This window comes from Anthonomus grandis, chromosome 3, assembly GCF_022605725.1.
Source record: "Anthonomus grandis grandis chromosome 3, icAntGran1.3, whole genome shotgun sequence".
NCBI classification, from domain to species: domain Eukaryota; kingdom Metazoa; phylum Arthropoda; class Insecta; order Coleoptera; family Curculionidae; genus Anthonomus; species Anthonomus grandis.
In genome coordinates, this window is record NC_065548.1 from 22,007,073 (window position 1) to 23,160,505 (window position 1,153,433).

The 1,153,433-nt window shown below is 31.2% G+C and overlaps 13 protein-coding genes and 4 long non-coding RNA genes across 25 annotated transcripts; 9 read left to right on the plus strand and 8 right to left on the minus strand.

Moving 5' to 3' along the window:
• The first annotated feature begins 11,452 nt into the window (after window positions 1-11,452).
• LOC126734163 (uncharacterized) lies at window positions 11,453-12,802 on the plus strand. Its single transcript, XR_007659997.1, has 3 exons — window positions 11,453-11,590; window positions 11,724-12,087; window positions 12,211-12,802. It is a non-coding gene; the product is annotated as an uncharacterized LOC126734163 (long non-coding RNA).
• Window positions 12,803-19,358: 6,556 nt separating this feature from the next.
• Window positions 19,359-21,177, plus strand: LOC126734631 (uncharacterized). Its single transcript, XM_050438327.1, has 2 exons — window positions 19,359-20,474; window positions 21,085-21,177. Exons 1-2 carry the CDS (start codon window positions 19,359-19,361, stop codon window positions 21,175-21,177), a joined length of 1,209 nt encoding a protein of 402 aa, XP_050294284.1.
• Window positions 21,178-21,240: 63 nt separating this feature from the next.
• LOC126733789 (A disintegrin and metalloproteinase with thrombospondin motifs 7-like) lies at window positions 21,241-219,453 on the minus strand. Of its 5 annotated transcripts, none has more exons than XM_050437190.1 (18): window positions 219,106-219,453; window positions 188,621-188,830; window positions 109,339-109,667; window positions 95,375-95,598; window positions 95,051-95,318; window positions 83,251-83,465; window positions 83,033-83,182; window positions 68,862-69,008; window positions 33,352-33,450; window positions 32,994-33,132; window positions 32,766-32,940; window positions 32,566-32,706; window positions 32,380-32,507; window positions 32,074-32,324; window positions 31,905-32,022; window positions 25,126-25,261; window positions 24,840-25,045; window positions 21,241-21,806 (listed from the first exon to the last, which is right to left on the minus strand). In XM_050437190.1, the coding sequence occupies exons 2-18, from the start codon at window positions 188,718-188,720 to the stop codon at window positions 21,660-21,662; spliced, it is 2,973 nt and encodes a 990-aa protein (XP_050293147.1). In that variant the 5' UTR covers window positions 188,721-188,830; window positions 219,106-219,453; the 3' UTR covers window positions 21,241-21,659. The 5 variants fall into 5 exon arrangements, with proteins under 5 accessions (XP_050293147.1, XP_050293150.1, XP_050293149.1 ...); XM_050437193.1 differs by having other exon boundaries at window positions 188,621-188,855; XM_050437192.1 differs by having other exon boundaries at window positions 188,621-188,885.
• LOC126733791 (uncharacterized) lies at window positions 111,286-112,386 on the plus strand. The gene is made up of 2 exons (XM_050437195.1): window positions 111,286-111,695; window positions 111,757-112,386. The coding sequence occupies exons 1-2, from the start codon at window positions 111,431-111,433 to the stop codon at window positions 112,290-112,292; spliced, it is 801 nt and encodes a 266-aa protein (XP_050293152.1). The 5' UTR covers window positions 111,286-111,430; the 3' UTR covers window positions 112,293-112,386.
• Window positions 193,014-198,246, plus strand: LOC126734632 (uncharacterized). The gene is made up of 3 exons (XM_050438328.1): window positions 193,014-196,800; window positions 196,871-197,746; window positions 197,798-198,246. Exons 1-3 carry the CDS (start codon window positions 193,014-193,016, stop codon window positions 198,244-198,246), a joined length of 5,112 nt encoding a protein of 1,703 aa, XP_050294285.1.
• A 36,989-nt stretch (window positions 219,454-256,442) lies between the features above and the next one.
• LOC126734116 (A disintegrin and metalloproteinase with thrombospondin motifs 10-like) lies at window positions 256,443-300,684 on the plus strand. 2 transcript variants are annotated; one of them, XM_050437645.1, is made up of 21 exons: window positions 256,443-256,606; window positions 268,388-268,555; window positions 268,609-268,820; window positions 268,881-269,053; window positions 269,200-269,356; window positions 269,411-269,622; window positions 269,688-269,837; window positions 269,889-270,032; window positions 270,094-270,337; window positions 273,716-273,925; window positions 273,979-274,084; window positions 297,074-297,198; window positions 297,262-297,379; window positions 297,501-297,627; window positions 297,717-297,837; window positions 297,894-297,990; window positions 298,051-298,213; window positions 298,306-298,442; window positions 298,570-298,812; window positions 298,878-299,039; window positions 299,094-300,684. In XM_050437645.1, the coding sequence occupies exons 1-21, from the start codon at window positions 256,459-256,461 to the stop codon at window positions 300,536-300,538; spliced, it is 4,662 nt and encodes a 1,553-aa protein (XP_050293602.1). In that variant the 5' UTR covers window positions 256,443-256,458; the 3' UTR covers window positions 300,539-300,684. The 2 variants fall into 2 exon arrangements, with proteins under 2 accessions (XP_050293602.1, XP_050293603.1); XM_050437646.1 differs by lacking the exons at window positions 256,443-256,606; window positions 268,388-268,555 and having other exon boundaries at window positions 268,673-268,820; window positions 268,885-269,053.
• Window positions 300,685-304,831: 4,147 nt separating this feature from the next.
• LOC126734633 (C-type lectin domain-containing protein 180-like) lies at window positions 304,832-311,288 on the plus strand. Its single transcript, XM_050438329.1, has 11 exons — window positions 304,832-304,850; window positions 304,909-305,033; window positions 305,101-305,218; window positions 308,251-308,377; window positions 308,467-308,587; window positions 308,644-308,740; window positions 308,801-308,963; window positions 309,056-309,192; window positions 309,320-309,562; window positions 309,628-309,789; window positions 309,844-311,288. The coding sequence occupies exons 2-11, from the start codon at window positions 304,944-304,946 to the stop codon at window positions 311,286-311,288; spliced, it is 2,703 nt and encodes a 900-aa protein (XP_050294286.1). The 5' UTR covers window positions 304,832-304,850; window positions 304,909-304,943.
• Window positions 311,289-315,645: 4,357 nt separating this feature from the next.
• LOC126734139 (uncharacterized) lies at window positions 315,646-317,078 on the minus strand. Its single transcript, XR_007659991.1, has 2 exons — window positions 315,964-317,078; window positions 315,646-315,912 (listed from the first exon to the last, which is right to left on the minus strand). It is a non-coding gene; the product is annotated as an uncharacterized LOC126734139 (long non-coding RNA).
• A 78,649-nt stretch (window positions 317,079-395,727) lies between these two features.
• LOC126734617 (zwei Ig domain protein zig-8) lies at window positions 395,728-897,874 on the minus strand. Its single transcript, XM_050438315.1, has 7 exons — window positions 897,687-897,874; window positions 896,060-896,299; window positions 617,827-617,993; window positions 499,636-499,846; window positions 467,919-468,097; window positions 443,336-443,453; window positions 395,728-399,409 (listed from the first exon to the last, which is right to left on the minus strand). The coding sequence occupies exons 2-7, from the start codon at window positions 896,115-896,117 to the stop codon at window positions 399,300-399,302; spliced, it is 843 nt and encodes a 280-aa protein (XP_050294272.1). The 5' UTR covers window positions 896,118-896,299; window positions 897,687-897,874; the 3' UTR covers window positions 395,728-399,299.
• LOC126734621 (uncharacterized) lies at window positions 599,978-600,821 on the plus strand. The gene is made up of 2 exons (XR_007660130.1): window positions 599,978-600,260; window positions 600,321-600,821. It is a non-coding gene; the product is annotated as an uncharacterized LOC126734621 (long non-coding RNA).
• LOC126734618 (uncharacterized) lies at window positions 674,452-676,501 on the plus strand. Its single transcript, XM_050438316.1, has 2 exons — window positions 674,452-674,542; window positions 674,678-676,501. Coding segments are annotated over exons 1-2 (546 nt in total). The 5' UTR covers window positions 674,452-674,540; the 3' UTR covers window positions 675,222-676,501.
• A 44,251-nt stretch (window positions 897,875-942,125) lies between the features above and the next one.
• On the minus strand, window positions 942,126-956,194 carry LOC126734622 (uncharacterized). The gene is made up of 3 exons (XR_007660131.1): window positions 955,947-956,194; window positions 942,381-942,482; window positions 942,126-942,250 (listed from the first exon to the last, which is right to left on the minus strand). It is a non-coding gene; the product is annotated as an uncharacterized LOC126734622 (long non-coding RNA).
• An 8,251-nt stretch (window positions 956,195-964,445) lies between these two features.
• On the plus strand, window positions 964,446-966,416 carry LOC126734619 (uncharacterized). Its single transcript, XM_050438317.1, has 3 exons — window positions 964,446-964,627; window positions 964,676-964,785; window positions 964,845-966,416. The coding sequence occupies exons 1-3, from the start codon at window positions 964,500-964,502 to the stop codon at window positions 965,066-965,068; spliced, it is 462 nt and encodes a 153-aa protein (XP_050294274.1). The 5' UTR covers window positions 964,446-964,499; the 3' UTR covers window positions 965,069-966,416.
• Window positions 966,417-981,238: 14,822 nt separating this feature from the next.
• On the minus strand, window positions 981,239-989,064 carry LOC126734620 (piercer of microtubule wall 1 protein). Its single transcript, XM_050438318.1, has 2 exons — window positions 988,768-989,064; window positions 981,239-981,434 (listed from the first exon to the last, which is right to left on the minus strand). Exons 1-2 carry the CDS (start codon window positions 988,944-988,946, stop codon window positions 981,302-981,304), a joined length of 312 nt encoding a protein of 103 aa, XP_050294275.1. The 5' UTR covers window positions 988,947-989,064; the 3' UTR covers window positions 981,239-981,301.
• Window positions 989,065-993,698: 4,634 nt separating this feature from the next.
• Window positions 993,699-997,109, minus strand: LOC126734616 (uncharacterized). Its single transcript, XM_050438313.1, has 2 exons — window positions 995,644-997,109; window positions 993,699-993,832 (listed from the first exon to the last, which is right to left on the minus strand). The coding sequence occupies exon 1, from the start codon at window positions 996,840-996,842 to the stop codon at window positions 995,649-995,651; it is 1,194 nt and encodes a 397-aa protein (XP_050294270.1). The 5' UTR covers window positions 996,843-997,109; the 3' UTR covers window positions 993,699-993,832; window positions 995,644-995,648.
• A 27,876-nt stretch (window positions 997,110-1,024,985) lies between these two features.
• Window positions 1,024,986-1,056,017, minus strand: LOC126734614 (uncharacterized). 3 transcript variants are annotated; one of them, XM_050438311.1, is made up of 8 exons: window positions 1,055,865-1,056,017; window positions 1,055,552-1,055,807; window positions 1,045,297-1,045,432; window positions 1,035,142-1,035,268; window positions 1,034,889-1,035,084; window positions 1,034,691-1,034,834; window positions 1,025,350-1,025,514; window positions 1,024,986-1,025,294 (listed from the first exon to the last, which is right to left on the minus strand). In XM_050438311.1, exons 1-8 carry the CDS (start codon window positions 1,056,007-1,056,009, stop codon window positions 1,025,018-1,025,020), a joined length of 1,446 nt encoding a protein of 481 aa, XP_050294268.1. In that variant the 5' UTR covers window positions 1,056,010-1,056,017; the 3' UTR covers window positions 1,024,986-1,025,017. The 3 variants fall into 3 exon arrangements, with proteins under 3 accessions (XP_050294268.1, XP_050294267.1, XP_050294269.1); XM_050438310.1 differs by having other exon boundaries at window positions 1,055,552-1,055,816; XM_050438312.1 differs by lacking the exons at window positions 1,024,986-1,025,294; window positions 1,025,350-1,025,514 and adding an exon at window positions 1,031,885-1,032,003 and having other exon boundaries at window positions 1,055,552-1,055,816.
• Window positions 1,056,018-1,074,625: 18,608 nt separating this feature from the next.
• On the minus strand, window positions 1,074,626-1,096,688 carry LOC126733917 (uncharacterized). Of its 2 annotated transcripts, XM_050437384.1 has the most exons (6): window positions 1,095,355-1,096,688; window positions 1,095,242-1,095,298; window positions 1,094,690-1,094,804; window positions 1,094,414-1,094,640; window positions 1,075,105-1,075,218; window positions 1,074,626-1,074,797 (listed from the first exon to the last, which is right to left on the minus strand). In XM_050437384.1, exons 2-6 carry the CDS (start codon window positions 1,095,253-1,095,255, stop codon window positions 1,074,644-1,074,646), a joined length of 624 nt encoding a protein of 207 aa, XP_050293341.1. In that variant the 5' UTR covers window positions 1,095,256-1,095,298; window positions 1,095,355-1,096,688; the 3' UTR covers window positions 1,074,626-1,074,643. The 2 variants fall into 2 exon arrangements, with proteins under 2 accessions (XP_050293341.1, XP_050293340.1); XM_050437383.1 differs by having other exon boundaries at window positions 1,095,242-1,096,688.
• Window positions 1,096,689-1,153,433: the final 56,745 nt, after the last annotated feature.

The following is a 1,153,433-nucleotide window of genomic DNA, read 5'->3' on the forward strand; positions in this document are numbered from 1 at the left end:
TATTATTCACAACTGCTTTCCTAAAAATCTTTTATTATCATCTGTATCCTGACGATTCCCAAATCTAATTGCCATCTCCATCGATCGTATCAGGCCTTTAACAGTAATGACGAAAATGTAGAAAAAGTAAGAGTCTGGTTCAAGAAAAATATTAAATCCGAGAAATATAATTGCTTTGCTTATGGGCTCTCAAAGGCAATTAAATAAGAATATTGATTTAAACACTGAGTGTAAACATCGTAAACATGTTATCAAGAATGGCTTTTATTAAGATCTAATCATAATTCTCCCTTTCATACACTCCATTATGTATGTAATAAATTACTCTTTACTCACACCGTTTCCTCCGCTACGTAAATAACTAATTTAATAGTAGCATGTCATACTGCCTCTTAATTTAAGTGTTTATTTATTTACTTTTCTATAATATCTTTCTATATAGTTTTGTTTTTAACTCTTTACCAGCCATATGCCAACATGTCATTCACTCGTTCATGCACCGCTATTATCATTCTACTTGGTGTTATTTATGTACAGGGTAGTTCCCCATATATTGACCCCCCTCCTACAGGGGTAATGCGAAAAGTTAAAATAAAATTTAATACAAAACTTTTGGGGTTTTATTTTAAATTTTTGAATCCGATGTCAAAATTTTTTTTTTTCGTTTAGAAACGTCAAATTTTAACAGTTTTTTCTTATAGAACACCCTATATATGACTTCATAGTTAAAAAGAGCCGAATTTTCTGATTTCAAATATATATAGTTTAACTATGTTTTATTAAACCGTTTCGGAAATATCGGATTCAAAACTTCAAAAAAATAATATATTGAAGATCTTGGTAGGCGCTGCATTGTTATTGTTTGACATTTATTAAAAAACAAATCATTTAGATGACATTATCATTTCTTGTTTGTTAACCCATAAATGTTAAAAAGTGCCGTAAAGTGATTAAGAAAAATGTGACATCGTCTGTATATTTTATAAAAATAATAATAACGCAAATGCCGCCAGAGAGGAATATCGTCGAATCTTTCCTCTACGTGCCATTTCGGCAAAAAAATATAGAACCAGCTATAGAAGAAAGCGTCGGACAGTTCTTGTCGATCCAGAAGAAGAATTACATATTTTGTTATATTTCAAAGGTAGGTAAGTTTTTACTAATTTTTGAATACATTTAGATCTACGCTATCATGTTCGGGCCTTTGTCTCCCTTAAATTGCCCATCAAAAATGTTGAATTTCTTTTTAGGACACCCAAATCATTCCAAGATGCCAATTTACTTTGACCGATCGGCCAAAAAAATTTATTTAACTTTAAAAAGGTATAAATATTTTGCTTATCAAATATAACCTGTTCAAACTTTAAGTGTAGAGCAAAGAAATAAACGGGTGGAATTTGGTCAAGAGATGCTAGTGCTAAAAGAAGAAGATAATAACTTAAAAAAAAAATTGTGGAGCGACGAGTGCACCTTTACAACCGCGGGCATTTACAATCGAAAAGATGTTCGCTTTTGGTCAAGAACAAACCCCCGAATAACAAGGGAAATTAAGTTTCAAGGGCGGCAATCTCTACATGTATGGTGTCGAATTTTAAATGACCAGGTCAAAGGGCCTATTTTTTATAATGGCAACTTGACGGGAAAGAGATACCTAGAGATGCTTACTTATCAAATTAAAGCTAAACTTGAAGATCTACCCATAAGGCAATACGAGCAAATAGTTTGACATCAAGATGGTGCCCCACCGCATAATGTGTTACCTGTTTTGAGATTTTTAAATGAAAGATATAACCTATGGATTGGGCGAACTGGGCCAATTCATTGGCCACCAAACAGTCCAGACCTGACACCTCTTGATTAATTTCTGTGGGGTTACCTGCAAAATAAAGTTTACGAACAGAGAACTGAAAATGTCGAGGAGCTTCGCAGAAAAAATATTACCGCGATAGATCTTATCAATCAAAATCATAGACAATTTATAAGGAATACAATACACAAAATTGAGCAGGACTATATGAACTATATTGATAATGGTGGTGGTCATATAGAGCAGTTATAGTTATAATTACGTCTAAATTAAAGTTTAACAATTGTTAAAATAATGTATCCTTGTCAACAAAAAGATGCTAAATATCACCTTAGTAATAATAAATCTTCTGTTTTTATTGTTTGTACTCAATTCATTTATCTTAAAAAAAAACGCCAAGCAATAACAATGCAGTGCTTACCAAGATCTTCAATATATTATTTTTTTAAAGTTTGGAGCCCGATATTTCCGAAACGATTTAATAAAACATAGTTAAACTATATGTTCCAACTTGGAAAGACATTACAAGCCGACAACCTCGCTTTTTTACTTGTGACGACACCCAATCTGGGAGCGAGAGGGGTTGGTGGGAAGCGAGGTCCGAAGAAAGAAAGTGTGAGACAGAACGACTCAAGACACCGGCGCATACGCGTATATTTTAAATTTCTTTGTAATTTTACGTTAATTTTTATTACCCAATATTAAGTAATTAGTTATATCTAAGGCCGATGTTCTTTGTACAGTTTACTTACATCGAATATATTCATTTGTTTTGTCAAGCTAAGTGTTTGACTGGTCCTTCAAATTACCGCAAATCACAACAATATTTTGGTCCAATCGAGCGGATGTTGAACGAAGAAGCCTATGGAAAAATCCGAACTAGAGAACATTGCTGCAGATAGGACATAACCGTTGGGTAAGCCCGTTTCAATTTATTCGTTGAGGCTAGGGAAATTGAAATTAAATAAAGAAATAACGTTTACAGGGTCTAAATTTAGAGTTTAAGCATGTCCTTTGTTTGATGAGTATACATATCGATATTATGCATGTGTTTTACATTTACCGTTAATTTTTTAAATCGCATTTTCACGTAGGTATGCAAGTGTATACATTTTTAATCGAAACAAAAAAGGTGTTCTTGGTCGTTTTCTAATTATTATATCGAAAAATCAAAACCTATAGAATTTTACATCCATTTGTATATCGACATAACGTATGTATATCGACAATCGCGTATCGATATTTAATAAAACGTAGATAAATCGAAATCGTTTAATCGACATAAAATTTGCTGATGTTATCCCAGAGGTAGGTATTTAGTATCGACATTTATTTTATTATATCGACATTTTCTTATCGTACCGTACTTTGTTTAACTTTATTTAACTCGTATCGTAACTTGTTAAAAGGAAATTGCCAATTTATTTATTAAATTTTTAATAGTGAATAAAAATAGGTTATGGGAATTCCAATTAAACGCAAGTATATCTCTATTACAGCTGTATTCAACACGTATTTGCTTAATGCTTAAGACTGAAAAAAAAATAATAAACCCACATCAATATAATTTTTCTTTAATCTTTTTCTCGAAAGGGTCTCTTAGGGTGCTTAAGTTATGCCTTTTTATTACTTTTGAAAATAAGCTCTATGTTTAATTTATGTATCCGAGTTTCACTTTCGGAACCTGGTTTATTGGTCCTTTGACTAATATAAAATAATATTAATTTAAACATTATTTATTTCTATAAAACAAAATGCCACGAAAAAATAGACATCAATTGGATGTTAGTTCCGCGGATCAGAATGACGAAAAATCGGAAGACTTACACGCAAGATCGGTAATATCGGAGAGATTAGAAAGGTTTTCAAAATTTTTAGAAATTATATCGGGACAAGATGTAGAAGATATCGATAAGTTTCAAATCGAATCTCGTTTAAAAACCATTGAAGAAGACTTTTCAGATTTTGACAAAATTCAAACTCGTTTGGAATTTTTAATTCCCGAAGAAAAAACATTTAGGTTAGACACGGAAACGAAATTTTACTCTAAAATATCGAAAGCAAAACGTTTGATCGTAACTTGTCAAGAAACCGTAGCCACTCCCATATTGCAAGCGTATCCCTATCCACAGCAGCCTACTAATATAATCGCGACGTTGCCAGATTTGGGACTTCCTAAGTTTTATAGAAAATGTGAAAAGTGGTATAGTTTTTGGGATCAATTCAAAGCGACTGTTGACGACAGATCGGATATAAGCGAAATTAAAAAGTTGATGTATTTAAAATCGTGTTGTCAAGAAAGTGCTTTGAGTTTGATTGAAAACTTAGATTTAATCGCAAATAATTATACAATTGCTGTTGAATTATTAAGAAAACGGTATGAAAATCGAAGAGCCATAATAAACGTGCATATTAATACTCTTTTGTTCAATTTGCCTTCAATTAATAAAGAATCGTCTATTTGTTTGAGAAAATTACTTGATTTGGTTCATCAGCATTTAACTGCTTTAAAAAAGTTACAATTGCCAGTCGAATACTGGGATGCCTTGTTAATACCTATCATTTTACAAAGATTAGATGAAAGAACTAAACGGGAATGGGAAGGCAAACTTAACGATCAATATTTACCATCTTTAAACGAATTAATAGAATTTTTAACGAAAAAGTGTTTTACTTTAGAAGCGGTTCAGGCTAATAATCAAAACAATAAAACTTCAAATTATATAAATTAAAATCAACATTTAAAACCTTTACAATCGCAAACCTTTAAAAAAGTAATCGGACACATTCGTACAGAACCAAAATCGTACACTTATTTTAATCAAAACACTCAGTCTTCTTGTGTAATATGTAATGAACCACATTACATTTATCGTTGCCCACAATTTGCAAACTTAACTATATCAGAAAAATATAACGAAATAAATAAACACAAACTCTGTTCTAACTGTCTAAGACCCGACCATCATAAACAAAATTGTTTTTCTAGTGGATGCAAAAAATGTAATCGAAAGCATAATACAGCTTTACATATCGACAATAACGATTCTCTTAACAGGCAAAATCGAAATTCAAATCAACATAATTTTAATCGAAATGAAAATCAACGAAATAGATTTAACGTAAGTTCCGGCAACACCGACAATCGACGGCGCACTATTGAAACATCGCCTCGGCAGCAATCCCAGGAACCACGAAGTTTTGGAGAATCGAGTGGCCAGGCACAATTCCGAGTATCGAACGGCGGGCGGCAAGTAACGGGTGCGACAGCATTGTTGCCAAACTGTGAGAATAATGTAAGTGTTTTAAAGGGAAATGATTCGAATGAATTTGATAATCCCGGATCGAAAAGCTTTGTTTTAAATCGAAACGTATCGCATACTTTTACGTCAATTAATTCTAATCAAATTTTGTTATCAACGGCTACTGTTTTAATAGAAAACAAAGATAAAAATTGGGTGGAATGTACCGCTTTACTAGATTCGGGGAGTCAATCCCATTTAATTAGTCAATCTCTTTTTGATAAACTTGAATTAAAAAGTCACAGAATAAATATTCCTTTAAGCGGCATAAATCAAATTGAAACTATCATAAAAAATAAAACAACTGCAAAAATTAAATCGCAACATGAAAGTTTTGAAATAGAATTACATTTTTTAGTAATACCGGAGATAACAGAGAAACTTCCACTACAAAAATTTAATAAAACTGAATTATCGATACCTTATAACTTAAATTTGGCTGATAAACAATTTAATATCCCCAAATCAATAGATTTATTAATCGGAGCGGAATTATTTTTTGACCTACTCAAACAAAGAAAATTAAAGTTAGGAAAAGATTTACCAACATTACAAGAAACGGTATTTGGATGGATCGTTACTGGGAATCTTAATTTAAACGAAAATATGATTAACAATAAACAGATTTGCAATTTTAGTAAAATTACTAATAAACAACTTAACGACAATTTAATAAAATTCTGGCAAATAGAGGAAATTGATACAAAAATTCCGTTATCTAAAAATGATGAGTTTTGTGAGGAATATTTTAAATTGACAACCACGCGAAAAGAAAACGGAAAATTTGTAGTCAAATATCCCTTTAAACCTAATTGTACAGAGCAGTTAGGCGATTCTAAAACTTCAGCACTTAAACGATTCAAAAGTTTAGAAAATCGATTTTTAAAAAATGAAAATTTAAAAACTCAATATGTTGATTTTATAAAAGAATATGAATCGTTAGGGCATATGTCATTTGTTAATACTTTAGAAAACGATAAATCACTAAACATTACATCTTTTTTCTTACCTCATTCGGCGGTAATAAGAGAATCAGCGGTAACAACTAAGTGTAGGGTTGTGTTCGATGCGAGTGCGAAGACAAGCACACAAGTTTCTTTAAATGATTTATTATTAGCAGGCCCTACAATACAGCCCGAATTGTTATCAATTTTACTCCGCCTAAGGTTACGGCCATTTGTTTTAACAGCAGATGTTAAAAAGATGTATCGTTGTATAGAAATCGACCGTAATGAAAGACAATATCAAAAAATTCTTTGGCGAGAAAATCCGCAAGAGGAAATAAAAGTTTACGAACTTAATACCGTGACCTATGGTACCTCTAGCGCTCCATTCCAAGCAACTCGGTGCTTAAAAGAGTTAGCCATTTTAAATAAAGATACATACCCGCGAACTTCAGAGATAATAGAAAAATGTTTTTACATAGATGACTTACTCATTAGTGTAAATTCTAAAGAAGAAGCAAAGCAAATCTATCATGAAATTTCCAAAATTTTATCAAGCGCAAAATTTGAACTACATAAGTGGTCCTCAAATAATTCAGAAATATTAAATTACATTTTAAACAATACCGATATTAAAGATGAAAATTTGATATTATTTCAAAAAGAAAAAGAACTTAAAACTTTAGGTATCCGATGGGATACAAATAACGACAATCTAAAATATTTTATTGATATTAACATTAATGAAAACAAAGTCACAAAACGCGTGATACTTTCTGTTATATCGCAAATCTTTGATCCGCTGGGATTAATAGGTCCTGCAATAATCAGAGCCAAACTAATCATTCAGAAGCTCTGGCAACTTAATTTGGATTGGGACACGGAAGTTCCTCCAGACATAAAAAATCACTGGTTACAATTTTATTCTGAAATAAATTCCTTAAACGAAATAGTAATCGACCGTCATGTTTTATTGCCAGATGCTAAAGAAATTGAACTTATTGGCTTTAGTGACAGCTCTGAAAAGGCATACGATGCGTGTGTCTATATAAAATCTATGTCAAATAGAGAAACCATTGTTAAACTTTTAACCGCCAAGTCACGCGTAGCCCCGTTAAAAAGTCTGTCACTGCCTCGTTTAGAGTTATTAGCTGCAACTTTATTAGCCGAACTAATGCATAAAGTTAAAAACACCCTTGACATTCATATTTCTAAGTCTTTTTATTTTACAGACTCTACCATAGTCCTTTCGTGGATAAAAATAGAGCCCTGTAGACTCAAAACTTTCGTAGCAAACCGAATTACACGAATAACAGAACTTTCAAATATTGATGAATGGAAACATGTTAGGACAAATAATAACTCAGCAGATATTATATCCCGAGGTTTAAGTCCAAAGGAATTAATAAATAGCAAAATTTGGTTTAATGGTCCAAAATTTCTTTATGACAAAATTAACCCGGATGTTACAAATAACATAGAAATAATTCTTGAAAACTTACCTGAAATTAAACCAAATTCTTTATCATTAATTAATTGCCAAGAAAAAATTGAATCAAAAAATCATTTAAATATTTTTGAAAAATACTCTACATTATTCAAGCTGGTTAGAATTGTTGCTTACCTTTTAAGATTTAAAAATCGTTGCTTAAATAAAAAACGTATAACAGAATCATTAAGTTCCGAAGAACTTAAAAACGCTGAATTAAGGTTAATAATATTAGCTCAGTCTGAATCGTTTAAACAAGAAATTAGTGAACTAAATAAATTTAAATCAATTAAATTTAATCAAAGTAAGATTCTTAATCTAAACCCTTTTATCGATGATCAAAATGTCTTAAGAGTAGGAGGAAGACTATCAAAGTCAGAACTAACTTATAATCAGCAACACCCCATAATTGTGCCAAGCAAACATAAACTCACTTATTTAATAATTTTAAATTTCCATCTTAAATATTTACATGTTGGAGTTCAGAATTTATTATCTATTATAAGGTTGACGTATTGGCCTGTAAATGGTAAAAACGCCGTAAAGCATGTTTTAAAATCTTGTATTCGATGTTATAGAGTAAATCCGAAACCGTGCAAGTTTTTAATGGGTGACTTACCTAATAGCAGAGTAACGCCCAATCGACCATTTACTAATTGTGGCATCGATTATGCCGGGCCAATTTTAATTAGAGATGGAATTTTACGTCGGAGCAATAAGAAAGTTAAGACTTACATTTGCATATTTGTATGTTTCTCTACTCGCGCAACTCATATCGAGTTAGCAACTGACTTGACTTCTTCTAGCTTTTTGAACGTTTTGAAACGATTTTGTTCGCGAAGAGGTAAACCCCTAAATATATATTCGGATAACGGATTAAATTTCGTGGGAGCTAATAACCATTTTGTCGAATTGTATCGTCTTCTTAACGATGTTAAACATAAGGAAACTGTATCTAGATTCTTAAATGAAGATAAGATAAATTGGCATTTTTCTCCTGCGCGATCACCCCATATGGGAGGCCTCTGGGAAGCGGCAGTAAAGTCGACCAAATTTCACCTCAAGCGTGTCTTAAGCGAATCTTCTTTAAGTTTTGAGGAGATGTATACCTTGCTCGTACAGATTGAGGCATGCTTGAACTCGAGGCCGTTGACACCATTGTCAAATGATCCCCGAGATTTTATTTCCCTAACCCCCGCGCATTTCTTGATCGGGAGCTCCTTGGCGAGTCCTCCAGAAGAAGATGTCACGGACATGAAGACCACACGGTTAGATCGGTATCACCGACTGCAGCAGTTGAGGCAGCAGTTTTGGCAGCGTTGGTCCAAAGACTACCTCACCCAGATGCAGACACGCTCCAAGTGGCAGCACGACATTCATAATGACTTAAAAGTGGACTCTTTAGTTGTATTAATCGAAGACAATACACCCCCATTAAAGTGGCCTATGGCTAGAGTGGTTGAACTGTTCCGAGGGTCTAATAATGTGGTGCGTGTAGTATCTTTAAAACTTCCTAATGGCAATGTGATTAAGCGTGCTATTAACAAAGTGTGTTTATTGCCTATAGAAGTTTAATGTTCAGACTGTTCCCATTAGACTTCTATTTGTTGAAAAGAGACTTTTCAAGGCGGGCGGCATGTTCCAACTTGGAAAGACATTACAAGCCGACAACCTCGCTTTTTTACTTGTGACGACACCCAATCTGGGAGCGAGAGGGGTTGGTGGGAAGCGAGGTCCGAAGAAAGAAAGTGTGAGACAGAACGACTCAAGACACCGGCGCATACGCGTATATTTTAAATTTCTTTGTAATTTTACGTTAATTTTTATTACCCAATATTAAGTAATTAGTTATATCTAAGGCCGATGTTCTTTGTACAGTTTACTTACATCGAATATATTCATTTGTTTTGTCAAGCTAAGTGTTTGACTGGTCCTTCAAATTACCGCAAATCACAACACTATATATATTTGAAATCAGAAAATTCGGCTCTTTTTAACTATGAAGTTATATACAGGGTGTTCCATAAGAAAAAACTGATAAACTGTTTCTAAACGAAAAAAAAAATTTTTGGCATCGGATTCAAAAATTTAAAGTAAAACCCCAAAAGTTTTTTTTTTACTTTTCGCATTACCCCTGTAGGGGGGGAGTCAATATATGGGGAAAGACCCTGTATTTAAATCTGGTGCTTGGTCAAATAGTCACGCTAAATCAACAGACTGTCCGTCTACATTTCTAGTCTTTTATGATGGTGGCCATTTTCCAAGTCTTTCTATTTACTTAATGGCCGAGTTTTTTGACAAAGCAGAATTCTCAAAGGCTTTTGCAATATTTTTAAAGCATCAGCAAATACAATTTTGTTAGCAATACAACCTCTACTAAGTGTAAATTAAATAAATCGAAAATAGTCAACTAATTTATTTACACACTTCACCACTACGTTCCGGAAAATTTCGGCTCATCTTCGAGACGTCGTGCGTGTCATTTCGAAATGGCGGAGAATCAGCTCTTTTTTCGGTGCTTAAAATATCGTTACAGTACTATCTATTATTTTCAGTAAGGACCTTTAGATTTAACCGAAGAGAGTATATTTAAAAATGGTTTAAAAAATTATAAAATAAACTGATAACTATTACTATACAGATTGGCGAATGTATCACTACACATATAAAGTTTTTAACAGACGAGATGTTGAAATGCCGCCGCGCCGCCGCGACAGTACGCTGCATGGTGTTCGAGGTTCGAGCTCTATTATTTTAAATGTTATTTTAGTAAGCGTCTGATATCGGCGGGGACCTTAGAACATTGAAAGGCTAGAATTAGTAAACAACAACTTTGTTGGAGTCCAACATGTGCACAGGGGCAAGAGGGGTGTTTTGTTTACAAACATATTTGCCGATTCTCTGTTGTCAAGTCGACGCAAATTTCCAACGGAGGAAATTTTTAGCTATATTTTAACAACCATTATAACGTTAATTTAACTTATTTGTGTTGTATTTTATAGGAAAATTTAAAATAAAAAGTATAAATACTACAATTAACCTATTTTAAGAATAAATATAATATCCTTAAGCAAAAAAAAAACAAAATTAACATTGTTATCCCTAAAACTGCTTCTAAAAAATTTGAAGCGACAACATCGGAGCTTAAGCGTCTGAGCCATACGCGTAGTGTCATCTATCAAACGGCTTTTTGTTTATTTTTGGGATTCGTGTATTTTCTTTAATTTTCGGTTTCAAAAGGAAAAAGGCCACATTTTAGTGTTTTTTTAAATTGCTAGGATGGAAAAAAATTGTGTCGTTTGTGTCGCATCATGATAAAAAGGTGATTCAAGCCGATCATCATAATCATCATCATCATAAACGTAGAATAGGGGATCTTATAGATAAACCTAATAAAAACTTGAATGTAAAAGTGTGGGTAAAATACCAAAATATTTATATTTTTAAATCTAAATATTTTTTTGAACATATTCATCTATCAATAGGCTATAAAAATATAAAACTAGAATTTTGTCCCTGGTTTTATTACAGGATTTTATGTTTTTTTGTTGTTGTTTTGGCAGAAAGAAGGCATACCTAATAACCATGTACCTATCTATGTATAGTTATGTTTTTTTAATATAGACATTAGGTAGATAGATGAAATTACTAATTTTTTATTGCCGTTAAAGAATTTTGAAAATTATTTAGATATTGATATCTATGTATAAAGTTAATTTTGTCTTTCCCTAAAATTTGGTCGATATTTTTTTTTTGTTTTACCATATTGCAACTTACAATAATATATATAGAAATTGGCACCACATATTAATTCATTACTGTAATTTTTTTTTGCTTTTTGATTAAATATCAAATACTTATTATAGATTGCCTAATATATGCCCAAAGGGAACAATGGATTTCATTAATAGAAATCAACAAAATTAAACAGAACATATTTGTTTGTTCAGATCACATCCTTAGAAGTGATTTCTTATATAAGGAAGATAATATTATCAGTAGCCAGACTTAGACCAAACAGATTAAAAAAATCAGCTCTACCTCAAAGGTAATTTTTTTTTAAATATATTTTTCTAGTATAAAAAAATCGTCACAAAAAGGATTAGTGTTACTCATATAAGCTTTATTTATACCTAATACTTATTAAATTAGGTATGTATGTAAAACTATTTTTTTACTAGGATTTCTGATGCACTGGTTAAAAACACAGCAGCTGATAATTCAGTTAATTTACCAAGTGATTTACCCTTCAAACCTGCAGGAAAAGCTTTCCTGAAGAGTGCAAAAACTTTTTTAGCTTCCAAAATGGTATATAGTACAAACAGTGAAGCTGATATAGACAAGTATGGATAATTAAAATAGATTAATATTCTAGATACACCAAATTTTGTATAATTATAGATCTGATCATTCATCATCAACAATAACTGCATCTGAGATTAATAGTTCTACAGTAACCGTAGGGTCTAGGTCAACAATTACTATTTCTCATCCAAGCCGTTTTTGTTTAACTGCTACATATTCCCTGACTCTGCCAAGGAAAAGGTAAAAATACACTCAAAATAGACTACTAGTTTTATGCCATGTATCATCCTATTCTATATATCTTATTTAAAAGTGATATAGTATTTTATTGTGTTATATTTGTTTAATTAAATGCAATTCTAGGGTAAAATCAAAATGATATCCTGAGGACCTAAGCACTGATGATTCCACCGTTTCAAAAGCTAAATCACTTGTTACCAAATTATGGAAAAAAAATAAAGAGCAAAAAATTAAAATTCGAAGATTGCAATAAACAAATTTGCCCCAAAGAAATTGAATTAGATGTCTCAAGTCATTATTAAAATACTTAAGAAATAATAACATGATTTTTGAAAAAGCCCAACATACTACATATTTTATTTGACTTGTAAAAGTACTTGTTTGTATATTTTTACTAATAAACTATTTAATCTAATCTATTGTACATAGTCTTTATTCTTAGGTAAGTTTTGTTTTTTAGTATAAATTAATATGATATAATATTTGGTATTAGGTATTATATAGGTCACTGTTAAATGTCTCAAAACCATTGTACAGGCTAAATACTCATAATAAAAATCTTATAACCTATAAAAAACCTGCAACTCCTTCACAATTTAAACCTCCTTGTAGTTTTAACTCTTTCCGCTGAATCAATACTGTCCCTTTGAAAAAGTCAGCACCATAGAAGTATATATTATGTGATATAAAGTAAGTGATGTAAACCTGAGTTTTGTCCAATATAATAATAACAATAAAAGTTTGCAAAATGTTAATAATTTGTGTCTTAAAACATGATTTATTAAGAAATCTATAATTTTATATTAAAATATTTAATTTCCATAAAAATGCTTTGACAAAAATGGTGCCTTTTATTAGGACCTTCCTCTAACGAAGTCCGTTAAAAAAACACATAAATAGCTCATAAATGGTAATATTACTTATACTCAAACTCTATAATAATTAATACAAATTTATCAGGTAAATATTTGTTGACGACGTCACTGGTAGAGAGTGCTTGTATGAGTGGCATAAACAATGGGATCGAGCGGCGTTGCGATGCCATTACCGTTTTCTCGTTTCTTCGTACTTTATTTTCATTTATTTAAAGTTAATATTGACGTCGATATAGAGTATTTTATCAAATTTATTTTTAAAAAATGCTTGATATTTTATTAAAGGGGAGCAGTAGTATTGTTTTGAGCCTTCGGAAACAACTGAAAATTTTTATGATATTATAAAGTGATTTTTGCCATTTCTGTATAAGCATTTGGCATCATTGCATCAGAGATGTTGCAAGCAAACAAACCTGTCCATAGTTCCACGGCATGCTACTTCTAGCCTTTCAATGTTCTAAGGCGGGGACCGTATCTCTCGTGGTAAAATTTTTTTAAATATTATGCGGTATTGGTACAATATTTTTTTAATGCAGCAATTACATATGAAAAACCTGCCTAGATTCGTATTTACATTATTTTTATGCTGTGCATCGCATGGTGAAAATTAAAGTGTAGTTATTATCAAAATAAAATTTAAATTATAAAAAACAGTAAATAAAACTCTAAATAATAAACCTCACAAATAATTCTTTAAACACAAGGCAGAAAAAGACCTTTTTCTGCCTTGAACTAAACTAAAAGTTAGCTAATTGGAAATGCTGTTCCTTACTTTGCTGTTTGCTGTTACCTACTCTCAACTCCTTTAAATTTATTAGGCTACTATTATAATGTTTATAAATAGTCTCTTGAAGATAACCCCACAAATAAAAGTGGTTCGGTTGAAAATCGAGAGATCTTGGAGGCGATTTAATATTGCCAGTCGCACTAATAAGGCGGTTAGAAAAACTTGTTGCGTGGATCGTGTGCCGAAGGACCAATTTAAATGAAATTGGAATGTATGATTTATAACTTATTTAATTTTAGATTTTACATTCTACATCCTTTCTTATACCAACGAATGCTGTCGATCTCTCTTCTTTTCGTTACTCTCGCGTTAAGCTTCACGACTCGCTCCCATCTTGTCTCACCGTCGCGCGCACGTTTTTTATTAATTATTATTTTTAAAGTCTAAACAAAAGTATTTCTTAAAAATTTGCATTATGAGCAGGACAGCCATCTTGTTTAAAATAGACTGATCCCCGGTCTATATCAGAGAGGAGTTGAACGGCAGCAAGAACTTGGTTTTGAAGCAATCAAGGTATTTTTGACGTTCAAAGGACCATGAATAAAAAATGACCCAATAATATGGTAGCCCAAAATACCAACCCAAACATTCAACTTTTTAGGATCCTGAGTACGGAACTAAAAACTTCTGTGCTCGTTTTCCTGAGACCAGTAACGAACAGTAAAAGGACTGTGTTTACCACAGAATGGAAAAGGAAACTCATCTGAAAACAAAATATTTTGTAAGAAATTTTCATTTTCATTTGCCTTTTTCATCATGGTTTTTTTTCGCCACTGGTCTTCATGAAACATCCCCCAAATGTTGAAATATTTTAAACATTTGTATCCATGTTCTTTCATGTATAGTGATAAATATTAAAAAAAAAATAGAGCATTAAGATTTAAGCAGTGCAGTATGCAGTCACAGCAAAATGAGGTCTGCTGATTGTGCCGTACCGAAAATAGCAAATCAGACGATCGGAATCCTCCGCGCCACTATCAACCAGAAAAGAAACGGTGTTGCCATTTATAATACCTAGGTGTAGTATTCTATTCGCCAACCTGTATACACATAGATCGAAAAAAATATATTATTTATGACCAAAAATGGATTAGAAATTTAATCATTAATTGATTAGTTTTACTTAAGAAAAAAACTAAAATGCTTGTAAAAAAACTTTATTACTCTTAAGATTTTTTTTAAATATGGGGTTACTTTTAAATACAATTAAAATTGATAGTTTTCTTTCATAAAGGTATTGGAAAACTTCTTAATACCGTGTAATTCTGCCTTTAGCGTTTATGCAAGCATGGAGATGCTTGACCATACTTTTTATGAGATTAGAGATATGCTGTTGCGGAATATTGAGCCATTCTTCGCGATCAGCAAGAGCAAGCTCCCATATAGTCCTAAGTTGGGTTTTGGAAAGCGTGTCTATGATGTTCTATATGGAATTAATATCTGGCGATAGTATAGGAACTCCAAACGATTTATGACTCCCGATTCTAGATTTTTATATTTATCTCTAGTATGGTGAGGTCAGGCGTTATCAACCATAAAAACAACAGCCTCACGAACAGATCCTCGTAGTCTGACTTAAGGATCTAGAATCTCCCTCATTTATCTATTACCTGTCATGATGCCTTGCATATAAATTAATTCTCTATGACCTTCAGATATAATACCAGCAAGCTAATTGTTGATGTATACATTTCTTAGATCTGCCATAGTTATGTAATTAGTAATATGTATACGTATCTTTAATTTTCTATCATTAATGTCAACGTCAGTCTTATCATTCGTAGAAGTTTTTTGGGCTTAGAATTTTAGTTGTCTAGAGCTGGTCCACGAACTTAATAAATATACATGGACTGCCAATTCAATGAAAAGTAAATAACCACTACTAGGGGGTCGCCATTTTCCGTTATTGTGTCTTTTCGATGTTGGTCACTCTGACAAATTTCAGTTGTGCCAATTGTATGGAAACAAAACAATTAAAGTTTTTAAGAGGTTATGTTTACAAATACAAAATAGAAACTTTGTAATGTGATTTTTCTTGTACTTCTTTAAAAATTTCGTAAAAATTTATGAAAGAAAGTAATCCTTACTTAAAATGAGACAAAGTTTCAATTAACTTGAGATAGATGCATGCACTTTAAAATATTTCTTTTATTATTCTGATAATCTTGAATCTTATAAATCCGAATACCATGAAAATGATTATCTTTATTTAAATTTTTGCTTGTATTTACTTAACAAATTCAGTTAAAAACATTTTTATTTTCTATCTATTTTTACTACTACGACTTTTACTTTACTTCCATGTACAGTGCTTCCACATTAATCGATATAACCATCTATAAAAATTAAAATATAGATAATTTTATGAGGGTTTGTAATTAGCAAGGGTTTATATAGTAAAAATAATCAATTGGGTTTAGAGAAACAGTGAACCAAATATGTTTAAATAAGGATGGTGATACATTATCCACGTATTAAATAAGGAGGGATCTATATATCGCCTGTTGCAGACGATATATATAAGCGTCGTTTACAAATTGCCAACAACTAGGCAATCCGCTATACTTACACGTCAAACGTCAGTGCCGTCAAGTTTATGACCGTTATTTAGTATATTTTTTGTTGGCAAGACTAAAAATGTTCAAAGTGACAAACATCAAGACACAACCACTATAAAAATGGCGGCCACCAGGCAGTGGTAATTTTTGGGTATCGTGGCCATATGCATTAGCAGTCCAGGTATATTTATTAAGTTCGTGGGCTGGCTGTATACTAAGTGAAGGCTATTAGAGAAACGAAAAAAAAATTAGTTGTGCTCTCTACCATGTCTTTCGATACCTTTAACACACATGTATGTGGTTATTTAAGGAATTCTGCTTCCTTTATAAGTGGTATATTAGAAGAAATCTTCTAAAATCGAATAGTGTATTAGCAATAAATACCATTTGATCTACGTAACTCTACACTAATCAAATCTTATTAGCTTCCTCCATATTTATTCCGATAACTATCCTGCAATGGCTGCAACAAACAAATTCGTGTTTCATGAAAAATTATCAGAAAAAAATACAGAGTTGCAAAATTGTGTAGGTAAAGTCATTACGTAAGTAAGTGCTATCTAATTAAGCACATAAGTCTAAGCACCCACTGTAGTCGGCGAACTTGTGCTCAGGCTGTAGTCCGGGTAGTCTTAATGGTCTGCGAAACCTCAAATCTTTTGCCAGTATTCGCCTCCGCAGTGCTGCTTTGAATGGTTAAGTGAATATAATGGCTATGTCGCTGATTAGTCAAACATCTACCGCTTCTCGGTCTATCATGAAGAAAATTATTCTGGAGATAACGATTGGCAAGGCATATGTTTACGTAAACTAGTAAAATGTAATTGTTTTGACCCTAATACTCGAACCCAAAATGGAGGTTATAAAAAAAATTGATATTTTTGTCGGACAACAAATATGCGGTGAACACCACCGAAAAGATTACCATTAATAAACAAGCTCACAAAAATTGCAGATATTCAGTAATTCTTTTGTTTAAAAACAATGTGATGCAAAACTTTTGAATCCATGTGTATAATTATGAATTTGCACTACATCATCGGGGCCGATGCCAATGCACATCACAACATTGGTTGGAACAGCACCGACATAAATCCGAGAGGTGGGCATCTTTTTGAATACTTGAATTCTAACAACATAGACATTATCAACAAACGTAGCAAACCCACTTTTATCAATGCAGTCAGAAAAGAAGTCTTAGACATAACCCTTTCTGACTCATTCACATCACACACAATAACTAATTGGCATGTGTCAAACGAACCCTCCTTTTCAGACCATCAGTCTATTTTGTTTGATTTAAAGGCAAAAATATGTCACTCAGAAGAGACGAGAATACCAAAACTTACCAATTGGGACTCCTATGTAGAGGGTCTCTGTCTGAGTTTAGATGAAACTCCTACCGATTTAAACACAATTGAAGAACTAGAAGATTCATCTAACAATCTAATCAACGCAATCAGTAACTCCTTTGAGAACAGCTGTCCCGTAAAACAGAAGGCTATCCGAAGGGACGTGCCTTGGTGGAACGAAGAACTCGGACGTTTGAAACGAGAGGTCAGGAAACTGTTTAAAAAAGCAAAAATTACTGGAGACTGGGCGCACTACAAAACAGCCCTCACCGTGTACAACAAAGAACTTAGAAAATCAAAAAGGAAATCATGGAGGCAGTTCTGCGAGGGAATAGATGAAATAGCCCCAGCACAACGTCTGCAAAAAATCCTTTCAAAAAATCATTCAAACGGAATTGGTCTACTAAAAAAGCCAAGCGGTGAATACTGTAACGATCAAAAAGAAAGCCTAGAGGTACTTCTTCAGATTCACTTCCCGGGATTGCAGATTATTGAAGATAACCAGAACCAGTCAAATCTTCAAAACGAAGGGCTCCAAAACCCAAACGGGAGAAGTAAAAGGCTGGCAAGCAAAATCCTCACAACTAACAGAATCAAATGGGCAATCGAAAGCTTTAAGCCCTACAAATCTCCAGGCAAAGATGGAATTTTCCCAGCTCTGCTACAAAGAGGCTATGAGATACTAAAAGTACACCTACAAAAAATCTTTAAAGCCAGCCTCATTTTAGGACACGTACCACTAGCTTGGAGAGAGGCTAATGTAATATTCATACCAAAAACGGGGCGTCGTCCTGAAAACGAAGCAAAATCATATCGCCCGATTAGTCTAACCTCCTTTCTTCTAAAAACAATGGAGAAAGCAATCGACCAATACATAAGAAGCGTAACCCCTTCTAGAACACCGCTCCACCCTAGACAATTTGCCTACCAAGCACGCAAATCTACAATAAGTGCACTGCACTGCCTCGTAAGAGACATAGAAAAGTCAAACGACTGCAAAGAACTGCGCTCTTACTGCATTCATTAACATAGAGGGAGCATTCGACAATACCTCACACCTGTCCATAACAAAAGCCTTGCAAGACTGGGGGGTGGAGGCCCCCATCGTAAAGTGGACAGGATCAATGCTCAAGCACCGCTCCATCACAGCAGAAATAAATGGAGCGACAGCAACAGTAACCACAGTAAAATGATGTCCCCAAGGAGGGGTTCTGTCACCTCTACTGTGGACATTAGTAGTAAACAAAATTCTTAACATATTAAGTAGATCCGGATTCACAGTTCTAGGCTACGCAGATGACCTGGTAGTAATAGTTAGGGGCAAGCATGAGGGCGTAATATCGAATCGAATGCAAAGTGCCCTAAATACTATACAAAACTGGGGCGAAACTGAAGGATTATCTTTAAATCCTAGAAAAACAATTTTAGTGCCGTTTACCAGAAGAAGGAAGTTAGAATTCAGAGCACCTATATTAAACGGAACTCAGCTAACATTTTCTCACGAGGTGAAATACCTGGGGGTTACCTTGGACCACAAACTAACTTGGAACAATCATCTAGACAAGACCATTTCCAAAGCCATAGTGGCAATGTGGACATGCCGCAAACTCGTTGGCAAGACATGGGGGCTAAAACCGAAAATGGTATACTGGATCTACCAAACAGTCATTAAGCCCATCATCACATACGCTTCGCTGGTATGGTGGCCGAAGACCAAACAAACAACCGCACAGACCAAATTAAACAAAGTCCAAATGCTGATATGTCTAGGAATAACCGGGGCAATGTCTACTTGTCCTACCACAGCCTTAGAGACACTGCTAAACATGCCTCCACTTCACATAAGCGTGAAAAAAAGGCAATTAACAGTACTCACAGGCTTTTCCAAACCGGCAAATTTAAGCCTGGGGATTCAAGTGGTCACCTGCGCATCCTCGAACAAATTAAACTGGAAAATGCCAGCAAACCACGTGACCACATAACGGCCATGCTGGATCTAGAAATTCCATTCAAAGTGATCATAGATGATCGCCAATCATGGGAGAAAAAAGAAGTACCAAAAGCCGACAATGCATCGCTATGGTACACAGACGGTTCCAAACTAACAGAAGGAGCAGGACTGGGCGTGTCAGGCCCTAACATTAAGATCTCAAAGTCACTGGGCAAATACCCTAACATCTTTCAAGCTGAAGTGCTTGCCATAGACATATGTGCAGAAGAGTGCATCAACCAAGGCCTCCAAAGAAAACATATATTTATACTATCAGACAGCCAAGCTGCTCTAAAGGCCCTGAAAGCTTTTAAATGTGATTCAAAGCTAGTCTGGGAGTGCAAACAAACCCTAAAGCGCCTTACAACAAAGAATCAAGTAACACTAATGTGGCTCCCTGGCCACCGGGGTATAGAGGGGAATGAAGAAGCCGATCGCCTTGCAAAAAAAGGGGCTCAAACACCATACTATGGTCCAGAGCCATACTGTGGTTTAATGAAGACCCACATCACCGAAGACCTAAACAGGTGGGAAAAAGAACAATTGCTATCGCACTGGAGAAGAGCACCAGGACTAAGACAGGCAAAAAAGTTTATCACCACTTCTAGAAAAAGAGCTGAACAGCTCCGAGACATGAACAGATCAGACATCAGAACAGCAGTCGGACTTCTAACCGGTCATTGCCCAGTGAAATATCACCTAAAGGCAATAGGTATAACAGAGGACGACCAATGTAGATTCTGCAGCAATGCCACAGAAACAGCAGAACACCTGCTCTGTGAATGCCCGACCCAACTCTGCAAGAGGCTCAAGTACCTGGAAGGGGTACAACCAACACCTCAAGAAGTGGGACAACTACCTCCCAAAAATATAGCTTTGTACGGCAGAAGTCTAAGACTTTTTAAGACAAACTAAGACAAGTAGAGTTATAAGTTACTTATTATATTGGGTATTACGTCACTTATAGCAAAAATCAATTTAGAAATTTTTTATCTCACACGCTCAACAATTATTGAAAAGAAGAAGAAAATAGACTTATTCACGTATTTAAAAGAAATATGAACTTAAATCTGTAACAATACCGTTCGATATACCTAATTTAATTTAAGTTCAATAAGTTTTAAATACAATAATTTACTTGAGGTATAATAGTTTTTTTTTTTTTTTATACCTAAGAGCTGAGGTTCAATCTATTAATCTCTGAGCTCGTTTCTTCTTTTCAATATCCTACCTAACTTTGTTATGAATATTATAATTAAAAAACGATAAAAAACAACAAGACCTACTTTTTTTAAAAATACCTAATTTAAAAAAAAAAAAATCTAAATTGATTTTTGCTATAAGTGACGTAATACCCATTATAATAAGTAACTCATTATGAATTCGTCACAACAATACAGATTTTAAGTAGAGTTATGCACAAAATATCTCACAGGTAGCAGTGCTGAGCGGCGGATCAGCCGAAACGACTCCCTTCTCAATCTACAATCTACAATCTACGATCAATCAAGAAACATATGATTTGTAAGGTTAATTCCAAGAGAAAAGAATCAGAATTATTTCGGCGATAGTGTGAATAAAAATCTCAAAATGTAACTAAAGCTCATAAATTTTTATTACATTAATAAACTTAATTAAGCACGCCAAACAAATGTAAGCAAAAAAATATTTTACTAATATTAGATAACATGTTCAGTCTTCTAATTTATAAATAAAATCATAATTTTTTAAAAATTTTGTTTTAAAATTACTGTATTTAATATATTCCTGCAAAATTTAAAATTAGTGTATTAAATAAAATAAAAATATATTTTACATAAAAAAAAACAAAAAACTAAATAGTTACGGAGGACTAATATTAACCTAATAAGACAATTCTGTTACCATGTTAAACTAATAATTCAATAAATAAATAAATTATTATTTAGTAGAATACAGATATAAGTTATGCACAAAAGCCCTAAAAATTTTATATATACTAAATCTACTTTTTATTAAAAAAAACATACATTATCTTTCGTAAGCTTCACATGGTAACAAATGTTTACATGGTTCATATTCATGTGGTTTTGCACCTCTATCGCAATAGTGATCAGGCAAGGCAACTTCTTTGCCGTCTATACACATAAGGTTTCGTTTCCTCATTGGCCTTTTTCCCTAAAATCAAATAAGAAATATATAAAGAAATTGAATTAATGTTTTTTTTTATTATTTGGGTATTTTAAGCAAAAAGCTTTTTAATGTTATTTGAAGAAGGTATAAAGTCAATGGTGAGGCTTCAATGAAGTAAGTACCCTTAATAAAAATATCAAAGAGCCTAAACCAACTGTGGTTTTTACACTATGACAATATTAAAATAATCGATGCACGAAAATAGCCAAGTAATTTATTACTTACTGCTTCTATTAAGTACGATATACATACACTAGAAATACTTATTTACACCAGATTTATTTACTACTATTTATGTCCAATTTAAATATCGCGCCTTCCATAAAGCTTAAAAAAAGGGTTAACATTTTCTACCCTCTTAAAATGGGACGGGATAGCGCATGTCCGCAAAATATTTCGAAATATACAGCATGCTTCAAAACAGTGTGACATTTTTTTAATAAAGTACTATTCTTTTTATTTCGTTTTTGGGATCACTCTAAGCTACTTAGTCTATGCGCTAAATATGGCTACCTTTTCATGTGCAGTTTGACTGCAATATTTTTTTGTTTCAATATTGGGTAATATTTGGATCCTAGAAGAACGGAGTATTACTTTAACTTAAATGGGTTTTTTTCTGTCGTATACGGAGTGCTCGTAGTTATCATTTTTATTTCGCAAATTTCAAAGGTTTATTTCTCGCTTTTTTCAAATGCAACACCGTGTTTTTTTCTGATGCATTTAATGATATATGTTAACCAAGAAGTATGAACCAAGAAATATGTATTTGAAATAAACTAGATATTTTGATAATATTTTTTGTTGCCATGTAAAGTATTTCAGCAGTTTTTCTAAATAAATTTTTGAAATTTTTAATGACAATGCCTTTTTTGTAAAAAAAGTCTTGATTAAAAGATATTCTATACAAAAATTTCATATAAAAGGCATCTTAGCAAGGACGAACTGGTTGACATCATATTTGTTGTGGGTGAATGTGAAAAGAATTGCTTTCTAGTCTCTCGAATGTCTGGGGTGCGTTACCTTGATAGAAGATGTTCAGATGAAAAATCTTTTTGAAGATTATTAGCAAAATTCGTGGAGGCAGGGCATGTTTGTTATCCGAAGGTAGAAAGAATAAGGCCCATTACTAATCAGAAGCAAGATTTAGATGTGTTATTATCGGTAACAGAAAATCCTCAACTAAGTCAAGCAAATATCGGAAGGGCAGTTATAGTAAGTTAAAGATCAGTGCAACAAATTTTAAAAAAGGAACCATTTTCATCCATACCACATTGATGAACATCAAGCATTTTTTATAGGGATATACAAAGCCTACTTGAATTTTGTATTTGAAGCAGAATTAAATTACCCATTTATAGATGAGGTAACTTCATCTATTTTTGATCAGTAAATAGATATAATTTTATTATTATTCATCCGAAAACTCATGTGGCAAATCGATTAAAATCATAGGTCAGGTAGATCCCTATTTTTTTAATGGTCATCTTATAAAAAAATATACGTTCAATTTTTACAAAATAAACTGTCTAGATTACTTGCGAATATTTCACTAATTACTAGAAATCAAATATGGTTTCTATAGGACATCTTTCTTAAAATGTCACTGAACATTTGAATGTAAAGGAAAGTGGATTGGAAGGAATCGACCTATTAATTGGCCAGCCAGATCGCCTGATTTTACAAAATTAGATTTTTTCTTATGGGGTTTTATAAAAGAAGATTTTTATAGAAATTCACCTAAAACGGAAAGAGACACGGAGCAGAAAATCAGAGATATTTTTACCCAAGTAAATCCACAAATATTACATGAAGTAAAAAGAAGTTTTCAGTAACGTATTAATTTATGTTTTGAACAAAACTAAGATCGTATTTAACATTTGAAGGAATACTATTAGAATAATTAATATTTTATTATGCTGGTTTACTTATTATCATTGTGAATATTTTAAAAACGGCTAAAGATAGCCAATATGTTAAAGATAAAAAATAGCTAAACAATGTTCATGTTCTTCAAATACACCTTGTATCTAGTTGAAAACAGTGAGAAATGAAGCTTTGAAATTAACACAAAATGAAAATAAAATTTGATGATAACTACAAACACCCTGTATATCACAGAAAGATACCATTTCAGTCAAAGTATTCTCCATTCTTCTAGAATCCGAATTTAACCTAATATTTACATTAAATTAATATCAGTTCAAACTGCGCATAACAAAGTAGCCATATTTAGAGCTGTACTAAGTAGCCTAAGGTAAGCCTGAAAATAAAAAAAAGAATGGTAGTCCATTTCGAAAAAAATCCGCCTATATCGCTAGATTTTTTTATAGCACCCTATATATTTCAACATCTTTTCGACATGCGCTATTACGTCCCAAAAAATTTTTTCCCAACTGATTTTAAAAGGTTAGCAAATGTTAACCCCTTTTTTTAGGCTTTATGGATGACCGACGCAACTGTAAACTTACATTGAAAAGGCCCATTTACTAATAGTATGGGCTTTTCCTGAGATAGATTTATAGTTTTCTTGAACAGGTATTAAATATGTGAGCAAAAATTGTATAAAAGAAGTCCAACTTTATTTTTTCTGGTTCAACTGCTCTCTATTTATGATTTTTTTTTGTTCAAACTTTCTGCACTAATATTTTCACATATTTATATATCCCCAACCATGACAGATCATGATTCTTAGTATTTTATTTTATGGTAGTTGAATTAGCTATTGGCATTCTGAATTTCTTAGTTCTCACCTTAATTTAATTTGATAATACAAAAGAATTTTCAGATAAAATCTGTTTATTTATTCTTTTGTCCTTTTAAGCTTTTTTTGTTAGGATACATCCACGTTTTCGATATGTTTTAAAAATCGTGCATATATGAAACGCTCCCATTCTTAACTGTCTAGCAATATCTGACTATCAATCTTTCGTTTGGTATCTACAATACGTGATTTCACGTTTTCCGAAAAATTTTTACTACGGGGCATTTTCTTTCTAACTATAATTCATTATCACTTACTCCATCATAACAGGTTACTGGACAAGCTTGCCAAGGACCAACCCACCATTTGTAAGGACAAGGATCATCATTGCAATTTCTGACCTGCTTATCTGGTTTTGTAACATCATCGCACATTTCTTCTGCTACTATTGTGGGACTTTCTAATTCTGATGCCACTGGTGACACTGTACTTTCCTGACAAAGTGCCTTTTTATATTGAGTACCTAGAAAGTAAGCGGTTATTGCGAAATATAGTAATAAAAAGGTGTTAGAAGGCTTTTAGAATACCTATAATATTTCTTACCTCCACCACAAGTAGCTGAACATTGGGACCATTCATCCATTATCCACGTATATTTAACTTGCTTTGTGACTTCTGGTTTCCAGATGGAATATTTCCATACTACACCTGGGTTATAAGTTTTGCCAACAAAGTATATCTAGGGAAATAATAGTATATTTTAACTAAAAAGGTTTAAGCTTTAAGTAAGTATAAATAATTTTAAAAACAAATTGATTTGCTAGAATATAAAAACATTAAATTTTAATTAGAACGAGATTCATTTATAACATAATTAGGTTTATCCAAATAAGATAAAAGGTTTAATTCCATTAATTTCGTTTGTTATAAAATCTAATAAAACGCAAACATAAAGTTGATTTCATATTTGTTTTCATCAAACGATCTCTACTCTCTCTGTAAATTAAAAAAATGCCTAAAAGACGAGAGTAATAATCATTTATCAAAAGCAGAAGTGTAAAAATAGTAAAATTAGATTTTTTAAAAAGAATGAATGCGTTATTATTCTTTTTACCAATTTTTTTAAAGTTTGTTTGAAAATATACTGTTAAGGAAAAAAATTTATTTATTAAGAGATTTGAAAAATATGTTAATCGGATATCTCCAAATAACTAAAAAATAGAAAGAAAAAAGGGAAAAAAATAGAAAGTACAAATATTTCTCTAGGATATATTAAATAACCCGAATGAAGGTAATAAGCTGCCAGAGATCATCTCAAATATGAATTAATAATTCTCAGAAATATGAATTAACTTAGTTAAAATAAAACTCTAGAAACATTTTATGAGTAAATTCCAGAGAGGAATTTTTAATAAATACTCTAATCTCTTAATATTTTACCTTTCTTTATTTATGTAGCAGCTATCTCGAAATTTATTTGATAATTAGGTAACAGATTCCATTTAAGTTTTTTTAAGATATATAACAATCCTTAAAATCTAATTAAACGCATAATAAAATTCAATTTTAATCAAAATAAAAATGATAATAAAAGCAACAGATGATGAATATTAAAAGTTTTTATTTTATAGTACAGTCAATCTGTTAAAAAAAAACTATTTTGGCAAAAGAATACCCAGTAAGATTTTTTTGCGGAAATCGTTAAAACACCATTCAAAAAGCTTAACTTAAAAACTGTGAGCTCAAATCGTACTGACCTTTTGAGAAAATTTAAAAAAATTGTGTATTTCATTTATCTCGAGAATGGTAGATTTTTGGAAATCTACCATTCATTTTGGAAATCTACCAATCACAAACTGTTTGGAAAAAGGACAAACATTGTTGAGTACATCATTTTCTACAACTTTTCTCATTGAGTCGACTTGCTGCAATAAAAAGTAGATGACGACAAAGTTCTCAAATAACTCTTTTTTTGCTTTTTGAACTAGAATTTTTTTTTATAGCAACAGTATCAATGAGAAAGTCACTCGTTTCAAAAAAACCTATAAAATTGATATGTGTTTTGTTAATATCGCTTGTGTTTTGTGGGTAATTTAATTTACTTTAACTTCCATTATATATTTTGACAAAATATTATATACATTCGTTTTTTTGCTTCTTCCTGCGCCTTCCTCTTCTGTTCGTTGCCTGAATTTGCCTTTTTACATTTTACATTTTTTAATTTTTTTTTAAAATTAAGCTACATGATTTACATTTTTTCAAAAATTAAGTTTCACTAAAAAATAGACCATACAAAAATTTAAATTTTTGGTTTCTTGCATTTTTTTCATACGAATATTAGTTTTTGAGAAAATCGCCGGTGAATAAAAGGATAGCAATATCGTAAATTAAAAATCAAAGAAAAAAATTAGGAAGTAGGCTGTGTTTCGCAATTGTTGACATTTTTATTTTTGAGGTTTTAGTAGTAGGCTGTGAGTATTTGTTTTAGACATTTTTTAGCTTGCTTGACATTTGGTGTAAAATAAATTTACTGTCATTGTTGACATTGTTTAATTCCAGTAGTTTACTTCCCGTTTTAGATTTAAAGTGTAGTTTTTATTCCCATGTTTTATTTCTAAACGCTAACATTGCTAAAATGGAAAATGAACGTTATTCATTCGAACATCTTGCAGACATCCATTTTGTTTATGGTCTTGCTGATGGTAACGCGTATGAAGCTCAAAGATTGTATCAGTTAAGGTTTCCTAATCGCCGACTCCCGAATGTACGAACATTTCGGAGTTACATCAGCATCTTAGGGAATACGGTAGTTTTCGGACCCCCAGGAACAATGCAGGCAGACCGCAACAAGCACGAAACCCAGTGACAGAGGAGCAAATTTTGAATGCCATCGACGACGATCCTGGCCTAAGCACCCGACAAATAGCTCGGAATTTGGATGTTTCTCATGCAACTGTCTGGTGGATTTTGCACGAAAATAGCTTATATCCATACCATATTCAAAGAGTTCAAGCTTTGCTACCTCAAGATTTCCCAAGGCGCTTACAATTTGCAAGGTGGTTACTTCTGAGATGCGCGAGAGATAATAATTTTTTATCAAGTATCGAAGCTCATTTTTCGCGGGAAGGGGTGGTGAATTTTCACAATGTGCATGTTTGGGCAGCAGAGAATCCGCACGAAAATAGGCAATCTCACCACTAGGAGCACTTTAGCCTTAATGTATGGGCAGGTTTAGTGGGAGATGAGTTAATTGGTCCTTTCTTTTTTCCTAGAATTTTAGTTGGCGACACTTATTTAGACTTTCTACAGCACCATTAAAATGGTTTACTAGACAATGTACCTTTAAATGTGCGAGCGAACATGTGGTTTATGCATGACGGTGCCCCCCCTCATTTCCGTATAACAGTGCGTGACTATTTGAACTTTGTGTTTCCTGAGAGATGGATTGGTAGAGCAGGCCCAATACCATGGCCTCCACGCTCCCCGGACTGCAATCCTCAGGATTTTTTTTTTCTGGGGATATGTAAAAAGCCTCGTCTATAATTCTGGTCAAGTGCCTTTGCTCGAGGTCCTAAGGCAAAGAATTATTGATGCCTTTGAAACAATAAGAAATACTCCTGGAATTTTAGAGCGAGTAAGACAATCTATAAGAAGATGAATTGAGGGTTGTATTGCAGCGGGGGGTGCGCATTTCGAGCACCCTTTTATAAAAAAAAATATTTGTTTCTCAGAAGTTTATTGTTTATTGAAAAAATAATTATTTATTATGTTAATAAATGTTAAATAATTTTTTAACCAATTTTTGTATTTTTATAAACCGTCATTCTTTAATGTAAATAATTGTTTATCAATTTATTAAAAAAACCTCAATAACAAAGTTTCAACAATAGCAAAACCAGTCTACCTATTTATTGTTAAATGTCGTGCCGCTTAAAAAATGTCCTAAAACAAATAGTCACAGCCTACTACTTAATATTATCTGTTTAAATTTTAATTTTTACGTTATTGGTAGCCTTTTATTAATCGGTGATTTTCTCAAAAACTATTCGTATTATCAAAAAAATGCAAGCGACATAAAATTTAGATTTTTGTATGGCCCATATTCTGGTGTAGCTTAATTTTTCAAAAAATGTATGCGTACATAAAATTTTGGCCATCAAAAGTATGCACCCCCTCTGTTTACCCCTTAAAATTAGTTTTACGCCTCTTCTAAGATAAAAAGTAAATAGACTGCCTAAAATAACGGGGGTATTTCAAATTTCGTTAAATTTGATGCAAAACTGTAGACACAGTTTTAAAAAATCGATTTTTTTACACTTCTTGCGATGGCTGTAGCTTGAAGTGGGTGCATTTTAGGACCCATAGGAAAAAAAGTCTTATTTTGACCTCAGGAATACGCCCTTAAAATATATGTAGTGAATTTTGAAACACCCTGTATAATAAATATCCTTTCTCGGATATATATTCTGTGTGGTATATACCTTCCTTTGATTTCTTTGATGTTTACTTAAAAACTACTAATTGATCGATCGGTGGAATTTATTTTTTATTAGTGTATCTTAGGGGCCATACATAATATACGTATCGCAAATATTTCAAGCTCTTTTAACTCCCTCTTCAATCTGCTTCAACTCCTCTCCCCCCACTTCAGTTAATATAACGCCACAATAGGAAAATGTGAGCACATATACATTTTGATGTTTTTCGTATAATGTATTTCTTTAAATATATATTTTGTGATAAAATAGCAACAGTTTAATCAAGCTTTTGCCCATAGGCAGTGTAAAGACATTTCAACATCAATATTTGGCCGTTTATCAAATTTTCATCCTCCTCACCTTCTTTAGTCGACATATATAAGTCAATAGTTCTATGGCTGGACTTTGGTATGACACTCAAATTACAAGACGGTTTTACCACTAACCAAAATTTTTTATTGTTACTCTTGACACGTGTTTCGCTAATGATGTTAGCATCCTCGGGAGAAGATTAAAATTAAATTAAAACTATCTTCAAATGGCCTGATATACTAATGATGTAACTAATAGAGCAATAAGGCATGGCCGAACAAATCTTAAACACTTACTGAACTATATTAACTAAACTATATTGACTAATTGACTATAAGGGATTGGACCTTTATCCATGTTAAGAATGTTTTCTTGATTTTTGAATATTGCTAAGCTTTCGTATGCATCTAATTTTCTATTATTAATAACTTGTTTATATAATTTTATCCCTACAAAGTGACCAGTATTTAAAATATATTTAGCCTTAGAATTCAGTCAAAAGTTCAGTTCATACGGTTACATTCTAGGAAAGTAACAGCTCCTGTCACGTTACTCCAGTACAAGAGGTGAAGGAAGAAATAATTTCGACATTATATTTCATATTTAGCTGCGTGGTTTATAACAACAATCCGAACATATTGGCTTGTCTTTACATACTCCAGTTCGATCATTTTCAGAATTTTCGGGCTCAATGTATTTAGCTATAATCGGGTATCCATCAATATCAACTGGATTTCATATTTCTGCTAATGGAAGTTTTTTTCAAGGTCTAAATCTATCGATTTGAATCAAGATGACTTCCATAATATTTATAAGGTAAGACAAGCGAGTTCTTTGCTTAAAGGTACCATTCTTCTTTCGAATTTGTTGAAGACGCTTCTTCCAGCAGTTGCGTTTGTTTTCTTTCAGCGTTGGTACCTATACATATAACGTCGAGGTTATATAATAAATAATCATAAAAACCAATATTAATTACTTCTTGATGATGTCTATTCCCATTTTGTGCTTGGATTAGTTCATGTTTATGGGCCACGACCCAATCATGATCAGGTAAAGACACTTTGTATTCGACGTGCTTGACAATAGGAGATTGATAATTTGCTGCTGTTAAACCTATTGGGATGCGAGATTTGTCATATTGTATAAACAAGCAACTTTCGTTAAATCCAAAAAGTGACGCTATTTTATTCAGATGATTGATGGCTGCTTTACAAATAATGCCGTTTACATGTTTAAAGTGCGCATCCTTTTGAGATTTCATTAGCCTCACAGAGACAGCTTTGTAGATGCTTTTTTACTTTGAAGTAAAACTAATATAAATAAAATATAGAGCACTTTTACTTAATCAAAACCTTCGCCTCTTAATGCAGTAGGATGCTGGCGTTTTTGAGTATTTATATTTTTAGATAATGATTTTTGAAAGCAGCCCTCAAAAATCTGCTTCTAAATCAATCTACAATTATTGATTTAGAAGCTGTCGTTGAAGTTACTAATTGATTTTATTTTATTTGTGTTCATCATTTGAGTAATTCTCACCATTAAGTCATATGTGACCTTTTTTTGCAATTCTGCTTTTTTTCATGCGGATACGATAATAAATAAATTGATCAGAGCTTCTACAGATACAAGAATATTAAATATTAAAAATATTATATTGCACCTAGTCAAATGAAAACCAATGAAAAAATCAAAAAACTTACCTGTAATTTACATATTGTTATATTTTAATGATAGTGTAAAAGTCAAATTTAAAAGACATTATGATGCTTAATGTGAATATTAGATTGATTAAATAGCTTGTGGAATGAAAAATTTTTATCAAGTATATGGCCGAAGAAAGCTATAATACTTCGAAAATCAAAACGTTTCAGTTTGTTGTGCACTATTACACATAATCGTTGATAATTGATGCAAATATTGGCGACAGACAAGGCACATTACACTATCAACAGAGGTTAATGCGCATAAATTTGATAATCATAAAGGCGCGTTTATGTGAAAGACGTAATTACACAACTACGTTGTCACGTAACCCGGACGCCCCCTCACTCACCTGTGAGCACGTTACTTAATTTATAAATGATCCCTTATGTAAAATCATAAAATTTGTAATAATCCTATTTAAAATGATATTGTAAATATAACAATATCAGTACTAAATTATGTAGACATATTTTAACAAATAATAAGGTTCGTTTAATCGTCTTCATTAAATATTATATAGAATTTTTGTTCTAGGAACTGGTGATTCTTATCTTTTAAAAAATATCCTCTTTTATCAATTTAGCTTTTTTTCTAATGGTCAGAACTATACTCTTAAAAATCGGTTTTAATTTTAGAAATATATGCAGTTCTTGATAGTATAGTTTAATTTATTTAAGCTTAGCAGTTTTCTGTTTAATTAGTTTTGGAAAATAGCTGCGAATCACCAGAGTAAAGATATTGAAAACTACCACATTAAACAGTGTTATGCTGGTGTATTTTATATCATCATATCAACGAAAATATTATCAATTTGAAAAAAACTGGATCTAATTAAAAAAATCAAAACATAATAAACGTGACCTTGTTAAAATAAGAAAGTGTATTTACCGAAACTAATATTGGCTCATAAATAGGACCAGGAATCCTAATTTTTTCCAACAAATGGTCTCTCTCATACAAAGCCTGTGCACCCCCTACGTTATATTCTCCTGGTAAGGTTATATGTCTAAAATCAATTTTAGTAAGTTCTATATAGATATATTTGTATATTTTCTACCTCTTTCCATTTAAATAATATTTTTTCTCCAATGCATTCTCCAACCCAATATAATTCTCAGACTGATCATTTTCAGCTACAAAAATATTTCTTGCTCCACCAGGAATCACCACGATTTCTCTGTATCCTGGCAAACTACTTTGCTTCTTGTATTCACCCTGTATAATGTCGCATTTGGTGCCATCTCCTTGGCATATGCCACATTCATCTTCTTTTGCCGCAGAGTCGACTACCCAATCGCATCCAACTTTCTGTAAATTATTAAAAGAGGTTTTTCTTGTATTAAGTGTCAAATAAAATATTTACTTTACAAATTCCCGATATACAAACATCTCTTGAGACTACATTACAAGGCGTGCCATCGGCTGCATAATCTCCCCAAGGTACAATAAGAGTTTCATTTACGTCACTGCAGTATAACTGACACGGTTCCGCTAAGAAATATCATTTAAACATAAACGTATAATATTTGGATAAAAAAGTATTACTTACCTTGATCAAAATATGGTTGCCACTCATACTTTTTTCCCTCATACGTTTTGTTATTGTTTGATGAACATTGTAGAGCCCTATAAGTTGGCTCTCCTTCTGGACATGGATCAGTATTACATATTCTATAACGTTTTCTTTCACCTAAATAAATATATTATAAACTTATAAACTTAAGGTTAGTTAAGTAACTTTAACCTTACCAACACAAAACTTTCCTCCAGCGGTAGGCGTAGGATGATCACACTCTCTGCTCATTATTGAGACTCCAGATCCACATGTTCTAGAACATTCTGACCAGCTGCTCCACTCTCCCCAGCCGCCATCTATGGGTACCGGTGGATCCATAATTGGAACGCATTTTTGATCTTGGCACCACTACAAAAACATAGTTGCAATATTGAATGGTAATACTATTAAATCATGTTTACTTTATGTTTGCCACAATTTGTTCCAGGTGCTGCAGGCCTTAAGAGGGTGGTGCATGAATCGTTTACTGTACACCATAGTCTAAAGCAGATTTCGTCCAGGGGTGTGCAAACGGTGGCGTCGGGAGTACCAAACTGAAATCTATTAAATAAAAATATTAATAATTATTCTTTATGACTTTTGAAATTCAAAAAATATTTATATATTATATTATTTATAACACAACACTGGTATTTAATGTAATTAAAATGTTCTAGTCAAAATTTAGTGTCTTCGTATTAAATCCCTAAAGGGAACTACCTTATTTAGTTCCCTTTAAAAGGCAACTAAATAAGGGTAGATAGTGATTTAGTAACTAACCTGCATTGATATTCTGCATTATACATAGCTCCTGCTGGTAACTCAGGATATTCGTAGGATTCGGATGGTCTATCTTGCAAACATTTTCCCATTCCTTTACTAAAATATGCCATAAAAATAATTAATTATTAATCTTGTAGCAACTAAACTAACAAATAATATTAACAATTTAAGCTAAAATCTGAAATACATATTTAATAATGTGCTCATGTTTTAAATTATTTTTCAGAAATATTACAATTTGAGTTTTACTTATTATTACTAAATAGCAATATGTAAATATTTTCGTTGAAAAATTTTAAAATTATGCGCAAATGGGTCAATAGTTAAAAATTTATAGCGCATTAAATATGCCAATATGCCAGCTTTCTTCTGCCAATATCCGAAAATCCGAAAACCGAAAAGTTTTAGTGGTTTCGACATGTTACCTCAGCGAAAAAATAGAATTACCAGGTCACCAATTTAGTGCGACTTTTTACGAGCTTAGAATATTGAAAGACTAGAATTGGTAAGCAAGACCTTTGTTTGAGTTCAACATATACTCAGGTCCAAGGGGGTGTTTCGTTTACATATAGGTATATTCATCGATTCTCTGTTGTCAAGTTTACACACATTTAAAAAAAGGAAATTTTCAGTTTTGTAATAACACATATAATAATGTTAATTTCACTAATTGGTGTTATATTTTGGATTAAAAATAAAAAATGGAAATATATTTATCTTATTCTAAGCGCAAAAATAATATTTTTAAAGCAAAAAAATTATTATTATTTTAATTCTTAAAACTGCTTTTCAACAATTTGGAATGAAAACGCCGCAAGCAAAAGCTGTTTTGCTAACTGTCATCTTGTCAAATGGCTTTGTGTTTACATTTGGCATTTGTGAAGTTCTGGATTTTTTCTTTAGTTTTGGGTTAAAAAAGGAAAAAGGTCGTATTTGAGGGTTTGTCCGTGTGTGTGTGTGTGTGTGTGTGATTTGTGCCGTTTCTGCCGCACCATGGGAAAAAAAGGCGATTCAAGCCGATCTTTTTACAAGTAAATACCGATACTGTCATAACATCGTATCAAGAGAGAATCGCCATCATAAACGTAGAATAGGGGATCATAGAAATAAAAACTTATTAAGAAACCTATAATAATTATAGAATATTTAATTGCCATAAAAGATACCTTTAGAGACCATATTAGACCTTTACTCTAATAAAGGACATTAGAAAAACGCATAAAATTTAATAAGCAGTAGTATTGTTTATAATTTAAAGCATAATATATTATTAATAAATAATTATTATGTATATATTTTTTGACGACGTCACTAGTAAAAATTCCTTGTGGAATCGGCTGTGCGATATTTTTGCCTTTTTCTCTAATAAAAGTTATCTGCATACATTTAACTTTGAATATTAACTTTTTTATAGAGTTTTTATCTTCTCATATTTCATAAAAAAATCGTAGCTTCATATTTTATCAAAGAGGAAGAGTAGTATTGTTTTGTGCCTATCAAAATAAGTGAGAAATTTTTATGATGTTGGAAGCAAACAAACAGACCAAAGCTACCATACCACGATCATGCTTATTCGACTCTTACAATGATTGAAGGAGGTAGATTATCAAGTTAGTGTATTGATCAACTAACTTTTGCTTTTGGCAATTAAGCTCTATAAAGATCACGATAACCTGATATAACGAGTCCCATCGTGGCAGCCATCCGCTCAGCGACAAAAGATGCGAAGATCAACCAAAATCAGTTGTTAATCCACAAAAGACTCATCATGAAATTGGGTCTAACAAGCACCAATAAGACATTGAAATATAAGAAGTATGAACATTTAGTTGTGAAAAAATTTGTTGTAAAAACGTGTTGCAGCTCGCGTAATATAATAAAAACTTAAAAAGATGCTCGTGTAAACAATTTCTAAGAAATAGACGGAGCGTTAAACCTGGTGTATAATCTCTAAGCAGGTGGTGAATCTAAAATATAGGTGTTTAACATCAAAACAAAACAGTAATCAGAAGAGGGAAGTGGCTGTGTTGCTCGAATGATAATACAAATTAATCAAACTACATGTATTCAGAGCAATTTATTTTTAAAAGCTTAGCAGAGCGCTTTCGGCGTATGAGCCATCATCAGTGCTAACTAAAAATGAGTTGGGTGTTATAGGAGCAAAAAGCATTACAGTTGAAGGTGAACAAATGGAATGTACTCACTTGTCAGTTAAGCCCAGAAGTTTTCCATAGTGGGAACACATTTGATAGTATGAAAATTATACATTACATTTAGACAGACTTAAGACAATACAGAACACCAAACAGGACGAACAGTATTTAAAAAGGGCACGCACAATTAAGAGCACGTTAGTCTCCTTTGTGTTTTGTTTACATTTTATTGTGGTTCTTAAATGGCGGGAAATACTATGTCAAATTTGGTTAACCTTCAGTCAACTTCACTTTAAAATCAATATTATGCGAACCTATCAGAGTGGTAGTAGCGACAGGTCGGTCTAGACATCATTATCCTAAATGATGTGCGGTAGTGCGAGTTAGTTATAAATTAGTGGCACAAATTAGACTACAACAGTAATTTTTTGTTCGGATAAGGATATTGTTATCCTTTAACGATGTAAAAGCAAACTTTTAAATTAGAAAATTTTCCAATGCCTATAAAATTTTTAATTCTAGAGTCTCCTATGTAATGGAACGTAAGGTCTGTTAAGGTTTACTTGTATATTTAAACAAGAGGGATTTTTGATGAGTTCGTTGGTGATATAAATGCCCTCAAGAAAATCTAGTCAGTTTTAAGTCTAGAAGTTTTTAGAGGTAACTGTGGACTTAGAACTTAAGTTAATTAAATCTGAAATCTGCAAACACTATGCTGAACTTGACTTCATAAATTGTACACTAAAATTGGTGTGCAAAGGCTACAAGAGTAAAATCTTAAAACATTTGCTCAATAATATACAAGACTTGATCATCACTGAGAAGAAAATAAAATACAATAAATTAAGACGAAAACTGGATAATCTTATCAGTCTAAGAATTTTCTTTAATATAGGAAAAAACAAAATTCTCACAAATTCTCTGAATTGATTTTGATAGAGCCGAAATTTACCTTCTCAAACTAGACTTAAAATATTGTTTTAATAAAGAAATTTCCCAAAATGATTTTCTTCAATTTTCAGTTGAGCTTGATATAGTTATTAGGCATCTATTTAAAAACGTCTCTTCGCAACGACCTATTTAGTATATTGCATAAATTTAAATCTAATTTTAAAAAATCAAAATCCTATATAAACTCTACAGACAAAGTCCTAAAATCCATAAAAAACAAAATAAAAACTGTAATTTGATGATCTCAAAAGCAGATAAGGGAAATTGCCTAGTGATTATAGAAAAAGCATTTTATATATCCAAAGCTGAAACTTTTTTAACTGAAAACAACCTTAAACCACTAAAGTCCAGTCATTTTAACAACTTTGTCAGAAAGACCTCCATTCTTATAAAACAATTTGAACGTTTTTTAGAAAAACATAATGCTCCGTATACCCTCTTATCCAGCAACCCCACAACCCCACGTCTTTACGGCTTACCCAAGTTACATAAAATCGCCATTCCAATAAGACCAGTAGTTAGTTTCACCAACACTCCAATTTCGGTTCAATCCAATTTTATTCTTAAATTGTTAAATATTTACAGCTTTCTGCCCTAAATTTGGTGTTAAAAATTCTGCTGATCTTGTAAATAAACTAACAGACTCACAATTGCCTAATAATTATCTGTTGGTTTGTTTTGATGTAACTAACCTTTTACTACAGTGCCTAAATCTGAAAGTGTGAATATCAGTAAAAATATCTTGACGGACAAAATAAATAACAATAATCTTATTTTCTTAATAACCTTACTTAACCACTGCCTTTCTCAAGATTTTTTCCTTTTCAATAATATACGTTTTACCAACAGCCAGATGGCCTGGCTATGGGTAGTTGCTTATCTCCATTTTTGGCAGAGGTCTTTATGGATCACTTGGAATCAAATTTTATAATGACTGATAACAATAAAGAAATTTTCAATTGGTACAGATATGTTGACGATTGTTTCTTGAATTGTGACACAGTATAGAAGCTCAGTTACTCTGAAACAAGCTAAACCAAATACATACTAAGATTTCTTTCACACTGGAAATAGAAACAAGTAATAATTTGAATTTTTTAAACTTAATAATACATAAACAATCAAATAGTTTAAAATTTTTAATAAACCGAAAACCCACTCAAACAGACCACGCAATCTCAAATGTTTTCAACCAACACAAAATGGCTGCTTTCTGCAAAATGCTCCTTCTGATTTTCAAAACGAAATAAATATTCTTAAACAAATTGCTTATAATAATAACTATGACCCCAAACTAATTAATATTTTAATTGACATTAAAAAACAGATCTTTGAAATAGTATTTCCCGCCATCTAAGAACCACAATAAAATGTAAACAAAACACAAAGGAGACTAACGTGCTCTCATTTTTAGATACTGTTCGTCCTGTTTAGTGTTCTGTATAGTCTTAAGTGTGTCTAAATAATAATAATAATAATAATAATAATAATAATAATAATAACGTTTATTATTTACCATGGAAATTACATAGAATATAAACTTAGAGGTGTATTCAATAATTGAGGTAAATAAAAGCTAATGTACCAGACTCCTGCATTGAAAATGCAGGTTCTGTTCTATCTACATAGCTACAACATAAAAAACTTTTTAAACTAAACTACGAGTACTTTTTAAATAAAACTAACGAATTAAACTAACAACTAATAAATTAAACTAACTATTAGATATAATGTACATACATTACATCTAGGTAGTTGATGATTTGGTACAGATTACAACAATACAACAATTAAATACGGAAGAATATATCTAATACTAGCCATTCAATTACAATTTATAAACAAGAAAAATGAAAAATAAATCTTCTAGTTCTAATATGCATGTCACTGATTATCCAATAAGATTTGCCTTACTTTTGTTTTGAATCTATAAATGGAATTCGAAATATCAGTTATATCGGGTGGTAGCGCATTAATGATATGAGAAATATTATAAGAGAATGATTTTTTGAAAAATTGATTTTTGTGTTTAGGAATAGTTAAAGATTTACTTCTTAAATTTAAGTGATGAATGTCTGTCCGAAATGTAATTTTGTTGTATAGGTAGGGAGGACTGCGGTATTTAATAATTTTATAAAATAGCACACTGGAATGTAGCTTACGTCTATTAAACATATTAAGCCACTTAAGATCATTAAGCTTATGTGATACATGACCTCGCCTATTAATGCCATAAATAAAACGAATACAAGAGTTTTGCATTTTTTGAACTCTATAGGAGTCTTGACCATCTAGGCAAGGTCCATAAACCACATCACAATGATTAAAATTTGACAACACAAGAGAGTCGCATAGCTCACGTTTAATATTCAGATCTAAGTAATGTCGATGAGGGTACATGGTTTTTAGAGCACAATACGACTTTTTAAGATTATTTGATATGTGTCCACTAAACTTTAGCTGTGAATCGAGTGTTAAACCCAAGCTCTTAGTGCTCTCAACTACTTGAAGTTTTTGATGTCCAACAAACAAAGAAAATTCTTCATAAATAGTCCTTATTTGAACGTTACTTCCAAAGAGAATAACTACACATTTTTTAGGATTTAATTTTAACATATGCTTACTAGAGACTTTAACAACTGCGTCAAGATCAGCATTTATATGGTTCAAAGCAGTTAAATAATCAGAAGGTGTAAAGAAGTGATACAACTGCGTATCATCTGCATAGAAGTGATACTTACAGTATTCAAGATATTGAGGAAAGCATGTTGTATAAATACTAAATAGTAGTGGCCCCAATATACTACCTTGAGGCACCCCATTAAGAATTGAAAGACGACTTGAAAAGGTTGCATCAATTTTTACCATTTGAGACCTATTACTTAGAAATGACTTTATTAAAGCTATAGCATGATTTGAGAATCCTATGTAGTGCAGTAAGGCTACCAATATTTGATGATTTAAAAAATCGAAGGCTGTATAATTGAATGTAAAGTATAATTTTCATACTATCAAATCTAATCCCATTATGGAAAACTTCTGGGCTTAACTGACAAGTGAGTACATTCCATCCGTTCACCTTTAACTATAAGGTTTTTTACGCATATAACACCCAACCCATTTTCAGTTAGCACTGATGATGGCTCACACGCCGAAAGCGCTCTGCTAAGCTTTTAAAAATAAATTGCTCTAAATACAATGTAGTTTGATTAATTTGTAAAACAGCAATCCACTTTAACGGTTTTTAAAGTCAAATATCATAAAACTAATTCGTGCACAGATCATATTAAAACAGATGATTGCCTGAACCATAACATTAGAGATGTTTGTCAAAAAGGCTTATTGCAATATGGAAAAAAGAAGCGGCAACGAAGAATCATTTTTCATCATAATATTTAAGTTTAGAAAAGGTCTCTTACATATCAGCTAAAATATCCACCTATTTGACCGGCCAAAATAGCAAATTATTGGTATCATCCTTCGTACAGCCCTGAATTAGTACTAGATGATTTCTTCTAGTTCCCATTTATCATAAATGCAATGCTGACCGATGTGTTTTGGCCCATAATAAGCCATTGAGGCATTTAAATCGACAACTAAGTTCTTTCTAATATAGTAAAAAGTTTATTTGTTAATACAAATATAACTGTATTTAAATAGTCACGATTTATTTACAAGATGTGTTTTAAAGTACCATGTTACTATAAATTATTTACAATTTTCTGAGATACTTTGAATTTATAGTTTTAATTAATGATGAAATATAATTGAAATTTCTTTAATAAAACCACTGAACAATTTATACACTTTTTCGATTTATAATTCTGAATATTTCATACAGTCCATTAGAAACTCTATTAAAACTTTTGGCATGCAATATTTGTAACAGGTTTCTTTATATACATGTTTTTTTTTTAATGCAAAACATATATTAAATTCATACAGGCGAAGATAATTTTTATTAGTAGTTATAAATACATTAATTTCTTGACAATCACCAATAAAGGTCAAGTGGTGTAGATTTGCGGTATAATAATCGATGTTTTTACAAAAACCATAGTTTTAAGGTAAGTTTGTGTAATCAAGGGACTTAAAACAAAAGTAAATCATTATTTTCAAAATAGGATTACTTCATCATTTTGTTAATAAAACATTTCATTATAAAACCTTCTTAATGTAATTGAACAGATAATCGAAGAAGAAAACTTTGATACACTTTTAAAAAATTTCTGAAAGTTCTGTTTTTAAATTAAAAATATTAATTATTTTCTATTAATAAAAATGTAATATTAACATTAGAATTCTTAAAGAGTTGGAGAACACATAAAAAAATTAAAAAATAGTATACTTGCAAAAAATACCCGAGATATTGATCAAAATCTACATAAAGGATGTTTAAATGCAATGCAAGAATGCAAGATTTCAATGTTCAATGGAACATTGTTTTCTATAGTAAAGTATTAACATATTTATTGATTTTTGGAAAATATACATTTGAGAATTATGTACGAAACGAAATACCTTGTAAATGGAGTGACAACATTTTCAATAACTCTATTGTATACATGTGGTGGAATTTTATTCATACAGCGTCTAATTTCAGGTTTCCATGCTTCGATGGTTGCAGACTTATTGGCATAAGCCTGTGATTTCAGATAATCAACCTCATAGCCAGAAATCTAAAGGCGTTAATTCATAGGTCAATTATCTTTTTCGTTCTCGAAGAACAATGAACCAATTATTCCTCCAGACTATAATTAAAATCATAAAATGACACGTTGTGGATGCATTGCTTTGTGATAAATCATTCTTGGATTTTCTAAGCCGCAAATGCGACCATTTCTAAGATTTTTGTCTATTAAGTTTTGCCTATTAACAAAGCCATGGAGGTGAAACTGGGCCTCATCACTGAAAATCATTTTATTTGGAAAATGAGCAGGTTGCTTTTATATGTTCTCCAATGGTGAATTCTCTTCGCTGTTCATATTCTTCGGACAAAAGTTATTGAGTCTTAAATGAGAAGTCGCTGAAGAGTGGCTGTTAAAATGTCCAGTTCTTCTGCATGATGATAAATTGACATTTTATTCTAAACGACTTCTATGGGCTCATATAATATGTTTTACATCACTAACCGAACCAATACTTTCTTTTGATTGTTCTTTTTATCGTAGATGAATTATGAATAATCATTTGACCAAACATTAAATGCACTTAACGAATAGTGGTAATTAAACTTTTATCATTTTAATACTAACGTTTGACCATCAGAACGCGCTGTTCCACCATGTAATACTTCATGTTTACTAACTCCCATCTGTCACGTCACAATGATGTGACATTATGACTGTCAAACTTGGCGCACAATTCAAATCTTGTATTTTTATTGAAACACCGTTTATAAAATATACAACACGCAGTAAAAACTTGACGGTAGATTAGTAGAGTAATTTCAATAATTTTCATGCCATCCAAGAAAATGAAATCTTTTTTAAATATCATAAAAACTTTTTCAAAATTTAAAACAAAAATGCTAAAGATACTGTGTAAACACTAGTGATAAGAAATTTTTTTCATATTAGAATTTTCTATTTTAATTTCTGATGAAAAAATCCATTTAATCTTACATTAAAATTGCCATTTTATCCAAGTGGTACTTGAGCCCGAATATTTGATATTAATATTATTAACAACTAAAGAAACTTTTTAAAATTTAAAACCAACTGAATGATGCTTTAAAGCAAAATTGTGTACCAAGTTACACGTAAAACTATAACATCGTTACCAAGGGACCAAAGACTGTAAATAGTAACAAACGTACTATAAATAAGTAAAAGGTAATAATTACAAATAATTCATTATTTTTAATGTTTAGTTAACTTAACTTACATTTTATTACTTATATCTTATCACATATCACAAGCCATTTTAAAAGGAAAAAATATTTTTAAATTTAGAAAAAAAAACAAAATGGCAGATATAAGAAAAAAAAGAAGTTAAGGATGGAATCTCAGAAAACAAAACAAAAATCAATTTCAGATATACGTTGTCCTTAAAAAGTTTTCCTAATATTGTTTTTACAGATTTTAAAAATACGTTAAAATAAAAAATTCAGCCTTTTTTCAAAAATGCAACTTTTTGATTTTTGCCAAATATTCCAAAATTGGTGTATTTGGCATCGTGTATGTGTTAAGTAACACGTGTATGTGTTAAGTAACTCAAGTCTGATGATGACAAGAACACTTGCCGAAATGCATCACTCCTAAAATTAGAGGATTAGCATTTTATTTGTGGAGAAAAGACTTCCCCTACTATCGTTTCAATATTATATTGACTCCACTTCAGAATGGACTTTTTCCTTAATATAATTTTCTATCTCTTATAGTTTCCAAGATACCCATACATGTACACCCAATTTAGGCCACACTGTATATAGAAGAAATACAAACTTATTATCAGGTAGCGGTCTGTGACTAATAAAACTCATTTGTTCATTCTCATTATTTCATCCTATATTTAAGTGACTTCTTCAGGAGAAACTACAAGAGAGTAAAAAAGTGTGTTAATATATAAAAGAACTAAACACAACAAAATGATGAAATGGCGAAAAAAAAATTCTTTACATGCTAATTAAACTGCAAACAAAAGGACAATAGGTATAACTTACAACACAGTATCAGTTTAATATCTCACACATAAACAAACGTAAACAAAGAACATGTCTTTTTTATATTATAATTATTCTTATATGCATATAGACACTGAGCAATGCGATTCTAATAATTGCAATTTTAATTATAAATAATAAAATTTTTATTAATTAATTTAGTACAAAAGCCAGCCCAATTTAATAAAATTGTAATTGAGGATTTAAAACTTTTGCTTCTACAATCTTTAATTTAAAATACAAGTTTTAAAGTGATAAAAAAATATTTAATTTTTTATTATTTATTTAAGTAAATTATTATTTTTACAAAAGTTATTCAAAGTGTGCTCCACCAACATCAATACAAGCATCTAATCGACGTCACATTGATTGGCGGACACGTTCAAAAATTCCTGGTGTCCGCCGAATTATGTCACAAGACGTTATAATGCGATTACGCAATTCCTCCACATTATTAATTGGATTTCTATAAACCAGTGATTTAAGGTGGCCCCACAAAAAAAATCCAGCGGATTTAAGTCGGGAGACCGTGGGGCCAAGGGTGAATACTTCCCCGATCTATCCAACGATTTGGATACGTAATATCCAAATACTGCCGAGCCACTAGACTAAAATGGGCTGGAGCACCGTCATGTAAAAAAAACATTTGCTGTCTCAGCTGAATGGAAACATCTTCTAGCATCGCTGGTAATTCATTTCAAGAAATTCTTGGTACACTTGTCCAGTCAACCTTGCTGGTAAAAAAAAATGGACCGATGAGAAAGTTTTCAATAATGCCGACCCATACATTAAGTGAAAACTGGTGCTGATGACATGTGGGTCCTCATAATGCAATGCGTGGTTATTGTGGAAGTTCATAATTGCGTCCCTGGAGAAATTAGCCTTATCGGTAAAAAGTATTTTTCTTATAAACGGTGCATCTTGCCTTATGCGTTCTCGCATCCAACGACACAAAGCCGTTTTTTTCGGAAAATCGCCTGGCAAAAGTGCCTGCACCCACTGAATATGATACGGGTATAAAAGGTTTCTTTTAAGGATATTCCAAACTGTAAAGTTACTAATGTGTACCGTCTGAGCAATTTTCCTAGTGGTTGTGGTGAGATCTTCCTCGAATTCATTGAGCACCTGATCTTCAATTTGAGTTTTTTTAGCGATCAGTCAAGGTAGAAAACCGTGCATCTAACGGTTTTTGGGGCATTTAAAAATATTTTTAATACAAGAAAAATCAGTGGCGTACCATTTTTCTTTATAAAAGTATTCAGCGGAAAACCCACACACACGCCACTGGAGAACATAAAAATGTTAAAAGTAAGTTAGTAAATGGCTCTGGATACACAGACCCTGCATACCAATCTTTGGACAAATATCTACAGGGGTATTTATGTTATCGAAAAAAAATCATTTTTTTGTTAAAACTTTACCACCCTGTAGCTCAAAATCTAAAAGGTTTAGGACCTATGTTTATAAGAACTTTTTTGCGAATTTTTGTCCAAAGAACACGTTCCTGAGGTTTGTCGCAATATATAAAAAACACCCTGTATATATATAAAGCAAAAGCGAAATAAAAAGTAAAATAAATATACTCCAGCTTATTTAATATTCAGCTTTCTAAAAATTGTACCCAAAATATTTAAAATAAAAATAAAATACTGGCATTGAAATGCAATCCTGTATGAACCGTAAACTCTTCTATGCCGCCCCAATAATAAAGTCCTTTAATACAACCACGTTGAAAGCAGTGAAAACCCTCAAAGAGCTTTTGACAGAAAAAGTGTGTATGGAGTCTTTTAAGTTTTTTTTTAGATCGCTAATAAAGGTCTACGGGTAAAGATATTGATTTTTACGTTTCTTTTTAACTGTTATGCGATTTGCAGAAGCTTTTTTCATACAACTTCCTTATTTGAATTAAATAAATTTCTTAAAAAAAACTATTAAAGAGGTTTCCTTTACAGTACTTTATTTCATTATTTGTCATTGATACTTTAACTTACTGATTATAAGTAATTACTTGCCTTAACCACAACTTTCTACCTCTATCATATTATATACATTTAATATGAATATCAATTCAACTTTGAAAATCATGGGTTTTTTATTTCTAGTTTTGCTTTTAGAATATCAGTTCACAAGATCTGTCATAGGCTTCTTTACTTCATCACATTATTTGCACATAATAAAACGCTAAGATATGATTTTTCGTGAAATTTGAAAATTCGACTGTGCGTTGCCAATAAACGATTCTTTAATGGTATAATGTAAGTTACCGTTTTCTTTATAAACTATTATTTCATTTACATCATAAACATTTTTACAATAAAAATTAGAAATTAATATTGCTTTATGACCCCAAAATTTTCTGGGCAGTAAAATAAATTATTTTTTTAATTAATTAATTTTATTAATTAATTATTTTTTTTGTTTTTCTAAATTAAAAGTTATCTTTCGTATTTCACCAAATTAATACAGAATTATTAAGTATTAATTAATTTTTATCAAGAATCTACAAATAAAAAATAAAACTACTATTATAGAAAGTATCTAACAGTTAAAACCAAATCCCTACATATAGATGTGCCATATAGATCTGCCATATGCTATTCAGGAAATTCATGGAATTCTTTAAAACAGAACGCTGAAGCTGATTTTAGAAAAATTTCCTCTTGGTTTCAATCAAACAGGCTGTCTTTAAACGCCTCTAAAACAAAGTATTTGACATTTACATCTTACACTAATAACTTGCCTCTGATGGGTCCTCTTAATATAAACTCCCATTTTGAGATACCAGAAGCAAATTCCATAAAGTATTTAGGTATAACATTAGACCGGCACTTAAAATGGGATATACATGCAGGTGAACTTACAAACAAATTAAGAGGCTTGATATCTAAGTTTAAACGACTTAAGGATTTTATGGATATTAAACACTTAAAAACATTGTACTTTGCTCTGGTACAACCACATTTAAATTATGGACTCAGCGGATGGGGTGGATTAAGAAATTGCCATATGTCCTCCATTGAAGTTGTTCAAAAATGGATTTTAAAAATAATCATATGATAAAGACAAACTGTTTCCATCTGATCAGCTATACAATCTTGCTGGTATATTTGACTTAAAACAATTATATGTTCAAAAGTTACTTTTAAATCTTCATAAAAGGAAAATCATAGTTGAACATGTGAATCATTCATATGCTACTCGAGCTCAAAATCAAAGTGCTGTAGTTCCACGATGATGAAATGAAATGAAAAATGAAAAAACTATTGGTCAGCGATATTTTAGATTCTATATCTCTAAGATTTATAATTTGGTTCCGGGGCATATAAAAGATAAAATAAATCAAAAAAATTTTAAATTTTATGTGAAAGACTGGATACAGCGGACGGACAGAGAAACGTTTAATAATATATTAAATCATAATATGTAACATACTATGATATATAAATATGCTTTTCTTTTAAACATAATCTTTAGCAAATCCATGTAAAATTGAAAAGAAAGCAAATAAAATCACACAAACCTGGACATGACATACTACCTCGATATAGGCCTTAAAAATTACCGAATTGAACATACTCGATCTTGATCTATGTTTTGAACATTATATCGTAGTCATTAAATTTTAGATAAGATTAACTTTGTAAAACTTTTAAATTCATATTCACGTACAAGTAGTAATCTCGCTACTTCTGTGATCATTGTTTATTCACTATTCTCTTGATCGTTATTATAGACATTTTGTAATATTGTTAATTATTATTTTGAATAAACTATTATTATTATTATTATAGATAAGGAAATACTTTAAATATTATAAGTTTTTATAAAACGTAGAATTTTATAATGATTTCATATAGATTTGGATCCCTGTCATGAAACAATAAGGAGGATTAGACTTAAGTCGATTTGAATACTCCATTAGAACCTAATAATTGATTATTGGTTAGAAATGTTCACAATTTCAACAAGATATTTAACAAAATATACCTATATATTTTATAAATATACGAAATAATAAATAACTGATACCCAAAATAATTAATACTTCAGTCAAATGCATTCACTTAGCCATTAAGATTGGCTTATTAATTGCTTCTCACATTATAGTTTCAAGTAACAAATCACTATCCTAACAGTATTTTCATGAATTCTTTATTCCTATTTTTAATTCATTAATTATTAATTGTATTAGATGAGAATAGGAAGAATACTAAGAACTAGGTACTTCTTTTTTTGCCTTTAACTGGACATACTAATTAAAACTAGAAACTTAAACTAGAGATTAATATTATATATATATATAAATTTAATATATATATATATATATATACATATATATATATATATATATATATATAGATATAATATATATATATATATACATATATATATATTTATATATATATAATATTAATCTCTAGTTTAAGTTTCTAGTTTTAATTATATATATATATATATATATATATATATATATATATATAATTTTTTTTTTCGAGGTATACAGTAAAAGAGCCAACCATTCTTCTTATATTTTCAATATTTCTGAATAAAAGCCAGTTTAATATAATTATGAATGATTCCAGAAATGTATTAGGTTCTCTCTCTTAGATTCAATACTCTGGAAAAAAATCATACGATAAGGCGTACACAGCCACTAGACCAAGGGCTCAGGGATTCAAAAAAAAAAATTAAAAAAATCTATGTTGAGTACTTTTAAAATTATAGGCATTCATAGAAAATTATTAACATCCCCTGTTGATATTTTTAGTACTGTGGTTACAAGTTTTTGAATTTCTTTTAATGTAACCCTAAATAACCCTTTGCTAAATTACAAAACTAAATTCACACACAGCTGTTTACATTTTTAAGAAATTATCAGATTTTTGCTCAACTTGTAATAAAAATTGTATCTTTTGGCCATGATTACCCAACTTTAACTAACTATCCTGAAATACTTTACTGTTTGGCAATTGATTTCAAAACTTGGCGTATCTAATTTATATTTCAGAATAGGAAGATACTTGCTAGATTATTGATTCAATAGGGGTATGTTTTTTATTAGTACATAGTCAAATATACGCCGCTACTTTAAGCTAAGTTAATAATTGTCAAAATAAATAAATGAAAAAAAGTATTATATGCTGTAGCCTTCTGCTGAAACATTAATAGTAATCAAGAATTAAATTTAAGCCTTGTTGATGAAGAAACCGTTAACCATATAATTAAAACTATAAAATCAATTGCTATAGGAGCTGACGGACTTTGTATAAATGATATTAAGCTTTGCCTAGCTTTTTGTAAAAAACCACTTTCATTCAAAAATATTTTAAATACTTCTTATTCATTCTTACATTTCTTATTCTTCTTATACATTCTTACAAATGTATATCCCGATATCTGGAAAAAAGCACTTATAAGACCCATTTCGAAAATCTCTAATTCAAAAGAACTAAAAGACATAAGGCCTATAAGTATTTTATTAGTAGTTTCTAAAATTCTAGAAAAGCATATTTACCAACAACTTTCTAATTTTGTTAACTCATTTGGTATACTTTCAGATATGCAATCAGGATTTAGGAGGAATTAGGAATTATAGTTTAAGAATTAGGAATTATAGTACTGCTAGTCTGGGGGGAATGTTAGATAATATAAGACTTAATGAAGAACATAAACAAAGTACTTGCATGGTGGTGCTTGATTTTAGCAAAGCGTTTGATACATTAAATCACTCAATGCTCCTTGCAAAGTTAGGATATTTTGATTGTTCCGAATCCACAGTTTCTTTTTTTTTATTCCTATTTTAAAAATGTATCACATTCGGTGTTGTTAAAAACCAACAATGGAAGTTTGGAGCACTCAAAATATCTTGACTTGGAATTTGTTGTTCCTCAGGGCTCAAAATATTGGGACCTCTTTTATTTTCGATTTATGTTGCGGATATGCACTGTATTGAACATTGTAAATTACAACAATATGCTGATGATTCTCAGATATACGTGCTAATAAATTTCTTAAATTTTAATATTTGTGAGCAAAAAATTAAATCGAATGTACTAAACATAGGTAATTAATTATTCCAATGAGCATTAATTAAAAATTAACCCTGCAAAATCTAACATTATTTTAAATGGCTGTAATTCAGGAATTCGGAGACACTTATTTGAAAGTATAAATATTAAGGTTAATGGAGAAAAAAATTTAGTTGTAAATGAAGTGAAAATATTAGTATTGACTTTAGATTCTAACCTTTGTTTTGAGACACACATTAAGAACAAATTAAACATAGGCTATATGCGTCTCAAAAATCAGTACAGATTCAAAAATGTCTTAAAGAGTAAAAGCAACTATTATCTCTGCAATAGCCTTATTCTTTCCTTACTCGACTATGGTGATATCGTATATTCTAATTCTATACCATCTGAGCTTTCTAGATCTATACAAAAATTGCAAAATAGATGTGTAAGATTTTCTTATGGCGCTGCCTATCAGGAGCATATCATACCTTATTTAAACATAAATTCTATTTTAAATATGGAAAAGAGAAGAAAATTACACATATATGCCTTTATATATAAAATAATAAAATCGGGTCAACCCCCTTATTTAAATAAGTTGTTTACTACCTACTAAGTTTTAGGATAGCTCAACATAGACCCAGTAATTTCCACAAGTCATTTTCAGTTGTCGGAGATACAATGTGGAATAACTTGCCAATTAATATTAAAGATTTGTTCCTTATTAAATTTTACACCAAGAATAAGCAAATTCTTTTCGACTCGCAACGAGATGCCTGGTAGTATATTTAATATAAACTGCAAAATCAACTAAGACTAAAGATAAGCTGGCCTGTTCAATCTTTCTTTTGTAGTTCTCTTTTGTCTATTCTTGTTGCCTTCCGTTGCATGCCTGCCAAATTTCTATGCCATTTTTGTTTCAGCCCTTTTTAGTTTTAGTTTTGTTCTTTTTTAGCTTAATTGCGATTTTTTTGTTGTGTTTATTTATAATCTTTTCAGTTTCAGTATGATGGTTTGTAATGTCATTTTCTTGTTAAGGCCTGTTTCACGCAACTTGCGCTATCGGTTTTATATAATCGCGAAGCAGTTTCTTTTACCAAAAATGTCCATTTTTCTTCTCATGTAATTATATTTATACCTATTTTTTTTTTGGTAATAAACTTTTTTTGACTTTGACATGTCGCTAAGATCAATATCTTTTATAATGAATCCATCGAGATAAAAAATTGCCTCGTCACTAAAAATGTTTTTAGACGCAAAAGAAGCAGATTGCCTAAGAATCCAGTTGATTAATTCTTTGCTGTTCATGATCTACTTGCATGGAGAAATGTTCAATACCTGTTGAAATATTTAATTCTTGTGGATTTTGGCAAATTGACGATATCGATCTATCTGCTATTTTCGCGCGAACTACTCAGTCGTGTATTATTCTTTTAGCCGTTCTATCGAGAATAAGTCGTTTACTAAAGCCGTGTAAATTTCCATACATTTTAGAGTAATAACATTTTTTTACAAGCATTTTACTTGTTTTTTTAATTAAAACTACTCAATAAATAAGTTTCTAATCTATTTTTGCATATTAAGAAAATCTTTTGAAAATTTACTTTTATAAAAGGTAATAACACAAAATCTACAGCATCACAAATACATTTAATAAAATTATAAAGGTTACAATGAGTTTTACATGTAAACATTGTAAGCTTTGTTTATTTATATGTTAGGTGTTTTATGTATGTTATGGTCTGATGATGCTCTAGTCGAGCGAAACATGTAACCTTTGTAATTTTATTAAATGTATTTTTGATGCTGTAGATTTTGTGTTTTTACCTTTTATAAAAGTGTATAATCAGCATCTTTGGGATAATGGATGAATTTTTCAAGTTTTTTAAAATTTAGGTTGAAGCACAACTTTTTAATCTATGTGTGGAATGGAAAATTCTCAAAGGTATATCAGCATTTTCTTGCCAGGAGTGTTTGGTGAAGTATGAAAAAAAGCGGCCACGAAGGATTATTTCATTTTATAACAATCAAGCTTTTACACAGCTTATAAAGAAGACCTTGCTGATTCAAAAACACTCGCAAACAAGTATTGAAGTTCATGGAAAATATTTTGAAAAATAATAAAGTCATTGTCCATAAATTACTTTTATTATTTCATCCAAAGTATAAATAGTAACCCTATTCTTTTTTTCATTTCCGCTTGTTAAATTACGATAGCTTTTACTTGATAGACTATATCAAATATATCGAAAAGAAAGGATGTTTTAATTTTGGTCGACTTTTTATTGTTATTCAGAAACCAGCTTTAAGGCACGCCAAGAAAACTGGTCAGTGTTTAATAATTTTTGCATATTCCAGTATTCGCTTTTTGATATTCTTAGATTAAATTCCTGTAAATTTGGATTTAATTCCTTGATCATAATATCAATAAAATAATATAGTTTACTTAACTCATTTTGATATTTTCTCAATTTGTGATGATAATTTTTTTTTGCGACAGTAATTCATAATTTTAATAAAGTAAGAAAGTTAAATATCCAGTATTTTTATATATTGGCAAGGTTGTGTTAAAAATAATTCATATATAATTTTCAGTATATAAAAGCTAAGAAATAAGAAAAAAAACATTACTGAAAAATATTTTTGTTTTCTACACTAAGTTTTTATTCAAATAACTGGAAGTAGACATGATTTTCCGGATTTCAGATCCTTGCTCACATCGACAACTATTTTATTCTATGCGCGTCAACTATTTAAAATTCAAAATAATTTTAAAAACGATAAACATCACATACTGAGAAATCCACTGCGATACTTACCCTAAAGAATTTAAATTCCACGTATATATGCATGCAAAAATACAAAAAGAACGTACGTAAAACCGCTTATTACATTCCCCAGTCATATTTCAAAATACTCACTGCTCTTAACATTTCTCTTCGAAAACATTCCATTTATTACCCGTTTCTAACTAGCGACCTATTTAAGACCCCTTTTATACAAGACTTTCTCTTTATTAACCGAAAACGTTTTCGAGATTCAGAAGAGACGTCATGCAGCTTCTGTCAGGAGAAACATTCTTTATCGTTTTAACGGCAACCAGCCTAGAAAAGAGATTAGGCATCCCCTAGTGGCGTTTGATATTTCCCCCGTGGCATGTCATGATATATCATAAAGCTTATCTTTAATAAAGCAGAACAAGCTTAAGGTATATGAATAATATAAGAGGCATTATACTAAGTGCGGATTTAACAAAATCACTAAGTGAAATCTAAGGCAATGAATATTTTCTTCTGTGACGCCACTGGTTTTAATGTCAGTGTAACGTCGTTATAAATGCTGGGATAAATATTCATTCGCTATCGAGAGTAGCAATTTACACATTATCTACATTTTCGAGTACATATCTCAAATCCGAAATTACCATAAGTAAACTGTGCCTCCAGTTTCCCCGCCAGCCACAACAAACAAAAACAAAAACAAGTTGGATTTTGCGTAAATATGTCAAAGTTGACTTACCGACCAGTTTATGGCTCGTCGCCTGAACGTGTAAAGCTTATTTCTGTTTTCGAATTCGTATGAACGTAAATATACTACTACGTAATAATACTACTAATAATAATAATAATATTAATAATAATAATAATAATAATAATAATAATAATAATAATAATAATAATAATAACCCTTACGCTACCCGATGTCACAATTGTAACTTCCTTATTTACTAGTGTTATAAGGATCAAAAAATGTTTAATCTGGGTGGAGAACCGTGCGACATGTTGATTGTGAATAGTGCATTTTATAGGTGTGCACACGCAAATCGTTTATTTTGCCGGGAGTGCATTCTTCTCATAAACTGAAAAGTTTCAGATTATTTTCAACAATGGCTCGTGCAGGTAAGTTATTATTTATTTATAGAATTTAGAGGAAAAAAGGAGTGCTTAATATTAAATAGCTATAATAAACTAAATTTAAATTAAGTGTATTGTTTTTAGAGATTGAAAATATCTTTAAAATTGTTGATTCCAAGAATGGTTTTGTTATGTATATCACAATTATGAGCCATAGGAGTTAACGTGGTTTGGTTTTAATTAAGTTGGATACAATTAATTTTTTGTTACAGGAAGAAGTAAGGAAATTATTGATTTGGACCATCTAAGGGATGACGAGGAGGCATTGTTCCAACTTCTAGATGAAGTTGGGTCGGATTTAGAGTCCGAGGATGAAGAAGATGAGTTTGAAATTCACGAAAAGATCCCAATTGTAGCACCAAATGAAGCTGATAGCTCTTCAGATTCCGAAGATGATTTACCCCTCATACATTTCCAGACTCTCCAGTGGAAGCATGGCAACTTTAGAAGCAAGGATTTTCCTGTAAAAGAGGACTATACTCCATTCATCGTAAAAACTCCAAACGAATATTTTGCTAAATATTTGGATGATGATTTTTTTGAGTCAGCCGCAAATTTCACTTCCCAGTATTTCTTGCAACAAAATGCAAAAGAAAACAACATTACCTCTCAAGAAATAAAGAAATTTTTCGGAATGAAGGCTTTGATGGGATGTATTCATCTTCCAAGGATACATATGTATTGGAATGAAAAATATAAGTTCCCATTAATTGATGGGGTCATGACCCGACAAAGGTTTTACATGGTACGTGTAAATTTACATGTCGTTGACAATCTTAGCGTATCAAAAGAAGAACAAAAAAAGAATAGATTGTGGAAAATACAGCCGGTAATTGATTTGGTTCCCAATAGATGTAAACCATTGAAAGAAAAGAAAAGACAGCTTTTTTCTATTGGCGAACAAATGATTCCTTTTTTGTGAAGATGTCCAGTTCGACAATTTGTTAAAAATAAACCAAGACCAGTGGGACTAAAGAATTTCGTTCTTACGATGTCCGACGAACTGGTATTGGATTTTGAAATCTACCAGGGCAATACTACCCCACTAAAAGATAGGGATTTAGGCTTGAAACCCTCAATAATATTGCGTATTTTGACAGATACTTTTCAACTATTGCTTTAATGAATACATTGACGAGTTTGAATATAGATGCAACTGCTACAATTATGTCCAACAGAGTGAAAGGGTTTGATTTTAAAAAAGACAGTTTAATGAATAGGGGAGAGTCAGAAGAAGTTGTTAGAACCGATAATAAACTTTGCATTACAAAGTGGAAAGATAATAAATCTGTTTTAATGATATCCACAGGTTTTGAAAGATAGCCGGAAACTGAGGTGCAAAGATGGAATAAAACAGAAAAAAAACGTTCAGACATAGCATGCCCAGCTGTTATTAAATAATACAACGAAAACATGGGTGGTGTAGATGTTTGCGACCAATCGATGGAATACTATTGATCTTTCTTTCGATCACGGAAATGGACTTTTAAAGCCATCCTTCATTTGTTCGACTTAGCAATAGTAAACAACTGGATGGAGTATCGAAGGGATTGTTATAGTCAAAACCTTCGAAGCAAAGATATTATGGATCTTTTGGAATTTAGACTTAATCTTGGGAAATATCTAATTGCTGGCACTAAGAAGCGTGTATTGGAGGAAACAGAATGCCAAGAAAATATAGAGGAAGAGACTAGCGTTGAAGGAAATGAAATAAAAAAGAGAAGAATGCCTTCCAGTTTGCCATGTGCAGACAAACGCTTTGATGGTTTTGAACACTGGCCAAAGAATGAAGAAATGAAGAACCCAGTTAAATGCAGGTTAGAAGGATGCAAAAGTCGGTCCAGAATGCCTAAATATAAACGTTGCCTAAAATGTAATGATTTTCTTTGTTTAACCAAAGATAAAAACTGTTTTATTTCATTCCATACAAAGTAATAAATTTTGTTTCACAATTGTGCTTTTCTAATGTTGTCTCTCTAGACACACAATTGTGTACTCCCTTAACCCTTTCGAATATTTTTTATCTCGGTACTGTAAGGGATAATAATAATAATAATAATAATAATAATAATAATAATAATAATGTGTTTATTTTGTAAATCATATAAAACAATCCGATACATAAATATATATTATATTAATTTTGTCATTGATTTACAAAAGGGAGACAAAAAACAATTAAAACAAAGATCAAGTCTGGCTCCGAAAACAAAAAAAAAACGAATTCAAAAACAAATATACAATTGAAAAATATTATATACCAGCACTGTTACCCGCAGAAAACTAAGCAAAACGTACAAAAAGACATACATATATACATACATACATATTATAAACCTTGATCAAAGCATCACATAAGAAGTAACCAAACACCATGCTACTAAAGCAGTAATTTTACCTTTTTTTTTAAAAGAGCCCTCCGATAAAGCTTTTAGATCTATAGAAATGTCATTATAAAGCTGATAAAAGTTATAAGAGAAAGATTGCTGAAAAAAACTGGTCTTGTGAGGTGGTGGAGTAATTAACCCATTAAATCCTAAATTTAAGTTATGAACGTCTGTTCGGTATTTAATCATCTCTAGCAAGTAAGGAGGACACTTATTAAGAATAATTTTTTGAAATAATAATGATAATCATATAATTTAAATACAAAATACTTATTCTACTTTACGTACAAGCACAAGGAAGAAATAAACGATTAGTACCAAAGCTGCTCTATTTAGAAGCTTGTTGGTACTTTTTCTTTAGGGATATATATAGTTCAATTCGGGTTTAAAGGTCAATATCGGGTTTTTCTTGTAAAGTCCGAAAAAAAAAACTCCATCAATGGTATTTTAATACATCACTCATGATTTATTTGTATCTGTCCATATTCAATTATTATTATTGCCGGTTTTAAAAAAACATCAAAAATAAAGACAACCACATCTTGCACAACACATACAATAAGAAAAGACAACACTATTTAAATTCAAATACTTACAGTAGCACATAGGCATATACTCAACAAAAGAACATGGGAATTATCAAACGTTTAATAAAAGTTATCGCTCTGTTATTACAAAAATAATAAGAACAAGCTACAAGTTATTCACCAAGCGATAAAGTATAGCCGCATCTGTCTGTTCAATCCATTGCCTTACATAAACTTTAAACGTTGCTGTAGACATTTTTTCCTGTATGGGTCTTGGTATCATATTATAAAGTTTCGGTGCTAAATATTTGAAATGACGCTGACCAATACTTTTTTTGTTCCTACCAATACGCGCATTTTGATTAAGCCTATTTCTTGTGGGGTATGTTTCAAGAATAATTTTTTTCCTATATATATTCATACTTAAATTGAAACAGTAAAGTTTCCTCATGTCCATTATTTTTGTTTCCTTATAAAGTAAATTGGTTGGAAATAGTCGATTTTTTTCAAATATAATTTTTAGTATCGATTTTTGAATGATAGTTAATTGCTGTAAGTGGCAATCCCGGACACCACCCCATAAAATCAAAGAATGTAATTTGCGTCTCTTCGCCATATTTAACCAGTTACAGTCTTTTAGTTTATGAGAGACCGGCTCATACTTTCTAATTCCATAGATGTACCTTAAACAAGATTTTTGTACCCTTTGAATCTTTTGTACTTTAATAAAATCTAGACAAGGTAAGTAAACCACATCACAAAAGTTAAAATGGCTCAAAACTAAAGTGTCAGTCAGCTTAATTTTTAAAGATTGCGATAGTGAGTAAGTAACTTCAGCGGAGTATATACCTTTTGAAAACAGGTTTTAATATGGAATTTAAAGCGTAACTCGACATCCAGATACAACCCTAAACTTTTTGAAACTATCTCACAAGATAAAGAATCATAACCTATACTTATGGTTATAAAAGATTCAACACTCTCCTTGTTTCTACCAAAAATCGTACAATAATTTCCATATTTACTACATATAATAAAAATACTTTCGAGGTGTTCCCACTAAATCATTCTTCAATAGTTTACGTATGAAATTACGTAAAGCATCAGATTGTGTTATATCAATTCATTATTTATAAAATACTTAAATATTATATAATAATAAATATTAGCTCTTTAGAAGTGGTTCTTTCTTATCGCAAAAAAAACATTTTTCATTTTTTTTATTTTTCATATGTCAATAATTATCTTTTACCCCAGGATTATTAAGTTTACATTTACATTTATTGAATTATTTAGTTTACAATTCGGGTGAATTTCTTATCGTTTTCTAATTCGTTCACTGCGTCAATGGTCACATGCGTCTGGTATCGCGTATTTCGTTGCAGCAAAGCATATTAGTGCCATCTATTACCCAGGGGTGAAGACAATATTTCAGCAGTCGGATTTTAAAGCGACAGGTATCTATTTGATATTCAAAACGTGCCCGATGTTTTGAGGATGTGTAATACAATGGCGGCACGCAGAACTTTTTTTTTTAATTTTTGTTATGTTTTTTAGGGATGACACAGAACCAAGTTTTATCGATGAAAATCAGGTAAGTCTTTTTTATATTTTACTTCATATTAGGTAAGGATAGAGGTGCTTTTATTTGACAGTTTACAGCACTTATCTAGCTAGTGCTACGAGACAAACGTCGCTTCCCACGTTTAAGAAGTAGTTAAGTTTTTGGAAGTTCGTTTTAGCTATATTAATAGCGATTCAGGTGGCGAAATAAAATAACGAAACTGAAAATGAACCAAAGGATCCATTTCCCGGAAGTCATTCGGATACAGATAGATCCCGAAAATAAGCCAAGCCAATCTCCAACTCCTATAAGTTCTTTTGCCGAGTCAGATGATTCATTTGACAATTTACAAACTTCTAAAAGCTTCTAATTTTCAAGAGCCAAACAAAATTTTTAGTAAAGTTTGAGTTTTTTTTTTGGTTTATATATGATTACATTTTAAATTATATTTATTTAAGACGACTTTCAAAACGATGTTTGGATTGCAGTGGATGATAAATCTATTTAAATGGTAAGTCAGGACATTATTGATTTGATAGTTAGAGAGACAAGCAGATATGCTTTACAGAAAGTAAATACAGAAGGCATAAAAGGTTAATTACAGTTAAAATGTTTGTCAGATACCAATTTCCAGAAAATGTACAAATTTTTTGGTCTTTTAATTTGCATGGCGCTTATAAAGATTCTATTAAAAAAAGTCACTTAACGATAATACGAATTATTCACATGGGGTAAAATGTAGTTCTGAACCTTATGAATACATATCAAGATAGTGGGCGCAAAATTTTTTCAAAAAAGTTTTTATTGTGAAACTTTACACAAGTTATGTGATGCAACCAGGCCAAGAACCTCAGTTGACCCCATACATAATTATTATTATTATAAATATTCCTGAATTAACAAAATAAGCATTTTAATATTATTAGGCTCCATAAAAATTGCATTATATAAAATCACTCATCTATTAATTTTCGACGAATAAAGTTGTAGTTAATCGATGGTCAAATTTGTGTAGAATTTATTTTGAATTAAATTTATTCCTTTTTTAAAAAGTAAATGTTCAATAATAATTTCATCACTCACGTGCGAATCATAAAGATCTTTCTTTTACTGAGAAAATTTTTAAGAAATCTAGTTGTAGGAGTACATAAAGGCAGTGAAGTAAAAATTAAAAAATGGCAGATAAATGCTTATGAATAAAAATAAATGGAAGTACGATGTAGTGATGTATGATACAGGGAAAAAAATAGACGTAACTAGCCCTTGTTAAAACCTAACTGCATTTTTTATTACAATTATGTAAAAAAGGAAATAAGCAGACTTAAGAGATCAAATGTCTTATACAGACTTGCGACAAGGCTCAAAGTCATTTCAAGCAGAACAGGAGCCTGCAAGAAAACGTAGAAGAAACTGTATTAAATATTCTAGAAAACTAGAGTTACCTTAATAAGTCGAGAAAGTTACAAAAGTATCAACATTTTGTGTTGATTGTAAAACAAGTATCTTTCTTGTTTTAATAAAAACAGTAGCTGTTCTAAAAGTCAGAATTAAAATATGTATTTCGAAATATCTATAAATATATATATATATATATATATATATATATATATATAGTGCTCAGCCAGAGAATAATGAGTAGCTTTTTTCTTACTACCAAAATTTATATATAGTTTACTTTTCCGTCCTGACATACCTAGCGAATAATATCAACATGCATTTAAGATGCGGGTTTACATCAGAAAGGTTAAATTATGGCATAATAAATTAAGCCTAGAAGAATCTTTAATACATGCCACGCAACTAACTGCAGTTTAAAATCAATTCTAAGGTTACAAGAATAAGTATTCAATCAGTGTATAAGCAGTTTATTAAATGGAGATTAAAAAGAAGTTCAGCTACAAAAGCCTACATAAATTTAAAATCGTCTATTGAGATTTCTATACATAAAGGGGAAGTAATGCTAGTCCCTCAAGCTTATTATCATAAGCATTCTCAAAAAAATGTAAGTTAGAGGCAATAGTGGACATGATGCTTCATCTGAGTTTAAGTTTGTTACGCATGGATCTCAACGCTCTAGTCCCTTGTTTTTATTCATATATTATATTTCATAGATTAATGAGGTAACGCAAATGGTCTGGGCAAAATCTAGATAACTTACATAAAAAAGAATATACTTAGGATAAAATGCTGGTTTGCGAATAAGTTCCTAGACAAGTGAGACCTCGATAACAATAAGCTCTCAAAATACTTGTTAAAGCAAACAAACAAACACAAAAAACAATGTCACGGTCTCATAGGCAAATTTTTATTGGCTACACGTGTTTCGCCCTGTATAAGCAGGCATCATCAGGCCTAAAAACAATTAAAAGGGGGGTGTTTAATATACAATTATTTGCAAAACAAAATAAAATTACCTTAGGACCTACACATACACTGTAAAACTAACAATAATAGTAAACAAAATAGTGGGGTTAGAAACACCTTAAAGGGATAAAAGGGACAAAAACAAAAAATAAAAAGCTGTAATAGAAGCAAAAAAATAAAACAAAAAGTTAATGCTAAGGGAGGCCTCAACTAATGGACCAGACAGAGAGGCCTCGCTTAGCAACTAAGAGGTCTACGGTTCAAAACCCAACAAGACCACAAGCTTTTTATTTTTAGTTTTTTTTTGCTTTTATGTGTTTCCAACCTCACTATTTTGTTTATTATTGTTGTTAGTTTTACAGTGTATGTGTCCTAAGGTAATTTTAATTTGCAAATAATTGTATATTAAACACCCCCCTTTTAATTGTTTTTAGGCCTGATGATGCCCTGCCTATACAGGGCGAAACACGTGTAGTCAATAAAAATTTGCTTATGAGACCGTGACATTGTTTTTCGTTTACATTTTGTGTGGTCTCTTGGAGAAAATAGATGAGGATTTTATAAATTTGGAGTAAGTTATTTGCGCTCTAGTTTAGAAATTCTTCAATACTAAGCGATGATAGCGCAGATATACACCAACGAAGTTTTTGAACCCTACGTTATGGCTTTTGCTGAATATAATAGGCCAGAATTTATTCTACAAGACGATAACACAATAGTGTTGGTATTAAGTTATATTGTATAAGCCAGTAAAGCTGGATTTAAATAACATGCACATTTGGAATAATCTTGGGAAGTAATTGATGGAACGTTAGCCACCCAGAAACTATTGTATCGAAGAAGTTCTTGTGGAGAAAATTACAGTAAAGATTACAAATGTCTCTTTTTTTATTTAATTAATGTTTAATTCATTTAGCTATTCAATAATAATAATGTTATCATAACCACACTATGGTATTACCGTATTCGCTTAAAATTTCCTACTGGTGTAAAGTTTTCTACTGGTGGTTTCCTACTGGTACTAAAGTAAGGTTTATTCTGTTTAGTTAGCAGAGTTATTAGAGAAGTTAGAAAATAGACTTCTAGATTTCATTAGACTAATTTTATGGCTAGCAAATAAAAAAAATCTTTTTTAGTTTTTCATATTTTATTATTTTTTGATTTAATGAATTTCTTTGTTCATATTATCGACATTCAAAACTGTAATGGAATAACAAGAAAGATTTCCAGATCAGGGGTAGAGAATCGCATTTAAATACAATATTCACTGAACCGAGACAAACGTTTCCACAAGAAAAATAGCGGAAAACCGAAAACTCTATAAAGGAATTTAGATTTTGTAAAATCTAGATAATTTTATTGGAAATAATAAGAGCTAATATATTATTTGTTTACATTTAAATTTTTAATTTATATTAAAATCAACTTAACTTGTATTTATGATATAAATAAAAAATATATAATAAAAACTTACTCTACTAAATTAACTGTTTAAAGTAAGCGTAGACCGACAGCTATTATTCCATATAAGATAAAATTTGGCGACAATGTATTTTTATTTTCTTTAAATAACCGCGGCTCCATAGTTCATTTAGCTTAGCAAGCAATTTTCCGTTGAAATACGGTTGTCATAAACTGTCCAGTACTCGTAAAATTAAAACGTAAAATAGCGATGGCCTTCTAAAAGCGGGAAAGTAAAGAAACATATAGTTGTTTGTTTTACTAGGATTTATTTATTTGAAACCGTAACTTTCAGTATAATCTAGAAAATGAAGAACATATTATTGATAGATTTCAGTAGCATTAACAAAGAATTAAAACGATTATTATAATTTTAACTAAAGGTTATTTAGGAGTCAATAACCAAATTAAAAAAAAAGTTTAGCGTAAAAAAAGTAAGTTTCAACATAAAATGTTATATGTACCAGCTAATCAGCCAACCGTAGCCTGCAACTATGCTCACGCGTTGCAAATGTTTACTACCCTAGTTTTAAAAATTGCAACTATTATGCATTAAATTAGTATTTGGATTCCATTTCTTGTTTAACTTAGTTGAAGTTAATGCTTTTGTTAGTTATTTTTACAGTATTTTATATTACGCAATTAAAGTAAAATTTTCAAGTGAGAACTTCAAATTATTGAATTTTCCTACTTAGTTTAACTCGAAAAATTCATCCATTATCCCAAAGATGCTGGTCATACACTTTTATAAAAGGTGAAAACACAAAATCTACAGCATCACAATACATTTAATAAAATTACAAAGGTTACATGTTTTGCTCGAGTAGAGCATCATCAGACCTAAACAATAATTACAATAATGTAACCCGAAAAAAAGAAAATTTAACAAAAACTTACCATAACATACACAAAACACCTAACATATAAATAAACAAAGCTTACAATAAAGTGGCACTATCTATGTATAAAGAACTCAACTAAACAATCAAATCACCTTATACATTTCAGAAATCTAACCATCATTTGAGAGTCTAGAACTAAAAGGGTCTTTTAAAAGCTTTACTAATTTCCATTGTCTCCAACAAGTCTAGTTTTTTACTTCTATTGCACTGATGAAGTATTTTTATATTTTGGCTGACAGGAAAATTATGTTTAGAGTCGAGGAGGCGATTAGCAAAAACCGATCTGGTGACTGTGATATCGGTATTTTTAAATTTATTATATTGGGCCTTGCGTTCACTAATCCTAGTAGAAATCTTCCTACCAGACTGGCCGACGTACACTGCAGGGCACTCTTTACACCTAATCTCATAAACTCCCGGAGAAGATAGCGGGGGTAGTTTATCTTTAGTTTTAATAAGATTTCTTTTTAATGTATTATTGGTTTTAAAAGCTAGGGCTATGCCAAAGTAAACGACCTAAAAGTTTTGATATAGTTTGTTTGTTGTCTGATAAAATTAAATGATAATTTGTACTTGTTCACATACTAAAAATATATTTTATATATAGGTTTAAGAGGGAAATAGCTACTGACCGCTAATTGTTTAATGGTAAAGAATTATTTTTTTAAAGCTTCACGAGAAAGTGGGATATTAAAAAGTCTGTAAAATAAAGAATAGAAAGCAGCAAATTTATGTGACGACGATGATGTTGAATTATATTTTATAATGTTATCTATTGTTGCTTGTTTACGAAATATTTTAAGGGATATCTTATTTTCTTCCTTCTTAAGTAATAAATCTAAGAATGGTAAGGTGTTCTGTTCCCGTTCGAGTGTGAACTCAATTTGATAGTGAAGAGGGTTGACATAATTATGGAAATTTGTAAGCTCTACCTCACTTCCATTCCAAATCATACATATATCATCCATATACCGTTTATAAAAGATGATGTTATTTTTAAAATTACTGCTCATTATTTTTGTTTCTAAGTTACTAAGAAATACTTCACTAAGAAATGGCGATAAACAAAAGCCCATTGCAAGTCCCTCTTTTTGTTTGAAAAAACGGTTGTTAAATTGAAAAAAAATTTGATCTAACACAGTAGAAAGGCGCAAAAGTATATTTTCCACCAAGAGTGAATCAAGTTTCCCCCTGAGAAGATCTTTGACTAAGACAAGACAATCAGCGGGTGGAGTGCTTGGAAATAAGTTTTTTGGAACGTGAACATTCTGAATGCTTTTGGCAAAATTCACTGAATTTGTTACAAAATATGGAGCTTTGAAGTTTGAGACATTTCTAAGAACGTTATTAAGCCAAGATGATAACTGGTAACAAGGGGAGTCAACAAAGGAAACAACAGGTCTAATTGGCATGCTAGTTTTATGGACTTTTGGCAACCCATATAATTGAGGTGTTTTAGGGTTCATGGGATATAGTTTTTGTTTTGTGGAATTAAGATATTCTAAGGTTACCAAGATCATGTCTAAGACTTTTTTTAATTTATTAAAGAATGGACCTGTCGGATCTCTGTCGACCTTTTCAAAGTCATCTGTGTTTAGAAAATCTATTACTTTATTTATGTAATCGTCCCTTTTTAAGGCAAGTAAGCATGATCCCTTATCGGCTTTCGTGAAAACTTTTAAACTTTTTCTCTTTTGAAATACTTAGTTTGGTTAAGAAATACAAAGTATGTTTAAAATAAAGTAAGTTGCACACACTAAATTTGAAAACTTTTTTAAACTTAAGACATAAATAAATAAATAAATAATATCTTTATTAAGAATAATACCACTATTAAATTATTAAGTCTTAAAGGGCGAATTTTAGCTTGTTTAGTCACTTAACCGCTACTCTTAGATTAACCCTTAAATTATACACGCATTTATTAAATGTCTATAAGAAAAATTAATAAATACTAATACATTCTCCTATACATATAATTATACTACAATCCACTAAAAGTTGAACAATGAATTTTATAATGGGCAATGTAAAACTGTAATCTTAGTCCAACTGAAAAAAAAGTAACTATACTTTTGATGGATTTAGATGAAACAACAACACATTCTTTATATTTTCTCGGAAAATTGAGATATAATTAGAAATATGAAAATAATTATAAAAATTATTATATAATAACACAGCTATGAACGAAAAACTTCTCTGAAATAATGCAGTAGTATATTTTAGCATAATTAACTTGTTTCTAACTCTCAAAGAGCGCTGATGGGTCTCATCCCTAAATATTAATTTAGATCTTAAATATAAAGTCAAGTTTGTATCTAAAATTTTATAAATAAACATTAAAAGAAGATACTTAAACAAATTCTCGACATTCAGTCAATTCAACTGTTGTATCTTTGATGAAATGTGGTCAAATTTCTTGAGTCCAAAAATAAATCGATAGCAGTTATTTTGCATCCTTTGAAGCCTCATTTTTTCCTTTGAAGACATGGATAAAAGAGAGTTAAACCGTAAGTCAATTTTGATAAAACATATGTTTCACATAATTTTTTACGCACCCTTAAGTTCAAAATATGTTTGTGTATAATACTTTTAAACTTACATATGTCCCTCTACTTAGTGTTTAAATATGATCATGATCCTCAAACCTAAGCCTTGTGTCATATACAATTCCTAAATTTTTAGCTGTGTTCGAGTAGACAAGCTGCTGATTCTCCATCTCAAGATGAATGTATCTCCTGAGAAGCTCTGAGTTAAGACCTTTACAGTATTAAACCTCTTTTATCAGTATTTATGAGGTATTATTATTGTATTATTAAGTATATTATTGTATCAGTACCTGTTTTATCAGTATTTAACCTCAGTCCATGCTTTCTTCTATTATACTGACAAATGTTGAATAAGTCACTGTTTATTTCAGGTTCTGCATCATTATAATGTTTACGATTAAAGGTGTATAACACTTGTGTGTCATCGGCATAAGACTGCATTTGAGAGTATCTAGTTGTTTTATTCATATCAAAGGTGTATAATAGGAAAAACAGAGGTCCCAAAATGGACCCGTGTGGGACTCCAGATTTTACAGTGCCTATTGCCGATATTCCCACCTATGTACGTACAACCTGCTGCCTACCACATAAATACGATTTAAAAAAGCAAACCACTCCATCCGAAAATCCAAAATACTTTAATTTAGCGCACAAGATTATGAACAATATAATCGAACGCTTTTGAATAATCGAGTAAGACTAGTATAGTAACCAGCTTTTTATCCATGGCTGAAATTATTAAATCATCTGTATTCATTAAAGACATAGTTGTAAGACTGACGTAATAATTCTTTTTAAACATAGATGTCTCAAATAAACGATGATTTAACACAGAATCTGAAAAACTTTTGGAGACATATAAATATCTAATGTACCTCAAACTCCTAACACAATAGCATGTATTTAGCTGATAAATCTACAGACACAGGTCAAGACATAGTATTTTATTTTTCTAAAACTTATAGGAAAGATGAGCTCGAAAATATAAAATCAATAATGTATGTGCTAATTTGAACTCAAATATATTTATTGATGATGTATATATCAGCCTTAAAATAAAGTATTCATATAGCCCTGACGACATGCCATCCCTTATCTTATAGAGTTGCGCTTACGCTCTAAAGTAAACCATCTTTATTATCTCCTTGTCTTAATTTTTAGAAAAAAGCTTCTGAATACCTTTGCATAAAAATGAGGAGAGAAACGATGTTGCTAATTATAGAGGCATATGTATTTAGTCTGAAATTCCGAAGTTATGTTTCTTTTTTCACAAAAATTCTAGTGACATAATAAAAATATAATTCTATAATTTTAAATAACCAGTATGGGTTTGTTGCAGGTAAATCCACCTCACATATTATCATTATCTATTAATCACGTTTGGGAAAAAATGTCAATTGAAAACTGATTTCTTGAAGGCGTTTGACTAATTAAGTCACAAATACCTTACAACTAAGTTACCAGCAGCATATCTGGTTATAAACTTTGTAAAATGGATTAAGTTACCTCATATTAAGTCCTACTTAATTTGTACGGATTAATAACTTTATTTCTCAAACTGATTTATTGGTAAACACACTGGTTCCATTTCATTCAATCTGTTTATCAATGAAATATGTTGTTATAATACATTCACGACTCTAATTTCTTATATTTGTTGACAACCTAACCATAATGTAAGTCGCCATTTGATGCTTAATCTTTGCAGGAGGTTGTAGATGATATTTTCGTATGGTCAGTGAATAATGGTTTGGACCTTAACATTAAGAAATGTTTATGCATATTAATACGTTGCTCCTCAAATTTATCTAGGAATAACTATTGTATTAATAAGGTTGTTAGTGCCTCCTCTAGGTGACTTAAAAAACTATTATTGGGTAGTCAATTGTCATTGGCATAACATTATAATGAAATTGCTAATAATAGTATACGTATCGATGAATACACCTCAATGATGTGGTCTTTCTTCTGAGACCTCTACGACCATATAGGAACTACTGAAGTAGTGCAAAAAGCAGAGCTTTAGCCTTTAGCAGACGAGTTAACTACAATGTAGTTAAAGTGAGATTTAATGCTGTTAGCCTTAAAGAAAGATTTGTTATTGTTTTACAAAATTTTAATGGCAGCTTTTATTGATCTGCTCTATTATTGTTAATTCCACTTAATACCAATTGTATGTGTCGTAATGCGCCCATGTTTCGTATTACCCTTTCATAATTTTTTCCCCACTAACAAGAATGATAAAAATATATAATGAGTTTTATCTTAATCCTTTTGTAGGCAACTTAACGTCTTCAATCTAAATTAAAACGAAAAAAGAAAATGAGACATCTTAGTTTAATTGCTGTTACAAAATCTAAGTATTCTGTTTTTGCGATGGTGCCGTATGGAGTTTTTGGTATGGGTTGGTTTAGTTTAGCTTTATTTGTGCTACTGCTTTATCTTGTTTAAGATTGTTGAAATTTTTTAAATAGTTTTTATGTAAGCTGACATTGCCGCTAAAACAAAATTAATCAATAAATACATTTTACACGTTGATAAGTTGTATAGCACGTTGATAAGTGTTGATTTTAAACTTCAAAAATTAAAATTCAGTTTAATTTTTAATTTTTTAGTTTAAGTATAGAACTATTTTACTATATAATTTAACTTTTATACTTGTAATTATACATTCAAGTCACAAAACTGCTATTTTACTACCATAAATAACCAACTAAAATAAAAAGGGTCACTAGGCTAGGTCTTTTGACCTAGCCTAGGTCAAAAGATAAACTATTCTTATTAGTAAAATAAAGAGAAAATCATAAAATTTTATGGATTGTTTATACGCATTTCTCAGTAAAATATTCAGTAAGGAAAAGTGGCTCAGACCAGCATGATAATGGCAACCTCTTAATAAAGTTGTAGTATAAATCAAACACATAAAATACATATTTTGTAAATTCTCAACAACCTCCTAATTGGAGAAACCTACAGTGCTCACATGGTATAAGTATCAATAGTATAATGCCGAAAAAACATAGACTAAGCAAAACAAAAATAAAAAAATATTACCTCATTTACACGTTACATCATAGTACTAATACAGACAATTTTTAATGTTGTGAACTTTGACAATATGTTTCTTGGATATTACTTATGTAAAATGTGAAAAAAACTAATTTAAGAATATTCCAAAATCTCGTTGAATGTTACTAGGTTTCTTACTAGGATGCTTAGAAGCTGGAACCATAATATTTTTTCCATTTAAAGCAATAAAAAAATATGCATATTAAACTTAACTTAATCTTTGGTATTATCAAGAACTTTTTTAATTAAAAATTTTGTAAGAAAACCTCGAAACAAAATATTTTAAATTTCAAAACATTAAACATTAATTTTTTGAGAGCATTAAAGACACAAAAGTTAAAGAACCAATTAATTTTTTTAAAAATTTTTTTTTATAACTCTCCTTAATTAAAAGTATCTAATCGATTTCTCTCCGTATACGCGAACCTATCAATACTCAGCGAAATATCTCATCAAAACTCCTGCCAGAAGTTTAACAAATTAGTTCTTCGTTCCTTACAGTCTTTGGAAACTCATTTATTTATATAAATTAGGTAAACTTTAGGGCGAAGTCCTTCATAAAATTTCAATAATGAAATTCAAAGATTTAATTAAAAGTAATGTTTAAAACGCAAACTTGCCAAATTTATGTATGAGAGGGAACATAGTACATTAATTATCATTTGAAAACAATCGCCTTTTACTGTTGGGTTTGTCTTGAAAATTAAATGTGCCTTTGCTGTTAAGTAGTTAACCTAAAGAGTTAATTTATTCTTAACTTTTAAAAAATTATTTTTTTTTGTTTGAACAATTGTATATTTGGTAAGCTTTGGGCATATACAAATGGATATTTCTAACAAAACTTAATATAAGCAATCTAAAACCAAAGTCTCAATTCCTATTTAATAAAATGAGTGAACAATGAGTTTCTCTTCTCTATAGAAATAAATGAGCACCACGTCCATTTAAATTATGCCTTACTAGATTGCAAATTTTGTAAACTTACTCTAAGAAATTTGTAACTTCTCTTCGGCTGCAATTTGACCAAGTAACTTGTACAGCATCTGCGTCGAGAGCCGGCGTCATTATATGCACCTTGTTTCCTTCTTTCCTCTTGCAGCCAATTTTTTCAGTGTCATGTAACATACCAAAGCTGGAACGAAAGGTTTTTAATGAAGGGTCTTAATTTCTATGAATGACTTTAAATTTAATATTTACATATTATGTAAACCCCCATAAACTTACCAGCAACTTTAGTTTTATCAAAAAATACCCTATTGCAGATCTATTAAACAAATGATAAAAAATTTATTGAAATTCTTCTCGATCCCTACAAAATCAAGAAGTTTGTTTATAGAGCATTAAATGAATACCTGATATATTAATAAGCACATAATAATATTAAATTTAAATAAATAGCTTTTCTTTTAGTTATTTTTTGTTAGATAAATTGAAGGCACTTTTTTTCATGCCAATCCAAACGTATAATTCTTTCATTCTATTTGCTATATAAGATTTCAAGTCAAAATCTAATCTAAAACCGTAGACTAGATTTTACTAATACAGATTTACTTCAATTAAAAATAGCAATTTTATTATACTATATCGTTATGTATTATTTATATTGATATAAAATAAAGATATGGATTAAAATAAATATCTATGAATATTATCCTGTTTAATCTTTTCAGAAGAGATTTAGGTGTTATTATTAGTAATTCAAAACATCAAGCATTCGTAGATGATTTAAAATTATATAAATCCATTTAGTTATATCTCGGTTCTAAACTGCTTTAAATGATCTGGAACTAAATGTATATAAGTGTGTCGATTTTCTAAGGTTGTTTTGATAATATTGTAAAATCTGAATATGTAAATAATAATGTTAATAGAGTAAGAGATTTTGGGATTATAGAACTTATTGTATTATATTGCTGCATTATACAGGGTGAGTCGCCACAAAATATGACAGTATAATAAAATCGATAGTGCATGTTAACAAGGTTTGAGAACTAATCCGGGCTGAACTTCTTACTTTCTGCTAGACGTCCCACAATACTGTGCAATCAAGTAATTTTAAAAATTACATAAATTTATATCCACCATATCAAAAATTCTTTCAACCCCTATAAAATTTCATGTTTAAAATTTAATAAAATCACCCGTAAATAGATTCAATTAAATTTTCTTAATATAGTCCTAGAGTAGAAATAAGCCACAACCCGTAAAAAGATTTGTATTTTAGAACGCATCCTATTACTATCACTTTTCGTTAAATGAACTTTTGCATTATTAATAAAATAACTAATTCTGGTGCTTTAATCAATTTTTACAAAAAGCAGTGATATTTAGCGATTTTTGCTAAGAGCACCTTTTTTATGCAAAAGTCATAGAAGCATCATAGTCTGATACCTAAATGGGTACAAATTCAAGTCTTAGAGAAATAGTGGTAAGCTTACCAAATATTCTCCTGACTACTACGCCCCTAGTTCAAAAGAATAAACGTACTAACAATAATTTTGTTCCAAAATTGGTTGCGGTAGCTAAAGTGGTTCGGAAGCTATAAAACGAAAACTAGTTTTTACAGGTTACCTTCAAAGAGCTCTAGCTCCCCGAGAAAGAATTTCCGGACCCACGTTTATATGATTTTTTTTTTTAAGTTTTTTATCTACACCAGAAGTTTGTAATATGATAGCTTTACATAGCTACTCTAATTAACCATTAACTAAGTCATAGAGAAACATGATAAAAAAAGCGAAAGATTAAAATTAAATTAAATCTAACAGACAACAACACTTATAAAATAAAATATTATTAAGCAGGTAAATTATACTTTTAGCTAAACGTGACTGATATTCGTGAGTCACATATCTAAAACAACCAATTAAAAGAAATACAACACACATAGCAGGTAGTAACTAGTAGTAACAAACACGAAATTGAAAGTAACTAGGTTCACTAGATAGAATAAATGATTTAATTGACTTGAACTTCAATAGGCTCATAATCTTAAAATTATCATTTAGTGTGTTATAGGTAGACGGAGCGATGTATGAGAAACTATTCTTAAAAAATGCGTGATGAAAACGAGGCATACTAAATCTATGACTGTGTCTTAAGGCAACGTTGTGGGCATTCTAGCGATATTCAAGTTTATCATAGAGATATTGGGGTGATGTGGAAAGAAGTAGTCGGCATATAAAAATTGAATAGGCATAGATCTGTAATTTATCAACTTTAAGCCATTCTAGCTCAACCAATTTTTTAGAAACATGATCGTACTTTCTTATTCCGCAAACAAATGTACAAGTATTCTGAAATATATTTTTAGTAACTAAGTCTAAAGAGGCATAATATACTAAATAGCAGTAATCAATGATGGGAAGGACAAGACTTTCGCAGAGCTTTTTTCTTAACTTATATCGTCTACCATGTCCTGTGGTATCTTTTATTGACTCACCACTGTATAGCCTATTTTTCTGGCTTAATTATATTTTTAACCTTATAATTAAACCCTTTTATTTAAAAATCCCTATTCCAGATTGTATGTAAAAATAATGTATATTATACAAAAAAATTATGAAATTAATCAAAATTATTACACAAAAAAATTATTATGAAATCCTTATTTAAAAATTCAATTGATTTTTCTATTTTTCCCTAAAATCTTAATTTTATAGAATAATTTTCTTTGCTGTTTAAAATCTTTTTCCTAGGATCCCTCCGAAAGACTGTTTCCCTTCTTCAAAATTGTGAAAGATAACCTTATGGCTCTTCTGTCTTTAGTGTTAGATAAGAATTTTTTCAAACACAATAATTCAGTTTATACACGAAACATTGGGTTGGCTATAGGTTTTATGAGCAATGTGGAATAACAAATGTCAAGTACCTTTTCTAAAAACCTATAAGAGGTACGTAGACGATATTTATATAATATGGGCATAGAATGACAACAATTGTCTGATTTTTAAAAATATGTTAAGAATGTACTTCCTGCCATAGAGTCTACATTGGAAATATAGAATACTGGTAAGATATCTTTTTTTTTTGATAGATAAAATTAGATTTTAAATAAATCAGAGCAAATAAATTTGTCAAGGATTACAAGATCTCGAACAATATTATACACACCTATAATAGGTAAGATTGATTTAACAATTTTTTTAAATTTAAAATGATTATTTGCCAATATTAAAACTTACAAAACAAATGTTTGTATGATGTAAAAGAAAGTAGCAAATAGAAATACATCTCGATTATAAAAAACTTTCAACACTTTAAAGAAAAACATTAATAAAGTAATGGACAAAAATGATATTTTATCTATAATATAATATATAAATAATATATAAATAACTATATATATAATATATAGTTCGGGGATATATGCCCTTAATTGTAATGATTGCCCAGCAATTTATACAGATCAATCGAGTAGAAGTTTTTCTATGAAGGTAAAAAAAGCATATAAGCTTAGTGAAAACGTTTAGGGATTCGGAAGTTACTGAGACTTAGACTGAGACAGATGCTAACCATCTACTGTTATTGAAACTATTTTATTGTACCAGTGTAAAAAAGGTGTTAAACTGGATCTTTTGGAAATCAAAGCGGAGCGCTATTCCAAGCCTGGTTTAAACTTAATTAACAGTAATAAAGTGGCACTTTTCCATATAAAAATCAGCATGTTTTATTTCCTGCAGCATGCCGTATTACGTAAAGTATGTTAAGGCATTTGTCAATGAAGCAATGATTTGCGGAAGTTATTTATAGAATTAAAAAAAATCTTTTTACATAAATTATTAATACTTACTACTATACAATATATTGGGTGGAATGCATAAAAAGTAGTCTATGCTAATGCTTCAAGTATGTACTACATTTCTAATGTTTATACTACACTAATGAAGCATTTACTACAGTTTAAATGAAGTTGGTGTTTGACAAACTTCGGCCCCAGCAATCAAAGTGTTTTAGTAAAAAATTGCAGTTTTTATGGATGTGCATCGTCAAAAAGTATACAAACAAAGAAGAGAATATAATAATGACGATTTATATCGAAAATTATTTAGGTAATTACCATAAATTTTATAGATTTTTCTATCCCAATCATCTAATCACGCTTTGGTATTTTAGATTTAACAGAGAAAATGTAGAGTGGCTTGGACATTATTTTCTCCAAGATGATAATGAACCGGTGGAAACAAGGGGTGGAGCTCTGTCAACGACTCGGAAAATGGAGGTTTTTTTGAGAAGTTTAGGTGTTTCTAGTAAATTAACTTTGTAATTTAAAAAATGTAAATAACTTTTCTTACAGGAGATCCTGGATTTCAGCAAGGAGTTGGTGTTGATCTAGACGTCATCAAAGCACTGTTTCCAGAACCTTAGCCACGATATCTAAAGCAACTTGTTCAAAAAGAAACAATTGGATAAAGTTCCCCAACACTAACGAATTGCTTAGAGTTGCTATTAATGAGGGAGCACGTGGTGAGGGAATGCCCAGGGTTATAGAAGTGTTATTGACTGTACCCATGTAAAAATAATAAAACCATCTATTCACGGTGATGAATACGTGAACAGAAAAGGGGTATGCTCAATAAATGTTCAAGCTACTTGTAGTGCCCGAGAAATGTTTACAAGTGTGGATGCATCTTGGCCAGGCTCCGTACACGATAGTCGAATTTGGCAAAACTCCATGTATGGAATTATGTATAATAATGTGCACGAAGGAGCTTTATTAGGTGATGAAGGATATGGTGTTGCCCCGTGGTTATTGACACCATATAAAAATTCAACTACACCAATGCAAGAAAATTATAATTTAATCCATGCAAAGGAACGACGTGTCATAGAGCGCTGCTTTGGTCAGTTAAAACGGCGTTTTCAAATGCTCCAGTATACTTTTCGCCTAAAAACTGAAAACATTCTGGAACATATTGTGAGTGCATTTGTACTTCACAATGTAGCTAAATATCTACAAGATCCATACCATGATTTTGATCGAATTGAGATGGAAGTTCAGCATCCCAATGAACTAATGCCAGAGGGTAATCAAGCACAAATTCGAAATCAAGGTACACAGCGCAGAAATTAAGTTGCTGAGTTTTTATTTCGTAATGATAACTAACATACCTAATAATTTAAGTTATTATTATTAATATGATAATTATATACTAAATAGGTAACTTATGAAATGTTCAATAATAAACTAAGTATAAAAAAGTAACAACTAAATAAACTAATTATCAATTTTAAGTTTGTGACAAAATATCAAACTATAAAAGAAATAAATGCATACCTCACCTCATATTATATTTAAATTATGGGTTTATACGTAGACTTTATATTTCTGGTAATAATACAACATGTCCCCCCTAATTAAAAGGTCAACTAACTGCCTACCAGCTTTGGCAAAATTTACCAATGCAATCGCGGCCCGTTCCTGAGCTTCGGCTGAAGACTGTTGAGCTCGAGAAGGAGAAATTTGGGCTTCGGCTGCTTCAATTTGTTTTCGTAGATAGGTCTTTTGTAGTTGAATTAATGTCTCCTCCTTATCAGCTGCTTGAGAACCTTTAGGTGTCATGACTTTAACTTGTTTGGAGCCAGATTTAGAACTGAGGAAGTCATCTTCACTGTTTTGGAAGGAAACATCAATCTCATTGCTTACACCGGCCTGATATGCACCTGGTACTCTGTGTAGAACTGGGTTTTCTCCTACATTTCATAAGTCGTAGAATTTTTTTTGCCATTCCGTCAGTACAATTCTTTTATTTCCAGTTTTTTCAAGTCAACTATTTTCTTAACTTTTGTTTTCATGTTATTAAACTTTTTCAAAATTTGTTTTGTGTCTAGGTTTTTTCTCATTATTTTATTAATACCAGTTGTTAATTTTTTTAGTGTATCTTCTTTTTCGTTATTAATTTTTGGTGTCATCTTTTTTCAAGTAGAGTAACAAATAATACTTGTTCGTTTTTATCTTGTCCTAGCTCTTTTGTTGCATCGGAATCTGAAGAATCACTCATAGTTAAACCAGTATTATAATCACTAAACTTTTAAAAAGTTTGAATCCGAATCGAATCACACAAAAACACTTAATACTAATAGACGCACTGATAGAAAAACGAGTTTTGACAAGTGTCTTGTCAATTTTGAGAAATTTGACACGCGCTTACTGCCACACTAGTAGATACTTTTCTCTTAAGTAGTAGGTACTTCTGTTGGGCCGTACAGTGTAGTATTTACTTCATAGGCGAAGTAGATACTTTTATGTAAAAGTAAATGCTGCAAAGTAAATACTTTTTAGCGAAGCATTAGCATCTACTACTTTTTATGCATTCCACCCAGTATAGTAGTGTACTATTTATTGTATCTTAAATAACATGATCCTTCTAACCATTTTAACTAAAATATTGCGGCTCTCAAAGACTAAATGAAGTGTTGTTTATATCCTAAAACTACGTTTCATTGAGCACAAATGCCCTATAAGTAAGCTGTCTTGATACGACATAAAACCAATAACGTTTGAACTGAGATAATGGCTATCTTAAAAGCCTTATTTATGTGGCACTTTGATAAAGCTTTTACATATAAATGTTTATAAAATATTAGTAAGCATGTTCTTATTTCTTGTTTATATGATGTCAATTTTTGTTATAACTTTAATACCTTCTTACGATCGTAAAATCAACAAGTGTCATTACTTTATTACTTTTTAACGGCTTATTATCTTGTTTTAACGATTATATAAAGGTTTATTATGATTAAGTAGGTACTTACTACTTAGTTTAATCAAGCAGATCACTAATAGCTGATACGAAGTATCTCTCCATCATAAAATATTAAATTTATCACAAAAGACACGTAGCTTTGAAAGTCTATAACAAGCATTTATTTACGCTTAATCTTCAAGATATAAAATACATTTTATATGTTCCATTAAAATATATACTTTAGAATTGATCGTAAAATCCATAACATCCAAAGAACTACCATTTCGCTTTAAGCTTTTGCCATCGCTAATTAGCATATAGACGCGAACTGTAAATTATATTCACGTTTAAGTTAAATTTACTGGTGTCATATAATTTTGTATTATTCATATCTTATATCCAAGAAACAGTAAAACATAAAATATAATTAATTTATTAACACGGAAAAGTTGGGTTTATATAGTAATTATAATAATTATAAAATAAATCCAGAAATATTTTATTCTTTTGTTTTAAAACGTAAGTCCATTACATTTATTTTACAATATTTTATTGCTAGGTTGTTTTTTAAAACTATCTTTTTAGGCAGTTCATATCATATATAAAATAAGTGAAAAATAATGATAATAATGGCTACTATATGTACGTAGAAGAAACATTTTAAACGTTTAACTATCAGAAAAAAAGATGCTTAGGTAATATATATAAAGAAATATAATAATCGCACCAAAACATAAAATAAAATATGATAACAAACCGATTTAATTTATAGAAAAATTTTATAAAGAACAAAAGATAAAAGATAAAATCTATATCAGGGTATAAACAAAATTTATAAATTCCATATGCAATTAAACTTGAGCATGAGTTATGTGAACTTGCATAGACATGCAAGGGACGTTATGTTATCAATAACAAGGTATATTATACTATAAAAAAAAACTCACTTTCAGAAGTGTGTAGAGCAATAAAACCTCATTAGGTATGCAAAAGTGGTACCTGGTGATTCACCAATATTTTATGCCACTACCTTAGTTGGGTATTAGTTTCAATGTAAAATTCTTTCTTTTCGTTGATTGCAGGTAGTGCCACCCGGTTTTGGGTCAATTTATGAGTTTTGCCCATGGTTATCCACTGATAAACATTGAAAACGGTTCGCCAAAGGCGTGCAACTGGGACTTGTTTTTTACCTTATAATTAATGTACTTAAATGCTATTTTATTTTAGAAAGTTACTTTTGTTTAAATGGAATAATATATTTTTTTCACAAAATTATTGAACATAGTATGTAGAGTAAAACAGTTGAAAATGTCACTTTTGGATCTGGCACTTTTTGAACAGTGTATAACAATTTTAAATTATAATAGATTGTAGTCTTCTTCGTCATCTGACGAACTGTCATCACCTCTTGACATTATAATTAAAGGATCGACTGTCTGATCGATGAGGTTGGCAAGATCCCACATTTTGTCCTCTTGCTTAATTACATGCTGGACTGCTTTTCGCCAATTCTCTGATGTCGCTTCCGTAATGGCTTGATCAAACAGTAGCTTAACATCTTTCATTTTAAAAGTCGTGTTTTGTCTTGCTACAAATCCTTTTACCTGCGCCCATATCAGTTCTATAGGATTTAGTTCGCAATGATATGGCGGTAAGCGCAGTACAGTTATATTATATTTTTCGGCTATATCTTCCACGGCGTATTTCATGAAACGAAAACGTCTGAGTTCATGTCTTCATGGTAATCTCCTGTGCGAGTCGACTCAAAGGTTAGCAGACCTTCTTTTAAAAATCCCTCTTCGCTTCCAATATGTGTGATTATAAGTCTTTTTCCTTTTCCCGAAGGTACTTTACTACCCGTAGACAGGCCTTCTATGAAAGCTTGGCGAGCACTGGTTATATTTTTGTCTTGCCACATTTTTTGGACTATATAACCTTCGTTAATCCACGTCTTATCAAGATAAAAAACTTTCTTTTGCTCCCTGCGGTACTGCTTGATACTTCTCAAGTATTGTCGTCTCGAACAAACAATTTCGTCGCTCTCCAGTAAAAGTGCTTTGCGGTTATGCTTTTCCCAGGCAAAATCCATATTTTTTAAAGTTTTCCATAAAATTTTTTTTACTTATCAACGGAATACTGTCATCTCGGCCAAGCTCCATTAAAATTTTGTCTAGGGTGGGTATTTCCTTTTTAAAATAAAAAGAGTGAACTTTTCTTCGAATTATACATTTAGCATTTTCATCAAGGACTTTTGTAGGTCGTTCTGGCTTTTGCTTGGGAGATTCCACTTGACCTGCTACTTTTCTTTCCCGCAACAATTTGAAAATGGTGGACTTTCCAATTCCACTCATTCGAGAACATTTTTCAACAATTTCTTGCACAGTAAAACTAGGGTAATCGTGTTTTATGCAATCATGTACATTTAAAATAATAACTTTTTCACTCAGCGATAGTGGAGAATTTTTAGTACATCTTTTCGTTGGACTGAATACCTCCATTTTTTAAATATTGGGATAATAATATTGTGATTACACTACAGCGTAGCAGTGACTACTAACGTTTAAAATATGATTTAAAAGTATTTATAGTCTGTATATACTACCTGACCCCATTTTTGCATGTTACAAAGCGTTAAAAGATAGGTACCTATACAAAAGGATTAAAAGTATTTATTTAGTATTTCATCTCTTTCAAAATAAAGGCATTTAATCCGTGAAAATTAAATTCATAAATATTATAAGTACCTGCGCCTATGAACTACCACGAAATGTAGCCAAACAGAACGGAATTCCCCAGTTTATTGCTCTATACACTTCTGAAATAGAGTATAGATATATTATGCTAAAGCCTGATGTTCCATAAGGTAGAGTGCCTTGGTTCCTCTATTCTTCTCACAAACAAATTATTTCCAAGAATCCATGTTTCTGGCTATTGGAGTTTTTGCATGGAGCACTTTTAATTTCTATAAAAAAATTCTTCTATAAAAAAATTGTTCAGTACAATAATATGCTCATGAGACTCAAATTCACTAATCTATTTCAAAAGATTATTACATAAATGCTGTTCTTAAAATAAATTACGACCGTAATGAAATTGCTCTCCTATCTGATGCACATAACTTTAACGATATTTGGCTCAACAAGAAATTATGTCTCACAAGCTGCTAATTTCCAAATTTACTTAAATAATATAGAGCTCACAGTTAATGAATTTGCTTAAACTTGGGACTCATAATTGAATACTAACAAATCTATATTTAAGCAAAGATTTTCTTACTACTAACATAAAGTCATGTTATGTGAGGCCAAGAATGGATAGTTGCAGAGAGATTAGCAGAGAGATTTTACGTTAGCATGACAACTAGAACTTTTAAAATTGTAACCAAATAGCTACAGAGTCATACATATATAGATAAAATGTTTATATTAATCAATCTCGCTCTAGATTTGTCTATCGAATACTCAAGCATAGAATAGGCCGATATCTTTTTCGGAACTTGTTGAACATTTCTGCCTTTATTTTTTAGTGGTTTATTTTTTGAGCAAAATGTTCATAAATCTTCATCTTCCATTGCCTAAGGCTATAACCATCCTGCAGTTTCTACCCATGATTTTTTATTTTTTCTTTTACTATATTAATTATACGGTGCAATATTATTATTATTATTACTTATATTATACTCGAGTTTACCGATTTGTTTTAGGACGTAGCGGCTTTCACAGCAGGATACGTACGCTGATTCACGTTTCCAAAACTGAACTTACGTTGTACGCTGTGTCCAGGATTATACACTTTTGCATAGTCTAGGCAATATTTTCCGATAATTTTAGTTTAATTAAGTTCTTTTTTAGGTTTTTCGGGATGAGACCAACATCTATTCTCATCTTTCTCCTAATTTTTTGCCTTAAAATTGTGACTGTTAGGGATTGAAATATCGACGCGTATCGCCTCTTTTGTTACTTTATCAACAGTTGGTATGTCTGGTTCTGTTGTGTTCGACTGTATGATCTTTGATTAGTCCTTTGTCCGAGTAAATTTTTACTTTCTCAGTTTCAATGAATGGTGGTGGGTTTAACTTGTAGTATGGAATATCAGTATCATGATTTAAGTTGTATATCTTCACTAGCTCTTGATAAATAATTGCAGCCCCTTTGTTATCCCTCTCCAAGTATTTTGTGTTTGCTGATTGTATGCATCCAGATATAATATGTTCTATGGTTTCAGTTTGGTTATTGTACTTTCTACAATTGTCAATATATCTGTTCTTTCAATATATATCTTTGATGATTTCTGGTGTTGATAACATTGTTTTGGATACCCAGCATAAACCCTTCCGTTTCAGAAAAGACATTTTCAATTTTCATTCAGTGCACAAAACCTCATCATTCAGTACTATCCTGGTTTTAGTCATTTTGAAATCTACCATGCAGCTCTTTGGACAGCTATTGTTTTAAAGAGTGTATTACTGTTTCTTAAAAAATACTTTCTCAGAGATTGTATTTATTTGGCACATTGCTGAACAACGTCAAAGATTCCTCTGCCTCCATATTCACGTGCCAGTGTTATTCGTTCTTTGGAAGTCTTGGGATGGTGCATTCTGTGTGAAATTATTTTTGTTCTTATGATTCTGTTGATGTTTTCAAGCTCTGCTTATGTCCAATGAGCCACTGAGCAGGATAATGTAGGTATGGCATAGCTGTTTATTGGCTTAATGAGTCGCAATAAATTTAGACCTGTCTTAAGAAGTGGTACTAGTCTGTCTCGAAACTTCTTCGTAACATTTTCTTTGATAGCCTTGTGTTCAATATGATTTGTTTGAAGGTATCCGAGATATTTGTATGGGTCGACAGTCATGGCCGAGATAGTAGTATCATCTTCAAGTCCAATTTCACGATCCTTTGCGACTTTACCTTTTTTCACAGTAACTGTTTGGCATTTGCTAACGCACAATGTCATACTTGATAACTACCTTGCTCAAGTAAGATGTTATTAACTACAATCAAACCTACTTAAAATTTAATTTGTAGTTTTGTGAACCATTTCTTCATGAATTCTGAGAAGAATTCTATGACTTTAAGATCAATACCATATATCTGAAAGGTTTTCAAGAGCCAGCTATAAGGGATAGAATCAAAGGCTTTTTAATAGTCATCATATCCCATACGTACATTCCGATATTTGTTTTTTGTCTGCTCTAGTATGACTGAGTCAATTATTGCCTGTTCCTTGCATCCATTTTGTTCAAATTATTATTATTATTATTATTATTATTATTATTATTATTATTATGCCCTCGGCAATAAAGTAAGGTCTACTCACGATGAGGCAGACCAAAAAGATTGAGGCTCTTCTCTGAAGAACAAACACCTGTCTTAATATTCAACTATCCCAGCAAGCAAATGCCATATCTCAAATGCCTTTCGATAATTGCAAGATATACGCTCTAATAGTAATTTTTTAGTTGTGATCTTTGCAAAAATTGAATAGTAACCTGACGATAATCTCTCACACCAAATTAAGATGTAGCAATCACATTTTGACCGATAATCCAAATGCGGTCCTAAAAGTTAGTGCAGTTATTTATTCTTATTAAACTCTAAATTCTCTGAAACCGAACAACCTGCTGTCTCCTAGGGAGGAAAGATTTGAACCAATCAAGTCTTGCTCCTCTAAAGCTATACCCACAAAGCTTACACAGCAAAATCTCATGGTAAACGATGAAATAAATTGCCTCGCATACGTCGCAAGAAACTGCCGAAGCTCCTTTTCCTTGGTTCAGAATATGGTATTTTGTAATTTATGTAAAACATAAAATATTGCGTCGTAAGTATTCTGGAGGTTCTGGAATCCAAATTGTGGTTTAGAAAGCAATTCACGTTGTTCTAAGAATGTCAAATTGTTCTTATTAATCGATTTTTAAATCATTCTTCTTTGAAATAAGAAAAGGGACACTATGTTATTACACTAATGCACGAAGTAAACGGAAAGAGCTCCAGCTAATTAATATAAATAAAAATTTCATAAAATGCCCGGAAGTGTTTTAGTAATTTTTTTTTACTCTAAATTCCTGAAAAAGAAGAGTTTAATTGCTTCACTATTTTTAAAAATTGCAATGCCTAAAATAGATTAAAATTACTTAAAATAAAAAGACAATAATCAAATGTATGAAATAAATAAAAATAACTGAATATTTGCGTTGTGGGATATAAAAAGTAATTTAACAGTCTAAAAAAGAAAAAAATTATTTGAAAAAACAATCTCAGTGGAAGTTCGGTTGCGACTAAGGAGAATCTTGACTCTGAATAGAATCGATACTAAATGATTTATACTTGAAATATGCCAAGAATAAAAATTTACCTACTCTGAAAGGTAAATTAACTATAAAAAATTTAAGGGTTTATTATTATAAAAAATATTTGAGACAAATGAAGATTATTTTATTATAAAATGTACTTTCAAAAAGCAGAAAATAGCTTACTTAAAATAAAAAGAATCTAAGCAGTCACTAAATTTGCTAACCATTATTAAATTAACTAGAAAAGTTATTATTCCCAGAGGAAAATAACTTTTATCACCTGAACTGGGAAAAACAATAAATTGATTTGAGAGGTAAATATATCTTTGCTTACTTACTAGAAAGAATGATTTAAGCTTAAACCATAATTTTCTAATTTTTTTTAAAGGATCTAAATATTTATTTGAAATAATAAAAGTATATATTAACATACCTATAATTCTGTTATTAATAATAAAAAGCCTCTAACTCTAACTCTAAAGTTCGAAAAAAATGGTTGATATACAAAAATTATTTTAACGCCACTAACGGAAAAACAAGACTTTAAAATACAATTAATTTACTTTAAATTTAATAACTAAAAAACTTAATTTTTGTGGTTAACTAATTTAAAGAAATCATATTTCTTTTCGAGTTAAATAATTATTTCCATCAGGTAGAAAATCATGACTTAAACTACTTGCTTAATTTTTTACATTTGATTCCAGCTAGCTAAGGCTCTATTTATATATAATAAATCTACATAAAATGGAAACACCCAACTAAAACTGTAACCTGGCTTTTCGATGTGTTAATCTTTTCTCGGTTACTTTAGTATCTTAAAATATTATAATCACAATAAAAAAATATTTAAAACTACGTTTTTCAGTCCATTAATACACAGAATCATCACTTTTAAAAACTAACTAGGTACTGCTGAGCATAAGCGGATTAGGAAAAACGTTCTTGATATATTATGTCGGTAATATAGTATTGAACGGTGTTAACTAGAAAGGTAATAAATTATTTAGTGCGGTTCGTGCTCTGTAGTAGGTAGTCAGATAAAAAAGAGAGAAGCAGAGAAACACGAGCGATTCGTTAAGGATCTTCGGTATTTCGTTGCAAGTAAACATAACTCTTGCCTTAGAATATTAATAAATTATATTTAATTATATAGTGATAATTTATAAAACTTACTTGTGACCCATCTCGTGTGCTATAGTATGTGCAGAAGTTATTCCATTATCTTCGTTGACACTGCAGCTTCTAGATGCTTTGCACATCCCTCCTATGTGAGCTACTCCTAGGGTTCCACAAGGTGTATCTTGTCTTGCGCAGATGTCTTTTCTAAAATATTATAAATAAAAATAATTATAGTTCAGGCTCATATTTAGTATTGATTTTGCTTATCCTACCTGGTTAATAAAATGGCAACATCATGATGATGAGGATGTGAGTCGTCCTTAGGATTTTGTTCTCTTTGCCATTTACAAAAGTTTTTGAGTGTTACATCCGCATTTGTTGTCGAATTAAATTCTGGATTTTCTGAAGAGTCATCCAAAAGGATGATCTTAACCACAGCTATGTTAATGTAGTTGCCGATTGTTGGATCTTGATAAAATGAAGACACCTAAAGATTATGACCAGTATGTATACTAAGTTTTAAAAAAATCATCTGAAAATATTTACAAAATTTACATACAAATAGCATTTTAAATAAATATTTTCTATTTACGAAAATAAATGGAAAAACAATACATTTTAAGTAAGAAAGTAAGCTTCAGAGTTCTATGCTCCTGATGTCAAACTATTACCTATTGTGGAAAGACATTGACAAGCCGTACTAATTAAAAATTAGTACTTATTAGAAAATTAAATGTACAATACTAATATCAACTATTTAACTATGTTGTTAATCTCAACTATATTGAGAATTGTAAAGTAATCATTTTAGAAGAGTCTAAAATACAAATACGTAAAAAAATATCGGAGAACTAGTTCCAGAATTAACAATCTTATCGACTTTTTTGCTGCCGCAAACTTTAAGGAATACGGTTAAGGATATCTTTAATTTCGTTCTTACAAATTTAGAATGCCCTGCTGAAAAAAGCATAGTTCTTGAGGACATAAAGACAAATTGATGTTGTAATAAAAATGCTGAACATGTTTCTACCGAGTTTATCCATCAGTTTAACAGTTCTATCAAGAATGACGCCAAAGAAGACATCATAATGTCGTTGTTTTATTATAAAATTTACATATGTTTTCTTTGATCAAAGTAGATACATTAAAAGCATTAAAAATATTTAAAAATAAAGAGACAGAAGGATATAATAGCATAACTGGATTTTTGATATTTACTCCTTAAATTAACTTTTAATGTACATCCTAGAACTAAAGTAGTTTCTTTTACAGTATGTAACATAAATTTGATGTAATTTCTTTTCCTATTTTTTTTTTCCTATTCTGAAAGCAGAAACCAGAATTTAATTTATAAAAACTTTTAATTATGAACAAACTTTGCATGGAACTGTTTTAAGTTGTTAGTTGAACTAAATTTAAATGCATCTACTGCTGAACTTCTTGGATCTTTGGCACAAACCCTTGGTTTTAATATAAGGTGTATTTCTATTAATATCCACTAATGTACTTAGCACAATAGTTAGATCAAAAATACTTTATGCTGCTTCTTTATGACTCCCATACTATAATACTATAGTATCTATCTTACTAAACTAAGATTATTGCAACGTGAGTTCTTAAAAAATGAAGTACTCACAAAGGATTTTTTCTACTCCACTACTTCTGACCAACAAATACTTTTAAACCATATTCACTATTCTACTTTATGATGAAACTGTCTGTGCAGGTGTTTTTTTTTTCCTAAATTATATAAATTTAATAACCTGCCCCTTTTCCGCACTTTTAAGGATTAAATACTTATTTTGATTGGTATTCATACCACATTGGTTGTAATATTTGTCTTACATATTGTTCTATGTAACTCTTTTTATTTTTTGATTAATCTTTTAACATTATCATTGTTATTTCTTTATTATTGAGTAAGTAAGTGAGAAAGTTAGTGAGAAACCTCTCTGTTCCTTTCACTGGTAATAGGTTTCGTTTGATGGGTGGTGGTGGACCACAAGAGCTGGGACGTTGAGATGACAAACAAGATCAACAAGCCCAGATCTTTATATAGCGCCTATAGGGTCTTTATCATATAAAAGAGCTGTGATAGTTGAAGGTGGCTCAGGTGGCAGAGGATGGTGTCAACAGAGGTCTGTTAGATCTTAAAATACTTTTACCAGGATTGGCTGCTTCGGAAGTTGAGGAGTGGATAAAGGAGGAGTATATGTTCTAGATTTGCTGCTGGCGATTTTCCAGTGAAGTAGGAATGGCGATTTTCCAGTGAACTATGTCGCTGGCGCATTTTATATAGGATAAGATTGTGTCTAGAATTTCTATTTTTTTACAAATTTGTCATTAAATAATGTGATCTATCCAGTAATAATTTTAATTTTCGTTTTTTATTGTTCTAAATACAAGTTGAGGTCTATAATAAATTTCGAAGTGAGTTTTTTATTGTGGTTGGCATCTATATTATAGACTTGCGCAGCAGCTAATATCACGCGAGGTCTGTATTACATCATCGTATTTTTATTTAAGAAAAATACCGCATAAAAGTCTAAAATATTTAATTATCGGTTTTATTTTTAGCAAAACGGTAAAACACGGAATACACTTTTAAAGTTTGGCGTCGCTTTAAGTCTATTTTGGACCTTGCTGCTACAACTCCTTGAGCTTGTGAACCCTAAATAAAATAACGATTTGAGTAGAGTTCTGAATAGCTTTACTTGGTATATTATTGACTGCTTATCTAATTTTCTTTTTTACTGCGTCAATGTCATCTGGTTTATTTTGGTAAACTCTTTACATATCCGCAAATAAAATAATTCAGCGGTGTTAAATCAGGAGATCTAGGTGGTCATTCAATTAATTCGAACGACAAAAAATCTAAATATCGTTTGTATAGTTGTAAATATTGGCTATAAGTTTATTTTCGAAAAAGCATGGCTCTAACGTTCTTGTGCTAGGCCTACTTTATATGGGTAACACTTTTCATTTCTTATAAACCTGTGAATAGTAGATTATTGTACATCGTTATCTTAGCTTAATGTTGAGGTATGTGGATTTTCATGAATAGACAATTGACAGCTTGCGTTCAAAAGCTGCTAAGGCAATTTTTTGCCGATAAGATTTTTTTTCGATTTTCGGCTGTTTCACAAGTTCTAGCAATTATTTACTGTAGGGATGAGAGCAATAAATTTATGAGAGAAAAAGGATAATAAAAATGAACATACCATAGGCTTTTGGTTCCTTTCTTCTATATACTTGAGCTGCCCGTCACTCCCACTACCGGCCGGTATTTTCGATAATTGACAAGGTTTTACAGGATTAGTTTAACTAATTTGAGTACTAGTGAAGTATACACCAAAAGATGCGTCGAATACACGAAAATGATTCCCCTTTAAGCCCTTGTCCACTCTTCTCACGTCTTGTTCCTCGTTTCCTCGAGCAGACATATTTTTAGATATAGGGGTCATTCAAAATTTACTTAGAGAAGTGAGATTAATATGAGTATTTGAATAACTAGTGCAAGTCATGCTAGTGCCATTACTGAACATTTATGTTTAAAATGGACTAATTGTAGTTTAAAATTGCATATACATTCGGTCTTTTGCATCAAAGTTAGCTATATTCTCTTTTTGCAATCAAAAGTTATATGCAATAATGCAGTATATTATTTAGAAATACGGGAACATTATGGTGCATCTGACAAGACCGTAAGATCTGTAGCGATATACTCGGCGAGCTCACGAACGTCTCACGTTGACCACCAGTTATCATCTAAATACTACTGAGAATGGTGCTTGTTTGATGCCGGAATTGACGATAATTGGAAATAAATCGCGTCAGATAATGCTAAAGAAAGGAAAAGACGATGACAACTGAATTCTTAACTTAATAGAGCTCACAAAATTTTTACCAGATAAGAAGAAGCATTGGCTTGGGAGGCTTTTGAAAGAGCTGTTCGCTGAAACTTGGACATCACGATCAGATCTAAAATGGTATAAAGATTAACTTTTTTCTGATAATACAGATACTGACAGTGGAGACAAGGTGACAGGAGTTATGTGACCCAGTTCCAGTACAACCCGGATATTGACCTCAAGGTTCTGATGAAAGTGCTTATTTTATATTATTGTTATGCTTAGTTTATATTATTTTGTTATACTAATTAGCTTACGATTAATCGATATTAGATATAGAAAAACACTCCATTATTAATTCTCGTCTTGAACGTAGTTATTTTTTGGTTGTCATATTTAATAAAATTATTTTTTACCTACTTACATTTTCGTAAAATTGTGTAGGACCCTTTTTAATTTTAGTACTATTTAAGCATTTTATTTTAATATTCCGATTAGGATATGCCATATAACTGTTTAGATTAAAACGCTTCTTTTTATATATGAGTATCTTATGTTTCTCTTGTTTTTTGTTTGTTTGGTGTCTGTTTTGTGTTCAAGCATTTTCATAATAAAAATATGTTTTGCGTTCCAGTTTTATAATGAAAATATATTTTATAGCGTTTTAATTTTTGAAGCTTTGCTGTCAAATTTATCTATAGCCAGATAAATGTTTAATTGTTTCCAAAAACTACTGAAATATGACAAAAAATTTAAAATAGCATTAAACTTTTTCCCTAAAATAGTAAAATCAACTTTTTTTTGCTGTCTTTATGCATTGACAAATTATTCAAACCAGATGTATTCAGAGCAATTTTATTTTAAAAGCTTAGCAGAGCGCTTTCGCCGTATGAGCCATCATTAGTGCTAACTGAAATGAGTTGGGTGTTATATGCGTAAAAAACTAAAAAAAGTTAAAGGTGAACGAATGGAATGTACTCACTTGTCAGTTAAGCCCAGAAGTTTACCATAGTGGGAACACGTTTGATATTATTAAGATTATACATAACATTTAGACACACTTAAGACTATACAGAACACTAAACAGGACGACTGTAGGCTAAGCTAATTTGACATAGTATTTCCCGCCATCTAAGAAACCACAATAAAATGTAAACAAAACACAAAGGAGACCAACGTTCTCCCATTTTTTAAATACTGTTCTTCCTGTTTAGTGTTCTGTATAGTCTTAAGTGTGTCTAAATGTTATGTATAATTTTAATAATATCAAATGTGTTCCCACTATGGTAAACTTCTGGGCTTAACTGACAAGTGAGTACATTCCATTCGTTCACCTTTAACTATAGTTTTTTTCGCATATATCACCGAACTCATTTCGGTTAGCACTAATGATGGCTCATACGCCGAAAGCGCTCTGCTAAGCTTTTAAAATAAAATTGCTCTGAATACATCTGGTTTGATTAATTTGTATTGTCCTTCGAGCAACACAGCCATTTCCCTCTTCTTTCATGGATTTGTGAAAATTTTTTCTAATATAATATGTATAGCCGCTTTTGATCGCAAGCTCCTCAATTAGATCTTGATTTTTTATCTTTGCTCAAACAGAAGATCAACCACTTCTGGGTAAACCACTCACCGAACTCGTTTAATTTACGGAAATTATTTACTTTCTTTAAACAACAAAGAGTTGATCATGAAACAGGGTTTTCAAGATCTCGGAGTACCAATGGATTCTTTCTAATATCTCTTAATATTTTTGGGTACAAAATTAGTAAATTCATACCTTTTTTTTTAAATAAAAAGTATGGATTCTTTTAATTTTGATTTTAAAATTTGCTAAAAAAACAAATATAATTTTAATGTTTAATAACGTGTACTGCCTCCCCTAATCCTGATAACTGCATCACATCTTCTTGGCATCCTTAAGATAAGATTTCTGATTGTATCCTGATCTATCTGAACCCATATTTCAATCAGCCTTAATGACATTTAGGCTTCGGGATAAAGGCTGTAAAGCCCGAACACTTATTGTCCCATAAATGCTCGATGGAATTAAGGTCAGGACTTCTTGCTGGCCAATGTAAAGTTGCTATTTCTACTTCCTGGAGATAATTTCGTACCATTCTCGGCATGTGGGCGTTCATTCTCATGCATAAATAAAAAATCCTGCCCAACAAAGGGGGCGTATGGTACTACATGCGTTCTTTCTGCGAAAATATCTCTAAGGTATCGATCAGCTGTCAGATGACCTCTATCAATTATGACTAATACCATGTGGGTCTCCAAAGTAATGCCACCCCATACCATGACAGATCCTCCACCATAACGAACGGTTCCAACCATGTTACACTGGGCATATCGCTCGCCAGGGCTTCGATATACTCTTCTTCGGCGGTTATCACTAAAAAGACAAAATCTTGACTCATTACAAAAAAAGACATTGCTCCATTCACGCGCTCCCCAGTTTAAATGATCTCGGGCAAAGTGAAGATGCTGCCTTCGATGATCTGCGGTTACAAGGGGACCAGTTGCAGCACGATAGGGAGTAATTTTGCCTTCTGCCAACCTTCTTAGCACTGTATCTTGACTAATATGGAAATATACCTGCTGGAGTGAAATGTTTGTAACAAATCGAGTTCGTAACTCCTGCAATCGCAAAAATCAGTCTTGATTATCGGTTGTCAACCGATTATGTTTCTGTCCTGGTCCCTTCTTTGGTTGGTGTTAGTCTCCCGATATCGTGCCAGTGCTTTGGATACCGTAGATTATGCCACTCCGCGTCGAAGAGCTACTTGAACTTGCGACAACCCTTATTCCGCATTAATTTTTATTCTCATTAATGTTTTGGGCCATTATAGACTACAAGTATATGTAAAAAAGTTTAATGTTTTCAGTACTATGTACAACTGAAACTACACACATATAACTGGCAAAAATGCGCTTTACCGAAATTAGGTTTATTTACAATTTTTTTTTTATAACAATGCACTAATGCCAGTATTTATTTATTGCATACCTTAAAAATGTTTTAGAATTTATAAAACGATGTAAAGGCACATTTTAAAGGCATGTGTAGACTTAAAAAATTTTGTCTGGCCGATTTTTAAAATTATGCAGTAATTTTGCGGTGTATTGTAGTATTATAACTTAATAGAAAACTAAAGTCATCGGAATCTGCGGATTTACGGTTTAAATAATATTAATCCATAATAGAAATTATCTACAGCATATACAGGGTGTTTGGAAGGTGAGTAGCCAAACGAAAATGGTGAATACGTGAGGTTACTGGCTATTTAAAACGCATAGTATTTTTTTGTTTTTCCTCAAATTTAAGGAGTAATATATTTTTCCCTTTTTTTATTAGATTTTCCCCGTTTTTTTACTTTAGCCTTTAATTTTTCTCTAATTTTTGGCCAAAATGGCGCACAAGTAATTTTATTTTAAAGACTAATGTTGTCTCATACAGATTTAGGCAATAACTGAGAAAAATATTTAAAGAGAAACTAATAGTGGAGTAACAAACTTCCTCAAATCAATAGAAAAAAAATGTTATGTCAACTTTACAATGGAAAAAAAATAATAAAAAAAGTTGTGTGGTTTTAAAAAACTTCTCTAGTTAATAGTCTTTGGAATTGCATTGTCTAGGTGCTCCCGGATCGCCAATCTCCAGTGCGCTGGGCACCCATCGTGTTGGAACGTCATTTGTTCTTCATTAAGAAAATTTGGAACCCCGTTCAAGAGTTCGGGCAGATCATTTAATAAAAAAATTAGATAATTATCCCCATTCAAATTATCAAGTAAATAATGTGGACCAATAAGGGTATTACCAATTAGGCCTGCCCAAACGTTTACTAAGTATTTCCTTTAAAAGGACACGACTTTCTTCATTTTTGGGTTTTCTTCTTTTGGGCCCAATAATGCAAATTATGAAAGTTAGTAATTCCTCCTTCCTTCCTTCCTTGAAAACTTGGATTTATCTGTCCACAATATGTTTTTCAAGAAATCGCGGTTATCCACGTCCATATGTAGCAGGAGGCGGCAAAACTGAATGCGTCTTTGGTAGTCGTTTTCTTCAAGATCTTGCACGGGCGTGTAATAAAAGGGATGCTTTCCGTTGGCATGAAGAACAGGCCGGACCTTCCATAAACTTAGGTTAAGATTGGCAGCTACAGTCCGGATGCTCGTTGTGGGATCTTCGTCAAAAGCTTCCAGAATTCGTTCGTCATCAGCAACATTACGTTGCCTGCAAACTCCAGGTTCACGGCGATTTAGACTACCAGTTTCTCTTAAGCGTCTAAAGGTCGTTTTAAAAGTATAACGATTAGGTTGGCGTCTATTGGGAAAACGCTCTTGGTAAATTCTTTTTGCTTCTCGTCCATTTCTACCAGCTCTACCATATGCCATTAGGATATCGGCTTACTCTTCGTTTGTATAGGCACCAGCCATAGTAGGCAACAGTAACAATAAAACAAAGTTAACGAAAATGAACAAAACTTAACGAAAATGAACAACAAAAACAATATGCGTAGAGCGGAGTTAAAAATGCGTAAAGTAGCGGCGAAAGACAAGTCTCGAATAAATAATACTCGTATTATGGTTAGTGACAGGTAACAGTTTAAGATAGCGGGGCACAAAGGGAGTGTCGCCAAATGATAAAGGAGATTACAGGGTAACAGGTTTAGCTATGTTAGAAAGAGGCATAAGTTTATACCTGCTCAATTAGGTTGCTTTCAAGAAATTGGTTCACGCGTTCTTGAAGACAAACTTATTTGTTTTTTGTAAGTTACCTAATTATTTTTGTTACATGTGGCATATCGCTAGAAAGACTATTAACTAGAGAAGTTTTTTAACACATTTTAAAACCCCACAACTTTTTTTAATTATTATTTTTTCTATTGTAAAGTTGACGTAAATTTTTTTTCTATTGATTTGAGGAAGTTTGTTACTCCACTATTAGTTTCTCTTTAAACATTTTTCACAGTTATTACCTAAATCTTTCTTTTATGGTTCTTTTTTGTCTATTCTTGTTACCTTCCGTCGCATGCCAGCCAAATTGCTTTGCCATTTTTTGTTTCTACCCTTTTTAGTTTTAGTTTTGTTCTTTTTTAGGTTAATTAGGATTTTTTTTTTGTGTTTATTTATAATGTTTTCAAGGCCTGTTTCACGCAAATTGCGCTATCGATTTTATATAATCGCGAAGCAGTTCCTTTTACCAGAAATTGTCAATTTTATTTTCTCATGTAGCTATAATTATATTTATAACTATTTTTTTGGTAATAAACTTTTTTGACTTTGACTTTGACTTTGACTTTGACTAAATCTGAATGAGACAACATTAGTGTTTAAAATAAAATTAATTGTGCGCCATTTTGGCCAAAAATTAAAAAAGAATTGAAGGTTAAATTAAAAAAAACGGGGAGAATTTTATAAAAAAAGGAAAAAATATATTACTCCTTAAATTTGAGGGAAAACAAGAAAATACTATGCGTTTTAAATAGCAAGTAACCTCACCTATTCACCATTTCTGTTTAGCTACTCACCTTCCAAACACCCTGTATTATTGTTTAGTTCAAAAACAACCGCTTAAAATAAAAAAAAAACGAAGCGGCGTTGAAAAGTTGATTTAATATACCCTTTCTTATGAGGTATCACTCGACAAGGATTCGAGTGATACGATTCCATATAAGTTCTTAGGAGAACTGCTCAAGACGTTCAAATAGCAAGGTCAAAAATAGACTCCAAATGACCCCAAACTTCAAACCTGTGCACCGTGTTTCACCATTTTAAAATAAAACCATTAAAGAAATATGAATTTTATGAGACACTTTTGAGTAACCCACTATATATGTAAATTAACTCTTCCAGATATTCTTCTATTAGTCCCTTTAACATACGACAACGGCAGGAAATGTATTAGTGATTCTATTACCGTGAATTGGTAAAAAATATATTACGACTAAAAGTTTAAGCCTTGAAACCCCCAAAAAAATAAATCTTATGTACCAAGGGAATCTGTTTTCCATTAAAAAGCTAACATTTTATTCAACAACATTAACCGGAACAAAATAAAACTTCTATTCAAATTTACCCCTTAGTAATGGCTTTCGGAAAAAGGTTAGCACGTAGTAAAATAGATTTTCGATACTCCAAAGGGGCCCTAAAAGCTTAAGGGTGTATTGCACCTCTTTGACAACAGCCCAATGGCCTGGGTAAAATAAAAGCTCGAGTTAAAAACCTTAAAAGCTCAAAACTGAACAAAGTTAAATTCGTTTAACCGAAAAAGAGCCGTGTCGCTGTGCTATGAGCTTGTTTTGTAGAAACGAGTTCGATTCCGTTTATTTGTTTCGGAGTTTAACCAAAATTATATCCATGTTTCTAAATGTTCTACTCGTAATACAAAATAAAAACAAGTTTATTATAGTTTAAATAGGACATTAATTAGTAGTTGCAGAGATTCTTAATTTTTAGAATACTTTCATAAATATATTATAAAACAATAAAATTAAATCTTAAATAAAACCCTAAAAATCTTATCAAGTTTTATTAAAGTTAAGACGCAATATCCTACAGACTTAAAATATTAAATCATTAAGAATTCTCTATGGCAGGGAAAACCATTACCGGCCTTTGCCGCGCTTATTTTAGAGACATTATAAGTTATGGAAACAAAAGATACCAGCCTATTTTTTTTTGATAAATTATGAAAAATTAATTTATAATAGAGACGGTTGAAATAGGAGATTTAAAATTAGAAATAGATGAGTCTTTAGTTTTCAAACTTTGGTATTGAATTTTTTGTTATAATTGATGGAATTCTTTATTAAATTATAATTTATATATAGAAAATCATAAAAACATATTTTAATTATTGGGGCGAAAATGCAAAGCAAAATATTATGATATACGATTTTTCTTTAGGTAATAGAGGTTAAGTCTAACTAAGTACTGTTCTTTAACCTTAAACTGTAATCATTCATTCATTTACTTCGAGGCTTTTCATTTTCTGTTGGGCCTATAATTTTTCTTTTAACAGGGATTTCAAAGTGTCTTTGTTTATACGTTTTCTATTTTAGATCGTTCAGTTATTGATCTGGTAGTATAGCCCCTGCTTAAAAGTCAATATTTTTTTACTTCTAAAATATTCCTTAAATTTCGTCATTTAGGTCTTGTCTAGTATTTCTAAATTATGTCATGGATAGTTTTTATTAGCTTTTCTTTCTGATGCTTAGCTCACCTTTATCCTCTACCTTCCTCGTTTATCTTTTGAGTGGTGGAGAAAAGGAGATGAAATTAAATCTGATATTCTAGCTCCAAATTCTGAAGTATATGCAGAATTCTTAATTAAAATTTTTGAAAGATGTGTACTATCAAAAATAGAAGGATAAGTTCAAAAGATTGATCCATGATCAATTAAGTTCCAGGATATCTTCTTATTTTGTAGACTAGAGGCATCCAATTTTCTCTTTGATCTTAAATGCTCACTGCTACGACTTTTGTTTCTACATTTAATATAAGCGGTGTATTATATATTTGTTTAAAGCTGTGGTTTCACAAGTTGGATGCTTTCTTTTTTCATCTTTGTTATAATTTCTAATATTCACACTCTACTCTCCAGATTTTACAAATTTTAATAAAGTCTCTTACTTATTAACTTTCTTTTTAGATAAGACACACCTAAGCCTTTTTTTGATCATAGCCTAAATTTTATATAATTAATCGAAGCTATCTTGGGCCAATGTACAGCATGCTATAATATTGATTCGATGTATATGGAAATTTTGTTTATCGGCTTTTTTGTCTTCGTTTATTCATATTTTTCTTCTTCTGTAAACTTGAATATAATTATTACGAAATTAAGTAATTCCAGGCTAAAAATTTCAACCTTCAGTACAACTGTCTAGATATATTTAAGTCAAAAAGTATGCAATGTCAAAGTATTAAAACTAAAGTATTTACTCTTTCTCATTCCAACTTTATACTTAATTTATTTTTGAATATGGTTAAAGAATATAACAAAATAAAGTAATAAAAACTGATCTGATAGTAAAATATCACGAAAACTGAAGCTTATTTAGAGCAATAAATACTTATAAGTAGAGTTATAAAGCGCCAATGAACAATCGCAGCAGCAATCCATTATTTATAACTGCATTACAAAAACCTTCAAAGATATTTTGGAAAAATGAAAATGAATAACGATACTTATAATCATTTCACTTACCATGTTCATTAAAGTTAAAATATAGGTTTCAATATCTCCATCTTGATGAAACTCTACCATGCTACCATCAGCAACAATAGCGGTTTCTACAAAGTGTGGCTGACTTACAGATCGCTTGCTCCTTTGCGCTGAATTTACGTGTTTATACTTGAGCTTCTTCCACTGAGATTGATCAACATTATTTAATTTTACTTTATTCTGAATTTTGTTATGCTTGTGCTTGCGTTCTTGTACTCTCACTTTCCCCATCTGTTTTTGCCATTCGATTCTAAAAACAATATATATAAAATAATTGGGTTTTATAAGAACAAAAATTAAACTTACTGTGTCCATCTTTTTGGTTCTCTCGTTCCACAGTTTGACTGATTATGATTGTATTTCTTTCGTTTCTTTTTTCGTTTTTTCTTTAGAGTAATATTTTCTGGTAGGCTGTTTATTACTGCGGATCTTTTATATATCAGATGTTTATGTCCAGGAGTAATGATTTGATCAGGATGGTATGAAGGTTCGACAAAGAATTTTCCATAACTGGTTTGGATCGTGCCTGCCTAAATAAAGACAAAATACAATTAGTAATGTTTTTGTTCAAACTCAAATTTGCTATATGTTATGTAAGTAAACTATAGGCTGACATTGGCTTCATATGATCAAAATTAATGTTACTAAATTGCAAATTTATAAAAAAATATTCTACCCAAAATTATTAAAGTTTGGTGTAAATAACACTGTCCAAAACCTATCACTTAAATGACTGCACAAAACTTCAAATCTTCAAAATAATATTCTAATAATAACCTATCATCTCAGCTTAATTATTTTTGGCCGTTAATCTTTAGCATGTATATAAGTTTATTTTATAGAAAGAGTTCAAATAAACAAGTGCTTCTCTATGTTCCAGTAATAGAATTCTTTCAAAACCAATATTTTACCGTTGTCTGGCAGGATATTAATATATTTTTTCTGTTAGAAAATAAAAATCTGGATTTTAAAAGTAAATACACCTGGAGACCTTAACATATATTTTACAGCATAATTCTGCAATACTATAAGTTTATGATGACTCTTTTGACTTTTATTTCCTCATATGATAGATAGTCAAATAAGACAAATTCGAATTAACAAATGAATAGTAAGCTATTCTGCATTGAGATGTTATTATGTACATACTTAGCATTTCCAAATTAAATTTCATTTATGGTCAAAAGTTAAAAGTGCTTTATTAGTCCAAAAAATATACATATTTCATTGATAAGGGTATAAAACTAAGCTAAAAGTAAGAGACAAAGCTAAAAAATATAAATAAAACAGACTTAGCACTATATATATAATAGAAACACTATAAAAAATACAAAAAAATCTAACACATACTATCTATCACTATGTCATCCCGATAGAATTCCTCCATCTTAAACAAGGCTTATTATAAAGCCTTGTTTAAGATGGGTAAATGAATATGCAATTTACGTCCCCATGATTATACAATCAATGGTCTCTTAGCCAATGCTGTTCTTGGCTTGGGCAAAGGTAAATTGGAAGCATGTGGAGTCATATATTGTTGGTTAGTGCTTTTGATTCGAATACGGTTTTTAAATATAAGGGATGAGGTTTCCAAAATAAAGAGAGATGTCGATGATAAAATCCTCAGAGCCACAAAATAAAGCTTACAACATTCTCTCTGATTGATGGTAACCAGAAATCTAATTGCCTTTTTATGAAGATAAAACCAAATAGTTAGGAGACCGCGGTTAGTCCCACCCCAAAATAGAATGCCATATTTAAGATGCGACTCAAACAGGCTAATGGTGCAAGATCCTCACACAATTCATTCGTAATAGCTCTTATTGCAAAGCAATCTGATGATAAATTCTTATTTAAGTGCATTATTTGCTTTTCAAAGTGCAGCTCGCCACCAATTAGAATGGCAAGAAATCTTGCTACTTTTAGGTTTGGCAGGCGATCCTCCTCCAGGCGCAAACCACCTACATCACATCTAAGTCCAACAACATGGTTCTTACTCACATTCAAGGAAAGCCGATTGGAATTAAATCAATCTTAAACTACCCTAAGGTCTTGAGATATCTTGTGTTTTAAATCTGTTATACCCACTCCCTGCTACAGTAAGGAACTATCATCATCAAAGAGCGTAAAAATGCCAGATATGTTCAGGTAGACTAGATCGTTTATATAAAGGAGAAAGAAAACTGACCGAATCCTGTGGGACTCTACATTTGATTCTACATGATGGTTTAGTGAAGAAGACCTTAATCCAGAGTTTACAGCGAGCTGACAATGACCTTCAAACTAAGATAGAGCGACGCCTCGGAAACCCGTATCTCTCCAGCTTAGACAGCAGTATTTCCACAAAAAATGATCCACAAAACCGAATGCTTTGGATAGATCCAAAACGTCATCGCCAATGTGTTCCTTTTATTCAGGATAAAGTTAACCGTTTTTAAACAAGTGTCATGTTAGTGGCCAAATCACAATAGAATTTGTTAAGATTATCGGAATCCATATCAGTTGCTGCCCCTGGCTACAAACTTGTTACGAAATTGATTTATTATTCCCAACTTTCTTTTTGTTTATTTTTTACATTAAAAAAACCTTCTACTAGTATGCATTTTTGGCAGTAGCAAATAAATTGAGTGATTATCAGTAAATTACAAAAAAAATTAAAGAGTGAAGATTTTTAGCAGATTACGTCCGTATTGGCTAGGATTTATGATTTTTGCTTTTATGCCTAATTAGGCGCATAGAAAATGATTTATTTAATAAATCATACATACATGATATACCAACAGCTATTTTCAATATTCAGGGTGAGTTGCGAGAAATGCATCAAACTCCAGGTGAGTATTATGCACCTAAAAATTATTAAGAAAAAAATCATATGTTCGTATTCTCATTTATTTTTCGAATATTTAGCATAATTACAAATAAACAAAATTTCTGGTTTTAATTATAGAGCTGTTTTTGACAGATTTTTAAAAATATGGCCTCTAATCTCTAAACATTTTACATCGTCTGCAAAGGGCATTAGTTGCTTTACTAAGTGACTCATGTCTTTCTTTAACAAACACTGGCGCATTTGTAATATGTCAAATGAGTGTCTTCCAGGTGTCGACTTTATACATCTTATTTTTAAACCAGCCCCAAATAATAGTCTAGTGGTGTAAGGTCTGGAGATTGGAGAGACTTGAAAGACTAGAGTCTGGTACATTCTGATGTTTAGTGAAACTTCTTATAATAATGCTTTTAACTCATTTCGCAAAAAAAATAAAGAGTTCTCACCTGTGAGATGAGTTTCTAAAATACGTGGGCCAATTTAATACCTATAGTCCATACCACACCATAAATTTACCGAATGCTAAAAAGTAGTTTCAACTATTGCGTGTGGATTTTGGTCTGATCTTATATGAGAGTTCTGAGTATTATTGATGCTATCATAACATAATGTTACTTCATCAGTAAAAAGTATACTTGTTACAACAGGACAATTATAATTCATTCACCATTGCATACGCCTAACATAATCTAACATAAGCTTCCGATTGTAAGTACTGTACTAGCTGTACAGGGTAATTATATAGGCTTTGCTCATGAAGCGTGTTAAATATTCTTTTTTGTGCAATGACCAATTAAGCAGTAATTCTTAGTTAGCTGGTTGTTCTACTTTATGCAAGATATGTTCTACTTGTTCTAAAACTTGTCTAGTGGCTCGTTCAGATGTTATGTTAATACTGGGTAGAGATACGGTCTCGCAAAGTTTGTTAAAAACTGTAATAAATAGATTTTTGCCCGGATTTTTCCAGTGTGAAAATCGTCGATGGTATTCCTGAACATCAGCTATAGCATTCCCATTACAAAAGCCGTAAATAAAAACCATATTTGACTATTTTAAACCTTAATAGACGTGTTGCTTTTTGCTTGCGTGAGCTCATATTTTTTGTTACATAAGGCGTGTAAATAAACTTTAATAATCTATTAATTACTTATAGTAGCAAAGAAATACATACTTGTATCTTGCGATTATCAGATCTATTAGATTTTTTACTTTGATGACCTCAAATCATTATTTATTTTCGAAGGAACATTGCAGCCTAAGATACTCCTTTCCCTATCTAAAAATAAGTCTTTGTCACTGACTCTTGTTCTGAGAGACTGGATACTGAACACTATACATAACTCAAAGATTTGTCTTTGTCTAAATGGTTTATTATAGTAAAGATATTTTTAGTTTTCAAATAGAAGATATTATCATGGTAATTTTGATCTCATCCGCAGTTACTCTATATAACTGACTTGATGTAAAATTTAATCAATTTGATAAATTTTTTAGCTAAAAAATTCAGCTGCTAACTCCTCAACTTTTATTTTCCCTTGCTTTATATCATATAGTAGCGAATATTTTGGCTCCCCTATGATATGTACAAATTCGTCAAGCTCTTTCTTATTCAGTATATTGATCCGCTTATATCCGCAGATATACTTCACCTAAATTCGGCTTCTGCTTTTATTAGTCCCGGATAATCTTAATTAACATCCCACCCTTTTAAAAGTCGATCCATATTAAACATTTAACATTCATCATCAAACCTTCCAAATCGTATAGTAAAGTTGAACAAACATTTTAGAATTTTTGTTCTGAAAAATCTCTATGCGTGATTTAATCTTTGATATTTCTGTGGTTTCGGTGAATATTATTTGTAATCTATACGTGATCCTTAAATTAATTTTTTTCTTGTGATTTTAAGATTAAGATTGTAAGTCGTTTTTTAATTCGTAAGCTTTGAAAATATTGATCACTTTTGAGATTAGTGTTGGTAGATCCGCAACATTATCTATTTGTTTTATAATTTTTAGAATTTAATGAGTTTTTTTGTAGATAGTCGTAAATAGTGACAAATTACATCGAAGTAAAAAAAATATGTGAACATTAAAATTATTACCAAGAAAATCTAAGCTGTTCAGTAAATAAAGAATATTTTTACTAACAAAAACGAAATCCAAATGAAAAGGAAATGATCAGTTTAATTAATTGATATTCAATAAGGTAATATTCGGAGTGGAAAAGCTTTATCAAGAGCTAAAAGAAGAGAGAATTGACCACCCCAACTAGTCGGTTAAGAGTAGAATTGACGTAGAATTAACCCATAAAGTCATAAATAAAAAAGTTGCTGTGTCTCGAGAAACCGCTTTCCTATACGTTTCTATTTTTTTTACATAATTAAAAACACATTTTGCTTAAGTTTTTCTCAAATATTATAATTAATCATTTTTAATGGAGATTTCCCTATAATCAGCCCCCGAGCAAGTAAAACCGTAAATTTCTCATTGATTCGATCTGAAATTATCTGCAGGTTGAAAGACGAGCTAATAAGAATTGGCTTGAAGGCAGAGTATGAAATGAACCTGTAAACGGTTAAATACACGACTCAAATCATCCTTAATCGTGAGCGGCAATCTCCTCGATAATAAAGAAACAATTTATGCTGCTTGTTAGGTGGCAATTAGAATAATTGGAGCCTTTAATATTCTGTAATATGAAAAGCCGCTATAGGGAAAACTATAGTCTGTAAGCTAAAAGAAAATTGCATTGTTATTTTTTTTCTTATATGGGAGACATTGGTAGTCGTGCACTTTTCATTTAATCTATTCGTGTTTCATGATTTATGAAGTTGCGTAAATAAATGCCTCTGCCGCCAATAACGTCAGATATAAGTGCTCTTCGTTTTGAATATTAATGACTGCTACCTCGTATTGAAATGAGATACGATAAAGAGCGGGAATAAGAAAGGGACAGGTACAAAGAAATGACCCTCTTAAGGGAGTGCCATTGTCGGACGGGGAAAGCGTTTATTAGAAATGGTGGAAATATTTTCGTATTGGAAAGCATGCCTTGAGGGTTCCTGTATCTGAGAGTTTACCTTGAATACTTATAGAGTCCCTATTTTATCATGTTTATCAACTTAGAGGACAGGATCTTGTACGTTATTTATTTGAGACACAAAAATATATATAAATATATATAAATAGATAAATCCATTACAGTATACATTATTTAAATATCAACTTGCTATATTATATATGTAGTAAGAAAAAATAGAAATAAACATTTTTTTACTAAAGGTCACCAACAGTTAACTAATTTAGGCATTTTGAAAATAAAAAAAATCTATATTGTGTTCGGTAATCTAAGTGTTAGAAGAAGTGTTAGAAAGTGTTAGAAGACTTTAGCATTCTATAAATTGATGAAAATAGTGATTTATTGGCATGCTGAATTGGTATATAAAAAAGATAAGAATGCCTAAATTGCGTAGATGAAACGTTGAATAATATGTTGTACCAACTCAAGGGAATAAACCCTTTTATTTAATATTTATGTAAATATATATTTTCCACTAGTTTCCTCCTGTTTTCAAAAGTTAATAATTTAAAACGAATTTTTATCTTTTTTAGTTTTAGTATTTTTCTCATCTTTTATATGGTAAGTAGCTATTTTTAAACTTTTCTTATAGGATAAACTTTTGTGAAATTCAATTTACACTCTTTCAATTCTATCTTTATAAGGGGAGTAAACAGGACTAGCTTTATTATCTATAAGTAAATTCCAGCATTGGTAAATATTTTAGAACCAATAGTAATTAGCATGTCTATAAAACAGTCGTTTATAGTTAAATATTATACTGAGGTCTTTCACTTTCTGAACTCTTCTTAGAATTGAGAATATGATTAAGTAATTGTAAATAATTTTGTTTTTATTTTTTATGTAAGAGATTTATAGACAATAGCATTCTTATAAATTTGTTAGAAGTCTACGCCTTAAAGCTTATCAAGGTGTGTGAAATCTTCTTTTATTATTTATGGATCCAACCGATCTAAGAATTTTTAGATAATCTGCAAAGAAGTAAATTTGCAATAATGAAACAATTGAGAAATATTATTTATATATATAGTAATAAATAAAGCTCCAAGATAAGATCTTTTGAGTTTTCTAAAGGTTTTTAAAAATGTTTTAGAAACAAGAATATTAAATATCTCGATAGAGTAGTAGATAAGCATTTATGTAGGGATAAGCAAATAGTCCACATAATATCCCATATCAGCTATGGTACTTAAGCAGTTTGGAAGTAATTGGCAAAAATGGGTTAAAAATTATTTACGACCAAAGCTATTTTTTAACTGATATATTCTGCAAAGAATTATATATTTATTAAATCCTAATGCTTATAAATAAGTGAAAAATAGATTTACAGCTAATACTACATTAGCAAAATACTAGGTTTAAGAAAAACTGTATGGTAGTTCCCTTAACACAAAAAGAAAATAAGGCACATATTTTTTCAAAAAATTTCTTTGAGGATTTAGAAACAGGCTATTCTAGAGTTTTTGTGAATTGTTACGAGAGTAAAAACGTGTGCCTTGTGTAATTCTATTCTATGGTTATGAGCCTCCTGGCTTGTTCTATGGTGTCACGTTTCGCTGTGCTATATTTTATAAGAATTTCTACCGGTAAGTTAGTAAATTAAATTGTTTTAATAATACGTAGATTTTTCATTATATATGCATGATAATCTATGTATCTGATAGTTTCATTTTATGCAGCGTTTCATTTTATGTTGGGTTTGTTTGTTGTTTCATAACCTCAAAATAAGTTTTATTGTGCTACAGGTTATAAGGCCCGGGCCTTATTTTCTGCAAAGCATTGAAAAAAGGCTTGGGCTTTATTTTCTGCCGCCATGAATACACGTATTCATTAGATTTATTTATTCTTTTACAGAAGATGGGTAAAAAAGGCAGAGGGATAGGGGCAAAGTGGGATGAAGAGATGATGAGAGAGGCATTAAATTATATTACCGAGGGAAAATCTTAGCGCTGGGTGGAACAAAAATGCGGAATACCCAGAAGAACACTTAGAAACCACACTAAATCACAAAGCGTGAAGAGAAAACTAGAAAAAAAAACAATTTTAATCGATAATGAAGAGACTGATCTTGAGAATAAAATAATTCGGCTAGCCGATAAAGGTTTTCCGCTTATTCCAAAAGCATTAAGAAGGTCTGTGTTCAGGTGTGTTGAGAAAAAGAAAATTAAGCATTGCTTCAATCAGGAAAAACGTCTCTCTGGTAGGGAGTGAATAAGGACTTTTCTAAAAAATCATCCAAGAATATCAAAACGTCGATCTCAATTCATGACTCTAGTAAGAGCCCAAAAATTAAATCGTTTTATCGTAGAAGATCATTTCAAAAAACTAGGAGATTTGTTAGAGTGCACTCAGTTAAAAAATAAAGAACCAAAAATTTATAATATGGACGAGAAGGGTTGTCGCTTGACTCTTCACTACTTGCAGGCTTTAAGGCCCAGAAGACAATTTTTTTAATCTTCGCGCCCCGACTTATAAGTATGATTATTTTGTGTTCAAATATTATCATTATGTTGTTTATACTCTTTTCTATTTTTTATACTTATAAAAGTTTTGAAAAAGTAAATTTCTCTCGTAGATATTAATTAAAGTTTTTTAGGTGGGCCTTATTACCCCCGGGTATTTTATAAGCAGTTCTTTCTTTGCATTTCAGTAGCTGTATTCTTTATGCCAAATACCATTATCCTTTGAATCATTGCTCATGGTCAACGTAGAGGTATTGATGTGTATACGAAAAAGAGTTGAGTTTGAAAAAAAATGGGGCGCTCTATACAATTAAATATATAGGTCAGAGAACTTTTGAGTACCTATATATGAGAAAAATCATACTGATTTTGTACGTTTTTAAAGAAGAACAAATCATCTAATGGTTGCAAAATTCATGCATTAAGATGAATACAAAAGATTTTTGTATTCATCTTAAAACAGGAAGTAAATAAATATTATATCTATATGGTTTAATGAATGTTGACGATAATGATGAAGCATCGCTAAAATATTGTACAGTATTTACAAGATTAAATACTCCACTAATAAAAGTAGCTGTTACGGCGAAACTGCTTGCCGTAAAGAGTTCATGAAATTACATGGCTTTATCACAATAAAAATTGAATACCTTCTTAAATTGTTAAAGGAAAGTGGATGTGCACTTAGCGACTAGAGAGGAATTTAGAACATAAAATCTGAAATTACATCATAAAAAACTAATAATTATACATTCTGCTTCTTTTTGCATTACTTTCAAATAAATTACGTGTATCAAAACTGTTTGTATTTTGGTTTTGATTAGCCATTTCATATGCATAAACAGAAATTCACTAAATCTGGTTATTTATTTAAAATGTAAGGTTTGAACTATTTTCTTTTGAGATGCTACAGGTTAGTAAATGCAACTAGCAAATTTTTTTTTCGGTTTTAATACAAACCGATAGGAGTTTGAAGTACAAAATATCCGCCTCGTGTGTGACTGGAGTCATGAAAGACAATAAATGTATAAGATTTAAACAAATGATTTTTTTCTGGTGCTTTATTAGCTATAAATCCATTTTGATCTAAAGAAATGCATTTATATATACGTCGCATAAGATGAATCTAGTTGCCAATCCCGTATATATCAGTCGTGCTCATAAGTCGTTATTTTATCCCTTTTTATTTTCCAGATGAACAAGAGAGTTATATAAATAAAAACATACTTATACAGGGTGTCCGAAAAGTCAACGATAATACTGAAGGGGCTGATGGAGCAACTCATAAGCAACCAGAAAAACATAAAATGACCTTAGGAAAAAATCGATGGTTTTCGAGATATTGGCACTTTAGTGGAAGTCACCAAAATCCTACTCTTGGATCAGATTTTTGATTGTCACGCCTTAAAAATAGATATTTCTTAGAATCTCCTTTTAGCTATGCAACACTGAATAGCCATTTTACTGATCAAAGACAAACATTAAACTAAACGGCCAAAAAATTTAATAAGAAATCTATTCTAAAATAAAGTATTACTTATTTTTATTTTTTTAACTTTGAATTTGACCGCTCATACTGGACCAAAAAAATTGTACGGCAACCTGGCTAATACCTTAAAAACTTTGCTCATTTAATCTACTTTTTAAAATTACCTAAATGTTTTTTTAACAGTTTACTATTATTGTGTTATAGTAAAAAATAACCCTAATTTACCTTATGATATCATTGTAAAAAAATTAAACAATTTTTTAAGTTATGTTTAAAATGTTTTTATTTACCTTAAAAATTAAAAAAATCAAAAGCGAAGGTAATTCTTATCACCATAGCAATAAACAACAAACATTTTTGGAATTTAGTTTGTTTACAGTATTCCGTGAACTAACTACTTCTTTGCTTGTATCCTAACGTTTATGTTACCTTTTGCTTTAGATTTGTTTTTGAGTTCACTTTCCTATGGACTTCGTTCTTTGAGCTGTTTGTTTTATTGGTTAATCATTTATTATGCCCTTGCCGTATACCGCCCAAGAATATGCAAACATGCATCTCATTTATGGTGAATGTAGAGAAAATGCTCTAGCAGCATCTAATCTTTATCAAGAAAGATATCCGAATTTGGCCCGATATCCTAACTATCGTGTATTTATTAATGTTTACCGCTCATATTCCGAAGGCAGAATGCCTCATGCTCCTGTTCGAGAGGGAAGACCTCGTATTGATTATGTTGATCAAGTTTTAGAAGAAATTGAAAATGATCCGACTACTTCGGCACGAGCAATCGAAAGAAGAACAGGGATACCGAAATCGGTAGTAAACGACATCACTAGGCGATTTCAATATCACCCTTATTATGTTCAACGAGTGCAAAGCCTACTGCCTCGAGACTACGAACCACGCCTACAATTTTGCCGCAGAATGTTGCAAAAAAATCAAGAGGATCCGAATTTTTTAAATAATATACTGTAGTCCGATGAGAGTACATTCAAAAATGATGACTTTATGAACATGCACAATTTGCACACTTATGCGTTGGAAAATCCCCACTCTATTCGAGAAGAAAGGTCACAGTACCGATTTAAAATAAACTTGTGAACCGGTATCTTGAACGGACGTGTAATTGGCCCATTCGAATTACCCGAAAATTTGAACTGGCAAGCTTATTTAGATTTTTGTCCAAACAATCTACCAATTATTTTAGAAGATGTTCTTTTGGCCAGTCGCCGAATAATGTGGTTCCAAAATGATGGTTGCCCGGCACATTATGCCCATGAAGTTCGTCGGTATTTAAACCAAACATACCCCAACAGATGGATCGGACGACTTGGTCCAATTTTATGGCCTCCCAGGTCTCCAGACCTAAACCCCCTCGATTTTTTTACTAAGGTTGCATAAAAGAAAAGGTTTATGCAAGACCACTAAATAATATTGCTGAATTATGGCAGCGAATAAATGATGCAGCCCAAGATCTTAACGCTGCCAGGAATGCAAGATGGATCAATAGGTCATTTATTAAAAGATGCCATGCCTGCATTCGCGTTGGTGGTAGACAGTTCGAACTCATTATTTGATTTTAAAATTTTTTTTAAGTTAAATAAAAAATATTTTTTGAACACAACATAATTATAGATTTGTTTTATTTTTTCATAAGGTAGATTAGGTTTATCTTTCACTCTATCACAATAACAGTAGAGCTTTTTTTAAAACATATTGGGTAATTTTAAAATTAAATTAAATGAGCAAACTTTCTAAGGTATTATCTGGGTTGCCGTATAATTTTTCGGTCCAGTATGAGCGGTCAAATTCAAAGTTTAAAAAATAAAAATAGGTAATACTATATTTAAGAAAAGATCTCTTATTGAATTTTCTGGCCGTTTAGTTTAATGTTTGTCTTTGATCAGTAAAATGGCTATTCAGTATTGCATAGCTAAAAAGAGATTCTAAAAAATATCTATTTTTAAGGCGTGACAATCGAAAATCTGATCTGATTAAAGTAGGATTTTGGTGACTTCCATTAAAGTGCTAATATCTCGAAAACCATCGATATTTTACTAAGGTCATTTTATATTTTTCTGGGTGCTTATGAGTTGCTCCATCAGCCCCTTCAGTATTATCGTTGACTTTCCGGACACCCTGTATAGATTAGTAAATAATCTTGATTAAAAATATATTTTTATACGAGTATTACGAAATATATGCATGCATTTTGATGTAGATTTTGAGAAAAAAAAACATTTTCGGAATTAGTATATGTACATGAATTATCAGGTGGCGTATAAAATATTTCAAGAAAATTAAAAAATTTTGGGAGAAAGAAAGGTCCATATATTATTTAGACGAAACATAGTATGATACACACGACACTGCAAAAAAGGATTTGACTGATAGTTCTAACAAATGTGTCCTAAAAGATGTTTCACCAAACAGGGGATTTCGAATGATCATTATTTATTCTGGTTCAAAAGAAAGTTATGTGTAAGAAATTGTGTAGCAAAAAAATTGAAGAGTGCAATGTGGACTATCATAAAAACATGGATGCAGATATATTTGGAGCCTAGTTTGAAAAAACATTTCCAAACATTTTCAATTCCAAATTTAAAGGAAAACAGTGCGTTTGTTATGGATAATGCATCATACAATCATAGAAAAAGCAGTATGCAGTAGATACCATAGCTAAAAAGTATGACCATACTGTCCTCAGACTTCCTACGTAACTAAAAAGGAGAATTCGCAGGAAAAATAAGAGTCCAAAATTTGATAAAAAAGTAATAAATTTGATTAAGTAGGAAGTAATAAATTTAGGAGAGGAAGGGTGGAGAAAGTCTGAGAAAAACTTATAAGATATGAAGAGGAATATCGTAATCTACATCAGATTATTTTGAATGAAGGGGATCATTTCATTATAAATTTGGATAATGATGAATCTGATGCAGAAAGTGAAGATCTGTGGCTAAACTAGTTATTGTTCCATATGGTAAGAAAACCCTATTTTTATTAATTAAACTAGTTTAAAATTTTATTTTTTACAGCTTACTGCCCTGTTGTTCTTCAGCGACACAATAGAGTCCACCTCTTCTTCCATTCTCTAAGAAAAAAATTTTTTTTTGCTATGGTAAGAAAAACACTATTTTTATTAAGAAAACAAGTTTAAAATTTTGTTTTTTACAGTTTTTTTTGTCCATGATTTGCATTACAGAGATACTATAAAACCAGTTTAATTATTTTTATTACAATTACTGCCACACTTGTTCTGTCCCAGAGAGGCAAGACTAATTCTTTCGTAATGCACTGGAAGAAATAAGGATATTTTACCTCTGAGTTGTAATTATTTTAGAAAAATTATTGTAAATTTATTATTAATAATTAAATTGACAAATTATTATTAATTAAATTTAAAATTCCGGACCTGTGCAAATCTTTACGCTTGGGCGACTAATGGTTAAGGTCAGGCGTCTAACAAATTAGTATGTGGGCGTATGTAGTAAAATTTTACGAATTAATCGTATATATTTTAAAAAAAATCATTTATTTATTTAATGGAATGATTAAATACCGCTTAGAATATTACTTTATGACTCTTTCTACAAAAAAAAATTGCAATTTAAACATGCATGCCATGTGACAATACAAGCAACACCGGCACATGGAGTATTCGCGGCACATCAAAGATTCTAATAGAACTCACAACTTCGTTTTTTCTTTTATACTGTGGCCTATTTGACAGTTATGTCTAAAAATGCAAATTTAGGTATCTAGAACGAAAAATTATTAAATATAAATATAAACAAAAAAAATTGAAGCTACACTAAATTTATAGTCTTGGGTTCGATTTTATTTTAAAAAACGCGTGGAATATAAAACTCTTCCCTTGTAGAATCCTTATCTTTACCTAACTGCATAGACAATAAACCTTTTTATTTCTGTTTACGTTTAAATTGGTTAATCCATAAGCAATTAGAGAACATAAAAAATAGACTAGATCTAAAAACTCTTTTACCCTTAAATTTTTTGCTTCTAACTAACTAGGAAATGATTTTGCCAATCAACAAGCCAATTAAAAAAATTAGTATGTTGAATTTTTTTATTTTCTTGTTACATTTCGGCAATTTCAAAAATCTCACAATAGCGCATTTTCATGATACTTTTTAAAAAGCCAGTGAGTGAATATTCCAGCGCCATTACTCTACACAATACATACCGTGACATGATTAAAAAGGGCTTTGTTTAAATTAAAAAGTTGTTTTAATATTATTCGGGATTTCGTCAATAAAAAAAAACTGTCGTAAATTGTTAATTTAAATATTAGTACAATAAAAAATTTCTTTAAAAAATATTTCAATATATTTATCGTTTTTAATATTTAGTAGATGGGTAGTAATAAAAAAAATATTTAATTTATTCTTACCAATCCATTGCAAGTTGATAAAGCTACTCTACTATTTCCATCTCCATGTACGTATCCTTGATAATGACAATTAGCACTGATATGTTTCGGTCTTGTTCTAACATGTCGATCCTTTAGTCTTCGTTCTATAATAACTTGTGGTGCCAAAAAATCTTTACTTGGTGTTAAAACCAGATGATGATCTTGTGCATATATTGTTACGTTTATTCTGAGAGTATCGTTTTTTGTTATGTAGTGGTGAATGAGGCTGTCTGAGAGATGGTTTCCATTGTGGTCCACTTTTATTGGTATTGCTTCATGGGCTTCTGTAAGTTCATTGGTGTATAAACCTAAAATGTAAACAGAAAAATTAATTACTTAAAGAAATAATCAGTTGGTTAATTAGTTAATTTTAAACTTAGAATTTTTCTAGGGCAGCAAATAAAAGTAGAAATCAAAGGCTAGTAAAAAGTAGACTAATAGCGAACGCAACAAATTATAATAAGTTAAATTTAGATTTACTGTATTGTTTCTATTTTGTATATTATATATTTTTTTAAATTCATAAAAATTTTTGTTTCAGTTTATTTTTTGTACCCTTAGAAACTTAGGCAACCTTTCCGTAAGAACAAGGCAAGGAACGACAATGAAAAAAAGTTAAATAACTAAAAAAAAAATATTGGTAATATAGGTTCGGCAGCTACTACTTACAAGGAAAAATAAAAAGCAAAATAAAAATTATATACAAAAAATGCAAGAAAAAAAAGGATGATGTCAAGGGAAGTTACCACAAAGAAAGAGTTTATAAGAAAGCAAAAATTTTTTTTTGTAAAAAAGTCAATGATATTTCATAAAAGAATTATGAGAAATTAAAGATTTAGACGTATAATGAAAAAGATTAAAGTGTACTTATAATAAGTTCTAATATCTGCCCTAAAGGGTAGATTGATTTAAAGCTCGAATCTCATGCATATATTGGAGCATACTTTAAAAAGAACACTTTTGCAAAAAACAACAAACTAAAAATTTCTACATCCTTCCTATCTTTTCTAGTAGGATTTGTAAAAATTGTGACGTTAAATCTAAAAAGTGAATATTGACATTCAGATAGAAAACAAGAAAAGACTAGTAAGCCCTGCTACATCTTAAAAATTATTTTGGATTACCGTCTTAAAAATGCAAAAGTTAAAAAAAAATTAACTATGCATTACTAATTGCCCAGTAACTTTAACTCAACCTTCAAACTATATATCTTAAAGAAAATCTTAACAATATTCTTGCAAAATACGAAGTTTCATATTTTGCAAGAATTCGTCTTAGGTATTTTAAAATTTCTTTATGTTTGAAGATAAATTCATTGATGTTAAAAAGTCAAACGTATAATAAGGGTTTAGTATTGAACTTTGAATCCAGTAGTGAGAATATTGAGTCAGTGATTATTAAATAATGTAAGTACGTGATCATTTCAGTTCTAAAAATAACTAATTAATGAGTGAAATCTAGAAGATATGAATAATAGGAAGAAGATTCACATCAAAAGAATAAAATTTACTGATTCGTGTTTTGTTATTCGTTACAGATCTAATGCTTGTAATGCTTTATTTGGAATATTTTTTCATTGGTTTTAGGACTATATATTGAAAATCTATAGGAATCGAAGTTACATTGGATAAGTCAAATTAAAGAGCCCTTTAAAGCATGACGAAGAATCTTAGTATTCACGTTCGGCAAATTCTCTTTTTGGGTATCAAAACACTTATATGCATGAGTAAAATATGCAACATATACAGTTTAAAGCATAAATTTAAAGATAAAGACTTAAATTCAACAGAGAAATAAAATTAAATAAAGAATTACGATTCTACATGCAGTTTGGGTAAGACTCTAATTAAAGGAAGAGTAAGAAAAACCCTTTAGTCCTCTTTCTGTGACTTAGCTTGAACTTGTGACTTAGACAATGACATTGCCAAATATTTTAATGTCATAATTTTTTTAATATCATTAAAACCTTAATGCATCTTCGGAATTCTAATCGGAAATAAAATACAGCATCAGCGCCCATTTTATAACTAAATGAACAAAATAATTTTTAAAATTATATATCTCCAGTGATATGCCTGCATTTGATGGTAAAATTATTAGTAAGAAACGAAACGGAAAATTGCTTTTTCAAATTAAAAAAACTTTTTCAATTATCAACGAACTGGAATTAAGTTATTTGGATTCGCAGAGGTACGACCGTTTCCTTTTATTGACATTGGGGATGAAGACACTACATTGTAGTTCACTGGAAGGTCAATTAGAGGAAGCTTTAAAGGAAAATAAAGAGGTATTGAGTGCTGTAAGAATAGGAAGTGATGATAAAAATTCAGGTTTATGTGAGTATTTATTAAATATTCGAATATGATAGATTGTAATAAAAAAATATAATTTTTTTAGGCAATAGTATATCCACTGTAAGCTTAGTTCATCTTCAATATAAATATGAAGAATTACTTACCAGTCATCGAGGTTTACTACAAGTTCTAGAGCTAAGAAACAATGAAGTGAAGAAATACTTGAGTGAGAATCGGAAACTTCAAGAACAAATACAACGCTTAAGCTATGAACTAGGAGCCGCCCAAGACACCTTGAACTTTCTTAAAAGAAAAATAACTGATTTCAAAAGAAGAAAACATCAGAAGATTGTCAGATTAAAGGCGGAAAAGCATACACTATCTTTAGTGCATGAAAAGCTTGTAGCTATGCTTCACAGGCAATGCATGGAAAAAAATTCTTTTGTGGAATCTCTGCTTAAGACAACCACAAAAAGTGAAAAGGCTTTACTTCTGCAGGAAATAAAGAAGAATAATACCTTAACGTATGAAAATTTCCAGCTTCAACAAGAAATTCAATACCTAAGAAACATCCTTAATGTGTCAATATCTAGAAAGCCATCTAAAGATACAGTTAAAAGTTTGCCAATTTATCGGTGAAATAATCTATTTTAATTGGTTAAATCTAGCATTTAAGAAAAACATTATCAATAAAGCATTTGGGTAATATAATAAACAATGGTTGATCGCTTAATTACGTAATTTAGCTATATATTGTCAAAAGGCTAAGAACAATAGCCGCATAAGCTATAAATAAAAGACCGTCAGATCCCGTCGAGATTCCAAGTAATAACATGGTCCTGTCGATCGAGATGAAATAATGCGAAATTCATTCATCGGATAATCGTTATAAGCAGATTATTAAACGGCCGTGTAAACCGATAAAATGCCATAAATTATTTTAAATAACGTCATAAATTTGGACTGTATTATTCCCGTGGTATCGCATTTACATGACCGTATGACACGTTTCGTCTGGCCACGTGCTTGCTCGTGAAGACGTGAACTAAACTATTCGCTTCGAATCTGATATTCTAATATTCATTAAAAGTTACAACTTTGTTTCAATAATTGTTTTAAAAGTTCACGATATTTAAACGATTTTCTATTAGTATTTAACGTTTCAATTAAAATTTTTTGATATTCATTTCATTCTAAGTAAATGGTTATAAGACGTAAACATTCAAAATCACTATTGACATGATTATCTTTTCGTATTCTAGGAGTGCTTTTTTGAATTTTTTTTACTAGTCAAAAATCTATTAATCGTAAAACATCATTAAAATATTTCGCATTTTATATGTAATGTAAGAAATCGTTTATTTTTTCAGTTAATTTATATTATTGTAATGATATTGGAAAGGCCAAAAAACCAGCTGATTCTTCGTCATTCCGGAATGAAACGAGTGGCACACCGCACGACATGAGTCAATTGACATTTCAGTCGAAGTTTGATTCAAAATATCGGCGTGAGATTTAAATCGGATATAAATAGTACTAAATTAATACGGTGAAAATAAATATACCTAGTAGTCATAAGTGATCATGTAGAGGTGTGAAGTAGATCCTGTCTTTAATGTATACCTTAACAAATAGGAAAAACTCTACATTGGTGTCAGGTGTGGGGTGTAAATTGAATGTCAGTCAACTGGATATTGGTTAAAAATAAATAATAGTGAGTTGAAATAAATCAGACTAAAGTGTGTGAAAATACCAAAGCTGATGGATTTAAAAATTTTATGTGTTGAAAAGGGAGATGGAGGAAAGAGACTGTGCTACGACGGGAAATAAAACGGACTTGCCGAATCGGACAACTTTGTGTTTGCTGGTGAAAGCGATATCGGTCAAATAATTGATTGAAAAAAAAAATTCTGGAAAAATGTAGAAAACTAGAAAAGCAGATTCTTTTTTTAATGGAGGACAGAACTAGAAAGTTTAAAACAAAATTACAATTTTGGACGTCAACACTATCGATGAACTGCGCTGTAGACCTTCAGCACTGGATAATAAGAAGAAAATTTCTGGCAATACGAAATCTGTTGGGCTGATGCGTCTCAAACCGCCTCTATTTAATGGTATTATATTTTGAAATATTTCTCAGCGTTAGTTTGAGGCGGCTGCAAAAGCAAACAGTTGGTCATCCAGAAAGAAAGCGACTGCCCTTAAATGGGCCTTGAGAGGATAGCTGTCATCCTGCAAAGAATGTCCCCTAAAGAATAAAATGTGTACGATGACCTAGTAAGGTACTTGAAGATGCATCACCAGGCACACCTAGAACATGCCCACCACACGCAGTTGAAAAATCGGTGCCACAAATCAGAAGAGTCCTGCAAAGAGACTGTAAGAGTTTAAAGCTGACATTGCATGTTTGGTTCAACTGGCATATCCAGATTTCGCGGTAATAGTCATGAAATATTTAGCAGTTCTGGACGAACTTTGCGATAGTGAAATGAGGCAGTGTTTACTACTAGCACATTAATCTAAGCTAACGCGGGCCTCTTAAGTCGAAGCTGCCAAGAACATAAATAAAAGCCAGGTTCGTATACGGCAAGTGATCCCAAAAGAGAACGACTCTAAGAAATCGGCCAAGGGAATGATAAGGGAGCACACTGAAAGATGTTGCCGCCCCAACCGGAATTTGGAGTGTTATAAACGTGACGAAGCAGGCTACGTAAAAAGACATCTTTCAGAAGGCGCTAGTTCAACTTCCGTCAAACTAAAGAAGGTCGATGCGAAGAGATTATCGACGACCTGTCTTCAACAAGCAGTAGCAAAAAGATCCTGTTCGGAGGATTTCAAGCATTGTCAGCGGGCAGAGAAGAAATATGCTAAGTTGTTAAGGACTAGCATCACAACCTGATACTTGGTAAAATGGGGATCTTATAAAAGACCCAGAAAAGGATCCCGATATCCAGGTAGTTCTGACCTAGATAAAGAAAAGTAGAAATCCAACTTGGGAAAAAAGTTGCTAATGATTCTCACAATGTCAACGGAATGAATGGTTCAGTATGATGGCTAAGACGAAAATAGTTGTTCCCAAATGTGAGATTTCGAATTACTACATCCATGCTGGTGTCTTTGGAGGACATCTTGGAGTAACAAAGACTGTGAGAAAAGGAGAAAAGGACAGATTTTACTTGCTTAGTAGAAAGGCAGACGTAAGGGATTGGTGCAGGAAATACAATATATGTGCGGCAAGTAATAGGCTGTAAAAACGGAAAAGACTTTAATGCGTAAGTACAACGTAGAAAGCTCGTTTGAAGGAATTGCTGTTGATGTTACTCGTCCGTTTCCCAAATCACGAAATAAATACATCATAGTAGTAGTAAACTTTGCCAGCAAATGGGTTAAGGCATACCCTCAGGATGCCTCTACTATTATCAATGCCTTAATAAAAGAAAAGATCTGCCTATTTGGTGTACTTTTGGAGTTAAATTTAGACTAAAGACGAAATTTTGAAACCAGCTTTTCCAGACATTGTATGACGCTTGAAATCAAAAAAACAAGAACTACTGTATTACATCCTCAGTCAGATGGCTTGGTTGATGGAATGAATAGAACCATTACTCGGTATTTGACTAAAGTAGTCTCTAGTCACCAAAAGGATTGGGATAAGCTTATTCATTTTTTCGAGGTGGTTTTTCGATAGGACATCTATGAAAGCACAGGCGAGTCTCTAGCTCGAACAGTGATGGGAAGAGAACTTCGTTTCCCATACGGCCTGAAATTTGGCTGCCAGCTAGGTACCGATGTTGCCAGGGGGAAACCTGCAAGATAACCGATGAAGAGACTGGTAGAAAGATCTTTTACTTGATTACCAAAGAGGCGTCATACCAGAAGCCAACCTATGAGCTCGTTTGAAATGCTTTGTGTTTTCTAAAAAAGAAGTTGCTTGCCGATGTTTTGCGAAGCCTAGCATTTCCCAAACTCGCATGCTAGTCCTCATGCAATAGTCTGAACTGTCTAGTAGCCTGATAGTCTGGTCTTCAGATCTACAGGTACAGTGCAACGTTCTTTCGAGAAAACCGTTAATTGGTATTTCTACAAGAGGTCCAGTTGCAAGAGGGGGAACATTCTGTCTATATCAACAGCCACCATCTTGGGGATCATTTCCGGATGAAATGAGTTTAGGGAGGGGCTAGTGTAACGATATTGGAAACGCCGACAAACCAGCTGATTGATAGAGCTGAAACCAGCTACGTCATTCCGAAATAACACAAGTGGCACACCGCACGGCGTCTCTAAGGTAAGCGAATCTTCCGGAATCATGGTCAGCTGAGTATATAAGGAGCCGTATCACTGTTGGAAGTCTGTTGACAGCTCAGTTATTGATTCGAAACATCCCAGTAGTCGTAAAAAATCGCGTTTAGTAATGTATGTTTGTGTAGTGTCTGGTATGTAAAAAAAGTGAACTATTTTTGTGCAATTAAGTTTCTAATTCATAACTTGAAAAATTCATCCATTATCCCAAAGATGCTGGTCATACACTTTTATAAAAGGTAAAAAACACGAAATCTACAGCATCACAAATACATTTAATAAAATTACGAAGGTTACATGTTTCGCTCGACTAGAGCATCATCAGACCTAAACAATAATTAAAATTATGTAACCCGAAAAAAGGAGAATTCAACAAAAACTTACCATAACATACATAAAAAACCTGACATATAAGTAAACAAAGCTTACAATAAATTCTAATTCATACCTTAACCGATGAGAAAAGGTTAAACTGTAACCTTTTCCCGTTGTCAAAAACGAAATTTTCTAAAAAATTTTATTTGAGAAAGGAGGAGAACAAATGTTAAGTTCTTTAAGCCTCTGGTTAAAAATAAGCTGATTTATATTCCTATAATATTTTTCCTGCATTTTATTTTGTCAAATATATTTAAATAACAAATAATCTCTGAAAAAAAGATTTTTTCTAGACGCATTTGACTTTCTTCCGGCTTCGCCCTCAGGGCAGAAGTTGCTAAGAAGCTAAGCTGTTTAATAAAACGCATGCTAAAAAAGATTTATTCGCTTTAAAGAGTGTCCAGTATGAACAAATTGACAGTCCACGTCAAATCCATGGATTTGCCAATAAAGTAACATTATCATCATAGATTTAGAGTTGGAAAAAATATCCTGACATAATTCCTAAATAAAAAATCCCTCTGCCCTTCCGTCTTAAGTAATTATTTGAAAAACATACAAGGCTTTAAATCGGTACCCTTGGTAATATGTGGGGATAATAATTCTTATTTGTTTACTCTTCAAAGCATTGAGGCAACCTTTGTCCATCTATAGATTATGATATATAATTTTATAGAATCGTTTTAACCATGTACTTTTTCCAGGTGGTATCGATGGAGCAGTTGAAATTCCCAAGTTACATTTCTAACACCAACTGGAGGATTCATTGGGTCAGCCCATATTTGGAGCAAAACTACCTAAAATACACATAATTTTTACTACTCAAAACCAAGCTATCAAAATCAGGCTATAATCATTTCTTACTGGTTTCTCGTAACTGTTGATCGATACGTTGGAAAGTCTTAGAAATAGGCAGGTGTCTATTAAGGAATCTGTCAGCGTACAATCTTCATGCTTTTAAAGTATTCCATCTTGACAATCCTTACATTTTTTGTTACGGAATAATAACAAAGTAAGAATTTTCAGTCAGTTTTTGTGCAAAAAAAGTGATAGCTTATTAACCGAAATAATACGCGCTAATAAGTGGCGCTCTCTAGAAATTTGGCCCTACAAAATAACGGACTCTTTTTTATGCTAAAAAATCTCTCCCTGAAAGAAAATTCTGAAATGCTTTGCAAGCAATAAGAAAAAATAGAAATAAAAAGTGTTGACATATTGTCTTTCGCAAACTATTTAAATTTGGACTGAGATAGGCTTGGGTCAATTCACATATTTTGGTCTATAGTATATCCAGTTTCGAGACTTCCCAGCCTTTCGCGGACATCTTCTATAAAAAAGTATTTATAGGTGCTTGCGTATTAGTTTTAAGATAATAACATTGTTACATAACTTTAGTTCCATCGATACTTAAAAAGATGGTGGACAATCTTTTTGATAGAATCCTTCTTCACGATACCATTATAGGCTAAAACCCATCTTGTAATTTTTTTTCCTTACTTATCACTAGTTAATCAAGATATTTTCTCATGGTCGTCCGAATTTCCATTGAGCGCTGTTAAAATATCCTTGAAATAAGATCAAATACATCTAATAAAAGGTCTTGCAGCTACCAAAAGAGATTGAGAGCAACTTCTGACTTTGAGAAATTTTTAATTTCTAATTTTTTAATAACCATCTAGACACCAAAAATGTAAAAGATTTACCCTTTAACACTAGTTTTAAATAAACAGTATTTCAATATAGATCTTGGTTTTCCACTGTTAATCTTAGCAACTTAACCAAGGAAACGGAGAAAATAAAAAAGAGTTTTAATAGACTAGAAGAGTTTTTTATTCTTTGTTTTAATTAAAGAACACTGGCATTTTTAGCTCTTCTAATTAAAAAAAAAAATGTAGATTTAAATAGATTTTGGACCATTATACGATCTTTATCATAATTTTTAAACAGTAGCTAAAATTACAATTTTATATTTTTCTAGTACAATTACTAATAAAATGCACTTTTTTACAGTAACCTGGTGGGTGTTGTTAATTAATTATATGAACTGGTTCAAGTTACATTTAACAGACAAAAACCATCCAATAAAGATTAAACTATTTCTTATCCTCTTTTATCTTTTAACAACTATGCTAATTACTATATATTAACTTTAATTATTACTTCGGCAGTATTCAGACGTAAGCCTCATTCATCAAATCATAAAAAATAATAAAACAAGAAAGTAAATCTAAAGCACACAGGATACGAGCTCTTTTAAGGCAAATATTAACTTTCTTAATCTAATAGAATATTTATAAACCCGTAAAAAGCTATACTATATAATTTAGAAGGTTTAAACGTGTCACTCGAACGACTTGATTAAAGTTTGTGGTGGGAATAAAATTATTAAGGACTTAAGTAAAACTGACGATGCAATATTAATAAAGTTTGCAATGTATCCGGTTTAGTAAGTAATTTTTTTCCACATTTATTATCTTTGAGGTGGGTTCATTATCGTACTATATTGTACTGTCTTTTAATTTGGCTAGCCTTTCTGAGCCTTGCCTATTTTTTGATTGCTTAAGGTTTTTAGCTAGTTTAATTTTTTAATACTATCTATCCTTTTTTTAAATTAAAATAATTTGACTGCTAATAACTGCTGTGCTAATAAGTGCTGGTTCACTATCCAGAAGACATCTTAATTTAAAAAAAGTTATTGTGCCCACCTTAATATATAAGTTACCACAGCAAATTCTGGTCGAGTGTAATGGAATTCTAGATCCTCTTTTTAAAAGTTCATCAGTTTACTTTAATTTAAGTTCCTAAAATTTCTAAAAACACCGGTTCGGATTTGATTGAATGAACCCCTCCAAAATCGAAATATAAATTAACTTCCCCGGATTAGGAAAAACGAGACCTTGAGATATTCAAATACACTAATTTATTTTTATTAATTGTGGCTACGTGCCGTTTTATCACAAGTAGTTAAAAATTACCATTACAATTTAATAAAAATTCTATTACTATGTGAGGCCAACTTGACTAATCATCTATAAATCTGTGGTCACGTGTACCGACACTATATCCGCCTTGCATAATCCTATGATTTGCTGACTAAATATAAATTCGTTCCAACCAATTAAACCTCTACGACAAATACATGGAGTAATTACATTAAAAGCCCAATAAAAGGTGACACCCATCGGCTAGCCGCCATTAGATAAACTCATTGCGCCTATGATTATTATTCCCCACTCTGATTAGTGCTATGCTATCCTTGTCCAATGATTTATAATGTAAATATGATTTCATAGCGAAAAGTAGATTTATACGATATCAGAAAGAATGACAATTTATTTGTAATGCTTTTTATATCTGGTAAGGTGCAAATTATAGTTGACTTTATCAAAAATTACAATTTGGACTTATTTACGGTATAAGAATGGTTAAAAAAAACTGAATATGACAAAAGAATGCTATTACTTAAAGAAACTGTAGCTGTATCAAACAAGCCAACAATAATATGGGTACCAGACCATGAAGGCCATCAGAGAAATGAAAAAACGGATTGATTAGATAAATAAGGTATTATTTACATATATTTGTAAAACGTTAACCTTACTGCAGACCTTCTGAGTTAATACGAACATTTTTGAAAGAATACACAATAGAAATCTTACAAAATATTCTCTGGTGATTATATCAAAGAGACCTCTGACTGTTTACGGGACTGCAAAGCAGTATCATACTTCTGAAGTCTAACTGCAAAGATAGGATTAGACAAGCAGCTCTAAATATAGCTGAGAGCTTTAATAACCTCTTTCAGAGGATATAATGATATCTAATTTAATTCAATCATTTGGTATTCGATCACATAATAGAAATATTTTTAAGAGTGATGATGGTTTTACTAGGTTCTAATTAACAATAGTGATAACAAATTTGTTCATTGTGAAATAATTCAGTTTTGTTAATTATTTTAACCTTGTTAATTTAGCAATTATTTATGGTATGTAAGTATTATATGAATGAATTAAATTAACCTTTACATTTGATAAATAGAATACAGCCTTAAAACAATAAAATATTCAAAAAAGCATGTCAAATGTTAAAAAAAATAAATTAATTTAAAATAATGAGCTAGAGTAAGAAAAGAGAAATGTAATGTTAAATACGACAAAGGAAATATTATATGCTTAAATATAAATATTTAAGAAAGGTTCTATGTGAAGATCTATAGGAAGAAATGTAAAAATTAAACTTAAAATGTGCGAGATCCTTGAAACATCTAAATTAGCTAGATATATGAAAATATTTCTAAATTATACATATTACTAAAATAACTAAATAACTTTCAGTTTTGTTTTTAACAAAAAACATTTTCACCAGAGGTTGTCAAAAATAAAAAATAAAACCCTCTCCAAGAGGAATTGGTAAAAATGACAAGTAAACAAGTAATGAAAAAGAACTTTGAAATAAGATTTAAGAAATGAATACCAGATTAAAAATAATAAGCAAAATTAACAAGGCTAAAAAGGCTAATTTTAAAATATAGTTCGATTTTGATTATAAAGCTTCTGCAAAATATAGAAACGGAATACATATTTGCCACAGTTACTACTGAAAGTACAAGTAAAATTTAAAAAAGTTCTCATTTCATTTTTATGTTTCTTATCTTATATTATATTTCTAATCGCGAGGCATTACAGAGTGCGAAATAACTTTTCGGTAAGATCCAAATTTGTTTATAAGGGAATAAGTTTTGACGCAGAATACATAACAATATCTTTAACTCTCTAAATGAGATTGGAAGTTAAATAATCCTTTAATAAAAAGTATTTTTAATTTCCAATACCTTGCTGCGTAGTTCTTAAAAATCGATTTACGCTTTTAGAAAATATGGAGATTTGAAATACGAATAATACGCTTGACGGAAAATCCAAAAATTTAGGATTTTAGTAAGTGAAGAATTTAGGGAATGAAGAATTCTTAGATTTGTATTTCACATTTAGATAGGCCAGTTAGTTGTTTGATGATTAAAATGTTTGGAAATTGTTAAATTTGTCAATTAAAAATAGGTTTTTTGCAATTAATATGGAAATCGGATCTCGCAGCTATTTCATCAATGGAATGCTACTAATATTCTGAGTACATTTTTACGCAAACCAGTGACCAAATTTTGCAAAACAGGTTCTATTCGTAAAAAATTGACCTTGTATTAAATGCTAAGCTGAATGCTACGCTTAAACTTATGCAGATAGCACTATTGGGTCAAATATTTGACGCTAAGTACCAGACAATTGGCTGGTGCCACGGGCCTGACTTGTACTAGTGCCCAGTTAGAGCTAAATAAAGATGATGTTGATCGTCGCTTTTAATGATCGTTCTTGACAATCTTAAGAAATTAATATTAAACGAGAGATTAATGGCAATTTCTTTTCATTTAATGTGTACTTTCCGATGATTATAGTTTCTCCCTGAATGGTTTATTAAATCCTCAGAGTCTTATAAAAATACTTTATAAAAAAAGTCCCCTAGATTTTTTTATAAATGCACTTAAAAGGTAAAATTAATATTACTCTACCGGCATAGTACTTCATCTATTAAAAGTTCCTCAAGTACAATTATAGATTATAATGATAGTCTGCATGACTGTATGGAAGTTGGCGAACAGCACTTTGAGCATATTGTTATGTATTTTATCAAAGTACATTTTAGGTTTGATTGCTAACTAAAAAGTTATTAATATATATGAAACTATAAAATGGTTATTTTACTCGTCTTTATAATTTATTCTTTAGTACAAAATGGGCTACTTAGTCATTGTACATTTTTTTTCAGTTTTTTAAATATAAATAACTTTTTTATTAAGCAATTTTGAATTACGGACCTGATTTTTTTTTATTTAGAAAGAAATTTTGATTTACATTAAAATGATGAATTAACTTAGTTTTAGTAATATCTTATTTAAAAAGGAGCTATTTTCAGGAGTCCAAGTTTAAGTATAGTCCTGGTGTTTTTACACATATAAAAGATCGTATTGTAATTTAGAGAAGCGGAAGTTTCGATATTTTTGTTTTATTTTTCCCATATTATCGTGGTAGTTTTAGTTTAAACCATTAAAAGTATATAAATTAAAATAAAATTAACTTAAAATATTTTATTTTTTTTTTTTATGAGAAAAAAGAATATTTCGATAAAAATAATAAACAAATAGTTATTATTATACAAAAAGCTCGTTTCATATTAAGAAAAAAACCTCGATTATGGTCCTTTCTTATACGAAACATTATTGATAAATGTGCAATTATTATTTTTTAAAGAAAATGTCTTTTTTAATGTAATATGATAAATTCATTTTCTTATTTAAATAAATTCATTTTATATCGATATCTCAAAAAATGAAAAATTTATACTTGAATCACAAAATGAATTAATTAAAATTAAAATAAAAGTTTTCTTAGTTGAGATTCGTAAATATTCATTAAAAAAAAACCTTTAATTTCCCCGTGAACTTTAAAGACAAATCAAATAATATTATTTCTTATAATTACTTATTATTCAATGTATCTTATAAATCCAAAAACAAAATAATATTATTTTATATATAACCTTAATTTCCGTTAATGCCGTTTTTAAGGATTAGCTCCTTAAAAACGGCATTAAGACTCCATAGAAATACTCCATAGTAGACTCCATATGAAAGTTTTTAGTGCTTTTGGTCTGATAGTTGGTCAACTTTACGGCTTCAGTTGGCTTAAATGTAACCATAACAACAGACAAAAACAGCAATAAAAGTAGTGGGATAAAATCAAAAGCATAACCAACCAATCGGCGCAAAATGAAAAACAATAATTTCTAACGGCCAATAATAATTCGACAGCTGAGGTGCAGCAACGGTATGGAGAGGCAGGGTGGGTGCGGGTTTAATTAAATATTTATAACGAATAAATTACCGTACAGGTGTCATTGAAATATTATAAAAATCAATTATTGCGGGTTTTATTACCATGGAAAAGTGAATGGGAATTTTTTCTCCGGAAAAATTATGTGTTTTTGTTGGTGATATAGTATTATGCATAGTAGTTTAATAAATAATTGCTATAAAAAAGTGTCTACATGTCAGGGAAAAATTTAATTATTAAAATGTTTATTCATTATCTCAATAGTGGTCGACAATTATCCTAATTTAAAAGTCAGGTGATAAAATGATTCAGTTCTCCAAATAAATTAATAAAAAAAAATTAATTATGTCATCATGGCTGAGATCATGGTTTATATTGCGCATTTTATTAAAAACAAATAAAAAAACATTATTTTTAGGTATTTTTTTTTAATTTTTTCCAGTATTACTTAAATTAATAATTATCTTTTATTACATAATTTTTTGTTTCTTTCTTGTTTCTTTTTTCATTTTTCTTACAAGAAGCGTTTTTCTTTTAGATGTTCAAAGTTAAAAATAAACAAAGTATAGTCAAAGAAGGAATTATCGATAAAGAGACTAAATAAAGAAATGCCAATGTTAAAAGTTAATTTTAACAATTTATTTTATTTTATGATTTTATGGAATCGAAGTTTATGGTTGTCAAACGAATAATACCTTTTTTCTCAAGTAAATAATTTTTGCCTGAACTTTCTCCCAAATCCCAACATGTGTTTTTACCTACTTTTTAAGAAATGCCTTTGTTACCAGTTTAGCTTAAGTGCACTTAAAAATCCATTTTTCTCCTCAAGTTCACTTAAGTGTTGGCCCCATGACACACGTGCATCCCACATTTTTTACCCAACATTTCACCCCGAGTCCCACGAGAAAAAATCAGTATTCACTCCGTCGCCGCAAAAAGAAGTACCTACTCTCGCGCCCCCGAAACACAAAGTTTCTTTCACCAGTGAAGGAATTCACAAAGCTTAAAGTACCGAGAAAATAAGTTAGTCAAGAGCAAGTTGGCGCAAGCAATTCCTCTCTCTCTCACTCTCTTCCGTTTAAGTATTTGTCTAAAGTTCATATATGTATACCTAATTGTTACGATAAAGTAGTTTAAGTTATGTAAAAAGGTCTATAGTGAATAAGTGTGCGTAAAGGTGGAAAATTGAACTGAAAGTGAGTGCAACGTTGTGAGTGCAACAGTGGTTGTCAATAGCTGCACAAACCAAGGTGACGTTAGTGCTAATGCCGTTCCTGGTTCCTGCTAAGTTCCTGCTATTGGTCTTGTGATTCTGGAAGGCTGGTAACGTCAACTAATATTGTAAACCCTGTTAAATAACTAACTTCAACATTGTAAATCGTTCATTAGTCTATACCTGTAAATTATTACTAACCAAAAGGTACAATAAACCCTTATGTAATCGTAAATCACAACTGTGTAATTTATTGAACTGGACCTATGTCATCGAAGGGCTCGTCAATGCAGTAGCCGTTGCTCGAGCAGGTATAGGTAGGTTTTTAAGAAACCCTAATCTATATTCGATGGTCCTTCGAGCCGGATCTTCCCAAGTTGTGATTTTACGATTCATCTAAGCAAAAACAAAACATACTTCTTGTGTAAAAAGTATATAATTGGTTCCGACATATGTGTCGGTGGTCCTTCGAGTAAACAGTATTTTAGTTAATTACTTACTAACAAACCTTTTAGTTATTTGTCCCTTGTTATTTTGTTATTTTTACTTGTTATAATTGTTATTTGGAAATAAGTAGCAACTCACTTTTTACTTTTTCTTTTAAATTGTTTCTTGGTAATTAGTTTATTTTCTCTTAACAATTATTGTTTAAATTTAAAGAAAATCTATTCCCAAAAAATAAGCATCTGGTTGTCTCGTCATTTTTTGTGTTTATTCTGTAAGCCTAAAACAAAAAAATTAAATGGCTGAAGGAATAGAAATATCAGTAGAAGCGTTGGTTAAAAATCGCGGATATTTAAAGGCTAAAGTAACACGAATTGTTAATTGGTTTTTAGAAAATAATGATAGTATACATGACTTTTTAGAAATTCAGGTACGTGAAAGTATGTTAACCCACGCTTTTAAAGATTTTGAAGAGGTAGAAAAACAAATTGTAGTTTTAGATATAAGTAAAGTAGACAAGGATGATGTAGAAGACAAATACTTAACGTGTGTTGCTAAAATGCAACGTAAAATTTTAGAACTTTCCCCGCAAGCGCCAACTCAAGTAAGACATATAGTTCCCTAATACTCTCATTCCCCAAATGTTAGTTTGCCCCAAATTAGCATACCTCCATTTAACGGAGACATCACTAAATGGAATGCCTTTTTTCAACTTTTCTCTACCCTTATTCTAGATAATCAATCTCTCTCTGATATTCAAAGATTAATTTATTTAAAATCTTATTTAAGAGATGAACCCCTAAATTTGGTCGATAATTTACAATTGACCACTGACAACCTCCAAATTGCCCTAAATACCCTTAGACAAAGATATGATAATCAATTATCAATTATTTTTGCCCATATTAAAAATTTAGTTGACATTCCTATCCTAAATAAGGTATCCTCACACACACTTAGGGAATTTATAGTTTGCATAAAACAGAACTTTGATTCACTGAAAAATCAAAACATTCCAGTAGACCACTGGGATTTAATTTTAATTTATATTTTTTCTCAAAAATTAGACTTTGGCACAAGAAAGGCATATATATCCGAGAGAGGTTCTCAAATGCGCTCTTCCTCACATGTGGTCCCTAAGCTTGAAGAATTTCTAAGCTTTTTAGAAAAGCGTTGTTCGGTGTTAGAAGATCTCTCTGAAAGCCCTTCAACTAGAAATTATTCCCATGGACGTTCTTCTCAACACAACACTCCCTTTGTTAAAAAAATTTCACACTATGCTCATGGTGGGCAACGCCAAGGCAACCAAGTCATACCTCAAAACTCTCCTCAAAACTCTCGCTCACATTTTGTTGCAGGACAAAAGTGTCCTTTTTGTGAGCACCCTGATCACAAAATTTATACTTGTCTTAAATTTAAAGATCTTAGTTTAAAACAGAAACAGGATTTTGTTAATCATAATAATCTATGTTTTAATTGTCTCGGTTCAAGGCATCAAGTAAAAAACTGTACATCTCAGAGGTGCCAGATTTGTCATATGAAACACCATTCTCTTTTGCATCCAATGGATGATGCAGCACAGCCCTTGCAAAGCAGAAATTCACATTGGAGGCCAAATCCTCAAACCCAAAATGAACGATCTCAAAATTTTAACAGAAATTCGCTTCTCATAAATAGCTCCCATTCTCGGAATCAAGGTTCAAGCCAAAGCTCCTCTCAGACTCAAGAACCACAAATCCCAAGCACAAGCAATGAAATTAACTCGAATCGCCCTCACGCTAATAAACCTGTGACTTTGTCAGTTTTCGCCACTGAAGATAATGAAATTTTATTAGGTACTTCATTGATTCAAATACCCGACAAGAATGGTCATTTTATTATTGCAAAGGCAATATTAGATCCCGGGAGTACTATATCAATAGTAACCCAATCGCTGGTTCAAAGACTTGATCTCTCTCCTAAGACGCAGCCAATACAAATCTCTGGTATTGGCGGCAAAATTAAGCACTCTAATCACGCAATTTCCCTGAGAATTCATTCCTGTCACAATCACGATTACTTCCTGAATGTTAACTGCTGTGTATTAGACAAAATCACAGAAAAATCCCCTCACTTTAAAGTCAACAAATTTATGTTGAACCTTCCCAATAATACACCGCTTGCAGACCCCTACTTTGATACGCCTTCTACAATAGATTTATTGTTGGGAGCAGATGTATACTACCACATTCTTTCAGGCGAATACACCAAGGTTAACAACGACTCTTTAACGTTGGTAGGTACCTACTTTGGCCACATTCTTTCAGGATTAATCCCCTCCCAAGCTCTCGTTCACAAAACCCCTTTGGCAAATTCCAAGAATTGCTTTTTAGTGCAATCATTAAATTCAGATTGCTCACTGGACTCATTAATTGAGAAATTTTGGTTACTAGAAGATGTCTCGCCCACTCACGAAAAACCCCTATCCCCTGAAGATTCTATGGTTGAACAGAATTTTCAAAATACCACGGTATTTAAAGATGGTCATTTTCAAGTCGACTTACCCCTTAAAAGGCCCCAAGAGTCACATCCGCTAGGAGAGTCATATTCATTAGCCAAGAAAAGGTTTCACCACTTAGAAAAGCGTTTTCAAAAATCTCCTGACCTTTTTCTTGAATACAAAAAATTTATCGGTGAATATATCTCACTCAATCATGCACGAATTATTCCCCTTTCCCTTAAAACTGAAAATCACAAAAATCGATACTTTCTGCCTCACCACTGTGTAATTCGTGAGGACAGTACAAGCACTAAACTTCGTGTAGTGTTTGACGGATCTATGAAAACGTCTTCTGGGCTATCACTCAATGACGTAATGCATAAAGGATATACAGTTCAACCTGAACTGTTTGATATTTTACTTAGGTTTCGAAGTTTTAAATTCGCTCTCACTTCTGATATCGAAAAAATGTATAGACAGGTGCGCGTTAACCCAAATCAAACTTACCTGCAAAATATTTTATGGCGCGACCATCCCTCTCAGCCAATGCAATGCATTGAATTACTCACCGTCACTTATGGCACGAACTGTGCCCCCTATTTGGCTACACGCACCCTGAATGAACTTGCCATTATTCATAAAGACGATTATCCTCTTGCGTCTCAAGCTATTTTATCTCAATGTTACGTGGACGATGTTCTCTGTGGGCAAGATACCTATGAAAATTTGGTAGAATTACATAGGCAGCTATTGGAACTTTGCAAGATTGGAAATTTTCACTTACATAAATGGTGTTCAAATAGCAATTTATTTTTGTCTAAAACTTGTGATAATGGGTCCCAAGAAAGTTTCACCATAGAAACCGAGGGAATTTCAAATAAAGTCCTTGGTGTAGGCTGGAATCCCGACTCAGATGAGTTTTTTATCTCTTTACCTGATACTAGGTCCGAAAGCATAATTACTAAACGTATAGTTTTATCTAAAATTGCGCAAATGTACGACCCCTTAGGATTCATAGCTCCCATTGTTGTAAATGCTAAATTAATTATGCAAAACATTTGGAAAGAAAAAATTAATTGGGATGAACCCCTGAAAGAACCCATTTTAACCCAATGGACCACCTTTATTAAAGAGCTTCCCCAACTAATGTGTTTAAAAATTCCACGTTTTTTCCTAGCTAATAATAATCCCAGTTCACTTCAAATCCATGGATTTTCAGATGCCAGCAGGAAGGCATATGGTGCGTGTGTGTATATAAGAGCCCTTTATCCTAACAAAAATGTCTCTTGTCAACTTATTACTGCCAAAAGTAGAGTAGCCCCGATAAGAGAAATTACAATTCCCCGCATGGAACTCTGTGGAGCACTTTTACTTTCCAATTTAGTCACTCGTGTGTGTTCCATATTAAAAGAAAGATTTTCAGTTGACAACATTAATCTTTGGACTGACTCTGAGATTGTACTTGCTTGGTTAAATGCCCACCCTTCTCGTTTCAATGTGTTTGTAGCAAACCGCATTTCTCAAATTCAGGTTTTATCTCAAGACTGCAAATGGCGTCATATTCCAACTGCGGATAATCCAGCTGATCATCTTTCTCGCGGATTTACCGCAGACCAGATTCTCACCTCTACGCTTTGGTGGAACGACCCAAAGTTCTTACTGGACCCGAATTTAAATTTAAAAATGTATGAAAAGGGACCTTGCTCCACTGAAGAAGAAGCAAGAAAAGCAAAAACGGTCTTGCTTGTTAACTCCGAAGATTTCTGGATAACACTTTTTAATCGGTTTTCTAACTTCTCGCGATTGCAACGAACTATTGCATTTATACATAGATTTGTAAATAATTGTAAAGGTAATGGTAAAAAATTTTATGGTGCTTTAGCTGTAACTGAATTAAAGGCTGCAGAAATTTTTATAGTAAAGCAAGTTCAACACCAAACGTTTTCAAAGGAAATCAGTGAACTAAAGTCAGAAGAAAGAAAAATTTCAAACAAGCAAGTCCTTAGGTTAAACCCCTTTATCGATACCTCCAATCTCATAAGGGTTGGAGGCAGATTATCCCAAGCACCCATATCATTTGATCAAAAATTTCCAATTTTATTGCCCTCAAAAAACCATGTTGTTGGACTCTTGCTGAAAAAAGAACACATTAGGTTAGGACATGCTGGTCCTCAAACGATATTGTCAAATATTCGTCTTAAATACTGGCCGCTAAATGGATTAAGAGAAATAAAAAGGATCTCTATAAACTGTTTACAATGCTATAAATTTAAGCTTAAAACAGGAGAACAAATTATGGCAGATCTCCCTAAATCCAGAGTTGTCCCTTCTAGACCGTTTTTAACAACAGGTGTCGATTTTGGAGGACCATTTATTATTAAATCGTCATCTCTTCGACGCGCCAAAATTGAAAAGGCGTATATCGCTTTATTTGTATGCATGGTCACTAAAGCTGTTCATTTGGAGCTAGTATCAAGTCTCTCTTCACAAGCATTTTTAGCATGCTTTAAACGTTTTATTTCAAGACGTGGATGCCCGGCAACAATTTTTAGTGACAATGGTACAAATTTCTCTGGTGCCAGCAATCAAATTAAAGAAGTTTATGACACGCTTAAGTCACAACAGACACAAGAGCAATTGACTGCATTTTTCTCATGCCATGAAATACAGTGGCAATTTATACCTCCTTTCTCTCCTCACTGGGGTGGTCTTTGGGAGGCAGCTATAAAAAGTACTAAACATCACTTACGAAGATTAATTGGAAACCAGAATTTAACCTTTGAAGATTTTTCCACTATTTTAGCACAAATTGAGGCTATTTTAAACTCCAGGCCACTTCTTCCCCTATCAGCTGATCCACTGGACTTAACTTGTCTTACCCCTGGACATTTTTTAGTTGGAAGTCCTCTCGTTTCGTACCCTGAGCCCAATGTCTCGTCAATTCCTGAAAACCGCTTAGATCGTTGGCAAAGGTTAAGTCAGATTCAACAATTCTTTTGGACTAGATGGACCAAAGAGTATCTCAACAATCTTCAGAATAGGCCTAAATGGATGTCCCCAGTCCCCAATATTGAAACAAATGACCTTGTTCTTCTTAAAGATGAGAACACCAAACCTCTTGATTGGCCGTTGGCCAGAGTAGTAGACACTTTACCTAATAAAGATGGTAAAATACGCTTGGTAAAAATTAGGACTAAAAATGGAATATTTACTAGAAATATAACCAAATTATGCCCGTTGCCCAAATCTGATAGTAACTTAGTTTAACCATAGTATTTCTTGATAAGTTTTGTCTATAAGTTATAATGTATAATGTTTGTTGAAGGCAAAGCCTTCAAAAGGGGGGAGTATGTTAAAAGTTAATTTTAACAATTTATTTTATTTTATGATTTTATGGAATCGAAGTTTATGGTTGTCAAACGAATAATACCTTTTTTCTCAAGTAAATAATTTTTGCCTGAACTTTCTCCCAAATCCCAACATGTGTTTTTACCTACTTTTTAAGAAATGCCTTTGTTACCAGTTTAGCTTAAGTGCACTTAAAAATCCATTTTTCTCCTCAAGTTCACTTAAGTGTTGGCCCCATGACACACGTGCATCCCACATTTTTTACCCAACATTTCACCCCGAGTCCCACGAGAAAAAATCAGTATTCACTCCGTCGCCGCAAAAAGAAGTACCTACTCTCGCGCCCCCGAAACACAAAGTTTCTTTCACCAGTGAAGGAATTCACAAAGCTTAAAGTACCGAGAAAATAAGTTAGTCAAGAGCAAGTTGGCGCAAGCAATTCCTCTCTCTCTCACTCTCTTCCGTTTAAGTATTTGTCTAAAGTTCATATATGTATACCTAATTGTTACGATAAAGTAGTTTAAGTTATGTAAAAAGGTCTATAGTGAATAAGTGTGCGTAAAGGTGGAAAATTGAACTGAAAGTGAGTGCAACGTTGTGAGTGCAACAGTGGTTGTCAATAGCTGCACAAACCAAGGTGACGTTAGTGCTAATGCCGTTCCTGGTTCCTGCTAAGTTCCTGCTATTGGTCTTGTGATTCTGGAAGGCTGGTAACGTCAACTAATATTGTAAACCCTGTTAAATAACTAACTTCAACATTGTAAATCGTTCATTAGTCTATACCTGTAAATTATTACTAACCAAAAGGTACAATAAACCCTTATGTAATCGTAAATCACAACTGTGTAATTTATTGAACTGGACCTATGTCATCGAAGGGCTCGTCAATGCAGTAGCCGTTGCTCGAGCAGGTATAGGTAGGTTTTTAAGAAACCCTAATCTATATTCAGCCAATACATCTTAATTTAGAAAGTTGATAGGTTGCAATAAAACTGGATTTTGCTTCATCAGTGTACATATTATATTTTTCCTTTAATACCGGGGGCACTAGAGCTGAATTGTGAGAGTGTCAAAAAGTACCACGTTTACTTTTCTCCTTCTCCACTATCCGGAAAATTCCCAAAATATTTTATTTCTATATTACGTTTTTTATTGGTATTTTTGGTTTACGAGAATTAAACTAATACTTTTTATTTGGACTGTCTTAAAACTGCAATTTATATTTTCCTGTTACCATTATAAAAAGTAAATTATGAAATTTTACGTATTTTTGCCAAATCTATCTTTTATCAAAGAATAAAAAAAGTAATTGTTATCTAGAATAAAAATCAGGTAACACTTAGGCATAACTTAAATGGTTGTAATACCCCATAGCTGTCCTTTATTTTATTTAAAAAAATATTTATAATTTGTTTATAGATTTTTTTATAATTATCAAACTATGTATTATTATTATATATTTATATATTAATACAAAATAAAAAAGTTTATTTAAATAAAAATAGAGATAGGACCATATTAAAAAGTTACCATCAAACAGGTAAATGAAATAAACAGATAAGACACTGAAGCAACATAGACGCCGCTTGTTAGTGTTTTGGTAGTCTTATTCAGTTATAAGGATCTATTTAGAGTTTGAAAGTCAACTTGAGGTTCACGACACAATCAGAATTAAGTTACTAATCGATTTCTTTACACAAAACAGATTTTTTTCTTATTACTTAAATAAGCTATACCTAGCTACCATTTAAGTACCTACTCTTACTTTTTTTAAATGCCTTTGATGATCTATGTATGATCTTTAGAACAAAAAAATATGAATATCTTCTCTGCTTTTTTGGAATATATAGCCACATTTTTAGTTTATATAGGAATGTTTTTTCATAAACAACATATTTTAAGTCATTATACAGGGAATTAAAGAATCTTAGCGTGAAATAGTTTTTGGACTTGTGCCCTATTTCTTTTTTTATTAAGGGAACTACCATACAATTTACATCTATTTTTCGTTTATTTATAAAAATTAAAATTAAAAAAAGTATATATAGTTGCATTATATCAAATATTTTTGCTTCTCTCTATAATACTGTTCTGTTGAAAATAATGTTGGTTTATTTAAAATAATCTTTAGAATCAATTTTTGAATTACTTCTAGTTTTCATACGTAATTCTGCCGTACCATTCTTCAACCTACACTAATTAACGCACAATATAGGTCATTAAGTTATGCAAGAGTGAAAAAAGAAAAGCGTGATATCAAATATCTTATTTTGGATGTTATATGATCTATTTGCTTATCCCAGCATAAGTGCATATCGATTATTATACCCAGATATTTGATATTATCTGTTTATGCTATAACGTGTTTAGAAGTATTTAAATACTGAAACTCAGGTAAGCCATCGGAGTACGATGCAGAGGGAATGTATATTGTTTTGCTCTGATTCAATATTAATTTATTAATTTGAAACCAATTAAATGTATTATTGTGATCCGATTCAGCCAACTTCCTTACATAAGACCAAGTTTTTCCAGTGTAGAAAATCGCTGTATCATCGGCAAAGCTAACAACCTGCCCTCTCTAATCGCCCATAAGTAAATTATTAAGATAGATAGTAAATAACACGTTGAGCCCCGCGTGCCCACCGGTGGGCATTTGGATTTTACTTCCAGGGACCAAATTTTCATTCTGGATATTTTTTGTTAATAGTTATTTTTTTGCAGTTTATGTTGTTTGTGGATCAATACTCTGTCGACTTTTGGCTGTTTTTGTAATTTTTTTGCGGTGACTTACGGGTGGGCACGTGGTCCCAGAATGCTATTTTACATTTTGGGACCGAATGCCCACCCGAAGACACTAGCTTTAATGTGTTTTTTTGTTTCAGAGTTAAGCAAATATGGCTAAGAAATATCTATCGGATCAGGAGTTGGCAAAGGAGCTGAAGAATCTGTCCGACGACGAGTTAAGAAATATAATAGAAGACGAAATTACTGGATTTTTAGATGATTCGCCCGTAGATAAAGATTTTATTCCTGTTGAAAGTGATCTATCATCCGATAACGATTCATCTGGTAATAATTCAGATAATTCTGCCATATTATTATCCGAAGATAAAGATCTAGACGATAACGTACCTCTAGCGACTTTAACTACTAAGCAAAAATGGGATCACGTTTAAGGAGACCGACTGTCTTTCAGTGAAAGCCCTCACAATGTTGGTGTTGTTCCAGCTGTTTTAGTGTGCTGTTCCAGTGCAGACTTTGCAGGGAAATAACCAACTGAATTCTTTAACTATTTTATCGACGATGAGATGAATAATCTATTTGTGACTGAAACCAATAGGTTTGCTTCACAGCAAATTGCTGCGGCAATAGCAGATCCAAACCGGAAGGCCAAGGTGCCGAAATGGGTGGATACCAATCCCGTAGAAATGCAAAAAATTTTTTGCATTATATTATGGATGGGCCTTCTTCCAATGCCTCAGTTACGGGACTATTGGTCAACCAAATCGTTGTACCAAAATCGCATACCCACAATTATGAGTAGAAACAGATTTGAAGGTATTTGGGGCATGTTCCATGTAAGTGATAATGAGAAGGACAGACCCTCTGATGACCGACTTTACAAAATATCCGAATTTCTTGACATACTGCACAAGAAATTTAAGTCCTCCTACATGCCCGAAAAAGACATTTGTATCGACGAAAGTAACGTCCCGTTTCGAGGACGCATTTATTTCAGACAATATATACTCAATAAGCGACACCGCTACGGTATAAAGCTTTTCAAGTTGTGTGTATCTGGAGGATACACCTGGGATTTCAAAGTATATACCGGCAGAGAAAAATCAATTGAATTTGCAGTTTCTGAAAAGGTAGTCATGGACTTAATGGAAAGTCTTTTGGACAGTGGCCGCATACTTTACACTGACAACTGGTACACGAGCGTATATTAGCCAAAAGACTGATTGACCGAAAAACGCATTTAGTTGGTACAATTAGAGCAAACCGCAAAGCTAATCCTCAGGAAGTAATAAAGGAAAAGTTGAATGGAGGTGGAATTGTAGCTCGGCAAGATAATGACAAAACTGTAGTCCTGAAGTGGAAGGATAAGAGAGACGTCATCATGCTAAGCACCAAACACGATGATTCTACCGTTACTTTAGCAAAGAAAGGAAAGGAAGTTATTAAACCGAAAGTAATTGTTGACTATAATCAGTGCAAGGGCCTTTATCGACTTGTCGGATCAAATCTCAGCATACGCGCCTTTTCTAAGGCGAACTTCAAAATGGTACAAACGCCTAGTGTTTCATCTCATTACTGCTACAACAATAGTAAACGCGTTACATCTTTACAGTAAAATAAACAAGAAAAAAATCAGCATCACCACTTTCAAAGAAGAGGTAGTTTCAGGTCTCATTGAAAACGACGAAAAACTTAATACTGTTTCTCGTCCTTCCACGTCAAGAACGCAACGCTGCACGTTGAAGGAAGTGGAAGGCCAAAAACGAGTTACTCGAAAGAGATGCACTAAATGCTACAGCACTATGTCAATGGCTCACAATGCTGCGTACCTACGCCCGAAAAAATGCGAAAAAGGTCAATACAATTTATGTACCGTGTAATATTCCCCTTTGTATTACTTGCTTTGTATTTCTTACTAGTAAGTTTTATTATATTTAGGTTAGTCATTTTTATGGTATTTTAAGTTTTGGTTACATAAGAAAACGACTGTTTTTTATGACAATTTATTTTTAAGTTTTAAGAGTATTTTTTCTGTTGTAAGATAATATAACATGGTATATTAACTCAAATGTTGTTTTTTTCTACTCTTATAAACTAAATACCTAAACTATCCAATCTGCCCAACCCAATATATTTTTTGGCTCATCCTGGGGCCAGACCGTCGTTTGGTATAGGCAGAATCAATGTAGTCCATGCTCACGGGTGAGCACGCGGTCCCTGAATAAGCGATGCGATGTGCCCACCGGTGGGCATGTGGTCCCAGAAAGCAAGCTCGAAATGCCCACCGGTGAGCACGCAGAGCTCAATGTGATAAGAGTCGTTCCAAAATAGTACCCTAAGGTACTAGACACGCAATAGGTTTACCATCACTCGTGTTTACTTCGTCTAATTTGACGTATTGTAGTCTACCCGTTAAATAGCTGTGAAACAAATTAGACACGCTACCTCTAATACCAATTTTATAAATTTTTTTGTTATTAAGTTTTATGGCAGACTGTATTAAACGCCTTTGTTAAATCAACAAAGACGCAAAGAGATGGTGCTGTTTTATCAAATGCATCATATATTTAGGCTATAAGGGGTGCTATAGCATCTTTTGTGGACTTTCCCGCTCTAAAACCAAACTGGTTATTGCAAATATTATTTTGTTTTTCTAAATATTCAGTCATTCTATGCTTAATAAGTTTTCCAAAAATTTTCGATACATTTGAAATGAGGGAAATTGGCCTGTAATTACATAACTCACTCTTAGAATCGCCTTTATGTAATGGTTTAATTTTCCCAATCTTTAAAATATTAGGGAACTCACTAATTCTAAAGTTCATGTTTATTAAATAGCAAAGAACTTTTTTTATTTCAAGAGAAACTTTTAAGGGATTCAGATCGAATGCGGTCTGGTCCTGGCCTTTTTTAAATTTTTAATTGATCGATTATACTTTTAACTTTTTTTCATTTGTTACTTTTAAAAAGAATTGGGTTTTAGTTGACCATTCGGCATTTTCGTAAGAATCTTGGGGTTTATTTATTTGTTTGGCTAAATTTTTACCTGGTTTACTAAAATAATTGTACAAACTAGCTGCAATTTCTTGCTTATCTATGATAACTTTATTATTAGGCAATGTTATGCTGTTTATTGCCATTTTTGTCCATGGTTTATGACACAGTGCATTAACACATTTCCAAACAGGTTGAGATTTGTTTTAACATTTTGATATTTGATTTTGTGTAAATTCTTTTTTACCTTAATTTAAATTTTTTGTTATTTTATTTTTTTAGTTGATTGTATTATGATTTTTGCAGCATTTTTCTACACAAGCCAATTCGTAAATTCAGTCATTTGGTGCAGTGGTAGCTTTTACATAATTTTCATAATAAAAGTCATAAAAAGTTACAAATACAAATAAATATTTGCGAAAGTTCTTATACAAAGGATTGTTAATTAAATTCAGGTACAACTGAAATATTAAAATATATTTACAATACCTTAACGTTTCTTAACGTATATTTAATTTTAAAAAATCCATATATTTGCATCTTTTTTAGGTTAGGCAACTTGTTTAAAAATTGCAATACTTTCAAATATTTCTTACTGCGTATTGACATCATATAATTTTTTTTAAATGTTGATTAATAAAGAAGTTTTCCAAATAAAGCTATTTTCAAGTAAATTTCTCAAAACTTGACTTTTGACTAAGAGAACAAAAAGACTCTCATTTGACTATTAGTATGTTAAATTGTATGTTTTGAAAGAAAAATTTAATTTTTTGTTAATGTAAATATTAAAATTTATTTAATAAAATTACGGTATCAAATGTATGTGATAAATTTAAAAAGATACTCCACATTCTATTGTTTTTTTTTTAAATAGGTTAAGATTTCTAAGTAATGAAAAAAATTTTTTTTAATGCTTTGTATTTTCTAAGTTCTTTAGATAAAACCTAAATCTTTTAAAGTTTAAACCAGATTTTTTCATAAGAACCAGTTCAGCATTATCACTAAATAAAACCAAAAGGTTTTTAATCAAATATTAATAGAATTTACTAAAAATAATGTTTAAATCAAATGAATTACAATAAATTCTTAATAAAAACTTCTCATCGTAAATAACTTATGGATACCAACAAATACACAATAAATCTAATATTTTTTCTACAGGAAATAAAATGAAATAATATTTTTTTAAGCAACAATAATCTTTTAGCTATTGTTTAAAGATTTACGTTCCTTATACGGTAACATGTAGATCCGCCTATTAATTACGAGCCATTGTTAATTTATAATTAAACAATTTATCATGAAAGTGTATCATGAACATAATCACCAGCGCAGTGGGTGTCACCTTTATCGGTCTTAGAAATCTTTATCGTGATTGGCCTATCGCGAGATCGCGGAACCTACGTATTAGAAAACTGCAGATATTGCGTTCTAGATAAACTAGATGAAGAAAAATAAACGCGCCGTTAATATATTGAATTTTGCACGCGATTTTAGATCGCGATATTTACTGTTTTACATTGGATTATGGCTCTCGTTAATTTTATTGTTTTTGTAAAAAAGATCATACACGTCCATTTCTAGGTATATTTTCTTTTCTTTATATTTTTTTGGTTCTAAAGAAATGTCGACAAAAACGTCTTTTTTAAAAACTTCTTTTGAGGACCAAATATAATGGTTTTCTATCACTAAGGCGAATACGAAATAACACCAGATATATTCAGAGCAAATTGGTTATTAACATCTTAGCAGAGCACTTTCGGGATATGAGCCATCATTAGTGCTAACTAAAAGTGAGTTCAAATTGATTTTTTATTTTCCCTTTATACCGGGTGGTGCGTCGCCGAGCGGAACTTAGGAAAACCCATGTAAATTTTAAGGGGTCAATTATTGGCTTCCCTGTACATTTTATAGAAAAAATGTAAGATAACTTTTTAAAGAGACTAATCTGGCAAACCCTTGTGCAAAGTTTCAAAAAATTTTAATAAGCGAATCTTGAATTATTCAATTAAATGTAATTGCAAAATTTGCAAATTTTCGGTTCAGGTAAAACCAAACGGGCACCAGTAATGAACCAAAATGAATATTGTCACTGACGCGAGGAAAAGTGTCAATAAATCAGTGACAGTCGATATTTGAAAACAAGTATGAATTATTCAATCGACGAAAAAATAGCCATAATTAAGTGGCATTATGCGGGAAACAGTTTTAGAGCAGTATCTGAAATGTTTTCAGTTTATTTCCCCACGAAGCCCATTCCGTCCATTTCAACTATTAAACGTATTGTCAATAAGTTCCAGTCCAAAGGTACCGTAATAAATAATTGTAAATGTTTAACTCAGGATATCGAAAATACAGCCGAAGAAAGAGAGAACAGAGATCTTAATATTCTACTCAGTGTGGAGGAAAACAAGATGGTTAGTACGAGGGTTCTTGAGCAAGAGGTAAAGAAATACCATACAGCGGTATTGCGCACTTTAAAAAAACACAAATATTATTAGTATAAATTCGAAAAACATCAAGAGCTGCAGGAAGGAGATGAAGAGCGAAGAATGGCATTTTGTTTTGAAATGATCAAATAATAAGAGCAAATAATGATAAGAATTTGTTAAGAAATATTTGTTTTACCGATGAATGTACATTTAACCTCAACAAAGAACCAAATGTTCAGAATTGCCGGTATTGGAGCCAAGAAAATGAACATCGCTTTGTTCATACTCGGACACAATATCCCCAAAAAACAAATGTATTCGTAGGAATTATCGGACACCATATCATTGGACACTTTTTTATGGACTTTAACCTATTTGGACTTATTTCAAAATCAAATTGGACCCGCCATGGTTGTTGTTCAGGAACAAAACATTCATCAACAAAAGTTGTTCAGGAAGATCAAATGATCTGGTACCAAATGGATGGTTGCCCGGCCCATAATGCTCGTATGGATGAGAGTATCTTGGAAAATGCTTTTGACGGTAATATTATTGGTCCACGGTACCGGATACTTTGGCCAGTCAGGTCACCTAATCTTTAACCGAATGACTTATTAAAAGTCATTTATAAAAGTATACATTTTGAGAATCTAAACCAGTTACAAAACGCTATTTCGTTAGATTGTAATAAAATTTCCCAACATTAACTTATTAAATTAAATTATGATCGGTTAGGATATTATTTAGCTGTTAATGGGGGCTGTTTGAACATTTGATTAATTGATGTTTTTATGTACGACCACCCGGTCCCAGAAGTACCCAACCCAAAAAAGAAAACACGAAAATTTTGGAAAAAAATGTATTTATTTTTCAACATAATCTCCTTTCAGCTCTATACACTTTTCCCAGCGATGTTTTAAAAGTTCGATACCCTTTTTATGATAAGAACTAATGCGCCTCGAAATAGCCATTAACTGCAGACATCACTTCTTTATCGTTGGAAAATCTTTGACCACTGAGCCAGTTTTTTAAGTTTGGAAACTGAAAATAATCTAAGGGGGCTAAATCTGGCGAATAGGGTGCATGAGGTAGCAATTCAAACTTTAATTCGTTAATTTTGGCCATTGCAATAACGGATTTGTGAGCTGGTGCATTGTCTTGATGAAACAACACTTTCTTCTTAACCAAATGCGGCCGTTTTTGCTTGATTTCTTTGCTCAAACGTTGCAATTAGTTCGCATAATACACGACGTTGATAGTTTTACCTTTTTCAAGATAGTCAATGAAAATTATCCCTCGCGCATCCCAAAAAACCGACGGCATGACCTTGCCTGCAGATGAAACGGTTTTCGCCTTCTTTGGAGCCGGTTCTCCCTTTTGAGTCCATTGTTTTGATTGTTCTTTTGTTTCAGGTGTGAAGTGATGGACCCATGTTTTATCCATGGTTACGAAACGACGCAAAAATGCTGCTTTGTTGCGATTAAGTTTTGCTAAACACTCAATTGAAACATCTTCACGAGACTGTTTTTGCTCGAGAGTGAGCAAACGCGGCACCCATCTTGCACACAGTTTTCTCATGTCAAAATTTTTAGTTAATATGCGATGTACCGCACTTTTTAAAATGCCTACTATGTCCGCTAGCCGCTAGCTCGCGCACTTTCAGTCGACGATCATCCAGTACCACTTTATGATTTTTTTTTAAATTTCTGGAGTCGTCAGCTCATTTGGTCGACTACTGCGATGCTCGTCTTCGCAGCTCATACGGCCTCGTTTAAACTCTGCTACCCAATATTTTACTGTTGTTAACGAAGGAGCAGACTCGCCCAGAGTAGAATCCAGTTCATCTTTTATATTGGTTGGGCTGAGGCCTTTCAAATGAAAGTATTGTATCACATAACGATGACCAATTTCCTCCATTTTCACAAATTCACTAAAAACGTTTACTATTGATGGCTGCGAAACAAATACTAAACAATGTCTTTAAACTTGAAACATATGCTTTATAGATTGTATACTTTCTAATACACTGATATTTTTCAAACTACTACCGACATCTCTAGGTCAGGCCGGGTACTTCTGGGACCACCCTCGTAGTTCTCTATTATTTTAAAAAAAGTTATTGTATTTTATTTTATTTTATTTTATTTTTCCATACTTAGTAACATATTAAGAGATCTGTTCTCTCTTTTTTCCGATCTATTTTCGATCTTCTGAGTTAAACATTTACAATTATTTATTGCAATATCTTTGGACTCGAATTTACTAACAATGGGTTTAATGGTTGAAATAAACCAGATAGGCTTAATAGGAAAATAAATTGAAAATATTTCAGCTACTGCTATTGGTTTAATTAAATTCTAAGTATGATAAAATATTTTTTTTAATAATCGATAATAATAATTGTTATTGGTTTAACTTCATCGTTATATTAAATAAAAGTTTAGATAAAAAAGTAATGTTAAGGTGTCTTACTTTGAATGTTCGGTTGTGAGATTAATAAAACGAAAAAAAAAACATTTCTGTTCCGGCGATACGTCAGATTTGACAAAGCCTTATAACAATTGGTTTGCTGGTGGCTGGTGTCTGGTTTTACCTGAACCGAAAATTTGGTAATTTTGCAATTACATTTAATTGAATAATTCAAGATTCGCTTATTCAAATTATTTGAAACTTTGCACGAGGGTTTGCCAAATTGGTCTCTTCAAAAAGTTATCTTACATTTTTTCTGTAAAATGTACAGGGAAGCCAATAATTGACACCCTTAAAATTTACATGGGGTTTCCTATGTTCCGCTCGGCGACGCATCACCCGGTATAGGAAAAAGGATTATAAAATTAAAGGTAGAAAGGTGAAATGTACTTACTTATCAGTTATGAATATAGTGCGGAAAAGATTTTCATAAATTAAAATAACACTTAAAACTATAAATACCATACCACTAAATGTAGAAGCATGTACAATGTTTGAAAAAATGGGTAAGTGCTGTTCCATGTTTATGTTTAATTTAGATTAGAAAGCGGGAAACAACGTTAAAATAAGTTACAGTCATCCTACTGTCAACCTCACTCCTTTTTAACTTTACAGAATCAGCATCAAATCTGTCAAAGGGATAGTGGCAAAAATTAAATAATCTCATCAGACTTAAGACATTTCTTCAATATAAAAAAAAATATAATTCTCACAAATTCTCTGCATGTGTTTTCCATGACAGGGTTAAGAATTTGTCTAATGTCAATTTTGATAGAATTGAATTGGACTCTTTTAAGCTTGGCTTTAAACATTGTTTTAATAGAAACAAAGAAATTTCCAAGAGTGCTTTATTTCAATTTTCAGTTGAGCTTGGTATACGAGTAGTATTGAGCAGCAATTTAAAAACGTCTTTTCCTAATGAGATATTTATTATATTAAATAAATTTGAATCGGATTTAAAAAAGAAATCTAAATTTTATCTAAACCTGACACAAGGTCCTAAAATACATAAAAAATTAAATAAAAAATCGTTATATAAGAAGATAAGGACATTTGCTTAGTGAGTATGGAAAAAAACCCCTTAATATATCCACAGTTAAAACTGTTTTGACTGAAAATCATTTTAAACTCCAGTCCTTTTAACAGCTTTGCCAGCAAAACTTCTATTCTTATAAAACAGTTTGATCAATTTCTTGAAGTACACACAACACGCAAGTCTTTGCAGTTTACCCAAGTAACATAAAATCGACATTCCAATTAGATCAGTGGTTAGTTTTACCAACACTCCATTTTCCTTTTTATTCAACTTTATCCATAAATTGATAACTAATTTAATAGCTTTTTGCCACAAATTTGATACTAAAAATGTTACTGATCTTATAAGTAAACTAAAACATTTAATTTATAACAATCGACAAGTTAAACTTTCCATTAAAAAAGATGTTGTGTAATAGCCTTGTTTTATCGCATTTTAATTATTGGGAGTTTCTGTACAGGCCTTGTCTAACTGCGGAGGATAAATATAAAATTCAAAAAGTACAAAATGCATGCTGTTGGGTTTTGTATGAAATACGTAAATGTGACCATGTCTCTCATTTGATCTCTGAATGCAACTGGCTGAATATGGAAAACCGAAGAACACATCATCTTTTAAATTTTGTTCATAAATTGCTAACTAAGACGGAAGCATCTCAACTTCTTAAATCCAAATTTTTACTACGCACAGCAATTCACAATGTTAACGTTAGATCACGCCATGCTTTTGCTGTACCACAACATAAAACAGCCATGTTTCGGAGATCTTTTATTTTCAACGCCAGGAGCATATACAGTCTCATACATGACAATTTTAAAATTCTTAATATAAATAAATTTAAATTTCAATCTCAACAGTTTCTAATGAACAGAAGAGTGTGAACATGCAAGAAAGTGCTGGCACCTGCGGTGGGCGCGGGGTGCCTTCGATGCTTTTGCTGCGACTGGTGGAGGTCGATAGTCTGTTGCAAACATGGGTCAGTCATGAATCGACAGGGTATTACTTTTGTTTTGTTGAAAAATAGTTATACAACATATGTCAAGAATAGCGCGTCTTTAAGTATTCATATATTTTATCCTAGGTGAACCTTAAATGGGTTGAGTGAGAATAGCAGGTTGCTAGACTTCGCCCTTTAAGTTTACACAAAATTTTACCTTGTTTCCATTGTACTTAAGTATCTTATTTTTTCGTAACTTATAAAGGTTAGTAAAAGTCATTTTTATTTATTTATTATTTATTATTTGCAATAGCCTAATAATTAACTATTGTTTTTTTATGTAGCTAATCTTTTTAAAACAGTATCTATATCTGAAAGGGTTAATATTATTAAAAATATCTTAAAGGACAAATTAATAGCAATTATTTTTATTTCCTTAATAACATTACTTAATTAGTTATTATCACCATTGTCTTTTTTAAGACCTTTTCCTTTTTAATAGTAAGTTCTACCAACAGCCAGATAACTTGGCTGTGGGCAGCTGCTTATCTACACCCTTGGAGGATGTTTTCATGGATTATTTGGAGTCAACTTTAAAAAAAATTAAAATGGTATAGATACATTGACGATTGTCTCTGCTTACTAAATTGTGACATATTAGCAGCTAAGTTACTCTTAAAGAAATTAATCCAAAACTTTCTTTTACAATAGCAATAGAAACTAATTATTTAAGTTTTTTAGATTTATCTATACATAGACTACCAAATAATTAAGAATTTTCGATATATTGAAAACTCACTGAAACAGATCATATAATATTTTCAAAATTATTCCAACCACCCCACCCCCACTAACACAAAATGGCTAGTTTTAACTGTTACATTCACTGTCTTTTAAATATTCCTATATTTCCTCCTAATTTTCAAAATTAAATAAATATTATTAAACAATTTGCTTATAATAACATCAATGGCCCCATCCTAATTAATACTTTATTCAAATCAAACTACAACATTTTGCTAACGTTAAAGAAGACAATAAATTAACTTGTTATCATTTAATAATTCTCAACGAAATAAAAAAATTAACAATATCTTAATAAAACACCAGTCAAAATTATAAATTTCTTATAAAACTAAAAACAACTTCGATTTTGGTTAATACTAAGAACAATATTGATACATTATCAAAAAGTGGTATATGTATGTAGAGGCTACAGTGTGATTCGTCTGACTGTTTATACGTGGGACGTATTTGTAGACCCTTAAAAACACGCATAGCTAAGCACTTAATTAAACTTTCTTCTGCATTTGGTGAACATATTATTATGAAATCTAGTAACCATAGTTTTAGTTTAAAGTCTAAATCTAAAATCCTTTACTTCTAAAAAGTACAACGGACGGGAATTACTTGAAGATATTCATATCACCAATGAGCTCAACCATAATCCCTCATGTTTAAATATACAAGTAAACTTCAGTAGACTTTACGTTCCGTTACATAGCAGACTGCACAATTAACAATTAGCATCTTTTCTGCTGATGCTATTTAAAGTTTGCCTTTACACCGTTGAATAAATTGCAATATATTTTCAAGCTCTTTACCCAAACACAAGATTACTATTGAAGTCTAGTTTGTTTCACTATTTTTTTTTAACATCCCACTTTTGTAATCAATATTTCTAGATCGATTTGTCGCCATTATCCTTTGAATAGGTAGTTTTTGAATAACTCTAACCTATTTTAACGTTGTGTTTCCCGCCTACTGATAGAATTTAAACATAAACATGGAAGGGTACAAACGTCTTGCCTTTTTTCAAATATTGTAGATCTTTCTACATTTAGTGATGTGTTATTTGTAGTCTTAAATGTTGTTTTAATTTGTGATAATATTTTTTTACTATGTGGAACTCCTGTCAAGCATTCAGTAATTTTTAAGAAAACGATTTTAAACGTGGTATGTGTTAGTAATAACATACATTTAAAAATGATAGTTTTTTTAAAGTAAGTGTTGGAATTTTCTTGGTTATAATAAGAAACACTCAAGTTTATTTTAATTTTATTTATTTAATAGACGGGATCAACCCTATTACAAAAAAAAAAATATTACAAAGTTCAATAGTTAGACCTAACCATAACTTAAAATAGCTAAAATACAAATATGTTTTTACAGGCAAACCAACATAAAATCAACAGAAGAGTTTGCACAATCTCTCTAATTTGATTCCTAAAACTAGACAAGCCAATGCCCACAACTTCAATATCCTCATGGTTGATAATATTTAAGGTTCTTTCGATAGGGGACTGAGTGGCATAATTGGTACTGTGAAATGGCTTATTCTGAATCCTTTCAAGGGCCAGACAGCTGTTCATGTAATAGTGGGACCATATCATTGAGCCATACTCCAATAAAGAAACCACCAAATACATGTAAACTCTCTTACAGGTCTCGACTGATAGCTCTCTACAGTTACGCAGAACAAAACCCAGAACCCTGGAGGACCTAACCACTATATTATTTGTGTATATTAATATTTAAATGATCGTCAAAATAAATGCCAAGATCCTTGATTGTATCAGAATACTGAACAGGGCTTCCCTCTAAATTGTATGATGTTACAACTTTTTTACTTCATTTCTTTATGTTTAAGAATAAGATATTGTTCACACACCAATCATTTAGCCTATTCAGGTCATTCTGTAACAAAATTTGGTCTTTGGGAGTCTGGCTTACTCTATAAAATTTCAGGTCATCTGCAAACAATAAAAAGGCACTATTTTCAAAACATGTATCTATATCATTAATGAAAATGTTAAAGAGCAATGGTGAGCAGTGTCCACCCTGAGGTACACCAGAACATACATTGATATTGCTGGATCTAGCACTACTCAATCTAACCTGCTGAGTCCGGCCTGACAAGAAGCTTGTGAACCAGGCAACTATATGATTGGAGAAACCAAACACTCTAAATTTCTCCTGCAAGATTCTGTGATCGACTCTATCAAAAGCCTTGGAGAAGTCTGTATAAATTACATCCATCTGACATCCCCTCTCAATCCAACAGATCCTGCTGATAGATGAACAAGTTAGTGATCGTAGATCTGCCCGAACTAAACCCATGCTGCTGATTGAGCAACAGCTCCTTGCAATAGAAGTAAATTTGGTCGTAGATAAGACTGTCCAACAATTTTAGAATGGCCGACTGGATGCAAACACCCCTACAGTTGCCTATTTGGTCATTATCATGCTGATTTAAATATTGGTACCATAAAACTATGCTTTTATAATGACAAAAAGAGTGTTGAGCCAAGGGATTTCTGAAAAAGGAAGAATAGAGGGCGAGAAACAGTATACACACATTTTTGTAAAAAATAGTTTGGTATCCCATCAGGACCTGAACTAACTTTGGCCTTAAATTTTAAAATTTTATCAAAAATCAAACCAACAGACAGTTGGGGATTAGGAATTGTCATATTTTCTCCCACCTGTTGACCTATATAATAATTATTATTTTTATTTATATTAGTATTGTAGACAGTTAAAAAAAACTGAGCAAAACCCTCCGCTATCTGTTCGCAACCAGAATATTCATTATCACCATAATACATTGAATTTGAAATTTTATTTACCGCCTTCCTACTGTTGAGATAATACCAAAAGTTTAAAGATATTATTTAGTCCATCTGTGATCATTTCTTTTTTTGCAAAACTAGCCATAGGACTTTTGATGTTTGCGATGTTAAAGGCCAAAGATTCTCTATAGGGTTCAAATCGGGTGAATGGAAAGGCCAATCCAATATTATTTTTTTTTATAGCGACGAGATTTTTTCTAATATGTATGTAACTGATAGTTTCTCCTAACTTACATTTTTCGAAAATTATATAAATTGGTAGAACAATTTTGTTTACTTACCACTTAGAACATTGAAAGACTAGAATTAGTAAACAATAACTTTGTTTGAGTTCAACATGTGCACAGGGGAAGAGGGGTGTTTTGTTTACAAACATATTTATCGATTCTCTGTTGTCAAGTTTACACACATTTTCAAAAGAGGAAATTTTTAGCCACATATCAACACATATAATAATGTTAATTTAACTTACTGGTGTTGGATTAAAAATAAAAAGTAGAAACAGGCTTATCTTATTTTAAGTGCAAGAATAACATCTTCCAAGCAAAAAAAAAATAACATTCTGCTTGCAAGCTGATATCGTCAAACGGACTTGTTTTTACATTTGGGTTTTGTGAAGTTCTGTTTTTTTTTTAGTTTTTCATTGAAAAAGACGCATTTGAGTGTTTTTGTGAACTGCTATGATGGTAAACACTTTTGCCGTTTGTACCGCACCATGGAAAAAAGGCGATTCAAGCCGATCTGTTCACAAGTAAATACCGATACTGTACGCATAAACATTTTATAAACGATAATATTGTTTATAAGTTAAAGCATAATCTAATATTAATAAATATTTATCATGTAAATATTTTTTGACGACCTGGCTGGTAAGGATTTCTTGTGTAGGTGGAATCAACAATGCGATCGAGCGGCGTTGTGATGTTATTGCCTTTTTCTCAAATATACGTAATCTGCATTTATTTTATTTTGAATATTGCCTTCTTTATAGAGTATCTTATCATATGTTATTAAAGAAAATGTTTTAGATTTTATTAAAGAGAAACAGTAGAATTGTTTTGTACCTGTTAAAATAAGTCACAAATTTTTATGATATAAAGTATTTTTTTTTGCTATTTCTACATAAGCATTTGGCATCATTGCATCAGATTTGCAAGCAAACAAACTGCTCATTGTTCCACGGTAATGCTAGTTCTAGCCTTTCAATGTTCTAAGACTTACCATTATTTTAGATTTAGATAGTCATTCACGCTCACTATCGGTTGGATAGTAATCTCTGTCTGATATACTAATTTAAACTAAAAATCACTTGTTTAACCGCTTTATTATTGACTGAAAATATTCGATGTATTCTGCATAGAGAAAAAACTTTTGGTTCTTAGTAATTTACTTTGCAAATGGCTTGGGACCTTTAAAGTCTAATTAAATGTTAAAGAAATCTCGATTTTTAGTAAAATGTGGCTTATGTACCCTGTTGCCCCAAGCCCCCTATTTTATCTCTCTATCTTTATTTTTAAAATTCTTTTTTCTATTTAAAATAAAAAATCACATTCACCTCTCAACTTTCAGTTAGTACCGATAATGGCTCATACGCCAAAAGCGCTCAGCGCTCGTATATCTGGTTTTATTATTTCGTAATATTCTGCGACCAACATAGCCACCATTAAAACGGAAGTATAAAATACATTTCAGTCTCTTTATATATTTGTATTTATTTCATTAAACATATTTTCAATTAAATTCAATTTAAATTTATATAACGGTACAAAGCTACCACCTTTATACCGTTCCAACTACATTATGATTGTCTCTAACCTGATTTGTTTTTCAGACTTTTTACAATTTTGAATTTAAAATTAGTTATTTTCTAGGTATTTACTTAAGTATTTTTCCTTCAATTTTTAGGCGTGCATTTATTTACATCTATTTCTATATCGGTAATGTGGAGAGGGCGAAAGACTCCGTTTCAATTAGTCAAGAGCGGCGGCTTTTTGGCTAGGGAATCGGCCCCCCAATTACCGTGAATGTTTGCTGTGGTTTGGTCACTTGATTCAGCTAAGTCCTTGACAGCTAAATCCCATTTTAAAGGAAGTTTTCACAAAAGTGCGGTTGCATCGCTGCACTAGTTCTGCTATGAAGCATATTCTAGTCAGCGCAAAAACTGCCTGCCTGCAATATTCACCGTTTTATCAGTAGGGTTATGCCATATATTTCTGTTTTTAAGAATACTTGGCATAGTACTTCATGCTTGCATAAATTACAGCTTTAATTGGATGTTTTTGAGTGTACGCCGCAGCTCGAACTGTTTTAGGTTCAGAACCACCTAAGTAGATATTTTTAATACTAGGTACTTACATGGTTGGTTAAATGCAATAAATTTTTTGATTCCTATCAGTAGTAAGCCTTATAAAGCTATTCATATTGATTACTATAAATTCCTATAGAGCTAAAGCGAGTCATTATGGAACCGATTATCTCCCTGAAGCAAGCGTCCCAGGGATCAGATACATCATTCCATCTTCAAAGCTCCAGTCGAAGCAGTTCTCATGGTTTCCGTTATGTTTAGGCATATCATGCTTTAAGTATGGTCTTGTTTTCGGCAAATAGCGACTTGATCTATTTTCTGACCCCAGATAGAGCGCCGTACGTTAGCATAGCTCTTATGATAGCTGTGTCGATCTAAATATTTTCTGGCGGAAAGATCCCAAGTCTTACCAGTTTTGCTCCTATACTGTTTATATTAGATGTATACTTTCTGTATTCTCTTTATAATGTTAGAGTTTTAATTTCGTTTCTTAACAGCACGTGGCACATGACAAATTGGTAATCCAACAGCGGAGCAGCAACAGTGACATGAAGGTTCTTGATTTCCGCAGAAAAACTTGATTGCTATTAGATACCTAATAGATTCAGTGCAACTAGAGATGTAAGTATTAAATATAATTCAAGAGGGCAATTAAATGTTTTGTTTCTCTTTTTTGATACTGACCTAAAGACATCCAAAAATGTTTGAATTAGCAGTTTTTCTTAACTTATTTTAGTTAGTATTAAAACTTAAATTTCTAAAATAAGAATCTAGTAAGTATTAAAAATGTTTGTGCCGAGTAACTAAATAAAAAGAAAGATGACATATATTGTACTTGTTAATATTTTGTCAGTATTATGAAATTTAAAATCATATTCACCTTGACCTTAGCTAATTTCTGAATAATATCCAATTAAATGTGAATAAATGAAGCTATTTTTGCTTAGGAATACCCCTATTTATGTTAATCGTTGTAAATTGGGGACTAACTATAATTTTATAAATTTATTTTTCGAAAGTATTTTTTGAGTTTTATCCAGAACATAATAGATATAGACATTCATTCATTCAAAAAGTCTTGGTAAAATCCTTTTCTTATTTTTAATATAAAATTGTTGACAAATTCGTTGTTATTTTCCAAGAAAACGCCGCTTATCATATTACGCAATTAAATTATTTCTGCGAATACACAAACCATAAGTATATGATTACTTTATATAAAATTTTTCTTGATTTTTTGACAGAGCTAAAGGCATATTAAATTTTAATTTAAAAACTAATTACTCGTTGGTTTTTTACTCGGTGAACATGAAGTTATTAGCCACTTACATTTTTTTCTTATAAAAAATATAAGTTGTTTTGAAATTATTTAATTGATAGATTAGATAATTAAAACAAAAGTTATCTAAAAAAATATCTTTATTCGTTTTTTTGTAACAAGATATATAGATCTACCACATATCTAGATCTAATATCGAAGAAACAATATTTACTTAAAATATCGAGGCCAAGAAATCAATTAACTGTCTCTTTTATAAATATTTAGGAAATAATTTTTCTATTTAAATCAGAACTTTATACCTTTAGTATACTGAAATATCAATTATACTACTTCACTATTTATATTTCATTTATTAAGGTAAATAATTTAATGTCTAATATACCAAAAGAACCTAAGTTTAAAAGCTGAAAGTTTATTTCATTCCAATTTTTTGGCTTTCAAAATTTCCAAAAGAATCTTGAGAAATTTACTTTTGATAAAATACATCATGATTTTTAAACTCTTTTCAGGGTTGGTATTGCTAATATTATATAATGTACGGGTATTAATAAGAAAATGATAAATTCTTGTTAAGAACAACAATTAGATATTTCTATGTAGCAAATAAACTTGCGTGCATAGAAATCGGCCCACTGTAAACTTTTGACTTTAAATGTATATTTTTTTTTAATTATCCATCAGATCAAAAAAGGGTGAGTAGAAATTTATTAAGAACGCTTATCGTTTATATTCGTAGCAACCGGTAAACAAATGAACGGTGTTTATGTGGTGATTGTAACGAATATAACAAATTTGTCAAATAATAAAATCCTTGCGTTTGCAACTGAAATTTGCATATTATTCGTTTTTCATAACCTCAATAGTATTCAAGTGTGTTAATTTAATGCATACTACACTACAGATTAGAGATTAGATTAGTCTTAGATTAGTCTAGATTTAATCTAATCTACTACACCACAAAAAGCCGCCCAAGTTATTGCTTTAATCGAGAATGGACTTAGACAGCGAGCTGTTGCTAGACAATTGGATATGACTCGCGCAGCGGTTCGAAGAGTGTGCCAACGTTATGAGGAGACTGGATCCTTTCATAGGCGACTTGGAACAGGTAGGAAGCGATTTACAACCGCTCGTGCTGACCGCTTTATTGTGTCAACAATATTAAGAAATCGTCACCTTAATGCCGTTTAAGTGCAACGACAGCTCCGTGAGGTGCGAGGAGTGCCTATTAGCCAGTGGACAGTAAGACGAAGACTGCAGGAAAATAACCTGACCCCTAAAACACCTGCGATTGGTTTAAAACTTACTCCAGCTCATCGGCAAGCACGCCTGCATTTTGCAAGGGATCATCTGAATTGGACGTTGGAACAATGGGATCTGTTCTGTTCTCAGATGAGTCCAGAATATGCCTCCATGGTAGCGACCGAAGAAGGAAAGTGTACCGAAGACCAAGAGAGCGATTTGCAGACTGCTGCTTTGAAGAGTGAAGTGCTTATGGAGGTGGTTCCGGCATGATCTGGGGTGCAATTTCCATAGAAGCACGAACCGACCTTCAGTTCATTCGTAGGGGCGACCGTGTTCACGGAAGAAGAGGTTTAACGGCTGCTAGGTATATCGAGGAGATTTTAGCAATTCATGTGGTACCTTACGTCGACTACATTGGAGATGAATTTACCTTTATGCATGACAACGCAAGGTCGCACACCGCAAGAATCGTGCAAGATTACATTGCAGAAGTCGGTTTTCGGGTTATGGAGTGGCCAGCATACAGTCCTGACCTAAATCCGATCGAACATTTATGGGATGAGCTAAAACGAAGAATTCGAGCAAGACTTACCCCAAACTCGATCCCAGAGCTTATTGTTGCAGTAGAAGAAGAGTGGCTTTGAGAGCCATTTGAGAGAGAAACTTGATTAGATCTATGCCTAATCGTATGAGAGATGTTATTAGGGCAAGAGGAGGTCATACCCATTATTAAAAAATTTAGTGTTAAGTTTTAAATTGTCAATAACCCTATTTATGTTAATAATAAAAAACCCTAATTTCCTAATGCATTAATTTCACTATGTTAAAGATAGGATGTTCAAATAAGTTTTCATAAACTTATACTCATATTAAAGGATAATAAATTGTCTTTCAAACAGCATATTTCATTTTTTGTTCTGATGCATAATTTTTTTTAAAAATATATTTAAAGTCAAAAGTTTACAGTGGGCCGATTTCTATGCACGCAAGTGTATATTGGTATTTCTATTGTAAAATAGAAAGCTTTGCTATTACTTACATATTTTTGCTTATAAACATTTATTTTTCTTTCTTTTCTGTATACACAATAAACATTTTATTAAAGAAAAAAAGGGGAATGATTAAGTACCATTAGCCCTATCTTTACCTCTTCCTTAGAGCCCTTAAAACTAAAATAAAACAACTTTATTGGCATATCCTGCAAGGGCACCGGTAGCCCTGTTTCTTTCGCTACACGGATCTTCTTTTATTTGCGGTATTACAGAAATTACAAGGCGGTGCCAAGAAAATTTATTAAAAGGTTTATGACCGTCCTAAGGGTGAGGTCTTTATCTTAAATAAAACGCCACAAAAAGTTTTATTTTACCGGAATATTTTATTATTTTTAGTCTGCGCTTAAAATGGCTTTTATGTCTTTTTAATCTTAAAAATGCTAATTTAAAAAGATGTAATCCTATCAATGAATCCGATCGCTTTGTATGATACAAATCAAAAGATATATATCTTCCATTAGCTAAGCCCATAATTAAACCGACTATAAGCAATTTTCTTCCTTCTTCGCATCCCATAATTTATAAAATATACCCACACTATTAGCAGGGGCGTAACGATCTTATTGAATTAATATGAGAGACTGTCAGATTAAAATTTGAAAATTATACAATTAAATTTTATTCGTATAATTGTAATAACAATATGAAAACTAAAGTAATTTTATTGTAGAGGCAGGTTTAAAATAAATAAGGACTATAGAAAAGTTTTAAAAAAGTCTTAATTAAATTCTTAGTCGAAATTTCAGATCAATTTTTTAACTTTTTAAATCTTTTTTTTTAACCTTTTTTTTATAGATGTAAACTTTTTATGTAGATAAATAATTTTGTATTTAAATAATCTGCCGAAATTATATTTAATTAATGGGATGATTCTTCAAACGCCAATGGAATATTTCTATTCAATCACATGACGATAAATGAGTTTTTGTAAACTATAAAATTAAAAATATAAATAATTTTAATACGTATTTTTTAACATCTTTTATTCCGTGTTTTATTAATTTTCCTCTGCTTTTAATTTTTTACATTATTTATTTTTTCTTTTGTGTTTCTTTTTTACAAGATCTATGAACTCAATCAATTTAGTTTATAAAATTCTTGTAAACTTGTAAATCCTAAACTTATAATAACTAAATATTAAAAGTATATTTTTTTTTTAAATTAATTGTGTATATATTAAATAATAAAAATTGGCGTGAAAAACTATTTTATTTTTTCAAGCCATTTGTTAGACAAATTATCTAGAATATTTATTTCGCTATTTATACATTAAATTAACCGTCCAAATATTTTAAAAACCGATTTATAACACCCCTTTCTATTTCAATTTAATAAATATTTTGGTTTAATTTCTTTTTATTTATTTTTTTTAACTTTTAACGAGTTTCTGGCATGTTACCAATTTTGCATATTTGCAATGAGAGATAAATTATAACTAATATTTAATCCACTTTGATATTGCTGTAAAGATTCTTTACATGGAACATAAAATATTGAGTTGGATTAATATATTTTTTAAGTGAAGATATTAAAGAAAAGCTTCACCAATCTGATGATTAAGAGTTGAAATAGTACATAAAAAATATGTAAAAAATAGACAGTAGATGGAATATATGGATAGACAATAGATGGAAAACAGCAGTAGATGGAAGCTAAAAAACACAATGGTATTCATTTCAAATAATTATTCGCTTTACGAAGACATACATCAAATACGGGAATGCCACTCAAAGTATGGTATATATTTACGGAATATCCACAATATTTTATGTATAGATTGGTCAGCGACAAGTTCTGATTCACATTATATTAAAGATATTTTAGATACACTTGGAACATGTTTAATAGATCGTCAGCAACATGGCACCTGCAATATATCAAGAAAAATCTGTAGCATAATGGCATTGATTGAAGTTCAAATACAATTTTTTAATTTATTGCAATCAGTATTAGTTCAAACTAGATAAAATATATACTATAGTACCTAAGTAATTACTATTATCTCACAAAAAATCGTGCAGTTAAATAAAAAAAATAATATCATAAATCCAGGGTGCTTAACTATTTTTTTTAATTTTAGTTTTGTTTTGACCAATACTTTATCAGGCCTGATGATGCTCTAGCTAGAGTGAAACACGTGTAGCCTGCGATTATATGTTGTGAGAACGTGACTTTGTGTTTTCTTTGTTTTCGTCAATTTTGTGTGAATAATGGATGAGATTTTTGTACTGTTTTAAATAGTTATTATTTTCGTTAGAACTCCGAAATTAATAAACTTATCTAATTAAATCTTTTACATTGGGAGTTATTACACAATTGCATCAAGATTACTGATAATTTTTTAAAGGCATGTATTTTCTTAATTTATTTTCAAGAGTTTGCTTTCATGTTGTACTCATATTATATGATATGATGATAATAGTAAACTAAATAAATCGATTATTAAGGAAGTCCTTTCTGAAGTGGAGTCAATATAACATTAAAAACATAGTAGGGGAAGTCTTTTCTCCATAAATAAAATGCTAATCCTCTAATTTCAGTAGTGATGCATTTCGGCAAGTGTTCTTGCCATCATCGGACTCTCTAATATATTAGAAACAGTTCAAAAACATTTACGAACATTTTTTTCTATAAGATGACATAAAAAATACAGACTAAAATTGTAAAATTGTAAAAAACAGTTACTTAACGCACATACAAATTATAAACAATAACAAATAATACTTGCCCGACATCTACTAAACAGTTAAAATTAGAACAATATTAAACAATCTTGGATTAGCAGATTTCTATTCAGTATAGGAAGGGAGTGAGAGAGAACCATCGGACTGTAGTGTTCTAGGGTGTAAATAAATAAATAAGGGTGTGTTAAATTTGTTATTGAGTCAAATTAAATGTTAGTGTTACTGTTAAGATTTAAGAAATTGAAGAAAATGTTGCGCTCAAATGTAGTTTGCTGATTAACGCAAGTGTAAATCGGTGATTTGATGGCTTTATTTATTTCCAGGATTTTCAAAAGATCCAACTTGAAACCCTTTTGACAAACGTGGAGCACTTTGGTATCCGCTTCAGGCTCGAACATATACAGTTATACAAATCAAAATGGTCTAAGGAACACTTAGAAAAATAGTTTTTTTTGCCTTATAAATTTTTATATATATATATTTTCATACGGAATAGATACTAGCTTTAATATTAAGATACCAACGAAGTAAAATATATATTTGGGTACAAAAAATCATGCCAGAAAAGCGTTTTTGCTACTTGCACATTTTGTCGAAATAACGCAGATTATAATTTTTAAATTCTAACGCAATATCGCATTTTCTGTGGTTCCAACCGAACAATTGTGATTTAGTTTTTATTGAATAAAAATGGAAAGACGAATGCTAAGAGCAGTTGGAATGCTTGAGGCAGGAACAAGAAAAAGAGACGTTGCAAGAGCTTTGGATACATCTCCCAGTGTAATTAACCGTTTGTGGACAAGATATAGAGAGACAAATGATGTTAGCGAACGGCATCAAGGCCCGTCGCGAGTTACCACACCTGCCCAAGACCGTTTTATAATTTTGCAAGCTCAAAGAAATCCCACGGTAACAGCCTCTGTTTTGATTCAGCAGCTCTCACGAGTGCATAACGTCGAGGTTTCAAGTCAAACTATTAGAAACCGTTTGCATGAGAGAGGACTTCATGCCAAAAGACCCCTAAGGGTTCCTCGGTTAACTTTAGGAAATCGAGGTGCAAGATTAACGTGATGCCAAGAACATGTTAATTGGAATCAAGAAAGATGGGCCACAGTTCTTTTTACGGATGAGTCTCGACTTTCATTTTATCCTGATTCTGAGAATTTGTGTCTGGAGAGAGGAAGGAAATGAAAGTCGTTTGCGTCATGCCCGGGAAGTAGTAAGGCAACGTGGTGGATCACTAATGTTTTGGGGTGACATTAGACTTGACGGAAAAACCAACCTCATTTTTGTGGATAATATACTACTGCTTGTAATTGTTCCATGTTTACGCGAAATGGGCTCAAATTCGTTGTTGCAACAAGATAATGCCCCACCACTTCGAGCACGGCTTGTACGAATCGCTATTGAGGAAAATCAAATCCATCTTCTACCCTGGCCCTCTACCTCACTGGACCTTAATCCAATTGAGCATGTTTGGGATTGATTAAAAAGGCAACTTCTTCAACGATTTGACTTTTTTCAAAGCGCTCTGGGGCTTCGTCTTGCTGTGACACATGTTTGGGAGGAGTTGCCCCAAGAATTAATTAATAATTTAATTTAAGTATGCCTAGGCGATGCCAAAGTGTTATTAATAATAGAGGTGGATCATCTAGCTACTAGTTTAATTTGTATTTGGTACATTTTTATTTTTATAATTTTTTTTAATAAACGGTAATAAATGAAATTTCGTTCTTTATTTTTATTTGGGCCCTAAATTATGAGTAAATTATAATCAACAAAAAGAAGTTAATAATTATATTGTTATTTTATTTGAATAATGTAAAAAAATTGCAATAATTAACTTTTTTCCAATCTTCTCAAAAATATTAACATATTTGTATGTGTTCCCTAGAGTATTTTGATGTGTTTATATTCAGCCTTAATATTATGATTGGCGAAAGGAGAGGATGTATTGGTTATCAATGGGTTTATATTCTTTTTAATGAGTTTACTAAATTCTTTGATTCTCGTCTCGATTCTCCTTCCGCTTTGTTCGATGTAGCACATATTTCAGTCAGGATGAGAAAATTTTAGTCTATAAAATTAACAAAACAGTGAAATTAACAGAAGGATTGATAGAGCTTAGAAATGCCTGATATTCCAGTAAGTCCTCGGTAGAACTAGTGACAACTGTAATATATTGCCAAAAGTTTAGTCTTGTAATGGGTGCCAACTTGTCAGCTTTTCTGACAGAAGTGTGTTTTTCCTTGAAAGAGAAATCTCAAATTGCGAGGTTTATAAAAAATAGATAAGATGTTGGTATAGGTACGTCGTTGACATATTACAGTCTGGATTTTGATCTAGAGCTAAATTAAGTTAAACTGCTGAAAAACTTTGCAGAACTAAAAGAAAACTCTGCCACATTCACCAATTTAAAAAGTGTACTTGAGAAAAGCAAAGACAGCAATCTGCCTGGTTAAAAGAAAAGATTTTGTGAAACAATGCTAAATTGAAAAAAACTAATTCGGCAGGCATATCTAGATTTCCTGGGAAGAATCATGGAACGTTTGGTACTCCAAGCATTCCTGGATGGACTCCGCGATAGTGAAATGAGGCAGTACTTACTACTTGTACTTCTACTTAAGCTAGTAGATAGATTAATACGATTCCAAGAGAGGACGACCTCGAGGAATCGGTTAAGCGGATCATTAAGGAGGTTCATGGAGTATGTAGCCATCGGGACCGAAAGTTGCAGCGTTGTAAACGTGAGAAAGTAAGTCACATAAAAAGACACTCTACAGAAAACGCTAGATTTACTCTCGCCAAACTGAGGAACTCAATGCGAAGGGGCGATCGTCGAGCTATAGAGCTATATTCAGCAAGTCGTAACAGAAGCAATCCATGCCGGTGTGTCAGGAGGTCCACTTGGACTAACAAAAACTCTGGCAAAGTGAGAAAAATATTTTACTGGGTCAAAAACAAGGCAGACTAAGAGACTGGTACAGAACCAATCTTAAAATGAAGTGGCGTCACCTGCCAGTTCTCCATCAACTCTCAGTGTTATGGTTTTACAGGAAGCGTAAAAGTTTTTAAAAGATTGTACCTCACCGCTAGGTATCCTGATAAGTCGTGTGTGGTTTAAAAACTCCAACAACAGCATCTTGAAGTTTTTTCTCCATCTAAAAGGCTCAAAAATATGTGCCTACCTTTTTGGTTGGGGCACATATTCAGGCTGTAGCTTCAAAGAAAAGTGTATAGTTTAAGGATGCGCTGGAGTCGGGAGATAAGACACTACAGCGTTTCGGAAATTTTCTATTATACACGAGTTACACCTATGTAGGTGTAATTGTATGTGCGATATTGTTACGGTGTATGTGCGGCAAGTAATGGGCCGTAGAGACAGCAGAATACCTTGATGTGCCAGTACAACGTGGGAATTCCCTTTTAAAGGATTGCTATTGACGTTGCTGGTCCGTTTCCCGAATCAGAAGTAGGGAACAAATACATCGTGGTCGTGATGGACTACTTCAGCAAATGGGTTGAGGTGTACCCTCTATCAAACCAAAAAACCTCTACTTTCGCCTACGCCTTATTCCAAAATATCTATAAAATGCTTGGAGTCAAGAAAACAAGAACTACTGCATTATATCCGCAATGAGATGGCATGGTTGGCATGAACTGATGAATGGATGTCATTCATAATCAAGTGTATATTACATTCAAGATGCCAGCGATCGGATAAAGAACGCATATGACGTCAATGTTAAAGACCAGAGGTCATAAGAGACGGAAGGGTCTGTCACCGAAACTTCAAATATCCTGGAATATAAAGCTCGACTCGATAACTTTAACCGATTGGCTCCTTATTATGGAAATCACGAAGACGCTAATCTGCGGAAAATCAAACCAAAGTCAAATTTGACATTCGATAAATTCAAAGCCCATCTTGTGGCCAAAAAAGATACGGCGTGACCTATGTAGTGCAGTAAGACCTGATTACTGCTCTAGCAGAGTATGCTATAGTACATTCTATGGGTTAATCCTACAAATGTCTGGAGGAATAGCTGAGATTTTCTGCAGAAATTATTCAAGAGCTGCGTAACCCCAGAGGCGAACAAGCATTTAAGATAGCTAATGAAGAGAGTGGTCAGGTCTACAAGCGGGCAAGTTCTGGTGTGCTGTTATACTCCTCAACGTCATTCTCTAGAGAAAACCTTTGATTGTTATTTCTACAAGAGATCTAGTTGCAAGAGGAGAATCTTCTACCGATATCGACATCCACCATCTTTAAATTAATTGTGAAACGAGATGAGCTTAGAGAGGGAGCAGTATAACGATGTTGGCAATATCGTCTATATTAACTTTTTTCGCCCTTTTTTCATCATTACGGAATGACATAATAAGCGGGCACATCACAAGACATCTCTGAAGACGCATGAAAGGTTAGCGAATCTTCCGTCAAGTATATAAGGAGCCGCGTCAGCGCTGGGAAATCAGTTGACATTTCAGTGCGGTGCAGTTTATTAGGCAGGCATATTATATAAATATTACATATAGGACATAAATAGTAGTAAATACTACCGCCACGAGATTGCATGGAATATTAAGCATCTGATATTATTCCTAGCTTTTTAGCACATGTATGAAGCTTGTATGGTGATAATCGGAATTGTATGTCGGCCATCTTGCTTAGCAAAATTTACAGGAAGCTAAATGACAGTTGTTGACATTGACTGATAGAACATCATTTGTCATTGTCATACCATTTGAGTTTGTTTTTCATTTCAATGAGTGTAAGCGTGGGTTGAGTTTACTATTCGTTTTAAGGATGTTATTTTAAATTCATGACTTTCTAAAAAGTTCTCTTTCAATATTGGGAGTAATATTTTAATTGATTTGCGGTAAGCACTTCCAGGTTTATGGTAAGAAAACCTGATTTTATTTATTACTATTATGTTTTTGTATTGTCAATCTTTAGTCTTTAATAAATCAAATTCAGTTGATTTCAATGAAGAAGTTTCACTTTTCAAGTATTTCATTTTTAACTTGATTATTATAAATACATATTACAAAATATCTGTCCTCTCATTTTGTATTCAACAACTAAAAATTAATTTAAAATTCTCCTGACAATTTCCTTGATGTAAAAGTATGTATATTTTAAATGGTTCTGAGAAACTTACTATGTTAAAGGATTTTTTAAATTTCCTGTAGTTCCCATTACGCAATGTATGCAATATATGCAATGTAAATTTTATCAAGACTTTGAGCTATAGAATTTCTTCTGATCAGTTGTCTCTACAAATTTTAATAATGCTGATACTGCTGGCTTTACACTAGGATACATATTTATTTAAACATTTATTTTTTCTTTTTTTCACATGAATCATTTAGTAAATTGATTTATAAGGTTTGCACTGCCTATTTTTTATTTTATGCTCGTATCATACCACTTCCTGTGTTTACTGAGACGAGACATAGGTATAGAGACTAAGAGACCTGAGCACCCCGAATGGATCAGAATTAATGTTTTTCTTACAACTTGTGTTTTTTTAAGAGTTTCTTTTTATTTTATCTGAACATCTGTCCTTGAATTAAGGTTTTATTAATATTATAGTTCCGTATTTTAAGAGACCAATAAATATATACTATGTAAGTGATATATATTTTTATTCTAAAAAGTTATTTTCATTTTCAAAGAGTTTATTTATTTTGTAGATGGATATATTGTTTCTTTTGATAATACTCTGCTATAGAATTTTTAATTAATTTTAGAAATTAATATTTAAATTATAATTTAAATAATTTTAAAATCTGTTTAATTGAATATGTAATGTAATTTTTCTTTAGGAAACAGATACTAGTATATATTAAATAAGGATAATTCATCCTCTATTGAATCTATGTGTTAATAAAATAAGGATATTATTAACCTAATAAGAATGCCTTTAGAGGTATGTTGAGAAAATAGCACAAAAATTTTGACGACCTTTTCAAATCTGTTTAAAATTAGGGTATTTCAGTGCTAACAAAATACTTTTAAACATTTTTAGATTCATTCTAATTTATAAAATGTCTGTTATAATAAATTATTGTATATCATTTTAAGTAATTTTTTTTCAGGAAAATTAGATAATAAATGTATTAAAGGAAAACGTTGTTTTATTTGCATTTGTCCAATACTATTGTTAGTACATGTCGTAGATTATTGCAGTAAATTAACTCATTTATCAATATCTGATATTACTAATATCAGATATTGATAAATGATAATGAATACTCATCATTAATATCTGATACTAACATCTAATCAAAAAGGCTATTTCCGTTATGAGTAACCTTTTTGAGTAGGCGTATGCTTTAGATATTACGATTAAATGATAAGATTGTCAGATTAAATGAAATTTGATTTCCCGCCTTAATTTGGCCACGCCTTTCATCATTTTCATTGGTCCAATTAGGCACTCTCAAGTTAGTTACAATAGTTTCCGTTGCCAAGCGAGAGGACGCTAGCTGATTTGTCAGAACAATTTCTATCAGTTTGTATGCAACCACCACTTCTCTATATATTTGTGTTCTGTGCTTTTTAGCTTCTAGAATTTTACAGAAGTTTTCTTTTTACTTCTAACGAAATTCGATATTTTCATTTACGAATCGTTAATCAAAGTTTGCAAACAATTAAAAAAAAAAATTAAATATCCAGATGTTTAGTTCACTGTAACTGTTTTTTTCAGGTCTGCTGATTCGTGCGGTAAAGGAAAATTTAAAAATTTCAAAAAAACTAGTGAGTTATATTGTAATTATTGTAAAAAGTAAAAACGTTGAATCGAATATAGGCAATGGCGAGATTTGCGATCAGTTGCCCTTAACTTGATTCGTGAAAATGGCGAGTGCAAATGTAAACAGCAAAAGTGAGAAATGAATTTTATGAAGAAGAAACTGCTGCGTTTCTAGCTACAAATCTGTGGACAGCAAAATATACAATTTTCCAGGTTTTATTAACAGGTCAAATATGTTTAATACTTGGCTTCAGATTCTTAACCCTCAAAATTACGAAAATCTCAGTAATAATGAAAGCTATTTAAAATTATATGTGTGGGAAAATTCTTTTAGTTGTAATTTAGTCATGCCAAATTGAAGAATGGGTCTTAAACCAGATGGTATATAGTCAGTTAACCTACTAGTCTTAATACAAGGTAAGTTACAGTCTTCATAACAAGTTACAGTCTTTAAGTAGTTTTCGTTTTAGTAAAAAAATCTTTAAAAATATTACACTTAAGTTAGTAATGTGTCTTTTATAGTGTTGCGTGGCCAAATTAGAACTTGTATGGTATATTTGAAATTAAAAAAATAATACCATTCTTTTATTTGAGTTAAAGATGTATAGGACAGTTCATTTAAAAATTCTCTTTCATTTAAAAATCCTCGTACTTTTCAGTCCATAACTATTTATTTATTTATTTATTTATTTATTTACTTACATCACTCAACAGAGAAACTTCAATAATAGAGTGGAAACGATGTATATAAACATGAAATCATCTTATCAAAATACAAATAATATTACACATATGATAAATTATTAATAAATATATAAAAAATAAGAAGACAAGGTTATCTAAATGATGCGAATTCATTTACTTTTGGGAAGGCTACAGTTAAATATATCGCATTGATTCTGTATAGAGTTGTATGTATTGCAAGCTCTATGTATAGGCGAAAATTTTATCATGTTGGTTCGAGGTATTAAAAGGTAAAAAGTTTGAGAACTGCTAGCTGATAGCCGAGGAGTGTGTAAATTTAGAAGTTGCAAGATCTCTGGCGTATCAATTACGCCATTAATTAATTTATATAAGAACTGTAAATCTGCCGAATTCCTTCTTTCCTGTAAGGACTTTACCTGAAATCATTCAAGCAAACGGTCATGTGAAAAGCCGATGTCCGGGTACACTCTTTCGCATTTAAACCAAAGGAATTTAAGAAATTTTCGCTGTATATTTTCAAGCTCTTGAATATGGTGCTGATAGTATGGCGACCAGACTTGAGAAGAATATTCCAAAATTGAACGAATATAAGTAAAGTACAGGAGTTTAATGCTAGATATATTCTCAAAGAATGGAGAGTTCCTGATAACAAAGCCCAGCATTTTATAACTTTTTTTGAAGATATCTTCGATATGAAAACTACATAAATTGAGCTATCATCTTGGTAGTACGACATTATCAATTTTGTATTGGTAAGTAACACAGTTCTTTTTTAAAGAGTAGGAAACCACACAGCATTTAGACGCATTTAAAGGCAAGTTCTTATTCTTGCACCATTCACTGAGTTAATGGCTGCTTGGAGCTTAATGCAGTCCTCAATAGTATCAATTCTACAGTATGATTTCTTTGAGAGTTGAAAAGTAGAGGTCCCAATATGGAGCCTTGTAGTACGCCTGAAGGAGCGACTATTGAGCTGTGCCCAAAGCATTCAACATGTTGAGGACGTTTAGGGAGATAAGAGAAGTCAAACGAGATGAAAACCCAAATTGGTCAGAAAGATTTGATATAAGAATAGAATGGTCAAGACGGTCGAAAGCTTTCGAGAAATCTGTATAGACTACATCAACTTAAGAATTATAAAGAACATTATCAATCATATTATAAAGAACAAACCACATATAGTGCAGCAGCAGGCAACATAGTGACAACAGAAAACAATGTGCATAAAGCCAATGGATTTTTCAAATCAAAGATAATCCTGAATAAATTTGGTAACATCCTGTATCAACTTTAGTTTTAATATTTTTATTTATTGTATCTTTCATTGCTTAATTGTTATTAGTTATAATATTCCTTAAAGAACATTACTGGGGCATTGAATGAACGGTAGTTTGATTCTAGGCTTTCTAATAGTATAAGCTTCCGGAAAAAAACGACTTTATTCTTATTTAATTTTTAATTACGCCCTCTAGCGGTGAATTATGAAACTAAAAAATAATTCGTAAATAGTTCGTAGGTCAATGCCTTGAACCAAATTGATACAGAAGTTGAGATTCTTCTAGGCTTTCTAACGGTATTATCAAAAGTATAAGTTATTATTTAATTTGAAAATAATTTTCAAAATTGTTCACTTTTACATACAAAAAAATCCTATTCCTTATTTAAAACTAAAGCCACTCTTGAAATAATTATCTTGAAATAACTGTAATTATGTTCAAATCTAATGTAACAATATTGAGATAAGAACACCTTAATCTTATTTTCAAATATATGCTTGTATTAAAATTTAAAGTAAATCCTATTTTAAATCAAAATAAATTTGTAAAGGTTCAAGAACAAGCTATATTTAACATTTGGGAAAATATTGCAGTTAAATTAACTATAACTTCATGTTATTATTATAACATATAACGTTCTCACAAATATATTTTCAGTTCCTTCACACAAATATTTATTTTTCTTAATTCAAGAATTAAATGTTTTCAAGCGGTAATAATTTACCTTTCTTGAAATGCACAACAGATTAATTAAATTATATCTTTATTCTCTACAAGATGCCAAATTATTTCACCTGATATTTGCTATATGTACTTGGATCCAGATAAAGGTACCACAGAAATATCACGTGGTAACACTTGCTTCGAACTTCGACCAATAGCTTCTCAATTTCCTTTTCAAATTGTTTGTTTAATGATTTGCCTTAAACGTAGTTTGTGATTTTTGATTTCCATGAGTGTTATTTGATCCTTCAGGGTATGTGATAAAAATAAACCCAGCTTTGATTTCTCCGTTTACATTATTCTGGTTCTCTCTTCATATGTTCTCTGTTGATAAAATCAGTTTGTTGGAAAAATACCAGGTGTTCTGGAATTTTAAATATTTTTTGTTTTGGAATTTAAATTCTTTCTTAATTGGAAAGTTGTTAATTAGAAGAAATTGTTTATTTCATTTTTAAATTTTCTTTGTTAAATGTAAATGTCTCATGGGGGGGTGTCACTTTAAAATGTTTTAATGCAAATTCATTCTTAAAACCCTAGAATAGAATAAAATTTTTTTATTAAGAATTATTCAGTCCACATATATTATATAATATACCTACTGTATAAAAAAGAATAAATATTTTTTTAATGTTAATATGAGTTTTTGTTACCTAGACTTACATTGTTATATGCTTTTATTCCATAATGAAATAAGAAGCTTGACCTATACATGTTATTATATTAATGTACGGATGGAGACCAAATTATAGGGTAAAATTAAATTATAACTAACCAAATTACCTAAATTATAAACTATGGCTAACTTTATCATTTTTATTAATGACTTGTTGACAAAAAACTTGAGTAAATGCCATAAGATTTGGGTTTCTTTTTACCTAACCTAATTCATTAATCAATCTAATAACTATTGAAAATTAGCTAGCAGGCGGAAGTACCTTTCCTTTTTTTTTTAATTCTATCGCATTTTTCAACTTCGATGGTACACCAAATTTTATATTCTCATTAAGATATACAAGCGTAACTATTCTGTATAATAAAAACCCTAGCGTTTTGTTTGAAGATGCGTATTTCAAATTCAAAATTATAGTTCCATTCTATTTAAGAATAGCCCATTATTAATAAAGTATAAGCTATACTTATTTCAAGTTTAGTTACTTCTATCTAATAATACAATTAAAAAATTGTATCAAAAGATTAATATTTTTTAATAAAGCTTTTATCCTATTATAATAATATTTGCAAACGTGTTCTGCCGAGTATTGCTATACTAAGACAAATATTATTAATATTTAAATAAAATGTAATTTTTGCATTGGATTAACACCAATACGTTTTCTGCGGAATAAAATTAGTTGTCATTGCGGATATAGGAATCTAAGCTTATCTTTAGTCAAGATTATAAGTCTTACTTATAGTGGAGTTTTTTTTCCGTGTATAATAATAAAAAAAATCCATTGTTGCCAAATGTAGGAGTCCTTAGATACAGCCGCTTCCCTCGCTTATTGGCTAACTACCCTCTACATTGTGGAATTTGGACAAATTTTGATATTTTATTTAATGTTTGAACAAGCGTATTACTAGCTGTATAACTATTTACAAATTTCCCGCTAATTTTAAGCGCACAATAGTAAAAAAATATATAGGTATAGTAAAAAAATGTAAATTTGGCGCCATAATCAAACTTTAAATTTCCCGCTCTTATGATGGCACAAACCCCTTTTCACTTCCGGTTGGTATTATTCCTCGACGATCGCCCTAAGATCCTCAGTCGGTAGATCCTCAGTCGGTTCAGTGTACTATTGGCGTTTATGGAGTCTTCGTATCTAAGAATTAAGTATATGAATATAAACTTGAGATGCAAGTTTCGATTTCTGCAGTGTTACTACCGCTGTAATTTTTAAATAATTGCACTTCTCTTGTGGAATTTCTCACATCTAAGTGAAATAATTGACGTATTTTTATGTAGAAATTTAAAAAATCTCTTTTTTCTCATAATAGTAATGTGTAATAATGATGCATACTAATGTTAGGTAAGGAACTTTTTTGACTACTTTCATCACCTAATTTTCTTCCCAAAGCTCCTTGATTAATATTTATTGCTTTGCTAACTTACCTTAATTAGACACCTTAGGTATAGTAAGCCCTTTAATATGTATGAAAAATCGAACACAAAAAACGAGCATTTCTGGAAACCCCTCCTTTTTTAGCCTTATCGATGTGTTTAATAGTTCAATATTAATCCGGAGCCATATTTGTGAAAAAGAAAACGTTATTTTGTGTCAAGCCAATATTTTATCCTAAAGCCCATGGCGATGGCGCTTATGGGAAAAACTGCGCGCAGTTATATGTATTCATTTATTAAAATTTATAACATCGGCTCAAGGTCTTAAATTTTATTTTAACTGTATTTTATCTTTGACACCCAAACATATTTACCGTTTACACCTGTTAAACGTCTACACATACAGGTTGCATAAACCGGAAACACGGAGATATTGTATATACTTTTTAAATGCCTTTATAATCTTTTGCTTGAAACTTGAATGTTTTGCAACGTATAAGAGAGACCATATACAGCGTGTTTATTTGGCACTTGTGCATTATACGTTATTGTACCCGTTAGTTCTTCATGTAAAGCCAAAATAGTGGCATACAAATTTTGTATTTTTACACTAAAATAATTGTAAATTGATGACAAAAATTATATAAATTAAACTAAAAAATACATTTAACGCGTTTATTATGTTTGATTCCAAAAGTCTAATGAGGTGAGGTCCTATCTGTTTGAAACAAATTTTTTACCATGAGGGTGTCTCGAAGGTAATAACTACAGCCCGGAAGGGCGTGGAGAGGGAGGTCCTGTACTAAGACCAACTTTGTTCCTGATTTATATAATAAATAAATAATAATAATAATAATAAAAACGATTTTTATTACCCTTTTGTAACCTTTATAAGTTACAAAAAAATAAGATACTTAAGTACAATGGAAACAAAGAGAAAGTTTGTGTAAACTTAAAGGGCGAAGTCTAGCAAGCTGCTATTCTCACTCAACCCATTTAAGGTTTACTTAAGATAAAATATTTGAATACCTAAATACGGGCTATTCTTGATATATGTTGTATAACTATTTTTCAACAAAACAAAAATAATACCCTGTCGATTCATGACTGACCCATGTTGTTAGCAATAGAAAATCGATCCCCCTCAGTCGCAGCAAAAGCATCGAAGGCACCCCGCGCCCACCGCAGGTCATCCACCCAGCATTTCCTTGCATGTTCACACTTGTCTGTTCATTAGAAACTGTCGAGATTTAAATTTAAATTTATTTATATTAAGAATTTTTAAATTGTCTGGTATGGGATTGTATATGCTGATGACGTTGAAAATAAAAGATCTCCGAAACATCGCTGTTTTATGTTGTCGTACAGTAAAAGCATGGCATGATCTAACGTTAACATTGTGAATTGCTGTGCGTGGTAAAAATTTGGATTTAAGAAATTGAGATGCTTCCGTCTCAGTAAGCAATTTATGAACAAAATTTAAAAGATGGTGTGTTCTTCGGTTTTCCATATTCAGCTAGTTGCATTGAGAGATCAAATAAGAGACATGGGCACTTTTACGTATAAACAAGTCACTATAATTAAAATGCGATAAATCACACAACATTTTTTTTAATGGAATGTTTAACAGTTGTCGGTTGTTACAAATTAATTTAAGAGCATAAAATCCTTTTTTAATATTCTTCTGTACATGCTCATGAAATCTTAGATCCTCATCCACTATTAAGCCCAAATTTTTTGCACAAGATACACAGGATAAACTTGTGGCGCCAATGTGTAGATTTAATGACTTTTTTACCATGTCTTTTTTGGTTTTACTACCAAAACACAATAGCTTTGTCTTGTTGGGGCTTAAGTTAAGATTATGTTCGTAAGCTAATTGATTAACTATTTTAAGATCCGAGTTTATTTTTCCGGCAGCTTCCTGAGTATTTTGAGGTTTGAAAGAAAAGTAGATCTGAGTATACAATAACTTTGTTTTGTTGGGGTTTAAGCTGATAGCGTAAGCTAATTGATTAACTATATTAAGATCCGAGTTAATTTTTCCGGCAGCTTCCTGAGTATCTTAAGGTCTGAAAGAAAAGTAGATTTATCATCAACATAGGCATTTGTACTACAAAACAAAGGAGCAGCGATAACGTCTATTGTGTAAATAATAAATAAGAGCGGGGATAAAATAGCACCCTAAGATACACCAGATTTAATCGAAATATTATTTGATACCGAGTCACCCAAACCGATCTTTTGCGATCTGTCTCGAAGAAATGATCCAACCAGATTAAGTGCATCAGACTCAAAGCCATAGTATTTGAGTTTAGTCAATAAAACATATGGTCTAAAGTAGCAAAGGCCTTAGAGAAGTCCAACAAAACCAAAACACTAACAAGACCTTCATCGAAAATCTTAATGACATGATCAAGTACCGATGCTAAAGCGGAAGCCGTGCTTCTTTCTAAATCCGTACTGAAAATCAGGAATAATTTTATCTTTAAAATGAAAAAAAAAATGGTTATATAAAACTTTTTCCAATACTTAATATACGTAATATACTTATAATTCTTAAGTCGGAGAAGGTTTGAGGATCATTTATTTTAGGTAAAGGGATGCCAATTGCAGTTTTCCAGAGAGTCGGTATATCGCTTGTATCAATTATAGAGTTAATTATATGCATAATAATATCTTCTATAAAAAAGCTACACATTTTTAACTTTTTTAAATTGACTGAATCTACACCCACAGCATTTGATTTAAGGGTTAGCAAAACTGAATGTATTTCCTGAGAAGTTGTTAGTGAAAAGTTTAATCTAGATTTAAAATTTTAAACATGATTGTTGTAGTATTCTATCTTACCCCTACATTTTTCAGTTACTGTTTGTAAAAAAGAGGTGAAGTATTTTATTTAAATTTTCAGCGTTTGATAGATTTAGCGGAAGAGTACTGTTATTTAGTGAAGTAATAATTAAGTCTGGTAGGGTGTTCCAAAGCTTAAAAGGATTATTAAGTTTAGAAATATTTGATATGTGATTTCTTTTTCTTTTCTAATACAAGATAATGTATGATTTCATAAAGCCTTATAATAATTGTAATTAATTTCCGTTTTAGTCTTTTTATATTTTTGCCATGCCTTATCTCTTAATCTCTGCAATTCACGAATATCTCTGGTAAGCCAAGGAGCCCTAGGTTTTGTTTCTCTTACCTTCCAAATTGGAGCATGTTTATCAAAAAGTGAGATAATAAGATCATTAAAGATATTAATTTTTTTTTCTATGCTTCTTTCCCAAAAAATTCCGAGATATTGTAAATCATTTTTAAAAGCATTTGGATTAAAGTCTTCAAAAGTCCTATACTGAAAAAAAAGGAAAAGGCTTCATAAATTTAACAGATATTTTGACAAAAATAAGGTTATGATCGCTTATTCCATGGTGGGTCAATTAAGGTACTAGAGGTATTAGTGATTTGAGTAGGTTTATTAATAATTTGTTCGAGGCCATAGGTGTTAAGAGTATCCAGTACAGGGTTATGCAGATTTAAAAAGTTTACGTTTTAATCTCCTGTCCAAATCATAATATCAAAATAAAGAAAAAGCTCGTTTATTATATGTTCCAAGTCGACCAATATACTATTAATATGCGGAGCATGGAGGGCGATAGAAACCTCCTACAATAATTTTCTTGTTAGGTAAGGAAACTTTTAAGAAAATATGCTCAAGTTCGGCAGTAGTAGAGTAAAATTAATGACCTCGGTGTTCAATCCCTCTTTAACATATGCCCCAACGCCACCTCCACGTCCAGCTCTATCCTTATAAATTAAATTATATCCTGGAATACTAAGTGAATTGACATCACAGTTTGGGTTCAAGCAAGTTTCTGTTATAATTTATATATCATATTCATTTTCGGTTAGAAACGTAGAAAGCTTATTAAATCCTGTAAAAAGTGACCGGACATTTAAGTGTGCAATATTCAGTACTTGTTGTTTATTTTAAGGGTGGCATACTTTTATTATGTAGATTCAGTCTAAAATCATAAACTGTCAAAAAGAAAGTAAAAATAAAAATTGATATTTTATAGAAATCTATAAAATCCCAAGTGACACTACGGCAAAAACAAGAAGGAGCCACCCGATGCAGCTGAAGCCCCAAATACACGCAGTCAACCGTCTATTCCCAGGGTTTTTACAACAGCTAAGAACCGGCAAAAAATCGTATTAAATTATCCATACAAAAATAAAAAATAAATTCTATGTTTATACTAAAACGAAGAGACCCAAACCTTAAGGTGTGTTAGTACAGTACATCATACTCCCACAAACAGGGCAAGAGTTGGTTTAAACAATAAATAAAAAGTAAAATTATAAAGCCCATTTTCTTATAGCATATAAATATCCTTTTTCAATACCAACAGCAACTTATTTCTTTTTACGGATGATACTACTTTATATAAGAGTTATCATCCCTCTCAACATTAAAGGGAGTAGTATTTAATCATTCAAAAACAGTATGGCCGCATGCTTGGTTATGCAAAAACCTGTCTCAATATTCCTCAAAAATACATAAGATTAATTTTGCAAAGAGTAGAAATCAGGTGAATTTAGATTATTTGACCTCTTAAAAGCGTAGTTAAATATATAGAGCTTTACCTAGATCGTATCTTGGCAGGTTTCTATATAGGTAACAATGGATTTATATCCTGAAATCTTTGGAACAAATATGATCTATACTAATCTTGATTAGGGGTTGAGGGCATTCAACTCGTACCCAAAAAATCCTTGACTACAGGGGAAATATATACGGGCTATTTTTTTCTAGTGGATGAATATCTAGTTAATGACTCATAGTAATTTTATTTAAGAGGCCTTTGCAATCTATTACTGCTTTCATTTTTTTTCTCGAGTACTTTAATGTTATTTAGATTTTGTAGTTGTTATGTCTAATAAAATATTATAATAATAATTGGATTTATTAAAAATCAAGCTAAATTGAACTTAGTTTGGAAATCTTTTTTTAACGCATCTTACTTTGTGTCGTATCATTTTTATTTTCATAGTATATGTTTCCTGCATATTTCTAAAGATAAAGTTTTTTTTTTAATTTTATTTTCATTTTTACTTGTAGATGTATTTTGCACGCTTGCACTTAATCCCTGAAATGAAAGTAATGATAATTTACTAATGTAAAATTGAAAAATTAACAATTTGGCATAAATAAATTATAAAGACTAAAAACTAGTAAGAAATTAGCGATTATTTTACAGTTTTCTTCATAGCGCAAAGTAATTTGCTCGACAAAATTTAAAGAAATTAAATTACAGTATTAATAATATTTTTTACACATCATTATGTTAAAATATTTTGATTATCATTTTATTTGCATCTATTTAATAATACTGCGTAGTATTTGCGAATAATTCTAGGGAGAATTGAAAAATGAACTTTTTATTTAGCCAATATATCAGGGATTAAATTAAAAACTCATACGTACAAATGCAGTTATTTGCAATAAAACTTTTAAAAATGAATAAAAATAAAATAAAATTTTCGATTTAATTTCCGGAATTTTGTTTGCAACTGTGCAATGCATAAACTTTATTATAGAGAGGTTCAACTAATTAGACTTTTATTCTCAACTAATTACAGTATATTCATATGTATTCAATTAAAAAAATTATTATTGATAAAAGCAAAACAAAATAATATGACATTGAACAGGCGGTTTAGGTGTTACTTAAATATAGGAGACTAAAAAAATAATACAATATAGTCTGAAAAAATGGATCAAGTATTATTTTTTATAGATCTCTCTTTAATCTATTATTATTTTCATATGTAGTAAAATTAATTTCAATATATTGAATTAGTATTAACTGATTTTGATCGCAGTTAACACCTTGATAAGAGATGTGATATTTAGCCAAAAACATATCTCCCATTACTTGGCTTACATTATTTTGAAATGGTATTTTTTAAATGTAGTTAGTTATTAAAAGTCGACAAGCAAACATTTATTGTAAACGACATAAAAAGTCTTGCAAAAATCTAGATAGGCAATAAATAGTTAATGTAATTTCAATTGAAAAATATATTACAAGGTCCACTACTGCTATAAGTGACCAAATCATCCATTCCAAGATTACCCTCAGCATCAACGTTAGGCTCAAATCACATGTAAGTATCCGTGAAATAGATTAATGGGTTATTGGGAAAAGCAAGGACCGGTGAGTGTATAATTAAAAAAGAATCACCTCAAATCTACGAAAATCAATAATTTAATGGTTTTAAATTAGACTAGTCTTGAAACTTGCCTGGAGGCTCCATAAATCCTCTACTACCAGAAATAACGTAGCGAATACAGATACTTTGATGTCACGAATTATTTATTTTAGTATTCATCTCTCTGAACGAGCATAAACGAATTTTTAAACATTATGAATGCTACCTGGAGCTGAAAAGTAAAAAAAATGGAACAAATTTTCATTCTTAGATGTTTTAATTTCCTCCTAATCCTTTTCAGGAATGTCATCAAATTTAAATAATTCTTTTATAGTTCCCCTCTATCCTTTTCTGGGCTTGTTCGGCTTCGTGTAAACCTTGATTAATGAATATTTTTGTTTGATTCACCCAATGGCTTGAAGATCTTCCCCTAGGTCTTTTTTTTTCGACTGTCCCCTCGACGGTCAGTTTTCCATCGTACCTGTTCTTCTGGCAATGTGTCTCAAGTATTGCAAATATCTCTGTTGTAGGTATCGGATGCATATAATATAGAAAAGGTAGTGCTCTTACTTGCCTTAATTTTTGTGTGCTGTTGTTGTATTTGAATTTTTCCAAATTGTTGCCAGTTTCATCATAGCTACAAGTGCAATAGCAAGTCTTCTACGTACCTATTTGTCACTCTTCCTGCGTTTGTTATGATGGGGTCTCTCATCTTACGATATAAGAAACTTCGAAGCCCTCAATTTTGTTAGTGTAACAAATATTGTTCTGTGCTTTGTCAATTATACTCCTTTATTAAGGAGTTAAACAAAATCATACATCCGGTTTCTCATTATGTTTTTCATTTCTTCTTGATTTGAACCGATAATCAATGTGCCATCGGTATATCTCAGCTTACTGATTTTCTGACTGCCAACTATTTTTATATATTATTATGAAAATGTAAATACGTTAATTATTCTCATAGCAAAATCTTTTCTTGCAAGCAGCTCTAGAAATTGATATAGACTTGTTGCTATGTATTAGCTTAGTAAGTCGTACATGGTTTATCCAATTTCAAACCAAAAAGCAACCACAGTAGGTAAAGTGCTGTTTCAGAAGCGGATATACCGATTTGGTCTCCCTAGGGAGATACATTCAGACCAAGAAAGGAACTTTAAGTGACGAATGTTCCAACAAGTATGACAGGTGCTGGGAATCAATAAGACCCGCACAACCCTCCTACACGCCCAGTCTGATGGAATGGTTAAAAGATTTAATTGCACATTTAAAACATATTTGAGAATTGTGGTAAACTTTACGCAAACCAACTAGGATACCTGTATATTATAATCATTACTGTTGGCGTAACGAGTCTCCTGGAAAAAGCCTAGTAAAAGTTGTCTTTGGTGATGCAATTAGCTTACCTTTGGACAATATTACTAGAAAACTCTACAAAGCTGAGACCCTTAAAGAGTACGTCGACTATCTACAAGAGCGTTAGCAAATGAACCTAGAAAGTAACAGAATGAATTCACATTATGAATGTGAATTTAATGAAATGAGTGAGGATGAAGAGCAAGCGACTAAAGCTCCAGGAGGATTTAAAAGCTCCATTCCATGTGGTCACGAGAATCAATGACCTGTGAACAAATATGAAAATTGTAAAGATCATCCGGCTAGCGCATTACCATGATTCGGGGACAATCAAACTTGAGAGGGAGAAGTGTTATGAAAATGTAAATACGATAATTATTCGCATAGTTTTTGTACTCTTCTGCTTGTATTTTGTAGTTTAAGTTAATTAGTTAAGTTTAATTAGAGTTCTACTTACGTTTAATTTATTATTTTTACCTATAGCGTCTACTTTTCTGTAGTCTTAGTAGTAGTAGTATCTTGTTTGATGGCCTCATTTGGGTCTTAATTAAGGTTGCTTAGGTTATATTATTGTAACTTTTTGTAATTTAAATTATCTAGAATTTGTATGCTTGCTTATTTTGCATACTTTGACTGTCAGTATTCTGTTAAAATTATTGCTCTTCATTGGCAAAAACAATGTCGAGCATTCTGAACATTTATAAATTCTTTCATGGGTCTTTAAAAGGGACTGCGTTTTTTGACATTTCACTTAGTTTTGTTGTTTATCTTGGAACCAATTAAATGGCAGTCATCACTAATTAGAATTTTTGACGTTGTCAATAAAAAGTGTGGATCTTGAAGTAAGTGTGCTCCAGAAAGGAGTGTGTTCCTGAATTACGTTATGATATTTATCTTGAAATATTCTTATTTATAAATTCCGTAGATCCCTCAGGCACTTAAGTATTTATAGATAGTATATCAGTACCTACAAGATGACTTAAAATTAAATTATATTTGTACGGTGTACAGTAAAATACATTACCATTTTTCATTTGGTTTTGTACTCGCAATTTCTGACCTATTATTCAGCTTATATACAAATAAGATTTAAGCAACAAACAGCGTGAACTGTTGTCGTTCGCCCACTGGAGTTCGCGCTGCCCACCATTTTAAAACGAAGCGACGACTTTATAAAGACTTACAACCAGATAACACGAAGGAAGCCTAATGAAGACTTAAAATACCATATCAATTATTTTTTAGTTGTATTTTGGTGCCTCCCACACGTTATCATGATAATAAAATTTACATATATGTACGTACGGCGGTGGTGTCTGAGTGTTGTTATCCTTAAAGTTATTAGCACTTTTGGTACGCCCAGCATAGAATTAGGTTGCGATTACCGGTAGTTACTTTTTTTTTCATTAGACGGTCGGAGGCGGATTAAATGGCTTTTTGATATTGTATAAGTACGAGAAAAATATTGGTTACATGAAAGGTTTAGAAGCATTAACGTGGGTGAAAATAGGTATTCCCACATGGTTAGGTTTTCTTTAATAAATCTTTAGATATACAAAAGCATACCGAATATTTATCAATATAGTAGCAATATTTTTTCTTATAATCTCGTGAACAATACCTATTGTTGTTTGAAAATTCGACGAACTAAACTAGATTTCGTTCGATTTTTTGTTTATAGTATGTTAAGTATCACTAACGGTGTTTAACAATTTTAAGACTTTGACTTGAACCAATGCATTTTTCCCTTCTTTTAGTCTATCTAGAAATTAATTAAATTAAATCGTTTATCGTTAATTAATTTCAAAAAAATAAAAATATACTAATATATTTGTGCACTGTCAGTCAGCTTTTCTACGAACATATGACCGATGCGTAGAACAAAATAATAGTATAAGCGAATGTTGCGGCTACTCGGATTAAGTTTTAATTGACTCGTAAATAATAAAAACAGAAAAACTTTTTACATACATTCTAAACTTAACATAGAGGAAGTTTAAAGAGTAGTATTTTAAGTAAGTATTAAGTTTAAAGTAAGTATTTTTGATTTACATCCTAGATTTTTTGTGAAATGGTCTATATATAAAAAATGTGCAACATTTGACATTTGGCTGTTCGAAAAAATCTGAAAAAAGTCTTAAGCAATAAAATAAAACTTTCTTTAAACCTAACAGTAATTATGTTTTGTCTGCATTCAAATTTGTTTTTAAGTTTTATAATTAAATGTTGAATTTTCTATGAATATCCCAGGTTATAAATAGTGAAAAAGTTCTTAAAATTTAAGTATTAATTAAAAAATATTTTGAAAAACATCCACATTTTTGCAGTTTGCTTTTTTTTTGCATTAATAATTCCAGAAAAAAGCCACATTTCAACATAGATAAGTTCCACATAACACATAGTAAACTTATTTTTCAACTTTTTTTTCAGTAGTCTATAGTCAATAAAAATTTGCATAATATTTACAAAATATTTTTCAAAGTAGAATAAATATATAAAAAATGACAAGTAAAAATATTATTGATTATTAAAACCACTATTAAGTTATAATAATATCTGTTGCGAACTCGGCACCACCAGTAAATATATACCTTAAAACGTGTTCCTACTCAGGACAACCAGTGAATTATGTATCTTACAAGACTTTGATGGATTCTTGACCTTTAATCGGGTAAATCTAAAAAGCACAGCATTAAATGAGACATAAATGACATATAAGTGGTTAAACCCTAGAAAAAAGGAGGAAGGTTATGTGCGTGGCTAGCACATGTATGAAGCTTGTATGGTGAAAATCGGAATCCTATGTCGGCCATCTTGCTTGGCAAAATCGACAGGGTCATATAAAGTATAAAAAAGATTTATTTTGAGACCAAGACTTCGTGTTTTTATTTTGTCTCTACACAAAAATAAATTTCAAGTTTCTTTTAATATCTTTGTTCCCTGGAGCATTTTGATGTATGTATAAATACAGGATGTTAATTTGAAAAAATACCACCCTCTTTATTTCAGCCATTGTATGAAATTTAAAAATTTACAAAAACACATCAAATTTATTTATGAGGGGGACATTTTTTATGATAATTTTCAATCAAATTGCAGCAGCTCGCTGGCAGGAGGGCAGACATAACCTCTAAAATCCTAAATGGGGGTCGAGTGATACCTCATTTTAAAAATCTTTTAATTACCTTTCCAAAAGTACCACATAGTCGACCTTTTCATTGAGAAATTTGCGATAAGTCAAGCAAACTAGATAGATTTTCGCAACTAGTACTTGCGATTTTAATCCTGAGCAAAGAACAGAATTTAATTTTATTTACGGGGAAAATCAATGATGTGCAAGAAGAACGGCAGCATTGTTTAACGAAAACTTTTTCAACAGCTTTTTGATGACGATTTTGATAAATTTGAAGATTCAAAAATTTTAAGATTTGAGTTTTTTTTTGTGAAATAATGACTAATTTTATAAACGAAAACCAAAATATTTACTTTACTGATGAGTGTTAACTTTTTTTCATGGAAATATCAACAAAATTATCCTGGAGTAATGAAAATCTGCGAATTTTTAGAAAAGGTCACAGGCAATATCCACAAAAGATAAATGTTTGGGCTGGTATTCTTGGAAATTCTATTATAGAATTATTATTTATTGAAGAAAATGTAACTGATGAACTCTACTTTAGTCTGCTGTAAGACACAATAGATCCCTTAATAACATCTAGCTTAGAAAATTAAACTGATGCAGCAAGTGATATGATTTTGCAAGAAAATTTAATACACTTCCAACAAGACAAAGCTCTACTACACTATTTTCTTCCGGTTGATATGATAGATTTCTTGGCAGATGGATTGGTCGACGAGGTGCAATTGAATGACCACCACAATCACCCGATTTACCACCTTCAGATTTTTTTATGAGGGCATTTAAAATCAATTGTTTTTAAAACACGACCTAGTAATTAAGAAGATTTAAAAAGAAAAATCACAGCTCCGTGTACAGAAATCCAAAGTAGTTTTTCAAGGCAGAAGTTTTTCAAAATGTTAGAAAGGAGTTTGAGAGCAGACTTTACTACTGTTTGGAAAAGAATGGACAACATTTTATAAATTAAGTTACTTTTTAATATTTTTTATATTCTATTTTATTACAATAGTTATTACTTCAAAAATAAATATCTTTATGGTATCTTTAATTTGTTTTTTATAAAGTATTAAAAAAAAGATAAAGTATGTGGTATCTTTAAAAAGGTAATTAAAAGAGGTTTAAAATGAGATACCACTTTCTTTTCTATTTGAGATTTTAGATGTTATGTCCTTACCCGCCAGAGGACTGCTGCAATTTGATTGTAAACTAAGCTGAAAAAGTCCCGCTCAAAAATAAATTTGACGAGTTTTTGGAAATTTTTAAAATTTATACAAGGGCAGAAATATAGAGGGTGGTACCTTTTTAAATTGGCATCCTGCATAGAACTTAAAAGCAAAAAATAAAGGACAATTTGGACAACCTGGTCTTTTAAATGAATGATTAATATTGGAAAAGCGATACATACGTTTATTTTTAATAACGAAGTTCTTTTTATAAACCGAATATTTAAAACATTTGTAACATTTAGAAAATGATTTAGGTCCCCAATTTTAATATCTCGGGAATATTTAATCAATGTTTCACGAAGGCTCCCCATAATTTGTGATTAGTGAATATAAGATTTGTAAAATTACTGATAAATATTAGCAAAAGCAAAGATATTAATCAAGTATTAAATCACATAAAGTAAATATATTATATACTCCCGGATAATGGTTAAGATGAACTGAAATGAAAAATATCCAAATGATTTATTGTAAATATTAAATAAACATAGCTGAAGTATCTGAATCTCAAATACACGAATGACTGATTTTTTTTAAAGAAATCAAATCGACAATAATTTTTCGTATAATTAAATATTGGCACAGTATCACACATCTGCCATACACAAATACCCAGCTGCTACCCAAGTTGATGTAACGAATTATAAAAAGGTAATAACGCGAGCTACAGGCTGGGGAATTAAACATTACACATTGTCCAAAATAATAGCAATACGGCTTCCTCTCGTATCGAAGGGATTTGTTATTAATTACATTAAAAATAAATTAATTCATTGCAAAAAAAACAATGTTAAATGTGGTTTCAAATATTGAGACATCACTTTATCCTCAAAATTCTCACAAATGTTACACTACTTTGGTGTAAGAACCTTCTATCGAAAGCGTCCAAGTTCCAGAACAAATGAAAAAATAATTTAAAGTATTGGATACCATAAAACTGTTACCAGCATTTGGAAAAAAAACATGGGTACAAGTATTTCAAATATTTTAAAACTCAGGAGATATTTTCCGAAGACCAGTATCGAATAATGAAATTTTATGAAACCATGATGGAAAAAGCGGAAATGAAAAAGGAAAATTTAATTTTTTTATGAAATCTCTTTTCAGATAAATCTTCTTATCTGTAAGATGAGAGACTTCTTCGATTGTTTGATGTTGGTCTCGGGAAAATAAGCACAGAAGTTTTTAATTCCGTACTCAGTATCCTTAAACTTTAAATGTTTTGGCTAGTATCTTGGGCGACCATCTTATAGTGCCATTTTTTAATGACGACTACGCAGGTGAGTCAGAGTGCACAAAATGCATGCATATTTCGCCTTTAAGCAGCAGTTTATGCATAATAATCGATTCACCAACTTGTATAGTCTTATTAAATTATGTATTAAATAGCTTGTACGCACTTCCGCGTCATCCTTCACCCAGTCAACACGTGGTCGTTCATTTTCCTTTCCTGTACCCTTTCCTACCCCTTGCCGTTTTCTATAACATGCATTTAAGAATTAAATTTTGTGAAAGTTATCGATTCGGGAAACAGGGTACATACCCGACGGTTTTCCCGAATCTCCAAATCGTGCTGGCAGATTGCCTAGTAGCAGAGCCAATAACCTAGCAAGCAAGCAAATAGCTTGTAATATTCAGTTGAATCTGACATAATAACAAAAAAATTAAAAAAAGATAGAGAAATTTAATTTATCACCCACATCTTATTTTAAAGAATGTTTTCATTTTTAAAATTTCAAAAATTTTGCTAAATTGCTAGTACCTTAGAAAATACTAAACAAAATGTTGATAATAATAAAATATAAGACCCATCTTTTTATATAAAAAAACAAAAATGGTTTGTATCTCGTGTCACAAAAACAATTTTGTATCTTACTATGAGATTATCCAAAAATACCCTAAAAAGAATCGCCAATAAATTTTCTTGACATTGATAGGTAATAACTGACAAAAACGGTTCACGAGAAAATATAATAGGGGCGAGCAAGAAACAAAAAATAATGTTTTTGATAGACATTGCTTTATCCAATACTAATACGATAATCTGCAGAGCACAATATTATGACAAAAATAACGAGGTATGTGGATTTGTTAATAATAGTGGCCTAAGGATAGAGATCGTGTTCATTATCACTTTACCAAATTGAGTTGCACATGAAATATACGTATTTTTTATATTATTATTGTAAACTGTCACTCGTTTAATAAAAGATATTGTTGGAGTTTGCTTGTTCCAATATACCATAGTAGCCTCTTGATTTTTATCAGGGTTTTGACTGTATCACCATATTACGTATTACTATCACATTTGCTTAGTTCATCCTATAGCTTTTGGAATATAATAGATAGTGCCGGGTGTTATGAATACTTTATTTTTTAACACTTAATGGAGTTTGCAACAAAAACACTTGTTTACCGTAAGGTAGGTATACAAAAAATATAATTAAAAACTCGAGAGATGCAGTACACTTTTTGCCTATCGGGTGATGAAAAACAGAGAGACCGATACAGAGAGAGCGTACCGAGACAAAACTGGCAACCACAGAACATCCCCCATTAGAAATGAATGTGAGTGGAACGAATGTGTCGTATTGTTTTAGGTTTTTCCGCTCGATCGAAAGATGGCGAGCCACGTCATCGATTTGCCATACAGTACAGAAGCTGTTTTGTTTCATTGATTCTCCAATAAATAGAGGCACTGGTTATTTTATTACGGGTTTTCCCGATTTGCTTTCGGTTCTGGCTGCTGTTTTATTAATCCACTAAAAAAAATGTGAATAATGTTTTTTATTGGATTAATAAAACTTGCCAAGGTATTGTAGGTGTGGTAATTTAAAACTATTTTAATTTAATTTTATCTTTGGAAAAAACACCAATATTCTTTTTAGACATAAAATTAATTATGTTTAGTACTACAAAAGAATAATAGTTAGAAAATATACATCCAGGTACATTTATGTTGCATATTATACAGATTCTGAATGTTATAAGATTGGGACAGACAAAGTGTTCTTTGTTGTTATTTGTTCTTGTTATTTTACCAGTGCTTTTTAAGCAAGGATTTTTAATATTAATAATCCATTGCTGTCTATATTTGGCATTCCTTGGAAAATCGAAGTGGCTAGAATACAGGTCTATGCAGCCTGGGACATAGCATTTATGTTTTGCCTATATGTCACCCACAAACATATATTTTGTGAAATGATCTTAATACTAATTCAAAGTTAATTACCAAAGTAAAGTTTTAGATAACACAACACTTAACACACGAGAAAGTACATCACTGGAGTACCCGAAATTAGTAAATTTATAAATAGGTAGGGAATTCCTATTTTTTGAAGAGCCCTAATCTCGTTTGACAGGCACTGGACACTAAACATTAATGAGGGTAACGAGTTTATAGTGTTTAGTACTTTAGTCTCTCCATTAAATGTCCACAGCAAAAATATTGAAATCGAATGACATATATGACGTCGGGGCGATGGCGACGGCAATGGCAACTAAAACGGAAAGCCAACCGGGAAAAACCCAAGTTAAAAAATACAGAATGCGTCATTTATCGGAAAATAAATCACACACAATAGCTTCTGGAACATATCGCAACATTACGTTCCGCGCCATCTTTCGATCGAGCGTACAACCTCTAAACGACCCGAAATGCTCCTTTCATTTAACTTTCTTTTCTAAACGGAGATTTCTTGTGTTTCTGTTGACGCACATAACCTTCCTCCTTTTTCTGGGGATTCACCGCTTATATGTCATTTATCTCCGAGTTGACGCTGTGCTTTTAAGATTCATGCGATTAAAAGTCAAGAATCCATCAAAGTCTTTTAAGGTACATATTCACTGGTTGTCCTGAGAAGCAACATATTTTAAGATATATATTTACTGGTTGTGCTGAATTCGCAACAGATATGATTATAACCACTTAATATTGGTTTTGATAATTAATTATATATTTGCTGACTTAAGAGTTAATTACCATTTTTTTATACATTTTCTCTACTTTGAAAAATATTTTGTAAATAATATACAAATATTTATTGACTATAGACTAAAAAAAAATTACCATGTGTTATGTGTAGGTAAACTCCAAAAATATGTATGTTTTTCAAAAGTGCCCAAAAGGCAAAAATTGAAATAAAACTCAATGTCATCAACTCAATCAACTCAAAAACAATGTCCTATTATAAAGGTGCAACTTTCTCCATATTTTAAAAAACTGTTTTTGTAAAAAATAATTTCTGGGTTAAAATGATTATCAAATTATTGCTTAATCCTGAAAAATTATCTCTTGATTTTTTCTCAACTGGTTGAAAAAAATTACTCTAAAGCATGTTAACGCTGAGAATAGTTATGTAGTATATCATATTAAAATTCTCTTAAAGTTTGTGATACTTGTGTATTAAAGATAAAAGTAAACAAATTATAACGAATAGAAAACATATTAAAAACACCTTCTTGAACTTATAAAAAAACTCTTTTATACCCCAAGTTCAAGGGTGCTAAATAAATAGAAATTCTCGTGAAAAACTCCTTCATTATTATTTATGAAAGAGAAAGCTAACTAAATAGATTATCTTCACATCCACACAACAATAATCATAAAAACGTATTTTTCGTAAATAAAAGGCATCTAGGAAAAGTGTTTTAGAAAGTGGGTAAATTTGGAGCAATTCAAATGCGAACGAAATATTTTTTGGAGAAGACTCTTTTGCTAATTTACAAAACTCACTTGCCTTAGCTTATGTATTCCTAAGTCGATCATTAGTTTTAGTTTCTGTGCACCTTTGTCTTACGTATATCATGTCTTAGATTTAGACAGATACATAAGTCACATGCTGAATACTTGAAACCTTTGTTGAAATTCCGACAAAAATAATGTTTAAATATTGTAAGATATATACTTTTAAATTATTACTTTATCTATTCCTGAAATGGCGCTTGTTGATATTTAAGTCACATGCCATAAAAATTAGGGACAATTTAATAAAACTATAACTCTATAATAATAAATTCTTACATATTAAAAAAATACACTTTGCATTCATCTCGTGTGGACTTCCACTTCTGCCGTTTTCACGCACTGACGTTAATTTGCCCTATAGGCACATTTATTTGTAAGTTCTATAATTTTCCAAAAAAAGCACTTCGTGTAAAACAATATGATTCACCGTCAATATAAGAGATTATTCGCCATCAATACATGCCATCATTGCAGAAAATGTGGTAGCATATCCTCTTCAGAATTGTAGCAAAAAACTAGATTCGCCTTTATTTTAACATGCTAGTGATACCCACTTAAACACACGTGGTGGCGGAGTTCTCTGTGGAGTTTCTAAAAACACTGTGTCTGAAAAAATTAGTTTGTCTGATTTTTGCAACAGTATTGCGCCCTCTATCGATGATGTTGGCTGTAAATTTACTATTAGGTTACAGATATTTTACATGATTGTTTTGTACATCCCACCATCTATCACATCTGTAATTTTCGAGCAATTTCTGGATCAGTTTACACTTTTAATATCAAAGCTAAACCACAATGTAATAATAGTGGGCGATTTTAACGTGTCTGATTTCTCTATTAACTCACCTACAGGTAATCATGTTAGTCAAAAGTCTACTGCTGTGAATAATTTTGTTCACACTTTTAATCTTGTTCAGTGTAATCACATCCTAAACTATAATAACAGACTATTGGATTTTGTTTTATCTAACTTCACCTGTACTGTTTTGCGTAGTGACGTGCCTTTTGTCTTGGAGGATTTGCATCACCCTGCACTGGAGATTGATTTTACTGCCTCAGGCCAACGTGTCCATAATTTTCAGCTTAATAAAAACTTATCTCATTCTTTTAATTTTAGAAAGGCCAACTTCCATCTCCTTTATGACTCGATCCTTGAAGCTGACTGGTCTACTGTGTATTTATCCTCTAACGTTAATGATGCATGTGGAGCCCCATATGATATATTGAATGGCATATTTACCGCACACATTCCTCTTAAGCAGCAATGTAAAAGAAGATTTCCAAATTATTATTCTCGAGAATTGATTAAGAACATTTATAGGAAAGAAAAGGCTTTCAGGGACTTTAAAATGTACAATTCTCCATTCTTTCAAAATAAATTTCATTCTCTTAGACGCCTTATCAAACTACAAATACGCAATGAATATAAGTTGTATATATCAAACACCGAAAGGAATATTTCTTTGGACCCATCTAGCTTTTAGAATTTTATTGGTTCTAAGAAGGCTGGCACCAGGATTCCTGGTATGATGAGGCTACCCGAAGACGTGGCAATTAAAGACCCACAAGACATAGTTGATGCTTGTGCATTATTCTTTGGTGAGGCATTTATACAATCAAATTCATTAACCATTCGTCGACGTCTGATAATGTGCCCCACTTTGACATTTCCAACGTTGATGCTTCCCAGATTATTTTGGCTAGTAAAAAACTCAAAAATAAGTTAAAATCTGGTGTAGACGGTGTACCTAGCTTCTTGGTTAAAGATTGCATTGGTGTCCTGGCTGATCTGCTGACCTACATTTTCAACTTAATACTGTCAACAGAACAAATTCCTGAAATTTGGAAGACTGCTAAAATAATACCTATTTTAAAAGCTGGGGACTCTGATCAAATCGTGAACTATAGGCCAATCTCATTACTCTGTAACTTCTCAAAAATGTTCGACATTATCCTGAATCGGTCGCTATTTAGTCACGCAAAATAACTCATCTCTGTAGACCAGCATGGATTTTTTAGCGGGCGATCTTGTGTTACTAACTTATCCTGTCTGTCTAGCCACATCTGTGAATCACTTGATGTTAATACTCAAGTCGATGTTATTTATACCGACTTCCAAAAAGCCTTTGATTGGATAGATCACTATATTTTGCTGCATAAATTAACTCAGTATGGTTTTTCAGGGAGATTATTTAATTTATTTCATTCCTACTTGATTGGTAGATCTCAATATGTTGAACATGAGGGCTTTAAATCGAAACTTTTTAACGTAACGTCGGGTGTACCACAGGGCTCGAACCTGGGTCCGCTCCTGTTTAGTTTTTTTTATAAATAACTTGATTGAGTCACTCACTTGTCATAGGCTGGCTTTTGCCGATGATTTGAAGCTATATTTAAATGTATATGGTTTGGAGGATTGTGTTTTTCTTCAGAACTGTCTAAATACATTGGAGGTATGGTGCGCTGTTAACAGGTTAGGCTTGAATGCTGCTAAATGTAGTGTGGTCAGTTACTCTAGATCAAAAACACCCTTAAATTTTAATTACTTTATTAATGATACTATTTTGAGTAGATAAGAACAAATTACTGATCTTGGTATCACCTTTGACTCCGAATTTACATTCGTTCCACATTTCAACAACATAGTCAAGTCAGCCCTGAGAAGGCTTGGGTTCATAATTAGAAGTTCTCAGAGTTTTACTTTGGAATCTACATTAAGACTGCTTTTCTATTGCTTTGTGAGATCAAAACTGGAGTTTGGCTGCATTATATCGAACCCGCTCTATCAGAATCATGTTGGTCTCCTTGAATCTGTTCAGCGTAGATTTGCTAAGTTTTTGGCCTTTAGGCAGGATGACATATATCCGGTAAGAAGGTTTGATCATCGGCAACTATTGGAACGCTTCAATCTACATCCATTACATTTCAGAAGAATGATCTTCTCTGTAAAATTCCTGCATGGGTTACTGAATGGATTCATTGATAGTCCTGTACTTCTTTCTGGTGTAAGTTTCATGGTGCCAAGGCCTCATACTAACATCCTTTAAATCGCCACTATATACATTATGCGCTATATTTAATCGGATCTGTCATATGTGCGATATAAATTTCTCTCCGGTTCATGTGATTGTCGATATCTTGGTGGATCATTACTCTTGGGATTAAGACCCATATGTTTAAGTTATAGTTAGTAGGTATATTGCAGTTAATTTAATTTAATTTTGTTGAATATGTGATTATCTTGTTAAACTTTTATAATTGTGTTTTTATATCATATTAATAGTTATTTGTTCTAATTTTTTGGATGACTTTTGAGATTGTGACTTTACTTTCCTTTTTTTTCTTTTCTTTTCATTATTTTAGGTTTGTTTGTGTGTTTTTTTTTAACTATATTTTTTATTGTTTTGCAACTGTTTCCTGTTATTGGGCAAGTTGTCTGTTGGAAATAAAGGCTTAATATTATTATTATTATTATTATGGCAATATACATAATTTGATAGGCTGACCCGAAGACCCTTTACGTATGTATAAGTATATACATACTACAGCTACTAAAATAGACCAGTAATTTTATGTTATTGCTAAACTGCTATCAAATCTAAATATTTTTAAAACGTAAGTGCAGTTTTGGACTAATCAAGAAAAAATTATAATATACAATGAAATACTTTGTGTATTTTCCTATCTATTTAACATTAGGATTAAAATGTGTTTGGTATTATGATCGGGTGTAGTTTGGAAGTCTTTTTAATTTTTTTAGGTTTTAATTTCAAAGTTCTTATTTTATAAGAAATGTGGACGAGTGCCCATATTGTCATGGCGTTATTAATTCTTAATTTTTTGCCTTTATCGATTCGGATACTTACAACAGCCTTTAAAAAGTTAGGAATTAGCATACAAAATGGGATTTGGCATCAGCAAGTAATCTACTATCTAGAAAATATTTTTTAAATATAATAATGAATAACAATATTGCCGTTATGAAGAAACGAGTTTATATTATTGAAAGACATCTGCGATCTTTTTTAGTCAAACTTTTCTGATTGGGCCCACTATGTATGGAAAAGTAATTTTTAGCACAAAAGGGTCCGGAGGAAATTAGGTGGATTTTTATCAAATGCACTAGTTCATAATAACACGCATTTTTTCAAAGAAATTAAAATAATGTTTTGAAAAAAGTTTCTTTTATTATTTACTTTTTTTATTATTAGCATTTTCAATTGTAAGTACTAAAAATATCTCGCGATCAGCCACTTATTTTGAAAACTTCATTATTTTCCATTTACAGAATATTTTATTTTGATTTAAATATCAATTTACTACTCAAATTTTCAGTCATATTTTGTGAGAATAACAAAGGATGGTTTGCATGAATGATTTCATGATTTTTTCCATCTAATATTTACTTTATATTTTATTGAAAAATGTTATATTCTTCTAATTAATTAAAAAAGTAACTAGTAGGTTTAAAAATGTATTGGGTTATTCACTTAGACAGCTCCTATTGGTAGTAATAGACAAGGTGAAAAAAGCTTTAAATACAAAGGTTGTAGAACTTATCCCACCGCATAATTAAGAAATAAAAAAAACAATGTGTTTGGCTTAGCTGTTTTCAAAACATTTGCATTTTAAGGCCTTAATACTATATAATAAAATGTAGTCAGATTCTCAGAAAAAAGGATTATTGAGACGATTGTAAAAATGATCAATTTATTTAGTGAACTGAAACTCGCGGTAAAAAGTTTAAGTATAAAAATAGTTCAATTTTCCACCAATCTCACCGAGTAAAAAATAATGTTTTTTTTTTAGTACAAGCTTTTTTTTAAGTATTAATTTACGTTTTAAGACTACTATAATGTAATGTTGGTAATGTTATAAGGACGTCTTTCCATAAAATTCCATAATAACTTACCTCTAAACCTTGGTTTTTCTAAAATCTCAGCGCTACCCAAAGTGATGATCACTAACCACCACAGATGTCCAATAATGGGCCCCATCGTTAAGGGGCCCATGTTGCTTTGTTCACAATAAAATAACTGTTACTACTGATTTTAATTAACTTTGACGCAAAAATCACTACACTTAAACTACTTGTTCTTACTTAGAATTCTTTTTTTTTTAACTAAAATACGAGAAAGTTATTGGCTCTTTGTGGATAAATAAAAAAAAGGATGCATCTTCAAGTTAGTATAAAATATTATAATTACGTTACCAATTGCACTATGAACTTGTAATGGAATTATTTGCTTAAATAGAGCTGAAATCACATTCACGAGAAATTCATTGACAATATAATATAGTTACCTCTATATATCAAAATAATTACATTTAGAATCTTAAGCTTTCAAAATGCAGTAATAAAATTAAAGTGCACGATTAATAGAACCGAAACATCAGTTTCTGAAATGCGAGTCTGGAGCCTGTCTTTAAAATGGAGTTTTAGCATAATTTTAAATCGCGATTATAAAGTAAATAAATTATTGAATAATTGTAAAATGTATTTTTTTAAAATAAATGATAATGATATAAATGATAATTTGATGGCTCCTAGGTGTAATTTGTAATATTTTTTTTGTTAAAACAGGATGTCCAACAATCAATGTCCAACAAGGTAAGAATCCTTTTAAATTTGAAAATTGGTGATGGTTATTTAGAGTTAGTTATTTGGAATTAGGTATATTGATAAGTAAATAAGCCTCTTTAAAATAAACACAAAGAAACATATTATCTAGATCAGTCTATTTGCCAGTAATAATCTACCTCTAAAACACGCTTTAATTATTTCTACTAGTAAGGATAAAATAATTTAGTTTTCTCTAAACAAAATAATATAGACAAAAATTAGACACTAAGTCTCTGTTTCCGACGTATATAATTAAACTACACATGTTTCTCTCCCTAGGGGAGCATCATCAGGCCTTAGTCATACATTTACATAGTTTACAGTACAAGTATAGGTTAGGTTAATTATTCTTAGGCTAGACTTTGCCCATATACATTTTGACATATTAAAGACAGTTATTTATTTAAATGAAACAAAAAGTTAGCGGTAATGATTGTATAATAATGTGAACTGATGATGCTGCGTTAGAAATGAAACATATGTAGCTTCAATATATTTCTTTAAGACCAATGTTTAGTGTTTAATTTTAATTCTTATTATTGTAGAAATTGTAGATATCATTGATTTTTATGATTTTCTTTAAAAAAATTTGCGTTTAAAAAATATATACCGCGTAACTCTAAAAACTATTTAATACTTTTATATTTATATATACAGAGAAAACAAAATAAATTTAGTGCCTAGGTATATTACGAAATTATAAATTTTTTGACATATTCACTTGGTTTTTATCACTGTTACATATAAACAGAGTATATTCTAAAATATAAACAAGCAAATTTTTTGGAGTAAAATGGTATTAAGATACAGCAGACATTAGGACAAATTTCCCTTTGGAAGACAACTTTTATGTTTCTCAACTTAACATTTTTATGTAGACTGAGTGAACTTAATAATTCTTAATGATATTTTAAGAACATATAGAGAAATTCTCTAAGATAAATTTTATTTATAAAATATCTTGTATAAAATAAAAAACTTTTAGCAGATTTAGTTTTGCTACAATTAATAGCATTTTTTACCCCAAAATATAATTTCATGTAAGGCAGTTAAAAATAAAATATTTAAAAAAATCTGATAAAATTTATATTTTTATATATCGAGACAGATCAGAAATAGTGTTTTAAAAAAATCTTTAAATAATAATAGAAAAAACATCCAAATAGTAACTCCCTAAACTTATATATTTAGACTATATTAAAAATAAATAAATCTTCACTATATGTTCACAAAAAAATATAAAACCATACGATATAATTTCGTACGTTGTATTCGATAAAGTATTCTTTGCAAAAACAGCCCGAGTAAGACCATCAACTGTTTTCAATCTGATTTTATTTAGTTTTTAATGTTTTTAATGTTTTCTCGATGACTGGCGTCCTGAAAGTTGTTTGTTATTGATTAAAGTTAATACGCTCTTTGACGCCTGAAAAATTGCTTCGACTTTTACAAAGCGTCCGCCGTCTGACCGGCAAAATAAACTACATATTATAAAATAACTTAAATGCGCCGAACTACTTGGGAGGATTTTTATTTTATTTTATATATCTACTTACTAAAGAACATGCTTAAATATATCAGGCGTTAAGTATTACATAAATAAAAATTGAATATAATAAAGGATGCTTATTTGACAATAAAAGGTAAAATGAAATATCATGTTTTGCCAAAAACATAAACACCCATGGGTAACAAGAAAAACTCAGTGAGCATTATTAACAATATTCGAAGAGATATAAAGGTTGAATTTATTATAACAAAATTATTGATAAAAATTATGAGTTAAACTTAACATTTAGAAATAATTTATATCAAGAGTTTGTGCAGAAAAACCTCAGATCATGTTTATACACAAAAATTCTTTATATTGAAAATGTAGAGTCACAAAATGAAATAGATATTATTTTTTTTTTATTTTCATGAAGTCTTTTTCTCAATGTGACCTCTAAAAGTTCTATTCCCTAGGATTAAATGTATGTATAATGTTTCCATCATATCCATATTGAATTATATTGAATAAAATCAAATGCCCTTATTAAATCAACAATGCGTAGGCTGCTTTTAAATACATAGAGTTTTTAAGAGATCAAGAGCATATTATATTTAAAATTGTTTAAATCATGCCAAAAAGAAAATGTAAGTACGGTCATGTGTCCAAATCTTTGGCCCAGTGGTATCATCATTAACCATTTTCTGAATCTACAGAAACGCCCAACCATAAGAGAGGGTGTGGACAATCTCAAGTAAGTATCAACATTATCCATTATAATGTTCACTCAATTGGTAATAGTCTTGACCAACTTCAATTACTTGCTTATTACTAATTACTACTTCAAAAAAATGCTAGAACTTGATTAACTATGAGTTTGCATCTTGCTACTGTCGGCAAGAAAACCTGCATGATGCTTTCGCAATATATGTTTGTAATGTAGCATGTTGAAGAGTAAGGTCTGATCCTAGTAAGTATTCTGAGAATTTTGTATTTGAATGTGCGGTACTAATAAAGGTACTTATTCTGTCTGTGTACAGAACTCCTACCATAAATGTAAATGCTTTTTTTATTAAAATTAGAAATTATGTTAAGTACGTTAGCCTGAACCTCAAAATGTCTCATTGTTTTTCGTAAGTGATTTTAATATCGAAGAACAGCAAATTACAGGAAATAACTTACAGCAATTTATATGACTAGTCATAGCAAAGAATAAAGAAAAAGCTTACATTAAAATTTGTAATCAGAAAATAGAAATTCCTTAGATTGAATTAAAAATTTGTTGAAGTTGTATTTCTTTTAATATGTATTTCATGTCAACCAAATTATGTGTCCCAAAGTGTCTGGTTGTCTGGTCGACAGTTATTTTTGTAAACGCTTGGCAATACCGCATCCCTTCCATATCACGACGTCACCATGCGCGAGGAGAGCGCCGCGCGAGGTAGAAGTGGGAACGACGGACTCTCTCGTTTTGACTTTCTGACGACGCACGCAACATCCGTACGGGACTTTCAACGAGGCTTTTACCGCATTTATTTGTGGCTTGAACTGGAAGAAACACCGACCGCCGACCCAATCGACACAAGTTTGGATATTTTGCCTTTTTGACGACGGGAACAACAAGACCGTCTTCTCAGGGAACACCGATTGGTCTTGCTTATTTCACTACAGGTTAGTGCGTTCCTTTCTCACTTTCTTTCCTTTACTTTTACAGGCCTCTGTTTGATTTATTTGTTTATTTTTTTTTAATAAACTTAAACTGCTTTGTATTTGTGTTACTTTATGGTGGTTACTTTGATGGTACTTTACATTGATTTACAAACGATTTCGTGATATTTGATGCTACTTTGGTGACAAAATTAATACCTTTAACTGACATTTGTTTACGTTGCAATATATTACATATTTTGCTGGTATACTATACCTATTTACACTCATTTCTTTTGGTATTTCACACTCCCTTTGATGGTGATTTCTACTATTTACATTTTATTAAATTTTTACATTTAATATACCTACTTTATTAGATATTTTACACATTTTTGGTGTTACTTATGTAGGTTTGATAACTTTACATGCATTTTAATTAAGTGTTCTGAGAAACCTATTTAATTGCATTGTTTTATTACTTTGCCTCTATTTTGAACAATTTCTTTGAAACTACTTATATATTTGTATTATTAATTATTCGAGATGGCTGACGCAAGAAATAAAAGAAAGGCTACTAAAGCTGCTCTTACACGGTTTGAAAACTATTTTCAAGCTATTAAGTCAAACAGAAATCTTTCTCAAACTGATTTGGTGGAACTCAAAATGCGTGCGCAAAAGGCTTATCAATTGTTGGAAGATTTTAACGCTGCTCAGTTAAAGATTGCCGCTACGGAGACTGATATTGATTTTGATGAACATGACAGTGAGTCTAAACAATTTGAAAATAAATTCTACCGCATAACATCTGAAGCGAGCAAATTTTTAATTGACCAGATGCAGCCGCAGGTTTTAACTCCAAACGTGGAAACTAATTTAGCATCTAATTCTAATGATGATTTAGCCAACATTAGACTGCCTCCAATAAACCTTCCAACGTTTGACAGTTCATATGACCAATGGTTGTTTTTTAGAGACACTTTCAATTCTTTAATACATAGCAATTTCAAACTGACACCAGCCAAAAAATTTCATTACTTGCGCCTCTCTCTAAAGGGTGTGGCAGCTGAAACTATCTCATCACTTGAAATCTCTGACGCCAATTATGATGTAGCCTGGAACATCTTAAATGAGAGATTCGAAAACAAACAGATTTTAGTCAGCAACCATGTAACGGCTATTTTTAATTTGCCATCTTTATCACGTGAATCTGGACGTGGCCGTAGAGTCATACTTGACGGCTTACAGAAGCACATGGGCGCCTTGACGGTTTTAAAGATGCCAACAGAACATTGGGATGCCTTAGTCTGTCATATTGTGACAGGTAAATTTGACAATGTGACTAGAAGAGCTTGGGATTCCAAAACCTTTATTGAAGAACTCCCTACTTACAAGGAACTTATAGATTTTTTAAAAGACAGATGCCGAATTTTAGAGTCTTTCGAAAACAGCTCTTTAAGAAACGCTTCAAACAAAATCGAAAGGCCTCGCCAATCACACCCCAACTTTCACAAAAATACTTCTCAATCCTTTGTCGCCACTAACAGTAATAAAAAATGCACGTTTTGTCAAAAAGAACATCTCATCTACACATGTCCTCAGTTTTTACAAATTTCTGCTATTGAAAAATTAAATAATGCTAAACAAATGAAGTTATGTATTAACTGCTTTTCTATAGGCCACGCAACTAAAAACTGTAGGTCGTCTGGATGTAGAAAATGTGGAAAATTCCACCATACCCTTCTACATTTCAACGGAACCGATTCTGGGACTGTACAAACCAATAATAATAGCACATCTACCTCTTCTTATTCCAACAGCACTGAGACTGACTTGAAAGACGTAGCCACAACCTCTTTGTCTACACATGTGATGCACACTCCTCTTATATACTCACCTTGTAGTTTAGTGGTAAATGAAAAACTTAATTTAAACACTGTATTATTATCCACTGCTATCATCAAAGTTTTTGACACTACAGATAAGTCACACTTGTGTAGAGTACTCCTAGACAGTGGAAGCCAATCCAATTTCATTTCAGAAAGACTTTGCAACTTGTTACAACTTCCTATTGAAAATATTAAACATTCTATCACTGGTATCAGTCAGAAAATTGAAACCATAAATTCTAGAGTTTTTGCTAAAGTCCAATCCAATTTTTCTAACTTTGAGGCGAACATATCGTGTCTTGTACTTAAATCTATAACTGGAAATATTCCAGCTATATCCTTTGACTCCAGTTTATTGCATATTCCCAAAAATATTGCATTGGCTGACCCCGATTTCAGCTCTGCAAAACCTATTAACTTACTGCTCGGAGCAGACATTTTCTGGGAACTGATCCATATTGGTCAAATAAAATTGGGTCGAGGACTTCCAATTTTGCAAAAGACACATTTTGGATGGATTATTTCTGGTGCTTTACAAACTAATCTTAGTTCAAGCCTTTGCTCAAAGACACAGTGCTTTTTTACAACTTCAATTGACAATCAGCTAACTAAATTTTGGGAGGTAGAGGAATTTCCTAAAACTAAATACTTATCACCAGAGGAAACCTTTTGCGAGGAACATTTCTCTCAGCACACTTCTAGAGCCCCTGATGGTAAATTTGTAGTACATCTTCCACTTAAGGACTCCATTGATCGTCTTGGGGACTCGAAGTTGACAGCTACAAGTCGTTTTTTAAATCTTGAAGGGAAACTGAATAAAAGCCCTGATTTAAAACGTACTTATCAAGATTTTATAACAGAATATGAAAAACTCGGTCACATGACCCTATCTAAGATTCAAATTGATGATTCTGGATATTTTTTACCGCACCACTGTGTGCTTAAATTAAGCTCCACTACAACTAAACTACGGGTCGTTTTCGATGCTTCCTGTAAATCTGACTCAGGTTTTTCTTTAAACGATTTACTTATGGTCGGACCTAATGTCCAAAACAGTCTTTTTTCAATTCTCTTACGGTATCGTATACATCCAGTAGTTCTCAGTGGTGACATTGAAAAAATGTATCGACAGGTCTATGTAGCCCCTGAATATCGTAAACTTCAGAGAATTCTTTGGCGTGCTAATATTAATGAGCCGATTTTAACTTACGATTTGTCCACCGTTACATACGGTACAGCCTCTGCTGCATTTCTGGCTACTAGATCGTTGCAGGAAGTAGGTAAAATACATGCTAAAGACTGTCCAAAGATTTCTAACATAATACAGCGTGATTTTTACGTTGATGACCTTTTAACCGGCGCACAAACAGTCGATGAACTTAGACAAATTAAAGAAGACATCCATGATCTTCTTATGAAGTATGGATTTCCACTTAGAAAATGGGCTTCAAATGAGCCAACCTTAACTTCTGATTCCTCAATACATTCGATTTCTTTTGATACAGATATTCCTTCTAAAATCTTGGGCCTTTTATGGAATCACATTTCTGACACGCTAGAATATAAAATAGGTCCTATTGAATCTAGCACTCGCGTAACAAAACGTACAATTTTATCATCAATTTCCCAGATTTTTGACCCTCTTGGTCTACTTTCTCCTGTCACAATCTCTGCAAAAATCATCTTGCAACAGCTGTGGAAGCCTAAAATATCATGGGATGAATCGATTCCAATGGATCTTTTCACAATCTGGTCATCTTACAGGACACAACTTGTGGAATTGAATAATCTTAAAATACCAAGACTAACTCTTTGCGGTAATCCTATTGAGCTGCAATTACATGGCTTCTCTGATGCTGCGGAGCCAGGTTATGGTGCCTGCGTGTACCTTTGTTCAAAGGATTCGTTAGGCAATTTTTCGTCTAAACTACTCTGTACAAAAACTAGAGTCTCTCCACTTAAAGAATTGACTATTCCTAGGCTCGAGCTTTGTGCAGCATTACTCTTAGCAGAACTAGCTAAAACTGTGTTAGCTTCAATACCCTCTACTTTGGACTCTAAGCACTACTGGTGTGACTCTACAATAGTACTTGCCTGGATTAGATCATCTCCTCATCGTCTAAAGACATTTATTGCTAATCGAATAGCTCAAATTCAATCCATAACTAATATTGATGAATGGAGATATATTAGAACCGCAGACAATCCAGCTGATCTACTTACTAGAGGAATTCCACCTTTAAGCTTGTTAAATTCGACTTTATGGTTTCATGGACCTCCTTGGCTGACTGAAGATGAGTGGCCAACCGACATAGTAGATTTATCAAACATTGATACTCCTGAATTACGAAATGTCACTTCTTTTCATATGTCCATCGAAAAACATACCAATAATGACTTACTTACTTTAATTGACAAATTTTCTAATCTAACTAAACTGGTTCGTACTTTTGCCTTTGTGCTACGCTTTAAAAACATCCTTAAATTAAAATCTAAATCTGACTTTTTTAATAGAGAGCTTTCAACTCTGGAAATTTGAAAATTCTTTGAATACACTTGTCAGCTTGGTACAAGCTTCGACATTTTCTGAAGAATTTAAAGCACTGAAGAATAATAATAAGGTCTCTAATAAATCCAAACTCCTTACCTTGAATCCCTTCTTTGACCACACTCCTAATCTTATTCGAGTTGGGGGTCGTTTGCAACAATCTAATTATGAATATCAAAAGAAACACCCTATAGTTTTACCCCCTAAACATAGACTTTCACTTTTGATCGCACATTCTGAACATATTAAGCTACTTCATGCTGGTCCACAACTTACATTGGCATCACTTCGTGAAAGCTTCTGGCCAATCAATGGCAGGAACTTAATTAAAAAGGTTTACCATGACTGCTTAACTTGTTTTCGCTTTGTTGCAAAATCGACAAAGTACCTTATGGGTAATTTACCCAAGACACGAATTACACCCTCTAGACCCTTTTCTGTGTCCGGTGTTGACTACGCAGGGCCCTTCTCCCTTAGGGATCGCAAAGGACGTAATTTTAGAACTAACAAGGCATACATAGCATTGTTTGTGTGTTTTGCTACCAAGGCTATTCACCTAGAGCTAGTAAGTGATCTTACTAGCGAATGTTTCTTAGCCGCTTTGTACAGATTCATGTCACGAAGAGGCAAGTGCATACAAATTTATTCTGATCAAGGGACAACATTCGTGGGTGCATTAAATGAATTAAATTCGTTTCTCAAAGAACACTCTTCTACTATTTCGGATAAATTAGCAAATCAAGGTATACAATGGAATTTTATACCGCCTCGCGCTCCACACTTTGGTGGGCTTTGGGAGTCCAGCGTTAAATCGGTAAAGTATCATCTTAAGCGTGTAGTTGGTAGTTTATCATTAACTTTTGAAGATTTTTCTACAATAATTACTTAAATAGAAGCCTGTTTAAACTCCAGACCCTTATGTCCTCTTTCTGATAATCCGAATGATCCAAATCCTCTTACTCCTGCGCACTTTCTTATTGGTGAACCATTGAGGACGTGCCCACAAGTTGATCTACTGGGAGTAGCAGAGAACAGACTATCAAAATACCAACATAGGCAACAAATGGTGCAACATTTTTGGTCTCGTTGGGTCAACGAATGCATTGCAGAACTCCAGATACGTACGAAATGGAAGCAGAATTACCCGCAGCTCCTGAAACTAGGCGTTCTTGTGCTCATCATGGAGGATGGATTACCACCATTAAAATGGCGAACTGGCCGAGTGGTACAAATATTTCCTGGAGGAGATGGTATTGTCCGAACAGTATTAGTAAGGACTGCTGCTGGCGAGTATAAGCGTCCAGTTATGAAGATTGCTGTCCTGCCTATTTATGATTTTTAAAGCCTGGAGGCTTTCAAGGGGGGCGATATGTCTGGTCGACAGTTATTTTTGTAAACGCTTGGCAATACCGCATCCCTTCCATATCACGACGTCACCATGCGCGAGGAGAGCGCCGCGCGAGGTAGAAGTGGGAACGACGGACTCTCTCGTTTTGACTTTCTGACGACGCAAGCAATGGCGTCATACTATTTAATTTAATAATTTATACTGTACTTATTACTGTGTTTGGCAAATAAATGTTGTTTTATAATTAACGTGAAATGCAAATAATCTGAACGCCACACACTACACAAAGTTTAATTAATTTTGTTTAAAAAATATTATTAATTGGTGGATATATAAACAAGAGAGGGTAAGAAAATTGTATTTTTTAAAAATATCCCTACATGAGGAGGTTGGTTTTTTTATTTTCAATACATCGCAAAATCTTTTTTTTTGTATTAGAAAGACTCTATTAATATGTACTGATGAGCCTCAAAACATTAAACCATATTGCAAAGTAGACTGCACAACCCCGTAGTAAATAAGATAAGGTGGGGCAAGTGCGTTACCGGGACAAGTGCAGAAGTTGACTCTAAAAACCTATTACTTTTGAAAGATGTGCTGCCATCTATTATTTGATATCTTTAATACTTGTGACGTCAATCTTTAACAACAGCGAGCTGATTTATTCTGTTTCACTGATGTTATAGGTGTGCGAGTGTCACATGTGTTTTGCGACTTCTCGAGCAAGGTCACGGGCGAAAATTAATCCATTTATATTTACCGAATCCGTTAATATTATTATATTATTTCTGGTAAGTAAGTATGTTAGGTACAATAGTTTATATTCAACATAATATTTTTTTAAATAATTACTTTTTTAACAGTTTTTTTTTTGATATACCGCTCTTGCCCCAAGCATTTTTAAAATCGGGGTTAGTGCGGATAAAAATGTGGGGTAAGAGCGACACATAGTTACGCACTTGCCCCAAGTTTCACATACCTTTCTTTTTAATTTTAGTTTCACCGTGGTGAGAAATTACATTCGGAAAAGTAACAGAGGCAAAGGATATACGAAAGAGAGTTTAAAAATTGCATTGTCGGCAATAAAATCAGGCCAAATAACTTTATACCGAGCTACCAAAGTGTACAAAATTCCAAGAAGTACTCTTCATGATCATCTTAAAGGCAGAAGAGGACAAAAAAGTTCCAGCTATGGAAGAACTCAAGACATTCCTTAACATGAAGAAGAAAAACTTGCAAATGGTCTTCGCACCATGGAAAATGGGGTTTCGGCCTATCTAGGAAAGAAGTGTTGCAGCTTGTAGTAGATTTCGTCAAAGAAAATAACATTAAAACACAGTTTAAAGATGCTAAACCAGGAGAAGACTTTTTTTTAATTTCAAGCGTAGGCATAACCTCTCTATTAAAAAACCCCAGAGTGTTTAATTTGCCAGAAAAAAAAATCTTGACCCATTCCTAATCTATGACTATTTTGATTCACTTGAAAAAACAATAAATGAGCTTGGTTTGCAAGAGCGCCCATCACAGATTTGAAACTTGGATGAAAGCAGTTTTTGTACAGATCCTTCAAAAACAAAACTTGTCGGACAGAGGGGAGCTCTATCGACAAGAACCATTAGTGGGCCTGGAAAACAAAATACAACTGTTCTAATGTGCTGCAGCGCAAGTGGTGAAAAAGCGCCTTTACTTATTATCTTTAAATGTAAACATGTTTGAGAGCAATGTACTGCTCCACGGGGTACGGAGTTTTTAGATACTACTTACGCTGCTACTCCTAAAGGGTGGATGGAGATAACTGTATTTAAAAACTATTTGAAAAACAGTTTTCTAAAGGTTATTGGTCCAGAACGACCAGTATTAGTAATTTAGGACGGACACGCTAGTCATGTTGGACCAGATGTCATGAATATAGCTATTGAAAACCATATTACGATACTTAAACTTCCACCTCACACCAGTCACCTACTCCAGCCCTTAGATTTGTGTGTATTTAAATCACTTAAGACCCGTTGGGATACTAAACTTGTTCAATGGCAGAGAAAAAATGTGGGGGCTGCTGTAACGAAAAGTATGTTTTCGAAGATGATAGGGGAAATATGGGAGAAAGAAGAAACAGGCCTGAAATATTAGTGAGTGGTTTTACTAAAGCGGGAATAGTTCCGGTAAATAAGAATGTTATTCAACAAGATTCATTTGATCCAATAGTTTTCCAGCGTTGGCAAAAAACCCGTAACGTGGTTAGATTTGATGATCCTGACTTAACTATGCCTAGCACATCAGCAAAAAATCATGAAAATTCAATCACCGATGAAGAACAGCCAACTTTAACCTCGTCAAATATACCAACATCTCAAGAAACACACAAGATTCCGGATATTTCATTTGAAGAGTTGTTATTGAGGTCAACCAAACGTGAACATAACTTCGATTCGAAGAAAAGAAAACGTGTATGCTTAGGGGCAGAGGTAAAAACAAGAACCGATGTTGACAACATTTTAAGTTCAAAAACATCAAAAAAAAAAGCAAACCAGAAAATAAAACTAAAAAACATAAAAAAAAAATATAAAAGAAAAACTGAAAGTAGTTCTGAAGATGACAAAAGTTCTTGGCACAGTGATTCAAGCGAAAATAGAATTGTTGAATTTGATGAGCTAAGCAAAAGTGATTTGGATGAGTTTGATAAAAACGAATCTACTGACGAACTTACATGCAAAAATAGAATTGTTGAATTTGACGAGCTAAGCAATAGTGATTTGGATGAGTTTGATAAAAACGAACCTCCTGACGAACTTGCATATACCAAAATACAAATTGGGGATTTTGTGTTAGTAAATTTTCCTGGAAAAAAGAAAATTTTCAAATATGTTTGTTTGGTAAAACAACTGATTAACGATGACGAGGCAGAAGTAACAGGTTTAAAAAGATTTACAATTAAGTGTAATTTTATTTTGAAGCCGAACGATGTCTGCACCATACTACTGTTGGACATAGAAAAAAAACTACCTGTTCCAAAAATAACAATAACGGCCGATTACGAAAAGTATATTTTTGAGACAGCTCCTGAAGTATTTGAAGCATAGCATAAGTATTTTTTTTTTTTTGATTATTTGATTATTTTTGTTAAACAATAACACGATTCATTAATTTTACTCATGTTTTTTAGAATAAATAAATAATTTTTCACTAAAAATATTTGAAATTGTTTTGACCCTTCTAAAAAAATTTCGTAATATTTTCTAAAAAATATTTAGATAAAGTTAAGCGTATGGAAAAAAAATTACATATGTGTAGGATTTCTACACTAGCCCCGTATAAAACACTTAATATTACTAGCAAAATTAAAGGCACATTCTGCTCTTGCCCCAGATCAGTGGGGCAAGTGCGTAACATGTACTTGTAAAAAAATATGTACATACAAATTTGGTAGATATTGTATTTTTGTTATCTAAACAGTACCAATTGATTGATTAATAATTACAATTATACGACAAAAGTTACAAATCATCTTAATTTAAATGAGACAATTTTCGTAGTAAAATAAAACTTAACTATAAAATTTTTCGTTCGCAGTTGCCCCACCTTACCTTAATGTTTAGTATTTCCAAATTAATATTATGTCTTAACTGCCTAATTAGGAAAGACAATGCACTCATTTTCTCCTAAGCTTTATCAATATGACTCGCTTACGTTGATTTCTGATTTTACAGTATTCTGATAGTTTGGTAATATTACCACTTCTTATTAAAATATTAGTATCATCCGTATTGCATGGTAACCTTGTTTCAGCCAAATTTCGTTCTACGTTGGCCTCTTTTTAATATTTCCCCCAGCATATTTTAATCTACCAGATTAAACAGTCAGGCTAAACTATTGTTCAGATCTACAGAAGCAACCTCGTCACATAGAAAAATCTGCTGCTGAAAATATGGTCCCTTCAACAAACCCTTTCGTTCAAGTTAACACCAAAATTTAATATCCGAAACGGCTCTTAAGATTGCTAGGACAATTTGGCTTAAAGAAGTACCATTATAATAAGTTAAACACCTGCAATTCTAAACTTAGGTACTTAAATAGTTTTTTAAAAAATAACCATAATCTGAGACCATTGACTTTGTGTCCCTCCAATCTCTGAATTTTTATTATTAAAAAGTTTCTTTGAAAAAAATTGACTACTTTTTTGAATGTAATAGGATCAGCTTTTTTCTTCAATTTTGCATTGATAATTTTTTTTTGCAGTTGCAATTTTGTATCATGTAGAATTCTGTACTCATGTATCCGACCACACAAGCCAGAAGTTGTCGTAAACTATTTAGTTATGAAAGTAAGCAGCAATTTATCCGGCTTCTTTTAGAAAAAAGTTGACAGAGTGTTGAGAATGTTGATGGAGAAGAGGCTGGTATAAATTATTAGTGGAAAAGATTTATGAGTTTATTTATTTTTGTCTTTAATTCTTGTCTTTCAGTAAAACATATATCGCTAACAACTAAGCATAAATACTGCTACAATTCACTACAGCATTAGAGGTTAAACGGGAACTGGATGTTCTCTAGGTACTAAGCAGGGCTGATAAGAGGTACAAGAATGCATATAATAAATGTTAGTGTAGATATAACATTATTCTACTAGAGCCTAAAAAGTTATATTATGCCAACAAAATGCACTTAGCAAATTGTTAATGAGTTCAAGAGTATAAATTAGAACCAACAGGAAGACTTCGATATTCCAGGTGACCTTTATCTTGTCAGTAACAATATAAATGAGTTTATAATGAAGGAGGCTTCAAATCTGGTGAGTAAGTTGCCTAATAATAATTTGGCATATAATATAAGAAATAATAAAAGTTCTGTTTCTTACTTCAGTAAGGGCCTATGAGATCTTGGAAATAATTAAAAAAATTTAAAAAAAGTTCAGGATTTGGCGAGGTTCCTGTCAATAAAGTGCTGTACCAAACAAATAGCTAGTTTTCTCTGTTATATAATAAATAATTCTTTTAAAGTAGGTATTTCTCCAGGAAACCTCAAATTAGCTGTTCTCAAGCTCTGCTTATATAAAAAAGGATAATCAACTTTCCCTGAGTCTTATAGGCCCATTATCCTTCTCTCATCTTTTTTTAAAATATTTGAGAAGGCCATGTGTCTCAGTTGGATAAGGTTTTTTTACAACTTTTAATTAATTAGTGAGGCAACACGACTTTTTAATAGACAGGTCTATAAGCAGTGCAGTATTTAATTATGTAAATGAGATTGTAGATCATATTGAGAATAAAAATGTAGCCATGGGTGGCTTCTGAGTGTTCCACAGGGTAGCGTATTTCTATTAATTTGTTACATAAACGACTAAAATGTTATTGTGACTTACAGGAATAAATAACTTATAAACTTACTGATGATACTAATATTCTGAATAGAGAGGCAACTGTGGAAAAGACCCTGGATACTCATAGGAATTTTCTGATCTCTGCATAAAGTTTAATCTGAACGGTTTTTTACTTAACGCCAGCAAATCAAATTTTGTTTTATTTAGAACGAAACAATCTCTTCTACACTATCCTGATAGTGCTTCTTTGCGTTCAGATGCGGTACCTATTTCAACAGAAGCCAAGCTTCTGGTTTTTTATACAGATTTCATGGAAAAAAGAGATTGAGTATATCTCAGGTATCATCAGCTAACAACAGCTGCTGCTTTATGCTTAAAAAACCACGACTTAAAGACTCTATTAATGCAAATTTTAATTCAAGAAATTTGGAATTCTCTTCAGGTAGGGTTGTAAATGCATCAAGTGTCTTTATTATGCAAAAATAGATCTTAAGAATAATATCTGGTATGAGCTGGTTCGAATCATGTAGGGGCATTTTAAGAACACACAGTCTTTCTACAATGGCGGGTCTATATATATATGAGTGTGTAACATTCTTATAAAATAATAAGCACCTCTTCCAATAGTTTTCCAATCACACATATAATACTGTCTCAATATACCCCCTCAAAAGCTGACTATTATGATTGCCTTCTAATATCAATAAGACAAATTAAAATAGCTGTAGCTTTTAAAAAAAAGCATGAAAAAGTTCTTCATTAAATTGGAACCGTATACTGTTGCCAGCTCTATTTTTTGTTAATGTTTTTACTTTTAATTTTTGTTTCGATATATCTAGTGTTTTACATAATCTATCGATTCGTAGTATTAAGTGCCTGGTTTTAAATTTGTTTTTACGCTATACTCGTATCTACGTATTTTGATGCCCTTTTATTTGATACTGTGTATTTTTTGAAATATAGCTTTCCGACTTTGACATTGACATTCTAAATGTTCTTGTGGAGGCAAAATTGAAGTAATTAGTTTTTCAGGAATACATGTGGTATACATAATACATGTTCAGTTCAGAAGAAGAAGCTAAATTAGTAAACTATGTCTCATTTACAAGCTTTAAGATCAATGTATATATTTTAAGCTTTATTGCACTTTTTTCTATTTGTGTTTTACATAAACAGAACAACTTGCGATATGCGGTTTTCTAGGAAAAAAATATGATTATTTAAATAGTGTTCCAAAATTTTCATTGGAGAATGAAAAGTCCAATTATCTAAAAGTAACCGGCCAGGTAATTGTTGATTTAAGATAAAATAATTAAAGCAAGACTACGCAATACTCGAATACATTAACTATCAATTGAGGAGTGTTGGAGCAAAACCGAATAAATTCACTAAACATGATTTTGAGAAAAATCATGTTTCTATATACATTCTACTTAAATACAATTTTGAAAAATTATTATTTTTTGAAACATAACAAAGCCAAAAATGGATTTATTCGGTTTTGCTCAAAAGTATTGGATTTATTTGATTTTGTCCAAAAGTTTATTACCAAGCAGCAAAAAAAACATTGTTTTAAACAAGAGACCTTTATTTCTTAAAATATTTAATCCAATATATTAAGAAAAAATAAAAATAACAAAAAAAAATTCTTTAAACGACACAGTCATTAACTAAAACCTAAATATGGAGTGCGTATTCTTCCTCCAAGCAGTCGCAATCATTGCTAATATTATCCTCTTCCTGAGAAATTTTCTCATTATTTTCACCTTCGTCTATACACAGCAGTTTTTTGTACCATTCAAATTTTTCTTCACTTGCCCACTCTTTTCCAAATTGTTTTTCCATCAGTTGTTTTACACTCTGAATTTTTTTTTGAGGAATGGTATTGCGCAGCGAGACCTCTAACAACGAAAAGTGCTTTAAATTCTTTCCTCTTTTATAGAGATATTTTTTAACTTCTGATTGGGCTTCGAATCGGTAGTGTTGGAAGCATGCGATTGATATCTTGATTTCTCCAGTTTTTTTAATGTGATTTTTTTGTAAACGAATTCGTTTTAAATCCGATATTCCTGCAACTTTATTAAGATAATCTTGTAATTCCTTGATATTGAAAATTTTTCACTCAGATCCTAAGATCTTAACATTTCCAACTTCAGAATAGTATACAACATATTCTTCTTTAGAACCAATAGTTGGAGTTTTTCTAAATATTTTTTCCATGCGTCCAAACACTCTGTCCGCTGGTAAAAAACTATGTCCTCTTACAGGGTAGATAATGATAATTTCAATAATATTATCAGGAGAGTACTTTAAGAGCCAAAACATTAACATATGAATGATGTGGGAATTTTTGTTTTGGCCCCCACAACCGTCGCAGAACAATCTTATCTGAGTTATGCCAGTTAGGTCCAAAGCTGTTAGATAGTCCAACAACGCAGATCCGATTTCGCTAGCACCTCTCCCCTAGATTGATCTTCCGTCCATATAAAAAAAGTAGGATTTTTTGAGTTCATGAAAACACAGCAGAATGAATACATACTTATTTGGTGTGAATAAAATGCATCAGAAATAGGAGTGCGTGGTAGCGTCTGCACCTGTTGTAAATCAAAGCAAAATGTCAAAGAATTTTCTGGCTCTTCTTTACAATGGGTATAAAAAGCTTGGCTTCTTTTCTTATGAACTCTATATTCAGTCATATACTCTACTTTTTTCTGTGGGTCTTTCTCCGATTTAATGCGATATTTTAGACGCGTGTACTGAGAACAGGTATCTGAAGCTGGTGATGAAAATCCAATGTTAAATTTTGTAACAAAAATCTTTCTAAACATTGCGTAGCTAACTTTACACTGATTTTCAGCCTGTTCATTATATATTTGGCGTAATTTTTGAACACTGAGATTGGCCGGTTAATAAATCCTTCTAGATTTGCTTTGATTATAATGACTTTCAGTAGCTTTTAATTTTCCTATAAACTCTTGAACTTTATCCTGTTTTGACAAACTTTTTTTTGAAACATGATCCCCACCACGACGTTCTTTGGGAATATCTCCTGAATCAACAGTCTTACAAGTGGTAAACAATCTGTGATTTTTCACTGCTAGTGCAGCCATAAAGAAACTCCTACAAACATTAACTACTTCTGCTGATCGATTTTTCTTAATTTTTATAAAGAAATTCGCCGCTCTTGCTCTTTGTCGAGGATTTTCTTTTACAGATCTCTTCCTTACGGTACCGCAAACACTAATCATATCACCAAGTTTTATATCTTGTACGTTTTTATCTGGAACTTCATACAGCTTCCTTCTAGTCACTTTAATATCAGATATTTTTACTTTTTCGCACTGATAAGTTTTGTTATTATGTGAGCAGGGTCGCTTAAAACCATTTAAGTCTGGATCTGGAACAACAGAAAAAAATCTTAAGCACCTCGCCTCTTTAAAAAACTAAAAATGTATTTTCGTATAAAAAAATCCCTTAACCTTTGTGTAACCAACTGGGTACTCAGATACCAATCAGCCTAGAAAATATCTTTTGAAAAAAAAACAATAAAAAAATCATAAAAAATCTAGCGCGTCCCCACGATTATTTTATTTTTTTAAATTCAATTTTAAAACAGAAAGAAAACAATTTTATTTGCTTGGTTACACAAGGGTTAAAAATAACACGCCACACGTTCTTGAATTAAACAAATTACCCCCTTCTTTCATACCCTAAGTAACACCTTTAAAAAGTAAATCTTACCTTGCAGGTTTTCCTCTCTGTTTTTTCTCAACCTTTTTTCTTATTCGGCTACCTTCATTGGCATCACATACGGCTACTGTTTCACCTATTATATCTTCATCCATATTATTCTCCTTTCGGTATCGGCCAAATCAAAACAACACGAGCTTATATAACAGCAAAAACAATCGATTGTAAATAATATCCCGCGAAAATTACTCGAAACTGCGGCAAACGGCGCGCCGGGACAAGACTAATCAGATGAGCACTACTGACTACTGCTAAAACTATACTGTTTTATCCCGTTAACACACAAAATATGCCGCCAACAGCCGTAAAAGGTCATTACCTTTTTTTATTCAGTTTATTATTAAGTTATACAACCCTGGTACCATCTTACGTTAATTAAATTTTCTGGATTTATTCGGTTTTGAATCAAAAGTGGATTTATTCGGTTTTGCTCCAACACTCCTCAATTATCGTTTAACCTTTGTGGATTTAATTTTTAAGCTTTTCTTAATAGACGTCCAACAATTGTTCAAAGAGTGCTGGCGTTTCTGAGGACATCCAAAAATGGTTTGCTAATATCAAAAGCTACCATAAATCAGAAAATCTAATGATTAAAAATATGCCCAAATACTGACAGGGTTTGTGCTGGAAAGGGTATCAAAAATGAATATTCTGTTGAAAAGCGATCAAAAAAAGGAAATATTATCGTCATATATTCGTTTTCTGCGTCCGGATTGACATGTCCATAGTGGTACTTTTCCCTTATAAAAGAATTTCAACAAAAATTAATTTGACGGCTCTCCCTGACTGGGAAATAAGAAAGGTCGGATAACGGTTGTATGACTGCAGATTTATTTTATAATTACATCTTAGAATATTGAAAGGCTAGAATTAGCGTTGCTATGGAACTATGGGCAGTTTATTTGCTTGCAACATCTCTGATTCAATGATGCCAAATGCTTATGTAGAAATGGCAAAAATCGCATCGCTCGATCGCATTGTTGATTCCACCGACACAAGTAATCTTTACCAGTAATTTATATTTATTAAAGATGTCTTAATAAGTTTTTATTATTCTACGTCTATGACTACGGTTGTCCCTTGATATGATGTTACGATAATATCGGTATTTACTTGTGAATAGATCGGCTTAAATCGCCTATTTTCCATGGTGCAGCACAAACGGCACAAGTTTCTACTATCGTAAGTTTACAAAAACACTGAAACGACTCAACCTTCTCAGTCCTTTTTCAACCAGAAACTAAACAAAAAACACAGTACTTCACAAATGTAAACACAAAGTCGTTTGTCGAAATGACATTTTGCAAGATTACATCAGCTTTTGCCTGCGGTGCCATTTCAAATTTTTTAGAAGCGGTTTTAGTAATAGGTATGTGAATATTTTTTTTGCTTTGAAGATGCTATTTTTGCGTTTAGAATAACATATATTTATTTCTATTTTTTATTTTTAATCCAAAATCTAACATCAATAAGTTAAATTAACATTATTATATGTGTTGATACATAGCTGAGAATTTCTTCTTTTGAAAATGCGTGTAAACTTGACAACAGAGAATCGATGAATAAGTTTGTGAACAAAACAACCCCCTTGCCCCTATGCATATGTTGAACTCAAACAAAGTTTTTGTTTAGTAATTCTAGCCTTCAATGTTTTAAGGATTACGGGAGGGATTACGTAAAAAAGTGTATTTTTTGCCTTTTTATTTCAAAATTTATCGTTTTTCCAGTAATATTATATTTAGTGGCCATAAGTCATACTTAACATACGATCTTAGCTTAATAAGAAAATCTCATCCATTTTTCACAAAGAGACCGACGTATACAACAGACGAAAAACAATGAAAAACACAAAGTCACGGTCTCACAACATTTACTTAAAGCTACACGTGTTTCGCTCAATTCAGAGCATCATCAGGCCTAAAACAATAATAATTAGTCTTGAAAGAAAAAAAGAGGACATTAAAAAGACTAAAACCTTAAAAAGCCACTGACGTTGGCAAAACAGTAAATAAACATACATTTAAGGTTAGGATGACTATACAGTTATTTAGAACCAAAAAAATAAAAAATAAAAAATTGTAAAATATCACACCTATTGGGAATCGAACCCGCAACAACAAGCTTACAAGCCAGAGACTATAACCTATGGGCTACCGGAACACTGAGGAGAAGTTCAAAACATTTGTTGTTAAGCCAAGGCATTCTAACACAATATTAAATTTATTTCAGTTGGAAGAGATTATGTAAATATAAAATTGATTAAATAAGATTATTAAAAATAAGGTTGGGTTCAAAATTAAATACGTCGTTAACACAGACAAGAACAGGACTCTTCTTGGCTTTAGTAATTTCCATCCTCTCCAGAAGGTCAAGCTTTTTCCCTTTAGGGCATTCATGAAGTATTTCAGCTCCGACCTCTGGAGAAAAGTGATGTGTGGAAGCTAACAGGTGATTCGCAAACGCTGACTTTGTATCACGGACGTCTGTATTTTTAAATTTCTCAAACAACGCTACATGTTCTTTAACGCGTGTAGAAATTTTTCTCCCAGATTGGCCAATATATACAGCGTCACAATCCCCACATTTCAAAGAGTAAACCCCTGATTTCGAAAAGACATTTGCCTTGTCTATCACGCTCACTAATTGTTTTTTTAAATTATTCGCGGTTTTGAAAGCGATTTTGATATTAGAGGTCTTAAAAAATTTAGCTAAATTTAATGAAATTGAGCCGAAAAAGTATAAAGATCTAAAGGACTTTTTGTCGTCTTTCGCATGAAGAAGGTTGTAAGTCAACCTATATTTATTTAAGAACTTAAAGTATAATTTGTTAATTAAGTAAAGTGGAAATCCATTATTAAAAGCAATATGTTTTATAATATTAAGCTCTTTAGCAAACGCTTCCTTTGACAGGGCGATGTTAAAAAGTCTGTAAAAGAAAGAATTGAAGGAGGCAAATTTGTATGGATAGGGAGAAATAGACGCATATTGAATGACATTATCAGTAGTTGTGGGTTTACGATATATTTCAAATATTAGTTTATTATTGAGTCTTTCTATAAGGAGGTCTAGGAATGGCAGTTTACCATTTTGTTCTTCCTCAATGGTAACAGAAATCTTTGGGTGCAAAGAATTCACAAAACGAAGAAAATTTGTCAAATCTTCTTTCTGGCCATTCCAGACAATGAAAATATCGTCAACGTACCTCTTATATTCAATGAGAAACTCCCCAAACCTACCCTTAACAATCCTTTCTTCTAGGTTGCTCATAAAAATTTCACTTAACAGTGGGGAAAGGCATGAACCCATAGCCAATCCAGAGACTTGTTTGAAAATTTTATTATTGAATTGAAAGAAATTTTGATTCACAACAAGGCTGAGCAAGTCCAAGAGGTTATCAACTATAACTCGACTAAGGGAAGATTTTAATAATAGAGTTCTTACCAGATCTATACATTCTGTAGGGGGAATACTAGAAAAAAGATTTTTTACATCCAAAGAAATAAGTATAGATCCGTCAGGTATGTAAAGATTTTTCAGACTATTTGACAAATCCACTGAATTTTTAGTTGAATAAACACTCCTAAACTTAGTCACCTCCCTCAAAACTGTGTTTAACCAAGCTGATAAATGGTAGCAGGGGGAATTGATAAAAGAAACCACTGGTCTTATTGGAACATTGTTTTTGTGAATTTTTGGAAGACCATAGAGAATTGGAGTTCTGGGATTCATAGGATACAGCTTTTCTTTCTTAGTATTAGAGAACTCAAGAGTTAAACTGCACTTGTCCAGCATTTGCTTAACTTTAGTAAAATACGAGTTGGTGGGGTCTCTATTGACTGGAACAAAGTCCTCTGAATCCAAGAAATCCAACACTTTCTGAATGTAATCATTCCTCTTTAGAATAACCAAACAATTACCCTTGTCTGCTTTTGATAATATTAAATCGTTACTTTTGATTTTATTTTTTAAAGAAGTTAAATGTTTTTTGTTAAAATTAGTATCATTAAGATTATCTGAGCTAAAACTATAATTTAAGAAATTTATTATTTTAGCACGTAAAATGTTCTTATTTTTTATATCAGTCGTTTGCAAAACACTCTCCGCCTCCACAGCCAAAGTTTCCCGTGTATGTAGAAGCACTTGGTTCAAAAGGGAAAAAGCCAAGAAGAGTCCTGTTCTTGTCTGTGTTAACGACGTATTTAATTTTGAACCCAACCTTATTTTTAATAATCTTATTTAATCAATTTTATATTTACATAATCTCTTCCAACTGAAATAAGTTTAATATTGTGTTAGAATGCCTTGGCTTAACAACAAATGTTTTGAACTTCTCCTCAGTGTTCCGGTAGCCCATAGGTTATAGTCTCTGGCTTGTAAGCTTGTTGTTGCGGGTTCGATTCCCAATAGGTGTGATATTTTACAATTTTTTATTTTTTATTTTTTTGGTTCTAAATAACTGTATAGTCATCCTAACCTTAAATGTATGTTTATTTACTGTTTTGCCAACGTCAGTGGCTTTTTAAGGTTTTAGTCTTTTTAATGTCCTCTTTTTTTCTTTCAAGACTAATTATTATTGTTTTAGGCCTGATGATGCTCTGAATTGAGCGAAACACGTGTAGCTTTAAGTAAATGTTGTGAGACCGTGACTTTGTGTTTTTCATTGTTTTTCGTCTGTCGATCTTAGCTTGCTTTGTAACGATGTTGATAAACTTGAAGTGGTCGCGTTGTATCCAAATGCAACTACGACCATGTGATATTTCTATGTGTAGACCGATAAAACTTGTATGAAAAAAAGCTGTTCGAGAGTTCTTTTAGAACAATCCAAAAGAAGTTCTAAATAAATGTTTGCCTTTGCTCCGCTTTTGGAAGGTGGTTATGCATATTGTAAAACCAGAAACTTTGCCGAATGGATTTTGTACGAATTGGCTGTCCCTATTTAGCTGCAATTAACTTTAGAAAATGTTTGGGCAAAGAAAATAGACGACGCTTTTTATCAGAGCCAGGGGTGAGAATTACTTGGGACTGTCAAAAATTTGTATTGTTAATTTTTGTTATTTTTTTTGAACCAAGTACATCAGATGTTATTGATCAAAAGACTATTCCAACTTTCCTGGAAGAGAATTTAATTACCAAATTTAAAGCCATTAAGTTCTTCGAGCAGAAGACATTACTGAAGATTTTATGATTCTTTATAGAATGTGGAACTTTGTAAAAGAACCAGTTTTTCCGCCTAATGTAAAAGTGACATGGCTTTGTATAAGAACTTGAACGACGAAAATGAAATTTTTCAAGCGTAAAATTTCGTTTCGGGTATGATGTAATTTACATAAACAGAACGTTTGGAAGATGTTTTAAAATTAACTACAAATGGAGTTGAACAAATTGTAATTCTAGATGATATAGTTCTTAAAAAACCTTTTTCAATTACAATACTGAAAAAAATAACGTTATACTCTACTAGTAAAACTCGTAATATTAGTACTTATTTAGTACGAATTTTTTCTAAATATTTGGTGTGGTGATTACCCATGATTTTTTCTTATGGGACTTTATAAAATACTTATTATATGAAGGTGATATTAAAATATGAAATGAACATTTTGCCACTTAGTTCAAAAAAAATTGCTAGCAATTGTTTATCCCGAAAAAATAGTGCACCTAAGTTAATGGTGGTTATTTTCAGCAGCAGCACTTATTTGTGAAATTGGATTCTTAGATAAATCTACAAACTAAAAGAGTAACAATATATTTTTTCACAGTTAAAAATATCTACCTCTAAATGTTGATAAAAAAAGCTATTAAATCACCTTTTTCCTAAACAACATTTAAACTTGAAATTTATAGTTAATTTGTCATATTTTATGTATATCCACAGTACTCTAGGAATACCGTTTAATATTCTGCTAAAAAAGGAAAAATATATCTAATTTTTAGTTAATTCATTTAACCTTTTGATTGTGGGTTGAGTTGGATTGGGTTGGAGAATAGAAACTGCCCAGTAGCTAAAACGAATGTTTTTAGCTTTAGTTTTAATATTAAATACAAACAAAAAGTTCAAATTTTCAAAGTCATATTTACTAACGCATTTTTCGTAATGATAAGAGGTTGAAATACATTTTTTTCTATTTGCACTAAAAAATAGTTCCAAGCCAAAAATGATATGTGTAATTTTTCATGCAAAATAAAAGCTTTGAACGGGAGCATTTTAATCGTTTCGTTTATTTATTTATGCAGGAATAATAACACGTTACGGTTTGTTTCATTTTTATTTTTTTTAATTGGTTTTTTCAAACAAATTGGAGACAGTTTGTTTCAATTAAAAAATTATTTAAAAAAAATTAAATGCGTAGATAAAACTTCTATAAAAATTACGGCTAAATCATTTTAGAACATTTTTCTATGTTAAAATACATTTTTTTAAAAATATTTTATATTAAAGTAAACCTTACTTTATTATAAAATTTTAAAACTTTATTATTAATATAAAATAATAGAGTTTTTCCTATAGAGTTCTAAATTTTTTTAAATAGAAGCTATTGGGGCTACAAATATTCAACCTGACTTTATTTACTGAAACTCAATAAACCGCTATTGGTTTTATAAAATCATACGACTTATTGTTAATTTAAATTAAATATCGTGGGTAAATCAGAAAAGTTTTTAATAAAAGTAAATCGTGTGACGTTGGATGAGTTATATATAATTTTGATACAACCCATTAAGAGTTGTATCTTAATATTACATTGTAGAATTTATTATGTATGTGTTGAAAAACTAATGAAACCTTCATAATAATAGACTATTAATTACCGACCACCTCTAAGATCGTTTTTTAACCCTGAGGAAGACATTACAACTTTTAAAACTAAACATCAAACCGTTGGCTATTTAGCAATAACAGATTTGATTTATTGTTTCCAACCCGCTAACCTACCCACTCTCTGTCATTTGAGAAATGCTATTTTCAAGTACAAACCGATACCACTAATAATATTTGCAGATAAAATATTACTACCACCTGTAGGATTGGCCGAAGTCTTAAATTAGAATCATTGGTAGATGCAATATTTCGTTTAATACTGGTAACTATATCTGATAGTTATGTAGAATTAATGCCACTTTTTTGTTGGATTTACTCAAAAAAAGATGACTTAAAATTTTGCGGGTTTCGTATATTTCATTCTTAGTTTTTTTTGTTAGATTGACGTATGTCACCAGCATGTGTTGACAAGTAATTTACATTTTTTGCGTTTGTTTTTAACAGACAAAACAATTTTTTGATGGTTAAATGATTTTGATGCATATCAACGACATGCCTTATCAAAAAAGTAGATCAAATAATCAAATATAATATATTTTGCAGGAAAAAATTAAATTGAATACCTCAACGTATGTACTTTAAATGCGGACTATATAATTTGCTGATTCTATTTTAAACAATTTTAAGTAGTAAGAACTTATTAAGGTAGATCGGAAAGATATTAAGGTCGATACTCGTTCTGGATATGATACAACGCCAACGAACAATAAAAACATTTGAGGCAGTTGAAAAAATTATTATAGACTTTTGTCAAGTTACTATTAAGGAAGTTGGTGAAGTATATTATGACGGTACTTGGGTTAATTTGTGCATTACCAATATTTATAATATTTTGGAAATAGAGCTTATAACAGAGATGTATAATCTGGAATTGGAAAATGTATGTATATGATTATGACGTCGATATCATTCCAATCGAAGTAGCCCGAAGAGCTAATATTATAACAAAGCATCTTAAGCTTAATAAAATTTAATCGTTGTTTTTTTAAAATACCCTGGGTTATATTTTGTGGTAAATTTCCAACAGATTAGTCAACCAATAAGGAAAATAGGCTTAAACAAAATGATCTTCTCGTTTGGAGTTTTTTGACCAAAACAATAGCATAATAAAGCCTTCCTATTAACCGGAAGTGTTTGTTAAGGTAGTATTGTAGATCACTCTTTAATTTCACTCTAGATCAGATCTTTAGACTAGTTCTATAGACTAGACTCTAAATCAGCTATCAAAGAACATATAAGTAATTGTGGTGTTTTGTTTTTTTTTTTAAATATCTTTGATCATTGCAGGCTAAATATATGTAATATTATAATATTAAATTTAGAGTTTTAGTGATATTATAGCTTATGCTAAATATTAATAAATCAAATCAGGTTAATCACTTTTCAGTATTTAAATCTACTAATCGAAATTAAGTAAAAAAAAATATTAACGTATATTATCATATTTATTTTTATTAATCATATCTTGTTGTAAATAAGGTGAACCTCACAAATAAGAGATTAATACAGATTATATATTATTTCAACTTGCTACTTAATTTTTGTTATACTTATGTTTGTAAATAGCTTTCAAAAGATACTACAACTAATTTATGAGTATAGGTTTATTTAACTATTCTCTAAAATTTCAAGTCGCGCGCAAATCAAATATACTGCATTTATGAGAAAACGTGATTAACTTGATCAAAAGCATTTGCAAAATCTGTGTTATAGAGTGCACTCATTTTTTCCATTTCCTCTTAAATCTGCCGTTCTAATGAAAAACGAAGTAACTTCCTGAACGTTAGTTTTGAGAAAAACGCAAAAAAACTTTTTTTTGCTTGTATTTTTTTATAAATGTATATTTTTATTGTTTTTTGTTCATAGAATGATAAATAAAAATAAAACAAATTTTTTGATATAGGTTTCAGTGAATTTGCACCTTAAATAACTTTTTTATTCAACTTACTGCGTTTTTGTTTAGTATTTTTAAGAGTATGGCATTAGTTTTGCTTAATAAAAACGCAGTATGTCATATTTACTAGTGTAAAATGCAGTATGTGAGATCAAATTATAATTTTATTTTATAAAGACAACTTTGTTTTTTTACTAATATGCAAAAAAACGTTTTAACTATATATTTTATAAAAAATAGGACATAATAAAATTAAAATTAGTAACACTGTTAAACAGAAGTAAAGGTAACATAGAAAAATGTATGTCAATAAAATACTAAGTAATAATAATATTAAACGATTAATTTAGGGAATTATTGAACATTCAATTAAGAGTCGGCACTAATTGTGCCATTCTTATTTTGGCAATTATTTGACATAATTACATTATAATTTGACATATAATAAGAATGACACAATTAGTGCCTGCTCTTATTGAATGTTCAATAATACCCTTATATAACTATAATTAAAAATTAATCAATTTAGATGTTTAAATCTCTTGATAACGTATTTTCTGGGATTTCTTACCAAAATATTTGCCTGTCTGTGCTCATTAGGAGACACAGTTTTTTAATATAGCAGATTTTTTTCTGGGTTAATTCCTCTCGGTTGGTTTCTTGCACAGGGTAATGAAATGGGCTCTTTTTCGCTCTTAATGTTTAAAAATTCTAGAGTTTTTATGTTTTCATAGTCATAATTTTCCGTGTAAAATATTGCTTTACTGCCTTGTTTTACCATCAGTGTAATAAAATCACTGATATACGGCCTTGATTTAAGTTTTTTAATGCGAATTATAGATGTCAAATCTAGCCAGTCATAGGACTGATGAATATTCATATCTATAACTTGAGTTTTGCTAGAATTTGCTGCCCCAACAGCCTCCTTAAAATCTGGAAAGTTGTAAATATTTTTCTTATATTTCATTTGGAGTTCCACCTGGTGGTGAAAACTGTCTGCACTCATAAATGTGTGGCCTGGCTCAAAGTATTTAATAAAATTTTTTTGTGTGGAAATCATTCCTGAATTTATTATATACACAAGGTACGACAACATGGTCCAATTTTTGTTTTGGGCCGCACAGTTATCCAGCCACGAAGTGATTTTAACGCAGCATTTTATGGGCATCAGTAGAATGCTGCATTTTTGACTAGAAAAATCAGATGCTGCGTTTATTTTTAGAAAAGCGTTACGTTTTGCAGATACTGCATATTTATTAAGTGTTTTTTTTTTCGTTTGCAATTTTTTTTTTGAAAAATTGCTTTTTATAAATATGGAGAATGTTATTTTACACAACAATATGTAAAAATCTCAAAATCGAAAATTTTGAAGTTTTTCGATTTTCATTAGAATGACAGAAATAATATAAAGTCATATCGAAAAGTCCTTAAGCTTATTTAAAAACTGGGAAACCTAGATGTCCCGCAAAACTAGTAGAGGAACATTTTTCAATGACCTTTTAAATGGAATAAAAAGTAGCTAAATATACTTTATTTTTGCTATTAATTTTTGCATTTGCTTTTTATTCTTTTGAAGGAAAATTAGATTCTTCATTCCTTAAAAAAATTCATTATAAATTTAAATGTACTTGGAAGTTACAACGGTATATTTTACGCCTTTATAAATATAGAAAGTTAAATAACTAAATTATTTATTTTGATGTCAAAAAAATAGTCACGATGCAGAAAGTAATCGAGTTTCTCTGAGGCCTGGACTAAAGATAAACTTTATGAAACTGCTAAAAGAACAACAATAATTAGAAGAAAATAGGTCCTATAACTTTGAACTTTTCAAACTCGAACACTGTAAAATGAGCTGGTAGAAGCCAGAAATACATTAATTGTACTAAATCGTCTTCACAGATATACCTGGAAGTTAATTGAAAAACTCAATGAGACAAAGGTCTACATATTCAGCCAAGCCCTAGCATGCAGATGAGACCAATAACTGGACTGGAGAATAATGAACAAACGTATTATTTACTCACAAATATAAGTTCCTTTTAAGAGAAGCAAGACAAATTCTTGTAGGAGTCTAATTATGCATTTGTAAGTAATTGCTTTGATCTAGGAGCTCTGCGTAACAACGATAATACAAAAGCCTGTCAATAAAGTTCTTGTTATCTTAAAACACGTTATTTGATTCTTTACAATTTTCAATTTATATATTGTCAAACAAGAAATTAATATCTACATCTACGTTTAGTACTAAGAAATATGTTGCAATATGAGAATATTCTTGGAGAAAAACGATCACAGCAGGATATTTGAAGCCGTATTGAGCATCCGGCTTAATCCTATATATCCTAGAAATTTGAGAAGTTAGTGAGACGCATTCACTATAAATGTAATCAAATCAAAATCTATATAAATTAATTTATTTTTAAACTCTAAATATCTTATTATTGTGATGTTAATTAGTGTATCTTTTTTCCAATCACTAATGATTCTTTCTGTCCTTCATAATGTAGGATGTAATTAATTTTTATATTATTGCTTTCTAAGATAAAAGGATCAATATGTAAGAAAAAGAAATCTTTGGAATCTAAAAATGTACAATAATTATTATGGGTCTCTTAAATAAGTTTTTAAGAGTGAGGTGACGATATATTGCCAAAAGTAGAAAAATAATTCATGTTAAATAATGATTTGATATTTCCTTATATTTATATTTATCCAAAAATTGATTAAAATTAAATACCGGATCTCAATTAAGTCTTTAAAATATTAAATTTGATAATAATGTGACATTATATTACACATGTAGGCATATTTCTTCATCATTATAATTATATTAATTAATAATATAGATATATTACTATGTTTTCAATATAGAAGCTTAATTATGCACATTTTTCATGTAATATTAGTTATAAAAATAGTAAATTTATTAATTAAAAGAAGCAATTCTAATAATATCGTTTTTCTTTCATACCATTACAAGAATTTTAAAGGCTATAATAGTTTGTAAGCCTATAAGCTATTTTAAATTCAATAAGACAAAGTCTAAATTAGCAGCTGTTGCAATTATAACCTTTTAATTATTTCTCCACAGACACCAAACCGGAAACACTATGAAAACCCACTAACATAGTCAACCACAAACTATCAAGAACTTTTAATATAAAGTAGTACCAATCAAGAATGGTACCGACGCGTCGCGAAGACCGAAAGAGTCTGTTCTCGTCTTCTTCTTCCGATTCGATGGCGCCAATTAAAAAACAATCGCACCTGCATCGAACGGATTATCGATCGATTGTTTATTCGATTGTTGTTTAAAGATACCTGTAAGACTGGCTTTACGTTCATGAAAGAGATAGCGTGTACGATGTGGTTTGTGTGTGGTTGCTACGACTACTATTATACGGGAGAATCTTTGCACACCTACGTCCGGTGGTAGTTGGTACCCACTGACAACTGCGTTTCGGAAACAAACTGATTGCTGTTTAAATTGATGACGCTTTTATTATTTGTTTAAATGGAATATTTTCTCATAAATTTGAACATATTGCGTCTCTTTCAATTCATTTAAATTTTATATGTTTTGTAGATCTTATTTATTAGTTATATTTATTCTAGAGTAACAAATTTAATTCAATTTTAAAAATCATTTCATTATCAAAAAAATACAAAAAAATGCTTTGAGGGGTATCAAAATTTGGCATAATTACTGCTCTATTTAATAATAGGAAAAGGATAAATAATGAAATAACAAAGATACTTACCCTATACATAATGTGAAAAGAAGAACGCAACATTATTTTAAGTATGTAAAATTTTCTAATTTTTATTTTTTTTATAAATGTAACATTTATTCTAAATTAAGAAATACGTTCTCTTTTGTCAGTGCTTTGTCAGCTAGAATAAAAGAAAATATCAAATAGCCATAATAATAATAGGGATTTGTTTATGTTTGTGTTAACTGGCGACTGAAGAGAGGATGTAAGACAGATAGTAAAATATAATTTTGTGACGGCTCACGCCAAATTTAGTTCTTTTAATAAGTAAACGTTTTCTGTTTTCAATAATCTAATATTGTCTTTTATTTCTGTTAACTTGAGACTTACAAGTATTAAACTGTAAAATTTGGGTATTTTAAATTTAAACTTACCTGAGTATTGACAAGCAATTCATTCAGCGAGCTCCACCATGTATAGGGTAATGGGTAATGTTGTATAAGAGTACGCAGGCTTATTTTTAATACATATCGCCATATATTAAATTATCTATCCAGTCAGTCATGTTCCAAATATACAGTCATACCTGTTTTAAAATGGCCGAGAAGTATTTGCATGGGTTGGCGATCTAATTATTGGTGCATGATCATTATAGTATATTGTAAGGTACCTGCGAACATTACAGGTTAGTACACGTTATTGTATGTTTTTTTAGAATATTGTTGTTGTTTGTGTGGCTAAAATTTAGCAAGAAGTAGGTTAATAATGAAGATATTAAGCAAAATCTAAAATTATCAACATATGCACAAGAGTACGCACTGCAAAGTCTAAAAGGACGCACTGCGTACTCTTATAAGTAATAAAGCTTCAGTGAATATAGCATAGAAATCAACGTTTTTTTTTAGATTAACAAATTTGAAATATGAGCCGTTACAAAAGAAAAAGTGAGTGGAACCTAGTGTTCACCGAAGGCAATATGGAAGAGATTAGGCAAAAAATTGCAGATGGTTTTAGTAAAAGAAATATAGCCAGGGAATTGGGAATAAATGAAGCAACACTAAGAAAACGGTTAAAAGCAGGAACAATCCCCAGCTCCTTAGGACGATTCAAAACTGATATACCTTTAGATATGAAGGCTGATTGAGCCCAGCAAGTAAGGGACCTGGATTTTAGATTTTATGGGATTACCAAGAAAGATTTGAAAATAGCGGCTTATAAGTTTGCTGAAGCTAACAAACTTCATCACAGGTTCAGCAATATTTTAAAAAATGGCAGGTGAATCGTGGGTAAAAGGATTTTGTCAAAGACATGAAATAGTACTTCGGCAGCCAGAAAAATGTTCAGTGGGTCAAGTAATGGGTTTCAATAAAAGCCAGGTAGATCGGTTTTTTAAAAATCTTAAGACTCTTTATGAAAAAAGAAACTACCTACCAAATTCAATATACAACATGGACGAAACAGGGTTATCCACAGTACCTAATAAATTACCCAAGGTTTTATCCAGCAAAGGCAAAAAACTGGTCGGAAAAGTAGGTAGTGCAGATCGGGGATAGCTCGTTACAGAGGTATGTTGTTTTAGTGTTACAGGGACATATATTCCCCCGGTTATGATATTTCCCAGAAAAAGGATAAAATATGAGCTCTTTTTAAATTCACCTACTGGTACCTGCAAAATGATATCGGACTCTGGGTTTATAAACAAATCATTATTTTGTCAGTGGTTTCGGCATTTCAAGAGCTACAGCAAACCTAGTGTCGAAAATCAAGTACTGTTGATCTTCGACAACCATTCCTCTCACCGTGATCTAGATACAATACACTTCTGCGGGAATAACTATATTGATTTACTCTCCCTACCACCTCATGCAAGCCACAGGATGCAACCACTGGATATTGGTTTCTTTGGCTCATTAAAGTGTGCTTACAGTAGAGAGTGTGATAAGTGGACGGTAAGTAACCCTGGAAAGGTAATAACGCAGATTCAAGTTGCCGGACTATTTAACCAAGCTTACACTAGCGTCGCCAATATAGCGTCGCCAATATTGGAAAATCAGAAAACTCATTCAGAGCTTCCTATATATCATTATAATCCGGAACAATTTAGCCATGATGATTTTGCCCCTTCCTGTGTGACAGACGCACCTTTTAATACTCCAGACGCACCCAATTATACAGAGAATGGACAGCTCAATGATGAAGTTGTGGTGGAAATAGATGATCCCGAACCTTCCACGAGTATTCCGATACATGCAACACCTCCACCGTTGTATATTGCCAGCCTTGATATAATCTGTGAAGACGGGGTACGTATACCAAAGAATTCATCTACTTTTGAGGAAGATGTTTAAAATCGGTCGATCCCAGCATCAGAAATTTTACCGTTGCCGCAAATAAAAGAAAAACCAAATCCCTCTAGATCAAGATCACACAAATCCGAAATACTCTCTAGTACTCCATTCAAGGATGAACTTTAATAACTTGCCGGAATTATGAAAGGAAAAACAAATTAAAGCAGCAAAGAGAAAACAAGTTGTTACTGACTTAAAATCTCAGAAAACAAAAAAAGGTAAAAAAAAAATAATAAAGGTGTCAAAAAGGAAGAACCTTGCCCAGGATGTGGAAAATTGTACTCAGAATCTTTTAAAGATGATAACTGGATTGATTATGTGTTCTTGGTGTAACAGTTGGTAGCATAAATCTTGCACTATATATGTAATGGGAGACCTTGTTTGTTTTAATTATTCAGAGTGACGGCTTTAAGCAAATACTATGTTTTTCGTTTAGCTTTAAGGAATATTTTTTAATTTTGTATTACTTTCAATGAACTTACCTTTTCTATATGAAATTTTTTCATTTTATTACTAAACAATCAAATATAACATGACGTGCAACCATATTTTAGAGAAGGATATAGTGCGTCCTCTTATACATTGGTATGCATACTCTTATAATGTTTGTGCATAAGAGCACGCATCTGAAGACTTTTCAAAAAAATTGAATATTTCCTTTTTGTCTTACAATGTCTAGCATAACATGTTTAAAACATGTTTGACTGTGATTACTTTTTATTATAAAATTTTAAAAATTTACACTTCGCCTAAAACTGAGAAATTATTTTAGAGTTTTAACTAAGTACTTACTCTTATACAACATTACCCTACAGCAAGAGATTGAGAGTACCATGAAACAAAAATGTTTACGATTTACTGTACTGACCCATCTATAATAAAGATTAAGTTTACTCACCGGGGAACCTCGATCCCCTTGATTCAGTCATGCTAACCACCATCAATATAGTTACTTTATGTTTGCTAATAATTTACATATATATACATATCTTTTTTCTTCAACGACTAGCTAGTGTCTCCTTAAATATTTAAGGCTACCCCAGGCGCTCCACTACCGCTAAGCAGTAAGCATCTCAACACTCGGAAACTAAGATAACATATACCGAGATCTTAGAATCCAAATGTGTTAATCGAGAAGACTAGTAAGGGCCCTCTTTAACTCACAAGACCAACTCGAAGGAACTGCGCGCTCAGAGGGCATCCCTGTCGATTGCTACAGAATCGACCACAACCTGGTAATACCTCGCTAAACAGCAACGAACTCTGGTATACCATAAAACTCTAACCATGGCCTTATACAACAATATAAAATATTACTCACATGTCGACATGTTTAACCTGTGCACAAAACAATCACAACCATTCTAATATCCACCTAGTGGACAAACATCACCACACCTGGTAAACTATGATCACTCCTATATACATGGCTCTTTATAAGCCGAAGTGCTAGCACTTACTGCCTCTTTTACTTTTTTGGGTGTCTCTCAATCTCTGCTTATATTATTATTTATGTTTAAGGTATAGATTTTTAAGAATGTAAGATAACTCTCGGGCGGTTGAGACATTTTTAAACGAATACAGGGTGTTTATAAAATATACCTTTATTAAATATAATAAATTACCTAGGGATATTTTTTAAAACCAATTAGACAATATTAGGTATGGTACGTAAATGATGTTTAAAAATATTTGTAAACAAGTTTTAAAACTACTGGGTAAACTATTATACCAGGTCGGTTAACAAAGGTGTTAGATGTCGAAATCCATAAGTTAAAAGGAAAATTATGGTGCTTCTCCTACTCCTTCTCTACTTAATACAGTTTGATTTAAATTAATTATAGGTATGGCTGAGACGTGTGGCATATTGGTTTTCCCCCTCTTAGAGGCAAGCGCAAATGGAAAGTGGATAAAGCATTGTTGTGCTCTCTTTAATTTATGTTTTGTCTACGAATCTACGAGTATATTTCATTAATATGAAATTTGCTGGGCTGATATATTTTTCAATTAAGGAAAACCATATCTAAAAAGCTGTGGTTTAATATCGGGGAATGGTGTAAATATTACGGCAATTTGTGCTATCGGAGTTAAAAATTTTGAAACTGATACAAGAAAAATTCAGTTCAAAGCATTTCTCGACATTAAGCCAATGCGAATTTGTATAAAACTCTAATAATGACCAATTTTTTTTTTAACTTTGCAATTGCAATTAATTTACCTACAAAGGAGAAATGCCTATGAAGTTTAAAAATTTAAAGGATTTTAAGTATGTTGAAAAATATATAAAGGAATTCGGCTACATAAGGTTCAAAACTCATCTTCTTGTTAGTAAAATAGTTTAAAATTACCAAAAATTGATTTTTTTAAACCTCATATAACCTTTAGATATAAGATGAGAAGAAGGCATTTAATATATATCATCTTGTACGAATAATTCTATTTTATTTTTATTGAGCACCAAGCATGCAAGCAAGATGCTGGTCATACACTTTTATAAAAGGTAAAAACACAAAAGCTACACCATCACAAATAATTAATATTTGTGATGCTGAAAAATTAGACACATAGCTGTTGTGCCGAACGCTTATTATTGACATAAAAATGTCAACATCAGAAACCTTTTTAAACTCTTTGCAACTTATCACTTTCAGAACTTCTCTTTAATAGGATGATGCTAGATTACTTATAAAAGACCCATATAAAAACCGAAGAATCTATAAACCAAATTGCATTTGCGCTTGCAGATATTTCCTTAAAAAATGCTGTAAAAGTCAATAAAATTTTGTAAAATCTTTGGTAAATTAGGAGTTATGACGACCTTCAAAATACTAAAGTATATACACTGCCAGTGTTGTCAAACCTTCTATAAATTCTTTTTTCTTTTATTCACCAGAGTTCTGAAATCTTACCAAAAAAAACTTATTCCCTACCTTAAAAAACCCAATGTTTAATATTGTGTAAATGATTAACTTATATTGATATAAATGAGAACGCAATGATATCTCCAAAAATAAACTATGTAGACAATGACTATGTAGACAAATAATGTATGATTCGTAAATAATGTTTCAAGATAATTGTAGATGAGCATATCTCAAAACGATGTGGGAAACTATTATGCCGGTTCGGTCACTAAAGGTATTGGGTAATGAAATCCATGTATTAACTTGCAATAACCAGTATAAGTCTCTCTCCTTATTACAGTTTGATCTAAATTGACCGTAGGTAGAGACAACCGAGTCTTTTAAACATCCCTAAGATAAGCAAGAGATATGCCTATAATATAACATTATAGCAGATAAAAATTTATTGCTGGTATGGTGACCTAGTAGATATTCTGAATATGCCTAGCCTATGCCATATAGATATGAGATATGAGATATTCAACATCTTTGAATAGCTGCGATATAATGTCGGGGAATGGTGCCAATTTTACCGTTGTTTGTGTTTAATTTATATGCAAATACTAAATTTAAATAATTAGGCTCAAATTACTTTAATTTGGGATATTTTTAAAATATTGCAAGAGAAAAAAATAGTTTCATAAAGTACACATTTTATAAATAATTGCATTACTGTAAATTCACAATAAATAAATATAGTAATAGAAACTTGACTATTGGAAAACAGGAAAAACTACTCTTTTTCGAGAATAAAGTTTTATGAAAAATATTTTAGGGAAGATATGTGGTGAAGTAAATAAAATAACTAAACAGCAATGAATCACTGAATCACTAGAGCTATAACTCGAAGAATTCATCCATTATCCCAAAGGCGCTTTATGATTTCCTACTGCATGTCAACACACTTATGGTGTTAAAACGCGGTAGCAAAACCGAATATCATCTTCCATCCTTACTTGCTTTAAATTATACGTGAATTGTGTGCTATAGTCTAAAATGAATTTAAAAGTGTTCAAACGAGTAAAAGCTGTTAAAATCACACCTGTAAATAAAATCGCAAGTAATAAATTCGGTGAAATTAAAAATATAATTATATTGCGCTAGCTTACAAAATGGCAATTTTATTGTTTCAACAAAATTCATGTGTTGAGTGAATTGAAATGGTGATAATATTTTAGATATTTATAAAATCAAAGTTATAGTCAGAAATATTATGGGTTAGCGGTTAGAGCCCATGTCCGAAACCCGGTGAAAACGCTAAATATGCAGGGTGTTTAGTTCAAATTGTTAGAATATAAGATATTTTAGGGAGTGATTCTTTCTTAAAAAATTGTTTCACTATGAGCATTGGTAACCCATTTTTGATTATTTTATTGTATTACACTAACTATATTTTTTAAAGTATATGGGCACTTGGGATTTTCGAGGATACTCTTTTCATCTAAAATATTTTTAATATGGCTCCAGTACTATCGGAAGTGATGTCATTTTGAAAATATTTTATTTAAGAAGAGCGTCCTTAAAAACCACAAGTGCGCACATTATGAGAAAAATATAATACAGGCCTGTAACGAATATAGACCGCAAACACTTATTAAAACACCCTGTATACGTTATTTTCAAATTAGCCAAATTATACTTGAAAATAATTATAGTAGACTCAAACCTTTATGAAAATAATTATGTGAAGGACAAATTAATTTAAACGTTGCAAAAATATACAGGGTGTTCTGTTTAAAATTATTAAAATTTTGCTTTGTCTACTGATAATTTTATTATTGTTGAATAGTAATCGTTATAATATTAAAATATTTAATTTTCTTACACTATACTGAGCGACCCTGTATTGTTTTTTTCTTGGAAAATAATAACAAAAAACTGATAAAAGAATATTTTTATTATTATGAAAATACATTATAATATCCTTACAGCTAAACTAGTGTGCATGTACCAATATAGTTAAATTTACTTTTTAGCGTTTGGCACATTCTTTTTAATATTGTCTATTAAAGAGTGGTTCGTTTTCTTTACAATTCTTCCTGACTGAACTCGGTTTCTGCGACTTATTGCTGTCGGCTGTACTTTTATTTTCCTGCTTCTTCTAAAAACCGCTTTATTAAGTATTAAATCGATCGCTTGATTTGAGGTACCAATTCGTTTTAACTGATTAATAAGTGAATTGATTGCTTTTAAACCACCAGAACTAGGGTTCTGCTTAAACGCTTCTAGTAGTCCGTGCTTCTTTTTTTAAATTTGACAGCGCCGATTGATACTGGCTTGAAACTCTTGGATATTTATATCTGTTGATACATTTTCAGAAGCATCAGTTTCTCTGGTTCAGTAGTGTAATCTATATTCTTAATGTTAGAATTGATTAAATTCGACCCATCTTCGTTCGAGTTAGAGCTTACCATACATTCATCAAATGATTCCTCTACTACTCCTAGAGCTAGCTTAGCAAACATAATTCGATCCTTTGTATCTATTTTTGGAGAGTTCTGGAAGACAAAATTATGCTGATTTTCAACAGCATAAAGCTGTTTGCTGAATGATCCACCTTTTCCGGCTACACAATCACAAAATGCAGAATCGATGTTAATTGTATAAAACACTGTATCTTCTTCACTTGAGGAAACGTTGAGTTCATGCAAATTTACTCGAATCACTTTTAATGTTTCTCCTTTTTTTGCAAAATCGGAATATAAATTGAGTTTATTTCGTCTCATGTTAGCAAAATCCAATAACCGGCAATGATGGTACTTTTCAAAAATTGTTGATATAAAGTCTATAAGTGCACACACATTGAACATCCTGCATCTTTGCAAAATAACGTCTTTTAGTATCCTAATTGAAGCTTCGGTATAATTATTGGTATTGTGTCCACGGGTAATAATATTAATTCTATATCCTATACACCATTTTTTTCTTCTTTTCCAAATTTCATTTAAATGTAAACATAGTTTTTCATTTTCTTTTACAATGTTGGTTTCCAAATAATCATGAAATCGAGTTTCCGCTTCAGTAAGTGTATTTGCATACAGCAAATTACGAAATTATAACATGATGTTTTGTCTTTTTGATTTATCAACACCATGACGTCCATCGCAAAGCCAACGGCAAAAAGCTTGCGAAATATGAAAAGCACAAAGTAGTAATCGAGATTGTGGAAAAACAGATTGTAGAGAATTCCCTTTAGCTTGACTGTCATCGGTCATGATTATGAAAGTGCCTCCATAAAAACACGTTTCATATTTGGTGTTATAATCACTATTATCCTAGGATTTTCTTTAAATGTAACAACATAACCTTCTTCTTTTAATTTAATTTTTCTTTGAATTTGATTTTTTGATTTTTTTTCTTTTAATTTAATTTTTTTTCTCGAAGTCCCGTTCAGTGTTAGGCTCACAACGTAGATAACTAAATGTTTCCGCTACCTCAATAAGATGTGAGTGTTTAAAACACACATTTATTACAACATTGAGTCTCTTTTCAAATTTTCGTCATTTCTTTGCGTAAACCTATTTATTTTCTTTGCGCGAAAGTCAATCTTAGCAGTGCATAATTTGTTACGACTCCTGCATTTAGCTTTTTGGGCAGTTTTGAGAAATTGGTTAAATATTTTTTTATGACTAAATATCAAATAAACGCCAAATTACTTTTTGTGTACTATTGCGTAAAGTAATGTAGTATTCTGGATTTTTTGTGTGTTCTTCGGTAGTAGAGAAAAAAATTTGTATGTTACACATATGTAAAAGCTGCTTTTTTATCCATTTAAATTTCCCATTCATTTAAAAAAGATCATTTAATACACTTGTTATATAGGAGCGTCTGCGACTATATTATGCACGCCACCTCGGGTCCGAAAAATCGTGTTTTTTTGGAAATAAAAAATCATATCTTTGTCTGTATGGCTAGCGAAACGATGAAATTTGGCATAGGGTCTCTCAATACATTGGGAATGATGGATCCGTAAACGATTTTTTTTTCGGGTACCACCAAACGGAGCGGTACTGTCTCAAAGTCAAAAATTCGTAAAAAAATTGGTAAAAATCGAGTTGCTCACGAGATCTCAATTTTAAAGCGTTCAATCGAGTTGAAATTTTCAGGATATATGGGTTCTTGGGGCTTACGTGTCTGTATACTTTTTGGGCCCGATCGGTATACAGGGTGAGTTATCATAAGCGAACAAAAGTGACTAAAAAAAAAATTCAAACTTCTCCAGAGGCTAAAAAAAAATTTTTATAAAAAAAGTGTTTCGGCGAAAAGACTTCGTTTTATAAGAGATTTAACATACTTGGAGCTTTTTTTTGTAAAAAATTTATTTTACGAGTTCTGGCATTTTCAGTTTTTTGGGATTTCCCGCCAAACGATACTTATTTTGGGAAATTTTTTTTTTTCAAAAAATAACTTCATCCTTTACCTTTCATATGCCACATAACCGAAATTTTTGGGAACCATACAGGGCGCGCAATAATGAACTTTACCCATGAAGGTCCGACCTGAAAATCACATTTTATTTAATAACTTTTAAGTGGTGGCACCTGGACCATTTATATTCTCAGGGATTAAATACTTTAATAACCCCATTATGTGTGTAAAATTACAATCTTCCAACTTTAATAGGTTCTGAGCAATTCGAATTTTCGCGTTTAATTCATTTGCGGCGTCCCTGTACATGGTGAAAAGATCAAACAACATCTAAAGGATCCAAAATTTTGTTTTACAACACATACTAAAATTTCAGGGTTCCAGCGATAGTACAAGTACCCGAAAAATGCGATTTTATGAAAAAAGTCCATTTTTTTGCGTTTTTGCAGGTAATTGGAGGTGTCAACCTAAACTCTGATGAAATGGCTGGTGGGAACAATACTTTGACGCATGGTGGATACAAATTTTTTGCTCGTGACAGGTGGCCGGGACTTGGTTGGGTTTTTTGTAAAATTATGAATGAAAATGAACCGGAAACGATCAGGGAAAGGAAGCACCGAATCAGAAAATGAATGGGCTTTCCGAATCTGTGCATATCAATTGGGGAAATTGTGTATTGCGGCCAGGAAAATTCGGCAAACATTTTGACGTCTTCGAAAAATGTCGTTTTTTTGAAAAGTCAGTGGTTTTATACCGGGGTGAGACGAAATGAAATTTGCCCGATTTTTTTATTAAAATTATTCGAATATATACACGGGTCAGTCGTAATGATCTATTTAATTTAAAATAAAAATTTAGATATTTGGTGAGTTTTTACTATTTAGTTTATTATTAATAAATGTTAACAATTCTTAAACATTGCTTTTGGGTTATAAATAAAATTTTTTTGAAATTGTTGATTTTTAAGGTTAGTCGAGTATCATAACTTTTTTGGTATTGGTGCGATTTGGTTGAAATTTGGTACCTAGTACCTATTTCGGATAAGATTAAGAAATTTTTACAGATATTTGACATGACTATGTTTTAAGGTCACGTGACTACCTTAACTTTCTTCCTATTTGTCCGATTTGATTGAAATTTGGTATTTGGGGTTTATTTAGGATGCAATTATTAATTTTTCACAGATATTTGACATTTGACTTCCAGGTCACGTGACTATTGTAACTTTTTTGCTATTGGTCTGATTGGGTTCAAATTTGGTATTTGGGCTTTATTTAGAATGCAATTATTAATTTTTGACAGATATTTGACATTTGACTTCCGGGTCACGTGACTATTGTAACTTTTTTGCTATGAGTCCGATTGGGTTCAAATTTGATATTTATGCTTTATTTAGGATACAATTAATAAATTTTAACAGATAATTGACAAATTATATTTTAAAGTCACGTGACTTTCATAATTCTTTTGCTATTGATCCGATTGGGTTGAAATTTTGTATTTGGGCTTTATTTAGGATGCAAGTAATAAATTTTGACAGAAATTTGACAGATTGAATTTTAAAGTCACGTGACTTCCATAACTTTTTTGCTATTGATCCGATTGGGTTCAAATTTGGAATATGGGGTTTATTTAGGATGCAATTGTTGATTTTTTACAAAATTTTAAAATATTAAGTTTTAGGGTCACGTGACTATCAAAATTTCCTATTTGATTGAAATCTGCTATTAGATGGTATGTATATATTTATAGATAACATTTTGTATTACCCTATTCCTTTTATCTTAATTAGTTAAATTATTTCTTAAATTTGCCTTTTTAAAAAACATTAAAAAATCATCGGTTCGAATACATAGGCTTTAAAGGGAACTTATCTTCTTTCATAATATTGTAGCATTATTATAGATTTTGAAAAATTTTGTCATAAAGCTTTTTCATTACTTTTTGAATGGTCTTTAGCCAGAAAAAAGAAATTTTGAATTTGGAGCATGTTTTGAAAAATTTTCATTTTGGGCCGGATTTTGTTCGAAAATCGATAAATGCAAATAAATAGGTTTTCTGTTCATTTTAGAGTCAAATCGATAATAACCTTTTTAAAAGGTATCCTGGAGTAGTACAAGATAGAAAAATAAAAAATTGAAATTTTTCCATAGGGCTCTTGATATTTCGATATTTATGTTTAATAGTTTTTTACAATTTTCTCCGATTCTGTGATAGCTATAATCAATTCGTTTTAACATTCGGATACCTCGTAATATTCCCGAAAACTTTTGTTTAAGACAAAAAGTTGTCAGAATTATAGTTTATTTAGAAAAAAATAAAAACCATTTTTTCACAATTTTTCATGGCTATACCCCTCTCGATTTTGGAGCAAAAAAAAATTTTTTTTCTTGGGTTTTTTTTACTGGAAATTGCCAACTTAGGTCTTACATTATAATTTGTCGATTATAATTTTAAGAAAAAAAATGGTACCGTGGGAAAAAACGAGTTTTCTTTTATTTTTTTTCACATTTTTACTAATATCTCGACTTGTATAGCTTCGATTCAATTCGTTGATAGTTTCTATTATTCCTTATTCTCCTCCTGTTAATTCTTTTTATATTTTATTACAATTGCCTTTCGAAATAAAACTGAAAAATTTTAAAAATCGACGTAAATACATAGACTCTTATGGGACCTAATTTTACCTTTATATTGTGCCACTCGTATAAATCGTGGAAATTTTTGTTATTAGGCTTTTTTACTAGTTTTTGAATGGTCTTTAACCAAAAAAAAGAAATTTTGAATTCGGAGCATATTTTGAAAAAATTGTCATTTTGACCCCGGATTTTGTACGAAAATCGAAAAATGCAAAGAAATAGGTTTTCCGTTCATTTTAGAGTCAAATTGGTAATAATCTTTTTTAAAGATACTCTGAAGTAGTACAGGATAGAAAAATAAAAAATTAAAATTTTTCCATAGGGTTCTTGATAATTCGATATTTATGTTTAATAGTTTTTTCCAATTTTCTCCGATTGTATAATAGCTAGAACCCATTCGTTTTAACGCACGGATACCTCGTAATATTTCCGAAAACTTTTGTTTAAGACAAAAAGTTGTCAGAGTTATATTTTATTTATAAAAAAATAAAAACCATTTTTTCGAAATTTTTCATGGCTATACCCCTTTCGATTTTCGACCAAAAAAAAAAAAATTTTTTTCTTGAATTTTTTTTGTGAAAATTACAAGTTTAGGGCTAAAACTAAAATTTGTCATAAATTATTTTAAGAAAAAAAATTATACCGTGGGAAAAAACCAGTTTTCTTTTGTTTTTCCCACATTTTTACTTATATCTCGGCTTCTATAGCTTCGATTCAATTTATTTATGGTTTTTTTATTTCTTATTCTTCTCCTGTCAATTCTTTTGATATTTTATTACTATTACATTTTAAAATAAAAAGAAAAATTAAAACAAATCGACGTAAAATCCCGTTTGTTCTATTTCAATAAATAGACCCTTATGGGAACTTCTCTCTGAATTTGGTATTTATGGTTTATTTAGGATACAATAAATTATGACAGATAACTGTCATTTAAGTTTCAGCCTAGGTCACGTGACTACCGTTACTTTTTTGCTATTGGTCCGATTCTGTTCGAATTTGGTATTCAGGCTTTATTTAGGATACAATTAATATATTTTGACAGATATTTGAAATATAAAACAGTATATTGACACACAACGCGACTATATAAAAAATTATGGTTCTTTGAAGCATGATACCCCAACCACTGATCATCTCTTTTCTTGACATATGAGCGTTGGTACGCCTGATAATTTTTGTTTTTTTTTTAGAATTTCTTTATGGCTCTTCACAAACAAGACCTATAGGTTCCAAACTGGTCCCCACGGACCAAAAGTATAGGAGCGAAGCGACTATACTTGTCTTATACACAACTATTATAGTTAACAAAGCACTTAAAGGGAGCATTTTTTTGCGTATTTCTCCTTCAGTTCAATTTTTGATGACAACGACGTTAATTTTGCTTTTTTTATTTTATTTTAATTATATTTGCTTGTTACTTTATGAATTCGATTTGAAATCTAATAAAAACGTTAGTCTTGAAATAAACCACATTTTTTCTTTTTATACTAGAAAAAAAAATTAAAAGACAACACCTTTTAAAAGTAAATATCGTTAAAATAAAATTGAAATTTTACTTTTGGGATGTCATAGAGCGAAAATTATTATGAAAAAGCAGATAAAAATCATAGCTTTAAATAGTTCTTGTTTTAATTTCTAATCATATTTTAATCTAAAAAAATGAAAATAAGAAAAAAAAAATATACAGTTTTTTAGGCTTACCAAATATATAAAATAGCATATGTATATATTTAAAAAGGTTAAAGTCTCTTTGTTGCTAGGTCCCATTGATTATTTATGAATTTTTAAAATAATTTGCAAGTCACACATAAACCTCATGGTCACAATGAGTGGAACAAGGATAAGTATATGTTTAACGTATTAATGAATAACTGAAATTACGGCGTGCCTGGGCAGTTACTAATGCTGGTCTAATGCTATGCAAAGAAATTAAAACTCTTTAAGAAAAAAGTTTATACTTAAAATGGTTTTATCCCAATTTATTCATTTCAATAATATATTCTAAAAAAAAAAACGAAAAGTAAATTTTGTCATACCGCAATTTTTTTTCTGAAATTATTTATCGAAACGTAAAACGTAACCTATACATGCCAATTAAGAAAATATGAACAAGTCGTAAAACTTAGCTTTTTAAATTGCATACTAATCAAAACGCAAAAGCTATAAATTCATTAAAAATTATTTGTCGTTAAGGCTAATAAATCCTGAAAATTTTTTAATAAATAAAATCTATCATACGCAATTTTCTTGGCATTTTATAGGTACGGCATAAAGAGAAAATTATTTAGTCACGATATTTTAAGAAAAAAATAATTTTGCTAAATTTAGCTTTGGAAATTAATAACTCATTTATAATATTAAGAGATTACTAGTTTTTTCTACATTAAACGCTGATCCAATTAAATACAATCTTCATGCCATAAACTTCGTAATATATACCTTCACATACAAATTACCAAAGAAACGTTTCCTCTTGGGTGGTCTAATTTGTATATATATATATTATTTTGACATTAATAAGGATATTTTATATGCATCGTAAAATGTAATAAACTCGCTATACCTATGACAAATATAAATTTAAATGTCAAAATCATATAGATAGCTCTCATAATATAAGTTAAAAATATACAGGACCAGATATTAAAAAACTTGATTTTTGCCAATATTTTAATTATATGACAATATAAAAATTTATAATTTTATTATACAAATAGGAGACTTTTTTCATTAATTTCCCAGTATGTGTTAATAATATTACTGAACTTGTTTTAATGCCCGATGAATATTGATTAACTATTAAAAATTCAACTTTTCATATTATTTATTATAAAAATAACATTTTAGCCAGACAGCATTTTTGCTAAATTTAGATGTCAATAGAAAAATAAACATTTAAAATCACATAATGTCGCCATTCATAAAATGGTAAACCTACTTATTTTTTTTATTTATAGTTGATATGATCGAGGATAAATAATATTAAAGTCATATACATAATAAAACATGTAAAAAGATAATAAAAATATATGAACCTGTCTGAGATAATGTAACCTGATACGTGTTTATAAGCACCACAAAGTCACTTATCAATAAAAGTACAAGAGAGTTTTTGCATTGAACAAATAGCGTAAATATTACATCAATATCTTTGATTTCTAAGGTTTCTAAATGAAACTGCTGACTCATTTTTATAGGTTTATTTATTGCTATAATGGTATTAATGATACCTAATTTATAACTTTTTGTAAAAAGAATTATATTGAGGATTTGGCACAACCAGAATAGTCTCTGGTTCTAGGACTAAAACTGTATGTATTATATTTTCTTTATTTAATAATTTCTGGAATTTTAATTGCGTGATCTAGTACCATAAGCTCTCCATCAAACCCATTATATCAATTTCAAATTTTTTAATTTTTTTTGTTCCAAAACGAAAAATTAGACTCACTGTACTACTTAATATTTCATTTCTACTTACTAATAGCTGCCTATCAATATTTTCCAGAGCTGTTTCTATCAAAGAAACTCGAGATTTAGATAGTTTGGAGCTGACATAAATTTTTAGTTTTTGGAATGAAAATCGTAACTTATAATATTTCACACCATTTAAAAAATTTGGAATCTTCATAAACATATATTTTCTCTAATAAAAACAGGTTAAATTTAAAATACGCAGTACATTAAAATTAATAAAACAAATGGTTCAAAAACTCTTTATGGCAATAGAAAATATTTAATAATAAAATATTCTTAATATATGTCTTAAAATAATGCAGAGGTAATTAGTTAAACTGAAAAAAGAGAACATTAAAAAACGTGACACCTTATCAGAAGACTGTAAAGAGGCACCCATTCTGTTTTATGGCTAGTATTTAAGTTATTTGTACAACCTGTTGTAACGACTGAGTATTTATTTTTTATGGAAAATAGATATTTGAAAATGTACACTATAGCATCCCAAGATCCTCAAAAACTGCCTTATATTCCACCATATATGTAAGCCTAGCTAATATCGCTTCCCTCTAAAAAGCAAATACTTACTTAGACTCAGCTGCATTGTGAATATATTTCTAATGTAGAATTAGAAAACAGAAAAGTATGCAGCTTTTATAATTGAATAAGAGACTTTTATATAAGGACTTTAAGAACACTATGCTTTAGAAAGGCACCAAAGTGCTTAAGCCTTAAAGCCTAGACCAATTTGATGACTTCAATAGAGTTATTGGTCAAGATGGACCCTAAGAAACTTAACAGTACCAACAAAATCTACCTGCGTTACTTATCTGATTTATCTATATTTATGAATAGCCTATTACTACAAAACTTCCTCTCCGTTATCTTCCTTGCCTCCATAGAATCCACCAAAAAAAATCAATAGTACCAAATTGGTCATATAAAATAATATCGTCAGCAAATAGGGTAAATTAGCTTGTATCTTCACCAATAAGTATAAGATTATTATTAAGAATAGCATTGACAGAGGCCTACCTAATGTAGTAATACTCGTCGCTGACGCTATCCCGACTGACACCGGCTCTCCAGATAGAATTAAATGAGACAATACTCAAAAGATGGTCGAATCTGAAGTGTTAAAAGTTTATTTCAGCTGCTAACTGTTGCAAGTAAGAGCTGTTATACAGCCGTTTCATTTTAAAGATAGCCCTAACTTTTTAAGGAACTGCTTCAGCTCTTCCCGCTACATAATCATGCCAAGACACACTGCTTACAACTTCCATACCTAACAAGCAAACTGACGAAGCCAGCGGCAAAGTACGTCTGGATATAATAAGGCTTGAGGTAGCCTTCTTGTAAGTACAGCAGCCCGACTCTTAGCTACGTTTAACTCAATCGGATTGTACTCACATGTAATACTTTTACATCATTTTGAATAGTTGTTACCCGGCGATGCCTATGGCAGTGAGTGTTAGCTACTGTTAATTAGATGTCGACTTAAAGAAAGACATCAATGTACTGTTATCAGCAAAGCTGTAAATTGCACTAGAAATCTTGTCGAGAAAGTCATTGATAATCCAACAAGAAGAGGGTAGGCAATAAGATGCATCCCTAAGAGACACCAGCGTAAATTTGGAACCTCTGCGAGGTGTATCCATTAACGACTTCGGTCCAAACATGCGTAATATACGAGTCTGCTAATTATGTTGGTAAACTCCAAGTTATTCAAAATTTTCTAGTTGGTAAGTTTTTACTCTATCTTGGCGATTACTAAATCTAAAGCAATCGGTAATTGATTGGCACCGTCTTCATTCCTTTTTTGGGTATTGGTTAAATACACGTAAGATTCCAGTCAACAAGGAACAGACCTCTTCCACAAGAATGAGAAAACAGTTTGCACAACGGTGATGTCATCTCGAGTGCACATTTTTTAAATTCTATTGGCGGTATTCTATTAGGGCCGGTGGCTTCATTAGTGTCTATACTTTTAAGAACTTTTGAAGATCTCTGTGACAGAAGACTATTTCTGGCATCGAAGGAGCCTTTTTTTGCAAAGTTAAAATGTTGACATTTGGGCCGACGGTAAAGTTTAATGCGAACATCTGACCTAGAAAATCTGCTTTTGATATATACCAAGACAATCTTGATCCATTTGGGCAATTGAGATGTTTGTTTTACTCTCTCTCTTTTTTTGCAGATATCGATGAACAAAATTGATACGAGTTGAGGGCTTGGATTGAACGGATCGAATCATGGTTTGCTGTCTAAAGAGCTTTTCAATTTTGGTGGGTCTTAACTGTAATCTTTAATCTTCTAATAATTTTTTTACAAGGATTTTAAATGTTTCTTAATTTAAACTAATCATCTATTAAGCCTCTTATCTATTCTTTTTAATAAAAAAACTTTTTGGAAATTTTGGCCAAGATTCTCAAGCAACATAACGAAGGAGAAAGCATCTTGTAGCACGCAGAAGTCTTTTCTTAACTAAGTGTAGAAATCCTCAACATATTACGTAAATAACTAGCGGATTGCTCTGAAATATGTTAAAGCAATTACACGTTTGTCTCCTACTTATAATATTGCCTAATGGCTCTGATGACAGAACTATTTATAATTTGACGAGAAGATAAGCTATTTGAATCTTATTTCCAATAAAATGCTTTAATAATATATTCATAGTTTTGGTTTAAATATAGTCAAAATCTGAACATTAAAATAAAAAAAAATTAGGAAATCTTCTAGCAAGATCAAACAAAAGCTTAGATAGTTTTAACTACTCAAATAAAGCATTTATGAAATCGGTTGTAGTTATTTTATGCGAAGTATATAGAGCAAATGATGAATTCAAAGAGTATCAAGAACAAAAACCTGCTGTAGGTAAGAATCTTTTAAATAATGGTCATACCGTAGAGTTTAAATTCTAATATTAGTGAAGCAGATACATTTTTAGTTTTTTTTATTACTAAATGAACTTGAGTAATCCAAAGTCCAACGAGTAGGTTGGATTTTAGACTGAAAGCCCGTCTTCACTACTGAGCATCCTTTATAACCCTAACCACGCGATCCATCCTCGTTTATCAAAGAAAGCAGAACTTCCTTTATTGGGAGGATAGGTCGCGTGGCTTCGCAAGATATTTTTTTTATATCTGAATCCCTAGTTTCACTATGCAGCAAAGCCTACCTCTTCTATGAAACGAGAAGCTATCTCCTCGACCACACTGAAGCGAGGGCACAGAGAGCTGGAAGTCAAACTCAAGAGTTGCAGGCGCATGCTGAGCATACAGTGACCTATTAGGACGTTAGTTAGGTCCGCTATTGTTCGCCTGTACCGATAAAGTAGGCAAGGTGCATTTGTTTTCGTTCTTTAGGGTTGACAGTTTGTTAGCTTTTCTGATCTGCTGTTCCTGTTTTAGTTTGTTCATAGTTTTTTTCCATTGCCCAGTTATCTAGGATATCAGCAATGTGCTTTTTGCTCAGTCTAATGTAAGGTTCAGTTAAGTGGAAAAGTTAATCCGTGCCTCACGAACTCATCTATTGACTCATTTCTCTCTACTTCAGTGTATCCCAGAACAGAAGCCAAACTGACTTTATTTTACCCAACATCCTTGCATTCGGTTGGAACTGGTTCTGTGCCCTTAAATGGTATTAACTGTTCGAGTAAATTATGTATTCTTTTAATTTCCTTTCTTGTTCCAGTGAAAATGCCTCCTCTTGATCGGTATCCGTTTGGTATATTCTAGCTCCTGATAACCCCGTATAAGTCATTCTACAAAGTCAGCTAGCCATTCTAATTTATTTAACTTTGTATTTGGAGATAGAAAAATAGGCAGTTCGTTTTTTACCAATTTAACGATTATTTTATGCCCTGCTTCTCCTGGTCGATAATGTCATGCAACGCTATATTATTTAAAATACCAATCCCTCTTTAAAATCTACAGTGGGAGATATAGTAGTCCTAGGAGAACTTTAATAAAGTGGTTATATTGGTTATATTAGTAATAAAAGTGAATTATTGACAAAAAAATAAGAAAAGTATATTTTAGGAGAATATAATAAATAGGCAATATAGGGCATAAGTTGGTAATGGCGCATTTATTGCTAAAAATATGAAATCTCCTATTCACTGATATGTGATTTTTTATAGCCTAGAACTAGATAAAAGCCTATCAAAAAGCATATCGATAAAATTTAACCCAAATTTAGCAGTAAAGATTTTAAAGTACCTTTCCTTCAACTCTTAAATAATGGCAGATTAAAGGTCATACGAAGTCTATACAAAGTAGCTTACTTTACTAACCGCAATTAATAAAATAATCCGGATCATATTGTTAGGAAATTAATGGGCTATATATGTTGACTGATTGCTAAACGAAACCCCTGCAGGCATAGAGAAATTTTCGGCACCGACATGGCCTCATTGTTGCCTTCCAAAATTACCAATGAAGGACCATTTATGCGTAAAACTTTGGTTAATTTAACGAGTTTAATGACAGACTTCTCAATAGCCTATTGTTACAGTTTAACAATGTAAGACTATCCATGGCTGTTAAATGCTTACAGATGGAAAATTATGTGTTGTTTCCCTAAATTTAATTTGTAGCTTTACAAAAACATCTTTTATAGGGTGATTCATGTATTTTCACGTCGATGTAGTTTTTGATAAAGGAGTAGTCCAATTTTTTTGGGAATACGTATCTATGTGGCTATCTAAAAATAGTGTTTTTAAATATGAATTTAAACAAAATTATGTATATTATTAAACATAACTTTTTAGTTTTGTTTTAAAGTCAAATAAATGACTGGTTTTATAGTTCGGTTCGATTCTGTTACGCTATGTATATTATTGACTTATATTATCTTAATATCAATGTTAATAGGTTGCACCCACATTTATCACCTATGAAAAATTTAACAATAAACAAGAAAGTAGATACTTAATCTTCTCATATAAATTCAACAAAACTGGCGACAATTTACATAAGAATAAAATTTAATTATATTTTGGCTATTGGCATATCGCTGGATTGAGTCACTAATCTTTTAACAAGGTAAAATAATGGAGGTGTTGAATATTGACTGCTTATTTACAAGCTTTTTTATATTATGAATCATTTAACTTGAATTTGTTTAAAGTTGATAAAAAATTACTCATTTTTAATGTTTACTAATTTATTATGAAATCATTTAGTTATCTAATTTACAATTAATTATATTTACTGATTTTTTTAAGAAAATCTTTGACATAAGTATTTATTTGATTAATTAGCATATTGCTTCTTTGACCATGAAGAATTTTGCTTTTATCGCTACCGGTCAAAAAAAGGTGAACACATTGCAAACTTCCTATAACTTGGTTCGGGATAAATCGGCACTTATCCAGAAGCCTATCATTCCATATAACATTCCAATATCTTGGAAAAAGAAAAAGAGCAATAGATAAAGCAGACAATCAACTACAATCGATACACTGGCGATATAACGTTGCTCGTATTATATCAATGGCAAAAATAGTTAGTTGAACATTTATTTTAAATTGGATTTTACAATCGTTATTTTAAAAAATGTCTTATTGTGGTCATCGCAGCATTTATTTTGCAACAATGTATAACACATTATTGAACCAATTAGGATTACTTATTAAACTTCAAAACGTTTAAAGCATTAGTATCAATGCATTTTTTATGTGCCGTAATATAAATATTATTTTTTTATACTTTTAGATATAAGGCAAAAAACAAATATCATATCCTGCCTAAGCAATATGATCAGTACTTTCCCCATGGATGGCCCATGTAGATAAACACATTAAAAATTTTAAATATTTCAGAGATATTTGAGGACAGATTGAAATACAAAGAATGAGAAAGAAAGAATAAAGTGAAAGAAGATCATCATTAATTAGATCATGTTTAGCAGTGATTAAATAAAATTAAAGCAACTCTAAGTTCTGATATTTAATAAGGTATTAAATAAAATTATATTAATACTAACTAATGACGGTTTTTGTCGATCAAAAAGTATTGGAGTATTAATTTGCTTCATTATCTTATCTCTACAGCTATATTATCCTAAAGGCATGTAAATTGCCATAAGTGTCTTTGAGCTTTTATTAGCTATACCTCTACCTTAACCTTTTAAGGCTGATTTTTAAATTTTTGGCTTTTGTAAGTTACATACGTACATGATATACATTTTTTAAATTGTATTGTGTGCTTTGGCCTTACTAGGATCATCCTCAAAATATATTTTTTGCATTTGTATCATAGTTTCATACTTCAGTAAACTTCATCACTATAAATCCATTTCTCAAATTTGAGATATCTCTTTTACGTTTTTCATCTAAGGTTGGTAAATTAATATGTTTGGGGCAAAGTCATGTTTCAGGTTGTTACATAGTCAAAACTTTCTATTATTGAGGGTTTCAAAAGGATATTAAGTTTCTTTTACTTTTGTGAGTTTTACTACCATTTTAAGTTTCAGAAGAATAGGTTTTCTTATGCTGTCTCTAAATTAGTTTGTAGATCAAACACAAGCTTTGGAGGTCTATTTTATACCCAGAACATAATATTTGCATGTAGCAGAAGCCTTTAAAGTTTATTAACATAAAACATCCGTATATTTTTAAAAAAAACCAATTTGGATATATTATTTTCAGAAAGACACCTTATAAATAAATTGAGTGGTTTTCTAAAGAGTAAACTTAAGTTTTTAGTCAACTGCAAAAAAGAACAAATATTTTATTTATTAATATTGTGCCTTCAGAAATACAAATTTTTAAAACAGAGGTTTCAGAGACATATATCCAACAACAACTTAATCAAATCATTTATTGATTCAAGATATAAAAAAAACGTTCAAAGAAAAAAGGTTAACAAAAATGTGTTGATATAGTCCATATCGTGAAACTTAAAAGAAAAAATTGCAAAAATCATTATAAATGCCCTTATTTTAAATATGTATTTGCATTTTAAGGTGTTAAATTACCTACAATTAATTGAGCGTTGTTTAAAGATTTTTAAATTATTTTATTATATTTAAGGGTGCTTAACTGATGATCACCTTTAAAGGCTATATCATCACAATTTAAGCGTATTTTTGCCAGCTTTATTTTTAGGTTATAAGCTAAACAGCTTCTTGGTTCAAAAACTTACGTAAACCAATTCCGTAAGTTTTTCAATTTGACATTAAATCAGTTTCTTAGAATTGCCAAAAAGGTGATGGGTTAGAAGCCCAAGCTGCACAATCGGCCAAAAACAACTAATACTCTTTAAAACGATATATTTAAAGAACTAGACTTGGCACGAAAAGTTGCCTTAAATATGTTTTTGCACGATACAAATACTAAAGCTTTTATCATAAACACGCAAGGCAACATCAATTTAGTAACTTAAATCACTTGTAATAACCAAAATTTATGTGAAACTACTTTTAAATATTTTATACTAAAATTTCATTTGGCAATTAATAACTGAAATCTCATCTCACTACTATTCTATTCCAGGTTGTTGCATCACCTTCATGGAAATTTAATCGAGCAGTTTCATCTATTTGGAAATTATTTTGTGAACACCTCAGGCAATATAGAACGCTTGTGCATGTTAGTTTCTCTAAATTACCTCTTGTATCAAGAGAAGGAATTACACCCCAGTTTCAAATGAGCTTTGATAATATAGGATTCGATGCTTAACCGTTTGGCATTTTGTCGAAGCTTATGCGTCCTAGTACGTGTTACTGTATCCTGAATGCTTTACTGATTGATTTTACCGTGTATGGTAAAGGCGATTTGGCTGATTGAAAAAGTTTATAGCTTAAGGATTAATATTCTAAGCTGTTATTTTTCGATAAGAGCTTAAAGTACACTTTAGCTTAGCAAAATCAATTGATAAGATACGTTGTGTATGTTAGAGTTCACGCACTCGTAGTTTTTAGTTTTTTTTTTTAAGATGATTTTTTTTATATCAGGAAGGAACTAGTTATAATAATAATAAACTCACTATAAATATATACATATTTAATAAAAAGGCAATAGTGCAGTTGAACATAATTTATTCACCTGATTTATATACTTATCCTTAAGTAGACAAGGGAAGTAGACATACACTCCCTCATTTAAAAAAATATTAAAAAAGCTTGTATTTTGATAATACGAATTTTACAAATTAAAATATTTTTGAAATGAAAAAAGACAGAGAATAAAACTTTTGGAGACAATATTTTATATCGAGGAGTTTTTAATAAAAAATATGTTAGAAGAGTAAACCTAGAATTTTAGTTTAAAAAAAAATGCAACAAGTAGTCATGAGATCATTAATTTTACTTAACTCTCCTGCATATTCTGATTAGATATAAATAAGAAAAAAATGTTTTATTTATTCGCATAAAATTTCCAAAATCAAAAATTAATTTTATTTAAAATGGATCTTTGTTATCAATGTGATGAGATGGTATTTGTTTATATAGTGTTTAAGAAAACTAAAATATTTATAATCTTTCCTAAATATGTATGTTCAGTTAGTATATTTTAGTCATAGGCAGTGTACTGAAAAATCTATTTGCGGTAATTGTTTTTATTTAAAAAAAAAATGAAAATCTTGATCTTTTCTTAATTTATTAGACACAATAGAGTTTACATATTCTTACTACGCTGACTTGCGTCAAGTAATGCCTTAAAAGCCAGAAGGTTTTACGAAGAATGTTTTCCGAATGGCAGAGTTCTTGATAGTAACACATTTGAACGAGTCCATCGTCTTCTGAGGGAAATTATTTCCCAATCAAAAATTTTAAAAAATTTTTGATTGGGAAATAAGTGCTCTGCATAATTTTAGAAACGTTTATTAAAGCCAAACACAAATGCGAAAATTACGATAATCGCAATGAAGATGCAAAAAAAAATATATGAAATGCTATATCCGAGAATTAGCAATCGAGTTAGATTCAAAATCGGGTCTCATTAGCTTGGAACCCATTAACCATTTAATTGGAGCGTTCTTCTTATCGAGAAGGCTAACTGAAGAATTTTATTTCAAACTTAATAATATGTGCTAATATGTAGTCATGTATGATAAATGAGGAAAACATACCTTAGCTTAGAAGTTTAGGATTATTTAAAACCCCTGAGCAGAAAAAGGGAATTTGGCCCCCTTGACTACTTTGCCGTACTTTGGCCTCCTTGACTACCTGATCTAAACTTTTTTGATTTTTTCTTATTGAAATACTATTATACCAATTTGGGTCATCCTACAAAAAATTATTAAAAATATTTTATTCTTAAACTTAAACATTATTCCGATATATTTTTTATAGAGTAATTGTAAGGAGGTTTTTTACTAATCATCAAACTAAAATTTTATAAAAAGGAAGTAAAAATTATAAAACGTATTTTAAAAGGCATTTAAAAGAAATATATTTTTCGAAGTTCGCAGGAAGGCGTTGTGGAAAAAATATATTTCTCTTAAATGCCTTTTAAAATACGTTTTATAATTTTTACTTCCTTTTTATAAAATTTTAGTTTGATGATTAGTAAAAAACCTCCTTACAATTGAAGCGCTTGGGGGAACAAGGTACATAAGCCACATTTTTTACAAAAATGAGATCTGTTTATAGAATGCTTTTTTAAGAAAGTCACAACCCATAATAAAAATATCTCTAACATACGCTAAGAGGTGGCGCCACCAAACGTGTAGTTTCTTGTTGCCAAATTAAAATATCAGGCATTTTTTTAGTCAACAAAGTCATATGCCACCTCAAAAGCAACATGGCCGCACAGAAGCAGGTGTCTGTTAAACGTAATCTGTGTAAAAACGAAGTTTCTAGTGCTATAAGTTTCTAGTGTTATAGTGCGGAAAGTGGTTTCAATTCAGACGATAGTGTAAGGGACTGAAATTATAATCCCGATGATAGCAGCTCCGATTCTTTCACGGACGACGATTTATCGGTAAGTAAACAATATTGTGGCTTATGACCGTCTTGCTCTTTTTTGTTGTGGCATGTGCCTTTTTACTACGATACTGTAATAAATTTTATTAATTATTATTATATATAAATTTAAAAATTATATTTTTAGTTTTTCTGGATTTAGCCAATTCTAGTAATTTATTTTTGTCAGAAAATAGTAAAGTAACTAAGTAAAATAAAATTTTAGTAGAACACCTTAACCCTTATTTAGCTAGGCCTTTTTCTTAAAAAATGTATTACCTATTTTATGTAATTATTATTCAGTATTTGTGATGTTAAATTTTTTTCCCATTTTAATGTTTAAAAAGATACCTATATTAATTAACGGATGACAAAAAACTTTTCTAAAAAAAAATTTCTTTATAGTCCCATTCCCAAACTAATGAAGCGGATGTATCAAGAAGCGTCCTAGAAACACCCGATAAAGCTACTCCGTCACGATGGCGAAAACAAAATATTCAAAGAAGAAAAAAGGAAAAAGCCAAAACCAAGTGTAACCTGGGACACTGCTACGAGAGCAGTAGAGGAAAGAAAGTTGATGATAGAATGATTGGTCCTCCCTGTAAATGTCAGAAGAAGTACAAAGAAAAGATGGTTCGAAAGGAAAACCAAATTTTTAACGATTTTTGGAATTTTAGTTCTTATAAAGGAGAAAACAAACTTATTTATTTGGATGTATTAAAGCTCTGCTGAAAAAACGCTCATATAGAAAAAAAACAAAAAGGCAAGAATCCTCCAGAAAAATTAATTATCAATATTTTATAAAATTAAATGGCTTAGATCTACAACTCTGTAAGGAAGAGTTTTTATCAGTGCATGGATTACAAAACTCTTCTAAAAGGGTACGACTTATTTGCAAACAGATTGCAAAGGGAAGAAGTGTTCCCAAAAATGACGAACGTGGGAAGCACCACAACAGACCCAATAGGATTCCATATGAGCAAGTAAAATCTGCTCATGACCGCATCAAAGCTTTTCCAAAGTATGTTAGCCACTACGGCAGGAAAAAGAATCCCAACAGAGTATATTTAGATCACGACATTTCCATCTCATCTCTGTACAAAGATTTTTACATTGACTGATGTCAAGATAAAAACATTACACTAGTAAAAGAAGATATGTATCGAAGGATATTCTGTAATGAATACAATATAGACTTTAAACTGCCAAAAAGCGATACTTGTCACACATATGACTCTCTAAATATTTCGATTAAGACCGAAGAAACTAATAAAAACGATGAAGAAGTTAAAAAATTAAAAACTCAACTAGAACTTCATCATAGGCGAGCAGCCGCCATGCAGAACAGCTTGAAAGAGGAAGTGGAATCGGCCAAAATTAGTAAGCTCAAAATTGTGATTACTTTTGACTTACAACAAACACTTACCTACACCTACACTAAACCTAACTGTTGGTCCTTCCTTTTATCTGCGGAAGGCTTGGACCTACAATCTTGGTATCCATGACTGCGTAAGTGGAAAAGCAGCCATGTTCATGTGGCCGAAAACAACGGCAAAGCGAGGTAGCCGGAAACAACGGCAAAACGAGGTAGTGAAGAAATCGCTAGTATTCTGCTAACATATTTTTCTTCCAAAGACATTATAACTGGCCAAAAAGATCTTGTGATTTTTACAGATAGTTGCGGGGGCCAGAAAAAAAATTGGCAAATCATATCACTCTGGTCGCAGCTCGTAAGAGAAAATAGACTTAGAAGCATCGAGCATAGATTTCTTATTTCCAGCCACACTTATCTACCATGTGACTTTGCGCTCATAGAGAAGCATAAAAGATACTTGGGCCAAATTTATTCTCCAGAAAACTGGTTTAAAGCTGTGCAAAAAAGCAAACGCGTAAATCCATTCGAAGTAGTCGTTATGGAACAAAGTGATTTTTTTTCTTTTGGAAGCATCTCTATAGCAAAGAAAAACGTTACATAAATATAATATAAGAACCTTTACATTTTAATAGGGTACTATGTTTCCGCTTCGAGTCTCAAAATCCGAATGTAATGTTGGTGAAACATGAACTAAACGGTAATTTTAAACCAGTAAATATCGGAAAACGCGGAAATAGGCTTTGCCAACAGGCCTACGGAATTTTAAAAAACTTGGAAAAAAAATGATATAACTCATGCAATATATCCCTCCCGTGAACCAAACCTTCTTCCTGAATATTTTGAAAACGGCTTCTAATTCTGCTAATGTGGAACTGAACCGTCATTTTTTTCTGTTCGTGGAATGTGTTGATGGTGAACATAATAATCTAGATTTTGACGAAGAGTTTTAGAAATAAAGTTTTTATTTTATTTTTTAAATCAGAATCCAAGTTCTTGTTCACGTTTTTTTGTGTACTACTTGCATATCTTATTCAGATGTTATTTGTGGCTACTTAAAGGTCACAAGCCCCATTTTTTTTCCATTTTTGAAATATATTCTTTTTTAAAAACAAATTACCAATTATTTTCTTCGAAATTAATAAATAAACCCATCTTCCATAAAGATCACATAGAGCCGTTTGCTTGAAAACATCTCTGATTTCAGGATTTAACCAAAAGTTTCATTTTGACTTTTCTCAATAAAGGTAAAATGTGGCTTATGTACGATGTACGATGTATCGTACCTTGTTTCCTCGAGCGCTTCAATTGTAGTCTAACTTTCTATTCACTACTTCATATTTTACCACGAGTAGAGAAATGTATATATTCATTTTAATCTGTATTTATCTTTTTATAACATAAGTTTATTAGTGGTGTTTAATACTTTAAAGAAAAAAGCGTAGCAGCTTTAATGTGTGTTGCTTTACCATAGTTTCATTGACTTAGGCCGCTAGGATCAAAAATTTCGTGAGTTGATAACTTACCTAAGGAAATTAAGTTTACTATATATATATCTATGCTATATATGCCATATATCTATACCTTGTAGCAAGAATATACTTAGTAAATTGTTTGATTTTAAACTTTAGGTCTTTTAGCCTTAAAAGAGGTGCAATATACGTCAAAACGTCTGTTAATTTACAAACTTTGGTCTTATTCCTTGTTTTAACCCGCTACTTTATCAACTTGATGTATATCTCAGTACCAGCAATTTTACAAAGCTCGTTTTTACATGAATGATTTTAAATTGATTTTAATATCTATATTATAAAAAAAAATAAATATCTTTATTAAACTATTATTATCAGTAATTGTAATAAGATATTAAAAAAAAGTCTGCTTAAACTTTTCGTTTATTTCATTATTTTACAAATGCACTTGTCAAAAATGCTGTAAAAAATGTTTAAGGGCTTATGTCAATTTTTATAATAAAATAACATCGTACGTCACAATAGTATAACATCCTCATCTGCAACTACTATTGATTATTTGTGTACAAATTTAAATGATGTGTCATGTAGAGTACTCTCATCTGGTATTTCTGACTATGAAGCCATTCTCGCTAGGATTCCATGCAACACTGTATTTCCTTCATCTCATTATATAGGAAGAATTTTCAGCAGAGCAAATTTTAATGCTTTTTCTTTTACTACAGCTTTGGTTAATTGGAATGCAGTTCAAATGGCTCCTGACCCGTTTACTTTGTTATTTCATGTGCTATGTTACAAGATCAATCAGTGTTTTCCTAAAAAGAGGCTTAAAATGAAAAATAGAAAACCATGGGTCATAGCAGGCCTCAAAACTTCAGCTAAAAACCTCCGTTTTTTGGCTAAGTTGTGCAAGTTTATACAACTAATGCAAACATTATTCTTTATCATCAGAAATATCGTAGTCTATACAGAAAGACGATAAAAGCAGCAAAGGTTAAATATTATAGTGACCGCTTGAATAAGTCCTCAAATAGGCAGAGAGAATGTTGGTCAATTATAAATTACTTCAGGCATTCTCACAAGAAAGTTTCAGAACCAGAAGTAAGACTAAATAGTTTAAATGATTATTACTGTAATATTCTTTGAATTATATTCAACAAGTGTCAGTTCAAAATTCTTTTTTCTTTTATCCTGTTAGCCTTACTGACGTTAGAGATGCAATTAAAAGCTTAAAAAGCCATAAATCAGCTGGAGCTGATGGGATATCATCAAAACTACTACTCCTTCTGCCTGACTCAGCATTGAATGCCTTAGCTTCTGCCATAAAAAATTCCTTTCATAATGGCATCTTTCCAGCATGTTTGAAGGAGGCCGTGGTTATCCCTCTTTATACGGGTAGAGATTTGAGTGAGCCTTCTAATTTCCGTCCAATTTCTATATTATCTACCCTCTCCAAGATAGTTGAAAACCTGCAAAAATCAAAATTTTGTCTTTTTTGCAACATAATTGCATTTTATCTGCAAATCAGTTTGGATTTCAAACGGGAAAAGGGACTTATGACGCTGTTTTCGGCTTTTTGGAGAGTGTCTATGTGTCCTTAAATTTTAGAGAGTCCGCGGCGGCAGTGTTTTGCGATTTATCCAAGGCATTTGATTGTGTAGATCATGGAATACTGCTGTCTAAGCTCAATAATTATGGCTTTAGAGGTGTGGTATTGCAATGGCTAGAATCCTATCTGCCTAATCGTACCTAAAGAGTTACAGTATCTGGATGTTTATCTGATTCCAGATCCCTTAAAACTGGAGTACCTCAGGGTTCAGTGTTAGGACCACTATTATTTTTGCTCTATGTAAATGATTTGGATTCATTAAAACTGCAGGGCAAAGTGGTTCAGTTTGCTGATGATACCACTATTTTATGGAATCATAGAGATTCTGATAATGTTAGAGCCCAGGTTTTTAAGGATCTTAAGATTTTATCGGAGTGGTGTGCTGCAAACAGGCTTGTATTTAATGTGGGCAAAACTTATATTATGGGATTTAATTGTGACGTTCAGGGCCTTATGTTTAGTGAAAACTCCCCCTTGTAAAACAAAGAAAGCTGTAAGTTCCTTGGTATTACCATTGATGGTCGCCTTCGCTTCAAAGATCATATCCTAAATCTTGCATCAAAATTATCCTCTGGATGCTTTGCAGTAAGAATGGCGTACTTTTCTCTTATTGAGTCCCATCTTCGTTATGGCTTGCCTTTTTGGGGTTTAAGCAACAAGAGATTATTAAACATAATTTTTGTGATTCAAAAAAAGGCAGTTAGATACCTATGTTCCGCTGGGTTAAGAGATTCTTGTAAACCTCTCTTTATATCTCAAAAAATCCTAACTCTTATTTCTCTTTTTATCCTAGAAACAGCTACTCTTATTCATAAATGTCCTAAACCTCCCTCTAATACTGGTCATATGAGTCGCCAGGTTAACGATTTTCCCTTACCAATCCCTACATCCTCCCTCACCAAGAACTCACTTATATACCTTAGCAAAAAAATGTACAACCATGTTCCTCTATGTATCAGACAAATTTTAGAAGTTAAGAAATTCAAAAAGGAATTAAAATCACTTTTATTATTTAGTGCATATTATAGCCTTGACGATTTTTTTAATGATACCTTTTAACCTGTGCTCTAACATCATTTTAGCCTTTTAGTTTTGTTTCCTATTAAATAATTTAATTTACTTCCTCTAAATTCTGTTTTATTGACAGCTTTACTTATTTTTTAATGAAATTTATCAAAAAGATTTTTTTTTCTCAATCTGTTTTGTTATGATTAATTTTGGTAATGTGTGTAAATTTTATGGTAAAGTGTTTTAGATATTATGTTTGTTTGAAATTTGAAATTTAAAGTGAATTTGGATTTTTTTATTTTTTTAGGATGCTTGTACACAAGATTTTAATGTCTTACGTAAAATTGCACATTTTCTTTCTTTCTTTCTTTCTTTCTTTCTAATCTGTACAACTTTTTTATATGCCTAATAAATAAATTAAATATTATAAGTATTGATACGATTCAAAAAAGTGCATTTTAATTAAATATTCTTACTTGAATATTGAAAGTGCAAAATTTTTTTAATGAAAAATATAAAACAGAGTTTACTTTGTACATAAATATAATATTAAAATATTTATTATGAATTATATATTTCTCTTGTATGCATTTTTGCCAATAAATCAATAAAGTCGTAGCTTTTTAATATTTTTTTTAACAAAAATATTTTTTTTTATAAGTAAAGAAAAATACAATATATCTATTTATGTCATGCAAATAAAATACCAACATTATGATAAAAAAAAAATAACTTATATTAGTTTTCTCTGCATTTATTTATTTTATTTATGTTTTTGTTTGTTATAAAGTGGCTACTACAAAATATAGTGACAAATTTTAAGTAAAGATGTAACGTTTCTGCAACAAAAGTTTTCGGACGGTATGTGACCAACGCAATTCAATTAAGTTTATAGTTAAAAAATAATTAGGCACTATATGCCAACAATGCAGGTAGTATTAACAGTGGAGCATGAAGTATTCAAGGTATATAGATACAATAAAAATGACTAGCATACCATGGTACTTATTCAAAATGCAATCATCCGTGTAATTAAGGCACTGAATAGTTCGATAGTTAGTGTATTTTAATATCTACACCTAAAAGCACTTATTGCGTACTTAAGTCGTATTTACATCACAAGTCAAATCGCGGTGGTCAATTTATGATGAGATATGCGCTAAGATATCAACTTTGCTAAAGGAATAGTGCCTCGTAAAAGGTGTGGTTGGCTTACAGGACAAGTTATTAATTTTAGTTCTTTATTCATGCATAATGGGGGCTTTTTTTGTAGATTCTTGCGCTTTATCAATTAAAAGTTGCTTATTTAATAAAAGCCTTTTCATGCCTTAAATATTAAAACATCTGTAAAAGGTTTGAGTCACTAAGAATTCCTTATACGACTATATTTTTTAATAACATAAAAACAATGCCGCCATTTAAATCAGCATCGAGTAAAAACCTTTAGTCTCGTCATGGTATCTTAATAAATCAACGGTTCGGCAGAATATTGGAGACATCTTTTTCAACTGCTTCGCCTTAGTAAAGAAGTAGCACAAACAGGTCAGGCTTAAGTTCATAATTTTAATAACATTTTAAACATTACTTAATATTTTATAAAATTAACTTTAATAAATTGTTGTTAATATTTTTACTACCATAATCTTAGAAATGTGTACTTAAAATTATGTAACAATATAAATTGAAAAGACATGTTACCAATTAAAAAATCAGCTTGCTAGATATTCTGTTTACGGAATATCAAAAAATTATCTTCTTTATTCACTTAATTATCTGCTTCACTAACTCCATTTTTGATAAATTAACATCAGATCAGACTTTCTTGTACTAATAACTTTACTCTTTATTATGGGTATAATATAGTAAAATATACAGGGTCCTGCAACAGTGCGTCGGTCTTCCATAAAGCCTAAAAAAATAAGGTTAAAAATTTCTAACCTCTTAAAAAAATGTTGGGACCTGATAGCGCATATCTGGAAAATATTTTAAAGTATACAGGGTGCTTCAAAAAAGTAGGGCGATATAAGCAGCATTTTTTTTAAATGGAATGCCATTCTTTTTTTTTTTTTTTAAGACCGCCTTAGGCTACCTAGTCTACGCGCTAAATATGGCTACTTTGTCAAGCGCAGTTTGACTGCAATAATTTTTTTTATAAAAAAATCTAAAAATCATTACATCATTTAATTTCATCTTGATACTAGAAATGTTAATTCAATGTCAATATTGGACTTAATTGGGATTCTAGAAGAATGGAGAATTACTTTGACTTAAATTGTTTCCGTCTGTCATATACAGGGTGTTCGTAGTTAGCATTCATATTTTACGAATTCCAAAGCTCCATTTCTCGCTTTTTTAATGGAACACCCTGTATATTTCTTATCCATTTAATGAAAATTTTTTATTATGTAAACATATTAGCTATCTTTAGTCGTTTTTAAAATAATTACGATAATAATTAAACAAGCATATTAAAAAATATTTATCATTTTATTATTATTACATTAAGTATTCAATAAATCCTCCGTTTTGTTTAAAACATAAATTAATACGTTCCTGAAAACTTCTTTCTACTTCCTGTAGCATTTGTGGAGTTACATGAGCAAACGCATCACGTATTCTCTGCTTCATATCTACTGCTGTTGTAGGTGGATTTCTACTATAAACAATTTTTTTTACAAAACCCAATAAAAAAAAATCGAATTTTATTAGGTCAGGTGATCTGGCTGGCCAATTAATAGGTCCATTCCTTGCAATCCATTTTTCTTCAAAGGTTACATTTAAATATTCACTGATCTTTTACTTATTCCAACTGTTGCTCCGATATTTGACTTAGGTGAGGATCTTCGGTTACCGTTAATAACACACCTAACTCTTGCTCCTGATAAGTAACATAAGTAACAGTATTCTATCTTGGGCTAAGCTTGGGGTAACAAATACTCCCTGTCTCCACAAATTTTGCTAGTAACCTTCTAAAAGATTCTTCTTCTGGACATCTTCTATCAGGATAGCGCGCCCCATACATTCGAAAGGCTAAGAGGCAATTCTTTTCAGATTCCCCTAACACAAATATCATGTCAACAAGTTCGTCTTTGCTAAAATGCATTTTATAAGTATGCAATTTTTGTTCAGATTAGATTTCTGAAACAAAACTCCAAATTTCTTTTACAAACAAAGTTACGATAATTCAAATAACTGAATACTTAAGCTGATAATACACATACAAAAATTATATTCTCACCAAAATGTCAAAAATTTATTTACAGAAACACGTGAATTATTTTGCTTGGCAACAAAAATGATATTAAAATACCTATTTTGTTAAGAATGCAGATTTCCTGGTTCTTATTTAAACATTTTATTATCTACGGATAATTATCGTGAATGTTTTAAAAACTAAAGATAGCTAATATGTTTACATAATAAAAAATATTCATGTACCTATTAAATCTTCATTAAATGGATAAAAAATATACAGGGTGTTCCATTTAAAAAAAGCGAGAAATGGAGCTTTGAAATTCGTAAATATGATTGCTAACTACGAACACCCTGTATATGACAGAAGGAAACAATTTAAGTCAAAGTAATTCTCCATTCTTCTAGAATCCCAATTAAGTCCAATATTGACATTGAATTAACATTTCTAGTATCAAGATGAAATTAAATGATGAAATGATTTTTAGATTTTTTTTATAAAAAAAATTATTGCAGTCAAACTGCGCTTAACAAAGCAGCCATATTTAGCGCGTATACTAGGTAGCCAAAGGCGGTCTTAAAAATAAAATAAAAAGAATGGCATTCCATTTAAAAAAATGCTGCTTATATCGCCCTACTTTTTTGAAGCACCCTGAATCCTTCAAAATATTTTCCAGAAAGGCGCTATCAGGTCCCAAAAATTTTTTAAGAGGTTAGAAAATTTTAACCTAATTTTTTTAGGCTTTTTGGAAGACCGACGCACTGTTGCAGGACCCTGTATATTATGTATTAAAATACTATTTTGTCATAGGTTAAAGCCCTTAAAATTGAATTTGAAAATTACCTTTTAGTTTAGTTTAGTCAGGTTTATTAATAAAGAGTCCATTCGAGCTTCAATGGATACTTATTAGTATAAATTTTGTCCAACACTTTCGATATATCTCAAGCTTTAACCTTCTCGATGCTTAACGATGCTCTCTGTCAATTCGGTTTTCCATAATAAGTCGCTTGCACCTCATTATAACCTTCCAAGTATTGTGCTTTGATATATTTCTCAAAGGCAAAATATTTTAATTCTGATATTAGAATTATTTGATATAAAGTAATATTAAATAGGGAAGCTTCAATGAAATATAAGATTTAGTTAAAACGATATATACCACATCTTCACACATATCTTCATTATTCTCCGTCGGTAAAATCGAGTTTCATGGCTTGGAAGTAATTTTTGATTCCTGCTTATTCAAGATTTTTAATGCGATTTTTTATTAAACCTAAAATTGTTAAAAAAACAAATAACATGAATTTGTGTATCAAACATGGCATTAACAAAAAATTCAGAGATTGGAGGGACACAAAGTCATCGGTCTCAAATTATGTTAATTTTTTAAAAAACGATTACACGTGTTTCGCCCTAACGCAACGTCAGATCTAAAAGAAAATAGAAAGCAACCCTAGTACAAAAACAACAATGCATAGACATAAATTATAATGTGGAGATATGACTTATCGGTAAAGCTATTGGATTAACACCACAAACATTTAAGTTAAAAGAAATATAAAAAAATACGTAAAAAATAAAAATAAAAATAAAAAATAATACTGACGGTCACATTAAATCCGGTATCAAAACCAAATAAAATAAAAGTAAACAAGACAAGCAGAATGAGGTTAAGTTGAACACGAGAACGGAATGAACCCGATGGTCGCTGGTTCAATTTCAAACCAAGTCATATTTTTTATTTTATTTTTTGTTTTATTTCCGTTCTCTTGTTCAATTTAACGTCATTTTGCTTGTTTTGTTTACTGTTATTTTATTCAGTTTTGACACCGGATTTAATGTGAACGTCAGCATTATTTTTAATTTTTTAGTATTTATTTTTGTTTTAACTTAAATGTTAATCCAATAGCTTTACCGGTAAGTCATATCTCATCTGTTGATATGACAATTGATATATCTGTTGTTTTTATACTAGGGTTGCTTTCTATTTTCTTTTATATCTGACGATACCTTAGGGCGAAAGACGTGTAATCGTTTTTTAAAAAAAATAAACTTAATTTGAGACCGTTGACTTTGTGTCCCTCCAATCTCTAAATTTTTACTATTAATCTAAACTCTTTGAAAAAAATGGACTACTTTTTTGGAGTTAACAACATAACAGACTGAAGATGTTGCGCGCTTGCGCCATAAGGGCGCGCCACTAGCCATATTTTAATAGCGTATAGATAAAGATAAATGGACACACATATTTTTGATAAAACGAATATTTAATTGGAACTTTGGCCTTTTGGAAATAAAAATCAATTTTTAATAAGTTTGGTATAAGTCCGACTCTGTTTCAGTTCACCTCAAATAAAAACAAGCCGCCAAAAAGCAGGTCTACCAGATCGCGCGCAGGTAGATCGTTTTGACAGCCGTGATTTAATGGCTGTCCTGTCAACTGTCAACCTTTGTCATCGAACGAGATGTCTGAATAAGAGTTATTGGACTATCATGTTTAAATTATTTATTGCAAGAATACTGGTATATGAGTTGCTCGTATGTTATGTCGTAGTCGATGGCAAGATTCATGGTGAGTTATTCCATTTTTTTAAACTTTTAGAGTTTTTAAAATTTGAATTGTATTCTACGATAAATTAAATTGCTTCCTATTACTTTTATTTAGACCTAACAAGTATAATTACATGGCTTTTTTATATAAATAAGTATGTATAATTGGACTTCATATAAATTTATTTGTAATAGCCGTCTGGAATGATGATGCTAAAATGGCAGACAAAAATAAAATGCTTATGGAGTAACCCCAATCTTTTAAGTAGTTTGCAAGATATTGGATAAGAAAACATACATTATAGAGATATATCAGCAAAATATATAAATATATGTCTTGCAAAGGGGTTAAGTAATTATTTTGTAATTAATCTTTACAATTTTCATTAATACAATCACATTAATAATAATAATTGTACAAACTATGCACATTAATATTATTACTGTGATTAAATTAAATATATTCAAATATCCCTTAACAATGACTTTTATTTCTTGCTAAAGAAAATAATAAGTCTATACTAGAACCGACATTAAGGTTTAGTTATTTGTGACCGGGAGCACAAAGGAAAATCGTTAGAGACCAAATAATATCGCGTTGTTTCGTCGCAGTAACAAAGAAGAAAATCTTAATTTTTTCCTATATTTTTTTACAAAAGGTGTATTTCTTTTGTTTTTCTTTTGACGACTATTAAAATTCTTATTAAAGTAGGGAATTTCATGAACATGATTTCTAACTGAATTACTAAAATGTATTTTGCTCTTAGGACATTAAATTTAATGATAAAATTAATATTTGCTACAGGTCAAAGTTATTTTGTCAAAAGCTTTTGCCTATATGAGCATTTACTACTAAAATTTGACTTTAAAACGGCTGTAAAAGGAATTCAATATACACTGCACTTTCGGTATAGAGGGAAGCACAATCGTGCTTGATAATGAAGACTTACGACAAACAGCTTATGGGATTTTATTTCATAAATCAACAAATGAGAACCTGTTTTGTTATTTAATTAAATTACATGTATAAGAATATATAGGATTAAAATTCTGATGTCATGCTTTATGTTTTTTTCATTTTATACAATTTTGGATTCTTTGTTCAATGTCTTTAATTCTTTTTAAACTGGTAAATACGGTGTTAATTTTTATTTTGCTTAATTACATATATTTTAATATAATTGAGCGTAATATTTCATTATCAATAATAATGTACTACAATTTAAAACAAAATTAGAAAAATAACATGTATCTAATTATGGTGGTTTTATGCATTATATACTATGTGGACGCCCAACAAATAGTCTTGGGAATTAAATTCCTTTGAACCATATGTTATGTAAATATTTTGTGCGAATTGCATGATTGCCAGAGTAATTTATTCAATATTATAATATCAGCTCTGCATTTGGGATTGATCTAAAACACTTAATTTGATATCAAAATAAGAAAAACATATCGTTATAAAAATATTTGTCAGTGGTATATTTACCTTCGCTTTGTATAAAAATAAAAATATAATTTTTAGAGGCAATTTCTTTAATTCAAAAAAATTCTTTATTATGTTCAAAGATAAAGGAAAAGTAATACGAATATAAAGAAAATTGAAAGTCGCTCTCAAAATTTCTTTTCATTAATTATAATTGCGATGATACATTTCGCCTAATTGGGCATCATCAGATCCAAAACGATAATTATTATTAGTATATTTAAAAAAAAAACAACAACCTACATGGTGATGGCATGGTTGTTTTTAAAAATAAATATCGATTGTTAATTTGAATTTAATGACGCCTAATTATACGAAATAAGTCATCGGAATAAAAAATATTTATGTATTTCTTAGATTTGTCTTTAATAACCAAACTAGTTAATCATCATTCACCATTAAAATGTAAGTTTTAAGATGCTAACATTTCTGATTAAATCCAAGCATTTAAATTATTGTATTGGATATTTGGCTTTGTAATATAGATTTTTACATTTACATATTTTTATACCATTTAAAATAACTCTTATTAAACTAACATTAAACTATCATGATTATAATTTCCATCTAAAGGTAGGCGGAATTGACTGCAAAAACAAATTGCAAATAACCAAGAGCGACTTTATGCGAGTCCGGCCACTAATTACACATGTAGCACCTCGGCTATGGGCGAATATATGAATTAATTCGCCGTACTAAATCTACCGGTATCACAAAGAAACCAGTTGACACCGTATGACAGCTTTCGGGAGTGTTAATTCTTTATTGGTTCATTAGACAGTCCATTTATGAAATAACTATGGAATAAAAAAACATTATGAATAGGGTTAAAAGATGAAAAGTCATTAGTATTATTCAATATGGTAATTTAAAATCTGATGTGGTAGTAGTTAGGCTCCATCATAAGTAATACATTAATAAATAAATTTGGAACAAAAATGTCTACTAAATACTAAATGTGTCCTAAAAACGCGCGATTTTTGTCCATTTGTAAGATTTTTTAGGCATGGTAGGTTTTTTTTACAAAAAAATACATTCAGGATTTTAAAATACATGATTTTGTATTTAATATTTATTAAGTCTTATTTTATAATTGTAATGTCTTATTAAGTTGCTCAAATATCCTTTTTTTAGTTGCAATTTAAAATTTTTAAAATTTTCCAAATGTGGTAAATCATTGAAAGAACTATCTATATGAAACTTATACAGAATATTTCAAATTCGACCCTTAAAATGGGGATCTCGGAATATGAAGATGGTTAAATTAGGGCAAAGTTGAAAATTTTTGAGCTTAGCAATACGCCGTTTATAAAAATTTAAAATTTTGAGTGGTTCCGAAGATATTCGAAAAAATATGAAATTTAAAAAAATCGATTTTATTTTTTTCTGAGCTTGTTGCCTATGCAATTTTAAAATAATTTGCACTTTTGTTTTGCCACTTTTTTCCTGCTACATGATGGTGTTTTTAGATTTTTAATACGACGTTTCGTCTTTTGCCAACCATCATCAACTCGGTTTTCTCTTATGGGCGCCATATTGAATTTTTACATTTTTAAAATTTCTGTAAAATTACCTTTTTAACAATATATCACAAGTAATATTTATTTTTTATAAAAACTGATAATTTATAAAACTATAAATGTTTTGTTAGTTCTAGTACAAACTGACAGTCATTTCACTAAAAATTTAAGCAATTGTGGTTTTTTACGAATTAAAAGAAGTAAGATATGATTAAAATTTATTATGAAGGTAATATGGATCGATGAAAGTATATTTTTAAACTGTGGCATTTTTAACAAAAATAATAAATGTATTTGGAGCAAAAATCCCCGAAAATTTATTATTATTTCAACAATTTATCTTTTAATTTTAATGTTTTAAAATAAGTTTTTTTTCTCGGTTTTTGTCAGAAATTTTAAATTTTTAAAATAAATTTTAACATTTTCTGGATGTTCCGAGCATTCTTATATTATTCCAGGTATTTGGAATAAAATCTGGTTTTATTCCTGGACTTTAGGGTTATTTTCCACGTGTTTTAAGTATTTTAAATAACTTTTCTTTTAATTTTAACGTTTTAGGGTAAATTTTTAATTCCAGAATTTTTTGAAACTTTTAACATTTTTAAGATTTTTTGAGTATTTTTATGATATTTTAGGCATTTGGATAAAATCTTGTCTTATTCCAGGACTTGGTCAATTATCACGTCTTCCAAGAATTTCAAATAATTTTTATTTTAATTTTAATGTTTTAGGATAGGTTTTTGTTTTCAAAATTTTGGACATTTTTAAAAATTTTCAGATATTTTTGGTATTTTTATAATATTTAAGGCAATTAAAAAAAAATTTCCAGGAGTTCGAAATCACTTTCTACGTCCTCCAGGTATTTAAAATACCTTTTCTTTTAATTGTAATGTTTTCAAACACGTTTTGGTTTACAATTTTTCATTTTAGAATTTTTGAAATTTCCGAAATAACTTTGAATAGTTTCCAGACTTGAACTTTAAGTATTTTTTTATTATTCCAGGCATTTGTAATAAAATTTTGTTTTATACCAAGATTTTGCGGTGATTTTTTAATGTCTTGCAGGTATTTGTAATATATAATATTGAAATACAATATTTTTATTTAGTTTTATTAATAATTTTTTTTATATTTTCCAAGCATTTAGAGTAATTTTGTAAAACAAAATGGAAAACGACTTTAAATAAAAAGGGTATAACTCTGAAGTAATGTATCTGCACTACTACGATATTGCATTGGTAGTATTTCTGTCTAAGGTGTAATATTTATTCATAGTTTAAATATTGTATTGTTAGTTTATGCACGGCTTTTTGCGACAAATTTAGTTTTTTTTATTAATTTAATTTACTAAAAATATTACTTCTGATAAAAGAAAAAAGAAAATTTTGCAAAGATTTTAAAAATGCAAAAACCAAACAAAGGGCCTTATAAGAAAAATTAAGTTGATGATGGTTGATAAAAGACGAAACGTCGTATTAAAAATCTAATGGTTTCTAAAAACTTAATCCTTTTCAAGGTAGAGAAGCACATTTCTTCAAAATTCAAAAGTTACTGAAAAAATATTATGTCATCAAATTATATCCTTTCTAAATTTAAAAATTTCTTGATTAATTGAATAAGATAAAAATATGGGATTTGGCTGGGTGGTATTTTCATTTTTAAGATTATGGTGTATCGTTTTGAAATTATAGGATTCAAGATTGTCGGTTTAAGACTTGTAAGTCTCTACTATTGTATAGAATTACGACTTGCAAACTAATTAATATGAAAGCTTTGTATAAAAAGATGTAATATTTCTAAGCTGTGGCTATATTTATCAAATAAAACAAATATTTAAGAAAACTTTATGTTGAATTGAATTGTGGAAACAGTGGGCTGTCATGGCAGTTGTGCTATTATTAGAGAAACCGATAAGGTTCTCTGGTCTGAAGGACTTAAAGTCACTCGGTACACTGAAAGTGTTAGCCAAGTATTTGAGCCTGGCGCGCCTAAGTACTGGGCACTCCCCGACTACATGGTCAACGGTTTCATCCTCCTCACAGCACCAACGGCATTCCGGGTTGTCCGCAATACCGATAGTATGGAGATGGCTTCTTAAGTGCCAGTGACTGGTTAAAAGATTTAGCCGAATTTCGCGTCTTTTTAGGTGTAGTAGATTTTTGGTGAGACAAGCAGAGGGACCACCTATGTGCGCTTTGGCCTGTCTCATACCAGGGGACTCAGTCCATCTTCGGTGGGTCCACTTGTTCAGCAGACCCTTCGTTGATGCGACCGCAACGCATTTGGCGTTACCAACTATGGGTTCTGGCCCCATCGGGACATTCGCGGATTCCAGTCTGGCAAGAGAGTCCGCTTCCTTATTACCTGCATGGCCTGCGTGGCCAGGTATCCAGACAAGCTGGACCCTGCAGCCAACCTGTACCAGTTTTTTCTGTTATTATATCAGTTATGCTGAGACATGCAAGACGTTGGACTCTGTCCAGTTGAGCAAGAATTCTCGCTTTCTCCGTACATGGTCACCAAACGATAGCCCCGAAACTTAATGTTATTTAAGAGAAAGAATTTCACTACTAAGTGAATTTTTTTCTATAAATATATCTAACATGCATATAACTCTGCTACGATATTTACATTTAACGTGTCAAAAACCTTCACAAAAGTCTAGTGAGATTTCCGCATAAGGAAGTCCGTTTTTTTTGTAGGGCTGTAAACATTTACCTAAAAGCAAAAACACTTATGGCTTTATAAATTTATTTTTATATCCTAGCTAAGCTGATAAAAGTAAAAATTCACACCTTTCACCAGTTAACGAACCTCTAAAAGAACTTTCGTCACAAATAATTATGTTATTGCGCTCAAGTCAATAAGCGAGAAAACATCTTTTTAATAGTTACTTGTAAATAAAATTATAAGACAATAATATAAACTTATTTATATTAAAAATAATATAAAGAGTTTTTTTCATTTTAGCAGATAAATACAACAATTTTTTTTTCCTTTTTCTACTAATTTTAAATAATTGCTGAGAAATTCTCTGATTGCACTAAAAACACTTATCGACCATGATGCAGATTTAAATAAATTTTCTTTTAGTTACATTTTATATGCCTTTCAGACCTGAAGTAAAATTACTTTTCGTATTTATGACGCATTCATTATTATAAACTTTACCTTCCATCAAAACATTCTTTTGCTCCTTTTTAGCTTTTAAATTCAACAAAACTTTCTCCTAAAGCAAAAACAAGTGCGAAATTGTAGTTTACAAAATGCTTTAGTGCTACTCCATGTTATAAACCTAAATTTTTCCTCTTTTTCAAGTTTTTATAATGTATTATGCTCTACCAAGAAATGCTAAAGTCTCAAATAACCAATGTTTTAGTCAAACATGAATTCTATAGCTGCAATAAATATTTGAGTACAGAGTTGCAGTTCGTGTAAGGTTGACATGTAGCACTAGTATGCTAATGTTTTTTTTTAATAATTTTATTGTTTTATCTTTTCATCATGTATGCATATACATTTTTTTCTATTAGCATCTAATATATTTACTTTGAATTTATTATAATTTGCATACACAATGGCATAACCTTATTTTGTTTCATTTTATCAAATTTTCCTAAAATTTAATAAAATGAAAATATTAAGTTAAGTATTAGGCATTTATGCCTTATATCTATTAATTCATTAATTAATTTAAAATAAATAAATTTAATTATTTATTTAAATTATTGTCAATACAAATGTACATATACAGTGTGGTGACTTTAACTGGAATAAATTTAGTTAAAACTAATCAAAATTTATCTCGCAAAATTCCTGAGACCCGTCGATTTTTTTTATTTTTTTTTCACATTTCAAGATAGTTTTTGTATTTTTTCACCTACAGAGGGGGTCCAAATTACCTTTTTTTTTCAAATGGAAAGCCACTTTTTTTAAACTCTCATTGAAAAGAGCCCTTTTTCATGATTAAATTGCCCTATTTACTTTTGTGATTATCTAAAGGAGAAATACGAAAAAAAAAACCATTAAATTATTAAAAGTTGCGTTTAATGTATAAGATGCTCAAAATGAGCACCATTTAATTGTTGGCAAAGCCCAAGACGATAATAAAATTCGTTTCTGACATTTTCTAACACTTGAGTTCTTCTTTTGTTCTTTGAGTTCGTCTAGGTTTCCTGGTTTGCTTATATAAATTTGACTGTTCAAATGTCCCCACAGAAAAAAAATCAAGTGGGGTAAGATCGGGAGAACGTGCCGGCCACTCGATTGCACCCCTTCTACCAATCCATCTGTTTGGAAAATTGTCATCTAAATACTGGCGTACATTACGAGTATAATGTGGGGGAGCACCATCTTGTTGCATCCAGATTCTTTCATCGTACAAATCTGGAAATCGAACTGACTTGGATATAAGGCACGTAAGATTGGAACTAGTTCATGTTCAAGAAATTCTAGATATCTTTCCCCAGTTAAAGTATCATTAAAGAATATTGGCCCTATAACTTGCTTGCCAATTATGCCAGCCCAAACATTAGTTTTCTGGGGATATTGTGTATTAGTTTCTCTTACCCAGTGTGGGTTCTCGTCAGACCAGTAGCGACAGTTCTGCTTATTAACATGGCCATTTAGGGTGAATGTAGCCTCATCAGAAAAAAGGATCCACTCCGAAGATATGCGATTTTCGTCAATGGCGTTCATCATTAATTCACAGAACTGGACTCTGCAATCTGGATCGTCTTATAACTCTTGAACGGGTTGCATTTTATAAGGTCGTTTGTTTGCACTTTATTAATTAATTTTTAGCACCGATTTATGATGAATAGAGTTTTCGCGAGCTACTTTTCTGGCTGCAGCTACCGGATTTTCTTCCATGGCTAAAAATACATTTAATTGGGTGTTTTCATCGAAGACCTTTTGTCATGAAACATCCCTCACGTGCCCAACTTCTCGAAATCTGCTTTCGATTTTACTAACCGTACCTTGGTTAATAGGTGGCAAATCTGGATATTTCTGCATGAATAAGTGGATAACCTCTAGCTGAGTACGACTTCTGTCCCCATAACCAATCATCATTAAGATTTCAATCTTGTGGGATTCGGATAAATAAGGCATTTTTTCAATATAAGTTAACTTATTAAACAACTGGTTGAAATTCACTTTAACAGTGATACTACAACAATGTTAGGAAATGTCTCGATACTAATAAAATAAACAAACACGCCAAAAATTTACCAACACAAAATATTTCGAGACTTTTAATAATTAAATGGTTTTTATTTTTTTTTTTTCAAATTTCTCCTTAGATAGATAATCACAAAAGTAAAGAGGGCAATTTAATCAGGAAAAAGAGCTCTTTTCAATGAGAGTTTAAAAAAAGTGGCTTTCCATTTGAAAAAAAAAAGTTTGGGTTAATTTGGATCCCTTCTGTAGGTGAAAAAATACAAAAACTATCTTGAAATGTGAAAAAAAATAAACAAAAATCGACGGGTCTCAGGAATTTTGCGAGATAAAATTTGATTAGTTTTAACTGAATTTATTCCAGTTAAAGTCACCACACTGTATAATGCAATCAAATAAAGTTACATTAGTAAATACACCTAGGAATATAAAACTCTGTATCTGTCACTATAATTTAGTACTAAAACAGGTATAAAAGAAAATTACAAAAAAAAAACAATTATATTTATACAGGGTGTCCCAAAATTAGTGGACGAAACGCGAACCCTGTATTCTTTGGTCAAAAATAACCTCACTTTTTCCTATAAACATATATCGGCAAACGCCCCTCAAGGGAGCTACGTCCCTTTTAAAGGGGGCACCTGAAGATGGTTTTTTCCACTTATTTTCGAAACGGGTAAATATAAAAATTTTATATTTTGGTATTCTCCCAATTTTGATATGCTGAATTTAGTTGTCATTTCATAATTTTCATTATTTAGTCAGGTGCGTATCATTTAGGGGGTGAGCCTAAAAAAATACCTAAAAAAAAATTGTGTGCAAAGTTTTTGTTTTTTTTCTTAAAATTTTAAAAATTTGAAGCTTTTTACGTAAAAAAGTACCTCTTGGTCAATAACGCTAGGAATTACCATTTTCGAGAAAAACGCATTTAAAAATGACGCTGCATAGTATTATTTTCACTACCAATATTTATGAACACTTAGTAGCAGGCTTTGGAAAAAATTGACACACTGCATAATGACATTAACATTTGTTGTAATTGATTAGTTGTCATTTTGCATTCAAATTGTTAATATCTTTTTAACTATGGAAGACTTTTCGACTCGTGAAAAAGTAGATATTCATTTTATGTATGGGTTTTGCAATGGAAACGCACATGCCGCTGCACGAGAGTATCGGCGGAGGTTTCCTGCAAGAAGGCCTCCACATTGGAAAGTTTTTGTTAGAATTCATAGAAATTTACTTGAATATGGATCCTTCGAACGTGCTTGAGGGCAAGGAAGACCAATTGCAAATGATGGTTATGGTGAAGTACTGAATTTAATTGAAGAAAACCCTCAAATATCATTGAGGACCTTAGAAGAGATTACCAATATTCCAAACTCAATTGTAAGTAAAATTAAGTATGATAAATAAATAATTAAGTACCTAATTTGATATCCAAAAAATTAAATTCAAGTACTTATAACTGAAAATTGAGATGGTTATAAATAGTGTTGTTATTAATTATTATCGTCGGATCGCATTAAATTCATTTCAAAATACTCTAATTACTATTATTATTATTATTTACTTTATTTACTTGGATAAGTCTTATCACAAACATCAAACACCCCAAAACAAATCCTTTTGACGACTAACTGGAATGTTTAGTGGCTTACTAAGGTTTAGGCTTATTTCCTATGCAATTTAAAATATTTAAAAATAATTTCAGATTGGAAGAATGACTAAGATGTTAGGATACCATCCTTTCCATTATAAAAGGGTTCAGGAGTTAGAAGAAGAAGATTTTCCAGCTCGAGTAGACTTTTGTCATTGGATTTTAAATCACCCAAATCTTCCTCAAAAAATTTTGTGGTCAGCTGAGGCAACTTTTTCTAGGAGTAAGGGCTTTAACAGCCGTAATACTCATTTTTGGAGCATAATCCGAGAGTAGTTCGACCAACTAACTTTCAGCATAGATTTTCCTTTAACGTATGGGCGGGTTTGATAGGAGATAAATTGATAGGCCCAATTATTTTGCCACACAGGTTAACTGGTCGTCATTATTTAAATTTTCTTCAAAACAATCTCAGAGATTTACTGGACGATGTTCCCATAGAACTCGGCTGGAAATGATTTTTCAGCACGATGGGGCACCAGCTCACTACAGCGGACAGGTGAGAAACTGGCTGGACAATAATTTTACAGGCAGATGGATAGGCCGAGGTGGTCCAATAAACTGGCCTGCACGATCGCCCGACCTTAATCCTCTAGATTATTATCTTTGCGGTAATATGTGCAATATTATTTATGCCACCGAAATTGATACTCCAGAAGAGCTTCAGAGGCGAATTCTCGCAGCTGCAGGCCAAATAAGAGAAAACCGATTTGAAATTCTTAGATCGACCCAAAACATTCAAAAAAGATCCAGGTTATGCATTCAGGAAAACGGAAACTTGTTTGAAGATTTGCCTCAAATAAATTAGTATTTTTATCTGTTTGCAATTTACTTTTGAAGCGTGCTATTGAGTTTTAATAAAATTTTTTATTAATAATACTATGCAGCGTTATTTTTAAATGCGTTTTTCTCGAAAATGGTAATTCCTAGCGTTATTGACCAAGAGGTACTTTTTTACGTAAAAAGCTTCAAATTTTTAAAATTTAAAGAAAAAAAAACAAAAACTGTTCAAAATTTTTTTTTAGCTATTTTTTTAGGCTCACCCCCTAAATGATACGCACATGACTAAATAATGAAAATTATGAAATGACAACTAAATTCAGCATATAAAAATTGGCCAGGATTGGTCATTGATCATCTTCAGGTGCCCCCTTTAAAATTGGCTCCCTTGGGGGGCGTTTGCCGATATATGTTTATAGGAAAAAGTGAGGTTATTTTTGACCAAAGAATACAGGGTTCGCGTTTCGTCCACTAATTTTGGGACACCCTGTATACATAATATATGATTCGAGAGCTGCATTTACTTAGTGATACTAATATTCTACATTTTTGCATTAAAAACTGTTTAATCCTAATTAAGTACATTTTATAGTATTTAGTATTTGTAATTAAAGTTGGAAACATATTCCTTACTTTTGGCAATTCATAATCTTTGAATTGCAGAACTCTTTTGACTTTTATATATGTTGAAGTGGTTCATATAGATTTCTTTTTTATCTTGTATTGTGAGTATAATTAAAAACTATTATAAGCTGAAAATTTTTATAGCACAACATAACAGTAGCATGAAAATAAGTAGACGTACATCTAAAAATGAGTTGTCACAATATAAACGTTCAGTGAAAAAAATCTGTCCTTTCTTAATATGATCCTCAATATATAATTTCAATTCCAAACGAGAATATCATATTTAAATATTGATTCAACCAATGTTTTGTAGATCATAATAAGTTGTTTATTACTTAGAAATTTTCTCAGCTTATAAAATTTACGAATAAAGCATTGAGAGCCACAGCTTGATCATGTTACTTAATGTTCTTATCAATTTGTACTGATAAATATGTTATTTGATCTACCACCTTTATATTAAATAAGCTACCCTTACTAATTTTAATACTTAATTTAGTTAAATCTCACATCTTTGAATTATTACTGTAATTCATATTACTTTTTTAGGAAGATATACAAAATCTCTCACGAACTTCCATTTAGCAATCCCGCATAAGTTAACAGCAGAAGGTGAATTTTCGAGTTTCCACTTACCCCATTTTCATGATCATAAACTAGAACGTTATAAGGATCGAAAGAAACGTTGGATGGACGATCCAGAATTAGTGCATTATGGTACGTGTGGATAATTAACATAACTCTAGTTTTTATTTTTTTGAACCATGTAGGGCTTTCAATTGGGAATCAACAATACCACCTTGAACTTTGGCCAAATAGGGACTTTATTCACCCTAATATGGTAATAGAAAAGCGTGATCCCACGATTTCAGTTAACAACAGATACGTGAGAACTTTAAAGGGGAAAAAGTCCTGCCATTATACGGGAAGAATACGTGGGATTAAAAACTCAAAAGCAGCAATTTCGACGTGTGATGGATTGGTAATTTTTTTACCTTATTAAACATTATTTTAATAAAATTTAAAATGGTATATGTTTTAGGCAGGTTACATATTAATCGGAAACAATAAATACTTTATAGAACCTGTTGATAATCATACACCTAATGCTCGTGGACACCATCTTCATGTTGTACATACGAGAGCCACGAGGGACGATAAAGGTACTTGTGGTGTAAAAGATTCATGGGAGGATGCTATGAGAAGGCGAATAAGGTAATAAAGAAACAAACTTGAGATATACCAAGTTAAATATTTTAAGTTGCAATAAGAGCCACTTAATATTTATTAATATAATTTTTAAAGTTTTATTAATTATTAACAATGATTTAAAAAAAAATTATCTTCTTAATGTTTACTAGGGAAGAACTCTTAGATGGCAATGATGTATTTAAAACAAAACGTGATACTACAAATATGGATAAATTTATAGAAGTAGCAGTGGTTTGTGACAAGCACTTTTTAAAATTCCATCAAGGAAGAGATGTGGAACTTTACGTAATGACAATCATGAATATGGTAATTATTGACATTCATCCCATCAACTTCAATATTAATAAAGGAACTTTTAAGGTAGCTGATTTTTATCATGACGCATCTCTAGGTCATCAGATAGACGTTGTTGTTGTCAGAATAATATATCTTGAAAAGGAAGAAGAGGAGATTGATTTGGAAATATCACAAGATGCAGCAAAAACCCTTAGAAGCTTCTGTGATTGGGCAATCAAGCTGAACACCCCTTTGGACAGTCCTAATCATTTTGATATGGCACTATTACTAACCAGGTGAATAAAAATGAAAACATTTCAGTTATTAATGTTATTTAGTTATAACATTTTTATTAGAATAGATACGATCTCTGTGCAAATGCTGCAGAAGATTGCGGACTCACAGGCTTGGCTTATGTTGGAGGAGCATGTTCTAAGGATGAGCAATGTGGTATTAATGAAGATAATGGGCTGGGCTTAAGTGTTATTGTTGCACATGAAATGGGTCATTTGTAGGTATTTTTAAAATTAAATATAAATATTTTTTAATGGCTTGCTTTTAGAATGGGAGCAGAACATGATGAAGAAGATAGCCCTTGTGCCTCTCAGGATCAGGATGGTTCAAATTTTGTTATGTCACCATATGTTAATGCTTATACTATAAGATGGTCAACTTGCAGTAGAAGTATGGTTACGGCTCTAGTTGAGTAAGAAAATGAATAATATCTTAGGGAAAAATAAATAGATTTAATTGAATTATAATCTTAGGAGCAACCTAGCAGAGTGCCTTTATGATCAACCTGATACTACTTTATATCCTTATTCAGATAATTTACCAGGGGTAGTGTATGATGCTAATGAGCAGTGCAAATTTGAAATCCCAGCAGCAGTGGGAGTGTGTAATGGGCTTAAGGAAAAAATATGCGAAAATCTCATTTGTAAATTAAATAAAATAGAGTGTGTGGGAAAAGATCAAGTTCCTGCTGATGGAACCAAGTGTGCTGAGAATAAGGTAAAGAATATGAAACTAATAAAATGTACTAACTACTTCACTAATATCTACTTCATATTATATTGCAAGTTTGCGTTTTTATAGGTTTAAGTGGTTGCCTTCGTAGTTGTCTAGATCAGTTCTTAGTAGCTGTATTACTTAATTATTTCTGGTCTTAATTGGAATTAATGCTATTATCCTATACATTTTAAAATATTTAGGAGATATTTAAATCTTTAAATATAATTTTTGTCAAAGCCACGAGGATGTTTAATAATAAGAAATTGTAACCATATTGAGAACGTCGCGAATATTAGCTGTCCTTTACCATTCCGGAATTAATACGGTGATGTGAACACATCTCTCTAGAGATGCCTGGAAGCTTAGCGAATCTTCCAGAACAAGTCAAAAACCGCCGTTCAGGTCGGAATATTGGCGCGATATTTAAATAGACATTAATAGCTATAAATAAATACAGTGCACCGAAATATTTCTAGTAGTCTAAGTGATCCCGTTTTGTACTGTAGGTGTGTAAATCAATCAGTTGACTGCTTTTGTTCATCGAGTATTTTAATTTCCACCCATCGAATATGTAAAAACGCTACATTGGTGTCAGATCTGGGGTGTGTCTGAACTTCAACTTTACAATAGCAAAAAATAAATAAAAGTGATCATAAATTGAACTAAAATGTATGAAAGTGCCAAAGCTAGTGGATTTAAAAGCTGCTCATCTGAAAAGCGAGCTTAAGAAAAGGGAGTGCGATACAATAAGAAATAAAGCGAACTTGCAGGAGCATATTGTTAATGCATTATTTGAGGAAGGCGATGATCCGGACAACTTTGTTTTGGTTGGTGGAAGCGATATCGGTCAATTGTTGCAACGTTTGAAAAATAATTTTATGGAAAATTTTGCAAAGCAGAATTGGATGGTTTAAATAACGAATTATTAGAAAATTTCGTCAACCTGGAAGTGAAGTGTCAAGAAAATTCTGTCAACCTAAAAGCTTAATTGCTGGAAAATAGTGCGAATAGAAAAGATGCGAAAAAATTCTGCAAAACTGAAAGAAAATTGTACTACACTAAGAAAGAATTATGCCAAGTTGAAAGAAAATATTTTGGAAAATAATGCCAACTTAAAAAGTAAGCCTGGCAAACGGCTAAGAGAGAATTATGTCAGGTTGAAAGCAAACTAAAGAGGGTCAAAGCGAAGAGGTGATATTTGACCTGTATTTAGCGAGCCCTAGTAAATATAGTCTAAGTCTTCTCGCTGCAGCACCATAGCAATAATGTTTTCATTGATGCGTGTGTCCATGGAACCGTTCGTTCTGTGCTGGTGACAAACAAAAGACATTTCAAAGACCTGACATAGTTAAATCTTCAGCAATGGGCAACTAAGATGACGTCTACAAACAGCAAAAAGAGATCGATCAAATGCCGATAGTGAAACAAACGTCGCGTTCACCATAGGAACACCCATACTAAACATCCTTAGATAGTGACTGAGATTGAGGTTGAGGTGATTATCGGGACGGACATAATGGAAACAAGAGGCTTTAAGTTGAGCTTTAAGCAAGGAATTCTAAATATAGACATTAGACAATTTGATACCAGAACAATGCGAGGATATTTTAGAGGGCTGCGTTGATAGGAAGACAGTGAAATAGTAATGTTCGAACCTGCAATGTATAACGAGGGTGTTGGTCGAGGGATAGTCGAAAAGATCCTAATGGAATGGAATGGACACGTAATGGAAGGAATATTCCTGGGGGAGGGGGTAATGAATGTAAATCATTACCCTGTGTTATTAAGAAAATCAATGATTCTAATTACAGGGTATGAAATTAGGACACTACTTTATAGTTTCAGTATGATTTTAACAAATTGCGGATGTAGTAGATGTTATAGACCCATCTAGCAACGTATGGTTCTTCAGAGGTTGTACCTACTGGTAAAGAAGAAAGAGGGCTCGACAGATTCTGAGTAGATTACCGCCAGCTTAATAACATGACTAAAAAGGATAGCTATCCTCTTCCTCACATTAATGGCACTCTGGACACCCTGTCCGGATCGAAGGACTTTCCTACGCTAGACCTAAAAAGTGAATAGTGGCAAGTTGAGTTGGCTCCTAAAGATATGGGCATAAAAACTGTGCTGTCCAAAATAAAAAAAAAGACATTGACTATTTTAGTAAGACAGTTTCCAAGACAGAGCATAACTATTGCATCACTCGCCGAGAGATGGTACCTCTTATCAAAGCGATGGACCGCTTCTATAATTACCTCTATGGGAGGCAGTTTCTGCTGCGAACTAACCACGCACCTTTGAATTGTCTTCTTCCGCTTAAAAATCCTTAGGGTCAAGTGGAAAGATAAATAGAAAAACTACAGGAGTTTTGGACTGACTTTGGCACTGAAGACCGATCAAAAGCTCACGTTAATGTTAACGAGTAGAGGAGAACGATGCTCGGTTGTTAACAATTATCATCATCGATGATACTTGGAAAAATGGTGATCTTATAAGAGGTCAAGAGGTAGTTCGCGATATTCAAATAGTCCTAACCTGGAAAAAGAATGAAAAGAAGCCAACTTGGGAAAAAGGCGTTAAGTATTCTTTCCTTGTCGCCATATTGGGCACATTGAAACTGCATAATTGTAGAAGATGGACTCTTGCGGCGGAAAAAAGTTGGCCATGACTGCAAAGAGAAGGCAAATAATAAATGTAATTAGAGTAACTTTGATCTAAGTTAGCTTTAATCTATTTCATATTGCTTCATTTCAAAGAGTGAAGGACATATTTTGATTTGCCAGTTTTTGTATTGTATTGACTATTTCTTCTGCTGCATTTAATTCTTCTGTAAATTTATTTAGATATATATTTAGGTTATATTGAAAGTTTGTCAAATTCTTGGATTAATTGCAGCTCAAAAATTTGTCTAGGGAATATACAGTATGACTTCCTTTAATAGGGTCAAGTCTTTTATACAACAACGCTATGCAGAATTTTTTCACCATTTCTAATGTAAATTGGTATAAATAACATTCTGTTTAAGTGTTTTAATAAACTTTCTTTTATTTTGTATAGAATTTTATTACAGCTGCCTTTGTTATCCAATAAGGTGTATCTCATACACTGTATATTCTGCAGAGAGCTTAAGATGACTTATTAAACAACTACTAAAAGATAACTTAAAAGTCAAACCGTTATCACCTGAGCAAAAAGGCTTTTGCTTTTGTTAATTTGAACAGCCTCCTATAGTTCTATTTATATATTTCTACTTTAAAAAAAAAAACTTATGAGACACAATTTGTAATGGTGCAGGTAATTTTATTTTAATAAATTCCAATGTATGAAAAATGTTTAAAAGAAAAAGTGAAATGAACATTTGCAATGTCTTTGTAGTGGTGCTTTAAGAAAAAGTGTATAGAAATGGGTGCAAGACCAGAAGCGATACATGGGGGCTGGGGTGATTATGGTCCATGGTCAGCATGTACCAGAACCTGTGGTGGAGGTATTTCGTTTGCAGAGAGAGAATGCAATAATCCATCGCCCGCAAACAGAGGACGATACTGCAGTGGAGAGAGAAAAAAGCTTAAGATATGTAACTTACAAGTAGGCTATACAATTCTAATGAGTTATCAAATACTCAACCTTATCACTTTTAGCCCTGTCCAGAAAACGATGCAACTTTCAGGCAACAGCAATGTACAGAGCAAAATACTAAACCATGGAACGGACAATATCATAAGTGGAAGGCCAGCCTTAAAGAAAGTAAGCTATTAAGATTAAAACAAATCGTTAAACATGTTTTAGTTGCGCAAAGTTTGAAAATAAATTTCTGCCCGGCAAGCAATTTTTTCTGGCCAAGATGATATTATTGCGAAAATGAGAGGCTCATATTTAAAATAAAGTTTTAATTGCGGCAATCAAAAATTCAGAAACTGGAAAATTTTTATTTCAGTCACGTCTGTTGGCCGGTCGTTTTCTTGGAAAATTGCGCGGCCAAATCTGGATGGAACTTTGCACAACTCTCCGCCCGCAAATTGGTTAATTTCTTTGGAAAACTTTCACATAACAGAGGCGGAACATTTTTTATATCCTAGATTTTAGCAACATTTTTGACCGAAATAAAAGAATACTCTAAGGGCGAGTTTGAGTAACATACGTATACATAAGTATTCAATCATAAAGCAGAAAATCCTAGCTAGTTAAGAGCTCTCATTCTTAAAGAATTTTTTAAATCATGTGCCATTAGCATGTAACTTAGTTGATAAATTAAAGCTAACGAGTAGAAACCCTACAAAAATTCCAGAAAGTTAACCAGTAATAGGGTAGATTTGTTGTGAGTGATGCTCCTTGTGTCCCTGCACTGGGAACCTAGATCTATTGTGGCTAACTCCTTAACTCCTAGATGTCTATACTTCCCCAATCAAGTCCGCCCTCTAATGCCGGATATCTGCATAGGATGTGCTCGGTAGTCTTGTCTTCCTCCATGCATAGTCCTCAATCGGCAATTTTCGCCAAACTAGTCCAATGTATACATTCTCATTAAGACTTTTTAGTACTTCCTGTATGGTATTTGTTACCTTCCTTGTTACGTCCGGTATGAAAGCCTTCGCATGGTTATGTCCTGGTAATCCTTCTCAGTAGCGCTTTGCTTTGTTGTGCCCCAGGTTTGTGATTGTGTGTTTTGCCACATTGTAGGTGATGTCTAATGCTGGTTCTCTGGACCTATCAGTTTGAATTCTGCTCCTTTTTTGGCTAGCTTGTCAGCCGCCTCATTTCCGGTAAGCCCAGCGTATCTCGGAATCCATGTTAAGGTAATTTTGCTTCCTTTCCCAAGCAGTATGAGCTCATTTTTGCAACTCCATATTGCTCTAGATGTGCAGGTAGGGGATTCTAGCGCTTCTAGAGCCGCCTGACTTCACCTTAGATTGTGTCTTTTGATGTCTGCTTTCTCTAGTTCCATCCGTTTCTGATACCAGTCCCGTAGTACAGTCAATATAGCATTTCAAGGTGAAAAAAATGGCCCCTGGTCTTATACTTTGACAGTCCATAAACTGGTACATTAGAAAAGCTTAATTTCACTGATTTGAAAATCGTCATAACATTAAAATTATTAGTATTATTAAAAAAATTAAAAAGGTGGAGGCATGAAAAAAAAGAAAATGTTTAATTTTTAAGGAAAGCAATTTTTTATAATTACTATTATGTTATTTAAATTATACCCTGAATATATGCCGAGATTCGAAGTTTATGTGTTGAAGATAAATTAGTTAAATTAATTGACTATAAATCATATGCTTTTTCAATAAGTGAAAACTATACTGAGTTTTGAAAAATAAATGCAAACATTGATTTGCTGGAAAAAAATTCACATTGATTGCATCGCGAATTTCCACGAATTTTAAATATGGTTATTACTAGAAGAGTGATTAATGACTTTATTTTAATCGTAATAAAACGTTTAATCCTCTAAACAATGATTATTGCTAGCGGTATGTATAATTTTAAAAAAATTAATAAAGTGCTCCAAATGTTATTAACGTTAGTATGACAATAACCAATATAATAAGTCATTGAAAAATACAAAAATTAACATAATAAATAAAAGAACAAAGGAGCACATTGCAAGAAAATTTGAAAGAAAATTATCAATTTTTTTGTTTCCCTTTCTCTTTTCCCTTCCTCCCTTGATCTTTTTGTTGGTGGCTGCTAAACGCAATTATAATCCATGGGAAAGTTAGATAACAATTGATACTTCATTTTCATGTTCTTTAGTTTAAAAACCAATGTGATAGTAAAAAATAATTTATTTCCTCCTGAAAAGGGAGAAAAAATGCAAAAACTCTATTTTGGTGTCTTCGGCGACCTCAAACTTTATTCCCGTAGGGAACGTGAAGCCAAAATTATAGAGAATTTAATTCTCTTTAAGTTTTCTGTGAAACTCACAGTTTATCCAGGAAATTAATTCAAAAAACTTTTTGGCATTTCTCAAAAATGGAAGGAGGGTAGACACATATTCGTGAAATTAAGTTTTCTAATGGAACACTAACAACTCCTATATAACACCATGCATCATTTTCTTCCAATTTAGGTTCTTTTTGATGCTAGACTATACTATATTTTAACATATCGAAATCTACTAGACTAAATTTTCTTCACGCAGTTTAGAGCAAGTAAGAGTTCAGTTTGCCCATTATCAAGAATTGACTTTTCTTATATCAAAAATTTATATAACTAGTTCAATTATATTGTAACTAACATTATATTCACCTAAATTACAATAATAGGAAAAAAGAATAAAAAATAATGCCACATTTTTTACTTCTAGAAACTTAAATAAATTTTATATGCAGGTTGAAACAAACATTTATTTAAGACGGGATTTTAAAATGTTCCTTGAGCTGGAACATTTTATTTAAGTTTAGACAGCCTGATTTACCGGATCGGTTAACTAAGGTATTCGGTGCGGAGATCAATGTATTCGCTTGCACTTCAAGTATAAGTCATAAGTTAAAGAGAAGAGGAACGCGTTTTTCCTACTCAATATTTACTATAGTTACAGTCCGACCTAATTTAAATGTAGAGATAACCCAGTCTACGCCTTTATTAATTTATCCTCCTATCGTCAAGCACGAGTGAAGAGTCATTGAAGTATTGTTGTTCTCTTTTTAACTTAAGGATTTTCTTATGAATTTATATTGCAGGTAAATAACTATGTATTTTCGCACCCGACCATAAAACTTATGTGCCGTATATTTTCTTTAATATATTTTTGTGATGTTGAGACTTTTGTTAATTTTGGTTGATTACTATATGACGGTATTTTAAAATTTAAACTTTCTCGACAAATTTCAATTTTCCCAAAAACACTTGACTTACCTATACATATCATAAAATCGACTAAACTATAGGGATATAACAATATAATTGTAAAAACAGTGACTATCAACGAACAAAAGCAATTACGAAAATGTTATATTTATTTTTTTTTATTTATATTTTTAGTACATGCGTGAAGATATCTCTCTTCGGGCTTACCTCTTTTTTAGCGAGATAGTTTAGACCTATCTATGTTGACCACATTCTGTAATTTCCTTTCCTCAGCTTATATAGGCGGGATCTTCTTTGGCTATTTACCCTCTATTCTGTACGTACTATCGTGCTGAAAAAAAAACTGGGACACAAAATCTCCTAAATCTCTTGGTCTGTTAGAATAATATATTTTGATGTTGTCAAAGTTAATTTTATTTTATGACAGCCGCGTCAATAAAATCGTTCTTTCAAAATGCCTGCAGTATCTCCTCAACAAAAAGCGATAATATACACTCGTCCAATGGATGGAGTTCCTATAAAAAGAATCGCAGAAGAGTTGGGCATTAGTAAAAATACCGTTTCCTTAGCTAAAGCAAAAATTTCAGAATATGAAGCTATTGTAAGAAATCCAGGTTCTGGTCGACCAACAATTTTAAACGACATTCAGGATAGAGATTTAGTTAGCTTTGTAAGAAATAATCCATTTGAAATAGCAATAAAGGCGAAAGAAGACACACATTTTCCTAGTTCTGCTAATACAGCTCGTAGCAGGATAAGAAATTCGGAAATTAAAAGTTGCTGTGCAACAAATAAAATATTTTTGACTGAAGCAAACAAACAGAGAAAATTAGAATTTGCCCATTAATATGCACACCAAAACAACATATGGGAAACGAAAGAGGAATTCAAGTTTTACCGTGGCCCTCGAAAAGCCCTGATATCAACCCTATTGAACACGTTTGGGGTAAAATGGCAAAATATATGTATAAAGATAACTTTAGGCTTAGAAATCAGAATGTTAAATGTAAATAGAAATACCGAAGAATATATTATACCAGAAACTTAATTTTAAGTATGCCACGACGCTTGCAAGCTGTAATTGATAACGACGGTGCGCCTACTAAGTATTAATAATTTTTTATTCCATATTATCAAAAAAGATATTAGTTAGTTTTAGTTTATTTATAAAATGTGTTTTAAATAAAAATAAATATCGAAAAATAAAATTGTTTTGTATCAATAATATTATTTAAATATGTAATTATTAAGACTCCATTTTTCCATTACTTCCAAAATTCATAAGGCGTAAATATGGCATAAATACCATACCCAAGGAATGCGATTTACTATAATAGACTAGGAGACAATTCCCTACCTAAATTTTAATGTCCCAGTTTTTTTTCGGCAAGATGCGATGGTACATTAACCAAGAACGGATTTTTTTTTCTTGTCAGGATATATTTTATGGTTTCTTATTTTTCTAAGATTTTACTTCACTTAATTAAAATGCTAGTTTATTATAAAAGATATAAGGAGCAGAAGGCACTTACCTTCAGAGAATATGTTTTGAATGTAGAGCCTATAAAATTTTATGAGATGAAGCTGACCTAGGTGTTTAAGTAGGATAGTAGCTTTAATTTGCATGCTTCTAGGGATTAGGGGACATTTAAAAACTGAAGTAATTGTATAAAGATTAAAATGATAATTGAAAATGCTTGAATAAGCGATACTAACCAAATAATTGTGATAAACAATGAATTAATTTAATTAATAAATGGTTCTGGTAATGCTACATGAGCAATGATCTATCTGAATGTGAATTACGTGGAGATGTCTTAAAGTTCGACCAGAATGTCCAGAACTGATTCTAGAAATTTGGACATATTCTATCTATACCTTTAGGCTGCGCTTGTTTTTGAATTTTCTTTTTTTCATATTTCTCCGATGTTATGTTTTTTGGCTGGCAAGAAACTCGGTCAAAGGTATCTAGGAAAACTTATAATTTATAGGTTATAGTTAAACTTCCCTTTATCATTTATATTAGTTTTATCTATTTTGTCAATGGTTGTAACATTTTTTTTTTTTTTTTTTTTAACTTTCTTGCACCTTTTCTAGTTAATAACTAGTTTGTAATATTAGAAATATTTTTTTATAATTTTATTCAACCTTCATAAAATTATTACAATTAAAGTCGAAATTATACCCATTTATAGTTACGTCATCCAGGTGAGAAAAAACCTATAACGTAGATTTTTTTGCCAATCAATATTAGGTTAGAAACTTTACCATCGCCTTCAGAAATTAATAGTCTGCTACGTTCAGAAATTAACAAATGATTTATTTTAGCAGCATATTATTATATTTTTATATTCGTGTATATACTTTCATTCCCAAAAAATTTTAAAAAATCTTGTAGTATTTATTGTATTATTAACAAACTTAACAATTAACAAATATTATTATAATTAATCATAAGTAATGGGACATAGGCAACAAGTCCGAAGCAGAATTGCACTTCAAATTAAGAATGTGATAGAGCGAGCCGCAGATGCAACAAAATTGAGCACAACAACGATCGCAAATATAAAGAAGAATGGGATAAAATCAGATCAGGATTACGCTGCTCATATATTTTCCAAGCAAAAGACCGCAAAAACCAAATCTACAACATATTTGAAAAGTAGAATTCGGCACGAGCAGTAGACGTAGCAAAACCGAGCTTACAAAAATTGTAAATAATGGTATAAAATTATTTTAACTCACTGGGAAAAAATTTAAATACTGACAATTTAATTTACTTGTTCATGAATAAAAAGCTGCATGAAGGAATATGTTAACACATTAAAATAAAAATACCATTCCAAAAAATAAAACATACAAACTCAAAAAAAACACTCCATATTGCATTACCAAGTTAATGAAATTTTAACGATATGATTGAATTCATAAAATAAAATTTGCTAGAACAAAAAAACCTTAATCAATCTCGTCAGTATTGTCAGAGTCAGAACTGAAACCAGAGATATTGTCTTCGTCATCGTCGTCTTCGTTAGTCGTAATCACAAGTGGCAGAATGTCATAGGCATCACACACTTGTATTGCCTCCCAAGCCTTTTCAATTATCTTTTCTGTATGAAAAACATATTTTTGCCAATGATCTATAGAAATTTCGTTTATCACCTATTCCCATGTAGTCAGAACTTCTGAAAGTGACCCCTTAAAATTAGAAATATATTGATCATATTTTCGTTTACATTCCGACCATACCATTTCAATTGCATTAAACTGGCAATGATATCGTGGCAGTCGCAAAATTGTGTGTCCTAAAGGTTTAACATATTTATCAAGGAAGTATTTTACTTTTTTTCACTAGGGCAGTTTCTGCGTGCAATACTCCATATTTTATATTTCATGCCTTTTTCTGGAAAGCCAATATTTTTTTTTTTTCTTCAACTATTCGGTCAGTCTCTGCTTTGTCCAAGATTTTCTCAGGATTTCTTCTAATAAACCAGAATGGTAACTTGCATTGTCCATGATTATAAATGACTTTGGGGGAAGATTTGGAACCAGCTGAGTTTTAAACCAGTTTTCGAAGTTTTTCCTGTTCATATTGTCATGATAATCTCCCGTGTTTAATCCACTCTTGAATAATTATTTTGCACCCTTGATGAAGCCATCTTTGGTTCCGGCGTGGACCACGATATGACAATGACCTTAAAAATAAAAGATAATTCAATTCTCTTCTTTTAGAAATCATTCTTCCAGAACATAAATTTAATATAAATAATAAGAAATGTTCCATGCACATACAAGTAGTGTTTGGAGTTTCCTCATATTGTCTTAGAGAGAAATTATATGAAACTATGAAACAGATGAAATTATGAAGTTAGAGGGCCCTTACAAGGGCAATAGTTTTTATTCAAAAAAAATCTAAAAAGATTACCAGATAATTTTTACCTTCGCTGTTTTTCCTTGAATCCGTGTGCTTAATGTCATCTTGCCAGCTACTACGAAATGATCCCTTGCTAAAATTTTACGTCTCGTCAATGAAAACTGGAGTAAAACCTTCCGGACCTACATTTCTATTTTTGATATACTCCCTTAAAAAATTTATTCTTTTATGAACAATATTTGGCAAGTCCATCAAATATTTTCTGTTATTTGATTTCTTCCACTTGAAGCCTATACTATTGATCCATCTTCTTAAGGAGTCAATGTAAAACTCAAAATATTCAATTTCTTCCCTGAACTTTTCTCTTATTTTTGCCAATATTACATATTCTTTTCTGGCGTACATATAATAAATTGTGTCCCGAATTCTATGTTTCAAATATGTTATAATTTTGGTTTTTGCTGTCTTTTGCTTATAAGATATACGGGCTACGTAATCCTGATCTGATTTTATCCCATTCTTCTTTATATTTGCGATCGTTGTTTTGCTCAATTTTGTTGCATCTGCGGCTCGCTCTATCACATTCTCAATTTGAAGTGCAACTCCGTTTCGAACTTGTTCCTTTTCCAGTTGAAAAAAAGCCAATATATTTAAAATCATCAGCTGCGATTGTTCATTATACCTATTATATCTTTTTTTAGGCATTATCTTATCTAACACTTTTCGAAATAACTTTTAAGTTGACAAACCAATATTTTTGATTGACAGTGACGGATATTTCACATAACCTAGTATATAAAAGATAAATAATTATCAGACACCAATTTTTTTCAAAAGTATGTTGTCGCCGCTGTTTGGAATACGCTAAACAAAGATAAATTCGTCATTTTTGACGTCATTACAAATTAGTATAATTTCGACTTTACTTATTATCGGCTAATAGGAAAATAATAGGCGAAGCAAAAGCATAAATTTGTATCAGAGAGATTCCCATTTGGATGAAGTAAAAATCACGTACACAGTAGACAGCCATGTCGACAATCACGTAGATATATAATGCAGGCTTTAGTTTATGGCTTTGATCACATAAATGATACCACTTATATTATATATACGTCATCTGTTGCAACTATGTAAGAACAGAAATAATAACCTAAAATAAATTACGGATCTGCTGGGTATGCCCACATAATAAAATTTATACATAAATTTGAGCATACAGGGTGGCTAAACGAAAACAAAATTGTCAATTTAGATTACCAGGGGAAAACAATTTCAAAGTATAATATCACCCCCATCTGTTATCTTACGTATACTTAGTGGAACTAACCTTAAAAAGTTTAAATGGAATAATGGGCCGTGTTATACCTTGTTTAAAAGGTCTATCGATTCTCTTTACGGATATACCTAGTTTAAAAGATTTTTCTTCAACTCTTCTCAAGCTATTGACTATTTTAACATTTAGTACAGTTTTTAGGAAAACCTGTATTAAATTTGGGTTTTTAAAAAAACTATATTAAGTATTAAATCTTTATTAAACTATTAATTTATAACAATCATACATAAACACTAGTCTAACAAATGCTTAAAATGGCGATGAAGGTATAAAATACCATTTTAAATGGTATTTTATACCTTCATGCAATAATACAGATTTTTGAGACCTTAAGCTTTTACAGATCTTAGAGGTCAGTTTAACTTAATCAGAATAAAATAGGATTATTGATTTTTAGTATACTATAATAAATAAAGTAATAGTCAAAATGGTTTATACCCTATAAGACAGAATAGGGATAGTGGAGCTATTTCTATTTCTTATAACAATCAATAACGACAATTTCGAACAGCGAAACTTTTTAATAAATGTAAAGAGAACAGAAGCGTGCAAAGAAAGTATGTTCTTAAACTAATTAAAAAATTCTGGCAAATAGGTGGTCAATAAAAAAAGATATGTTAAGAAACCGGTAAGGAACGAAACTGTAGAGGTTTCGGTTTTAAGACATGTTATTATGGATCCTACAGTTGGACACTATACTAAGCACTGGACAGTTAGCATCAATCCTAGGCCTCAATCGAGAAAGTATACAAGAAATTCTAAAAACTCATGAATTCCACCCCTATAAAATCAAGCTGGTACATAAAATAAATGATGACGTTGAGGATTGATGCTTGGAATTTTGTGAAATAACTAGAAAAGCATTAATTTATGTGTTTAACAATTGTTTCTCAAATGAATGTTTGTTTTTTTAAACCGTATAATTGATGTTATTGGTCGGACCACAATCCACACATTTATCATGAAGCACATACTCAACATTCCCAAAAATCAAACGTTTGGTTTGTCATTTATGGCGATCATAATATTGGACCATTTTTTATACCCGGTAATCTTGGTGGGGATATGTACCTTAGAATATTTCAAGAAGGTATCGATCCGGCAATAATGTACAATATTGAAAATTACAATAACAATCAATACCTTGAATGTGAGGTGATGTTTTAGCAGGATGGTGCATCCCCTCATTACGCAACAGCTGTCTGCATTTATTTAAATGGGAGCTATCCTGGTCGCGGGATTGGATGGAAATGCTCTGGTGAATAGCCCGTACGGTCGCATGATCTTTCACGTCTGGATTTTTTTTTTGTGGGTTTACCTCGCGTAAAAAATGCTGTCCAACCAGCTTTAAAGAAGAATTGCGTAAAAGGATTACATTTGAATGCCAACAGATAACTCCTAGCATGCTACGAAATGGGCGACGTCGATTTGAACAAAATCTATACTATTGCATGGAGGTTAACGGTGGTAATTTTCAGCATTTGTTGGACTACAGTTTATGTATGATTGTTATTATTATGAAAATGTAAATAACGTTAATTATTCTTCTAGTTTTTGTACTACTTTTATTAGTATTCTGTAGTTAAAGTTGATTCGTAGGGTTTCTTTAGGGTTCTACTTACGTTTGGTTTATTATTTTTATCTATAGTGTTTAGTTTTTAAGTAGTTCATCTTGTTCGAGAGCCTCATTTTGGCTCCAATTTAGGTTATTTAGGTTATATTATTGTAAGTCCCTGTAGTTCTAATTTTCTAGAATTTGTATACTTGCTTGTTTTGATTGTCAGTATTCTCCTAAAATTATTGGTCTCTTTCGGCAAAAACAATGAAGATAATTATTTAACTAAATTATTTCTAAATATTTTTAAACTAAATATTTCGAAACTGTTCCATCGGGTTTTAAAAAGGACGCGCTTCGTAACAATTTATTCGGTTTTTTAATTGTTTAGTCAGGTTTTACCTTGGAAACAATTAAACGACAGTCAAGGCGAGTTAGGTAAGTGTTTTTGACGTTGACAATAAAAGTGTGTTACCAAATTTTGTTATATTATTTATAAATTAATAATTTAACAAAGAATTGCGATTATTTTCCAAAAAACTATATTAAATGTTAAAAAAGTCAATAATTTGAAAACCACTGAAGTAAAATCCTTTAAATTAGGTATAGCCATCAAGAGAATCGAAAGACCTTTCAAACAAGGTTTAACTTGATCGATATTATTCTATTTACCATTTTTGAGGTTAGCTCCACCCTGGCTAAGGGATGTGGGTGGTATTATACTCTATTATATCTGCTATTATTCCTCCGGTAAACCAAACTGATGAGCGTTTTCCTTTTAAAATCTTTACGTCCGACATGGCCATCGTTTCGTATACCTTTAGCCACCCTGTATATTTTTTGATAAGAATAATATTAATAGCTCTCGAATGTCAAAGATAGTTTGTTAAAAATAAAGACGACTTATAATATAACATAAGATATAGATAAAAACTTATTGGACATACCGCTACAGTACATTAGTAAGGGCAGAGTTCGCGATTTTCTAGTGTAACAGAAAGCAGCGACAACATTTTTACTTATCTAATAATAATATCCCTTATCAGTGTTCCTTCGTTTTATTCCCGTGTTAAGTAATATAAAGCAAGTATTGCAAGTCAGCTTATCCTCACGGTTCTATTATTTTTCTAAGATCCCCATAAAATTGAGTTCGATTATATAAAAAAGGATATTTTTTTAATCATAAAATTTTTAATGTTTTAAATATTAAGTATGAGTAGACTAACTTTTACCGGCAATAATTTGAAAGTATCTCGGTAGTCAACGCATTAGGTTATAATGGAGCATTGCATCTCTACTTTGTTAAAATTTTTCTTAGTTTGAAAACATTTCTATATAAATGAAAACTACTTATCAAAATTCTAGTTTTGGTTATTAGGATAAGTGAAATACATATAAGAAAATTATATTTTTTAGCGACTTTTAAAAAAAAAATTGAAAAAAAAATACGTAACCAGCATATTTTGTAACTTAATTTTTCTAGGATTCTTTTCAACTAAATAAATCAAGACTTAAGAATTCTTTTTAATATTCTGCGCCACTGATAATTCCAGCCAAGCAAAGTTTTACTTGAAAATGGACCGGAAGGAAGTGTTTCAAAAGAGAAAACTTTTTGAATGTACCATACGACAATTCTCGCCCGTCAGATTCCAGATTTTTACTATTTTCTCTCACTCAGTGGCAGCATTTACTGCGTCTAGTTCTTAATTACATCCTGTTAATTCCACAAAAAAAAATATGAAAGAAGTCTTTAAAATTTGAATTTATGTTATGGTAATTTTACGCTAGCATTTATTCTTTTGTAATCTTAATTTAATAATCTCCATAAATGAAATATTAAGGCCGCGCTCTCGTAACGAAGCCATTACCTGGTTTATTTAAAATACATTTTATGGGCGGTCGCCCGATATTAACTTCAATTACCCCATTACAACCATTACATTTAAATTTGATTAATTAAAGATTAAATAAACTGGTTGTCTGGGTGTCTTTTTTGCTCGGCTACCGTTGCGTTCTGTTTACATTACCCGAAGATTTGCATTTAATCTGGAGGCATTCAGATATGCAGGTGAATGATGCAGACATTGTATAATATAAAATAGAGCTGAGAGTCCTATTAGTTTTTACACGAAAAGAAGTTAAAGTGAGTATAAACTAAATCATATGGTCGATATCGAATTGGTTTTCGGGGCTCCACAATACATTAAATATTAAATTTCATGTATTGTGGAGTACATCAAATATTTAATTCAATATATTACAGTATCTGTTTATTTTAGAACCTGTAATCATTTTGATGAATGAATTTTATATAGACGTCTTGACTGTATAATCAAAAAAACTGTATTTACCTTATTTTACCTGTCCCTTAAATTTGTAATATTTATATTTATGTAGTATTATTTCGATCTGGAAAAATATATAAAAGTTTTTACTTTTCGATCTTCTTTAGAGGCAAATGCCGTTGCACATACCTTTACGCCAATTTTATGCCTGCACATAAAATTGTGTTGGGTGGCTCAAATCAAACCATATTATTAAAACATACAGTAATAATAATAATAATAATTACTGGTCAGTACACAGCATCACAATATAAAATAGTGGAAAGAATAGATTTTTCGGTTTGCATTTTGAAGTTTATATTAATATGGGAAGCAAATTATAGGTCAGAGTCAATTAGGAGGCCCAAGTTTTTAGAAAAATTACTGGGTCAAATATCATCATTTATGTTTTTTTTTTTTCAATTTAAAACCATAGTATGCATCAGCATAAGATCAAATTTTATTTGAGTCGTGATTTATTTAAAGAGCAGCATTTATGTATCTTTAGAAAAATAATATTAATCTTTTTTTAGATCTATTGAACAATTATGGTATATAAAAGAGTGAATAATCTAAGTTGTGGAACACCCTGTTTAATGTAGATACGTAAACAGGGTGAGAAGAAAGGAACGCATTAAACCTCAGGTAAAATTGTACTCGTGAAAATTATTTTTAAAAAACCATATGGTCTTATCCAACTCTGATTTAGATTTTTTTTAATTATAGCGTAATAAAAATTTTTAAAATAGTTTACCGCTTTTTAGCACAAATAATGTATATATTTAAATTTAGAATATGCAAATATAGTTTTTATTTACGGCTTTTTTAACGGAAAAGCTACAGCTGTTATTTAAGAATACCGTAGACAATTTCCACACTAAAGAAATCCATAAGAAAACGTATTTATCAGAGTATTTAATAAACATTGCGATTCAAACTCTAAACCAATTACTCCACAAGGTTTAGAAGGAGTAGAAAATATTCTAAACTTGGTACTAGATGATGATGCAATGACCAGATTACGAATAATTGCTACTCACTTGTTTATTCTACAAAAAATAGTAATCTACGAGTGGTATAAAGAGTGGTAAAAGCGGTACTAGGAGTACGTTCCTCTACACATCAGAATGCAAATGTATCAGCACTATAAAGCTCCCGCACATTTCGCTTGTCAGGTCGAGCAATATTTGGACGAAAAGTTTCTAAGGCTATGGATTGGTCGCGGTAGTCCTATTAGTGAGCCTCCAAAATCTCCACACCTCATACCTTTGGGCTATTACAGAGTGAAAGTCGACACTTAGGAGGCATTTAATTCCAGCATTAGAAATGCGGCGGTTTTTGTCAGAGAAAGACGTGAATCACTTAGAAAAGCAACAAGGACCCTTCGCAAACAAAGTAGAATGTGTTTAAAGATTATTGGCGTTATTGTGGAATATTTGTTAAAATAGCATTATACTTGTAATCATGCTAATGTAGGAAATTTTGTTTGTTTGTAATTACGCTATATTTTGAAAAGAAATTGGAATCACATAAGAAAATATGGATTTTTTAAAATTATTTTCATGTGTACGAAACTCATCTGGAATTTGGTGCGTTCCTCCCGACTAACCCTGTAGGACTATATCCAGAATAGGAACACTTGTAATTTATAAATGTAAAAACTGTAATGAGCTGAGAAAAAATAGGAAGAAGCTTTTTTAGAACTATATTATCTTTACCAGTAAGGCTCGATTTGTTACAAAATGTAAAATATAGGCAAAAATATCTTGTGCGAATTTGCGTAAGCTGGATTTGACTTAAATTTAGAGATATGTTTCGGATTTTTTTTTCTAAGCGTACATGTATTAATGATGTTTCTAACATTTTTATACCTAAACCATTTTTAACCCTAATTGCTCTATAGATATCTCAATAAAACCTTGTCTCTAACTTGAATTAATAATTTGAAATTTGTCAAACCAGGCACTAGACACTATTTGCCAAATATCGTTGTCAAAGTGCAAGATACAGAAATTATCCTAAAAGAAAGTATTTAAATCTCTGAAAAGTACAAGATTAAAACGTACATATTTTTAAAAAAATTATAAATTGTGGTATATACTTTTCTTTAATGATCCTTTTAAATATTTCTAAATAAGTATATATCGAATAATTATAATAATAATAATTATATATCGAAAACTGGAAGAGATATAGGGACAGATAATCTATCAAACAATTTCATTATTTGATATTTAACAAACGTCGAATATAAAATTTAGATGTTTTAATACTAAAAGATCATGATCACTTCCCGAGAAAACTAAAATTGTCTGATTTTTTTTGTTATTTTAAAACTCTAAAAACCATAAAAAAACACTCATCTAAGTTTATTTTTTTCACCATCACAGCATCGAATGAATATAAATGTAAAAAAATTAGTTAATAGTTCCTACAAAATCAAACGTTGATTTTCAAATTTTAAATTTAAATTGTGAACAAAAAGTGGCAAATAAGGTAACTTTTTTTTATATTATTTATTTAACATTTTAGTTAATGTCAGAATTTTTTATACAAAGGCATTCAGTATGTTTCATGTTCATTTTTTTATTTTTATATGGCATTCTATTAAATATTAGATTTTTTAGCGACATCTCCGATATTTTAGTAGTGTTGCTTTTTATTTGTACAATGTACATATAGGGTGCATATACATTGTACAAGGGGTCCCGAAATTACATCGCAATATTTCACCAGCCGCATCTTTATCTAAAAATAAGAGAACTTCATAATATACAAGAATCTTAAAAGGTGAATCGTTTTCATGTTGCAGGGTGTTTTATAATTCCTTCCTTGAAGATGGTTTTTTGTTAACATTTTCAAAACACCTGGTCGTTATTTTTCGAAATTTTTATCGTACACCACTGTTATTATTACTATTTTATAATAATTTATGCTAGACAGGGTCGATTAAAATTAGTGGTCAGCAAAGATAAAATGTCATAACCTTTTTTCTGATTACTTTTTAATTATTTTATTATTTGGATACTAAAATTGAAAAGAACAAAAAATTTTATATAAAAAAGGTGCTCTTGTCTTATTTCGATAGAAGCCCTCGTTCTTTAAATAATCAGACATAAATATTTTGCAACCTACAATCATAAATTATTTTTGATCTCGTTTAATAAAAATAAAAGGTATGTTACAAATCATCAAGTATACACATGACACAAGACTATTACAAATACTTAATTTTTAAATCAAAAAGTGTTTTCTTTGTTTAAAATTTTATTTCAAAATCGTAAATAATGCTTAAATAATTCAGAAAAATTAAATTAATTAACTTATGGGCTCAGGAAAAAAACTGAAAATACCAAACAAAAGAAAACAAATTATAGCAAATGTTTGAAGTAGTTGCAATTTTGTTGGAAACATAATCTCGCCCTGCGCCTGATACAGCATATACGAATTCGTTTAAATGATCCTGCAAATAGTAATCTACTGAACTTAGATCGGGACATCGAGGAGACCAATTTATAAGAAAAGTTAGTTGTAGAGAAAAGTTGGTACGCCGTATCACTCTTCGTTTATTATGTATTTAAACATGCATATTATGCATAATAAACGAAACATTTCTAGAGTAAAGGTAGCTTTGTCAGTCCATAAAATAAAAGGGACTAAGTTTGGCTTGTTAATTATCCATTTACAAAATTGGACCTTCAGCTCAAAATCGTCTCTTGCCAACTCTTGAACTCTGGTAATGATGGGGATGTAAACCTTAGACTTTTACCATTCTTCCTATCTAAAAAAATATTTTATGAGTCACATAAAAAATTTTTGTATTTTTTATTTTTGTATTTTATATTATAATTGTATTTTATTCTATTTTATTTTATTTTTTCACACTTAGTAAAATATTAACAGTCATAAAATACAGTTTCAAAGTCACCCAACTACAAAATTCGCAACTTCCCTTGGAAGTTTTGGAAGCGTTTGGGACATGTTACAAACAAAAATAATGACCTTTTTCCCGTGGTGAATGAAGTTTATGAAATTCTAACCGATCACGACTCCAAATGGAAAGAGCTTTACCAAAAAGTGGATGACATTCACAATCTGCTCTCAAGCAACAAATCTGAGAGTGGGCAAGGGTCATTATTCTACTCCATTCGGGACATGAAACAGGACATATTTAATATTTCCTCGCCTTTAATGGGTAATCATGAGGAGCCTGTAAACATACTGATTCGGGATTCTTCAAAGGAGGAATTAATAAGGGAAATCGGGGACTTACGAAAAAGCGTAAATCAAATGGCCGGCAAATTGGAAAGAATTGAAAAAATGGACTGTAAAGAAAAATCTGTTATTAATTATACTGCACCTAAAATCAAAAAAACGATTTCGACCCAGACTGATAAAAGTCCTGAAATGTCTACATCATTAAAAACTCAGAAAACCTCTTCAAAACAAATACCCACTGATGAATAGCATTACACTGTTGTAGAAAACATACCTGCCTATTATACTATGAGGCAGCTTGCACACTACATTAAGATTAAACTTGGCACCAACGACTTTATTCGATGTTTTCTTATGCTTAAGGATGGATACAGTTTACCCTCTAGTTTTAAAGTCGGTGTGCAAAACAAGGATCTCCTGAAACGACTTAAAGAGACAGACATGTGGCCTGCTGGTACTGTAATAGATGGCCATAAAGCACATCCCTCCCAGCATAAAGCCTTACCGCCAACTCCAATGTCCATTGCTGCCCGAGTAGCCTCCGATAACATTTCAAAGCAAGAAAAGCTGCTTAAGATCAACTCAGATAGGGAAGCCATAGCTGCTGGTAAGTCCTTAAACGGTGAAGCCGTCAACATCAAGATTGTGGAGAAAGCCAATAACAATAGTGGTGGGCTCCATCTCGACCCAATGATCCCACCAATAGTACGGCTCTCCCATAAATCTGACATGGAAAATGACCGTTACTTGTTGACTAGACTGAGAGATCCTTTACTCCTTAAATCTCTTAGACTTTACCTGGCACATCTACTTGGCTACACCAACACCAGCATTAAACTAATGCTTATTGCTGAGGGACTGCCGACCGATCTGGTCTCGCTACGAAAGCTGTACATCCGGTTCCACGAGGCCTTTGGTATTGGATCCACGGAAGTTGAAGAGGACCTTTCTGCCTTTAGGACCTATTTTTCGTCGGAGAAGCTTTTGCGGCTCCAAAAAATTAGGGAAAGTCAAAATAATTATTTTTCTAGTGGTTCGCCATCTAGAAAAAAATTTTAGAATACCTGACGCGACCAGAGGATCAAGCACCCTCTTAGAAATTGGTTGATAGTAAGCTTAGTATTTTTCTTTTAAATATTCAGTTCTTACGACACAAAACTAACGATCTATTTTTATTGCTAGAAGAACTAAATTTCCCTGAAATAGTTGCTATTACTAAACATTGGTTAAATACTGATGAACCCATATATGTTGAAAATTACAACATCATAGCTAGATACAATAGAACAAACATAACGCATGGAGGCATATTGATAATGTCCACTAACAGCGACTTTTCAAGTAGTGACAAAGTTTGATAGCTTATTATCTGAAAAATTGTTTAAATTTTCCATTGTTTATAATAATTCACATGATCTCTACATTGTTTGACTATATAGAACACCCGCCTCTGATATACAAAGTTTTAGCCAGAAACTACTAAGCTTGCTAGAATCCATGCCCTTAAAAAACAAACTAATTTTATGTGGCGACCTTAATATTGACTATTCCAGTGTATGTGCTGCCCAAGAATCACTTCAGTCTATATTCGAGTCAATGGGCTTGATAATGCACATAGATTCACCCACCAGAATAACTAAAAATAGCTCCACCATCGATTACGTAGTATCAGCCTTTGCTCCAGAACTCTTAAATTGTACTGTTTTCAGTTCTGGCTTTTCAGATCATGAAGCTATATTAACCAGCTTCGTTTGTATGTTTTTTTTTTGAGACTAAGGTTTTTGATAATTTTATACATATAATTGTGTGTATGTTTGTATATAAAAATTATTTTATTTATGTATTTCGACCAAATTGTACAATTTGATAACTTGTACAGTATTTTTGTTTTGTTATGTACCTATTTACTTTGTGTGTATTTTGTCTGAGTATTTTTTTTATGTTTATTTGTTTATATTTGTATTTTTTTTCCTTTAGCTTTGTCGATAAAATGTAAATTTTCTAACAATAAAGCATTGATTGATTGATTGATTGAATTTTTAATTTTTATTATTACCTATGTCGACAGTTTTTTTTTAATAATTGCTATTGAGCGAAGGATATGTATGGCTCATGATGCTATTCTGATGCTTGTTCCAGGATTTTCTTCGAAATAGCTTAAGACGTTTTCCAAGTTATGATTTGTTTGTGGCCTGCCTTGTCCACGAGCACTTCGAAAACTTCTATTTTCACATAAGTTATTATGGATTTCAACAAAAACTTGATGATCTGGAATTCGTCTGAGGAGAAATCTTCGGAAATACTTACGGGCAGCAGCTAACGAGCTGCCATTACACAAACCATACACAAAATGCATATCGGCCAAATCTTGATTCGTAAATCTATCCATAGTTTTAAAGAAATAATTTACAGAGACAATTATTTAACTTTACCAACGTAAATGTAAAATGCCAATCAAAACGTCAAACAAAATTCAAGCAATAATCAAATTGTCATCAAGCACTACCAACTACCTACTATTTTTTATTTTATACATAGTAACCTTTTTAATACCAACTCATGATTTACTTAAAAATTAATAATTATTTTTCTTGAAACCGGAGGCTTCCAACGACATAAGACAACGACGGAGTACCTTTTTTATGTAAAAAATGTTGATTCTTTATAACTTTATTATCCAAATAATTAAAAAGTAACCAGAAAAAAAGTTATGAAATTTATATCTTTGCTGACCACTAATTTTAAACGACCCTGTATACTTTTTAGCATAAAATGTTATAAAATCAGTTAGTAATATTATCAGTAGTATACGATAAAAATTTCGAAAAATAAAGATCAGGCGTTTTGAAAATATTAAAACTAAACAACCTTTAATAGGAATTATAAAACGGCCTGTAACATGAAAATTATTCACTTTTCAAGATTCCTGTATATAAAGTTTTTGTCTTATTTTTAGACAAAGATGCGGCTGGCAAAATATTGTGATGTAATTTCGAGACACCCTGTATATATGTTATGAAGATAACAATAATAAATAAGTTCCGAAAAAAAAATTACTTATGGAATCGAGGTTGTATTTAAAAGTAAAAAGTACTGATCAATGATCGCTTAAAGCAAGTTTTTTTTTTAAAGCTTGGTATCATTGGAACTTATAACAATATTGCAAAAAAAAATCATAAACTGAATATAAATTGAAACAATGATATTTTATCAAAATATTTGGCAATATTATAAATGATCGGTAATATTAGCAAATAAAATATATTTAAATTATATCTTGTCCCTTAAATATTGTGGAATAATAAGGAATTCCTATGAAACACGATATAATTAAATTATATTAAATGACATACTTCGCTTTGAATGTATTACCCTTTGGGATTTTGCAGAGAATGGATAAGGCGCAGTGAGATATCTTATATTTGTTTATAGAATTTTAATAATATATAACTTATACTATATCCATAATAATTGGATAGTAGATGTTAAAAAAAATTACAAAACACTAGTCCACGAAAATCCTATAAATCTTGTTACTTATTATAGTTTTACTATTATTATTATTAATAAAAACGACGATCTACGATATACAGTCCTGATGATAACCTCATAGAGATCGAAACGTCTAACAAAATATATAAATCGATCGTCTGAAGTATTTTTTTTGACCCATACGAACTAAAGTCGCGGGAGCCAACTTACATGAATTATTATTTTCTGATTTTCTTACTGATGAATAGATTCTTAGAATAGTAATTACTTTTTACTTAGAATCTTATGTTTTAAATAAAGTAATTTTATATTATATTTAATTAAATACAAAAACAAAGATAACTGATAAAAGTTAAGAAAAAAGTTAATTTGAAATTCTAAATTTATATAGGTATCCAAACAAAGAAATCTGAAGGCTTAAATTGACTGAATAAAAAGGCTTATTATTATCAACAATATGAGAACCGCCTACTTAGGTGTCTTTACCAATTACCCTAAAATAGTGGACAGTTGTTCCACTATGCATTCACTCCATAAAGGGTGACTGAAAATAGTCCAGCAAGGTTTACGGCTTTAAACCCATTTACGCATGAATTAAATCACTATAAATTCAACCGTATCTTTTAAATGGGGCCTTATATTCTTTAAAATGGCGCTTTAAAAGCTGTTGAATTCGACCATGTAATTCATAGATCTCACCCAGGCTTTTGACAAATTGAGACTGACAAGCGCCATGAAATACGTACAAAAAAGAGAAGTTAATTAAAGATTGTGTCTATCATCAAAGCTACATACTTATAATCACACCTTTATACGTTAAGTAGAAAATAAAATGACAAAAGAGAATATTGTTTAGAAGCAAAATAAGACAAGGAGGTTAACCCTAAGTACAATATTATTTTAACATCATCCTGAACGAAATCATTACCAAAACAAAACAAAGCGGAATGAGATATTAAATGGGAAATACAAAAACAAAAATATTGTGCTACACTGATAATGCAATTTTTGTCTCCGAAGATAAAGAAAGAACTGTTATACACATTTTAAAAAATCATAAAATAAATTAAAAATGGAAACCTCTAACCCAAAAACAGAATCACACACTATACGGAGAGCCCCGAAAATGCAAACTCGCCGAATTTGCAACGCTAAATCAGAGTGGAAAAGAAGATCTTGAACTTGGAATCTTGGAGTAAGAAAGAAGTAAGAACTAAAACATAAAAAAAAGTTGTTTCCCTAATATTGGGGCACCTACAAGACATCATCTGAAGAATCAAACAAGCGCATAAAAAGCAAAGATCAAATCGATAAGATGTATATAAGGCCAATGATGACGCATACAGTAGAAACAAGAGTAGAAAACAACTAAACGCATGCTATGAGCAACAGAAATGCGAGTTCTAAGATTTGTAATGCAACATACACTACGATAGGAAAAAAAGCGAAGAAATTAGAAATATCTATAAGGTCCCGGATATTGTACGCTGGGCTTAAGTTAGGCTAGAGCAAGACGAAAAGGAGAGACCATGTAGAGAAAATGACCGATAACCGACTGACAAAAATCACAAAACACCGAAAATACAATAGCTCTAGACTCCCCGGAAGACCACCATAATGATACCAAAGCTCGACGTCAGCATTCGAGGACCAACCAGAGGAAGAATAAACACAGGACTAAGATCCAAAATACGAGGAAAAAGAAGAAAATGGCCTTTCATTTTTTGAATTTTTATAATCAAACCGTAAACCTTGTTAACTTATTTTTGATGGGCCCACCCTTTTTATGTTATATTGCATTAACAAAAATTCAAAAGTATTTAAAATTATATTATGAAATAATTATTAAATATTTTCTATACTTATTTTTAAGGATAAAGTTAGTTAGTTACTTAAATGCCTTTAATCGATAAGGTCTAGCCATTGCCGAACGGGAAGAACATAGTGAGGAGGAGCGCCGTCTTGCTGGAAATATATTTCGTATATAAATATATGCGAGTTTCCAGATAAATGGATAGGGCGAAGGGGGCCTATAGAATGGCCTGCTAGATCTCCTGATATAACGCCGTTAGACTTTTTTCTATGGGGTCATTTGAAATCTATTGTGTTATTCCCCTACCTGAAAGTTTGGATGAACTACGTCAACGCATCATCGACAGCTGCCATGATATCCCACAACATGTTTTTGAAAATGTCCGTCAGGAATTTGAATATCGCCTATATGATTGTTTAACCAAAAACGGGCAACATTTTGAACACTTATTGAAATAAAAACTGATATTTTCATGTTTTTGTTGTCTATCTGAACAAATTAAGATAAACAAAGATTTTTCTAGTTTTCTCGAAAACGAAACGACCGATTTAAAAAAATCATACGTCAAAATAAAAGACTTCGAAAGATCTTTACTCGAGCTAACTATTACAAACAAGCTATTAATAACAAGCTATTACTCGATACCCCTTGCCATTTAAAATTTTTAAGGAGATGACCCTGGGAGCAGAGGGTGAAAGGGGGTGAAGTCATTTTAGGTTATAAAGTTGTCCCCTTTGACAAACCTTTTGATGTGTTTCGGCGTTTTTTTTTAAACAGTGGTTTTCGATAAATCCGTAGTTGGAAGTTTTCAAATGAACACCCTGTATATTTATATTTAAACTAGTACTTATCAAAAAATTCATAGCTGTAAATAGCAGATGATTGTTGCTGAACATATTAACGCATCATACAAAATTACTAATAGGAGCCACCGTGAATTAAAATTGTACTAAAGCTATTAAACTAATATGTTTATAGGTCTGGACTAGTGGCAAATTAATAATCCAAGAGGCATTTGCATTCACTTCTACTTTAATGTTATATTGACAAGCTTTAGGTTAAGCTATGGCGAGAAATTTAATTGTTTATGTTTAACATTCCAGCTTATGTTAAATGTTAATTTGAAGTACATGTTTGGTAAACAAAACTGAATTTGACATTTCTCTATTATCCCTATTCAGTTAAAATGATTTTATTAAAATTTATGGTTCAGAGCTTATCTTTGAATGGTTCTAGTGCTTATTTATTCAACTGTAAGAATACTAAATTAGTAGTAGTCATATTTTTATTTTATTTTCATTTAATTTGTAGCGGAACCTTGTGCACTATATTGTCTGAATGAGGAAATGGCACTTAGTAAGCTTGAAAATGTCGTAAAAGATGGAACGCCATGTAAGCATGGTACAAGAAACATGTGCATTTCTGGAGCATGCAAAGTAATTTTAATTAAAGCCTCAAGCTGGATAATTATGAATAATTAATTAATTATAATATTCTAGGCTGTAGGTTGTGACGATAAGCTAGATTCAGAAGCCGTTGAAGATAGATGTGGTGTTTGCAATGGAGATGGAACGCAATGTAAAATTGTTGAAGAAACTTACAAGGAAATTGGACAAGGTTTTTACTATTTTTTTACATAAATTAGTACTTAAGTAGTAAAATGAATATGTATTTAAGAATGATGTAAAGCAATTATTTCCGATCCAAGTTTAGATAACATTTTTCTTTTTTATCTCAGGTTATACAAAAGTCGTAGTAATACCATCAGGTGCTAGAAAGGTTGTAATAGAAGAACTAAAGCCATCTGGAAACATTATAGCCATTTCTGACAGCAGCGAATCAAAATTTTATTTAAATGGTGATAAGTATGTCCTGTTTACCTAAATAGATTAAAACTTGGATATAGTAACCAGTGGCTTTCTTATACTAATTTTAATTATACAAAATATTTTAGTACAGAGCAACTTGACAACGAGTACAAGATTGGCAAACAAATTGGCATTTATACGCACATCGAGCCAAAAAAAGAAAAACTAATTATTAATGGACCTCTTAAAGAAGATTTGGTATTTTTTGTAAGTTCTCAGCCATATAGAATACACGTAATTTTCATTGATTCAATAAATTTAAGGTTGACTTTTTTGAGGAAGTGAATCCAGGATATTTGTATCACTGGGCAGAGCCAGCAATAGATTCAAACTACGAGCCCCATTATCATTGGGAAGCAGGTATATATAACAACATTTTCAATAAACCTATAAATCTTAACAATACTTGATTAACTCAAGGTGAGTTTGAAGAGTGCTCTGATGCTTGTGATGGAGGTACTCAAAAGGCTGTTTTATCATGCATGGAAGATACAGCAGGAAAAGTTAGTGCTAACTTTTGTGCGGGCATTGATAAACCTAAAGATATTATTAAGAACTGTAATGAGGAACCATGCAAAATATCGTAAGAAAAAATTAAATATTTAAACACTTTCTAGAATTACTTACATTTTAACATGTTGTAAAGCTTAAAATTCAATATTATTACTCTTACAGGTGGAAAATAGGTTCCTGGGGAAAATGTCGAGCTTGCAAAGGAAAAGGTGGCGTACGAGTAAGGGTAGTTGAATGTATTAAGCAAAATCGAAAACCTGGTTCTGATGGTATCCTTGTAGAGGATTGTAACTGCCACGGTATATTTACTAGAACAATTTCTTAATACCAAAATTTAAATCCTGCAATCATTCACCTATACCCATTCTGGAATTGTAATCCAAGAGAAAGTAAAGAGTTATGATCCAAAATAATTTACTTTTTAAGATACAAGACCTGGAGCAGTAGAACTATGTGAAGCTACTGATAAATGTGGGAAAAAACGAATGGCATCATATATACCGGGACAATTTCAAGAAAGTATCTATCAGCAAATGTTTCCACAAAAATTGGATAGAGTAGTAAGAAAGGATTCTGATGATGAAGAAGAGCCACAAGCAAACAAAGACAAAGAAGTACTAGCAGAAGTAGATAAAAACGCAACAAACTCATCTCTTAAAGAAAGAGTTGGTAATTGGTTTAAATTCTAAAAACTTAAATCGTCATATCATATACTGACCATAATATTATTTTAGGGCACTTAGTTCATGATTTTAAGCCAATAGAAGATCAAATATTAGTTAAATATACTCTAAGGCCTAACCCATTGCAGTATAACTTATCAGATAAGGCGTATGCGCAAATGGGTGATGTAATAGGTGATATTATTGATACCGAAAATAAAATAGTTTTCACAGGTAATTTAATTTTTTTTCCTACTTCCTGAATGTGCTTTATAAGATAGTTTTTAGGGAAAGCAGCAGCATTATTAGAGCACGGGTTAGAGCATGTTAGTAATACCACAGTAAAAGTAAAGTGTGAGGAAGTAGAAACATTAAATAAAAATGAGACTGAAAATGATCTTGAGGATAATACAGTAGAAGAAGAAACTAAAGAATTTGAAAATACAGAGGAGAGTGAAGCAGCATCACTAGAACCCGAGGCCGAAGTAACCACAGGAGAAATATCTGAAAAACCAGTAAATGAATCCGAAGTAGAAGTTGGTGAAAAGAAACAAGTAGAACAAGAAAGTAAAGAATTTGAAAACACAGAAGAGGATGAAGTAACATCATTAGAACCCGAGGCCGAGGAATCCACTGAAAAAAATGTTAATGAAGAGGTATCTGAGAAACTAGTAAATGAATCAAAAGTTGAAGTTGGTGAAACGGAACAAGTAGAACAAGAAAGTAAAGAATTTGAAAGTACAGAGGAGGGTGAAGCAGCGTCACCAGAACCCGAGGCCGAAGTAACCACAAAAGATAATATTAAAGGAGAAATATCTGGGGAACCAATAAATGAATCCGAAGTAGAAGTCGGTGAAGAAACTACTAATAATATTCAAGATACTTTGGAATCACTTGAACCCCCAGAAATAACGTCTGAAACAGAATCAGAAAATTATATTTCGAACACAGCTGAACCTCAAGAAGTAACTAATTTTTCTGAGTCCTTAGAAGCAAGAGAAACGTCGCTGGGTAGTGAGCACGAGAGTTCAGAAGATAATGAAGCTTCCGAAGTAAATAAAAGTGCCTCTGAACTCTTAGAAGAAAGTGGCGAATCATTAAAGAGCGTTGAAGAAACATCACAATTTGCAGTAGAGGAAACAGGTGAAGAAACTTCCTCCACGATAGAAGATAATTCTTCGGAAAATATTAGTGAAGAGCCTACTGATAGCGTAGCTCAAGAGAGCATATTGGATAATAATGAAGAAACATCAACATCTGTAGCCAATTTACCGGAAATTGTTGAAAATGGTGAAACATCTGAAGAGCCACAAGAAGATACAAGTTTAACAAGTAGTGAATCTGTTGATAATGAACCTGCAGCAGGTATTGCTTCTTCAGAGGATGCTAAAGAAACAGTAGAACCTTCAGAAGGGGATGAAGCTTCTAAGATAGAAGGTGAGGCTGCAGAAAGCAGTGAAGCAGCAGAGTCTAAGTCCCGCGAAGCTAATGAAGTCGAAGGTTCGGAAGAAAGTATAGCAGCCTCTGAAGGTACAGAAGAAATATCAAGGGCTGTAGATAAAAGTGATGATTCCAAAGATAAAGAAGAAAGTGAGTCAAAGGGAGCAGAAGAAAATGCAGCTTCAGAAGAAAGTGCCGCGGGGGAAGAAGTAATGACAACTAATGTGCAGGAAGGCGAGTCCAGAGAAACTGCCACTGAACTAGCAGAAACACCTGCTCCAGAATCTAGATAATATTGATTTTACTAAGAAATAAACCCAAACAGATTTTTTTGTATACTCTATTAATATTTTAGGATATTTTTAACATGTTTTATTAGTGTTAAGTTATATGTATCTGAAGACTTGAATAAAAAATAAATATATATTATATTCGTGAATTCTAGTAGTTTTATCTATGATAATATCGATACCTCAGTTCAAAATGCCAATCAAAACGTCAAATCAGTAAATGCCAATCAAAACGTCAAACAAAATTCAAGCAATAATCAAATTGTCATCAAGCACTACCAACTACCTACTATTTTTTATTTTATACATAGTAACCTTTTTAATACCAACTCATGATTTACTTAAAAATTAATAATTATTTTTCTTGAAACCGGAGGCTTCCAACGACATAAGACAAGAGTACCTTTTTTATGTAAAAATGTTGATTCTTTATAACTTTATTATCCAAATAATTAAAACGTAACCAGAAAAAAAGTTATGACATTTATATCTTTGCTGACCACTAATTTTAAACGACCCTGTATACTTTTTAGCATAAAATGTTATAAAATCAGTTAGTAATATTATCAGTAGTATACGATAAAAATTTCGAAAAATAAAGATCAGGCGTTTTGAAAATATTAAAACTAACAACCTTTAATAGGAATTATAAAACGGCCTGTAACATGAAAATTATTCACTTTTCAAGATTCCTGTATATAAAGTTTTTGTCTTATTTTTAGACAAAGATGCGGCTGGCAAAATATTGTGATGTAATTTCGAGACACCCTGTATATTTGTTATGAAGATAACAATAATAAATAAGTTCCGAAAAAAAAATTACTTATGGAATCCAGGTTGTATTTAAAAGTAAAAAGTACTGATCAATGATCGCTTAAAGCAAGTTTTTTTTTTAAAGCTTGGTATCATTGGAACTTATAACAATATTGCAAAAAAAAATCATAAACTGAATATAAATTGAAACAATGATATTTTATCAAAATCGTTGGCAATATTATAAATGATCGGTAATATTAGCAAATAAAATATATTTAAATTATATCTTGTCCCTTAAATATTGTGGAATAATAAGGAATTCCTATGAAACACGATATAATTAAATTATATTAAATGACATACTTCGCTTTGAATGTATTACCCTTTGGAATTTTGCAGAAAATGGATAAGGCGCAGTGAGATATCTAATATTTTTTTATAGAATTTTAATAATATATAACTTATACTATATCCATAATAATTGGATAGTAGATGTTAAAAAAAATTACAAAACACTAGTCCACGAAAATCCTATAAATCTTGTTACTTATTATAGTTTTACTATTATTATTATTAATAAAAACGACGATCTACGATATACAGTCCTGATGATAACCTCATAGAGATCGAAACGTCTAACAAAATATATAAATCGATCGTCTGAAGTATTTTTTTTGACCCATACGAACTAAGGTCGCGGGAGCCAATTTACATGAATTATTATTTTCTGATTTTCTTACTGATGAATAGATTCTTAGAATAGTAATTACTTTTTACTTAGAATCTTATGTTTTAAATTAAGTAATTTTATATCATATTTAATTAAATACAAAAACAAAGATAACTGATAAAAGTTAAGAAAAAAGTTAATTTGAAATTCTAAATTTATATAGGTATCCAAACAAAGAAATCTGAAGGCTTAAATTGACTGAATAAAAAGGCTTATTATTATCAACAATATGTGTGGACAGACTAAAATAGTGAACAGGCTAAAATAGTGGACAGTTGTTCCACTATGCATTCACTCCATAAAGGGTGACTGAAAATAGTCCAGCAAGGTTTACGGCTTTAAACCCATTTACGCATGAATTAAATCACTATAAATTCAACCGTATCTTTTAAATGGGGCCTTATATTCTTTAAAATGGCGCTTTAAAAGCTGTTGAATTCGACCATGTAATTCATAGATCTCACCCAGGCTTTTGACAAATTGAGACTGACAAGCGCCATGAAATACGTACAAAAAAGAAAAGTTAATTAAAGATTGTGTCTATCATCAAAGCTACATACTTATAATCACACCTTTATACGTTAAGTAGAAAATAAAATGACAAAAGAGAATATTGTTTAGAAGCAAAATAAGACAAGGAGGTTAACCCTAAGTACAATATTATTTTAACATCATCCTGAACGAAATCATTACCAAAACAAAACAAAGCGGAATGAGATATTAAATGGGAAATACAAAAACAAAAATATTGTGCTACACTGATAATGCAATTTTTGTCTCCGAAGATAAAGAAAGAACTGTTATACACATTTTAAAAAATCATAAAATAAATTAAAAATGGAAACCTCTAACCCAAAAACAGAATCACACACTATACGGAGAGCCCCGAAAATGCAAACTCGCCGAATTTGCAACGCTAAATCAGAGTGGAAAACAAGACCTTGAACTTGGAATCTTGGAGTAAGAAAGAAGTAAGAACTAAAACATAAAAAAAAGTTGTTTCCCTAATATTGGGGCACCTACAAGACATCATCTGAAGAATCAAACAAGCGCATAAAAAGCAAAGATCAAATCGATAAGATGTATATAAGGCCAATGATGATGCATACAGTAGAAACAAGAGTAGAAAACAACTAAACGCATGCTATGAGCAACAGAAATGCGAGTTCTAAGATTTGTAATGCAACATACACTACGATAGGAAAAAAAGCGAAGAAATTAGAAATATCTATAAGGTCCCGGATATTGTACGCTGGGCTTAAGTTAGGCTAGAGCAAGACGAAAAGGAGAGACCATGTAGAGAAAATGACCAATAACCGACTGACAAAAATCACAAAACACCGAAAATACAATAGCTCTAGACTCCCCGGAAGACCACCATAATGATACCAAAGCTCGACGTCAGCATTCGAGGACCAACCAGAGGAAGAATAAACACAGGACTAAGGTCCAAAATACGAGGAAAAAGAAGAAAATGGCCTTTCATTTTTTGAATTTTTATAATCAAACCGTAAACCTTGTTAACTTATTTTTGATGGGCCCACCCTATTTATGTTATATTGCATTAACAAAAATTCAAAAGTATTTAAAATTATATTATGAAATAAATATTAAATATTTTCTATACTTATTTTTAAGGATAAAGTTAGTTAGTTACCTAAATGCCTTTAATCGATAAGGTCTAGCCATTGCCGAACGGGAAGAACATAGTGAGGAGGAGCGCCGTCTTGCTGGAAATATATTTCGTATATAAATATATGCGAGTTTCCAGATAAATGGATAGGGCGAAGGGGGCCTATATAATGGCCTGCTAGATCTCCTGATATAACGCCGTTAGACTTTTTTCTATGGGGTCATTTGAAATCTATTGTGTTTACTCCCCAACCCTTCAGTTTGGATGAACTTCGTCAACGCATCATCGACAGCTGCCATGATATCCCACAACATGTTTTTGAAAATGTCCGTCAGGAATTTGAACATCGCCTATATGATTGTTTGGCCAAAAACGGGCAACATTTTGAACACTTATTGAAATAAAAACTGATATTTTCATGTTTTTGTTGTCTATCTGAACAAATTAAGATAAACAGAGGTTTTTCTAGTTTTCTCGAAAATGAAACGACCGATTTAAAAAAATCAAACGTCAAAATAAAAGACTTTGAAAGATCTTTACTCGAGCTATTACAAACAAGCTATTAATAACAAGCTATTACTCGATACCCTTTGCCATTTAAAATTTTAAAGGGGATGACCCTGGGGGCAGAGGGTGAAAGGCGATGAAGTCATTTTAAGTAAGAAAGTTGTCCCCCTTGATAAACCTTTTGATGTATTTCGGCGTTTTTTTTTTAAACAGTGGTTTTCGATAAATCCGTGGTTGGAAGTTTTCAAATGAACACCCTGTATATTTATATTTAAACTAGTACTTATCAAAAAATTCATAACTGTAAATAGCAGATGATTGTTGCTGAACATACTAACGCATCATACAAAATTACTAATAGGAGCCACCGTGAATTAAAATTGTACTAAAGCTATTAAACTAATATGTTTATAGGTCTGGACTAGTGGCAAATTAATAATCCAAGAGGCATTTGCATTCACTTCTACTTTACTGTTATATTGACAAGCTTTAGGTTAAGCTATGGCGAGAAATTTAATTGTTTATGTTTAACATTCCAGCTTATGTTAAATGTTAATTTGAAGTACATGTTTGGTAAACAAAACTGAATTTGACATTTTTCTATTATCCCTATTTAGTTAAAATAATTTTATTAAAATTTATGGTTCACAGCTTATCTTTGAATGGTTCTAGTGCTTATTTATTCAACTGTAAGAATACTAAATTAATAGTAGACATATTTTTATTTTATTTTCATTTAATTTGTAGCGGAACCTTGTGCACTATATTGTCTTAATGAGGAAATGGCACTTAGTAAGCTTGAAAATGTCGTAAAAGATGGAACGCCATGTAAGCATGGTACAAGAAACATGTGCATTTCTGGAGCATGCAAGGTAATTTCAATTAAAGCCTCAAGTCGGATAATTATGAATAATTATAATAATAATTATAATATTCTAGGCTGTAGGTTGTGACGATAAGCTAGATTCAGAAGCCGTTGAAGATAGATGTGGTGTTTGCAACGGAGATGGAACGCAATGTAAAATTGTTGAAGAAACTTACAAGGAAATTGGACAAGGTTTTTACTATTTTTTAACATAAATTAGTACTTAACCCATTTGACTCTGAAACTATATTTTTCCGAATTTGTATATTTTTTTCTTAAAAACGGTCAATAGAAGGTCCCATAAGTCGCGAAAAAATCATGATTTTTTTTTTCAATTTCCAGTTTTGGAAAAAACGGCGGTCCTTTTAAAAGGACGGTAGGATAAAGGGCTACTATTGGAAAAATAAGTAAAGACTTAAAAATATGTTTATATATCTTACAAAATGCTTAGCAAAATACTTAAAACATAAACTTAAAAACTAATTTGTATGATAGTCCACAAAACAGTTTTTTGGGTGAAGACTTCACATTTTTGGCACACAAAATTTGCTTTTTTGTGGCACACAGCACTTTTCCGCTGACTCTCGTGATATGTAACTAAATGATCTAGTCTATCGTAACGTGAGAATTGGAATGCAGTTTTTGGCAATTTCGAAGGTCCTCTCTTAGTTGTTTTCCTGTACGTTTCGAGCAGCTGTGTCCCTAGGTCCCTTCTAAACTGAAGTTGGTCAAGAGTACCACCATTATTCCTATGGAGTTGCCACGAGTTTTGTGAGGCCATGTCTACACAGTGGGAAAATAACGGAAAATACCACTTTTTACCTCGTACTGAAACTCTATATTGGCTTATGTTTTGGTCACTACGGTCTACACCTCCCATATTTTCATTGTATGCCTTGATCAATTAAGGCTGATCTATATAAACATGCTTATTTTCAGCCTGTGAAAATCGTTTGACCTTATTTATTGACAAAACTGAACATGCATTGGTGGCTAAAGTAACAACGCTGTTGTCATTCCATTTGCATAATGCGATTTCATTATCGGCAACACCCCATTCAAACGTACCTCGTGTCTTTTTCTTCAGAATTTCCGCATTGCTAAATGGAGATTGTGGGATCCGGTTTTCACGTATAGTACCAGTTGCCTTGATGTTCCTCAATTTAAGCTCCTTTAGAAGTGACAAAGATGTGAAAAAATTGTCAAAAAATATGTGAAAGGGCTAGTAAGACATTTTCTGTAAAACATCTGCATATTGGAGAACAATTGACGCTTCCAAACCCAGGTGTTTATATTTGTCCGGAATTGTTGTCGACGCACCTTAGTAGGGATCAAAATAAACAATGTATCCAAGGCGTAGGGTACCTACCCAAAATTTATACCCCCACCTTATAGGCTTGCCTCGAATAAATTGCTTACCGCTATGTCTCCCAAAATACGGTATCATGGCCTCATCAAGGCTGTGATTCTCTTCAACTGGGGCATAATCAAAATATTTTTCATTTAGGCTCTTGAAAAGAGGACGCAGTTTAGAGTACTAACTTGTCTTTTTTATCAAGGGAAGTATTATCACTGCAATGAAGATTACTCATTATGAATTGAAATCTATCTCTGGAAATAGCGGCTAATATAAGTTTATTCTGAGTATCGTTGCAATTTTGCCAATACATATATCGCCTTGGAACAGTTGTATATCCACTGACAAGTAACACCCCTATGAAGCAGTACATCTCGTCTGCAGTAACGTTACCGGGGCGGTTTTTTTGCTGTGCATAAATATTGGTAAAACTGACAATTTCTCCTACCAAGTTCTCATCAAAGAACAGCTTGAAAATATTTCCGGGGGAACGATTGCTTTGTGCAGTTTGAACTGATTGCCATTGCATAAACGTAGACTCTAAATCTTTATTGAGAGTATAGTCAAACATCTTTATGTGTTTGGGTCGCCTTTCAACAAAAGTGGACAGTGATAGATCGTCATCACTGTCCCAGTCGTCTTCACCTTCTACGTCAAATTCAATTTCCGCCGGGGCCCTTAGTTGCACTCCGGGTAAATTATTTGGTACTACATCGTCTTCAGCCCCAGAATCTTCATCGGTATCGCAGTTTTCGTTGGCATTTTCGGGTGGAAAAATTGTAATGCCTGTAGGAATGTCCGACGTAGAGTCATTCTCCAAATTCTCTAATATTTCTGCCATGGTTAGTGGTTTTTTCCAATACCTGTAAAAAACCACATAGTAGTATACAATCCTACCGTCCTTTTAAAAGGACTCGTTTAATTGAACGCTCCTGGATTGATCAAGAAGTGTGAAACATAACCACAAATATATAAAAAGGTCAGTATGTTATGTTATTTGTTAAAAACAATCAAAACAAGAACGAAAAAATAAACGAGTTTTAACATATCTTACCTTGAGTCACTCATTGCAAAATCACTAGAAACACAGCGTGTTTTATTCATCACTATCGATCCAAAAATTAACAAAATCCTAACGATCGCGATTGACCTTGTTTAAGATGTTAACTAAATAAACTCCTGAACAAAATTATCGCACCACTTGATTTTTAGAGATTTTTTTTTAATAAAGATAAAAAAATAAGCAAACTTATAAGCATTGTTAACTATACATTATTAATTAACAAAAACAATTATATTCTATTTAACAAAACGAGATTTAAGTAACTAAATTCAATACAAGGAAAAGCATCGATTTTCACTTCACAACTTCAATTTTGATACAAAAATAAAACAATAGACCCATAATGAATTCTTAATAACGTGTATTGCCACTTCTAGCTGCAATGACCGCTTGAAGTCTTCGCAGCATTCCTCGTATCAAATTATGAAAACTTTCCTGCGGATGTATTCTCACTCCTCACGAGCAGCATGTTCCATGATAAAGCATAAACATAGTTTTTGTCCAGTTCTGCTTTTTATACGAGAAAGATATTATAACTGTTTTAACTGATATTTATTTTTATTTAAATTTTCTTGACAAAATAATTAGTGGTGCGATAATTTTGTCCAGGAGTTTATAATGTGACACTGGCGACATCTTCAAACCCTCAGCTGAATCAGAAAAATACAGGTTTCTTTTTGAAATTCTTTTAAAAGGACGGTAGGCATAAATGGGTTAAGTAGTAAAATGAATTTGTATTTAATAATGATAAAAAGTAAATATTTCCAATGTAAGTTTAGATAACATTTTTCTTTTTTATCTCAGGTTATACAAAAGTCGTAGTAATACCATCAGGTGCTAGAAAGGTTGTAATAGAAGAACTAAAGCCATCTGGAAACATTATAGCCATTTCTGACAGCAGCGAATCAAAATTTTATTTAAATGGTGATAAGTATGTCCTGTTTACCTAAATAGATTAAAACTTGGATATAGTAACAAGTGGCTTTCTTATACTAATTTTAATTATACAAAATATTTTAGTACAGAACAACTTGACAACGAGTACAAGATTGGCAAACAAATTGGCATTTATACGCACATCGAGCCAAAAAAAGAAAAACTAATTATTAACGGACCTCTTAAAGAAGATTTGGTATTTTTTGTAAGGTCTCAGCCATATAGAATACACGTCATTTTCATTGATTCAATATATTTAAGGTTGACTTTTTTGAGGAAGTGAATCCAGGATATTTGTATCACTGGGCAGAGCCAGCAATAGATTCAAACTACGAGCCCCATTATCATTGGGAAGCAGGTAAATATAACAACATTTTCAATAAACCTATAAATCTTAACAATACTTGATTAACTCAAGGTGAGTTTGAAGAGTGCTCTGATGCTTGTGATGGAGGTACTCAAAAGGCTGTTTTATCATGCATGGAAGATACAGCAGGAAAAGTTAGTGCTAACTTTTGTGCGGGCATTGATAAACCTAAAGATATTATTAAGAACTGTAATGAGGAACCATGCAAAATATCGTAAGAACAAATTAAATATTTAAACACTTTCTGGAATTACTTACATTTTAACATGTTGTAAAGGTTGAAATTTAATATTTGTACTCGTACAGGTGGAAAATAGGTTCCTGGGGAAAATGTCGAGCTTGCAAAGGGAAAGGTGGCGTACGTGTAAGGGTAGTTGAATGTATTAAGCAAAATCGAAAACCTGGTTCTGATGGTATCCTTGTAGAGGATTGTAACTGCCACGGTATATTTACTAGAACAATTTATTAATACCAAAATTTAAATCCTGCAATCATTCACCTATACCCATTCTGGAATTGTAATCCAAGAGAAAGTAAAGAGTTATGATCCAAAATAATTTACTTTTTAAGATACAAGACCTGGAGCAGTAGAACTATGTGAAGCTACTGATAAATGTGGGAAAAAACGAATGGCATCATATATACCGGGACAATTTCAAGAAAGTATCTATCAGCAAATGTTTCCACAAAAATTGGATAGAGTAGTAAGAAAGGATTCTGATGATGAAGAAGAGCCACAAGCAAACAAAGACAAAGAAGTACTAGCAGAAGTAGATAAAAACGCAACAAACTCATCTCTTAAAGAAAGAGTTGGTAATTGGTTTAAATTCTAAAAACTTAAATCGTCATATCATATACTGACCATAATATTATTTTAGGGCACTTAGTTCATGATTTTAAGCCAATAGAAGATCAAATATTAGTTAAATATACTCTAAGGCCTAACCCATTGCAGTATAACTTATCAGATAAGGCGTATGCGCAAATGGGTGATGTAATAGGTGATATTATTGATACCGAAAATAAAATAGTTTTCACAGGTAATTTAATTTTTTTTCCTACTTCCTGAATGTGCTTTATAAGATAGTTTTTAGGGAAAGCAGCAGCATTATTAGAGCACGGGTTAGAGCATGTTAGTAATACCACAGTAAAAGTAAAGTGTGAGGAAGTAGAAACATTAAATAAAAATGAGACTGAAAATGATCTTGAGGATAATACAGTAGAAGAAGAAACTAAAGAATTTGAAAATACAGAGGAGAGTGAAGCAGCATCACTAGAACCCGAGGCCGAAGTAACCACAGGAGAAATATCTGAAAAACCAGTAAATGAATCCGAAGTAGAAGTTGGTGAAAAGAAACAAGTAGAAAAAGAAAGTAAAGAATTTGAAAACACAGAAGAGGGTGAAGTAACATCATTAGAACCCGAGGCCGAGAAATCCACTGAAAAAAATGTTAATGAAGAGGTATCTGAGAAACTAGTAAATGAATCAAAAGTTGAAGTTGGTGAAACGGAACAAGTAGAACAAGAAAGTAAAGAATTTGAAAGTACAGAGGAGGGTGAAGCAGCGTCACCAGAACCCGAGGCCAAAGTAACCACAAAAGAAAATATTAAAGGAGAAATATCTGGGGAACCAATAAATGAATCCGAAGTAGAAGTCGGTGAAGAAACTACTAATAATATTCAAGATACTTTGGAATCACTTGAACCCCCAGAAATAACGTCTGAAACAGAATCAGAAAATTATATTTCGAACACAGCTGAACCTCAAGAAGTAACTAATTTTTCTGAGTCCTTAGAAGCAAGAGAAACGTCGCTGGGTAGTGAGCACGAGAGTTCAGAAGATAATGAAGCTTCCGAAGTAAATAAAAGTGCCTCTGAACTCTTAGAAGAAAGTGGCGAATCATTAAAGAGCGTTGAAGAAACATCACAATTTGCAGTAGAGGAAACAGGTGAAGAAACTTCCTCCACGATAGAAGATAATTCTTCGGAAAATATTAGTGAAGAGCCTACTGATAGCGTAGCTCAAGAGAGCATATTGGATAATAATGAAGAAACATCAACATCTGTAGCCAATTTACCGGAAATTGTTGAAAATGGTGAAACATCTGAAGAGCCACAAGAAGATACAAGTTTAACAAGTAGTGAATCTGTTGATAATGAACCTGCAGCAGGTATTGCTTCTTCAGAGGATGCTAAAGAAACAGTAGAACCTTCAGGAGGGGATGAAGCTTCTAAGATAGAAGGTGAGGCTGCAGAAAGCAGTGAAGCAGCAGAGTCTAAGTCCCGCGAAGCTAATGAAGTCGAAGGTTCGGAAGAAAGTATAGCAGCCTCTGAAGGTACAGAAGAAATATCAAAGGCTGTAGATAAAAGTGATGATTCCAAAGATAAAGAAGAAAGCGAGTCAAAGGGAGCAGAAGAAAATGCAGCTTCAGAAGAAAGTGCTGCGGGGGAAGAAGTAATGACAACTAATGTGCAGGAAGGCGAGTCCAGAGAAACTGCTACTGAACTAGCAAAAACACCTGCTCCAGAATCTAGATAATATTGATTTTACTAAGAAATAAACCCAAACAGATTTTTTTGTATACTCTATTAATATTTTAGGATATATTTAACATGTTTTATTAGTGTTAAGTTATATGTATCTGAAGACTTGAATAAAAAATTAATATATATTATATTCGTGAATTCTAGTAGTTTTATCTATGATAATATCGATACCTCAGTTCAATAGTGTAATAAGTTAATAAAAGCAATATTTAAGAAAAATAACGAAAACAAATCCTTATACAATTTATTGTAAATATTTCTCTTAGCTTTTACGCTCGTGAGTGCACATAAAGGGATTTAGTAAAAAGGTGGGTAATGTAACTTATCAAATTAAAACCATTTAAATATTTTTTGTTTACTAAAAGATAAATTTTTAATAAAAGAAAAATTTGAAATTTTGTTTAGTTGTTACATTATTGAATTAATTTTTCTTTTCAGATTTGCGATATGTAACTAGCTCTTAAAAATTATAATTAATTAGTGGTGTATAATTTACTTTTCGTTTAAAATAAAACTTAAATTATATGAAAATAAATTCAATAACTTTTATTAAAAAATAAAAATTAAAACAACATAATTGTAACCAGTTTTAAATATTTAAATACATTTTTACCGAAAAATTATAATTATTTAAAACTAATCTGAATCTGACTCAGATAACTTATCCTCGACTTCGTCCGTTCTTGCTGGTAAATTTTCAAAGAATTCCCAGTAAACAGGTTTGATGGAACTATCTCGACATAGACTTAAAAGATCCTGTTTTTTCTTCTTATCAATTAAAGGAGATTTTTTAAATGCGGGTTGTAACTGAATTTTCTTCTCTTGATTTTCAGATCTTAGTTTTTTATTATTTTGTTTAATATTAATAGTTTTAAAGTCTTCCTGAGCATAGGATGTTTTATAAAAAATTTTATTTGGATGTACTTTCTTTACCTTAAATACCTTGATATCCTTCCAAATTACTTTTTCGCTGTTAGAGTTTTTTACAAAATTATTACCCATAGCCGTATTTAATGCTTTCAGGTCATAAACATCCTGATAACTGCTTTCATTGACCTTGTAGGGCACTCCAGTTTTTTTTTTTGCTGATCTTATAATAGTTACCCATTGTGCAGGAATGTATACTGGGCCACTTTTAAGAACTCGTTTTTTTTTTCTTTTTCGATTGTGGCATGCATGCTGTCACCCTCATTCTGGGTATGTCCCTTTTCTAAAAATGTATGTGTAATTGTTTAGATTTTATTTTCATGTATTAGACAGAAAAGGTACAAACAGCATAAAAACTTATTTTTGTTTTGCCCTGCACAGTTATCAGAGTAGAAAATAACATGTTCGCTTTTGCAGGCGTCACTTCTAAAAAAATTATAAATACAACTCCCAATTTCATTTGCTCCTCTCTTCGCGATTCGTTTATACTTATTTCAGTATGAAAGTACTTATTTCACCACAAGGTGTAGTAAGTACTACCTGAAGATCAAAACACAATACTTGGGTATTTTCATCAGCTGTTACAGCGTCTTTAGTTTTTTCCTCTCTGCGTAGTTCTTTCTCCCTTAAATGATTTTCGTAATTGTTTTTTAATTCAGTTTTTCGTTCTTCATTTCCATTTATATAGGTAGCACATAGACCACATTGATCTTTTTTTGGAACGTGGAAAGCAATATTTGTTTCTCTATTTAATATATTTGAATACATAGACAACTTTGCGGCATCTTTATTATTCGATTTGCAACGTTCCACATAAAGGCGATACATAGTAGCAATGTTTAAGCTACCATCCAGGTATTCTTTGTTGGTTCGTTCCCGGCAATAATGCGATGTTTTTTTAGGAAATTACTTAATGTGGTCTCGTATTCCTTGAATGATTTCTTCTTTAATCCTTCTTTGCTTCCCATGTTTTCCTCGTTGATCAAGTAACAGACAACTTTGCTCATCTTTTTTTTTTAGTTGTTGTAAAAATAGTCCGATTATTGATACCTAATGTACTTTTGAAGAATGTTTTACATACTTGATATACCTTATCCTCAGTCTGTAAGGTGCACTTAAGATTTTTGGATCTATTACTACCTTCCTTTTTGTTTCTATAAGTTGGAGTAATTTCAGAAATATGGGCATTGATAAAGCCTCTTTGTCTGTCTATTGACCCCAATTTCCAGTAAGCATTAAAAATGTTTCTGCGTTGATCTTCCGATATTTTAGTTGGGCATCTAATTCTGCACTTTTCATTGCACGACTCTCGCATTATTCTTTTTTCCATTTTCTTTTTTGACGCATTTATGTATTCTTCTCCTAAATTCCTTTTTATTTTTTTGATATTTTTTTCTCAACTGTTAGGGTCCCTTACTCTTTTTCTGGTTAACTTTTTTCTCTTTTTAAGGGTTGAAGACAAATTTTGGTTTTCATAGTTGCTGTTTTCGGTATCTTCAGAACTATGACGTGTTTAAAGGATATTATTATCTGCAGAATCAGATAACCCGGATGATGATGGTTGGTAATCTTTGTCTGCAATACTGTCGTCATTATCTTCATCAAAGCTGTCAGAATCCTAAAACACAATTCTTGATTAAAGAAAATATCACTTATTTAAAGTTATGAACTCACTTTATTTTTTTCTATATATTTATTTGACCAGTTCTCAGTCAATGTCTTTTTTAGTTGTCTATTAAGGCCAGATGTACTAGGTTTATTTTTTTTAAAAGTACTGTGCGCATTATCAAAATTTAGGCAGTTATCTACCGGCAACAATGATAGTTCCTAAATTAATTTAATATTATGCTTAATACTAAAAAAAGCAACAAGCTTATTAAATTTAAAAACTAACCGCAATATATTTACTTGCTCCTCGTAAATCATCTTCGGGTAATTAAAATTATTATCTTCATGGCCAAAAAAATGTTTCTCTAAGTGGCTTGGTAAACTCAAGTTATTCTCATTAATAATACTTTCGCATAGAGTATCATTATCAGTAGATCTAGATAGTCTCGGTAATAGTTCCTACAATATAATTTTTTTTACCTAAAACATTTTACTAAAACATTGTGAACAGAATTGAAAGGAAAATCAATACCTAAATCAAAATTGTGAGTTGTGCATACATTATAAAAGCCTATTAAAACTAAGCACAAAGTAAGGTTATCTCGAAATAAAGAAAAATAATAAAATTAATGTACTTACCGCTGAATTTTCCTCGGTCTTGGTATCGGTTTTCGCTAAACGTAACAACAACTCAACACAAGACTCAAAGGGCTTTTTATTTACTTTGTTTTGCGTAAATTCACTCATGTTTTTTAAGAGCACTGTAACAATTCGAAATGCACGTGTCACAATGAAATAGGGATTAACATAATTCAATCCTGTAACAAGTGAGTTGTTATACTATCGAACTATGACAACGACCGATTTCGAGTTGTTTCAGATTTATGGAGCGCCATCTATAAATTAAAGTATTAAATATGAGTTGTTTCACTTTTAAAATAGGTAAAATGTTATATTAGGAATATTATGATTGTAATAACTCAAATTTAAGTTTTTTTGACTTGTTACGTTATTAAACTGAGGTATCGATATCTATTTAATTTTAAATCAACATAATTGAGTGATTAACGTGAAGTAAGAAGGTTTAGTATATTACCGTGAAAATGACATTTTCAATTAAAAATCACTGCCCTTCTCTTTCACATACGGTAAAACTTTTGTTGTCCAAAATGGAGCAAAAAGCAGTGTTAATGTATGGCCGGCTATTAACAATTTTAATTAAAATACTCTGTGCAACGTAATTTCTCTAAAGTTATTACATATAATTTTGCAGTCAAACGAACCGTGGTCAATGTTATAACATTAAAAAAATGCGTTCTTTTTAATTAATAAAAAAGTGAATGAATATTCATTTAAAGCTTTTGGAGAAAAGATTAGGCACTCACTATATTAGATTTTATCGTTAACGCTTTTTGTATTTAATTAATAATTAACAGAATAGCATTTTTAAAAAGACTGGCTTATTTTTCAATGTGGTTTAAACCAAAGCGCGTTAAAATAAATAGAAAAAACAAATTCTTTTTAATATCTTATTATGACAGGCTGCAGATTCTACTCTCCTAGATTTTACTTTACTTGTTAGCCTAGCATCTAATGAATCTTATGAAAAGCCGTAAAAAAATTCATAAATTGATCTATGGTGTCCAAGCTTTCTATTATGTATTAACCCTTTCTTTACCGGTCATAAATGTCATTGCAGTGGCCTCATTCCCAGATTTTTAAAAATGCCTTGAGGCCCACTGACGTAACAAAGTTTTACGAAGGACTTCAAATTTCAAATAATTTACAAAAAATTACCAAAAAATTCTAAAAAATAATTAAGAAAATTTTTTAATCGTTTTTTTTAGAAATCCTTCATTGTGTGGTATTCAACAAAACAGGGAGCGACACACAATCCCACGTTGCACTCGTTGCACATATATCTGGAATCTCGTCGCTTCTTTTTCTCCCGAATTTTGGATTGTGCACAAACAATGCATCTTCGAACTTTGTTGTTTGGTATGATAGCAGGAAAATGACGCCCCGTAAGACGTTGACGACTTGGTGCAGCCCTTACTGACATAGTTTTTGGTGCAACATATCTGAAAAAAAAATAGTTGAAAATAATATGCTAAATTCTAGAATCATTATACCTCTCAAGAAGTTGCCGAGTAAGATTTAATTGAAAATCTGCTAGTGGTAACTTTCCTGGATTTTGAGTTAGAAATAGTGCATAGATGTTCAAAACACATAGATCCACAACGTGAAAAAAGAGTTTTTTGTACCATTTTAAAGTTTTTCTTACGCATTCTGTCGAACTTAGCATCATATCAGTCCTATCAACTGCTCCCATATTTTGGTTATACTACACCACACATGCTGGTTTTTTTACAAATTCACCCGTTTTTCTATCTTTTTTAGTCAACTGGGTCATTTCATCCCTGTGGAAAGTTGTCAACATGTTAACGTCTCTTCGATCCTTCCATCTGACAGCTAAAATATTTTCACTAGACATGGATTTTGTTTGACCCTTGTCCAATCTTCCTGATAGATCCGGCATTTGCTTTCTGGTACTCCTAACTGTACCACATATGTTTGTTTTTTTTTAAATAAATAGGTGGAAAGAGCTGGTGAGGTATACCAATTGTCAGTATAGAGGGAATGGCCTTTGTTCAAATAAGATTCCATTAATGTTGTTACAACCGACCCTGATATGCCAAGATCTTGACACAACTCAATTTCGGTTTTTGAGCCTATATATATGATAAAATTTAGGACGTAGACTGTCTCACAATCACACAGGAGGAACAGTTTTATGCCAAAATGATGTCGTTTTGTTCGTATGAACTGCTTGAATAACAGACGTCCTTTAAAAAGCATTAAACTCTCATCAATCACCAAGTTCTGGAATGGAACAAATTTCTGGGCAAACGTAGTTTTAATTTTGTCGAAAATCCCTCGAACTTTGTGGCATAAGTCACCTTTAATTTGTTCGCCATTGTCTGTAAAATAAAGCATGCGTAATATTATTTGAAAGCGGTTTCTGGACATCACTTTTCCAAATATCGGAGTGTATAGTAGTTCATCGGTGGACCAATTCTCTACTAATTTGTTTTTTCTATGGCGAGCAGCAAGAAAAAGTACAGCAATAAAAGTGAGGAAATCTTCTTTAGTAAGTGGTGTCCAAATTATTTTTTTATTTATTTCTTTTTGTTCTAAGGCATATTTATTTGTTTGAGTGATTATCATATCTATCACTTCATCATTCAAAAATAAAAGAAAATAATCTAATTATGTTAAAGTATTTGTCATATTTTCCACACAAGCACCAGAATTTGAAGCGTCAAAGTCATGGTTTAAAGGAATAAATTTGCGGTTAGACCATTTTATAGAAAAATCGTTATGTAAAGCGTTCTTTACCTCTCGCATTTCTCTATTTTCCTGTAAATTATTGCCCTGTTCCTCAATTATTTCATTGTCACTTTCACTAAGTCTTTCGGGGTATATCAATTCGTCAATTTCCTCATCACTACTTGCCTCCGTTGATACATAATTACTTCAACTATCAGCGTACGGATCCTCAACAGAAACAAAGAAAAATATTATTTATTTCATCCTCTGCAAGGCCGCAAAAATGATTATTTTCTTTTTCAACGTGTTTTCTTTTTCGCGATGTATTCGGCTCACTCGACGCCATTTTATATCTACTGACTACCGTACCTACTACGAGCAATACTGGAACAGACTAAAAATCAAATTACCTTACCAGATCGATGACAAACAATGCGATAAGACATTTTCGGGTATTTTCGTTAATTTTCGCTAAGGCCGAATATATGCGACGCTGGTTCTAGTGAGACGGGTGCATTCGACACAATCGTCATTCGACATAATGGACATTCGACACAATACCCGCGAAATATTTTAAACGTTCGAGTATGATCGGTTGGGTCTTTTAAACGTCAGCCAATTTTTATTCGAAATAGCTGTAGTGTTATCATCTAACACAAAATAGGGTTAGGTATAGGTATATTATTTTGTTTACATTCGAGTCGTGCTTACAATAATTAGTTTATATTTATCGATAGTTTGCCAAAAGTTATTCATTTGTAAGTTCTTTAGTATATTTGAAGCTTTTAAGATATAACTACAAAGGACCTGGGATGATACTTCCTGATACTGATTAAGAAACACTATAACTAACTTTGTCTAATTTACTACTTGGACTCCTATCCTGTGATTCTTCTTCTTAGAACATTAAATACCTGCATTATACTTATTGCGAAGTGAAGAGGAATTTGACGCCAAAAAAACGTACCATCACTTGGGAAAGTGCAAGTTTTTTTGTGTAAAATTGTGGCAAACAAAGTTCCATTTGACTTGCATAGGTGTGGTGATAGTGTTTATTAGGATAATATGCTGGAGAAACTGGATGATTTTGATGAAGTCATATGCCCCCGAGGATATTTGGATTATAAACTATAGTGTGTCAGCTTAAATATAACATACTGAATAACAAAAAGGACTGTAATAGACTATACAGTTTTTAATTTACTTATACACACACTTATTGCTATCAAGCAATTTGTGATTAACATTATTTCTGAATTGGTGTCGTAAAAAATTGCAATGAGTTTAGTTAATAATATTTATAAGTAGGAAAAGAAACAGGTTCTTAGAGAATATCATATATTATAGCCTTATTTAGATTGAGCCAAGTTTTCATTCATATTGTTGAGTTTTGTCAGGGCTGGAATGTATACAAATTACGGTAACAGTTTACTATCTTATCGACTACCCATTTTCAAGAGTAAAAAAAAAAAGACAGGTACATAGAATAGTGAATGTCGTATTCATCATTATTCCATTGTCGTGTAATTTTAATTTTTTCAATTTTATTTTTTTTAAATCGTTTAAAAAAAAGTGACTATATTAAATAATTACCCCTGGCGTAACAGTTTACTATCCTATCGAACGCCGTTTTTTTTTGTACGAATTTAAAAAATTAAACAGTTACAAAAGTTAATATATGTCGTATTTATTATAAATTCGTTATCGGAGACTCAATCATTTTTCAATCATTTCAAAAAAAGAAAATAAAAAATATTAAAATTTTACCCCTGTTCGTTTTTTTTTTGCACAATCAGTTTTTCTTATGAAAAATGATTATTAACCCAACAGGTCCTTTTTGCACCCAGCGCCTTTTTATATAAAAAAAAATCACTACCAACCCAGCTCAGCCCCAACCAACCCAACCCAGCCCAATACTACTCAACCCAACCATTAAATAGGAAACATATACTAAAAAGAATAATAAGACAGCTATTGAAATTAGTTTTGTTCTTTAATTATTTTTTCTAACGATTTATCGAATGGTATTATTCATTCACCTAAAAAAATAGTATATTACCTGTGAAATAATAGCGCTGGCAACCCCGATAATTCAGTGTCTCGAAAGGTTTTTTCGGTACGTATTCTGGTAAGTGATTTTCGATTTGTTGTCTCTCTCTCTCATCTCAACATAATCGAGTATTTCCGAGCGGTGTGTTATGTGTCGAGGTCACCCTATTCGGGCACTCGCGGAGTCGCTTCGGGGGAAGCTTCGGGAGTGTGTCGAATGTCCATTGTGTTATTTGCCTGTTTTCCGTTCTAGTGCCACTTGTATTTGAACGAAATAATACGACAATGGGTTTAGAAGCATCTCAAGGCTGACGTATGAATGTGGCGGTGGGTCTACAAATACTCTTAAATTAATTAGGTGTCGCATATATGAGGCAGTGGGAATTCCCAACATTTGGCCGGTGAACTTATATATACGGCGGTGGGAAGAAAAGCCCACCTAGGTCTTGTCGTATATATACGGCTCTGGTAAAGAAAGGGTTAATGCTAAAGTGATTTATTTGATGAAAACACACCCTAGTATAATCTCCGCTTGACATATTTTATTTCGGATACCTGTCAAAACTCCTGCTTCTTGCCTGACACAACTATGTGGCCACCTGCTATTTACATTGGTTGTTTGACAGGTAACAAAAATAAATTTAGTTTGGCGGTGTTTATATAACTTATTATATTAAAGTCACAATTTTTGATATTTTCAGGTTGTATGAAAAGGTCTACATTATAAACATAGGGATTAATAAATTAACATTAATAATTATTGAGTAAAAAACATTTGCTCTTGCGATTATTTGGCCAGTTTCAAACCTACTAATTAAATTTTGAAACAAGATTAACCTATAGATCAGTTGCGAGATCTATGAGTTTGTGGTAAAAATTTGATTTTACTCGAATAATAAAGAAACAAAAAAAATCGTTAGTATCAAGGTAAGTTTTAGAATAAACTAAATAGAAATTGCTACGTCTTCTTAGTTAGATAAATTAGATAGTGATGGAAGAGTGTTCTCGAGTATCTTAAGTCTTAAGGAAAACTCAACTAAAAACACTTCTACCCAAAATGCTGTTGATGCAGAGTATGGGATCTCAAGTTCTGTAATACGTTTTATAAAAAAATTATTAGTAAAAAACTTATTTAAAAATTACAAGACGCCCTAGAGATCAATTGCAAATGTGAAATATTCAGTTTTAGCCGCATCGGATTGCACCGAGATTTATAGAAATAAACCTCTAAATAGATACCTCTTCTTTTACTCTCAATTTTATATTCGTATTTACAGTTGTTACCATAAAAACAATAAAATTACCTACATACAGTGGCCACACTTTTCGACACGTAAGCAAGTTTATTTTATACAGAAAATATACGTATATCAGTTAAACAATCTTTATTTCTTGTAAGTTATAAGTGATAATACTTTTGAAGTAGATATTGTATACCAAAACAAATAGAAACTATGGTAGGACTAACGACTATACTAACTAGATAAATATACCAATTTCTTTCGCAAGATGTATCTTTGTAGATTTTGTCCCAAATAAGAAGCAAAAGATTACATTTTTGTTAAAGAACAATTTAAAATGGGCCACGTATGGAATCAATAATGTTAATCAAACTATCTGTCGTTGCGTCAAGCAAAATGTAGTTAAATGGAACACCCTATATATCATGACATTTTACAATTTCACGATATATTCTGAATAGCATACCATATGCGTAAAGTCGGAGGTTTGTTAAATTTGACGTAAAGGACTAATGAAACATACGACATTAAAAAATAAAAATCTATACAATACCTATTGCAATTGTTGATTCCAATAAGTATTGTATATATTTTGTTCAATTTGTTTTCCATTTACTTCAATGCATTGAAGTCGCTAAATAACTTCCAATTGTATGTTTTTAATCACTGCCGAATCGATTATTCTAATTTCGTGTCGAATTATTTGCTTTAAATGATCAAATGATCAACATTATTTGGTCTATTTACAAAAATGTTGGACTTCAAATAGCCCCATAAAAAAAAGTTTAATAGTGTTATATCCGGTGACCTTGGTGGTCACTCAATCGGTCCTTTGCGCCTAATCCATCTATTAGCAAAAGTTGCATTAAGAAATTATTACATATCTCGTTACTAGATATGTCATCATGTGTATCACAGAATAAAACAGCGCTAATAAAAGTAGGGTTCTCCGCTTTTTCCACAAATCATTTGTCGAAAAAACGGATTCAAGGTTTAAAGATTCGATTATTTACAAATCCCATACATTAATATAAAAGCGCTATGTGTGGTATTTTTGTGTTTAATTTAATAAGAATTTTCAGTTGTTCAATATGTATTTATAAGTCTATTTAACGTCTTAAAGGCCTATCAGACAAAATAATATTTCGAATGAAATTTGGATGGTCATTGTTAGCCTCACGAATCTGCTCACAAAACTGCACTCGGCGGTTAAAATCATCTTCTAACAATTTATGTATTAATTGTACTTTATAGGAATGATATTTATTTATACGAAGTATTTTTGCCATTGACCTTGCCGATAAATTCCAATTCCTGGAAATTGTACTAATCCCAACATGTGCTAAGCATCATGGTATACTATTTCTAATATAACATTCAGCATAATATTTCTAGATACTTTTAAAAGTTTTCCTGACTATGTTCCCTTATTATGATTCAATTTTGCTAACGGTGGATCTATTAATTGCAGGACGAGCTGCATTAAATAGATTACAGACATTTTTGTTGCTTATGCAGCCGGTCTCCAAAACAAACCATCATGAGTATTTCAATTCCTTCTTTCTTAATGCATTTTATTAAAAATTTTTTTCATAAATTGTAAATCTGGAATCTAAAATTGGAAACTGATAGAAAATAATAAGGTCGACTTACTTTCTAAGAAATCACATAAAAATTAATGTTGGCGCCATTGTCTTTACTTGAAACACCCTATAACAAAAATTTTTATTGCAAAAGACGCATTGAATCAAATGAACACCAAATTAAACATTAGTTGCAATAAATCTAGAACAAATTTGTATGTGTCATTAGTCTGTTACGTCATATTTCACAAACCACTGACCTTAGGCATATGGTTTGCTATACAAGAAATATTCAGAATATATCATAGAATTGTAAAGGATCATAAGTACACAGTATCCTATTTAAATAAATGAACGCTGATGCCATATTTTCTACTTTTAAAATGCTCAAGCGATCATACTTACTGATGTGTTCAAAAAATAAAAAAATAAAAAATACCTGAATTTTAAATGAATTTGTTTCTTTCATCGTGTAGTAAATAGTAAACTAATCGTACATTTAGTTTTCATATGAACGTAGTTTCTTAATTTTAAAAAAATGTTTGGCAGCCATTATATGTTTATTCTTTGCAGTTTTCTGTAGTGTTTGGCTTAAAATTATTATAAATAATTTTTTTGTGAAAAAAAAAATCTGTAATATTGATATCATGTCAGTTTTGGAGTAAATCTCTCTTAGAGTTTTATCTACTTAAATTATTATTTTAAATTCTTTGAGTGAATTCTATAATTAATATAGCCGAAGATTATCAAAAAAATGGTTGACGATAGAGCGAGGTACATACAAACCTCTATCAAAGATATTTACAATATTGCTAAAAAAGTTAGTAAGAACTGATGAAGAAATGAAAAAGAAAGAAAGCGGATTAATGCTAGGTATGCGCGTTTAAGGAGTGTAACCACCTCTTATTTAGATTTTCTTTTTTTATTAAAATTGACCAATCGCGACATCCAGTTTAATGGGCTTATTTAAAGTGCAGTTGTACGAACCTTTAACTGGCAAATTGGTTCTCACCCAAACAAAAAAGGTGTTAAGAAAGGTAACATATAGTAAAACACAGAATAAGCCTTAATTATTAACACTACTATATCATAAAAATATGCAATTACTGGTCAATGTTCATTGCGTAACCTTTCACTTAATAAATCATTGTTGTAAAAATTATAAGACAGTTTCTTCTTAAAAGTACAACCCCTGAAATCAAAAGTCTATGCACCAAAGTTACAAACATAAAAAGAAATCAATAACCCGCTAGTATGTGACTACCCTTTGGCGAAGGTCAGTAACCTACCGCACATTACATTGTACAATATGTACTAAATTAAATAAAAAATAAATATACCTTTCAGTGCGGTTGCTTACATACTGGGTGTTTCAGAACTATAGGATCAAACTTCTGGGGGTTGTTCAGTGCAACAGAAGAATCTATTTGAGTATAGGAACCCATGTCCGGAAATGCGTCACTACGCCACCACGGCCCTAAGACGCGTTAAAATTTATAAAAAACATTAATTACCTAAATAGAATCTGCTGCATTTATTTTTACCTTTTGTACATAATACCATAACAACAATTATTTAAAATATTTTAAAACGCTTATCAATCTCAATTCTCAATGTCATGTTTAAAAATTTAAAGCTTACAATTTTTAATCATTTATTGCTAATGGAAATCTTTACCAATCAAGAATTGGCGGATATGCATTTGGCATACGGAGCAACAAACTGCAATGCACGAGCAGCATCGCGGTTGTATCATGAACGTTATCCCGAACGACAGCATCCTGGATACAAAAAGTTTATTGCGGTTCATCGGCGGCTCGCTGAGACAGGCTCGTTTAAGACCAAGATGCATGATACTAGTGTTGCTCGAACCGTAAGAACGGTCGAATTTGATGAAGAGGTGCTTCAGCGAGTTGCCGATGAACCATCAAATAGCACACGTGACGTCGCTAAGAATATGAATACGAGTAACGCTTCTGTCTGGCGGGTACTACACGAGCAACAACTCCATCCTTACCAGTTCCAGAAAGTTTAAGGTATGGCTGCAGCCGATTATCATCCTAGAGTTCAATTTTGTTGATGGTTTCTGGATCACATCATTGCACAACCAAATTTTTTATGATATGTTTTGTGGACCGATGAAGCCTCTTTCACAAGAGACGGTATTTTTAATAGTAGGAATAGCCATGTTTGGGACGAATAAAATCCTTATACAATTTTTCCAAGAAAACATCAGAATCGTTGGTCTGTTAACGTATGGGCGGGCATTGTTGATGAATATTTATTTGGGCCATACATTCTACCGGAACGGTTAACAGAACCTATTTATCTGCGTTTCTTGGAAGAAGTTCTCCCAGAACTCCTTGAAAATGTTCCACTAAACGTTAGATAGCAAATGTGGTTTTAGCATGATGGAGCGCCAGCTCACTTTGCTGTACAAGTACGCGAGTATTTGGCTCAGCGGTTTGGGCACCGTTGGATTGCCAGAGGTGGAGCAGTTTCTTGACCTCTTAGGTCACCCGTTTTAACGTCGCTCGATTTTTTCTTGTGGGGACATGTAAAGTCTTTAGTCTACGAAACTCCAGTAGAATCAGAGCTAGACTTAATTGGACGAATAACAGCAGCATTTGAAATCATTCAAAACGAGGATCAAATTTTTAGTGTAGTCCGCCGAAATCATGTGCGGCGTTTAAATCGGTGTATTGAGGTTGGAGGAAGACATTTTGAACAATTGTTGTGATGGTATCATATACAAAAGGTAAAAATAAATGCATCAGATCCTATTTAGGTAAATAATATTTTTTCTAAATTTAAACGCGTCTTAGGGCCGTAGTGGCGTAGTGACACATTTCCTGACATGGGTTCCTATACTCAAATGGATTCTACTGTTGCACTGAACAACCCCTAGAAGTTTGATCCCATAGTTCTGAAATACCCTGTATAAAAATGTATGAATATCAGGATAGTGAGATTAAAAGGTATTGAATAAATTATTATTTAGGTAGATATATAAATTACAATAAAATGTAAATTATCAATAAAGAACTTTAGATACTAGACAATAATTAATAAATTAAGGAGATAAAATGATATAAATTAGCCAATGTGCTAATACCAAAAACAATTCAGAAATCAAGATTACAAAATGGGGAAGTCTTTATCTCCAAGAAAAATGCATGTAGGTCACTTAGGTAAATGTATGGCATTTCGGCTGTGTAAACAGCCATCATCAGATACAGAACATTACAAAAAACATATACGTTCACCAAACAAAACCAAAATTACCCGTTATCGGAAATCAAAACAACAATCTCAGAAATCATCACAAAATTAGAAATCATGACATTGCTTACATGTTCCTTTTATCTTCCATGACCTAGTCCCCCATTGTGCAGATCCAAGGACAGGAGCTGACTAAAGTCCAATCAATAAAGTCATAAAGAAGCAATAAATCCTGATAAAGCTTTAATTTACAATGGGAAATGGGAACAGCACCTGAGATAGCTCGGAATGGTCTTTGGATGGCCCTTAAAACTAAGATCTCACTTAAGACTTGGTTTAGGATCCGGCATAAGATTTAGTTCTGTGACTCAAGATGTTGACGGGTCTTTTATAAAGTGTATTTAATTAATCTTTCACATTACATGGTTAGTGTCCCATAAGGAAACTATGAGGTTGAATCCCAATCTCGAGCAATTGAACTTGTTAACCTGAAGAGCACAGCATTTGGAAAGAAAACCAGTTTCTGGGTACCTTTTCGATGGATAATCCCACGCAGGACCAGTTTTACAAGAACTGACAATACAATGTTGCCTTGCTTAGCTTTAAGTTGCAGCGAGTACAGAAATAAATTTAATCCTAAAAGGCAAAGTACTCAAATTAAAGGAAAAACAATGGCAACAACAGCCCGGTATCGAAAATGCCAATACGTAAAAGTTGATCCTTGAAAATGGCATACGTGACCAATGACAAAGACAGACAAATCGAGAAAAATTACGTTAGGCAAAGAAAGAGAGAAAAACAACTTGATTCCAGTAAATTGTTTAAAATACAACGCAAAAAATAGCTGGCGCCATCTAGGAGTTCTTGTTTTTACAATGCCATTAATTAGACACTAGATGTAGCGATCAGTAATATTCATACAATATTAAATTATTACATGATAAAACCAAAAAACCAAAAAAATTAAAACGCTACAAAAGACTTCGCTAAAGGCAATGAAATAAATGGAAGAGAAAAATCCTGCAAGTTCTCTTATTAAACTCATTGAATTATATGAGCACGAAGCAAAAGGATTAAAATTAAAATAATGTGTCACTTATTATCATGTGTCACTTATTAGTGACAGCAGAAATTAGAGTAAATAATTTTACTTGACTCAAGTGGCTTCATTCTTTGACCTTTTTCTTTTGGCAATGATTTATTACATACTTTTCCAATACTTCACTGAGATAATCAAAACTAATAATAGAACAAGTAACGCGCAGTGTAAATGAACTTTTGACAGACATACGTCTCTTAAGAGAATCTTGTAAAATAATTCTGACAACAGCTTAGCTTAGAGATTACGACTGAGCTTAGAAAAAGCCAAATGTGTATTAGGAAGATGAAATTATTTTATAATAAAAGATCCTTTTTATTAAAGAATGCTTCATAATTAAAGTATTAACGTAACTCTTCTATTAAACTACGATTTCAAATTTATCGACTCCGAATACGCTACAGATATAAATTAAAATGACGGTGCTAATTTCGAAGAGGCTCTTATCAAACTTGTTTAATCGCTTGATGATTATCAGCATTGAGCAGGGAATGGCAAATTTGATAAGTTTTGAAAAGTTATCGTAGTACACAGAAAGGGAGAAGATGCGTAGTATATTGTTATATCGTGTATCAAAAAGTCTATTATACATCAGATTTTTCCAAATATAAAATTTATATAAATAATATTATTCAATTAGTTTGGAAATTATCTTGTTATAAAGGTTAATCAATTTGAAAAAACTTTTAACGCATTCTAAGCGACAACACTATTTTGTTATTGTTTTGAATTTTCTTCTAAAGTCAGTAAAATTTCGGTTAATTTGTGCAAAATAATTAGTAAAATGTCTTAGCATTACCAACTAAAAACAGTACTAGACCCAAACAACATACCAAGCTTGCTGATCATACCTAATAAAATCGAAGTACGAAAACCATCAACCAAGAATTATATCAACATGTTAAGGCTGCAGATATTAAAGTTAGAATAAAAAATAGTCGTGATACATCAAACGGAGCTGTAATTATAAAATACCACTCAAAGCAAGACATTAAGAAACTGAATGAGAATGCCGACAACGAGTTGAGTAACATTGGTTACATAGTCGAATTAATAAAAATGAGTAGGCCTCAATTCAAAATTGTTGGTTTTAATGAAGATTTAAATCTGGAAGACATTGAAAATTCTTATGTCTGCGCTACCAAAATGATGTTTTCTATCCCTGGCTACAACGGTCTTTATAATCATGGGAATTTTATTCAAAATGATGTCCTTTTTACTAGATTTTCTGATAAGCTTAAAATAAATGATTTAAAATTACAAACATCGGGAATTTTTCTTACTAAACTGTCTTTTACCTTTAATAATGTTAGTTAAGTTAACATTATTAAAAGTAATTACAGAGTAAGAGGGTTCTTCATCCATTCAACACTTTCTAAATGATTTTGAGGACTACTTACAGAATATTCCTAAAAATTATATAGACATATTTTTGGGCGACATTAACATTGATAATCTAAAGAAAAATTATATAAATGGTAACACGTATGTGTCGCTTTTAAATTCATATGGTTTTAAATCTATGGTAAATGGTTTTACCCGTGTGAATTCACAATCATGCATAGATCACATGTTCATTAAAAACAACACTAAGAATAGGTACTATATTGAGCCATATATTATGGATGCTGATAAAACAGACCACTACCTCATAGTTCTTCATATAAACAAGAAACCTAATATAAATAACTTTAACCCTAAGACTTTCACAAGAACTATTAAAAACATTAAATTACATACTTTTGAAAATTTAATTAATCGAGTAGATTTTGGCGGAGTGTGTCCGATATCGCGGACGTAGAGATGGCGGCATGTAACTTTTCTGAGATTGTATCAAATATTATAAAAAATTCTAACGAACAGAAAGCAATTGCTTTTAAAAAAATTAAAAACTAAAGCTATGGATAACGAATGGTAAAATAAACTCGATAAAAATAAGGGACTCAATGAAAAAGAAACTACTTTTGAGATACGCACTATAAAATTTTATATAAAAATTATAGAAATACTCTGACTAGGTTGATTATGAAAACTAGCCCCGAATACCTTAAAAATAAAATAAATACTGACTCAACAGATTTTTAGAAAATTTATAAAACAATTGCGGAAGCTACGTTCAAAATAAATCTAAAACAAATCATGACATTCAGATTCAAAATGACAGACATGAGCCTTTTCAAATAAAAAAAAATTTCTAATTACTGTAATAAATATTTTAGTAAAAACGTGTAAAAAAGTATAAACTTCAACAGATAAATTTAAGCTCCAGTATAGTGCTTTGTCATCTATGTTTTTGACAGCGGTGAATGATAAAGAACTTATAAAACACATCAGCTCTCTTAAGAATAATTGTGCAGCAGGTCCTGATAAAATAAGTTCTGTAATAATAAGGAAATTTAATTTATATTTTCCTTTAAGCCATGTACCTTCATTTTTTAAAACAGGTATAGACACGCCAATCTTTAAATTTGGTGATCCACACCTTGTGAATAATCACTGCCCCATTTTCTTAAAAATTTCTCGAAAATCTTCGAAAAACGCTCAAAAATCAGACTTCACAATTTTTTATAAGTAAATAACATTCAAATGATTCATAAAGTATAAAGAGTATAAAGCGACTAGTTACTAAGATGAAATCCATATCGAGTAGAGTCATTTACATAGTATTGAAGATATCGAAAAGATATAGCATCCAAATAATTCAAGTATATGCCCCTACAAGCTCTGCACCCGATGATGAGATATACTACGATGACATTTCACACGCGCTGACAATAGAAACAGCACTCTACAAATACATTATTGGCGATTTCAATGCTAAACTAGGAGTACCAGCGTGAAACAGAAATCAATATGTGGGTAAATTCGGACTGAATTAAATAAATTCGGTTGTACCAACGAACGAGGAGAAAGACTGATCAATTATCTCCAAAAAGAAAGTATGTGCTGTATGAACTCCTTCTTCAAAAAATCAGAAAAGAGACGTTGGACATAGAGAAGCCCGAACTCAAATACAAAAATCGAGATTGACTACGTACTAACCAATAAAGAGCTAAAATAGAAATAAACGTGAAAAATGAACGAAATAAGCTAATCAAAATACAACCATTTCCCACATCAAAAACAATCCAGGAAAACCGCCAAAAATTCTAAGCTGAACTCATCAAGAAATTGTCTAATAAAGAAGCACTGAACAGCTTAAATATAAACGACCTAGAAAACAAAATAAATACTGACATTAGAACGACAGCTAAAAAGATATGTGCCACTACCAAGAAAAATAATTCAAAAATAAAAAGAAACTAGAGAACTCATGGCGAAGAGAAGAAACTTGGAGAAAGGGACTCACGAGTACAACGAAATTAACAGATTGATAAAAAAGAAAACAAGGGAAGATTTAAGGCAATACAACACAGAAATGATAACAACGACCATCGAAAACAACAAAAACATGAAAGTACCTAAAACACGTAACAATGATGAACGCCTCCAAATACATCAACTAAGGGACGCAAACGGAAACATCAAAGAGGACAGTAAAGATTTAATGGATATCATGGAAAATTTCTACAGCACACTGTACACAGGAGACAACCCAGAACAAGCAATCGGAGTTGATGTAACGATTCTCAATGTAGGCTCCGAAGATTTTCCTGACATCACCAGAGAAGAAGTAGAACTAGCATTGTCTCAAATGAAAAATGGTAAAGCACCAGGGGAAGATGAAATTACAGCTGAAATGATAAAACTTGGGGGAAGAACTACTGTAGAAGCAATGACAATTCTTCTTAATAAATATAAGACAGAAGACGTGATACCCCAAGCATGGCAAAAGGCCCAGGTGATTTTACAGTACAAAAAAGGAGATAGGTTGAGAATCGACAACTATCGACCTATTAGCTCACTCCCCCACCCGTACAAACTTCTGACAAAGATAGTAACAAATAGGCTTACAGCTAAACTAGATGCCTATCAGCCCTCGGAACAAGCTGGCTTCCGAAAAGGTCATAGCATAATAGAACACATACAATCCGTTCGCACTATAATAGAAAAATGCAACGAGTACAATGAACCACTACACCTCGCATTTGTTGACTATAACAAAAGCTTTTGACTCCGTAGATTTGTGGGCTATATTCAAGGCCATGAATAATGCAAGAATCGACTCTCGATATAAGCAGCTTCTCAAACACATATACGAAAATGCGACAATCACCGTTAAAATCTCGGAACAGATAGAAACAAACAAAATTCAAATAAAAAGAGGAGTAAGACAAGGGGACACCATCTCCCCAAAGCTGTTTAAACTGGCACTGGAAGACGTTTTTAAAACTTTAGACTGGAACGAGAGAGGCATCAAAATCGACGGCAAACATTTGAGCCATTTACGCTTTGCAGATGATATAGTACTCCTTAGCCAGAATATAATAGAATTACAGAAGATGTTGGCAGAACTTCAAAAAGAATCGAAAAGAATAGGTTTAACCATGAATTTAAATAAAACAAAAGTCATGTCACCTGACAATATTCAAGTACATATAGAAGACCGAATTATTGACAACGTCGAAGAATATGTAGTATATTTGGGACATTGCATCAAATTGTGCAAAGAAAATCAAACTGCCGAAATAAACAGACGTGTTCGTTTGACATGGGCAGCCACGGGTAAACTGTCACATGTCTTGAGAAATGAAACTGTTCCAATTAATTTGAAAAAAAAGGTCTTCAATGCCTGCTTACTGCCCGTGATGACTTATGGAATGGAAACCATGTCACTCACTGTTAAATCAGCTAACAAGCTTAGGACCACCCAAAGAGCTATAGAGCGGATGATGCTAGGAATAAGCCTGAGAAACCATATCAAAATGTCTAATACTCTCATTTGTGATAAAGAACTAAAGTTGAAGACGTCATAACACACATAGCCCACCTGAAATGGAGCTGGGTAGGACACGTCGGCCGATAGGACGACTTGAGACGGTCAAGACACATCGTTCAATGGAGACCTCGCATACATAAACGCAGCGTTGGCAGACCACAGTTACTCTGGCTCGATGATGTCAAAAACAAAGTGGGCAACAGATGGCAACAACTGGCACAGAACAAAGAAACATGGAAGAATATAGGGGAGACCTATGTCCAGGAGTGGACTTTGAAGGGTTGCTGAAAGAAGAAGAAATAACATTCTATCAGATAATCAATTGGGTTTTCGAGAGAGGTTGAGCATAACCGATGCACTTCTAGAGTTTACAAAAAAAGTGAAAAATTGTCTGGATACTGGAATCAACTGTTTAGCCGTTTTCCTAGACCTCGCCAAAGCGTTCGATACGGTGCCTCACTCAACACTTCTGAATGTTCTAAATTCCTATGCGGTATGTGAGTTTGCCTTAGGAGTGTTCTCTAGATACTTAAATGACGGGATACAGATGGTCAAGATTGATAAAAGTCAAAGTGATTTTGTTAAAGTTTAGATTGGTATTCCTAAAGGTACTGTAATCGGTCCTTTGCTCTTCATAGCCTATATAAACTCGGTAACTAAACTAAAAATAAAAAGCGCCAATATTATATCGTACACCGCTGATACGGTTATCCTGTTCAGGGGACCTTCGTGGCAGGATGTTAAGGCTTTGGCCGAGGAAGGTCTCAAAGGTTTTATACGTTGTTTACAAACATTCAAACTAACTTTTAATATAACTAATACAAGCTTTATCGCCTTCTCTAGGAGGGTATATTGGGGAGGTGGAGTTTACCTTAAACAACTTAGCATAGTTGAAAACTATATTATATCTTAAACAAGAACATGCTAAAGAGGTTTCAAATGTTAGAACTCTTTACATTTCTTCTGTGTGCCTACTTATTTATCCAAACCATCCTCTGCTGCAACAGCTAATCACTCTCATAGAACTAGAAATAATGCCATTAAACTTGTTATATTAAGTAGTAATTCTATTATTAATTTAATATTCTTTAATTACCTAGCCCCTAAGGTCTACAACTTGCTGCCTATTATTATTAGAAACATACAGAGGAAAAATATTTTTAAGCAACAGTGTTAACATTTTATATTTAAAAATTTAAATTCTCGTTCTTCTGTACTTGTACATTCATTTACACTAGTTTCTTCTTTGCATTTAAACACTTACTGATTTTATTTAAACTAGCTACTAATTTTATAATTTTTAAATCTATATAGTGAATATAACTGCACACACAGATTTTATATCTAGGTGTATTACTTATTAGTTTTTCATTCATAAAAAATAAATTACAAAAATGTCTCCATAATTTTCTACCCCAGGAACCGTGACGCCTTTGTGCCTCCTGCAACAGTGAAACCAACTCTCGATCAATATTTTTATGAAACAGTCTATTTATGATTATATTTAAGACAGAATTATTCTGTGCAGAAAAGTATAGTTAAAAAAAATCCTTCTAGTTAATTTGAACAAGTCTTAGAATAAAATAGTTTGCAATATTTATCTCGTAACCAAATAAAGCAATTAGTACCAAGTTTAACTTTATATAAATCTAATTAAATAAAGCTCTATAAAGGGTACAACATGGGTATAATAAAGTGGCAACTTGACTGACTATCTTGTTTAGGATAAAGACCCACCCTCGCTAATTTATTTAGACACCTTAGTTCTTTAGCAAATCTAAGACGCCACAAGGGTTTACGCAGACACTGACCCTTACCATTATTTGAAAGAGGGTTGTTGTCTATTAAGACTAATTTGGAAACTGACCATAAAATATAGGTAAATCGACAAGGAAAGTTTATCCTTTTGTAAGTAAATACCATGAAAAATACTTTTCATAAAATGGTCAATAATAGTCACTAAAATTTCATATAGTTGAAAATTGAACTTTTATTTGCAATACAAACACCACTTACAGTAGAAAATTTAATCTGAAAAGGACCGTGACAAATCATTTAGCTGGCAGGCGACGACAACGCAAACAGCCTCTTACCCTCGAGTCGACTGTTCCCTATTTTCGGTTTATTTTAATGTATTTTACGATAATTTTGGACTTAGCTGTAACACCCGAGACGACGCGGGGGCCCCCGGTGTTTAACTCAAGCAATTTCTTATTTAATTATTTTGTCGTTGAGGACCAGAGGTAAATTTAAATATTATTTATTAATGATCACATAAAATTTATTTATCCATAAATTATGTTTTGACTGTGGAATTTTGACTTATGTCGGAATGCCTGAAGTCTTTTATAACCTATTTAAAAGTGATATTAACCAAAGAACACAAAGTGTAAAGTGTAAATGGATGGTCCAGTATACCAACGCTTATAAAATATGGCGTATCTTAGGGAACAGTCCTTGGACCAATTTTTTTTCTATATACTGGAGTTGTTATCTGATGTTAGCAAAGTGTGTTTGGCAGATGATACCGCAATATTTATCAAGGAAAAGATCTAACTGCTGCAGCGGAGTATTTTATGATAAAGGTTAAAATTATTAATTTTGATTATCTAACATTAAATTTAAATAAATCAAGCTTATTTTGCTATTTTGTAAAGAACACCTTGTGCATTAAGTGTTTATGTACAATTTTTTTGTTATATTGCACGAAAACGAATGTAAAAACGAAGAACAAAAAAAAGGTGAAATATGTTGGCGTTTATTTAGATGAAAATTTTAAGTGGCACTACCATGTCTAGTAGGTTATAGTTCGTAAACTTATTTTAAAATTTTGTCAATTGAGACAGTTGATGCAAAAAAGACTCTCACAATGACCTTTCATGCATTGGTTGAATAAATTTTAAACTACTGCATAAAAGCATAGGGCGGAACAAGCAAAACTATCCAACAGCTTCTTGTGATACGTAGAAGTATATCTTAAAGATATCGTTTAGCAAATCACAGTTATATTTTTTGGATATTTAATTTACAGGGGGTAAAGTGTTCATCAAACAACAACTTGAACAACTTGATCAAATTTACTTAAAAGCTGCAGGATAGGCTTTTGTTAAGAATCCGCATTGCCTACATTTTATCACTGTCAAAATACTGAGTTAGACTAGAGAAGCTCTGAATAGAAATATTATTATAATATTAAATAACTCAATATTAATAACTCAGGAATTAAACATAAGATAAATTTAGATATAAAATAAAAGTTCACGAGCGTAGATTTGATACAAAATATGTGGTTCTGGCATAAATTTTTTGTAGTGAGGACAATTTTAGCAGAAGAATTTTTCTGGAGAATATTTCTTTGCAAATTTCATCAATCGTTAGCATATCTTTCTGGAAATAATATTCCTAAATAGATTTTCATCGAAGCCTTTTTACTGAAATATTCAATGTAAGAACGTATGTTGTTTCTCAAAAACTTTTTAGTTAGAGACAGTTTTATCAACAAAGATCCAAGAGCGTTCAAAGTTAAAGTTTTAAAATGCATATTTCATCAAGATCCTTATTCAATACCGAAAATGTTCGAGCATGACTTAAAATATTATCAATTTATCTTTTTATATTAATATAAAGAGACGGATTTAAGGACAAAAGCATGATTTAAAGTTAGTTATTTTTGCGCCTTACACTCTTCTTTGTCGACCGATATTTTACTTTACTAAGCTTTGATTAGGATACTGAAGATTTCAAGAGTTTTTACCATGAAGGTTACTGCTTATAAGAATAGTTAGTATATATATCAATTTTATTTTATTGTCGAGCCTTTATTGTGAAGTTTATTGCTTGATTTTTGTTTGCAAATTTTCTTTCGTTTTTTGCTTTCTTCTACATCAAAATCATGCCATATTATGCAGATGATCGAAGATCTGCATTTTAAAGAAAACAAAGAATCCGATTTCTTCTAAACTACTTAATCTGCAACAAATGGTTTATCCCAAAGCATTATCTTTTGTTGTGTAGGATTTGATATAAAGGCCAATTTTAAAAGTCAAGACTATTTTTTAATCATTAAAGGAACCTCTATTTTTAACATTGAATTCGAAAAGAGAGAAAAATTTTACGTCTATTTTGTGATATCTTGACAAGGTCAAATCAGAGTACGATTATTAAAAAGTGCGGTGCTGCAAGTGTTTTGATTAGTTCAGTTATTGGCAAAGTACCTGTATACCACCAGTATAACAATAGTATACCAACCGGTATACTGTATACCAATTTTGTACATGTTGATCTTGCTGTCTAATTTCAAACTTATTTAAAGTTCAACCTACTTTTTTATTGAAAATTATTCTTTTTTACTTTTGCATAGAAGAGAGCGAGAAATTTTACATCCGTAAGTACCTAATATTAACCTCGACATGATCAATATATATTAATTCTTTTTTTAAGTTTTGGCATTTATTTTAGGATTTGACTTTAATTTCACTGCAAGGTCAAATCACAAAAAAATGACTCCCGTGACTGTAAATAATATTTTGCAATAAATTGTAGTCTCTATCGGCCTTTCTATCTGCTAATTTTATAGTATTAATTAAAGATGAAAAAAATATCGATTTCTCTTTTAGTATTCTGTGGTAACATAATTACACCAGTTTGAGAATGGAGTGCGTTAACTAGCCACTCCTCTTTTTTTTTAGATTGTTATCCGTATAGTCTATGATTGGAACCTTCGATGTGCCACTCAAACAAAAAAAGTCTTTATTTTATTTTTGACACGTGTTTTGTTCATGATGTTAGCACCTTCAGAAGAAGAATAAAATTAAAATAAATATAATTACAAGTAGTCTTATTTAGTACTAAAGAAGTAATTAATAGAGCGAAAAATCGAAAAAAGCATGTCTACACAAAGTTTAAATAATAACTAAACTACACAATTGATTATAATTTTCTAGTTTCATTGATTTTTGAATATTGCTAAACTTTTTTAAGTAATGGATTAATAGTCAATCTGCTCAGGAATTAATTCGTTTTCATGGATTACTTTTTGACACCCCCAAAGTGGATTCTGATGTACTATACAGAAAACAGATGATTTCTCTGGTAGTTCCTATTTTTTTGGTGCCCTGTTATAGTTTTATTAAAGATTTCCGGGTCAGATTTATCAAATGTGATATCCAGTATAATCTTTTTTTTTCTTGGCGAAGAGAAAGCATTAGTATCTTTCTTTAAATTTTATTCTTATTATATCGTAATTCTTTGGAGATTTGTTCCTCCTAGTTTGGTCCTCTGAAATCAAGTTTAGATATTGAAAAGCTAGACTTTAGCGTATGAAAATAGTTATTAAATAAATCGCCCATTATACCTAAGGGTCTAACAGAATCGTTAGTAAGACTAACATGAGAACTTTTACTTCGTACGCTGTAAGTTTTCCAACATGCATGTAAATGCAAAATCTTGTACCTATTCGTACAGCAGACCGGGGCTATTAGTTAGCTTTATGAATAAAACAACAAAGAATGTAAATCACCCCATTATCGCCTTTTGTTCATGCATTATTAACAACCCTTAATTATTGTTTTCTCGTTCCTGACCCATAATGTATGAGACGGCCGGGTTAAGTACCGTCTCCGCAACGACACATGGCGGCTGTAATTGTGAAGCATGGCATGTTTTTTGGTCTGTTAAAGTATTTTAAATAAGTTTAGTTCTGCTATAATATTTTCTTTATAATTTTAATATTAAATTTATTTAAAAAAAAATAAAATAAATAATTCTTAACTGCCAATATTTTTGACTAATTATTTAAGGTTCATAGGTCTTTAATTATTTATAGTAAAGCAAAACACTGCTATCTAGAATTCATTGACAAATACTGAATTCATTAATGTAAATCCTCGTGTAGCGTAAAGCCTCGCATTAAATTAAATACCTCAAGCAACAAGGGACAGTTAAATCAACATTTAGGAAAGGTTAATTGACAAGATAGACGTTGCTCATTGCTGTACCAAAAACCAAGGTTAAATAACCATTACTCACACCACGTGATGATCAACGTAATTTCTCGGAGGTTTATACCACTTTAAATAAATAGCGCCTCTCGAAGCTTAATCAAGACCTCATAAAGCATAATTTCTACATAACACAATTTCCATAAGCTTTTAAAAGGTAGCTAAAGTATTATAGAAGACGTGACTGTAAACTGTCAAAGTCCTGTATTAGTCGAGAATGCAGTCTTATACTTATTTTCTCGATGCATTTTTACCTGCCAGTATTCACTTTTCAGATCCAGCGTTGAAAACCATTGTGAACCTAATATCATATAGTATCGTCAGTTCTTGGGAGTGGATGTCTTTTTTGATAATATTAATCAGTCGCCGATAGTCCACACAAAATCTGTTAGATCTGTTCTTTTTCACTATCTGTAACTGGAGAAGTCTAAGGACTTAGGAACTCCTTGTGGCCTCATTTCTTGGAACATTAAAAAAACTTTACATTGTTTATCTATCAGAATTCTTTGGGGTATTTGTTCAGTACGCAAACTCCAGTGATGATCATATCTTTTGCGGTTTACGGTACATTCCTTCTGTGTTGATAATGACATGTCTAAAAGCATTCCTTGACCATATAGTTTACAGTTTTCCATGGGCTTAAATAAAGCAGTCAGTAGTGAAATTTACCTAATAGGGAATAAAATGAAGAGTTCTGGTTTCTGACTTCAGTATCACAACAAAAATTTCAACCATAGGAATATAATTCATGTAGTTACCATATAAATAAGAATGGTTTAGTTGAAGTACTAGAGTGACTAAAATACTTGAATAATTTAAAAATAATTTTATTATAAACTGAGATTTACTGCAACATAGCTGTAACTTTGTGTCAATTTAACAACTCTACTATAACCGCTTTTTACCCAGAAAGGAATGCAACGAGTCGAAACTGAAACAATCTTAATACATAGATCATTTGACATCTATAACACCTCTACTCAATTATATTTCTGCATTATTTACCTTTGTATTATTTTAACATTAGAGCGTACAATGTGACCTGGAATTACCTATTTCGCAACATTTCACCGTCATAATAGCCACCTATTTCATCAAGCTTTAATTTCTCAAATAAACCAATAAAATTTGTCTGCCATATTCAATGCCGAAATGTAAGACTAATTAATTAATATTAAATTTTAGTTTCAGGTACAAATTAATGCTAATGTTAACGTTACACATATAGAAATACATGTAAAGTAAATTAGTTCTAAGGATGCGTAGATATAAAATTAAATTACCATTATTACATTTTATTTTAGTTACATATATACATTTATTTAATACAATGCTTTATTTTACCATCTATAAAGCTTTTATAAATTTTACGTATTTTAACCTAGAACGTAAGATTTACATGTTTATACCCACTAGAAAAATGTTTAATTATCATATACAAGTACCGAGTAAATTCACTGTACATCAAAGCTACAAAAAATTTGATTGTTTTATACCATACAAATAAAAAATTATTTTACCAATAATATTAAAATTTCTGATTTAAAATCAGTTAACAGATTTAATTGAATAGATTTATAGATATCCGTAGGTATTGTATATTTAAATTATTAATGAGCAGCAATTTTCGGAAACGTTACTGCATTTTTTAATAAACAAAATGAATTACTTCGGCATGATACCAAAGTATCTACCCATTAGCCTTGCGTTTCTTCTAAAATCGTTATTTATTCGAAAATATAGTATATTATTATTATATAGGGTAATCATATTATGCGATTTCGCAAGAAAATTTGAAATTAAAGTTTTAGGGTTTTGAACGAAGACCTAAATGGTGACCTTAGAATTAATAAACAAGGTTATTTCAAAGTCAACTTTAGTTTTGAAATCGCTATTTTTGACACCGCTAATCGAAGTACCCGAAAATTCAACATTTCAATATCCGTCAAGATAATGTAACATATTGTCCTTTAAGTTCATTTTAGGGTCATGCAATCTAAAAAGAAAAAGAAAATCAAACTAAAAAAAAATAATTTTACAACTTCAGGGTCACCATTTAATTCTTCTTCCAAAACCAAAAAACTTTTTTCTAAGACATTTGTGTGAAGTTAAAATTCCCTTTGAGTGGTTAATAATAATTAAGTAATCTCATTTCATTTAATAATAATGTTTTACTTACTGCCCTATCTATTTAATATTATATTAAGTATTTATCACTTTTATTTATAATTGCTTCCTACTGATTTCATAATTGACTTTTTCATAAAAGTTTAAAATTAAATTTAATGTAAAAATTCGAAAAAATGTTGCTTACATTTTTACAACTCCATAACTTATATTATATACAGACCTTTTTATTTATTTTATAATATCTTATGCCAATAGTTGAAAGACATTTACTATTGTACTAGAAATAATAAAAGTTTATATATAGGTACAGGGAAAAGCGCATATCCCTATATACTGTGATAAAGTTATAAAATCCACCATATTTCTTTATCACCTGTCACTAAAATTAATTATCGTTGATTACGTGTTGACCACTATGTTTTATTTTATGACTTTTATGCTATAAAACTGTTATATATTTGCATGTAAGCTTGCATGAAGTATGATTATTAATGGCCCTACGCTTGTAAATTTTAAACTTTTATTAATACTACGAAAGCCGAAATAGTTTTTTTTTATTTGACGGCTTACTGACTCTTTTCATATATCACACATATTCTTTTAAAAGTACAGGAGCAAGATCAGACATATACATAATACATATTCAAATATATTTATCACCTACCCAAAAGTGGACGCAGTTTGATAAACTTGACTGATTTATCCCGATTACTTTCTCGATAAATGAATTCCATTGAGACCAATAAGCTTTTAGTTCTGGAGATTTGTCAGAAATATCTTTCCATTCTGGTTTTGAAATTTCTCGAGATTTCAGTTCGTAAATAAGACCAAATACTGGGTCATCACACTGATCTTGGATTAAACTAGCTACATCCCACTCTTTAGAACTATGATGGCCAATGCGATTACAAGTAAATATCTCTAGATGCTGTTTTGATTTCTTTTTAAAATAATGTTGACATGTTTCAATACAGGTTCTTCTCGATAAAGCATCGGCATTTTGGTGATATTTGCCTTTCCTATGTTCTATTGTAAAGTCATACTCTTGTAATAGTTGAAGCCACCTTGCTATTTGTCCTTCGGGGTTTTTAAACTGAAACAGCCATTTCAACGAAGCATGGTCAGTTCTAAAGATAAATCGTTGACCATACAAATATTTATGGAAATGTTCAATAGCTTTTACTGCTGCCAATAGCTCTCGCCTGGTTACACAATAGTTTCTTTCTGATTTTGATAAAGTTTTACTGAAATAAGCTATCACTTGCTCGCCATCTTCATATTTTTGTGATAGAACGGCCCCAATTCCAACATTACTTGCATCGGTATCCAAAATAAAAGTTTGTCCAGGAATCGGATATGTTAAAATTGGAGATGAGCATAGTGCTCTTTTTAACTGTTGAAATGCTTCTTTACAGTTTGTTGACCAACTAAATATCATTTTGTCCTCCGTGAGCTTATGTAAAGGCTTTGCAAGATTAGCGAAATTTCTTACAAATCTTCTGTAATAGGTACAAAGGCCCAGAAAGCTTCTTAACTGGTGTTTGTCAGTGGGTCGTGGCCAATTTTCGATTGCTTCTACTTTATCTGGATTAGTCTTGACACCTTTTTCTGATATTACATGGCCAAGGTATCGAACTTCTTTTTGAAATAAGCAACATTTTTTAGGACTTAGCTTCAGGTTGGCCTCTCGGAGTTTAAGAAATACCTTTTGAATATTCTTCAAATGATCTTCAAATGTTTTTCCCACTATGATGACATCATCCAGATAAACTAAACATGATTCCCAAGTCATTCCACGTAAAACTATTTCCATAAGTCTCTCAAAGGTAGCTGGAGCATTGCAGAGTCCAAAGGGCATGACTGTAAACTGCCAAAGTCCTGTTCCAGTCGAGAATGCGGTCTTTTCCTTATCTTCTGTGTGCATCTTTACCTGCCAGTATCCACTCTTTAGATCGAGTGTTGAGAACCATTGTGAACCTGATAGCGTGTCCAGGGTGTCGTCAATTCTTGGTAGGGGATAACTATCTTTCTTGGTAATGTTATTCAGTCGCCGATAGTCCACACAAAATCTAGTGGATCGATCCTTTTTTTTTATCAGCACAACTGGAGATGTCCAAGAACTCTGAGAAGGTTCTATCACTCCTTGTATCCTCATTTCTTGAAGCATTGAGGAAACTTCTCCTTGTTTAGCTATCGGAATTCTTCGAGGTGCTTGTTTAATTGGAACATTGTCTCCACCAAATCAGTTCATCCCAGGTCATTATCGTGCAAGGAAAACACATCTTGATTTTCTTCAAGAAGACGTCGCAATTTACTACACTGGTCCATGATTAAATTGGTAGAAGATTCTTCAAATAGGTTTTGCAAACATACAGGAAAAGGTCTGTTTGAATAACGACTTCTATCAGCATTTTTCATTACTGCCACTTCTTCAGAGCATATGCCAATGTTCTCTCCTTGTTTCAGGTGTTGATCATATCGTTTTAAATTTACCATTCGAACCAAAACAGTAGATTTCTTCTGCGTAGATAACATCTTAGCTGGAAAAAATCCTTAACCATATAGTTTGCAGTTTTCCGTGGGCTCAATCAAAACAGTTTCTCCCTCTTTTCCTCCAGTTGTAGCATTAACCACCACCTCTGAATTTGCTGGTACGGTAATATCCTTGAATAACCTAACGACTCTGCTATTTACTTTATCTTCATATAGGTGGTGCATAAAAATCTCTTCATTTCTCGTCGTCAATATCCGGTTATGTACATCCATTTTAAACTGCTGAGCATTCATAACATCTAATCCTAATATGACATCATCCAAGATTTCTGCCACTGTTGGCTGTTAAAATGTTGTTAAGCCAATGGTGACTGTAGCTTCATGCAATCCAAGAATCGGCATCCGTTTTCCATTTGCAGACTCCAGAATAAAATTGGGTAGTGCTGAAAGCTTTCGATATGTTCGGCTTTACGATAGTATGACTTGATCCTCTATCCACTACCATCTCACATTCACGGCCGGATATTTTTCCCGGTACTACCAAGCTCTCTCCAGGATGTGGCAGCCGGTTTAGTCTTATACGTAAGGCTTGGTAGCACCCAGCCAGCTTGAAGTTGAAGTTTTCCTGGTTCCTTGGATCTCTTAAAGGCTTGGGACATTGACGTTTAAGGTGTCCCTCCTCATTGCAATTCCAGCATTGCAATGGTCTTTTAGGTTTCCTTGCTAATAATGATTCAATCTTCTTTAGGCGGTCTTTGAGATCACTTTCCGAAGTTCTGATTTATCTTATTCGTGTCTGCCTTCTAGTTGCTTGAAAAGCTGTCTCATACTCTAGTCCATGGGCCAAAGCTTCTGTACTTTTATGATGAGCCATCCTTAGAGCGTGGTTAGTATCTGCATCTTGAACTCCGTCAATAAAACAATTTATAGAAATTTGTTCTCGGAACTCTGTTTGGGCTGAAGGGTACGCCAGATTTACTTATCGAGCAACATCGGCCTCAAACTATTGGAGTCCTTCCTCGGGTTGTTGTCTTCTAGATTTCAATTGAGCCTGGTACACTTGTTGTAGATGGGCTTCACCGTATCTCATCTCTAAGGTACGTACCAGCACGTCGAAATTGAGCTGATCCTTAGATGGCACCATTCTTAATATTTCTGTAGCTTCTCCTCTAAGGCTTAGCTTAAGATTGATTGCCTTTTCTTCGTTATCCCAGCGATTTCCCCTAGCAGCGGCCTCAAATTGATTCAAATAGGTACTCCATGCTTCTTTGCCGTCGAGTTTTGGTGGCTTTACTTTCATCATTGTTTGCATTCCAGGATCGGGATAAAGAGGAGTCCGTTTTACTTTCATCTCTAGTTCTTGGATCTTTTTTTGTACTTCTCCCAATTCTTCTTCTACTGTTGCTTCAAAGTTAGTCATTAATTGTTTCTGATTCTTCTCCAGATCTTCTTTAAGTTGTAAAACTCGTTCCTCTTGTTTTCTGTCTCGTTCCTCCTGCTCCTTTTTAAGATCTTTTAAATTCAGTAAGTCATCTTTTATGGTTCGAATCAGGTCTTCATTTTCTTTCTTCAGTTCAGATTTTATTGTCTTAAGTAAATTTTTCTGTTTCTTGTCTCGCTCTTCTTGTTCTTCCCTCTGTTTACGATCTCGTTCTTCTTGTTCTTCCTTCTGTTTACGGTCTCGTTCTTCTTGTTCTACTTTTTGCTCGTCAAACTTTCTTAATAGCAGCTCCATCAATTTCTCGGTCTCCATCTTGGCCTGACTTCTTGTTAAAGGCATCCACTAAAACGAGCTTCCAAAAAACCTTTACTTCTGACACCAATTGTAACGAAATTCGGGAACACACTTTAATTGTCAACATCAAAAACACTAACCTAACTCGCCTTGACTGTCATTTAATTGTTTCCAAGGTAAAAACTGACTAAACAATTAAAAACTGAATGTGTTGTCACAAAGCGCGTCCTTTTTAAAACCCGATGAAACGGTTTCGAAATATTTAGAATAATCTTCATTGTTTTTGCTCAAAGAGACCAATAATTTTAGGAGAATACTGACAGTCAAAGCAAGCAAGTATACAAATTCTAGAAAATTAGAACTACAGGGATTTACAATAATATAACCTAAATAGCCTAAAATGGGGCTCTCGAACAAGATGAACTACTTAAAAACTAAAAACTATAGATAAAAATAATATACCAAACGTAAGTAGAACCCTAAAGAAACCCTACGAATCAACTTTAACTACCGAATATTAATAAAATTGTACAAAAACTAGGAGAATAATTAACGTATTTACATTTTCATAATAATATAAATCATTAAAAAATATATATCAAGAGAACCTTAATGTTGATAAAAATATTGACATCATATTTTATCTTTTATTTTCCTTAAATACAAAGTTTTAATCAATAATCAATAATCAATATCAAATCAATAGCGAGGATAATAATTGACAACCTAATTTAACTATTAACATTTACTAGAAACATAATCTTAAAAAATCTGGTTATGTCAAATTGTATAAATATTTATTAATTGTATTTTAAATAAACACCAAAATTTAATTAAGTCACATCAATAACAAAAAAGTCGATAAAACATAAGCTCACAAATCATCCCTATCCAACCATCCTCTGATCTTAAAAAACCAATAAAACTTTTCTTTATGTCGTAAGAATGGATCACTAGTATCAATAACCTTATCAAAAACATTTTATTTAAAATCACGTTTTACTGGTAAATAAAATAATTAGTGCTTACTGCTACTCTGTGCTAATATTAATCAGTTCTGAAACTACTATGCGAATAACTAGCCTCAAAACTATTAGACCTAGAATATGTACGCCATTTATAATTGCGTACATATTTCTAGGTCTCCTGATTTAACTCAACTTGATTTGTATCTCTAAGGAAGGACTACAAATATAGTCTTAGCAACAAGGACAACTTTCCGCGGAAGGACAAAAAGTTAAAAAATAATAACCTGCTTAAAAAGTTAAAGCAGGTTATTAGGAAAATAATTGCAAGGCCCCTATCATCTTTGTTTTTGAAATAATGGATTATTTTGATTTTGAGATATAAAATAATATACTTTTTAAAAGTGTAAGAAAAAAGTTTATTATGAAAAATTGAAAAAAAGAAAATGCTATTTTAAAATTTAAGATGATTATTATACCCTCTGGTGGTCTGTCTGGTGGATTTACTCAATATTTTTTTCGGTTTCCGAGATATGGCCGACGAACAGTCTTATGAATTCACCCGGTACATTTAGATATTATAGATTTATCTTGCTTTTTTGATACAAATAGCATTAGGCATTTCTAGTAAATGGTGCTTCAGAGACAGATGGACAAGAGATAAATTGTAATTGAGATCACAACGACCCTTAATTGAAGTTTCCGAAAAGAAATATTACATAAAACTTTCACGTTATTTCTTCGTAAATGAATCACAGTAACACCATTGCCTGGTGGAAGATATCCCGTCTGGAATCGCAGGTATCTTGTCAGAATTCTCTCTAGACGATTCTCTTCTAGACGATTTCGATCTTTTACATATCTTATTAATAGTCTTCTATATATTAATAAAGAAAATTGTTATAGTTATACGCAACGAATATATACAGATCGTGTTTTCGTTCGTTACTTATAGGAAACCGCATAGAGGCGAAATTTTGCAACGTCGCGCGTGTACGTGTGCCTGCGACAGAGCACCGCCCCGGCCGGCCCGAGGACGGGATTAGTAAACATCTGACTTTCGTGGGAGTTGTGTCGTTTGGCGACAAAATGTCCCAAAATATTACGCGAAAATCCAGGCATTTTTTAAATATTTATTCTAATGCGGGCTTTACAGACATGACAATGTGTAAAACCCACATAGAATTGTAATCTTAAAATGTTAAATATGCTGTGTTTTGCATAATGAAAATGAAAGCGTTATTCTAATACAACTCTGATAAAAATATAATAAAAAATCAGAAATAAAACTCTAATAAACAAACTTAACAACATATCATTTTTTAAATAAAAGGCTCAAATAAACCGCCTTCTTTCGCTAAACAAAAACTTAACCTATCGTAAAAGCTATTTCGCACCTCCAAAAGAGTTTCAGGTAAAATTGAATTGGCACCTTCGACAATTTTATTTCGCAATTCCTCTAAATTTGTTGGCTTACTAAATTCATGCTTGTAAATGGTCTGCTTAAGGTAACCCCACAGATAAAAGTCATTTGGAGACAAATCTAAAGATTTAGGAGGCCATTTAATATCGCCAGTCCCACTAATAAGACGGTTAGGAAAACTATTTGTTAAAAATTATTTTACTCAAGCCGCGTTATGAGCAGGACAGCCATCTTGCTGAACATAAACCGATCCCAGGTCTACATCAGGTAGGATTTGAATGGCAGGAAGAACTTGGTTTTGTAGCAACTTTTGGGCGTTTAAAGTGCCATCAATAAAAAATAGCCCTATAACGTTGTCGTTCAAAATACCTGCCCAAACATTCAATTTCTGAGGATACTGGGTACGAAACTGAAAACTTCTGTGCTCGTTTTCCTGAGACCAATAACGAACAATGGAAGGATTGTGTTTGCCATGTAATGGAAAAGAAGATTCATCAGAAAACAAAATATTTTTTAAAAAATATTCGTTTTCATTTGCCTTTTCCATCATGATTTCACAAAATTCCATTCTTCGCCACTGGTCTTCAGGAAATATTTCCTGAGTTTCTGAATACTTAAAACATTTGTACCCATATTTTTTCCATATACGAGCAACAGTTTTGTTGCTCATTCCCAGTTCCTCTCCAACACTTCTAGTGGAACGGGTCGAATCAAGTTCTAGGGTACTGCAAACCATTTCTTTCCGCCGTTCTATATTCTGGACCACTTCAACAGGTGGTTCTTGACGTTTTGTGTGGCATTTTTTACAATCTTGAAGACAAAAAGATGTCTCAAAATTTGTAACCATATTTAAATCCGTTTTTGTACAAGGAATCGGCCTATTCTCAAATGTCACTGAAAATAAATCTCTACATTGTACTGCCGAATTACCTCCATAAAAAAAAATTAATTAGTTGAACTCTTTCGGAAGGGGTATAAACAGCCATAGTGAAAAAAACACGAAAATAACGCTCAAAAATTATTAATGCAGTAACACAGCAAAGTGAGGTCTGCTGACTCCCGGTTCAAAAAATAAAAATGATAAATTCCGCCGCCTGCAAGCGGTGTTGCCATTATTTTGGGTAATACGTAGCTCACGATAACACGATCTGTATACAATTACCGCTCTTTTAAAATGAAACATAATTTAACAAACTTTTTTTAAATTATTTGAAGACTTGTATTTACCACTTTTTATTACCATTTATCTATTAAAAATCCTACCACTTGCCTTATACACGGTGTCTCACGACGAATAGACGCGATCGATATCTCGGAAAGTAATTTTTCAAAAAATTTAAAAATTTGGAAACATGTTACAGTTGCTGGGAGTCACACAACTAAAATATTTTGACAGTTGTGACGTTTTGTGAAGTAGGGTTCAATTTCGGTATTTTAAATGGAACACCCTGCATATTTTTACATTCTTGACTTTCACGTGAAAATCTAGACATATTTTGTGTATAATGTCCTTTACCTAAGTGTAACCGTTTTTAACATATTTTTAATTTCATGTGAAAAATTATGTTTTTAAGCCCTAACATAATTATCGATTACTCCCTTTTAGTAGCCTTTATTTATTGGTTAGTTTTGGTTTTATTAGTTAGTTTGGTAAAAGGAAGGACTACTTCAAAAGACTATTTTAACATTTGGCTAAAAAAAGATACAGGGGGTCAAAAGCTAGCATTAAAAATTAAAATAAAAAAAATCAATTAAAGTAATTTTTTTTAAAAATAGAAACTCTATTTTTTTTAAATTAAATAAATAATAAATAATATAATAAAAAATATAATTGTTTTGTCAAATACCACAAAACAATGATCGTATTGTCGTAATGATGTGATTTTAAGGTTTTTGTAGATCCAGGTTTGCTCCCATTCTCATGTATTCTAATATGTAATTTTTAGTCATTTTAACCTTTTGACCTTGTCGGAGTCCTTAATTTCCCTGACGATAGACATGTTATATGTCTGAAACATGTTGGATTAGTAATTTTTAAATAAATTTAGTTGAGGATGACCGAAGTATTTCTAGTTATCTATTGACCTATTAACTTCACTGCAAGAATGGACTACTTCTTCAACATTAGGATTAGTTTCCAACATAGCAATATTGTCCCTTTAAAGAAGTCATCACCCTATATTATCTGATGTGATATAAAACTGATATTTGTTTAATACATTAAAATTATGCAAATTGTTAAAAATTATATTTAAAGTATACTCTATTATTATTAAATATTTATCACGTAAATATTTTTTGACGACGTCACTGGTAGTAATTTCTTTTATTTGCAACATTAAAAATGGGATTGAGGGGTGTTCTCCATGTCATTACCATGTCATTACCTGTTCTTTTAAAATACATTATTTATATTCATTAAACTGAATTAATTTCAATGTTCTAAGGTTGCCTAGGTACTTAAAGTGCCTTTAAAAAAAACAGTATAAAAGTAAATCGTCTTTTTTAGATGCTACAAAAATTCAAAGATCTAATATTTAAAAAAATCTGATTCATTTTAGATCTTGTCAAATATATAAGCCTATTTCTTTCTATTTGTAATAACAATAATCCTACTTTAGCTCTAAACTGTTTCATCTTTTAGTATAGCTACGAGTCTTAAGTAATACAGTGTTGTGGAATAAATAAACAGCTTGCTGGAAATTAATATATCCCCTTTGAGATAAGATAAACAATTTATATACCCCGTCCGTTAGTTGCTTGTTCAGCGATGCAAAGTTCTATGTCCAGACTTTAGAAGCGTATCATGAATATTCTGATACATTTTCATCATTTTCTTGGAATATATTACGGCGAATTTATTGCTTTGAGCTAGAGTTTGATTAAGAAAATCTGTTTGGTTTATCTGATATTCACCAAATACCCTGAAGAGAGTATTAGAAAGCCGTAGTTACGTATCCAATATTCTAATAATTCTTCGGAAAGGTTACAAACTAAAAAGTCGTAATTTTATAGCATAGCAATTTATTTTGGGCTTTATGCTCTGATAAGCCGAACTCAAAAGTATATGTACATACATGGTAAGGAATCAAAGCACAGAAGTGACATATGAATTGTTTTTATATTGCTGCTATATAAAAACGAATTACTTTATATGTTATAAGTATTTTTAACCTCTGTAATAACATATTAGGAAGTAAAAAATTTCATCTTTTATTGATAATATATAGCAGATCTGAATTTCTATATTGATTTCTATGGTGTTTGTAGGAAATCAATAAATATTAATTAAGAAACGTATCATCCATTTTTCTCTAAGAGACCAAACGAAAACAAAAACAAAGGTAAGGACACAAAGTCACGGTCTCATCCAATCTATATAATTTCTTAAAAAAGCTTAAAAGCTACACGTGTTTCGCTTCTGTCGGAGCATCATCAGGCCTAGACTTACACAGATCACATTACAACTCTGTTGTAATAAAGTATAACAAATATTAATTTGATAGTGAAACGAATGTTTTAAATGGATATTAATAAATAAACAGAAACTTAATAAAATATTGTCTTACATATTCTGGGATTTAATATAGTACACTCCATGGAATCCAAATAATTTAATTTAATTTTCTCCTTTCTCCATGAGTCGACACGATCCAGACTTAATCCTTTTAAATATAAATTGTACAAGAACTTATTAAAATTTGTCCAATATAATTTTAAACTGTTTAACTTAATAAACTTAATAATGTTTAACCTAACAAAATAATTTTTAAACTCCGTTTCAAAATTGATATTGAGGACTTATATGATTAACAAAATTATTTTAGAAAAGCATAGAAATTTATTTTTAGTTATATGTCCGATATGGATCCATTTCCGAGTAATTGATATGACTTTCTTAAAAATTGCCTTTCCTGATCACCGTATGTATTATTGGATTTCTAAATGTAAGCGCTTTCAGTTCAAGGATGGAATTGTAATAAAAATTAATATGACGTAAAAAAGCCTATGAAATTCAGAAACCGCCAAATTTTCAATTCGATTTAAATAATTGTTAGGATGACCATTAATAAAATTACTTTTTCACTTTGCCACGAACAAATAAAAAAACTAATAGACCTTTCCTTACTTTCATATGTATAAATTATATAATATGACTGAAAATATATCTCTTATTGGCTAGTTTTTTAGTTTGGTAGTTCAATATAGAAGCTTATTTCAATAAGGCCTTAAATTTAAAAAAATAACTAAATCATATCTCTTTTTAGATTGATTTTTTGTGAATTATTGTGTTTAGAATATTAAAAGACTAGGAAAAAGAATTAGGAAATTATTAATATTATTTTATTGCAAAGATAATCAACCGGTTGATATTCATTTAATGGTAAGTAAATTATTATTATTGAGCCTGACTTCAAAGACAAGTCGCAAATCGTTAGGTTTACTTTATACATCCTGTTTTAAAATAGGTTTTTAATCAGAGCCCCATATCATCATTAGTATTTACTATAGTTTCACTAAAAATTAAAATAAGTTGACTCACTGATCTAGATCTGGGTCCCTAGTCATTTTTCTTAAAGCTGTTTCCCTGTATTTGCCCAGCCAGATTAGAGGCAAATTACTAAACTCACAAGTACTTTGGACAGTCGTCTTGCTTGCATAGGCTTTTTAGTTTCTTAGAAGTGCTCAGTAATATTATATTTAAAAAGTAGTCAGCAAAATGTAGAAGAGTCTATTATTCTTGCTAGATTTATTAATCTATATGATCTTTTATTCGGGAAAGGACACAATTCGCTAATCTCTTGCACTACAAGTGTTATGTATTTATAAATTATAAACGCTAATTTTTATTTTTAAACGGCATTGGACAACTTTCCTAGTACGAGTTATTATTTACAAGAATTGCTGAGGATAATTTCCTTTAATTAAACGTTCTCATAATCTAAAGAGTTCCAAGGTAGGTTCTAATTGCTATTTTTTTAAAGAAATGAACATTTTACATAACCTATTATTCATATTTTCATTTATTATAAATTTAATTTTTTATTTTGCTTTAAAATATAAAAAATGTTTATTATAAATTAATACAAGGCTTTATTTGTATTATAAACCAGCTGTCCAGAATTCTCCTGTGATCCTTTTGCGATCTCAATTTGATGCCGGCTTTATTTCAGAACGTAATTTATGCGTTGTAGCGGAAGTCCACTGATGTTAATAAATATTTGCTTGTCCTGCTTCGAGCAGATAGACGTTTTGTAGAATATTCAACGAGACAAGTGTTAAACCCTGACCCAAGACGAACAATTTGGGATGCAAAGGGTCGATTTATGCGAAACGTTGTAAATGACCAAACAGAGTAGCAAGCAAATAAATATATTTTAGTTCGGATTTATTTAAGGTTAAGGTAAACAGTGATGTTCTACAGGAGCAGGAATAATATTGCACGATTGGCAGATAAATAGATAGCTCATATTAAATAATATTTAATACAAGTTAGGCTTAAAGTTGTAGTTTGTCTATTTATTTATCAGCGTTTACACCTAGAGATAATAATTCAAAGCATGCCATGTACACTTTTTCGGTATGTTAACGTGCTTTTGTTATTTGTTTAATTATTAAGGTTTTGCGATATTTTAAAAAGAAGAATGCCTTTAATTCCTATCAAAAAAAACAGATCAATAAATAATATAACATCGACACGTCATTAGTTTAAAATAAAGCAGTGGTCACAAAATTAGTTAAAAAAATATATAAAGATCATAGTAAAATAATAAATCTTTTAGAGATCCAGAACTAATAGAAATTTTATTCTTAAAAAAAAGCAAGATGGAAATGTTTTATAGAAAACTCTCTTTCGCGATCAATTTGTATAATTTAGATGGACGTTCTAGTCCTTAGCAAATGGTGGAGTAACGAAATAAAATTAAAATTCTTGTAATTAAGTTGTGATTTACTGTCAATATTTATTTAATATATGAGTAGGGGACAAAGACCAAATAGGTACTAACTTAATTTAATTTTTAAACTAGCAATCGAAATAGCCCTCTCGATAAATATAAGTTAATCAACGTTCTTTCACACAATTAAGTTGGCCCTTATCGTATCTAGTTTTAGTTTATATAAAATAAAAATATGGAAGGATGCCAGCTTAATGTAAAAAATTACTTTAAAACAGTCATTCACACTTGCTTCTTCTCTGTTAGGGCCTCAAAAATTATCAAGGCCTACTTGCTAGGGAAGCACGCCACTGTCTTCCAAGCTAAAGTTTTCCCTGTATATATATATAACAATTTAAAACTAGTCCCCGTAATAGTCAACAATTCCAGATTTTTTGGTTAAATTTAAATACTGCTGGTGCAGGAAGACAGAAGAAACTGCAGACCACGCCATCGAAGAAGCTATATCGCTATTTTAATTAGCTGAGCAATACTTTTACAGATACCTTATTAGCTTCACCAAGGTTATTAGTGCAGTGGGGCATAACGGAGTTTCTCGTGAGGCCTATACGTACAACAGCCATATTTGAAAACTTGTCTTACTAAGTCAAGTTTTAAAATTAGTTGACAAGTTTAATGTAATGTAACATAAAAACCTATTAAAAGAAGTCGTCCAGTTTCTCAAACAGACTTAGATTTATTAATCTAAAGGGAACTACACAAAACTTTTGAGACCGAGACTTTGTGTAGTTCCTTTTAGATTATAAAAACCTATATTAATATAGTTTTTATATGATATTTAATTTACCAGCACAAATATGTAAGCTCTTATTAACCCAAACTATTAACAAATATTTCAACAAAAAATATATATATATATTTATATTTTGTCAATTAATTCATTTAATTCAAATATTACTGTGTTGCTATTCATAATTACCTTAACATGATATTAAGCCAACCAAACTATCCGGCAAAATTTCACTCGTATTCGGGTAATATTTAGAACTTGGCAAAATTAATAGCATAGATTATGTTTATTATTGCAACCATATTGCGCTCATTACATTGAATGTCATTTTATAGCGTAACAGCTTTTCAGACATGCGGTTTTCAGTAGTCGCATTTACTACTATTCCCACAAAATGGATTTCGGCCTGACTTAAGCATTTCCCAAACAGATGTGAATATTAATGTGCAAGATTATTTTTAATTATTGATTAAATAAAAGCAAACATTTTACATCTTTTATAAAATCTAATTTAAGATATTATTGTAGAATTTATATTATAATTAAAAAATATTTTAGACAATTTAGAAATTCTAAATCCTATATTTGGTGTCTCCAAAAAGTGTGGAAAAATACCTTTTACATGTAAATGCATGACCTGGTTAAAAAACGGTCGGATATGTTTATTCTCTTTAATTTTTTTGCATGTTTTTTTAGATTTCTGAAAAATATATAGAGTACGCCAAGAAGGCCGCGGCCAGCTTTATTATTTTAACACTTCATTTACTAATGCATTTTTGAATTCTATGATAAATTCTAAATATATTTAATAAATAAAATAAAAAATAAAATAAATTAGGCCTTTATTTTATACTCCGCGAATGCTGTTAACTTAACCGAGTACATATAAAATAACAATATTATTATAATTACTATCAAAAAAGCAAATAAAATATACAGAAAAATATTTAACTAACTAAATTTACCAAAAAAATAATCAAAAGTTCTTAAAAAAAAAATTCACCTAGCGCATGACCGACTTGACTAAAGAAACACAAATTATTTTTAAAAAATAAATGGTATTTTACAATAACAGCAATATAAATAAAACAAAACAAGAAGAACTATCAAAAAACCAATAAATTGATGAAATAAAATTAAAATTAAAATTGTTCCTAAGTTGAACACAGTCATTAAGTAAGTACTCTATTTTATTATTGACTTTTAACCAATATTCTTTTTAATCTGTTTTTAAGCTTTGGAAAGACTTGCTAATATAGCAACTAATTTTATATGTATTTATTAGCTTTGATGCACAGAAAGAAAATGATCTTTGAAAAATTGCATGGATGTGACGAGGTATATGAAATTTTAAAACCATGCGTGTTGTTCGGTTATATCTAGAGATTCCTGTTTTAAGTTTATTACATAAGTAGGCTGTATAATTGTTTTTTTAAAGTTTAAACAAGAAACAACAGTATTGAAGTTTTTCTCTATTTTGCACATTGAGTTTAATTCTTTTAGCTTGAAACTTACGTGATCCCGACTTCTTAACCCATAAACAAAGCGAATGCAAGAATTTTGTTTTTTTTTTGTACTTTGTACCTTCTGAAAACATCAAGATATGGTCCTTAAACAAAATTAGAATAATTACAATGCGATAAAACGAGAGCTTCACAAAGTTGCTTTTTAGGAGTAAAACTTAAGAGAGCCTTACTTTTATACAAGTTTCTCAGAGACAGATAGGCTCTTTCAACTATTTTAGATACCTGCATTTTAAATCATAAACTAACTTTTATGTTCTTTTAAATTCTATCTATCATCTTATCTATCATGAGATCACTCACAGTTCATACGATACCATGATGCCAAGGGGCTCATATAGATGACTTTCTAGGGTTTAATTTTAAACCAATTGTTTTTTGTTTGAATATTGTTTTGAATAATTATGCACTGTATCCAAGCACCGACTCAATATTTACAAACATGATCTTTATTTAACTGTATATAAATTAGTGTATCGTCACAGTATTAACCCGTAGGACAGTTTCAAATTTTATTTTTTAGGTCATTTATATAAAGTATAAAAAGTAATGGGCTTGGAATAAATCCTTGGGAACACCTCTTGTTAAATCGGCTGGTACAAGGGCGGGTACCTTGTTTTCAGTGATCTATTCGCCAGGTAATTACTGAAAAAACGCACAGCTTTCGGTAAGAAACCATAAGAAAAGAGCTTCACCAAGAGCAAATTATGGTGAAGAGTGTCAAAGCCTTACTGAAATCTAACAAAAGTAAATCTGTTATCCCGCCCTTATCGTAAGCTTCAGTAATATCGTCCAAGATTCCAAGAAGAGCTGAGGCAGTACTAAAACCACGACGAAATCCTGACTGCGATTCCGAGAGCAAATTATTTTATTAATGTATTCAGTCACCTGCTTTTATATAATCTTCTCAAAAATCTTGCACAATACAGACAGTAGGCTGATTGGTCGTAAATCAGAACAATCATTCGGGCCGCTTAGAGATCTTAGGCAGTGGCAACACTATTGCCTTTTTCCATACGGAAATTCATCTTTCTCGATGCAAGTATTAAAAATGTTAACACCGGTGTGACACTGAAACAGCACATCTTAACCAGTTCTAATGACAAACTATCAATGCCACTGGCATTCGATTTTATTTTCGAAATAGCTTCAGACACGCCACCAGTATCCACCAGTTCTAGATTGAACTTTTGACCCGTGACTTTGCCATCCAGATATTTCCAAATGTCTCCGCTGTAGCTGATGTAGACACCTGACATACCGATTCAACCATGACCGAATCAACATAGACATGTTACGAAAATTTTTATAAGCTTCCCAATTACCAGACAATTTGTTTTAAATATTTCGAAAGCAGTGAATCCCTGTATTTTTCTATTTCTTTTAAAGCGTTTTTAAACCAAGATGCTTTCGGATTTGTTACCCTAACTGTGGTGAAAGGTGCATGCCTATCAAAAAGTTGCGTAAGAGTATGCGTTAAAAACTGTACCTCATCATCTAGTTCCGTCAAACTACACTTCACCCCAATTTAGTGCGTTAAGATCGGAATCAAAAGCAACCCTATCTTAACCCCTAAAATTTCTAAATATGACAAGTTTTGGGAAATTTTTGAAGCATTAATAGCAAGAGTTATGCAGATTCAGCAAAACGCAGGATCCTCCGATGCCGCGGAAGGTATGGCACTATAAATCAGCAGAGTGGAACCATCTTCGGGAATTTTAACGCTCATTCCCTTGGAAAGAAGTCTGCTTCAGAACCAATAACATCTCAGAATGTGCAACCCAAATTACAGAGACGATCTTGGCAGGAATGGAAGCTCATATCCCTTTTTTTACTAAATGCGGATCAAACAACAAGCAATGGTTCAACCTGAATTGCAAAAAGGCAGTAAACACTTAAAACGCAGCATAGCGCAAATGGCGTCAACATGCTTCTATCGAAAATCGGAGGAACTTTTTAGCCTCCAGAAATAGCTGCAAGCGAATTATTGATAAATGCAAAGAGAGTCACAACAACAGGATCAAAAACAAACTGCTAAACTGCCCAAATGGAACAAGATCTTTCTGGTTGGTATCGAAAGCCGTTAGTCAAGGATTTGTTAAGTCGGCCTTGCCATCCCTAACAGCAGATGATGGTTCTATCGCGGTAACAGCAAGGGAAAAAGCCAACTTACTAGATAAACTTTTCGCGTCCAATTCTACTCTACACTCGCAAGGCAAAACACCGTCATATTTGCCAAGGGTGAATTCATCGATGGGAAAAATTTCGTTTCCCCAACGAATTATAAATAAAATTCTTAAAAGCGTAGACACCAACAAAGCTTCTGGACCCGATGGAATTCCAGCCCTAATACTAAAACGTTGTGCAGACGAATTGACTCCTCCCTTATGTAGACTGTTCACGGCATCGTATAAGCAGGGCCAATTTCCAACAAGCTGGAAAACTGCTCGACTGCAAGCTGTACCCAACAAGGGATTATGCAGAAAGCAGTCAACCAACAACTGTTAAGATATCTGGAATCATCTGGACTAATCAGCGATCATCAATACGGCTTCCAAAAGCTTAAATCCACTGGCGATCTTCTGGCTTACGTCACACACTTGTGGACGGAGGCCATGGAGATGCACGGCGAGTCCCGCTCAGTCGCTCTTGACATTTCCAAGGCATTTGACAGAGAGTGGCATGAGGGACTACTAACCAAGCTCTCCTCAATCGGCATACAAAACTCATTATTGAATTGGATCAAAAAAAAGTTTTCTTGAACAACGAACAATCCAAGTAGCCGTCGATGGATACCTTTCCGACAAATTTAACATTAACGCTGGAGTCCCTCAAGGATGCATTCTATCCCCCACCCTTTTCTTGATATATATCAACGATTTGCTAGGAACCACTATCAATCCAATCTACAGCTTTGCGGACGATAGCACACTTATTTCCACATTTAAGTCCGCCAAACCAACGACAACCGCAAGTTCTCAGAATCTTAGGCAGCAACAAGTAGCTTCAACTAACAACGATATTAGAGCAATCTTGGAGTGGGGCGGTAACAATCTGGTCAATTTTAACGCTAAAAAAACGCAGGCTGCAGTATTTACGATGAAGACTAACCTTGGTGGCCCGGAGCTGGTTATGGCAGGGAAAACATTGCCAATGAAATCATCTTTACATCTTCTAGGAGTCGAGGTCACCAACAGTGTGTCCTGGCATGACCACGTTGTCGAGGTCGCCAAGGCGGCTTCCAAAAAATCTTTTCTCGGAGTGCTTTTCAAAACGAAAAAACTGTATACACCAGAACAGCTGCTGACTATTTATAAGGCTCAAATACGCCCTTCTCTCGAGTATTGCTCGCATGTCTAGAGCTCTGCACCCAAGCATATTTTAAGCCTGCTGGATTCTACACAGAAGAGAGCTATTCGTCGTATCGACAAACCAGAACTGACAAGGAGTCTGGATAGTCTGAAGCACAGGAGAAAGGTGGCTGATCTCTGTTTATTCTACCGTTATTATCATGGTAAGTACTCCTCTGAGCTGGCAGGCATGATTCCACCCAGGGCTGTTCCGGCAAGAAGGACGCGTCTAGCAGTTGCGGCTCATCAACATCGAGTCCACCTGCCTACCCCAAGGACATCGCTGTATCGGGACTCATTCATCTGGAGAACATCTTCTTTGTGGAACGGGCTTCCACCTCATATATTTCCCAACGCATACAATCTACAGCGATTCAAGATAAATGCACACAAATATCTTCGCGCAAGCACCACTCCAAGAGTGACATAGGACTTTCCTCTTGTGCTTGTGTTTACCATAAAAAAAAAAGAGTGCAATAAATAAGTTGATGGTCGAAGTGCTCATGCATATCTTTATGTTCAACATTACCTATTAGTAAGTTTTCATTTGACAGAAATAACACAGACAGAATTGATTCGACATCGCGGCTTACAAGTATAGCACGTATATTTTGCTCTTACTAAAAATCTGCTCTGTTTTCAAGTTAAACGTTGGAAAAATATAATTTTTTTTTGCACCATTCGATATTGTGAAATGTGTAGAGTTAAAATGTGCAAAGAAATGTTGGTGTTTCTATTACATATTACTATAAAAAGAAAGACAACATCTGTAAGTAATTATTGTTTTCATTATCACCGTAAACAAGCAGCCATAGTTTTTTGATGGCGGGGATATGTGCAAACTGCAAACTATCTACAGCCGGCACTCGATCCACGGCACGCATTCAGTGTGATAGCTGCAAGGCGGATCTGCATGTCACATGTACAGGCCTCTCTGCGGATGACCACTCGCACCTTACGCACATTAAAATAAAAACACTGAAAATCCTTTGCAACGGCTGTAATGAAAACTTTGATCAACTGACCGCTATGAGGGAGTCTATCGTGGCATTCAAAGTGAAGCTTTTAGATAAAATCGATATACTGAACATTAAAATCAGCCATCTTGAGACTCAAACGAGGACTACAAGTGCTGTTTTGGAGCCAAAAACGTTGGAAGAAGTTACTGCCGAAGCGGTTGAAAGAATAAATAGATCTATAAACGTCTTGATTAAAGATTGGATTCCAGAATCTCTTGGTGATGTCACAACTCGTAAACAAAAGGATGCCATGGAGGTTATGAAAATATTAACTGTCATAGATAAGCACCTACCAGCTCCAATGTCCGTTTTGAGATTGGGCCAAGTACCAAAACCTGGAGGACGCCCTCGCTACATTAAAGTTACCTTTACTCATGCTAGCACGGTAAAGAAACTGCTACTTCACAAAAAGAAACCCCTGGATAATGATCTTACCCGCTCTATTAAAATATCAGATGACAAAACCAAAAATCAACTTAACTATTTAACCCAATTACGAGAAGAACTTAAAACGAAACGTAAAAATGCTAGTAGTGAAAATAACCTTACTATCAAGTACATAAAAGGGGTACCAGAAATTGTATCTGTTGACACAAAACACAATTAGATACATCTTTTCTTCAATGGAAAATCCTTTATACAAACCTAGGCAGTTTATTGGCTAAATACAGCGAGTTTGTCTACAAAATTCAACTAACAAACCCAAATTTAATTTTTATAACCGAAACATGGCTTTTAATTAAAATACCCGACTTGTTAGTTGACTTACCCGGGTATACTTTATTTAGAACAGATAGAACAAATTAACCTGGAGCGGAGTTTGCGCCTATGTAAGCAATCAAATTTTAATTTATTTTTCATCACAAAGGTTACATTTTCTTCTGAGAACATAGACACCCTAATATTAAAAATAGTAAGCAAAGATGTTTCTTTTACTTTTATGTGTATCTATCGCCCCCCCGCAAATGAAAGCTTTTCGAAAAGATGCAAGACTTGTCAAGGACATGTGAAAATTTAGTAATAGTCGGTGTAATAGTTTTCCTAGTTTAAATCGCCGCTTACGTTATTTCCTGAACCATACAATTCTGAAACCTAATTTAGTAACTTGATATTAAATAGTAATCTGTCCCAACTTATCACTGAACCAACCAGATACAGACAAAACCAGGAACCATCGACCCTCGACTTATTACTAACAAACAAAGAATCTCTTGTTTGCAATATTAAAATCTAGAACCCTATTGAAAAATCAGATCATAATATAATCAATGCAAAACTTCAATTTTCTACAAAATCTCACAATGGAATACAGAGCACTAGTCAAAATAAATACTTGGTGACAAATTTCAAACATGTCTGTAATGATCTAGGAAAGTTGGACTGGGACCAAATGTTTATATCCTGTGAATCCTCATCTGAAATGTGGTCAGTTTTTTATAATATTCTTTGCGACTCTATTACTTTAAATTCTCAAGAAAAACCAATGCGACAGAAAGCAAAGAAACCTTGGATAAATAAAAATCTCTTTAACATGATTAAACGGAAGAAACATTTTTGGACAAAATATAAGGGTTCAAGAAATGACATTGACCTGACGAATCATCGTAGTTTTTCGAAAATGCTTACAAACTTAATCAAAAATTCCCGCCAAAATTTTTAAATTAATTTAACAAACGACAAAATCCCTAAAAAACTATTTAAATACATTCGCTCCTAAATTAATTCAAGGGTTTCAATACCGTTACTAAAAAAGGGCAACAACAACATGTGTGAAATTGAAATGCAAGTCGCGGAAGGGTTGGCGAGTACTGTCGAACAGGCATTCATCAAAGAGCCTGAACAAGATGTATTACCTACCCCACACTGTCCTCGTATCTTAAACTCAATAACTACAATAAATATAAATGAGAAAAAATTAAACAAAAAATTCAAAAATTAAAAAACGATTCGTTTGCAGGTTTGGACAAATTAACGGCAACTATTCTAAAAAAATGCAGTGAAGTGATAGCTGTGCCTCCTGCAAAAGTAATGAAATACTAAATGATTTAAAACTCTGTATCCGAACAGTGGAAAGTCGCATCGGTCACGCCAATTTTTAAAAAAGGCGACAAGTTATCAGCAGGCAACTATAGGCCGATAAGCCTAGTATCGATTGTTTGCAAAATAATGCAGTCCATTGTTCGAGATGAAGTGCAAACATTCTTTACTGAAAATTATGTAATACCCAATATCCAACACGGATTTGTAAGGGGTCGCTCTACAATTACTAACCTGCTTCAATGCCTTAACCAGTGGATAATAGCCTTAGACAAAAACCAACCAATAGATGTCATCTATCTTGACTTTACTAATGCATTTGATAGAGTTCCCACGAAACGATAGTTACAGCTAGAACATCTTGGCATTAGAGGAGAATTATTAAGTTGGATTGAAGACTTTTTAAAAAACAGAAAATTCAGTGTGAGAGTGGGGGTACCATGTCAAAATTCTATCCAGTATCCAGCGAAGTCCCTCAGGGCTCCGTTCTCGGCCCTCTCCTGTTCCTGGCTTACACGTGTGATTTACCTTCAAAACTAAAATGTTGCGTATCAATGTTGGCTGACTACACAAAAATATATGCAGTTCCCCTAACTTCTCATCAACAATTTCAAACCGATCTGGACACGTAAGTGTTGGAAGTGGTGGTCTGGACGTCTGGAAGTGGTGGAGTGAATGGTTACTCCCTCTTAACGCGGACAAGTGTGAGCTGTTATATTTAGGAAAAAATAATCCTCAGCTACCCTACTAAATAAATAACATTGAACTTAAAAAAGTCGAATCCTATTGTGATCTCGGAATAATAGTAACTAAGGATCTCTCTTACTCCCTTGGGTACTCCCAAAAGAAGTCTTAAAATTTAAAGGGGAGAGGTTTAGACACATAGCTGGCCAATGTGTGGTACCTTCTGCCTATCCATCTATTTGGAAAAATAATAATAATAATAATAATAATAATAGTTTATTCAATATAATAATTAACAATATTACAAAATGTCTATAATAACGATCAAGAGAATAGTGAATAAACAATGATCACAGAAGTAGCGAGATTATTACTTGTACGTGAATATGAATTTAAAAGTTTTACAGAGTTAATCTTATCTAAAATTTAATGACTACGATATAATGTTCAAAACATAGATCAGGATCGAGTATGTCCAATTCGGTAATTTTTAAGGTCTATATCGAGGTAGTATGTCATGTCCAGGTTTGTGTGATTTTATTTGCTTTCTTTTCAATTTTACATGGATTTGCTAAAGATTATGTTTAAAAGAAAAGCATATTTATATATCATAGTATGTTACATATTATAATTTAATATATTATTAAACGTTTCTCTGTCCGTCCGCTGTATCCAGTCTTTCACATAAAATTTAAAATTTTTTTGATTTATTTTATCTTTTATATGCCCCGGAACCAAATTGTAAATCTTAGAGATATAGAATCTAAAATATCGCTGACCAATAGTTTTTTCATTTCGTGGAACTACAGCGCTTTGATTTTGAGCTCGAGTAGCATATGAATGATTCACATGTTCAACTGTGATTTTCCTTTTATGAAGATTTAAAAGTAACTTTTGAACATATAATTGTTTTAAGTTAAATATACCAGCAAGATTGTATAGCTGATCAGATGGAAACAGTTTGTCTTTATCATAGATTATTTTTAAAATCCATTTTTGAACAACTTCAATGGAGGACATATGGCAATTTCTTAATCCACCCCATCCGCTGAGTCCATAATTTAAATGTGATTGTACTAGAGCAAAGTACAATGTTTTTAAGTGTTTAATATCCATAAAATCCTTAAGTCGTTTAAACTTAGATATCAAGCCTCTTAATTTGTTTGTAAGTTCACCTGCATGTATATCCCATTTTAAGTGCCGGTCTAATGTTATACCCAAATACTTTATGGAATTTGCTTCTGGTATCTCAAAATGAGAGTTTATATTAAGAGGACCCATCAGAGGCAAGTTATTAGTGTAAGATGTAAATGTCAATTACTTTGTTTTAGAGGCGTTTAAAGACAGTCTGTTTGATTGAAACCAAGAGGAAATTTTTCTAAAATCAGCTTCAGCGTTCTGTTTTAAAGAATTCCATGAATTTCCTGAATAACATATGGCAGTGTCATCAGCGTAGCTTACTATTTCCCCCAAAATATCAATCTTAAGTAAGTCATTTACATATAATATAAATAATAATGGGCCAAGTACAGTGCCTTGGGGTACCCCACAGGTTATGTCTGCGAAGGAGCTTTGTACTTCATCGATCTTGACAAGTTGTTTTCTATTTTTTAAATAACTTTCAACTAGTTTATGAACTATTCCTCTAATGCCGTAACAATTTAGTTTATCTAACAAGATTTTGTGATTAACAGTACCGAAGGCTTTAGAGAGGTCAACAAAGATACAGAGTGATGGTTTAGATTTATCTAAGTTTTCATATAAATAATTTGTTAAATGTATAATTGCATCTTCTGTTGACATTTTTTCTCAAAAGCCAAACTGTTTGTTTAAAAGAATGGAGTTCTTTATTAGAAATGACACTAACCGATTTTTACAAATTTTTTCATAAATTTTAGCTATACTGGAAATTAGAGAGATTGATCTGTAGTTGTTAAGGTCTTCTTCCAGGCCAGTTTTGTGTAGAGGTGTGATCATACCAATTTTTAAAATTTCGGGAAAAATACCTGTATTGAAGGACATATTTATTAAATATGCTAGCACATGTGCTATTTCAATTTTTATTTCTTTTAGGGTTTCGGCCTTAATGCCATCAACACCTGGCGATTTGCCTTTTTTTAACCTGTCAATGATCTCTATGACCTCAGTGGGCGTCGTTTCCCTTAAAAACATCGATTGACTTGACATCGATGGTTTTCGTTAGACTTATAAACATAGGTATTCGTTATTTTTATAGTATTTGCAAGTGTTTGCCCTATTTCACTAAAATATTTATTAAACTGGTTTGCTATGTTTTGTTTGTCTTCCAGTATTTCACCATTTGTAAGCTTAATTTTACTAATATTTCCCTTGTTCTTTTTTTTTATTACTACATATGGCATTAACGCAATTCCAGAGGGCTTTAGTTTTATTTTTGTTGTCTCTAATTGTATTTTGTACAAAGTCCCTTTTTGCTCCCTTAATAAGTTTTTTTATCTCATTATTGAATGTTTTATATCTTTCCTTTAGTTCTTCATTATTTGGTTCTCTTTTACACTGTAGATATAAACTATTTTTTTCATTTATTTTTCTTAGTAAACCTTTCGTAATCCATTTACTTTTTCCGTTTTTCCTGTTACTTATTTTAATTAATTCTGTATGTTTTTCAATTTTCCCAACTAAAATATCCATAAACATCCTTGTTGCCACTTCCGTGTCTCTTGTACCATATATCAATTGCCAGTCTTCCATTTCTAAGTCATTTCTTAATGCCTCATAGTTAATATATTTCTTTGTTTTCACTAAATGACTATTATTATTTGCATCCTCATCCTTTAAGCTTAAATTCAAAATAATTGGAAAATGATCTGTAAGATCATATTTCAAAATAAAAGACGTAGGAATTTTTGAAATATCCTCATTACAAACTTTAACCAAAAAATGATCTAGACAGGTTTTTGACTCCGGTCTGGTAAATTTATTAATATACGAAACAAAATGATAGGAATTTATTATATTTTTATATTCCTATATCCATCTATTTGGAAAAGTAAAATTTAAATAATCATACAACTCTCGACTACGGCACGGAGGAGCTTTGTGTTATTGAAACCATACTTGTCTGTAATTTGGAGTGGCGAAACGTCTAATTTTAGAAACAATACGGTTTTGAAGCTTTTCTAAATACTTTACGGAAATCAGATTTCCCTCAATGAGGTACGGGCCAAATATTTGGATTCCAAATATCGCATCAACACATTAACTTTTTGGGGATACTAGGTACGTACTTCCCGCATTCAATGTAGATTTTCGTCAGTCTTGTAGCTGCAATTTTGGTGGCTTAAAATGCCATAAACGTAGCTTCGTCCGAAAACACAACGTTATTTAATAAGTTCTGATCTTGATCTGGTTTTGCCATGATTATTTTACATAGTTTTACATAGGTTTTCCCTCTTGTCCAAGTCATCTTCCAAAAGTTTTTGCATTAAGTGAATTTTATAAGGACGGAGTTTATTTTGTCTTAAATTTACTTCAACCGATTTAGATATCGTAATTTCTATAGCGGTTTTTCGCAAACTGTAAGGATTTTTAATGAAATATTGTAAAACTTTAAAACTAGTTTTATCATTTGTTGTCGATTTTGGCCGACCAGATCTAGTCCTTTTTTTAATCCTGCCAGTTTCATCAAACGTCTTTACTATTTTTTCAGCAGTTAATAAAGAAATTGGATTTCGACGTCAAATTTAATAATCAAAGCCAAAGTGTCCCACCTGTGACACCAAAAAGTACTGAGAGTTAAATAATTTAGATTTCAAAGCCTGGTAAAGTTTTTAAAACTTTAGATTTTTAATTGTTAATATTTCGGAAACAGTTCCAGATTCATATAGCTTGTTATACATAAAATGTTAAAAAAATGCATTAATAAATAGGATGTTCTATTTAAAATATTAAAATTGATAGCTGCCCAGTCTTCCTGACATATTCTGTTTATTTTTCATAAATCTGAAAATATTTAAAAAGTAAAAGAGAATAGACGTGTCTGAGCATTTTTTAACCAGGTTAATTATTTACCTGTAAAAGGTATTTTTCCGGACTTTTTAGATACACTGTATATATACCATTACAAGAAAATTGCTATCGATCTCCTGACGCATTATAGTTATTACTCGCATCAGGAGAGTCCTTTATACGGCCCTCTGCGGTCTCCAAATACTAATGCCTGATTACTAATTATCTCAGTTGCCGTCAGATTGAACCCTTTATTGTTAATGTTTAACAAGGCCGCTAGGGGTAAGCAATTTTTCATGTCAATGATGCATATAGTAGTGGATATTTGGAAAATATATGAAACTTAGGATTTTATAAATTAAGAGGAATAGATCAAATATAAAATGAAAATATCTCATAGAAAATTTTTAAATATTGTAGTATAAGTTTTGAGAGGAGAGACAAAAAAGTCCGATTTGCCGCCGGTCGTAAAAATTTTTCCGGATAGAAAAAAGAAAAGCAATGCCTTTTGCTTTTAAGAATGGAAAATTGCTCTTTGAATAAGAGAAATTCCCTTGTATTTTTAACGAATGACAGGCGAATTTCAAAGCGCCAGCAGGATTTTAAGAGCCCATTTCATACAGAAACCGAGACCTCCGTTATTTAATAAAGAATTTAATTACTTCAAGTCTTATATTTTGCTCTGATTGATAAAAAATTGGTTTAAAGAATATTAGTCTTTTACAATAGTTCTTGATACTTTCTTAGTGTGTTTTTAAAAATAATTTTTAAATTTAATTTTTAATTTTATTTCAAAAATTTATATAAATTACGTAAATAACCTAATAAATTTTAGTAATTGTTCTGTGTATGTTCATAACAATTTTTTTGAAGATACTAGTTTTGAAAATCGAGTATAAGAATAGGATAATATTTGATTTTATTTTATTAAATACGCATAAAGTGGAGAAGAGGCTACACAAGCATAAGCACTAGATGGATTGATGAATTAAGTTACGCAATCTCTACTTGGAGACAGTTTCACATCAATTGCTTATTACAATATTATTTACAACGGGTTCATCATTTGCAGGTGGGTGATTTTGCATTTAGAATGCAATTATGGATTGGATTAATCAAATTTGATTATTGTATAGGTATATTTTGTTTACTGATAAAGGATAGTTCACACATGTTATAAATAATCTTTACAATGAATACTGATGGTCTTATAAAAACCGTTTATATATTTTTTAACATAAATTTAGCATTAACGTGTGGTGTGGAAAGCCGATTGATTAGTTGAGGGGTTTGTATAATTGGCCACCTAGATGGCTAGACCTTAATCCTTCTTGATTTCTTGAAAATTATAAAGCCTAGCTTAAGTTTAACTGAACACAATTTAAGAACGATAACTTTCTTAAAAACTAAAATAAATGTTGTTTAGTTATAGACTTTGTTAATTTTTTTTTTAATATCGCTATAATGAAATCAGATACATCCTATTTTTTTAAAACAAGAGAATTATTTAAGTTATTAAAAAATATGTAATACAGGGCTGTACAAAAAAGTTGTGATAGTTAAAATAGTAAAAAACGTATATGTGGTGTCCCTGCAAGTAAGAATCATACCAAGACTAGATCGTCATGCCAAGAAACCCTCGAATACTAATTTTACTCTAATATTTACATAATCATAGATTATATTAAGAAAATAGGAAAACTCAATAAAAACTTTAACAAGCTGTATTCCAGAGACAAAGGCATTGCGGAAGTGACGTTTCCTGTCACGCGTAACTCTGTATATTAAATAGAGAGATAAACTTAATTAAATAAATATTTGCTTGAAAGAAAATAAGATATATGTAAATAACCAAGAAAGTCCATACTAGGCTGCCTGTTGTACTCATTTAATGTCCTGACTCTCCGAGTATCAGCAATGGATTCCCAGTATTATACGTTTGCTGACGACACTGTATTATGTCTACCCATAATAACTGTGAGGCACCATCAACTAAAGTAAATCGTGATTTTACTAAATATAGTCAATGGAGACTCCAGAATAACCTTAAAATCTATTTGGACAAACTAAGTATATTCTTTTTAAACAAAAAAATAAATGAAATTACTACAAGTCTAAATGGGATATATTTGGAGAAGATAAACAATATACAATAATTGAGACTTGAGAATCTTAATTGGAATAACCATATTGAACATAAGAAAAATAAAAAATTATCTGTCACTGAAACTGTTTAAAAATGTAAGCACTTCCTAAATAATGCGACTAGATATAAAAAATATATAATGTGTTTATCCTATTAATCTTGGGATATCTTATACCAGTGTAAATTAAATTTTCAAAAAATTAAAATATTACAAAATACAGTACTTATAATTTTATTTGATCTAGACTATCTTATACTTTCAAATTATATACGAATTGATAAAAATTAATTCTATTGAATAAATTCCTAAATTAAAACGGGCAAAACTAATGTTTAGAATAATGAATAAGCTACAAAAGCCAAACTATACTATAGCATATTCAAATGATATACATGCCTATAGTTTAGGAAATAATAACTTTCGATTAAACAGTGCTAGAACAAATGTTGTCCTAAGAAATCTTATTGATGAAAGGGCGCAAACTTGCAATGAACTGTCTATTCATTATAACTAACTTGCAACTAACTTCGGTTTTAGTTTAGTATTTTAATATATTGAAGCATTTTAACGTAAACATAAAAACTACTATACCGGGTGGTGCGTCGCCGAGCGAAACATAGGAAAACCCATGTAAATTTTAAGGGAATCAATTATTGGCTTCCCTGTAGATTTTATAAAAAAAATATAAAATAACTTTTTGAAGAGACTAATCTGACAAACCCTTGTGCAAAGTTTCAAAAAATTTTAACAGGCGAATCTTGAATTATTCAATTAAATCTAATTGCAAAATTAGCTAATTTTCGGTTCAGGTAAAACCAAACGGGCCCCAGTAAAATGAATATTGTCACTGACGTGAGGAAAAGTGTCAATAAATCAGTGACAGTCGCTATTTCAAAACAAGTATGAATTATTCAATCGACGAAAAAATAGCCATAATTAAGTGGCATTATACGGGAAACAGTTTTAGAGTAGTATCTGAAATGTTTTCAGTTTATTTTCCCAAGCCCATTCCATCCATTTAAAAAAAAAAACATTTCTTGTATTCGGCTGTACGTCAGATTTGACAAAGCCTTATAACAAATTGTTTGCTGGTGGCTGGTGTCTGGTTTTACCTAAACCGAAAATTTGGTAATTTTGCAATGACATTTAACTAAATAATTCAAGATTCGCTTATTAAAATTTTTTGAAATTTTGCACGAGGGTTTGCCAGATTGGTCTCTTCAAAAAGTTATTTTATATTTTTTCTATAAAATCTACAGGGAAGCCAATAATTGATTCCCTTAAAATTTACATGGGATGGATTACATGGATGTTCCGCTCGGTGACGCACCACCCGGTATACAAAGGGACGTACGTGTAAAAAAACTATGATTGTAATGTTGATATTAATTTTGTAAATTGATTGCTTTAATATATGAAATGTTGTTATAAAAGTTGTTGTATATATAAAAAAATGAGCTTCTAAAATACAAAAAAATACTTCGAAAAAGTCGTAAAAATTAACGCCGAAACGTTGTTTAATTTGAAAGCTTTACTTATAGTTCCTAAGACATTACTCCATCTAATAAATCTAAGTTGGAGGAGTTTTACTGAGTAAGTTCTAGAAAAATTCTTTATAATTTCAATATGTATTAACAGAATAAAACATAATTGGCAATTTTTGTAATTGCTATATAAGCTAATACTGTATAAAACATTAAACGCCCAGTAAACTGAGTTAATACATAAAAATAATAATGTATAAAATAATTAAACTTTATAAAACTACAAAGCTTAAATAATAGCATTTTTAATTTGATTAACTTAATTTGCTCTATATGGATGATTTTACATTTTGAAAATATATTTATGATTCGTATGATTTTGTACAGAGAAATTATTCATTTATTAATAATTCAGTTACGAATAAAAATTTTATTACTGGGAATGATGTTGATCTTGTTAATAACTTTATTAGAAGTTTTAGGCTCTTCATTTTTTTTAAAGCATTTCATAGTGTTAAAGATCTTATTATTTTGGTTATATAACTTATATGGAGCTTTTAACTAAACATTTATAATTTTTCTAATCAATACTTTACTGGAAATCCCTAATACATACCATGAGTAGAGAGAATATGTGTATATTATTTAATCTGGGTATAATATTTATGTTTTTATATATACAATACTTTAGGCTGCACTAATCTATGAAGTTTTAATGTTACCTATAATACCTCCTCTAAAATGCTTCTTAATCTGATATATAAAGATAGAGTCTAACATAAATCAGTGGAACCATTTTAATAAGGACTCTTAAATGTAAAATCATTAATGCAGTTTTCGATAGCATATTTTGCCTTGTTCCTAATATACGTAAGATCATTAACAGGAATCAGTAAGTACTTGCATTTTAAATAACTCTCAGTATTACCACATTGAGAGTCTAAATTTTTTATTATTTATATAATATGTAGAATCAAAAATTTATCTATCATATAGTTGCCATTTTACAATATTCGTAATAAGGTACTATAACAAATTTCTTTTACATTTTTTCTTTGCATTTATTTTACAAAATACAGTTATTTATTTAAAGTTAGATATACTCCTAACTGCGGAAATAGAAACACTGAAGAAAAAAAATAGAAAATAAGTTTATTTACAAACTGACCCCACTAGAAATGACTAGCAAATAAGTTTGTCATTCGGAAATTGAATTCAGTTTTTAAAGCCAACATTAATATTTGATTCAAAATAAATTGAATAAAAGTAAGCTTAATGGTACTATACCCATAATCTATCTACTATAATCATAAACTAAAATTATGTGTATTTGGTTATAGTTAATTATTTGGGATCGAATTTCTGTCGCACCATCTTAGAATTATGTTTCAAATATGTTTATCCTCTTTTTACTTTTATATCGTGATGCAATTCTAAAGTCATACTGTAAAACAAAAATCAAGGTATATGAAGCCAAAAAGGTGAGTCATTATAAAATATATATTAATAAATATATCGTCGGCCTCATATGAATTTTGCGAAAGTCCAAAAATGTAAATTTTACAGTAGGCCAAAAAATAGTTAGTGACTAACAGTAATGTAACTTCAAAGACTTTTTTTAAATTATGTTTTGTTTTATGAAAACTAATATCGGAAATGTCAGAAAAAGAATTTTCTTTTTTATTTAAACAAGTTAAAGGACTTAGGCAGGAATTATATAAAAACTCATCGCATTTTGGACGCATATTTCATAATAAAAATACAACTATTATAATTGTTAATTATTATTGTATTGTTTATTAATTGCTAAAAAAAAACATTAAAATTTAAAAACATCAAGTACTTACATTCTTAGAAAAACATTACATGTTATACGAACCCTTAGGATTCATGTTCAAGATTGTCATAGAAAGGATGGTAATCTGGTTCCATAGTATTTTTTAGCGATTGAAGGTGTTCAAACTTTTCCCTTTTAATTTTTAATTTTCCTTGATAGAGTATTGGTAGCTTTTCCATGGGTATACTCAAGCATTTTTTATTAAATCTGACTGAAAGGATTTGAAATTCACCAGAATGCCTAATCTTATATTCAATGGATCCGTTTGAATTATATTTTAGAGCTCTTATATCTTGTACAGTAGGGTCACCAGTTTTACGTCCAGGCCGAATTGAATTAAAAAAGTTAATAACAGAAAAATCTTTAAACTAATCATGATTCAAATATTGAACATAATAAGGTCTTGGGTTTTTTCTCGCAACTTTTATCAAATTTACGTAATCGGCAGGTACGTTTATTACCCTGCCTGTAATCTTTCTTTCAATTCTGGAATGCATAGAATCGCATTCCATTTGTGTATGACCCTTCTCTAAGTATTTTTAAATAATACATACTTTTTTTTCCATTGAAAAATAGGGCATTAGACAAAGTGGAATTGCGATTCTATGCACCACAACCGTCACTGTAAAGAATAATAGTTTTGGTATTTGGATCCATAGTGGTAAAACCATGGTATCAAAGAAGGTACAAATAATCGAAGCAAAACAGTTTGCCTTTAACTCCCCTTCCCCTTCGTGCCACAGAAAACAGTAACCATCCTTTGTATATAGATTAAAAATAGTAAAATTTTGCAGAATCAATTTAGTTTTGTAGGAAAGAGCAGAGACGTTTGACTGCAGACACAGTAAAACAGGTTGGAGATCCGTGGTAAACACTTTATGGGGTGACTGCTTGTCCTTTTCTTTTTCATTTCTTGCCTCCTCCTTTTTTTATATGTGCTTCATGAAGTAGATCGGCAACATTTTCTGTTCGGTGCCCTACACAAATATCACATTCGTCCTTTTTGGTACTGAAAAGAGATAAATTTAGTTCTTTAAAAATATATTTAAATAAGGTTAATCCAACTGATTCTATTTTTTTTTCTGTTAGCCAAACATTTTTATAAAAATCATAGAGTGCAGTTTTGTTTTTTCAGCGAGATTTTAGGTATAGCTTTTAAGACGATTTGCGGCAGTAATGAGATTCTAGCTTTGGTAAATTATTAAGAAAATCTTTAACTGATTTTTTTTTCTCAATATTTCTTATTTAGTCTTTTTGGTCGCAGTCTTTAGTTTCAGTTTCTACATTATTACATTTTTTATTTTTGGGTGAATTAAAGAATTATTTTATTTCACCAGTGAGTAATAGTTCTCATGGATACACCAAGTGTGTTGCAAAACATCATTTTGCATACTCTAACTCTCTCTTTTTTATATCAAGAAAGAAAGAATAAGAGCATTTTCTTCTACTTTCTCCTTTGGTTTTTCGGTTCCTTGCCTTTTTTATATTTGAAGAAACCGCTCTTCCATTGACAAAAAATTTTTTTCTCCTCCCATGTATACTTCCAGAATTTTTGAAATATTTCTTGTCTTTGTTCGTCATTTAAGAGATAGCATTTAAAAATAATTTTCTTTGACCCCTTTTTACATGAACATCTCATTATTAATTTTCTTTCAGTTCTCTGAACAGAAAATTTGTTATCCTTTCTGCCCATATACGAATCCCCTTCTTGTCTCTTCTTTTTGTTAATGTTGTACTCCCATGCTTGTCTGTCGCTCAAGCTGTTTTTCTTTCTCTTACGCTTTTTGTCTCCATTTTCTGGAATACTCTTCCTTTCACTTGAGTTTTCATCTGTATTTAATCTGGAATTATTTTCTTTTCATCATCGAATGTGTCAATATTGTCAAAATCACTTCAATTTCCCGTTTCATTTGCATAGATCTTTTAAGAAATATTTTCAAAACTTGGGGTGTTTGTGTTTTCTAGATATCTTTGGTCCGAACATTATTATTATTGGTCAGATTTGTGCCCGTATAACTAGCCTCTTCGAAAGTTATATCGGCGTTGTTTATGGTATTCAAGTCAATAAAGGCATCTAAAGCATCAGTATTATCCAGTGATATAATTTTCTTGACAAAATCCTCATTGCCAGTCAAGTTGGAATATTTTCTTGTAATTCTTTTGTACATACATTAAGCAAGTTTTGGGCCATTATACATTCTTCTTTTAAATGTGTTAATGCATCCGAATACTCAGGATTAGAAGAAATTGTCACTTAAAATGATAACTTTTGGTTAGGATTTTTGAAACTGTTGATTCACTTGAATTCATTGAACATCACTAATCGTTGGGCAATTTTTAGGTCGCATTGGGGAGCAACTCATTTCATCCATACTTTTAAGCCTCGCTTTATAAAGTATTTTATAGCTTCTTGAACTCTTATTCATTCTGAAAAAAATACTGGATTTAACACGTATTATAACTTTACATGGTTTATTTATACAATAAAATTCAGTACACATATAGAAAAATTAACTTAATTTTAAAAACCAAACACCAAAAAAATATATTATTTTCATTTAAAACAGATTTTATTAAATTAACAACTGTAATTTGCTTAGTTAAAGAATTTTATTTTTCACCTATTTTCTTATCATAAGAAATGTTTTGTTTTAAGAATAAGTTGAAATTCTTTCTTAATGTAAGTAAAATATTTTAGGCTATTAAAAAGGCCCTGCAAAAACCTAAAAAAATTATTTTAGTTCTAAAATAATTAAAAATATTTAGAATAAAAATCTGAACATAAAATATACTTTCCAGGACTTATAAACTATCATAAAGTTAAACTTTTTTTTGGCCTTCTTAAACACACCAATCCAAACCAAAAGTTCTTCTTAAACACACGCGATTCACTTATCTTTTTTAAATAAATTTAATGGGTCTTTTTTTAATTCTTATAAAAAAAAGCATTTTACAGACATAAAAAAATACCTATGAAAGTGGCGTAACTCCAATTCGAATTAAAAATGAAAAGTGCCTAAAACCTACACCTAAGTAAAAATCAGTATTTTATAAATTATAACATTTTCTATAAAATCATTTTATCAAAGGACACTTACCTGGACTTTTTTAGAGCAAATTATAACAATTCTTCTACTTAAACACCTTTTTTTAATGTTTAAAAGCAAAAACTGTAACACACAAGGGATACACCACGTTCAAAGCATAGAATATGCGGGACTTCACGTTGCGACAAGTAAAATCGGATTTAGGCAACCCTTAATTTCGTGGTTAGTAGCGCCATCTGGTGATTAATTGCTAAACTTTTTTTGCAGTTTTGTGAAGTTTGGACTGCGTAACAAGATGGCACTAAAACCCAATTTTTGTTAAAAAGTGGACGATATCGTGTTTTAACTCTAAAAACTAAAAAATAATCCATTTTAAATTTAAAATATAACTAAAAATTATTACTCAGAAAGATACTAATTAAAATACGCAGTTATCTAGATAGGCCTGTAACCCAAATTTTATTAGATCGTAATTTTTTTTTAAATAATTACAAAATATAAGTACAAACCCCCCAAAAATAGAGAATGTTTTAATCCCATTAATTTGTTTCCAGCTTTTCTCTAAATTTCAACTCAGCATTTTATGGTGAAAAGTTTTGCGTAATAAATTTTATTTGAGGCTTTTTACTCTTAATTTATTTAAAATTCCGCCCATTACTTCTCGCAAATGAAAATTTCTCCTGTTCGATTTAGTTAGATGGCATATTTATGCCATTGAGAAGGAAATTCATGGAGATGAGTAAAAGTGGGACGAAAATAAAGGCTTTTTCTTGCAGTAAAATATCTTTGTTATAATTTGTTAGAATACATTGTAGTTTAGTATTAACAAACTTCTTTAGTTTAATTTAAAAATGAAATACGAGTATGCACCTTTTTTATGTAACGATCTAATATTATACAGATAAATAAAAGCAAAATTTATTGTTGGAATAGGAAAAGTAAGATGAGATGTGACTCTTTTTTTTATTTAACAATTTTTTCGCTATAAACACCTTTGTGATCTATAATTAGGAAAATTTTAACGAAGCTATGAAAAAATGTCTGGACAGTTAACATTATTAAACCCTATTAAACAAAATAATTGATGACACACAAATGCGAAGAAAAACTAGAAAATGACTTTAAATTCATTTAAAAAAAAATTAAAAAAATTATTTTTATATATACTTTGCTTACCGGAAGCATGTTTACTGAGAATAACAAGAACTAGTATAGCTTTAATAGTTTTTTTTCTTTAATTTTTATTTGACGAGAACCAGAAGGTATTCAGAATAAAATTATTTTAGCATCGTTTTTTTTTGAGGTTATAAATAATAGTTTGAGAAATTTGATAAAAATAACTATTTTGTCTAAGTATTGAAATGATATATATTTTTAGTTTTGTAGTATTAGAAAAAAATATATTTTATATCGTAATCTATTAAAATACTAGTTCCGCTTATGTATATCCGAGAAATTATATTTGTACTTTGCCAGAAATATATTGCCTTAACATAATAGATTGGTGTTTAAACAAATAATATGATCAACTTGTGTTTAGTTTAGTTAGTATTAATATTGTATTCCATACATAGTTTAGCTTGCAAGATAGTAGCATGCTTTCACAGTGAGTAGGCCCTGCCAGTATATGAAGTCCCACCACAGAAGCCTGTATCATCACTGTTGTACATTCTGAAGCTGTTTGTACTAGATGATTCTCTTGTTTACTTATATACTTTCATATTATCTATGTTTTCTATCTCTATTCATTTCTCTAACATATAAAATAATTATTAAATTAGGATTGTTAAAATATTGATTGTATTTTTGTTTCCTCTAAATGATTTTTGAAACAATACCGATATATAAAAAATGCTCTTGGAATTTTTAATATATAGAGTATCTCAAAAATATATCGACAAACTTCAAGGGGTGGTAGGGGGTATCAAAATCATTATTTTTGTTCTGTAAATATGTCAAAAAAATTGTTTTTGGTACTATTATTTTACTTACAAGCCGAATCACTCTTGGCAATGCAGTTAAATGCAGTGCTTAGATGCGGTCATCTTATTCAACGCAAAGATTGCACCATTGGGTCATTAAGTCGCGAACTCTTTGAAATATTCTGGGAATAGCTTCATATAATTTAAAGGAAAAATGTGTAATTTTTTTTTGTTTTTTAATTATAAGTCATTGCTTATTTCTCAACTTAAGATAGATTTCATGGATCTCACGCGTTTCTTATTATCTTCTTTTTATAACTGCTATCTATGTATCTTGGGATATGTTTTTTTCCATGTAATTAGAGCTTAAGTTCATTAGCCCTAAGCTAGACTTCGCCTTTATACATTTTGGTATAATAAAGACATTATTTATTTATTTAAGAATCTCAAATTTAAATAACGTCCAGGGTATTCTATTTAAGTTGGGATTAGTTACATGTCACACTCATTTATTATTGATCGAATTTATTTTAGGTTCACCAACTTGCGGGGTGACCTAAGTCGTAGTAACTTAAAAGTAGCGACCACATCGTATGTTGCAGGACAATACAAGTACTTTAAAATAAAATTTTTAATTTGCGTGATAGTTTTTTACATTTATTTTTATTATTAAAATTCATAAATTTACAGCCCACATACGAATCGTATATGAGCCGAATATATTACGTCCGCAATGCTGATGGTGTGGAGATGGCGTCTTAAATGCCAGTGTCCGATTAAGAAACCCGTCACTAGCCGAATTTTGCGTACAGGCACCCAGACAAGCTGAACCCTGCAGCATACCCTTACCAGTTCCTCCAGGATCTTTAGGCACTCCAGTACCAGCTTCGAGCTCAGTTTTTCGGCCGTAATAGCCTTAATGACAGTCCTACTGTCCGAGCAGATTGACACGACTGCGTTGCGATGTCCGCAGTTTAGAATTTTCTCTCCGCATTTTAACACAGCAAATACTTCACAAAAACACAATCTCTCAACTTGAAAACGGCAAAGTTGCTTCGAAACAACCTATTGCACACTGATTCTACCTGGTCATACCAAGACATGTTAGTATGATTGGGGTGAACACCATAAAATTTGTTTTCAAACTGTTTAAGCAAAGGTATATTTGATTGTTGACACCTTGTCACCATTTAAGCGCATGGAAGCCGTATTTATTACTTTCCGTAAATGTCAGTAAGTGTCAAGTGCAGTTGCAAAGTTTAAAAATATGGCGCCTTTAACCCTCCGGCGGTGACGTAAGAAATTAATACATTACATGTGACGTCGGTCACCTAGACCGATATAGGGATATGCTCTTATCGGCCCCTTTAAATAGTGAATTATTATTTCTTAAATGTTTTAATAATAAAACAAAATGAAAAACCAAAATAAGTGTTTATTCCAAAACTCTAAACAAAAAAAGAACGTAACAAAATAATCTATTCTGGGCGTAAGTATATATCTCCATTAATTATTAATCTAATATTAATAATACATAATATTAACCTAATAATAATAATAATAATAATATACGTATTTCTTCTTTTAACCCCTATCTTCCAAGCATTGATGACAAATAATTTTGGCATGTTCTAAACATAGGAACTTTTTGCACACTTTGAAATAATATTTTTTTTTTCTATTTTTTTTATGTGCATATTTTACAACGTCCTGAACGTGTTGGTGAGGCATCTTTTATTTGGTTTTCATTTGGAGGCTTATGGATTTGCTGTATTCTTTCTCGGATTTGACACGGTATATGCTGATCATATTGTCTCTTTATCATTTGATTTTTTGTTAGCTCAAAGGAAAGTTGAGTGAGAAATGTTCTTCTAATAAACGTTTTATTCTGTTTCTGGTTGCATTTACAGATCACAAATGAATTAATTCCTGTTACATTAAGCAAAGCATAGAACACAACCATAGGCCATCTTCTGGTATTACGTGCTACATTATAATTGGAAGATAATTGGTCGACCATATCAACTCCTATTTTCGGTTTATTATAATCTATGATCATCATGGGTTTTTGAGTTGTTTCATGAATTTCATCATCATCAAGCATGGAAGATAACAATAAGACATTTTTCTTTGGTTTTGGCACATGGGACACTAAAGTACAATTTTTTCTAAATGCGAACATGCTTGATGGAATAGGACGATCTTGACCTAACTGAAATTGAATTGGTAGTTGTGTCTTGTTTTTACGGATTGTTCCCAAAAAAGTTAATTTGTGTTTTTCCAGTAATTTTTCACATAGTTCAACACTGGTGAACCAGTTATCAGTTGTAAAGTTCCTACGATTACCGCTAATGGGTTCAATGAGCCTATCTACTACATCTGCAATTGCGATGACAATTGAGTTGCTAACGGTATATGGAGAATCCTTGGGTTGTTTGCCGAGGTTAACTTCCATATTGGTAGTATAGAACATTTTAGCATCTGCTAATGAAAGGATCTTAACTCCAAACTTAGCAGGTTTAGAAGGAATATACTGCCTAAATAAACATTTCCCACGAAATCCTACCAACATTTCATCTATTGTTACATAATTAGAAACACTGAATTTTTTTTTACAATTTTCGTTTACTTGCTGAAGTACTACACGAATTGGAGCCAGTTTATCAACAGCTTTTCTAGCATCTCTTGTATCATGATTATCAAATCTAAGATATTTTAAAAGAAAAAGAAAACGTTGCTGTGACATCGTCAAGCAAAAAAGTTCTGGTGAATCCACATTTGTACTAAAAATTTCGTCACAATTTAGTCTATTCATCTTTTTAACTCCTGCTAGGTACAACAAGCCTATCAATGCTTCAATTTCTAAGGTGTTGGTGGGCCTTGTATATGTTTCCATAGAATAATTTCCCCGAGCAAAATTTTCAATGTGCTGATTCGTACATGTGACAATTGTTTCAATAACGGACTCATCAAAAAACTTCTTCTAGATTTCCAAAATATCAGTCAAATTTCGAGTAGGCTGTTTTGGTCCCGGTAGTTGAGTTATAATATTTTTTGATTTTGTCCTATAAGATCGAAGCGTCGTTGACGGACAGTGTTTGATCCACAGAGAATTGAATTTTTCTTTTCCGGTAAAAAATGGGCCTTGTTGGTAAATTTTAACTTCCTTGGACATTTTTTTCTCTCTTTCTATTTCGATGTTTTCTTCTTCAGGGAGTTCTCCTTCAGTGACTTCCATCTCATTTTCGGAAGTCATTTCTATGGTATCAAACTCTTGTTCGCTTTTCGAACCTTCATCTCTATGCTCAACCTGGTCCACTTCATCATCATCGCTGTTGTCATCATACTGTGTCACATTATCTTCTGGAAAAATTTTATCTACAAGTTGCTGTATCCATGCTTGATCTTTTTCGTAACTCATTTTTCTGTAAATTAGACATATACTGACAAAAATTCGTAAAAAAAATTTACACAAATTGTCATGGAATATATTTTAAAATACGTAGTTTATATAAAAATTTAATTATTAGTAGATATTATTTGAGTTAGTAATTATAAATAAAATAAGAGTAAAAGTAACTCGCAGAATAACTTCTCTAAATAAGACACTGACAAAAAATCTTTAAAAAATCATGTAAGTTATCATTAAATAAACATATTTAAAATAGTTTTTATCAAAATCTATTACTGTATTATCCCAGGTAGTAACTATAAATAAAATAGGAGTTAAATTAAGAAAATATCAAGTTTTAAAACAATACCTGGAAAATTATATATAATTATTCACTTAAAACAAAAGCAACACAAACGGACACCCGTACTACTATCAAGACACTTTTGTACTGAGCTAACGCATGGCTACAAGATGGATGTCTAAATATGATGCATGTACTTAGACGGACGAAGCGCTCCGCCTTGCTTTGGCGTAGTAATATTGGTTTATCTTTGTCATCGGTCTCTCAGACCGTACGTCACTGCTCGAGGGTTAACTGAAAAACAAAGACTTGAAATTTTGATGATGGTAGGATATAGCGACAAGACTCGAACACAAGCCGAAGTTTGCGATCTGTTTAACAATAAATACCTGGAGATGCCTATTACACGTTCGATAGTAAGCAAAATTGAAAAAAAGTTTGGAGATTTTAGTAATGTTAGAGATAAATACGACCTGAACCGGCCCCACGCTTCCAGAAAATAGACAATTAAATATTCTGCTCGATTTACAAGAAAATCCACATAAATAAACTCAACAAGTTGCTGCAGATTCATTTAATTCAGGAGCTTATTGAAAATGATCACATACGCAGAATAGAGTTTTGCGAAATAATAATAAATAAATGTAATGCAAACCCACAGTTTATAAGTAAGATTACCTTTTCGATAATTCCGGAGAATAGCGGCTTTTGCCAAAACTTACGAAAAATGGTCGGGTTTTTTGCAAAATGGGTAGATTTGAATAGTTCATAGGGGTGTTTCGCAATAACCAATACAGAGTATTTTATAAAAAATGGAGATAAATATCTGCAATCCAACGGACAGGCAACAAGTAAATAATTATGTATTCTACAAAAATACCAGCCTAGATATTTACATACATAATTGTTGTTGGTGTTTTTTCTAGGAGCCACAGAGTGCAGATTTTTATCATGCCAAATATGGCTGTTTCTGGTATTGAAGTAATCAGCGCACATAAAACATTTGTCATCTGAATAGAGTATTTTTCTAAAGTCAGGCTCGTTACGATTCAAAAACCATCGGAAAAAGGCAAAAGATGTGGATAATCTTTATGGTTTCAAACTTTGTACTCGTTGTAAATGAAAAGGGTATAAAAGTTGTTCCTGGCGGACTCGATGTACCGAATTCCTAAATGATGCTATCTAGTGTGAAATTGCACCACCACTTTTAGATTGGTTTTCTTTTATACGGTGTAAGACTTTTTCAACCTAAACTGTACGAGCTGTTCTTGGGGACCAGCTCCACCAGAATATCTTAGGGTTCCAGTCTCAGAAAAGTTATATGATGAGGTTACCGACGATTTGGATATCTCTCTGTGCACAAGCGCGCTGTTACTCTTTGATTGAACAGAGCTACACTATAAGCCAAATGCATATCGGCAAGTTCCTCAAATGAGAAATTATTTGCGATTTTAATGCAACTTAATGGAAATATCAACAAATCACAAAAAAATAGATTCTGACGTATAAATAGCGGTTCAGTTACTACTCAAAATAAAAGTACGAAAAACAGTTCTTTTGCTTTAGAGCTCAAATGGCTCATTTGCGGACATATGTTTACTGGACAAAATGTTTGGATAATTTGTTTTGATGTCCCCTACCACCCCTTAAAGTTTGTCGTTATAGTTTTGCGACACCCAGTATAATAAATTCGAATTTATTCTTCGCACTCTTAGAGTATGCGATCTTTTAGGCTTCTTTAGAGAAAATGTGATTTAATAACTTTTAAGGTACTTTAGATTTAAAATCAGTTTTTTAGAATTAAATATTTGAAAATCTAACCTAATTTTAATTTTTGTTTCTTAATATTGTTTATTAAATTTTAAAGATTTATCATAATATTTTTTGAAATACCCATTCTCTGAAGGTCAACGAAATTTTTATTCTCTACATAAATCAATAATAAAGTATGCTGAAATTCCGCTTGTTAATTTGCAAAATAACGAGAAAACTACTCCGTTAGCCATAAATCCGATGGTTTTTAATTTTAGAAAGCCTCTTACAGGTCAGCAGCGTCTGAACGGCACTAACGAGGAAATATTCTCATTACGATTCTGTTGTTCTCTTGTTTCTTCTTTCTCTCTAACTGGAAAATGAGGTCTTGGTAAGGGAAAGGTTTCCAGAGAATATTTAGCTTTGTTTGGTAATGCTTGGAATAACGTAGCATAAATAAGATGTATTGTTATTTGGTTTTAAATACTCATTTATTTGATTGGTTCCAATTTAATGATTTAAATACGTTCGGTGTTTTCAATCACAACAAATTTCATATATTCATAAACCTAGTATTTCTGCTTGTAGTATTACTCCTAAACAGAGTAAACTATTAGTTGCTAAACTATTATTTATTATTTATTATTATTTAGAGTAAACTATTATTAATGTAAGGTGATTTAAGTTCTATTAAATTGTATTCTGCAAATAGCAGCAGATAGCGAATTCGAAAACGAATAAGTTTGAACTGACGTGTAGCTTACTTTTGTAAAACAATCTTTAAAGAATTTAACTACTATTATTGAGTTGTTACTATTGTTATTTTCACTAAAAATAGTATAATATTATATAAATAATATATACATAGACTCCAGGCCGGCAAAGTTATTTGCTGTGAAAATTACTATACTTACAATAAATGCAAATCACTACATATATTTTAAGGGCGTATTTCTGAGGTCAAAATAAGACTTTTTTTTCCTATAAACATGGGTCCTAAAATGCAACCCCTTCAAGCTACAGCCATCGCAAGAAGTGTAAAAAAAATCGATTTTTTAAAACTGTGTCTACAGTTTTGCATCAAATTTAATGAAATTTGGAATACCCCCGTTATTTTAGGCGGTCTATTTACTCTTTATCTTAGAAAAGGCGTAAAATTAATTTTAAGGGGTAAACTGAGGGGGTGCATACTTTTAACGCCCAAAATGTTATGTGCATATACATTTTTTTTTAAATTAAGCTACACCAAAAAATAGACCATACAAAAATTTAAATTTTTGGTCTCTTCCATTTTTTTCATACGACTATTAGTTTTTGAGAAAATCGCCGGTGAATAAAAGGATAGCAATATCGTAAATTAAAAATCAAAGAAAAAATTTAGGAAGTAGGCTGTGTTTCGCAATTGTTGACATTTTTATTTTTGAAGTTTTAGTAGTAGGCTGTGAGTATTTGTTTTAGACATTTTTTAACTTGCTTGACATTTGGTGTAAAATAAATTTACTGTCATTGTTGACTTTGTTTAATTCCAGTAGTTTACTTCCCGTTTTAGATTTAAAGTGTAGTTTTTATTCCCATGTTTTATTTCTAAACGCTTACATTGCTAAAATGGAAAATGAACGTTATTCATTCGAACATCTTGCAGACATCCATTTTGTTTATGGTCCTGCTGATGGTAACGCGGTATGAAGCTCAAAGATTGTATCAATTAAGGTTTCCTAATCGCCGACTCCTGAATGTACGAACATTTTCAGAGTCACATCGGCATCTTAGGGAATACGGTAGTTTTCGAACCCCCAGGAACAATGCAGGCAGACCGCAACAAGCACAAAACCCAGTGACAGAGGAGCAAATTTTGAATGCCAATCAATGACGATCCTGGCCTAAGCATCCGACAAATAGCTCGGAATTTGGATGTTTCTCATGCAACTGTCTGGCGGGTTTTGCACGAAAATAGCTTCTATCTATACCATATTTAAAGAGTTCAAGCTTTGCTACCTCAAGATTTCCCAAGGCGCTTACAGTTTGCAAGGTGGTTACTTCAGAAATGCGCGAGAAATAATAATTTTTTATCAAGTAGTATTCTACTCACAGACGAAGCTCATTTTTCGCGGGAAGGGGTGTTGAATTTTCACAATGTACATATTTGGGCAGCAGAGAATCCGCACGAAATTAGGCAATCTCACCACCGGGAGCACTTTAGCCTTAATGTATGGGCAGGTTTAGTGGGAGATGAGTTAATTTGGTCCTTTCTTTTTTCCTAGAATTTTAGTTGGCGACACTTATTTAGACTTTCTACAGCACCATTTAAATGGTTTACTAGACAATGTACCTTTAAATGTGCGAGCGAACATGTGGTTTATGCATGACGGTGCCCCCCCTCATTTCCGCATAACAGTGCGTGACTATTTAAACTTTGTGTTTCCTGAGATATGGATTGGTAGAGCAGGCCCAATACCATGGCCTCCACGCTCCCCGGACTGCAATCCTCTGGATTTTTTTTTCTGGAGATATGTTAAAAGCCTCGTCTAATAATCCTGGTCAAGTGCCTTCGCTCGAGGTCCTAAGGCAAAGAATTATTGATGCCTTTGAAACCTTTGATGCCTATTTTTATAAACCGTCATTCTTTAATGTAAATAATTGTTCATCAATTTATTGAAACAACTTCAATAATAAAGTTTCAACAATAGCAAAACCAGTCTTGTTGTTAAATGTCGTGCCGCTTAAAAAATGTCCTAAAACAAATAGTCACAGCCTACTACTTAATATTATCTGTTTAAATTTTAATTATTACGTTATTGGTAGCCTTTTATTAATCGGTGATTTTCTCAAAAACTATTCGTATTATCAAAAAAATGCAAGAGACATAAAATTTAGATTTTTGTATGGCCCATATTCGGTGGCCCATATATGGTCCATATATGGTGTAGCTTAATTTTTATAAAAATATATGCGTACATAAAATTTTGGCCGTCAAAAGTGTGCACTCCCTCAGTTTACCCCTTAAAATTAGTTTTACGCCTTTTATAAGATAAAAAGTAAATAGACCGCCTAAAATAACGGGGGTATTCCAAATTTCGTTAAATTTGATGCAAAACTGTAGACACAGTTTTAAAAAATCGTTTTTTTACACTTCTTGCGATGGCTGTAGCTTGAAGGGGATGCATTTTAGGACCCATGTTTATAGGAAAAAAAGTCTTATTTTGACCTCAGGAATACGCCCTTAAAATATATGTAGTGAATTTTGAAACACCCTGTATACTGAATTAAAAAAAAATAAAGCGTTTCTCCTAATCCCTATATCTATCCATAGTTAATTGGCTGTTACATGCCAATGTTATTATAGCTATTATAATCTGGTATGATATTTAATTAACTGTTTCCGAATCAGTAATCATAAGTATTTTTAACCTACGCCAAATTTAATATGCGCCTAAAATCTACTAGCTATTAGTATTAATCATGACATTTTAGATTATTAGTTTCGATTTAAGCATATTTCTGTCCTATTAAATTGCATTCAACAAACAGCAGCAGATAGGAAATTCGCGAACGAACATGTTTTACGTGAGTCCAATGGGTAAATTACTTGTGTTAAGCAAATAAACACAAGGCTACAAGGCCTAAAAACTTGTAACGTGTGTAATATCAGAATTCTGCTATCTACTAACTAACAACCACTAACCGACAGAGAACAGTTAATACGGATATGCGGTTTTTGACGGGCTGGATATGTTAATTGGCCCGGTTTAAAATTTCTTGCTGTATTGCACGGCCAAAGCCGACTATCCAGTTGTGGTGAACCATAAATTCATCCAAACGTGACGTTTATCGAAAAACAGGTTTATTATGAAATGTATGCAAATATGTTATAATTAAAGTATCCTGCGTTTCACGTAATAGAGATTTTACTATTTTTCGATTAACTGAGCTATCAATATGGAAATAGTTAATTAAACCTATTAAATAAAATTAAAAAATAAAATAAAATGTAGAGAGCTATTTACGACAGGCTTACTCAATAATGAGTTAATATATAAATTGTTAATACATAAATTGTGTATAATAAAGTTTTGGCCCATATCAGGCCATTCATCCAGTTGGTATATGTACAGTGCTTTCATTTCAAAACGGTCCACCCTTAATTAAAAAAAAAAAAAAAAAAAAAACACGTCGTCAAATTAGATATACAGGGGAACGTTTAATTATGCATTTACTGAAGTACTGCAGGTCACGTCCTCACCTCCAGCTAACCTCACTTTAATATGTCAAATGGGAACCCCCATCGTGTGATACATCATAGTAAGCAGCGTAAAATTCAACGGTACCAAAAAAAATGAAATCGGTAAATGTGTAAGCAAATAGTTAGCGAAAATGTCTAGAAATAATGAATATTTTATTTACGCCAAACTTTGATATTTTAAATGAATACTTTTAGTGTGGTACCTACATCATTTTAAAATTCTTACATTTTTTATAATAGATCATCAAAAAAAAAAAAACAAGCAATTTAGAAGTTAAAATGTGTGGTAACAAATAGTACATTTAGTTCAAGCAAATTATTTATTTTTTTAAGTAAAGTATGTGTACCGTTATTTGCGAGAAAAAAAAATGCCTTTAAATTCTTTGCAAAAATCTTTGCAGTCCTATAACTTTGTATGTGTATTTATTTCACTTATATTTTTTGCGAAACCTACCTAATAGGGACAAAAAAACACTGCAATACCTTACATTTTTAAGGCGTTTAAAAAGCAGGCGATTTATTATTGTTAAAACTGTCAGTTTGACGCGTGCAATTTTTCAATTTTAGTTTAAACAGTGAGTTAATAAAATGGTGTATACGCTAGCCGAAAGAATAATATAAAAAATAATAATTTTAGAATTAAGAATAAAGAATAATTTTCCTTTATGGAGCTCAAGATCGGTGTGCTTGCAGAACCGCGAGAGCATTTAATGAAAGGTATCAAGATAAAAACGTGAGCCATAAATACGTATTAGAATTGATAAGAAAATTTAAAGAGACTGAATCGATTTGCAATAAGAAAAAATATGAAAATAGAGTTGTCGATGAAGCATGCCAAGTTGAAGTACTAGGACAATTTGCTATGGATCCAACTTTGTCTATACCAAAGGCCGCAAAACCAACAAATATTTCCACTGGTTCCGTACATAAAGTTTTACAAAAAAAATAAGTTCTTTCCTTATAAAATTCATATTCTTTATGAACTCGGAGAAGATGATTTTGATAGGAGAATTCAATTTTGTAAAGTGATGTGCCAGCCAGCGAATTGACGACGATCCCCATTTATTGAAGAACATTTGCTTCAGTGACGAATCGACCTTTTTTTTTAAATGGCCTGGTGAACAGACATAACTGTAGATACTGGGATAATGAAAATCCGCATGTTTTTAGGGAAGGCCATATCCAATATCCCCAAAAAATTAATGTTTGGGCAGGAATTTATAGGAATGAAATAGTCGGGCCTTTTTTTTTGGTAGAAAATATGACTGGCGAAATTTATTTAAACCTTTTTGAAAATGCAATATACCCTTCCATCATCCAATCTATGGAAAATCAAGTAGATCAAGATGGTGCTATATTATTGAATGAAAATAATATACATGTTAAAACTTGAAAAACTATTTTATATTTTTAAAAACAATATTTTTACTTTAAATTATATTTATTCAAAAATTAAACGGACAGAGTAACGTGCTTAAATTTATTATAATACTACTGTACTTTTTATTGGAAAACATTCTATTTATATTTAAAATTGATTGCTTAATTGGCATATCTCACGGTAAATTCCATATTTCGAAATATGCTGAGTAAGTTCCGGCGGTCGTTGCTATTGCGACACCGTGGGATCGTGACCTGTTACATAAGGTCAATATAATCGCATATAACAACTCCCTCTTTTACTAAAAAGTTAATACCGTGTATTAAGTTTTTCTTAAAATTAAATTATAAAATAAAGTCTAACTAACACTAGGTAAATACAAAATAAAAAATTAATAAAATAATAAGATTGATATTCTTAATATTAAAATGGAGTCTCTTCATTGTCTTCTTCGTCATCTTCGGGATGGATCGATGGTCTTCTTCTTGCTAAGATTCGACTTAGCTTCAGTCTGGTAGATACTTTGGGATGCGGCCTCGACGGTGATGGGAAATCGTCATCTGTTGGACCCATGGAAATGCTAGGTAACAGTCTCCTGCGTCGACGACACTTTATCAGGACATAAAGACCAATTAGGACTGAAATTAGAGTCATTAAAGAAATTATGAACCAAGATTGATGTTTCTCGATAAATGGTTTTCTCATCATTTTCTCTAATTCTTCTGAATACTGGTCCAGTTAATGCTGCGCTATGTTAAGGTCTTCTATGTCTAGGTTATTTAGCTTTATCGGTTTCAGATCTGGAATCTTTATTTTCTCGGGAATGTTTTGACAGCATTTGTAAGGAACCATGACTTGGTGATTTTTGTAGGTGACATTTTGATCTCTATCTATGATCCGTTTTGCTTGGATTCTTGTGACACCTACGAAACCATTGCAGTAAGGTTGGAGTTTTAGGAGCGAGTTAATTTGGATTATAATCGTCTTTACTTCTTTTCCTTCACACTTTATCGTTATTGGTAACGGATTGGAAACTGTGATTAGCCAGAGATTTAGATCAATTTCTTTGACGTTATATCCTTGTGCCAAAAGTAGAGAAACTTGACAGGTTTTTGGGAGGTGACTTGGTCCTTTGAGCAGCTGCGCTTCACAAATGGCTTCGCTATCTATTGGATAAGGCAGAACATCGGAACAGATTTTTTGATGGATGGCTAGTGGTTTGCAGTTTTTCATATTTGACAACGAGATGTAGAGCATCGAATCATCGTTCTGCGCGATATATTTTTGGTGTGTTGGTATTACGTGGTGAAATTCTGTTCGATTATCAAAAATGGGGGTGGTATAAAGATGATATAAAGTGTAAGTTTCTGGTTCAACCAGAGGTATCTTTAGGATAAAAACTATTCGTGTGTCAGTTTGATAGGCTTCAAGACCTATTATGTCGATATACTGAGCAACAGATGATGAGTAAGTAGGTAAAGGAAGGTTATTTTTTCTTAGTGTTTGTGAAATTTCTTGCAATGCATTTATTAAGTCTTTGGGTGTGATAATAGAACTGTGCAGCATTTTTAATCTCGCGAAAGCTATGGCATTTAAGAGGTCATTAAGTGAATTTTCTAAAAAGGAATAACTTTCCATTAGTGACTCACAAATATCTAAAACTTTAACCTGAGCTTCGTAAAATGAAAAAGTATTGCTAATATTAAATATTGACTTATGGATTTCCTCGAGATCTCTATTAAATGTTTGTTCGTCTATTTGCAAATTTTGTATTGTCGTATTAAAATATTTTATGACCGATGTAGTGACAGAGATTTGGTTTTTTAGTAAATTTTCTAGTTGATGTTCATCTTCAGTAACATTATTTATGCAATTATTAAAATATTCGCCATCGGAGGCATCCAGATTTCCCGTTATGGATTTCCAAACGGTGCCAATGCCGTTGGCAAGTCCTCGTTTTTCCCTAAAAGCGTATTTTTTTTGTACCCGCAAAGATTTCTCTCTGCTTAATATTTACTGAATCAGAAATTTGTCTAAGAAGACTAACGTGTGTTTGTATTTCCGCTCGAAATGCGATTAATCTGGGTTCTTGGACATAAATGAATGAATCTTGCAATTCATTCAAAATCTTATCGTTATTTACAATGGCTTGCTTAATTTCACTTAAGTCTTTGTACACTAGAAGTGTCCATTTTTCGTTAGATATTTTGATGGAACCTTCTTCGTGGAAAAATATCCCAAGCGTATTATTTACAGGCGTTATAGTAAATTGGGCCAAGATAATCGACAGGAAGGTGGACAGTCTGGAAAGAAGAAAGCCTTATTCAAAATAGGGTTTAAGTCTATCGAAGTTAACTTTAGAAATTTGTTTAGTACGGGGATTTAATAACATAGCGGAATTTTGGAAAACTTCGGTTATTTCAAACGGGCCATTAAATTTGTTTTCAGATTTACTTTTGATCTGAGATTCCCTAACATATACTCTTTCACCGACATTATACTCTTTGCTTGTTGTAGGGGCGGTTTGATAAAATCTAACTTTAGCTTTTTCTTTTTGATGATTAGTTTTGGCACGTGCGATTTTATAATAATATACCATTCGACTATTGAGATCTCTGACGTATTTTGAAATTAATTTTTCTTGGTTATATAGAGCTTCAGAGGGTCTACTTGAGGTATGACCAAAGATAAGTTCGTAAGGTGTAAAACCGTGCGTCTTATTTTTTGTGTTATTATAGCATATTACCGCGTAGGGTAGTACATTAAATGGATGTTCTGTAGGATTTTCAGCTGCATTTGCTCGAATCATTTCTGCTAATGTAGCATGAAATCGTTCCAAAGAACCATTAGATTGTGGATGGTTTACGCTGGAAAAAGTTAATTTTATATCGTACAGTTCACACAGGTCTTTTACCAAGTTGTTGTCAAATTCACGTCCATAGTCACAATGTATGCGAAGTGGAGTTCCGTAGTGTTGGAAAAATACAAGTAGGGTATTCACGATGGTGGAGGCCTTTTTGTCGCTTATAGGGTAAGCTTGCGTAAACTTAGTCAGTTCATCTCGAATCGTGAGTGCATGATGTCGCGTGGGGTATTCGAAAATATCGATGTTGATCCGCTCGAAAGGAGTTTTTGGGGTTTCTGTAATTACTAAGGGGCTACTAAGATTTTTCCTACAAATTTTGACTTTCTGACAGATTTCACAACATTTGATTAATTTTTCGACATCTTTAATTAGGTTGGGCCAGTTATACTTTTCTTTAATACGTCGTACCGTTTCGTTTATTCCTCGATGTAGATTGCTTTTCCCTACATGGTACTGGTCTAGAATTATTGGAATTTCATCTTCGGTTGGCGTTTTCACAATATTTTGGCAGATTTTAAGTTTTATTTCCTTGTCTGCAAAAATAAATGAAAACATCTCGAGAATTGGAAGATCGATGTTATTTTCTACACAATATTTTTTCGAGGTGTCGAATTCGTCCTGTCCTTTAAAGAGGCTATAGAAAAGGTGAGGTGCTACTCTTCCAGGATCGAACGGTAACAGTATGATTAGATAATTGCGATCTTTTACTGATTTACTGGGGACAATATTTATTTTGGTGTCGCTAAATTCGATGTCTTCTCCTAGCATGTCGTCTATGATTTGGTGGTGTATTTCTTCAAGTTTATTGTGCCTAAAGAATGTCACAATTTGTTTATGAGATTTATCCAAAAGTTGGGAGTTAGATATCTCAATTTTTGAATAGTCTATTAGTGATTTTATTCCATACATAGTTGCAAATTTATTGTATTCGGTTGTCAAGACGTCATCGTCTATATCTAAGTTTTCAGGAGTAGGTGGGCTTTCGGGTTCGTCTTCGATTTCTGTCCACTCATTTGAAGCATAAATCGGAATTTTAGATTGAAAGTTAGCGCATTGTTGAAAATGATTAATTTTTATTCTTGATAGCGCATCAGCGTTTTTGTTAATTTTCCCGGGTTTGTGTTCAATCTTATAATTGTACTCTTCCAGTTTGAGTCGCCATCTGGCTAATCTGCTACCGGGATCTTTTATGGAGAATAACCATGTTAGGGGCCGATGATCGGTAATTAATACAAACTTTCTTCCAAACAAGTAGGGACGAAAATGTTTGACGGCCCATACAATCGCGAGTAATTCTCTCTCGATTGTCGAGTATTTGGTCTCTGCAGCACATAGAGTTCTCGATGCGAAATCAATGGGTAGATCTTTACCAACCGGTCCTTGTGAGAGGACGGCGCCTATGGCAAACGCGCTTGCGTCTGTGGTCAATAGGAAGGGTTCCTCGAAGTTAGGGTAAATTAGAATAGGGTCGGATATGAGTGTTTGTTTAAGTTCTTCAAAAGCATTTTTACAATCGGAATCAAAAATAAAGGCAGTGTCTTTCTTTAAAAGCTTAGTGAGAGGCTTCGAGATTTTTGCGAAATTCGAGATAAATCGCCTGTAGTAACCTGCCAGGCCTAAAAAGGATTTTATATCCTTAGCACTTTTTGGCTCGGGGAAATTTTGGATGCACTCTACTTTGATGGGATTTAGTTTGACACCATCTTTGGTGACAAGATGACCAAGATAAGCAACCTCTTTTCTTAGGAATTCGCACTTATCTGGCTGAATTTTTAGATTCGCTTTCCTAAGGCGTTTGAAAACTTCTTTAAGACGCTCTAAATGCTCATGGATAGTGGGCGAATAGACGATAATATCGTCCATGTATACCAGGCACCTTTCGTTTTGAATGCCCAAGAGGATATTGTCCATGACACGCTGGAAGGTGGACGGAGCATTCTTTAGTCCAAACGGCATACGTACAAATTCGTAATGACCGTTCTCAAATGAAAACGCGGTTTTCGGGGTGTCTTCAGGATTGATCTCAATTTGATGAAACCCGGACGCGAGATCTAGCGTCGAAAAATATTGGCATTTGCCAAGCTGGTCCAACAAATCAGAGATATTTGGTAAAGGATACTTATCATCAATACTGAGCTCATTTAATTTTCGATAGTCTATGACTACGCGCCATTTTTGTTTTCCGGAGGCGTCTAGCTTTTTGGGTACAACCCACACAGGTGAAGACCAGGGTGATATTGACGGTTTGATGATCCCTTGGTCCAACATCTTGTTTACTTGAGTCTTTACTTCCTCCTTGTGAATTTGGGGATACCTATAGGCTTTGGTGAACACGGGCTTTGCGTTGTTGGTGTCAATATTGTGTTTAATCTTATTGGTAAAAGTTAGCTGATCTCCCTCTATATAGAATATGTCTCCGTATTCGAGGCAGATATTAGTGATTAACTATTTTTCTTCACTATTGAGGTGATCTGTCCTTAATTCATTTCTTATTATGATATTTCTGTCAATAGGGTGATTCATGGAGTCATCAAGGTTAAGATTAAAAATAGTTTCATTTGATGGGACATAAGGTTCAATAGACAGGTCAGAAAAATCGACAGATTTTGAAATAACGTTAGCATTAATTATTGTTGTATAAAATTCGCCGTTTTCATTTACATGTACGAGTGCGTTAGGTAACCTAACTTTTTCCTTTTCTTGTGAATTGAGAATGGCATTGATATTCGAAAGATTGCATTTTAATTTAAATATTTTTTCGGTACGCCCTTCTATCGAGATTTTATTAAAGGAATTATCGTAAATTTTTTCTACTTGATTTTCTGTTTCTTTCACTTTGTGTAAGGGAATAGTTTTAAAGTTTGTAACTAAAGTTTTTGATTTAAGATCTATGACTGATTCATAATGTTCTAAGAAATCGAGGCCTAAAATTCCGTCGAATTCTATGTCAAGATTGTAAACATATACTTTATGAGGGTTTCCGATAGCAAACGGTACAAGAGTGGATTCTTTTATAAGAAGTTTTTCATTTGTTATTCCTTGAATGGATACGTTTTCTGGAAATCGGGTAGGAAGATTTTTTACCGTATTTTCTTTAAATATAGAAATTCCTGCTCCTGTGTCGATTAGGAGTTTAAAGGTATTTGTTAAGTCGTTAATATAGTAGAGATTTTTGGGATTAACGGTTAATAATGGGCTTATAGAAATGTTTGCTCTGGAAAATTGAGGTTCGAATTGAAATCGTCGCTCTCTTCTAATACGAAGCTCTCTTCTAATACGAGTATGTGCTTCTACGAGGTTACGGGGATTTCCTGCTCTTATTATTTGTCCTAATCTAGGTTCAAGTCCCGTAAGGAGAGTATTTAATGCCATTGTTTCAACAAGGATATTTTGCGCGACTTTTTGATCATTAGTAAGATTAGCAGCTTTTTGAATACTTGATAACATTTTCGCATTAAGTACTTGAACACGATTATAAAAGGTTAAAGCGGATTCGCCGGGTGTTTGACGTAATCTTTGTAAATCCTGAATAAGGGATGTGAGATCTCTAGAATCTCCAAAGTGCAAATTTAGTAATTGCTTAATTTCATTATAAGTAGCTGGATTTCGGGAGTTTATTAGCTGTGCTGCTCTTCCCTTGAGTTTATTTTTGACATGTATAGTTAAAAGAAGTTTCTGATCATTATTGGCCATTTTAAATGCACAATCACACGCATTTAAAAAGGAACACAAAGAAATTTGGTCACCTTCAAATTCTGGGACAATAGAAAATATTTCTGAAAGTTTATATGGTTCTACTTCCTCTTCACGTGTTGCTTGAGAGCGAGTTTCAGGCATTTTTATTTATTTATGTTATTAAAGCTCTTATAATAAAATTGAAATTTAATTAAAATTAATTATTGTAAAATTCTCTAGTAATTCTTATAATTTATTTATTTGTTTATTTTTTTTTTTAAATTTGCTTATTGTAAAGGAAATTGATTTAGACTCAATTTTCTCTAAAGTTAATTAAAATTGAAAATTATTAATAATAAGGTTAAAATTAGCAAATTGTTAAATGACGTATGGTTTAAATCGTACAGTATTTCACCAAAATAATACAACAATAATAATAAAATAACGGGATGATTCGATTACTTACAGAATCAGCAACATTGATCGTCTTGTTCTCTAGATCGGGCTGTCAGGGGTTTCACTCGGTGTTCCTTCCACAGCTCTCTGAGTGAGGACGTCTTTTCTTTCTGGTTCGTTTTCTTTAAAGGATTGGAATCCACCGTCACTAGTTAGGCCTTTTCCTTGTTCTAATGACGTTGAAGAATGCTATGCGACTGCGCCAGTTGTTAAAACTTGAAAAACTATTTTATATTTTTAAAAACAATATTTTTACTTTAAATTATATTTATTCAAAAATTAAACGGACAGAGTAACGTGCTTAAATTTATTATAATACTACTGTACTTTTTATTGGAAAACATTCTATTTATATTTAAAATTGATTGCTTAATTGGCATATCTCACGGTAAATTCCATATTTCGAAATATGCTGAGTAAGTTCCGGCGGTCGTTGCTATTGCGACACCGTGGGATCGTGACCTGTTACATAAGGTCAATATAATCGCATATAACATACATTTTCAGCAGGATGGAGCTCCCGCACACTACACTTTGGTAGTTCGAGAGTGGCTGGATGAAAATTTTCGAGAAAAGTGGATTAGCAGACGTGGTGCAATCGAATGGCCTGCGCGGTCTCCGGACCTTACCCCACTATACTTTTTTCTTTGGGGCTACTTAAAAAGCAAAGTTTATAAAACCCCACCTGAGAGTATTGAGAATTTAAAAAATTGAATATTTCAAGAATGCAGAGAAATTAGCGGGCAGACCCTTGCCAATGTTCGTAAGGAGTTTGAAAATAGGCTTTTTTATTGTCTTGCTAATAACGGCGCGGATTTTGAACATTTAATAAAACAAATTTGTTAAACTAATTAATTTTGTTTTTCTACCCTACCGATTTAAACTTTAATTGCTAACTATTTGCCTACTTCTTCGCTAACTATTTGCCTACACATCTACCGATTTCATTTTTTTTTGTACCGTTGAATAGAAAATTTTATGCTCCTTACTATGATTTATCACACGATGGAAGTTCCCATTTGACATATTAAAGTAAGGTTAGCTGGAGGTGAGGAGGTGATTGACAGAACTTCAGTAAATGCATAATTAAACGTCCCCCTGTATATCTAAGTTGACGTGTTTTTTTTTTTTTTTTTTTTTTTTTTTTTTTAAGAATGTTATTAAGGGTGTATTTTTTTGAAATGAAAGCACTGTATATGATTTATCAGAGAACATATTATATACTTTAATATGGAAGATGAAGGCTATTTAAAAAAAATTTACGTGAATTCTAAAGTGCTAACTATACGTAGCCAATTAGCAAGGCTACTTGATATAAGTTTTTAGCTTTATTTATTATTAAATCTTTAGAAACTATAAACTTTAATTACTTTCAAACTACAAACGACCACATTAGAATATTTTATTTTTTTTAATATTTATTTATAAATATTAACTAATATCATAGTTTTTATAAAAGTCAAATGATAAGCTATAAAAAAAACAAAGACTTGTTAAATAACTAATATATTATGTATGTTATGAATTTTACAATAAATTGAACATATTATCTACGGTATAATATATACAAAACGTAATAACATCATTACATCTAAGAAGTTGCAAATTTTCACAATATTTACATAAGATTTTTCGTGTAATATGTAACAACTATAGAATATATTTATAGACGATCAGGTTAATATACATAGAAGTTTATATTTATTGATATGTACAATATTTGTAAATTACTTATCCTTAAGGTATATAATTTAATTTGTTAAACTCAATAACAATATGATTTGTTTAATTTTAAATTAAAAACGATATTAATAGCACAAAATATTTTAAATTTTAACCAAAACTCAAATTACTAAATATAAATAAAAGAGATTACAATTTCTAATACTAAAGAAAATAAAACTAAAGATTTTTATCTCGATGTTTTGAGTTTTATTTAAAAACTAGTGGGTATGAATGTACGTTAAAATAATATTTAATACAAAAAATTGTAAAAAGCTTGTACTATCTAGATTGTATAAGCCAGTTAAACACTTAAAAATGAATAAGAGTTCCGTTAAAATTAAATTATTTGTGCTAATTAAAAACAAAAATCGATTTTAATAGAGTCTGCATTCTATTGTTTGATAAGTTTATAAAATAATTAAAGAAATATTTTATTAAATAACAATTTTTACATCCATATAATTTTAGTATCTCAATTATTTAAGAATCCACTGAATACTAAAGTACTTAACAATTAAAATATTTTTTGCTCCTAAATTAATTAACACCAATGATGCTTTGCCTTGGTCCTCACACTTAATTCTTTTAGCTTTTAAAAGATTATTCAACAAAACTTTTGTATTTGTAATTATAACAATATATTTTAATAAACTTTATCAGTGAGTAATCAAAAACTTAAGTTGTAAGTATATTGTTCCTAAATCTTCATGTGATATTTTTTCATATTCTGATATTTTAATATACTGCACAAAAAAAAACTTTATATTTTTATTTTAGAATTTAACAAATAAAAGTTTCGCATCATTTTTGGTCAACATTAAATTGCCAGTAAACAATTACTTTCATATAACAATTTATATTGTTTTTTATACAATTAATTGCTATATTTTTAAACACATTATTAAAACATTTTATTATTGGTATTAATAGCATAGTAGATAAAAGTTTTACTTATGACTATAGGCTATAAAAAGAGTACCACGTTTTAAGGAATTGTGAATTTCCTATAACAATGGCAATGAGTTAAACATTTGAGGAATTATTATAAAGACAGTAGGTACACTGTTAAAAGAACCACATCCTTTTTTACTAGTTTTCCTTAAAAATTGGTTACTTTTTTACACCAGTTTAGTATGTACAAATAATTTTTACAACCCAAGAAAAATCACATATTTTAATATTATGATATTTTTTTAGTGTTAAAAACTAAAAACAGTTTTTTTAAGGTATTTTTATTTTGTTTCTAAGATCAAATTAAATATTCAAAAAATATTTATTACTATCCATAGGGGTAACAAGAGTTTTGAAGAACCTTCTGCCCAAATGCCAGCACTTTAAAAATTTACCTAATTAATTTCAAATAAACCTTTGTAATATGATAGTATCGTTGCGTAATACATACAGTGAGAGCCAAAAGTCCGGAATAAATTCATTTAAAATTCAGGGGTATGTTCAAAAAAAAAACGCTCGGACACGTCGATTTTTATTTTTAACTGCGAGCTGCTAGCTAGCTAGTGTCAACAGATACTGAGAAATTTACGGTTGAATTTCTGAACTGAATAGTTGCATGATACAATAATTCATGCAACTATGTAACATCCTTACTAAGGTAACCTTGTTTTTTGTGTTTTTTCATCCGTTGTTGCAATGATGTAGTCATCATTTTTTGAAGTGACAGGTATCAAGCAGTCTTATCCTTGTTTATTGTAAAATTTAATATTGCCTGAAAAGATGAATAAGTTAAGTGAAACTGAGAGAATAGAAATACTAATTATGATAGGATGTGGTGATCGCACCAGGTTTGTGAAATGTTTAATACCAAGTATCCTGATAAGACAATATCTCAATCTACCGTTAGCAAACTAGAAAGAAAATTTAGGGAATTAGGTCACGTCAGAGATCGACCCAGATCGGGTCGTCCCTTAATTTCCGAGGAAAAGAAGTTAAATGTTGTTTTGTCCAATGAAGAAAATCCTCATACACCGACTAGACAGGCAGCACTAGATAACGATGTTGGAAAAACATCTTTAAGAAGGATTTTGAAAAAGGCAAAATATCATCCCTATAAATTAAAATTAATCCACGAACTTAACGAAGATGATACAGATCGTCGATTAGAGTTTTGCGAAACTATAATGAATGTCTGCCATAACGACCGTCTTTTTACTCGTAGAATAATTTTTTCTGACGAGTCGACCTTCTGCCTCAATGGTACAGTGAACAGACAGAACTGCCGTTACTGATCTTCCTCCAATCCAAATTGGGTGATTGAAGCTCATACCCAATATCCTCAATCTGTGAACGTTTGGGCCGGCATTATCAATGACAGAGTCATAGGTCCAGTTTTCTTCGAAGGTACCTTAACAGGTCAACGTTATTTGGAATTCTTAAGGAACGAACTGATTCCCGCTTTATGTTTGATGTTTCCAAATGCAAATAATCCCAATATCCCAGAAGCTTCAATTTGGTTCCAGCAAGATGGCGCGCCGCCACACTTCAGCAGAGCCGTGCGCCAATATTTAAGTGAGGTATTTCCGGGTCGATGGATTGGGCGAAGGAGTCAATTGGAGTGGCCTGCTAGGTCCCCCGACTTGACTTCTTTGGACTTCTTTTTGTGGAGTTATTTAAAGCATATAGTGTATGTAAATAAACCCAACAATTTAGAAGAATTGAGAAATAATATAAGAAATGATATTCAACGAATACCTTAAGAAATGAAACGCAACGTTCTGAGAGAATTCGAATCAAGACTCGCTTACTGTCAAGAAGTTAATGGTGCTCAGTTTGAACATTTAATTTGGTCTAGATTAGAATAGTTTCTTTCTGTTCAACGTTTATACAATACTTTTGATTAAATACATTAATATTTTTTGTATGTTTTTTTAGAAATTGAACCGTAAATTTCTCAGTACCTGTTGACACTTACTAGCTAGTGTCAACAGATGGTTTTAAAAAAGCTTCGATTAAAAGTGCAAACCGCATTTGTCAATGTCTAACCGTTTGGATTTTATAACATGTCAAAAGTGCAAATCTGCCGATCTTCAACTGTCAATAACTCAAAAACAAATAAAGATAGGTATAGGATATTGTACATGAAATATGTCTAGAATTTTCTGTTTTTTAAGAATACAGAATAAAAAATAGGTATTTCCATTTCAAAAATTGAAGTTGATGGTCATAACTTATTTTTGGATCACCCTGTATATACAAAATTATAGTAAGAAAACTCGCAGTTAAAAATAAAAATCGACGTGTCCGGGCCTTTTTTTTTGAGCATACCCCTGAATTTTAAATGAATTTATTCCGGACTTTTGGCTCTCACTGTTAATTGCATAAAAGGAAAATTATAGCCATTTAAAGTTAATTTCATTTAATATTCGAGTAATTAAGGAGAAAGTTGCAAATTGTTTTATAATAGTTAAAAAATTATTGTCTCTAAAAATATGTAAACTGTTTTTTATTTTTTTAAAAAAATATGTTAAGAACGAAAACAATTGGCAGTTTAATCAATAAGTATAAACATAAGTCAAATCTAACTAGAATATACCAAAAAGAACAACGAACATTTCTTAAACAAATTTTAACATTTTCGAATATTATTTTCCATTTTTATTTAGAAGAAAACAACTAATATTTAAACTCTCCATAAGGTCAAACTTCTGTGTCAAAAAACTAAATTCTATACTTGCAATATCAACCAAGAAATTCTCTAATTATATAAAAAAGTAAAAAAATGTTTTTGTAAGTCCACCTTTTTACGGAGGAGATTCGATATCACCCATCAATGGTACTTAAATGCAATTTTGTTACGTTATTGGTCGTATCAGAAGAATTAGTACTAAGCTAAGCAGTAGCGTTGCGTGTGAAGTTCTGCTTAGTGTTCCGTGTCCGTGGTGCATTGCTGCTGGATATTCACCTAAAACAAAAAATACATAAATGTCGATAAATAAAATTTTTGTTTTACGTTTTAAATTATTTATTATTTCTTTCTATAAAAATTTTTATATAGTCTTTTTTTCGATTTCCTTTCTATATGTTTATAGTATAGAGATCGTGCCAAATATAGGCATGTTACTGAAATCTCAAAAAATGTGAATGGAGTACAAAAAACCGCTTAGAAATTACAAAAATTGTAATATTTTTCAATAAAATTCAGATTGTTTTTTTTTTAGGTTATTTGAAGCGGCAATTTAAATATTTAAAAACTTATTGCCAAGGTGCCTATAAAACAATATAAATTTTTACTTATGAAACATCAAATATCATGGTGCCTAGTGGTCAAAATGTCGACTTTTGGGATTTTTTGGAGGTTGTTTAGCTTCTTAAAAAATGATAATCCCTATAGCAAATAAATGCTTATTTTAAAGGAATAGTATTACCTTTATTATTATTTGTATTTTAGCCACAATCATCAAATTTTTTGATACTTAATTTAGTTAAGGACCTTTACCAAGACTTTAATGTCAGAGTTTTTATCTTTGTCAAGCATAATATAGGGTGGCCCATTTTTCCTAACCCATTTCTTCTTAATTTTCAGTATTTGATAGTTGGCTTAAAATATTAAAAAAAAAAATTTTACTTAATTTTTTTAAAAAAGTTTAAATTAATATTCAAATTTTGTCTGATTTAAAAGATAAATACCTAAAAAAATTAAGTTTATTAAATACCTTATTTTTAAAAAATACTTGTTTTAAAATAGTAATCCTAGCATTGTTATTATGTACAGAATATTCTAAATTTAGGCGTGCCATTAAAATCTCTCGTATAATTTGACGCGTATTAAATACCGTTCATTTTATTTTTAATTATTATTTTATTTTTTAAATATTCTTACATTTCTGGAGAAATCCAAATATTTTTTATAGCGTTATTTAAATCACATTATTCGGAATTATTAAGTGGAAATCTTTTCTAGAGGAGCGCGTGTAAAAAACAAAATAACTTCTCTCTTATGGAACAGTAAATATTTTGGATTCTAATTGTCAAAGTTGCATTTTTTTTGGATTCTTTAAAAACCCTTTCAAGCACTTATATTGGCAGAAAAAATATAAGAATCTTTATTGCAGAAGTGCTTGACAGAAACAAAATAATTTTTCATTTGTAAAACAATTTGGATTCTAATAATAAATTAATAAAAATGGTACTAATTATTTTTGGGATTCTTTGAAGGCTCTTTAAGCCTCTTAAAATGAAAATTAATAATTTCTATAGTTAACAAGGGGTAATTTAAAATTGATTATATGACGTTTAATATTCTTGCGACCATCATCAATTTTTGTTTAACTTAATTAAATTTAGGGCTCTTTCAAACAATCTAATATAAAAGTTTTTATATTTGTTGAGCCTAGGGGTGGTCCAATCTGTTTAAATAATTTCTTTTGAATTTTTCGTAATTGTCAGTTACCGCAGTACCAAGTTACCGTAGATATCATCCAACGAAAATACTACTTTAAAAATACTACTGAAATTTAATGCGACGGATTTTTAATAATTCTGTAAATTCAAACAAGAAAGGTCATGGCAGTTAAAGAACAAAATAATTTAATTTATTCATCATATTAGTGTCACTTCGCAAAAAATAGAAAATAAGTTATATGAAAACAATCTTTACGCCAGTCGTTCCATTAAAGAACTCTTCCAAGCAAAGCGTGCAAGGAGATTAGGATATGCCAAAAAACAATAGAATTGGCATAAGTATGAATGGGCAGACATTCTTTTTACTGATAAATTAAGGTTTGATTTACGTCCTGATTCAAGAAGGGTGAGGGTGTGGCGAACATATTGCAACGTGTTTTATTTGCAAACCCTTTAAGAAGTTGACAAGGTAAAACTTTGATAGTTTGGGCTTTAGTTTTGATAGATTTTTAGTCTAAACTGGTTCCGTTGAAAGATTTTTAAGAGCAAACGATTATCGGGATAAATTTCCAAAATCAAGTGTTTATGCATCCTCGACAGAAATAGATAAACATTTGGTATTTTCTACGTCCGCATATTGCAAGATCTGCTTCAATTTTTTTTGTTTAAGTCGAATTGACACAAGTTGGAAATACCAATTTTAAATAAATAAAGGGTAGAGTTGCTAAAATGTATGCAAGAGCAATGGCTATAAATTATACAAAACGAAATTGAAAATTTAATTAGAAGCTTGCCAAACTAATGTCCTGCAATTAGCAAAAAAGTTAAAAAATCATTCACAAGAAGATAAGATAAAATCTGACTCTTACTTATTTACCTTTCATTGTATCTTACATATCCCGTAGCTACTACTGATGGGTACTGAGGACCCATCCTATTTTTAAATAGAATAAATTTTTTAAGTTTGGCAATATTGGATACTCGTGGTCTCGGTACTCCTTCGCAATACCATACGCGTGATTTCGCCGGCATATATTCATACTTCAGTATTCGTTCGTGTCGGCGAGGTTCGAAGGCAGTGTTTACTGAGTCCTGAGGACCCACCAACCTTCACAGTAGTAAATACGCGACAAGTTAATAACTGCTTATTGGTTTGAATGTATCTATTTCGTGGTTATTTTTTGCAAGATATTTATCTATTTCACAAGAATAGGTACTAGTGTCCATAAGGTATAAGTTAATAGATATAAAATGTGTTTTTTTACTATCTTTCAGTAAATGCATTACAATGGCGTCCAGTTCTAGGGCATTGTCAGAAGATGCGTTAAGAAATATTTTAGAGTCTGAAGACTTTTGGGAAAGTATGGAAGACTCAAACCAAATGAGCTCGAGCAAGAAAAGTGTATCCGTTGGTGTTCCAAACAGAGAAGCTGTGTTAGAGGAACTAGAAAGATTGACTGAAGAGAGTGAGGAGAATGAAGAGGACAATGAAATACTAAGCGAACACAATTCCGAAACAGAGCAAGAAAACTCCGATTCGGAAGAAAAAGAGTTGCCCATCAAGAACAGTTGATATGGGAAAGACAATACCAAATGGTCAAAAACAGCAGGTATTAGAGGTAGGACCCCTGCTCATAATTTGGTTACTATCTTGCCTGGCCTTATTGGCCCTGCTCGTAATAATCCTCCACGTGAGCCTGTAGATGCTTGAAGTCTACTAATTTCTATTGAGATGATACAAAAGTTAGTTGTTGAGTGTTTGAGATGACACAAACTAAATTTTGGCCTTCGTTTACTAAAAATACCAACATATGTGAAATCAAGGCGTTTTTTGGGTTGTTTTATCTTCAGTTCATCTTTAAATCTAATCATGAAGACGTCCATTCTATATGTCTGGCCAATTTTCGTTTTTATTGAGCTGTCTCAAATTTGACAATGTAGAAACCCGAAAAGAAAGAGTAAAAACTGATAAGTTGGCCGCTGTGTCGGAATTATTTGATGAGTTTGTAGCTAGATCAAAGTCATGTTATTCACCGGGAATTTACCTAACTGTAGACGAAAAGCTTGTACCGTTTCAAGGAAGGTGTGGATTTCGGATGTATATTCCGAACAAACCTGCCAAATATGGAATTAAAGTGCAGCTGACGCTAAAACGCATTATCTCGTAGATGCAGAGATTTATGCCGGTTCCGAAATAAAAGTTGATGGTGCAAAAAAGCCTACATTATCAAATCCAACAAGAGTGGTTCTTAGGCTTGTAGAGTGTGTTAAAGGCACCAACAGGAACATCACCGGGGACAACTAGTATAGTTCAGTGGAACTCGTCGACGAACTCAAGAAAAACAGTTTGACGTACGTGGGAACCTTACGAAAAAATAAAAAATCTGTACCATCTGAATTTTTACCGAACCGAAAACGTGCAATTCATTCATCAACGTTTGGATTTACTTGTTTAACCATTATAGTGAGCTATGTGCCAAAAAAAAGTTAAATCGTTATATTACTTTCTAGCATGCATCATGACAATTCTGTCAACGAAACAACCAAAAAGCCGGATATAATTAATTTTTATAATGAAACGAAATCTGGAGTTGACGCATTAGATGCGAAACGTGCATTGTATTCAGTATCCAGAAGAACTAACCGTTGGCCAATGGCAATTTATTGCTATATTGAACATTGCAGGTGTAAATTCTCGATCATTGTACCAATTTGCATTAAAAGGTAAAGAAATCAAACGATACTCATTTATCAAAACTCTTGGGAAGCAATTAATAGATGAATATTTGCGACTCAGAATGGCCAACAAGAAGGTGCACTCAAATGTACGAATCCTCATTGCTGAACTTTTGGGGGTTGCGAATCCAGTTTCTGAGCAGCCTCAAGTACCTCCTGAAAAAAGTAAATCGGTTTATGTACTGTAATATACGCAAGTAATTTTAAATTTTTGAATAAAGGTTTTTTTTATTGATTTTGTGGCAATTTTATTATTATGAACCCATCAGTAGTACATATGTAATAAAAATGTATCAGTAGTAGTTCAGGGATAAATTTTTATTTTGACAAATAGGTCAAGGTTAAGCCTGAATCGTATTAATGCGGTTCTGGTTAGTTTGTTAATAGACGTTATAATTTTTATAATTTACGCAGCTGCATTTCATTATTTAATGCATATATTTTCATTATTGATTAGACTTCTTTATCATTTGGGTTAATAGGTAAAATGTGTTTATTTTATTTTAAACTCATGGTAGGTGATTAAGCCTGAATCCTAGTATTACGGTTCCGGTTACTCTATTAATTTACGTTATTAATTTAGTTAATTCACGCAGCTGCATCTTTAATATTAAACGCAATGGCCACATTTTAAAAGTGACGTTTTTTCTTATGGTAAATATCTTTTTCAGATAGTTTTTATTTGTCATATTTTATCACTAAATATTTAAATATTTAAGTATTTTAAACAAGGATTTTAATAAATCATTTGTCTGCTATTAATTTATTAAACTGAATCAACTATATTACAATATAAAATTTATGTAGCTTTTTTATTTTTAATAAAAGATAACATACGAGTTTAATTGCCCCATAGCCTGTTGACCTTTCTCTAAAGTGAATATATATAATTTTTTCATATATTTGATAAAAGAGATCATAGACACTACACTTTAAACCAGCTAAATCAAATAAGCAGGTTATTTGCCTTGGAAAATTATGTATTGTAATTTTCCGATTTTCATTGACTGGCATGTTTCTGTGAATTTGGAATAAAATTCCTAAAATTTCATATACTTTATTATTTAAATTGAAAATAAGGGAGCATTAATAAATGCACCTTTAAGATAAAACTGACAGTTAAATTTAATTAAAGACTGTTTTTTTTACGTTTTATACAAACGTTTAAAAAAATATTTTTAACTAACTTTTGCTGAAGTATTTTTTATCTAATATATACAGGATATTTCATAATTAGCGGGACAAAATTAAAGGGGTTTTAGAGAGCCTCAAACTAGACAAGTTTGTGCCATAAACCCCTATAATGATTAGATTTTGACCGTATAGAGTGAAAAAAATTTAAGAAAAAATCTTATTTTTCACGATAAATTTGACATCCCTGTAGATATTTTTCTGAAAATAAATAGGTAGTTTTTATGCATCTAGTACTATTTTCTAATATATAATTAATTTTTTTATTTTACCAGTGGCGTTCAAGCGGACTAGAACTTAATTAAGTAATACGCTACTGTTTTTTTCAAATAAAAAATATTTTTTAAATCTTTACTTAATTTAAAGTAAATTTCGTCTTCTGGCGTTTTCTTCTTCGACGTACAGTTATTGCATAAAAAAATAAAAACTATTCTTCGAAATCTATTTTTCCCTAAAATTTAAATTTTTTGTTTCATCGGTTTGATAATTTTTACGGTAGGCATTCAAAATTTGCAATAAAATTCTTTGATTCATTATTATTTAATTAATTTCTATAAATATCTACTGATCATAAAGAATTTGATATATACTACATATCAAATTCTTAAAAAATAAAACAATAATTTTTTTGATTTTGATATTTGATTACTTTTTACTCGAACACCCTCCAAAAAACAAAAAGAAAAAAGTGAATATAATAAATTTATTAATGTCAAACATAGCTAGAACTTATATAAATTTAGAACTCATATAAATACCTCGATTGTATTTTAAACCTCTGCATATGCAGCAATTACTCTGTAGCGCGTAACTCGGTTCAAACCAATTTATTTCCAACCCGTGTGAGTCATACCTACTATCCAACCACAAAAAAAAAATTATTCCAGACTTATTAAGTCCAGACAAGCAAATTTTGTTTTAAAAGATTCAGAGATTTGGTGGCCGCCAGCTTTTAGGCAGTGGAGAAGGTAGTGGGAGCAATTTTAATAAGAGCGCCACTTGATTTAAATATTTTACACCAAACCCTGATATATTATGATGGTAATATAAGCCCCCCTTAATCAAGAAAATGATGACCTATATTTATGCTTGTACCTAGATCCTAAAAGCTGAAAATAATTTGGGAAAAACTCAAATAACAATCCATGGGTCCCCCAGATTGATATAATCATCCAAGAATTTACATAGTCACTTCCATTTATATAGAAAAAATTAAATTCCACTCAGATATTTAAATTTAGATAATTATTCAAAATGTAATACTGTAGTAATTTTAAATAAATATAAAATTGATAAAAGAATTAAGAGTTACTTGAGGTATGCTTAAGGCGAGAAATTAGGAAAAAACAAATCCGCACTGAACTACTGTTCAAGGGGAAAATCCAAAACGTGATCACGTGTTGTTTACAAGAAGTATATGTTTGGAGCCTAATTCACAATACCTCACTGGCCCTAAAATACCTTTTACAATCTCTAGTCAAGTCACATTAATCTAAATAAAACTTTTAAATAGTAAGGTTCGAATTTAAAAACCTTAATTAATGGTGTGTTGGTGCAATAAAACCTATTAACCAACAACCAACACTATGACTAAATATGTTATTTGTAGCAAATAGCCGATGCCTTACAAGGTGATCCAGGCTCAATGTCAAAATCTATTATGTCGATGCTCGACTCAAATGAAAACCCTCAGGTTAATATTAATAGAGTTAGCAAGAACCTCTTAACGTTCTTCTTTTACATAAAAGAAAATAAACCCATAAAATTCAAATGAAGAAATCAACCCCCAACCCTAAATCAAACCGTTCAATAAGAGAATAATAAAATAAAATGTGCAAAAACTTGCGCGTCCTCTAATCTCTTGTGTATTTTGGCTAAGGTAGTTTAACTCGACAGCTCTGGAACCAGTCAGCTACAACCAGGGTAACGACCACATGGGCAAGTCGATTTCAGGCAAGTTCCAATCCAAAATCGCAGAGCCACAGCACAATGCTCAGTACAGGCTGTGTTGAGGCTCCCTTAAGCCGGTTGCCAACAGTGTTGGGATGACCAGAAGAAACCAGAGAATAGTAAGAGACCAGAGAATAGGGGAGAGAATGAGAAAAAGGAGAGGGGCCTCTAAAATAGAGGACAAAAAAAATCAGTAAAATAAACACACAATCAATTCTATGGCAATTAAGAACATGTTGCTACATACAAGGTGGTGAGCGAGGCCTAGAGTCTCGTTTTGTGGTTAGAAAATTTCAAAATCCCATAAATGGTGTGGGAGCAGCCGACCAAATCCAAAAATATCAGGTCAATCCGAAATCCTCTCGGCTACAACTTCCCACTAGACGTTCATCAAATTAAACCCCAAAACTTGGGAGGAATATTTTTCCATTCAACCGAATTACCGGCAAGATGAACTTAAATTTTCCTTAAAACTACAAAATGTCGACTGTTCTTTCTGATAAGGGGATGGCTACAGGCTGGACAAGGAACTGTCAACTGACCAGACAGTGACAGGTGTCACTGGCAGTGAACTTGTCACTCTCTCTCTTCGACACGAGCTGACCCTGCCTAATGGTGCAAACTACGCGGAATCTCACTCTATCAAAATAGAACTTCCGCAATACCACAGCAAAGTAATACTGCTCGGATACTAAATTATGGAAAACTAACAAAGTTTTCCCAACGGGGCTACGAAAATCCAAATATTCTCTTACGTCGCTCTGCCTGATTTATGCCGCTCCGTCATCCGCCAAATGGAAACCAAACTTTAATGGGAAACAGCAACGCTGCCAATAGTCATTACTGTCAATCACAGTCACTGTCAATCGGCTAATAGGGTTAGAAACCAGATAGGGGTGGTAAGATCAGTTCCTTTTTGGGATCAGGTGCACCTGCTCCAGTTCCGGCTGTGAACCTAGCTCCGTTAATTAGGTGCAGGTGCACTGGGCTGAACCAAGATTCGAACTATGCTTTTTATTTTTATGACCCTCTCCTATTAACTGTTCCCACCTTTTAGTGTTATAGTTAAAATTAATAAAAATAAAAGATTTTTAAATAATATTCATATGAGTTAGGTATTATTATTATTAACAAAAATTTTACATTCTAAATTTAATGTCTATGATTTACTTTAGTGGAAAGAGCAAAAATATAACTATCCCAATTTAAGCGTTCTGGTTAGGGATACATTTTGTCTAGCAACCTCGGTTCCCTGTGAACAACAATTTTCCAAAGCTGGACAAGTGCTGGATGAACGGCGAACACGTCTTAGCTATCAAAATGTATAAAAAATCTTATTTCTTCACACAAACGATTGTGTAACTAAATAATTTAATATTTTAGTTTTTTCTTTAAATATAGTATATTTTATTTTTGTTCTTGTTTTATTTTTAAATCAATTTTGAATTTAGTAATTAGTTTTGTTCGATTCAGCTATGTCTTTTCTTTATACCTAAATATATTATTTTATCCTAAACTTTGTCTATTTTGTTACTACAACTGTTCTAGAGTAGATATTATTCTATTTTTTGTAATTTAACTCCTTTCATTATTTACAAAAACTAAAGTATTTAAATTTAATTTTCACAAATTGTCAAGTCCAAACCGCCATCATTATAAAATTCTCTAACGTAATATGCTCGGTCCGAGTCCGACTAAATCCTAGCTTTAGCTCCTGTTGAGAGTTGGGCTCTGGCCTGTAGGTGCACGCCGGATTCGTTTCGAACCGGTTCAAGATCTGACGTTACACTAACAAATCCGTAGTGCACCTACACTTGGGTATTATAGGTTTTGGGATCAGGTGCACCGCTCCGAAATGGCGAACTAGGTCCAAAAGAGCAGGTGCAGGTCTTTTATACCATCACTAAAACCAGATGTCAAGGCGCATTTATTTACTAAAACTTAACTTGAAGAATTGAAGGGAAATATAGCAAGCAAAACTGGGGAGGCCAATTTCAAATCAATTAGGATACCTTGCCCAACATGATTCCGCTATAGAAGAAAGTATTTGTAAGTTTTCCTACACTAACGGATCACCATCTAAAAGGTCTTATTTACTCCACTCATAGCGCAATCTGTGGCACAACAGCACCCTCTAGAAGTTCCTCCATACCCCAGACATATACCGGCCTCATAGAAACTCTTGACAAATAAATCAAAGGTCAGAAAGTTCCCAACACCAGGTACATGAATAAGGACTAAGGAAACATAATACAACTAACTCCACCGAGGTGTGCTGACAGGATAGGATAGGTAAATACATTCCTAAAAATAATCAAACCCCAAAAGCCTAAAAAAAATAAATGGCATTACTATCAAACCCCAAGTTCCATTTATAAAACTGTAAATCACACAACCCTTTCAAGCCGATACCAAAACCCATAAACTTTTGCCCGAATTTATATGAAATCCCATGTTACATGCTTAGGGCAAAATCTGCATGTAACAACTCGTCCCAAAAGCTCTTCTTGAGTGGGAACAGAAGTCTCATATCCCAGCGTTTTAACATGACCCCCATAAAAAATCCAATGGGTTCAAGTCGGGCCACCGCGCTGGCCATTGCACAGGACCGCCTTGGCCAATCCACCTATTAGGAACGCTTGCAATGAAATATTGCTGCGCTTGCAAAGTAAAATGGTGGAGGGCCATCCTAAAAGCACATACGAGCTCTATAATTTAGTGACACATTCTCCGATAGGTCTGGAAGCACATGCTGTAGAAATTGAGCTTAAATATGCCCATTTAAGTGTGGTGGCAGTAAATAGGGCCCGATGACTTATTCGTTTATGATTCCAGTCCAAATATTTATTGAAAATAATAGCAGATAAATTTAATAAATACTTTATTAATAGCGTAGATCAAATTGTAGATATTTTACCCAAATTTTCAGTTTTAGAAAATACAGTTGATAATATATCAACGTATACTATATGGGATAAATTTGAAAATACCACTATGAGTGAAACTAGGTGTCTATTAAAAAATATGAAAAATGTTAAAGGAGGGGAAAGTGGTATCTCAAAAAAGGTTCTTGTAGATGTATTTAATATTGTAGGCAACCGTGTGTTAGACATAATTAATACATCGCTTCAAAATGGTGAATTCCCAGAAAATTGGAAGGTCTCTACTATCTTACCGGTTCCTAAGGTTTCAAACACAAAGCAGGCAAGTGAATTTAGGCCTATAAATACTGTACCAGTTTACGAAAAACTTCTAGAGCTAACTGTAAAAACCCAACTACAAACTTACTGCGATAATAATAAAATTTTAACAAAAAATCAGTCAGGGTTTCGACCTCAACATTCTTGCGAATCTGTGATAGTTAACATCTGTGATAATTTTAATAGAGAAATAGATAAGGGAAATTTTGTTTTAGCAATTTTCTTGGATTTTAGAAGAGCCTTTGAGACAGTAAATCGAAATATTTTACTTCTTAAAATGGAAAAAATGGGTATAAGAGGTACGGTTCTAAATTGGTTTAAGTCGTATTTACATAACAGAAAGCAAGTGGTCAAGTTTAAAAATAATTTGTCTCTTGCAAAAGAAATTGTTCATGGTGTTCCTCAAGGCACTGTGTTGGGCCCAATTTTGTTCCTTATGTATATAAATGATATTGTTAAGGTAATGAGTAGAAGTAATTCAGTATTATTTGCGGATGACACTATGCTGTATGTTGTGGGCAAAGATGTAAATAAAATGCAAGACGATCTAAATTTTGATTTAAATAATATATATAGATGGTTGTGTGATAATAACTTGAGCATTAATGCGGCTAAAACAAAATTTTGTTTATTTGGAAATAAAATTAGATTAAATGAAGTTAATTTAAATACAATAAAAATCAAAATTAATAATGAAACAATTTCCTACCAAAGAGAAATTAAATATCTGGGTGTTATTTTGGATCCACATTTGAATTTTTATTCGCATATAGACAGCATAACACGCAAAATGTCAAAAAAAATTAATTTTTTATCGAGAATTGGCAACCTAATTATATTATATACAATATATATTATATACAACCTAAACCTATCTATACAAACAAAATTATTAATCTATAATAGTATTATTGTGCCGCATTTAGATTTTTGTTCTGCACTCCTGTTTGGTGTTCCGGATTACAGGATCAATAGACTTCAAATCATACAAAACAGAGCCATGAGGGTCATACTAAAATGTAATAGATATACACCGGTGAATAATATGCTAAATGTCCTAAATATTTTGGCAGTAAAACAAAAAATATTGTTTAATACATGTATGTTTGTTTTTAAATTAAAAAATAAATTGCTACCAGAATATATTTGCGAAAAAATCACAATATTTAGTGATTTGCATAACTATGCTACCAGACAGCGAGGGGATTTTGTACTAATGGGGAGACATACTTCAGACAGAATGACAAATACCATTCTCCATAAAGGCCTCAAATATTTTAACGAATTGCCAATACATTTAAAGAACAGTGAAAGCCTAGTCACATTTAGAAAAACATTAAAAAGATATATATATTCCATCCCAAGAAATTAAATTATATTATATTGTATAGGTATAAGGTATAAATGTTTTATTTTGGTTGTATTGCTTTGTGTTTTATTATTTTATCTTTACTCTTTTAAAATAGTTTAAGGTTTTATATTTTTAAATTTTAAATTTTTTAGGCTCTAGATTAGGTTTTAAATTTTTTATATTTACATATTTTTATTTTTTTTTTATCTTAGTTAAGGTCTTAAATTTTATTGTTTCAAATTTATGATAGTTTTAAGTTTTATATATATATTTTTTAAATTATCTGTTGTCATTTGTTGGTATAATTTATACTTATACCTATAATACCTATTTGTTAGTTTACTATATGCCATTTAAATTTTCCTTTTTATTTTTAGTTATATTCTAAAAATTTTTTTTCTTTGTAATTTTTTGTAGCATGATGCTAAATAAAGAAACATTATTATTATTATTATTAAAAATTGATGTTGATGTCTACGAAGGGATTTATTTTCATTATAGGAAAGGATTATCTTCACTATTGAGCTATAGCGTCTAGTATTGTATGAATATAATGTATATAATGATTATAGGTATGACTATCAGTTCCTGCTGCCAACAAAACCGACGTAGCGGCATGTCGACATCTTGATGTGCGGCATCTTGACCCATCGCTTAAACTTTTTGTAGTCCATCTTTTGATCTCGGACAGGTCCGACAAACAGTACTTGGAGTCGCTTCCACATTATATGCAATAGCACGCACACTTGTGAAGATTGACCTTGACATATTTCACAACCGCTTCTTCAAACTCAACTGTACAACAGCAAACGTACGCCCTTGTTCGTATATATTCGAATATACCTCTTTTTTAAAACACCCATTTATTAATTATTTATCTAATTTTTGCTAAAGATATTAACACGCAGATACCAGACAAGTAGTTGTTTTACTAAGAATACTGATTTAGTATGAAACATTAACAATGGTAAAAATTCACTTTCTGGTACCAAATTTTATATTAAAATAAAATATATTTTATTCCTTAAAATAAATAGCGCAAATAATATCAAACAAATGAAACTAAAAATTTAAATTTTAGCTAGAAATAAATTTCGAACAATGGATTTTATTTTTTTATGGGAAAATGATACGTCGGAGAAAACAAAGCCAAAAGACAAAATTTCCTTTAAATTAAATGAGAATTTAAAAAATATTTTTTATTTGAAGAAAAAAAAATTTTTAAGAGTATACTAGGTCTTAGCGCGCATGAACGCCACTTGTAAATTAAAAAATTAAATTATAAATTTAAAAATAGTACTACATGCATAAAAACTACCTACTAATTTTGAGAAAAATATCTATCGAGAAATTTATAGTCAAATCTATCGTCAAAAATAAGATTTTTTCTAACTTACTTATTTTGGAGCCCTCTACAACCTTTTTTAGTTTGTCCCACTAATTATGAAACACCCTTAATGTAGTATTAGTATCAATAATAAAAAATAAAAAAAATATAACATTTATTTATCAATTTATTACTATAGGTAGTTTTATAAATGAAAGAGCAACTTATTCGACTATTCAATTTGTAAGCGAATTATGCGAAATCCAGTACGTAATTAATCTTTTTTGCTATTTTAAGTGTTCTTTCTTTTATGCCTATTTGAACTTTTCGCCACGTTTTTACATACACGCAAAAATTACAACACATTTTACATAATTAAATGGTCATATAGATTAAAATTGATAACTTCGCAAGGCTTTGCATGATGTAGGTAGTTTTTAGCTGAGTTTAGTCTTGTGCTATGACAAGACTCTTTTATTTATTAAATAAGTTATAATAAGGTCGTATCTAGGTTATTTTCATTGCCTATACTTGCACAGAATTAAATAATCGCTATTTTAAGTTCATAAGCTATCCATGATAACTATTTATGTATTGCCAGAGTAAAAACTTACTGTTTAAATGTGGATTAAAAGTCAGAAAAACTTAAATTTGACATAAAAAAAAAATTTTTTTGGTCTAAAGCCTTAAGTAAGCTTTTGCGAATTTTTATTCTCTGCTTTGCTTCCCGTTTTAAAAATACAATGTAAAGTCCAGTTCAGAGATATATTAGAATCTTTGATGTGTCGCAGATGCCGTTTAAATAGCAAAATTTTATATAGTTTATCTATGAAATCATTTTAAATATACGTAAAACCTCATGTTTTACACTATTTTTTATTTTCCTTTCGAAAATGTCAATTTTTAGAACGAAAATAATATCAAAAAATTGATCGCGGACTAAAACTCAAGCATCTTAAAAATTTTTTCAACTCTTCCAGTACTCACAGACTTCTCACCTCTTTTTAGCCAGTCTATTAAACAAAGATAAAACATCTGCATTCTGGCCTACTTTATGCTGTGCCAGTGATTGTGTATCGCTTTCTATTTCACTGATTTTGGGGATTACGGAGCCGTACGCAGATAAATTTTTGGACTGTTTTTGTATTACTTTCATCGTGTTTTTAAAGAGTGCTTAAAGGATGGGTCTATCGCCTTTAAAATAGTTGTTGGATGGGTCTATCAGCTTTAATAGTTGGGAAGGGGGTTATGTGAGCTTATTTTTATTTGATGGGTTTTGCCGGTTTTGCTTTTTACACGTTTATTTGGAGAATTTAGAATTTGGTCTGTATTCGTCTAAATTTTTTGCAGTTTTGACTGTGAGGAAGTGTGTTTTTTTATTTGTGTTTGTGGATTTATTTTAGTATTATACCTAAAGACATTAAAATGTTTCGACCCTGGGAAGATAGGCATGAAAAGTTGGCAAATGAAGAGAAAAGTGTTTGTGCAAGCTTATTGAGACCATGGAGGCACAAGAAAGACAATAACATTTGTGATGAAAACAATACTGGACAGTGACCTAGACTTAGCTAGCTAAGCTACAGGGGAAAATCAAGCAGTTTTAAAACGTAATTGTTTAAGTACAGACGCCAAACAAATTTAGTTAAATGTCTATAACAATCTAAGGAATGATCCTCAGTTCACAAATGATTGTAGTGCTTTGCAAAAGACAGCATTTTAACCAGGGGTTACAAAATAGCATATTGTACCCTATAGTACAACAAATTTTGTAAAAAAAAAGATTAAAGACAGAAAAAAAAGGAAAGATGCAGGACAATCAAAGGGACTTGACATGGATATTGCCAAATTGCTATGGGAAGTTGTGTATTCGAAATACAAAAACTATGAGGTTCCGACCATAGAGATGGAGAAAATTTAAAAATGTTGGGAGGAAGAAAGATTTATATATTATTTAGCTGAAACATGGTATGATACATTTATGATTGATGTATGATTTCCATTCTCTGGGAAAACATCCCTTTTTTGCCATAGTAAGAAAACCATATTTTTATTAATTAAACAAGTTTAAAGTTTTGTTTTTTTGAGCTTACTGCCCCTGTTGTCCTTCAGCGACACAATAAAGTCTGCCTCTTCCTTCATTCTCTAGGAAAAAAATCCTTTTTTGCTATGGTAAGAAAAATACTATTTTTATTAAGAAAACAAGTTTAAAATTTTGTTTTTTACAATTACTGCCACACTTGTCCTGTCCCAGAAAGGCAAGACTACTTCTTTTACAATTCACTAGAAGGAAAAAGGCTGTTTACATCTGAGTTGTAACTATTTAAAAAAAGTTAATTGTTATTTGTAAATTTCTTATTATTAATTAAATTAATAAATTATTTCTACTATTCGTGTACACTTTTTAAATCTGTTTTAGTATCCGTATGCTTCAGTGCGAGATGAAGTTCCATAGTGGCAACAGAGAAACTGTTTCCTTCCTTAATGGAAGAAACTGCTAAAAAAAAGACAAAAAAACAGAGTTTAAAAAAAATGTATTAACTCTTTGGGCCAGATTCAAATGAGTGGTTAAATTTATAAAAGTAATTAGTATCCTCGCTGTAGTTTTAGGATCCAGTAAACTTAAAATGTAGTGTTTTGTATAAGATTTTTAGTTTTTAGTATAAGCATTATTTTTTAACTAAATATGAGGCAAACAAATTAATAAATATTACATTTAGGATGCAAAGTGTGTTTTTTTTATAAGTAAAACTTGTGCCTTTTACACGCATAAGATATAGACAGCTAGATGATTTTTAATGTAAAAGTTTATTTAGAAAAATATACTTCCACTTTTCTAACTACATAATTACTTTTTATTAAAAGATGTTGGTACTAAATATAAAGATGGGGTTTTCATAAGTAAGTTTTTATAATAATATATCATAACATGTATAAATTAAAAAAAAAAACAATAATAAAGAACATTGAATGTGGCAGCCAAAATCCCCGTTAATAATAACCAGCAATCAAAAATAAATACCAAAAAAAAAAAAAAAACTAAACTCAAAACCCAAAAAAAGGAAATATATATAATTTAAAGACAAACTAAAATATTTTACCCTTTTGTATCAAAAAGTAAATCTTTAATGCCTTAATCCACAGAATAAATGGGCCTTAGTAATTTCACTTATTATAAACAGCCCACTGATGGCGCTAAAAACTAAACTTATTAAATTAAAATTTCTAGTTAAATTGATTTTACGTACTTAAATCTTATCTTTAAATTAAATATTATCTTGCTACTACCTTGAACCTACAACTACCCTGAATTTCTAGCTTTATAAAACTACCAACCCAAAAATCCGGAATAATAAAATTTTTAATCCAAATAAATTTTAAGACCGGACCTGTGAAACTTTTCATGCTTGATTAGCTGTGACTGAGGTCAGACATCTAACAAAATAGTACGTGGACGTCTGAAGTCAAATTCTATCAATCAAATGTATAAATTAAAAAAAGTATGTTTAAAACATTTATTTATTTTATAGAATGACTAAATATTGATTACAATATTACTTTATGACTCTTTCCACATAAAATTTTGCGATTTAAACATGGATGCCATGTGACAATACAAGCAACACCGGCACACGGACTATTCGCGGCACATCAAAGATTCTAATAGATCTCTGAACTGGACTATAATTTCACATTTACAAACTGAATGGAACAAAATTAGCCGCAAACTACTTTAGCTTCATTATCTTCAAGTTCTGGTTTTGATTTGCTTAATGCTATGGTTAAATCAGATATTTCTCTAAATAAATTTAAAAGCATATTGTCTAAACAATTTCTAAAAAAATATTCAAAAATTCGGCAGATGAATTCCGTATTTTTCTTAGAAATGATGTTAGCGCAGTATATGATCAAACAATGGAGCAAAAAAAATATTATCGCAATTAATTATTTATAGTTTACTATACAGATGAATCAACTTATATATGGAAGAATATACCGGCTTAGTAAAATCCTTTATTGGGTGCCAAGATATCCATACATTAAAATTCAATCGAAATTCATAGGTTCAATGTTAAATTGAAGAGAGAGTTGTGACATAGACCTGTATTGCAGGTTAATATATTAATAATCGGTCTGGCCAATATAACCAACTGGATTAAAGGAGTCATGAATATAGATATTGTCACAGAATGATTTCTTTATTAAATTAACAAAAGCAAATATGTACTAACACTAGTGCTAGAACTGCATATCAAGTTAATCAAGTTATTGATTTTTGTGGGGCTGGAATTCTAATGAAAAAATATTTGTATAAAATGGAAATACCTTTTAGATCTAATACTTTGTTTTAAAAATTCTATTGATGGTTTTCAATGCAGCAAAATAATAAAAACTGAATGAAAAAATGCTCCATTGATAGGGCAACTTTTTAAAGTAAAATCTTCTTTTAACAAAATGGAAACTTGCTTAGATCATGTCGTATATCGAAGAATAATTTTAACAAAACTATAATCTTGATATTTAAATTTAAGGATCTTAAAGCAAAGTGTTTAAAGAGTATCAGAAAAAAATAATGTTTTTTGCAAGTATACACATTTTTTGAAACATTCGAGATATTAATTTTTATTAAGTACTCAGTTTTTTAAAAAAATATAACCTACCTTAGTAAACCCTGTAAATGTTATTAAAAATTTTAAGTCTTTACGAAAAAGTATTCTAGGACTTATTAGTAAAACAATAAAGTAAAATTAGGTAAATTTTTTTTAAATTACAGGATTTTAAGCTTTACTAAAAGTATTTACTATTTTAAGTGGTTAACCAAATTCGCATCTTAAAATAGATCCAGCAATTATATACAAAATTTTAATTACACACTAGATGACGAATTAGTTTATTATTATTAATCTATTTACTAGAATAAGTATAAGATCTATAATTTTTTAATATATTTATAAATATAATTATAGTTTTTCTACATACAAAAAACTTCATTAGACAGAAGGCTTTCTTAAGTATCATGAATAATAAATAATTTGAAACAAAATAGAATCTGTTAAATGTAAAATAATTAATTTTAACCTATTATAACACTCTTATTTTTATATTTAATGCAATTTTTTTCTGTTTCAAAATTTGTTTATACTTTTTTCAAAGGCATTATTTTTAATAAGTCTTTACTACAAAAAGTGACGATTAAAAATCTTAGTCCCTCAACTATTTCTCGTATTATATGGCAACAATATTCACAACAAGCACTATTAAGGATGAGATGGAATGATCGTTCATCCGATTTCTAAGTTGTTGCAAAAATTGAAAATTTTAATACTAGCTTTAATGTTTTTCTGTTCTTCAATGTATCGCTGATCTCTGAATCTGTCAATTTATTTTTAATACTTTTTAAATTATCCCTTAATGAGTTTAAAAAACTCGATCTAAAGTATGAAGAAACCTGGAAAAAGAACGAGAAATTAAAAAAAAGGATTAAATGCATTGTGCCAATATTAAAAAAAAAATGCGTTTTTCTAGAAAAACAAAAAAAACTGTTTAAAGTAGTAATAAAAGCAAAAGCAAATAGAAAAATACTGCTTCCTGGAAAATAGAAAAACATGGAATAGCTGCACTTGATCATAATCAAAACTTCTATCATCTCACTTTAATTACCATTCATTATAAACTCATTATACCCTAAGCTAACTAAACACGGTTTTGTAATTTTCTTCGAAATATCTTAATCGTTTTACATGGAACGGAATTCCAGAATTCTAAGTACATTATCAGGTTGCACTTGCTCCTGCCAGAATTTTAATGTCTTTAGGACGATATCCAGATCCTCTGTCCTATTGCTGTTATACTGAAAACTTTTCGCATTTAGATTCACTAAAAGGAGCCAACGGAGACCTACGGAGAGCAAATTGCTGCTAAACTAATTCTAAGCTGAAAATCCCTGAATAACATTCCCTTTTATCCTGTTTTGGCTTATTTGTCTTAACCCTTTCTTATCGCGTTAACAAGCAATACCATAGGAGATATGTTTATACTAGTTTTTTGGAATGTTTTATTGAGGTACATGTGAAATCTATTTATCAAAAGTGTTAAACAAGAATTTTTGCCATAAAATTTGTATTTTTAAAATTGAAAATAACAAATATCACTCAAACTCATAAAATGTACAAATCCTTATATCTTTGAAAACTCAAGCAGAAATAAAGGCTTTCTGATGTATCGCGATATCAAATTCTCCATTTTGTTCTGGTCAAGATCCATCAAAAATTCTTTGTATTTTCTGGACCATATTTTAACAAAAAGGTTTGCGAAGCTATATTAAATTTGGGTCAAAAAAAGGAAAGAAAGACGTGCAAGCTCAATGTTGCATTAAATACACCCTTTGGCTGAAATTTCTATTTATCAAGAGGATATAGGGTACGTTGGGTTAAATTGCCCTAAAAATCTGAAACAAAATGAACAAAGGAACTTGTAGGCTTAAAAAATAATAGATTATAATATTATAATAAACTCTAAATAAAATTGAAGTTTGTTAAACTGCGTATTTTTAGATTTGATATTTTATTCATTCTTCTATAGTTTTAGGAATATTTTATGTTTTAGAATTATTTTTGTGCTAAGTTGGTTCTTCAACGTCAGTAACCACACATTTAAAAATTTGGATAAATGTTCTGGATAAAATACTTTAACATAGAAACAAATTTATCTAATACTTAATAATGATGTCACAGATTAGATCAAAGAGAATCGCAATGGCACTTATTTATTATCGAAGAAGTGGATATTTTACGAGTTTCTACAGTTAAAAAAAAATATTTTAAATTTTAAGATTAAAATATTATACACTGTTACTATCAATATTTGAGTCACAAATTTAAAGTCTTTTTAAATTGTAAAATTCAATTTTTTTTAATGTTTGTAAGAAACTTAGTTTAGGATAATTTTCGTTAATTTATTATTTATCTCAATAAATTTCACATTACATGACATTGCATAACACGATACTAAATAAGTATGCCCACAAATATTACACAATGCATAGTATAAAATATTCTGTATAAAATAATAATTGTAACGTTTTGTTAATAAAAAAGCTTTATATATTATTTTATCATAAAAATAGTATAACAGGCTTAGAACATTTAATAACATTAATTTTGTTTCAGAAGAAATGCCGACGTTCTTCTAGAGCTAGAAATAATATGTTATAGTTTCACAAGTGAATACTTAAATCACATGATTAAATAAAGAAGGAAAGAACAGACAGTCTTTTTATTTTTTGACTCTATTTCTATTACTTTTATTTAAACTATATGTTAGTTACATCATATTTCTACACATATCAATTTTTGAAGAGGAGCAAGCCGGAGTATGTATATCCCACTTAATATAGAAATAGCAGTTTATGTCACATGACAATAGAAAACATTGTGAATAAAATTTATTATATCAACAACAATAAATAAAAAAATTTAAAAAAATCGCGATAACTAAAAAAAAACAAGTCATAGATATACTAAAATCCACATACTGACGATAATCTATTAAAGTAATTGGTAGCAATTTCGTAGTACTAAGATAAAGAAAGAAAGAAAAATATTAATTGAATATATTATAGACATCCATGTGTGTATCCAGTGTTGTAACACCTGATTACAGCAAACCAAACATTATACCATATAACATATTCTAAAATTTATAACACTAACAATTACTATACACACATGAAAATACAACCTGTCAAGTATCAAAAAGACAACATACAATATAATATGGGATGAATTTTAAAAAAAAAGCAAATAAGTTAAAAATTATTCAGCAAGTTAGCTAATTTTAAACTACTGTATTTGAGTGTACATAAAAATAATTAAAATGGTTTTTAAAATTAGGATGGTAAAAAAGTTTTGGGGGTCTGTTCTATAATTTACTGTCTCGTTATTATTAAGGTATAGCAATTCACTGATATTTTATATAAAACACCTAACCTCCGATCACTTAACCTCAGAAAAATTAAGATTATAACCCAATAAAAAATGATGCAATTGCTAACCTTTTGATACTTTTCGTCTTTGTTGGTTATATTACCATCGTATTTGTGATGACTCATTTTGCTCTTGATGCACTGTCTAGTTTATCCAACATAACTCTTCAGAAGATACTCTAGAAGATAGATTTTTAGAAATCAGCTGATCCTTAAATTTCGTAAAAATAAAGCCTATTATTTTTGCGTTATTAGATTTAATTAGGTACCTTTATTACAATGTTATTTCTCAAAAGTCGTTAAAAAATTAATGTTATGTAACTTTGAAGAAATTATTCCAATGGTATTTATGAGTATTTAAAAATTATATTTTGTTAATCTACTTTCCAACTTTATAGTGAACTAAAGACGTGGATAATAATTATTAAAGCAAAGTAAAAAACTCTTAACATTTTCTTTAGGACAAACTAAAATGATATCATCTAGCTTTATAACATCCCACCTAAATAGCAGATATTTTAATACTTCATGAGCGTATTTATCACAATGTAGGCCAGAATTAAGCCAACGGGAGTTCCTATCACTGAGCTGCGCTTTATGATTTCCTACTGCATGTCAACACACTTATGGTCTTAAAACGCGGTAGCAAAACCGAATATCATCTTCCATCCTTACTTGCTTTAAACCATACGTGAATTGTGTGCTGTAGTCTAGGAGGAATTTAAAAGTGTTCAAACGAGTAAAAGCTGTTAAAATCATACCTGTAAATAAAATCGCAAGTAAAAAATTCGGTGAAATTAAAAATATAATTCTATTGCGCTAACTTACAAAATGGCAATTTTATTGTTTCAACAAAATTCATGTGTTAAGTGAATTGAAATGGTGATAATATTTTAGATATTTATAAAATCAAAGTTATAGTCAGAAATAATATGGGTTAGGGGTTGGAGCCCATTTCCGAAACCCGGTGAAAACGCTAAATATGCAGGGTGTTAGAATAAATTTGTTAGAATAGAAGATATTTTAGGGAGTGATTCTTTGTTAAAAAATTGTTTCATTATGAGCATTGGCAACCCATTTTTGATTATTTTATTGTATTACACTATATTTTTTAAAGTATATGGGCACTTGGGATTTTCGAGGATACTCTTTTCATCTAAAATATTTTTAATATGGCTCCAGTACTATCGGAAGTGACGTCATTTTGAAAATATTTTATTTAAGAAGAGCGTCCTTAAAAACCGCAAGTGCGCACATTATGAGAAAAATATAATACAGGCCTGTAACGAATATGGACCGCAAACACTCATATATTAAAACCCTGTATACGTTATTTTCAAATTAGCCAAATTATACTTGAAAATAATTATGATAGACTCAAACCTTTATGAAAATAATTAATAAAATTATTAAAATTTTGCTTTGTCTACTGATAATTTTATTATTGTTGAATAGTAATCGTTATAAAATTGAAATATTGAATTTTCTTACACTATACTGAGCGACCCTGTATTGTTTTTTTCTTGGAAAATAATAACAAAAAACTGATAAAAGAATATTTTGAAATATTCTATATAAATATAATATATATAAATATAATATATATGAAAATATATTATAATATCCTTACAGCTAAACTAGTCTACATGTACAAATGTAGTTAAATTTACTTTTTAGCGTTTGGCACATTTTTTTAAATATTGTCTATTAAAGAGTGGTTCCTTTTCTTTACACTTCTTCCTGACTGAACTCGGTTTCTTGTTTTGGCTCCTGCAGATGTTGATTTTCTGCGACTTATTGCTGTCGACTGTATTTTTATTTTCCCGCTTCTTCTAAAAACAGCTTTATTGAGTATTAAATCGATCGCTTAATTTGAGGTACTAATTCGTATTAACTGATTAGTAAGTGAATTGATTGCTTTTAAGCTACCAGAACTAGGTTCTACTCAAACGCTTCCGGTAGTCTGTTTGCTTCTTTTTTCAAATTTGACAGCGCCGATTGATACTGGGCTTGAAACTCTTGGATATTTATATCTGTTGATACATTTTCAGAAGCATCAGTTTCTCTGGTTTCAGTAGTGTAATCTGTATTCTTAATGTTAGAATTGATTAAAATCGACCCATCTTCGTTCGAGTTCGAGCTTACCATACATTCATAACATGATTCATTTACTACTCCTAAAGTTAGCTTAGCAAACATAATTCGATCCTTTGTATCTATTTTTGGAGAGTTCTGGAAGACAAAATTATGCTGATTTTTAACAGTATAAAGATGTTTGCAGAATAATCCACCTTTCCCGGCTACACAATCACAAAATGCAGAATCGATGTTAATTGTATAAAACACTGTATCGTCTTCACTTGAGGAAACGTTGAATTCATGCGAATTTACTCGAATCACTTTTAATGTTTTTCCTTTTTTTTCAAAATCGGAATATAAATTAAATTTATTTCGTCTCATGTTAGCAAAATCCAATAACCGGCGATGATGGTACTTTTCAAAAATTGTTGATATAAAGTCTATAAGTGCACACACATTGAACACCCTGCATCTTTGCAAAATAACGTCTTTTAGTACCCTAATTGAAGCTTCGGTATAATTATTGGTATTGTGTCCACGGGTAATAATATTAATTCTATATCCTATACATCATTCTTCTCTTCTTTTCCAAATTTCATTTAAATGTATACATAGTTTTTCATTTTCTTTTACAATGTTGGTTTCCAAAAAATCATGAAATCGAGTTTACGCTTCAGTAAGTGTATTTGCATACAGCAAATTACGAAATTGTAACATGATGTTTTGTCTTTTTGATTTATCAACACCATGACATCCATCGCAAAGCCAACGCCAAAAAGCTTGCGAAATATGAAAAGCACAAAGTAGTAATCGAGATTGTGGAAAAACAGCTTGTAGAGAATTCCTTTCAGCTTGACTGTCATCAATCATGATTACTCTTGGACTTAGTTTCTTTCCAGAGCCATCTTGTTCGAGTGCTTCTTTGATAGCCGCAAATGCTAAAGTATAAATAGCTTCCGACTGTTCAGTGTGTAAAACACAAGCCACAGGAATAGCACCCACTTTATGAGCTGTAAAACAAAATGTTACATTCCTATTCGTCTGGTCACATGAGCTGGTTGTATCAACAAACACAATTTCATCAGAAAGTGCCTCCATAAAAACACGTTTCATAATTGGTGTTATAATTACTATTATCTTAGGAATTTCCTTAAATGTAACAACATAACCTTCTTCTTCTAATTTAATTTTTCTTGGCATAATCACTTCATTTATATTGTGTTCTGCTCTGTCACCATATTTTGAGGTCCTCCATTTTTGGAATAAATAGTATACATAGGATTATCAATAGGATTTAAATGACCATTTGCTAAGTATGTAAAGCTTTCAGTTCCATCAGTTTCATCTCATGATATGTTTTGGCTGCGCTCGGTGTCATACCAGATTCAAAATAAGTCTCGAAGTCCCGTTCAGTGTTAGGCTCACAACGTAGATAACTAAATGTTTCAGCTACCTCAATAAGATGTGAGTGTTTAAAACACCCATTTATTACAACATTGAGTCCTCTTTTCAAATTTTCGTCATTTCTTTGCGTAAACTTGCGTTTATTTTCTTTGCGCGAAAGTCAATCTTAGCAGTGCATAATTTGTTACGATTCCTGCATTTAGCTTTTTGGGCAGTTTTGTTGTGCGAAGAATGCTGACAGACAAATGTTTTTCTAAAAGCTAATCTTTTAATATTAGGGTAAGTATATCTTACAATCCAATTTGTTCGAGTCAACAGCGAAAATTTCATCAACCGTTCAACTCTAAACTTGTTATAATCGTCTTGATAACTGTCTTTTATTTTGCAAACAATATCCAAATAAAAAGTGTCCTCATCTTGATAATCAAACTTTGAAATTATGTGGTCATCACAAACTTCTCTAAGAAAATCCTTTAAGTCTTCTATTGAAAAGGTCATTTTTATAATAGTTTTTCATAAGAAAGCGACAAAACAAATAATACCACAAATACTTTTAATTAAAATTTTTTAAGTTTAGGTTAAACAACAAAAACCTGCACAGAATAACACTTAGAAGAGATGGAGCACGCAGCCAAGTCAGTAGGTATTGTAGTGGGGAAAAAGGCGCGCGCGCGCCATTTGCGTGCTGCAATGCGGTATGAATTCAAAATATAGAAATAAGACTTGTTTAGAGTTTAGAGGGGTTTTGAGTGAAGGCGTGAGGAATACGCGACTTGTTGCCTCGTGTTAAATGCACTCCGCTCGAGATCCACTATGAGTCTCGCGCGGGTGGCCGCTTTTGTGCTACACTGTGGAGGTGGAATTAACAACAACCCTGAACATGAGATTAGGGTTTTTATTCACTTCTCTACAACTTTTCTGACTAAAACTAAATTAACAAAAACAGAGAAGATTTCTTGAGATAAAGCAAAACGTGACCGACTGACTTGCACTTTTTTTGACAATCTTGACCATTGACGTCTACGTGACATCGGCAAGGAGAAGAGACGGCTAGAACTCGGGTCGCAGGACAAGCACTTGCTTGCGTTGGCGACGACTTAGTAGGGTGGCGCTGCTAGGCAGTGGCGTCACACTTGTATCTAAAATCATCCCAGGTTACAACACGCGTAATAATTACGGAGGTGCTTTCCGCGCGCTACTTTTAAATCACTACGCAATACTTGTGCTGACGCGTGGTAGCATTTTTGCGATATTAAAAAAACAAATATTCATTTAATTCCTCCTACATGTTAACACGTCAGCGTGCTACAGAGTCGTATGCATTCATAAAGCGCCACTGAGCTATCAGGTTGAAGATAAAACTTGTCATTAAATTGGAAATAACTATTTTCGAATAAAGTTTCAATTATTTCACAGAATAACAAGCTAAGATAACAAGCCGTCTAAAGCATCTTAGGCTAGTGTATCAACAAGTTGGTTGTCCCATGAAGTATCGATAGGTTTTTTTATTTAATAAAGTTATGTTACTAAAATATAGTTAAAAAATAAGTAATAGATAAAACAATTAGACTACCTGTTTTTAAAGTGTTTTTTTATTTAATCATTTAATTTAGTTATCTGTTTATTTATTTGTTAAACTAAAAATTGTTATGCGTTAATTCGTTCCTGAGGATGTCCTAATAAAGGTCGACAGTCAGCATTTCTTGTGAAAGAAAAGCAGCTTTATTTGAGTTTCCAAACCAGCTACATTTATTCAATATTTGAGAACAAGGATATTCCCTAGGTTTTAACGTAGAATATTTTTTTAATGGTTTCTACATAAAACCATCGTTTTTATAAGACACAGTGATTAATTTTCATTTGGATATTAAAAATTGAGTAAGATTTTATTAAATATTAAAATACTTTTTTACTTAAATAAATAAAAATAGTAAAATAATTTTGACTTTTTTCTTAAAATTAAAAAAAAACCCTAAGTTTTTTAAATAAGTTAATGTTAGATCACTATCTTATTGTATTAATACCCATTTTAGAACTAACAATTTTCCAGGCGAGAGAATCAGACAAATAAATTAAAACCTATTACGGTATTATCCACACTCTCGTTTCCTAATCCGTTCGTACGTTACACCATCTTGGTCATTACAACGTTTCAGCTAAAAACAGTTTAGAACTCTCTAAGTGGCTTATGTATGTTTTGCTGCAAAAACTACACAATTTAGATTTTGGTAAATAGATCTCTAGCTTTCTTCTTAAATTTAAGTTATAAGGTCAGGTGATACTATATTTTATAAAATTAATTAAAAATTAAAAAGAAAAACTTCTCTTTATAAAATATATAGAAAAACTTTTTATAAGTTAAAATATGCGCCGCCTTTTTTTGGCTTAACAGATTATATAAGCTTTTAATTTTATTTTATGTGAAAATGTGGCCTGGTAATAAATTAAGGTTATCAGATTTTTATAAGAAATAAATTTAATTACTTGAGAAAAGTTTGGTTTTCTGTTTGCCATTTTTACATTTTTACATGACCATTAACTAAGCATCAATAAGTCATTTGTCTTAAAATAAAACTTAGAATCTAAAGGTCTTACAATTTTTAAGCTTAAACGTGCCCTCCAGCAACTTCTTTAGGGTAAACTATTGCTATATATGTTACAGAAGATTAACCTTTATTGGGGTTAACTAATTTTTATCACTATGCATAATATTTAAATGCACTCCTAACAAAACACTCTATAACAAAATATTTGTTAGTCTGTCTAAATTAGATAAAAAGTGTATGTGGATATCAGAGAAAATCCACTAACTTGTCTCTCTTGAGGCATCCCATTCGGCTGGCTTAACAGATCTTAACTGGCTTAATACAGTTATGTAGCTTGAGCTTTCCACTTTGATAGCAAAATGGATAGTTGTGCAAACTTTCATGAACTAAAGCTTGAGAGCTTTCGATTTAGTACACATAAAATAGATGCCAAACCACTATGTTAGGCCAATTTATTTTAGATGATAGGTATATTTGCTTATACTACAGGTAAATAATGGTAAACTTACTCACAAAATGTCACTAATATTAAAATGATATATAGAAAAAATTGTTTGGCGCAAAGTTCTAAATATGTTTTCTAGGATCTGATCAGGGTTTTTTTTAAGATATTTTATTATTATTGTGTAAGACCAATTTAGTTTACATGATGAATATATTTACGTATACTTTAGATAAGGAGGAGTAAAGTTAAGCATTCTCAATATTATACATTGTGCCCAAAAAGGATGGAAACATACCTTTTGCAGGTAAACAAATTACCTGGTTGAAAAATGCTTAGACACATTAAAAATAAAACTTTACCAGAGTTTAAAATCTAATTTGTTTAACTCTCGGTACTTTTTTGTGTTATAGGTGGCAGGTGAAACACGTTGAATTTAATTAATAAATTTCACCTCTTCGCGAAGTTCAATATTGTCCGAAATGGTTTACTAAATGAATAAGAAAAAATTACATTACTATTGTTAAGGGGTTATGGAGACCGTGTTAGACCATACGAAGAGGTCGCTAATTTATTTAAATGATTTATTTCTAAATCGAAATCCAGTTACTTTATTAACGGCTTAGAAAGTAGTAAAGAGGTTCGACGAAACTGGCCGCATTAAAGAAAATACTATGTCTAGTCGGCCAAAATCTTCAACGAATGATGAAAGAAGTTTGTAAGTTTAACAAAGTTTTACTGAAAATTCCCACAGTTTGTTGCGAAAAAGCGCTCCAGAAATTGATATGCCTAAATCATCGGTTGAAGTAATTTTAAAACAAAATAAATTCCGTCCGTTACTAGGTGCAAGAACTTTTAAAAGGTGATTTTAACAGGAAGGTCGAATTTTGTGAATTAATAATGACAAAACTAGACCAAGATCAGACCTTGTTAAATAATATTTTGTTTTCAGATAAAGCCTCGTGTTTGCTATATAGCAACTTAAACTGCCACAATTGCAGGTCTTGAAATAATGAAAATCCACATTGGATGCGGAAAGTGCATACCCAGTATCCACAAAAAGTTGATGTGTGGGCTGCAATATTTGGAATCCACATAATTGACCCATACTTTATTCAGACTGAGATTAAGACCTGATTTCCGTAAAGTATTTAGAAATGCTTCAAATCCAAACTACAGACAAGTGGTTTCAACACTTGTCTGTAGTTTGTAGACAAATTCTTCTCACTATAGTCGAGAGGTACGTAATTAATTAAATTTTACTTTTCCAAATAGATGGAGAATAGGGTTTGCCGAAAAAAAGCTTTTTTAAAAAATTTTGGAATTTCGTTTTGGAATAGTGCGCAAAAGTTGCCTTTTGTTATTTCAAGAAAAGTGTTTATGAACAGTTTTTCGATTGTAATGCGTCTTCTGCCCCCTACCAGAAACCAAAAATGTCAAAAATTATTATTATTATTATTATTATTATTATTATTATTATTATTATTATTATTATTATTATTATTATTATTATTATTTTTATTATTATTATTATTATTATTATTATTATTATTATTATTATTATTATTATTATTATTATTATTATTAGGTATTAAGTTACTGGGCTGAATACTGTCCTGTCTATTATTTTATGTGCATCTGACCCAGGAAGCCAGTTGCCAGGCGCGGATGAATTAGGCGACTCAGTCAGTTGTTTTGAATGTTTTGGGACGGCACGCCGGCGGCCTATATTTATATCGGTTGTCGCGTCTGTGATTTTGAATAAAAAGTTCAAAAATTCATCAAGTCATGGGTTTCTCAAAAACGTCTTACACAAGACGAGATACCGAGTGTCCTTTAGTTGGATCACAGGCAGATTTCAAAGACAATATTCTACCTACGCAAGAAGATGTTCTGAGGTGCTTTTTATGGATAGGGTATACTCTAAAACCGATTGTGGAAAAGAGCCAACAGTTTCAGAAATTTCAAGCATACTGGTTGACAAGATCCTAAGTTTATGGGAAAAGCGTCAATTCCTACAGTCACACGTAAACGTGTGTTGCAACTTATTAAAATGCAGCATTATAAATATTCAAAGATTTTGTGGTACCCCAAAGTTAAGAGAAATGAAAACTATGTTCTAAAAGTTGAAGTGTATAAATTATTAAAAATTGAAGTGTATTAACTCTTCGACATAAGTGCCTGCAAGTGCGAAAAATTTGAGGAGTGTTCTTGTAGCAAAGAAAAAAGGTAGATTCATATTATTTCATTTTACGAGATTACTTATCTAACAGCTAATAATTTTTACAGGTACCTCTAAAAGAACGCGCATTTCTCGCAGATTAGAGAGGTTTCAGACAAATATTCATAGGATGTGTCGACGCAAAGGAAACATAAAAAGTAGTGAATAAGTTTAGAAGAATTGAAAAGATGCAAGAAAGGGAAAACTCGCATAATAGTTTTTGCCCTGAAAAGCGATTGATCGCTTTTCAGACTTTATCGGATATATTAGCTAATATGTCAGTTTCTTCTGTCGGCAATATCGATACAGCTAGTCAAATACCTTCTACTTCTAAAGACGCTATAAATGAAACACTAACTCCTAAATATAATACGCTCAAACTACCTACGCTTGCTAAAGTGGGTGACAGATGGATTATCAGACAGATCTTCAGCAGCAGTAGCTACAGCTGTTTTACAAGATGTTGGATTAATAACAATAGAAAGTTCGGTGCAAATAATAGACAAAAATAAGTTAAGAAGAGCTAGAGAAAATATAAGAAATTCAATTGTCGATTCGATAAAGTATCAACCTATAAATGCAATTTATTTTGATGGTCGAAAAGACAAAACAATGACTACTGAAGAAAAAGATGGTAGACTTCATAGATTAACGTTAGTTGAAGAACATATTACTTTGCTACAAGAACCAGGTTCAGTGTTTCTAGATCATGCAATGCCTTCTTCTGGATCAGCGAAAGACTTACTTCGAAGTATAGTTGACTTTTTACAAGAAAATAACTTTGACCTGTTAGGATTACTAGCAGTGGGGTATGATGGCACCGTAGTTAACATAGGTTCGAAAAATGGGGTCATCACTCAACTTGAAATAAAGTTAGGACCTCCTTTATAACGATTTATCTGCCAGCTTCATGCCAGTGAACTACCGTTGAGACATTTTTTTTCAGCATATTGATGGCCAAACAACCGGTCCTAGTGCATTTTCAGGTCCTTTAGGCAAACTTATAGCTCACTGTGAAAATTTGCCAGTTATTCAATATGAAATTATCGACTGCAAATTACCCCAAATAGAATTTTGCGACATCAGTACCGATCAAAGATATCTGTACAAAATTTGCCTGGCAATATCCTCTGGTCAATGCTCGACAGACTTAGCGAATCAGAATCCAGAAAAGATCAGTCATTCCCGATGGCTTACTTTGGCAAATCGCTTATTGCGACTGTATACAGATCGTGTTTTCGTTCGTTACTTATAGGAAACCGCATAGAGGCGAAATTTTGCAACGTCGCGCGTGTACGAGTGCTTGCGACAGAGCACCGTCCCAGCCGGCCCGAGGACGGGATTAGTAAACATCTGACTTTCGTGGGAGCTGCGTCGTTTGGCGACAAAATGTCCCAAAATATCACTCGAAAATCGAGGCATTTTTAAAATATTTATTCTAATGCGGGTTTTACAGACATGACAATGTGTAAAACCTGCATAGAATTATAATGTTAAAATGTTTAATATGCTGTGTTTTGCATAATCAAAATTAAAGCGTTATTCTAATAAAAAATAAAATATCAACTCTGATAAAATATACTAAAAAATCAGAAATAAAACTCTAATAAACAAATTTAACAACATATAATTTTTTAAATAAAAGGCTCAAATAAACCGGTCTATTCTCAAATGTCACTAAAAACATTCTAAGAGTTTATGCTACGATATGGTTTTTAATTAAACAGAACCCATCTTGTGCAAATGGGCCAAAACATGTTTGGCAGTCCATTTAGCTGAGTCTATATTTAAGGAGCGATTTGCGAGCGATTAATGATTCTGTTATACAACGTTATGCATATTTCGCACACCCGGAAAACATATTATTATGTATGCTAAATGGCTCTCGTCCCCACATCACAGAACTTGCCATGCGACGTATTTTAAATGCTAAGAAAAGGGAAAATCCAGAAGTAATTCGTCCTTTTATAATACCAAAACTAAATTTTGATGCAGAAGACTATACTAATCTAATAGACTGGTACAACAATGACATCACTCCGCCCCCATTACTTCGTGATTTAAAACAAGATGTACTACAAAATATTATAAGAGGAACCCCGGATAAATTTATTGAAGTTTCATCTTACCCTTGTCACACCCAAGCGGTTGAATGATGTGTAAAATTGGTAACGGAAGCTTCGTTATATCATATCTCTATTATATTATATATACAGGGTGTCCAAGATAAGGATCCTAAGCATGGGGATCTCGGTACCTGTTGGAGATACAGCTTCGGTTAAATTAGGAAAAAGTTGTGCACTTTGAAGCGTATTTACATGCCGTTGAGAAAATTTCCATGGCCTGCTGAGATATTTGGAAAAAACGGAAATTTGCCAATATCGATTTTATTTTTTCCTGGCTTTATTTTAAAAGATATCAAAAAACTATTGACACTTTCTCATTAACACTTTTGATGTAGTACGTGATGGCGCTTTTAAATTTTATATCCGACATTTCGTTTTCGAGAAACCATCATCAACTTTATTTTTTTATATGGCCCGAAAAGAAAGTACACCCTGTATCTGATTCCATTTTTTTATTACAAATTCAATGATGTATCACATGTCACATTTTTTTTGTTAGTTGAAAGGAAAAATGCACATTTTCTATTTTTTTAACATATATTTTAAGTAAGCTTTGGAAACAAATGCTTTGATGTATGTAAATACCTGTTACCAAGTCTGTCACATTTTTCTTAAGATCTATTTAGAGAGTGATGAAGCTAAATGAAGCATTGATTTGCATTGTACATTGTACTACTTATAAATAAAAAAATGTAACCAGTAATAGACAAATGTTTTATGATTTTTCTAACGATATGCAACAAATAATGAATACATTTTAAAAATAATGAAAAAAGCAAATAAATTAATGCATTTTATAAATTTAATTTAAAACAGGTGTTCAAACAGGTTTCCGTTATTTTCTAGATATAAGTATGACCTTCTTACAGTAGCAGTTAAAATCACGCAATATCTCTGGCGTAATACTTTGAAAAGCGGCCGTCACACATTCTCGTAACTCCTGCTCAGTTCCAAAAGAATGTTGATAGACTCGGTTTTTAATAAATCCCCAAAGGAAGAAGTCCAAAGGGGTTAAGTCCGGGGATCGCGCTGGCCAAGACACTTCACTGGAGGTTCCAACCCACTTTTCAGGAAAACGCTGCGAAAGGTACTGTCGAACTTGTCCAGAATTATGTGCAGGAGCCCCGTCTTGTTGAAACCAACAGCTATTGACTTGTGCCAGAGGTAAATCATCTAAGCAGTCTTCTAAACTATTTTGCAATAAATTAATATATCGTTCTGCTGTTAGTGAATAATGGTAAATAAATGGACCTAGTATTTGGGTTCCTAAAATTACACACCACATATTAAACCCAAAACGTTGTTGATGTCTAAATATTTTCTTAACACGCGGATTTTGTTGGACCCAGTAATGACTATTGCGGCGGTTAAAGATACCATTATTAGTGACCATACTTTCGTCGGACCAAATTATTTTTGATGGAAAATTAAAATCCTCTTCACAGGCACGTGTATACCACTCACAAAAATGCCGACGTCGTTCGAAATCCCCAGGTTTAAGTCCTTGGCAAATTCTAAATTTGTAGGGGTGATATCTGGTTTTACGTAAAATAAACTGAGCTGTAGATTTGGCCACTCCTACATTTTTTTCAATTTGCCTGGTTGATATCTCGGGGTTTTCAATAACTGCTTGTAAAACATTATTTTGAGTTTCTTCAAGAGATTCCTTTTTTCGAGATAAAACAGGCTTTTTAAACGAACCATATTCCCTATTAAATTTCGAGCCAACTCTAAGAAAATGGATTTACATGGTTGCTTTCTATCTGAAAATTTATTAAGATACATGGCTGCTGTATTTGCAGTATTTTTGTAGCACAAAATGTAGCACGACAGCATGTCAAACTTCTCTTCATGACTATAATGACCAGCAGGCATATTTGAAGATAATAACACAATTTTAGCAATAATAACGACAACAGTAAATAATAATAACAATAATTACTCAACAAACAACACCTCGACAATCACGATAACAACAACGGCAATTAATATTTAATAAAAAATATGTGACAGGGTAAAAGGTATTTACGTCAAAGTGTCAAAGCATTTGTTTCCAAAGCCTACTTAATAATATGTTAAAAAAAAAATAAAAATTGTATTTTTCCTTTTAACTAACAAAAAAAATGTGACATGTGATACATCGTTGAATTTTTAATAAAAAACGAAATCAGATACAGGGTGTACTTTCTTTTCGCGCCATATAAAAAAATAAAGTTGATGGTGGTTTCTCGGAAACGAAACGTCGGATATAAAATTTAAAAGCGCCATCACGTACTACTTCAAAAGTGTCAATGAGAAAGTGTTAATAGTTTTTTGATATCTTTTAAAATAAAGCCAGGAAAAAATAAAATCGATATTGGCAAATTTCCGTTTTTTTCAAATATCTCAGTAGGCCATGAAAATTTTTAAAGTTTCTTAACGGCATGTAAATACGCCTCAAGGTGCACAACTTTTTCCTAATTTAACCGAAGCTGTATCTCCAACATGTACCGATATCCCCATGCTTAGGATTCTTATCTTGGACACCCTGTATATCGTTGGTCCTAAAAAGCGAGATGGATTTATAAAAGCAAGGTTAGATTCTCGAAAATTATTGCCACAATTTGAGAGCAAAAAGGACTTTTCACAATAACTATATCCGTTCAACATTTCATTACGTTTGTTTTTAGAATTTTTTATTTGCTTTTTTTATTGATAATTGTCTAGTCTATATTGGCTAGCTAATGTTTATAGTAGGAAATGTAATGTAAAACGTAAATAAAAGTAATTCCATCAAAAAATTATAGTATTTATTTTATATTTTTAACTTTGAGTTCCGGTAGGGGGCAGAAGACGTAATGCGATATAAAAACTATTAATAAATATTTTGTTCGGGGTAAGGAAAGAAAACTTTTGCATGCTATTCCCAATCGAAATTCCAAATTTTGATTTTCAAAATTTTTTTACATTTTTGGTTTCCGGTAGGGGGCAGAAGACGCATTACAATCGAAAAACTGTTCATAAACATTTTTCTTGGAATAACAAAAGGCAATTTTTGCCTACTATTCCAAAACAAAATTCAGAAATTAAAATTTTCGGCCCACCCTAATGGAGAAGCAGGGGGGTACCATAGAATGGCCAGCTAGGTCACCAGACCTCGTAAATAAAGTATTTGTCACTAAACCTGAAAATATAGAGACTTAAAACAACGAATAACAAATGAATCTGACACAAGAAATGATTCAAAACGTTGGGAAAAAATTTAATTTCAATATTGCGTATTGTCAGGTAGTGCAAAAATAATAGTACAAAGTAAATTATTTAGTTGATATTTTAAGTTTTGTTGATATTTTGAAAACAGTTCAAGAATGGTAGGGGGTTATACATAAAATATGTTAAGAATTCATCATTGATTCTACAAATACGTTAATAAATTGTATATTCTATTTAAACTAATGAAGTTGACACCTGCCCAATCTTCTTGACGTACCATGTATATTCTTCATAAATCTAAAAACATGCAAAAAAATTACGAGAATTGACGTGTCCGAGCGTTTTTCAATCAGGTAATTCGTTTACCTGTAAAAGGTATTTTCTTAGGCTTCTTGGACACACTGTATACAAATTTAATTGCAATATACACGTAATATTTTAAAGGCAAAAACAATCGATAAGATTTAAATGGTAGTCGTAGACTGCCTTTAGTTTATATTTTTTAACAGGAAAGTTAGTGTTTATTGTCCCTTCTTAAGATCAATTTATAATAAATTTGATAAGCCTAATGGACAACTACATATATTTAGGCTGTACGTGACGAATTCAAGTATTTTTTTAAGTTCAAAGAGATTTATTTTTGTTCTCGTACATAAATAGATATCATGGATTTAATTAATATATTCCAACTATTTATTTTTTAATAATCTACAGTATATGCAGTAAACCCATCAAGACGTAAGAATCCCCAATCCAATAAAATACTTATTGCTATAGAGAGTTAAGAGATTTTCTGAGTTTTGTGAATGAAGAGGTAGATACGGGATTTCTGGTGTAAGGTAATAAATTCTCTTAAGCTATAAATAACAAAGAAGCTATCAAGTAAGACGTACGTAAGTCGAAGTATTTGTTTCATTTCGGATAACACAATTGAATTTAATAAAAGCATTGGCAGCAAGTTCATTTCATATTTAATACAAATTTTATATAGACGATATATATAAAAATAAAACAGGTTTATATATATAAAACTATTTGAAATAAATTTACAAAAAAAATATGATATAAATTGTACTTAATAAGCCTTAACATCATATCTTATATAATTTAGTGAAGAAATAGTCCATACTTATAGTGGAGTCGTAAATTAAGGTAAAATGAAAATCCTGCAGTTTTCCTTTACCAATTAATTAAATATTCAGTTTTTAAAAATTCCCGACATGTTTCGGACACACTGGTGTCCATCATCAGGGGATAAAAGCAAATATTTCTGAACAAAAGACAGACACAGAAAAAAAAACGCAAAAAATTAATATAAGGTATACTTAGAAAGGTTTAAAATTGATATCAGATATACGCCGTAGGGTTTCATGCCATGTCAAAAAACCCTCTATTTATTATTATAATTTTTTTTTAAATTTTGATTGTTTACATTTTGTTTTTGACAACGACTCATTAGTATGCTAAAACACATACTATACTTAAACGTAGATGACATCTATGGGAGAAGTTCTAAAAGTACTATGGTACCTGATGGTGTGTTACTAATTTTTTTTTAGTGAAAGCAAGAGAAAAGCTGATCTTCTACCGCATTTTACATTGAACAGACCGGTAGAAGATTTTCTACACGTATCATTGAATATTGTAGATGTAGAGAGACTGAGAACAGCAAAAACTGAAATATTTGCCCAACAACCATTAAATCTAACTTTGCAAGACATGTTTATACTAACAACCACAGTTACCTTAACCCAGCTACTGACTTAAAGCTTTTACATTTCTGCCGGAAAAGCAATAAAATTAATCTATTGGAAATACTCAAAATAAATAAAGCTACACAAAATAACCACCATTACTATGTTAATGATCAAGTACATCGTTCTTGTACTCACTTTTTTAATTCACTGTTTTAACTCTTCATAATCTCTTAATAAATCGTTTTTGTTCCTTACACTTTTTTTATATAATACTTTCCTTCTTTACAACGTTTGACTCATACTACGTTTGAGCTTAGTATGTTTTTTAGCATACTATTTAGTCCTTGTCAATAACAGAATGTAAACAAATAAAATTAAAATTAATAAATTCAAAATAAAAACAATAATAATAAATAGAGGGTTTTTTTGACATGCAATCAAACCTTGGGGCGTATATCTGATACCAATTTTAAACCTTTGTAAGTGTACCTTATATTAATTTTTTAGGTTTTTTTTCCTGTGTCTGTTTGTCTTTTGTTTATAACTATTTCCTTTTAGTATTCCCTGATGATGGACACCAATGTGACCAAAACATGTCGAGAATTTAAAAAAACTGAATGTTTAATAAAGAAGTGGATGAAGACTGCAGGATTTTTATTTTACCTTATATAATTAAGCTCAAAAAAAGGCAGAAGTTTCATAATAAAGCAAACTATTCTAATTGGCAATTGTTTAAGTTTTTTTTTTGGTCGTCGAAAAAATTCTTTATGAACACCGGTAATTCTTGAACCACTAGTACTGTGGGACCTAGTTACCGGTTCCCACTAAAACTTCCCCGCTGGTTGGTGCCACTTGGTGGTTACCTGTACTGCAGTCTGCTGTATTGCAGTCCTAATGTGCCCCATAAATTTCTCCCACATGTTCCGTTCTGTTGCTTTTAGGATGTCGAGTATTTTGCCTAGTGGTGAAGTTCTTATCTTCTTTAGTGAGGGTTTCCAGAACGTCCAGGTTTGTCGCTCTAGTTCTGCTTCGCAGAACCATAAAATATACTGATTGGTTTCTTTCTCTTCTCCACACCCTCTATACAGCGGTGCATTTATTTTCCCGCGTCTGTGTAGGTGTTTGCGGCAGGAAGCATGGCCTGTGAGCAGCTCTGTTACCTTTCGCAGTTATTGCCTGGTGTGGCCCAGTATGTTCCCCCCTTCCTGAAGGGCGGGCTGCCCAAAAGTTGTTTGGAGAGTTCCAGCTTGGGCAGTTGTTCCCAAAAGTTTTGATGCTCCAGGTCTAACCAATGTCTGTTACCCCTTTTCCAGCTTTTATCGCGGACACAGCATGTTTGTTCTGGGCCTATGAGCTTATTGCTGGCTTCTTCATTACAAGTTGGGTTGCTCTTCTTACAGCACCATGACTGCCCATATTCTGTGCTAGGATTATCTCTGGCCTGTTTTAATCTTTGGTTAGGTTCGCGAGATCCTCCCAGCAGTATTACAGTCTTATATTGTATAGTCTTAGGCCTAGTCTCAAACTGTCTAAAGTGTTTGCTGGTCTCCTCTAATGATTGCGAAGGGTCGGCTTCTTAGCGCCTCTTCTCTCATCAGTTGAACACAGGTTTGGACTCCTATTATATTGGCCTGTAAGTCTGTTGCTTCCAGGCCCAGGTTTAGCGTAAGTTTTCTGCCCTGTTGTGCATCCTCTAGCACGGCCATTGCTACCCCGTGGCCGATCATGTGGCCGCAGTATACCATACTACTATAGTAGCCGCCTGGCCTATGCCGGGTAACTTCTGTTCCTAGTGGTTTCTTTCCTTCTTTGATTACAAAGAGTCTGTTTAACTGTAGGATCTTGGTTTAATCCGTTCTTAGGGCCATACGCCCAAAGTCCTGTATGTCCTTCAGCCCATATTATAGGATGTAGCGGGCTCAGCCCAATCAGGTTTTGTAGGGTACCAGTCAGTATCGTTGACATAGCTCCTGCTATACCTAGATACGCTAATCTTTGTGTCTTATTTAATGACTGAATACCAGTCCTCCTTTCTGCCACGTACCACCATATTGGTGCTGCGTATGTAATGACTGTATGTAAGGACTTAGGCGGCGTGAAGTGGTTCCATGGAACTCACGTTTCGCCGCCATGTCGATGTGCCCGGTTTCCAAAGGGGAAATGGAGAAGAAAAGTAAATGCATGATGGCGCCCTCACGACCAAAACTTTCCGGAGGTTGAGATTTGATGAAAAACGATTTGAGTTGCCAGCAGGAGGAAACGCTTGAACCTGCGGACTTCGACGTCATGTGGTTCAAAATAATAGCCAGTGGTGCCACGAAATTTATCTGCTGTATCTACAGACCACCAAGCGACACCCAATATAGACGGCTCTTTTTAAACCTGGTTGATTGCATTAACCATCTGCAAATTGACTACCCAAGCGCAGAAATCATCGTCATGGATGATTTTAACGTTCACAATATCAACTGGCTGCGCTTCTGCAACAAGAACGACGATGAAGGACGAGAAGCTGAGCTATTTGCCACCATATGCGGGCTTACGCAGCTTGTGGAGGAACCTACCAGAATCCCCGATCGAGACGGCGAGTTCGCGAGTCTCCTAGATCTGGTCTTGGCTTCAGACCCTGACTCGTACACAGTATCAGTACATGCCTCCCTAGGAACATTGGACCACAAATTGATAACAGTCTCTCGCCAGTTGGAGGTTAAAACGCAGGATCCTCCGATGCCGCGGAAGGTATGGCACTATAAATCAGCAGAGTGGAACCATCTTCGGGAAATTTTATCGCTCATTCCCTTGGAAAGAAGTCTGCTTTAGAACCAATAACATCTCAGAATGTGCAAACCAAATTACAGAGACGATCTTGGCAGGAATGGAAGTTATATCCCTTTTTCTACTAAATGCGGATCAAACAACAAGCAATGGTTCAACCTGAATTGCAAAAAGGCAGTAAACACTAAAAACGCAGCATATCGCAAATGGCGTCAACATCCTTCCATCGAAAATCGGAGGACATTTTTAGCCTCCAGAAATAGCTGCAAGCGAATTATTGATGAATGCAAAGAGACTCACAACAACAGGATCAAAAACAAACTGCTAAACTGCCCAAATGGAACAAGATCTTTCTGGTCGGTATCGAAAGCCATTAGTCAAGGATTTGCTAAGTCGGCCTTGCCACCCCTAACAGCAGATGATGGTTCTATCGCGGTAACAGCAATGGAAAAAGCCAACTTACAAACTCTTCGCGTCCAATTCTACTCTGCACTCGCAAGGCAAAACACCGCCATATTTGCCAAGGGTGAATTCATCGATGGGAGAAATTTCATTTCCCCAACGAATTATAAATAAAATTCTTAAAAGCGTAGACACCAACAAAGCTTCTGGACCCGATGGAATTCCAGCCCTAATACTAAAACGTTGTGCAGACGAATTGACTCCTCCCTTATGTAGACTGTTCACGGCATCGTATAAGCAGGGCCAATTTCCAACAAGCTGGAAAACTGCTCGAGTGCAAGCTGTACCCAAAAAGGGAAAGAAGACGATGCCCTCCAATTACCGCCCGATTACACTAGTTCCAGTAATATCGAAGATTATGGAGAAAGCAGTCAACCAACAACTGTTAAGATATCTGGAATCATCTGGACTAATCAGCGATCATCAATACGGCTTCCGAAAGCTTAGATCCACCGGCGATCTTCTGGCCTACGCCACACACTTGTGGATGGAGGCCATGGAGAAGCACGGCGAGTCCCGCTCAGTCGCTCTTGACATTTCCAAGGCATTTGACAGAGTGGGGCATGAGGGACTACTAACCAAGCTCTCCTCAATCGGCATACAAAACTCATTAATGAATTGGATCAAGAGTTTTCTTGAACAACGAACAATCCAAGTAGCCGTCGATGGATACCTCTCCGACAAATTTAACATTAACGCTGGAGTCCCTCAAGGATGCATTCTATCCCCCACCCTTTTCTTGGTATATATCAACGATTTGCTAGGAACTACTGTCAATCCAATCTACAGCTTTGCGGACGATAGCACACTTGTTTCCACATTTAAGTCCGCCAAATCAACGACAGCCGCAAGTTCTCAGAATCTTAGGCAGCAACAAGTAGCTTCAACCAACAACGATATTAGAGCAATCTTGGAGTGGGGCGATAACAATTTGGTCAATTTTAACGCAAAAAAAAAACGCAGGCTACAGTATTTATGATGAAGACTAACCTTGATGGCCCGGAGCTGGTTATGGCAGGGAAAACATTGCCAATGAAATCATCTTTACATCTTCTAGGAGTCGAGGTCACCAACAGTGTGTCCTGGCATGACCACGTTGCCGAGGTCACCAGGGCGGCTTCCAAAAAACTCGGAGTGCTTTTCAAAACAAAAAAAACTCTATACACCAGAACAGCTGCTGACTCTTTATACGGCTCAAATACGCCCTTCCCTCGAGTATTGCTCGCATGTCTGGAGCTCTGCACCCAAACATAGTTTAAACCTGCTGGATTCTATACAGAAGAGAGCTATTCGTCTTATCGACAAACCAGAACTGACAAAGAGTCTGGATAGTCTGGAGCACAGGAGAAAGGTGGCTGATCTCTGTTTATTTTACCGTTATTATCACGGTAAGTGCTCCTCTGAGCTGGCAGGCCTGATTCCACCCAGGGCTGTTCCGGCAAGAAGGACGCGTCTAGCAGTTGCGGCTCATGGAGTCCAACTGCCTACCCCAAGGACGTCGCTGTATCGGGACTCATTCATCTGGAGAACATCTTCTTTGTGGAACGGGCTTCCACCTCACATATTTTCCGACGCATACAACCTACAGCGATTCAAGATAAATGCCCACAAATATCTTCGCGCAAGCACCACTTCAAGAGTGACATAGGACTTTCCTCTTGTGCTTGTGTTTACCATAGAAAAAAAAAATAAAAATATAATGACGGGTCTCACCATCGTTGTGTAAACCCAAGTGAATAAATACTAAGTGTATCATTTTTGGTGATTGTCCCCATGATCTGCCGAACACTGCCTTGCATTACATAAGAGTTTTCGTGGTCTTGTTTGTATTGTTTACTACATGCTTCTTATAGCTGTGTTTTTTATCCAGGGTCACCCCTAAATATTTGACCTCTTTTTAAAGTCGCAGGTATTCACCAAAGAGCTCTAGGTCTCTAATAGGCTCTAGTTTTGTTTTTTTTGTGAAGGCAACTAGCGCAGTTTTTGCGGGGTTTACCCCTAGTTGTTCTTCTATGCACCAGTGCTCGACAACTTTCCGAGCTTCAAGTTTACTATGATAAAAAATTATTTCAGTGTTTACAGGCTAGTAAAAGAAAACAAAAATGTATATATATATAATGTGGGGTGTGATTCTAATTCTTAAAATTAATTACGTATTTTCTATTTATCATGTTATTATTCATGTATTTTCGTATTAAATTATATAAGGATGACACCCTTTAACTTTTAAAGTAACCTTTGTATTTTCTTTGTTACTTGTTGCAACGGTTTAACAAACGTCAAATTTAAATGAAAAAGTAGTTTATAAACTGTAATATAAGGCCGCTGTTTTCTATATACTTATTTTATTGGGTGTTGTGTCACTATTTCAGTAAAAATTAATTTAGAAACTACTTTCTCATATGCCCAGGTATTGAAAACAAAAAGAAAATAGACTTGTTTACCTTTATATTTAATTCAATTTAAGTCCAATAAATTATAAATACAATAATTTATTTAAGGTATAATATATTTTTTATATACTTAGAAGCTGAGGTTTTATCTATCGATCTCTGAGCTTGTTTCTTTTTTCAATATCCTACCTTACCTTTTTTTAAATTGAAATTAAAAATAAACGAAAAACTTATTTTTGAATTAAAAGACCCAATATTAATCAACGCTTCGGTAGTTAAATCTAATATCTACGCAAATAAAATAAAATAAAATTAAGTATATAAAACTAAATAAAATCTATATTGTTGTAGCGAATTAATAATTATTTACTTATTTTATTGGGTATATCACGTCATTATTTCAGTAAAAATCAGTTTTAAAATTACTCATGTTCTCATTGAACAGTAGAAGAAAATGCAATTTGCTAAATGAATTTTACTAGACCCTTTAATATAACAACAACTGCTAATAACGACTTTACTGGATTTAATCTTAAGAGACCGGGAATACCTTAAAAAAATTAAATATTCCCAGTTTTATAAACGTCATCATATAAGAAAAGCTAGATTCAGCCGAAAAAAGAAGTAAGGAAAGTTAAACTTAAGTTTTTACGAAAACCTTAATAAAAAGTTTCTTAATTCTTGCTATTTCTTCAATTAATTGGTTACATGTTAGTAAGTTTAAGAAATCATACCTATATCTTCATTAACAACTTGTTTTTATTAAAATAATATTTAAGAATTATACTAAACTAGACTCACTAAAAGAAATAACTAAAACTCATACAATTATGTAGTTTAAAAAGTTTTGTACTTTTATTTAATGCAAAGTAACCAAAATAGACCTAAACCGAGTTATCGCTTTCCAAGGGCTGTTACAATTCGTTTCCATTTAGATTTATCGCTGGTGGGGAAAAGCGTAATTGAAAGTCATTTGGGATATCCTTTTTGGCCGAGAATTAGGCCCTGTGCGTGTACCGTTCATTAGTGCCCTTTTAGAACTCTCTAAAACTTTGTTGGTAATTGTTACAAAACGGATGTGAAATCTAATATTTGTCAGTTTAAGTAAATTTATAAGCTCCTTGTAATATTTTTATACTTAAATTACGAGACAGTTTTACCACTAACTAAACCTCTTTATTTTTTACTCTTTACACGTGTTTCGCTAACTACGTTAGAATCTTCGGAAGAAGATTAAAACTAAACTGATAAAAACTAAACTGAATGCTAACATCATTAGCGAAACACGTGTCGAGAGTAAAAATAAAGAGTTTTGGTAAGTAGTAAAACTGTCTCGTAATTTGAGCGTCACATCAAAGGTTCCAACCATAGAACTATTTTTACACTTGTTTAGGTTAAAAAGATAATAACTTACCATTTAATATGTGCACCCTAACAGTTGCTGAGTTGGCATTGGACGGAGCGCAGGTGTAGAGTCCTGAGTCTGTTTGTACAGCTTTTTGTATTAAAAGTCGACTTGTTGTAGTAAAACCCTGCAACAGAGAAAATGAATTATAAGTTACACAACATTTTATCATTTGAAATCATAAATATATTTTTTTAATTATTCTTACGTATTTTAGTAATTTCATTCATGTCAGGATTAAAAAATAAAATATTTAGGAAATAATGTTTAAAATATTTAATCAAAAATAAAATGTCGAAAAATTAAAATCAAGATTTTATGTTTAACTAATTAAATTGTATCCGGATTGATTTTTAATGCAGTTATTCTATTTAATTTTGTTTGGTATACCGAAAATAATTTAATATTAAATATTTGTTTCTTTTATGAAGAATCAAAATCTTTAAATATTTGCAAACAAAATCTGTCTCAAATAACTATGATTTACCTTTTACTAAAAAAAAACTTTTTATCATAAAAATAACAAAATTTAATCGATCAACTAATTTTTTAAATTAATTGCCTAAAATAAACCTCTGTATTGAATATATATCTAAATATATATATGAAAAAAAGTCCAGGTAGACTATTTATAACTTAAGAACGGCTAAACCGATTTGGCTTAAAATTGGTGGAAAGGCTTAGAACCAGGAGACATAGGACACACATTTTTAACTCGCTCGACCGTGTGTTCGAGAAGTCACTATAAAACGCGTTATAATAAAAACGGATTTGACATCAAAATGCAAATAACATAGCTAAACGTAATTTTGTCTATGATTAGGTAGATTGGAACGAAAACGTGAATATAATTACCAGGCATTAGATTGAGTAGTTCAACCCAATGTATCACTGTTGAGTCCCTAACAATAGGAGGTTTATTTTTACATTCTTAAAGGTGGATAATGGTTATTTAGTTTTTGGTTATTTAGTTTTTAGCTTGAATACATTTATTTACTCATTTTTTTTTGCTCTTTTGATTTAAATTAATTCTTGATTCTTATCCTAATTTAGTGTTGATTTTTTATTATTTATTTTCTCAAGTTCACTACTTTTTTTTTTTTTTTTTTATTATATAGCAATTCTTTTATAGTTTAGTTGCATGAATCTAATACAATTCATGCATTCGTACATTTATATATTTAATTGATTTTCCTGTAACTGGGTATATGTAACCTGTTGGAAATAAAGCTTATTATTATTATAATGGAAATGGTGGTTTATATTTCTGGATGCCCCTGGAAACCGGTAAAACATTTGTCATGTCAATAATTTTGGCCACTGTTCGTGCGAGATCCAACATTGCGCTTGCAATTGCTTCTTTTGAAATAGCAGGCACATTGTTAAAAGGATGCCATAAGGCTCATACAGCATTAAAATTGCCCTTAAATCTTTAAAATATTGAAAAACCAACATGTAATATTTCAAAAAACTCCGCAATAGCAAAAATTTTATCAGCATCGAAAATCATTATCTGGGACAAATGCACAATGGTCCATAAGCATGAATTACGCAATGACATGAGATGTGTTAGAGGCCCAATGATTTTACTGTCTGGCGATTTCTGCACAGTGTTTTGGCAAACACTGCCAGTAATTCCCAGATCAACGGTTACAGACGAGATAAACGCGTACACTATGTGAAAAAGCTTCAGCTGACAACAAACATAAAAGTTGCATTGCTTAATAATACATCTGGGTAATAGTCGAGTACCGTCGAAGAATGGAGCGGAAAGATTACATTTTATCAGAATTTCTGTTACTTTATCTCATCGAAATATGGACTTATCAACAAAGTATTCCCATTAATAACTACAAGAATGGATGAGTGCGCAGGCAATTTTAGCGGTTAAAAATAAAAATGCAGATTACCTAAACTACATAATTCAGAACGATATCATTGGGATAATGCTTTCATTCAAATTATTGACTGTCTAACAAATGAGATAAAGTCCAAACCAACAATCCAAATGAATTTTTAAACTCCTTGGACGTGCCTGGCTTTCCACCAATGTTTTTCACATGGTCACTTATATGTGGCATGTTCATGGATCGAAAGACCATCTGCGTTGTTTGCACTTGCGCTTGTTAATAAACCAAAAACTGTCGCGTATCACAAGGTGCTTAATTTAAGAGTGCAACCTAAAGAATCATTGAAATACTTGTTAAATAAAAAAATTAACTTAATAAAATAAAAAATCTGCTTAATAATTATCTTTAAGGCGGAATGAAGTTTCTCGGGTCAGATAATATTTCGATAAATAAAAAGTATTTACTATACACATCGCATTAAGAAGAACAAAAATATAAATCCTGGAGAGTGCTTAAACAAAATGTCTCTAAAGTATATTACTAATAAATATTCTTTAAGACCAATAAAAAAAAGAATAAAATAAATAAATCTGATTAATCTAATAAATGAATCTGAGCAAAATTAACTTTTTAATTAATTTAAAAAATTTAGAGTTGGTATGTAGATAAATGTGAGAAATGTGCAGAAAACTAGAGTCAGAGAATGTATAATCATTAATTATTTTAAATGTTGATCAGTTCGGTCGTTTAATGTTTTAACTATCAAAATCTTTCAATGTTGTATTAATTACTTAATACTAATAAAATAACAAATTAAGCATAACTTAAATGGGTAGCATTCACTTATTTAAGAGATCTTTTTAATACTTTCTGTCATAATTATAGTACACTTGCATTACTTATAATATTGATAATGTTAGAAAACCGAGGCACAGGATAGCAAATTACTAGAGATCATCAGAGATTTAAGTTGATTTTTTAATAATTTATAGGGAGAAGTTAAGACTTTCGGGCAGAAAATGCTTATTGATGAACATTTACTGTTGTAAAATAGTTCTCAAGTTTAAAGTGACTTAGTGAATTTAATACTAATAACTTCGAGATCTGCACTTTCTTTTGCCGCTTAAGATTATACTCTGACATGTATGTATACTACCGATTCCTTTTTTTGTATTCTAATTTTTTATTTATTTAAACGTTTATTTTGATACTTACATCTGTGCAATAAAAATACTTTTTTTAGGATGTGTATTATTTATCGGTTTTCATAATAGATGCCCCGGTCACCTTCACCAAATTGTAATATTATGTAGTATTATAAGATTTGCTTATTTTTGTAATTTTTTGATTGGAGAATAGAATATTTTAGTTTTTTTTTCAATTTTTTTTCTTATCATGAAAATAACAAAAATTATTCATATTTTGAAAATATTTTTTATATTCCATTAGGTAGTTAAAAGGTCATACATTTTATTTGAAAGATATAAGGCCGTAGGGCAGTTTGTCTTATAGAGTCATAAATAATCTTAAACCATAATCTTTTAATACAACTACACTCTAAATACTGAGTAAGCAATTTTGTAAAAAAATATGCTCTCCTTCAGTTTCGGAAAACGAATGGTTAGGGATTTTCGGCTACAAGCTTGAATATTGTTCCTTGGGACTTCCAGGGTTCTGCAATGATAATTGTAAAATATTTTTTAAAGTATAGCAAGCGATCCAACTCAAATTGTCTTTTATTGATGTCTGAAAACTTATCTCTCAGGTTCATGCAGTATGAAATACATCCTTGCAGTAAGGAATGTACTTGCTCTAGAAAGTTAGAAATTATTTTGAAAACTTTTACGATTACTAAGTAATAAGAAACGAGTTTCTGTATCATTAAAAAGTGTTTTTTTATGTTAAGATTTAGGACTAGGGCCATATTGCTTGAGGGTTTTGAGGGTTTACTGCTAAATCTAGAAAGATATGGAAAATTCAATTGGTCTAGAAAACCAATTATTATTTTAATATAAACAGTGTTGCCCGAATTGGGTATACATGTATGTGTATCTTGGAAACTATAAGAAATATAAAATTGTTTAAATATTAAAAGTTGTACGGTATTTAATAACCCATCCAATGCCGCTTTACGAATGATTAAATCTGTTTTTGTTTTTTAAATATTTTTATAATCTGCAAAAACATTATTAGAACAACATTTTAAGATCAATTCATTCCTGCATTCTGTTTTTATTTTTGATGTTTCGGTTGTGAGATACTATCATCAACTTTTTTTTTTCTTATAAACAAAATAGCTGTTATTTCTTAACAGCTATTTTGTTTTTTTGCTTGAACAAAAAAAAAAAATTTTTAAAACCTTTAAAATGAAGATTAACACTTTATAAAAATATTTTATTTTATGTCAACAAATTATTAAATTAATTTTTTCATGACTATGAATGCGAAGGCCTCTGGCCGTACAGTTAATTATTATTAACTTCTTAACTATTATTCTATTGATCCTTACATAATTACTAACTTTATTTTACTATTACATAAGTAATTTCTTAATAATGGAAGAAACTACTTGTAACTATAGTATTAAGGTAAAATATTCAAAATGACGACCATTTTGATGCCTTTTAGCAGATTAATGCAATTTTAATTTTTTTTTAAACAGTTACCTTGCGAAGGTTAATTCTATTTACAGTATTTCAGACACAACGAACTCCGACTTTTAATTTTTTTAGAGTTGCAGAAGGTTCAAACTCGTTTACTTAGTTTTTAACATATCCTCAAAAAATTAAAATTGAGAGCTACAATATCTGGCGATCCAGCTGGCCAATTTACAGGTCCGCGGCTTGCGATAACTTTGGTGCTTAATACTTGTCTTAATAAATTTTTATTGTATTAGGTATTGTATGCAGGGCACCTGTCCTGTTGAAACCACACATCATTCCGTACTTTTTCATTGGGTACTATAGCTCTCACGACCGGGGATATTTAATCTTCCAAGAGATGTAAGTACCATTGACCGGTTAGTATATAGTTATAAATAAATGGTCCTATAAGGTGATTATCTCAAAACAAATTATACTAATTAACTTGTCCAAATACTCCGCAGTTGCTGAAAATATTTCGTCGATTCAAATATTTTTTCTGCTGAAATTGGGTGCTTCGTAACAATGCCTTACAAACCGTTTAAAAATTCTAATCGCCTTAAATAGTCTGTATGTCTTAAACCTCGAACAGTAGTAGGCTTATATGTACAATATAAATTTTTTTATTGAGGATTTTCTAAATGGTAGCTCTTGGTATACGTATATCAGTTGCAGTTTTCTTGGTCGACGATCGGATTTGCATTAAAATGTTCATTTATGTTATTATCATGGCCTTCATTCTCATTGTTCCTCTGATAACTATTTGGCATTGGTTCTTCAAAACTTTTATGGTTTTTAAGGTTCGTAACTAGCGAAGCATCCGTTCCTTGGCTGTTATTTGTTAGAATACAGTGCCACATATTTGGCGGTACAAGATTTATATTCCTGTAACATTCCAATATGTCAAATTGATCTTCACTGGTATATTGCATGGCCATTTTTGAAAATTAAAAGTTTACAAAAAACTACTGAATACCAAAGAACTAAATATTACCAAGATAAGAAATGAAATGCTTATACCAGTATTTTGCAGAACTGTCAGCCAAATAACGTTAAAGTATTAGGCAATTAAATTCCGTACAACTTTCCCAATTTAACCAATGTTCTAACTCTTATAGTTTCCAAGATATGCATACAGGTATACCCAATTTGGGCCACACTGTATAAAAATATATTAGTATCAATTACATAAAGCCCAAAAAATACGTAAGCATAACTGAAATAGACCTTATTCACCTTTAAAAATTTTCTTTTTTTTATCATGAAAATTGCAAAATCTATTAACTGTGTGTAAAATATAATATTTAAATTTATTGAAAATTGCATACGAAAGATGTAATAATGTTATTGCTCTTGGATAAATACGTTATTTATCTACTACCATGTTTAAAGTGCATATTTTTTTTTAAATCCCGTACTTCAATTCACTCAACATTTGGTGGGTATTTCGTTGGAGACCATTATAATCCATAACAATTTATTTGCCAAAATGAAAATAACATTTTAACATAAATCAATGTATAGAGACGTAAATTATAGGCAAAAAGGATCGAGTCATGATTTTTAAACCAGTAGTTTATAGCAGAAAACTATATATAAATAATAATAATTATAGTCGAGTGTAATACAACCTATTAAGCTATATTAAAAAAAGAAAAAAGCTAAACGTAAAACTAATTAAACCAATAATAAAACCTATAACAATAGAAACTAAACACTATAATATTTTCTTATTACTAAAATATTGGAGGGACGAAAAACTTAACTAAATAGAAAAATAAATTAATATAAGGAGGCTCTAGTTAGGCTAGATAATATATAGAAGTAGCGGTACAAGGCGGCCGCAGAAGGGCGGAATAACTATATTAGCAAACAGTAAGCCCTTGCTAAATTTAGCAAATCCTTATTTTGCAGCTTTTGAAGTTTCTTAAAATATAAATCATAAATCATAAATCGACTTTGAGTAAACGACATCATCAGGGTGAAATAAAGAAATAACGAGAAATACACAGTTTTGCACATATTCATAAATATTTAACTTCAAAAGAAAGATATCGATTGTTGAATATTATTAAAGTTAAGAAGTAAATAAAGTTGTCCGTCATTAATATATTGCATATTGCCTGAGAAATTAAGAATTTTTTTTCATATCCGCGACATATTGAAAAGAGAAATGTTGACGGTATTAGCCTTGAGATTTTATTGTCTTATGCTCAATAAAATTATGTTTTAATACCCATTTAGCAATATCGATTATTTAAATCAATTTTAAAGAGCTTAATGGAATTTAAAGAAAAGTCAATATACAAAGTAATCCAATGTTTTAAAGGCTTTACTATAGCTAAGCAGTCTAAGACTCGTCAGATTTAATTTTTTTTTTTAAATATTATCTATAATTTTAACAAGGCGGGTAGTTGTGTTTAAGCTTTTTCTAAAGCAAGACTGGCAATCTAAAATTAAAATACTATTTTCGTCAAGTTCAATTATTTGATTATTTAATATTGTTTTGACTACTTTTTAAATGACTAATAATATACTTATTGGTGAAAACATCTTGTCGAACTTGCATTGTCTTATTTGTTTAATGTAGCACGACGTTTCGGTTGGTAAGTATCTCCAACCGTTATCAAGTGTAAACTGAGTTTACTCAGTTTACACTTGATCAGAACCGTTATCAAGTGTAAACTGAGATTACTCCTTCTACCACCTTCAAAAACATACTTATTGGTCTCAACTCTTTTTTATCCTTCGGCTCATTATTATTAACTAAGATCTTTAAAAAAATATTATCTTCTCCGGTTGCACTTGTCTTAATTTTTATTACCAGGTCTATGACAGTTCATTTATCTATAAGATTAAATAAAAATTTATAAACATCTCTGGCCCTAGGTTTTCATAAATATTTAATTAAGATTATATAATCTACTATAATAGGTGTGCAAAAAATTAAGTGCAAAACCATTTAAAAAAACTGCACAACTTCCAACTGTTAAATTTTTCCACTATCTTTCTAAATACTAAAAAGTAATAATATTTAATTTGTTTAAAGTATTATTTTATTTAAACATAGAATAATATTTATACAAAATTGATTTTAATCAATATTAACATTAATATTAATTTACGCCTTAAAATTGTTATACAAAATCATAAAGATTTCCTTATGAATTTGCCTTATCTAATTTTAGCTCAAGTCTGTATGAAATACTCTGCCGTCCAAAAAAAAAGATAAACCTATTTATCAAGCTTAAAAGTTTTTTGTGTTAGGCCATTTCAATGCCGAAAAGGCAAAAAAAACGCTTGCTATCGAAGTTTTCTTTTATCGAAAAAGACCTGTTGGGTAGAGGCGTAACGATTAAGAATACGTAGGCGGTCTTGTGAAATATGGCTACTTTTAAAATAAAAGTAACGTAACTGTCTTATCGTCGTGAATAATAAAATTATATAGCTCAGCAAAAAAAAAAGATTTGAAAAAAGGATTTATTCGTATAATTTCTAGTTATTTCACATATTGTCTGTATATTTAATAAATGGGCCAAACTTCTATTCATAATCTATAGGCACCTTACTAGAGAAAAGTAGTTTTCTAAAAATACTTATTCGAAACAACTTACATAATTTTCCAGCTACCACTTTAGGAATTCAATTTAAAAAAATGGATTAAATATTAATACAAGCTGTCTCTCCAACTAGAGTGCAGCACAATGTACTTGTCTATGAGATAAACATCTTTTTGAATGAAGTAAGTACGAACTGTTCTAGTAGTACGAAAGTAGTAGCAGTAGTGTAGCAATTAACGTGAGCGCGAGTACTCTATAGCTATAGTCGGCTCGTTTCACCCTAACACATAACGGATTATCTCGGGGTAAAGGTGGGCCGATTAAACAATGAATTCCTTATCGCCGTATTATTCGCTATTTATATTGAGTACCGGTTTGGACGACTATTACCAGCGGTTTTAAATAATTTATATTAATATTATTATTTATATTGTTTATTAATATTATTTTTATTTATTTATTTATTATTATTGTAACCTAATATTTATTATAATTTAATAAGATAAAAAGAGGTAGAATTGGTTTAAAAAAGGTATATAAATGCTGGGAAATGTACAAAACCCAAGTATAGTACCGAAAAAATAGGTTAAGAGGATTATGTAACTGAAAGGTGATAATTTGCCTCACTGGGTAAATAAATACTTTGGTGGTCTATACTATATATTCTATTCTTTTTGGTATTTTGAAGTGGCTTTTAATTACATTTAATTACATTTTGGCTATTAATTACATTTAGTTTGTAATTTTTTAATTTTTGAATTATGGATTTGCAAGAAGACAAACAGATTGCTAAATATTGGTTTCTATCTTCGGGTGAAGGTCGTTTAGTTTGAAAAGTATAAAATTATTTTAAACAAGAAAAAAATAGCATGGAGCCATTGACATCTATTTTGGCAGTAAAGAAGCGGACAAGTCCTGCTATTACCGCCATACCACTGCCAATATAATCCAACTGAGTTGATTTGAGGTATAGCAAAAAATTATTATGATAATCACGCTTCCAAAACAACCGAGGAAGTCAATGTCCTTAATTTATGGAAAGAATCCTTACATCAAATAAAGGAATAAACGTCGAGAAAATCTACAAATCACAAAGAAGAAATTATGGCAGAAAACTATCAAACCGAGCAAGTGATACACGAGGTACGACCCGTAATTATACGCCCAGACGTTTATTCAAGTAGTTATGAATCTAATTATTCCGACACTGACATACCTTCAAAATCAGAATAACGTTTTTTTTTAAATATCTTTTTAGCATAGAGTCTTTTTAGCCTATTTAGGTGTTTTTTATTATTTTACTAGAAAAAAAAATTACATACACCCACAGAAATTAATACTAATACCTATCAAATAAAAAAAGAACTTATAAAAATATAAAAACAAAGATAAGGAGAGAAATTAGAAAAGAAATAAAAGAGAAATTAGTTTTGAACCCTCTGGTATGCAGATATTTTTTTATAAAATTGTCAACTCTACTGAATTTTTTGTGGAATAAGTCTTTGCCTCTTTTAATTCCCTTTTTTATCGCCTTTTCAACATCCCCCTTTCTAGAGAAGCTTTTCTTAATGAACTAAATATAATTAAACATATTGCTTTTAATAATGGTTCTCTACTTGATATAATTAATCGCCTTTATTCTAAATTCTTTAATAAATACAAACTTACTTACAACTTAATCCATCTTAATAATGAAAATAGTCACCTTTTTAGATCAATGTCCTTTTTTGGTAATATTTCTTTTTAGCTTGCAAAGTCTACAAATCTTACAATTGCTTTTAAAACTATAAACAGTTTAAAGAGTCAGCTAGTTAGTACAATAGATAAGGCAGATTTCTTTTCAAAATCAGGGGTATATTCATTAAGATGTAATGACTGTAGTGCCATTTACATAGGGCAATCGGGGAGAAAAATTTCCACCAGAATAAAGGAACATACAAGTTTGGTGGACAGGTATAGGGACACTGACATGATCGAAACTAAATCGGCTTTTCAAATCATTTATTGGCCTCCTCACATGGTTTTTCTTTAACTCAGGGAGCGGATATTTTGCATGAGTGCTCAAAAGGCAAAAAACTGGACTTGTTAGAAAAGATGGAAATAACTAAAGCTAAGAAGAGCCCTGTCCTCGTGTGTGTGAACGATATTTTCACGTTTGAACCTCACCTCATTATAACAACCTGTCTTAAAAAAAGTATTCTCTTTTCTTTTTCGATTTTAGATATTTTTAGTTTTTATTGTTAAGATGTTTACTTATATTCACACTTATTAGTATAGTTCGGAGTGTTCTCCATGTTTTATCATGTTACTTGGTGGCCTATGGGTTAGACGCACGCCTGTGAATCTAAAGGTTGCGGGATCGCACATTTTTTATTTTTACTTTTTTATTTTTTAAGCATACATTTTTATCTATGGTGGGAATTGTTAACTTAACCTAGCTTTTCTTTTATTGTTAGTTGTAATGTGATCTGTGTAGGTCTAGGTAATGAGTTTTATAAGCGTTCTTTTTGAAAAATATCTTAATGTATTTTTTAGGCCTGATGATGCTCCGACAGGAGTAGCAGGATACTGACAGGATCGAAACTAAATCGGCGTTTGCAAATCATTTATTGGCCTCCTCACATGGTTTTTCTTTAACTCAGGGAGCGGATATTTTGCATGAGTGCTCAAAAGGCAAAAAACTGAACTTGTTAGAAAAGATGGATATAACTAAAGCTAAGAAGAGCCCTGTCCTTGTGTGTGTGAACGATATTTTCACGTTTGAACCTCACCTCATTTATAACAACCTATCTTAAAAAAGTCTTTTCTTTTCTTTTTCGATTTTAGATATTTTTAGTTTTTATTGTTAAGATGTTTACTTATATTCACACTTAATAGTATAGTTCGGAGTGTTCCCCATGTTTTATCATGTTACTTGGTGGCCTATGGGTTAGACGCGCGCCTGTGAATCTAAGGGTTGCGGGATCGTTCCCCACTGGTGACATTTTAAATTTTTACTTTTTTATTTTTTTAAGCATACATTTTTATCTATGGTGGGAATTGTTAACTTAACCTAGCTTTTCTTTTGTTGTTAGTTATAATGTGATCTGTGTAGGTCTAGGTAATAAGTTTTATAAGCGTTCTTTTTGAAAAATATCTTAATGTATTTTTTAGGCCTGATGATGCTCCGACAGGAGCGAAACACGTGTAGCTTTTAGGCTTTTTTAAGAAATTTTATGGATTGGATGAGACCGTGACTTTGTGTCCTTACCTTTGTTGTTGTTTTCGTTTGGTCTCTTAGAGAAAACTGGATGATACGTTTCTATTATAAAAATATAAATTAAAAAATTGTTTGAGAGCCGCGGATTTCTTAACTGGCGAAACTTTTATTACTTATGTGTTAGGGTAAAGCGTGCCGACTATAAATACAGCTTACACGTGTGTAATTGAAAACGTTCATATACCGATTTTTGGCGTAGTTATTATATGATTTACTACAATGGTGGTATTGAAATTGTGGAACGTCAAGAAAGTGAAAAAGATCCTTCTTCCACTAAACTAATACTGGTAAGCAGAAATTTCGTTAAGCATCGTGTTTTCCATTACATATGCAAATATCGGAATTTTTTCTTATAATTTAGATTCATGTTTCTTCGCCAAAAAATCTGCCTATAACATAATTTTTTTTTATTGATGAGCAATTTTATTTGAGTCCATGATTTAAAGACCTTTTATCGTATTATTTTGAGTAAATATTTAAAAAGTGGACCAGTCGATCTGGCAGTCGATGGTACCTCGGACAAAAAAAATTATAAAAGAAAAAATAAAGGCAATAAAATATTTTATAATTTATATTTTGAGAACAAAACCTCCATAGCCATTAAGAATACAGTTAAAAGCGCCAACGCAGTCATCAAAATAATTTATTTTTTTATAGTGTTTTATAGCAATTTTTTCAATGTTTTTTTGATTTCTAAATTTTTCTGTACAGTAAACCGTATGGCATTTATTTATATAGGGTTTTCTAAAAAAACGGAAATGAATAGGGATATAGATTTTCGTTTTAAGCTACTCTTATACATACAGGATGTCCCACAATCAATGTCACAGGCTGTAACTTTTTTATTTTTAAATAATAAAAATAATAATAATCGTCTTAAAAAAAAACAGTTAGACAAATATTACAAATTTTCTAAAAGGGCGAAGTCTAGCCTAAGGCTACTCAAGCTTAACCCTAATAAATTATAAATAAATTTCGGTAATCATACACAACAATAATAAGAAAAATAATATAAAGATGAAATATTATAAAGAAATAATTGTTCCCCCAAAACCAGCACCAAAACAATACTGTACACAAGTAGTAGTAGTAGTTATAAGGGTGGGGGAGCTAGAGCTCGGCAAGTAGGCCCGAGCAGTCCCTTTTCGCCAACCCCAGAATCACTCACCTCTACACCTTCACTCCCAATGCGCGGTCTTCACTGAGTCGGCCCGTCCTTTTAATGAAGGCTTGCACGTTGTTCCAGTCCAGATCTTTAAGATCTTCCCGTTGGAGTATCGTTGCTCTGAAAATTTTCCTACTTAGGCGACTCCACCTATCACAGATACCTAGTATGTGGTATGAAGTTTCCTCCCCTGTACCGCAACTCGGACAGAGTGGGCTTTCTCTTATACCAAGAAGGCGTAGATGCCTGTTTAGACTGTTGTCCCCGGTCAGAATTCCCACCAAGTCTTTGATACTTTGTCGGGTCTTTGCTAAGACCGAAAGAAGATTCGGGGTCTACGAAGGGGTTAACGGAACCTTATCTTGCCAGGTCGTCGGCCCGCTCATTGCCCTCAACACCTTGGTGTCCTGGGACCCACTTCAGTCTCACTTCCTTGTGTGCTGCAAGCCTTTCCAATACGTCGCTGCATTCCTGGACTACCGCTGAGCTGGCCCTGGGTTTCTGAATCGCCTTGAGGGCAGCTTGACTATCGGAGTAGATGCAAATCCCCCCGTCACCTTCCAATGCCTCTCGTTTGTTCGCTACTTCGAGTATAGCAAACACCTCCGCTTGGAAAACTGTGGTGTGTTTCCCTAGCGGGAGGGATTCCCCTGTGTTCGTTTCCATCCTGTACACTCCGGCTCCGGCAGAATTGGTGCTTTTCATCCATGTTTCATCCATGTACCAGGCCTGGAAACCACTTGGCTCTTTAACTTGGTTAGCCGACCATTCTTCCTTGTCGGGATTTCGACTTGAAACTCCTTCTTTAACCTTAGTTTACCACTTTCTGTAGTGCATCTGGATGTCAGAATTGGAATGTTCTTACACATCCTGAGAGCAATCGTCATATGGCCTTGTCCTAAGTGAACATTGCGCCACCCTCCGCTATTGCTTATCCTCTTATACGCCGCCATGGCCTCCCTCTCAATCAAGACTGGGACGTCCGGTAGCCCAAGAAGAATATTTAGTGGTGCCGCAGATGTTGTTCTCATAGCTCCAGTAATTCTCAAGCAGACCAGTCTTTGCAGTCTGGTCAGCTTTTGGGCGTTGGTGACCTTCAATACGGCTGGCCACCATACATACTGTACACAAACAAATACCCTTGTATGCAATCGTATACAACCATCATGCTACCTCTCGAGCACATGATACTAGTGAGTTAAAAAAAAATAATTTTTTTATTGAAAATGAACTAAAACAAAAACTGTCACCCCAAAATTCATCCCCTAAAAACTATCCCAACTTTCTTTTTCCAAAGGCACCAATTATTTCTTCCAATATTTGGGATGCTTATATAATTATTAATTTAATTTCATAAGCAAAAAATCATGTGTTAGCATCAACATAAGGCATAGAATATCGTTTATTGATTTTCATTTTCGTTCACTTATGCCCTTGTTAAAAACCTCTGCAAATATTCAAGTTTATAGTATTTTATTTTAGTAATTTAAATAAGTTAAAAAGAACAAGAGTATTTGCCTATAAGGCTCTAAACTGACATTAGTTGAAAATCATCAGCGGCATAAAATATTTAGGCATTAGGTATTTTTAAATGCCATAAAAAAAGTTTATGGCCAAATAGATGCATTTTTCAAAATGGAAATATCCATTGGTACTGAATTTTTTTTGTATTCAGTTTTGTTGCCTTTTTGTATAGGTTTGCTATTATCTTATTGTTAGTTATGCTATTGTCTTGCATAATGCCGCAACTTTTTACTCCAATGAATATGTCGATATGTTCCTTATTTACGAGGAAAACAAATTGTCGTAAAGCAGAAATCGTTTATGGAAAACGTTTTCCTAATCATCCTACACTCTCATATAAGTCGTTTTCAAGAGTCGAGGAGACAATGCACACCGAATAATTTCGAAATCTTAAACATTCATATCATCAAATGGCAGCAAGGATTAAGGAAAATATTTTATCTGTGAGGGCTTATGTTACAGTAAATCCACATGTTTTCATTCACACTCTCGCAAGAGAATAAAATTCCATTCAGCAAATTTCCGGCAATATTAACATCGCCATTCTAAAATCCACCTAGTACAAGGATTCGCTCTACCGATTACCAACGAAGGTTAAAAGTTTATTAGATCCGTTCGGACTTTAATTCAAGACAATCCCAAAGTTTTGTCACAAATCTGTTGGACTAATGAAAGAAGATTCCGTAACTATTATGTAGTTAATAGATATTATACACATTTTTCAACTAAAAACCATCTCCGATGGATAATGGAAACTCGTTTTCAAACTATAATTGGCATAAACGTGTTGGCCGATGTATTTAATGAACATTTTATTGAACCATACTTTTATGAAGGTACGTTACACTTCAGTGCAGTTTTTAAATTTTCTTTAAAATTTACTGTGTGAACTATTAAAAGACATGCCTATATTATAGCGCAATTTTATAGATTTCCTCATAGATGGATTGGAAATCGGAGTCCTATTAGGTGGCTAGCTCGCTCTCCAGATTTAACTTCAATGAATTATTTTCTCTAGGGTTATTTAAAGGATATTGTTTATTACCGACCACCTAATAATCTTGAAGAGTATAAAAACCGAGTTCGTAAAAGCTGTTGAAAAATTACTGCTCTCATGATTACTGCAACTTGCACAAGACAAATCTTTCGGCGACATAAAGTTTGCGCGGAAGCTGATGAAGCTCAGTTTGAGCATTTAATTAAATAATAGATTTAAATTTTGTAATATAGATTAATATGCTGTTAAAATATTATATAATAAATAAATTAAATTTAAAAACCTGCTATTTTAATTTTTGCAATAGAAACATTTTAATTTTAAAATTTAGATATTTCTAACGTTAATGTTAAGGCATGATTTTTTTATGAAATTATATTAATAACTTTACAAGCATTCCAAAGAGAAGAGAAAATATTGGTAGTGCTATTTAAAAAAAAAGTAAGGGTGGTTTTTAGGGGATGAATTTTTAAGAGTAGTTTTTGTAAGTAATTTTAAGTAGTGGTCCTATAACTATTAAAAATACATTTTCATAAAAATGTATATATTTAAGAATAAAAAAGTTACAGCCTGTGACGTTGATTGTGAGATACCATGTATAACGACGATTAACTTTTTAAAATCCTAAATTGCAGATAGCTGGAAATAACCAAGCTTATTAAAATCTAAAAATTGTTAGCAAAAAATTATGCAAAAATTAAAAAGAATTAAATAAAATGTATGCATAACTTTGTTTTTTTTTGGTTAAGAAAAGTCTTTTTTAGTTTCTGCTGTTTAGCTATGAACCAAATCATTTAAATAATTTATTTTTCCTACGTGATTTTACTTATTACAGACCAAAATCACAATCTTAATGAATTTTATAATTTCATTTAAAACATTGCTAAGGGAACATTATATAATACTTGTTAAATAATCATTCGAATTACTAAAGTTATGAGGTACGAGCTTAGTCGGATTTAATATTATTTTCAGTAAAATATTTCTTAGAATATTCATACAATTTGATCATATCTTAAGAAAGGTGAGTAGTATGCAATGCACTCAATATTATAGAAAATTTCTTGCATAAACTTTTTAATTAGGAAAATTGGTTCATTACAAAAAAATTAAAACTCAATGACAAACCTATAATTAATTTTTATAAATTTTACAAATCTACAAAATTCTACTAAAATTCTACATTTGAATACAATTCTACAATTCTATTTAATCGTGGATGGAGCAATATCTCTTTTGAGGTCAAGTATACTAGGTATTTTCTTTCAAATGATCAAAAATGCTAGAGTACATACCGGAACCATAAAGAAGTTGTTAAAGATAGGACACCGATAGTTAGAAGAGCACCGTTTCCAAAGTACAAGTTGTTAAAATTAAAAAAAAAATAGATTTTTTCTTTTGCATTAAAAACGCCTATAGCGATTTGAATGAAACTTTTAGGTTTTAAATGATAGGTGGTGAGGCAATTTTTTGAGAAATTGCAGGGAATTTGACCTGTCCAGGGGTGTAGTAGCAGCACATGTATGTTAATTTTTCTATAAAAAAAAGTACGCCACTCTTTTTTTGACAAAATTTTGTTTCGAAATATTTTGTTCATTTTTAATGAAACAAATCCTTTGCATTTTTGCGCTTCGACGCACCGTTCTCGTGCAAAAAAATAAAATCTATACAAGGATCCTTCAAAACTTTTTCTTTGTTACAATGAAAATTTTAATACCAGTACAATAAAAAATAAATAATTTAACTAAACAACAAACAATTTAAATAAAAAAAAACTATTTAAGCAATAAACAATAAAAAACAATTTAAACAATAAACAATTGAAACCAAATGATTAGTGTCCTCCATGCATTTCCACACATATTCTGTACCTGTAGACCCAAGATGTACGCGAGCAAAGACCCCTTGATTGTCTCAAAAAAGCCGCAGCCATCACAACTCTAGCAACCAGGTCTTCTCTGTTGGTTACAGGTGTTGCGTAGATAAGCTATTCCATAGCGCCCAGACAAAAAAGTCTAGAAGTGTCAGATCAGGTGACCTTACTGGCTAAGGCACCGGATCACCTCTGCCAATCCACCTGTTGTTTGAGTTCTAATCTAAGAAAGCCCTTACAGTACGAGCAAAATACGCTCGACAGCCATCGTGCTGGTATACTGCTCCCTTATCTCTAATATTCTGTCTGAGAACATTATTTACAATTATTAGGTATGGTATCTCGATCTGCAAAACTTAACTTCGATCCGATCTCCTAAAAAAAGGGACTCTTATACCGTACAATTACGATAGTAGGTATGCACGGGTCCGTTACAGTAGCCCCCCCCAGTTGTTCAAGAGCATTATTTTTTTAGCACCCTATAGCTCTCACCTAGCACTACCTAGCACCCAACTTACAGAGCTAGCACCACACCCCCCAGCGAATTATAGAATATTTTTACTGGGGGGGGCTAATGTAACGCGAGCCCCCCCCGTTTGTGGTATTTCCCCAAAATTGTAGCATCCGATAGCCCTTACCTAGCACTACCTAGCACCCAACTTGCAGAGCTAGCACCGCACCCCCCCCGCGAATTATAGCATATTTTTACCGGGGGGGGCTAATGTAACGCGAGCCCTCCCCGTTTGTGGTATTTCCCCAAAATTGTAGCACCCGATAGCCCTTACCTAGCACTACCTAGCACCCAACTTGCAGAGCTAGCACCGCACCCCCCCGCGAATTATAGCATATTTTTACCGGGGAGAGCTAATGTAACGCGAGCCCCCCCGTTTCTATATTTCTCCAAAACTTTAACACGGTTTAACATACTACTAGCACTAACTAACACCCAACTTACAAAGCTAGCACCTCATCCCCTACCGAATTTTAGAGAACAAATTTACTGCATGGAGGGTGGGGAGTAGACAATGTAGGTAATGTAATGCTTCCGAAAAAAACAAGGGATGAATTTTCGTGCTAAAAATGAAAAAAGATAACACGTTAATGCGTAAAAATATTTTATTTTTCAGAGTGAAATATAAATATTCTTATTTCACATTTAACTAAAGACAAATTTTTAATATTACAAAAATGTGTTAAAATAACAAGTTGGTTTCAGTAGTAGTTATTTAATGCACATTATGTTTGATACAAAAATTATCACTTTTAATTTCGTTTATTTAAGTTACTTTACTAGTAAAGCTTCAAAAAAAGTAGCCTTCTAATTGGCTAAAAATAAAAGAATTGAAATATTCGAACAAATAACAAATGTAGGTACAAAAAAACTTAACATTCTTGGTAACTAAAATAAATGGTACAAATGGTGTAGTTATACAGGTTATTTGAGAAAATATCCTTATTTAACAAAAAAAAAAACAGAAATAAGAACCATATTTACATTTTTTGTATTGTATCAAATTTTAATGAAGAATGCATTAATTTGAATTTAATCTAGTTCACTGCAACTGAAGCTACGAAGTATAAATTAAAACTTGAATATTAATGACAGTGGTGGGCGATACATCAATTTTCTTTTTTTGTAGGTCATCATAAAGTTCAAAACGCTTGTTATGACGGACACAGTAAGCTCTAAAATGCCCTACGTTTGAACCAATATGTGATACTATTCCACGAAGTTGATAAGTTTTGTCAAAAATATATAATGTTTGATTAATACTATTTAATGAACATTCTGCTGTTTTATTCAAGACATCAAACGGTTCCAAAATTAGAAAGTGTGGATTTATGGATATTTTATTACGTATGGTATCAGTTTTGCACTGTATACAAGTTTTTTCTTTAGGAATAGTATTGGTAATTTCCTGCTCTAAATCATTAAAGTTTAAACTACAAGGTATATAAGATTTTTTCATTATTGACATAAAGCTACAATTTTTGCAGTTTTTTATATATTCTGCCGAAAACATACTTCCATTAAAAAAATAATCTAGGACCTCAGAGATTGTAGCCTCGCCATTTATTTTAGTCAGACCTTGAGCAAGCTCTGTTCTAGGCCATGTTAAAAAGCACTCTGCTCTTTTGTTATACGTACTTCTGCATGCACCTTTTTTGATGATGTGTAGGACAAATGTAACAAACTTATTACCTACGATGCTCCCTAAGGGGTCCATTACAGTAGCCCCCCTCCCCCAGTTGTTTACGAGCATTAATTTTTTTGCACCCTATAGCTCTCACCTAGCACTACCTAGCACCCAACTTACAGAGCTAGCACCACACCCCCCAGCGAGTTATAGAATATTTTTACCGGGAGGGGCTAATGTAACGCGAACCCCCCCCCGTTTGTGTTACTTTCCCAAAATTTTAACACCCGATAGCCCTTACGTAGCACTACCTAGCACCCAACTTAGAACGCTAGCACCACCTCCCCTAGCGAATTACAGAACATTTTTACCGGGGGGCTAATGTAACGCGAGCCCCTCCCCCCCCCCCCCCCCCCCCGTTTGTGTTATTTACACAAAATTTTAGCACCCGATAGCCCTCGGCTAGCACTACCTAGCACCTAACTTAGAAAGCTAGCACCACCTTCCCTAGGGAATTACAGAATATTTTTACCGGGGAGAGCTAATGTAACGCGAGCCCCCCGTTTCTATATTTCTCCAAAACTTTAACACGGTTTAACATACTACTAGCACTAACTAGCACCTAACTTACTTACTTTAAATCGGCCCTCCCTTTATATCAAATCTCATTTTGATAATCCTAATATTCTATAGAAGTTGACTAGTCTAATAGATGCGTTGACGCTCTGTATTGCTTTGCTTATTATTAAATACCTAATCTGTGATAATATATTATGCTTACAATACAAAAAAATACTGTATAAAATGGTTATGATACTCAACTGACTCAACTGACGTTATTAGAAAATTAAAATCCCCACAAAAAAGGTCTGATTAAAAATATATGTTATGATTAAAGTGTTTACTTGGTTAGTTTATAAACTAACCAATATTCTTAGCTATTTTAGTTTTAGTAGAAAATATAGAATTGATTAAATGCTGATGAATTTTTTTTAAATATTTTTAAACTAAAACAACCCCAATTTATTATTGTCCAACTCACCCTTCATACACTTTTAAACAATTTTTTTACAGGTGTTAAAAAAAAATAGTAATAATAATAGTGTTAATCAATGTAGTTTAATTAAATATTTAATATGATTATTATGGAATATGTACCTATTTAAATGTACTAGTAATATCAACTTTCCACTAAAATAGTGTTTTGCGCGAACCACGCACTTTTACGCAACCACTTGTGCGCCACTTGTTGTATTGCCTTAGGTGAGTTAAATAAAAAAACCTGGCCAATTTTACGTTATTTAATTAAAAAGAACCCAGCGCTCCGTTTAGCCTTAAAGTCTAATCTATACTGCCTATACAGGATGTCCCGAAATTAGACGTCAATCTTTTAACCACGTATTTTATGGCCCAAAATAAGGTTAAAATTTCATATACAGTGGGGTCCAAAACGTCTTAGCTTTTAAGATACAGGGTGTTAAAGATGAAGAGGTGATGGCGGTTTTTTGTAAATATTTTCGAAACACGTGAAAATTTTTAAATAAAATTTGGTACAGTTACAAAATTTGTTATGATCTATTTAACGAACTAAAACTTAGTATTGGATTGTCTTCAGGGGTGGGTAACACAGGGGGGGGGGGTGTGGGAAAATTTGCCCTAAATTTGTTGTTTTTCGATTTTTCGTAATTTGGACTAAAGAATTTAAAAATCTGAAGTTTTTTAAGTAAATAAGATACTCTCGTCGTACCTCACCAGAATGCATTATTTCCGAGAAAAAATATTTTGAAAATTTCATTACAAATTCATTTTTTTTATTTCAACGTTTACAATCGAGGTGCGGATAATTAGTTGGCCTTGGAAGCTAATGACGTATTTTCTTTGTTTATGTTGCTGGGTAAACAATAATTAAATGTCAATAATTCGACAACTTTTAATTTTGTAGGGTGTTGGTGAAAAATAAGGTAAATAAATCTCATGTGTTACCGACCCCTGAAGACAATCAAATTCTAAGTTTTAGTTCGTTAAATAGAGTATAAAAAGCTTAGTAACTTTACGAAATTTTATTTACAAATCTTCACATTCGACAATATTGTCAAAAAAACCGCCTTCACCTCTTCATCTTTAACACCCTGTATCTTAAAAACTAAGAGGTTGGACCCCATTGCATATGAAATTTTAACCTTATTTTGAGTCATAGAATACGTGGTTAAAATATTGACGGCTAATTTCGGGACACCCTGTATAAAACATTAAAACAAACACACAAAATGGTTCTACGTGACAAAATCGACCGCGATATCCTTTTGCCTACACAAAAGTTCTTAGATAATACATAACGATCATTCATAAAGAAAGAAAAATAAACTGAGTGTCTCGCCGCGGACCTTTCGATTGCTTATCCTAAATTTCTTCTGATCTCTTTAAATTACACCGATAAAATAATAATTGAGTTAATAATTCGAACAAATATTATAATATGTTTATAAAATAACCAAGTAAGCACAAGCACCATAACATGTACATACCTAAGTGTTTTTAACACTATATGTTTTTTTATTTGACTATTTTATTTTAGAATTTTTTAATTACCCCAACAAATCAATACCTACGTAAAAAAGAACAATACAAATTAATAAAAGGAATAGTAAACATGGCTCTAAATTTTCAGTGAAACGTTTTTTGGAGGAAATTAAATTTCCTACAAAAATTAGAACAGATATAAAATTTACCACAATGGTTTGGCAGTTTTCACAAAAAAATAAGATTAGGGACAAAAAAAATCGTAAATAATCATAACATAGTGATATTTTTTTCGTCATTCTTAATAACGAATAATATTCTCAAGGCTTTTCATTACAAAAAAAGATTCGATTTTCTTGGCCGTCTTACTGCCTTTGACTACTTCACATGTTTGTCCTAATAGCGGATACAAGCTAGTTTGGTATTAATACACTTACCTCTTAGATAAACAGAATCAAAAGAAAAATGACCAACTCAACCAATGACTCAACTAAACACAACAAAAATTACGTAGGTATGTAAGTACAACTTCACTTTTTCAGTTAATGCGTGTAAATGTAAATAAAGCAAGCCTAAAACAAATCAGAGAAGCACTGGGAATCCCAGCGTCTTGACTGATATTTAGGGAGACCGGTCACAGGGCTTCGGCGTGTTGCGGATTGCGTGTATTCCGCATATCGTATTTCTCTGTCCCTATAAAGTAAGTTGTCATACATATCGCTTTAACTGACTATTGGTTAGTTCAAATTGAGGATTGAGATTGAGAGATGATGAGAATCATAAGATTGAAAAATATAAATATAATAAAATTAAGCAATAATTTATAAGAATTAATAAAAATTAGAAAATTGGCGGCTTAAATACCAACGTATATACTTAATATTCAATAAATTATATTATTACTGTTAATTATATTTTTGATTCTGGATTGATTTTTTCCTTGATTTTTTCAGAGGAAACGATTTTAATTAAATTTTCTTTAAAGTGAAAATTCTGAACAATAATATAGATAGTTTTGTTTGCAAGGTTATATTTTTAACAGATATTCGTTTTTGGTAGACCTGCCTATATCTGCAAATTAAAAAGCTAATATATGTTTTTTTAATTTCCTAACGTCATTTTCTTAAGCATCAAATTATTATTAATTAGAATTTGGGCCATCCTGTACATAATTTGTAAAATAATATATTAACCAAGGTCATTGAGTAAGAAAAACAATATTGTCAAAAAAATATTTTGATTATAAATCCAATAATAAAGGCAAAATTTAAAAAACCTCTGTTGATTTAAATTCGACGCACGCCATTTCGAAACGCATTTCGAAAGACGCACAGCGTCGATCGATATAGCCAATTAACCCTACCCGAACCCCCTCCCCCCTCCCGCTAAAAATGTTCAAATATTTTGTAATTCACTAGGGGAGGAGGTGCTAGCTTTCTAAGTTGGATGCTAGGTAGTGCTAGCTGAGGGCTATCAGGTGCTAAAATTTTGGTGAAATACCACAAACGTGGGGGGCTTGCGTTACATTAGCCCCCCCCGGTAAAAATGTTCTGTAATTCGCTAGGGGAGGTGGTGCTAGCGTTCTAAGTTGGGTGCTAGGTAGTGCTAGGTAAGGGCTATTGGGTGCTAAAATTTTGGGGAAATAGCACAAACGGGGGGGGTTCGCGTTACATTAGCCCCCCCCGGTGAAAATATTCTATAATTCGCTGGGGGGTGTGGTGCTAGCTCTGTAAGTTGGGTGCTAGGTAGTGCTAGGTGAGAGCTATAGGGTGCTAAAAAATTAATGCTCTTAAACAACTGGGGGGGGGCTACTGTAACGGACCCGGTATGCACCGACATTAAACATAACAAAAACATGTACACACTTTATTATTATCATTATTATTATTATTTATTTTATGGAGATTACCATGAAACACTGCCTTTTTGAGAAATAATAAACATTTTTGAGAAATAATAAAAAATATTGAAATAAAGAATTCTGGTATAGATTTTACTTTTTTACACTAAAACGGAGTGTTGGACCGCAAAAATGCAAGGGCTGTATTTTATTAAAAATAAACAAAATATTTAGAATTTTTTTTTCAAAAAAAAACAGTGGCGTATCTGTTTTTTTTTATAAAAAACTTAACGTGCATGTGCTGCAAGTCAGATTCAGCTAAACAAGTCAAATTACCACCTTATTTAAAACCTGAAAAATTCATTTAATTGCTTTAAGCATTTTTAATACAGAGGGAATATTTTTTTTAATTTCAACTCCCTGTATTTTGGAAACGAGGCACTTCCGACCATCGATATTCTATTTCAAACTACTTTTTTATAGTTCTTGTATATACAGTAGCATTTCTGACTATTTGGAAGGAGACACTCTGTATATTTTAATTTCTCGTTTGTCTTGCAAACCAAGTCTTCCATTATATCGTAACAATAATAATATGTTTATTCGTTTAAGATTTGTAATTTTATTATACGTACTGTTTTTATATGATTTTGATTTAAAATTAATTCTATTTTGCCAAAAATTAAATTTAATTTCTTTATAATTTTTTTTTAATAAATATACAATTTTTTTAATTCAGTCTGCTTTTTTCTGGAGAATATTTTCTAGATTTACGTTAAAATCCCAAAGTAAAGCAGTTTATTATTAATTTAATAAAACTATTTCCTTAGTTAGAGAAAACCTAAATTATTATTTTCTCGTCTGAAAAACGAAACTGTGTTTATCGAGGCATAACTTTTTGTGTCCGGTCATTCGAGGGCTTTTAAGCAAAAAGTTTTTCCTCCGGCAGAGGATTCTTTTAACCCAAAAAAACCTGTTGGAGCGAAGCTGAATAGATATCCTTGGAAAATGTATTTCAGAAGACGACTTTGCCTTTTATGGCCCTGATATTGTAAAAATATGTGGGGACTGCCTACATAAAAAGTAAATTTAGTGTTATATAAAAAGATAAAAGGATAAATTTAAAAATTAATTTATGAGACACACCAAAAGAAAATTTATTAATACTTTTAAGATCTTACTTAATTTAAACACTTATATTAGTTATACGACTTGCGTTCTTACCTTTTCAGTGACCAAGCTAATTCCGCCCCGGGGTGAGTCAAAGTTAATAATTTCGGAGTTTTGAGACCATGAGATGGTAGGAGGTGGTTCTGGAGCATATTGAACTATACACGTTAGGTTAATTGTTGATCCCATGTTGATAAACAGTTCTGGACTGCCGAGAATTTCTGTTATTGGCTCTAAAACAAACAAAACAATATTTTAGGATAACTTAACTTTTTCCAGTTTGTACATCAATATAAAACATTTAATTATTAATAATAACAATTTTCTGCTCATGATTTAATATAGCAGTTTTAATTTTTGCTCTCTTATCTAATCGAATGTAACAAAACATTTCTTACAGCAGTGTTTGAAATTTTAAAAGAAATAATAGATTTTTCCGATTACCTCATCCACTGATAATGTTTTTTACCAACCCAAACTATTAAAGCGAATATTTTACTATATTGTATTTTTTTAAAATTTTACTTGCAACAAAGTTGATATTTATAAAGCCCACTCTTTCTCTAAGATGGCTCGCATAAAAATAATTTTTTATGAAGTAAGAAAAATAATAATTGTGAATAGTTATGAACGTGGAACTAAGCAAAGGAATATTGCGAGAAACTTATGACTTCACAGATATATTGTCTTCAGAGTTTATATCTCGTAAGTCTGTATTTTGACTTAGTGGCGAATTTGCTCTAAAAACTATTCTGAGAAGGCCAAAAAGGACGTCATTACGAATAGATAAATAGCTGCTACAACTTTCTAAAGAAAATTAATTTCTATTATCAACCTAAATTCTATCAAAATTAAATAAAGGGGGTAAGGTAAACATAAGTTGTACTTCTAAAATTAGAAGAATAATAAATAATTTAATGCCAACCTATGCGCCCGCTGCCCCGCTAAAAGACCTTTACTATCAAAGAAGAATGTTAAGGCTGGTCGTCAATTTGCACAATACAGGGTGGTTTATAAGTTGATACTTTTTTTAACTGTGTATAGAACTCGGTAAAATAAACATTTTTTTCAAATAACTTTATTCAAAAAACCAAAAAATAAAAAAATTGCATTGCCAAAATGTTATAAAATGAGTCAAATACGGTCCTCTCTAATTTAAATAAGTTGTTCCAAGTTGTCACCATTAACTTCAACACAACGATTTGCTCGACGTAACCACTGTTCCGTAACGGCACGCAATAGAGAAATCGGTTTTTGTCTTACTGTTGCCGCAGCATGCTCAATACGTGCTATTAGTTCTTTTTGTGTGTCGATAGGCGTCTTGAAAACTAAACTTTTCATATACCCCCACAAAAAAAAGTCACATGGATTTAGGTCTGGCGATCTTGGTGGCCATGCAACTGGTCCATTTCGGCCAATCCACCGATTTGGGTAATTTATATCCAAAAATTCGCTCACTGCCTCATATTCAGTGGCACGTCTTCTAACAGAACCGGCAGATTATTTTGCAAAAAGTCCAAATAAACATCGCCCGTCAAATGGTCTGGTAAGATAAATGGTCCAACAAGTATCCCATTCACAATTCCTGCCCACACATTAGCAGAAAAGCGGTGTTGAAAATTGGTTCTGCGAATTGCATGGGGATTATCAACAGATCAAACATGCGTATTTCGAAAATTGTTAATTCCGTTTCGGGTGAATGTTGCCTCGTCCATGGCTAAAATTTTGTTCGAAAAATGTTGATCATTTTTATGTTGTTGTAGGAACCATTCACAAACTGAACTCTGCGGGGGAAGTCTTCAGGCAGTAGCGCTTGGACACGTTGAACGTGAAAGGGATTAAGTTGATTCTCGCGCAATGTTGTCCATACTTTTGTTTGACTTAATCCGACCTGCCCTGCAACAACTCAAGTACTTGTTGTTGGATCTTCTTCGATGAGATTTAAAATTTGTTCTTCCCTATGAACATTTTCAGGTCTTCTTCCTCTTCCTGCATGCCCTCCACGATGGTCCCGTAAATCGCCAGTATCCCTAGCCCGTTGAATACGATTTATGAAACTTCTGGGTGTAGGATGATTCCGCAAAGGAAAGCGGTCTGCGTATAATACCGAAGCAGCAGCAGCACTTTGAAGACACTCTCCATAAATAAGCAACATATCCACAAGTTCATTGTTTTCATAACGATGTACCATTTTTAGGATTTGCAAATTTAAAATTAACAACAATAAACCAAAAGTGTCTAAGACTAACTGATCGATACAATGCGTGATCGATAATACAAAAATTCGAGCAAAAACTAAACATAAACAGACGATGAAAAACAAACCCATATTCACTTTTTTTATTCTGTATGTCCCTTGTTTTTGAGTCTATCGAAAAAAGTTATTTGAAAAAAACGTATCATTTACCGAGTTCTATACACAGCTAAAAAAAAGTATCAACTTAAAAATCATCCTGTATAATATTCAATGGACATCAGATGATTAGAGAAAAAATTAGGCGTTCAAGTCACAAAAAATTGAACGAAAAATATTTTTGTCCGAAAGTTAAACATAGAGGGAGAAATATTCTTGTGTGCGGATGTTTTTCGGCTTGTGTCCAATAGTGCGAATTATAGGGAAAATGTATCGTTTTATGTACAAAGATATTTTTCAAGCTAATTTAATGCCGTCTCTGGATTAAACAATGCTATTAAGAGCTATATTTCAACATGATAATGATTCTCAATACGTTAAAAATTGGTTATCTGATGAAAAAATCAATGTAATGTCTCGGCCAGCACTATCTCCAGATTTAATTCCAATAAAAAACTTGTGGCATTACATTAAAACCAAAATTAAATATCACATATACTCTAATACTGATGCACTGTTTGAAAAAGTAAAAGAAACTTGAAAAGAAGTAAATAATAAGCATACCATGCAGTTAATTAAGTCTATGCCAAAGCGATGTGCAGATGTTATTAAGGAGAAATCCTACTATACTAAATATTAAATATTTTCTTATTTTGATCCACTTCTATATTATAAAATCTAGTATACGTAAATTAATAGTATATTTTTGCATATTAAATTTATTTAAAAAAATTTGTATTTTATTTACTGGGTTCAAAAAAATTAATATTAAATAATTATAGTTACGCATAAAATATTGTATAAAAGCACGTATAAATCTTACAAATAAATCAAATGTTGATGGTTATTTAACGGAAAATTATGACCTTGCTATCTTTCTGGATAATACTGTATGTATCAAAAACTCTTAGTTGCAATCTGGTTTAAAAATTTTTAATATCATACAGTTTTAAAAGTCAAATTTTTTTGTAAAATATTTATTTATTTTAAGTGTTCTCTTTACCATAAAGTTTATTTAATAAAACCTAAAAAAATTAATAAGAGGTACACTGATATATTGAATATTTTCTACATGATACTTTAAGGTTTGATATATTCACTAACTTTGGCTGCATATACTAAACATAAATTTTAGACTATCGTTAAAGTACAGTTTTTATCTTAAGTGTTTCCTAGTTTCAGCTACTAATACCCTAAGGTATTAGTTTCAGTAGCGAAAATTTATGGTTTCAGAAAATTACCCGTGGAGCTTCGGGCCATATTGCTGTTTTCGCTTCGGAAAATAAAGAGAATTAAAGGGAAAACAAACGAAATCGGACAAACTCTTCCTATAATATTGTAAAAAAATTTTATACAATCGTATTAGTAGTTCAGTTGAAAGGCATACTAATTTTACAATAACATCCACAAACTTGGTTAGCTACAAAATCCGATAGAGGCTCATGACGGGAATTCATGTTTAAAACTGCAGGGTTGTGCCAACACTTTTTGCAGAGTTATGCCAAAATATTTTTTTCCAGTTTGTTATTAATATTTTGAAAACTATTAGTGGTGCGAGAAAGTTAAATATGCAGTTTGTCCATATTACAAATATTTATAATTTTTTGTTTATTATAATAATTATATAAATAAAAATTAAGTTTCAAAGAAAACAATTTCATAAACATCAGTACTTTGAAAGTACAATGAACTAATTTTTTTTATGAATTTTGCTTATAATTACTTTTTCTATTTAATTTTTATAGAAGAAAATAGTACAACTCTAAATATTTATTATATTAATCCAGATCTCGCTCGACATAAGAAAAATACACACAAAATATCCAGAATTACCCTATAAAAGGTTAATCCAAAGACAGAAATATTCCTACTTTCAAAAAAATAACGGAGTCTCTTTTATTATTAACCTTTCAAAAGATGCAACTGTAACGAGCAAAATTTCCTACATTCACGACTTATTCGAATAACAGAGTCACGCTGCCCTCTGTACCCCTTTATTGTACCATGTGCGTTTTTCTAAAAGAACCATTCCGTTTTGCCAGAAAATATATGATAGATAAAAACGATGCATAGGGGATTTTACAGAGTCCGTTATACGTACCCTCGCTTCTTTGTATTGCTTTATTTTAAGCATGGCTTCGAGGCACGTCATTATAATGTTGGCATTATCCGGGAGCGAAATATGTAAGATCTCGTATCGCATATGTGTCTTCCCAGTTTTGAAGTTTCTGTAAGTAATGCGGATTTATCTTTTCGTATTCTTAACTAGTTTTTATATTACGGAAATGATTGTTAAACGAAAAGAAGAATGTTAAAATATTTATAAAATTTTAAAATAAAATAATATTTATAAAGAACATACATATATTACAATTCACAAGTGATACAGAGATGTGCAGATACAACTAGGTTATAAATGATAGACGAAAAATAAGCTATCATATAGCGTTATGTTATGCATAATTTTTCTGTAATCTTACAGTAACGTCAATTTTAAAATAACCTTTTACCAAAAATATTTTTTCCTATAATAATGATAAAAATTTATATATCTAGAACCAAATTAAATTTTTGCAAAATATTTGCCGATAATAATTTCCGATGTTAAAAGAATTTATTTATTTCATTTAAAAAGACCTTGATATAATTTTAAGCAAAACGAAAAAGACTCGTCAACAATGTCTCGGTCTCAAAAATGTATTTAATAATTTAAAATATAGGTGACATGTTGCGCTTTTTGCGTATGTGCCTAATATAGGCAAGAGCTTTATGCCGCTGCGCTATCGAGACGTAATATTTAATTTAGGACTAAAAGAAAATGAGCATAAGACTAAGTAAGTGATTTTTGTTTTAAAATATAGGTGGTTTTATAAGAAAAACGAAGAAAAACCGCTGCTTAAGTAAAGAATTTAATTATTAACGTTAATTCAAAATATATGCATTAAAATATACATTTGAAATTAAGTATTATAATTATATAACGGGTGTCTTAGGAAAGTGGTTCACCCCTATAACTTTTTTAATTTTTAAGTAAAAAAAATGAAATTTGGTACGTGGATGTAGCACCGAAATTATAATTGGGTGACGTATTCAGTCGTTTTCTGTCACTTTCGGTTTAACCGGAAATTACCCTAACTTTCTTATTTTAAATAGAATCCCAAATTTTTTTGACATATTTTGATAAAAAATGAGATTCTTAGAAAAATGATACCCCATTTGTCAACTTTTGACACCTAACCTTTAAATTATTTAATTTTTTTATTTTAATCTAGAGTGCCATGCATAACTTAAAATTGTTAATTTTACATCAAGTAGTCCTAGAAAAATATAGTTGACTATCTTTTGTTTTTCACAGCTTTCCTAGATGTGTCTGAAGTTTGTAAAATCGTATTTTTGGCTATAACTCATTTTTTTTTCAGATAGAACCAGGGTGGCTTATTACCATAATTAAAAACTGTATTATTTTACAAACAATTTAATACCAGACAATCGATATTTGGTAATTTAAATAAGTCTGATTTTTCAAAAAAACAGTTTAGCGCCGCATATCTACCCAGTTTTTCCCAATTAAAGAACCCAAAGATTGCTGTGAATTAATTAAATATTTGTTTTCGTTTTAAATAGATTTTGTTGCCACTTTTTAGCATTTAGTAGCATTTGCGTAACATCTATTAAAAATCCAAGAATAAGGTTTATTGGACTTTCACCCTTACCATCTAATTATCAACGATAAATTGAAGAGCTTTTGAAATGTAATTTCCTATCAAAATAGGATAAAAAAGTTTGGGGGTCCCATTTAAAATAAGAAAGTTAGGATCATTTATGGTTAAAGGGGAAGTGACAGAAAACAACTGAATACGTCAGCCAATCCCAATTTGAATGCTACACCCACCTACAAAATTTAATTTTTAACTTAAAAATTAAAAAAGTTATAGGGGCAAACCATTTTCCTAAGACAACCGGTTTATTACACCGGAGGTCCTACTAAAAAATTAAAAAAAAATAAAAAAATTATATACATATTTATTTTAAAAGTAATAGTTTTAAATAAATAAAAAAATAAATTGAAGCATAACATCTGTATATGTTTAAACACTGTGTAACATCTTTGCTAATTAATCAAAACAAATAAAATTTGGTATATATATATATATATATATATATATATATATATATATATATATATATATATTACGTAGATTTTGTATATATAAATTAGGAATATCATATAAATGCTCTCTGCGACAGGGACACCATGGTTTCTTCCGTGGGCGTGCGAAGGAAATCATATGCTCTGCATACTTCTCGGGCAATGCAGCAGAACAACCTCCCCCACAGATAGTGCAAAATCTGATTGCATACTGCGAAAAGAAAAACGTGCAGTTCGACTCCGACCTCCCACAGTCGAAGATTGCAGATGATCTGGTGATTGTATTAAAAGGAAAAATTAGAAAGCCATCTCAACAGCACTAAAAGAAGAGGATAAAATGGTAATAATACAATTCACCAGAAAAAGGTATATGAGCAAAGTCAAACCGCCAATCTTGAGAAGTGAAACCATCTAGTTTAGAACCATCTAGCTTGCGAAAAATCTTGGGGTAACCTTAGATGGGACGCTTAATTGGAACTGGCATCTTGACAAAACAATCAAGAAAACAAAACTGTGCCTATGTGACTGTCGTAAGACATGCGACAAAACCTGGGGAATGAACCCAAAAGAGATGCAGTGTTTATATACACAGGTCATCACACCTACAACAAACTGCCAATACAACAACTGGCCAAAACAAAACTTAGCAGCCTTCAAAAGCGGGCCTGCTTGCTTATAACAGGAGCAATCAGAACCACCATGACAGCCGCCATATAAGTACTAATTGGACTGACCTCTCTCTGACCTCTCTGCACATATACCTGCAGGGGGAAGCCATAAGAACTACTTACAGGCTGTACCATGCTATAAATGTCATCTCGGCAAGCAAAGTCTGGATGCAATCAACTAAAATGGTTGAGAAGGCGTGCAGGCACCACACACAATAGTATGCCATCAGACCTAATCAAGAAAAATCTAAACACAAGCTCATACTCGGTCAACAAATCAGATCGAGTTGACTGAGATTAGAAACGGATGGAACTAGAGAAAGCCGAGATCCGAATATATTCAGACAGGTCCAAAGTCCATTTTGGAGTAAGAACTGGAATATACTGCACTAACCCAAGGACAGAAATATCTATCTACCTTGTGAAAGACTCATCCATTTTTCAAGCGGAAGTACATGCCATTGAAATCTCTGCAAGAATGCTTAACCAAATGCAAGTTGAAAACAGAATCATCAAAATCTACAGTAAGAGTCAGGCGGCTCTAAAAGCGCTAAGATCCCCTACCTGCACATATAAGCATTATGGAGCTGCAAAAATGAGCTTATACTGTTTGGGGAAGAAAACAAAATTACTCAAACAAGGATTTCGGGACATGCCGAACTTACAGCAAATGAGGCGGCTAACAAGCTAGTAAAAAAGGAGCAAGAATTCAACCTGATAGGTCTAGAACCAGCATTATGCATTGCCTACAATACGGCAAAATACACAATCACAAACCTGGTGCATAACAAAGCAAAGCGCTACTGGAAGGGATTAGCAGGACACAAATATGCGTTCATACGGGATGTAACAAGGAAGGTAATAGATACCATAAGGGAACTTAACAGGAAGTACCTAAAAGCCCTAACGGGATTGCATACCGGTCGCTGCAGACCGCATCACATGAATAGGATTGGTTTGGCGGAAATCGCCAAATGCCTACTATGCACAGAGGAAGACGAGACTACAGAAAATATCTTATATAGATGTCCGGCACTTGAGAGAATTAGGCTTTCTTCGGCAATACCTTATCTAAGACGGACGACATTAAGTTGATGCTTCTTCCAATCAAATTATCGAACTTCTAAGAGGGCGGACTTGAAACACCTAGAATGAGCAAAAGTTGTAAAGGGAGTCAAGGTGCCCCACTCACAACAAACGTATATTCATACCTATCATATAAATGCTTACATTGTAACGGATTTAGTTGTTTTCTATTATTTCCGGTCTAACGTAAACTTGCCTTAATTTTCTAATTTTTAATGTGATATTTGGTATACAATATTTCTTTATTTACTTCTGCAGAATAATATACTAAAACAAAGACACTTCATTTATATTTTTTTAACATATTTAACGTTCACAAATTAATTTTTACTTATTTTGAATTTTTGGTGAATTTAATTTTGGTTTTAATACTGTTTCCTTTATTCGGAGCCACCCGGTATAATAAAGTTATGTACGTTAATAAAAATAAAATATAAAATTACAAAGTGTAAAATTAGGATATTTTAGCAGAACTAACTAAATTAAACTAGAGCTGTACAAGAACAAAAGCAAAAAACAAAAGGAAGTTTTGTTTAACCTTAACAAAAAAAATAATGGTTGCATATTTAGTGTATCGTATAATTAACCTATTCGTATAATCAATAAAATGTTAATATTTTATTAAATTGTAATATTTTTTTCAGTTATAACAAGGTTTTGGCTAGGAACCCTATTCAAAAGACTTCAAATGAATTATTTATTTTATAGCCAAATGTGTAAGATATCAATAATCACGCAAAGCTATAAAATCCTTGTCAATTGCTTTTTTAGATTTATTGGTTTCTCGATTCCTTTATTCAATGTCTGAATTTTACTTAATTCTTCTACTTTATGTGCCCGTATTTTAACCACATTTTTTATTATCGCAACCCCTTTAATTTTGTTCTCGCAAATACGTTTCTTATTATAGGTAGATTAAAAACATCGCCAGAGGCTTTTAATTTCACCTAAAGAGTGCCGATGAATAGGTTTTGTAAGCTGATGTACTATTTATTGAGCATTTGAAGCTGTTAATTAGATTTATAAAGAGCATTTTACTTATTTAAAAAAAAAGAAAATAGAGACATGAGATAAACATGTTTCTAGAATTTCTATTTTATTATATCATCAAATCATAAATCATGTTATAAATTTCCATTGACCATCAGGTGGATATTTCTGTAAAGTATAATTATCGAAGTTTAGGTTCTATCTGTCAATAAGCTTGTTTATAAATATTGATTTTGTTGCCTGACCTTAGTACTTCTTCTAATTTCTAAAATAGATGATATGGTTAGGTAGAGAGTTTGCATTAAATTTTGGGTTGGGTTGGGTTGGGTTGGATTTTTTGGGCGAAATCGTTGAAGATGTTAACTAAGCCCTTTCTAGACTCAGTTAAATCAAAAACACAAGCGCGTTTGAACTAATAAACATTTATTAACTAATTATTCACTAATTTAAAGGCAATAAAACATATTGGATATGGAAAATCTGCGTAGTTATTAATTATTATAAATTAAAATGAGCGCTAAAAGTAAGGGAATAAAAATTTAAATTAATTTTCTTTTATATATAATATTATGTATTATAAGAAATTTAAGAGAAATAGTAGTAGAAAAAATATCAATTTTAATTTTATGCCCACTAAATAACATAAATGATTTTTTATAAATGATGCGTTTTTTTTTAAATACTGCAATACAGGTCCAAAAACTGTAGATTTTAAAAAGATTTAAAATTAATTATACTTTTAATTTTGTAATACAACCACAAAGGCACAGAAAGCCAAAAATTGCTTATCATGTTTAAATTTATTAATCGCTTAGTATTCATATACAGCTCCAATCTCTCAAGTCTTTCACGTGCATGTAACTTTTCGGTATTATTCACTATCTGCATTTCAATTTTCGTAATCGTCATTAGCGTTTCTTATAACAGGTGATTTGAAGCTGTCGATAAACGGTTTTTAATTTCACTGAACTAGCTGATTTGTAAGCTGCTTTACTTTTTATTAACTGCTTTAAGCGGCTTATTATTTTTAATTATAAGATTTTATTGATAATTAAAAACTTAAGAATAATAAAGATATAAATTTGATATTTGATATATTTCTACTAGTATATCGTGTATAAGAATATTTAAGAAACGGAATATAATGGGTTATACAAAATAGATTTGAGCCCAAGATGTAACAGCTTTCACCACCTCGGAGTTAGACTAACTTAGATCAGTCCGAAAATACTATGAAAACTAAGACCTGAATAAATTTTACTGAAAGTTTTTTTCAACTTTGTCAGGAAAGGATAGGATAGCTTTAAGATTGTTTTATGAACTTCAAAATAGTATCGAGAAAGTTATATTAACCGCATTAGTTGTTCAAGGCATTCATAGGATTCACTTATTTGCCTAAGGCTAGCTAATAGAATGGATAAAGTGAAAATAAACATATATGTCACAAGGTGTCACAATGTATGTGGCAATCTAGTGAGTTATAAATCCTTAAAGAACGCCTCTAGAGACATTTTCTTAAGTAAGTTTTAAAATACTTTGGAAATTCTTATGAAATTTTAGTATTATGATCGGTAAAAATAACTCCTTAAAAAAAACATCTCAACAATTACTCGGGACATTTGGATAGTTTTACTTTCCAGAGATAGAATACCTTTAACATATACTTATCATTGTTTAAGATCCCGCATGAGAAAAGTAAAAAAACATGAATATTTACATATGCATTTCCTTATGTTTTGAATGAAAGATATATGGAAGATAGTTAGACGCTCCACAATAGTTTAATATTGGTCCTTATTTTTTCATAGTGAAAATAATTTTTTTTATCAATTTTCCCTAATGTCAACTGGATTAAAATATATCAAAGTTTTTAGGTATATGCATAAGAAACAATTTAACCAGGTTTCTAATAACTCAGGAATAGGTCCTCTAATGATTTTATATTCAGCAATGACATTTAAAGTGCCTATTTAAATCATCCAGAGCCTAAAAGATGGTAGTTATTCAACGCGCGTGAACCACATGTTAGCAGGTTGCTAATGGCACGGATTTTTATCTGCGTTTAAATGTAAATTGTGAGAGTTGATATTGCCATATTTTGCAAATTCGGCTTTATCAGTAAAAGAAATTAATCGAATGTAGTTTGCATTATGTTCAAATCTATCCAAAACCTAATTTTATAACTAATTTCGTGAATTTTTAGAAAGAAGTGCATGCATTTTTTGTAAATTGTAAGAATACAAATGTTGTTCTTTAGGAATTTGGTGGACCAAATCAAACGGGAATATTAATTTTTGCACATTTTTAAAAGGATCTGCCTTAATAGTATTTAAAATATTATCTTCTTTATCTATACCAGGATTCATATGATTTTTAATTACTTATAGCTTTGAAAATTGTTTCTAAAAGATGGCACTTACTTCCTAATAAAAAAAATAATCTATCATTTTTACAAGCTTACTTCAGACAACTTTTATACTTTTTCCTCTTAGGTATTTTATACATTTAAATTATGGTAAATAAACTGAATAAAGATTATAATTAAATAAACATTAGCGAAAATAGGTCTGCAGGCTATGTCTACGAGATATCAGTAATAAATATTTGTGACTATATACATACATATACATATATTGTGACTGAATAACCTAATAAATTAAAACCTTTTCTCATGGATTTCAGCGTATATAGGTGGTCAAGTACAATGCAGTAATTGTACTAGTGCCTGATGTGTTAAAAATAAACTAAAACTGCATGTTTACATTTACCTCCTTTTTATTATATTGAAAATTCATAGCATAATACATAATACATATATATATACGTAATACAAATCTAATTAAATAAAAATTGATTTTTCTCGAAGACCACTATTTAAGAGTAAGTATTCTTTTAGAGTAATGCTCGTAATATTTAACACATGTTTTTTGCTATTTATATACAGGATCTTAAAAAAATTAAAAAAATTCCCTTATTTCTTAAGCAAAAGATAGTTAGGCTTTCCTCAAGTACTGAATATTGGTCCTTATTTATTCATAGTGAAAATTAATTATTTTTCATCAATTTTTGTCTAGTATCAACTGGATTCGCATATAATAAATATTTTAGGCATAGCCATAAAAACAAATCTAAGAAGTTTAGATCAGATAATTAAGGAGTCCAAAGAACAGGTAACTAATGTGTTTTAGTAATAATAATATTGATCGCTATGGTTTAAAAAAAATTTAAAGAATAATCTCTTATTAAAAATTAATATAATCTGTCATAATATAAATATAATATATAATAAATATAATATAATAATAAGTCATAAATAAATCCTAATAATATGTATTAGTTATAGACTGAGTACTTAACAACTTATTTGCGCTATTTTTTCTTTTGTTATAATCTTAGTAAGAATAAGTGTAATTGCATATTTTTTATTTCCAGTTTTAGTGCGTATCCTTTTACAAATATTAAATGCAAACCATTTTACTTAGTATTAACTAATTTAAAATCTTATACTAAAAATCGAAATAAAGAGACGTGGGTTTTTTATTTAGATTTATAGGGGTTTTTCTATGATGAGCTACATATGTATAGGAATCCTGCAAGTTCGCCCCATTATGGCAGAATGGGAAAATAACTCGCCCAAGCGTAAAATTATGCGGTATAAAAAAACAACCCTAAGCAGCCAGGAAATATGATATAATTCGACTTTATGATGTGAGCTATTTTTAAAGGCCAACTGGTTTGTGCTGAATTGGCGTCAAAATTTAAAAGCGTATTTTTCCTATTTCCTTTCAAAATCTTGATATTGAGTATTTTATTATTCATTTAAAAAAATAATTTTCTATAAAACGTTTTTACTTTAATGTTTAACTCTTAACGTTTTCTATTAAAACGGTATTTTTTAAAATCGGATGCAGCAAAAGTACAAACTTCCATGTTGTCACTTTCGAACAAAAAAACTTTTTTTAATGCTTTTTGCCCCAAGTCTTTCGCAATTATGTCTTCATGGAGCTTTATTATTAAATTTTCTGAAATTCTAATGTCAAAAGAACAGTTTTAATGAAAGGATCGGCCTCCGATCCTTTTTAGTTAAGAACGAACATTTTTCTATAACGCTTAGTCGCCGTTATTATGGTTAACGATTTTCAGAATGATAAAATAATGGAATGAGTTGCTGAGTTTGAATAATGCCTATTTTTGCATTATTATATAACATTACTATTATACTTATATTGTTGTACATATTACCTAAAATTTGAATTTTATGTCTATAATACCGCATATAATTTTTTCCGATTTTTTCAGACTAAGTTGAAGTGATTTTTCTTAACCTCACTTTCTATACAATTTTACTATGTTGTTTAATTTATATCGATAATAGCTGCTGGCCAAACTTTCATAAACTGTCGAAGTTGAGTGAATAAATACATTTTTAACTTTAAAAATTAAGTTAAAAATTAATTTTTAAATATTTTAAGATAGGAAAAAAATTATCAAAAAGAACTAGAGATACTATTTTTTTTAAATATATATATAAAATTAATATCGTTTAGGGTCAACAATTTTCAGAATTTAAGCAGCTCATTTTGCAATTAATTATTACGGAATTTTTTAATATCTCACAAATTAGTATTAGTGTTGTGAGAATGTTAAAGTTTTCTTGTTGAACTTCTGTAAACTGTGCCATCGTTTCCCGTTTTTTCATTGAAGATAAGTTTTTTTGTCAAGTTTACTTAAACATGAAAATGTTTGTTTATGATTTGCGATGAAATGATATTTATGATTAACATGTATAAATGTGTCTTAAAACAATGTTAAGGTTATCCTCCTGGGACCTATATAGCATCCATTTAAATGGACATGCCAGTTTTATGTGTCCGGTTTCGTTAGTTTATTATTTAAGCAGCTTAGACCTCGCATCCACTACGTTGGACACTTCGGTGCTGCCGCCCAGTCCGATTCGGTCGACTTTAATTATTGTGCACGTGTGCTGGGAATCAGTTGTTTGTTTTCTGTTGTGATGGCGGCTACACGTGGTTCTCGTTATGATGGTATGTAGCCTATTTTTTAACGTTTTGTAATGATTTTTGTGAAAGTTTTTATTTGCAAATGTTTAATAGACAAATTTAAATAACATTACAATAATAAAAAAATTAAATAAGTTTTGTATTACCCTAAGTTATTCGCGTCCATTTAAATGGACATTGGGTCTATCTCATGCACATTTTAAATTAACTCATAAAATTTATTTTAGGAATTTTTGGCAATCAAAGAGTGCTTCGGCCAGGGAAAGTTGACGAAAAATTGGAGCAAATACTAAAAATCATTGGAAATGATGACACTGACATTGAAATGTCTGATGATGATGAAAAAATTCAAACTATGGATAATTTAATGAGGAGAGAAGAAGAAATAATTAATGAAGAACTAGTAAGCAGCAGTGAGGAGAAAGAAGAAGAAGAAGAAGATAGAATTCCTTTTAGTGTCCTGAGAGAAAACTCAAAAATGGCCGAGCAATCTGTGCATCCTTTAAAGCGAAAGTCTTGGAGAAGAGATGATACTTTTGCACCTCCAAATTTTGAATGCCCCTCTAGTGAATGCAACGCAGAGCTCCTCTATGATTGGACTGGAAAATCGTATTTAGCCATGTACTTTGAAGATGAGTTATTCCAAAAAATGTGTGATTGCACAAATGCAAGTTACGTTGAACTTAAAGGAGTATCACTTAAATTGACTCTTAATGAGATTAAATATTTTTTTGGAATAGCTTGTTTGATGTCCTGTCTAAAGTATCCCAAAATCAGAATGTACTGGGCAAAAACCACTAAAATTTCAGCTATTGCAGATACAATGACTCGAGATACATTTTTTGCTGTAAGAAGTAACCTTAAAATCATCATTGATGGCAGTATCGCTGAAGAGGTACGCAGGTCTGACAAATATTGGAAAGTACGTCCTATTATAAAAGCAGTATGGCAGGGGTGTTTGTAGCTACCTAGAGAGAAAGTGGTTGCTGTAGATGAACGGATGATCCCATTTACAGAGACTTGTAAAATGAAGTAGTTTGTTAGAGGAGAGCCAAATCCAGAGGGCTTGAAAAAGTTTGTTGTTGCTGCTCCTGATGGTCTTGTCGTAGACTTTGAATTATATCAAGGAAAAGATACTTTTCCAGATGATTCTGTAAAACGACTTGGTGTTGGACCTTCTGCTGTTGTTCGCCTTGGAAGGACATTATTTCCTGGAAGTCATGTGTACTGCGATAGATATTTCACGACAATACCACTTCTCGAATATCTTCGTCAACAAGAGAAATATTGTACTGGAACCATTATGAAATCTCGTGTACCAGCGGCAGCAAATTTAACTTCTGAAAAAATGATGGCCAAGATAGGTAGAGGCAGCTCGGAACAAATTGTAAGACAAGATGGCGAAATAGTAGTTGTACAATGGTATGATCTGAAATCTGTACTTTTGGCATCTACTGCTCTAGGAATTCAGCGTAGCGATGAGTGTAAAAGGGGGTCTAAGAAAGACTCTAAATATATTCAGGTTAGAAGACCTTACGTTGTTGCTTAATACAACGATTATATGGGAGGAATAGACTTGATAGACCGAATAATTAGCTATTATAGAATTCGAGCCAGATCATAAAAATGGACTGTAAGGGTCATTTTCCATTTCTTTGATCTAGCAATGGCTAACTCATGGATTTTTTATTGAAGAGATAAAAAAATATTTAAAATCCTTCCATGCAAAGTACAACAATATTTAGATTTTAAAATCGAAATTGCCACTCAACTTTTGACAAATAAACCCAACCCACAAAGTGAATCCCAAGAAAACATGCGAGGTGTAGGTACTAGAAGAAATCCTGAGGGAAATATCTTTGTCGATTCACCGTCATCGTCAATTGGCACCGAAAAAACACGGAAACAACACTTTCCAGAAATTGCCGCAGACTTAAAAAATTCGGTTAGATGTAAAAATGACTCAAGTGCCAAAAAAACCAAGTTTTTTTGTAATACATGCAACACATTTTTGTGCATTACTGGCAACAGAAACTGTTTCATGGAGTTCCATAGCAAATAAATTTAAGTTTACATTTATTTTCTGCGTTTTCATAGATTAAGACTGAAATGTTATTGAAAGAAAAATTATGTATTAGGACTTTTTGTTTAGGTTAAGACCCAATATCCATTTTAATGGACGTCATGTATCTGTCAAAGTAAGAAAAAAAATATAAAAAGTTATTAGTAAACAATGTTTATTTATGAATTTTTTGTTATATTTAAAAGCCTCACAACCCTAATTTAACAAAAACATGTCCGGGTCCCAGGAGGTTAAAAAATGAAATAAAATAAAAAATTATAAAATGTGTATTCTTGGCTTGTAATATAAAGTAAATTATAAATTTGTGTGTTTTTAAAAAGGTTTAGTGATAACATAAATTTTTAATATTATTAAAGAAAAATTATAACCATATTATTATTATAAAAATCTAAATAAGTTAAGTTTATTTAGGGTTCTACATACGTTTAGTTTAATATTGTTACCTATTGTTGCTAGTTTAATGCAAAAAGAAAAATTTGTTGGATACATGTAGGTAAATGCAAGCGAGAATTAACACAAAAAGGCCTTAAGAAATCCTTAAAATCAAAAATATTTATGGTGATCATATTGTTGACCAAGTTTCCAATCTAGAATGTATCTGAATCTCGAAATGTATCGTTTATAGTAGGTCTCAATTACGATTTACTTGGAATTGTTATGTTAGAAGACTTTCGGCCCTAGGGAATTCAGATAAAGCCATTTCGCTTTCATAAAATTGATTTTAAGCAAAGAGATTATGCACATAACCATTTCAAATAACAAATAAATAAAAGTTCTATATTTAAACATTCACAGTGTAAATATAAAAATAGATAAACTTCAAATTATCCTGAAAAAAAATCCTTACTGCCCTATTACTACTGAACATTGGTTGAATAGTCAAGAGTTTGTTGTATCCCTAGTGGTGATGTGTGTATATTTACATAATAAGCCTTAATAATTGAAGATGTGGAGATAGTCAATGTTGAAATACAATCTATGGAAATACTACGGAATTTGCAGTATTTGTATCTTATAAATGGAGGTTAGGCTGTAACGTAAGTATTACTTTATGAAGAATATACCGTGCATCACCAACTGACATTGATCAACTTTCAAATAAATTAGATCTAGCTTTAAAGTTAATTTTTTTCTATTAGAGAAACTTTAATTTTGAGAGGAAACTTAAATATTAATACTTCCACAAGAATAACAAATAAGTCCTCTACATTGATTGAAATGTTTTTTACTAATCTTAATAAAACTCAAACCAGTCTGGTGGATACATGCATTTCTGATCATACATATTATCAAACTTTAATTTTTGCACTAGAAATAAACAAAAATAAACATAAGGAAAAACAACTTTGAGTATAGGGATTTCAGTGATGGATATATTTTAATATTATCTAATTTTTTAACTAATGAGCAATGGACAGAAGCATATACAGAAAAGAATTTCAGTTTTAATAAATTTTTTTATGACTCTATGTATTAATTTAACCTCTGTTTTCCTGTTAAGAAAAATATGTGAAGGTCTTCGGTAAATAATGATGTTAGGTTTTAAACACAATACATGAAAGACCTATATAATTAAAATCTCTAATTTTTAATGATAATTACCTAAAGGAACAAGAATATTATAAATTTATTTTAACACGTTGAAGGCCGTTAGGAAAAGTATGTGGATTAATGTTATTCCTGACCCAAGAACATAAAAAACCAATCGTTTTTGTAGAACTTTTTTGCTTTTTTTTGAGACGCAGATCGGCGTCGTCTATTTGATAGTTTTTTTTTATATAATTTAAACATAATTGAGATATACATAAGCTACACAGCCTGACAATACAGAGGCTGTACAGTGTGAAATAATTTTTTACAATAAACCTAAAAAGTATACATAGTTCTAATTAAAAAAATGAAACAAATGAACAAAAAATTAAACAAATGGTGTTTAAAAATCTTAATTTTTTATTAAGTACAAAGTTGTTACATTATTTATTCATTTTGCACATTGTGCCACTCGTCAAAACAGTCAGAGCACAAAGCTAGATCTTCTAGATACCCTTTGTATCTGTAGCCAGTGTCCTTACGAATGCCTTTTTTGGAACACATTTTTCATCTCAGAAAAACCGATTTTTTGTGGGACTTGAGTCCGAAAGTGTATATATCAAGATTTTTTCAGGCCAGATACATTGTCAGTTCATATGCTATAGTTTTTATGTCTTTTTATTAGATATTTAACGATTTAATAAGTTGATACTTACGATATTTACGATAGATGTAAGATGCGTTCCATAAGCAAATATCCAAAAGATGAAAAATGAGTTTTTTATATCAATGAATTGATCTTCGTGATGGTGACTAACTTGAAATCACTTGATCAAAATAGTCAACTCCATATGACTACATATGATTATTATTAATACTTACATCCTCGGGTTTAATTTTTTCTTTTCCGAACTTATTTTTCCCGGTTATAAGACTTTAACCCTTTTTTACTTGTTTTTTAACAAACTCGTTGGAGTTTCCTTTATCTGAGCTCAAAGCTATTATAGTAATTGTCCGTGAAAAATTCATGTCCCTTTAAGAGAGGTAAGGTCATTATTAGTTGTTGAAGAGGCATTATTTGTTGTTGCAATACCATACATCTCCATACTCAAAAGGGTCACCATCTAAGGCTGTTAGTTGAAAAAACTTGATAACGAAGATATAATAGACTTTCGCTAGTGAAAGTTTTTTACTCGGGACATAGTTTCTTTAACATTGCAAAATAATCATATCTATTGGAGATTGTACATTTGCTTAATGCTTTGTTTGAGGAGGAGAGCAGCATATACCCTAAGCAACTGTTCGAATCGCCTTTTCGATATAGCAGAGACAAATCCTATGAACATAAAGCATATCTTCATGCGAAAAGTAACGGCGCAGATTAGAAGCAGATACTTGCCCTTGAAGTAAGCATAGACCTAAAAATAGCTTCATCTCTTTAACAGTAACAGGCCTAAAAGTTACTTTTTTCGACCTTCTTATTTTGGGTTTGGAACTAGCAACTTATACCCCACCATATTCATTTGTATACTGAATAATAAAGTCCAGAATATTTGGCGTAAAAAACAGGTCAAACACTTCCATAGAATTTTTAGCAATTTGAATACTCCTGGAAAATTTTATTGTCACATTCACCAAATGTCAGTTATATTTAATTACTACCGCTGGGCTCTGTGTCCAGATTTGATACTCATAAATATGTCAAATCTTCTCTATGCGTTTTCTCTCTAATTTTCTGATTTATTCATATAAAGTTAATCATGAAAAATGCATATAATTTGATACAAATTGAAGTTCTACCTATTTTTTTTTAACCTAAACCACAATTATTTATTTATATTAACAAGAGGTGGTTTAACCCCGCATATATGACAATAGCAAAACATAGTTTAAATTTCATATACCAGCAGGCATTAACCAAAAATTTAAAAACCATAAATTCCTTTTTAAAAAATAGTGCTAATTATGATAGTGAACCGGCAAAAAGGTTTTTTTTTTAAATTTTTCTTCGAATTTTTATTACTGCCTGACTTATAACTAACTTAATTAAGTCTAAAATCTAGCTTTCTTTCTTTAGCGTAACTGCTCCTATAAGTAAACCAATCTTTGTAAAATAAGCAAAAAATCGTATTATGTAGAATAGAGAAAAACATATATTAGTAAGGGATTCACAATGCCTCCTTTCTAAGAAACGAGCTTACGGATGACTCAAAACTGGCGCAATTACATACGAATTTCTTAGCAAGACTTCGTCATAGCTATTTCTTAAGATCTTCTTTGGTTCTATAATCTTGGTATGACTCGCTTCTGGATTATAAAGTAGCTGAATGTAGCTACTAGCAGAACATACAGTAGTGCGGTTCAAATGCTATTTCTTTATTAGTAAATAAGTTGATAGCCATAGCTATAAGTCATTTCTATGTTCAAAATGCAATAATTTAGGAACAGCATATAGGATAGGTATATTAAATAATTTAGGGATTCGCTTTTAACAAAAAATGTTCTAAGATATTATTGTAATTACCAATTATTGTAAAAAAAACTCTTAACGTGTAACTTGGACTACCCTATTTACTGTGCATATTTTATTAATATACAGAGTATTCTGGAAAAGGTAAGAAATCTCTTGCATTGAGGTAGAAAATAAAAAAATATTACAGAACCTTCCTATAAAAAAAATTTCCTATAGGCCCTTCCTATGAAGATACGGCCCCTTAAAAATGCCTCTGGACATCGGTTTTTAATATATTTATTTATTTATTTAGCTTGAGCTAGATAGGTAATACATAATATAGATAATATATTACATATTTAAAAAAAAATAACTTAAAAATTTAAATCAATACAAAAAAAATGCAAATAAATTAAAAAAAAAAGTGTGTGCTTATACAAAATGGCATACATATATAAAAACACAAAAAGTCTTACATACAGAAAATTTATAAATAAAACATGAGTCTAAAATAAATTAGCAAAATAAAACGTATTGAAATTGTAAAACTAAAATAAAATAAATATACATACGAAACAACAAATACACAAACAAAGATAATACGAAGGATCAAACGGTAAAAGAAAGTATGTATAAATAAGACTTAAAAATAACTAAAAATTACTGTTTAAAAATGTATAAATAAAATGAAACAACAAAAAAATTTTTTTCTTAAATCACTTTTGAAGTACTTGGTATAATTTAATACATATTTTACGTCATCAATACTACTACTACCTCTTAAGACGAATTCCTTAAAAAACATTTACCTTGCTTATTTTACTTAGGGATGGACTAGGCTGCACATTATAATGCTTAAATTTTTAAAACCCTGTACGATAAAGACTCGGAAATAATAAATCTGAATATTAATAAATGAATAAATAATGATTCGTTTTGAAGAAAATGAAATTAAGGAATCACTGTTTTATTTTATTTAAAAATAAACATGATATGTTCTTTTTTTCTCAGCGATGTGACAGTTATTCAAACAACGAAGAAGTTCCATTTTATGGTGTTTAATCTAAAAAAGTACATGTTTTCTAAATGCACCATTCTTACAAACGTTTCTATCATACACAATAAACAATTGTCTATCTTTCAACACTTACCATCTTTCACGTTGTTAATACATTGATCCGTTATTTTGATAATAATTTATTGATTTTTAGATTTCTTGTGTATTTAATTTGAATTAAGTCGAAATATGCAATTTACGTGTATTGAGTATGCAGATATGTATCTTATGTATGGTCTTGCCTCTTGCAATGCATTGGAAGCAAAAGTTTGTATAAAGAAAGATATCCTAATTCAAACCAAAAAACCTTTCAACGAAATGAGCAACGTCTAAGGAAAACAGGTAGGCGACTCACATTTATTAAGATGATATTATGACTTTATTTATTGTAATTTTAGGAAATTTTGAGAAAAATAGTACTGATGCTGGTCAGAAAAGAACTGTACGTACGGTACAATTAGAGAAAAATATTTATTAGCTGATACTCCTTTAACGAGCACTCGAATAATACATAAAGTCTTTGAAAATCATATACAGAAAGTGCATAAACTAACTTCTGAAGATTTTCCTCGTAGAATACAGTTCGCGAACTGACTATTATATTAGCAGCGAACTAATCCAAACTTCATTGGCATTATTCTTTTTACTCATGAAGTAAAAAAAGTTTACCAAAAATGGTATTGTGAAATTACATACCGGAGCTGGAGTATACAGGATAGAAACGATTAAGGTTTAAGCTATCCATATTTATTAATTTGAGAGTTTATATTATACAGGGTGCTAATAACTTAAGCATTATAATGTACAACCTAGTCGGCCACTCGTAAAATAAACAAGGTAAATGTGTTGTCCGTTTTAAGAGATAAAATTTTTATTAAATTATATCAAGTGCTCCAAAAGTTATTTAAGAAAAATCTGATTTTCAGCGGCGTCTTTAAGGGGCCCTAACTTCGTAGGGAGGGTCTGTAGGTATTTTTTTAGTTATTACCATATTATTTTTTTATTTTCTAGCTGAATCCGAGAGATTCTCCATATTTTCCCGGACACCCTGTATATATAACAAATATTACTAATTAGCCCTTAACTTTTATTTTATGCAAACTTTACTTCAAAAGGGAATATGAAGTGATGCAGTAATCCAAAATTAATTTTTCAGCTGGAGAGTGGTTGGATGAAGCTCAGTAGGAAGCAAAACACAGACTCAGGATGCTAAATATTTTATTTAAAGGAACAATAAAACACAGTAAGAAAGAATAATATACGAAATAAAGGTATAAAGAAGCAATCCTATATTTTTTTGAATTTAGGTGAATTTAGAAACACTAAGCAGCTAAGGTGGGTCTTGTTTATCAAGACTGATTGGTCATGCTCTACCAAAGGTGATCCGAAGCCAATAGCCTTGGAAAAGGCAATAGGAGACTTTGATTTAACACTTGAATTTTTCGTCTTTGGACAAACTGTAGTATTGCTCAATTATTCTAGTAGCATGCATGACTGCTGGGCTCTCTCCAATAGTGTGGCCAGTAGTTTCTTCCTCATTCCAACACCAATAGCACTCTGACTGTTGACTGCAATACTGTGATGTCCAGGCATGCGAGGTGTTACTCTCCAGTTGTAGTCGAAATTCTGAATGAGGGAAGGGCTACAAAACCATATATATAAGATAGTTGTATAACAGTATATGAGAAGGCCTTTGACGATAAATAAAGTAGGTACGTCTAGAAAATCTTGGGAAAAAATATTAATAATTATAATAATAATAATAATAATAAAATTATTATTATTATTATTATTATTCTCTACTGGGACAGAACTATTTTGATCGATAGAACGCTGACTTCAAACAGACCAGATATAATCTTAATAAACAAAGCCCAAAAGAAAATCTTTCTAGTTGACATAGCAGTGCCAAATACCAATAATGTCCTAGAAACAACACACACTAAACTTGCTAAATACGCAAATCTGGCTTACGAGATAAAACAACAATAGAGGCAAGATAATGTATATATACTCCCTCTAGTTATTTCATCCTTTGGAATTGTCTCTTTAACACTGTCCAAAAACCTTAACGCATTGGGTCTTTCCTCCTGGACGAGTGTCACTATACAGAAATCTGTTATACCGAATACATGCAACATTTTTCGAAAGTTCCTAAATCTACCATAGCAAAATTCATTTTGCCTTCAGGCCGATGAAATTGACAACACCGCTATCAGCGAGCTAAAACAGAAAAATAATAATAATAGTATTAATAATAAAGGTCTTTATTTTTACCTCGGCGAAGGACAGCATAGCTGTTTACTTAACCGCGCGTTCAAAATATATAATGTACATATTTATAACAGTAAATACAATTATGAAGATTTTAATTTTCAGACATTAAATAAACAAATATATGTATGAAAGATAAATACAAAAAAAGTTACCTTTAACAATTATATAAACATGCATTTGTTATTAAAACTAGTTTAATAAAAGTTTGTACCTATATATCTTGAGGCGCGATATGAAAATGAGGATAAGGCAGCTTGATGTTTTGCTATATCAAAGTGCTGCCTACTTCGTGTAGAACGGTCATGCACGGAACTCTAATGGATTGACTTATACCTGATATAAGATGGTTCTTCATTCTGCATTACTTTAAACAAAAAACGGGAGAAATGTAATTTAATTCTGTCACACATATTTGACCATCCGAGGTCTGGTAGTCTGCAACTAACATGCTCCTCTCTTTCTATACCAAAAAAAACCTTATACATGAATTTTAAATCTTCTGTATCTTGTATTTAGATGCAACATCCAGAAATGGGCTATATACAAAATCACAATAGTTGTAGTTACTAAGAACCAAAGACTTTTTTGTTTTTTCTTATAGACCCCACGTGCAACCCGAAGACATTCCTGCTGACCCAAGGCGCGCAGCTAGGAGCCTTCTTAATCCCGATACTTGTATTCACTCTATGCAGAGCCCGCTTTGTACAGACCCACCTTGTTTAGCTTACTGATTAAGCTAATTTCTACTAAACACCCTAGAATTGGAGATAGTACACCTACGTCAGAAGAATATACTGTTGTAAGTTATTCAGAGTTGATGCAGAGGATGTCTGGGGTACAAATTACTTGAAGAATGGCGGCAAAGCTTATTTTTGTTGTGTTTATATTTCCCCAAGTAGGCTAATAATTGTAGGCTAGGTAAGCTTTATAGCATTTCAAATTTCATACTGAGACATAAAATTTTAATCTGCAATGATTTTAATTTCACTAATGTTAATTAAATACCGTGAGAAACTACAGCTAATTATACAGCTAAAAATCTCTAAATTTTTTTATGACACACTTAACTTTTTTCATCATTTTCAAGTGAATAGTTTTAAAAACCAGAATAACTGCACACTTGATTTATTTTTAACCAACGATACAGTTTTGCCAAGATATTAAGCACTGTCAGCTGCTCAAATTTATAGAATTTGATATTTGCCTTTTGCCTGTGGATAAACTCAATGAAAAGAATATGCAAAAATTTTAAAGAAGGACACTAAAATGGTCTAAATTTACATTTTAATAATTTTGATTGACAAGAAATTTTCAAAAACCATAACATACATTTCTGTATAAGTAAGATTCATAAGATTGAAAATCATGCAATAAATAATCTTGTATCTTTAAAATAAAACTTTTTTTTTACCTTTCCACCTTTATTATGATAATCGCGCTTTATTTATTTCACACGTAGTACTAATTTATTTCTATTTAACTATAATTTTAATAAAATTTCGCTATTTAAGAGGACTGATAAAGTGCTAACTTTCTCAGAACATTACTTAATTACTTAAGCATTAAGTGTTATTGAATGCTGGGCTTAATAATTGTAAGGAATAGTAAGCTATTAACCTCTACAAGCTTTCTAAAAGCATTATATTTTGCCTATATTTACAGCCCTTTGGGGTTTGCCTCCATCGGCATCGTCTAGGCTTCATTATGTGCGGTGTATGCTAAGAGCCTGTTCAGATGAGGCGATTTACGTGCGAATAGACTCGCGCGTTTTATTTTGGGCTGTGTCCAGATGAGGCGTTCTGCGCGCGAGCCCACTTGCGCGTAAATCGCACGTTTTTTACCAGATACCGCGTTTTAAGTGCGTTTCTACGCAGAGCAATTATTCAGAGACTAGTGGAGACCAGTTTTGAGCATGGAATTGAATACAGCGATTGTGTTACAGCGGTGGCTTGCATACCGTAAATGGAAACGTCGTAAGCAAAGAGCAAATCGACGGTTTCACGTACATCCAACTCTACATGACAGAATGACACATAGTTTCATCGTTTGATGATTTACTAGAAATTATTCAAGATGATCTGGCTCTATGTGAACATTATGTAGTACGGGATACTGTTTCCGCAGAAGAAAAGCTAGTAATAACTCTAAGGTAATATCTTTTATTATGTTAACTTAAACTTAGAATTAGTTTAACAAAAATAAAAAATAGTTTGAACAAAAATTAGGAACCATTTTAACAAGTTTTAACAAATATTGGCAGGTAGGTACTTAACATTAACATAAAGCTAATTAGGTATTGTACAGGTCCATTAATTCAGATTCTTGGGAATCTTGTGTAGATGCCGGTGATGGAGTTGTAGGGTTGTTGTAGGCAGGCGTTGTAGATGGAGCATTGTGCTGCACAGTGCAGTAACTTTTATTGTATATTGACAATTGTAAAAATGACGCAGTTGCTGGAGGCGGCGGAGGTGGTGCAGGTACATACGAAGATGTTGAAGGTTCTGTTGCATATCCTATTTCTGCATAATAACCTCTCTGATGTCCACGTGATGACATTTGTAATTCATAATGATGTGCTGGAGGCAGATAGGTAGAACGAGCAGGTGAAAGCCTATTACACAGGGCTTGTTGAGCATGAAGGACCTTCATTAACTCAATTTTGGTTTGAAGTCTATTTTCCTCAGGTACTTTAAGAAGTTCTTTGTGCAATGACAAACAAAATAGTTTGTCATCATCTGCTTCTGTTTGATTTGTTGGCTGTGGCATATTTCCAGATAGTAAATTATTTTTTAGAATGCTGAGAAATTCCTCGTCGGCCTAGCTGCTGGTGGTCTCATTACATCTTCTCCATCGCCAGAAAAGTCCTGTTCTTCAGCTGTATCAGGCGTGGTATGATGTTGCTGTTAGTAGTTTTATTTCGTGTCGATCGTTCAAGGAACATCAAACGTTCAAAAAAATATATTTGGGTTTGCTAGATACTACTGATCCAGAAGGTGTGTTTTTCCTCTTTTTCATCTCTCTTAAAAATCCATCACGCAACCCTTTCCACTTCTTTTATAATAGATTACCTGTAAACAATAAAATGATTAAAATATTCAAACAAAAAATATTTATTATAAGTTTGCAATAAATTAATAACGTTATTTTCTTTTCAGATATTTGGCTACCGGATGCTATTTTCCGGACCTGCAATATGCGTATAGGTAAGGAAAATCTACAGTTATCGAAATATCACAAAAAACCTGTTACGTCATTTGGCAAAAACTGCAAAATATAGTAATGAGAGAACCTACGAAGACTGAATGGGAGGAAATTTCAAAAATACACAAATTTTCCAAACTGTATTGGTGCCATTGATGGCAAGCATATCCGTATTATAAAACCTAGACCTTTAAATGTAGACATAGAGTTTGCCGAAAAGATCATTAAAGCTTGCTGTGTCCTTTATAATTATGTAAGGTTAAGAGATGGTTATAGATATGACCACACTTGTATGAAACTCTTTATGAATTCTTGTATAAAACATCTTTGATTAATTTAAATAATACGCCAGTGAGGCCTAATGCGAGATCGCTGAATACAAGAGACAGATTTGTTGAATATTTTTTTATTGAAGGGAAACTTCCTTGGCAAGATAAAATGATATAGCTTTTTATATTTTATATACTACTTAAATATGTAATAAACTATTCTTTATTTACCTAATTTTTTTCTTTTCTTCTGAGTCATCAGCTCCACAAAATATTTCAACTATTTCTTCCCAGTTTCTTCGTTTTACTACCCTATTTGAATATTCCTCTGATTCCATATCCCATACAGCTGGCCTTTTTTCAATTTCACCAATGAAAAGTTTGGTGTCAAAATTATCGCGATCCATTTCACAAATAGGTCAGCTCGCCACAAAGACGCGCGTAGAACTGGAGAACTGGACGCATCTTATGGGGCCCTGGTACCTCGACCTGCGCGCATCTCGCCCGTATACGCGCGAAGGGGAGTCCCGCTCATTGAAAGCGTTTTACGCGCGAGTTATTAAACGCGCGAGAGTATTTGGACGGAATAATAGCAGCTATAGTATCTCGAGAACGCACGTAAATCGCCTCATCTGAACAGGCTCTATCAGGTTGGAGATAACGCAAAATATTTTTGTAAAGTTTTAAGACTATAAAAATACTGCCATATTTAACTTACATGCTAATTTAGTGAAACTTACATTTAAAAAGCAATTATATTATATTCAAACACGATACTCTCATGCAGATATGTTTTTTTTCTATAAACTAATTAACTATCATATTGATTCGAGTTATATAATATCTCAAGTACCTTTCTGTATACCTCAGCGAAATTTTCGAAATTCTTATTTGCTTCCGATTTGTTTGTATAGAACAAATGTATCAAGAAGTTGGCCGTATGCTGTTTTTTAAATAATTTTACCTTTTTTACTGTAGATTTATTGTGTGTTATTTTTTACCTAAGTACACCTGAAACACTTTGTAATTTACAGATGTTCCTTTCCGTTTTGGCCTATTAAGTTCGTAACGTATTTGTTTTAATAAATAAATAAATAAATAAAATAAAAAAGAAAAAAAAATATCGCCGCTCGGGGATTTAAAGGAAAAAATAACTTAATTACCCATTTGACACTATTGTAGATAGTTATCCTCGTAGTAGTTTCATGCTTTATGCAAATCGGAGATCGAGAGCTGAAAAAGATCGTGAAACGAGTGGATGCCTAGAAAGTGGGTGAATAACATAACTTTTAGGGTATCCCGCTTATGAATCATTATGCTGCTAAACAATACTATATAAAATTAGGAAAATTACAAATTATAAATTATATTAAGATTATCTTTCACGAAACAAGAGCAAGAAAAGAAGTTTTTTGTTTTAGAACTTAAAGTGGGCATTTAACTTATAAACATTACAATATTTTATTGAGGATTTTATTTTTGATGGTTTTAGATTTTTACTCAGTTTTTAATGAAATCTCACTTAAGCAATAAAACACAAAAAATTTAAACTGCTTGTAAATTTTCAAAAGTAATATCTGTACCTTGAAGAGTTATTTTTAAAAGCTGCAAGGTAGTTTCCTGAGACTTCTTTTGTTTACTTTGCAATATATATTTTTTATTCGTAAATAATAGAATACATTATTATATTTGAAAAATAAAACATACCCAAAGCAAAAATTAGACTTAACTCTTTTACAACTATAACTCTTAAAACCAGTCCTAGTAAAACTCCAATTATGAAAAAATATTTCTAGCTAACTTAATCTTAGTATAGGTCAATCAAATATGTGTTTTAAAAGTTGCTTAGGGGACTATTGTTTGAATATAGATACAAAACAAGACTTTTTAATGAAATACTTGTACGCACGAGTTACTTCTCACAGTCGCAGCTCATGAGGTTGTTATGGAACAATAAAATGCCAAACAATGAAACGCACCTTATTGACTCTGCCTCCTTAATCCGTCAATCAAAGCTTTCTGATCGACATTTTTCCAGTTTATTATGTTTGGAAATGGTTCGTATCTATTAATTTCAGGAAGCGAAATTACTACGTCTGATGGAAAAATATTGTTTTTTTTTTTTAATTTCTTTAAGTCATCCCTTCGATAATGATCAAGTCAAAAACAAGAGGCTCAGAATAATTTTATGAAATGCATACATTTTTAAAAAAGTGGCGTTTCAAGGAAGTCTCAAGGAATGTTTTAGGATAAACTGATGTCAAAATTCTAGTAAAACTGTTTTAGGGATAAAACTGCAAATGTAATATTCCAAATTTGCTCCTTTCTTAAGTCACACAAGAATCCTGAATCTTGACAAGGTAAAGGGTTGGAAACTAATATAATTAATATATGAACCCATAATAAACTAAAATTTGCTTAAAATTTGTGTATCAGTAGCATTTATCTATTGTCTTGTAGCTCTATTTTGCTATTTATTCTTGTTTAGTTATTTTAAAAGTTTAAGTTTTTTATTAATTTAATTTTTTTTTCTAATATCAATTTCATCCCTTAAGTGGGATTGACTTTCGCTTCTAAAATATTGAAACGGTCGTAATAATATCTTATAAAGATTGTTTGTATTATGAGTAAGCCAGTCTCGGTCTAGTAGTGGTCTATTACATTAGCCAGAGCAATAGCATAACTGTGACAATACAAAATCTACAATTTTCTGGTAAAATGTTTTAAGTAAAAACAAAATTGGAGAATTGAAAACTCATAGGTTTTTGTAGAATTTTAATTATATAAATACATTTTAGTTGACTGTAACCAACTAGTTGATTTACCTTTGGAAGGAGAATTGTAACTTTAGATTAACAAATATCTGGAAAAGTTAAGGATGTTAGACAATAATTTATTTAGTGATTCGGATCATCCTTCAAATAGTTATAAACGAAACCTAAGGTAATGCTTCTCTAGTAGAAAAAAATATCTTAATAACAACTCTATTATATAAATATACTGAAAGATAGGATAAGATTGTCTGCAGATGAGCGGTAATAAACACGCAGATTTTCTAGAAAGGTGCACATCAGAAGAATATAATCTGAAGGTATAATCTTATATATTGCTCTTTAGACCTTAATACTTGGCTGAGAGTGAACTATTAACTATAATATAACCAGTGGGTTTAAATAAAAAGACAAGACGCAGCATAAAGATGTTGAGTTCTTTCCTTACGTTTATTTAAATATTACCTATTCACATCTAATACATTGTCACATTTTCTAAAAATATTAGAGAACTAGAAACTTAATAAGAAAACCCTAAATTCTATCATAACATCTTGTAAAGTTCTGAACTATAATGGAAAATGCCTTGGTAATTGTTTAAGTCAGATTTTAGTTTAACTACTTACTATACCGACTACGATAACTACTAGGCAATAAGTTGTTCCTCAAGTAAATTTTTTAACAATTAATGCACTGAGCTTTATTTCACAAATAGTAAGAACTTCAACCAGATCGAAGATTTCTATCGAGGTATGTGCCACAAATTTAAATTTATCCGTGCATATTGTTGCGTTAAAATAAGTAATTTTCCTTTACAATTTGGATGTTTTTGCACAAAGGTGCTACAAAGAAAGTAAATCCTTGGTAAAAACTAGAAATCACCTACAAGAAAAAACTTAACGAGATAATGTTATACAAATTTATTAGGATCTTAGTACAAAATCCATTAATCTGTTTCAGTATTTAATCAATCACTCAACGTCTGTAAAATTTTACAACCACTATAAATTTGAAGAATAATTTAAAGTTGTTTAGTTTTTCACTTTTTTTAAAACTTTCAAAACCCTGTTTAATGAAACGTTAATAAATATACAATTTCTTAAGGTGGTAATAGCCCAAGTATAAAACTACTTCAGAACTCACCGTTAATAAGTTTCTCTGGTGCAAATTGAATGATAAATTGAAAAGGAGTTCGGGAGGTAAGATGAAGGCTTATTTCGTTTCCTTAAATTAAACGGATAGTTATTTCGATTTTAAGTTTGGTAAAGAACGAGAAATTAATTTTCGTAAAGTTATACTAACATTTTTTTTTATAAACAAACATTTACCTATAAAGGAATCATTTTTAACTAATACTCTCAGAGGTTATGCTAAATAACAATCTTACCTGTTTATCCTTGAAACTATTTTCAACTAACTATCTCATATCTAAAAATCTAAAAATAAAAAACTAAGAAAAGTAGGAGTGTCATCAAAAATTTTTAGTTTTAAGAATTTAGCATAAAATACAAATTGACAAAATGAGTTTTTATTTGTTTATGCAAAGTGCATGTTTCCACGGAGAATTATTGACACAATCCTTAAAATGTTCCTAATTTTAAAAGCTGCTCATTTCGAAGTTCTACAGAAGCCGACTCGGTTTTCCGCGGGCAATTCTTCATTAAAACTTTTACTGAAGAAAACAAAATATAATTATGACTGGGCTTGCAAAAGACGTATAAAACACCAGATGCTGAAAAACTTTTCTTTGATTTATTATGTACGGTAACGTACAGTTAGGATAAAATAAATATTTTACCGTTTTTTAATAAGGCTTAAAGTTCTTTACTTTAACCATACATTATTTTTTAACTTTAAACTTACCAACAATTGTTAGAAATACAGGAATTCCTACGGGTGGAGTAGTACTAATTTGGCACTCGTAGATCCCAGAGTCCTTTTTCTGAGGATACCTTATTCGTAAGGTCCATTCTTCAGTGTGTGGAGTATGAATAGCTTCAAATCGCTGATCTGATGTATATGTGTACCTTCCAACTGTGAGGAGGTGTATGTCTCGATGTCTTACCCAAGAAACCTAAAAACAAAATACGAAACTGGTAGAATATATATTCACACATCTCGAAACTAAAATAAAATTTTGTAAAAGTGGAAAAAATGTAAAAAGCCAGAAAATATTTTTAATAAAAAAAAAAACAAAACAAAAGTAAAGATTCCAAGTCAGAATCTTACTTTTGGTGAGAATCTAGTGTAGTCTTTTGGAGAAAGAATGGATATGTTTCTGTTTAATAAAAAAACGTTATTTATCGATTTGCTTAATTTTTGCTTTTATTGGATATAGCTCAAAAAAACCACTTCAGACGATCAATTATATATTTTGTCGATATTTCAAGCTCTACGCATCATACTCCGAACTCTAAAATATACATAAAAAACGAATAAAATCATAGAATTAATAATCATTGAACCAGTTTTATACAAATAAAATTACATTGAATAAAGGGAATTATTTTGAAAAATTGCTTATAAAACTTAACTAAAATATAAAAACTACACTCAGCAATTTCTAAACATTCCAATATTAAAAAACAAAGGATCACAATAGATAACACCAGGAAGATTTTATTAAAATGATAAACTGCATATACAATGTATGGAAATATACAGTGTGGTGACTTTAACTGGAATAAATTCAGTTAAAACTAATCAAAATTTATCTCGGAAAAATTCCTGAGACCCGTCGATTTTTGTTCATTTTTTTTCACATTTCAAGATAGTTTTTGTATTTTTTCACCTACAGGGGGGGTCCAAATTAACCCCAACTTTTTTTTTTTCAAATGGAAAGCCACTTTTTTTAAACTCTCATTGAAAAGAGCCCTTTTTCTTAATTAAATTGCCCTATTTACTTTTGTGATTATCTAAAGGAGAAATACAAAAAAAAAATAAAAATCATTAAAGTATTAGAAGTCTCGAAATATTTTGTATTGGTAAATTTTTGGCGTGTTTGTTTATTTTATTGGTATCGAGACATTTCCTGACATTGTTGTAGTGTCACTGTTAAAGTGAATTTTAACCAGTTGTTAAATAAGCTTAGAACATTAAAAGGCTAGAATTAGTAAACAACAACTTTGTTTGAGTCCAACATGTGCACAGGGGCAAGAGGGGTGTTTTGTTTACAAACATATTTGCCGATTCTCTGTTGTCAAGTCGAAGCAAATTTCCAACGAAGGAAATTTTTAGCTATATTTTAACAACCATCATAACGTTAAATTAACTTATTTGTGTTGTATTTATAAGAAAATTTAAAATAAAAAGTATAAATACTACAATTAACCTATTTTAAGAATAAATATAATATCCTTAAGCAAAAAATAAACAAAATTATTAACATTCTTATCCCTAAAACTGCTTCTAAAAAATTTGAAGCGACAACACCGGAGCTTAAGCGCCTGAGCCATACGCGTAGTGTCAAACGGCTTTTTGTTTACTTTCGGGATTCGTGTATTTTCTTTCATTTTTGGTTTAAAAAGGAAAAAGGCCACATTTTATTGTTTTTTTTTAAATTGCTAGGATGGCAAAAACTTGTGTCGTTTGTGCCGTATCATGATAAAAAGGTGATTCAAGCCGATCTTTTTACAAGTAAGTACCGATACTTTCATAACATCACATCATGGGGTTACCATCATCATAAGCGTAGAATAGGGGATCTAATAGATATAAACCTAATAAAAACTTGAATGTGAAAGTGTGCGTAAAATGCCAAAATATTTATATTTTTAAATCTAAATATTTTTTTGGACATATTCATCTATAATTAGGCTATAAAAAATATAAAAGTAGAATTTTTTCCTTGGTTTTATTACAGGATTTTATGTTTTTTTAGTTGTTTTGGCAGAAAGAAGGCATAATACCTATCTAGCATAATGTACCTATCTATATATAGTTATGTTTTTTTAATATTTATGTATAGTTATGTTTTGTAGACATTAGGTAGATAGATGAAATTACTAAGAAGAGTAGAGTAGAAGTGATTTCTTATATAAGGAAGCTAATATTATCAGTAGCCAGACTTTATTAAAAAAAATCAGCTCTACCTCAAAGATAATTTTTTTTAAATATATTTTTCTAGAAGAAAAAAATCGTCACAAAAAGTATTAGTGTTACTCATATAAGCTTTATTTATAACTAATACTAATTAAATTAGGTAAGTGTGTAAAACTATTTTTTTACTAGGATTTCTGATACACTGGTTAAAAACACAGCAGCGGATAATTCAGTTAATTTACCAAGTGACTTATCCTTCAAAGCTGCAGGGGTAGCTTTCCTGAAGAGTGCAAAAACTTCTTTAGCTTCCAAAATGGTATATAGTACAAAGAGTGAAGCTAATATAGACAAGTATGGATAATTAAAATAGATTAATATTTTTGATACACCAAATTTTGTATAATTACAGATCTGATCATTCATCAGCAACAATAACTGCATCTGAGATTAATAGTTCTTCAGTAACCGTGGGGTCTAGTTCAACAATTACTATTTCTCATCCAAGCCGTTTTTGTTTAATACTATTGCTACACATTCCCTGACTCTGCCAAAGAAAAGGTAAAAATACACTCAAAATAGACTACTAGTATTTTGCCATGTATTATCCTATTCTATATATCTTATTTAAAAGTGATATAGTATTTTATTGTGTTATATTTGTTTAATTAAATGCAATTAATTAAATGTATGATATTACAAAGATTCTTTATAATAACATACATTTTATTTATCAATTGGATTATCATAATAAATTTTTTTAATTTTGGTAATACTATATTTTTATGTATATTATTTTAGGGTAAAATCAAAATGATATCCTGAGGACCTAAGCACTGATGATTCCACCGTTTCAAAAGCTAAATCACTTGTCACCAAATTATAGAAAAAAAAATTAAGAAAATTAAAATTCGACGATTGCAACAAACAAATTTGCGCCAAAGAAATTGAATTAGATCTCAAGTCATTATTAAAATACTTAAGAAATAATAACATGATTTTCGAAAAAGCCCAACATACTACATATTTTATTTGACTTGTAAAAGTACTTGTTTGTATATTACTACTAATAAACTATATTCTAATCTATTGTACATAGTCTTTATTCTTAGGTAAGCTTTGTTTTTTAGTATAAATTAATATGATATAATAATTGGTATTAGGTATTATATAGGTCACTATTAAATGTTTCAAAACCATTATACAGGCTAAATACTCATAATAAAAATCTTATAACCTACAAAAAACCTGCAACTCCTTCACAATTTGAACATCCTTGTAGTTTTAACTTTTTCCGCTGAAGCAATATTGTCCCTTTGAAAAAGTCAGCACCATAGAAGTATATATTATGTGATATAAGTGATGTAAAACTGAGTTTTGTCCAATATAACAGTAACAATAAAATTTTGCAAAATATTAAAAATTTGTGTCTTAAAACATGATTTATTAAGAAATCTATAATATTATATTAATAAAATACTTAATTTCCATAAAAATGCTTCGACAAAAATGCTGTCTTTTATTAGGACCTTCCTCTAATGAAGTCCGTTAAAAAAAAACATAAATAGCTCATAAATGGTAATATTACTTATACTCAAACTCTTTAATAAATAATAAAAATTTATCAGGTAAATATTTGTTGACGACGTCACTGGTAAAGAGTGCTTGTATCGGTGACATCAACAATGCGATCGAGCGGCGTTGCGATGCCATTACCGTTTTCTCGTTTCTTCGTACTTTATTTTCATTTATTTAACGTATATTGACTTCGATATAGGGTATCTTATCAAATTTATTTAAAAAAAAATGCTTGATATTTTATTAAAGGGGAGCAGTAGTATTGTTTTGTGCCTTCGGAAACAACTGGAAATTTTTATGATATTATAAAGTGATTTTTGCCATTTCTCTATAAGCATTTGGCATCATTGCATCAGAGATGTTGCAAGCAAACAAACCTGCCCATAGTTCCACGGCATGCTACTTCTAGCCTTTCAATGTTCTAAGTAAATAAGTTATATTGAAAAAATGCCTTATTTATCTGAATCCCACAAGATTGAAATCTTAATGATGATTGGTTATGGGGACAGAAGTCGTACTCAGCTAGAGGTTGTCCACTTATTCAGGCAGAAAAATCCAGATTTGCCACCTATTAACCAAGGTACGGTTAGTAAAATCGAAAGCAGATTTCGAGAAGTTGGGCACGTGAGGGATGTTTCAAGACAAAGGTCTTCTAAAATCGATGAAAACGCCCAATTAAATGTGTTGTTAGCGATGGACGAAAATCCGGTAACTGCAGCAAGAAGAGTAGCTCGCGAAAACTCTATTCATCATAAATCTGTGCTAAAAAATTTAAAAAATGCAAACAAACGACCTTATAAAATGCAACCCGTTCAAGAGTTATTGGAAGACGATCCAGATCGCAGAGTTCAGTTCTGTGAATTAATGATGAACGCCATTGACGAAAATCGCATATCTTCGGAGTGGATCCTTTTTTCTGATGAGGCTACATTCACCCTAAATGGCCATGTTAATAAGCAGAACTGTCGCTACTGGTCTGACGAGAACCCACACTGGGCAAGGGAAACTAATACACAATATCCCCAGAAAACTAATGTTTGGGCTGGCATAATTGGCAGGCAAGTTATAGGGCCCATATTCTTCAATGATACTTTAACTGGGGAAAGATATCTAAAATTTCTTGAACATGAACTAGTTCCAGTCTTACGTGCCTTATATCCGAGTCAGTTCGATCCAGATTTGTATGATGAAAGAATCTGGATGCAACAAGATGGTGCTCCCCATATTATGCCCATAATGTATGCCAATATTTAGATGACAATTTTCCAAACAGATGGATTGGTAGAAGGGGTGCAATCGAGTGGCCGGCACGTTCTCCCGATCTTACCCTACTTGATTTTTTTCTGTGAGGACATTTGAAAAGTCAAATTTATATGAGCAAACCAGGAAACCTAGACGAACTCAAAGAACGTATTAGGCAAGAAATCCGACAAATATCTCCAGTGCTAGTGCTAGAAAATGTCAGAAACGAATTTTATTCTCGTCTTGGGCTTTGCCAACAGGTAAATGGTGCTCATTTTGAGCATCTTATACATTAAACGGAAATTTTAATAATTTAATGGTGTTTTTTTTCGTATTTCTCCTTTAGATAATCACAAAAGTAAATAGGGCAATTTAATCAAGAAAAAGGGCTCTTTTCAATGAGAGTTTAAAAAACGTGGCTTTCTATTTGAAAAAAAAAAGTTGAGGTTAATTTGAACCTTCGCTGTAGGTGAAAAAATACAAAAACTATCTTGAAATGTGAAAAAAAAAACAAAAATCGACGGGTCTCAGGAATTTTGCGAGATAAATTTTGATTAGTTTAAACTGAATTTATTCCAGTTAAAGTCACCACACTGTATTGTACGTCGTCTTCGTTCTTATTAATAACTATAACATCATAATTAATTCTAGAAATTCATAGACCCTCCGCGCTCTAGAGTTTTTATTATTTTTTTTTTGTTATAACCATCTATGTTGGGAGATGAGTTTTGTCAAAAGCTGTAAGATAATCGTTTCAAGCAAGCTAGTCTTCTTATCAATTTTTATAATTTTTTTTTTCTAATTTTTTAATTGTCTTGTTCACATTTATGTTGCCAATTAGATTATGTAATTTTAATTATATAAAACTGGTGCAATTTTCAATTTAATGATTTTAATTGTTTTTTATGGATCTTTTAGAGTTCTGAGGATGATCCCATAGAGATCAAAACGTCTACAAGATATATAAGAAAAAGGAATTAAAAATGGATTTCTGTATTGTAAGAGATCTGACACAAATATTAACGCCGTGCACCAACATCTGCAAATAGACCTTACACTTTATCTATACCAGAGGCAAAAGTCAACTGTCAAATAACCAATAGGTTGTATATGAACCTATGAACTTTCTTTTATTTAAATCATATCCAACCTATGAACCTTGGTTGTTTAACCAAGTTTGTCCAATTTGGTTGGTTGGTTAAACGACCAACCAAATTGGACCAACCAACAAGGTTCATATGTTGTATCCTGGATATGACCTCTATACCCTATTTAGGTATTCGTCGTCTAAAGTAGTTTTTTTGACCTATATCCAACAAGTTTTGGTATTTAACATAAAACGATATGAAGAAAAAACATTAATTTTTAAGGGTACAAATTTATACTATTATTTAAATTCACAGTCTTAAGTAGAGTTAGTCAATACGACTGTTCCATGAGGTAAAGATAAACGATTATAAATTCTACCATTTATTCGATAAATGAAAACTATTAGAAACTGACCCTAATTTTCAAAAAAAAAAATCATCTTTTGAAGAACAGTTTTAAATAAATAGGATATCATCAAATAAAATTGTTGAATTTGTGACGATACTAATTTACATCAGATCCAATAGTATTCAATGCATTCCAAAAAATTCACTATTTAGAGTGGATTTTGGGCTGACCGCGTCACAGTTACATTTTTTTTTTGAGAACAGCCGGGGCCAGATGATTATCATCAACAACGAGCACTCTAGCTTAATAATCACTAACTTCTTTTGGATGTAGCTATGTGTCACACAGCTGGTCACATTGGGTATTTTGCGTCGCAGTGATTTCAGTAATGTCACGTGAAGGTGATGGATACTGGCCGCCAAGATTGTGCGATTTGACGCTAATAGGCATTTTCGTGGAAAAGTTCTTAAGTCGCAAGTTTAAGTAAATAAGCCACAAATTACAGAGAACCAACTTATCCATGCCATCGGTCAAATTCAACGTAACTAATGCTACAGAATTATGGAAAATTGGACATTTTAGGTGCGCACCACACAGTAAAGCCATGGCGGATATTTGCACGTTGTTATATTCTATACATAATTGATAGGCCTCTCGAGCGAATATACAACATTTTAAAGATAGCTCACATGCACTTTGTTTTATTTCAAATTAAGACTAGAAACCCTTAAATAAAATTACGAACCAAAATAATGAATAATAGTGCACCTTCTATTAAATCATTTTTTTAATCCCTATATATATATATATATATATATATATATATAACTAGTGAGGGGCAGATTTATTGTAGTTATGTAGATCCCATAAATGTTTTAAAGTTATAAGAAGGTGGTTTTTCGAGCGGCTTTTTATCCAGAACAAAAAAGTCCTTTAGGAACCTTTCCCTTATCTTTATGTAATTTATCGTTATTTCAAATCATTGCGCTTATTAGCACATTGTTTAATTTACGTCCTCGTCAGGTTTTTGAGAGTAAGATAACTTTTAACGTGCTTTCATTTAGGAAATTGTGTATAATATTAAAAATAAGTACTACTTGAAACAAAATTATATTTTCGATTCTTTGATTGATGAAAATAATATTTTTTATTGAAATTATACCTAATTTAGAAAAATTAAAACATTAAGACCAATCAGTGCTTAATCAGTGAAAGAATCTAATGCAACAGATCGTAGAAACTCTGAACAAAAAAAAATGCAACAAAATCAAGTTTTTATATATAAAATTAAAAAAAGAAATGTTTCCAGTTTAAGCAATGCTGTCGAATTTTCAACAATTTATGCTTTTATTGTTTTTACCTTACTTTAATTAACTTAAGCAACAACAATGCAAGATTCATATGTTGTATCCAGGATTTAACCTTTACACTCGATTTAGGTACAGCAGAACCCCCAGTTCCCAAGCTTTTTCGCTGCCAAGATATGCCGCTTCTAATAAAGACGGCGAGTCCAAAACGGTACCTAAAGTCAGTGGTGGTTTGACTTCCTATACAGACCATTACAGACGCGCTACACATTACAGAAGTCGTCATCGACCTTGCTGTCAGCATCGACAATCTGTAAGCAAACCAACCTAGTGCAGAAATTTTTATTTCGAGAGAATTTAATATTTACAATGTCAATTAGTCGAAGAAGCGCCAAGCAGAGGGCTTTGCGATAAGTCATGGCCTAACGTAGCTTATTCGGGAGCCAACTAGAATTCCTGATAGATAGACTTTGCTATCCTCCTGGATCTGCTTCTCGGGACAGATTCTGACTTGTACAAAACCGTACATGCACCACTAGGAACGTCACACCACAAATTCACAAATTCAAAATTGCAACATGTGAACTAGAAATGAAAACTCACTATTACACATTATAGGTTAGCGATCTGAAGACATTTTTCAGTTTTAGAGTCAATGATCCTTCTTAATTTTGGCAGGAGGTATTTAATTTAGGTATGGAGGCTTATATTATGAACAACTTAAATATCTCTTCAGACAGCAAACCGTGTTTTGATGGACGTTGCACCAGGGGAGTTATAAGCAAAAATGCTACTTATTGCACATGGTGACAAGACCCAAGTCCTGCCAATCGTGTCAACTTTGTTACCTTGAGAAATACGTGCAAGCAGACAATCTATACCTGCGAAGAAAAATATAATGAGAAAGTAAAGAGCAAACGTCTTATTTACCTAAATGGATCAGGATCGTACTGGTTTGAAGAAAAGCATTTAGAGAAGGTTTTTGTAGGTCAAACATGCCACCATTGACTAGGAAGATGGTTTAATTGCAATAACTACAATAAAAAAAGGACTTGCTGAGTCAGATATTCAAGTGCATCAAACTGTAACATAGACCTATGGAAAAACGTCACCAACTTTCTCGATGCCAGGGATAGTTTTCCGTCACAAAGATCTGCAAAAGTTATCAAAGGCTTCAATACTATCGAGACCACCGAAGTCCACCAACATCATTAGCGACCCTCAGTATAATTTTCAAAAACACAGGTCTACTGGTGATCTGTTGGCCTATGTCATAGTTGCACCAAGTCTATCGACAAATATGGCGAAGCCCGTGGAAAAGCTCGGGATATATTAAAGGCATTCGATAGGGTCTGGCATAAGATACTCTTAAACAAACTGTGGATTGCCACTAACTCTCTTTACTTGACTTAGAAGCTTCTTTAAAAACCGATCCATCCAAGTTGTCATTATTGAACACACCTCGCAGAGATTTTAAATTAACGATGTCCTTCAGGGATGTATCTTATCTCCCACTCTTTTTCTGTTTTATATTAATAACCTTCTCGACAAGACTTGTAGTTCAATTTACACACAGTTATTAAAATTTTGAAGTATGGTAAGTACAAACCTTTCTGTATTTAATGCATCTCTCAAAGACTACTGACAAAAAAGGCTGCTGTTATAGAAGTTAAGTGAACTGCTAGGCCGTCAGTTCGTTTATTATGTATCAAGGTTTGAAGATCATATAGCAAGGACAGCAAAATCGGCTTCCTAAAAACTTTGGTCTCTTTAAAACGAAAATGCTGTCTACGCCGCAACAGCTTTCAACGCTTTACAAGGCTCAGGTTCGTGCATCTCATGAGTGCTCCTACATATGAAGCAACACAATTTGAAGCTGCTTGATTCCATCCAGAAGAGAGCCATACCTCTTATAACAAATTCAGAGATAACTGGAAGGTTGGACAGCTTGACCCATAAAAAAGTAATCTCTGTTTTATTGATACTATCACGATATATGCTCTTCATAACTGGCTTATATTATTTTATCCTAGAGACTCAGAAATATCAAAATATCGAAGACGCCTAGAACGTTCCTATATTGGGACTCCTTTTAAAGGAGAAATGCACGTCTGTGGGATTAAATTCCAAAGCAGGTCTTTCTTAAACATTACAACTTGCAGAACTTGAAAAAATGTATCCATAGACACCGTAGCACTAGCGCTACTCGTAATACTTGAGTACTGTAGGGTTTGTCCTTTGGTGTCAGTATTCTCCTTAAAAAAAAGTTAACATCTATTTTTTTATTTGGATGTTTTATAGAAATTACTAAGAGAAAATTATTTTACATATCATAAAAGCTTTAAATAACTAAATTGAATGAAATTAATTGCATATTTTTCTGTATACTAACACGTTTTGTAATTAGAATTTAAAACAAATTAGAATATTAAATTAAAGAGATACAAAATATCATTAGGCCTTAATAACTAAAAAAGCATACTTTATATAAAACTTAAGAAAAACCTACAAAAAAATACACTACAAATTAGCATAATTTATTGTGACTTTACAGTTCAGGAAGTCATTTAAATTTGCGAAAACAGTTTTGTATAAGATAATCTTTTAAGACAGTTTTAAATGTAATTATAGGTAAAACCCTAATTTCCCTTCACAACTTATTAAAGAAAGTGGAGCAAGGTATAGCGTCGCATTCTAGGAAGTCTTAGATTCGAGGAATACAAGGTACGATAGTGCAATGTGACGTTTTTCACTGCACTGTAGTGATTAGAAATTTTTTTGTAAAAAGGAGTAAAAATCTGAAAAGTTATACTCATTGAATGAAGTTCTTAATAGTTTATTCTTTTTTGACATACATTCTACATACACACAACGCTATTCGTTCTTCAGTATTTTCTCGGAAGTGGTTCATAACGACGTCTTCCATCAATTCTTATCCCCTCAGCTATGTCGTTCTTTAGCTCATCCAGTACGCGGGGCGTTGTTTAGATATTTATTAGACTTTAAGTACGCCCATAAGAAATAATCTGGAGTTATTAAGTCGGGAGAACGTGCTGGCCAGGCAAAGTCTCCATTTCGGGAAATTAATATCCCAGGAAACCCCAGGAAATTATGGCAAACACAGATTGAGTTATTGGCCAATTCTCCATAGCTACTAAACTGCATACATCAATAAACACATAAAAGTCATAAGAAGAACTCCTCCGTTCATTCATGTGTCACGCAGTGGCGCGTTAAAATGTGTCACATGCCAGTGCCGTACCCTGTGCAATACATAACTTGCCTTAATAACGAATTAAGTTAATGTATCAATATTCAACAGGCTCATAAGATGAGTTCTAAGTTAAACTTGTCAAAATCCTGAACTTCTGAAAAAAATGTTAAGCATCATTTCTGAAATCCGCGCAATCGAAGACTTTAACTGCTTTCCACTAAAAGACAAGTACTTGGCCTCAGACAAGAAGTCCATACACAGCTATAGAGTACCCCAGAGAATGATCTCGCTACAGATTGCGCCAAATTTCGCAATAGTTCTATTCCGGATGCAGGCTCTTTACATATTATAATACCGACATGCTTGTTAAAAGTCAATTTTTGATAAGGGTTTATGCCTAAAAATGTAATAGTCTCTGGACTGGGATGGTGGTGTCTTATAGTGAAAATCATATTTTTGATTTTGTTTAGATTGGCGATTATCCGTCCACTGACCGTTTTCACGCTCTGTGTATTCCTCTAAGAGTTCCTTATTTTCTTGCAGGATAGTAGTTTCAACTATAAAACTGCTGTCTTCTGTATATAGGATAACAAGCGCAGAGGTTATACCACTAACTTATATTAGAAAACGAATGCACTCTATATATATTCCTAGGGCACTTCTTGATGTACAGACCTCTGCTCTAAAAATCGCCACTGAAAAAAAAACACCTGACTTCTATCTATCAAATAATCTTCAATAAAGCCTATACTAAACTAAAACTTTTATTTTTAAACTATAGTTAACAAGACTATCAATAACACATAATTTTTTTCGTTACTCACTAAATAAAAAATATGTTTATGGAATACGTTTACTAGAATAAAAAAACAGATTCTCCTAGAATTAAATTTTCTATTAATAAAAGGTTAGAGTTACAAATATAATATTTAATTGTCGTTTTACATTTCGTAGTTGGTTTATTTTAATGCAAATTAAATTTCAATATAAAAACATAATTAAGTTCTTAATATGCGGCTCTAAACCTGTCAATAACAAAAGCTTAATCCACTTTTATTCTAAATAGCCTTTTTAATAACTCAATCGTAGATATGTTAAAACAGAAACATAATTATTATAAATTCCGTAACGTGCTCAAAAGTGGCTTGTTTTTGAAAATTATTATCATCCAAATTATTAAATTCTACGTTCATTAAATGTTCTATTTAATTTTATATCGATTGCAAAATTATGGTTTAAAGCAATAACGAGAGTAAACTCAATAACACGAATGTATATAAACATTTTAATGTTTCTCAATAATATTATCGCTAGTACAATCTGTGTGGAGTTTAAAGCTCTAATAAAGTGTTGTGATTTAACGTAATTACTATGCGTTTCTATTTAACCATAACGTTTCCGCGTATTCCTTTTTATAAATTTATATAAGCCCACTTCTAAATAAAGCTTGCATTGCTTATAGACTTTTATTTATATTATCATTGCAATAATAAAAAAGAATTTCTATTTTTTTGTTTCCTTACATTCTTTAGTAAAAATTAGAAATCGCCTGAATAAGGTGGCATACTATATGATAATTTCTCTCCCGATATTGAATTTTTATAAACCAGAGCATGTATTTTTGCAGTTTTAGCCTTAGAACCTTGGTTTTCGTCTGTTCATAGGTTTTCTCTTGATATATCTCTTTGGTCAAACTCACATTAATAATCTTTTAGGAAAAGGCAACTTTTATCTTTTTTTTATTTAAAGTACAGCATGATTCTTACATTAAAAAGTTTGCTAAAAGGTTAAATAAGTAAAACTTTCCCTTGTAAAGATCCTTGAACTTTCGAAGGACATATTCAATAGAATAATTATTAAACCCTTTAAGTTTTTTTTTGAATTTTTGCAATAAAAAAATAAGTAATTTGAGCTCATATGGTTAAAACTTAGCCCATCAATCAGCCAATCTTCTCATAATTTTTATAAAAAATAAACAAATTCGTAAGTACATACATAAGAAGTATGTGACATGATATAAAAATTTAAATTAAACTTTTTCGCTAGATATTTCTTATAAGACTGTTTTTACCAATTGTTATTTTCCAGCGTAGTTATTCAATAGCAATACCAATATATTATTGCAGTACCTTGAGAAAATGGTAAAGTTAAAATTTTTACTGCTTTTCTGTTTTAACCATTTCTATTCTAAATTACTATCTATATAAATCTTATATTTTAAAGTCAGGTTCTTCTAGCAAAGTTTAACCAACTAGGATTTAAAAACAACATCTTTCTATCATTTCCTTAAATACTTAAAACTGCGATATGAAAATTAAACCTTGTAATTTTTTTTTTTTTTGTTTCATTATTTTATATTTATATTACTAGCACTGATCTTGTTAGTTTTTTTTTAAGTCGTGTATCTAATTATAATAAAAAAACATAATTTTATTACTTTTTTAACTCTTTATGAAACTTTTGAGATGGAGATCTAGAAATAAATATTGAACTTTTTCACTAATTTCTTTGTCATTATTTTATTTCTAAATTATTTCTTTTATCCTATGATATTTTCGCGTAGTTTACCTAATTATAATAAAGAAAAACATGAAAATGAAAACTGAATTTTTTTTGCTTTTTTTTTAATATTAGTCCGATTATAAATTACAATCTGTATCTTATACAGTTTTTTTTCTAGTATGATTTACCCAATTACAATGAAAAATTATGATTTTGTTATATTTTTTTTGTGATACTTTAGACTGAGTATAAACAGTTTGTTGAAAAAACAAATCATCAAAATAAATCAGTTTTTTATTAACTCTCTTTCAAAAATTAATTTAAATAAAAATACTTAAAGTTAATATAAAAATTATCAGTGATATTAAATCTACAGCAATGGGCGATAATTAAATTATTAAACTCAACATTCGGTTATGCCTGTTTTTTCTACTACCTTATAGTACCCAAGTCATCTCATGTCAATTTGTGTCTGTATTTGAAAATTCTGTTTTTCCTTCAATCTAAAAAAAGCGAGAATTAACCTTATGCTTAATACAAAAATCAAAACCAACCTTTTGTTGGTTTAGAGGAGGAAGCATGCGCGCGCATTGATTGCTGATTATCTTAAAGATAAATACCAGGCTATTTCTTATAATGGAATAGATTCTGCTTTTTCAAGAATCTTTTCTGGCAGGACCCAGGCTTCATCTTTGGACCATCCCTTTTGTTAAAAGAAGCACTATCATGCTGATAATACTGAAATAAATCTATCATTTGAACCAGGTGAAAATTCCCCAGCAGTGGCTACTATTAATTATGACGCTGCTAATAATTACACGTTTTCAAAAAATCATTACTTACAATTAAATTCTAAAAAATCAGCATTTATGGTGTCTGGAGGAAAGGTAGCCATTAAAGAATATTTTTATAAAATTATAAGGACGTAATTTTTATCCAATAAAATGTGTGGAGTACTACAGAAATTTAGATTTAAATCTAATCCATACTTGATAGTGAGCTGTGATTCGCACCACATGTAAATGCTTGTATTCAAAAAGGATTTTTTAATCTTAAAAATATTTATCCACATCGCGACTTTTAAATAGAAAAACAAAAATTCTGCTGTGTTATTCGCTGGTCCTATCACAGCTTATTCATTGCAATCCATGATTAGGGAATTCTGAGGGGAATACATTTAAAAACTCCAAAATGCATACCTATACAGTGCATTCATTTCAAAACGATCCACCCTTTTAACAACTTTCTTAAAAAAAAAAAAAAAAAAAAAAAAAAAAAACACGTCTAATTAGATATACAGGGGGACGTTTAATTATGCATTTACTTAAGTTCTGTCAATGTCCTCACCTCCAGCTAACCTCACTTTAATATGTCAAATGGGAACCCCCATCGTGTGATACATCATAGTAAGCAGCGTAAAATTCTCTATTCAACGGTACCAAAAAAATGAAATCGATAAATTTGTAAGCAAATAGTTAGCGAAAATCTCTAGAAATAATGAATATCTTATTTACGCCAAACTTTGGTATTTTAAATGAATACTTTTAGTGTGGTACCTACATCATTTTAAAATTCTTACATTTTTTATAATGGATCATCAAAAAAAAACAAGCTATTTAGAAGTTAAAATGTGTGGTAACAAACAGTACATTTAGTTCAACCAAATTATTTATTTTTTTAAGTAAAGAATGTGTACCGTTATTAGCGAGAAAAAATAGTGTCTTCAAATTTTTTGCAAAAATCTTGGCAGTCTTATAACTTTGTAGGTGTATTTATTTCACCTATATTTTTTGCGAAACCTACCTAATAGGTACAAAAAAACACTGCAATACCTTACATTTTTAAGGCGTTTAAAAAGCAGGTGATTTATTATTGTTCAAACTGTCAGTTTGACGCGTGCAATTTTTTAATTTTAGTTAAAACAGTGAGTTAATAAGATGGTGTATACGCTAGCCGAAAGAATAGAAATATTTTTCCTTTATGGAGCTCAAGATCGGTGTGCTCGCAGAACCGCGAGAGCATTTAATGAAAGGTATCAAGATAAAAACATGAGCCATAAATACGTATTAGAATTGATACGAAAATTTGAAGAGACGGGATCGATTTGCAATAAGAAAAAATATGAAAATAGAGTTGTAGATGAAGCATGCCAAGTTGAAGTACTAGGACAATTTGCTATCGATCCAACTTTGTCTATGCCACAGGCCGCAAAACTAACAAGAAGAATTCAATTTTGTGAAGTGATGTGCCAGCGAATTGACGACGATCCCCATTTATTGAAGAACATTTGCTTCAGTGACGAATTGTTGAATTTTTTTTAAATGGCCTGGTGAACAGACATAACTGTAGATACTGGGATAATGAAAATCCGCATGTTTTCGTGAAGGCCATACCCAATATCCTCAAAAAAGTAATGTTTGGGCAGGAATTTATGGGAATGAAATAGTCGGTCCATTTTTTTTGGAAGAAAATTTGACTGGCGAAATTTATTTAAACCTTTTAGAAAATGCCCTTCCATCATCCAATCTATGGAAAATCAAGTAGATCAACATGGTGCTATATTATTGAATGAAAATAATATATATTTTCAGCAGGATGGAGCTCCCGCGCACTACACTTTGGTAGTTCGAGAGTGGCTTGATGAAAATTTTCGACAAAAGTGGATTGGCAAACGTGGTGCAATCGAATGGCCTGCGCCGTCTCCGGACCTAACCCCACTAGACTTTTTTCTTTGGGGCTACTTAAAAAGCAAAGTTTATAAAACCCCATCTGAGAGTATTGAGAATTTAAAAAATGGAATATTTCAAGAATGCAGATAAATTAGCGGGCAGACCCTTGCCAATGTTCGTAAGGAGTTTGAAAATAGGCTTTTTTATTGTCTTGCTAATAACGGCACGCATTTTGAACATTTAATAAAATAAATTTGTTTTTCTACCCTACCGATTTACACTTTAATTGCTTTTTGGTCAATCAATTTTATTTTTTTTTTACAACCATTGATAGCATAATGAATGCCCTTTAAAATAATCTATCACACCATGGGGTAGCCATTTGACATACCAAAGTTTGGAGTAAATAAAATATTCATTATTTCTAGACATTTTCGCTAACTATTTGCTTACACATTTACCGATTTCATTTTTTTTGGTACCGTTGAATAGAGAATTTTACGCTTACTATGACGTATTACACGATGGGGGTTCCCATTTGACATATTAAAGTGAGGCTAGCTGGAGGTGAGGAGGTGATTGACAGAACTTCAATAAATGCATAATTAAACGTCCCCCTGTATATCTAATTTGACGCGTTTTTTTTTTTTTTTTTTTTTAAGAAAGTTCTTAAGGGTGGATTGTTTTGAAATGAAAGCACTGTATAGATTACTATTCACATTGATTTTCACGCAACTTTATTGTTTTTTAAAATCCTCGCCTTATTTATATAGTTAAATAAAATGTCAGACAGGCGTTTACAACATAAATCCCCGTGGTAAAGGAAGGACAACACCTTCCCTTTATTCCACCGAAACTTATAAAAGGTAATTATTTTATCAAATTTAAAAAAATATAAATAGTCGTCAAACAAATACCGAAAACATTTAATACTTTAAACGTTGTTATTATCATACTATGTTACAACATAGTATGATAATACCATATATTTATACAATATATTTATTTTGCTTTATAATGTGTATTGTTTTTTGGATTCTATTTGTTTCTTTTTTGATGTGTATACTAATTTATATCACTTCTATTTTAAAACATAGTGTCTTATAGATAATTATGTTCAATGACAGAATACGCACCTAGATATGTGAATCTTGGGGCAGTGAATCTCGCCTTAAATTATAAATTTTATAATTGTAAAAATTTTCTAATTAAAAAGATATTTATTATTATTATTAATATTTACCGTTATGCATTTTAGATGAGGGTTATAATTAAATTATTGGTTATGTGTTTTCATAAAACACAAAGATTTTATTTTAGTGCACTACTATTGGTCTATGATTTAAAACCCTTCGCATTATACTACACGTAGATAAAAATTACTGAATTGTAAAGTTGCGTAAAGAGAGACTTGTGCAGTCATCAAGATTCTCTGTGAGCCTTTTTTGCATCCCTCCTGTAGTCCCACTATTATTGAAATGAATTTAATCGATTTTTCGTTCCACGTATTTTTTATATCCTCGGCAAGCGGTTATTACTTTTCAATCTTCAATCTTTCAACTAGGGTGATAGTTTATTTGTGTTTATTGGCTTCCAAAATGACTGCTTTATTATGTTGTACTTCTCTGTTTTTATTTATCTGTCTCAGTATACTCAATAGTTTGCATCTTCTAGGATTGTCTGTGATTAATGGTACGGCAGTTTGTTTTTATTAAGACCTAATTTGTGGCAGATTTCACCATTATTTTATATGCCTCTCATCACACCTTTAAAGTAGGACTTTGTAGGACTAAGTTGATCTTGTGCCGCGCAAAAACAAATCCAATATGCAATGCTTTTTGTTTCCATCGTGATGGTGTATTCATGATCGCATCGGTATTCCTTATCCCTAAGTTTAAGAGGCGACAAATTTCTATCCAATTTAACGATTGCTATTGCGTGTAGCGTTGAATTTGCTTCTTTACTGAAGAACTAATTTCTGAGCAATTTAGCATGGCTTTTGTGCCGAAAGCGTATATTTGCTATTCCTCTCCTCCTACAGTCCTATGCAGGAAATCATGCATGCTTTGGGATGCGGCTTGCAAAGCATTTTGAAGCAGACTCTTAATATCCGTTTGAACTTATTTAGGTGAGTTTGAGTCAACGAGATAACACCAAAGCTATATGCTATAACGGAAACAGCATAGCTGTTAATGGCTCCCGAAAGTTTAGTTTTCAAGAGTGTCATAGTTCTCTGCTTACACTTTTTTAAGAGTTATTTTTTGTTATCATCTACTGCAATTCCTTAAACCTCGGCGAATCCTCCTAGATCTTTATAAGTCTCGTCTTTCTTAGGTCCTCTGACGTGATTTTCAGATTCGTACTATTTTCCTCTTTTCATGCTGTTCTTCTTGCATGTTAAGAGGCATGTTCGTTTTAGTCCATCCTATAATACCAAAAAAGTAAGTTAGTGAACTGACTACACATGTATTAATAGCTTTAAATAAGTTTCTGCTATCAAGACTTGTTTTAAGGAGTCGTCGCTTTCTTGTAGTGAACTAAGTAGTCATGCCACTTTTTACAGTTCTTTGGTCTATTCTGTGCACCTGATTTATTCCTAGATATTGATAGAATTCTTTTTCGTCCATAGTATTAATTATCTCACCATTTTTTATCTAAAAGTCGGCTGCTTGTAGCTTACCCTTAATATTATACACAGTTTGGTACTTATCCAGTCTAAAGGTCATTCCTATATCATCAAAGATTCTTTCGACTATCTTAAGCGTCTGCTCTAGTTGATTTTGTGTTGCCGCAATAATTTTTTAATCATCCATATAAAGTAGCTAGTTTACTCTTGTTACTTATCTATTACTCTTTTTTAGTTCCAATGCAGTTATCGTTAGGCACTTGGAGTTTTATTAATGTTCACTAAGATGCCATAGTGAATTCTAAAAAGGAAATTATGTTGTTAACTATTTTGTACAATTTAAGTACATTAATAAGACACTTATGCCGAACTGCATCAAAAGCTCCTCGGTAGTCAATGTATGCTGCGAAAACATTTTTCTTGTGGTTAAATGCCTGATTACAAACTGCAGAGTCGATTCTTTTTAGCTTGTTCTTTACACCCCATGGAACCTCTGGTACATCCTGTCTATTGAGCCGCTATGATGCTATTCTGGTCACAATATCTGTAAATACGTTCTGTAATGTAAGATGTAATTAGTTTATAGTGTGGATAAGTAATTGACCGATATTTAGCCAGATCTTGAGTGTTTTCGAAGTTCATGGATAAGAGGTAAGTGGTACTTTCTGTTAAAAAATTTTGCAAACACTGAGGAATCAAAAGCACGTCATTTAGAAGGCCGATCACTTATTAATGTGTTGACTACAACTTCTTAATCCAGTAATTTTGGACGGGTTAACTAAGTGTTGTTAATTGAGTACCCCAGAACTCCTAGATGTTTTCTTTAGTGGCGCAAATACTAATGGCAGTATTTGTTGGAGAAGTGTCGTTGAGCTTTCGATAAAATTGCTTTTCTGTGCATTAAAAAAATAAATTTTCTTGTTTTCTTTTATCACTGGATTTATACCTTCTTAAGCGGACCTGGAAAAAAAACTTTTGTTTATGGGTGTCTATAGACGTTATTCTGAAGTACAGTTTTTTGGGTCCTGCTGTGCATATTGTTGGGTCTGACGCATTATTTCCTTTACTCTTTCTTACTTTCCTGATTCTAATACCTCCGATATATTACTTTAGCCGGCCAATGTCTTGCCTATTATCACGATTATTATTTTTATGAAGATTTCATGCCAAACGGCAATCGCGCTCCCCCCTGAGGAGGAGGGGGAATCATTCCCTTATCCCAGATATCAGAAACATGAAGTTCTAATGGAGTCCTTTTTATGTTATCGGACTCTGTTCGTTACCCTTACTTACGCATAAGAAACTTAAACTAAAATTAGATATGTTTCTTAAACTAGTTGACGTTATATGCATTCGCAACTTTCTGACTATATCATCTATATTCGGATAATAGCGTCGAATTCTGCATTAGCTTATAGATGCTTTCCTTAAGATTAAGCAGTTTTGTGTTTTCGATTAGGACCTTTGTTATTACTCCTGTTGTAGACATAATAATTGGGATTATTGTGTCTACGCAACTTCTCTCATTTCCCATTGTCTGCGTATCTGGTGTTCTAGATCCCTATACTTAATATTATTTTCACTATATTTCGCTCTTACGTTGTAACTGTTAGGAATAGCTACATCAATAAGGATTGTCGAGGTCAGGCCTATTGTTACTTACTCGTTGATCTGTAAGTACAGTGTGATCTCAATAAAATTTGTGTTGCCTATTTTCAAGAACTGGTTGCTTTACTATTATTATTATATTTAATTTTTTTGACGTTTTGAAATAGTATTTAACGATATTTCTTATAATTAGTAGAATAAACTTTCTGACTCAAAAATTAAATGTCGTATAACAAAGTAAAAAGAAATGTTTGGTTTGCAAGAACGTAAAAGCTATTACTACTTTGTACAATATAAAAACCCATGAATAAAAGATTGGAAAAAGCGAAGAGAGTCAGGATGAAATTGGAGTGTAGTGCACTTAATGAATAGAAGCGACATGCCGTGTGGGAATTATTGTCAACAACAGCAAATGTGCAATTCGAAGAGACCTTGATTACAATTCTTTTTTAGGCGGACTGCGGCGTTTTTTTAATGAATTTGGATTGGAAATATGAGCTTTTTTATGTTGATTAGCTTAATACTGTTCGAAACGAATTTGATAATTTATTTAAATATCGATTGCTTTACCGCAGGCGTATAGGGTAGTAGTATACTTAATTAAGTGTATTAAATGTCATGAGTATCAGTAGCTGTTTCTATTAACACGAAGTACTATAAAATTCGAACCATTTGTCCTTCTCCAAGGTCTTATCATAATTTATATGTTATTACAAATATTCTGTCATTCATGTGCAGATAGATTTAGTTTGTAAAAGTAAGAACTTCTAATCAATAACAATGATGTCCAAATGATGGTATTGACATTTTAAGTATTTACATTACAAATAAAACATTAAAAATTAGGTTCTGAGCTTATTCACTGTGTTATTGTTTTCTTTTGGACACGTCCACTATTTTAGTTTTTACTTGGACCTTGCATTTACCATTCATAGATCTATGACTGTGTTTTAAAATACTTACAGCCAGTTTGTTGTTAAATATTTATTCTTTATTACTTTCAATGTAATAACTTTTCTCTCTCTATAAAGGAGTGAAACAGAAAAATTTGGCGCAAAGTCATTATACATTTTGTTAAAACGTACAGCAAGAATGGCATGTGATATATTCTGGTTTAATTGTTCTAATGATGCTCTGGGCGAAACATGTAACCTTTTTGTTTTACATATTATACGTGTAGCATTGTGGATTTTTATATTGTAATAAAAGTACAACAAAAATATTTAGTTAAAAAATCGCCTGTTTTTAAACGTTTATATTGTTTTCAGTCATATTTTATGTTACGTGTGTCACCTTCAAATATGTTGTTTTTTACCTGTGATACTGAAAAGAGAATAGAATGGTGGTCAAGTTTAACTTAATTTAAGTAAATCTTTTGCTAAACCTACATTTTTTTTTCCTTTTTATTAGCACAGCTGCGCAACTCGTTAACTTTTAAATGTGATAAAATATAATAAAGTTGTTGTACAGATATCATTCTTATACGCGAAAAATACAGATATAATAAAAATACATAAAAATGGTCTTAAGTCTAATCAAGTCTAACAAAGAATGTTTTGCAGGAAAAAATAATATAAACACATATTTGCTAGGCTGTTCAATATATGATGATAAAATCACTCTGCAAAAATATTTTATATAATAAAAATCAATCAGCAATGTAAGTAATAAATTAGTTAAAATAGAAGAGTCTAATGGGCCAGCATATCGGAAATTATTTTTTATAAACCTAATACATATTATTCAAAAATCTCATAGATTAAAAGTCACTAATTTACCACTAATTAGATTTAACGACTCATAATTTTATTTATTTTCGATTCATTAATTTTAAATCGGAAAATGAATAAATCCTTTGCGTGTTTCTGGATTTAGTTAAGTTATTTTCTCTACACACATTTTTTAGGTGGCTTAATAAAAAGTTACAATGAGCAAATTTAAAGCGACAATTGAATAAACAAATTTTATGCTATTGGTTATTTTAAACATATTCCTCTTTTTTATCCACATACTATAAATTTTCCAGATAAGTCAATAACCTTTAATTAATAAAGAAATATATTTTTCTTAAAAAAATTCTTTCTTTTAAAATTTTTTTTCTATATTTTGTTAAAGTCGAGTCTTAAATTTGAGGCACTTATACTTTAAATCAATAATTATAGTAGATTTTAAAATGGAATTGTTTTCTATATCATTAATTTTGTCTCAAATTGATATCATGGTATTAAAAGATAAGAATAACTATAATTACATTTGAATAATTTAGAAAACCAAATACAGCAATGAAATAAGCAACTAAAAATCTAAATATATTTTATGTCTAGGTTGATATAAACAAAGGCCTTTGGCAAATTGTAGAAAAATGAACAGCTACCTTATTAAAAAGCAGTAGGAATTTTAAAATTGTAACCGCAATTTTTAATATATATGCACATTTTGCCGGTTAATATTTACAGAATTTTTCATATCAAAATATACGAGGCTGACACGAAATGCCCCGCATTAATCTGCATAAAATTATTTTTAATTTTGGCATTGGGATTTTTCTGGCTGCCCGTTATTTAAATTTAGTTTTAAGCTATTTTAGTATTCTTTTCAAGGTATTGCATTTTTAATTTAATTTAATGTTTACGAATAACCATTTTGCCAATATAAAAATAGTTTTAATTTAATACAAGAAATATTAGAAGCATTAGATTTAAATATAAAAGATAAATCTTAATTTGAGATTGGTATTTATTATAAGATAAGATAAATATTTATTATAATATATATTAGATTTTGTTAGTAATTAAAAAAAATTATTTTAACCTAATGAGTCGATATTTGGTTCAACGCTTATATTTGTTAAATAAAAACCCAACGGTTGGTATTTATAACAACATTTATTAGCAGCAAAACGTATTACAGAGGCACCAGGCACCGGGTCAATACTGAGATAACTCAAAATAAAATAAAAACAGATTCTAAGAACTGTTAGTACGACAACAGCAGTCGTGACATGCTCGTTCAGGGTTAAATCTTTAATACCTTATAGTCCGGTCATATTGTCTAATAACTGATTTATAGTACGGTCGGACTATATACATTAACACTCCCACTTATTTAAGATTTAACAAAACAAGAATAATTCTTATACTAACTAATACAAAACGAAACATCAAAGATTCAGATAAATAACAACAGAATATGTCTTACCAAACTAATTGCATTGACAAACATATTAATAATATTAATAACTAAATTGATAAACATAACTTATTCAGTAAATTATTAAAAACCGTCTTGGAAAGAGCTTTTGTAAATAATTCAGCCAACTGATTACTAGAGTTCATATAATTGACAGAAATATTTGTCTTTTCACACTCTCGAATCTCGAATAAAATGAACTTTGATGTCTATATGTTTTGTTCTATTATGAAATTGCTGAGCTTGTGTAAGAGTTTTATGGCTGATTGGTTATCAACAAAAAGTTTTACTGTTGAAATTGTAATGCCAAGTTCTTTAAGAAAACTTTTCAGTCATAAAGCTTCTTTAACACCAAGAGCCAAAGCCAAATACTCTGCTTCAGTGGTTGACGGTGCAACTACATTTTGTTTTTGGCTCTTCCAAGTAATTGGATAATTTGCAAGTATAAAAACATAGCCACTAGTAGATTTACGTGTATCTAACACTTGATAGAATTTTCATAGAATATACTATAAACTACACCGAAATGATTTGGCTTAGCAAGTTTGGTTCTATCTCGTAACTGCCTTCCATCATGATTGCTATCTTCTGGATCATCAAATGAAACGTCCTCTGAAACACCAAATTCGGAGTGTTCACTATCCATGTCCACTGACTCATAGGAACTGGTTTGTGGTATATTGAACCTTTCATCTATGCAATTTTCTTGAATATCTGGATCGTCCACTTCTTGATCTACTTGTTCTTCAATGATATTAAAGTTTAATGAAAAGGTTTCAACTTTACTTTCTACCTCTTCCATTTCATTAAAATTTACATTACAACTTACTTCAATTCTTCTTTTCACTGAATCCCAGTCTGCAATTGGAAGAATATCCATCATAACCTACAAACACTAATTTTCTTGATTTTGGATCAAACTTCTTACGAAACTGAGATGGTATCAACATATAAGCAGCACTGCCAAAAAGTCTCAAGTGCTTTAAATCAGGTTTTCGACCAAACCATAGTTCATATGGGGTTAGATTCTTCGACGAATTTGATATTATTCTATTTAGAACATATACAGCAGTGTTTACTGCTTCGCTCCATAATTTCTGTGGAACCTTTTTATTAATAAGCATAGACCTTGCGTTTTCTACAATGGTCCTTAGCTGCCTCTCACTAGAACCATTTTGTTGAGGGGTTTATGGGGCTGAACATTCATGTGATATACCACTATTCTTAAGAAAATCTTGAAAATCTTTGTTGACATATTCACCCTATGATCACTCCTCATGATTTTGATTCTGTTTCCAGTCTGGTTTTCTAAAAGCACTTCAAAATTCCTAAACTTGCTTAGGACATCTGATTTTTGTTTTAAGAAGTAGACACTGCAATAGCCACCATAATCGTCCTTGAACAAGACGAAGTACCTTGTTCCACTTGAAGACAAAATGTTTGTTGGGCCACAAACATCTGTGTGAATCATTTCACCCGGTTTCTTTGATCTCTTCGATGTAACACTTCTGTGAGACTTTCTTATTTGTTTACCAAACTAGCATGCTTAGCAGAAAAATTGCTCATCAAATATCAAATCAAATGTCAAGTGATCAACCGTTCTCTTGATTGCTGTAGGGTTAATATGTCTAAGGCGATCATGCCATAATTTTAAAGATGATTTCTGAGCTAGGTTGTATTCTGGAACTAATTTTGGTCGGAACTGCATAATCCATAAATTTTCTCTACGGACACACACATGAAACACTTTAGATTCTAAAAATGACCACCATTAGATTCTAAAAATTCACATTTGTTTTTACCAGAGCGAAACGTAAAATTCTTATCCGTCATTACTCCCACTGAAAACAAGTTATGGCTTATTTCTGGGATATAAAGTACATTATTTATTGTGCGATCATACCAATGACCTTTAACACATGCCTAGATCTGGATGACACCCTTGCTTTCAGCAACAATCATCTTGTTGTTTGCTATTCTAACAAACATGGGTTCACTTAAATGTTCCAACTAGGAAAACCAATCTTTTTCTCCGGTCATATGTAAACTCGCACCAGTTTTCTTAACATTGGAGCTTGACAAGTACATATATGAAATGTCACATATATATGCAGAGCTGGATGTGGAGACACCACCAGATCCTGAGCCTCTACCTTTGTCATTTTTTGAATCAAAAATTCGCTTTCTGCATTTTCTTATCCAATGTCCCTTTTTATGACAATACTTACAGGTTGTGTTTTTTTTAAGCTCCTGTATATTTGGCTTAATCTTATTTTTGCTGGCTTCTAGCTTAACTTGTAGGGCTTCTACCTGACAAGCAAGACGGGATATTTCTGAGTCTTCATTAGAAATTCGAGTCTCTTCTTTTAGCAGTCGTGCAGCTAGGTTTTCAAATGTTTGTTGATCACTACTAACTGAGTCCCATGCAGTACGAAAAGTAAAAAATACCTTGGTGGTAAACTATTAATTATCTTGGAACATATAGCACTCGAACTAATATTTTCCTTGACATCTTTGAGTTGCCGTACAAGCAGCTCAATTGAAAAAATATGATCAGCAATTTTTGTATTATTGGACATTTTGTATTCATAAAACCTCTGCCATAACAGTTCTTTCGAAATTTCCGTTTTCTGCTCATGAATGGACATCAGCCTTTTCCACATTTCAGGAGCATTTTCACAATTTATCAAATGCTGGATCTGATCTTAAGTAATTATGGACAGTAAAATAACTTGGGCCTTGGAATTACCTGCATATCATGTTTTCCACTCTGGGCTGGTTGTATCAGAAGGTTCAGCACTTGAACCATCCACAATCTTAAGAATATTTTAAGCCTTTAACACAATCTGAATGCTGAACTTGCACAACTGGAACTTTGACCCATCAAACTTGGAAATATTGCCACAGTCTAGTTTTACGGCCATTTTGTTGCACTGTGTTCTTGTTGTTTATTTACACGACTCGAACGGTTTAAACAACAGAAACTCGGACAAGCCACGAACGCGACTTTTTAAAAACAAATACAGCAAAACCGAACCGATTAACAGGCTACCCTCGAAAAACTACTCAAAACTGTGTCTAGGCCCATAACCTAGTAAATAAAAGCTCAACGGTTGGTATTAATAACAACATTTATTAGCGGCAAAACATATTACAGAGGCACCGGGCACCGGGTCAATACTGAGATAACTAAAAATAAAATAAAAACAGTATCTAAGAACTGTAAGTACGACAACAGCAGTCGTGACACACTCGTTTAGGGTTAAATCTTTAATCCCTTATAGTCCGGTCATAATTATAATAACTGATAATGATATGTCTAATAACTGATTTATAGTACGGTCGGACTATATACATAAACGATGTCAGATGGCGCTGTATAGTTAATCGGTTTCAAATGTGGAATGGCTTAAACATGACATAAAGCAAATGCTCTTGGGAGCTTTCTCTGGTAAAATAAAATCTAAACTACTTATGGAGCAAAGAATTGGCAATTAATTCAAGTAGGGTGATATATAAAATATAATAATGCGTAATAATAACATAATACAAGAAATAGTAACATGTGACATAAGATATGCATGTGTATATAATATGTTAATTTTCAGTGGAATGTTCGGAGATTATATTTAAAAATTCTGTTTTTAGTTTTATTCCTTCTTTTTCCGTGACATACATACGTATGTTTTTTAATAGCCTAGCCTAGACCGATGCACGCATCTTGGGGTTATTTTTTGGAGTCTTTTTTTGCCCCGTCTGTCCTCTCTCCTTGCGCTCATCCGTTGTCGCACTGCCGCTGCCTGTCTTAAAATCTTAGGTTAATTAATTGTCTATCTTACTTTGTATTCCTATATAAAAACGGTATTTTTATTTTTGTAAAATTATTTTTGTAAATTGTAAAGTGCTTTTTCATCCCTTCTTTACTTGTGCTTACTAGGGAAAACGGTTTTATAATCGAGAGAATAGTCCTATTTGTCAATGAATTTTTTTTTCTTTATAATTTTTATTGACCTATAAAACTGTAAATTTTGACAAATAAACCATTTTGATTTGATTTGATTTGATTAACAATATTTGAGTATCAAAATGAAAAAAAAAAACACCTATTATAAAAGATATACGTCAAGAATAACAAGCTCCCTATCACGAATATCTTATCTGGCCCATTCGCGAGGAAAAGTGGTTCACATAACGTGGCTTTAAGTGCATTTCTTGCCAGGAGAAAGTGGCACTAAACGTATTAGAATTTGCATTTTATCGCGAAATAAGGCCGCAAGAAGTTTATATTCCTCGCCAAGTTTCTGGAATAATTTAAATAAAACATTTTAATCCCACTGCGGTTGATATGGTATTATCGTTCCATTCGGTTAAGAAAAATACGCTAAAATAAGTTGAACTTAATTATTATTAAAAAAAATATATATTATGAATTGAAAATTTATATAAATAATGCAGGTATTAAATAACGAATAAATGAATGGATCGTTGAAAAGCAGTAATGCCAAGAATAGGCTTATCTTACACTATATTCGTTGCACTTACACACAAAGCTTAGACAAATATAAAATTTATTTATAACCCGAAATTAGTAAAAACTATTAGATAAAGCTAAGACGACATAAAGCAAGTGTGTTGTTAGATATAGAAATAGGTTACACCGAAATTATTTTAGTGTCATTAGAAGAAAATAAAGAACATAAATAAAAGTTGAGGCACAAAAAAATTTAACTAAAGCCATAGATCGCAATGAAATGGTCAAAAAATTTGCTTTATCCAACCACGCTAGTTTTGGCCAGTTTTTTAGTACCACAGCCACTTTTCTAATCTCATTAAATTTTATGTAGCTCTTGTATCTAAATATTTTTAATAAATTTGATTTTATACTTTGCTTACTTCACATTCATTCCCTCGACTAAGTGTTAAACAAAATTAATTTGTCGTTGCAATAGTTCTTGACTGTCATATTTCATAAGAAAGAGCAGAAAAAAAGTACGCACATCTGCTATAAAACTTTCCGACTAATAGATGATAAGGATAATAAGGACAAATGGATGATCATTACTTGGACTTGATAGTCGAGCTCACTGCCAAGAAATGTTTAAAAGATTTAAAATATTAACTCTTCCATCTTTATTCATTATTGAATCTATTTGCTTGGTTTGCAAGCATATATCAGAAATTCCTAATAGACCATCTCGCAATTATCCACTTCGAAACACAGAGCATGATCTTTATGTGCCATTCCCAAGGTCAGAATTAATAAAAAGCTCTATTCTTTATGAAGCTAAAAAATGCATAATCATCTGCCTTTAGAAATTAAATCATTGACATCTTTTCCTTGATTTCGCAATGTTTTGAAATCATATTTACTGGAGAGATCTTTATATGCAGTAGATGATTTTTTTTAATATTAATTTTTGAGTATCATGCACGCACTGGCTAATTTTTTACGATGTAAACGAGCAATATTTTGTATTACTAAATTTCTATAAAATTTTTAAACATTGTATTAATATTTTTGACTGTTTTTGTTACTTTTTTTATTTTATTTTATTGTTACTATTTTTATTTACTTTCCTATTTTCCTGCTTTTTACATTTAGCATAAGAAATTTGACCAGGTACATTTATGTCTTTTGTACCCAGTTTTGTATATATTTATTTAGTACTTGTATTTTGGTTTCTATATTTGTATATTTTGCTTTTTATGTATAGCTTTGTCTACAATTTTTTTTATTTTTTTGACAGTAAAGCATATTTGATTGATTGATTGAAGCTCGCCTAGTGTCATTGAGATAAAAAAATTATAGTCCTCACAGCAATACATTTTACAAATTTTTAGAGGATTTAAATCTGTTAATTAAGAAATTCTTCAATATGTTCAATATCTGGGGGTTCTAGAAAAATTTATCATATTTAAAGTTACTATTCATACTTCTTTCCGAACATGAAATCAACAAAATAAAGTGCATGTTGCTTCTTCCTTTGGATTCGTCTCTTCCTGTGTTTCCTCAGGATAACGGTTATACCAGTGTACCCGGATAAACAATGGCGTAGAAGATCAAAACATAATATTCAGAATGGTATCTTCTACCATATTACCTGCATTTGAGATTTAAACAATTCAAGTACATTAAAACATTTATTATTACTCAGCACTAAGTCAAAAAAATAATACTGATGATATTGCTATCTAACATATCGACTGTTAAATGCGATGTTCTTCAGAAACCTTTCATTATTAAACTTTTTCTTTTCCTATTGCTTTTATTATTGTTAATTGTCTCACGCATGTTTAACTCTATTCCTGTCTACCCATATTTTTTTTGTTTTCTTATATGGCTCACTTTTGTATATCTATTTATTTTGCATGGTTTTCGCTCTTACCGACCTATTTGTTTCCCTTTTTATTCCTGTTGGTTACTTTTTTTAGTGCAAATTAGATTTTGTAATAATTAGAAAAAAGTACCAATTAAAATGGGTCAACTTCTAACCAAAACTATTTGATAACGTTTCGAATTATATGTATTTAATTTATTTTCAGGGTTCTAGAATATATTTAAAAAATAATACTATTTAGCTTTTTTTTAAGTTTTTTTTTAAATTTGTCAATTTTTTTTTAAACTAATATTAATTTTTTGTTTTGAATTTTAAGGTTTCAGTTTAATTAAAACAAATTGAAAATTATTTTTAAAATGAAGATTAAATGGGAATCTGCAAATTAACTTACAAATGAAAAAATCAAATTACGTTTAAGCGTCAGTGTAAAGTAGAACATTTGTATATCCTTTGATTATAAGCGTCTTTTATTTTTGAGAATATAAATATTAAATTACTGGTGTGCAAGCAACAACATTAAATAAATAATATTTAAACTACGGGTTTCAATTGCTATGGTGTGTTAAATAATTTAAACAAAACATAAGCTTTTTTTCTTTTTTAATATTATCTTTACTATAAATATTTTAAGATTGGTGTAGTTCTGAGTCAACATATCTCACCAGAGATGTTTTGTTGCTTAACCGTGATAATATTTCAGGTCTAACACTTTTTTGTGTGCCGTTATCCTAGTGTTTAATGTTAAGCTATACAGTATAGATACCTTGACGGCTAGAGCATGTGATTTTTTAAATAATACCACTTTGGGTGTTGACTCTTTTTGTCTACTGTCTAGTTGTTTTACTGTAGTTTTACATTTAAACGCTATTTTAAAAAGTTGTTTATTAAGAGTAGTTGGCTAATCTTTCAGACAAATTTTTAACCTATGAAATAAAAAAAATCTTTTTTCGTGCTCAGTGATAAAAGTTAATCTATTATGAGTTCTATTATTGGTTCTTGTTTTAACCCGTAGCTACTACTGATGGGTCCTGAGGACCCATCCTATTTTTAAATAGGGTATATTTTTTAAGTTTGGCAACATTGGATACTCGCTGTCTCGGTATTCCTCCGCAATACCATACGCGTGATTTCGCCCGCATAGATTCATACTTCAGCATTCGTTCGTATCGGCGAGGTTCGTAGGCAGTGTTTACTGGTCCTGAGGACCTATCAGTAGTAAATACGCGACAAGTTAATAACTGCTTATTGGTTTGAAAGTATCTATTTTATTGTTATTTTTTGCAAGGTATTTATCTATTTCACAAGAATAGGTACTAGTGGCCATAAGGTATAAGTTAATAGATATAAAATGTTTTTTTTTCACTATCTTTCAGTAAATGCAACGCAATGGCGTCCAGTTCTAGGGCATGGTCAGAAGATGCGAGACTTTTGGGAAAGTATGGAAGACTCAAACCAAATGGGCTCGAGCAAAAAAAGTGTATCCGTTGGTGTTCCAAACAGAGAAGCTGTGTTAGAGGAACTAAAAAGATTGGCTGAAGAGAGTGACGAGAATGAAGAGGACAATGAAATACTGAGCGACCACAATTTCGAAACAGAGCAAGAAAACTTCGATTCGGAAGAAGAATAGTTGCCCATCAGGAACAGTTGGTATGGGAAAGATAATACCAAATGGTCAAAAACAGCAGGTATTAGAGGTAGGATCCCTGCTCATAATTTGGTTACTATCTTGCCTGGCCTTATTGGCCCTCCCTCGTAATAATCCTCCACGTGAGCCTGTAGATGCTTGGAGCCTACTAATTTCTAATGAGATGATACAAAAGTTAGTTGATTTTACCAATTTGAAGATAACCTCCACCAGAGAAAACTATAAAAATTTTAAAAGGTTTTCTCAGTCACAAACTAAATTTGGCCTTCGTTTACTGAAAATACCAACATATGTGAAATCAAGGCGTTTTTTGGGTTGTTGTATCTTCAGTCCATCTTTAAATCTAATCATGAAGACGTCCGTTCTATGTGGGCAACAGATGGGACAGGAAAACCTATTTTTCGTGCTACTATGAGTCTGGCCAGATTTTCGTTTTTATTGAACTATCTCAGATTTAACAATGTAGAAACCCGATAAGAAAGAGTAAAAACTGTAACTGTTTAAAAATGCTTGTACCGTTTCGAGGAAGGTGTGGATTTCGGATGTATATTCCAAACAAACCTGCCAAATATGGAATTAAAGTGCAGGTTTTGGCGCTAAAACGCATTATCTCGTAGATTCAGAGATTTATGCCGGTTCCAAAATAAAAGTTGATGGTGCAAAAATGCCTACATTATCAAATCCAACAAGAGTGGTTCTTAGGCTTGTGGAGTGTATTAAAGGCACCAAGAGGAACATCACCGGGGACAACTGGTACAGTTCAGTGGAACTCGTCGACGAACTCAAAAAAAACAGTTTGATGTATGTGGGAACCTTACGAAAAAATAAAAAATCTGTACCACCTGAATTTTTACAGAACCGAAAACGTGTAATTTATTCATCCACGTTTGGATTTACTTCTTCAACCACTATAGTGAGCTATGTGCCAAAAAAAGTAAAAGCGTTATATTACTTTCTAGCATGCATCATGATAATTCTGGCAACGAAACAACCAAAAAGCCGGAGATAATTCATTTTTATATTGAAACAAAATCTGGAGTTGACGCATTAGATGCGAAATGTGCTTTGTATTCAGTATCCACAAGAACTAACCGTTGGCCAATGGCAATTTTTGCTATATTGAACATTGCAGGTGTAAATTCTCGAGTATTGTACCAATTTGCATCAAAAGGTAAAGAAATAAAACGATACTCATTTATCAAAACTCTTGGGAAGCGATTAATAGATGAATATTTGCGACTCAGAATGGCCAACAAGAAGGTGCACTCAAATGTACGAATCCTCATTGCTGAACTTTTGGGGGTTGCGAATCCAGTTTCTGAGCAGCCTCAAGTACCTCCTGAAAAAAGTAAAATTAAAAGGTGTGCCATATGCCCCACCAACAAGGATAGGAAAACTGCTATCCAGTGTGAAATATGTAAGTTGCCCATTTGCAATCAATGCTGCAAGAAATTATGCCTAAGTGTTGTGAAAAATAATTGTAGGCTTTTTTCGGTTTATGTATGTACTGTACTATACCCAAGTAATTTTAAATTTTTAAATAAAAGTTTTTTTTTATTGATTTTATGGCAATTTTATTATTCAGTAGTACAAATGTAATAAAAATGTGTCGGTAGTAGTTCAGAGTTAAAATTCTATTGATTACTTTGCAGCATAGCTATTTTTGAGAAATAAGGTTTTGATGTTATTTATATTTTTGTTTTGGAAAATTGGGTGTGATAATTAAAAAAAAAATAAAAAACCTGGTGTTTTACTTTTAATTTCTTACTTTTAAACATAAATTTCAACTTTTATTGTTAACTTTCATCCCTATGTTTTGAAAAAGTATTTAAAGAATTCAAATAGTTATTAACTATCGTATAGTTTAATTTCGTTTATTTTAATATTGTTTTTGACCACGCAAAAAACAAATTAATATAGGCTGAGATGTTAGCAATAAAGATAAAAAAATTTAAACTGCTTGGATTTTACTTGACCCCACATCCAACTTAAACCAAAAAACTCAAAATAATTAAACTAAGTCACTTAAATAATTTATTAAATAATATGCATATCAAAGAGTTTCAAACAGGGAAGAAGAAGAATGTATCAACATCACTTCTTCAAAATTAAACTATTACGAAGTTGTAGTTTTCTTGTGCTAAATTAAGAGATCATAGGAATAAAAACATAGATATGTACAGGAGGTAATACAATTAAAAAATAATAAAATTTATTATTTAATCAAACCGATAAATTAGAAAATTCAGTACTAGCTGTAAAAACTATAGAAGAAATATTTATACTTTAGAATGATTCAGTACCCTAACATATTCAAGCATCACTCTAGGGAGAATAAAGTTTTTCTTTAGGACATCTCTTTTGTATTCAATAATACGTTCCTCGAGATTACTACCAGTTTGTTCTACATAACTTTTGCCACAGGTATTACAAGAAATTATGTACATTATACCTGATTGCAAATGTATAAGAGTTTTACTTTTCTTTTTGCTCAACAAGCTGCCTTCTATAATGTTGGTGTTACTGATTGTGATTTTCATTTGGCCACAGTTAAGAGCATAAGCCAATAAATATCAGAACTAATAAATTTTTTATTCTGATAAATTTTTAATATACCGGATTTTAAACTATGCTTGGTTCGTGGTTTTGGTGACGTATGGTTGATAGATGTGCGGTTGGCTTACTACATAGTACCTTCCTTATAAGGAAAGGTGGGTAATTATTGTTAAATAAGATCAATATTTCTTCCATGAAATTGTTTACTTGAGAGAGATATTAAACGATTTGGTAAGTGTCCAATAATATTAATATTTTGTTGAAGTTAATAGTTTGAAAATTAGTTTATAAATCTATTGGAAAATGTAGGTTTATGATACCAATCTACGAAAAGTCATTTATGAGTTTATTATCCAAAAATTAGATAAATTCATTTATCGTTACTTAGTAGATTGTAATCTTGAGCAAAACAAAGTAACATTTTAATAAATCCCGTCATCATACCCCGTAGGTACAGAAGTTAGAACGTCGTCGACGTACCTTTGAAAAACACAGAAAAAGATAGTTTACTCAGACAAATATTTTTATTAATTTTTTTTTTCATTTTTATGCCTTGTGCATTTTTTGTGTACATTTAGCACATGTACATACCCACATGTTCCTATTGGAACTCATTCATAATAGAACAGGTTGCTAACATAGTATTTAAAAAATTATACTATTCGATAGTATGACATTGTATCTAATAAAAATAGTATAAAAAAGGAATAGTGCAAGAAAAATTAATACTAGGGATCTTAGGTAGTGTCACACGCTTCTCGTCCTGCAGCCAATGCAGGACATTTTTTAAAAGACAAAACATAGGAGGGCTTGGATAGGTATGTAAATAATGGGGAAAAAACAAATGAATCTCCAAGTAACTAAAATTATTAACTAGTGTAAATATTTTGTAATTCTGACAGTATGTAATTTTTATTTTTACAAATAGACATATATATATTTTACCTTACTCATTAATTTTTTATTTCAATACTTCTCATTATATTTAATTATATTTACATTTCGTTTTGATTTAGAATAAACACCCATTTACTTACATTATTTTTATTATATGTATAGAAATATCCTAATTTTAAAATATTAATAATATAAAAAAAAACTACCATTTATATCATAAAATTTCAAGATCTTATCTCGATATATTAAAATTCGAACTATTACATAACTGAATTAAGAAGCCATATTACTAACCAAACCTATTAAGGTTTTGCTGCCACAAAACCAACAGCTTATCTTCAAAGCCCCAAACCACTTAACGCAAATTTGCACCGGTGCCTTGTAAACTGCACGTAACGTAAATAATAAATATAGCTACTTCTATGCGAAACACACACTGAGATAGCTTATTTGGTATGCAGCTTATAAGCTATCAAATGGGAGATCTTTTGAACAAACTGCGCAGCATAAGAGCGTTTAGATACTATGGCGTATTTTGATAATGGCCAATAAGGTTAACGACCAAAATTATTATAGATTGTCTATCTGTCACTAAACTTGTTTTTACTTTTAGTTTTAATGAGCTTTAAGGTATTGGTTGAATAGAAGTCCATATTTTGTAGGAGAATGCGTATATAAAGATTACAAATAGGGGAAGTCTTTATCTCCAAGAAAAATGCATGTAGGACACTTAGGTAAATGTATTATGCATTTCGGCTGTGTAAACAGCCATCATCAGATACTAAAATAAAATAAAATATAGGTAATTCAGGACAATTTTAAAAAAGAGCTTATTCGCTATAACAATATAGATTTAGAACTTACCAGAACATTACAAAAAACATATACGTTCACCAAATAAACCAAAAAATTACCCGTTATCGGGAAAAAACAACAATAAATAAAAGAATTAAAATTAAAAACATAGTTCAATAAGGACATCTACGATTTAAAATAAAAAAATTATACTAAGGACGATACAGATTTCTACCTATTAAAAGAAGGTACTATAAAGAACTATTGTATATTAGCGTTGCGTTAAAGAAAATATTTTAAATTTTGACTAATACAAATATTATAAGATAAGATGAAAGAGTTAGAAACAATAAAGGTAAAAGTTATTTTAAGTTACTATTTTATGTTATTATTATACTAAGTGTCCTACATGCATTTTTCTTGAAGATAAAGACTTCCCCTATTTGTAATCTTTTTAAGGTATTTTTTAAACGCTCAAATAAAAGTAAAAATGAGTTACTAGCGCCATTCACATAAAAGCTACCTCATAAAAAAATCGTAAATTGTGCATAACTTTAATGGATAAGCTAGTAACTTTGTAGTGTTATTTTTGCCTAGCGGCAAAAAATTAAAAAAAAAACTCTTTTAAATACTTGGCTTTGCCAGGTTATATATTAGGCATATTAATTCGAGAGTTAATCCATTATCTCTTATAGAACGAAAACTACCTGCATTTTGTTACTGCAGCTGTAGATTGATATGAATTTTGTTTTTTATTTAGCCTCATGTTTGGAATTTCGTTTTTTATTTTTAATTCATCACTAGCGGATTTCTTGTTATGATTCCCTTCAACAGGTTTTGTCTTTTCCTTTAGGAATAGTATTAATAACAATTTTACTTTACAAATTTACTTTAACAAAAAGTTTTAATATTTGGTATAAAATAATATTTCCAATTTTTAAAGAATTTAAAACATATCAAAAAGATCTCTTATCTCTTGAAATCCTTATGTATATTTCACAGTAGATGGTAAATATTTTTCCATAAGCAAAAGTTTAAAATGGACCTCTTAAGACAGTTTTCATGAAAGACGAGAGTCCTCTAACGGCCTCCAGCTTCCGGCTCTCTTGAAAGCACTCCCGAGGGGAAACTGTTTACAACATACCTCGTTATGGTTCATTGTGCTGGTGGTTTCTCTAAGCAACTTCAGTTTTCGTAATAGCAGGCCGCGTTTAAAAGGTGCAAACTTGCAAATTCCAAAACGAGCAAAGATTTAATGAAATGTGTGTTTGGAATTTAATTTTTAACAATTATTTCGCCAAATGTTAAAGGCGTTATACGAAGTTCTTTATGTCTTATAAATATGGAAAAGTTAAACGACCTGCCACAAATTAAGAAATAAATATTTTGCTCTAAGTAAGTAAAATTTTTATTCTAACATGCGTAGCAGACTTTTTAAAACCAAAAGACATTGACTTATTTAATATATTTATGCCAGAAAAAACTGTGTCATTTATGTAGCCAACTACGCCAAATGATAAATTTGTACATTTTACTTTTTTAGTACTTCAGTTTAGCACTTATTACTAGTATAATATACTGATTAAATTTATATTACGTATGGCAATAACGTGCGGAAATATCCAAAATCTATAAACATGAATATTTAGAGTATACATACGAAATTTGTCTATTTACATGCTTGATATTGGTTGCCATGTCTAAATTTAATTACAATGTAGTTCTGTTTATACACGCATCAAAATGGTAAGATGACAAAGGAATTAAAAGACAATTGTTTTCAAAATATTAAAACTAAAAATATCTGAATTCATTTTGCAAATATTGCTAAACATTTAGTTAGTAAAAAATTGACTTTATTTAATTTTTAAGGATTTTGTATTTACATTTTAGTTTTTCAGTTAATAGTTTTAAAAGGCCATGTAAGCAAAGTTATTCTTTTAATTAGGAAATTTAATTTTCAATTATATTGTTCCTTTTAGAACCTTAAGTCGGTACGTTTACTAAACTAATGCTTTTGTTATAACAATATTTTATAGCTGTCTATCATAAAAATGCTTAAAAATCAAAATAAATAAAAAAATATTTAAATTTTTTAAATGAAATTTATTTTTGATGTTGAAGCAGAATTTCTTGAACGTTGACAAAATTGATAGCCTTAGTCAATTAAAAAAAAATTTTTGAAAGTTTGCTTAACTGGCTCTTCTAAGAAAAATTTTTTTGCGCAATTTGAAGTTTTACTAAAGGTAAAACTTTGTTATAACTGGAAAGAACTTATAATATGTCAGATTTTCATTAATTCCTTTTGACCAAAATAAGCTACTTGATTTTTTTCTTAAAAAATATTTTAAAAATCAGATTTTTAGAATTTAGTATTAAAAAAAAATTTGGATGTAATCAAAATTTAAACTTTTATCAAAAAATATTAGTTCAAGCATAAAAAAAAATTAATAATTTAATTTCACAGATTTCTAGCCCAAAGCAAACTACAAGGATTTTTTGTGCTATATTTAAATTTTTCCAAAAAAATCCTAATATTTAAAATTTGCGTAACTTTAGATTTTCAATGTTCGTATCTGGAATATAAAGTATTTCTTTAATTTTAGAGTTTAATTCCTGGAACATTAAAAGGCTAGAATTAGTATTGCTATGGAACTATGGATAGTTTGTTTGCTTGCAACATCTCTGATGCAATGATGCCAAATGCTTATGTAGAAATGGCAAAAAAAACACATTTTTTAATATCATAAAATTTTTTTATTTATTATGAAGGCGCAAATCAATACTTTTACTCTTTAATAAAATATGAAGCAATTTTTTTCATAAAATATGATAAGTTGCCTTATAAAAAGTCAACATTCAAAGTTAAATCAATGTAGGTCATGTATATTAGAGAAAAAGACAATAACATCGCAACATCGCACAGTGTTTTGTACAATGGACAAAATTCAATATTTACCGTACAAATTTTTTTAAAGTTTTATAGCGTTGCGTTTAGGGAAATATCTATAAAGGACGATAAAAGTTTTTTTTTTTTATTTATATATTCCACAAGAAAAAAATACGAAAAAAAGAAAAATATTTTTCTTAATATTAAGTCTTTTAGTTTTGAATTATTTTTTTAATTATTACTAATTGTTCTTTTAAGGTGATTTTTTTTAGTTATTAATGGAACCATAAACAATATTTTAAAATATAAATAAAAATTTGATTAGCGGCAGTATGGAAAAAAATGATAAAAACTGACAATTTTTTTAATTTTTTTTATCTAAGGATGTTTACAATTGAAAGGTATATATCGCATTTTGCGGAAATTTGCGTTTTTTTTTTGTATTTTTCCAAAAACTTTATTAATTGAAAAGTACCAAGACTACAATATTGGCTTAATTATTTTAAAAGGCAGTCGTAAGTATACACATTTAACAGTGACCTTAAAGATTTGGTCAAATATTATTATTATTGCATGTAATTAAATTTAATACAGGGTGAATTAAGAAATATACATATACAGGGCTATTCACGATATACGACGCGGAATATTAAGGCTAAACTACAGGGTAAAAGAAAATTAAGATATAAGAGGCGTTCCAGAAGTATCTTATGTTTTTTTTAATAATACACCCTGTATATAATTTGATTTTTACATTCTACTCAAAAATTAAAGAAATTTGAGGTATCATACGTCATATTTTGTTCAACTGTTTTTAAAACAAAAATAGTTGAAAATCGACTTTTTTTGACTTTAAGAGGCTGTAGTTTTGAATCTATTCAACTTAAAGAAAAACGGTTTTCAGTTTCCTATCTTATCTTTTCAAAACCTTTACGATAATGTACATTTAATTATTTTATTTGACAAAATAACTGTCAGAAATTTGACAGCTGAATTTAATAAAATACTCTTACAAAGTTAAAACAGCAAAGTGAAAATCGTTTTTTCCTAAATTAAATAGATTTAAAATTAGATAGCCTTTTAAAGTAAAAAAAGTCATCTTTAAATGGAACGCCTCTAATAATAATATTTTTAATTAATTAATTGTAAAATTAATAAGAAGTCACGAGAGTTTTTTGCTTTTCATTTCACATTTCGCAGATAAGAGTAGTTTTTGGAGTTAAACTCAAAAAAAAATCTCACATATTATCTTGTTGATAATAACGTATGCCCTTTTGCTTAAACGCATTCTATTACGTAGTGTTCTATTAAGTGGTATAGGCGTTTTTATAAACACCAGAAAATAGTAATATTGCTTACTTCTATTCATATAGCTTTGCTACCGCAAAAAATTGTACAAAATAAATATTTTTTAAAAACATGTTTTCTGAATATGAGAATCTAATTTTTGTTATTAAGTTTTTTCAAAAAGAGAAATAAATAAATCAAGTATTTGGTTAAACTTTAAAAAAAATCAATAGTGTGCTAGATTTTTTGAACATCCTTTATAAGAAATAATTTTTTTCGTTGGATTATTACAGATACCTAGATACTTACACTGATAGTATTAGATATAGTATTTTTACTATTATAAATATTTTCATTATTTGCAAATATAAAAAAGCATAATTAAGATATTTATACTTTGTTTTTCACCCTATATAATGTTTACATACACATATCATTTTAACTTTTGTGTGTTTGATTCATTTAAAAATATTTTACACCAGTTTCGCAATATACAGGGTGATTTTTAAGTTGATACTTTTTTTTTAACTGTGTATAGAACTCGGTAAAATAGTTTTTACCGATAATTTAGTTTTTGCTCGAATTTTTGTATAATCGAGCACGCATTGTACCATCTTAGACACTTTTGGTTTATTGTTGTTAATTTTAAATTTGCAAATCCTAAAAATGGCACATCGTTATGAAAACAATGAACTTGTGGATATGTTGCTTATTTATGGAGAGTGTCTTCAAAGTGCTGCTGCTGCTTCGGTATTATACGCAGACCGCTTTCCTTTGCAGAATCATCCTACACCCAGAAGTTTCATAAATCTTATTCAACGGGCTAGGAATACTGGCGATTTACGGGAACATCGTGGAGGGCATGCAGGAAGAGGAAGGAGACCTGAAAATGTTCATAGGGAAGAACAAATTTTAAGTCTCATCGAAGAAGATCCAACAACAAGTACTCGAGTTATTGCAGGGCAGGTCGGATCAAGTCAAACAAAAGTATGGACAGCATTGCGCGAGAATCAATTTAATCCCTTTCACGTTCAACGTGTCCAAGCGCTACTGCCTGAAGACTTCCCCCGCAGAGTTCAATTTTGTGAATGGTTCCTACAACAACATGAAAATGATCAACATTTTTCGAACAAAATTTTAGCCATGGACGAGGCAACATTCACCCGAAACGGAATTAACAATTTTCGAAATACGCATATTTGGTCTGTTGATAATCCCCATGCAATTCGCAGAACCAATTTTCAACACCGCTTTTCTGCTAATGTGTGGGCAGGAATTGTGAATAGGATACTTGTTGGACCATTTATCTTACCAGACCGTTTGACGGGCGATGTTTATTTGAACTTTTTGCAAAATAATCTGCCTGTTCTGTTAGAAAACGTGCCACTGAATATCAGGCAAGCTATGTGGCTCCTGCAGGATGGAGCACCTGCCTATTTTAGATGAGAAGTAAGCGAATTTTTGGATATAAGTTACCCAAATCGGTGGATTGGCCGAAATGGACCAGTTGCATGGCCACCAAGGTCGCCAGACCTAAATCCATGTGACTTTTTGTTGTGGGGGTATATGAAAAGTTTAGTTTTCAAGACGCCTATCGACACACAAGAAGAACTAGTATTGAGCAGGCTGCGGCAACAGTTAGACAAAAACCGATTTCTCTATTGCGTGCCGTTACGGAACAGTGGTTACGTCGAGCAAATCGTTGTGTTGAAGTTAATGGTGACAACTTTGAACCACTTATTTAAATTAGAGAAGACCGTATTGGACTCATTTTATAACATTTTGGCAATGCAATTTTTTTATTTTTCGGTTTTTTTGAATGAAGTTATTTGAAATTTTTTTTTATTTTACCGGGTTCTATATACAGTTAAAAAAAAGTATCAACTTAAAAATCACCCTGTATAATGTATACATATATATTTAATTATTAATTTTGTACTTTTGATACCACTATAAATATTTTTAATACCAGTTTCGCAATATATAAGATAATAATTATATTAAAATGAAATGTTTATACTTCGTATTTCACCCTGTATAATGTGTACATTTATCCATTCTCAAAATTTAAAGCTTTCTAGTTCTTGACAAAAGTGTATAAGATATGTTAAACGTCATTTTAAAATTAAAATAAATATAGTCTTAAAGCAATGAATTTGGTCCTCATTGCCCTATAAGACAAAACACAGTGCGTCGCTCGATCGCATTGTTGATTTTACCGATCCAAGTAATCTTTACCAGTGACGTCGTCAAAAAACATATACATGATAAATATTTATTTTGAATAGATTATGCTTTAAATTATAAACAATATTATCGTTTATGGACTCTTGCGTTTTTTTAACGTACTTCATTAGTCAAGGTACTTATTTAATAAAAAGCATTTTCATGGAAATTAAAAATTTTATAATTGTTATAGATTTCTTAATAAGTTTTTATTATTTTACGTTTATGATGACGATTATTCCTTGATATGACGTTATGACAATATTGGTATTCACTAACTTGTGAAAAGATCGGCTTAACTCGCCTTTTTCCCATGGTGTGGCACAAACGGTTTTTACTATCGCAACAGTTCACAAAAACACTGAAATGACTCAATCTTTTTTCTTTTTCAACCAAAAACTACACAAAAAACACAGATATTCACAAATGCCAAATGTAAACATAAAGCCGTTTGTCAAGATAAAATTTCGCAAGATGACTATAACGCATATTTTAAAACCAAACTCTAACAATAAGTTAAATTAACATTAATATATGTGTTGAGATAAAGCTGAAAACTTCCTCTTTTGAAAATGCGTGTAAGCTTCACAATAGACAATTGATGAATATGTTTGTAAAAAAACAGTCCCCTTGCCCCTGCGCACATGTTAAACCCAAATAAAATTGTTGTTTACTTATTGCAGCCTTTCAATGTTCTTAGGTTTAATTTTTCCAAAAGAAAATTTGTACAATATTACTTATTTATTATCGTGAAGGCTTCCAAAAAAACTAAAAATTAAATTTCATGTGTAACATAGACTGTTTTAATTATTAATTAAAATAAGGCATTCTAGGAAAATAATTTCAAATTATCATTACCAAAATAAAATACCCTAGCCCAGTTCAAAAAAAAATTCTTATTGCATTGGGTTTTCTTAGAAAAGAAAAACAGTAAATCATATAATTTGTTCGATTCGATTTTTCCAAAAAGACATCACCATATTATATTATAGAATTTCAGTAAGCGTTTTTTCTAAAAAAAAAATGCAAAAATTAAACTTTAAATTAAGAGTAGTGTAAGTCTACGGTTTTATTTTAATTATTAGATTTTTAGAAAAACTTGAAGTAAGGTAGTTTTCAATAATTCAGAAGTGACAAGACAAATAAATACGCCTAAAAATGGTCATTGACGTAACGTACCTACCTATAAATACTTCGTTAATTGTACTTTAAAAGCAAAAAAGTTATAAAGGGTTCCTTTCATCCTGAGCCTCTTAGTAAAACAAAATATACAGGTATAATTTTGTTAATGGATTGGATAAATATTTTTTAAATCAGGCTAATTTAAACCATAACAAAAGATGAATATATGTTAAATCTTTTTTAAATTAATTTGCAAAACTAAAATATCACCTTACTCCTAAATTAATGTAAAAAGTTTTGGGGTAATATATTGTAGCACTGCCTAACGAAGCCCGCATGGAATTAGCTAAACCGAGGTCAGCAGATTCAATTTCCCGGCAACAATGTAAACAGTAGAATGAAACTTTCGTAATACTGTTCTGGGTATATTTATTTAAGAGTTAGTTCTTCATATTTGTTTAAAGTGCAATGAACCAACTTATTTACATTATAAACTTCATAATAAACTTTTATTTAATAAATTAGTTAAAAACCTACTTATTATCAGTTGTACAGCAAACTTTTTATATGGCTAATTATCTTTCTTATGTTCAAGAAGATAAATTTTAATTTTATAATTATTACTTCTTAATTCCATTTACGTTAAGCATTGTACCAAATTAAATAAAACTTCGTTCATATTGTTCCTCTTAAGGTTATTTATTATATTCCGTAAGTCAGAAGTTCCAACTTTTCTTATGTTTTAACACTCTTATTTATCAAATTAGCTAGATAGAGTTCATTTTAGTAATATAATCATTACCTCTTAAACTATATTCACTTTAAGCATTGTGCCAAGCTATCTAAAATTGAGACCGCATTATTCATCTTTAGGCCATTGTATTCGGTAAATTATAAATTCAAATCTTTCCTTCATTTTAGCACCCTTGTTTGTCGAGTTTATGGTAAACAAAGGTGTAAAATGAACTTATTAAATTACAAAAGATTATGAATTTTTTTTCTGATAAATGTAACATTTATTTAACCTTCAAATAAATATATTTACTTTTACTTTTTTTTCATTATTAGCTTAAAGGAAAAAAATAAAAGGTTCCGAGTAATATTCCTAAATAACTTGCTTACACTTGCCACATAATGCAAAAAAAATATTTTTTTCATATTTAAAGTCATCAAAGAATTTGTGATCATCATCATCATTATAATCATCATCATCATTCAACCCTCTGTGTCTACATAGTTCATATTTCTGCATGTTGAACATAGGCCTCCCCAATCTTTTTCCATTCCAATTAATTTTGTAATGTTTGTATCCAGTTTTTGGGAACCCTCTTAATACCGTCCGACCAACGCTTAGACGGTCTTCCTCCTACTTCGCTTGTTAGGGCCTCTGAGCCATAAGTGGAATTATTTCTAGTTACCCTTCTTTTTAATTGACGGGCATGCCACTTTTAAAAGGGCCCTTAAGTCTTCCAAACGCCATCGATAAGGAACTGAACGTTTTCTTTAGTTTTCATATCTGGTTGTCGTTTCAGAGGCTTACCTCATGGGCAAGGTACACATATTTATCTACAATTTGAACTTCAGCTCCACCAATCTTCAAGCCACAGCTGCTGGGAACAACGTTTGACATGAATTTTGTCTTTGACATCTTGATTTAAGACCGATATTTTTACAAACTTCTTGCATGTCCTGCCACATCAGTTTCAGCATTTCTTCTAGATTATCCAAGAATAGCACTATATCATTTGCAAAACATTGCAAAAGTGTATAAAAAATATGTAAAGTGGTTTAGATTCTTTTCATTTATGTTTATACCTCTCTGACTCCAGTCCAATAGTTTGAATATACTCTCTATAACTAAAATAAGCAGGTTTAGTGACATCGTGCCGCCATTCTATTTCCTCTATGGTAATATTGGTTGACAATGCTCCTTCCATTCGATGGCTGTCTCCGTCTGATTTTTTCCGCCACTATTATTATATTGATATTCGTAAGTTTTGTTTGTAGTACCAACATACTTTTGATATTTTCTATGGCTTGTTAAATTTTTTCTACTTCAAACATCCTTGTATCTCTTCTTAAACAGAAAAATCTCTAAAGCAATAGGAAGAAGTACAAGAAATGAATACTTACAAATTATTTAACAGTTTATATCATGAATGTTTTCGTGGTCAGAAAAGCAAGATTGACTGTTTGACAACTTAATTTTGCACTACTTCTTTCTATACTTACCTTGGTGATGAGGACTCGCTAATGGCTGCGCTACAAGTAAGATAATAGTGTTATTCAGTATTTATCATTTTTATTTTTCATGCTACGAGCTTTCTATAATGTGACATTTAATAAACTTTTATACGTTTTCTTATAAAGAAGAATAACCGTTATAATTCAGTTTTTATTAACACCAATCTAACTCACCATTGTAAAAGCTCTCATACCTTAATATATTCTTTGGCTTTATTTAGTGAAATGCTGTTTTTGTTACCTTTATCGTTCATAAAATAAGGTTAGACATGCATAAATAAATTAATGTTAACTTTGACGTGACATTTCATAGCTATGTCATACAGGCGACATGAACACCATCTAGTAGCCTTCATTTATCGCCCACCTTTTACCTAAGGCAAACGCAATCTGAGATTGCGTTAATATTGTCGCCAAGTTTATTTTTATTTCTGTCCATGACTGTTTATGCTGCGTTTTTTAATTAGTTTTTTTTTTAAATTCATATTAACTGTCTATTACGGTCTATCAGAGTCAATCCTCACCATTGGGGTTTTCTCATTTGAAGTCAACAAATCTGTAAACCTTAATTGGATATTATCTGAGTTCTCATTATAACACAAATTGGTAATATATAAATGAATTCACGAAACTTTAAATGTTTCTTTTAAATTTTTCCTAAATTTCTGAAGTTCATAACCTTAATGTAGAAAAACCTGTGTTCTCTAGACTTAGAGACCTGTAGGAGGGTGGACATTCTATGTGGGTCTATTGGATCCAACCGTTCTGATGACTACTATCGGCTTAAAGCTTTTCCCTACCTTTTCGTTTCCTCTCTGAATCTTGTCACTCTATGCTTTTCAACAAAAAGATCCAGCCAAATATAAGTCCATGATGCCATGAGTCCATGAGTTCCAGGAATTCCAAAGATACTGAAGGATGCTTTTTTTTATTTTTTATATTTTTAAGTTTATGCCATGTTTAATTAAAATTTAATTCTCCTTAATTTTTTAATGTTCTCAATACTTTTAACTATTTAACCAAATTTACATGTAAATCTCACAAGTATTTTTTTCTCTTCAAAAAGAAATCTTACAAGCCATCAGTTTTTTTATAATTTATGATGGTAAATTAAAATATACCATCATACATTATCATCATAATAATTCTGACTTTAATCCTCTTTATAATCTTTCAGTTATACCGAGTTATAAATTGCTAGAAAGTAAACAGGTTTTATAGTTTCTCTCATAGTTTAAAAATAAAAATAGTCAACTGATTTATTTACACATTTACATTACTAAATACGATGACTTACGACTACTAAAGAGATTTATTTTTACTGTATTTATTTATTATTTATGTCTGATTTAAAATATCGCGCCAATATTCCGAACTACACTGCACTGATGACTGTCAGCTCGGCGACTACGTGGCACCTTATATACTCGGCAGAACGCTGTTTTCGAAGATTCTCGCTAACCTTCCATACATCTCTAGAAATGTCGTGCGGCGTACTCGCTTGTGTCATTCCGGAATGACGAAGAACAAATGGCACCAGCGGCTTTACAAATATCGATACACTGCCCTTTTCCTAAGCTTATATTCATTCGTCAGTCTAAGGTTATTGTCCTAAGCTTTGTGCTAAGCTTTTCAGATTCTCAGCAAACAACTCCTTCAATATACTTGTAAATCCTTAGCCACACAGTGTGTCAGAACATACTCAGTTTAAGCAGTAAACAGGCCTTGCTGCACTTCTCAGATCATGCCGTACCAACTCTTTCAGCCATTAGAATGATGAGCCATGAATGTTAAATCCGACTCTGCGTGCATTTACCGTAGCTCAGCGTCTTCGTGGTTTCTAAATAAAACTATATATGCGATCCCTTCTTCCAAATTTTCACAAATACATAATCTAATTCATATTACTAACTATAGATATTTTAACAAAAATTAACGTGCTTCTTATTTTTCATATTATCTCAATTAAACAATGAATCCATTAGAATGAAACGAAACATTTTACTAGACCACAAATTAGGCCTGTGTTCAAAATTTTTCATTTCCTACATTGATATAAAGACAAAAAAAAGTTTTTGTTTTCTTTGTAAGTAAATAAATATGTTATTCTACTATAAGGAGCAGAGGAGCGGAGGAGGCACAAGTAATTAGGAGGAAATTTAAAATTTAAATAAAATTGCAAAACAACTGAATTGACTTTCAGGGATTTTATATTATATGACAAATGGCAACTACGTAAACTGATAATCAAAAATAATTAACAAATGCACTTTAAATTACTTTATCAATAACTATTTAAAACTATTATAATTTCGTGTAATAAACTGTGTTAGTTCAATATTTAAATTTATTTGGTTATGACATCCCTCAATTTTTGTTTTTAAATTTTGCGGTAAAATCTTAAAAATTTTCGATTAAAATTTTAAGCAAAAATAATATATTTCCTTGCAAATGAGATTTGTTAAAAAAATATGATTAAATTTCATTATTTCTTTGAGAACAGGTGCTATAATGATGATCAAGCTTAATGAAAATATGTTTTATTTTTTTTATAGAAATAAAGATTTGTACTTACAAATAATCCTCTTAGGTTTAAAACATTAAATTCGGAATAAATATTAATTTTGTAGGATATTGGCTATTTTTATATAGAATTATTTTTATGGTTTTCTTTTGGCACACCCTTAAAATCTGCAATGCAGTTTCACGAAGACCACCCCTAATTGGTAAACAGTATCTTAAAATAGACTCTACAAGGGAATTATAAACTATTTTTATTGTTTTTCCATTTAGAATGTTTCGAAGCTGGTAAAATTTGTAATATATTTTTCGAAGTTTTTTCGCCGTTTCAATAGCGTGCTCATTTCAGGGAAGATGTTGATCAATATATAAGCCTAAATATTTAATTTTATTCGTTTTCTGTATACTTGGACAGGTACAAGTAGTATTTAATAAATTACAGGTTGTGAAATGATTTTTAATGTCAGCTGTTCGGGTTGATCGGCAGCCGTTAATGAAAATACTATAAATTTAGTTTTTACAACGTTTAGGCTTATTTTATTGCTACTTATCCATTTTTGTAAAACGCTAAGGCCTTGTTCAGCTTTCAAAAATTCATTTACCGAATTGTTGCCTGTAAATGTCACTGCAGTGTCATCGGCAAAGCAAATAATCGAATCATTCTTCAGCAGTTGTCCCAATTCATTAATATAAGCTAAAAATAAAATTGGTTCCAGGACTATGCCTTGAGGTACTCCAGTACCAATGACCGTCCCGCTACTTAATGTATCATTATATCAAACTTCTTGGATACGATTTACCAAATATAATTTAAAAAGATCTTACACACGGCCTTTCACCCCAATACGGTCCAGTTTTCTTAATAGCAAAGAGTGAGAGACCGTGTCGAATGCTTTAGCAAAATCCATATAGATTGTGATTATTTTTTTTTATTTTTATGCATTTTAGATAGTATATCCCGGTACCAACAAAACACAGCATCCTTAGTGCTTTTGTTTTGTCTGAATGCAAACTGAATGCAAAAAATGAGATTTTGTGATTCAAATAAATCCACGAGGCGGGCTTTAGCACATTTTTTCCCATAATTTAGAAGAGTTACTTAGAAGTGAGATTCGTCTATAGTTTGTCATTTGATATGGGTCGCCACTTTTGAAGACTGGAATAACTATAGCAGTTTTCCACTCTTCAGAAATTTTTGAAGTACTAAAAGTTAAATTAATACTTTGCAATTTCTTCAAAAATTGGCTTCCTCCCTTACTTTATCCAGGTTCGGACTACCTGAATATCAGGATACTCCTCTTGTTCTTTTATAAGATCCCTATTTTGTCAAATGTCAGCGACGATGGAAGTTCTTATCAACGTAGCATCTTTCCCCTGCGCCCGCTGATAATGCATGCAGTCCTCCGGATAGAATTTTCTTGCTACGGCTGGCTAAATATCGACCTGTATTACCTCTTACCTCTTGGCCTTCCTTAGTTTGGCAGAAGTAGAACTAGCGCTTTCTAGTCTTTTTATGTGACCTGCTGTGTAATGTTTCCAACTCTCCAACTTCCAGTCTCGATAGCTACGCCTTTGAATCGCCTTCCATATCTGCTTTACCGATTCCTTAAAGTTGTCCTCTTCTGGAATCTCTTGCCGGACACGAGTCTGGTCTTTTATTTGTGTTCTTAGCAGCTTCGAATTCAGGAGCCCGTGTTCTACTAGCATGTGCATCTACTAGCTTATCTAGATATGCGAGTAGTTCCGCCATCCCGAAATGATTGGACTGCAAAACGTTCCATGATACTTTCTGGGAAATCTGGATATGCAAGTCGACCTAAACATGCAATATCAGCTTTAAATTCTTGCAAGAACTCCCTTAATTTTTGGCATCAATTTTTCAGCTGCCGATTGTAAATATGTTTTAGGTGTGACCAGCCATAGGTCATCGTACACTTCTTGTTCTTCTAGGGGACATTTTTTGCAGGGTGCCAGCAGCGTCTCCTCTCAAGACAAACGTAAGAGCAGTGGCCTTCTTCCTACCAACTATTTGCTTTTGCTACCGCTTCAAAGTGATACTGATAAATATTCCAAAATGTAGTATCAACAAATTGAGGCGGTTTAAAGCGCATCAACCCAATACACTCTGTAATGGCACAAAATTCGCTCTTGTTTTCCACTGCTGAATGTTTTATTAAATTATTAAAACAATGCTAATATTTTATACTTATTTGTTAATTTTATTGTTTTATTCAGGTATTTTAAATTTTCTATAGGGCAGCTTATTGATTATTGACTATTGACGTCAAACGATGAAATTTGGTTTTGAACTTCCTGAATTTTGTTCACCTTCAATGAAAAAATCCGCTTCTCCAGTTAAGAATATTTTTCCAGAATTTCTTTTTTCAATTTCTTCATGTTTTCCAGATTTTTTTTTCTTTTTACCAGGCAGATTTCTTTCTTAACTCCTTCCCTAAGCTCAGTTTTCAAATTGGTGAGTTTTGTGTCGACGTTGCAGAATTTTTCAACAATTTGGCTACCAAGTTGGCAGAATTTTCCAGGAATTATTTTTTTAACCCTTCTTCACTTTAGTCCGATTCACTTATATTTATTTTTCACTAATTTCCAGTTGACTGACGTCCAATTCACATCCCACATCTGACACCAATGTAGCATTTTTCTTGTTCGTTAGGTGGGAATAAAATACTCGATTGCGAAAAATAGTCCACTGATTTATTTACATACTTACGCTACTAAACACGATCACTTACGGCTATTATAGAGATTTATTTTCACTGTATTTATTTACTACTGTTTATGTCCGATTTAAAATATCGCACCAATAGTCCTCGTTGAAAGAAGCTAAATTATTTTTTTATTTAATTTACAAAAACCTAAATTCTAATTTTTGTAAATTTTCAAATTAAATTAAATTTATCCTTGAACTTGAGACCTTTCAGATGAGATCTATCGTCAGCCGATGTGCATAAAGACATGACGTTGAATCAGCATACATGATATATGTTTTGTATAATTATTTTTTGAATTGAAAAATATGGCCTTTCAATAAAAAGTTTCTAAAGCATTAGTGATGTAAAATAAATCTGTCTATTTTGGAACTTTAAATGATTTTGATATTTAGGTAGGCATTCTCTTAAGTGGAGATGTATTTTTATAAATGTAATATTCTGCAGTTTAATTCGTTATAGTAATATTTCGCATTATGCCGAATAAATTGTTTCTGCAAATATTGATTTTTACGTACAGATTTTTCACCTAAAATGATATTTTTACATTTAATTGGATATTTCTATATAGACTAAAAAGCTATTAAACTGTAACCCATCTTACTTTTTCAGTTTATTACTTATTTTAAAAAGCATTATCTTAATTTAAATAAATATATGCTTGTTTCAATTTTTACCTAGAAATAACAATAAAATAAACACATGTTATAGTAATTGTATCATTTCTCTTAAGCATTGTGCTAAATTAGTTTTAACTTCAAGCGTATTATTCCCCTTTAGGCTATTGTATTCGGTCAGCCAAAGGTTCAAATTTTTCTTAATTTTAAATACCTTGTTTGTGGTACTGGTAATTGTGAACTTGTAATCAGAATAAGAATTTAACTACAAAATATACTAAATATTAAACTTGTTCTCATGAATTTTTGCAGACACTTTTTATATATTATAAATTTGAACCCGATTTGCCATTTTTAACGATAAAAGAGCATTTTTTTAAAGAAACCCTTTTAGGTATTATAAATGTCAAATCGGCTTTAGTACACTTACATTTAAACGAAAATTTATCTTTAGTAATCCACTTTAAAAATTGTTAATAAAGACCTCGTTCCTTTAAATTACCAGCCTGTATCAATCAAAATATAAATCGTGGGATCTCCGAGTGACAAGAGGTTGAAACAAATAGGCCTGAGACACGAGTCCTTTAATTATCCAATTAGTCCAAAAAAATAGATAGTCAGCTATTTAGAAGCTTTAGTCAAGTTACCTAAAATATATGAAATCTAAAATATATTTCAGCAGGAGTTATTTAAAAAAGTGTATTTAATTATAATACTGATAAATAAAACAACAAACAACTGTGTTATTTAAAATAGATCACCCGATATATTGTGTTTTTATATCTACATAAAAATTAATTTCGATTTTATGTAAAAAACGACGTTGGTAAACGAAGATTTAACTATGAAATTTTTTTTAAAAACAAGGCTTTATTAAAAAATAAAATTGAATTTCTCGCAAAAAACTCTTTAATATTTTGAGAATTATTAAATACGAGTTATTTAATAAGAGAGCCTCAAAAGTAATATTGACAAAAACTTTTGACAATGACTTTTTTATTATTCTATCCAATTTGGAATTTAATATAGTAATCATTTTGCATAAAGATGTCTATTCCTATAATTTAGAATTGATGATGTTTTTATTATTTAATTTTCAACGTATGAATAATTTTGTATATTTTTTTTAATACTATCAGATTTAGGGCCTATTAACGATGCTATTATTTAATACTGATTATATAAAATTATCAATAAATAACACGTAAAAGCATTTATAAGCTATCTAAAATACATAAAGAAAGGATGCTTTTGCGAATCTATCACCAGCTCCAGTAATTCACCAGCATCGGACCTTGCCAAATTTATATTGACATTATCCATCTATTACCAGGAAATAACTCTTGTATAAAACTCGAGTCATTTCTTTAAACTCCTGCAGGATGTTAACGTTAAAGAGAGAATGCGTTAATATTATCAGTAAAAGAATTAAACAGGATGCAACACTTGCAGAAACACACTAGAGGGAATGGTGAACTTTTTGGAGGTTTATTTTCGGAACTCCTACTTTTAATTCAAAGATTAAAGAATGTTTTATAATCAGAACAAAGACTTCTTGTGGAGTCGTTGTTAACTTTAGTGGTAACTAACATGCTCGAGGACCACGCTATAAGGACAGCTTAATTCAAATCATAGATGTGGCTTCAATATGTTGACGACAAATTTTATTATTTGAAACAAAAGCTAGAAAACTAGCAAACTTTCTAGAGCACATAAATAAAATTAGGCCAAGCATCAAGTTTACGATAGATTTGGAAATTGAGTTAGAACTACTCTTTTTAAATGTTTTTGTAAAAAATAACAATGCATTGCGAAAGACATCAGTCTTCCGCAAATACACACCGGACAATACCTACAATAAAACTCCAATCATCTTGATTCAACAAACGTAAGATTTAATAAAGCCCTGTATAGTAGGACAGCCACAATATGCAACAATAAAATGACTTTAACAGGAAAATAAAAAACATCACCAAAGACTTAAAGCAGAACGAGTATATAAATAAACTAATATAGACAACTATTAGAAAGGCAGAAGAGCTAACAAGGAAAAAGACACGGCAACTGAAGGATTCTATAGGACGTTTAACGATTCTTGTAAACTTCTTTAAATAATCAGACAATGTAACATCAAGACTATTTCATGCTATTGACAGCCTTCACTTTAAAGAAACACATATGAGGTTTAGTATCAAAAACCAAGCCGTAATACTTACTGGACAACGAGAACTACATATTATATCAAATCCCCTGTGAAACAGGACAAAAAAAACAGCTAAAGTAGATTAAAAGGGGTTTCCCAAAATCTGAAAATCTCTTTTATCAGAACACTGTAAGATCTATTGTTGAGTTAATTCAAAAACTAGATTTTACTACTTTAGTAATGTCCATCACTTTCAAAAAACAAATACTAATGTTTAGTATACAAAATATAATAAGATATTAAAGATATAAAGAATAAAATAAAAGATTTCTATTAAGAGAACTGACTCTTAGATTTTTAACAATGTAACTCAAAATAAAAAATTTAAAACAAAATTAAACGAAAACCGTATTGCTTTTTTTTTCTCATAAAGCTATAGTCCTTATTTATAAGGCATTCGCATGTAAAAAAATTATATTTCATTTCTACAGATAATAATATTTAAAACTTTTTTAAATTTTTTTAAACTTTTTATTAAAAAAGCTGTGGTTAAAAATATATATATTTAAACATTATCTAAAGTTCTTTTTCCCCTTGGACTTTTCTCTTATCTCAAATATAAAATTTAAGATAATCCTATTAGGTTTTTATTTGATTAATACTAACGCTTTAAAAACAAATTATGAAAATCAATTTAGAAGCTTTATGAGTTAAAATTAATCTTGGTTTAATCACTATATAGAAAAAATTCGAGTTTGACTGATTTTAAATTTATTAAAACTAATGGTATTATTCCTTAGTACTTAATAGAGCAGCGTACGTTTTATTTTCTAAAATTTGTTATAAATTTTGCCTGTAGGTTATTTTTTATATATAGAATAATATGCAGGGTATAAAAGTTTTATTTAATTTTTATGACATACAAATAAACTTTTTTGATGTCTATATACTTTTTTTATCAACCATTAGCCTAAGTATGGGAATAACAGCCTATTTAACATAGTAAAACTTGTTGTTTGAGAGAAATCGTTAACAAATGTCTAATTTATATATACTCTATCTAAGAAACTTTAAGTTTGTACAAAAATAAAGGAGTAAAGCGTAAAATAGTAGGTATTTTATTACTAATTAAGCTTTAATTTTGAGTAACGGAAACCTTTTTTAAAAAAGGCAAAGTAGTTGAAAGGGTCATTTAAAAATACTGTATCTACTTAAATACTTTAATGCTAATAGTAAGACATTAAATTAAGCCGCAAGCTCTTTCGAGTGTAATTGAAGTGACTAAAATATATCGTCTAAGAAATGTTCCTTTAAATATTTGACTATTATACTGGTAATATCTTTTCGCTCAATATTGTGCTTTTTTTATTTTAAACTATTATTTGGTATAAGGCATTCATAAATTTAAAAAGACCGAATTGAAAAATAATTGTAGATATACTCAATAATTTTCCGCTTGGAGATTATATCAGTATATCATAACAAGAACTAATAATAATTAAGCAAACATTAGATATAGAGTATTTAAAAACTATTATTTATCCACTGATTTATATGTTATGTCAAAAAATGTGACTAATAATGATTATGCTAGCTTATATAACGTAAAACTTGTTGTTTGAGAGAAATCGTTAATAAATGTTTAATTTATATATACTCTATCTAAGAAACTTTTACTTTGTAAAAAAATAAACGAGTAAAGCGTAAAATAGTAGGTAAATTTATTACTAATTAAGCTTTAATTTTGAGTAACGGAAACCTTTTTTAAAAAAGACAAAGTAGTTGAAAGGACCATTTGAAAAAATACTTTATCTACTTAACTACTTTAACGCTAATAGTAAGACATTAAATTAAGTCGCAAGCTCTTTCGAGTGTAATTAAATTGACTAAAATATATCGTCTTAGAAATGTGCCTTTAAATATTCGACTATTATACTGGTAATATCTTTACGCTCAATATTATGCTTTTTTTATATTAAACTATTATTTGGTATAAAGCATTCATAAATTTAAAAAGACCAAATTGAAAAATAATTGTATATATACCCAATAATTTTCCTCTTAGAGATTATATCAGTATATCATAACAAAAACTAATAACAATTAAGTAAACATTAGGTATAGAGTATTCAAAAACTATTATTTATCCATTAATTATATGTTATGTCAAAAAATTTGACTAATAATGATTATGCTAGCTTATATAGTACTAAGTCTTTCAATGTTGTCTTTAAATATTTTTTTTAATTGCTACTTCTAAACGTCTTAATTAATAAACAAATTTAGCTTATTCAGATTAAAATAGTCAACTAGTTTGTACTTCGTATGCTGATAGAATACATTACCAATATATTTAAATGCAATGTTTCAAATCATCATTTTATACGAATTACTAATATGTGTAAATTTCTAATTTCACAATTTAGTGTGCTAGAAAATGCAAATTATAGTTTATAGATATACAACTTTTTTCAAAAAGTACCGAAAATTGGTAAGTGAAACGCAGTATCTCTCTAAAAGTTGGCTTCTTGCAAAAAAGTTTCTAACGAACAATCCACTTATTAAAATGTTCTTAGATTAATTTTTTAAAAAAAAGTTCTTAGACTAATTTTAAGACAATTTGTTTGCCGAATATTGAATCCATGGTAAAGAATCAATCCAATGTCGTTAAAAAGGTGATAGGCGAGCTAATAAACTGATAACTAAATTTACATGGCAAGCAATAACAGATTAGTACAAAATTTATAATCAGTAAAAATTTTCAGTGGCGACTCTTTCGGAAGGCCCCTAAAATTTTTTTTAAATGTTTCTGTTACTTTAAATGCCTGGAAAATATCAATATTAAAAATGACTACAAATATCTGGAAGTTATAAAAAATATTATTTTATATTTTAGCCAATAAATGTAAACAAAGCTATCTATACGTGCGCATCTTAAAGCTTAGTAGGCGAGTTTAGTCATTTTTTTGACAGGTGAGTATCTTGTAAGTGGGTGTTAGGCAGGTACTGGTATATCAATTATTATGCTGAATACTATTTATTTTATTTAACCTTTCCGATTAAAAAGAGATATCAGAGATAACTGTGAACATCTTACAAGTAAATTGCAAATGAAAAGCTTTAAATCCTGCCATTTTTATAATGCTGTTCTTTTCAGAGCAATGCATTTGACCGACTGAATGTCTTGAGATCTCCTACTGGAAAAATAAATTTACCGGATGGTGCGTCGCCGAGCGGAACATAGGAAATCCCATGTAAATTTTAAGGGGGTCAATTATTGGCTTCCCTGTACATTTTGTAGAAAAAATGTATAACTTTTTGAAGAGACCAATCTGGCAAACCCTCATGCAAAGTTTCAAAAAATTTTAATAAGCGAATCTTGAATTATTCAATTAAATGTAAATGCAAAATTACCAAATTTTCGGTTCAGATAACACCAGACACCAGCCACCAGCAACGATTTGTTATAAGGTCTTGTCAAAAAAAAGTCTTGTCTTGAAAACAAGAAATGTTTTTTTTCAATCTCACGACCACACATTCAAAGTAAAACACGCTAACATTTCTTTTTTATCTAAACTTTTATTTAATATAACAATGGAGTTAAACCAATAACAATTATTATTATCAATTATTAAAAAAATAATTTTATCATATAGTTAATCCATAATAAGTTCATCCATTTGGTACCAGATCATTTGATCTTCCTGAACAACTTCTTCCAAGGCAGGTCCAATTTGATTTTGAAATAAGTCCAAATGGGTTTTAGCTGTTAGGTTATAGTTCATAAAAAAAGGGTCCAATGATATGGTGTCCAATAATTCCCATGAATACATTTGTTTTTTGGGGATATTGTGTCCGAGTATGAACAAAGCGATGTTCATTTTCTTGGCTCCAATACCGGCAATTCTGAATATTTGGTTTATTGTTGAGGGTAAATGTACATTCATCGGTAAAACAAATATTTCATAAAAAAATCCTATCATTATTTGCTCTTTCCATCATTTCAAAACAAAATGCCATTCTTCGCTCTTCATCTCCTTTCTGCAGCTTTTAATATTTTTCGAATTTATACAAATAATATTTGTGTTTTTTTAAAGTGCACAATATTGTTGTATGTTGTTTATTTACCTCTTGCCCATGAACCCTCGTACTAACCATCTTGTTTTCCTCCACACTCAGTAGAATATTAAGATCTCTGTTCTCTCTTTCTTCAGCTCTATTTTCGATATCCTGAGTTGAACATTTACAATTATTTATTACGGTACCTTTGGACTTAAACTTATTGACAATACGTTTAATAGTTAAAATAAACGGATTGGGCTTGATGGGGAAATAGACTGAAAATATTTCAGATACCGCTCTAAAACTGTTTCCCGCATAATTATGGCTATTTTTTCATCGATTTAATAATTCATACTTGTTTTCAAATATCGACTGTCACTGATTTATCGACACTTCCTAACGTCAGTGACAATATTCATTTTACTGGTGCCCGTTTGGTTTTACCTGAACCGAAAATTTGCTTTGCAATTACACTTAATTGAATAATTCAAGATTCGCTTATTAAATTTTTTTTTAACTTTGCAGAAGGCTTTGCCATTGCACCACCCGGTATAACAACCTTAGAAACAACAACATTGCTCGTTAGGTCAGATATTAAAATGTCACAAGATTCTGTTCTTGCACTAATACTATTCCTTACACCACGGTCTCTTGTCGCTGGGGTAGTGCAGAGTATATCTCCAATACGATCGAGGGCAAGTTCGTTTGAGGTGAATAAGCTTGCTGTGAATGAGGGTAAAAGGGAAAAAGTGGACTTTTCTCTTAAAAACTGTGGTAATATGAATGCTGATAGAAAATGTTTTAAGTTCTTAAGAGTCTACAGTGACCCAAATTTTAAATGGGAGGCTCACATAAATCAGCAGTGGGATTATGTGCTAAGTGGATATCAACCCCTTGATTTTAATATTTGTTGAAGACAGTTGCGTAGGTTTATACTTTGTATTACATTCGACAGTCGTTTGAATATATTCAGATAAGATTGGCAATTTCAAACGTACTTTAAATTTAAAAAAATTATATTTAAAATTAAAAAATATATGTATTTATCTTCGTATTTACATTTATGGATGTTTTGAGTTCCAGAGATGATATTTTCAGTTTCTATCTGTTTTCTTTAAAAACCATGTATTAAACTTTTTATAATTATTGTTTATACTGTCGTGTTAATTAATTTAGGCTTTTCCAGATCCTATACTTTAAGCAGGTATATTATTACTAAACTTTATTATTTTGATAAATGTTTTTACTTGTATAAAGAGAGAAGCTTGCTTGTATATTATTAGCAGTGCTTATTATTATATTTTTCTTCCAGCTGGCCTCGGCATCGCGGTGGGTATACACCTGCCTAGCAGCCGTGTGGATCTGGGTTCGAATCCCAGACTTGGCATGGGCGTTTGTAAGTATTTGTCTTTAGGTTTAAGTATATACGATATAAATTATGTTAACTGTAGGTGCTGGATATGCAAAGCGCAAAGCCAGGCACTTAAACACACACACACACTACTTAGGCTGAATTAAAAAAAAGTGTTTCAGTTTTTGCGACTTGGACGATATGTTACCAATAAATGTATTCAACATATTAGCTGCTGAAGAGGAAGAGCAGTTGGAAAACTTAAGACCAGCAAATTGGGAAAGTTAAAATCAATAAAGAAATGACACAATTTTTATTAAATGGTGTTTTGTCCCACATCGAACAACGAAATAATACTGTGGCAATTCTAATTCACATAAAAATTTTTAAAGTAGTAAGTTTATATGCCACAGGAACCTCACAGGGATTTTTAGGCCCAGGCCATCATAAATATATCAAGATGTAGATTTATTTTAGTTTTATTAATTTTTGTTTATAGTCTTTGGTGAAGTTTAGAAACCTGCGCCTAACCTAAAATCAGAAGTTTCGACGTATCGCTTTAAAGTGCGTTTTGGCGATATTTATCGAGAAAAGAGTTCAGGTTATGTAGAATCGAATCAATGGAATAGTGGAATTCCATATGACACACAGTCCCGCTGCAGTTTAGAGTAATGAAGTTTTGTTTATTTTACGGAATCGTACAAAATGTGTCTCTATATGGAAATAAAGTAACTACAGTCTATCACACCATCTAACTAACTTAGAACTAACTTATGATATCCTGGTTTAGGAACCATTTTGCCCTTAGGTCGAAGTGTTTACCTACAGAGAAGGTAAATAGGCTTGGTTTTTTTGGGAAGAATTATTAAGCGGCTTTTAAAAGTTTCATAAAACTAATATTACTATTACAATAAATCCTTTAGAATTTGTTGCATAGCTATAATACAAGACAATAAATCTTGCTTATATTTACTTAACGCGGGCATAAAAGATGTCAAAACGGTCCAGGCTATCTATCTTAATTAAGTTTTATGATTCTCTTTCTACTGACATAAAAAAATTAAAAAGAGATCACCTTAAAAACAAAACGAGGGCAATTTTAATTCAAGAATTTTGAAGAATTAGTACAATTTAAATTTAAGTGAAATTTTTAACTGTATCAGAGTACTTGTTTTAAAATTATTATCTTAAGGATTTATATTGCAGTATTATATATCTGTAGTATTCATGATTAAGGGATCTGTATTGCTTTTGTATTGACCAGCATAAATATTTATCTGTATACTGACATAAAAAAATTAAGTTTGTGTTAACTACTTCTTAAAGAAAAACACAAACAATATTCATAGATCTAATGTTTTTTTCCATTGGTTGTTTTTTTTAAATATATTTTATAGTAATTAAAATAAATATTTATATGCAATATGTATTCATAAATAATTAAATTCTTTTCAAATAAAGTGCTATATACTAGAAGTCCTAGATAAAATACTTTTTGTTATTCTCTTATATAATTTCTATAGACTTGTCAAAATTTAAAGCTTTCTAAAATTCTATTAAAAATATATGAATAGCATTTTTGTTCTCAATCACAAGGAAGGATTTGTAAGAGGAAAACACGAAAGTTGATCCTTTTTCAGCACAAGTTTATTCGAGGCTGGGATGCAATAGAGCTCTACTTTTCAATTTATCAAATGGGTTTTAAATCCCTAGGAGACCACAACAAACATAAATGTAATCCATAAAGAAGACAGATTTTGCAGCAGATAAGCAACAAGTATAAATTAGGTAACCGGAACTTAACACAATGATTTAAATTTGATTTATCAGCGATTTAAATAAATATCGTTTTTAAATAGTTTATATTAAAAATACTGACTTTTTGCTTAAGAATTATAATATGCCCTTATACTTACATATTTTAATAATTAATAGAATTAACCTAAATTCGTTAAACTAAAAAAATACTCAAAGGGATTCACTTTTCAAAAGAGAGCAATTAAAGAGGTATCCTTCAATTTATTATGTAAAGAGAAGGTCGATATTTCGGCAAAAGATCCAAGGATATAAGATACCGAAGGGTAAACCCTCGGGAAATGTAATTTGACACAGCTTCTTGTTTATCTTGCGTCTCGCACTTTAAATATAAATAAAGGCTTTGGAAAATTTGCCATTTTGACTGAGGCTTTAAAATAATGTGTAAATAACATGACAAATATTTTTTATAATATTTTTGACTGCCTCTTACGCACTTCAAGGAAACTTTAAAGAGGTTGCTAGTTAAAAAACTATTGCTCTTTCTTAATAGTTCCCGCTTATATAGAAAAATGGCAGTTTGATTTCTTAAATGAAACACCTTATATATTTTTAGATATTTTGATTTCCTGCTTTATTTTGACTCTTTTTTAATCATACTTCCCTATACCTACCTATATCTAGATCTTTTCTTTTGGAAAATCATTTTTTACCATCAATGAATCGGCGAAAATTTATAAGGTTCTAAATAATTTTTGTTAACTATGTCTCTAAATTAAAACCTGAATTAAATAAACAAAGCCAGGCACCAATAAAAAAGGTAATGTTATGCATGTACTATATAGTTCAGTTCAGAGATATATTAGAAACTTTGATGTGCCGCGTATAGACCGTGTGTCGGTGTTGCTTGTATTGTCACATGATATGCATGTTTAAATCGCAAAATTTTATGTGGAAAGAGTCATAAAGTAATATTCTAAGCGATATTTAATCATTCCATTAAATAAATAAATGTTTGGGAAATTTTAAAAAAATTTAAACATTTGATTCGAAAAAGGTACGTACTATTTTGTTAGACGTCTGACCTCAGTCACAGCCACTCAAGCGTGAAAAGTTGCACAGGTCAGACCTTAAAATTTATTTGTATTTAAAACTTGTTTGTTATTCGGAATTTTTAGGTTAAGTTTTATAGAGTTAGAAATTCAGGATAGTTGATAGCAAGATAATATTTAATTTTAATATAAGATTTAAGTACGTTTTAATTTTAATTTAATAAGTTTAGTTTTTAGCGCCATCAGTGGTTTATAACAAGTGATGAGAGAATAGGTGGTACGAATAACTTAGGCTCATTTATTCTGTGGATTAAGGCATTAAATATTTACTTTTTGATACAAAAGGGTAAAATGTTTTTGTTTGTCTTCAAATTTTATATATTTCCTTTTTTTGGGTATTGAGATTTATTTTTACTTGGTGGTACTTATTAATGGGGATTTTGGCTGCCATATTCTGCCATTATATATAAATTTTACTTGCCATAAATGCTTATACTAAAAATTAAAAATCTTATAGACACTAATATACACTAAATTTTAAGTATACTGGATCCTAAAACTACAGTGAGGATACTAAATACTTTTATAAATTTAACCACTCTTTTGTATCTGGCCCAAAGAGTTAATGCAATTTTCTAAATTCTGTTTTTTCGCCTTTGTTCTGTAGCAGTTTTTTCCATTAAGGAAGGAAACAGTTTCTCTGTTGCCGCTATGGATTCCAACTTCATCTTGCACATCAGCATAAGGATACTAAAGCATTACATTATATAAGTATCCTTTATTGTGTCACTGAAGGACAAACAGGGACAGTAAGTTGTAAAAAACAAAATTTTAAAAATTTAAATATTTTTAATTTTAAACATTTAAATAAAGTTGTTTGGCGTCTGTACTTAAACAATTTCGTTTTAAAACTGCTTGATTTTTCCCTGTAGCTTCTACTTCCTTGCTTCCTCAATACTAGAAAATGAAATATCAGAACTATGTTAGTCTAAATCACTATCTAGATCATTCTTATTGTTTTTATCATAAATGTTATTGTCTTTCTTGTGCACCCACGGTCTCCATAAGCCCGCACAAACACTTTCCTCTTCATTTGCCAAATATTCCTGCCTATTTTCCCAGGGTTAAAACATTTTAAGGTCTTTAGGTATAATACCAAAACAAATCCACAAACCCACACACAAAAAACTCAAACAAATAAAAAAAACACACTTCCTCACAGTAAAAACTGCAAAAAATTTAGACGAATAAAGGCCAAATTTTAAATTTTCCACTGTCATAAACCTGTAAAAAGCAAAACCGGCAACACCCATCAAATAATAATAATAACCTCCCTCCCAACTATTAAAGTCGATAGACCCATCCTTAAAGTTCTCTTTAAAAACACGAGGAAAGTAATACAAAAACAGCCCAAAAATTTATTTGGGTACGGCCCCGTAATTCTCAAAATCAGTGGAATAGAGAGAGATACACAATCACTTGCACAGCCTACAGTAGGGATCGCCAGAACGCAGGTATTTTATCTTTGTTTAATAGACTGGCTAATAAGAGGTGACACGTCTGTGAGTGCTGGAAGTGTTTAAAATATTTTGTAAGATGCTTGGATTTTAGTCCGTGGTAATTTTTTTGAAATTATTTTCTTTCTAAAAATGGACATTTTCAAAAGAAAAATACAAAATAGTATAAAATATGGGGTTTTACGTATATTTAAAATGATTTCATAGATAAACAATATAAAATTTTGCTATTTAAACATGTATACCATGCGACAATAAATACGACATAGGCAAAGTTTACTGAATAAAAATACAAGTTGCTTTACTCGGCTCCACGCGCCGAATTACCTATTCACCGCCCCTCACTTCATTTGCCGGGCGACGCTCCTACAACCGAATCTGTTGGGTTACACAGTGAGTAGAGTTTAAATCGTTTTGATGTGCGAGCGTTTTATTACTAGTTGTACCGGGTGGACTCAGTGGAATGGCAAATAATTATAATCTATTATATTAAAATGTCGACTTATTGTTCGGTAGACAGTTGTTTTACAAAGCGTGGAAGTGGTTTAATGTTTTTAAGATGTCCGAAAAATGATAATAGGTAAGTACATTGGAATTAGTTGTTTATTAAACTCATGATTGCATTCCTAGTTACTTTATGATCTGGTTCCTGTTTCTTTTTTTAAATTAATATAAAAAATGGATTATAGGTGCCAACTCTGGAAAGGTATTTTTGGATTTACTGGCGAACATAGATATGCCGATCTTACTCCGAAACAATGTTATGAAAGGGTTAATATCTGTAGTTTGCGTTTTGCGGAGAGCAGTTTTATGTCCCCTTCAAATCAACGTCTTAGACCCGACGCAATTCCTACATTGTTGACCAGAGCATCGACAAGTATGTTTTATGTTTTTTTCTAATTTGTGCACTTATAATGGCAATATGTATAATAGAAGGTACCTTTTAATATTTGCAATTTTTTGGTATATAGGGAAATCAGAATTATTTACAAATTTACGTACTATTTTTCCAGGCACAGATAGTTCTAACATCATGGCAAGTCACACATTAAGGAAGGAATTCAGTGACGTTTCCGTGAAAACTGACACTCCGATGCAGGTTAATGTTTCTGTCCAGACGGATGTATGTAATAATACAGGTAAGTGAAAGAATCGGCACTGTGAACTTTTTTATAATATGCAAAACAATTACACTTGCACTATACTCAAATGTTTTAGTTAAAGTACAATAAAAATTAAGAAAAATTAAGTAATTTAATAATGAATACGACGCTACCCCTATAATAGTTTTTTAGCTCCTGAGTAAAAAAATCTATATTTTTTGTTAGGTTTTATTATTTCAGTTTGGGTAAAGTTCAATAAATTCCAAAAAACATTACCTTAAACTTTTTTTAATTATTTTGATTTTGTTTTGAGTTAAATTTTGATGTTGTATTAAAACAGGTATCGTATATCTAAAATAAATTTTACTTTCAAGATAAGTTCTGTCAAACGTCAATGAAGATTTCGGCAATAACTCCAAGAAAAATTCAATTAAGAAAAGAAATTAAAACTCTGGAAAAGGAAGGCTCTCACGCAAAAAGATGCCTGGAAGTAGGAGTTACTTTGGATGATGTTCAAAAATTCCAAGATGACAACTACCCAGCAGATTCTTGTGCATTCCTTAAGAGTCAGCTATTTCTTCTGAACAAGTCTCCTCTAGGAAGCAGGTACACAAATGAATATAAACAATTTGCAATGAGTTTATACTTTGTTGGACCAAAACCCAATAAAAAAATGTCATCCGTTTGTCGTCAAAGTCCACTCTTCAACGTTTTACAAAAACAGGCAATTAAAAAAACAAATAAGAAATAAGGATAACCAATTATATGCCAGGTTATAGTATCTCTCTGTCTTGAGAGGGTGTGTTGTGACCAAAATAACGTACGCAGTTTCGTTTTCACATAAAATAAAATATGAAAGTTGGATTTTGGTCAACTTCTTATTTTATTATATTATTTTGCTATGTAAATGCGTTATCGAACTTTTGTACATTTAACTCTTATTTTATTTTTATTTTATTTCTTATTTTACTTTATTTGTCTGTATAAATCCAGCTTAAGAGACTGCATTGTTTACATTTTAAAATGGCAAAATATAATTTCCTCTCAATCTTTTGTCCTTCTTTTACAATATTGCACTTTTGCCAGAGCTATTTATCCGCTTTTTAAGTATTAAAAAATGTAATACCTTTTAAAGGTTATTTGAGTCGGAAACATAACTGAGCTTATAATGAAAAAAAACTAATCGAATATTAATAAAATTCATAGAAAAATCGACTTAATTTAAAACCAAAAATATTAATAAAAGCAGCAGTCCAAACAAAAATATCTTGGAGCATTAAAAAATTTAGTCACTTCGGCAACGTTGCGCTACAGTCTTACGCACGTTTTACTATGTTTCGAGTTCTGTCAAAAATTATGAATGAATGAATCTCGAGCGATGTTGCCAAGGAATTAAAACAAAAACGCTTTAAATTATTGAGTCTAAGGGTGTATTTTGTGTTTAGAGTATGTTTTATCAGTTTTTTGTTGTTTTCGTACTTTTTTTTGGAGAAAATTAATGCCAAAATAAACGATCATGGTGCATTCTTGTATAGTAAAGAGAGTAGAGCATTAAAATCCAAATTTCATCGGTAAGTTTATTTGTTTATGATTAAACAGCAAAAGACTTTTGTATTTTTACCACCAGCGTCGTCACATGAAAAATATTACGGTTAATTAATTATGTAATGCTCTCTGTTGTAATTATGTAATGCTGCTAATTAATTATGTAAAGCCTCTATTTAAAATTGCACAAGAGCGACGAAAACAACACGTATTGATATAGAAAATTATTTGTACACTACACAATCCTTTCTCCATCCTTTTCTCTCTTACTACTAATTTTAAAACAGTAAAATTCCACATTATTGGGCTGGTTATGAATGAAACATTACGTTTATTACTTGTAATGTCTTTGGTAATGCTATTATTAGTCTGAAAAAATAACAAAAACGTCAAAAAGTGTAGTAATCAATCATTTAGAATTCAAACATGTCATTACTTAATAGTTATGTCTATCTTTAGTTATTAAGTTTAGTAACAGTAATATATGCATTTTTTCACACAAACTTTTGACTTTATTTTAAAAATAAATCCTAATGAAACCAGTCGTACCAAAACAACCTTTAATAAGATACCTAAGTACCTAATTATTAACAAAACAAATTTAACCATTTAGTTCTTGAATTAGGTAAACTTTGATAATGTAAAATTTATTTAGTTTGGTGGTTATAAAAACAAATAATTTATAGTATTATCAATTTACATATTTTTCCCAAGTAGGTACATTACATAATAATTTTATTCCAGATAATAAAGTTATTATAAAATCGTGCTCCGTCTTCCCCTACAGTTCGAATTAGACGAAACTCGTAAAATAATAGGTATCTTTTACCAGAATTCCCCTTTACATTTTTTGCTAGTTCCCCGTCGGCGAGGAGCTCGGCGGCCTGCCTTTGACATCGAAAGATAAAAGTTTTTTCGCCGAGTGAAGCAACTTGTATTTTATTCAGTAAACTTTGACATAGGCGCACGGACTAGTTAGTGCGGCATCTGCGACACATCAAAGATTCTAATAGATCTCTGAACTGGACATAGAAGAGCAGAATTCGGTGACTTTTGACTTAATAATAATTTAGACCGCCTAAAAAAGAAAGAAAATTCATATTTTCTTATACAAAAACAATTTAGTTTCAATGTATTTTACCTTTTAAAAGATAAGTACAATTTTTTATTTATCATAAATTACTAAATTTTGCCAAATAATTATAATTTTGAAGAAGTATTTTAAGTAATTTTCTGGCAAATCTGCCATTCCAAGATTTTCGTACTTACTAGTTTTAACTACGGAACTAGTAAGTTGACGGAACGTCACCACACTATGGAGACAGTATAATAATAGAAGTATACGACATACTTAATGATAGATGGTAAAGGCATATAAGGCCATGTGTTTGGCCGGCGAGATCGCCAGATCTGACACCTCTTGATTTTTTTTTATGTGGTAAAATAAAGTGCTGTACGCAACATCAGTAAACAGTAAAGGAGAGTTACGTCACCGTGTTATTACTTGTTTTAAAGAGCTAGATAAAAGCAAAATTAGAACAATGTGGCAAGTAACGAACATATCCACCGTAAAGCAATTTTATAAATGTTTAGAATGGCAGTCATTTTGAAAAATTTCTGTAATAATACTTTTTTTGTCACTTTTACGTATAACTAATGCAATATTTTGTCATATTAATAAGCTTTTTTTATCCATTCTACATGTTCCTGCTAGTATTTGAGCACATTGTCCAGGGATAATAAATAGTCCCATGAAAACTTCATTTAAGTAGGTAATAATGTAAATAAGTAAAACTGTTACTGTCATAACTAAAGATATTAGATTCCTGTCATTTATTAAACCATTGTCAAATTATCACTAATCTAACTAAGTAATTTTCAAAGTAAAATTTTTAGAATTATCAATATTCATGAAAATATGTATTTATTTCCAAAACATGGCTACTTAGGTATAGAAATATATTATAATAAATGAAAGATATTTTAACTCTCTATTACGATAAAAAATAAAATATAGGAGCTTTCTTTTAAAAAAAAATATAGTTTTTGCCATTTAAGTAAATGAAGAATTTGAGTTTATTTTTTGACGACCGTTATCTATATTAATACTCATTTTTATAGATAATTTGTAATAGATCGATAAGATGTTTTAAATTTAAGGTTTCTAAAAACTTGAATCAAGAATTCGCTTGCCGTCTTATGCACGGCATTAGGAAAAATAATTTCAACTGATTATGTGTTAGCACGGCTACCAAATTTTTTAGAATTTTGCTACATTCCGTTTTCCATATACGTACCAGTGGTCGTCATTCACTCTATATTATCAATGTAGATATTTTGTTAATCTAGATTTACTTCGCTTTGTGAACAGAAAATTACATTATTTAGATAACGTACTTTTTGGATTTAATTAAAATAATACTAAAATACTCAAAACACTGTGTACGCTTAACTAATTATTATTACTTAAAGGTACACTTAATTTTTATCAGTTGTTATATTATCGCTAGCTCAATTTGAGAAAAATATATCTTTTAAAAAAATAAATGATTCTTTTTTGTAGGTACATTTTATATTTTACAAACTAATTCTATTAAGGTGTCCCTTAGTTGTCATGTGTCCCGTTCAAAGGCATATAATTATTTTCAGTTTGCTCCTTCTGAACGACCGAATGCCTTTGGCGGTGTTTTTGTAAGAAAATTTCATAAACATTTCTGTCCAGTGAATTTGATATTATCTCTTACTCCACGTTCATATTTCTCTGCGTGTGACACTCCTTAAAGACAGTTGGGGTGCCCTGTGGTGATGTTATTAGAATGTGTTGGTTATTATAGGTTTTTTTAATATTTTCTCTTGCACAAGTATTGCAAAGATTTTTATATAAGAGACCGATATAAAATTCCCTAATGGATTGACTAGCTCTAAGTTTGACTAATCTTAAAAAATACCAGCTCTCGCGCTTTTATTGGTGTTTAATCCGTCTGTGAACTAGATCAGATCCCCGCTAATCGCAGGGTCGAAAACGTTACACCATTTACTGTTTAGATATGCCACATATAAAGATTGATTCAAGGTCATTGCTAATTTGTATTCTTACAAGTCGTCTGGATTTTTTGATGCCCTCAAATTATCTTGACTTTTCTTATATCGCTTCTGCTGTAGTGCCAATCTGGTTTTTCCTTGAACAATCAAATCAAGTGGCAGCAGGTACAGTGAAGTCACCATGGATGCTGTGGGCATAGCTTTCATGGCCTCTTATACTTAGACAAATTAGTCTTCTTATTTTACCCAGTTTCTGATTAATAAAAATAGAATCTAACGAAGACTTCAATTTGTACTTTAATTGAAGTATAAACATAGCAAAAACATTCTATACATGCATAAATACTTAATAATTGAAGATGTCAAGGTATTAAAAATACGCATAATTATAATGAACGATAGAATACAATATTGATTTTTTTTTTTAATTAAAATAATTTTCAAATATAGTGACAAAACTGAATATTATTTGATTTAATGTCTTTTATTTTAAAACCTATTGCTGTCTCAACAATTGTTGAGGCTTACTAAAGACGCAAATTTATTGTAAAATGAATAAATGCTTTGCAAAGAACATATAGGTCAGTTCTTATTTTCTCGCTTCCTATTTTTTGCTAATTGTATTGCGTAGTATGCAAAATTTGTCTACTTTTAAAAAGTTTTCTAAAATGTATGGAAAATAATGGTTATCATTTTAAAAATTTTTAATAAATTTCACAACACCTAATGACTTAACACATCTTCTCTTCATAGAAGAGACAAAATAATTCGTCAACAATGGCACTATGGAAACTATGAGAACTACTTTCAAGCATTTACATAACATAACAGCTATGAAGCTATGACTTCCAGAACTGCACCCAGAAGCCTGTTCACGTATAATAATTGCACGATCTTTCTCGGATTCAGGCAGATATTTGCAGACTGGAAATTACAAGTGAACATGAGCAAAACCAATATATAAAAATATATGCACACAGAAAAATCCCGATGGATTTTTTCACATTTTGTTGTGTAAAAAAATGTTTAATTTTAATACACAATTGTTAGATAATATCTTACAGTCCTGTATAAAAATTCTCAGGCATTTTGTATATGTTTTAATGTGTATAATTCATACAATTATTGCATATTAAATTATTACACCATAAGTGGATATTAATTATTAAGACAACGTGTATACATATTCCACATTTTTTTTTTAAATCCAATGCAGTTTGGTAAAAAATCTAATAACCAAGTATATTTTTACTACAATTTTCAATTAATTTTTTATTCTGGCTTGTGTTGATTTTATTTACAATTGTGTAGAATAAAAAAGATTCTTGCTAATAGCCCTTCACAATTATTAAATTTTAAAACATGTATTGTGTAGTTATAATACACAATTAATGTGTATTTGTAATACTACTACTAAAGTTTTTTGTTTTGTTGTACAGGTTATGTGTACTTTTTTAAAAGGTATTTAAATAAAAAAATGTTTTTTTAAAACAATTGAATTTTTTTACCCTATCTACGCAACTAAAATTTTTATAAAACATAAATGTTAGAGTGCTTGGGAAAAACAGTCAATATGGAAAAAAGTCATAATTTGATTAAAATTAAATAAGTAAATTAAGTAACACGATGGGAAAAAGTGGGGCCTAACGTTTGATAAAAAGAAAATAAATCAAATTAGGAAAATACATATTTAATCTGTATTTTTCTAATATGACTACTTTTCTTACCAAACGTTGGGCCTCACTTATTTCCCATTTTTTACAAGACTTATTTTATTTTAATCAAATTATGACCTATCCTGTTTTTCCCAGGCGCCCTAGAATTTATTATTACACAGATTTATGACGAAATTCTCTAAAATGTATTTTAAATTTTTAAACAATTTGTTTATTTTTTTATACAAATACATTGATTATTTTAAAATTTTTATGAATATAAATACAAAATATTGTAATAAAAAACTCCAGTCCTTATGTTAATTTGATATACACACCTAAAATAAGTAACTTACACTATATTTAAGTTTATAGAACAATATATAGTATTATTATACACAATTTGTAATAAAATTTTATAGTTAAAGTGAAAGAAAATAAAATATATTGTAAAAACAACCGACACTAACGTGTGTATTTAAAATGCACAAATTGTGTTTTTTTCCTGTACATATCATGTTAAAAAAAAACATTAAGAGTTTGCTTATTTACTGAACAATTATATTAAATAAATATAAAATATTGTCGAATTTAAGTACACAAATAGTGTACTATATATACAATAAAATAAATCAAATTGATACACAATTTGTTGATTATAGAACCACAGTTGTTTAAACACAATAGCATAGAGAAATTCTACACAAATTGATTATGTACCATTTCCAGAATCAAATTGTATGTAAAATCTATACAATTGTTTAATTTTTATTCACCTATTTTTAAGAGTGTGTGTACGTCGGACGTTACCAGAAGAACTTGCTTATTTTAAGTCACTTCTATAATATAATGCTATAGTAGAAAGTATTATGTTATGTGGAATTGTCGCAACTTAACTAATGGAAAAGCAACAACTTTTTATAACTGGATTTCTGGTGAAGAACAATTATAATTTTGTGTCCAGTGCATAATAGAAGTAATAGAATTTATCAGATTGTAAATATTAAAAAGAAATTTGTGTTATGCATGAGAAAAACTCAGTAGACTTAAACCATTGTGTTATGATTTGCGGTAATTTGAGGGACCAGTCAAACACTTAGCTTGACAAAACAAATGAATATATTCGATGTAAGTAAACTGTACAAAGAACATCGGCCTTAGATATAACTAATTACTTAATATTGGGTAATAGAAATTAACGTAATGTTAAGATGTCCGTGACATCTTCTTCTGGAGGACTCGCCAAGGAGCTCCCGATCAAGAAATGCGCGGGGGTTAGGGAAATAAAATCTCGGGGATCATTTGACAATGGTGTCAACGGCCTCGAGTTCAAGCATGCCTCAATCTGTACGAGCAAGGTATACATCTCCTCAAAACTTAAAGAAGATTCGCTTAAGACATGCTTGAGGTGAAATTTAGTCGACTTTACTGCCGCTTCCCAGAGGCCTCCCATATGGGGTGATCGCGCAGGAGAAAAATGCCAATTTATCTTATCTTCATTTAAGAATCTAGATACAGTTTCCTTATGTTTAACATCGTTAAGAAGACGATATAATTCGACAAAATGGTTATTAGCTCCCACGAAATTTAATCCGTTATCCGAATATATATTTAGGGGTTTACCTCTTCGCGAACAAAATCGTTTCAAAACGTTCAAAAAGCTAGAAGAAGTCAAGTCAGTTGCTAACTCAATATGAGTAGCGCGAGTAGAGAAACATACAAATATGCAAATGTAAGTCTTAACTTTCTTATTGCTCCGACGTAAAATTCCATCTCTAATAAAAATTGGCCCGGCATAATCGATGCCACAATTAGTAAATGGTCGATTGGGCGTTACTCTGCTATTAGGTAAGTCACCCATTAAAAACTTGCACGGTTTCGGATTTACTCTATAACATCGAATACAAGATTTTAAAACATGCTTTACGGCGTTTTTACTATTTACAGGCCAATATGTCAACCTTATAATAGAAAATAAATTCTGAACTCCAACATGTAAATATTTAAGATGGAAATTTAAAATTATTAAATAAGTGAGTTTATGTTTGCTTGGCAAAATTATGGGGTGTTGCTGATTATACGTTAATTCTGACTTTGATAGTCTACCTCCTACTCTTAAGACATTTTGATCATCAATAAAAGGGTTTAAATTAAGAATCTTACTTTGATTAAATTTAATTGATTTAAATTTATTTAGTTCACTAATTTCTTGTTTAAACGATTCAGACTGAGCTAATATTATTAGCCTTAATTCAGCATTCTTAAGTTCTTCGGAACTTAATGATTCTGTTATAGGTTTCTTATTTAAGCAACGATTTTTGAATCTTAAAAGGTAAGCAATAATTCTAACCAGTTTGGATAATGTAGAGTATTTTTCAAAAATATTTAAATGATTTTTTGATTCAATTTTTTCTTGGCAATTAATTAATGATAAAGAATTTGGTTTAATTTCAGGTAAGTTTTCAAGATATATTTCTATGTTATTTGTAACATCCGGGTTAATTTTGTCATAAACAAATTTTGGACCATTAAACCAAATTTTGCTATTTATTAATTCCTTTGGACTTAAACCTCGGGATATAATATCTGCCGAGTTATTATTTGTCCTAACATGTTTCCATTCATCAATATTTGAAAGTTCTGTTATTCGTGTAATTCGGTTTGCTACGAAACGAAGTTGCGAATAAAACATGACGGTCGATTACTATTTCGTTTAAGGAATTTATTTCAGAATAAAATTGTAACCAGTGATTTTTTATGTCTGGAGGAACTTCCGTGTCCCAATCCAAATTAAGTTGCCAGAGCTTCTGAATGATTAGTTTGGCTCTGATTATTGCAGGACCTATTAATCCCAGCGGATCAAAGATCTGCGATATAACAGAAAGTATCACGCGTTTTGTGACTTTATTTTCATTAATGTTAATGTCAATAAAATATTTTAGATTGTCGTTATTTGTATCCCATCGGATACCTAGAGTTTTAAGTTCTTTTTCTTTTTGAAATAATATCAAATTTTCATCTTTAATATCGGTATTGTTTAAAATGTAATTTAATATTTCTGAATTATTTGAGGACCACTTATGTAGTTCAAATTTTGCGCTTGATAAAATTTTGGAAATTTCATGATAGATTTGCTTTGCTTCTTCTTTAGAATTTACACTAATGAGTAAGTCATCTATGTAAAAACATTTTTCTATTATCTCTGAAGTTCGCAAGTATGTATCTTTATTTAAAATGGCTAACTCTTTTAAGCACCGAGTTGCTTGGAATGGAGCGCTAGAGGTACCATAGGTCACGGTATTAAGTTCGTAAACTTTTATTTCCTCTTGCGGTTTTTCTCGCCAAAGAATTTTTTGATATTGTCTTTCATTACGGTCGATTTCTATGCAACGATACATCTTTTTAACATCTGCCGTTAAAACAAATAGCCGTAATCTTAGGCGGAGTAAAATTCATAACAATTCGGGCTGTATTGTAGGGCCTGCTAATAATAAATCATTTAAAGAAACTTGTGTGCTTGTCTTCGCACTCGCATCGAACACAACCCTACACTTAGTTGTTACCGCTGATTCTCTTATTACCGCCGAATGAGGTAAGAAAAAAGATGTAATGTTTAGTGATTTATCGTTTTCTAAAGTGTTGACAAATGACATATGACCTAACGATTCATATTCTTTCATAAAATCAACATATTGAGTTTTTAAATTTTCATTTTTTAAAAATCGATTTTCTAAACTTCTGAATCGTTTAAGTGCTGAAGTTTTAGAATCGCCTAACTGCTCTGTACAATTAGGTTTAAAGGGATATTTGACTACAAATTTTCCGTTTTCTTTTCGCGTGGTTGTCAATTTAAAATATTCCTCACAAAACTCATCATTTTTAGATAACGGAATTTTTGTATCAATTTCCTCTATTTGCCAGAATTTTATTAAATTGTCGTTAAGTTGTTTATTAGTAATTTTACTAAAGTTGCAAATTTGTTTATTGTTAATCGTATTTTCGGTTAAATTAAGATTCCCAGTAACGATCCACCCAAATACCGTTTCTTGTAATGTTGGTAAATCTTTTCCTAACTTTAATTTTCTTTGTTTAAGTAGGTCAAAAAATAATTCCGCTCCGATTAATAAATCTATTGATTTGGGGATATTAAATTGTTTATCAGCCAAATTTAAGTTATAAGGTATCGATAATTCAGTTTTATTAAATTTTTGTAGTGGAAGTTTCTCTGTTATCTCCGGTATTACTAAAAAATGTAATTCTATTTCAAAACTTTCATGTCGCGATTTAATTTTTGCAGTTGTTTTATTTTTTATGATAGTTTCAATTTGATTTATGCCGCTTAAAGGAATATTTATTCTGTCACTTTTTAATTTAAGTTTATCAAAAAGAGATTGACTAATTAAATGGGATTGACTCCCCGAATCTAGCAAAGCGGTACATTCCACCCAATTTTTATCTTTGTTTTCTATTAAAACAGTAGCCGTTGATAACAAAATTTGACTAGAATTAATTGACGTAAAAGTATGCGATACATTTCGATTTAAAACAAAGCTTTCCGATCCGGGATTATCAAATTCATTCGAATCATTTCCCTTTAAAACACTTACATTATTCTCACAGTTTGCCAACGATGCTGTGGCACCCGTTACTTGCCGCCCGCCGTTCGATACTCGGAATTGTGCCTGGCCACTCGATTCTCCAAAACTTCGTGGTTCCTGGGATTGCTGCCGAGGCGATGTTTCAATAGTGCGCCGTCGATTGTCGGTGTTGCCGGAATTTACGTTAAATCTATTTCGTTGATTTTCATTTCGATTAAAATTATGTTGATTTGAATTTTGATTTTGCCTGTTAAGAGAATCATTATTGTCGATATGTAAAGCTGTATTATGCTTTCGATTACATTTTTTGCATCCACTAGAAAAACAATTTTGTTTATGATGGTCGGGTCTTAGACAGTTAGAACAGAGTTTGTGTTTATTTATTTCGTTAAGTTTGCAAATTGTGGGCAACGATAAATGTAATGTGGTTCATTATATATTACACAAGAAGACTGAGTGTTTTGATTAAAATAAGTGTACGATTTTGGTTCTGTGTGAATGTGTCCGATTACTTTTTTAAAAGTTTGCGATTGTAAAGGTTTCAAATGTTGATTTTGATTTATATAATTTGAAGTTTTATTGTTTTGATTATTAGCCTGAACCGCTTCTAAAGTAAAACACTTTCTCGTTAAAAATTCTATTAATTCGTTTAAAGTTGGTAAATATTGATCGTTAAGTTTGCCTTCCCATTCCCGTTTAGTTCTTTCATCTAATCTTTGTAAAATGATAGGTATTAACAAGGCATCCCAGTATTCGACTGGCAATTGTAACTTTTTTAAAGCAGTTAAATGCTGATGAACCAAATCAAGTAATTCTACTCAAACAAACAGACGATTCTTTATTAATTGAAGGCAAATTGAACAAAAGAGTATTAATATGCACCTTTATTATGGCTCTTCGATTTTCATACCGTTTTCTTAATAATTCAACAGCAATTGTATAATTATTTGCGATTAAATCTAAGTTTTCAATCAAACTTAAAGCACTTTCTTGACAACACGATTTTAAATACATCAACTTTTTAATTTCGCTTATATCCGATCTGTCGTCAACAGTCGCTTTGAATTGATCCCAAAAACTATACCACTTTTCACATTTTCCATAAAACTTAGGAAGTCCCAAATCTGGCAACGTCGCGATTATATTAGTAGGCTGCTGTGGATAGGGATACGCTTGCAATATGGGAGTGGCTACGGTTTCTTGACAAGTTACGATCAAACGTTTTGCTTTCGATATTTTAGAGTAAAATTTCGTTTCCATGTCTAACCTAAATATTTTTTCTTCGGGAATTAAAAATTCCAAACGAGTTTGAATTTTGTCAAAATCTGAAAAGTCTTCTTCAATGCTTTTTAAACGAGATTCGATTTGAAACTTATCGATATCTTCTACATCTTGTCCCGATATAATTTCTAAAAATTTTGAAAACCTTTCTAATCTCTCCGATATTACCGATCTTGCGTGTAAGTCTTCCGATTTTTCATCATTCTGATCCGCGGAACTAACATCCAATTGATGTCTATTTTTTCGTGGCATTTTGTTTTATAGAAATAAATAATGTTAAAATTAATATTATTTTATATTAGTGCAAAGGACTAATAAAACAGGTTCCGAAAGTAAAACTCGAATACATAAATTAAACATAGAGCTTATTTTCAAAAGTAATAAAAAGGCATAACTTAAGTACCCTAAGAGACCCTTTCGAGAAAAAGATTAAAGAAAAATTATATTGATGTGGGTTTATATTTTTCAGTCTTAAGCATTAAGCAGATACGTGTTGAGTACAGCTGTAATAGAGATATACTTGCGTTTAATTGGAATTCCCATAACCTATTTTTATTCACTATTAAAAATTTAATAAATAAATTGGCAATTTTATCCTTTTAACAAGGTACGATATGAGTTTTTTTTTTAAGAAAATGTCGATATAATAAAATAAATGTCGATACTAAATACCTACCTCTGGGATGGCATCAGCAAATTTTATGTCGATTAAACGATTTCGATTTATCTACGTTTTATTAAATATCGATACGCGATTGTCGATATACATACGTTATGTCGATATACAAATGAATGTAAAATTCTATAGGTTTCGATTTTTCGATATAATAATTAGAAAACGACCAAGAACACCTTTTTTGTTTCGATTAAAAATGTATACACTTGCATACCTACGTGAAAATGCGATTTAAAAAATTAACGGTAAATGTAAAACACATGCATAATATCGATATGTATCCTCATCAAACAAAGGACATGCTCAGACTCTAAATTTAGACACTGTAAACGTTATTTTTTATTTAATTTCATTTTCCCTAGCCTCAACGAATAAATTGAAACGGACTTACCCAACGGTTATGTCCTATCTGCAGCAATGTTCTCTAGTTCGGATTTTTCCATAGGCTTCTTCGTTCGACATCCGCTCGATTGGACCAAAATATTGTTATGATTTGCTGTAATTTGAAGGACCAGTCAAACACTTAGCTTGACAAAACAAATGAATATATTCGATGTAAGTAAACTGTACAAAGAACATCCACAGATCCAGCAAGGTAACTTCCCCCGATTTATGCATAATAGATCCGTCCAGTGGTGATGTAGATATAGGGTGCTTGTGTTGGGGACTGTTGCCAATAATAGAACTCAGGCTGATACATTAGTTCGAGTTAAGGCCGATTTTATGTTTTTATGATTTTATTTTTTACAAGATAGTCAGTCGATGGGCAACTCTTGGTTATTTTGGTATTAATGATAATACCTAATAAATGCTTGATTTGGTTAGATATCAATGAGAATATCTTATCGCTTATAGTTTTTTGGGGTCAATGAGCAACCCTTTTGGCCGTTAATTATGGTATTAATGAAAATACCTTAATATTTTGGATGTAATATTAGTATAATAAGTATAATATTCTTGATGTCAATGAGAACAGCAACTTTTTTTAAGTGGTCTTAGAGTCGATGAGTAACTCTTAGTCATTATGTAGTGGTTTTAATGAAAATACCTATTTTATTTGGTTGGCATGATGTCAATGAGAATATTAATATGCCCATAAATGTTTTTAGGGTATCGATGAGAATACCATATTTTATGTAACTTATTTTAGTTTTATATATTTTATAAATAAAAATAAATAAAATAAATAATGGCTTTATTTGTACTTTTCAATAGTGTACATAGGCGAAGTCTAGCCAAAGGCTAATCTACTTAACCTATATAAAAAAAGTAAGCAAAATTATTTTAGATAGCACAACAGAAAGAAAAAAAATTAACATTTGTAATAGTAACACTAATATTAATATAAAAATAAACAGATATACACCCATTGGTCCATAAAAATCAAAAAATTATAAAATAAGAAATACCTACTGACAATTTAGCTATTCTGTTTTGTTAAAAAATGCAGCTTTAGTTTTTTCTTGAAACCCGCTACTGACATTTCTTTTATAGGATTCGGAACAAGGTCATTGTAAATTGCCACAGCATTATACAGAAAACTACGACGAAAGAAGGCTGTTCGATATCTAGGAATTGACAACTTATTTATAAATCTCAGATTTGCATCATGTAAATTTTTCCGAAAAGTATGTTTTTTGCGGAGGTAGAGAGGAGTAGACGACGCTAGCAGTCTATGCACAAAAACCGCCAATTCCAAAGAGAATAGATTTTCCACGCGCAGCCAACTAAGTTCACATAGCCTTGCAGAGACTCTATCATACTTTCTCAATCCATAAATAAATCTGCAGCATTGATTTTGCAGCTTTTGCAATCGGTATGCAGTGATTTTGTCTAAACATGGATAATAAATAATATTGCAGTAATTCATAATAGGTAATACTAAAGACTCACACAGTTTTTTCCTTACCTTAAAATTAATTATATTTCTGTTTGCATACAATGGCTTTAAAGAATAGTATGACTTTTTAATAACATTAGAAACATGTAACTTAAAGCGCAATTCATCATCCAGAAGCAATCCAAGATTTTTTGCACATTTAACCATACTTAGCTGATTACCTCCCACAAAAAGCTTTAAACCGTCCAATGCTATTCTTTTTTTGTTCTTAGAAGTAAAGCACATAACACAACACTTTGAAGGATTGAGTTTTAAATTATTTTGAGAGGAAAAGAAGGAAATTCTAGAAAGATCGTCGTTTATTTTATTTGATGCCTCCAATACAGATTCAGCTTTAAAAGAATGATAAATTTGCATATGATCCGCGAACCCCTGGATCTGGCAGTGTTTTACAACTTTAAACAAATCCGAAACATACATTAGAAATAAGAGAGGTCCCAAAACAGATCCCTGAGGTACTCCAGATGTTATATATTTGATATTTGAAAAAGTCTGATCTTCCAAGACCACCATTTGCCTTCTGTTGGATAAGTAGGATTTAAAAAACATTTGGGAAACATTATCAAAGCCATAATAAGCCAATTTTGCCAAAAGCAAATGATGATCCAAGGTGTCAAATGCCTTGGAAAAATCAAGCAATATAAGTGCTGTGGAGTCTCCTTTATCCATTGCAGAAATTATCTCTTGGGTAACGTTTAGTAAGACAGATGTCGTGCTATGTAGTTTTCTAAACTCAGATTGCTTATGCGGAATAATATTATTGGAGGTGAGAAAGTCATAAATTTGCTGCTGTATAAACTTTTCCAAAACTTTAGCGATGACCGGGATAATTGAAATAGGTCTAAGGTCGCTGAAATTAGTTGGATTATTAATTTTAGCCAAAGGTGTTAAGAGAGAAATTTTCCACATACCCGGAAAATACCCAGTTTCTAGGCAACAGTTTATAATATGCGTAATATGTAGAGATAGCTTTGGAATACAGTGTTGCAACATTAACGCTGATATTGAATCACAACCGTGTGCATTTGATTTTAGGCTTAAGACTATTTTAGAAATTTCCTCAACTTTGGGTAATCGAAACGAAAAATTTAGATCATGTTTGAACTGTTTGTTCTGAAAATTAGCAACTTCTTCGGGGCAACTACCTAACGGGCTATAAATTGAAGCAAAATGGTCATTAATTTTGTTTGGATCTCGGAGATTTAAAGGAATAGAACGATTAGAGACATTTTTTAGACTTAGATTATTAATAGCTCTCCATAACTGTTTACTATCTCTGATGTTCTGATAAAATTGCAGATAATTTCTTTTTTCTCGCCTAATCATTCTCACCACAAGATTACGCATCTGTCTATAATGTGTCCAATCAGTCAAATTTTTAGATTTTTTAAAACTTGACAATGCCTTATTTTTTTCTTTTATAAAAAGCTGCACATTTGCAGTTATTCACGGGGTATCAGGCTTAGAAATTTTTGACGTCGTAAAGGGTGCATGTCTATCAAATAATAAGCAAATATTACTAGTAAGATACTGAATTTTTTCGTCTAGATTACTGATATAGTACACATTATCCCACACAATTTTATTCAGGTCCTTATAAAAATCATTTCTATTAAAATGTTTAAAATTACGATAGAGTTTCGTTTTTATCTCCCTATTCCGTGCCGCAATCTCGATACTGCAGAATATAGCTTGATGGTCACTAATTAGATCAGCGTTAAGTACTGCTGTACTTGTAACATTTGAGGGTTTATTAAAATAGATAACATCAATGAGTGTTTGTGCCATAGCAGCAATACGAGTAGGCTCATTTATTAACTGAGTAAAATCATAAGCTGTAAGACAATCAAGTAAAATATTATTTGTAAAATGATTAACCTTAACATCACCCAGGATGATAATATTCTCATACTGTAGACATGCATGTGATAATATACCATCAAAACATTCAACACAACGCCCTAAATCTGACCTTGGTGGTCTATAGACTGTTCCAACAAGAAAAATTGTTTTGCCTATATTTACTTTAATAAATAAACACTCTAAATCATCAGAAAAGTCAATGTCAGCAAAAACCAAAGAGCTTTCAAAAATCTGTCGTACATAGACAGCCACGCCCCCACTCCTACCACGTCTATTCTTCACAAATAATTTGTAGTTCGGGATCAGAAAATTATCAGCCTCAGAATCGCTCAGCCAGCTTTTAATGAAATTTGGTAGACACATTTAGGGGATCATTTCGAACGATCTCCGGTGATTTTCAACATTCTCGGTGGCATAGGGAAAATTTTTTTATTTTATCCCCCCTCCTGCCCTTGGTAATTTTTCGAAAATTTTGAAACTTCGCATACGGAGCACCCCTATAATGGTTTAGATTCTATTAAAATTTCAGCCAAATCGAAGAATACGTTATTGAGAAAACCAAAAAAAACTATTCTATTATCCCCCCCATCCCCCTTTTTAATAATTTTTTCATACACTTCCCTTCCTACACACACTAATAAATACACATAATGTCAGTATTGGTTAACGTAATTAAATTTACAAAATGATCAAAACCTGTAAACAGTGATCGGACATTTAGATGCCCAAAATTAACATTTTTAACCGTATTAGCCTCCATATCAGTTTACCAAAAATACACAGCAGACCAACAAATTATAACAAAATAAGAGAAAAACAGATCAAATTAAAATAAAAAAAGGAAAAAAACTTCTAAATTAGGTTAAATGGGCACAAGTATGAAATCTAAGAAAAAATAAACAAAAAGAAGTTTATCATAGGTGCCTCTGACCCTATAAATAAAAAGACGTATAACATATAAACATATTTGCACATATAAGAAAAGTATATATATATATATATATATAAATATATATATATATATATATATATATATATATATATATATAATAAGTTTAAACCTAGGCAATAATACATATTGCAAATTAGTGGTAAAATAACAAGAGCAAAGGGAAAAAAAATATATAATATAAAAAGAATTCCACCACCCTAGAAATTCTTACTATAAATCTATGGTAATTGATATAACGACTTACTAAAGAGTACCTTAAATGGAATTTAAGCCATCTTCGTCCTGAACTCTGTGCACAATGCCCCGATGTTTAATATAGATTTATCCATGTATACACCACACATTTTGTTTTGAGAATTTATTCACGGCACTTTTAAGTAACATCTGTCTTATTTTGGCAAGATCCTCCTGTAACACGACACCCGTATTTTTGAGATGTTTTCGGTTCTTTAACAGTACAGATTTTTTGTTTACATCGAAAAATTCTACCATCACGATTGGTGGCTTATCATTGTGGCCCGGCATATTTTGTTTCATGCGAAAACACCTATTAATATCTGATTCACGAAGGTCACTGTTTTGTATTTTGCTTCGCAGAAAATTTAAAACCTTTTGCTTTAAGTTTAATTCCGTTTCGTCGGGGGGACTTTGAAATCCAAGGATGCGGACATTACGACGCCTCGAGTGCTGCTCCTGGGAATCTACCATGCGTAATAAAGTTTTATTAGCTATGCGTAGATCGTTAACTTCTTTTTTTGTCGATGAAAGTTCCTGTTTCCCTTTTGTTTAGTTTTTCCTTAAATTTTTCCTCTATCTTACCAAAAATGCCATCGACCAATTTCTGATAAAATTCGGCGCTCTGAGATTCCTCGGCAAACACCTTTCTAATGGATTCCAGGTCTCCACGACTTAATACCATGGTAGCTGAACTAGTGTTACTAGATAGAATTCGCAATAAAATATATTCTTACAAATCTTTTACTAGGAAAACTTATTAGAAATTTGAGGACAGAGGCACGCACCGTTTGTTTATTCAAGGAGCGCCATCTACTCTTACTACGCCAACTACTTTTAATGTGTAAGGTATTACATGGGACAATAAGAAATATTTTCTTTTTCTTCCAGATGATAAGACTTCATCTCCCCTTCCCTCCACTTCTAATGCCCCTAACGATATTGTGGCAATTTTGGGCCCTAAAGAGTGCGATGCAATTAAATTTGGTCCTAACATACATAATGATTTAGCAGTGCGTTGGGGCATGTTATTAGCCTCTGGTTTGTCCGATGGTGAGAGACAGAAATTATGTGAGCGTTATCCGCCTCCTGGAAATTTTTCCACCTTAGCAGCTCCTAAATTGAACCCAATTATTGGAAAGATTTTGTCATCATCAAATCAACAACGAGATAATCGTTTGGCGGCCGTTCAGGAGCAGATTGCAGCAAGTTTGGCTGTTGTTGGTCAAGTTTTTACTTCTGTTTTGTTCGAGGAGGGGGGTAGTAACACGCAACATGTTAAACTACTAATTGACGCCAGTAAGTTATTGTTTGATGTTTTTTACCAACAAACGGTGACTCGCAGAGGTTTAGTAGCAGTGAATTTAAACCAAGAGTTTAAAGATGTTAATAACGAAAACATACCCACTGACGAGTTTTTTGTTTGGGGTAGATTTGGAGGAGCGTCTTAGAGCTGCTAAAAATTTAGAGGCCTCGTTGAAAACCCTTAAATTAAAGCCGCCGGTAAAGCCTGTTTATAAAAGGTCTTTAAACTCCAAAGCCCCATCTCGACAACAACGGGGAACGATTCGTCGAGAGGGGAATCTACGGAACCAGTTCCGAGCTGTTCCCAGATTGTAAGTTTAGGAAAGACCTTACGACAAGAATGTGAAAATGAACCATCCACAACGCAGGAGGATTTACCGTCGCTGGCAGAACTTAATGATAAGGTTTGTGTTGCTGGCAGATTAAATTTGTTTTATCCAATATGGTACAAATTTTGTCGAGACAAATTAGTTTTAAGTTTGGTTAAACCTCTTAAGATCCCTTATATGAGTAAACCAAACCAAAAAAGGTTAAATTGGCCTCATGATCACTAAAAGAAAAATCATCAATTAGAATTTGTATTAATAAATTACTAGATAACAAAGTGATAAATAAGGTTATTAGTTGCAAAAATCAGTATATTTCAAGAACTTTTCTAAAGCCAAAAAGTGATGGTTCAAATCGACTAATATTAAATTTAAAAAATGTTAATAAGTATATTTCATGTAGACATTTTAAGATGGAGGATAATCGCACGGTTAAAAATATGATAAAGGCAAACTGTTTTATGTATAAGATTGATTTAAAAGATGCATATTTTTTAATTTCCGTTCATAAAAAACATAGAGCATTTTTTTTAATAATAATAATAATAATAATAATAAATGTCTTTTATTCAAAATTTACAGATGTAGTTGACAATAATAACATTCTATAATTAAGTACCCGAGAAGCAGGGCGCAGTCTAGCTAAGACAGCTACTCTACTGAACCCTACTCAACGGTCATAAACTTAAGCTACAATATAAAGATTAACTCTATTAAATTCATTAAATACCCAAATAAAGAACAATATATATATAATTTAAATAAATAATAAATAGCTAAATATAAAAGATTGACAAAAATAAAATAAATAATTAAAGGCCTAAATTACGGGTTGAAGGTTAAATGTAAAAGATATTTCTTAAGCTTTGATTTTAATTGATCTAAAGTTGACAATTCAGTTGGTAGGTTATTGTAGAGTTTAATGGCATTGTACGTAAAAGAACGTTGAAACATTGCAGTCGAATGATGAGGAAGTGTCATCCTCTCCGGAAATCGGATCACTCTTGTGTGAACCTTTAAACGAGGAACAAATTTATTCCGTAAAGTGGAGGGAAGGGAGGGGTTTAATAAAACTTTAAATAAATAAAAAATTACCTAAGTGTAACTCTCTGCGCCTGTCCATCCTCAACCAGTTAAGCTCTTTAAATGTGTGTGAAACGTGATCGTATTTTCGTAATCCAAATATTAGCCGTGAGCAAGCATTTTGAACTTTCTGAATACGATTTTTATCTGCAATGTCTAAGCAAGGACCATAAATAAAATCACAGTAGCTGAAGTTGGACAGGACCAAAAACTCACAACGCATTTTTCTCAAATGAAAACTAAGAACCTGACGACTATTATGTAAAATTTTCAATGATAAAAATGACTTCTGAATTAACAATTTAACATATTCACGAAACCTCAAGTCAGTATCCAGCACAATGCCTAAATTTTTTGCACGATCCATCTTGGGAAGAGGAACATTATTTAATAAGATATTTAAATTATTTTTAAGAAAATCTTTATTAGGTCCAAAAATCATAACATTTGATTTAAGAGGGTTAAGTTTTAGATTATGGCAAGAAGAAAGCTGGTTAAGTAAATTCAGGTCATGGTTTATTAAAGAAGATGCATGCAAATAATCCTGATGATTGAAGTGAAGATAAACCTGGGTATCATCGGCAAAAGCTCTCAGTTTACAGTACTTTAATGATGTAAGTATATCTGAGGTGTAGATTATGAATAATAATGGTCCTAGGATTGACCCTTGAGGTCCGCCTGATAAAATTCTAGCTTCTTCGGAAAATGAATTATTTGAAAATATTTTTTGAAATCTGTTATGAAGATATAATTTAATCAACATTACCGAACCATTGAGAAGTCCATAAAATTTCAGTTTCGCCAATAAAAGTTCGTGATTGATCGTGTCAAACGCTTTCGAAAAGTCTAACAGAATCAAAGCAGTAGACAACTTTTTATCTATTGACGTTATTATGTCGTCAGTAACTCCAATTAGGGCAACATCAGTACTCAAATCCTTTCTAAAGCCACACTGAGTCTCCGGGATAATTTTATTTACACCGCAGTACTCAATCAACTGATTATACAGAGAACCCTTTCAAAACCCTTTGACAACGCCGGTAATATACTAATTATTCTCAGATCACCATAGTTAGTTGGATTTTTTACTTTCGGAAGTGGCTTACCTATTGATAATTTCCACTGATCAGGAAAATAACTTTGTTCTATACAACAATTGATTATGTGTGTAATGTAAACATCTAAGAAGGGACTGCAATATTTAAGTAATTTGGCACTAATTCCATCTACCCCCGAAGCATTTGTTTTTATACCATTTAGTATTTTATTAATTTGAGAAACACTAGCTAAATTAAAATTAAACTGAATATTGTCGTTGAAAATATTTTGATTGTAAAAATTAATTTTAGAAGAACAGTCTGACGTATTCTGCAAAAATTCACTGAAAAGTGGATTTTTTGGATGACATACTTCTTTTTGGAAACACCTATTCGGAATGTTTAGAGAATCGTAACATGACATTAAAGCTACTTCTTTCATTAGGTTTTATACCTAACTACGAGAAAAGTGTTTTAACCCCTACACAAGTTATGCCATTTCTTGGATTTATTTACAACTCAGTAGACATGTCCATCAGTCCTCAATAATAAATCGTTAAAAGTTTTAGAGCTAACAAAGAAATTTTATTTAAGGGACAAATGCATTGTTGGAGACTTTGCTAAGATGCTAGGAAATCTAACTTCTGTCTGCCCTAGTGTGAAATACGGATGGTTGTACACAAAAAATTTTGAGCGTGAAAAATTTTTAGCCTTGCGGAATTCAAATGGAAACTATGATGCTATAATAGACATTTCACCAGGATTAACTTCTGATTTTCTTTGGTGGATTAAAACTTTATATCAGCCTAAAAATTTTATTCAAATTGATTCTTTTGCATTAGAATTTTTTTCAGATGCATCCAATACGGGCTGGGGTGTTAGCTGCTTGGGCAAAAAATCACGTAGGTTTTGGTCAGATGCTAAGGAGAAGAAAAAGGAAAATCATATTAACTATTTGGAGTTGCTAGCGGTATTTTTTGCATTAAAATATTTCGCTTATAATTTAGAAAACTGTAATATATTGTGTCGTGTTGATAATACTACAGCTTTGGCCTATGTAAATAAAACGGGGAGTGTTTAGTTTCCAAAGTTAAATGGTCTTGCACGTTTAATATGGCAGTGGTGTGAGGGGAGGAATTTGTTTATTTTTGCATCTTATATTAAGTCATCTGATAATAAGGAAGCAGATTACGAATCTCGTAGTTTGGGTATTGAAACCGAATGGTCTTTAAGTCAGTCGGCTTTTGAGCATATAAAATTATCTTTTGGTGAACCTGAGATTGACCTATTTGCATGTAGATTAAATGCTAAGTGCAAAAAATTGGTGTCTTGGTTGAGAGACCCAGAAAGTATGGCAATTGATGCATTTACTTTAAATTGAGCTCAGTTTTATTTTTATGCGTTTCACATTTTTCTTTAATTTTAAGAGTTTTAAGTAAAGTTATTTCTGATAAAGCTAGAGGTATTCTTGTGGTACCTCTCTGGCCATCTCAACCATGGTACCCAATTTTTCTTTCGACTTTAGAAAACAAGCCTTTAATTTTTCAATCGCATAAAAATTTATTGTCATTTAATAGTGTACCACATCCTCTTTGGAAAAAGACTACCCTGGCAGTAGGAATTGTATCCTCAAGGCTTTAACATTAGGACAGGTACCTGCTGAATCGTTGAAAATCTGTTTGGCCTCAGTTACCAGCAATACCATTAAGCAGTACAATAGCGGATTAAAATTATGGTGGACATTTTGTCTTCAGGAAAAAATTGATTTTTATGCGCCTTCGGTTCCTGAGGTTCTTAGATTTCTTACTTTAGAATTTAACAAAGGGCCATCTTTCAGCTCTCTAAATTCATATAGGGCTGCACTTTCACAAATTGTGGGTCCAAATCTTAGTGAAGATTAAAAGAATTTTTAAGGGTTTCGGTTGTTTAAGGCCTTCTCAGGCTAAGTATAATATTACTTGGGATCCAGGTGTAGTCCTTAATTTTATTAAAAATACTTATGCCAGTAACCTAACAATTGAACAGTTGACTTTTAAAACTGCCATATTACTTGCGTTAGCTACTGGTCAACGGGTTCAAACTTTGGCAAGCATAGAATTAGGCAATATCATCATACATTCTGATAAATTAGAGATTAATATTACGAAAAGAATTAAAATTTCTAGACTTAATTAAACTCAGCCTATTCTTATCATTCCATTTTTTACACATGATACTGTAGTCTGTCCAGCTAAAACGTTAATTTTATCTTTAGAGAAGACAAAAATTATTAGGGGGTTAATAAATAATTTATTTATAACTTATAAGAAACCATATCGAATAGCTTCATCACAAACTATTAACAGATGGCTAAAAACTGTTTTGACTAAAAGTGGGATAGATTCCAATTTTTTTAGTCCATAAAGCACTAGACATGCTTCTACATCTGCTGCTGCTAGAAACAGTCTTAGTTATGACAGTATTCGATTTGCGGCTGGATGGACTGAAAAATCCAAAACATTTGCAATGTTTTAGAATAAACCATTACCTACTGATAAAACTAAATTTTCCAAAGTAGTTTTTAGCTCCAGTTAAATATATTTTTGTTATTATTTAGGGTTTTTGTTATTAAAAATTATTAGAAACTTACGTAATATGTTATCCTAGTAATATGCTTGTTTTTTGTATTAATTATATAACCTTTTTGTTCTATTTGGATTAACCTTATTTGTTGTTGTTGAGTTAATATTATATATACTTATTTATGAAGGCGAGGCTGAAATATAATTAAATGATTAAACGAACTTACCTAAGTGATGTTTAATCCCAATTATATGAAGCCTCGCCGAATAAATAAGTTCCACCCTTAGCTTACCTACCCTTCCCGAAATTAGTTGCAACAGGACTTAAACAAGAATGAACTGATGCGGACGCTGAGGGTTGATCTAGGTGGTCGGATGGAAATTTTTTACTTTTGGACTGTGTGAGATAGACGCAAAGCGGAGCTACTACATCTACTTATTTATTCGGCGAGGCTTCATATAATTAGGATTAAATATTACTTAGGTCAGTTCGTTAAATCATTTAATTATAATTAAAATTTTTAATATTTCTAAAAACTTTATTTACAATGATTCTGAGATTTCTCGCCTAAAACTCTTATGATGTGATTCAGTTATTTTGCTTATAAATTTCACTACCATTTTTTTTAACAATATAACTGGAACGAGCGTACGCCTAATGTACAAGGAGGAACTCCTCGTAGAACACAACTACTAGTGCTAAATTACGTTGCACTCCCTTACTGCTCCATAAATTTTACTTTACGAGGCCTCTGCCGATTTATTTTAGCCTTTCACTTGGTGTACTTCTTAAATTAGTTTTATTTTTATTCGATTTTATAGTCGAAGAGAAAAAAAAACCTTTTTTTGATTACGATAAATCTGGTATAATAATTAATTATTGCATGCTTCAAACTAACAGTTTTGTAAAAATTTTTGAATAATTGGCAAATATAATTTCAGAAAATAATTTTCTTACTATATTTTTTGAACTTACTTTTCAATCGTTTAATTTTGCCAATTCAGTATATGATTAGTAGTACGACTACAGTCGGTGAGAAATGATATATCGTTTTCAATAAAGGAATTGCTAAGCTTAAATATTTTTCTCGATTAAATTTAGATTTAATTTTAGTTAACGAAATAACCAGTCAAAAGTATCTAATATTTTGCTATAGTTCTCATAATTTATATCTGATCTTATGATTTAGATCTCAGATTCTCGTAGCCCCATTAAGAAGAATAAACACATGTTTGATATCATTAAATAAATCTTAATATTTTAAGTAGGTCACATATGTTATAGCTAAGAAACCACCGCTTGTTTTACATGAACCGCTTAGTTTTACAGTTTTTATAAATGACTTTAATAAAAGTGCGAAAATCTCCATTTTCTGTGATGACACAAGAGCTCTTATTTCTGATCCGAATTCGGTAAACTTTTTATCGGCTTCAAAATCGTCTAGATTCCTAGGCATAATGATTGACAAACACTTGGACTGGTCGGAATATAAAAAACTAAATAAAAATGTATATCTTATAAATCAACTTAAAAATTCATTTGATATTAAAGAAGTAATGAATATGTACTATAGCTCTGTTTATAGTGTATTGGGTTACTACATAGTATTATGGGGTGGAATCATAGATATAGAGAAACTGTTTGTGATTTAAAAATGTTTAATTAGAAATTTATTTAATATACCATTCATTTAGTCTTGTCTTTGGGGGAGAAAATGATTTTGATTTTGCGATGTTTTTTATACGGTTGGAGAGTTTGAAAACTTCTTAAAATGTTATAAATGTTAGAGTGTATACTGCATACCAAATAGGTGTTAGGTTATGTAATTTTATCAGTGTTACAACTTTTTAATGTTTATTGTTATATATATATACAGGGTGCCTCCGATTAAGTCGGCACTATTGGTATCTTTGTTAATATTTAAGATACAGGGTCAGTTAAATTAGCAAACTAGTAGGATTTTTTCTGTTGATTAAAATGGTGAAAACAGAAAAAAAATTGAACATCGCGTTTTCGAGAAAATGTGAAAAATGTACTTTTGTTAAATGGAATCCCCTGTATATTTTTACATAAATCAAAAGATAATAATTTTCTTAATAAAAAAGTTTATTTACACTAATAGCCTAAACCTAAAAATAACAAAGTTATAGCGATATTAATAATTTTGTCAAATTTAGGCAAGTTGGCGTTGAACTTTTTGAGAGCAAAACAAATAAATCACTGTTTGAATAATAAAATGACAGTAGCCGTAGATTTTATTAAATAAAGAAATACTGACAGTTACATGTTAGCAAAGTTTGTGATTTTTGTAAAATCTAAATTAGTAAAATGCCTTTTACGCATATTTTACGAAAAATGTGATATGTTAGAATGTTACCTTGTATGTGGAAAAAATAGTGACAAAGCGCTGAAAGAGTACCGCCAGAGATTCCAGACTCGTAACTTGCCAAACCGTAGATACTTTTTAATTCTCTACAGATAATTTAGAAGTAACGAAAACGTGTTTAAAAGAACTAGAAGAAGGAACCAATTTATAGTAAGCGAGGATGTTGAAATTTCTATTTTGGCATATTTTGAAGCTCATATGGAAAACTCAACTAGAGATTTAGCAAGAGCTTACGGTGTGAGCTTAGTAACAATTTGGCGGGTCTTAAAGAAACAAATTTGTTTCATATAAGTATCGACCAGTACAAACATTGTTGCCTGGCGATAACGAAAGAAGACTTGCTTTTTGTAACTGGTTACGTAATGCATATGAAGCTAATGATAATATTTTAAACCGTATAATTTGGAGCGACGAAGCTAATTTTTCAAACAAAGGTATGTTAAACCGTAACAATGTACACTATTGGTTCCAAGAAAATATTTTCCTTACTGATCCCAGAAATCCTCAAAATCAATTTAGTATAAATATTTGGTGCGGCTTAATAGGAAGCCAAGTAATAGGACCTGTGATTTATGATGGCACTTTGACTGGAAGGAGATGTGTTGAGTTGATCTCATATTATCTGGAGCCCTGAAAGATTATTTGGATAATGTTAACTTGGAGAGACGGCAACAAATCTATTATCAACAGGATGGAGCACCTCCCCATCAACTAAATGATGTAAGAATATTACTTAATAGACTGTTTGACGATAAATGGATTGCGACACGTGGCCCGATTCATTGGCCCCCTAGGTCACCAGACCTAACCCCTCTAGATTTTTATTTTTGGGGTTACATAAAAAATGAAGTGTATAAAAAAAACAGAACCGTTGATGAACTTCAAACACATATTAGGCAAATAATTGGATCAATAGATAGAAGATCAATCTTAAAACCTTCAAGAAGTGTGCTCAGAAATATATTGAACAAGATGGCGATGTTTTTGCTAATTTATTGTAAATTAGTAGTTTTACTTGATGTTATTTATTTCAAAGCCAACTTGCCTTAATTTGACGAAATTATTAATATCGCTATAACTTTGTTATTTTTAGGTTTAGGCTATTAGTGTAAAGAAACTTTTTTATTAAGAAAATTATTATCTTTTGATTTATGTAAAAATATACAGGGGATTCCATTTATTAAAAGTACATTTTTCGCGTTTTCTCGAAAACGCGATGTTCAATTTTTTTTCTGTTTTCACCATTTTAATCAACAGAAAAAATCCTACTAGTTTGCTAATTTAACCGACCCTGTATCTTAAATATTAACAAAGATACCAATAGTGCCGACTTAATCGGAGGCACCCTGTATATATTATTTTATTTTTATTATATGTATGTTCAAATATTTTGACAAATTCTCGAATAAAAAATACCTATACATTTACCATATGTATTACTTTGGATAGCAATCGTGACGTGTCTATGCTATGTTTCTAGTATCTAAGACAATAAATGATTTTCAACTTTTGATTTTTACAGATTGAATTTTTTAAAATTTTATCGATCAAGTACATAATAATATGCCCCAAAGAAGAGTAGAATAATAAATTAACATTTTTCTACAGCGTTAAGTGATGACCGCTGTTTTTTTGACCTGCTATTTTCTCTCAGATCCACTATTTTAGTGAATACACCATTTCATAGTTCTTTAAAAGCCAGAGGTAGTTGATTAAGCAGAGTTGAAAAACTGTTAATTACTGTAGCTTTATATTGCTCGATATAAGACCGGCGTTTAATTTTAATTTTCACAAAATCGTTGAGATCATTCCATCGACGTTATACAGGGTGTCCGGAAAAAGGAGGCCAATCCGCCGACCACGTATAGGGTGGACCAAAATAGTGCGACTTTCGTTATGTCATTTTTTAATTGGGCGCTCATTATTCAATATACAGGGCGTCAAAATGAGAAATATAAAATCGTTTTTGTTAAGTAAGTCGAGTGTTTCATAAGATATTAAATTAAAATTTGGTGTGAGGATGTTTTTTGGCACGAGAAATTGAAATCCGTTCACGGATTTGCTATACCTTGCAGAGGGCGCCACTTGTGGTAGGTTGCATGTGTGAAAAATACCAAAACTTTTTTGTACCCCTGTATAATAAAGTTCTAGTAAAAAAATTTAATTATCCAATCTTTCCTTGTAAAAAAAATATTCTTGGTAAATGTCGGCCTGAGAATCCGTTTATGAGATATCTTAATTTTAAAATCTAAATACATTTTAACAAGTTAACAAAATAAATGTATATTATTTTTTTAAATTAATGCTAAATTACTTATTATAATAAAAATCTTACAATAATGATCCTAAATTATTTGTTTTACGTAACCTCCATTCATTTGTATACACATAAGAGCCCTCTTTATTAAAGAAAATCTAAGGCTTTGTATAATATATTTGGTTTCAACCTGAAATACAAGTTGCAATGATCCTCGTTTAAAATCGAAACTATATACACAAAGTCTTTCATACATCCCCGGACTGAAAAATCCAGTAGTGTAAGGTCGGGCGAACGAGGTGCTCGACCCCGGATCAATCCAGCGATTAGGAAATACTTGATGTAAATAGTTCCTAACATTTATAGCAAAATAAGCCGAAGCACAGTCGAGTTGAAATCAAAGATTTTGTCTTAAATTTAGAGCTAAATCATCAAGCAAATCGAACAGTATTTCTTGTAGAAACAACAGAAATCAATCACCAGTCAAATTACCTGGTAAAATGACAGGTCCTAAAAGAAAGTTATCCACAACAACTGCCCACACTTTACTTGATGGTGTGTCTCAACTATGGCCCTAGGATTCTCTTCAGCCTATATGTGTTCGATATGGATATTTATCATGCAGTTTCCAGTGAACGTGGCTTCGTCAGTAAACAGAATCGCCCTTATAAAATCCACATTTCAATTATTCGTTTCACATAACCATCTACAAAAAGCAAGTCTTGCCTCGGGATTATCGGGTAAAAGACCTTGTACTTTTTGAAGATAAAATGGGTAAAGTTGTTGACTCCGTAAAATATTGTATCTCGGTTTCCCCAATATTTCTCACCCGTTCAGCCTAAACCCTAGTACTAATGTTTGGTGATTCTTCGACAATTTTTAAAATGTCTTCGTCTTGCCCTGGTTGAACCGCACGAGATCGGCCGCAATTACCCTTCCGTCTTTAGCTGAAACTTTTCCCTTAGGCGGTTAATCAAATTTAAAAAATAGTTTCTTTTGGGATGAAATCGGTTTGGGAATGTCTGGGCATAGCGTCTAGCGGCTAAACATTGAAGTCACATTTTCCTCGTTGAGAATTGACAGGTATTTATTAGTTACAATAATATTTAAAACTTACCCAACATTATAACAGTATCCGCCAATTCGGAAAAGAGTACGTTTTTTGGTTTATGGGCCATTATGGTTTTAAAAGTTGTACGAAAACACACCAAATACAAATATGTAATTAAAAAATGTAGATTTATTTAAGGAGTAATTGAGAAGCTTGTTAAGAGCGTCAGAAGCGTTTAAATTTATCACTTTGACAGTACGTAAAAAGTTGGTGGTGCCCGAGGTTAGCCAATTTGTTTAGAAAGAACTATCTAGATTTTAAAATTAAGATATCTCATAAACGGATTCTCAGGCCGGCATTTACTAAAAATACTTTTTTTACAAGGAAATATTCAATAATTTGAAATATTTACCAAAACTTTATTATACAGTAGTACAAAAAAGTTTTGGTATTTTTAACCCATGCAATATACCGCAGGTGGCGCCCTCTACAAGGTATAGCGAATCCGTGAACGGATTTTAATTTTTCGTTCTAAAAAACCCTCTCACACCAAATTTTAATTTAATATCTTATGAAACACTCGACTTACTTCAAAAAAACGATTTTATATTTCTCATTTTGACGCCCTATATATTGAATACCGAGCGCCCATTTAAAAAATGGCATAACGAAAGTCGCATTATTTTGGTTCACCCTATATGTGGTCGGCGGATTGACCTCCTTTTTCCGGACACCCTGTATACGCAAACCATAATTTTTTTCATGGTAAAATTATTAACTCTCTCCGTTTTTTAAAAACGAAGTTTGCATTCTTTTATGTGAATATTTTTTTTTCATTAGCTCTTTATGTCTCAAATCTATGATTGTAGAACTTAACATATTATGCCTTTAAATCGCTTTGGTTGACTTCTTAATTTTTTTTTGTCAAAGGGACATGAATTCATAAATGTTTTAAATGTATAAATATATCAAAGATATTCTAAAACTGAACCGACATAAACCCTTAGAAACAAAAAATTTAAAATACTCTTTATTTTTTAGATTTGTCAGAAAAACTCGTGCATTTTATTTTAGTTTAGGGCTAAAAACTTAATACCTATAAAAACAATAATTAATTTTTTAGCCGGTAAAAAAACCATACAACAAAACCAACAACCATATCTACTATTTTTAACTGTAACTTTTCCAGGATTTATTATTATAATCACGCCTTATTAATTAGAATAAATTGTTTTACAAAAGTAGAGTACTTACAAAGTACATATATTACCAAAAATTCTATCCAGAATATTTTCAAAGATGAGTTATTTATTTTAACACCTTGTAGAAATTGTCAAAAAAAGTTAATATTGCAAAAATCACTTATATGAATTTTGCGTAATTAGAAAGTTACTTTATACTACTAAAAATTGTTCCATTGTTTTTTTTTAAATCTTTATTAAGCTAAATAGTTATCGTTTTTACATAAATTGTTCAAAATCGTTCCTATTTCCTTAACTAACACACAATTTTTCTTAGCGAATTCATGACTCTTCCAGTTTTAAAAATAAAATCTTGGTTTCTACAAATTAAATCACAAGAATTTTCAGTATCCTCTTGAAGCTTTTATAGAGTATTTGCTGCTTCATCATAATACACTAATTCTTTCAAATAGCCTCACAGAAAAAATCGCAACGCGTTAAGGCTAGGAAGCGCGGAAGCCAAGAAATAGAAACATTACACCAAATCCATCTATTTTTATTTATTATTAAGTATTTCTTCATCTTTAATTTATTTAGCGCTTCTCGTTTAAAATTTAGTGAAGCCCTATCACGTAGGAACCAAATATTCTGTCTCACAGTTAGAGGAACGCCTTTGTTCTTAATAAATGTGGCAAGTTTTTGTATAAAATTATGGTCAGCCGAGGTGGAAAAAGTAGGATCCAATATATAGATCCAATAATAATTCCACGCCAGCCCAAATATTTTATGAAAAACTATGTAGATATTTTTACAGGATACGGATTTTCTACTGCCCAAATATGATTTTCGCGAAAATTTTGTGTTTCATCTCATGTCAATATGGCCTAATCTGTATACAAAATTAATTTCGTAAAATCCTCATTTGTGTCGCATTGTTTTAAAAGCCGCTGGCATAATACAACTCTCCTAGGATGATCTTTGGGTTGCAACGTTTGTACCTGTTAATAATGATAATGGTAATACTGTTCATACCGTATTATCTTCCACATATAAAAACTTCAGATTAAACTGCAATGACTCTAGTTCTTATGGTTGGGTCATCTTCCATCATTTCTAAGTCTCAATTTGGAACATTTCAGTTAGAGAGCTCTTGTAGTGTGGCCTCCTTATTGTTCTTTTAAATATCCTATGGTATGAAGTCTAATAATTAAATTTACAAACGTATGTAGGGGCCAATGATTTTTTAAAGCAATTCTTTCCGCATAAAATCTGCACGTTACAGCTTTATTTTGTTAGCACCCTTCATAGTTAAGTATTATGTTCACAAGTTCCTTGTTTTCGTAAAAATTGTTCATTTTTTTGCATAAAATAATGAGACAAATGAAATATGCACTATTAAAAGACTGATACGACTGATCAACCGAAACATTCGTAATAAAAACTCTTTTTATTATTATTCTTATTTTTAAATTGTATATATTTTATTGTTTTTTATGATGCAACTTTTAAATAGGTGATTTTTTTATGTATTAACCCATTTTGACGAGTCCTATAAGACAATAAAATAAAAAAATCAATTTTTGGAAAATATGTTGCATATTTAATAAATCTCTAATTGTTATCTGACTGTTCTCATGCAATATAGTTTATAACAGCCAACCCCCTTATACTCCTGCTAAGAGTAAAAATAAAACATTGTCGAGTCTTTCAATTTCCCATTGGAGCGGGGCCAAAATTCAAACCGAGATGGAAAAGTCCTCTACAACAATAACGGATGAAATCTAAATAAATCTTTTTACATAATAATATGACCCACTCTATTTTATATTTGACATGTTGACGCATTGTGATTTTTATATTTGAGGGAAATTGGAGAAGTAAAACTAGGCCGAAATTGCACAAATTGTTTTGTTTATAGGTCATTTTATATTTTGTCAAGTAGATTTTATATAAAACTTTAGGAAATTTCATATAACAAATGAAAACATAGATATAAGTAAGCCATATAATACCGTAAAATATGGGACTTTATTCGAAAACTATTCAGGTATGGATACCAAGTTAAGACTGTAATAAATTTTGCAAAGAAAATGCAAGCAAAGTGCTTATTTTAAAGTAGCAGTTACAGATATAGCAGATTTATTTTTAGTGGTAAAGTTTTATGGACCGGAAAATCTTTTATTATCTTAAACAAGAGTCTAGTTTTTAAAATAAGCCTAGTTTTTAAAATAATAAGTGCCGATATACACGATCCCTTTTCAATAAGCATCGCTATACACACTGCGTTGCAAACGGATATGCACTAAGAAAAATTCCAAAATTTAATTGCTTTGAGATTTTCATCGAGAAATAATGTCTTTATTGCTAAGAATTATTTGTGGTCTTTAAGCACAAGATTTTTTGAGAAAGTCAGTATAACGTAAACATTGTCTAAGAAATCATTTGACGAATTCAAAGGGTAACTAAAATTGTTTCTGTCATCCTCCACTAAATTTATTTGAAAAATCATCTATCCTACATGTTTCGGACATATAAGATGTCCATCATCAGGGATCTATAAAGAACCGAGGAAACTTATAAGCCGAGGATGAAAAGTGTTGAAATAAAAGGTATTAAAATGAACTTACATACAATGAGGGTTTTCGTCACAACATATAACAAGCTATAGTGCTACTGGCAAGGTCAAAAGTTAAAATCTCAACAATAAATAAAACGGCATCTACAATAATGATAAAAAGGCTTAATTAATTCACAAATAAACAATTGGACGTTAAAGACAAAAAAAAACTTACATTAAGATGCATGAGAAGGGACTAAACAGGGTCTATACAAACATTAAAATCACATAATTACAAAACTAGGATAATTGTTATGTCAACAAGAACTAAGAACAAAAGAAATATATAACTTTTCAAAAGATAGGGCGCGCCTTATTTAAAATATGGTACCTGTAATTTGTAAAATTAGACTTTGTTAAGTTGGCTACAGATGGCGGTACTAGAAATGATAGATCTTTTGAAAAGTTATTTAAAAAGATAAAAAAATAAACTTAATATTTATTTTAATAATTTATTAGGCAGATTGTGGCTGTTTTTAAAGGGTATTAATTTTCTACCCAATTACTATTTACTTCAAATACTTAATTACCCTCAGTATAATTTATTTACACAGTATTAAGTTTTTACTTTAGGGAGCCATAATTTTAGGGAGGTAATATAAACCTCTGAGATAATGTAACTTTCTCAAAAAACAGAGTTTTATTTTATTTTAATAAATATTATCTATAAGGCACATGAAAATATAAGAGATGCAATAGAATCATACATTGCCTTCATTGCATTGATAAATAGATGGTCTATGGTCTAATAATAGATTTCGTCACTCACGATTACATTGTTACTTATTTGTGACATAATGCTGTATTATACAACATTGGTCTGTCATGGGCCTTCCATATAACTTTCTAGAGCACTATTTCGAAAATTCGACGCTCGCAGGTCTGTCTATGTTACATTAAAACTATATCGCGCGAGAGACTTAATGTCCCCTAATGAACATACTAAATAACATTACAGGTATAAATCTATGCTAGCTGGTACAATATACACTTTTTATATAAATAAAAAAATTACAAATTTTTATACACACTTAAAACATTAAAAGGTAATATTTATATTAGATAAGTATTATATAAATATTCTTGATGTTCACACATTTTTTAAAATTTCATCCAAATGCATTATTTAACAGTATATTTATTGTTTATGCAGGAAAAAAGGCTGCCCCATAACCGAAACCTATTATTTAGTTAAATAAATATCCATATAAATTTCAAAAAAATCACGTAAAAAAGATAATTGACAAAACAAGATCTTTGATTGCATGTGACTCATAACACTTGTATATATTTGATCTTTTGTTATATTATCAATCAATCAATCATATGCTTTATTGTCAAAAAATATTATATCTAATTTTGTTTCTTCGAAACATACTTTTTACCCTGTTACCGTTAATATACAATTTTATATTTTAACTATTTAACGTTATAATTTTTAGCTTTTTTAGGTTGTAATTTGTTTTTTTCTCATTTAGCCTTCTCTTGTCCACTGCTAACGATAGGACATAGGCCTCCTTTAGGTTATGCCTAATCTATTTATCCTACCTGTAGCCAATTTCTACCGGCTGTTTCCCTTATGTCATGTAACTGTCTCTTTTCTATCTCTTCTTTTTGATACCCTAGGTCGCCATCGTATGAGTCTCCCTACCCATAGTTTCTGAGGTTTTCTCATGGTGTGTCCGGTTCATCTTTATTTTTGTTTTGCAATTCTGTCCACGTGTCTATGACCTTTATGCTACATCTAATTTTAGTGTTTCTTATTCGATCCACAAAACTTATGCCAGGCATAAACCGTTCAATAGCTCGCTATGCTGTTTTGAGATGAGTTGCTTTTTTTGAGTAAGTGCCATGTTGTTTGTTCCATATGTCAGTATCGACAGAAAACAAGCTTCCCATTCTTTTAGAACTAATCGCTATTTCTTGATTTTTAAGCACGCGACTTCATATTTTGTTAGCCATCCATTCAACCTTAACTCACTTGCCTTGTTATCTTGTCAGTTTGGTTGGGATTTGCTAGCATGGTAAGCTGGCGGAGTTAAATTTTTGTTTGTATTTTTTTAATTATTACGATTTCCATTTATCTAAATATATAAAAATGATTCCATATTTTCCTTGGTTATTAAATAACTTGAAAATGACTTAACCGATTTTATTAATTCTTTTTTCTTAAGATGTATTTTAGTTTGTAGAAGGATATTATAGAATTAACCATCAGGAAAATTGCACCAGAAATTGGAAATTTGCAAAAAAATTAAAAATGCTTTGCGCGACATCTATCGCTTTCGATTAGAATAAGACAGTCTAAAGAAATCTATCGGTCAAAGTTATTTAAGAAATAAAAAATAGATGGCGCTTGGGTGGCAATAGGTGACATAAAATATTAAAAATAGATGGCGCTTTCAGCAATTTCTATTTAGCATGCATGCATTCTGAAACATAATAAGTCAGTTTTTCGCGTTTGACAGTTGCTTTTAATGCTTTGCGTCATTCGAAAGAAAAGTGTATTTGTTTAGCGAGTTATTTTCAAGTTTGTTTAGCGAGTTTTAGTGAGTTTTCTTTTTAGTTCAGCTTAGTGAAACTTTTTAGTTTGTTGAGTGCAACAGTGGTTGTTTAGCGTTTAAAGACAAAATTTTTAATATTTTATGTCACCTACTGCCACCCTGTTTATAATTTGCCAGGTATTAGACTTTTAATAGACTACGTGGTATGCATAAGTTATATGTAGAAATATGTTTTAGGGATTATTTATTTGACATATAAATCTCAAAAATGCCAATAACTCGACGAACCAACTTAAGTCGTAGAACGCGAAATGCTGCAAGCCAACAACATATACGGGCAAGTCAAACCAACAAGCAACGCGAGATGCGAAATGAAGTTGAAAGGAATAGATGGAATAGGAATAACCAAGAAAGTAGAAACGTTCCGTTCAGGTTTAATCCAAATCGAGCTGCATTTAGTTACGATGCAGCAATCGATTATAGTTCGCAGCAAATCGTTGCTATTGGACAAATGAACGTTGTGTGTCCACATTGCAAGTCAATGAACTTTAAAAATGAAGCATTTGGATTGTGTTGTGCAAGTGGTCAAGTCAAATTGACACCATTGGTACCGCGTCCAGTGGCCTGCTCCCGTGTTGGTAAACCTTCCACATTATTTATTTTCGCTCCAGGAAAAAAAACTAACAATGTTGTGTATCAAAAAGCGTTACAATAAATATTTACTAGCTTTTTGTAATATTGTTTTGATTTTTTTATTAAATTGTTAGGGATTAACTACGGCGGTACGAAGTTTGCCGGGTCAGCTAGTTTTAAATGAAATTTAATTGCCTGACATTATTTTTTGTTTTCCGGAATTGATATATAGTCTTGTAGTCTTTAAGGCTCGCGCAAGATCGATCAGCATTTGTTCGAGTTCAATTTTGCTTCTACTTGTTATTTATTACTTCATCTGTAAAGCGCAGATGGTTGAGGTATATTATTATATTGATAGGTACATTATGATATGTATATTATTATTATTATTATATTGAGGTATATATATATATTTGTTTTTTTTTCTTTCCAATCCAATGTCTTAAGTACGTTTTCTAATGCCAATATAAAAAGCTGTGGAAGAGATGGTATTACCTTGTCTCACATCTCTTTCTAGTGGTATGTTTCTTGTCCATGTTTCGTCTATTTTGACATGCATGGAGGCATTTTTATAAGTATGTTTTATTAAACTCTTCTTTTGCATTCTTTAGTCAATAACAACCTCAAATATTAACTAGAATTCTATGGAATAAAAACCTTTTTAGTCTACAACCGAAGATGTAATGGTATGTTGTATTCCTCCTATTTTTCGATCTGTAAGTTTATAGTACTAAAGCACTTTTTAAATTTTGCTTTTGTGACTAGATGGTAAAAGTCAAGTTTGTTAGTGAGTCTATTTGTGAAATTTTTTGTGAACCGCTTATATAGATGGGATAATAGACTAATTAGTCTAAAGTTATCTATGGCAAGAATACCACCTCTTTTAAATAATATTATTACTTCCTTATTTTTCATACTTTCTACTAATTTATGACTTGAACTGCTCAGTATAAAAATCTTCAATGAATTTTAAAATATCCGTGATGTTTATGATTGATTTTTTATCTATATCTTTTATTCGATGCATACGTTGTTGTGCCTTTGATCTTAGTACCTTCTTTTTAGTACTTTTGTGTTTTTATTATTTTCAAGTTTCGTCTTAAGTCTGGTTCTTTTGTTTTTATTTGGGTAGCAACTTTTTGCAGTGTAGTTTGTATAACATTTGTGATTAACATAACATAACTTTGGGATAGGTCGTTTATGCTTAGATTTTCAAGAGCATTGAATGATGTAATTTTGTGCTTTACTACTTATTGGTACATCTCTATTTTTGTTCTAATTGCATTCGTTGTTTTCAGTTTCTTTCTAAAGAAACTGAATTCTAATAAGTTTACGTCGTTCGACTTTCACATTCATTGATACAGTAGTACTTAACACGTTAACTGCCATGTGTACCATGGCAGTTAACGTGTTATAAGAACACAGTCAATTTTTTATCAGCGCCATGTGTACCACCAGTGGACACAGAACTTCTTACCTTCCAAGCCATGTGTATATGGGGCGGCCACATTAAGCGTTGATTGAAATGTATCTATGGATTGGTCTGGCGTAGGAAATAGTTTGTTTGAGAATGGCTCGGGAATATTTTTGTTTTTCGAATTAATATGATACAAAATATTGACGGTTTTAAATGATACGTTTATTTTTTCAACGGGCAGTAATTTAACATATAAAATTGTTATTTTTAATTATAAAATAAACAAACTAATTTTAAAAATAAAATACTTCAAAATGAAAAGATTATTTTATATTTTTAAAAACATGTTTTTGGAAAAAACAGTCCATACAAATAAAAATATTTTCGTCACAACCTAGACATACGTAGGAAACTCTTTTGGTAGTTTTTACCGCATAATTGCGCCCCTGTTTTTTTCGTAGCAATATCTGCACCTGCCTCTTTTTAGCTTTTTCTCGTTATCTGTCTTTTCGGAAACTTTGTGCTCTTTTGAGGGATTCATTGGGATTGACGGTACTGCCGTTTCCAAAAGTTGCATGGCAAGATTTTCTTTGTAAGTCGTTATTGAATTTTTTTTTTCATTAATTTTATTGTACAGAATAAAGGCATTTACGACTGAGGTACCTGTGATAAATTCAAGGGCCAATTTTCTGTACCATTTAATTGACTTTCTAAGAGAATTTGTATAAGGTGACGTTTGATCTGACATATCAACAAATGATTTGGCCTTATTATAGTCGATTATTGCAGGAGGTTTGAGCCTAGGACCCTCTCTATGGTGTACTTCCTTTAGTTCATCTGTATGTTTTGTGGATAAGAAGAGCACGTCCCTCTTGTCATGCCACTTCATAACAACTACTTTATTTTTATTTTGTTTTGCAACAATTTCCCCTTTTTTTAATTTTGCATCAACTACAGACTTTGGTAGGTTTCTTCTGTTTTTACGAATCGTTCCAAGTAGATGAGATGATCTATTTTGCAAGTTTGCCGCAAGAGGAATAGAGGTGTACCAATTGTCTGCAAAAAGGGTCCAGCCACTATCAAGCAATGGTTGCAACATTTCCATAACAATAGATTCCGCAACCGATTGTCCATTTATTTTTTCTTCACCACAATATACTTGAGACTGTAAGTAAATCCTCCATCTAGACATATTTTATAAACTTTAATGCCGAACTTTCCGCGATCAAAATATTTCCCAATTCCGCGGCAAATATTTTGATATTTCGTTTTTATATAATGGATGTTTGCACCAATAATCTTTTAGTGATGGTTTTTATCCAATTCCATCCAAATTAAAATAGCAATAAATGTTCGTATTTCGTTATAATTAGTATCCACCCGTGCATTTAGGCGAGAATATTGGCCAATATTTTCATTCGTTATGGCAAGAATAATTTGCTGTTCCGCGTATCTATTTGTTTCGACAACGATCTTATTAATAACATCGTAGGATACAAGTAATTCCAAAAAATTAAGTTCATCCTTACCGCGCATTAGGGTATGCAAGGCTAGTGAAATTCCAATATTCATTGGAAGAGAGAATGTGGAAAAATTTCCTGGGGCTGGTCTCCATTTCGGTCTCTCATCATTGCCTGAAGAATCTATGTCTATATCTAACTGAGCAGATGTTGAAGGCTCGGAAGTATCTAAAAAAATAGAGGGTAGTGTATAAGAAGATAATCATTACTAGGAAGAGAAAATATGAATTTTAGACGTTAAATTTGATATACATAAGTATTCCACTTAGTTTCGTACGCGAGTTAGTATATTGAAACTTTTTACAACACTGTTTTCTAATACCATTTTAGAAAATAAACTATGTGTAAAAAATGGAATTGACAAACCTCCTACGTACCTAACTGACGTACATACTTCATCTTTTTCTTTTTAGGCCGGTCTTCTTCAGAACTGCTTGAAGATATCTCGCCGGCCAAATATGTCGGATCCAAATCAGAATCTGAGATATTTAAAAACTCGTCACTCATATCGAGGTCTCTATAAATCTCTATTTCTTCTGCTGCTGCCTCCACTGCTTGTTACATTTCAGTATCAGAAATAATTATTTTCTTTGCCGCCATTGCTCCTCCAAATTATAGCCCACAAAACAACATGTTTTTACACCGATTTTTATAGAAAGAATGACTGAAGAAGGCAACAAGCATAAAATGCACGTGGTATTTGCGCTTCTAGTGAAAACCGTACAACTGCTGCCATCTCTCCAGGCGAACCAACATTGACCTTGTACGTGGCCAGATAAGGTACACATGGCACACGACATCAAAAAATAAAACCTGTAGAACCAGGTGCCATGTGTACCATATTTGGACACAGCTTTTTTAAACTAAAAAAAGCAAAAATTACATAAATCTTTACACATGCGTTCGTTTTGATGCACACAGACACTGATTTTAATAAAAAAGTTACGTGGCCCGTAGGACCCGGTAATTTTTTTTTCTAATTGGGACTGGCAGTTACCGTGTACAATTGTGGTCACTACGGGATATATTCTATTTAAGACTGAGACGTCTGCAAATATGCTTTTATCGTGTGATGAAAAAAATCACTTTAATTTTTTGGTTTGCCGGCCGGGCTCTGTGAGGTCCATTTAATTTTGAGTAGTTTCTTGAAATCTTTGTTCAATCAATAGAGTTGTTGATATAAAACTTCATCTATTATTCTTTTGTCATGATAACCTACTGCCAAGACTAAATATTCCAAAATTTATAAAACTGTATATTTTTGTGCCTACTATCGCATTGAAATCGCCCTTAATTAAGTATTTATGATACATTCTAAAAAGAATGGAACAAAATAACAACTAGTAAAAAATTTGGTAACAATTCAACAAATAAAAAATTTAAACAATAAAAAACAAATAGTACAACGGACCAAAAATACGGCATGAAGTTCGATTTAACCAACTTCTATCCGTGTTTTCCTTCACGTAGGTAAGTAAAACCTTCTGGGTGTCTTATTGGGTGATAGCAATCACGTGGTCCCAACGGATCCGTAATTACGTATCAATGTGGATTAAGGCTTAGGGTCGTATACCATAATGATACTTTTCCGGACATGGGTCCCTATACTCAAATGTTTTCTACTGTTGCACTGAATAACCCCTAGAAGTTTGATTCCATAGTACTAAAACACCCTGTAATTTAAATTTTAATGTTTTTTATGGATAGCAATTACGCGGTGTAAAATCCCTACTACATTATTCATGTAAAGAAATCGTTCAATAAAATCAATATTAACAATCTCTTTCGACGATCAATTCTTACTATAATTCACTCAAATCAAAATCGCTTAGTTCCTCCAAATCCTTCTCCTCCTGTTTCTTTTCGTTCCTATTTTTTGATAATTTTATTATGATTTATATAATATGGTTTAAAAGGATACAAAATTTGGGGACCGGGTGTTGGACGACCACTCTTTTATAATGATATTCTGTATTAAGGTAGAAGTCCATTCTGAAGTGGAGTCAATATAAAATTGAAAAGTTAGAAGTCTTTTCTCCACAAATAAAACGCTAATACTCTAATTTCAGGAGAGATTTCGGCAAGTGTTCCTGCCATCATTAGACTTGGGTTACTTAACACATACACAAATTCTAAACAATAACAAACAATACTTGAATAGTCTGCAATACTAATATCGAGAGGATGGTCTTAAGTGTGACATGGATTATCTTGTTTTGGAAATGAGACACAAAGCACACAATTTCATGTAGACAAGAAAACAAATCCAGCAAAGTGCTTGAAGTAGATCGGTTTTAACTAGGGACAGTAAATAATATCTATTATGTCAATCCTAACCTAAACTGGTTATTGATGATGCCTTGACTATAATTAATAAATAAAAACTAGTTTAATTTAATAATAATAAGTTAAAAATAAATATATAAAATATCTAAAAAGAATATTTTGGCGATTCTTTAACACATCACAAAAAACCTGTAAATAAATAATCCTAGTTCGTGAAGTTAGTGAATAGTTATTCCCAAATATTGAAAAACTATTTATAATATTGCGACAATATTGAAAAACTAAAAACGACAATAATTGAAATATAAATGCTGGATTAGGATCTAAATTTTTATTATTCGCTTAGTTGACACACCAAAATTGTTAAACAATTATGAAGAATAATAATGTTATTTTGTTGTCGGTGGTATATGGATATAATTTTTAACTAAAAGAATTTAAAGGAAACCAGTATAAACGTTTTAGAGGTACTTACTAGTAAAAATTCTAAACTATATAAACAAGCTCATGTTACTAGTATTGGCACATTTGTATAAAAATAAGAGGCCCAGATATAATATTTCGAACTTTCTATTCATTTTCCTGTTTTCAATTAATTTTATTTATCTCTTATACAGTAGCTATTAGACCAACTTATTGGCATAATTAAAATGGATATGATCTTGCTTAATATAAACTATCTTAAAATAAACAATATTTAAGTTATGGATTGGTCAGTGAGGAGCCACGAATTACATCCTATTGTACACCTGGAAAATATTTAGTTTAATTTTATTTTTTATTTATCCGAAATATACCTGAGAAGATATTTTTAAAAGCATGCCTCGATATTGTGTGACCAGCAAGAGAAGATCATACTAAAATTATCGATAAAAAACTGTAATGCTGTTGTATAAAAATGTATAACTCGTTTAAAATTTATGTTAAAAATCAGTATTTATTTTATTAATGGTTTATTTTTCATTTAGATCAGTGTAATTTATTTTTATATTTTATAAAAAAACCAGCTCTGTATATTTATAAAAATTCTAAACAAAGGCCCGTACATTTCCCTGTATCCTCATTTGTCCATACACATACCAACTCACACGACAAATTTTACAAACCTGCATTGGGACGACGACATTTTCTAAAATTTATAGCTGAAACAAGCGTCAGATAAATCAGCGTATCTGGTTTTGTTTTGGTTTGTTTTAATGTTGTTGAATAATTTATGCCGGTAAAATCCACTTTTTCGTTTACATTGGCAGTATCAAACGTTTTTTTTAAATTAAAATAGAAAAGTAGTTAATTAAGTATTAAAGCATAAACTACTCTTTGACTAAGAACTTAAAACTAATCTGACTTCATATCTAGACAAAATTTATTATTTTAATTTTGTTCCTCGCATAGCACCATATTTCGTTGGCGCTTCGAACTGGCGATAATCCGCCGGGATTTTCTAATAAAAGTGTCTTTTGCCGTTTAGGAAATCTGCTGCACCACTTTGATGACATCCAGCTTCTCGCTGTATCTATATATATTTTTTAAAGTCTTTGTATTCTATTTTCTATCTTGGGTGAATAAAGTTTATTCAGTAACCTTAAACTGATAAAAAAGAAGAATGTTAGAAATATTATAACCATTGTGCTTTTCTATATTTCATAAAATGATTTGATTAAATGATTTTAGTGATATATTGCTCTGCCAGGTCAGCATTAATTAATAATTATATTATTCATTACATCAATATTTATTTTTTTCAAAATACGGGGCGATGAAAATTTTCTTACAAATTGAAAATTTATTTATTGGTCTAATAACACTGGTTAAAATATATAAATAAAATTTGGTGGACTGCAAGAGGTAGTTATTATGAACTTTTTGACATAATTAAGAATTTTATTTTCAACATTAGCGCGTGTATAGGTAATGTTCTTTTTTTTACACATTTGAATCGAGAGGTCCAGTCACATTAGGATTCATATAATATATGAAAAAATTTTTTATTAGAGTTCAATTTATTTCTACGTTAAAAATTATTTAATAATGTAAGTATCATATATTTTCTATAATCTTATTAAAAAAAATTATAAAAAATATAAAACTCAAAGGTCATGATAGATTTAAGGGGCCGGCCCAGCTGCGATTAAATTTTAAAACTCGGATATTTTTTTAAAAAACTCAAAATTGAGGTTCCATATATATGTTAATTTTATGGTCTATATTATAGTGAATTTTACGCTTTTTTCCGGGCAGGTCCGGTGAATTTAAAAGAAATTATTCGTTTTCGTTTTGTGTCTATTTTGCAGAATAAAAGGGCTACTGCTACATAAATTCCACTCTGCATACATGAGAAAAAATAGATATACTAAAAGTGGTTGAAATAGTCAACTGAATAAAAAGCTAGTGAAAGTTATATTGCAAGGCTGATTAATACATTTTAATGCTTGAAGTTTACAGTTTAGGATAGCGAATGGTACAAAACAATAATTGCAACTGAAATATTTATTTTTAAACTAAAATATGAAAAAAAAGTAGATGATTTAATTTTGCAGAAAAAATCCAAATATGAAGTTGTTATTTCCAAAAGACAAAATTATAAGCCAAAAAACTTATATCATCTTTCAAGCTTTTTTTAATATAGTTTTTGCCAAATCCTAAGCCCTTTTAAGAGAACGCTTGTGAAACTGGAATTCTTTTTTAATTAATTGTTTGAGCACAATAAATAGGCAATAGAGCACAATATAATATATCTGAAAAGTGTAGACCAAAATTTTTAACCAAAACAAAGGTAGGGACACAAAGTCACGGTCTCATCCAATCTATTTAATTTCTTAAAAAAAGCTTAAAAGCTACACGTGTTTCGCTCCTGTCGGAGCATCATCAGGCCTAGACCTACACAGATCACATTACTATTTTTAAATTTGAAATTTTTAAGATACAGTGTGTTCAACTTAAAAAAATGTTTTTTGTTTAAATATCTAAAATTGGACCAATCGAAATTTAGACCTAATTAAATTATTAAGTTTAGTCACCATTCGTAGAAAAAAATATAGATCGTCGAGTTTTCTTAAATTTAGCCTAAATGAAATCACACTTATAATCCTAACCACTCTTAAACAGTCTTTAAAATTTTCTATTATTTGCTTAAGTAAAATTTTTTCAAGATTTTTTACAACTAAGTATTTTTGGTGCAAAATAATTTGTAAAGTGCCTATTTTAATTTATTTTGTGTTAATTTTAAATTTTAGGTATGTGGTATAGCATTATTTTGTTTATTCATTAGGTTTGGTATAGTGTTAAAATGTAAAATTTATGTAAGGATTTTTAAATATTTTTTTATAGATTTAAAAATCTTATCTTACGTATTCTAATTATTGCACTTTTATTCACAAAGTAACCTAAATTCATATACAGGGTGTTACAAAATTTGGTAACAATATTTTGAAAGCGTATTTTTGGAATTAAAATATGACTTTTTTCCTATAAATATGTGTCCTAAAATGAACCCCCTCAGAGCTACAGCCCATGCAAATTGTTCGAATAAATTTAATTATTTAGAATCGTAACTACAATTATGCATCGATTCTTTCAAAAATTTGCATGTCCCCGTTTTTTGGGTGATCTTTTTATTTTCTGTGCCAAAAATGGTGTAAATCCTATTTTAGGGGAGGATTCAGGGGAGCTTACCCTTCTGATGGCCTATATCTTATGTTTCCTATAATAAATTTAAAAATAAAAAAATTTCCTATATTACCAAAAGTTACAAACATTACTTACAAATCAATTTATTAACTAAGTATGCATAAGTGGCGCAGTCTAGCTGTATTAGCTACTCTACTGAACCACATACGCACACAGTAAATGAGTTAAAGACAACTATCGTGACAAAAATAAAAGAAGTATCTTAATTAAAATTACAGAGAAGAGTTCAATAAAAAAAAATAGAAAACAACATAAAGAATACAAAGAATGGAGATCCAATTAACAATTTGAATTTAAAAAGTCTAAGATTTGATATATTATAAATGTTAAAAAAAAATATAGATTAATGACTATCTAGGCGGGAATATACAACCACTATCTTGCAAGTCAAAAAGGTAGGTTTTTAACTTTAGTTTACACAACTGAACATGTTTTAAATTCATTGTCTTGAGAGGCACTGGAAGTGCGTTATAACATTTTACAACATTATAAGTAAAAGAGCGTTGAAAAATTGCACTTTGATGATGTGGCATAGACAATCTATCTGAAAATCGCACGTTGACATTGTAGACATTATGACGAAAAACAAATCGTTTTTTAAGGGAACTAGGTGAGTCAATATAATTAACTTTTTATAAAAAAAAAATGCAAAAATGTAAGACTCTCCTATAATCCATTTTAAGCCAGTTTAAAGCAGTATACAATGGAGAAATGTGATCAAATTTGCGCATGCCATATATCAGTCGAACACAAGAATTTTGCACTTTTTGTATCCTATATTTACTACTAACATCTAAACAAAATCCGTATATATGATCACAATAATTAAAATTAGACAGAACAAGTGACTCGCATAACATTTTTCTTAAATTAAAATTTAAAATATGTCTATTACTATAAAGTATTTTTAATGCCATATAAGACTTCTGAATAAGTTTCTTGACATGTTCTTTAAATCTAAGTTCACTATCCAATATCAATTCCAAATTCTTAGCAGAGTCTACAAAAGATAATTTATTATCATCTAAAAAAATATTTAGACCATTCTTTAAAGTAAATGATTTACTTTTATTGCCAAATATCATAAGATGTGATTTAACAGGATTTATTTTTAAATTATGTTGTTTATAAAGATCACTCAAGGTATGTAAGTCTTCATTGACAAATTTTTCAAAAACCGCAGAATCATTAGCTTTAAAAGAACAATAAATTTGGGTATCATCTGCAAATGCCTGTATTTTACAATATTTAGTTGCTTTAAGAATATCAGATGTGTAAACCAAAAATAATAGTGGTCCTAAAATTGACCCCTGTGGAACACCTGATAAAATTGTTACTTCTTCTGAATAAGTATTATCTGAAATAATTTTCTGAAACCTGTTATACAAATATGAATTTATAATTGAGGATGAATGGAAATCAAACCCATAAAACCGTAATTTAGATACAAGAAGCCGATGATTGATTGTATCAAACGCCTTAGAAAAATCTAGAAGTACAAGCAGGCTATTCTTTTGCTTGTCTGAGGCGCGGAATAAGTCATCAGTGACATTGGCCAAAGCCACTGAGGTACTAAACCCCTTTCTAAACCCACATAGACTGCTGGGAATAATATTATTTGAAATAAAATAATTGTACATTTGGTTATAAAGAAACCTTTCAAATATCTTTGATAGAGTTGGCAACAAACTTATAAGTCGAAGGTCGTTAAAGTCAGTGGGGTTAAGAACTTTGGGCAAAGGCTTGGCAATAGATACCTTCCATTGATTAGGAAAATAATTTATTTCCAAGCAGCAATTTATTATGTGTGTGATATATTTATCAATGAAAGGAGAACAATATTTTACCATTAAAGGAGAGATTTCATCTACACCACTTGCATTTGTTTTGATGTTATTTAAGATATTATTAATATCAGAAACTTTTGCCAATCTAAAAATAAAATTAAAGTTCTCATTAAATTTATTGCTTTCATAGAAATCACTCTTTTCGTCACAACATGATGCATTTTGAAGAAATGGGGCAAAAAAGTTTTTAATATCTTCTGGATTCAATGGTGGTTTAGGAATCACATTACACAGGCCCGATCTTACATTCAGATCACGAACAGCATTCCAAAGTTGACGGGGGTTATTTCTATTGCACAACAAATTCAGGTAATTTTTTTTCTCTCTTCTTACAGCTGATAAAGTTATATTCCTTAATCGTTTGTAATTTGTCAAATCATCCGGCAACTTCGATTTTTTTAATTTTAGAAGTGCATTTTTTCTTTAAGATATAATGATTTTTATATTTTCGCTTAACCATGGAGCTTTAGGATTAGTTATTCTTGCTTCGCGCAGTGGGGCATGGGTATCAAACAAATTAATCAATATACAATTAAAAATTTCAATTTTTCTATCTATATTATTTTCGTAAGGTATATTATCCCAAGGCTTAAGAAGCATGTTATTCTTAAAAGATATAAAATAAAATTCTTAATTCTAAGCTCCTATATTATATTCTTTTTGGAATTGTAGCAGGTTTGATTAAATTTATCTCGCAATAAATAACTTTGTGATTTGTAATCAAATCCGCATTGATAACACCATGTTTCCTTACCAAAGAAGTATTGGTTACAAAAATCAAGTCAATTAAGGAATTTTTTGCTTGAGAGATTCTGGTTGGTTCTTGTATAATTTGGGTCATATTATAATTTTCAAAAAGAGGCGTAAGTGGGTTACTCAAATTAAATAAATCAATATTAAAGTCCCCTAAACAAAAAATGTCTTCGACTGTTGGATAGATAAAATAATTAAGCGTTTTCCAAAAAATCGTTGATAAACCTGATTAATCTATTAAATTAGAAAAAACAAAGTGGGCTGTAACTGTTTTATTTTTTGTCAAATAAAGTTAATTTTATCCAAAAATGCAAAAAACGACAATTTTAGATTTTTTTCATGACTAATTAGATTATGTTCTACATTTTCAAATTTCTTATTGGAAACATAAGGTATGGATCATCATACTGGTAAGCCTCCTCCTGATTGGGTTTACACCGTTTTTGCGACGAAAAGTTTCAAGAAGACCCAAAATAATTAGGAATTGCAAATTTCCAAAAGATTTAACGTATAGCTGTAGTCAGTGTTTCAAATCATTGATTTTCTTCAAGCAATTTGCGTGAGCTGTAGCTCTGAAGAAGTGCTTTTTAGGACACATGTTTATAGAAAAAAAAGTCCTGTTTTTACTCCAACAATACGTTCTTAAAATATTTATACCGAATTTTGTATCACCCTGTATAATAATACAATAATAAACAGGGAAAATTTATATTACAAAATATTTGACTATAAATTTATGATATTACAAAACAGATTGAAAAAATATTTATTATATAAATGTATGACATTGTAAAACAGTGGATAAACCCAATGGCAGGTCCAGAATAATTCTTATATGCATGCATTTATATTATTCATCATTCTGGTAGTTTAGATATTACTTTTATGTTAGAATTTAGCCTTAAAGTGGTATAAGCTGATACTAAGTTGGTATACTGCCGAACTTCAAGTTTCAATCAAGAATAATTATACTCTATTTTTGAACTCTTAACGTACATACATCTGGCAACAATTAAAAAAATACTAACTACCTAAAGTGAAATTGATTTTATTGAGATTAATAGGAAGTTAGTATTCTTTTAATCGTTGCCAGATATGTGTATGTTAAAAGTTTGAAAATATTTTCATGTAAAATTAAATAACATGAACAATATCATAAAGATATACTTAATTTGAGAATTAATATATTTTAATCTCCAGAAACTTATTAACTGCAAAATGGGGTTATGCATTACGTCAGTAAGATATAATCTTATCTCTAAGAAAAAATGCATGTAGGTCATTTAATAAAATGTCTTATGCATTTTGGCTGTATAAACAGCCATCATTAGACACTAAAATAAAATACAGGTACTTTTACAAGATAATTTAAAAAAAAATAAAAAGGACTTTATTCGCCATAACAATACAGGTCTAGAACTTACCAGAACATCACAAAAAATATATACGTTTAATACATAAAACTCAAAAAACTACCCGTTATTGGGAATAAAGACAAAAATAAATAAAACAATTAAAATTAAAAACATTGTACAATAAGGACATCTAAGATTCAAAATATAAAATTTAAAAGAAGGTAGTATAAGGAACTGTTGTGTATTAACGTTACGTTAACGGAAAATTTAAAATTTGATTAATACAAATGTTAAAAGATAAAAGAGTTAAAAACAATAAAGGTAAAAGGTATTTTCTAGGGCTAATTGAATCAAAAAAACGTAAACTGTCGAACTTAGTTTGCTCATTAATGCATGTGCAGTCTGGGGAGTTTATGGCCCTATTCATTTTAAATGCCTCTAACAAATCCAATTGTAACCCTTTCTTACAAACATGCAGAACCTCAGTGCTAGGTCCCGGATCAAAATTATGGAGACTCTAATGTCTCTAGAATCTAAGTCTTAAATGTTCGTTGACTCTAACTTCAGTTTTCCTTTCGCTTTGGCCGACATAACAGATATCACATAAGGGGTGGGAATAAGTTAACTTGTAAACTCCAGATCGGTGCATTATCAGTATTTTATCTTTAGTGGTAATTAAATGTTTTGCCAAGTTGTTTTTTGTTTTAAAAGAAATATTAGGTTTAATGACAAATTCATAAGACTCAAAACACTGTGCAACACTAGAAGAGACGTTGCCAAAGTAAGTAATAGATCGGTAAGATCCCAGGGTCTTAGGTTCACCGACAACCATTGCTGTTCGGTGAACTGAACACTCATTTCCATGAATTCCTTCACTCCTCCCCTTTACTGCCTATCGAAAATACACAAAGCTAACTACCCTGTTCGTCAAGTAGTTGCCTACATGAATTCTTCTGCTTTTAAACTTTTTTCTTAGTTATCTTCCATTTTACCTTCTACGTTAAACTTCAACAATCCTTTTTCTTTAAAAAATTCTTTTCAATTAACTGAACATTTGCCTCCTATCTCAGATACCACCCCAATCCTGGCTTATCTCTTTTGATGTTACTAACTTGTTTCCGAGCATACCTCGGAGTTATCTTTCAACAATTGTATTAATCAAAATGTAATTAATCATAATTCCGTTAACGTAAACTTAATACACAATAGTTCTATATAGTACCTTCTTTTAATATGTAGAAATCTGTATCGTCCTAAGTTTAAATTTTATATTTTGAATCGTAGATGTTCTTATTGTATAATGTTTTTAATTTTAATTCTTTTATTTATTGTGGTTTTTATTCCCAATAACGGGTAGTTTTTTGAGTTTTATTTGTTAAACGTACATGTTTTTTGTGATGTTCTGGTGTGTTCCAGACCTGTATTGTTCTAACAAATAAGCTTCTTTTTGAAATTGTCTTGAATTACCGGTATTTTATTTTAGTATTTGATGATAGTATCTGTTTACATAGCCAAAATGCATAATACATTTAACTTAATGAACTACATGTATTTTTTCTTGGAGATAAAGACTTCCCCATTTTGTAATCTATATTATGTATATATTTTAAGTTACATAGATATAGTAATTTAAGTAATTTAGCTAAATTAGTAATGCATAAAAAATTAATTAATAGATGACTTAATAAAACTATTAACTCAAGTTAAAAATAAATATTTTACTTAACTGAGAATATAAAACGCTATAAAATTGGGAGCTGTAAGTAATTTATAGGGTAAGTCAATTACCGATCAACTTACTCTAATAATTTTATAATCTTGCTTTTGGAAAATTGGTTTACTTATAACTTAAGAACATATTATAATACGGTTAAGATTTATTATTAAAAATTTTGTCAAAAAAACGAATAAATCACCATTGAATGGGATATTATTGCTTTAGATTTAGCTACCAATTTTGAAGTTATTATTTAAAACTTCCACAACTAATTTTCGCCATTTTTAGCTACTGGACGTAATTTTCTACAGTCTTATTTTTTTTCATACTTTCAAAAATATTTTTAGCTAGCTGACCCGGCGAACTTCGTACCGCCGTAGTTAATATCTAACAATTTAATAAAAAAATCAAAATAATATTACAAAAAGCTAGTAAATATTTATTGTAACGCTTTTTGATACACAACACTGTTAGTTTTCTTTCCTGGAGCGAAAATAAATAATGTGGAAGGTTTTCCAACACGGGAGCAGGCCACATACAATTGACCATGTGAAAAACATGGATTTTCTAAATGCCACAAACATTTAATGACTGCCCTTGCGATTTATTTATCGTCATTGCAAATGCAAGTCGCTCAAGAAATTGCATCCGCTTAAAATCGATTGGCATGTCATGTCGTTTGGAATCAAGGGGATGCGTGGAATTAAAACGTCTTCGCCTTTGTACTTCTCTTTCAAAATTGTTGCTTCGATGACATTGTTCATCAGTTTCTTCACCGCAAGGCGAGTGCCATTGCAAAGACGTGATTGGTTTATGTTCCGCAACATAATAATAACCGATCCGACTATTAATTGCAGATTATGAGGTGGAAGTCCGGGTATTTCCAGCGAATTTAAAAATTCGGTTGGATAGTTAACGACATCATCTTGGTTGGTAACGGAATCAATGGATTTATAAGTCATAAGATCGCCTGCAATCTTATTTTGAATTTCAAAATTTATTTCGTTGACATCAACGTTTTTCGCAGCCAATATAACTCGTTCGCTTAACCAATCGTGGTTTTTATAATTTTGAACAATATTTGGGAACATCTCCTCGATAAGTTCGGTTTTTGATTCAACAAAGTTACAAAAATTGGGAGGGAAGTTAATGTATCCCGACGATGTGTCTACTGGAATTTTGCCATTACCAATATCAAGCAATTGTTTTGAAAAAGCTTCTCCAGATTGATCGTTCTGCAATTCGACTCGCATGTTTATATTTAATTTAAGTGTTTTGACATACATCCATAAATTTGACGACTTCAAACATGCATTAAGTTCGTCGGCTGGTGTTGATTGTGGCATTACCGGCAATGTTTGTCGAAAATCACCTGCTAATAGAATCATCGCACCACCAAACCGGTTCTGGTTGTATCGTAAATCTTGCATTGTGCGGTCCAATGCCTCCAGAGATTTTTTGTTTGCCATTGTGCACTCATCCCAAACGATTAATTTGCTTTGTTGTAAGACCTTGGCCATCGCACACTGTTCGACCGCCTTCTAACAACGTAGCTGCAATACCTGATGAAGCAAGTGCGAACTGTCAAACGCGAAAAACTGACTTATTATGTCTCGGAAAGCATAATGCATGCATGCTAAATAAAAATTGCTGCAAGCGCGATCTATTTTTAAAATTTTATGTCACCTACTGCCACCCAAGCGCCATCTATTTTTTATTTCTTAAATTACTTAGACCGATAGATTTCTTTAGACTGTCTTATTCTAATCAAAACCGATAGATGTCGCGCAAAGCATTTTTATTTTTTTTGCAAATTTCCAATTTCTGGTGCAATTTTCCTGATGGTTTATTCTATAATATCCTTCTACAAACTAAAATACATCTTAAGAAAAATGAATTAATAAAATCGGTAAAGTCATTTTCAAGTTATTTAATGACCAAGGAAAATATGGATTAATTTTTATATATTTAGATTTTATTTAATTATATTTAATATCTTCTACAAGTTGTATATTCCATATATATATATATATATATATAAATATTTATTTTATATATTTTAGACATGGACCAGATATTTTCCAGGAATTGAAAGTAATTTTGCACGTGTTCCAGACTTTCCTTTTTTAAAGCATCCACAGACTAAAAATAGGTTTCGTATTCCTCAAACATCTAAAGTAATTTTTTAGATCTTCCAGCTATTTATTAAATTTTCATTAGCCATATTTCAATTTATATAGACGTTTAAAAGTTAATTTTCTCCATGCTTATAGATTTTTTCTTGTATCCCGAAATTTTAATTAATAATTTATATTTTTAGGCCTCAGTAATTTGTTAGATTTGTCAGGTTATACAGATTACTATTCTTTTAGTTTTGATATTTAATTCCAAAACACTTATCTTATATCAGATGCTTATTTTATAGCTGTAAGTTTAAAAAAAAATATTTTTCTTTAAATTTGCTTGTTTTGCTTAAAAAAGTCAAAATTTATAGATAAATGAAAAATACATTTTCCCTTAATACATACCGTTCTATTTCCTAAATTCTTTACTCTACAATGTAAGAGTACTGTATTTCCCACTAGACCAGTTATATTGGACTCTATGGAAGTATCAAAATATGGTCCTGTGCCTGGGGTTGGTAATTCGTGTAAGAAATCACGAAACCTTTTAGCGCTTACACTTTCCTCTGCATCTGCAAAAAAAATTGGTATTGCATTATTTGTCTAATTTTTTTAAAATTATGATTTAATAACTTATTTGCATGAACTAATATAATAATACGCGTTAGAATAGGGTAATATATAAAATCTAACAAACATAATTGGACATAATATTTATTAAATTAAAGGTTTATGTATCAATTTAGTGGTGGTAAGTGCTTCTAAATTCTTTTCCAGAAAAACTCTTGTAATATTACCGTGACTGTTTCGCTAAGGAAATGCAAACCCTAAATGAACAAAATATCCGCTTTCACGTTTAATAAATAATTACATTCAACTCGACACGAATTGTAAATCGAAATTTTACATAGGATTTACAGGAGTGGATTAAGAATAAATTTGAATCTAAAATCGATGTAACCATTTTATCTACAAACAAATTTTTCGATGGAATTGAGTGATCCCTTTATAATAGAATAAATAAAGTTGAAATTCCGCTTGATGGTAATTAGAAAATGTTATTCCCTGGATATATAAATTATTGTATTTAAGAATTTTTGGACTTAGATTAAATTAAATAACGAAAAGCTCAGTAAGTTCATAATTTTTTAATAAATTATTGGCATAATTTCAATGGATAATTCTTCTAATAAATATATTTCTTTTTTAAATATAGCTCGTGCAAAAATTGGTTATATATTAAAAGCCATATATCCATAATATCGTGCAGCTAAAGAGCAATTTTATGTAAAATCATTTTCTTTTTTTTATTAAAGTACGGTCCTGACTCAGTACTTGCATGACTGGTTCCTTAGACATGCAATTGCTTTCCGCTCTATGATGCATCATCTATCCAATAGGACATTTAAATTTTCAATGTTTTTGCACTAGTTCCGCCATGCCTTGTCATTATTACTGCTGTTTTTTTTTGCGCTTCCAGAAAACCGGTAATTCCGATGCTAATATTAGACTCAGTTTAAATTAATGGATCTTTTTCCTTAAATAAGCAAGATTCGAGCTTTGCAATTTATTAGCTTTAACTGCTACCCCGTAATTTGTATTTAGAATTTCATTTAATTGGATAAGAGTTAACCTGGAAAATTAGTTTAACTAATTTAAAATGGAATCGGGGTTTCGTTTTACATTATTTTTACGACCACAAAGTTTTAATAGTAAAAAGTAAAGCAGGTTAAAATCTGTTTAGCTGTAACAATTTAGCTGTAAAAGAAAATTAATTAAACAGATTTATAGTTGAACATTATAGCAAGTAGGAAAAAATATTGTAGCTACGTACTACGTAAACTTCTATATTAAATTTAGAATTTTCTTAAAAAATTCTCGTAGCTTTATTTAAAAGCTAAACTGAAGAAGCTCTTTAAGTTTGCTAAATATTTGATATTTCCGACGCTAAAGTTTTAAGATGGAATGCTTCTGCTGAGAAATTGTATAATTTAATTTTATTTTTTAATAAAGCTGAGGACTTTTTCATTAACAATGAGAGCTTATAGGCCTACTTTGCTTCTTGTATCTTTAAAAAGGTAATTAAGTTATTTATTTTTTTTAATAAAGAATTGGGTTCCAATGCACTTGATGATTTATAATTTTAAGTAAAATAAATAGTGGTAATAAAAAGAGGTGTTTTTCTTTGTACAAAAACACGTAGAATTATATTTTACCTTTTACCCATAGGATATAATACTTAAAATTGCATTACTTAAACCTTGACTTATAGGATTTTGTCCAGGCTATAATTTTAAAATTTAAGAAATTAAATATTAAAGTTTTAAAATCTAAACAAAACATACCTTTATCAAAGTATGAGCATTATTAGTTAATTTCAAAAAAAACTTCACAAGTAACATTTTGTAATAAATCACTTTCATACATTTATAAAATTCTTGTTCTTACAGGTATTCCCGAGTCGTCCAAAGTATGGCCAGAGTGTACCATCAGTGTACATCTACTATCTTGGTCTTAGTTTATTTTGTTTTAAATAGATATTTCAAAGTTTTTCAGACTATAACAAGTTCTAAATCTAAAAATATATTATTCTTCGTTTAATAGTAATTGTCGGTTACCTATGAAGCGAAAAAGGCAGAGTAATTTAAACATTAAAAATATTATGCTTAACATTTTTTAGAATATTATACTTATTGTTGTAGAAATACTTTTATTTAAGTTTTTTTTTAATTATATTTATTTCATAACAATTTAAAATAATGTAATATAGAATAGACTCTACTTTACGGGCAGTCACAGAAAATATTACCAGTGCCTCTCGTACACAAAAAGTGGCAGTCGAGTCGAGTTTAGAAAACCTCTTTAAAAAGTCAGTTGATAAGACGTTTTGTAATTTTGTTGATAATTTAGACACAGATCGAACGAAGGCAGATCAGCTGCCTACCAGATTAACAAATTCAAAACAATTATTATCAGATTTTCAGTCAGTTTGTATTCAGCTTATGGCTTTAGATGATTCGCAGAATTTTGAGAATGAGTTAGATGATTTGAAGACAGATAATATAGTTCGGTTTCTAAAGCGAATATTTTAAATAAAGAGTTAAATGAAAATAATGAACAAGTAGTCAATAACTCTACGAATTTACCAGTGTCACAAGATGTAAAGCTTCCACCTATTGATTTGCCTAAATTCAATGGAAACTCAGAAAAGTGGTTGCAGTTTTACGATACTTTTACCAGTTTAATTGAAAATAATCCAAATTTGAGTAACATTAAAAAATGTTATTACTTGAAATCATGTTTAACAGACAATGCTGCGGCAATGATTTCTTCTCTGGAGGTTACAAATGATAACTACAATATTGCATGGGCAATTTTGACAGACAGATTTCAAAATAACAAAATGATTGTGCATTCGCATGTTCGTGCTTTGGTTGAGTTACCGGTTATGCAAAAAGAGTCATTTACTCAACTCAGAAAAATGATTGATGTGGTTAATAAAAATTTAAGGGTTCTAGAATCTTTCAGACAGTCAGTTAACGAGTGGTCAACTCTTTTAATATATTCATTAACATCTAAATTAGACCACAATACCAAGCGATAATAGGAGTCAGAAAATGTTTCCAAAAAAGCACTTCCAACATACACAGAATTTTTAAATTTCCTCACACAGCGTTCACTTATTTTAGAAACGATATACACAAACAGTGACAAACACACTAATTTCTCTCAGCAACAAAATTCTCACAAGCCAACTTACAAACCCAAAATACAAGCTTTTAGTACAAATAACCAGAACAGTCCACAATATAAATGCTTTTATTGCAAAGAATTACACTCAATTTTCTTTTGTAATATATTTTTACAACTACCAGTAAAATCAAGAGTTCTTGAATTACAAAAATTGAAGTTATGTTCTAATTGTTTTAAAGGAAAGCATGCCATTGACAAGTGTATATCTAGGGGTTGTAAGCTTTACAGCAAAAATCATAACACTCTCCTACATTATCCAAACACCTCAAAACTACAATCAGTTTCACAAGTAAACAGTAACAATACCAATGTTGCTCTAGAACATCAGGAAACATTTGAATTTCATCCAGACATACCAGGTCCATCAAATCAGTCTTTTCAATCAGCTACACCTGTTGTTCTTAGTTCAAATACGGCAAAACTTACTCAGCAAAACGAGGTTTTATTAGCCACAGCTCTTATAAATATTGCAGATAGTTCAGGTAATATGGTTGAGGCAAGGGCATTACTTGACTCAGGTTCACAATCTAATTTCATCAGTGCTGATCTTTGTAAAAAATTAAATCTCAGCAAAATTTGCATAAATATGCCAGTATCAGGTATTAATGACAAACGAACTTTGATAAACTATATAGTTACAATTTGCATCAGGTCACAAGTATATTCTTATGAATACAAAAGTTCGTTTTTAGTAATTGATAAAATTACAGAAAATTTGCCTGTAGTCAGGGTGAATGTAAGTGAATTTAATGTCGCAGAACATATCATATTAGCAGATAAAACATATGTTATTCCAGGAAAAATAGATATTTTACTCGGTGCTTCTATATTTTATGATTTGCTATGTATTGAACAAATTAAAATTAATAATTATTCACCAGTTTTACAGAAAATCAAGTTAGGGTGGGTAATTACAGGGAATGTACCTTTTATTAGAAAAAATGAAAAAACAATTTGTAACGTTGCTCTTAATAATATTAATGAAAAACTCAGGAAATTTTGGGAAATTGAAAGCATTGAGAGCATTAAAGGTTTTAACAGGGAAGAGGAAGAATTTGAAGATGAATATAAAAAATCTGTAATTAAAACTAAAGATAGACAATTCATTGTTCCGCTTTTAACGAAAACCCAATATTCAGAATTTGAGAGATTCTTTTAGACAGCTAAAAATCGGTTTTTGTGTCTTGAAAGAAAATTAAATAAAAATCCAGAGTATAAAAAGGTATACACACAGTTTATTGACGAATACTATAATCTTGGACATATGTCACTTCTCACAGCAGGCGGCTTTAAATATCCGTCATACTATTTACCACATCATGGTGTGTTAAAAATGGACAATACCACAACAAAATTAAGGGTCGTCTTCGACGGATCAGCAAAAACAACTATCAATTTATCATTAAATGAATGCTTGAAAGTTGGACCAACTATCCAGAGTGATATTTTTTCTATTTTATTACGTTTCAGATTATTTAATTTCGTTTTAGCAGCTGACATCGAAAAGATGTACAGACAGGTTTTGATAATGGATGATTATCAAAATTATCAAAGAATATTATGGCGCAAAAATATTTCTGAAGATATTTAAATTTCAAGCTTAAAACTGTCACATATGGAACTGCAAGTGCTCCATATTTAGCTATAAGAAGCCTGGTGGAAGTAGCAAATGAATGTGAAACTTTATTTCCAGAAGTAGCATCAGCTATTAAGAAGGGATGCTACGTTGATGATCTTTTATACGGCTGTGACAGTGTTGAACAGGCTATACAATTAAAACAAAATTTACAAGAAATTCTTGGAAAATCAAAGCTTATCCTAAGAAAGTGGATTTCCAATGAGTGTAACATATTTTCAGATACAGATAAGAATCAGACCAATGTAGAATATTTTATTTCTAGTAAAGAAGAAAATAAAACCCTTGGGGTTCATTGGCATTCTGGTCATGACATTTTATTTTTTAAAATTAACAGTTACAAGGATAATAACAAAATTTCAAAGAGGTTTGTCCTTTCAACTATCTCACAAATTTTCCATTCTTTAGATTTGATAGGACCTTGTGTTATTCAGGCAAAAATATTGCTCCAGAAATTGTGGAAATGAAATGTTGAATGGGATGAATCTCTTCCTGTGGAACTTCATACGAGTTTTATTTTATTCATAAACCAGTTAACAAACTTAAATAACATCAACATTCCACATCATGTTATACTATCTCAAAAAAGATAGTTAGTATTACATGGGTTCTGTGATGCCTCAGAGGCAGCTTACGGAGCTTACGTTTATGTTATCAGTCAACATCAAGACAAAAAACAGAGTAGGTTACTTACTGCAAAAAGCAAAGTAGCACCATTAAAAACACTAACTATTCTAAAATTAGAGTTATGTGCAGCAATAGTTTTAACAGACTTAGTAAACAAGATAATTTCTTGTTCAGATATTGATTTTGATAGGTATACCTTCTGGACAGACTCAACGATCGTTTTGCATTGGATAAACAGCAATTCTCATGTTTGGAAGCCTTTTGTTTCTAACAGACTCGCTCACATTCATGAGGGTTCTAAGATAAATGAATAGAGACATGTTCCATCCAAAGAAAACCCAGCAGACCTTATTTCTAGAGGAGCCAACCCTGAGGTCTTGACAACTTCTTCACTATGGTGAAATGGATCTTCCTGGTTATTGAAAGGTGAAGAATGCTGGCCTAAACAAAAAATCTTCTTATCAGAAGAGATTCCAGAGAAAAGACCTAAATATCAGTTGTCAGCTCATATCAAACAAATTGAATCTTTTGATCTTATGCAAAAATATTCGTCAATAGCAAAATTACAAAGAATAATTGCATTTTTGAGATTTAAACATAATTGTTTAAATAAATCCGAAAAGCAGTATGGCTCACTTTCTTTAAAGGAGCTGGAGCTTAGCATAAAATTAATTATTAAGGTTGTCCAACAGGAATGTTTTCAGGCAGATATTTTAGATATCTTAAAAAACAAAAATGTTAATAAAAATAGCAAACTATTGCCTCTTACCCCCATCTTAGAGGATGGTATTCTCAGAGTTGGTGCTCGTATCAACAACGCAAAATTTCTTAGTTTTTCTCAAATGCATCCTATAATTTTCCCTCAGTTCATCATATTACTACATGTTTAATTCGGGATGAACATTACAAAAACTTACATGCGGGACCACAATCATTATTAGCCACATTGCGAACAAAATACTGGATTTTGTCAGGTTTATCAACAGTCAAAAAGGTTTTAAGAAAATGTATTGTTTGTTTTACGAATAAACCTATTTTAATTAATCAGTTAATGGGTGATTTACCCGAGAATAGAATCACTCCTGCTAGAGCATTTTTACATACAGGCTTAGATTACTCTGGCCCTTTTCCAGTTAAAGCTAATAAGTTACGCAATTCAAAGGTTATCAACATATTTATATGTGTATATTCATTTGTTTTAGCACGAAAGCTACTCATTTAGAAATCGTGTCAGATTTAACTACTGAGTGTTTTTTGAATTGCTTAAAACGTTTTATAAGTCGTAGAGGTAAGCCTTTAACTCTTTCATCAGATAATGCAACAAGTTTTGTTGGTGCAAGTAATCAACTAAAGGTCATATATGATTTTGTAAAAACTTTACAGGCTGACATTAATAATTTCTTGATAGTCGAGTCCATCAAATGGAAATATATTCCTGCTCGATCTCCACATTATAATGGAATCTGGGAGGCAGCTGTGAAGTCGTTTAAATTTCATCTAAAAAGAATCATTGGTAATCATGTTTTCTCATTAGAGAATTTTGCTACTTTAACAGCACGGATTGAAGCATGTCTTAATTCCCGACCTTTGACTCCTTTATCTTCTAATCCAACAGACTATCAAGCACTAACCCCAGGACATTTTTTCATTTTTTCCCCATTGACAACCTTCCCCGTACCTGACTTATGTGAAGTTACTAGATTGAACAACTTTCAACACATAACGCAAGTACTTTAACATTTTTGGACAAGGTGATTCACAGAGTACTTAGCCCAGTTGCAGTCAAGAACAAAATGGAAAACAGCTCAGACACATGATATTTAAGAAAAACAGTTGATGTGCCTAAAAGAGGACAATTTACCTCCTCTCCAATGGAAACTAGGACGAATCAGTGAAGTGCATCCAGGCAAAGACAATAAGGTTCGCGTGGTGACGGTTAAGACATCTAATGGTGAAGTAAAACGTGCGTTATCACTAATTTGCATATTACCAATAGATGTATAATTGTAAGTTAGTATTATTCATAGTTTTTAAGCAATGTTAGTAGCAATGTTCAATGTACTGTAATGTGTATTTGTTGTAAATATGTGTACTATTAAAGTAATTGTTAAGTTGGTATTACATATCATTGAAACCGCTGTTAACTGTTTCAAGGCTGGCGGCATATTGTAAAAATACTTTTATTTAAGTTTTTTTAATTATATTTATTTCATAACAATTTAAAATAATGTAATATAGAATAGACTCTACTTTACAGCCAGTCACAGAAAATATTACACTCGCGTCTATAGACTATAATCTACTTTGGCTCTCTCGATCCTACAAGGTCAAGTATGTCAAGCGGCAGTAATATGTTGTAGGTTATGTAATTATTATTTTTGAGTTGTTTCTATTCGAGTTGTTTCTTGTATTATGGCTACTGAATTCTCATAAAATCGAGCATACATATACGATATGCACGTCAATATTTTCCAATTTTTCTAATTTAAGAAAGCACTTGAAAAAGTTTCATCCATGTAAGTTAGTATTCAAAGTTTAGTATTTTTCATTAAGTTTAGTATTAAATATAGGTACTTTTATTGTATAGCTAGGATAGAGTAGGGCCAATATCTAATGACTTGTATCTCATGTGGATTTTCTTTCGCCCAAATATTGTTATACGGTAAAAAGAATAAGAGTCAGTAGTTGATGGATATAAAACAATATGTGCAAAATCAACAAAATCCAAATTGACAAAATACAATATGTGAGAGAAAATCTGCAGGAACAAGTACCTGAATGTGTATTATCTGAAACTTAATAAATATTTTCTTAGAATCTTCCAAATTGTCCGTTAATTACAAAGTAATTGCAATTTATTGAGTAGAGATACCTGGATCTTCTTTTACCATGGCCTGCACATTTTCTTCTAGTTCTACTATTCTTACTATCATTGGCCTTCCTGGTCCTCCACTTCACTTCCATGCTCCTTTTTCATGAAGTCGTTGATGTATACTATGAAAAGTTTTTTTATTAGTTATATTCCGATTAGGACGTCGTTCACGGTATAACCCACCTAGTTTCTAATGAATTGCCATCAGCAAGTCCATAAATGTAATGCATGTCAGCAATCTCGGCGTTTGTATAGCCATTCAAGTATTAAACACGGAAAATACACATCTAGATTTTTCCACAATTTTGACACTGATTGATAAACTCAAGTTTATTCGGCTATGTTAATTAGAATGTTTTTAAAAGATACCTACAGAATTGTTAGGTTGTTGTTACTTAGTAGGTCTAGTGTAGTGCACTTAACTTTTATTGCGGCTACGTTAATAATTTTTAAACTACCAAAATTAGATGGTTAAAATTGTTTTTGCCTCGTATCTTCGACACAAAGCGCCCTATCAAAAATCATAAAAAGACAAAATATCCTTGGAGTAGTTTAAGGAATAATATTTAAAATTTTTACTTCTTTCTTTTCAATTAGAGTACCATCTTTTTTTTGAATGAGAGTACCATTGTAATCTAGACTTATTTATTTTTCTCTGGCTTCTTTGGTTTCTGGTCTAGTTTTAAGGTTGAAAGTTTGAGTTATGTCTATGTTTAGCTGCACATTATTATTTGTAACTAGTTTTGAAGGATTGTGAACTATCATTGGTCATTAAGGATAAAACATTATTTTGTTTTACAGAAGTATCAATCGCAGATAGTATTTTTTATTAAATTTACGGCATAATTTGGGTAGATATAATATAGATAATAAAACAGAGGGCCGAAGATCAAACACTGGAGTACTTTCCGTTTTAAATATGCAAAATTTAATGTTTTTATCTCATAGGTATTTTGTTTCATCTACTACATTATGTTTTTTAAAACCTAAACATGATTTAAGCTCCATGTGTGATATCTCACGATCTACAAATTTCCCAGGCTTTAGTTTTAGTAGGGTTATTTTTCTCCTAAGTTTTAGTATTTTTAGATTTAACGGGAAAACACCACTTTGCATAATTAAGCTTATTAAAAACTATTATTAAAATATTTAAATAAAAAATAAAACAAAGAAATAGTTCGACTTTCAGTTCTATTCCCTTTCCAAGAATCATAATAACTTAGGGTTATAGAACTAAGTTCTTTATAAACAAATCGTCGAATTTTCTGTACTCAAAATAGTCCTATATTTATATTGCTTAGTGAGAAGTACTGTGAATGTAAAAAAAAATTAAAAAGGTATTATACAATGCCCTTATTAAAACAGAACATAATAAAGGATTGTAAATCAATGACGTGCCTTTCTGCATATTGGTTTCATTTAGCATTCTTGTTCCAAGTTCATTTGTTCTGAGAACTTAGTAAGCAAAAATACGCTGAATTTTTGCCATATTAACTGCTTAAAATAAACGTAACTAAGTAACAAAGAACTGTACTTACACTAAGTGAACTATTAAATAAAATTGGAAAAAGTCCAACTAATATAATTAAGAATCTGTAACAGATTTGAGAATAAATTAGCAATGCCAAGCACGAAACAGCTCAAATGTCCTTTTAGATTTTAGATTCTTCAGTCTTTGTTTGTATGTCGCATTGTTAATGACAAAACGAGCTAATTGTCCTGTCTTTTCAGGAGAGTCCAATTAAATTAATTGCGCCATGAAGTTACTTCTAATGAATACTAAGAATATAATTTTGAGATTGCTTTTTATTGTTTACAAAAATGTATAAAGGACAATATAACTTAGGTTTTTAATTATTATGACAATAAACATACGTTCTTACATAAAAATTTTTTATTTTTATTTTTAATATTTTATGAGTTATACATATAGGTATATTAAACAATTACGAAAAAATAAAATTATAAACATAAAGTTTATTTTTACTTTTTGATTCATCTAAATAAAAATAAACCAGACATCGTCATGAGACAAAAGCATTTCTAAACTCATTAAAACCAGAAAAAGCATGCTATAAAAGATAATTCTTTTATTTCCTAGAAATATAGAATAGAGTGCTTTAATCCTTTTAGGCAGCTAATTAAAAAAGACTGGGCAACAATGTTAAAAGGACTTTTTAGCTAGGTTTTAATTTGAAATATTGGACATTAATAATAATAATGTAGTTGTGTACTTTTGTCATTTGAATGATATTTGTTTGATGGAATCTTTTATATAATTCTTAACAATAGATAATTGTTAAAAAAGATTTTATAACTAGTTTAGTAGATTTTATTGAAATGATTAAGTCTTATTTATTTTTTAAAACTTTAACACGTATTTAAAAAAAAAAGATGTGCGTCAATGACTTTTCAAATTATTTATATTTTTTATTATTGAGCAAGAGAAAAGTACAATTTTATAAAAGTAAAATGTAAAATGTAAGGAATATTTTTTTAAAAATTGTACAAAATTATCGAATGATTAGTTACTTACTAAAAAAATTAATGGACGAATTTATGAAATAGAGTTGCGATTAATTTTTTTATAAATTAAAATATATTAGATTAAAATATATAGGTTTCTAGTAAGACACCACTGGACTTATTAAACTTCTTTGCCGTTATTTTTTTAAATTATAATATATACAGATTACTAACTATGACGCAAATAGTAATAAATAAATATTTTTAGTAGTCTTAAGCGATCGCGTTTAGTGTGTACGTGTAAAATAAATTAGTTAACTATTTTTGTGCATCGAGTATTTTAATTCACACCAGAAATATTGGTGTCAGGTGTAGGGTGTAAATTGGTCGTCCATCAGCTAGACCTTAGTTAAAAATAAATATTATTGAATGGAAGTAAATCCGACTAAGGTGTGTGACTGTCAAAATTTTTTCAAAGTTAAAATTGGAGCTGGATGAAGGTGACTGATATACGATGGAAAATAATAAGCCGCTTCGCAACACATTACTTGAGGTGCGATAAGAAAGGTGGTTTAAAAAAATAAGTACAGACAAATTTTACAAAATTGAAGGAAAACTCTGCCATACCACCAATTTAAAAAGGGAGCTTGAAGAAGATGTAAGAGAGAATTCTGCTAGGTTGGAACTAAAAAAATATATATTTGAAAAACAGTTCGTCAATATCTGAATAGATACTCTTCAGGAGGTGCTTTTAGTTTTACTTCCGCCAAACTAGTAAAAGTTGATACGACGAATCAGTGAATACCGATCGACGATTTTAGCAAGTTGTAGCAAGAAGACCCTGTCCGGAGAACTATAAGCATTGTCAGCGGAAAGAAGAAAAAGCTAAATTATTAGGAACCACCATCATTGATGATACTTGGCAAAAATTGGAATATTATAAGAGACCAAGGAAAGAGCCCGACATCCTCATATTGGGTACAATGGGGCTCCCTTATGTTGGAATAGGGAATCTTGCAGCGAAAAATGGTGAACTACGACGGTAAAGAGGAAAGCAGAAGGCTTTAATGCTTTAAAGTGGGAATTCCCTTTGCAAGGATTACTATTAACGTTGCCAATGCGTTTCTCGAATCAGAACCAGGGAAGAAGTACAACGTGGTCGCGTTGGACTATTTTAGCAAATACGTTGATGCATAGCCTTTACTAACCTAGAAAGCTTCGAATGAATGACGAAAACGATAGCACGGTGAAACGAATGAATATAAACATCACAGGAGTTATAAACTACACTTTTAAAGTAAATCAGACTAAAAAAAAGCATACATTATGTCTATCAAATTATTATTTGCCGGTTGGATTTATAAATTTGATGAATAGTTGATTTTGGATTCTTAAAAATTAATTTTTAACCTTATTCTTAGCCTTATAATGCTGTTAGACTCTTACTAAATTTTAGAAGATTTTAGGGTACAAGCAGATACCTATTGAAAACAAGAACATTTTAATACAAAATAAAGTCATGTAGTTCTAGTTAACCGGTGTTCAATGCCTGTGAAGAATATATAATAGTTTTCGGTAACTTTTAAATTATGTTGATTGTAGTTTTCACTTCCTTTGGTCATTTTTTTATATATTTTTTTTATAATACAGTTCTTTTGTTATGATCTATTTTATAATCATCTAAACTTTCTACTATGAAACAAATCAACAATAAATCATTTATTTATATTTAAGCTCGCAGTTACTCAAAAGGCCATTTTAATAAAACTATTATGAAACAATGATTATTTGTTGATTTATTAAAATAAATAGTTATTGATTTATCTGTTTTATTGGACATTTCTAGGAAATTATATAAATATATTAAGCTTAGGATTTATTGTTTCAATTAATTTTAGTTCTCTACAACGAAATACACAAAGAGTTGATTATAATTGAAATGTAGGACAAGGATGGGTTCCTCTGCCGGCACGGAATGCAGCAAATACAAACTCATTTTACAGGTCAAACAAATCTGGCAAACATAATTTAGTTTCATTGTACACATAAACAAACCAAGTTTAATACTCTCAATTTATTATATAAATTTGTGCATATATTATTTTTTTTAGTGTTCATTGAGTTACTGGTTATATTTTAATAAAAGTTTAAATGAAATATCCAGTACTCGTAATATTAAACTAAAATATATCAGAAATATTGAACTGTTTCTAAATATTTATATAGCAGAAAATCTAAAAATACCTTAATACACGCAAAAATAATTCACCGTATTTTATAAATTATTGACGCAAACCTCAATCTGTAACTAAAATAAATGTGCAACTCTGACTTTTTGAGACAGCATTATTACTCTTTGCTTGTAGAAAAGCATATACGTTATCATTAGTTTTGAAAGTTTGAATGAATAAAAGGATTATCTGAACGTTTTATTTTTCTTTATTGACTAGAAATTGAATATAATATAATTTTTCAAATATAAAATATATACATTATATAATGACAAAACTCATCCCCATTATTTTTTTTTAATTGTAGTGCCTATGTCATCAATTGGTCAAAAGTAAATGTGTTTTAAATCTATTCAGTAAACACTAAGCCTTATTGTCGTGAAAATATTATTAAAGTGATATAATATACAAGGATTTTTCATATTTGTACCCATATAATCAGGAGGAAGGTAATAGGAAAAAAATTCAAAAACTCTCATTCCCTATAGGTATAAGTGCAAATAAAAAATAATCGTGTACATCTAAATAGGTACTTTAGGATTAGAATAAATTTGTTATAAAAATATAGCTAGAAGTCTGATAATAAAGCTCATAGAAGTTGAATTTTCATTATTTTTTTCATAGAAAGAAAGCATTTGTGTGAATCTAAAAATATGGCTGTTGTCCCAACCATTTTTTTTACATTTATTTTGGATGAGCATTATATAATTTGGTTTATTATCCGTAGGGAAAATAATTACATAGGAAAAGTGGAATTTTAATATGATTTAGGATATCAGGAAAAAACTCGATGAGTTGAAAACCTAAAATATATATTTTTACTAATAGTTTCTTATTTTCAGTCTCATGGATACTAGAAAATCATAATAAAATTATGTTTGTTGTTCGTAAAGCTAATAATTAAATAAAACAAAAATATATTTTTAATCATCTAGAATGTTAGGTAAAAATAACATAAAGAAACCCAGAAAGTAAATGTTTAATCCTTTTTTGATTTACAAAATCATAGTAAAATTATGTCATGTATTAAGTCAGTAAAAAAATGTTTCTTTTTTTTGCTTTTTATAAAATTTCCTTAAGTCTATTACTTTCAGAGATATTCAAAAAAATCGTAATAACATTAATATGGTTCATTCCGACAAATTTCTTAGTATTCTTAGAAAATAAAAAAAATCACAAAAAATAAAAAATTATGTCAATCTTAATAACAAATAAGGCGCCACCACATAACGAACAAAAAATTATTAAACTTCTCTTCTGGGCAACAAAACACTATACATTATTCTTAAGTTTCTATTTACAATCTGCGTCACCCTGCAATTAATTGGCTTGGCAATGTGAAACTTAATACGAACAAAATGAATTAAGACTAAGATCTTTTTTGTTGATAATAATGTGATCTCAATAACCGGTATTGCACAAATTAACAAACACATTTATAGGCACAATGATTGTGCTTATCAGCTTTACATTTCTTTAGTTTGTTTAAGTTTACTTTAATACCATTCTTAGACCAAAGTCTTTGAAAACCCTATCAAAGCCTTTTGTCAAGATAGGATCGTATGGTATTGCAACAAAAGTTTCTTTATTTTCATCCTTTTGAAATGTGTTAGAGTTTTTAAGATTAACTTTAAACCTTTGTCTTCTAATCAAGTTATCAATAATCTTATCGTCATAACCATTGACCCTAGCAATTATTTTAATTGTTGCTTTTTGTATATTAAATATGCTATTACTTAGAGAAAATGAGACCAAACGATGTACTAAGAAATACATTCTAGCCATTTTATGTTGAAAACAATGGTTAAAGTCACTAGGTATGTATTTAAAAGTATTTGTTTTTTTTTATAAATATCAAATTCTAACTTATTTTTTTTATTGACAAGAGTATGTAAGAATGGAAGTTGGTTATTTGTTTTGTGTTCGAAGGTAAATTGTAAAGATGGAAAACAGCTACTAAAATGTTCTAAAAAATTATCAATATATCATTTGCTTTTGTCGATCACGGCGTAGCCGATCGATAGTTCTAGCCTGGACACTTATCCCCGCTTCCATCGATACCTCACAACAGAAGCCGAAATCATGCGAGGCGACGACCGCATCGCGATGGCAAAAATTCCGCGCTGGGGCACGTATTTTGCGTTGATTCGAAATAATATTTTATTGCAGTTATTATTGTAGTTTATGGTAAGATTATGCATTTAAAATTTTAAACTACCAAACTATTTGATACTCGCTTTGATTTTTAAAAAGAATAAAAATTTGGTATTTAAATTAGGTGGGTAAATTAACAATTTTATTTTTAACTTACATTTTACAATCTTAATTTTATTTAGAATAATGCCTACCTCTTGCTGCATTCCTGTTTAAGCTCAGAAAAATATAAAATGGATTTAAAATTTTTTTTTGTGTTTTTTTGATTATCTTCGGAATCATTCAAATTTTCAATTTTTTAAATAAGCAACAAAAATTTGGCGTAAGTACCTACCTAATTTTGTTTTCGGCATTAACATTTTTACGAAAAAGTAATACAGCAATGCAAAAACTTTCCCATAGCAACCAAGATAACACGCAAAAGTGTCAAGAATAAGTTTTTGAAAATTTGTTTTTTTTTTTCAATAATCTTCAAAACCACATAAAATATAATATATATTTTTTTATATGGCATATTCTTTTACAAGTAAATAATGTGCAACTTTGGGGTAAATTATCCATTTTCGTATTTGGAGGGTAGACGAATTTGAAACACCGTTTATGTATATTTTTCCAATAAAATAAATAATAAAAAATATTTATTTATCATATACCTAAAAATACGTAATAATAAAAAAATATATTATCTTGTAAAATGTAAAATATTAGGTCCTGCGGTATCTCCACTTAGTCGTTCCACTGTACGGCGTGCGCCACCAAATCTCGGCTTCAATTTTGACGCCACAAAGCTAGTGTCACGGCTAGAACTCTCGATCGGCTACGATCACGGCCAACACATCATCAACATATATTAACCAAACTCGTGGAAAGTATTGGAATGTATTTTTTGAATTTAACCGTAGCCGATCGATAGTTCTAGCCGTGACACTGGTTTCGTGGCGTTAAAATTGAAGCCGAGATTTGGTGGCGCACGCCGTACAGTGGAACGACTAAGTGGAGATACCGCGGGACCTAATATTTTACATTTTACAAGATAATATATTTTTTTTTATTATTAAGTATTTTTAGGTATATGATAAATGTTTTAAATATTTATTATTATTTATTTTATTGGAAAAATATACATAAACGGTGTTTCAAATTCGTCTACCCTCAAAATATAAAAATGGATAATTTACCTCAAAGTTGCACATTATTTACTTATAAAAGAATATGCCATATAAAAAAATATATATATATATTATGTGATTTTGAAGATTATTGAAAAAAAAACAAATTTTTAAAAACTTATTCTTGACACTTTTGTGGGTTATCTTGGTTGCTATGGGTAAGTTTTTGCATTGCATTTTAATTTTTTCTGAGCTTAAAAAGTAGCACAGTAATGAGAAATTCGCACAGCTCTATCTCCCACTACCCCCTTAAGAATAACTGGAAAACTGGTCGCTTTCAGTAACATAAAAAATATTGATATGATCAGTAGATATTTTAAAATTAAAATAATTGATAAAATTTTTTTGAACTATATGCAAAATACTACCTGTTAGTTCTTAAAATGTATTTATACAATCTTTTTGTTCCTTATTTTCTTGATTTATCATTTGTAGCTCAAGTTCTAACTCTTGTAAGACCCGTGATTTTTTTTTTGTAGGGGTATGGGTTGTGAATGGCTGATTCTCAAATATTGTAGGGCAGGCATCTTCTGACAGCTTTATTTTTTTTCGAGAAACCTTTAAAATTGTTCCATCCTTCCTAGCCACTATATCCTCACGAATAAAGAAAAATTCAGAAAAATGTTTTATGCAGATCCTTGATGATTCTTTTATCACTACGTCGTCTTTTTCAATGCATTCTAACCATCTTTTCTTTTGATCCGGGTTATTGGGAAAACGAAAAATGGTAACTCTCTCGGTATCTTTATAATTGCTTTTGCATCCAGGAACGCAGCAAGAGGTAGGCATTATTCTAAATAAAATTAAGATTGTAAAATGTAAGTTAAAAATAAAATTGTTAATTTACCCACCTAATTTAAATACCGAATTTTTATTCCTTTTAAAACTCAAAGCGAGTATCAAAATTGTCTATGAGACGAGGAAAAAAAAGCCGTTTTATTTTTAGACCAGTTTTTTTTTAAGAAAAATTATGTTTATTTTTTGTTAAATATTCCTTTAAACGTAACTTATTACATTCTTCATATTAAGTTATTCTTATTGACAATAAATTTTTTATTTTAATTTCTTCAAGTTGTATTTCGTAAACTGAAAGATTTATTGAGTATAATTTTTCTGCCAATATAGTGAGAATTTGTTTTAATTGTGCATGCAGCATTGTCAATATGCAAAGGCAATATCTTGATTATGCAACACAATCACGAGCTCTTAATATATATGCAACTGGAAACCAAATTAGTAAACACGTCTTTTTCTTAGATTCTAAATGATCTTAAATAGTATTTTTACATACGATGAACACACATTTTTAACGATTGCAAAATAAGTAAAAGATTCCATTTTTAGCTTTTACCTTATTTTGTTTTTTCAGATACCCAGAATCATCCTAAAATGTCACTATTCTTACATTCTTTATTAAAAATGTTATCTTTATTCCATGAACATAATTTTATACGATGGTCTAACATTCGTACGACTGATATTAAGGATCAAGTCAGAAAAAGTATAAAAAGTTCACTATTTTATTTACCCTACTTTTAGCTCTACAATATTATTATTGTTACGTAATTATATTGCATTTAATTTTGTTGTAATCATCCAAGTTGATTGGACTGAGATGGATTGAGCTCACTAGTTATTATTCTATTTTACTTAGTTCTTTGTCCTATACTTTTAAAAACAAAGCCAACTTCTGCTATGTCATTCAGAAGTCATTTTTTAATTATTTTAATTGGCCAAAAGTAGAACTTGTTTGTCATCTTTTAAAAAATAGCTCAATATCAAAAGTCTTATTTAAAAAACAAATAAATGATTTTCTTTTCGCCTGGCTCATAATTTCGTTGGTACCGGGTATATAAATAAGTTACATTTATTTTTTATTAGCCATCCAATTTAGAATAATTAATCAAATAATTTATTTTTTGTTTTTACCAATATCAACGAAACTCCTGGATAACCTAACTGCAATACATCAAATTTTGGTCCAAAGCTCTCAAAAACCTAATACCTACCTTCGGTCATATATCAAACCTGACGCCGAGCCTCATTTTAAATATTTTCGCTGAACTTTCATGTTTGCTGAGTGCTTCTGTCAGAAAAGTGGCAAGTAAATATTTATATAAATCACTTTTGAGTACATAACATATTGAAGTAGAGCCGTCTGCGGGTCAAGAATGCCATATTTTTCACATAAAAGAGACTTTATAAATAACCAATAAAACTAGGCAAATATATTCAAGCCGTGACATAGGAAATCATACTTATTGAAAATCAATTTAGATAAAAGGAAAATTTGCAAAGTCAATTAAACTATATGCTTATTAACAACAAACTGCGGTTTAAGGTAAATAAGCAAAACTTTTAACTCAAATAGCCGCAAAAGTCAAACTACTTTAATTATAACTCAGCCAAAAAGCTTGAGTTCTGTTTGCGACTTTAGAGGCGCCACTCTGGAAGTGCCTTTCCTAATTTACACAGCAGTGCTTAAAACTAGAATTTAATAGAAGGATGCAGCTAATAAACTTTTGTGGTATTAAGAGGAGTGCAGGTCGAGCCTTCTAGATGAAGTAAATTGCTTTGATCTTCGCTTAAATAATATTTGAAAATAGTAGTGCAACTTTCTTCCTTTATTTAACTGTGTAAAATTGCAAACAAATATCCAAAAATGCTTACTTTGTGATTTTTAAATCCCCTACTTTAGGCATCCATTTACCCTAAGGTTTCTTATTATCAACTACTGCTTTCCTAATTACTCAACGTCAAGAACAGTAATTAGTTTACTCGATCTAATACAAAAAGGCGATTTGTTTTGATGTAGTCCGACGTTCTTGTTTTAAGGTTAAGTTAAAATTAACCTTTTTTATACAGCTTATTACTAAGGTCCTTCTTGCTCTAAATCTATGCCTTTTTTTTCTTAAATTTTGCCTATTTATATTTTTCTAACTTAACTCTTTCAAATTTTATTATTATTATTTTTATTTTTAATTCTCTTTTTCTCTTCTCATCATTTACCAGAACTTGTTTTTTTTTCAAACAAAAACTAGCATAAAAATAAAAATTTTAGTATAAAAAGTATTGTATATATTATCTTTAAATATTCTTAATAAAAGGTTCTAACTAAAAAGAAAATTGCAATGTAAATAATTCAGATTAAATCACAGAATTTCTTTTATGTCTGACAATTATTATCCCTTATTGTAAACAGTTTTGAAGATTTTATAAATTTTTCTAATTTCCTTTCTAATTATATATTCTAATTTTAATCTCAAATTGCACCTTAACTATGCTAGGTAGAGCAAAAAGTTGTACACCAAAGTTGGAACAAACAGGGATACGTCACAAAAGAAGTTTTCATAAAATATATGGTATAAAAATGCTAATAAAATAATTGTTCATGACAATATTTAATAATTGACTGCATACTAACAATGCTTAAGCTTTCTTTCTTGCAAATTTGATAAAAAATTCTATAAATCTGTTTATGCTTGCCTTTTTTAAAATTTAAGATTTCTTAAGAAAGAAAACGTTTAAAAAGTATAGAACAAATTTAACAAAAAATTAAGAATTTCACGGATAAATATAAAAACAACAAAAAATACAAGTTGTTTCATTTAAAATTTTTGGGATATTGCATACTAAATTTTGATACTTCAAAATTTTTGACAAATACTCAACATACAATAATGATAACATATATGATAACATATTACTGCTGGTTTTTATCAAGTATCCTAGACTGACTTTGGAAGAAGTTCTAGGTTATATAGGTATTTAGTTAAACATTTTAAACAAAAATCATAAATAACAAATTTATATTTGGCAACGTGGTATACAGATTTAAAAAATTTATACCAAAAAGATATTTTTATGCCTAATTCTTTACTAAATAATTTCATTAAAGAATATATACCGAAAAAACTTTGTTTTTGTTTCTATACTTTACAATTTGTCAATATTTTTTAATACTTCCCTAAAAGTTCCAAATAAAAAATATACTGAAAAAATTTACTAAAGTTTAAAGCCATAATTACATAATATCAAATAAATCCATGATAAATATAAATACATATTTAAGCCAAAATTACTTAAATATTAAGGAATATGTTTCATAAAACGTAAAATTCAATTATTGAAATAAATATTTTGGTTCATATTATTATTTTATTTTGATATTTCGAAATATTTTGAAGTGAATTTCAATAGTTTCATTGCCATTTTCAGAATCTATTGGTACTATAGTACCTTCTTGGCAAATATCCCAGAAAAGTTTACTTTTATTAGGGTAAAGGCAATATTTAAGTTACGGTAGGTATGTCTGAATAATGTTCATTTATGTTATGCAAAAAATTACAAAATATTCGTTAAATTGAAATAGGGGAGGTTTGTCAAACTTAAGCCTACATATTCTTCTTCGGGCAGCAGAGTCTACAGGGTTTTATGTCTTTGATTTTTAAGCTTCTTGGATGTTTAATTTGTAATGGCTTATAGGCAGACTCACTATCATCCTTACAACTTTTCGGTTGTGGTTTAAAAACTCCATCGAACATTTGTGCGTGTAGGTTTTTATAAACTTGTTAGCATACTTTTGCTGTGATATGTAAAATAACCAGCTGTGAGAAGTCTCCTCCTTGTTTTTGACCTTAGCGTTATAAAATGTTGGAGCAATGCGGATTTATGACTCTGTAGTAAGACTACATTCTGAGTAATTAATTTGTTACTTTAGCATTTTTTGTATAGCTTCTTTATACAGGGTGTATCGGTTCATGTGGGAAATCTCTCGGATCCAGGTAGAACATCGAAAAATAATACCGAACGTTCCTATAAAAAAAATTCCTACAGGCCTTCTTTACGAAGATACAGCCTCCTAAAGGACGCTGCTGGAAATTGGTTTTTCATAAATTACTTTTAAACTACTCAGTAGAATTTAATAAAAATTTTAGGTGATGAACACTATTAGGGACCTCTTAAAATGACATCCTTAAAATACTTTTACCTTGTTTACTAGGTTGTACACTTTAATGGTGTATTCCTCAAAACCTTGGTGTATTCCACCCCAGTCGATACTCGGGAAGAACTGCTACAAAGAATTACACTTTATTGTGATAATATAAAAAACAATCTTGGGTTATTGTGGCGAGTGCAGCAGTCCTCGATTCGTCGTGCCCGCGAATGTATTAAAAGTTCACGGAGCCCACGTCGAACCTACTTATGAAGTTTTTAATAATTAATTGTATATTGCTCGTATTGAAGAATTTTGTTTACATATTTGGTTTTTGGCTTTTTTTTGTAAATTGTTATTTCTAATTTAAAAACATACACTCATCATAGGTTTTTTTTATTATTTTGTAAAAGTATTTTTTAGGACACCACTGTATTTTTAGGAACATGTATTAATTTATATTAAATGACTTACATCGAAATTTCTCTATTCTTTAATTAACTAACTTAGTTATCTCATTTAAAAAAAATAAAAAAAAAAACATTGGCTTGTTTATAATTTTTTTTCTCCAAAACCGTTCATTTTATCAATAATAAACAAGAGTACCTTTTTTTTAGCTTAGGGTTCAAGGTATCCAAATTTATTTTTTTTAGACTTTAACATACAGGGTGTTAAACGCATTAAATATATACGCATTAAAGTGTACAACCCACTCCGCCCCTGGTAAAGTAACCAAGGTAAATGTATTTTAAGGATGTCGTTTTAAGAGGTCCCTAATAGTGTTCATCACCTAAAATTCTTATTAAATTCTACCAGGTAGTTTAAAAGTAATTTATGAAAAACTAATTTCCAGCAGCGTCCTTTAGGAGGCTGTATCTTCGTAAAGAATATTTAGTTTTTTTTTTTTTATAGGAAAGTTCGGTATTATTTTTCGATGTTCTACCTGAATCCGAGAGATTTCCCACATGAACCGGGAACCCTGTATATAGACACTATAGTATAACTTCTGTCTGGAATATTGTGGCATAATTAATAAACGCCTAATATTGTTTGGATCAGAATCTTTCTAAAGGCCGTTGAATTCTCTTATCTATGATATCCTATTTTAATTTATTGTTAGCTTTTTTCCTAAAGCATTATTATACTGTGTGAGAATGATTTATTTTCTTAAAAAAGTATAGTTTATACTGTATTTTCTTTTATGCAGAGGTTATAAAGTGCACACGAAGGACGGTATTGATTTTTAATGAAATTAATCGAAGCCATGAAGTAAATCACCGATATATGCTGGATTTAGTGGCAAAGTCCTTTGAAACTGGTTCGATAAGCAGAAGAAAAAAAACCGACAAGTGATGAATGAGGAAGCTCTAATTGAGGATTTGGAATTATTTGTTGCAGATGTCACTAGTTCCTTGTAAACAGTATTAGAAGAGACAGGAATATCATCACCTCGCCTCTTTTCATATTGATGCAGTAAAAGAGACGAAAAAAATTCATAAAAAATGAATAAGCTTTATCCATACAAAATGCAGATACCTCAAAAAGTCTATAACGGTGATTTTAATAAAAGAATAGACTTTTGTGAAATTATAGTTTGTCAACGCCACCTCTAATATTATGCCAAATATCTGTTTAAGTTTCCAACCATATGATTATTTGTTTAAGGAATAAATGTTTTTTTTTATTAATGTAGATATTAAGCAAAATTATTGATATTGGAGTGATAGAAATACGAATATTTGTTGAGAAGCACAGCCATAATATCCCCAAAAAGTTAACGCTTGGGCTAATATTTTTGGAAATGCTATTATTGATCCTTTATTTATTGAAAAAAACTTGATTTGCTGAGATAAACTATTGATCCTCTTTTCACACATAAGTTAAAAAATTAAGTTAATATAGAGAGTAATTCAATTTTACAAGAGGATTTGCTAACTTTCCGGTAGGACGGTGGTACATTATTACCACCAAATAAATGACCTCCAAGGTCATCAGGTTAAACAACCTTCTTTAGGCTTACTTTAACCAACCTTAGCCAACTTCTTTCTTTGGGGACATCCTAAATCCATTGTTTGTCAAAACAAATGTTAATTCAGGCAAGTTTAATTGATTCTGCAACTTTTAAATACAATTATCCCAAAACCTGTAGAAAAGAGTAAGAAAGTAAAATACCACTAAAGAAAGAATTAAATGCTTTTTAAAATGATGTGCTACTTGTCCCTTATTCCCATTTTGGATTCTACCGGTGACGTCCCCTCCTAGGGGATTGAAACAGGGAGACTAAAGATATTTATTTAAAGGACGCCACTTAAAATTAAAGTTAATATCTTTCTTTTTTTTAAAGAATTATATGGTTATTTTTTTCTAAAGAATTATATGATTAAATTAATGAAAGTTACCTATAGGCTTCTAAAAAAGAAATTATTTTTTTCACTTTATTTAACATAGTTTTAAAAAAAAATAATTTAATTAATAATTATTCAGATAAAAAGAATAGTTACTGCATATTTAAAAATATCAAAACAGATAGGGAACAACTATCTAAAAGGTAGGAAATATTGTAAGCGCAGGTTTTATGTAAAATATTTATAAAATAAATGGAAACATAAAAAACTATAGTAAAGAAAGCAACATAATATAATTTTTTTAATTTATGTTGATTGCTTTCATGTTATTATTTATCTTTATACTTATTTATTTTATATGATTTGAGTATTTCATCTTTTTATAACATAACAATCTTATAATATATTTTTCTTTACCATCATTTAATATCTAGGATCCTATGTTAAGAAACGTTTCTAAACAAAAATTTTAAAATGAATTTAGTATTTTAATTAGTGATTTTTTTCATAACTTATAATTTCATTACACATAGATATTCTATTTCAGTAAAGTAAATTAAAAAATATCAAAAATTACATATGTAATGATAAAAATCTTAGAACACATGCATTTAAAAATTTATGATATTTGTTTTATATGAAATTATGCCACAAAAAACAATTAAATTTTCCATTGTTTTATATAGCTAGCATGCTATTTACTTTTGTTATATGACTGCACACCATACTGTCCATAATAAAGAGATTTCGATTTAATTCAACAATATTAATGTTAAAAATGAATGTATTTTTATTATAACATATCTGATAAATTGCATAATGTAATTTGCATTTTAATAATAATGAAATTTGTATAAGGCTATTAAATAAGTTACGTAATATTGGTTTATATGAATATATATGATCAAATTTTGCCAATTGCAATTATTTTGTGCTAATAATTTAACGTTTTTATTAAGAAAAAAGATATTCAATCGTTTATAATCCGTATTTAAAATCGAAATATAACATGAATATTTCTCGTCGTTAAAATATAATAAAAAACTTTGTGAGCGAGCAATCCCAGTGACAAACTATGTTGCACTCAGGTACTGAATCATGCATAAGGCAGGAAAAACTTACGGAAAAATCCGAAAACTAAAGAGGCATCGCTGATCCTATATAAAATATTCACGAAAAGCTTAAAGCACGACTTAAATTGTCTGAAAAACTTTTTAAAGGAATTTATTGTGTCACTTTCAGCATAAAGTTATTTTGATATGGATCATTTTAGGCGATTTAAATACGTTTGTTTTAATCCTCTTATTGTAATTTAAAAATGTTGTATTATATAGATTTTTTGACTAAAATTTTAAAAGTTTTAATAACATAAAGTAAATAATAATGTTATATTGTATACATATTTTCAAAAGCATAAAGCTGCGATAAAATAAAGCTGTCTCTGTCAGAATATATATTTTAATTATTTCCCAATCAATTGAATGCAAAAACAGACTATTTATTTACTCATGTAGGATTTAGATATTAATTTTGTAAAATATCACAAAAAATATTTTCATATTTTAATAAAGCCTCCACGTAATTTTTCAGCTGTATATTACATATTTGAGTTTTTATAAAAATAAAATAATTAATTTTACACTATAATGACTTTTAATTATTGCTCTAATATAGAACTCATTAAAACTGTAATATCTGATATTTCAGTTTTAATGATTTCTCATTTAGTTAATGTAAATTCTATTATACATAAATAAAATTGTTAATTATGAAAAGGTATTTGACACTATTTAACATAAGAAATTATTACCATTTAGATCTAGATGGACATGACATTCTACAAATAACTGACTTTTAATGTAATCAGCCAGACGATATTATAATTTATGGATAGACAAAGAAGTTGCTAGTTTTACTAGCAACATATAAGGATGATTTACTTTTATTAGCCGTAATAGATCATACAAAGCAGATGTTTCCTATGGAATAGTTATAAGCAAAAATTAAAATTAAGAATAAAACTTTAATTTATATAATTAGGGAAAGTAGAATAAAAATTAAACTAATAGTATAGAAAGATACGATAATAGTTCAGAAAAATATACCAAAGAGACCAAGCCAAAATATAAAAAATATTTTGGTAAAAGAACGCCAATATAAAATTATGTTAAAAATATCAGCGATAAACAAAATGCCGATTCAGACGATTTAGCCATAATACATCATAAAACAAAGAAAGTTAGTACATTGGTAAGGTAATGATAAATTTAAAATATAAGATCTTACATGTATTTTTATAGGAAAAACTAGAAAGGATGTAAAATCCTGGACGGTGAAAAACAACCGGACCAAAACACCTTCATCATTAAGGGTCAGCACCATGAAGTTTTAGTTCTACTGCAGGAGGCAAAGTGAAAATCATGCAATTAGTCGCCAATATTGTTAAAGGATAAGTTATTTAATGAAGCTTATTTTTTCATAATTCAAGCAATTATCATGTATAGATTCTTTTATTTTAAAGAGACAACCTAATTTAAATAAGATAGTAAATTTCATAAATATTCTTAGTTATTAAAAGAACAGTAGTACGTGTTCTAGTATAGGAGTTTGTTAAAGATGAAAAAGGCTATATTATTAAAAGTGGGAACGCTTTTTGTTGCTATGAAAAAGGATGAACAGGAATGAGGAAGGAAGGGAAATGAGAAAGCAGGAAGTAATCAAGAACAGGTGCTGAAGAGATCAACTTTAAAGGGAAGCCGACCAGCCACAATCACTCAAAAGGTAGAGTGGCCTTGGTAGTATAGATAGAGCTAAAATAAAGGAGCGCCACCTGTCTTATCCCTGATGGAAATGAAGATCCCGGTGTACTTACCCAAAATAGGAATTCTCTAACTAAAGACAATGGCTGAAATGGATAAAAAGTAGTATATGCTAATGCTTCAAGTATGTACTACATTTCTAAAGTTTATACTACACTAATGAAGCATTTACTACTCTCTGTAGCATATACTACTATGTACGCGATACATAGAAGAAGGTGCTATGCTTTGGAAGTATCTACTAGTTATAGTAGTATTTACTACAGTTTAAATGAAGTTGGTGTTTGACAAACTTCGGCCTCAGCAATCAAAGTGTTTTAGTAAAAAATGGCAGTTTTTATGGATGTGCATCGTCAAAAAGTATACAAACAAAGAAGAGAATACAATAATGACGATTTATATCGAAAATTATTTAGGTAATTACCATAAATTTTATAGATTTTTCTATCCCAATCATCTAATCACGCTTTTGTATTTTAGATTTTAGACAGAGAAAATGTAGAGTGGCTTGGACATTATTTTCTCCAAGATGATAATGAACCGATGGAAACAAGGGGTGGAGCCCTGTCACCGACTCGGAAAATGGAGGTTTGTTTGAGAAGTTTAGGTGTTTCTAGTAAATTAACTTTGTAATTTGAAAAATGTACATAAATTTTCTTACAGGAGATCCTGGATTTCAGCAAAGAGTTGGTGTTGATCTAGACGTCAATCAAAGCACTGTCTCCAGAACCTTAGCCACGGTATCTAAAGCAATTTATTCAAAAAGAAACAATTGGATAAAGTTCCCCAACACTAACGAATTACTTAGAGTTGTTATTAATGAGGGAGCATGTGGTGAGGGAATGCTCAGGGTTATAGGTGTTATTGACTGTACTCATGTAAAAATAACAAAACCATCTATTCACGGTGATGAATATGTGAACAGAAAAGGAGTATGCTCAATAAATGTTCAAGCTACTTGTAATGCCCGAGAAATGTTTACAAGTGTGGATGCATCTTGGCCAGGCTCCGTACACGATAGTCGAATTTGGCGAAACTCCATAGTGCATGGAATTATGTATAATAATGTACACGAAGCAGCTTTATTAGGTGATGAAGGATATGGTGTTGCCCCGTGGTTATTGACACCATATAAAAATCCAACTACACCAATGCAAGAAAATTATAATTTAATCCATGCAAAGGAACGATGTGTCATAGAGCGCTGCTTTGGTCAGCTAAACGGCGTTTTCCAATGCTCCAGTATACTTTTCGCCTAAAAACTGAAAACATTCCGGAACATATTGAGAGTGCATTTGTACTTCACAATATAGCTAAATATCTACAAGATCCATACCATAATTTTGATCGAATTGAGATGGAAGTTCAGCATCCCAATGAACTAATGCCAGAGGGTAATCAAGCACAAATTCAAAATCAAGGTACACAGCGCAGAAATGAAGTTGCTGAGTTTTTATTTCGTAATGATAACTAACATACCTTATAATTTAAGTTATTATTATTATTATTATGATAATTATATACTAAATAGGTAACTTTTAAATGTAATGTAAATGTTTAATAATAAACTAAGTATAAAAAAGTAACAACTAAATAAACTAATTATTTCAATTTTTAATTTGTGACAAAATATCAAACTATAAAAGAAATAAATGGATACTACACCTCATATTATATTTAAATTATGGGTTCGTATGTAGATTTTATATTCCTGGTAATAATCCAACATGTCCCGCCTAATTAAATGGTCAACTAACTGCCCACCAGCTTTGGCAAAATTTACCATTGCAATCGCGGCCCGTTCCTGAGTTTCGGCTGAAGACTGTTGAGCTCGAGAAGCAGAGATTTGGGCTTCGGCTGCTTCAATTTGTTTTCGTAGACAGGTCTTTTGTAGTTGAATAAGTGTCTCCTCCTTATCAGCTGCTTTAAAACCTTCAGGTGTCATGACTTTAACTTATTTGAAGCCAAATTTAGAACTGAGGAAGTCATCTTCACTGTTTTGGAAGGAAACATCAATCTCATTGCTTATACCGGCCTGACATACACCTGGTACTCTGTGTAGAACTGGGTTTTCTCCTACATTCCATAAGTCGTAGAATTTTTTTTGCCATTCCGTCAGTACAATTCTTTTACTATTTTCTTAACTTTTGTTTTCATGTTTTTAAACTTTTTCAAAATTTGTTTTGGGTCTAGGTTTTTTGCCATTATTTTATTAAAACCAGTTGTTAATTTTTTTAGTGCATCTTCTTTTTCGTTTTTAATTTTTGGTGTCATCTTTCTGTCAAATAAAATTTGATAACTTTCAAGTAGAGTAATAAATAATACTTGTTCGTTTTTATCTTGTCCTAGCTCTTTTGTTGCATCGGAATCTGAAGAATCACTCATAGTTAAACCAGTATTATAATCACTAAACTTTTAAAAAGTTTGAATCCGAACCGAATTACACGAACACACTTAATACTAATAGACGCACTGATAGAAAAACGAGTTTCGACAAGTGTCTTGTCAATTTTGAGAACTTTGTCACGCGCTTACTGCGACACTAGTAGATGCTTTTCTCTTAAGTAGTAGGTATTTTCTGTTGGGCCGTACAGTGTAGTATTTACTTCATAGGCGAAGTAGATACTTTTATGTAAAAGCAAATGCTACAAAGTAAATACTTTTTAGCGAAGCATTTGCATCTACTACTTTTTATGCATTCCACCCAATGTCTAAAAACTAAAATAAAATCTCTTAAGAAAACTACTAGGCAGGAAAGACACAAAAAATATATATTATCAGCAACCTCTGTTGTATATCTTAATTACAATAAACTCTTTATATTCTTATAATCATACTCAATTTGCCTTAAGTTACCCTTTTACCTCTATCAAAAGTACCTAATTCTAGACACGTAAGTATAAATCCACCCCAAATAAATCTCTAACCTTTCTTTACCACCGGCAACCGAGAAAACAATCGAAAGGTACTTTCAATAACTTATGAAACATGAAGAAAGATGAAAAGATATTTTTGGTGTAAGGTTATATGGTATCAGTTTATTCAGTCTCATACTTTATTTGATTAAATAATGATAAAAATGGGGTATTTCGTAATTATAAAGCCATTTCACTTACAAATTAATAATCATAATCAATATTTAGTGCAAGATTACCTTCGAAATAGGCCTATTTTAGCTAGTTTACAGACAGTCAAGTGTGACCAATTATTAGTTTTATATTGGTGAAGTACAATTTTTAGTACTTTCTGCCATAAAATTTGTAGTGGTTCCATCAAGGGGGTTCTAAAGCCAACTATTAACATCACAACTTGTAGCTAACCTGACTTGATAGATGAAGCCGCTGATATTTTAGAGCCTCAATCCGGTCGCAGGAACAGGAAGAAACTTAGCAGATATTCAAAAAGTTGGAGCTATAAATCCTAAATAAAACTTCTCTATTATGTGCTTGTATGAATAGTCCTTAAGATAATAACTTAAGACAGAGCTTTGGTGACGGAAAGAATCTTGCAAAAGTTGAGATTTTGCAAAGACATGGAGTGTGAACCAGACTTCCCTGGTACTTGCTTTTCTATGCATCACAACATTAGGGTATGGGATAACTTTAATTCCAAATACGACCTAAAGTATAAAAAAAGGCCTTAAAAGAGACTCCAGTGAGTAGGGACTCCTCAGAATTAGCCAAAGGTATAAAGCTTTTATGTCTAACTTTTATTATTAAGCATATTTTCCACCATAAAAGATATGCAAAGTTTGTAAAATTAATTAAACCAAAGAAAAATAAATTAATAGTATGATAATCTTGGGGCTTACCAATGTAAATTGGCCTTTTTCCAGACACTGACACAAAACTTAAATGCTGAATAAGCAACACCTTTTTAAATCTGCACTATGGCAAGATGGCACTTAATAAAAACAGTGGATTAAGTGGCCAAGACTTAGATGAGTTTTGACTTAATTTTTGGAGTTCAAATCAGAATAAAAAACCAAAAAGTAGACCTTCTTTAAAGAAAGCATCTGTTGAACTTGTGAAATGGAAAGATTTTTCCACCAGTCATCAGCATAGTGGGGGAATTGGGTAATAAATAGTGGGTTATGATTATGCCACTTGACTTTTGACAACTATGAAATCAAAACATTACAAAAAATAATAAAAGAAATAATTATTTTGATTTCAAATTAAGGATTGTTATTAATTGTTTATTAAAGTCAAATACAAATCGTAAGGTCGTAAATGTCAATGGAAAAGTACTAAGTTGGCTTAAACAAATCTCTATAATTAGCAAGTTTAACATTTTAAACAAATTAAATAATGTTTTTCATAGTTTGAAAGCTTAGAGTGTGTGGGAAATTTACACAACTAATTTTATTTCCTTAAGGCAATTTTAAATTATATTATTTCTTTATATTATTTCACATCCAGAAACATCTTAATTATATTTAGACTAAATTTAAATTTAACAATTATCAAGGCAAAGTCAGAACCTACCTTCCTACCTAAGGCAATAAATAAAAAAACTTGTCTTAAATAATTATTGAAAGATTCTTTCGAGTTTAACATCTGGTGCATTTATTTCCGTAAAATATACAAAATTGGCTTAATGAATGCTTCCCAGGGATACCCTCTACGGTCTCCAGACTTAATTGTATTAGACTTTTCCTTTAGAAAAATTAAAAAGCAAAGCATATAAAACCCCATATAAGGATATTTATAATATAATTGCAAGATTAAATTGCTCGGAAATATAAGGGTATTAGCGGATATATCTTGCCAATATCCGTGAGAAATTTTATGGTAAGCTTATTCTTATCTTGCCAATACCGGCGCACTTTTTGAATAAGATCAATTGTTTGATCTAAATAAACAGTTTATTTTTTTACACATAGTTTTTCATATCCTAATGACTTATTATAGGTGCATTATCATATACTTATTAAATCCTTCTGTACATCTAACTTGTCTTCTTTTATAGAAAAGCACTGTATATTGCTAACAAATAAAATATGATATATTTTTAAATATTACATTTTTTTTCGAAATCTGAAGTAACTATAATAATTTGTCAAATGATTTCCCGTCCTATATAGAAGGTGGAGGCCGAATAAGTCAGAGAATGAGGTATCTAACAATAAAAGGGCTACAAATTTCAATTTATTTTATTTTCAAGTTATAAGATTTTCTTTTTTGAAAGTAAAAGACTTTCTATTTGACTTCTTTGTGATTTTATTTTTCCCAACAATATTTTTAGACTTAAATTTTAATTTACAGCATAAAAATGAGATCATATCTGCATCAAATATCTTATTTAAATTAGGCAAAGCCTAACTAGGATAATTGATTAAACTGCTAATTACATAAAAAAACTAGATGCAAATATTTTTATTTTCATAAACTGTTCGAGAGAATAAAATCCATATATTGTGTAATGTAAAATTAATGAACTTAAAATGTGATAAATTATAAATTCCCTTAGGAAATAAAATTTTTTGCCATTAAGAGAGTCTAAAGCTTTTTGAATATTGTGTCGTATACCAGTTTATTCACTGAACTAACTGTATTGGAAATTCCCTGGCATATTTTATACGCCTATGCTTTTATCTAATTTGAAGGAAGAGGATACAAGATAATTGCTTTTAGCAATATTAACATTGTTAAACTAAAAACGCACGGTTCATTTGAACATCATATAATATAAATGAATTTGCTCGCTTTGTTATTTGCTCCGAAAAATTTTAATTTATTAAAGAATTACCGACATATTAATGATGTCTAAAACCTCACTTTATTCTTCATCAAAGTACCAAAAATCTTTCTTTTTGTACCCTCGCCATAAAAACTTTTAAGGCCATTGTTTTTCAGTCCGAGTTGTCAATTTCATATTTTCTTAGATGAGCATTAAATCCTTAAAGTGTTTTTGTCGTTTGGTACCATTTTCTTACTTTCATTTTAATTGGCAGTAAAGATTTTTTTTTTATATTTTTGTGATCTATCCATTGTAGCTAGTGTTTCATAATTATTGCTTCAATACCGATAGAGTTTTTATATCTTCTGCAGGTTATTAAGGTCTTACATCTATATATTAACATAAATATTACAACAGTATTATAGACAAAGAGTTTTTTTAAACACTAAGATCGTAGTTGCCATAAACTCGCTTCAGTAATCCGTTGAAAGGCAGCACTGGCAAATCTGAGTCGATGTTACATTTTAATATTAATATATGTTTTTATAATCAATAATTTTTGTGAGAGGTGACAATTAGATCAGAGATGTAGTTCATGTTACGTAGGGTTTGGTTATTAACAGATATTATTGCCATGGTTTAATGTTTGAAACGTACTATTACATTATATGCATTTTAATATTACTTTTATAAACATGAAGAACAATCTAAAAATCATCTTTGGTATTTGGTAGAATCATATTAGCATCAGTATACCGAAGTTCGAGCACTATGGCAGACTAAACTTTAGTCCTGGTAAAGTAAAGGTAATTTCCTTTAACATTCGAAAACGATATCCATGAATGGTTAATAAATTATTGGTACTGCTATGTATCTCTGCTTGACCGTTAAGATTTTCTACCTACGAGAATCATAGAGCTTATATTGTCGTGCATAAGACAGTGCCATATTTAGCGCTACTAATGCTGTATACGGGCTTTCGACGTGAAGCCTAAATTTCAGAACATCTATGTATGAAACGCAGTTTCTTAAAGTCAAACAATGATGTTAATGACACAACTGAAACAAATGCTCGCACATGGCTAAAGAAATACGCACTAAGTTTTAAAAACCTTGTCAAAATAAGGTAAAGGTAAATAATTGCCATCCATTCAAAAAATTAACAACGGTCTCCAACACTTATAAAGGGTGTTTTTTTTAGAGGTTTGGATTTTAAGTTGTCAAAACTGTTTCTGGTGACTGTCAATTTGACAGTTGGTGGTGTATTCGTGGTCAGTACAGTTTGCCATTTCACAATGAATAAACTTACTCCAGAACAACGCTTTCAAATTGTGCAAATATATTTTGAAAATCATAGTTCAATTCGCGAAACTTACCGTGCGCTGCGTCCATTTTACGGTCGACATAATCGGCCATCCGAGCAAGTTATTCGAAAAACCATGGATTGTTTTCATACCACGCATACTCTAGTTGATGATACGCATCCACAAAGACGCCATACAGTGCGCACAGAAGAAGTTATTGCTGCTGTGGAGCATAGTGTTGAAGAGGACCCGAATGAGTCGATTCGCCATCGTGCACAACAATTGGGGCTGTGCCCATCCACTTTGTGGAAGATATTGCGGCAAGATCTTGGCTTGCGAGCTTACAAGATCCAACTTGTGCAAGAACTGAAACTGCGTGACCATTATGCGCGCCGTACGTTCGGTGAATGGGCGGAAAACAGTATTCAGTTTGACCCATTTTTTCAATCCAAAATTTTGTTCAGCGATGAGGCTCATTTTTGGTTGAACGGCTTCGTCAATAAGCAAAATTGCCGAATTTGGAGTGGAGAAAATCCAGAAGCTTTTGTTGAGACGCCCTAACATCCATTAAAAGTCACAGTTTGGTGCGCTTTATGGTCAGGAGGAATCATTGGCCCATATTTTTTCTTAAAGATGATAACGACCAGAATGTTACAGTCAATGGAGAACGTTATAGAGCCACGATTGCCGACTTTTTTGTTTCTCAGATGAACCGACTTGATGTGGCAGAGCTTTGGTTTTAACAAGATGGTGCAATATGCCACACAGCGCGTGACACTATCAATTTATTACGGGAAACATTCCATGATCGCATAATTTCACGCAATGGACCTGTGAACTGTCCTCCACGATCGTATGATCTCACACCCCTGGATTACTTTCTTTGGGGATATGTGAAGTTACATGTCTTCAAAGATAAACCACAGACGTTGGATCACTTGGAAGCAAACATTCGCCGCGTTATTGCCGAGATACGGCCCCAGATGCTTGAAAAAGTGGTCGAAAATTGGACTTCTCGATTACGCTACATTCGAACCAGCCGTGGCGCTCATATGCCCGAAATAATTTTTAAGCACTAATGGCATAACAATACCTTTTAAATAAAACCAATATCATGTCAATATTTTTTTTTATAGTTTTATTTCACTTCAAATTTGTATACCTCTCAAAAAAACACCCTTTATAAGAAATAACAAAGCTTCTGGGCAAGATGGTAATCCTAATGAACTTCTAAAAGTCTATCTGACTAATCAATATAGAGAGGTCCTATACTAACGAGCTTTATACATCTTAATGACTAATATCTCGTATACTAAAACTATCCTTGCTGATCTGCAAGATAATAGAGGAGGCATACATTTTAGCAATTTTGCTAAAAGTAAACAAAATACTATATTGATAAGATACTTGATTACTTAATTATCTAATGCCACTAGCAGAAGAGTAACTACCAGAAACAAAGTGCGTGTTCAATTCCACCCGCGGCACTGATGACAAGCTGTATAAAATAAATTCACAAGATATACAAAGATAAATTAAAATTTTGATCTCTTTAATTAAAAAAAAAAATATTTTTTTGTCATATACTAAAAAATACATGGTTATACTCACTTACTCTGTTACTTTAAAAATAAAATGACATTGCATGAAAAAAATTCCATATCTATTCATTCTTAATACCTTGTTATAAAATAGTTCTCATATATTTTCTCTACATGGACAAAAGAACATTGAATATTGTTTGGCCTATAAAATTGACAGAATACATGTCTTTTATGAAACAAATAAAATATGTTGAAAGTGACTTAAAATAACAAGATCCAATTTGAAGTAAAAAGTTATGTTAAATTTATCTTTAAGAATATTTTTTCTACTACCGTGCGTAAAGTCCTTACTTCCCAGGCCTACGCAATTCCCAGGGTTTAAAAGTTTCACTTTTTATGCACTAGTTCCTAAAAAAGTCTTTTGACGGACTATTGCGTAAAATAATTTGTTTTTTTTTATTTTTCTTATGTTTTCTTTAAAATAGAAAAAATTTGCATATTACAAGTGTACAAAATATCTTTTTTTATCTGTAGGAATTGTCCTTTTTCCCATTCATAAAAAAGGCTCATTTTACACACTTGTTACATAAATAACTATTATGTATTTAAATTATACAAAAAAGTTTACTTCTTTACAATAACTTAAGATTTAAGTGCTTATTTATATTAATAATATTTATTAGTCTTTTTTTATAAAGCTAGATAATTTTTTGCTACAGAGCCTTAATTATTTTATGCCCATGCGCAAGTATTTCTACTATTCAAGTTAGAGTAAAATACGTTAAAGTGAAAATGTGCCAAAAACGTGCTAAGAATACGGATAGAATTCCTTCTCTCACGTTCAATACCGAAATACTATAGGAACTGAACAAATGGATTAAAAGTAAACTAGAAATACCTTTTAAGAACTTGGATCTAATGCACAAAACAAGCAAGTTAAACTTATTTTAGTTTTAGGAAAGATCAACGAAAGTTTTGTTGTGTAAGGGAATGTCTTATATAGAATTTTATAAAATTTAGTCCGAACATAAGCGTTATAAATTATATAACAATACGAATATTATGGAGTACTTGCATAACACAAATGGACATCACCCCTATTATTTAATAAATACAATTAAAATAAAAAAATAATTTTCTATTTTATCTCTCTTTTCTTGCTTCCTAATAATATTTGTCATTAGTAGAAGTGGAAAAAACTATTTATAAATATTAAAATTGTATAACTGTTAAAATCCAAAATTAAGTGAAAATTTAGAAAAATTGAATTTATGAAAATTATGTGCTTATAACAAAAAGTGAAAAAAATAATTAAAAAAAATTTTAAAAATTAGTTTACCTAAAATGTTTAATTATTTTTTGTAAAAACTTGTTGACTTTTTGGCTATCATTAAAACCTTCTGTCACAACAAAAAATTCTTTTTATTATGGTTATTTTTTGTTAATTATAATCCCCTTATTGATCACCGACAAACGGAAATGTCAATTCCGGAATTTTTTGCATGGTCACGCAGTTAATTTAGTTAAATGCGATTATCGCTGTTGTTTACCCCTTTTCACATGAAATAAAAACGTTCGTGCATGAATACGTCGTTTGCCATTCCCAACTGAACATCTGTAGTATGGACAATGGAAATAAATTGACGTTCAGCACGTATGAGCCGATGTTTAATTAAAACCTTTTCCATTTTTAATTTTTCGGGTGTAAGCTTAGTTCAGTTCAACCCATACAATGCAAGTTATTAGTCAACATGCTAAAATAAAATATTTTAAATTCTAGCTTAAGCTTTCCTTAAGCAATCGCGCCACAAATCATTTTCTACATATGAAAGAAAGAAAACCGCGATTCTACGCTTTATACCTGCGAAAATTGGCTGAAATTGCCGGAGCTAAGGTCTACATTTGGAATAGGGATTCAATTTTGATTTCTATTACAGCTACGTGGTGGCACAATATTAGCTAAGAGGCAAAAGGAAAATTTGAATTTCTGAATATTCTATGTTAATATTATATTAATAATATTCAAGTTAATTTCAATTGTAATGTTTCAATAAAACTGTACTCTTTTAATTTGTTTTTGTTTCAAATATCGATAAAAAATATTATTTTCTCTACAGTAAAATACTTTTATTAAGTTTTCTTTTTATATTTTAAATTTTGCTTTCTTTATACTTTTAAAATTTTCGATTACAAAGGTTAAATAAAATAGTTTGACAAATCATATATTGCATATATTACATTAAGTTTATGTTAAGTTTTTTGTACATTGAGTTTTGGTTTTTGCAGGTGGTAGGCATTGGGCTCATTGAGCGTCGACCGTTGAGATACCACCATACTAGAATTGAGTAGCATGAAGTGGCTTGCCACATTTCGCTGCTGCGCTAATATAACAATTTTCAACAATAAGCAAAAATAAGAAAAAAGGATGACAGTGCTTTCGGGATCTATATATTCCAAAGTTGCGGAAAATATGCGGCCACGGGAATGTCCGGGCGTCCGATGATTCCGGTATTCTGGAGGCTCTTCATGTAGTACCCCTTAAAAGAAAACAGAGCTCCTAACGGATTTTAGCAATATACGAGGGCTACACACAATAATACATTCAATATATCAGCACCTGCAAGATCAAAAACCTACTGTTCTTGTTCTTTTAGAAACAAAAATCTGTTCTACAATTTAGTTTAGAGAAAAATTTAGACTATATGTTTACGTCCAGAATAACCTATCTTGCCACCGAGAAGAAAATTTGGATCCAAAAACCTTAGACATTATATGGCTCAAAATAACGTCAGAAATAAAATTTATATGCCGTCTCTACCGACCACTGAGCAATACAAATTATACTGACTTTTTTGCAACACCATCCACATACCTTTGATAGCCTTCAAGCACATTATTTAAAAGCTGAAATTATATTTTAAGGTGATTTCAATGTCCAAAATATGCCATGGCTTAATTACCACAAGAAAACCGAATTGAGGCAAAAGCCTTTGCCATAAGTTGTGGTCTTACTCAACTTATTACTGTTTCTTACTACAAATCCAGAACCGCATATTCTAAAAGTTCTATCTCCCTTGTTTTTATCAGACCACAAATTGATAAAAACTATCTGCGAAATGACCATGTCACTAAACGAATCAGTACCTCCCCGTAGAGTGTAATACCACAAATCTGCAACCTGGAGGGATCTAAAATAGATCTTCGTCAATTTCCCTTGGTACTCTGTCTGCTTTCAAACATCAGATCCCAACATATGTAGAGATGAGATTACAGATGTGATTTTGATGGGCATGGAAGCTTATATACCACATTCCAACAAAAGATTAAATACTAATATAAAACCTTGGTTTGACAGAAAGTGTAAAAAAACAGTTGAAAAAGAAAACACAGAACATATAGCCTATCGGAGCAAAACCAAACCGGAAAACTATGCCCAATTTATCGAAGTAAGAAACAACTGCAAATAAGTTATCGACTCGACCAAGGAATCGCACAATCAGAGGATTAAAAGCAAGTTAGTGTCCGAGCAACTCCAGATCCTTTTGGTCTCTTACCAAATCTGTTAACTCTAATTTTAGCAAATCATCAATACCTCCACTAATAGGTGAAAATAAACAATTCGCGACTACATCAAAAGAAAAAAAAACAATATGCTAGCCAGCTTGTTTCCTTCACATTCCAGCCTACAGGTTCCCGCCGGAAAAACACCCCCAGTAATGGAGCAGGTGAACTAAAAAATGGCGGAGTTGAGTTTTTGCCGCACAGATGTCCGAAGAACCTTGCAAAATCTTAAAAAACAAATAAGGTAACACGACCCGACGGGATATATACCCTGGTACTAAAACAGTACGCAAAGTAAACTTACTCCTATACTTTCTAAGCTATTTGGCAGCCAATCGTACTATTGTATCCTTTTTTATACCATCAAGACCCCTTTCATCAAGAGAGCTTCACAGCCAAAAAATTATACAATTATCTCAACTTAACAAAGATCTAGAAAGCGTAGAGAACTGGGAAGGTCGTAATCTCGCAACCTCGGCCCCAATATTATGATGACGGGATAAACACCTTTAAAAACCAGTCTGAGTCTTCTAGGAGTTACCGCAGAGACTAATCTGTCATGCCATACCCATGTATCAGATATTGCGAAGCGTCCTTTTTAGAAATTGGGCATTGTTTTTAGGACGAAGCACTTAAATTCATCTGAGCAGTTGCTTACTCTTTACAATGGAATATTACTCGCACCCTTAAAGTGCTGTTCACAAGAAAGTTAAAGTTTTAAAACTTCTATACAGAATATAAAAACGCACTGTACGACTTGTCAACAACCTTAAATATACCCATAAACTTTACAGTTTAGAACACCGAAGAACCGTTGGAGATTTATTTCCTTTTATAGATACTTCACTGGAAAGTTTTCCAAAAAAATAGCACAGATTATTCCACCACTTTTAAACTCCTATCCGACGATTGCAACAGACAGTGAGAAATCATGGATTTGTGGTCGACCTGAAGACTCCTAGAACAACTCTCTATTAGAATTCTTTTATCTGGAGGACAGCGACACTCTGGAACGGACTTCCCGCAGACGTGTTTCCCGAGAACTACAATCTACAACGATTTAAGACGAACATTCACCGCGCACTTGCCGCCGATATGTTTTCTTTGCAAGTGTGTCTATAAAAAAAATGTTTTTATAGATATTTTATATTATAATCGTGTTATTTTAAAACGATACATAAGTATTCTGATTATTATTAGTGTTAGTCAAAATAATTTGGCTGCTTATGTTTTTTTTTTGATAATTAGTTATTTATTTTCAATGCGGTTTTTATGTTGAAATCTAATCTTACCAAAACAACTATTATATAATAAGAAAACCCAGTGTTTTCGTTAGATTTTCCAAAGCACGTGCTGCAGCTGCACCGGTAAGTCGCAAAGAAAATGATTTGTGTAACTTTCTTGACGCCGAGGCTTTAGTAACAAAACATCATAAAATAATTTATAGCAAAACCGTGAGAAGATGCTCGTAATACAAAAGCTTGAAGAAAACTTTTATTAGTAACATATGTTGTGGTGGTATTTAGTGTAGCGTAAATTCCAAAACAATTTTAAAGTTCTCTATAAATTTAATTTGTGCTTATTTTCATATTTTAGTTATAAGCAATATTTTAATTTTTGTTATAAAATTATGTATTCTATTTGTGCTAAATATGTATTTATGTTAGAAGTGTATTTTTAAGATGGTATATGTAATTAATTTGGCAGTAAAGTTGTTTATCCAATTGTCCAAGCTATTTTATAAATGCCAAAATACCAGGTGTAAATGAATTGTAGGGTATAAATAATGATAGTCAAACATTTAAGTCAAAGAATGAACGGCAATATTTGATAAAAGAAACGCTATCGTTCTCTTTTTAATTTTTGGGTTAGATTTAGTATAGCAAGTTAGTGTATTAATGTGCGGACCTAAAGCCAAAGTAGATCTAATGCATATATATTAAAAATAATAAAAAAATTGGTCCTATTAAGCTACTTGCTTTAAGTTAAACTGCTTTTATAACAACTAATTTTTTTGTTTGTTTCGTGTAATGTAATTATAATTATAATGTAATAAAAATATGAAGGTGAACTTTTGATCTTATTAAGAAAATAGAATCCTTTCTCATTTTAAATCAGCTGCTTAACAAAGTTATTTTCCTAACTTGTCCAGCTGTATATAAACCGCTTTTGTTAGTTATATCAATTAGCACTTTTTAAAAGCATATAAATAGAAAAGAAAATCAGATTTTTTAAATCTTTGGTCCATGTGTTGCAGAAAAATTTTTATTTCGTCCGAGTAACTAAATTTGGCTTAATTTGGAGTAACTAGATTTGGCTATCATCTAACTTTCTAGGAAGTAATGTAAATGTATTAATGTTCACTGGGTCATTGATAATTTGTCAAATTATTTAATATTATCTGGCATATCAAACATCCTAGTTTTTAGATAATTAATTAATTATACTTCATATTGCATAAAAGTAGATCCTATTAACGTATAAAAAAATAAAATTCGAGTATAACTGGAAAAACTATTGTTAACTTTGGAACGAGGTTTCATTAACCCTTAGTCCAGAAAAGAAGTAGGAACTTGATAAAACTTTAAAACGGGGGTAAGCCAAAGTGAAATGACTTAATTCTCTAATTGTTGCTTTTCCATACTACATTATTGTATATCTGGTTGATGGCTGCATTAAATAATCTCTTGTTGATTGCTCTTAAGTCCTCTCAATAATCAGTAGTCTAATCCACCTAGCATATATTTTCCTTAAAATTAAGATTAATAGTATCATTTTTACTTTATAGTGAGGCTCATGATAAAATACTATGACTATGTCACATCTACCATTGCTGTATTTATACGTAGATCTATTAACACCGTTGTGACTCTTTACAACTACCTTAAATCTAATTTTCATTGTTCACTACATTATTCCCATAAAATTGTAAAATATAACTATTGGGGATAGCAATTTTATTCACCTAAAATGTTATACGTATTATTCTTATATAACTAAATAATTTATTTTATATCATTTTTGTAGTTATAGGTATTAATTGTCACTTGTTTTTTTTTAATAGGGTTCAAGAGTAACTTTAAATTAATCTTCGCCTTATGGGTACTTAATATTTTATGTATATTTACATTTGTTTCAAACAAAGGCTGTTTATTATTTTTATTATGGTCGTTAATGACTTAATCCTTGATCCATTACGTTTTACACTATATACGACTCATTTATCATCTATGGTATTCTGGATAATCTCAGAATATCTGTGGTATTCTGAGATCAGAATACCATGATTTTAATATAATATTATAATATTCTATGGTTTATCTATATTCTGACGATACAATTATCATCATCTTGTTTTAACCTGTTGAAATTAAACAGATCAATGATCTTAGTTCACGGGCCACAACCTCTAGAGACTCTCTAAATATTAGGGCCCTATTTTTGGATAGTATTATTGTCATGAAACAGCTTGTCACTGAGTGCATGTTAATCGAAGATTTTATGACCACATTAACAAATGACCTATAGCATGACTATAAGATGGAGCTATAGGTATTCATTTTGAAACATATTAGTACAATATAATATTTATTGTACAATTTTTCTAACAGAAATTAAATCGAAGTTAATAGATTTGTGAACTATTAGATTTTACTTATTTTAATTTCAGATATAGCTCTTGCATTCTGCCAACTACCTTAAGATATTTTTAATAATTCAAATTAATTAATTAAATAATCAAATTAATTTAATAAGTTGTTAAATATAATGAGAAAATTTAATCTAGGTGTGAATTACGAAATGTATATTATAAAATGGCATAAAGTTACAACATAGTCTTGATTATTAATTTAAATTTTTGTTTGTTTTTTTTTAATATTATGTTTAAATGTTTTTTTTAGATTTGTTTGAATTGTTTAGTTTAATACCATGCCGTTATCTATTTTATGATATTTAATAATGCTTAATTCTATATTTGATTACCTGCGTGCTAATGTTGTAATTGCATTTATGTTATTTTCTGTATTTAGCTGTATTATATCGGGTGACACAGGAAACAGGGAATACTTACCAGCTATTTTACTCTTCAAAATAAACAAATGAAATTTGGTATATTAATTGAATTGGTCTTATGACAGACCATCTTTTGACATATTTTGTGGTTTTTTGTCACTTTCGGTTTAACCTGACTTTTGTTCGAGCTAGAAGATACTAAAAGGCACAAAAGAATATATTGTATAATGATTTATTAACCGAATATTATAAGAACTGTTACAAAGAAATTAAGATGTTATTTCAACCTTATAAACTTACAGACTAAATACGAACGAAAAACCACATAATCCGAATAGTGTTATACAATTATAAAATAACTGCTTATGATGCGGTATCTCGATAAAAGTCCCCGAACCCATAAATTTGTTCTTAATGGTTATATTTGGAGATCCCGATGCCGCCATGAAGACTGTTTATTTAAGCTAGATAAAAATAATTATTATTGAATATTAGATTCGAACATCCCCTTGCAACTAAAATTATTTTTCAATTAGTCAAACAGATCCCCTCTATTACTTAGGTATTCTAACTTAACCCTATTCAGACGCTTAGTCAACATGTCAGCTATCATGTTTTCAGTTGGACAATACCTGAAACTAACAACGTTATTCTCATAAAATTTCTTGACAAAATAATACTTTGTATCAATGTGTTTCGTCCGATTGCTAAATTTGTGATTTGCTAAAAGTTTTAAACAGCTCTGATTATCTTCATACATAACAACTTTTGGCTCTAAATTCACAAATATCTTTATTACTCCTTTCAACCAAATTGCTTCCTGACATCCTTCAGCCAATGCTATTTACTCTGCTGCGGTTGATGAGAGACACGCAGTTCTGTTATCTGCATCCCCAATTAATAGGTGAACCACGTGGCATAAATATATACCCGCTATTTGATTTTCTATCTTTTTTGTCTTCTGCCCAGTCAGCGTCTGCATAGCCATATAATGTGCTATCTGTTCCCTGTTGTCCTAGAACAAGCTTTTTATATTTACTTGTCTTTAAATATCTTAATACTCTTTTTGCTTCATTCCAGTCTACCTCTTTTGGATTTTTATTTTGTTGGCTTAATATGGTGACACTGGCCAATATATCCGGTCTTGTATTTACTGCAATATATAATAAACCACCAATTAGTTGTTGGTATATTTCACTGTTCTTCATAGGCTTTTTTCTGCTAAGCTTATAATATCCAACATCCAACGGTATATAAGATTCTTTGGCATCGTAAACTTACCCAGCAATTTGTCTATATAACTGGCCTAATTTAAACTAAATATTCCTTGCTCGTTTCTTTCAATCTGCATGCCTAAATAATTTTTTATGCATGCTTAAATACATTTTTCTTCAAACGTATCAATTACTCGAGCATCTTTTTCCTTTTAAAATATCATCCACGTATATTATTACGTAAACCCTTTCATTATTTATTTCCTTGATGTATAAACATGAATCAATATTGCTCTTACAAAATTTTTCTTTTGTCTTTGTAGGTAGTCGATTTTGCAAATAGTTGGCTGTCACTGTTGCTTCCGCCCAATATTTCTTTAGTAAATCCGTATCGATTAGCATGCACCTAGCCATCTCGACTAGCAACCTATTTTTTCTCTCCCTCAACCCCATTTTGTTCTGGAGAGTACCCCGCTGTATATTGAATTTTTATACCTTTACCCTTTAAAAATTCTCTTTAATTATTATTAACGTACTCTCCACCCCTGTCTGACCTAATTACTTTCGGTACCCTGACTAACTGATTACTCAAATTCAAAAAATTCAAAAACTTTTTATTTATCCCAAAATAAATTACACTTCATTTTTAAATATGACAATAATCTCGGTTGATGATAAATAAAGGACTACCCTGCGATTAATAAACCGATTCACAAATCTGGAACTTATTTTCAGAAATGTGTAGAGCGCCCCAAAAACTAAAACCTATAAAAAACTAAAACCTAAAGAAAAAAAAAATCACTATTTATACTTAACAATAAAGTTAATAATTTTCAGTTTATGACAATAATTTTGGTATCCGGTCAAGCACAAGAACCCCCCGTAGGTCACTAGGAGAATAGCACTAATAATTCATTATTATTTATAAATTGAACTGACAGAGAACGCACAGATCTAGCCACAAATAGTCAGATAATTTCAACATTTTCTCACATTTTCATTAAATTGTACGTTGCTCTTGCAAAAGTTTATTTTTAATGTGTTTTGAAAATGTAGATATTGCTAAAGTTTTTTTTTCAATTGGAATATTGTTTCATATTTGAGGTGCAACAAAAGCAAAGGATTTTTGGAAATTTGCAGAACGGTGTTGCGGTACAAGAAAATTGCCAGTATAGCGAGTTTGCTGATAGTGATCTCTAGATATGAAATGTTGATATAAATATGGCGGTTGCTTGGATTTTAAAACTCTATAAATAAAATTGGTTAAATGTAGCGTACGTCGATTAGCCATAGATAATATTGAGTGTTTATTTAAGTGTGGAGTAATATGATCTCTATACAAAATATTATATGAAAATCGCAAACACGCATTTTGCAACTTCTGAATAAATTTAGAAATTCTGTTAGTCAAAGAGCTGTGATAAATAATGTCACCATAATCCAACAAAGATAAAACAAGAGAGTTACATAAATAGTATTTTGTTGTTGAGGGCAAAAATCTGTTTACTTAATATATTTTCTTCAATCTTAAATAGGCAATGCAAAGTTTCTTTTTTATATGCGTTTCGAAAGTTAATCTTGTGTCAAGGTAAACACCTAAATTCTTGACTTCTGTGACAACAGGCAACCTTTCATTATCTATCATAATATTTAAATGTTGATTAATATTTGCTATTCTGGCTTTGTTCTCTCCCAACAATATTACACATGATTTTGCAGCATTTAGCTTAAGATTATGATTATTTGCAAAACTTCGAATTTTTTTTAGGTCATCATTAAGATTTTTCTGAAAATGCTGCAATAGATCTTGATTAAATGAAATCTACAGTTGGGAATCATCAGCAAACTGTTGCATTTTGGAATTTATAACCTCTTTGTTCATATCTGCAACGTATAATGAAAACAATAATGGCCCTAATATCGATCCCTGTGGGACGCCCGTTGTCACCGGTATGTAATCAGATTTAATTTTGTTGGGCCCATTATAAAGAAGTGTACTCTGAACACGCCCGACTAGATAAGATTCAAAGAATTTTACAGCTTCCTGAGAACAACCAAAATGGTGAAGCTTAGCCAACAACATCCGGTGACACAGTGTGTCAAAGGCCTTAATGAAGTCTAATAGGCAGAGGCACGTGATTTCTTTTCGATCCTGATCAAGCCTTACATCATTCACCAAGTTAATTAGGCAGGTACTAGTGCTAAAATTTTTTCTAAATCCAGATTGGCTAGGCGGAATTATTTTTTTAGATTCGACAAATGAAACAATCTGTTGATAAATGTGCTTCTCCAAAATTTTTGATATAGCCGGCAAAATACTTATGGGTCGAAGATCTTTAAAGTCTCCTGGATTTGAAACTTTTGGTAATGGTAAAATAATAGACTTTTTCCATAAGTCCGGATAACTATTTTCTAGAATACAAGTATTAATAATATTTATTAAAGCATATTTACAATAAGGAAAGCATAATTTAATATCTCTTATTGATATCTCGTCTTCGCCTGTGGCATTAGTGCTAATAGAATTTAAAATTTGGATTAATGCTTCTTCGTCTATCAGACCAAACCTTAACTTCTCGGTAAATGATTGATGCCTATTTTGTTTATAAAAATTAACCTTTTCATCTGAGGTAGTATATGTACTTGAATTAGAATTTACAATATAATTATTTATTGCAGATGGATCTGGAAATAGCTGAAAAATGTCATAGGTATTTTTAGTTTTGGTCAGATTTAACTTTTCAGCAGATTTCCAAAAATCCCTTCCAGACTTTGTAGAAAGAGATTGAAAGTAAGCTATTTTCTCACGGGCTATGGCATGTTTAGTCGTATTTCGAAGTTCCCTATAGTATTGCAATTTGGCGTCGGTTCCATGCTGTAGATATTTCTTGTGGGCCTTATCTCTTAATTTCATTAGCAACTTAATGTTATTCGTAATCCATGGTGTATATGGCCTATCCTGGATTCTTTTTTGTTTCAAGGGAGCATGCTTGTTAAGTAAAAACATGATAAACGAATTAAAAATGTTTAATTTATTATTAATATTAGTTATATAATAAATAATATCCCAATTTAGTGCTCGAGCGTCCCTCTCAAAGTCACCCACTGTAATATCGTTATAATTTCTAAAAGAAACAAATTTTTGAAATGGCTTGTTTGAAATCAAATTAAAGCATGCAAAAGTTAAACAGTGATCAGATACACTTTCTGAAATAGGTACCACCTCACAACTTTCAGGGATGAATGTTTTACTTGTTATAATTAGATCTAATAAACTCGAGTTATCTCCAGTGTGACTAAACCGAGTACGGTTTTTAACATATTGCTCCAAATCATAATTTTGAAGCAATTTGATAAAATCATTTTTTGGTGTAGTTTGGTTTAGAAAATTAATGTTATAGTCTCCGACAAAAATTGGATAGTCACAAAAGGGTACGGTAAGACTTAAAATGTCCTCAAAGCTGTCTAAAAAGTTATGAATGTTTGCAGATGGTGGTTTGTATATTGTGGTGAAAATAACAGATTTTTTACCTATGTTAATTTTTATGCTTAAATATTTACAAGATTCTGAATTAACTTGAAATTGAAGTATTTCATATTTTAAATGACTTTTTAGGTAAACACCTACTTCTCCACCCCGGCCAACTCTATCCTTTCTAACAAATTTGTAGCCATTAAGTTTAAATGAAGTTTCGTCATGGGAAGGTGTCAGCCAAGTCTCAGTTATTCCTAATATCTCAAACTGATGTTGATGTACATAGTGTGAGAATTCATCGAATCCTGTATTAAGAGAGCGTACATTCAAATGCGAAATTTTAAATAGATTTTGACCAGAACTAGCGCGCGACCCCATGTCATCCATTATCATTTAAAATATAATTCTCCCAATAACCACCAGCCGAAGCCCCTATACTGGACCAAAATAGATGCCTTTTATTATTTAAACTTAACTTTAAAATACAAACTAAAAACCCACAATCAAAATTTAAAGGTGATTTTTTTATCACAATTGCCATTTTCCTTTCCATTAAATGTTTAACTGCATCCATGTCCCTGTGTCCAAACCGTCGATGCCATGTATGCTGATGCAATCACTGGAATGCTCAAAAATACTCAGTGCATGGTCCACAGTCGAAAGCTTGTATAAGTCGGGTGATGGCATCGCACTCGCGATCACTTTTCCGCATAAAGCGATTTTGCACTCATTTTTATTGAACTGCACATCATATCCCGCACTTGTTAGCTTTTTCACAGATAGTAAATTTGAATCTAATCGCGGCACATACAAAACATTATCGATTTTTAAATTTTCCACTCCCGCACCAGTCGCATACTTAATGAGTCCTGTTCCTATACCCTGAACCTCGAAGTGCTGCCCTTTCTCCGCTAACTTCACAAAGCCCTTTCTGCTACCGTCAAATTGGGTATAAAATCCTGTAGTTAACCATGTGGCTCGAAGCTCCCGAGTCCACATACCACGAAGCAGAATTCCTTTTTTCGTCATTTGAGCTATAATTAACCATAAAACATGCATCATCAGTATTAATTTCAGTGACCTTATTGGCCTTTTCCTCTTTAAACGCTTTGTACTTAAAACAATCTCGTTTAAAATGGCCTTTCCTGTTACAAAAATAACACTGCTTTACTTTTGTGTTTGCAGTACCATTATTTCTGTTACCCTTATATACTGATTTCATAACTGACTCATCCTGGTTTCCTCCTAAAGCTCCCTAACGCCTCTTATACTCATCGATTAATTTACTCTTTACGAATTCCAGTGTAAACTTATTCGTCGACTTACTTTCCAGCGGTGTAATTAAAAAAACTGTACGAGTCTGGAAGACTTCTTAGCAAAATTCCTGCTGCGAACCTGTCCTTAATTTGTTTCCCTAAGGCGGCCAATTTATTCAACAACTCTAGGAATAAACTGATATGTGCTTCCATATCACCATTCTCCTCCAGCGACAACCTACAAATTCGTTTTAATAGGAAAACCATGCTAGATAAACTTAATTTCTAGTGATATTCCTTTAGTGCTTCTCATGCATCACATGCATTTTCTTTATTTCTGATATGCACTAATTGACTAACGTCGAAAAGTAGGGCTATAGTTGACAAAGCCCTATTATTTTGTTTTTTCCAGGTAGTGTCTCGACTTTCTTCTGCTGGTAATACACTCGAAACTACTCCTTTAAAAGTCAGCATTGATAAGCAACATTTTTACTAAATGACTGATACTATTTTTACTAAACTCCATGACTGATAGTTCTGACCATTTAATTTTTCGACGTTATACTTTGCACTTTCCGCCATTATTCCAGCTTTCCACAAAACACGAATACTACTCGCGATTGTACACTTTTTATTATCTTTATACAGGTGCGCTAACGCGACGTACCTGGGCCCATAACCTGTTCGAGTTAGAAGATGATAAAAGGCACAAAAAAATATATTGTATAATGATTTATTAACCGAATATTATAAAAACTGTTACAAAGAAATTAAGATTTTATTTAAACCTTATAAACTTACAGACTAAATACGAACGAAAAACCACATAATCCATATAGTGTTATACAATTATAAAAGAAGTGCTTATGCTGCGGTATTTTAATTTTTTATTGAAATAGATGTATTTAATAGTCAACAAATATGACTCAATATATTTCTATTATTAGAGAGATTTATGATGTTTATATTTAGTTTAAGCCAATATCCACATCGTCATCTTTCTTTATGAAAACAGAAAGCAACTGTAATATAAATGCGTTTGTATAATAACTGACGTAGTGTTTTTACTAATACAAAGACCGATTCATTAGGTCCGTATTAGTCTGTATTAAAACGGATATATTTAAGATTTATTCCTTTTTCGACTTTTGCTTCATTCGCTACTTAAGTAATAAAAATAAAAGAATAGTTATTATAATTTGTGTTTTTGTTCTACCCATATTTTTAATAAGTTATGGGCCCAGAACGTTTGTTTGAATAAATTCGGTACGCGATAAGAAATTTTAAACTTTCAAAGTGTAAATAAACTTCAGTGTTGTTAGTGCGAAAAAAAAATAGTGACAATAAAAAGGTGCGACGTAATATTACTTCGTTTAATGGAACTAATTATTCAATATGGAAGTTCCGCATAAAAGCTCTTATTGCCGAAGAGGGTGCATCACAATTGTTACAAGAAAATCCACCTATTGACTTACCTGTCAACTGGCAATAATTGGAATTAATTGCTAAGGGTTGTATTATTGAATACCTAAGCGATGTAATGGTGGGCATGATTACCGAGGAGGACACTGCTCGTGCAATTTTACAAAAGCTGGACACCATTTATAAAAGAAAAAGTTTGGCCCAGCTTGCTGTTCAAAAGAAATTGCTAAGTTTTAAATTCAAGCAAGATACACCTTTAATCGAACATTTCATCAAGTTTGATGAAATGATTATTAAATTAACATCCGCAGGAGCTGTATTAAGTGAAATGAGTAGAGTAGCCCACTTACTCTTAACTCTGCCGCCTTCATATGATGGGATAGTGACTGCGATTGAAACTTCGTCGGAAGACACCATCAATTTAGGTTTTGTAAAAACACGTTTATTGGATCAGGAAACAAAATTGCAGCAGGAAAGTGGAGACACGACTAGCAAAGTTTTATATGTCCAGGTAACAGATCCAAAAATAGCAAGGCCGTTTAAGAAGCAAAAATTCCACTCTTTTAAAGGCAAAAATAAATTTGTCAATAAACGGAATTTTAAATCAAAATCAAAGTATAATAACAATAGTAACAGCAACCCGAAGAAGAGATATACTTTTACAAGGTGCGACTATTGTGGTAGGACAAATCACCTTAAATCAAACTGTTTCTACTACAAACGAGAACAGGAATCCAGGACATTACATAAGATTCAAACCAATCAGGATGAATCAAGTTTTGCATTTATGATGTCTAGTAGCAATTTGCCAAAACCTGCTAACCATCAAAGCAATAATACTATTAAGTTTCTTCTGGATTCTGGAGCCACCGATTACATTATAAATCGGTACCAATATTTTACCCATTCTACGGAATTAACAAAACCAGTGGACATATCAGTTGCGAAAAAAAATACTGCTGTAAAGGCTTATCGAAGAGGAGAAATCAATATTATTACCAACTTGGGTGTCCATGGAAAGTTGGAAAATGTGTTATTCACTCCCGAAGTTCCATACAACCTACTCTCGGTAAGACGCATGCAAGAGGCAGGTATGGATGTACTTTTTACATCAAATGGAGAAGTGACGATAAGCCATGAAAGTAAAACCATTATAACTGGTAAGGTGATTAATAATTTAATACCAATAATTTTTAAAATAAATAAAAGTCTGATTCAAAATATTGCAAATCAAATAAATGTGCATGAAACCAAAGCGCCATATGATAATTATATATTGTGGCATGAGCGCTTAGGTCATATAAGTAAGAATAAATTTTTAGAACTAAAAAGGCAGAAATATTATGAAAAATTAAATAATGTATATCCCAGTACTGGTTTATGTGAAGCTTGCATTTATGGAAAGCAAGCATGTTTGCCTTTTGCTAAAAGTAAAGATAAATCTCATATTCTAAGACCACTATATATTATTCACTCAGACATTTGTGGACCTATTTCTCCACCTACTATAGACAATAAAAATTATTTTATAACATTTATTGATGAATTTACTCCCTATACGGTAACATATTTATTAGTCTATAAATCAGAAACATATAATGTTTTTCGAGATTTTGTCCTAAAAAGTGAGGCCCATTTTTCTTTAAAAGTAGCATTTCTATATTGTGATAATGGACGTGAGTATCTCTCTAACGAAATGAAATTATTTTGTAAAGATAAAGGTATTTCTTTTCATTTAACCGTTCCATATACTCCTCAACAAAATTCTGTTGCGGAGAGAATGAACAGAACTCTTACAGAAAAAGCTAGAGCCATGATACATGGTGCAAATTTAAATACACGTTTTTGGGGTGAAGCTTTTTTAAGTGCCACATATATTTTAAATTTAACCCCGACAAATGCACTACTTAAAAAGGAAACACCTTACGAATTATTGCATAATAAAAAGCCCAAAGTAGATCACCTAAAAGTTTTTGGCTCTACTGCTTTTGTACATAATAAATCTCGAAAAACAAAATTCGAGCAAAAATCTGTCAAGGGCATATTTGTTGGCTATGAACCGAATGGTTATAAATTTTTTAATTCCCAAAATAATAAATTCGTTACAGCTCGGGACGTTATATTTGATGAAACCACTTTTAACACATCAAGACCTCAAATTGAACTTGATGAAAGGTTTCACACACAAAGCTCCGAAGGTATTAAAATATCTAAAACTGATAAAAACCCGGTACTGATTGTTTTCCCTTTACAATCGGAAATTAAAACAGTTAATAATAAAGCTGTTAATAAAACCAAGGATAAAAATCAGTTATGTAAACAAAATACCGTCCAAAAATCTGGGACACCCGTTACGGAACCCAGACGGAGCGAAAGACTCATAAATCTTTCTAAAATTTCATATAACGAAAATGAAATTGGTACTTTTATGAGTGTACAAACACCCCACTTAAAAGTCCCTTCTTGTTTTCAAGATATAAATAAACGAGCTGATAAAAATGAATGGGAAAAGGCTATTAATGAGGAAATTGAGTCTTTGCTAATTAATGACACCTGGTCTTTAGTACCTAAACCAATAAATAAAAATATTGTAGACTGTAAATGGGTGTTTACTGTTAAAAACAATATACAGGGTAGTTTACCCAAGTATAAAGCTCGATTAGTAGCCAGAGGTTTTAGCCAACAATATTTCCTAGATTATAATGAAATTTTTGCCCCAGTTGCCCGAATATCGACTTTCAGAATATTTGTAGCAATTGCCAATCAATTTAATTTGCACATTCATCAAATGGATGTTAAAACGACATATTTAAATGGTATATTAAAAGAGGAAATATATATGAAAATTCCCGAAGGTAATAATGCAAAAGACGGCTATGTATGTAAATTAAATAAATCATTATATGGGTTAAAGCAATCAGCAAGATGCTGGTATGAGCATTTTGATAAAATTTTAAAACAGCACAATTTTCAAAATTCAAGCATTGACCACTGTTTATATTTCTTAAATAAAGGCCATATCACCGAAAATGTTTACGTAGTTCTATATGTAGACGATTTAGCAATAGCTACTGGCAATATTAACACAATGTTGAGTTTTAAAACTTATTTAAAAAATAAATTTAAAATGGTTGATATGAATGGTTTAAATTATTTTTTAGGAATCAGAATTGAAAGAAATCAAAATCAAATTTCTTTAGATCAAAGTAATTATTTAAAAAATGTGCTTAATAATTTTAATATGAGTGATTGCAAACCCGTAAAAACACCTCTGCCGTCTAAATTAAATTATTTAGCATTAAATACCGCTGAACATTATGCCGATGCCCCATGCCGAAATTTAATAGGTTCTTTAATGTATGCTGCTCTTTGTACTCGACCAGATTTGTGTACAGCCGTTAATCTATTAAGTCGTTATCAAAACAAAAATAATAAAGAGTTATGGCAATGCCTAAAAAGGGTACTTATGATTTAAAACTAATTTATACCAGAAATAAATATACCGACATTTTAATTCGCTATGTAGATACTGATTGGGGTAGTAATGAAATAGATCGAAAAAGTACGACAGGATTTTTGTTTAAATTATTTGAAACTTCTGTAATTTCATGGAACACAAGAAAACAAAATTCTGTCGCTACATCTTCGATGGAGGCAGAATATATGGCAACTTTTGAAAGGGTTCGAGAAGCTCTCTGGATTAAGTCCTTTTTAACAAGTATTGAAATAAAGATTTTTAAGCCAATAATTTTATATGAAGAAAATAATGGTTGTATTTCGGTTGCTAATAATCCTGTTGATTTTAAACGATCTAAGCATATAGATATTAAATATCATTTTACTAGAGAGCAGGTACAAAATAAAACCATATTAATAAAATATGTTTCCACAGGTCAACAGTTGGCTGATATTTTTACGAAGCAACTTCCAGCTCCAAAGTTCCACGAAGTCCTATTCAATTTGGAGCTACAAAAACTATCGAATAAATAAGATAGTATAGTTTTAAGTGGAACTAAATGGTTTGATTTGGTTTTTCTTTTTGGGGTTTTTCCAAATCCTAACAACGAATGTTGGACCATATAAATTATTTTTCCCAGATATGACTATTCTTTGAACGTTATTACTTAATTAGGTTATAACTTATAAATTTTTATTTAAATATAATTGATTCATTTTTGAGAGGGTGTATTGAAATAGATGTATTTAATAGTCAACAAATATGACTCAATATATTTCTATTATTGGAGAGGTTTATGATGTTTATATTTAGTTTAAGTCAATATCCACATCGTCATATTTCTTTATGAAAACAGAAAGCAACTGTAATATAAATGCGTTTGTATAATAACTGACGTAGTGTTTTTACTAATACAAAGACCGATTTATTAGGTCCGTATTAGTCTGTATTAAAAGGGATATATTTAAGATTCATTCCTTTTTCGACTTTTGCTTCATTCGCTACTTAAGTAATAAAAATAAAAGAATAGTTATTATAATTTGTGTTTTTGTTCTACCCATATTCTTAATATTTTTAATCAAGTTATCACGAAAAAATTATTTCATTATATTCTATGACTTAAATCTCTTATACGCCTATTTAAAATGTTGAAACCAGTAATTTTGCTATTTACTTTTTTAAATATCACGTTATTGGAAACCACTAGTTTTAAAATGCAGATTTTTTGTCTGTATAATTTGATATAATTAGTTTTATTAAATCAGTTGTTAAATAAGCCCATAAGAATAAAAAAACTAACTTATGTAAATAAATGCTCTTAATTAATAAAAGGCTTTGATTTCTCGAATAGGAGGCTGCGTTTTGACGCATTTTTTAATTAATTTTTAAGTGAAATAATACATGACATCTTGTCAATAGCAATTTTAGTGTTTACTAATATTTAAAATGTTTACTTACTATATTTCTGGAAAATTGCATTTCAAAAATGGTTGATAATAATAAGGTGCTATTTAAAAAAATGAACTAAATGCCAAAAAAATTGGGTTTGGAAATCTTGAATCCACGTGTAAAAGATTCAAGTAATAAAATATAATAAATATTATTTTCCCGTGAGTACTTAATTAAAAATTGAAATTTTCAACGTAATTATAGCCCCTATTTGAAAACTAAAAAAAATATTTTTTCTATGAGTACAAAAAAAAGTAGCAAATGCGGTATTATTATTCTTAGAATATTTTTTTCTATCAAAATACGTTTATTTTCTATCAATATTCCAATTGTCCCATTTAAAATAAAAAGGTTAGTGTAACTTGCTCTTAAACCGGAAGTAACGAAAAAAAGTACTTCAAAAGATGCTCTTATATCAATGAACATTTCAAATTTCATTTCTCTTTCTTAAAAAGTAAAAAGGATATTAATTGTTTCCTTTATCCTGTGTCACCTAGTATATGTAAGAGTTACTTTGATTCTTCTATAGTAACACATATTTTCTTACTTTTATTATTAATAAAATTCATTTGAATAGATTTTTTAGAAGTTTTTTAAGCCTGGCCTGTTTTCACTATTTTTTATTTACAATACATAAAAAAAGCAATTTAGAGATTTATGTTGTTCAGTATAAATATTTGCAGAACATTTCTATTGCAAAACAAAAACAAATATTAGCTCAAATCCATAATTTAGCAGTGGATCTAACAGCGGGCACGCAGTTTAAAGCAAATTTAAACGGCTGGCAGTTAAAAAACTGCGACGAGAATGGAGTTTTATCGATAAACTACTCGGAATAATGCATCATTTTGAAACATTTAGCGATATATTTTTCGGAGACAGTATCTGGTGTAAAATCTGACAGTTAGGACCAGCTGAATAATTAAATGTGTTATAAGGCTCAGTAAAAACCGTAAATCTTTTTTAAAACTTTTTTCACAACAGAAAAGAATTTGTGTTTTTTAAATATTTTGCTGCTCTATCAAAACTGGCAGTATTTCAACAAGGTATATACGGTATACTTTTCTTAATACTTACACTAGTTAATTTTCTAATTTTCTGCTGTATTTCCTATTTGTAATCATTGTTAAGGAAATACTTATTTACAAAATAAATGCAACAACATTTAAGACAAATACCTAAGTATAACAAGAAGATTATAATTTAAAACTTCAATAAGAAAGTAAAGTGAAATTAGCTAGCTACAAGCTTAATTGGCGAAATTTTACCTTTGTTTAAATTCAACAGTCACTCAAAATTAGATTTTTGACTGTTTCTACATCCTGGAGTATCATAATTTAGAACCTTGCTGTAAATAAGGATCGAATATTTTAACGTGAAAAGAGTTAACTAAACACTAAACTTAAGAATCTCCTAGCTTACTCGCATATAAGACTTTTCGACAAAGTCCCACATAATTTTTTTTACTTAACCCTTCGCCGGTCGCGCAGCTGTACTTCATGCCGCAATTTAACTTTAATACATTTTTCTTTCGATATATTTGGCCTACGTCCCTGGCTGTCTAGGTATGCCACCATGTGTATTTTTAGAAGCGCCTGCCTCGCATGGATTTTATTAGTGTGATTCTTTTAGTGCTAGTGAGAGCGTCAAACTAATCGGAGCTGATTAGCGGTTGATTGAATTGAATTGAACTGATCAGTGGTATTTAGTGCCGCAACGCGACCGGTGCGGTCATGTAAGTAAAATTTAAAATAACATCTTTTGTATTTTTTATATATTATTCATATTGCCCAGAATACATATTTTATCACAATAAAATTGTAAATTGTGTAAAAAATCAGGCATAAAAAAAAATTTGTATATTATTTAGGGATAGAAGAGCCTCCACCAAACCACTTACTGAGAAAGAGTTACAGAGAATAGCCGAAAACTTATCTGATATTGAAGATGATATTGCCGACTTTGAGAGTGAAAGCGAAGGAGAGGAGGAAGTAATTGAAGAAGATTGCTATAACAGTGAATCGGAACAGTCCGCTAATGAATTTTCCGAAGAAACTGAAACCTTTGTCAGACCCAATAAGAGTGAACGTTTTTATATTGGGAAAAATGAAGAGACGATTTGGAAAAGCACCCCTGTAATTCACGGTAATAAAACCAAGGCTAAAAATATTATCAAAGTTTTACCTGGATCAAAAGGTGCGGCCAAAAGTGTGTCAAAACTATTAGATTCGTTTTTTCTGTTTTTGACTAGGGATATGGTAGATCATATCGTATTATGCACTAATATTTATATCAAAAATAAACGTGATAATTTTATACGAGACCGAGATAGTAACTTCTTCCGAAGAAATGTTGGCATTATTTGGAGCACTTTTCATAATTTTCATAAAAAAAGGAAACCACGTAAATGTTGATGCACTTTGGGCCAAAGATGGGACAGGAATGATTCTGTTAAGAGCATTATTCAGTTATAAAATATTTTTGTTTCTTCTTCGTGCCCTTCGTTTCGATGATATAACAACAAGAAAAGAACGCGAGAAATTTGATAAATTAGCAGCGATAAGAAAGATATTTGAGGATTTTGTCAAAAATTGCATGAAAAGTTATAGTTTGGGCGAGTTTATCACAATTGACGAAATGTTACATCCATTTCGAGGACGATGCGGATTTGATCAATATATGGCACTAAAACCTGCTCAATATGGCATCAAATTCTATGCTCTTTGTGACAGTAAAACGTACTGCACTTGAAAATTTGAAATATATTGCAGATAACAACGGGAGGGACCTTTCAAAACTTTAATCAAACCATTCGATATTGTACAAATACTAGTAGAGCCAATAAAAAACACTAAAAGAAATTTAACAACAGATAATTATTACACTAGCTATGAGTTGGCACAGTATCTTTTAAAAAATGGCATAACTTTAACTGGTACAGTAAAAAAAATTAAAGGGAATTACCGCCTGAATTCCTACCGAGCACGTCGCGTACAGTTGGAACGTCTATGTTTGGATTCCAATTTGATGTCACCTTAGTATCCCATATTGCTAAAAAAATAAAGCTGTAATTTTGCTGTCCACCATGCATGACAACGATGAAATTGACGAGGAAACACAAAAACTAGAAATAATATTACATTATAACAGAACAAAATGTGGCGTCGATACAGTCGACCAAAAATGCTCCTCGTATACAACACAAAGAATCACAAGAAGGTAGCCTTTAGCAATTTTCTTTAGAATTTTAAATATTGCAGGAATCAACTCCGAAATTATAATCAATAATAATAGACCAGTAGATACGCCGCCAAGACGAAGAAAGTATTTGACCTCTCTAAGTTTATCCCTTATGGAAAATTGTCTTAAGAAACGCGCGAAGATAGAAACACTTCTTAAGGATATTAGGGAGTTCTTATCTCGCTATAATACTCCTGTTGAAGTCTCTATGGCACTAAATAAAAATCGCGTTGGTCGTTGTCATATATGCAGCGCACACAAAAATAACGAAACAACAGTTACTTGTGGTCAATGCAAAAGATTTGTTTGTAAATCACACAGTGAAAAATCGGTGCAATGTAATAGTTGTCTTTTTCCACCAATGGAGGAAGATTAGTTTAAAACAAAATTTATAAGTGATAAGTACATTCCTTTTTTTTATAACGTTTAGTTGTACAAATGTAATTTTGATATTTTGTTAATGGGGAATCTCATAATTTTAGTTATATTTATTTTGAGTTATAAAATTTATTTTATAAATAAATCCTTTACTACGATTAGAGTTCTTTCATTTTGTATGAAATAATTTTATATTTTACTTGCGGCATAGCGTACCGCGGAGCGACCGCTCATGGCATTTTCAATGGCGCGCCCGCCGCAAGGTTAAACTAGCAATATGGTCCTTAAGCCTAAGTGTGGCATTAAGTACAATACCTAAACCTTTGTTTCCGTTGTATTTAGTTGATTGTAATTAAATTTTGTCTTATCCTGATTATAACCAGTCGTTTAGCAAGCATTACTTGGATCACATCTAGATATGACTTATTTTGAGAAAAGTATATTGCTTTATTCATATTATACAAAATATTGAACAAATAACAAGGGTCCCAGGATGGCACTATGATTTATGTTGATTGATATATATTAAAAATAGGGCATCTAGTAGAAAGTTTTAAGCACACAACATATTTAGAGAATCACTAAAACTTAGAAATAATAATAATAAATAAATAAATTTTATTCCGTAATTAACTTAAAGTGAATTTAATAATAGTGGTATAATTAACTTTATTTATTAATACAACAAAATAATAATTTTTATAACAAAATTCGTGTGCAAACGCATCAATATTAAAAAAAAACACCATTTTAATGTTATAAAATGATCGTATTATCATAGATCCACACAAATATGATGATACACCTATTTATCTTTCTTTTACAAAATACGTTTATTTTCGAGAATCTATTTTCATTTATTTTTAAGAATCGGTTTATATTGGTTCTGAGTATCTAATTTTATGTAGATTTTTATTTATGACAAGTAAGTTATATGCTTTGTGCATCAAATATTCTGTTTTCTACTTGTAATAAATAATTTAACCATCTACGGCTTTCCCATACAAAGAGGTCCAAAGAAATTTCGTTTACTTTTAATAAAAAACTGATTTCAATTTTTTTTTAATAAAAACTTTATTTCTCATTTACAAACGTGTTCGAACTATGTTTAATATCTCAAAGAAAAAAATAATCGCACTTTAACTCTTCTCTCATAGCTTGATAGATTTGCTGTTTAAAGAAATCATATTTTTATGTCTAGACTATTTAGGTGAGATGGTCTTAAATTTTTGTTAAGCTGATACCACTGGTAATGTTAATCCGCAAAATCATTTATCCATAGGTTATCTATTACGTCTCGGGCTCACCAAATAATCAGTTATCATGACTAACACTAAGAACGGCTTATTAAGTGAATACAGGACATTATCATCAGAGTACATAAAGTGAAAAAAATTAAATATTATTGCAATATACATTTGGCTACATATATACAAGCGATACCAGGGCATGCCTGATTGAAAATTATATGGGTCAAATAGATAAAGGAAAAGAATCACAAAATTCATCCATTTTCACAAAGATGCTGTTTATTATGTTAATATTTTAAATGTATTTGTTCTGAAACAGCATATTTACTAATAGTTCTTAATTCTTATGATAAATAATTCTTAGTTTTGCGCCTTATATTAATTTTATCAATAATTAAATCATAAGTTATCTATTACGTCAATCACAAAATATTTTGTCATAAAGGGGCTTCAAAAAAAATTGTCTTAAAACGTCACCAAAGTAATCAATAATTATGACCAACACTAAGAATGGCTTGTTAAGTGAATAGAGGACATTATCATCAGAATATGCAAAGTGAGAAAAATTAAATATTATTGAAACATACATTTGGCTACATCAAAAATAATACACTATATTTACAAATGATACCAGGGCATGCCTGATTGAAAATTATATAGGTCAAATGGATAAAGGAAAAGAATCAAAAAATTCATCCATTTTCACAAAGATGCTGTTCATTTGTCTTATAAAAATCAATAACACAAAATTCATTTTTCCTTCTTTTACGTGTTACATCATCATAGTTATTGTGGGAGTGATGATGCCCTAGTCGGGCGAAATATGTGAGCTTCGTCTTTTTATTAAATGTTTTATATGATGCTGTAGATTTTGTGTTTTGTGTTGTTGCTTTTTATAAAAACAGGAAAAGAATGCCTTAGTATTGATCTTAATCAGATGACAATGAGTAGCCGAGGGGATTGTACATATAGGTCTCCTGATGAATCGGTAGAGTTACCAGATGACAATAGACTGGGAAAGACCAATCAGGCGCTCTGGTTTGAATTTGTCAATATACATAAGATATATAAATTGTTGTGTATATGTTAAATGTATTTGTTCTGAAACAGCATATTTACTAATAGTTCTTAATTCTTATGATAAATAATTCTTAGTTTTGCGCCTTATATTAATTTTATCAATAATTAAATCATCACTTGGATAGATAATACAGTTCTTTTAAACGAATTCTTTCATTCAGAAATGAGGATAAACAATTTTAAGGTTTAAAGATAGAGACTAGTTAGGTTTTAGAGTGGGATCTTGTCTTTAATAGAAAAGTCATCTATGAATGTAAACGCGGTGAATAAACTAAAAAATGTAATATACCTACTTGTTATCATGTTTTATAAATAAAGTGAATGACGAGTATTTTTAAAGGGGAATTTTTTTTCATTTTAACTTTATATAATTTTTTAATTAATTTAATTAATGAATATCTTCTTTGATTAGTTTTTTCATAATTTTTTAAGATCATTTTTTGATTTCGGTCTATAATTAAGGAAACATTTTCTATGATATTTAATACTATATCTAAAACTTTATTTTCATGGTAAGTCTTCATAACATAATACCGTCCTTTTTAAACCTTTATTTTCAATTTATGCCTGTAAACTTCTTAGAAGCTGTACTAACCATAAGCTTTCTGGAAAATAAAATCTTTAAATTGCCTATTTCCAAAACTTCAACAAAAGATTTAGATTTTCATTATAATAGAACCAAACTCTTTGTATTTTAAGTTCTTTCAAACAAGACGTTTTACACTCAGGTCACAACCGTTACAAGTAGTAAGACCGAGCGATATTGAACATTTGGCCTTGCTATAATCGACCTACAAATCATTTTATATGTGTGGATTATGGCCAAAAGAAACCTCGGGTGCACGTTTTCTGGCCGCTATATCGTTTAAAATTATAGGTTTTTTGATAAAATTGCAAGTTTGAAAGATTTATGAAATAATTTTTGAATTTTAGCTATAATACCATAACCAGTATAATACTATTATTTTATTTACAGCAACAAAATAGAGTTTTAATTTTCTGCTACAATAGTAAACTTTGTATACGTTTTTTACAGTTAATAACCTATTAGCAAGTTTTAAATCCTCTGTTAATACTAAATCCAACTAAATCTTATGAAAAGTACAACAGTATAAAAAATTAAATCTTTTTATATTACTCTAAACTTATCTAAACTGAATTAGATCTATGTTAAATATATCTTGAATAATCCGTTGTAATTTGTATTTCCGAGTTACTCCAGATTATAAATGAGATTTTAACAGAACGGACCGACTTTCGTGCCTCGCGATTATGCAAAACTCTTGCTACTGACACTTAATTTATTTCAAATGAGAATTTAAGTTGGGCCCAATGCATTAAAGAAGCTTCCCATTTTTAATACTTGACCTTTAATAATTTGTTGTTTTTGTCATATTGAATTAATCTTAAATATTGGTACGTTTTGAACACAAATTAATATATATTTTGAAAAGTATTTCAAGCTTAAAAAAATCGTTTTATAAAAAATAGTTAAGCTTAAAAAAAATATATATATCATATACTATTAGGTGCGTTTTCTGTTGATACTCCTGTTTTACTTTAAAAAGAACAAATTATAAAAAAAAATAAATGTAGTTTTATCAAAAAACTAAAATAGAATTTGATTAAATTTATTTCTAAAAAGTTATCTCTAGGATGGGTCTCTAAAATAACAGTTAAAGGAAACCTAAAAAATCACCGCAATTTTAACTGTTAGTATTAAACAACCCTAAAAAATCAACAGGAACGAGAAAAAATTTTTAGCATTCTGACGGGTTGGACATAATAAAACTCTTTTAAAATTTATGTTTTACTTACGACATTTATGCAGTTGTGTACAAAACACATAATTTTATTAGGATTTTCTGTAATACCTCAGGCAAATAGAGATATACAATTGATGATTTAACTTTATTTCCACTTTCACCTTTTCTCAATATGTCTTTAAAATCTTTTAATTACTCTCTTATCCAACAAAATATTATATTTACCTAATTACGTGTAGAAAAAAGTTAAAGTGAGATGGAAATTTAATATGATAAGTGATTATTTTATTATATTTTTTTTCTTTTTTTTTAATACTGTTTAAATAATTTGGAAATTGTGTTTTCCTCTCGTAATAATTTACCCAGTTGCGTATAAAAAATACATTTATTTACTTGAAAGCTTGGGCGATTTATGAAAAAGCTTCTACTCCTCCACATCTAGCCAAACTTACCTCCTTGAGACTACATGGACTGTCAAGCATCTGATATCTCATATAAAATGCGGCCATTTTCCATAGTTCTTTAGCTTAACTTACTCTCTTTACTTTTACCAAAAAACAACGCAAATTTTGCGAAAAATTTTAACAAAATTAATCTGTTCTCATATTTTGCACAAAACCATTCAAGGTGCTTAGTTTAGTGTGTTGTGATAAAATTTCTAAAAAAGCAGTGAATTATATTATTGGAGAAGAACTAAGAAGAAAACAGTAAAAACTTTGAATCGAATATAGACATTTGGGACATCGCATTATTTCTATAAGTAATTATTGCAATAAGCTTTTTTTGTGAGAAAGGCAAAGTGCAGAGTTCAGATTCTTAAGCATTGAAATCATGAAAATCTTACAATAACTGCTTGGGTTAAACTAAGCTCTTTAATTAATAATTTATCTTTATCTTGGTAAAAAAATATTAACTAAGTAATGTGTCTCTTAGACTGACACCACTGTTTTGTGGCTAAATGATATTTTGTGTGTTATATTTAGAATCATCATAAAAAAAATTCTTTTTATTTCTTTAGATCCAAAATGTATTGGAAATAGGTCTTTTTTAGACGAAGATTATAAAAAACTGCTACATTTGATCACAGGGAGCAGCAGCTGACCATAAAATATGCTGATGGATTGAAAGGTAAAAATTGTACCCAGGCCTTTAGTAATACCGTACAATTCCTTAAATACTCATTGAATACCATAAATTTCTTGAATGATCTTAAAATGTAAAACTTCAAAATAAGCTCTCCATTTCTAGATATTGGAGTCAAAATTAAATCATACAGTAAAGCTTAATACACAGAATACACATAAAAATTCATCTTAGTCCGACACCAAACTTGAGAGAAGAGCAATTTCAGCGGCTTCAAAGTATAAGCAATTTTGGATTCTACACAAAACTTGGAATCAGAAATTTTCAAAGGCAAATAGAAAAATTATAACTCCTGTAAATTTTACTTTTAACATATTTACTTATTGCCTCTTTGATTACTAATTTGTAATTAGTTATTTAATTTATAATATTCACTAAGGAATACTAGTGAATTAAGTACTACTACTACTAGTGAATTGAGTAGGGAGTACTTCCTTGGTGATTTTATAAAAAAAATTATTTTTTTGTAAATTTACCGTAACCTTTTGCTAATGAAAATCTGCACCCTGCGAATTCCTAATTAAATTAAGTTGTGAGTTCATACATTATGGAATTTGGAATTTTTTTAAAATTGAATTCTTTTTTTTTTCCTTATTCTATTCTTATAATAAACTTACACATTTTGTGAATATTTCTTGTTTAATTTCTGAAACCAAGACCTAGATACATAGGTCAAGTAGGAAATGGATGGGTCTTTCAGACATTAGAGTACGCAAATAGAAAAAGTGATAAATTGAGGACTTTAATTAAAATGAAGATAAAAAAAAAGAAAGATTTTACAGTTTTTCAATCTTCCTACTATAATATCCGAAAGAACCACTTATTTACTACTAATTTTAAGCGCATAATAGTATAGCAAAATTTTAAATTACTTGCTATTATAACCTCACAAACATATTTTTACTTCCGGTTAGTACTCCTCGACAATCACAGGGCGCAACAGTAACTCAAAGTTCAGTGTTTTATTATAGGAGTTTCCTATCTAAGAAATATTAATTTATAATATTAAAACACATAAAATAAGGTTATATATTAAGAACTATTATATGAAAACATCTCAGCTTTTGTAGTCCTTAACCCTGTTTTAGATGATTATCATAATGATCTTATAATCTTTTAAATCAACCTCCCAGGCTCAATAATCCAAAATGGAATGTTAGTATTGCATAAAGGGAATAATAATATATAAAAAGAGGTTCTTCTATAGACATAATACCATCTAAAAAGAACAAACCCTTAATAGCCCAATGCAATGAATTTCACGGCTAATTGTTAATTTTAGGTGGTGACTATGTTAATGAATATAAACTAACAACCAGGAGTTCTGACGTCTGCCAACGGATCATCTTGCCTGATTTTTTTATCTCTACTTCAATTATCAGACTCAGTAATAACCTAATGGTTTTTACTTTTAAATAATGTTTAATAACTTTTCCATTTTTCCCATTTTTGTTCTTCTTAATATCTCCTAGTTTACAATTCGGTGAATCTATTATGGCGCCAAGATATTTAAAGAATGATACCTGTTCGTTGCCTCCCATTATTTAGAAGCGCTTCGGTTATACTAACCTTAAAGAAAGCGATTAAATTGGTCTAGGAAGTGTTAATGTGTTGTCTACATCGTTCATTGTGTTGTGTAATCTGGTCCATCATTTTTTGCAAGTCTGATTTCTTATCTGCTAGGATCATGATATCGTTTACGTATCTTATATTAGTGATACGGACTCCATTTGCTTTAACACCTCTTATATCTTCTACTAGAGCGCCTTTCTGACAATGGCTTTCGATTAATTGTTCAACTGGAGCAGAGATAAAATGCACCTCTACCGTACTCCTTTATTTATTAATACGACATCTAAAGTCCTCCTCTACAAACACACAAAGTCTACTTGTACCTCCGCAGTTTACCTCCAGTAGAGTTGAGCTATGATTATAATGTCTTTTTCGATCTCATCTTAAATGCGTTCGTATAGTCAATGCGACAAGCGTATACATTTAGTTCCCGCTGAAATCTGAATTAGGTGTTAAATATTTATTCTTGGCATTTCTTATGAGATTGTATATAGATTATCAGTACATGGATGATGTGGTAGTCATTACATGGAGAGGAATTCTGCTTTTTTGGAATGGCCATGAAGGTACACATGTGTGCCATTTGCAAAGAATGTTTTATTGTACTCTAGATGGTAGAGAAAAAAAAATTGAAAGAACTCGTCCATTATCTCAAAGAGACCTACGTAACTAGAGAAAAAATGAAAACTTTAAGTCTCTAAATGGTGTTGAATAATTCAATAATGTAAGCTCTAGGCCTTTGCGTTCTTGGCTTACAATAATCTTAAGCACCACTGCGTTTACTTTTTCTGATCCTGTGGCTTTTCAGTTTTTGTTAATTTTTATTGCATATATTGATTTCGCTCTTTGTAATAGTAGATCCGTTCTCTCTGTTATCATCCACTTTTATGAGAGACTCCAGCCGGTCATCATCAAATAGTTCTATATGTGTCTTTTTAATTTTTTAATCCAATTTACTATGTCATTATTTGCATGTCTGAGGATGCATCAGTTTCTTCTCTCCATTCATCTGAGATCTTTTACCTTCTTATGCACGTTAAAGAAATTACGATTTTGCTGTAGTAATTCAATTTCTCGACATTTTTCGGACCGATAAAATTCCATTGCTTTTCCACACTTAGTCCTCATGATCCTAATTATCTGCATATACTTCAGCGTTATTCCTGTGCGCTATTTCTTCTCCATCCATCATTTGCCATTACATCAAGTATTGTCTCTACTTTTTTATAGATTTAATCCAAGTTCTAATCAATACAGGTGCTGTGGGAGTGTATATTTTAGTTGGATATTTGTAAAAATATAAATTTATTACGTTAAAATGACCCAAATTATTAAAATGATATATAATATATAATATAATCTTTATATGATATTCATACGATATAAAATATTTAGGGGAGAATGTTTCACAATCAGACAAAGCATGTGATTTTGAAATTCCCGCCGCAAGTTTGACGTTTTTCGTTCGGATAGTGCGGTTATACACGCCGATGTCGTAAACAAAGTTTGAGCGCTGTTCTCTTGGTTTTGTGCATTTTTTAATAAAAAATCATTTTTCAAGGTAAGTTTTTTCTATCGTTGATATGATATTATATGCTCTAGTTTCTTCTGAAACTAGTATTACAAAAACAACTTTTACATCAGATTTTGGGCTATTTTTACGACATTTTATAAGCAAGTTTACTTTTATAGGTTATGTATGAAGGTCACAGTTAAATTAAATTTTGTATTATAGGTTGTGTTCCACCTCAGCATGTTTGTTCCACAATCAGACAGTGGCTGAAGAAAGCTGGACGCGAATGGTTTCGTTCCATGTCCAGACATGCAGAATTAAGTCTTCGCCAGCCGGAAGGATGTGGCCTCTCCAGAGCGACATCATTCACCAAACACAATGTATCTCTTAAATGTATCTCACAACCATACATTCAAAGTAAGACACGTTAACATTACTTTTTTATCTAAACTTTTATTTAATATAACGATGAAGTTATATTAAATACTTATATCTACTTTTTCGTCGATTGAATAATTTATACTTGTTTTCAAATATCGACTGTCACAGATTTATTGACACTTTTCCTTACGTCAGTGACAATATTCATTTTACTGGTGCGCGTTTTTTTTTTTATTTATGGTAAACACAAGCACAAGAGGAAAGTCCTATGTTACTCTTGGAGTGGTGCTTGCGCGAAGATATTTGTGGGCATTTATCTTGAATCGCTGTAGGTTGTATGCGTCGGGAAATATGTGAGGTGGAAGCCCGTTCCACAAAGAAGATGTTCTCCAGATGAATGAGTCCCGATACAGCGACGTCCTTGGGGTAGGCAGGTGGATTCGATGTTGATGAGCCGCAACTGCTAGACGCGTCCTTCTTGCCGGAACAGCCCTGGGTGGAATCAGGCCTGCCAGCTCAGAGGAGCACTTACTGTGATAATAATGGTAGAATAAACAGAGATCGGCCACCTTTCTACTGTGCTCCAGACTATCCAGACTCTTTGTCAGTTCTGGTTTGTCGATAAGACGAATAGCTCTCTTCTGTATAGAATCCAGCAGGTTTAAACTATGCTTGGGTGCAGAGCTCCAGACATGCGAGCAATACTCGAGGGAAGGGCGTATTTGAGCCTTATAAAGAGTCAGCAGCTGTTCTGGTGTATACAGTTTTTTCGTTTTGAAAAGCACTCCGAGTTTTTTGGAAGCCGCCCTGGCGACCTCGGCAACGTGGTCATGCCAGGACACACTGTTGGTGACCTCGACTCCTAGAAGATGTAAAGATGATTTCATTGGCAATGTTTTCCCTGCCATAACCAGCTCCGGGCCACCAAGATTAGTCCTCATCGTAAATACTGCGGCCTGCGTTTTTTTAGCGTTAAAATTGACCAAATTGTTATCGCCCCACTCCAAGATTGCTCTAATATCGTTGTTGGTTGAAGCTACTTGTTGCTGCCTAATATTCTGAGAACTTGCGGCTTTCATTGGTTTGGCGGACTTAAATGTGGAAATAAGTGTGCTATCATCCGCAAAGCTGTAGATTGGATTGACAGTGGTTCCTAGCAAATCGTTGATATATACCAAGAAAAGGGTGGGGGATAGAATGCATCCTTGAGGGACTCCAGCGTTAATGTTAAATTTGTCGGAGAGGTTTCCATCGACGGCTACTTGGATTGTTCGTTGTTCGAGAATACTGGTTCGTTGTTCGAGAAAGTTTGGTTTTATCTGAACCGAAAATTTACTAATTTTGCAATTACATTTAATTAAATAATTCAAGATTCGCTTATTAAAATTTTTTGAAACTTTGCACAAGGGTTTGCCAGATTGGTCTCTTCAAAAAGCTATCTTACATTTTGCTATAAAATGTATAGGGAAGCCAATAATTGACCCCCTTAAAATTTACATATGGTTTTCCTATGTTCCGCTCGGCGGAGGCACCAACCAGTAGAATAAACCTGTATTTTAAAATTTAACTCGTTTTTAACATACATTTATTGGAACTTTGTTGCTTAATTTTTTTCAAGAAACACGTTCTTTAATTTTATATCAAGACTAACAAAACCCTCTGTTTTATATATAATTTTCAGGATAGACGTAGGAAAGCCTACTTTTCATTGATCAAAGTTTAACTACTAAATATAATATACCTTTGAACAAAAAAGTTGGTAAAAATAATATCCAGTTTAATTCCAATAAATCGTTTCTCTTAATATAAAATGGGCTTTATAACAGATTTTTTCCCAAATATTTTTATTTATTTATTCATTTAATGGAAAATTTACACAAATTCTCAAAGTTCTCTTTTCCGTCATAAAAAATCAATATAAAATATAGTTTCATTTACCACTGAAGAGTAATACGAAGGACTTATTACCTACTAAAGACATAAAAAATATTAATATTATTACGAAAACATATTATGAAAATATATTTTATTCGTATTTTGTACTTAAAAATTATTTATTAGGGTCTATTTAGGGTTCTGCTTACATTTAGCTTATTTTACATGAATTTATTTTTTCGTTAATAAATTCTCCACTTGCAATAAAATAATGGTATAGGGGTTGTGTATAGGCCACTAACTTTTTCATGCATGGAGTTTTTAAATAATTTCGAGAATAGTCTGATAAATCTTATTCCAGTACATGATAATATTTATTGTGTTGGGGATTTTATTATAAATCTACTTAACTATGAAAATTCGGACGTAATTAAAATTAATAAATTATTTAATGCATTGGGTTTGACTCAGGTAATTGAGTGACCAACTCGCATAACATCCTCCTCTGCAACATTAATTGACTATGCCCTGACAACGAACAAAAATTCCGTAATAGCTAGTGGAACAACATCCTGTGATAGAAGTGATCTTGAACTTATTTATATGAAGACTGTGTTTTATTCAACCAAAAATACGCCTATTTTTAAGACAACACGCTGTTTTAAAAGTATTAATCTGCGACAGTTTGAGTCGGATCTTCTATCTATACCCTGGAACAATATATATCATTTAATAGATGTTGATTAAAAAATTTCTTTTATAACCGACAACTTAGTTGCCTTGCTTAATTTACATGCACCACCTATAAAATTCCGCATTACCAAGCCGTACGCTCCATGGTTTACTGACGCTGTAAGTGCTATGATGCAGGATAAAGACAGAATGCTAGCAAAATATTTAAAAAAATAAAAGTATTGATGACTGGAATAGTTATAAGCTCCTAAGAAATATGACCACTCTTGCAATACCTAGTAAAAAAAATCATATCTTAACTTACAAATAACTGCTAGAAAAGATGTTTGGTCTTTAATAAAATTACTTAACCTACAAAATAAACAAAATAGAAATAATATTCCTAAAATTCTTAAAAATGTTAAAAAAATTAATTAGTTTTTTATTAGCTCTGTTTCAAAACTTAATTTATATAAAAATGCTTGAAATTATTAAGTGTTAAAAATAACTTATTTCAAATGAGTTTTAGATTTTTGGTCGTGTCGGAGTATGCTATTGTAAAGGTTATTAATAACATTAAAACTATGCCGTGGGCATTGATGAAATTAATATACTTACTATCCAACTATGCCTGCCTTTTCTACTATATTGTCCATGTCTTTTAATAAATATTTTGTCGCATGTACATGCGCGTTGATTGCTAATTATCTTAGAGATAGGTGTCCAGCTGTTTCTTATAATGGGGTAGATTCTGGTTTTTTAGAAATTTCTTCTGGCGTGCCCCAGGGCTCCATCCTTGTGCCAATCCTTTTTTTAATTTATGTATCAAACATGGCAAAAATATTCATATCATCTAAGCAGCACTATTAGGCTGATGATACTTAAATATATCTCTCATTTGAACTAGATGAAAGTTCCCAAGCAGTGGCTGCCATTAATTATGACCTTGTTAATGTTTACGAGTTTTCTAAAAATCATTGCTTAAAATTAAATTCTATGAAATCAGCATAAATGCTGTTTGGGGCCAGGGTAGCCATAAGAATTTTTTACAGTATTATAGGGACTTAATTCCTATCAATAACAAGCCTATAAAACACGTCGAGCCCTGCAAGAGCTTGAGTTTGATTCTGGATAGTGACCTGCGATTCACGCAGCACGTAAATTTACGTATTCAAAAAGGATTTTTAAACCTTAAAAATATTTATCCACATCGTTACGTTTTAAATAGAACAACAAAAATTCCACTGTGTGATTCCCTGATCCTACCACAGCTTAATCATTATAATGTAGTATACATATGGTCCATGCTTGAGAACTTCTAAAGAAAAAAGAATTAAGAAACTCTCACATGCGTGCCTTAGATTAATATATGGTATAAGGAAGCGCAACCCCATAAAACACAAGCTTAAGGAAATCAGGTTGTTGACTATGCACAACAAAAGAATTTTTTACGCATCTTTAATGTTTTTTTAAATTGTTAATTTAAGATCTCCACCTTATTCATATAATAACATAAAATTTTGCCCAGATGTTAATACAATATTAATACTTGGTATAAAAGAAGGCTAACACCTCCGCTACACTCAACCGAAACTTATAAAAAATAAAAAGGGATGCGTTTCGTGACATTTCATTTGGTTTTAATTGTTTATTCAGGTTTTGCCTTTGAAACAATTAAATGACAGTCAACGCGAGTTAGGTTAAAGTTTTTGACGTTGCCAATAAAAATGTATTCCTGAATTTCGTTACAATATGAAATATTATAAAGTCAACGGGATAGTACTCACTATAATAATAGAGGACAACCATAAACGCAACTGGAAAGACTTTAGAAACTAATAGCAACAGATCTTGATATCCAATGGGGCTTGGATATCATTCTTCAAATCCAAGCCCTGCAATAACATGAATACATCTTTTCTCTTATCATATATTACTATATTGTGACTAGAGTGACTATGCCTTAAGAGAGCATAAGACGTAATAAAGCAAAATATGCGGTCATAATAATATTTTTGGATACCCTGAGCCAAATTCATTATTATAAAGATTATTTTAACTGCAAACACATTTTTAATTTTTGTAGATTAATAGTGTTAGTAAATAGAGGTATGGCGTTTTCATAATTAAAAGTTATGGTACAAATCCTTGTTACAGAAGCTGTCGATTGGAACAATCGGTATAAACACCATTATAAAAATAAATAATGGTTTAAGAAAAATAAAAGAACACGCTTTTATTACTAATCGAACTAAAAAGTAGAAAATAATTTTTAATAACAAAGAGTTTTTATTACAGTAGTACAATCAGTCATAATTAATTACCTCAAATTAAAATCATAATAAAATTTAAGTTATTAACAGAATAACTCAAATCAAAGTAAAAAGCATGGGGTACATTTTACTTAATGTTCATAACTTTCTCTCATAGATAATTGCCAATTGAATAATTGTCATATTTAAAATATCGAGCACCTTTACGCTTTTTACTTTGATTTGAATTATTTTGTTAATAACTTAAATATTATTATAATTTTTATTTGAGGTAATTAATTATGATTGAATGTACGACCTTCCACTACTGTAATAAAAACTCCTTATTATTAAAAATTATTTTCTACTTTTTAGTTCGATTAGCAATAAACGCGTTTTTTTTAGTTTTTTTAAACTATTATTTATTATATTGTTAGAAGCATCTCATATTACCTGGATACTTTCAGGGCCGGCGGCATGTCCAAACTTTTCATAATAATTTAATTTAAAAAATAAACTTCCTTAATTTGTTTTAAAAAATCCTCGGAGTTATTGAATATAAGAAAACTAAAATAATATAGAATATCACTAAAGGCTAAGTTGAAAAAAACCTCGTATAAATAACATAAAAACAAAATATACAAAATTAATTACTTTAAAATCCACAATAATCACAGTGGACAGTTTATATAAATAATATCACCCTCGTAATAAAGCCTATGTGCAAAGAAGCGGGAACTCCAAGCATTTCAATAAAGCAACGAGTCACTAGAGTGCTGTTTGTAGGATCGCGATAATTATAAAGCGGCTGACTGCCATAAGCCCTAAATAAAAGTTGCTGGCTTTTCCTGCATAGTTTTAAATTTATTGCGTCTCTCATAAGCATCGTTATTATGCAGCGAATTCATTTCCACTTATTTTAAGTGCACTGTTTGGGTTCTATTTTAAACTATACTGGCTAATTAAAATAATATTTGTACCACCATTGATAAAATTTGATATAATATTGATAAAATTGGTTACCCGATTTATAACCAACGACATTTTTTTTAACAATAAACATTCACAAATGAATTTAATAAACGTCACGTTTTTTACAATTTTCTTACACAGGGAAAATAGGAAATCGTAATCAACCGAGATCGAAAGTAAAAACTTCGTAATGTTCCTCGTAATTTACCAAGAAATACGTACTTTTCTTTAAAGGTAATGGCCAAAGAAAATGATTTACGGAACGATTCTTGACAACGAAAATTTAACGGCGAAATCCCAGGCGAAACATATTGTTAAGTAATTTATAGTGCAGCCGTGAGAAGACGTCAAACTGTACATATATATATATAAGTATATATTACGAGTGAGTAATTTTAAACTTTTAAGTTAAGCTAAAAAAGACATTTATGCTTGAACTAAATTAACAAAACTGGGTTTAAAAGAATTCCTTCCAACAAAATGTAAACGTATTTTTTTCTGTAAATATAGTACATAATAAACAGTACATAACATATAATATAGTACAGGGTGTCCCATTTTGGGTACTTTTGCGGGATATCTCCGTTATTTTTAACGTTAGCGTGATGCGGTTTTCGCGACAGTGTGCTACTTTTTCGTGAAAATAACGATGCCGTTAACAAAAATTCCAAAGCCCTCTTAGTTTTTAAGATATAGGTCATTTTTGAAAATTCGACATTTTGGGACCCCCCTTGTATTTCGGTTATTCTTTAACTTATCGAATATGTAAAAAAACAGTTTTATAGATTTTTTTCCGTGGATTGCAGTGGCGTAGATTATTTTTTTAAAATATTTACTGTTTTTAAGTTATAAGCCAAACCTATGTTTTTTTTAATGGAACACCCTGTATTGTAGTAAATTATGATTTAAGTAATTATGATTTAAGACATAGGGTTAAAATGAAACAACCTTCTTAGGGTTAAGTAGGATCTATAATAAAATATCAAAAAGCTACATCCAAGGATCGTGAACTTCCCGTTGACCTGGTTTATGATAATGCTTACTAGACATTATAATGTTTTGCTATATAGAATTAATTAATGTATTATTACAATATAGTAGTTTCCTATTTACACAATATTTGTTATACTGGGTGATACTTCCATACTACACCTCCCCGGGAAATTTAAGGAATTTACATATTTCTTTTAAATTGAAAATTCCGGATATATATACTATAAAAGTAACAACTCTTCTTAACACATTCCTAAAATTATATACATACATACATACATTCAATTAATATCCAGTAATTTTGAAAATTTCAACTTTTTACCTAAATAACCCCCCTTTTTTTTTTTTTTTTTTTTTTTTTTTTTTTACAAAACCTTTTTTTTTTTATAATACACCAAACTAGTAAATTAATTAATTATTACCTAACTATGCGCAGGGCCCTTTATGCACTAATTACTTACTTATGATAAAATTTAGTTCTATTTTTATGGATTAGAATCTCTTTATTTTCTTTTACAATTTTTACATTAGGAGATTCATCCTGAACGACTACATACGGCCCCAGGAAACAAGGACTGGCAATTTTATTACCATTATATTCATTTTTAACGAGAATTAAATCTCCTTTCTTATATTCAATGGGATTTATATTTTTATCATAAGATATTTTTCTTTTTTCTTTTGAAAGTAAAATATTATTTCTTGCGTCATCATAAGCTTTCTGTAACCTGTATTTCAATTCAATTGGATAACTATCAAAATTGTAAATAGGTTCCACGATATTTTTTAAATTACTTGGTATCTGACATTTTTTCCCAAAAACAAGCTCAAAAGGAGTATATTTAGTTTCAGTGTGAACTGCCGTATTATACGCAAAACACCAGTACGGAATCCATGAACTCCAAGCTGCGACATGGTTTTCTGACTGAATTCTTAAATATGCTCCTAAAGCTTTGTGTGAATTTTCCAATGACCCTATGCTTTTGTGATGGTATGCGGTGGAATGAACTTGTTCTATTTTTAAATTTTTGCAAACTTCACTCATTGTAGAAGAAATAAATTCAGATCCCCTATCAGATGCAATTTCCTGCGGAATTCCATATCTTAAGATAAAATTTTCCACAAATGCCTTTGCAACTGACACAGCATCTTTATTTTTTAATGGATATGCTTTCACGAATTTTGTTAATTCACACTGCAGGGTAAGAATATAGTAAAAATCATTGATATCTGTAGGTAGCGGTCCTACAATGTCTAGATAAATTTTTTGAAACGAAGAACTGTAATACTTTTTTATATTATTTGTCATTCTATTTATACCTGCGTGTCCACTGGTTGGAAGTAAATGAAAATCATTTAAAATAACTCTTTTTTCATCATTGTCCACTATTTTGATAATTCCTTTTAAAATATTTATTCGAGGCCCCTGATAACTAATATTATTTTTTATTTCTTTCCCTATACATTCAATTAATTCTGCAGAATTTTCGTTTTTTAAAATATACAATTCTTTTATGTCAGCTCTCTTACTAATATCGGTCAAGTCTCTCAGCATTCCGTCTCGCATCAATGTTGATCGAGAATTTTGACTTAAATATACAGTAAGATGTAGTGGTACATAATAAACATTTCCTGATTGTTCAGTTATAATTTTTGACAAAGATTTTATTTTTGATGAGTCTATCAAGACTAATTCAGTACAATTTTTTGGTTGTCTAAGGACTTCCACAATGTTTGGTTGATCAGGCCAAGCACTATGACTACCCTTATCCAACTTTCCATCTTCTTCTGCTATACGTTTACACTGATTTCTAGTCATAACAGCAATCATGTCATTGTTCATAGTTTTTAACTCATTCGATGTTAGAATAATTCGAGATAACGCATCCGCTGTGACATTTTCACTCCCTTTTACATACTCTACATAAAAATCGTATTCTTCAAGACCTAAGCGAAATTTTGTTAAACGACTAGATGGGTCTGTAAGGCTGAATAAGTACAACAAGGGTTTATGGTCTGTCACTAATTTAATTCGGCGTCCGTATAAGTATGGGCGAAAATGTTTTACAGCCCAATAAATAGCTAAAAGTTCTTTGTTAATAGTTGGATAATTTATTTCGGCCTTATTTAAACTCCTGCTTGAATATGCTACTGGTTTATTATTTTTGTTCGAAAGCACTGCTCCAATAGCAAATTGCGAAGCATCTGTTTGAAGTATAAATTCATTCGTGTCCGTAAAATCTGGATACTCCAACACTGGATATTGAACCATTGCTTTCTTTAAAATTTCAAACGCACTATTACACTCATCTGTCTATTCAAACCTCGCATACTTTCTACATAACTTATTTAGGAATTTTCCCATCTCTCGGTTGCACAATCACACCTGCTACAAACACTCCCTGACACAATTCACTAGGCGACACTACACATTCTTCAACCAACCCTGTCTCGATGTATTGAATACTTTCACATCTTGGAAGTAAGGTCATACTTTTATTGCTACTAGCATTTAGGTCTAATGCAATTTTATTTTCATCATTAAATAGTGATAATATATTTTCCTCATAATTTAAATTAGCTTTATACTTTTTTAAAAAATTTCTACCAATTATTCCATTGGTTTCACATTCCAATGATTCAAAAACATAAAATTACTCTCAAATATCCTAATGAAACTAAATTACCCCCTATGCCTTTAATTTCAAGACATTCTTTGTGCAACGGAATTCTAGAGTCTAAATATTTTCATTTAAGTGCACACAATGATGCTCCTGTATCTATTAAAAATCCTAATTTCTTACTATTTATATGAAAGAAAACTGAATTTGAGTAATTGGTTGAATAAGTAAAAATATTATTATCGTTAGGGACGAAAAAAATCATCCTGATTATTCATCATATCTGATGCTCCCTGACCTGTTTCAATCTCATTATCAACATCGACATAATTTATTTGTCTTCGCGAATTTCCACGAAACCCTCGAGCAAACGAACGTCCTCGGTAACCTCTCTGAAAACGCTGACCAGGTAGACTAGTATTACCTCGGCCACGATTATTATAATGAAAATTCGGATTAGCATTATTATTAAAATTTCTAGAATTACAATTGGTATGTGTGTGTCTATTAAAATTATTGCTTCAAAAAAATCTTCCTGTAGGTGGTAATCTATTACCGCCTCTGGCAAAACCTCTATTATGCCTTTGAGATAAATTGAAAATTTGTTGATTTTAATAAGAAATTTCTTCATCTTGTGCCGCTCTTATGGCATCTTTTAAAAACGTAAAATTTCTGGCTGATATGATTGTGCTAAGCTTTTGATTTCTAAGCACGTTTGTAAACTGTTTTACAGCTGTTTTTTTATTTAAAGGTCTCAAAACGTCAAAAGCATTAGAATCACCCTCTGCCTGACACAATATTTGTTATACTGGGTGATACTTCCATACTACAGTATATATATGCACTAATACATTTGTCTTCTATTTACCTTTTCAAAAATATATAATGGTATGCACTTTTTTCTAAGAAACACACAAATAAATGACTATTTTCTAAAATTAAGGACATAAATTTATTAGTAGGCCATGACTCTTGTTGATAACAAAACAAAAGTCAACTAAATGTCAAATATTTATATTTTGCGGTTTCTTAAGTCAAATATTTGTATTGTAAGAATTTGTTTTTTTCTTTATTTAATAAATTCTTTGAAAAATGGCAGCGTATGAAAATTTCGAGAAATATGATATGTTTATATTATGTTTTATACAAAGTAACAAAAATTCTATAGAAGCGGCGTTATATTTTCAAAGGTAAGTAAGCGATAATGGGTACTAAAATTTAAATTACGTATATAAGTTTGTGTTTGTTAGATATCCAGAGAGGTGACAACCCTTTATTGAGATATTTGCTCGCTTAAAAGCAAATTTAGTTGAACACGGAACCTTTGTTCGCCTGCGTCCGAAAACCTATAACAAGGAGAATAGCGAAAAAAAAGAAATAGATGTTTTGTGATATATTGAAGCAACACCTTTTTCCTCATGCTGAAAAATTGAGAAAGATATTGGTCTGTCAAAAACTAATGCTCAAAGGATCCTAAAAAAATACAAGTATCATCCGTATAAATTTAGTATTGTGCAACAGATGCATCCTGGCGATGCTGAGCGCCGAGCACTGTTTTGCCGATGGTATCTACAACAAATCGAAGCTAATGATTTGTTCGGCAGACTTGTTATTTGGTCAGATGAATGTTTTTTTTCAAGTGCGGGCATTTTTAATCGTCACAATACCAAGAATTGGAAACCAGAAAATCAGCATTTATTGTTCGAAAGGGCACAACAGGGACGTTTTGAAGCACGTAGATACCTAGAAATCCTTGAGGAAGTTATTCCTGAACTGCTAGAAAATATTTCGCTAGCACAATATAATGCAGTTTACTTACAACAAGATGGTGCTCCTAGTCATAATTCAAGGCTAGTAAAGGAAATTTCTTGAGAATAATTTTCCGCAAAGATGGATAGGTAACAACTGACCTGTAAGAAGGCCCCCACGATCTCCAGATCTTTCAATTTTGGATTTTTTTATGGGTGTATCTACAAAATGAAATGTATAAAACACGTTATGATGGAATTGCCGAACTTCGAGAGGCAATTAATTTAGCCTTTCAAAATCTGCGAAGGAGACCAATGTTTCTATTTAATGCCATTGAAAGAATCACAAAAATGTGCCAATTTTGCATTCGAGAGAATGGTCATGATTTTGAGCATTACCTTTAATTTTTTTTTCTTTTTGTTAAATACAGTTGAGTTTTTTGTTTTATATGTTTTGTTGCTTTATGCTACAAAACAAGCTTATGTTGTAAAAATTGGAGCTATACTGTTGTAGTGTATTTTTTTAATAATATACTTTTGTCGCAATAGGTATATTTTGATTACATTCAATGTATTTGCAATGAATCCAATACTTTCTTAGTGATTTGTGTAAGTTTTATTTTTTTATTGTTATTCATGGCCTACTAATAAATTTATGTCCTTAATTTTAGAAAATTGTCATTTATTTGTATGTTTCTTAAAAAAAACTGCATAATATTATATATTTTTGAAAAGGCAAATAGAAGACAAATTTATTAGTGCATATATATACAGGGTCTTTCATTAAAAAAAACATAAGTTTGGCTTATAACATAAAAACAATAAATATTTAAAAAAATTATCTACGCCACAGCATTCTACGGAAAAAAATCGATAAAACTGTTTTTTTACATATTCGATAAGTTAAAGAATAACCGAAATACAAGGAAGGTCCCAAAATTTCAAAATAGAGTTAGAGGTTAGAAGTTTTAGAATTTTCAAAAATGGCCTTTATCTTAAAAACTAAGAGGGCTTTGGAATTTTTATTAACGGCATCGTTATTTTCACGAAAAAGTAGTACACTGTCGCGAAAACCGCATCACGCTAACGTTAAATCACACCCTGTACATGAAAATTTCTTCGTTCATTTTTTTTTTCAAATAATTTAGTAAATTACCAGTTAAATATATAGAGTGGAATTCTATTGTAGAATCCAGTAGTTGAACTTCACTGACTTTGTATTTAATAGCAGACAACTGTTTTCTTGATAAGATTTTGTTGGAGTTTTACATAATTTAAAAATATATCATATTTCCAGGAGAGCATACCGAGCCTAAAGAGTTCCAGTAAGTGCGAAAAATGCTTCTTAATTACAAGTCGCTCGACTTTTCGAGAAAGGCAGAAAAACAGTTTTACTACAATGAATAATTTATATGCAAAGTATTAAGAAGTGCTCTAGAATATATAATAAAAAAGTGACGATAGTTTTTATTCCTGTACGCCTATTATTTAACAATAGTTTGACTATCTACTTAAGTAAAAAAATACATATTGTAATAAGGTACATGATAATTTTTTATATTTGCCGTATACCTGTACTTGTAGGAAGATTACCATAGGTGTTAAATAAAATGTAAATAAAAATTATGCTTTTTCCTATATGTTTATTTTTTTTTATAATTATTAAAAATATCTGTATCTTTTCTACTATCCGTGAGAAAACTCCCTTCTTAAAATATTTTTGTAAACCAATTTACAAAATTTTAAGCTAGTTAGATCTTAACATAAGATAATCCGAAAACATAAAAATCATATTTTTATAAGCAGTTTAGATTTTTATAATATTTTTTGATTTATCATTCGAAGAATAACTCCTCTCTAACCTCTCTCTTCTACTACAAAACAAGAGAAAACTTTATTGATATCTTATCAATTTTTACAAATGACTGAATGTAAATCTTGAAAATCTTTTGGCTATAGCAAACTTTTTACGATCAAAAGTGCATAAACTAGCATCTCAGTCATATGCTACCAGTGGCGGAAAACTTAAGAAGTTTACTTTGAAGTTACGAGCCTTTTCGAATCCGGCTGTATCAATCAAATCTGGTCGTTTTACTTGGATAGAATGAAAAATTCAACGTATAGCAAGAATTTTTATATGAGAACTTATACTATATTTTTATGGTGACAATTCTAGATAAAATTGATATGCTGATACTAAAATTTAGTATTCTGAATAGATATAAGAAATATTTTGTATTTTTTAGTCTTATAGTTCATAATATTTTATATAAAGTTTTACTACAACTACATAATTTCCTTTTATAACTTTAAAACCTAATAGAATAAACGTGGAGAGATAATTCTGCAGTTAATGGCTTTAGCTTATTATTATAGCTTTAATAAATCAGCCTTAATGATTGTAAAACTTTGTTTCGTCTATTGATAATAATAAAATAAGGTGGTATTGCTAATATGTAAGCTTGTAATATCTTTTAAAAGGATAATTTTAGCATTCGCAAGTTTTCTTTGTGTACGTGCCACTGATAAACTGTAAGTAAGTAAAAAGTAGGTAAACTCTAAGCAAGTAAAGCTAGTAAAAGAGATAATGAAAATCTATAAAAATTATAAAAAGTGCAGTAGATAGTCGTAGTACTAATAAATAAGAAATAGATATAATTTGAAAAAAAGTCAATAGCAATTAAAAAAAATTAAAAATTATAACATTAATAAATAAAATATCGATAATTCTATATAATGCTTACTCCAGGAAATGTGATTTTAAACCCAAATATTTACAAATTTACCGTCTTAATTGGTTTTGTGTAGTACTAAAGTTTTCAGCGCATTTTTTTATTAGAAGACTTTTAATCAATATTTATCAAGGTTGTTCCAAATTAAGCTTGTATCGTCTACAAAGACGATAGTCTCTTTCTTAATTTTGCAATTTCAATCTTAAAATTATCTCCCCTTTTTTGTTTATTATATTGGTATTATCTCTAATTATGTCTATAAACGTTTTTAAAGGACCAAACCGTTTATGTAAATATGGAAATTGCAGCATTTACATTATGTTTTTTTAATTAAAGTTGTTAATTTAAAATGGCCTTTATAACTTTTAACCTAACTTATACCACAAGAAGAAACATTATTTTTGATACTAGTGACTGAACAAACATTTACTTTTTGTTACCTAAAATAATCTAATATTAGTGTAGCTTTAAAATAATAGTTTTATATCTTAATAACTTCTTTTAGTATTAAATAAATTTATACCAACTATCAAAACCTATATTGTAGCTCTTGGAATTTTATATAAAATGAACGAACTTTATTTAAACTTTATTAAATCCTTAACTTTAATATGCATGATGCTTTATATTTCTGTGCGAGTTAATGTTTTCACTAGCCGTGTTAAAATTAAAAGGATTTAAAGTTGGTTTATTTTATAAAGTTGTGGTTGAAAAATTGCAAGTAAATATGAAACTGTTGTTATATTTTTTCTAAAATTGTAGGCTTATATTATAGAAGGATTTTCTAAAATAATCTTTGAACAATTTTTCACAGCAATATTTTATACAAATTTGACGAAATTTATTCATTTATTCAAAAATTACATTTGTTATTCGTAGAGATTTTCCAGGAGAAAGAGAGAAGACCAGGATTTACATTTTTGATTTTAGGGCAGGTCACTGCAGGAGAGATCTGTTTAAAAGCAAATGTTGAATTTGGTTGTATATTGTTATATAATAAAATTACCCCCTAATAACTACACAATCAAATACGAATCGCAATCTTTAAAATGAAATGTTTTTAAACTATTGACATAGTTTTTACTATGCTGGTTAAAATATTTGTAGCCAAGTTATTTAATAAGAACTAACTAGTTGCAAAATTAAACATTTCGCTATAATTTTTAATATTTAATTAGTAAGGAAATAATGCATAAATATATCAAATATTATGCGAATAATATGAAAATATAAAATTTTCAGGAAAAAACGTATTTCTTTTGGGTTATTTTCACAAAGTTTACTATCACGTGAAAGAAATATATTACTTTAATAGCGCGGAAGCTTCGTGTAAACCGCAGGGCTTTGGTCGCTGGTAGTTTCTAGTTTAGAGCTGAGCTGAAATATTGTGTTTTAGGTTGTAAAGAGAATATATTATAAAAGAAGTATTACTGCAGACGCAGTTTCGCAGTTATGATAAGGTTTTTCTTAATTAAGGTCTGCTATGATGTATAATTTAGCGTTTTAACCTAAGATAGTCGTCAATGGCTTTAATAATGTAAATTAATTCATAATATGCTATTTGCCTTGCCTACATAAGTGCCATCGAATAATCTTCCTAGAGAGGCTCTTGTAATATTATTGCCTTCTAATCGATAAGTTAGCTTAAATTGTCCAATCCTAATATAAGGGTAACAGGTGTTAGTAAAGCTTTAAGGGATGAAAAGCTTCTGTTGTTAAGTTGAAAACCGTTCAGACAATAATGATTATATTTTAAAGTGTTTATATTTTTTGTAATATTTTTTAATATCTTTAAGAAAACAAACACAACATTTCTACTAACAGAAATATTCTTTCATTTATATTTGCAGTATGTTTGCGAGAAAATGGTTTTAATGGATCATTTGCCGACTACTCATTTTCCTAAGTATTCATTTTATATACAGGGTGTCCCATTAATAATGGTCAATATTTTAACAGCAGATTCCTCTCATAAAAATAATGATGTTAGGTTAAATTTTCCTAGCCCAAAAATGAAATGCAACCAAGATACAGGGTGATAGACGTTAAGCATTTTTCTTTAATTTTGTCGATAACTTTATCATGTGTTTTATTATGTGTTTTTTGTTTTTAACTAAATTTGGTATATGGAGGTTTTTTTATGTCATATCTAATTTTATTAGTCTTTTTAATTATCTCATAAAGGGCGCCCCCAGTCATATTTTAGTGGTTTTTAGAACTTCAAAGCTTTTTTACGCCCTGTATAATTTTATTTTTTATTTTAAATATGCATTCTGCAAGCATTTTTGCGTACAAAAGGTATACCTTAAAAAATTTTCTAGGATTACTCTTTTTCTAGATATTTACATTTAAAGATTTTAAAGACATCCATGAAAACCCTATTTTAAACTATTTAAATTGCTACTATTAAACTTTAAATGATTGATAAATAAAAATATAAAACCTCAATAATTATTTAAAAATAAAAATTATAAATATTTGCCAGCAAATGTTCCACATGGCCTCCATTTGTCTCAAGACATCTTAAAATTCTTTTATTAAAAGCCTTTTATTTAAGACGCCATCTTGCATAAAAAGCATATCTCGGCGCAGATTTAAAGGCAACTCTTCTAACTAATCAATGAGTTTTGTTTCTAAAAAGTTTAAAAGATAGATTTAAAGGTAACTCGTACGGTCCTAAAAAAATGTCTATAACACCATACCAAATATTAACTTTAAATTCATGTTGAAAGTGTCTTTCAGTAATGAAGTTTGGATTTGCATCCTAAGAATGTTTGTTTCTAAAATTAAAAATTCCTCGTCGGGTAAAAGTCGCTTCATCCGGAGATATAATTTTATTAATAAATAGGGGATCTTGATTTTGTTGTTTCTGGATATAGCCTGGATTTTGTACTGGCGTAAAATGGTTTGGATAAAGACGCTCACTATGAAAAATTCTTAAAACTGAGGACTTGCTAATTCCAGTTCTTGCCGCCATACGCCTTACACTTATTTCTGGATCTTCAGCAACCTGGACTAACACTTCTTCTTCTTGGTCCACATTTCGTCTATTTGGACGCCCAACATCTCGCTTTGACCTGAATGAACCCGTTTCCCCAAGTCTCTGGTAAACGTTTTAAAAGAGTTTAAAATCTGGCTGCCTAGGAGGTCTAGGCATCTTAACCTAAAGTGATAAATAAAGACTACTGGAACCAACACTAACGCAACAATTAATAACAGAACTATTAATAACTAACAAAAATAACGCATTAAAAGGTAATAAAGTAACTAATCGTGTGAGCTATAACGCGCCACAGTAACTAAAAAAACAAAAATCGTGACAGTGACAGTGACTTTGTTTGTTTTCATTTTTTTGTTAGCCACGGACTACTTAATTTTTTTTCAACTTAAACTAGAAAAATATTAATTTTTTCTTGAGCGTATTGCAAGTTTTAAGTTCAAATATCTCGAGAACGGTAAATCCCAGCGATATTTTTAAGGTAGGTCTACCTTTTTTAAGGAAAAGCATTTGCAGAATAGATATTTATAATAGAAGATTACATTATACAAAGTGTAAAAAAGTTATGGAGTTTAAAAAAGACTAAAATAAGGTTGGTGGCGCCCTCTATGAGATGATTAAAAAAATGAAAGTTTTATAGTTGGCATATAAAAAAACCCCCACATACCAAATTTCATTAAAAATAAAGAACAAATTAATGCTAAGTTATGAGCAAAATTAAAAAAAAAACTTAATATTTATCACCCTGTATCTTGGTTGCATTTCAATATATAGTCAACTAATAGGACCATCGGTACCAATCTATAGTCCTGACAACTTTTCAAACAAATATTGAATTTTCCGGTGTAGAAATCATTAACGGTATGCTTCAACGACAGCTGTAGCATTCCCATTACAAAAGCCATAAACAAAGATCATATTTGTATACTTTAAATTTAAATAGATTTGTTGCATTTTATACGATTTATACGATCTTATTCATCCGAACTCAAAAATAAACGCATTAAATATAATGACAGTGACACTAATACATGACAAAAGATTAAAACGACCCAAACAGTTGGTACCTACAGTCTTGTAACATGAAGCAATAACTATTTAAAACATTTTAATTACGCTATAATTTAACAACCAATAAGAATCGAATAACAACATATTTTATTAGTGAGTGTCTTAAGTCAAAAACTATTGTTTTGAGAGAAGTTGATATAAAGAATTTATTTATCTATTCCATAAGAGTGTGTCCTTTTGCTAAAAAATTGTGATTTTTTATGTCAGTTTGTGATTTATTGTTTTTTGAATTTGCTTAGAAAAGAAAAAGCAGCACATTAACATCCGTGAGTTTTTGTTTTGTGAAGGGCAGTTGTCTGACTTGTTATAGTTATGTTATAGTTCCTTTATATATTCAGAAATATTGCAAATCTTACATTATTTTAAGACATAAAGCCATTAATTGCTTCCTCGACCAGAAACTAATTCATCCCATATCAAGTCGGCGTCTTACAAGGATGCGTCATGAATAACTAGATTGTAGGTCCAAAGCATTAAACTATAAAAGCTTTGGGAGTTCGTAAGCTCTTGGGTAGGCAAATATTTTTGTAAATCTTTTATAACTGTTTTTTCAACGTCATTTTCCCAAGACAGTTTTTTGTCTTTAACTTTCATTTTATATCTGTCTCCTATATCTTGCAAATGCTCTTCATATTCTTTCTGTATTGTAAATATTATTGCAGCAAATTACAAAATGTGATTTCTTACAATCTGACGGAAATCCAGAGAAATATTGTTACTAGATGCATGTTTTGCTCTTTTGTCTAAACAGATTGGAAAATTATCTCTTTATTTTGCAATAGCGGTATCCACATGTGTGATATATATATCTAAATATGATTATGAAATACTTGGTATAACCGAGAGCTGGCTTAATCCAAATGTAACTTACGAAAGTACTTCTATTAATGGATACCATCTAGTTAGACAACATCGCATTGGTAGTAGGCGAGGGGGTGGGATTGGAATTTATATAAAATCTAACATTCAGTTTTCCATCTTAAAAAGTGAGTGCCGGGCAATAATTGAACATATATGGGTAAAGGTGGAGATAATGTGTGAACCAATTATTATCGGAAATATTTACAGACCTCCTAGAACCAACTGTCAGGAATTTTTTAATTATTTTGAGGATGTTTTAGTTAATTTTTACACCGGTTGTAACTAGATTTTGTGTTTTGGTGATTTTAACATGAATGTGCTGGATAAATATACTTTTCAGGTTATTCAGTTAAATAATATTTTGGATACCTTTAGTCTCAGTCAGATAATTTAAGAACCAACAAGAGTATCTCATTTAACTTCTACGTTAATCGATTTGATCTGCTGCAATCCTAACATTGTAAAGGATGTTGGCACTCGAGATGTTAATGTTTCAGATTACTTACTTGTTTATGTCCATCTGAATCTAATGAATACTGAAACACCCAATATTTCATATTTGTTTTGATTCCTAGACCGTATTGATTATGCTCAGTTTCAGGCCGACATTGAAAGTGTATCTTGGAATTCCATTTATCTGATTAACAACATTGATTTAAAAGTAGATTTTTTAACGTCACTCATACACATGCACCGTTAAGAATAAAAAATAGTAAAAAATAGGTCGTATAATCCCTGGATAATAGATAACATCAGGTTGATGAAAAATTTTCGCAATCAAGCACTTAATTGCTTTAATTACACAAAGAATCCTATCCATTGAAATTACTACAAAAATCTAAGAAATCTTATAACAAGTGTTATATGAACTGAAAAAAAGGCATATCTTAATCACGAGTTTAAGAATTGTAGTTTGAAGGAGAAATGGACTAAGCTTAAAAAATTAAATGTTCTTAAAAATAAAAATAAAATAATTCTAGATCACCTAAAGAATGTTGACCAATTAAACAAATATTTTACTGAAATAGGACAAAATAATAAAACTGCTAAACCTGATTTGCTAAATTTTTGTAATAATAACTTATTACATAACATGACTTTTCAATTTACTCCTGTTGATAAAGAATTAATTTATAAAATTATTCTAAATATAAAATTTAAAGCTTTTAATGCAGATAAATTGAATATAACACTTCTCTCTCTTTGCTGTACTTTTATAATACCATATATAAGACATATCATAAATAGCTGTATTGAGAACTCATACTTTCTCAAAAGTTTTGGAAAAAGCTATGGAAACTCAGATTATGAACTGCGTTGAGAGACCTAAAAAGTTGTTCGACGGCACTGTGTGATATAGTGGATGATATTGTCACTTTTCAAGATTCTGGAAATGCCACTGTCTTGATACTATTAGATTATTCCAAAGCATCTGATATAATGGATCATAATATCTTGATTGCGATTTTAAAATAGATAGGCTTTAAGCAGACTTTGTCTTCTTTAATTAATTCATTTATGTCAGACAGAAAACTGCGAGTTTGCCTAGAGTAAAAAAAATCAGAAGTTTTGAGTGTAAAATAAAGAGTACCTTAGAGTAGTATACTTGGCCCACTTCTATATAGCATATATACCTTTAATATTGCAAAATCCTTAAAATCTTGTAAATATCATCTCTATGCAGACAATTACTTAAAACTTCGGAAGATCATTTACTAGAAATAAATCCTGACAAATCGACAGCCATTCTATTCTGCATGAAACTTAAAAAAACCACTTACAGAATAGTATAAAATTTAAACTAGGCAATAATATAATAGAATTTAAGGACTCAGTTAAAAATCTAGGCTTAATATTGGATTAAAAATTAAAATTTAAAGAACATATTACTTTTTGTTTAAAAAAAGCATATTCGATGTTGAAACTAATTTATTTACATAGATATTATTAATCGCAAAAAACTAAGGCTATGCTCTGTGAAACACTCGTTTTATCATTTTTCAACTTTGCTCTTCACGTATATGGGCCTTTTTTGGAAAGCCTGGATATAAAAAGGGTTCAAAAAGTGTAAAATTGCTGTCTGAGACTCATATTTGGCATAAGGCGTAGACAAAGTATATCTTACAAATTATCCAAAATTGGATGGCTTAATATGAGTGGACGGCGCAATTTATATTCAGCAGTATTTTTTTTATAAAATTATTAAATTTCAATGTCCTCCATATCTCCACCGCAAAATTAAATATCGAACCTATGTTCATAATATCAAGATCCGAAAATTAAACCTTTTAACTATACCACCTCATACAACTGAAACATTTAAGAAGTCATTTCAAATCACCTATCAAATTGCCTCTGTAATTAATAAATACAAAATAATGGACTTTTCATTATCGATACCAGTCTTCAAAAGAAAGTTTAAAGACAAATTGGTTCAAGAGCATTAATTTGCACATCATCTCACTATGCTACCTCATTTCTATCTGATCTTACTTATCTTCTGTTTTTTTTTTTATTAATCTCCCTTCTTCTTTCTTTCTCTTTCTCTTTCTCTACTCTTCAATTTCTCTTGTAATTTGTAAACTGAAAACTATATTGTTTTTTTTTCGTTGCTCACTGCTTTGCGGCCATGTATTTCTTTTATATAATTTTTCCTTTGCTCTAGCAGCTGCCTCTTTTTGGAGGTAAGTTGATATAGCTTTCTATTCCGAATAGTTTATAGTTTTATTATGTATTATTTTATTTATAGGCATATATATTTGGGAGTAAATAAACCATAATATTTATTATTATTATTATTATTAGGTATTTAAAAAATATATTTATTCGTATGTAGCATTTACCTTCTCAAAGGTTCTTTTCTCTAGGTATATGGATTTGGTCATCTCTTCTTGCTTCTGGTTGGTTCATTAATAATGGACAAAACCAATAAGTTCAGTAAAATACTTAGCAACACCTTAGACTAAGTATCAAAGACATAAAAGGAATGTGCTAAAAGCCAAAGTGGAAAGAAAAGAACTCAACTAACTCATAATTGTAAGATATACATACTGGGTGAATCGGAAGAAGTGCATCAATCTCCAAGTTAGTATTGTACATGTAAAAATAAATAATTTATGGACTGTTATCTTTTGCACCATTATCCTATTCTATCTGTTCAACAACTTCTTGTTCGATAAAAAAAAATCGGGTTGCGCTACACTATCATCACTATTAAAATCTTCAAAGCTTTAATCCTTAGTTTCACAGCTGTCTTCTGCAGATTTATGCTTATACTTCCTGAATTTTAATGAAACGTGGATAGTTATTGTTGAAAAACATTTTCTTTATAATATTCGTTGAGAATTAAAAAAACGGTTGTTTCACTGGTTTAAATTGTATTATTTGGAAATTGTTAAGCTGCTGTATTTGTTTTTGTTTCACTAAAAATTTTAAATTAACCAGTGGAAAAAACACGTTTTTCAAAGTGGTAATCTTGTAACATAGATTGTCACCCTTAGTATTTAGTTGCTCATTATAACAATTTTTTTTCAGCTTTTGAATTTCTTTTAAAATTTCAGAAAATACCAAAACCCAAGGAACTTTCAGTGGATGTTTTATCTAAAATAAAATCTTAGCCTTACAATGCCTTGAATAGAATGTAATAAAAAACACATAAAATTTAAATTGTTGACATATTTAATTAATATTTGACAATTTGGGACTTAACATAGTTTGCTTCTAGTAAGCTGATATAAGTTTTATAAAATTATTTTTACGTGAAGAATAGACACCTGGAGTTTGCTGTGTGCTTCCTGACTCGCCCTGTACACATAATAAATGATCACATAATTGAAAATAGTAAAATATCCTAAATTTGTTATAAGATTAAGCCAGTATGAAAACACCTAATAATAAGTTATGCTGATAATATATCTATTCTATGTCAAATTTTATTTCCTAATAAACTAAGTATAATAATAAAAAAAAACATTAGGCTTATTTTATTGCAAAGTCGTGCATACAAAAATACTCTTAAACAAATGTGTTTACATTTACCTTGAGCGCCATTTAACATAAATCAATCCTTCTACCCGGAATTGTCCAAACAGATCCTTGTCGACCTCTTATTCCCTTAAGTGTTCTCCTTCCTTAGGGATAAACATCCCTCCAAGCTGTTACGACTCGAGAGAAATAATAGGCTTAAGCTGTCTGCCTGCAGGTGCCAAGGCAAGCCAAATATTGGCATAGAGTTTGTTGTCGGTTTTAAATTTGATTGGTTTATTACTTGATCATACTTTACTTTAAATAATTCGATATTTTTAACAAGAAATATTAGTAGTTTTTAAAGTTGTTTTGTAAATGCTATATAGTACCGATTTTTTTTTATTACATTGTTTTTTGTATTTTATGTAACAGTTTTTTGCTGTTTTAACTACAATAAATTTAATATTAACATGCATATTTCACACGCATTTTTTTCATAGATAAATTACTTTATTTTAAAGTAAACTTTTTTTATTGAAAAGGATTTTTAATATTATAGAGTTGGGATGGTTCATAGTTTTGATCATTATTCTGCTAGAGGGTGTAAATTTACGACCAAAATGTTTTTACAATTTCAAGTTTATATGTCTATGTCCAATATTTTTATATTTAAGGGGCATGGATTTTCATGAATCTTGATGTGGTAGAATGAAAAAAATTAGTTTTATAAAAAAACATATTTTTTTTATTTAGCGTAAATTATTAATTTAAAAAAAAATTAATAAAAAAATTTGGTAAAATATTCCAGGACAGTCTAGGTCTATAAAAATTAACTGGAAAGAATATCAATAGGATTAGATTTACAATGCATAAGTCTAAAATTATAACAATGTGGTAAAATAAGCCATCATTGGTACATTTACTAAAATCCTAAATAAATAGTAAGCATAACATAAATACATACGATTTCAATTTTACTAATATAACTGGTGCTATAGTAAAGGAACTTTTTAGTTGAAAATAATGATTTTAATAATATGAGGTAAGAATATGAGGAAGTATTTATAGAAACAAGTTTATCAATAATTTATCTTATTTATCTTATATAGTTCTAAAATATTTGATTGAATATAGAAAAGAACAAACATTTTTTATTTTTTGTATTTTATTAGCTCACATTTACTTTTACTAGCTAACATCCAACAAATATAATTACTTTATGAAAATAATAACGAAACCTGTTAATGAACGTCAAATGGCTTCACTAAACTTGCCTACAGCCCCAAGAACGTATGTGTATATCACAAGCAAATAGAAGAGCTTTTCTCAGTAGTAAAATATTTAAATACCGTTAAAGTGCTTTTTGTTTAAAGGCTCCTTATTTTAGTAAATATACTAAGTAAAATACTCTTTTTAGTAGAATTTTATTGTTTGAACTAATGTAAATAGAATATATTTTTTTACTTCTGATCCAAAGCAAATAAAATACGAATATATAGACACCAGATTACAAACAAGCTTAATGTAAGAAAATATATACACAGGCTCTAAAACATAATCGATTTTAAAAATGCCCTTAAAACAACGGCAAACTTCATAAGCGTCACTTAAAATGAAACTATACTAGCACCGTAACTGGGTTTACGGTTATTTTTATTATTCCGCTCTAGGCTTTATTACTCTTAATACTTTCCTAAGCGAAAAATTATATTTTCCTTTTTCTTAGAACGATAGGATCAATTTTTATAGTACGTTTTTAAGAGCCAAGATTATGTTTAAATATTTATAATAATAAAGTTTTATAATGAAAAATAAATATATATATGTATATATATACTACATAATTTAATATTTTATGATTATAAAATTAAAGTAAGGTTAACTGAAGAACAAAGGCGACTTTTGCATTTCAAGCATAAGAAAAAAAACTTAACAGAGAGCCAAAAATAAGTTGAAAAACAGAATGCTTCACAAAATAACAAAAAATTAATTAAAAGATTTTTTAATCATCTGCTGAATGTATATAATTACCTAAATTAGAAAATATTTATTGTTATGTTTTTAACTAGAGGTTTATTATACAGGGTAGGTGCGAAAGGTTTGAAAATACCGAAACTGGAGATATTATAGACAGGAATATATAAATTGCCCCAAACATACCTTAGTGCAATAGTTGGTAATTTGCGAGATGCAGAGCGGCAAAGTTACAGTGCTTGAGTAATAGTTTACATTTCGGCCTAAGACTCAGTATAGCAAAATTTTCTGGTAGAAAACAAAGCTCTGTTCCTTTTAATGGCCAAACCTCTAGAGGGCTCAAATTACTGCACTATTTTGGTAAATAACTTGTCATAACTTTTTTGTGATTTTCTACTTATTCGAAGTGTCTAAAGTTAATAGTTTTTGATATATTTATTTTTATGATTAGATATTAACTGTTATGATTTCTGATAATAATAAAAGAGGATGGCAGCAAAACTAATACAATACTATCAAAATTGAGAAATTACTAACTAAAAGAAATGCTCAAAATGAGCACCACTTTGCCTATTACATTCTCGAGCTTGACGAACTAACCCTTGCTGCCTTCTCCAAAAAATTTGGATTTCTCATTGCCTGGCTATGGTGGAAAATTCTTTGTCAAAATTTAAATTTAGTTTCCGCTGGCGTATCGTTAGCGCGTCATTTTAAATTAGCCCATAAGAAAAAATGCATAAGATTTAAATTTAGTGATCTAGCCGACTACGATACAGGTTTTTATCGACCTACCCACTGGTCTGGATAGCTTCTGTTTAGATGCTCTTTAACTAATTAACTAAAATGGGGTGGAGCGTCATTATTCATAAACCACATAATCATGCGTGTTTGTAACGGAAGATCTTTCAGCATAATGGCCAATTGTTCTTCAAAAAGTTATCCTATAAAAGATCGTCCTTCCTGCCCATAATTCAACTTGGAATTATATATGCCGACGGGTTTATTTTATTGCATAAAGATTTTCGTCTGCATAAATGAAAAAATTATGCGAGTTAGTCCATTATTGGGGTTACACTTCCTTAGGAGCCATGTTCAAAATTCTGCTCTTGCAAAGTAATAATTCGTACTGAAGCCACGTAATTTTTGCAGGTGGTATAGATAGAGCAGTTGCTTTTAAATAATGGAATTTACTGATCATTTGAAAACTTTAAATTTTAGAGCTACATTCCTAATCCCAACTATAGGGTTTTTAACGACAGCATCTAAAACATTTTCTTCAACTTCATCTGTACGTACAGTTCCGTGAGCTCTACTATGTCGGCCCATATTTGGATCAAAAATATCTAAAATCCAAATCGTTTTAACTACTCACAACTTTACTTAAAATAACGTATTAATCGTTTCTTACCATTTTATTGATATGTTGGAAAGTCTTCGAATTACGCACCTGTCTATTAGAAGAGTCTATAAGTCTATTAGGGAATGTATCAGCGTACAATCTTCGTGGATTTAAAGCGTTACCTCTTGCCAATTCGTACAATTAATACATATCAGAAAATTTAACAATTCTATGCTCCATGATGTTATTATTAATACCTATATTATTATTATTGTTATGTTCAGGAAAAAGTCTATTCTGAAGCGAAGTCAACATAATATTGAAAAGTTAGAAGCGGGAGTTCTTTTCTCCGCAAATAAAATGCTAATCCTCTAATTTTTGATGGCAAGAACACTTGCCGAAATGCATCACTCCTAAAATTAGAGGATTAGCATTTTATTTGTGGAGAAAAGACTTTCAATACATAATATGTTTTTTAAACAAGTTGATGGTATCTGCGTTTCCGAAGAACTTTCTGACGATTCGAGATGTTAATAATAGCGTCACTTTTTCTATCAGCTTATATATGCTTTCCTTAAGATTGAGCAGTTTCATGTTTTCGATCAGGCTCTTTGGTATTACTCCTGTTGTTGACGCCATAATTAGAACTGTCTGACTGATTGTCTTCATTTCTGGTGTTCTAGATCCCTATACTTAACAATCTTTTCATTATGTTTCGCTCTTAGGTTGTTATTATTAGGAATAGCTACATCAATAGGGGTTGTCTTCCTAGAAATGTTATCAAATGATTTATTGTTATTCTTATTATTATTAATACTACTATTATTAATATTAATATTATTCTTAATAATGATAAACATAAGAAACCATAGTAATATTACTCAGATATTATCCAAAGCAAGTTGATAATTATGGTATAAAGGTGTTTAATTATCATGGTACACAAAATGAATTGAAAATTTTAAAACAAATAATAACAAGTATCTCTATTAACTCCAGATATAAACAAATGGTCCCTTTTGTTGCAGAAAAACGGGAAAATGAAATTTTTCGGTCAGTTGTTGGATACAGGATAGCACAAAATTTATGATAAGTTATTTATCTAAATACTGCTGCAGGTGGAGTAAAAAATAACGGATTTTTATTTCTCATACTAGAAAACCTTCCTATACCGAGTTTTTTTAACAAAATCTACAATTTTTCTCAAGCAATAAGGAAAAATATAAAATAAAATTGAAGCTGTGAAACCCAGTATCTTGCAAAGAATCGACTTTTGGACCAAAGTATGTTTTGGTCAATTCACATACAGGGTGTTCATTTGAAAACTTCCCACCACGGATTTATTTGTCAAGGGGGACAACTTTCTAACCTAAAATTACTTCACCTTCTTTCACCCTCTGCCCCCCAGGGTCATCCCCATAAAAATTTTAAATAGTAAGGGGTATCAAGTAATAGCTTGTTTAAAAGTTCTTTCGAAGTCTTTTATTTTGACGTTTGATTTTTTTAAATCAGTAGATTCGTTTTCGAGAAAATTAGAAAAATCTTTGTTTATTTTAATTTGTTCAGATAGAAAACAAAAATATGAAAATATCAGTTTTTAATTCAATAAGTGTTCAAAATATTGCCTGTTAGTGTTTGCCAAACAATTGTTATAATTCGTTTATAATTTAAAACGAAAACTACCAACATAAACAGCAATTCCGAAGATTAGACATGGAAGAAACTAAATAACAACCTTAATTTTTTTCCGCATTCTTTTCATCAACACATATATCCTGGACGAACTGTATTTATTGATATACCTGCTTAGTTATTTATAATTGCTAAGGAAAATAAAGAATTTATTTTGCCATCAGTTAAATTTGTGACAGTCTTGAAATAGTGAACATTTATTTGTTGAATTGAAGATCTTACTTCCAAAATGGTTTACATACTAGTCGAAAGAGTGGAACTAATTTATGGTGCCCAAAATCAATGTGCTCGGCAAACTGCCATCACGTTTAATGCCAGGCATCCGGAGAAGATAACTTCGCATAGGTATGTTTTGGACCTTCTTACTAAGTTTACTGAAACTGGATCTATTGCAAATAAAAAACGTGATCATCGGCGAATTTTGGCTGAAGCCGCTCAAGTTGAAGTTTTGTGTCATTTTAGAATAAATCCTAATTCTTCATTACGCAAAATTGTTGCTGTCACAGGTATTTCATTGGGCTCAGTTCACACAGTAATGAAACTTAATACATAAATTTCACCCATTCAAAATGAAAATATTGCAAGAGTTAACCGAAGACGATTTCGATAGGCGAGTTGAGTTTTGTGAAAAAATGACTGAAGCGATTAATGATAATACTATTCATGTAAAGCATATCTGCTTCAGCGAAGAATGCACATTTTATCTAAATGGATTTGTTAATAAGCATAACTGTAGATATTGGAGCCATGAAAATCCTCATGCATTTGTAGAAGGGCATACCCAGTACCCCCAAAAAATTAATGTATGGGTAGGCATCTTAGGAAATAAAGTGATTGGGCCATTATTTATTAACAAAAATTTAAATGGAGACATTTATTTGGATATGTTGGAAAAACCATCAATCCGGTTATCACTGAATTCATTGAAAACCAAATCGATGATGTTGGAAATCCTATTCTTGTTAAGGCTGAAATATATTTCCAGCAAGATGGCGCTCCTCCTCACTATGTTCTTCCCGTTCGGCAATGGCTATACGACGAGTTTCCAGATGAATGGATAGGGCGAAGGAGGCCTATAGAATGGCCTACTAGATCTCCTGATATAATGCCGTTAGACTTTTTTCTATGGGGTCATTTGAAATCTATTGTGTTTACTCCCCAACCTGAAAGTTTGAATGAACTTCGTCAACGCATCATCGACAGCTGCTATGATATCCCACTGCAAATAGTTTTATATAGCAGCTTTCATCTTATCTTTATGAATAATAGGAAATATAACTGGATGAACGTGTCCTAGGATTAACCATCTGATGGTGCCGCTATTGATAATAAATTTTATATACTACTAACCATAGAATGAGATGCGTTAAAATTTTTTAATAGATTAATCAATAGTTTCTGAGTTACAGTGGTTAAAGTTAAACTACTTTTATGTTAGTAAAATAGACGCAAAAAAAACCAAAAAGGTAATAGCTTTTATATTGTTAAATGTTGAAATGTGTACGGAATAACATTCATTGACTACCGTAAAAAACCGTTGTTGGAGCATTTGAAACCGAAAATCAATATGAAGAAGGAGAAACTGGTGTGTTACCAAGATAAAAAACCGTGTCACAGATTGACAAAAACGATAAAACTAAACGAATTATACTTCAAATTAATTTATAACCCACGCAGTGATTACTAACTTTTTGCAAACCTCAAGAAGATACTGCAGAGCAAGAGATTTTATTTTTGAGGAAAAATCGTTTTACAAAAGAGACATCGACAAATGAGAAAATCCTTGGAATGAATGCTCCTGGGTATATTTTACAGGAAAACTATATTACACTTTTTTAAAGGTGCGAGTAAGATAAACCACTGTACCATATCTTATTATTTTTTATTAAGTGATTTTATAAATAAAGGCAACTACTTACAAACAACAAACAAACAAGAAAGTAAAAGAAAGCATACAAAGGAGTATTAAAGATAAATACAAACCTTTTTGTAACTTTTGTAACTAATACAATAATTTTTATCGGTTGTTTATCGGTTATTATGGCCCATTAATAGTGTAATTTAGCCCAATTACGTTTCTATTAAATACTTTCAGAGAATACTCCTTGACTTGCTGTGAGTTGTGCGCAAAACAGCCATCCATTTGAAACCAAATCTCATTTTCAGGTGCAACTTCTTCTACTACTGGTTCAATTTAATTTTGTAAAAGTTCAAAAAATGCGTCAAATCCCAAATATTTTTCCAAAAAAAGGTCTACTAAATTTATGATATATTTATCTTTTGAAGGCACTGGGTCCTTATAAGAATATTTCTGGATTCGTTTTCTTTACTCAAGTAACAAACATTTTGAACATATGGCTTATTATTTAAGGAAAAGGTGCATTTGTTCTTAAAACAAAGATTTGGTAAAAAATCCGTGTGGGGATTCGCCTTTTTCATCACATCAAAACAGAAATCTGCTCTTCGGATTTTATCGCATTTTCTTAGTTCCTGGTGTTTTTAATATTTAAGACATGGTATTTGTATTTTTTTAGTGGGCGCGATACTATGATCATTTCCTAGTTCTTCAAGGGTTCTGCTGTTAATTCCTTTCTTTTTTTCGACATAAAGTAACATTTCAAAATCTAAATTATTTTCTCTGCTGTGCCATCATTAGTGTTTTGCTCTGTGCATTTGCATTTACTAATAACTGTACCCTTGGTCTCAAAGTTATTAACAATATTCTGCGCTGTTGTTTTACTTAGAAAATTCCACACAATAAACGTATTAGGGAAATTCAGAAAAACCATTTCGGATACTTTTCGAAAACTATTTCTTTCTTATGTAGTAACACTTAACTAAAGATATTTTCTCTTAATTAGTACAATAAATATTTATAATGACCGCTAAATAAATAAATGATAACACTTTACCATACCACTTTGATAATTTGGCTGGTGGGTTCCTATTTAGGTTTTTAGTTTTTTTTTCAAATAAATTGTAAATCGCTTATTAGAAAGTAATGAAATTTAGTATGTTGGCTTATCTTACTTGCACCTTAAAAAAAAAGTCTAATACAGTTTTTCTGTGAAATATACAGAGGAGCCAATATCTAAAAGTACCATAATTAACATGGGATTTCCTATGCACCGCTCGGTATAGGCATTAAAATTAACTACATAATAAAAAAACATTGTTTATAAGACTCAGCAGGCTATTAGCTTTTTTTCTTTTAAAAGTAATTCAATATTTCAGTAATTCTAATAGTAATTCAATCGATTTAATATTTGGCATAATACCTGTGTAATTTTAATTCTATATAATTTTTAAAATCTATATAATTTTAATTATGTTTTTCTAATTATTGTATCGTATATTTTTTATTTAGTATCAAGAAGATTTATTAAATATAAACTATTTTTATTGTTAAACATTCTTTCAAACTTTATCACTATTATTTTTTTTTAATACTTAGAATAAGTTATATATTGTTATTTAAATGTTTGTTACTAAAAATTATTAAACGTTTTTTTAAACAAACGACTTTAATTACACATAAACTGCAAAGCGACCACATAATAAGAAACAGAAAAAAAGCAATTTTAGACTTAGGACTTTAAATTTTAGAAAATCTTCTTAAAAGAAATCTGAACGGACAGAGAAAAACCTTTTCTTTGTTTTTAAAGTAATTGCCAACCATTTATTTTCGTAATTTGTTAGGAGATTTAAGTAAATAGAAAACTGGAACTTGTTTTTACAACACTTTTAAAAGATATAATCAGGCTTTAGTGCATCCAAAATAAACGAGCCAAAGATTCAGTGGTTCGGAAAATTTAGGTTTATAAGAGGGAAATAAAAGGTACATAAATTTACTAACGTTGGAAATAAATATGCCGTAAATCCTAAATAAGCAGAAAAGGTCCTTAAGTATAAGAAAAAGCTGGATCGGATCAGATAAGAAAATATGTTCAGAGATTTTGCCCAATCTATACATGAAAATCAATTGGCCATGAAAATATTTTATGTCACCCATAAATTTAGGGATGTCTGAGGTTGACGTGCAAATATATCGCTTTATTTTATGTGCATATAAAATTACTATTCTATTTGTCAATATCTTTTAAGTGGAATAGTTAAGAATATTGAAAACTTTAAACTTAAGATTTAAGGGTTATCGTAAGAGCTTTATACATATATTTTATTTAATAAGCTCATTAATTAATATTAACATATTTCTGGTCCAAGTTAATAAAGTCCCTACCACAAACACCTAAATTTCAAAAAAGCAGCAATTCTCGGAAAAAACTGGGCCAATATTTAAAAAAAAATATATTAAGAAAAAAGACCGTTATTTCATAAAAATATTTGTTTTTTAAATCCCTTAATATGAAAAACTCTAGTAGAAAGAGAAAGAAAGAAAGAAAATGTGCTATATCACGTAAGAATAATCTTGTGTACAAGCATCCTACAAGCTAAAAAAACCAAAACAAAAATACAATTTCAAAAATTGACAAAACAATGAACAAAATTAAACACAAGAAGACAAAACTTTTTGAACATACTTAAATTAAAGATAACTAAATAAAACAATCAATTACTAAATAAAGGTAAACTTGTTGACAAAACTAGAGAAGAAAAAAGGAAAGAAAAAAGAAAAAACTTTCCAACATGTCAAGGTTAAAACCTATCATTAAAAAAGTCATCCAGGTTATAATATGCCTTAGCCAATAAAAGCGTCTTTAATTCTCTTTTAAATTTCTTAACATCCGATATATGTCTAACACATAGAGGAAGATGATTGTAAATTTGTTTACTTATGTAAATTAAAAGAGTTTTTGGTAAGGGAAGACGTAGGAATAGGTAGGGGAACATCATTTACACGACGAGTCAAATGACTAGTGTCAGAGGGTAGTTTGGGAATTTTGTGAATAAGAGCAGCTGTTTTTAAGATAAAGAGTGAAAAAAGAGTTAGGATTTTTTCAGAAATGAAGAGGGGTTTGCAAGAATCTCTTAACTTAGCAGAACACAGGTATCTAACTGCTTTTTTTTGAATAACAAAGACAATGTTAAGTAGCTCCTTATTGGTTAAACCCCAAAAACGCAAGCCATTCCGAATATGAGATTCTATATATGAGAAAAGTACACTGAACGTGCAATCACCCCTCCCAGCTCTTGTTTTGCCATTCTTACTGCAAAACATCCGGAAGATAATTTCCCAGCTAAATGTAAAATATGATCTTCAAACCAAAGGCGACAATCAATGGTAATTCCTAGGAACTTGCAGCACTCTTTATTCTGCAAGAGGGAATTTTTGTCAAACATCAGACCCTGAACATCGCACTTAAACCCCATAATAGATGTCTTTCTTACATTAAACACGAGCCTGTTGGAAGCACACCACCCTGATAAAATCTGAAGGTCTTCAAGGATGCAAGTCTTAATATAATCAGATTTTTTATGGCTCCATAGTATGGTGGTATCATCAGCAAACTGAACCACCTTGCCCTGCAGTTTCAATGAACTCAAGTCATCCACATACAGTTAAAATAACAGTGGTCCCAACACTGATAGTTTAAGTGAGAGTGATAGTTTAACACTAGATTTATTATAAAGATTCTATTATAATCATGTTAATTATTAATTTTTTATAACTATATGTTTTTATCACATATAGGAGAATAAGAAAAAGAAATTATAAAAAATTTAAAATAATATTTGTGGATGGAGAAAATAAAAAATTTTTTTCATAGTTACCTGGTAATGGAATTACTGAACTAAATACAAAATTGCTAATAAAATATATTATTGATAGGTGTATGTCAATTAACTATAAGAATCACTGCAATATGTTAATATATGAACCTGATTTGGATAAAATATTTGTTTTAAATTTTAATTTGATTGTAGCTGTCCAAATTATTGTCTGTTTTGTTTACTGGTTATGTAGCTAATATATTGCCAATTTCTATGTTAGATATATATTATATAAACTAAATCTAGATCAATTTATTTCAAAAATTTATTTATATTAATTATGTGTTTAAAAACTTTTACCATCATAACCTAAATAATTATATGAAAATAATTAATCTAAACTCATATAAGAAAAAATAGTTATTGAATTAAAGGCAATCTTAATTATATAATTAAAGTAAATCTTCAACATTAGTCATAAAATTATAATATTACATCATAGAAGACAATGAAAAGAAAGAACTATATTGTTGTCTCAATTATGTTAATCGTTTAATAACTATTAAGACACCGATTCTCTCGTAATTAAGCAAATAAGAAATATCTAAGAAAAATTAAAAGAATTCTGAGTTATGGCTAATCAGAAGCATCTTATAGCAGTGATTTTTGATTTAGTTTTGCTTTTCTATCTCAAGATAATTATGTATTTATGATTATTTATTTAAAATTACAGACTTATTAGTAGACATTCAAAAGGAATTTGGTATTTATTTAATACTATATATATGTATATTTAATTTAAGCCCAACAGTCAACAGTGATATTTTACTCCATTTTTTTATATATTGTGTAACTTAATTTAAAATAAAAATTACTTTCACTTGATATCTTTTGTTTGATTTATACAGTTTTTTCTTTTCTCCTCTGATTTTTTACCAATTATATTCATTTGATATAAAAATATATATTCTATTTTAATGCTTTAAAGAAGATATCTGGCTTAGTAGGACTATTTAAATGCATTTGGACTTTTGTTTATTGATTGCTAATTCTGACAAATCAACTACGAATAGAAAATTTATTTTATAAATATTATAAATACTCCACTTATTTGACAAGTAGATTTTTATTTTACTTTACAAATATATATATTTTTTCCTTTTTTAAAGTGCAAAAATAGTAATATATTTGACTGTCTTTAGTGGTACCTACATTTGTCTTATATTTACCCATTTTCTGCTTTAAAATGCTTATCTGTTTTTAGGGTTTTCAGCAAAGCTTTATCCGTAAATATTGGCAAATCTCTTTCAGGAAATCTTCCCTAATGTTGTACTTTTAACTTATTAGTTCTCCAAGTTTATATCATTTTTGAATAATGAAATCTTTATTTTTGTTGTTCTATATATAAGGATCGTGTTATCGTGCGCTACGTATTACCCAAAATAATGACAACACCGCTTGGTTGCGGCTTGCAGGCGGCGTAATTTTTTTCGTTTTTATTTTTTGAACCGGGAGTCAGCAGACCTCACTTTACTGTGTTACTGCACGTTGCAATAATAAGTTTTGAGCGTTATTTTCGTATTTTTTTCATTATGGCTGTTTATACCCCTTCCAAAAGAGTTTAACCAATTAAATGGTTTTATGGAGGCAATTCGGCAGTACAATGTAGAGATTTGTTTTCAGTGACATTTGAGAATAGACCGATTCCATGTGCAAAAACGCTTTTAAATGTGGTTACAAATTTTGAGACATCTTTTTGTCTTCAAGATTATAAAAAATGCGACACAAAACGTCAAGAACCACTTGTTGAAGAAGTCCAGGACATAGAAAGTTCTTCTCCAACACTAGAAGTGTTGGAGAAGTACTTGGAATAAGCAATAAAACTGTTGCTCGTATCTGGAAAAAATATGGGTATAAATGTTTAAGTATTCAAAAACTCAGGAAATATTTCTTGAAGACCAGTGGCGAAGAATGGAATTTTGTGAAACCATGATGGAAAAGGCACATGAAAACGAATATTTTTAAAAAAATATTTTGTTTTCTGATGAATCTTCTTTTCCATTACATGGCAAACACAATCCTTCCATTGTTTGTTATTGGTCTCAGGAAAACGAGCACAGAAGTTTTCAGTTTCGTACCCAGTATCCTCAGAAATTGAATGTTTGGGCAGGTATTTTGGGCGACAATGTTATAGGGCCATTTTTTATTGATGGCACTTTAAACGCCCAAAAGTACCTTGAGTTACTGCAAAACCAAGTTCTTCCTGCCATTCAAATCCTACCTGATGTGGACCTGGGATCGGTTTATTTGCAGCAAGATAGCTGTCCTGCTCATAACGCGGCTAAGGTAAAAGAATTTTTAACAAATACTTTTCCTAACCGCCTTATTAGTGGGACTGGTGATATTAAATGGCCTCCTAGATCTCCAGATTTGTCTCTAAATGACTTTTATCTGTGGGGTTACCTTAAGCAGACCATTTACAAGCATGAATTTAGTAGGCCAACAAATTTAGAGGAGTTGCGAAATAAAATTATCGAAGGTGCCAATTCCATTTTACCTGAAACTCTTTTGGAGGTGCGAAATAGCTTTGACGATAGGTTAAGTTTTTGTTTAGCGAAAGAAGGCGGATTATTTCAGTCTTTTATTTAAAAAATGATATGTTGTTAGGTTTGTTTATTAAAGTTTTATTTCTAATTTTTTATTATATTTTTATTAGAGCTGATATTTGATTTCTTATTAGAATAACGCTTTAATTTTCATTATGCAAAACACAGCATATTAAACATTTTAAGATTACAATTCTATGCGGGTTTTACACATTGTCATGTCTGTAAAACCCGCATTAGAATAAATATTTTAAAAATGCCTGGATTTTTGCGTAATATTTTGGGATATTTTGTCGCCAAACGACGCAATTCCCACGAAAGTCAGATGTTTACTAATCCCGTCCTCGGGCCGGCCGGGGCGGTGCTCTGTCGCAGGCACTCGTACACGCGCGACGTTGCAAAATTTCGCCTCTATGCGGTTTCCTATAAGTAACGAACGAAAACACGATCTGTATATTTTTACGTGGATTTATTAGTTTTAGCTTCATCTTATCTAAGGTAAAGTTAAAATCTACACACTATATAAATTCTTTAGATGCTTTATTTTAAACTCATCTAAAGCTCTTATTTTATAAAATTGTGTAGTTCTTTATTGCATTTTGATTAGGACTTTTGCTCTTTATTTCTCTTATAATTTCGTATCTTTACTTCAACTTTTACTTGTATTACTCTTGGTAGGTTTTCTTCAGTAAATTATATGATAAAACCTTATATAGGGTATTTCCTATGTCATTAACCAAAAGTGGACGTGATAGATGAGATCATTTTTAATAAAAGAATTTATATAATGTGAGTAAGTATACTACTATTTTGGAATAAGTAGATAATGGAAAAATGATTATACATTTAAAAGGTAGTATTGCAGGGTAGTGATGCAATTTTTACATGTATTAGCTTTAAATACAGAATTCTTTTTAAAATTGCATATTTTTATAAGTTAGAAATTTAAAAAAAAATTCAAAAATATCAATATATATAACCCTTGATTTTCTAATATTTTTTCATTTAAAGGAAATGTTTTTTTTTAATAGAAAATATCAGCAAGTCATTTTCCATTTTACGCTTATCGAAAATTTTGGTCAAAATCAATTTTTATTAACCAAAATAAACCAACACAATATAAGGTATTCGTAAGGTATTTTATGTTCAAATAATTTAAATTAAAAACATTGTACTATTACAAATTCTATTTTACGCAATATAAATCATCATTAAGGTAGTTATAGTAAATTACAGCTAATCATCACTACGCAAGGTAAATCTCAATAATATAGTAATACTCATAGTATATTTAATTTTTTAGTCTAACGGATAATTAATAAAACGGATAAACGGGAAAAATTATTTGTCACCAATAAGTTAAAAAACAAATAAGTAATTTTAAAATATATTACTACACGGAATATTTAAAATCTTACACTAACTTGAAACCAGATCGCAAGATGTTTTAAGAGGTACTCTCGTCATATATATCTACGCGTAATAACTTATTTATGACCAATAAATTTTCGATACGCATGTATTGAAAAACCCCAGAATATGATCCCATATAGACTCCTAAAGTGAATTATAGCATATTATACGCACACCAACTGGTTTTTATCCAATAAGGGCTTAATATTTTTTATCACATAATATACATTATCCAACTTTATTAAAAAATCAATGCAATAAGCATCTTATGAAAAAGGTCCTATACTACCATCTATCTATAGTTTTCTAACGTTGCAAAATGCTTTTATTCTTGTTTAAATATATGTTAAGGTTAAGATATATTTGATTATGATGTTATTAAAAACAAATGGCGTTCTTTTGTCAAACAAATACGGATTCATCACCCGCATACATAGGATCTTGAATTTGCAATAAATCGGTGTTTAACAAATTTATAAATATTAAAAATTGCATAGGTCTGAGAACCGAACCTTGGGACACCCTCAAGTCAGTGTGAAAATTGTTTGAACAACATAAATCTTTATTTGTACGTATTATGTCCTATATACTAAAAAGAGATGAATCAATTTGGGACAATACTTCTAATTCCGTATGATTCCATTCTGCCCAACTAAGCATCACGACAAACTCAGTCGAATGCGTAGCTTAGATCGCAAAATATCCGCACAGGGCGCTTTTCTGCTTTAATAACCCTAAATATACACGACAAAATGATAGACGAGGTTGATCTATTTAACAGAAAACCGTGCCATTTTTCCAAAAAAAATTTGTTATTCATTCAATAAGCAAAATTGCATATTTTAGTATTTCAGAGAAACAAGAATGTAATTCTACTAATCTATAGTTTGAATAACTTATTAATGAGATAGTATATAAAGAGTCTTATGCAAGTTTTCGCATTATTTCTTAATTGTAATTTAATTTTCTATTTTATTTAGGATTTTACCCTCACTAAAAAGTACAATGCCCATATAATTTTTAATTTGTCTTAAAGCGCTTAGAATATTAGAATATTTTTATGTTCTGCAAAAAAAGAGTTGTTAAGATAATTAGCTACTTCTAAAGGATTTGTAATTAATAAACCATTAGTGCCTATATAAACTACAATAGACCACATTATCTTCCTCGGATTTTCTAAACAATGAAAATTATTTTATGCTGGTAAAACTATTTTTTACTATGATTTATTAACGTTTTAATGCCTCTCATTCTTATATATTTTATGGTGTATATATTTTAAACTTTTACTAGATTTCTAAATCTAATCAGTTTTATCTTAACGATTTTTTATTTTCATTTTAATGTAAATTTTTTTATACAAATTTTAAATTAGGAAATAATAAATGAGTCAAAGAAAGTAAATCCTTTATACATTTAAATTATTTTATTTATAGACCTCTAGTCATTTTTCATACAAAAGGATAGATATTTTAACTTTTTTATACTAGCAAAACGAAAATTGCCTTAAAGCTGGGCACTGTGACATTTTCGGTGCATTTAATAGAAATATTAGCTATAAAAAAACAAACAGTTGGAGAATAATAAAATGAAAAGATAAACAATATATTAAAAAAATAGAAAATTTATAGAACTAAGAAAATGCATCTTTTCGTCCTAAATCCTTTTACAGCCTTTCCATACTTTTTAGGTTATAAAGATTATGGATTCTTATCCAGCAGAATACGAAGTGGCCGGATCTTTACTTTTATCCCTAAGATATCAAAAAAACATACACAAAGTTATATTTTGCTGCTATCAAAATTTTTGTAATGTTTTAATTATTAAGTATGAAATATAAGAGTTAGGAGGATTAATATTATTTTTTGATCTAGTATTTTAAACTTCAGCAAAACTTCGTAAAATATTAACACATTTTTAAAATAACGAAGTTACTTTTTCAATTGAGTTTCTGTGTTTTTCATTCAAATTTTACTCGTTATTCTAATATTTTCACTGTGCTACTTTAAACCAAAAAAAAATACTTCCGTAAATGTTGAAAAAGAAACACCATTACGGCGACCCTACTCCAAGCCCGCATGAAAAGCAGTGACTTCTCTAATAAAGAAAATATAAAAGCTGCACTAAAAGTTTTTTTATCATCTGGGGCATCTGGCAATTCATTTCTATATCGTTTATTTTACATGGACCAATTTTAGCGAGGTTTAGAAATTTCATATTCAAATTGGTTTTTTTTCAGCTATTGTAGTAAATTATTATTAAACCTGCAATTCTTTAAGCATATTTTGTCAAGGAATTTTAAATATAAATTTAATTTTTTTTTAATTTGATATAATCAGTAAAAACAATATATAATTTTTGAGCTTTTTAAACAAGTCAAATATGTTTTTCAAACTATATTGGAAAATATAACTGCGCACGGATCGTTATGCTTTAAACATTTTCTTCGGGTGAAAGCGTATCAAAGCATAACAAAGCGCTTTTCGCATTATCAGTGCCAACCATATGTGAAAATATAGAAAAGTATAATATAAAAATATATTTTTTTTTTAAATATAAAATTTTAAATATACATCCGTGAGAAAGTTGATAAATTTAATAAAAATAAAAAGGACCTTTTCTGCAAAAAATGCCCGAACCCGTCGATTTAAATATTGGAGTTGAGGGTTTTTTCACGTGAAAATGAAATATACAGGATAGCTCAAAAAGAAAATTAGACGTCATCGATATGTCTTTTAAATGGAAACTATCATGTTTTATATGCAGAATCGGAAAGAACGCATTGTTTTACGAAGGATATGGTACAAATGAATAGTGATTACATAAGCAATTTTGAACGAAAAATTATGATAAAATATAATCTGAATTAAATGTTTGATTTGAGCACCTGGCAATAACCAAGAGAATTTAAAAAATCTTTTTGAACGTAAAACCAAATTTTGAACTCATGCAGTACCGCGAAATTCCAGATGTAATACAGATTATTACATACTCGACAAATATGAGTAGCAATAAGAGCAATCCATGCAGAATGGAGCTGAATTATTTATGCTTTAACGTTTTGCTAAATTTAATTTTTGCCTAAAGAGCAGTCAATGGTAAACATTTCATACTTTAAGCTAAATTATCGGCTGCGTTATTGCCAGTAGTGTTTGAGATTTAATAATCTGGTTTTAAATAGTATTTAGTTGATTATTTATATTAATTTTTAAAGATTTTTAGTTTAGCCTTATAGATTTGCCTAATATTTTATTTTAAGAAAACATAGTAAGTAGACAGTAACATAATAATAACATAATTAACAGGTAAAAAAAATAATATTTTACATAACAGAAAAGTTCACTACATATTTTTACATTTTTCTTCTAAATAATACCACATTTTCACAAAATATTCTTATTTTTTTTAGTTATAACACTAGTTTATCATATTAGTAGTAGTTACAGAAACATCAATGATTTGTCATAAAATCAGCAAACAAAAAGTTCCAAACAAACACGATCAAGTGCTCGTCGCCGTTGATAATAATAGTTCTGGATATTTAAAATCCTTTTTAGATAATTACTTAAATAAAGTATAAATGTACTAGTTTTTAATACACTTATTTTAACCACATTTATTGATTTACCTAGTAATTTGACTTATCCTTTTAAACATAATTAATACAGATGCAACTAATATAATTAAAGATTTTGTTTTGTTTCCTTTGCACTTTGTCTAAAATTAAATAGATATTAAGGTAAATTAAATTAAAGCATTACAGGCTATTCACATATTATGATGACAGAAATAAGACGTGTTTGTTAAATTTGGAATTTAAATAAAAAGAGATGATATGGATTAAATTTAATTAGTTATATGAAATTATATTAGGATTTTATTAAGCTTGGATGGACCAAAAGAAATATTATATTTTTTACAGAATAAATTTTATCATTTCATTAAAATAGTACATGATTGATTTTATATATATTTTAGTACATACAGTCCATTTTTGAAACTTTTTTCCAATATTTATTTTACCGTAATTCACATACCAACGTAAGCTTTTAAATTTTTAGCAGTAATTGTAAAAAAACATTTTTTTTATTGGATCTATTCAACGTTTTATACTTAGACGTCTTAATTTACTTCAAATTGAAAAATGCCAAATCTGTAAATGGCAAACCTCTATAGTCAAAACTATTCCATGAAATGCTTTTAATTATGTTATTGACAATAATACACTTACATTATTTAAATAAAAAAAAATCAAAGTTGTTATAGACGATCATAAATGATAATACATGCTTCTCAAGTAAAGACTGAAACCTAAAGATTTTTACTAAAAATATAAGAAAGAAAGAAAGAAAGAAAGAAAGAAAGAAAGAAAGAAAGAAAGAAAGAAAGAAAATGTGCTATATTACGTAAGAATAATCTTGTGTACAAGCATCCTACAAGCTAAAAAAATAAAACAAAAATACAATTTCAAAAATTGACGAAGCAATGAACAAAATTAAACACAAGAAGACAACACTTTTTAAACATACTTGAATTAAATATAACTAAATAAAATAATCAATTACCAAATAAAGGTAAACTTGTTGACAAAACTAGAGAAGAAAAAAGGAAAAAAAAACTTTCCAACATATCCAAGGTTAAAACCTATTATTAAAAAATTCATCCAAGTTATAATATGCCTTAGCCAATAAAAGCGACTTTAATTCTCTTTTAAATTTTTTAACATCCGATATATGTCTAACACATAGAGGAACATAATTGTACATTTTTTTACTTATGTAAATTAATGAGTTTTTGGTAAGGGAAGACGTAGGAATAGGTAGGGGAACATCATTTACACAACGAGTCAAATGGCCAGTATCAGAGGGTAGTTTGGAAATTTTGTGAATAAGAGCAGCTGTTTCTAAGATAAAGAGTGAAAAAAGATTTAGGATTTTTTTAGAAATGAAGAGGAGTTTGCAAGAATCTCTTAACTTAGCAGAACACAGGTATCTAACTGATTTTTTTGAATAACAAAGACAATGTTAAGTAGCCCCTTACTGGTTAAACCCCAAAAAGTCATATCGAATATGAGATTCAATAAGTGAAAAGTACACTGAACGTGCAACCATCCCTCCCAGCTCTTGTTTTGCCATTGTTACTGCAAAACATCCAGAAGATAATTTCGCGGATCGGAAATATTATTAAAATGAAATAAATATTAATGGTAAAAACAGGAACTGCAAACAAACAGTAACTTGAACTTAAACTCAACGCAGGAAACAAACATACAACAAAACACACAATTGCACGTCCTACGGTTAATGATCAATTATTTCAAGTTAAGGTCAATGGTAGCCAGATAATTTTAAATTTAGTCAAAACAGGAACTGGTTATAAAACAAAAACATTTAGTGATGCAGGAACTTAATTAGTTTTTTAGGAAACACTTGTACCGCGAAAATATAGCACGTTAATATAAACACGCAACACTAGATCAAAACAATTTAAATTAAATCAAAACGAATCAAAACAAAACAAAACTGAGCACTGGCGCATCCTACGAGTATAGACGTACTCTCTACGACTGCTAAACCGATACTGATAAGAGCATTAAAAATTTATTATTAACAGAATCCTTGACATAATCATTTATTGATCAATGATCCTTCATGTTTCATTAAAACATTTTGTCTTTTAGATTTTTTTTCAGGCACTTGACTTTTGGTGTATCTCCAAGCATCAGAAATATAAATTATGAAACATTTTTAACTTTTTGCACCAACATCATCATATAAAAAAGGTCACATTCTTTAGGAAAATGACAAGTCAAAAGTTTGCATTTGTGAAATTAATTTTTTTATGTAAACGGTATCAGTTTTCATTCTGTTTACCAAAAGGCACAATTACCTTTTGTACCTTAATTACAATTTTTACTTATGATAAAAATCAGCTTAAGTTAGTTTATTGCTCATGAAAGCTAGCCTTGCTATGAGAGATCCTTTTCAAATTAAAACATAGGCGCTAAACGACATTTTTTAATATTTTTTATATTTTAATGAAAGCAAATGTCATTTTACTTAGTTCTCACAGTAGGTATTGTTGCAATATAAGAAAAAAACTGATGAAAAGGAGTAATTCCAAAAACCGCTGTACTACTAATTCGATACCTCCTAAAAAAAAAGAGAATTCTTAACCACAAAAAAAAAGTTCCAATGCAACATTGAGGAATATCCTCGGGTTTCTCGGTCGGAAATAAGAGCCGAAATTGGAACGAACGGTTACGTTTGTGCCGGAGATTGTCCAGAGCTATCTGAATCACAAATAAAAATCAATTGGCTGTGAAAATATTTCATACGTGGCATAAATTGTACTATAGATGTTTAGGCTCGTAAAAGAAAAATATAATTATCTTTTATTATACTTTATATTTATTATTATAAGAATTTATAAAGTTATTTGCTATCTATAGGAAAAAAAATTAATAGATAGTTAATAGCTGTCTATAGAACTAATGTGTCTATTACTTTATTTGTAAATAATTAATTTTTATTTGCATAATATATACTTAATCACTTAATAGGATATTCGTTAATAGGATATTCTTAAATGCGGCATTTAATACAGGATTTTAGAATAGTATAGGAAATTTATTTAAGAAACTTTTTATTTTTTATAGGATGACTGCTGAAAAGGACTAACCTTCCTAAACCTAATTTTGTACAAAGTTTAATTCATAACCAGACAATAATAGCTTTTGAATCGCATTAAAAATATGAAATTATCCTTACTTTTTAAATAAATTAGCAATTCTATGAGTTGAAAAATTAAAATTTTTAGAAATTTAAAGAAAATTAAAAGTTTTTCATAACAGAAAAGCCATTGTCTGTGTATATTTAGTATATTAGATAAATACACAAGAACATTTTTAGACATAACTAAATATTAACTATGTCAAAGAAAACTATTAATTATCAAAAAAATGCTTCTGGAAACTCAAATATTTTATCAAATTATATAAAAGCCTACTGATTATAGCCTGTCAAAAATTATACCTCGGAGATAGCAAAATGATTATTTTTTTACCGTTGAGTATTAAATCAGGAAGGAGAGAGAGAAATCGTGTTTTTCTTTTCCTCGAATTTTTTGGGAAGCGGTTCATTAAGGAAGATGTTTACTCCACTCCAGTTAATTCTCAAGAGGAACTTACACGGCGAATACGAAATGCTCATCTTGGAATAACTCCACCGTATTTAAAAAACATTCGACGGTCTTTAATACGATGTTGTGAGTTATTTGTTTAAATTCAATGGTTTTAAAATCAAATGGTTTTTCAATGGTTGGATCGTTTTAAATAAAATATTAATTTTAAATAATAATTTATTTCTAAATAATATTTTATTATTTCAAATATTTAAAAGATATTTTGGTAAAACTTAGGTACATACATTCTGCATTATATTCATATAGGAAAAAATAAATATATTTACATATTTTTTTACTATTGACTTGATGCAGACTAATTTCACAAAAATTTTATTAGATTTCTGATATTGAATAATATTAGTTATTAAGTTTTTTAAGCTGTACAACTGGTTAAGCCGGTAATGCTTATTTACAAAGGTCATGGTCATTTTAAGTGGTAGCCGTGAAATATAAAAACTAAGATAAATTTAGTCAAAAGTTAAAATTAGTGCATTTTGGTGAGATCCCTGAAAAAAATATTGGAAAAAATTGGCTACTAATTTTTTTGAACAATTTTTGTTTTCTATACGGTAGTGGTAAAAAATTAAATATTAGATATTTTGGCTTTGGAACTTCCGAGTAGTTCTGGAGATATCCAAAAAAAAAAGAAAATTTTCTCCTGACTTTCTTACAAAAGATTTTTGAAAATAAATGTCACTTGTCCATAGCCAGTTTTTCTCCTCTTTAAGATGCCGACTAAATTTTAAGTCCAACGTTTCGGACTTACTTAAAAATCGGACTTTGTCTTCGGGCCCCCATTATCAACTTTAAAAAAAAAAAAAAATAGGGATTTGGTTTTTTAATATCAAACTTTTTTACATTGAACGTCTGTATATTAAAAGTGCTTTTAATTCCAAAATTAACGGTGTATCACAAGTTGTGGTTCAATCATCTTTAAGTTTTTTCAGTTTCCCGTGTCGACATGCCAGGATTTTTGGTAACAGCTAATAATACGTTCATCACTTTATCTTCGCTACTTGGTTTTGCCGGGAATACACATGATTTTAAACGCACCGTATTCTTTCAGATTGCATTCTAACTTACTGAAGGATCATCTGTTTGGTTGCCGCCTTTTAGGACATTTATCCAACTACACTGCTCCGCGTTTTAACAATTTTGATAACCTAAAATGTTTGATACCGAAAAACCAGGTCTGTATTTGGAAAAAAAGTTGGTGGATGATGGTGGGCCAAAGAAGAAACGTCGTATCTAAACTTTCATAGGGGCATCTTAAAAAGAGAAAAAAGTTGCTATAAACAAATGTCATTTATTTTCAAAAATTTTCTGTAATTAATTTAGCAGAAAATATTCTTTAGTTTTTTCGAATTTTTTTTCCGTATATCTCCGGAATTACTCAGATTTTTTTAGATTTCAAAGATGTATGTTATTGAGCACCTAAAGTCGCTAAATTCTTCCCCCTTAACCAACTTTCTACTTCTCATGGTTACGGAGATGATATTTAGATATTTAATATCTCATCTTAAATTGAAATAATTGTAAATGTGCTCCTATCTTAAATTTTTAAGAAACACAATCAGTAATAAAAAATAATAATATAAACAAATGGAATTACACTGCGATTTTAAAAACCGATTCACAAGATATGCATTATAAAGGGTCCAGAAAAAAATCCGACTTTTTTAACTTTTCTATTTTTCGACGTCTTTCACGAGGAAAATCTCAAAAATTATTTTTGTGCATAAAAAGGCGGACAAAAATTAAATTGGACATTATCGCCCTATAACAATCATAAACAACAATTTTTCCAACAGCTTTAAACGTACTCTTCATTCTATATTCTACCCTCGAATTTAGTTGACATTCGACAACATGAGTTTATAAAAGACTGATTAACTAGCACAAATCAAATCACTGAATTTATCTCTGATCTTTTTATTGAAATTCTGAAGTAGACGTGATATATGGTGATTTTTTAAACACTTTTATCCTCTTAGCACTAAGATTAAATAATTTTTTGATGGTCTGATTTAACGAAGCGTTCACAATATACAGAGTGATTTTTATAAGAAGGTCATGCTTTTGGGGGATGACTAACTTTAATAAAAACTAAGGAAAAAAAAATTTTAGATACAGAGCCTGCAGTGTAATGTTAAATTGTCGTGAATTTTCCAATTAACTTCACCCCTATCTTTAATTTCGGTATTTGGTCTCGCACGAACTCATCGGATTCGCCGAGTGTGCATATCCGCTAACTCAATGCCACGCAAATTGCAAAGAGGGACATGATAACAAAATAACTTATAGCTTTGATAGTTGCTAGGATATTTTTGACATACGAATTAAAAATTTGTTATAATGTCATCTTCCTGATTAATTTAAATAAGATAGTTGTTCTGCCGTTGCTTTATTTTGCGATTTACGTGGAATGAATTGGCAGATATGCATTTAACCCTTGGTGAATCCAGAGGAAATGCTGTATTGGCTCGCGCGATTTATGCTGAACGTTTTCCAAATCGAATGGTCCCAGAGAGAAGATTTTTTCTTAAGGTCGACAGGAGTCTACGTGAGAGAGGACAATTACAAGTGAGTACCTACTTTAAAAAAATAAAAACAAAAAATTAACATTATAATAACGTACTTTTTGTTTTAGGTGAACCCAGGCATAAGAGTTCGTGCAAGACCTATTCGTGATAATGTTGAGGAGGAAATACTTCACAATATTGAAAAGGATCCAAATACAAGTACCCGAAAAATTGCTGATCACCTGAGGATGAGCCAAACGTTGGTTTGGAAAGTTTTGCATGATAACCACCTTTATCCATTTAAAAAACAAAAGGTTCAGCATCTGTTACCCCAAGACTATTCTAATAGGTTCGCGTTTGCCACTTGGTATCTTCAACAGGGGACTGAACACCCAGACATTTGCCAAACTATTTTGTTTAGTGACGAATCAACGTTTTGCCGAGAGGGACATTTCAACCCAAGAAACAATCATGTCTGGGCTGATAAAAACCCTCATGCTAAATTTATCCGTGGCTACCAACAAAAATTCTCTGTGAATGTTTGGGCAGGCATTGTAGGGGAGAACTTCATTGGTCCGTACATTTTGCCAAGACGTCTCATTGCAGGGAATTATTTGATTTTTCTTCGAGATGACTGAACTTTTAGAAGATGTACCATTGGATGTTCGGAAAATAAAGTGGCTTCAACATGATGGTTGTCCGGCACACTATGGTCGCGTTGTCATTAAATATTTGAACCAAAGATATCCTAGACGTTGGATTGGGAGCGGAGGCCCAGTGGCTTGGCCAGCGCGCTCCCCCGATTTAAATCCCTGTGATTTTTATTTGTAGGGTTATTTGGACCAACTTATTTATTCTACACCTGTGCCAGATGAACATGATCTTTTGGCTCGCATTGCAGTAGCTGCAGGCGAAATTAAAGATAGGGGTGAAGTTATTCAGAAAATTCACGATAATTTAACATTACGCTGCAGGCTCTGTATCCAATAAAATGACGGCCACTTTGAGCACCTTTTAAATTAATTATTAATTATTATTATTTATTATTTAGTATTTTTTAACGTTATCCAATAATTTTAGTTTTTATTAAAGTTATTATTTTTATTATAAATTCTGATAAAATGGTGCCTTTTGGAAAAAAGATGCAGGATACCTTTTTTTCTGTTAAATAAACCAAGGATTCTTAAAATTTTTGATTATCAGTGGCGTACTATTTTTTGTTATTAAAAAATTACTCTAATGTCTATCTGATCTACGCCACTGGTTGAAACTAAAACATTTACTTTTTACATTTAAAGCATCTTTATTCGATAGTTTTATTGAAAAAGTTTGACACCGATATGTTAAACAGTCAAAAAACTAAAAATTAATTTCTTAACTTTTTTAAAAACTTTAACCCCCTGTATTTTGCTTCAGAGGCATTTCCGACCCATAGTGTCTTATATCAAATGTTATATTTGAACGTCCCCTATCATCCCCCAAAAGCATGACCTTCTTATAAAAATCACCCTGTATAGTGCAAGTACATAGTGCAAGTGCTATGGACACAGTTTGATGAGAATAGTTGGCGGTGTACCCCAGGCCTCCATTTTTTTATTTATCTCATTTTAAAATATTTATAAACAGTCCCTGACTGTAAAACAATTAATATTTGCTTTAGTAATAAAATATTGCTCGAAATTAATAATACAGCCGTAGTATATTTCCAAATATTCAAGCAGCGGTATAGCATAGAACACCGGGGCAATTCCTGACATTTTGGGTTTGTAATTTTTTCGTGATTAGGCTGTTATAGTTAAAAAACAACTACTATTGCCTTCCAATGGTCCAAGCCTATACTTGATACGAAAAATGTTTGTGTATCTTTTGAATAATATTTATCTAAGATTGAATATGAAATATCAGATCGTGTCTCGTATCACGAATTACCCCGATACCGGGTTAAATCGTAACAGAGGTTGAGGCATTCGTGACACTGTATTTAATCAATTGTTCTAAATCTAACATGCTTTAATGACTTTGGGAATTCAATTTAATTTTTACAACAGCTATGTACTGCAACCACATTTTTATTGAGCAATGTACACGAATCAAAAGGAAAAGAAAAAATGTACCAGTGCATTCATTGCGGAATTGCAGTAATTCTGCATTTTCGATCTTTTTTGAGATCTTTCAACCACCCGCGTTTGTAAACAATTAAGTGGATTAAAGAACCTGGAATAATTTGGCTGATAGAAATTTCATCGGCGATTAGCTTCGGTCCATGAGGTATTCGATACATTGGATCTATTTGACGACCTTAACCGAGGTTGTTCTTTATTCCGCGCTCTGCTAGTGATATAAGTGGACGAAAAACCAATTTTGCCAAAAATATCCGAATTTAGAGGAAAGATTTCTGCCGTTCTAAATCTTGATGTTATATTTAAATTTGTTCCAACCAAGGTCAACGTAGAGGTGGCAATCAATAAAATGTCATATATTAAACCAAATTTTTAATTTTGGATTTGTATTAGAATTGACGACAGTCTACTTGTCACGAAATACCTTGGGTATTTATGTTACGAACTGCCTCAGCATCATACATCATGTTTACATTTGCAAAACATACACATTATAACATTAGTGCATAAAATTTGTCTATTGAATATGTACGAAGCAACATAGAAATCAAGTAAAACGTACCAATTGGTGTTTACAACCAGCAAGTAAAAACAAAAAAACAGAGATTTTTGAATTATACTTTTAATACACGAAAATCTTTCCAACGCCATCAATAACGTACAGTGGCATATGCGCACGTCAAACTTCGTTCTAACCTAGGAGGCTACTGGAGTCACCTACCTACATTTAATAAGATTTTTAGTCACACATGGTTCCTGTAGCGCCTTTTTAATTTTTTTTTGCAGTTTCACGAATTGCCCTGATATCCCTATACATAAGAAAGATCTAAGCGAAATAAATTCTTTGTGCAAAAATAATAGTCTACCTCTGAACCCTGCCAGTAGTTTTATTTCAATCATATTTAATAACTTAAGAATCTACAAAGTGAATTCCTTGTTTTAAAGTGACACAGATCGGAATTTCCCAACAAAAACTATTGTATAGATTTTAATTTCCTTCTCTTTAAGTAGTTAATTCTTTTTAACTTTTTAAATCAGCTGACCTAAAATGTTTGTTTAAACTAGTAAATAATTTAATCAATTTGCCAGACTTTCTTTAGTTTCTAAACTTTCACGTTCGTCAAATTTCTGCAAGAAATGCGCACACCTTAGATATGTCAAGGATCAATATTTCAAAATTCTCTAAGTTGAAAGAGACAGTAATTTATATAATTCAGTACAGGATCGTGTTACTTGTTTAACTATAGCATTTCACGAATTAAAAATGCTAGTTTTGGAAAAGTTGTATAATTTAGTTGTTAGATATAGTTTCGCTAATCTTATACATCGCTATATTTTCCCACTTAATAGCAGGAGAAATCTGTGGTGTGCTAACCTTTAAAGCTTAGCCTTAGCAAATTAACAACTACGTTAATGATGGGCTAAATACCAAAGCATAGAATTATTTAACATTCATTATTGTTGTCAAGTTTCAACCAGTCAGAATTCAAAACGAATTATGAAGGGAAGTCGCTGAAGAAATCCTCTCCAGTAGCGCCAAGGGAAGGTCATCACGCCGACAAGAAATTAGAGTACGTTTGCTAAGACCTGAGAGTACGTTTTTTTTCTTTTGAAACCACTGACTTGGTAATAATATTATCATAAAAAAGATAACTTAAAGCTAATTTATGACTTAGCTAATTAATTAATAAAGTTGAACTTTAACAAAATTAAAAGATTTTTGTAAGTCAGATGTTTTATGCTCTGGTATTTTGAAATCTATGATAATGTGAGTACTCTTGCATATTAAAAAGCCGAATTTTGTAAATAACGCAACCTATATAATATTTTCGTCTGTTAGCCATGCACCTAAACAAATCGCATATTTATTTAGGTGTGGGATTATGTAGTTACCAAATGGTATATGATATGCAAAGTGCATACAGGTTTTTTCAATTTTTGTATAGACTTCGCAATTTTTACTGTAAGTTAAAGGTTCAGATTTGGATACTTTTGTAGGTTATCTCTGTTGCTAAAGGGGATAGTGCCTTGCGGTTTTATGAAACGAACTATGTCATTGTCATAATATACATGTCATAATTTTTAATTTATAGAGTGGTTTTGAAAGATTAGATTTTGGGACCCATCTTGTATCTTCGTTATTATTTAACGTATTGAAAAACTAATGGATAGTTTTACTGAGATTTTTCAGTAGAACACGAATATATCATTAGTTTTAATGTAATAATTTAGGATTCTTAGATAAAAAATAAACCTATGTTTTTTTCTGTATATTTTTAATTGTAAAAATTCGCTTTATTTGATCCTTTCTAAAAATATAAAATACTTAAGACTTATTTTCAAGAATAACTAAATAGGGAAAATTTTTGTAAAATTATTACCTATTATTTGAATTTTAATAGTAGGTTATGATCGATTACGAAAATTTTAAAAAATATGATATACTACTAGTACTTTACTACTTGAAGTTATTGCATGAATGAAGAATTAGCATTATTGATGCAATAATGAAACTAGAGCGTCTGAAGATTATAGTAAACCAATTGTAGTAATTATTGTAACTAGGGAGTCATTGAATACATAGAACTTCAACTATACACAAGATATTTCTTTCGAATGTTACAAAAATTAAATTTTTCATGGCGCCTTTTCCAAACCAATACTAAAAAATTATCAAAACGGGAGTCGTAGTTGAATAAATAATTTTTGGAAATAAGTGCACAGTTCTATTTATTTTCAAAAAGGAACAAAATAAGGGTATTTTTCTATTTAAAGATATATAGTGTTCCATTTTTTTTTTCAAAATCGTAAATCATTATCATAAAATAGCTAACATAATAGGCTTCTACGGAAAAACCTCTATCAAAACCATTTTTAGTTGTTTAATATGTTAAGTAATAACGAAAATACAAAATTTCCAAATCAGTGTGTAGATTAAAAACTATGACAGCTATCAACTTTTTGACAGTGACATCTTTCGTTTCATAAAACAGTAGCACAATAATACGAAAACCATATGGCCCTATGTTCTATAACAACCAAGATAACCTACAAAAATGTCCAAATTGGGACACCTCTTACATAGTGTCGCCACAATCGAATAAAAATAAAATTAAAATATTACATAAATATTGCTTGATTTTATATGGCACAGTATTTTTTAGGTGCTAAGCTTGTTAAACTCATATATGCTAGGCTATCGAATAGAAGAATAATATTTAAATAAATTCCCAAATTTCTAATTTCGGTAACCACCGGTACAGGCAATATTATTTATTTTTACACCAAAATTATTGGATATTTGCTCAATTTTATTTATGCTGCTACCAGCGAAAAGGACATAAGATTTTAAGGCATTTACTTTTAAATTATATTAAGATGCAAAATAAATAATTTTATGTTAATCTTATTTTAAAAAAAATTTTACGACTAGCCAAAACTCTTTATTTTATTCTCAACATGTGTTTCCCAAATAATATTAGCATCTTCGAAAAAAGAATAATTTTATATTACATTTGAGTTGATATAAACTCGTATTTACATGTTATTGTGTATTCCTATCATTCTAGCTGTGTTTAATACTTTTTTTGTTGTAACCAAAGGGACGTATTTGAATGAACATTCTAATAAAATTTCTTTTAGTAAGAATGTTCATTTTCGCTAAACAAGCTTTCTAGGATATCTTGGGCATTAATGAGTTACATTAATTAATTGAAAAAAAGAGGAATGTTATATAAGAACTGTTATTTTCTTAGGATATCTTGCAATGTATCTAAAATACTGAAGGAATTCATTGGCTTATTTTTATTTAAAAAAAATTGAAATACCAGGGAAATAATTAACTTTGTAAGGAAAGAAACCTACTACTCATAAACTCAATTATAAAAACAGCTGGTAGTCATTAATCAATCTTCTTTATTAAGAATTTAAAAAAAACTGACGTTTCCAAAACATTTTAATGATCTACTGAAAGTAACATCCTAATTTCCAGTAATATCAAAAATAATTGAAAGGCATATTTACAATCAAATAATTTCTTATACAAACGCGTATAATTACGGACCCTCAGTCGGGCTTTCGTAAAGATTTTAGCATAAAAACTTCTTTAATTTATATTAAAAACGTGATAAAACCCAATAAGAATAAAGGAAAAATCGTCTGTTCGACACACTAAATTATAAGATGCTTCTATTTTAAATTTGTTTACTTTAGACTATCAAATGATGCAACTAAATTTAGAAAGTCCTTTTTTATGAATAAGTCGCATCGTTATATTTAAAAAAAATAGTTTGACTTAACACAAATCGGAGTATTTGCCAAAAAAAGCAGGTGTATTTAAAACAAATTTTGTATCTCTGTAGCAGATATATGGTAGCTATTTCTGTTGTTACTTCGACAATATGTGACTCGCAATTTTTGTTCTATTCTAAAATGGCTGCTTATATATATGATATATATGCTTGCTATATGAGGTAAAAGAGACATTTTACGATGATTTGATAGACTTAGTAAGAAGTATTGGAAATTGAAAGGAAATATTTCTCCTAGGTGACCTTAATGCTAGAACCAGAAAGGAAGTAAATAGCAAAGTGGTTGGTCTATTTGGAGCAGAAAGAGTAAACAAAAACTGTGAAAGAATAATAAGATTTTGCGATATGCCAACGAGAAAGGTAAAATCAATAACGCGATACTGTATATGCAGGGAAAACTTTAAAATAAAGGTTGATAAAATTAGGGTCTTTCAAGGCGCAGAGCTTGCATCTGATTACCATTTATTTAAAGTGTCAATAATATTTAAATTTCAAGCAAGTCAAGGAGGATGAAGATTATAAGAAAAACGACGAGAAGAAATAAACATGAAAGTTCAAATTTACTGCACAATATCTCATCGATGAGTCTTCCCAATTTCTATATTTAATAAATATGAACTTGAAATTAAGCAGCGTTTGTTACCACTTGCCAATTAATATATTATAACGAAATCATTAAGTCTCTTGACAAAGCATCATTGGAGGCTACAGCAGAAGTGGAAAGCATCAAAAATAGAAATGAAATGGTGGAATAATGAAATAGAAGCCCTTGTAGGAAAGAAGAAAGATATGTACAAGAAACTGCTGGTAACCAACGACTATTACTGATATGCAATAGATTAACAACAGTACAACAGCCTAAACAACGAAGTAAAACAAGTGGTAAATATAGCAAAAAATAAGGTGTGGAATATACTTTTTGAATAACGCTAGAAAATAAAGAAGTTAGGAAAATAATTAAAGGTAATATAAATAATATAGGTAGAGACGTAAGTAGGTTAAATCTGATTTTCTTGAAATTGAAATGCGTTGAATGCTTTGAAAAAATACAAACAGAAAATCGAACAAAATTTAAAGAAGAAGGACGAGTAAAATAATAAAAATTAAACTTTAATGATATTGCAAGACATCTGATCAATGAGGTATAATCTGCAAAGCTTAGAAAATGAGTTTTTCAGTTTCTATATTTAATGAGACTAACCTTGATATTGTTACTACTCACCAATTAATACACATAACGAGATTAATTAAGCTCTTGACGAAGGAGCACTGGAGGGTACTGAAGAAGTGGAAGATAATAAAGAATAGAAATAAATTATGGAATAATGAGATAGAAGCGTTTACCAATAAAAGTAAACGTAAACGGAAAGAAGAATGATATGTAGCTTAACGGATTGCTAGCAACAATGGACATTAATAATAGGTAATTGATTAACAAGAGTACAACAGCTTAAACAACAAAGTAAAAAAGTGGTAAATATAGTCAAAAATAAGGTGTGGAATAAAGTCTGTCATAACGTAAAGCACTTTTTGAGTAACGGTAGAAGTAAAGAAGCATGAAAAACAATTTAAGGTAATAAAAAAGATGCTAAAAACGAGAAAAGTTTCAATCTGATTTTCTCATAAACTAGCATGAAATACTTGAAATACATACAATACATGAAAAAAATGCAGACAGAAGATCAACCAAAATTTCAAGATATTGGAAATTAAAAATATGATATATCCTGCTATGAAAAAACTGAAATAAGAACAGAAGAAATCAAAAAACCTAACTGTCTGAAGAATGGGAAGACTCCAGGACCGGGGAGAGTGCCTATAGAACTAAATAAAAATTACCACGAAAACATTTTTTAACTATTGGCTTATACCTTCAATTTATTTTTGAGGCGCAAAGAGCTATCCTCAGATTAAAAAACTTTATATATATATCAGCAATCTATACAAGAACAAAGACGATAAAATGAATTGTAGGATTGATTATTGAGATTAGGATTTGTTTAAAGGGGTTTTAGAAACTTCAAAAAATGTACACCTTTGGGTATTCCAATTGGAGATTATAAACTGTACAACTAGCATATTGCGGATGACCAAGTAAAACTTGTGGAAGGTCAGGAGAATATCTACTATATACGAGGGGGATTTCGGTGTGGAAATTTAGTGTACACGATTGTGGTAATAGAGGAAATATTGGAGGCATTGAGTGGCAATTAGAGGCAATTAGTGGTAATTAGTGGTAGTTTGTGGTAGTTTGGGGAAATATGAGGCAGTTCTAAGGAAATTAGTGGTTGTTTTAAGGCAATTTGTGGAATTTTAAAGGTAATAAATGTTGTATTTTTTTCAAAAAAGAATTTGGTTTGCTTACGATTTTTGCTTCAAATAACAACCAGAGATTTTGGTTAATAATAATATAAATATAATATAATTATTTTGAGGTAATGACCATAGTAGAAGTTTATTTATAAAGCAACAACTTTTTACGATTCTCTTACGTAATACTTATGGTAGTGGCAACATCGCATAGTCAAATGCTGAGTCAAATGCGTTAGCATCTTATTCTGTTATAGCAAGCGTTGCACATACGTTGTACACATGTGATTTTGCTTTTAGTTAAAAACAGTTATCGGCTTAATTTAAAAACATCAGTTAAAGCTCAGTAGGTAAGTGCACTTGGTATTAGTAGTTTAACGAGTAGTTTAATAAGTAGTAATATTTTAATACAGACTGAGTAAATATAATATATAATATAATATAATATATAATACTGCGTAAATTTTTGCAGACTAATTTAGAGGTTATGTCTATCATGTATATGATTATATAGACAGGGTTGCCAAGTCTGCTTTAATTTCGCTAGGTTAGTTAGAACTGCTGATTTTTTTTAGAATAAAATTAAAGTTATAATTAACTATATAATTTTATTTTAGAAACTTGTCATCGTCAAATTATTTTGTGTGTGGAAATCAAGTATCACATTATTAAGAAGGTGTTAAATACCTATAGGTAAGGCAATAATAATTAAATACCCGGTATTGCATTACGGTTGGGCTCTCTAGGACCCTAACCTAGCAGCAGGGCTTGATATAACCGGCAAGGCTTTTAATATAAGAAAAAAAATGAGATAAAGAAACAAGAAGGTAAAACGTAATTGATTATTATTAGGCTTTCGTGAAATATTAAACGATGTTATTATACCGTTCAATATAAAATAATGTAAATAGGTACCTTCTACTTACATTATGTTATATTAAAAATAAATTTTACAACTTTTACGGAAGAAAAGGTTGGCAAAGCAATCTTTTGGCATCCTGGCTCAAAAAGCAACCGAAATTTACTTTCTCCCGTATGCCAGTTGTGCCACTATAACTTATCATCTTTAAATTTTTTTTACAGACGTAAAAAAACTCACTTTATTCTGTATTATGTTATACAATATAGTAGATATCAATCTATGCCGTTTTAATATAAATGACCTATATAATTTTTCCGGTTTTAAAATCCATTCAAAATCAAAAGAATATTTTTTATTGTAATGTTTTAAGGGGTACGGCGTGATGAAATTTAAAAATGTGTGATGTTTTTCTAGATGGAAGTTCAAGACGAATCGACATATTTGGATGATTTAAATCCATCTAATGTGGATGGTGTCATAACAAATAATGAAAGAACAGATATCGAGGAAGACATTTATTCCCTGGTGGAAAACAGACTTAATACAAAAATTCCATTATATATTAAGAACTTACTAAAAATTAATGGTTATATATTAACTCCAAAATTCTTCTAAAAAGTTTAGGCGATAGTGATTTAGATACCATGGAACAATTTGCTAGGAATGATTTAAAAGATATTATTTCAAAACCTGAATATATAAGTTATTACGGGCCATATTATTGTAAGGCACCAACAAAATTTAAGATTACTATCGGAGATAGAAAACTTGTTCAAATTATATCTAATTTTTTAAGGGGTGAATCTTTGATAGAAAAAAATAAACAGTTTAAAGATCAGGCTACTATGACTGACCTAGGAGCTGCATATTTTAGTTCTTGTTTAAACCAATCAGGTTCTCGTGAGAATCTTGGCTCATCTTCTCATACAAATAAAAATGAACTTGAAGTGCTTCAACATGATTTTACTGAAGAAAATGCATCAATTTCTCGAATAATAAAGAAAAGTGAGAAAGTAATCCTTAACACTATGAATAAGTATTCGCAGAAGTTTGAATCTAACTTTAATAATATAAGTATTAAAACATCTTATAATCATAAAGGGGAATCTTCGGAAGAATTATTTTCTATAATTACGTGTTTCTGTGGGGAAAAAATAAAAATCTATAAAAATGCTAAAAAAGCATCTTTTAAAGCAAGATGAGTTTGTTCTAATTATTACTATCACTTGATAACTCAACTTGAAGATTCGACCAACTTGGATTCAGTAGCAGTCTCGGTAGAAGTTGACAAATATTATGCTGTTCTCTACGATGATGGCTGGTTCATTGGAAAAATTCTTAAAAAAATTAATGAGGAAATATATTCTATGTCATTTTTGAATCAATAGGCAGATGCATTCACCTGGCCAAAAAAAAGGGACCTAGCTAAAATTAAATTAGAATTCATTTTTTAAGGCCACCGGATGGACCATTTTCCCTTAAAAGGGTTGACCTCTTGAGTATAAATAAAAAATATAAGACGGTAAAAACATCCTTAGAGTAACAATTTGTTTATCTTGTTTTACTTTGTAAAAGTCAAAAATTTTATATTACCTTAATTTCCTCACTTGCCCATAACTTTTTTTTGCGTTACTTACGTAAGGAAAATAATTACGTAAGGAATTTTTTTGTTCGTTTTATTTTATAAGAGAGTCTAGAATCTTATCTTGTATTTTGATCTTGAATCGGTGAGAAAAAAAATCATAAAATATTAATATATTTACAAATAATCAAAGATCTCTCCAGGATTATAAAATACAAAATTTTCATATATGTATAATAATTACTAATTTTATTAACGATATAAGTAATTTTTATTTTATAATGCTCGTTAAATTATTTGTCACCAAAGTTAACCAAAGATTTGTTTAGTTTCTTTATTAGTTTAGTTTAGTTTTGTTATTACCAGAGTTGAGTTTAATTTTTTATATGGATGTCTATGTAATACATAAACTCCTATTTTTGTTAAATAAACATATTTTCTGTTGTTATATTATATTGTTATTACGTAAATCCCAACTTAAAACATACATTCATAATTAAATCAATAGTCATGTAAAATGGTATTAGAAGGAATTTTAAGGTATTTTGAGAGGCATTGAGAGGTATTTAGTGCTGGTTTCGAGAAATTTGGGAAATTTAAGGGAAATTCGAGGAATATTAGGAAATAAGTGGTAGTAAAGAGTAAATTTTTGGTATTTTTACTGTTTTTGTGGTAATAAATTGGTATTTTGTAGTAATTTTTGACGAAAGTGGTAGTTTAGTGTGCACAAATCTACTACCGAAATCCCCCTCGACTATATATTATGAAAAATAGACAAAAAAGAATACGCTAAGTAGGATTTATTAATTAACCCATTAACAATAGAGTATGTAGTTGTGAGAGGAGAAGGTAAACATTAAAAATTCATAAATCGGAAACACTAACCGGTATAAATATCTCGGAATTAGCAATCAGAATTGGATAAGATAACTCACCAATACGTCAACTACTGGCATAACCACATCACTCGTTGCTACATATCGTTCAGAGCCTTAAGTAATAAACAAAGAAGATGCCTCCAAAAGAAAAACAGCGGAAGTGAGCTGCTGGCGTAAATGTTTAAAAAAAGATTAAAATTTTAAGTTAAAATTAAATGAAAATTTTTCATTTAATTTAATAAAAGCCCTGTATTAAATTTTAACTTTAAGCTTTATGGGAACTCTAACGTAAACTCTATTTTTAATTGGTTAATTGATAAAATCTACTCGGTGTATTCTTTGTCTATTTTTCATAACATGTAGTAGTTACCATCCTGATCTTTTGCAAGTATCTATTATTTGGTTATCCCCACAAATGCACGCAGTACAGTTTATGATCGCCAACTGGAATACCCATAGGTTCACATTTTTTTCCGGGTTCTTAAAAGCCCTCCAAATAAATCTTAAAGAGTGTAGCTGAAAATAATGCAGCAGCCTTGTCAAAGTCTCTGGGTTACTCTTATCCCCTCTGTCATTTTTTATTCAATCTTTATTCAATTCGCCATATCTACGTAAAATTCCCTTACAGTGTTATTGTATACGGGTAATTTTTTTTATTTTCTTGTACTTGCTGCAAGTTTGCTAATGGGACACTTTCATACTTTATATACTTTATATTGTATTTCAAATGGTATTACTACGAACTACCAGGACAAAAGCCACTAATATTCAACATCTTCCCAAAAAACTTCAGTTTGGTTCTATAAAAGCTTTAAATTAAGTTGGTTACACTAAGATATCGGTAATCACTACAACTAATTCTATAGTCTTTGTTCTTGAATAGATTATTGATATATGTAGTTTTCTATTCTGAGGGTCGCACTACGCATCTTAAGAATAAATTGAAGGTGTAAGCCAATAGCTGAAATAGTTTCCACGGTAATTTTTATTCAGTTTTATAGGTACTCTCTCCGGTCTTGGAGCCTTTCCATTTTTCATACTGTTGGCATATTTTTTCATTTTTTCTAGCATTATTTCAGTTTCTTCGTAGCAGGAGATATCATATTATTTATTGCCACGATCTTGGAATTCTGGTCTGCATTTTTTCAAAGTATTCCACGCATTTTTACGAGAAAATCAGATTGAACCTACTGTCGTCTTTACCATCTATTCTATTACCTTTAATTGTCTTTAATGTCAAGCTTCTTTACTTTTAGCGTTACTCAAAGATTGCTTAACGTTATGATAGACTTTACACAATACCTTATCATTAATGTCCTCTGTTGGTAGCAATTCGTTGTACATATTTTTCTTCTTTCCCGTAATAGTAACTGCTGATTCATTATTTGACCGTTCATTTCTATTCTTAATGTCTTCCACTTCTCCAGTAGTGTCCGATACTCCTTTGTCAAAAGTTTTAATGATTTTGTTATATCTATTAATGGTGAGTAGTTACAAACGCCGTTTAATTTCAAGTTCAGATTCATTAAATATAATCATCATATCATCGATGAAATGTCTTGCAGTATAATTGAACTTTCATCTTTAGTTCTTCTTGTTATTCTTTTTACAATCATCATTATCGTTGACTTCCTTCAAATGTAAATAGTAGTGACGCTTTAAGTAAATGGTGGTCAGATACAAACTCTGCTCCTTGATAGACCTTAATTTTATCAACCTTTAATTTAAACTTTTCTCTGCATATAAGAGAAAGATAAAGTCAATAATCCATTATTGACTTTACCTTTTTCGTTGGTATATCGAAAAATTAATTAATCTTTCACAGTTTTCATTTACTCTTTCTGCTCCAAATCAATCAATCAATCAGTTATATGCTTTATTGTCAGAAAATTACAAAATTTTGTAGACAAAGCTAATAAAAAAACATATAAAAACAAAACAAAACACACAAAATAAAAATAAAAATAAATATACAAACAAAATAAATACAAGCAAAACTATTCCAAAATAATGTACCTGGTCAATATACATCATGATGTATAAAATGTCAATAAAATTAAACACAATAGTCAATAACAGTAAATTAATTAAATACAAAATGAAAGTGCAATTCATTTACTAAAGAAGAAAAAACTAATATATTCTCTATTTTAAGACATAAAAAGAGCCAGTGTGTGTGATACCCAAAAAGTTATCCTAGAAAAAATCCTCCACTGCGTACAAGGCTTTTTCCAGAAAGTATGCCTTTAAAGCATTATGAAATCGAGGAAAAGAAGTAATTGATTTAATTTCCAAAGGCAAATGATTATGCATCTTTTTGGCTCTGTATAGAATAGAGCTTTTTACTAACTCGGACCGAGGGGTTTGCAGATAAAGATCATGCACTGCGTTGCGAAGTGAATAATTGTGAGACGGCCTACTTGGCATTTCTGACTTATGTTTGCGTACTAAGCAAATAGATTCTAATATGAATAAAGAGGGAAGAGTAAGTATCTTATATTTTTTAAAGATTTCTTGACAGTGAGCTCTGCTATTAAGTCCAAGCAGATACCGAACTGCTCTGTTTTGGAGTTTAAAGATGCGCTCAAATTGAGTCACACCGCATGTGCCCCAGAATGGAAGGGCGTAACGTAGATGTGACTCAAAAAGGGCATAATAAACTGTTCTTGATGTTTGAAAACTTAATTCCCTGGAGACTGATCTTAAGGCAAAACATGCTGAACTTAATTTTTTATATAAGGCATCAATATGCAAGTCCCATTTTAGGGAGTAGGCAACATTAAGTCCCAAGAACTTCACAGATTCTGTATCGTCCAAACTGGTGTTGTTAAGTATAAAGGGTTGAATAGTAGTTTTATATGATAAAACTTTAGTTTTTGAGACATTTAGGCACAGAAGACTAGAATCGCACCACGATTTAATGGTAATTAAGTCATTATATAGAAATAGTAGCATGTAGTGCCCTAGCATCCGGATTGCTCGATGTAAAGCTAGTATCATCAGCAAAAAGACAGATTTTGCCACTGATGTTAAGATTGGCCATGTCATTTATAAAAATCAGAAACAAAATAGAGCCCAGGACTGAACCTTGAGGTATCCCACATTCTATTGGTTTGCAAGAAGACTTCGTCGTATCAACCTTTACAAGCTGATTTCTGTAACTGAGATACGATTTAAACTACTCAAGGGGCGTTCCTCTGAACCCATAGTGATTTTCAATTTGTCAATTAAGATGTTATAGTTTACACAATCAAAAGCCTTGGAGAAATCACAAAAAATTGTTGCTGTTGAATGATTATTATTTATACTGGTGTAAACGCTATTAAAGAGAAAAAACATAGCATCATTTGTGCACTTGTTACTCAAGAATCCTAATTGGTGAGGCGTAAGAATTTTATATTTAAACAGAAACGATAAGAGCCTTTTTTTAACCAATCGTTCAATGATCTTTGATAAAGTGGGAAGGAGTGCGATTGGGCGATAGTTTGAAGCTTGTTGTTTATCTCCTCCCTTATGCAAAGAAATAATTATTGCAGTCTTAAGGCAGGTAGGAAAGACATTTTGGAATGACTTGTTAATTAAGTTTGTTAGATGGATTAAGGTGCAATTTGGCAGATTGGAAAACATTTTGAGAGTGAGCCCATCTCGAGTACCAGATTATGATTTGTTTTTTATTTCATTAATTGTAGTTTGAAGCTCTGCTGATACAATGGGGTAAAAAAGAAGCTGTGTAAATTTTCATTTGGGAGATATGAACGAGGATCGTGAGAAGGTGTTATGGTAGCCATTAGATTTTTAGCTACATTAACAAAGTAGTGATTAAGGTCCTCAGGCAAAGTAGGGATAGTGCTAGATGAAGAAGTCTTATTTCTTAATTCATTTACAATAGACCATGCTTCTTTGGCAACATTACTTGATTCGATCATCCTTTTATTATAATAAATATCTTTTGCAGCTTTTATAGTCTTATGGTACATTTTTCTATAAAGCTTGACATAGTTATGAAAAAATACGCTGTCTGTAAATTTTTTCAGATGTAATAATGAGCGCATGTTTTTTGCAGAAACACGTAAGCCTTTAGTGGTCCATGGCTTATGATGTTTAATTTTGATAGGTCTAAGAGGAAACGACTTATCTGTAATACTTGATAAAGACTTTATAAAACTAGAAAATTCACTATCTATATTGTCAGAAAGAAAATCCCAATCAGCCGTTTGGCATAAGTTCTTGAATTGTAAGAAATTATTTTTGCCAAAAACACGGCCTAATTTACGTAACGTGTTTTTGCCTTTAGAATTTATGGAAAATTTAGTTAGTACAGCTTCATGATCAGAAAATCCGGAATTAAAAACCGTACAATCTACGAGTTCAGGAGTAAAAGATGACACGACATAGTCGATGGTACTAGAACTATTTCTAGTTATTCTGGTAGGAAAGTTAATATGCATTACTATACCCATTGAGACGAAAATAGAGTGAAGAGATTCTTGAGCAGCACACAAACTGGAATAATCAATATTAAGGTCGCCACACAAAATTAATTTACCTTTTAAGGGCAAGGATTCTAGCAATCTTAGTAGTTTTTGAAGGAAAGTCTGTAAGTCAGCGTCAGGTGTTCTATATACACAAATAATATAGAGGTCGTATATATTATGGTAAACTATGGAAAATCCAAATACTTTTTCTGATAAAAAGTTATCAAACTTAGTTACCGGTGAAAAATCGTTGTTTATAGACATAATCATTGTCGACATAAATCGACCAACCACTCGACTATTTACTCACCTTTTGGTTCTAGCATCAAGGTCACTTAGTGGAATTATTTCCTTCCTAGTTGCAATATTATTTACCAAGTCCGTCAAATCATCAAATGTATCCTTTACCTCATATATTTTATCTTCTAAAGGTACCTATAATGCTAATATGCATATTATATATTTACATAATAGATAAACTAAATAAATTATAAAAGCAATTATTGTGTAAGCGGTTATAGGTAGTACCTTTTCTTAAAAAATACTGAACATTCAATATCTCTAATATCAGCAGTAAGCATTCTATGGGCCTCAATGAACTTATAATAAGGACGTTTATTATAAAATGTTTTTGTAATTTATAGTATGATAGTAATTTACAAAAGATTTTGTAGGTCAGACCTAAGAAACAAGGAACGGTATACTTATGGATTTTAAATATATTTAAGACTTCATTTGCTGACCCTCTGAAATAGATACCATATTGTAAGATTGACTGTACTTATTTAAAAAAAATAGGCGAATACATTCCTCAGACAGTACATCCCTTTTAATTAGTTCGCACAAACTCGCTAATTTGCAATAAAGGTTTATAATATCATTTTCCCAGAGTTATATTGAGTATATTGTTAAAGTAACAACACAAGTCATATTGTTTTTTTTCTGAAATGTTTAAAGATATGACCTATTGATTAAAAAGAACTTCATAGGTTTAGTTGAAATATTTGATCGTCTATAATAAGTAAATTCAAATTAGTAACTTTTCTAAAATCTGAAAAACATAAATAAATGACTTTTTTTATTGGATTTTATAAAGTTTGTAATATAAATTAAAAAAGCTTTTATGCTAAAATCTTTACGAAAGCCCGATTGAGGGTCCGTAATTATAGGAGTGTGTAAAGGAAATTATTTACTTGTAAATGTGCCTTCTAATTGTTTTGATATTATTGAAAATAAGTTTGTTTCTTTTAGTAGATCATTAAAATGTTTTGGAAACCTAATTTTTTTATAATCATTAACGACTAACTTGTGTTAGTCATTAATTTACTTAATGTTTTTATAATTGGGTTTAATGAGTAATCAATCAAATTACATGCGATCTTGCGACTTTTTTTCCTTACAAGGTCAATTAATACACTAATATTTTAAAATTCTTCTTGAATTTAGTAGATTTTAAAAACAAGCCAGTGAATTCCTTTAGTATCTTAAATATATTGCAAGATATTCTAGGAAGCTTATTTAGCAAAAAAATACTATCTACTAAGATTCTTCTTAAAAGAAATCTTTTTAGAATGTCCATTCAAATAATTCCCTATTTTTACAAGAACGAAAGTTTATAAGAAAGCTAAAATATTAAGAATATACAATAAAATGTAAATATAAGTTTATATTAACCGAAATATAATAAAAAGAGGTAATATAAATTAAAGAGAGAATAACAAACTAATTAAATAAAAACTATAAACCATGCTTCTGAATACCAATGCTCACTGCAAAATCGCCGGAGAATTATTATTGACCAGCAAGCCGATTTATATGGGCATAAAACTTAATTCTTCTTTATTTTTGAAAATTCCCTAAATTTTACGATTTTGCGTAATCAGCCAAGCCCGCTTAAAAGACATCAACTTTATCATACTAGGTTCAATGTCGATGTTTAAGTCATGTTAGGGTTCAACTCCCCAGAAATTTTGGAACTTTAAAGATATTTAGCACAGATGAGTTGTGTCGTCAGCCTGCCACCATGTATCATCAGCAAAATTGGGTACTATAGATGTTCATTTATATAAAAGGAGAAGCATAAACCAAAACTTTATGAGTACTTGCGATCCTTGCGGTACACCCCAGTTAATATCCTAGAGATAACCAAAAACTGTAGCCAAATGTTAATCTAAATGAATTCTATTTTTTGTAAAAAACTGGATAAATTTGTTTGCTATAGTACAAGAAAAATATTATTTCTTATAATATTAACTTAAAAAGTCAATATAAAAGTTCCAGTACAATGTTTGAGTTATCCCATAGCCTAATTTATTAGATTTTCCTTCGTCATACTGCAACTCTCTGCTTTATATAGCGGAACCATTAGTGTGATAAACGATTAGAGAATAAAGAAAACCTTTTAAGTAAGAGCAGTATTTGTGTTCGGATTTTAGAAAAAAGTAATAATTTTTAGGAGAAAGCTCGCCGGTTTTAAAACTCATTTATTATCGATTATATAAAAAGATATTTTTCGGTGACCTACTTTGACCTTAAACGTAATTTTGTAATGATAATAAAGATTGATAAAACTATTTTCCATTCTGCTAGTACGTTGTTGAAATTGCAGGTTGAATTATTCAGTTAGATGTAAATTAGATAGGCGATAATTGTTATTCTGTTCCGGGAAGGCTGTTCATATTAGTTCGGTACATATGAATTTCCATTTTAAAGGACTTCCGTTTTAATAAAAAATACATTTTTTAGATAAAATAGTCTACATATCTTAGGTAATATCTATAAAATTCCTAATTAGTTGCCATTATTTATTAGGATATAGTATATGCGTCCTGGTCCAATATTTAATTTAATATTATCCGATAAAATGACTTCTAAGTAATCTAAAAAGTAAATTATAGATAAAAAAGTTCACTTTTTATTTTTATTTTTTTTATCTTACTCTGACATATTCAGAAAATATAATTTTCAGGAAATCCAGACACCAACTTAGAAATGAAATATTGATACATAAAAATAGTGGAAAAGTTAAGTTGTCCTTTATTTATTTCTATGTGAAATAAAATAAATAATAATTTATTTGCATAATTTATATTAAAATACTTGTAGACTATTACTAAAATAAATAAATAAATATAAAACTTACACAAACATACTTTGATTTCTATCAATTAAATATAAGACGACACGCCTTTCATAATAAACTGGGCTACTTCTTTAATCTTAAGATTAAAGAACTGAACAAATTTCGTAATTACATTAAATAAAAGTGTGTTTATAATATATAAAAACATTACGTTAAAATAAATTAACTAAGTTAATGGATAAGCAGCGCGCATTCTATGTAAAAATATATGTGTTCCACATATATTTCGCTTTAAATTCAGGTTGCATGACCTAAATTATTTTCCCCGTGAAAGTGTAATTAGGTCATATTATATAGAACACGGAAATAATGAATAAGGTTCTAGGATGTATGCAAGTATAATACTAATAATAATACATCTCTATAAGAATTTATTATTTTTAATAAAATACTTTGGTTTCATTAGTGAAAAAATTATATATAGCTTTGTGGACTGTTATCTAAATATTTGCATAATATAAATTTTACAAGAATCAAATTTTAAGTTGAAGTGCCTAATTCAATTTACCTATTATTAGAGAGGCCTAAAAACACATTTTTATAATTATCTTGGCTATTATTCTTTTAACTATTACAACTTCCATTTAGAGAGTATATGTTGGATTTATATCTCTGGGAAAAAAGTTTTCGTATGTTTTCGACTACGGTAAATTATCCAATCGTCAGACCTTCTAAGAGAGGCGTATATCTGTGCTAAAATGTATATTTTATATTTATTTTTTTCCGCTATCATATTAATATATCACCTTATATCTAAATGACATCTTCGCAGATTACACAACTTAAATTAAAACAACGGAGCAACTGGGAGTTATTGAGACAGTTAAAAATGTTAGAAATTATAGTTTTTTTTAACAAGGGTTAACTTAGATAACCTTTGAAACTTTTTTAGTATTTTTTATACAACCTAATTAATTAACATAATTATAACTGTCTATATTGGTTATTGGGTGTTTTTAATTATTAGGCTAAAATTTAACTAATACTACCATATTTTTAGTCATCAAGAATAAAAAACAAACGTATATTCCGCTACTTCACAAATAATTATTAGCTTGCCTGAGACGTCATTTAATATATAAATAATTACGATCTACAGTTTCTATGCCCCCCGATATATAGGAGAGAACTTAAATAATATTTATATTAAAACTTGAGAGAGACCCTGGAACAGTGTTCATCGCAATTAAAGTTATTTAAGGTGGAATATTCTATTTGTCTTTCACTTTCTGTACGAGCAACTCTTAATTAAACTGTCTATTTGCTAATTCACTAGTAAAAAATATTTATTTAATGATTCAATAGTCGCTGGTTTGATTCTAATTTTTTATCTAGGAAAAGTTAAGATATAGTGTATAAACATACCAAAATGGTATTAAAGTAAAGGCAAAAAAGCCATTTTATTTTTTACCATAAAAAATATTTGTTGTATTTATTATTTGTTGGACATTATTTATCACACTCATCATAATAATAATAATAAACGCCTTTTATTTAACAAACAAATAATTTGCAGTTGTAATTATCATACATACATTTCTATAGGGATATAAGAGAGGTAAAGTCTAGCCATGTGGCTACTCTTACCTAACCTACCTAATCCCTCTGAAGTGAAAATAAAACAATATCATGCAACTTATTAGCGAATAACTCTTTAAATGTACGCACGCATTAAAGTTACTTAAAGAATTATTATACACAACGACAAACTGTGCGATACAAAAGACCGTAATATAGCCTTATCCAGTAGCAGGTAGAGATTTTCTTTAAAAAGTAGATAGTTATATTTTGAAATAATTTCAAAGCCTTGTCCAGTTCAGCAGACAATGATACCTGTTTATAAATTCATCAAATATATTATAAAGTTGGTTTATTACACAAGTTAGATACAGTTTTCCTGGTTATTCTCCCATTTTTTTTATTTCTTATTTTTTTATTAAGTATTGTCTCAACATGATCATTTTATATGAAAAGGATCCTTTATACATAGATGTTTTATGTAACGGGATGGAGAATTTGTTTTTGTTTCTAATATTTTGTCCCTGCATGCTTGTCCATGGCAGAAATTTATTTTTAAGAGTATTCGAGGTGTTAGTGGTATTGAGAAGCTTATGCACAAAATTTGAAAGATGTGGTTTTCTACGGCTTTCCATATTTAGCCAGTTAGATTCTACAACTTTATGAGTAATATGGTCATGTTTCCTGATTCCATATATCAATCTTTGTATTTTTTGTTTATCGAGAGCTGTAAGACATGGAACGCATATAAAGTCACCATAGTTAAAATGTGAGAGTACTAATGTGTCGCATAAACTTTTTTTCAACGAGTAATTAAGAATGTGCCGATGATTATATATAATTTCAGCGCACAGAAGCTTTTTCTTGTTATATTCTGAACGTGTGGACTAAATCTTGAGATCTTCGTTGACAGTTGAGTCGAGATTTTTTGCGCTGGATACAAATTTTAATGTAGTATCATTTATTTTTAATTTTAAGTTGTTTTTAATAGAGTTTCTTTTGATTTTGCTGCCAATACATAATAGTTTAGTTTTGTCAGAATTTAAGTTTAGGTTATGTTCAGCAGATAATTCTTTAATTACCTGAAGATCAGCGTTTATTTTATCGGCCATTTCTTGCGATTTGTTATAATCAAAAGAGACATAGATTTATGTGTCATCCGCATATGCTTGTGTGTTGACAGGGTGGGAAGAATACTTATGATCCTCAACTCAGAAAAATGGACTTGTTTCTTCTATATGGCCATGTTAACAATGTGTAAAATTATATGATCTATTAAATAGCTTCATATTTTTAGCATTTTTGCATTTATTTAATCTGTACCAACAGCGTTAGTTTGAATTTTATGTAGAGCGGAGTGTATTTCATCTATTGTAGCCAATGAAAATTTGAAGTTTTTTTCTGGGTTGAATATATGGGTGTTATAATATAAAATTTGATTATTTGAGGGATTTGATATGGATTGCAAAAAGGATGTAAAATAACTATTAATTTCATTAGGATTTGAGAGGTTACTTGTTATAATGTGTTTTTTTTGTGAGCGAACATTTAAAGCTTGAAGAGTTTTCCAGAGTTTAGCTGTATTGTTTAATTGAGAAGTGTTTATAATATATCTCTTTTTTGCAGCTCTAGTGGCAGATAATGTCTGGTTACGAATATTTTTATAGAGTAAATGGTCAGCGTCCGACCTAGTTTTTCTATACTTTTGCCAACTTTCATCTCTCAATACTATTAGGTGACGAATTTCATCATTTAACCAAGGAGCTTTTGGTTTTGTTGCTCGGACCACTATTATGGGAGCATGTTTATTAAAAAGTTCTATAATGAAATGGTTGAATTTCTAGTTTACTTTCTAAGTTCCCTTCCCATAAAATTTGATGCCACGACATATTTAAAAGATCATTTTCAAAATTTAGTTAAAATTTCTAAATGATCTAAAAGAGAACATTCTAGGAGGTGCTTTTTTAATATTAAGATTAAGAGACATATTAACATATACTAAATTATGGTCAGAAATTGCATTTGAAGATATCGTTCCAGATTGTTTTACTATGTCAAAATTATTGATAAACATAGGATCAATAAGAGTGCTTGAGGTCTCCGTCACTCTAGTAGGCTCATTTATAAGCTGTTGCAGACCATAGGACTCAAAAGTCTCCAGTATAGGAATAGATAAATTAAAAAAGTTGATGTTAAAATCTCCCAGGTACAAAAGTATATCCGCTTGAAGAAATGTCTCAGATATTATGTTTTCAAAATCATTTATCATATTGTTTATATTTGTGTTAGGTGGTCGATAAAAAGCTCCAATTATTATATTTTTATTTGGAAATGTAATTTTTAAAAATATGTATTCTAGTTGATCAGAAGTTTGAAAATTAAAATCAATGCTGTCACCATATAACCCGAGCCTTTCAAAAGTTTTTTGTTTATAAACACTAGATTTCTTGACCACCTACGACAGAACCGAACCATAACTGGTCTGGGTTTCTGCGAACCAGGTGTTTTTTTACCCATACACTCGCAGTGAGATATGTCGTTTTTATTTAAGTCAATTTTTAGCCTTTCACTAAATATTTATACAGCCGATTCGAGATCTTTGTTACCTTCCTGCATCCCGTGAATTATAAGGCAGTCCGCATTGTATTTAGGCTGCATATTGTTTATTTTCTTGTCGTTCTGCGTTGACTTTTAGATTGTTAATGTCCAAAGTTAGACTTTGCAGAGATGCATTGATGCCCCTTTGGAATCTGTCAATCTGGTCCTTAAGTAGGCTGAAGCGTTCAACCTCCTGGCTTGGCGCCTTTGAAATTTCCGCGCTTTTAAATTGCGAGAATTGTTCTCGGAGCATGCTAAAACCAACATTAAATTCAGTTGACAATTGATCAACCCGGCTATTTAATTCTATTACACTTGTGGCTGATTTAGAGGCCATGGCTCAATTTCCTCTCTTAATCCGGTTAAAAAAACTTCTCCCTGGCTTGCGCACAAAAACTTACACTTTAAAACACTTAAAATATTATTAAAAAGCTTAAATTTCTTAGAGCTGTCTAGCACGCGTCTATTCACTACAAAGCGCCATCTGTTCTGTCATATTAAGTTATTCTTGTTAATATTAAGTAAATACTTTAAATTTTACAAGTCATAATTGGTAAACTAAAAACTTTACCCAGCAAAAATTTTGCAGTGAGTAAAGTGAGAAGTTGTTTCATGTGTATGCGAAACTTACTCAATATGCAAAAGCAATATCGAAATCAAAGTTTCAATCGATTTTCGAAAAAATTTAATTCCCATTTAGTGTTTATGATTATTTCGCTTAGTGTAGAGTTTTATTAGAGAATCACCTTAGAATAAGGATTTAAGGAAATTCCAGCAGGTTCCAGGAGACGGTTTCAGAAGCATATATTTTGAATTCTTACAAGCATTATTTTTAAAAGATGAATCGTAGCTTTAAGTGCTGTGAAAATAAAGATTTTTTAAATTACTGCTGCATACCCTGCGACTTTTCCTTTCACACTAGTTGTTTTGAACGACAAACTAAGGTTATAAGGTTATGAGACTATAAAATTCTATGTACTGAAAGGTGTCAGATAATTTGAAATGAAGAAGAAAATCAAACTAAGGCATAGAAACAGAAAATTAAAAGTTTGATGGAGGAACTTGGGAAATCGAAGAAGTAGTCTGGTTTTTGAAGATGAAGTAGCTGAGGCGCAAAAAGTCTTCAGCGTCACTTGATATTCCTAATAAAAAAAAATAGTTACGACATTGAGAATTTAAAAACTAAAAAAGATGATCTGGTTTTGTTTGGTAAAATCTCTGGAGCAGGGAAAAATTTAAAAAAAAAAAAAACATCGACGCTATAGAAAACGAGAATCTTGCATATAAATATTTGAAAAAATTTTTTACTACAATAAGATGTAGATAAACATTCTTCTATTATTAATAAAGAGATGGCGGGTTCTATAAGAGTTTTAGAAAAAGGAAACCTTAGGGAAATTGTGCTTTGAAAAACTCAGCAGGTGGCATGAACGGACACTAACCCAGGAATGTGGGTGCTGAGCTCAATAATTATACTGACTTGCGCCCAAAGCTTCTATTTGTAACTAAAAAATGCAATAGGTTGTTTCTTAAGAAGAAGAAAAAGATTTGGTGATCTTGTGGTTGCACAAACCATATTCTCCTACATCAATTATAATTAATTTTATCATTCCTTCTAAAAATACTATTTTCCTTGTTATAACAAGCCCTTGTTTAGGATTAAATTATAGTGTTATATATAATAGCAACCTGTCATTACATAAAGCTTTCCATAAAAACAACATCGAGTTATGTCGAATATTTGAATGCAATTATGTTAATCATTTTGCTGATTTGGCTTGTATATTATATGGTCACATAAAAAAATACTGTTAAGATCATTTACATAAGTCTAAGCATTCAAAGCTGAATAAATCACCTAATTTGGTGGGATCTAATTTGGTAAAACTTAAGAACTGCGTGTGAGGGTGTAACTGAATGATTAGTCTTTTTGGTAGATGAGACCACAAAGGTAGAGGCTACCTCTCATCGAACTGCAATATCAGTATCAAAGCATGGTTGTGCATTTTTATTAATTATTCAATCCATTGACAGGTTGGTTTATCTTTTGTCCCAGCTGCCTATTCACTCGCATGTTATCTTAGCTGGATATTTTTATTTTAATTATTTGGAAGTTTCCTTACCGCAAAGAATTTCTCTTGACTAAATCTTATGTCTTATTAACTTATGTGTGTGTTGATATACCCACTCATATTTTGTCCCCTTCATCGAGCACCATTGACTATTTTTGCAGTAATTTGGACAATGTTACCTGCTGAGTGCACTCAGTGGGTATATCGGATCATGAGGGAGTGTATGCCCAATTTCCGCGTGATTTTAAAAACTAATTTAATCGCCGCCTTAAGAGAGTATTTAGTAGAAACCATTTTAATTTATTTTCTTAATCCATTTTGATTGTTAACTGGAATGCAATAACTAAGCTGCTCTACAACCCTTTTTTTCCTTTTACTATACATTGCATGATAAAAAATAAATATGTGCTAGACCTAAGTCTAAAAGACGAAAACCATGGATCACCGCAGGACTTAAAACATCTGCCCAAAATTTGTAGGACTGTGCAAATCTATTGACAATCAATTTATAAGGTCTTATTTTCAAAGTTATCAGAAAATTTATAGACGTTTGATAAAAGTCAGAATGGAACGGTCTTGCAATGAGCGCTTAGACTCGGCTAGTAACAGACAGAAGGAACGTTGGTCAATCATTAACGAATGCACTTGGTATCTCATGGTTTTAACGATTATTTTTTGACGAATATTGTTGAGACGTTACTGAAGCTTCTAGTAACAATTTGTTGTACGAATAATCATAGGTCTTCGGGTACCGATGATATCTCGTCACGTCGGCTGTCATGTCTACCTACAAGCGCTTTGAATGTTTTGATTTAGGAAATCAATCGAAACAAAAAATAAAAAATTAAAAAGTGGAACGCAACAACATAGACTCATCGAGAATCGAATCCGGTACCACAAAGTTAGAAGTATGGGTGTAAAACCTATCGACTATACGGACCCAATGCTTAACAACTTAACAAGTTAACCAAAGTAAGCTGAAGAAAATGACTAAAAAAAAATGTTAAAAAAATACTTGACTACTTGGCTAAATTAAATTGTTAAAAATTAAATTAGGTTCAAAAGTAAATACGTCATTCACACACACGAGAACGAGACTCTTTTTAGGGCATTTATGAAGCATTTTAGTCTTGTGATATGGAAGGCCTTTTTATTTTTTAACGTTTAATGAGCAAAGCTTTCTGCATAGTAGGGATTATTCTTAATTTTTGGGCGTCTTAATTAATTGGAGTTTCAGGTTTAAGAACCCCGTTTTAGGCCTCGCTACTAAGTTTTCCTCTGGTTGTTTTGAAGTTAGGGTTGCCAGGTATGAGCTTGGAGGATTGTTTGCTCGTTCAGATTATTTCGCCTTAATAGACCCTCATATGGTTGGGGGGCCTGGGCTATGGTATGGGTTGCCATTTTGGGATTTGTGCTCCAAGGGATTCCATAACATCATTTTTACTATTCATAAAAAAGCATTAAGGGATCTGTGTAGTGTTGGTCTGAGAACCTCTGCTAAACCTTTTTTTACCAGTGTTTCAAACGAATTCAGATATATTTTTTTAAATATTTTTTCATAGACCATAATCTCCATAAATAATTTTGATGTTTGTAATTATTTATAGTATTTTACGCGTAAAAATGAATATGTAATTATCAAATTAAAAGTTAGAACTATCGAACTTTTAAGACTTCACTGATTTAAACATATACGCCAGATACAATACTTATGTTAGAAATGAAAATTAGTAACCTAGCATTATATTAACTAGAATATTTTAGTGCCACTTTATATTAGCTATAGCTATAATTAATTATTATTAGTTGTGTAAAAGTTATGCTTACGAACCTTATGATAATCCTTTGAATTTGTTAATCTACAGCATCAGTTTAAGCAAATAACTAAATAATTGCAATACTGATTGGGGAATAGGATCTCTAAAAGTATTGTTTAGTTAATTGTAATTTAAAGTGACTTGTAAACTATAAATTATGAGCAATTCATAGTTCCTTATCAAAAACCAGAAACACGGGAAATATCCACAAAGAGTTGCACTAGCTATCTACATACCTTCTTCTATATGATATGTTTTGAGTTTCCTAGTTGCTTGTTTCATATTAAAGCAGTGTTATTTACAGATAACACCACTATACTTTGAAGTATTTCAAATAAATAAATAAATTGGTTTTAGAATCAATACTTGGTTAAACCCTTGTGAATATTTTTTTATAGTTGCAACCTGTTTAATTTTTCATATTTCAAACGTATACGTAGCAAATGTATGTTGGAAGTATTAACTAACTTTAAAGATGTCCATAAAGTTACAAAAATTGTTAAATAAAATTCCAAGCCTTGGTGATATTGGAAAGTATGGAATCACAAATGGGAATGCCATATTTAAAACTACAACAAGATGTGATAACACGTTGGAATCTTACGTACAATATGCTAAGTCAGATAATTTTAATTAAAAACGCTCATCAAATCATGGCCATATTATCAGTAGAGGAACCACGGTAAAATACACTATTACCATCTGATTCTGATCTGTGAAAGTTTTATTTAATGAAGTGACCGTTGAAATTAGTGCCGAAAATTTAGTTCCGATGTCTAAAGTAATTTTGTTAGTGAATTCTATGAAAAGGCACATTCAAACATTTTTATATCTTTAACAGAACCTTCCTAAAATATATTCATATTAAAATATATTAAGTAGATTGTAACTAATGAGCTAACAATGCAAGTGACATTTAAAAATATATATTTTCATAAAATAAACATATGAAAATACATTTAAAAATCTCAAGTTGAAAATTACATCTCTCGAAGTCATTAATGCAAGTCAACATCACTCATTTCATCAACCTTCTGAACCTAAACTTTTAACCTACAAAACTAAAATATCACTTTGGATATCGTTTCAATGAATGAACTTATTACTAAACTTCTGGTTCCAAACCTTAATTAAGGAAATTAGGAAGTTATATTTACTATTTAAATTTTAATGAAACTAGACTTAAAAAATTTGGAAATAAAATAATGATATAGAAAAATAGTAGGAAAAGCTAATATTATGTATTTTAATACTGTTTAACTTTAACTGTTAATTTTAAAAATATAGACATACTTTTTATCGCTGCAACAATTATTTCCCGGTCTAAAGTTAAATTTTTATATTTATACATTGGCAATACTTGGTTGGCACCTGGATGCGCAGACGACTTAGCAGTCTTGCGATTGAAGCGCCACCAGTCGTCTCTCTCTCTCTCTCCAAGTATACTAAAAAAGTAATTCTCAAAATGTAGTTCTTCGCAAGTTCTTTTTCGCAAAAGTCTACATGGTTTTTAAGAAAATCTAATCTAAGTGTAATTCATAATTTAGCCAAAATGTAATTACTGTTAACCTAAGCCTATGAAAATGTTGATCTTAATGAGTTATATTATTTTAATAATTCATTAAGATTAATGACTTTATGTTTGATGAGCTGAATGAATAATAAAAGAGCTCATGGTTAACTGAAGTTAGATCGTATACTAAACGTAACAAAGTTCAAAAAAAGTCAATTGAGAATCTTTTTCTGCTAAAGTAAAAGGTTAAAACAAACTTTTATCCTAAACAAAATGAACTTAATTTAATATTTTCTCTTGAAAATAATGTGTTATACTATGCTGGTTCACAAATTTGACAGTCAAACTCCTCTTGTCTACCTAATTTTTAGAATGCAATTCCATTTATTTATTCAAATATATGTATAAGATATTTGAAATTTTATTTCTTTTTTAATTTCTATTTCTTAACGATTTTATTGTTAATATTTTTGTATATTTAAATTTACTATAAATGATTTCATCTTTAAATTAGACCTATCCTTTTTTAGTCTTTTTAATTCATGTGTTTAAGGGTCATTAAGTTTCTTGAAAAATTATTGTTTTTTTATTTATTTAATAATACAATATTACTAGCAATTTTAATTACTTATTAGTATATACTTATTTTTTCTTTGTAATTTCAGAATTTCTTGACGGTATCTTAACTACACTTCTTTTCAATGTTAGTTCATTCTTTTTGTTAATCCAGATAATTATCTACCAACCTACATTACACCTAACGTATATGAAATATATAACATTAAAAAAATTTTCTTTAATAAAATTGATATATGTTAAAGTATAATGAGTTGACTTAAAAAAATGTTATAAGTTAGCTAAAATATTTTTTTTCAATAATACACATCTTTAAATAATATCCAAATATATATTTAACAAAGAACAAAAAAAATTGTTTCGTATAGCATATAAATAGGAGAGTTTTTTAATGATGTGAAAATTATTGCAATAATTAATCCTATGACTAATGCTTTAATAATAATAACCAAAAAGATGCAGCACAAACAACAACAAAAAATTACATCTGTTTTCAAATTATAATCGATACGAAGACTGTAAATAGTTTTTCGCCCCAGTACTGGAGACAATCAATTGCCTTATCCTATGGGTGTAATCAATCATTAACAGTTATAATATAAAGCTTTAGAGACTTTTTTAATTGTTAGTGCAATTCTTTAAAATCACTTTTCTGAACTTTTAAAAAGAAAAGTTTAAAAATCTTATCTTAATTTTAAAAAGTTTTAAGAGTAATTGCTGCTTAGAAATTTAATTGTAAATTTTTCCTTAACACTAGTTCAATAATGGTTTAAAATAGCACAAGGGATTATTCAAGCCGGCTTAAGTTTTTCATAACTTAAACTTATTAAAAATTATTATTTGTAATGAAACTAGAAAAGTTTAAATGGACTAAAAAGTTTGTTGCTTATTTTATAATTTTATTTTTGTCGTGGAAAAATTAATGAAGAAAATTTTGATTTAATTTAAATGTTACGTAATTAAAATAGAAATAATTTTGATACAAAAATAAAAACTGAAATTAAAATAAAACCATTTTTTTTTATTAGAATAGTTATAAATATATATGTATATAATTATTTATTCATAAAAAGATTTAAGTATAAAATATATATGTCAGTAATACTTGTTTTTATAGATTTTAATCAACTGGAAAAAAAAATTACATTATTACATTGATTAAATTTTATTAATAAAACTAATAAATAATTTAATGTAAAATTTCAAATACTGACAAAAAATCTTCAATTTTTACCTAGATTATGATGGTTTTATATTACGTATACCAATTAAAAATTTGACGTTCGATGCTGAGTTATCTTTTATTTTGTAAAAATATGCTTCGCTGACGGACCTGTTATACATTCAATGGATAACAATAGATCGATTGTATGTAGGATAAAAATATTTTGGGAGGATATTAATTTTACTATTACCTAGAGTATATTATTTAAAAAAGGAAACAGAGCACTATCTAATGAAGCAGTAAAAAAACCGAAAAGTTTTTGTATTTTAAGTCTAATAATTAAGATATTACAACTAGGAATATTAGCTCTTACGCATTTTATAGCTATTAGATTAAATACCATTTTAGACATATAAGAACAATTAATTAGGTCTGGAAGCGATATCTATTAGAAAGGTATGTACAGCTTTTATCGAAATGCATAGTAGCGATAACTTTAATACTGTTAAAATCAACCGGTGCTCTTAGAACATTATTGAAGAAAATATTAAATCTTCTAACGACTTCTATCCTTAGCTTCTTATTCGCTATTATTTGTTCTGATTCTTATCATTTATTTCCCCTTTACATACTTTGAATTTCCTAAATGACAGTTTTTATGAATTACACTTACTCGCCCCTATATGCCTTAAATGATATATAACCTAACCTTTTTAAGCTACCACCTTTTTTATCTTTTTATACATTTCCTGATAAGGGTTACCTAATACGTTATAGTCTAGCTACAAAAGTTGAGTGTTAAGACGTCGCCCTTTGTAAGTTAAACACGTAGCGAATAATTGGATCAAGTAACAATTTTTTTATGCCTAAATTATTAAATAGTACAATAGTCGGCATTCAAAAGACTATAATGCTTATACAATGTGGTGACTTTAAATGGAATAAATTCAGTTAAAACTAATTAAATTTTATCTCGCAAAATTCCTGAGACCCGTCAATTTTTGTTTATTTTTTTTCACATTTCAAGATAGTTTTTGTATTTTTTTACCTACAGGGGGGGGTCCAAATTAACCCAAACTTTTTTTTTCAAATGAAAAGCCACTTTTTTTAAACCCTCATTGAAAAGAGCTCTTTTTCCTGATTAAATTGCCCTTAAATTTACTTTTGTGATTATCTAAAGGGGAAATACAAAAAAAAAATAAAAACCATTAAATTATTAAAAGTCTCGAAATATTTTGTGTTAGTAAATTTTTGGCGTGTTTGTTTATTTTATTGGTATTGAGACATTTCCTGACATTGTTGTAGTGTCACTGTTAAAGTGAATTTCAACCAGTTGTTAAATAAGTTAACTTATATTGAAAAAATGCCTTATTTATCCGAATCCCACAAGATTTAAATCTTAATGATGATTGGTTATGAGGACAGAAGTCGTACTCAGCTAGAGGTTGTCCACTTATTCAGATAAAAATATCCAGATTTGCCACCTATTAACCAAGGTACGGTTAGTAAAATCGAAAGCAGATTTCGAGAAGTTGGGCACGTGAGGGACGTTTCAAGACAAAGGTCTTCTAAAATCGATGAAAACACCCAATTAAATATATTGTTAGCGATGGAAGAAAATCCGGTAACTGCAGCCAGAAGAGTAGCTCGCGAAAACTCTATTCATCATAAATCTGTGCTAAAAATGTTAAAAAGTGCAAACAAACGACCTTATAAAATGCAACCCGTTCAAGGGTTCTTGGGAGACGATCCAGATCGCAGAGTTCAGTTCTGTAAATTAATGATGAACGCCATTGACGAAAATCGCATATCTTCGGAGTGGATCCTTTTTTCTGATGAGGCTACATTCATCGTAAATGGCCATGTTAATAAGCAGAACTGTCGCTACTGGTCTGACGAGAACCCACACTGGGTAAGAGAAACTAATACACAATATCCCCAGAAAACTAATGTTTGGGCTGGCATAATTGGCAAGCAAGTTATAGGGCCCATATTCTTCAATGATACTTTAACTGAAGAAAGATATCTAGAATTTCTTGAACATGAACTAGTTCCAGTCTTACGTGCCTTATATCCGAGTCAGTTTGATCCAGATTTGTATGATGAAAGAATCTAGATGCAACAAGATGGTGCTCCCCCACATTATGCCCGTAATGAACGCCAGTATTTAGATGACAATTTTCCAAACAGATGGATTGGTAGAAGGGGTGCAATCGACTGGCCGTTCTTCCGATTTCACCCCACTTGATTTTTTTCTGTGGGGACATTTGAAAAGTCAAATTTATATGAGCAAACCAGGAAACCTAGACGAACTCAAAGAACGTATTAGGCAAGAAATCCGACAAATATCTCCAGAAGTATTAGAAAATGTCAGAAACGAATTTTATTATCGTCTTGGGCTTTGCCAACAAGTAAATGGTGCTCATTTTGAGCATCTTATACATTAAACGCAACTTTTAATAATTTAATGATTTTTATTTTTATTTCGTATTTCTCCTTTAGAAAATCACAAAAGTAAATAGGGCAATTTAATCAAGAAAAAGGGCTCTTTTTAATGAGAGTTTAAAAAAAGTGGCTTTCCATTTGAAAAAAAAAGTTGGGGTTAATTTGGATCCCCCTTTAGGTGAAAAAATACAAAAAATATCTTGAAATGTGAAAAAAAATGAACAAAAATCGACAAGTCGCAGGAATTTTGCGAGATAAATTTTGATTAGTTTGAACTGAATTTATTCCAGTTAAAGTCACCAGACTGTATGTAAAAGTTCTAATTAATGCACATAGCTTGACTCTATTCTCTGCAGCCCACCTTTACCGGTTTCTCCAGGAAATTTATGCACTGCAGTACGAGCTTTAATATCACCTTTTCAGAAACAATAGCCTTAATGACAGCTCTGCTGTCCAAATATACAGGGTGTCCCAAAATTAGTGGACGAAACGCGAACCCTGTATTCTTTGGTCAAAAATAACCTCACTTTTTCTTATAAACATATATCGGCAAACGCCTTCCAAGGGAGCTACGCCCCCCAAGGGAGCTACGCTCCTTTTAAAGGGGGCACCTGAAGTTAGTTTTTTCCACTTATTTTCGAAACGGGTAAATATAAAAATTTTAAATTTTGGTATTCTCCAAAATTTCCAATTTTGATATGCTGAATTTAGTGGTCATTTCATAATTTTCATTATTTAGTCAGGTGCGTATCATTAAGGGGGTAAGCCTAAAAAAATACCTAAAAAAAGTTGCGTGCAAAGTTTTTGTTTTTTTTTTCTTTAAATTTTAAAAATTTGAAGCTTTTTACGTAAAAAAGTACCTGTTGGTCAATACCTCTACGAGTTACCATTTTCGAGAAAAATGAATTTAAAAATAACGCTGCATAGTATTATTTTCACTACCAATTTTTATGAAAACTTAGTAGCAGGCTTTGGAAAAAATTGACACACTGCATAATGACATTAACATTTGTTGTAATTGATTAGTTATCATTCTGCATTCAAATTGTTAATATCTTTTTAACTATGGAAGACTTTTCGACCCGTGAAAAAGTAGATATTCATTTTATGTATGGGTTTTGCAATGGAAACGCACATGCCGCTGCACGAGAGTATCGGCGGAGGTTTCCTGCAAGAAGGCTTCCACAATGGAAAGTTTTTGTTAGAATTCATAGAAATTTACTTGAATATGGATCCTTCGAACGTGCTCGAGGGCAAGGAAGACCAATTGCAAATTATGGTTATGGGGAAGTACTAAATTTAATTAAAGAAAACCCTCAAATATCATTGAGAACCTTACTTATAACTGAAAATTGACATTGGTATAAATAGTGTTGTTATTAATTATTTTCATCGGATTGCATTAAATTCTTTTCAAAATACTCTAATTACTATTATTATTATTATTTACTTTATTTACTTGGATAAGTCTTATCACAAACATCAAACACCCCAAAACAAATCCGTTTGACGACTAACTGGAATGTTTAGTGGCTTACTAAGGTTTAGGCTTATTTCCTATGCAATTTCAAATATTTAAAAATAATTTCAGATTGGAAAAATGACTAAGATGTTAGGATACCATCCTTTCCATTATAAAAGGGTTCAGGAGTGAGAAGAAGAAGATTTTCCAGCTCAAGTAGACTTTTGTCATTGGATTTTAAATCACCCAAATCTTCGTCAAAAAATTTTGTGGTCAGATGAGGCAACTTTTTCTAGGAGTAAGGGCTTTAACAGCCGTAATACTCATTTTTGGAGCATCGAGAATCCGAGAGTAGTTCGACGACTTAACTTTCAGCCTAGATTTTCCTTTAACGTATGGGCGGGTTTGATAGGAGATAAATTGATAGGCCCAATTATTTTGCCACACAGGTTAACTGGTCGTCATTATTTAAATTTTCTTCAAAACAATCTCAGAGATTTACTGGACGATGTTCCCATAGAAACTCGGCTGGAAATGATTTTTCAGCACGATGGGGCACCAGCTCACTACAGCCAACAGGTGAGAAACTGGCTGGACAATAATTTTACAGGCAGATGGATAGGCCGAGGTGGTCCAATAAACTGGCCTGCACGATCGCCCGACCTTAATCCTCTGGATTATTATCTTTGGGGTAATATGTGCAATATTATTTATGCCACAGAAATTGATACTCCAGAAGAGCTTCAGAGGCGAATTCTCGCAGCTGCAGGCCAAATAAGAGAAAACCGATTTGAAATACTTAGATCGACCCAAAACATTCAAAAAAGATCCAGGTTATGCATTCAGGAAAACGGAAACTTGTTTGAACATTTGCCTCAAATAAATTAGTATTTTTATCTGTTTGCAATTTTATTTGTTAATTTACTTTTGAAGCGTGCTATTGAGTTTTAATAAAAATTGTTAATAATAATACTATGCAGTGTTATTTTTAAATGCGTTTTTCTCGAAAATGGTGTTTCCTAGCGTTATTGACCAATAGGTACTTTCTTACGTAATGAAATTATGAAATGTGAAATAAATGAAAATTATGAAATGACAACAAAATTCAGCATATCAAAATTGGGAGAATACCAAAATTTAAAATTTTCATATTTACCCATTTCGAAAATAAATAGAAAAAACCATCTTCAAGGGTGCCCCCTTTAAAAGGGGCGTAGCTCCATTGGGGGGCGTTTGCCGATATATGTTTATAAGAAAAAGTGAGGTTATTTTTGACCAAAGAATACAGGGTTCGCGTTTCGTCCACTAATTTTGGGACACCCTATATATACTGCGGATTAATATGATATTATTTAAGGTATCCATAATTTCGGATTTTCTGTTCGCATTTCACTATAGTGAAGACAGTAGCATGCTCTTATAGCAAGTATACCCCGGGGATATATGGAACTTTACCATAAAAACCTATACCAGCTGTGTTGTTTATTGTGGAGCCATCTGTTAACATCTGTATAACGGTCACTGCGAGTCTACTATAGTTCAATTCAATTAAAATATATTTATTTTCTAACAAGAATTAAATCCTAATCACTAAGACAATATGTGAAAATATGAGTAATAACAATGCATATATAAACACAATAAATAAATAGGTTTATAATATTAAATAGATAGATATATAAAAGGTAAGATATATAAAGGTAAACCAAGAACATGCTCTGTATAAAAGCTTTTTCTTTGCTAAATTTGTGCTATATGTTTGTAAGTAAATAACGTTTTATCCTTTAGTATTAATGTAAGGCACGACAAAGTGTAGAGTTGCTAGCAATTCCAGGCAGTTAATATCACCATTAAATAAAAAAGCAACCAACACAGAAAACATATCGAATCTGCGGAGTAACAGGTGCTGATAGTTTCCTTGTTCGGAGTAAACTCCATCAGTTTTAAAAGCGATATGTTTCAGATATTAACGTTAACCAAATTCAAGTATAATAATGTAAACAATATAGTTTAAATACCAGAGTGAAACTAGGTAAGATAACCGCGATTTTATTAGGGAACTAAATAAAATGATTCTACTTGATATATTAGTGAAGTCTGATGAAGCCCTTATAATAAAATTAAGTAATTTTAAAGACGACTTTATAACATTGGCTATATGATTGCAAAAATTAAGGTGCTTGTCAAAAGTCACAGTTAGCAAGAATTGTACCATTTCATGTATAGTTGAAGCAAATTTAATTTTTTAGCAAAGAAATGGATATCTTTTTCCGCTTTTCAGAATTAAGAGTAAGCCTATTAATATTGTATCAGTTGTAGATTAAGATCTTGCATCAGTTTTGGAGAAGCAAGCAGTTTTCCTAATTAGTTACAATCCGAAATAGGTTTAGGTCGTCTACAAACAAAAGACTATTGCTTAAAATGTTAACAAATATATCATTAATACAAATGGATAACAAAAAAAAAAGATTGTTATCCTGAGGAGCATTACTATATGCTCTGTAGACATATGACCTAAAGCAATTACACTCTACAAACTTGTGTCTGTCTGCCAGATAGAAAGCAAAAAAATTGTACAAAATTAAAATAAAACCCAAGGCTGATAAATTTAAAAGCAAAAAGTCCATGGTTCATTTATCAAAGGCTTTGGCGAACTCTGTGTTTACTACATCTAGTTGGCATTTATTACTTATAGCGGCATATGCAGTCTAAAGAAATGATGTTACGTTAGTTACTGTTGATCAGGACGCTGGATTGGTAAAATTAAATCTCTTACCTGGTGAAAGAGGCTATTTTATAGGCCAATTTTAAAGACTTTAGAAAAGTTTGGTAGTATAGAAATTGCTCGATAGTCTTCCACCACATATTTTCTTTCTATTTAAAGATGGGACAAATTTTGGTAAATTTCCATTCTTTAGAAAAGGTACTTGTTCAAAGTTAAGCTTAGTACAGAGAGGTTTTGCAAATGCAGAGGCATACTATCAAAACTGCATGATTCAATTTTAAAATTATTATATTTTAGGAAAAGATATTATCATTAAATAAACTAAAGGAGGGTAGAGACTGATTAAAAATAATATAAAAATAATCGGGAAATTCATTGACTATGTCATAAGGATAATTTAAACTGGTATTGTTAAAACTCATTGACCCAGGGATTCTAGACGTTCTTCACCTTTCGTATAAAAATCTTTTCGTTGTTTTTAAATATAGTTCACAGTATTGACTATTTAATCTATATAAGCTTAATGGACGTTTGACTTAATGGTGAACCTCAATGTCTTAAAGAGATTGTAATCAATAATAGATTTTATTCTTCTCCATCTATTAAGTAGCATATATTCTTCCTTTAGGTCTTTTACAATTTGAGAGGTATAGCGTCTAGGATAATCACATTAAGGCGTTATGGGCCTTTTAAACAGAGTAACTGATTGTAAAAAACCAGTATTTAATATATTGTTATATTGGTGGAAGTCAAAAACTGACAAAAAAAATAGCGTTTATTTCCCATGAATACCATGTGCTGGTACCTAAAAATTAACGTTAATTTCATCAACGGTTAAGACCTCACCATTTTGTACACAACAGTTGAAATATAGTTAAGAAGAACTTGATACAAATTAGTAGGCGAGGTGGATGGTACATAACAAACAATAATACAAAAATAACCTTTGTGTCCATAAAAATTTTGCAGCAGGTTACATCCAATTTGGAAATTTCGGATTCAAGTTTTTTTAAGTCAATTCTGGTTAAAGGCAAATTATTTTTCCACCAAGTTAATGATCCACCTTCACGAGAAATAACAGGAAACGAGAAACAAGGGGAATTATAAAATATAAAACGCCCTGTTATCTTTATGAAAAACTGCGATTTATAAGGGATATCCATAGCTTAAATCTACGACAAAAAGATACTCTAACAGTATCCAAATTTAATACTTTAATAATTACATGTATGTCTATTCCGGTTTTTAATAAATATATAAACAAATCACTCCTCATAAGTATAACCTGCCTGCTCATGGGTTTTTCAAAACATTCCTACTTCTGTATTGATATGTTATTATATATATACAGGGTATTCATTTGAAAACTTCCCACCACGGATTTATCGAAAACCACTGTTTAAAAAAAACGCCGAAATACGTCAAAAGGTTTGTCAAGGGGGAAAACTTTATAACCTAAAATTACTTCACCTCCTTTCACCATCTGTCGCCCAGGGTCATTCCCTTAAAATTTAAAATGGCAAGGGATAATCGAGTAATAGCTCGTTTAAAAGGTCTTTCGAAGTCTTTTATTTTGACGTTTGATTTTTTTTAATCGGTCGATTCGTTTTCAAGAAAATTAGAAAAATCTTTGTTTATCTTAATTTGTTCAGATAGAAAACAAAAACATGAAAATATCAGTTTTATTTAAATAAGTGTTTAAAGTGTTGCCCGTTTTTGGCCAAACAATAATATAGGCGATGTTCAAATTCCTGACGGACATTTTCAAAAACATGTTGTGGGATATCATGGCAGCTGTCGATGATGCGTTGACAAAGTTCATCCAAACTTTCAGGTTGCGGAGTAAACACAATAGATTTCAAATTACCTCACAGAAAAAAGTCTAACGGCGTTATATCAGGAGATCAAGCAGGCCATTCTATAGGCCCCCTTCGCCCTATCTATTTATCTGGAAACTCGTCGTCTAGCCATTGCCGAACGGGAAGAACATAGTGAGGAGGAGCGCCGTCTTGCTGGAAATATATTTCTGGAAATATAAATCTTTTTACAGCTTTGCAAAATTTGTGAATTACAGGGTGATTTGTAAAAAACGTCAAATATTATTTTAATTATTATTTCCAAGACTATTGGTTTTAGAAACTTACTCTTAATTACAAAGTTTCATATTTTTTTGTGCTCTACAAAACTTCACATTTAATTTTTTCTAAGTTCTTTGGTATCTTTGTAACGACCATTAACTTCTTTTTTTTAAATACGGACCTGCATTTTTTATAACTTATTTTGAAAGCATTTCTTATTTTCTTTGAAATTATGTATCTTAATTATATGTTTCCTAACTTTTCAACGTATGAATAACCATTATCACGAATTTTTCCTTAGTACGGATCTGATTCTTTTAATTCCTAAAAACTTTTAAATGTTTATTTTTTCTTCATGGTTAAATTATTTATATTAAACTCGATGAACCCTTATCTAAATATGTTGAAAAATAAAAATAAATAACTGGACAGGTATATCATAATTTTTTAGAAAATTCCCTGCAAGATATTTTGGATATTATTCCTCTTGATGTAATAAGAAACTTTAAAAATATTTAACATAATGGTGCACCTGCACGGATCAGCGGTGTACGAGGCTTCTAAACAATTTTAAAGCACATCGTTGGATTGGTAATAACGGACCTATAAATCGGCCCGCAAGATCGCCTGATATGATCCCATAGATTTTCCTATGTAGTGTTTTATTAAGGACCAGGTTTATCAAACTACGTCTCAAAATGTAGAGGATCTAAGATTAAAAATAGGAGAAGCGTGCAATAAAATTTCTATACAAATGTTAAGGAACGTTCAAAAAAAAAATGTAACCAATGCGCGAAAATCCTCCTCACAAAATAATTGTGGTCATTTCGAATATTTAGTTTAAAATCAATTTGTTTCATATTTATGTACATGTTATTTAATAGCCTTTATTGATTTTAAATAAGTTCTGGACTTATTTTTGTTCATCATAAAATTATTACAAAGTAAGTCAGTACATTGTTTTAATATTTATTTTTTTAAATACATTCTTTTAATATTGACGTTTAACATTTATTAGTAATAATGTTATTCAGTAGATAATTATGAAATTAGTAAATTGATGACAGCTAAACAAATAGGACACTCTTTAAAGGTTATTTAAAAAACGATGTCTTTGTGGCTAAAATGGAATTATTATTAATATTGCCACCTCTGAATTATTCTAGCGTTTATAAATATTTTTAAATAACAACCAAAAAGATAAACTGTTTACTGTAATAATAGCAATTAAGTTAAAACTAAAAATATCAGGCCGGCATTAAAGAAATTCAGGTCCGTATCTAAAAAAAAGAAGTTGATATTCGTTGCCTAAATACCAGTCGTCATACAAAAAAAAATTAAAGGTGATGCTTTGTAGAGCACAAAAAATTATAAGACTTTGTAATTAAAAGTAAGTTTCTTAAATCAATAGTTTTGGAAATAAAACTTAAAATAAAATTTGGCGTTTTTTATAAATCACCCTGTAATTGACGAACTATTAAACATTTTGCAACACTGTAAAAGGATTTAGAATAAGCATCTAAATTGACAACTTTTTTCTGATTTAAACCGCCCTCGTATCTCCTATAGTTTCGAAAATAGCAATAGTCACGTATAGCAAATATGATAAATAAGTATAGTTATCCAGTGGAAGAAGCGGTTAAAAGCAAGTTTTATTAAGTAAGCAATATTTTTATTTAGGTTAGGGCTAAAACAGCATTTAGTACTCCTGTGTGAAAGTTATTGCACTGTTTCTCGCACAATGCCTAAATGTGGGTTCCAGGGTTATGATTATTAGCCTTTATTAGGGCACGCAAAGAAAACGCAGCTTTATATTGTTAAACCCAGCTTTAGTATTGAAAAATAAATCAATGTCATAATTGACAACTAATTTAATCTATAACCTCAATTCAAAAAAATAAATACAAAGACAGTAATGCTCTAATACTTAAGTTATAATTATGAAATTTAAAATTATGAGAAAGAAAATAAAATAAAATTTAGCACTTAATACTTATTCAATTGTACATCTGATAATACCTCGCATATACGTATATACTCAGTTCCCAATTTCAAATCAAATCGGTGATGGTGGTTATATAAACAATTTTACTAAATTGAATTTAAAATCTGTGATTATTTCTACATATTAATTCAAAAAAAAAAATCTATAAATTGCGACGAACCAATAAATCAATACTTGAAGAAACCAAGTCAAAAAAGAAAAGGGGCTACCTGAAATTCTGAGTCTCTCCGACTGGTAGCAGGGCCCACCTGATCTGAATGGGGCTCCTTTGTTGGCAGCTATACGTTTGGGTCAAAAGAGGCAGCAGCAGATCGACCAGTTAGGATGCTTCCAGAATGTCTAGCAGGTAGTGGAAGGCAATCGGTATTAGGTGTAGCCGATTGGGAGGAATGCAGGTTCCGGAGGTGATGATCCAAGCGACTTGATGTGGTAACACGTGGAGTAGCAAGTGAGGTGGAAGCAGTAACAATAAAAATGCAGCAAAAGCAGAAGCAGAGGATAAGCAGAAGGTACAGGAAGGCCGAAGATGGAATGTGGCCTTTTCTGGGGTTTATTTAACACAACAAAAACAAGGAGCCCTATAAACTCTTAGGCCTACTTAGAAAATCAGCAATTAAGCTATCCTAGCACATACTAGTAACTACAAAAAAATTAGGCTAAGATAGGGTCTACCTTTTCACATCCGCATTAAGCGAAACTATCTGTCATACTCTAGAACCAGATAAAGAATGAATCTATTAAAAATAGGATTGTCAGTTCCCTCCAAATTTTAAGGAATGCATTTATCTGTCAAGTACCTAGGTGTTGACATGCTGGGTTTAACTACTGGGTACTATCTGGTATCAACATTGGTTTAAGTAATTTGCAACTATTGAGCAATCTATAACTTGAGGCCATGGTTTAGCAACAATAATTTACAAAAAAAAAACTGACAGACCAGATTGACATTAACATTCTTATCACTTTTGATCCTTATGATTTAAACAAAATAAACAATTAGTTAATAAGTGCTCAGTATTCATTAAAATCTAAAATAGACCAAATTGACCTGCAAGGTAAAATCAATGCAAAATCAATGGCAGTTCCTAATTCTATTCAATCAACAAAACAATGAAACAATATCCCATATTATTATTTACTTTCCTCATCCAATAATGGTTTTCCTTGCTTTTCAGATCGGGTATGTTAGGAGGGACCATCTTAACGGTGTATCATATCTGTGTAGTATATATATTTATGTATGATTTTTAAATAAATTATTTTATGAAACTATGGTTGAGATTTAATTTATCTTGGTAAGAAAAAAATTAATAAATCAATTAATATATCTGTTGGAGATTAAACCTGTAACAAAGTAACTGAATGGCTGTTATTCTATTCAGCTTATTGTATAATCAAGAAAATGCTATGCTAAGTTTTATAAATATTATAATTAATTTATTTGGTGAAACAATAAATAAACAAATAATTAAAGTTCCTTTCCTTATGATAAACTGAGTAGTGGCTAGTGAATAGTTTGTGATCATAAACATTGTCCCGCAACCAGGTCTCAGAACAAGCAAAAATGTCAAACTCGCCTTTCGATAGCGATTTTATAAAAAAACATGGGTTTTTGTGTTAGAATTTCTGACATTCTAGTGTAGAAAACAAAGATTCCCGCTAGACAAGTTTTGTAGTTTAAATCATGTCGCTTACATATACAATACATTTTTATAACTATAGTAAAGAGATATATTTATTAACAGATATGTGAAATTTTAGTTTATAATTTGATAATTCCTTTATATTTTTATTAAATTGTTAATCAATATTGCAGTTTTTGAAAAACATTTAAACTATTACGGAAAACATAAAATACATTAAAATGTTATTTAGTATAGCTCTTGGGGGAGTATAAAAAGTTAGATGCAATAAAATATATATTTCGTTTATAATTATTCATTAAATTAATTATTTCACGACCAAATAATTAGTTAATATCTTACAATAAGGCTTTTAAATACTTGCTTTGATTTCTGATACATTCTTTTCAACAGTTAAAAATGCCTACGTTTTAACTCAAAAATGTGCCCCATAATGTCTTTTTTATTCCTACTCGTAGCCAGTCCTGAGAAAAGCGACTAAAAGTCTTATTAAAGAAACGTTTCAGCCGTCTGTCCGCAAAAATATTAATACCGGGCTGTCGGACCTCCATCATTAAAAAAAAACAGGACGCCAAATGCTACTCTACGGGCTTTGTGATTTATCAACTATTTTCTTTCTTTCATTATAACATATTAACGGGAACTTGGAAGTCACTTTTAAAGCCTATATTATTTTAGAAAATAAATTGTAAGGTTGTTACAATTATCACAAGTCACAACAAATGTGGTTTTCTCCTGCAGTGGGTATAGCCTTTTATATAAACTATATTTCTTATTTAGTGAATAAATCTAAAAATACTTTGCTTAGTATAACTTTAGCAACTCAGTCTCAGATTTATAGTTACCCCAATAAATGATACTGACACCACATTTCTTACAAAAAATTATTTGGTTTTTATGTGCAACTGAAAAAGCTTCAATTTTATTATTAGAAACAATATCTTTATTTATTGAATTTTAAAAGCCTTGTTTAATAAGTCAATATTAAAAATAAATAATTAGCTACTAATTCTTCAATTTGCCCCTCTAAACTTCAAAATATATTGCAAGTGCTTAAGTTTTTATAACATATTTAAGAACCCACTATATTTCATTTTGCAACCCACACTTCTAGCATAATTGATCTAATAACTATAAGCCAAAACATACAATGTAATAGGTCAGGCTCATTAGCTATATCTCAGACTATATCCGATCATAATTTGGTATACTCGATATTTAATATATCTAAGGATATATGGACCTAAAAAACAATTACGTACAGAGATTACAGGAATATTAATACAAACCAATTTATCAATAAAGGTAGAACGATTTCTTGCCAGCAATTTTATTTAACTAGTGGCGTTGAGCCAAAAATAAATATTTTATGTTAAAATCTCATTTCAATTTTAAATGAACATGCCCTTTTCAAAACTAAAAAAAAACTTAAAAACTTATCTATCGTAGATTACTGATAACATTAAACAATTAATTATTACAAGGGATAATGCTCATAAAAAATTAAATAAATAAAAAAGAACAAAAACCAATACACACATAAACAATGCCTACAATATTACAGAGGAAAGATTACATATTTTAAAGAATTGTGTCAGAAAAAGGGTAAAGATATTTGAACTACATAGAAACTTCAATTAACTTTTAAGTAGGCTCAATCCTCTATACCACAAAGAATAAGACTCACTATCACACAAACCAATTTAATTTTATACAAAAAAAAGTTAAATCATAATATCAATAAACTGAATTTTAAACTAATTAATTAAGGCAATTTAAATATAATTTCATGCTGTGGGGGAAGATAATTTATCAATAGGAGATATAAAGTTGTGCCTACCATTCTGTGAAAGCGTCGTTATTAATATACTTAATTCTTATATATTATCTTCTTACTATCCTACCTTATGAAAAAAGGCCAATATTTGTCTACTTGCAAATATTTCAAAACCAAGAGAGTTAAAAGATTTCAGACCCATTAGTATACTTCCTGCTTTATAAAAAAAAATTAAAAATTATATTTATTATTAAATGTAAGGCTTTATAGAAAGATACATTATGACACTACACTGCCTGTCGGGATTTAGGAAACACTATAGTATAGTAACAGCATTAGTTAAGAAATATAAAAAATAGTTAATAATAAAAAATTTAAAAATATAACATGTTTAACTCTTTTAAACTTAAGTAATTAAATACTATTAAGCTCAAATTACTTTTAACCAAGCTCCATTATGTTGGTTTTTTGATGAGACTGTCAGTCTTTTTAAAAAATTTGTCATTTTACGCAGAGCTGCATTTTAATGACCCATCAAATAGGTATTCAAAAATCAGATTATATAATTGAAAAAAAGGGGGTTACACAGAAGTGAGAACTTATTTTTGTCATGTATGTTGCAGATATGTGTAATTGCGTAAAATTTAAAGAAAATTAAATAATATGCAGATGGCTTTGCACTTAAAATCCCTATAAATAGCCATAATATAATAAAATCTAAAGAAATACTTATCTGAGGTATTAAACAAATGTTTGCGTTTGCAAAAAAATACAATTGACAACCTTCAAATCAAGAAAAAGAAAAGAAAATAATAACGAAAATTGAACAACAATTTAATATGTCGATTAATATCAACAAAATTTCAATAGTTTTAAAAGCAAAAAATTTGGGTATCTTTATAACGAACTCTATTATAAATATCATATAATAGAGTAATAAACTATCTTTGGCCGAGTTTAGGTTAAGAATATTTATAAAATCAGTTATCATTAAGGCATATGTTTTTTTATGAAAAACTTTAGTATTGTCATTATTTAATTGTCGGAATGTTGTTAATGGTAATTCATTGCCTTGGGTCACATAGAAATGTATACAAAAAACGCAAAACATCTGCCTGAGATTTTCATATAATATTCCTTCTAGAAATAGCAACACTTTATCCTAACTAATAAAGAATTTTAGATATGTTTCTTAGGGGAAAACAGCATATGTTTAATTTTTATATATAATGTTATAAACACAGTTCAACCTTCAGTTAAAAAAAAATTTAATACTGCCTAGAACTCAGACAAGATTTGGCCAATTAGCAAATGATTAATGTTTTATTGTCTCATTATATAAAACCACTACATATGAACAATATTTCAGCATTGTTGCTATAAAAATGTGGAATGGACTCCAACAGGGTATGAAAAATTTATCACTTTTTAAATTTAAAAGAGTTATTAAAGAATTATTATTTTAAGAGCAAGCCCAACCTTAAGCTTTGGTCGCATCTATATGTGCAATTAAAAGAAAATTATGTACTTTAAAAATAAATAAGTTAAGTTAATTATGTAAGTTAAAAACTGAGAAAAATAATGACTAAATAAAAAAAGGTATATATACGAGGTATATATAAATATACCTCGATTTTGATCTCGCAGAGTACCTGGGTGGTTGTTGTTCAATATGTTTCTCTACACACAACTTTACTTTTATAGTACTTAACATATGAACAGTTCTGCATGTTTCCAGGCTTACCTTTTTTTCTTAGTTTTTTCATTATTTGTTTTTTTCACAATAGGTCTTATATTTAAATGGATCTATTGCTATCGGTTATATAATCGTATATATAATATGTTAATATTACTAAGTTATTGTTTTTTACATATTATAGTATATATTATGGCAGGATAAATGTTTTGAATTTGAGTTTATTACATAGGCTCGGTTCGGTCTTCTGGAGAAGATGTTTTCTTAATTTCTTATTTACAATGCAGATCTGTAAACTCTATTTATAATTGTACATACTCTAAACCCATATAATTATATACTCCTATGTACTTTTTACAATATAATTATTTTATTTTACGTGACTAAAAAAGGCTATTTTAGTGGCTCTCTAGTTATTAACCAATCATTGTTTCTAAGAAAACTCTAGCAAATATTATAAGCAATTAAATAAATCACCCAACAAAGTGATGTTCTTATAATCCGTTATTAGTTTGATTGTAAATAATTATTATTTTAACTAACAGGCTGCATGTTTATATTTCACGTTAATTTGCCGTATAAAACCTTTATTTAAAATTTATTTGATTTATGGCGGATGTGTCGCAGCCAATAAAATCTCCAGAGTGTGTAATTTTCATTTGTTTTTATTTACTAATTACAAAACCGAATAAACATTTTATTAACTTATTTAATAATTATATAAAAATTGATTCAAATAAACATTCATAAATACATCGAATGATCTAACTATGAGTTAATTAATGATCTAATTTTTCTCATAACCTAAAAATCCAGCAATTTGTTCTTTATAGTGTATGCATCGAAATAAATATAAAATACACTAATTAGGAGCCAGAACTTATTAACCTATAATTTTTTTTATTAGTAGATACTGGTCTTATAAGAGTTTCCCGAACTAGATTTACCTTACTCATAATAGAAATTTCAAATTTTACTTATACACTGAGGGTCTGCATGCTTTATTTTCAAAATATTTCATTATTAAAATATTCAAGATTATATGTTTTAATTTGAATTTTATTTAAATAGTAACATACTATGCCGCAACAAAATAAGTAACCTGTTAAATAAGGTTTTGCATGCATGTAACATAAAATAATTATTTAGATTGAAAGTACCTATTTAACTACTGTTTTCACACCAATCATTATTTCAACAAATTTAAGTAAAAATAATGACAGTAATTGATAAAATTTTGCAGCAACGTGCTGTTGGCATAATCCGTTAACAATTTGACCTTTAATATTTATATTAATTAAAAGGTTGCATGATTAAATTTCACATTTATTTACTTCGCCATTTAAACATTATATTTATAATATGTTTGATTTATACCAGGTACGTGTCGCAACCAGTTATAAACGCTTGAATATTATTTTCATAATAAAACCCACAGAGCCTGTAATTTTCATTAGTTGTTAGGAGGTAATTATATTATCGAACAAACATTTAATAAAATTATTTAATGAAAACCTAATCATTTATATTTATGAGATCACAAAACTTTAACTTTAAAATCAATCTATTTATTGTTTATCGTTTAACATTCGGTTAATTTTTATACAGGTTGGAGAATCGATCATTACGCATAGAGAAGTGCTTAAAGGAGACATATGTCAACGCACACATATGCATTTCGTGTGCTCTTGCTTATTACTTGCCTGCTACGTCGCTGTTTTTGTTTTTCAATACCATGTTAGTAAGCGACTGGCTTTGAAAGGGGTACCTGTATTACTTGCAATAAAATTTCGCAAAATAAAACGCGAAAGTTTAGTCATTTTTAAAATATTTTTTTGATGCAGGCTTTTCATACATCAGCGTATAACCCACCTTGATTCGTAATTTAAAAATGTTTATTATATTGAACATTTAAGCATTACTATTTTAATAAAAATAAAATATAAACTCTAATAAAGTCAAAGAAAATACTATACAAAAACAAAGTTAAAACCATTAACAATAAACTTAAGAAAAATTAATTCGAAGAATAATAAGAACAATAATTGGAAATTGCCACATTCAATAATTTTCTCTCGTAAATCTTGAAAATTTATTGGCCTACTAAATTTGTATTTGTAAATGGTCTCCTTGAGATAACCCAAAACTAAAAGTCGTTTGAGAATAAATCTGGAAAACTAGGCGGCTACTTATTATCGCCAGTTCCACTAATGAGCTGATTAGGAAAACTATTTGTTAGAAGTTCCTTAAACAAACCACTTTACAAGCAAAACAAGCCTCTTATTGAAAACAGACGAATCTCAGATCTAAATCACGGAGAATTAAAATGGCAGGCAAATCTTAGTTTTGCAGCAACTCGAGGTATTTTTAGGCGGTTAAAATATTATAAATATAACATGGCCCTATAATGTAGTCCTTCAAAATACCAGCCCAAATATTAATTTTTTGAGTTTACTGAGCACAAAATTAAAAATTTGGTCATTCCACGATGCCAATATCGAACAATGAAGGGCTTATGTTTTCCGTCGATTTCACTAGTTTTTTTTTTACATATGGTTTCACAAATTTCCAGTCTTTTGGGAAATAACTCTAACTGGGAATTAACTAAGATTTTAGTGTGATATTTTGGCAATCTTAAAAACAAAAGAATATTTCAATATTTTTAACCACCTTTAAAATTGTTTTTCTGCAAGGAATCGGTCTATTCTTAAATTTAATTAATCATTGCTGTTAGTTATTACCATTATTTTAAAAGATGCGTAATATTTGATTCCCCAACCTGTATATATTAATCAGAAGTGCGACTCCTACAAATATTTTTTAAGGCTAACGTATAATAATAATTTAAATATATATAATTAAAAACTTATATAAATTAAACCACATATATATCTAAAAACATAATATATATAAAAACTTCTACATACTTTTTACAATTTACTTAATTACTTGATTTTACGTAGACACAAAATCGTATTTAACCTATTCACTTACAAATAAGGCGATCATTGTTGTAATAAAGTTGAGGCAAAAATAAATACATCAATAATTTAAATTTTGCAGCAATTTTATGATGGCATAGTCTATTATTAATATGGCAAAGTAATTATACATCAAAATTCGTTGCATTATAATATTTCACGTATATCTACTTTGTCATTTCCATCAATTATTAAAAATTTGTTTGATTTATAGCAGGTATGTTTAGCAACTAGTTATACACGCAATATTATTTCTATAATAACACTCCGGAGTGTGCAATTTCGATTTGTCTCTAATTACTAATTACAAAATATTATATATATAAAATATTTAATAAAAACCTAATTATGTATATTTATGAGATCACAAAATAATATATCTTTCAGATTTTTTTCTCTTGAACTTTAAAATCAATCTATTTTTTGTTTATCGTTGAACATTTGGTTAATTATTACACAGGTTAGAAAATCGATCATTGCGCATAGAGAAGTACTTAACGGAGACATATGTCAATGCACACACATGCATTTCGTGTGCTCTGTTACTTGCTTGCTACGTCACTGTTTTTGTTTTTCAGTACCATGTGAGTAAGCGACTGGCTTTGTTACGGGTACCTGTATTACTTGCAATAAAATTTCGCAAAATAAAACGCGAAAGTTTGGTCGTTTTTAAAATATTTTTCTGATGCAGGCTTTACATACATCAGCGTATAACCCACATAGATTTGTAATTTAAAAATGTTTATTACATTGAAAAATTAAGCGTTACTATTTTATTAAAAATAAAACATAAACTCTAATAAAAGAAAATACTAAGTTAAAGAAAAATACTAAGTCAAAGAAAATACTATACAAAAACAAAATTAAAACTATTAACAATAAACTTAAGAAAAATTAATTCGAAGAATAATAATTGAAAATTGGCACATTCAATAATTTTCTCTCGGAAATCTTGGAAATGTACTAAATTTGTATGTATAAATGGTCTCCTTAAGATAACCCAAAACTAAAAGTCATTTGAGAATAAATCTGGAAAACTAGGCGGCTACTTAATATCGCCAGTTCCACTAATGAGCTGGTTAGGAAAACTATTTGTTAGAAGTTCTTTAAATAAACCACTTTACAAGCAAAACAAGCGTCTTGTTGAAAATAGACGGATCTCAGATCTAAATCACGGAGAATTAAAATAGCAGGCAAAGCTTAGTTTTGCAGCAACTCGAGGTATTTTTGGGCGGTTAAAATATTTTTAATATAACATGGCCCTATAATGTAGTCCTTCAAAATACCAGCCCAAATATTAATTTTTTGAGTTTACTGAGCACAAAATTAAAAATTTGGTCATTCCACGATGCCAATATCGAACAATGGGGGGCTTATATTTTCCGTCGATTTCACATTTTTTTTACATATGGTTTCACAAATTTCCAGCCTTTTGGGAAATAACTCCTAAGATTTTAGTGTGATATTTTGGAAATCTTGAAAATAAAAGAATATCCCAATATTTTTAAGCACCTTTAAAATTGTTTTTCTGCAAGGAATCGGTCTATTTTAAAATTTAATTAATTATTGCTGTTAGTTATTACCATTATTTTAAACGATGCATAATATTTGATTTCCCAACCTGTATACATTAATCAGAAGTGCAACTCCTACAAATATTTTTTAAGGCTAACGTATAATAAGAATTTAAATATATATAATTAAAAACTTATATAAATTAAACTAAATATATATCTAAAAACAAAATATATGTAAAAACTTCTACATACTTTTTACAATCAACTTAATTACTTGATTTTACGTAGACACAAAATCGTATTTAACCTATTAAAGTTGTAATAAAATTGGGGCAAAAATAAATACATCAATCAATTAAATTATGCAGCAATTTTATGATGGCATAGTCTGTTATTAATATGGCAAAGTAATTATACATCAAAATCCGTTGCATTATAATATTTCACGTATATCTGTTTTGTCATTTCCATCATTTATCAAAAATTTGTTTGATTTATAGTAGGTATGTTTAGCAACTAGTTATACACGCAATATTATTTCTATAATAACACTCCGGAGTGTGCAGTTTCGATTTGTCTTTAATTACTAATTACAAAATATTTCATAAAATTATTTAATGATATCCTAACCGAATATATTTTTGTCAAATAATGGGATATTGTGAACACAAAATGAGAAAATTAAAATTTATTATTTCTATTCCCAAAATGTGCATACCTCTAATGTTTAAATTTAATTAATTATATAATTTTATATACATACAAAATCCTATTTAACCTCTTCTTTCACACATAAACATATCATTGTTTTAATAAAATTCGACCAAAAATAATGATACTGATCGATCAAATTACGCAGCAACATGACGTTATTTTAATTTTATATGTTATATTAATTTGACCTTTACACTAGTTACATTAATTATAAGGTTGCAAATTTATATTTCAAGTATATTTACTTTTATTATGCCATTTAAATTAAATATTGTTTAAAATTTGTGTGATCTGTAGCTGGTACATATGGTAGCTAGTTATAAACGTTCGAATAGTATTTCTTTAATAAAAACCTCAGAAAGTGTAACTTTCTTTGGTTTTTAGTAACTAAGTTTACAAAACCAAACAATAATTTTATAAAATTATTACGTAATAATATAATGGAATATATATATACAGGGTATTCAAAAAATAGACGGAGATATTTCAATGGGTGATTCCTTGTTAAAAAACATGAAAGAACGTTTCTATAAACATGGGTCCGGAAATGCACAGTTTTCAAGATACGGGGTGATACATTTTGTTTTAAATAATAATTTTTTTAATATTATTAATTATTTTTCTAGAACTGACACTTGTCAATGTCAAACCTTTATGCAGAAATGATATTTTGTTTTCCAAGACACCTATGCTTTTTTTACCAAAAATTAATAAACCAATTTTGTCCAGTGGCATGCAATAAAACGGTATTTATTTTTTTTGTCGGAAACGAAGTGAGATACGAAAAAAATACAAGAGGCAAAAAATTTGTATTTTTAAATGCTTAATCAAACAATAAATACTAAAGTTGAAAAAAAGCAGTGGCGTACATTTTTTTGCCAATAATATTTGCTAAGATGTCCCCCAGGACGCCTGTAATATATAAATAAGGATATTTGGTAATTAATGTATTGGTTAATGTGGAAATTAGTATTTTAGCTGTAATCAGTAATAATTAGTACTTCATTGGTTTCTAGGCGAGTTTTGCTAACGTAGATACTATTTAACTTGGGTAATTGTGTTAAAGAAATATGGTGTAATCGATATAATAATTGCTTTTAATAAATCAGTTCAGCTTTTCACAAAGACATGGTTGTTTTATTGGTCCTTTTAGGACGATCCTCTTGACATATTACATGGTGATCCTACCAGTGGCATAAGCATGCCAATATGTTGATTTACAGAAAATAGGAACCAATAAAAAGTTGTATATAATAGTTTTATCGGAAAAAAATTGTTACATACATAGTTCGTGAAAATGGGGAAAAATCCATCGAAAGAAGAAACTGTAATTGTACAAAGTGGCAATAGTGGTGGCACAACAGTGTGTGCCTGTATATTGTATTGTGTTGTTGGTCCCGATATGAAAAAAGATTAAAACGGCAAATACGTCAGGAGGTAATAAGGAGCAGAGAACAAGTAGTATAAGAAGTAAATGAAGAATGAAAATGTACACAGTTTCTGTTTCCTCTTATTTCATCTCCCGTGACCAGTGATGTGTGTGTTCTATGCAAGTCCCGAAGGAGTTTAGGTATATTTGGGAGGAGCTCAGAGTTTTCCACAAAAATTTAAGAAAGGATCCAGAAGATAGAAGGCAAAACATAGATAAGACTACACGTTATATAAGTAAGTTAGATAGAATTAAAAATGAATTAGAGGCATTAAAATTTAATAGTGGCTCTTTTGAGGAAAAAGTTATTCGCGAAACTAAAGAGTATGTAAAAAATATAGATCAGTATTTTAAGGAGATAGGTAGTGTTTTAGAAGATAGGCTACGTTCATCTCGAACTGAACAAACAGCATCTTGTAGTAAACAAAGTAATTCTGACCCAATTACAATAATAAATGTTGATTCTGATTGTTCGGAAGAGAAAAAAATTACGGAAAAATTTGATCTAAAAACAGCAGCAAACCTGCTGCCTGTTATGGATGGAGCTGAATCCACAACAAAACAGCTTATTGATACCATTGAATTATATCGCGATTTATTAGACTCCGACGGTAAAAAGTTGCTAATTAATTACGTGTTGAAGACCCGTCTTTCCCAAAATGCAAAACTTAAGTTAAAAAGTAGCTGTACGACATGTGGTACATGCTCTTATTAGGGATTTAAAAGACCACTTTCTTACAAAAAGGTCAGCATCAGCATTATCATCCCAACTGAATAATAGTAGGCAAGGTGGAAAATCTATTGAAGATTTTGGAAAAAACATAGAAGAACTGTTTTTAAATCTTACTATTACTCAAGCGGATGGTGATGAAGATAGTTTACCTATTTTGTCTAGAATAAATGAAAAGTTGGCAATAGCTGCTTTTGCTATGGATTGCAAAATCGTGATTTAAGAACGATTATAATAGCGCGCAACTATTCCAAGCTTGATGAGGCCATTAGAAGTGCTAAAGATGAGGAACTCACGTCCAAAACTGATTCTCATCAGGTCTTGCGTCTTCAAAGTCGAGGAAATTATTTTTAAAATAGTAGTCGAGGTAGAGGTTATTCCACTTCTCGCTCCAGCACTCAAAATTTTAGTCGACCAAACTTCCGATATAATAGCTCCCTTAGAGGACGCTATAATAATACTTTTAGAGGACAACATTCTACAAATAGGGCATATATAATGCAAGATTCGGAAGCACATCAAGAAACAGAAAATTTTTTAGATGTAAATACATCCCAAAATCGTTTTTTTCGTTCCTAAAAAACAGTTTATTTTAGGATCAAATGGCACAAACTTCGTTCAACTATTATACAGAGAAAAAACATTCTTATTTTTACTAGATACAGGTGCATCAATTAGCGTAATTTTTCATAATTTTATTCCAGTGACTCAAAGTGTTGACATAATAAAGAAAACAAAAATATATGGTATTTCAGGGTCAATAGTCGCACATGGCTCTGCAAATATAACCTAACATGTAAATAATAATGAGCTGTGTCATGAATTTTTAGTAGTTGACGAATTTCAAAAAGGTATTCATGGATTATTGGGGTCTGTTTTTTTTGAAAAATTTGCAGCAACTATAAATTATGAAAAGTTTTTATTTTCTCTGTAGATAGGTGACAACGAAGTTATTATACCTTGAATCCAAAAAATATAATTATACAAAAATTCCCGCCAGGTGCGAAATTATTAAATACTGCAATGTAGACTTAAATGAAGAGTGTGTCATATTACCGAGTGAACTCGAAAAAGGGATTTTTATTGCTGGAACTTTGGGGAGATTTAATGTAAATAACGAAATTCCCATAAAAATAGTAAACACCTGCGATGAAGGTGTTTACTATTTTAAGCGCATAATAGCAAAAAACGCTGAGACATTTTATGTAGATAATGATCCATTAACGACTTGTAATTTTTATGAACAAAACATTCGTTTAAAGAATGATGCAAAACCCGTATACGTAAGACCATATCGCTTACCGCATTCTCAGAAAAAAGAAATTCACGACCAAGTAGATAAAATGTTAAAAAATGGTATAATTGAAAAAGCTAAATCGCAATGGTCAGCACCGTTACTTATAGTTCCAAAGAAGGATGACAAAAATGGTCAAAAATCTTGGAGATGCGTAATAGATTATAGGTTTTGCAATAAAGAATTGGAGGATGAAAAATTTTCGTTACCATGCATAAGTGAAATTGTTGATTCTCTCTCAGGTGCAACGTACTTCTCTCATCTTGATCTATATCAAGGTTATTATCAAATTGAGTTAGAAAAATCTAGTAGACCATGCACTGCTTTCACAACTGACCAGGGTCAATTTCAATTGACAAGGCTTTCAATGGGTTTAAAAATTAGTCCTTGTGCATTTTCGAGAGCCATGACAATTGCGATGTCTGGGTTAAGTTGAGAAAGTTGTTTTGTATATATGGATGATCTAATTGTTTTTGGTAATAATTTAATAAATTACAATAAAAATTTGACAAGCGTTTTACAAAGGCTTAGAGACGTTAACCTGAAGAGATGTTAACCTAAAATTAAATCCTAAAAAATGCGATTTTCTTAAAAAGGAAATTCTTTATTTAGGCTACGTAATTTCTGCAGAAGGTGTTTTTCGAAGTTTGACGAAGAAAAAATTAAAGCCGTTATGGATTTTCCAGTACCCAAAAATGATAAAGAAGTTAAAAGATTCGTAGCATTTGCAAATTATTACCGAAAATTCATTAAAAATTTTAAATTTATTATATTTTTTTTTTATTAAATTTATAAAAAATTAATTTATTTATTAAATTTATTATAAAAATTTTATATTTTAATTTTTTTAAATCCGACAATATCTTTACTTTAAAAACGGATGCTTCGGGAGTCGCGATTGGAGTTGTTTTGTCAAATGGAAATGATAAACCAGTTGCTTACGCGAGTCGTACTCTTAGAAAAGCAGAGAAAAACTATTGCACTATAGAGAAGGAACTTCTAGCGGTAGTTTGGGCTGTAAAGCACTTTCGACCATATTTGTGGTGACGAAAGTTCATTCTCTATACAGATCATAGGCCATTATCTTATTTGTTTGGCATGACTAATCCATCTGGTCGATTAACTAAATTTAGATTAATTTTAGAGGAATACGATTTCATTATTAAATATATAAAAGGCAAAGAAAATGTTACGGCAGATGCTTTATCCAGAATTGAACTGACTAAAGACGAGTTAAAAAGTTTAGCTAGTACAGTAGATGAAACCGTATATGCAATTACTAAAGCTCAAATAAAAAATCAAAAAGTTTGTAATTCAAAAATTCAAGAATCAACATCTAATTCATTTCCTAACGAAAGGCTTGATCACCCTGGAGTAGTGGAAATAATTAAATGTCTCAACCAATTTTGCGAATTACGACCAATTTCTTAATCTACTTTTAAAAACTTAACTGATAGTAAAAAATACGATTACATAAAAAATAATATTATTTATGTAAATAAAGAAAATATTGTCTACGTCTGCATAAATCAGGACACTCGATCGGCGTTATCACTAGGTGAATCGTTGAGAGACCTGAAAACTATATGCGTGAAATATAATATTCCGGAATTAATATTAATAAAAAATGAAAAATGTGCACACTTCGTAAATTTAAAAACATTTTCTTAAGCATAATGCTTTATTAAGAGACAATAATTTAAAAATATTAGTTATTAAAAATGTTAAAAATATTTTAGAGCCAGAGACTAGACAAATTATCTTAAACGATTTTCATATTTTACCTACCGGAGGACATGCTGGTAGTAATCGTATGCTAAATAATATAAAAAGATATTATTGTTGGGTTGATCTTCAAAAAGATGTCAATAATTTTGTAAAAAAGTGTGATGATTGTCAACGATACAAATATTCTAACCAGAAAAAATAACCTATGGCAATAAAAACAACGGCGTCGTCAGCATTTCAAAAAGTTTTTATAGACCTCGTGGGACCACTCGAATTTGATTACGATGACAATAAATACATTTTAACATTACAATGCGAGTTAAGTAAGTTTGTGGAATGTTATGCATTATAAAATAAACAGGCGTTAACAGTGGCTAGATCATTTGTTAATAATTCCATCTTAAGATACGGCATTCCTGATGAAATAGTTTCTGATCAAGGTACGGAATTTCTGGCTGAAATTTTTAAAGAAACTTAATGCAAATTATTAAATATTAAAACCCTAAATTCTACTGCTTATCACAATAAAACCCTAGGTGCTCTAGAAAATTCACATAAGTCATTAGGTAGTTATTTGCGTATTCATGTTTCTAAAAATCCTTCCACATGGAGTACATGGATAAATTATTGGAGTTTTTCTTACAATAATACAGTGCATACTGAAACTAAGTAATATTCTAAGTTCTTGTGATCCAATATATAATATTAAAAACTATCCGATAGAATTAAAATATAGGTTGCAACATGCTTGGAATGACGCAAAAAATAATTTAAAGGTATCAAAACATGTTCGAAAAGAAAAATATGATGTTAAATGTATTAATATTGTATATAATGTAAGTACTAAAATTTTGTTAAGGAACAGTGCGAGAAATAAAATGGATGCTGTGTATAGTGGACCATATGAAGTGATAGAAGACAATTCCCCAAATATAGTAATACAAGTGGATAATAAGTTAGTGCAAGTGCATAAAAATAGAGTTAAGGCGTATAATTGTTAAGAAAAGAAAAAAAAAACATACTGTATATAATTTTTTTTCCTTCGCGCAGTAGGTGTAATATATAAATAAGGATATTTGGTAATTAATGTATTGGTTAATGTGGAAATTAGTATTTTAGCTGTAGTCAGTAATAATTAGTAGTTCATTGGTTTCTAGGCGAGTTTTGCTAACGTAGGTACTATTTAATTGTGTTATAGAAATATGGTGTAATCGATATAATAATTGCTTTTAATAAATCAGTTCAGCTTTTCATATTACACAAAGACATGGTTATTTTATTGGTCCTTTTAGGACGATCCCCTTGACATATTACACGTAACTGGACCTTATAATTTTAATCTAATTAGGGGTAAATTATCCTCTTAATACAAGTAACACTTACAACACCACAAAATTTATCACCTGAATCCAGAAATGCACAGTTATCATCTTGAAAACTGTGCATTTCTGGACCCATGTTTACAGAAACTTTTTCTCATATTTTTTTACAAGGAATCACCCATTGAAATATCTCCGTCTATTTTTCGAACACCCTGTATATAAGATGATGAGATATTGCATTATAGGTACTACTTAAAAAAATTCGCATATTTGTTTTTGTGGACCTTCCAGTTTTTTCCCATGAAACTAAAAGTCAGTCTATATTGTTTATAGTATTTTTATAACATTTAGTTGATTTTTATATACATTGATCAAGAGCACGAACTGTATACACATTTTATAAGAATCTTTGCTTTATCTGGCTGACCTATATTAAAAATTTTAAATTTTATTAATAGAATGTGGTTATAGGCTCCATTCTCATACATACATTCTGGTATAAATAGATAATAACAAATACTACATACTTGTTCCAATCTAATGATTTATTAAATTTTACATGCATACAAAACCCTCTTTAATCTTCTACTTGTTTTCAATTAAATTCGAGCAAAAAATACTAAAAACAACTGTTTGTAACAAAAGCAAATAAACATTTTATAAAATAGTTTTACAATAACCTTACCAAATATATTTATTAGATTATGGCATATTGTTTGATCTGGTCTAATGATTTGCTTTCGTTTTCATTAATATATGCTCTATAATTTTTTTTTATAATTTATTTTAGAAATGTGCTTATTTCATCATATTATTATTTTAGTTAATAAAGGAGTGGTATTTAGGCAAATAAATATTAAACATTTATGTTATATTTAATAATTATCCCGAATCCATTTGGGTAAACATGAAAATACTGATTAATCTCTCTCGAGTCTCCCTGTATGGCAAATAGGTGCAAATATCATAAAAAAAAAACATTTTTTTAATGTTTTATGCATTTATTAAAAAATAAAAAATGTTTATTTTTTGTATGAAATTATTTTTGTATTTTTAAATTCATTTCTATTCTACATTACTTAAAACTGATTTTTTTTTAAACATAACGAAATAAAAATTAATTTCTACTACAATCTCATTTTTTCATTATGGTCCGTAATATAATATGTAAAGTTAAAAAAAATGTGCCAGAATTATTTTTTTACCTCAGCGAAATTATCCATGTGATTGGTATAGGCTGGGATTTTATGTAAATCCTTATTTTCTTTTGACCAGAACATTAATAATGCATTTTTATGGTCAATAAAAAATAACTTTATCCGAAAATTAGACGATGAAATAAATACTATTTGCAGAACGCCAAAATGTTAATATAAAACATAAGCAAGAAAAAGTGGTTTTTAATATGATGATATAGCATATTGTAACTAGGAATTTTATTAGAAAGGATCTTAAAAAAGTAACTTTACCAAGACTTATCGAGTTTTTTTCCAGGCTTCCTGTTTAATTCTTATGTGTGTATTTTGGATAAATGGTTACCCCTAACACCACAGGTACTTTAAGCTTATAAGAACTAAAAAAAATTATACAATATATTTGTTGTATATTAACCAAAGGAAATTTTCGCCGTTCAAGCAAGATCCAATTTAACAAAAACTATCTAATAAATATTTCATTATACTTTTCATGCTTAAGATGTTTTGAATTTATTTCCTAGGTGCTTTGAATATCCAATTTCAAATGCATTTATAAGGCTTCTAAAAATAAAATCTAAATGTATTGAAGTTTCTTTTCTCGAGCTATGCATTTGTAGGAGGCTTTTTCAAAACAGTTTTACATGTAGATAAATTTCAAATATTATCAAAGCAAGCATAAAGCTTAAAAGGAAAACTGGAGGCAGGCAGATAGATATTCTGGAAGCTTATATGTTATTACGGAAGATTTACATTTTTTCCTATGAATTTAAAATATAAGTCTTTTTAGTATTTAAATGTGTATTTAGGATGAGTATCTGATGTATACTTAGGCCTAAGACTCAAGATAGTAGTTATTTTTTAAAAGTAATTTTAAGATCGTAATGTCTCTTAGTTTCCGGATGTTAATAATATTACTACCATGGACTATTAATTAGTCAAAAATACTACAGTATGTACAAGAACCATAAAAAAGTAGTTTGAGATAGGATATCGATGGTCGGAAGTACCTCTTTTCCAAGATACAGGGAATTAAAATTTAAAAAAAAATTGTTTTTTTCCCTCTATATTAAAAACGATTTAAATAATTTTTTTAGATTTTTGAATGTTGAGGCAACTTTTTGAGGAATTGCAAGTAACTTGGCTTGTCTAGGGATGGACTTGCAGCACATGCACGTTACACTTTTTATAAAAAAAAAACAGGTACGCCACTGTTTTTTTGAAAAAAAATAAAATAACAGTTCTTTATTTTATTATGTTTATTTTATTAGTTTTTTTTTTATTTCCTGAAAATTTTAGGAAGATTTTGATGGTAATCTCTATAAAAGAAATAATAATAATACCAAAGTATGTACATGTTTTTATTATGTTTAGTGTCGGTTCATACCTATTATCGTATTTTTATGGTATGGGAGTCTTTTTTTCGTGAGATCGAATAGGAAGTCAATTCCAGCACGATGGCTGTCCAGCGCATTTCGCTCGTACTGTAAGGGCTTTCTTAGATTAGAACTACAACAACAGGTGGATTGGTAGAGGTGGTTCCGTTCCTTGGCCAGCAAAATCATCTGATCTGATACGTCTAGACTTTTTTTTCTGGGGCGTCATGGAACAGCCTATCTACGCAACACCTCTAACTAACAGAGAAGATCTAGTTGCTAGAGTTGTGATGGCTGCGGACTTTTTGAGAAATGATCCAGGGATCTTTGCTCGCATACATCTTGGGTTAACAGGTGCAGAAAATGTGTGGAAATGCATGAAGGACACTTTGAGCACTTGGTTTGAATTGTTTATTGTTAAAATTCTTTATTGCTTAAATTGTTTATTTGAAATAGTTTTTTTTTATTTAAATTGTTAAATGTTTAGTTAAATTATAAATTTTTTTTTGTAATGATATTAAAATTTTATTTCATTTAAATCGCTATAAGCGTTTTTATGAAAACAAAAAAAATCAACTTTTAAAAAAAATTTTAACACCCAGTATTTTGAAAACGGCACTTTTCCGACCGATTGGTGCCTTATCTTAAAGGAGACACCCTGTATAATGTCTGCAAGCTTAAAAAGTCAGGCAATTTCTATAAGAAAAATCTTTTGCAACAAAGGAACATCCAGCTAAACGAAAAACTTATTCTGCATCAAAGTCTCAAGGGGACAAAAGTTTTCTTTAAATAAATAATGTATTTCAATGCAACTTGCATGACTCAAAGATACGGAATAGTTTTTGTGTCGTAAATGTGTCCGAAACTTTAGAGAAAAGGATATTTTTATGTGTTTTGATTTAAGTTTACTAAAGGAAATATTCTTTTGGGATAACAATGTGAGTGGAGTACTAAGTACAAAGTTTTATACAAAAATTTGTATAATTATCAATCAAGTATTATATTAACTTAAGTTTAATTTATTAAAAAATATCGTAAAAATATAATTTTTAGTTAAACAATTCAAATTTATAATTTTTAACCATTATTTAGAAACTTATTCGTGATATAATAAACCTAAATTTTACAGTATTTTTATTACCCTAATATTTTTTATTTTTGTTATAAATAGTGTCTTTAAAATGAAAATTTCACTCCGTGCCCCAGAGGCAAGAATCACATAAAAGTTACCTGCATTATATATTCACAAAAGGCCTTTGAAAACCCCTATTTTTGTTGAATAAAAATTTAAAATTTTGCCATACTTTTAGATTTATTTTATGTAAGAGGATATCAATAAAAATTTGAAGTTAATGAAGAATATTAAATATTTATTATGTTCCTATTCATAGGTATATCAAATGATTTTAAAAATTATATTTAAACTAGAGGTAAAGTGTAAACTTAAGTGTAACTCTTGTGTAGAATTATAATAAGGAACAAGAAACTAAAAAAATAAATAAAATCTTTGGATAAAGGACATAGCAAAATTTACAACAAAATACTAGATAATAAAATTTAAAATAAGCTGATAACGTAGAGAAGGGCGAAAATCTTATTGATTTATTTGACTACAAATTTATTGTAAAAAAAAATTAATTTTCACCTTTAATTAGAATTTCCAGTTATTCAATATTTTTGTAGTCAGAGCATACACTTTTTTACTTTTTTCTTGATGTATGTTGCAAATGGATTTTCGGAATATATGATATTTTAGTTTGTCTATACCGTGATGCCGCATGAAAAATTTTATTTCGAAAAAAATTAAATCTCTACCGGGAGTTTCTGGAATTGTAGCGTTGCTGTTAAAAAGAAATAAAGCTCTCGCAGTTTTTTAAAATTAGTTGCTTTTCTGTTTTTATTTTAAAACATTTGGGAGTGCAAGTAATTATGCCAAGTCTTATAAAAAAATTCAGAGTCGAACCCTTTGAAATATATTTTTTTAACCTAAAAGTATATCGTTCGGTTGTGGTTCGCGTAATATTAGGATGCATAAATATTTTAATTAAGAAAGAAGTCAATAGAGAAAAGAAAGAATACAATCCATTTTCTAACGTTTCTGAAATTGGTGTATTGGTGCTAGTTTGTTCGCAAGGGTAGTGTAGTTTTATAGTTTATCAAGTGTAAGTGTTTAACGTGGATTTCTTCTAAGGATAATATCGAATGTTGTAAGTTTTTTTTAATTCTTTTCTCGCACTAATTAATTAATTTCGCTATACCTTTTCGCTAGTATACTTATTTGAATATCTTATCACTAATGTTTTATCTTTTCGCTGATATTTAATCTCTAATTAAAAATCTTTTGCTGATTTTAAGCAATTTAAACCTAAAAATAATTCATTTTTTGGGCTGATCAGATTGTAGCTAATTATTTAAAAAGAAAGATGTCTTCAAAACATAAAGTTGCTCAAAAACGAAATGTTTCTGTTAAACGTATAACCGACATTTATATTTTTGCCGAAAAAACTGTAAATAATCGTCACGATATTCCATTATTTAAATCTATGTATGAAAGTTTAGATGACGTTTATACCGAGTTTAAAAAATTTCATAATGATGTGGTTGGTTTTTTAGAGAATGATGAAGAATTCGTTGTCGAAGATGTTATTGGACAGAAAGTAGATTTAAATTATTTTAAAGTCAAAACAATTAATTCACAAGTGTGTCCACCCGAAGAAAATAGTTTTTCGCTAAGCACTAATGTAGCTCCCATAGTACTAAATCACACTTATTTAAATGCTAAGTTGCCAAAATTAACCGTACCTAGTTTTGATGGTAATTTGAAGTCATGGCCTGTTTTTTTTGATATGCTTAATTCAATAGTTCACGATTCTGGCCAACATACAAAAATTTTAATATTTGATTTCTCTTCTAAAAGGTGAACCATTAAATCTAAATAAGTCCATACCCACTATTGAAGTAAACTATGAAATTGCGTTTCAAACATTGTTAGATCGCTACCAAAATAAAATAATTTTAGCAACCACATATTGGAACGATTTAAATACTGCTCCGTTTTTAAAATCAAATTTTCTTAAGGACCTACGCAATTTGTTAGACTGTTTTAATGAAAATACTGCAGCTCTGCATATTTTAGGCTTTCAAACTGACCAGTGGTGTTTTGTTTTATTCAATATATTGCTTCAAAGCCTCGATAATCAAACCAGAACTACTTTTGAAATGGAGTATAGTAAGGTAGAATTACCCACTTACAAAAATTTAGTTAAATTGCTGCATAATTATTGTAAAGCCTTAGAATCTGTTCAGATTATGCCTTCCCCTCGACACCAAAAAATACCTGCGTCATCCTTGAATAATTTCAAAAGTCAAAATAGTTCATTTTATAGTTCCAAAAATTATTCTCAAACTTTTGTCACAAATATTCCTAGTAACAATCTTAACCCTTTAGCATTAGCTAGTTCTTCAAATAATATAGGTTCAAGAGTTTCTTCATTCCCTGAAAAATTGCAAAAGTGTCGCCTTTGCAATCAGTCTACACATAATTTGTCGCAATGTTCTTTATTTCTTGCTAAATCTCCGCATGATCGTTTTGCTTATATTAAACAGAATAATGCCTGTATAAACTGCTTAAGGTTTACGCATATGTTAAAGAACTGTCCTTTGACATTTAACTGTCGCAACTGTCGATCCGTAGCCGATCAAGAGTTCTAGCCGTGACACTGGTTTCGTGGCGTCAAAATTGAAGCCGAGATTTGGTGGCGCACGCCGTACAGTGGAACGACTAAGTGGAGATACCGCGGGACCTAATAATTTTTACATTTTACAAGATAATAATTTTTTTTTATTATTACGTGTTTTTAGGTATATGATAAATGTTTTAAATATTTTTTATTATTTATTTTATGGGAAAAATATACATAAACGGTGTTTCAAATTCGTCTACCCTCAAAATACGAAAATGGATAATTTACCCCAAAGTTGCACATTATTTACTTGTAAAAGAATATGCCATATAAAAAAATATATATATTATATTTTATGTGGTTTTGAAGATTATTGAAAAAAAAAACAAATTTTCAAAAACTTATTCTTGACACTTTTGTGGGTTATCTTGGTTGCTATGGGAAAGTTTTTGCATTGCTGTATTACTTTTTCGTAAAAATGTTAATGCCGAAAACAAAATTAGGTAGGTACAAATTTTTGTTGCTGTTTTAAAAAATCGAAAATTTTAATGATTCCGAAGATAATCAAAAAAAACCAAAAAAAAATTTAAAATTCATTTTAATTTTTTCTGAGCTTAAACAGGAATGCAGTAAGAAATAGGCATTATTCTAAATAAAATTAAGATTGTAAAATGTAAGTTAAAAATAAAATTGTCAATTTACCCACCTAATTTAAATACCGAATTTTTATTCTTTTTAAAACTCAAAGCGAATATCAAAATAGTTTGGTAGTTTAAAATTTTAAATGCGTAATCTTACTATAAACTACAATATTAACTGCAGTAAAATATTATTTCGAATCAACGCAAAATATGTGCCCCAGCGCGGAATTTTTGCCATCGCGATGCGGTCGTCGCCTCGCATGATTTCGGCTTCTGTTGTGAGGTATCGATGGAAGCGGGGATAAGTGTCCAGGCTAGAACTATCGATCGGCTACGGTCGATCTCGCCATCATACCTTGGTTAATTTTTCGCCAAATTCCAGACATAATAATTCAGTGCAATCCAACGTTCCCAGACCTTCTACTTTAATAATTCATGAGCGCCCGATTGTTTACCATTGAGGTTTTTGTTTTACCAAAGATTTGCTCAGATATACCCCCTTTTAAGATTATGTCTCCACATTGGAAAAATATTTCAAATTTGAAGCTTGGTGATAGAGATTTTAATATTCCTGTTCCAGTCGATATGTTACTTGGAGCAGATCTGTTTTCGCAAGTATTGAAGTCAGGTCGAATTCCTGGAGCCAGTGGTAGCCCTACAGCCATTGAGACTGAATTTGGATGGGTACTTCTCAATCATTTCAAGTAGAATCTTATGTTTCTTTAGCGAAACCATCCCTTTATTAGACTCTTAATAAGTTCTGGGAATTGAAATCAGTCCCGGTAAAAATATATAGCTCTCCCGATGATAAGAGAGCTGAAAATATAAACCAAACGTATAAACGATATACCAAGACACTGTCTCTAGAGACAAGTCAGGTCGTTTTATTGTATCTCTTACTTTTCGCAACTCAGAGCCTGATCTAGGTGATACCTATTCTATGGCGAAACGATGCTTTCATTCTCTTGAAAATCGCCTTTTAAGAAACCCCGATTTGTATCGTCAATATTCGGATTTTATGAGACAATATTCATGGATTTTCTGATGCCTCTGAAGCGGGATATGCCGCTGCTGTGTATCTGCGCACCGAGTTATGTAATAATAAAATTGAAACATTTCTAATAACTGGAAAATCGCCAGTCGCACCTCTTAAATCACAAAGCCTACCTCGATTGGAGCTTTTAGCAGCTACTCTTCTATCAGATCTTCTCGCTTTCGTAATAAGAACTTACTTATCTTTAATTTCGATAAATGCTATTTTTGCATATACCGATTCTACCGTAGTCCTCGCCTGGGTTTCGAGTTCTCATCGTTGGAAGACTTTTGTCCCCAATAGCGTAGGCCATATTTAAGAAAATATCCCTAATGTTTCATGGTTTTACGTTTAATCAGATGACAATCCTGTAGATTGCTTAACGCCAAATAATATAGTTAATCATCCATTGTGGTTTAGTGGTCCCACATGGCTTAAACTACCCAAATCGGATTGAAAATAAATTCAAATTTTGCCAAGTCTCTTGATATTACCCAACAGAGCAAGGAAAAACTCCTTGTTCTCTCAGTTGTAATCCAAAATTTTAGACGTACTTCTAGAAAACAAATCAAATTTACTTTAAATTCAGCGTATAATAGGCTATTGCAACCGATTTATTTTCAATTCTCGCAATAAATCAATTCGAATTTGTGCCTCTAAACTATCATCTGACGAAATGCAAGACGCTTTGCTTACTTTAGTAAAAAGATGTCAGGAGTCTTCTTTCGATCAATTTATATCGAATATATACGACAATAAACTTTTACTAAAGCCATATCGCAAACTTGCCCCTTTTTTAGACCAAAAAGGTTTTATCTCAGGGTGGACGGACGTTTACATCATGCCAATATCCCGTTTGAGACAAAGTATCCTCTTCTACTTCCCCGTACTCATCGACTTACTGCCCTTTTTGATTGAAAATATTCATAAAGAACATTTTCACCCTGGATTTAATACTGTTTTGTATTTAATTCGTTAACAGTATTGGATACTTTCAGTTCGCAGGGCCATCCAATCTGTTTTATCAAAATGCATTTGCTGCTTTCGCCTTAAACCTAAATCGTATACCCCCTATATGGGAGATCTACCCTATTTTCGTATTTCACAATTAAAGTGTTTTTCGCATGTCACGTTAGACTATGCAGGTCCCATTAACATATCTTTAGGAAAATATCGTGGTTCCAAGTTGTCTAAGGCCTATATTTGCCCTTTTGTCTGCTGTGCTGTAAAAGCAGTACACATTGAGTTAGTATCCGACATGTCTTCTGAGGCTTTTATAGCGGCTTTTCGGCGTTTTGTCGCTAGACGTGGTCGTTGCTTCGATATCTACAGCGATTGCGGTACCAATTTTATTGGTGCTAATACTCAATTGCATGACTTTTCCAAATAAGCATCTGAGCAATTAAAAATCAATTGGCATTTCAATCCCCCCCGCTGCACCTCATTTTAATGGACTGAGTGAAGCTGCAGTAAAATCTGTAAAGTATCATTTATTCCGTGTTGTTGGAGATCAGGTCTTAACCTATGAGGAGTTAAATACTTTGCTTATACAAATCGAATCGCTCTTCTCGAAATTCTCGTCCGCTTTGTCCTCAAAGTTCAGACCCCAACGATCTGGTTTCATTGACCCTCGGTCATTTTCTGACCTTAGAACCCCTTACTACTTGTCCCAGCTTAGACATGTCTTCTCTTAAATTGAACCGTCTCTCTAGATGGCAGCTAATTCAGCGTATGAATACCGATTTCTGGATCCGGTGGAAGGACGAGTATTTGCATACATTACAACAGCGTTTTAAGTGGTTCCAAAAACCAAGTGAAATTAAAATAAATGCTTTGGATCTCATAAAAAATTAAACCAAGAATCCAATGAATTTGTTACTTGGTAGAATTGTAGAAGTACATCCCGGTAATGATGGCCATATACGAGTAGTTACGGTGCGAACACAGAACGGATTGTTCAAACGGCCCATCGTAAAGTTGTGTCCCTTGCCAATAGATTAGCTTTATACATTAATACATTTAAATACCGCTTTTGGTTTATAGTTTTAGGTTTAGAAATTAGTATCAAAGTGGTTAATTTGATGGATTTTTTTTCTCTCTCTATTTAATTTTTTTTTGTACTACTTAAGTAGAAAATGGTGAAATATTAAAGTGGTAAATAAATGATTAATTTTTGCAATTTTTGTTTTAACTATTGGGAATTTTTTATAATATAAAGAAAAATGTCCGTTTTGGTGGGCAGAAAATGTCGCTGCAACAATTATTTCCCGCGTCTAAAGTTAAACTTTTATATTTATACATTGGCAATACTTGGTTGGCACCTGGATGCGCAGACAACTTAGCAGTCTTGCGATTGAAGCGCCACCAGTCGTCTCTCTCTCTCTCTCTCCAAGCATATTAAGAAAGTAGTTCTCAAAAGGTAGTTTTTCGCAAGTTCCTTTTCGTAAAAGTCTACATTGTTTTTAAGAAAATCTAATCCAAGTGAAGGCTTTGAAACAAGCAGAATCCAGTCAAGTTCTCCAGAGGAAATCAGGGATCCCTGCGACACTCGCATCCAGAAGTTCCAAAGGTAAGGTGCCATTCATATTTTTTATTGCCAAAATATACCCTTTTCGCGTCGAATCTCAACAAAAAATTTGTCTTTTAATAGGAACAACCTTTTCGCGACAGCTATTAATATATTTTGTTGTTTATATTAAATTTTGCTTTATAATATTTTAAAGTTGGGGAAAGAACTTATTTTATAATTTAAATATCCACCAATTATATCTATTGCAGCGCCCTGAGGATGGCGTTATATAGTCCGAAACGTCAGAAAAATTAAAATCTAAAACCTGTGTTTTATTTGACCTTAAATACAGTTCACTTAGGAAGAAGTATTATAGATTTTTGAGTCACAAAAAACAACATTTTAATATAGGTGTTTTAAAAATTTTCATATTTCAAAAGTGCGATAATAATTAGTTATCTTATTGAAACGAATTTCTCCTTAAAAGAGCATTGGCATTTTATTTTTTGGAGAAAAGACTTCCTTCTAAAAAGATATCTTTCTTATTAGTTATTTAAAGCACAATAAGAAATGTTTTTTAATTCGTATGGTTTTTACGATTTAGAAAACGTAAACTAATCTTATAAAACTTATAAAAACTTGTAAAATTTAGTTGTATAAAACTACAACTTTCTCTTCAACCTTTGTATCTAGACTTTGAAAATACGACATAGGTCAAAATTAAAAGATTAATTATCTCTGAATTAAATAAAAAATTATTAGTTTTGTCGCTTTTAAAAAAAGGTAATTTAAGGGTTTTATCAAATATGCTGGAGATAGTCAATAGTCCTTTTTTTCCAATTCTCTGTTCTATATTTAAATAATTATACTTAAAGGAAACTATTAAACAAATACAATTAAGCACCATGCGCTATATTTACCACAATGTAAAATACACATAGATATAACTTTGTTCACCCGTAATAAAAATATCATTTTATGATTAAATTTTCCGTCACCTCTGAAATAGCATCGTAAATTTTTAATAAGGGGCTCTAGGAATTTAAAAACCTATTTCCTTACCCCGCTTTTCGTTCCTAAAAGACGAGACCTGCACGTAAAATAATGTTAGGTACACTTCTGTTAACACTTTTATAAATTCAACTATTTCCTATTTAAGCTACATTTATTTATTTTATTTTATTTTATTTTATTTAAAGTGCTCGATATTTCTCAAGGGTTCATAAATTCTTATAAATTCTTTGTAGAATCACAGAACTAGAAAATACTTCATAGACAGCCATAAAAGCGTAAAAACTCGCCCGCAGCCAAAGCCACATCTCTTAATTTAAGTTACTAAACCATTTTCTGATCAAATAAACAAACTTTGGGGAAATGTAAGGAAAAGTTTTAGACAACCCAATTTCCTGCCATTATTGGATCCAATAAATTTGATCGGGTCACCAATAGAAATAAGTTTTTGCAAACTTTCCTTAAAGTTATTTGGCTTGGCGGTAATTTTGTGGCAACATTAACAATTTTAATCGAACAATAAATGTTTGACATTTAAATATATAAATCGATTTTTTGAATTTGTTTATTAATAAAGAGTCAATTTAAAACGACTATTAAACTGGTAGAACGTTTTTATCAAAAAGTATAAACAATGATTTATTAGCCGCTTAGAGTTTGACAAATGTTAAAGTAGATTGTAAGCGAAGCGCTTTGCTTGACAATCATTTATCACGCCTTGGTGATTGTTTCATTGCTACTGTTTTAATTGATTTTGTTGCCCTTTTATTATTATTTTAATTTTTAAAAAGTCAGTTTATAAGCCAAAAATTTAATAAATATATTTCTAGGAATATACAAGGTAGATCTAAATAGTATGTTAATCACAAAAAAGTAGCAAACTAGAATAAAAAATATGATCTTTTAATAAGTCATTAATTTACCTACATTATTTACAATTTATAATCGTATTTGATAAATGTTAATCTAATTTGATGAACGCTCTTAAAAAGCCTCTATGGTTACAAAGTATGTAAAGACATCACACCTCACAAAATTGAAAAAGTCTCAAATAATGAATAGGATTCTTCTATAATCTATAATAACTCAATAAAACATATTAATAACTTTCAAAATGAAACATCTCCGATTTCTTGTTGGTCTATCTAATCTGATAAAACAAACCCCTGCTGACATCAAAATTTTTTCTACACATAATAAATCAAAGCTTTAAATCAAGTTGTTACTCAATTTATATTTTAAGACTCACGAGTTCCACCAGTAATGGCCAATCGATTAGCTCAATAACTTATATTATAATATTAATTTACAATTTTGTCATTTAAAACTTTTAGCAGAGAATCAATATAGATTTTACTAAGATCTAGTACTAAAGATTCCTTACCCAAATTTCCGTCATCAATCATCTTAACACCAGCAGAAAGAGCCTTGGTGTTTTCATTCATCTTGCCAAGGCACTTAACATTGTTTTATATAATAACATTTTTTTAAGAGTTAGAACATTATAAGGTAAGGAGAACCGTAACAACAACAATAAAATTTCTTACAACAAAAATGACAAGTTGTCAAAATAAATAACATTTTAAGCAAAGAAAAAGAATTTTTCCAATTTTTTTTTATAAGAAACAGCCTTTATCACGCAAGTCATCATTTAAGGCAGAGTCTAAGGAATAAAACTCCTTTAATATTTTTTAAAATCCAATCATTGTTCTGAAGTATTATCCGGATATTCCAATGCTGGATACATCATTAATATAATCTCCCGCTCACCGTAAATACTTGGAGTTACCGTTCAATAAACCTACTGCTGGTGCATGATACTTTACAGCTTGCCTGTGATGACATACCTTAGGATTTTTTCAGATTTCTTCATCAGAATCTGTGGTCTTTGCTGATTTCTTACTTATTAAATTATTGCACTTTATGAATTGGTATTACAAGCTTAAGCCGATAATGCGGAGGAACCTCAAGAGATGCTACATCCAATTTTAAAATGAAACAAAAAAATTTTTATCAAAATAAGAATAAATCGATAACACACTAGCAAAGATTACCATGTCCAAGTAAGCCAAGCCATTGACTGGCCTAATAGAAAATGCCGAGAGGAAGAAAAATGTGACTGCCTCTTGTAGTCCTTAAACAATAGTTTTTGTACAAAAAATATTTTCTGCATTACAGAATGTTTTTAACTGATGTTGCGTCATAATTATAATTTTTATCACATAGTAGAATTTTTTGTCATTTTTCTCTTGATCCCTCTATACAGAATTAATTATACATACTCATTTCTAAATTCTGGATTCTGTCAGTAACCTCCAAGATCAAGATTTTGACACCTCAAAAATCAAAAAATTTATAAAATTAAATAGGAATCTTAAGCAGAAAACTAAATAAGAGGGGTAAAATATTCAACGCTGAGTTATGTTGTGTGCCTATAATTGATTTTAAAATAAACAGCAGACCTGATTAAATTATCATAAAGATTTGTCCCTTTTAAAGACTGATAGAATAATTTAAAAATGCTTGAAACGTGTTGACTTATGAAAAGCAATCACAACTAGAGCAAGCAAGTACATATAATTTAAAAAATTGAAATAACCAATATTTAAATTCAAATAACCTAATTAATCTAAACTGGAGCCTAAAGGGAGACCTGAAACAAGTTGAACTTCTTCTTTCTTCCCGAAATTACATCGCAATATTTTACCAGCCGCATCTTTGTCTAAAAATAAAACAAAAAGTCCATATACAGTATGGTTCAAAAGTGCATCGTTTTTAAGTTACAAGGTGTTTTATGAATCATGTTAAAGATGGTTTTTTGTTAATATATCCGGAACGCCTAGTTGTAATCTTTTGAAATTTTCAACATTTACTATTGGTTTTATTAAAAACTCATATTGCAACTATTTTTGCCAAAATGTATACAGGGTCGTGTAAAATAAGTGGTCGGTAAAGTTTAAATTGTTAAAGCTTTCTTTCTACCAACTCCGTGATAATTTTGGTACTGGAACTGAAAAGAACAAACATTTTTACATAAAAAAGGTGCTCTTGTCTAATTTCGATAGGAGCTTCCGTTTTCGAAAAAATTAGATTTAAATGTTTTGCAAAGAGAAAGCGTAAGTTATTTTGGTAACAGTTAATAAAATTAAAAAGCATCTTAAAAATCCGTTGGGGATAAACATGACCTAAGACTATCACAAATACTTTATTTAAGATCAAAAATTGTTTTTCGAGTTCAATTGTTTTTTTTTTAATGTAATTGAATAGGTAAAAAAAAGGAACAATTAATTTATTACGTAAAAAAAACATAAAAACCCCAAACAAAAAAGCACAAATTACAACAAATGTTCAAAGTGGTTTCCATTTTGCTGAAGACACAATCTTGCCCTACGCGTTATTGCGCGAGTAGCCCTTAAAACAAAAAATGGATTTCTCTTTATTTCATTAACAGCCCAATTAATCCTTTGTATCAGTTGTTCACGGGTATTTATCTCCACGGCATATATCAACTTATTTAAATGTCCCCATAAATAATAATCTAACGAAGTTAGATATGGAGATCGAGGAGGCCAATTTATAGGACCACCTCGACCAATCCAACGTTCAGGAAAATGGTTATTCATCCACCAAAATGACAAAATGAAGCTTGGTGAAAAATCATGTTTTGGCGTAAGATAAGAGGAACTTCCAGAAGCTCCAAGATTATTTTCCAGCATATGAAGATAATTCTCCGAGTCCGTCTATAAAATGGAAGGAATTAAGTTTGGATTATTAATTACCCATTGACAAAATTGGATCCTCAATGGAAAATCATCTGGCTCTAAGTCTTGGACCCGCTGGTAATGAAACGGATGTAACCCTTGGGATCTTAGCATTCTTCCAATCTAATAAAAATTAAATTACTATCGTAACAATAAGTAATTTTTTTAATTACTTACTATAGAGCGAGGGATATGTGTGGCTCTTGACACATTTCTTATACTTGCCCCCGGATTTTCTTCAAAAACATTTAAAACATTTTCTAAATTATAATCTTCTTGTGGTCTGCCTTGTCCACGAGCTCTTTGAAAACTTCCGTTATTGCATAAATTTCGGTGAGTGTTTATAAAAACTTGACGATCTGGAACATGTCTTAGGGGAAATCTTCGGCGATACTCAAGGACAGCCGCTAAAGAACTGCCATTACACAAACCATAAACAAAATGCATGTCAGCTAACTCTTGATTTGTAAATCTATCCATAATTTTTGAAAAATGAATCACAAAAAAGAACTAATTTACTTTGCCAAAGCTAATTTAAAAAATGTGAAATGTCAACAAAACGTTTAACAAAATTTAACAAATAAACTAATTGTCAACAAACACAGCCAACTATTATTTTACAAGATGTTATTTGTAGTTACTTTTTAAAATACCAATTCATGATTTATTAATAATTGATTTTTTCGAAAACGGAAGCTCCTATCGAAATTAGACAAGAGCACTTTTTTTATGTAAAAATGTTTGTTCTTTTCAATTCTAATACCAAAATTATCACGGAGTTGCTAGAAAAAAAGTTTTAACAATTTAAACTTTACCGACCACTTATTTTACACGACCCTGTATACATTTTGGCAAAAGTGGTTGCAATATCAGTTTTTAATAAAACCAATAGTAAATGTTGAAAATTTTAAAATATTACAACTAGGCGTTCCAGATATATTAACAAAAAACCATCTTTAACGTGATTCATAAAACACCCTGTAACTTAAAAACGATGCACTTGTGAACCATACTGTATATGGACTTTTTGTCTTATTTTTAGACAAAGATGCGGCTGGTAAAATATTGCAATGTAATTTCGGGACACCCTGTATAATAACAGCAAAACAGTACAAAAACTGAGAATAAAAATAATGAAATAGATCTATTTAATACGTCTGGAGAAAGCTCTACTAAGACACTAAAGAGTGACTTACCCCAGGATTAAAAACCGTAGAGCTCACCTTTATTTAATCACGTAAATTTGTTATTGTGGAACAGTACTTTAGCTACTGTAGTTGCTCTTAGGTTAAAGATTCTCGTAAGAAAGAGTCCTGGTACGTCAATGGTAATTCATTTAAAGAATGCACCAAAAAGATACTGCATCATTTCACCCCTGGTTGAGGTTTTTGAGACATTGACTGAGCATTTCTTACAGTGTTGTGAAATACTTACTTACTGTCTATCTGGAAGCGTTTAGAATATATAGAAATTTAATCCTTTTTATAATGTTCAAAGGATTTCCATAATAATTTTAATAAATTGCCAATTGAATATACGCTTTGAAATAATTAAATATGTTTATTTACAGCTTGTGACTTACATATTTATTAATTATTTATGGTACTTAGTAAAATTTATTGTCTACTGCTAAGAAATTTTAATTAATTAAGATTTTTAATAAATATTAACTTCCTAACATATTTTTCTTAAAATATTTAAGTGACTTAGGTATAAAAAATAAGAATATAAAGCTTTTCTGTATGTTATTGATAGTCCATAATAATAAAAGACGGAATTCAAAATTACCTGGGGAAGTCTACTTAGATATTATATGTGATATTTTATGGTCTCAGCCAAAGATTTTTCACCACACTCTCTTTGGCATGCTAAAGTTTAATGGTTGGCAATTTTTCTTATGCTGTATAAAAGTTTACAGAGGATTGAAATAAGAACCCGCCATTCGTGACTTTAATATGGAAATGTTTTTTATCATTCTTTTGCAGTAAAAGGGGCCATTTTGATATTTTAAAAATTTGAAAAATTTCATGAAAATCCATGTTAAGCTCATGGTTAAATTAAATTGGAGTTCATAGCAGAGAGAGCAAGAGATAATCTTTGCATATATATAGATTTTCTAATGGTCTACTAAACTCTGTAAATAGCCAATCAAGTTACAAAAGCTACAAAGCCTAAACTAAATTTAATATGATTCAGCAGACTGTAGCATTTCCCGTATGCAGTTAAATAAACAGCTACACTAGTTTTCTTTTTCTCAGCACCAATGTCATCCCAGAAAATAACTCAGTGTTCAGATATGCAAGTCAGTAATATGGAGTCAGTAATATGCATCTTAAATTGTGATCGCTGTTTCGGCATTATTGTTATTAGACCCGCATATATACAAACATGCTACGGTAAAACAAGAAAAAATGTATATTTATATTATTCTGAAAGTTCATTTTTAGTATTACAATTCATCCCTGGAGAGAAGATTCCTTAGCCATACAATAGCTATGCAATTAGAGTCATTTAATACAAGAGAAAAAGCCACAGGTATAGCTAAGGTATCTGGTTTATTTTGTCGTAACCAAAAGTAAAACTCTCCAGCCTAACTCGAAAAGTTCATTCAAAACTTTCTTATACTCTAGTACTTGTAGTTATGTAGTACTTTTAGTCTTTACCTCGTTTATGTCATATATGTGTAAGATGTAGTTTTTTTTGCTTTAATAAAATATTAAACTAGACTAAACACTTCGTCCCATTCCTTTTAACGCCGCAATAACTATTAAGATTAAGAAAGAATTTATGGACAAGCCATACAAGAGTAATTCGATACTTGAGGTTCGATCTCATAAACATTTATTCTAAGAGCCCTGAGATCCAAACTTTGCTTAAAAGATCTGTTTAAAACTTATTCGACTTTTGAAGTAAAAGTAGCGTGCGTGAATATTATTTGTTTTAAGTGCTTGTGCCTTATTTTGGATTATTTTTATACTGGTGAGTTTTCTCACGGAGCATATCCAATTTCCATGATTTTTTATTTTTATTGTTGTTGCTATTTACATTTCAACATTTTATTTTAAATATATGTGTTTTACAAGATAATAATAATATTTGACATAAAATATTTAATACCTGTTTAATCTATATAAAATATTTACAGATAATTCATTTAATAAAAGCAGAGTGCTAGAGCTGCGTATCATCTTTTTCCTTTTACCTAAGATGGCCATATAACGTAGATTTATTTACCAACAAGTTGCTTATTGTGGAGTGTTTGAGCCACAGATTTGAATGTTGCAAACTACGTTTTCCTGTACTATTTATAGTATGAAACTCCAATATCCTATTTTACTATCTGTTAAGCAGTTAATAGCACATTTATATTGCGCTAGTGGGTGACAGACACAATGCGTAATAATATTCCAAATATAATGAATAGCTATTAAATAATAATTTAACTAGTTATAAATGTTTAAATCTTTTAATAATCAAAATATCTAAATACTAAATAAAATAACATAATTAGGAAATTGGTTGCTTAACACATTTATTTTTTTCAGGTACGTACGTTATGTCATCTTACACTTGACTACATGTATCAACATATTTATTAACATAATCAACAAGTAATTTAAGTATCGTGGTTTTTAAATATATAATGTAAGTAATTATCACTAAGACTAGTATTTGATTTATTTGATTAATATTGTTTTTATAATAAAAATTGATAAACGCCCCATATATTAAAATTAAAATATTTATTTACCGCCACCGGATTTGAAATTAACATTTTTGGCCTGACATATGTGACACATAAAACATATATAAGTTATATATGTTTTATGTGGTTGCTCTATTGATCTGCACGAGGTCTCCATCTTACTGTAATTTCTGTCATCATCTTAAAATCCTATCATCAATATTTTGGGCATCATACAGCCTATGTAGTCATCGACTAATCGCACTCACATGTTTCTATTTGGTTCGGTCTTGAGCAGTTTTAATCTAGTAACCTGCGTCTTTTTTTTTGATCTTGTTACATGAGGTCTTCCTCTTATGACTCCAATTGTCTAACTAATCTATAATTCATATAACATATGCTAGCCCTTATCACCACTTAAGTGCAAATATTTAATCCTGGAGGATAGTTGAGTGTTATGCCAAGGAATATACTCTTCTTCATCCAAAGCAATTGTGCACCATTCATATTGAAGCTGTGAGTATAATTAACACCTAGTAATAGATTTAATATGATATGATTTATTATGAGAGCTCTAATTTAATTTTTTAGAGACATGTAATACAAAAATAATCACGTTATATAAAAGTTTCTTGTATAAGAACTGGATATTATAACAAAAAAAAATCTATTTTTTTTCTACTCCTACTTTTCGGTAACGGCACATAAGGTACTTGAGGGGAATAAGGCCTAGCTAAGAAAAATTAAATGAATAAAGTGAAATACTGTAATGTTAGTATTTAGTTTAGTACACCAAAGTGCTTATAAAGTTATATTAATTTTAACAAACTTAAAAAAATAATCTCTAAAAAAACTAGAATACAAAAAATAAATATTAAGAAAAATAACGCAAATCGGCATTATTATCCGATGGAGGTTTATTAAAGCGTATACATAAAAATGGCACAACTCGTTAATTGGGCGAAGAACTGGAAAGGACACTGAAAATCATCCATGTCATTGACTGTTAAGACAACACATTCCTCATGGTACCATTTAAGACATTTGCTGCACTGTCTCATATCGGCCTGCCTGTCTTCCTCACATCCATAGTAATACCATTCAGTACTTAACTTTTCCCTGGAGCTTTCAATATCTTTATTCAATTTGGCACGACTTTTGTTCTCCTCGGTAAAAAGATCTCTAGTAACTGGAGTTCCTTTGTAGTTTAGAGCTTTTCTTCGATTTTTTTTAGTTTTTACTGGTGTGGGCAAAAGCTCATTAAAAGAAGTGACTTTTGTTCTTTGTCTCTTTAATTCAGCAAGAGGGATATGGTCATCAGTCGAATCCGAGTCAAAAGAGTAAACATTGGAATAGGAAAATTTTCCAGACTTGTTGGATGCCATTCCAGACAGACCAGGTTGAGGAGATTCAGGTGGACGCCTATTTTCTTTGTTGGTATCATCCGGTGCCGGTACGTCTGAGAGAATTGAAGGAGCAAATGCTGTTTCTGGAATTGCTTCGGGATTTAATGGAAACAGACCAGTAGCCTTAAAACCGTTTATAATGTTACTATGTATTATGCATTTAGACCAAACATTTGAAAGTATGATGTTAAAACGTGATTTGGTCAGCTTTTTGTAAGGATTCTGATCCAATAATAATATTAACTCATTATCCCAATGATGCTCAAATGAACGATATACAGATTTGTCGAGGGGTTGAAGCTCATGTGTTGTATTCGATGGCAAACAGAAGAGATTTATATCAAGTGAGTCTCCAATATCAACAATTGACAAATCAAGATGACAAGCTGCACCATCAAAAACTAAGAGGCACCTTCCTGGACTTTTGCATCGGGCTAAGTGCTGGTGGAATTCTTTAAAAAGTTCGTTAGTCATGTAGCCTTTACTTGATTTTTCCACTAGAGTTCCTGGTGGTAAATTATCATGTAATTCTGGCTTTAGCCTCTTTCCTTTAAAAATAATCATAGGAGGTATTGGTATTCCAAGGGCATTGACACATTCTGCAATTCTCACACTCCCTGCATGTTCTGACGATTGAAATTTGAACACGTTTTACCCCTTTCTTAGCTAAAACGGTTGGCTGGTGGTGAATAGTTAAACGGCATCCTTTTTCATCCATATTATAAAGTCTTTCAGGGTGATTAATTATATCAAGATCATCATACATTTTCCCTATTTTTGAAAAATGATCATCAACTATAAATTTATTTTAGTTTTTGAGCCCTAGCTGGATTCATAAACTGTGCTTTTCTTTTAGAAATTACAGGATTTCTCTTCATGAAAGCCTTTAGCCAGTCTTTACCAGCAAGTTTTGAAGTTATATTAAATTGATGAGCAATTTTATTATCTTCGCAGAATCTGAATACCAATCGACGAAGGATCCGTGGAGTCACAGGTAGACCTATTTCACTAAATTTTATTATTCTTTTAACGAGATCAGCTTCTTGTTCTTCTTTTAAAATAGATTTACGACCTAGTCTTTTTATTAGGATTCCATTCTGAACATGATTTCTAATGGTTCTTCTGGGAATATTAAACCTTGCCGCAGCCCCATATGTACCGCGTTGAACAGATCGAACTGCTGATATTAAATCCTCCTCGCACCAAGGTGCCCTTTTAGGAGGCATGATGTTAAAAATCACTGAAAATAAAACGAGAATAGTTAAGAAGTTTAATAATATGTTAATAAAAACATTAATTTTCATGAGGATAATAAGGCCTATAAAAATAAGCTTATTTTTATAGGCCTTATTACCCATCCATGACGAAATATTATGTAAATTTATTTAAATTATGTCGGCTAAATTTAATCTAATAAACTATTGAAATCACAAAATATAAAGTCTAACCAAAATATCTGCAGTTATAAATTAAAAATACAATTATAAATACTAAAAATACTTACGTTTTTGTTCGTTGTATTCTTATAATATCACACGCCGCGACCCGTCGACACAAGTTGTTGGAACTTACTGACGCCCGAAAACAAGGAACGCGGGTAGTCCATTCGAATGTCGTTTGTAAATGGACCAATAGGAGACGCGGACCCAATGCAATCGATTTGCGATTAATTTAAAGCGGTTTTTTTGAATATAGGCCTTATTACCCGACAGGCCTTATTACCTGCAGGTACCTTACATTAATTATATGGCAATTTTGGCATACATAGTGTATGTACAAAACTCATGTTATATAATATTCATATATGGATTGAGATGAAGTATGATCAGATTTTTACCTCTACGTAACAACTTGATTGATTCTATATGAAAAATCGTCGTATATTATTATTTTTAAATTTTATACCTAGGTTTTTTTCGCTAATGTAGGCAATCAGGCGTAACTCATACATGTTTATTTTAATTCAGGTATTTAATACTTTTTATAAGAAAGAGTTAAAGTTATTTATGAAGTTGACAAACATTGATAATATGACAGATCACTTTTAAGTAGATTTTATTAAAAAAAATCTACTTAAAAGTGATCTGTCATATTATCAAATTTTGTATGAAAAACTGAGTAGGTTACCCTAAGTTAAGCTGATGCTGAATATATACTTAACATTTCATATAACTAAAATTAAAAATGTCTCTTCTTAATTTATTTAAGATGGTAATGAGTATATATTATAAACCCATGCTAGCTAATGATTTAATTAATTAAGCACATTTACTTTATAACATAATTTATGAAGTGTATAGCTTACCTTTTTCCCGCATATTTTTCAGCGAAGGTTATTTTTCTAATTAAGACTTGGGATAAAATCAACATTTTCCTTAAGACGAGAAGCGAAAGAGAATGTATAGAGCAAACAGTGAGGCCAGGCGAGAAATTTTCTTAACGATGTTCAAACTAAAATTTTAACAAAAGAGTGAATATTATCATCTAAGAAAAATTATTAAATTAAATTATATATTGCAGTAATCAAACAACAAAAATAACTTAATGTACAGGGCCTCAAATCAGTTCGGCAGTATTATTATTAGGGTATATTTATTAATATTTAAGATACAGGTTCTGTTTAATTAGCAAGCTACTAGGATTTTTCCTGTTAATTAAAATCGAATAAAATTGAACATGATGAAAGACTAAGTAATAGACTGTTTAACGATAAATGGATTGCGAGATGTAGCCTAACTCGTTGGCCACCTAGGTTATCAGAAAAACTTTGAACACATTTAAGGCAACTAATAGATAAAATATTAATCTTAAAACCTACAAGACGCGTGCTAAAGTGGGCTCAGATATGCATTGAATCAGATGGCAATGTTTTTGCTCATTTATTGTAAACTAAGTAGGTTTACTTGATATTATTGTTATATTTCAAAGCCTTACCTAAATTTGGCAAAATTATTAGTATTGCTATAATTTTGTTATTTTTAGGTTAAGGCTATTAGTGTAAATACACTTTTTTATTAGAATGTTTTTTTTTGATTGATGTTTAAATAATCAGGAGATTCTTTTTGACAAAAAATTTTTTTTACTATTTTTTTTAAAAACCCAATATTCAAATTTTTTTCTGTTTCCTGATCCCTATATATAACTGCTTTAGGAATAATTAAAATTATCATTTTTCTAAAATTCTCTATATGTCTTAATATAAATACGATAAAATCTATCAAAAAATATTAATTTTCAAGTCTAATAAGAAACTATAATTTTTGATACATTTTTTCAAGTGATGCCATAATAGCTTATGTTTTGTTTTAACACCATACTTTTTTAATATGGAGGTATTAAAATTATATATTTTTTTTAATTGCAGTATATTTGGATATTTATTCTAAATATTGCTTACTTGGTTTATGTGAGAATGAATTTATTATTAATATACTTGTCAATTTTTTTATATTAAGGACGCAATATTTTTTACACTACAATTTTGCTGCGCATGTAAACAATACATGTGCTCTTTTTATTATGAAGTTGCGTCGTTTGGCCCCTGAAGTGTGCCAAAATTATAAAATGAAAATAGTTTTTTTTTAATTAGTATTTAAATACCTTTTTACCAAATTTGGGGTGGCCGATAACTACATAATTTGGTGTATTTTGACATAGGCGATCCTTTGAATTATTTTTCGCTTGTAAAAAAAACCGATACACGGTTTAGCCGCAAAAACTGCAAATATTAGGTTATTTATATACTTTGCTTCTGCTTATGCCGTTTTTTTTTTAAATGTGCTAATGTCTAAGCGCACTAAATAATTTTCAATAAAGTTAAAAGTAAGATTTTCCAAATGCTAACGTCATATTATTTACATGATATGGTTAAATACAAAAACGAAACCAACCTCAACAACCAATCAAATCAAATATCCTCAATCCATTTTTGTTTGAGGTTAGGTCATGGATTCGCGTCAACAAATTACATTGACAAAAAAAGTGTAATTACTGCTCAAAAGTAATTAAGTCAGTGAATTGTGACTTATGCAAATCCTTTTATTACTCAAGTTGTGAAACGAGATTGAAAATCCGAATAATTGAGGAAAACCTCTTTTTTCAGGTCGCCACAACAAGTCATTTGTTGTGGCGACCTGAAAAAAGAGGCCAAAAATAACAACAACAAAACAGTAGAAAAAACAGTGGTCAAAATGGGAACATATTCAAAATGCAGGAAAAAAGACTGAAAGAAATCATTGATCATTACCAAGTAAATCATTAAACACCTTAAAGCACCAAATGGATTCAAAATTGAATGAACTGAAAAAGTCTGTGCAGTTCATGTCGAAGTCATTTGGAAGTCAGAAGGAGAAATTTGAAAACCTTTTAAATAATGTCAAATAACTTAAAAAAGAAAATAAAGTACTAAGATTGCGTGTACAGATAGCAGATAAAAGATTGGATAGGATAGAAACAGACGAAATGCTTTTGAGTTAGGGTGTTATATGTTATAGCACTCGATAAGATATAGAAAATAGGCCACATTTTAAGTTGCGATACAGGCAAATCCTTAAATAAGGATGAGCAGTATGGAGATTTCGGATACGGTAGAAGATATGAGGTTGTATAATTAGAGGCAAGAAGGAGAATTCGCAATATAGTTTCCTTTTATAATAGAATATTATAAATTCCATTTATAAATTCCTAAATTTTGGGAAGAAATGATGACTACTCTTTCTCCCTTATACGATGACACCTTTAAATTTAAAAAACGACGTTCTGTCTGTATTTAGAGAGCCATTAACTTTGTTTATTCCTTGTCGGTGCTATATTGGCCATTTGTAGTTTTTGAATAGCCCTTTTAATTACTTTTTAATGAGATATCTTGTATTTGCAATAAGTATTTAGGATCACCTCTATAAAATTATAAACCTATCTCTCTTTTGCCTACGGAACTCTTACCAAAATTACATATTGGAAATGCGTATGTAATACACCGTTGAAAATGTAATTAAAAGGGTTATTTATAATTGCAAAACTCCAATATGGCGCCCATAAAAAAAACAAAATCGCCGTTATAATGGAAAATGTATACAAGGTGGCCCCTTTGGACAAGCTGAGATACACCCCTGCAATCCTAATTAGAAAGATACAGTCATCAAGAAACCATAATTTAAGAGTCTTTGATTTACCCAAAACTGATAAAGAAGGCAAATTGAGGTTCATGTACCACATACCCAAGATAGAAGTTGCTTTCGTTTCATTTAAAAGTCCCAACGCAGTAAGGTTATCCGTCTTGACAGCGAACTTGAAGCACCCATCTACACGAAATAAACGAATTGACCTCAAAAGAAAATCTTTGTTAATGGGTAGATTCATAAAATTAGATATTTATGTGAATTAAAAAAGAATTAAAATTGTGTTTCTTTGTGCTTCAAATTTACTAACTAGAACTATATAATCAACGGTATTGAATGCCTTAGGATCCAGAAACACATAAATGTTTTTCTCTTTTATCTTTTGTTAAGTAAATCGTATTGACTATTTTGACCAACCTGCCTTTTGGAGAATTGAGAGTTGAGATAAACTACTTTAAGCTAGCTCAAAAAATTTACCAACCAAGTTTCCATTTATCTCCAAAACGGAAAAAGAATTGTGTTTAAAACGCAAAACGAATCATATAGGTTGTCCTATACAGATCGTGTTTTCGTTCGTTACTTGTAGGAAACCGCATAGAGGCGAAATTTTGCAATGTCGCGCGTGTACAAGTGCCTGCGACAGAGCACCGCCCCGGCCGGCCCGAGGACGCGATTAGTAAACATCTGACTTCGTGGAAGCTGCGTCGTTTGGCGACAAAATGTCCCAAAATATCACGCGAGAATCCATGCATTTTTAAAATATTTATTCTAATGCGGGTTTTACAGACATGACAATGTGTAAAACCCGCATAGAATTGTAATCTTAAAATGTTTAATATGCTGTGTTTTGCATAATGAAAATTAAAGCTTTCTTCTGATAAAAAATAAAATATGAACTCTGATAAAAATATAATAAAAAATCAGAAATAAAACTCTAATAAACAAACTTAACAACATATCATTTTTTAAATAAAAGGCTAAAATAAACCGCCTTCTTTCGCTAAACAAAAACTTAACCTATCGTAAAAGCTATTTCGCACCTCCAAAAGAGTTTCAAGTAAAATGGAATTGGCACCTTTAACAATTTTATTTCGCAACACCTCTAAATTTATTGGCCTACTAAATTCATGCTTGTAAATGGTCTGCTTAAGGTAACCCCACAGATAAAAGTAATTTGGAGATTAATTTGGAGATCTAGGAGGCCATTTAATATCGCCAGTCCCACTAATAAGGCGGTTAGGAAAAGTATTTGTTTAAAATTCTTTTACCCTAGCCGCGTTATGAGCAGGGCAGCCATCTTGCTGAACATAAACCGATCCCAGGTCTACAACAGGTAGGATTTGAATGGCAGGAAGAACTTGGTTTTGCAGCAACTCAAGGTACTTTTGGGCGTTTAAAGTGCCATCAATAAAAAATGGCCCTATAACATTGTCGCCCAAAATACCTGACCAAACATTCAATTTCTGAGGATACTGGGTACGAAACTGAAAACTTCTGTGCTCGTTTTCCTGAGACCAATAACGAACAATGGAAGGATTGTGTTTGCCATGTAATGGAAAAGAAGATTCATCAGAAAACAAAATATTTTTTAAAAAATATTCTTCGCCACTGGTCTTCAGGAAATATTTCCTGAGTTTTTGAATACTTGAAACATTTGTACTCATATTTTTTCCAGATACGAGCAACAGTTTTATTGCTCATTCCCAGTTCCTCTCCAACACTTCTAGTGGACCGTGCCGAATCAAGTTCTAGGGTACTGCAAACCATTTCTTCCCGCTGTTCTATATCCTGGACCACTTCAGCAGGTGGTTCTTGACGTTTTGTGTGGTATTTTTTACAATCTTGTAGACAAAAAGACGTCTCAAAATTTGTAACCACATTTAAAACCGTTTTTGCACAAGGAATCGGTCTATTCTCAAATGTCACTGAAAACAAATCTCTACATTGTACTGCCGAATTGCCTCCATAAAACCATTTAATTAGTTGAACTCTTTTGGAAGGGGTATAAACAGCCATAGTGAAAAAAACACGAAAATAACGCTCAAAAATTATTAATGCAGTAATTACGTGTAGTAACACAGCAAAGTGAGGTCTGCTGACTCCCGGTTCAAAAAATAAAAACGAAAAATTCCGCCGCCTGCAAGCCGCAACCAAGCGGTGTTGCCATTATTTTGGGTAATACGTAGCTCACGAAAATACGATCTGTATAAGCTCTTAGTACTAAACTAAACCCTATAATAAAAATAATAAACCCTAAAAATTAAATTTAAATCAAATCGGAACAATAGCTAAAGTTAGTAGTTATCCTATTTTCTTAATACTCGTAATCTCCAAAACGTAAAAGAACGTAAATACTAAATTTAAATTACATTTCAATAATAGATAACAGTAATAAAGTTGCATACTCGCATTTCTTCTAAACACAATATATTAAAAAAATTGAAAAGTGATTTGGGATATGTCAAAAGAACTTTACAAAGTAAACTGAAATCAAATTGGAACAATAGCTTAAGTTAGTATTTATCGTATTTTTTTGATAATGGTTACCTCCAAAACGTAAAAAAGATCATTTTGGTAATCTTTTATAAACTAAATAGTTCATTTAATATACACTTCAATAATAGGTAACAGCAATAGAGATAATCGTATTTTTTTAAAAACACAATAGATCATATAGGTTGTCCTATATAAGCTCTTAGCACTAAACTTAAATTACATTTGAATAACAGGTACCCGTAATTGAGTTCGATATTTTTGTAAAACACAGTAATAGAATTAAAACATCATTTTGCATATATCAAATAAACTCTAAAAAAGAAAAAAAAGATAAAAAATGTATGTCCCATATTTAATGTCCAACCAACTTGGACACCTAAATCCATAATAAAAATAATAATATAATTTCAAAAAAAGCAGTAAATTAATTTCATTTACATGGGTTTTAATATGTATTACTAAGTTGGAGTTAAATGATGTTGTTTGTATAAAGAAAGATAATATGATTTTATGTGTGACGTAAGGTGTAAGCTGTAAGGTGAAAAATTGTAGTTCAGATGACTATTTTCATAAGATTATTGCAGTGGACTAACTAATACATATTATTACATATATAAGTGAAATAAATTTACTGGTTCTTTTGAAGTATATTATTATTTTTATTATGGGTTTAGGTGTCCAAGTTGGTTGGACATTAAATATGGGACATATATTTTTATTTTTTTTACTTATTGACTTAAACTTCAATACATATAATAATATTAATACATTGGATTTGTTTTTTTTTTAAACGTGGCCTGATCGGTTTCGATAGAGGTTAGGCGATGGGACCGCTTACTGTCTTAGGCCATAATTGACTAGCGCCGTCCTCAGTGCTTTATGTATTTTTGGTAATATTAAACAGTATTACCCCACAACTATGTAGCTTTATTATTAAAAGAACCCAACGGAACAGAAATCACATGTTTTGCTTTATTTATTGAATATTAAAAAAATCTGTTTTTTTTCTGGCAAATAAATATTTTTTATTTCTTAAATGACTAATTTTTGCCTTGATATCAGAAAACATAGGCAATTTTTTATCCACTGATCCAAAATGTGTTAAGTCGAATATTTTAATTAAAAGTATTTGATGCTAATAAGTAGATGTTTACTGAAAACTATATAGTAATTATATCTTCGAAGAAACTACTAAAATTATGAATAACTTTCGTTAAGGTACAACGATAAATTTTTTAAATTATTCAGTCAGTACAAACTAAAATGTTTTTTTTTTTTTGATAGGATAAATTTGGTATAATGTTAATAACCTGTAGTGAATAAAATAAGATAAAAATTAAGCGTTACAGTCTTAATTGCAATAAGTTTAAAAATACTATTCTATTTACTAAATATAAAGCTAATCATTTCCTAAATCTAGCTTATTACATTAGGTTTTTAAAATAACCCCTAATATTTTTTTATTAAAATATATGCCACCTACTCATCGTTTACTTTTCCCCAAAATTCGATTATCATCCCTCTTCATCCCCACTAATTTTATTTCGATGATCGATACAAATAAGATTGATTGATTGCCCGATAACGTGCTGAGCAAGCTCATATTTTTTGCCCCTTCCAACTTTCTATCTACCCTAATACTCCTTTTTAGTTATTTTTAAATCATATAAAATATTTTAAGAAATTACAGTAAGAAAAATTTATGGTAGTATGCCGTATGGTAATTCTAATATATTTATTTTAATACCTTTATCAGTTTTTTAAGAGACAAACTTTTTATTACGAGTACAAAGGCATAAAAATGCAAATCAAAACTCAAAGTTTCCAAGGAACGTTTAGAGCTTCTTGGCAGTCCAATTTAAAACTATTTTAATCAAGTTTTAATGCTGATAAAGTCAGGCTTACAAAACCCTTTCCGTAGGTAAATTTTACAGGCAATTTTTCATATTTTTGCAGCTTAAGTGGCTTATCGATTTATTGCCATTAAATAAAACGTTAAAAATTGAATTTTGTATTTTGAAAAATTGAAAATATTCCACATTAAACTATAATAATAAGACAACACATCTAGTTTGAGCAATAAATTAATTAGAGCACAGCTAGGAGCAGTTGGTGCCGTGAGAACAGCTGCTGTAATGACATTTTGCAACACGTTCCCCATTAAACACAGCGATGCATAAACTCCTAATAACGCTATAAACATTTTGGGTTAAGAAGATGATAGGTGTCTTAATTAGTATTGCTTTCTGAGATAATAATATTAGAGTTTCTTTATAGATATTATAGTGATCTAAATAAATTGCTACGGAGATTTTAGAAAATAACAAGGATGTATGAAATATTTTTCAACAATTTTTATTTTCAATATCGTTTTTGATAAAGGAATAGCTTCATCAGCTCTTGCTTGCTAGGTTCTTTGGGTATAAAGCCGCGTTGACACGGGTCAAGTGAACTGATCATGTCAAATGAATTCATATGAAATGATGATATAAAGAGGTTTACATTTTTCATTTGCTTTGAAGTTATTTCAGTTGAATAAAAATGGCGTCTAGAACAGAAATGAATCGCATTGTTTTGGAAACTGTGGTAGTTATAGCAAATGAATTAAAAAAATCAATCCAGAATTAAAAAAATCGACGAAAAAGAAGAGTTTGGTGTAGGGAATGGATTAAACGACGAGGTCTTCTAGGGCCATCCGTTAAATTTATTCAAGAATTAGTAGATGAAGAACCAAAGAATTATGAAAATTTGTTAAGAATGAATATACAGCAATTCAATTTTTTCTTGGAGAAGGTTAGATCAAATTTAACAAAAATGGATACTGTTATGCGTGAAGCAATTTCACCCAATTAAAATTAGAAACAACCCTGTGTTATTTAGCCACAGGAGACTCTTTTATAAGGTTAGAATTTTTTTACCGATTTCCCAAAAGTACAATTTCTCGGTTTATTTCTGAAACTCTAGAAGCAATTTATGAAGCTTTGGAAGAATTTATTAAGGTAAGTTAAAAATATAAAAAGATGTTATTTTCCATTTCATAACTTTATTGACACATTTTACAAATCAGTATATCGGAAAATAGAATTCACAGCTTATGACAAAATGTCACGAGAATGCTCAGGTTCTTCAATAAACGTTATATCACTATCCTCTTCTGAATATACCTCAACTTGTCTGGTTACTTGATGGTAGTAAATTTATATCTACTACTAAAAAATTTATTCATTTTAATAAACAACATTAGATATTAATCTTAATTATAAACTTACAACTCTCTTCCAATTGAGGAATTGAAAAAGTGTTGTGGAGACTCTTTTTGCATTTGATGTCTTCTATTCTTGACTTTGATAAAATGTTGTTAATCTGATTTTGAACATCAATAGCTCTTTCCAGGTCCATTGATCGTAGCTGCGAGGCTATGTATCTTCCATAAATTTCAAATTCATCCTCCTGTAATGCACTAGTTTTGCATATATTTTCTAATTTTTCTACAGCTGTAGTAGCAGGATAACTTTTCTGAATTATTTTTTTACGCTTAGGTGTTTGGGTAACCCTCGGGATAAGCTCAATTATTTCAGAATTGACTTGGGTTGTCCTAGCTGGTGAATGTTCCGACGTACTGAGTAAATCTTCTGAAACACCATCATTGGATGATACTTGGCTTGCCTTAAAAAACTAATTATATCTATTAATTATTTACAAAATTAATGATGGTCTTTTTGTAAACGTATTTGTAGCACATTTTGTAGATACTTTTAAAAAATATGTATTAATATTTCGTAATTAGATCTTTTTTTTTGTAGGTTCCCAATACCGAAGCGCACTGGAAGAATATACAAGAAGGATTCGCAACAAAATGGAACTTTCCGATGTGTATTGGAGCCCTAGATGGAAAACATATTTTATTAAGAAACCCAATTCATGCAGGATCAGAATTCTATAATTATAAAGGAACTTACAGCATTGTATTATTGGCATTGGTGGACGCAGATTATTGCTTTATATATGTTAATATAGGAGCTCAAGGAAGAGCTTCAGATGCAAGTATTTTTACTCAAAGTACATTACATCAAAAATTAGGAAATTCGCAGTTAAACATTCTGGTTCAGTGCCATGGCAGATGAATATAATTGTATGATAATCTGATTACATTTTTCAAGCTGATTCATTTAACTTTTACTTACCAAATTATCATGCGTTGCACGTAAAACAACTGTATTTCGTAGAAAACCATCAGCAATTTTGAACCATTTACAAGTAGGTGTATATAGGTCGTCAGTTGATGCTCCACTCTTCATAGACGAGTTAATTTTTCTTACTTCGGCAAAGTATGTTGTTCGAATTGTTTTAATTCGTATTTTTACCTCGGCTATGGTCATACTAATACCATTTTCACGCATTTCGGTGATAATATTTGTAATTGCAGCTGCCCGCTTATCTCTATTTTTATAATCTAAACATTTACAGCCCCACAAACATGGATATTTTTGGTAACATAACACAAATATTTTATGGATTTCTCTTCCGTCCAACGTGACGCGGACATTTTGTTTACTTCGTCGACATGAACGAAAAAGTTGAACTAGATTCAACTCGCGAGTTATTCATCTAAAATCAAGCATGCCAAATGAATTGTCGGTTTACATATTCAAATAACGTTCATTTCATATGAATTTATTTGACATGATCAGTTTACTTGACCCGTGTCAACGCGGCTTAAGTAAATGTAGTGCTATCTAACAGTCAAGCTTCACAACCTGAATATTAAAATAAATATAAATTAAATAAAAAATTATTGTAAAAATAATTTAAAGTTGGAATAAGAAACACGTACAAAAAATATACTAAAATAGAATGTGTGAAATCTAAAATTCTAAACTCGTAGAGCAATTTCCTTCGCCTATCCACTCAAGCAACCATTCTGCTACTATTGAACTTTGCTTATTCCACATTTATTATAGAATATATTGAGCAAGAACTCAATTATTGTTATCGATAAATCCCAAAAAAATTTCAAATTTCAACAAAATAGTAAGGAAACAGAATAATTTGATAAATATGTTCCTTTATCGATCAAATAGATGTAGATAAGCAAATTAAGTCGATACATATAAATACTAATACCCCATATTTTAGATGAAAAGTAGAAATGTAATATCCGAGTCCGTCACGAGTAAAAATTTCTTAAAGAAAAAAATATTTCTGTGGAGTACTCTAAAGCGCCTCCTTAATGGCAAGAATAAATAAATAAATGAATAAATACGTTTTATATTTTACTCGGTAAACTGCAGCGTAGCTTTGCTTAACCAAGGATGGAAAACAAAAATTAAATTTTAATTATCTAGTAGTGAAGAAATACATACTTAGCAGTCGAACTATAAGGGTAAAGCAAGGTGTCGGTCTTCCTTAAAATATATCCTTAGCACTATGGGAACCAAGTTAATAAAATTTTTGTTTTATGTTTTAATTATAAGGTGAATTTAAATACAAATCTTTTACTGAGGCCCTCGCCCGTCAAAATTTAAACTGTTAATTATAAAAATATAGATATACAATAACCTTAAAATTATTATTTTGATAGTAAACTGTTTATAAATTTTTGCTTAAATAAAATATAATCTAACTTATTGAATAACCTGAAATAACATATGAAAAAAAAACTGAAAAAGTGTTGTTCTATAGCGGAGTATATTTAGTACTTGGGCTTCTTTGTCACAACTTATGCGAGAAACATGCTAAATAAAGCTTAAACTCATCATGCATATTTAATTAAATTGGTTAAATATGGTTATATTGATTAGTTTAACTTGTAACTTACATAGTCTTTCATTCTAAAGAAAAATATGAAATGAATACAAAAGAACTTTGTATGTTTGTAGCCTAATTAGACCGGAGAATCAAACAGGAACAGTGACAATATTTACGCAAAAACAACGCGAAAGAACCAAAGACGCTTGAACTCTTATCGTAACCTTGCTAAGAAGTTCTTTCGGTCAATTGCACCCACCAGTATTATCCATTAAGAAAATCCATTTGAAACTCATATAATATGTAAGTTTATAATATCGGGCCTTAGTCGCAAAGGTTAAAGACTCGTGGTTAAAATATAATTTCGAAAGATTTCTAAAATACTAATGATCTAATTTTAAAGTTGTTAGAAGTTAAATAATGAAGAAGCTGGGTTAGTAGTTTGTGATATGGCAAAAGCTTTATTATACCCGTAATCGGCATTTGATTCTGGTCGTTTGTCATAAACCAAGCTTCCACCTGTCAAATAATGTAAACAGCATTGTTTGACAGGTGGAAACCTGGTTTATGACAGGTGACCAGAATCAAATACCGATGGCGGGTACAATAACTATAAGTTTTTACTGCAACTTTCAATTCACATAGAATACTGCGATGGATAGTCAGGCAAAGGTCTATAGCTTCACGGTATATATACAAAGTTGATTTAACTGCAGAGATATTATCTAATTTACAGGGCCAAGATATTGATCTTTAGCATCCTCTCTAATAAAGTTACACGGGATCTGTCAGAAGGTTTTATCCTAGGTCCGCTTCTCCTTCTTTTTGATACTAAATATCTAAAATCGATAAAAAATTAAGCTCGTAGCTTAGTTTTTAACGGCAGCACTTGATAGATACACAAGGTCTTAATTAGAGGGTCAATAAGGAATTACTTAAAAACTTAGTCTAATGCTAACTATCTATCATTTAATATTTCTAAGACTAACTAATAGTTGATATGAATAAATATTAAGTTCAAATTTTTATCATGAATCCCATGTGATATCGAAATAAATAAACTATTGTAAAAATCTATTAAGCACACTACTATTGCCAATAGACTTACGGAATATCTTGGTATTTAGAAATTAATTATGGTAAAATTTGAGTCCAAAATCGTTTTCTACATAAAAGATGCCTTGGTAAGCTTTTTACGTATTTTTCATAAATAAATAAACAGCGTATTTTTTAAAATTTATGGTTTTTTTTAAATAAAAATATTATTTGTAAAATTTACAAATATATACTCTTAACAGCTTATGAAAGTGCAATACTTGCAATTTTGAAAATACTTTGTTAAATAATAATAATAATAACATAATAATACGTTTATTTCCAAAATTACAAAATTTAAATACAAAATACTTGTTCTACTTTACGTAGTAAAGTACAAGGAAGAAATAATCGATTAGTACTGAAGCTGCTCTATTTAAAAGCTTGTTGGTGCTTTTTCTTTAGAGATATATATAGTCCAATTCAGGTTTAAAGGTCAATATTGGGTTTTTCTTGTCAAATCCAAGAAAATATTCCATCAATAGTATTTCAATACATTACTCGTAATTTATTTGCATCTGTCCATATTTAATTGTTCTTGGTGGTTTTAAAACAACACTAAAAATAGGGACAACCACATCTTGCACAACACATACAATAAGAAAAGACTACACTATTTAAATTCAAATACTCACACTAGCACATAGGAATCAACAAAAGAACACGGATATTATTAAACGTTTAATAAAAGTTATCGCTCTGTTATTACAAAAACAATAAGAATAAGCGACAAGTTATTCACCAAACGATGAAATATAGCCGCATCTGTCTGTTCACTCCAGTGCCTTAGATAAACTTTAAACTTTGCTGTAGACATTTTTTCCTGTATGAATCTTGGTATAATATTATAAAATTTCGGTGCTATATATTTGAAATGACGCTGATCAATACTTTTTTTTGTAAAACAAATATTTCTTAAAAAATTCCTATCATTATTTGCTCTTTCCATCATTTCAATACAAAATGCCATTCATCGCTCTTCATCTCCTTCCTGCAGCTCTTGATGTTTTTCGAATTTATACGAATATTATTTATGTTTTTTTAAAGTGCGCAATACCGTTGTATGATGTTTATTTACCTCTTGCCCAAGAACCCTCGTACTAACCATCTTTTTTTCCTCCACACTCAGTAGAATATTAAGATCTCTGTTCTCTCTTTCTTCAGCTCTATTTTCGATATTCTGAGTTGAACATTTACAAATATTTATTACGGTAAAGTCCAGTGCAACGATATATTAGAATGGTCACCCGTCAAAACACCAGCATTTTACTTCTTAAACAATGTAAATAGAAGGTGGATGACATTGTTTGGCAGGTGGAATGCTGGTGTTTTGACGGGTGACCATTCTAATATATCGTTGCACTGGACTTTACCTTTGGACTCGAACTTATTGATAATACGTTTAATAGTTGAAATGGACGGAATGGGATTGGTGGGGAAATAAACTGAAAACATTTCAAATACTGCTCTAAAACTGTTTCCCGCATAATGCCACTACAAATTTCAAATATCGACTGTCACTGATTTATTGACACTTTTCCTCACGTCAGTGACAATATTCATTTTACTGGTGCCCGTTTGGTTTTACCTGAACCGAAAATTTGCTAATTTTGCAATTACATTTAATTGAATAATTCAAGATTCGCTTATTAAAATTTTCTGAAACTTTGCACAAGGGTTTGCCAGATTGGTCTCTTCAAAAAGTTATTTTACGTCTTTTTTATAAAATGTACAGGGAAGCCAATAATTGACGCCCTTAAAATTTACTTGGGTTTTCCTATGTTCCGCTCGGCGACGCACCACCCAGTATATATTCATACTTACTAAATTGAAACAGTAAAATTTCTTCATGTCTATTATTTTTGTTTTGTTATAAAGTAAATTGGTTGGAAATAGTCGATTTTTTTCAAGTATATTTTTTAGTATCCATTTTGAATGATGGTTAATTGCTGTAAGTGGCAATCCCGGACACCACCTCGCCCGATCAATCAGAGAGTATTGTTTTAAATATTTAAAAGTTAAAACTAAACCTCTAATTTTATTGATCAACTGCTTTCATTGTAAATCCCATTTAAGATGTTGGTCTACAATAATACCCAAATATTTTATTGACGGTGATGCAGGAATTGACAACGATTTACTAATTTTTAAAGCACCTATTTGGGGAAGATTTCTGGTGTAAGAAGTAAAACTATTATATTTTGTCTTTTGCCCATTTAATGTAAGTTTGCTTTTCTTAAACCAATCTGCAATTAATTAAAATTAATTTTCAGCTGTTTGTTTTAGGGCTTGCCATGTCTCTCCTGTGTAGACAACAACTGTGTCGTCGAAACTTATAATTCTTTCCACAGCTCTTATAGAAAAAAGACTATTTATATATATAATAAATAAAAGTGGTCCCATTACAGTGCCTTGGGGTACTCCACATTTGATATCTGTCAATTTCATTTTGGTTTGTTATAAAATAAAATGATTTAAACCTATATAAAAGAAGTAATACTTCAGTAGAACATTAAGTAATATTATTTAAATTGAAGTAAACAATTAACCGCTAGTCTTTAAAGAAAAACCCGACAAAGAAAATAACGAGACACAAACAGCAAAAGTTATTATGTCTAATTATTTTACTCTGTTATAACTAGGTTTTCTTTTTAGACATAGACTTGTTATGTGCATATTGACTTAATATTTTCTGACGTTATGTTCACTTATGCTACAATATGTACCATTTTACTGTACTTATTTCAACTTAGTTCTCGTTTATATATTTTTATCTTTATATAATGTGGTAGAATTTGTATTTTTAGCATATGGTCATAGAAAGATCATATGTCGAAACTAAATGACAATACAAATTTTTTCTAACACTATAAGATTGAATACTTGGCACTAGAAGTATCAACTGTATCTTACAAATGTCTTTTTAAATAATAACCAATTTTAATAAAAAGAAATTTTTGGTAATTATAGTAATTAAAACCTTAACTATTTCTGATGAATTCTTACTTCAGATTTCCGGGCCTAAATGGTATCATAGTTAGGAGAACAACAATAAACATGATTGTATTGTTATTTACTTAAAAGTCTCTTACTATTGATTTGGTAAAAAATTCCAATAATAAAAAAATATAAAGACCTCCTTAGTGATATGGGTTCCTTTCATCAATATTTGATATTTTAAAACACAAAAAATGGTAAATCACTCTAAAAATTTAACGTATATATAAAAATTTATATATATACGTATATAATAGTGGTTCTTCAATAACTTTTAAAACAAACATTGATGTAAAAACCAAAGAGGATATCATATTCTCTAAAAAAAAATTAAATAAAAATCGGATCAACAAACGTTTAATAAAAATTATTCAAATAAATGGTTGAATGAATCGTGACAAAAAACTAATATCTGAACATTTCAATATGGCATGTCTTTTTAATAAATAGCACATAAATTGTGAAAAAGACCGTTATCCAGCCAGTTTACAAATGACGGTCAGAACTAAATATAGATGATAATCGGCCAATTTTAGTGTCAACTTCCGTAATTACGATATTTGAAAAAACGAGAGACTCGGTTGGTACATTTTTTGAGCTAGCTTAAAGTAGTCTATCTCAACTCTCAATTTTTTAAAAGGCAAGTTGGTCAAACTAGTAAATGTAATTTACTTAACAAAAGGGAAGGAGAAAAACATTTGTGTGTTTCTGGATCCTAAGGCATTCCATACCGTTGATTTTTATTTTAAAAGAGATCTTGGAAAATGCTAATGTGAGACAACTACCATTTGATCTGATAAAAAGTAATAATAGCTAGTCATTTAGAACACAATATATTCACACTCAGCGACATCATAATCGAGAAGTTAATATAGAGATGGGTATTCCTCAGGGAACTATCCTGAGGCGTAATGTGTTGAGTTTCTGCATTAGCGATACATTTGATATAAAATCGACTAAAAAAATCCTGTGATTTGTAGATGATTCAGTGCTAATGTATGAAACCACGCCTTGAAGATCTTTGAAAGAAAATATTAATACCGATTTAGCTAAGGTTTTTCGGTAGTCCAATAATTAAATTTTAACTAAATATAGAGAAGAAACTTTTTATATGCATTTTGGCTACAACACCGAGTCCTTCCAACTTTTAAAGAACTGTATTGTTATAGCTTGATGTAGTAAGAAAATACGTGGGTATTGTAGTGGATTCAAATCTTAAATAGAAAAACCATATATTGCATGTAATCAATAAACTAAAATCTCTCATTAGAAAATTTAAAGAACTGAAGGACTTTTTAAGAACTTTCTATATATTTTGTATAAAACCCCATTTAATGCATGGCATATTAGTATAGGAAGATACATTAAAGATACACATTAACAACCAGGAAATTTTACAAAAATGCCTACTTTAAATTATTCTTGCCAAAGACAAAAATTATCTTTTACTAAATTATATAAAGGCAGTGATCTTTTTGATCTAAGATAATTATTTTCAGTGAGCAATGTTGTAAAATAGCCTAAATAAAATGAAACTAATTCACCAGAGAAAAAACTGAAAGGTACTTTATCTAAAGTTTGCACTAGTTCAGCATAATTCTCCTGTCTAATTAGTTGCTGTAAAGAACTAATACAATAAAAAAAAACGTGTGGAATACCAACGTAATGCCTTACTTTTCTGTATAAATAAAAGTAGCAGCAATTTTATCTATTCTAACATAATCATAATTTTGATTGTTTTGCTCCTTTTTATCCCGTAAGTAAAATATGTTTCTCTATTTCAGATTTTGTACATTTTATATTATTACATTAGTTTAATACATTTAAATTTTCAGAGAAAGTACGAATAATTTATAGTTTTAGTTAGTAAATTAGAAGCACAAAGATCATCAGTAAACACGCACAAAGATCAATCACGAAACCGCTTTGGCACTAAAATACTATCTTAATTCTTTTTTAATTAACATGATTATCTAATTTTATGAATCTACCCATTAACAATTAACAGATTTTCTTTTATGGTCAATTCGTTTATTTCGTGAAGATAAGTGCTTTAAGTTCGCTGTCAAAATTTGAAATAATCTTCTATAATTACATGTTTTAAGCATATGTATAAACATTATACACGCATAATGCCCTCCAATGCCAACTTGTAAATTAAAAAATTCATTGGTAGAAAATTTTACATATAAAAATATTTTTTTACGACAAAACCTATGACGATTGTTTGGACCTAAAAAATGAATATTAATGAGCAAAATAACTCGACTTGTTTACCTATGTTAAGCCCTCCACTTTCTTTCGTTTTATAACTGCAGCTGTGAGAACTAATCTAACTATAAATTAAAAGTTTAGAATGTTCCGTTTCCATAAAATCAAATTAGCGAAAAGCCAACGCAACTTCACGAGGCTTTGAATTAAAACTTTTTCATAATAAGTAAAAACGGTTTTTGTGGTGAGGGATAATTAACCATAAACCATTTTTTTTAGAGAAGACTTTTTTTAAAGATAAAAAAAACAATGTCACTAATTGGCAAGCTAAATACTACTAATGGTGTTTGAACTTTAAGAGGGTTTGTCGGTCGGTTCAATTATAATATATACTTTTATAATAATTAATAATATAACAAAATTTTTTAGCAGGTCATCGCATTAGCGATATCAAAATTCAGGTGTAGCTAAACGGAATAATTAAATTACAAAATAATATAATTTCACCTGCTATATCCATAATAATTTGATTAGCGTGACCGCGTACAGTAAAGCCATAAATTTTGTTGAGCCTAGTATTAATCTATATTAATATGTAGGGGACAAATAATTTAATACAAAATAGTTTTCAGTCAAACCGAGGTCATAAATCAAGAGCGACCATCTAATCAATGCCACCGGGGCTATTACACCCCTGTTAAATGGTTAATATCGTAATTTATAGTTTGCAGGATAAGAAATCATAGTTTATGAAGGGGTCTTATATTTTTGCAGTTTAGTAATATGCTAACAATTTAATGAATTTCATCCTAATTAAGCCTAACAGAGTGACATTTTTATTCACAATAAAAATGAAAGACTCGCACGATAGGTTGCATAACTTAAATAGACACGTTTTTCCTTTAGACATAAGTCGCACAGTAATTATGCCTGTCTAACCTTATTTTATTTGGTATGACCTACAATTGTAATTTTATATATTTTTTAATTTTATTTTTGAATTTAGCCTAGTTTGGATTTAAATTTCAGCTAGTGTGACATAACCTTACTATTAAATATACAACCTTGGCAAGCGGTCTTGAGTACGAAAGCCAATGAATTAACTTGCAATAGCAAATATAAGTATTAACCCTCCGTTGGTAAGGTTGGTAATTGTCACAAGATTGGTAAGCTGGGGTATGGCATACCCCAATAAAAAAACAAATATGTTTCGAATATAAACTATACTTTTGAAATATTATTAATAAATAATGTTTTTGTCTTGGTCTGAAAGTAAATAAAAATAAAACACATGACAAATAACCAACCAAAAAAAATTAAACGTTTATTTTCAAAAGACCTACATTTTTACAAAAATTTCGAACAAGACGCAACCAGGTATTAAAAATATATTATTATTTTGAAAATATTTACTTAAAAATTAATTTTTGATTAAGTATAAACTACAAATAACTAAAGAAAAATATAAACTAATACATTGCTTTATGTTTTATGTACTATCTATAGAGCTACAGTTGTCGCATGTTTGCGCTGCATGACTCAGGCAAACAAATTTATTACAGGCCCTACAAGTGCAAAAAGATTTGTGATTTTTATTTCTTGGACATATATAACACCTTCTGAAAAATCTTTGCCTTTTTGTGTCTTCTCCAACTGTTGTTGGGACAATTTCCCCCTGTATATCGGAAATCTTACGTCGCACTCACAGACTTATTCGCGGATTTTGCAGTCTGTGATACTCATTTGGAACGGTTTTACTAAACTTAAAGATAAATCTTCTGGAAAAAAGCGCCGTTTTAGATTTCCATTCGTAATGCAATTAAAAATTAAAAAAAGCGTTTATAGCAGCTGAGCTTAGTAAGGAAAAGAATAGAGTTAGTGGCCGCCTGCGGCCATTCCTTGATACACTATAAGTGGCAGACAATTGATTCACCATATCTACTCCTCCTTTTGTCATGTTGTAAAACATTACTATTTCTGGTTTATTTTGGTCCCTAGAATCGGGATCAATTGTGTTGTCATGATGGAGAGTTGATAAAGGGAGAACATTACTATTTTTTTTTTGAATATAAGAAACCAATGTTACGTCTGATTGAAATGCAAATTTGGAACTCCTTTCTTCTCGCTTTGTTGTGAGTATATCGCCAGGAATTTCTCTTTTATTTTTTCTCAGCGTCCCTACTGAAGTAAGTTTATATTCTTTTAGTAACTTTATTACCAAGTCATAACTTGTAAACTAATTATCAAACGTTATGTTTCGCCTTGTTTCCCTAATTGGTTCTACCAATCGCAGAACTATGTCAGCCGGTTTGTTGCTTAGGGCGTACGGACCTTCGGGATGCTGGCCTACATATGCTTCTAAGTTTAGTACATAAATTGTTTTTAGTCTACAAGTGCAAATACCTTGAGGCCATATTTAGCTGGCTTGTTTGGTATGTACTGCCGAAATCTGTACCTACCGCGAAAAGACTCAAGTTTTTCGTCTATTGTTAAATATTCCGAAGCTGCTTGAGAGTTTTCCACAAACCGATCAAATTTTGCCCGAATTAGAGCTAGTTTATTCACTTTAAGTCTTTCCTGACGAGAATCTTTATTGTCGAACCTCAGGCAGCTTAGTAGGAACCTAAAACGCTTAAGGGGCATCGTTGCTCTAAACATGTCTATACCGGATCCATCGCTAGCCCAAAGCTCATCTAAGTTTAACCTACTAGCCCTAAAACGACCACACATATATAGTAGTCCAATAAGGGCTTTCATTTCTAAACCTGTTGTTTGTTGTATGATCGATTTGTCATTATAGTTTTCAGATTTCGTTTGAATTAACCGATTAGTACATTCAACTATAGAGTCAATAATAAGTTTGTCTATAAAAATATTCCAACAATCAAAAGGGGTTTTGGCCTCTTTAGCAACACCTTTTGGTCCCGGAAGATGGATAATAATATTTTCCTGACGTGTACGCACAGCCTTATTTCCTGGATTAGCTTACCCATTCAGTTTTTTTGTCAACTTCCCATAAATACCGTGACTTTACTTCAGGCAAAAACTCCTCGACAATGTTATCTTCTAATATTTCTTGCTCAGAATCAGACTCCTCAGAACGCTGGCTAACGTGGTTGTCAAACTCGCCCTCAGAGCCGGATTCAATGGGCTCCTCATTAAGTATTTCGGGTACCTCTGATTTCCCAAAGCCTCAACAACTTTTCTTGCTCTTTATCAAATGACCATCGAGCAGACATAATATCTACAAATAAAGTTCAAGGTAAACAAAAAATATCAATAGAGTAATAATAATAATTATTATTATTATAGGTTTGTAACATATTAATATTATACGTAATTATTATTATATTATATAATAATAATAATTGTAATAATATTAATTTATATATAATATGTCGTACTTACCTCTAAAAGAATCAAAGAATTAAAGAAAAAAAATTACGAGAATGGTAAGCTGAGGTATGATATACCCCACCTTACTAACGGAGGGTTAAGAGAAAAAAAAATGGTAGCATTTCTCCTACTTCATCCTCTAGTTGATACAGCTCGATCCAATTTGAAGATAGAGGTAGTCGAGAGGCAAGATGCGACTGGGGATTATAAAGGATGAATCGCGTATTTTATCGCATGCAACATTAATTTCGCAAATCAACTTTAGGATTTTGCCGGCAATCGGATAAATAATATGAAATATTTTAAAATTCAAAATCGTAATCTCGTGAATGCAAAATTTTGTTAAATGCTTTTTAGGAGCCAAGAGCGCAGATAAGGCGATTCATTTGCCTAATTTATATCAAAAGCCTGCAAATTTACAGGAGCCATGGAAAAAAAAATTAGGTTTATATCAACAGGAGAAAATCGACCCGAAGTTGCTTAAATGTTGCATGAATAATTTATTACTTTTTTAAGAATATTTAAACATTAATTTTTTTTTAAAGTTTTTACTTGTTTTTTATAGTTTATGGTAAATAAGAATTTATAAGTATTATAAATCTAAAACAAAAACGCCATTAAAGCAACGCAAGGCATCGCTGCAATAAACATAAACCATAATTGTTTCTAAAATACTATATGTCAAAAAGTGCATGGACGCTCCTTTCAATGGCTAATGTAAATGTAGCATCATTGCCTTTTTGTCTTTAATTAAAATCTTTGCCTATGATTTTCTATTTTATATTAAAACATGCAAAGCCAATTGTTATCTACGTTTATTAATAAAAAATAATTTTAAGAGAAAATAGTTAAAAAGAATATGGTTTTTAGTAGAGTACTTTCTACGTAAATTGTAATTTTTTTATAGGATATTTTAAAAAAGTGTGTAATGAAGGGATCAAAAAAGAACACTAATAAATTCGTTTTAAACCATAAAAATTGCAAGATTAAATTAAATATGGGATAAATTAGTATTATTTATCGTCCGCATAATGCAGGTGATATATAGCACCTGAAAGTAATATATTGCATTTGCAATACTGTTTACAGTATTTAAATAATCTCCTTTTTTATTGTTTGTTATACCTTTGTTATTCCTGACTGATATTACTCATTTTCCTTTTTGAAATTATTTATTTTTATTTACCCAAAAAAGGAAAATCTAGTAGCTTTAAATACTGTCTCCCTAATGGCTAAAAAATTGATGATTAGACCAAAGATTATTGACGAAAAACAAATAAAAACACAAAGCCACAGATTATTTTTAGAAGGTTTTTTTAAAAAATGTCTATCTATCAAAATACAGTATTATATAATATTGCAATTTCGTTAAAATTTTTATTAAGTTCTTCTTCAAAAAAATGCAGCGGCTAGGCTATTATTATTTGCAACCATTAAAAAATGTTTCTTTGCGACTTAATTTTCTGTAGGTTGATATTTTAACAAAAAATTTAAAAACCTATCTGAAAAACAAATAACTTTAAAAAAACTTATCCTTTTTGTGAATTTGAGAATAACAGGCTTTTTAAAATTTCTTAAGCCTTACAAAAGATATTGAGCTAAAACGTTCAAATTTTAGGATTAAACTGACACGACATATTTACCGGTAGTTAAAAAGGGATCTTGAAAAGAATTTCGTGATAAATAAGAAATATAAAGCTAAATCAAAACACAGCAATGGGGTTTTATTATTTTAGAATAATAAAGTTTTGGAATGCACTTCCTTTTAAAACAATACAATTATCTTTTATTATAAACTACAATAAAAGACCTTTACAAAGTTGCTCGTTTATCAAAAAATATAAGGAAAAGTGCTCGGCAAAAATATAAATTTCATATAAATACATGTGTATATAACATACAGTGTGGTGACTTTAACTGGAATAATTTCAGTTAAAACTAATCAAATTTTATCTCGCAAAATTCCTGAGACCCGTCGATTTTTGTTTATTTTTTTTCACATTTCAATAGTTTTGTATTTTTCAATAGTTTTTGTATTTTTTCACCTACAGGAGGTCTAAATTAGCCCAAACTTATTTTTTCAAATGGAAAGCCACTTTTTTTAAACTCTCATTGAAAAGAGCCCTTTTTCCTGATTAAATTGCTCTTTTTACTTTTGTGATTATCTAAAGGAGAAATACGAAAAAAAAAATAAAAACCAATAAATTATTAAAAGTCTCGAAATATTTTGTGTTGGTAAATTTTTGGCGAGTTTGTTTATTTTATTGATATCTAGACATTTTCTGACATTGTTGTAGTGTCACTGTTAAAGTGAATTTCAACCAGTTGTTAAATAAGTTAACTTGTATTGTAAAAATGCCTTATTTATCCGAATCCCACAAGATTGAAATCTTAATGATGATTGGTTATGGGGACAGAAGTCGTTCTCAGCTAGAGGTTGTCCACTTATTCAGGCAGAAATATCTAGATTTGCCACCTATTAACCAAAGTGCGGTTAGTAAAATCGAAAGCAGATTTCGAGAAGTTGGGCACGTGAGGGATGTTTCAAGACAAAGGTCTTCTAAAATCGATCACACCCAATTAAATATATTGTTAGCTATGGAAGAAAATCCGGTAACTGCAGCCAGAAGAGTAGCTCGCGAAAACTCTATTCATCATAAATCTGTGCTAAAAATTTTAAAAAGTGCAAACAAACCTTGACCTTATAAAATGCAACCCGTTCAAGAGTTATTAGAAGACGATCCAGATCGTCTGTTCAGAGTTCAGTTCTGTGAATTAATGATGAAAGCCATTGACGAAAATTGCATATCTTCGGAGTGGATCCTTTTTTTTGATGAGGCTACATTCACCATAAATGACCATGTTAATAAGCAGAACTGTCGCTACTGGTCTGACGAGAACCCACACTGAGTAAGGGAAACTAATACACAATATCCCCAGAAAACTAATGTTTGAGCTAGCATAATTGGCAGGCAAGTTATAGGGCCCATATTCTTCAATGATACTTTAACTGGGGAAACATATCTAGAATTTCTTGAACATTAACTAGTTCCAGTCTTACGTGCCTTATATCCGAGTCAGTTTGATTTAGATTTGTATGATGAAAGAATCTGGATGCAACAAGATGGTGCTCCCTCACATTATGCCTGTAATGTACGCCAGTATTTAGATGACAATTTTCCAAACAGATGGATTGATAGAAGGGGTGCAATCGAATGGCCGGCACGTTCTCCCGATCTCACCCCACTTGATTTATTTCTGTGGGGACATTTGAAAAGTCAACTTTATATGAGCAAACTAGGAAACCTAGACGAACTCAAAGAACGTATTAGGCAAGAAATACGACAAATATCTCCAGAAGTATTAGAAAATGTCAGAAACGAATTTTATTATCAGCTTGGGCTTTGCCAACAAGTAAATGGTGCTCATTTTGAGCATCTTATACATTAAACGCAGCTTTTAATAATTTAATGGTTTTTATTTTTTTTTCGTATTTCTCCTTTAGATAATCACAAAAGTAAATAGGGCAATTTAATTTAGAAAAAGGGCTCTTTTTAATGAGAGTTTAAAAAAAGTGGCTTTCCATTTGAAAAAAAAAAGTTGGGGGTTAATTTTGAAAAAATACAAAAACTATCTTGAAATGTGAAAAAAAATAAACAAAAATCGACGGGTCTCAGGAATTTTGCGAGATAAATTTTGATTATTTTTAACTGAATTTATTCCAGTTAAAGTCACCACACTGTATATTATCAATGTGTGTACATAATAAGGAACAAAACGGAATTTTCAGATTTCATATGTTTAGCTGTAATGAAAAACGAAATCAATGTAATATGTTAATTTTTGTATAGTTTACCAAAAAAAATTATAAATTTAATATATTATAAAAGAAATTACGGAGACGAAGTTTATAGTTCCTATAGTAGAAGAATCTTGATTTTAAAAACTTATCTAACAAATTTATTGATTTTTTTTTATTTTAAAGGCTTTTCGTACATAAAAGAGAAAAAATGTTAACAACAAAGTAAAGTTTATCCTAAAAATGTTTTTAATATTTAAGTGCGATGCATCGTTGAAGCGACAATATAAAGGAATATTTAAATTTGAAAAAAAAAGTTTATAATGATTGCTAAAAGACAAAACGTTGTATCATTTTAAATCCCTTTCACGCTAGTAGAAAGAAGTACCTAATATAAAGTATAGCCTTTTTGTCTACGATTGAAACTAATGTCAGTAAAGAAACAAAGAAAAAGAAACAAAATCAAATAATCAAATAAAGAAACAAAGTTTTTGAATTTTCTTATTTTTTCTTCGATAACGCTAATAATCATCGTACTTTTTTAACATTTTTAAATGGCATTTTCATATACACTAAATTTCGCAACTAGTGATATGATTTTTTTAAAAGAACAAAACATTCTTAAGAACAAAATATATGTCGCAATGAAGCAGTCGTAAACGTACACTTGCAGTTACTCGGTTAAATACTAGTGGTGAATTTTCTAACTCAAAATACAATAGCTATTTACAGTAGCTACACACAATAAAATCTAGTAACTACTTGGTAATTCCATGGTTTTATTGCTGATTTCGATAGTTAATATGTTTTGAAATGGTCATATCATGAGACCGACAGTTACGTATTTTCAGACAAATGTCAGGATAGATTTCGGATGATTCCAAGTTTATATTATTCAACTAAAAATATGTATTTGAATTTATGGTATACTTAGTAGATTCTAAAAAAATAATGTATCTTTAGATCAAATAACCTAATTTACTTAAAAATTACTCCTTCAAAAGTCAATAAGTCTATATGAAAATTATTTAATATATTTTCAATTAAACACAAGTTTAACTATAAATCATGGCCATTATTTAATCATTAGCGGCGTATCTATTACACCCATATTAAACTGTTAATATAACTAGTATGGCACTGCTTGGTGGATCGATTGAGCCAATTTTACAATACTTTTGATAATTTAAATTAGTGCAATTTAATTGAGTTTGCTAGTGGTCAATAAAACACATGCTCGTCATTTATTTAATTTATTTTTTTTAAATTATCGAATCGTTTTGTTCATGAAATTATAAAATTCATGAGAATTTCTTTTTACAAAAAAAAATGTTTATTTGAATTTAATAATAAATTCGAAAGTATTAAGGAACGATATTTTCTCATGCCTTTCCACCGCTCAAGGCAAAACACTTTATGCATGAAAAATGACACAGTTCAAGCATCTGCGTGACGTCTTGTCTTCATAAATTCTGGTTTTTGTTACATAAAATGGTTTCGGAAGCTCGCTTTTATTTTAAAAGGGAGCATCATGTGCAGAGTATAAATTTATGTATTAATTTTATATAAATTTATGTAAAGTAATAAGGTACTTATAGAAAGGGCAAATTTCATTAAAATTATACCCAATTTAAAGTTGTATATTTAATCAGGCATAGAATATGACTTCACTAAAAGCATAATCTACTGTTGCCATGTGTGATTCATTTAATCCGTTTACATAATGATATTTGGCTTTATGAATATTCTGTTCTGTATTTATTACTACGTTATACACAGCCATTAAGCAAATTTAGATGAGTTGCTGGACTGTACCTGTAATAACCGTCAAATTTATAGCTTTACAGCTTTATTAGAACCTGTTTTCGAGTAATATTTCACATGGCTTTTCCTTTTTTCTATATAATAAGTTTTATGGCTAGACGTTAAGTTTTATAGCAACAGCTTAAATTTTATATCTAAGGTTGCATTTATTTTAAGAAATAAAATTTTATTTTAGTTTCTTTCTATCCTTAGATGTGTATTTGTAGGGTAAGCTACAGCAGGCTTGAAGGTGGCTTTAATGTATACTTAAGAAAAGTGCAATTATTGGGATTTTTTTTAAAGTTTGGTAAAGCTTATTTTTTTATAAAAATATATTATCTAATTATACCACCAATACTAGTTGATAAAAAAATTACATACGATTTCCTTAATATAGTAGAAGATATAATTTGTATCTTTTTAAATTTTTTTTTCATTTATTGAAAATTAAAAGAAAAAGAATAATATCGGTTTGAAACTCTAATTGAAGTTTGGCATATACATTGACGAAGAATAGTACGAAAATATTTAATTTTTTTAGTAATTCTTACAATTATCTGATCTCTGGCCAAGAGCGTTAATGTATACAGGGTAGTTAAGTATTTCAGAACTATGGGATTAAACTGCTGGGGGTTGTTCAGTACAACAGAAGAATCTATTTGAGTATAGGAACCCATGTCCGGAAATGCAAAATTATTTTTACCTTTTGTACATGATACCATAACAACAATTGTTTAAAATTAACGCTTATCAATGTCAATTCTTAATGTCATGTTTAAAAGTTTTATAGCTTATAATTTTTAAACATTTATTGCTAATGGAAAACTTTGCCAATCAAGAATTGGCGGATATGCATTTGGCATACCGAGCAAGTAAACTGCAATGCACGAGCAGCATCGCGGTTGTATCATGAACGTTACGAACGACAGCATCCTGGATACAAAAAGTTTATTGCGGTTCATCAGCGGCTCGCTGAGACAGGCATGTTTAAAGTCAAGATGCATGATACTGGTGTTGCTCGAACCGTAAGAAGGGTCGAATTTGAAGAAGAGGTGCTTCAGCGAGTTGCCGATGAACCATCAAATAGCACACGTGACGTCGCTAAGAATATGAATACGAGTAACGCTTCTATCTTGCGGGTACTACACGAGCAACAACTCCATCCTTACCACTCCCAGAAAGTTCAAGGTATGACTGCAGCCGATTATCATCCTAGAGTTCAATTTTGTCGATGGCTTTTGGATCACATCATTGCACAACCAAATTTTTTACGATATGTTTTGTGGACCGATGAAGCCTCTTTCACAAGAGACGGTATTTTTAATAGTAGGAATAGCCATGTTTGGGACAAAGAAAATTCTTATGCAATTTTTCCACGAAAACATCAGAATCGTTGGTCTGTCAACGTATGGGCAGGCATTGTTGATGATTAATTGGGCCATACCTTCTACCGGAACGGTTAACAGGACCTATTTATCTGCGTTTCTTAGAGGAAGTTCTCCCAGAACTCATTGAAAATTTTTCACTAAACATTAGACAGCAAATAATAGGGTTTCAGCATAAGGGAGCGCCGGCTCACTTTGCTGTACAAGTACGCGAGTATTTGGCTCAGCCGTTTGGGCACCGTTGGATTGCCAGAGGTGGAGCAGTTTCTTGGCCTCCTAGGTCACCCGATTTAACGTCGCTCGATTTTTTCTTGTGGCGACATGTAAAGTCTTTAGTCTACGAAATTCCAGTAGAATTAGAGCTAGACTTAATTGGACGAATAACAGCAGAATCTGAAATCATTCAAAACGAGGATAAAATTTTTAGTGTAGTCCGCCGAAATTATGTGCGGCGTTTAAATCAGTGTATTGAGGTTGGAGGAAGACATTTTGAACAATTGTTGTGATGGTATCATATACAAAAGGTAAAAATAAATGCATCAGATCCTATTTAGTTAACTAATATTTTTTCTAAATTTAAACGCGTCTTAGGGCCGTAGTGGCGTAGTAAAACATTTCCGGACATGGGTTCCTAACTCAAATGGATTCTACTGTTGCACTAAACAACCCCTAGAAGTTTGATCCCATAGTTCTGAAACACCTTGTATTTTTTGTAAATGCAATTATTACGACGCTCAATTTAAACATAAAATGCTTACCATTTACCAAAAGTAAAGGTGTGATGTAAATCTACATTTGTAAACGTCTTGACATGAAAAGGGTAATATATTGTTAATAAAATCATATGGCATTAATTACAAGAAGAAAATATAGAACCTGCACTTAATAATGGAAAACCGCAAAAAACTTAAAATGTAAAATAGACCGCACAAATAGTTACCAAAATTCAGAACTCACTCAAAAAAACTGCCATTAATATTATTAACGAACTTAAGGAGAAGTGCACAACATAAGCCTTTCTGATATGTCTTTAGATGACATTTTTAGACCTCGCCTTTTAATAGAAATTCTTCATGTTCGTTAAAAAACTATTGTTAATAAAGCAGCCTAGTAGTCAGATTAAAGTTTGCTAGAGATCACAAAAACTGGACACAAAATCAGTGAGTACGTTCACTTTATCTTAGAGTGAGTTTACTGAATATGTAAGAAGGCCTTTTAGTCAAAGATTCAACCCAAAGTATTTGAACTAACTGTCATTTAACTGTGTGGGTGATTTAGGCGACTTAAGACTGGTTGATTTGTCAGTATTAAAGGGCATATGGATGCTCATAAACATGTTGATATATTGTAGACTAATTTGTTGATTAAGGAAGAGGATCTGCTTTTGTCATGGATGTTTTAAGAGGTTATTAATCCATAACAAACCTTCCGACTAGTAAAGAATTAACTTTTAAAGAAAAATATTTTAATAGTAATTGCACTGGCCTTCCCAATCAACCGATTTGAATCCTATCGAGCACTTTGGTAGCACTTGAAAATTGAAACACCAAAAAGAAAAATCAAAAACCCAGAAGATCTATGGCTAGTTTTGCAGGAAGAATTTAATAAAATCTTAATCAAATATTATGAGAACCTAAAAGACTCAATAGCAAGGCGATGTCAAGCACTTATTAATGCCAAGAGGTGGCCGAATTTTTTTTTACGAAATATTTTGGGCTGTATACCAGTTTATTTTTCAACTGTCTGCTAATATGCTTTCCGTCGCTTAATAAGAACATTAAATATTTCCATACTTTTGTCCACCACTGTAGTTTATTACTACAATAATAAATAATATAAAAAAAAAATGTATAAAATAATAGCTTGATATAAGGACTATAAGGGTGGAATGGGTGTGTCTTTAACACTTTTAATCCCTATGCAGTGAAATACTTTGGAGGCACCCACACTTTCTAGATCAAAACTCATTTATCTTGCTGTATATTTATATTTATATTAATTTGTTTCTGCTTTCTGTATATAATGAAATGCCATCATATACTTTTAAAAAATATTCGAAATGCCCAACGGATCAAATTATATTTACATTTGTAGCAATGAATTTTTGTGACAATTAATGTATCATTCAATGCCGCGTTTTTCTTAATTAGAAATGTTTAGCGCAAGCAAAATATGATTAGTCGAAAATTTCTCTTGTTTAACCTTAGAAGTGCCACAATATTTAACCGAATTCTGCTGGTTTCACATCAATTTGATCGATGTATCATTAAAAACGTATTGTGAAAATACCACTAGATATGCAAAATGCATTTGGTCCAGCAACAGAAAACAAATCGCATATGACTTGAGTTTATTTACAAGCATTTTTTATTTGTTAAATATTTTTTTCACGATGTTTAAATTACTATAAAATCTATAAAGAGTAAGCATATTGTTAGTGATAGTGACCGAGGTAACCGAAAGCGACTTTTAACAATAAAGAGAAAATAATAGGTTAGATATGAATTAAATATATTGGTATTTTTTTTACTTACTTTATAATTTTTTAAGATTTTCAATCATGATCTAGATTTAGAACAAACTTATACATCTTGTAACCATAAAAGTAAGTCAAATTTATAATGTCAGCATAGGTAGATTTAGTTGAACTCTAGGGAGTTTTTTTGTAATCCCAATAAAAATTTTCGAGATGGAGTTTTAGCCAGTTACATTACCTAAGATATAACTCAATGAAAAAAGCGTCATAGATCTCAAAAATGAAAAACTCCAATCGTTCCCAGTAAAATATATAAATAATCTTATATATACGTTAAACGAAAAGTGCTTGAATATGTAATAAAGATAAGGATTTCTTGGTAGTATTAAAATATGTATTTTTTTAATTTGGATTTTTACCTAATTTTTAAAGTTTACGTCAGGCAACAAAAAATGCAAGTTTCCAAAGAGGGTAAATGTAATTTGCAAAAAAGTCCAGAGTAGGAAAGCAGTTTTGAAAGGAAAAAAGAAGGGGATATACTGACTTGTAGGATTGTGGAAAATTTAGTGCTGTAAAATCTGGCTTTTATTATATAATAACAAAGACACTAAAGGTACTATGGAAGGAAGAAGTCTTGACAAATCTATTTCTTGTCAAAATACAACTTTTTTATAGTTTAGCAATTGTGTAAGAAAAATGCACCAAATAATCTGAAAATAAATTAATATATAGATAATATGTTTTAATATAAAATTCGGTAGTCTAACTACTAATATTTGTAGTTACTGCATTAGAACACAAACCAATATTGATGTCTCCAAATTCTACACAAAAACAAAAACTAAAGTAAAAATAAATCTCGTACAATTTCACAACTTAATGAAAATTGGAAATCCGAATTTTTTTTTGCATTGTACTCTCAAAAACTGTCAACTTTTTTTTTACACTACTAAAGTTAGAAACCACTATACTATACTTAGCTGGAGAATCAAGCAGATAAAAAGGCTTCTGAGATATGCTCTATTTCATTTTTTAAAATTCTACAGTGGTCCAATCTTTTGCAGAATGCTGTGGAGGCCAATAAAAACATAGCCATACGATAAATGCTTTGTCTTAGCCTCTTATGTTTTTATAGGAGCAGGTTAGGTATATGAAAATTATATTTACGATCAGAGGTCACAACTTCTCACGGATCGTATCTTTGAATGCATCGAGAAAAGTTACAGGTCTCATAGTATTATGTAAAATCCAACTCAATATTGGAAAATTTACACCGAAGTGGGTGGTATACGAAAACTAGAACCTATTGATAAAAAAAAATTTTTTATTCTAACTGAAAAAAGTGAAAAACGTTAGTTCTTGTTATTCTACTTAAGAAAATGAACTTTTACTAAAGGAGAAAAGTTGTAATCCCTTTCAAAACTACACGCAAGGTTCGGCGAAATAGGCAAAAATTAGATTTAGGTCAAAAATAAAAAAAAATATAAGTAGCCCATAAAAATAATTGGAATCATTAACTGGAGAAAACTAATCAATAACTATAGCTGAAATGATTAGTTCAAATTTTACAAGAGCATTTTAAAGATAATGCTAAAATTAGTTTAAATTTTTTCAATCTGCGCGTCTAGTATCTACCTATCCAAAATTTTCTTAATTTTTTGGTAAAAGTCCTAAAAACTCGAAGTATCAAACAATCGGTAAATAAAGACATTTTCGAAGCATGAGCAAAACTGTAAATTTTTATGTTTTCTGAACATTTGCAGTTTTAGATGAACTACATTTTACATGTTTGGTCCTCAGGTAATATTTAAGGTTACGATTTTAAACAAAAAGTTAAAATAATAATTATTCTAGATCTTATTTGAGTCTTGATTTATTTGATGTGCTTCAAGGAATACAGATACAGGTATTAAAAACCATATGTTTTAAATTTAATTAATGAAAATCAAATGAAAAATATCTCCAGATATCTGTTTCAGAAGGGAAGCGCTAGCGAACACTTCCTGATGGTCTAATCTATTGTAGGTCAATAAAAAAATATTGTATGAAAGTACATATAAATGCGAGTAAACAATATATTTCTCTAGGTAAAACATAAACTTATGCTTTGAATAGTATTGTAGTAGTTGCAAAAAGTGGACTAATATAGGTATAAGCCTTAGGTAATTTTTGCTATAAAGAACATTTTTTTTTGAGAAAATATACACCATAAAGATGAAAAAAGTATATTTTATAAGCAAAGAATAAAAATTACAAAAATAATTTTTATTTATAGGAAAAGTGGTCTATCACTTTTTTGTTTAATAATATCTAGCTTCAACCGCTCACGTACACAACTGGTAGGATTAAAAGGATTAGCACCATGTATAGCGATAATTGGAAATAGTTTGTTCTACCAGCAGTGTTACACATTTTCATATGTGTTTTGAATTAGAAACAAGCTGTTATGTATAAAAAAATATAGATAGAGGCCGTACCTAAAAAAAATGGTTTCATAAATTTATTTCTAAAGATGTGTTTGAAAATGACAGAGAATAGAAAAGTAAAGTAGTAATAGTAGCTAGCCTTAATAATAGTAAAATGTAGCGAACCAAAACTTAAGCCCTATTATTAAAGGTAAATTAAAGAAACTACATAAAATTTCCAATTGGAACATCTTGTAGTTCTAAAGATATGCCTTGAACTAAAGATATAGATTACAATATTAAATATTGAACTTAAAAAACACAAATAAATTTTAAATTTCTGACTTGTAGATTTTATATTGTTACAACTACATCCTTTACAAATTCTAAAACTCCTGCGCCTAAGCATTGATTACTTTTTAGCTGTCTAAAGTAATACTGATACTGACAAATTTATGGTTCTTCAAAGATTATTTTACGTAAGCCGTAAACTCATCAAAAGTCAGATCAAATAACTATAATTTATATATTGCAATACATTTTAATAGCAAGGTTGATTAGGAAGGTTTCCTGCATCAGCTAAATCAACACTTGCTAATGGAGACTAATTGTACGCAGGGCATTGAGGGCATATAGATTGATTGATTGCGATCTAACGTGCTTTGCCATCAAAGGTTCATATTTTCTCCACTTTTCATATTTTACCTTGTTATGAAGACCGCTTTTCTCTGCGAAGAAATATATTAGAAAAAATATTTGACGTCAGGCTTAAACCTTGCGATGACAAATTATAAATGGTTTTTTTTATTTTAGAATTAAAAAATATATACACACAAGTAGGAATTTTATCTTTTTGAATAGACTGACAGAAAAGTAATGTTGCAAGATTTAGTATTTTAAATTAAAGCCTGTTTTAATCACACAATTTATGTAAATGATAAGAGCTTGATTTTGCAGAAGCTAATAAATGTTGATTCTTGTTTACAACTTGTAGTCAATGATCTCTTAAAAACAATATATACATCATTTCAAGTAATAATTTGGTAATTTCAATTTATAACATATTAAAATAAATCGTGTACTCTCGGAGCTATTATATCTTATAATTTCTCTATGGTTTGCTATATATTTGAATTCTAACCTAGCACTAAACAACTTTCAATAGCTTTTTATACATAATTGCCATTTAAATTGTTTTATTTCTAAACACAATTCTGTAACATTAAATTGGCTTCACTCCATCGGGTTTATTTTGTCTTCAGTTTGAAAATTGATTAATATTATTCTAAATATTCCTAAAGCCTTTCACTAATATTACGGTGGGTGTTGTATTATAAAGTATAGTAAAGATCTTTAATATATTGAACTAGATAAAGAATAATTATTTTTCAGGATAACAGGAAAACGAAAAAAGCAAAGTTTTATGAAAAAAATGTAATAAAAGTTTCATTTTATTTTGATTAAATTTCATATACATAATGATCTTAGTAATATTAAAATTTATTTTAGAATATTTTCCAGTGGCACAAATACAAATTTCTCATTTAACTCCCCTTCAAAGCTTTAGAAAATGTGCCTTTTACAAATAAAAGTCAATTTTGGTATTCATCGATTAAAAAGAATTTTTTTCATGCATGTTTATTTTTTTTCAAAAAACCTATTTGTATTTAAAGCTTGCAATTTTCATTTAAAATGCCTAATATATTTCAGAAGAGGGAAGTGGCTGTGTTGCTCGAAGGACAATACAAATCAATTAAACCAGATGTATTCAGAGCATTTTTTATTTTAAAAGCTTAGCAGAGCGCTTTCGGCGTATGAGCCATCATCAGTGCTAATTGTCAGTTAAGGCCAGAAGTTTACCATAGTGGGAACACATTCGATATTATTAAAATTACACGTAACATTTAGATACACTTAAGACTATACAGAACACTAAACAAGACGAACAGTATTTAAAAAGGGGAGAACATTAATAATATATTTCAGGCATTGGGTTAATAATAAAGTACTAACAAAATAAACAGGCTGCTATGGTATTCCTAATGATCAGTTTAATTAAAGTTTGTGACTTGATATTTTAATGAATAGTTATTATGTTATTATTATTTTTATATTATATTTATAAAATATGCATAGTAGTTGGCTATTTGTTTATACGAAAATGCAATTAATTATATTTTTTAATTCCTTTCTTAAATAATATGTCAGTTTTATTTTTTTTAATAACAATTTAAATATAAAAGCAGATAGATTATGATTGCTCTACCACATAATTATATATAGTGGTTTAGTGATAATCAAATGTTATTTAGTTGGGTTTCATTAGATAAGATTCTAACAGGCCTTACTAATACTTTATATTGAGAATTAATTTTTTAAATTCATATTAATTAAAAAAATATATTTTTTGTATTTGTTTTAGTCTAAAAACTACTATAACTTCAAATATATGAAAACTTAAAAGTTATGTATAAAATTAACTCCTTTGCTTCTATAGTGTCAAAATGAACATGAAAAACACATTTCTATCTATTGTTTCCTTAAAGTATTTATATAGCCAATTAAATATTATACCTTTGGATGCGCAATTTACATTTAATGACAATCATAGTACAGATTATAGTTACAATGTAATAAATCATTTTGCAAATATAACAAGAATTCTTACACGCTATTGAATTATAAATAAAATTGTATATGATTAAGAGTGATTTGTCGTTTTTCCAGTCTTCTCTGTCACTTCTACAAAATACACTTCTGGTCTAAGCGACTTACTATCTGGTTTGATTTTACCTAATTATTTTCATTTTTTTTATTATATTATTCGTCATTGTTTACTAAATATATAAGCTTTTTCTCTTCTCTAAAATAAAAAAAAGTGTTTAAATAATCTTGTTGTCATACTTTAAAATGAAAATGAAATAAAACTTTCTTGTATTTTTAATTTTTTTATCTTTCTTTCTATGAACGAATCTTTGAATGAATAAACTATTTATGAATAATTAATGTCATTGAAATATTTTCAACGTCTAAAAAACTATTTTCCTCTATTATTTGTACAGGTGGCAAATCCATTGAGTTGCGCAAATATTATCGTCAAAAATTTTCGTCATTATGATTGTTTGTCTCGTTCTGTATCATTTATTTCTTACTTTGCTTTAAGTTTCTTTTTCTAAATTGATTAAGTCATAACCTACATATTAATAATTTTTATTTTATTTTATTCTCTTATAATAATTCACACACCATTTACTTTACATTCATTTTGCATATAAGAGTCCGCATGGGATAACACACGCATTTTTTTGTACATTATTGATAAACTAACCCGATCTATCTCACATTTTGTTACTTCCTTACGTTAATCCTTTAAAGCGAAGCTATTTAAACCGAAATTTGACCACAGAACCTGTGTGTGGTACCTAGCACCAAGCACCTAGTACCAAGCACTAAGTAATTTGTAAGCTGAATACGCATAAAATACGACGCATTACGTAAAGTCGAAATTATACCCATTTGTAGTTACGTCATCCAGGTGAGAAAAAACGTATGGCGTAGAAATTTTTGCCAATCAATATTAGGTTAGAAACTTTACCATCGCCTTCAGAAATTAATAGTCTGCTATGTATTTTTATACGTTCAAAAATTAACAAATGATTTATTTTAGCAGCATATTATTATATTCGTGTGTATACTTGCATTCCCAAAAAATTTTAAAAAATCTTGTAGTATTTATTGTATTATTAACAAGCTTTACAATTAACAAATATTATTATAATTAATCATAAATATTGGGATATAAACAACAAGTCCGAAACGGAATTGCACTTCAAATTAAGAATGTGATAGAGCGAGCCGCAGATGCAACAAAATTGAGCACAACAATGATCGCAAATATAAAGAAGAATGGGATAAAATAAGATCAGGATTACGCTGCTCATATATTTTCCAAGCAAAAGACCGCAAAAACCAAATCTACAACATATTTGAAAAGTAGAATTCGGCACGAGCAGTAGACGTAACAAAACCGAGTTTACAAAAATTGTGAATAATGGTATAAAATTATTTTAACTTACTGGGAAAAATTTAAATACTGACAATTTAATTTACTTCTTCATGAAAAAAAATGCTGCTTGAAGGAATATGTTAACACATTAAAATGAAAATACCATTCCAAAAAATAAAACATACAAACTCAAAAAAACACGCCATATTGCATTACCAAGTTAAAGAAATTGCAACGCTATGATTGAATACTTAAACGACGATCATGAAATAAAATTTGCTAGAACAAAAAAAGCTTAATCAATCTTGTCAGTGTTGTCAGAGTCAGAACTGAAATCAGAGATAATGTCTTCGTCATCGTCGTCTTCGTCAGTCGTAATCATAAGTGGCCGAATGTCATAGGCATCACACACTTGTATTGCCTCCCAAGCCTTTTCAATTAGCTTTTCTGTATAAAAAACATATTTTAGCCAATGATCTATAGAAATTTCGTTTATTACCCTTTCCCATGTAGTCAGAACTTCTGAAGGTGACCCCTAAAATTGGAAATATATTGATCATATTTTCGTTTACATTCCGACCATACCATTCCAATTGCATTAAACTGGCAATGATATGGTGGCGGTCGCAAAATTTTGTGTCCTAAAGGTTTAACATATTCATCAAGGAAGTACTTTTTTTCACTAGGGCAGTTTCTGCGTGCAATAATCCATATTTTATCTTTCATGGCTTTTTCTGGAACGCCAATATTCTTTTTCTTCAACCATTCGGTCAGTCTCTGCTTTGTCCAAGATTTTTTCGGGATTTCTTTTAATAAACCAGAATGGTAACTTGCATTATCCATAATTATAAATGACTTTGGGGGAAGATTTGGAACCAGCTGAGTTTTAAACCAGTTTTCGAAGTTTTTCCTGTCATGATAATCTCCCGTCTTTAATCCACTCTTGAATATTAAAGTTACACCCTTGATGAAGCCATCTTTGGTTCCGGCGTGGACCACGATATAACTATGACCTTAAAAATAAAAGATAATTCAATGCTCTTCTTTTAAAAATCATTCTTCCAGATCATAAATTTAATATAATTAATAAGTAATGTTCCATGCACATACGAGTAGTGTATGGAGTTAAATTCCCTCATATTGTCTTAGAGAGAAATTATATAAAACTATGAAATAGATGAAATTATGAAGTTAGAGGGCCCTTACAAGGGCAATAGTTTTTATTCAAAAAAAAAATCTAAAAAGATAACCAGATAATTTGTACCTTCACTGTTTTTCCTTGGATCCGTGTGCTTGGTGTCATCTTGCCAGCTACTACGAAATGATCCCTTGCTAAAAATCCACGTCTCGTCAATGAAAACTGGAGTAAAATCTTCCGGACCTACATTTCTATTTTTGATATACTCCCTTAAAAAATTGATTCTTTTATGACCAATATTTGGCAAGTCCATCAAATATTTTCTGTTATTTGATTTTTTCCACTTGAAGCCTATACTATTGATCCATCTTCTTAAGGAGTCAATAGAAAACTCAAAATATTCAAGTTCTTCCCTGAACTTTTCTCTTATCGTTGCCAATATTACATATTCTTTTCTGGCGTACATAGAATAAATTGTGTCCCGAATTCTATGTTTCAAATATGTTGTAATTTTGGTTTTTGCTGTCTTTTGCTTGGAAGATATACGGGCTGCGTAATCCTGATCTGATTTTATCCCATTCTTCTTTATATTTGTGATCGTTGTTGTGCTCAATTTTGTTGCATCTGCGGCTCGCTGTATCACATTCTCAATTTGAAGTGCAATTCCGTTTCGGACTTGTTCCTTTTCCAGTTGAAAAAAGCCAATATATTTAAAATCATCAGCTGCGATTGTTGATTATACCTATTATATATTTTTTTAGGCATATTATATATTTTTTTAGGCATTATCTAACACTTTTCGAAATAACTTTCAAGAACAAGTTGACAAACCAATATTTTTGATTTACAGTGACGGATATTTCACATAACCTAGTATATAAAAGATGAATAATTATCAGACACCAATTTTTTTCAAAAGTTTGTTGCCGCTGTTTGGAATATGCTAAACAAAGATAAACAAAAATGACGTCATTACAAATGGGTATAATTTCGACTTTATTCCATGATACAACAGGGCTAATTGGGATGTTTCTTTTGTTTCACATCCTGTGACGTATCACTACTACTACTAAGGGTAAGTTGAGTACTTTTCTTCTTTTACTTAATTTTACTTAAAAAAATCCATTGATTTGTGTGAAATTTATATTTTTCACGGAACAGCATCCCTATTTGCTACAGTTTGGCCTTGGTAACTTTTTTTGATTTTTTCTAATTTAGGTTAATTAATTAAATTATTACGCGGCCTCAAACATTGTTTACTATGGATTTTAAATACAGATAAATATTAAAGTATCCGGACAATTTTTAATCATCGAATCCTTGTTTAATTTAAAGGCAAAATGTTTATAGAACATAAATCCATAACGGCTTTGTTTTCAAGCTAGAGCATATCAGCACTAAAAGAAATGATGATGATGTTCTAAAGAATTTTAAGAGATTGGGCCATATTTTATTTTAATTACGCATGCCCTATGATAATTGCCTCATGATGTGCAGTTGCTTTTAAACTTTACACTAGCGTAGATATAGATAATGTTATCCAGAATTAAATAAAAAATTGCATCACATCGATTTATTTTGCTTATAATACTTTTAATATTTAAGCATTATACGTCCTTACTAAGTTTTGGTGATTACTAATTATCACAATAATCCAGCCCAGTAATTAAGAAATGACAGATAGCATTTCGTTTATGGAATAGCCCTGGATAACGCTCGACCAGTGTATAAAAGCTATCCAAAATAAAGGCGCTGTTCTTAATGCAATCAAAGAGGATGCTACAATAACTACACGAAAATGTGTGCAGGAACTAAACTTAACCTGGTGTTAAATGACTTGATTGACTTCCATTTTCTTCCCTTCAGACTTAGTGGCGGAGAGTATCGACGATTTTTAGAATTTAAGCTACCTGGATTAATGGAGGAAACTTCTCGCAGAAATGACGTCGCAGAATAAGTGTCATGTTTGACTTTATAAAATACGCCGGGTATTTTTAGGACAGTTCGTCACTCAATATATAAGAGACCAGACTGATGCCTGTATTAAAGCTGAGGGCGACCAATTTGAATATTTATAAACCACCTTTTTATTGTTGTTGTTCCTTTCTCAAAATACCGGTTATTATCATTTTCAGCCACATTTATATTGAGCCTCAGCAATTTGTAAAACTATTAAATAAATACGTTTTATTATGCTGGAGGTACTTACTAGCATTTCTTTAGTAATAGTGCTCGTGTTCGAAAATAAAGCTCATGTTTCTGAGGTTATTTTCATCATGTTTTGTGTTTCTTAGATATAGGAACTTCTATTTATATGAACATTTCGTCTTCAAGTTGACCAATTTTTAAGTGGGTATCATATTATTAAACTATTATTTTGTTTGAAGAATCATCCAATGGATCAAATAAGTTAATATTTGTATCCTTTATTTCACTAACAGACTCTGATTTTAACTTTCTACAACATTTAACCTACCTGTAAGAAAAGCAATTTAAAAAAAATATTTTTAAGCAAAAAACAATTTGAAACAAAAATTATGCAGGACGATAATTTAAAAGAACTAACAAAAATATGACTTATATCGCAACTAGTGATTTCCTCACCGTTACAATCAGATTATGTACTCGGTACGCCTACTGACAAATATTATAAGCGCCAAATCGAAAGATACACGTTGAAAATATCAAGCATAGCAACTCGTACTTCAGATTTCCGTAAGTATCAGCAGTTTAAATATTAATTTTGTACGCTTAGATTTAAAGTACGGTAACTAAAACCTGAACATATTTTTTTATTCGACTATTAAAAGATATTTGCATTCTGATAATAGCAAAGCATTATGGCTTTATTTTGTAATTAGCACGAGAGTGAACTAACATTCGCGCACTTGTTTGTCTATGAGTACTCGCAGCGCCATCTAATATCACTGGATCAAATAAAGTAAACTAATTGACAAAAAAGGTGTCTTTTTTAACTTTTATACTGTATACTTTAAAACATGAATTAAGGTCAATAAAACAATCACAGCTTATAATCAATGAAAAAATTAAAATTTTCTGATTTCTAGTATTAGGTTCTTTACGGTATATTGCAGTGAGCTGACGAGATTTATTTATTTTGATGGTGTTGTATGAGACAATTTTATACTTATAATCAGCCCTAAAGATAGCACTAAATTTCGAAATTTATTTATTTGTATTATATGTAGTCCAAAAAAGCTAGGAGTCCTTTTGTTAATTCTAATATTTGTGGACGAGAGATCAGAATATACCAATACATACGGAGCTGTAAGGTAAGCCATTCAAGCAAATATTAAGCAAAAAAATTTAATTATTCGTGGTATAAAAGTATGGTGGTATGGAATTAAAAATAGTAAATACACTAGTAAAGTCGTTCCGCTATATAGTATATTCCTTGCTTGTTATAAAATGTACTATATCCCAATAATTAATAAATCTAAAAAACTCCCTGCATAATAAATACGATCTCTCCCCTAAATGTCGTAATATGCCGGCTTTTTTGCCATAACCCGCCTAACAAACTAAAATCGCACAAAAAGTAATGTTCTACACCGTGTTGGTAATAAAACTTTCGACGCACAAATTGAGTGTCAGAAGAATTTCTTTGAAAAATGGCCGGAAAATCTCCACGAATGGCGGGAGGTGCTTTCTTGACGTATAGCCAAGGTTCTCCAAGAATATCAATATAAATGGGCCGCTGAAAGATGGAAAAACTTCTAGCTGGTAATTTGAAATATATCTTGAGTGGGGTTACGTAAGGAAAAAATCTAGTTTATAGAGTCGTTACTCGAAGCACTTATTCTAAAGATTTTTTAATAACCACTAGATAATTGATTATAGTCAAATATTTAAATTGTAGTAATACTTTTATTTACCTAACCTAACTTTCACCCTGTAATACATTTAAATATTTTATAATCAAACATTTTGTGATCTCATTTATTATAGAAATGTTTAGTGTTATATAATGACTATAATGATTTTGTCCAAATAATTAAGTGCTGTGGCTTATTAATTATTACATTGTTATATTTAACATTTAATTTCGTGGTTTTTAACATATATCAATATTTAATAATAACGATTTATCTTACTCTTGATATATTTCATTAGTTCACCATATAAACTATTTTGCCATAAAATCCAAATTTTCAATCAAATTCTATCTAGTTTATACAGCACTATTTATCGACCTTTCAGACATCCATCATGTGCTGTCTTTGGTAAAATATTTTCCCGATATGTCAATTCACTCCGACTGAATAATTTTTTCCTGGGGAACAGTTTAACTTCTAAATTATGATAGATTGATTTCCCACAATGGCGAGTTACATAAGAGTTCTAAAATAACATGGTGAAAATAAAAGTTTGAAAGAACAAATCGACCGTCTGGAAAGTTTCGAACGAAAAAATATATTGCCTCCTTTATTTTCCTCTCAGGGGAGCAGATTGTTTTATTTGATGTGTGCCAAATAACTTGTGAACTATATTATACTAGTAATTTCAATCAATTGGAAAATGAATTAAAGAAAAATATTTGTGTGCTTTTCAAGTAATAATATTGGCAGTCAGTGTCAGTGATAATATCTTTAGTAGTACAGGTAACGAGTTAATGCTTTTAATAAAGGTTTCATTTCCCTTAGACGGACGGGGAATTTGTTACTCCATAATGTAACATAGTCAACATTAAAAATTATAGAGATATTGTTATTTAAACATTATATATTTGGGAGAGAAATACTACATGGATTCTTTTAAAGACTCCGACTTTAAATAAACAAATATATAAATAAGGTATAATGCCAAACAAAGTTACAATATAAGGAAAAATTTAAGAACAAATTTTGCATGCATGTTACTTATATTTCTTTGGATTTACCCTATTAATTTAACATTAGTCATCAATAAAAAAAGGCTTAAGCTGTCTTTCACCACAAAAAACTCTAACTCAAGGAACGGAACTCCGTGTTTTAAATGAGATTGAGGATAACCCTACTCTTAGCATAAGATCAATTGCAACTCTGAAAGTATTCCGAAAAGTACAGTTCATGAAATTTTACAAGAGCAACTTCTATATCCCTTTCATTATTAAAAGGTTCAAGCTTTAATCCCTAAAGATCTCGACTTAATTTTTGTAGGACCATTAAAAACCTTCTTATTTGTAATAAAAATTTCACACGTTTTATACTCTTTACCGATGATGTGGGCCGGTATTGTCGGCGATCATTTAATAGGGCCAAATTTTTTTCCCGCAAAGGCTAAAATAATGGTGAGGTCCACTTAGACTTTTTTAAAAATGAGTTGCCCAATCTTCTAGATATTGTTCCTCTTTTAATATTGTTCCTCTGTAAATAACAGAGAAGAGCAGAGACAACGGATTATTAAAAATTGTAAAATAATTAAACAAAATGACGGCATATTCTCTAGGAATCGTTGGAACTTCTGAAGAAGAATTAATTTATGTATTGAAATGGAAGGGCAACATTTCGAATTTTTTTTTATGAAAGTATTACTTTAAAACTAAATTAAGTGTGTTATCGTAAATAGCTATTTTATTTAACAAATAACCCTTTAACAATGGATGTTTTCAAGACTGGCTATGTTAAATTTGGAAATACCAATTTTTAATTATAGGAGGTGCGGATAATATTTAAAGTCATTTTTCTCGGAAACCGTTTATTCTACGATGATGCACTTTTTTAAAAGATATTTTAATGCTCAATACTAATTTGACAAATAAATTTATAAAAAGATAACACATAAAAACAAAAAGGTTCTAAGTCATTTTACTAAGGTGAAGGACAGTTTAAGCTTTTTATTATTGACGACTAGCGTCAAATTAATACGGTGAATATAACGAAACACTTGTAACATGTATGCCAACTTGGCGAAAATCAGTACATTAGAAAAAAAGTTACTAAAAAAATGAGAAAAAAATTTTTTTTTTTAACACCATGTATTTTCCTTAATTTTGAGTTTTCGAAAAAATTGTATAGAAGTTTGTAACATTAATTTTTTATGTAGTACCGCCCACCCAAATCCTGAGGGTACCCTGTATAATGGGGCAAATGAAATAATAAATGTCTATTGGTTACCCTTTAAAAGATAACAAATTGGAAAAAGAGAGTTAGTAGTCATTATTGGCGAAAAACGCAGCAGTATTCAAGCATATTAGGATTAACTAACTTTACAGATCACATACTTATCGGCACTTGCCTTGTACATTAAAAAAATGTGGTTTGAGTTTAAATTTAAATTTATTGAGGTTATTCAAACGAAATTCATCTTGGAAAAGACTTGAATAACGTTATTGCATTATATGTAAAGGATCTAGTGTAAAATATTGTAAGAAAACGAGGCATAAATATCTTACGTCTTATGTTTATAGAATATATGGAATGACGTGTTTTAAAAATATTACCCAAGATTTTAAAATTGCGATACTGATTGGCTAAAACTTATAAGTGAAATTGTATAAATGATGTTTTCATCTGTTTTCCATACTAAGCTATTTCAAGTCAACAATTTTATGAGATATATGATCATGATTTTCTAAGTCAAAAATTAACCGAGCACATGCATTCTGCAGGACCAGTATCATATTTCTTATAAAGCACGCCAAGGCAAGAATAGTACACAAAATTACAATGGTTAAACACTGAAAGGACAAGCGAATTTTTTATTATTTTTTTTAAAAATTTAAAAAGTGCCTATTACAAAAGATTTTCAACCTAGAAAATGCCCTCCGTCTTAAATGCTCTACATGCTCGCTAAGTTGTTGTTATGAATCAAGACAAACATCTCGATTGCGCGTGAAATTAACAAATTGCAGCTTAGCATTGTGGATGTAGATGTTTATGTCTGATTTTACCAGCTCAATTTAATTTTTATTACCAAAGGCCATTATGTTCGATTTCTTTAAATTTAAATATAAATTATAGTCATGAGATAACTAGCATAATAATTTAACCTTAGTAAGAGTTAAAGACCTCAGCAAATGATACAGGTTCAAAAGATATATGTATACAGTTTAGTGTCAGGTTCATTAGTCATGATTTGGGAATGTTTAAAGGATGTTAGAATATCGGAATTGTAAATTCCAAAAATAATAGCCCCATTATTGATCCCAGTGGTACACTGGATAAAATATCGATTTTTTTTAGAAAATTTATATTTATTGTAAATCTTTTAATATCTTTCAGATAACAAGACCCAATTAAAAAAACTGACTTTTCCAAGAAACCAGAATATTTAACTAAGTTATGGATAGTAAGAGACGATAATTGATTGAAGATGCAAGTACGTACCTGTTACATTGCTCTGATCTGTGTTTTCAAAAATAACATTGGTTACTTTAGCAAGAGCTGTAGCAAAAATTGATAACGACAAAATAGTCAAATTGTGCCGATGAAGAGTTCTTATATCTTATATTGGTTTCTCATTAGCGGTTTTGGTTACTGTTTATATACAAATGTGTTTGTTTGTTCTAATGGAACAGTGAACCTTGTATCGTACTAAATATTTTTTCCTTTAATTACAATGGAATCGCGTTATATTTTAACTGCCGCTAAGTCTTGCTACTACTTTACTAACGTGAGTTCCGAACCACATGTGTTTTTATGTTATAAGATAAATACAAACAACCCTATTATAAAAACTACTTCGAGATGCCGTACCAAAAACAATACTAAACAACAAAGTTTATGACCACTTATTTCTTAACATTTTTAAGTTTATTTAAAATTATAAAAGAAAAATAAGATATAGGTTTTTTACTGGCTTTTAGAGTATAGGAGAGTTTATAGATCTTATAGAGTAGACAAAAAGAGTAATCTGAGAAAAGAGGTGAACAAAAGAGTAAGTATATTAGGGGTACCAAAACCACACACTACCACATCTTAGACTACGTGTTTGCAACTTTTAAAACTGCAACATCTAGAACTCGTATAATCTTTTTTCTATCTCTTTCTGGTCAGGAATTATGTCATCTTTTCCAAAGCAACTCTTTGCTTGAAGACTCCTAACCCTGTAAGAGCTCCTGTAATTAAGCTCTTTTTTCAAAAATTATTATATTATGAATGGAAGGCTTTATAGGCATAATAATTATACTTGTGAATAGCTGCATCTTTCTTATAGCTAAAACTGGTATTATCTTTTCTCTATATCTCTCTGGTCAAGAATTATGCAGTTTTTCCAAAGCAACTTTTTGCTTGAAGACTCATAACCCTGTAAGAGCTCCTGTAATTAAGCTCTTTTTTCAAAAATTATTTTATTATTAATGGAAGGCTTTATAGGCATAATAATTACACTTGTAAATAGCTGCATCTTTCTTATATCTAGAACTGGTCCTATCTTCTTTCTATATCTCTCCGATCAAGAGTTATGCCACATTTCCCTTTTTGTTTAAAGACTCGTTTCCCACATTTTTTTAGTTACAACTCTTATAATTCGGTTGTTTTTCAAAAAATAATTTCAAATTATTGGAATACTTAATTATTATGAAATTATGTTTCAAGCTAGCTACGTCCTTTTCCTATCGAGGGATGGTCTTATCTTATCTCTATCTTTCTCTTATCAAGAGTTAAACCAGATTTCCCCAAGCCACTTTTTGTTTCAAAACTCTTATCCCAGATTTTTTTAGTTACAAACTCTTATACATAGGCTGTTTTTTAAAAATTAATTACAAATTATTGGACTAATTAATTAGTATGAAATTATGTTTCTAGCTGGCTACATCTTTCTCCTATGTATAGTCATTAAGTCCTATGTGTCACCTATCTATAGTATTAATACCCTATAGTCATTAAGGGTATATACAGAAAGAACCAGAAAGAGACTCATTTTAGGATTAATGGGGTCAGAGAAGTAAATCCGACTTCAGAGTCGGCTACTAGACTCAACTGTCTTACTTTTTATCAATTAATTTACTAGTCAGTGGTTTTCAAAAGTGCTTAATAAGATTTTATCAAAGAGCTCAAAGCTAAGAATCCAAAAAATCTTGTAGGAACTTATATGCCATTCCATAAGCATATTTCAGCTTTTAACAGTTACCAATTAGATGTTTTGGAAGTCTTCAAAGTCGTAAACAAATATACAGTAGTAATAAATTTATTTTATTGAAAGAAAAAAGCGTTTATGGCCTCAATATTAAATATAGCACCACTTGAAAGTACAGTATGTAAAAATTTGATCTTTATGACTAAAAACCTGATGATATTAATAGGATGAAGTTGCCTGACCCAATACCCGACATAAACTGCATAGAAATAGAACTGATCGACTATTATACAAATAAGAGATTAGATAAATTTAGAAAAACTACAATGATATAAAAGTAGTGTAGTTTACAAAACATAATATAATGTGCAATAAAAAGAAATTGGCTTAATATAATTCAATTAAGATCTTTATACAAAAGTCATACATAATATGTAATTGTACAAAAATAAACAATATTCGAAAGCTTTTAAGTTTTCGAAAATCACTACATAAAAACTATGTCCCTCATCTTGATCACTGTAACGATGTATGTTTTTTCATATTTTTGCTCTTCTAATTCCAATAAAACTTACTGAAGGCTTCTAACTTCTAAAATTTTACTCATTATATAGTTTATCGTAATCAATCTACTGGTGTCATTAAAAAGTAATCAAAAACAATAATTCTATTGCCACTAAAGGTATTATTTAGCATTTATTTCAAATGTCTTTAAATGACAAGCTTTGTATTGTAAGTTGGGGAAAATTGTGCTTAAAAAGACAATACATTAAATTTTAGTTAACATAATTAACTGGCTTCGAGTAATTAAATTTACCCTTTAATATTCCAAACGTTTGGTCTCCTTATTATACGGAAGACTAGAGATCAAACATTTCTAACTTGACGTGTGTGCAAAAGTCAAGAAAAGTTTGTTTTCCATTACTCCACAATTCAACAATAAATTTCGGCAAGCATCATTTAATCCAATATCTTATTTTTAAATTTAATATCTACCAATAATGTAAATGCAAAATGTAAAATGTCCTAATTTGTTCTCGATTTATTGCAGAAACCCTGAAATTTCGCTCGTGACAAGATTTTTAAAATTATTTCTTAATTTTGCTATGAATGCACAATTCTTCTAAAATTCTTAAAAGGTATTTGCAGCACTATTATAATTAAAATGAACGGCATTCAAATAAAAGTAAAGAACGTTCTCTCATTAACGAACGTAATTAAAATCAGTATTTCAATAACGGATTAAGATACTTTCAATTGCTTTTTAAATTCCTAAATACTGTTTAAAAAAGAAACATTAACAAACAAGTTTTAAAAGTTTCATCTATTTTAATACAACCAAAAAGTATTTTAATAATAATAGTAAAATATATTCACTGAAAGCAAACAGTTTTAGTTACAGTTAAATCTATAGTTCTTATTTCTATTGTTCCTGAATCATCTATCACCTTTATTGTAAAATATAAATATAATATTATATATAAATATAATATTTATATTTTCAAATAAAATTGATAAATTGTTAAATTGTAACGATTTAACTTATGCTGCAAGTAATTTTTAAAAAGAAGTTGCTTTAGTTAATAGCCCTATTAAGAAGAAGAATATCTACTTAATATACCTATATAGGTATAAAAATTATTGTATGATAAATGTCTTAAAAATCATATTAAGCGTTGCGGTGATAAAAACTAAAAACATAAAGGTTTACATGATTTATCGATCACTGACTAAATATATTTACTGATTCTTAAAGAAAAAGATAAAATAGGGAGGAAGACCTATTGGGTACTTAAAACGGAACCAAAAAGTGTCACTTTTCGTGTCTTTCATAGACAGACGGAAGTAGCTGGCTTGAGATAGACCTAAGCATACTTATGTACCTGTGCTCTCTGCTTATCATAAACAACTAGCTACTGCACTTAAAGAGACTCAACATCCTGCTAGTAAAGGTTATTTAACCTGAAAACTGAAACTTAAGACGCCATCTTTTCACTCTAGGTATTGCTGTTATTCCAAGTTCTGTTAGCATTAAAAATAGGAAACAAATGCAGATGTACGTCCTTAGGGAGTACATCTGCATTTTTCCCAGCACTCACGCATGGGACATGGAAATATGTGATCAATTCATACAGAAAGCCTAGCGCTTGATCGCTATTCTAATGATTTTTTTGGCTAACAAGTATATTAGGAGATCTGTATGCGTAAGAGCTCTACTGACTGTCACTGTCCTTTTATTTGAATTTAAATAGTATAAAATCGCTAGTACTATAAAATCGCGAGTTTACCTAAATACATATCAGTAAACTATCTGCATACTCTTGCTTTTATATTGTCATGAAGAGTTTCTGAAAAATAAATAATTTTAGCAAAACTTCATTATTCTTATTTCATTCTATTTTATATATTTTTAAGGAACTTTGCTTAGAAAGTGAGTAAATGTATTGCTATAAATATGCTAATTCTCAAGTAGTGATATTGTCATTTTAAATTTTGACATTCTATGCTTATTTGCAATAAATATTTTGATTTAAATTTCAATATTTAGACAAACTTTACTACACTTTATACATTATTGATTATTCAATAATTATCAAGGTGTGCCTTTAAAAAACAAGTATTTATTTCAGCATTTTGATATTGCATTTAAAGCATGAATTTTTTTCGACCTTGTGTAATTTAAAATCCATTTCTCCAACCAAAACTAGTACAGAGAACTTAGAATTACAAAATTACAATCATGTCATTAATAGATATTATATAAAAAAAAATATTTCAGGTTAATAAAATTAGACAAAGATTTACGATTTTATAGACAATTACGAAACTTTACCCAGCACACAATAGGTAGGAGGTAAGTCTCATACTTTAGTCCTTTTGCACAAAGTAGTGGAAAGTATTTCCTTAATACTGCAAAGAAACCTAATCTAACATTCAAAAATAAACTCTCTATTGTATCATAGGATCTAAATAATGTTTCAAATATACACAATTTTTTTATGAAAACGAATAATAAATCTGACAGGTTCCAGAGAAATAGTCTACTTTTACAGAAACAATAGGTTTGATACTAAGAACATATTAACATTTCAACTTATTACTTAATAAAACATATCAGATATTATTTTTAAAATTATATCAAATGTTACTGGTTATTAAGCAGTATGAACCTTTGCCAAGCATTTTTAATGAATGCTTTAGTAAATGCAATTAATTACTGTATATTGAGCTTTAAATATCCTTCGACCTGGAAAACAGCAGAGATTTACCCAATAGGTACGATTGTCGAACCAAAAGACCTAAAAGACTTAAAGCCAACTAACATACTCCCAGTGTTGACAACAAAATTTGAAAAATATATTTATCAGCAGATTAAAGCAGTTGCGGATGATTGTACTAAAAGCTAAAGCTGTAAGTCTGGATTTAGTAAGAACTTTAGCACAGCTTCGGCTTTAATTAGTATTTTATAGGATATAGGAGAGAATCACGAATGTAAAAAAAGTACTTGTATAACGCTCCTGGATTTCAATAAAACATTCGACACTATGTACCATAAATCATTATTTGTTATTTAGAATTATAATTACTTTTCAGTGTAGTTTTATTCCGGTTAGTATAAAAACAAAAACATCGTCTTTATAATCCGAGTCTAAAATTCTTCTACTATATATATCCTCTATCATACAGGTTTTAATCAATTTGAAGACGACTCTGAATTTCCCATAACTATAAAGAAATTTCACGTTCTGGAATGTAAAGAAAAACATATTATTGACTAAAACAGAATATTTTTATATAAAAAAAAAACCTAAAATTAATTGCATAAAAATCAGAAATTTAAGTATTTTAGTAAAATTTAGCAAGTAAAGATCACATAAAAAAACTTTACAAACCAGTCGTTCAAAAATCTAGAAATTATTTGTGATACGGATTCATCTTTCCAACATAATGTAAACAACATACTTAGCATATCTCAGGCTCAAAAATATTTACATCTTGAAAAAAAACCTAGTGCAAAAACAAAAATACTTTTTATGTAATACCATGATTCTCTCCTTGTTTGATTATTCTGATGTTGCCTATGATAATTCAATAATATTTAAAATAAAGAAATCTATAGTATGAGATTATCTTATAATGTAATGTATAGGCAGCATATAACACATTACCTTAATAGACAAAAACACTTAATCTAATAAATACAGGAAAACAACATAATATGTAGTATTTTATATATCAAATAATAGGTGTCGGAAAACCTTTATATGTTCGAAAAAAATTTAAACCACATTCTAAAAAAAAACAAAAGACTACAGCGTAATCCAAATAGTTAATGCTTTTTTACACCTTATCATAGACGTGCAGCTAATAAGAAATATTTTACATATATTGCCATTACAATGTGCAATGATGTCTTACAAGAAATAAAAAAGCTAAAACTTATAACATGAAAAAAATCTATTAAAAAATGCAATTGGGCGGACAGCTTGAGCGGTAAAACATTTACAAGTTAAGTATTAATATGAAATACATAATAAAATTGTTTCCTTTATCGTGTCTGTCTATTCGGTATTTCTCTCATTGTCGCTTCCTAAGATAGTCGTCACTTGATACAGAGGTAGTGAGACTGTCAATTCTTGACGTAAGAAGGTTGCATTACCTCGATCTCAAGAAAGGAACTCAAAAAAATTGGGATGCGAAAGCTAGAAGGACATTCGAAAATAAAGTTCGGTGCTGTAAAAGAAATTGCTGGTGCAAGTTCTGAGAAGAGATAGAATCCCTCTCAGAAGATCGTTTATAAAGCCACTGGGCTCTGACAAGAAAACTGGGATAGGATGGTTGAAGAAAGGTAACTTGTGGATCTCAAACAGAAAAAAACATCGACCTTCTTAAAACTCACATTCCTGGAGAAGGAAATGTTGCCCCTTATGGCGAGGAACTAGGGCCAGAAGCGGACTGAAATCTCGCCAAAAAAATTATTACAAACGAAGCTATTGTTTAGGCAGTGGGTCCACTAACCAAAGTCCTTTAAACAATAATTATACAATAAACCTGACTTTATTTCTAACGAAAATAAAAATCCTTTTAGATAGGTATATGACAGAGCAGATTCTAGTAGAATCGCCACTACATAGAAATTAGTATACCTTCACGAAAGGGAAATTGACATCGAACTTTGTAGTGATTAAGGCTGAAAAAGATATAGAAAGGTGAAAATAGATACTGATAGAAACAAATACAGATACAGATCTGCCACGCGCATCTGAATAGAGGTACTCCATCTCACCTAGTCAGGTAGATCCAAACGGCACTGGAAAACTGGAAGATCAGTGCTGCACTGGAATATTGTCATGCCGAGACCAGAGTGAAGAGTGACTTCCCACAAGACAGTTGCATTTTCACACATTTTTAGTGTCTGGTGATAAACAGTCTCCTCAAGAAGGTAGAACTTAAAGAATCTGTGTACAGGCATATGCAGATCATCGCTGGTATTGATCATGGATAAATTCGTGAATACAGTCTGTTAGCGGATGCAAGCCGCGTGCAGAATGGTAAAAAGGCGGTCTCAGAAGACAGACCTGTCAGTTAATATAAGAGGTTGGATTTGGCAGGATTTGAACTTTCACTATGTATCAAACTCGCTTAATATTGGGACAGCAGATCAAATACTTGAGAGTTCAAGCAAAAAAAAATACAGAATCAAACTCACGTTTAAGCTCACATAGAGCAGGTGGTAAATAAGACAAAAGCCCTAATTAAGGCGAACTACGGCGAGCAATTCATACAAGATAGGGTCTAAGACCCCTTGTTCTCCAGCGGCTTTATACTGCAATCATACGATCGAGAATCTCATACGGATCTGTCGTATGGTTAAAAATCACCAACAGCCAAAAACTATCTAGACTGCAAAGACTGGTCTTTTTATGAATTACTGAAGCCATGAGATACCTTTGGACAACCTACGGCACCTCTAAGCAATATTTTTGCTCTTGCTCTTCAAGCTCTCAGTCTATATTGAAAGGAAGGTCATAGCATTGTATAAGAAGATGAAGGATAGCTAATATTAGCGCAAAGTTCACTAAAAGACAAGGCCATATGACGAGCGCTCCCAGGATGTTCTAACCACTTTTTATTAAATTTTTGATTTAATAAAAATGACTGGTGTTAAAAGTCTTTAATAATGAAGAATATTAATTGGTAATGGGTTGGCATGAATTATTCTAGACATGCCTACCTTTTAAATTGTGGGCGTCATCCAGTAAGATGTGTTTATTTAAAGTGCGGTTGTAACCTTTAACTGGCAAATTGGTTCTTCCATAAACAAAAAAGATGTTAAGGAATATAACACATAGTAAAACAAAAAAAATAAACTTTAAATATTAATACTATAATATAACCATATTCAAATACTGGTCAATATTAATTGTTTACTATTTCGCTTAAATAAATAATTGTAAAAATTATTAGACAGTTTCTTGTTCACAATGCAACCCCTGAACTCAAAACTTTATACATTAAATTTATATAAAACATAAAAAAAAATCAATAACCCGCTAGTATATAACTACTCTTTGGCCAAAGTCAGTAATCTACCGTACATTACACTGTACAATTGTATATACTAAATCAAATAAAATAAATATACCTTTCAGTGCGGTTGCCGATATATAATACTGCACGAAAATAGGAGAGTGGAATTAAAAGGGTATTGACTAAATTATTATTTAGGTAGTTATGCAAATTACATTACATTTTTAATTGCCAAGAAACAACTTTCGACACTAAACAATAATTAATAAATGAAGGAGCCATCAAATAGTAAAATTAAGACTAGTGACCTTAATTAAGACAATATGACCAGTCCCAAAATCGAAATAACAATAACAAATTAGAAATGGTGACATTTCTTACACGTTCCTCTTATCTTCTTGACCTGGTAACCCATTGTACCGATTCAAGGTAAGCAGCTGACTAAGGTCTAATAAATAACGTCATGAAGAAGCAAGGAATCCTGATAAAGCTTTAATTTGTGATGGGAAATGGGAAACATCACCTTAGATGGTTCGAGATGGTCCTTAAGGCCTAATACTTCGCTATGGATCTAACGTAAGACCTTACCTAAGATCTCACTTAAAATCTGTTTTAGGACGCGGCATAAAAACCATGAGAAAACGTTTAATAATACAAATAGGAATTAGTCTTACCACTTACCAAGATGTTGGAGGGTCTTTTATAAAGTGTAATAAATTAATCTTTCACATTACATGGATAGTGGTGAAAACAATAGCAATAACAGCCCGGTATCGAAAATGCCAATACGTTATTAAATTATTACATTATAAAAGCAACAACAAAAAAACAATAAAACGCTACAATGTGAAAGAACATACCAATTTTGAGATCCAGATGTACTATAGCGGGTAGAAAACTAAGGTTAGAGAAAGCTTTTTGGGTGGAAATACCGACAAGGACAGAATGGCCAACGAAGCAAATCAAGGAGCTAAATGAATTCCAGACTTGTTACACATATGGGTCAGAGCTGGAAGCACCAAGTCAGCCGAAGCCGGAGTGTACCGGCTGAAAACGAACACGTATGTAATGAAAAAAATTGCATCTACTCTGATAGGCAAACTGTCCTCAGGGCGATATAAAAACTTAGAACCAGCTCAGCACTAGGAGTGCAGTGATGCATTAAAAAGACTGGCAGTTCACAAGCTAGTGAGACTAAAGTGGGTTACAGGACACCAGAGCCGATGTTGAGGGCAATCAACGGGCTGACGAACTAGCACGACAAAGTTCTATTAGCCTAACTGGGCATAACTGCCTAAACAGGCATCTACACCTTCTTGATATAAGAGAAGGTTCGCTATGTCCGAATTGCGAAGTGGGAAGGGACTTCATACCACATATTAGGAATTTGCCATAGGTGTCGCCTGAGAAGAAAAATTTTAGGAGCAGCGACACTCGACGAAAGATCTTAAAGATCTGAACGTCACCCTTACTACTACTGCTAGTAGTCATCACTTTTCTTTCTCTCTGCGTCCGCTTTTTTTAAAATTTTAATATAGTGTTTTTTTTTTGTTAGTGGTGAATTTACAGTCACTTTGGTAGTGGAGAGATTGTATTAAATATTTGGATACAGATGAGTATTTATAGGTGTAACGTGAAATAGTCTTTTTACAGAGGCTTTTCATTTGGTCATCATTTTTGCGGTATAATCGAGACATAATCTTATTTTGCCAAACTAAAATATTGGTTTACTTAGATTCTTAAATATTTTTTGCCTTTTGGCAAAATAAAGAATATTTAAGTTTTAATTGAAATTAATTACAAATCTAAAAATGCCAACATATAGATTGTTTTATTTGAATTACTGTATCAAAAGAAAATATTGATTATTAGATTAAAAAGCTATATTGCCAAATGTTCAAACAAATCGAATATTCCGTTTTTCGGAGGATTCTAATATACTGCCGACCATGATACACCCTGTATAAATATTATTTTTGTATTTGAAGAATAGCTGCCCTAGAAGCTATTATTAAAACGTTACTGTCATTAAGAAGTCATTAAAGTTTAATTAATTATTGAAACAACTCTAGGTAAACATAGTCAAAGTGCAAAAACATTAAAATGTTATATGGATTAAACAATTTCTATATTTTATGTTGTATTCGTTATTCGACAAAGCCAATTGCTATCTGTTTTAAAATATATATATTATTTACTGTTTGTTTTATAATGGTTTAATGCTTTTAAAACAATACCTGTTTTAACCTTATATAATGAATAACATTTCATTGAAACATAAACATACGAAATATTATTGGCGTTAAAAAGTTATATTTTATAATTTTAGATTAAATTTTTTCTTATATAATATATTCCATGCATTTGTAGCAACATCTCGAACAATTTCATAAAACCAAAAATGGTAAAATTGAACTCGTTAAGAAAATGCTTTTCCAAACAACATTTAAAATGAATGGAAAATTAGTATTTGCTTTACCGTTAGACTTGAAGGCCAAAATTGAATAATGGAAGTGCAAACTGCAGTTATGGAAGACCCTTTAACATATAACTTCCGGTAAAAAATATTTGTTTTACATTAGAGTTAATAAAGAATCCTTAGGGCAGATTATTAGTTTTTATAGTTCGAATGATATTTTAAGAGAATTTTTTATCAGTGATAGGTTATTTGATCTGAAATTGATTGAACCTAAATTTGATGGACCTTCTGGTTTGAGTAAACGTAAAAAACCTATATTAGTCGATATATTACTATATATTCATGAAAATTCAGATACCTCAAATGTTCTGGTTCATTAGGCGAAGATAACGAAGTTCCACAATCTACTGTTCACAGGTTTATAAGAAATTAAAAAAATCAGCTATATAAAGTAGGCCTAATACAAGAACTTTTAGAAGATGATCCTGATAGGCAACTGCATTTCTCTATTATAAAAACATAATATTATTTCAGCAGAGATAAGTTAAGTAAAAGCAAAAATTTCTAACAGAATTCTTAAGTTAAAATATACATCGAAATACATCTATATATACTTACATATGTAAAAAATCTTCTACAGGGTTACTTAAAAGTCTCGCATAAAATCTATATTTATTTAGCGGTTTCATTTTTAGCAAATTAGACCTTTGGAGTCTATTTTAATCCTTGCTTTTTCAACCCCTTAAGCACGGTGAAATTGACTCCTGGACGGTGGTCAAAAGTCCTCTTTTCAACACCGCCGCATTTTTAATTTAAATTAGTTGTTTTTGAGAAAAACAGGTAAATATTAAAATTACTAAATAATGCATACTGTAGATAATTTCTATTATCCACTAGTATTATTGAGAGCGTAAATCCGTAAGTTCCTATGGCCTTGACATTAGTTTTTTCAGTTCATTTCTTTCATCTTTCAGTCTTTTTCAATAAATTAAGTGTTAAGTTAGTATCGGTCAAAAGTTTTGTGTTACTATAGTTTATAAAAAAATGGTTTTGGCGTAAAGACATGGGATTGAAATTTTAAAGATGCTTGAATATGGTAATAAAAAAAGAAATCAAGCAGAAGTTTGTGTGTGATTTAATGAATATAATTTCTGAAAATTATATTTCACAGCAAACTGTTGGTACGATATTCCAGAATTTTAAAGAAACAGGTTCAGTGAATGATTTATCTAAATTTGATGGATATTCTGATTTGAGTAAACGTAAAAATCTCGATACATTACTATATATTCATGAAAATTCAGATACCTCAACTGTTCTGTTTCATTAGGCGAAGATAATGATGTTCCACAACCTACTGTTCACAGGTTTATAAGAAATAAAAAAAATCAACTATATAAAGTAGGCCTAATACAAGAACTTTTAGAAGATGAGGCAACTGCATTTCTCTAAGGAAATGAGGAAAAAAATAATGCCTTTTCACACAATATTCTAATCAAGCAGCTATAATTCTTCGAAATGCGATCTATCCAAATATACCCCATGACCGAGTATAGTTTCAGCAAGATGGTGCTTTTCCATATTTTGGTGTTAATGTTCGCAGGTATTTTGATCTCATTTGCTTCATATCGTCAGACTAGTCGACGATTTGCTAGTGAATAGACCTCTAGTGATCCTGATTTAACACCGCTGATTTAATTTATTTAGGCATATATCAAAGAAAGTATTTGCGAAAATAAACCAGATAATATTAATGTATTAAAAAAATAAGAATAGTATTCACATATATACCAACTGATTCAGAACTCCATCGATGGCTTTTATAATTGCCTTACGACTTCCCAAGTTAAAGGAGGTGGTCATTTTCAATCCAGACATTATCGATAAAACACCAAAGTATACCTATTTTGCGGTTAACTTAAAATATGTTTTAATAAAAAAATAGGATCAAGGTTATCAGAAAAATAAAGTTAGGGGCTCAAACAAAATCAACATAAAATAAAAATTATCGACTGAATACTTTATTTAGCAATTTTATTTTTTACGAAATATACTGTCGAAATTATCTAAAGATACAAAGTGGCATTGAAGAAGATTTCATACTCTTCCATATGACGTATCACTTAAATCACTGTTCCATTTAAGTTTTTGGGGATCAATTTTACCCTGCTTAATTAGGTAAAGCAGCAAGGTCTAAAATATACTCAAAAGGTCACCAAACTTTAAAAGTATTTTAGCGTATTGCTAAAGATAAAATCGTTAAAAAATATGAATATTTTTCGGCTTTTTTAAGTAATCCCTTTTTTAAGTATTACAAAATATATTAGGATTTAAACAAAAAAAATACTTTTCCTATTGATTGATAATAATTATTATAACTATAACAATTTTATATTTAATAGCTATTAAACGAGTAAAATATATTAATATTCAAATTTAATTTAATATAATAAACAATAAATTAAACTGAATGGATCAAATTAGTCCAAATAGTCATACTTATATTTGTAAACAAAATTTCTAACAATGATTTATTTTAACATATTATTCGCTTAAAATCGGTGTTATGCAGCCTAATTTATTCATTTGGAAGTGCTATAAAATAACTGAATTATTTTATCACAGGATAAATAAATAATAATTTTTGAAAAAGCTGTGGTAAGGAGTTTTTCATTTTTTTAATTTTAAAGATGTTATTTTATTTAAATGCAATTGACTCTTTATTTTTCCACCCTACGCATAACACTTTGACATATTAACTCTAATTTTCTATCAATTCAAACGTAACGGAAGTCAAACTTATTTGTGTAATTAGCGTTTAAGGTTTAGACACTAGTTTTTAACATTAGGGAGTGGTTGATAGTTCAATACTCAATAAATTAGTTGTTGTTTTAGTTAACGCGTTAGCAACAGCAACAGTTACGAGTTTTAATAATTAAGTAAAATTTTAGTGAACAAAGTAGGATATAGGTGGTTTATGACGTGCTTTTTTTCATAAAAATAATTATGAGGTTTAATAGCTACTGCCCTTAAAATCATTATTTTCGTATATATTTACATAGTAATCATTCTCATTATTAAACAAAAAAGTTTTGCTAAAACTGAAATTTTAATTACTTACATGCTATAAAAAGTATATTTTATATAGTCTTTATAATCTGAACATGAAACAATTCAGAGCTGATTAATATTAGTTTTTTAACTCAATAAGAACGAACGTATATATATTACATAATAATAATAATATTATAATAATTAAATTTAATTGAGATATTTAAGTTAAGATATAATTTTGATGAAGATTATTTAATAATAATTAAGATTATTTATTATAAAGCTGATAATATAGAGATTTAATCAACTTATTTTTTTAGGCAGTCCTTAAGCGAAAACAATTAGAGATTTCCTGCCTTGATCATTTAAATTTGCAATAATTAATTTTTGACTTAAAATATTAATATTGCAAAGAAAAATTATATCGTCGCAATATGACTTAATCGTTCTTTTATGACATGAAATCCTTAAAATAAATAAATTTCTCGTCATATAATCTGCGTTATAGAATAACGGATTCTTCATTTTGACGAAAAAGCAAGAATCTACTTAAAACACTATATATTAAACGAAACGCAACCTTTAAATTAATAGGATTCCAAAATTAAACATTTGGTCGTTTAGAAAACCAATTTTTTTTTTTTTTTAAATTTAAATTGTGACTTATATTTTTTATTTAAGCACAAGGTGGACTTAGACAATTCAGTGAGAGATTTAAAGTGGACTGTGTTTGTCTGAATAAAAGTAAATGTGGAAAGGTCGAAAAACCAGCCTTTAAAGATCCTTACCTTAAGGTGTCTGTATCCGGCTTCAGCAGGCCTGCTCTAGACTTCTTGGGTCTTCTAATTCGGGTTTAATCACTAAGAGTGGTTGCGGGTTCGATAAGTAAATCACGATCTGTGATGCGGTAAGATTAAGACAACAGTTGCGGAAAAAATGTATAGATCACGACACTGGAATCAATGCGCGATGATCAAGTGCTAACAAGGAAGTCGTCTTCTCTCTGGTCTCCGTTCAGCACAAACCAAAGGAATTCAGAAATTTAAAGGCTATCGTACACGCGTAGATTTGTTGTTGTTAAGACTTAGAAAATATTAATTAACTTGGTAATAAAGGAGAAAATTAAATTAATTGAAATGGTAGTTTTAATTTGGAGAGCAAAACAAATAAATATTATAAAAAGAAAAAATCTAAGCTATTTGGACGTTCACAAACTAAATGTGGACGGACCATTTCCGCCCGACCAAAGCGCAAGTTTATTCTACCGGCAGAGGACAAAGTTTGACCGCGGGCCTTTTAAAAGTGCCAGTAGACGTTTTAACTTTAGCTACTCTTACAACTCCATCACTACCCGGGTAAGTCTCCAAAATTCGCCCTAGCGGCCATTGAAGTGGCGGGATTTGGTCTTGTTTTATGACAACAAGTGACCCAGGTTGTAAAGAAGGGGAAGACTGATGCCATTTTGTGCGCTGGTGAAGAGTATGAAGATACTCGTGAGACCATCTAGACCATATGGTTTGTTAAAAGCGGGTTAATAACTGCCAACGAGATAACCGATTAATAGGAATAGTTTCCAAACTTGGTTCAGGGGGCGCTGTTAGAGGTTCCAACAGCAGAAAATGACCGGGAGTAAGTTCTTCATAGGTCAGGATATGATCTCCGATGACTCAAACTAAATGAGTTTTAATTGATTTAATATTAGCCTCCCACAAACCTCCAAAATGAGGTGAAGAGGGTGGATTAAAATGTCAACTAATCTGGTAATTAGCGGCTGCATCACGAGCAAATGAATCGAAAATTTTACGAGCTTTTACAAAATTAGTGCCGCAATCACTATAAATATGTTCACATCGGCCTCGCTGACTAGTAAAGCGTTTAAACGCTGCGACAAAAGCTTCAGCAGTTAAGTCGGAGACTAGTTCTAAATGAACGGCATTAACAGACATACAAATGAATAAACACAAATAAGCTTTAAGTGTTTTAGATCCTCGAGTGCGTGACATCGTGATAGTGAACGGACCAGCATAATCAATCCCTACATGAAGAAAGGGTTTAAGTTGACTAATGCGGGGAAGCGGTAAATTACCTATTTGGGGTGAAGTAGCTGTTGGATTGGTTTTCCAACAAGTAATGCATTGCGACAATATTCTTCGGATCGTTCGTTTAGCAGATAAGATCCAAAACCTTTGAAGCACTAAAAAATTAACCGTTTGGACTCCAGCATGGAGATATTGAATATAAATAGATTTAATCAGTAAATCTGTTAAACGAGATTTAGAAGGCAGGAGGGCAGGAAATTTTCGGTCATACTCAATAGGTGCGTGACCTAGCCGACCGCCAACTCGAAGAATATTGTGGGTATCAAGAAAAGGTGATAGTTTCAAGAAGTTTTTAGATAATTTTTGACCTGTTTGAAGAGAATGAATCTCATTGGCAAAAGAAAGTCCCTGACTGCGTTTAACAAAACAAAGGCTAGAGCAGTATAGCTCATTAGAAGAAAGCATTTCCAGGCGCTTTTGTGATAAATTTTTGCAATTATAATAAAACCGACGAATATAGGCCAAAATGCGTACCGATTTAGAAAAAGATGAATTTCGATCAAGAAGACTGTCAAGAAAATTTGACTCCACAACCGTAGCCAAAGTTGTGACAGTGCGTTCCTCAAAAAAGGCATCAGCAGAAGGTAATGTTGTTTCAACATGATTGTGAAACGGAAATTCAGAATTTTGTAAAATAGGAGCAGTCCACCATAAAGAACAATTTACCAGTTCGGAAGGCAGCATAACGCGGGAGCCCACGTCAGCAGGATTGTCTGCAGACAGAACGTAAAACCATTAACAAACATCCGTGTTTTCTTGTATGAGAGCAACTCGGTTACTTACAAATGTTTGCCATTTGTGCGGAGAAGATTTAAGCCAACTTAGAGCTATAGTGGAATCATTATAGCAAAAAACTTGAGAAATGTCAAGTTTTTCAGAAAAGACTTTTAAAACAAAAGCGGAAAGCTGAGCGGTTAAAACTGCGGCACAAAGTTCAAGTCGCGGTAAGGAAATTTTCTTTAATGGAGCAATTTTGGACTTAGAACAGACAAAATAAGTAAAAATTTGAGAAGCAGGGGAAAAGCAACGAAAATACACAGCACTACAGAATCCTTTTTCACTCGCGTCGCCAAAACAATGAAGCTCACATCGAGAAGATTGCGATACAACCATAAACGACAAAGATTAAAATTATTTAAACTAGAAAGATCGGTAGCGAATTTATCCCAAAGCCGAAGAATGTCAGCAGGCGGTTCCTGATCTCAATCAAGTTTTAATGTCCAGATTCGTTGAATTATATGTTTAAGTAAAAACGTAACCGGGGACAAAAGACCTAAAGGATCAAAGATACGTGCCAAGTGAGATAAAAGATTTCGCTTGGTACAACTTCTGTCGACAATGTTAACTTTAAATTGAAAATTATCTGTTACAGCATTCCACTGCAATCCTAGGACCTTTAAAGATGCTTCATTTGCATTACAAGAATCAAAATTTACCGGATTTATGGCTACCTGATGAGGTAATAAATCATTAAGAAGTTCCGGGCAATTAGAAGACCATTTTTGAAGTTTAAACCCTCCCTTTAGCAACAAAGCTGTAAGTTCAGTTTTAAGGGACAGCGCAGATTCAAGCGATGACGTTCCCCCGACGTAATCATCTACGTACATGCTAGAGCGAATAGCTTCAGCTGCCAATGAATAGGTAGCTTCTTCATCATCGGCCAATTTTAATAAAGTTTTAATAGCAATATAGGGAGAACAAGTTAAACCATAAACCAGTCTTTTGATACGGAAGTCCTGGATAGGTTCATCTGGAGAGAATCGCCAAAGAATGCGTTGACAGTCCTGATGATCAGGAGCAACAACAACCTGCCGATACATTTGAGAAATATCAGCAGTAAGAACAAATTTGTGGTAACGAAAACGCAGCAAAATAGATATCAAATCGTTCTGCAGTTTTGGACCACATTATAAGGTCTCATTTAGAGAGGGTAGGTTGGGCAAATGAGCAGATCCATTAAAAACTACTCGTAATTTTGTAGTTAAGCTCTCAGGCCTAATTACACAATGATGTGGAAGATAAAAGCAATTAGATAACGAAGGAGATACCGACTCCATGTGGTCTAAGTCAAGAAATTCCTGAATAAACTGACGATATAATTCATAGGTTGGACGATGTTTTATGAGTTTGCGCTCTAAAGAATAAAACCTATGGAGAGCTAATGAACGTATATTACCAAATATAGGATTTTCCTCTTTAAAAGGCAATTTGACAATAAATCTACCAGAGTCAGATCGTTGGTATGAATCTAAAAATATCTTTTCACATTGAATCTTATCTGACGATAAATGATGTTGTTGAGGATTTTGCTCAAGGTCCCAAAATTGTTTAACTTGAGATTCCAATGAAATAGTATCATCAATTTGGCAAAATAACGTGGTCATTGATAAAGGTCCGGGGGTTGAAATAGGTCCCATTAAGATATAACCAAAAACAGTATTTACAGCATCAGGCTGACCTGATTCACCCCGAATGCGCCCATCTAGTAGCAGCTTAGAAAATATATCAGCTCCTAGAAGCATATCCACAACATCTGGGCAATGAAATCGTTTATCAGCCAATCGAATATTAGAAATATGTGACCAATTTTCAATATTAAGTCGATGCCTGGGTAATTCTTCACAAATTTTGGGAAGAACAAATGCATCAAGGTTAAAGGTAGGATTAGCTTTATGCAAAGGTCGAAGAGAAAGAGTAACCGCGTGGTAAATGCGAGATTTCATAGAGCCGAGTCCATGTAACTGCACTGAACTTTGCGTGGGACGGAGACCTAATCTTTTGACACATTTGTCAGTAATAAATGAGGTCATGCTTCCACTATCCAATAAACAACGTAGCGGCTGATAAATACCACGATTATCGAGAATTTCCACGCGGGCGGTAGACAAAAGTATGCTAGAATGAGATGAAGTAAAACCTGTATGCACAATAGGCAACGAAGGCTCACTTGAGGATTGAGCTTGCGAAATTAGAGGAATATTTTAAGAATTTGAAGTCGAAGTTGATGCGGGTAAGGACAAGCCTGAGGAATTTCATGAAAAATGTAATAGCGTATGATGACGTTGATTACATTTGTGACAATTTTTATCAGAGCGACAATCAGCAGAGCGGTGACTTGTACTTAAACAATTAACACAGCTTTTATGTGTTTTAATAAGCTGATAACGCTCATGAGGGGTTTTGGATAAAAAATCTGAACATTTAAAAATTTGATGATTGGATCTGTTGCATATTTTGCAATTGGATGTTGTTGAATGTTGGGGGTCAGTTTGGAGCATTAACGACACAGGGCGTGATGGAGTTTTAGAAGTATAGTCGGGTTTTTTATATTGCGGTTTAAAGGAATTTTTCTTTGCAGATAAACTTAAGTTGTCAAGAGCCATGCAGTTTTTTAAAAGAAAATCATATAATATTTTATTGTAGGCAGCAAAGTGGAATCATCATAGAATAATTCAAATCGAGTAATTACGGAAATATCTAAACGTTTTAAAATCATTTGTATTAAAACAAAATCCCAAGAATCGGTGGGAAGACCTAAATTCTTAAGTGCGGCAACGTTTTCTGAAAAAATATCCAATAAATTCCTAAGTTCGGTTGGATTGTCACTAATAACCTTAGGCGCGTTTTCTAGATTATTCCACAACGTAGAAGCCATTAATCTGACATTTTTATAGCGTTTTATTAAAGTTTTATAAGCGATTATATAATTTGAAGACATTACAGGCAAATGTTGTATTGAATTTAAAGCAGGACCTTTAAGTGAGGAAATCAAATATGTAAATTTCTCACAGTCAGACAAATTCGAATTTTGATGAATCAGTGCATCATACATGTCAATAAAGGGTGGAAAAGATATTATGTCTCCGTTGAAGGTAGGCAAATTAATTTTGGGTAATTTAGCTGAAGTTACATGATTGTTTGATAATGGTGATAAAGACGTGCTTGGGATACATTGAGAATATAGAGATTTAATTTCATAAAATGTAAAATCGAAGTCCTTACGTACAAGATCTTCCCTATTAAAAGCTTCATTATCAGCAGAAACCAAGCAAATAATTAAATTATGATTTTCGTAAAAAGTTGCGTAAATGGATTCAATAGTTTCAAACATGTATTTAAAAACTTTAATAAATTGTAAATCCCCTTTTTTAACATTATTCGCAACTGACTGCATTTCTTTTAATTTTTGGATTTCAGTTTGGCGTAAAGCCTGATGTTTTTTAAGTTTGTCAGCGATAATGTAAAAAAAACTTTTCAAGTGACCTCTATTGATCAAAACTAAAGTTTGAAAGCAATAAACTAAGTTTGTAAAATGAATCGTGGGCGATAATTGCTGCAAAATAATTAATATGCTTAAAATTAAATTAAGGAAAAAATCAAAAAATTAAATATACATCGAAAAATGTAAAAATTCGGATCGTACACGGTCTCCTTTATCCTCTGCCTAGCGAAATCTACTTTAACAATATGACAATAGCGGTTGAAATTCCACTTTTTTTCTCGGAAAGTGTCCAGTTTTTTATGCACTGACTTTTAACTAATTTCACTAGTTAACATGCCTTGCATATGGGAGATAAATTTTAAAATAATAATTAAATATAAATTTAAAAAAAAAAAATAATTTGAAGGTTTCAAATAATTCAGGCAATTAAGTTATATAGAATATTAAATGAGAGTATTTATAATGCAGAGCTAGCCTGCGTTTTTCTCCAAACAACAACTACTTTAATTAAAAAAAAAACAATATTATGTTTTTTTTTTTTAATCATCCGGCTCGAAGGACCAGTGTGGTCGTTTAGAAAACCAATTTTTTTTTTTTTTTTTTTTTTAAATTAAAATTGTGACTTATATTTTTTATTTAAGCACAAGGTGGACTTAGACAATTCAGTGAGAGATTTAAAGTGGACTGTATTTGTGTGAATAAAAGTAAATGTGGAAAGGTCGAAAAACCAGCCTTTAAAGATCCCTACCTTAAGGTGTCTGTATCCGGCTTCAGCAGGCCTGCTCTAGACTTCTTGGGTCTTCTAATTCGGGTTTAATCACTAAGAGTGGTTGCGGGTTCGATAAGTAAATCACGATCTGTGATGCGGTAAGATTAAGACAACAGTTGCGGAAAAAATGTATAGATCACGACACTGGAATCAATGCGCGATGATCAAGTGCTAACAAGGAAGTCGTCTTCTCTCTGGTCTCCGTTCAGCACAAACCAAAGAATTCAGAAATTTAAAGGCTATCGTACACGCGTAGATTTGTTGTTGTTAAGACTTAGAAAATATTAATTAACTTGGTAATAAAGGAGAAAATTAAATTAATTGAAGTCGTAGTTTTAATTTGGAGAGCAAAACAAATAAATATTATAAAAAGAAAAAATCTAAACTATTTGGACGTTCACAAACTAAATGTGGACGGATCAATGACCTGCTCTCAAAGTATTGAGAATTAAACAAAATCTCTTTTCAGATATATTATCGAAAGCATTATCGTTATTTGATTAAATTTATTATGTATATTCATTATGTAATACCGTTAATAAATTTGTTAGATACAATATAAGAACTTCTTTAGCGAATACTGCATTTGTGGTCATTTCCATAGCTCCAACTTCGGAAAGCCGGTGTTAATTGTTTTAGTTCTATTTGAAGATAAAGTATATCTCAAACTTTAACCAAAATGTAGTCAAAGTTTGCATTGGATTTGTAGTTAATGAAATTGGCAATAAGATTGAAATAAGTTTGGTCAAGAACTGGTAATCTTCTTTATATAAGATAGTTCGGTCATAGAAAATTATGTTTAAAGTATTTTAAACTTCAGAGCTTGTTACATGTGCTCATAATTAATAGACTAAATTGCATTTGACCACTGCTTTGATTAAAACAAGTTACTTCATCATTCAAGGAAGAAGACCGGCGCTAATAAATGTCGGTAATGACGAAACTTTGTGTTGCCTGAACTTCGTAGAATGTCTTTGTTAAACATCTATTTACTTTAAGACGAGTTATCGTCGGTGGGGTGTTAAACTTCATGGTAAAATATATTATGTCCTTATATTATAAGCCGAAAATAATAGTGACTAATAATTAAAATCAGGGTGTATTTTCCATAATATTGATTATATTATTGAAAAAGGCAATTAAAATGAAATATTCAAGGACATTAGGAAACATTTTCTTTGATTAATAATTATCATCTTAATTTTGTTTACGTTAAATATTTATTAAATTTACACAGGTCAATCATTATTAGTTAAAGAACACTCGAATACATACATTGCATAAATATTAAATACATTCATTACATTTTAAAACACTTATGTCTCAACCAAAACACATAGTAAAAGATTCCATCTTAATTTTAAAAGCTTGCCCTAAATAGAAATTTATAGAGTTCCTAAGCTTCCTAAGGTAAGATATCTTCCCGTTGCCGTTTTTCACACGCTTCGTTAGACGGTAGTAAGAGGGTACCAATTCTGTTCGATTACAGGTATTATAAGCGTGAACGTCATCAAGTAACACAGGTTCTCAGGGATGTAAACTGATGGAAGGCTGAGGCTCAATCCATATTGGTACGTAATTTGAAATCCGTTGGGACCACGTGATTGCTATCAGCCAATAAGAGGTCCAATAGATTTGACGTACCTACGTAAAAAAACACGGATAGAAGTTGGTTAATTCGAACTTAATTTCGTTTTCTGTGTCCGTTCAGTCCTTTGTGCTATTTGTTTTTTATTGTTATTTTTGAGTTTTTACCAAAACATTTTTTGTGTGGGATTCTTAATTTCTAGGTAAGTCCTTTGTTTTGAAACTAATTTGTTTTTATAAGTTATTATTTGTAACATTCTCTTTGTTGTGTCGGGTTCCACGTATTTTAAATGCGGCTATTGTGGCTTTTTAATTAATAGTCAGTGCCAAAATTATTTGGGTAATATTTAGTAAATTAACATTAATATTTCCCAGTATATATGGAGGAGGAAAACGACGGTTTTGTCTTCGAGCTTTGCGCCAATGACGACAATATTTTAACTTTAGATGGATATATGCTTATTGTTGATTGTTATTATTGTTATCTGTTTGTCAATTTTTAGTTAGTGTCATTCTAGTGTATGTTATAAATTGTATTAGTTACACTTTTACCAGTTTTTAGTTTATTTAAACTTTGTTTTGTTTATTTATTTTGTAGTATCAACAGACGATGACAAATATTTAACAAAACATAGGAAATTGGATGGCGAAATATTGATTTCATTCATTTATACCAGAACACCTTCATGGGATCCGACAACCCAATTACAATCATGGCATAAAAATGAGTTAAAGCAATTGTGGGAAGTCAAAAATCATTATAACACCAAAAACACTAAAGCGAGTAAAAATAGCGTCATTTTACGGATACGCATATTTCTAGTGGATGGACTAAAAGTCACGGATATGCTTGACAACTTCGCGTATCCGTGACTTTTGGTCGTTCCACTAGAAATATGTAAAAACTGTAGCTTGGAATAAATTTAGTAGTTCATATAATTTTTTTTTATCAACAGAATCCTCAGACTTATCGATTAGTATTTTTAGTTGCGCTCTTTTTTGTTAAAAACTAAGTTATACAATGAATCTTAAAACTAAGATATGAGTCGATCGAGAAATGTTTAAAATAATAACTCTAACTTTTTATTGGGTATTTTTAAAGAGCGTAACAAATTATACAAAGCTGCAAAATTTAAAGTATATGTGCAATAATTTTTATTTAATATAAATTGTAAGATCTGTCTTAGTCAAGAGGTTTTTTAACAAATATTTAAAATGTAGCCCATTTACTACTTAATATTACCCGAAATGTACTTAAAAATCGCTTTAAATACTTTTAACAATTTATGTAGAAAGTACTGCTTTTTTACTTTTTTATAAAAAAATTTTTTCGTAAGGAGTTTATTTTAGATTTTTTTTTCATTTAGAATTTATTATTTCGTAAATTTTAATTTTGAAAAAAATGGGACATCTCATATTCGTTTAAAAAGTAAAAGTAGAAAATCTTACCCTTGTTAAAAGACTTGTCTTGAGTGTAAAGTCTTTTAATTTTAATTGATCATTATAATTCAAATAATTAGATCTTAATAATGTTTTTAAATTTAACCGCAATGCCCTATTTAACTGCAAAGCACAAGATTGAAATTCCTCTGTAGATAGAGTATAAGTTTGTATTTTTTTTGTCGAGAAAACAGGAAAAATTCACAGAGTCAAAACAGAAATAAAAGAACAAATGCAGTAAATACGTTCTAGAGTTTTTGTTTAAAAACTCATTTATAATGGTAGACGTGTGACTTGATGCAAGATTTTTTTAAAGAGGATTTGATCACCTCTGAAAGATCGACCAAATGGTACGAACTGATTCGTGTGAAACGTTAGGCCACCTTAAGCTTTAATGGTGATTTCGAAGCAGCAATTCTATCATTTTTAGGATGAGTTCTTCCTCCTCCATTATTTTCTTTACACCATGCTTTTGAATTTTCTATAGAAGCCGACATTTCCAAGGACTCATCACCAGAAATTTCCGTGGAATCACAAGATTTAGTGCAACCTCTGTTGAACCAAAATGCCGTAGATTATAGTAAGGCATATGATTGAACATTGATTTAAGATTTAGAGTACATGTTGCAAAAACTTCTCAGAAAGCATACTTTTCATTACAACTTTTGATATTTTTCATTAGTGATGATTTATTACGGTAATAGAACAGGAACTTGAAAGAAAGTTATGATGAACCACTGATATCGCAAGGTAATGCAAGTAAAATTAAAAATCAGGTTTGAAAAAATGGCCACTTTAGAAGAACCACTGTTTCTCGTAAATCTGGTAATTAAAAAAAATCTACACATTTCTACTAGATAAATAGCGCACGAATTAAACATGAGTAATAAGCTACAGTAGTAAGCTTCTGAATATACACAAATTTCATCCCTCTAAGCTAACAATTCTCCAGGAGCACCATAAAGATGCAGATAGAAAAATCGAATTTTGTGAACAATTTATGGAACTACTATAGAATAATACGAAGTAAATCGACAAAATTGACGTTATTAGGCACAAAAAAATCCATATTGGAGAAGGAAAGGCTATACTTAACACCCAGAGAAATTAAATATTGTAGGCCAGCAAGTTATAGGCCCAATTTTCTTTAAAAGTGAGGCAGGATATTTAGAGTTTTTACAAGATAAAATAATTCCAAATCTAGCCACTCTAACAACATTTCTAACATGGTACAAATTTAAAAATTAAATAGAAACTGATATGCCAATTAGATACATCTGGTTTCGACAAGACGGTACAGCTCCTTATTTAGCACATCCTGTTCGAAACTATCTGGATACTTTATTTCCAGCTAGATGGATTAGTAGAAGAGGACCTTCTGAATGGCCACCTGTGGCGTTAACTTTACAGTGTTACTATTTTGCCAAGAGTTTGCAGACGGTAGCTAAGAATTATTGGAGGCTTGGGATTGTTCGAAGGTTCACTTATGACTGGCTATTAAAAAATCTAAATTTGATTATAGCTATTAAATAAGAGGGCGCCACTTAGTTTTTTTTTATAACTGAAAGCAAACTAAGAAAAAGACTTGGTATATGGGTTTCAATTAACAATTAAATGACCCTGGATAAAGTAGATTTAAAGATATGTATACACCTCATGTTCTAATCTGTTAAATGTTAATAATTTATTATGAATTAAAATATAAATAATGTTGATATGATTAAAGTAAGTTTGACAAAAGTAACATTTAAATTATAATTTCGCTACTAGGTAGATTTCAGCACTTGAAAAATAAATTGCAATTATTAAAGTTTTTTGTATATATTTGTAGTACGCAGGGGAAAGTTCATGAACCTTTTTACCTAAGGCATATTAGCCTTAACCAGTTATATCTACTTAACTACCAAAAAAGCTACTGAAAAATACTGAACAAAAAAGAACTAATATTATAGATAAGAAACTGACGTATTAAATTATGACATTGATTAAATATTTGTAACGTTAAATTGAAATAAAAGGTATATTAATAAAGATTTAGATAAGTGAGACAAATCTATGGTTAGCAATATTTAAATAAATTGAATATACTGTCCTGTATATTCCTCCAAGAAATGAACGGCTAGCCTTCAAAACCGAGGCTGTGAATGTATGCCATTTGTAGCTTAGCTATCCGGACTAGGAATCTCTAATACTAGCTCTAACTCTAGCTCCAGCTCCACCGCTTTCAGCAATTCCGGGGAAATCAAAAGCCTACAGATATCAGCGCTTGAAGAAGAATAAAGAGGAAAACGGAAAAGTAAAACCCTAAAACAACGGTCGCCATTGTATTCACTGTCCATAAAAAATGAATGGCGTTAAAAATGTGTCACACTCACCTTGCTAAGTTTCATTCTCTATCCATCAAAATCTTGGGCATCCTGCACCAGAATTATGAATTAAACGGTTCCCTAAAGGAACAAGATTAAGGACTATAAATTACAAACCATATTGGCCTCCTGGCTTCCTGCTTCAGAAACTTCGGAAATAAAAAACTGTCCTTTTACGTGTGCTCCTACCAACAACACGGGAACAAGTCGTTGAAAAATGGATGCAGTACCGACTAAATCAGTAACGACCCCACCTCTCGCCTGAGCTGTCAATATCAGCCAATCAGAGAAAACATTAATTAAGACCAATCAGAAAAGTGATGGACCGTCAACAGAAAGCACGGATAATTAAACCAGGAGAGTGATGCGTTACAGTAGTAATGTGTCATTGACAGTGTGAATTTAAAGAAATATGAATAAAAGAAGTTGACTGAAATTAATAATGTAATTATTGAAATTAATGAAATATCAATAGAGCGTTAGTGAACATAAGGAGTAGAAAAACAAAATGCTACACACCAAGATCTGCCGATCTAATTTCTTCAGAATTTATCCTCTAAAGATATTTGAAATCCAAAGATTTTGTGTTCAAGTAGGCCAACATTAAGGAGTTATAACAAATTTCAAGTACGTTTACGGCATTGCCAAATAGTAAATGGCCCATTTTAAACACTTATAAAAGGAAAAAAAATTAGTAAATTTTTATTTTTATAAGTGTTCTGCAGTTTGAAACTGAAATTTTGCAGTTCTGTATCAGCCGATATGTACTTTTGAAGTAAGCAATAAAATCTATTTTTCAAAAAATCATTGATAACATCATAATAGGTATGTTTTATCCATATAATTATTTTGAAACACATTGTATATTAATTTCTACGCAAATCGTTAAAAATGTTTAAAACGATTATTAATTTCCTTTAAGATAATAATTAATAGTGCCATTACATTTTATTTTAAGCATTTGTTAAAAAACTTTTTGAGTAAAACAAATTTTATAATTTATATAAAATAAAAAACTATTTTAATTATCTTGCAAATGGTTATTCACATAAATTTAAACTTTTGCAGCTATGTAGCAAAAAAAAGTATTTGAACTACTGAATTTATTCCAATTTACAGACCCACACTGTATATCAAGAATAATATAGACTCTAGGATTGAGCGCTGACTGATACTGATTTTGATGCAGTCTAATATCTGATATAGTCTACTTTTCATGTAGGACTTCTGCTTCAAGCTTAATGTATCAAAGTTGTAAGCTTCTAGCTTCTGAAGGAGAATTACATGGCTTATACTATCAAAGGCTTTGCTGAGGTCACAATAGTTCTAAAATGTCCAAAGATTTTAAAATACTAAATTCAGCACCCTAAGGATAGTACTTTTATTTTTACTAAAATCTAACGCACTGTTGCTGAACAAGCTGTTTTTCTCAAAGAAAAAAAATCAATAATCTGCCAGGCTAAGCACTTTTTATCTTTAAGGAAGGAAAGGCCACTCCTTCATTCTTTAAAATTTTTTCTTTAATTACAAAATGTCCAGGATGCCAATTTACAAATTGTAAAATATTTTGGGCGTTATAAAAATAAGTTTCTATTTAGTATATAAAGCAGCTTTAGGCTTAAATATAAAAATATCTACATAATATATAACTATGATAGTATACCTATAATTTACAAAATTGCTTTAATATACAGGGTATACCGATATTCAAATCAAAATTGGCATCTAGAGATCTCTTGATATGCGAATTTAATATAAGGCTCATAATTGTAAAAAACTGTATAAATCGCCCCCCTTATAAGTAAAATCCCTTCTAACCTTAAATTTGAATTTTGCATGGCAAAAGAACCTTTAGATTAGAATTTACGTTTCGGACGTTTGTACTTTTATATATTGAATTTTAATAAAACGCACTCAAATCAAAAACTTCAATAAAACACTTGAAGCTCCGTTATAAAACCTGCTTTATTGCTTCGGCATTTATTCAAAAATGTATAATATGTATATGTAAACAAAGAAATTTATAAAAATCTTACTAAATTAATCTACACTAAATAAATAAATAGAATTATTCTCATATATTTATAAAATAATAATTATATAGTATATTTTTGTAGTATTAATAATAAAAATTTATGTTAGACACAGTCTTTTTTTAGTGAAAATGATTGTTCCTAAGATTTTGGAAAATGTTATTAATAATTTTGTCCTATTTATTCAATATTGGTTATCTGAGACTTTTATGAAAAGTATTAGTTTATTTTCTTTACGGTTTCTCCTTCTCTTCTATTTAATCTTTCTACAAATTAAAATATATTGAAACTTTACCTAAAGGTCTTGTTTAGTTTAATCCGAAAAGGTACTGGAGTGTAAGATTCGTGTGTATATACATTTTAGAATTATAATACACTTAATGTATTATAATTATAACCTCTCCTATAATGTATTCCGAAAATATCTTTAAACACACAAATATCAATATTTCAATAAATGTATTGTTCTCTATCGTAGTTCTGGAATAAATGATGCTTCAATTTTAGAAATATTTATTCCCTAGTGTCCCGATAATCAATCAAACGACCAGCGAAATTATTGCAACCATAATTCCCAATATTTCTTGCTCAAAGCGGTAAAGGACCATCTCGTTTAAATACAATTTTCATATCGAATTTATTAGGATTAATTTTAACGATTTTAGTAATAAAATATTCGAGGGCGTTGTACAACTTTTGAAATATAATTATCCTTTTACATTTTGCTCAATAAACAGAGATCCTGTGATGCGATTAAATATTGATTGAATAGGATCTATTATACCCCAAGTGTTTTTATGGGTCTTCCAAGTGTCCGTAAATATTTTTAGTTGTGGAAATACATTTAAATAAACAATCAATGAAACTGGTTCCTGTATTTGTATTGCTAGTTATGTTCGACGTCGTGGACGTGAGAAATTCAGATCTTGGATGAAGCAAATATTCTGAAATGGAGAAACAAATTTTCTATCTAAGACTGTAGGAGACATGCAGCACAAATTAATCGAAGTAGGTAAGAACTATATATCTTTGAGATCCAAAGTTGAATTAATACAGAAGAGAGCCGTAAATTTAATGTAGAATTATGTTGCAATTCTGAGAAGAAATACTGAAGAACTTTTGTAAAAGAGTTAAGGTTCTTTTATTGCCACTAGCATTTAAGATAATATTGCATATTGCCATAGAATTTTCAGATATACTAAGGGTACAAATACGTCAACCTAACGTAAAAATATGTGAAACATAAAATCAAATTCTCAACTATAGCTAAAAGAAATAAACTATTAGTGTCGCCAATTAAAACCGAATTAGGGATTAAAGGCCGCATACTTAGAATTGAGTAGAACTTTAAAATATTTGTCAATGAGCTACTTTTACCCTACCATAAGTAACTTCACAAGAAAGCTAGATAATTTTGTCGAAAATCGAACTTCAAATTATGCTGGGTTAAAGAAACGAAAATTTGTATAAAGAAGGCGAGCACAGTAAAACGATTATTGTTATTAACGAGTAACTCTGACAACTCTGCTTGCATAAGTTATCAATTTTTTCTTACTTGTACTTAATTTTTTATGGAAACTTTCAATTTTTTCAATGGCCTAGTCTCAGCAATTTTTTGTTTACTACCAAAACACCAGAGACCTTACGATAAAACTAGTAGACTTGACTAGTGACGCTTTTCCGAACATAAGTTCCTGTACTCAAATGATTTCTACTCTTCTACGAAAATCCAATATAACAAGTCTTCTTTTATCGACGATAGAAAAAACTTCGGAAGAACTGTTATTCATGAGAAAAACGTATTCTCAACTAAACGATAAAAGCCAAGACATTTCTGATCATCTCATATTGTCTGAGGAATTTAATAAATTCTTTTGCACGATAAATAAAAAATGGGTTAGTAAAAGTACCTAAAAATAAAATAAACAACTTTATTTAAAGCTAAAATCATAATAAAAACTATTAGTTCTCTAAAAAATCCTTGAAAAGTGCATAAAACTGAGACTAAGAGACTTGTTAAAAAAGCAACAATTACTTTCCAAATTTCAATTTGTTTTCAGTAAATGGCGCAACGCGAGGTCACAAGCTTTTTAGTTGACAGTTTAAACAAAGGACTCTGGTCATCAAGTTTTTTTGGATCTGTCAAAGGATTTCGACACGGTGGAGCACCTTACTCTTTTAATAAAACTTGAAAATATTGGTAAAAGAGGTGTTTTACTAGATCTATTTGGGTTTTATTTAATCAAAAAAAAGCAAGTTGTAAAAATTGAAAAAAGGTCAATTTTTCCTCTGTATATTGAGTGTGGTGTTCCACAAGGTACGGCGCTGGGCCCCGTTCTGTTTTTATCTAAGGTCAGGTGGGGTAACAGTGTACGCGGGGTAAGTGTGTACACAAATTATAATATAATGACTTTCGCCAAAATACCTGCGACATCTATGAAAAAATCATATATTCAATATAATTTTATATTTTATATATATTCAATATAATATATTCAATCATATATCCCCACTAATCTAAAACATTAAATTGTCATAGATGTCATGTATTTTAACGTAGCGTGCTTTTTAAATTCGGAAGTCATTTTTTGCAACGATAAATAATTTCAGTGCTATAGATTAATCCACTATCATCCGACGATCACAATACCATTTTCTATAAGTATCAGTTTTGACAGAGATTAGAGGTATGTATTATTGTATATCTATTCATATTTTTAGTTTTTTTTACTACTAACCTAAATATTTTGTTTACTAAACAGTTGCCCCATGAAAAAAACGTATTGGAGCAATTGTGTAGTGATTAAGGCGGGCAAGTGTGTAGCATACTACACACTTACCCCTTTCCTACGATTAGCAAAATTCATTATTAATTACCTATATTTTTTCCTTATTTTTAGGCAAACATGGTTAGAAACTATAAACGAACTTGAAGTAGAAAAACTTCATACACTACAGATACATTAAAAAGGGCTTTAAATGAAATTGAGAGAGGTTTGATGACTCAATACGGCGCGGCGCGCACAAAAAATATAACATTCCACAAATGACCCTGAGCTATCATCGAAGAGGTTATCGAGGTGTAAAGAGCTTAACGATGGGAAGAAGTACAGCGATTTCCAGCGAACAAGAAGAAAAGCTTGCTCAATGTTTAATAACAATGGAAAAATGGGGATGGAGATGTATTTAATATTGTTGAAAAGTATGTCATTCTAAATAAACTTAAAACGCTATTTAAAGCAGGTCGGCCAGGTAAAGATTGGTTTATAAGTTTTTCGAAGCGCCACAATTTACCCATTAAAAAACCCCAATCAGTGGAGTTTGCTAGAAGGAAATGCTTAGATCCATTCGTAATTAATGGCTACTTTGATATTTTAAAAACACAGTTGGATTCCCTAAATTTGCACGACAAACCACGGCAAATATGGAATCTTGATGAAACCAATTTTTGTCTAGATCCAAGCAAGACAAAAATAGTAGGCAAAAGAGGAGCTCCATCTTCTAGAACACCTGCAGGCAGTGGACGGCAAAATATTACGGTCTTAATGGCTGTTAGTGCAGATGGGTTTAAGGCGCCACCGTTAATAGTTTTCAAGGCAAAAAATATGTGGCAGGAATGTTGATATATGACGGTCACGCGTCCCACGTGGATGAAAGATTACTTAGAGCAGCCAGGGAGAATGGGGTGATCATTCTTAAGTTACCACCCCATTCATCCCATATTCTACAACCGCTTGACCTCAGTGTTTTTAAGTCTTTAAAAGTTAGATGGGAGTATGAGTTGATCAACTGGCAGAAGCATAATGAGGGAAGACAAATTCCAAAGAAAAAATTTAGCTCTTTAGTTTGTAAAATATGGAAAGAAACAAACCACGAAATTATATCTAATGGTTTTAAGGAAGGAGGTATTTTTCCATTTAATGCATGTGTTGTTGACAAGGAAAAGTACGATCCAATATTTTACAAGAGATGGGAGCAACATCAAGGGGTACGAAGATTTCCTGATAAGTCGATGGATATATTGCAACCAGGACCCTCAAATCTAGGTCAAAAGGACAATAGTGCTATTGCCAATATTTTGAGACAACATTCCCTAAATATTAACAGAGAAGATACAAATCATCCTCATTTATCAAGCCCTAATTCAAAATCAGGTCCAAGTGGATACCAAGGGCTACCAGAACAGCGATACTCTTTTGAAGAATTACTATTGTCTATAGTTCAACAGACTAACGCACCCGAAAAAGTAAAGAAAAGAAAAGTGTGTTCTGGAGCCGAAGGTATTACTTCTGAGGAAGTTATGCGTCGCTTGATCGAAAAGGATTCGACTATTTTATAACAAAAATCAAAATGAAATAAAAATCGGCGTAAAAAATTTAAACCAAATTTCATGAATGAAGAAGAGGACATAAGTGATAAAGAAATTATATTCCAAGAGAGTGATGATGATATAATAGAGGAAGAGATAAGAAACGCGGAAGCACTTGATGCATGTATGGAGCAAATCAGTAAGCCTTCTATAGATATACAAGAAGATGACTGGGTGCTAGTCTGCCTTTTAGTGAAAAAATCAAAAAAATATTTTGTCGGACAAGTGATCTCTCATAATAAAGAGGATGAAGAATTGGAAATAAAATTTACCAAAAAAGTGCTAACTTTAGACCCCTTGGCTTCTTCAACATTCACATGGAAAGATCCCGAAGAATGTGCTGTAGTTAGCAGAAGCGACATTATAAGGTCTCTCCCAAATCCCGTTTTAACCGGTCGGCGAGGTTTAATAAAATTTTATTTAAATTTTTCTGCATATAATATTCAATAATTCATATTTATAAACTTGTTTAGGTGATTTACATTTAGTTATAATTAATGCATAGAATATTCTGTTTTTATTTTGTGTATATAAATAAAAAATATTCACCTACATGTCACTTTGTGGCAAGTCTTAGTATTTTAAAACAATCGCAATATAGGTAAGTTTTACACATTTGCCCCATATTCTTCTTAAAGTAGGCATATAGAGGATATCAGTCGTCTACACCCTTGCCCCAAAATAGAGAGGAAGTGTGTAGTATAGACTTTGTTTTAAAAAGAAATTATAGTTTATTCTAAAAATAAAAAGTAGGCGTTAAAATTGCGGTAATATATTAAGCAAAGACGAAAGATTTTTTAAATAAAACGAGAAATTTGTGTTTGATTGTGCTTTATTTTTTATTAATAAATAAACCTAAACTTTCGCAACTTTACTAAACATTTACCCCACTTCACCTTATGTGAATTCTCCAACAGAGCCTTTAACTAAAGGTAAGACTATACGTTTTACTGATGCTACTGTCCTTCTATTCAAGACCAGACATTAATCTAACAAGGACTATTAGGATGCTGCCTCACGGTCAGCGATACTAAATTTATAAATTAAGGTCAGTACTAAAATTGTAATAAGTAATGCAGATTTGTGGTCTCTAAAATCTTGCAAACGCCTTTCAGTTTTTTTAAAGTTTGTTGGTGTATTTTTAAAAGTAAATCTCATTTTGCAAAAAAGGCTAAAGTTTTTGCTAAGCAAAAATAGTTAGATTAAAAACCAAACATTTATATAGTAAACGTAGCATTTTGAAAACAGAAACAATATCAAGCATGAAGCGGTTTTTAAAGAAACATGTTATTAACCAAAAATAGATTTAATTTTAGCTAGAAAGAGATAACAATTTCTTTCACAAAGCAAAAAACTAAAAGAGTTGGTGAGTGCGAAGGATAAACCACAAAAAGAAAAACCAATTAATATCGGTAAAAATCAGTACAAAAACAACCTGGAGGAGATAACAGGAAGTGTTGAATCATAAACTAAGTACTTACCATAGTCTTCGAAAGATTTTGCTAGAGAAATGATTCGCACCTAAATTACAAGGAATCTTACCTAATTAAAAAATACATCATTGGATTCTATTGTTAAACGTCTGAGAAAAAAATTGTTTTAACATTGTTGATAAGGGAAATATAGTTGTTACTTTAGACAAAGCAGTATATTTTATTCGAGTTAATGATCTTGTTAAATAATTTGTAAAAAATATAATAAAAAAAATTGTAAAAAATCTTATCAAAAATAATCTCTAATATTAAGATATTATTAAATGATTGCAAACTTCAGAAAAATTCAAGGTACAACTTTCGTACCCAATAATTCCAAAATTATATTGTTCATCAAAAATCCATAAACCTGGAAATAAAATAAGACCTAATATTGTAAACTAATATTGTAATTTTTTCTTCACTGGAGGATCTTTAACATACAACATTTCAACATTATTAGTAACGCAATTTGAGACACTACAATTGCCTCATAAATGTTTTTCAGTCTAAAATAGCCAACAATTTAATTGAAAAGTCAATAATTTAATCCTAAGTGGAAATGAAATTTTTGTTTGTTTCGATGTATTTCCTTTACTATGCATACCTATACCAGAAACTTTGAAATATCTTAGTCAACTTTTGGAAAGTAATGATTTCGATATATATCCAACAAATAATTAAATTTAAAAAACTTTGTATGTCACAAAATATTTTTCAAGATAACAATCTATACTATGAATAACTGGAAGGTACAGCCATGGGTAATTGGCTCTCTCCCTTCCTAGCAGAGCTCTTCGTGAACCGTTTTGAGTTAAATGCAAAAAAGGTATTCCAATACTTTCCACGAGTTTGATAAGGGTATGTTGATGATATGTTTGCCGTATTGGACAAAAGCAAATGTAATATTGTTAATTTTGTAGAACTACTCAATAACTGTTTTCCATCTATTAAATTTAACTTGGAATGAGAAACAAATAATCAGTATCTATTCTTAGATACTCTTGTCATAAAAAATAAAAATCAGTTAGAATTTGATTTTTATAATAAATAAACAAATACTTTTAGATACGTAACTAGTATCTCTAACCCTTGTTTTCAACATAAAATGACTAGTATGCATTTCTTGGTACATTGTTTGGTCTCATTTCCTCTAAGTAAAAACAGATTTAATTTTAATAAATCTTAAAAACTCTACCATATTTCAAAAAAAATAAAATAAGCAAACTTTCGTTGCAATACTATATGATTCTAACTAACAAGCGGCTTTGATAGAGTTTTGACAACATAAATTTACTTAAACCGGTTAATACCAACAGAAAATTAGGTGCATACGAAAGTTTCGCAATATTTAAAAAACAAAAAAATATTCTTGATAGGGATAAAGGTCCAATCCCTTATAGTCAATTATATAGTTTACATATTTTTTTAATATATTTTTGTAATATTTTTGATAAGCGGTTCTGGAGCCTTTTTTGCAATTTTGTCTATACCTAAATAATTCTATAATAAAACTGCCTGGCTTCTCTATTTTATTTTTCTAATATATAAGATAGGGTATGGTATGCCTTTGTATAGTCGATGAAGACAGCTATGCTTTTTTACCATTATTTAGGTTTCTCATCATTTTAGATGTGAGCTGTAGGGCATCTGAGAGATTTCACATGATTACAAAAACTTATTCAGTCTATCTAAGGTACTTTTATAATATTTCCGAAAAGTGTTTTAATATTCTAATTTAAATAACAGTTTCCTTTATTGCAATTTTGTCTTTACCTGAATTATTCTGCAATAAAAGTGCCTGGTTCAGGAACCAGGTTAGCAGAAAAGGTTATTTTTTCTGTTTTATTTCCCAAGCTTCTTAAGATATAGTATAGTAAGTTTTCCCTGGCTTTAACAGTAAACGTCTATTTTAGACTTTTGCTGTTTTTTTTAAGTATTTCGTATAGTTTATGAGCTGTGCAATTTAGTCTTAGTAAGAATAATAATTTCAATATTATTTATAGTAATTATTCAGGTAATGTTTTTTATTAATTTTTATTTTAGTGTACGTATTTTCTCGTTTTATTAATTTTTTTAAATAAACTTAAAGTTACCTAAATATTAAAAAAAAAGAAAATGGTAATTAGAAAAGCATTTTATAACGAAACAAAAAGAAAACATTTACATATACAAGTTTAACCCAAAATTGTTTTTAACTTTACACCAAATTTTAGTTTAATATCTTATGAAACAGTCGACTTACTTCAAAAAAATGATTTTATATTTCTCATTTTGACGCCTTGTATATTGAATACCCAGCGCCCAATTAAAAAATGGCATAACGAAAGTCGCATTATTTTGGTCCACCCTATATGTGGCCGGCAGATTGGCCTCCTTTTTCCGGACACCCTGTATATAAGCAAATCATTCTTTTTAACGCTATCAGCACCAACTATCTTTTTAAAACATATCATAGATTCTTATATACTCTATCTAGAAAATTTAAATTAAATTAGTATTTTTCCAGATATTTTGCTTTATCTAGCCTAAAAGCATTGTCAGTAAATAAAGATTAATCAAATCATAAATAACACCCTTTTTAAAATATCAGGTCGTTAATCATTGTCATTGCTATTATAAAAAGTCGATTTTGGCATCGCTTTGGACTAATAAAGTTTGTACGTATAGGTAAAGGAAAATGAAGTATTAAAAAGAGTTAATGGCCTAGACGGAGAATAAATAACATAATAAACCAGGTAGTTTTAGTCCATAAATGGTTTTTATAATTAGTAAGTATATTTTTTTTATAGCAGAAGCTCTTGAATTTATTACTGGTAAGTGCTTAATTCTAAAATAAAAAAGTTTTATTATTAGATTTTACACCTTTAGTTTAAACGTTTTAAAAAATGCAATAAAATAATGTTAATATTGTCCTATTAGATGAAAAAAATAATAATAATTACCTTGCTTAACTTTTCTTAATTTAATAATAAATTTTTATGAAAAGTATGTTTTTATATATAATTAAATTTTTTTAATAATTTTTGTTTCTTTATTCCTTTAATGATTTTCTAGAAAGTTGTTAAGATTATCAAACTTTTATTTGATCTTAACATAATTTTATATTAATTATTATGCGAAATAAAAGTTTTAATATATTGTATAAACTAAAATATATTGCAGTCTATACTCCAATTTAAAAAATTTAATCAAAGATAACATTTAATGTTTTAAATCATATATATTATGTGAAGTTTATTTTAAATATTTTTTTGTTAATAAATTAGTGTCATATATAAATCAACTTAAGTTTACTATTTTTGCAAATATTTGAATGAGGTTGGATAGTCTCTTGATGAAAAACTTTTAAATCATTTAAAAAAGTACCTACATACTTAGTATAAGTTTTCAAAATTTTGAAGTTATACTACAAAAATGAAAATACCTTCTATATATATATATATATATATATATATATATATATATATATGTAGATCTTATTTAAATATAGGTTTGTATTCTAATGTAACATTAAAAATAAAAACTTACCTGCATATGTTGAAAATAGAACAACAGAAAAGAATATGAAGAAAAAGTGGTCCAACATATTTTGGAAGTTAAGTGAGTAGAGGACTAATAAGAAAAAAAGTTATTCACATTTTTTCACAACACTCACTAGGAATAGTAACTGTTTAATAAATTTAGTTAAAACAATAAGCATTTTCTTTCACTTAATTCACTGCAGTAAAGTTAGTTGGCAGGAGTAAAGGCTGAGAATGATGTGAAATGCTGAAAAAAAATTAATGTTTTATAAATATCATATGGCAATATTAAGTAATTAAGAGAGTTACTTAAAGTAAAATACGCTTCTTTTTATTCTTAACTTTTCTTCATAAAATATATTTTTTAAATTATTATCCATCATAAGGATATAATAATTTATAATTGCCCCTCGATCAATAAATCTAAAACGAAAATACCTGACCGGCGTAAAAATAATGTTACGGCTGTTCCGTAGCCGTTTCCATCGTAAGAACATTTTTTTCATGTTTGCGAAAATATGCGAATACAAATGCCTTTATTACGCAAATGAGCCAGTTTAAATCATTTAAATGAAATTTAGGTATAAAATATTTAAATTGGCTATTTGAATTTATTACGCGAAATTAGCTACGGATAAGTATAGGCGGGGAGAATATTTAAGGCAAAAAGGGTGTAAGACAATGAATTTATAAATATTTTATAGTGAAAATTTTTCTGATGAACCGAATATATATATTCATTGTTATATAATCAGGTTATTTTTAAGTGTAGTAGAAATAATATAAATTTAAGCTGAAGAAAATGAGGTGAAGATGAATTATGAAGAAAACGTATTAAATAAACTGTTTCTTTTGTAGCAGATTTCAACATATTAACATTACAGCTAAAAATAATATGTTTTCTCGAGTTTGTTTAAAAGGTTTATCAATATTTGATTTTATTCACTACAGAGTTTTTTAAATTTTCTGGGAAATAAAATTTATTTTATTGAGGTTAATAAAACAAGATAATAAATTAGTAGGTTAACGATATGCTTAAAAAACTTAAAAATTAAAGAACGAGTAAGATTAAATAATGCTAGCCTACAGAAGATATATATAATAAGGTATTTAATAGACGGTGTGTCCTAGTTTAAGAATGGATATATTGGATTGGTTTTTATGTGGATTTATTTTGCCTTTTGCCTAGTAACCCAGAATTGTTAATATATCATTACACACTAGAGATGTAAGGATAATGAAAGTTGTGAATCACCGTCTTTCATTAAATGCCCAACTATGACCCAATTGGAAACTCTTTTTAATTATCATTATTTTTTATGCATTACTCTATTGTCGTCACTTGTACCATAATTTGTTATCTAGAAAAAAAAATAATTAATTTAATTTTGATGTTAACTAATATTTATGAGCAATTATCTAATTATATCAATAAAGCAAGGGGTTATCTAAAATGCTCTTTTAAACTTTCTCTTTCTAAATCAGTCTATATTATATTTATTTCTACTTAAATTAATAATATTACGTCCTGAATCTTTAAGTAAACGAAAAGTTACGGAACTTTATTGATAGCTACTACAATTATTACGTTTAAAACTACGAACTAAAATATCTTAAGCAAATAAATTTCGTACTTTTTCTAAATTCCTCCTGATACCAAACTTCACGAGTTTATATCTTAAGTCAAACCTAAAACGCAGAAATCTCTTTTTTGTATTTTTTTTCTTACAAACTTTATCGCACAATGTACGCGAAAACTTAAAATTGAGGGCGTCTGTTAACAGAACGCTGAAAAGCGGTAACGGACGTTGCGTCGAGTGTAGCGTCGCGACGCACGGAGAACTGACGGCTCTCCGCAGGTTTGCAGGAGAGCGTCGATCTGAGCGCCATCCCATCCAAGGGATCAGGACAGATTCACGAAATCGCGTAGGGGTTTCCAAAGAATTATTAGGTTAGTACCGTTATGCTGTAGGTCATGTGGGGCTTGAGTGGGAATATTTCAAGAATTAATTAGAAATTTTAAGCCAACTAAAAAGAAACTATTATTAGTTATTATTAGAGTTGTCATTTAGACATGATGTCATATATTAAAAATGTTATGTGCCGTTCGGCTCTTAAATAAAATTCTGAATCATGTTCGCAAAGGATGTGAGACTACAGTTTAGCTCTGATATCCAAATACACAATGTTTTGCTTACTCTCTGCAGGATACTAGTGATTTTTTTTTACTTATTCTTATCAAACCTGTTAGAAAAATATTTAATAGATTTCATGTGTTGATAACATTTTATTTTATGGCCTTTTGATTATTCTGTATATTCATAGAGCTAAAAGATATCAGCTAAAAGTAAAAAGAGCTCTTAGAGTATATACACAATTACAAGGCACCTATTAAAAAATTCTGACCCATATCTTATGTGCAAACAAAACTGATTGCTCGACGGAGATTGCAAACCTTCTAAATTTGAGTTGATGCATCCACATTAAATTGTCAGACGTCAAAGTTTAATTTCTAGAACAAGCAAAACTGATGCTGATAGTCCTCATAAAAATCTAATTTGGAATACAAAAGAATCAATGATTAATAAAGGTACGATATATGGATAAAAATCACAAAAAATTTTTCAGTCCTTCAGTACAGCAAATTTTGCCATACGATTTGGCCATTATATTTGGGTAAGTAAAATAATAGAAAAATTGATAAAATCAAGCGGGTCCTTATTATGTCATATAGCCAGTTAGCCCTAAGGACACTTGCAAAACCTAATTTAACATTATTCTATGGGAATAGTTATTGGAATTAAAAAAAGATTTATGCTCGATAAAAATTAAATATTGGATTGTCAGTGAATGGTAAAAGCCATAAACTTGCCATCAATTTACGATTTTTTTCAAAACAATCTGTCAGGTTTGCTTGAAGAAGTGCCTTTAAACTTACTTCGAATTATCACAAATAATTCGGTTCGATGGTGTCGCATCACATTTCTTAGTTATAATAATTTTGAACTCCTTAGATAAGATAAATATAAAAGAATAAAAGATTTTTTATGAGAATTTGGATTTTGTTTTTTATGGTACCAGCATTTTCAAGAGGTATAGTTTTAAAAACGTAGGCAGGCATAGCGTAGGTAAGAAATTTAATTACTGTATAGTATGCAAATCATAGTGATGTCATCAATAATTATGTAGTTTTTTATTTAAATCTCAAAATAATTTTTTCAATAATTTCCAAGATTCTTGACGGACTATACTTGATAAACTTTTTATAATGACATACATGATAAAGACGCATGATTTTGCTGTAAATGAGAGTAAAAACTACTTTTAAATAAAGAAAAGTATTTACAGAGATCTTAAATTTTGTACATCTTTTACACAAACTATTTATGGAATAGTATTCTAATATTCTAACAATATTCGTATAAAGGTCGAAAAGTAAGTACATGATTGAATAAGTAAGGTTTTTTTAATCTGTTTCCAACAATCCCTTTCATAACTACAAATTTGGGTCATAACTTCATAGATAGAATTATGTTCTCATGTTGCCTCATTGATACAGAAGTAGTAAAATATATGATCAGTGAACTTCCAACCTATTTACTATATAACTAATAATAAAGTTAAACCATCCTATGTTTCACTAATAATCTTAAGATTAAAAAATAATTATCATAATTTTTATAAAGTAGATTTATTTTTAGACTATTTGCCTATTTAGAAAAATCCTAAAATAATTAACATTTGGTGCATTAAAAATCTACTTTACCTAAATATTGAGACGTACAAATTTATTTTCTACCTCAGACTCATACCTGTTAGGAACCTATTTATATAATCGAGTTAGGAATTTTCTTTAATTATTGATTAAATATTATGCCCTGTATAGAGGAGTCTGCAAATGCGGCTTGCAAACTTTTGGAACTAATAGTTAGAAATAGTAAAGTACTTTACTAATATAAATACTCTTAGTATGTTGTATAACTCGCTAGTTCTAACAAAACTAGACTATACCGCTATTATCTTGAGTTCAATATAAATCTATCACAGTTAAGTCTTACTTAAATACTTAAGCTTTTGGGAGGATAGAACATATCCTATATAAGCTATAACCATTCGTTATCTAATCATAGAAATTATTTTTGTAAAATTTGTATAAAAGCTTTTGCATCAACAGATCGATTGCACATATCTTTAAGGTCAAATAAATATTCGTATGCCTCAAATACATTTAAAACATTATGCCACATTTCTCTCCTTAGAGCATAGAGCTCCCTATATTTTATGTGCAAAAATCTTATATAATAAATATTTCTATCCCTTACTCTGCGTTTTTGCTTTTGTATTTTATTCTGCTACTTTATTTTTATTTTTATCCTAATTTTTACTATACATTTTTTATCTTAAATTAATTAATTAGCCTCAGTAAATTTATTTAATTGGTTTTCTTTATGATTTAGCGATAGTTATTGCAAGACACTTTTTTTTGTTGCAAAATTTAAAAAAATATTTTGAATTTCTTCTTATTATTACTACAATATGTTTTATATTTACTCAATGGGAGATCTTAATAGAATGGGTAGAAAGAACTATCGTTTTTTACATTTTAGTTCTTAATTACTTTTGTTCTTCGATTCTCAATCGAAGTCGTTCTATATTTTGCTATCTGGGGCTCAGGTTCTTTACAGGTAAGTATAGTTGGTGCATTTCGTGCTGCTTTTAGTTGGAATATAGCTTTCAGGTATTGTGAATGTTTTGCGTATTTTGTTAGTTTCTATATTCTTGCGTTTCGTATATTATCATCTAATAGTCATGTGATGTGTATTTTTTGTACATATTCTTTTGCTTGCTTAGTAATAATTTATCTGCTATGTTATATTTAACCATCCTGTGCATAATGATGTCTATCTTAATAAATTTAAATACTTTCATTTTTTTGTTTTTTTTTTCAGTTAGTATTTATAAAATAGTCCTATTTCAGGTACCAGTTTCTTCTTCTTGACAGGTCTTCTGATAAGATGCCAGGCAAGTTTCTGTGACGTGTGAGATATTGTTTTAGCGTCAGGTAGGTACCATTAGATGATATATGATGAACATTTCGGCTCTCCCTAATACAGCGTTACATATAGTTAATCTTGTATGGCTGTGATGAAACTCTCTGTCTCGACTCAGTTTTCATTTTGTCGCTCTGGAAATATCAGACCAAGGGCAATTTCAGCGGTGGGAGATTTTGTTGATGTCACTTATTGCTCCATGGAGGAAATAGTCTGTGTTGTCCATGAATTTTTGAAGCTTATAAATTCGATCTTCGTACCATGATACGAATTTAAGCTTTTCCTCCATTGTTCCGTTAGAAGAAAAGTCGTAAAATTGATGCTTGCAGTTCTTACTATATGAGTTGCATCTTGTATAGACTATAGACTTCTGGATTAGCCCATAAGTATTGTGTGGAACATTGATTTTTCATTTTTTTTTCTTTTGGGGTTAGTTCATTGTGCACGAAATACACCTCCGCCCTAAAGGCTTATTGTGCTCACCCCGATATACATCTATACTACCCAATCTAGCATCTCGCTGCCCTATACAAGCCAGTATAGGATATTTTGCTGCTGTGGTACCTAATGCTTCTGAGTCCAGTGTGTCTTTCCAAATTGCAAATTACAACTCCAACTATTTCTGGTTTCTTTTCGCACAATTGGCAATTAAGATCTCTATTATACGCTCTAATTCTGTTTAGGTTAACAGCTATTAATGACCACGCATCCCCTTCTGATTCTTATAGGTGTCCTGAGTTTGTTTCTCCCAAATATAAGGTGGTCTCTCTCCGCTTTTTTAAAGTTCTAAACGTCTTTTCTTTCTTCAGATGTCTCATTTCTGTCCAGTGAGCTTGATGTTTTCTTTCCACCCAGTCCCTGATATCACTGCGGAGTGTGCTTTTTAGCACTCCCAGTGCAGGTTCTGGTCTGATGTAAGGTGCCGTAGAGCCTTTTCTTGCAAGTTCATCGGCTTTTTCATTTCCTGGAATACCTGTATGTCTCGGAACCCATATAATCTGAGTTGAGTTACCTTCTCCTAAGGTTTTTAGTTCTAAGGGTTCGATAAGGCCCTTAAGGCGGCTCGGCTCTCTATTATTATTAGGGTCTGCTTATTAGTGCATGCAATGTTTTTCCTAGAATATTTTAGTATCGCAAATATTTCTATCTAAAAAACTGTGGCATGTCTTTCACCAGATAAGACGTGTCATGCTTAGGTTTTTCTCTAAAAATTCCGGCTTTCCTTTCTTTGTCGATCTTGGATTCATCTGTAACCAAATAAGATCTCCGTCTCGTCTACGGTTACTGTTGTTCCATTCTTTTGTTATTGGACATTTAGCTTTAAAGATGTGCGGAATAGATAGAGGTGCAATACTTTGGAATCATTTGATCGAAATCATTTCTGATTTGATTGCCTCACAAATTCTTGATATTCTTTGGTGTTCTGTCAAGTTAACTTGACTATTATTTCTCATTGGAATTACCAGGTGTAATGGTGGGAGGTTAAGAAGGGCTTCCATGGATGCGGTTGGGGTGCATTCATGGCTCCTATCATGCCTAGACATGCAAGCCTTTGTATGTTGGTTAACTTAAGCATTGCTCCTACTTGTGGGGTTTTTGGCCACTATGTTAGTGCAGCAAAAGTTATAGTGGGCACTACTACTCAGGTATAATTCCAGTGTTTCATTTTGGGCTGTAATACCCAAGTTTACCCAAGCATGTGTTTGGTATTCAATAAAATTGATTTTGATTGCTTGGTTACTTTGTCGAGATGTTGGTTCCAGCTTAATTTGGAATCAAAGATAACTCTCAGATATTTGATCTGCTTCAACATAGGAATTTCTTTATCATGCAAGAATAGTGGCCCAAGGTTCTTTATTTTTCGTCTTTTATTAAATGGTATAATTGCGGATTTAAGTTAACTAATCTTAAGAGCTTCCCTCTATCCAGTTTTTCACGATGTTCAGAGCAGTTTGCATTCTTTCTCTCACCGTCATATTCAATTTTCCTAGGACTAGATAGCCCAAGTCATCTGCATATCCTAAAGTTCTAAAGCTTTCTTCTTTTAGTTTTAATAGCAGCTCGTTCATCAACATGCATCACAGGATAGGCAAAAGAATACTTTTCTATGGACATACCTGAGTTTCAGAGGCTTCCAGAGTTTTATTCAGCAACTTGCATCTTACTGTCCTGTTTCTGAGCATGCAGTCTATCCACCTGCATTCTCTCGCATCAGGCATTGATTTTTATTAGATTTTTCTTTAAGCTTTTAGGTATTATTCCCATGGTACCAATAATAATCGGCATAACCTCAAAATTCTCTAGATTTTACAACTCTTTGATTTCGCGATACAGTGGTAAGTATTTATTTATTTTTTATGAGTTTTTATATCTAAATTATTACTAGGTACGGCTTTATTTATTAAGTAAGCTGATTTGCCTTTCTTGTGAACTATTATAATACCTGCTGTATTATGCTGTATAGTTCTATTTTCTAGCAATGTTTTATCCAATATAAAAGGATTTTGTAGTATGGAGTCTCGTTTTCTTGTAAAACAAATTGTATTTTACGAAGAAAAAATCATAATATTGCAGGTCTGTAGAGCAATGACCGCCTGTTTACATAAGAGCTAAGTTGGATTTTAACCTATCTACTTTAGAGGAATATTCAAATTTATTAATTTTTACTAAAAATCTAAAAACTATCTATTTGATGACTCCTTCGTTATTTAACTCCATATCCTTTTAACTCAATAAAAAAATAAAATAAATTATAATATAATAAATCAATTTTATTCATATAATCATTTACCCTCCGTATGCATATTCAAAACATTTACAAGCACAAAAATGTAATAATAATAATAATTGATAATCATTTATTCTAAAGATGCTTTAATCTGAACAATAGACAGATAAATATGTCAAGTTAGAAAGCTTTAAAGCCAAATATCTCGCTAAACTAATGTTTTTCACACGAATTTCACACGGGTATTTGTATGTACTATAAAACAGTTTTACTACTAATTAAAACTCTGTCGATATTCCGCGATTTTCTGTGGTAGTTAAATTTCAGAAGGATTGTTCTTAATTTTTTTAGACATTACTCCTTTAACCAAGATAACTAATAGTACTATGGTGACTTTTGTTAAGTGCCACATGTTTCATAGTTCTAATGCCAAGTTTTCGTGCTTCTTTATTTTTTCGGACTATGTTTTGGCGCGAGTTAAGCTATACCCTTAATCACATGTAGACTTCTTAGTGTTGGTTGATGTCAGAGTATTCATATACCAATTCTGGCGGCATGTTTCTAAAGTTATTGTACTGTTTCTCAGCGTTCTACTATATTTTTTATCAAATGTTGACAAGCAAATAAGGAATTACGACCGACGAAAGCCAACAATTTACTTGTGTGCTAGAATGCAGCCAAACATAAAGCATATTGTTAGCATTACTGCTTTTTAAAATTGTAGCACACAACAGATTTTACCTGCTGGATCCCCAAGTTATGTGAATTTATTTTGGATATTTGGTTGTCTATAAATAAGTTGGTGTTTCTTACAATAGTAGTGATACTTTCCTCTTTTAGCTTATACTCGTATATTCTTTTAGCTTGTGACACAGGAATTAATATTTGTTTATTTACGCATTTTACGATCCCAATAATTTTGTATGTTTCCTATTTGCGTAACTCTTTTTGTTAATATGTATAATAGGGCATTCTTCTTTTAAGCACTTTATGGTTCGAACAGATGTAGTATAAAATGGCTGCCACGATGGTACGTCTGTTGCTTTAAACTTTTGAGTATCTGCATTCCGTTGCCAAAATTTGTGAACAATTTCGGTAGTACAAGATCTGTAGCGTCGTCAATGATATCATAAGGCTAACCAAACTATAATTTTGTAATTTATATGCGTTAAATTTTAATAAGTCAACGTTAAATATTAAAACGTTAAAATAACTTTTTAAATTAACTTCATTTAAACGTTTCAATAGTTTTTCCGATTAACAAGGTCCCTGACAACATCTTTTAGTCAGTCTCAAATTTAAATTAAAACTCGAGTCAGCACTAACATTTATTCGGAAATCCCATTAGAAGCTGAGCATTTTATCAGAAGGAATGTTTTTTTTTATTGAATATTAAAGATAAAAGGCATTTGTTTTTTATGCTACTTGTGAAGGTGTTTATATAAATATTTTTCAATTATTACTTTTTTTTATTTTTGTAAAATGTAGATGTCAAAAAAAGTTAAAAAGCACCCACGAATAAACTAGTCAGAGTAAAGTCAAATTTTTTGCGCTTTTCCAGACTTGTTTGTGCAGGGTATATAAAAGATAAAATCTCTAAAGAAACGTTACTTTTTTCCCGCCAGTGTCAATAAAACTGGAAAATCGAAAAGTAGGATTTTAGGGTCACATTAGAGACTTGTTTTTCTTTGATGTGAGTAAAGCTTTTTACCCAATACACAAGTCAACACAGTGAAAACTATTAATAATAACTGAACTAGTAGAGAGATCCTTATATTATAATAAACAAAGGTTATTTTTAGATTATATGTGTATACCTCTTTATTTTTTTACTTTCAATAAAAATAACTTAGCTTAACTCTGGAGAGAATATAATGAAAACTTCTTATAAATCTACTAATATATGTTGAGACTGAGATGAAATTTAAATACAATTTTTATATGTCTATTTAAAATGGTTTAGTAATAATTCTTGTAACATGGTTCGAAAAGAGCAGAAACAGAAAACTTCTTAAGAAAAATTAAATAATTGTTTAGGTAATTTTTTAACTATTAAATTTTTATAAATATAGGTTTTCAATACTTTAATATCATCACTGTATTATTTGTAAGAATTTTTTTTCTTAGATTAAAAATAAATATTTTAATTTTTTTCTAAATTAAAACTTTCATTTCACGTAAAATTTTACGTAACTTAACGAGGGTCGAAGACGAAGGTTACCTCCATCCAAAAGAAAAACCTCATGACGCGAATCAGGACATGAGAAAAGTGTGACCGAAAAGCTGATGTCTGTTCAAATTAGGGAATTGCCAGTTTTCTCATTGCTTTTTATTTGCTGTTTTCAGCAATAGAGCCTCGCATCGAATCAAACGCTTTAAATGTAATCAAACTTTCTCGATTTATATTTAAGACTAACTAGAGTAGCTTCGCTTTAAACTTGCAATGAACAAGTATATAAAAGATGCTGAAATTTGAACTAATATGAATTCATGATATATTTTGTAAATAAAATACATTTATTTAATTGGGCTAGATATATTGTGAAACTAATTCTTGATAAAAGAAAATACCATTTTTAGATACAACGTGTGAAAAAATTGTTAACCCATAAAAAATTACAAAAGGTAAAGATTTCTAATCGTAAAGTGCGTAATTACGTAGCCCAAATAAATTAGATATACCTTAAATAAAAATATATATTTTGTAATTCAAATATAAATGATGTTTTTCATGTAAACTGAACTAAGCAAAAAGTAACATAGAAGTTCTAGAAAATCAAGACAGTAGTATAGAGATAAGTAATGATATAGAAAAGAAGGTTCAAGCATCAATTTATCTTTAATGCCTGAGACTACCACCTTAGTCATAGGCATCATAAAGAATGGTAATAAAAAAAAATTAAGTTTTTCCTGATTTACTGATTAAGTGTCATAAGAAAAATCTAATTTTTAGAAGCTCCGCAGAGTAGTCTAAAAATAGAACAGTTATATATATATGATCAGCTTTAATTTTTATATCACCTGTTCAATCACGACATTAAAATTTGATTGCCACGTTCGTACCTCTTTAGAAAAATATTAAACTTGGAATCCAAAACTTATGTTATTTATAATAATAAAATTTGAACATCTATATTCTTTCACCTAAAATCGACCAAATCTTTAAGAAAATATATCGTTACGACTAAGGCAATCTATTTCCTAAGTCGCACCTTTTAAATTTCTGATTAAATGATAGTTTGAGCTTATTTAATAAATATTTATTAAATAGTTTACATAAAAAAAAGTTTTCAAAGCATATTTTTTCGAGGTATTTAGTTCAATTTTTAGAAAAATATATATTTTTTCTTTTATTAACTTCAGCACATTTATCATGCAGCCATCATTTGGATTTTAAGCATTTTTGCATCATGTTTTTCTCTCGATTATTTCTTTAAATGAGACAAAACCAACCGTTTTTCTTTTTTTTAATTTACAGTGCCAATTCCTTTTTATGAATCATCGCGTTTCTTTAATTTGCCCCATTTTGCATGTTTTCTTTATTTTCTCTTAGCGTCCTTTCGCCTGAAGACTGGCTTCATTAAAATTGCCTTTTAGAGATTTAAAAAAAAAGTCTGTCAAAGGTTGAAGTCGGTGTATTGTACGTGTAGATAAAGATATCTCTAGATAAGTTCTGACCTGATCGATCTGTAATCATTGTCTCCTTTTATTATTATTTCGCACTGACCGCATTGATATAATGAAGGCTAAAAAATAAGAATAAATGCAATTTAATTAACGGTAGGTAAAAATTAGAAAAAAATTCTTAAATCACACCCGTACCACATAATAAGAATCTCATATGGGTTCGACTTAATACACAGAACAATGAAATTTAAAAATATTCTAACATTGAATAAAATTAATATTATTTCTGTTACGGCCAAACGGCTATGTATATTCTACGAAACTTATATTCAGAGAGTTTTTTAATATTGCGACAAAATTCAGGGGCGTGTTCCTGGGACAAAATCAAGCAAAAAATTTCCTATGAACACCCTAAATGTCTTTAATTTTATACTAAAAGCTAAAAGACAAAAAAATCTTTTTTTGTTAATTCTGATACTCCTTGTAGATATTTTTTATGTTTGCTTATATTTAAGTTAACGTTTTACCGAAAAAACTTATTGAATATTTTAACTTTCCTATAACTCATTTATAACTCATTTACCAGTCCTTCAATTTATTTGCTAGTATCTGGTAATTAAATTTACCTAATTATACTTAATAATAATTATACGTAATTTTTATCTGTTTTAGCGCATCCGATATTTTTATCAAGTGGAATAGTAACGTCAAATAAGAATGCTTCTTTGATGTTTGTGTCTATGGTTACAATGTCTGGATAATTATTTTTCATTTCTCTATTTGTTATTACATCTGTCTCCTACTAAAAACAAAAAGCTAAGAGTAGAGATATAAAAGTAATACTTGATTAGCATACTTGGACCAAGGCATTCGGGCTATAAACCACAATAATGGTTTTTATTTTTTTATGTTTTTATTTTATCAAAAACCGTGCATCGGATGAAAAATTACCTAGAAACTAGACATGCTTTTAAAAAAATTAAGAATTAATTTTTTTTATTAAAAGAAACAATAGTGGCCTCAAACAAGGGACAAGTAAAGATTTTAAACTATGAAGTACCTAATCACGTAGCATATATAAATGGGGTGCACCTTCAATAGAAGTACAATATATTATATGATTTAAATAAAAATAATATTTTTTTTTATAATTGGGTAAACTGAGCAAAAAATTTAACACAATTTTTAGAAGATACATATTTCTAATCATTTCCTCTGTTTTTGAAAAAAATATTTAGTTCTAATAAATACTAATGGCGACTATAAAAATTTAAATTTTGTATAAGAAAAATGCTATTAATGCTTAGAAATTGCATGCCAATATTAAAAAAATATCTACAGGGGTATCAAATTTATCGAAAAAAAGTTTTTTCATTTAACTTTACCACCCTATAGCGTAAAATCTAAAACGTTAAGGATGTTCATAGAAACTTTTTTGCTTAATTTCGTCTAGGGAACACCTCCGTCAATTTCGTCGCATTATTAAAAAAACACCTTGTATATCTGGCTATCGACGTACGTGCTGTTGTCACCGTAGTTAGTTTAACCTTCATGTGATGAGCACTGGTACACTTGATATTTCCAGAATATCGAGCCAGAAGTATGAAAGTAAAATAGTGGTTGTGATTGCGATCACCGTTTCTTGCTTTTTATTGAGTTTTCATTATAGACTGTATGTCAAATTCAGACAATCTTATCAAAATTATTTATTAAGCAGCATATCCTAATTTATTGCATTAAAAAGGCCAAAGTATACGTTTAAAAAAATAGTGACTAAAAACAATTTATTTGTTATTATTATAAAATTAATCAAATACAAATTAATATAATTTTTTTGTTTTTGTTATTGATATTTAGTTTTTGTTTATATCCTAAAGGATTTTACTTTAACTAAATGTAATTTAACTTAGGTTAATTTTTTTATAGGGACTTTTATTTTTATTGACATTTTCGATCGGTGCATTCGAATTTAAAAACCCGATGAAAATGTATTACGCGCTCTTTACTTCATACGTTATTTCGGAAAACCTATAGAGTAAATCAGGTTTTTTATATTTTTCGGTTGAAAATCCATTTACAAGAAATAACTATCTAGAGCCCAATTCTGTCATTACATATCGACAATTTTCTTTTATAATAAATAAGTTTTTGAATAAAGTAGTAGTTTTTAAAATATAAGTAATTTTATTAACAAAGTAAAATGTTTTAACTATATCATTTCACAAATGTTCTTGACTTATATTTATATGCTGGGTATAATCTATAAAACATACATTTATAAAATCAGTAAAATAAATTGTCTATAATATATTATATATATTTATAACTAATTCTTGGTAGCAAAATACAATTTTTAGATATAGCGTTTAAAAAAAACTCTTAACACACTAATTTAGACATAATATGTTACATAGCAAGAGACCAAAAGTAAAGATTTCAAATAATGAATTGTATAATCACGTAGCACATATAAATTATAATTACCTTCAACAGCAATATATATATTTTCTGATTTAAAAATAAATAATATTTTTTATGTAAATAGGAAAGTAGCCAAAAAATAAAAGTTCTAGAAGATCTAGATAGTAGTATAAAAATGAAATGATAATATAGAATAAAAAATAGAAAAGTTTGATGCCTGAGTCTCATAAAAAATCTGAGGCGTCATAAAAAATGGTAATAGCATGTTTTTTCTTCGTAACTAGCTAAATGGTACAAGAAAAATTAAATTTTTAGAAGATTCAGAAAGTAGTCTATAAATTACACAGTGGTATAAAAAAATGGATATGTTCAGTTCTAATTTTTATTATGATACTTCAGTCTTAGGGATCATAAGAATTGCAATAAAATGTTTTTTTTTTCGTAAGTACATAAATTATACAAGAAAAATGAGATAGAAGTATGGAAGTGCGATTTTGATTGCAGTCGCCGTTTCTTGATTTTTAAAGAGTTTTTATTATAAAATGTTTGTCAGATCAAATTAAATTATTAACCACCACTGAGCTTGGAAACGACAATTCGATTATTTTTTAGCAAAAAAGAGCAGGCTCCAACTTAAATTTAGCAATTTATTTCAGTTCTCTAGCATTTATAGTTACTTCACAATTAATTTTCAAAGTTATATATACGCTTCTTCGAATAAATACGCCATGTTTAATTTTTTCCTTGTACCAGCGCGGCCGGGATGATACGTCACAGGCGCCCAAGTGGACGCAACGACCGACGCTAGCATGTCGACCGCGCACGCTGCTTTGTCAAAATAACGCCTGGGCACCACAGAACACAAATTATAGAGAAGTGGTGGTTGCATACAAACTGAAATAAATTCTTTTGACAAATCAGCTAGCGGCCTCTCGCTTGGCAGCGGAAACTGTTGTAACTAACTTGACAGTTTGACGTGTCTAATTGGACCAATCGAAATGGTAGAAAGGCGTGGCCAAATTAAGGCGGGAAATCACATTTTATTTAATCCGACAATCTTAACATTTAATCGTAATATCTAAAGCAAACGCCTAATCAAAAAGGTTACTCATAGAGAAAAGAGCCTTTTTGTTTAGGTGTCAGCATCAGATATTGATCTGAACAAAAATTAAACTTTTCAGCTTTATTTTACATATCTTAATAGATTAATTTACTGCAATAGTCTACGAAAGTGTACTAACAATAGTATACGACATATCACCAATTGGACAAATGGAAATAAAACAATGTTTTTTTTGCTTTAATACATTTATTATTTAATTTTCCTGGAAAAAAAAATTACTTAAAATAATATACATAATATTCAATAATTCATTATAACAGACATTATATAAATTAGAATTAGTCTAAAAATCTTTAAAATTATTGTGTTAGCACTGAACTACCCTAATTTTATACAGATTAGAAAAGGATGTCAACATTTTTGTGCTATTTTCTCATAATGCATCTAAAGGCATTCCCATTAGGTTAATAATATCCTCATTTTAGTAACACATAGAGTCAATAGAGGATGAATTATTCTTATTTAATATGTACTTGTATCTGTTTCCTAAAGAAAAATTAAACAGATTTTAAAATTATTTAAATTATAATCTAAATATTAATTTTTAAAATTAATTAAAAATTCTATAACAGAGTATTATCGAAAGAAACAATATATCCATTGACAAAACAAAATAAACTCTTTCAAAATGAAAACAACTTTTTAGTATAAACATATATCACTTACATAGAATATAGTTGTTGGTCTCTTATAATACTAACAACATATCTTGGAACTATAAAATTACTAAAAACTTAATTCAAGGATAGATGATTACATAAAATAAAAAGAAACTCTTAAAAAAACACAAGATGTAAGAAAAACATTAAGTCTGATCCATTCCGGGGGCTCAGGTCTCTTAGCAGCTATACCTATGTCTTGTCTCAGTGAACACAGGAAGTGGTATGATACGAGCAAGAAATAAAATAAAAAAATAGACAGTGCAAACCTTAGAAAATCAATTTATTGTAGTGTAAAGCCAGGGGTATCAGCATTATTAAAATTTGTGAACTGATCAGAAGAAATTCTATAGCTCAAAGTCTTAATAATATTTACATTGCATATCCCTCTCCATGTTTTTCTTGTAATATGAACTGAAGGAAATTAAAAAAATCTTTTATTACTGTTTCTCAGAAACATTTAAAATATACATACTCTGACATCAAGGTCAGGAAAATTTCTATCAATTTTTAATTGTTGAATAGAAAATGAGAGGCCAGACATTTTGTAATATGTATTTATAATAATCAAGTTAAAAATTAAATACTTGAAAAGTGAAACTTCTTCATTGAAATCAACTGAATTTGATTTTATTAAAGACTAAAGATTGACAATACAAAAACATAATAGTAATAAATAAAATCAGATTTTCTTACCAGAAACCTGGAATTGCTTGCCGCAATTTAATTAAAACACTACTTCCAATATTGAAAAACAACTTTTTAGAAAAAAAGTCATAAATTTAAAACAACATTCTTAAAACAAATAGCAAACTCAACGGAATCTTGGGAGGTATAAAAACCCCAGACTAGCAGCCTTATAACTTTGCAAATACTTACCCTAACAACTTGAAATAAACGTCCTTGTTCTTATAAACTTATGTTGTATTTATTTTTGGGAAAATATATATATATTTTTTTAAATTTTCTAAGCCCATTCTATCGTAGTGTCCCCCAAACAGTTAAGGGATCCTCCTGTAATTAATAATTGTTAAAAAAGGTAGAAATTTAAAAAAGGCCAAAAAAATTATTTATAGCTATTATTAAATAAATAAAAAAAATAATTTATTATAAATTTTTCTATTTTATTATTCTTATTTCCATTCTTGTTTTTAACGTAAAGCGTTTCACTTTAAATAAATTTAATTAAAACTAATTTACTAACTATTTTTAGAGCGACCTAAATTGAACGTTAATTCCGATCGAAAACCAGATTCGCAAGTGTCTTTATTGACTTTTTCGATCGGTGCATTCAAATTTGGTAATTCGCTCTTTTCTTCATATTCTATTTCGGAAAACACGGATAAGAGTAAGTCGGGTTTTTATATTTTCTGGCTAGAAACCTATTCACACGAAACAACCATCTAGGGCTAAATTTTCCTATTACAAAATTTTATAATAAATAAGTCTTAGAAACAAATGGTATTTTTATTATCAATAAAGCAAAATGTTTAAATCTTATCACAAATGCTGACTTACATTTCCAAAAAAAATTTAACAAAAAAATTTTAAAGATGGTTAGTGCCGGTATTTTGACAAATATATTTATAAGTAAGTTAAGCATGTCGTCTTACTAATTCTGGGAAGAAAAATACCATTTTTAGATAGAGCGCTTAAAAAAAAAATAACTTACTACGAAAATAAGATACAACAAAATTAGATACATAAAGTAAAGGTATTTAATGGTGAAGTGTATAATTACGTAGCACAAATAAGTTACGTTAACGTTCTACATAGATATATATTGTATAATTTAGATATATTAAAAAATAAACAGCAGATATTAAAATTAGTATAAAAATGAAATAGTGATATAGAAACATAGTGTGAAAGTGTTCCAGGCATCAATTTACTTTTGATATCCGAATCATATCTTAAAAAATGGTAATAAAAGTATGTTTTTCCTTCGAAGCGAGCTAAAAGACAAAACTGAGACAAACTAAGAGACAAACTTTGATTTTCAAAAAAGAAAATTTTTTGAAGATCAAGTAATAAAACAGTGATATGGAAACATGTGGATAGGATGAATTCTAATTTTTAGTTCGCCATTTCAGTCTTGAGAATCACATAAATTGTAATTGTAATAAAACGTTTTTTTTCGTAAGTAGCTAAGTTACACAAGAAAAATAGAATTTCAAGAATACCGAGATAAAATTATAGAAATGAAAAACCGATTGCCGTGTATCCTTTTTGTTGAATTTCCGTTATAAAATATTTGTCAGATACAGATCATCTGACCGAAACGATTTTTTAACCACCGATTCTATCGTAGTTTTTTTCATTCAATTAAAATATTCATCTATAACTTATAAGCATTAAAAAGAGCAAAGTATAAATTTAAAAAGGTAAGACTAGGAAAAATAAATTTAATGTTATTATAAAATAAATATTGGAAAGGGTCACTTCAACCAAATTTAAATAAATCTAGTTTAACTCTTTTCAAAGCGACTCAAGTTTTTTATTGGCTTTTTCGATCGGTACATAAGAATTTAAAAACCCGATGAAAACGTGGTAATTCCCTCGTTGCTTCATGTGTTCTTCCGGGAAACCGATAAAAGTAAGCCTGGTGTTTTAATTTGTTTCCGGTTAGAAACCACTCACACGAAACAGCCATCTAGGGCCCAATTTTGTTATTATATTAAGATAATTTTCTTTTGTGACAAATAATTTTTAGAATAAAATAATGACTTATTATCAATGGAATAAAATGTTACATAAATAATAGTAAGAATAGTAAGAAATTAAAAAAAAAACAATTAAGTCAAAAATGATGTTCTGTAGGGATCATTTTATCTATTTGTTTCAGAAGCGTAAACATTGAATAAAGTCCACGTATTACGAAAAATGAAAAAACTTTTTTAAAAACATATTTGGTCTTAGAAAAGAAAATATATTATAACATATAAGAATCTAATTGGCGGAATTTCTTTCTTCAATTCTCATTCTGAGATAATGATATCTCTTTTAACACTTTACATGACACTTTATTTACCACATCATATAGTTAAATTTAAAAATCACTTATCTTGTATTATTGCTAGGATATAATTTAATTGGCTGAACTTCTATCATATTATATTAGCTAATTCCGAGCACTAAATTGCCTTGTGATTGAAAGACGCATAAGTAAAGTATTTTGATGATTTTGGCACTTCTAATTATGTCAAAAACATTTATTTAAATCAAATACCCTATTTATTATTTCATTTTTAGATTCTACGTGAAAATCTAAGCACATTTTAAGAGTGAAATTCTCGAAAGTAAAATGGTTTTCAAGATTTCATCTAAAAGAAATATATGCCTTAGTAGAATAAACTTATAAAAATAGGAACATTCTATTACGGAAAAATAATTTTTGCAATATTTTTAATTCCATTGTCTTCGTCAAACATTAGTTAATTAATGCTATTAACATAAAATTTAAAATATCTGAAAAACTGTGTGACGTAGGTATAGAATATATGCTTAATGAAATATGCTTGAATTTTTTATGGAGAATGGTATATTACATAAAGCTTAATAAAGTTGACATCTAGTTCCAGTAAAAGCAAAAATGCCAAAACTATCAAAATATATAATGTGTCTCCCAATAACCTCGTCATATTGCAAAATTTTCAATAATTTCCTATAATCCTTGCAGTTTCCTATATAAATTGAGATAGTTACATAAGGGAGAAAATATAAATATCCCAAATCAAATTATTCTTTTCACACTTGATGGTATTTGAAAAAAAAAGGACCAAGAAAAATTTTGCCCTGTCGGTTGGGATCGATCTAAAAGGGTAATTTCGCCCTCCCTTTGCATGTCGGCCGTTTGAGTGCATGATTAGTTTCGTTCGAACCGAGGACGATTGATGGCAGACCTAGACATTTTAATAACACTTCTAATTCATCCGTTTAATTTCCTACAAAAGCTGGGATTTCGAATGCCTGCCCGCCGAACTGGGTTCGATTTATTTGTTTTCTAAATTGCGTGATTGTTGCGCAATTAAATTGCAGTAATACTAGCGAAATGAGGTGTGCTAATTTGATTAATTTTCAGCTTAAATAGTTTAAGTCACTTTAAAACATTATTAAATACTATGTATGTAAAAAGAATTTTGGGTTCCTAAGTCGAAAAGATAAAATCTAGGTATATCCAAATTTTTTATAATGTTACCATTTTTGATATTTTCAACCTGATAAAAAAAGATCGTATGAATATATTGTAAAAGAAAATGACGATAATGCTTTTGTATTATTGGGTTTTAAAATAGAAAAGTGTAGGTTACTCTGATCGATTTCCGGAAAAAAAGAAAAAATTATCGCGTTTTCATTAAGCTTTTACATTCGAATCAGCCAATCGAGCGAGAATTAAAAACACGATTGTGTGTTGGCAATCGGATCTAACGTTTAAACCTGATCTCCTTAAAGATAATTAAACTAGGTTTAATTAAATGAAACTGATATTGTTTACGCTGGAAACAGAGATTAGAAATTAGAGTTCACTAAAAAATGTTTAAATAATAGTAGTATTTTAATTTTTAACCTTGCAACTAAATATATATACTGTTGTTTAATAACAGTTATTTTGCTCAGGCATTAATGTAAATTCATCTAAGATTTAAATTTATAATTTTTAGTAAGAGTAATTTAAAGTAGACCATGATGTCACATTAGAGTGTTGTTTTTAGAGATCATTAGAACGTTTAAATTATTTGTGAACTATTGAAATGATTCTAATAAAATATTAGCAAATTCTGAAGATAGTATTGAAAATAATGAATCTATTAGGAGCGCTTAAAGAATTCGTCTTTAGTCGTTAAAATATTTTATTTTCGTAGGATAACCCGAAATATTTCTTGTAAAAGTAGCAACTATGTATATATGGTTTACCACAATGACAGTCCTAAATATTTAATAAATATGTTTGTATTTAGCTTCTGAATAGTATCTATTCCTTAACCCTAAAACGCACGCGCTTGAATAAAATATACCCATGCCTTTTTCTTTGGTCCGTATCTTTGTGAAACGCGCGAATATCCGCCCCCCACATGTAGTACCTTCCTAAAATAGATTATTCGTCAGTTTCGTTTCGGTGACCATCGCTGCCGGACGCTTAAAATTTTTTTGTCTGCTATTGTTTTTGGCTGGGTAAAATTTACCCATAGCGCGAGCGGTTACGCTCCAGTTTTTAAGTGTTATTTTTTTATTATTTAGGTGATGTCTGCATTAACATATTTTTTGCAGGCATAATATTATTCTAACAAATGGATAAAAAAACTGAAGATCAGTTGCTAAAATGGTAGGACGAGTTAGAAAGTGACCAAGGCGAAGATATTCTAGGAGGTCAGGAAACAGATGAAGAAGATGATCTACACATTAGTGATCACGACTCGGCTTCAGAGGAGGATCCTTTAGAAGAAAATGAAGCAATAATGAACATACCTGATGATATTCCCCTTTCCAATTTTGTGCGGAACTATGTCGGACGTGACGGAACTAAATGGAATAAAGATCGACCAAGTGAAAATGTGCGAACGCCTAAACACAATAAGGTAACTGATCGACATAAACCAGGAGTACGTCCTGAAGCGAAGCATGCAAAGACGCCTCTAGAATCTCTTAGTCTTTTTTTATCTAATGATTTACTTCAAAAAATTGTATATTACTCCAACATTTACATTGATAAAATTAAACGCCAGTACTCACGTGAACGAGATGCTTTGCATACAAATTTACATGAAATAAAAGCCGTTATCGGGCTTTTGTACCTGGCTGGTGTTGCTAAGTCGTCACATGTCAACATATACGATTTATGGGCAACTGATGGTATGGGTTTGGATATATTTCCTGCTGTGATGTCGATATCTCGATTTAAATTTTTGATGAGATGTCTGCGTTTCGACAATATTTTGGATCGCCAAGAGCAAAAATTAGACAAGAACAAAAAGACAAATTAGCTCCAGTTCGTGATGTGTTTGAAGATTTTGTCCAAAAATGTCAAAACATGTACACCGTATCAGAGAATGTGACAACAGACAAAATGTTAGAAGCCTTCCGTGGGCGATGTATGTTTCGGCAATATATCTAAAATAAACCGGCCCGTTACGGAATAAAAATTTTTGCCATGGTTGATTCAAAAAACTTTTATACATCTAATTTGGAAATATATGCAGGTAAACAGCCTCCGGGACCATACTATCTTGATAATTCGGCATTTGAAGTAGTGAAGAGGTTGGTTTTTCCCATTTCAGGTACAGGACGTAACGTGACCATGGATAATTGGTTTACTAGCGTTCCTTTATTTGAAGATTTAATGAAAACCCATAACCTTATCATGGTAAGTACAATAAGGAAAAATAAAAGAGAAATACCAGTTGAATTTTGCTCTAAAAAGAAGAAGTCCGAAATTTCTTGTAATACGTTTGGTTTCAAAAAATTATATAACTTTGGTTTCGCATACATCACCAAAAGGAAAATTGGTTTTACTACTCTCGACAATGCACCATGATGATGCTATAGATCTGGAAACTAAGGAAAAATTAAAACCTGAAATTATTACTTACTACAACAAGACAAAAGGCGCTGTTGATGTTGTAGATGAACTGAAAGGATCCTACAATGTTTCCCGAAAAACCAATCGTTGGCCACTTGTGATTTTTTTTTCAGTGCTAAATATAGCCGCAATAGATGCGCAAGTAATTTATGCAGAAAATGTGGGCAATACTGTGTAAGAAGAAAGTTTCTGAAGGAGTTGGGGCTTTCTTTTTGTCAAGAACACATGAAAAACAGAGCAGCAATCACTACGTTGCCAAGAGACTTACTCCAAAAAATAAGGAAATATGCTGGAATTGAAACCATCGATAACGTTCAAATAGCAACTGGTATCAGAGGAAGATGTGCCTTCTGTACCAACAAAAAAGACAGAAAAACTACAATTTGTTGCTACAGTTGCAAAATTTATATTTGTCGAGAGCATCAATACTGTTTTTGTGAAAATTGTGCAAAAAAATGTTTCTTAGATTATAAGTTGAAATTTTAACGTATTTATAATTTAACTTTACGCTAGTATTAAAGTTTTTTGTGTATTTAGTTAGTTCTATTTACTTGTATTACCTGAAGGTTTAATAAATATTTGAAAAACCTCTTTGTTTCAATTTGGGTAAATTTTACCCATCGCGAGCGTTTACGTCTGAAAACTAGCGCGACCTCTGTAGGGTTAAAAAGCATATGAGGGTAAAAACGTGATTTGGTCTTTCTTTGGTTAAAGCATCTATTAGTAAATTATCACTACTTTTAAAATTATTTCACGGAATAAAAATATTATTTTTAAAGTGGTTTCAGTAAAAGAAAATGTTTTTTTAATGAATAATTATATTTAAAAACAATTTTTAAATCTTAGAAACATTCTGGATTAGAAGCAATTTGGTCAATATTGAAGCATTGCAACATATTATAAGTTTATAATATAAAATTATAATTTTATAATATAAAATTATAATTTTATAATATAAAATTATAATTTCTTTACATTAATATAGATGAGTTTTTACATATTCAGTCAACAATATATTGAGCTGTCAGGGTAGTCATTGTTAAAATTTATAATTTTAAGCCACCATAATTTTTTTAAAAACGTTAAAGTTTTCTGTTAACTTTCCAATACTAGTAATGTAGCTCTTTTGTATTATGTCCTCTTCTGGTTCATATATTGGGTAATTACAATAATTATATATTCAAAAATATTAATCATAAGGTCTCTAATACTGTCACGAATTATTTACTGATTATGTATTTGACATTTTTGCCCTTAATGAAAGATGGCTTTCTTATAGTCAAGATCATCAGAGAAAAATTTATTATTTTCCTAATATAAATGGAAAGCTAAACGTTTTTAACTTAAATATCAAATATTTAATTGACAAAGTTGCACCTACAAAACTTAAGAAAAATATTAGTAAGCCATGTACTCCATGGATAACCGACAACATTAAGCTACTCATAAAACTTTGTGAAAAAAAGTGATAAAGGACATAAAAAATATTTGAAAATTAAAAGTGGTAATTGTCTCCAGTACTATCGTAACTTAAAAAATGTAACTAAACACGCTATCATACGCTAGAAAAATGCCTATTTTTGCAAGTTATCTATAATATCTGGAAAGGTCTTTTGAGATACTGTCAAAAACCTAAATATTATTCAAATAAAAAATTAATAAATCATACCTGCAGCATTATCTGAAGCAAATGTATTTAATTACTTCTTTGAAATTTGTAATAAATTGAATGATATATTTCTTGCACGTAAAAAATGTCCTCGTATCAAAATAACAAAGCTCTCAATTTCCCGAATTTACTAAATTTAAATCTTAGGGATGAGATTACTCTAAAGATATTAGTCTTAATTGGTACTAGTTCAGTAGGTCATGATGGATTATCAATAAGGGATGTAATAACTTATTTTCTAATCTGTAGAAAACCTCTTCTCAATATTATTAGTTCCTGTATCTTAGAAAATTATTTTTCGGACTTGTGGAAAAGGGCTATCATTAAACCATTTGCAAAGGCCTCGAACCCCCCAAGAACCAAAAGATCTAAACTCTATTAATACTTTACCTGTCTAAGGTTCTAGAGAGACACATGTATAATCAAATGATTTAATTATCAAATTCTTATATTATATATAAAACAATTATACCTGAATGCGATTTCGGGCTTAGGAAATCATTTAATACAACCACTTGTCTTGTAAATCTTATAAATGATATCAAGCACTATGAAGAACAAAAATAATAACAAATATTAACTAAATAATAACTAAATTAAATTTCTTTGATTTTTCTAATAATTCAGTTGCCTTTTTAAATCCTATTTGACCAGCAAGTTTCAATGCATGGAGATGGATCCCTTATACTCAAAATCTAAATTTGTTTCTGCTACTACTGAGGTAACTCAGGAATTTTTATTAGGACCCTTATTACTCTTATTATATATAGCTGATATAAGAAATACTATATTTCATACAAAACTACAACAATACGCAGGTGATTCTCAGATTTATGCATCTTTCTCATTAAACTCCTTACTATACTCACAAACACAATTTAATTTTAAATTAAATAATTTACATATACATGCAAAGGCTCATAATTTGAAGCTAAACCCTTCAAAGTCATGTCTCTTATTTTCAGGATCCAGTAGAAATAACATAGGACATAATTCTCAAAATCTTGTGGTTACAATAGATAATACAATAGTATCTGTATCTGTAAAGAATTTGCGTATTATTTTTGATAATACTCCATCTTTTTCAGCCAACATAAACAAAAAAATTGCAATTACTTTCATGCGCTTAAAACATTTAAATTATCTAAAGCGTCCAAGTATTTTTCGTGTAATTCTTCAATATTATCATTGTTTGGTTATGGTGATGTAATCTACTATAAGGTACTACAATTACATCTGCAGTTTCATCTCCCATTCAAAAAGTGCAAAATTCCTTTATGTATTTTTTTTAGTATTTGGTAAGTCATATTACCCCATTAACCATAACAACTATTTTATTTCTTTAATATCAAATAGACACAAATATCATATGTACTCTTTCATATACATCGTCGGAAATTTACTATATCTAAGAAAACTTTTCAGTGTTTATAAACACGACCATAATACCAGACGGTTTAATATGTTTACGATTCCTCAACATACAACAGCAGCTGTTCAAAGATCAGATAGTTACGATGCAGTTCATTTGTGGAACAATTTGCTTCATATTTGTTAAAGGTTATTCTATTTTGAAGTATAAGAAATAAGGTGTTTATGCAGCCACAGTGTGGTGCCTAATAAATATATATTTATCAGGTTGCATGTGAAATGGGTTCTTTCCAGTCTTATTTCATTCAGGTTGTGTTATATTCGTCTAGCTGTACTGGGTCCAGTCTACACTTACATTTTGGTTTTGCATTTAAGAAGATATACCTGTATCATATTATATATACAGGGTATTTTATAACTATGGGATCAAACTTCTAGAGGTTGTTCAGTGCAACAGAAGAATCCATTTGAGTATAGGAACCCATGTCCGGAAATGCGTCACTACGCCACTACGGCCCTAAGACGCGTTAAAATTTATAAAAAAATATTAATTACCTAAATACGATCTGCTGCATTTATTTTTACCTTTTGTATATGATACCATAACAACAATTGTTTAAAATCAACGCTTATCAATGTCATATTTAAAAATTTTATACCTTACAATATTTAAACATTTATTGCTTATGGAAAACTTCACCAATCAAGAATTATACATTTGACATACGGAGCAACAAACTGTAATGCACGAGCAGCATCACGGTTGTATCATGAACGTTATCCCGAACGACAGCATTCTGGATACAAAAACTTTATTGCGGTTCATCGGCGGCTCGCTGAGACAGGCATGTTTAAGACCAAGACGCATGATACTGGTGTTGCTCGAACCGTAAGAACGGTCGAATTTGAAGAAGAGGTGCTTCAGCGGGTTGCCGATGAACCATTAAATAGCACACATGACGTCGCTAAGAATATGAATACGAGTAACGCTTCTGTCTGGCGGGTACTACACGAGCAACAAATCCATCCTTACTACTTCCAGAAAGTTCAAGGTATGACTGCAGCCGATTATTAACCTATAGTTTAATTTTGTCGATGGCTTCTGGATTACATCATTGTACAACCAAATTTTTTACGATATGTTTTGTGGACCGATGAAGCCTCTTTCACAAGAGACGGTGTTTTTAATAGTAGGAATAGTCATGTTTGGGACGAAGAAAATCCTTATGCAATTTTTCCAAGAAAACATCAGAATCGTTGGTCTGTCAACGTATGGGCAGGCATTGTTGATGATTATTTAATTGGGCCATACCTTCTACTGGAACGGTTAACAAGACCTATTTATCTGCGTTTCTTAAAGGAAGTTCTCCCAGAGCTCCTTGAAAATTTTCCATTAAACGTTAGACAGCAAATGTGGTTTCAGCATGATGGAGCGCCGGCTCACTTTGCTGTACAAATACGCGAGTATTTGGCTCAGCGGTTTAGGCACCGTTGGATTGCCAGAGGTGGAGCAGTTTCTTGGCCTCCTAAGTCACCCGATTTAACGTTGCTCGATTTTTTCTTGTGTGGACATGTAAGTGTGTCTTTAGTCTACGAAACTCCAGTAGAATCAGAGCTAGACTTAATTGGACGAATAACAGCAGCATTTGAAATAATTTAAAACGACGATCAAATTTTTAGTGTAGTCCGCCGAAATCATGTGCGGCGTTTAAATCGGTGTATTGAGGTTGGAGGAAGACATTTTGAATAATTGTTGTGATGGTATCATATACAAAAGGTAAAAATAAATGCATCAGATCCTATTTCGGTAATTACTATTTTTTCTAAATTTAAACGCGTCTTAGGGCCGTAGTGGCGTAGTGACACATTTCCGGACATGGGTTCCTTTACTCAAATGGATTCTACTGTTGCACTGAACAACCCCTTGAAGTTTGATCCCATAGTTCTGAAACACCCTGTATTTATATACATATATTGGATGAGTTTCGTCTTCTGTGCTTCCTTAATTCAGTTATCGCCTACCCGAGATTTTTATAATCGAGATACAGCTAATTCCACTTACATCAGACGTACATTTATTTTGTAATTTTTGATGAGATGTTAAATACTAATTTAATACTTTTAATCCTTTTGTATAGGTACCTCTTAACGCTTTGTAGCATGCAAAAATGGGGACAGGTAATATATACAGTATATAAATACTTTAAAATCATATTTTAAACGTTAGTATTTAGAGAGATGTTCTTGAATGACTAAAAATTGGAAAGTCCATCATTTTCAAAGTGTTGCAGGAAAGAAAAGTAGCAGGTCAAGTGGAATCTCTCAAGCAAAAGCCAAATACTTTTATTCACGATTCCGTTGTAAGGCTACCTGTATACCTAAAAATATTTTTATAACATAGATCTAAAAAAAATCTATAAATTTTTTGAGACACTTTTATATCTATGTATATATTATACTATGTACAAGGTGTCCCAAATTCATTGACCAAAATGAGGCAGACATTTTGTTATGCATGATGTTGCGCAACTTTTTACAAATTAAACCAACTCAATCAACCCTGTATCTCTAAAAGCTACCCAGTTCCCGATGTTGACCCAAGAATTTGGGATACCTTGTACATACGTATTATAATACATTTTTACTCTTTTTTTTAAATAAAATAGCATTTACTTAAATCATAAGGTCACATACAATAATATTAAGTCTCATAAAAAAAATAAGTCACTACTTGCACTCGACGAAAAGAAAGAATTTTGCATTGAAACTAAGACCTAACTACGGTAGTGGCATAAAATATTGGTGGGTCACCGGGTACCACTTTTGCATACATATTGGGGTTTTATTGCTCTATACATTTTTGAAATAGGGTATAGTTGACATTATAAAAATCAAATCATTATTAAGATATGGTATAATATGAGGCGCAGTACATAAATATATATACCCGATGACAAAGAAACACTTAATAACTTTTTTATTTTTTAACGTAAAGAAATGAAATTTGGTATATGAATAGAATATTCATAAGAGCATCTTTTGACATGTTATTCTATTGTTTACCATCACTTCCGGCTGAATAGGAAGAGACACTAACTTTTTTATTTTAAATGGGACACTTGGTATATTATGACGTATTTCGATAGAAAATAATATTCTGAAAATAATGATACTCTATTTACTACTTTTTGTTTTATATTCATAGAAAAAATATTTTTTTAAATTTCAAAATAGGGTGGTATGAATGCGTTTTAATTTTTAATTAAGTAATCACGGAAAAATAGTTTTCATTGCATTTTAAGACTTCGTTTACACGCATTTTAAAATACCCAAACTCTTAATTTTGGCATTTACTTTATTTTTTTAAATAGCACATTATTGGGAACATCCACTTTTAAAAGGCGGTTTCTTTTTCCCAATAATAGGATATGATTATTTTTAAATCATTAATTAATAATCCCATAAGAAAAAAAAACTAATATATATAAATATATGACGAAAACATGAAAATATATAAAGCATATTTGTAAGAAGTATGGCAGAAATATCCCTTCACAAATTTTCATTTTATATATACAGTGACCGCCTAAAGTTCCGCATAAATTCGATAAAAATTAGAGATTTTTATTTTAAATTGCGCATTATTTCACATACATTTTTGTATACAAAGTGGAACAAAAAAAACGTATAACACACCTTATCTCAAAACTCAACTGTTTCAGAAATATTTACATGTAAATAACAAGAAAACAAATAAGTACGTCTATTTACAAATTAAGGTAAAATCGAGGATAAAAATAATGTTATAAACACTGCCAATTGTTTCTATTTCCTTGGTTGCACTTGTAAAGAATCTCCATTTTCAAATGTCACTATCAGTTCGAAAATTAATAGTTTTTATAAGAATAAATTATGGCTAATTTAACGGAAACCCAACGAATTGAAATTTTGATGATGCTAGGGTACGGGGACCGAGTGCGCACGCAAAAAGTAATAAGTGAACTGTTTAATGCCAAATACTCAAACCATCCTATTTCTCAGCCAACCGTTAGTAGAATAGAGCACAAATCCACAACTTCAGGTCATTTTAGGGATTTGCCAAGATCAGGTCGTCCAAAAACTTCTGAAGAAACAAAACTAAACGTTCTGCTCTCCGTCGAAGAAAATCCAAACAATGCAACTTAACAAATTTCAGTTGATAATAATATAGCCGGAACATCAGTAAGACGCATCTTAAAAGCAAATGAAAACCACCCTTATAAAATACACGAATTAAATGAGGACAATCCTGATCGAAGAAACCAATTTTGCGAGCAAATGATGAACATTTGGAAAATTAACCGTCAGTTTGTGTAACGAGTTTTGTTTTTGGATAAAGCAACTTTTTGTTTAAACGGTGTCGTAAATCAAAAATCAAAAAGGCTAAATTGTCGGTACTGGTCAGTGTCAAATTCACACTGGGCAACTGAGGGTCATACACAGTACCGTAAATCTATTAATGTTTGGGCTGGTATCGTGGAAAATAAGTAATAGGGGCAATCTTTTTCGAAGAAAACTTAACAGAACAACGCTATTTGAATTTTCTTCAAGAAGATCTTATCCTTGCTTTGGCTGCTCTATATCCAGACGAACAAGACCCTGCTGTCCCGACAGATGATATGTGGTTTCAGCAAGACGGCGCATCGCCACATTTCTTTCGAGATGTCCGTAATTACTTGGATACAGTGTTCCCAGGAAGATGAATAGGACGAAGAGGGCCAATAGAGTGGACGGCCAGGCCACCAGACCTAAATCCCTGCGACTATTTTGTATGGGGGTACCTGAAAAGTAAAGTTTATATTACAATGCCAAACAACGTAGAAGATTTAAAAATAGAATTAGATATGAAATTAGACGTATATCACCCAAAATAATTGATAGTGTTTTACATGAGTTTGTAAACCGTCTTGCCTTCTCTGCCAAGAAGTAAATGGGAATTAGTTTGAACACTTGATACATTAATAAGAGTTTTCACAGTTTATAACATTTTATCCTTCATTTTATCTTAATTTGTAAATAGACGTACTTACTTGCTTTCTTGTTAATTAAATGTAAATATTTTTAAAACAGTTGAGTTTTGAGATAAGGTATATTATACGAAACTTGCTTGGACTTTCGCCTATATTTCATAAATGCAATAAAAAATATAGCATTCCATTTAAAAAAATGACCGATGACGTCATATCTTTTTTTTTTTATTTTACCCTGTATACAAAAATGTATGTGAAATAATGAACAACATAAAATAAAAATCGACGAGTCCGAGCGTTTTCTCAAAAAATCATGTCTCTAATTTTTATCGAATTTATGCGGAACTTTAGGCGGTCACTGTATAATAAAGGGACTGATTGACTATCGGAATAATAATCGTTGTTCCAGCAAGTTTGAAATATTTTTCTCTTTTTTTATTTTCCTATTTCTAAAAAATATAAATAAATTCCAATAAAATAAATTTTTGGCGGCCAGTTTACCACAAAATACTTACATTGGTTTTTTGGCAAGCAATTTTTTTGCTATTTTAATAAAATGAAACTTTGGTAATATTGTAGGGTGCATATCTCTTTAAGTAATTATAACTAATGAAAGAAGCAAATCGGGCTATTGGTATGCTTCAAAGTGGTCGCATTCCACAAAAAGTAGCCAATTTGTTTAAAGTATTGCCAAGTATCATAAATAGGTTAAATAATTGACTTAATGAAATTGATTCTGTACTAGGGAGACCCGGAATTGGTCGCCCCAGGAAAATCACAGCCGCACATGTCAGATTTGTTACACTAAGGACCGGTAGTATAAAACTATTTTGACACGTAAGTTAAAGTTAACTTGTGAGAAAATCTGGTATTTCACATATATTCTGTCAATGATTTTGAATCTAACAGAACACTGAAAAACCTTCTATCTCGTCCTTGACATAAAGATGGCGGTAAAAAAATAAAAATATCTCCTCGAAACTATTGGGCTGTCAAGCATCTGACATGTCATATAAAATGTCGACATTTTTCATAGTACTTTAGCTCGTAGAGGCTTTCTTTCTAGAAGTATATTTACGGCCATGCCAAGCCAAAATAAAAACACAAAAAATTCATATTCTGACAGTAGCACAAGGCCCGCATAACGGCCTTAAATATAAAAAAGAAGAAAAGGGACGTTTATAAAACTGACATTTTATTGCTAAGAGTAACTTAATGGTTAAAGTCAAAGTTTTGAAAAATATTTGACTTGTAACACCAACCCTAAGTGCGCGAAAAGAGACATTTTTTACGTGTAGACAACATTCGCGGCTCCTTTTTAATGCTACAGGAACAAGTATGTCAATTAAAACAATAAAGCGGCCATTAAATCGTCTATTAAAGCGGGTTCCACTAATGCAAAACCACACGCGGCAAAGGCTACAGTTCACAAGAGATCCCGTATATTGGGTCAATGAATGGTGGTAGGTGCTTTTCATAGATGAATCCAGATATGCCAGATTTTCGGACAGTCATAGAGTTAGAGTATGGGCTCTAACTACAACACTTACAAACCGACGACTTGATTAACGTGTCTACCCTTTCCGAGGAGGTTCAATAATGGTGTGGTGTGGCATATGTTTTAACGGTCATACTGACCTTTACATTTACAATGAAAACATGAACGCAGAATAATACAAGCGGCATGTCATTAGTAATATTGTACTACAATTTCTTGCTGCTATCGGTTCAGACTTGTTTTTTAAATGTAAATGCCAGACCTGACAGAAGAGCTGAGCTGGAGTTGTTCTTGATGCACAAGGAGGCTATACTACATTTTAAAGCTATATTTAAGATTTGTTGTTTATAAGTATTTTCTTATTTTTAATTATTTTTTTTTTAGTTATAAGAAATTAAGTTTATGTTTACATGAAAAATATATATTTTCTTTTATAGCAATTAAAAAAAAAATTAATTCCGATAAATATTATGTCCTTAAATACTGTGGAGCAGTTTACAATATTTAAATTGTTCTTATTTTACAGTAGTGCAATGAAATTCGCATATATTTTTTTTTCAAATTCATGCAGTCTTTGATTTTTGTTAGCAGTCGATGATAAAAGCTAAAAAGTAAAAATGTTTTTTCCTCGCCTGTCTATTTTTTAATGAACTAAAAGGAAATTTTCGCAATTTTATGGCGGATTTAATTTTTTTGCTATTATGCTTTCGTTAAAATAATAATGTTCGGCTAAAACAATTTGCCCATTAGAGCCCTAAATAAATAAATTTTTGTTTGTTTTTCTCTTTACAGAATAAAAATAATAACACATGTTTTGTATTTTAATGCAAAAAATGCCCATTTTCTCTTAACACCAAAAAACCAATCATTGGAAAATGGTTCTTCTATTCAATTACGGAAAAATTAAACCAACAAACCTAAGCGAACAATCTCTACGTAAAAAAGCCCTCTACATCAAAATTCGAGTCCAACCGATAAACGCTGCTCAATTTTTATTTCGCTATTTTCATGCTTTTGTAAGTGTTATTTTTTTATTTTTCTGATGCCATCCTATCGAGTGCTAATAAATTTCCGATCGTAAAATGAAAAGTTCACAGAAAAGCTTACTTTTACGAAACAATTATTGTCAATTCCGTTACCCCTTTGAACGAGTAATTACGAAAAATTGAAAATCCTAATGGAAATTTACACCATTTTATTTCCTTCTTTAAACTTTGTTAAAAAAGCCTAAATAAATAGTCAGTCTTTGTCAAATTAAATTTTAATAATTAAATATTACAAAATTTAATACTTGGTCAATATATTATTTAAAATTTAATAAAGTCTGCCCTTAAGTTCTATTTTAAGCCTAACACTATTTGTACTTACTCACCATTCTACTCTAATTTATTATAAAGACTTAATAATTACTAAATTATTTTTTTATATTTCAGTGGGCTTGCGACTCTTTTTTATATACTATAATAATACTAGCCTCTATTATAATATACAGGGTAAATTATAAATGACGAAACATACAGCTAACATAATAACTAATGATTATTTGCTATATGAATAAAACTATATACTATGTTATATGTTATAATAAATATATGTGTAAATTATAAATTATATAAGCTAATTAAAAATGGAAATATAATTAAATAGGAAAGAACAAAATTATAATTTATTGCAAATACTAAGTACAGGTTTAAAATAATTCTATAAAAAAACTTAATTCTACGTTTAAACAGAGGTGGCGACAGACAACATTATAATGTGTGTATATATATACAAGTCCTGGTCATAAGTGCCTTAATTAATTTTAATTTTTTGTTATAGGTACCCTGCACATTTCTTAAATAAAATTTGATTAGATATCAAAACCCTATATTGTAAACTACTTTTAGTCATATCCGATCTATTTATCTCACGCATCTCATTACTTCTAAAATCTCTATCCAGCTCTCTCATTCCATTTATAAATCTTACGCAAGAATTCTGGATGTATTGAATACGCTTTGAATCGATTGGCAGAAGGCAAGAACCATATTTCACATCATAATAAGTAAAGTGGAACAATATAAGACTATTTTATAGGACTGTTCTAAGATTTTTCCTAAGTAGATGTATTTGACTGTAGAGTAATTTTAAGTTTATAAAGGCCTTTTTAATTCAATTATCAATATGTCATGAAATCTTATCTATCTATATCAATTTTTCAAGGTTTTCATCTCTCTTGACTAAGTCCTGCCAAAGAGAAAAGCCTGACATGTATAGTTCAGTTCAAATTCTAAATTCTTTACTTTCATAAACGTGTAAAAAAACAAAACCAGCAAAACACATCAGCAACAGCACAAAAACAGCCCAAAAATGTATTTGGGTACGGCCCCGTAATCCTCAAATTCTGTGGAATAGAAAGAGATACACAATCGCCTGCACAGCCTAAAGTAGGAATCGCCAGAACGCTGGTGTTTTATCTTTGTTTAATAGACTGGCTAAAAAGAGGTGAGAAGTCTGTGACTGCTGGAAAATATTTTGTAAGATGCTTGGATTTTAGCCTGCGGTCAATTTTTTGATATTATTTTCTTGTGATATTATTTTCTTTCTAAAAATTGACATTTTTGAAAGAAAAATAAAAAATAGTATAAAACATGTGGTTTTACGTATATTTAAAATGATTTTATAGATAAACAATATAAAATTTTGCCATTTAAACATGTATATCATGCGACAATAAATACGACATAGGCACACGGACTAGTTAGTGCGGCATCTGCGACATACCGAAGATTCTAATAGATCTCTGAACTAGACTTTAGATGATGAAACGATAAAATGTAGTGCTCTCTAATTAAGCTCTATCTAAACAGCTTGGAATCTATTGGATGGTAACTTAAGATTTCGTGAACATATTGACAATTGCATTAATAAGGCATTTGTAAACCTAAAATTACTTTAGAGTCATAGATACCTACTTAATAAAAACCTTAGGACAGTTCTAAGTGATATTGAAAGAACTCGTCCATTATCTCAAAGGGACCTGCGTAAGTAGAGAAAAAAATTAAAAACCCCAAGTCTTAGTCTCAAAATATTTTTTATGTCCTCTAGTTTACATGTTTCGTTTAAAATTATAAATTATCAGACCTTATAAACTAGTGATATAATGTATATATAATATATATGTCGCTATTGATGATTTAATTTATCAAAGGCCTTCAAAATTGTAAATTAATTACGGTCAGCCATTTGTTAGATATTAAGATAATCATACATTACCTTTAGCCAGGCAGTGGATCAGCTGTAGTTTCTTCTGAATCCAGACTCAAATAGAGGCAAAATATCAAATCTATCTATTATAAATCTATGTATTTTAAATCTATTTATTATAAATCTACTATTTTATTTTCCAAAACTTTATCTATTACTTTGAAAAATTATAGGAAGAATTCAGATAGACCTTTGTTCGGATATTTGGATAATCGGACATTAAGATGATTCTAGGGGTTTTCAATACGGGTATCGTCTTAACAATTTGTTTGCACCTCAGTATCTGGAGGAATTTAGTAAACATTTTGGCAATGTGGGTTGTCGCATTGTCAATAAGTTCTGAGCTCTCATTGTTATCACTTTTTTATTGTTGGAAAAGTAAGAATTAGTACCATAACGATACGCTTTTTTTATAATATAATAAAAGCCATCCAGAAAAACCTTAAATAAGTGGGATATATTAAATATTTATGAATTAATATATTAAGCCCTCGGGAGAAAAAAGGGTGCATAAAATGGAAATTCTTAAGCCCTTATGTAAAATCACCTACAGGAATTTCTTTATGTTTTGCCTATAAATTTAAAATATCTAGAAAGAAAAACATTAACAATTTTAAAACAATATTCTTATGACTCTATTTTATTGTTGATTATTAATTAATAAATCGACATATTAAAAGCCCAAATAAAGTTTTGTTTAGTCTTTAAACTAACTAGTTATTACTAATTTTAAATTGAAAATAATAGCATCAACAAAATTATTTATGAATCAGACATTATATAATATTAAAAATAGTTTACTTTTTAAAAACTACAACTTGTTTAATTTTCCAAAGATTCTTGTGTTTGTGATTGTCCGTATTTCTAATCCTAAATAATATTTTCATAAGTATAATAATAATACATTTTCATATACATTGAAATATGTATTTAATATTTAAATTTAGCGTAACATTATCATCCGTATTTATGTTATTAAACTACATTATCTCTTTTGTAACTTCTTTAAGATATTTAATTTTTTTTAATAATTTTGATCAGTGGGATTCTCTCTTCAATATATAATTATTAGAGGCCCGAATAGCCAGTCTTAGATCATACTTTTAGTCATTATGGTAGGTAGACCACGCAACACCTCTGCAATTGAATAAACAGGAAGTAGGAAAGTACCTCGTAGTACAAATCAAGAGGAGATGCGCCTTTGGAAAGAAAAGCCTCCGCATCTAGGGCATTCCAACGAGATAAGGTCGTAAAAATAAGGCTATTCAAGATCAAGTCATGTCACCAAAAAATTACTTGTGCTATCATCAGTGCAGTGAAAATGTCGCTATGGATACCAAACGTAGAATACCAGACAATACTTAACTAGAGCCTGCAAGGCATTCGCTATGATGAGAGCACAAAGAGAGGCACGACTGGGTGGTGAAGTGATATTGCATTAAGTGGTGGCAAAATGCCTGGGTTGGAATGGAACTGGGAAGAACCGAGTATAATGTTTACCACCTTAATCAAAAAGGAGCTGGCGATGTGGCAGGAAATGTCGAGTTGCTAAACGGGATCATAATTAGCTACAAAATGCTGGAAAGCAATTTTTGCGCGTCTCGCGTAGAAGCGCGCAGAACATTCAGATTTTGAAGAATGCTCTCGATAGTAAGTATAAAGCACGCCTCCAAAAGAAATGCCCAGTAGATTTGGAAATCTAATGTCTCAGCTAAAAAATAAGGCAATTTCTACTAGCTTGCTAGCTGTCCTGTTGACATTGAATTCATTTGGTGTTCTGAAATGCAAAGTCAATGGGCTGCACGAGCTCGACCGCGAAAAGCGAAAAAAGCTAAACATTCATCAAAGCTTTCACCCATGTGAGAGTCCAACGCTTGTAGGTCCTGCTTCATTTTGGAGGTAGAAGATTGGTGAACATCTACATAATAGAGTTGTCTGTGTATATTTCTATGAATTCTTGAATTTTTATTCTTTATTTATTGCCGTTATTGAAGGTAGAAAGTGGTAATAAATTAAATGCCTTGATGCACATACATTGGGGACATTTTGAAAAAAAGTGGAGGAATAAGTGGGTATGCTAAGATGGTATCTGCTTCTGGTGACAACTAACATACCCTTAAAATAAAAATCAAGATTTTGCTAAAAAGTTATTGGGAAATTCTTTACACACATTGCAAGAAACCCAGTCCGAAAACTAAGTTTAAAACCTAGCTTAAAAAAGTGACGGTTCTCTACAATGATGCACTTGAAGGATGTAGCAACTAATGTAGTTTTGTGCTTTAAAGATTTAAATTCACAATTATGATCTACCCCAAAATGTGATGCTTTAATTAATAATTGATTGTACGTACACTGGCATAATAAAATTGTTTTAATGAATGTATCGATACGTCTCTCAGTTTTCAACTTAATGCACAATTACTATTTAGTTTAAATATCAGATTCTGGACGTATAAATTTTAACTAAGTATATTATCAAGGCAAACTCCCAGAAAATTTTCGTCCTCTTCTACTGGTACTGATTTGCCATTCAGTTAGACATAGAGAAAATCGCTTATTTGCCTTTGTTTATTAAAGTGCAAAAGTTTTGTCTTATCTAAATTTATCCTTAAACAGCTCCCTTTGCACCATTCCTGCATCTGTTTAGCCACTAAGGTCAAGAAAAGATCCATGGCGCACTCTTTGCTTTATTTCTGTGGCTTGTGAAATGTGGTTCTTACCATTGTCGGTTATGCAAACACATTAAACTTTAACCTTATTTTTCTCTGATTCTATAATATTAAAGCCTCTAAAGTAGTTGTTGATGCTCAATAGTGTCAGAGGCCTTCGCGAGATCAAAAAATAACCCAGCAATCTTCTCGTTAGTATCAACATTTTCAACAGCATATGATATTACTTTAAATTGCTAACCACACAATAGATGTTTTGGTATAAAGTCATTTTGTTATTCTGAAAAGATATGATACTTTTTAATAAAATTTATAAAACGATTGTATATTGTTCTTTCAAAGACCTGCGGCATTAAAGATAATAATGATACAGGGTGGTAATTCCCATATTAAGCCTGGCCCCCTTCTTACATACTGGAATCACTTTGGAAGTTTTAAGTAACTAGGAAAAAATTCCTATAGTAAAATATTGTTATATAACCTTTGTTAACAGCTGACATATTCATTCTGCAAAATATTTAAAAATAATGATTGGTACTTCATCAAGCCTGTCAGGATGGTGTAGTCAACACACTGATATACAGAAATTGTATTTTACTGGAAAAAAATTCTGTCAAGCCTTTCAAACCCAACATAAAACGATAGGCTACATAATACCAGCTTGCAGCACTTACGCTCATTTATTGTATATAAATCTGGTACGCAGATGTATCATAATGCTGGTATGGGCATTCTGTATTTCCATCTATATTCTATGGTTTGCATATGTTTCTGATAAACAGTTCGTCCTTCCATGTATCCTACAGGAAACAGATTCTGTGGCGGTGATTGATAGATGATGTTATGACAGATGATGATTGGAATTGTGTCTTCCACACTTCTGGGCTCCTGCGAGCCAACAAGTCCAATATTCTTCTGCTGGACTCCAGCACCAAGAACATATTTCTTATCAAGTTTTCCGCACCAGCAGATGTCAATATTGGTATTAAAAAGGCTAAAAAGTGTTACAAATATCCAGAGTTTTATTCTGAATTTCAGCGACTATACCCGGGACCCTTAGTGAAGATCGTCAATCCTAATAATTAAATCTCTCGGAGAATGAAAGACAACTTTGTGAAAAACTTAACATCGTTCCCATTTGTAGATTCCAGTCGGTCGTGCTAGGTTACAAAATGCAAAACATATCATGCAATTTTTATTTAAATGTATTATTTGTAAATAATAGTGAAACCAGAAAAACAGAATCCAATAATGTTATCGGATTCTCAGTCTTTTCTATGTAGAAAAGACTTTACCAGAGCTTCATCCCTTATATCTGAGACTTGTGAATGATTCTCCTTTCTCCAGGCAATTGCACTTCCCCAATTGCCGTTTAGCATGAAATCTATAATATTAATAATAAAACTGGAACTACAAGGCCTACAACTCCGGAGGAACAATTCTCGATGGAAAGTTTGGGTTCACTTGTTAGAGCAAATCCCGTTTAAGTCCCAGAAAGGTCGAGGGTAGGCGTATGTAATAAAATAGAAAATAAGAGTCACTCTATCGGTCTAAACTGCGGAAGCTCTGGAACCTAAATCATTCAGACCTGTAATTTTAATTCCTGTGACTGGCAGACCAAGTATACTCTATACAAACAAGGAAAGCACTTTGACAAGTGGAGCCAAGCAAACTAAAAGCACAGTAGCACAGGCAGTCCACTGCCCACGAAGAGCCAGAACACATTACACAATAAATAGAACACATAAATAGTAGCGGATACACTCAGAAAGATAGATGGCAAGCTCCAGGGAATACCGTTCAAAACAAGATTAATCCTTGCTTAATTTCCTTTTTCGAAAGGTTATTCTAAGTAAGGTAAAGAAATATCTGCAAAATGGTCAAAACGAATACGCTACAAATATTTGCCACGCGGTTTAATGTGCGGCACATGCAGTGTGCTGTAATTTTTTTAAAGTAGACGTACGGAAAAACAAAACAAATTAAAACGGAGAAATCAATACACCTTTCTGGGAAAGATGGTAGCAATAAAAAATTGACAAAATTCAAAAAGGAAATTTTACATGCATACATTATTGTACCAACAAAATAGTTAAAAAAGCAGCTAGGAACTAAGCAAAAGGAGCAAAGACCAAATAATTCAGCGTTTAAACAGAATGTAGCGGAGCATATAGAAAAACAAAAATAAAAAGTTAATTCACCAGGATATAGACTTCCGAAGGGGCATCTTCCAGAGCGACAGTCCTGTTTGGCTCTGCTTAAATCCACTAAATAGAATGCTTAATAGTGAAAGAAATGGATATGCATCAGACCGACAGAGAAACCTTTTTCATTTATTCTATATGGATGAACTCAAGTGCTACGCCAAAAATTATGAACAGCTTGAGAGTACTCGTGAGATTGTCCGAGTTTTTAGCAGTGCCATCAAGATGGAAATGAGTCTAAATAAGTGGGCTGCCATATACGTAAAAAAGGCAAAGATATAGAACATAAAATTATTATCCTGATGGATAATTTAAGATCGATCCCATATCTCGAACCAGAAGTCAGTTACAAATATCTAGGACTTAAACATGGTCTAAACATAGAACAAAAATGTAGTCAATAAGAAACAAACCAAATATTCTTAAAAAGGCTTAATACTGTGTTAAAAACCTACCTGAATGCTAAAAACAATAATAGCAAGAACTTGACGTTCCCCGCCACCTGGTTGTTTTGGAAACCCATTTGTCGACGCTGAATTTGCGGAAAAATACTACCTGAATAGAAAATATTAGTGAGAAATGGAAGAAAATTGACAGCAAAAAATAATGCATGACAGATTTTTTCACAGTATCCACCAAGAAGATGCAAATTTTGAATCATGTACTATTTATCTAATCTAAGATTACTTACTTCCAGAGACTAAGAACGTACTTCATGCAATACAAGACCAAGTAGTTCTAATGAGATATTATCAAAGATACATTCTGAAGACCAAAGCAGAAAACAGCAGATGCACACTTTGGAAAACTAAACAGGAATCAATCCAGCATATAATATTAGCATATAACCAACTCGCACCCCATGCCTATCTTAGTCGGTATAACGATCTAGGCAAACCCCGAGACATTAAAAATTTACTGGGATGCAGCGATACAAACTGGAGAAATATTGTACACAATAAGGCAGATTTAATAATCCTAGACAAAAGGAACCGAAAGATCACAATAATTGAATTTACAGTACCCCTTGATAAAAACGAATGGTAGGCGAATAAAACATAGGCTGACGAACGAAATCTGAAAATTACAACTAGTTGAAATAAAACCCATTGTAATTTCCTGTAATGGTGTTCTTCATGCTAAACTTAAAGATTAGTTGAAAAAACTGAACATATATACGTCAGTACTTACCACAAAGTGGTGATCTTGGATACTACCGCTATAGTCCGATGAACACTTTTAACCTAAAAGCACAAAACATTTTGAGCCTTTAAACTATCAATTTTTGTCTAAATGTTAAATAAAGCACAAGCGTGAAAATACAATAAGTAAAAATAATAATATCTTCTAGTATGGCTAGTATTAAAAATTATTTATTTATGATTTAATATCTTATGATTTTTAAAAAATAAATACAAACAGATAAAGCGTAGGCCTAAGAAAATAAATTAATTAATATTATTGCTACTTAAATTACATTCAATATATTAAATTTTCCTCGAACAAATGTTTGTTTTGAAAGTTTAGAGTATTTTATAATAAAACTCATTTACATAAAATTAACAATTTTATCATAGCTTTTTTGAAAAATATTTATCAACACAAATAATGGTTATAAGTTACTCATTTAAGCAATTTTTAAAGATTACATTTTTTATAACGGACGAGGATCAGGGTGTAATATTTCTACATATATCGATGGTAATTTGAAATAGAAACTGTTCATCTAACAGTCTCCTTCATCCTACAAACTTAACAATATTTAACTATTTTAATTCGTAATGGAGTTTAAAGGCTACTGTAATAAACTTATTAGAAATCACTTTAAATAAACTTTTTTATTAAAATGAAAGTGCCAATCTAAGCTGAAATATTTTTATGTAATTTTTATTTAATTATGAAATATCCTGTATAATATTAAAAGAAAGCCCTACTCATAAAATCTTCTGTTTCTCTTAAAATTCTAAATGATAGCAAGAAACACGAAAGTCAGACTTAGTAAATAGCTTGGAAAGCGTCTAAGTGGCAAGCATGGAGCCATGATTGATTACTTCATCTGTATTACTCTGCCCCTGGAGTCCGCAATGCGAACATCATTTCCTCAATCTTTTGTTTGCTTGCGTATGGAAAGTCTCCTAAATATAAACTAATGGAAAAACCTGAAATTATGCGATTGGGTTTTTATATTAGTATAAGTAAATTTAAAGGCAAATTTATTGAAACATGTTTATTTGCTGTCAAATAAATTGCAACTGCTTTTATTTGATTTCCTTTTTATTTACTTCATATAATTATTTCGTCTTACTTATGCCTTCATTTTGTTCAACAATTATTAATATATATATATAACATTATTTTATAATAAATTTAAACTTTTATAATGGAATATAAAAAATTAATTATAACCTCTTATAAAGCTTGTGAAATAAAGCAGTATACAACGGAACCTCTAACCATATTTACCATTAATTTAACATAGATTAACGCGTGTTATGCTACTTGTTTTCGACGATACAAATCGTGTATGTTTTACCGCCGGTATAGCATTAATTAAGTGGTTGTAAACGACGTACTGCTAAAGAGATAAAACCTATATTTATGGCAATGTCTAAAACTAAATATAATTAATTAACTAAACTAAAGGTAATTTATTTTTTTTTGATCTGAGAGCGGCATAGTCCGGGCGTTTAGGAATGTGTGTGCCGTATACTTAAAAATTCGATGGCTAAGGCACAATAGGTACAGGGTGTTTCAGAACTATGGGATCAAACTTTTGGGGGTTGTTTAGTGCAACAGAAGAATCCATTTGAGTATAGGAACCCATGTCCGGAAATGCGTCACTACGCCACTACGGCACTAAGACGCGTTAAAATTTATAAAAAACATTACGGAGCAACAAACTGCAATGCATGAGCAGCATCGCGGTTGTATCATAAACGTTATCCCGAACGACAGCATCCTGGATACAATCAGGTTATTGCGGTTCATCGGCGGCTCGCTGAGACAGGCATGTTTAAGACCAAGATGCATGATACTGGTGTTACTTGAACCGTAAGAACGGTCGAATTTGAAGAAGAGGTGCTTCACCGAGTTGCCGATGAACCATCAAATAGCACACGCGACGTCGCTAAAAATATGAATACGAGTAACGCTTCTGTCTGGCGGGTACTACACGAACAACAACTCCATCCTTACCAATTCCAGAAAGTTCAAGGTATGACTGCAGCCGATTATCATCCTAGAGTTCAATTTTGTCGATGGCTTCTGGATCACATCATTGCACAACCAATTTTTTTACGATATGTTTTGTAGACCGATGAAGCCTCTTTCACAAGAGACGGTATTTTTAATAGTAGGAATAAAAAGCTATATTTGGAGCGAAGAAAATCCTTATGCAATTTTTTCAAGAAAACATCAGAATCGTTGGTCTGTCAACGTATGGGCAGGCATTGTTGATGATTATTTAATTGGGCTTCCAAAAGTTCTTCCAGAACTCCTTGAAAATGTTCCACTAAACGTTAAACAGCAAATGTGGTTTCAGCATGATGGAGCGCTGGCTCACTTTGCTGTACAAGTACGCGAGTATTTGGCTCAGCGGTTTGGGCACGGCTGGATTTCCAGAGGTGGAGCAGTTTCTTGGCCTCCTAGGTCATCCGATTTAACGTCGCTCGATTTTTTCTTGTGGGGACATGTAAAGTCTTTAGTCTACAAAACTCCAGTAGAATCAGAGCTAGACTTAATTGGACGAATAACAGCAGCATTTGAAATCATTCAAAACGAGGATCAAATTTTTAGTGTAGTCCGCCAAAATCATGTGCGGCATTTAAATCGGTGCATTGAGGTTGGAGGAAGACATTTTGAACAATTGTTGTGATGGTATCATATACAAAAGGTAAAAATAAATGCATCAGATCCTATTTAGGTAATTAATATTTCTTCTAAATTTAAACGCGTCTTAGGGCCTTAGTGGCGTAGTAACACATTTCCGGAAATGGGTTCCTATACTCAAATGGATTCTACTGTTGCACTGAACAACCCCTAGAAGTTTGATCCCATAGTTCTGAAACACCCTGTATAATTATTAAATTATATTATATTATAGTGTAAATTTAACACAAGTTTTAAAGACGAAAAACTTGGTAATGACACGACTAAGGGCATATTAAGTATTATTTTATTTTAAATACAATTAATTTGTATTGCAGCGATATGTTTTTTTAATAATTTTCTTTTAAATTGCCTTTTTTATTATATAGAATATTTTTGTGCAATACGTCCTATTGCGTGTTATTACATTCTAAATAGATATAATAATATCATTAAAAATAATCATCCAGTATTCTCAAAGAGACTTAGATATATGACCAAAGGAAGATAAATTATACCTAAAGGTAAAGTTCATTTTATCGATAATAAACAAGAGTACCTTTTTTTTAGCCTAGGGTTCAAGGTATCCAAATTTATTCTTTTTAGACTTTAACATACAGGGTATTAAAAATATACGCATTAAAGTGTACTACCTAGTCCGCCCCTGGTAAAGTAAACAAGGTAAATATATTTTAAGGATGTCATTTTAAGAGGTCCCTAATAGTGTTCATCACCTAAAATTTTTATTAAATTCTACCGGGTAGATTAAAAGTAATTTATTAAAAACCAATTTCCAGCAGCGTCCTTTAGGTGGCTGTATCTTCGTAAAGAAGGCCTGTAGGAATTTTTTAGGAATAGGAACGTTCGGTATTATTTTTCGATGTTCTACCTAGATCCGAGAGATTTCCCACATGAACCGGGAGACCCTGTATATACGTTAAAAATATTAATTTTTCTTTTAATTAACACTTAAAACCAAAAAAAATATGACTTAACTTTGACAGTATTTTCTGATACAACACATCAGCAAGTAAATATGTTTAAATACTATACGACTTGTTGCACTAAAATAATTTTTTTATCTTTTGACCTATTGCGCTTTGCTTTTACTCTCGCTGAAGTTACGACATTGATACTTTGAAATACAAGAATAACAAGGGACACAGTTTAGACTGATCAAATCTGTGAGCCAAAAAGATAAAAAGGCATTTTTCGTGGCACTAGTTAAAAAAAAAGGAGAGTGTTATGTGACAATAATTCAGTCAACATAAAAATCCACTTAAATTTTTACCGGACTAATATTTAGACTTTTAGTTATTAAATACGTCTATACATACTCGAGTTTTTTTGCAATAGTTCAAATTGTTACAAAAAAAGTTCACATAATATAATAAGAGCAAGTAAACCTCCTGGTTCTGACAAACTACATGTCTCATTTTTAAAAATGTCCAAGCTTTAGTCAATCTCTTGTTATCGTATTTAATAAATGTATTTTCACAAAAACATATCCAAAACTGTGAAAAATTGCTCAAATTGTTGCAGTACATAAATCTGGAAAAAAATTAACATTCACAAATATTACTGCTTAGTCACTTTGCTTACTACCCAGACAGCACAAACATATTACATGAACATGCCCAGAATATCTAACTAGCATATTCATATACATATGTATACCGTCATAGAGGCTGGAAAAACTAGAACCACTATATTTTTATCAAGAGGTGCCATTTCTAAGTGCCTTCAAGCTTTTATCATAAATTGAATTAAGGATCTTTTTGCGTAATATTCATCTACACAAGATGAGTTGTCCCATTTACTACTCAATAAGAAGATCAAAGATCTTTATTTGAAGATTTGACAAAGGAGATTATGATAAATATATGGTAGGTCCATAATTTCATCAATCTCTTTAAAAGTTATTCCAAGCTACGTTTTTCAACTCAAATACTGTCTGAATTAAAAGTTGTCAAATTGACATCGTTGATGTATTGGCTAGCATAAGCTATTGACATGCTTCTTTCTTATTTTTCTAAATTTAAATTTATAAAGGCTGAATTTCTTATTCTTTTCTTAAAGATAAATTTACTCAAACTACTAAATTTACTAAATCAGGAATCTTTTGCAATAAAAATTGAAAATACCATACAGAGCACAAAAAAAATTAAATGTTACATATTTTCAACTACTGTGAAACAAATTTCATGTTTTATTATTTCTTTCCAAAAAGTGTCACTATTTTAAAGAAAATAACAAAACAAATTTTTTATATATAACTTTTAAATAAAAAATGATCTTAAAAACCTATAAAAAACTATCTAAAACAAAAATCTTTAAAAAATGTAAAAACAGGATTAATTAAACTCATAAAATATTAAAGTGTAAAAAACTAAAAATAAAAAATGTTCAGTCACATTTCTTGTTATTCTATGTGTTTTGTTTTTCTTAGAGCTGGCTTTTAAGAGGATCTTTATTTCTAAAAAAGGAAAAAATATCAATATTAATAATTAATTAAATCAGAATATACAGTTTACAAAAAATAGTGAAAACAGTGAATTAGATAAATCCTTGCATAGGAAATCATAGTATAATAATATCGTACTTACATTCTTTTATTAAAGAGCTCTGATGATTAAAAAAAAATAGCAACCACCAATCTCAAATAATTTTCGTTTCCCACCCTAGATTGAAGATTTGCTTGCAGACATCTAAAAAAATGATTACTTATAGTTAAAAAATAAATGTCGAATTGATTCCAATCACAAGTACAAATAGCTTGTAATTGTATTACTTATACATATTAATAATAATACACTGTTAATAATATAAAGTGTGTAGGTCTAAGGCGTCAGGTCTGCAGTCCGGTAGGTGCAAGACATGTGTATCTTTATTACTTATACAATCATGTTTAAGACTGACACTTGGTGCACTTCTTTTTATTTATACAATCTGCTAAATCCTTCATAAATTCATTGACTTTCGCTTGGTAGCTAAACATGGTAAAGAACCACCAGAATACTTTTTATATTTTTGTAATTGTTGTCCCTAAGACACTTAATAAAATAGAGTAAACCTAATAAGAAAATTAAAAATGTATTCATACAAATAAAATTGTTTAAGACTTCTATGCGCAAATGGCAGTAAACTTGGGTATTTTTAACATGTAATGACCCCTAAAAAAATTTATCACTAAGTAATAGAGTATCATATTCTAATAGCAACAGTTGATCTTGGTATGTTTTATATTTTTTAAATAAAGGACTTTTTCATTATAATAAACAACAAAATGCTTAAAAAATGAGGTTAGATATTTATACTACCTACCAACTTGTTTTTAGATTATGAAGAACTAAAGCACCTTTAATAGATGTTATTCATATCTCACCCACAAACTCCTAAATTAGCAAGAATTTTTATTGCTTCAATATTAAACTAAAGAAAACTTTTAAAAATGAAAAATGATTTATTTACACAACAAAAACATTTATAAGAATGAGGTAAATAGGGAATTCAGATGGATATGTATACACGATGTATCGATGCTATTTGGAATTTCGATGTAGGTATTGGTTTTCTTTTCTGTCTAATTTCTAATAATATAATGTGTAATCCTAATATGAGAATAAATAATGAACGAAGTGTTAGATAATACAAATTTAAGTATCGGATATGAATTCTATTGGTTTACAATATTCAGTGTATCGTGATAATACTATATCGATACGTACTACGAATTTATGTGGATTCCTAAGATCAAATAACAATGGCAGTAAAAAATAAAGCACGTTCTTAACAACACAAAGACCAAAATTAAAAAAAGTGAGGGTCAGTTAACAAACAATAGTACGGAATCGCTGCAGCAGGATTTTGTAAGATTTGTTTACACGACTTAAAACTTTATAAAATATAATAATATGGTTATTTGTTTTTTTTTAAGAAATAAACGAGTTTGAATTGAAAATACTCGTTTATTTCTTAATAGGTAAGTAATAGGTAGTGTAATGGAGCAGAAGAGAGCAGATATAGATATAATAATACTCTAAGCAATAATAATTTTTAAAATAGTATATTAACTGAAAAAACGAAGTACATATCAAATATAGGTACTACTCTCCTTATTAAAAAATACTTTACACTTCAAACTACAAACTTTCTTTTAATGCCGCTAGAATATGTGATAAATATAAGCCAGGAATATTGCTTTTACATATACGATATTTAGGCATATTCGTGGGATATTCCAGATATATTGCAATATATTTCGTCAAATAAGATATAGGTGGCATATTCCACGGATATTGGGTGCCGTCTGGGTAAATTTGAAAAATTTGGTGTTGATGGAGCACTTCTCGGACTTTTGAAAAGTTATCTTAAAGACAGAACTCAATTTGTGGTAATTAATGGCGCAAGATCCAAAAATCAAATTAATTAGGAGTACCTCAAAATTCACACCTGGGTCCCTTACTCTTTAATATTTTTCTTAATGACGTGAGTTAGTGCTTTTCATATACTGTATATGCAGATGATTTATCTAAGAGCTATGAAAAACTTAAGGACTCTTTTTTATCAAGTATATATATAACACGCATAGAGTCTATACAAATAAAATTTATAAATTTTATTAATTACCGTTTTAATAAGCGAAACATTTTTTATAGATTCATTGATAATTTAAAGTCATTTGAAAATATACTTTGATTTAATGTTTATCTATAAAATTGTAAATATAGTTACTTGATAATCTTAATCTCTGTCTACATCATATTTACTTAAACGCCAACCCTTACACCTTACATACAAGGATAACTTTTAGTATTCGAAGATCACAATCAAACTATTCTCTATAGAATAGAGAATTTAACAAAATTAATCAGTTACAATTCGAATTTTTTTATTTAAATTTCACACACGTCTTACCTAAACTAATACTTGTTAGTTTAGGTAAGTCGCTTGGTAATACTGTAGGTATGTCTTATTAGAAATACTTCCTAGACTACTGATTTTTCTTTGTATACTTTGTGCCATTCAGTGATTGGACAGCTACGCCTGTCTGTTCAGTGGAAGTTGAGTGACATGAAAGACCACTAGGATAGCCAGCCAGGCTACCTGATTTTAGCTCAAATGATTTTTTGTAAGGTCATCTAAAATCTCTTGTTTATAAACTTTCATACAATAAGGTTTACTTTATGTTTTTAGGTCTGATTATTCCTATAAGTCTAATTCCTATTATTTCTGATAAGTCTTAAGGCGAAACATGTAACCGTTTCTATCATTTGATCATGGATTATGAGAGAATATTTATATTGGCGTCTTAAAGAGGCTGCAAAATAACCAGTAATTGAGGAAGCTGGCTACTATCCTATTAAAATATAACATTATCCAGGTCTTGAATGTATCTTATAGTAAAAGAGTTTAGAATTATGTTAATGTCCATCGAATCTTTGACCACTGGTCTGGAAAAGTGTTACTACTTCCGGTAATTCCATCAGATGTTATTACTTTCTTGCTATAGTTGTTTTTTAATAAATTTCTAAAAACCACTTTTTATCTCTTTGATATCTGCCTTTTCTTAGACATGATATGATATGCCACTAAGAAAAATTAAATTAATTAATCTAAAAACACGATTTGCTTATCCTCTTCTATCCTTGATCGTAATTAATTATATTACTATAACAACTTATAAATAAGCATGTGAGTTTGCGTTTAAGAGAATATATTTCAAGTAACAAGTTAATTTAAAACTATTTATTTATAAAAAAATAGTTAAAAGTGAAGAAGAATAATATTTGTATCTTTATTTCTTATCATTGTTTCTTTAAAAAATGAAGCTTAGACTATAGATATAATTACAAGTGAATATCAACTCATTTATGTTACTTAAACCTACCTAATATTCAGATAATTTTGCACCCTTATTTAAAAATAATATAAAACACATTAAGCTGAAGCATAACTTAAATGGGTCATATTACGTTTTCCTTTTGTAAATATTACTCATGGATTTACAGTAGGTAAAAATTTAAAAGAAGCAAAACAATAGATATCCTTTGTTTACAAAATACCAGTTTCTAAACCAAACTAAATAAAACATTTTCACATTTCTCTTATTTTTAACAGCTATTTGTTGCACCAAGAAATATCTTGCACACGACTCTCGTCAGCAAAGTAAACAGCTTTATCCAAATAAAACACGATATAACCATTCTTTCCAGAAAAATAGAATAATTGTAATTCAGGAAAGAGACATTCAACTCTTTATTTGTACAAGTCTCGGTCGACAAGTTTATTTAGCTGCTAGGTTGCAGCAAGCATGGATAAAAACGGTTCATAGCAAATCCAACATTAAAAATAAAAAGAAATGGTTATTTTTGAATTAAAAATAAAGTTTATTTATTAATTAGGTTTATCTATTATAATGTCATTGTGTCACAAATAAAATTATCAAAAAAATATCAACAATTTAATTCCAACTAATCTTAATCCAAAAAAAAAATTAAAAAAATCTCATCTCTTTTTATTTTATTGTTCCCTTTTAAACCCAAATGTCCAATTGGACCATAATCCTCTCATAAAACTTAAGGACAATATAAAATTGTAACTGGGGGTGTAAAATAGTTCATTGCCTGTTCAAGGAACGGTTTGTCGAAAATTTACCGTCTGCAATTTATTAAAGAGGATTGCAGATGAGAAGCTCGCTACCCCGGCGCCTTTACCTGGATGCGGTTTTCTGAGCTAATTCTTTATCCTGCAAATCTGGCAATGGTCCAACATTTCATAGGAGAACAGGAGCGTAGACATAATTTAGTTTAATGTAATTAAGTAGCTTCTATTTTGATGTAGTCTAAGAAAGCTATCTGAGCATTTTAATCAGTAAATAGTCTTCATTGAATTTATTTAAAAGGTAAAAAATGTAAACGTGAGGGTGGAGAAAATGTGATTTAGTAGAAAAGGAAAAGCTATTGCATATAAATATTTTGTCGATTACAAAATGAAAGAAATTATATTAAAATAATAGGCAAATGAAAAAAAAATTAAATATCAATTCGTTAAAGTTTATTAATATTTTAAGTAGTAGTGGCGAAAAGTGAGGATAATCAATTTTTGGTATAAGCTTAAGAAATTTACTCAATAAAAAATGATAATGGTTTTATTCAGTTTATTTAAGTTTTATTTTAATAAGTAAGGGAAAATTGAGTTTGTTATTTAAAATTAGATTAATAGATACATTAGATAGTCCAATAAAAAATATTAAAATTCGTAAAATTTGGTACTTGTAAAGTATGCAGTATATAAAAATTCTCAAATGGTTAATTTCACTTTTCGATTTTTATACAGGTTAGAATATAGAAAATATATTTTTGTTGATGGCAATTAAACTATTTGTGTTATCTAGTAAGATTTCCTAAACATTTGTAAATATAAGAAAATATCTTAGTCTATCGATCTTATGCACTTAAATTCTAATTTTTGCATTACTCAAATAAATATAATATCTAAAATGATATTGCTTTTAACTAGGAAAATTGAAGGCACTAATAGTAGTCATTTTTTTAATCTAACGCGATAAATTTCTCATGAAATTGACAGTTCTGTTCTAAATTACTACTAAAGAAGTACTTTGGTGCTAGAGGATACTAGGACTAATGCAGCTATAAAGTTTTTGTAAAAAGTAAGAAATTTTATTTAAAGCATTGTGTATGTATAATAGACCAGGCCAAGTCCAAGAATAAGTGGCAGAATTCAATAACGCAACACCAATATAAAGAGAAATGAATGTAGTGAGAGAAACGGATAAGAGAGCGATAACACAGAAGCAGTAAACAATTTGACGATGTAAAATGTAATGAAGAATGTTGAAGAAGGCTAGAAAAATGGAGGTTCGTAAGGACGACTTCCGTGTCATCATTCACCTAGTCAATACGTAGTAGTTCTTTGCCCTTTTGTATCCTTGGTTTACTGTTCTAGACCGTTTCCTACCCCTTATGGTTGGTATCTGAACCTGTTCACGCCGGTAGCCAAGCCGGATAATGCCGGATGCATCGTGAAAGAGAAGTCAACATTTAAGCATTAAATTGTGTGAAATTAATAACTCTAAAGGGGTTTAACGTTCTTAAGCGGCCGTCGCACAGATGCCGGTTTATTGTAATTGAGAAGAAGAAGAAGAAGAAGAAGTCATTAAGATAACTACAATTAAATACAAATGAAATTAGAATAAACAAATGAAAGGGAAAAAACTAATGAAGAGAAAAACACGAAAAGAAAACAAAAAATGTCAAAGAAAAGAACGTGATAAAAATAGTTATCGCCAACTGTATTTAAACTTTCACGAAAGAATTGACTAGAATTAAAATTTAGGAGAAAGACCTTATTAACAAATACATCAGGTAATAAAACTGAAATGAAAAAAAAAGATGCAACCAACATGGAAGATGGAAGAACTGAATAAAAAGTCCTAATAAATATAATTATTAATACATTAACTGTATTTACTGAAAACAGACTAGCATAGTATCAGCTGACTTTAGAGCAAACATAAACAAGTTCAAAAACAGATTAGTTATTTGCACTGCTACAGGTGCTAAAAAAGGTAGGGAATTAAACAATCCCAAACACAACCTATACATAGATTTTCAACAAGCATACGATGGAATAAAGAGAAACTAAATGTGAAATGCGAAGTTTTTGATAGCGTGAATTCGGATGACGCAAGTGTGGATGACCATATAGTATAATAATAATTATTATTATTAACAATAAATTATTACAAATAAAGAAGTTTAAGCAAGCCTCCTATCTTAATTTTGAATTTGGTATTAGATCAAATAGAAACAGAACAAAAACAAAAGTAAATTAGTTTGTTGATTGAACTATTCTCTTCATCTTAGCTCTGAAAAGAAGAGCACGTAAAGTTTTTTAAGTTCGGCAGGAACTTTGTTAAAATATTTAAAAATAGAAGTGAGGAAATCATATTTTTGTGTCTTAAGTCTAAGTTATGTGTGTCATATCTAAATCGGACTTTTTGATACAAATATAAAGGAAGTTTCTTGAAAAATTATGACACAGAACCAAATTATGAAGTAACCTTCTTTCAAACATATTAACTCAGCCTATTTCTCTCCGTTTTGCATTTACTCCTTTGTCATATTTTCTTATTTCGTTAACTAAACGAACATAACAATCTTATATTAATTGTATCCGCCTTTTTTCCATCTTTATCAACCATGGCCCGTGAGCAACAAAACTGAGCAACAAAAATCAAAATGCGAGACGACCAACGAGTCGCAGAGGATCCTTTTTATACAATGATTTATGTGTTTAGAGAATCTAAGATCGGATCAATTAATAAACCCAAATTATTGTAGGTATCATGGTATAATAAAATTTCGTTATTTATCTGGAAGTTGAGGAGATGTGATAATCTCTTCCTAACAGTTCTCGTTGAAAACTGTAAGGCTTGACATTTTTTTGAATTCCAAACAATGGTTTAAAGAGGTGTAAGTTAGTAATTGGATATCAATATTTATTTTGCTATTTGCTTCAGCTACGTTTTTAAATGTAAATGAAATATAAATTTGTGTATCGTCTTCATACTGATGTACTGTGACAAACTTGAGCTTTAAAGTTAGTTGGGATGTGTACAGGCAAAAGTCAAAGTCCAAGTCAAAAAAGTTTATTTCCAAAAAAATAGTTATAAATATAATTAGCTACATGAAAAAAAAAATTGACAATTTTTGGTAAAAAGAACTGCTTCGCGATTATATAATACCGATAGCGTAATTTGCGTGAAACAGGCCTTGAAAACATTATAAATAAACACAAAAAAAATCCTAATTAACCTAAAAAAAAAACAAAACTAAAACTAAAAAGGGCAGAAACAAAAAATGGCAAAGCAATTTGGCTGGCATGCGACGGAAGGTAACAAGAATAGACAAAAGAGAACCACAAAAGAAAGATTGAATAGGCCAGCTTATCTTTGGTCTTAGTTGATTATGCAGTTTATACTACTAGGTATCTACTACTAGTCATACTACTAGGCATCTCGTTGGGAGTCGAGAAGAATATGTTTAATCTTGGTGTAAAATTTATTAAGTGACAAATCTTTAATATTATTTGGCAAGTTATTCCACATTGTAACTCCGACAACCGAAAATGACTTGTGGAAGTTACTTGTTCTATGTTGAGGTATCCTAAAATTCAATCATACATTACGAGTATTGTGTAAATGCGAGAGAGTAGTAAATAACTTATTTAAATAAGGGGGGTTGACCCGACTTTTCTATTTTATATACAGGGTGTCCGGAAAGTCAACAATAATACTGAAGAGGCTGATGGAGCAACTCATAAGCACCCAGAAAAACATAAAATGACCTTAGTAAAAAATCGACGGTTTTCGAGATATTGGCACTTTAGTGGAAGTCGCCAAAATCCTACTCTTGGATCAGATTTTCGATTGTCACGCCTTAAAAATAGATATTTTTTAGAATCTCTTTTTAGCTATGCAACACTGAATAGCCATTTTACTGATTAAAGAGAAACATTAAACTAAACGGCCAAAAAATTTAATAAGAAATCTATTCTAAAATAAAGTATTACTTATCTTTATTTTTTAAACTTTGAATTTGATCGCTCATACTAGACCAAAAAATTGTACGGCAACCCGGCTAATACCTTAAAAAGTTTGCTCAGTTATTTTAATTTTAAAATTACCCAATATGTTTTAAAAAAAGCTTTACTGTTTTTGTGATAGAGTGAAAAATAAACCTAATCTACCTCATGAAAAAAATAAAACAAATTTATAATTATGTTATGTTCAAAATTTTTTTTTATTTAACTTAAAAAAAAAATTAAAAATCAAATAATATGTTCGAACTGTCTACCACCAACGCGAATGCAGGCATGGTATCTTTTAATAAATGACCTATTGATCCATCTTGCATTCCTGGCAGCGTTAAGATCTTGGGCTGCATCATTTATTCGCTGCCGTAATTCAGCAATATTATTTATTGGTCTTGCATAAACCTTTTTTTTTTATGCAACCCCAGTAAAAAAAATCGAGGGGGTTTAGGTCTGGACACCTGGGAGGCAATAAAATTGGACCAAGTCGGCCGATCCATCTGTTGGGGTATGTTTGGTTTAAATACCGACGAACTTCATGGGCATAATGTGCCGGGCAACCATAATTTTGGAACCACATTATTCGGTGACTGGTCAAAGGAACATCTTCTAAAAGAATTGGTAGATTGTTTCGACAAAAATCTAAATAAGCCTGCTAGTTCAAATTTTCTGGTAATTCGAATGGGCCAATTACACGTCCGTTCAAGATACCGGTCCACAAGTTTACTTTAAATTGGTACTGTGACCTTTCTTCTCGAATAGAGTGGGAATTTTCCAACGCATAAGTGTGATAATTGTGCATGTTCATAAAGCCATCCTTTTTATATGTACTCTCATCCGACCACAGTATATTATTTAAAAAATTCGGATTCTCTTGATTTTTTTGCACCATTCTGCGGCAAAATAGTAGGCGTGGTTTGTAGTCTCGAGGCAGTAGGCTTTGCACTTGTTGAACATGATAAGAGTGATATTGAAATCGCCTAGTGATGTCGTTTACTACCGATTTCGGTATCTCTGTTCTTCTTTCGATTGCTCGTGCCGAAGTAGTCGGATCATTTTCAATTTCTTCTAAAACTTGATCAACATAATCAATACGAGGTCTTCCCTCTTGAACAGGAGCATGAGGCATTTTGCCTTCGGAATATGAGCGGTGAACATTAATAAATACACGATAGTCAGGATATCGGGCTAGATTCGGATATCTTTCTTGATAAAGATTAGATGCTGCTAGAGCATTTCCTTTGCATTCACCATAAATGAGATGCATGTTTGCATATTCTTGGGCGGTATACGGCAAGGGCATAATAAATGATTAACCAATAAAACAAACAGCTCAAAGAACACAGTCCACAGGAAAATGAACTCAAAAATAAATCCAAAGCAAAAGGTAACAAAAACGTTAGGATACAAGCAAAAAAGTAGTTAGTCCACGGAATACTGTAAACAAACTAAATTCCAAAAATGTTTGTTGTTTATTACTATGGTGATAAGAATTTCCTTCGCTCTTGATTTTTTTAATTTTTAAGTTAAATAAAAACATTTTAAACATAACTTAAAAATTTGTTTAATTTTTTTACAATGATATCATAAGGTGAATTAGGGTTATTTTTTAATATAACACAATAATAGTAAACTGTAAAAAATATTTAGGTAATTTTAAAAAGTAGATTAAATGAGCAAGGTTTTTAAGGTATTAGCCAGGTTGCCGTACATTTTTTTTTGGTCTAGTATGAGCGGTCAAATTCAAAGTTTAAAAAATAAAAATAAGTAATACTTTATTTTAGAATAGATTTCTTATTAAATTTTTTGGCCGTTTAGTTTAATGTTTGTCTTTGATCAGTAAAATGGCTATTCAGTGTTGCCTAGCTAAAAAGAGATTCTAAAAAATACCTATTTTTAGGGCGTGACAATCGAAAATCTGATCCAAGAGTAGGATTTTGGTGACTTCCACCAAAGTGCCAATATCTCGAAAACCATCGATTTTTTACTAAGGTCATTTTATGTTTTTCTGGGTGCTTATGAGTTGCTCCATCAGCCCCTTCAGTATTATCGTTGACTTTCCGGACACCCTGTATAAAGGCATATATGTGTAATTTTCTTCTCCTTTCCATATTTAAAATAAAATTTATGTTTAAATAAGGTGTGATATGCTGCCGATAGGCAGCGCTATAAGAAAAGCTATTTTGCAGTGTTTGTATAGATCTAGATAGCTCAGATGTTATAGAATTAGAATATACGATATCACCATAGTCCAAAAGTCGAGTAAGGAGAGAATAAGGCCATTGCAGAGATAATATTTGGTTTTACTCTTTAAGACATTTTTAAATCTGTACTAAGACGCATATAGCCTATATTTAATTTGTTCTTAATGTGTGTCTCAAAACAAAAGTTAGAATCTAAAGTCAATCCTAATATTTTCATTTCATTGACAACTGGAATTTTTTTTCCATTAATCTCAATATTTATAATTTCATATAAGTGTCTCAGAATTCCTGACTTACAGCCATATAAAATGATGTTAGATTTAGCAGGGTTAGTTTTTAAGTTATGCTCATTGGAATAATTAACTATGTTTAGTATATCCGATTTAATTTTTTGCTCAGAAATATTAAAATTTAAAAAATTTAATGGCATGTATACCTGAGAATCATCAGCATATTATTGTAATTTACAATGTTCAATACAGTTATGCATATCCGCAACATAAATCGAAAATAAAAGACGGCCCAATATGGAGCCCTGAGGAACACCAACTTCCAAGGCAAGATACCTTGGGTGCTTCAAAACTTCCATTGTTGGTTTTTAACAACACCGAATGTGATCTATTTTTAAGATAGGAATCAAAAAAAGAAACTATAGATTCGGAACAACCAAAATATCCCAACTATGCAAGGAGCATTGAGTGATTTATAGTATCAAATGCTTTGTTAAAATCAAGCACCGCCATGCAAGTACTTTGTTTATGTTCTTCGTTAAGTCTTATATTATCTAACATTCCCACCAGACTAGTAGTTGTACTATAATTCGTCCTAAATCCCGATTGCGTATCTGGAAGTATACCAAATGAGCTAACAAAATTATAAAGTTGTTGGTGAATATGCTTTTTTAGAATTTTAGAAACTACTGATAAAATATTTATAGGCCTTATGTCTTTAAGTTCTTTTAGATTAGAGATTTTTGAAATTTGAAATGGGTCTTATAAGTGCTTTTTTCCAGATATCAGGATATACATTTGTAAGAATGCCAGTATTTAAAATGTTTAGAAGTGGTTTTTTACAAAAAGGTAGGCAAAGCTTGATATCATTTATACAAAGTCCGTCAGCTCCTATAGCATTTGATTTTATGGTCTTAATTTTACTGTTAACCCTTTCTTCATCAAGAAGACTTAAATTTAATTCTTGAATACTATTATTCCATTTATTTTCATTGTAAAAATTTAATTTGGTTTGTGATATATTATTGTTAATTTGGTTAACGCATTGAGAAAAATAATTATTTAGGGCTTCTAGATTACTAAAATTACAAGGCAAATCGGTATTCTTTGATTTAGTTAGATGTAGCTTATTAGCATTTATCCAAAAATCACGATTTTTTTTGTAGAAAGTGTGTTCAAATATGATATTTTTTCCCGCTGAATAGCATGTTTTGTATAGTTTCACAATTGCTTATAATAGTTTAAATTTAACTCAGTTTTATTTTTTTTATATTTTCGCAGTGCTTTACCTCGGAGCTTCATAAGCAATTTAATATTGTCCAGGGAATAAATGGTTTATTTTTAATAGTTTTAGTCTTAATTGGCGCATGTTTGTCAACTAAACAAAGTATATTGTTGTTAAAAGCCACAAGTTTATCGTTAACGGAATTTAGGTAATAGATACTGTCCTAATTAAGTCTTAAAGCATCATGTTCAAATAAATCCGTATTAATAACTCTATAATTCCCACATTTCATTTTAAAATGTCTCTCTTTACTTTTAGGAAACTCAAGACAACAGGATACTAAGTTGTGATCACTAATGGTTTGTGGCAAAGACAACGAACCAACACCATTTATTGGGAAATGTTTACTTATAATAATGACATCAAGTAGGGTACTTGTATTGTTAGATATATTCCATCTTGTAGGCTCAATTATTACTTGATTTAAATCAAATGTATTTAAGAGCGCTAAAAATCTGTCAGAAAGTCTACACTTCTTTAGTAAATTAATATTAATATCCCCCATAAAAACCACATGATCAAATAAAGGAACAATATTTGTAAATAGATCCTCAAGGGAATCAAAAAAACTGTTAATATCTGATGAAGGTGGTCGATATATCAGGGTAAACAAAATATGTTTGCTAGAAATCTGAGTTTTTATGCTTAAGAATTCGAAGTTCTGTGGCGGGTTGTGAATATGATAAGCTTCAAAATTATTATATTTTTTAACATAAAAACTGACCTCACCGCCACGCCCTAATCGATCTTTCCTGACAAAATTATAACCCTCAATTTGATGTGCCAAGTTATCAGTATGAGCCGTCAACCAGGTCTCAGTCAATCCCAAAATGTCAAAATTATTATCAGTTATATAATTTACAAATTCACCGAATCCAGTATTAAGGGACCGAATATTGAGATGACCACATAAAAACTTATTATTGGATTGTAATAATTGATGCATATTAAGACCAAACTGGCCATTTCCGCCATTATCATCCATTACAAAAAACAAAATTGTTCCTATTACCCTCCGTCAGCACCCCACGCCAATGCCATGCCCCCGAAAAATAACTAGCTAACCTAGCCGTATCCATAAAAGATAAAACTAAGAATAACATAAAAAAAAGTTGCAACCACACATAAAACTATGCTAGGCATATGTATATAAAAAAATAAACAAAAATGAAATTAAATCCCTAATAGATTCGGGTATTCCGAATATGAATTTAGTTTGTATATAACCCACTAAAAATGTTAAGCTTCAACCTTATAAACTAGTAACTGTATTATATTTTCTTTTCAACAACAGCCTTCTTACTATGCTACTTACTATGCTATTAAAAAGGATCTGAAAGAAAATACAAAGCAAAAGCCCAGTACTCAGGAGTTGCCCAGTGAAAATGAAGCCCTGGTAACTCTTAACAAAAAGTTTCAGGATTTTGAGCAATTTAAGTCAACTAAAAACTGACGTTATTAACCTCAAAGCTGTGATGGGAAAACCTACAAGTACACCTAACCTCAACCAGAACAGCTTGCTTATTCACGGTATCGAGGAAAAGCCAAACATGGATTTACAGTCATATATAATTAAATTGTTTAGTAAGATAGGCATCAGTATGGCTAAAAATAATTCAAAAAAGTAGTCCATTTTTCTCAAAGAGACCTCTTGATAATAAAAATTCAGAGAATAGAGGGACACAAAGTCAATGGTCTCAAAAGATGTTTATTTTAAAAAATGATTACACGTGTTTCGCCCTAAGGCATCGTCAGATCTAAAAGAAAACAGAAAGCAACCCTAGTACAAAAACAACAATGCATAGACACAAATTACAATATGGAGATTTGACTTACTGGTAAAGCTATAGGATTAACACCACAAACATTCAAGTTAAAACAAAAATAAATACATACAAAATAAAAATAATGTTGACGTTCACATTAATTTCGGTGTCAAAACTAATTAAATAAAAGTAAACAAAACAAGCAGAGTGAGGTTAAGTTGAACGGGAGAACGGAAAAAAAGCAAAAAATAAAATAAAAAATAAAAAGTGAAATATGACTTGGTCGAGAAATGAACCAGCGACCATCGGGTTCGTAGGCAAGCGCTTAACTTACGTGCTATCCAGGTCATTATTTTTTATTTTATTTTTTGCTTTTTTTCCGTTCTCCCGTTCAACTTAACCTCACTCTGCTTGTTTTGTTTACTTTTATTTAATTAGTTTTGACACCGAAATAAATGTGAACGTCAACATTATTTTTATTTTGTATGTATTTATTTTTGTTTTAACTTGAATGTTTGTGGTGTTAATCCTATAGCTTTACCAGTAAGTCAAATCTCTATATTGTAATTTGTGTCTATGCATTGTTGTTTTTGTACTAGGGTTGCTTTCTGTTTTCTTTTAGATCTGACGATGCCTTAGGGCGAAACACGTGTAATCATTTTTTAAAATAAACATCTTTTTAGACCATTGACTTTGTGTCCCTCTATTCTCTGAATTTTTATTATCAAGAGGTCTCTTTGAGAAAAATGGACTACTTTTTTGAATTATTTTTAGCCATACTGATGCCTATCTTACTAAACAATTTAATTATATATGACTGTAAATCCATGTTTGGCTTTTCCTCGATACCGTGAATAAGCAAGCTGTTCTGGTTGAGGTTAGGTGTACTTGTAGGTTTTCCCATCACAGCTTTGAGGTTAATAACGTCAGTTTTTAGTTGACTTAAATTGCTCAAAATCCTGAAACTTTTTGTTAAGAGTTACCAGGGCTTCATTTTCACTGGGCAACTCCTGAGTACTGGGCTTTTGCTTTGTATTTTCTTTCAGATCCTTTTTGAATCCCTTGAGCTCAGCGGTGAACTTGGCAGCCATTTCCATTTTCCTCGATTCGATCATTAAGTCTTTTAACGTCGGCCACTGGTTCAGAAATGTTCAGAAATGTTCAAGGTTCTTTGCAGAAAAATTGAAATTAAACGGAACCCGACGGTAATACGCGCTACCTTGTCTGCAGCGCCATCTCACCATGAGGAAAGAAAAGGGGAAAAGAATAGGGGACCCAGAATAGATCTCTAAGGCACACCGTGTTCAATATTTAAGTATTCGGACTGAGTACCATTTACCTTCACCGACTGCCATCTATCAGCCAGGTAATTGCCAATAAGCCGACAGGCACTGTTACTGAAATCAACACATGACAAAATAGTTAGCAGCAACTCGTGCTTCATTCTGTGAAAGGCCTTCGAGTAGTCCAGGAAGATCAAAGCAGTAATTTTTCCGCGGTCGGATGCTTCAATTTCATAGATTACCTTCAACAGGGAAGTCTCGCAACTGTGATCTTTTCTAAACCCAGACTGAAAAGCAAGGAGTAGACTGTTTTCCTGTACATGCAGGTTTATTTTTTTCTTCCAAAAACGTTCGACAGGTCGGTAGGATGCTGACAAGCCGTAGATCACTCAAGTTTTTCGGACAAGCGACCTTAGGCAGAGAATACAGGAATAATCGTTCCAGAACTCATCAAATGTGAGTCTTTCAATGCTGTAATTAGCAATACATGTTACATATGGCAAAATAATTGGCCAACGTTTTAATAACATCGACCAGACTATACCATCTGTTTCCACAGTTTCACTCGAATTTCATTGACAGAAGTGCCGCGCGTATGGCATCAATATTTGCTAGCTGAAACTCCAAATCAGTAACACCAGGCTTTTTATAGAACTTATAGAAATCTAAAGTATCAAAGTTGGGTGTGAAATGGGTTACTGACTTAACAAAATAGTTAATAATGACTTTTGCATTCCTAAGCTGTTTAGGAATATTTTTATTAGCACCTGTATGGACATTTAAGCCTCTCAAATTTTTCCAATTTTTCTTAAGGTCTTTTTTTAACTATTCTGGAGACAGACCTTTTTTTCATTTGCAATAGCAGTTGTTACATATTTTCTAAAGTACCGATAATAATTCCAGGCCGGAGGCGACTTTTTTCTTTTATAATGACGATGACTGTAATGTAATGAAACTCCGTGATACGGAGTTTCATTACATGTTTAACATTCAGCGTCAACCAGGGTACTCTTTTCTTTGCTATTCGTGCATTATTTAGAGGTGCATACAAATTAAATCAATTAATAAACATGTTTACCTTTTCATCAACAGAAGGTAAATAAGTTGTTAAATGGGAGACTTTGATAAAATGCATCTATGTCATAGTTTTTCAAGTCCCAATAGGATACAGAAAATATTTAAGCTTTCCAATAAATAAATTTAGCTCGCGCTAAATTAGAAAATAATCAGCGACCACAACCGAGAGGCGACTCCACTGTTTGTTAAAATATCCAAGTTAAAGAACTAAGAACAACGTCTAAAAGCGCTTGTTTTCTAATGGGTTCATTTATAGTTTGATATAATTCACATATCTGTAACAGCGAGTTAAACCTTTCAGGAAAAGCAGAATTGAAATTTAGGGGGAGGGAATTTTAAATTGAGATCTGCTTGACATATCAAACAATCACTTGAAACTAAAATCCTAGAGATATTCAACACAAATTTACTTAGAAATTGTTTGTGAATAGTAAATCCTGGTGCTCTGTAAAAGACTCCAATAATAGCTTTTATAGTACCAATTTTAAATTCAACATAAAGTTGCTCGGAGAAGTGTGTCTTCATATCGTTAATAGTTAAAAATTTAATCATTAATCAAAATTTAATCATCATTATTACGTGTGTAAAGAAGATCTCCTCCGCCTTGGGACTGACGGTCTGATCTAATCACCTTATATCCATCTTTATTTACCACTGCATCCCAAATTACATTACATCAAAAATTGCGAAGGTATCGTAATTATTATTAAGAATACAATATTTTAAAGTATTTTTATTATCAATAGATCGGGCATTAACATGACCTACTTTAATGCGCTTATTTTTATTTCCTGCCATTAACTTTTAATTTAAATAATAATTATAAAATCTTAGAGTTTCATATTCAAGTCAGTTAATTTTATAATCTGTTTATTTATTATTTTAAACTGTCCATCTAGGTCATTGTTATAATTTTGAGAACATAGTCAGCTTCCTTTTTCCAAGTAAATACATTCTCGTCTTACACTAAACATATTTGTACTCGAATGTTTTTAATTCATTTGCCTTCGTAAATATACTAAAGAAAACAATACACTTATACCACAAATTTCGGTATCAAGAAAAATGCTAATATTTTGTTTAAGCTGTTCTAGTATCAGTCCGTTAAAAGTAACTGATTGCTTTAGTTCATCATAAATTTATCATCAGTTTTTTCACAATTCTTATAATAACGGCGTGGATTCCACGATTAGTGGCTTTTAAGGATTCTGAAAAAATATCAGCGGTATCAGGCATATTACCCACACTGCTAGAGGCTGTTTCATTATCGCCTAAGCTGCTTCTATCTAAATAACTTGATTGATTGAGAGAATCACAGAGACTAGATACAATTATTTCAACTTCGTTTTTCATAGATGTTGAACAAGCCCATTTACTGACAATTGTAGGTTGCTCATAGGCCAAAAATTCATCTTTATTAAGACCAGAGCAGTCTCTATGAAACCACGTTTTACATCCTCCAGCACACTGAATAATATAATGTAGTTTTGTAATATTTTTGTTGCATTGTCTGTAAACAGTGTACTTCTATTTCTTACCTCCCATCATTTTCGAGTTCGTCTCTGCACTATCACATTATATTTTTATTAGTAGTAATGTCATTTAATGTATAAAACGACAAAAAAATTTCATAACACACGTTAGCGAATATGAAAGAAGGCGTTATAAAACTTTCACGGGTTTTGATTTAGTATTTTTCACTAAAAACACTAAAATTTACGAAGCTCAACAAATAACCATATTCACTTACTTCTGTCGTTAATCTCCTATGATAGATTTACTGGTATATCCAAGAACTATATCCGGTCAATCTATAATATTTCCATGGAAAAAGAAAGGTAGGTGTGATTTAACTGCAATGTGATGAAAAAAAAATTCCGTTAAGTGCAAAATGCAATAAAAAATATTAGCTATTGAAAAAAAAAGGTTTTAAAAGATATTCTTAATAAGTAGGTAACATAAAAACTTGCAACGCTCTTATAGTTATGTTAACAAAGACGGTCCATTAAGTTAACTTGTTTTCTAGAAAGCTGTCGTTTACGAGAAGCGATTGCACAAGTCAGACAAATTCATAATAAAAAAAATATGAATGTAACAATTCAGAAATCACTCGTTAATTTAAAAAAATCTTTTTTTTTAAATTAACGATCCAAGTTTTCGTTAAATATTTAAATAGTTCTCGTTTCATGTTCAGCGCCAAACGCTAATGCTCAACTTGTATTTCGAACATCTTTTTGTAACATTTCCTACAAGAACACTTTATCAATTTAATAACAAAAAATACAAAGTTCAATCTTTTGATTATTGTAAAAATATGTCCCGCTTAAATTTGTTGGTTGCATTTTTTTGTATTCGATTACAGGATTGTGCTGTCGAAATAGAATAGAATCACAAATACACCATTTTTTTAATTTCTGTAGTTAGTTTTAGATGAGATAACTGTACTAATACTGTTCATTTATTATATGTATTTTTTAAAAAGACAATTTTTTCCTGATATGTAGAGAAAGTCCTATAGTGAAATTAGGGAGTAAATAGCCCTCACTAAATTGTACTATTACTCACCATTTTTAGACAAGATTCATATACCTAACGTAGCTGTTAGATTCAAGCATTCATAATATATAACTGAATTTGCTCAGGATTGTACCCGTTTACGCAGCACTTCATAAAAGCTATACCGTAATTTCAACATTTTATGAAGGACATTGAAATAATTTTATCATCTATTTTAGAAACCTGATTTTAGTTAAAGTTTTAGACCATAATTATTTAGATCCCTTTTATTCAAGCTATTTAAGGAATAGAGCTTTCGTATGTAATTTCATAATCAACAACCAATATTTTTTTTTAGATGCCATAGATGCAAATTATAAACATCCTCAATTTAATTAAAATAAATAAAGGTCAATTTTATTTTTCGAGTTGATTATATAAAAAGAGACCAGAAAATCATTCTTACACCTACAATTCTATGCAATAATAAAAATAACTTATTTTTATTTTTACTAGATTAAAAAAAAGTATTCAGTATTTTATACTTTATTTTAGTGTTATTTAATTTAGTTTCAGATGGTTAAAGTTATTCCTAGATTTCAAAATTATTATTAAATTGTGTTTATTGTAACTTTTATTTTGTATTAAAAAAAAGGTACTCAGAAATTCCCAAAAGAATTATTTCAAATATAGTTGAATTATTATTTAGTCTTTTCATTACAAATTCTATCCGGAACAACATGGATTGCTAAAATGTACTCTTCCAAGCCGTATTTACAAGAATTTAATAATAAATGAGCTTACTACTAATATTTCTGAAAAACCATATTTGATTTAACTTCTATTAAATTGTCCGGTAGACCCTACATCGTATAAATAGAAAAAACAACCAATAAGTAAACTAAACTCTTTCCTGTAATCAAAAAATATCGAAAAACGCACGAAAAAAGAATAATATGAAACTACTGTACAAATTATATGAGAGGTAACAAACAGAAATGGACAAAGGTTCAGAGCGGCCAAAATGCACTTCCTAACAAAGAGTTGTATGGTATCGAGGTCACAAAAAGTTACAAACAATGAAATAAGGCAGAGAAACACCTATAATGGAGGAAAACGACAACTTTAGACCTACTAACTAAAGACCCTTTTAGTCTTATAGTCTTTTTCACTCTCAGTCTAAAAGATGTCTTACTCAGAACATGTAAGGCGTCTTTAAGACATCGAAAAGATGACATAATGAAATCTTATATTACATTATTATGTCTAGGTATATACATGGTATCCCACCTAAGATGGATAGAAGCCAATATCTTGGCTGTTTGTTGAGTGATCTTTTTCATTCTTGATAGGAGGCTGTATGCTTAGAAGGAGCACATTTTGCCTAGGGTTAACAATGCGATAGACATACGTTCTAATGGAGTTTGATATTTTTCGGTTCAAAAGTAAACTATCTTTAGGACACTATTTATTTCAAATATGTTAAATTATATTGAATCCTTCTTACCCAAGATAGTTAAGTTCTGTGTTTGATAAATGTTGATACAGGGTGTAGTATTAAAATAAGAAATATTTATTATTATTTTTTTAAGTACATACTTACGACTCCACTGGATAAAAAAACTAAAATCAAGATTTTAGATGAAACCACCATAACTTGAATGCATTTCTCGTAAATTTTCCTATTTCTTCAGGCAACTTAATTATTATTTCTAAACTTGTAAACGCACATGTTTGTCTTATTCGAGTTTTCGATTCTTCTAATATTCATGATCGGTTTTATAAACTTTATTTTCGATAGCACCCCACAGAAAGACCTCTAAAGATATGAAGTCTGGAGACCTAGAGGGCTAAAAGAACTATTGCGACCATACGACGAGCCAATTCATTTAAAGAGCTTTTATAGTAGGAGAAAGACTACAGTTTCAAGATGTTTGAAAAGAAATGGAATAAGACTATGTAAACCAAGATTTTTACACACGTTACAGGGATCAGATAGCTATGCAGGAAATTGCAACTTTTTATAGATTTAATAAACTTAGTATTATCTAATCATACTTATTTTGTATTTATATTTTTTGAAGAAAAAGGAGTATTTTTTATTAGGCAAAATACTGTTTACTGAAAAAGCGCCAGTATCACCTTAGAATATTAAATATTGCAGCAATGAAAATCCCAACTGAGTCATGAATTGTAAAAATTAATATTCTGAGAAAGTAAATCTGTGGTGTTGTATTTTAAAAGATCGCAATAAACCCTTCTTTTTTAATACGACTTTCAACGGTGCTAGATTTTTTATTTCATCGCAACATAAATTTTGTTATGCTGATCATGATTTGCTCTGAACTTGTATATTCCTTGAAATAGTATAGTACTTGAAAATTTGTATATTCAGTTAGATGGCGCTCCGATCCATAATGTCGCACCTAATTGGCCTCAATAGTCCTTTTGTAGTATGACCTCCTAGATTTCCAGACCTTATATCTCTGGATTTCTTTCCGTGAGTGAAATAAAGTTTATAAAACCCTTTAACGAATATTAAAAAAATTGACAACACGAACAAGACAAAACATGTGAACAAATTTCCAGATAAGAATTACGAAAAGTTTGCTTAAGAAATAAGAAAATTTATGAAAAATGCATTAAAAATTATGGTAGTATGAGTGAAGACGTTGACTTGTAGTTTTTTTTATCCAGTGTCAAGTACCTAAAAAAATAATAATAAAATTTCTTATTCAAATGAATCAGCAGAATTGTATTTATCTAGATGGTGGATTTGCCTCGTTCTCTTGTCAATCACTAAGCATAAAGATACTGATTTAAGATCATATCAATAATGAGCTGGCCGCTTTGAACAAATTGTCAAAATATATTTTTTACGAATTTATTATATATTGATTAAAACTTATAATGTGCAACAAACGGTATTAAACAGATATCTTAAAAATATCTTTTCTGGTCTTATAATCGTAGTATATTCTAAAGATAAAAATTAAAAATCTTAAAGATGTTCTGTGCTATATGGGCAGGAGAAGATTGCTAGGAGAGGGAGGCATGAAGAAGAGATGACAGCTTATATGTATAAATTATACTATTACTTTGATCGCTAAATTCGCATTTATTAAATAAGTAGTTAAGTTACCAGATTTAATATGTCCCGATTTTTTATAGAGGCATTTAAAAGCATAAATTTACGATACTATAATATTTTCATAGCTCAGCTCGTAAATCCTAAAAACCTAGGAAACAGTAGACGCCGTTTTGAAGTGAACTGAATTTCTGCAGGGAAGTAGGTAAAGCTAAATTTTAATATTTATGTATCTAATATTTCTTCTAAACTAACATAATTTTAATAGTAGTGTTAGTTAGTAGAAGGCAGTTGAATGAAACATTAACCAAAAACACATTTATCATATTATTGGTAAATTGATGGGTTTCTGGGAAAAACAACATTAGTCACTTTTTATTGAAATTGAGTTGGCAACGCTGTTGCGTTCTACATGTTTCAATGCTGCTCTCTGACTCCGTCTAAAATGCGTTTAAGGAATCGTCGGTTCCATAAGAACGACATTAGTCAACATTTGTTTCCCATAAAAACAACACTTGTCAATGACAAGTGTTGTTTTTTTGAGAAACGATATATTATACAAAGTTAGGTTAGAATAGTGTTTATTGTTGATTGTTGGTTAAACGTGTCTTGTGTCAAATTAACATTTACTATCACAAATATAAAATATAAAAGACAAAATCCAGCGGACAATACTGAAATGCCAGAAAAAAAGAAGCCAAAAACCAATAAAAGGACATTGGATAAAATAGCCAGGGTTAAGGGTGAACCTTTTTTTAATAATAAAGGAATAGCCAAGCCAGCTAGAGTTACTGGGCCAGATTGCAGGTTAGTTATGAGTTTAGCTTTTTTTTTTAAATAATACATATTTTATAGATGTGCTCGTTTAAAATGCTTTGAGAAGATTACAGAAGACAAAACAAATACCACTTTAACCAAATTTAATATGCTTAAATCTAAAGATGCCCAGGATAGTCATCTTGCTGGTAATAAATATTATAACATAATATGCTTTAATAGTAAATCTTATAATATATTTTTTTAGGATTAATATCATTTAGCCCCCCACGGCAAAGACGTAGTCGTAGAAGACATCAAGATGTGCCACAGGATAATGGAATTCAGGAAGTGGAAGATGCTGTGGATGAGCCTTTACTACAAAAACATCAACATCTAGCTTCTTATAAATACAAAATAAGAGATGGAGTCAATGAAGTGCTGGTGTGTGCCAAAGCATTTTGTAGCATATATGGAATCTCAAAAGAATGATTGCGATGAATAAAGTTATGTCTTGTAAAAACAGGAAAATCTCCAAAGGACAGACGGGGTCATTATGCAAATAGACCTCGAAAAACTGACAGAAGAGTGTACACTACTATTCGTGATCATATAAAAGCTTTTAAGTGTCGACAGTCTCATTATTCTCGCAGAGATAATCCAAATGTATACTACTTACCAGAAACTTTAAGTTGCAAAAAAATGTATAAAATGTTTTGTGAAGAAAATGCAGATATGCGAGTCACTAATAAAGTTTATTGTTTATTGGCAGGTTTTTACAAGAGATTTTAAGTTAAAGTTTGGTATTCCAAAAAGTGATACCTGTGGCATATGCGACAACTTAATGCAACAGATAAACCTCGAAACGGACATAGAAAAAAAATCAAATTTAAAGACTGAAAAAAATCTACATTTATGTAAAGCCGAAAGTTTTATCAGCTAAAGAAGCATTACCGAAATTTAGCTAGGCAAAATCCTGACGATTATTGTTGCATATCTTTCGATTTTATGCAGAACCAGTTCTCCATATTCGCACAAATGAAGTTTTTTACGCCATTCAGATATGGTACTATGTTTTTGGAATACATAATGAGGGAAATGATAATGCAACAATGTACTGCTATGACGAAACTGTTGCGAAAAAAGGACAAAATGATGTCGCTTCTCTACTTTTTCACTTTTTAAAAAACCATGAAGTTACCACAAAAAAATTAATATTGCTCAGCGATGGGTGTGCTGGGCAAAATAAAAATTATGTTCTCATGCGTTTTTTGTATGTATTAGCTCACTGTTTGCAGATGTTCGAAAGTACTATCCACATATTTCCAGTTAGATGACATTCTTTTTTATCAAATGATAGAGATTTTTCTCTCATTGAAAGACACAAGAAAACTGCAACCGTTGAAGTACCTTCAGAATGGGACAAGATTATAAAGGAAGCACGAGAAAAACCATCCCCTTATGAACTTGTTAACATAGACTCAAACATGATATTTGATGTATCAAGCAATATTTGTCCATACTTTCTAAAAAACCCAAAACCACCGGTAAAAATTAAAACAGCAAGAATGCTTAAGTATGACAGAAATGAACCGGGATATGTACTAGCAAGACAAAGTTATTCTGGAGAGTGGGAACGTAGTTACATACGAAATAACAAATCCTTGCCAAGAGAAGTTCGTTTGACGCAAAACTACAAGGAATCAGTAACACTAAAACAATCCAAAATTAAGCATCTACTAAATTTATCAAAGTACATTAAAAAATCTAAAAATTTAATGTTTTATAAAAGATGTTAAATACTCATAAACAAGATAATAAAGAAAATGATACAGACAATGACGACAACAGCAGTGAAACTAGTGACATAGAATAGAAATATTATTATACAGTTAGAATACTTTTGAAGAACATGTTTTTTTTTTCCAAAATACATAAGTTTCGTTTAAATAAATATATCTAAAAATAATTCTTGTTTTACAAGCTTCTTTCTAAAAAATTCCTAAAAAACAACATTTGTCACGACTTTTTTGTATTTTATTTCATTCACAAATCCGATTTTTTCTTGAAATACACCTTAAAATATATAAGATGCCTTCTTACATAGCCTTAAAACTAAAAAACTGGGTTTCACAGCCGAATAAGCAACAAAATCAGTTTTTGTTAATTTGCCACATTTTTTCTTTTTTGACAAATGTTGTTTTTCCCAGAAACCCCTCAATTGCCAAATCTAGAGAAATAACACAGCCCTTTAAAATAAGGTCAATATTCGATTTAATTAATTCATTTTAAATACTCTTTTGCTTTACTAAAAACCCACGCCCCTGATCTGTGACAAACTATTGTCGTTCATTTTTGTAAGTTTTTGTCCAAAATCCCGAGAACGGATTACTTGGCACGATATCCCATACGGGCCTGTCTCATAATTTTGTACCCTAGATAGTGTCCGTTGATAAAGATCTGACATATAAGCAGAAATTTAACCTTTAATTAGTAATTGGTGATGTTTTAAAGACAGAATATGTTATGATGCACTTAATTATAACTGGTACGCTTTTTTATGGCGGTTGAACTAAATTTGCCTTAAAAATCAAACCAGAAACTGTTAGTATTAAATTAAGGTAACACGATTATTAAAAAGAAATGTTTAAGTTTATTTAATGCTATTTTTAGAGGAAAACTTTTACTAAGAGTAGTAGAATAAATTTAGTATAAGAACTTTTAAGGTTGACCTATTTCTCTGTAATGGCGGTTTTAGATTTTTTAAGTATATTTAACTAATAAACCCTTTTCTAATTCTTTTAAAATATTGGTGGCCATATTATATGAATGCTCTTCTAATCATATTACAATTTATTTACAGTAATTTTCATTAATGTACATAGTATAAATATATATTATCAATATAAAATTAAGACAACCATTAAAAATAATTTAGTCACATAAATTACCTAAAAGCCCCAAAGGTTCACACAACTGAAATTCGCCTAAATAAAAACAAACTTTACCTAAAATTAACCCGAAAAGAGGCAAATGAAATTGGGCGAATATTCCCTTTCATTTAAACTAGTTAGTGTCCCGATACGAGCCAGCAAGAAAGACCTAAAATTTATGATATTGCCGGTACAAAAGCAGTGTATAAGTGTGGTTTTATTTCTTTTTGGGACAACACTTAGCTAAAAAGGAACATCTTGCAGAACTTAGTGAGATGAAAAATAGAAACGGGAATGGCGTTTGAAGATTTTACGTTTTGCGGTCGCGTTATTTCGCCGTAATGAGACTTTGACTTGAATCTTTGCTGGTTTATAGTTTTATTTCGTGGCGGCATTTTTCGAGGGATTTGAAATGGCTAGAAGAAAGGATTCTTATCGAATAATTATTTCTTTATTTTTTAATTACAAGAAAGGAAATATGCGTGTTTTGCATTCAAACATGCTAAATATTTATTAGCATTTTGAATATTACTAAACTTTCGTATGCAACTATTTTTTTATTGTTATTAACTGGTTTAAGTAATAAGTTGTCTATTCCTACAAAGTGGCTAGTTATTAAAACATGTACACGAAATCAGACCAAACGATGTAACAAGAAATGCATGCTAGCTATTTTATATTGAAAACATTGGTTAAAGTCACTAGTTATGTATTTAAAAGTTTTTGTTACTTTTCTATAAATATAAAATATATAAAATGTATTATTACTTTTAATGACAAAAGTATCTAAGAATGGAAGTTGGTTTTTTGGTTCTTGTTCGAAGGTAAATTTAATAGATGGGAAAGAGTTATTCGTTATTGATGTTGTTCCACATGTATTAAGAGGATTTATGAGCACATCGTTTAGAAGGTCGATCGGTTGATGTGTTGACCACAATTTCTAAAACCAGTAATTTTGGACGTGATCTGGGCCTGGAGCTTTCTAGTTATGTTGCTTTTCTATGGCCTTCATCACTTCGTCAACTAAAAATGGTAAAAATGCCATTTGAGTATATGTTTGACACTTTGCTCGTTCTTCATTCAACTATTCAGTGTTAAGATGCCTTCATTAGGTGTTAATTGAGTGCCCCAGAACTCTTCGATGCTTTATTTAGTGAGGTGAATTCTGATGACTGTATTTATTGGAAAAGTGTTGTTGAGCTTTTGATAAAATTGCTTCTCTGAGCGTTCAAAAAATAAAATTATCTTCTTTACTCTTATTAGTGAATTTATACATATTTAAGCGACCTGAAAAAATAGATAACTTTTCTTAGTACAGTTTTCTGGATCCTGCTGTGTATGTTGTTGGGTCTGACGCACTATTTTCTCTACTCTTTTCGTACTTTTCTGGTTTTGATACCTCCTACGTATTCGTTTAGCCAGCCAATGTCTTTCCTAATATCTTTAATCTTTTTTAGTCGTCTCTTAGTCTTTTTTTCACGGTGGTGTCGAGCTTTCGTTATGCGTAATACTTTACTGGTTCTTCATTATTTTTAATTTTAAGGTTTTAATATTAGCGGTAATCGCACAGTAGATTATTAGATGAAGCTATTTAAGTGTCGTTACTCCAAAAACATAATCAAGTATAATTAAATTGGCAGTCTTGTTGAGGTGTTTGTGCTTTCACACTCTGCCACTGGTCTTCTTTACTCTGTTCAAAGTTTAAAATTATTTTTATTATTGATTTTTAGCCAAAATGGCTCGCACTCCCTCAGAGGGGAACATACACTTATCCCAGCTACTCAAGTTTCAAAGGGAATGAGCTCTGTAAAGCCCCTCCCAGGTTATCGGGCCCATGGTGACGATCAATAGGTTCCCAAAAATTTCCTTATAATTCGGGTTGTATTTAATAGCACCACTTTCTGTAGTTCTCTGTATATATGTTGATTGAGACCTAGTTCTCACTAGAGTCCCGTTGTCGACATTATAATCGGTATCGTTCTAATAATATTCATTTACCGTTGCCTCTGTAGCCGTACTTCTAGATCGCGATATTTTCAATTTTTTTCTGAGTGCTTTTGAACTAAATTGTTAGTATTGGGAATAGCCACTTCGATAAGAGATGTTATCTGATGTTGCTTGTCCACTAAAATTAAGTCAGGTCTGTTACTACTCACAGTTTGATCATTTAAAATAGTAAAATCCCAATAAAGCCTAAAATTTGCATTTTCCAGAATCCTTTCATACCTATAATAAAGACGCTTTTCATCCTGAAGAAGTTTCAGTTTTAGAGCGAGTTATTGATGTATAATTTTTGCTACCGCACCGTGTCTCTCTTTATATTCCGTGGTCGCAAATGTTTGGCAACCTTCTATTACTTGCTGGATTGACTCAGATGTTAGGCATCCATATTTACATCGGTCAACTTTAATAGCTGGATCTTTTGCTATGAACTTTAGATAATTACGCGTTGAAACAACTTGATCTTTGATGGCCAAGACTGAACCCTCTGTTTCGGGAAATAGTTGTTTTAAGATCAGCCAACAGTTTGACTCACATTTGTCAAAATGTTCTTGCATGAGAACTTCGTTAATATGTCTTTCGTGGAGAGGTTTTTCTTTCCAGTTCTGTATTTTGTAATTTGTTATTTGATGGTTTGTTACATTTTTTGCATTTTTAAGTTTAAGTGGGGTAAACTCGTCTATTTGGCAAATAGCTGCATGGAGAGATAAATCCACAGACTTTTTAAAAAAATAAGTTTAAAAATTATTAATTTGTTGACTTAATTGCTTTTTTAGATCGATAAATCCTCTTTCTCCCATGCTACCACGCATCGTGGTAGCGTGGCTCTCTCAACCGCACTTCTGGGATGATGATATTTGTACTTAGTAAAGAGGGTCCTCATTTTTCTTTATAAGTTCGCAATATCTATTTAACTCCATGTACTTACACCAAATAAGTAGCCCAGCAGTGAACAAGCGTATGTGTTAATTGCCTTACAGAGTTTTTTGCTATTAAGTCCAGTACTTAGCACCGTCTCATTCTTTTTTGAAATTCTGCTATAAGTTCTTCTTTTATGGTCCGATGGTCGATTCTTTGTAATTGTTTAACCCCTAAGTACTTATAAGTCTCCCCAACTTGATCCATGACTGGGTCCAGTTTCCAATCTCCAACTGAAAATTATCTTGATTAACCTTACCTTTTTAGATCAAAGATATCGGCATTGTTGTTTTTGATATAATATTCATAGTTAGTCGAGTTTAATCTTTATGATATAGAGTTCATTGCCAAACAAAACCAAAGAGGACTTAGCGCTTCTTGTTAAAATATACCTCCTTTTATTCGGATGGGTTGCGTCATGATACTTCAGGTTGCTTCATTTTGTTGCATAATAGTACTGCAAGTTGACATTGCGTGCTCTAAAAAATAAGTTATATGTGGATTGATTTTGTAGATTTTGAGCGTCTAAAAAAGCCAACTATGGGGCACGGAGTCAAAGGTATAAGCTTGACTACCTATCGCAGAGTCAATTTTCAGTTGATCTTTGCATCCTATAGCATTTCTTGTACACCCCTTTTGCTCATCTACAATAATTTAGTTATGTTCGCAATGCTCGTATATCCTTTCGGCAATACACGAAGTAAGAATTTTATACATCGTTGGTAAACAGGTAATTGGGTGATATTTTGCGGGTAAAAAAGAAGAGCACTAATTAAGCATTAATCAATATGTCAATAAAAAACTTAGTTAATCGGTCGTGTCTACACCCTAACTTCTTTTGTGCATTCATTCAGGTCCCGGTGGTTTCCAATTGTGTGCATTTTTTATAATAGATGTGACCTTGTCAAGAGATTATGTCTCATTTCAGGGACATTACCGACACCTTCTCTCTCTTTATTAATCCACTTGGCGCGTTGATTGCATTGTGCCGGTATTTTAATCGGGTTTTTCCAAACTTGCTAAATAACTTCTTTAGTAGGATATGTACTATTTTTTGTAGTTGTCAGGTGCCTAGAATTAAGATCACGATAAAATGTTTTTTTTTGTTTGGTAAAAAGTGAATTATCTTGTTTTCTTTAATTGCTTGTTATTCCTTATTATTATTATTATTATTATTATTAATATTATTATTAACATTACGACAAACAATAAAAAGCAAAGTAACAGTAGTCGGATATTATCCAAAGTAAGTTGAATATTATGTTATACAAATGTTGTGGCGTTAACTTTACAGTGTTACTAGTTTGCCAAGAGTTTGCAGACGGTAGCTCAGAATTATTGGAGGCTTGGGATTGTTCGAAGGTTCACTTATGACTGGCTATTAAAGAATCTAAACTTGATTATAACTATTAAATAAGAGGGCGCCACTTAGTTTTTTTTTATGAATGAAAAAAAACTAAGAAAAAGAATTGGTATATAGGTTTCAATTAACAATTAAATGACCCTGGATAAAGTAGATTTAAAGAGGCAAAAAAAAATATCTTAACAATACAACCAAATTATATTTACACCAAAGATATGTATACACCTCATTTTCTAATCTGTTAAATGTTAATAATTTATTATGAATTGAAATATGAATAATGTTGACATGATTAAAATAAATTTGACAAAAGTAACATTTAAATTATGATTTCACTACTAAGTAGATTTCAGCACTTGGAAAATAAATTGCAATTATTAAAGTTTTTAGTATATACTTGTGTTACGCAGGGGAAAGTTCATGAACCTTTTTACCTCAGGCATATCAGCCTTAACCAAGTTATATCTACTTAACTACTAAAAAAGGTACTGAAAAATACTGAACAAAAAATAACTAAAATTATAGATAGGAAATTGACATATTAAATTATGATATTGATTAAATATTTGTAGCAATAAATTGAAATTAAAAGTATATTAATAAAAACTTAAATAAGAGAGACAAATCTATGGTTAATATTATTTAAATAAATGGAATAAACTGGCCTGTATATTCCTCCAAGAAATGAACGGCTGGCCTCCAAAATCGAGGCTGTAAATGTATGCCATTTGTAGCTTAGCTATCCGGACTGGGAATATCTAATACTAGCTCTGGTTCTGGCTCCAATTCCACCGCTCTCAGCAATTTCCCGGAAAAATCAAAAGCCTGCAGCCATCAACAATTGAAGAAGAATAAAGAGGAAAACGGAAAAGTAAAACGGAAAAGTAAAACCCTAAAACAACGGTTGCCATTGTATTCACTGTCGATAAAAATGAATGGCGTTCAAAATGTGACACACTCACCTTGCTAAGTTTTACCATCTATCCATGAAAATCTTGGGCATCCTGCACCAGAATTATGAAATAAACAGTTCCCTAAAGGAATAAGACCAATGACTATAAATTATAAGCCATATTGGCCACCTCCTGCTTCACAAATTTCGAAAATAAAAAACTGGCCTTTTGCGTGCGCTTCTACCTGCGACACGGGAACAAGTCCTCGAAAAATGGATGCAGTACCGACTAAATAAGTTACGACCCCACCTCTCGCCTGAGCTGTCAATGTCAATCCAATCAGAGAAAACATCAATCAAGACCAACCAGAAGAGTGACGGACCGTCAACAGAAAGCATGAATAATAAAACCAGGAGAGTAATGCGTTACAGTAGTAATGTGTCATTGACAGTGTGAATTTAAAGAAATATCGATAAAAGAAGTTGACTGAAATTATTAATATAATTATTGAAATTAATGAAATATCAATGGAGCGTTAGTGAAAATAAGAGTAGAAAAATAAAACGCTACAATGTTGCATTATCATTGTGCAAATAATGCATTAATACATTTAAAAACAAATATCTTAGAAACTAATAACTTTCGACACTTTTACTTCACACAAGTGAAGCTTTTTTGTTGCGGAAACATGAAAAAATATCAATTTTTAGTCAGTTATTGTAAGCAGGGTAGCACAAAAATCTTATGATAAGTTATTTACTAAAATAATGCTGAGGTGGCGCCCTTTAAAAGTTTGGCTATAAAAAGTAACAGTGCCTCGTTTTTTATACTAAAGAATCTTCCTATACCCGTTTACTTTTTTATAATATACTTTGTTACAGGGTTATGTATGCATGTACTCTAAACTGATATAGTCCAGTAGCCTGGATAACAAAAACGTTGAATTGTTTCTTGCAACATGAACAAAGTGTTCTGTTGAGTCTCACCTACAAAAAACACAAGTCACAACCTTAAAATAAAGTTGAAAACTAAAAAGAATATTTGTGAATCTAGGATGCAACACAAGTGTTGCATCCTAGATTAGTGATGCAACATAAGTGTTGCATCCTAGATCTATACTTTTACAGGTATAGATAATAAAATGTGTGTAACCACTAAACGTAAGTCTGGCTACTTAATAAGCTGCGTTTAAACATTTCTTTGCAATACCGTGGGGTCTATTATTAAATAAAAATAACTTCTTATATTAATATCTTTCTTATTGGTAATGCAAACATTATAACAAATAAATATTTAGGGTTTTAATAAAAAAAATACTTTAAAAATAAAAACCAAACAAAAAATTAGCATAAAACTAGAATGACAAAAATTTGAACAAATTTTAAAAAATAAACAAAATATTTAAAAAAATAAAAGTAAAGATTTAGAATTTTGTTAATATTTTTGCAAATTGCTTTTCAGGTTGTTTTTGTTATATAATGCACAACAAATAATTTTCTAAATACTATTTAAATTTAGGGTATTATTCATATTTTTTTTCTTTATCCAGCTAAAATCTAACATTGAGATTTTTATTATAGTCTTCTTAATTTAATCGATAATTAATAAATATAAGCTTGTTTACCAAAATATACAATATAAATTAATAAGAGTTAAACTAAAAAGCATAAGACGAAAGGTCAATACTCAATTTAATAACAGCAGTCACACTCATACATCTTGCAAGGGATTAGAAGTAAGTAAATAGTTTATTACTTATAAGAAGAAACTAATAAAAATTGTAAATAAATTCAGGATCACAATTTTTTTGAAACACACTTACTGCAGGACTTCTTTCTTATGATATATAACACACTTTTATTGACAACGTCAATAACTCTAACGTGACTCGCGTTGACTGTCACAAAACTCAATCCCTTTTAAAGATTCATAAAACAATTTAAAAATGTTTTGAATTTTCGATGTTTTCGCAGATGACAACCAATAATTTTAAGAGAAGTTTTACTGACAGTCAAAGCAAGCAAGTATACAAATTCTAGAAAATTTAAATTATAGTGATTTGCAATAATATAACCTAAATAAGATGCACTACTTACTACTTACTAAAAACCACCATAGGTAAAATTATATAAAACTAAATGTAAGTACTAAATAAATTTAACTAAACTTAAACTACAAAATACAAACAAAATATTACAAAAGCATAAAAATAATTATAATAATAATAATAATATCCTTTATTTGCCAACAAAATCGTATACAGGACGACAAAGCAACGTCATACAAAGGAGGATCTAGCTCCCATAGGGTACATTAATTTTTCTTATCTAGAATTCATAGAGGCAATATACTTATATAAACAAAATAACAAAATTTAAAATGAATATTCTAAATATCTAACAAAAGTTAAAATTATTATCCAAAAGTAAAATTATAAAAACATTTAATCTGCAACCAGTGGTAAACAGCTTTTTTAAATTGGACTGTAGATTCAATGCTTCTAATATCAGCAGGTAGCATTCTATAAGCCCTGATGGCCATATAATGAGAACCTCTTTCATAGTAAGCTGAATTATGCAATGCAATGCGGAGATCGCTTCTTTGTCGTGTAATCATAGTCACATCCTCAGCGTACATTGCCCTATTCTCAACAAACAAATGATTGTGTCTTTTCACAAATAACATTAAAGAAGAAAAGTATAAGGGTGAGTAATAAATATAAGGGTGAGGGAAGGGCGAGTATTTTAAGTTTGCAGAAGTAAGGTCTACAGGAAGTTCTGTAAGTCATGCCCAATAAACAACGAATGATACGCTTTTGCATTCTAAATATATCTAGAGCTCCTCTTGCAGATCCCCAGAAACAGATACCATATTGTAAGATCGATTGTACCTGTCCGAAATAAAATAGGCAAAGAGATACCTCAGACACTACATCCCTTAATCTTCTAATCAATCGGCACAAGCTAGCTAATCTGGAATAAAGGTTTTTAATATGTTTCTCCCAATTTAAATTGGGGTCAATGTGTATTCCTAAGAATTTAATACTATTGGCTACAGGGATTGACTGCCCACCAGACCACACAAGCAGAGATTCTGAGACAATATTGGCCTTCGAAAAATTAATCAACCCCGTTTTACCAAAGTTCAAAGACAACTTACTGTCCAGACACCAGATCCTCATGCGCTCCACTCCAGATGAGCAGCCCCGTGAAAGATCTGCCACTGTCTTTCTGGCAACTATAACTGATGTGTCGTCGGCGAATTGACAAATCATATCAGAAGGGAACAGCTCAGGCAAGCCATTGACATATAATAGGAAGAGCACAGGTCCCAAGATTGAGCCCTGAGGCACACCTCTTCCTATAATTTGGGGGCGGGAAAACGTTGGTGAGCCAGAATGTGTCACACAAACTATTTGTTCTCTTTGCTCTAGATATGAACTGAGTAATTTAGATGCTGCACCCCTGATGCCATACCGTTCCAGGATGTCCAGCAGTAAAGAATGGTCAACCGTGTCAAAAGCCTTAGACAAATCGAAATACAGTCCAGCTACACTGGCCTTTCCCTCAAGATTCTCCATAATATATTGTATTGCACTATAAATGGCCATTTCCGTCGATCTTTTGGGAACGAATCCGTATTGGTGTTTATTTATTATTTGATGGTGAGTTAACTAATTCATAACTATTTGATGGATAACCCTTTCAAATACCTTCGATATGGATGGTAATACGGATACTGGCCGATAGTTGGCAATATTCGTTTTTTCTCCCTTCTTAAAAACTTTTGATTACTTTTGCCCGCTTAAGAGCAGAAGGAAAAATTTGGGTAGAAAGACTCTCATTGATCACATTGGAAATGGGTCCGGCTAAGTGAATCCCAACAAACTTTAAGACGAATATCGGAATTTCATCCAAGCCAGAGGAAAATTTATTTGGAAGGTTCATCAATATCTTAAAGATATCCTGAGAATTAACGGGATTGAGAAATATGGTTGGATAATCATTATGCAAGTTATGTATATTGGAGTTACAGCTTTGTTGATGGTCAAGAGTAAAATGTTTAGCAAATAATTCGGTGATTAAAGCTGGGTTTTCAATGGACTGACCATCTTCCCTTAAAACAATATTGTTGTTAGTCTTATTTTTACCTGACTCAGATTTTATGATTGACCATGCTGATTTTATCTTGTTTTTTGAATTTTGGATTTTGTTATCATTTATAGACTTTTTATAAGAGGAGATGTAACGTCGATATTGTTTCCTTTCATGTTTGTATGTAACGTAGTGTTCCCTAGAATTAGTATATTTGTACCAAACATAGAGATCTTTTATGTAGTTTGAATATCTTTTTATCTCTGGTGTAATCTAGGTTGGCTTCTTATTTCTCAACCTAGTCGTACATATTGGAAAAGCCAAATCAAAATAATAGAAGAGAATACGAAAGAAAGTATTATATTTTCCTTCAACTCCTTCAGCAAAATAGACCTCCTCCCATGCCTCCGACATCAGCATATTGTAAAATCGATTCATGTTGTGTATTGAGAATTTTCGTCGCTTCACGTTATTACAATTATTACAATTATTACAATTACAATAAAACGTTATTACAATTATTTTTAAAACAATATTAAATTCAGATTCAAAAAAATACGTCGCTAATCATGAAAAAAGGGCAGTATTTAGAAAAAATTGTTGATCATTAGAAAAATATAATAATAAGCAAAAAATTATTACAGAAATTTAACTGTGCCAAAAGCTTTTGATAAATCGACTAAAACATAAAGAGCTTGTAAAATTTTATTAAGAAAATAATCGTACTAAGATGTATTAGTATTATCTCTCTACGTGTTTTTAATCTCAAAAACTCAGTCTATAATGTAAGATATAAAATTTATTAGCAAACCAACTAATCAGTATTTTAACGTTTCTACTGTTAAACCATCGAAATCTCTTATTTTTTGGAAATTTAGCGAAGAGGTTAATTTTTCTTACAAAAGTTTATAAAAGATATCTAACAAAGTTATATTAATTTAGACCAATTAATCTCGTAGATATTAAAACTTTACATAATACGTAATAAAAATCCCAGTTTTTTCTCTTAAGTCATTCAAAAGTAAAAAATTTTCTATAAAGATATAATTATAACTGTTAAACGATTTATGTAAAATAACGATGTAAAATAACGGTCAAAGTTCTGGAGAGACTAAAGATTGTGTAGCGTTCCTCATTAACACGAGCCCTTGCACAACGTTACCAACCTCGGACCGCTAAAATTAATCAACTGGCGTTTAGAAAGGTGACAAGGCAGCCAACATTAATCAACATATAATTCTATTATTGCCAGCTGCTGAACCATGCCTGGTTTATATCAAACAATTTCCGAATGTTCATTTTGTTTTTGAATGAGGTTGTCATCCGAAATGGCCTTTTAACTTAAATTAAATATTTCTGCAAAATAATAATGTAATGGTTCATTGGCTTTATTCCAATATTCCGTAGATAACCCGTTCAATTTATTTGAGAATATGAGCGGATTAGCTACGAAAATGTCATTATAGATGCTCTTACCTGTTTATTAATATCAAATTTGTTCATATAAGGTCATTCTCAAGCAGACATTGGTTTTAATCGATCACTCATAACCAAATTGATCATGTCATTGTAAACTTTCAGTATTATGATAACATACTAAATGTGTTAAGTTGAATAATGTTAGTATGAGTGTAAAATAAAGCATTATCAGACTTAAGCTGTTAATTACAATTACAAGACACACACACTAAGTATCTAATTTCTTGAACCAAATCGAAGAACCTATATATATATATATATATATATATATATATATATATATATATATATATACAGGGTTTCCATTTGAAAACTTCCCACCACGGATTTCCCGAAAACCACTGTTTAAAAAAAAACGCCGAAATACGTCAAAAGGTTTATCAAGGGGGATAACTTTTTAACCTAAAATTACTTCACCGCCTTTCACCCATTGCCGCCCAGGGTCATCCCCTTAAACATTTTAAACAGCAAAGGGTATCGTGTAATAGCTTGTTTAAAAGGTCTTTCAAAGCCTTTTATTTTGACGTTTGATTTTTTTAAATTGGTCGATTCGTTTTCGAGAAAATTAGAAAAATCTTTGTTTATCTTAATTTGTTCAGATAGAAAACAAAAACATAAAAATATCAGTTTTTATTTTTAAGTATTTCTTTTTTTAAGATTAACAAAACAGCGATGCGCGACCTGCGACTGTGACTGAACGGCGAGATGCTCCAATTTTCCACTATTTACGGATTATTAGTATTTTTAGCAAGTAAATTGGAGAGAGTAAGCTTTATAATCGAAATTCAGCGGAACAGGAATTTGGGCCTTTTTGGCATTATTTTATATGGTGTGTTTAAAAAAAATGTGGTTTTTTGTTGCTTTTCTCAGATTAAGGCAAATTATAACAATTGTTGGCAGCAAAATAGATAGTTGACAAGGAATATCTGAATATTTAATATAATTACATTTAATTTTGTTTGATTAAATACATATCAGAAGTACCGATGTGACGACGATGACTGTCGTAATTTATTTCTCTTAAGTTCTAAATCCAGTTTTAACCAAACATAATATAATAATCGTATAAATCTAAAATTTAATTTTAAAAAATATTCAAATAAAATTTAAGTTAAAAAACTAACTTGTGTAACGAATGGAGACAAAAAACATTCTTTAAAAGAACAATCAAATATATTTAATTAAAATTATGCTATTAAACATTATACATTACACATATATAACGCACACATAATGCACATACGTAACGTGTCAAATAAAGCAGATATAATAACCGCTATTTAAATAGCAGCTATATTTAACTGCTATTTCAGTTTAGCAGTAGCAATAGCAACTGCTATACAAAAATAGTGGGTTTGACCGTAGCCGATCGAGAGTTCTAGCCGTGACACTGGTTTCGTGGCGTCAAAATTGAAGCCGAGATTTGGTGGCGCACGCCGTACAGTGGAACGACTAAGTGAAGATACCGCGGGACCTAATATTTTACATTTTACAAGTTAATATATTTTTTTTATTATTACGTATTTTTAGGTATATGATAAATGTTTTAAATATTTTTTATTATTTATTTTATTGGAAAAATATACATAAACGGTGTTTCAAATTCGTCTACCCTTAAAATACGAAAATGGATAATTTACCCCAAAGTTGCACATTATTTACTTGTAAAAGAATATGCCATATAAAAAAAAATATATATTATATTTTATGTGGTTTTGAAGATTATTGAAAAAAAAACAATTTTTCAAAAACTTATTCTTGACACTTTTGTGGGTTATCTTGGTTGCTATGGGAAAGTTTTTGCATTGCTGTATTACTTTTTCGTAAAAATGTTAATGCCGAAAACAAAATTAGGTAGGTATCTACGCCAAATTTTTTAGTTGCTTATTTAAAAAATCCAAAATTTGAATGATTCCGAAGATAATCAAAAAAAAACAAAAAAAATTTAAATCCATTTTAATTTTTTCTGAGCTTAAACAGGAATGCAGCAAGAGGTAGGCATTATTCTAAATAAAATTAAGATTGTAAAATGTAAGTTAAAAATAAAATTGTTAATTTACCCACCTAATTTAAATACCGAATTTTTATTCTTTTTAAAACTCAAAGCGAGTATCAAAATAGTTTGGTAGTTTAAAATTTTAAATGCGTAATCGTACTATAAACTACAATATTAACTGCAGTAAAATATTATTTAGAATCAACGCAAAATATGTGCCCCAGCGCGGAATTTTTGCCATCGCGATGCGGTCGTCGCCTCGCATGATTTCGGCTTCTGTTGTGAGGTATCGATGGAAGCGGGGATAAGTGTCCAGGCTAGAACTATCGATCGGCTACGGTTTGACCCATCTCTAGTGTCTACAAATCCGCCTCATCTTAATTCGCATTTCGCTAATGCGCACTAACGGTTGTGCGTAAACATCAAAATTAAAATAATCATTACCAGCAATACTGGCTTTTAAAGAACTACTGGCCTCAGTTTGGAATGATATGAAAAAAATGACTTATTTTAACTTACTGTTACTTAAAAAATTTAAAATGCTTGAAAATTAGTGATAATAGTATAGTTCTCTTTTTGTCTTAATTTCTTTCTAACTTTAAATTATAATTAACTTTTGTATCTGCAAAAAGCTATTATAATATCCCATCTAGTTTTTCAACGAGTTCATTCGCATCACTTTCCTTAAGTTTCAGGTTCATTTACTTTTGATTTAGTCGACCTACTCGCCGTGCCTGTCGTAAGGAATACTTCGCATTTAACTCTTTCTAATTACTTAATTAAACCAGCAGGGAATTTTAACTTCAACGTTTTAATGTAAAAGAAGCTTTTGATTAAACTCGTTAGCGTTAATTTTTATCGCTTTATTTTTTGTGCATGCTGCGGATTTTTTAATGATTGGTCTTTTCAGATCCTGTTTTCTGATAGCGATAAATTCCTAATAAAAAACTGCACAGATAAATTAAATTATTTAATAAGGCAAATATTATTATTTGTCAAATCTATATTATAAAACTAAACAATACAATTTTAAATTGACTAATAATGTTTAAATAGACGGTCGATCGATTCCCGTATTAAGAGAATAATTTCTGTACATTCCAGCTTTAGCCAGATTTCTGGTAAAATCTTGTGTATTTGGGAAAAATGACGTAGGTACTGTATGGATTGTCGGAGGATACCTGTAATAAAAAAAATATTTTATAGAAAAGGAAATTGAATTTAGAATTTTTTTTTATACATACTTTGTTCTCATCTTGATTAGTTTTTTTATATCGTCGCTTATGATTTTTTTATATGAAGCCTATTTTATATTATCTAATAAAAATATTGCTTTTAATTATTCTCTACGCCAACTAATTATCTCATATTTTTCATTTTAAATTTAAATAAATTTCTGCGTAATTTAGGTTTGCTCAGTCGATATCATCTAGTTTAATATAATACACATATTTAGAAAATACTTTTGGTATATTATAGAAACTAAATGAAACAAAAAACCAGCATAGTATATTATGCAGATGAAATTATTTTATAGATATTAGTATACTATGACTATTCGATCATCGCAGGTGACATAAATATTATTATACTATTATATAAATATTATAAGACTAAATACTAAGGCTTTTTTTTGAATTAATAAATGAACCTACCAGGAAGACTGGCACCTTTACCATTTTTCTTAAACCAATTTTTGTAAGCTAAAGCGATATTATTTTTTAATGTGCTACTGTTGATTCTAATACAAGCGAATATAATAATAATTAAAGCTTTAAACTAAAACAAATAAGACTGATCAAATGTTTATTAATATTCGGAATTCAAAATACAGGGTGTCCATCTATAACCTGACACATTTTAACTGCTTATAAGTCGAGAACGGAAAATGACAACAATGTGCGGTTTTCACAGAACTTCATCAATATTTTTAAGGTTTTTTTTGACAGTGTTGTCAAGTTTTAAAATTTACCTGAAATAGCAGGAAAAAAATTGATGATTTTCAAAGGCCGATTTCTCAAAAATTTTAAATGTAACACCCTGTACTTTTTAATTTCACATGAAAGCCTGTTAAATCCCCTCCGAAAATGTATAAATTGTCTTAAATTCATTATTTTTTTTACAGAGCCAATTTTAGTAAATGACAACTTTTTGAAAATTTTTCTAGATTAGATATTCGGTGATTGATGAACATTTTCTGGTAATTGCCTATGTATCGCTTTAGCATGATCATAATTTAAGAATTTGCGCTATTGCCATGTCTATAAAAAGGATTTATTCTATGTATTAAATTACAACAATTTACAACAATTTTAACAACAAACAATTGAAGAAATTAAATTTAATTTATAACTAATAAATTAGCTGCTGAATATGACCCCCATTTTGCTCGGAACACTAATGTAGACGGAGAAATAAGTTGCCGAAGGCATTTTGTAGCATTCTAGATGTAATTTGGTTGAAAACGTTTACTATGTTGTTGCGCAGTTCATTCAAATTTCTTGGGGTTGGATTGTAGCAACGGTCTTTAACATATCCCCATATACAAAAATCTGGAATGGTTAGATCGGGAGAATAAGGTGCCCACTCGATTGGACATGGCGAGCAGGTCCAAGCTGTTTCCAAAAGTAATATCTAAGGAATCCCTTGGAGAAGTGTGGTGGTGCACCGTCTTGCTGAAAGTAGACCGTGTCTAAAATTCCATCCTGCTGAAATTGAGGATAAAAAAATGTTTCCAACACATCGGTGTAATTGTTTCCATTCACTGTTGCTTCTTGGAAAAAAAAATTGCCCATTAATTTTAGATTTCGATACTGCACACCAAACGTTCAGCTTAGGAGAATCTCTTTCAAATTCGTTATACACTTGAGGATTTTCATCTCCCCAAATTCAGCAGTTATGCTTATTTACTCGACCACTGATGTGAAATGTTGCCTCATCAGACATTATTAAATTAGTATCCGGCTCATTTCTAAAAAGATCTAGTAGTGTTTCGCACATTAAACATCTTTTTTCAAGGGCGCGATTTTCTATTTTTTGGAAAGTTTGAATTTTGTAGGGTTTAAACTTAATTATTTTTAGAATTTTATGTACTTTACTTTTTGAAATATTTGTCGTTTAAGCTATCTTCCTAATAGATTATTTGGTTATTGTTTAAGGACAACACTTCTTTTACCAGTAAAATATCATCCAACAGATTATCTCGTGCATTTAGGTTTGTTCTAACTTTTCTTTTAACTGTTCCCTTCTGGAAAAATTGGCGTACCCAATGAAGTATAGAATTGCGTGAAGGTGGAGCCCTTTCAAAAATCAGCCTAAATCTTCTTCTCGTCTGCGTAACTGATTTGCATTCACTAAATAATAACACGCAACGTGCCTTTTCCCGGGTGGTAAACATATTTAAACCTTTCAAAATCTCTAAAAAATGCAAAAAACATATAGAAATCAAATTATTGGGACTCCCCAACGAATGACGTTAAAAAGGTTTGACAATAGTTGAAGCCCACAAAACAAATTGTGCAACTCACAGCCTCCTTGACAAGCTACAATTGTTATCGTTGTCACTTGATACCGAGAATGTTATTTAATAGGTATTTATTTTAGGAAAATTTTCAAAAAGGTGTCATTTACTAAAATTGCCTTTGTAAAAAAAAATGAATTTAAGACAATTTATACATTTTCGAAAAATGGATTTAACAGGCTTTCATGTGAAAAAAAAAGTACAAGGTGTTACATTTTAAATTTTTGAGAAATCGGCCTTTGAAAATCATCAATTTTTTTCCTCCTATTTCAGGTAAATTTTGAAACTTGGCAATACTGTCAAAAAAAACTTTAAAAATATTGATGAAGTTCTGTGAAAACCGCACATTGTTGTTATTTTCCGTTCTCGACTTATAGGCAGTTAAAATGTATCAGGTTATAGATGGAAACCATGTATATTGTCCGCAAAAAAATGATCCGCACATTACAAACTAATATAAATTTTTTGTCCAAACATAAAAGGAAGAAAATCCTTGACAATTTTAACCGTTATTAAGAGCTTCGTAATCTTAGGAAGGTTCTTAGAAAGAAAAAAGAAACTAAGAAAAATTATAAATAATTTGCATATTGATGTAAATGAATTTCAAGGCGATATTTACTAAAATACTGAGATTTTGGAATTGATTGTACAAAATCTATGCTTAAGATACCAGGAACATTTAAGGATAGTTAGAGATCATTAGAGATGACGAGGGTTTCGTTATCTGTGTTTGTCCCTTCTTTATGTAAACAAACATATTTTATATTTTAAAATCAGGAAAAACTTTTAGAATCCTTAGTTCTATCAGTAATCAATTATTGTCTAATCATCTAATCACCCTGTTCTAAAACAATGTCATAGCAACAATTACAGCGGAAACAAAATACATGTTGTCGGTTTGTTTGCAGGTTGAGAAGGTTTGACCTTGTTTCCGAGCATATAAATTTCCTTAAATATTTTTCGTTTATTTATAGACTTAATAAACCATCAAAATATTTATTTGAAAAACTAATACCTAGAAGTGATAAAAATGTAAGAATACTAGGACTATGCGACACTATACTACTGCTCTATTTACACGTAGTTATTCATTTAATGTTAGACTTAGACCTGATCATTTGTTTATTACACCATATTTATAAGGTTATTATGCTTCAACTGGAAAAGCTATTTTGTTTGCATAGAATGTCATTCAATCATTTCCTTTCATAAATATATGCGGTAATCCGTTATGTTGATTTCTAGTTTATGCTTCGTGTAGAAGAATGATAATGTAAAATTAAGAACACTGACTTTATGCGCCATTAAATAACAATAATTTTTTTTTTATAATTAATCGATTCTATAAATATTTTTATTTAAAAATAGCAAATAATAATAAATTTAGAGTAATAACTTAATTTTAAGCATAAAATAATCATAGTGATAAAATAATGTACCGACATATTAAAAAGATAACTGTAATAAAAGTTTGCTAAAATTAAAAAATAATATTGATAAAATATTTAATTTTGAAAAAAACAATATCATTATAAGATGGCATTTTAACTTTAATCTTTAATAAAAAGATTAAAAAATTAAAAATACCTTATTATGTTATTTACTATTTTTCAATATAAAGTATTATTTAAAAAAAAAAATTTATAATCTTTTTTATAAACGTTATTTTATTAAGTTACAATACCGACTGTTATGAAACTTACATAAAAATTTTTGTGTATATATTTTTTTTGTGATCACTCCATTGTGTCTGTATGCCTTTCAAAAGTAGATGATGATAAACAAAAAATTACATACTACCATCGGTCAATGAAACACTATAATTCTGAAACTTTACAAATTATCTTGCCTGACAGGTCATGGAACAATAATTTAACAGATATAAATATATTGGCAAATTCTTTTATTTTAGATCTAGAAAATAGTTTAAATTTAATGTGTCCAAAGTTAGAGATATCTGTTAGCCTAAAATATAAAAATAAAAGTGGATAACTTATGATATTTTACAGTTAATGAAAGATAGAGACAAGCTATATGTAAGGGCAATTCTTGAGGGCACTCTAGATCTATGGGATAGCTATAAAAAGGTTAGAAACCAAATATTTAATAAAATAAGAATAAAAAAAGATAAATATTTTCGAAAAGTTATCTATAACAATAGAAATAATTTAGCAGAGCTTTGGAAAAATCTTAAATCACTTCTACTGGGTAAAAATTCCATTTTACCAAATGAGGTTGTATTTGAGGGGCAGACATTTACTAATGAGTTTAAAATAGCATATAAATTTAATAAATATTTTATTAATAGTATAGATCAAATTATAGATATTTTACTCAAACTTTTAGACTTAAATAGTATAGTTCAAAATATATAATGTATGGGATAAAGTTGAAAATACTACTATGAGTGATACAAGAGCTCTGTTAAAAAATGTGAAAAATGTTAAAGGAGGAGAAAGTGGTATCTCAAAAAAAGTGCTTCTAGATGTGTTTGAAGTTGTGGGTAACCGTGTGTTAGATATAATTAATACATCGCTTCAGTATGGTGAATTCTCAAAAAAGTGGAAAGTCTCAATAGTCTTACCAGTTCCTAAGGTCTCAGGCACAAGGCTGGCGAGTGAGTTTAGACCTATTAATACTGTACCAGTTTACGAAAAACTTCTAGAATTAACTGTAAGAACCCAACTTCAAACTTACTGTGATAAAAATAATATTTTAACAACAAATCAGTCAGGATTTAGACCTCACCATTCTTGCGAAACTGTGATAGTTAACATCTGTGATAATTTTAATAGAGAAATAGATAAGGGTAATTTTATTTTGGCAATTTTCTTGGATTTTAGAAGAGCGTTTGAGACGGTTAGTCGCAATGTTTTGCTTCTTAAAATGGAAAAAATGGGGATAGGAGGCACAGTTTTAAGTTGGTTTAAATCGTATTTGCATAACAGGAAACAAGTGGTCAAATTTAAAAATAAATTATCTGTTGCTGAAAATATTAATCATGGTCTTCCCCAAGGTACTGTGTTGGGTTGGGTTGGGTTGGGTTGGGTTGGGTTGGGTATGTTGTGGGAAAGGATATTAAAAAAATGCAAGCAAATCTAAACTTTGATTTGGATAATATATACAAATGGCTGTGTATTAATAACTTAAGTATTAATGAAGCTAAAACAAAATTTTGTCTGTTTGGAAGTAAAGCTAGGTTAACCCAAGTAAATTTGAATGTAATAAAAGTAGAGATAAATAATGAAACAATATCGTACCAGAAAGTAATTAAATATTTGGGTGTTGTTTTGGATCCACATTTGAATTTTGATTCTCATATTGATAGCATAATACGCAAAATGCCAAAAAAATTTAATTTTTTTCAAGAATTGGCAGAAACCTCTCTTTACAAACGAAATTGCTAATTTATAATAGTATTATTTTACCGCACTTGGATTTTTGTTCTACACTTTTGTTTGGTATTCCGGATTACAGGGTCAATAGACTTTAAATCATACAGAACAGAGCCATGAGAATAATACTAAAATGTAATAGATATACACCGGTAGATAATATGTTAAATGTACTAAATATCTTATCGATAAAACAAAAAATATTATTTAGTACCTGTATGTTTATTTAATTAAAAATAAATTGCTACCAAACTATATTTGTGAAAAGATTACAGTCTTTAGTGATCTGCATAACTATGTTACCAGACAACAGGGGGATTTTGTATCGATGGGTAGACATACTTCAAACAGAATGACAAACACTATTCTACACAAAGGTCTTATATATTTTAATGAATTAGCTATTAATATAAAGAACTGTAGAAGCCTAATTATGTCTAGAAAAACATTGAAAAGATATATATGTATACATATGTAAGTGTTTTATATTTTAATTGTCTTTCTTTGTGTCTTTTATTTTTACACTTCTTAGTATCGTTTTAAATTATATCTGCGCATATATTTTATGTTTATTTTTTTATATTTTAATATTTGTGTACTTTAACGTTATATTTTACTCTTTTATTATTTATTTGCTTACTTTTATTTTTACTCTTTATATTTTCTAGTTTTTTTAAGATATTATAAATATGTTTTAAAAATTATAATATATATTATTGTACTTGTATGTGGCAACATGCTAAATAAATAAACATTATTATTATTATTAATGAATTATCAAATAATATATATATTATAAATTCAATATTTTTAGAAATTCAGTATTTCTCCATAAAGTATTATTTATAGGCAGTCCATTAAAAAGTTTTCGGAATATACCTATAGGTGATATTTAACCAAGGTCAAATAGCGTTTAATATTTGACGTATATTATGCACTTGATGTATATTACGTACTTGATGCTACAATTTATTAATATTGTAGCATCAAGTACATAATTTATTAATAATCGAGTACCATAATATCTAGGCCGGGGATACTAGCAAGCATATTTTAAGTATGTGTAATGTATTGCTATATCTTGTTTAGTAATTGTATTATATAACTAATATTATTTGAAGCCTATCGATCAAAACACAATATTTAGGTTTTTTTTTTAAATAATATGCCAACATTTAGGAATCTTCTCCTTGGATAAAGTAGCGCAAAAAATTTCATAATAAACTTAAAAAAAAAATATAATATAACGATAAATTTAATACGCATAAAAATACATATATTCGATCGAACATCGGCACGAAGTTTCTATGCAATCATGGACATTTTTTAATCTAGAATTTGATTTTCAGCAGAATTTGATTTGAAGTTTCATTATGTTACCAATCAAGTATTAATTTTTTTATCATTTTTATTAACAATAAAACTGAAGATTTTTAACTTATCAGAATTTAATAAAAAAAAAATATTTTTTTTTTATAAATTCATACATAAGATTTTTTAACTGATTTTTTAAGTCAATGAAAATCTTATAACATACATAATTATATCCTATATTATGTCAACTAAATATTATAGCCTAAAAATTAAATAAAATATTACCGTCCATATTCACTAGATGTTGTTGTATAAAAAGGATGCAACGGAGGCCTTCTTTGAGTCCCATAACCATAGAACCAGTTCGGATAGTCGAACCTCTTGGGCAACCCACATGTCTGGTAAAAATCTGACGTCTGCAATCTTGGTACGGCTTTGCCTTCTGGATCTGGACAGTCAACCATTATGATCACTTATTTTAAAAAATCTTTAACTGTTTTTACGCAACAAAATTATTTTGACTGATAATTTGATGTTGTCGTTAAAAAAACGTTACGTATTTCTCAGGTATCGATCAAGCTTTTGCCATGGAAACTTGGAATATGGGTTACGGAAAACTGAGGATAATAAAGGTCGGCAAAATGGGATAAAAGTATTTTGGTTGTTGTTTTTGAATAAATGATTTTAATTTTTTCTAGTCCAATTTTCCAAATAAAGACTGGGTTATAAAAGTTTCACCTTTTAGGTCACACTAACAATATTAGATTTAGTCGATATTTTCGTTGATGTTTTTTTTTAATACGAAAAATAGTAGATATAAAAGCAAAATGTGCTTCCAAATTATTGCGCTTAGCATTGGACATATGGCATAATATATAATAAATATGACTTGAATAAATATGAATGAAATTAGATTTAATTGATTTCGGACGAGTTATGATTGGAAAGTGATTAACTAAGATCCTTAGAAATATAAAAATACAACAAAGGAAAAAGTGGAGTAGGTTGATAAAATTTCTAGGTTAAGTTTTCGCGCTAAGTGCGGGAGTAAGGAATTTGTCTGTCATAAAAGTGTCATGATATTTAAAATTTGTTAATTCTACAAAATAATTACTAACTTTTTTTGTTAAAATATGTATGTATATTTCACGTATATACGGATATTTTTATGCAAAAAGTTCATAAAAGCAATACTCGGAAATTCATTCATTTTTAGGATGTAACATGTAACGGGAAGCTAGCCACAGCTTTGTCTTTACGTTTCCGTAGTTTTCAAAGATTTTATAGCATAACAATATTTACCTATTAGAAGAAGTTTCTCACGCTACCTCTAAATTATATAAAAAATTGTTAGGAATTGATAAATTCTATGTATATAGCGTGGAATTGTTAAACGTCATTTTGGCACTAGAGTAAAGATAATAATTGAGAATCACGCTCACTTCTATTTTTTCACTTTTATTCTGATTTTATCATTGTTACCATTTGGGATTTTAATATTATTTTATAACAATAAATAAATGATATCAATAACATTTTTACAGAAATTACATTTAAATCTCTTTTAACTTATTATTGGTCCTATTTGGTGGATATTTAGCATTAGCAATTTCTTTTTCTACAAAAATAATAAACCTTACGTTAGTTTAAAATGTATGAAGTCCAAGGATCAGGTGACGTGCCAGTTTAATACGTCGATGTTAGCTTTACTTATATGTAGATATGTTAAGACCTAATCAACACCACTATTAGATCTATGTCTGGTACTGTATCTTTGCCCCTGGAAAAAATTCTGAATTAAAAGCTAGATGGTTAACATTTTTTTAATAATATAGCCACTAAACTCAAACCAGATCCTGAACAAGTTTTTCCAGTTACAACATCGTTTTTAAATAATTTAAATAAACATGCAAATAGCGTATCCTCATTAGTCAGTGACATGCATAATACGTGCAAATACAAAGCACTTCTTCAAGAAATAAGAGTTCTGCTTCATCAACTCATCGCAGAGGAAAGCAAATAGGTACCTATTCAACCAACATTGGCAGCAAGAAGAAGAATGGAAGAAAAATGTAGATTAGCCTTTGGCTAGACTTTGCCTATGTCTATTATTGGAAAGTACAAATAGGGCCTTGGAGTAAATAAGTTAAAAACATAACGATATATTTGTTTTTGACAGTAATTTGTTATTTTTATATTTTTTTTTAAATAATAAGTAATGTTAATAAATTAGTATAAATTTATGTTTTCTTTTTATTCTACGATAATGCAAAACATTTTTTTTAAACCTATATAGCTAATAATATGCATTTGATCATCACATATGTAGGAGACGTGTAAGCAATTTTAATTCTACTACTTCTCTTACATAGGAGCCGAAGTTCGGCTGGCCCCTATCGAGATAAGGTGGAGATTTACGTCAGCTACATACAAATAAGTGACCCGGTCGACGTTCCCTGTCCGATGGAGGTGGCCTTCATACTCAGCGGTCAGCAAAGACCAGAGGTCCAAGAGACTGTGGTATTCATCTATGATCAAAATATTATTAAGGCCTAAACGTCAGGAGGAAGCAATACTTTCAGATGCAAGGAGAACTAGGAGACTGAACCAGGATCTTCCGGATCAGCCGGCCTGAAATAGAAAAGCTGCAATAGACTGGGTGGCAGCTCTTCTACGAGCTGATCATCTTGAAAGTATTTAAGGTGTCAGGTAGAAGAGAGCCGGGTCGGCCAGTTGGGGTGCCGTCAAGTTCCGGTGGGTCTGGTCAGCTCAAACAGTACGAGCTAGAAGCTTCCACGCTCCACCAAGACTTCGAAATGCAGCAAATAAGGGTAAGTCCAGTTAATTAACAACATAGCCATACCGCTATCGCTGAACTGGTTAGTGTTATTGCTTGCGAAAAACGAGAACTTGTATCAATTGAAAAACCTTACTGATTAAAGAAACAAATTAAGGGGTAAGAGGCACTAGCTTTAAACATCTGCACCAGTGTCCAAACTTACACATGAAAATGTCCGCAAGGTACTATGGTGGAACAAATATAGTGACCGACAGCACTATCAAATGGACAGTGAGTGAATTTTATTCATTCAAGGCAGTTAGGACAAACGGAATAATCTCATAGATGCTGCATCGGGCCTTTCTTAACTGAAGGGTATTCGACGAATTAACGACGAATTTATTAGCTTCAAGCTATTCCTTGGACTCAGTGAGATATATATTCCCCATATCTTAGGCAACTAATAATGGGAAAAGACTAGAGAAAATTGGAGTAGGAATACTGGAATAGAAGAGGTAGTATCAAATTCAACTAAATCTATGATATCGTGGATATTGTTCAGGTACAAAGGGATTATAGTACACTTGACTAGCGTCCTAACAAGTCACTGTAGACCTAACCGACTGTGGTGCTTAGCCCTCTGTGCCCTAGTTTTAGCGTGTTTTATAAAAGAATGTGAAGGATAGACCTATATATACATCAGGAGAGAAACCATGGGTTTGGCCTTTTTGCTACGAGAGGGATTTAAGAACTTTAACTGAGAACGTATGCTTTCCTTCATCAGGAGGACAGGCTGTCTGCTTAGGGAGACTGGGGAGGGTGAGTAAGAGTAAGTACCAGCAGAGTCCGGAGACGGAAATAATTATTTACTCCAAAAATCAGGCTACTTTAAGGACCACCTAAGAATCCAAAACTATTTTAAGGATGTAACAGTATAATTTAACGATCAAATGAACTTACCTGAAGTTCGATCGAAATTATATTAGTCAGCCAGTCCAAAGATGTTAATTATTTTACCATGTAGTCCGCCTTTTCGCGCTACTATCCACAAGATTTTAAAGTACAATTTCGCTCCGTATTCCCCCATCATCGCACCAGACTCGAGGCACTCTTTCCAATAATCCTCATTCTGTTAAAAGTAGTCCTATAGTTTTTGATTCATAACCTTCGGGTGTGGTTGGGAGGGAGATTAACATCTTTGGACTGGCTGACTAATATAATTTCGATCGAACTTCAGGTAAGTTCATTTGATCGTTAAATTATATGTCGTCAGCCAGTCCAAAGATGTTAATTATTTTACCATGTAGGATGTTTAAAGATTAATCAAGGTTATGAATTAAAACATCATAATCATATCAAATCCCAAAATGTGTATATAGAAGACCCATTTTATTTGACAAAACTTCCATATATATAGATTAAATGCTTACAGCTTAAATCCAGTTTGCAACTTAATTTTAAATTAAAATATTCGCATAAATGCATATGTTAAATAAAAATATACATTTACATGTGCAGCAAAAAATTTAAGTGTAGACAGAATAAACAAAATATAAACAAAATAACAAATTAACTGTTAAAAATACTAAAAGCAAATTGGTCTCTTTCTATTAGAGGCCGATCATAAAACTTCGCAAAGGTACTCGAACTTTTGCTCCATCCAGCAGAATCTTTAATAAGATCTATCGATACGCCAGCTCTTCGGGCTGAAGATGTCGAAGCATGCCTTCCTGAGTGCGATGTAAATATATTCGTATCAATACCAGCTAGATCTAAGGTACATTTTACCCAACGACTGAGGGTTGGTTTTGAAGCAGTCTTATGTGGCTTTTGAATGGTTATAAATAGATAGTCACTATCTTTATTCCTCAGATTCTCTGTGAGTTTCAAGTATTGATGTAAGCAAGAGACAACGCATTGATTTGGCAATTCTTCAAATTTTGGTAAATGAAGGCAAGGTTGTTTTACATTTACACCGGACGTTTTAATTCTATCTTCAATTAGAATTTGAAGTCCTCCTTTGTAAGGTCTAATATTTGGAACTCTAATAAGGCTAATGGTTTGTAGCCTTTGACCTGTGGCCAGTACTAAAAGAGTGACCAACTTATAAGATAACTGTTTTAAATTCTCGGCAGGATTTTTGTCGAAATAATCAAAAATAGTTTTTGGATCCCAAATAGAATTATAACGAGGTGTTTGGGGCCTCATCCTTAAAACGCCCTTCATAAACCGTTTAATTATTGGGTTCTCTCCTATTTTAATAGGCAAAATTAAAGATAGTGCTGCTCTGTGAGAGTTAAATGTACCATATAAATTCTGGGATTTACTTAAAACATTCTGTAAAAACAGTATTACCTCTTTTATATTTGCTTCAAACATGTTGAGATTTTGTTCTTTACAAAACTCCCACCAAAGTTTGTAAGTGACTCCGTATTGTTTAATGGTTGCCTCCGATAGTGAGAGTAATGTTGTCTCAATGGCACACTCCGGTACTTGTTGTAGTATTAGAGACTTCCGGATAGTCTCGCGGCTACCAAGGTAAGACTCGCAGATAATGGGTGGGGCTTTTTGCTAAAAGGACAAACCAAAAGATTGAGGTGTGGTTCAAGTAAAATGGGGTCTTCGACGCAAAGTTTTACGAAAAGTGGATACCATGCTTGAGATTGCCAATACGGTACCACTAAGATACCTTCAGCCTTGTCTTGTATTATTTTTTGTAAAACCCTTAAAATTACCGCGAATGGAGGGAAGGCATAAAAATGTAAATTTTTCCATGAAATGGTGAAAGCATCGCAAGCATAGGCACCTGGGTCTCTTAGCCAAGAAATGTATTTTCTACATTTGAAATTACTACTGGAGGCAAATAAGTCCACATCTGGAACCCCGAACCTTCGAGTAATACGATCAAATGCATAATTAGCTAAAGACCATTCAGTCTCGGATTGTAAAGCTCGCGACTCTAAGTCTGCCTTCCAGTTGTCCTTGGTATTAATATAGGATGCAAAAACCCATAAATTGCGTTGCTCGCACCACTGCCAAATCATTCTGGATAGATCGTGCAGGTTAGGGTATTTTACGCTGCCCATGCGGTTTATACAGGCCACGGCTGTTGTATTGTCACAACGTACCAAAATGTTGCAATTTCTCAATGATCTAGCAAAACATTTAAGACCTATAAAAATAGCTTGAAGTTCCAAGAAATTTATGTGGTTCTTTTTATCTTCAAAAGTCCACCAACCATGAGTTCCCTCATTATTACAATAAATTCCCCATCCAGAAAGTGAAGAGTCTGTAAAAATTTCTAAATTAAAGGAATCTTGTTTGATATCGTTATAAGAATAGTCGATGTTTTGCAACCACCATGAGAAATCTGATAAGAAAGGAATTATCATAAATTTATTAAAATTCATATCATTTTCCTGGAGGGCTTTTAATTTTTCCCTTTCGAATAATTTCGTATACAGCCAGCCATATTTTATTGCAGGACAGGCTGAAATTAATAATCCTATAAATTGAGCAAATTTCCGGATTTTTGTTTTATTAGTTTCTTGGAAATATAAAATCCAGTGTTTAATATTTTCCCTTTTTTCTAAAGGAAGCTCTATTTTTAAGCAGTTAGTATCAAAAATGAAGCCTAAAAATTTACACCTTTTTGAAGGTACCAAAATGCTTTTTTCTGGGTTTATGATGAAACCTAAAGATTTTAGAATATTTATAACTCTTTCAGATTTAATTTTACAATCCGTAAAAGTTTCACCAAAAATTAAAAAATCATCCAGATAATTTACACATATGATGTTCTGCATTCTAAAATATTGTACAACTGGTTTAAGGATTTTAGTAAATCCATGAGGCGCTGATGATAAGCCGAAGGGTAGGCACGTAAATTCATATAATTGATTTTTAAAGACGAAACGCAAATATTTTCGATATTCATTTGACATAGAAACCAAAAAATAAGCGTCTTTCAAATCAATGGAAACTAGAAACCAATCTTTCTGAATGAGCCTTAAAACAGTTCTAATATCTTCTAGTTTAAAATGGGGAGCTTCGACAAATACATTAAATTGTTTTAAATTGAGAATAAATCGCTTTTTCCCATTTGATTTTTCAGCTAAGAAAAAGTTTGATAAAAATTGGTCGTAAAGTGGCTCGTACTTGACAATCGCCCCCTGTGTTAGTAATTTATCAATTTCCTTTGATAAAAATTCTTCATCTGTTTTAGTAAAAGATATAGATCTAGGGGGATTAGTTTGGATTGGCGGCTTGCTTAAGGGAATGCCGTAGCCTTTAATCCATCTTAAAATAATGGAATTTGAAGTTATAAATTTCCAATTTTCGCAAAACTTTGAAAGTCGACCAGCAGTTCGGTATAAACATACCTCGTTTATTTCCTTCCTCTGTATCTCTCTCTGAAGTTGTCCTTCGAGGTTCGCCCTTTCTGCTGTCCCGTCTCCCTCGATTGACGGGCAGGGCGATACCGGTTTAAATTTTTGTATGGTTTCCCTTTATCTGCCCCCTCCCCTTTCATCTCTTTTTTCCTAAAACCACCTGCGACCCTAGGAGCTTTAAACCCAGATGTTGAGGGAATAGGCTTCATGTCTTTGCTGGCCGTTTGCAAAGTCTTAGCTGCTTTAATTTTTTCGCAAATATCTGGTCCAAAAAGGAGGTCAGAGGGAGGACATTTTTCTAGGAGTTCCTTGGTATCCTTATTCATATAAGGATAAATGAAAGAGCGTCGTGCCATGGTTAAATCATAAAATAGGCTCGTAAGAAGACGCCCTGTATCTGATAAACCAGGTAGTAAGACTTCTTTGCATAGTGGAGGCATATTATCCGCTTCGTTTAGGATGCCGTCAATATTTTTTCCTAAAATAGCTAAGCCCATACCTAATTTTGTCTGAAATTGGACATATGCATTATCCTTATTTCTAATGTTTTGAGGAATAATAGCGTATGATTCTGGGTTTAGTGTTGGAGGAACTAATAACGGGCAATTAACCGGTATTTTGTATTTTTGTAAAATACCAGCAGTATCCGCCTCAGACAGTCCTTTTATTAAAATATTACTCCAACGACTTGCTAAGGCAGGGTGCACTTTAACTTGTTCAGAATCCTTTATAGACGGATCATCACCCAAAATGTTGAGAACCTCCTCTGGTAAGTCATAATCATTGTGAATTAATAGTTCATCTGTTGGAGATGCCACGCCGCTTGGACTATGGGCTATACTCTCATCGTAATCTAATGTGCTTGCCAAGCCGCGCGGGTCTTGGGCTACACTCGAACTATTATTAAAATCTGAAATCACCGGACTAATGTCAGCCTGTTTTTGCCGCACGGACCGACTAGGCGTGGAAAGTCTAGATCGAGCCACAGTGGGGGAGCGAGAACGGCCGACCGAAGTCGAGCGGCCTCGACGCTTCGTCCGTTCCGCTGGGAAACGGGATCGTGAGCGTGACCTCGATCGTTTTTTAAGAAGAGATTCTAATTTAGCAAGTCTTTTATGCAGTTTTTTATGTTTTGAATCGCTATCCGATTCACTACTAGAAGACCGATGTCTTCTCTTATGTTTCCCCATGCTAAAAGGAGTTTACTTTTTAATTTTATGCAATATAATTATGTACTTACGCGTAATTAATCTCGTCGTCGAGGCTGACGAAAACACAACACAACGCTCGCGTGTAGCACAAGAAGACGAATGAGGATTATTGGAAAGAGTGCCTCGAGTCTGGTGCGATGATGGGGGAATACGGAGCGAAATTGTACTTTAAAATCTTGTGGATAGTAGCGCGAAAAGGCGGACTACATGGTAAAATAATTAACATCTTTGGACTGGCTGACGACATATAATCATGTACTAAACAAGTGTGATGAAAGAAAGTCAGTTCAATTAAAGAAAGAATGCAACAGTGTGGACTTACATCAACTTGTAAACTTTGGACCTTACCTTATGTTTTTCGTATATAGTAGATAACTGAGCATGAGAGGACTTTAGAAAAAGGAAATTTCAACGGGAACACCACGTATCAATATGCAAATATATTGTTATTAAATTCAATGACAGGTAATGCCGCTTGGCTACTTATTTGTCATAGAATTTAACTTGAGTCTTACGTCATCGTAGGCTAAACAGCAGTGCCCAAGCTGCAGCATGACGGAGGAAACTGCCTATCATTTCATAGGTTAGGGTGTAAGATGGGCTTTTCTATCTTGTAAGGAACTGAAAAACGTCTAGCAGGTAGTGAAAGGCAATCGGTATTAGGTGTAGCCGATTGGAAGGAATGCAAGTTCCGGAGGTGATGATCCACGCGACTTGATGTGGTAACACGTGAAACAGCAAGTGAGGTGGAAGCAGTAACAATAAAAAGTGCAGCAAAAGCAGAAGCACAGGATAAGCGGAAGGTACAGGAAGGCCGAAGATAGAATGGGACCTTTTCTGGGGATTATTTAATACAAAAAAAACAAGAAGCCCTATAAACGACTACTTAGTAAATCAGCAATTAAGCCATTCTAGCATATACTAGTAACTACTAAAAAAAATTAGGCTAAGATGGGGTCTACCTTTTCACATCAGCATTAAGCGAAATTATCTGTCATACTCTAGAACCAGATAAAGAGACCGCGAAGCCTCCTCTTCTTTATTAGGTAGACAGTTTGTTTGGTCAGGGTAAAACAGTTATTGATAACGACGGGTGTTTCTGGAATTGGCCACAAGTAGTACTCGCTGGATACTGGTCATCCGATCAAAACCATTACAACTATCAAGTTATCCTCGGGATCGTGCTCTTAGCATGATCTGCATCCGATTAGGTTTCCATTTCCATTTTCTCACTGCATACCCAACTTTATTATGCTTTATATCACGGACTATTGAAAATAAGTAGATAGATAAATTAAATTAATTTATAACAACAATAATTAAGGCATTAGCCGTGGCTTTCTAATATAAAAAATTGAAATGTTGTTAAAAATATACATTTATTTTTTTGCAACTTCTGAAAAAAATTCTAAAGTTCATAAAACCTAAGATAATGCATAAATTAATAAGTTCTCCTCCATATCTTGGCTTAACATGTTGTAGATTTCTTTAGCATATATAAAAGGGATATCGAAGCTTACATTCGCGTTGTTTCCTATTAGTTTGATAGATTACTATTGGAGGCAATTTTTCACAAAATACTGCATAGTTATAAGTTGGAAGATCGAGCGGTATGGCCCACTTTCAATGCATAGTAAAACAGCGTGCAGAATACTGCATGAGTTCTACGCCAAATGTTATTTTGTTTAAGAGGCGTTTGCTGGGCTGTTTGCAATTTCGCTTATCTTCGCTTATACTCGTATAGAATTTTCCGTAAAACAATTTAGATGATAAAATCGTTTTGGTTTTTAAGCGCAATTATTTATAATTCTGTGTGGTTTAGAAATATTTATTCAAATTGCTTAAAAACAAATTAGCATTAATATATTTTGAGGGATAAATTTATATTTAAATACTCGTTTAGAGAATGCGCTTTAGGTCTCGTCTTCGTTAATTGACCTATTGGTCTCTTTGTCTTTCTTTTCTCTTTTTACTTTATTTTGGTTCTTTTAGTTACAACTCTTAGTTACAACTTTTAGTTACAACAAAGGAATAACTCTTTCTATCAATGATGTACAGGGAACGGATTATTTTAAAAGCCTGTATAAATTAGTCTCATATACACACGCGGATTTTGAGCGCTTTTCCGCCATTTATTTGGTTCGCTTACAGTGATGAATTTGTTAAATAATCTCAAACGTATGTCGTGGTTATTACAATGGATAAAAAATCGAACAAATTTTGTTTAGTTTTGCATTGCAAATGAAATTCGGGTCCCGAAGCGCTGAATTGTTTACATATTACTTTAAAATAACTTTATCAAACACATTTGCCTATGCGTAATATTGTACATTTAAAAGCGGCCTAGATGTGGTTCTTGAAATTTTGACTCACCCTGGTCAACCGTCAACATCTGCAACTGGACTTGACATAACTTTATTAAAGGAAATAATGAAAATTTTCGTTGAAGTCTCAGTTAAATAGTTCGCGAAATTTAAACGTCCTACTTATCAGTTCATTCCAATTTAAATGATTGTTGGGCCAGAAAACAATTAGTAGAATTTAATGGCACATTTACAAACAAGCTTTAGAAAGCTGCCTTTCAATTCAGCAGAAACCGAAAAAACTTAAAAACGCTAAAGTCGATCAAAAATGAAAGCGATGCTAATAGTTTTTTTTAATTATTACTGTGTTCTACGGTCTGAACCTTGCCAAAAAATAAGACAGCAAATGAAAAATATTATTAAATTATTATGATGCACTTAAGAGCAAATTCGTGAGAAAAAGTTAGATGTAGACAAAAAACTTATGGATTTTGAATTATTGAACGCAACACATTAAGAAGCCGTAATTGTAAATTGTCATGTTATATTATTATCACCGTATTTATCTAATATGACCTTCACCGACCTATTACTTTTGCCATAAACTGAATTATTACTAATTCGAAGCAACTATTTTCAGGCATCAGATATTAATAAAGATAGTTCGCGAATATTAAAGGCGATTGCAACCAATCTTTAAAAAATGTTCACATAATCCTTGGTATAAGTGTGTTATTTTGGGGCCTAGGTTAAAGGTAATATAATAAATTTAAATTAATAATTTATATTTTACGTTTCATTCAACAATTCATTTTTATTTCCATTATTCCACAGTTGCAACATCATTAAGTTAGCAATGCCACGAGCACAAAATAGCAAATCTATAAACTGATTCATTACAGAAAAGTAGTAAAAAAACTTTTACGCTAAATAACTATTTTCACGCTAAACACTTATTTTTTTTTTTACTTTTAAATAATAAATGCGAAGCCAAGTAGAAAAAATTAGAAAAATAAATGCCAAAATTAGGAGAAAAAGTTAAACCTTTCGTGATAGATCAGGATTATCTTTTGGAGTATAAAATTGAAAGAATTGGAAGCACAACTAGAACTCTCATTCTAGGAGTGGCTCTCTGATAAAATTGCAGATAATAACTGAAGGCATATGTTACTAAATTGAAAATGATTATGAGCTATTAGCAGAATAAACAACATTTAAATGAGAATCTGATTAGATTAGAAATTTAGAAATCTTTATCAATAGTTTAAATCTACCAGCAAAAATATTTCAATCGCCGATTAACTGGTTATTTTCAATTCATAAAAATAATTCTACGTGTAGGCAATATTTGGGATTGTAAGAGTATATTTATATTTTTACTTTGCTGGTGATAATGAAAAGCCAATATGACTATTATAAAGGAGAGAGTCTATATGTATTATTGAGAAGTCGTTAAATGCTGACTACATGAGAGAAATTCTATTGATTATCCTAAACAAAATAAAAAGAGTAATGTTGAGAGATCTAGTATAATCTTTAAATAGGCTAAAGAGATACAGCCTAAGAAATATACTAAAAAAAAATGCTAATTGTTGAAAATTTTCTCAGAGTTAGGTAGTTTTGTAATATCCAAAAAAAAATGGCGCTTAAAAATATTATACAAACTGTTTACGGTTTAAATAATTCATACGACTACATGGAGAAGCATAGTGTAATCTTATTGCGAAATTCGGATTAAGAATTTACTTAAATAAAGAAAAGTCTTCACGCGTCATTTTAGAGTTTCAACAGGTTCACTCTTGAATATATTTTATAAAAACTCTTAATATGTACTTACGATAGATATCTTAAATTGAACTAAATTCCGTTTCATCAATTTCCAAATTAAGGCATACTCCTCCGTATTTACAGACACAGAATTTAGTATGGCAATTATACGGCTTAACATATATATATATATATTTCTCCTTTAATACAATAATTCCTTTTAGGGACATTTACATAAGTAACACGATCTAATTGGAAAATACCGCAGACCGTGATAAATATTTTGTATCCTAATGTATGTTTGCTCACATTCGAGCCTATTTTAATATTCCCTTCTAATATATCGTATAAAAATATTTTAAATATTAGATACACAAAAATATGTAGATTTTACACTGTGTACCATTTTTTTGTGAAACTACTAATGCTACGAAGAAAATTAAGCTAGATCTTTTTTACCTCTGACATATAGGGTACGAACGTAAAATCTAAGTTTTGAGGTGCTGTCATAGCTCGAATCCCGTATAAGATAGAAAAAAATATATTCATATTGCTTATTAAATGTGTAATTAATTTAGAATTCAATGTCGAGCATTCAAAAAATTATAGATGTCGTTTAAAATATATATTTCTAACGTGGTATTTTTCAAATACACCCTGTATTTTTTATGTTGGTTAACCTTCTTGTTTTTTTTGTTATTGATGTGTATTACTAAGCATTTTGATTTCTAATATTTGCTCTAGAAGGCAAAAAATCTAATATTTAGTTTAAAACTATTAGTTTTTCAGATATAGTTGGAAATAATATCAGTTTAAACTGATATACAAATATTTTTTTAACTTACAAATTGGGTAAACAAAAAGATACTACTACTGTATATATAACTTACAGTGATTTCATTGAATCTCATGTAAGATCAAGCTTGCGGTAACTAGTAATTTCGGCTCCATAGTTCTGATAGCCCCCGTAATGAGCAAGAAGGAGTTAAGTTTTGTTTTTGGCCAGTTGTTGTGTTGCTTTTTGCCATCGGTCTGATGACATGTGTGTAGAACCACGGTATCTGTTTTGGGTTCATTCTTCATATTTTGCCGCATATCCTGCGAGAGTTTTGCTTTCTTGATTGTCTTTATCAAGATGTGAGTTTCAATTAAGCATCCTATCTAAGATTAATCCAAGATATTTCGCCTCCGTTGAAAATTGGATGGTATCACCTCTCGGTTAAGTCTTCTATAAGAGGGCTGACTCCTTGCTGCTATTGATTTATAGAGTGAGCGAGGCAGTGCGTTGTTGAAGGCCTCGTCTATGTCTAAGAAGGCTTTCACTGCCACTTCTTTTTACTTCAGCGAGTTACAAGATTGTTGAGAGCTAAATCTGTTGATTTACCTGCCTGGTAGGAGTATTGGTGGACATTGAGCGGGCGTTTCTCCAGCGCCATATTCTCCAGGGTCTTCAACAGAAAGGATGTCAGGCTTATTGGCCTGAGCGAAGATGCCTCGGCAATTGGTCGCCGGGATTTTGGCCTAGCGTTTTCTGTACAGTGATAAAGCAATTTGGACACGGGGAAGTATGTTTATGGTTGGACTTTAAGCGTCTCTCCTCTAGTTTATGTGAAAGTGCCGCCGCGCCGGGACGTTTTATCGACTACTGCTCCTGTTCACGTTCCCTTGAGAGCAATTTGTAGATCCCTGCATTGCGAGGCAGTTTCTTGACGTCCTCGCAGAACCTTCTCTATGAATCCATCTTAGCTTTATGTATAGCCTTAATGTAGTCGGTTACAGTCCAGTTCAGAGATCTATTTTTTGAATATATCGAATTTTTATTGTGCCCCGAATAGTCCGTGTGCTGGTGTTGCTTGTATTAATTTTAATCGCAAAATTTTATGAGGGAAGAATCATAAAGTAATATTCTAACTGATATTTAATTATTCCATTAAATAAATAAATGTTTTAAACATATTTTTTTAAATGAATAAATGTGCACCCACGGTCCTCATAAACTTGCACACTTTTCTCTTCATTTGCCAATTTTTTCTGTCTTTAGGTATAATAATAAAACAAATCCACAGACACAAATAAAAAAACACACTTCCTCACAATAAAAACTACAAAAAATTTAGACGAATACAGGCCAAATTCTAAATTCTTTACTTTCATAAAGGTGTACAAAGCAAAACTGGCAAAACCCATCAAATATAATAACCTCACATGATCCCCCTTCCAACTATTAAAGGCGATAGACCCATCCTTAAAGGTCTCTTTAAAAACACGACGAACGTTACGGCCCCGTAATCCTCAAAATTAGTGGGGTAGAGAGAGATACACAATCAGTTGAACAGGCTTAAGTAAGAATCGCCAGAAGGCAGGTGTTTTATCTTTATTTAATAGACTGGCTAAAAAGAGGTGAGAAGTCTGTGAGTGTTGGAAGTGTTTTGTATTTGTTGTATTTGTATTTTTTGTACTTACAAAATATTTTGTAAGATGGTTGGATTTTAGTCCGTGGTCAATTTTTTGATATTATTTTCTTATGATAAAAATGGACATTTTTGAAAGAAAAATAAAAAATAGTATAAAACATGGGGTTTTGCACAACAAACATGTGACAATAAAGTGTGAACCGGAGTGTCCTGATACAGTTATGGCCAACTTATACTTTTACTTTATTTTTTATTTATGTTTTTATTGAATGTAGCTTTTGCTAAATAAAGATATTATTTATTTATTTATTTAATAAATACGACATAGGCGCACGGACTAGTTCGGCATCTGCGACACATCAAAGATTCTAATAGATCTCCGAACTGGACTAACGCTCTACGATATGGCTCCCAGTTGTTACTGATTTTGGCACGGTTGAAGAGTTTGCGTACTTCAGACCGCATTTTGTTAAGATTGTTGTTCCACCAAGGTGTGCCGCGATTGTCCCGCTTCACCTTCAGTGGATAGTTTTCATAATATGCTCTTACAATTGCTTCAGACAATTTATTAGTTATGTAATTTTTGTCACCGGATAGTAGGTTCCTCTGTAGGGTCGATTTATATTCAGCCTAGTCAGTACTTCTCACTTTTCTGTACTCAACTATTGGTCTACTACCGATAGCAATGTCAAACCGTATGTGTCTTTGATCTGAGCATGACGGCTCCGATGACACGAACGAGTTCCTGACCTTGCTGCCGATATAGTTTGAACTAATATTTTTCTCTTTTCTGTTTCTGATGTTAAATATTGGCTCATGCCCTGTATCATTAATTGTTATTCCCTCCCCAATTATATAGTTTAAAAAAGACTCTCCTCTGTAATAAACATTTGTGCTTTCCCTGTGGCTATGTGGTGAGACTTTGCATCACATCCCAGGGTAAACCGTCTATGGGGGAAGTTGTCCTGCTGCATCGCTCAGAAAGTATGCAGAGCATATGATAGCCACTGCACCACCCGGAAAGAAAACGTGGTTTGCTATGGTGTCCCTGAAGCAGAGATCTGAGAGAGTAAAATGGTTAATGTTATTCCTGATAAGCATACATTCTCTGGGATTTTTGCCTAGGGGTGGTTCGAATAATTTACCAGTGATTATACCCAGTCTACAGATTCGACCTTTATTGGAGTTCCATGGTTCTTGGATAAGGATATCGATTTTTGCCCCATCGAAGATATCAGGACGAATTTGTCAGGATAGTTCATGCAGCCCTAGCATGCTTCGAATAGGCTTGTATTACTTTAAACGATGGTCCAGCAATTTTTTGTTTTTTTATAATACGGTTCCCCTATTATCTGGCTCGGGTCCTTTAGGGCCCCCAGGTTTTCCCCCTATAGACGGAATACGAGCTAATTGCTTTAGAGATCGGCTGTGATTGCCTTCTTCCCCTCTACCTCTTTTACCCCTCTTGGGCAGCGTTTTGCCCGATGTGTGCTCTTTGCTAAGGGAAATTAGTGCTGCCTCAGGGCATTCTTTTTCGGGTTGGAGCCAACCTTCCCCGTGAACGACTGTCTAGAGGTTTAGCCGAGGCTATGATAAGCATCTTATCACAGCCTCGTATGCAGTTTCGAATGGAACGCCTTTGTTCTCAAAAGAAAGCGCTCCTGATCGAAGTCAAAAAATGGTCTAAAGTCCATTGACCTCAGCGTCTCCAGGTTTGACTTAGTTTCGAACACTCGCGATGCAGTACGACCTACACTCGTGTATCCAGGCCTCGATTTATCCGCCTCAGATGCGTTATCACTCGAACTTAGGCGGTGATCTTTGCCGTCATCCGAAAGGTATGCCACGCAGATATAAGGTCGTGGAAGATCTGCCCCTTTCACGCTGGCATCAAGTACTCGGAGTGGATAAACCCAACTCGCGTGCCAAGACGTTTTGCCTCCTGCCCTGGGTTGCTGCCTTTAGAGCGCAGACGCTTGCCACTGTCGGAGGTTGGATTAGGCTTATCTCCCTCAACCATCCGCAAGCCACTAGCGCCCGTCTGTTCAATCGTAGGAGTTAAGTCCTCCTCACATCATCGGAATGCTCTTTGCCCTTTTTAAGGACGCGTGGCAAAGGCAGTTTCATAGTGCTTGCCTTCGGTACTAAGCTTAACTAGTTGTTTGCGTTACGCCCAGTTTCTTCCCGAGGGTGACCGGAGCATCTCTAGGCTTCTTACATTCCCCAGAGTTCATCTGCTGGCTCTACCTCCATTGCAGAGTTTATAACGCTATTTGACACTTCGGGTACCGGTAATGGTATGGATGGCAACTAATCCCGTCATCCGCAAATACTGCTTTTAAAGAGAATCATGACTATTGCGCGCCATATTACGGTTTTTAACTTTTTGAGTCATTTCTCCATAAGAAGTCCCAGGAAAAGCTAGGGAGAGTTGGTCGATTATGACAGAGCCCCGGTTTCCATAACAAGGCTTGAATACTACGGAATTTCACCCGGTTTTTCATAGGCGTCAATGCAAGATACTTGATTTAAGGGCTCAGGTGTCATACAGACCTCGACACGATAGCTTTCATCTTGTCTTAGGCCCGATATCCCAAAAGCCCCATCCCGAGAGAAAAAAGAAGAAGATAGCAGTGTTAGAGAAGGGAAATCTAGAACTGTGGTGAGATTGACCGATAGCGGACAATAGAAAAAGTAGAATCACACTCAAGCATAGTAGAAGTTGAGTGCGTTCTAGGAGCGCTGCCACCGGGGACATTGTTGACATCCAGTCTACAGCCACGGAGTTTTGTTCTAACAGAATTACCGCGGAAAGAATGCTTGCATTGCTTTCATACCCCCGATTTCTGTCAGGGGGTACCCCGCAGTCTTGACAGACCGGTGTGTAACACGTCGCTGCCCAGGAGACCCGCTCAAATGCCGTTCGGTATTACCCCGATTGGCACAGAGCAAATCCTTCCAACCTCATACCATACCAGTACAGGTATAAGTACAACCTTTAGTATACCCATATACTGAGTAAAACAGAAAGCGAAATAATTAATAATTATTATTTTATTAGATTTAGCAAATGATAATATAACTTATGAAACATCATTTACAGTGTTATGAATCAAGAATACAGATAATAAAAATCTTAGAATGGTATATAACTCTGTTGCTCACTTTCCCAATAAATGAAAATTTCAAACAACTTTTTCTCGCTAAATTTATCAGCACAAAAAAAAATCCTCAAATCCACCACAGGGGGACTGCTGACTGGCGCTGGGCCGACTTAATTTCAAAAATTATTAGCCAGTTTCCTTTATTATGCTGGATGTGTAATTTTCCATTTAATGTTCGCTTAAAAATACAATGCAAAGTGGAAAGTAATGGATATGGAGACTGTTTTATTTTCCTGTTTACGGGCCGTTGCGGCCACGAAAATGAAGAAAAATGGTGAATTACGCGGGCCGTTATCTTTCCACCTCTACTTTACTCAGTTGGGGATGTTTAATTTTCCCGCAGTAAAAATCTGATGTTTTGTTCCATACATAAATTGGATGTATTTTATATTTAAAGCCGAATAGCCTTACTCGAGCGAAATAATAAAATTCTTAAAACCGTCGCTGCGGATGATCAACTGTTTAACTTTATTTAACTATCCATTAAGTTATTTTACTACTCAACAGAGAATATATAGAATAATTTTACGTTTATCTATACACAAGATCCAGTTTAAAATTCAGGAAAGTGTGTGAAGCTAGCGTTCGATCAGTTGCCAGCAACTAAAATCGCGAAGGCAGCATATGTCATTTGAAAAATATACATTTGAATCGTATATATGATTCTGCAGAAGTTCATTACCATTTGAATAAAATGCTGTGAATAAAGTAGGCACAATTTCCGCCTTCCTCCGAAATATTTGACAATGAGTCAAATATGTCTCTCTCTTCTTAATAAGCAAAATTTAAATATTTGAAATTCTTGTGTGTAAGTTATTAACTTTTACAGCACCTGGTGGTATTTAGTGTAACGTTAACTATCAGAAGTCTCATAGGCTTAATTATAAAACATTAAAATAAAGTAGTACGATTATTCATAACGAGCACACTGCAAAAATGCAACAAATTAATTTTTGTTTTGTGACACTCAAAGCAAATTCTTTTGTATGCTGCAAGCAAATAAGTACTTTACAAACTGAGCAGAAGGCCGAAGCCTGTCTTTCATTTAATTCTCGATTGGGCACTTGTTCCACTCAATCATTCTTGATTTCTACGTCTACTGCTCTTTGATCCGAAATATTCAGTATGTCACAAATAATTGCAGGTATATTATGTGGATAGCTGGACATATGACCCAACTAGTTTTTGCAATTAGTTTTAGAAAATCGTTTTTCCATTTTGTAGCATTCTTTTATAATGTATGAATGAACTTCAGTTATCTCAAATAAAGCGAAAAAGATTTTCATAGGCCATCTTCTGGATCTTTTAAAAACTATCAATCTTTCCAATTATCCAAACTATCTACTGTGCCCTTTGTTATGTTGTAAAACAAGACAATCTGTCTTTTTACTTTCCTGTAAAATACTAATAAATAAACTAGTTCGACAGCTTGATTCTATTTAGGCATATAAAGTATTATTGTTTTTTCTCAAGGAAACCGAAATACTAATTCCTACCACCCGTTTTTTGTTAGGTAAAAACTGCTTTGTATGATAGTTTTGTTTTTATTTAATGTGCCTACATAAGCAAGGCGACGCGACGGTTCTTCATTTCCTGAGTAAGTTGCAAGGAAGAATACCAGTTCTTCTCAGTTACATTGCTATTGGTATTATAAATTGGTTTGTTTAGTCGAATAACAGCTTAACAGGGAATCGAAAGTTTCTTTTCTTTTGATGATAGTGTTTTGTTATCTGCGTTGGCTAGGATACCGGTACGCGCATCGGTAAGAGCAGGAAGTTTCAATCCAAATTTTCCTGGTTCTTAGAAAAAAACATGCGGAACTCTCAGCAATCTGTGTCTAATAAGCATTTCATGTACACAAGCTAATTCACTAATTGTGTAATATTTTTGAAAATTTGCAGGAAATTTTTTAAATGATATCGGTGCTAAAGGATCCTCTTTAGCCCGTTCTTTTCTTGCCTTTTCTTTTCTTCCTAAGGCAGCTCATGATAAGTTCAAATCTACACTAATTCATAGTTCATAAACAAGAAATATACTTTCGCAAACACTTAAATCCGGATACCATGTACAACAATCTAGATAAATAACTGACTAAATTAATTGGGGAAAAAGAATCAACTTTCAGAACTTCTGTCTGACGGATTGTCTTCCTGTACCATCCGTCGCATAAAAGGAAGACACAGTCTCTTTTGAAAATCCCAAAAATGCTATAAATTCTTTCCCGCGACAGAGCGAGTTATGTCGCGATAATTTGAATGATCTAGACATGTAAGTTGGCTTCTTTTTTCAGCTGTTTTCATGTTTGACCATCTGATAATTTCAGTTGCGATCTTCCATAAATAGTAGCATCCAAACATTAACTGGATTAGTATTATCACCTAGTATTTTTGCTTCAGGTTTAAGGCCAGGTAGGATTAGAGCAATGTTGTTCTTGTTGTTTGCCTCAATTTTGTGTTGCCGACTTTTGGTATTACGGGATTCTTGATTGAGCCTAAAAAAATTATATCAAAATTAGTAATTTTTGTTCTAAGCAAAAAAGTATGAAATTTCCTAACACCCAATTGGCGGTTTCCTACTTACAGAAAGACATTAAATTTTATATTAAGGTTATTGTAATTAAAAATAATAATAAAAATAGAAAATAAAAAAATATATAACCATTTCGTAGGATTTTAACCCTTACACAGAAAAATATTATTCTGTTTCGGGAATAGAATGGTTCATATTTTTCAGAATCAAAATCACTATGATTTAGCTCTAATGACGAATTGTGTTTATTTTTAAGTCCTATATCTTTATCTACACTACTCCATAGAGATAAATCACTTTCGAAAAGCTTCTCTTCCAATTTTTTCTATTAGAAAACTTAACCAGTTTAAAGTGCGCGCCATTTGTATTTTAAAATGTACAATCAAAACTCAAAAATTAGAAGACCAAAACTTGTTTTACTAACGGTCATATAGATTCTCCCAGACTTTAAGACATCTTTCCAAGTCATAGCAAACCGTATATAGTTCTTTTATTCTTACTTGAAAAAGCCAAATTTTAAGCGACCGCAAAAAAACATATTGAAGTCTGCCACCATCAAAGGCGTGGCACGGTACGTAGCTATAAAGCGGCTGGATAATATAATAAAAAATTTAAATATTTTCAATTCAGTTTTTTTTATAATAGTTTCACTAACAAAATTAAGTTTGAATGCTTTGATCTGATTAAATTTTTGTCAGTTATAGATCTGTTTTTGGTTTAACGGACTTAGAATTGATACTATTGAAATGTATTATTGTAAACCTTACATGGGTTATGGTTTTAACGCTGTACAATATTTTAGGTTAGGAATCCAAATAAATAAATCATTTTCCAGATATGAAGTTTAATTTAAATTATAATGTAATTTAAGAATTCACCATTTTATATTCTAAAAGACCCTCGTCAGAACTAGAATGGTCATCGTCAGGCTGATTTATTATTTTGGGGTGCAGATGGTTAAACCGTATATTTATTTTCTGTTTTAATTACGTGTTTCACCTAATTTTTCTTTACATCACTTTTAAATTATGTAATAGCTTGACGTATGTTGTCAATAGCTACCGCACTCAATGTTGCGGAAGTGTTATGTTTTAAAATAATCTTAATAATAAAATATTAGAGGCAATTTTTTGCGGCGGCATGGATATTGATCTGCTATTGAGAACCGATGCCGACACATACCTACATCGAGCGGACTCTCTTTGAAAATCCGTCGCGGCATAGTATGCTGCCGATGTACCGCGATCTGAAGATCATTCTAGAAAGAAAGTGGGTTTATTACTGGCCCCGGTCTATCGGTCTTTTCGTCGGCGTGCTTTTATCGTTTTTATGGTCATTCAGGTCAGAATAAAAAGACTATACCATACCGTGTCTATCACAAATATAAAGTTTGTATGGTGAAAATTGGAATCGTATGTCGGCCATCTTGCTTGGCAAAATTGACTGGGAGCTGACAGACAAATGTTGACAATCCCGTATATTCTTTCTCCGCAGTGTACTTGTAGAAGAGGTGACGTGATACTGGCTTTACACTATTGGTAAAGGTTTTTAATAAAATGTTCTTCGCTGTTCAGGACTCTGCTTTCCTTCTATTTGTCTCTGGATCAGTACAAAAATATTCAAAATATGATAGCTCATATTTAAAGTTTGTCATTACGTTGGCAAAATATTCTAGTTGTCTATGTTTTGTGGTATTAAAATTCTCTTCTTTTTATAGACGTAGTTTCGTTCATTACATTTCGAACGCTTTCACACATTCATTTGCACATTATTTTTTATGAGTATGAATACACTTTAAATGTTCTAACTTGCTTGCTATTGAGGTTTTGATTTAGTGAGTTAAGTTCCATTTTTATTCACCCAACAGCTCAAATATATTAGATGTTTGCATCCTTGTCCCTATTTAACAATTAAAAATTGGATTTCTGATAATGGCTATCAATTTGGTTTTATCAATCTGCTTCCATTATTTTTTTGTATATAAATTAAATCAAATCAGAGAGAGCATATAGCCTTATTGAACCCTGTCATAATAAAAAATTCTTCAGATGTTCGCCATTTATTTTAATGTCGGCTTTCTGATTAGCACAAATTAATCACTTAATATGACAATTATTTTTCTCGAATGTTTGTAAATGGCTATGCGGAGATGAGAAACCAAGGGGCCGCTCCCTGGTTGACTTCCTGTGCTCAAATGGCCTAGAATTAGTCAACCGAGGCAGTGTCCCAATTTTCTACTGCAATAGGGGTCAATCAATTATTGACCCTACTATCTGTTCACCTAGTACTGTGAACCTTTTCAGCTCATGGAGAGTGTTCCTTGAGGTCACAATGTCGGATCACAGGCACATTCTTTTTGAATTAAAGAAGCAGACTCGGTGCGATACCACAGCCTACAGAAATCCAAGGTGCACTGACTGGGACCACTTTCGAGAGGAACTAGTCGGTGGTCTTGCGAACATGCCGGCAAGGTACACACTGACACAGAGATCAGGACTGTCAACCTGACTCATGCGATAGTCGCAGCATTCGAGGGCAGCTGTCCCCTCAGACGGAGACCCGCCAATGCCAAGAATGCCTGGCGGAAAGTTAACACGGAAAAGCACCGTGACACTATGCGTCGGCTCCTTCGCAGCGCTGAGCGTACTAAGCTTGCCACTGACTGGGATGCGTTCCACACAGCTCAAAGGCAATACGAAAAGACACTCACGGACTCCAAAAGACAGTGCTGGAGGCGGTTCTGCGATGACGTTGAAAACACACCCTCCGCAGCACGACTGTGCAAAGTACTGTCCAAGGAACCTGGAACTAAAGTAGGGTCGCTGTCACTTCCAGATGGCGGCTTTACTACCGGGAGTCACTGGAGGTCATGCTGCGCACTCACTTCCCAGACTCCAACTCATCTCGCGATCCTCCTAGCTGTTCTCGGGCTCCGATTCGCTTAGAGTTCGAGACTGCTAGAAGAATAATTACCTACGAGAGGGTGAAATGGGCAATCAAGACATTTCCCCCCCTTCAAATCTCCGGGCATGGATGGATTATATTCATGCCTTTTGCAAAACGGGTTAGAAGTACTAACCCCACACATAGTCAGACTATTCAGGACGTCCCTTGCTCAGGGCTACGTCCCAAAGTTATGGCGTCAAGTGAAAGTCCTCTTCATTCCGAAACCCGGAAAAGGCGATGGAGAGGCTGATTGATCGATACCTTAAGGAAAGCATCCTGGTCAAAAAACCACTGCATGTGCACCAATAAGCCTATCAGGCGGGCAAATTCACGGACCCGGCACTACACCACCTCGTGAGGAAGGTGGAGGGTGCTCTGGGTAGTGGCCTGTCTGAGTGAGTTTCTAGACATTGAAGAGGCGTTCGACAACAGCCCTTTCGCATTAATCTATCAAGCACTCAAGAGCCGCGGCTCAGAACCCTGTTTGGTTAGCTAGATAGAGTCAATGCTCTCGAAAAGTCATGTATCTGCCCAGCTTAACAACGAGATTGTCAAAACGTTGGCGGCTAGGGGCTGCCCGCAGGGAGGGGTTGTCCCCTACCTTGTGGTGCCTTGTGATCGACAGCCTAATAAATCTTTTAAACTATTCTGGCCTATACACACACGCCTACGCTGATGATCTGGTAATCATTTGCCCTGGGGAAGACGCCGTCTCAATGCGGGGCCCTATGATGAGACCCTGCGTATGGTGGACATATGGTGCCTCTCGGTGGGTCTCAGGATTAACCCCAAAAAAGCAGAGCTCCTACTATTCACGAGGACACGTAACTTTGGCACGCATCCTGTTATATCTCTAGGTGGCGTGCAGCTGCATTACTCCAAGACAGTTCGATTTCTGGGAATCAAGCTAAATCCCAAAATCTCCTGGTTCGATCATGCAGGCACCAGAAAGAAGAAGGCCACCTGCGCGGCACCTATGGGCAGGCCACCTATGGGCCTGCAGGCGGGCTTTCGGAAATACCTGGGGTCAGTCACCTAAGATCCTCCACTGGATCTACTCGCGCATTTTGAGACCTCTTCTCACATATCATTTAGTGGCTATGTACGGAGAAAGCGAAAATTCGTGCTCAACTAGACAGAGTCCAACGTCTTGCATCTCTCAGCATAACGGGTTCCATGCGAACGGCGCCAACTAGAGCGCTCGAGACTCTGCTGAGCCTTCCGCCTCTGGCCCTCATTGTGCAATTCGAGGCAATGAGGACTGCGTACAGGCTATACGTCCTCGGCGAACTACGTGCTGGCGAGACCTGTCACGCAAAAATTTGGTCACGGGCCATACAGAAATGTCCTCTTCTTCTGATGGGCAGTGATTGTATGGCTCAAGTGACTGTGGACTACGAGGGATTCGTGACGCACATTGCAGGTAGAGAGGAGTGGCAGCATTCCAACAGACCTGCATTGCTAAATAGGCGGACCATCTGGTATACAGATGGCTCCAGAATGAATAACAGAGCTGGATCAGGGCTTTGTGGTGGGATCCCACATACCAGAAGGGCATATTTGCTGGGGGAGTACGCCACTGTCTTCCAGGCCGAAGTATTCGCTGTATTAAAATGCGGACAGAAAATCCTAAGCTGCGGACACCGGAATACAGTCGTATAATATGCTCGGACAGCAGAGCTGCCATTAAGCCTATCACGGCCACAAAGATAAGCTCCAAGCTTGTACTAGAGTGCTTAAAAGTCCTGAAAAAAACTGGTGCAGGTTGGCTGCAGGGGCAACTCGCCTGGATACCTGGCCACGCAGGCCATGCAGGTAATTAGGAAGCGGACTCTCTTGCCAGACTGGGATCCGCGAATGTGCCGATGGGGCCGGAACCCATAGTTGGTATCGCCAAATGCGTTGCGGTCGCGTCAATGAAGGGTCTGCTGGACAAGTGGACCCACCGAAGATGGACTGAGTCCCCTGGTATGAGACAGGCCAAAGCGCACATAGGTGGGCCCTCTGCCTCTCTCACCAAAAATCTACTCCGCCTAAAAAGACGCGAAATTCGGCTAGTGACAGGTCTTTTAACCGGTCACTGGCACTTAAGAAGCCATCTCCATGCTATCGGTATTGCGGACAAGCCAGAATGCCGATGGTGCTGTGAGGAGGATGAAACCGTTGACCATGTAGTCGGGGAATGCCCAGTACTCACGCGCGCCAGGTTCAAATACTTGGGTAACACTTTCAGTGTACCGAGTGACTTTAAGTCCTTCACACCAGAGAGCCTTTTCGGTTTCTCTAAGGCCGTTGGGCATTGGTAACCCCCGGTGGGACATGACGGGTCCATCAGGAGACCTATATGCACAACTGCCTTGGCAGCCCACTGTTTTGACAATTCATTCATGCTCGTATCATACCACTTCCTTTGTTCACTGAGACGAGACATAGGCATAGAGACTAAGAGACCTGGGCACCAGGAATGGATCAGAGTTAATGTTTTTCTTACAACTTGTGTTTTTTTAAGAGTTCCTTTTTATTTTATGTAAACATCTGTCCTCGAATCAAGTTTTTATTAATATTATAGTTCCAAGATATGTTGTTAGTATTATAACTACCAACAAATATATACTATATAAGTGATATATGTTTATACTAAAAAGTTTATTTTATTTTGTAGATGGATTTATTGTTTCTTTCTTTTTTTAATATTTAAATTTTAATTTAAATAATTTAAAAATCTGTTTAATTTTTCTTTAGGAAACAGATACAAGTACATATTAAATAAGGATAATTCATCCTCTATTGAATCTATGTGTTAATGAAATGAGGATATTATTAACCTAGTAAAAATGCTTTTAGATGTATGATGAGAAAATAGCACAAAAATTTTGACAACCTTTTCTAATCTGTTTAAAATTAGGGCAGTTCAGTGCTAACAAAACACTTTTAAACATGTTTATATTAATTCTAATTTATATAATGTCTGTTAAAATAATTTATTTTATATGTATTATATGTATATCATTTTAAATAATTTTTTTTTCAGGAAAATTAAATAATAAATGTATTAAAGAAAAACGTTGTTTTATTTCCTTTTATCCAATTGGTGATATGTCGTACACTATTGTTAGTACACTGTAAAATAAAGCTGAAAATTTTTATTTTTGTTCGGATCAATATCTGATGCTAACATCTAATCAAAAAGTCCCTTTTCTCTATAAGTAACCTTTTTGAGTAAGCGTTTGCTTTAAATATTACGATTAAATGATAAGATTTTCAGATTAAATGAGATTTAATTTGCCGCCTTAATTTGGCCACGCCTTTCTATCATTTTGATTGGTCCAATTAGGCACGTCAAACTGTCAAGTTAGTTACAAGAGTTTCCGTTGCAAAGCGAGAGGACGCTAGCTGATTTGTCAGAAGAATTTCTATCAGTTTGTATGCAACCACCACTTCTCTATATAATTATTTGTGTTATGTAGTGTCTATATTATTACGGACGGTATAGTCAGTCTTCTCTGTACCTTTTACAGTCCTCTCTGTATCGTAAAAGGTACAGAGAGGCGCAGATTTGCTTTTCGCATGATTTAAATAAAATTAGATTTTACCCATCTGGCTAATTAATATGACACATAGTAGATTAATGCATTAAAAAAGGAAATGCATACAGATTATACCCAACTACTAAGATATGATAAAGAAAAGAGTTTTACCCCCACGAGATATCGTTCCCACGCTCGCACTATCTTGCAATTTAAGCGTGAAAGCCACAAAATATACCCCCTTAAAAATTTCAGTTAAATGGCGCACGTGTGAATTATGAAAAAGCTTTTGCGGTCAATCACAAGGGGCGCTGCATGTCATGACAAGTAACACGTGACATATTCTAGCTAAACCAGGCTAAAGAAGTAAACAAAGCCGCCATTATGTGCACATTGCCCATTATTCTGTTTCCGTCATATTGTCTTGTGTTGATGCGTTAATCTTTTTGTTTTTTGTTGTTTTGTGTTTTGAAAGGGGTATTTTTAAAAAATCAGACTGCCTTAGTGCTTACATTATTGCGTGTACAGTGTTTGTGTTAATTGCTGTTCATAATGTATAATGCTGGTGAAAAAAGACCTTCAAAAAAGAAGTGTTGTGTACCTGGTTGTTTGGACAAAGAAAGCCGTCGCTTTCGTTTCCCCAATAAAAACAATAAGTATTGGGTTGATAATACAGGTAAAAAGAGTGATTATTGTATAGTGTTAATTAACTAACTAAATTACCTAATTATTAAAGAAGAGTCTCATGAGCAAGAAGAGCTGCAAGAGCAACAACAGAGGCAACAACTTTTGCAATTGCCTGAACAAGTTTCTGTTCCTATTGAAATGGATTGCTTACCAGGTCCATCAAAAATAGATAGGTAGTTTATTTGGTGAACATTCTCATGGTAAGCTAAACAAAGCTTAAACATTCTGACTGTGACATCACTCACAGAGTAAAATTTTGGTAAAAATTATTTTTTTTTATTAATAGATATCTCACATGTAGAAGTTTCTGACCATATTGTCAGTTCAAGTGGACGAAATAATGATCAGATCGAGGATCAGATTCTAACCACATCTCCAAAAATTCAAAAACGTAAGCCATATATTTTGTTAAATTAACACAAAAAATTTAAAAAACCTGCAGCTATATAATAATATGTATACATAGGAACATATCCAAAAAGGTAAAAAAACATTTATTGTATGTGGGGTTTGTTCAAGTTTGGTATTTGCTGTCTTGCTTTTAAATTAACAATACTATAATATTTAGCTGCTTAACCTTTTGGATAACATTTATGTATCAGCTTTGTGCCTGTGGCTTCATTTCATTAATTTCAATTTTTTTATCCCAACCTTAACAACCCTTTTTACCCCTTTAATGGATGAAATTAAAAAAAAAACCTTAAATTCATGTTTTATTATTTCATATTGAGAGGCTAAATACATAATTTCATTTTTTTTATTATGAATTTTATAAATAACTTCTATCCCCTGTTTCACCCCTTTAGGGGTTGTATTTCGAAAAATTCCTTCTTAAATGACACCTACAGTATAAAATTAATATCCTCTCAAAATTTCAAAGTTCTATCTTTAGTAGTTTAGGCTTGGCGTTGATGAGTCAATTGGGACATTGCCTTTTATATATACATATACATAGATAACTTAATAAAATAAATTTCTTATTTTCAGGTGTTAGTAAATATGGTATATTAAAAGAAGTCAATATTACAAGACAGAAGTTTTTAACTCCCAAAGCCAAACATTTTTATAAAAAAATTGTTGAAAAAAGCAATAAGCTTGCCAAATTAAGCCACAAAATCAAATTATATGAAGCTCGCGTTCAAGCTGCTGAAAATTTAGCCAATTCCCATAAATTTGAAAAGTTAATAGAGCATGTCAACCCATTGACATATAATTTTATTATGTCTCAAATTCGTGTTCAGAAACAAAAGCCCAAAGCCAGAAGGTATACTCTCTCAGAAAAAGTTTTAGCTTTAACAATTCTTAAGGCAAGTGGTAGAGGCTACAGATTGTTATCCAAAATTTTTACTCTACCTTCCAAAAAAACTTTGACAGAGTTGTTAAGACAGATACCTTTCCCATGTGGCATAAACAAGGCACTATTCGAAAGTCTGCGGGAGTCTGTAAATAAAATGCCACCCCAGGATCGTATGGCAATCTTAGTTTTTGACGAGATGGCCATTGACAGTTTGGTTTAATATAATATAGGTGAAAATCAAATTATGGGGATACATGATTTGGGGAATGAACACCGGAAACCGGAAATTGCAGACTATGCAAATGTCTTCATGCTAAAAGGCGTTTTTAAACAATGGAAGCAACCTATCTTCCTTACTCCTTACTCCGTAGCCTTACACTTTCAGTGCAGGCCTAACAAGGAGCATTGCAATAAAGCAGCTTATTGTTGAAATGATAAAGGAATGTCAACATATTAATTTGGAAATTGTAGCCACAATTTGTGACCAGGGCAGCGGTAATTCAGCAGAAATTATTATGTTGCTTGAAGAAACAAAGAAAATGTTTCTTAAAAAACAGGAAGAAAATCAGAATTTTGGATTTATAGTAAATAATCAAGAAGTAATTCCATTGTTTGATACTCCCCACCTTATGAAGGGATTGAGAAATAATTGACTAAGGACCTTTATTTTGAAATGAACAATAAAAAGTGTGTTGCAAAGTGGAGGCATTATGAACAATTATACTTAATAGATTCGGAAAATCCCAATGCAAAAGTTTTTCCAAAATTAACGGATCAGCACATTATGCCGAATAAAATTAATAAAATGAAGGTGAAGTGTTGCACGCAGCTTTTTAGCCACCAAGTAGGGTCTTTGATGAAAAGAATATTGATGTGGAGTGAGTATACTGTTTGTTTTTTAACCATATGCATATATTCATTTGTATATTTTTTCAGAGGCACAAGTTGACTTGGATCCTGATGCAATTGATACTGCAAAGCTGACTTTGTTTCTTGACAAACTTTTTGACAGTGTCAACTCCAGCCACAGATCAGCACCTCCAGGGAAACCTTTGAAAGGAGGAGTGACCAAACAATCCAACCATGTAGAATTTTGGTACTATTGTATCAAGATATTAAAATCTATGAAATATTACTACCCAAAAAAAATTAAATTTGAAAGGGTGCCTTCAGTGACAAATTTTATTAAAACTTTAAAAGGTTTTATTTATTTGTCCAAAAAAGTTTTAGAGCGGTTTCCTAAGAAATATATTTTACTTAGGGTATTCCAACAGGATGCACTTTTGGATGTATAGGAAATTATAGTGGGAGGGAAATTAATCCCAGTGCTTCTCACTTTTTAACATCTTTTAAAGCACTAATAATAAATAATTTTATGTCTGTCCATTCACCTGGTTCAAATTGCGAGCAGGACGAAAGTTTTGGTTTATTGGGCAATGTAAAATTTTTTTTTGAAAACTTACAAAATAGTGAATATATGCCTGGAATATTGCCACTTGACAATAGCGACAATATTGAAATACCTCCGTCTATTATATCTTATAGAAAATCAAAGAATACGAGATATATCCAGGTATATATTGCTGGTTTTATTACAAAAAAGATTTTAAAAAAATAAAATGTAATACTTGCCAGGAAAAATTACTATTTCGAGAGCATGATGCTGACACAGATTTTGTTAGTGCAAGCACCGAACATAAACTAGAATGGAAGGATCACTCTAAGCGCCGCCCAAAATGTTGCCTTTCTCACTCGCTTTCTGATGCTACTTTTTTTTGCTGCCCGGTGGCGACTGCGTTATACAGGGGCGTCTTCAATATTAGAACTATAATAGCGTTGTGCGGAAATTTTGTACTTTAAAAATGCCGGCGATATGTTGCGTAGATGGCTGCAGGAGTAAAAGGGGATATACATTTTTTTAAATAAAAATGGATTAGTCTTCAGAAAAAAATACACGCTTTTCTTCAGTATTTCTTAAATATTTCGGAAAATTGAGATCCTACAAAAAATCTAATAAACAAAAGTTGGTTTAAAAACAAAAGATTGGCTTTTGTTTGATTTATCTAGGTGCTATAGGCGTTAAGATACAACTGTGTGAACATAACCCCTTTTTTTAGATAACAAAATATAATGACGTAAAATAATAACGTGAAATAATTTAAAAAAAACGTTTTTTAGACAAATATCTAGCACATTTTTTCAAGTATGTACTATCAAAAACTTTAAAAATAAACTTGATTGTAAGTCATTAGCATAAAAATTAAAAAAGTTAGGAATAAAATAAAAATAATTGCAGTTTTAAAAACATTTATCATAAAAAATTATGTATTTATTTCAAAAATTAAAGCGTAGCCTTCTACAATGGACTATATATAGGTACCAATAATATGTTCAACAAGTGTCAGCGATTTAGAGAACATATTTTTTTTAAATCGTGATTTTAATCTAAAAAAATGCAAAATTTTTGGTAATATTCTGTTATTAGTGGTGGTTTTTAATAGTGAAAGCTATCCGATTTATTATTAGTTGCATTGCAATCATTTGAATGATATAAATTTTAGCCACTTATACCGTCTAACCATACTTAAAACTGCATTTTTTTCGTCAAACCATCAAACCACCCTTAAGGTTTTTAAGGGTTAAGTTTCAAAATATTGATGTGTACTATAATCCCCAATGTAAAACTATATTTATTTTGCATATTTATATGAATTCTAGGTTGTAAAACACCTATTTTTGTTTTATTTGAATTTTAGTGGTTTGTTCTTTCATCCCCTATTTAAAAAGCAAATAATTAGGCATTTAATAAGTTTTTTTTATTTAACTGCCTTTTTATATTTCACTGTTACCGAGTTCCATATGCTGAGTGTTGTTATCACATTATTATGTAAATTTTATTAAATATTTAAAAAATGGGTATATTAACGAAGTTATTATTAATTAAGTGTATGTAATATTAGGTAGGTAGTTTCTTGGTCAGTTAAGAAAAGAGCATGAAAGGAACGTAAAGCTAAGATTTAATTGTGTACATTCTAATAAACTTAATTTTAAAGCTATCTACCAAGTGTTTTTCTTACAGTTATTTGTTCAAAAGAGATACTTAATAATATTCTTTCAATTTTAACAATAATACAAAGTGCCTTTAATTTGAAAAAATTCCATATATTACACGCTGCCCGCCGCGATGTACGAAAATATTTCTTATTAAAAATGTTTCAAACACCCCCCGTATCGTAAAGGATTGCCGTCGAAACTAAATAATGATTTACGACCGCGTAAAAAAAGTCGGCACTGTTTAGAAGTCCCTACTTCAAAGGGCCGCAAGAGAGTAAACCTACTGTCTTGTTCTTTATACTGTGGTGCAAGGCAGTATGATCATTCTAAGTTAACAAAACCTGGAACATTTTTATCTTTTTTAATATGCCAATCAACTGCCCGATTGTTTTATTCAATTCCCAGGGTATGTCATTTAAAAAAAAATTCAATTGTTCTCGAAAAAATTTTACTCAAAGAGCAGCACCTTCATTATGAAATGATTAATAATGAATGTCATTTGAACAGCGACATTACCCTGATGACATACATAATTAGGTGTTGCCTTTTCTTTTGGACAAAACAGTTGAATCGCATAATAAAGGGAAAAGATTCAATGTTTGCCAAATATCTGAAAAGGAAACCTAATGCGATATTGGTTGACCCTTTAAAAATGCAGGCCTATAAAAAACTCAAAAAAAAAAATTGAAAAGAAACAAAAAATAAAATATATTGTGTGGTTTTTGTGTAAATACCTATGTAGTTTATAATTTTTAATATTATTTTCATATTACCTTTATTAAAACAACGATATTTGACACCTATTTTGGCAGTCAAAACAAGGCAATTTTAGACGAATGTAGTGTTGCTGGGACAAAAAAGGCCCATATTTTCCCTAGGGATAATATGAACTCATTCTTTCCCACGAAATTGGTTTTACTGGTTTTTACTTTGTTTTTATACTGACAGACATGTCATTTGTAACCTTATTTTGTTCTTATCATTAAATTAAATTAAGAATAGATCAGTTTCAAGAAGAATGATAATATGAAAAATAGTATGTATCCCCAATTCAATATAGTTTGTATGATTGTATGTATGTATATTTTCAGGGTTTTATAGGTATATTATATCAAGTTTAATAACAATTATATTCTTATGTATGCTTTATAATAATATACAAATATTTACAATTACATTTTTGTTATTTATTGGTATTAGTTATAAAATATGTTTTTCTTATTACTTTTTATAATGCGGGTTCTGTGTGGTAGTTTTTACTTTAACGTTAGTAATATATGTATATATATATAAATATAAATATATATATATATATATATATATATATATATATATATATATATATATATATATATATATATATATATATATATATATATATATATATATATATTTTACTAACTGAAGGTAAAAATATATCATCAGAAACTTAAAGTAACCTTACCTTTAAAACAAACTTAATTTTAAATTTACGCGCCCGCCATACGTAAAATATAGTTATGCGGTCAGTCGATAGATGGCGCTTCTATCAGTCCCATTGTCTTACATTTGACAGTAACTTCTAAGCGGGTATATTTTGTGGTGAAAGCGTGAGACACCTGACCGTAATTTTTGTGCATGCATACGCAGGCGCGGGAGTGCGGCAGACTTGTTTAAAGGTTGAAATCGCGTCACCGCCATCTATTGGTCACACATGAGGCGCATCAGATTGCGAGCCGTGCACTCTTCTGGGATATTGTTTATTTATTTTGTTTTGTCTTAGTTAGTTATTTTGCTAGCTAGCTATCTTGTTATCTAGGTTACTTGTTGGGTAGGAGGAACAAATCAGCAAAACTAATATTTTTGGCGAAGGTACAGTTTGTGCAATATTAATTGTTCTATTTAATAACACTGCACAACAAATCGAAGGTTATTTTATGTTGACTGAAATATTTTTATTGTTGTTTACTAATTCGAGGCATCTGATTTCGAATCTGTCGTCAGTTTTACTCTAACAGCTCGAGTTGTTTAGATATAGCTACGTTCTTCTCATTTATCTTTATTTTTGGTTTTTTATCTATTATAGTCGCGTTTTAGATAAATTATTGTAATTTTCATCATGACTTCGCTAAGAAGGGTCTGCATTAACGATCCGAATTGTTTTTGTTATATTTGTGGTGAATATGTTTTTCAAAAATTTCGATTGAATATGTCAGACTTTGTGAAACGAGCGTATTTAGAGTATTTTGGTTGTCCTTTGGAAACAGATAACAAGTGCTGGGTACCCAATATTGTGTGCAAAATTTGTGTTGAAGAATTACGTTTATGGGCCACTAAGAAGAGACTCTCTTTTAAATTGCAATCCCCAATGATTTGGCGTGAACCTTTAAATCATCACGATGACTGCTATTTTTGCGTTGTTAATATAAAAGGAATCAACAAGACGAACCGCTCCAAATGGATTTACCCCACATCAACATCAGCTGTGAGGCCTGTAAGGAGCTCAAAAGATACATCTTTACCATTACCATCTACATCTACAGAAAGTTCTGATGAATTGAATGAACTGAGTAGCATGAGCGATGACGAGTTTGTTCCAGAAAATCTCTTTGAACCAAAACCATTCGATCAAAGTGCACTTGATGATTTAATTAGAGACCTTGGACTATCCAAAACTTCGTCTGAATTATTGGCCTCCAGATTAAAAGAGAGAAATCTTTTAACTAAAGAAACTAAAGTTTCTTATTACCGCACTCGAGAAAAAGACTTACTTCCCTTTTTCGCTGAGGAGGATAATTTTGTATTTTGTACTAATATTTCTGGTTTAATGACTGCCATGGGCTTGCAGAAATATGAACAATCGATTGGCGTTTATTTATTGACTCATCAAAACGGAGTTTGAAGTGTGTACTATTGCACAACGGAAATAAACTAGGCTCCATACCAATAGCACATTCAACTAAAGTTAAGGAAGAATACCCCACAATAGCACTGGTCATGAACAAAATCAAATATAACAATCATAAATGGGTGATTTGCGTTGATCTTAAGATGGTGAACTTCCTTTTAGGACAACAAGGAGGCTACACTAAATATCCTTGTTTTATGTGTTTATGGGATAGTAGAGCAAAATCAGAACATTGGTCAAAAAAAGAATGGCCCTCTAGGGAAGCACTACTTCCAGGTAGTCTTAATGTTATAAATGAACCTCTAGTGCCACGAGATCGTATTATATTGCCACCCCTGCACATTAAACTAGGTTTAATGAAGCAATATGTTAAGGCATTAAATAAAGATGGTGAATGTTTCAAATATATTTCAAGGAAATTTCCAAGTCTAAGTTCAGAAAAACTCAAGGCAGGTATATTTGATGGTCCACAAATTCGCAAGTTGGTAAACGATCCTAATTTCACCAGATCAATGTCAGAAATTGAGAAGAATGCATGGGATTCCTTTGTTTGGGTTATCCAAAATTTCTTAGGTAATAGGAAGGGTGATGATTACATTGCGCACGTCGAAGAGATGTTGTCACACTTCCAGCGACTTGGATGTAACATGAGCATCAAAGTGCACTTCCTACACAGCCATTTACACCATTTTCCTGAAAATCTCGGTGACATGAGTGAAGAACAGGGTGAACGATTCCACCAAGATCTTCGAACCATGGAGGAACGATTTCAGGGTCGCTGGGATGCACATATGTTGGCCGATTTTTGCTGGAGTATTCAGAGTAGCAGTTCATTCAAAACTAGTAGAAAATCATATAAAAGAAAATTCCTGAGTGTATAGTTCTTGTAATTAAAAATGTTTGTACGTTGAGTGTATTTTTAATTCCCAAAAAATACTCCCTCCTTTTAACTCAAAAACTAGAGCTGACACATATAAACTGATGACATTATTTAATATCAGCATTAAAAATAAGCCTAGAATCATAAAAATATTCCATGCAACATACATGCTGTTGGGCGGTGTAATTACTCTTCAAGGAAATGAGAAGTAATAAATGGCTAAATATTTAACTTACGTCAGTTATTTATTAGCCACTTTTATTCCTTTCAAAAGTAGTTACTAAATAGATCAATTTATCTTGCACTGCTTTACGGAGTCAACTAGGACGGTCACAAGATGCGAGAGAGTTCGGGGCACTTGTTTAAAGGTCAGTCAGAGTGCTTCTTTGTCATACTATAGTAGTTGGATATAGTATGGACTTTCGTTTCTAATGCTATACTCTCCTAACTGTCATATTAATTTGCCAGACGTGTATACTGTTCCCGGAGTCTGTGAGACGGTGTAAAGGTTAAGTTCATCGTGTATTATTTTTTTCAAATTGGCATAAGTCAAAAAAACATTCTCCATATTTTTTATAAATCTGACATCTTGAATTATTTTACTTACCACTCTGCTGCAACTCAAATACTAAAAAAACTTTTTAATTAGGGTGGCGAAAAAATTACATATAAATTAAAACTCTATTATACACATATCAATCAATCAAAATCTTTAAATATTAATAAACTGTCATAATAAATAATTAAAACTATAAAATAACCATTCAAAAGATTTGACAATAATATTTGGCTACCACTTGAGGTGTATGGCACATTAATAATTGTTAATACAATTTTTTTTGCTATGATCCATGCTTCACGGCCATTACTAGTATTTTTCTTAGGCTCGCTATTTAGTTTTATCTTATCTATGACATTACTTACAACACACGTCTTTTTACTATTATCAAAGAAGTAACCCCATCTACAAATGCACCTAAAAATTAAAACAAATTAAACTTCGCTTAATTGTAATTCGTTCTGGACTGTACTTGTAGCTTCCAGGTAAATTTATACAAGCTTGTCCTTCTTTATTACAAGTATGAACTTCATCACTACATTCATCAATATCTACACAAAGTCCATAAAGGGAGTTCCAAATATATCCCTTTTCTTGACAATGGCAAGAAACGTTCCATCTATTCAGGATTAAATCACTATAAAGAAAAATTTATGATGAATTGTAATAATGGTAAAACCGGAATTAATGGAAGCAATAAATATAAGACTTATAAGCTTGGGGACCATCAAATCAAGAAACAATTCCAAAACCAATTTTCGTTATTGTTATAAAAATATTTAAAGTTCATCAAAATCGATAGAAAACTTTAAGAACTACTCAACTGGTAGTTGGTTGTTCAGCACTAAATAATGGTCTTGTATCACTTCAGAGAACAAATAATTTACAAAATTTAATATTATAATGCCTTATAGCAACCTTTCATTATGTGACTTCCTAAGGCTGTTTTCTCCTTGTCATACAAATAGTCTACAGCAAAAATAATGATAATAATTATAAGCCTTTTATACAAGACTGTAAATGGTAAAAAAAACATTAGGATAACTGATATAAAAGTCAAAATTATTAATTAGTCTCACTTGAGATCCAGATTTCAGTAATTATTTTATAATTTAATAAATTTAAGGTTAAGTAGTTTCTTTATTAGAGACTTCAAATAAAATATCTTGCTTAATATCTTCTGGGAAGAATAGTGTAAAGTCTGCAGCTTTAAAATTTTTGGTTATATTTTTTTTGTGCTGATAGGAGATGATCTTCTGAGATAGTATTCATCAGCTGTTAATTACATTCGTGTTTTAATAGGATACAAATGGTAACAAAAAAAACTGAAATTACATAATTGTTATTCAAAAAAGGCTTCTCTGATAAGTGAGTGTGACCTTCAAAATTCCACCATTTTAAGTAAACGCGTTGGAGCAACTTTAAATTTGGTGGCTTCCTCTAAGGCCTAATTGATATATTTTTCTTTTCTTTATTTGAATTTTATGGTTTAAATTTAAAGTTTTATAACTTAATTTTAAGTTTACACTAAATAAAAAAAAAACAAAAAAGTCAACAAACTCTCAAAAAACGAAATTATTTCATCAAAAGATATTTTTGTAATTTTTGTTCTTTTTAATATATAATTTAAAGGATTTTAAAACTTAATAGAGTGTTGTTTGAGGGAGATTTTTTTTCTATTGCTTATTCTTTTAATTTTATGTTGTTTTTTTTGCCATACCTAAAATGTAATTATTTAAATGGTAATTTTTTCCCATTCTATTTGCATTGAGAAAGTGCCCTTAATCTGTACCATTTTAGCTTTCTATTACTTACAGAGCCTACAGGATGAATTATTTGTAATTTGAATTAGAAATCACTGTTATTTTTTTTAAATTTTTTGATCAAAATACTAACAATTATCTTTATCGACTACTAAATTATAACGATTAAAATTTAATCAATCTGCACTATTTTATGAATTTTTCAAGATACCTTTACATGCATATTAAAGCTAGTGCTTTGAAGAAATTAAAAGGCCTTGCCTTTTTAATAACTAGTAGACTAACGTTATTACTCTATTTTATAAGCAAAAATAATATACGGTGACAATCTTAAAATATCAAGGTTATAATAAAGAAAGTTTATTGGCAATTTTGTTTCGCTTTCATCGAGATGTCGGATACACCTCGAGTATAACAAGGCATTTCGATGAAAAATATCCGGGGATAATTATGTTTTATAACAAAGAAATGTGACCAGTAGTTTTAAGATGATTTCGTTTTCTCGCTTTTAAAGGATTTTTAAAGAGAGTTTTAAAAACACTTAAGTTCTCATGTTATATTGACTTTATTTTACGAGAATACTTATATAGCTTAAGAGATTACAACATCAGTAATTTTTGTATACAGTAAACACGTTTAGCCAACGTAGGTCTGGGGTGCGGAAATTAAAATAACTTGCAATAACAAGTCATAAGTTGATAAGTTAAAGTATCGCCATTCTCAATTTAACTTATTGCTTGGCCTATGAATTTCTGTTTCTGAATGTTAACGTATGGTTATTTAGGTACCCATAAAAGATATCTGTCGGAATTTTCAGTAACTTGCTCTGAAAAATGTATTAATATCTTTAACTTTTGGCCTACAATGTCCGTCCCAGCGATGAAAACGATTCTATTGCAGTATTCGGTATCAAATTTGTAATTATCAATTATGGTAAAAAAGGACTTAAATAAATGAGACAAACGGTGTTTAAAACTGCATTGGTTTGGTTTTCTTAACAATATGTGTGTATTTCACATGGCAAAAAATCGGGGTTTTGTGCATCGTGTTTCTATTTAAAGGTACTTTAACATCCTTACTAATTTTAAGTTCTTGGCATTTGGGATTATTGCTAGCTTTCAAAAGGATCTATACTTATATCATTTTTATTTTTGCGTAATATAATGGTATAAGGGACACAGAGATAAGTGAAAAAAAAACTGTTATTTCATCTTTTTATTATTGTTTTTATTATTGAAACATTTTCTCTTTTTAGTTTATATAATTTAGTTTTATTCTATTTTAGGTGATTTCTAGTATATATTATTAGTTAAAGGAAAGTCATATATCTAATCTTTTTTATTTGTGTAATTTTTTTTCTTTTTTTTTGTCAAATTGGAGAATCTCGGATTTAATTGTATCAGCTGGAATTGACGTTATGTGCATTTCTGAGAGTTGGCTTAGTGATGATAGATCTTACAGTTTTTCAATTCCAACTTATAAGTTATTTGTGAGGAATATGGGGAGGCAGGGGAGGAGGGGTTGCTATATATGTTCGGCAGTCTCTTGAAGGCTCTTTAACCTTCGAGGATTTTGATTTCTGCCTTGATCTCAAGTGCTTATTCATCAAATTACGTTTAGGAAAGGAACTTTTTTGTGTCGGCTCATTCTATAGATCTCCTAGGGCAGATCTACATCATCGTGTTTGTTGTTTTGATGTTTTTTTTAGCCCTTGCATGTTCACAATATGATAATATTATTATTCTCGGTAATTCCAATGTGAATAACTCTTCAGACAATATTTTGTTGGATTGCTTTTCTGCATATGATTTTGCCCAGCTAATAAATGAGCCTACTCGTGTAACAGCTAACACACAAACTTTAAATTATGTGATTTATTTTAACAAGCCCACAAGTGTCGTACGTTCTTATAATTTGAATGCTGATTTAATTTTCGATCACTATGCAATAATTTGTGACATCAGGATTAAGGTTGAAAATGAACAAATAAAATATAGGTCATACCGCAATTTAAGGTTTTTTGACAGGAATGATTTTCTTGCTGATCTAGAAGAAATAAATTATATCTACCATATTAATGGTCTGGGTAAAAAAGTCGAGTATTTGTCCAGCACCGTTTGTTCATTATTTGAGACACATGCCCCATTAACTACTAAAACTTATAATTTCTACTACTACTTTCTAAACCTTATACTCCATGGATTATCGATAGCGTTAAACTCTTTATGAAAGAAAAGCGTTATCGAGAAAAAATAAAGCGTTATCGAGATTTAAAAAGTCTAAGAGTTTACCCGATTGGCTATTCTACAAGCAACTACGAAATTCGGTGGTGGAGATAATTACGCGGGAAAAGAAAAAGCAGCAATAATAAAAAACTATAGAAAGCAATGAAAAACCTTAGTCTCAGAAATTCTTCTAACCGTTCTATACCTATAAGCCTTCAAAATCCTGACAAAATAAATGATATATTGATATTTTTCATCAGTTTATAGTCCTTCAGATAACTGCCCAGAGACAGTCGAATATTTTCTTAATCATACATTAAGTCCTGATCTCCAGTTCTCATTTCGCTTAGCGACTGTAGCAGAAATTTCAAAAATAGTTTTAGATCTCAAATCCACTGCCTGTGGTAGTGACTGCATCTCAGCGAATATGCTCCAACTTTGTATTCATCATCTTACTCTTCACTTGACTCATGTTATAAACTCCTGTTTGGAAAGAGGTCGTTTACCTGATGTTTGGAAGACTTCTCTTATAATGCATTTAGCTAAAATCAATAGTCCAAAGAACTATTGCGACCTTAGACCTATATCCATTATTCCAGTAATTTTGAAAGTTTTGGAATAGTTTATTCAGCCACACATTTATGATTTCTATATCACAAATAACATAATCCCACAGGGCCAGTCTGGTTTCCGAAAGCGGCACCGCATCACATCTGCCTTGTTAAAAGTTACTCAAGAAATCATTGAGGCTTTGGATAGAGGTGATACTATGGAGCTCGTATTGCTTGACTTTTCTAAAGCTTTCGATACGTTGGATCACAGCCTGTTTTTAGCAAAATTGACCTATTATAAATTCGATATTTCATTAAACTTCTTTAGGTCGTATCTTTCTGAAAAAAAGCAACTGGTGGTATTAGAAAATCAATGTTAGTCAAATCGCTCTTATATAAGCTCTGGGGTACCACAAGAAGCCGTATTAGGTCCTATCTTATTTCTAATATACATAGCAAACATGTATAAGGTTGTTATATAGTGCAGTATTCAGGGCTTTGCGGATAATACGCAAATTTATTATTCTATTGATTTAAGCACAGATTTAACTAGCTAATGCGTTAGCTAGTTAAATCTGTGATTTAAGATTTGTCATGTATTTAAGCTTTCTCGTCGAGCAATAATTTAAAATTAAATCCTAGCAAGTGTTCTGTAATGTGTTTCTCTTCAAAAAATAAGAAAAAAATTTCTTGGATAACCTACAACTATTTGTGGGGGGAACGCAGTTAAAAATAGTTGATAACATTAAGAATCTTGGTGTGATTTTCGAGGAGGACTTAAGATTCAAAATGCACATTTCTGACGTAATTAAAAAATGCTATTTTGCGCTCAAACCATTGTATATTAATAGAAGTATCATTAACTACAAAGTACGCAAGAAATTATGCGAGTCCCTAGTTTTTTCTATTATGGACTACTGTAACATTGTTTATGTTCCTTGTTTAGATAAAGTCACTTTGTATCGTTTGCAAAAACTTTAAAGTCAGTGCTGTAGATTCATTTTTAACTTAAGAAAATATGACAGAGTTTCAGAAAAAATGTGTACTCTTGGATGCAGAAAATCTTTATCTTCATCAGTTAGTGGTTTTTGTGCATCGACTGCTTGATATATCCTCCGTTCGTGAAAAATTCAGTTTTCGAAGAGATGTGCATGACGTCAATCTAAGATGCATAAGTAAATTATCAGCTCCTCGTTTTCATTCTGCCTTATTTCCCAAATGTTTTCTTGTTAATGCTGTTTCGGTGTATAATGAACTCCCAAATTCACTTAAGTGCATGTCCATTGCTAGTTTTAAAGTAAAATCAAGGTCGCATTTTCTCACGTTACAGATGATCTCTTTATAATTAAAAGGGAAAATGTGTATTTTTTTTTCTTCTTTTTTAGTTTAATGTCATTGCTTATTTTCCAACTCAAGATAGATTTCTTGGATTTCACGGGTTTTCTATTATCTTCTTTCTATAACTGCTATCTATGTAATTTGGTGTATATTTTTGTTCATGTAATTAGAGGTTTAGTTGATTAGCCCTATGCTAGACTTCGCCTTTGTATATTTTGGTATAATAAAGACATTATTTATTTATTTATTTATATCTTTAATATGGCTTATTCATATTAAGGCTTTACGCAAAAAAAAACCATTACATTTTTGCTCTCGAGGTGTAGTATACTTTATTTTTACTATCTACCATAAATTAAAAAATACGAAATAATAAGATAAGCCTTTTTATCAAGCAATGCTAAGAGGCTTTATTATTTAGTTGAAATACGGAAAATATTAAGCTGACTTAACATAATCGAAAATGAAATTAAGTACCTTGATAGCATGACAAGAATGGTTGTCGCATTCGTTAAATTCGATAACATGCTCATCAACATTTAAAGGGATGTTATTGTTTGTATTTCACAGAATTAGTAAACAAGGTTATTATACGTCACAAGAGGAATAAAACATCCTAAAATGCTTGTAGCAGATGTAAAACATGATATTGAAATAATAATTTTTAAATTCTTACAATTTTTCATCGATTCTACACATCCACGTATTTATTTATTTTTTCCAAACTATATAACTAAGAGCTTTTATGGCAATTTATTATTAGTTAGACGACTACAGCAGTATTCCTTATATGAAAGGAATATTAAGACTACTTGTGATCTGCAGGTTGAGTAATCTGAGAACAGCAATATGCTACCTTAAGAGATATGTTGATAGAGCTACAGACTTTGTAATAACCAGTGAAGTAATCATCTTTACGTACTTTCATTTACTGCCTTCTTGTGCTCAAGTAACTTCTGTTAAAGATGATATTATATTTAGTAATATCTTATTTGTTAATTCGGATAGTGTATGTTAGTGGATCTTTAAAAGCCTGAATTAAAAACAAACTTAAGTACTTTAAAAAAATCGTAAAATTTATTGAAATTTCTTATACAAAATTAAAAGTTCATTATAGTAAAAGAGTTTGAGCCGCGTTATTTAAATACATAGAAAAAATTTAAGACGGGACCCTGGATTGCTATGTAGGATATTGCCAATAATGAGTTGTTGAAGAGGATTAGTCAGTTCAGCAATGGACATTGAGTAACTAAAGAAAGAAAAGAGTAGTCTGGAATTATCTTTAAACGAAACTATAGAAAATCTTCCCCAGAGTTATAGAGGAAGTACTATAATACGATAAGGTAATTGTGGATTATCTTATCGTATTGTATAGTTACTGCATGCGTCTTATTATTATTGTAATGCTTTTTTATGTATTTTGACTTGTGTAAGAGTTTGTACTTTTTGGCATAAATAAACAAATAAATATAACTCATGTAATTTGAAATGAAAGATTATTTTCAGATGACGAAAATGATGATTTGAGATATTAACATCAATTATTTTAGAATACCATCACCTCAGTTTTCGGTTCAAAGTATTTCTGAGTGTGCTTCTATCCTTTTTCTTAATCCAAAACTAATAGTGAAGTATTTTGTAATATTTCTTTTTTGTTTTCATTAAATTTTACAATGTAGCATTAAATAATCACAATTAATTAATAATCCAGGGTTTTTAACTTTGAAAAATAAAATAAGATTATAAAAAATAATATAGAAGAGGTAATAATTATTGTCATATTTGTGTTAATGGTTTGTTTGTTTTGCTATTTTTTAATTCTAGGTATTGCATACTAGATTTATTAAATTCATATTAGTTTTTTTACTCTTAATTTTCATTCTTCAGGTCACCATAAACCTAGTCAGATCTTCAATTTAGTAATTCGAAAAATTGAATCTTGAGAAAAAATCAGGCTTATGAATTTACTTATTTTGTTTAGATTTTGCCTTAGAAAATCTTTTGAAAAAACCAAAATTCTGACTTATAGATATAAGAAAAAGCTTTAAAGAAAATGTAAAAATGTAAAATATGGTGTGCATTAAATGTTAAAAGATTGAATAAAAATATGCTGAAAACTAAAAAAAAAATTATAGCGACTAAAGTAATAATAAGCACAAAGAAAAAAAAAGAAGGCAAACAAAAACTATAAGAAAACTTTATGCCAAAAAAGAGATCCATTAAAATATGAAGAAGAAAAACAAAAAGATAGAAAAAGTTATTCTAAAAGAGTAATACATACTTAAAGAAAACAGTGAAGAAAATGTAGCAAAATATAATTTAAGAAAAAATCATATCACCAATTTATTTAGAGGAGAGAATAAGATACATTTTAGTAACCTAGACTTGGAAAATGATATATTTTAAGGAACAACGACGGTATAACATAAAACATTAAACAAATAAAAGTTTATTATAATTATGCCAATTAAACTTAGAATTGAAAGTATAAAAAGAGACTAATAAAATGAATAAATACATAATGATAAAATAAATACGATTAAAAAGTATAAAGGAGGACGAAACGTCTTAAAACAATAAATTGTAGATATTTTGACTTTTAATGGTGAACCAGTTTCTTTAAATGTTAAAAATATTAAATTTTGCTCCAATATAAGAAAAAATAATAAAGTTAATGACAGACATTTAGCGAAACTTGGTTAACCTATACAATCAACTGAAATGATTGATTATCTTGATGATTATCCCATTCAATTTTTTCATAAAAAAAACAATAGTTCGTTATTTAATATAACATGAAAATCCTTTAATTTACAAAGCGGATATTGTGTTTATACTCTTATGCTGAATATTGAGGACGAAGAATGGAATTGTTTTGGTATTGACTTAGCTACATCAAAAAAAATAGTTTAACGCTTAAGAAAAAAATTTTAGTAATAAAGAAAACAATTTTTACATGACTCTTATTACTATTTTAATTTTTTTATGTATAAGTAAGTTCCCCAACACAAAATTTTATATTTCTAGATTATGCTTGGGTTCATATGAATTTTACATTATCTCTCAACCTTCTCAAACCTTCCTTCTCTAATAATTCTAATTCTAATAATTCTAATATTTCTAACCCACTAAAGAAATAAAAAGTTTACATAACAGATATTAATTTAACAAGCATTCCTCATGTAAATGAATTTATAAGTTAGCATGAAACTCTTAGAATTATATATTATTTTTTAGAATAGAGTAAGTTTAGACTTCTTTCTGTAGCTTGATATTAAAGAATAATAGTGAAAAAACATAAGAAATTAGTTATTGATTCAGAAATTTTTAATTATTTTAATATAAATTTAAGAAAAGATAATTAAACCTTATTAAAACAAATCAAAAAATAATAAAGCTTGCATTTTACTTCAGCTAAACATTAAAATTATTTTCCAAATAATATATTTTAAATAGTGAATTAATAAAAACCATTAAATGAAAAAAATAACAAAATCAAATTTATATCTGCTTACATCATTAATTGGAAAAATATAGAGTATATTTAATTTTATTAAAAATATAGCGAGATAACATACTATTTAATCGCAAATTAAACTCGTAGCTATCAAATATTCATACACAAAATTTGGCTTTTATTATTAAAATTTTAATTGTACTCTGATCAAAATTTATCGTTCAGTCCATAACGTTTAATGATGTTTAATCTTTCTTGCGGAAATTATAATTTAATCATTGTGTAGTAAAGCATAATAATTTATTCCCGAATTTTGAATGAAAATGAATTTTTTATGAATTCTTTTTTACAACAAGTATAACTATATGTGCTATTAACTGTGATTTTTTACACACACATCCTTGATAAGACTTTTACTCAGACTGCTACCTTTTATTAGTATAAGTAGGTTTTCTTATTATAAAACGTAATGTTCTTACGTAAAATCGGTGTTTTCATTTCTTTTAAACTGGCATTCTCTCTTTCCTTCGGGGTTTTCTTTAAAACAAGGATTTTTTACATTATTCCAGCATACATCTATCCTCGGTAGATGTATAACTTGACAACAAGGATCAGGGCAAAAGCTTCAAAAGAAGTCTGCTAATTTATCGCTTTTTCGGAATAATTTTTATTCCTACCTATATTCTGCACATTTAAACGGAACTTTATCCACAGCTCGAACATCCTCATTATTCGGTCCATAAGAAAGGTGCAAACAGTAAGCAAAATTATCACATTGTTCATCTAAATATTTTAAATCGGGTATTTCATTCATAGTATACCAACACATAAAGTAACTTGCCGTTACTCGCCATTGATACCGTTCTAGAGGACCTACAAATCAATTAATTTTTAAAATATTCCATAAAAGTGCATTATGCAATATTGAACCTTCGAAGGGTGGTGCTACATCATAGTCAATTTTCATCATCCTTTTACATTCCAAATCTACTTGACTTATCATTCTAGAAGCATTTGCACCCCAGTTATTTTCTTGAGCAGCAATTGATGTATCATCCTTTAAACACATAAAATGTAGCGATAATTAGAATGGTGGTTTTTGTTAGAATACTTATGTTTTAAATGAATTGTATTGCCCTAAGATATTAATTGAGGTTCTAATTAGGGTTTTAAATAATTGTTGGGACAAAAGTTTTTTATAATATAATAAAAGAGAAAGAGACGACAATGAGTATTATTTAATGTAACGAGTTTAATCTAAAAAGGATGCTCAAAGAGCAGCAACAGTTTCTCTATAAAAGAATATAAGAATATTAAAAAATAAAAAACTAGCAAGGAGATAAAGGTAATTATCGAAATGTAAACATCCAGGGCCGTATCTAGGGGGGGGGGTTTGGGGGTTCAAACCCCCCCCCCGAAAATCTTATAATGTAAAATAAAATTGAAACGACTGGTAACTATAACTCTTTTTTTTGAATTTACTTTTTAAAGTTTTAAAGGTGTCCAGGCTATAATTAGAAAAAAATATCCAGCAGCAATATATGTGCACTGTAGTGCTCATTCTTTAAATTTAGCCCTTGCCCATTCCTGTAAGGTTCAGAGTATCAGAAATTGTATTGGAACAATAAAATCTACTGCAAATTTTATAAAAATATCAGCTATGCGCACTGAGATATTAAAAATTAAAATTAAAGAACATGTTCCAAATAGTAAATGGAGTAAGTTAACATCCATGTGTGAAACTCGGTGGGTGGAAAATCATGATGGACTAATTAGGTTTACTGAAGGTTCTAAACCCATTATTGAAACATTAGAAGAACTAAAACAAGAGAACATCGAAACTTCTTCAAAAGCTTTGCAGTTCCTTCGAGCTATTATGACCAGTGAGTTTATTATCAGTATGTTAACAGCGTCCACTTTATTTGCTTTTACTCTACCGTTATGTAGAATTCTCCAGACTGTGGATTTTGATCTATTTGGCGCTGTTGAGCATGTGAATACTGTTATTAGTCAGGTCAGGAATATGAGACTGAATATAGATTAAGAATTCAAAAATATTTGTAAAAAATCTGAAGCTATTATAAAGTCTATAGATGATGAAGAATGCATAAAAATACCTAGAATAGTTTCACGACAGCAGAATCGTTCTAATGCCATGGTAGCTACTGCAGAGGAATATTTTCGAATCACAGTTGCAATTCCTTTTTTTGATCAATTTATAGAAGAACTGATGAAAATCTGCAAGATTTGCAAATCACGAAAAATCACTTTCATTGTTATATTGTCTAGTACCAAATATGTGCGAAGCACACATAGTAAAAATGGAAGACTTGTTACCATATGAGGAATTTTTGGACCTAGATACGTTATCTGCAGAACTACAGTTGTGGAAACAAAAATGGATTTAGCTGCCTCAAGCAGAAAGGCAAAAAAATCCTCTTGATGCATTATCAGCATGTAATCCATCTTTTTTTCCCAATATTCATACTCTGTTGCAAATTCTGGCTACGTTACCTGTATCTACAGCCTCATCAGAACGATCATTTTCATCGCTAAGGCGTTTAAAAGACTATTTGCGCAATTCAACTGGTCGAGGAGCGGCTAACAGGACTTGCCCTTTTAAGCGTGCATAGAAATATTATATTTGATACCGCAGAGGTCCTAAATCGTTTTGCGAGGGAAAAGCAAAGAAATATTCAGTTGTTATTATAATTATTTTTAAAATTTTAACGTTGTTAAATGCGTTTTTTAGTTTAAACTGGTATCTTCTTTTAGTAAAACCTATTTATAAATTAAATTTTTTTTTATCCCTAATATCTCAAATGTCACTGGCCTAACCCCCCCCTCCAAAATTTTTGTCCAGATACGGCCCTGTAAACATCAGTTTTAATAAAAACACAATGAACATTGCGCTTATAAAACTATAATGATAATATCGTTTATAGTAAATGAAGTAAAATCCATAAGAGATTTTATAGGCAAGAATACTTTTGTGCAATCACAAGACAAAAAGCTCAGTTTTCAAGATAATTAAATTGAGTATTAATAATAAGATGATAATTCATTCATTCTGAACTATTAAACTACTGTAATAAATATTTTATTAGTTTTAGTCAGGAATACTTAAATGAATAATTCTTATTCCGGTTCTGATTCGATAAGCCTTTATAAATAAAATCAATAAGGAAATAACAAAAGCTGGAATACAATTGATTTTTTAGACCAGATAGTAGTGGTTCCACATCGATCAATCTTTAAAGCTTTTGTGGTAATTTTATGGCAGATATTTTATTATCTTTAAAAATGTTAATAGAACAGTGGTTATTTGTAAGATTCAAGAACCTTTTAAACCCATCGCAATTTTAAACATTCGAATATTTATGAGCCATAAAAGTAACAAAATTGTTACGTCTCACTCCCGTTCCGCGAAAAAATATTTAAATCACTAATATAAATATTTCATAATATTCACGACAAATAAGGAATCATTACAATTTTTTCATATGTTCTGGGTAATTTAAATTACTCTAGGTTCAGAAATATATAAATAATTATTTCATGATGGATCATGAATTCAAACGATCACAAAAAAGCAGTGGGTCCGGGTAACATGGGCGCTTAATTTTTCAAGCAGTTAGATTTTGAAGGAGTCACTCAGTACAGTCAATAATATGGTCTTAATATGAACGTATATAAAACAAAATAAATGATCATGGGAAAACAGATATAAATGAAGATCACTTATAGTTACTCCCAAAAGTATTTGGACAATAAGTATTTTCAATAATATTCTTACATTATTACTATAATAAATTATAATAAATAAAATCTGCAACCTAATGATAATTATGAATATTTCTTAATGACTATCAAATATAATTACGATATATTTAGTTTAAAAAAGATGTACATAGTCAAACAGTTTTGCAAGATACAAAATTAATAAAATATGCAATATCTCAAAAGTATTTGGACAGTGTATAAATTCTTTTAATAAAAAGGTGAAATGTAAGAAAAAATCAGTATGCATCTTTGTTTACATTTAAGGCAACATGTCAAGTAGTAGAGAAAAATAAGCAATAACGTGCGCACACACAAAAATGAAATCGAGAGAAACTACTATTGCTGGGCGTGAAATTATAATTAATTCTTTTAAAAAGGGCCAAATTTATCGGAAAATAGCCGAAGCTGTAAATAAATCATGCACTACCATTGGATATATTGTGAAAAAATTTAAAGATAAAAATTTAGTAGGAAATAAACATCGACCTGGTCGTCCAAGGAAGCTGACTCTTTGTGATGAACACTTTAGAATGAGAGAGATAAAAAAGACCCCTTTATTTGTGCCCCGAAAATTGTTTCGGAACTACAGAGAAGTTTAGGAAAAAAAGTTGGATCTGAGACAGTTAGGAGAGTTATAAGATAAAACATTTTTCATGTCAGAATAGCGAGAAAGACAGAAACGTGTAGCTTTCGCAAAAAAATACATAGGTGAGGCCCCTGAGTTTTGGAATCGCGTGGTTTTTTCAGATAAAACGAAAATAAACATTTTTTCATCAGATGGCAGAAAAATAGTGTGGCGTACACCTGGTACCTCCTTGCAATCTCAAAATATTTGTCCTACCGTGAAACATGGAGGCGTTTCCATGATGTTTTGGGGATATTTTGCAGCTAGTGGTGTAGGAAATATCTGCCCGATTGATGGAATTATGGACAAACACAAGTATTTGGATATTTTAAAAACCAATTTACGCCAAAGTGCTTTGAACTTAGGTTTAGAAAAATAATAATGCTTTTCTTCAAGACAACGACCCAAAACATAAATCGGAAATAGTTAGATTGAGGCTAGTCTATAATGTACCTAAAGTTCTAGATTTTCCCCCTCAATCACCGGACATTAATCCTATTGAAAATTTATGGCAGGCATTGAAATCTAAGGTTCAAGTAGATAATATAAAAAATAGGCAAGAATTAACCAAAATTGACGAAAAACAAAGAAAAACACAAAGTCACGGTCTCACAACATGTAATTAAACGGGCTTCACGTGTTTCGCTCTAGTTAGAGCATCATCAGGCCTAAAATAAAAATACTACTTAAATAAAACTAAAAACTTACATAAAACAATAAAAAACCTTTAGAAGCCATCCACACACTTCATAGTACATAAATAAACAATAATTTTAAGGTTATAATTGTATAAAGCAAAAAATAAAAAATTAAAAAGTGGAACGCAACAACATAGACTCAACGAGAATCGAACCCGGTACAACAAGGTTATAAGTATAAGTGTAAAACCTATCGGCTATACGGACCTAATGCTAAAACAACTTAACACATTAGCCAATGTAAAGTGAAGAAAGTGACTACAAGGAAAATGTTAAACGATACTTTAAGCTAAATTAAATTGTTAAAAATTAAATTAGGTTCAAAAGTAAACACGTCATTCACACACACGAGAACAGGACTTTTTTTAGCTTTTGTAATTTCCATTTTCCCCAGAACGTTCAAGCTTCTTACTTCAGGGCATTCATGAAGCATTTCAGCTCCCACCCCCGGAGAAAAATTATGAGTAGAGGCCAGCAAATGATTCGCAAACGCTGATTTGGTATCACTGACATTGGTATTTTTAAATTTTTCAAAAAGCGCTACGTGTTCTTTAAAGCGTGTAGAGATTTTTCTTCCAGACTGGCCAATGTATACTGCATTGCAATCATCACATTTTAAAGAATAAACTCCCGATTTAGAAAGGATGCCTGCCTTATCCACCCTACTGACCAATTGGTTCTTTAAATTATTGACTGTCTTAAACGCGATTTTAACATTTAGGGATTTAAAGAATCTTACTAAATTTACGGAGATAGAACCAAAAAAGGTCAAGGATCTAAAGGAACTTATTGAGTCGTTATTATGAACAATATTGTAGGTCAATTTATATTTATTTAAAAATTTGTAATAAATTTTGTCTATTAAATGAAGGGGAAATCCGTTGTTGAGAGCAATATGTTTTATAATATTCAATTCTTTAGCGAAAGCTTCTTTTGACAAGGGGATACTAAACAATCTATAGAAAAATGAATTAAAGGAGGCAAATTTATATGAGTAGGGAGAATTTCAAGAGTACTGAATTACATTATCGGTAGTAGTGGGCTTACGATATATTTCAAAAATAAGTTTATTGTTGCATTTCTTAACTAGAAGGTCAAGAAAAGACAAACAACCATCTTTTTTTTCTTCGATTGTGAATGAAATGTTAGGGTGTAAGGAATTTACGAAACTAAGAAAATTTGGTCGGTCTTCCTCCCTGCCATTCCAGATTATAAAAATGTCATCCACATACCTCTTATATATCGTTAGGCAATCTCTAAACCTACCCTCAACTATTTCTCTTTCTAAATGACTCATGAAAATCTCGCTTAGCAGAGGGGAAAGACAAGAACCCATAGCCAAACCTTAGACCTGCCTGAAAATTTTATTGTCAAACTGGAAAAAATTTTGGTTGATCACTATATCGAGTAAATCTAAAAGACCCTCTATGACTATACGACTAAGAGATGTTTTTAATAGGAGAGTTCTCACTAACTTTAAAGAATCTCTGGGAGGGATGCTAGGAAAAAGATTTTTTACATCTAAGGAAATAAGTTTAGATCCATGAGAGACAATAAGATTTTTTAAACTGTTGGTTAGATCAACAGAATTCTTAGTCGAATAAAAACTTTTAAAGTTGGTCACCTCCCTGAGAACATTATTCAACCAAGAGGAAATATTATAGCATGGGGAGTTAACAAAGGAAACCAACCACTGGTCTTATGGGAAAATCGGTCTTATGGATTTTGGGGAGACCATAAAGGATCGGAGTTCTAGGATTCATAGGATATGGTTTTTCTTTTTTAGTGTTAAAGAAATCGAGAGTTAACCTACATCTATCCAATGTTTGCTTAACTTTCGTAAAATACGAATTGGTGGGGTCTCTATTAACTGTAATGAAATCCTCCGAGTCCAGAAAATCCAATTTTTTTTGAATATAGTCAGTCTTGTTTAGAATGACTAAGCAATTACCCTTATCTGCTTTTGACATTATCAAATCGTTACTCTTTATTTTATTTTTTAGCGAAATTAGGTGCTTTTTATTGATGTTATTGTTTAAGCTGTTCGAGCCACATCTAGAATTTAAAAAGTTTATTATTTTAGCGCGTAAGATGTTTTTATTTCTTGTATCAGTCGTCTGCAAAAATACTCTCAGCCTCCACAACTAAAGTCTCTTGTGTTTGTGAGTCCACCTTATTATAAAGATTAAACTTAAGGTTAAGGTTTAGTATACTTTCTTCGTCAGAGGTAAAAATATCATCAGAAAAATTTAAAAAACCTTTTATGGAACTGAAAATTACAATGGCCTTATTTTATTTGATATTCCCTAAAGTTATTAGACCTAACAGTGGCTTTAAGACGGTTCAACTTATTGTTTAATTTATTAAAAGTGTTTCTAGAACTAACCTCTAATTTATCTCTGAATAAACAGTCTAAAGTACTAAATTCCAAGTGATTTAGAAATGAGTTTAACGTGAAATAGAGGTATTTTAGTAAAGAGTTCACCTTGTTTAAAGTTCTATAATGGCACTTCACTTCTTCCTTCAACCAAGTTCTTCTGGCGACGTTCACGGCAGTTTTTGATGAACTCGTTCTTGTTTTACACCTCAGATTGATGAATTTCGGGGTCAAACCGAAAAGTAAACATTGTTGTAGAAACCATATTTTTAGCAGCAGATTCTTCCGTGCAAAAAGGTTCTTTTGGTAGTGGCGGATGAGTTTAGCTTGACTAGCATTTTGGATAAGAATTAACCAAGTTTTAAATGAATGGAATAAAATATCTGTAGATGTCACTAGTAAACTTGTTAAGTTTATACCTAAAAGATTTAGATGTGTCATAGAACCTAGTTTTCCTACTAAGTATTAATTTATAATTGTGTGGTATTTATTGTATTATATATTTAATTTTCTATTTGTCCAAATAATTTTGAGATATAAAATTCGTTTTAAAAATTAATGTTATAAGTTTTTTGTTTTTATTTAATAAATAATAGTACAGGATTGTTCAGTAGTCTTTAAGAAATATTCAAGATTATTATCAGGTAGCATATATTATTCATTATATTGTAAAGCGAGATTATTGTTAAAACTAAATTTTGTCCAAATACTTTTGGGAGTAACTGTTTAGAAGGTGATTCAAAAATAAGCGGCATCCTTGCAGGCATAATCCTTGCTAAAATGCTAGAATTAAGACAAAAAATTCCTATTAACAAGGGTCTGCAAACGCTTCCTAAGGGAGTTATTCCCCTTTTAATAAGACACCTTAAAGACGATTTTTTTCTCTATAACTTTAAAACCGTTTACAATAAAATTTTAAAATTTGGTGTACTGTAAAACATTAGATGGTTAAAATACTAAATAAAAAAATTTTGGTCAGTGGCGTCATATACGGAGGTGGGTAGCGATTAAAACATGCCTATTTCTTTTATGCTCTAGGTTATCGCGATTTTATTTGAAAATTATAAAATTTAAGAGTTTTTTACGTAAAAAAAGGTACTTCTAATTTATTTCGATAAAGCGTTCCATTTACGAGAAAATTGACTTTGAAAATAACTTAACTTTGCGTATGTTTACTAATGAAAATAAGGTACTCGGCATTTCTATAGAAAGAAAGACATGTTTATTTGAAAACATTTTATTTAAAGATTCAGAGAAAATGTTCAAAATTATTACTATTAGCATCACGACAAGCTGCAAATTTTTGTAGATTTATCAGATTACGATGCAGTCGTGGAAGAATTTTTGAAATGTTTTTAACTGTTTCAAATCCTTCCTCTATTTTTTGTTTAAGAACATCAATATTGGAATAAATGAACTGTTTTATTTGCTCCCTCCCCCCATTAGTCAAAATAAAGGGGGTTTAGGTCAGGAGAGCGTGGTCGCCATGGCAGTGGACCTTCACGACCTATCCAACACTGTGGGTAAGCATAAATAGTTTCTTGAGATAATGCTAAAATATAGAGGAGTCCCGTCGTGCATAAACCACATTTCTGCTCATTGTAGAGGTGGAAGATTTTCTAATAGTGGCGGTGATTCATTTTGTAAAAATAATATGTAGGTTTCTCTATTTAGCCGCTGCCGTAAAAATACGGGTCCTAATAAATGTATGTATATCGATAATTTCCGTCCACGCATTTAAACAAAAGTGCTGTTGATGAGTCCATTGGACAGTAGAATGGGGATTCTCATATGCCCATACATGGTTGTTACAGAAATTAAAAAGCCTATTTCTTGTAAGGTCGGCCTCATCGGTAAATTTTTTTTTTCGAAATAGCAAGGCGTTGTTCTTCGAGCCAATTACACAGTTAAACACGAAGTGGAACATCTCGCCCTTTCAATGCATGAACTCGTTGAATATGATAATGGTGCAATAACATCTCGTGCAAAATTTTCCATACTTTTTGATTTGTGATGCGGATACTTAACGGTGCATCTGCTTCAACACAATCTAACAGTCGTTTTTCCAAAACTAGAATTCAGGCATTTCTTGATCGCTCAACAACTTCGTGTCTTTAAAAAGATGCTAGAATAAAATGTAAGTAGGTATTATGCAACACCTTTTTCCTTAATTTTTAGAATTAACCTCTTTCCCTTAAATTACGATCAACTCTTAAGAAAATCGAATAAAAACTCGTCAATCAGGAAATGCCTCTTCGTACAACCGTCTGGCTTCTATACAATCACCAAAAGCCCTTTCATATATAATATGAATATCAGCTTGTTCTTTATATGTAAAATTCATTTTTGCTTTTTAAACTTAGTACACACACCAAGTCAACAAAGGTGATTCTTATTATTATTAAATTAATTTGAAAAACTGAAGTCTTTTCTGCTTTATTGTAGGGCATATAATACTGGATACTCTCAGAAGCCACCACTTAAAATTTGGAAACATTTAGGATATGGCTATATAGGAGAACAACCAGAACAAAAACATATTATTGAAAAGAATGAAAAAAGTTGTAGAAGTCATGTACACCATTAAAAAAAACTGGAATACCTGGGGCATATTATGAGATATAAAGATCGACACTCCCTACTGTAAACCATAATACAAGGAAAGATATTGGGCAAAAGAGGGCCCGAAAGAAGAAAAAGAAAAAGAAGATCAGGAACATTACAGAAAAAATAGTATTTATATTTTTGCTCAGGATTAACAAATCTTATTACTATCCTGTTCTGTTCCGTAACTGTTCTTTTAACCGAAGGTCTTCGATGCCTTAAATCACGATTTTATGTTATATGTCTTAGGTTACCTAGGCTGATGACAAGGGTCAAAAGGTTTATTTAGCAATTATCCTACTGAGATAGTGGGAGACAAAAGGTAGAAAATGCAGGGGTTATGTCAAACTTTTCTGAAAATATCAATTTCCTAATAATCTTTGTACAATACATTACTTTTAAGTCGCCAGACTAATTTTTATTTATGTGACATCGAAAAATAACCGAAAGTTGTTTTTATAAAAGGAGCTGATTAGGCATCAGCGTTATGAATGGTGATTATACTTTAGTCACTTAAAAAATATAGAGTATAGCTTTGAATAGAGTTTTTTAGTTGATATAGAAAAGTCGCGCGGGTACCTTTTTAGTATTTCTCACAGTAATAAAAGTTAATCAAAATATAAATATTTGAATTTTATTTACCCTATATAACCAATAAAACACAACTGAACTAACCAGTAATATATTAAAAATTTAAAATCATTACTAAACTATGCTTTTAACCTTTTAAACCAATAAAAAAGTAAGTAGTTGGTTTATTTAGTTCGAAAATAATTAATTCAAATTACTGCTGAGACGCGCATTTCATCGTTTTATAGTCGTTAAGATTTATTTATACTTATTTGTGGAGCGAAGAATCTTTTAAATCACTGCTAAAATAAATATTTGATATTCAGTAGCCGAGAGGTTAAAACAATTTAATATACTCGATCTGCGTGTATTCACAGTATGATTTCTTTCTTAATTATGTTTTATAATATTGCAGTTTTTAAATTTACCTGTCTTCTTAAAGCCACATGTTTCACTTTTTTCCTCAGATAATCTACACACTCCAAAAACGAAGGTTTACAGTATTTGTTGACTTCCCAATGTAAGGCTCTTAAAGGTGGGATAGGAAAATGCTTAAAATTGGTTCTAAAACCAAAAATTTTATTTATTAGAGTAACACTTTACGCAAAGACAAAAGGCCTTTGAGTAATAAATTTGGCTACGGGATCGGATCAAAGATTAATGTGAAGCATATGACGTAACTCTATTTGCCAACCCGGGCGCCCCAATAAAATATCGTGGAGCAATATATTCCCATATGCACACTGGCATCTAATATATATACATACACACTGAGATACCAACGTAAATTTACAGCTACAACATAATATTCCCTGTTTAATAATGGCTGTCAAATGGGGGCATAATCGGACTTTTCAATAATCGATTATGCTAAAGTTATGCAAATTATTTATTAATTATTTTAAAACCATTTTATGGGTAAACTATTGCTAATTACCTAGTTTTAATTGATACCCTAATTATTATCTCGATTTTCTTTGATATCAAATATATATGACAAATAGCTTATACTATCTTTCAGAAATTTTAAACATTCTTGTACTTAATAATAATTTAAGAACCCTTGAAAATTTCGAAAAAAGAGTTCATACCAAAAGTTTTTCTAGCACGGCGAAGAACAGAAGTCTAAAATGCAAAATCCCGTAAAGTAATTCAAAACGCGAAGGGGCTCGAGGGTGCTTAAAAAGTTCGTCGAAAAACCCAGATGGACGAACCCGGTGAATGACGCTAAGACTAAATTAAAATTCAGTTTGCCGTAAAATCTAGATTTTTAATAAAGGGATTTCTGCATCATAGCTTTTTGACTTAGGCAAGTTGTTGAGGTTTTTTTCATACAGCCTTTTCGTATAGCAGCTAGTATACATTGGATCGAAATATTTAAATACTTAGTTAAATGAAGTCGTTGACAATTATTATTACTTAAGTAGTTAATTCTTAAAATTGAAATAAAATACAAGTTTATTATAAAATTACTAAATGTTAATTTTGTTATAGCATATATGAATCATGCATTTCCGCATGGCAGCATACGCATAAAGAATATGAACAGAACTCTTGTGAACTGGTGCGAATTAAATAGCTTCAGATTAAATATCAGTAAGTTTGTCTATATTTCATTTACCCTTAACAAAGAAGATTAATAACCGTAAACCAACAAAAAATATATAAATTCAACCGAAACTAAATAAAATATTATAATATCAGGTAATAAACTCAAGTTTTTAAAAATTATTTTAAAAAATATCCGATTCCCAGTTAAACAGTTTTTAATTGAAATACTTTAAAATCAACTTAAAATATGGATTTAAAATTTAATAAAAACAGTTTAGTAGTTGATTTTTTCAAATAGAATCATTTAGAAAATATATAGATAAGTCAAAAATAAATTTTATATCATAGCAACATCAAACCTAATAATGTACAATGTGTGCAAAATTCGAAGGGACCACTGATATATCGAACAATTTAAAAGATACAAGATCGGTTGAATTAGAGCAAAGTTGCGTTTGAGCCATTGAAACATTTTTTAAATTCCAAATACTTTCAGAAAAATTTGAAAAAGTAGAAAACATAAAAAAGAATAAATAAATATCGGATAAATTCAATAAAAATGGCATGGACCGTTTCTAAAAAAAATGCCCGATCCCGTCAATTTTAATATTGAGTGTAGGGTTTTTCTACGTGGAAATTAAATATACAGAGTGACTTATCAAAGAAAAATATCACGTCATTAGTAAGTTTTTTAAATAGAAACCACCATTTTTTATTGCAGAATCAGAAAGAACGCATTTTTTACAAAGGATATGGTACAAATAAATACATAAGCAATTTTGAATGAAAAATAATGATAAAATGTAAAATTAAAGAAATACTTATCTAAATTAAATGTTGGCATTTTGATTTTTTAGTTATTATCGTTGTTGTTGTCAGTGTCAAAAAGTGAATGTATTTTGGTTGAACTATTTAAAATATTTTTACATTTGCAAGTAGTGTTTATTATTTTTATGAGGCAAAAGCAATATCATCCTGCGTTTTATTAATAACTACACTTTATTACCTACTGTTATTGTATGATATACAGGGTGATTTTTATAAGAAGATCATGCTTTTAGAAGATGATAGGGGACGTTCAAATATAACTTTTAATATAAGACACTATGGGTCGGAAATGTCTTAGATGCAAAATACAGGGAGTTAAAGTTTTTAAAAAAATTAAGAAATTAATTTTTAGATTTTTGACTGTTTAAGATATCGGTGTCAATTTTTTTTTCAATAAAGCTACCTAATAAAGATGCTTTAAATGTAAAAAGTAAATGTGTTAGTTTCAACCAGTGGCGTAGATCAGATAGGCATTAGAGCAATTTTTTAATAAAAAAAATAGTACGCCACTGATAATCAAAAATTTTATGAATCCTTGGTTTATTTAACAGAAAAAAGGTATCCTGCATCTTTTTCCCAAAAGGCACCATTTTATCAGAATTTAAAAATAAATAACTTTAATAAAAACTAAGGAAAAAAAATTTATTGAATAACGTTAAAAAATACTAAATAATAAAGAATAATAATTAATAATTAATTTAAAAGGTGCTCAAAGTGGCCGTAATTTTCTTGGATACAGAGCCAGCAGCGTAATGTTAAATTGTCGTAAATTTTCTGAATAACTTCACCCCTATCTTTAATTTCGCCTGCAGCTACTGCAATGCAAGCCAAAAGATCATCTTCATCTGGCACAGGTGTAGAATAAATAAGTTGGTCCAAATGACCCCACAAATAAAAATCACAGGGACTTAAATCGGGGGAGTGCGCTGGCCAAGCCACTGGGCCTCCCCTCCCAATCCAACGTCTAGGATATCTTTAGTTTAAATATTCCCTTACAACGCGACCATAGTGTGCTGGACAATTATCATGTTGAAGCTACATTATTTGCCGAACATCCAATGGCGCATCTTCTAAAAGTTCAGGCAGTACATCTCGAAGAAAAATCAAATAATTCCCTGCAATGAGACGTCTTGGCAAAATGTACGGACCAATCAAGTTCGCCCCTACAATGCCTGCCCAAATATTCACAGAGAATTGTTATTGGTAGCCACGGATAAATTTAGCATGAGGGTTTTCATCAGCCCAGACATGATTGTTTCTTGGGTTGAAATGTCCCTCTCGGCAAAACGTTGATTCGTCACTAAGCAAAATAGCTTGGCAATTGTCTGGGTGTTCAGCCCCTTGTTGAAGATACCAAGTGGCAAACGCGAACCTAATAGCATAGTCTTGGGGCAACAGATGCTGAACCTTTTGTTTTTTAAATGGATAAAGGTGGTTATCATGCAAAACTTTCCAAACCAACACTTGGCTTATCCTCAGGTGATCAGCAATTTTTCGGGTACTTGTATTTGGATCCTCTTCAATATTGTGAAGTATTTCCTCCTCAACATTATCACGAATAGGTCTTGTACGAACTCTTATGCCTGGGTTCACCTAAAACAAGAAGTACATGTTAATTTTTTGTTTTTATTTTTTTTACGTAGGTACTTACTTGTAATTGTCCTCTCTCACGTAGACTCCTGTCGACCTTAAGAAAAAATCTTCTCTCTGGGACCACTTGATTGGGAAAACGTTCAGCATAAATCGCGCGAGCCAATACAGCATTTCCTCTGGATTCACCAAGGGTTAAATGCCTATCTGCTAATTCATTCCACGTAAATCGCTCCATAACATTCAAAATAAAGCAAAGCAGAACAACTACCTTATTTAAATTAATCAGGAAGATGACGTTACAACAAAGTTTTGATTCGTATGTCAAAAATATCCTAGCAACCGTCAAAGCTATTAGTTATTTTGTTATCATGTCCCTCTTTGCAATTTGCGTGGCATTGAGTTAGCGGATATGCACACTCGGTGAATCCGATGAGTTCGTGCGAGACCAAATACAAGTACCCGAAAAATTGCTGGACACCAACTTTATCCAATTAAAAAACAAAAAAGGTTCTGCATCTGTTGACCTATCTTCAACAAGGGGCTAAACACCCAGACATTTGCCAAGCTTTTGGTTGTGGTGGCCTGCATGGTTTCTTAGCCAGCGAGATCCCCTAATTAAAATCCTTGTAATATTATTTATGGTTTCATATACTTATTTACTTGACACCAGTTAAAGAATCATGTTGCTCGCATTGCCAGTAGCTGCAGGCGAAATTAAAGATAGAGGTGAAGTTATTAAGAAAATTCACGACAATTTAACATTACGCTGCAGGCTCTGTAATCAACAAAATAGCGGCCACTTTAGGCACCTTTTAAATTAATTATTAATTATTATTATTTATTATTTAGTATTTTTTAACGTTATCTAATAATTTTTTTTTCCTTAGTTTTTATTAAAGTTATTTATTTTTAAATTCTGATAAAATGGCACCTTTTGGGAAAAAGATGCAGGATACCTTTTTTTCTGTTAAATAAACCAAGGATTCTTAAAATTTTTGATTATCAGTGGCGTACTATTTTTTTTTATTAAAAAATTACTCTAATGCCTATCTGATCTACGCCACTGGTTGAAACTAAAACATTTACTTTTTACATTTAAAGCATCTTTATTAGGTAGCTTTATTGAGAAAATTTGACACCGATATCTTAAACAGTCAAAAAACTAAAAATTAATTTCTTAATTTTTTTAAAAACTTTAAACCCCTGTATTTTGCTTTTACTGAGGCATTTCCGACCCATAGTATCTTATATCAAAAGTTAAATTATAACGTCCCCTATCATCCCCCAAAAGCATGACCTTCTTATAAAAATCACCCTGTATGAGAAAATTAACCGAATGTGAAACAATCGAAATTTTGTGCATGATTGGTCACTTACACAAACACAGGCACGGCTTCTAATGTTTATTTATCGCGATCTACTGTACATAAAGTTGTGAAAAAAGAAAAGTTCCTCCCTTATAAAATATTCTTACTTCAAGAGCTATCGGAAGATGATTTTGATCGCTAAAATGAGTTATGTGAGCAAATGCAGCAATTATTTAATTATAACAATAATTTTGTAAAACGGATAATATTTTCTCACGAAGCAACGTTTAGTCTAAACGGCCATGTGAACAGACAAAATTGTCGATACTGAGCGACCGAAAACCCTCATTGGTTCACAGAATGTTATACACAACACGCTCCAAAAGTCAATGTGTGGGGCGATATAGTGGAAGGAAGAGTTTTAGGACCTTACTTTTTTGATTACACTCTCACTGGTGAGCGGTATTTGGACTTTCTTCAAAATGATCTTATCCCCGCTCTGATAACTTTGTATCGGATTTAGAAGAACCCGACACGCACCAACGTGATCTTTTTTTTCAGCCCAAAAGATAGAGCCCCGCCACATTATGCTTTACCCATTTGATATTATCTAGATGAAGTTGTGTCAAATCGTTGGATAGATAGACGAGGCAATGAACCCTAATGGCCACCCAGATCGCCAGATTTAACTCTGCTTTTGTTGGGGATACTTAGAAAGTAAAGTGTATATTACTAAACCAGCAAATTTAAAAGATTTTAAAGAAGAAATACGCCAGGATTTAGAAATATTCCTCCAGATGTCATTGACAACGTTCAAAAAGAATTTCTAAAGCGCCTTGGTTATTGTCAGGTTGTTCAATTCGAACATTTAATTTAGATAGGTATTTCTTTAATTTTATATTTTATCATTATTTTTCGTTTAAAATTCTTTATGTAACCACTATTTATTTGTACCATATTATTTGTAAAAAATGCGTTCTTTCTGATTCTGCACTAAAAAATGGTGGTGTATATGTAAAAAAACATATTGATGACATCATATCTTATTTAAATCACCCTGTATATTTAATTTCCACGTAGAAATACCCTAAACCAAATATGAAAATCGACGGGTTCGGGCATTTTTTCGGAAACGGTCCATTTCATTTTTATTGAATTTATCCGCTACTTTACGGATGCACTGTATAGGACAAAAACAGTGGCCATGAAAAAGAGTCAGTTATTTTGCTTTACGACTTTAAATAACGACAGTTTGTAGTTTAATATACGACGGTTTGAGATATATGACCCTAAATATAAGTATTAAAAATTTGAAAATTATAATCACAACAGGATAGGGGTTGCAAGTGAAAATACATGTGACAAGCCTTATAATAATAAGAAACTCCGCCAGCATAAAATCTATAGGAGCTCTAAAATATACCAAGATTGCAATTCATTAAACTTATAATACTAAGAAACAACATATAAAAAATAAGCACAAATTTCCTACTAAAAATAGGCTTAGAACATTAAGTGCCTAAAATAAGCCTAGCTGCAAACCATACTGAAGTCTTCGTAGCGGTCGCTTCCGTCCATCGGGTATAGATAGGAAACTCCTATTACACCGGCGTGTTGTGGATTGAATGACTGACAGAAGTCTAAGTTCCGTAACGTTGACACAATAGATAGTTTTCGAAGATGCATATGTTTTACGTTTAACATAGACGTAAACGTTATCTTAGCCGCTGTTGGATAGCTCCCCAAAAAGTGTTTTTGAAAAAGGTGACATGTTTACCGCTAACGTAATGATAGCAAAAAGCTGTATTTACAAGAAATTCATTTTCATTGTATTCTTTGTGATTTTTACTCATTAAATTTTTTAACCTTATTTTTATTTAACTTATTATTTAAAACTATATATATTTTTGCAGGTCAAGAATTAGACAAAAATTATTGTGTATGATGTTCTATTTTGATGGATCAACATATGGATTATTTGCTAGGATGTCCATTAGAAGTATGTGGTGATCTTTATCATTAAATCTGAACTTACTTCTCTTGAATTTTGCCAAGACATTGGAATTTAGATTTGGGTTGGTCGTGGTCATTCTTATGGAAAATAAAAAAAAAACAAATTTCTTTTTACTGTTTCAGACAAAAGGAGACTTAATAAACTTGAACTACTAATTATTATTATTTGACAATAATATAAACAAAATTAATGCGAATGCGTTTTGCTATGTTTATGACTATATCTATCGTCCGTAAGATAGCGGAGGGTGCCGGTAGTGATATACGATAAATGACCCTTCAAATGTCATACATGTCAATTAGTGGTTACCGGTGATAATTTATTATGGTTTCGAAAAGTATCTATTATCTTCAACATAGGTGATACGTTTACCGTTAACCTAACGATAGCAAAAAGCTTTATTTCCAAGAAATTCATTTTCACTGTTTTGTTTGTGATTATTACTCCTTAAATTTTCTCCTCATTTTTATTTAATATTAAATCAACTATAGATATTTTATTAATATTTGGTCTATAATATTATATCTAATTATTTAGTTAGGTAGCGTTATTTAAAAATTGGAAAATACCTAAAGTTACAATATGATGGAGAATTTTGCGCTCTAGAATTAGACAAAAATCATTGTGTATATTGTTTTATTTTGCTGAATCAACCTAGGGATTATTTGTTGGGATGTCCTTTAGAAGTATTTGGTTATACTCAAAATAAAAAGAACAAGTCTCTTTTTACTGTTTCAGACAAAAGGAGACTAAATAAACTTAAATTACTAATTACTATTATTCTATAATAATGTAAACAACATTAATGCGCTTGCGTTTCGCTATGTTTATATTTATGTCTATCGTTCATAAGATAGCGGGGCGTGCGGGTAAGAATATACGATACATGACACTTCAAATGTCATACATGTCAATAAGTGTTTTTAGCAGTGATACTTTTACTGGTTTCGAAAACAGTCTAATGGTAATTTATCTAGATATTTTTTTTGTGTTTAAAAATTTAAATAACTTACTACCTAGTGTGAGCAGTAGTGGGCTTAGTTATAGACTATCTGTGATTGTGAGTTAGCAGTTGATATAGTGCAGTTTATTGAATTTATTTTCTCTGTTTTAATTATAGCAGTTACTGGCACTTTGTACCAACAAATGTTTAAAAAGGTTTTAGAGAAAAAACGAAAAAATACATGCATAATTAAAACACCCCAATTACTTTGAAAATTTATATCTTATTAAAGTGGCTGAAATTTCATGTCACTTTTGCAATATATTTTCTGCAAGAAATAATAACCTTAAATCCCATGTGAAACGTTTTTATGAAGAATCTTTTAATGAATTTTATCCCAAAGAAAAAATGTGAAAGTAAAAACATGCCATTAACATAGATATTTAAATATATAAAAAATAGTCCTGACATAAATTTTGTCACACAAAAACTGAATTCTTTATCATTGTCTGAATTCTTCGACTGGGAAAATAAGACTGAAGAACAATACAAAACCTAGTTTTGCAAAAATTCTCCAATTCATCAAAAAAATATATTTAGGCTCAGGAAGATATACACTATTTGTAGAACTAGGAAAAAACTCTTTTAAAGCTTCGAAGCAGCAAAACAATCAACGCATTTTGTCCTTTGCCTATAAATTTTATAACTAATATTCATGGTAAGTATAATTTTCTAATCCATGGTTAATCACTTATTTAAATAATTTATAATTACAGGTAGTTGCACTGCTGAGTTTATCAAAACTCATGTGCCCATATGAGTTTGCTTAAGTCATATGACATTAAATGAATAAATGACAAATAAATGAGCGAGAATATTTGGCAAAAAAATTGCATCAAAAATTTTTTTTAATTTTATTTTGGATTAAATAAGAGATTTAGTGGTCAATTCAAGTTTGCAAAGAATACATTTGTACACCAAAAAATATTTATTTAATAATCAACTTTCACATCCACCAACTTGGCATAAAAGTGATGGTATCAGTGTAGAGGCTTGGGTAAATTTATTGCGAGAACAAAGAGACTGTATATTATTTTAAAAGCCATTTAAACATGAGGATTTCATCCTAATAATCATAATAAACTCTCAGATGGAAATATGAAAAAAAACTTATAAAAATAATATAATTTGCATAGATGCAATCGATGGTCTCAATGCCTATTTAGTGCCTCATACGTTAATGGTGGTGGATGAACTTCATGAAGGGTTTTCTTGTGAACTTTTAACATCGAATCGTTTAGACCATGAAGCATTAAAACAATTTTTTTTTTGAGGTACAAAAACGTGTCCTGAATTGCAAATCATTTATTTCTGATACAGGCAAGGCGAATTTCAATACCTGGCTTGAAATAATGGGAGAACCAGAGAAAAGATAGCAAAAAAACATTATTGATAATATACTAAAACACATATTCACATTTTTTTGAGGTTGTTCTGTACATGGCACATCGGTAAAGCATATCGAAAAAATATTAGCATCAAAATATCTTTAAAGGAACTTACCCTCGACACGTGTTTCGCTAACGATGTTTGTATCTTCGGTAGAAGATTTGAAACTTGAATTTTAATGAACACTTGAACATCAAAGGTTCCAACCATAGAACTAGTGTAAAGTTTATTTATTAATTTTTTATTTCATTGTGCATGAGTTTATATGGTTTGGCATTCATTTCTGCCACATGCATGTGGTATTTGTTTAGATATCTATTGAATAACAAATGATAACATACAATATTATCATTTATATTAATATGTGACTTCTGAATATGTATTGATATTTTTCTGATTTGACTGTTTAGGTAATATATACTCAAAACTTAAATTAATACATTTTTCCAAATTATTAGATGGAGGCTTATAGGCAACTTAAAACACTTTCGCAAGTATTAGATAGAACAGCAGTTTACAGAATGGTTAACAAATTTATTAAAATGTACAATGTGAATTCTGAAATGAATGAATTCCTAACTTATAATAAGCGTTATCTAAAAAATGCATTTTGAAATAATGCATAGGACCTTAAAATATAAATACTTTAAAGGGAAATAGAAAGAGACTGGATAAATCGCTTATTGTTATCATGAGATTAGTAAGAGATAAATTATTTCAGAAGATCATTTCTGGTCACAAAGGAAACCTTTGAACTACTATATCAAGTACCCCATCTAGGCATACAAGGAGAGTAATAGATAGTTAGCTTCACAACAAACAGATAATGTTTTTTGATGTATCATCCTAAAGTTCTACAAAATTATAGATTGAAACATGTTCATGTACATGCATTGACTTTTCAATTAAATTTCCAATGTGTAAATCCATTCATGCATAATTAAAACTTAGAACGTTAATGGAAAAAAATTATTTCAAAACTATATTTGAGCCCGTACCTTTCAACGTTAGTTCCATTCCTATTATACCTCCTATCAAACTCGTTAAATTTATGTGCTCTCAAATAATAAGCGATTTCCTTTATAGCATCTTTTAGCCACCAAGAATGCTCATCCTTCTCCAACGCAGATTCTGTCGATTTGTTTGTCTCAGTTGTTTTCATTAATGTAGTTGAAGTTAGTATAATTTCGCTGGAGTTAATTCTGGTTATATTCTGACCTAATTCCTCTTCTTCTTTAGTTACAGATTTTTTTGCTGTTAAGACTTAAAATACTTGATATATTTAAATAAGCAAAAAAATCTGATACTTACCATTTTCTGCTTCATTATCGCCATTGGTAGGTAGCTCCATTCCTAAGGCAACTTTGGAAAGAAATATTGGTATAAGGAGAAACTGTGTATTGAAAATGTTTCCAATACATAAAATATATGGTACTAAATAAAGATAATATATCATTTTAAATTAATATTTAGTTTTTTCAAATGTCAATGTCAGTTCTAATATATACATAATTCAATGGAATAAAAGTGCAATTGGTATCTTTACTTAAAAATAGCTTTTCTGATAATATTTATTGTTACATTTAATAACAGTTCAGTTTTAAAGCTATTTTTATATTAAGCTTTGCTTACTTGTGCTTAAAAGTATGCTACAAAAACATCAATTACAGTAAATTCGGCTCTGTATAGCAATTTTCGATTTATTATTATAGAAGGGTAAATATTTATCCTAGCGGTCGTCTATTAATTTTGCATTAAGACTCGGATGTTGTTCCATTAAAGTTTATTTGCAGGAAGCTCCAGTCGATTCCTTCAATTACAAAGTTTTGTTTTTCATTGGAGTTTTCCTTTTTGGTAAATGAATACTGATGATAAACGATAAAGAATGGCGAAAGACGATATTATTAAAGCGGTTGCTGATAAAATTTTTAATTTAACGAAAGTTCCATAAAAATTCAATAGTTTTAAAGTTAAAATGATATAAATATCTAAAGTTAGTTAAATAATTACCTGTACTTTTAATGTATTATTACATATTCGATTTTGTTTTATTAAATGCATGTAATTACAAAGGTGCAATTGCTAAAGTGTGATAAAATATGTTACATTGTATACAGGGTGTTACTTAAAGTTATGTCAATTTTTTCAAATACGGTTTAAAATATTGAACTGAATTTTGGCACAGGATATTATGGCATAAAAACACATTTTTTAGATGTTTACCTACTTTTTTTTAGCAACCAGTGGCGTAGCTATGATGAATTTTTAATACAAAATTATTTATTAATGTCAGTGTCATAATGTTTACAACAACAAAAAAACAGTTGCTGGCAACGAACAAAGCTAACTTGATTTATTTCCATAATTTTTAAAGATGCATTTTATGCATAAAAGACGTTTTTTCAATTTACGATTACACCCAAACGGTAAGATTTACAGCAAAAGTCATGGAGGAATTTTTTTTTTATAATCGATTGATAATTAAGATAAAATCATAATTTTTTTCGTAAGTCAATGGCGTAGTATTTTTTTTGTAAAATTGTATTAAAAATTCATCATAGCTACGCCACTGGTTGCTAAAAAAAGTAAGTGAACATCTAAAAAATGTGTTTTTATGCCATAATATCCTGTGCCAAAATTCAGTTCAATATTTTAAACCGTATTTGAAAAATTTATTAAAAACGAAAAAAAAATTAAACTTTAATACCCTGTATCTTAAAAACTAATCATTTTAGGACCCATGTTTATATGAACTTTTTGACTTAAAATCGGTCCAGGAATGTCCCTTTTAAATTATGACATACCTTTAAGTACCACCCTGTATATTAGTGTATAGTGAGCTTTAGCTAAAAGACTTATTATATAATAATGAAAAAGATGTTGCTGAATTATAAATTCTTTAAAAAGAAAAAAAAATATGATTTAAAATTACATTTTAATTTAATTTAGGGATATTAAATGAAACATGCAGTTATGATATTTCCTCTGCTGGGAGATTAATCTTCTTAAATAAACTATCTTCATTTTTTTATTTTATATATCCTAGTATTTTATTTAAAAGGAAACTTATATTGTAATAAAGAAAAAATAAATAAATTCAACTAAGATTTTAAAATATTATAAGTGTCTTTATTCAATACATAATCTTGGTTCATTATATTAAGCTTGTGAACTAGTTATTTTATCTCGTAGGTGCACAATTAGAAAAATTATTAAAATAAAACATTTTCTTAATGAGATGAACAGAAATACAGTATTCCTAAGCAATCTCAAAATCTGTTAAAGATGACATTTAGATTAAATAGAGAAATGTGTTCTTTGAAACATTCCTAGATACGTTTAAAGTTATTTTAGAAAAACTGAAGTTTGTTATTATCGATTTTAATTTTTTTCTGACTTTAAGGGTTATCGGAAAACTAATAACACTTTTTTATTTTGCACTTTTAAGCTACCATAATGGAATTATAAGATTTTATATTAGCCGGTTCATTATGAAAAAAACCATTATCAACTTATTTTTTATATGGCTTGACAAAATCATCTCTATAATATATTTATATAGTATCTGATTCCATTTTTTATTACGAATTCAACAATGTATCACATGTCACTTTTTTTTACTTAAAATGAAAAATGCGTTTTCCCTATCTTTTAAAATAGGCATTGCAAGCAAATATTTTGACGCATGCAAATAGATATCACCGCCTCCGTAACATATTCTTCATGTAATGGTTTTTTTAATATGATATTCTAGTGAAATTCAATAGGTTTCCATTATTTCTAAACATATCATTCAAAAGAATATTAGTATACACCCCAAATGAAGATATCAAGAGGACGAAAAGAGAGGAGTTAGGTCCGCCGATTACTTTGAAACACTTTACTGGAAGTAACAATCAACTTTCCAGGAGATTTCTGCAAAAGATTCAAACTTATAATTTGAATCTAAACTTTTTATTTGCCCATAAATAAAATTATGAAATACAGTTATAAACCTAATTAAAATTTTGACAAAAAGGATTAATTTTCGCTTATAAAAACCGTTAATCTGTTGGTACAGACAAAATAACTCTTAAAAAATGCTAATTTATATAAAATAAATTAAAAGGAAACAAATAATAATAATAATAAAAAGAAAATTACAGATGTGTACAGCAGGTAAAAAAAAGTGACAGCAGATAAAAAAAGCAAAATGTCGATGTCCACAAGGGGTAAAGACAGTTTTTAACCAATGGCAATTATGAATGATTTTTTTTTTACATTTTTACCCTATTTTGTACCTGATGTTAATTAACTTATTCTTGTTTAACTAGCAACTGTGATTTAATTTTTTTAGAAAATATTTTTTTTATTTTTTTTTTATGGTAAACACAAGCACAAGAGGAAAGTCCTATGTCACTCTTGGAGTGGTGCTTGCGCGAAGATATTTGTGGGCATTTATCTTGAATCGCTGTACGTTGTATGCGTCGGGAAATATGTGAGGTAAAAGCCCGTTCCACAAAGAAGATGTTCTCCAGATGAATGAGTCCCGATACAGCGACGTCCTTGTGGTAGGCAGGTGGACTCTATGTTGATGAGCCACAACTGCTAGACGCGTCCTTCTTGCTGGAACAGCCCTGGGTGGAATCAGGCCTGCCAGCTCAGAGGAGCACTTACCGTGATAATAACGGTAGAATAAACCGAGATCAGCCACTTTTCTCCTGTGCTCCAGACTATCCAGACTCTTTGTCAATTCTGGCTTATCGATAAAACGAATAGCTCTCTTCTGTATAAAATCCAGCAGGTTTAAACTATGCTTGGGTGCAGAGCTCCAGACATGCGAGCAATACTCGAATGAAGGGCGTATTTGAGCCTTATAAAGAGTCAGCAGCTGTTCTGGTATATACAGTTTTTTCGTTTTGAAAAGCACTCCGAGTTTCTTGGAAGCCGCCCTGGCGACCTCGGCAACGTGGTCATGCCAGGACACACTGTTGGTGATCTCGACTCCTAGAAGATGTAAAGATGATTTCATTGGCAATGTTTTTCCTGCCATAACCAGCTCCGGGCCACCAAGGTTAGTCTTTATCGTAAATACTGTAGCCTGCGTTTTTTTAGCGTTAAAATTGACCAAATTGTTATCGCCCCACTCCAAGATTGCTCTAATATCGTTGTTGGTTGAAGCTACTTGTTGCTGCCTAAGATTCTGAGAACTTGCGGCTGTCGTTGGTTTGGCGGACTTAAATGTGGAAATAAGTATGCTATCGTACGCAAAGCTGTAGATTGGATTGACAGTGGTTCCTAGCAAATCGTCGATATATACCAAGAAAAGGGTGGGGGATAGAATGCATCCTTAAGGGACTCCAGCGTTAATGTTAAATTTGTCGGAGAGGTATCCATCGACGGCTACTTGGATTGTTCGTTGTTCAAGAAAACTTTTGATCCAATTTAATTATGCCGATTGAGGAGAGCTTGGTTAGTAGTCCCTCATGCCACACTCTGTCAAATGCCTTGGAAATGTCAAGAGCGACTGAGCGGGACTCGCCGTGCTTCTCCATGGCCTCCGTCCACAAGTGTGTGACGTAGGCCAAAAGATCGCCGGTGGATCTAAGCTTTCGGAAGCCGTATTGATGATCGCTGATTAGTCCAGATGATTCCAGATATCTTAACAGTTGTTAGTTGACTGCTTTCTTTATAATCTTCGATATTACTGGAACTAGTGCAATCGGGCGGTAATTGGAGGGCATCGTCTTCTTACCCTTTTTGGGTACTTGCACTCGAGCAGTTTTCCAACTTGTTGGAAATTGGCCCTGCTTATACGATGCCGTGAACAGTGTACATAAGGGAGGAGTTAATTCGTCTGCACAACGTTTTAGTATTAGGGCTGGAATTCCATCGGGTCCAGAAGCTTTGTTGGTGTCTACGCTTTTAAGAATTTTATTTATAATTTGTTGGGGAAACGAATCTCCCATCGATGATTTCACCCTTGGCAAATATGGCGGTGTTTTGCCTTGCGAGTGCAGAGTAGAATTGGACGCGAAGAGTTTACCCAGTAAGTTGGCTTTTTCCCTTGCTGTTATCGCGATAGAACCATCATCTGCTGTTAGGGGTGGCAAGGCCGACTTAGCACATCCTTGACTAACGGCTTTCGATACGGATCAGAAAGATCTTGTTCCATTTGGGCAGTTTAGCAGTTTGTTTTTGATCATGTTGTTGTGACTCTCTTTGCATTCATCAATAATTCGCTTGCAGCTATTTCTGGAGGCTAAAAAGTTCCTCCGATTTTCGATGGAAGGATGTTGAAGCCATTTGCGATATGCTGCGTTTTTAGTGTTTACTGCCTTTTTGCAATTTAGGTTGAACTATTGCTTGTTGTTTGATCCGCATTTAGTAGAAAAAGGGATATAAGCTTCTATTTCTGCCAAGATCGTCTCTGTAATTTGGTTTGCACATTCTGAGATGTTATTGGTTCTAAAGCAGACTTCTTTCCAAGGGAATGAGCGATAAAATTCCCGAAGATGGTTCCACTCTGCTGATTTATAGTGCCATACCTTCCGCGGCATCGGAGGATCCTGCGTTTTAACCTCCAACTGGCAAGAGACTGTTATCAATTTGTGATCCGATGTTCCTAGGGGGGCATGTACTGATACTGTGTACGAGTCAGGGTCTGAAGCCAGGACCAGATCTAGGAGACTCGCGAACTCGCCGTCTCGATCGGGGATTCTGGTAGGTTTCTCCACAAGCTGCGTGAGCCCGCATATGGTGGCAAATAGCTCAGCTTCTCGTCCTTCATCGTCGTTTTTGTTGCAGAAGCGCAGCCAGTTGATATTGTGAACGTTAAAATCACCTATGATGATGATTTCTGCGCTTGGGTAGTCAATCTGCAGATGGTTAATGCAATCAGCCAGGTAAAAAAAGAGCCGTCTATATTGGGTATCGCTTGGTGGTCTGTAGATACAGCAGATAAATTTCGTGGCACCACTGGCTATTATTTTGAACCACATGACGTCGAAGTCCGCAGGTTCAAGCGTTTCATATATGTTTAAAGATAGTTGTTTAATGCTGGATGGAATACTATTTCCGCAAATTTAAAAGAGCGCTAGGGAAGTGATGCAGTTCTATGGCAAAAGGTTTTTCAGGCGTAAATAGGCTACTTTAATTTTGTTTTTTACATGAGGTTCAAAAGAGAGAGTATTGTCAAATATGATACCCATTTTTTTTGCCTCTGGGACAATTGGAACTGGAGTGTTATATATATTAATATTTACACGATTTTTAAAACTTTGCCTAATTATGCTTTGAACACATCAAAAAAAATTTAGATTTTTCAGCATTTAATTAGAGCTTGTGATTTTTTGCGCAGTTTTGTAGATTCATTAAATCAAACTAAAACTTACATTGAAATGAATTAATATTCATATTTTTAATAGAAACAGGAATAATATAGTCGTCAGCATAGGGTGAAAAAAGTAGGGGTGATAGTATAGAACTCTAAGGTTCGCCTTGATTTAATTGCCTAAACTCTGCATTGTTTTTCTGCTAACTGTAGGACTGTCATAACACAACCGTTACGATTATATAAATAATCTTTAAAGAAGTTAATACCATATTCAGAGATTCCAAAATACCTTAGTTTAGCCAACAACATTTCTTAGTTAAGTGCGTCGAAGGCTTTACTAAAGTCGAACAGGGCTACACATGTCACTTGATTTTGCTCTTCATTCACTCTTACTTCATTTAATATTTTAAACTAAACTAAAATGTTGACGTGCCAAAATTCTTTTTAAATCCTGATCTGATATTCATGAATCTGAAATGTTCACACTTCATTACAAGCTAGATTATTTTTATAGTAATCTATTGCTTCTCTACTTACTGTATCCAGAAGGACATTAATACTATTAAAAAATTTATGAATTTCGGTTGGATTCAATAGATTAGTTGATATAGAATTTTGATTTTTATTTCTCGTTAAATGAAGTTTGTCTGCTACTCTCCAAAAATCTTCCTTTTTTATTTGATAGTTCATTAAAAAAAGTAAAATCTCTAATGGTTGCGTGTTTCGGGTAATTTCTTAGTTTTTTGTATTACTGCAAATACGCTGGACATTTAGTTTTTAATGATTTTTTCAGGTACCTGAGTTTTTATATCTTGTGTTATCCAAGAACAAAACGGTTTTTCCTTGATTTTTTTTAGTTTTAATAGGTGCATGCCTATTTAGGATTGTCAAAATGTTTCTGTTAGAAAAGTCAACTTTTTCATTAATATTAGTCATGCGATACATCTCGTGCCAGGGAATAAGTTCCCCATTATTATAAAAATTATGCAGAATTTTGTGCAGGAGCTCCGTTTTGCTGAAACCAATTGATCTGAACGAGAGATAATTCATCTAAACAGACTTAAATAATTTTTATATTAAATTATAAAATTATAAATTATAAATTATATCATTTTTTAGTTACTCTTTTTCTTCTTCTTTTTCCAACGGATATCCACTAATGGATTTCTGCTGATTTTCTTTTTACAATTTTAAGGAGTTCGCTTTCTTTAATGTTACATCAAAAAACTTTTACATTTGTCAGTTTCGCCGTCCATCGGTATCTTAATGATTCTGCAGTACACCCACTTCTCAAAGGCGGTTAATGAATTATGGTAAATATACAAAAGTACCTACGTATTTTGGTTCCTAGAAATCCACAATAGATATTGAATCTAAAACGTATTTGATGGTTATTTTTTTAACTTGCGGATTTTGTTGAGCTCAGTAATGAGTATTTCGCAGTTTTTACACACCTTTAGTGGTAATCATACTTTTTCCGAACAAGATTATTTTAAAAGGAAAGTTAAACTTTTCTTCACACGCATATACTGAGACAGAAACACTATTGAATTAAACTTTTAGTTGTTAAATGAACACTTTATAAACGTTAAATACGTTTAATGAATTATAAGTGTTTGACGAAATATAAAAAACTGAAAACTAAAACTATTCTTTTAACAGTGAAAAGCTCTTTAATAAAATAAAAAATTTACACTTAGATTAGCATTTAAAATTAAAGTCACGGGTCTTAAATATATTGAAATATAAGGTCAAAGGATTACACGTGTTTCAGGAATAATAAGCTCTACGAATTTTTAAAAATCAAGTGACGTTAAAAATTTAAAATATTATTCATACAGTTGAGAATTGGACTTCTCGTGGCTTTTGTTATTTCCAGTTTTTCTAGAAGATCCAACTTTTAACATTTAGGATATTCATGTTATACTTTTACATTCTCAGATATGGTAGTAAAATATCCTAGGTTATTTATCATGATGATAATCGAAGACCGAGACTACGAGGTTCGAAATTGGCAACTGACGTGTAATATCATCCAATAAATAACAGGACATATTAATTTCGAAACAATATTTATCACAGATGGTTTCTTTAACACTATACTTTAGCCCTTTTTATTTCAGGACTTGGGAAAATATTCAACAAAAACGTTTATTTCAGAAAATATCCGAAATAATTCAAGACATAATTGAAAATTATATCTTTTTGGGGTTTCGGAAAATGCTCAAATAAAGCAATATTTTTTGAAAAATTTCTTAAAAGAATATTTTGATTACTTCGAGGTAATTAAATAAATTCAATGAGAGGCAGTAAATGAGTCAACTGCCTGAATGAATATTTTAATTTCTTCTAAGCTCTTGAGTGAATTTAATTAATTAATAAATTAATCACAGCGAGCAAAGAAAGTAATTGACTGAACTGCCTAGATGAATATTTTGATTAATTCTAGGCAGTTGAATGAACTTATTTATCTAAGTAATAAAGGGAGAATCAGACCGCAAATTTAGTCTCCGGAAGGTTTTTTTATTTTATTGAAGAACTATAGAGTGCATTAAATCCTCAAACAGAAAAAAAGGATAGTAACAGTTTCAAGTTCAGTTGCCTGGGAGAATAATTTACATTTTCGGATATTTTTCCAAATAAATAAAAATTTTGTTAAATAATTTCCCAAGTTACTAGCAAGGGAACTCCAACTAATTATACACTGCAAAAATTATAAAGAGACTATAAATAAAAATTATCTCTTGTATGAGACCTGAGAAAATTCTGAAAAAGTAAGTTTTTATGGTTAAGCCAATGGCATCCTAGTAGCCAACTTCATTAACTTGAAAATTACATATCAGACTGTCCATGAGATTGTCACCACTTTGCAACACATCCGGGAGCTCAGACACTATTTCCACAGCAAATTGAAGAAAAATTTATCAAACAATAGGTATCAAATTGCTTTCATTTTATCTCTTCCTACTATACTGCTTACAAGACCTCACCACTTCCCAGGAAGTTTTGACCATGTTGACCATCAAGAATATATCTCTATTGTTTTAGGTCTATACATTTTTCTACTACTATTGAGAGCCAATTCTTAGTTGTTTAGATATATTATTTAAGTACAACCCAGGTAGTAAGATGACATGAAATAATATTAAGCGACGTCCTTTTTAGGTCGCATTTGGGCCCAGACTTTTTGTTACCCAAAATGTCGTCCTGATTGGTCATTTCAGATTAATCGTGAATATCCCCTATACATAATGACGTCTACGTTGCGGTCTTTAAGATGCCTTTCTTTTATCATAATTGTAAATCATTAACAAAAAAAATATCTTAAAAATATTAAAGTAAAAAATAAATAAAAAAGAAGAAACAATGTCGAGAATTGAACCATATTTGCTGTACAACAATAACACACTAAGTGTGCGGCCACACATAAAGCTGGTAGCAGAGAACATGCCGGAGAGGAAGGCGAAGAGTACTTCGGATACTGGCATATATGACACATATGTCGCTGGTTTGAAGCTTATTTTAACTGTACTTCTCCAAAATTCATTACGAAATAACCTAATACGCACGAAAATATCAAACAAATTTGAACCACTAGCAAATACGCATTTTTCCAGCATTCGCTTCACCGTATGTGTGGCCATACATCTTTATTTAAGGCAATTGAACACTTCGCTATCTTCTCCGCTATCCTCTCCGATCCTCTGTCCGTCTTATGCATAGATGCACAGACCGCGGCCCGTTGGTCGAATACTGGTGGCCCGCCGACAGCAAAAATAATACTCTCGTACATTCGAAAAATATTGAATTCTATCATAAATAAAACCAAAAAAAAAATTTGTTCGAAAAAAGTAATTTGAATCTCGCGCGCGCGCTATTTGAATCTAGCGCGCAAAAATGCTAAGTCAAGTAACATCGCTTGCCGCCTTTATATAAAGTTCAAAGTAGTAGAGAAATTAAGAATTTTCTATCACGATGTGAGCAAGCGAGATAGCAATAGTTCCGAATTTCCAATTACTCGCGTAGATAGATACACGAAGCTTCCAGAGTCGTATGCGCGGTATAAAAGCCACGCTAACCGCAGCAACCGACGAACATATCTGCAACATCAGAGTAAAAGTTGAACAACTTAATAGTAATGACCGAATCCCACAATGCCATAATTGCCAACAATGGGGCCGCTCACTTTCCAACTGTTTCTCAAAGCCAAGATGTATAAAGTGCAAAGAAGATCACTTTTACAAAGATTGTCCCAAAAAAGATAGAAACTCGCCAGAAATTTGTTGTTTTTGCGGAGGTGAACTACAGCAAATGCGAGAAAATCCCCAACTTTAAAAAGAAAGCTTCTACCCAAAATATAACCCCTACTAATAACAACCAAACCAGAACTTACGCCTCACTAAAATGTTAAATTACCGTTGTTTTAATACCTTCAATTATCAAGACTTTCTTAAAGACTTTCAGTCTTTGGAATGGCACTCTATAATAACAGAGAACAACATTGATGTTAAAATTAATATTTTAAATAGCTTTATCTTAACATTGTTTGATAAAAACACTAAAAACACGAAAAATCACAAAACCAAAAGCTGAATGGTTGACACCCAATTTAAGAATGCTTATTAGTGACAAAAATAAAGCATTACAAACTTTTAAATCCACAAAAAGCATTCAAAATTGGAACAACTATAAACAACTTAGAAATTTATGTGTTACTATGATTCGCCGGGAAAAACAAAACTATCTAAATCATATTACATCACAAAATAATAGCAATAAAACCTGGTTAACACTTCGAAATTTAGACGTACATTTTTCTGATACTACAAAAAAAGATTTACCACCTCATGTTTCTGATCCTAATGCAATTAATGCTTATTTTGCACAATTTTTTCAAATCGTTAATAATAACTGTGACAACAAAATAAATTTTTATGACACAAACGTTTTTAGTGCAGCTAACCACTTTTCATTTGAGTTAACCGATGCTGCGGAAGTTAATAAAATATTACATAATTTAAAAAAGAATAGCTCGGGAGATGACGATATTTCTCTTAGAATGCTTAAATATTGTAGCCCGTACATTGATATTTTCCTGGTTCATATAATCAATTGTTGTTTTGAGCAAAATTATTTTCCACTTGCATGGAAAAGTGCCATTGGAATCCCACTAGCAAAAATTTCAAATCCTAATGATTTTTCCGATTTGCGTATCATAAGTATTTTACCTACAGCGTCTAAAATTTTTGAAAAAATTATGTATAAACAAATTTATGACTATTTCCTATCTAAACATTTATTGCCAAATAATCAATGTGGATTTAGGGCAGGATTAAGTGCATCTACAGCGCTTACTAAAGTAACAAATGACATTTTTGAAAATTCGGATCGCAGCAATGTCACAGTGCTAGCCCTGCTTGATTATTCCAAAGCATTTGATACAATTAACCATAAACTTTTAATATCTAAGCTAAAATACTTTGGGTTTTCTGCCGACTCAGTATTCTTAATAAAATCATATTTATCCAATAGATATCAAAAAGTTCGGTACCATAATGAGTCTTCTAGCAAGCTGGATATTTTATCTGGTGTTCCACAAGGGTCTATTTTGGGACCTTTGCTTTTCATAATTTACACTGCTGATATTTTATTGTCCTTAAAAAACTGTCATGTAATGGCTTATGCTGATGACACGCAGCTTTACATTTCTTTTCATCCCAATGAGGTTAACGCTGCATCTGCTCACTTAAATGAAGACTTAGAACTGCTAAGTAAGATCTCGTTTGAACATAACCTTAACTTAAATTCAAAAAAATCAAACCTTATGGTCTTTGGTAACAAGAACGCGGTAGAAATAGTCAAATTAAATATGAATATTTGCGTAAATAACAACAAACTGCCCTTTGTAGAGGTAGCCCGTAATCTTGGTATTATTATTGATTCCCAATTACGTTTTAGTTCTCATGTGGAGATGTTAAGACGTAAGGCTTTCTCGAGGCTAAAGATTCTGTTTACAAATAGACACTTTTTAAATTTTAAACTTAGAAAAATGTTAACCGAATCTCTTGTTCTTTCAAATTTTAATTATTGTGATTTTATCTATTTTCCATGCCTTGACTCGCTTCACAAAAATATGCTTCAAGTAATGCAAAATGCTTGCGCTCGTCTAATTTTTGATCTTAAAAAACGCGATCACATCTCTCAAAAAATAATCGATTTAAAATGGTTAAGAATGGATAATATTTGGAAACATCACTTAAGTAATTTTACATATAAACTTTTATCTAATCAAGATCGAAATTTTAATATCTTGCGTACCATTTTTAAAACAAGACGTTCTGCTCACTCTGTCAATATAAGATATAAGTTAAAGTTTTCAATGCCACAATTTCGAACTGCTCTCTATACTAGATCTTTTTCTTATAATGCAATTAGCTTGATTAACTCACTTCCTGACGAATTTCGACTTTTCAATTTTAATAAATTTAAATTTAAAGTAAAAAATTATCTTTTAGATACACAAAATCGTCCAGTGAATTTATGATCTGATTTATTTTTGTTCTTTTTTTTGTATCTTTAAGACGCTTCTCGCTGCTGCTTCATAGATTGTTCAGAACTGTATATGGGTCTCCCCTCACATTGATACTGGAAGTGGTGTATTAAATGGCTCTGTTATGTTTTTGTTTGTAATATGGCTAACAGTTTAGGGATTGATTCTCTTTTTTTCTTCTCTTACTTTTAGTAAGCATAGGTACATGCACATGGTTAAGTAGAATAGCATTTATTTGCTAGACTTCGCCATTCCTGTACTATTTAAATTACATTATTTTGTATATTATTAATTGTTAAAAAAAAAAAAAAATTGTAACTTTGTTTGACTTATTAAAGACCTTATTTATTTATTTATTTATTTATTTACTATTAACCGCCCCCTCCACAAGTTCCCAAACTAAACCAACTCTTCCCACACAGAATAATACAACAGCAAACAATATTCATAGTCCTCAAATTACACAACAACAATCCCCACAACAAACTTCAAATATAGAAAAATCAACCCCATTCTACTAACTCAAGATGAAAACCAAATTTACCAAAAACTAGACAATATAATCCATAACATAACACTAAAAATTAACCTAAACTCTATGATAACAAATCTCCTCACAAACTTGAATAATGGACAGTAAAACATCAAAGTACATCAAAATCATAAGTTGGAACTCAAATTCTTTATACCCAAAAAGATTTGAATTCCAAGATTATCTATTTAATCAAAATATATGCCCTAATTCATTCCTAAGAAGAAGAAACATTCCTACGACCACACACAACCCTAAAAATCCTAAACCATGAAATACACCATGATTTCCAAATAGAGAAAAATGACAAATTCTTACGTAAAAAACGCATAAAATTCAAAAACAAATTAAAAGACTGCAAAAACAAAACAATAAAAGAATTCTTTTTAGAAATCAGACCACAAAAACAAAATAAAAATTTATTCGTATAGAATCCTGCTATGAGGATTCTATACGAATAAATTTTTAATTGGAATTAATTTACTAGATTACTTAAGCTCACAATAAAAAATCCAAAAAAAAAAATTATAAAAAAAAACAAAATAAAAACAAAACAACAGACGGAACTTCTAGCTCCGACTTCCAACCAAAGCACACTTATCCCACATACTCCACATACTCTAAACCCCAAAACCAATCCTCAATTTAAAAAAAAAATCCCTTGCTCCCGCACCGCACACCCAAGGTTGCACCCAACAAAATCAAACCATTAGTCCAAGAAAATAAACCAAAAAATTCCCACCCAGAGGAAAATTAAAATATAGGCAAGAGCCTTCCAGCTAGCCGGTGATCCACAGTCCAATAAAGACCGACAGTTCGGTTTTAATTTGAGTGAAGTGTCAACAGAAAGAAATAAGCACGAAAATACAAAGCGAAGTAATAAGTGATTGAGAATAAGTGCAGTTTAGTAGTGTTTTAGGGAGGCAATAATTCTAGTGTAGATTTTTACACGACTAGCCGGTGTCATATATTTTGATCCACAATCAACGTAGATTTCCTGTTGCAGTGTTAACCCGTCAAGTGTTTTTATAATTGAATTGTGAAATCGTAAGTAAAATTCTGTTAATAATAAGTATTTCTCTATCTATTTAATCGATTTTAATCAAATTTAGCTTTAATGTTTGCCAAATATTAAAATAAAACAAATAAATTACTATTTTTTTTTCAGAATTTCTCTAACTGTAATAACTACGTCATTATTTTTAATATAAAATTATGACATAGTATTAAAATATTAAAATTTCTATTTAATCGATTATTTTTGATAAATTAAAAAAGGATAGGTAATTAAATACGTACTGTAATTGTTTTTACGCAACGCAGCATGGAGAAGCCAGGACCTAGTAAAAAACGTAAGGTTAAAGATGAAAATCGGCAGTTCGGAATCGGAAATTTGGACTGAAAAATACCTTTTTTTTGTATGGTCGAATATTAAATTCGCTTGTTTAATTTATAAGAATTTTGTTGCGATTGCAAAGGAATATAATTTAAAAAGGCACTATGAAACCCAGCTTTCTTCTTTTACCAAATTTACAGGCGAATTAAGAAAGCAAAAAATGTTGTCTTTAAAACGGGAGCCTATTGGTCAGCAGGCTATGTTTACAAAACCCATTCAAGATTCAGAAACAGCTACAGAAGTTAGTTATGAAATTTCTCGTATGATAGCAAAGCGAAGTCGCCCCTTCAATGATAGCGTTTTTGTAAAAGAATGCTTAGAAATTGCCGCTAAGAAAATGTGTTCAAAAGCAGTAAAAAAGTTTGAGAAAATTCAACTGAATCGTATGACTATCCAAAGACGAATTATGTCTTTGTCAGGTAATATTGCGAAACAATTAATTGAAAAAACTAAGACCATTGAACTTTTTTCATTAGCACTCGACAAATCCACTGATATAAGTTCCACAACTCAACTTCTCATATTTATACGAGGTGTTACCCAAGATTTTGAAGTCTGAGAAGAGTTATTAGAAATGTGTCCATTGAAAGGCCAAACCAAATGAGTTGATATACTCAGTTTACTTTTGGATGAGAGTTCAAAAACTGATTTGAACTTATCAAAATTATCGAAAGTTGCGACTGACGGTGATTGGTGTTAATTCCGGGCGAGTTACTTTGCTAAAAAAGCATCTGCAAGAAAAAAACATAAACGCTGAAGATATCATGCAGTTTTACTGCATTATACACCAAGAAGCCCTTTGTTATAAGAAAATTGAATTACAAAATGTCAAGAAAATGGTAGTTTCGACGGTAAATTTCATAAAATTACGAGCACTCAATCACGGTCAACTCGAATAATTCCTTGATGACATCGAAAGCGAATACGGAGATTTACTATATTATACAGAAGTAAGGTAGCTAAGTCGTGGATTGACATTAAAACGACAATCCTTTCATAATTTTAGTTGAAAATACGCCAGAGTCAATGCAGTTAGAAATTATCAACATTTAAAACGACCAAGATTTACGCAATAAATTTAATGAAGGAGACTTGCTGAACCTTTACCGCATTGATAAAAATATGTATAAAGAGTTGCGCATAATGGCTCTGAAATGTGCACCTTATTTGCTTAAATTGCTTTTCTAAATGTTGTGTTGATTTTTAATATGTATTTCCACATATAAATGTAAATACTGACACTGTACTTTATTCGTTCAGAAATACATATAAAATCGCTCAATGTGGTCATCCATTTTCAAAAGATTAATGAGTGTATGATACTCTCCATGAAGATAAGTAACAAATAAAATAATATTTATTGAATGTACCCAATATTTTTGATTCTTTTGATTGACATTAGTACCGCACAATGTAAGTCTGCTTCACACACTTTCGAAGAACTAGTGCTCCTTATGACTTTCAATGAAGATTTAAGAATGATAGTCTTAGAGATGATTGAAGAATGATAATCTTAGAGATAGACAAGCCGCGGTGTCAAATGTAGTGGCAACAGTGTACACATAGCGCGTCCAACACATCGCGTCGGACAGCATCGCGTAGCATTGAATCAGAGTAATGTGTCCCTAGTTTAAAAGTTGCTAGTATTTTTGTACTGAATGATTCCTTAACAAAATTTATTAAATAATGTATGTTTTATTTTTTTATACTTACAAATAAATAAATAAATATATATTTGGAATTTACTAAAGTTTTTTTTTAATATTTAAGAAGCCCTCAAAGCTCATCTAAAATAGTCTTTAAACGTTGTGCTATATAAATATTTGATGTTATAATTGTTTGGGTTAAAAATAAAACAATTGGAAATGCTTTCAACTCTATCTATCTAAAAATTCAAGATGTTTGATCTTGGTATTCTAATGCCTTATAAAGTCTGTTTAGATCTCGTCTAGTGATAAGTTTATTAAGTTCTTTAAAGTGGTTTAATTTTGAGACTTTGAAAAGAAAGCTCGACCTGAAAATCTACAGCAAGCTCGCCAGAAACAAAAATATTATAAATGCAATTGTCTTTATTTGTATTTTTAAATATTTACTGATGTTAGTTGTACCATCCGACGAGATCAATAAAGGTAGGTTCCCTATGATTACTTGTATTAAAAATTATATTAAAATCATAATTAAGAATGATGTATCTGAACCTGTGGCAATTTTCATGGACGAATTCCAAAATGCATGTGATTATATATATAGAAGCAAATTAAAATCTCCATCAGATGCTCTATAAACAGTTACAAGATCATTAAAAATGTTTGATTTCAATAGTCTTTCGACAAGCTCACAATACCTGCAACTGTCTAGTTAGGATAATACAGTTAGCACGAATCATAGTTGATCTGATGTATTAAGATCTGATTGTATAGTTTTAAATTGCTAAATTATTATTTGTCAAGTATTTGAATTAACATACAAAACTAGTTTAATTAGAGATAAAACAATATTAATCTGATACCAGGTAAAAATTAATTTAAGCGACTTATTACTTAGCAAAATTATTTCTTAAAATTTAAATGAAAATATGCTGAAATAAAGTTCTAAATGTTAAGTCATAAATATTATTAAATAAAATAAATTACCCTGTTTTGAAAGCTTGACAGACTAAAGCTAAATATAGATTTTTTCAAAGATTTCTTTAGTTTTATGTTAAATTATTATTTTTAAAATAAGAAACTTAAAATGTTGATTCAAGTTATTCATTTTTCTCAGTGTGTGTGTACTACTCACAAAAATACTGGCGCTGTTCGAAAATGGCAAATTTACATTTGGCAAATCTTATATTTATAGGGGCGATATCTTTACGCAAAATAAACCGAACTGTGGATTTGACTACCTCTATATTGCCTTTGATTTGCATAGTTAATACCTCAGGCTTCTCAACAACTGCTTGTAAAGTATTACTTTGGAATTCGTTCAAAAATTGCTTTTTCGAGACAGGAAGGGCTTTTTTAGGTGAGCCATATTCATTTAAATTTCGAGCTAACCGTAAAAAATTGACTTAAATGATACTAATACTTCTTTAAAAAAAAGATATGACTTAATCAATTAATTAAAGCCTATAATCAAATTTAAAATTAAAAAGGCATTATGTATAGAAGTAATGAAAAATAAAATAATAATGCTCAAGCCTTTTAATTCCTGTAGTATTCATGACGATCATTGTATATATTTTAAATATCGCCCACTCCTGGACGTGAAAATTGTGTCCATATAACTATGCGTATCTTTCTCACTTTGGTTTATTGTTCCTAATACCTTATTAATAATTAATTAAATAACAGTTTTATATAAATTAATATTTTCTCCTTTGAATAAATGATGCATTGCCAAATCTTACCAGAAAGAAAAAAGATATATTCTAAGAAGGTGGCAAATGACTTAGAGCAGATTGTGTCTCCTTATCCAACACCGCGCTCAATTTTCAAATTGCCATCAGTTTCGTGTAACTTTATACTTGCTGTTACGCTGTTTAATATTCTAGGTATTGTAGTATGTATGCCTGGATATCTGAAATATTCTTGCAATATACAATATCAAATATGTAACCACCTTCAGTATCTCATTGTACTTAATAGAATTAAATGCCTAGTCGTAATCAACAAAAACCGACAATAACTCGCTCATTGTATTCGATGCACTCGATTTTTTAAAATTTTATTTATGGCCCGTTGTTCTATTCGCTGATCAGAAACCTATTAGCTGGTTAAGATCAAGCAAGCACTCAAGTGTCGCGATATGTTGGTAACTAAAAAATGTAATCAGGTCAGAGGTCAGTAGTTCATAGGATTCTAAGAAAAGTGAATAATACATTAAATTAGAAAATAAGTGAATCTTATTACTAAGATTTATCGACCCGAGACATGATACAAATTTAATCAATGGTATATAAAAATGTCGTAGCATTTAAAGTAGCCATAAATAAACGAAACTAGCAATTTTATTCGCCGCTTTGCTGCAACATTTTGCAACACTATTAGAGAATAATGCTAAATGGGCGAGCGCTCGTTTGCATTTTTCTCCGCATCCCGTTCTTTATTGTATCGAAATCCATTTTGCACTAAATTGCTTCTTTTCTGTGAAGTCGGGTTATCAAAATGGGCGAACAGAACTATTACCCTAATCTTATTTGCCGCTTTTCAGTTTTAAATTGATATTTTTTAAAACAAGATTTACGACAATCAATTGAAGTTTTGTTAGTCTTTTGATTCCGGGAAATATATACATGTTTTGCTAAATTAATATTTTATTTTCCATAGATAGAAAACATATCAAAAAAATTCCAGTTCATTTTACAGTTAGGATAAGCTGTTGCGCAATCTGCTCCATACTCTCCAGATTTCTGAGCATCAGCATATGAGGGATCTAGAGCGGGATGTGGACCATCTCCATTATCTGGTCTAAAAATATTATTATTTTAATAATCAGGTATTTAATATTAGATGAATCAATTTAAAAATAAAAAAATTATTTTGAGTTAAGAAAAGAAAATCGCAGTTTTCACACGCCATTTTTTTTCTTACCATGTAGAATAATACGAACCATAGGTGACTGATTATGTACGATTGTAAACATTGTAATCTTCCCTAGGCTAGAAAACTACGACTATTTAAAATTGTTTGATATGTAAGTTTTGATATGTTTGTAAACCTGTTAAATTATCAATATGACCTGTTCTAACCTAATATATTTATACCATTAACTTACGTAAGAAAAACGTGTAATATTTGGCCCAGTAGACTTCCTTCATCGGCAAAATGTGTGTATGCAGTATTCTCACAAATGGCTTTTAATACACACTCTTTTCCATTAAGATCTTGCCTAAAAATATTTGAAAAAATATTATTTTTGGTTTTGTTAATATGATGTGAAGTAAATAAATTATTAAATGAAAAATGTAATAAAAGTAATATTAAATTTGAGTTAGTACTATACGGGAAAAGAATGAAATTTATGAAAAAGTAATAAATGAAATCGACGATACAACATAAAGCTATACACATTTATTAATTCTGCATTTTTCAACCTTGTTTTCATTCAAATTCATAATACTTCTATTAATTTGAAACATTTTTTTAAACTAATTGTTTGCTATTTATTTGTTTTTTGTATTTTTATATGAGTAAAAGTCTAATAATAAGTAAAATCTAAAATTACATCATCAATTTAGTTGACTCATTATTAGATAATCAGATAAGCTCAGGAAATTTTAATCAAAATACCGCCCACTTTAAATTAGAATATTTAAATTGTGTCTCCAATGTTGATGGAAATCCTAATGATTTTAATCAATGTCAAATGTAAAAAAAAAAAGCTTGCTACAATCATGATCTTATTATACTAAGACAAAAGGCAAATCGAGCCATTTCAATTTCCTTTAATCCAATAAATTAAGCAAATATTTCTGAAAAACAAAGACACAAAATTATCGTCTTAATTTAATTTGTATATCTATACGTGCTTTACTCGCTTTAGAGTATTACCATGCCTAATAATATATATCATACTATATGAAAGATAAATAAAATTTTAATTAAAAGACAGAATTGTATTGACAAATCAGACATTTTTAATGCTTAAAATAGTAAACAAAAACTTTAGGTCGGAATATTACGCGTCGTCAGTATTAAATAATTTAAAATTGCTTTGAGATTGAACCGACGACCTTACTTCAAACCAATGCTTATTTATGATCTTACTATACCAGTGAGATCATAAATAAGTCATTGTTGTACGAACTCGAAAAAATGTTATAAAATATACCAAAACTATAGGAAAGTATATACAATAGCGAAAAAGTTAGCATTGGCATCTTATATGCAATATTATTAAATATAAGATGTAGTTAATTATTAGAAGTAAATACATTATTCAGGGAAGCAAACTTGAAGAAAAATTGTAAGAAGGAGATAGCAACTGATTTGTAAAAGTTGACCTAGTTTCTGTGACACCACTGTTTTTGTACTTATCAACAAAGCCATGTGTTCTTTTATTCTTCGAGTATTGCCCTGATTTTGAAAAAAATCATCTTTGTCTATAACGTTAACTAACTGTACTTTAAAATTATGAACGATTTTCAATGCTATTGTGAGATTTGAAAAAGATTGGAAAAGTGTATTGATCTAAATAAATTAGTATTGCTTTCTGCACGAATCAAATTTTCTGATAGTTTGTATGTATTTAAATATAATTTGTCATTGGAGGGAAACCATTTGCTTGATAATACTAAATTCTATAAAAAAAGGCTTCCCTGAACAGAAAAATATTAAATAATGGATAAAAAAGGCAGCTAAAAAAAGATTTGTAAGCATAAAGAGAACCTGAAAAATACTCCATAGTTAGTGTCACAGACAGATCCTATTTTGGTCCAAATGAGGGGTATGTGGTCACTGTAAGGCTGCTTAAATAGGCCAATGTTTGAGGAAATTTTCAAAAAAAATAAAACAACACATGACTTGTAAGTACAGATAGTGATATAGAAACTCTAACGGTCAGCTTTTGCAAATCATTTGCCTCTCACAATAATTCTCCAAACGCCGGGGTCCAAATTCTTGAAGATTGCCCTAAGGGCAAAACGAAATTTGAAAAAATAGAAATAAAAGAGCTATAGATAGCCCGGTGTTCGATTGATATATTTACTTTAAACCACATCCTATATTTATTGATATTTCTGATTTGCTAAAATGGTTTTTTCTTTTTCCTCCGACATTAGCACAGATTAAATATCACATATTTGTGGGGATGAGAACAATAATTATGGAGAATAAATAAATACATGTGAGATATAAAATGAGAGAAAAATTAATGTACCATGGGTCACTTATTCTTTTCTTCTATATACACTTCGACTGTCTATTTTTTATAGCTATTTTCGCAATAACTTTTAGGTAAAATTTTACGAAATTGATTATTGAGATTACGTACAAGTGAATTATATACAAATATACACAAATGCACTTGTCACACACGAAGTCGTTCCTTTTTTATAATACTTGTCCACACTCCCACTTCTTGTTCCTCATTCATTTTAGAAGGGGAATAAGAAATGTTGGTTTAAGTGCACAGACATACCTTTAGATATAGGAGTCATTCAGATTTCACTTGGAGAATTAAGACCAATATGAATATTGGAATAAGTAATTTAAATAATGCTAATGTCATTACCGAACAATATTTATATTTAATCTTTGATATTAATTCCTTTCCCTATAGTTTTGGTTTAAATTAAATTTTTTCGAGTTTGTTCAAGAATGATCTATTTAGTTGATTGTCCGAAGACTCGCTGGTCTAGTATATTAAACGTCGGTTTGTTTGCACTAAGGTTGTCTTTTAATTTTTTTATCCTTAGTTTTTGAAACTTTTCAGCAGTATATATTAGTAATATTGAGAATTATCACTTAAAATCTCTGTATCAAGTCCTAAAGAGTCTTGCAAATATGAGACCAAATATTTTTCCATTTGCAGCAAAGTTCAAGTAGTTACTACCAAATTCAAGACCTTACGCGTCGAAGGTTTTAATCAGTTTATTAGGATTCTTTTTAACCAAAGTGACATTAAACAAATAAATAGCAGTAAATAAATTGAGGCAACTCATCTAATAGATAATTTACCTTTCAACGTATTTTATAATTGTGAAATTGTAATCAAAACAAATTCCTGGTCCCCATCAATGATATACTGGTGGCCAAAAGTAAATTGACAAATTCCATTTTTATGGATAAATTTTATCTGAAGCAAAGGAAAAACCGGTTGAGCTTATTAGTGTTCAGGAATGTAAACAACATAGTTTGAAGAAATAAATTTCATAGATTTTTATTTCTTGCACTTTTTCTCAATGTTTTTTTTATCAAATTCCAATAATTTTGTTTGACTGCTAGGTGGCCAAAATTGGATTGACAAACAACATATTTATTCAGTCTCTGAGTTTTATGCGTTGGTTTCTGTTGATTTGACTTTCCTTACTATTAGTTTTGAAAAATATTTACAATGCCACGTGGTATAACTTTATCGATCGATATTAAGATGCGAATAATCGACGATTACCGGAAAGGGGTTAAACAGGCGGATATTGCTCGAAAATTTTCTCTTTTTAGGGCAACAGTAAATCAAATAATACAAAATTTTAATCTCCGTGGAAGTGTTGTTCCTCTAAAAAAAACTGGCCTACCAAAGAAGACCACTAGTCGTGTTGACAAATTAATTTTGAAAAAAACAAAACTTGATTCATTCGCAACTTCAAAAGAAATCAAGCTGCATTTGGAAGAAGAAGGTGTGGGTTCAGTTAGTTGTCGTACCATTAGAAGGAGACTTCAATATTGTGATTTAAAAACAAGACGCCCTGCAATGAAACCACTGTTAAGTTTAAAAAACGTACGGGCGCGATTGGGGCGATACGGGCTTTGCTCGAGAACATAGTCACTGGACAGTCTCCGAATCGAAAAAGTTTTTTTAGCGATGAATCAAAGTTCAATTTGATTAATTCGGCTGGCAAAAGATATGTTAGGCGTCCTGTGAACCAAAGGTATGATCCCAAATATACGGTGCCCACAGTTAAGCACGGAGGTGGTTCCGTAATGGTGTGGGGGTGTTTTTCGAGCTATGGGATGGGTCCACTACACTTGATAGAAGGCACGATGGATCGTTTCATGTATAAAGACATACTGCAAGATGTTATGGTACCTTACGCTGATGAAGTTATGCCACTCAACCACTACTTTCAACATGATAACGATCCGAAACACGCATCCAAGGTCGTAAAGCAATGGTTGACTTAAGAAAAAATTAATGTTATTAAATGGCCGTCACAGTACCGGACCTAAATCCGATCGAGAACATTTGAGACAACATTGCTCGTCACATCCGATGCAAAAATTTCAAAAATAAACAAGAACTTTTTAAAGCTTTGAAGGCATGCTGGATAACCATTGACACGTCCTATATTGACATTTTAATTAGGTCAATGCTCAAAAGGTTGGTGGAAGTGAGAAGAAATAGAGGCTACGAAACGCATTATTAAATAAAACTCTTTAAATTTTCTATACTTATTTTTATTCTAGTAAGCTTTGAATTTGTCAATTTAATTTTGGCCATTTAAAAATTATTAAATTATAAAATTATTAAATTAGTTTTTTATTTTTTTTTTAAATAAAATTGGGTATTACGAATAAATAGTTTAAATATAATTCAACATTACAAATAGGCTCCGTTGTTTTTTAATCAGGCACTGTTTGGTTTCAACTAAAGAGGAATTGTTTAAGTTTATGCGAAGTCGAAATTTAGCGATAGCGCGATTTTTAATTAACAACGGCAACGTAGCGGCGTGACCGAACTGCCATGCTTTCTTCCCGATGGGAGTGCGCGGCGCTTCGAGTCGAGTCGTGTCAGTCGGTTTAATGTTTTAATTGAAGGGGTTAGCTTAGCTCGTAATTTGGTTTTGTTTGGGTTTTTTCTTTCTTACGACGTAGCACGTGTAAATTCCAAAGTTGTATTTTTATTCTGTTTTGGAGCTAATGCTGGCTGTCAGTAAAGTCTTTTATAGAACAAAACAGTCTTTAATTCAAAAGGGAAATGGAACCAGCTATCGAGACAACATCAAAATTGATGAACTAACATCGGCATCAGACATTTTGGTCCAATCGAGCGGATTGGTTAGAATAGGTATTCTGGCCTAGGAAGGATCAAGAAGGGTTCTGTTCTTGGGGGCAAGACCGGCTCAGTTTTTAAGGTTGTTTTTGAAACATAAAGGAAACAGGAAGGCAGCACAAGACTAGGTGCAAACGAAAACTAATTCATTGTGAAAAGTGCAAGTATTTGACGTTTGAGGTAGGTGCTATACGTAAGAGGTGAGTGCCAATAAAAGCAAATTTTGTAAAATAAATTTTGTGGTCGTGTTTTTGTATTTTTCACAAATTTGTAAAAGGTTTTACTTGGGTTTCATTTTGCATACAAACTTAGTAGCACACTTACAAAGGTTTTGCATAGAATTTGACAAGGTTATATTAGGTTGTAATAAAAAGGGCATTTGTTTACACAGATTCTTATGCAAATTGCAGCAAACGATTTTACGGGCATTTTAAAAGGTTTTGTATATTTTTACAAGGTTTAAGTAAAAGATATTTAGGTAAAGGTTTATGTAATATTCTGCAGATGGTTAGGTTGTATTTTTCACTTTGCATAACATCTAACACGGTTTAGGTTATTAATATTTCACAGATGCTTGTGCAAAGTTTTGCAGAAAACATACATGTATTTTGGTAGTGTTATATGATAAGGTTTTAGGTTAATAAGGTCTTTTACTATCTATGCAAAAACTTTGAAAGGGTTATATTTTTAAATAATTTACATAAATAATAAATATCACACAAAATGGCATCTGAAGGGGATGAAGGTAACTCGTATCAAGTGCGAGAGGATTCAGATGAAGAATTTAAAATTTTAATACGAAAAAGGGGAAATCTTAAACGTAATTTTACATTGCAAAATAATTTTTTAAGGGGTTACGATAGTTCTAAGATTTCTGAGGTACCCATGCGCTTGACAAAGATAAACGAGTGGTTTAATGAATTCGAAGTTATACAGTGTCAAATAGAAGAAATAGACGATTCCGATGATCAGTTAGATGAGCGAGAGGCATTCTGTAACTCATTTTTTAAAATAGTTGGGCAATTAAATAATATTTTAAATCCAATAAGGTCGCCAAATCTAGATGGGGGGCTGCAGAATGACGTTGTACGCATGCCGCCCAACACAGGTACAGCTTCAAAGCCAGAGGTAAAACTTCCAGCAATGGAAATTCCGCATTTTTATGGGTCATATAAACAGTGGTCAGAGTTTTATGACACTTTCAAAACGCTTGTGGATTCCAATCCAAATTTGTCAGATATACAGAAATTCTACTACTTAAAGGGGGCTCTTAGGGGAAGTGCGGCTGAGGTGATACATTCTTTGGAGGTTTCTGCTTTGAACTACTCGGAGGCATGGAAATTATTAAAGGATAGGTTTGAAAATAAAAAACTAATAGCCTTGAGTCACATAGAGTCAATGTTTAATTTTCCTAACATGGTTAAAGAAAATTATAGGGAGTTGAGAAAACTGGTTGATGAGGTCAGAAAGGATTTGAGGGCTTTAAAATCATTGGGGTTAAAGGTTGAGCACTGGGACACGTTACTGATTTATATTTTTGAGGTTAAACTTGACAATGTGACAAGAAAAGAATGGCAGAAACAAGGGTCGGTTGATACTTTTTCTACTATGGAGGAATTTTTACAATTTTTGTCGAATAAATGTGCGATTTTAGAAACGACAAATCGTAGCAACATCTCAGGGGGTGAACAAGGTAGTAAAAATGTCAAACCTTAAATGTAACTCTAATTTACAATTAAACTCTTATGGGGCATTTAATAAAGGGACTCAACCACGGGCTCTGTGTTTAAAATGCAAATCGTCAGAACATTATTTGCAAGGTTGTACATCTTTTCTTAATTTGGATTTGCAAGGTAAAAGGGATTTTATAAACAAGGTTAATTTATGTTGGAATTGTCTTAGACAGGGGCATAGAGTACATGCATGCACGTCACAGGGTTGTCGTCGTTGTGGTGGGAAACATAACTCTTTGCTTCACACTGATCCATCACGTGAGAGGAATGAGAGGCAAGGTCAAGGGGAGGAGAATAGCACTAGGGTTACTGGGGTCACTACAAGTGACAATCTGGTTTTCAACGGGCACAGCAGCGCATCTACTAGTTTACAAACTCAAGCTGAAGAAGTCTCAGACGTTTTGCTGTCAACAGCCATCATCAGGGTTCAAGATGATAAGGGAGGTCTGCATGAATGTAGGGCGTTACTGGATTCAGGATCTCAGTCTTGCTTTATGACAAAGGAATTGGGAGATAAGTTGGGGCTTCTAAAACGGAAAATTAACATTTCAATTTTAGGTATAGGTCCAGGGGTCACCAACATTACACACTCGGTTAAGGCTACAATAATTTCCAAGTTTTCAGATTATAAACACGAGAACTCATTTTTGCTTATTAATAAAATTTGCAATAGTATTCCATCTAGGAATATTGATGTAAGTAAGTTGAAATTACCAGAAGGGTTAATCTTGGCTGATGTTTCTTTTGCAAGGTCAAACAAGATGGATATTTTATTAGGATCTTCTATTTTTTGGGACATCTTACAAAGTGAAAGAATTTCTCTAGGAAGAAATATGCCTGTAATTCAAGCTACAAGATTAGGGTATGTCATTGCAGGGCCCTTCGGTTTTCAAAATAGTGCAAACACACATTCTAGTTGCAATTTGAGTTCTACTTTATCGGTCCAGGATCAGCTGGAGAAATTCTGGGCGTTAGAGGAAGTAGGAAAGGAAAGGTGGTTAACCAGAGAGGAGGAGGCCTGCGAAAGATTTTTTATGGAATCAACAACTAGACAAGAGGATGGGAGATTTGTTGTGAGGTTGCCAGTTCGTGAGGGCTCCGCGAAATTGGGCGATTCGTTTCATGCGGCTTTAAAAAGATTCAATTCGTTAGAAAGGAAATTTGAAAGGGATAGTCATTTGAAGGAGTTATATTCTGATTTTATTAGGGAATACATCAATTTAGGGCACATGTCCAAGATAGACCTGGAAGATGTCGATAATTCACCAGGTTTTGAAACATATTACTTACCTCATCATGCAGTGGTAAAGGAAAGCTCTTTAACCACTAAGCTTAGGGTCGTCTTCGATGCCAGCGCTCCTAGTAGCAATGGCGTATCACTTAACAACAAGCTGATGGTGGGACCAAGGTTGCAGGAAGACATTTTTTCCATACTATTGCGTTTCAGGTTGCACAATGTGGTTATTACGGGGGATATTGAAAAGATGTTTCGGCAAGTGTGGGTTGCAAACGAGGATAGGGATATGCAGCGCATTTTATGGCGATTTGATAAAGAGGGTCCTATAGAACATTACAGATTAAATACTATTACATATGGAATGGCTTGCTCTTCGTATTTGGCAGTCAAATGTTTACAGCAGTTGGCAAATTCTAATTCAGCATGCAGTTCCAAGGTCAGCAAGGTCATCATGCAAGACTTTTACATGGATGATTTGGAAAGTGGTGGTAGGGATATCGAAGAAGCACCATGTTTAAAGGCTGAAATTGGACGTTTACTTTCTGAGGGTGGGTTTGTTTTAAGGAAATGGAGTTCAAACAAATCTGAGGTTATTTCAAATGGTCAAGAAAATCAAAATGTCGATCATTATATTGCTCAAAATGATGGCGCGTCAAAGACATTAGGAATTTATTGGAATAATCAGTCTGATACTTTACACTATGACAGTCCAGGAAATGATGTAAAATTTAAGGGTGAGGTGGTAACAAAACGCATGATTTTATCTTTAATTTCCCAATTATTCGATCCTTTAGGTTTGATGTCACCTTTGATTATTAGGTCGAAATTAATACTGCAAGCCTTATGGAGAGAAAAATTGGGATGGGATGAGGAGGTGCCGCAACCAATTTTACAGGGTTGGCTGGGATTGAGCAAAGAATTGGGGAGATTAAAGTCATTTCAAATTAAACGACATGTCTCTTGTAAGGAGGCAGAGTCCATACAGATTCACGGTTTTTGCGATGCGTCTCAACGGGCGTATGGGGCCTGTGTATTTGTAAGATCGGTTGATAAAAATGGAAGATACTGTGTACGCCTTCTGTGTTCCAAATCGAGGGTCGCTCCTCTAAAGGTTGTTTCGCTTCCAAGGCTAGAGCTTTGCGGAGCTCTTCTATTGGCAAAATTAATCAATTCAGTTTTACAGTCCACTGAAATCAAACCTTCAGAAGTCAGGTTATGGAGCGACTCTTCAATCGTACTTTGTTGGTTGGCAGGGGAACCTTCAAATTGGACAACGTTTGTTGCTAACAGGACGGCGGAAATTCAAGGTATTACAAAGGGGTTTGGCTGGTTTCATGTTGCGTCAGAAAGCAATCCAGCTGACCTAATATCCAGGGGCGTAGATTGTGACAATTTATTGGAAAATCGACTTTGGTGGCAAGGGCCTCATTGGTTATCAGCTGAAGAGGTTACATGGCCTACTTCAGGAAGGTTCAATATTTTAGAGATTCCGGAGCAGAGAGCTGTTCGACAAACTTTTGTGGTCGAAGAAGACATTTGTAGTCCAAAATTTTGTTTTGACAGATTTTCTAATTTCTTTCGGTTACAGAGAGCTGTAGCATTTGTTTTACGATTTGTGCGTAATTGTAGAAGATCTAAAGGTTTACGGGATACTGGGCCTCTAACAGTTTTGGAGTTATTAGAAGCATGGGTCTACATAATCAGGTGTATTCAATTGCAGGATTTCAAGGCCGAGATAAATGATATTAGGCAGGGTAGCTTTGTTTCAAAATCAAGTAGGCTCGTGTCATTGAATCCATTTATAGACGATAAGGGGCTGCTTAGGGTGGGAGGCAGGTTGGCAAATTCCAATTTAGAATTTAATCAACGATTCCCAGTAATTATTTCAAATAAAAATAGGGTTACTAAGTTAATCATATTACATGAGCATTACAAACAACTACATGCAGGGCCTCAAGCATTATTGGGGTACATACGACTTAAATATTGGCCAATATCTGGGCGTCGTACAGTACGCGACGTACTAAGGGGTTGTATAACTTGTTATAAGGTAAAGCCAAGAGGGTTTCAACAACTTATGGGTAATCTGCCAAGGGCCAGGGTAACGCCTTCTCGACCTTTCACAAATTGCGGGGTAGATTACGCTGGGCCATTCACTACTAAGGTTAACAAAATCAGGGGCTGTGTTGAAACAAAGACATACCTTTGTGTGTTTGTATGTTTTGCCACGAAAGCTGCTCATCTAGAGTTGGTGACAGATTTAAGCACACACGCTTTTTAAATTGTTTTAAAAGGTTCATCGCTCGAAGGGGGTTATGCAAGAATATGTTTTCAGATAACGCGACTAATTTTACAGGGGCCAATAATGAGTTACAGGATCTTTTCAAATTTTTACAGAATAAAGAAAACCAGAGTGTTTTTTCAAATTTCTTTTTGAAATCTTCCATAAGGTGGCATTTTATTCCGCCACGCTCACCTCACTTTGGGTGGCTGTGGGAATCTGCAGTGAAGGCGGCAAAATTTCATTTGAAAAGGGTAGTTGGGGTACAGAGGCTGACCTTCGAAGAGCTCTACACAATTGTAACCCAAGTAAAATCTTGCCTTAATTCACGGCCTCTTACGCCATTGTCAGAAATGCCAGACGATCTAGATGTTCTTACGCCTGGGCATTTTTTAATTGGCACGTCCCTAAGCGCCTTACCTCAGGAAGATCTGGAAGATGTAAGTTCCAATAGGTTGCATCGATATCAGTTACTAACGCAGCTCGTGCAAGGGTTTTGGAAAAGGTGGTCACAGGAGTACCTTGGTCAGCTTCAACAACGAACCAAATGGACTACTAATGGGGACTCGATTTCGGTTGGTGATATGGTGTTAGTGAAGGAAGAGAACCTTCCACCAATGAGGTGGCAATTAGCGCGAGTGATGGAACTTCATCTAGGGTCGGACAATAGGTGTCGAGTAGTGACTATAAAAACATCGAACGGATTTTGTAAAAGAGCCGCCTCGAGGCTCTGTATTTTACCATTTGAAAGGGATGTTAAGGTGTAGATTAAGGAATTTTTGTTAAGTAAATATTATGTTACTAGGATCTAAGTATTTTAGGTATATATTGTTTAGGTTAATTGAAAGACAGGCTTTCAAGGGGGGCGGGATGTTTGGTTTCAACTAAAGAGGAATTGTTTAGGTTTATGCGAAGTCGAAATTTAGCGATAGCGCGATTTTTAATTAACAACGGCAACGTAGCGGCGTGACCGAACTGCCATGCTTTCTTCCCGATGGGAGTGCGCGGCGCTTCGAGTCGAGTCGTGTCAGTCGGTTTAATGTTTTAATTGAAGGGGTTAGCTTAGCTCGTAATTTGGTTTTGTTTGGGTTTTTTCTTTCTTACGACGTAGCACGTGTAAATTCCAAAGTTGTATTTTTATTCTGTTTTGGAGCTAATGCTGGCTGTCAGTAAAGTCTTTTATAGAACAAAACAGTCTTTAATTCAAACGGGAAATGAAACCAGCTATCGAGACAACATCAAAATTGATGAACTAACATCGGCATCAGACAGGCACTGTCCCACCTAATTTATCATTTTCTAAACCGTGATATAAACCAAGTTGAAAAATAAGTAGTTGTTAATCTACTTTTGGCCACCAGTGTAGGTCCCAATATAGTCCCAATCAAAAAACCAAATAATGATACTTACAATAATTGTGAAGCTTTTAGAAAAAAATCTTATGTTTTAAAAATCATCTTGAAGAAACAGAATTGAATGAGGTTTTTTATACTGTAGAATATCAAATTTTGTAAAATCTGACCTTTCGCTCCGTAGACAAGCAATAATTTACTGATACGCCTAATTTATGAACGATATGTATTTACATATCCTAATAATTGCAACTAGTTATTTCTCTAGAACTTAGATCAAAAAGTCAACCAATTCAGAACCTATCAATGCTCGAGTTGGTTAAATTCTACTTTGGCCCATGAAATTGAATTTTAGGGAGGATGGGTTATAAGAGGACCAACCATATAAGACTATACCATAGAACCCTAGGAGCCTTTAGTTACTGAACCTACATTTTGTGAAGGCAAAATTATTTTATTTTATTACACGCAATTGAAACTAATTAAATAATAAGCATGTAATTTTGTATTTAATATTTTATAAACAAAATATGATTTTATAAAAAGACGTTTCTTGAGTCTAAACACATAAGTCTATGTCAAGTCAATTTTGATTAAAACTTATCTTTTACTTATTCGAGAAAAATAAAAAACGTTACTGGAGAAATTATTTATTTTAATATTATTTTAAATAGTAATAGTTTCTTAAACTGTTAACAGTGCCTTTAATCCAAGCGTGGCTGTACTGACCAATAAAGCAAAATATGAGCAACATTTAAAAACTAAGATTTTGGCTTTTATTTTCAAGCAAGACAATTTTATGTATTTAGACTTTGTCTCATTTCAAGTTATTTTCTGATCTTATAGATCAATTAAAGTCAATAGTCCACCAGTTATTCCTGTTGGCTGTTTAAGCTCATTCCCTTAAATTATCTTATACAGTAATTAGCATTTTTGTAAAAACATGATTATTTCTTGCTGATATATATAGGTACCTAGGTTTTTTTGCTTCAAAAAATTGTCTTTATTTTGTTTTCTTAATTGGATTAATCATTTTTTAAATTAAAAAACACTTTATTTTTTTATATCTAAAAAAAAATTATATAAACTACTCAAAACGAAAAAGGAGCTACTATTCCATAAGCTTTTATTCCACGTATTTTGTAATTAAACAAAAATATTATTTTACAATCTCAATGTATAGACTTCAGCCTTATTGGTATACTTCTAAACAATTTTTTATGTGTTGGTATCAGAAAAAAATTTTAACATTTTAATGTTAAGAATTCCTTATCAGCGCATAATTAATTTGCGCCTATTCTTATCAGACTTAGTTAGAATTTTATAGTAAAAACATGAATATTGATGTGCTAGGTAGAAGAATAAATAAAATCTTGCCCATAAACTATATCAACCGATGGCATCATAACATTGTTCAGGATATTGCAATATCCTAAGGCATTAAGCCTTCCCTGCACTATTTGACAAACGCCTGGTCCTCTAAAACTAATCCAGGCCCAAACGTTTATACTAAAACGTCCACTTTAATTATTCTTATGTGTATATCTTTTCCATTTCCGAATTTCTTATCCTACTACGAGCTGTATTAGCAGAACCAGGAAAATGCGTGTCTTTTTTGCCTTTATTGCTATTTCAAACGGATTGTTTCTAAGAAAGCTAACTAACTCTCATAAGTCAATCTCAATCTTAAATGTAGTTTGAAATTTTTGGTCGACCAGAACCTGAATTTCTTACAATAGCTCCATATTCTGCAATTTTTGCCTTAGCTAAGGAAAGGGTATTTTTACTAATGCCCAATTCTTCTGCAATTCTTTTTATAGGAACTCCATCCATCAGAGGAGTGTATATTATCGCTTTTTGTTGAGGAGATAATGCGGGCATTTTGAAAGAATGATTTTGATGACGCGGCTGTCACAAAATTAAATTACCTTTGACAACATCAAAATATATTATTCTAATAGACCAAGAGATTTGGGAGATTTTGCTGTCCCAGTTTTTTTTCGGCACGATAGTACGTAGAGGCAAGGGGATGTTTTGTTTGCAAAAAAAAATTATAAACCTTATTCCTAAAATTGCCTTTAAAAAATTTAAATTGGCATTATCGCGGGCAAAAGCTAGTGTCATCTTGATAAGCGGGTTTGTGTTTACATTTGGCATTTGTGAAGTTCTCTGTTTTTTTTTTAGTTTTTGGGTAAAAAAGGAAAAATTGTCATTTCAGGTTGTCATTTCAGTGTTTTTATCAGCTGTTATAATAGTAAAAACTTGTCGTTTATGTTGCATGATGGGAAAAAGGGGATTTAAGCCGATCTTTTCACACGTAAATATCGATATTGTCATAACATCATATTAAGGGACAAGTGCCGTCATAAACATAGAATATTAAAAACTTATTAAGAAATCTATAGTAATTATAAAATATTTAATTTCCATAAAAATGCTTTTTATTAGATAAGTACCTTTACTCTAATGAGGTATGTTAAAAAAACGCATAAAGAGTTCTTATACGGTAATATTGTTTATAATTTAAAGCATAATCTATTATTAAAAAATATTTATCATGTAAATATTTTTTAACGACGTCACTGGAAAAGATTACTTGTGTCGGTGGAATCAGCCTTTTAATATTCTAAGATGACATTATCAAAGGAAGGCCTTAACGTCAAAGGGCCACATCAGCTCGAGAAGACCGCCTATTAAGTCTGCGGGCAATTAGGGAAAGAACCACTACTGCACGAGCGCTTAAAAAATCAGTTATCAACCATAACGGGAACCAGAATTTCTGATCAAACAGTACGTAATAGACTTCATCAGTCTGAGTTGCGTGCTAGGAGGCCGATTAGATTGCTTCATTTAATAGCGGAGCATCGAAGAGCTCAAAGAATTTTTGCCGAAGCATATAGTCATTGGACAATACTACAATAGAGTAATGTTTTGTTTATGGATGAGTCCGGATTCTGCTTATATCACAACGATGGAAGAGTTTGGGTATGGCGGCGAACAGGATTCAGCTGAGCAAGAAACTGTTCGGTTTGGCAGAGGGTCTATTATGGAATAAGCTGGTATATGTTTAAATGGGCGCACCGACTAAGTGGTAATTACAAACGGTTCCTTAACGTCCTTACATTTCTTAGAAGAAATCTTTACACCCCACATGATTTCTTTTGCGGATAATATGCGAGCAGATTTCATTTTACAACACGATAATGCTAGGCCACACGTGGCTAGGATAGCAACAACATTTTTAAATGACCATAATATTAATGTTATAGAATGACCGGCTAACAGTCCAGATCTCAATCCCATCGAACATATGTGGGATACATTGGGACGAAGATAATTGGAGCGGCAGCCTATACAAAACATCCACCCACTTAAAGAATTTCTTATTTAAGAATAGGAACTACTACCCCAGAAGTTGATCAGAAACTTGATTGAGAGTATGCCCAGTCGTTGTGCTGAAGTTATCAGAGTCAGAGGAGGACATACTCACTACTAAGAATAGTTGTAAGATACTGCCTTATTAAATTATGGAAAAAATAAAATTATTATTTATTGACTTATTGAAATTTAAATTTGTTATAACACAACCGACAGGTTTAAGACATGTGCAATTTTAACAGTAGTCTTTCACATATAAAAAAGAAAATGATACCTTTTTTAAAAAACTATTACACACTTAATTAACAACACAATTAAAGCAAGAATTTATATAATTTTAATTAAGAGTAGCTAAAAAATAAATAAAATTTATGTGAAATGCCGACTAAAAAAGACTTAATAGTAGCTTTATTTTATGATAAACAAAGCAGCACTAAAGTACTAGAATCTCTGCTTTTTGAAACGGTGGTAAAGTACCAATAAAAGCTTTATTTCTATTTCCTATTTTACCTTTATGACTTATTGAAAGCAGCCTTATAAAGTTTAACCAGCCACAATAGCCAATTAGTCACTAATTCTTAGGATATATTTAAGATAAATTATGTACTATCTAGCAAAGTCTTTTTGTTTAATTTTAATTTTAAGTTAATAATTTATATTAAGTAAACATTTTCATTATATATGAAGATCCCATAAGAGCAGTAAGACAAACTTCAAAAGATTATAGTGGTGATTGCACTGCAGAAATACGAGTAGTTCAGCATAACTTGATACTAAGACTTAGTAATATTTATGTCAATGGCTTGCTTATTTTTGTAAGCCAATCTTCCAACTTGTATCTTAAAATACGCAGTTATTATCAGCATTTTTTGTCATATGCAGATGATGGCGTCCATGATATTTTCAAATAGTCCTTTTTTTTAGCAATACAGCGCAACATTATAAACCATTTACAGGGCCAAAGGTTACAATATTGTTTTAATAATTTGTAAGATATAATAAAAACATACATAAATATATTCTCCGCGACATCAAAGTATAAAGTTAATCTTTTAATAATTTATAGCAATAATCCTAAGCTTCCTATATAAAAATAAGAAACCACAAATTATTAAAAAAAATATACAGTGCTTTCATTTCAAAACAATCCACCCGTAATAACTTTCTCAAAAAAAAAAGAAAAAAAAAACACGTCAAATTAGATATACAGGGGGAAGTTTAATTATGCATTTATATTCTCTTAATCACCTCCTCACCTCCAGCTAACCTCACTTTAATATGTCAAATGGGAACCCTCATCGTGTGATACATCATAGTAAGGAGCGTAAAATTCTCTATTCAACGGTACCAAAAAAAATTAAATCGGTAAATGTGTAAGCGAAAATGTCTAGAAATAATGAATATTTTATTTACGCCAAACTTTGGTATGTCAAATAGCTACCCCATGGTGTGATACATTATTTTAAAGGGCATTCATTATGCTATCAATGGTTGTAAAAAAAAAATTGATTGACCAAGAAGCAATTAAAGTGTAAATCGGTCGGGTAGAAAAACAAATTTAATTAGTTTAACAAATTTATTTTATTAAATGTTCAAAATGCGCGCCGTTATTAGCAAGCCAATAAAAAAGCCTATTTTCAAACTCCTTACGGACATTGGCAAGGGTCTGCCTGCTAATTTCTCTGCATTCTTGAAATATTCTATTTTTTAAATTTTCAATACTCCCAGGTGGGGTTTTATAAACTTTGCTTTTTAAGTAGCCCCAAAGAAAAAATTCTAGTGGGGTTAGGTCCGGAGACTGCACTGCGACTGCATCGAATGGTCTCGATTCCACCACGTCTGCCAATCTACTTTTCTTGAAAATTTTCATCAAGCCACTCTCGAACTACCAAAGTGTAGTGCGCGGGAGCTCCATCCTGCTGAAAATGTATATTATTTTCATTCAATAATATAGCACTATGTTGATCTACTTGATTTTATATAGATTGAATGATTGAAGGGTATATTGCATTTTCTAAAAGGTTTAAAAAAATTTCGCAAGTCAAATTTTCCTCCAAAAAAATGGCCCGATTATTTCATTCCCATAAATTCCTGCCCAAACATTAATTTTTTGGGGATATTGGGTATGGCCTTCCCGAAAAACATGCGGATTTTCATTATCCCAGTATCTACAGTTATGTCTGTTCACCAGGTCATTTAAAAAAAAAGGTCGATTCGTCACTGAAGCAAATGTTTTTCAATAAATGGGGATCGTCGTCAATTCGCTGGCACATCACTTCACAAAATTGAATTCTCCAATCAAAATCATCTTCTCCGAGTTCATGAAGAATATGAATTTTATAAGGAAAGAACTTATTTTTTTTTTAAACTTTATGTACGGAACCAGTGGAAATATTTGTTAGTTTTGCGGCCTTTGGTATAGACAAAGTTGGATCCATAGCAAATTGTCCTAGTACTTCAACTTGGCATGCTTCATCGACAACTCTATTTTCATATTTTTTCTTATTGCAAATCGATCTCGTCTTTTCAAATTTTCGTATCAATTTTAATAAGTATTTATGGCTCACGTTTTTATCTTGATACCTTTCATTAATGCTCTCGCGGTTCTGCGAGCACACCGATCTTGAGCTCAATAAAGGAAAATTATTTCTATTCTTTCGGCTAGCGTATACACCATTTTATTAACTCACTGTTTTAACTAAAATTAAAAAATTGCACGCGTCAAACTGACAGTTTTAACAATAATAAAATGCCTGCTTTTTAAACGCCTTAAAAATGTCAGGTATTGTAGTGTTTTTTTGTACCTATTAGGTAGGTTTCGCAAAAAATATAAGTGAAATAAATACACATACAAAGTTATAAGGCTGCAAAGATTTTTGAAAAAAAATTGAAGACACTCTTTTTTCTTGCAAATAACGGTACACATTCTTTACTTAAAAAAATAAATAATTTGCTTGAGCTAAATATACTGTTTGTTACCACACATTTTAACTTCTAAATTGCTTATATTTTTTTTTGATGATCTATTATAAAAAATGTAAGAATTTTAAAATGATGTAGGTACCACACTAAAAGTATTCATTTAATATACCAAAGTTTGGCGTAAATAAAATATTCATTATTTCTAGATATTTTCGCTAACTATTTGCTTACACATTTACCGATTTCATTTTTTTTGGTACCGTTGAATAGAGAATTTTACGCTGCTTACTATGATGTATCACACGATAGGGGTTTTTGACATATTAAAGTCAGGTTAGCTGGAGGTGAGGAGGTGATTGACAGAACTTCAGTAAATGCATAATTAAACGTCCCCCTGTATATCTAATTTGACGTTTTTTTTTTTTTTTTAAAAAAGGTATTAAGGGTGGATTGTTTTGAAATGAAAGCACTGTATATACCTATATACCTAAATCTCAAAGAGAAAAAAAATACAAAAACAATTCAAACAGCAAAGTTAATTGGATAATCCCAAAAACGCTCTTACAACTTTAGCACCAGAACATACAAATAAATCACAGGATTGTGAGATTCTATTAGCGTTATTACACATTACATACAGGGGTGAATATAAGACTATATTCGTATTTGCCTTGGTACAGTAAAAGGTTTTAGTATTTCTAGAATTCAATAATAGTATACAAAAATTTTATTTATCTAGCAATTCAGAACAGTCAATATCCCTACGCAGAATTCTATGCAATAACACAATTGAAGCTTTGTTGCTCTTAAATTCAAGAGATTCCACGGAGAATCAAGTTAAAAGCAAATTATATTAAATGCCCTGTGGAGGGTAAAAACCATCAACTTGAAAGGATAGATACTTAAGAAACTTTCGTTGAATTTTTTCTATCGGGTACTTGAATGAGTTTCATAGTAAGGGCTCCATATAACAGAAGCGTTGTTAAATTTAGAACGTACAAATCTCCGGAAAGAAGAATTGACGAATTTGACAATAGTAATTCCCAAGTAATAATATCTACAAAAAATTAATACAAATATATAGATATACACATTCTTGAGAAACATGCAAATCATTGTCTCTGCAGTTTGAAGAACATCTAGAAAAACGTTATTTTTACTTTTAGACAATATTATGGTAAAAAAGTTGATTTACCACACAACTCCTAAGTCAAGAGTACAGAGGCATTGGAGCATTTGAATTTACAATTCATCCCCTGATGCCTACTTAATGCCAGTAAAACCACTTAAAATCGTTAAGGAAAATTACTAATCTCTGAGTCATAAACCTTCATTTCGTACTATCAGTAGTAAGTTAAAGACAGAGAAAAAAATGTTGAATTGACTACTGGTGGACTCTAAATATAAAATAAATTTTTTTTAACCGAAATACACATACATAAATAAAAAACTAGGATTTTTTCCCACTAACCTGTCAAGTAAATTTTCAACACCCTGATAAAATATCGCTCTATCGCTAACATTATCATCAGGTAATTCTGAATCCCTTTTATCCCTATTTTTCCGCGAAATTATAGATGGATAACTGGATATAGAAGTAGTATTATAGGGAAGTGGATATTGAAACTGAAAGTTCCAACCTACTCCCATTTCCTGTTTGGGACCTAATTTCCATGGTATGGCGAAACTGTATACTGTCTATAAAAAAGTATGTTATTTAAAGGACAAATATGTAAATTGTACGTACCTTAAAAGTTCCTTGGAAGGGAAATAAAAGATATCTTTTTTGCCTATGATGTTCCTCGTTGCCCAAAACAAGATAACATAGAAGTTGGAGTATGATAGTTAAAGTGAAAATAATCCTGAAAATTATGAAATATTCGAAATAAAAATCATAATATATACCGCATAAGGTGTCAAAGAGCCTTAATCTAAATAAAAAGTTCAAGTTATGCAAAGCTAAAAAGCAATTTCCCATCCTACATTTTTGAACTACGCCGCTGTATAAGCAATTTAATGAAGTTCTTTTGTGAATTTTAAATTTAAAGACTCGTGGTTTTATTTTAACAGTTAGATTGGCTGAAGGAAAAAGGGAGGATGAAATATGCTCGAGACCTTTAATATGAACTGAGTTTACAAGGCTCCTTGAATATTAATGCTAAATAAAAAGTTTAAGGTTCATTAGTGTTTGGTATACTTTTTTATTATTTTTTTAATATTAACCAAACATTATTTTTATTAAGAGATAGTCAAAGGTGTAATAAACCATTTCCGAAATACATGAATAAACTTTACTTACGACGACTTCTCCATAAGGAAGTTAAACTTTGCACTTCCGGCACAAACCTAATACATGCTGTAACAAAAGGAACAGTTAACTCGTCTACGTCTCGAAACTTTTTATAATTTTACCTTAGTAAAAGACAAGTTGGTCTAAGTTCGGCTGTACTTGTAATATTCATCGAGGTGTTAACTAGAAGTTCAAATATTAGCTTCGAGTTTTGGTGCACTAGCTTTGGTGGTCTTTGATACGGCATTTTAACTTTGTTTTAAACGAGATGAATGTTCCGTTAGTTTGACGAGAAGATAAATGTTAAATATCTTAGTTCGTATCGCAAACATTGTCCTCAAGATAATAACCTAATTTTCTTCTTATAAATGTGTGGCAGATTAAGCTTTTTATGTTAAGAATAGTCACAAGAGTTCTTAGTAATTTTTTTTTAATGTATGAGAAAAATACAAAAGTTTGACTATACTTATTCTGTATAAAAAAATATAAGCCCACCCTATAAAAGAGATCAGACTCTACCTTACAAGTGCGAAGTGCTATTTAATTGACCATCCGGTACAATATTAGTTATAACAGTAGTTGAAAATAGCAATATAACCCTCTATCCTACGACGCATCTCATTCAAATATTTCGGATGTGAGCCTAGTTATTTCACAGGATGCGATAATGCAATGCCGCGTTCACAATTGCTGGAGTCACTTACTAGGGTTATATAAACTGAATGTATAAAGTGACCTCAAAGGAAAAAATTAAACAGGTTTAGGTTTGGAGACCTCGGGAGATTGAGTTTAGGTAGAGCACAAGCGTTGAAGAAGTACGTTTGCAATTTCAACTGGTAAGGAGTATGATCTAAATGTACGAGCAATTCAATTTATATGAAAATGTTGATAAAATTCTCCAGTAGCCCTCGGTGGGAATAAAAATGCCCATGCCCATGAAATAGTATGCAACGAGTTCGAACCATAGGTTAAGAGAAAACTGGTGTTGATGACTGCCTTTTAAAATAGCAGCTGCATTCTTGTACGTCTATAGATGATTATTGTTTAAGTTTCTTATGGCATTGAAACTTTGCTATTGAACATGTAGAAAATAAAAACATATTTCCAACTTTGGAAAGAAATTTATTTCAAAACCGAAATATTGTTATTATGTTCAATTAATTGAAGAGTAACCCTTTATTTTAACATAAAAATTCTTATATTAATCACAAATATATTATCAAGTATTATTACTTTATTATAAATATTTATACCGGATTATAGGTTTAGCGAATTAAGATCAATTGCATTATTTTTTTGTACAGTTCTCTTTTTTATACACAAATTTGTCTTGATGATTGCAATCATCCCACCAATAATTTTATCAAAAAGCAATTATTATTAGAAAGCTCGTATATGATTAATATAGGCTTCATGTATTCTTCATACAGGGTGTTTCAGAACTATGGAATCAAACTTCTGGGGGTTGTTCAGTGCAACAGAAGAATCCATTTAAGTATAGGAACCCATGCCCGGAAATGCGTCACTACGCCACTACGGCCCTAAGACGCGTTAAAATTTGTAAAAAACATTAATTACCTAAATAGGATCTGCTGTATTTATTTTTATATTTTGTACATGATACCATAACAACAATTGTTTAAGATCAACGCTTATCAATGTCAATTCTCAATGTCATGTTTAAAAATTTTATAGCTTACAATTTTTAAACATTTATTGCTAATGGATAAAACTTTACCAATCAAGAATTGGTGGATATGCATTTGGCATAGGAAGCAACAAACTGCAATGCACGAGCAGCATCGCGGTTGTATCATGAACGTTATCCCGAACGACAGCATCCTGGATACAAAAAGTTTATTGCGGTTCATCGGCGGATCGCTGAGATAGGCATGTTTAAGATCAAGATGCATGATACTGGTGTTGCTCGAACCGTAAGAACGGTCGAATTTGACGAAGAGGTGCTTCAGCGAGTTGCTGATGAACCATCAAATAGCACACGTGACGTCGCTAAGAATATGAATACGAGTAACGCTTCTGTCTGGCGGGTACTACACGAGCAACAACTCCATCCTTACCACTTCCAGAAAGTTCAAGGTATGACTGCAGCCGATTATCATCCTAGAGTTCAATTTTGTCGATGGCTTCTGGATCACATCATTGCACAACCAAATTTTTTACGGTGTTTTGTGGACCGATGAAGCCTCTTTCACAAGAGACGGTATTTTTAATAGTAGGAATAGCTATGTTTGGGACGAAGAAAATCCTTATGCAATTTTTTCAAGAGAACATCAGAATCGTTGGTCTGTCAACGTATGGACAGGCATTATTGATGATTATTTAATTGGGCTATACCTTCTACCGGAACGGTTAACAGGACCTATTTATTTGCGTTTCTTGGAGGAAGTTCTCCCAGAACTCCTCGAAAATATTCCACTAAACGTTAAACAGCAAATGTGGTTTCAGTATGATGGAGCGCCGTCTCACTTTGCTGTATAAGTACGCGGGTATTTGGCTCAGCGGTTTGGGCACCGTTGGATTGCCAGAGGTGGAGCAGTTTCTTGGCCTCCTAGGTCACCCGATTTAACGTCGCTCGATTTTTTCTTGTGGGGACATGTAAAGTCTTTAGTCTACGAAACTCCAGTAGAATCAGAGCTAGACTTAATTGGACGAATAACAGCAGCATTTGAAATCATTCAAAACGAGGATCAAATTTTTAGTGTAGTCCGCCGAAATCATGTGCAGCGTTTAAATCGGTGTATTAAGGTTGGAGGAAGACATTTTGAACAATTGTTGTGATGGTATCATATACAAAAGGTAAAAATAAATGCATCAGAACCTATTTAGGTAATTAATATTTTTTCTAAATTTAAACGCGTCTTAGGGCCGTAGTGGCGTAGTGACCCATTTCTGGACATGGGTTTCTATACTCAAATGGATTCTACTGTTGCACTGAACAACCCCTAGAAGTTTGATCCCATAGTTCTGAAACACCCTATATACAGAGTGACAATTTAAAAACTTAAAATGGCCATATATTGGAAACGAGCATCGTGGTCAACAATAGACCAAGCATATTATCTCACCTTTATCTGCAATTCCTTGGACAGGGAGAGATACACCTTTAAAATCTTAAATAAAAAGGCGGCTTGGATGAAACATCATTATAAAGCTCCTAAAAAATGCTTTTGCAATGAAACCGTAGAAAGCCAAGTTTCAGAAAGTTCTTCTTTGTTTCTTAAGGAATACCATAACTGAAAAGACATTTTTGTCTAAGAATTTTACACATTTCAAGCCCGTAGGTAATTTGCATTGGTTTATTTGCTATGGGCTTTTTCTTCAAGAAAAGGGTTGTTGTAAATTTAAATTCTGGGTCAGTTTGAAATTAATTAATTAAGTCAACTTTATCGACTCGTCAAAGCGGTAGCATCTCGTGAATCGATAAGAAAGGTAATTAAATTTCATGAGTTCCATCCTTATAAACTGCAATTACTGCAAGAACTAGATGACGACGATCCGGACAGAATAGAATCTAGTTTTGTGAAATAATAAGACAGGCTTTTACGGCAGAACCTCGATAAGTTGAAAATATTTACTTCATTAATAGTGAACCTTTTATTTTAATGGGCATATTAATAAGCAAAACTGTCATTACTGAAAGGAGTTCTTGTTACACGTATTTAGTGTACACACGTACTTCTAGAAACTTGTTCTGTTCTGTTTGGGCTGCTATATTGAGAAATCGTATAATCAAACCAATATTTACGCTAGGAAATTTAAATGACGACTTATTTACTGAAATCCTACAAAGGTTTATCAAATTACTACTAGTGCGAGAACTCTAAAATCAGAGGAACATACACGAAAATTCTTCTTTAGAAGAATGCTTGTTACAATGCCAACAAGATGGAGCACCTCCTTATTATTTAGTTTCCATAAGGCAATGGTCACTATCCTAACCAGTAGATTAAAATAAGAGGTCTTATTAAATAGCCACCTAGATCCCCAGACCTAACATATTTTGACTTCATTTTGTGGGAGTCACCAAAAATATATCGTCTTTAAAACGCAACGCTAACTACAAGTCACTAGAGCAACTTCAGCATAAAATAAAAGAAAATTTAGGAATGCCGTGCTATATCCAGAGAAACATTTATAAATATACGTGAACATATTGAAAGTAAACTTCATTATTGTCTTCAAAATAATAAAAACCGTTTTTAACATTTAATTAAATAACAATAAAAATTTCAATATAGTATTTTTATTTATTGTTTTTCTTGATAAACCGAGAAAAATTTTCAGAAATTTGACTTTCTATAGTATCATTAGAGAGCATTTTTCAAGAACTTAAAGATCTCTTAACCGGCCTTTCTATTTAAGATTTTAGGGTAATATATCTCACCCTATCCAAAAGGTTGCAGATAAGGTTGAGATAATATACTTGTTTTTGTTCACCTTTTATTCAGTTTTTCGTTTCTAATATATGACCTATTCAAGTTTTAAAATTGTCACCCTGTAATGTCACCCAATATAAAAAGTTGTTGAAAAATTAATGTTATATACATATTCGGATTCGCCAAAGTGTCTTGAAATTCTAAAAAAATATATCTGCGCATAAATATATTATTTTATATATTATTTTACTTGTAATTAAGTATGATCCTGTAACCTAAAACTTCTTTTATAAATAGGTCTTAATAATCATTGTCAACAAAAGATGGTTTTTTATTGCAATCAATTTTTGCCAATTTTTAGTTTATATACTGACAATTTTAGGATATAGACTTGAAGCGTTAGATTTAAGATTAAACAAATGACGTACTGCTAAAGTTCTAGTTTGTTATTTTGTATCACATTTACCCCGGTTAACTCTATATGAAATTGGTTCTCATATGTTTGCATTTATAAAAAAGACAGTCCTTTCTTCTGCAACAGAATTTTTTAAAGCAAAATTCTTCAATTAACATTAACAAATATATCAAATTGAGTAAATTCACGCGAAAATCGAACAAATCATATTCATGCGAAAAGGAGAGTTGGAAATGTGCCTGTCATCTGCTCGGCTAATAAAACAATAACAAGTATTTCACTGCATCACTTGCAAACAGTCCATGCCCCTTGGTGTTACAAAGCGTCAGCAATAATTTCCTAAAATCTCATATGCAATGTTTTGTTTAAATGCAACCCTTAAGAAATGACTTGCGAAGGGTTGGCGTTGTCTTACAGGCTGGCAAGTCATAAAATTCGGAGTCGCGATGTCTTTTACTTTCATGTTTAAATAATTTTATCGCAGTACGCGATGTATCCTAGTACAACCAATTTTCAACTATTCAATAATTAATTACACGGCCTCGCTCTACATTTAACCCAGCAAGTTTGCTGTTTACAATAAGACTATATAAGAATTGATTAGTTTTTAAAAATTTATATTATTACGCGATGTCACCAAAGTTTTACGACTGTGTCCCCTACAAGTAATCTTATACAGTGTGGTGACTTTAACTGGAATAAATTCAGTTAAAACTAGTCAAAATTTATCTCGCAAAATTCCTGAGACCCGTCGATTTTTGTTTATTTTTTTTCACATTTCAAGATAGTTTTTGTATTTTTTCACCTACAGGGGGGGGTCCAAATTAACCCCAACTTTTTTTTTCAAATGGAAAGCCACTTTTTTTAAACTCTCATTGAAAAGAGCCCTTTTTCTTGATTAAATTGCCCTATTTACTTTTGTGATTATCTAAAGGAGAAATACGAAAAAAAAACCATTAAATTATTAAAAGTTGCGTTTAATGTATAAGATGCTCAAAATGAGCACCATTTACTTATTGGCAAAGCCCAAGACGATAATAAAATTCATTTCTGACATTTTCTAACACTTCTGGAGATATTTGTCGGATTTCTTGCCTAATACGTTTTTTGAGTTCGTCTAGGTTTCCTGGTTTGCTCATATAAATTTGACTTTTTAAATGTCTCCACAGAAAAAAATCAAGTAGGGTGAGATCGGGAGAACGTGCCGGCCACTCGATTGCACCCCTTCTACCAATCCATCTGTTGGGAAAATTGTCATCTAAATACTGGCGTACATTACGGGCATAATGTGGGGGAGCACCATCTTGTTGCATCCAGATTCTTTCATCATACAAATCTGAATCGAACTGACTCGAATATAAGGCACGTAAGACTGGAACTAGTTCATGTTTAAGAAATTCTAGATATCTTTCCTCAGTTAAAGTATCATTGAAGAATATGGGCCCTATAACTTGCCTGCCAATTATGCCAGCTCAAACATTAGTTTTATGGGGATATTGTGTATTAGTTTCGCTTACCCAGTGTGGGTTCTCGTCAGACCAGTAGCGACAGTTCTGCTTATTAACATGGCCATTTAGGGTGAATGTAGTCTCATCAGAAAAAAGGATCCACTCCGAAGATATACGATTTTCGTCAATGGCGTTCATCATTAATTCACAGAACTGAACTCTGCGATCTGGATCGTCTTCCAATAACTCTTGAACGGGTTGCATTTTATAAGGTCGTTTTTTTTGCACTTTTTAAAATTTTTAGCATAGATTTATGATGAATAGAGTTTTCGCGACCTACTCTTCTGGCTGCAGTTACCGGATTTTCTTCTATCGCTAACAATACATTTAATTGGGTGTTTTCATCGATTTTAGAAGACCTTTGTCTTGAAACATCCCTCACGTGCCCAATTTCTCGAAATCTGCTTTCGATTTTACTAACCCTACCTTGGTTAATAGGTGGCAAAAGGTAGCTATATATTTCTGCCTGAATAAGTGGACAACCTCTAGCTGAGACTTCTGTCCCCATAATCATTCATCATTAAGATTTCAATCTTGTGGGATTCGGATAAATAAGACATTTTTTCAATATAAGTTAACTTATTTAACAACTGGTTGAAATTCACTTTAACAGTGACACTACAACAATGTTAGGAAATGTCTCGATACCAATAAAATAAACAAACACGCCAAAAATTTAGCAACGCAAAATATTTCGAGACTTTGAATAATTTAATGGTTTTTTTTTTGTATTTCTCCTTTAGATAATCACAAAAGTAAATAGGGCAATTTAATCAGGAAAAAGGGCTCTTCAATGAGAGTTTAAAAAAAGTGGCTTTCCATTTGAAAAAAAATAAACAAAAATCGACGGGTCTCAGGAATTCTGCGAGATAAAATTTGATTAGTTTTAACTGAATTTATTCCAGTTAAAGTCACCACACTGTATATAAAAGGACTTGTCCTAACTGATAATATATCTAACGATAAACGGTAAAACTTAGAATTATGAAATTTGGGGACAACATTTCTATGGTTATGTAGACGTCCACAAAGAAGGGATTTTTTGAAATTCCGTCGGGAAGGGGTTGAAACTACCCCTTATGTATCAGAGCTTCAAAACTAAGTACATTTTTTTTAAAAAAAGGTGAAACGCGTCATTTTTATTTTATTTTTTACGTACAATTTTCATTTTTTTGTTTTTATTTTAAAAGACGTTAAAACCACTCTTTAAGATTTAAACATCTTTTTTTATCTTTAAATTAAATGTTTTTTGGAAAAAAACTGCAAAACACATCAATTTAATTTCATTTTAATGAAAACAACAGATTCTCGAAAATTCCGCCACCCTGAATTCTTTCTTTTTAAACTTATAGCGGTGAAAATTGATATTTTTATATATTACAAGAAGGCAAAACAAAAAATGTTGTTTACGAAATTCCTTCAGTAGAACTTTTCTGTTATTTTCAAATTCCACGCGAGCAACGCCGCGGGCATTCAGCTAGTAGGGGATAAAGAAGATTATTTCCTAAGATTCTAAGAACTGAAGAAAAACAGCTTACTTTGCGCTAACTTTAAAAGTAATTGTAAGATTTTTCTCAATTTCATGAAACATATTTTCTCAGTCTTCCATTATCAGATGTTTATTTTTCCTCATTTACCTGGTTGCCAATAATTATCATTGGCCACGCCAGTTTTATGTAATTAATTGCAACAAAATTTGACAACTTCAAAACAAAATACGTTCGACAATACCTGCCTACCGAAATTATGTTGCTGTCTTCAGGAATGTGCACCAATAATGTTTATACAGATTTTTTTTTCTAATATTTCAGTTAAATTTATTTTTTTTTTTTAATGCCTATATTATTGTATGTTTTTTAAAACCATCAGGACATTAATATGTGTATATAATTTGAGCCTAAAGCATTAAGTTAAGTAATTATAAAAAAAATAATGTATTAATGAATCAGCATGTATGAGCGCAAATGATATTAAGATATAAAATAGATATGGTGATTTTATTTAATCTAACATTTGCACTCGATTTATTTATACATAATAACTAAACAATTAAAAAGAGACAAAGAAAGAAAACATGGATAGAAAAAGTAAAGGTTCATCTTTTAAGAATGGATTCTTCATCAATTTTTTTAATTAATTTTAAAAAATAAAACAAAGTTGAACAAATGGGACATACTATACCGACAAGATGTTAAAATTTTAACTAATTTATCACTCCCCTATCTAACATCTTTTAAATTGCTACTCAACAAAAATATAACCTACGTCAGGCCTTCATTGATTTATATTCCATGGATCCAAACTTCATCATTCAAGTTCGACAATATTTTGTTTGCTTAAAATATTCAGATGAAAATCCCTAATTTATGAATTATGCACGAAAAATAAATGTCGAAATTTCTGTATAACATGAGAAGTCATCAATATGGGAAACAATATTATTTCGTTGTTTCGAATATATAGATTGTGGCTTAATATTTAATAAGATTTACTTCAATAAAGGGTAGTAACAATTGTATTTATACTGAAAACATAGTTATTTATAATTTACGGTTAACAATTTTATTTGAATTATACCGGTATTTAACTTATTTTAACGGTGTTTTTTAAATAAAATAAATGTCTAAGGGCTGTTTTATATACTATATTGTATACAAAAATGACTTTAAGCAATAAAGGTACTTCCTGGTTAGCAGAAATTTATAAATTACAAATAAGGGCCCTAAAGCCCCTTTGAGATATTCGTTGAAAAGAAAATTCGCGTATTTCATTTAATCAAGCTTTTCCCATGCAATTACTTAAGAAAAAGTCTAAAAAGCTAAATCCAAGATTACTAAAATTCTTGTATTTGAGGAAACGACTTTCGCCCTCAGAATTACATTAAAAAATTGGAATTATCATTACCTTTTAAATTATTGTAATCAATAAAGCATTAGTAATAAAAGAAATCATTTCAGTTTACATAAAAAATATCAAATAAAATTTATAGAATTCTTCGAAGACCTTTTCGGGTGTTTTCTCTGAAATGGGTCAATTTTGAGGTTCTTTCTTTTTATTATCTCGTGCAAAGTATCATCAATGTTTATTAATACTGCCGAGTAAATTTTACTTAAAATTAATTAATTTTTTTTTATATTTTAATTTATAAGTATTGTTAAATGCAGTTACGAAAAGCAAAATTCAATAATCGTGTGTCATATGTTCTCGAAACTTCTTTTGTGCAAAAACCTTACAATAAGGGTTTTTTTTATTGCAAGAATTTTGAGACAGGAATGTTGACCTAAATCACTGATTGCTGACAGCTATACCCTGATTTAACTCATATAACTGAATAAAACTCAGCTACACCTTTTGAAGCGATTACGTGTTAATCACCTGGTTCCAGCCGGGCGATTTTGAAAGCCAGTTTTAATTTTTTTAATTTATCATTCTGTTAGAAACCATTATTCACCTATTTATTTAAAGCTTTTTCATTAATCCATATTTTTTTTAAGAATCATCAAATATTTAAGCTCCTTATGATATTATTTTTCAGCTAATTTTATAAATTTTAACATTTATTGTGAAATGATTCTGATGAATGAAGTTATTTTAATATTTTGACATTATTAGCTTGTATATATAGTGTACATAAACATACAGTAGTATCTCTTAATTTTTGGCCAAGGACAAGTGATATTATGTGGTATAAAATAATATAAAAAGGGTTTCAATGCGTTTTTAATTTAGTTCTTACTTTGCAATCAGAAGAGTTATTTTAAAAAAATATATAAACATCTTACTTAAGTCTTATCTCATCACTTTTTAAAATAGTTGTTTTTGAGAAAGTGTTTTTGTTAATTTTGGATTCTATGAGAAATTCTAAATACATTTTAAGTATAACACCCTATACCAATCTTGAACTGTTTTTGAAATATCAACAATTGAAAATCAACATTTTTACGAACTTTCCCAGGCTGTAAAATCTAAATAATTTAACTTGGAGAAACACAGGTTGCTCTTTCCTATCTTAGTTTTTCATAAGCTATTATTTAATAGTAACCTTAGATTTAACTGAAGTTTAATAAAAAAAAATTTGTTTCAAAATGTCAAGCAAATAACGCCCTTATTAAATAAAGGTATTTTAATATTTTTTAGGGTTACTGAGTACGCACTTCCCGCAACCAATGTAGATTTTCATCGGTTTAGTATCTGCAACTTTGGCAGTTTCAAATGCCATAAAGCATAAACGTAGCTTCATCCGAAAACACAATGTTATTTTTAATTTTTGATCTTGGTGTAGCTTTGCCATGATTGTTTCATAAAATTCGATCCTCCTGTCAAAATTATCTTCCACAAGTTCATGCACCAAGTGAATTGCATAAGGACGGAATTTATTTTGTTTTAAAATAACATCAACCGATGATTTAGGCATGCCAATTATTTAAGCGGTTTTGCGCAACAAACTGTGGGGATTTTCAAAGAAACATTGTTAAACTTCCAAATTTTTCATCATTTGTTAAGGATTTTAGCCGACTAAATATATTCCTTTTTTTAATGCTGCCAGTTTTGCCAAATCTCTAAACTATTTTCTGAGCAGTTAATAAAGTAATTGGATTTCGATTTGGAAATAAATTATTAAATAAATTAGCGACCTCTTACTATGCTATTTTTTCTCTTTCATTTAATTACACCATTTTGGATAATCAAATCTAGTCTAGTCAAATCTATTAACCAAATTCAAAGTGTCCCTTTTGCCCTTTGTGACACAAAAAAGTACCGAGAGATAAATAAATTAAATTTTAAAGCCTTTTAAAGTTTTTAAAAATTTTGATTTTCAATTGTTGATATTTCGAACAGTTCAAGATGGTTAGACCCTATAAAATATAACATATATATATACTACAAACATATATAACATAAAATATATACTACATAAAATGTGTTAAGAATTTATCATAGCGAAAAATGCATTAATAAATGGGATGTTCTTTTTAAAATAATAAAATTGACAGCTGTTCAGTCTTCTTGAGGCACCCTGTATATTTTTAAGATATCTGAAAATATGCAAAAAAATAAAAGAGAGTTGACGTGTCCAAGCGTTTTTAAACCAGGTAATTTGTTTACCTGTAGAAGGTATTTTTCCAGACTTTTTGGACATATTTTATTTTATCTGTTATTTTTTGAGTTGTTTTAAATGCATAGTTTTGTTTATCCATATATAATTGCTTATTGTACATTTTATACTTAGTTCTGCAATACTAGACTTCAAAAATATGAGTGTCAACATGAATTCATAGTTCAGAAATTCTAAAATATTTTTTTAAATTTTAAATTATATATAATACCTAATTATCAGTATTAATTAAATCTACTAATTTGTCTTGGGTTCTTCTATATTTATTAAAGAATTATTATAAAAATCACTAAAGTCTCTTGCTAAATATTTGTTAATCATATTTTTTCCGAAAAACCACCGTATGTTTACATAAAAAAGTAACGGCTAAATGTTTAAATAAAATATACGTGCGTCATCGAATATTTTAACGCACCTGTAAAAATATTAAATATGCATTTAGAAGCCCAATTGTTGTGCAATCAAAAACACCAACTGTACGGCCTGAAAAAATATTTTATTTCTCTATTGCAACATTTGTTTTGTACCCTATTGGATAGGGTGGTAGAAAAGTTATTTGGCATTGGGCATGTCACATCGTTTTGCGGTTAAATTCCGGACCACTCTCCATGGAATAATGCCCAAGGTCCAGTAAGGAAACAGTCACGTGATTAATTAGGACTCTCACCATTAGTGGAGGCCCAATTTTACCTGGGTAATTCGATATTCTTGGCTTATCCCTATAGGGAAATATTGGCTTATTTAATAAATATAAATTCAATAAATCTAATTGCAAATCCCTGGTTTCTACGTAGGTAGTAAAATGTCTTAGGGTTTTAATAAAGTTTATCTTTTTGTTGGGATACTCTTTACAAATATATGATTTAATAAAGTAACACGTGTAACTAATGTGACTCTATTGCTTTAAACCAACCACTTTCTTTTTACATGAATTATTCTTTTATAATGATTTATTTGTTGATAAGCTTATTAAATAAATACATAAATAGTGAGGTACTCTTGTTAAATTGAGTTTATATTATTATAAAAAATAATGGTTATAATGTAAGATGGTCAAGGAAGAGGCCACGGTACCATTAAAGAGCTTTTAACTTTTAGCACTTAACATCTGCATTTCATCAATGCAGGATGGAAGTTAGATGTAGGTTACATATCTATTCTTTATTAAAATGTATGTAGCCCGGCTCCAAGGCGAATGCTAATCACTTTTAAAAACATAATAATTGGGCAAATTCTTATTTTAATATTTAAGATTCAATTAGCATCCAAAACCATTTATTCGCCTATAAGTATTCAAACTAGAGCATTTATTAAAGAAAGAACTTCAATTCTAAAGTCTACAAAAATTACATCTTTGTGTGGATATCACTAACTATATTATAAATAAGTAAATAAATAAATACTCATATATTTCTAACAGGTAAGTCACCCAATTAAAGAAAATACAAAAATAAATAAATCTTGATAAAATTCATAAAAAAATTAATAAAAAAAAGCCAAAGAGGAAAAAGAAACAACAAATATTTTAACAAAATTACTTAATAAATAATAACCCTAACCTAAACTATAAAATAAGTAAACATTGCAAGACAGTAATAGATCAATTAACCTTGCTAAGTATTGCTTTCAAAGAATCATAGAAAATATAACATTGTGTACAATAAGTATGAAACAAATAACAGATATAATTTACTGGCGCTCTAGTTAGAATATTAGTTCTAGAACGTTGACAATAAAAAATTAAGGAACATCTTGCATTTAACCTAAGAATTATGTACCCAATTTGATTTAGTAACTCGGTACAATCAATTTTATTATTTAAGAGTTTGTACAAAAACGTAATTCCTAATCTATGCTACAAGGATATTTACAAGGATACCATTCCAAACCTATCTAACAAAAAATCATTGGTTAGTCCTCTAGCAGGATAAACACCATTCTCTTTGAAAGCTAAATATTTTAAAAATTTGCGCTGCACAGACTCAAGCTTCATAATATCAACCCGGTAAATTAGATGCCAAATGAGACAACCATACTCCAATTTGGATCTAACAAAACTAAAGTACAAAATTTTTAGTGTGCTAGGGTTTTGAAAATTCTTGCTATTGCGAATAATAAACCCCAAAGATTTAGAGGCAGCCGAAGCGACATTGTTTAGTTGAGTTTTGAAGTCAAAGCTACAATCAAAATTAATCCCTAAGTCCCTTATCTCACTACATCTTGATAAAATGTTATTGTCAATTGCGTAATCAAATATTATTTGATTTTGTTTTCAAGAATAGGTTAAAATCTTGCATTTAGACTTATTTAAGTACAACTTGTTTGCTTTACACCATGTATAAATTTTATTTATTTGGTCTTGCAAATCAATACAATCGTGGATAGTAATAATATTTAGACAAAGTTTAAGGTCATCCGTAAACTTGAGTCTTAGGCATTTAATACGTTTAGTAAGATCATCAATGAATATTAGAATGAAAGTATCCAGCGTAAAACAAATACTCTGAAAAAAACGAGTCAAGTTTGTATCACAAGACTTCCTCTGCATAAATCCATGCTGATCTGATGATATAGAGCTTTTAATTTGTAAGTAGATTTGATTGAAAAATGTACGATTCAAAAAGCTTAGAAAAGTTGCAATTACGTCTGTTATTACGCAGCTCCGTCGGATCGCCTTTTTTTAAAACAGTTATGACTCTGGCGGGTTTCCAACAACATGGAAAAATACCAATTTCAATAGATTTGTTAAATATAAAAAGCTGTGCTGAACTGTGCTCAGAAAAATACTGTTTAAAATATCGTAAAGGATATCGCAAGCTTGATCAACTGATACTGCATCGTACATTGGTGAAAAGTCAGCAAATTGATTATTGTTCAAATTGATAAAGTGAAAAATTGCAGTTTAAATTAAAAAGCAACGGGGCATGATGTTTATCCACTTATAATAATGAAAAGTCGTCTTGAGCAACAGAACATAGTACATTGGATATAATAAGGTCTAATAACCTACCATTTGAATTAAGTATTGTATTGTATTGGGTTAAATTTAATATATCAATAAAAATAACAAGAGCAGCATTATGAAACCTTTGGAGCATTGAAGTCGGATCAATGAACTTTAGAAGAAGGAGGTTTCCGTAATAATTAGCAAAAAGAGATGAAACGCTAGAAAACTCACTTTTGCTGAGCGTAAAGACTGTACCGCTTAAAACAAGAACTACTGCTTGGCGAAATTTGCTAGATACAAACCCTAATGTTTAACTTTGACCATGTTGTACGGTACTTTTAGTATTATTTGAATATATTTTCTTTTACTAGTAGAGCTCTTTTTTATAAACGCAACAGTGTATCTTACGCGAGACATATCCTCAAACCACAATTAATTGTTTATATTACATTATAAAATGCTTAGCTTAGGACTATTTTTATATTTAAGAAATCGCTTGTAATTTATCGTTAGCATTAATATTGTGTCAAAGCCTCGGCTAATACCGTTGCTGTTCATATTTCTGTTCACCTAGTTTTAAGGCCCTTTTGTATCAATAAATGTTTTTTAAAAGTCCGTTCGTCGATATCTGAATTTAACTGGCGCTGCGAACAGGATAGTGCAATTTTACCCTTTATCGGTTTACCGTTGTGTAAAAGTGATTGTCAAATCTTAGTGCACTATCCATCAAGAATCTGAAGACATCGACCAACCCCAAGTACCGCAACCCTTGGTACTGCGACCCTTTTGGAGAAGACCAAGCCGAGAAACTGCTAAGCCGCCTACCGTGTTGTCAGGGACCTAGCTGATCCAAGCTGCCTTCCCAAGCATCTCATCTGGACCAGAACGATTCAAGCCACACCTTTATAGGGACTCCTTTGGTTGTGAACCTCTACTGTGCAAGCTCTATGGGTCATCCCTTGATTGTACTGTAAGTTTTTGTTTGAATTGCCATTATTTAATGTCTAGTCCATATCCGTCGCAAAAATTAAAAAACATATTAATACGAAATAGGGCATCTTTAGGATTAGTAGTTGAAAACGAAAATTCAAATATTTCTAATAGTCAAAATATTTCCGATCAAAATAATTTAGATAGCATAAGTAACCTATTAGATAACTTAACTTTAGATTCTAATTTATCTAAACCTAATTTAAATATTAAAATGAAAAACATAAGATTCCACACTTCTCTCTTACCAACCTTCTCTGGAATTCAAAACCATTTGGAAAGTTTTATAATATCCATAGATGAGTTTTACCAATTATATTTTACAATTGATGGTATTGAACAAAATAAAGTTGTTTTAGCAGCCATTAAGTCAAAGTTAATTGACAATGCTCGAGATTTTTTACTTTCTAGACCAGATTTAGATTCATGGCCTTCAATTAAAGAGGCCCTAAGGATAAAGTTCGGTGATCCTATCACTTATCAAATTTTACACCAACAATTACAATACTTTAAGATCAATAAAAATGAAAGCATATTACAATTTGTAGATAGACTCAAATCCTTTGTACAAAGAATTTTTTCTAAATTACATTGCGAAGTCTCAGATGTAAATGCGAAATTAATTTTAATTAATCAAATAGAAAAAACTTCGGTTTTAATTCTGACAGCCAATTCGCCTCAGACATTAAAAACGATGTTAATGTTACAACGCCCTAATACACTTGATGATGCGTATACGCATGTAATTAACTATAATATGATTGAATCACAGGTAAATTTTTCAAATCTGTCTAATGTTCATAATAACCAATTTACTAATAATAATAACCATAATTCCTATGTAAAACAAAATAGCTTCCAAAGTCCCGTAAGATTACTACCCCAGAATCAACCCCCCATGACATTCCCCCAGCAACAATTTCCCAGTCAACCCATACAAATTCGACCTAGACCAGTTCAAAGACATTATCCGACAAATGCTCAAGTTTTTGGAAAACCAAGAAATGTCTTCGCTCCCCAAAATCATAATAAACCAAAATTAGACCCCCCTACTCCAATGTCAATCTCCATAACTGGACCCTCTAGGCAGTATCAACAAAGAATGCCTTTTCGACAACCAAACTTTTTCCAATCATCAGGCCCCCGAAATTTTGTGTCCCAAGAGTTAACTAACATTGAGACCAACACTAACTCTTATCCCGATGTGCCTTATGTCGAAGATAACCAGTCTGAACATTATACCGATTATTCACCCCAACATTATTCTGAATATTACGAGCCAAACCTTCAATATGAAGAAACCTCTTTCGATCCCACCTTAACGAATCCTAATGACCAAAATCACTACCCCACTTCCGAACAAAATTTCGAAATTGATAATTTCGCAAATTTTCCGAAATCAGGCCCAGATCTACCATCAACTTAAATAACGTAGCACAACAAATTGAGCTCCCATACTTTTATTTACCACAAAAGCACTTGACAATTTTAATTGACTCCGGTGCCTCTGACTCTATCATATCTCCTAAAATTGCAAACAAATATTCCGACAAAATATTTATCGAACCTTTCGAAGTAACTGCATGCAAGAACACTTATAAAGAAACCAAAAATTTAAAAATTTCCTTGCTAGAAGAACTAGGCATAAAAAACGAATTTAAAATGAGAGTACTGAATTGGCATAACGATTTCGATGCTTTAATAGGATCAAAAGATCTTAAAAACTTAAAAGCCTTGCTAGATTATGAAAGCAAAACCCTTAAGTTGGAAAATATAATAATACCCTTCTCTTTGGCTTACAATAAACCCCTCTTGCATCCGATACACAACTTTAACAATAACTTTTTAAAAATACCAGTAAATTTCGAAAATGGTGTCGCTATTTTGCCATCATTTGACATAAAAAATCATATTATACCTGACAGTTTAGTAAAAGTTGAAAATGGCTTTTGTACTATTCCCAACCCCACGCCTACCGTCCACGTAAATTTTCATCAAAGGATGAAAGTCATCCCTCAAGATCAATTTGATATACTAGACCCATCATACCCAATTTTAGAAAAATTCAACCCTGAAAACATCTTACGTTTCGATCACTTAACCCCTCTCGAAAAATCAAAAATTTTACCTTTATGTCATGAATACAAAGACATAATGTATCACGAAGGATGTGACCTCAGTTTTACCAGTCAAACCAAACATAAAATTCGAACTAAAACAGACAGACCTATTTATGTAAAATCTTTTCGACATCTCCCTCTAATGAATATTGAAATACAATCCCAAATTCAGAAATTACTAGAGAACAAAATAATTCGTCCTTCAATATCTCCGTATTCCGCACCCGTGTGGATAGTCCCAAAAAAGCCCGATGCTTCAGGCATCCAGAAACATAGGATGGTGATAAACTATACATCCCTTAACAACGAGACAATAGAAGAAAAATGGCCTCTTCCCCGAATAGATGAAATTTTAGATAATCTCGGAAAATGCACGTACTTCACGACCCTAGATCTCGCCCAAGGATTCCATCAAATAGAAATGGATCCCGATTCTATTGAAAAAACGGCCTTTACTGTCAACAATGGTCACTATGAATACCTCAGAATGCCCTTCGGCCTCAAAAATGCACCCGCTACGTTCCAACGTATGATGGATGAAGTTTTCCGTGATTACTTATACAAATTTTGCTTTGTCTACATGGATGACATAGTTATTTTTTCTAAATCCCTATCTGAACACATAGATCATATACGTCAGATATTTAAAAAAGTAAGGGAAGTTAATCTCAAAATACAGCCTGATAAGTCAGAATTCCTGAGTAAAGAGGTAGCTTTCCTAGGACACATCATTACCTCCGAGGGAATAAAACCCAATCCTTTAAAAATTGAAGTAATCCAACGTTACCCGATACCAAGAAATCAGAAAGAAATTAAAGCCTTTTTAGGGCTTGTAGGCTACTATCGCCGATTTATCAAAAATTTCGCCAAAATTACCTTTCCTTTAACGAGATGTCTACGGAAAAATACTCAAATTGATATAGAAAATTTAGAGTATAAAAATGCCTTTTTAAAATGCAAAGAACTCATATCCAATTCCCCTATCTTGCAATACCCTGATTTCACAAAACCCTTTAAGCTCACCACCGACGCCTCCAACATAGCCATAGGCAGTGTGCTATCGCAAAATGACCACCCAATAGCGTTCTTTTCCAGAACCCTAAATTCGGCAGAAAAAAACTACTCAACTATAGAGAAAGAACTTCTCGCAATAGTGGACTCGACTAAACATTTTCGTCCATACTTATATGGCCAAAAATTCCTAATTGAAACCGACCATAATCCCCTAGTTTGGCTTTCAAAAATCAGAGAACCCAACTCCCGATTAATTCGTTGGAAAATAAAACTAGAGGAATACAATTTCGAAATTCACTATAAAAAAGGAAAAGAGAATCTAGTAGCAGATGCTCTCTCCCGCATTAATCTCAACACTCTTGAAACAAATGATACCGATTCACAGTCTAATGTCCCAAATGTTGACAATACAGTTGCCAACTTATCCGATTTTGACTTAGCCGACTTTGTCTTTAATGAAAGATACAAAGAAGACGCTCCAGCCCAAAACATCTCAAACCCTGTTAACCCTGTCGCAAACGACGACGATTCTGACGTCACTGCACACTCCAATAATGATACAGAAGGAAAGAATATCCCAATATCAGAATTACCCCTCAATTATGCATCAAATCGTCTTGTCATCGACTACGGCGATGAATTTAAACACACCTACACTAAACCTTTTAATAAAAACCACCATTTTGTAAAAATTTCAAAAGAAAATCAGGAACAACACATTTTAAAAATTATCAAGGACATAATTAAACCAGACGTTACCTTTACTATATTTATTAAAAATGACGAATTAAAACTCGAGTTTCGAAGACAAGTATTTTCTAATCTAAATACAACCGTAAAACTCGTTTTTGCCAGCACTTACGTCCTTGACGTGACTGACCAGACTCAACAAAAGGAAATTTTAGCCAATTATCACAAAAGTAACCATAACGGTATAACAGAAACATATAACCATATTAAACAAAAATATTATTGGCCTAAACTACGAGATTCGATAACTAATTTTATTAATTCATGTGAAATATGCCTTCAAAATAAATATGAAAGACACCCTTACAAAATCGCTTACGAAGGACCCTTGCTCTCTGAAAAACCATTTAAGACACTTCACTTAGACATTTTCCAGTTTTCAAATTGTCAGTTTCTAACAATAATAGATTCATTCTCGAAATATGCCCAAGCCTATTTTATAACTGATAAAAACGCCCTTACTATTTTAAGCAAACTACGTCATTACTTTTCACATCATAACACCCCCTTAAAAATCGTCACAGACCAGGGTAAGGAATTTCAAAATAATTTATTCAAAGAATTCTGTCAACTTTTCTGTATAGAAGTTCATTACACTACTCCAGGAAATTCTTCCTCCAACAGTCCTGTAGAAAGATTGCATTCCACACTTTTAGAAAAACTAAGAATTCTGAAAATGCAAAATCCCGATGAAACCCCTCAAAATCTCATGACTTCCGCTGTCTTAATCTATAATCAAAGTATTCACTCGACAACAGGTCATTCGCCCTTTTCCATATTATATGGCCCTTACGTAAACGAACCGAACATCGATAACGACCTAACCTTATTTGAGCAATATAATGACAGACGAAAAAAGGAGTTACTACCATTCCACGAACAAATTTATAAAACAGCTTACAACAAGCAAGCTACAAACACTCAAAAACAAAATAAAAATACAGAAAAACCTCCAGAAATACTCCCAGATGATACGGTATATAAGAAAACTACCCTTAGAAATAAAATGAACCCACAGTACGTACCCCTAAAAGTATCCCAAATAGACAAAAATAAAATAACAGGTACCGCTAAGAAAAAACCAATATCTACTCATTTTAGAAAAATCAAAAGACTTAGAAAAAAAATCTATACCTTTTCAGCCACCTGATCCCGACCCTGATCCTGGCCCTACTCAATCAAACGAGCCCTTGCCAAGCACTTCAGGTGCACAAACTCCACAATAATGGATATTATATAGAAGAAGTTGCTCCCTCTTTAGTAATAAGTCAATATCATACTACATATATACCCTTTAATATAAGAAGCCTTAAGTATTCGTTATCCCAATTATTTACCAATTTATTAATTATGCAACCCTCTGTAAATAATCAAAATAGTATTTTAATTAAATCACAATTTTATTTGACTTCTAAAGCATTAAATGATACATATGACACTTTCGCAAAGTTAAATGTATTTGACGAAAATAACTTAAATATTATGCAAAATCGAAAAAAACGAGGTTTAATAAACTACCTAGGAAGTGGTATCAAGTTCATTACAGGAAACTTAGATAACAAGGACCTAGAGGTTATTACTCAGAATTTGCAAATATTGAAATTTAATCAGCTTGAGTCTATGCACAAAATCAACGACCTTAGTTCATTCGCAGGAAATATAATGCAAGAGTTTAAAAATAATATTCACACGATTAACGAGAACTCGAAAAACATACGTAATGAAATTTCTAAATCAAATACCCAGTCTAATTTAATGTTAAATCTGCAAAGTCAATATATTCAGATTACCAACTTAAATCAATTTTTAGAAAAAATATTACGTATTTTATCTTTTGGACACCTAGAAACTTTAGATCTCGAAATTTTAACATTAAAACAAATCAATGAAATATGGCAATACTTGAAAGTTCACTATCCTAAAAATGCACTATGGCCAATTAAGCATTTATCGGAATTAACCTTAATCTGTAAAACCGGCCTTTTAATTTTAAATGAAATGGCAATTCTAGCAATTAAGATACCCATATTTGAACAAAATGTATGTAATTTAGAATTAGTTTATCCTGTGCCAAATAATGAATCAAAATTAATTATAAGTCCTAGTAAATACTATTGCAACGAACTATGGTATAGCCAATGCGAAGAAGTCAACTCACAATGGATCTGCTCTGGACCAATTGCCAATGGATGTATTTTACCCAAAAATTGTCAGTATGCCACTGTTCTAAACAATTTTAAGGTACATACCTTAACTTATAGGAATGCACTCCTATTTTGTACAAAAAGCCCTGAAACAATTTATGAAGATTGCTTCCAGTTTCAGAAGATTATACTCCAAGACTGCAACCTTATTCAAAGTCAATGTGACGTAATAATTAATCAACACAAATACTCATTAGCCATTAACAATATTTCAGTCATAATTCCAAAAATTATAAAAGTCCCAAACACCAATAATTCAATCAATCTAGAAATTAGACATCTTCAAGACCCTAAGAAAATCCAAGAAGATATCATCAAACCAATACATTTCCATGACCTAGCACAACATGTTCCAATGCATAATTATGTTCTTACGACAATATCAATCATTCTTTTATGCTGCTTAGCATTGATCATCTACCATTGGCAAAAACAAGGAAGAAAGAAGGCCATCCCTTTGAGAATCCTGCAGAGACTTGTCAACGAGGACGTTGACAGAACTGAGGGTGGAGGAGACATATCCTCAAACCACAATTAATTGTTTATATTACATTATAAAATGCTTAGCTTAGGACTATTTTTATATTTAAGAAATCGCTTGTAATTTATCGTTAGCATTAATATTGTGTCAAAGCCTCGGCTAATACCGTTGCTGTTCATATTTCTGTTCACCTAGTTTTAAGGCCCTTTTGTATCAATAAATGTTTCTTAAAAGTCCGTTCGTCGATATCTGAATTTAACTCGCGTATGCAAATATGTTGGATGAATTATTAACCTTAATGGGGAGATTATTCTTATGGGGATTTGATAGATATATTTAAGAAAAAGTTAACTTTATCTAAGGCCAACCACCAAACAAGATGCAGCGTAAGTCCTAAAAATATCTCGGTGCAACTGAAATAAGATCTGAACCACTAAACGAAGTTATAAGCAACCTACACGAGGTATTGTGTTTCTATAAATATTTGTTTTAGTATTGGTTTATTTCCACATATCTTCAAAATTAATTGGGTAAAATAACAGAGATTTGAGGGACACAAAGTCAATGATCACAGATCATAAAATCTATATTTAAGAGTAACTCATGAACTGAACTAGGAAATTATATATCGGTATCACTTATATTGAATATTTACAAACTTTCTTAAAATATCATTAAATAGATTCATGACATTTCTAGAAAAGCAAAGCCACCTTTTGGACAGAACAAAGGATAATATTTAGATATTAAAAGTCAACAAAGATAAAATAACTGCATTAAGGGTCGAAATCTATAAATCTTTGGATACAAAGAAAATATCTCTGTGTGTTTTTAGACTTGACTAAGGCATTTGACACAGTTTCTTATAAAATTTTGTTAGTTAATTAAAATTGAAATTGAATGAAACTTGAGATAGTGTTTTTTGTTTTAAGAGCACATCTCAAGATGTAAAATTGGAAGATAAAAGAAAGTAGAACCATGACTCTGATATGCGGAGTGCAATAGGAAACAATTCTGAGACCCTTATTGTTAATAATATATATTAATACTTTTCTAAGGAGTAAATAGAATCGTAATACTAAAAGTTTTGCTGACGATACGGCAATTTTTTATTTAGCCAAGTCGTGGGCTAAGTCCACTGTCTAGATCCACACTTTAAACCTTATAGGCATACATTAGAAAAAAGCAAATTTTTTGTCATAAGCATCATACTTCATAAATTTATATAATTTCTACTTCCTAAATATTAAAGGACATAGTTACATATATCTCAATCTCAAACACATCGTTTAATAATATACCGGGTGGTGCGGCGCCAAGCGAAACATAGGAAAACCCATGTAGATTTTAAGGGAGTCAATTATTGGCTTCCCTGTACATTTTATAGAAAAAATGTAAGATAACTTTTTGAAGAGACCAATCTGGCAAATCCTTGTGCAAAGTTTTAAAAGATTTTAATAAGCGAATAATGGATTATTCAATTAAATGTAATTACAAAGTTAGCAAATTTTCGGTTCAGGTAAAACCAAACGGGCACCAGTAAAATGAATATTGTCACTGACGTGAGGAAAAGCGTCTAATAAATCAGTGACAGCCGATATTTGAAAACAAGTATGAATTATTCAATCGACAAAAAAATAGCCATAATTTAGTGGCATTATGCGGGAAACAGTTTTAGAGCAGTATCTGAAATGTATTCAGTTTATTTCCCCACCAAGCCCATTCTTGTATTCGGCTGTACGTCAGATTTGACAAAGCCTTATAACAAATTGTTTGCTGGTGGCTGGTCTCTGGTTTTACCTGAACCGAAAATTTGGTAATTTTGCATTTACATTTAATTAAATAATTCAAGATTCGCTTATTAACATTTTTTGAGGGTTTGCCAGATTGGTCTCTTCAAAAACTTATCTTATATTTTTTCTTTGTAAAATGTACAGGGAAGCCAATAATTGACCCCCTTAAAATTTACATGGGATTTCCTATGTTCCGCTCGGCGACGCACCACCCGGTATAAGTGAATTTAGGTTTATTATTTACAATATGTATAAGTAAAAACTATAATCCTTATTGTGACTATTTTCTTAAGAGTGATATTAAATCCAAAAACTGAAATTTTTAGCGAAAGGTTACATTTAGCGGATCAGTTTTAGTACTTAAAATATCGCTTGTAGTACTATAAGCGATATTTAAGGTCTAACTCGAAAAATTCATCCATTATCCCAAAGATGCTGGTCATACACTTTTATAAAAGGTAAAAACACGAAATCTACAGCATCACAAATACATTTAATAAAATGTATGTATGTATGTATAAATAATATATGTTATGATGATGCTCTAGTCGAGCGAAACATGTAACCTTTGTAATTTTATTAAATGTATTTGTGATGCTGTAGATTTTGTGTTTTTACCTTTTATAAAAGATATTTAAGGTCGCCTCTATTATATAACCTAAAAATAAAAGTATAAAGCAAAATAATTTGATTTTTTACGTTTTTTTTTTGTTTATTTATTTTTGTTGTAATACTAAATGGAAGGAAGTACACTAAAACATCTTTGTTACCTTACTAATTAAATGATTATCGATAGGAAACCTAAAAGTATGTGAAATGTAAGATAAGAATCAAGGACAATTGTAATTATTCTGAATCTCGGCTAAAATCCTAAATAACTTAGAAACAGACATGTGGAGGAAAATGACACAATATCATAAATATAGTATTTCCAAAACTCTTTCGCCATATAGGTATAATTTAAGGTATCCACTTTTTCCATTGCTCTAAATATATTGTGCACACCTTTTGTGACAATAAATGTAGTATGAAATGCTTTACAGGGTGGCCCATTGAAAACGTACCGCAAGGCATTACAGGGTGGGAAAAAACTTTTCGACAAAATCCATAAATACGTCAAGTATGTTTGTCAGGGGGACAACTTTTGACATAAAAACCATTTCAAAAAACTCAACCCTCTAAGTGGGGGTGACATCTCCTAATTTTTTTCAAACGAGACGGGGGGTCGAGTGGTATCTCTTTAAAAGAATCTTGTGATTCCCTATACAACGCTGCTTAGTTTTTAAAAATCGAGTCACTCGTTCAAGAAATATGGTCTCTTGAAAGTTAAACAATAATATGTCACGAAAAATGCAAAAATCGAGTTAATGCTTACCATTTTAATCAAGTAAATGCTCGAAGTACTGTACGCCAACGTTCATACAGTGATTCAAATTATCTTCAAACCGTTGTCGAGCGTTTAGAAGCATTTGCGGTGTCACTTCGCGACATACGTAAATAATTCTTTTTCGCAACTATTCTAATGTAGCAGGTAAAGTTTTGGAAACTACGGATTTTATGTGTCCCCACAAGAAAAAATCTAAAGGACTGAGGTAGCCACTCAATTGCGTCCCTTCATCCTATCCAGCGTCCTGGAAATCTGTCATTTAAATAGTTGCGTACATTTAGTGAGAAATGTGGAGGAGCTCCGTCTTATTGGAAAATGAATTCCTGATCATTGTATGCGCGGTCCTCTTCTATGATATCTGTTAGAGTTGAGTCGATGGCATTTTATAAAAAATCTAAGTATATATCGCCTGTTCAATTTCCAGGAAGGAAAAAAGAGCCCACAATGAAATTTTCAAAGATACCAGCCCGTACAAATTCTGGGAAAATTGTGTGTGTGTTTCGTGGAAAATCCTTGTATTGTTGTCAGCCCAATAACGGCAATTGTGGCGATTGCAACTGCCGCCAATACTGCAATCTCCATAGCGTCATGAAACCCTGCATTTTCAATATTCCTCTTTTTGTTATGAACTGAACCTGTTTCGCGAAACTTTGCAACCAATTCCCAAACAATTTTACCAGAGAGATCTTTCTCAGCATGCCGTTCATTAAATAAATTCGCGACCCGGTTTCTACACTCATTGTTTTTAAAAAAAACCTCAATAATCTCTTCTCTTTCTGCAATTGGTTACACCATAATTGATGATAAGTTTAAAGGTTCAACAATTTTTAAACACTTTAACCACAAAACAGGTATTTAGCAAAGCTACTTGACTCAATTTAAAGGGGAAGAAAAAACCGGATATTTTTATTCACTAAATGACAAGAAAGACAAAGATAAGACAAAAAATTGTTTCTCGCATCCTTATCGTTCGTTTACTTTAAATGATGAAATTTGTTTCGACTTAAAGATGTGTTATATGTTCACTCTGGGTTCAGTCTCACTCTCTGAATAAATTTTAATGATATTGTCACACATTACTGATCATCTTTTAAGAGCCCATATTTTTTGAACGAGTGACTCGATTTTTAAAAACTAAGCAGCGTTGTATAGGAAATGGCAAGACCTTTTTAAGGAGGTATCACTTGAGCCCCGTGCCATCTAAAAAAAAATAGGGGATGTCACTCCCGCTTAGGAGGTTGAGTTTTTTGAAATGGTTTTTATGACAAAAGTTGTCCCCCTGACAATCATACTTGACGTGTTTTTGGATTTTGCCGAAAAGTTTTTTCCCACCCTATAATGCCTTGCGGTACGTTTTTGATGGGCTACCCTGTATATCATAAGATGGCAGTAATGTATGTCAAAATTGGCTGTAAAAGAGATTAGAGGAGATCAGGGAGACTTGACACAAAAAAAAAATTTTCTTTCGTATAAATTATACAATCCGCAGTTTATATATAATACCTATATATACCAAGTGAATAGTGTACCATTTAGTTAAACTTGCCAGAGTATTTCATGCAACCAAATAATTATTTTAATTAAGGTAAAATGAAAATCCTGCAGTCTTGCATTTTACCTTAACCTACGACTCCACTGCAAGTATGGACTATTTCTTCACTATTATTTTAATTATTTAGGTATATTTTATCAACATGATGTAAATTGTGAGAGGAAATAAGGGAGCGTTAAGACAGGGTTTAAAGAGCATTGAAATGCATTAAGATTTCGGAAAATGTTTATCATTTATTGAACCAAAAATAAAAATAATCAAAATCAACGGACATTTTGATAACAACGAAAGTCCAAACCAAACGTCAGTGTAAGTTTAGATATTTCTCTTCCACCTACCTTTTTAGGAAATAGTTATTTCAAAACAATGTCTTGTTTTTGAACTGAAGATAAATCTTCCATTAATGGATAAACAACTATCTAGGTGGGTCCGCGACGATATAAAAATTTAATTTTATATTCATCCTCTTGCTTTGTTATTACTTAGGCCACATAAGTTTTGGTCACAAACTTAACTAAAACTAATTCCCTTGCTTAGAGTGTGTTGATATCCGCGAGAGCCTTAATTTGAAACATTTCTCTTTCATAGCTTTCAACATTTGAATCATCTTATCTAGAAGAATCCTGAGGTAGAGTTGTAGGTTTCTGTAGAAATTTTCCTTTTGTAAAAAATGGTTAGCATGTTTTAACCGACAACTTTTTTTTATCTTTCAAGCATTTGTTTTATACTCTATATCATCTTTTTCTGATGTGTCAGTAAGAATTCTTAAGAAACTACGTTTTCGCCTTGTATTCTGCTTTCGCGAACCTGCCTTCGGAAGTGATCGCAAAATTTCAGGAGTAACAAAATTATATTATAATTGTTCTTTTTTGAGGTTAAGGCTTTATATTCTAGATTGTTTTCAAGCGTCAACATTTTCTCCTGCACCTCGGTTTTTATTTAGGTCCTTCATCCTCTAGAATTGTACTTATATGTTTCAGTGGTCGATCGGTCACTATGCTAGACATAATAGACTTCCTGTAAACACATTACAATTTAAAGGACAAATTACGGTCGATGAAAAATTGGATACAATATTCTTTGGAGTAAATGCTCGACTAGCTAAAGAAGCAATATTATAAATCGACAGTAGTTGACCTATCTTTGAAAACATCCATAAAGCATATTGCGAATTATAAAGAAAAATTAAGGGGAAGTTTTTTTTTATGGTAAACACAAGCACAAGAGGAAAGTCCTATGTCACTCTTGGAGTGGTGCTTGCGCAAAGATATTTGTGGGCATTGACTTGAATCGCTGTAGGTTGTATCGTCGGCGAATATGTGAAATATGTGAGGTGGAAGCCCGTTCCACAAAGAAGATGTTCTCCAGATGAACGAGTCCCGATACAGCGACATCTTTGGGGTAGGCAGGTGGACTCGACGTTGATGAGCCGCCACTGCTAGACGCGCCCTTCTTGCCGGAACAGCCCTGGGTGGAATCAGGCCTGCCAGCTTAGAGGAGCACTTACCGTGATAATAATGGTAGAATAAACAGAGATCAGCCACCTTTCTCCTGTGCTCCAGACTATCCAGACTCTTTGTCAGTTCTGGTTTGTCGATAAGACGAATAGCTCTCTTCTGTATAGAATTCAGCAGGTTTAAACTATGCTTGGGTGCAGAGCTCCAGACATGCGAGCAATACTCGAGGGAAGGGCGTATTTGAGCCTTATAAAGAGTCAGCAGCTGTTCTGGTGTATACAGTTTTTTCGTTTTGAAAAGCACTCCGAGTTTTTTGGAAGCCGCCCTGGCGACCTCGGTAACGTGGTCATGCCAAGACACACTGTTGGTGACCTCGACTCCTAGAAGATGTAAAGATGATTTCATTGGCAATGTTTTCCCTGCCATAACCAGCTCCGGGCTACCAAGATTAGTCTTCATCGTAAATACTGCAGCCTGCGTTTTTTTAGCGTTAAAATTGACCAAATTGTTATCACTCCAAGATTGCTCTAATATCGTTGTTGGTTGAAGCTACTTGTTGCTGCCTAAGATTCTGAGAACTTGCGGTTGTCGTTGGTTTGGCGGACCCAAATGTGGAAATAAGTGTGCTATCGTCCGCAAAGCTGTAGATTGGATTGATAGTGGTTCCTAGCAAATCGTTGATATATACCAAGAAAAGGGTGGGGGATAGAATGCATCCTTGAGGGACTCCAGCGTTAATGTTAAATTTGTCGAAGAGGTATCCATCGACGGCTACTTGGATTGTTCGTTGTTCAAGAAAACTTTTGATCCAATTCAATAATGAGTTTTGTATGCCGATTGAGGAGAGCTTGGTTAGTAGTCCCTCATGCCACACTCTGTCAAATGCCTTGGTCAAGAGCGACTGAGCGGGACTCGCCGTGCTTCTCCATGGCCTCCGTCCACAAGTGTGTGACGTAGGCCAGAAGATCGCCGGTGGATCTAAGCTTTCGGAAGCCGTATTGATGATCGCTGATTAGTCCAGATGATTCCAGATATCTTAACAGTTATTGGTTGACTGCTTTCTCCATAATCTTCGATCTTACTGGAACTAGTGCAATCGGGCGGTAATTGAAGGGCATCGTCTTCTTACCCTTTTTGGGTACAGCTTGCACTCGAGCAGTTTTATAGCTTGTTGGAAATTGGCCCTGTTTATACGATGCCGTGAACAGTCTGCATAAGGGAGGAGTCAATTCGTTTGCACAACGTTTTAGTATTAGGGCTGGAATTCCATCGGGTCCAGTTGCTTTGTTGGTGTCTACGCTTTTAAGAATTTTATTTATATTTCGTTGGGAAAACGAAAATTCTCCCATCGATAAATTCACCCTTGGCAAATATGGCGGTGTTTTGCCTTGCGAGTGCAGAGTAGAATTGAAGAGTTTACCCAGTAAGTTGGCTTTTTCCCTTGCTGTTACCGCGATAGAACCATCATCTGCTGTTAGGGGTGGCAAGGCCGACTTAGCAAATCCTTGACTAACGGCTTTCGATACCGACCAGAAAGATCTTGTTGTTTGATCCGCATTTAGTAGAAAAAGGGATATAAGCTTCCATTCCTGCCAAGATCATCTCTGTAATTTGGTTTGCACCTTCTGAGATGTTATTGGTTCTAAAGCAGACTTCTTTCCAAGGGAATAAGCGATAAAATTCCCGAAGATGGTTCCACTCTGCTGATTTATAGTGCTATACCTTCTGCGGCATCGGAGGATCCTGCGTTTTAACCTCCAACTGGCAAGAGACTGTAATCAATTTGTGGTCCGATGTTCCTAGGGGGGCATGTACTGATACTCTGTACGAGTCAGGGTCTGAAGCCAAGACCAGATCTAGGAGACTCGCGAACTCGCCGTCGCGATCGGGGATTCTGGTAGGTTCCTCCACAAGCTGCGTAAGCCCGCATATGGTGGCAAATAGCTCAGCTTCTCGTCCTTCATCGTCGTTCTTGTTGCAGAAGCGCAGCCAGTTGATATTGTGAACGTTAAAATCACCCATGACGATGATTTCTGCGCTTGGCTAGTCAATTTGCTTATGGTTAATGCAATCAACCAGGTTCAAAAAGAGCCGTCTATATTGGGTGTCGCTTGGTGGTCTGTAGATACAGCAGATACATTTCGTGGCACCACTGGCTATTATAAGTTAAGCTAAGTAAACCGATACATCCAAGGATAGCATTTAATGGCTGCAGTGTGGTGAAAACGTAAGCATCACATCTCCATTTCTTCCCCTTTTTTCAGAGAATCAACGGAAATGTGGCTCTAATGGTTATCCGTCAATAGCAATAATCCATGGAGCAACCAGTATGCTTTATAAAGTGGTCCAAGAAAACAACAAAATTTGTAGCAAGCATCCATCCACTGGGGTGAGCAGGTTCAGCAGATTCTGGAACAGTACCACTTAACATATCGCCCTTAAAATTAACTGGTAAGAAGATGAAAAATAGAGGGATGAATGTTCCTTCTGCACTAATACCACAACAGAGAGTAACTAATGTTCCTCGTTCAGCAGATGTGACGAACTTGTTTAACACTCTTCGCTGCCAAGACGTTGGATGGTTTGCGTACGGTTGTCTTAAATCCTGTTTCATTACTGTTCCAGAGCTGATGATGAGGTTCAAACTTGTCGCGCTTAATAGCTCATTCTAAATAATTATCTAAATTAAACGTGATAACATTTGTACGGTTAAAATTCGGACGTCATGATAAGCTGATTGACTTTGGAGTCCTAAGCGATAACTCGGGATGACGATGTCTAAAGCTGTGATACCAATCGTAGACAGCAATGGATTTTTCGTCCCATCTTTTAGAAAATTTTTCATTGTTGGCCTCATCAAATTGAAAGGCAATTTGAAGAAATTGTCTGTGATGCATTTTCGATGCATGTACTAGATAATCCGCTAGGAAAGCTTCTTCACATGTAAATAATAATGCAGTTTTAAAATCAGGTGAATAAGCAATGTTACCTATAGGGACAGCTGATAACTTTTTTTTACATATCTATTAGGTGTTTCCTTGTCTAAGTAATACTTTCTTGCAGTTGGCCGTTATTTTTCTCCCCCAAGAACTTCTTTCCCAGCTGTTTTAATAACATTAGGCGGACGTCTTTTTATATCATATTGTACCTGAAAAAATAATATCAGATTATATTTAATCAGTTTATCATAATAAATTATTTAAAAATGCTAGATAGAAACATCTCAAGGCACCCCAAAACAACTGTCTCATGTCTCGCAATTTTTGTAAATAAATGCAATGTCTCATTCTTCCCTTATCTCAAGGCTCCCTGGTATCCCCTACTTAATATCATTTCTTTCTATACTATATAAATTATAAATATTTAGAATATAGGGTAAAAGCACTTTGTGAAAAATTAACTTTACGATCAGCTGATTTCTATCCAATATTACCTCAACATTTTAGCTTTACGCAGCAAATAATAATTGACTTTTTAATTCATATCAGTAATACCACAACTTCTGTTTAAATATTTAATTTTAACTTATAAGTAATGCCTTATAAAAATAAATTAAGCACCATATCATATTTTTTTCAGAACCATTAAAATTAGGTATTTACAAGAGAATTTGTTCTGTTGAATGTTTGTTTGTGAAGTGTGTTAGAATATACGCTTTTATTTATATTTTATATTGTTTTTTTTCAAATTTAGGATTCATATATTAGTAAAAATAATTTTTAAGATTCTTGTTATTCTTCTATTATAATTTGTAAACATTGCCATCTAATATATAAAATACTCCTAGTTTCATCAGGTATGTCATTCAGGCTAATTATGAGAACGTGAATATTAATTTAAATATATATAATTGGTAAACTATTACTTAAATTAAATATTTTATTTTGTTATAAAAAATGTATAAATAATACCGTCTTTAACAATTTTCACTTAAAACAAAAAGATGAAAAACAACTAATATTATGTCATTAAATTAGTAACTTTTCTACTATTTGTTTTCATAATCCTTCGATTGAAATCTTTGGTGTGACATTTAAATCACAAAACAGTTTTACCACTAACCACAAACTTTTTATTTTTATTCTCAATACGTGTTTCGTTTAAACTAAGAATTTCAATATTTTTCCGAAGATGCTAACATCGTTAGCGAAACACGTACCGAGAATAAAATTACGAGTTTTGGCTAATTATAAAATAATTCTTTATTGACTTTTTGTTTAGTTACTTCAATTAAAAACCACTTGTATTCGAACCTAATCGAAACCAATGAAAACATTTTTTAAACTCACACGCAAGCAGTCAGATAATGTCAAACTAAACATCATTTTCCGATAGACCGGAGGCAAATTTTTCTGCTGCATCGCATGTCCTATCCATCAAATAACTCTAAGTGGAGCCGCATTACGGAATAACCCAATATAGATCCGAGTTGTTAGTACACCCGTTCGTGTACAAGTCTAATCTGTTATCGTTCTGCCGATTTTATTACAAAACTCTAGAGAGAGAAGTTAAATTACAATGCATAATTTAATTAACACAGAGTATATGCTAGATGCATACGATAAGTTATGTTGCACTTTTTATAAAAATCTTTAAAAATTAATTTTATTTGAAGGCCTTGCCCACATAAAGTGACTTAATGGCTTGAATCAAACAAGCATTAACAAGGTGCTAAATAAGGGCGAACGTTCCTAAGAAATTATAAGTCGTATATGAGGGAGTATATTTCCAAAGGCACAGATAATATATACAGAGCTAAGGCGAGTAATTTAAGGGCTTATGACTTTTCCTCAAGCTGTTAACTGTTCTAAGGTTTTGTATTTTATAGTTATTTTATTAACGTGATAAGAGGGTATTGAGATGATAAGCAAGTAAAGCAAAGAGTTCACTTTAAAGTAGTATATTTCACGACTAAACTTTTTGTAGGACATAATTTATTGATTATCAATGTAGATTTCAGATAAACTGACCATCATTCGTGTTGTAAAGCATGACTTTTAGACTGCGGGTATTCTGAAGCAAGGGCAAGGATGAATAATATTATTTCGATCACGGAATTCCTCCACTTACAAAAACTCTATCGGAATACACATATTAGGTCATACAAAAAATAAATATATCTATAGGATTTAAAAGTTTATTAGTGAGCCATTTAGTTTTTACACAGTGTCGGAGATGAAGTCATAAAAACATTTAACTCACTCAATAACAATGTCATGGGTGTAGATAACATAAATTTAAACGCTCTCATTAATCCTTCCAACTTTGATTGGACATTTTATTTTCATTATTAATTTGTGTCTTACTTAACGCTTAAAACGAAAATATATATACAGATCGTGTTTTCGTTCGTTACTTATAGGAAACCGCATAGAGGCGAAATTTTGCAACGTCGCGCGTGTACGAGTGCCTGCGACAGAGCACCGCCCCGACCGGCCCGAGGACGGGATAAGTAAACATCTGACTTTCGTGAGAGCTGTGTCGTTTGGCGACAAAATGTCCCAAAATATTACGCGAAAATCCAGGCATTTTTAAATTATTTATTCTAATGCGGATTTTACAGGCATGACAATGTGTAAAACCCGCATAGAATTATAATCTTAAAATGTTTATTATGCTGTGTTTTGCATAATGAAAATTAAAGCGTTATTCTAATAAAAAATTAAATATCAACTCTGATAAAAATATAATAAAAAATCAGAAATAAAACTCTAATAAATAAACTTAACAACCTATCATTTTTTAAATAAGAGGCTCAAACAAACCGCCTTCTTTTGCTAAACAAAAACTTAACCTATCGCAAAAGCTATTTCGCACCTCCAAAACAGTTCGGGTAAAATGGAATTGGCACCTTCGACAATTTTATTTCGCAGCTCCTCTAAATTTGTTGGCCTACTAAATTCATGCTTGTAAATGGTCTGCTTCAGGTAACCCCACAGATAAAAGTCATTTGGAGACAAATCTGGAGATCTAGGAGGCCATTTAATATCGCCAGTCCCACTAATAAGGCGGTTAGGAAAAGTATTTGTTAGAAATTCTTTTACCCTAGCCGCGTTATGAGCAGCTGCTTACGATCTTGCTGAAAATAAACCGATCCCAGATCTACATCAGGTAGGATTTGAATAGCAGGAAGAACTTGGTTTTGCAGCAACTCAAGGTACTTTTGGGCGTTTAAAGTGCCATCAATAAAAAATGGCCCTATAACTTTGTCGCCCAAAATACCTGTCCAAACATTCAATTTCTAAGAATACTGGGTACAAAACTGAAAACTTCTGTGCTCGTTTTCCTGAGACCAATAACGAACAATGGAAGGATTGTGTTTGCCATGTAATGGAAAAGAAGATTTATGAAAAAACAAAATATTTTTAAAAAAATATTTGTTTTCATTTGCCTTTTCCATCATGGTTTCACAAAATTCCATTCTTCGCCACTGGTCTTCAGGAAATATTTGTTGAGTTTTTGAATACTTAAAACATTTGTACCCATATTTTTTCCAGATACGAGCAATAGTTTTATTGCTCATTCCCAGTTCCTCTCCAACACTTCTAGTGGACGGTGTCGAATCAAGTTAAAGGATACTGCAAACCATTTCTTCCCTCCGTTCTATATCCTGGACCACTTCAACAGGTAATTCTTGACGTTTTGTGTGGCATTTTTTACAATCTTGAACAAAAAAAGATGTCTCAAAATTTGTAACCACATTTAAAACCGTTTTTGCACAAGGAATCGGTCTATTCTCAAATATTACTGAAAACAAATCTCTACATTATACTGCCGAATTGCCTCCATAAAACCATTTAATTAGTTGAACTCTTTCGGAAGGGGTATAAACAGCCATAGTGAAAAAAACACGAAAATAATGCTCAAAAATTATTAATGCAATGTGCAGTAACACAGCAAAGTGAGGTCTGATGATTCCCGGTTCAAAAAATAAGAATTTAAAATTCCGCCGCCTGCAAGCCGCAACCAAGCGGTGTTGCCATTATTTTGGGTAATACGTAGCTCACGATAACACGATCTGTATATTAAGTTATACTATATAATTTTCATTGCTATATTATGTAATAACCTTAATTGGTGGAGTAATGATTGAGTTAGTAATAAATACAATTCCTGATAATACCTAAGTCAGTATTGAAGGAAAGAATAAGCTCATCAAAGTAATTATTCCTCTTAACCTCAATTTTTGTTTTCCAATCAAGAGGAGGGTGCTTACCCTTAAGTTTCTTAAGCAGTTATCTTTAGGTAAATAGGTAAAGAATAAAACAACCAAGCTATGACAGGATTGGGTTTTTCTAATGACTTTTTAGAATTTACATAATTACCAAACTAACGAGCGTCTTTAACTTGTGATTTAGAAGTGGGATAGATTTTTTAGAAGGTCTTCAGAATGATTGAAATGTTATTTTAATATCAATTTAATACTGACTGAAATTATATTTACAAGTTCCAATTACTTATCGCATTTTCAAGAAGCTTAAAATTTACGTAATACATTTACTTTACAGAGAAATGAATATAGAACATTTTACTTTAATTTAACCTACAAGAATTTTACACTTCACAAAGGTAATTAAATTCTTATGAAACCTATCACTTTATGAAAGTCATTTAATTATTTAATGAATGAGATGATAGGAAAGAATTAATAATTAATAAGTAAACAATATTTACATACTTTGCCAAAATCGCCGTTCCTCAGGTTTCTTAGTTGATTGGCTGCCCGATGGATGCTCCGTACTCTCTGAATGTAACAACCCCCAGAAAGAATTTACAAGGAAAATACGATGCAAGGGAAATGGTTGGTCATAATTTAGCACAAATAAAAAAAATCCTGAATTAACAGGATTTTCAATTATGTGGCGCAGATGAAGAAGACTGAAACGACATAAAATTGAATATCAAATTTTGATTTACGAAAATTAGATCTTCCGAAGGGAGTTTTCCAAGAATATTATGCTCAGATAATACCTCGAAACATTGTAGATCAAATAAATCCCATTACATTAGCGGATGGACATTTTTTAATGTTCGCATTTCGCTTTCCCACACCAGAAAAAAAGGCCAGAAAGTGACAATCAATCACCGTCATTCCCCCATTCAATCAATACTTATCAATAGATAGAAGATCCGACCCATCAGAATAGTCCTATTTACATTAGCCTCCGCTCATATTGAAGCTTGCAACCTTGCATAACCTCATTACCATAATCAAACTCAGTAAATATAAAGAAATCAATGATTCACCATACACATTACTTAGTTCAATAGGAAACTTTATCGATAACACATAACTAGTGAAATAGAATCTTAAGTTTGTTGTCAATACATGCCGTGTTCTGACCGAAACGTCAATGTCCAAAATTTGAGAGTCAAACATAACCTGTAAGAAAGTGAAGGTGACATATTTACTTATTAGAAAATTCCATAATGATTATTTATTGTGTTTGTTTTCTCTTAATAAAATATAGGAAATAAATTATTATTGTTCTTATATTTCCTAGTACACTTCCAATCATAAGGTAGGTACAAACGGTAATTCTGCAGTTTAGCGGCTTTTGTTAAAACTAACGAAAAATGGTCGGGTTTTTTGCAAAATGGGTGGATTTGGATATATATTTTTCACTAAGAGTGGCGGAAAGCCAAATTTTATCACGAAGAGGGTGTTATCGCGCACTAAATCACTTACTTTGGGACATGAATAGAATAACGTCATTAGAATAACCCTGTATTCGATTAGTTTTGACAACAAATAGGTTACAACTAAGGTGAGGTTAGGTGTGGTGTTGCCAGTTCTGTCGTCTACTGTGTTTTGTCACTCTGTAGCTTCAGCCTTGTCCCCAGTGTGGCTGACTCATGAGTGCCTTCTCTAAAGTGGCGAATTCACTCTATATTTTTTAGTCACGTGAAATGTTAGGTATTATGCGTAAAATAAATTCACAAAAACTGTTTTTACCTTTTCTTGGGTTGTCGACTCTGGGAGTATGTGTGCAGTGTTTTGGTTTGTTCCGTTTCTCTATCACCGCGAGGGGAACATAAGGCGCTGCGCACAGACCATAGATATACCCAACCCAACCCAACTCAATCCAACCCAGCCCAGCACAACGCAACCCAACCCAACCCAACCCACTCCAACCCAACCCAACCCAACCCACTCCAACCCACTCCAACCCAACCCTTTTTTTTTTGTTTTTTTTTTTTTATGAGAGGTTTAGGAAATCTGTATGCAGACCTCCCAGGCATTGGTGTTCGGTCGCCTGGGGGAGTGTGGGGATAGGGTGGCCAATCACGGCTTAGCCCCGACCCACTAAAACCCTTTCCTCTGTTCATCCCTGATCCATCTGGAACCGCGCAAGCATTACTTCAGATGGGGGAGAGTTTTATCTAGCCTTCTTCCGTTTCTCTTTCTTCAGTATTCTTTTGGTGTAATATTTCATACAACATGTTACTTATTTGGTCCCATTTTTCTTCTCTTTCTAACATTTCGGTGATAATATTTTCTGCAGTAAGTCTTTTCCTGAGATTGTTGTACACTGCCTCTCTCTCCTCTCTCCATCTGGGACAGTAAAAAACCGTGTGTTCGGCTGTATCTTTTTTGCCACAGTATAGGCATTCGTCATCATCTGTTTTTCCTATCATTCTCGTAAAATCCCTGAAGCTTCCATGGCCGGTTAGAAATTGCGTCATATAAAAATGTACCTCTCCTTGCTTTCGGTTTATCCATGGTTCTATCAGGGGTATTAGTCTTTTGGTCCATCTGCATGCTTCGGTATCGTTGTCGTTCCATTTGTCTTGCTATTTTTGAAGTGTTTGTTCTCTAGCTTCACTCTTCTTCTGTTTTCTTTTATTCTTATTGGTGTTACATAAGGCGTTTTTTTCTTCCACCAGCAGCTCTATAGGATGTTGGTCTGCTATTATTAGTAAGGCTTCTGTTGGAGCAGTTCGATAGGCACTGCAAATCCGTACCGCGCCTTGCCTCTGTACTCTTCTAAGGATTTCTCTATTTTTTTTATATTTCATGGCATCGCTGAAGGTATCAGCTGCGTACAGCATTATAGAGTTAGCAACGCTAGCTAGGACTTTTCGGTTGCTGGGTCAAAGGCCTCCTATATTTGGCATGAGTTTGCTTAAGGCCATGGACGTTTGACTTGCCCTGGAAGCTATCTTCTCGATATGTGTTCCGAAACTCAGTTTCCGATCTATCCATACTCCAAGGTATTTGACCGCATGTTTTGATACTATTTTTGCGTTGCAAATGTTTAATGAGGCTTCGATTTTTCGCTTCATCTTTGTCACTATTACGAGTTCTGTTTTCTCTGTTGCAAGCTCCAATTTGTTTTTTCTTAGCCATTCATTGGTGGCTGTGAGCGCTACGTCTATTTTTGCTTGGATTTCCTCTAGGTCTCGTCCTGTGATTACCGCAGCGATATCGTCAGCATAACCCACTAAAGTGACTCCTTCTGGAACGGGTAGCTCGAGTAGACCATCATATATTATGTTCCAAAGGGTGGGTCCCAGAACGGATCCCTGAGGGACACCGCAAGTCATCTCTATTTCCCTCGTCTGTTCTTCGGCTTCAAGTATAATTGTTCTGTTAGTGAAATAGCTCTTGATTAGTTGGATTAGGTAGGGTGACAGCTTTCGACTTCTGAGTTCATTCACGACTTTGTCCCACGGTGCCGACCCAAAAGCATTTTTGATGTCCAGCGTTATTAGTGCTCCGATTTTTCGATGTCTATAGCTCTTTTTTTGGATTGCTAGTTTGAGTGTCTCTATAACTGTTTTTATTGCATCTGATGTAGATCTCTCTGTTCTGAATCCGTATTGGCGCTCTGAAAGGGTTTCTTGTAGGTTTAAGTCTGTGCAGATTCTATTAAGAATTAAGTGCTCCAGTAGTTTTCCAAAGGTGTTTAGAAGGCAAATAGGTCTGTACTTTGTTCGGTCCGCAGGGTTTTTCTTTGGTTTTTCAATGAGTACTAATTTCGCGATTTTCCATTTTTCTGGAAATACTTTCTCTTGAAGGATGTTATTTATTGCTGGTTGGAAGGCTTCTGGTTTGCTACTTAAAACTTTTTGGACAATTTCGCTTGGGATACCATCAATTCCTGGTGCCTTTTTTGTTTTTAATTTCTTAGAGGCATTTATGATTTCTTCCAGTGTCACTTCTGGTATGATGTTTTCTGTTGGATAGTCTTCTGGTTCCCATACTATTTGGTCATGTACCGGAAATAGTTCCCTGGCTGCCGTTTGTGTCTGAGCCATGGATAGTGCTTGGCTTGTATTTCTGCGTTTTAGCTTCCTTGTGGCGATTTTGTAACCTTTCCCCCAGGGGTTGTTATTTATTTCCTCACAGACGTTTTTCCAGCAGGTTCGTTTGGCTGTGCTAATTGCTTTCTTTAGTTCTTTTTTAGCTTCTTGATATTCGAGGACTAGCGACTCATTTCTTGAATCTGCCCGTCTATTTGTCCTGGTAAGAAGTCTTCTGGATCTTAAGCAGCTTCTTCTTAGCTCAGCAATTTCTTCACTCCACCAGTATGCTGGTTTCCTGTGCATTGGATGCCTTTTCTTGGATGGCATTGAGTTGTTGCATATACTAGTTAGCGTATCGCAGATATCTTGTGAGGTTATTATTGGCCCATCTTTACCAATGTTTTCTATTGACTGGGCAAGTTTTCTTTCATCTAGTCTCTTAAGATTCCAGCTTTTTAAAAGTTTTTTGTTGGGATTATAGGCGGGTTTATGGTTTTTGGCTATCTCAATTAAGATATACCTGTGATCACTTAACGTTTCTGTATCCAGGACTTTCCAATTTTTAATAGAAGTGCAGATTATTCCCCTTGTTATCGTAAGGTCGATGATAGACTTTGCTTCACCTCTTGCAAATGTCGGTTCCGTCCCTAAGTTCAGAAGCGTTAAGTCTCTTGCAGCCATCCAGTCGCAGAGAATGCTACCCCGATGGTCTGTCTTTGGCATGCCCCATTCTGCGGCTTTGGCATTAAAATCTCCTGTTAGAACAATGTCTTCTGAGATATCGTCCATGGCAAGGCCTATGTTGTCTAGGATATTCTGGAATTCTTCGTCTGATTTGCTCGGTGCAATATAGCAACTGAAAAGACAAAGATTTGGCAAGATTACCCATACGTAATGGTTACCTTTGCCTCTTGAAATAATTGGATAGTCTCTATTAAGTATTTTTATGGCGGCATCTCTTTTATTGTCGTATATCCATGGAGAGTTTTCGAGTTCTTTGAGGTTTGGTTCTGATACCGCTACTATGTCTATGCCCTGGCTACATGCGGTGGCAGTTAGAAGTGCGTGTGCATCTCGGCTTCTGTTTAGATTTACTTGTATTATTTGGTGGTTTGTATTAATTTTTGATATTTGGACCATATTTTGGGCACTTTTTTGAGCCGGTTTGATGTTGTCCAACCGTGTTACAGTCCAAGCAGGCCGCTTCTTCCTTACATTCTCTGGCAAAATGTCCATCTTTGCCGCATTTAACACATAGGTTTCTTCGATCTGGCCCGTCGCAGTTGTTAACTGTATGTCCAGTATGCCAGCATTTAAAGCATTTTTGCTCCTGGATTCTCTCCCTTATTTCGCAAATTGTCCACCCTATTTTAATGTTTCTTTTTTTGATAAGAACATCCGCTATAGGCCACGGCACGATGACGGTAGCATTTTGTGTATTTTGCCATGCTTTCCTGACCGAAGTTATTCTGATATCCTTGGAATCAGTAGCGAGTGTTTCTCGCATTATTGCTTCGCTGATTTCTTGTTCATTAACAAGGCTATCCAGATTTTTGATGTGGAGAATTTTGGTTGATACTTTTTGAGTGGTCTGCGCTCCCTTGATATTGTCGCTGATGGTGTCTATAAGTTTCCTTGTTTGTTCTCTTTCACCATTGTATTTTAGGAGAACCTCTCCGTTTCTTCATCTCTGACTCCTTTAATAGCTAAACCTAGTTCTAAAGGATTAACTTTATCTCTTATAGATTTAACCAGATCTGCATATGACATTCCGTCTGCTTTAATAATTAGAGCATCTTGTGCTCTTCTTGTTTTTCCAGCTGGTTTACTTTGTTCGTCGTCGCATATATAGATGCTTATGTCTGTGGAGTGGAAAATGAATTCAAATATCTTCTTAATCATCGGTGTTCTAGTTCCCATGTTTTGAAGTAAAAATTTTTCAATTCCACGATTTAGTGCCTGTGTTTTTAGTTTTGTCAGGCTTTTAAAAGCAGCGTCTTCTACTATTTCGCCTTTTTCGTTCAGCATTGAGACGCATAGTGAGTATTGTCTATTTGTATCTATGGAGCCGTCGATTCTTGGAGTTTCTGTAGTGTTCATAGTTTATGTCATCTCTCCGTTGGGTATGATCTTACTTTTAAGAGATTTTAGACCTCTAAAGCAAGACTCCGCTTGTTTGGTAATTCCATAGGTCCATTTTTTATCTGTTATTATCACGATGCTATCCATTGGGTCTTTTGTAGATCCTTCTTCCCAATTGGACACTCTTTTTATTAATTCCTTGGGCCATGGTATCTTGATCAGTTTTTTAAAATTGTCAAGTCCGCCTTCTTTGATTTTATCTGTTATGTCTTCTTTGATTAATTCCTCTTTTATTATATTAGTATCTATTGTTTGGGTTTCACATGTCTTGTATTCCTTTTCCTTTCTGCCAAAATCTCGTTTCGAGGCAGTTTTAGTTTGGATCCCAGGCTGGATAATGTCTCCATAGCTTTTTTTATTTCTACCTTTGTATTTGTATTTGCATATACCAAGGTTTGCATTTCTTCGATTTTTTTAATGGTCTTTTGTAGTAATTTATTGAATTCATCTTGTTCTTTTGAGGTTTCCGGCGATTCTATTCTTTTTCTTTATTGTTCCCTTGAGCCATCTTCCCTTGAGAGAGAAAACGAGAGGGATCTAAATTTTGGTGGTGTTCTCTGCAGGGAGTCTTTTCTTGCGAATGGATTTTCGGTCACTTTTGGTGTCTTTGATCCAGTATCTGTATCCAACAGACCGGCCTGGTTCTCCACCGGTTCTGTATAGCAGTAGCTGGCTGGCGGTCGGGGGAAGCCTGCTCTCTCACTCTCTGTCCCGACCGGTTCTGGGGTTCCGATCCCCTGTCCCGTAAGGTTTTTCTTGGTTTTGTCCATTCAATCTTCTGATATTGCATTTTATACCTTCTGCCAGGTTCCTTTTTTGTCTCCAGGTCGTTCATCATTCAATTGGATTCTTGCCCTCCCTCCCCGTCCCCCTCTCACGTCTGCCTAGATGGGGTCCGCCACCAGGGTTGGTTACCCGGTCTTGGATGATCCCATCTAGTTGCCCGGTGCTCGCCAGGCTTGGAGGTGTGAGTAGGAGTTGGGTGGCAGAGGCTATGAGACTCTAAGAGCTCTAAGTTGCGCATAACCACCCCATTTGAGCACCACTCCAACCCAACCCAAACCAAACTAACCCAACCCAACCCAAGCCAAACCAACCTCACAACGGGGAGCTAACGCTCATTAACACCCAAGAGTTCATCAACACCCAACGGGGAGCTTACGCTCCCCGTGTTGATGGAATGGGATGGGACTTAAATACAGAGTGAATTCTCCACTTTAGAGAAAGCCAGACAGGAGACAAGGCTTTAGCTACAGAGTGACAAAACGCAACAAAACTGGCAACACCACACCTAACCTCAACTCAGTTGTCACCTATTTGTTTGACAAAACTAATGGTATACAAGGTTAATCTAATGATTAATCGCGTCCTATAGTGAGTGATTTAGTGCGTGATAACACCCTCTTCGTGATAAAATTTGGCTTTCCGCCACTCTTAGTGAAAAATATATATCGAAATCTACCTACTTTGCAAAAAACCCGACCATTTTTCGTTAGTTTTGACAAAAGCCGCTAAACTGCAGAATTACCCCAAAGGTCTTTTCCCCTAATAAGGAAAAAGGCATGAAAACAAAACAAAAGGATAATTCATCAATTGATTCCCTAAATTATTCAGAGAATGGATGATGATAAATAGCTATGAAATTTTTCATCACACAAGACATTCCCTTACCACCGCCTTCTAGACAATACTAAGTGAATTAAACAATTGTGGAGATTCAACAATGAAGACATAATGGTAATAGTGCGTTAATTTTATAATTTATTTATGCAGAATAAATGGTTAAATTAAATAGGAGGTTTTATATTTGTAACTTTATTAGATATAATAATATTATTATAAATTTTGACTAATTAAATGCATCCTAATATTAACAAGTAACTAAATGATGATTCATGTAAAAAAATAACCGTAAGAGCCTCTGAATTGACTTACCACATGCCTATCAGCTCGGTATATACAGCATCCAAGGTTTTGGAGAGAATTATTCAATTATTGCATCCCAAATTTCTAAATTTCTTTCCCCTAAAAACTTTTTATCTGAAACACAATCGGGATTTAGACAAACTCAAGATAGTGTACTGGGTTTTTTTTTATTTATAACTTACACTGCGCTCTTTCATAAGTTTTTAAGACACTGTAGACATCACTTTTATGCGGACGATTCCCAAATTTATTATTATTCCCAAATTTATTACTTGTCAAAGAATAAATAAAGATTTAAAAAATATTTCATAAATTTCGAAGACCTACTCCTTACTACTAAACGAAGATAAAACAGAAATGTTGTTATTTGGTAAAAATGCAGTGTGCTCCTAAATGATAAATCTTTCAATCTGACTCTGAATGAAGTGCACTTAAAATTTACCAATTATTGCCGTAACTTGGGAATAATTCTTGATAATGACTTAAGATTTACTCAGCATGTCTCTAAATTAATAAACACAGCAACCCCTTAAAATTAAAACTCTCATAACTCACTACATACAGTTTGCATTTGAGCTTTGAAAGTTTGACCATTGCTTGAACTCAGATGAGCGTTTTAAAGTACATAGGGCCTGTCTAATATTTAAAATTATTGAATCTAAAACTTCCCCATACCTTAATAGTAAATTGATCAAACGTGAAAATATTAGTGATATACCAAGTATCACACCACTTTATTCCAGCGGTCCTTTTCTTACAATAGTATAAAAATATAGAATAATTTGCCGATTGAAATAAAGTCGTTTTCAAGTTTTCAGATATTTAAGAGGAAATGTTAAAACGATGTGTTGTCACTTAGAAGCTGGTAAGAACTTAAATTGTCCTCATACTATTGTCATTACTCTTGATCTTATATACATGTGTTCTTGTAGAAGATTCTCTATAGCCTGTATTTATAGCTACCTTTATTTGATTGTTTATTTTAGTATTGGCATTAATCTAGCATACCAACGGGAAAATGTTATATTAAGTAGTTAGTTATATATTTAAGTATTTAAGATGGTTACGTGGAAGAGCATGTAATGTACGTGAACGTTGCCATTGTTAGAAATATATCTTATGTTATTAATCTACGAGTGAATAAAGACACATTACTATTAATATTTTTATTATTATAAGTGTTTTTTACAGAAAAAAAGCATTGCAAGTGTTATTAGGTCGTCATTCTTAAATAATACTACACGTCCTGATGCTAGGAGTTCATTTTAAAAGAAAAAATAAGTACTACAGTGTTTTATATATTTTTCTAAATAAAAAAAAGATTACGTTTTTGTGTACATTTGGCAATTTTCATCTGTATTTAAAGTCTGGTATAAAGCTCATGATGAAGGCTCATGATGAGGAAAAAAGATAAATCCTTGCTTAAATTTAAACGAACTAAATCTATTGAAGACGGCGCCAGATTTAGAGAACTAAGAAACTTTGTTTTGACATGTGTTCGGTGTGAGAAGAACTATGCTAACTGCATTTTTCCTTTGAGTTCTAAACAGGGGTGGCAAGCACTAGGTGATATGGGCATAAAAATTAACAAAAACAAAGAAATTCCTCCCAATCTCTCCATCCAACTCCGGATGAGATTAATCAATACTTTTGCCAGTTTGCAAATAATATAATTATAAATTGTCGACGTACTGCTGAAATGTATAGAAACTTACAGTGTTTTACTTTGAACAAATTTGAATTTGATCTGACTACTAAAAATTAAGTGCACGATAGTCAATTAAAATACATATTGTGACTCTCAGTGGCGGTTGCTCCATAAGGCCGCGTGGCCGCGCGCCCCTCCAAGACAATGTGCAACATCAATTTTTTTTTACATTTTACATTGTGTTACTAAGTAAAAATTTAAACTAAAAAAAATCGTATCTAACCATCACATTCGCTCTTATCTCTAACTCTTCGTCCTCGTTGGCACGTGCGCACGTCAGAAGATTGAATCATATGGCTGGGCCGCGCGAAAACAGCGCCGCCCGCCTCGACATGTACCGATACTACCGTAGCCGATCGATAGTTCTAGCCTGGACACTTATCCCCGCTTCCATCGATACCTCACAACAGAAGCCGAAATCATGCGAGGCGACGACCGCATCGCGATGGCAAAAATTCCGCGCTGGGGCACATATTTTGCGTTGATTCGAAATAATATTTTACTGCAGTTATTGCAGTTTATAGTAAGATTACGCATTTAAAATTTTAAACTACCAAACTATGTATATTGATACTCGCTTTGAGTTTTAAAAAGAATAAAAATTCGGTATTTAAATTAGGTAAGTAAATTAACAATTTTATTTTTAACTTACATTTTACAATCTGCATTTTATTTAGAATAATGCCTACCTCTTGCTGCATTCCTGTTTAAGCTCAGAAAAAATTAAAATGGATTTTAAATTTTTTTTTTTGGTTTTTTTTTATTATCTTCGGAATCATTCAAATTTTCGATTTTTTAAATAAGCAACAAAAATTTGGCGTAGGTACCTACCTAATTTTGTTTTCGGCATTAACATTTTTACGAAAAAGTAATACAGCAATGCAAAAACTTTCCCATAGCAACCAAGATAACCCACAAAAGTGTCAAGAATAAGTTTTTGAAATTGTTTTTGAAAACATTGTTTTTTTTTCGATAATCTTCAAAGTCACATAAAATATAATATGTATATATTTTTATATGGCATATTCTTTTACAAGTAAATAATGTGCAACTTTGGGGTAAATTATCCATTTTCGTATTTTGAGGGTAGACGAATTTGAAACACCGTTTATGTATATTTTTCCAATAAAATAAATAATAAAAATATTTAAAACATTTATCATATACCTAAAAATACGTAATAATAAAAAAAATATATTATCTTGTAAAATGTAAAATATTACGTCTCGCGGTATCTCCACTTAGTCGTTCCACTGTACGGCGTGCGCCACCAAATCTCGGCTTCAATTTTGACGCCACGAAACCAGTGTCACGGCTAGAACTCTCGATCGGCTACTAGAACGCTCGGATCGATACTACCGATGTAGGATTTCGGCGGCGCGAGCATGCACGAGGCCCTGTAATATTCAGGTTGCATAAGGTCAATTAGGGCGCGGATTTTCTGCGGCCTGGTGTTTTTATTCTGCAAGGAAAGGCGCGTTTTAATCGCCGAGAACAGATCTTTTACCCGACGATTTTCAAAGGATATTTATGAAAAAAATAAGTGGATATGTGGGTGTGAAATAAGAAATTTGTTATTCTGTTTCCCGTGTCTGTTGTTTTTTAAAGCTGACTCTAGAATGGACTCCAACTGGGCCTTTAGTGAATTAGTGATTTACACCATCTTCCTGAGAAAATGAGAAAACATGAATCGTCTCGTGACCACATCAATTCTTGCACTGCTTTAGCTATACTCGGTAAGGTTAATATTATGACACAGTTAAGCTCTGCTTACAGAGAAAGAATTATTTTACCTAATAATAAGGTCGAGAAAAATCGTCATATATTTTAAAAAGGATAATTAGTTGTGTAAAATTTTGTAGTGCTTTTGAACTAGCACTTAGAGGTCATGATGAAAGAGAATCCTCAGAAAATCAAGAAATATTTAAAGAGCTAATTAACTTTACTGCAGAGCTCGACAATACATTAAAGGAACACTTGCGTACGGCTACTGTTTTTAAAGGGACCTCAAATATTATCCAAAACGAAATTCTCGATAGTATGTTACAAGTATGTAGAGAAGAAATTTGCAAGCAAATTGAAAATGCTGACTATTTATCAATCCAATGCGACGAAACCACTGATGTCTCGAATTATTGTCAAATGGTGTTAATATTAAGGTATTTTTATGAAGGATCTATCCGTGAACATTTTTGGGGTTTTTTAAGGGTTACAGATGAAACAGCCACTGGATTAAAAACATGCATAGAAGATCAAATTGATCCCCTAGTTTTAAAAACTCATCAAAAATTGATAGCACAAATTTATGACGGTGCAAATGTTATGAGCGACTTGAACAACGGTATTCAAGCTCAAATTAAAAAAAAAAAAAACCCAAATGCTCATTTCATTCATTGTTATGCCCATTAATTAAACCTAATAATGCAGAAATCGGCATCACAAAACGCTAAAGTTCGCGTGTTCTTTAGTAATCTCTCAGCAATACCCGTTTTTTTTTCAAACTCATCTCATCGGGGTGACGTTTTACAAGAAATCATAAATAAAAGATTACCAAGAGCGGTTGTTACTAGATGAAAATCGCGAAAAACTTATAGAAGTGTTTGAAGAAATTGAAAGTAGGTGTGAAAAAGGCGTTACGTCAAATGAAGCTTCCGGTCTACGAAGAGCATTGGAAGATCCAGAGTTTGTATTTTGGTTAACACTTTTTCACAGAATTTTACCACACGTTGACATACTGTACAATCAACTTCAATCTAAAAATAAAGACAGCGTTCAGTTGCAAAAAGAATTGTTAATTTTTGAGAAAAATATTTCTAATATCCGAAATAAAACTGATTCGATTCAAAAGATTGTCGAATCCGAATTTCCTACGCCTAAGAGAAGACGAACCGATGATAATTTTCGAAGTGTTATTGCCAAAGAAATTTGTGATACAATTACAACTCAAATGAAGGATCGTTTTTCCTATCGGGGTCATTTGCAAGCCGCTTACCTGTTTAATACAAAAAAATATTCAGAATTTTCAAAAAAATTTCCTGTAGCAGTTTTAGATCATGTAGCTTCATTTTATCAAATGCTGACCAAATCAAGGCTAAGAACAGAATTAGAGGTAATCTATTCGAGAGATGATTTAAAAGAAATTGTTGGAGCAATGAATCTTCTTTCATTCATCATGGACAATACCCTTCATGAGACGTTTATTGAAACGTCAAAAATATTAAAAATTATCGTGACAACTCCAATGACCACGGCAGAAGCAGAACGTACTTTTTCTACGCTTAAACGCATAAAGACATTTTTGCGAAATACCATGCTTAATGATAGACTAAATGCTCTGGCTATGATGTCCATTAATCGAAATTTGGTGCATGAAATAAATAATTTTGATGACAAAGTATTAGAAAAATTTATTTCAATGAAGGACCGTAGAGCGGATTTCTGTTTTAAAAAATAGCTCCTCTCGCTTGTTTATAATGTGTAAATATGTTATTATAATAAAATGATCTCGAAATTGGTATTCTAAAATATATCTAAACATAACAATAATCCATGTAAATAGTAAATACTTACCTTATTTTTGTGGTTCCTTTTTCGTAGTAAGAAAATGCCTTTATTCTTAGTGAACTGACTTATATGATATTAAAAGACTACTCTGATATTACAGTTTTTTTTTGCGTTGAGTTCAATCGATCCTGGATTCAATTTAGGTAAACTTTTATTTAAAACGTGCCATTGTTTTTGTTTTTTTTGTTTCATATGATATCATTATTAAAAAAAGAGACCATTTTTTAACGAGTTTTAGGCGTGGCCTTGCAAAAATTTATTTTTTTACTGTGCCCCTCCTGGCACAAACCTCACGACACGCCACTGCTCTTTATCAAATTGTATACTAGGGCACTGTATGCATTAAGTATTACCACAAGTTTGTCATATTATGAATTTTTGTTTAGAAAAAGGTGTATTTCCTATATTCTGGAAGGTGGCACATGTGCACCCTAATCCTAAAACGAGCTGAGAAAATCATACATAAACAGGTTGTAAAGTTTCTCACAGAAAATCATGTACCTGATCTGCAGTCGGGCCTTAGGGAATCCCGCGGTACCATAACAGCTTCATTAAAAGTTACAAAATGGGGAAGTCTTTATCTCCAAGAAAAATGCATGTAGGTCACTTAGGTAAATGTATTATGCGTTTCGGCTGTGTAAACATGTGCCATCATCAGATACAGAACATTACAAAAAACATATACGTTCACCAAATAAACCATAACAAGTAATTTTTGTTTTATGTGCTGAGCCGAAATGCATAATACATTTACCTAAGTGACCTACATGCATTTTCTTGAAGATAAAGACTTCTCCATTTTGTAATCTTTATATACACATTCTTCAACAAAATATGGACTTCTATTCAACTATTTATTAGAAGTAATGGATGACATCAGCCGATCAATTAATGCAAAAGAGGTTGCTGCATTGGTACTGCTAGATTTCTCTCAGGCATTTGATATTGTGGATCACAATCTCCTTCGTGCTAAATTAAAATTTATTGGATTTAGTGATATCCCAGTAAGCTTTTTTGACAGTTATCTCTCTTGTTGTTTTTATTGACAAATTATCAACCGCTTTTCCTATTAGTACTGGTGTACCACAGGGCTCAATATTGGGACCGTTGTTGTTTTTTATATATATTTTTGATTTGTTCTTAAGGCTTAATTCTTCTTCGGTACATGATTACACTGGTGATATACAACTTTATTATAGTTTTCCGCTTAATGCCGCACTGCAAGCAAACTTAGCGATAAATCAAAATTTACTTATAATACATGATTTTCAATTTCTCATAATCTTACATTGAATGCTAAAAAATCAAACCTTTTACCTTTTGGAAGCTAAAAAAAATGTCAAGATTGCCTTAAAAATAATGCTTGTCCTTCTATAAATAATGAAAAAAATTCCTATTCGTCATTAGACAAAAATCTTAATTATTTGGTTTAATATTTGACATGAATTTACATTTCAGGGAGCACGTCTCAGGGTTATTACGAGGGTTATATTGTACTATGAAAATTCTATACGTATACGTGTATAATAAAATTATACTTAGTTCTAATCTAAGAAAATCTCTGTATGAGTCTCTGATATTTTTGATATTTAATTATGGCTGTACTATTTATGGTCTTTATCTAGATGTTGCTACAATAAACCGAATCCAGCGAGTGCAAAGAATTTGCGGCAGATTTATATTTAACATTGGAAAATACGAACCAATGTCGGAAAAATTAAAGGTTTTACGATGATTGCCCATGTCAAAGCCTTGGAAGATACAACTATTAACCTTTATTCATCGTTTACTACTAACAAGTGTGCCTGAGTACTTCAAACAAAAGATTCTTTTCGCTCTGACAAACATCAGATACCAAGTTCGACGCCATAATTCACTTTTGCTTCCTAAATTTCAAAACTTTTCTTTTAAAAGGTGTTTTTCATACATTAGGGTGAAATAATATAATGATATTCATGACTAATTAAACATGCGTTTAGTTAGAATTTTCAAGAGGAAATTTAAACAGCAATATTTGAAAGATTTCTTATTCTCTTAGTATCTTATTGTTTTTCGTATTTTATAATTACCTGTTTTATACTCTTTAAAAATAGCTGAATACCTGACTTACTGAAGAAAGAATAGAAATAAAATAATGGCCTTTATCTCCTTATTCTACCTAATTATAAATGTGATAAAAATTTAATGTCTGGACCTGTGTAATCTGAAGCATTATGTTTTCTCATAATATACATATATGAATTTTTATTCTTTTTTTTCTCTTTTTCTGGCAGTAAGTAATTAAAATTCCTTACTGCTTAGCTGAGCTTATAATATTATGAGTATAATTATTGATATACACGGTTGATGGACCTGTTAGGACGGAGAAGTCACATAAGCGATAGAGCATAGATTCGGTGAAAATGCAGATTTTATAACTGTTTTAAAATTGATCTTTAATTTAAATTTGTGAAAGGTTCGTTTTACATATTAATCCAATTCAATAAAATTGCCAGAATGTTCTACATCACTGCTTTATTAAGACTGGTTTTTATCTTCGGTATAATTAATACTCTAACAAATTAAACAAATTCTCCAATATCATATTGTGCTGACAAAGCGTGGTACCAATAAACGTTTTAGTAGGTGATAGTCTCGATATAAAGTAGAACACGTGCGGTATTGGTACGCAAATATAAAACAAGTAATATTCCTAACTAGGTTAAAACATTATACTGTGTCCTACTATTTACAGGTACTACATCTCCTCCTTTTGAAAGAATGAAATACATTTTGGGGAAAATGGATTACATTCTATAATAACACAAAATTAAAGAAATAGAAAATAGATACTTAAATGATGTACTTTTTTTTTAAATAGTATTCATACAATTTAAAATTTCATGAATAAATAAAACAGTAGTATTATTATAATTAGATAAATAAAAATATGATACTTTTTTTTACATTAATTTAATATGCCATTGATTACGGTTAGTAAACTCAATGGGTTTTCGAACGCTTATAATATTACAAGTTTATTTATATACTAGACAATATAGTTTATTGTTTACAATATATTTTATTCTTTAAAACTACAATCTGATTTTGTCACTGAATGTTGCACCCTATTTTTATGCACTTTCACTTTAGTGTCACTTTTATTATTACTAAGAATACAATTAACACCTTCAATTTTTTCTATATTGAAAGGGCCTTTATACCAAGAATCAAATTTATTTCTGTTTTCATTATTTAAAATAACTGTGTCACCTGGTTTTAAAGTTATTTCCTTAGACCGTTTGTCGTATTCTAATTTACGCTGAGCTTTTGCTTTTTGGATAAAGTCATTTGCTCGCTTATTTGCAATTTGTAAGCAATATCTAACATCTTGATAATATGCATTGATATTATATACAGGGTCTATCAAAGTACCATTTAAAATATGTGAAAAATTAACTTTTCGTGCAAAAACTATCTCAAAAGGTGTATATACACTAGGAGTAGTGTTATAACAAAAACTAAAATATTGCGTCCATTGATCCCATCATATACATACTAACAAATATATACATACACATCCATTTATATACATTCTAACAAATTCGTTTAAGATTCTATGGTTTCTTTCGCACCCACCTATAGTTTGGCTATGGTAAGCAGTCGAAATAGAACGCTTAATTTTTAAAAGTTCTGAAAGTGATGATTTCCTGATTTTTTGATCTGATTTCCTTCATAGGACCAAAATTAAGAATAAATTCATTAAAGACAGCTGTCTAGCTTTAGCTACTGTTTTGGCTTCCTTATTGGGAATGGGAATAATTTTGACAAATTTAGTCAGCTCGCACTAAATTGTTATTGCATAGAGATTATTATTGGGGGTTTTTCTGAATGACCAATAGTATCGATACATGTGATATCAAATGCTCTTTGTGGTGTAGGTGTTAGTACCATTGGTTCTGAGTGTGTTATTTTTCGCTTATTAAGTTGACACTCTTCACATGTTTTGACGTATTTGTTCACATCTCGAGACATTCCTTTCCATCGGTAGTTACCTCTAAGTTTTTTAAGCAATTTTTTCTGTCCACAGTGACCTCCGGTAAGTGGATTATCGTGGTATTGTTGTATCAATTTTAGATTTTCATGATTTTTTTAAATAATTTTGGGCTCTTCATAAAGAAAAATAGTAAGATTTTTTAATTTATTTTCAGCATTTTTTATTTCTTTTATTGTGCACATTTTGATCATCCGTTAATTTGAGCTTTATTTCCTTAATGTTACAATCAGCAGCCATTTTCTCAAGCTTAGACAAAACTGTTCCTAAGAATATTTTGTCATTACCTATTAACAATTTATCCTTAATACCGAAATCTTGACTTTTACCCATACAAATCCAAAGATATTTATGCTGAATTTTAAATTTCACATAAGCTAATTTTAAAACATTACTATTTTCTAAGATTTTAATGACTTTTGGCTTAATAGTAAGTGGTAGGCTCGCATTTTTACTATACGTTGTTTCTATTTTCGCCATCGCCCGTGTCACTACAAGCGTGTTTACTGTTTTGTTATTTATTGCTAAATCGCTTAGTTCGCTAATACAAATTCTCGACAATGCATCTGCTCCTACATTATCCTTTCCTTTGATATACTCAATCTCGAAATTGTATTCCTCTAAATCTAATCGTATTCTGGTAAGTTTTGAAGATGGGTCTTTTAATGAAAATAAACACACCAAAGGTTTATGATCAGATTTTACTAAAAATATATTCCCATAGAGATATGGCCTAAAATAATTAATAGTCCAGTGAATGGCTAGTAATTTTTGTTCTATAGTGGCTTTATTTTATTCCCCTTTTGTAAATGATTTTGCAGCGTAGGCTATTGGTAGATCTTGTCCAATAAAATCAATAAATGCCTTCTTGCATGATTCATTCCACGTAAATTGAGTATTTTTTCTTGTTAACGAATTTAGTGGCTTCGCGATTTCTTAAAAATTGCGTGTAAACCTGCGGTAATAGTTGCAAAATACGACAAAACGTTTCACCTCCTTCGTATTTTTAGGTTCAGGGTATTCGTTAATGATATTGTATTTTGACTCGTCAGGCAAAATACCATTACAAGTAATTCGGTGACCTAGGTAAGTAACTTCCTGCGAAAAAAATTTACATTTTTCAGGGTTTAATTTTAAATTGTATTTCTTGCATGTTTCAAACACACTACGTAAATTTTGCAAATGGTGATTTTTTTGAATGCAATCACGATTACGTCATCCATATAATATAAAAAAAGGTTCTCAGGTGTTAATCCAGCAAATGCCATATTCATCATCCTCTGAAAACTATTTGGACTTATTTTGAGGCCAAATGGTAACCTTGAAAACTTATAGCTACCTTTACCCGTACTAAAAGTTGTTATGTCTCTAGACTCTTCTTCAAGAGGTATTTGGTGAAAACCCGCCTTTAATTCTAAGGTTGAAAACCATTTAGCTCGGCCTAGTTGGTCTAAAATATCGTCCATTCGTGGCAATGGAAATTTATCGGGAATAATTTTCTTATTGGCTACTCTAAAATCCACTACTAGTCGCCATTTTTTATCTTGACCATTAGATTTTGTAGAACACTTACGGTATTGGTATGCAAATACAAAACAAGTAATATTCCTAACTATAATATTATAGGTTAAAACATTATACTGTGGCCTATTATTTACAGGTAGCACGAATTAAATTCTAACATACCTTTGTTTTTTTTTCTCTTAATTATAATTTTTCTTAAAGTTGATTTCTTTGCAGGCAGGTTATATGTAAAAGTACAGCTAAATATCGCCTATTTATATAAGTTTGCAATTTCTTTTTATTTCAATAAAAGACGATTATTATTATTATTAAATTCTATAGCACACAATATATTTTTATAATAAAAAACAAGGGTAAAATCAATTCATCCCAAATGAGATAAGAAAGCGCATTTAGATATAGATAACCTCAAATTCCGTGACAAGCAAGCGAACAGCGAGAACGCCATTAATCACGTGACCGCTATTCCCGACCGTCCAACGGGTCTCGGACGAAGAGGAGGGGAATTCGCCCGACCGCAAAACGGTGCGACGTGTCCAGTTTCAAATAATGTTTGTCTTTCAAAGGAGGAAAACAAATGCCGGTATGTAATACTAAATTTCTCTATTTACAATTGATTTAATTTTGAATTTACAGGAAAGGTTTTGCCAAGTTGCACATCTCTTTAAAAAACGAAAAAAAGTTCAGTAGACATTGCGAAACAATCACTCCAACTGATAATAACATGTTTTATTCACACATTTTCTTCATATTGGAAATTGGACAAGGTATATCTAATATTAACAAAGATAGGTGCAGCAGATGTTACTTATTAGAGACCCATTAGCTTCTTAACAGATTTCCCGTTAAATTTCTGATATTGGGTTAACTACTGGGACTTTTTGGGCGCAATTTTCGAGTATTAATTAGTCATATATGCAGAATTGTCAATTATTGATGTATTCTAACTGATCCCATATATACGGACTTCTTAAAAGCATTTTACCAGAGTTTGCAGGCAGTTGTTGCAATAATGAGAGGGCTGGTCATAAGAAGAGAAGTCATCACTTGAGCTAATGTATATTTTTTATTTGTAATACTTTCGCATTCAGTTCAATTTGTTTAAGAGTAACCAAAGCTTCAGCAATAATCTAGGATTTGAATTAATTTATTAACCTATTTCCTGTGCCCTTACAATTAGAACTAGAAAATCCTAAAACTGATGAATTTGACATCTCGGAGACGGATTCTTTTGAAAACTAATTTTATATAAAGATATACGATGTTCAATAGTTTGTATTGCAATGAATCAGTTAAATAGATTTTGTAACCAACTTTTAGTTGCGAGGCGACTAAGTGCAAAGCTAGCGGTAATAGAGTTGAGAAAAATTTCGGGTGCCTATGAATAGTGGCTTGAGTTTCGAGACTATTAGTTTACAATTGTGATTATATTTACACTGTTAATAAATTTCATTATCTAAAATCTTCTTAAGAGGATCAGCCGCTAGATAGTTATATTGACTCTTGAATTTTGTGTTGAAGTTATATAACAAAATGTAATATTCTTTGTTTAAGGTTTGGTAGCAAAAGGCTTAAGATGTATAACTATATGAAATCTTTATTAATGAATAAAATTCTTCTAAAACTATTCTTATTAACCTATGCCTTATCGAAATATGGTTAATTGTTTAACAAAAAATGAAACGTTTGAAGAGTTTAAGTATTAATACCAAGACTTGGAATCCATTTATAATTTATTAAGTCACCAGAAAGATAGATTTAGGTATTTTTTAACAGTCGAAAAAAACAAGAATTATCAAGTTTTCAAGAATTTGTTAAATTTCTGTCGTACCATGCTAATATTTTGGTAAAAGGTAATATGCATCGTAAGTCAAAATCTAAAGATCCTCAATTTCATTCGCATAAGGAAAAGGTCAAATCATTTGTTGAGGTTAACAAAGAATTGGTAGATAGTTCAAAAGCAAAGTTCAAGGTGTTTTTATATTATTGTCAAAAACTCCATCCTATTTATAGATATATTGTTTTTACTTTTTTACTCAGCTACCATGTGTTCCAAGACATAAAAAAAGTTAAGACCTTAAAGTATTTTTAAATCGTATGCAAGGAAATGCTACCTAATAGTTGTAGGTTTCGAGGCTGTAAAAGCTGATTCGAAAAGCATCATTCCCAGATTCATCCATTCTATCATTAGTTTAATACGGTTTTGGTTAAGAAATTCTCACAGCCAGAGGATTAGCAACTTGAGACCAAGATGGTCGCTAACTGTTGTAGCCATCATCACTGGTCAGATTCTTCTTGCCACTTATTTACATTAGTCCATTTACTTTCCATTGTTGCCATATACATTATGACAACAATGGAAAGCAATATGGATTAGTAAATTCCAAAAGTCGAGTCAGATCTTTAAAAAGAATTCTATTCCAAGATAAGAACTGTGTGCAGTTATCTTTAAAATTAGTTATAAAAGTTCACAATTCATTAACTCTAAAGTTTGATAGCTATATACTATGGTAAGACTCTTAGAACATTGAATGCCTAGAATAAGCCTAGCTGCAAATCATAGGCAAGGTTGTTTAAGTATACCATCTCTCAGACAATGATGTCAAATCAACTTTCCAATTTTTCATTTAATATATAATTTTCTTAATCCACTACATATTTTTTTAAAGTGTTGTATTTTGTAACAGGTAAAAAGTGCACTTTTTAAAAGTTTCGTATATTTGCTGACTAATAATATACAGATCGTGTTATCGTGAGCTACGTATTACCCAAAATAATGGCAACACCGCTTGGTTGCGGCTTGCAGGTGGCGGAATTTTTCATTTTTATTTTTTGAACCGGGAGTCAGCAGACCTCACTTTGCTGTGTTACTGCACGTTGCATTAATAATTTTTCAGCGTTATTTTCGTGTTTTTTTTCACTATGGCTGTTTGAACCCCTTCCGAAAGAGTTCAACTAATTAAATGGTTTTATGGAGGCAATTCGGGAGTACAATGCAAAGATTTGTTTTCAGTGACATTTGAGAATAGACCGATTCCTTGTGCAGAAACGGATTTAAATGTGGTTACAAATTTTGAGATATCTTTTTGTCTTCAAGATTGTAAAAAATGCCAAAATGTCAAGAACCACCTGTTGAAGTGGTCTAGGATATATTAGAACGGCGGAAGAAATGGTTTGCAGTACCTTAGAACTTGATTCGACACGGTCTACTAGAAGTGTTGGAGAGGAACTGGGAATAAGCAATAAAACTGTTGCTCGTATCTGGAAAAAATATGGGTACAAATGTTTCAAGTATTCAAAAACTCAGGAAATACTTCCTGAAGACCAGTGGCGAAGAATGGAATTTTGTGAAACCATGATGGAAAAGGCAAATGAAAACGAATATTTTTTTAAAAATATTTAGTTTTCTGATGAATCTTCCTTTCCATTACATGGCAAACACAATCCTTCCATTGTTCGTTATTGGTCTCAGGAAAACGAGCACAGAAGTTTTCAGTTTCGTACCCAGTATCCTCAGAAATTGAATATTTAGGCAGGTATTTTGGGCGACAATGTTATAGGGCCATTTTTTATTGATGACACTTTAAACGCCCAAAGGTACCTTGAGTTGCTGCAAAAATAAGTTCTTCCTGCTATCTAAATCCTACCTGATGTAGACCTGGGATCGGTTTATTTTTAGCAAGATGGCTGTCCTGCTCATAACGCGGCTAGGGTAAAAGAATTTTTAACAAATACTTTTCCTAACCGCCTTATTAGTGGGACTGGCGATATTAAATGGCCTCCTAGATCTCCAGATTTGTCTCCAAATGACTTTTATCTGTGGGGTTACCTTAAGGAGACCATTTACAAGCATGAATTTAGTAGGACAATAAATTTAGAGGAGTTGCGAAATAAAATTGTCGAAGGTGCCAATTCCATTTTAG

What these genes read in the sequence shown, in the direction of transcription:
- LOC126734631 (XM_050438327.1), top strand. Translation starts at nt 19,359, where the DNA reads ATGGTGGCCGAAGACCAAACAAACAACCGCACAGACCAAATTAAACAA. An exon ending in GGCTCAAGTACCTGGAAGGG is followed by an intron (nt 20,475 to 21,084) that starts GTACAACCAACA and finishes AATATCTCACAG; the next exon opens with GTAGCAGTGCTGAGCGGCGG.
- LOC126733791 (XM_050437195.1), top strand. Translation starts at nt 111,431, where the DNA reads ATGCCTGCATTTGATGGTAAAATTATTAGTAAGAAACGAAACGGAAAA. An exon ending in TGATAAAAATTCAGGTTTAT is followed by an intron (nt 111,696 to 111,756) that starts GTGAGTATTTAT and finishes TAATTTTTTTAG; the next exon opens with GCAATAGTATATCCACTGTA.
- LOC126733789 (XM_050437190.1), bottom strand. Translation starts at nt 188,720, where the DNA reads ATGGGCCCCTTAACGATGGGGCCCATTATTGGACATCTGTGGTGGTTA. An exon ending in GAACCAAAAAGATGGACACA is followed by an intron (nt 95,319 to 95,374) that starts GTAAGTTTAATT and finishes TATTGTTTTTAG; the next exon opens with AATCGAATGGCAAAAACAGA. An exon ending in TGGAGGAAAGTTTTGTGTTG is followed by an intron (nt 32,707 to 32,765) that starts GTAAGGTTAAAG and finishes ATATTTATTTAG; the next exon opens with GTGAAAGAAAACGTTATAGA.
- LOC126734632 (XM_050438328.1), top strand. Translation starts at nt 193,014, where the DNA reads ATGGCTGACGCAAGAAATAAAAGAAAGGCTACTAAAGCTGCTCTTACA. An exon ending in TAATCTAACTAAACTGGTTC is followed by an intron (nt 196,801 to 196,870) that starts GTACTTTTGCCT and finishes CTTTTTTAATAG; the next exon opens with AGAGCTTTCAACTCTGGAAA. An exon ending in TCATCTTAAGCGTGTAGTTG is followed by an intron (nt 197,747 to 197,797) that starts GTAGTTTATCAT and finishes TTACTTAAATAG; the next exon opens with AAGCCTGTTTAAACTCCAGA.
- LOC126734116 (XM_050437645.1), top strand. Translation starts at nt 256,459, where the DNA reads ATGGCTGTCCTGTCAACTGTCAACCTTTGTCATCGAACGAGATGTCTG. An exon ending in TTTCGACGTGTGATGGATTG is followed by an intron (nt 268,821 to 268,880) that starts GTAATTTTTTTA and finishes TATATGTTTTAG; the next exon opens with GCAGGTTACATATTAATCGG. An exon ending in GAAGGCCAGCCTTAAAGAAA is followed by an intron (nt 274,085 to 297,073) that starts GTAAGCTATTAA and finishes TTTAATTTGTAG; the next exon opens with CGGAACCTTGTGCACTATAT.
- LOC126734633 (XM_050438329.1), top strand. Translation starts at nt 304,944, where the DNA reads ATGGCACTTAGTAAGCTTGAAAATGTCGTAAAAGATGGAACGCCATGT. An exon ending in CCATTATCATTGGGAAGCAG is followed by an intron (nt 308,741 to 308,800) that starts GTAAATATAACA and finishes GATTAACTCAAG; the next exon opens with GTGAGTTTGAAGAGTGCTCT. An exon ending in ATCTCTTAAAGAAAGAGTTG is followed by an intron (nt 309,563 to 309,627) that starts GTAATTGGTTTA and finishes ATATTATTTTAG; the next exon opens with GGCACTTAGTTCATGATTTT.
- LOC126734617 (XM_050438315.1), bottom strand. Translation starts at nt 896,117, where the DNA reads ATGTTGGACCACTTTTTCTTCATATTCTTTTCTGTTGTTCTATTTTCA. An exon ending in TGTATTTCTAACAATTGTTG is followed by an intron (nt 468,098 to 499,635) that starts GTAAGTTTAAAG and finishes TGTTTGTTTTAG; the next exon opens with AGCCAATAACAGAAATTCTC. An exon ending in TTAGCTTGGTCACTGAAAAG is followed by an intron (nt 443,454 to 467,918) that starts GTAAGAACGCAA and finishes TCTCTGTTGCAG; the next exon opens with GGTTTTACTACAACAAGTCG.
- LOC126734619 (XM_050438317.1), top strand. Translation starts at nt 964,500, where the DNA reads ATGCCAGAAAAAAAGAAGCCAAAAACCAATAAAAGGACATTGGATAAA. An exon ending in GTTACTGGGCCAGATTGCAG is followed by an intron (nt 964,628 to 964,675) that starts GTTAGTTATGAG and finishes CATATTTTATAG; the next exon opens with ATGTGCTCGTTTAAAATGCT. An exon ending in CCAGGATAGTCATCTTGCTG is followed by an intron (nt 964,786 to 964,844) that starts GTAATAAATATT and finishes ATATTTTTTTAG; the next exon opens with GATTAATATCATTTAGCCCC.
- LOC126734620 (XM_050438318.1), bottom strand. Translation starts at nt 988,946, where the DNA reads ATGGTTGACTGTCCAGATCCAGAAGGCAAAGCCGTACCAAGATTGCAG. An exon ending in ACATCTAGTGAATATGGACG is followed by an intron (nt 981,435 to 988,767) that starts GTAATATTTTAT and finishes TTTTTATTACAG; the next exon opens with GTATCCTCCGACAATCCATA.
- LOC126734616 (XM_050438313.1), bottom strand. Translation starts at nt 996,842, where the DNA reads ATGGGGAAACATAAGAGAAGACATCGGTCTTCTAGTAGTGAATCGGAT.
- LOC126734614 (XM_050438310.1), bottom strand. Translation starts at nt 1,056,009, where the DNA reads ATGATATATTATCTTTATTTAGTACCATATATTTTATGTATTGGAAAC. An exon ending in ATGTGGCTTTAAGAAGACAG is followed by an intron (nt 1,035,269 to 1,045,296) that starts GTAAATTTAAAA and finishes ATGTGTTTAAAG; the next exon opens with GATGATACATCAATTGCTGC. An exon ending in TTTAAATGTGCAGAATATAG is followed by an intron (nt 1,034,835 to 1,034,888) that starts GTAGGAATAAAA and finishes CTTCTTTTGAAG; the next exon opens with CTTTTGCCCTGATCCTTGTT.
- LOC126733917 (XM_050437384.1), bottom strand. An exon ending in CCTTCCAAGGAACTTTTAAG is followed by an intron (nt 1,094,641 to 1,094,689) that starts GTACGTACAATT and finishes ACTTTTTTATAG; the next exon opens with ACAGTATACAGTTTCGCCAT. An exon ending in GTTGAAAATTTACTTGACAG is followed by an intron (nt 1,075,219 to 1,094,413) that starts GTTAGTGGGAAA and finishes AAATATTTTTAG; the next exon opens with GCAAGATCTTAATGGAAAAG.